Raw genomic sequence first — 1,153,433 nt, 5'->3', positions numbered from 1 at the left:
TGTTTAAGATCAGACTCAGATAACTTTATTCATATAAGAACATAAGAATAGCCATACTGGGTCAGACCGATGGTCCACCTAGCCCAGTATCCTGCTTCCAACAGTGGCCAATCCAGGTCACGAGTACCTGACAGAAACCCAGTTAGTAGCAACATTCCATGCTACCAATCCCAGGGCAAGCAGTGGCTTCCCCCATATCTATCTCAATAGCAGACTATGGACTTTTCCTCCAGGAACTTGTCCAAACCTTTTTTAGACCCAGATATGTTAGCTTCAGTTACCACATCCTCTGGCAGTGAGTTCCAGAGCTTAACTATTCTTTGAGTGAAAAAAACAGGAGGATGAAATTAACTCCTCATTTACCAGTTTCAACTTCGGGTTCTTCCTTGTCTCCATTTCTCCTTGAGAGCCTCAGCTAGGGCTGTGTCAAGGGTAAAGGGTGAATTAGATGAACTTTCAGCCTTATGCTTCCCCCCATCAATTAACTCTCAGACCAGTAAGCCTACCTGAGATTTTGATATTTATACTCAATGATTATGAACACCCCAACACTACCCTTCCCAGAACATTCGATTATGCCAATTTCGCCGGCCTTGAGAGATGGCCGGCCATCTCCCGATTTGTGTTGGAAGATGGCCGACCTTCTCTTTCGAAAATAAACTGGATAGTAACATAGTAGGTGACGGCAGAAAAAGACCTGTACGGTCCATCCAGTCTGCCCAACAAGATAAACTCATATGCGCTACTTTATATGTATACCTGACCTTGATTTGTATCTACCATTTTCAGGACATAGACCGTAGAAGTCTGCCCAGTACTAGCCCCGCCTCCCAACCACCGGCGCTGCCACCCAATCTCCGCTAAGCTTCTGAGGATCCATTCCTTCTGAACAGGATTCCTTTATGTTTATCCCACGCATTTTTGAATTCCGTTACCGTTTTCATCTTCACCACCTCCTGCAGGAGGGCATTCCAAGCAGTTACCACTCTCTCCGTGAAATATCCCTACTGTACCTGTTAACTTTCTCTTCCTCCCATCTAGCTCAGCTACTGCAATGACAGACCTTGGCAAGGGGCCATAGTTCAGGACTTGAAAATACCAAGCACCAGGTCACCGTCCTGCTTATAATCGAAAGAGAAAAACGGGAGATGGGCGTCTTTCTCCTGTGGGCGCCCAAATCGGTATAATCGAAAGCCGATTTTGGGCGTTTCCAACTGCAATCTGTCGCAGAAACGGGTAAAGTTGACGGGGGCGTGTCGGAGGCGTGGTGAAGGCAGAACTGGGGCGTGGTTATCAGCCGAGGAGAGATGGGCGTCTTTAGCTGATAATCGAAAAAAAAAGGCGTTTTTATCGTGATTTTTGGTCACTTTTTGTGGACCCTTTTTTTTTCACGAACAAGTCCCAAAAAAGTGCCCCAACTGACCAGATGACCACTGGAGGAATCTCCCCGGACTCCCCCAGTGGTCACTAACCCCCTCCCACCAAAAAAAAACAACTTTACAAACTTTTTTTCCAGCCTGTATGCCAGCCTCAAATGCCGTACCCACCTCCATGACAGCAGAATGTGTTCTATCCTCTGACAGCATTTCCCTGGTTCTGATGTGGCTCTCGGGTGAGTGTGACACCTTTTCTGTTAAGGGCACTGCAGAGTCACATCAGCAATGCATTGTGGTGGGTGTAGGGTATTGGGCTCCGTGATTCCACTAGCTTGTGGCAAATGCTCACGATGTTGGTAGTTGGTAGGCTCTACTCCCATGGTGCTTTTCCCTCTGCTTACTGGGTCAGAGTGTGCCCTGTTTTATTTCCGGTAGTCCATGAGGTAGTGGCCATTTTTGTAAGCCAGTTTTATATCCCTTTCACGTGTTAGCCACGTTATAGAACTTAGTTCTTACCTTGAATGTGGCTTAAAGAGAGCATTGTACACCATTCTGCGAGCTCTGACCTACTGCTAATCTCAGTACCAGGGAGACTCGTTGCCAGTGGGGCACAGCCTCTGATCTGCAATTAACTGTGAGTAAACGTGCTTATTCCAATAAAGGACGTTTTCGGAGAGATTAGTCTTCAGGTGTCAACTGGTGTGCCAATGTTATATAGCAGCAACAAGTCCTAGAGGCCTGCGTGTATGCAGGTCCCTGGAGCACTTATAGTGGGTACCGCAGTGCACTTCAGGCAGGTGGACCCAGGCCCATCCCCCCCTACCTGTAACACTTGTGCTGGTAAATGGGAGGTCTCCAAAACCCACTGTACCCACATGTAGGTGCCCCCTTCACCCCTAAGAGCTGTGGTAGTGTTGTACATTTGTGGGTAGTGGGTTTTGGGGGAGGGGGGTTGGGTGCTCAGCACCCGTGGTAAGGGAGCTATGCATGTGGGAGCGTTGTCTGAAGTCCACCGCACTGACCTCTAGGGTGCCCAGTTGGTGTCCTGGCATGTCAGGGGGGCGAGTGTACTACGAATCGTGGCCCCTCCCAAGACCAAATGGCTCGGATTAGGACGTTTTTGAGCTGGGCGTTTTTAGTTTCCATTATTGCTAAAAAAAAACAAACGCCCAGCTGAAAAACATCCATTTTTTCGAAAACACGGTCTGTCCCGCCTCTTCACGTACCCGTTTTCGGACATAGACGCCCATGGAGATAGGCATTCGCGTTCGATTATGCCCCTCCATGGCACCTAGAAATTTCATTCCGACACCCAGGATTTCATACCTCCGATATTTTTTTCCTACTGCAGTGTTGCCTGTAACTGCTTCCCTCCACCCCTCATGGCGATCAGGCTCTGCATACACATGAGCTGCACGGTACAGGGGGTCAATGATTGGACCACAGAAAGACCCAGGCTGTTTCTAAGTGGAATTAGAAAAGGTACAGAGAAGGGCGATGAAAATGATAAAGGAAATGGGACGACTTTCCTATGAGGAAAGGCTGAAGCGTCTAGGGATCTTTAGCTTACAGAAAAGACGGCTGAGGGGAGATATGATAGAGGTCTATAAAATAATGAGTGGAGTGGAAAGGGTAGACATGAAGCGTCTGTTTACTCTTTCCAAAAATACTAGAACTAGGGGGCATTCGATGAAGCTACAAAGTAGTAAATTTAAAACAAATCAGAGAAAATGTTTCTTCATTCAACGTGTAATTAAACTCTGGAATTCATTGCCAGAGAATGTAGTAAAGGCGGTTAACTTAGTGGGGTTTTAAAAAGGTTTGGACGGCTTCCTAATGGAAAAGTCTATAGACCATTATGCAATTTAACATGTCTGATGAAACAAAAACCCCTTTAAATAAACCTAGCTAAATGGTCACAGGATAAGACCCAAAAGGGAGTACAATGATCTAACATGCAATAAGAACTCTAATGAAAAAATATCAATTACAAAGCAAAGTGTCTCCTCCTGTGTTCAAAAAACATAAAAATGAACAAATTACAGTTCACAAAGTGTGAAACAAAGAGAATGCGTCAAATAATAAAAGAAAAACTTAGGGGGTCTTTTACTAAAGATTAGCTCAAGTTATCTGCCACAGAGCCCATAGGAATAAAATGGACCCTGCTGCAGATAACTCAAGCTATTCTTTAGTAAAAGACCCTCTTACTGACTATTCAGATTGTGGCACTTCTACTCAAAACTGCTCTCAATATAGAACAACGCCACTCATGCTCTACCACATCTTCACTAACTGCCAAATATCACCGCAAGTACAACACTTATCTGTCGACTACAAGAAAAGGCATATATTATCTTTTCTAATTAAACTGTATCACATCTGCTAATGTACTACAGAGTTGCTTAATACACCGAAACAAACTGATGCGCAGTATCCTATCAATTAGGAATTAGTACGCTGAGTGCACAATTATGCAGAATGCACATGGAGAAGCAATTTCTTCATCTATAAATAAAATAAATTGTTCAAAGCATTACCCAGACAATAGCCTATAGGTTCATAACCAAAGTTTGCTTACTATCTACAAGATAATGCTCAAAGCCATTATGAAAGTGGTGGAGTGGCCTAGTGGTTAGGGTGGTGGACTTTGGTCCTGAGGAACTGAGTTTGATTCCCACTTCAGGCACAGGCAGCTCCTTGTGACTCTGGGCAAGTCACTTAACTCTCCATTGCCCCATGTAAGCCGCATTGAGCCTGCCATGAGTGGGAAAGCACGGGGTACAAATGTAGCAAAAAAAAAAAAAAGTTAAAAAAACACCACTCATGCTCAATATGTTGGATGACACTAGATGGCATCACGGGAACATCATTATAATGTAATCAGCATATGTAGGAAACACTGCAATCCAGGAGTTTGTATATAAATTCGAAACAACTGATGAAATAAACAATCATAAATAGCAGCTGGATGACATCTGGGGAACATTGTTACAATCTGCATATATATGACCTGATCAGGGAAGCATTGCAAACCCTATGTTTGTATTAATTAAAAAATGTATATAAATCCCAAACAACTGAAACTAAAATCATGCTGACTACATTGAAATTGCACAAATATAGATTCACCAATATTGTTTAACCTTTACACATATAAACACTAGCGTTTGGGCATAAAATGATGAATCTCACCATGTAACTAGTGCCTGGTGTAATATCTACAGAGGTGCCTTTTCACAGATAAGGTTGTTGCTCTTTGAGTCCTGGGAATTAGTGCTGTTATGGTATGGTAAGGTTCTGAGTGTGTTTTTGCACACGTTTGTGCAGTATTTTTCAGTGGAGAGAAATTGTGTGTTGACCTTATTAAGGGACTTCAATTTATCACAATTTTAGTTTGTCATAACATCAGACAGGGTTTGTTAAATAATCATAGAACATACATATATGTGTCATTTTTTGATTCTGAGAGGGCAACCCTAGCGCAGATAGTTGGTTTTAGAGGGGCGGGGCAGAGCAGGGGAAGGGTACAACAGTAGGTGTGGCAAGGAATAGGGTGAAGTATGGGGGAGGACAAAGGAGTTGCAAGGGTGGGACAAGGGAGCAACATGGATCAGGGCCGGTGTTTTTCTCTGTCAAAGGCTTGGCAACTCATTTTTCCAGTGGCAGGTTTCCTCTCTACCATGAGTCAAAACACAAACGGGGAGAAACCTCTACAGCGGGAAGATCAAACAGGAAAGAGTAGAGGCTGATCAAAGGACAATTCCACCACTGGAGATGTTATGGAGAAACACTTTATTGACACAAATGCAAAGGGACCCGATACAGTCCGTGTTTCGGCGTATCGCCTACATCAGGGGTCAAATGAATCATTTGTTGTCTTTCAGCAGTTGTCAAACCGAAGGTCTATAATGCAATTAGGCAGTTTGGAAGTCACTTGCAAATAAACCGCCACTGACGACTCTGTGGGGTCTGCTCATGTACATTATAGACCACCATCTCCAATGGTGGAATCATCCTTTGATCAGCCTCTACTCTTTCCTGTTTGTTCCTCTCTACCATCACATTGGTTCTTGTTCCCACTTATAATATCCTTTCGATTTGTTGACACTTTGATTTTGTTTTCAATTTTTTTACAACTGGCCTCACCTAAGTGTGAACTTGGCTTCTTAATCTCTAAGCAAATAGACTTTACTGTACTACTTTACAACTTGCACAGCTCTGCTATGGAGTAGAGAGGGAATAGCCAACTCATTGGCAAACACAACTCAGCAGAACCAGCTGTCAGAAAACTTGCAAAATACACAGGTAGATTCCTCCAAGCAGGTACACTAATAAAACACACGATCCGGATATAAGCAATGGCCAGCTTTCTGACAGCTGCAGAACCTGGTTCAGATCTTTGAATATCACATATGGTTTGCATGACCATTGGAAAGCTGTTACTTTCAATTTTCAGTGCTAAATAATTCATTAGCACATGTTCGGTTCATTTGAATGCCTTGAAAAATTCAGTGTTTATTAAAATCAATATAACACACATTAACCCACAAATTAACATAATGATTAGTGTGCATCAAACAGTTTTAACATGCATTAAAACATCTTTATTAAAATGAATGTGTAAAATGAACCAAAAAAAATGACTGAAATTCTGTGAAAAGGCCAAACAAGCCGAACATTTTTGCTTTGTGTGCATTCCTAATACTAAATCAATCTTTGCCCTCATTTTGTGTTTTAGCAGGTCAGAAGGAAGCAGCAGTTTCCCTACAAGGCATCGGATTAACTCCTAGAGCTGCCAACATGCTTGAGTCAAAAGAGAGGTGGCTGGGTTTTCCCTTTTTTCCTAAGAAAGCTACAACTATAAGTCAAGACAGTGGGATAAAAACAAGACAAGGTTATTTCTTTCTTTCTCTCTGCATTTAGCTTACACCTTTTCAGTTGTATCTTAGGGCGAGTTGTATTTATTTATTTATTTGTTACATTTGTAGGCTCAATGTGGCTTATATGGTTCTGGTGAAGCAATTACAGACTCTGGTGTAAGCAAATACAAGGTGATGTTGTGGTTAAATAGATAAAGCTAGTGTGGTGCAACCACACTAGGGGATCATGCAACAAAAGGTTTGTGTTGTGTCCATATTGTGCTTTAGTTATGTTGTATTGCAGAGATCGGGCGTTTATGCTGGATTGATGGGGTATGCCTTTTTAAACAGGTGAGTTTTTAGGCTTTTTCTCTAGAAGTAGATATTTTCCCCTCTTATATGAATGGCTTAACCGCAAATCAAATTCACCTTGTCGCCCCTCCCCCACTCCAGGGTTCAAAAAGGATGTCGTCTTAACCGAGAAATTCACCCAGGAAAGAAGAAGGGCACACAAAAAAACTTTTAAATTAAAATTGATTTGAAAAGGTTTACTTTATTCTAACATGAACTTTAATAAACACAACAGATTTCAACTTGCAATAGCATTGACCCTACATTTCTTTATTCCCATAGGTCCCTCTATTCACTACAAGACTCAACTTCAGAGCAACTTTACGTCAGATAAGTAACAGTTCAATTTCCTAAATCTAAAGTTTAAACGTGCATGCAAAAGATTATATTCTATTGTGAGTCCCTTATATAGAATTGATTCTTTGCTTTCTTTTTTTCAGGTTCGTTCTCCCGAGCAGTCAAGGTAAGTATACTCTTTTTCTCTTTATTCCATAAAAGTTCAAAAGGATACTTTCATTTACGTCTATTCAGCTGTCATATCTTCTGATTCTGCCAATCGTTGGGTACCATAAACTTGCTGCAGAGTTGAACCCTGGCCAGGGTACAGGAACTAGGAACGGAGGCACCTACTACTCTAATCTTTAACAAAGCAATAACCCTAAAACCTAACTGAGCCACACAATTCAGGTACCTACTGCACACCTTTCCTATCTAGCTTTCCCCCCCCCAAAAAAACATATAATTATTAATCCCTACCCTATTTTCACCTCCCCATCAGAATGTAATAAAATCAGAGTGTGCTAAGTAATTCTTTAAAATTACAGAATTAAAATTTAGAAAACCCCTTTTTCTTTAGTATCAATTAAAAACTTAAACTTTCAGGTTAGCTTTTCACTTTTTAACTCTTTCTAAACCATTTATGTTCTATAGAGTTCTAAAGTGCTATTCAGCTACCACCAGCTCAGGACCCCTTTCTCAGAGAGCACAGAACACATTAATCTGGGATCAAGATTGATGAATTTAATTCACTTACAACACCAACTCACAGTCAGCCATCAATCTTTTCCCTAAAGCCCTTGGAAACGCGGCGGGCTTTCAAATTAAATGAACTACTTTTAACCTCTCACAGCACACTTATATTAAACACATCTTTAAACACTTTTACTTGGTTTTAACCATAGGCGCCCGGTATAAGAGGCTTGGGGAGGCTAAGCCTCCCCAGCCACAGCAGGAAAGAGTTAGGCGGCGCCGTGAGTCTCCCTGTTCCCTCTCCTTGTTTACTAACTGCCCCGCGCTGTCTTTAATTTACCTGCGTCCCAGCGTCAGCCCGCCGCGTCATTTCAAAGCCCGCCCTGCTGCCTGTCTCTATTCTTCCCTCCCTTCGCGACGTGTTTGTTCGGCAGAGTCCCGCCCTCGAGGAAATGATGTCAGAAGGCGGGACTCTGCCGAACGAATCACATCGCGAAGGGAGGGAAGAATAGAGACAGGCAGCAGGGTGGGCTTTGAAATGACGTGGCAGGCCGACGCTGGGACGCAGGTAAATTAAAGATGGTGCGGGGCAGATAGTAAATGAGGAGATTGGAAGGGGAGAGGAGAATCGCGCTGGTGCTGGGTATGCATGGAGGGCAGGGGAGAGGAAGGTTGCTGGAATGGGTGGATAGAGGGGATGGCAGGGGAGAGAGGAGGGTTGCTGGAATGGGTGGATGGCAGGGGAAAGAGGAGGATTGCTGGAATGGGTGGATAGAGAGGATGGCAGGGGAGAGAGGAGGGTTGCTGGAATGGGTGGATGGCAGGGGAAAGAGGAGGATTGCTGGAATGGGTGGATAGAGGGGATGGCAGGGGAGAGAGGAGGGTTGCTGGACATGGGTGGAGGGGAGGTCAGGGGAGAGGAGATTTGCTGGACATGGGTGGGTGGCTAGAGGGGAGAGGAGGGTTGCTGGACATGGGTGGATGGAGGGGAGGGCAGGGAACAGAGAGGAGGGTTGCTGGACATGGGTGGCTAGAGGGGAGAAGAGGGTTGCTGGACATGGATGGCAAGACGGGAAGACAGGAAGGAGATGCACATGAATGAAGGGGAGAAATTCTGGACATGCATGGAGGGGAGGGAAGACAGAGGAAGGAGATGAGGGAAAAGGGGGAAAACCTGCACATCAATGGAGAAAATAGGCAGAAGCTGGATCCACTGGACAGTCAAGTCTGCAGAGGACCCAGCTTTTACTTATGGATGTAAGGCAAGAAATGAAGAAGAAAGGCAGAAAGTAAAGAAATAAATGGAAAGGAAGCCCTGGAACCGGAGTTAAGAGGACAGATAGCAGCAGAATCGGATACTTGGCCAGCATGATCAGAAAAACAAAGTCACCAGACAACAAAGGTAGAAAAGATTATTTTATTTTCATTATAGTGTTTGGAATATGTCCACTTTCAGAATCAGGTGCTCAACATTAAAAGTTTATATTTATTTACTTATTTATGGCATTTTATCCCACATTAAATATGAATTAGGGTGTTTTGTGGCTCTACATGAGAATTGTGATATTATGATCCCTTGTTTCATATTGTTGACGGTCTGCATTTTCCGTACGGGTGGTATATTGGTGTATTAGGTTCTGCCCAGTGTAATATTTATGGTACAGTAAGGTTCTGAGTGTGTTTTTGCACAAAGTTGTGCATAGTGTTTTGCAGTTGAGCGATTGTGGTTAGTATATGCTTTGAGCAACCACTTTATTCTTTGACATATGATACATAGCTAATATCTAAATTTAATAAAAGGTATTAATTGTGACTTTTATTTTTATTTATTTATTTTTTCTGTGTGTTATCAGACAATTATGGATTTAAGCTCCACCCCTGGCCCCACCCCTAACCCCGCCCCCTTTAGCCTCCCCAAACAGTTGGGCCACCGACCGCCTATGGTTTTAACCCAAAATTCTCTCTCAGCTGAGCACAGCTCCTAAACACAGCTCTGTCCTACTCAGCACTCACCTCCCAACTGCCCAACCGCCAGGTTTAGAACCCCTCACTAGCTCGAGCTTCCAACACAAGCTTAACATTCCACACTCCCCTAGCACATGATCACAGCATGTTAAAATTAGTTTTCACAAGTCTTAAACTTTTACATATTAATAGCATCTTTAAACAATATAAATTTTAATACCTGAGTATTCCTGAAGCCTAGCAAAGCTCCTTTTTAATCCCAGCGCGAGCCTCTAGCCGCTCCATTCTCGAGGCAACAGCTGGCTCGTGTCGTCAGCTGTTCCTACTCCCCACGCGCTCCCTTCTTCTGTCCAGCGCGTGCAGTACTTTCTCCGCCGGGAACCGCTACAACAATAAAATAAAAACGTTGGGAGAGTGCACCGGAGCACTCCCCCTCGCCATCTCCAGTCCCACTCCCGACTTCTTTTATCTTCAGAACCGGCTCTCCCGCTCAATAGAGCCGGTTCCCTTTAAAATTAATGATCTCCTGGGCCCTGCATCGGATGTGTACGTCTGACGTCATAACGCGACGTCAGACGCCGACGCAGGGCCAATCAGCGCCCAGACCTCCCCTTCTTCGCCTTTGCTCCGCCCCTCCATGGCATCCAACGTCTCTTTCGCTGCTTCCCAGCGCCGCAGCTCACCCCGATGACCTGAAACCTCCTGCCCTGCCTCCCCTGCACAAAATCGCCGCTTCGATTCCACGCCGCCGCCTGAACCCACCAGAAGCCTCAAGCCCCAAAACCCGGGCTCCAGCGCGATTCCCGGTCAGCGCTCTTACACGCTGACGATCTCCTCCCAACAGCGGCCCAAGTAAGTTTATTTAACCCTTTGGGTTACAACCTGATACCAATCCCTTAACCTCAAATCCATTCTACCTCAAGATTAAGTCCACGCTTTATCTATACGTGGGATATGGTGGCTCCCCGTGGACTTAACCTTGAGGTAGAATGGATTTGAGGTTAAGGGATTGGTATCAGGTGAATTTGATTTGCGGTTAAGCCATTCATATAAGAGGGGATAGACAAGAAGGGTGGATCATTGTAAGACCGGTGGGAGACTCTGGAGGTCCCGCTTGGATATCTGGTTTCCAGTCCTGAAGGTAGGCAGCCATTACAATGGATGAATATTTATCATGGAATATAAGCTCATATAAGCAGAAGATAGTATTAGAACGAGAAAAGATTTGTATATATGATTTGGTTTTATAGGGGTTGGAAGTTGCTCCTCCTGATGAAGGGCAACACGAAATGTGGTCTCGGATAGAGAAGCTCAAGTGTGATCAGCTGGTTTGACATTTTCTGGAGCCGGATGGAAGCCCTCTTCAAGCCACGCTTTGCTACCTGAAAGAGCCTATGGACATATTGATTCTTTAAGAACTTTTTCTCCAGCACAAGCACTGGCGGTTTTGCCGTTGCATAGGAACGATCTAAGTGAATTGACTGCACAGGATATTTTATACTGTATGAAGATCAGTATCGGAATTGCAACATGATACCATGTGCATGTATTTCATGTCTTGTATGCAGAGTGTTGGAGGCTTCAATTATTTATGTAAATTTGAGGGTATATACAGAGCTGTGACAGAATGGCGGAGTGAAAGGTTGAATGAGTGAGTTCCGTAGACGCCAGTTAAATTATTACCTAAGAGGGTGTATGAAATATAGAGTGGTATCAATAAATTAGTATTGCTATTTAAACAAGGAGTACGTCTCTTTGATATAGTATTCTAAGTGAGTACTCTGGTTTAAACAATTTTTCCCTAGTTTGTGATAGATTAAATTTCAACTGCCAGACCCTCAACAGTAGAAACGTTCGGAGTAGAAATGTTCGGAGATCCCTTCTCATCATTTGTACTCCCTCCAGGGTATCCACTCTATTGGCTATTTTTGTGTCATCCGCAAAAAGGCACACCTTTCCTTCCAACCCTTCAGCAATATCTCCCACAAATATATTAAAAAGAATAGGCCCCAGCACCGACCCCCAAGGAGCTCCACTGCTCACCTTCCTTTCCTCCGAGCGGATTCCATTTACAACCACCCTCTGCCACCTGTTGGTCAACCAGTTTCTTATCCAGTTCACCACTTTTGGTCCTAAGTTCAACCCTTTCAGCTTATTCACGAGTCTTCTGTGGGGGACCGTATCAAAGGCTTTGCTGAAGTCCAAGAAGATTACATCTAGCGCACGTCCCTCATCCAGTTCTTTGGTCACCCAGTCAAAAAAGTCAATAGGATTAGTTTGGCAGGATTTTCCTTTGGTAAAGCCATGTTGCCTCGGGTCCTGTAACCCGTCGGTCTCTAAAAAGTTAACTATCATTTCTTTCAGCAGCGACTCCATTATTTTTCCTACCACTGACATGAGACTTACCAGTCTGTAGATTCCCACACTATCCGGATAAGTGCTACTGATTTGCCTGATCCTTCCTATCTGGTTGAATCCCATTTTAATATAAATCCCTTTATTTGTAAGAAACATCAATAGAGGTCTTTTCGTTTTAATACACTCACAGTGCCCCTATGTCCTTTTTGACTTTCTGTTTGCTTTCTTTTCAGCTAAGGGCCTGAGCTTTCAACTCCCCCTATCCATCAGGATCCTTTTAATTTATAGTATGTACCAGTCTGCTTTCTACTGTGTTCCCCCACCATTTGAAAACACCCTTTTCTTCTTTTGTGTATACCAGTAGTTCTTAACCAGTGTGTCAGGATCCACTAGCGTGTCACAAGAACTGGGAAATGTGTCACCAAACATTTGACAGCAAGTTGAGCAGAGGTGAGAACCAGGAAGTCAGGTATTTGAAATTTCTTCAACTGGTCCCTACTTCTGTCACCTGCCCTAACTGGAAATGTAGCAGGCTTCCAGCCTACCCCTCTCCCTTCTCTTCTCTCCCCCCACCCTAGCAGTCAACACTATTGCATCTGCATTTCCCTTGCATCATTGTAAGAAGCAATTAAATGAGGGAGTTTAACTGTAAATTGTGGTGTCTAGTGTGTTACAGATATGAACATTGTCAGCACAGGAGAGAACTGCTGGTGTAGACTCTTCTTGAGAGGTCTGTTACGTGTGGTAAGTGCATTGATATAGGGTCACAAAAGAGAGGGTAACAGCATACAAATATAAACAGAAGCGCAAAAAAAAAAGCAAACACTGGGCCTTCAAGATTGAGAAAAATGTTAACCTTTATTCCAAAAATTACCCGACAGCATTTCCAAGCTTGAATGGACTTTCAATACACTTTGGGAAATATATCCTGATTGTTATATTGTGTCTTATATGTTCATGAGCAGACCTATAGGATTTTCTTGACCCCTGATGCAGGCGTTTGCACGCCGAAACACGGCCCGTGTTGGGTCATTTTTGGAATAAAGGTTAACATTTTTCTCAATCCTGAAGGCCCAGTGTTTGCTTTTTTTGTGCAACTGCATTGATATGTCATGTGAGTACAGTGCTATTGTGAGATGGCATCCAGAACTTATAAATTCTGATAAGGGACCATGATTACAGCCCCAAAATGTTGATTTGGTGGACAGACTATAGTGTATTTTTGAACCTTGAACTGTTTGACAGTAAAGCCAGGGATATTCCCTGTGAACTAGATTACCCTTGTGCAACCATCGGTAGGAGCTTGTACCCTCCACACAAAAGAACTGTGAGTGAAGACAGCGTAGTAATTGAGCTCAGAATGTAACAGACTGATTTGTTGGTTTTTACTCTTATTGTGCAATGTTCAGCTATATACCTCATAAAAAAATGCAAGTCTTAGGGTACAACCACCTGGTTTCCTGAAGTGAACAGACACTGCTCCCTTCTGTCCAAGGATTCATTTCACCAACCACAAGACTTCCTAATTGGCACTCACACCCTTCACCTTCTGGGGCAGGGGTGGCTTACCCTGCATTCAGTTATTCATTTGTATGCCATTTCTCTTCCCCATGCTTCATAAATGGTATTCCAATAGCAGTGGAGAGAAAAATTAACCATGAAAAGACAAGAGAAGTACATACAACTGGCGTCCTGGTTAGCTATTAGTCTCCTAGCATCCAGCCAATCAGAGCTTTCCATGTGGCAGTCCATTCATTGGTACTTCCCTTTTCATGGAGTAAAAAAAAAAAAAAGAAAGAAAAATATGCAAAGTAAAAGCTGCTCCTGCTTTTTATCATCTATTTGTCCTAGAACGGGTTAGATTATGTACCACACCCTTATCAAAGAGAAGTCCACTCCTCCTTCCAGGCTCACCAGGCATTCTCTGTGCTCTGTGGGTCATTTAATGAGTCTGTATTTCCATTCCTCATTGTGCTGTTCCTGAACTGAGAGCAAGGATATTGTGTCTGCATATATTACATGGCAGGTATCCATGGCCATTACCTCATCAGCTACAAGGATGAAATCTGAGCACACCATCTGCAAATGCTGAGCCCAGAGCCAATCCTCTCCTCCCACCTCACAGGTAGTAGTCTTGGCGAGAGAAATGTGCTCTTTTTTAGTCAATTAATTTTGCTTTCCATCCAGTGTCTTTTTCCTGAGAGACTAGTTCTTATGTGCTGTGCATTTCCATAGGAGTTTCAGGATATTTAGAAGCCGATGACAGCTAAAGACTGTAAGATGCAGAGATGCATCTGATCAGTCCAGTTTACTTCCTGGTGCACTGCCAGAGACCCCAGTTGATAACTGGCTTTCTTTTCACTTCTTTGTAACTAAGGACAGAAACCAAGAACTGGGCTAACTTGGACAGAACAGCTGTTCAACCCAGCACAGTAATAAAATAGTCACACTGTGCTTCCAAAAAGGCATGGGGATAACCTGCACAGAGCTCCCATTACAACCCAAAATATAGAAACCTAGAAGCTAGAGGTAGATAAAGGCCATACAGCCTACCCAGACTCCCCATCAACATTCACTACTAAGCTCATCAATCTCTCCCTCTCCCTTAGGGATCTTCTATGTTCATCCTATGCTTTTTTTAAATTCAGATACAGACCTCATCTTCACCAGCCCCACTGAAAGACCACTCCATGCATTCAATACCATTTCCATATAGAAATATTTCCTTAGATTGCTCCTGAGTCTACCTTCTTTCCCCCTAATCGTATGACCCTCCCCCTTGTTTCTGAGCTTCCAATCAAATGAAAGAGACCCACCTCCTGTGCATTTTTATACAGAGGTATTTACAGTATATAACATAAGAATAGTCATACTGGGTCAGACCAATGGTCCATCTAGCCCAGTATCCTGCCAATCCAGGCCACAAGTACCTGGCAGAAACCCAATTAGTAACAACACGCTACCAATCCTGGGGCAAGCAATGGATTCCCCCATGTCCATATCAATAACAGACTATAGAATTTTCCTCCAGGGACTTGTCCAAACCTTTTTTAAACCCAGATACACCAACCGCCATTACCTCATCCTCCGGCAACGAGTTCCAGAGCTTAACTATTTTTTGAGTGAAAAAATATTTCCTCCTTTTTGTTTTAAAAGTATTTCCATGTAATTTTGAGTGTCCCCTGGTCTTTGTACTTTTTGAAAGCGTGAAAAATTGATTCACTTCTACCTGTTCTATACCACTCAGAATTTTACAGGCTTCAATCATATTTCCTTTCATTTGTGTCTTTTCCAAGCTGAAGAACCCTAACCTCTTAAGCCTTTCCTTCCTATGGGAGGAGTTCCATCCCCTTTATCATTTTGGTCGTTCTTCTTTGAACCTTTGCCAATTCTAATATATCTTTTTTGCAATATGGCGACCATACTTGAACACAATACTCAAGGTGAGATCGCTCCATGGAGAGATACAGAGGCAATATAATATTCTTGGTCTTATTTTGAATACCTTTTCTAATCATTCCTAGCATCCTGTTTGCTTTTTTGGCTGCAGTGGCATTCAGGACAGAAGATTTAAACGTATTGTCTACAATGACATCTAGATCCTTTACTTGAGTGCTAAGGTGGACCCTAGCATCAGTTAACTATGATTCAGATTATTCTTCCCAATGTGCGTCATTTTGCATTTGTCCTCATTTAATTTCATCTGCCATTTGGATGCCCAGTCCTCCAGTTTCCTAAGGTCTTCCTGCAATTTTTCATAATTCACATTTGTTTTGACAACTTTGAATAATTTTGGGTCATCTGCAAATTTAATCATCTCACTTGTTGTTTCAATTTCCAGATAATTTATAAATGTTAAATAGCACTGGTCCCAGTACAGATCCCTATGGCACTCCACTATTCATCCTCCTCCATTGAGAAAAATGGACATTTAACTCTCCTCTCTGCGTTCTGTCCAATAACCAGTTCCTAATCCACAGAAGTACATTGCCTCCTATCCCATGACTTTTTAATTTCTCAGGAGTCTTTTATGCGGAACTTTGTCAACTATGTTTCTATCACATCTCCCTTCTCTCACCTTTCCTCCAAAGTATACATATTTAAGTACATACCATATGTTCTATGAGGAAGACCACAGGTCATTTTAGTAGCCACCCTCTAGAATGACTCTATTTTATTTTCTTCTGAAGGTGTGGTCTCCAGAATTGCACTATTCCAAATGAGGTCTCATCTGAGAATTCTACCCTGTTCCTGTAAGCCATTCCTACCCCTGTGTACCTAAGCTTCCGTATAGCTTTTGCCATTGCCTTTTCTACCTATCTAGCCACCTTAAGACCATTAGATATGATAACCTCTGGATCTTACTCTTCTTCACCCCCATACTGTACCCACTTCCTAGGGATTTGCAGCCCAAATGCATGACCCTTCTGTTTCTAGTATTAAATCTTAGCTGCAAAATTCTAGACTATTTCTCACACTTCAGTATATTCTGTTTTCTACATCTGTGTCTACCCTGTTGCAGATCTTAGTATCATCTGCAAAGAGATAAATGTTTTCCGATTGCTGTTCTCCAATATTACTTACAAAAATGTTAAAAATAGCCAAATTAATGATGGATACCTTCCCTACATCACTGGTAATGCCCCTATCCTCAAAATGAACTCTGCTACTCTTTGTTGCTCCCTACTCAACCAGTTCCTAACCCAGTCTCTTTAGGGTCCATTCTAAAGGCTCTCAGTTTTTGGTTGGAGTCCACTTGGCACTACACATTTTTCTGCCTTGTGTCCTCCCATTGGAACACTTTTCCTCCCCAGATATGAGACAAACAATCCTACCCAAACTTTAGGGCTACCTTGAAGACCCATCTGTTCGGCCTGTCCTCGAGGCTTGTAATTGTGTTGGAGTAGCCATCAGAAGTTCTCTTGGAGTGGAGGAGTAGACTAGTGGTTAGTGTAGTGGCCTGAGAACCAGGAGAGCTAGGCTCAATTCCCACTGCAGCTCCTCATGACTCTGGGCAAGTCACTTAACTTTCTATTGCCCCATGTATATAATAAGTACCTGTATATAATATGTAAACCACTTTGTAACCACAGAAAGGGGTATTTGGAATTCCAGCCCCTTTCCCTTTCTCCTGGTTTCTTTTTCTTCTTCCCCTCCTTTCTGGCTCTCTGTCCTATTGTTAATTTTGGAGCTTCTTTCCTAATTCTGGCTAGTTGCCAACTGTAAACTGCTTTGATATTTTTAATAAAAAGTCAATATATCAAATCCAGATTAAATATTCAACATTAATTATTAGTTTCCTATACAGAACAGGGTAAAACACCTTGTTGAAATCTAGGTACACCACATCTAGTGCACTCCAAATATCTGGTCACCCATTCAAACAAATTGATCAGATTTGTTTGAAAAGACCAACCTAGTAAAATACCTAGTGAAACCTGCTGCCTCAGATCCTGTAATCTATTGAATTCCAGAAACTACACTATCCTCTGTTTAGCAGTGTTTCCATTAATTAATTTATTTTTATTGCATTTGTATCCCACATTTTCCCACCTATTTGCAGGCTCAATGTGGCTTACAGAGACCTGTTATAGCATAGCTATACCAGGTTAAAGAAAAAATTGGTATTACATAGAGGTAAAGGAATACAGGGAGGTCAGATTGATCTGCCTGTAGTTCCCACCCTCCTCCTTACTTCTGTTTTTGTGGAAAGAAACTACTGTACATCTGCCCATCTCCAATCCTCCAGAAACATTTCATTCTGACCCTAAAGAAGCATTGACAAGGTCAGGCAGTGAAGAAACCAGAACTTTTCTAAGTTCCGTCAATACCCTTGGATGTATCCCATCTGGCCCCATCACTTTGTCTACTTTTATTTTAGCTAATTTCTCATGAACACAGTGTACTGGAAATCATTCAAGGTCTATCTCACTCCATTCCTGTTTGCAACTTGCAAGTCTCCTTTTTTCCTCATAAGCCTCCACATATTCCTCCCCTTCACTCTTGAATCTCACAATGCCAGTTTTGCACTTCTGTGTTCCTGTCCGTGTTCCCATAAAACAACAAAGAGAGGATTCAAAGCACAGAGCAAAGTTCAAAAAGCAAAAAAGTACTAGGAGCCTTCACAAGCGGGGCAAATCCTTTAATTGAACAACATGTGTCTTGTACATCAATCTTGTACCATTGACCCGACACGGACCGTGTTTCAGCACAAAGCGCCTGTGTCAGGGATCATTCAATTTTTATATTTTAGAATGAAGAAACCAGCTAAAAGCTGAATGCACATCAAACATGACTTAAGCGCTTGGAGAAAGAGGGACGCTGTGCTCCTGTGTTGAAAAAGCAGGAACGTTTTGCATACATTGTGCGCACACAAGTCACGTTTGATGTGCATTCAGCTGTTTCTTCATTCTAAATAATAAAAATTGAATGACCCCTGACGCAGGCACTTTGCACCAAAACACAGACCGTGTGGGTCAATGGTACAAGATTGATGTACAAGACACATGTTGCGCAATTAAAGGATTTGTCCCGCTTGTGAAGGCTCCTAGTACTTTTTTGCTTTTTGGCCTGTCTCTTTTCCCTCCATGCCTAGCACTTCCCCCATGTTTCTGTCCCTATTCTCTCCATGTCTAATATCTCCTCTCTTTGTCCCTACTCTCTCCTTCTCCAATGTCCAGCATCTCCTGTGTCCATATTCTTTCCATGTCTAGTATCTCCATTCTGTGTTCTTATTCCCAGAGTTCAACATCTCCCCTTTGTGTCCAGCACATCCACTCTGTCTGCCTTTCTATTCTCCCCTTCTCCAACAATCTAGCATTTCCCATCCGTGTCCCTATTCCATCTCCCTTCACAGCCCCACCATATCCAGCATCTTCTTTTCCTGTTTGCAGGCTGGCCACTGCAGCACCCCTGGTCCAGTGTCTGCAGCAGCATATGAAACAGAGGACATGTAGGGCCTGGCTTGAGTCCATGAGTGCGCTGAAGAGGGTCTGCCATGTCCTACCCCCATTCAATTTGGCTACCCAATGGCCTGCAGTACCAGCAGTATCATGCTTCCTTATCCACTTTTGTTTTCTTTTTCAAGTTTCATGTTCATCTAGGTGTCGTCGTTGATGGTACGTTGAAACCTTCTGCTCAGTGTGCTGCTGCGGCTAAGAAAGCAAATAGAATGTTAGGTATTATTAGGAAAGGAATGGAAAACAAAAATGAGGATGTTATAATGCCTTTGTACTGCTCCATGGTGCGACCGCACCTCGAATATTGTGTTCAATTCTGGGTGCCGCATCTCAAAAAAGAGATAGTGGAATTAGAAAAGGTGCAGAGAAGGGCGACAAAAATGATAAAGGGGATGGGACGACTTCCCTATGAGGAAAGGCTAAAGCGGCTAGGGCTCTTCAGCTTGGAGAAAAGGCAGCTGAGGGGAGATATGATAGAGGTCTATAAAATAATGAGTGTAGCTGAACGGGTAGATGTGAAGTGTCTGTTCACGCTTTCCAAAAATACTAGGACTAGGGGGCATGCCATGAATCTACAATGTAGTAAATGTAAAACGAATCAGAGAAAATGTTTCTTCACTCAACGTGTAATTAAACTCTGGAATTCGTTGCCAGAGAATGTGGTAAAGGCAGTTATCTTAGCGGAGTTTAAAAAAGGTTTGGATGGCTTTCTAAAGGAAAAGTCCATAGACCGTTATTAAATGAACTTGGGGAAAATCCACTATTTCTGGGATAAGCAGTATAAAATGTTTTGTACATTTTTGGGATCTTGCCGGGTATTTGTGACCTGGATTGGCACTGTTGGAAACAGGATGCTGGGCTCGATGGACCTTTGGTCTTTCCCAGTATGGCAATACTTATGTACTAATGTACTTATTTCTTGATATACCACACATTGAAACCCATCTATGCAATTATCAATGAAATAAAAATATTAAAGTAAAATAACTTAGAATTATTAATACCACCATTTGAGCACTTTGATCCAGACACTGCATCTGTCCATAAGTATACAGTAGTTGAAGAACCTTTAGATTCCAAATGTTTTTTCAAAGAAGTAAGTTTTAATAAAGTTTTGCTATATGGCAGCCTCCTGATCCTGTTCCTCACTGCCCACTGTATATGTGCCAAGTATGCTTGAATTCTTTCACAGTACTGCCCTCAGTTTGCAAATCAGAGCCCTGGAAAGGTTTTCAAGAATTGCTAATTTATAAAATATGAAACCTCTCTTGTTACATTGAAATGTGATTGCTCTGGAAACCAGAGTTCTCCGTTTATTCAACCAGAAGATATACAGCACAGACAATGGCAGAACAAGATTCTCAACAGTGTGCTTCCAATCAGCCCATAACCTGCACTGAAGGGAAGCACACCCAGCTTTGAAAAATATCTATTCTTACTCCATTTTTACTCAGATCTTTGCCACACAGCTAAAACCACCAACTTTGCATCGGGAGGGTAGATGTAAAGTCACAATTTGTTGTTTTTTTTATCATGGTTGTGATAAAATTGGGTGCCTGCTTATAAGAGTAGTCTCATTCATTATATTTTATGGGATAGGAAAGGAGGAGAATGTCATTTGGCATTTATGTAGTCCACAACTAGTTAATGAAATAGTGCAGGCATAGAATAGGAAAATGTTTTAAAGGACATTACTGCCATCTCATGCCTGGTCCTTGCATTGCACTTCACTATTATAGACTCAACTTTGCAGCCAGAGCTCCACCAGCTTCCCATAATTCCCTTGCTTTTACACACATCTGCAATTCTGAAAATCCACATATTTTCACTGACGTAAAGTTGAGAGCTTGCATCACCTCCTGCACCAAGATCTCTACTCCCCTACAAAGGACGTGTAAGCTTTGTGAGTTTTCTTTCCTATCTGTATTCAAAGTGTGCACTAACTTTACCAGTACTGTTTCCAGGGATGATTGCTGTATCTAGACATGCTTAGATGTTTTATTTATTTATTTGTTTGTATTTATTTATTACATTTTTGGATAACAAAAAAGTCACCCCGTCCCACCCCACAATACAGAACCCAAGGAGCACAACTCCACAAATTGAGAGTCCTTAACTGAAGATTATTCAGTGAGCAAAAAACATCTAAAGTAGCCCAAACTGTCCAGAATTTGAGAACCCAGCTTTGTTTGACAGCAGCAACTTCTTCATACTTTTGCATTAGACAAATTCCAGATAGGATTCCCAGCTAGCTCCAGATTCGCCCAACAGGGTTGATTCTGTCTTGGGCTTACCCCAATGCATGCAGGGACTTAGCATTTCTTAGGGAATCCATTGGGGAAATCAGAACTACAAGTCCCTGTATGCAATGGGGTAAGGCCAGGATTGGATCAACCTTGTCAGGTAAATCTGGATCTAGTTGGCAACCCTAACTCCAGACCACCAAGCACTCAAAAGATAATTTAGAACAGTCTTTCCACTCAGACAAGACATGCTGTATGGCTAAACCCATAAGCAAATCAAAGCACCCTGGCTTTGTTCTTTTGTAACAAATGGAGCAAAGCTGTTGACCGTAAAATAACAAATTTATAACTAAGTTCAATCTGAATGCTGAAGACATCTTGAACCCTTTTCCAAACCAAACACTAGTAGTCTTGTAAATTACTGCATCCACATAACGTATAGTAAAGGTACCCAAATCCAGGGTGCCATACTACAGGACCCATATAAACTAGACACATTACTTGTCAACCTAGAAATCTTATAAGGGGTCCACATCGCCCTATGTGTTACATAGATAGAGACTGAGTTACCAAAGCAGATGAAGTACACCTACAAACTCTACCCCCAAAAGCTTTCCATATCTCATCAGTTTTGTCCCCCAAAATCATGCTCCCACACCCCTCTGTATTGCAATACATATATTATTACGCTTGAACTTAACCTTACGATAAACCGCCAAAGCCTTATTCAACTTCCCAATAAGCCCAACACAAAACTTATATAAACCTGAGTCACCAACCTTCACCTACTCAATACACCTGGAACCCCTCAAACAGTGCCTCAACTGCAGCCACTGGAAGTAATGCCGAGGTTCCAAACGAAACTCTATATACAAGTCCTCAGAGGTCCTGAGGTCCCCTCCCCCGAGACAGCTGACTAACATACCACACCTCCCTAGCCTGCCAATCCAAACAGCTTATGACCCTGTCTTGAACCTTTACCTCCAAATTTCTTCACAAGGAAATGCAATCAGCAACTGGCCAAAACAACCCTAGTCCCTGAGCAATAAACCTGAGCACCAGAGGCACCGAATGCAAAATCAAAGACTGAAGTACAACCCGTCTACCCTGCATTGTGAGAAAACTGCACAAAGGGTACAGAGCTGCAATTTTCCTCTTCAACAGCATCCGCCTAGGACCCTCCTCTTCCTCTCCAGACGCAAACCAAGCCACAGCTGCAGCAACCAAAAAGGCAAAATGATCTAATTTAAAATCTGGGAAATTTACTCCCCCGCCCCCCCCCCCCCCCCCCCCCGTATTCCCTGGGCATCTTAAGCTTCAAGGAAAAATGGAGGAGGGGTGGGGAAGGTAGGCTCTTTCCAAACAATAGAGAAGATGTATGATTGTAAGTAAAAAGTAACGTTTATTACAACAACTTGACTCAACACAGCTGTGTTTCGGCGCCATAGCACCTTCCTCAGGAGTCTTCCAAAGGTTTTGACCGGTGCTTGAATAGTTAACACACCAAAAGTTTAAACGGTGCTTGAACAGTTAAAACATCAAAAAATTATGCACTGAAGTGTACACAATTCCTTCTCTCCAAAGACTATAGAAGTACAACATATGAGCTAATGTACCTCCGCACCTCTAATGCGGTATCTTTTTGGACATCTTAAGCTTCAGCAATGCAATCCTGGGTGGCTTACCTCTTCAAAGGAAATGCAAACGTTTGCCCTCCAAAGTCTTATAAAAAGCATCTGAAAAGAGAATTAGTACCATACTCAATATATAATTAACCTTAGGTGACAACACCGTTTTAATCGCCTCCAATCTCCCCCACCAGGTCAAATAGAGTAGAGACCATTTAACAAGAAGAGCATCCATCAGCTCTAGCAACACTTTCCTGTTCAACTCTAACGAACTTTTCACCGTAGTACCAAACCAGACTCTCAAATACTTTAACTGCGCAGGAGCCCACATCAGTGGATAATCAGCCAAATGCTGCCTATGAACTTGCACAGTGGAAGGCATGACTACTGACTTCACCCAATCCACTTTATAACCTGAAATCTCTGAAAATCTCTCTGTCAAAGCAAACAAGCCTGGCAAAGACTGCACTGTACACACAAATAAAACAACAGATCGTTAGCATAAGCAGACAATTAACAAATAACCACACCACAGCACACACCCAAAATACCACTATCCTCCTTAACCGCAATGGCCAGAGGTTCCAGAGACAAATTAAACAATGGGGCTAGTGGACACCCTTGCTTTGTGCCCCTGAAAAGAGGGAAGGCACCTGACAGAACCCTATTCACTAATACCCGAGCATGCAGTGAGTTATACAACAAACCAACCATCTTAATGAACTGGATACCCAATCCAAACTACTCCAATATCTTAAACATAGGTAATCCCCCATTATAATGGGGATTACTAGACTGTGGAGCAACCCTGGTAAATAGTTCCAAACTGACTCTCAATAGAACCAGAACAGCAATTTCCAACCAGTGGTATTTTTCATCAATAGCTATTTGCTTAAAGAGCACCCTCAGATAATCCCACTGAAAATAGTACACAGTAAATTACTGTGACATAGTGGTGCAGCACCTCATTCATCAGGTTGCTCCTGTGTATTTTATATAAAACCACTAAATCCCAATACAAGTGCTACCAGACTGGTGCTATTATTTAAATGTATTTTTATGTGACTTTTTTTTATGTATATATACTCCACCAGTCCCGCTATCGCTACCCAGCCACACTTAATGACACAATACACTTATATACTCAATAATATAAGGCAGGTGCTATTTCAGCGAAATCAGTCACTTATCTGAATCTTGCATTTGAGGCGTGCCGTGACTGCATTGTTGTAATAAAAGTGAAACCCGCGGTGTCGGGCGTCTTCAGGGGAAGGCGAAGGATTGAATGTGATCTTTAGTAATGAGGAAGAAAGTGGATAAATTATTACAACAATGCAGTCACGGTATGCCTCAAATGCAAGATTCAGATAAGTGACTGATTTCGCTGAAATAGCACCTGCCTTATATTATTGAGTATATAAGTATATTGTGTCATCGGATTGTTGAGTGACAGTAGGGGTGGAGTTTGAAGTTATTAAATATGGCTGTTGGGGAGAGCACATGGCCTTTGGTTGCCTCTACCCCTGCTGGGACCCTAGAGAAGAGGGGGTGTCCTTGATGGATTCGAGAAACTAAGGGCCAGATGCACTAAATTTAATGAGCAATTAACAAGCAAGTAGTAAACCCTGGCATGCACTAAAGACTTTTTGTCCGATGACGGTAGCAGCTAACGAAAACGGAATGCAGATGAGCAAACAACAATGATCAACAAATATGAATTCCTGTACATATATCCAGAACTGCCTCCACAACATCTACTTGCCAAAAAATTAACTTGTTTTTGCATTGCCATGCTACCCAAGATCCTTTTGCTATCACTAAATGTATATTTTCTTATATAATTCTGATATATTTCCTATATATTTCTTATTATGTTTGGTTGTAAAAATACTATCATGCTCTATCATTATCATGTTACTCAAAACCCTTCTGTCATCACTAAATGTATACTTTATCATGTATTTCCACTAATCATGATGAAATGTAAGCCACATTGAGCCTACAAAGAGGTGGGAAAATGTGGGATACAAATGCAACAAATAAATAATAATAAATAAATAAATTGTGTAGAAACCCTATTGTAATGAGATGCACTAACCTTTTCCGATTGCCTTAACGCTGGAAAATCTAACGAGAGGTCTGTACCTCTCGTTGAGGCTGCGCGGGATTGAAAAACTGTTACAAAAGTAAAAAAAAAAATTGGGGAAAAAAGTCAAGAGCTCGTCAGTGCAATAATAAATACGTCCATTTTGGCCGCCTTCCCCCCCTGCAATAATAAAAACGTCTTTTTTGGCAGTGCTTCACTCAGCTGAGAGACCTGGAAGTCCATGAGCCAATCACAATGCGTTTAGCCAAGCTAAACGTGCTGTGATTGACTCAGAGACTTCCAGGTCTCTCAGCTGAGTGAAGCACTGCCAAAAAAGACGTTTTTATTATTGTAGGGGGGGAAGGCGGCCAAAATGGACTTTTTTTTTTTGAATGGGTGCCCATTTTGGCCGCCTTCCCCCCCTGCAATAATAAAAACGTCTTTTTTGGCAGTGCTTCACTCAGCTGAGAGACCTGTAAGTCCCTGAGCCAATCACAACGCATTTAGCAGAGCTAAACGCACTGTGATTGGCTCAGAGACTTTCAGGTCTTTCAGCTGAGTGAAGCACTGCCAAAAAAGACATTTTTATTATTGCGGGGGGGAATGACGGCCAAAATGGACGGTTTTTTTGATTGGGGGGCGGCGGGGAGGCAGGGGCTGCAGGAAGCTGTCATTTCAATGCAGGGGGGAGGGGGAAGCAGCGGCGGCGATCTCGGGGGGGTGCGGCGATCTCGGACATCCTTGGCATGCGCAGAGCAGCCAGCATAATGCTTGGCTGCTCTGCGCATGCTCCACCGGCCGACTGGCCGACTGTTTAACGACGGAATAGAGAATGTAAGTGAGCTACAACGAGCAGCTCATGTGCATTCCTATTCCTTGATGCATGCCCGTTCCTTACCGATTCGCTAAGGGAATCGGTAAGGAAAGGGCTTTAACGAGTCTTTAGTGCATCTTGCCCTAAGACTGAAAAAAGGAGAGGTTTCTGCCAGTCCAGGCAGTAACTGTGAAGTGGAGGAGCACTTCAGCCCGAGAACAGGAATAGGGAAGAAACCTGTTGGAGCCAAAGGTAGTAGCCTGACGAGGTACTCCTTTTGGAGAAGTGAACAGACAAGGAAGTCTGGTCCAGAAAGAAGATCGCTTGCCGCACCAGTCAGTGCTGCAGGCACAGCCTTCAGTTGTTTCACACAGAAAGGATGGGTTATGGACAGGAGAAACTGTAAATATGTACATATTGTAGGATTTACAAATGTGAACTAGAGGATTTACACCATATCCCTGATACTTGAGATCTGGATGAACTGCTTGTTGCAGAGGTTTTTTGTAGTAAAATTCGAGTTTGGATTTACAAAAACTCTGGAGTGTCTTTATTGCATGAAATGAAAAGTTCTTTGCTCTCAGACTAATAAAGAAAGAGTAAAGGGTAAAAGAACCTGGCTAATACCTTACGGCCTACTGGATTTTATCAGAGTGTTGTGAAAGAAAGCTTTGTTTGTGACCTATGTCAAGGGTGCCCACCTCTGAGAGTTAGTCTCAGAGTGCCTGAGGACGCTGGCGCGAGATTGAGACCTGGGTTATGCAAAATGGTGCCCAACATGGTGTTCAAAAGGGTTTAAGCCAGGAGAGACTATCAGGCTTATTTTCGAAAGAGAAGGGCGCCCATCTTTTGACACAAATCGGGAGATGGGTGTCCTTCTCTCAGGGTTACCCAAATTGGCATAATCAAAAGCCAATTTTGGGCGTCCCCAACTGCTTCCCGTCGTGGGGACGACCAAAGTTCCCAGGGGTGTGTCAGAGGTGTAGTGAAGGCGGGACTGGGGCATGCCTAACAAATGAACGTCCTCGAGTGATAATGGAAAAAAGAAGGGCGTCCCTGACGAGCACTTGGGCGACTTTACTTGGTCCATTTTTTCTTACGACCAAGCCTCAAAAAGGTGTGCGAACTGACCAGATGACCATCGGAGGGAATCGGGGATGACCTCCCCTGACTCCCCCAGTAGTGACTAACCACCTCCCACCCTGAAAAAAACAACTTTAAAAACTTTTTTTGCCAGCCTGAAATGTCATACTCAGGTCCATCGCAGGAGTATGCAGGTCCCTGGGAGGGTAGGTATGTGTGTGTGAGCGGAGGCATAGCGAAGGCATGGATGTCCTTCTTTCAAAAATTTTGGACATCCCGAACTGCCCCCCCCCCCCCCCCCACAGGGACGGCCAAATTTCAAGCAAGTGGAGTGGTGGAGGGGCCTAGTGGTTAGAGCACTGGTTTTGCAATCCAGAGGTGGCCAGTTCAAATCCCACTGCTGCTACTTGTAGTCCAAAATCCAAATAAATAAAGGGGATGTCGGAGGAATAGCAAGCATGGACATCCTTCTCATAGAAACATCCACATTTTGGACATCCTCAGCTGCCATCGCAGGGACGGAGGCACAGCGAAGGACGTCCTTCATCCATACTCTAAAAAAAAAAAAAAAAAAAGACGTCCCTGACAAGCACTTGGACATTTTCACCTGGACTTGTATTTTTCTAAGGTTGTAGATGGCAATTTATTTAAGGTTGTAGATGGCTATTATACACGCAGCTTGTCTGCATGTATGAAGCTGTCTTTGGCATGTGCAGAGCAGCCATGCATGATGCTTGGCTGCTCTGCACTGGCTTCCCCTCCTTAGGAAGGAAATCATGTGCAAATGAGCTAACAGTGAGCAGCTCATTTGCATGCGATTTCCTTCATGCATGCCCGTTCCTTTCCAAATCGCTAAGGGATCGGTAAGGGAAGGGCTTTTTCAGTTCAGTTAGTGCATCAGTTAGTCCACTGAAGTGCCCACTAGGGTGCCAGGTTGATGTCCTGGCATGTCAGGGGGACCAGTGCACTATGAATGCTGGCTCCTCCCATGACCAAATGAGTTGGATTTGGTTGTTTTTGAGATGGGTGTCCTCGGTTTCCATTATCGCCGAAAACCGGGGATGACCATCTCTAAGGTCAACCTAAATGTTGAGATTTGGGCATCCCCGACCGTATTATCGAAATGAAAGATGGACGCCCATCTTGTTTCAATAATAAAGGTTTCCCCGCCCCTTCACGGGGACGTCCTGCGAGTACGCCCTCAGGAAAACTTGGGCACCCCATTCGATTATGCCCCTCCATGTGAACTGGATCTGTTACACTGGACATTGTTTCAGTTACTAGAGAGAATTTACTTAATTGAGAACTGTGATTTGGGTATTTACTGCCACCAGAGAACTGTGAAACTGGCTACCACAGCTGCCAGGACATTGCCATAAAGATTAACATCAGAACTGTGAGTACATGAAAGTGGTGGGAAGAATCCAAGGAATAGATATGGCTGCTGTTCCTACACTTGGCAGGAAGAGGGGGAGGAAGACATGGCATGCACATGACCAGTGGTACAAATACTGGGAGCAGCCTGCCTATGGTGGATCGCAGCAAGTGATGTCAGGCGTATCATTGGAGGGCAGAGGTCAAGCATGAGGCCTCAGGGTGGAGCGACAGGCAGGGATAAGAAGGGACATGGAGCACATGACAAGCAGACAGGAGAAAGGATAAGGACCCCATGATCATGACTTTTGGAATGAAGGAATGGCTCACAATCTGCGAGCTTTGGTGGATTTGGTGGTGGAGGACAGAAAGATTATAGGCCGAGTCATTTGCCTAGTCTGTGGCTGTCTGGTTGATCTGGTCCCATTGCAGCTGTGCTACCAGTATTGCACCGGGAATTCTACCAGTGAGAGGACAGCCCAAGAGGAACCCTGACCCCTCCAGAGGTGGCGAAAGTGGGCCTGATTGATATGTGGACCTGGATCTGGGCCATTAAGATAGAACCATCTGACTACGAGTGATAGCACCTGGGGGCTTGTGGAAATGGAGTCAGTGGAGGTGAGTAGACCAGAGGGGGCAGAGAGACTGGTGGGGCATGGCCAAGTGTCCCAGAGTATATCATGTATCAGCACCCCTTTGACGCCATCGAACTCAGGCAATAGCTTGCACAGTTTATTGAGCTTGCCTCGGGGACGAGAGTGGGGACATTCAGAGTTCCATGGGACAGACTACAACGTCAACGTCGGAAGAGAGCCTTGGTGGGGGATGTCAGAAGCTCACACTTCTGCTAGCATTCTACGTGAGGAAGCTGTGCAGATCGGAGAGGGAGTTACCTGGACCCCATCTGGTGTGGACTGGATAGCAGTGGAGTGTCCCGATGGAATTGGAAATGGGGCTTTTGCGGCTTACCACGCTGTTGCACTACCTTTGCCTGGCTACAGGTGTGGTAGATATGATGGTTCTGCTGGAATTGATTGTAGAAAGGACTGTGCTGAGCGTGGAAGTGGATCGCATATTGCACGCTGCTCACCTAGGGGAAGGAGAACCAGGAGAGGAGAGATTAAACACCACCGCAATATTTGATTAGCCCCTGGATAGAACCTGGAATGGCCCAGAGTAAACTACCAAACCTGAGCCAGGAGGACCGGTATTTAAGGAAACTGATATGGGACATGTAGAACTCATAGTGCCCATATGTTCATCTGCCAGTTATATGCCAGGTAGAGGTGAGAAGGCAAGGGAGGAGATATTTAATCGTATGTACCCAGACTGTCAGGTTCTCAGGTTCAGAGCCCGCGGGACTGGGCTCTGGAGCAAACGTGAGCCCTTGGGCTGCTGACGAGGAGCGACAGCAGCAGGCAAAACCCACCAACCAACACTGGGTAAGCACACCGGCAGGGACTGCAGGCACTGCCCACTGGACCGGAACACACTGGACTGGAGCACACTGGATTGGTCCCCCGGACTGGAGGACACAGGACTGGAGCACACTGGACTGGTCCACACAGCTTCACCTGCACTTAGCTACTAAGCCCCCCAGAAGTTGAGCTCCTGGGTTCGAGTAGCCGACAGGACTTACTGGATACCGGATGACATAGGGACCAGGACTGGAAACAGAAGTGCTCCTAAACCTAAACTGATCTATGTGCTCCCAAGCCCTAAACCAGCAGGAGTGTTCCTAACAGTAAACTGACAAAAGGACTTCCTAAGCCCTATACTAAACAGGAGCCCCTAAGCCCTGCTCAAGAAAGGGACTTCCTAAGCCCTAAACTAACAGAGCAGGGAACTAAACACAAAGCTAACACAGGTGCTACTAAGCACCAAGCTACAAGCAGAGCTCTACACTAATAAGCTAAACACAAAACTAACAAGCTACCTAAGCACTGCTCTAGCAAGCTAGAATCTAGATACAACTAACAAGGTGCTTCCTAAGCACTACTCTGGCAAGCAACCTGAAGAGCTCCTAGCACTAAAAGGGAAGACAGGGGAGCCACAAGGAAAAAGCAGTGAAGCTAACACATAAGCCAAAAGTGCTTCTAAAGCACCAAACACCAACAGCAAAGACTGCAATGCTCCCAATAGCACAAACACCAGAAGTACTTCTAACAGCAAACTCTGCAGTGTTCCTAACAACACCAAACCCTGAAGTACTTCTATCAGCAACAGAGCTTCCAAAGCCCTACACACAGCAATGCTTCCAAAACCAAGAGGGAAAAGCAGGGGAACCAAACAAACACCAGTGCACACTGCACTAACACTAACCTGGACCTTAGCAAAAGCAAGCAGGGAAACTAGACACAAAGTCAGAAGTGCACACTGCACCACCCTACCTAAAGCAAACACTACTGTTGCAAAGGCCCTGAAGGAAACAACACCACTTCCTTATCAAGGCCCTCCCTGATGATGTCACACTCCCTAGACCTAGGCAAAAGCACACTGACCCAGAGAGGCCCAACCCACACCAATGCAAAACCGTGAAACACTTGAAGCCAGTACACCCAAAGAGAGTTAGAGCAACTCAGGCAACACACACACAGCTGTAGTGAAGTGAGACAATTAACCCCATGCTGCTGGAAGCTGCCAGCACAGAGAGACAGAGCCAGCTCAGAAAGGACAGAGAAAGAAACAGAAGCCAGCTAAGAAGCTGACCCCCAGGAAAGAGGTAAGTTTGAGAGGGGTTCAGACCCCAATCATAACAGCACCTCCCCCTCAAGGCTCCCGTGTCCCCACGGGAGCCCCAGGTCTCAAAAGACAATTTAGGTCTCCATGGGTAGCTGTGATGAAATCTCCCAATGGGTTTCACAACATAAATCTGGGCGGCTGGGCAGGACGTGACAAGTACATCTGGAACTAAGAAACCAGAATGGCTTTGGCCGCCACGAGGCTCTTTAGAACGGCTGCTAGGCAGGATCAGAGTCTTGGATGCAACAAGTGGAGTCCTATTCAACAGGAACCATCTCTTGAAGGAGTCCACAACTTCCTTGACTTCCTGGCACTCCACTAGCAGCCAGAACTGGGCTAGAGCCCACACCCATCCTGGAATCTAAAGCCGGACAGGAACTCGAACAGGACTTCAGACTGGACCTTGCCTCTTGGCTGGAGCTGGAACTCAGGAGGGGTTCAACATCTTGGTTGAAGTGGGAACTCAGAGTAGACTCAGCATCTTGCCTGAGACTGCAATCTGATCCGGCCTCAGCCTCTTGGCCGGAACTGCCACTCAATTCGGACTCAGCCTCTTGGCTGGACTCGGTACTCAACGTAGACTCAGCATCTCGGCTGGCACTGGGACTTGCTCCGGACTCAGCATCTTGACCGGGACTGCAACTTGACCCGGACTCAGCATCTTGCCTGGAACTGGAACTCCAACTTGACCCAGACTCAGCATCTTGGCCGGGACTGCAACTTGACTCGGACTCAGCATCTTGCCTGGAACTGGAACTCCAACTTGACCCGGACTCAGCATCTTGGCCGGAACTGCAACTTGACCCGGACTCAGCATCTTGCCTGGGACTGGAACTCCAACTTGACCCGGCCTCAGCATCTTGGCCGGGACTGCAACTTGACTCGGACTCAGCATCTTGGCCAGGACTGCAACTTGAGCCAGACTCAGCATCTTGCCTGGGACTGGAACGCCAACTCTCACCGGACTCAACATCTTGACCGGAGGTGCAACTTGACCCGGACTCAGCATCTTGCCTGGAACTGGAACTCCAACTTGGCCCGGACTCAGCATCTTGCCTGGGACTGGAACTCCAACTTGACCCGGACTCAGCATCTTGGCCGGGACGGCAACTCTCACCGGACTCAGCATCTTGGCCGGGACTGTAACTTGACCCGGACTCAGCCTCTTGCCTGGGACTGGAACTCCAACTTGACCTGGACTCAGCATCTTGACCGGGACGGCAACTCTCACCGGACTCAGCATCTTGGCCAGGACTGTAACTTGACCGGGGCTGTAACTCAATTCTGATTCGGCATCTCGGCTGAACTCTGCACTCGGTGCAGACTCAGCACTCATCGTGGACTCGTCATCTTGGCTGGGCTCTGCACTCGGTGTAGACTCGGCACTCATCGTGGACTCATTATCTCGGCTGGACTCTGTACTCAGTGCAGACTCAGCACTCATTGTGGACTCATTGTCTCGGCTGGACTCTGTACTCAGTGCAGACCCAGCATCTTGACTGGAACTGCAACTCGATCCAGACTCAGCATCTTGACTGGAACTACAACTCGATCCAGACTCAGCATCTTGACTGGAACTGCAACTCGATCCAGACTCAGCATCTTGACTGGAACTGCAACTCGATCCAGACTCAGCCTCTTGACTGGAACTGCAACTCGATCCAGACTCAGCCTCTTGACTGGAACTACAACTCGATCCAGACTCAGCCTCTTGACTGGAACTGCAACTCGATCCAGACTCAGCATCTTGACTGGAACTGCAACTCGATCCAGACTCAGCACCTTGACTGGAACTACCACTCGATCCAGACTCAGCATCTTGGCTGCCACTGCTGCAACTCGCTCCGGACTCAGCATCTTGGCTGCTACTGCTGCAACTCGCTCTGGACTCAGCATCTTGGCTGTCACTGCTGCAACTCGCTCCGGACTCAGCATCTGGGCTGGAACTCAAAACAGACTCAGGCACTGGGCTGGAACTCAGTGTGGACTCAGAAGCTTGGCAGACAAAGCCCTTCAGGCTGGACTCAGACGTTTGTCGGGAAAAATCAGGAAGCCACCTTCTTTCAGCTTGGGCTTCAGGAGTATCCCGTAGGGTTGGCTCCGAGAGGAGTTGGAAGCGGTAAAAGAACAGCTTGGTAGAGGGATCAATAGCAGAAACTGGGTTTTCTTCGAACCCAAGCCAGGAGACACGCCTTCTTTCCGCTGCAGCTTCAGGAGTATTCTTCAGGGCTGGATCAGACAAAAGTGCAACCCGGTAATCCTGGAGTGTCAGAAACGGATCCAGATCAAAAATGGGGTTGGAACTGGGATCCAAACTGGTACTAGGAGACTCAGTAGACAGCGCCACTTGAACTGGATGCAGAGACTTGACTAGAAGCGCTGCTTGGACTGGACTCGGAGGCTCGGTCAGAAGCATCCCTCGGACTGGACTCGGAGGCTTGAGTGGAAGCGCCACTTGAACTGGCATCGGAGGCTCGGTCAGCAGCGTCCCTCGGACTGGACTCTGAAACTTGGCTGAACGCGCTGCTCGGACTGGATTCAGAGGCTTGTCTGGGCGCACTGCTTGAACGGGACTGGACCCCTGCTGGGCCCAGAGCGTGGAATTCCCAAGACGTCTCCTCTCAGCGACAGCTTCCGGAGTATCCCACAAAGCTGGATTCAGGACAAGGCTGCGGCGATACTCTGAGAGCGTGATGAAAGGGTCCATATCTGAAACTGGGCTTTCAGTGATTCCAAGCCACCGGACACGTTTTCTCTCAGCTGCCGCTTCAGGGGTCTTCTTCAAAACAGGATGAGACAACAGTTTCCCACGATACTGACGAAGAGTCATAGAAGGATCAAGAACAACGATGGAGCTGGACCCCAGCTGGGTCAGCTGGGCGGGGGTTCTTGCCGGGCTCATGGCCTTTGCAATCTGTCAGGTTCTCAGGTTCAGAGCCCGCGGGACTGGGCTCTGGAGCAAACGTGAGCCCTTGGGCTGCTGACGAGGAGCGACAGCAGCAGGCAAAACCCACCAACCAACACTGGGTAAGCACACCGGCAGGGACTGCAGGCACTGCCCACTGGACCGGTGTTGCAGGAATTGAGATAGGAATTTGTGATACTTCAGGAGTCAGACAGCACACACCAGAATGAGAGAGTAATCTTCTTTATTTGCCAGCAAACAAAGCAGGACATCAGCATTAAGTCTCTTCTTCTCTTTCTCTCAGCTCTCTGTGTCTTTGTCTCAGCTCTCTGTCTCAGCTCTCTTCTTATGCTGTCTTCTCCTTCTTCTGTCTGTTCCTTCTGTCCTTCTCTTTCTTCTGAGCTCCTTCTGACGTAAACTGCTTCTTCTCCCACTTAAATACAGTTCTATCTAGCCTAGCCTAGCCCAGCCCCCTTACTCTCCAATTGGTTAAGGAATAGATTGATTACTTTGCCTCAACCAATCATTACCTTAAAAATATCAGTTACATAGGTTTGATATTTCTCAAACTGACCTGTGACCTGGGGCCCCTCATGCCAGACATTTGGTCTCCAGAACTCTTACATGTTATTATGATTGATTTCTCATATTCCTAGTACTAACTGCTAACTAAACTCTGGCATTCATTAAAGGGGTCAAGGGCCAATCTTACTTAATAGCATACATATCAGGTTATCACTTTCAAGACCATTTCTACATTTTACCTATAATTAATCAAGGAGAAGAGAGCTGACTAGTCCTGACCTCGTTCACCTATCAGCTTATACATTGAACCAGCCAGAACTATGGCTAAGTCAAACCACATGCTGATCTCCTCAACTGCAGTCTTAAACAGCAGACAAAGGATCATTTTAAAAGTAACACAGAGTTGAACAAACATCCTACATAGAAATTACAGAGAATAAAACATATTCTAAAATACACAGAATCAGTATTCCTTATAAGCAAGAACTTCTAAATTCTAATCTATTGCCTCTCTCTCTAAATAGTATTTTCTATCTAAGCATTTTTCTATTTAATCCTAAACAAACTGCCTGCAATATGCCGGCTCATACTAGAATACATATGTGTTTGCTTAGCAATCCATCACTCACAAGGGTGAAAGAAATTCCTGTCTCTGACCTTTTTAACCCTTTTGCTCGACAGCTAGAGTTCTAGTAATTAATTCCAGCCTGCATTCCTTCACTACTTGCAGAGTAAAGAGTTGAAATTTGAAATAAGAATTCAATTCAAATACCAAGCTTTTAACAGAATTAACCCTTCATATGATTTCTCAGAATTATTCTTTGCCCACTGCCTCATTCCCCCCTTTGAGACTAAAATCAGCTTATGCAGAGATAAGTCTCACATCTCAAACTCTGGAGATTATAGTGATCCTAACTAGGAATAGACTTGTGAATCACCATTACCCTACTTGTTAAGGTTCGACGGCATACTGCCGAAGCACATGAGGCCAGGAAACAAAACAAAAACCCTGCTAAAACTAAGACTATTAGGGAAATGAACAAAGGACGTATCCAGGAGGTCAATGACCACCACCAGGAGGTAAGGTCTAATCCTCCTCGGTAATCCTCCACATTAAGGCTGGCCAACTGTAGGACTTTATCCATGGCATGCCTAACTACATGCGTCCTATTTATGACAATAGTACAGCACTCTGAAGAATTTAACACTGTGCAGAGACCACCCTGGGCTGCAAAGAGATAGTCAAGACCCATACGGTTATACCTAGAAACTATACTTAATTCATTAATTTGATCCTGCAGTGCATTGACTACCACATTCAGCTCATGAACTAAAACATGAAGTAGGGACTGAAGTCTCCGGGTAGCCATACCTAGTTCAGTAATACCCGCTACCGGGCCTCCAATTGGAATCCAGGCTGTGGCAGAAAGGGCTACAAGTCTCTTTTTAGTCAGAAGATAAGTAGAATTAATATACTGGAGGGCTAATTCAATCGCCTCATCCTCTGTAGCAACGGAGGAGGGTAAGGACAAAGCCTCTCGCTTAGAGCGGTGCGGGGATGGTGGCTTGAGAAGAGGAATAACTTTAGGAAAATAATTCAAGGTTACCAATACACAAAAATCATATGTAGGAGGAAGAATCATGTGGAGGACATTATCACAGAGCCAGTAATGACCAAGGAGAGGGTGAGGAAAGTTCCCAATAAATGTTGGCTCAGGCTGGACAGGGTACTTAGGGTGCCCATAATGCGAGCCCCTATCCCAGGGGGAACGAAGACGAAATGGAGACTTTGCACACCATAGGCGCCAATCCCCAATTGTGACAGGCGGCTCATTTGTTAGTAACTCTTCATACCCCGGGGACTTATGAAAGTAGAAAATAAGCTTGGACACTATAGTCTTCTCAGTGGTACGCTTAGGAGCCAGATAATCACCTGGGTCATAATCTGCAGGTATGGTAGCAGGGCACATAGGAGTACCTGGAGAAACTACCCACACAGATTCTCCTTTTTCTGGGAGAACATTAGTATAGTTACAGGGAATGGGAAGAACAGTCGAGATGCTTCTTGTTAAACAAAACACTCCAGAGGCTGGATAGGGAGACGTAAAAACTGGCCTTAGAGAAGAGTCAGAGGGGGAAGTAGCATTATAAAAGGACCACCAAGTATAATCCTGGCTCCAAGGACCTGAACTCGAAAAATAGGGAGGTATAAGAGCTGGGAGCTGCACAGGGACAGGTACAGCTGGGACATCTGTGGTATAAGGAGAAAATCGGGAACACACAATACAAGGGGAAGTAATCTTTGCCTGGCTAATTAGTTCCTGGACTGAGTGTAACCAAAGGTTGGAGCGAGTTGGGGTATTAGGAACAAGGAGGCAAGGAGTAGAAAACAACAAAAGCATCCAAACTACTAACATTTTCTTTCTTCCTAATCTAAAACAAATACAGCAAACTAATTAAGCAATAATATTTCAACAGTCTGTGCTAATCACAGATTACTCTAATATAATGTTCTCAGTCTTTGAGTTCTTATACCAGTTGGGATAGACCCTCAACTGACAAGGATCAAGCTTTCAAATTCCAAGAAAGCCAGAATCAGGCAAGAAAGAGTCTCAGTGTGAAGCCGAAGTTCAGCCGCTCCTGCAGTATGCAGTTGACCCTTCTTTTCAGCTAGTAGATTCTTTGGTTCGGGTCAGACGCAACTTCAATGGCTCCGTTGGATCTCTTTCTGCTCTCCACTGTCTAGGCTCCGTCTGATCCGTGCTGGGCTCAGTCTGATCAGCAGACTTAATTCGAGACCAATGGACCCATGGAGTTATCCCTGCGACCTTCACAGCTGCAGGGGTAGAAAGCAAAACAGTAAAAGGTCCTTTCCATCGGGGCCCCAAAGGCTGGAGCCTCCAGTCTTTCACCCAAACTCTATCCCCTGGCAGGAAGGAATGTACCTGAGCCTGGAAGGGGACAGGGTTTATTTCTCTCACATAAGACTGAAGCTCAGAAATTACCTTACCCAGGAGGGCTACCTGCTCCTGCACCTGGGCAGACCCTAAAATCCCTATGTCTCCCTTAATTCCCTGTAAAATGGCTGGGGGCTTCCCATACACAATTTCAAAGGGAGAGAGGGCTGTTCCTTTAGTTGGGGTGCATCGGAGGCGGAAGAGGGCTAGTGGCAATGCCTGTGGCCATTTCAATTGGGTTTCCTGACAAATCTTTGCTAGGCTATTTTTCAAGGTTCTGTTTGCTCGCTCAACCTGCCCTGAACTCTGGGGACGATAGGCACAATGCAATTTCCAGGTAATGCGCAATGCGCGGGACAGGGCCTGAAGTGTAGCTTCAACAAAGGCGGGACCATTATCTGAACCTATGGCAAGGGGCAATCCATACCTGGGGATGACATCCCTAAGGAGGGCTCGAGCTACTTCTGTGGCTTTCTCAGTGACTGTAGGATATGCTTCCACCCACCCAGAAAAGGTACAGACCATAACTAAGAGGTATCGGAGCCTACCGCTCCTGGGCATTTCTGTGAAGTCTATAACTAGGGACTCAAAGGGTGTTAGTCCTCTAGACTGAACTCCTGGTGGAATACGGGGTCCCTGACGAGCATTATTCTGGGCACAGAGAGTACATCGGGCAGAGGCAGTGGCAACCAGACTATCCAATCCTTCCAGCACCACTACTCGATTGAGTAGGCGGGCTAGTGCTGTTTTCCATAAGTGTGATAGGTCATGAGCTTGAGACACTACAGGCCAAGCTAGGTGGCGTGGCACCAGAACTCTGGTATCAGGGAGATGTAACCAGCCATCAGGTCTCCTTACCGCACCTTCTTCTTGAGCCCATTTCTCTTCCATTTGGGTATACATAGGCGTCCATTCTTGCAATCGAATTTGGAACAGGGGGGTCACAGTACTTGCTGGGGGTCCTCGAGCAGCTTCCTTGGCCACCCGATCAGCATGGCGGTTCCCTCGGGCCACTGGAGTATCTATTCTTTGGTGTCCCCTGCAATGAATGACAGCTACCTTCTTAGGGGCCCACACAGCCTCTAGCAGCTGAAGTATTTCAGGTCCATACTTAACAGGTTGGCCTGCAGCATTTATGAGTCCCTTTTCCTTATACAAAGCTCCATGAGCATGTAGGGTTGTAAAAGCATACTTGGAATCAGTATAAATGTTGGTTACCAGTCCTGCTGCTAACTCCAGAGCTCGTATGAGGGCCACAAGTTCTGCTTTCTGGGCTGAAGTTCCTTGGGGCAGGGCCCTTGCTTCTATCACCTTGTCTTCTGTCACCACAGCATAGCCTGCCAGTCGCTTGGAGTTCTCCACATAACTGCTTCCATCTGTAAAATAAATTACATCTGGGTCCCTCCAAGGAACATCTTTAAGATCTGGTCGACTAGAGTACACTTCATCCATGGTTTGGATACAGTCATGATCCGGTGGTCCCTCAGATGCTGGCAAAAGAGTGGCAGGATTAAATGTAGCCACTGTTTCCAGGTGTATCCGTGGATTCTCACACAAGCTAGCTTGGTACTTAACCATACGGTTATTTGTAAACCAGTGGTTGCCCTTATACTCCATGAGGGTGAGAACTGCATGGGGGACTTTAACAACCAGTTCTTGCCCCAAGGTCAACTTATCAGCTTCCTGGACCAGTAAGGCTGTTGCTGCAATGGCCCTCATGCAGGCTGGCCATCCTTTAGCCACTCCATCCAGCTGTTTAGACAGGTATGCAACAGGCCTCTGCCAGGATCCCATCATCTGGGTCAGCACACCCAGAGCAACCCCCTGTCGCTCGTGGACATACAGTGAGAAAGGTTTCTCCACATCAGGAAGGCCTAACGCAGGGGCTTGGAGTAGGGCTTTCTTTATGGCAATGAAGGATTGTTGAGCAGTAGGTCCCCATTCAAATGGTTCCTTTTCACCCCCCTTTGTGGCCTGGTAAAGGGGTTTCGCCATCAATGCAAAATTTGGAATCCAAATTCTGCAGAATCCAGCTGCTCCCAGAAATTCCCTAACTTCCCTTCTGGACTTGGGTTGGGGAATTGCAGCTACCGCTTGCTTCCTACTAGCATCCAGTCTCCGACTTCCCTGGGAAATGCAAAAGCCCAGATACTTCACTTCTGACTGACAGAGTTGGGCCTTTGAGCGTGAGACCTTATAGCCTGCATCCAAGAGTAGCTCCAGCAATTCTCTAGTAGCCTCAAAACACTCTTCCTGGGTCACTGCTGCAATCAGGAGGTCATCTACATACTGGAGTAAAACTCGCCTGGAAGGCTCAGATTTAAAAGTCTTAAGGTCTTGTCCTAGGGCTGTCCCAAAAATAGTGGGGGAGTTCTTGAACCCCTGTGGCAGGCGAGTCCATGTATACTGAAGCTTCCTTCCTGTTACTGGGTTTTCCCATTGAAAGGCAAAAAGCAATTGACTGGCTGGGGCCACCCGAATACAAAAGAAGGCATCTTTTAGGTCTAGTGTCGTGAAATGGGTAGCTCCAGAAGGTATCAATCCTAGCAGGACATATGGATTAGGCACTACAGGGTGTAATGAAATAGTGGATTTGTTGACCACTCGTAAGTCTTGGACTGGCCGGTAGTCCTCAGTCCCTGGCTTCTGAACTGGCAACAATGGCGTATTCCATGGAGACTGGCAAGGACGAATAATTCCATGGGATAACAGACGATTCAAATGTGCTTGGATCCCTTCCAGAGCCTTTCTGGGAATTGGGTATTGGTGAAGATGGATTGGCCGGGCACTTGGAAGTAAATCTACATGGACAGGAGGAATATTTCGGGCCAACCCTGGGGGATTATCTTCTGCCCATACCCCACTGACCTGAAAGCTGTCTGCCAGGGGTAGGTCAACTTGGCCATGCGACTGATGCAGCCGCCATTCTTCTTCAAGAGGGCAGCAGAAACTCAATATACCCTTAGGGCTGGATGTCGGGGGCCGAAAGGAGACTGAAGTCTGGCCATCAGAGTCAAAGGAAATTTGGGCCCTAAGCTTGGACAGCAGGTCTCGACCTAACAAAGGGATTGGACAGTCTGGCATATACAGGAATTCATGAGTGACTATGTGTGAGCCTAATTGGCATCTACGGGTCGTCAGAAAGGGCCTCCGGTTCTGCACCCCCGTGGCTCCCACCACTCGGACAGTTTTTCCAGACACAGGCGCTAATCGCTCCGTCACAACAGAATGTTCAGCTCCTGTATCAATCATGAATGGAATTGAGCGGCTCCCTATAGTTAGCTTGACCATAGGTTCCTGGGAGCCCAGTTTGTAGGAACCCGGTCTGTCCTATTCGTCCCATTCTGCCATCTCGGCTATCCCGATGATGTCAGATTCAGCAGGCTCATATCTTCCCTCTCGAACTCGGCCTCGGCTTCCTCGATCTCCTGGTCCCCTTCTCAGTCCCTGGCGCCTCTGGGGGCATTCATCTTTCCAGTGCCCTCTTTCCTTACAATAGGCACACTGATCCCTCTCCAATCTTGGTCTGGGATTCTCCCCCCTTGGCCGGGATTGATTGAAGGAATCTCGGGGCCTGGCTGGTGGTCCGGGGTCCCACTTTGGCTTCCCATTAGCTAGAGGTCGACCTCGGTTAAGGGTGGAATTAGTAATGGCTGCCGCTAAAAGGTCGGCCTTCTTCTGCATCTTCCGGTCAGCCTCTCGGCGCACCTCCTGATCTCTATTAATGAAAACCTTGGTTGCGATCTCAATTAGCTGGGTGGTATTCATCCCTGCGAATCCCTCCTGACGCTGCAACTTCTTCCGGATATCTGGCATACTCTGGGCCACCAATGCACTATTCACCATTCTCTGGTTTTCTTGGGCTTCAGGGTCAAATGGGGTGTATGTTCTGTAGGCTTCAATTAGTCGCTCTAGAAAGGCCCCAGGGGATTCAGTTGCCCCTTGGAGAATTTCAGAGACCTTTGCCAGATTAATGGGCCTCTTTATGCCTTTCCTCATACCTTCCAGTAAGTCCCGGCAATAGCCAGACAACAGTTCATAGTGCTGCCCATCATTTGGATCCCAAGCTGGAGCTGCGCGAGGAAACCGAGCTCTAACCCATCCCTCTGGATCCTGTGTCCCCCCGGGGACACGCTCTCGCGTGATGGCCTCAGCATTTTGCAAAATCTTCCGCCTCTCCTCAGTTGTGAAGAGGGTCAGGAGAAGTTGTTGACAATCAGTCCAGGTTGGGTTATGGGTGGCCATAATGCTAGTCACTAGGTCCACCACTGCCTGAGGCTTTTCAGTATAAGAGGGGTAATGCGTCTTCCAATTCAGGAGATCAGTGGTTGTGAAGGGTACATACTGATAGGCCTGTGCCTGTATAACCTGACCCTCATTATTAGGATCCGGTCGAGTGATGGTTACCTGTCGGAGTGGCAGAACTCTCGAGGAGGTGGGAATGGAACCTGAGGTAGAGCTAGGAGCTACCCTCCTATCATGCTCAGAGGTGATTGCAGCAGGTCTAACCCATTCAGTGGAGGTGTGTTGAACCCCTGAGGGATGGGGAGGGGTACTCATAGACTGAGAGGTGGTCACAGGTGATTCAGTCCATTGAAAGGGATGCTGGGCCCCTAATGAGTGGGTAGGGGTATTAGAAGGAGAGGCTGGGCTGTCGGGAGTTGAGGAGTCAGGGAGTGGAACCCAAAACGGGTCTTCAGAGGTTAACAGGAGAGGATGTGGCACAGAAGGGTAGAGACTGGGTGAAAAGTCCAACCTAGGGTGTGGCAGGTTTGGCACAGGAGGGGAAGAACTATCCGGAGAAGCCTGTGCTGGAGAGGCTTGGGCTGGGCGGCGTGGATCTCTGGGGGTGGCACGGAACCCCAACAATGGGCCATAAGGTGGTGGCTCAAGGTCTGAGGGGTCATCAGAGAGTATGGGTTTCTCGGACAGGGTAGGGGCGGAAGCCACCGATTGGGTGGTAGGCTTCCTAGGGCTCTTTCCCTCTTCTAGTTTAGATTTTCTAATCTTTCTTTGAACTTGGCCTAACATGAATTTTACTGGGGATCCCATATAAGTTTTCAACCACGAGGGAGGGTCAGTCACAAGGCTGTCCCAGGAATCTATATAAGGGAGTTGTTCAGAATATTCTGGTTCTCCTACAACTATGCTGTAGACCTTCCGGATTACTTCAATATCTAAGCTGCCACTAGGGGGCCACCCCACTCCCATAGATGGCCACTCAACTTCACACAAGGTTCTTAGAGTACTTGAGCTTAAAGTCTGTCCATAGTCATTAATTAAAAAGCCTTTTTTAAAGTTCTTAAGCATACAATCTAGGGGGGTAGCAATTTGTCTAGATGATGTCCCACCCATAATGCTTACAGTTACAACACACAAAAAGGGAGGGAATTTTTGGATTTGCGGTAAGGGGTCCGCAGATCCGGAAACAAAAGGGTAGAACAAACAACAATCGCTTCCTTCCGTTGCTGGTCAATTGAACTCGCGTTAATTGAAAACGCAGCTATAAGAAGTCCGCACTCAATAATCATTCACGCATCACACATTCCATACAGAAAATCCCACCCAACAATTTCAGATTTCTCAGATACAGATAAGCTCAAGCGTTTTCGCTTCTAGTCCCCGCGACTAGAAGGTACTAGGGCCTTCGCTGAGAGTTGATCAGGCTCTCCTTCCTCAATTTTTGAGGGGCTGGTTTACAACTTTCTAGCTAGAATTACAATACAGAATACAAAATACATACCCGGCGAATGTTCTCCAGTCAGTTGGGTGCTGGGATTAATGCAGGATTCATGATCCCACCGCTGCCACCAAGAATTGTTGCAGGAATTGAGATAGGAATTTGTGATACTTCAGGAGTCAGACAGCACACACCAGAATGAGAGAGTAATCTTCTTTATTTGCCAGCAAACAAAGCAGGACATCAGCATTAAGTCTCTTCTTCTCTTTCTCTCAGCTCTCTGTGTCTTTGTCTCAGCTCTCTGTCTCAGCTCTCTTCTTATGCTGTCTTCTCCTTCTTCTGTCTGTTCCTTCTGTCCTTCTCTTTCTTCTGAGCTCCTTCTGACGTAAACTGCTTCTTCTCCCACTTAAATACAGTTCTATCTAGCCTAGCCTAGCCTAGCCTAGCCCAGCCCCCTTACTCTCCAATTGGTTAAGGAATAGATTGATTACTTTGCCTCAACCAATCATTACCTTAAAAATATCAGTTACATAGGTTTGATATTTCTCAAACTGACCTGTGACCTGGGGCCCCTCATGCCAGACATTTGGTCTCCAGAACTCTTACATGTTATTATGATTGATTTCTCATATTCCTAGTACTAACTGCTAACTAAACTCTGGCATTCATTAAAGGGGTCAAGGGCCAATCTTACTTAATAGCATACATATCAGGTTATCACTTTCAAGACCATTTCTACATTTTACCTATAATTAATCAAGGAGAAGAGAGCTGACTAGTCCTGACCTCGTTCACCTATCAGCTTATACATTGAACCAGCCAGAACTATGGCTAAGTCAAACCACATGCTGATCTCCTCAACTGCAGTCTTAAACAGCAGACAAAGGATCATTTTAAAAGTAACACAGAGTTGAACAAACATCCTACATAGAAATTACAGAGAATAAAACATATTCTAAAATACACAGAATCAGTATTCCTTATAAGCAAGAACTTCTAAATTCTAATCTATTGCCTCTCTCTCTAAATAGTATTTTCTATCTAAGCATTTTTCTATTTAATCCTAAACAAACTGCCTGCAATATGCCGGCTCATACTAGAATACATATGTGTTTGCTTAGCAATCCATCACTCACAAGGGTGAAAGAAATTCCTGTCTCTGACCTTTTTAACCCTTTTGCTCGACAGCTAGAGTTCTAGTAATTAATTCCAGCCTGCATTCCTTCACTACTTGCAGAGTAAAGAGTTGAAATTTGAAATAAGAATTCAATTCAAATACCAAGCTTTTAACAGAATTAACCCTTCATATGATTTCTCAGAATTATTCTTTGCCCACTGCCTCACCGGAACACACTGGACTGGAGCACACTGGATTGGTCCCCCGGACTGGAGGACACAGGACTGGAGCACACTGGACTGGTCCACACAGCTTCACCTGCACTTAGCTACTAAGCCCCCCAGAAGTTGAGCTCCTGGGTTCGAGTAGCCGACAGGACTTACTGGATACCGGATGACATAGGGACCAGGACTGGAAACAGAAGTGCTCCTAAACCTAAACTGATCTACGTGCTCCCAAGCCCTAAACCAGCAGGAGTGTTCCTAACAGTAAACTGACAAAAGGACTTCCTAAGCCCTATACTAAACAGGAGCCCCTAAGCCCTGCTCAAGAAAGGGACTTCCTAAGCCCTAAACTAACAGAGCAGGGAACTAAACACAAAGCTAACACAGGTGCTACTAAGCACCAAGCTACAAGCAGAGCTCTACACTAATAAGCTAAACACAAAACTAACAAGCTACCTAAGCACTGCTCTAGCAAGCTAGAATCTAGATACAACTAACAAGGTGCTTCCTAAGCACTACTCTGGCAAGCAACCTGAAGAGCTCCTAGCACTAAAAGGGAAGACAGGGGAGCCACAAGGAAAAAGCAGTGAAGCTAACACATAAGCCAAAAGTGCTTCTAAAGCACCAAACACCAACAGCAAAGACTGCAATGCTCCCAATAGCACAAACACCAGAAGTACTTCTAACAGCAAACTCTGCAGTGTTCCTAACAACACCAAACCCTGAAGTACTTCTATCAGCAACAGAGCTTCCAAAGCCCTACACACAGCAATGCTTCCAAAACCAAGAGGGAAAAGCAGGGGAACCAAACAAACAAACACCAGTGCACACTGCACTAACACTAACCTGGACCTTAGCAAAAGCAAGCAGGGAAACTAGACACAAAGTCAGAAGTGCACACTGCACCACCCTACCTAAAGCAAACACCACCGTTGCAAAGGCCCTGAAGGAAACAACACCACTTCCTTATCAAGGCCCTCCCTGATGATGTCACACTCCCTAGACCTAGGCAAAAGCACACTGACCCAGAGAGGCCCAACCCACACCAATGCAAAACCGTGAAACACTTGAAGCCAGTACACCCAAAGAGAGTTAGAGCAACTCAGGCAACACACACACAGCTGTAGTGAAGTGAGACAATTAACCCCATGCTGCTGGAAGCTGCCAGCACAGAGAGACAGAGCCAGCTCAGAAAGGACAGAGAAAGAAACAGAAGCCAGCTAAGAAGCTGACCCCCAGGAAAGAGGTAAGTTTGAGAGGGGTTCAGACCCCAATCATAACACAGACCCTATCTACCCTGTGCATATGACCCTGCGAACCCTACGGTGAAAGAACTAGTGACCACCCAATATCAGTACTGGCAAATGGCCCAGTCTATCCACATGTATTGGGTGGAAGTTGTGAACATGAACTACTCAAGGAACTACTACAGTGTGATTTGACCCTTGATTGGGGGAGCCATGAACAGAAAGCCTGACCCGAAATGGTATGGGTGAGAATTGGACAGCTGAGTAGACTCAGGTCTGGGACTAACTAATTAAAAAAATTTTACACCCGAAAGCAGTTTGTGTCGGGAAGGAAATAAAGAAAAAAAATATATAGAAGTTTGGGGAGATAGAAATGTGTTTTAAAGTTGCAAATATTAAGAATTAAGAATGATGGTATATAGTTATCACATGAAGTTAATGTGCTAGGGAAAAAGTGGTTTATGTTGAAAGCATGTTAAATAAAATTTGGTTATGTGTTAAATGATGTTTACTCTTTGATCACCAAGCGATGAAGGAGAGTGTGAGAATGATGCAGTGTGTTCCTGGGAAGAACAAATGAAGTGAAGCAGGTGCCCTGACTCATGTTAAAGAAAGATCAATGATGTGTTTACACAAAGGAAAATTAAGCAGGTTGCACTTACAGTTATTTGGGTGTCCTGACTTAAATGCTAGAAATGAAAATTGAATCTTAAGGAGATAAATGCACAGAAAGTGGTTGCCACCCTTGTAGTTATCCGGGTGTCCTGACTTAACTAAATAAAGAAAAGATGGAGGTTGGGTCTTAAAGGAAAATACCTGATAAATTACACCTTTTTGTTAGTAAAGAAAAGAGGAACACAGAGTGGATGGTGGAGTATGGTTGTGTTAATGTAAAATTATGGTGGTATGACACAGACATCTGGATAAATGTTTGAAAGTAACAAGAGAAGGTACTGAACAGAAATGATTACGTTTGAATAGAAGTGTTAATGTTATTAGAATGCACTTAGTGACCCTTGAGGGAACAGGAGGAGAGTAAAGTTGGCCCTTGAGGACGATGATTCTCTGTGATGGAACCAGGGAAATCATCTTTACTGGGGGGGGGGGGGGGAGTCTAATCCCTCATTATAATGGAGATTACTAGACTATGGAGCAACCCCTCCTTAGAGTTACTGGGGGGGGGGGGGGGGGTGGGGGGGAGGGAAGTGGATTGTAAGGGGACAGTGAGAAGCCCAGCCTTAAGGGGGGTGTTTATGAGAAAGTGCTGAGGGAAATGTTTCTGGTTGTTGAGTGACAGCAGGGGTGGAATTTGAAGTTATTAAATATGGATGTTAGGGAGGTCACATGGTCTTTGGTTGCCTCTACCCCTGCTGGGACCCTAGAGAAGAGGGGGAATCCTAGATGGGTTCAAGGATCTAAGGTTGAACCAAGGAGAGGTTTCTGCCAGTCCAAGCTGTAACTATGAAGTGGAGGAGTGCTTCAGATGGGAAGAAGGGGAACCCAGCCTGAGAGCAGGAACAGGGAAGAAACCTGTTGGAGCGAAAGGTAGTAGCCCAGAGAGGTACTCTTTTTGGAGAAGTGGACAGATAAGGAGGTCTGGTCCAGAAAGAAGATCATTTGCTGCACTAGTGCTGCAGGCACAGCCTTCGGCTGCTTCACCTACAAAGGATGGGTTATGGACAGGAGAAACTATAAATATGTACATATTGTAGGATTTACAAAAGTGAACTAGAGGATTTACACCATATCCCTGAGTTTGGCTCTGACTTACTTCTACAGGATATCTCATTGGATTAAATTGATTTGTTGTGCTTTGAAAGGATTGTTGCCTCCAGAATACTTGAGATCTGGATTAATTGCTTGTTGCAGAGTTTTTTCCCTAAAGTTCAAGTTTAGATTTATAAAAACCCTGGACTGGAGAGTCTTTATTGTGTGAGAGGAAAAATTCTTTGCTCTCAGACTAATAAAGAAAGAGTGAAAGGTAAAAGAACCTGGCTAATATCGTACATAAGTACGTAAGTACTGCCATACTGGGACAGACTGAAGGTCCATCAAGTCCAGCATCCTGTTTCCAACAGTGGCCAATCCAGGTCACAAATACCTGGCAAGATCCCTAAAAAGTACAATACATTTTATGCTGCTTATCCTAGAAATATACAAAACAAAAAATGTAGTAGAGGATTCTCATAGGGTAACTCTAAAACATTTCCATATTAATTTTAAGTAGGGTAGAGTCTCATATGATCACCACGACTGGTTTCACTTCACTCCCTCTGTGAATCTCTGCCCGTGTGTATTTTTAATCATACACTCATCCCCCAATAAGCAGTGGATTTTCCCCAAGTCCATTTTAATAACAATCTATGGACTTTTCCTTTAGGAAGCCAGCCAAACCTTTTTTAAACCCCGCTAAGCTAACTGCTTTTACTACGTTCTCTGGCAATGAATTCCAGAGTTTAATTACATGTTGAGTGAAGAAAAATTTTGTCCAATTCGTTTTAATTTTACTACTTTATAGTACACTAGTAAAAGAGGCCCGTTTCAGATCAAATGAAACGGGTGCTAGCAAGGTGTTCGTCACCAACACCCCCCCTCCCTCCCTCCCTGGCCAACCCCTTCATTATTCTTCCATTGCTCCGCCCCCAACGTCATGACTTTTGACGCGAGGGCGGGGCCCGGAGCGACTTCCCACCCCCCCCGCCTCCCTGCCTCCCTCCCTGCCAACCCCTTCGTTGTTCTGCCATTGCTCCGCCCTCAAGGGCGGGGCCCGGAGCGATTTCCCACCCCCCCCCACGCCTCCCTGCCTCCCTCTCTGCCAACCCCTTCGTTGTTCTGCCATTGCTCCGCCCTCGAAGGCGGAGCCGGAGCAATTTTGGTGGCTTCACCACCTCGCATAGGCGCCGACTCCGTGGGTGCTGTGGGTGCTCAAGCACCCCCAATAATTTGGCAGTGGCACGTGGGCATAAAGTCCCTCTCGGTCCTGCTCCCTGCACCGTCCCGAGCCGAGACTCCCGACTCCCTGCCCTGCACCGCTGTCTGACTGTCGCTGTGCTGTCCGATGTCCGTCCGCTCCTACTTGCGCTCCTTCAATCAAGTTCCGGACTGGGACCGCCGATGCCGTCAGTGACTCTCCATGTCAGTGCAGCAGCCAGTAAGCACAGCGCACTGCCTTCCTCGATGGTCGGAAGCTTTCCCTCTGACTGGCTCGCTCTGTTACAGACACTTTCCTGTCCCGCATAGGTGGGATGATGATCATGCTGCCTGCAACAGTCAGAGCCAGAGGAGCTTCCGGAGACGCTATTGCCTCTCTGGCCGGACGGTCCCGCGTCTTCCTCCAGCAGCCTCCAGCCCAGTCAAGCTGTCACCACCACCGCTACTGCTTCTCATCCAGCAGACTAGCAGCGGACAGCGGTAAGCAAGCGCTGGAAGACTGCACGGTCTCTAAACTACCCGTGGCTGCCGATCCCACCCCTTTGATGTCACTTCCAATTCTGGAGCAGAGTCAGCAGCCATGAGTAGGTAAGGCCCCGCGATTTGGTTATTGTTTTTTCTTCTGATATTTTGAAGCAGGAGTAGAAGCAGCAGCAGCATTTGGGGGGGGGGGGGGGCAATGGATCTGGAAAGGATAGAGAGGGCAGACAGTGGATTGAAGACAGGGCAGAGAGAGGGAGGGCAGATGGTGGATGGAAGGGGGCCCAGGAGCAGAGAAAGAGAGGTAGAGAGGGAAGACCCTGGATGGAAGGGAGAGAAAGGACAGATGGTCAACGAATGGAAGGGGAAGAGAGAGAGGACATATCCTGGATGGAAGGAAGAAGAGGGAGAGAAAACCCTGGATGGATGGGAGAGAAAGGGCACATGGTAGATGGAAGGGGCAGAGATAGAAAGGGCACATCCTGGATGGAAGGAAAAGGAAGGGCAGATGGTGGATGGAAGGAGCAGAGATAGGACAGATCCTGGATGGAAGGGAGAGGGCGGGATGGCAGACCATGGATGGATCAGAGAGAGAAAGGGCAGATAGTGGATGGAGGACAGATCCTGGATGGAAGGGAGAGGGCGGGATGGCAGACCATGGATGGATCAGAGAGAGAAAGGGCAAATAGTGGATGGATTGGGGCAGAGAGAGAAAGGGCAGATAGTGGATGGATTGGGGCAGAGAGAGAAAGGGCAGACCCTGGATGGAAGGGAGAGAAATGGCAGAGGATGGAAGGGCAGAGACAAAGAGGGCAGATCCAGGATGGAAGCGAGAGAGGGCATACAGTGGTTGGAAGGGGGAGAGAGAGGACAGACAGGGGCATACGGTGGATGGAATGGGCAGAGAGAGCAGACACTGGATGGAAGGGAAAGAGGCGGCAGATAGTGGTTGGAAGGGGCAGACACTGGATGGAAGGGAAAGAGGTACAGACGCTGGGTGGAGGGGGCAGGGAGAGAGAGAAGGCAGACACTGGATGGAAGGGGCAGATGGTGGATAGAAGGCAGAGAGTGAATAGAAGATGAGGAAAGCAGAAACCAGTGACAGCAAAGGTAGATAAAATATTTTTTTTATTTTTAGGTTAAAGTACTATTGTAGCTGTGTTAATACGTGCTTATAAATAGGAAATGGAAATAAGGTCATTTTTATTGAACTAATTTTAATACATTTTGACTAATGTTCAGAGACCAAAACCCCCTTCCTCAGGTCTGGACAGCATACTGTAATAGCAGTATACTGTATTGACCTGAGGAAGGAGGTTTTGGCCTCTGAAAGCTAAATGTATTAGTCCAATAAAATGGTATTGTCTTGTTTTCCTTATTTGTTTTGTTTATATTTGTTAATTTGTAAACTGGGGGTTGGTATTTGCTAGTTTTTTCACATTTACATCTGCTATCCTTATATTTTGCACATCAGTAGGGGACATACATCACTATCACTGTTTCTGTGGTGTTGCATTGTATTCAGACTGGCTTCTTGGGGGTTCAGTTTAATTTTGTCTAAATATTTCTATTGTTTATATTTTATTTAAAATTTGCTATACTGCTAATGCTCACTAGCAGGTCTCAGTGTTCACAATGATTAAAACCAGTTTGTGGTTACTTACTCTATAGTGGATTAGGGTGTATCTGTGTCTGTGAAAACGTGGTTTTCTGTTGGCATTGACTATGCAGGATCGACGATCTGTACTATTCTGGCTGGTTTAGTTTTACAATAGATGTTTGATGTTCTACTGCTCACTGCATTCAGGGAACACTTGGTGGAGCAGGGCCTCTTGGCCTCGCCGTGCCACTTCCTTAATAATGCTCTTTTGCTCATCAAGAAATTGATTCTGTTCTATTGGGTGGCAGAAGATTCACCACCACCACCACTATCTGCAGCTATGGTTAGTCAATATGAGGGAAATGACCTGTTTTGAACTTAGGACCTATCATCATAGCTGGCAGTCTCACTGTCTGCCACAGCTGATGATAAGAAATGCTGTGGCACAAATGTTTACACTTGTACCATGCAACTACTTAAGACAGTAGACTAATTTTGCACACCATTCATTTTCAATTTGGTATTGCTCCGATGTTAATTGTTTTATCTGAATGTTGCAATAAAATATATTTTAAAAAAACAAAACAAAAGGTGAATGTAGTCTAAGACTATTTTTGGTGGTGGCAAGTGGAGGGAGAAAGAGAATATTTGGTTGCGTTCATTCAGCACCCCCAATCATTTTGAAAAGTTGGCTCCTATGCCACCACAAACCTTCGAACCTTTTTGGAGGAAGCCAGGGCTTGGCTTCACTGACGTCAGTGTCCTCAGAACGTTGAGGGTGAGTTTTATTATAGTAGATAAGTATTGCCATACTGGGAAAGACCAAAGGTCCATCGAGCCCAGCATCGTGTTTCCAACAGTGTCCAATCCATGTCACAAATACCCGGCAAGATCCCAAAAATGTACAAAACATTTTATACTGCTTATCCCAGAAATAGTGGATTTCCCCCAAGTTCATTTAATTACGGTCTATGGACTTTTCCTTTAGGAAGCCGTCCAAACCTTTTTTAAACTCCGCTAAAATAACCGCCTTTACCACATTCTCTGGCAATGAATTCCAGAGTTTAATTACACGTTGAGTGAAGAAACATTTTCTCCAATTCGTTTTAAATTTACTACATTGTAGCTTCATGGCATGCTTCACATCTACCCGTTCAACTCCACTCATTATTTTATAGACCTCTATCATATCTCCCCTCAGCTGCCTATTCTCCAAGCTGAAGAGCCCTAGCCACTTTAGCCTTTCCTCATAGGGAAGTCATCCCATCCCGTTTATCATTTTCGCCGCCCTTCTCTGCACCTTTTCTAATTCCACTATCTCTTTTTTGAGATACGGCGACCAGAATTCAACACAATATTCGAGGTACGGTCGCACCATGGAGCGATACAAAGGCATTATAACATTCTCATTTTTGTTTTCCATTCCTTTCCTAATAATACCTAACATTCTATTTGCTTTCTTAACTGCAACAGCACACTGAGCAGAAGGTTTCAATGTATCATCAACGACGACACCTAGATCCCTTTCTTGGTCTGTGACTCCTAACGTGGAACCTTGCAAGACGTAGCTAGAATTCGGGTTCCTCTTTCCCACATGCATCACTTTGCACTTGCTCACATTAAACATCATCTGCCATTTAGACTCCCAGTCTCATAAGGTCCTCTTGTAATTTTTCACAATCCTCCCGCAATTTAACGACTTTGAATAACTTTGTGTCATCAGCAAATTTAATTACCTCACTAGTTACTCCCATCTCTAGGTCATTTATAAATATGTTAAACAGCAGTCCCAGCACAGAGCCCTGGGGAACCCCACTAACTACCCTTCTCCATTGAGAATATTGTCCATTTAACCCTACTCTCTGTTTTCTATCTTTTAACCAGTTTTTAATCCACAATAGAACACTACCTCCTATCCCATGACTCTCCAATTTCCTCTGGAGTCTTTCATGAGGTACTTTTTTTCAAAAGCCTTCTGAAAATCCAGATACACAATATCAACCGGCTCCCCTTTATCCACATGTTTGTTCACCCCTTCAAAGAAATGTAGTAGATTGGTGAGGCAAGATTTCCCTTCACTAAATCCATGTTGACTTTGAGGGACATAATCGAACGTCGCCGGCGAAGTAGATCGCCAGCTTTCTATTTTTGGCGGCAGCGCAACAGCTGGCCGGAACCGTATTATCGAAAAAGATGGCTGGCCATCTTTTTTTTCCAATAATACAGTTTAGCCCGGCCAAATGCCAGAGTTCGCCGGGTTTGAGATCGCCGGTTTTGTTTTTCAGCGATAATGGAAAAAAAATGCCGGCCATCTCAAACCCGGTCATGGGAGGAGCCAGCATTTGTAGTGCACTGGTCCCCCTGACATGCCAGGACACCAAACGGGCACCTTAGGGGGCACTTCTAAAAATGTTTTAAAAAATACAAAAAAAGCTCCCTTGTGCATAGCTCCCTTACCTTGGGTGCAGAGCCCCCCCAAATCCCCCCCAAATCCACTCCACACCATTACCATAGCCCTTATGGGTGAAGGGGGCACCTACATATGGGTACAGTGGGTTTTGGGGGGGTTTGGAGGGCTTAACATTTGCCACCACAAGTGTAACAGGTAGAAGGGGGGGATGGACATGGGTCTGCCTGCCTGAAGTGCACTGCACCCATTAAAAACTGCTCCAGGGACTTGCATACCGCTGTCAGGGAGCTGGGTATGACATTTGAGGCTGGCATACAGGCTGGTAAAAAAAGGTTTTTATTTTATTTTTTTTAGTGTGGGAGGGGGTTGGTGACCACTGGGGGACTACGGGGAGGTCATCCCCCATTCTCTCCGGTGGTCATCTGGTCAGTTGGGGCACCTTTTTGAGGCTTGGTCGTGAAAATAAAAGGACCAAGTAAACCTACTGATACTGATAGAACTGAAAAATGAGCTTGCGGAGCTTCTGTTAGTGAAATGCAATTTATCCTTAAAATTGAGCGTGGTACCAGAAGATTGGAGGGTGGCCAATGTAACGCCGATTTTTTAAAAAGGTTCCAAGGGAGATCCGGGAAATTATAGACCGGTAAGTCTGACGTCGGTGCCAGGGAAAATGGTAGAGTCCATTATCAAAAACAAAATTACAGAGCACATCCAAGGGCATGGATTACTGAGACCAAGTCAGCACCTGCTTTTGTGCTTTTGTTCTTTTGTGCTTTTAAAGTTTCTCTTTAGGTTTTTTTTTTTAAATTTAGGTCCCTGTTTACTAAGCCGCACTCGATGAGAGACGCTGACATTAGCTCTGCTCATTTCCCTCAATTTGAATCTACATTCATTGCTATATGCTTCTTGAGAGACAATAAAGAGGGCTTTCTTTGCATTCTTTCAACTATGTCACTATTTGCGGTCACTTCCCCCTGCTTCTGTGAGTACGGCTGTCTGGGACAGGCTGTTGTCCATTTTGGCATTAGATGCGCAGTTAGCGGTTCCTCTAAAATATTTCCATGCTGGTCTCCGGGAGCAGCTTGGGGAATACGATTATGATCAATTGGTAGTGCAATGGAATAGAGAGCTAAAGGTGGGCATTCAAGCAGAACAATTGAAGGCATGTATTTTGGCTATTTCCAAAGTCTCGGTGAGTGTGGCACTGAGAGAGACATCATATAAATTTTTTACACGAATGTTTATTTCCCCACACGGGGTGTGGCGAGCAACCATAAGGGGAGATGACCGGTGTTTGAAGTGTGGTTATTCACCGGCGGATTTGGGACACATGTTCTGGAATTGTCCAGGAGTCCTGGAATTTTGGAGACAGATATGTTGTCATGTGTCTAAGCTGTGGGGGATCACATGGCGCCCGAGACCATTGTTGTTATTTGATAAGTTCCAGCTCTCACAGTCTTCTCCAAAGGGGCTGAAGTTATTTCTTAAAAAGGCCGTCCTGGTGGGTAAGAAGGCCATACTCCATTTGTGGATAGCCTCTGACTGCCCAGTTCTTTCCCAGAGGCGTTCAAGGATGATTTTTCTTTGTTCGCTGGAACGTAGAGATGTGGGCGATTTAACATCATCTAAAGGGGATGAGTTTTGTTGTACTTGGTCCCCATTTTGGGACTCCCTGACACCGGTGGCACGAAGCAGAATTCTAAACTCTTAATGTATGACACGGCACAGGAGGGGAGGGCAGAAGATGGGGAGTGGGGGGATAATAGGCAGGAGTTTGTTCTTTGTGGTTTGGAGGAGGGGGATGGGGGTTGGGAAGGTATTGGGGAGAAAATACAAATTTGTGATTGATGGATGATGTAATTTACTGTTGTTAAAGGAAAAACAAAATTTCCACGGCAATGGTTGTTTGACGAAGCCAGTTGACAAATGTTACTGTTGTAAATTTTGCCATCAATAAAAAAGATTGAAACATAAAAATTGAGAAGCCGATCGCACAGACGCTCTAGTACAATCAAATGCACCATCTTTGAAAGACGAAAATAAAGATTTCTGGAATAGATGATATAAATATAGGAAGTGAGCCATTCCGACTCCTGATGCAGGCCAGATAGGCCGAAACACAGCTGTGTCGAGTCTCACCCACCTTTTATATACTATATTATTGTTCCATGTTCAATAAACTCATTTTTATGTTAGAAGCGTTCTCTACTTTTTTTTTTTTGTCATCTTCGCTGTTTTGTTTGACATCCCCTTTTTTCCGGACTGGTTTCTTCTGTTTTTTTGCATTGATAATGTCTTCTCCATACAAACCATCCCTTCCCACAGAATTTCAAAGTTTATAGTTCTAGGTCTCACCAAGTTGAAACTCCAAGTGGTAAAATATCGGCTCTTTTTTGTAGCTTCCTCTGAAGAAGAGACCATCATTCTCTCTCTATTTAAATCAGTAATTGGCATTCCAACACCTCTATGCTCCAGGTCTGATTTATCCTGCTGTCTATGGAGAACTGCTATTACAGGTGAGCACTGTCACTATTTCCACCAACAAGCAGGACAAATCAGCCACAAATCTGGGGACTCCCTGGCTTTATCTTTTCATATTATTTGGGAAATCTGATAGTTTTGTTAAATAAGAAGACTTGATCTTTAGTTACAAATCTTTGAAGTGCCAACAGATCAAACCAGCTGTCTCTTTGGACAAATTGTCCAGACAGTAATAAGTTATAAAATATGGACAGATGGCCATGTTGTAGCCTTGCATATCACTTTGATGGATTTGGAAACATGGCAATTGTATAAAAGATGCCTTTATAAAATAAGCATCTAGAGCAATTCCCAATAATGCACACCTCACCTGATCTGAAGCAGTACCATTGCCAGAGAGCAGATTTTGGGTGGGCCTACAGAAAAAGTGGGTGGGCACAAAATGTCCTCAATGCCCCCCCCCCCCCCACACACTCCCCGACCCTTCTCTGCCCTTGCTGCCCCCCACACACACACAAACACACAGAAAACTAAAAAATATATATATAATTGCCTGAGCTGGTGGGGATCCCCAAGCCCCGCCAGCTGAAGACCTCCCCTGATGGCACCCAGAATTCTTCAGCCCAGCCCGGCAGTTGGCAGCAGCTCCATGAGCTGCCAATGCGGGTACCCGTGCATGTTTCAGGTTTCATGGCATGTGCAATTTTCCACACACATGTGAAAACTGAGCCTGCACAGTTACTGGCATCAGCAACTCATGGACCTGCCGCAAATTGTCGAGCTGTGCTGCAGAGTTCTGCGTGCCATCAGGAGAGGTATTCAGCTGGTGGGGCTTGTGGATTTCTGACAGTTACCAAAAGGGTACTGCTCCTGGGTGGGCCTGAACCCAAAGTGGTTGGGCCCCTGTCCACCCTGGCTATGCCACTGAATTCTAAAGAAGGTTTAAATCTGTGCATGTTCTCTATGTTTGTACATGCATATTTTATAAAATATATATATATATATATATATATATATATATATATATATATATACTAGTAAAAGAGGCCCATTTCTGGAGCAAATGAAATGGGTGCTAGCAAGGTTTTCCTCCCCAACACCCCTCCCTTCTCCCTCCATCCGTACCTACCTACCGACCCCTTCGTCTGAAATGCTTTGATGTTCCCATGCATACCTCCTACCCATCCCCACCCTGTTAGACTGTCAATGAAATGCTTCGATGTTTTACTTATATATACTGTCATCTACCACATTTGTTTATTTCCGATCTGACGAAGAAGGGCAACCTTCGAAAGCTAATCAAGAAATGTATTAAGTTATGTCCAATAAAAAAGGTATCATCTTATTTTCTTTTCCATGTTTTATTTTGTTTGATTTCTATTGATTACCTATAAAAGTGGACTAACACGGCTACCTCACTTGTCTACTCATTTATATACGTGTATTCCACAAAATGATGCTATGGAACTTATTGAGAACATTATATCAGAGACCCTTTCCCGCTCAGATTTTGACTATATTTTTGCTGCAACTTGCGAAGTTGGTGATTAATTGGAATTATTTTTGGCATATGGATGCTTTTTATGAGCAAGTTAGCAGAGTAGTCATGGGAGCCACATTGGATCCATCAATGGTGTCTTTGTATATGGCGGAGTTTAAAGAACAGAAGTCATATCCAGCAGAGGAATTTCATCTGGTGGTTGTACGGAAAAGGCTCCTGGATGACATTTTTTTGTTTTTGGAAGGGTACAGAACATACACTGCAATCTTTTGGAATATGAATAAACTCTCTGAATCCTCATTTACATTTTGTGATGACTCTAGTGGTCTGCAGATTTTTTGGATATACACATCATAAAGACTGGTGATACACTAACTAGAGCATAATCTCATCTTTTAACAGCTTATAAAATTCACTCTAAAACCTGTCTGATCCAGGAGCTTTTCCCAAAGGACTCTGCTGAATAGCCCACTGCACTTCTTTTGGTTGAATCCTAGCATGCAGCATAGCCAAGTCCCTTTCTGATATTTTGAGTAGATTTAAACTAAATAAATAGGTTTCTGTATCCATTGAGTCCATTGAGTCAGTATCTGATGCTGAATATAAGTATGTAAAAAATGTTGTAAGAATGGTATTAATCCCAGCATCAATATGTGCCAACTTCCCTGTCGAATCACTTAAGTGGTAATCTTGTCAGGGCCTCAACTTTGACTAATTTAGCTAACAATCTACTGGTCTTGTTTGCTTATTTGTATAGTTGGTACATATAATAGCCAATAGATTTTTGTGCATTTTGATAAAGCTTGTTGAGATTCCAAGAGTTGTGTTTTATAAACTAAATCATGATGACACCAGTAATTGAGTGACTTGTCTCTCTAACCATAAAATTTTGTGGACTCTAGACTTTTTTTAATTACTAGAATATGCTAGTATTTCTCCCCTCAAAACTACCTTAGCAGCTTCCCAGTAAAGAATGGGATCAGTCAAGTGTTCCTGATTACATTCAGCATAATTCTTCCATTTAGACAGCATTTCCATTTAGAAATTTGTATCTCTATATAACTGTGGAGGGAATCTCCACTGAAAAATCTTTGATTGATGTGCATCAAAACATATATTCAACCTGATCTGATATCTCTATCTGACCAATGTTCATATCTACAACCAGAGTGAAAATATCTCTAGTCAGCAGTATGTAGTTAATTCTAGACATCATGGAGTGCTCTCTAGAGAGAATGAGCATAATCTCTTGTCAGTTGGATGTAAGGTTCTTCACATGTCCACCATGTGTACAACATAGATACCCCCTGTAGTCCTCATTAATTCTCTTCCTGAGGGGTAAGACCTGTCTATACAAAGACTCATCGGCTTCATTGACATCTCCCCCCATCAAAAGTGTGCAAGGCCTGTGAAAAACGGCTGTAGAACTGCATGTCAAAAGTATTAGGAGCATAGACATTACACAGTACTAGTTTTTCCTTATCCAGTGTTACACAGGCAATGACAAATCATCATCATCACGAATCACTTTGTGAATGGTTAAGTGGATACCCTTTCTAAGGACTAGGGGGCATGCAATGAAACTACAGTGTAGTAAATTTAAAACAAATCGGAGAAAAGTTTTCTTCACCCAACGTGTAATTAAACTCTGGAATTCGTTGCCGGAGAAAGTGGTGAAGGCGGTTAGCTTAGCAGAGTTTAAAAAGGGGTTGGACGGTTTCCTAAAGGACAAGTCCATAAACCGCTACTAAACGGACTTGGAAAACTCCAAAATTCAAGGAATAACATGTATAGAATGTTTGTACGTTTGGGAAGCTTGCCAGGTGCCCTTGGCCTGGATTGGCCGCTGTCGTGGACAGGATGCTGGGCTCGATGGACCCTTGGTCTTTTCCCAGTATGGCATTACTTATGTACTTATGTACTTATATGACCATTCCCACCTTCTTATCCCTCACAGGGGATTCAAAATAGGCTCCTACCCACCATTGGCGTAGTTTACTGTGTTCGACTGCATCCAAATGTCTCTTGCAAGAAGGCAATTGAAATTTGCTGTTTGTTTAAAACCTGCAGAATCTTTTGTCTTTTTACAGATGAATCGATACCCCCTACATTCCATGTGATAACCTTAAATGACATTGGTATATAGTTCTACATAAGCAATGGTAAGAGAATTGTTACCTAATATGTGCCAGGGTGGGTGTCAAAATATTTCACCATTTTCAGTTCAAAGGTGTTACATTCCTGAATAATCTTAAAATTTCCTTTTAGTATTCTCATCATAAAATCATTGATGTAGTGTTGGTTTTGTAAAGTGCTGTCCCACAGAGGTGACATCCTGGTTGGCATCCTCATGTTTCATATGATGTCTATGTAGATTAAATTTCGACTTTAGCATCTGGTTTGTCTCTCCAGCACCCTTCTTCACACTTTTTACATTGAATGATATATACCACATCTGAAGATGAGAATGTGTAGGATCCGCTTATGCTAAATATTTTCCTCATGTTTGGTAGAACTATTTAAATTATTGAAAAGGGGGATGTTACAAGACTGGGATGTCATCACTGGTAGTTCTGCTACCCACTGGTCATTCCTGACACAAGTGCCAGTTTGTCTTTGTTACTGCAGAACATGTTTATGTAAAACATTATCAAAAGGCATGGCTACAGAGGTAATAATGTTTTGAGATGACTGCTTCATGGGGCTGCTGATCCTGGAACTGGCCAAAGGAGGAACTAGTCTAGATCTATGATTGAGGTCTACAAAATCCTGAGTGGTGTAGAACAAATAAAGTAAATTGATTTTTCACTCGTTCCAAAAGTACAAAGACTGGGGGACACTCGAGGAAGTTACATGGAAATACTTTTAAAACAAATAGGAGGAAATACTTTTTTCGCACAACGAACAGTTAAGCTCTGGAACTCTTTGCTGGAGAATGTGGTAACAGCGATTAGTGTATCTGGGTTTAAAAAAAGGTTTGGACAAATCCCTGGAGGAAAAGTCCATAGTGTGCTATTGAGGCAGACATGGGAAGCAACTGCTTTCCCTGGGATTTGTAGCATGAAATGTTGCCATGATTTGGGTTTCTGCCAGGTACTTGTGACCTAACTTGGCCACTGTTTGGAAAACAGAATACTAGGCTAGATGGACCACTGGTCTGACACAGTATGGCTACTATTATGTTCTTATGTAGTCCTCATTGTAATACAGTTAGATATGTTCAGTAATAATGGTAGGGCCAAATGGCAATGGCAATCATAACAACACAATAAGACACAGTCACTGGCGTGCAGCAGCATTTAACTTTAAAAGGGGAGATAATAAAAAGAACTTAGAAAGAAATTAAAAAGTGTAGCTACAGAGGTGAAAAGTTTGAATGCAACATGGTCATGGTTTTTAAACCTATTTTCGAATCCCAGACCAAATGCATTCCATTCATTAGAAAAGGTTGAAAGAAGACCCAACTATCAGCATAGTTAAATGGTGACAATATAAGCTAGGGAAGTTGTGTATCTCTTGCTCTGGACACTGAGACTGTTTTTGGCAAAAAAGTGTTTTTTTATGTTAATAACCTAGAAACTGCAAGTGCATCCAATGTTGCAATCAATTCAAACAGCAGAAGCAGCAAAATTATGTGGCCACAAAAGTACAAGAAAAATTGAGTCCAGAAACAAAGATGACAGACTCTCCTGAGAACAGTGTGAACTCTTCTAACCATCCGTTAGTAGTAGCAGATATCTCTCTCACAATTATGCAAGTCTTGGGGAGAACTGTAATCCAGTCTATTCTCAAATGGACACATGATGAATGAGACAAGTTGAGTAGGAACAGCAAAAGCTTAGAGCAGCTACCTTCTGGTGCAGAAGATTAGGTAGGATCCACCAACAATGCTGAAGCAGCCCTGTAACAGAAAGTGGATTCCCTCATGGACAAGGTTGAAAATCTTAAACATTCATAAATAACCTTTATTGTGTGAGATTTCCTAACTTATTTCTGGAGTCAGAGTTTACATAGGCACTAGAAACCTGGCTGAATAGAGAGCTGTGCCTTGGACAGAACTGATAAAAGTTGAATGTACCTAAAATCTTCCAAACATGGAGAGGCAAAGAGTTATGATCACACTAATTTTGAACTTTGTGCATAACATTTTTTTTAAATTAGGATTTATTTACTGCCTTTTTGAAGGAATTCACTCAAGGGGTGTACAGCAAGAATAAGTCAAACATAACAATAGACAATTACAGCAGTAAAAATATCCAAATAACACTACTTACAATGTCATCACTGGCTGCAGGTTAGACATAAAGGCAGAATCAACATGTATACTTCTGTGGAATGAACAGCTTTTCTAGACTTGAACTCTAGCACATAAAATCTGCTATGAATACCTTGACACACCAGAGACTGGACTCTGGACATTATGGCTGTGGATAATGGCCGGATGCTGCTGGTGAGCCAGGAGTGTTGGTTATCATGTTTTTTTTTAGTGAGCACACACAATCAGCCCAGTTTTGTGACACTGATTGGGTGGTGTGTATGAAGGCTTCTTAAGCATGACTACTTTAGATGAAGAACTTTGGATATTCTCCTTGGAATATAGTTTTCTTAATAGCCCTGATGGAATATTGGTATGAAGTTGGGGGAAGGAAGGCCAGGTGGAAATGGGTTGAGGTTGGATTCAGGGGGAGTGGGTATTTGAGACTGGTATGTAAGAGCTAATGTGGTGTGAAGCCTTAGGGATATTTGGTTTTGTTTACAATTTGGTTGGATGTGAGTAGTTTTTCCTTGGTTCAAATTTTGTGTTGGCACAGATGAAGCCCGCTCATTACATCCAAAAAAAATCACATCCATCTCACAGCTATTTTCGAACAGGGAAAACGTTAGGATTTCCTGTTCAAAAATATGTGAGAAGGATGTTCTTGTGCTGAAAACATCCAAAATGAACAGCCATTTTCCAAACTGAAACTTCCACAATATGAACGCCAAAAGAGCAGGCACAAAAACATCTGTCTGTACATAACTTGTAGAAAAATGGCCACGCAGACGTCCCTGCAGAACAGAGGGGCAGCCTACTGGCACTCAGGTACAAATCCCAACTTAACTCCTTTATTTTGTATTATGAGCCCTACAGGCACAGAAAAAAAACCTACTGTACTATATGTAGGTACAATATATTTTTTGTTTTGTATTTAGAGGGCTCACAATTTACACAAAAAAAAGACCTACAGAGGGATTTGGACCTGTGTCCCCTTGTATACAGTCCACTGCACTGTCTCCTGGGAGCTGCTTGCAGCTCCCTTGGGAATGCACAAACTACTACTATTAATCATTTCTATAGTGCTACTAGACATACTCAGCATTGTACACATTATATGCAGGTACTCCCTAGAGGTTTGATTTTTCTTCTTTGTACATGGGGCAACAGAGGGTTAAGTGACTTACCTGAAGTCACAAGGAGCTACAGTGGAAATCAAGCCCAGGTCACCAGGATCAAAGCCCACTGCACTAACCATTAGTGCTATTCTTCCACTCTGGATGCTATAATAGCACCTGGTATCTCCTTTCAGTTTTTTTTTTAATTATATTTGTACCCCGCGCTTTCCCACTCATGGCAGGCTCAATGCGGCTTACATGGGGCAATGGAGGGTTAAGTGACTTGCCCAGAGTCACAAGGAGCTGCCTGTGCCTGAAGTGGGAATTGAACTCAATCCCCACTGAACAATCAAGTATTTATCATGTTTATTGCTGATTTAATCATGAAATAATGAGTGTGACTATTGGGCAGCCTAGATGGACCATACAGGTCTTTATCTGCCACCACTATGTTACTATTAATCCCTTTCTGCTCCCGGGCTGATGCGCAGACCTCAGCTCCAACATAGGCACAAGCATTAGAGATCACCTGACCTACTGGCGCATGCATGTGGTAACCTCTCAGCACACAATAACAGTAAATAAGAGAAGTCTTACATGTGCCCCCTGTTCCAACTTCTGCTCCTTCCTTGCCTGCAGTGCTGCAGTTCGAACCCAGAGAAGAAACCAAGAGAGATGACTGGAATTTTTGTTTTACTATTAAATTTTTGCAAGACTGGGTGGGAACGGGTTAAATACTTGCAGGGAAGGGTAAGATTCCAACAGGGACAGGCGGGGATGAGTAAGATTTCTGTCCCCATGCAACTATTATAAACATGTTAAGTAGCACCGGTCCCAGTACAGATCCCTGTGGCACTGCACTATTCACCCACTTCCATTGAGAGAAATGGCCATTTAACCCTACCCTCTGTTTTCTGTCCAGTAACCAATTACTAATCCACAACAGAACATTGCAATTTTCTCAGGAATCTCTAATGAGGGACTTTGTCAAAAGTTTCTGAAAATCTAGGTACACTACATCAACCAGCTCACCTTTATCCCCATGTTTAGTCACACCTTCAAAGAAATTAAGCAAATTGGTGTGACAAGACTTCCCTTGGATGAAACCATGTTTGTGTGTTCCATAATTTTATTTGTTATAATAGTTTCCACTATTTTATTTCTTAGATGACCCCTGAAACTCTTTAAAAATCAGCGCCACATTGGCCACCCTCCAATCTTCAGGTACTACAGATGACTAACGACAGGTTACAGATTACTAACAGAAGTCAGCAATTTCATGTTTGAGTTCTTTCAGTAACTTTGGATGAATGCATCCGGTCCAGGTGATTTACTAGTCTTTAATTTGTTAATTTTGATCAGTACATCTTCTAGTTATATCATGATTTCTTTCAGTCCCTCCACATAACACGACATTCATTTCTGGCACAAGTAGATCTCTTACATCTTCTTCCGTAAAGACCAAAGCAAAGATGTAAGGGATCATAGAAAAGGCCTTAGTTCTTAAAGGGGTGGGACAGCATCAACTGGGGAACTGTGGAGGAGTCATGTCTTAATCCCTCCAGTGGTTAGCTGGTCATAAGATCACCTTTTTGTTACTTGGACGTGATTGCATCAAACGTCCTTTTTTGACTTGGACAGTACTTCCTTTTCCGTTTTTTTCTGAAAGAGGTCCTAATTTTGGGCCCACCCTAGTCTCACCAAAAACAGGTCTCCAACACACCCCCTTGCTATTTGACCGAACTGCAGTGCAATACATCCTATTTTTTGCTTTTTGAAAAATGGCATTTAGATGTTTTGGGCAGATGAATTGGGGGGGGGGGGGGGGTTGGCCGTTTTCAGACATTCATGTGTTTCAAAAATGAGTGGAGCCAAAGGAATCTCTTTAATTAATAAAAAAAAATAGGTGGCACACAGGGACTCAACACAAGTTGTTGATAATCGAGCACCTGTAGTTTGCCACCTATTTTTATTAATTAAAGTTTGTCAAGAGACTCATTTGGCTCCACACTGGTCCTTGTTTATCTCTGCTGTGTTTTGCTTCTATCTATTTGTGGAGATAGATCTTTCTTCTGTTTCTCTTCAGAAATGAGCACCAAGGTATCACATTCTAATTGCAGTATGAAAGATAATGGCTAATAGCACATATTTTATCTCCTGAAATGTTTCCAGAATTTGGAGTCCTGTAAAAAAAAAAAAAGACATCTTTCATTTACTTAAAAAGCATAAAACCCAGAGAGCATGTCTGCAGACAACTCTTCTGGATGACTCAGAGCATGTGAAATTAAAAAGGGAGTGGATATTTCATGCCCATTATGCCTCATCTAGAACTCGAAAAGCAGGTGTAGTACATTCCTCTATAAATTGTTCACCTAGGTATTTACTGTATAATCCTTAAAGCAGGTACCTAAGGATTATGATCAGAAATATGTTCAGAAAATAGTGGCAATGTTGTTGGGTCATGATGATCCTGATATTCCTTTTATTCTTGCAGGTGAATAACTGTGAAAGATCCAGACCAGTGGCGTAGCCAAGGGTGGGCTTGGGTGGGCCCAGGCCCACCCACTTTGAGCTCAGGCCCACCAGTAGCAGCACACCTATGATGTGGCTGGCAGAGATTCCCAAGCTGAAAACTCCCAACAACTATCCCTCCTGCATACCTTATAAATAGCAGATCTTCGCCTGCAGGAAGCAGCAACTCATACATAATGCTCACACCGACCCCAAAGCCTTCCCCTCTGATGTATTCCCGCCTATGCAGAAATAGGAAGCTGCATCAGTGGGAAGGATGTGGGGCCAACATGAGTACTGTGTATTAGTTGCTGCTTACTGCCGGTGAAAATCTGCTATTTAAAAGGTGTGCAGGAGAGGAGGGATATTTGAGAGACCATATAGCATGCAGGCGAGAGAAGGAGAGACCAAATCACCTCTGGGATGGGGTGGGGTTCTTCTGCCCACCCATCTTGGGCCCAGGCCCATCCAAAATTGGGTGTCTGGCTACGCCCCTGATCCAGACCTTGATAAAACCACTGCTTCTAAGCAGCTAGGGTGGGGGATATTAGAGAGGTGGCTCTTTTGTGTACTACAATAAAGAGAGCTGCATTGGAATGGGGTTAGCATTGGAATGGGGTTAGCGGGAATCCCTCCTAGGTCCATGGGACTCCCAAAGGGATGGATGCAGATCCTGTGGGGTTCCCGTGAAAGTGCAGTGCCAGGCCAGCCTACCTATCTTTTCCTTATCTTTCTGAGAGGGGAAGTTATCAACATGGCTACAGTTAAATTGGGTTATTTTAGTACAGGAGATGGGCGGGGATGGAGGAGATTACTTGCGGAGATAGAGGAGATTACTTGCGGGGATGGGCGGGGACAGGTGAAATTTCTGTCCCCATGCAACTCTCTACTACAATGTCAGTCCAGCGGATACCGTGAGAGCATTCTACCCTACATCACTAGGGATTTTACTCATTTATCCAGAGCTCATCATTTCATTCTCATAGTCACTATATTTTAGTGTCCAATACTCATTTCAGCAGATGGCTTTGTCCAATCAGTCCATTGATAGATTAAGACCACATCATGATATGGGCAGAAGAGGAATGAAATATGACTTTTTCTACAGTTTGGATATTCTTTATTTATTAGGGGATCAGGATTTTCAACTATATCTTTATCTATCTCGGTGCAGCAGCATGAGCAAGAACGATTGTGCCTGCATCAGTGGCTGAAGCATGCCACCGACTTTGTTGCTGCTCATGCAGCCCAGGAAGGGGCTTGGGCATCCCCACCAGAAAAGGTAGGATTTAATGCCAATGAGGGGGGAGGGGGGAGAGATGACAGGAAATGCATGGTCCCTTCCAGTCCACTCCTGGGCACCCCCCCCCCCCAAACATACACAAAATGGACTTCTGCCTACGCATCTGGGTGGTAGTATGCAGCTGTTTGCTGCTTAGAGCAACAAAATGCAACCTTTCCTGTCAGTGTATGAGCAGTGACTGGCTCATGCACTGACAAGAAGGGAAACATTTAGAAAAAGCCCAGTACCTGGAGTTTTCTGTTTTGAGGTCTTTTGACATTGCCTTGGGTATTTATGGGTGCATTGGGTAAACTCTTCATCTATAGCAAATTATTTTATTTTATTATTTGATCATCATAATTTTCCAACACAGCATAGACTGTAGTGGTATCATTTGAGCAAGTGGGTGTCTCTGTGACATGGGCCATACCTTGCAAGAGTGTAATATAACTCATTTCTTCATAGGTTAATTATCTGTGGGAACAGGTTAAATTATCTGCATGCTGTATAGTGGAGAGGCTCTTTTATTTGCAGTTAATTCTTCTTTGAGTTGAGTCAATTCCTTTCTCATGAGAACAAAAGCGTTGCCATACTGGGACAGACCGATGGTCATCAAGCCTAGTATCTTGTTTCCAACAGTGGCCAATCCAGGTCATGGCAAGAACTCAAAAGAGTAAAACAGATTTTATGCCGCTTATCCTAGAAATAAGCAGTGGATTTTCTCAAGTCCATTTTAATAATGGCTTATGAACTTTTCTTTTAGGAAAAAAGGCCAAATGACAGCCGGCATAGTTAAAAAATGAGGTGAAGGAAGCTAAAAGAAAATCCTTCAGAACACGGAAGAAGGATCCGACTGAAAATAATAGGAAGCTACATAAAGAATGGCAAATCAAGTGCAAATCGCTGATAAGGAAGGCAAAGAGAGACTGAAAAGAAGATTGCGTTGGAAGCAAAAATGCGTGGAGGGGCATTTTCGAAAGGTTGTCCAAGTATGAATGAGGACACCATCACGAAGTCGGCCAAAATCAGGTAGGTATAATGGAAAAATAGTATGGACGTCCTTAGACATTCCATTATCACAGTTGAAAACGCCCAAATCAGGAACGCCCAAAGTATAGGAAAAAGGACGCCCTTAGACATTCCATTATCACAGTTGAAAACGCCCAAATTAGGGACGCCCAAAATATAGGAAAAATACTGCAAAGATGTCCTTAAAACATTCAATGTATAAAGTATAGTAAGGATAAAGTACAGTAACAAGGACGTGTTTCTCACAGAAATGCTGAAGGACGTCCATCTTACTAGGCCCACCTAAGATTGGCGGCCCTGTAACAGGGACATCCAGCGGCGGTTCTACGAGAAAGACGTCCTTATTACTATACTTTGGATTTCTTTGATGTACCTGGTTGTTCCGTAAGTACAGTGCATGTAGTTGCGGACATCCATATATGGGATGGTCGTCCATATATGGAACTGTGAACGTAAGGACGTCCATCATGCATGGGTGTCCATATAAGGCGATGCACGTTTTCCAACGGTTATTCACTGAGAAACATGGCTTTAAGGCACAAGCCAAATTTCAGTGAGGCTGAAACTTTGTGCCTAGTGCACCTGTGCATGAAGCACCGGCACATTCTTTTTTGCCACCACCACCACCTGCCCCCCAGGACTGTCTCCATCCAAGCCTGGTGTGAAATAAGGGACAGGTTGGAAAGTGTTTGCTTCCCCCTCCCTCCTGGGCTATCAGGGCCCCCTCCTGTAGCTACACATATAACAGCTCCCTCAGAAATGTAAGCACAAACTATAATCTGCATTCAAGGGTAATCAGTGATATGTGCACATGCATATTCATGAATAGAATCTATGTACTAGAAAGGAAAAACATTCCCACATCCCTACAATACTGCACACAAACGGTACTCGCTGTCCTCATGTCCACCTCAATGACATCATCTATACCAATGTAATGTCCCCCCCACCACCAATCAGTGTGTGAGTCTCTCCTATTTGATTTCCAAATGAATTTGTGTGCTGAAGGCAAGAAGGGCCATCCTTTGACTCCTGGTGTACAAACATATCTTGCAGAAGATTTGGCATTCGGAGGGACCTCAAGTCCCTCCGGCGGAGGTTCCGCCGAATCAAGAGGGAGAGCCCTGACATGATCAGGGCACTGAGATGGCGCCTCAGGGCTCGACGTAATTATAAACAGGGCACCTGTACTCATTTGTAAATGTATTCATTTAATAATGCAAATATCCTATACAATATCAGTTTCCATGTGGCTAATAGGCAACTAATAAGTCATAACACCTCTGTCCCAGATCAAGGCCTGAGGTTGCAGCTACCCTCCCATGAGTGTGGCTGTAATTTCCAACTAACCTCCTTTGAGATGATTGAGAAGACATGACTCACTTCTGTATCCCCCTTTCTGGGGTGGATATGATTTCATGGTATTCTTGCCTGATGTCCTGCTCTTAGTGGATGTCATAGCATGATTTGAAAGTAATGTAAAGAAATAGTGCTTCCACCCCCCCCCCCTCCTCCCCCCCCCCCCAAAAAAAAATGGTCATCCTACCATAGTCACAACTCAAAATGCTAACATGCTGCTGAGGAATGAGTGTTCCCTGCCAACACATCTTATAGTGTGTTCCTTTTTCAGACCAGCTTCCAGGGCTCCCTGTCATGTCATCTCATGCATCTCACACCCCATGTGTCTAGCCTAGGGCTCACCACTGACCCCACTTTTCTCCATTCCAGCCAGCTCCTACACTATGCAAGCCATGTTGAATGTGCTGATCTCAAGGACAATCCTTTTGCATACACGGGGCCCAGCAACAGCAGGAGGAGGAGGAGGAGGAAGCTGAGGCACTACCAGTGGTGGAAGAGGAGGAGGAGGCACCAGTGGTGGAAGAGGAAGATGAGGAGGAGGCAGAGGCAGTGGCAGCAGCAGCAACAACAACAACAGAAGGGCCAGACCCCTGGCATGACATGCCTCTCCTTGAGGGGGATGAGGGCCCAGCACCACCTGCCCTCTCCACCCCAGCCCCAGCACTGCACCTCCTGCAGCAACTGGTGAATAGCCAAAACCAGTTGCTGCAGGAGGTGTCAGCGATCAGGCTGGAGATGGCGGCAATGCGGCAGGCTAACAAGCAGCACTTCAGGACGCAGAGGCTGCTCCTGGTGCTGCTCGTTAGCCTGCTGCAGAGGGCCATGCAGGGAGGAAGACAACGCCTCCCTTGAGACACTGTTTAAAAATATATATATTGTACATAATTCTATTTTTTGTTTTGTTAAATATAAGTTTCATATTTTTGATTTAACAGGGTGTGTGTCTCTACTTTGTGCACTACATATTATCAAATGCTGGGGTTGATTTGAGAGAAGGCAGCAAACTTTGGTACATATGTGTGATAAGTGTGGCCATACAGAAGGCCACCTGTTCCTTCCAAACTGCATTGCTGTATGGTAAGGGGGAGGCTGGGTGGGCATTTCTGTTGAGGAACATAAATGCCCATCCAGCCTTTCCCCCCCTTACCATAGAGCCCCACAGCACAGTTGTGTAAATAATAGGTATGTTGTCTAGCACTAGTGATCTGCCAAGTAGAAACTTGGAGATAACCATAGGTAGCGCATAGACGATGTTTGCTCTCTGATCACCAGACACCCTTACCCACAACCAAACCACATTGGTGAGGGCCATGAAGGAGCTACATACAGCTGGGTCATCTTTTCACATTGAATGTATCAGCAATGGTATATAGTGCTGAGGAGAAAAGGGAAAACAATGGCAAAAGCATTAGATGGATGTTTACTTCATCCCAATTGCAATATAATACATCAGGTATAAAAGGGCACAGGCTAGGGGAATTATAGGCACCAGGCTGTAGCCACCTGCAGGTAATTTAGAATAGGAACTGTAACCAGAACCCCTCTCCCTCACCATGACTTAAGGGCTCAAGTCCGTGGTAAGCACGCACCTGTGGCCACCTTGAAAATAGTTTGCAGGATAGAATTTAGAATGTTGTTGTTCCATAACTATGGACTGTGTTGAATAATTTGGAAAAGACATTCAGTGCTTATATGCTCCCCCTTCCCCCCCCCCCCCCCCCCCCAGCAACCTTGAGAATGGGTGAGCATTTCATAAAAGGGGACTGCGGTTCACCACATAAAGAAGGATGGAACCTAGCGGGGAGACACATGAGGTAGAAAGCAGGAGAAAAACTACCAGCTGTGGATACCAGTGAACCTGTTGAAAATAGAGGTAAGATTTGAATGCAGAGAACATACAGAGAATGGGGAGCCCAGCGTATTACTTGACCAGCTGTCCTGCAAGATGCAAGAAGTGTTTGTTTAGCACCTACATAGCAGAAAGGGAAGAGGTGACTGAGAGGTATGAGCTTACCTTGAACTTGTGGTACAAGATTCTTTGCATCACATTGGTACAATGGCATCAAAGCAACCACCCACCCGCAAGGGTAATTTCAGCGACCCTGAAATTGAACTGCTGGTTCAGGAAATCCAGAGGGGGCACATGCATGTCTTTGCTCCCGTGGGCCAGAGGCTGGCTGCTACAATGAAGCAGAGAGAAAGGGAGGCAATAAGGGACCGGCTCAACTAGTCTTCCACTGTGGCAGGGATGTGGAAGACTGCAAACAGAAGTGGCGGTGATGTCAGGAGGAAGGCTGGAGCAAACCCCCCAGCAGATGAGACCAAAAAAAAACCAAACAAACAGGTGTACAAAAGCATACAGTGGCAAAAACAAGGTTTACTATACCTTAAGCTAAAATGCTTTGAAAAACCACCCCATAAAAAAAAACCTCTAAAGTGCAAGCACAGCGAAAGCCGTTTTAAAGAGGTGCCAATAAAGGGAATGCAAACTTCCAAATGGGAAGAGCAGCTGCGGACATTTATCATTATCACCTTTAATCGAAATGAGGACACCCAAAACACAGAGCAGCTGGAGACGCCCATAGTTCCCTACCTATAATCGAAATGAGGACACCCAAAACACAGAGCAGCTGGGGACGCCCATAGTTCTCTACCTATAAGGACGCCCAAATCGCCAAAGCAGATGGGGACGTTTAGGGATTTTGTCGATAATCAAAATTAAGACACCCATCTCAGGGACGCCCATCTCATTCTCACATGGGCGTCCCTGAGATAGTATTTAAGCGCCCTTCTCTGTATTTTTGATTCTTTGCATCGCATTTTTACAATGGCACCAAAGCAACCACCCACCTGCAAGGGTAATTTCACCGACGCAGAAATTGAACTGCTGGTTCAAGAAATCCAGAGGAGGCACATGCATCTCTTTGCTCCCACGGGCCAGAGGCTAGCTGCTACAATGAAGCAAAGAGAATAGGAGGCAGTAAGGGACCGGCTCAATGCAGTCTTCCACTGTGGCAGGGATGTGGAAGACTGCAAACGAAAGTGGCGCCGGCTGAGGCGTGATGTCAGAAGGAAGGCTGGTGCCAACCCCCCAGCAGATGACACCGCTAACTTGACCCCCATTGAGCGAATCATTCATGAGCTCTTGCTCCAGGAGGGGATCCATGGCATTGGGTCCCTTGACACATCAGCACAGCCTGAGGGCTCAGGTAGGTTGACCATTAGGAAGCTGGGGTATCTGTTGTGCTATACTACACTCTGTTTTACACAAGTGGGGGACAGTGTGGTGCTCCTCAGTAGGGAAAGGGGGGAGAACACCACATGTAATGCAAATCACTATTCATTACAGACCATGACACAGGGAGTAGCAGGGGGAGGGGGAGAGTGGAGGGGGAGGGTTTCCAGCAATGTGTGTGTAGGTTACCACTGTTTCACAGCTTTGGGGGCCTTCCCCATCACCAAACTCTGCATATCTCCTTCCCACACCTCTGTGCTGTAGCCACTGTGTCCTCTGCACTCCTTCCACAGTTCTATGACTACCCACCTGCCTGTGTGGCTCTCTTGCATATCAGTCTCTGTAGTACACTGCACCAGTGGCGTACCAAGGGGGGGGGGGGGGCGGTGGGGGCGGTCCGCCCCGTGTGCACGCCGCTGGGGGGGTGCTGCACGCCGGTCAGCGTTGTTGGTTTCGATGCTCCCTCTGCCCCGGAACAGGAAGTAACCTGTTCCTGGGCAGAGGGAGCATGGAAACCAATGACGCTGACCGGCGCGCGGCACCCCCCCAGCAGCGTGCACCCGGGGGGGGGTCTTTTGCCGGGGTGGGGGGGTGTCTCTTCGCCGGGGGGGGGCGCTGCACCCGGGGGAGGCGGGGCGCATCGGCGATCCGCCCCGGGTGTCAGCGCCCCTCGGAACGCCACTGCACTGCACTCCTTGTCTCTAGCTCTGTACCATGTACAATGACATCTGTGGCTTGCCTGACAATCCCATTCCTCACCATCTCTTTGCTGGGTCTTTAACTGTTGGGCTATGTGTATGAATGCTGAAAAACAAAAGTGAGTTATTTTGACCAACACACTTCCTCCCCTTTTGCTATGCAGCTGATGACAGCCAGTCGGAGGAAGAAGCTGGCCCTAGTGGCCACCAGCCCCAGCACACAGAGCAGCAAGCCAGTGGGCCTGCACAAGAAACCACACAGGACCATGGGGTGGAACCACAGGACCCAGCAGCAGCAGCGCCGGCTCTCCCTCCACCAGCAGCAGCAGAGGCTCTCCATCCACCACCCTCAGCCTTTGCTGATGGTGGCACTAAAGAAGAAGCAGAAGATGCAGAAGGGGGGGGGGGCAACTCCTCAGCAGAGGCCATCCAGCCAGAGGAGGCAGCTACTGCGCCTCGCCACACAATTGCTGTGCCAGAATGTGCAGATGGAAGACTACCAGCGCCAGAAATTGGAGCTGCAATGGGAAGCACTCCAGGCCCAATGGGAAGCGCTCCAGGTGCAACGGGAAGTGGCACAGGCCCAACGTGAAGTGGTACAGCAGCTCCAATGGCTGGAGCACAGCATCGAGGGCCTATGCCGTGACCTGAAAGCACCTAATACAGTCCTGATGCAGCAACAACTGGCGTCGACTTCCACCACTGCACAACAACCACCTGCTAAGAAGAGGAGCTTGACATAGGCGCCCCGTATAAGAGGCTTGGGGAGGCTAAGCCTCCCCAGCCCAAATGCAAGCTCTTTTGGAGCGCTTCCCAATCTGGCGACAGCATAAGGTATTAACTGGAGCTTCCCCTCCCCGCTGCCTTTCTGCCTGAGACTCTCTGCTCCCCGATTCAGTGGCCATCAATAAACAGACTGTGTATGGGGCCATAGAGCTCTGCACGCCGCTGACAGCTTGCCGGTTCCTGCCCAAAGAGAATGTTGCATCATAGAGGGTGGAACCAGAAGAGCTGTCAGCAATGCCATGCAGAGCTCTATGGCTCCGTGCACAGTGTTTGTTTACTGATGGCCACTGAATCAGAGAGGCAGCGGGTTTGGCAGCAAGGCAGCATGGAAGGGAAGTTCCAGCTTTTCTTTTTGTGGCTAGGGGGAAGAAAAAAGAGACAGAAGATAATGCTGGAGGCAGAAAATGGAAGGAAACAGAGAGGATGATGGGGGAGGGAAGAGGCAGAGGCACAATGTTGGATTGGATATTTGAGGGGGGGGCAGACAGAGAAGCAAGGCTAGTGTTTTGGGGGAGAAGAGGCAGATGGGCAAAGCTGGATATTAGGGGGAGAGAAGAAACAGAGGAGCAAAAAGCTAGATATTGGCAGTGGCGTAGCCAGACAGCCAGTTTTGGGTGGGCCTGAGCCCAAAGTGGATGGGCACAAACTTTTCTCTGCTCCACCCTACCTCCACCTCAAAATATAAATACTTTAGCTAATGAGGATCCTCAAGCTCAGTCAGCTGAAGACTTTCTCTGAAGGTGGCCAGAACTCTCTTTTACCAAGCTTGGCAGGCAGTAGAAATGACCCTAAGCCACTGATGCCAGCACCCCACACATGCTTAGCTGTCGATGGCTCAAGGATGCTGTTGCCAGAGCCTGGTAGAAGGGAGTTCTGGCCGCCTTTGGAGGAAGTCCTTAGCTGGGGATGCCTGGGAATCCTCACCAGCTATACAGCAAGGGTTAGGACTGTTGTAAGACCTACTTGGCCCAGGTCAGAAAATAAAGGAGGGCTCCCCTCCCCGATTCCCTCTCCTCTTTGCCTCCCTTCCAATTTTCCACCTGCCATTACTATCACACCAACAGAACCTCACCAAACACAGAACAAGGGATCACAAATTAGAAATAAAAATATTTAGACAAAAATTGAAAAGGAACCCCAAGAGGTTAAACATAGCATTACTGCAACACTGGAGACACAAAACATGCATTTCCTTTTCTACAGAACACAATACAAAGACATTTCCTATGCATATTTCCAAAAGCTAACATATTCCATTTAAAACATTTGAAATAAAATGCTTTGTTTCTACCTTTCTTGTCTGGACATTTTATTTTTCCATCTTGCTGGTTCCAATTTCTCTTTTCTGCTTTCCTCTCTGCCGTCTGCTAATTCTTCTTCAAGCGGCTGTAGTCCATTTGTCTTTTCTCCTCTCTCCTGTCTGTTCCCTCAATATTCCTGCCTCTGACATGTTGGTCATTCCTTTGTAGCTCTTTTCTGCCTCTCTCTCACCCTTCTTTGTCTCCTTTTTACTTTTCAACTACCTATCAAATTTCCATCTTCTTCTTTCACCCACTAGCTCTCCCATTCCCCATCTTACTCCTCCCCATCCCTACTTTCTCTTTTAACTTTAATCTACTCCCCATTACCATATTTCTACCCTCTGTAATCACTATCTCTCATTCATTTCCTTGCCACCCCCTCCTCCCCCTCTTGCCCTCTCCCACAGGGTTCCACCATTCCCATCATCTTCTCCCTCCACCCTTCTAACCAGCATCTGATCCCCTCCCCACCCCACCCCACCATGGTAGCCTTATATTTTCCTGCCCCTTCTCTCTTCATTCCTGTTAAATAGTAATAGTAGTAGCCCTCTCCCCCATGGCCCAGCATTTTCCCCCTCACCACCTACTGTGTACCTCTCATCCACCCCCATGTCTATCTCCCCCTCTCATTCCCACTGTCCAACGTCTCTCTCCCCTTCCCATACAGCATATCTACCTTCCTCCCCTCTACCAGCATGTCTAACATTTCTCCCTTCCCTCCACCCCTATGCCCACCATTTTGCCCTCCTCTCCACCCCTATGTTTAACATATTTCCCCCTCTCGCTACCTATCCCCTCTCTATGCAGCATGTTTCCCTCTCCTCCACCTCATATGCAGCCAAGGCTTCTCCCTTCCTGACCCCTCCACCCCTTTAGTGGATCTCTCCCTTCTTCCCCATGCAGCTTCTCCCCCACCCACCATGCCTCATCATTCCATCTTCCCTCCTCCCTGTGCAGCATCTTTCCTTCCATCTTCTTCCCTCCCCCCCCCCCCCGTGCAGCTGCTGTCCCTGTCTTCCCTCCCCCATTCCAACATCTTTTCCCCATCATCCCTTGCCCCGTTGCGTGCCACAACTTTCACCCCCATCTTCCCTCACCCTCGCAGGCCCGCTCAGCAGCGATTCCGATCGCAGGCAGCTCCTTTGGCTCGTACACGCTGCCTGCCGGCTGCCGCTCAAATCTCCTTGCAGCTACTAGCAGCGCTAACCCGGAAGCTCAGAGGAGAGGCTTCCGGGTTAGCGCTGCTAGTAGCTGCAAGGAGATTTGAGCGGCAGCCGGCAGGCAGCGTGTACGAGCCGAAGGAGCTGCCTGCGATCGAAATCGCTGCTGGGCGGGCCTGCGAGGGTGAGGGAAGATGGGGGTGAAAGTTGCGGCACGCCACGGGGGAATGGATGATGATGGGGACCGGAGCCTCCGGAATCGCTGTGCTGCTGGGCGGGCCTGACCCCAAATTGGGTGGGCCCAGGCCCACCCGGGCCACCCGTGGCTACGCCCCTGGATATTGGGGGGGGGGGGAAGAGACAGAGGAGCAAAGCTGGATAGTTAAAAGAAAAACAGGCAGTGGAAGAAGAAAGGCTGAGGTGTAGAGTGAAGAGAGAGAGGGAGGAGCAATGCTGGAAGGTGTGGGAGAGACAGAGGTGCATGAGAGAGAGAGAGAGAGAGACAGACAGAGAAGAGATCTGTATGGTATGTGAGGTAGGGTGAGGTGGGAGAGAGAGAGGAGATCCTGGGTGCCTGGGGCAGGGGAAGAGAGAGAGAAGAGATGCTGCATGTCAGGGAGGGGGAAGAAAGTTAGATGGAGGGAGAGAAACAGAGAAGAGATTATGGCAGGCAGGGAGAGAGAGACACACACAAGATCCTGGTTGGTGGGAGAGAGACAGATTTGATATGGCTGAGGGGGAGTTGAGACACACACACACCCTGGGTGAGGGAAAAAGATGGAAAACAGGGAAAATGAAGCATGGATAAGTCTGAGTGGTCAGAGAGGCAGAAAAATGGAAGAAAGCAGAAAAGAAAAATCAGTGTCGGAGATGGATGTAATAGAAGATGTGAAGAAGACATGCGAAGAGAGAAAAATGATAAATGAACAGGAGATATGGAAAGAGTTAAAAGATAGAAAGGCAGTAACCAGAGACTGCGACCTGCACAATTAGAAAAATTAGATGCCAGATAGCAAAGGTAAAATTATTTTTAATGTAGAATGAAGTAGCCATGTTAGTCCATTTTACAGGTTAATAAATAAAAATAAAACAAAAAAAAATGTAAAATAAGATGACAGCTTTTTATTGGACTAAATACATTTTTCTAAACCTCCTTCCTCAGGTTAGTAAACTCCAAAAAGCTAGTCAAAAAATTAAATTAGTCAAATAAAAAGGTATCACCTTATTATACATTTTCGTTTCAAATATTTATTCATTTTTTTATTTAGTTGTTTCTGAAATTTAAATCTGTTGGTATGACTCAATATGGATATTCTTATGTTACAATCAATTTGCTTTATAGGACCTGAGTGACTTTTTAAAGGTTTTGCATTACTTTTCAATATACTACTACTACTACTACTTAACATTTCTAAAGCGCTACTAGGGTTACGCAGCGCTGTACAACAATGCAGACGCCTGACGCAGGCACTGTGCACCAAAACACGGACCATGTTAGGTCCATTCAAAGATTTGTTCCTCAAAACGCATGATTAAAGGTTTTATTCCCCCTTTTTTTGAAGGCTCCTGGTACTTTTTATTTTGCTCTATGGAGCTGGGTATGACATTTGAGGCTGGTATAAAATTTTTTAAAAGTTTTTTTAGGGTGGGAGGGGGTTGGTGACCACTGGGGGAGTAAGAGGAGGTCATCCCCGATTCTCTCAGGTGGTCATATGGTCAGTTCGGGCCAGTAGCATAGCCAGAGTTTAATTTTTAGATGGGCCTGGAGGTGGACTGGGTGGGCACAGGCCTCGCATTTCTTCTCCACCCGCTTCCACCCCCCCCCCCCCCACCGCCGCCGCCACATTTCCTCTCCACCCGCTACCCCCCCCCCCCGACAGCCCCCTGCACATGGTCAGTTCTGGTCATTTTTACTGACCTGAAGCGCAGTTCTCCCTCCAGCACTGGTGATTCCCATAGCCAGCCTTCTGCCAGCATGCGTCGTCGGAGCCTCTTCTCAGGCGCATCCTGCCTACTCTGCAACTTCCTATTTTCCACAAAGGTGGGATGTAGGAAGTTGCAGAGTAGGCGGGACTTGCCTGAGAAGAGGCCCCGACGACGCGCGCTGGCAGAACGCTGGCTATGGGAATTGCCGGTGCTGCTGGAGGGAGAACGGCGCTTCAGGGCAGTAAAAGTGAGCAGACCACGTGAATGGGGAGAGCGGGCAGAAGAGGCTGGGCGGGCCTGGAGCAAAAGTGGCTGGGCCTGGGTCCGTCCAGGCCCACCCGTGGCTACGCCCCTGGTTCGGGCACCTTTTCATGGCTTGGTCGCAAGAAAAAACGGACCGAGTAAAGTCGGCCAAGTGCTCGTCAGGGATGCCAATGGTGTAGCTAGGTGGGGCGACAGATTTTTAGAAGGGATGGCGCCTAAGCGCCACATGGCTGTAGTGCCAATAGCTTTCTCTGCCTCCTCCCCCCTACCGCGCGAGTCTTACACCTACTCCGAGTCCTGTCTGTTCCGCCCACTCTCGCTCATCCGCGTGGTCAGTCGTTTTTAAAGCCCTGAGGCGTTCTCCCTCCGACACCGGCGATTCACATAACTAGCCTTCTGCCAGCGTCGGGGCCTCTCCTCAGGCGCGTCCCGCCTCCTCAATGCAACTTCCTGTCTTCCGCAGAGGTAGGATGCATCTGAGGGAGAGGCCCCGATGCTGGCAGAAGGCTAGTTATGTGAATCACCAGTGTCGGAGGGAGAATGCCTCAGGGCTTTAAAAACGAGCGACCACGTGGATGGGCGAGAGTGGGCAGAAAAGACAGGACTCGGAGTAGGTGCTAGACTCACGTAGGAGAGCAATGAAAATCAGCATGGATGTAAGATGTAGGAGGGGGCGGCTGGAGAAGGGAGCAAGCTGTCCAAGAAGGCTTAATAGACAGGAGTAAGCAGGCCAGAGAAGCCAGTTTGGTTAATCTGTTTCTACTTCCCCGCGCAGTTGTCATTGCCATTCACTCGAAACAAAGCAAGCAAACTTATGAGCTACTGCATCCAACTTGTAATTTTTTTTATTGTTGGTCCATCTGTAACAAGTCTAAAGCAGTTTCAGTTGGATAGGCAGTGCCATAAAAGCTGGAGGAGAAAAGAAATAACAATCGTATATCACTAAAACAGCTTCAAAAATTATTATAGCCGGTAGAAACAGCAGTTATAAACTATAGGTTGAGCTCATTTTTCTTCACTGTTCACTGATAGGGACACAGGGGCACTACTAGAAAGGGGGGGTAAGGAGATAGGGACACAGAGAGGGCACTACTGGAATGGGGAGGAGGAGATAGGGACACAAAGAGGAACTACTGGAATGGGGGAATGGGAATATGGGGAGAAGGGTGAGATGGGGAGGAAAAGGTAATGCTGGAAAAAGGGGAAAGATGGGGACACAGGGCAATGTTAGAAAAAGGGAGAGATGGAGACACCAGGAGGGCAGATATTAGAAAAGGGGGCGATAAGGAGACCAGGCAGGCTTGTGCTGAAAAAGGGGGGAGATGGGGACACAGAAAAGGCAGATGCTGAACTTGGGGGTAGGATAGGGACAAGGGACACAGAAGGGAGATACTAGACAGGACAAATAGTGGTGCAGAGGAAAGAAGGCTGGTGCACTTGGCAACAGAAGAAATGTCAGATGGGCAAGAGACCCTGTAAAGGCAGAAGAAACAGAGAAAAACAGAAAAGAGACAGTGGGACCAAAGCAAATGAGAAAATAAATTGTTCAAACAGTAGAAAAAAGGTATTTTATTTTGAATTTGATTTTAGGAATATGACAGTATTTAAAAATGCACATCTCCGATGTCTTCAAATTAGCAACCCTGCAGGGGTCCGAGTGCACAGATTTTGATGGGTAGAATCAGGGACTGCAAATCCCACATGAATTTGGGATGTCACTTCACACTAGGACTGGTTGAAAAATCTCACTTCTGGAGCTCGATCACTTGGCAGCTCTATGCACAGCTATTTCATAGTGGGGACATAAAACGATGTAGAGAAGGTGACACTGCCAACAGATGTAGAGAAGGAAAGGAAGAAGACAAGAGGCGAGAGAAGAAATGGAAAGGCCAACCTGGAAAAGAATTTGTATGGCTGACTCATGGAATATGGCAAAAAAGACTGGGACCAACCAAATTCCCAGACAAAAAAGGTAGAAGAAAATTATTTTTATTTAATACTTTGTAAGGACTGAGATGTACCTGCTTTGTAAAAGGTACATTTTTTTTCCTATTTTTATTTTGCAAAGTACAGGAGAAAATGCATTTCTGTTTCTTTTTTTTTTTTACCAGTATTGCACTGTTTATAGAGTCTGGCTTCCTTGGGCAGAGAGGAGGGGGGGTCTTTATTTAAGTTTTTTTTGTTGTTGTTGCTCTCTATTCTGTATTAGATTGGTATCATGGAATGTTGTCACAATTTGGGTTTCTTGCCAGGTGCTTGAGACCTGGGTTGGCCACTGTTGGAAACAGGATACTGGGCTAGATGGACCATTGGTCTGACCCAGTATGGCTACTCTTATGTCATATAGATGAGGGTCTGTCCATGTTCTGCATGTGTGACTGAGGTGAAGGATTCTGCTAGCATGTAGTGTCTGTGTAACACTGCAGCTTGTTCCAGTTTCCCAATAGTAGGTATATTGGTGCTCCAGAGCCCAGTGTAATATATATGGTACTGTCTTTTCATAGGTAGGTTAGGGCTGTTATGGTGTGGCGAGTTTTGTGTTCTAGGGCAGTGTTTCCCAAGTTGGTCCTGGAGTACCCCCTTGCCAGTCAGGTTTTCAGGCTATCCACAATAAATATGCATGACATTGATTTGCATATACTGCCTCCATTACATGCAAATCTTTTTCATGCAGATTCATTGTGGATAGCCTGAAAACCTGAATGGCAAGAGGGTGCTCCAGGACCACCTAGGGAAACACTTCTCTTGGTCCCACTGTAATATTTATAGCACCGTCTTTTCATATGTAGGTTAAGGCTGTTATGGTGTGGTAAGTTTTCAGTATAGGTTTTGGGTGTCTTTTTGCAGGGGTTTGTGCTATTTCACAAAGTGTCTTGCCCTATTTGAATGTAGGGTATGGGGCAAGGGCCACCTTTGGTGGCCTTTGTCACCCAAAATAAAAAATGCTCAAGACTAGTGTTCTTCACATCCTGTAGAGTCACCTCACAAACAAAAGCCCATGTGATTTAAACAAGGTGTCTAGCAGTGGAAGGAATGTGTGTGATATTCCTGAGGTGATGGTCACGATTTGAATATTTTTACTTTGTAGTTAAGAAGACAGGTTGCCTGCTCTGGCCAGTCCAGGGACTTCTTCTGCATCCTGCCTCCTGATGTAACTTACTGTTTTCTTGTAGGCAGGACGCAACGGAGACAGCCTGTATTAATCCATGCCTGCTACAGCCCCTGAGCCACAGACACTGTTGTCTAGCTGATACCAACTGGCATCTATTTTATAAAAGTCTGCTCCCCCTGAGATCAAAACCTGGCTACGCCTCTGAGGGTCGCCCTTTTTTTTCCATTATCGGCATAGGACGCCCATCTCTTAATTACGCCCCAGCCCCGCCTTCGCTATGGTGCCGACACATTCCCATGAACTTTCGTCATCCCCAAGACGGGAAGCAGTTGAGGATGCCCAAAATCGGCTTTCGATTATGCTGATTTGGGCGACCCTGAGAGAAGGATGCCCATCTCCCGAATTGTGTCGGAAGATGGGTGCCCTTCTCTTTCGCAAGAGGATTGAGAAAAATTGCAAAACGACCTTACAAGACGACTGGGCATCCAAATGGCAGATGATGTATAATGTAAGTGGAAAGTGATTCATGTTGGAAAGAGGAACCTGAACTATAGCTACGTGATGCAAGGTTCCACGTTAGGAGTCACTGACCAGGAAAAGGATCTAGGAGTCATTGTTGATGATACTTTGAAACTCTGTGCTTAGTGTGCTGCGGCAGCAAAGAAAGCAAATAGAATGTTACATATTATTAGGAAAGGAATGGAAAATAAAAATGAGGATGTTATAATGCCTTTTTATCGCTCCATGGTGCGACCGCACCTTGAATACTGTGTGCAATTCTGGTCGCCGCATCTCAAAAAAGATATTGTGGAATTAGGAAAGGTACAGAGAAGGGAGATAAAAATGATAAACGGGATGGGACAACTTCCCTATGAGGAAAGGCTGAAACGACTTTTGCTCTTCAGCTTGGAGAAAAGACGGCTGAGGGGAGCAGGGCCGGTCTTAGCAAGTGCGGGGCCCTGTGCAGACCAATTTGGTGGGGCCCCATCCTAGCCCCGCCCTAGCCCCACCCCCACCCTAGCTCCACCCCATTGATAAGATTATTCCATTTTTAGAAATTTTTTTTATTTATGAAATTTCAAATAAAGACAAATGAAGCTAAACTTGTACAAAAAAACTGATTGAAATAATAAGCACAATGCTATCATGAAACCTCCCCTCCCCAGAAGTGGAGTGGCCGAGCCACGGGATCATCATGAATGATGCGGACGGTTGTCCGAAGCGAGCGGAGGTCGGAGCGGAGGCAGAGCGGGGCCCCCTTAGGCGCGGGGCCCTATGCGGCCACCTTGGTCGCCTCTGCCTAAGACCGGCCCTGGAGGGGAGATATGATAGAGGTATATAAAATACTGACAGGGGGATGATCAGAAGCAAACACCAGCACTAGAGGCTGCTAGCGCCACACTAGCACCTGCGTTTGCTAATGCTAATGCGTAAAACAACGCGCTCGTGGGCTCTGAATGCAACTAGCATGCAAATGCATGCAAATCAGGGCTCTTAGTGCAAATAGCATGCAAATACATGCTAAACCTATTCATCCCCAATGATCAGCAAGCAGCACGCCAAGGATTAGCTGGCGTTAGGGTTTGCAGACCATTGGGGAGGAATGGTGAGCCCTGTCCAGCATGCATGAACAACTTGAAAAGCTAAAGGTGGACAAAGCCATGGGACTGGATGGGATCCACCCTAGGATATTGAGGGAGCTCAGAGAGGTTCTGGCGGGTCCTCTTAAAGATTTGTTTAATATATCCTTGCAGACGGGAGAGGTTCCGAGGGATTGGAGAATGGCGGATGTGGTCCCTCTTTACAAAAGTGGTGATAGGGAAGAAGCTGGAAATTACAGGCCGGTAAGCCTCACTTCGGTTATTGGAAAAGTAATGGAAGCGATGCTGAAGGAAAGGATAGTGAATTCCCTGGAAGCCAATAAGTTGCAAGATCCGAGACAACATGGTTTTAGCAAAGGGAAATTGTGCCAAACGAATCTCATTGAGTTCTTTGATTGGGTGACAGGAGAATTGAATCAGGGACGAGCTATGGACGTAATCTACTTAGATTTCAGCAAAGCTTTTGACACGGTTCTCCACAGGAGGCTCTTAAATAAACTGGATGGGCTGCCTATTTGCGGATGATACTAAGATCTGTGACAGAGTGGAAACCTGGGAGGGAGTGGAAAACATGAAAAAGGATCTGAGGAAGCTAGAAGAATGGTCTAAGGTTTGGCAATTAAAATTCAATGCGAAGAAATGCAAAGTGATGCACTTAGGGAATAGAAATCCATGGGAGACGTATGTGTTAGGCGGGGAGAGTCTGATAGGTACAGATGGGGAGAGGGATCTTGGGGTGATAGTATCTGAGGATTTGAAGGCGACAAAACAGTGTGACAAGGCGGTGGCCGTAGCTAGAAGGTTGTTAGGCTGTATAGAGAGAGGTGTGACCAGCAGAAGAAAGGGGGTGTTGATGCCTCTTTATAAGTCGATAGTGAGGCCCCACCTGGAGTATTGTGTTCAGTTTTGGAGGCCGTATCTTGCTAATGTAGGGGGCAAAACTTGCACTGTTTACTTTATTTGGACTTTTGTGGACTTTTGCACTAGCAGGATTTTCTATTTGGACTTTGCATTCACACTTGCACCTTTGCATTGTACCAAAACCTCAGCTTTTCTATGATGAGCCTAAACTAAAACCTAAAACTGTGCAGTTTGGACTTTTACTAATAACATCTATTTGTTAACTAGCAGCTAGATAACAAGTTGTAGTAGTCAGCAATTTAGGTTTGTAAGGGAGACAGCTGGCTCTGCCCGTGCAGTCTCGTGATCCATGTATAGAGGCTGTATTATGTGAATGTGCTGAAACACTGCAATAAGTTACATTTCTTGCAAAGTAACAATTTCTATGAAAGCTATGAAACTGACGCATCTTTTCTCTGTGAGAACTACAGAACTACTAATGTATTGCGCATGTCCTTGTGTGACGTATGGCATGTGTTAAGCGCATGATCACTAATGATGTATAAGAACGGGTGTCAGATGACGCTCAGGGCGCAGTATCCTGAGTCTGAACTTAGTACTGTGTCAGCTAGCTAATAAAAGTTGCCTTGCTTTGGAAGTCAGTGTCTCGGCCTCCTGATTTACTTGCTGAACAGTCCGGTTACATTGGCGAGCCAGCCAGGAGGCGGGGCCGAGGACGAGGATATTTCCTCCCCTCCCTGATAGTGGCACGGCTGAGCCGGGACTGGCGATTCCCTCCAGCTGACCAGAGAGTGCGCACCGCTGAGTTCAGCGTCTGGCCGCTGTGAGAGAATTGTTCAGGGCTGAGTGGCCTGCATAAAGGGTGCGCGATCCTGGGCAAGACAACTTTTCGGGTCTCCGGAGACTTCTGAATCCTGTAGCAGAATCAGGTGAGTATACTCTCTGGGAATCAGCAGCTGACCCAGTAAGGGTCGAAGAGGGGCTTGATCACCCCCTTCGCCAGTGCCGACTAGGGACTACGTCCCGAAACCCACTAGGCTCCGGGCAGAGACGGGAGGACGAGCTTCCTGTCTGTATGAAAGCTGAGTGATTGGCCCTGCAGTTTCAAGCCGGGCAACCGCGTCTTGGCCAGGGCGAGTGTTGAACCTTCTGTGTCTGGTAGAGCGGGACCCCTTACCCCTCTGCTATCCTTTTCCCTCCTTGTCTGTATACTATCCTTTGGCACCGTTGTACAGGATGGGCGGGGGTGGGTCTACACCTTTGGATTTAATGACCGAGCACTTTAGTGAAGCGTTCGTTAATGACCGAGCACTTTAGTGAAGCGTTCGATCAGAAACACTGTTCCAGGGCAGGGATGATACAGCGTTGTCAGTTTATGTGACCTGGGTTGGGTCGATCTGTTAATTGGCCGCCAGAGGGCACTTTCGCATATGAAAAGATCACCGCTGTTCAGAATATTGTAATAGTAGACGGTAATCCTGGCTGTCCTGAGGATATTCCGTATATAGAGGGGTGGGCAGATGTGGTGCGAAACCCGCCGATATGGGCCCAAAGGAAGGTGGAGAAGGCAGCCCTAATGGTGGTGGCCCAAAGAAAAAGTCAGAGACCTAAATTGAAACCAAGGTCCCAGTCCCTGCCTGCAGTAGTTGAGGGGGTGGCTGAGGGCCGCTGTGATGTTAGGCCTACTCGTTCAAAGAAAGTAGTCCCTGTTCTGGAGAAACTGGAGGAGGAGGATCCCATGCCTAGCCCGGCCCCGCCCCCTTATACCCCGATATGTCCGGATCTTACTGAATTAAGACGGGGAACAGGGGACGCCGGGCCTGGACCCCAGGAAGAGAATTCAGACAGTCAGCCTACCCCTGATCAGACAGAGTCCCCAGTAGACCAGAAGTCCTTTAAGAAAAGCCAGAGAGTCCCCAAGGAACCCACTCGCTACCTGGCCACAAGTCCAGTTATAGCTCCAGCTGACCGCCGAATTACAGCTGATTTGTATCCCATTAGAGAAGCCATGGTACAATTACCAAATCCTGAGGATCCAGACCATCCGATTGAGTCAGTAGTCTATAATCACGTCCCTTTCTCGAGTTCAGATCTTCTGAATTGGAAGAATCATGGGCCCACATATGAACAGAAACCTGAACAGCTTATCGAATTAGTGGAGGGAATAATATTTAGCCACAATCCGACCTGGTCCGATTTGAGGCAACTGAGTTCCCATATATTAACTACTGAAGAACGCCGTCAGCTGCAACAGAATATGGAAGAGGCAGTTCGGCAGGCGCATCCAAATGAACCAGATTTAGCCAATCGCGTTGCTGCCCTGGTGCCCACCACCCAACCCGAATGGAATCATCAAACCAGCAGGCCGAGAGTCCTTACGTCAATATCAACAGGCCTATCTGGCAGCCCTGAAGAAGGGAAAGCGGAAGATCACCAATATGGGAAAGATTCATGACATAGTACAAAAGAAGCATGAAAGTCCAGGAGACTTTCTGGAACGGCTTATGGATGCCTATCGCAAATATAGTCCAATCGATCCCGAGGATCCAGCTAACCGTCCAAAGATAGTAATGAGTTTTGTTACCCAAGCAGCACCAGACATTAGAAAGAAGCTGCAGAAGACTGAGGGGTTTGAAGGCATGAGTATTAGTCAATTGAAGGCGATGGCCGATCGTGTTTTTGGATATCGGGATCAGGAGGAGAAAAGTGAGGCCCGGAGAGAAGCGAGCAGACAGATGCATGAAAATGCCACCTTGTTGGCTGCTGCGCTGGAAGAACACAGGGGGCAAAGTAGAGGAGTGGCTGTGCCAGATGAACCCAGGGGACAGTACAGGGGGAGAGGTCGGAAGTTTCCCTTAGGGAAGCCCCAGTGTGCATACTGCAGGCAAGAAGGCCATTGGAAGGCGGAGTGTGGAGAGAGAGGAAAAGGCCGGGGACGGTCAGAGCAGCAGGAGTGGCAGATGGCTGTGGATGCTGTTCAGACCCACACAGCATGAAGGCACCGGGAGGGGAGAATCCCCACTGACCCTCTGGTGCAAATTCAGGTGGGGACGCAACGAATGAAAGCCCTGTTAAATACCAGGGCCCAAAGATCTGTCATCACTACAGCAATAGCCCCTGAGACCAAAGATACCATACCGATAGTGGGGGCCTCGGGAAAATCGATTACTGCACCTCTGTTGAAGGAACGACAGGTCCACATTGGAGGGAAAACAGTCTCTCACCAGTTCATACATATACCTAAATGTCCCATTCCTCTGATTGGGCGGGACTTGCTATGCAAGTTGCAAGCCACCCTGAAATTTAAAGCCACGGGGGAAGTTGAGGCCACTTTTGAAGAACAACCAGTATCCCTCATCTGTCCTGTCCAGGAGGAGTGGCGACTACATGCTCCTCTGGTTGTTACTACTGCTGCCAGCTGCTACACCGACAACACTGAATTTGCACAGCAGAGAAGGACTCTGATGGCGGGTGTCCCTGGAGTCTGGGCAGAATTGAATCCTGGAGGGTTGGCTGTAAACGCCACCCCTATCTGGGTTGAGCTAAAACCCAATGCTCAAATTGTCAACCAAGGCCAGTACAGTATACCGTATGCCGCTCGACATAGTATGCAAACGCATTTGCAGAAACTCCTACAACAGGGAGTCTTAAAGTCTACCAGATCAGCCTGGAATACCCCATTACTGCCAGTCAAGAAGCCAGGAACCCCCGAGTACCGACCAGTTCAGGACTTGAGGAAAGTCAATAACCAGGTTGTGGATATCGTTGCTCTTGTACCTAACCCTTACTCCATTTTAGCCCAAGTGCCAGCCCAAACCAAGTGGTACAGTGTAATAGACTTAAAGGATGCTTTCTTCTCCATACCACTTGCTGAGGAGAGTCAGCAGTTCTTTGCATTCAACTGGGAGGACCTACAGACCGGAACTAAACAACAATTTACCTGGACCCGGCTACCGCAAGGATTCAAGAATTCGCCCACTCTGTTCGGGGAACAACTCGCCCATGATTTGAAAACGTATCAGACTGAGTATGGGCCTGTTGTCCAATATGTGGACGATCTGTTGGTAGCCAGGGAAACATACACTGATTGTGCAGTGGCAACTGTTAATCTTCTGAAAACTCTGGAAGTGCAAGGATACCGAGCCAGCCGGAAAAAAGCGCAGCTGTGTGAAATCGAGGTTGAGTACTTGGGATTTCGCCTCCGGGAAGGTACCCGGAGGCTCGGTACACCCCGTACTCAAGCCATCTGTGACCATCCCTCACCAACAAACAAAAAGGAACTGCGGGCATTGTTGGGGGCAGCTGGTTATTGCCGAATATGGATCCTCAATTTTGCTGTTTTGACCCAAGACCTGTACGCCAAACTGAAAGGGCCTGAACCCGAGGCCCAACCCTTCCAGTGGGAAAAACACGAATTGAGGGCCCTAGCTAATTTGAAAACAGCCCTTGTATCCCCCCCAGCACTTGGCTAAATCCAGAGGTCAATATTCCATCCTCATTCTTCTTGATCTTTCCGCTGCTTTTGACACTGTCGATCACAGCATACTTCTCGATACCCTGTCCTCACTTGGATTCCAGGGCTCTGTCCTTTCCTGGTTCTCTTCCTACCTCTCCCTCCGCACCTTTAGTGTTCACTCTGGTGGATCCTCTTCTACTTCTATCCCTCTGCCTGTCGGCGTACCTCAGGGTTCTGTTCTTGGTCCCCTCCTCTTTTCTATCTACACTTCTTCCCTTGGTTCATTAATCTCATCCCATGGCTTTTCCTACCATCTCTATGCTGATGACTCCCAAATCTACCTTTCTACCCCTGATATCTCACCTTGCATCCAAACCAAAGTTTCAGCGTGCTTGTCTGACATTGCTGCCTGGATGTCTCAACGCCACCTGAAATTAAATATGACCAAAACCGAGCTTCTCATTTTCCCCCCCAAACCCACCTCCCCGCTCCCCCCGTTTTCTATTTCTGTTGATGGCTCTCTCATTCTCCCTGTCTCCTCAGCTCGAAACCTTGGGGTCATCTTTGACTCTTCTCTCTCCTTCTCTGCTCATATCCAGCAGACCGCCAAGACCTGTCATTTCTTTCTTTACAACATCCGTAAAATCCGCCCCTTTCTTTCCGAGCACTCTACCAAAACCCTCATCCACACCCTTGTCACCTCTCGTTTAGACTACTGCAATCTGCTTCTTGCTGGCCTCCCACTTAGTCACCTCTCCCCTCTCCAGTCGGTTCAAAACTCTGCTGCCCGTCTCATCTTCCGCCAGGGTCGCTTTACTCATACTACCCCTCTCCTCAAGACCCTTCACTGGCTACCTATCCGTTTTCGCATCCTGTTCAAACTTCTTCTACTAACCTATAAATGTATTCACTCTGCTGCTCCCCAGTATCTCTCCACACTCGTCCTTCCCTACACCCCTTCCCGTGCACTCCGCTCCATGGATAAATCCTTCTTATCTGTTCCCTTCTCCACTACTGCCAACTCCAGACTTCACGCCTTCTGTCTCGCTGCACCCTACGCCTGGAATAAACTTCCTGAGCCCCTACGTCTTGCCCCATCCTTGGCCACCTTTAAATCTAGACTGAAAGCCCACCTCTTTAACATTGCTTTTGACTCGTAACCACTTGTAACCACTCGCCTCCACCTACCCTCCTCTCTTCCTTCCCGTTCACATTAATTGATTTGATTACTTTATTTATTTTTTGTCTATTAGATTGTAAGCTCTTTGAGCAGGGACTGTCTTTCTTCTATGTTTGTGCAGCGCTGCGTATGCCTTGTAGCGCTATAGAAATGCTAAATAGTAGTAGTAGTAGTAATGTAACGAAGCCTTTCCACCTGTTTGTAGATGAGAAGAAAGGCCTTGCACTTGGAGTATTAACGCAAACAGTCGGTACTTGGCAACGTCCAGTAGCATACCTTTCTTTTTTTTTTATTTGCAAGAAGTCTTTATTATCAGTGAACTTGAACAAAGTTTACATAATACAAGCAACAGGCAAACACTTCTGCTTTACATATACAAGAAGTCTAATAGTACTGCCTATATTGTAACGAGTAACAGTATCAACTGGCCTACAAGTACATTACCAAACTTCAGTAATTTTTTAGAGTTTTTTTTTTCCAGAGTATAATAATTCCCCATCCAATCCCTGCCCCCTCCCACCCCCCACTCTCTCCCAAAAGTCACGGCTAGCTATAACCATGCAGAACACTCTCTGAGCTTATAGACCATAGTTACAGAGCGTCAGGAGGAATATATTGCCATACCGATTGCCAGGTACCCAACTGGTGCTTGCGCTCAGCAATCAATCTCTCCATCTCTCTCACATACCTCAATTTATAGAGCCATTTTGTTATTGGGGGCACCCCCTCTCTCCGCCAATGGGATGCTACTACCACCCTGGCAGTGCCCACCACCTGGTTTACCAATGTCTGTTGAGCAGATGAGAGATCAGCAATCCTGGCTGAAAACAGGAACACCAATGGACTCAGTGGCACCCTACACCCCAGCCATTTCTGCAGCCGAAAATGAATCGCCCTCCAGTAGGCATTAAGTTTTTTGCAGCTCCACCACACGTGACCCATTGTACCCTTTTGACCACAGCATCGCCAACACCCATCCAACGCATCTGGAAAGATCCTCTGCAACCGGGCCGGTGTGAGGTACCACCTATACAGTACCTTCACTGCATTCTCCTGCATGGGGACATGAGTCGATAGCCTCACTACTTTTCTCTCAATACTCTCCCACTCGGACTCCTCCAAATGTATACCTAGTTCTCTCTCCCAGCCTCTTCTGTGTACTCCATTACAAGATGAATGATGACTTATGTTTTGATACAGATAACCAATCAGGCCACGGGAGGACGCAAGTTTCCCACATATCTCCTCCAGACCAAGTTTCTTTCGCGACATCACCTCTCGCACCGCTTTAGTTTGCAAGAAGTGGGCCACTTGGCAATAGGCGAATTCATCTCCCTCTACCTCAGGGTATCTATCCTTCAGAGCCTTAAAAGACAGCACTGAATCATCTTCAAACATCTGTCCCCAGGTCCGCACCCCGGCTCTGTGCCATTTTGTGAATGTCCCCTTTATAGTACCGGGCAAGAATAATGGGTTATATGCTATTGGGGTACTCTGGGTCAGGATACATTGTTTCTTGGGAAACATTCTGTCCCAATAGTGAAGTGTTACCTCCACTGAGGAGCAAGTTCCCTCTCCCATACATCTGAATGGCCTAGGTAACCATATTAATGCGCTCAACGGTGTGTCTCCCAGTGAGTGTTGTTCTATTTGTACCCATTGTCTATCTGGGTATTCTTGGTGCCATTCGAGTGCTGCCTTCCCCTGTGCCGCTCTATAGTACCAGGCGAGATTGGGTACCCCCAGCCCACCTCTTTTCCTATCCCTGTATAGCAGTGATCTCGCTAGTCTTGGACGCTTTCCTGCCCAGACGAACCGCACAAGTGTGTCTTGTAAGGATGCTATAAATCGTCTGGGCATCATCACAGGCAGCACCTGGAAAAGGTATAGCAACCGAGGCAGAATATTCATTTTAAGAATAGCTATTCTCCCAAACCATGAAAATTGCATGTCTCCCCAGCGCTCTAAATCAGCCCTAATAGTTTTGCCTAGCCCCTTATAATTTGCGTTACACAACTCAGAGAATGTCCTAGTCAAATTCACCCCCAAGTATCTAAGTTGTTTATGAGCCCAGCGAAAAGGAGAAGAGATCTTTAAAGAACCCACCACCTCCTCTGGAAGGGTTACATTTAGGGCTTCAGATTTAGCCATGTTGACTTTAAAGCCAGACACAGCAGAGTATTCATCTATCAATCACTCTAAATGTAGGAATGTGGTCAGTGGGCGAGTAACAAACAGTAGGACATCATCTGCAAAAAGGGCCAGTTTATGGATTCTGTCTGCCACTCTAACTCCTGAGATATTGGGGTCCAGGCGCAACCGAGCCGCAAAGGGCTCCATCACCATAGTGAACAACAAAGGTGAAAGAGGGCATCCCTGCCTAGTTCCTCTATAGAGCGTAAATAAGTCTGAATTGCTTCCGTTGACCCGGACACATGCCCTTGGGGAATCATAAAAAGCCTGAATCCATCTCCTAAATTGTAATCCAAACCCCATCGTCTCAAGAACTCTATGCATGAAGGGCCAGTGAACCCGGTCAAAGGCTTTTTCTGCGTCCAGACTTAGAAGACATAACGGTTTCTGGGTTCTTTTTGCCAAATACATAAGGTCTACCGCCCTCCTGATATTGTCCATTGCTTTCCGGTATGAGACAAAGCCCACCTGATCTGGATGGATGAGCACTGGTAGAACTGGTGCCACTCGATTGGCTAATACCTTAGCCAAGATTTTTACGTCAGCATTTAACACTGATATAGGTCTATAAGATCCACAGTCCATATGATCTTTTCCAGGCTTGGGTAGTACTGCTATCCAAGCCTCCATCATAGACAGAGGCAAGGACCCGCCCTTTCCCACCTGATTAAACAAGTCAGCTAAGAGAGGGGCTAACTCAGGTGCAAACTGCTTATAGAACTCATTGGGCAATCCATCCAAACCAGGCGACTTGCTCGATGGTAAGCTTCTAATAGCCTCTTGAATTTCCTTAGGGGTAACCGGCTCATCTAACAGTCGCTGCTGTTGGTGACTCAGGGAGGACAACTCGCTGTCCCGTAAATATTGATCTACTGATTCCATAGATGGATTGAGTTCCCTAGCGTATAAGGCCTGGTAGAATTCCCCAAATCTCCTACGTATGTCCTCAGATTTATCAAGATCTTTCCCAACCCTGTCCCTGATCTTTAAGATAGTTTTGTCTACTTTTTGCCTACGCATCTTTATAGCTAAAAGACGCCCTGCTTTGTTGGCGAACTCGTAAGAGCCCAGCCTGCTTTTTGCATATAACATGCTAAGTTGCTCAGAATATATAGAGTCGAGCATTAATCTTTGATCACTTATTTCTTTCAGGGTCTGTGAAGACCCATTTGCCTTATGTTGCGCTTCCAGTGAACGAATATTCTCCAAACAGCTTGCTACCTGTGCCTTACGGGCTTTTGCTTTCTTACTGGCCAGTTGCAAGAAATAGCCACAAGATACTGCCTTCATGGTATCCCAGATTGTGCTGAGTGAAGGCCCAGAATTCAAATTAAACTCAAAATATTCTTTCAACATTTTTTTATATCCCACCACAGCTGCCTCATCTTGCAGAATATTAACTTTTAATGCCCATCTTTTGTCCTTGCTTTCAGTCCTAATATTGGGTAAAGTTACCCATATCGGGGCATGATCCGACAGGGTCATACTACCTATTCCTGCTTCCGGGCCTCTCTCCGCTAAGGCAACTTCCAGTAGGATATAATCTATGCGGGAATAGGAGTGGTGTACTGGGGAATAGAACGTATAATCTCGCACCCTCTGATTATGAACCCTCCACAGATCTACCATGCCTAAAGATTGAGTTAAAGATCTCAGTGCTTGCGTGTCCCTCTGTCCCTCCATTCTAGAGGCTCCAGAGCGATCCATACCCGGGTTCATCACTGTATTAAAGTCCCCTCCTATAATTAGGGAGCCCTGTGCAAAGGAGGCCAAGGAATTTTTAACTTTTCAATAAAATCTGCTTGCCCTAAGTTTGGGGCATAGATAGAGGCGATAGTGAGATCCACTTGGTCAATTTTAACATGCAGAAAAATATAGCGTCCTCCTGGGTCCCTCCTGATCTTAAGCACCTGCACTCCAGCTGTGGAATGTATCAAAATCGCTACGCCCCCCCCGTCTGGGCCCTGCTGCAGAGGCGAAATGCGCCACCGGGTAGTCCGAGCAGGAGAGAAGTCTTTCGTGCCTTTCCCTCAAGTGTGTTTCTTGAAGAAGAGCCACATGTGGCCTAAGCTGTCCCAATTCTTTATAAAACTTCTGCCTTTTCTGAGGCATGTTAAGGCCTTTTACATTATAAGATAAGATCTTTAAACCTGTACCCTTCATTACATGGGTTATCGTTCTTAAGTAGCTTCATCCCTCCAAGACCACTCTGTATAGTATCGTAGAGTGTATAATCTTAAATGCCAGCCATGTCCTTCCCTACCCCCTTCCTCCCTCCCACCCCTAGCCACTCCCCCCCACTGAAATCCCTCCCCTATCCCGTCCTTTTTCACCAATTGAAAGACCACGTCCTCCAAGTGGGAGTCGAGGAAGTTCCCCACCCTTCACACAGTACCCAACCACACATCCACCCCCCCCAACCCTGCCTTATCGAATCAAACAACTAACTCTCCCGTCAGCGTTCCATCCTTCTGCTAGTCCCATTTAACAGCCAGTTAACAATTAGCCCTCCACCATAACCAGTACATCCAACCATAAACTTTGAAATTCTTTTTTTTTTTTTTTACTATAAGCAGAACCCTCACCCGCATTCACAACATGCAGTTCAAAATAGGTACCTCTGCCAGGCCAGAGTAGTGTATTTTCCCTACACCATGTCCCTGGTGACCTGGTCTTATGGAGTCAGTCCAACCTACTCAGTCCATCGCAGCGCTTCTGAGTACCACGCTTTGTCGATTCTGGGATTCTTTGCCACCGTTGAAGCTTTGCTCGGGTGGTAGGCGCTACTGCCCCAGGTGGAGACTTAACAGAAACCAGTTCCGCAGCATATAGGGCCTCCCAAGCCTCCTGTAGAGTTTGCACCTTCTGTTTGTTACCCTTCAGGGTAAAAAGGAGAGCGAAGGGAAATCCTCATCTGTAAGGTATTTTATGTTTGTTCAAGGACTCCAGCACTGGTCTCATCTGTCTTCTTAATTGCAATGTATATTGTGATAAATCCTGGTAAACCTGAATGCGGGTCCCACCATATTCCAGACGCTCAGTCGTTCTGGCAGCCGCCAGAATTTTTTCCTTAATTTCGTATTTGTGGAAACGCACGATTATATCGCGGGTCTGCTGTTCTTTACGCGCCCCCAGCGCTCTGTGAGCTCTATCCAGCTCACATCGCATTTCACCCGCTTCAGGACCGAGCAGAGTTGAGCACAAAGTTTGCACTATTTCAGCCACGTTCTCTGTGTCACCGCCTTCAAGTACACCGCGGAAGCGGAGATTATTCCTCCGTCCCCTATTCTCGAGATCGTCCATCTTATATTCCAAGTGTGCATGCTTTTGTTCCAGTTCCTGGAGAAGTTCAGCATGTTTGTTCAGGGACTCAGCGTGTTTGTCAATTTTCAGCTCTGCCTCCTCCACTCTGCCGCCTAACTCTCGGAGGTCAGCGCTTAAGGTGTCCATCCGCTCTAAGATTTCATCCTTGGACTGCTTAATTTCAGTCTGGATATTGGATAAAAATTTGCGGAGCTCGTTTGAGATGCTTCCGACATAGACAAAGCGGAGTCCGAGTCCGAGAGGGAAGCACACCCTGGGGACTCGTGGCGTTTAGCGGCCTTGGGTGCCATACTTTTCTCCGCTCTATCCGCATCTTTTTTCCGGCTTGAAGCTGTTTTGCTCATGGCTGTAGCTGTTCAATAACAGGATCCGCTCATCCAAACCCTGATTTGCAGTTGTTGATTCGCGATTTTACCCCAAAAGTCGGTGTTGGGTATGGGAGCTGCGAAGCTAGACCACCATGCTATATGGTGACGTCACTTCCTCTCTCCAGTAGCATACCTTTCTAAGAGCATGGACAATGTAGCTAAAGGTTGGCCGGGATGCCTCCGGAGTATAGCTGCTGCCTGCCTGCTGATCAAGGAAGCCCATAAGCTTACCTTTGGCCAAACATTACTCGTAACTGCTCCACATACCATTCGGGGCCTATTAGAAAGCCATGGACCCCGTTGGATGACTAATTCCCGGTTAGTCAAGTATCAGGCCCTACTGTGTGAAAACCCAGAAGTACAGATTCAAGATACCACCAACTTGAACCCTGCCACTCTCTTGCCAGCTCCCGAACCTAGACTACATGATTGTGAGGAAGTGATGGGTACTGTCCATTCCAGCAGACCTGACCTTAAGGACCAGCCGTGGCAAGGGGGAATTACCCTATTTACAGATGGAAGTAGTCAGGTGATAGCTGGGGTTCGACGGGCAGGATATGCTGTTGTATCAGAGGACCACATAATAGAAGCAGTGGCCTTACCACCCGGCACCTCTGCTCAGAAGGCTGAATTGATTGCCCTCACTAGAGCTCTCCAGTGGGCAGAAGGGAAGGTGGTCAATATTTACACTGACTCCAAATATGCATTCTTAACCCTTCAGGTACATGGGGCATTGTATAAGGAACGAGGCTTCCTAACTGCAGAAGGAAAGGGACTTGTACATGCCACTGAAATCTGCCAACTGCTTGATGCAGTATGGAAACCCAAGAAAGTGGCGGTGATGCACTGTAAGGCTCATGCCAGTAGAACGGACCCCATTGCCCGGGGCAATCAGCGAGCGGATGATGCAGCAAAGAAGGCGAACCAACTTCCTTATTCTTCCAATTCTGAAATGTTACTCCTAATTCCTTTGCCAACTGAGACCCCAACTTACGCTCCGTCAGAGGACGAGTGGGCTCGACGAGAGACACTAGAACTGCGTCAAGGCTGGTGGGTGTTACCGGATGACCGAATATGGATACCTGAGACATTGGCCTGGACCGTGGTTAAGGGGGCCCATGACCAAACTCACTTCGGCCGAGACGCTCTGAGTCGGTTACTTGGGAAAACCTACTACATCAATAATCTGTCCCATTGGACTAAGCATGCTTCTCGTCAATGCCTCACTTGTGCTCGGAATAACCCACGGACGGGGACAGGCCCAGCCCCTGGAAACATCTTACGAGGCACCAGTCCTTTTCAAGTCTGCCAGATTGATTTCACGCACATGCCTCCAGCCAGGGGCTTTAAAGCTATCCTTGTAGCAGTATGTACATACACTGGGTGGATTGAGGCTATACCTACACGAACTGAAATGGCCAAAGAAGTCACCTCTTTTCTCCTCCATCAACTCCTTCCAAGGTATGGACTCCCCAAACAGATTAACTCTGATAACGGTCCTGCTTTTACCAGCAAAGTAACCCAACAGCTCAGCAAAAGACTTGGCCTCGATTGGAAGTTGCATTGCGCATGGAGACCGCAGAGTAGTGGGGCGGTAGAGCGGGCCAATAGATCCCTGAAGAATTAGTTAGCTAAGCTCTGCCAGGAGGCAAAAGCCAAGTGGCCTGATCTTTTACCCCTGGCCCTACTACATCTCAGGTGTCTGCCCAGGGCCACCAGTCTTACTCCCTATGAGATGATGTATGCTAGACCACCGCCTTTGCCCTCCTGTCCCACATCCGTACAAATTCAAGGGGAAGGTACCCTTGTCCAGCAGCTGAAAGGGTTAAGACAGGCAGTGCAGGACATTCAACAGTATACTGAGAGCGTCAGTCCATTAGTTTTGACTACCCCAGTACACCAGTTTCAGGTAGGAGATGAGGTTTGGGTAAAAGAATGGGATGATGCTGATTGTTTAAAACCTAAATGGCGGGGACCTTCTCTCGTCATTCTAACCACTCCCACTGCTGTTAAAATTGCAGGGACTCCTGTCTGGATACACTGGACCAGAGTAAAACCTGCTGCTGCTTCGTCACCACAGGGAAAGTGGACTGTCCGCCCAAACCCGAATCACCCTCTGCGGTTGACTCTCACCAGGAGTCAATAACTGTGCCCCACACATAAGTTCACACAGCGGCCATTCCTTGCCATCAAATGATAATTATCCGGTATCTGACCTGGGGGGTATTCCTTTGTAGCGGCCCCTACCCTTCAGCAGTCCACTCCAAGACATGTCAGAATTGTACTGCCCCGGTTCGGAGTGGACCCCATAAAGGGGGTCTTATGTTTATCGCCCATACTTCTGTTCACAAAGACTGTTGGTTGGCCCCACCCACTGTCTGCATAGAGAACAACGAGAAATATTAGATAGGTAACCTCAAGCCCCACGCGTACCGGTTTGGCTCAGTGTGCTCAGGCGCCTGTCATACCTGTCCTAAAGGCAGACCGATAGCTTGTGCCACCTATGCCAGACAGTGGGGCCTGTCTGACGGGGGAGGGAAACAGGACATGGTGCAGGAATTACTGGTGCAGAAAGCTGTCGCACGACTTACCCGACCTGTTCCTCCCCCAGCCCTCAATACAGGGGCTAACCGTAGTACTGCTTTATATGACTCTGTTGTACACCTTACTTCTGATTTTGATGATGTTTTTAAGCAAGGGAAAAATTTGTTTATTGATCTGACTTCCCGCATTGGACGGGCTCTTAATGTTACCAACTGTTGGATTTGTGGGGGAGCCTTGATGGGAGAATCCTGGCCCTGGCGAGGTTCCCCCATGACCCCGGAACAACTAGCAGCCTGGAATTGGACTAAGCGCCCCTCCTATACACAGCGTACCGGCCAATGGACTCTTAGCTCACTGGTGATAGGCCATGAATGTATTTCTCGGTATCCTGATAGCAATTTCACTAGTCCTATAGGAGACACTCCCTGTGTCTCCATCCTTACTGTTAATGGCACTCAGGTGGTGGAAGAAATTAATATTTTTCGGGGTCTGTCTGTTTGGGGGCCTTGTGTTCTTACCCTGTTTACTTCCATGTGTTTTGTCTTTTGCTCGCAGGGCTATGGAACGTATTGCTGACCAGCGCGCAGCTTTACAAATTATGTCTCTTCAGATGTATTCTTCCCTGCCGTCAGTAGATGTGGATCCTGATTCCTCTGATGATGACCCCTAACTTCAGCAACATTCCACCATACCTCCACTCTCCCATACTAACCTAACATCTTTTGTATTTTTCCAGATATTGTGCACCACTTGCCCTCTGGGCCATCTACACCTTTCCTGGCAAAGACCGGCTACAAAGGGGGGAGCGTCCAACAGGGACCTTTCGTCTCAACCCCGGTGAAGAACTCAACGGCCACGAAAGGAATCTTAGGGCCATCACTTCTTGAACTTCTCTACATTTACACCACCTCCGTTGTGATACTTTTCACTTGGACAATTGATAAAGTATCAAAGGGGGGATTGTAGGGGGCAAAACTTGCACTGAACTTGCAAAACTTGCACTGTTTACTTTATTTGGACTTTTGTGGACTTTTGCACTAGCAGGATTTTCTATTTGGACTTTGCATTCACACTTGCACCTTTGCATTGTACCAAAACCTCAGCTTTTCTATGATGAGCCTAAACTAAAACCTAAAACTGTGCAGTTTGGACTTTTACTAGTAACATCTATTTGTTAACCAGCAGCTAGATAACAAGTTGTAATAGTCAGCAATTTAGGTTTGTAAGGGAGACAGCTGGCTCTGCCCGTGCAGTCTCGTGATCCATGTATAGAGGCTGTATTATGTGAATGTGCTGAAACACTGCAATAAGTTACATTTCTTGCAAAGTAACAATTTCTATGAAAGCTATGAAACTGATGCATCTTTTCTCTGTGAGAACTACAGAACTACTAATGTATTGCGCATGTGCTTGTACTGCGCATGTCCTTGTGTGACGTATGGCATGTGTTATGCGCATGATCACTAATGATGTATAAGAACGGGTGTCAGATGACGCTCGGGGTGCAGTATCCTGAGTCTGCACTTAGTACTGTGACAGCTAGCTAATAAAAGTTGCCTTGCTTTGGAAGTCAGTGTCTCGGCCTCCTGATTTACTTGCTGAACAGTCTGGTTACACTAAGGATGCAAAAAGAATTGAAGCGGTGCAAAGAAAAGCTACGAGAATGGTATGGGATTTGCGTTACAAGACGTATGAGGAGAGACTTGCTGACCTGAACATGTATACTCTGGAGGAAAGGAGAAACAGGGGTGATATGATACAGACGTTCAAATATTTGAAAGGTATTAATCCGCAAACGAACCTTTTCCGGAGATGCGAAGGCAGTAGAATGAGAGGACATGAAATGAAATTGAAGGGGGGCAGACTCAAGAAAAATGTCAGGAAGTATTTTTTCACAGAGTAGTGGATGCTTGGAATGCCCTCCTGCGGGAGGTGGTGGAAATGAAAACGGTAACGGAATTCAAACATGCGTGGGATAAACATAAAGGAATCCTGTTCAGAAGGAATGGATCCTAAGGAGATTAGCCGAGATTGGGTGGCAGAGCCGGTGGCGGGAGGCGGGGATGGTGCTGGGCAGACTTATACGGTCTGTGCCCTGAAAAGGACAGGTACAAATCAAGGTAAGGTATACACAAAAAGTAGCACATATGAGTTTATCTTGTTGGGCAGACTGGATGGACCGTGCAAGCTGTTCCTAATTAATATCAATTCAGTCCATAAGCAGGGAAAATCTCTGCTAAAAAGTCTCTCCAATAATCCAAAATTCAAACCTCGCAGTCAACACATGTATAAATAGTATTTTCTTTCAATTCTTCATTCAAATTGCTTCTCACTATAATCATCCACATGTTCCATTGTGATAGCACTGCAAAAATTGTAATAAAGTCACGATTATGTTTTATCACCAAAAGGATCTCCTCTGCTCCGTGTGCTGAAGATCAAGGACTGTGATTCACAACCATTGCTTGCTCGACCTCTTCAATCAGTTGCGGCCCCATCCGGTGCCCAAACACAGGAAGATACACACTGACCCATGTTGGTGGAGTGTTTAGATTTCTACCAACTGGTATTGTATGCCCCTGACGCAGTCTGTATTCTAGGTGAAACATGGTCATGTCAGGTATTTGAGAGTGTATCCTGGGAGCATTAATAAAGACTGCCTTTTCTTTAGCAAGGTCCGCTCTTTGTCTTTTGTTCCATGGTGCTTTCGTACCCCTACACTGCTAACCTGACAAATGTTTCTTGCTGGTGGTACTGAAGCCTATACCACTGCCTATGAGGTATAGGCTGTGGTAGTAAGTACCTATGACACTTACTACCTTGGCTATGTAACAAAATACCTAGCCACCTGCCTGGGGTAACCCTGCAGCCACTTACCCTCTATCCCCAGCACAGCTCAGGTCAGCCTGCACCTGCCGCTTCTGCTCTACACTAGCACCCTCCTCTCACCGACTGGGTCACAACCGCTTCTGGGCGAGTCTCCCACTCTCAAATTATCCCCAGTGATTTCTAGGTTACTGGAGGTTCCACACTCCCCAGAAAGCACTCATAGGCCCAACATACAAACCACCAGGATTCTTTTATCAGTTCAGACAAACAGGGTGAACAATTATTTTTATTCTCTTTAAAAATATTGAACAGTGAAACAAAATAGTGCAAATGGCAAACAATAACAGGTAACTGAAATATGGATAAATTATAACACTAACTGGGGAGATCAGGAACTATATAACTGTTCACCAGTTATCAAATATAACAGTTTTTTTTACAGGGCTTCAGCAAAGAGCTCTCTCCCTCTCTTCTCCCAGGCTAAAACTTAACTAACAGCCAGCATCTGCTAGGTAATTTTCAAAACTCCAGGCCAATCAGAGCCCAGAACAGTCAAGTTTCAAATAAAAATTTGTTACATCACTGTAAGGCACTTCCTATTATCTGTGTGCTAAGAAAAATGGGTCAGTTCTCTCCCACTTAGCCATCTCTCTCCTCTTCAATCTGTTCAAAATTCTGCTGCATGACTAATATTCCGCCAGTGTCGTTATGCTCATATTAGCCCTCTCCTCAAGTCACTTCACTGGCTTCCTATCCGTTTCCGCATACAGTTCAAACTCCTCTTATTGACCTATAAGTGCATTCACTCTGCAGCTCCTCAGTATCTCTCCACTCTCATCTCTCCCTACATTCCTCTCCGGGAACTCCGTTCACTGGGTAAATCTCTCTTATCTGCACCCTTCTCCTCCACTGCTAACTCCAGACTCCGTTCCTTTTATCTTGCTGCACCATATGCCTGGAATAGACTTCCTAAGCCGGTACGTCAAGCTCCATCTCTGGCAGTCTAAGCTAAAAGCCCACCTTTTTGATGCAGCTTTTAACTCTTAACCCTTATTCACTTGTTCATAACCCTTATTTTATCATCCTCACTTTAATATTCCCTTATCTCTTGTTTGTCCTGTTTGTCTGTCCTAATTACATAGACATAGTAGATGACGGCAGAAAAATATCTGCACGGTCCATCCAGTCTGCCCAACAATATAACTCATATGTGCTACTTTTTGTGTATACCTTACCTTGATTTGTATCTGTCTTTTTCAGGGCACAGACCGTAGAAGTCTGCCCAGCACTAGCCCCGCCTCCCACCACCGGCTCCGCCATCCAATCTCGGCTAAGCTCCTGAGGATCCATTCCTTCTGAACAGGATTCCTTTATGTTTATCCCACGCATGTTTGAATTCCGAATTAGATTGTAAACTCTGTCGCGCAGGGACTGTCTCTTCATGTTCAAGTGGACAGCGCTGCGTACGTCTAGTAGCACTTTAGAAATGATAAGTAGTATAGTAGTGTAACAGCTTTAAGCATAAACATGCACCATCTGCTGGCCAAATAGGAGAAATACACTTCAGAACATAATGCAGGAAAATATCCAATACATTTTACAGGCTTAAAACACAGTTTCTTCACAGGCTGTAAGCTGTACAATTCTTCTCCCTTTGCCAGACAGTCAGTGAAACCTACTTCTTGAACTGTTTATAGCAGAGGTGGGCAACCTGCAGCCTGCAAGACCATGGGAAGTATACACAAAACAGTATTTAACCAGAGTTTTGGCAATTTTAAATACTATTTTAAGAATAGCTATTCTAGCAGTTTGTTTCTATCATGTTTAGTTATATTTTTGCCTTTTTTCTAAGCACAGGAGGTCAATGGAGCTCTGTTCATTTCCAGTTCTGATAATATATAATGCTGTGGCCCGAAAGACATAGTACCAACATTCATGAAGCCCTTTGTGTATAAAGGTTGCCCACCCTTGGCTTATAGTGATTGCTTTTAACCCAGTCCTCAAAGTACACCAGTTGAGTTTGAAGATGTCCACAACATACATGCATGATAGTTTACATACAATGGAGGCAGCATATGAAAATCTACCTCACACATATTCATTGTCCTAAAAACCTAACTAACTGGGTATGTATGTTCAAAGACCAGGGCAGCCCAACAATTCTGCAGAACAAGCAGTGAGCTAGGGCTGCAGCTTCTGGTGGGGGTGAAAGCAAAACAGTAGCTCCTTACAAATTAGAGAGTTGCACAGGGACAGAAATCTTACCCATCCCCGCCCGTCCCTGCTGGAATCTTACCCATCCCCACTCGTCCCCGCTGGAATCTTACCCATCCCCACCCATCCCCGCAAATATTTAATCCATCCCAACCCATCCCCGCAAGAATTTAACCCATCCCCACCCATCCCCGTAAGAATTTAATGGTACATAAAAGAAAATTCCAGTCAGCTCCCTCAGTCTCTCTCTGGATTTGAGCCACAGTACTGTAGGCAAGGAAGGAACGGAAGTTGGAACACTCTGGTGCGCACATGACTTGTTTCCGATTCACTTGCACTGTGTGCTGAGAGGTCGCCACATGCACGCGCCAGTAGGTCAGGTGACATCTGATTCTCGTGCCTGTGTCAGAGCTGAGGTCTGTGCACCAGCCTGGTAGCAAAGAGGATTAATAGTAACATAGTAAGTGACAGCAAATAGACCTGAACGGTCCATCCACTCTGCAAATAGTCACACTCATGATCAATTCATCATTAAATCAACGAGTGTGATATTATATACTTAATTATGGTCTTTCTTTCGTGTTTCTGGAACAAAGACCACAGAAGTCTATCTGGCCCTATACTTATGTTCTAACTACTGGAGTTGCCGTTGAAGCCCACTCCAGTCTATTCATCTTCTCATATGTGGGACACAGACCATAAAACTCTGTCCAGCACTGTCCTCATGTTCCAGCCACTGAAGTTGCTGTCTAAGCCCTTTCCAGCCCATCCTAAACCAGATTGCCATGTATGAGAGACACAGACCATACAAGTCTGCCAGGTATCAGCCCTAGTTCATCACAGCCAGAGTCGCCATCTAAGCGTCACTTGACACATCCACACACATGCAGCCATTTAAAGTTAGGTTTTATATAACTTCCATTTTCTAATTAGAGATCCTCTGTGTTCATCCCACGCCTTTTTGAATTCCATCATCATTTGTGACTCTACCACCTCTTTAATGGAAGACTTTCCAAATCTGTGCTGTTAAAGCAAAGAAGAAGAAGAGGAGGAGGAGAAGACAGCACTCAAAGAAATTGGTATTCGGTAGATGAGAGGCTGATGCAGGTGCAGCTTACACTTCTACGAGAAGACCGCAGAACTGCCTCCGTCCCCGAGGGAACCCCGCAGAGCTGCTTCCATCCCCGCGGGAACCCAGCAGGAATTGCCTCTGTCCCCACGGGAATCCCGCGGGTTCCAAGGCATTCCCGTGAACCCCGTTCCCGTGCAGCTCTTTATTACAAATACAGTAATTCAGAAACATTACAGGAGCTAATCTTACCAGCAAGGAAGGTGTGAAGTTTTCAAATAGTCTATTTACCCTGATGATTCTGGGTGTTGGGTTGATCACGATTATTTTTTAGGCGGGAAGGAGGAAGACTAAAGTGAGAACTACTGGATCAGAGATCTCAATTTGCTTTGCTTCAGCAAGATTAGAAAGTCTGCATTACCCTCCGCTCTCATTACTCAGAAATAATGAAGCTATATTATTATTATTTTTATTATTATTTGGTTCACTTGCATCCCACATTTTCCCAGCTTGTGCGGGCTCAATGTAGCTAACAAAGAAAATTACATAATACAGCAGGCTATAATAGTTATATAAAAATTAACAAATACAATATCGTAAGCAGCTGAATAAGAGAATATGGATGGGAAAACAGGAGCAACAAAAGGTACGCAGACATAAGGTAAAAAGCGGGTAATCAAACAAAACAAATACGTTTTTAGTAATTTTTTTAATGTTTGGTGATTCGTTGTCTCTTTCAGTAGTCTTGGCAAAGCATTCCAGGATTATCTTCTGGTTTATCAATAGAAGACAAATTGAGAGTTCTTGGAATTGTTCTAGATTTGTCACTCTCTTTAGAGCCTCGGATAAATCATGTCTGGCAAAAATACTTTTTAAAAGGTGAGACAATTGCATTGAATTTAATCCTCATTTGATGAAATATCTTTTGCTTTGTTGGTTCAGATGCTGATATTGTCTCAGCTTGATTACTGTAATGTTCTTTATTTTAGTCTGTCCACTAGATTATTAAACAAACTTATTCAGAATACTTCTGCTCAGTTGATTTACAGGATTAAGAAACGTGATAGTGTTTCACTTATTTTGGCAAAATTACATTGGTTCTCAGTAGGAGCTCGGATATTTTTTAAATCAGCTTGTTTGGCGTTTCAAAATTTTTATAGTGTTACTTCTGATTAGTAATGTTTATTGACGGTTCCGTTATTGAGCCAACTCTTCTCATTTGCAGGATCAACTGCTGCTGGTTCATCCACCATCACCTAAAGGGGTTCATTTTTTGAGAATCTTTAATATTCTTTTCTTTTTCTGTGACCTTCTTTCTGGAATTCTCGGCCTTTATTTATAACAACAGATCTAAATTATTTATCATTTCATAAAAAAGTTTAAAACTTTTTTATTTGGTAACTGTCGATTAGGGGTTTTGTTATAGTATTATTTTATTTTTGTAAACTGCATTGGACCCTGATGTGAAGCGGTTAATAAGTGCTGTGTTATATAATGTGAGTTTTATTAGTCTTATAGGAAACAAAATTACATTCTAGGGCTGAACAACGATTTTATAGTATTAGTGGATTATGTGTATAGGTGGTGGTGGTGATGCAAAAATTTTGCTCGTGCTTCTCCCTCCCTAATACTGTTTGGAGTTAAAAGATGGTCAGCTAGCCCAATTGTAACAGCTTTCTCCACATTAGAAGTTGTAATGGAGCAGCCACTCAAATTAAAATCAGCGTTCCTACCGCAGGAAAGGGGCTGACATGTGTTAAACTGGGAATACTAGCTTCTCGGATACGCTGTTTTTTTGCCGACTCTTAGAAAACAGTCCGTGTACTAGCTAGCACTAGCACACAGGAAAGGAAGTGACTGATGACAAAACTTCCTCCTTGGCACACCCGACCCCGCCCACCACAGCCGTCCACGACCGCGCGCTATAATCACGTGACCACACCATCCGGGACCCTGGCGCATTCTCTTACTCTCCAAACATGGCGGCTTCGGGTGAGTGGCCGAGAGCGCAGTGGTGGCCGAGACCAGGGCCTGCAGTCTGGCGGTCGTCCCCAGTTTCCTCGCCACCGTCTGCCGAGCGGGGGGGTGCAGCAGAGCTTCTGACGCTCCAGAGGTGTGGGGTAGGGAAAGAGGGGGAGTCCTGGAAACGGCTAAGGTTTATGCAGGTCGGCAGTGGTTACGGGAGGGGAGCCTGGAAACGGTCGGGGGCCCAAAATGTTATTTATTTGGATTTTGCTCACAGCTTTTTCAGTAGTAGCTCAAGGTGAGTTACATTCAGGTACACTGGATATTTCTCTGTTCCAGGAGGGCTCACAATCTAAGGGGGTGGGGGCGCTTGTGTTGTGAGCGCGGGAAGAAAAGAAATGATTCACAGTTAAGTCGCTCAGTTTTCTACTTCTTCAGTAGGCGTCTCTTCTCCCTAGTAGAGGCGCTGCTGGCGCGTGCTCTCGGATACTTCCAGTCTTCCACCTCCCCGCTCCCCCCCACCCCTCATCTTTTTATAGCGAAAGGAGTGCGAGTAGTACGCATGCTCGGACGGGAGGGGTGAGGGTGGGAACGTGTGAGAAAGCGATACGATCTATTCCACACGTGTGCTAAATGACACACACGGCGTGGGGCCCTTCTTGCTTGTATCTTGGCCCTTTCTGAGCAAGGGGGTCAGACTTCAACTAAGTCGTGATTTAAGTTATACGACAGTAGCTGGTAGTTATGCACCCATATCAGATTAGAAGAGAATCCGTGGCTCGGCAGCTCCGAATTAGTATGGCAGTGGTAATGGATGGGTCTGGGTTGAATCTGGAGTTAAGGCCTTCCGTATTGTGCCTTAAATCGGTTGGTTTGCATTTGCAGGGCGTTTCTGAGTCATGAATTGATGTGTCTTGTTTATTACAGTTGCTTCTTATAAGGCTAGTCATACAAAGAATGACAGCTAAGGGCCACAAAGCCAATATGATAAGCCCCTTTGAGGTCCATGTTACAGAGATTCCAGTAAATGTCTGTTTTTTCTTTCATTCATCCACTATCCTCACTTGATGGCCAGTCCCTGCATCCCATCTATTGCGTTTTCTGTAAAGGAATATTTTATTCTGAGCCTAATTTCTTGAATGCATCTTATTTTACAAAATTCCTTTCTGCTAAAAGTTTGCTTATTTGGTTTGAAGTCTCTGCTCCACTAGATAGAAACATATTGGTCTAATGTTTTGCATCATTTGGTAGTCTTTTTCTGTATTCTAGTCATTCCTTTTACAGGCATCTAGAAGATTTAGTTTAATTTTTTTGCGTGTGACCAATGATCTGTATATCAGTATTCTCTGTTTCTACTTACTGGCTTGTACCCCTGCTTTGCTATCTTAACATGATAGAATGATCATCCTACAGTCATTTTCCTGCTTGGTATACTGATATCTTGCTTCACACCCCCCATACAATATGTGTCCTTAGATTTAGCGCCCAAAGCATTTGTGTATTGAATCCTCTACATAGTGCTTAGCTGATCAACTTGAGCATACGTTGGCATGTACAGAAACATTGTTAGGTGGCATTTTAGTTTGGCTGCTGTATAACTTTAAACTGATACATTATCTTGTTAAACTTATGGGGATTTTTAGCTTGGCTATCCACCCCAGTAATGGCATTGAAAATCTATTATAATTTTAAATGGGCAACTTACCTATTTAGTTGTTTGTGTTTGTGTAACACCACATCGACACTTCCATTTAGCAGCTTAATATCACTATTTTAAAGGGTGTTTTACCCATTCCTGGAATGCACTAGCAATACCTTTTTTTTTTTTTTTTTTTTGAGAAGCATTCAAGTGGCCTTCTAATGACTTAAATAGGCAGAGTTATTTGTATAACTGATCTGGATTTTTTTTTAGATGTCTTATAATTTGTGAGACCTTGTGTGGGCTTTGGGAAAACAAGATAATGGTGTTCTGAGAACCCCTCCCCCCCAGCTTTTAAAATTGCATCTGATGATCAAACTGAATCGTGCTCTTTAATGAGTATTAGTATAGTTTTGATTGGATGTGGATGGCTTGTAATACATAGGGCTGGTGTTAGATATTCAGGGGGCCCAGGACAGAATCAAGGGAGGAGCCATGAAGCTGGTTTTCAGCTTGGGGCCCAGGGCAATTGCTGTATTACCAGGGTCGGCATTAGAGGATGGCAAACAGGGCATCACATTATAAAACCTTTGTCCTAGCATATTCATTTATTTATAAATGCCACATCTGAAGAAGGGCTTGGAAAGCACATACCCTCCAATGGCAGGTGTTGGTGGGGGGGGGGGGGGGGGGAGGTTTGTTCTTTTATTAAGTACTGAAACTACATTCTTTTGGGTTGTAAGACCTTCTAAGTTTTAGCATTGGCCAAAAATAATGCATATAGTGCTTATACATTTAATACTTTAGCTGGATGTCTTGAAATTGTGAACACTTGGCTATTTTTTTGAATATAGTTTCCATGTTTTATATGATAAATAACCTAAAGAAAGCTGGATAGGTGATATTTGTACTTGTTTTGCCTGAGAGCAGATGTTGATTGTACCCATAAGGGACCCTTTTACAAAGTCGCGGTAGGATTAACATGGCAAATCGGCCCTACTGCAGGAGCCCAGCGGTAGTTCCGCTGTGTGCTGCATGTCATTTCTAACACTCCAAAAAAAAATTTTTTTTGTGCCAGGGGCTTGCCTGGAAGTAATCAGAAGCACTGGGTTATTGTGGGAGCCCTTACTGCTGCTCAAATAGGAGGCGGTAAGGGTTTCCCCAGGAAATGGCTGCACAGCCATTTACAGCACAGCCATTTACTTAAAAAAAACAAAAACCCTCCGTTTACCCGCTGTGGTAAAAGGGAGCCTGGGTGCGCAGCAAATCCATGCACTGATGCCTCCGCAGGGCTTGGTAAAAGAACCCGTAAATTTACAGCTGGCAGCTGAACTCCTTCATAATTATTATAGTACATATGGACTTCATATTTTAAATTGAGAAAGCAGCACTACAATATCAGAACATTTTGCTATTTTGTTGTATTTGCTGACTGTAGAAAGTCACCGATGACTAGCATACATTTTCACAGTGCATTTAAACAATACCATCAATTACTACTACCCCAATTACAAAGGTCCGACTTGAAAGTATTGGACTGTCAGAGATGTACAGTAAACCCATTCACTTTCACGTTTTGTGACTTGCATACATTTAAATTCTACCTCTCCCCCCCCCCCCCCCTGCTCTCCAATTCATCAACACACCATACTCTAAGGAGAAAAAAATGTTTTATTAGGGAGGGGGGACAAATATATTGAAAAACAAAATTGAAATTCAACAATTAGATAAGGCTCCACTTCCTAGATCAGTACTTGGAGGCACCTTTGGCAGCAGTCACAGCTTTGAGCATGTGACTTCTGTCAGCTCATGTAGAGTCTTTTCAGTATTAGACGAGTCTTCTGTACAGAACCGTTGAAGGTCTGTTGAGCTCTGGACAACAGTCTTTATGCCACAGATTATGCCACTGGATTGAATAGGTGGCTTTGAGCCACGCAGGGGTATTTACATTTTTGTTCCTTAGTCATTCCATTGCACATTCATTGTCTCTTTTATCCTGGCAAATGGCTCAGTCCCTGTTGAGAAACTTCCCCGTATAAAATGTAGCCACTATCATGCTTCACAACAGGGGAGGTTTCTCTGGGTGATGTAGTGTTAGGTTTGCGTCAAATCCAGTGCTTTAATTAGGCCATGTTCTTTTGCAATTTCATTAGACCACAAAATTGTTCTTACACATGGCTACAATATTTCCTGAGGGTTCCTTAATCTACTTTGATTGCTTTTTGAAGTATGCCTTCTTGCCACCCTACCATACAGGCCAGATCTATGAAGTGCTTTTGATATTATTACAGTACGTACACATTTAAACCAGTCTTGGCCATTGAAGCCTGTAGCTCTTTCTAAGTTGCCATTGGCCTCTTGCTCGCCTTCCTGATGAGTTTCTTCTTACTCATAAGTACGTAAGTAATGCCATACTGGGAAAAGACCAAAGGTCCATCGAGCCCAGCATCATGTTCCCGAAATTGTGGATTTTTCCCAAGTCCATTTAGTAGCGGTCTATGGACTTGTCTTTTAGGAAACCCTCTAGCCCCTTTTTAAACTCTGCCAAGCCAACCGCCTTCACGTGTATTATCAACGATGACACCCAGATCCCTTTCTTGGTCCATAACTCCTAACGTGGAACCTTGCATGACGTAGCTATAATTCGGGTTCTTTTTTCCCACATGCATCACCTTGCACTTGTTCACATTAAGCGTCATCTGCCATTTAGCCGCCCAGTCTTCCAGTCTCGTAAGGTCCTTCTGTAATTTTTCACAATCCTCTCGCAAGTTAACGACTTTGAATAACTTTGTATCATCAGCAAATTTAATTACCTCGCTGGTTACTCCCATCTCTAAATCATTTATAAATATATTAAAAAGCAGCGGTCCTAGCACAAACCCTTGAGGAACCCCACTAACTACCCTTCTCCATTGTGAATACTGCCCATTTAACCCCACTCTCTGTTTCCTATCCTTCAACCAGTTTTTAATCCACAATAGGACATTTCCTCCTATCCCATGACCCTCCAATTTCCTCTGTAGCCTTTCATGAGGTACCTTGTCAAACGCCTTTTGAAAATCGAGATACACAATATCAACCGGCTCCCCTTTGTCCACGTGTTTGTTTACTCCTTCAAAGAATTGAAGTAAATTGGTCAGGCAAGATTTCCCCACACTAAAGCCGTGCTGACTTGGTCTCAGTAATCCAAGTCCTTGGATGTGCTCTGTAATTTTTTTTGTTAATAGCCTCTATCATTTTCCCTGGCACCGACATCAGACTCACCGGTCTATAATTTCCCGGATCTCCCTTGGAACCTTTTTTAAAAATGGGCGTTACATTGGCCACCCTCCAATCTTCCGGTACCACGCTCAATTTTAAGGATAAATTGCATATCACTAACAGTAGCTCCGCAAGCTCATTTTTCAGTTCTGTCAGTACTCTAGGATGTATACCATCCGGTCCAGGAGATTTGCTACTCTTAAGTTTGCTGAATTGCCCAAATACGTCCTCCAGGTTTACTGCGAATTCAGTAAGTTTCTTTGACTCGTCCGCTTGAAATACCATTTCCAACACCGGTATCCCACCCAAATCTTTCTCAGTGAAGACCGAAGCAAAGAATTCATTCAATCTCTCCGCTACGTCTTTGTCATCCTTGATCGCCCCTTTTACCCCTCGGTCGTCCAACGGCCCAACCGATTTTCTTGCTGGCTTCCTGCTTTTAGTATACCGAAAAGTTTTTTTACTATGTTTTTTTGCCTCTAATGCAATCTTTTTTTTTTTTTTTTTTTGTAATCCCTCTTGGCCTTCATCCAATTTGGAGATATGACCAGATCTTGATGGTGTTAGAACCTTTTACTTAAGTGTCCTGACCATGATCCAAAGGACTGTAATTATTTTACACCCATCCTTTGATCCATGTTTTTTTTGTAGTACTCAGCGCAGGGGACCATTGAGGACTGCTGAGTGTGTCCTGTCATCATATCAATCGGTACAGTTTAACAAAAGTGAGGCTAGCTCACTTTTGCTCTTGTGAAGGCAATTGGTTACACCAGTACTTAAAGGATATAGGACTGATATAGAAGTACAGGAGATGGTGCTTATACATCCAGGCTATCATTTTTTATTCTAATTTTCTAAAGATTTTGGGTATATATTTTTCACTTGGCTGTTGTGGAGTATGATTTGTATAGATACACAGAATAAGCCTTGTTTTAAATGCAATTTACTTGGGCTGTATTCAACACTTTGATTTAACAAGAAGTCTTTATTGAAAAAATGAAAAAACAAACCCCATACAACAGTTGACATCAACAACAATACCAAGAGAAAAATATCATTTTCTACTGTTCACATCAGGTAATTTTCAACTAACAGGGTTTACAGCTAAGAACAGCTTATATCTAGACTTCATTTTTTATTTCCATTTTTCCCCAAAGAAACCTCAAAGAAAAAAAAAAAAAAAAAAAACCCTCCCATGAAGCCCACCCTAATAATCCGGTACTTTACCCAGCATGTAAACTAAAGAGAAAACGGTGTCATTCACATTCAACAATCAAATTATTAACACCAACCCCATCTATGGTCCCAAACCCAAAGGGGCCCATACTCTTTCCCATTTTGCCATTTGTTTGCATTCCTTCGCTAATATTCTCTCTTTTTCTGCAATATTTCTAAGCAAAGTTTTCCATCTAATTATGGAGGGACAATTTCGCTGTTTCCAAGCTTGTGCAATTATCAATCTGCCTGCACACAAACAATGCTTAGTTAGAATCTTACCCTCCTCTTTGAGGCCTAGAATATTTTTATGAAATAAATACACAGCAGGGTCCGATGGTACAGCAATTCCTACCCACTGTTGCATCCTCACTTGAATAGCTCTCCAAAAGGCCCCTACCTTTCTGCAAGTCTACCATATATGGCCCATGGTGCCCAATTGACCACATTCTCTCCAACATTTCTGGGATACTGTTTTAAACATGTGATGTAATCTTACTGGGGTTAGATACCATCGATATATTATTTTTGTGGCATTCTCTTGAATATTGATGGCTGGGGAAATCTTAGTAGATCCTCTTTCAAATCCCTGCCATTCCGCCTCGGTGTAAGTTACTCCTAATTCCTTTTCCCACTGATTTCGATGTCTAGAGTTCTGTGGAAGTGCATCCCTCAAATATCCATACAGCAAGGAAATTAGACCCCTTGTTCCCTGTTCTCTTACACAAAGTTCCTCTAGGAACGTGACCTCTCCAAATAGACTAGCCCTGAACCCCGGGGAGTGCAAAAAGTGGATTAATTGTGTGTATGCATATTGATCCTTCTGAGGGAGATGGTAAGTTTCAGCCAACTCCGAGAACGTGACAAAGCTCTCTCCACTTAGTAACTGCCCCCAAAGCTCAAGACCACTCCGTGCCCATTTGGTGAACGTCGAGGATTCACATCCCAGAGGGAAAGTCAAATTGTATGCTATAGGAGACTGTATTCAACACTTTGGAAGGGAGTGTATACTTTTTATGGTGGCATGCTGGCCATAATGCTGTTGTTTTATATAGTGGTTGCACACTGGGAGGAGCGCTGGGAATGTAGCAGAGTTTGAAAGAGAGCCCTTAGGAACATGAGTTGAAGTGCATGGGAGTTCTGAAGTGAACTCCTGGAAGTATTCATTTTGGAAACTGTAGTAGGATCGGACATAGCTCATATATGATGGCAATTAAGTATTTACATCTAATTAAGCAGCTTGCTGGTGAAGACAGGAAAAGTCACATAGGCACAAACAAACAAGGAAGAACATGTACAGAGGAAAGCTTGCAGGAGAACTCCTGCAGCCAAGTCAGAAGGAACAGTTTTAGGAGGGGAGATACTTTGTAGAAGAGCCTTGTTTAATTGCCAGAAGCTGAGATAAGATACAACCGTATACTGTTCTAGGTTTGTTTAAGGAGTTCAAAAATGTTTTATTTATTTATTTTTAAGTAATTACAGAGGCTAATCAGTACAATTCTGTAACAGTGCCAGCAGTTATGTGCATCTTGGCACATAAGTACTGAGACAGTGGGCACTTATGTGCATAATTGCACTATTCCATAAGGTATGTGCATAATTGCACTATGTGTTTGCAGATCCTTTTAGCAGGTAACCAAATGGGGCATATGCATGGGAGGGCATGGGCTTGTCTCCAACTTATATGCATAACTTGTAGAATACCATGTTACATGCATTCCATGGTGCACTTGAATGCACCCATTATGTCTGCCATTAAATTGTTGTAAATGGTCATGTCTAAATATAGGTGCACCAATGTTGACTAATGCTAGCGTTCTGTAATGGCATCTTGGTGCACAGATGCTGTTATAGAATTGGTGTTTAGTGTGTGACATTGGGTTGATTGAATTGAAGTGCCAGGTTATAGAAATTCCTCAAATGTATTTGCTGTGTGAAGTGATTTGGCATTTCCTTGTCATCAGCAGCAGATGAATCCAATACGAATGGGTTGTGTCCATCTACCAGCAGGGGGAGATAGAGAACACTGAAAACCATAGTGCCTCTAGGAATGCTAGCTCCATCTGCCTCCCAGTATTTCTCTATCTCCCAGCAGGGTTGGACGCAGCTTGTTCAGCTCCTTGAAGATTCTGCCTGGGATGGCTCCTGTGCTTTTGCCAGTTGTAGCAGGGGTGTTCTAGGTTTGTTTAAGGAGTTCATGGTCTTAATTCCTCCCCCTCCTCCCCCAGCTGGGGCATTGGGACCCATGTTTTTGGTGGGAACATTTTGTCTCCTGTGGGTTTTCATCTACTGCTGCTGAAACCTGTCCCTTCCACATCAGTGTAAGGGTTGGTGGGGGGCCTACCTCCTCTACCCCCCTTGGGTGTGTTTTGGGAGGGGGGGGGTTCCAATGGGCCCTTGGAGCTTTTTGGCTCCAGAGCTTGGCACAGTTGGTTCGACAACAATTGTGGTCAGACAGGGGCCCTCCCTTTGGTGAGTGCCCTGGTTTGGGTTTTAAGCAGGTGTAGGACTGAGGGAAGGTTGCCTAAGGAGCCAACTCCCTCAGAGGAGGCAGTGAGGACGGGATAGGGTGTTCTCTGTCTCTTGGCCCACAAGGGACTCTGAGTCTGAGGCTCCCCCGTCTCAGGAAGCTGAGGAGGAGCTGTCCCATATGATCTGCCTCTTTCTGCGAGAGGCGCTGTCTTATCTTATTGATGAGGTTACTAAGGCCTTTTCTATGATCCCTTACATCTTTGCTTTGGTCTTTACGGAAGATGTAAGAGATCTACTTGTGCCAGAAATGAATGTCGTGTTATGTGGAGGGACTGAAAGAAATCATGATATAACTAGAAGATGTACTGATCAAAATCAACAAATTAAAGACTAGTAAATCACCTGGACCGGATGCATTCATCCAAAGTTACTGAAAGAACTCAAACATGAAATTGCTGACTTCTGTTAGTAATCTGTAACCTGTCGTTAGTCATCTGTAGTACCTGAAGATTGGAGGGTGGCCAATGTGGCGCTGATTTTTAAAGAGTTTCAGGGGTCATCTGAGAAATTAGATGTCTGTGCCCAGTAAAATAGTGGAAACTATTATAACAAATAAAATTATGGAACACACAAACATGGTTTCATTCAAGGGAAGTCTTGCCACACCAATTTGCTTAATTTCTTTGAAGGTGTGAATAAACATGGGGATAAAGGTGAGCTGGTTGATGTAGTGTACCTAGATTTTCAGAAACGTTTGACAAAGTCCCTCATTAGAGATTCCTGAGAAAATTGCAATGTTCTGTTGTGGATTAGTAATTGGTTACTGGACAGAAAACAGAGGGTAGGGTTAAATGGCCATTTCTCTCAATGGAAGTGGGTGAATAGTGCAGTGCCACAGGGATCTATCTGTACTGGGACCGGTGCTACTTAACATGTTTATAATAGTTGCATGGGGACAGAAATCTTACTCATCCCCGCCTGTCCCTGTTGGAATCTTACCCTTCCCTGCAAGTATTTAACCCGTTCCCACCCAGTCTTGCAAAAATTTAATAGTAAAACAAAAATTCCAGTCATCTCTCTTGGTTTCTTCTCTGGGTTCGAACTGCAGCACTGCAGGCAAGGAAGGAGCAGAAGTTGGAACAGGGGGCACATGTAAGACTTCTCTTATTTACTGTTATTGTGTGCTGAGAGGTTACCACATGCATGCGCCAGTAGGTCAGGTGATCTCTAATGCTTGTGCCTATGTTGGAGCTGAGGTCTGCGCATCAGCCCGGGAGCAGAAAGGGATTAATAGTAACATAGTGGTGGCAGATAAAGACCTGTATGGTCCATCTAGGCTGCCCAATAGTCACACTCATTATTTCATGATTAAATCAGCAATAAACGTGATAAATACTTGATTGTTCAGTGGGGATTGAGTTCAATTCCCACTTCAGGCACAGGCAGCTCCTTGTGACTCTGGGCAAGTCACTTAACCCTCCATTGCCCCATGTAAGCCGCATTGAGCCTGCCATGAGTGGGAAAGCGCGGGGTACAAATGTAATTAAAAAAAAAAAAATTTGTGGTCTTTTTTTGGCATTTCTGGGACATAGACCATAGAAGTCTGCCCAGCCCTATCCTTATGTTCCAACTGCTGGAGTTGCTGTCGAAGCCCACTCCAGCCTATTCGTCTTCTCATTTCCATGACACAGACTATAAAAGTCTGTCCAACACTGTCCCCATGTTCCAGCCACTGAAGTTGCTATCCAAGTCCATTCCAGACCATTTTAAATCAGGTTGCCACAAATCTGCCCAGTCTTGGCCCTAGTTCATCACAGCCGGAGTCACCATCTAAGTGTCACTCAACACATCCACACACATGCAGCCATTCTTAGTCTATGCTTTGTGCTTTTCCTTGCGTAGGATTTTAGCGTACCTCCATCTTTTTGGTGGTATATCCCTGTTGGTTTTTTATAACTTCCATTTTCTAATTAGAGATCCTCTGTGTTCATCCCATGCCTTCTTGAAGTCACCATTTGTGTCTTTACCACCTCCATAATAGATGACTTTCCGCATCTGTGCAGTTAAAACAAGGAGGATGAGAAAGCATTCAAAGAACTTGATACTCGGTAGGAGAGAGGCTGGCACAGGTGCAGCCTAAACTTCCGAACTGCTGTCCCCACAGGAACCTCACAGGAATAACTGCTTCCATCCTTGCTGGAACCCCGTGAACCCCTTTCCTGTGCAGTTCTCTAATTGAATTTATAAATGATGTGTAAATCAGAATGACAAGTGAGGTGATTAAAATGTTCAGATGACACAAAACTATTGAAAGCTGTCAAAACCATATGAACTGTGGAAAATTGCAGGAAGACCATAGGAAATTGTAAGACCGGGCATCCAAATGGCAGATGAAATTTAATGTGGACAGATGCAAAGTGATTCACATTAGGAAGAATAATCTGAATCATGGTTATCTGATCTTAGGGTCCACCTTGGGGGGGGGGGGGGGGGAGAAATAGATCTAGGTGTTGTAGACGCTGAAATTTTCTGCCAAGTGTGTGGCAGATCAGATAACCAAGACACAAATTGAAGAACTCGTTAGACTCCAGATTTCTAACATCGTCTGCAGAGGACTCCTGTGCCTCACATTACTCCAGTCCGTCTTTTCCAGCTTGTCCTGCTGCTCGGCTCTCCCCTGCTCCAGCTTGTTCCAGTCCATCTGCCCCAGCTTGTTCTAGCTCGCCTGAGAGTCATTCCGTGTCAAGTGGACCAGGGGTCCCCACCTCACCATCTCAGATTTTGATGAAATTTGGTACATAGTTTCTTTATGATAACAAACTAAGCTGTGCAAAAGTTTAGTTCAAAAGACTAAAAATTGGAGGTTCTAGGGGACCTCAAGTAAAGGGTTGCAAAATGTCGCCTGAGCAAAAATGACATTTTGGGCCAACTTCCAGAAGCTGTAAAACTGGAAGTTTTAGTAGTACAAGGGGGATATTTGGAGAACCTGCACTACATTTAGGGCTTAATGAACTGGCAAAACCCCATGTTCCTAGTCCTCTTACTTTTTGAATGGTTAAGGCTCAAACATTGCCCAAAAAAAAAACCCGGCAAAAATCAATTTACAGCGATGTTGAGGCTGCTGTAGTTTCTAAACTAGTTGGCCTTTCAGGTTGATTTTTGGTAGGTGTACTAAATGCACGGCTGTAATGAGGCATTCCAATTTGCAGCACTTTCCTTCAAGTGGTTGAAAAATTATAAGCGTTCAAAGTTGGTATAAAAAGCATTTTTGCCCATTTTGGGCTATCTTTGATGCCCTTGATCTCCAGTGGGACAGCTTCAATATTCTTTTAGCACCATTAGAAAGAGCAGATTTCCTTCTATCAGAATATGTAGTTTTCATTTTGGAGTCTCTTCATATAAGGATTGCAAAAATGCCCTCAAATGTTTGTGGGCAGCAGCCTGTGATTTCTTCACTACACCCTTGATACAAGTGTAGTAAAAGTGATTCTTTCAAAAAGCACCAATTTTTTTTAAAATAAAGAACACATTATGTTATAAAACTGTATTCAAGAAAACTAAAAAACAGGAATGTTTTTTAGGATGTGGAAGGATAAGGCCAGGTTTCATAACAGGTTTAAAGAAACTACAGTCAGTTAGGATGACCGACTTGGCCAATTATGATTGGTGGACCCTGTTGCAAGGCGTCTGAGTGTCTGTTGCTGGTGTTTCTTCACCCTTGCTACAGTTTGACCTCTTAGTGAACTGTAGGTATCAAAGTAAGCCTAGCAACAGACACTCAGGAGCCAGGAGGTACCAGAAGCATACAATTGGGCAATGAAACCAACAATTCTGCCTTGCAACAGGGTTCACCAATCATAATTGGCCAAGTCTAACTGGCTAAAGAAGTCTTCTTTAAACATCACTCTCTATAAAACGCACCTCCAACGTTCGAATGAAGCCTCTGTTAGCCAAAAGTGAAGGGGGTGAGATCGCATTGTGTCTGCCCCGCCCATGCGTCAAACGTGATGACGTCGAGGGCGGAGCAATGACACTCATCCAATCGCAACGCTCGGCAGCGAAGCGTCAGGGAAGGAGGCGGAGCTCTCAACGTCTAGCCTTCCCTTCGCTGTGTTCCGCCTTCTTCTGACGTCAAGGATGACGTCAAAAGAAGGCAGAACACAGCGAAGGGAAACCTAGACGTCGGGAGCACCGCCTCCTTCCCTGACGCTTCGTTGCCGAAACCGCCACGGAGGAGGTACATTTAAAAACAAGAAAAAAAAATAAAAACCATGTTGGGGGGAGCGAAGAGGGTGGCCACAAAAGAAAAACAATGGGAGCGGGAGGGCAGGGGAGAAACGACACCATGGATGCGAATGGGGGGGGGGGGGGGGAAAGAAGAGGGCGGCCCAGGCTGGGACATGGGAGAGAGAGGAGCATGGATGCAAGGGGGGGTCATGGAAGGGAGACAGGGGACTTGCTGGAAAAGGATGAATGGAGGCGGCAGGGGACAGAGGAGCATGGATGGGCATGGATTGGGAGGGCAGGGCTCAGGGAGAGAGGGCAATTGCTGGAAAGGGATGAATGGAGGGGGCAGGGGACAGAGGAGCATGGATGGCCATGGATTGGGAGGGTAGGGCTCAGGGAGAGAGGGAAATTGCTGGATAGGGATGAATAGAGGGGACAGATGGGCATGGATGGATATGGATTGCAGGGCAGGCCTCAGGGAGACAGGGCAATTGCTGGATAGGGAAAAATGGAGGGGCCAGGTGACAGATGAGCATGGATGGGCATGGATTGGAAGGGCAGGACTCAGGGAGACGGGAATTGCTGAATAAGGATGAATGGAGGGGACAGATGGCCATGGATGGATATGGATTGCAGGGCAGGCCTCAGGCAGAGAGGGGAAATGCTGGATAGGGAAAAATGGAGGGGCCAGGTGACAGATGAGCATGGATGGGCATGGATTGGAAGGGCAGGACTCAGGGAGAGGGGAATTGCTGGATAGGGATGAATGGAGGGCACAGATGGGCATGGATGCATATGGATTGCAGGGCAGGCCTCAGGCAGAGAGGGGAATTGCTGGATAGGGATGAATGGAGGGGCCAGGTGAAAGAGGAGCATGGATTGGAAGGGCAGGACTCAGGGAGAGGGGAATTGCTTGATAGGGATGAATGGAGGGGACAGATGGCCATGGATGGATATGGATTGCAGGGCAGGCCTCAGGCAGAGAGGGGAAATGCTGGATAGGGAAAAATGCAGGGGCCAGGTGACAAAGGAGCATGGATGGGCATGGATTGGAAGGGCAGGACTCATGGAGAGGGGAATTGCTGGATAGGGATGAATGGAGGGGGACAGATGGCCATGGATGCATATGGATTGCAGGGCAGGCCTCAGGGAGACAGCGGAATTGCTGGATAGGGATGAATGGAGGGGCCAGGTGACAGAGGAGCATGGATTGGACTCACACTTTCACTCTGACTCTCAAACACTCAATCTCACATACACTCTCCCAAACACACACACTCCGAGGAAAACCTTGCTAGCGCCCGTTTCATTTGTGTCAGAAACGGGCCTTTTTTACTAGTTATGTTATAAAACTGTGTTCAAGTAAACTAAAAAAACAGGGTGGAAACCATTGTATACATACTTCTTGTTGAAGAAACCCGCACCTGCACCGACAGGCTCATTTATATTGAATTAAAAGCCACAAATGAAGATATTAATCACTTTAGACTGAAGTAAAATTTTACCCATTGAAAACCTGATTGCAAGAATAAATGCGTTTGTTGAACTGATGCTAATGGTCATCAATGGATCCAGAAAGATCAGATGAATTTCCACTTTGCTCAGTTGGCTGTTCAAGTACATCAGAGTGTCATTTACTGACATACAATAAAAATAAAGGTTTGAAATTAATTGAAGAGCTTCTGCCTGATCAACAGAAGTTGTTACAAGAGCGTTCTGGTCAACTTTTCGATGCTGGATCAACTATTTGCCTTCATCATGAATCCTTACTGTTGAAAAAGTTTGAATTTTTGCAAAGAACCTGCTGTAACCCATTTTCCAAAGGTGGTCATAATGCAAAAAGGGGCTTAAGAGTGCTGGATGACACACTAGCAGCCCAGCTAAAGGCCTTAACAAGCAAAATATTTGTGCCGGGTCAGAAACTATGTCCATCTTGTCGAAAAGACGTCAGTAACAGAGCTGCTGATTCTTTATCATCATCAACAACAGCAGATGATGAACACAATGACATTTCTGGCAAGTTGAACACAAGTTTGACATCTCTTGGTATTTCTCCATTAAAGTTCAAAAAAGTCAGCAAGCGTGATGTACGAGGCTACACCAAGCGCAAAATCAGGCGAGTGCAAAATACTTTGAATCATCATCTTGCAGTTGCTGGTGGCTTAGACCTAAATGAGTTTGAAACTCAACCTTCTACCAGTCAGAAATGTGACAAATGTTCTGTTCCTTGTCATCAAGCAGATGAAGCCATTACGTATGGGTTATGTCCATCAACCAGCAGGGGAGATAGAGAGCACTCAAACTTTCACAGTGCCCTCTTGGCCAGCTAGCTCCACTGCCTCTTCAGTATTCTCTATCTCCCCTAGCAGGGTGGCTGCAGCTTGTTCGAGCTCCAGAAAAATCTGCTGGGATGTGGTTCCTGGCTTGCCAGTTGTTAACCGGGGTGTTGGAGGCTATAGCAGCCTCACTTTAAAGGCACATAGGTTAGCCCTTTCCCTGCCTTACCCATACCTCTGTGGATGTGGACATATTGCCTTGCTTTCCCTGTCCTTACCCACCAACAGTGGATGCAGGCATATAGGTTCGCCCTTTCCCTGCCTTTCCCACTCATCTGAGCCTCCGGAGTCTTCAATACCTCTGCTTTCCTCACAGCTTAAAAAAAAAAAAAAAAAGTCGCGTCGCGTTTTTTAAACGCAGAGACGCTGGAACAGGTTTTTTGACCTGATTTTCAGCAGGATCGTAGTTGTACACTAGATCCTTTGAGGTAAGAGTGTTTTCCAACTCCTCCGGGGTGGGCCCGCGATCGGGGCGATTTTGGCGCGAAACCGCCATCTTGGATTTTACCGCCGTTTTTCGGCGATGGCTGCGGACAATGTAAAGCGCTGTTCCACTTGTGGCAAGCGCAAATCAGCAGCAGGGCTCTGTAAATTGTGCTGTACTGGCGTAGGAGCCGGCCCGAGCATGGCGAGCGATGTTTCTTCCCGCTCTGAGCTGGCAGCGGGCGCCATTTTGCTTACACCACATGGCGCGGCCTCCGTGGACACGGAGAGACCTGAGCCGGGTGGGGCACCTCGAGATGAGGTTATTTCAGGAGTGGCTAGCACCGGACAGGATTTGGGTGCCCAGGGTGAGATTTTCTCCCCGGATTTTGTGCTTTTGCTACATAAAGCATACATGATGAAAAGAGCCCTTCCTCAAGGGTAGCCTGAGGCTCCTCTGATTGCCCCCCCGATGGATTCTGGCCTGGGACTGCCCAGTGAGGCTTTTTTCCCGGATGCTTGGCCTAAAGATAAGCGCAGAAGGGTTAATTCCCCTTCAGATTGTGGTGCACCTTTTCCCCCCCGTGGTCGGGGTGTGAGGATTCGGAGAATTCTGACAGACGTTCTTGGTCTGAGGAACCAGAGTCAGGTGCGGATTTACCACAGGATCTGGATGATCCCTCCGCGGTGAGGATTTTCCACCGTGATGAGCTGCCAGCGCTTATGTCAGATACCCTGCAGGCCCTCTCGATTGAAGATCCTGACAGTGGCATGGCCTCCTCGGGTAATCCCAGGATGGCTAGTACCAAGAAAGCTGCTCGGGCCTTCCCTTTGCATGACTCCATCCTAGAGCTTGTTTCGGCTCAGTGGGCTGACCCCGAGGGACCTTTGAGAGTTTCCAGGGCTATGGGGCAGTTATACCCTCTGCGTGAGGGACATATGGCTCGTTTTCAAATGCCTACAGTGGATGCCCTAGTCACTGCGGTGACAAAGAGAACTACCCTCCCTGTTGAAGGAGGTGTTGCCCTGAAGGATGCTCAAGACCGTAGGCTGGAAACAGCATTGAAACGGTCCTTTGAAATTGCAGGTCTCACTGTTCGGGCGTCTGCATGCAGCTGTTATGCTGTTAGAGCCTGCCTAGCTTGGCTGCAACAGGCAGTGGCTCAGCCCGGAGATGGAGCGGAGCCCTTCTTGGATGTGGCTCCGCGGATGGAGGTGGCCTTGTCCTTTCTGGCTGATGCCCTTTATGACCTTGTCAGAGCTTCGGCTAAACAAATGGCAGTAGCAGTGGCGGCTCGCCATCGTCTGTGGCTACGACACTGGGCAGCGGACATGGCCTCTAAGCAAAGGTTGGTGAAGTTGCCTTTTCAAGGACATCCTATTTGGTGAGGAGTTGGAGAAAATTGTGAAAGGCCTGGGTGATCCAAAACCCCAGCGCTTGCCCGAAGATAGGCAGAGGCCTTCCTCTAAGGGCCAGGCGGTCCACTCCTTGTACAGACCTCGCTTCCGTGAAGCTAGAAGGTACCGCCCGGGGCGTTCTGCTGGGTTCACTTCACGTGCCCGTGGTCAGCAGAGGAACTCCTTTCGCTCGGACAAGCGTTCCGCAGCAGGTGGCTCAAGACCAGGAGTTCAGGGGCGACCCTCTCAATGATGGTGCGCCGGCCCTCTCCTTGATGCCTGTCATCGGAGGACGGCTTTCCCTCTTTGTCGAGGAGTGGGCCAAGATTTCCTCAGATCAGTGGGTTCTGGACCTGATCAGAGATGGATACAGAATAGAATTCAACGCCCCAGTAAGAGACGTGTTTGTGGAGTCCCGATGCGGTTCTGCCGTCAAACGGGTGGCGGTGGAGGAGACTTTACAAGGTCTGATTCAGTTAGGGGCAGTGACCCCGGTGCCTCCCGCCGAGCAAGGCTGCGGCCGATACTCCATCTACTTTGTGGTGCCGTGAAAAGGTGGGTCTTTTCGGCCTATTCTGGACTTAAAAGAATTAAACAAGTCCCCGAGAGTGCGGCATTTCCACATGGAAACCCTGCGCTCCGTCATTGCTGCGGTACAGCCAGGAGAGTTTCTCACGTCTCTAGATCTGAAAGAAGCTTACTTGCACATACCAATTTGGCCCCCGCACCAGAAGTTTCTGAGGTTTGCGGTGTTGGGAAAACATTTCCAAGTTTCGGGCCTTGCCTTTTGGCCTCGCCACAGCTCCCCGACCCTTTTCGAAGGTAATGGTGGTAGTAGCTGCTTTGCTCAGTCGAGAAGGTATCAGGGTTCACCCGTACCTAGACGACTGGCTCATCAGAGCAGACCCTGTTACAGAGAGCTATCAAGCTACAGCCAGAGTGGTCTCAGTACTTCAATCTCTAGGCTGGGTCGTCAATATGGCCAAAAGTCACCTGACCCCCTCGCAATCTCTAGAATATTTGGGGGCCAGGTTCGACACAGACTCGGGCTATGTATACCTACCCGAGCTAAGGCGGTGCAAGCTTCAGAATCAGGTCCGTCTGCTCCTGAGGATGCCCCGCTCGCGAGCTTGGGACATTGTCCAGCTGCTGGGATCGATGACAGCCACATTGGAAGTGGTGCCCTGGGCGAGAGCGCACCTGAGACCTCTACAGTATTCCCTACTTCAAAGATGATCTCCAGTTTCTCAGGATTATCAGTGCAGACTTTCTTGGCTCCCTGCGGCCCGACTCAGCATGGAGTGGTGGCTCTGACAGCATGCTGCCGCGAGGAATGCCGCTGGCGCTCCCCGATTGGTGTCTAGTAGTGACAGATGCAAGCCTAAAGGGCTGGGGCGCACATTGCAAGGGGAAGCATGCCCAGGGTCTATGGACACCCGAGGAGTCGGAGTGGTCCATCAACCGCCTGGAGTTGAAAGCGGTGTTTCAGGCGCTTCTGGCCTTTCAAGTGACCCTGGAATGATTGTCTGTCAGAGTGATGTCGGACAACACGACAGCAGTGGCCTACATAAATCGACAAGGCGGCACTCAGTGCAGAGCACTGGCCGCGCAGGCCGAACAGATTTGCCACTGGGCCGAGCTGCATCTTCAGTTTCTGTTGGCAGCTCACATTGCAGGTCAGAGCAACGTGCAAGCTGATTATCTAAGCAGGCATCAGATCGATCCAGCAGAATGGGAACTAGCAGACGAAGTATTCCTGCAGATATGTGCCAAATGGAGCAAGCCCGTGATAGATCTTATGGCGACAAGTTCAAATGGCAAAGTCCCGTGCTTCTTCAGCAGACAGAGAGATCCTCGCTCGGCAGGGTTGGATGCCTTGACTCAGCCCTGGCCTCCGGGCCTACTATATGTGTTCCCTCCGTGGCCCTTGATAAGGGCGCGTGCTCCTGCGGATTCGGCGGCACCCAGGAGAAGTGGTCCTCATCACCCCCGATTGGCCCAGGAGGCCTTGGTATGCGGACCTCCGACAGATGCTAGTGGAGGCTCCCCTTCCTTTACCTCTGGTACCGAACCTGTTGTCACAGGGCCCGGCAGCCATGGAGGACGCCTGCTGCTTTGGTCTTATGGCATGGCGATTGAGAGGGCGCAATTGAGGGACAAAGGCTATTCAAACAGTCATTTTCACTCTCCTGCAGGCCTGCAAGCGTTCCACTTCCGTGGCTTATGCCAGGATTTGGTGCCAGTTTGAGTCTTGGTGTGCTTCAAAAGCGATCACACCCATGCGGGCTCCTGTCTCGCCGATTCTGGACTTTTTGCAGGATGGTGTACAAATAGGCTTGGCCTATAATTCCCTGCGGATGCAAGTGGCAGCGTTGGCCTCCCTTCGTGGTAAGGTTGAAGGCGTGTCTTTAGCTGCTCATCCAGATGTGGCACGGTTTCTTAGTGGGGTGCTTCGGCTCCGGCCTTCCGTGCGAGCACCCTGTCCAGCCTGGAACCTGGGGCTAGTTTTGAAGGCCCTGCAGGCTTCTCCTTTTGAGCCGCTTCGGCGAGCATCGCAGAAAGATTTGACAGTAAAGGCCGTTTTTCTTGTGGCCATTACTTCGGCGAGATGGGTGTCAGAGCTCCAGGCCCTGTCCTATAGAGTCCCATTTCTGCAATTCTCAGAGTCCGGGGTCACGGTTCGGAACGTGTCTTCCTTCATGCCTAAGGTGGTTTCAGCGTTTCACCTAAACCAGCCTATTTTCTTGCCCTCCTTTGATAAGGAGGAGTTTCCAGAATCTTTTGGGCAGTTGCACCTGTTGGATGTGCGCAGGACTCTGCTGCAGTATCTGCGAGTTACTATCTCTTTCAGGATCTATGATCATCTGTTTGTTTTGCTATCAGGTCCTCGCAGAGGGTCTCTAGCGTCTAAAGCCACTATTGCCCGTTGGCTCAAAGAAACTATCTTTTCAGCTTATCTGCTTGCCGGCCGGTCTCCGCCTTTAGCCTTTAAGGCGCATTCTACCAGAGCGATTTCTTCCTCTTGGGCTGAAACTGGAGCACTCTCTCGTCAAGAGATATGCAGTGCTGCAACATGGGCTTCTAAGCTCTCTTTTGCCCGACATTACAGGCTGGATGTGGCTGCTAGGAGGGATGCGTGTTTTGGAGCACAAGTGCTAGCGTGTGGTGTGATCTGTTCCCTCCCTATATAGGGATTGCTTTGTTACATCCCATATGTAATGGCTTCATCTGCTTGATGACAAGGAAGGGAAAATTAGGTTCTTATCTTGGTAATTTTCTTTCTTTTAGTCATAGCAGATGAAGCCATGAGCCCTCCCTGTATGATTGTCTGTATGCTGTGAATCTGTTTCAGGTTCTGTTCTTGTTTCCTGAAGTTCCTTCCTTGGGAGAAAGTTGGAAAACAGTCTTCAGGATTCATGTTCACTTATAGGAGAATGAGTCCATTCCCTCCAGTTTATGTTTTGGGAGGACGAGTTTATTCCCTCCAGGAGGATGTGTTCATTCCCTCCTTTTGAGTTCATGCCGCTGTGAGGAAAGTTCATGTTATTCCCATTGCGGTTTGCCATACTGCTTTTTAAAGCTTCAAATACTGAAGAGGCAGTGGAGCTGGCTGGCCATGAGGCACTGTGAAAAGTCTATCTCCCCCTGCTGGTTGATGGACACAACCCATACGTAATGGCTTCATCTCCTATGACTAAAGGAAAGAAAATTACCAAGGTAAGAACCTAATTTTCCCTTATTTAGCACTTACATTAGAACACTGTGCATTGAGGCTTAGCACAACATTCTGATGCATCACTTACTACATGAAGGCCCAGGTGTGGATTTAGAATATACATATCCAGGAAGTCTGTCATTACCGTCCTTTTAAGAGAAGATGACCCCCAGTCTTTCAGATGTGCATAGTGGCTGCAAGAACTCACTATTTGCCAAGAAGCGGGCATAAATTTTGTAGGAGCATAGATGCTATTCTGTAACTTATAACCCATTAAGACTCAACATTTAAAGACTTATTTATTGGAATTTATTAACCACCTTTATGAAGAGATTCATCTAAGGTAGTGTACAGCAGATAAGAGAGATTGATTTGTTTTCACCAGGAGACTTGTGGCTTGCCCTTCCATTTTTATTATGAATTTTTCTTTTATTTGTATACCCTTTGGCCAGAGCAACTTGAATGCCCTTGCTAGTTTAGGAGTAGAAGGGAAATAACTGAAACTAATTTTTTTTTTTCATTTGGGGTGGGTGGGTGGGAGAGGGGAGTTGATGGTGTCTTCAATCTTAGTTGCAACCTGGGCTGGCATCTAGTACCATGAGCCTTCTTTGCAACTGCCCAGGAATAATTTTTCTCTTTTCTATATCCCCTTAGTCTGTCATTGTAATGAGTCTTCAACCCCAGAGTCATGAACAGAGTACTCTGGCCAGAGCTTTGTAATCATAGACCCTAAATCTTGTCACTGTTGTACAGTAGCTAGGGACCTACTACCACCAGGGGCTATGAATGCTTTTTTGGCTGCCTTGGCTGATCGGAGAGCAGATCCTCGCTTTTTTCCTGATTTATTTATTTTAATTTTGTCTATCAGCTGCATCCCTCTTTTTCTAGAACTTGAGTAGATAAGCCCTGTGATATGTCTGAACCATGCTGCTTCTATCTGAAAGGACATTTGAGCCAAAATCTCCTGTGCTAGTCAACCCACAGCACATTAACCTATAAGTAACACTTTGACAAGAATTTGAAGTCTTCGCAGGGCATTCTCTCAACTTCTCTCTCAAGCAAGTTATCAAACTGAGTAATATGCTTTTGCCTCTTTTTTTTTTTTTTTCTAATTCTCTTTAACAGCTAAGAAGAAGAATAAGAAGGGGAAAACCGTGCCCCTCACAGACTTTCTGGCAGATGATGGCAGTGGTGGAGGTGGTGGTGGAGGTGGAGGTGGAGGTGGAGGCGGCTACGTTTCCAAGCCAGTCAGTTGGGCTGATGAGACTGATGACCTTGAAGGAGATGGTAAATGTCATACTATTCAAAACATTCAATTGTACTACATATATTTAATCTGTAAAGGTTAACCTGTAAGAGCCATTCTCTGAGATGGAATAGCACAGAGGTGGCTTGCATGATTTTTTCCTCTATTGACTTTGAGAATCTTACAGAGCGTTTTAGTAAAGGTGAAAGTGCATCGGGATTTCTGCAGGGTATGCTGCCAGATCTGCTGCTCTGCTGCTGCTCAGGTTTTCTGGTGAACAGGACACATCCACTACTAAGTACTACTACTGCTGCTTATTTCTACTAGACATACGCAGCTCTGTACACTCGAACATGGCGAGACAGTCCTTTCATGACAGAGCTTATAATCTAATCAGGAGAGACAAACAGGACAAATAAGGTTTTAATGAAGGTGGGAATGATAAAACAGACATGGGTACTGAACAAGAGAATAGGGGTTAGGAATTAAAAGCAGCCTCAAAAAGGTGGGCTTTAAGCCTAGATTTGAAGACAGCCAGAGATGGAGCTTGATGTACTGGTTCAGGAAGTCTATTCCAGGCGTATGGTGCAGCAAGATAAAAGCAGTGCTTTTTTTTGTAGAAAAAAGGTGCCGGTACTCATTATGGGCGGGGTCACCACATATGACTCCACCCCTTATACCAGCCATAGCGCAAATAAACAGACATCATTGAAAATATTATACTAGTATAGGAGAAAAAAATAACGTGATTTTTTTTTCATTATAAATAATTTCTATAAGCTGTTACACAGCTCCAGAACACCCAGTGCAAAATAAGACAGCAGATGTAAATTCTCAAATTGGACATATTCCAAACACTAAAATGAAAATAAAATGATTTTTTTCTACCTTTGTTGTCTGGTGACTTTCTATCCATATTGGTCCCAGTCTCTGATTCTGCTGCTATGTGTTCTCTTAACTCCGTTTCCAGGGCTTCCTTTCCATACATTTCTTTACTTTCCTCCTTTCTTCTTCATTTCTTGCCCTACATCCATCCTCCTCTGTGGAATTGAATGGAGGAGGTATAATGTGGATCCAGCTTTTGCCTATTTTCTCCATCCATGTGCGGGTTTTCTCCTCTCTTCCCTTTCCCTCATCTCCATCAACGTGCATCTTCTTCTTTTTTTTTTTTTTCCCCTCCCATCCATCCATGTCCAGCACTTCTCCTCTCTCCTCCCCTCCATCCATACGTCTCCATTCTTCTCCCCTCCTCTCTCCCCTCCATCCATGTCCAGCATGTCTCCTTTCTTCTCTCCTCCATCCACGTCCAGCACGTCTCCTCTCTTCTCCCCTCCTCTGCCCTCCATCCATGTCCAGGGCTTCTCCTCTCTCCTCCCCTCCATCTATGTCCAGCGCTTCTCCTCTCTCCTCCCCTCCATCCATGTCCAGCGCTTCTCCTCTCTCCTCCCCTCCATCCATGTCCAGCGCTTCTCCTCTCCTCCCCTCTCCTGTATCCATGTCCAGCGCTTCTCCTCGTTCTTCCCTCCCCTGTATCCATGTCCAGCGCTTCTCCTCTCTCCCCTGCCCTCAGCTCCCCGACTTTCCTTGAAATCTTTAATTTACCCGAAGTCACGGCGAACCGGCAGTAAAAACAGCTGGCAGGCAGCTTCCCTTCCCTCTAAGCGCGTCCCACCCTCGCAGAAAGGAAATTACATCAGAGGAAGGTGGGACACGCTGAGAGGGAAGGGAAGCGACAAGGAGGCAAGCCTGCCTGCCAGCTGTTTTTACTGCCAGTTCGCCACAACTTCGGGTAAATTAAAGATTTTGAGGGCGAGTGGGGCGGGGGGGAGCATGGGTGCACGAACGGAAGAGAGCGGGCAGGTGAGCAGGACCTCACAAAAAAAGGTGCCGGTACGCCGTACCGGTGTGTACCGGCACAAAAAAGCCCTGGATAAAAGGAACGGAGTCTGGAGTTGGCAGTGGAGGAGATTGGTACAGATATGAGATTTACCAAATGAACGGAGTTCCCGGGGATGAGTATATAGAGAGAGATAAGAGTGGAGAGGTACTGAGGAGTTGCAGATTGAATGCACTAGTAAGTCCAGCATTTCTCCTCTCTCCCCTGCTCCTTTCTATCCATGTCCAGCAATTTTCTGGGGACCCTCCATCCATGTCCAGCAATTCTCAACTGCACCCTGTCCTTCTCTCCATCCATCAATCCATGTCCAGCAATTTTCCTCTCCTGCCCTTCCCTCTATCCATCCATCCATGTCCAGCAGTTCTCCTCTCTCCTCTGCCCTTCCCTCTATCCATCCATCCATTTCCAGCAGTTCTCCTCTCTCTTCTGCCTTCTCCCTATCCATCCATCCATGTCCAGCAGTTCTCCCTCCCTCCTGCCCATCCTCCTCCTCCCACTGCCTGCCTGCTTGAGAGTCTGGGCCCCCAGCATCAGCCAGTACAAGGTCTGGCACCAGGCTGACGAGCCTTTGCGCCCAATGCCATGTGCTCGGGAAGGCCCTGTTAGTTCCGCCCTCTCTGACACATCACATGTGCGTCACAGGGACAGTACCAACAGGGCCTTCATAAGCGGATAGGCTCGAAGGCTGAGTGTGCTGGTGCCGGCCGGGTCTTGTACTGATTGATCGGGAACCTGGACTCTCAAGCAGGATCAGTGAGAGGGGAACTCGGGAGGTAAAAAAAAGGTGCCAGTTCCGTATCGGTGCATACTGGCCCAAAAAAGCACTGAGCAAACCTCTTATGAAGCAAACAGCTAGAGGCTGTCCAGAGATGGGTTTATTTTCCTGTAGGCACTACTGATATGATAGGTAATCACTCAGATAGCAGTTAGTACTGGACACATTTGGCTAGGGATATGACAGTGCTAAAGTTTTGGCCTTCTAGTTCTAGCTAGGCTGTCCACAATGAAGGAATAATGCGAAGATGGAAATATATATTCCTTGTCATCAAGCAGATGAATCCATTACGAGTGGGTTGTGTCCATCAACCAGCAGGGGGAGATAGAGAGCACTGAAAAACCATAGTGCCTCATGGCCAGCTAGCTCCATCTGCCTCTTCAGTATTCTCTATTTCCCCAGCAGGGTGGTTGCAGCTTGTTCAAGTTCCTTCAGAAAATCTGCCTGGGGTGGCTCCTGTGCTTTTGCCAGTTGTAACAGGGGTGTTGTGGCTGATGGTGCCCACTTTAACGACAAATAGGTTAGCCCTTTCCCTGCCTTACCCGGCCCCTGATGTGGAAGTAGACAAATAGGCATGCCCTGTCCCTGTCTTTGCCCACGCTGTGGATGCAGGGTACATAGGTTCGCCCTTTCCCTGCTTTTCCCACGCTACTGATCCTCCGGAGTTGGAAATTTGCCTCTTTCGCTGTTGCCTCAAACTTTCCTCACAGCGTAAAAAAAAAAAGTCGCGTCGCACTTTGGCGCTGCGATCCCAGAAAAGAAGTTTTCTTCTGATTGTGCAGCGTGACCGGAGCTCGGAGACTAGGTCTGGTGAGGTAAGAGCATTTTGTAGCTCCTCCGGGGAGGGCCCGCGTTCGGGGCGATTTTGGCGCAAATCAGCCATTTTGAATTTCAGCTGTTTTCGGCGATGGCTGCTGAGAAAGTAAAGCGCTGTTCCGTTTGTGGCAAGCGCAAATCTGCAGGGGGGCTCTGTAAGGCGTGCTTTTCAGACGGTAGAGCCGGCCCGAGCATGGCGAGCGATGTTCCTTCCCGCTCTGTGGAGCTGGCAGCAGGCGCCATTTTGGAACAACATGACGCGACCCCCGCTGAGGCGGAGGGGTTTGAGCCTGGAGGGGTGCCTCGTGTAGAGGCTAATAAAAGCTGTTTCCCCCAGACTGGAACCGGGAGGCCAGGGTGAGCCATTTTCTCCTGAATTTGTTTTATTGCTGCATAATGCATACATGTTAAAAAGAGCTCTTCCGCAGGGGTGCTCTGCGGCCCTGCTTTCTGTATCCCCTCCAGTGGAGTCTGGCCTTGGATTACCATCAGGCACGTTTTCCCCTGACAGATGGCCACAAGACAAGCGCAGAATAGTGGATTCCCCTTCAGAGAGTGGCGCACCTCCCCTCCCCCTGGTCGGGATGTGAGGACTCTGTGGGGTGAGGGGTCTGGCAGGCCTTCGTGGTCTGGAGAGCCAGAAGAAGATGCAGGATTGCTACCGGATCCAGATGATCCTTCCGCAGTGAGGATTTTCCACCGCGATGAGCTGCCAGCGCTTATTACTGATGCCTTGCAGGTCCTCTCTATAGAAGACCCTGGGAGTTGTATAATTATACTACAGCAAGAGGCCCTCACTGGATGCCCACCGGAAGGGTGGAAGGCCAGATTTTAGGACTCAGGCTGTAAAAATACCAGCTGGATTTAAAAATCAATGACTGGCTGAGCAAGGACTTGCTTTTCCTGCAAGTTAATATGCGTTCTAGTTTAAGATATATCCACTGGAATAGTGGTGGGCCAAGCTACATAGCTTTGTGCAGCTGAAAAGAACTGACTAGGCCTGATAACCTACTAATGGCCTTATAGATGAGTCTTAACAAAATCAGGTACAAATTGATAGAAGGCATGGTGCAAGACAGGAAACTTCATTCTTAGGTGGTATATTTTTGGGCATATGGAATTCCCTTTATATGAGTTCATCTACAAAATCCCATGAAATATAGGTATGCGGGTAATAGCAATTTCAGGTGGATCATACTAATAAATACTTTCAGGTCTTGCTATGACTTCTATTGTATCTGTTGCATAGTACATGGGGAGATAATCTAATGTGTCTATCTCAGTGGTCTTGGGAAGGAATAGTGGTTTTGATTAAGCATTGTTATGGTGGCTCAACAAATATATGGTTAGTACTCAGATTGCAGGCTGTTTTAGGTTGTAGGTATTCAGAATCTTTAAACAGGTCGGAATTCCTGGACCTTACCAGTACTCATCATTAGCATCCAATCATGAGCACTAAAAAAGTGGATAGCAAGTATGAGGTTGCCTCATACAGTAAAAAGGGTCAATCATAGAAAAATTTATATTAACAAAGGTCATGCATGGATCTTGACATATGCATAATAACCTGGAAGTATGGGAAGCATTTCATATATCCGTTACCCCACTTGGAGCTTAGTCAAACCTACAGAAATACATGCAGCTTAAGTAAGCCTACATCAAAGTTAAACAATTGCATAACAGGTTGATACTAACAGAGTTTACATCTACATTATGATATCTTAGCCAATATTAGGGTTTGATGTTACCCTTGTATCTGAGCAATATCAACTTCAATCCAAATTACATAAACAGAAATAACGGGGAAACTCTTAGAAAAACAATTAGAACAATAAAGGAAATAATAGGAAAATAAAAATAAATAATCCGAGGATGGCAAGTACTGAGAAGCCTGCTCGAGCCTTTCCTTTGCATGACTGCATCCAAGAGCTTATCACGGCTCAATGGGCCTTTGAAAGTCGCCAGGGCTATGGGGCAAGCATTTGGCGCGCTTAGCAGTGCCTAAAGTGGATGCCCTAGTCATGGCTGTGACAAAGAAAACTACCCTCCCAGTGGAAAGAGAGTTGCCCTGAAGGACATGCAGGACCGACGCCTGGAGGCAGCCATGAAATGGTCCTTTGAAATTTCAGACCTATCCTTACGGGCGTCTGCATGCAGCTGCTACGCTGCCCGAGCCTGCCTTGCTTGGTTACAACAGGCAGTGGAACAGCCCGGAGATGGAGCGGAGCCCCTTACGGAGGTGGCACCGTGTATGGAGTCGGCCTTGTCATTTTTGGCTGACGCCCTTTATGATCTGGTCAGAGCTTCAGCTAAACAGATGGGTGTAGCGGTGGCGGCTCGCCGTCTTCTGTGGCTACGGCATTGGGCAGCTGACATGGCCTCTAAGCAAAGGTTGGTGAAGGTGCCCTTTCAAGGCCTTCTCCTGTTTGGTGAGGAGATGGAGAAAATTGTGAAAGGCCTGGGGGATGCCAAACCCCAGCGCTTACCTGAGGATAGGCCGCGGCCTTCTTCCAAGGGTCAGGCGGTTCCTTCCTCTTACAGACCTTGCTTCCGTGAAGCTATAAGGTACCGCCTGGGGCGTTCTGCTGGGTTCACTTCGCATGCCCGTTTTCAGCAGAGGAACTCCTTTCGCTCGGAGAAACGTTCCCGCAGCAGGCGACCCTCTCAATGTTGGTGCGCCAGCCCCCTCCTCGATTCTTGTGATAGGAGGACGACTTTCCCTCTTTCTCAAGGAGTGGGCCAAGATTTCCTCAGATCAGTGGGTCTTGGACCTGATCAGAGAAGGCTACAGAATAGAATTCAATGCCCCAATAAGAGATGTGTTTGTGGAGTCCCGATGCGGTTCTGTCGCCAAACGGACGGCGTTAGAGGAGACCTTGCAAGGCTTGCTTCACATTGGGCCGTTACTCCATTTACTTTGTGGTGCCGCGAAAAGGAGGGTCTTTTCGGCCTATCCTGGACTTAAAACAAGTCAAGTCTCTGAACGTGCGGCATTTCCACATGGAAACCCTGCGCTCCGTCATAGCGGCGGTACAGCCAGGAGAGTTTCTCATTTCTCTGGACCTGAAAGAAGCTTTCTTGCACATACCAATTTGGCCCCCGCACCAGAGGTTTCTGCATTTTGCGGTGATGGGAAAACATTTCCAGTTTCGGGCCTTGCCTTTTGGCCTCGCCACAGCTCCCTGAACCTTTTCCAAGGTAATGGTGGTAGTAGCTGCTTTTCTCAGGCGAGAGGGTATCCGGGTTCACTCGTACCTAGACGACTGGCTCATCAGAGCGCACACTGCAGAAGAGAGTCATCAGGTTACAGCCAGAGTGGTCTCAGTACTGCAATCTCTGGGCTGGGTCATCAATATAGCCAAAAGTCACCTGACCCCATCTCTAGAATATTTGGGGGTCCGGGTCGACACAGCCTCGGGGATGGTCTTCCTACCCGAGCAAAGGTGGTGCAAGCTTCAGAACCAGGTCCATCTGCTCCTGAGGATGCCTCGCCCGCGAGCTTGGGACATAGTCCAGCTGTTGGGGTCGATGACGGCCACTTTGGAAGTGGTGCCTTGGGCAAGAGCGCACCTGAGACCTCTACAGTGTTCCCTGCTTCAACGGTGGTCTCCAATTTCTCAGGATTATCAATGCAGACTCACGTGGCTCCCTGCGGCCCGGCTCAGTATGTAGTGGTGGCTCTCAGACAGCATGCTGCAGCGAGGAATGCCGCTAGTGCTCCCCGATTGGTGCTTGGTGGTAACAGATGCCAGCCTGAAGGGCTGGGGTGCACATTGCCGGGGAAGGCATGCCCAGGGTCTTTGGACAACCGAGGAGTTGGAGTGGTCCATCAATCGCTTGGAGTTGAGAGCGATTTTCCAGGCTTCTGGCCTTTCAATTGACCCTGGAAAGACTGGCTGTCAGAGTTCTGTCGGACAACACGACAGCAGTGGCCTACATAAATCGCCAAGGAGGGACTCAGTTCATAGCACTAGCAGCGCAGGCCGTGCAGATTTGCCACTGGGCCGAGCTTCATCTGCAGTTTCTGTCAGCAGCTCATATTGCAGGTCAGAGCAACGTGCAAGCCGATTATCTGAGCAGGAATCAAATCGACCCAGCGGAATGGGAACTTGCAGACAAAGTATTCCTGCAGATATGTGCCAAATGGGGAAAGCCCGTAATGGATTTTATGACGTCAAGCACAAATGCCAAAGTCCCATTATTCTACAGCAGACGGAGAGATCCTCGCTCGGCAGGGTTGGATGCCTTGGCTCAACCCTGGCCTCCGGGCCTACTGTATGTGTTCCCTCCGTGGCCCTTGATAGGGCGAGTACTCCTGCGGATTCGGCTCCTCCAAGGAGAGGTGGTTCTCATTGCCCCGGATTGGCCCAGGAGGTCGTGGTATGCAGACCTCCTGCGGATGCTGGTAGAGGATCCCCTGCCGTTACCTCTGTGGTCTTACTCTCCTACAGGCCCGCAAGCGTTCCACTTCCATGGCTTATTTGAGTCTTGGTGTGCTTCTAAAGTGATTACACCCATGCGGGCTTCTGTCTCGCCGATACTTGACTTTTTGCAGGATGGTTTACAAAAAGGCTTGGCATATAATTCCCTGCGTGTTCAAGTGTCAGCCTTAGCATGTTTTCGAGGGAAGGTTGCTGGCCTCTCTGGCTGCTTGCCTGGATGTGACAAGGTTTCTTAGAGGGGTGCTTCGGCTCCGTCCTCCCGTGCGGGCTCCATGTCCGGCCTGGAACCTGGGGTTAGTTTTAAAGGCCCTTCAGTGTTCGCCCTTCGAGCCGCTTAGGCGAGCTTCGGAGAAGGATGTGACCTTAAAGACGGTCTTTTTGGTGGCCGTGACATCGGCGAGACAGGTAACTGAGCTCCAGGCACTGTCCTGTCGAGACCCATTTCTGCAATTCTCAGAGTCCGGAGTAATGGTACGTACAATGCCTTCCTTCATGCCTAAGGTGGTTTCAGCGTTTCACCTAAACCAGCCTATTTTCCTGCCCTCCTTTTCTAAAGAGGAGTTTCCAGAAGCCTATGGGCAGTTGCACCTTCTGGATGTGCGAAAGGCTCTGTTGCAATATCTGCGCATGTCAAATGCCTTCAGGACCTCTGACCATTTTTTTGTTCGTTTGTCAGGTCCACGCAGAGGGTCTCCAGCATCTAAGGCCACTATAGCCCGTTGGCTCAAAGAAGCTATCTTTTCAGCATATCTGCTATCTGGCCGGCCTCCGTCTGAAGCCTTTAAGGCACATTCCACAAGAGCGATTTCCTCTTCTTGGGCTGAAACTGGAGCACTCTCTTTTCAAGAGATATGTAGTGCAGCTACTTGGGCTTCTAAGCTCTCGTTTGCCCGACATTACAGGCTGGATGTGGCTGCCAGGAGAGACGCGCATTTTGGAGCACAAGTGCTGGCGTGTGGTGTCGCTTGTTCCCACCCTATCTAGGGATTGCTTTGATACATCCCACTCGTAATGGATTCATCTGCTTGATGACAAGGAAGGGAAAATTAGGTTCTTACCTTGGTAATTTTCTTTCCTTTAGTCATAGCAGATGAATGCATGATCCCTCCTTAGTGGTTCATTATGTGGTTTATGTTACTTTTATGTTCAGTTTTTCCTGTAGATATGTTCCCTCATTGGGAGAAGTTGGAAAACAGTCTTCAGGATTTCTGTTCAGTTACAGGAGGATGAGTTCATTCCCTCCTTTGAATTATAGCTCCAGTTTTGGGGCGTTCATCCGCTGTGAAGAAAGTTTATGTTATTTGCGGTGTAACACTGTTTTGGAAGCTTCAAATACTGAAGAGGCAGATGGAGCTAGCTGGCATGAGGCACTATGGTTTTTCAGTGCTCTCTATCTCCCCCTGCTGGTTGATGGACACAACCCACTCATAATGGATTCTTCTGCTATGACTAAAGGAAAGAAAATTACCAAGGTAAGAACCTAATTTTCCCTTATTTATTATATAAAAGCAATTATGGAAAATAAATACAAAAATATATTAAGCAACAAATACTAAAAATTACTAAAAGTTACACCTATCGATTGATCGATCTGTAGATATTAGATAAGTAAGAGAATAAGAACAGTTAGAAAGTAAGGTGACGGGCGCTCAAGCAGGACGTGTAGCAAAGACGCTCCCAAAAAGAAAATTTTTCTTCGACGATTTTCCTAGTTAAACATGCCAAAAAGGAAAGGGAAGCTAAGGGGACCACCCCTCCCGAAGCAAATCCCTACCTTGCCTGGGCAGCAGTCATTGACTACATTTCTGGTATCGACTCCGACCTCGGACGTATCCGCTAGCGGAGCAGGGAAGAGCTCCGCTCAGGAGAGCGAATTTTCGCTTAGTCCGTTAGGACCTGTGACCCCGACGCTTTCGCACGCACCTGGAGGAATTGTACCGAATCCCGAGACTAGTGGGGCTTCGAAGGAGTGGCCTTCCCCAGAAGCGATAGCGGAGGCCAGAGAGATCTTGTGGCTAGCTGAGGGAGTCCAGCGAACGCCAGAATTGCCAACAGGGGAGGCTACTGGGGTATTGCCTGAAACAACTACGCCAGAAGAAGTTTCTGCTTGCGTATTGGCGATACAACCCTTAGTCAAGCCCCAAGAGGTGTCGCTGGAATCGATTTGGACAGCATTGGAATCGCTTCACAAGGTCTGTACCTCTTTCATAACGTTATCCTTGAACAATTCTTCTCAGATAAAATCTCTTAAAAGACAAATGGAGGGAGTAATAATAAAGCAAACTGACCTAGAGACGCAAATTGGGAAAATATCTCAACAACAAGTTCATATTGTAGGAGATTGTGCCTCTATACAAAGAAAAATAGAGAATATGGAAAATTTATCAAGAAATCTAAACCTACGATTCCTAAACTTTCCAAAATCTCAATTTGTGGCCCCGAAGGATATGTTTGCTAAGTTTCTTAAAGAAATATACAATTATTCAGATCAAACACTCCCTCCTCTTCAAAAGATTTACTATTTGGAAAAGAAACCTCCTTTACCTCAAGTTACTTCTAAACAGGACATTCCTCCTGAAACGCTGGATTTGACAAACTTTTTGGAGCAGTCTGTGGATAATACAGAAACCAGAGCGACATTGATTGTATCTTTTGTCTTCTTACAAGATAAAGAATCTTTATTGAGACTTTATTTTAAAAAAATTTATCCTGAGTATAAAGGAAGCAAAGTCTCTGTGTTCCCAGACATTGCTCGTTGGACTCAGCAAAGGCGGAAAAAGTTCCTAGATATGAGGCAAGAGTCTTTAAATGTTGGAGCAGTTTTCCAATTACGATTTCCTTGCAAGTGTATTTTGATATTCAAGGATAAAAAATACATATTCTTTGAACCTGAACAATTAAGGTCATTCCTTGATATGAAGAAAAACCAATGCTAATTCCATCTCTGGTTTATGGTTCTGTAAATTAAGGAGTACCACTGCTTGTTTTTCCTTAAACTTTAAGTTAATAGTACCAAACTTCCTTTGGTTTAATCAATCTTGAATCCCACTCCTTCTCTTTATGGTGGACTGTTGTAACCAGATTGTAGAGATGTTTTCTATATATATTATATTCTTTAGTGTATTTGTGTTTATATCTGGTGTATCTTTTCAAAGATGTATTCTTTGTATTATCACTAAAACAATAAATAAACAAATTAAAAAAAAAAAAAAAAAAAAAAAAAAGAAAGTAAGGTGACTAATTTAAAGAGAGTTGCACATGAGGTTAAATATTAGCTCATCTAGTGGCTTGAGGTAGATAGTGAACCAAATAGGTGACGGCATCGATCCTTGTGGTACCCCGCAGGTTAGTGCCCATGGTGGTGATGAGTTGTTACCAAACTTTATGGATTGTTGCCTGTCTGACAGATAGGATCTGAGCCAGGCAAATATTGTTCCATTGATGCCTGTTTCTGCCATTCATTCTAGCAAGCGATCCACAGTGTCAAAAAGTGCTGAGAAATCTTGGCACACAGAAACACAGTTCACAAGTGTTCTAGCAATCCAGTCTCTCTCAGAGAGATGTGCACACCATCAAGTCCTCTTCTCTTCTCCCTTTGTTCTTCTCTTTCTTTTTCCAAGTCCAGCATTGGCACAGCCCTCTGGGTCCACAGGTGACAGACAAGGACCATTCACCAACTTTGTACCCCTGCCCTGCAGGTTACATACAGTCAACAATGAGGGACCTTGTGGGCTTCCAGCAAGAATATGAAATCAGTGGTAGTCTTGCAGTGCCAAATTCCCCTCCACGGTTCACAGCTGTTACCGGAGACACTGTCGCTGAAGCTTGCTCCTCCACACCTTCCCAGGAGATAAAGCAGAAGGCAAGACAGAGTAAACACCATGTCCTTGAATGAAGTCATTAGCATAGCTGTGCCAGGGAAAAAAAAATTCAGAGTCCATGTTTTACTTGCAGGAAAGATGGTTCATGCTGTATTCAGGCTTACCAAGGGTGAGATCCAGGGAAACACCCCTACATTCCATACGGCAGTGATAAGCACTAATCGCACTGAGATTAACTCTTAGAGTTGGTTTTAAGACAAGACCCAGAGAGACGTAGAAGGTACTCGAGCAGGATCTAGAGCCTTTTCTTCATACCAGTTGGCAAACCCCCTCCATTTCAAAGAATAACTTCTCTTAGTGGAATCTTTCCTGAAAGCCAGCAAGACCCAGGAGATACCCTCTGGAAGATGCAAGGAAGCAAATTCTAAGCTCTCAACATCCAAGCTGTGAGGGCCAGAGACTGGAGATTGGGATGTAGACGAGACCCCTTGTTCTGCATTACGAGGGTCAGAAAACACTCCAGTCTCCAAGGTTCTTCAGAGGATAACTCCAGAAGAAGTGGGAACCAGATTTGCCTGGGCCAATACAGGGCTATCAGGATCATGGCTCCCTAGTCTTGCTTGAGTTTCAGCAGAGTCTCCATAAGAACATAAGAATAGCCATACTGGGTCAGACCAATGATCATTCTAGTCTGATTTTCAACAGTCTCCAAGCCAGGTCACAAGTACCTGGAAGAAACCCAAATAGTGGCAACATTCCTGGCTACCAATCCCAGGGCAAGCAGTAGCTTCCCCATGTCTGTCTCAATAGCAGACTATGGACTTTTCCTCCAGGAACTTGTCCAAACCTTTTTTTTTTTTAAAACCCAGATATGCTAACTGCTGATACTGCATTCTTTGGCAGGGAGTTCCAAAGCTTAACTATTCTCAGAGTGAAAAAAAATATTTCCTCCTATTTGTTTTAAAAGTATTTCCATGTAACTCTTTGAGTGTCCCCTAATCTTTGTACTTTTGGAATGAGTAAAAAATTGACTCCCTTCTACACCACTCAGGATTTTGTAGACTTCAATCATATCTACCCTCATCCATCTCTTTTCCAAGCTGAAGAGCCCTAACCTTTTTAACCTTTCCTGATACGAGAGGAGTTCCATTCCTTTTATCATTTTGATCGCTCTTCTTTGAACCTTTTCTAATTCCACTATATCTTTTTTTTGAGATACGGCGACCAGAACGGAACGCAGTACTCAAGGTGAGGTCGCTCCATGGAGTGATACAGAAGCATTATGGTATTTTTGGTCTTATTCACCATCCCTTTCCTAATAACACCGAGCATCCTGTTGCTTTTTTGGCCGCAGCCACCACACACTGAGCAGAAAATTTCAGCGTATTATCTACAGTGACTCCTAGATCTTTTTCTCTGAGGACAAGCAGGCTGCTTGTTCTCAAGACTGGGTTGACGTCTACGGCAGCCCCCACCAACCGGAACAAAACTTTGCGGGCGGTCCCGCACGCTGGGCACACCCACCGCGCATGCACGGCCGTCTTCCCGCCCGTGCGCGACCGTTCCCGCTCAGTCTTTTCTTTTCCGCGCTGGAGAGAGCCGTGTTCGTCTCTCTCTCTGTCAGCCCCGGAAACCGGATCGCGCTTTTGCTGCGAGTTTTTCTTTTTCGTTGTTTTCTATGTTTTATTTTGTTTCAAAAAAAAAAAAGAGAGAGAACTTTGTTTCCCCCTCGTACTTTTAGCGGGGGCGTCTCGTTGCGGCCTTGTGGCCGCGCGGTCGATTTATTTTTCGAGGTGTGATTTTTACCGCCACCATCGACGACTTTGACTTCGCCGACGCGATTTTTCGGTCGATGTCCTCGAAGGTCCCGAGTGGATTTAAGAAGTGTGGTCGGTGCGGCCGGCATATCTCGCAGACCGACACTCACGCTTGGTGCCTCGGGCCGGAGCACGATACCAAGACGTGCACCTTGTATCTCGCTTTACGGAAACGGACACAGGTGGCGAGGCAAGTTCTGCGGGACCGTCTTTTTGGAACTTGTGCCGGCCCCTCGACGTCGACTTTGACGGCATCGGTATCGACGGCCGGATCTTCGGTACCGATGTCCACGAAATCGGCACTGACCCCAGGAGCACAGGTCCCGTTGGCCCGCCGGTCCTCCGGAGACGGCAGGGGTGAGAGTCTGCGTGGGCAATCGGACCCGGTCACTCCCTCTACCCAGGGCCCTCGGGACCGAACCCTGTCGGACTCGAGGCCGAGGGGGATCTTCTTCCTTCTCGTCTGTTCCACCGAGCGCCGATGACGGGCACCGTAAAAAGGCGAAGAAGCACCGTCATCGGTCGCCCACGACGCATCAGGCTCCCGGCGCCAGAGATGAGTCGACGCCAAGGAAGTGGCAGCGTCGAGAGGAGAGGTCCCCCTCTGTAGTAGAGGTCTCGTCACGTCAGGGTGCCAGCACTTCGGTGCAGTCTCCTGGACCCGAGCAGCTTCCGGCACCGACACCTCTACCGGCCCCCTCGCCTTTCCCGACAGCGGGCCTGGACGAGTGCCTCCGAGCCATCCTTCTGGGGATCCTGGAAGGGCTGATGCGCCAGACTATGCCGGCGCCGGGGGGTGCTTGCGCCCTCGGCGCCGTTGATGGAGGAGCCGGTGTGCTCTAGCCCGGTGCCAAGGCCTTCGACGCCGACGCCGCTTGCGGCACCAGTCTCGACCGCCACGCAGGTGGAGTCCCCGTTGACGTCGATGGAGGGAGCTTCATCTCCGCCGGCGCGGGAGTCCACCGCTCGACGCCGTCACCGAGAACTCGGTGCCTCGAAGTCGAGCCGGGCCCGGTTGAGGACTGAGCTGCAGGAGCTAATGTCCAACACCGAGGAAGAGGCCTCGTGGGGGGAGGAGGACGACCCCAGATATTTCTCCTCAGAGGAGTCTGTGGGCCTTCCCTCCGACCCCACTCCTTTACCAGAGAGGAAGCTCTCGCCACCTGAGAGCCTCTCCTTTGCCTCCTTCGTGAGGGATATGTCGATTTGCATTCCCTTTCCTGTGGTCTCTGTGGATGAGCCGAGGGCTGAGATACTCGAGGTCCTCGACTATCCATCACCACCTAGAGAGTCCTCCACAGTGCCGTTGCACAATGTCCTCAGAGACACTGCTTCGGAACTGGTTGAGACCATTATCTAATCCCACCATCCCCAAGAAAGCGGAGTCCCAATACAGGATCCACTCTGACCCAGAGTTAATGCGGCCTCAATTGCCTCATGACTCGGCGGTCGTGGACTCTGCTCTCAAGAGGGCACGGAGTTCGAGGGATACCGCCTCGGCGCCCCCGGGGTGGGAGTCTCGCACTCTGGACTCGTTTGGGAGGAAGGCCTACCAATCTTCCATGCTCATGACCCGCATCCAGTCCTACCAGCTCTACACGAGCATCCACATGCGGAATAATGTGAAGCAACTGGCGGACCTGGTTGATAAGCTCCCGCCGGAGCAGTCCAGGCCTTTTCAAGAGGTGATCAGGCAGCTGAAGGCGTGCAGAAAGTTCCTGTCCAGGGGTATATATGACACCTGTGACGTGGCATCTCGTGCTGCGGCCCAAGGTATAGTGATGCACAGTCTCTCATGGCTGCGTGCCTCTGACCTGGACAACCGCACCCAGCAGAGACTGGCCGAAGTCCCTTGCCGGGGGGACAATATTTTTGGCGAGAAAGTCGAGCAGCTGGTCGACCAACTGCATCAGCGGGAAACCGCCCTCGACAAACTCTCCCACCGGGCGCCTTCAGCATCCACCTCAGCAGGTGGACGTTTTTCCCGGGCCAGGCAGGCTGCGCCCTACGCCTATAACAAGCGTAGGTACACCCAGCTGGCCCGAAGGCCTCATCAGGCACAGGGACAGTCCCAGCGCGCTCGTTTCCGCCAACAGCGTGCGCCTAAGCAGCCCCCTGCGCCTCCACAGCAAAAGCCGGGGACGGGCTTTTGACTGGATCCATTGGAACATAGCCGCCATCAAAGTGTCCGTACCGGACGATCTGCCAGTCGGGGGGAGGTTAAAATTTTTTCACCAAAGGTGGCCTCTTATAACCTCCGACCAGTGGGTTCTCCAAATAGTGCGGTGCGGATACGCCCTAAATTTGGCCTCCCTTCCACCAAATTGTCCTCCGGGAGCTCAATCCTTCAGCTCCCATCACAAGCAGGTACTTGCAGAGGAACTCTCCGCCCTTCTCAGCGCCAATGCGGTCGAGCCCGTACCACCCGGGCAGGAAGGGCAGGGATTCTCTTCCAGGTACTTCCTTGTGGAAAAGAAAACAGGGGGGATGCGCCCCATCCTAGACCTGAGAGGCCTGAACAAATTCCTGGTCAAAGAAAAGTTCAGGATGCTTTCCTTGGGCACCCTTCTGCCAATGATACAGAAAAACGATTGGCTATGTTCCCTGGATTTAAAGGACGCATACACTCACATCCCGATACTGCCAGCTCACAGACAGTATCTCAGATTCCGCCTGGGCACACGGCACTTTCAGTATTGTGTGCTGCCCTTTGGGCTCTCCTATGCCCCACGGGTGTTCACGAAGTGCCTCGTGGTGGTCGCGGCGTATCTACGCAAGCTGGGAGTGCACGTGTTCCCATATCTCGACGATTGGCTGGTCAAGAACACCTCGGAGGCAGGAGCCCTCCGGTCCATGCAGTGCACTATTCACCTTCTGGAGCTGCTGGGGTTTGTGATAAATTACCCAAAGTCCCATCTCCAGCCAGCCCAATCTCTGGAATTCATAGGAGCTCTGCTGAATACCCAGACGGCTCAGGCCTTCCTTCCCGAAGCGAGGGCCAACAACCTCCTGTCCCTGGCTTCCCAGACCAGAGCGTCTCAGCAGATCACAGCTCGGCAGATGTTGAGACTCCTGGGTCATATGGCCTCTACAGTTCATGTGACTCCCATGGCTCGTCTTCACATGAGATCCGCTCAATGGACCCTAGCTTCCCAGTGGTTTCAAGCCACCGGGAATCTAGAAGATGTCATCCACCTCTCCACCAGTTGCCGCACTTCACTGCACTGGTGGACCATTCGGACCAATTTGACCTTGGGACGCCCATTCCAAATTCCACAGCCCACGAAAGTGCTAACGACGGATGCATCTCGCCTGGGATGGGGAGCTCATGTCGATGGGCTCCACACCCAGGGACTGTGGTCCCTCCAGGAAAAAGATCTTCAGATCAACCTCCTGGAGCTCCGAGCGGTCTGGAACGCACTGAAGGCTTTCAGAGAGCGGCTGTCCTGTCAAATTATCCAAATTCGGATAGACAATCAGGTTGCAATGTATTACATCAACAAGCAGGGGGGCATCGGATCTCGCCCCCTCTGTCAGGAAGCCATCAGGATGTGGCGTTGGGCTTGCCAGTTTGGCATGCTTCTCCAAGCCACATACCTGGCAGGCGTAAACAGTCTGGCCAACAGACTGAGCAGAGTCATGCAGCCGCACGAGTGGTCGCTCCATTCCAGAGTGGTACGCAAGATCTTCCGAGAGTGGGGCACCCCCTCGGTGGACCTTTTCGCCTCTCAGACCAACCACAAGCTGCCTCTGTTCTGTTCCAGGCTACAGGCACATGGCAGACTAGCGTCGGATGCCTTTCTCCTCCATTGGGGGACCGGCCTCCTGTATGCTTATCCTCCCATACCTTTGGTGGGGAAGACCTTACTGAAGCTCAAGCAAGACCATGGCACCATGATTCTGATAGTGCCCTTTTGGCCCCGTCAGATCTGGTTCCCTCTACTTCTGGAGTTGTCCTCCGAAGAACCGTGGAGATTGGAGTGTTTTCCGACCCTCATTTCGCAGAACGACGGAGCGCTTCTGCACCTCAACTTTCAGTCTCTGGCTCTCACGGCCTGGATGTTGAGGGCGTAGACTTCGCTTCGTTGGGTTTGTCTGAGGGTGTCTCCCGTGTCTTGCTTGCCTCTAGGAAGGATTCCAGTAAAAAGAGTTACTTTTTCAAGTGGAGGAGGTTTGTTGTGTGGTGTGAGAGCAAGGCCCTAGAACCTCGTTCTTGTCCTGCACAGAACCTGCTTGAATACCTTCTGCACATAGAGTCTGGCCTCAAGACCAACTCAGTAAGGAATCACCTTAGTGCGATTAGTGCTTACCATTATCGTGTGGAGGGTAAAGCCATCTCTGGAGAGCCTTTAGTCGTTCGATTCATGAGAGGCTTGCTTTTGTCAAAGCCCCCTGTCAAGCCTCCTGCAGTGTCATGGGATCTCAACGTCGTCCTCACCCAGCTGATGAAACCTCCTTTTGAGCCACTGAATTCCTGCCATCTGAAGTACTTGACCTGGAAGGTCATTTTCTTGGTGGCAGTTACTTCAGCTTCTAGAGTCAGTGAGCTTCAAGCCCTGGTAGCTCATGCTCCGTACACTAAATTTCATCATAACAGAGTAGTGCTCCGCACTCACCCTAAGTTCCTGCCGAAGGTGGTGTCGGAGTTCCATCTTAACCAGTCAGTTGTCTTGCCAACATTCTTTCCCAGACCGCATACCCGCCCTGCTGAACGTCAGTTGCACACATTGGACTGCAAGAGAGCATTGGCCTTCTATCTGGAGCGGACACAGCCCCATAGACAGTCCGCCCAATTGTTTATTTCTTTTGACCCCAATAGGAAAGGGGTCGCTGTCGGGAAACACACCATCTCCAATTGGCTAGCAGATTGCATTTCCTTCACTTATGCCCAGGCTGGGCTGACTCTTGAGGGTCATGTCACGGCTCATAGTGTTAGAGCCATGGCAGCGTCAGTGGCCCACTTGAAGTCAGCCACTATTGAAGAGATTTGCAAGGCTGCGACGTGGTCATCTGTCCACACATTCACATCACATTACTGCCTCCAGCAGGATACCCGACGTGACAGTCGGTTCGGGCAGTCGGTGCTGCAGAATCTGTTTGGGGTTTAAATCCAACTCCACCCTCCAGGACCCGAATTTATTCTGGTCAGGCTGCACTCTCAGTTAGTTGTTCTTCGTAGGTCAATTTCTGTTATGCCCTCGCCGTTGCGAGGTTCAATTGACCTGGGTTCTTGTTTTGAGTGAGCCTGGGAGCTAGGGATACCCCAATCGTGAGAACAAGCAGCCTGCTTGTCCTCGGAGAAAGCGAATGATACATACCTGTAGCAGGTGTTCTCCGAGGACAGCAGGCTGATTGTTCTCACCTACCCTCCCTCCTCCCCTTTGGAGTTGCGTTTTCATCATTTTTGCTTGTCATTCAACTGAGCGGGAACGGTCGCGCACGGGCGGGAAGACTGCGGTGCATGCGCGGTGGGCGTGCTCTGCGTGCGGGCCAGCCCGCAAAGTTTTGTTCCGGTTGGTGGGGGCTGCCGTGGACGTCAACCCAGTCGTGAGAACAATCAGTCTGCTGTCCTCGGAGAAACACCTGCTATAGGTATGTATCATTCGCTATCTGTATGGTGTTAAATACCATCTTGAGAGGATCTCGAAGGCATTTTCTTTCAATAACACAGAGTTCGACACTTTAACTTCCAAGATGATGGCCCTCCACTCATGGACTGTTAGCTCCTTCTGCAAATCACTTTCCCATCGTGTCATATACAAACATTTCTCAAAACTTCTACCCCTTATAAATTTATACAACATAGATATAACTCCCTTCATTTTCCACAAAGAGCCCCATAAATTCTCTAACTCTTCATAGTTCTCTGGGTCCTTTCGTAACCACCCTTGTGTGTAAATGTAACGTTGGGCCTGTAGGTAAAAGAATCTATCCTTATTCAAAACCCCATATTCTTCCTTAAGCTCTGTAAACAATCTCATTTTCCCATCTTCTAACAGGTCCCGAAACCTCGTCAAGCCCCTCTCAGCCCACCTCTTTGCCACCGGATTCCTCTGCCCCACCCTGAATGTGGGTTACCCCCGAATGTAAGCGTAAGTAGATGTAGTTCTAGCTTTCCAAAAGCATGCCCTGAAGGATACCCATAGTGTTAGTAGATGTCCTACAAACGGATTAGTAGAAAGCATGCTATAAGTGGGATATGTCGATGAGGCCCATATAACTGACTGCAAACTATATTGCTGCACCATCTCCTGATCCATGCGTGTTGCCACTGATAATTTCTCATGACCCCACATGGAGATAAGTTTCAGTTGTGCTGCCCAATAGTACCACTCAAGATTCTGGACCCCTCTCCCACCCAGTTCTGTCGACCGCCAAAGCAGCTTCCTACTTAGCCTCGGAGCTTTGCCCCCCCCCCCCCCCCCCACCCCCCAAATAAACTTCAAGATAGCTGCTTGTAACTTCCTCAACTCCACCCTAGGGACCGCTATAGGCAGTGTCTGGAACAAAAACAAAAGTCTGGGCAGAACATTCATCCTAATTGATGCTATCCGTTCCCACCAGGACAACCACTTTCCCTCCCAGCCACCCATGTCTTTACGTATTTGGTGAAACAACGGTATATAATTTAACTGATATAGCTGAGAGATCTGTATGAGTATTTTAACTCCTAAATATTTAATATTATCCCTGTGTAATCTAAAAGGAAAATTATGTGAAAGCTGTTCCATACTATGCTGTGCAATAGACACCCCAATCATTTCAGATTTATCATAGTTTATCTTAAAACCAGAAAGCCTACTGAACTCTTCCAACTCTGCCAACAATATAGGGAGATTTAATCCCGGGTTGTTTAGAAAAAATAACACATTATCGGCAAATAAAGCCAATTTGTGTTCAGTACCGCCAATCATAATTCCCTGAATGTCGACCGATTCCCGCACCCTCTTTGCCAATGGCTCAATCGAGAGTGCGAAAAGCAGTGGTGACAGCGGACACCCCTGTCTAGTACTCCGTTCAATCTGGAAGGCTGATGTGTACCCCCTATTTACTTTGATGGCAAACTAGACGAAACCCTTAAGTAATCCCACTATCCCCCAAAAAGATTGAGTCCCAGTATCGGATCCACGGGGACCCGGAGTTAATGAAGACCCAGTTGCCTCATGATCTGGCTCTCAAGAAAGTCAAGAGTACTAGGAATTACGCCTCGGCACCCCCGGGGCCAGAGTCTAGGACTCTGGACTCTTTGGGGAGGAAGGCCTACCATTCTGCTATGCTCGTGTCCAAGATTCAGTCGTACCAGCTCTACACGAGCATCCACTTGCAGAACAATGTGAGGCAGCTGATGGACTTGGTCGATAAGCTCCCGTCGGAGCAGGCCAAGCCTTTTCAGGAGGTGGTCAGGCAGCTGAAGGCGTGTGGAAAATTCCTGTCCAGGGGTGTTTACGAAACTTTTGATGTTGCGTTCAGGGCCGCTGCTCAAGGTATAGTGATGCGCAGACTCTCATGGCTGCATGCCTCTGACTTGGAGAATAGAGTACAGCAGCGGATTGTGGATGCTCCTCCCCGGGGGGGGGGGGGGGGGACATTTTTGGTGAGTGTGTCGAACAGGTGGTAGAACAGCTCCACCAGCGGGACACCGCATTCGACAAGCTCTCCCACCGGACGCCTTCAGCATCTACCTCTTCAGGTAGACGTTTTTATGGGGGAAGGAGGAATGTTCTCTATGCTTCTAATAGGCGTAGGTACAATCCACCTTCTTGCCAGCCTGCTCAGGCTAAGCCCCAGCCCACTCCTTCTCGTCAACAGCGTGCGCCTCCACAGGCCCCTGCAGCTCCCCAGCAAAAGCAAGGGACAGGCTTTTGACTGGCTCCAGGCGAGCATAGCCGATATAAAAGTGTCCGTGCCGGACGATCAGCAGATAGGAGGGAGGTTAAAGTTTTTTCACCAAAGGTGACCTCTTGTAACCTCTGACCGGTGGGTTCTCGAAATAGTCCGGCTAGGATACTCCCTCAATTTGATCTCCAAACCTCCAAATTGCCCACCGGGAGCTCAGTCCTTCATCTTCCAGCACAAGCAGGTACTTGCAGAGGAACTCTCCGCCCTTCTCAGCGCCAATGCGGTCGAGCCCGTGCCACCGGGGCAGGAAGGGCTGGTACTTCCAGGTACTTCCTTGTGGAAAAGAAAACAGGGGGGATGCGTCCCATCCTAGACCTAAGGGCCCTGAACAAATATCTGGTCCGAGAAAAGTTCATGATGCTTTCCCTGGGCACCCTTCTTCCCATGATTCAGAAAAACGATTGGCTATGCTCTCTGGACTTAAAGGATGCTTATACTCACATCCCGATACTACCAGCTCACAGACAGTATCTTCGATTCCGTCTGGGAACACAACATTTTCAGTACTGTGTGCTACCATTTGGTCTCGCCTCTGTGCCCAGGGTGTTGACAAAATGCGTGGCAGTAGTGGCTGCGTCTCTGCGCAGGCTGGGAGTGCATGAGTTCCCTTATCTCGATGATTCGCTGGTAAAGAATACCTCGGAGGCAGGAGCTCTACAGTCCATGCGGATGACTATTCAACTCCTGCAGCTACTAGGGTTTGTGATAAATTATCCAAAGTCCCATCTTCCAGTACAAAGACTCGAATTTATAGGAGCTCTGCTAGACTCTCAGACTGCTCATACCTACCTTCCCGAGACGAGAACAGGCAATCTTCTGTCCCTTGTTTCCTGGGTACGAGCATCTCAGCAGATCACAGCTCGACAGATGTTGAGATTGCTCGGCCACATGGCCTCCACAGTTCATGTGACTCCCATGGCCCGTCTTCACATGCGATCGGCTCAATGGACCCTAGCTTTCCAATGGTTTCAGGCTGCGGGAAATCTGGAGGATGTGATCCAACTGTCCACGAGTTTTCTCACCTCCCTGCATTGGTGGACAATTCGCTCCAATTTGACCCTGGGACGTCCCTTTCAAATTCCTCAGCCGCAAAAAGTGCTGGCGACGGATGCGTCTCTCCTGGGGTGGGGAGCTCATGTCGATGGGCTTCACACTCAAGGGAGTTGGTCCCTCCAGGAAACAGGTTTTCAGATCAATCTCCTGGAGTTGCGAGCGGTCTGGAACGCGCTAAAGTCTTTCAGAGATCGTCTGTCTCATCAAATTATTCAAATTCAGACAGACAATCAGGTTGCTGTGTACTACATCAACAAGCAGGGGAGCACCGGATCTCACCCCCTGTGTCAGGAAGCCGTCAGGATGTGGCTTTGGGCTCGCCAGCACAAGTTTCTCCAAGCCACGTATCTGGCAGGCGTAAACAACGGTTCGGCCGACAGGTTGAGCAGGGTAACGCAACCTCACGAGTGGTCTCTCAACACGAGAGTAGTAATCAAGATCTTCCAAGCGTGGGGAACCCCCTTGGTAGGTCTTTTTGCCACTCAGGTCAACCACAAGGTCCCTCAGTTCTGTTCCAGACTTCAGGCCCATGGTAGACTATCGTCGGATGCCTTTCTCCTTCATTGGGGGAAGGGTCTCCTGTGCGCGTATCCTCCCATACCCTTGGTAGGGAAGACTTTGCTGAAACTCAAGCAGGATCATGGAACCATGATTCTGATCGCTCCCTTCTGGCCGCGTCACATCTGGTTCCCTCTTCTTCTGGAGTTGTCCTCCGAAGAACCGTTGAGATTTGAGTGTTTTCCAACCCTCATCACTCAGAACGAGGGGGCGCTTCTGCATCCCAACCTCCAGTCCCTGGCTCTCACGGCCTGGATGTTGAGAGCGTAGACTTTGCCTACTTGGGTCTTTCTGAGGGTGTCTTCCAAGTCTTGCTTGCTTCCAAAAAAGATTCCTTGAAGAGGTGTTATTCTTTCAAGTGGAAGAGGTTTGCCGTCTGGTGTGACAGCAAGGCCCTAGATCCTCGTTCTTGTCTTATACAGACCCTGCTTGAATACCTTCTGCACTTGTGTGAGTCTGGTCTAAAGACCAACTCTGTAAGGGTTCACCTTAGCGCAATCAGTACTTTTCATTATCGTGTAGAGGGTAAGCCTATCTTGGGACAGCCTTTAGTTCGCTTCAGGAGAGGTTTGCTTTTGTCAAAGCCCCCTATCAAGCCTCCTACAGTGTCATAGGATCTCAACGTCGTTCTCACCCAGCTGATGAAACCTCCTTTTGAGCCATTTAACTCTTGCCATCTGAAGTACTTGACCTGGAAGGTCATTTTTTTGGTGGCAGTCACATCAGCTTGTAGAGTCAGTGAGCTTCAAGCCTTGGTAGCTCATGCTCCTTATACTAAATTTCATCATAACAGAGTAGTCCTCCGCACTCATCCTAAGTTCTTGCCGAGGGTGGTGTCGGAGTTCCATCTTAACCAGTCAGTTGTCTTGCCAACATTCTTTCCCCGTTCTCATACCCGCCTGCTGAACGTCAGTTGCATACATTGGACTGCAAGCGAGCATTGGCCTTCTATCTGGAGCAGACAAGCCCATTCAGACAGTCCGCCCAAATGTTGTGTTTTTTTTTATCCCAACAGAAGGGGAGTGTCTGTGGGGAAACACACCATCTCCAATTGGCTAGCAGATTGCATTTCCTTCACTTACACCCAGGCTGGGCTGACTCTTGAGGGTCATGTCACGGCTCATAGTGTTAGAGCCATGGCAGAGTCAGTGGCCCACTTGAAGTCAGCCACTATTGAAGAGATTTGCAAGGCTGCAACGTGGTCATCTGTCCACACATTCACATCTCATTACTGCCTACAGCAGGATACCCGACGCGACAGTAGGTTTGGGCAGTCGGTGCTGCAGAATCTGTTTGGGGTTTAGAATCCAACTCCACCCCCCTAGGCCCGGTTTTATTCTGTTCCAGGCTGCACTCTCAGTTAGTTGGTTTCATTTAGGTCAATCTCAGTTATGTCCTCGCCGTTGCGAGGCCCAGTTGACCAATGCTTGTTGTTTTGAGTGAGCCTGGGTGCTAGGGATACCCCAATCGTGAGAACAAGCAGCCTGCTTGTCCTCGGAGAAAGCGAAGTTACTTACCTGTAGCAGGTATTCTCCGAGGACAGCTAGGAGTGGCCTAGTGGTTAGGGTGGTGGACTTTGGTCCTGGGGAACTTAGGAACCGAGTTCGATTCCCACTTCAGGCTCAGGCAGCTCCTTGTGACTGAGAAGTCTCTTAAATGTGGGATACAAATGCAATAAATAAATAAAAAAACCCTCCATTGCCCCATGTAAGCCGCATTGAGCCTGCCATGAGTGGGGAAAGCATGGGGTACAAAATGTAACAAAAAAAAAAAAACCTGCCCTCCTCCCCTCTGGAGTTGTCTTCCCTTGTCTTTTGCTTTCTACTGGACTGAGGAGCACGCTCACGCTACTGGCAGGAAGACGGTCGTGCATGCGCGGTTCGCACATGTCCACGCGGGGGCTAGCAAACTTCGTTGCTAGGAAAATCTTCCGATCTGGGGCTGCCGTCGGACATGAGAACAATCAGCCAGCTGTCCTCGGATAATACCTGCTACAGGTAAGTTAACTTCGCAATTTCTCCTTTTATTCACAACCTTGAATTATTTTGTGCCATACAAATTAAATAGCACAGCAAAGTCCAGTCCTCGTTCATGTTGTGAAGAAACTGAACTCAAATGGGTTTTTAACACTTACACATCTTAATGCATTGGAGAACAGCCAACATACTAGTCCAGGGGTTCTCAGCACAGTCCTTTGGACACATCTAGCCAGTCAGGTTTTGGACATATTCACAATGAATATACATGACATAAATTGGCACGCATTGCCTCCATTCTATGCAAATCTGTCTTGCGCACACTCGTGAGTATCCTCAAAACCCGACTAGCTAGGTGTGTCCTGAGGACTGGGGTTGAGAACAACAACAAACATTCTGAAACAGAGGTTGGATTGCCACGGGTAACTGATGATCTTGATGATGGGACTGAATTAACAGGGCTAAGTATTAGGGTTGGAAGAGGAATTAAAGAAATACTGAGTGGTCTTTTTTTCAAATGTGCATGGTAAATAGGAATGTTCACCTGATGATGATCTACGTACTGTTCCTAGAAGTCAGAGCAAGCATGATGTCCAGCTGTACCCCCTGTGGTATGAAAAGCTCTTCTGCAGCAGCATCTTTGCATAGTTGTTGGTCCTTCGAAAGTAGGACTGCATGTTAATCACGGTTAATAAATTAATTTCACTGCAGTGTCTACTGTCTCTCTCCCCCTCTCATCCTTGATGCACATTCTGGCATCCCTACCTCCACTCCCATTCCCCCTACATTCCTTCTCTCTGAATCTTCTCCCCCCTTTGGTCCCCAGCAGTGGCAGTAATTCTCATATACTGCCTGTGGCCTGCTCTGGAGTTCGTCCTCTCACCTGCCACACTCTATCTGACTCCTGCTCTGCAGGAGTGGGGACAGATCAGGGAGAGAGAGAGAGAGAGAGAGTGCTGCAGAGTAGATTGAAAGCAGCATATGAGTATCAGAAGACTAGATTTAATGTAGAGTCGTAGAGAGAGGTGTTGTACTGCAGGTGGAGGAGGGGAATGGAGGGAGATATATGGGACTGTGCATGGGGAGGATGGGGAGGACAGATGATGGATTTGGGGGATGGAGGGAAATGAGAGAGATGCTGCATAATAGGAGGGAGGGAAGAGAGAGGGAAAGATGTTAGACAGAAGGAGAGAGATAATGAACCTGGAGGGGAGGGGGTAGACGAGATGTTGGACCTAGGAGGTAGTTAGAAGGAAGGTAGAAAAGAAAGGTGTTGGACCCTGGATGGGGTGAGGGAGAGATAATGGACCTGGAGGTGCATGGAAGAAAGGGAGAGATTCTGGACAGTGAGAAGGAGAGAGAGAATAGAAAGATGGTAGATTTGGAGGGGTAGAGGGGAGGGAAAGAGGTTATAAATGGAGAGAGAGATTGGAGGAGAGGAAGGGAAGAAAGAGAATGGACTTGGTAGGGAAGAGAGGTTAGATTCCCCCCCCCCCCCCCCCCCAGGGTGGGGTCAGGATGGAAGGAAAGGAAGAAAGAATTGGCAGGGAGGGGGAGATGCTTGACATTGTGTGAGAGGGAGGAAGGGAAGAGCTGTTGGGTGGGTGAGAGGAAGAAATTGACCCTTTAATCATGTCATTAAACACATGATTGGAATATTTAAGCAAAAAGCAGCTCTAATTGAAAGGTATCACATGCTACAAAGAGACCAATATATAGACTGAACATTTGGTTTACCTTTTCTCTTACAGTTTCCACCACATGGCATAGTAATGATGATATGTACCGGGCCCCTACGATAGATCGGTCGATTCTGCCCACTGCCCCACGAGCTGCTCGGGAACCCAACATTGACAGAAGTCGCCTTCCTAAATCACCACCCTTCACTGCCTTCCTGGGTAACTTACCTTATGATGTGACTGAAGAGTCCATTGAGAAGTTTTTCCGGGGGCTTAAAGTGAGTAAAACAAAGTGTTAACCAGGATGTAATCCTGTATGTGTTCTGAGATTTCCATATATAAGGAATTTATTTTCATCTATAAATTCCCAGACTTTTGGAGAGGTGAAAAGTTGTCTCTCAAATTGAGTTACTTCAATCATTCACTCAGTTAGGGGGTCTTTTACAAAGGCACAATATCATTTTTATCACATGCTAATCACTAGCATGCGTTAAATGCTAGAGATGGCCATAGACGTATATGGGCGTCTCTAGTGTTTTTAGCAAGAGCTAAAAACGCTATCGCGCCTTTATAAAAGGGGCCCTTAATGAGGGAAATTTGGCTGTTAAGGAAAGCGCCTGCAAATTTGGAATGACCTACAAGTGGATATTAGAGCATGTTCAAGCTATTTGTTGTTGCATAAGAAGCTAACTTGTTTTTTGGAGAAGCTAGTGGACAGGCTGTGAAAGCCAAATGACTTGTATGGATAAGACAAAAAAGCCAAAGTGTAACCCCTTTGCAAACACAAATAAAGAGTAAACAGAACAAAAATGGGACCAGCCAATGAAGTGCCAACCAAGGGATATTTATTAAAATTAACCAATGATATAGATACCTATGGATATAGTCCATAGGGACCAATAAAATCTATTAACAATTGATTTTAAGACTTGACGCAGTCCTGCGTTTCAGTACTCAGTGCGTCTGCCTCAGGAGTCTTAATTTTCAGAAGTGCTCCCTGTTCCACGCACAGGGCCCAAGAGAATTCCAGAGTCTCAATGCATGGATGAGGTAGTGGTGCAGAGAGGAGGAACCTATTCCAGAATGATGGGCTCCACCTTAACCAGGGTGGGACCAGGCTGCTGGCATCAGTATTTAAAAAGGAGACAGAGCAGCTTTTAAACTAGAAACCAGGGGAAGGCCTACAGTCATTCAAAAGCACATAGTTCTGAACAAGGTATCTTTCAAAGATATCACCAAAATAAGGAAGGTAGGGCATCCCGTTAGTGAGGTTGCAGTAGAGACCATATTTCAAATTACTTCTCAGACAAAGAAGAAAGACAGAGTCTTACAGTAGGAAAGATAGTATGGGCTATTTAATAAGTAAAGTTTGGTACATTGGGTGGGAGATGAAGATGGGATAGGGCTTTAGTTCTGTCACTAAGCTTGGGTTATAGATCATTCATGTTTTATATGTTTATAACTTTTGATTTGTATTTGATTCTCTACCAAAAAGCCTGAAATCTACGAATAATCATCTAGAATTCTGAAAAAAACTAAAAAGTCACCTGTTCAAGAAGGCATATCCCACAGTATCTGACATAAACACCGAATAATGAAATATGGCATTTTAATGAGGAAACGGACAGTTTCAACCCCGACGCATGATCACACCCTAATATTTTGTCTGAATCACCCCAACCTATTTACCACTACTTCTTTACTGTACTTGTCACTGTAATAGTACCCCTATACTGTATTTGTTCACACCGGAGTCTGTAACCACCTCTCCGGAACTATGTAAGCCACTTTGAGCCTACTAATAAGTGGGAAACGGTGGGCTATAAATGTAATAAATAAATTTAAACCAGGTGTCTTTAAATAAAAAGCAGACAGATTTTCAAGATTGCAAATTATCACTGTCACTTGCTGAGCAAGATATAAATAGGAACAGCAAACATAGTTTGAAATGTCTTATATGCAAACGCCAGAAGCCTAAAAAATAAAATGGAGAGTTAGAATATATCGCACTAAATGAAAAGTAGATTTAACAGGCATCTCTGAGACCTGGTGGAAGGAAGATAACCAGTGGGACACTGTCATACCAGGTTTCAAATTATATCGTAGTGATAGGGTGGATCGAATTGGAGGAAGGGTAACATTGTATGTTAAGGAGGGCCTTGAATCAAATAGACAAAAATTCTGCAGCACATTTTGGAATCCCTATGGATTGAAATACCATGTGTAAAGGGGAGAAGGATAGTGATAGCAGTGTACTGCTATCCATCTGGCCAGGATGAACAGACAGATATAGAAATGTTATCAGAAATTAGGGAGGCTAACAAACTGGGGAATATGTGATATTTTGATAACAATAGAACATATTACATGTGTGATATTCAGTTTTTAATTTTATGATGTGTCAAGCATGATCAGCAAAAATAGAATTGATTATGGTAATTACAATTGTCTAAGGGAAACACATGCACTCCCAGTCTGCCTAGAGACACTGCAACTACTGCAAGGCAGTTTATAAATATTCAGGGAGTGGACGTGTCCCAGTCTGCCTAGAGACACTGCAACTACTGCAAGGCAGTTTATAAATATTCAGGGAGTGGACGTGAGGCCAAAAGGCAGAATGTGATACTGGTAATGGTGTTTCTCTACTTGAAATCTTAGATACATTATTTGAAATGTATGAGGTCCCAAGGTGGCGGCAGAGGGCAGTCAGCCCCAGCCTCACTGGTGTATTAGGATAAAAATTCTGCAGTGCATTGTGATGTTTCATCCCTAACCGTATGGAGTACTGCGTCGGTGAACAAGGAGATGATTCTTTCCGCAATAAAAGAAGGTACAGCAGCATTGCAAGGTACTTTGGCTCAAATCGAGCAGATCTTAGGGGACTCAGAGGTACTATAGAATGAATAGAACAGCAGTTATTGGGGCAGATAGAACTTAATAACCTTAAGATGAGTTATCCGCTCAAGGGACAGTGATTCAGATGTTGCTAAACAAAATTGATGATCTGGAAAATAGATTTGAGAAGATCTAATACTAGAATTGTGGGCATCCCAGAAGGGATGGAGAAAACAACAACCCAAGACTTTTCTAGACCAGCTTTTCAAAGATCCGTTTATTGCTCCCTCTCCACCACCTAGAGTGCAGTTGTGCCCGATGTTGACAAAGATTTTGAATTATAAACATAAGGAACTTCTATTGCAACTGACAAGGGTGGGTCCCTAAAATATAAAAATTTAAATATATCCTTATTTCAAAACTACAGTGCTGAATTGGACTGAAAGGGGCAGCAGTTTGTGAGACCAAAATACGCTTGCATGACAATAGTATCAAAAGCACAACGCTGCAAGTAAATACATTTATTTTTCTCCGAGGACAAGCAGGCTGCTTGTTCTCACGACTGGGTGACGTCCGCGGCAGCCCCCACCAACCGGAAAAAGCTTCGCGGGCGGTCCGCACGCAGGACACGCCCACCGCGCATGCGCGGCCGTGTTCCTGCCCGTGAGCGACCGTTCCCGCCAGTCTTTTCTTTTCCGCGCCTGGAGTCGTGTGTCTGCCGCTCTCTCTTAGTCAGCCCCGGAAAACCGTCGCGTTGTTCGCGAATTCATTTATTTTTTGTTTCTGTTGCCGCGCGCTCCAGTTTTTCCTTTTTCATTAAAAAAAAAAAAAAAAAAAACGAGAGCACGCGCTCTATTTTCCCTCGTTTTCTAGCGGGGGCGTCGCGTTGCGGCCTTGTGGCCGCGCGGTCGATTATTTTTCGAGGTGTGATTTACCGCCACCATCGACGACTTTAACTTCGCCGACGCGATTTTTCCGTCGATGTCCTCGAAGGTCCCGAGTGGATTTAAGAAGTGTGGTCGGTGCGGCCGGCCTATCTCGCAGACCGACACCCACGCTTGGTGCCTCCAGTGCCTCGGGCCGGAGCACAATATCAAGTCGTGTTCTTTGTGTCTTGGTCTCCGGAAACGGACTCAAGTTGCGAGGCAAGTTCTTCGGGACCGTCTTTTTGGAACTTGCGCCGGCCCCTCGACGTCGACCTCGACGGCATCGGTATCGACGGCCGGTTCTTCGGCACCGGTATCGGTGTCCGCGAAATCGACACCGATGGCATCGACCCCAGGAGTACAGGTCCCGTTGGCCCGCCGGTCCTCCGGTGACGGTAGGGGTGAGAGGCCGCGTGGGCAATCGGCCCCGGTCACTCCCTCTGCTCATGGCCCTCGGGACCGAACCCTGTCTGACCCGGCCCCTCGAGACCGAGGGGGATCGACATCCTCCTCCTCTGTTCCACCGGGCGCCGATGACGGGCACCGCAAAAAACAGAAAAAGCACCGTCATCGGTCCCCATCGGTGCCCCCGGTGCCGGAGAGGAGTCGACGCCGAAGCGTCCACGTCGAGAGGAGAGGTCCCCCTCGGTAGTGGAGGTACCGACGCGTCAGGGTCCCAGCACTTCGGTGCAGTCTCCTGGACCCGAGCAGCTTCCGGCACCGACGCCTCTACCAGCCCCCCCGTCTTTCCCGACAGCGGGCCTGGACGAGTGCCTCCGAGCCATCCTTCCGGGGATCCTGGAAGGGCTGATGCGCCAGGCTGTGCCGGCGCTGGGGGTGCTTGCGCCCCCGGCGCCGTTGACTGTGGCGCCGGCGAGCTCTAGCCCGGTGCAGAGGCCTTCGACACCACCGCCGCTTGCAGCACTGGTGTCGACCGCCACGCAGGTGGAGTCGACGTCGATGGAGGGAGCTTCGTCCCCGCCGGCGCGGGAGTCCACCGCTCGACGACACCGAGGCCTCGGTGCCTCGACGTCGAGCCGGGCCCGGTTAAGGACTCAGCTACATGAGCTTATGTCCGATACCGAGGAAGAGGCCTCGTGGGGGGAAGAGGAGGACCCCAGATATTTCTCCTCAGAGGAGTCTGTGGGCCTTCCCTCTGACCCCACGCCTTCACCGGAGAGGAAGCTCTCACCTCCTGAGAGCCTCTCCTTTGTCTCCTTTGTTAGGGATATGTCTATATGCATTCCCTTCCCCGTGGTCTCTGTGGACGAGCCGAGGGCTGAGATGCTCGAGGTCCTCGACTATCCATCACCACCTAGAGAGTCCTCCACGGTGCCGTTGCACAATGTCCTCAAAGAGACACTGCTTTGGAACTGGATGAGACCATTATCTAATCCCACCATTCCCAAGAAAGCAGAGTCCCAGTACAGAATCCACTCGGACCCAGAGTTAATGCGGCCCCAATTGCCCCATGACTCGGCGGTCGTGGATTCTGCTCTCAAGAGGTCACGGAGTTCGAGGGCTACCGCCTCGGCGCCCCCGGGGCGGGAGTCTCGCACTCTGGACTCGTTTTGGAGGAAGGCCTACCAATCTTCCATGCTCGTGACCCGCATCCAATCTTACCAGCTCTACACGAACATACACATGCGGAACACTGTGAAGCAACTGGCGGACCTGGTTGATAAGCTCCCGCCGGAGCAGTCCAGGCCTTATCAGGAGGTGGTCAGGCAGCTGAAGGCGTGCAGAAAATTCCTGTCCAGGGGTATCTGACACCTGTGACGTGGCATCTCGTGCTGCGGCCCAAAGTATAGTGATGCGCAGGCTTTCATGGCTGCGTGCCTCTGACCTGGACAACCGCACCTAGCAGAGACTGGCTGACGTCCCTTGCCGGGGGGATAATATTTTTGGCGAGAAGGTCGAGCAGCTGGTGGACCAACTGCATCAGCGGGAAACCGCCCTCGACAAGCTCTCCCACCGGGCGCCTTCAGCATCCACTTCTGCAGGTGGACGTTTTTCCCGGGCCCGACAGGCTGCGCCCTATGCTTTTGCCAAGCGTAGGTACACCCAGCCGGCCCGAAGGCCTCGACAGGCACAGGGACAGCCCCAGCGCGCTCGTTCTCGTCAACAGCGTGCGCCTAAGCAGCCCCCTGCGCCTCCACAGCAAAAGCCGGGGACGGGCTTTTGACTGGATCCACGGGAACATAGCCGCCCTCAAAGTGTCCGTGCCGGACGATCTACCGGTCGGAGGGAGGTTAAAATTTTTTCACCAAAGGTGGCCTCTCATAATCTCCGACCAGTGGGTTCTCCAAATAGTGCGGTGCGGATACGCCCTAAATTTGGCCTCCCTTCCACCAAATTGTCCTCCGGGAGCTCAATCCTTCAGCTCCCATCACAAGCAGGTACTTGCAGAGGAACTCTCCGCCCTTCTCAGCGCCAATGCGGTCGAGCCCGTACCACCCGGGCAGGAAGGGCAGGGATTCTATTCCAGGTACTTCCTTGTGGAAAAGAAAACAGGAGGGATGCGTCCCATCCTAGACCTGAGAGGCCTGAACAAATTCCTGGTCAAAGAAAAGTTCAGGATGCTTTCCTTGGGCACCCTTCTGCCAATGATTCAGAAAAACGATTGGCTATGTTCCCTGGATTTAAAGGACGCATACACTCGCATCCCGATACTGCCAGCTCACAGGCAGTATCTCAGATTCCGCCTGGGCGCACGGCACTTTCAGTATTGTGTGCTGCCCTTTGGGCTCGCCTCTGCCCCACGGGTGTTTACAAAGTGCCTCGTGGTGGTCGCGGCGTATCTACTCAAGCTGGGAGTGCACGTGTTCCCATATCTCGACGATTGGCTGGTCAAGAACACCTCGGAGGCAGGAGCCCTCCGGTCCATGCAGTGCACTATTCAACTCCTGGAGCTGCTGGGGTTTGTGATAAATTACCCAAAGTCCCATCTCCAGCCAACCCAGTCTCTGGAATTCATAGGAGCTCTGCTGAATACCCAGACGGCTCAGGCCTTCTTTCCCGAAGCGAGGGCTACCAACCTCTTGTCCCTGGCTTCGCAGACCAGAGCGTCTCAGCAGGTCACAGCTCGGCAGATGTTGAGACTTCTGGGTCATATGGCCTCCACAGTCCATGTGACTCCCATGGCTCGTCTTCACATGAGATCTGCTCAATGGACCCTAGCTTCCCAGTGGTTTCAAGCCACCGGGAATCTAGAAGATGTCATCCGCCTCTCCACCAGTTGCCGCACTTCACTGCTCTGGTGGACCATTCGTGCCAATTTGACCCTGGGACGTCCATTCCAAATTCCACAGCCCACGAAAGTGCTGACGACGGATGCATCTCGCCTGGGGTGGGGAGCTCATGTCGATGGACTCCACACCCAGGGTCTGTGGTCCCTCCAGGAAAAGGATCTGCAGATCAACCTCCTGGAGCTCCGAGCGATCTGGAACGCACTGAAGGCTTTCAGAGATCGGCTGTCCTGCCAAATTATCCAAATTCGGACAGACAATCAGGTTGCAATGTATTACGTCAACAAGCAGGGGGGCACCGGATCTCGCCCCCTGTGCCAGGAAGCCGTCGGGATGTGGAGTTGGGCTTGCCAGTTCGGCATGCTCCTCCAAGCCACATACCTGGCAGGCGTAAACAACAGTCTGGCCGACAGACTAAGCAGAGTCATGCAACTGCACGAGTGGTCGCTCCATTCCAGAGTGGTACGCAAGATCTTCCGAGAGTGGGGCACCCCCTCGGTGGACCTTTTCACCTCTCAGACCAACCACAAGCTGCCTCTGTTCTGTTCCAGACTTCAGACACACGGCAGACTAGCGTCGGACGCCTTTCTCCTTTATTGGGGGACCGGCCTCCTGTATGCTTATCCTCCCATACCTTTGGTGGGGAAGACCTTACTGAAGCTCAAGCAAGACCGCGGCACCATGATTCTGATAGCGCCCTTTTGGCCCCGTCAGATCTGGTTCCCTCTTCTTCTGGAGTTGTCCTCAGAAGAACCGTGGAGATTGGAGTGTTTTCCGACTCTCATTTCGCAGAACGACGGAGCGTTGCTGCACCCCAACCTTCAGTCCCTGGCTCTCACGGCCTGGATGTTGATGGCTCTCACGGCTGGATGTTGAGGGCGTAGACTTCACTGCGTTGGGTCTGTCTGAGGGTGTCTCCCGTGTCTTGCTTGCCTCTAGGAAGGATTCCACTAAAAAGAGTTACTTTTTCAAGTGGAGGAGGTTTGTCGTTTGGTGTGAGAGCAAGGCCCTAGAACCTCGTTCTTGCCCTGCACAGAACCTGCTTGAATACCTTCTGCACTTATCAGAGTCTGGCCTCAAGACCAACTCCGTAAGGAATCACCTTAGTGCGATTAGTGCTTACCATTATCGTGTGGAAGGTAAAGCCATCTCTGGAGAGCCTTTAGTCGTTCGATTCATGAGAGGCTTGCTTTTGTCAAAGCCCCCTATCAAGCCTCCTGCAGTGTCATGGGATCTCAACGTCGTCCTCACCCAGCTGATGAAACCTCCTTTTGAGCCACTGAATACCTGCCATTTGAAGTACTTGACCTGGAAGGTCATTTTCTTGGTGGCAGTTACTTCAGCTCGTAGGGTCAGTGAGCTTCAAGCCCTGGTAGCTCATGCTCCGTATACCAAATTTCATCACAACAGAGTAGTGCTCTGCACCCACCCAAAGTTCCTGCCGAAGGTGGTGTCGGAGTTCCATCTTAACCAGTCAATTGTCTTGCCAACATTCTTCCCCAGGCCGCATACCCGCCCTGCTGAACGTCAGTTGCACACATTGGACTGCAAGAGAGCATTGGCCTTCTACTTGGAGCGGACACAGCCCCACAGACAGTCCGCCCAATTTTGTTTCTTTCGACCCTAACAGGCTAGGGGTCGCTGTCGGGAAACGCACCATCTCCAATTGGCTAGCAGATTGCATTTCCTTCACTTATGCCCAGGCTGGGCTGGCTCTTGAGGGTCATGTCACGGCTCATAGTGTTAGAGCCATGGCAGCGTCAGTGGCCCACTTGAAGTCAGCCACTATTGAAGAGATTTGCAAGGCTGCGACGTGGTCATCTGTCCACACATTCACATCACATTACTGCCTCCAGCAGGATACCCGACGCGACAGTCGGTTCGGGCAGTCGGTGCTGCAGAATCTGTTTAGGGTGTAAATCCAACTCCACCCTCCAGGACCCGAATTTATTCTGGTCAGGCTGCACTCTCAGTTAGTTGTTCTTCGTAGGTCAATTTTCTGTTGTATCCTCGCCGTTGCGAGGTTCCATTGACCTGGGTTCTTGTTTTGAGTGAGCCTGAGAGCTAGGGATACCCCAGTCGTGAGAACAAGCAGCCTGCTTGTCCTCGGAGAAAGTGAATGATACATACCTGTAGCAGGTGTTCTCCGAGGACAGCAGGCTGATTGTTCTCACCTACCCTCCCTCCTCCCCTTTGGAGTTGCGTTTTCATCTTTTCTTCCCCTTTGGAGTTGCGTTTTCATCTTTTTGCTTGTCATTCAACTGGCGGGAACGGTCGCGCACGGGCGGGAAGACGGCCGCGCATGCGCGGTGGGCGTGCCCTGCGTGCGGACCGCCCGCGAAGCTTTTTCCGGTTGGTGGGGCCTGCTGCGGACGTCACCCAGTCGTGAGAACAATCAGCCTGCTGTCCTCGGAGAACACCTGCTACAGGTATGTATCATTCACTAACTCCAATGAATATTTTCTAAAACAGGAGGAAGAGGCTTCAGACACTGTTACCAGTGTAATATGTGCGCAGAAGTGATTTATGGACATTGAAAGTCACTGAGTTCATTTTCTTTGTTGCAGGAAGTGGTAAAATGTGATTGTGAATGCAGTTTTTCTTCATGAAGAATATTTTGAGGAATACTCTGTTAAGCATATTTAAATACAATCTTTGTGTCAGAGTGGTCTCCAATATTGATAATTATTCTTCAAGTTATATAAAAGCATAATATTTAAAGTGGACTGCAAATATGACGAAAGGACTATACTAAAATAAAATTAAAGAGGTTTTTTTGTTTTAACTTTTGACGATGCTCCTCAGTTAAATTGTGCACATATTATACTGGTAATTGAGCATCTGATGTCTTCCTCCTCTAGAGTTAAATACATTTACTCGCAGCTTTGCGTTTTGATTATCATATTGGCAAGTATTACGCCTATTGGTTCATAGTATTTAACTTTTATGATGATAGTAGTATACAGTTTGTGATGTTGTACCCAGCAAAATTTAAAATTTGGTTGGGAGAACAGATAATATTTGCAGATGAGAAGGACACAGAAAACTTTTTAAGGGAGCACTTCCTGGATGACTACTGTTTTTCAAATTTCCCCATGGGAGAGGGGACAGAATAACGCTGGAAGACTGCACCAAGTCGCAGGCAAGGAAAGGTGCAGGAGTGGCGCATAGTATTACATCTGAGTAGAATACGTTGGACATTTGTATTTTGCAGAAAATGGAAGTACTATGAGTTGGGATACTTGGGTTTTCATGAGCTTGGTTTCGGACATGGAGCATTTGTACTTGAAAAGACTCTTTGGTCTATGGTCTTCAGATAGGAGCATCCTTTGTGCTTTACTGGATTACAGTGAAAGTAACTGGTCATCTTGGTGACCAGATGGACATAAGTGGACCACCTTTTTCTTTTAGCTGAGACAGCAGAAGTAGGGAAGGCTGAATTTGAGCCTATCATTTGCTGTACCTGGAAACAGTAGAGCACACCCTAAGCATCTGGTTTAGATACAAGTTATGCAAGGTTTGCAGTGTTGGATTTATTATATTTTGATTGCTTTGACTTGTTGCTGGATGTGTGAACATGGTGCTGTACAAAGAGAGGGGGAGGGGATGCAATGAGGTTTACCATTCAATATAGGGTCTTTGGAATCCAAGATTCTGCCATCAAAATAAAGTGATACTACAGTTGGGTCTCTGGTTAGACAGCAACTTATCACTTATAATGTACAGGGACTGCATACACATTAAGAGAAGAAAAATGTTGATTGAAATAGATTGGGTTTATATTTTTATTTAACAAGACTCATCTAAGGGGAAATGAAGCAAAATGCTTGTGGGCAAAGTGGGTTGGGGAGGTGTACATGTCTGGAGGCTTCTCAAATAATGTAGGTGTAGCCATAAAGTCAGTGATTGGCAAAGCCACAAGGATATGGAAAGATGTGGGAGAGGGGCAGCTGTTGAAATACAACCGGGGAACAGAGGTTTGCCTAGTGTGTGTTTATGCCCCTAATAAGGATCAACTTCTCTTTTTGTCAAAAACTGTAAAGTTTTTGTGGGGCTTGACTTCTCTTCCAATAGTGATGGGGGGGCAGATATGAATTGTGTAACCATGTCAAGTAGTCTGGTGGTCCCTGCGCGACCATCACGGATTTCAATGAAATTTTCTGTGAATATTCAAACATGTCCCCAATGAACATTGGTAAAGTTTTACGTTCGCCGATGCAATACTTGCTGAGGTATAGTAATCTGTTTGACCCCATACTGCAGCCTTCTATGGTATGACTCCGAGATTTTGGCAACTTTGAGACACACTATCTCCGGCAATATTTTGTTGAGAGAAACAAAACTTGGCCATCTTGTACAACGTTTTTACGCTCTATTAAACAAAATAATAAAAAAAATCTTCATGAGCGATTTCCATGAAGAAAACTTGGAGCAAACTTGGTCTGAAACATTTGCAGCACGAAAAAATTGTAAAGTTTGGCTTTTTATATCTCTGGAATTAAAGGTGTGATAAACGTGAAACTTTGCACACAACAACTTAACACAAGGTTTTCGAATATAAAATTTCATTCTCCTAATATTTTCCATTAGTTCACAAATTGAGTGTAAAATTGATGATTTTTGCAAAAACACCAAAAATAGGGCATTTTTAGCCCACTTAAAAAAAAAAAAAAAAAAGACCTTCTGGAAACTCTTTTTAATCATTTTCATTAGAAAGAGCATGTTTAAACCCCTTAAAAAAGTAGGGTTGGTTTTTCATCTCCAAATTGCCCACCAGGAGCTCATTCTTACAGCTCCCAGCGCAGGCAGGTACTTGCAGAGGAACTCTCCGCCCTTCTAAAGGCTAATGCAGTCAAACCCGTTCCACCAGGGGAAGAAGGGCTGGGATTCTTTTCCAGGTACTTTCTTGTGCAAAAGAAAACGGGGGGGGGGGGGGGGGGGGGATGCGTCTCATCCTAGACCTAAGGGCCCTGAACAAATTTCTAGTCCGAGAGAAGTTCAGGATGGTTTCCCTGTGCACCCTTCTTCCCATGATTCAGGAAAACGATTGGCTATGCTTTCTGGACTTAAAGGATGCTTACACCCATATCTCGATACTCCCAGCTCACAGGAAGTATCTTCGGTTTCGGCTAGGAACACAGCACTTTCAGTACTGTGTGCTGCCCTTTGGTCTGGCGTCTGCACCCAGGGTGTTCACAAAGTGCCTAGCTGTAGTTGCAGCGTCACTACACAGACTGGGAGTGCATGTTTTCCCTTATCTCGACGATTGGCTGGTGTAGAGCACATCGGAAGCGGGTGCTCTACAGTCCATGCGAATGACTGTTCAGGTGCTAGAACTACTGGGGTTCATCATAAATTATCCCAAGTCTCATCTCATCCAAGTCCAAAAATTGGAGTTCATTGGAGCACTGCTGAACACAGACAGCTCGAGCTTTTCTCCCCGAGACAAGGGCAGACAATCTTCTGTCCCTAGTGTATATGGTTCGAGCATCTCAACAGGTCACGGCTCGGCAGATGTTGAGACTTCTGGGGCTCATGACCTCCACGGTTCATGTGACTCCCATGGCACGTCTCCACTTGAGATCAGCTTAATGAAGTCTAGCTTCCCAGTGGTATCAAGCTGCGGGAAGTCTGAAAGATGTGATCCATCTGTCCACCGACTTTCGAAGTTGCTTGCAGTGGTGGACGATTCAATCAAATTTGACTTTGGGGTGTCCATTCCAAATCCCTCAGCCGCAAAAAGTGCTGACGATGGATGCATCCCTCCTGGGGTGGAGCGCTCATGTAGATGGACTTCACACAAAAAGAGTTTGGTCCTCTCAGGAAAAAGGTCTTCAGATCAACCTCCTGGAATTACGAGTGATCTGGAACGCTCTAAAGGCTTTCAGAGACCGGCTGTCAAACCAAATCATATTGATTCAGACAGACAATCAGGTTGCTATGCATTACACCAACAATCAGGGGGGGGCACCGGATCTCACCCTCTGTGTCAAGAAGCCGTCCAGATACGGCTTTGGGCTTGTCATCATGGCATGTTTCTCCAAGCCACTTATCTGGCAGGCATAAACAGTCTGGCCGACAGGTTGAGCAGGATAATGCAACCTCAGAGTGGTCACTGAAAATGGGTGTAGTCCGCAAGATCTTCCGATCGTGGGGCATCCCCTCGGTAGATCTTTTTGCTACTCAGATCAATCACAAGGTCCCTCAGTTCTGTTCCAGGCTTCAGGCCCACGACAGACTAGCGTCAGATGCCTTTCTCCTACATTGGGGAACAGTCCTTCTGTATGTGTATCCTGCCCATACCTCTAGTAGGGAAGATTTTGCTGAAACTCAGGCAAGACCGCGGAACCATGATCCTGATTGCACCCTTCTGGCCACGTCAGATTTGGTTCCCTCTTCTGGAGTTGTCCACCGAGGAACCGTGGAGATTGGAATGTTTTCCAACCCTCATCACTCAGAACAAGAGGTCGCTTCTACATCCCAACCTCAAGTCCCTGGCTGTCACGGCCTAGATGTTGAGGGCTTAGAATTCGCCTCCTTGGGTCTTTCAGAGGGTGTGTCTCGAGTCTTGCTTCCAGGAATGATTCCACCAAGAGGTGTTACTCTTTCAAATGGAGGAGGTTTGCTGTCTGATGTGACAGCAAGGCCCTAGATCCTCTTTCCTGTCCTACACAGATCCTGCTTGAATACATTCTACACTTGTCAGTCTGGTCTCAAGACCAACTCCGTAAGAGTTCACCTTAGTGCGATTAGTGCTTATCATCGCCGTGTAGAGGGCAAGCCTATCTCTGGACAGCCTTTAGTAATTTGTTTCATGAGAGGTTTGCTTTTGTCAAAGCCCCCAGTCAAATCTCCACCAGTGTCATGGGATCTCAACATCATTCTCACCCAGCTGATGGAAGCTACTTTTGAGCCACTGAATTCCTGACATCTGAAGTACTTGCCCTGGAAGGTCGTTTTCTTGGTGGCTGTTACTTCAGCTCGTAGAGTCAGTGAGCTTCAGGCCTTGGTAGTGCATGCATCTTATATGAAATTTCATCACAACAGAGTAGTCCTCCGCATGCACCCTAAGTTCTTGCCAAAGGTGGTGTCGGAGTTCCATTTGAACTCGTCAATTGTCTTGCCAACATTCTTTTCCCGTCCTCATACCTGCCCTGGCGAAGGCAGATTACATACCTTGGACTGCAAGAGAGCATTGGTCTTTTACATGGAGTGAACAAAACCCTTCAGACAGTCCGCCCAGTTGTTTTTCTTTCGACCCCAACAGGAGGGGAGTCGCCATCGGAAAACGGACAATTTCTAATTGGCTAGCAGAGTGCATTTCCTTCACTTATGCCCAAGCTGGGTTGACTGTACAGGGTCATGTCACGGCTCATAATGTCAGAGCCATGGCTGTGTCAGTGGCCCACTTAAATTTGGCCTCCATTGAAGAGATTTGTAAGGCTGCAACGTGGTCATCAGTCCACACACTCACATCTCATTATTGCGTTCAGCAAGATACCCGACACAACAGTCAGATTCAGCAGCACCGCCTGCTCAAACCGTTTGGGGTTTAGAATCCAACTCCACCCCCTAGGCCTATTTTGATTCTGTTTCAGGCTGCACTCTGTTAGTTGATTTTGGTTTCAGGTCAATCTATGTTATGTCCTCACCGTTGCGAGATCCAATTGACCAATGTTCATTGTTTTGGGTGAGCCTGGATGCTAGGGATACCCCAATTGTGAGAACAAGCAGCCTGCTTGTCCTCGGAGAAAGCGAAGATACTTACCTGTAGCAGGTATTCTCCGAGGACAGCAGGCTGATTGTTCTCACAAACCCACCCTCCTCCCCTTGATTAAACTAAGCGGACATGCTTGTGTGGTGGGCGGGAAGTCGTTCTTGCATGCGCTGGACGTGCGACGGAACTTTCCCGAAAGTCTTTATTTTTGCTAGCAAAATTTCTTTCCGGTTCCTGGGCCGCCGTGGACGACGACCCAATTGTGAGAACACTCAGCCTGCTGTCCTCAGAGAATACCTGCTACAGGTAAGTATCTTCACTTCCCCCAAACTTGAAGGATCTAGATTCCTTACATTATCTTCCCAGAATTTTTATAGCCTTTGGGGCTGATGCAGAAAATTTCACGGTGGAGCCATGGCTATACTTCAAAATTAGCGCTCCAGAACATCTGTGGAATACTGTAAGCGGTGAGCATGCAAACTATTGCATTAAATTTGAAACATTAGTTTGCAGCTCATTGCTAAATATCAGTGTCGGTGATTTTGTCTCAGGCACTGATAAGGGAGGGTGACATTTTAAAATAAGTGTCAGAGCATTAGCCCCAAGTAGTCTCCTCACAATCTTCCTCCTCCCCCCCCCCCCCCAAATATGTTAAAAGAAAAATCCCAATTAGTCTAGTACCCTCCCCCAACCTTAAAAAAACCCCTCTGGTATCTAGTATCATCTCATCACCCTGTGACCCCTTTCCCAGCCCCCCCCCCCCAAAAAAAAATACCCCATATGTTTAAATGAGGCAGGAGCAATACTACTACTACTACTTATTTCTATAGCGCTACTAGACATACGCAGCGCTATACCCTTGAACATGAAGAGACAGTCCCTGCTCGACAGAGCTTACAATCTAGTACTCATTCCTCCTGCCTCCAGTGCTGTCATCTTTAAAAATGGTGGCACCCAGCCCTGCGTGGTACATCATGGGATGCACCAGGTGGGGGGTCAGTCTTGGCAGACTAACCGTACACAATGCTTCCCATGATGCACCTTGTGGGACTTGTTGCCATCAGATTTTAAAATGGTACTAGTGGTGGGAGTGAGTGGGCATCACTTCTATTTCATTTAAGGTGTGGGGTATGGAGGGGGTAGGGCAAGGGCTGCAAGGTTGGGAGGGGTTCCCACTAGACACCAGGTAAGGTTTTTTTTTTCTTTAAGTTGGAGTGGTACTGCTAGACACAAGGTGAAGACTACTAGACTACGTTTTTTGGGGGGTTTTAAAATGTGTTAAGTATATATAGATATATACATGAAAAAAAACAATCAGGGGAAAGAGGGGGCACTAAAGTACCAGGGGCCATTTCAGAAAGCAATCCGGGATAGGCTAGTCTGCTTGGATGGAGACGTGGTGGTGCCGAAAGACACCTATTCCTCTGTCAACCCTTCAGTGCTGCCCTGGACCTGGAGAAAAGATTCCCGTGCATATGTGTTAATCTTTAATTTTTTAATTGCATGGCTGCGGAATTGATAATGATCATATTACCATACGATTTAATGCAGTGTGTAGTAGTTGTTTCCATATGAATTAACGCCTATACTGTACCCTTTCTGCATGGCTCAGCCAGTAAAGCCCATGCTGAAACCATGTTAAATATGTTGCATTGATTTCTGCATTGGCTCCTCCCCCCTTGTTAAATGATATGTAAATGCTTTGCCTGGAAATTTATTGATGGAAAACAAATATCTTGCCTTCTTTTCTCCCCCTGGAATGCAGATCAGTGCTGTACGTCTGCCACGGGAACCCAGCAATCCTGAGAGGTTGAAAGGATTTGGTTATGCTGAGTTTGATGACTTGGACTCTTTATTCAGTGCTTTGAGCCTCAATGAAGAGGTAAGCCTTGTGAAGTGGGAAAGTCTGAGTTCAGTGAGTGACATGATGATCAAAAGAAGTGACTGCTTTAGGAGTACTTAAGATGAGAACTCTAGCAAGAGCACTAATTTACTTAGTTCATGGACTGTTTTAACATTCATGCCCACAGGGTGCATCCTGTTGAATTTCCCTTTTTTGATAGATATTGCAGTCTGATAGCTTGTATAAGTTTCTGCTGTGGTGGATTTCTGTTCCTGCTTAGAGATCAATAGGACCCTGAGCAGGTTTTTCTTGATTTATTTAGGGAAGCCTTTATTCTTGACATGGGTGCTGTCTGTGCCTGTCGGGCAATGCTTATGTCATGTTACCAGCATTATCTTGGGTAACTGCTGTTCTTAACTTTCTGAGCTGAATTTATGTTCCATTCTAAAGCTGCATTTTATATAACCTTCTGTTAAACAAATCTTTGACTAGTAAGCAGTAATATCCCTACTGCAGTAACTTGAATTGTTGGAAAGGTAGTATAGAATAAAAGATGCTTATTTATTGCAAGCAGTATCCAAAAGCTTGTTACAAGCTCACAAAGCGCTGTGCTCTTTAGAGTTTGATTGCATGCCACTAGATAGCAGATATAGCAGGCTTTGGTCTTCAGTTGCTACAGACTGTCCTTCTCGATAATTAAAAATTTCCTTAGCAGCAGCAGATAAATCCAGAAACTTGTGGGTGGTGTCTATCTACCAGCAGGTGGAGATGTAGTGCACTAAGCTGAATCATGTGACATAGGACTGTATGCTCCCTGATCAGCCATTCTCTACCTCCAGCAGGCGGATGAACTGTTCTCCACATGGTCTTGGTCTGGCCTTCTGCCGAGCTTCTGATTTTGGGTCTCCTGGTTCAGTTGAGCCTGGGGGTGGAATCTCAGTAAAAGCCTGCCTTTAGGGTACACCTGGTAGTACCAGGTTCCTACTCCCCCCCCCCCCCCCCCCCAGATCTCTGGTTCCTTCCTCACAAGAGTAAAAATCCAAGGGGCGTCGTGAGCAGTTCTGCTGTTATGGCTTTACACTGATACACTGAGAGGGGATCTGATCAATCACCAGAGTGTCTTCAGTGAAAGAGCTGAGCAACGGCAGAGAAATGACCCACTATTTTTTTTTTTTTTGGGGGGGGGGGGGATTTTGCTGGTTTTACTTTCATTTTCTATGGCAGCTAAATTAGTTAAGCACTGCTCATGCTGTGGTAAGCAGAGAGCAGTGTCCGGTCTTTGCACTGCATGCAGTTTGGAGTCAGAGGTGGCTGCAGGGACTTTTGAGTTCCTGCATCGGGGATGTGGTACCGCATTCCTCAGCACTGTTTTCAGACACAGCTTATCCCACGGCTGTTTTGAATCAATGGGCCATTTTTCTGATGAAGATGGCATGTAGGAGTCTTCTCCATCTGATGGTGTGCTTGCAGCTTCTTCCTCAGGCATGACTTGTTGGGTTCTTTCTGGTTCCCCTTTCGGGATCTGCGAGTCAGGAGCCTTTCTACAGCCTTTTGAAGCGTGCTCAGCCTTTTGCTTCTCAGTGTTCTCTTCGAGGTCAGGAGGGCATTGGCCCCAAGAAGAGGTGAGTTGGGGGACTTTCTGAATGGAATGGGGACTCCCCACCTTCTCCTGGCCATTCAGAAGAGGGTGTGTCCCTGCCTTTTTCCTTGCTGGAGGGGGAAATGGTTTCTGAGGAGGTGGATGATCCCTCAGCGGTCCATATTATAGGGAAGAATTGCCATCCTTTATCACTAGGGCGTTACAGGCCCTTAGCATTTCCATTCCCGAGGACCAGGCTTATATGTCCTCTAATCCAAAAATGGCTAGTACCAAGCAGCCCCCTAAATCCTTCCCTATTCATGAGGCCATTCAGGAACTCGTAGTGCAGCTGTCTATGCCGGATGCCAGCTTGAAGTGTTGTGAGCTATGGCGTGACTTTATCCTATCTAGCTGGATGAACTGGAGAAGTGGTACTGCAGATGGATGCCTTGGTGGTGCAATACTCCTGTCCTTCCTTTGTAGACAGGAGTAGCCTTCCAGGGCTCTCCTGGAGGGTGGACCCTTGAGAAATGTTCCCTCCCCCAAGGCAAAACCCCAGGCAAGAAAAACTCTGTTTACTAAATAAGTATTAAACTTAATAAATATTTATTTAAAGAAGCCAATAAGCAATTATTCAGATGTTCAAGAAAATAAAAACCCCAATAGAGTATAATATGTAGCAAATAAAAACAGAGTTTTCCCAGGGAGCTATCAATATGTCCACCTGCTAGTGTAGACACACTGGGCTCCCCATCCTCGGTTCTGTTTCCTCTTAATGTACCTTATCTTCTTTTCTTTATTAATTACCCTTCCTACCTAATCATTATGTGTCTTTCCAGAACATTCTATTTCCTTTAATGGTGAATCCTGTTCCAGCACTTTCTACCATCTTTCTTCTCATTAGTTCCCTTATTGTATGGACAGTTTAAGGCCTGTCATGTACATAATAAGCATAAGTTTTGATTGGATAATGGTTGACCTATGTCCTTGTTATGCATAGTCACCATGATCGGACCCACACCCTCTTGCTGAAGCTACAATTTCACCCAAACCCACTTCTCCTGTTGATTGTTTATCTGGATACTGCAGGTGTCCTTAGTCATAAGAGTCTCTGGCTCTTTGTTGCTGAGAAGCAACTTATCACAGTTTAGCATAGTCCAAATGTCAAACCACAAATTTCTACACCCTTAGAAGGGTAGTTATCAGAAAAAAAAAAAACACATTTATAGCTGTCTTGCAATTTCAGGTCTGCTCCCAGCTCAATAAATGCAAAATGGCTACACTAAAACAAAAATAGTAGAAATATGGAAGGTTTGCACCTTGCCATGGCCTCTGATCTACAGTGGCAGCAGTGACTAAGACGACCACCATTCCTGTGCAGGGTGGCATAACCATGAAGGGCGCTCTGGATCGAAAACTGGAATCTTTAAAGCTTTCTTTTGAGATGGCAATGCTTTCATTGCAGGCGGCAGCTTGCAGTTCCTACACTGATCTTGTCTTAGCTGGGTGCAGCAGGCTGCGGATGTTTTGGCTGATTCAGATTCCGGGGTGTTTGTGGACCTTCCCAATTTACGGCCTCATCAGAGCTTTGGCTAAACAAATGGCGTTAGCAGTTACAGCCAGGTGCCTATTGTGACTTTGCCACTAGCCTGCAGATGTGGTGTCTAAACAACGCTTGATGAAGTTATCCTTTAAGGGCCAGCTCCTCTTTGGAAAGGACTTGGAAACATTGTTCAAGGATCTAGAGGAATCCAAGACTCAATGTTTAGCCCTGGAGGCGCCCCTGGGTCTGTCCTACAGCAGTCAGCCCTGCTTGTGTCTGAGGGACTCCAGGAGATATTGCCTGGGACGATATTCTACATTCCAGAGGTCGAGATATCAGTAAACACGATCCTTCATTCCGATACTCATTCCTCAGAAAAGTCTTTTCGAGCATCTCAGCTCACCCGTTCCTCACAATGATGGGTGACCGTTCCTCTCTCTCCGCGGCATCTGATAAGGGTCGGCTGACCCTGTTTTACAGAGAGTGGACCAAGATTACGTCAGATCAGTGGATCTTATACATTATTTGAGAAGGTTATAAGTTGGAATCTATGACCTGAGCTAAGAATTTTTTTTTCTGGCGTCCCCGTGCAAAGCCACAAGCGAAAAGGAGGCTGTGGTTTCCACGCTCCGCTCATTACAGGACCTGGGTGCTGTAGTACCCGTTCCCTTGCTGGAGCAAGGTCAAGGCAGGTACTTCATTTACTTTGTGGTCCCCAAGAAGGGTGGTTCCTATTGTCCGGTGCTAATCCTCAAACGTCAACAAGTTTCTGAAGGTCAGGTATTTCAGGATGAAGACTCTATGATCTGTGATTGCCAAGGTGCGGGCAGGGGAGTTTCTCACCTCCCCTGGACCTCAAGGAGGCTTTTCTACATATTCTCATCTATCTGCCGCATCAGTGGTTTCTCCACGTTGTAGTTCTAGGGAGACTTTTTCAGTTTAGGGTGCTGCCCTATGAGTTAGCGACGGCCCCCAGAACCTTTTCCAAGAGTGATGGTGGCGGCGGCCTACTTGTGACACGAGGGGATCATGGTGCATCCCTATCTGGACAACAGCTAATTAGGGCATCCTCAGTGGAAGAGAGTCAGTGAGTCATCTCCAGGGTGATTCAGCTTTTGCAGTTCATGGGATGGGTGATCAATTTTCCCAAGAGTCGTTTGGTTCCCACGCAGATCCTGGAGTGCTTTGGGGCTCGATTCAGTATAGCACGGGGGGGGCAAGATTCAGGATCAGAATTGACTTTTGCTACAGAGTTCACAACCGCACACTTGAGGTTATGCCATCAGCCAGAATGCATATGCAGTCTCTCCTGTCCTGCTGGTCCCTATTGTTCCAGGATTGAGATTCACTTCCATTGGATGTCAAGTGCACAGAACATCATGCCATGGTGACTCTGTGCAGCTAATCTTCACCGGGGGGTGCCTTTGACATCCCCGCCCTGGCTGGGGATCTCACTGCCTTCTAGCATGTCTTTCGGGACTTGGTCTAAAGTGGAAGCCATGTAGTCGATAATCGGCTCGAGCTTTGGGTAGTTCACAAGGCTCTCTGGGAGTTTCAGGCCCATTTAAAGGACAAGCTGGTGCGGGTTTTGTCGGATAATGTCTCTGCAGTGCCTTACATAAACAGGCAGGGTGGCACTCACAGTGCTCCTCTGGCAGAGGAGGATCGTCTTCTTCGCTGGGTGGAGTGGAATCTTTAGCTCATCTTGGCATCCTATAGTGTGGAAATGCTGAATGTTCAGGTGGTCTTCCTCAGCTGGTACAAATTGAATTCGGTGGGGTGGGAGCTGTTTGTGCAGGCCTTCCAGATGGTTGTGTGGAAATAGGGTGATCCGTTGGTGGATCTCATGGCATCTTATTGCAACACCAAAGTTCCTAGGTTCTTCAGCTGAAGAAGAGTATGGTTCGGAGGGGCTGGACGTGCTGCTCCAGCCTTGGCCTCTAATGGGTCTTCACATCTTCCCGCCATGACCTTTGATAGGCATAGTGCTTCAGAGTCATGTCTAGTGGTTCTCATCATGCCAGATTGGCCCAGAAGGCTATGGTATGCAGATCTGGTTCGCCTGTTGGCGGACAACCCGCTTCATTCTGGACCTATTTACGCAGGGTCCGATTCGCATGGACAGTGTATTCCGTTTTGGTCTTACGGTGTGGCTCTTGAGAGGTTGAAGCAAAGAAAGAAAGGTTATTCGGACTCTCATCGCTACACTGTTACAGGCCAGGAAGCGTTCTATTTCTGCTGCATATGCCAGAGTGTTGATAGCCCACTGCACACCCCAAGCCTCAAACACTGTTTCACCTCTGTCTTCTACTCTGCCTCATATTTTGACCTTTTTGCAAGATGGCCTCTTGAAAGGACTGGCTTTTAATTCGCTGAGAGTGCAAGTGGCCACCTCAGCATGTTTTCTCAGCAGGTTGCAAAACTCTTTGGCAGTGCATCTGGTTGTTGTTCATTTCTTAAAAGGAGCCAATCACCTGAAATCTCCACTATTCCATCCTTGTTCAGAATGGAGTCTATCTGGTTTTATGGGCTTTACAACAGACACCCCATGAGCCTCTTCCGAAGGTCATTTTAAAGGACCTTACCTTAAAGGTGGTGTTTCTCGTGGTCATTTCTTCAGGGCATTGCATTTCAGAACTTCAGGCTTTATCTTGCCGAGATCCTTTGTCTTTTTGGGAAGGCGGGGGTGACTCTCGGCACAATCCCTTCTTTCTACCCAAGGTGGTCACCTTTTTCACTTGAATCAGCTGTTGTTGCTTCTGTCTTTTCAGAAAGAGGATCATCATAAGAACTTAAGGCGGCTGCAATATCTTAATGTGCGCTGTGTGCTGTTGCAGTATCTTCAGTCCACAAATTTTCGTCAGTCAGATCTGTTCATTCTCCATGGTGTGCCGCGTCGAGGCACTGCAGTCTTTCCCACCGTACTTAAGGACTGCATTGCTACATCCCACACGTTTCTGTATTTGCCTGATGGTGATGACAAGGAAGGGAAAATTGGGTCTTACCTGATAATTTTCTTTCCTTTAGTCACAGCAGACAAATGCAGAGTCCCTCCCCTTTGCAGACTTTGTGCCATTTCTCTGTGCTGAACTCTGTTTAGTTCTCTTTTTAGGTTATCACAGTTGGTGGTGTAAGATTTATTTCACATTCTGTATTTTATGATTGTTCTTTGATGTTTCCTTCTGCTTTGATACGAGGTATACTGGCTGACAAGGAAGCATACTGTCCTATGTCACATGATTCAGCTCAGTGCTCTCTATCTCTACCTGCTGGTAGATAGACACCACCCACGTGTTTCTGGATTTGCCTACTGTGATTAAAGGAAAGAAAATTATTAGGTAAGACTTAATTTTCCCTTATCACCTGAAAACAAAAGTGTTGCATGCGCACTTGATGTGAAACAAAGAAAATGAAGAATTAGATTTGGGCTTATTGTAAATCACCAATAATATATCAAATTTTATTATTATTTTTTTAAGAACATACTAAAGTATCAAAACAGGTATTTCCATACGCTGCTGTAAGATCAACTTGAATACCAAGCTATCTTGTTTTGTGCAAAAATTGTATATATCTCACTTTTTTGCTTACAACACTATGCATTAACATTAAAATGTGTGCAAGTGAGTATTATGCATAAGGTTCAGTTGTGGCACTCAGGAGTTTCTATTGTCACTGTCGTAGGGCTTTGTGGAAAAAAATATATTTTATTTTTATTGAAATGTGAAAAAAAAAAAATTGAAATTGAGATAAACATCATCCAGAAATCTAGTAAAAATTCTCAAGAAATAAGTAAATCAAGAAGAAAAAGAAAAATATTTTAATATCAAGTCGACGAGAATGTGGAGGGAGCAAATCACAGAAAATCTTAGGAAAGACATATCGATTATTCATTAAGCGGGTCTTTGATTAAGCCGCAGTAAAAGCCAAGATTCCTATTATATTCCTATGGGTGTCTCCGGCATTTACCGCCAGCTAATTTGTACTGCTAAAAACTGTACTGTGGCTTAGTAAAAGAACCTCTAAACCAATTAGCATTCCGGAATAAACAATTACACAGACTTAACAGCTGATCTCACAGGGGAAATGGATATAACTTTCTTGCTATTAAAGCTGATAGCTGTGGAGGTTCAAAAAATACATGGTTGACTCACCTCATTTTACTATACGTTTTTACATGGGTACTTGAGAGAAAAAAAAAGAGCACCAATCTGTAAAACACCAGGTTTCAATCTTTCTTCCTTTTCTGGCTCTCTCTAGCCAAGTCAGAAAAATCTTGACTTGAGAGCCCAGAAAAGGGATATCTTTAAAAACAAAATGGAGGATCCAGTCTTCGTTACTAATGCAAAAGTGACTACTAATGTAGCCAAAACAAAGGATTGTGACCCAGAAGTTTCAAGTAGTTCAGATATATTTAATGTGTCAAATCCTTTTGCCATATCCTCTTGTTGGTTCCTATACAAGCTACTCCATAAAGCAGTCCTTGATTTTCATGTAGGAACTTTATCTCCCTAGTGTACACTGATAATACATTTATCCAGTCAATATTGGGGTGAGATCACAAATCTCAAAATGGAGAAAAGCTGTCTATAAACCAGAAACCCAAATATATCACACATCTTCAAAAAGTATATTGTACAGGTCCAGCAAAAAAGGAATAAGAACTGTGAAACCTAATAGAGAAAAAAGACCTTTAGAAATTCAGCACTCTTGTTTCCAATTACACGGGGGGGGGGGGGGTCTTAAGCTTAACTCAAGTTACTGCAGCAGGGCCCATAGGAATAAAATGGGCCCTGCTGCAGATAACTCGAGCTAAGCGTTAGTAAAAGACCTCCACTGTGTGTCATGGGTAAGAGATACCCCAGTCATAGGACATTAAAAAAAACCCAAAACCAACAACCTGTTATCAAATATCCTCCTTTCTTAATAGGAAGTTCATCTTTATCGTCTTTCAACAAAGACTGGAAAGCAAGATACTTTGAGAGGAAAAAAAGCCCTCCAATCTTCAAACATGCACTAAATCATTGCTGCTGTAATATACATTTCAAAAAGTTAATCCAAAATATACTTATTTCACATAGCATTCCACTGCAGTTCGATGTATTGTATTCCTGGGGGAATTTTGCACAGTGCTGAATTTGCACAGAGTTCCCCTCCCCTGCAGTGAAGTACCGGCATAATGTCTCTTCCCACCCCCCCCCCCCCCCCCCCCCGCAGAAATTGTGTGGCAGGAGAAGGAGGAATCAAACCCCTGCACATCGGGTACCTTCCTTCTCCTCCTGCCACAGTCTGTGCTGGCTGAATGTGCCATATGGAGGGTTGGGGGCATAGCAAGGTGAGTGTACCATGAGGAAGGGGGTAGACAAAGCGAACCGAGTATGCCATGTGTGGAAGGTGGGAGCGGGGCAGTGCTAACTTAGACTGTGGTACAGAGGTGGGGGAAATCAAGCTTGAGGGTGTGTCATGGGGAGGATGAGGGAAATAGAATGATAGCTGGGAAGAGGAGGAGAAAGAATAAGACTTGGAGGTAAGTCCCAGGGAGAATAGGAGTTTTGAGGTTACTGCATAAAGAATTGGCAGAATTAGGGGTCTTGCTGGAGTTGGAGAGATGGGAATAGGGAGGCTGGAGCTGAGGAGGGAAAGGACAGAAGGGAATTTCAGACCTTATGATGGGGAAATTCTGTTCAAAATACTATAAAGAATGCAGAATTTTGCAATATTGTGTCCAGAATTTTCAAAAAAAATCAGAATTTTCCCAGGAGTAAGCATAATCATAGGGTCATCCACTTCTCATCAGAAGTCCCTATGTTCACCATGAGCTGTGTCAGGAGAAAATTACTCTCTCACTTCAGCAACTCATGCTTCCAAAATGACTGTAGCTTTTTGTGGAATATATTCTAACTCTTCCATCTTATTTTTTAGGCTTCTAGCATTTGTATATGGACACTTAAAACATTTTTTTTTAATTATTCCTGTCACTCAGAAGTTGACAGTAATGATTTGCAATCTTTTAAGTCTGCTCTTTATTTAAAGGCACCTGCTCTAATATGGCCTTTATTGCAGCCTCATTATCAGGAATCCCTTTCTTCCCTGTTGTTTTATTTTTTATTTTATTTATTGCATTTGAATCCCACATTTTCCCACCTATTTGCAGGCTCAGTGTGGCTTACAAAAACCTGTTATGGCATCGCCATTCCAGGGTAGCAGATACATGGTGATAATACTTCAAAGATACCTTGTAATGAACCATGTTCTTTTGAGCAACTGTCTGTCTTCCCCCAGTTTCTAGTACTGCTCTATCTCCTTTTTAAATGTTGATGCCAGCAGCCCAGGAATCTGACGGCGTGGTCTATAAATGAGAACAGGGTGTGTCTGTGTCTCATGCAAAGCTGCATGTTTTATTTGGGCATTTTCATCCAAGTAGTAGTAGTTTTATTGGATTGCAATCTGTGAATAACTCGTTCTAAAAACACTACAAATATGCGCAGAATTTTGAAAAACTTTACACAGAGTTCCCCAGGAGTAAAAGTAACAATGGAAAAGTGATGAGGCTACTGCTCTCCCCATCGCCCACCCACCTACAGTGTATCTGGCAATAGAGAAAGGCTCTAGGCTGTAGTTGCTGGGGTCTATGTGGGAGAAAATCTAAAGCTGATAAGGGTGGGGGGATGGGTACACTGTACACCCACCCACCTATCTTCTCCCAGAAGCTGCAGGATTAGCCGTTTTACATTGCCCACCTGCCCCTAGTAGCTGCTATTTTAACCCCTGATCCAACCACAGCCTAAAGCCTTTCTCCATCACCTATCCAACCCCCCAGCAGCAGCCTCGCTGTGAATCCCTCTTCCCCTATTCCTCCCCCCAAAAAGGAAAATAGATTCTTTAAAATTTTAAATTGATCCTCCCCTCAAGACTGCTGGAAAATCTTGCTACCTCTTCAAATATTCTCCTGATAGAGAGGTATTCACATGGAGCCTTCTTTATCTCTCATGCTCATAGTATGAAAAATAGTTCCTTTTCTAGAGGGTCGCCTGGATTACTAGAGACCCGATAATGTGAGAACCATAACTGCTTGGAAAGAGTAGGAAGGAAGGAAGAGAGAGGATTGAGGGGCAGCATTCCAGAATTTCAGGGAAGCATAGCTGTTGGTCTTCTGGCAAGGGAAAGAGTTTAGATAGGCTTAAGTTTCCTTGAGTGACTAGGCGGTATGTGCTAGAACCAAAGCAAGACTGGAAGGAGGAGGGGTGCCCAGATGCACCTTGGGAAAAAGCTTTCATGCAGATAGCAGGAGAGCAGTCTGGAACCATTTTCCTTGAGCAGCCTGAAGACAATATGGAAGTTGTAGAAGAATGGATCCTATTCCCTGAGGAGCCTATGGAGATTACCTCCTAATGGATTTAAGTTTCTGTTACACAGGGGATTGCATCTTGCTACTCAGTAAGAACCAGCCCAGCAGGTGGTTGCCAGGTGAGGAAAAGTTTAAACTCCTGGTAAGAGGGTGGAGGGCCGCAGGCCTGACAGGAGTTAGGATATGAGCTCTATTGAAAAGCAGATGTATTTTGTTAAGACCAGAACAGGATGGTGAACCACAGGGAAGAGAAAAGAGAACTTAGAGTTTTCTCTGCTGTTCTGGAGAAAGCCCAGTAGGGCAGTCATTTTCAAGAACAGTTATACTGAAGGAAGGAGGTTTTTGGTCTTTTTGGTCCTTAAGAGACTGCGAGCTGAGTCAGAGAAAAACCCCGTTCCCTGTGTGCTTATTATGTACTTCCTTAATGCTTATAAGTTTTTGGATTTCATGCTCTGAATTAGAGAAGTGCTAGACTTATAATTACTTGGAGTTCTCCCTGGAGAAGAGGAAAACCCTGGACTGGATTGTTGCTAGAGATTGAGCTCTGAAGAGGAAGGTGCTTCTTGTGGATCTCCAAAGTTGGAGAGACTCCTAGACCTAAGAAGTGGAGGAATATGCAGAGTCTGATGAGGATAAAGCAATTCTTAATAAATGTGTGCTGTCAATGAAAAGTTGGGTGTACAATCGCAAAAAACACAAGTAGACCTTGAACAACTTTCAGAAGACTATTTGATCTGGCAGTGTTTTTAATGAGCTGTCAGGTAATATGGCGACTTCTCTGGATTTAAGCTCAATTTAGAGAAGTCTGAAGTTTTGCAGAGGGAGGGAGACCAACTAAGAGAGAGGCTGGGACGGTTACCGTTAAAGTGGGAGGAATCTTTTAGGTATCTGGGAATTCGTCTGACAATGGACACCACTAAACTTTATAAAATCAATATAGAAAAGCAATTACAGGACGCTCTCTTGAAAGATGGAACCATTTACCGATATCAATAGGTAGAATAAATCTATTTAAAATGATCATATTCCCAAGATGGCTCTACCTCTTGCAGGTATTGCCAATACATTTGATCAGTAAAGATTTACGACAGCTGAATAGGATCTGTAGGGATTCCTATGGGGGGGGGGGGGGAAGAAATCCAAAGTGCGCTTTGAATATTTGAATGATGGATGGGCAAGGGGTGGGCTAGGATTACCTTGTATTAAACGATATAATCAGGCATGCCTTCTGAGACATCTTAGGGATTGGCTATTTAACACAAATCAATATACCCCACTTAGTTGGGAGCAGGCACTATTAGGCCTGGCATTTGAATTTCTTATTACAAGCAAAAACAAAAAGCTTACCACTTAGCATTCGGAACAGCATATTGCTTCAACCTCTGAGAAGTGCTTGGAGATTTCTCATGCAGTCTTGGAAATATAACCCCAATATTAGTGACCAGCTCCCATTGCGAGGGAATGGGGACATTCCACCGGGGCAGGAGAAGGGTTTATTTGATAGATGGTCGGCACAGGGGATTACTTTGCTAGAACATTTAATGAATGAAGAGGGTGTTCTGTACAGTTTTCCGGACATGCAGCAGAGATTCTCTTTAGCCACTAAAGATTATTACACATATCGACAATTGCATCACTATTGGTTCAGTATGGACCAAGATGCACTAGGCACAAGGTTGGGCTCTAGGCTTCGAGATTTTTTGAAAGGGGATGCACACAGACAGGTGTCAATATCGAGTTTACATAAAGTATTGGAGTCCCTTAGCCCCCCCCCCCCCCCCCCATGCCTATGAGATACTTGAAAAGACACGGAGCAAAGACTTGGGCTATGAGCTGAAAGGAATACATTTTGCAAAATTGATAAAAGATATACCAAGACAAGTGGGAGGGGCGGAGCTGCAGGAGAGTCAATACAGGGTAATCCACAGAGGGTACATATCACAATCACAAGCAGTAAAAAGGGCAGGATGGATATCTGATGCTCAATGTCCTAAGTGTCATAGAGATAACACTTTTTTGCATGCATTTTGGCGATGTGATCGAATAAAACACTTTTGGAAAATGTTACAGAAATATCTTGAACAACTATTGGGACATAGACTGCTTCCCTCCTGGAGGGGAGTGCTTTTGAATAAAAGCAATGCTATGGGATCTCAGACAAAATCAGGAGTTATTCTTGTGTAAGTAAGGCCCATGCAGTGGGGAAAAATGTATACTCAGACATTGGCTGCAGGCTGAGCCACCCTCCTTTTGGTACTGGAGAAATAGGTTCCATGAGCTAATGCTCTGGGAGGCCAGGGAGGCTTACGGTAACCCAAAGAAAAGAAAGATCTTTGTTAATATATGGTCTAAATATTTACAAAATATCTCCCACAAGGCTAGAAGTGCAGTGCTTAACAATTGGATACGTCCTAGATAGTGAGACATCCAGCAGATATTTGCTCCGGATTTTGGACCGGTTAAGACCTATAATAGATATTGCTAGTATAATTACCATGAAATAAGTAGATAAGGTAAAGGAGTAAAATAAAGGGGGGGGAGGGGGAGGAAAGGATGTAAAATAATGATGATGATGTTAGTAGACTAGATGCACATGTACAATTACAATAGCGCCCTTTCTCTGAGGACAAGCAGGCTGCTTGTTCACATGTGGGTCGACGTCTGCGTCGGCCCAGGAATCGGCATTTTCCAAGCAAAATATATATAAAAAAGTTTTGCCAGTTTTCTCTTTTCCGCGATGAGGAGCGGTAGGTTTTTATCACTGTTCCTCTCAAGCCCAGGAAAGTCTTTGCGAATTTTTCGCTATTTGTTATTTATTTTGTTCTTTATTTTACATTTTGTGCAGTTTAAAAAAAAAAAAAAAATCCGTAGTGTCTTTTAGATTTTTTTGCTTTTTAAAGTTTCCTTTCTTTTTCGACGCCCGTTTTTCTTTTAACAGGCACAATCGTGTCTTTTGATTTCACCGAAGCTGTTTTTTCTTCCATGTCATCGAAGACACCCAGCGGCTTCAAACGTTGTATCCGGTGCAACTGGTCCATCTCAGGTACCGATACCCATGCCTGGTGTATCCAGTGCCTTGGGCCCAACCATAGCCCAGCCGCTTGTAGTCTGTCTCTTTGTATGAAGAAACAGACCCAAGTGTCTCGAGAAGCTCAACGAGAAAAGCTTTTTGGGGCTCGGTCCGCTCCTTCGATGACATCGACATCTTTACCTAGGTCGGCGGCATTGATGTCAGGAGCGGAGGTAATGGCTGCTGAAAGACCAATTCACGCTGGGAGCAGTGAGGCATCGAGTGGGTCTCCACCTGCCTCGAGGCCTCCTGTTATGCAGGCCCCCCGGGACCGACTTTCGTCGGACCCAGCCCTGAGGAGGTGTGAGGACGTAGAGGCACCGTCATCGTTCTCCTTCGACACACGGTGCCGGGAGCTCCAAGGCGTCAAGGGAATCAGCACCCGAGAAGTGTCAGCGCCAAGAGGATCGCTCCTCCTGTATTCAGGAGGTGCCGATGCGTCTGTGTTCTGGCAGCCTGGTACCTGCTCCTGAGCCTCGACAGATTCTGCCACTGGCTCCTTTACCGACCGTGCAGCCTTGTCCGACGGCGGCTCTCGACGAGCACATCAGGGCCCTGCTTCCAGAGCTTCTGGAAGGATTGCTGCTCTTCAGTGTCGGGGGTACTTGCGCCTTCCGTACCCTCTGCTGCAGCGGCATCTGGCCCTTCGCCTGTGGTGAGGTCCCCGACCTCGGTGCGGCCTGCGGCATCGGTCGGCTGCCACCCAGTTCGACTCTCCTTTGTCAGTGGAGGAAACTTCACCGGAGTCCAGGCGGGCGTTGACTTCTCGGCACACCATCAAGGACATCGTTCCTTGGCGTTGAGGCAGGCTCAGTTTTGGGACTGCTCTGAGGGATGTCTTGCCCGATACTGAAGATGAGCGTTCGTGGGAGGAAGAGGAGGATCCCAGGTACTTTTCTTCTGACGAGTCCTATAGGATTTCTTCTGAACCTTCTCCTCCACTAGAAAGGAGTCTTTCTCCCTGGAGTGTCTGTCTTTCACCTCCTTTGTCTGGGAAATGGTTGCGGCTATTCCTTTTCCCTATGGAGGTGAGGATGAGCCCAGGGCTGAGATGCTTGAGGTCCTGGATTATCTTTCTCTGCCTAGAGAGGCTGCAATGGTACCTTTGCATAATGTATGTCTTATGCGAAACTGGTCATGCCCTCTGTCTAATCCCGTGTTCCCGAAAAAAACTGAATCCCAATATCGGATCCATGGTGAGCCTGGATTGATGAGGTCTCACCTACCTCACAATTCCATGGTGGTGGACTCCGCCCTCAAAAGAGCCAAGAGCACTAGGGACTATGCCTCGGTGCCCCCAGGCAGAGAATCTAGAACCTTGGACTCTTTTAGGAGGAAGACATATAAGGCCGCAATGCTCGCTGCCAAGATCCCGACATACCAGCTCTTCACGAACGTCCACTTGCGGAACTCGGTGAGGCAAACTGTCCAGCTCGTTGAGGCACTCCCCCGAGCCTTTTTGCCAGCTGGTCAGGCAGCAGAAGGTGTGTCAAATTCCTGGCCAGGGGTACATTCGACAACGGACCGAAACGGCCCGCAGTCGAAACAGCAGACGTACCTGAACCAGAGCCGCAAGGCCCCCGTGGAACCGGCTGGCGAGAGCTCCGTCCGGGGCACACCGAAAGAACCGCCATCGGCGCATACCGTCTGAACGGAGGTCAGTCTGGAGCGGACCCGAACCGCCGACACGACTGCTGGACAATTGTGTGGCAGACGACCAACCCACCATAAGTGGCGCCATCGGCGTACACCACCCGGCGGAGATTAGGCCAGAAGGGTCCGAATCGCCGACACGGCCGCTGGATGATCCTCCTAGGCCACCAAACACGCAATAATTTGTCCACGTGGGTTGGGCACTCAACTTGCTGCAGACGCCTGAACTGAACTGTGGATAAAAAACAGCTGAGTACCGACTAACTCCAGCAACAGAGGATTTTCTCATCTACATTTATCAACCATTTATCAAAACTGTTGATGTTTTATACATAGTACATGACGATCCATGTAATATCAACAGCCGCAAACTTGAGAAACAATGGGAAGAGAAATACCGTGCCGGAAGGACAACGCGAACTCTGACCCTGGCAAAGACCCTGCAGCCGGTCCGATCCCGACAGAGAACCTACAGCCAGTTCGACCCGCACGACCGAAACAGCTGACTCGACCACTAGCACAGACCTCAATAGCACAAAGCCTCAATACCGGGAGTAGCACCTCTGAACGCATCTTAAAGGCGTAGTGTACAACAAACAAAAACAGCAGCCCAGTCTACCGACGAGAGTCCCAGGAGCCAACCGGAGACAGAGGGTAAAAATAACTGCAAAATTAACTCTTTGTTTGCTGCAGGCAGAGTGGCCTCCTGGAAAAACTTTCTGGTTCAGTACTCTTTCTATGCAATTTATGTAGGGTAAATCATTGTATTATTGTAGCATTGAACTTCACAGCATTATACTAATTCTAGAACTGTAATCTAAGTGCTTTTAATTGCTTATCATACATCTCATAGCACTATACTGAATCTGGATCTGTAATCTGCTAAATGCCTTTTAATTGCCTGTTATGCTTCTCATAATACTATATTACATCCAGAACTGTAATTTGCCAAATGCTTTTTAAATGCTTATTATGTAACTCATACCACTATGCTGATTCTAGAACTGTATTCTGCAAAATTCTTTTAAATGCTTATTATACATCATAGCATTACACTGTAGCTAGAACTGTAATCTGCTAAAGCTGACACTATCCACCTCCTATGCTCCATTGTATCACACACTGAACTACACGACTGAACTGCATACATTAACGCTAACATGAACACTAACAAACTACTCCTAATCATCTACTGTCTCTACCTAATTCACCACGCATTAACAACCCCTCTAGCAGACAATACCCTTCCCACAGTACACAAACCATGTACACAACCCAAATACAATACACCCAACCAAAAGACTAAGAAATGGAATGGACAACCTTCCACCCACGGAAACAACCAACTGAGAGGAAAAAAAGGACACAACAAACTCAAAGACCAAGAAGACAGACAACTAATACAAGTCATCACATTCCCAACCCTAATTGAACCCCACCAACTAATACAAATGGGTTATATAAAGGCCAGATCTGCAGTTAACAAAACTACGACAATAACCGATTGGATCAAACCAGACAATCTTGACTTCTCTTTATAAGCGAAACCTGGCTCCATGACCTCAAAGACCCCATAATCCTAGAAACTATGCCCCCCAGGATTCAAATCACCCATTGGACAAGGAACGGAAAAGAGGAGGTGGCTTAGCTATAATCTATCCCAATTCACCGTCGCAACAACAGCCGAATCCATACTTCCCCAACTTGAAATCGCTTCAGTCAGAATCAACCACCCAACACTACAGGACCACCTAAACCTTATCCTGTTCTACAGACCACCAGGCAACTGTGTGCCAAACACACTTCATGGATTTCATATTAAATGCATGTGTCACTACCCAAAACCGTATTATAGCAGGCGACATCAAACCTCCACCTCGAGGATACCAACCTAACAAATGTGAATGAATGCAAAGACTTCCTTCAACTATGGGAGCTCCATTAGCCAAACATGCAACCCACTCATATTAAAGGAATCACTGGACATAATTACATACAATTCTCACATGAACTAAATCTCACACTAAAAGACACAATGGACAGCCATACCATGGTCCGATCACTACAAAGCAAACCTATCCTCACTGGCGAACAAAACATTCACAACACAATAAGAACAATCAACCTATACCACACGAGGCAAAATAGACCCAATAAAATTTTGGCAACAATTCTATGACAACGAATGGACAACACCAATGGATTCATCCCAATTTCTCCATGACTGGGACAACAGATGCAGAACCATATTAGACAACATAGCACCACTCCAAACCAGAACCTCACATAGAAAAAACTCAATACCATGGTTTAATGAAGAACTGAAAGAGCTAAAAACACAAGTCAGAAGATTAGAACGAGTATGGAATAAGAAAAAGATGGACTCTGCGCTCAACTAATGGAAACAACTACAAGAAATACAAATACACTATTAGACACCAAAGATCTTATTTTAAAACTAAAATCGGACCAGGCTACAAGGATACACACAAACTCTTCCAACTCGTAAATAACCTACTAAATACCATGCCAGTCACTTCTCAACAACAGTGATACCTCATCAGCAAACAACCTTGCGAACTACTTCAAAGAAAAAATCATAAAGCTACGAACTATGATACTAACAACACAATTGATTATGTAAACCTCCTTGAATGTCTAGACCCAACACATGGGGAATATCAGCAGACGGATCATGGACCAACTTTGACTCACTATCGATCAAAAACATCTCTCAATCACTCAAAAGATACGCCAAATCGCTATGCAAACTAGAATCTGTCCTAGTAATCTGATCAGATCTGCCCCTCAACAATTCATAACAGGACCTCACAAGTCACCTAAATTACATGCTACAAAGTGGCTTCTTCCCAAAGGATAAGGGAAATATACTACTTACTCCTTTACCTAAGGACGCAAAGAAAGTACAAATGATTTAACCAAACTATTGCCCAGTAGCATCTATCCTGCTGATAACCAAACTTATGGAAGGCGTAGTGACGAAACAACTCAATAACCACCTAATAAACACTCAATTCTGCACGAATCGCAATCAGGATTTCGATCGAAACTACAGCACAGAAACAGTACTAGTAACTTTAATGAATAAATTCAAACAATTGCAACAGGCAATAACATACTTCTCTTACAATTTGACATGTCCAGTGCCTTCGACATGGTTAACCCATGACATATTATTACACATCTGGAATACTTTGGAGTGGGAGGCAATGTTCTTAATTGGTTTAGAGGATTCCTGACAACAAGATCCTACCAATTAACAAACTAACGCGGAGATACCAACCCATGGACACCAGAATGTGGGGTTCCCCAAGGATCCCCCTCTCACCACACCCTCTTTAACCTAATGATGAGACCACTAGCTAAGCTATTAGACAACAAAATCTCAACCCATACATATATGCAGACGATGTCACGATTTACATCCCATTCAAACATGACCTAAAGGAAATCACCAATGAAATCAGCCAAAGCTTCCAAATCATGCACTCATGGGCGGATGCATTTCAACTAAAACTCAACGCAGAAAAAACACAATGTCTTATAATCACCTCACAACACAACACAGATAAAATTCACCACCATAACCACCCCAAACTTTTCCCTCCCCGTCTCAAACAATCTGAAAATTTTGGGTGTTACATTGACAGAAATCTGACACTTGAAACCATGTGAAGAAACAACTAAGAAAATGTTCCATTCCATGTGGAAACTCAGAGTAAAACCCTTTCTTCCCAAGGGCCATTTTTCGGAACCTGGTACAGTCAACGGTATTAAGTCACTTGGATTATTGCAATGCACTCTGTTGGCTGTAAAGAACAGACCATCAAAAACTTCAAACAGCCCAGAATACAGCAACTAGACTCATATTTGGGGAAAACAAAATATGAAAGTGCAAAACCCCTGAGAAAGAAACTACACTGGCTCCCACTTAAAGAACGTACTGCGTTCAAGTATCATGCTTATTGTTCATATAATCATTTATGGAGATGCCCCCGACCACATGCTAGACCTAGTGGACCTACCACCAGAAAGGCTAAAAAATCTTCCTGCACCTTCTCAACCTACACTTCCCAGCTGTAAAGGATTAAAATACAAATTAACGCATGCGACCAGCTTTTCTCTATATGGGCACACAGCTATGGCAACTGAACTTCCAACTCACCTCGAGACAAACGATCAATTAACCACTTCCGCAAATCTCTTGAAGACTTACCTCTTGACAAAGCCTACCACGAGAACCATAGCTAACAATAACACACACCTTTCCAACTTTAGTCAGAATGGTATCTCTCTACAACTGCTTCTGATCAAATCCTCTTGTCTTCCTTGACTTCTTTGTAACACCAAATGTATACATTATCCTGTTATGGCGATGCCACAATAGGTCTTTGTAAGCCAATTGAGCCTGCAAATAGGTGGAAAAATGTGGGATACAAATGAAATAAATAATAATAAATAATCCCAACCTCCAGGCTCTGGCTCTCATGTCCTGGATGTTGAGAGCTTAGAATTTGCCTCCTTGGGTCTTTCGGAGGGTGTCTCTCGAGTCTTGCTTCCAGAAGAGATTCCACGAAGAGGTGTTATTCTTTCAAATGGAGGAGGTTTGCCGTCTGGTGTGACAGCAAAGCCCTAGATCCTCTTTCTTGTCCTACACAGACCCTTCTGAATAGCTTCTACACTTGTCAGAGTCTGGTCTCAAGACCAACCTCCGTAAGAGTTCACCTTAGTGTGATTAGTGCTTATCATTGCCGTGTAGAGGATAAGCCTATCTCTGGACAGCCTTTAGTTGTTCGCTTCATAAGAGGTTTGCTTTTGTCAAAGCCCCCTATCAAACCTCCACCAGTGTCATGGATCTCAACGTCGTTCTAACCCAGCTGACGAAAGCTCCTTTTGAGCCACTGAATTCCTGCCATCTGAAGTACTTGACCTGGAAGGTCATTTTCTTGGTGGCTGTTACTTCAGCTCATAGAGTCAGTGAGGTTCAGGCCATGATAGTTCATGCATCTTATATCAAATTTCATCACAAACAGAGTAGTCCTCCGCATGCACCCTAAGTTCCTGCCAAAGGTGGTGTTGGAGTTCCATTTGAACCAGTCAATTGTCTTGCCAGCATTCTTTCCCCGTCCACATACCCGCCCTGGGCGAAAGCAGTTTGCATACCTTGGACTGCAAGAGAGCATTGGCCTTTTACGTGGAGCGGACAAAGCCCTTCAGATAGTCGCCCAGTTTTTCTTTCGATCCCAACAGGAGGGGAGTCGCCATCGGAAAACGCACAATTCTCAAATTGGCTAGCAGATTGCATTTCCTTCACTTTTGCCAAGATGGTCTGACTCTATAGGGCATGCCACAGCTCATAATTTTAGAGCCTTGTCTGCATCAGTGGCTCACTTAAAGTCAGCCTCCATTGAAGAGATTTGCAAGGCTGCAACATGGTCATCAGTCTACGCATTCACCATCTCCTACTACTGCCTTCAGCAGGATACCTGACGTGACAGTCGGTTTGGGCAGTCAGTGCTGCAGAATCTGTTTGGGTTTAGAATTCAACTCCCCCCCTAGACCCATTTTGTTCTGTTCCAGGCTGCACTCTCACTTAGTTGTGTTTGTTTCAGGTCAATCTCAGTTATGTCCTCACCATTGCCAGGGCCAATTGACCAATGTTTCATTGTTTGAGTGAACCTGGGTGCTAGGAATACCCCGTCAGTGATACTACCTCAGCCTGCTTGTCTCGGAGAAAATGAAGATACCTACCTGTAGCAGGTATTCTCCGAGGACGCAGGCTGAAGAGTATCACAACCCACCCTCCTTCCCGTAGGCGTTTGGTTGTTTTCCTTGTTTGCTTTTATATAACCGAGGGGAAGCGGCCGGGAAGTCACTCGCGCATGCGCAGTGCATGTTCCCCGCACTCATCGCATTTCTAGAAGTTTTAAGCTTTTTTAGCTCCGGTCTCCTGGGCCATCGCGGACGACGACCCATCAGTGATACTACTTAGTATGCTGTCCTCGGCGAATACCTGCTACAGGCATGTATCTTCATTGTATACTCCAATCATTCCTTTAACCCTTTGTTTCTGCTGGGTTGCATTGGGACCGTACTAGATTTGGAGGCTTACAGGATTTTAGAAACATCTGGGCAGCTTTTTGAGGATGACTTAATTATACTTTATTCTGTACTTGCTGCCACTCTGACCATTGCTGTGCACATTTGGAGTTTACCGTTTTATACCTAAGCATATTAGTGGTGTTGTGGGATTGCAGCCTATTTGCAAGATCAGTGTGAAGATAATTGTTTACTAAGGGTCTGGTCTCTGCCATTTTTCTGTCAGTAGAGGCTGCCGTCCCCCTTTTTGTGGCCCATCATCATAAGTGGGAATTGGAGTTGTGGGTGGCATACTGAAGATTGGCTTTCTGGTGCTTCACCCTGTGTTAGCGGCTGTGTGGAGGATTGGGAGTAATGGCTCTAATTTATTGACACTGTCTGAAGGCCATGGTTTATTGGCGTGCAATTCAAACTCGAATCCAGCTCTTGTTGAGTTATGTCCTATGGGGACCCCTGGTGTCTTCTTGCTTAGCAGGCCTGTCCCGGGTTTTTACTATTGCTAAACATTTCTGGGTACCGCAATGCTTATTGTTGCTCAGCTAACCTTTGAATATATTTGTGCCATGGGTAGACTTCAAAACTATACACCTGAAGGTCCTGAGGAAGGTGGGAAAAGTTGTGGGGTCTCTGTTTATATGAAGTGAACAGTCTTAGCTAATTTATTGTATTTATTTATATTTTGCTTACAACCTTTTCAGTAGTAGCTCAAGGTGAGTTACATTCAGGTAGTCTGGATATTTCTCTGTACCAGGAGGGCTCACAATCTAAGTTTGTACCTGAGGCAATGGAGGGTTAAGTGACTTGCCCAGGATCACAAGGAGCAGCAGTGGGATTTCAGCCACCTCTGGCTTGCAAGACCAGTGCTCTAACCACTAGGCCTTCCTCCACTCCAGCTAAGTCGTCTTGTTCTCCCACACTTCAAGTTGGTGTGCTCTGAAGTTATTCATTCATTGGTTATGGCTGGGAGGCAAGGGGTGAGGAAGTTTGGGGTAGAAATGGAGGTTTTTACGTACTGAAGGAGGGGAAAGCATTTTTTAAAAACCTTTGAAAAAGTGAGGTTGTGCTATATGTATATATTTTTTGTGCTATTTAGCTTTTTTAGATGCTTTTTTTGCATAGTGATTTGTTTGTATTAGCATGGCTTATCTGATTTCTAGGACTCATCTTGGTAGCATGCTAAATGCTTCTTATTATATTGAACTGTTTATTTTTTCTTTAGTAAAAGACTTTATTACATTAAAAAAAAAACTGCAAGCTTTGCAGTTGTTGGGCAAGTTACTTTGTAAAATATACTAGTTACTGCAAGGAAAAATTAATGTATTGCAGTTACTAGTTTACTTGTTTAATTAAAGCAATATGTGAATTTACTGTGAAAGTAATATATTACTTTTAGTTTTTAATTCTTGGATATAAATAGTTGTTTCGACATTACTTAAATTTCTAGCAATTGGAAATCCATGCATTATCAAAGAAAACATCTAAACAGAAAATGGTCAGGTCCTCAATACAGGGATCCAATACAATGAGATTTTTTTCCTTTTTTGATTTAAAAGCCCATGAAAATAGCTAGCAGTATGAGCAGTGCAGAAATCAATCAACCGTTATCTATATTCAGCAGTTCTCAATATGGCAGCACCAGGCAGAGCCACTATCAATGCTATCAAAGAAACAGACTTATTCAATAAGAATGGTTTGTTCATAAGGTTTTGAAGTTTCATTTAGAAATAGGTCCACTGACAGTTTCCTCATATCAAGGTATTGTTCTCCGAGGACAAGTAGACCTTCATATTCTCACATCTGAGTGACTCATCCTGACAGCCGGTGCAGACGCTGACTAGCAGGTAATGTAGAAGCTTCTAGCAGTGTCCTACCAAGCATGCACTGGTGCTTTCCCACCTAGTGCACGAGTGTGGGTTCCTCGGTCTTTGTTTTTCCGCAGAGTTGAGAGGATGTGTCTTTGTGTGTTCTCTCAGGCTATGATGACTTTTTCTCTCCGTGCCTACCCATTCAGATTTGTGGCTATTTTACCTTATTTTTGTCAGATTTTTCTTTTTCCTTTAACCCTCTTTACTTTGTGTTTTTTGGCATTTGAGTTTCCTTTCTTTTTGCGGTGTGGTTACGTGGTTAGGCTGCAGCTCCAGTCTCAATATGAACGCTTCCCCTTTTTCCCCTGTTCAAAATTGAAGAGTTTAACTACCCGCAATTCTTTATTCGATTTCTCAGAAGGGCCCCCCGCCCCCCTCCCCCTTAGTAACTTCAAGAAGTGCACATAAGGTAATTGGGTAATTTCTGTCACAGACCTGCACTCTTGGTGCATCAGATGCCTTGGACCTGACCACGACACCACTTGTTCTCTCTGTGCACAAATACAGGTGAGAATTCAGGGTGCAAGAAGGTTCAACAGAAACTGCTTTTTGGCCCCTCAAAGGCTGATGCATCGGTACGGGCAGCATCAACCTGCATGGCTGCTTAAGACATCTGCATCCACTAGGCGTGCACCAGCATCAAGGAGGTCTCCATCTGTCTCAGCATCAGGCATTGATAGCAGGCCCTGGGATCGGTCAGCTTTGGATCCGACACAGGGGGCATGTACAGGTTCAACATCGTCCTTGTAGACACCGAAGGACTGGGACACTATGCATTGGGGGAAGCCCAAGAAGCACAAGCACTGGTCTTCTGGAGCACTGGGGCATCATGTCCACCGATACCCAAGAAGTGCTGGTACCAAGAGGAGCACACTCCCTGTTTAGAAAAGGTGCCAATGTCCAAGTTACCAAGCAGCCAGGTCCCAGTTACTGGTTTCATACTAATGCCTTCTCAGGCTGCCTCACTTCCAACTCCCACGCCTTTGCCGATGCCCACCTTTGGTGAGCTGTTCTGGTCCATGATCAGAGAGGAGATGGCACAGTTGCTGCAAGAGCACACCGCTCCAGCATTAAAGGAGCTTGTGCTGCCAGTGGAACTGCCCCAGCTCCCTACTGAGGCTCCATCTTTGCCGATACCTTGACAGGTGACGTCGACACATACAGTACCACTCTCAACATCGAGGGAGGGAGCTTCCCCAGAGTCAAATATTAGAGCTGTGTATCGGGGCCTTTTTGGGCATGGGCATCATTCCACTAGGCTGAGGCTGGGGCAGATTCACTCAGTAAGATCTGATTATGCTGAAGAGTCTGACTGGGGACCGCTTAGGGGAGTCGGAAGATGATGGACATTACTTCTCAGTGGAGGGGGTCATATGGAATACCCCTGATCTCTCTCCACCTCAAGAGAGACAAAAATCCTCAACTGAGGGAATTGTTCACTGGCTTTGTGAAGGAGATGACTTCTACCATTCCATTTAAGTTGGTGACAGAGGAGGCAAGCCAGGGCGGAGATGTTAACTTTACTGGGCTACAAGTCTCTATGGATGGGGTCACTGCCACTATTGCACCCTATCCTTAAGGACCACATTGTTGAAGAACTGGAATTTCCTCTACAGTGCAGGCACCCAAAGAGGTGGATATGCAGTACCTTATCCGGAAGGTTCCTGGATTGAGAGGACTCAATTGCCATACCACTCTATGGTGGTTGAATCTGCTCTCAAATGGGTCTTATGCCTCGGTACCCCCAGGTAGATAGTCAAGAACCTTAGACTTGTTTGGGAAGAAGACTTTTCAGATATTGATGCTGTTTGCACGCATCCAATCCTTCTCTACATGAGCCTATACTTGGAGTTGTTAGTTAGCAGTACACTTTCAGACTCTCCTTCAGAAGCAGGCTGCAGAGCTTCGCCAGTTGGCCAATATGTGGAGTGCAGAAGATATCTGGTCAGGGGCACTTACTGGACACTTTCTAGTGTTGCGTCTAGACTCGCTGCCATTGGTGTGAGGATGTGTTGACTCTTATTGCTATGTGTCTCTGATCTAGAACCAGTGGTTCAAGAGAGGCTAATGGACGTGTCGTGCCAAGGAGACAATCTATCTAGAGACGAAATGGGAAGAGGTTGCTGACTTCATTTAAAAAGCATACTGACATCTTTCTCAGCACCTTCCATCTGCACCGTCTTCATCAAGATTTTTGAGTGAAGCTTAGGTGGAGACCCTACTACTTGGAGGCGTAGGTTCCTGCCTCTTACTCTACCCAGACTTCCTAGGCCCAATGTTCCAGGACTTGCCAACCCTGCCCTCAGAAGTCCCAACGGGCTCCTCAGTCAAAGCAGGGTACGGGCTTTTGACTGGCTCCAGAAGAGTGTACCCAAAAGCAAGAAGGCAGATGATCCGCAAAATCCAACGTGGATACAAACAGAGCAGATCAGTCAATGGTGTGGTTCACAACTTTATTATAAGATAATCGCCCGACACAGACTGTGTTTCGCCCACAAGGGCTGCGTCAGGGGCTTGCAATCAAGACAAAGCTCAAGACAGGACAAAAAAAACCAGCGGAATGCCTTCCTCCAGAACAAGGTCAATACATTCGCTTAGTGGGCAGGCATCATATGATCGCATCAATCAGCTGATTGATTATAATAAAGTTGTGAACCACACCATTAATTGATCTGCTCTGTTTGTATCCAGAAGAGTGTAGCACACTCCAAGTAACAGTCCCAGATGGCTTACCAGTGTGAGGGATGCTGACTTTTTATGTCAGTTAATTGGCATCAAAGACCACCAAATTGCCCACCGAGAGCATCTTACATCAGCTCTCAGCACAAGCAGGTACTTGTAGAGGAAATTTTCGTCCTTCTACAGACCAAGGCGTTCGAATCTGTGCCACCAGGGGAAGAGGGGAAAGGATTCTATTCCAGGTACTTCCATGTGCCCAAGAAAATGGGAGGATTCTGGCCTATCCTAGAACTAAGGGCACCAAACAAATTCCTGGTCAAAAAGAAGTTAAGGGTTATTTCCAAGCGCACCCTTCTCCCTGTGATTAAGGAAAATGATTGGCTATTCTCTCTGGACTTAAAGGATGCCATACGTACATAAGTGTTGCAATACTGGGACAGACCAAAGGTCCATCAAGCCCAGTGTCCTGTTTCCAACAGTGGCCAATCCAGTTCACAAGTACCTGGCAAGATCCCAAACAGTACAATACATTTTATGCTGCTTATCATAGAAATACACATGAATACAAGTGTATTATTGCTTCTTCAGCTTGTTGAAAGTGGAGTAGTCTCATATATGACACACGATAAAAATTGTTTGATTTTTCACCCAATAACTGGGTGTATTATCAGTGTGTATTGTCTAATCATTGACTTAACCTCCACCAACCTTTACTTATCTTATATGTAAAGATACCTTCTATTTTTCTATATGCTATCATCTAATTTTAAGAGCACCAACCTGTTCAAGCTAAGTGCTGCATAAAATTAGATGATAGCATATAGAAAATAGAAGGTATCTTTACATATAAGATAAGTAAAGGTTGGTGGAGGTTAAGTCAAATGATTAGACAATACACACTGATAATACACCCAGTTATTGGTGTGAAAAATCAAACAATTTTTATCGTGTGTCATATATGAGACTACTCCACTTTCAACAAGCTGAAGAAGCAATAATACACTTGTATTCATGTGTGTTTAAACATTTTGTTATATCTTTGAAGCTCGACAGAGCGCAGGCACAATCGTTTGTTTTATCATAGAAATAAGCAGTGGATTTTTCCAAGTCCGTTTTAATAATGGCTTATGACCTTTTCTTTTAGGAAGCTATCCAAACCTTTTTTTTAAACCTCGCTAAGCTGTTTTTACCACATTCTGTGATAATGAATGCCAGAGTTTAATTACACGTTGAGTGAAGAAATATTTCTCCGATTTGTTTTAAGTTTACTACTTTGTAGCTTCATTTTGTGTCCCCCTAATCCTAGTATTTTTGCAAAGAGTAAACAAGCGATTCACGTCTACTCGTTCCACTCCACTCATTATTTATATACCTTTATCCTATCTCCCCTCAGCCATCTTTTCTTTAAGCTGAAGAGCCCTAGCCTTCGGCCTTTCCTCATAGGGAAGTCGTCCTATCCCGTTTATAATTTTCGTCGCCCTTCTCTGTACCCACATTTCAATACTTCTGGGATCTCAGATTCTGGGTAGGGAAGCACCCCTGTCCCGTTCTGCCATTCAGCCTAGTGTCTACTCCCAGAGTTTTCCACCAAATGTCTAGTTGTAGTTGCAGCATATCTACACAGACTGGGATGTATGTGTTCCCTACATAGACAATCTCAGGCGACAGAATCTAGCGGATGTTATCCAGATTTCACCAAAGTGGACTCATTCTCTTCTATGGTGGACAGTTTGATCAGGTTTGACTCTGGGACTGCCGTTCCAAATTTCACCTCCTCAGAAGGTGTTAACGATGGATGCATCCAACCGGGACAGGGAATTCATGTTAGATGGGTTTCACACTCAAGGGATGTGGTCTGTTCAGGAGATGCAGTTACATATCGACCTCCTCAATCTTGGGGACCATTGGAACACTCTAAAGGCTTCAGAGAAGACCACAGAAACCAAATTATTCTAATTCAAACAGACAACCAGGTGGGAAACAACCTCTGTGTCTGTAGGTGGTAAGTGTGTGGTAGTGGACCCCTGATTCATGGGATGGACTTTCAAGCCTCATCCCTGCCGTGGAAAAAACACCTGCTGGTGGACAGACTGAGCAGGGTGGCTGCAGCTGCACAAGTGATCTCTCAATATGGATGTAGCCAAAAGATCTTCCAAGAGTGAGGCCCCCCCCTCGGTGGATCTTTTGCCACTCATCTTAACAAAGTCCCTTAGCTCTGTTGAAGGCTCAGATCACACGGTAGGCTTAGCTTCGGATTACTTTCTCCAATATCCTCATAAGAGGACTTTGCTGAAACTCAAGCAAGATCAGGGAATTATGATCCTGATCGCCCCTTCTTGGCTGAGACATATTTGGTGCCTTCTGCTGGAATTGTCCTCCGAAGATCCATGGAGATGGCACTTTTTTCCTATTCTCAGCAATGTTTTGACATATAGTCACAGAGTGATTAGTTTTATTTGGAAACTCGTGGGAAAGTAATACCCTATGAAGAGATAAGATCACAGGCACAAAAAATCTTATATAGATGTTAGTGTCTTCGGTGGTCAGACCCTTGGCAGTGACCTTCGTTTCTGAGGGTATTTCCCATTTGTTAATTATTGCTGACATTTATCCTTTGCACGACCCTTTGAGAGTGTGTTGTGGCTGTTTTCCAGTTTTATAGTATTAGATTACCTAAGCAGGATTTACAGCTCATACTGTTTATTGAACTACAGGCAGAGGAAGACCCCAGATGTTTCTCTGATAGGAGTCTTGTGGTCTTCCTTCTGATCCTACTCCTTCGCCAGAGAGAAAGCTTTTCTCCCCCTGAGAGTCTGTCTTTTCTATCATTTGTCTGGGAAATGTCTACGGCCATTCCCTTCCCAGTGGTTTACTGAGGGTGAGCCCAGGGCTGAGATGTTCGAGGGTCCTGGACTATCCTTAGCCACCTAAGGAGTCGTCCACTGTTGCTCTTCATAATGTCCTGAAGCAGACATTGATGGTGAACTGGATGAAACCATTAAGTAATCCCACTATTCCCAAAAGATTGAGTCCCAGATCGGATCCACGGGACCCAGAGTTGATGAAGACCCAGTTGCCTCATGATTCTGGGGTTGGTGGATCTGGTTGTCAAGAGTACTAGGGATTACGCCTCGGCGCCCCCAGGGGGCGGGAGTCTGGTCTGGACTCTTTTGGAGGAAGGCCTACCATTCTGCTATGCTCATGTCCAATATCCAATTCCTACCAGCTATACACAAGCATCCACCTTGCGGGACAATGTGAAGCAGCTGACGGACTTGGTCGATAAGCTCCCGTCGGGGCAGGCCAAGCCTTTTCAGGAGGTGGTCAGGCAGCTGAAGGCGTGTCGCAAATTCCTGTCCAAGGGTGTTTACGACACTTTTGATGTTGCGTCCAGGGCAGCTGCTTAAGGTATAGTGATGCGCAGACTCTCATGGCTGCGTGCCTCTGACCTGGAGAATAGAGTTCAGCAGCGGATTGCGTATGCTTCTTCGCCAGGGGATAACATTTTTTGCTGGAGAAAGTCGAAACAGGTGGTAGAGCCAGCTCCACCCAGCGGGACACCGCCTTCGACAAACTCTCCCACCGGACGCCTTCAGCATCTACCTCAACAGGTAGACGTTTTTATGGGGGAAGAAGTGAATGCTCCCTACGCTTAAATACGCGTAACGTACAATCCACCTGCCCGCCAGCCTGCTCAGGCTAGCCCCAGCGCGCTCGTTCATGTCAACAGCGTGCGCCTCAAAAGGCCCCTGCAGCTCCCCAGCAAAAGCAAGGGACAGGCTTTTGACTGGCTCCAGGCGAGCATAGCCGAGATAAACGTGTCCGTGCCAGACGATCTGCCGGTAGGAGGGAGGTTAAAGTTTTTTTCACCAAAGGTGGCCTCTTGTAACCTCCGACAGGTGGGTTCTTCAAATAGTCGGCTAGGATACTCCCTCAATTGATCTCAAAACCTCCAAATTGCCCACCGGGAGCTCAGTCTTTCAGCTTCCAGAACAAGCAGGTACTTGCAGAAGGAACTCTCCGCCCTTGAGGTCGAGCCCGTGCCACCGGGGCAGGAAGGGCTGGTACTTCCAGGTGTACTTCCTTGTGGAAAAGAAAAGAGGGGGGATGTGTCCCATCCTAGACCTAAGGGCTCTGAATAAATATCGGGTCCGAGAAAAGTTCAGGATGCTTTCCCTGGGCACCCTTCTTCCCATGATTCAGAAAAACGATTGGCTATGCTCTCTGGACTTAAAGGATGCTTATAGTGACATCCCGATACTACCAGCTCACAGGCAGTATCTTCGATTCCGTCTGGGAACACAACATTTTCAGTATTGTGTACTACCCTTTGGTCTCGCCTCTGCGCTCAGAGTGTTCACAAAATGCCTGGCAGTCGTGGTGGCATCTCTACGCAGACTGGGAGTGCATGTGTTCCCTTATCTCGATGATTGGCTGTTGAAGAACACCTCAGAGGCAGGAGCTCTACAGTCCATGCGGATGACTATTCGACTCCTGGAGCTACTAGGGTTTGTGATAAATTATCCAAAGTCCCACCTTCTTCCAGTTCAACGACTAGAATTCATAGGAGCTCTGCTAGACTCCCAGACTGCTCATGCCTACCTTCCCGAGAGGAGAACAGACAATCTTAACATAGTAACATAGTAGATGACGGCAGAAAAAGACGTGCACGGTCCATCCAGTCTGCCCAGCAAGATAAACTCATATGTGCTACTTTTTGTGTATACCCTACCTTGATTTGTATCTGTCCTCTTTAGGGCACAGACCGTACAAGTCTGCCCAGCACTATCCCTGCCTCCCAACCACCAGCCCCGCCTCCCACCACCAGCGCTGGCACAGACCGTATAAGTTGGCCTAGCATTTCCCCACCTCCCAACCACCAGCCCCGGCACAGACCGTATAAGTCTGCCCAGCACTGTCCCCGCCTCCCATTCACCAGCCCTGCCTCCCACCACAGGCTCTGCCACCCAATCTCGACTAAGCTCCTGAGGATCCATTCCTTCTGAACAGAATTCCTTTGTTTCTCCGAGGACAAGCAGGCTGCTTGTTCTCACTGATGGGTGACGTCCACGGGCAAGCCCCTCCAATCGGAAACTTCTCTAGCAAAGTCCTTTGCTAGTCCTCGCGCGCCCGCGCGCACCGCGCATGCGCGGCCGTTCTTCCCGCCCGAAACCGGCTCGAGCCGGCCAGTCTTCTTTTGTCCGCACTCGGTACGGTCGTGTTTCGCCGTGTCGAGCCCGGAAAGTCGACCTTGCGCGTCCAAATTTATTTTTGACGTGTTTTTTTTCTTCGGAAAAGTCTTAAAAAGTGTCGGGGAAGTGCTCCGGACCCCCCCCCCCCCGGTTTCGTGTCAACCCCTTCCCGTACTTCCAGCTTTTGCCCCGATAAGTTTTCTTTCGTCGTCGGGGTAGGCCTCTTTTCGGCCTAGGTCGAGATTTTCTCCCTTAAAATTTTTGGTGCTCTTTTTCCGTCATTTCGGATTTGACTTCGCCGGCGTGATTTTTCCGCCCTTGACATCGAAGCCTTCCAGCGGCTTCAAGAAGTGCACCCAGTGCGCCCGGATAATCTCGCTCACTGATCGACACTCGTCGTGTCTTCAGTGTCTGGGGGCCGAGCACCGCCCTCAGAACTGTAGTCTGTGTTCCCTGCTTCAAAGGCGGAACTCAGGTAGCGAGATTAGCCCAGTGGAACGTGTTCTCGGGCTCTTCGTCGGCATCGGCACCGGGATCTTCGAGTGCATTGACGTCGTCAGCGTCCAGACCATCTTCCTCGGCCGCCACTGCATCGAGTGCATCGAGGCATCGGGCCTCTGCATCGGCGCCAAGGTATCGGGCGACTGCATCGACGTCGGTGGTACCGGGACCTCGTTGGCTGATTTCGTCGGACGGTGGTGCATCGTCAGCGGAGTGCAGGTGAGGGCTGTCCATTCCCCTGCTGGTGGCGGTGAGCCTTCGGGTGGGTCTCCTCCTACCCTGAGGGCTCCTGCGGTACAGCCCCCCGAGACGACCTCCTTCGGCCTCGGCCCCGAGGAAGCGACGGCTGGATTCTACGTCCTCTCGTCGGTGCCGGGGGAGCTCCGGTGACATGCTTCGGAAGAAGTCGAAGAAGCATCGACACCGGTCGCCTCCCCGCGTCGGCACCGAGAGCTCTGGGTCCGCCGAGGGAGTCTGCACCCAGCAGGCATCGGCACCGAGAGGATCCGCTCACCCTCTGTTCAGGAGGTGTCGATGCGCTCCACTCTGGACAGCCGGAACAGCCTCCTCGCCCGGAACAGGTCTGACGTCGACGCCTGCATCGACCTCTTTGCCTTTCCTCTGCAGCCGACTCTGAACGAGAGCCTCCGGGCCGTTCTCCCAGAGATTCTGGGGAGAGCTGTTGCGCCCTACCCCTCCGGTACCAGGCGGTGCTTGCGACTCTGGTACCGTTGAGCGTGGCGCCGGGCTGGCCATCGCCCGGGGTGAGGTCCCCGACTGTGGCCACCTCCCAGGAAGGCTCCCCGACTACGTCGGCGGAGGGAGCTTCGCCGATGCGGGGCGAGGGAGGTCTACCTCTCGACGCCCCCATCGTGGACGTGGCTCCACCGAGTCGAGCGGGCGAGGTTGCAGACACAGGTTCGTGAACTTGTGTCTGACACCGAGGGTGAGGACTAGTGGGAGGAGAGGAAGACCCAGATTTTCTCTGACGAGGAGTCTGAGGGTCTTCCTTCTGATCCCACTCCCTCCCTGAAAGAACAGCTTTCCCTCCTCCTGAGAGTCTGTCTTTCGCTTCCTTTGTCCGGGAGATGTCTACGGCCATCCCCCTTCCCGGTGGTTGTGGAGGACGAGCCCAGGGCTGAAATGTTTGAGCTCCTGGACTATCCTTCTCCACCTAAGGAAGCGTCCACTGTTCCCTTGCACCATGTCCTAAAAAAAGACATTGCTTGCGAACTGGACCAAGCCACTAAGTAATCCCCACATTCCCAAGAAGATCGAAGTCCCAGTACCGGATCCATGGGGACCCAGAGCTGATGCGCACCCAGTTGCCTCATGACTCTGGAGTTGTGGATTTGGCCCTAAAGAAGGCTAAGAGTTCTAGGGAGCATGCTTCGGCGCCCCCGGGCAAAGACTCTAGAACCTTAGACTCCTTTGGGAGGAAGGCCTACCATTCTCTATGCTCGTGGCCAAAATCCAGTCTTACCAGCTCTACACGAGCATACACATGCGGAACAATGTGCGGCAGTTGGCGGGGCTTGGTTGATGCTCTTCCCCCTGAGCAAGCCAAGCCTTTTCAGGAGGTGGTCAGGCAGCTGAAGGCGTGCAGAAAATTCCTGGCCAGAGGGGTGTATGACACCTTTGATGTTGCGTCCAGGGCCGCTGCCTCAAGGTGTTGTTGATGTGCAGGCTCTCATGGCTGCGTGCCTCCGACCTGGAGAATCGACTCCAGCAGCGGATTGCGGACTCGCCCTTGCCGTTCGGACAATATTTTTGGAGAGAAGGTCGAGCAGGTGGTAGAGCATCTCCACCAGCGGGACACCGCATTCGACAAGTTCTCCCGCCGGCCAGCCTTCAGCCTCTACCTCTACAGGTAGAAGATTTTTTGGGGGAAGGAGGAGTGTTCCCTACTATTCTGGCAAGCGTAGGTACAATCTCCCTTCTCGACAGCCTGCGGCCCAGGCTAAGCCCCAGCGCGCTCGCTCTCGTCAGCAGCGTGCGCCTCAGCAAGGCCCCGCGGCTCCACAGCAAAAGCAAGGGGCGAGCTTTTGACTGGCTCCAAGCAGAGCATAGCCGACATCCAAGTATCAGTGCCGGGCGGACCTGCCGGTCGGGGGGAGGTTGAAAGCTTTTCACCAAAGTTGGCCTCTCATAACCTACGATCAGTGGGTCTGCAAATAGTCCCGGCAAGGATACACCCTCAATTTGGCTTCAAAACCTCAAATTGTCCCACGGGGGAGCTCAATCTACAGCTTCCAGCACAAGCAGGTACTTGCAGAGGAACTCTCCGCCCTTCTCAGCGCCAATGGCGGTCGAGCCCGTGCCATCCGGGCAAGAAGGGCTGGGATTCTATTCCAGGTACTTCCTTGTGGAAAAGAAAACAGGGGGGATGCGTCCCATCCTAGACCTAAGGGCCCCTGAACAAATATCTGGTCAAAGAAAAGTTCAGGATGCTTTTCCTGGGCCACCCTACTTCCCATGATTCAGGAAAACGATTGGCTATGCTCTCTGGACTTGAAGGATGCCTACACACACATCCCGATACTGCCCAGCTCACAGGACAGTATCTGCGATTTCAGCTGGGCACACGTCACTTCCAGTACTGTGTGCTACCCTTTGGGCTCGCCTCTGCGCCCAGGGTGTTCACAAAGTGCCTGGCTGTAGTAGCAGCGGCACTTCGCAGGCTGGGGGTACACGTGTTCCCATATCTCGACGATTGGCTTGTGAAGAACACGTCGAGGCAGGAGCCCCTGCAGTCCATGCAGATGACTATTCGCCTCTTGGAGCTACTGGGGTTTGTGATAATTACCCAAAGTCCCATCTTCTCCCATCACAGAGACTCGAATTCATAGGAGCTCTGCTGGATTCTCGGACGGCTCGCGCCTATCTCCCAGAAGCGAGAGCCAACAATGTTGTCCCTCGTCTCGCGGGTGCGAGCGTCCCAGCAGATCACAGCTCGGCAGATGTTGAGATTGCTGGGCCACATGGCCTCCACAGTTCATGTGACTCCCATGGCCCGGCCTCACCATGAGATCTGCTCAATGGACCCTAGCTTCCCAGTGGCTTCAGGCTGCTGGGGATCTAGAAGACGTAATCCACCTGTCCACGAGTTTTCTCAAATCCCTGTATTGGTGGACGATTCTGGTCCAATCTGACTCTGGGACGTCCGCTTCCAAATTCCTCAGCCACAAAAAGTGCTGACTACGGATGCGTCTCTCCTGGGATGGGGAGCTCATGTCGATGGGCTTCACACCCAAGGAAGCTGGTCCCTCCAGGAACGCTGTCTACAGATCACATCTCCTGGAGTGTGCGAGCGATCTGGAACGCTCTGAGGCTTTCAGAGATCGGCTGTCCCACCAAATTTATCCAAATTCAGACAGACAACAGGTTGCCATGTACTATGTCAACAAGCAGGGGGGCACCGGATCTCGCCCCTGTGTTAGGAAGCCGTCAGCATGTGGCTCTGGGCTAGCCGTCTCGGCATGGTGCTCCAAAGCCACATATCTGGCAGTCGTAACCAACAGTCTGGCCGACAGACTGAGCAGGATTATGCAACCTCACGAGTGGTCGCTCAATTCCCGAGTGGTGCGCCAGATCTTCCAAGTGTGGGGCACCCCCTTGGTGGATCTCTTCGCATCTCGAGCGAACCACAAAGTCCCTCAGTTCTGTTCCAGGCTTCAGGCCCACGGCAGACTGGCATCGGATGCCTTCCTCCTAGACTGGGGGGAGGGCCTGCTGTATGCTTATCCTCCCATTCCTCTGATGGGGAAGACTTTGTTGAAACTCAAGCAAGACCGAGGCACCATGATTCTGATTGCTCCTTTTTGGCCGCGTCAGATCTGGTTCCCTCTTCTTCTGCAGTTATCCTCAGAAGAACCGTGGAGATTGGAGTGTTTTCCCGACCCTCATCACGCAGGACGAAGGGGCTCTTCTGCATCCCAGCCTCCGGTCCCTGGCTCTCACGGCCTGGATGTTGAGAGCGTAGACTTTGCCTCTTTGGGTCTGTCAGAGGGTGTCTCCCGCGTCTTGCTTGCTTCCAGGAAAGATTCCACTAAGAGGAGTTACTTCTTTCTATGGAGGAGGTTTGCCGTCTGGTGTGACAGCAAGGCCCTAGCTCCTCGCTCTTGTCCTACACAGACCCTGCTTGAATACCTTCTGCACTTGTCTGAGTCTGGTCTCAAGACCAACTCTGTAAGAGTTCACCTTAGCGCAATCAGTGCATACCATTACCATGTGGAAGGTAAGCCGATCTCGGGACAGCCTTTAGTTGTTCGCTTCATGAGAGGTTTGCTTTTGTCAAAGCCCCCTGTCAAGCCTCCTACAGTGTCATGGGATCTCAATGCGTCTCTCACCCAGCTGATGAAACCTCCTTTTGAGCCACTGAACTCCCTGCCATCTGAAGTACTTGACCTGGAAGGTCATTTCTTGGTGGCAGTTACTTCAGCTCGTGAGTCAGTGAGCTTCAGGCACTGGTAGCCCAGGCCCTTACACCAAATTTCATCATAACAGAGTAGTCCTCCGCCACTCACCCTAAGTTCTTGCCAAAGGTCGTGTCGGAGTCCATCTGAACCAGTCAATTGTCTTGCCAACATTCTTTCCCCGTCCTCATTCCTGCCCTGCTGAACGGTCAGCTGCACACATTGGACTGCAAGAGAGCATTGGCCTTCTATCTGGAGCGGACCACAGCCCCACAGACAGTCCGCCCAATTGTTTGTTTCTTTTTGATCCCAATAGGAGGGGAGTGGCTGTGGGGAAAGCACCATATCCAATTGGCTAGCAGATTGCATTTCCTTCACTTACGCCCAGGCGGGGCTGGCTCTTGAGGGTCATGTCACGGCTCATAAGTTACGAGCCATGGCTGCGTCGGAGCCCACTTGAAGTCAGCCTCCATTGAAGAAATTTGCAAAGCTGCGACGTGGTCATCTGTCCACACATTCACATCTCATTACTGCCTGCAGCAGGATACCCGACGCGACAGTCGGTTCGGGCAGTCAGTTCTTCAGAACCTGTTTGGGCTTTAGGATCCAACTCCACCCCCCGAGGGCCCTGTTTGTTCTGTTCCAGGCTGCACTCTCAGTTAGTTGGTAAATTTTTTAGGTCAATCTCAGTTATGTCCTCGCCGTTGCGAGGCCCAATTGACCATGGTTGTTGTTTTGAGTGAGCCTGGGGGCTAGGGATACCCCATCAGTGAGAACAAGCAGCCTGCTTGTCCTCGGAGAAAGCGAATGCTACATACCTGTAGAAGGTATTCTCCGAGGACAGCAGGCTGATTGTTCTCACAAACCCGCCCGCCTCCCCTTTGGAGTTGTGTCTTCCCTTGAAGTGTATTGTCTTGCTACATACTGGACTGGCCGGCTCGAGCCGGTTTCGGGCGGGAAGACGGCCGCGCATGCGCGGTGCGCGCGGGTGCGCGAAGACTAGCAAAGGACTTTGCTAGAGAAGTTTCCGATTGGAGGGGCTGCCGTGGACGTCACCCATCAGTGAGAACAATCAGCCTGCTGTCCTCGGAGAATACCTTCTACAGGTATGTAGCATTCGCTTTATCCCACGCATGTTTGAATTCCGTTACCGTTTTCATTTCCACCACCTCCCGCGGGAGGGCATTCCAAGCATCCACCACTCTCTCCTGTCCCTTGTTTCCTGGGTACAAGCATTTCAGCAGATCACAGCTCGGCAGATGTTGAGATTGCTCAGCCACATAGCCTCCACAGTTTATGTGACTCCCATGGCCCGTCTTCACATGAGATCAGCTCAATTGACCCTAGCTTCCCAGTGGTTTCACCCTGCGGAGGATCTAGAGGAAGTGATCCAACTGTCCACAAGTTTTCTCAAATCCCTACATTGGTGGACATTTCGCTCCAATTTGACCTTGGGACGTCCCTCCGCAAAAAGTGCTGACTACGGATGCGTCCCTCCTGGGGTGGTGAGCTCATGTCGATGGGCTCCACACCCAAGGATGTTGGTCCCTACAGGAGGCAAGTTTTCAGGTCAATCTCTTGGAGTTACGAGCGGTCTGGAACGCGCTGAAGGCTTTCAGAGATCGGCTGTCTTATCAAATTATTCAAGTTCAGACAGACAATCAGGTTGCTATGTACTACATCAACAAGCAGGGAGGCACTGGATCTTGCCCCTTGTGTCAGGAAGCCGTCAGGATGTAGCTAGGGGCTCGCCAGCACGACATGTTTCTCCAAGCCACGTAACTGGCAGGCATAAACAACAGTCTGGCCGACAGGTTGAGCAGGATAATGCAACCTCATGAGTAGTCTCTCAACTTGAGAGTAGTACGCAAGATCTTCCAAGCGTGGGGCACCCCCTTGGTAGATCTTTCTGCCACTCAGATCAATCGCAAGGTCCCTCAGTTCTGTTCCAGACTTCAGGCCCACGGCAGACTGGCGTCAGATGCCTTTCTCCTTTGTTGGGGGAAGGGCCTCCTTTATGCGTATCCTCCCATACCCTTGGTAGGGAAGACTTTGCTGAAACTCAAGCAGGATCGTGGAACCACGATTCTGATCGCTCCCTTCTGGCCGCGTCAGATCTGTTTCCCTCCTCTTCTGGAGTTGTCCTCCGAAGAACCGTGGAGATTTATTCCAGCCCTCATCACTCAGAACGAGGAGGCGCTTCTGTATACCAACCTCCAGTCCCTGGCTCTCACGGCCTGGATGTTGAGAGTGTAGACTTTGCCTCCTTGGGTCTTTCTGAGGGTTTCTCCCAAGTCTTGCTTGCTTCCAGAAAAGATTCCACGAAGAGGTGTTATTCTTTCAAATGGAAGAGGTTTGCCGTCTGGTGTGACAGCAAGGCCCTAGATCCTCGTTCTTGTCCTACACAGACCCTGTTTGAATACCTTCTACACTTGTCCGAGTCTGGTCTCAAGACCAACTCTGTAAGGGCTCACCTTAGTGCAATTAGTGCTTTCCATTATCGTGTAGAGGGTAAGCCTATCTCGGGACAGCCTTTAGTTGTTCGCTTCATGAGAGGTTTGCTTTTGTCAGAGCCCCCTATCAAGCCTCCTACAGTGTCATGGGATCTCAATGTCGTCCTCACCCAGCTGATGAAACCTCCTTTTGAGCCACTGGATTCTTGCCATCTGAAGCACTTGACCGGGAAGGTCATTTTCTTGGTGGCAGTCACTACAGCTCGTAGAGTCAGTGAGCTTCAAGCCTTGGTAGCTCATTCTCCCTATACCAAATTTCATCATAACAGAGTAGTCCTCTGCACTCACCCTAAGTTCTTGCCAAAGGTGGTGTCGGAGTTCCATCTGAACCAGTCAGTTGTCTTGCCAACATTCTTTCCCCGTCCTCATACCCGCCCTGCTGAATGTCAGTTGCACACGTTGGACTGCAAGCGAGCATTGGCCTTCTATCTGGAGCAGACAAGCCCATTCAGACAGTCTGCCCAAATGTTTGTTTGTTTTTTATCCCAACAGAAGGGGAGTCGCTGTTGGGAAATGCACCATTTCCAATTGGCTAGCAGATTGCATTTCCTTCACTTATGCCCAGGCTGGGCTGACTCTTGAAGGTCATGTTACGGCTCATAGTGTTAGAGCCATGGCAGTGTCAGTGGCCCACTTGAAGTCAGCCACTATTGAAGAGATTTGCAAGGCTGCGACGTGGTCATCTGTCCACACATTCACATCTCATTACTGCCTTCAGCAGGATACCCGACGCGACAGTCGGTTAGGGCAGTCGGTGCTGCAGAATCTGTTTGGGGTTTAGAATCCAACTCCACCCCCACTAGGCCCATTTTTATTCTGTTCCAGGCTGCACTCTGTTGTTTCTTTTTAGGTCAATCTCAGTTATGTCCTTGCCGTTGCAAGGCCCAATTGACCAGTGTTTGTTGTTTTGAGTGAGCCTGGGGGCTAGGGATACCCCATCAGTGAGAACAAGCAGCCTGCTTGTCCTCGGAGAAAGCGAAGTTACTTTTCTGTACCAGGTATTCTCTGAGGACAGCAGGCTGATTGTTCTCACAAACTGCCCACCTCCCCTTTGGAGTTGTCTTCCCTTGTCTTTTGCTTTCTACTGGACTGAGGAGCACGTTCGCGCTACAGGTGGGAAGACGGTCGCGCATGCGCGGTTTGCGCATGTGCACACGAGGGCTAGCAAACTTTGTTGCTAGGAAGATCTTCTGATCCTGGGGCTGCCATTGGACGTCACCCATCAGTGAGAACAATCAGCCTGCTGTCTTCTGAGAATACCTGCTACAGGTAAGTAACTTCGCTTTCTCTGAAGACAGCAGGCCAAGTATTCTCACATGCCCTCCCACCTCCCCTAGGAATTGAATTAGTTATATTCTTTTGCTTTTTCATCTGACTGAGGTACCTGTGCTCGTACATCAGGCAGGAAGGCACCAGCACATGCATGATGGGACACTGCTAGAAGCTTCTACATTCTACTCCTTAGCCAGCGTCCGCACTGGGCTCCGTTGGAATGACATCACTCAGATGTGAGAATACTTGGCCTGTTATCCACAGAGGACACCTGCTACATGTAAGAAACAGCTTTTTTGAAGTATAACACCTGCTAATGCATTAACTAAAGCAGTTCCTATTACAACAAAGGAGCAATTGCATTTCAAAATGTTTGTCATTCTGCTTCTGCTTGGAGTCATAATTTGTCCGCCCATGCTGAAAAACCTTTCAGTGGGAATACTTGAAGGCAAACCCATGTTATACTTCAAAAACAGTGCCTTGATACGAGGAAACTGTGATACACTGATTACTTCACGAGAATTGTCATTTAGAAATAGGTCCAACTGAGCAGCAAATTCTGTCACTGTCATCAACATTCTGAAAACAGAAGAAGTAATCTTTCATCACCACAATCACTGCTTGATGAAGCTGGTGTAGTTTGTTCTGATGACAACTTAACTGTCTTCATTGCTTCAAAAAGAAGTTCTTTGTATTTTATTTTCATTTTGTCACCTTTAGCCCAACGAAGACAAAACTGTGGCAGCATAACTGCAGCCAGAATCAAATCGTGATTAAGATAATGATCAAAATGCTCTTCGAGCCCATGTTGAAGTGCACGAACCAGAGGGAAGCATATTTAAGGTCTGTACCAACTTTAGTCAGTTTGTTTTCAACGTGACCAAAGTGGGCAGCAAAACGGCCAAGTAACATTGAACTTCACTTTGTAGGATGTCCATAGCAGCTGCTAGTGGACTTGTGACATGGTAGTACTTGCCTAGAAAAATGACTTAATGCTGCCTAAACCAGTCATTCGCAAAGCTGTGCACGATTCATTTGGCAAGCTATCTGAGTTCATGTTTTTGTCAACAATGAAATAATCTTTTTCAACACCATAGAAAAAAGAATTCTACTGCAATATCAGCTACATCAGCATTTTGACTTGTCTTGTTCCATAATACTCCACACTTTGCCATTGAACTTTGAAACATCTTCTTGTATGCTATATCATTAAAAAGCATCGTCCAAGTCGTAAACAGCTACCAAGTTAAGTGAATGCAGCACATTAATACGGTGGCAAAGCATACTCTTCCTCAGTATCGTGACCTCCTCTGAGGACAAGCAGGCCATATTAGTCTTACATGTGGGAGATGTCATCCACGGAGCCCGGTGCAAAAAATGCTGCCTGGTGTAGTTTTACTTGCATTTGAGGCGGTTTTCACACCACACATGCATGGGCACCTTCCTGCCCAAGTCGTGAGCTCGAGACCCACAGTCTTCTTCATCTGCAGTGAAGAGTGGTCACGTTTAATAGTGGATCTCTTCAGGTCATTCGTTTCTTTGCTTATAAGGTGCCTTCCTTTGCGGGATTTCTGCCCGTTGCCCTTCACAATTTTCTCTGTTTGACTCGATTGTCTTTCTATACCTTTTCTTAGAGTTTTTTCTCTCAAGATTTTTTTTTTTTCTTGCTCTGAAGGCACTGGCCGGGTCACATCAACATTTTTTCAGGTGAGCTTGCTCCTTGTTTCCTCCCTATTGAGGTCATTTTATTTTTTGCTTCTTCCATTTTTCCTTCCATTTCATCTTAAGATTCCCAGTGGCTTTTAAGCACTGTACTCAGTGCAGTAAGACCTTCTCTGGGTATGAGACTCATCCTGGTGTGTCCAGTGTTTGGGGCCAGACCCTAACCATCTAAAACTGGTTCTTTGTTTACGTATGCAGAAAAGAACCCAGAAACCCAGAGAGGCTCAAAAAGACAAGATTTTTTGGAGCCAGGTCTGAATTGTCGATGTTGACATTGGTATCAGCCTTGTGTCTGCATTGGATCAGTCCCAATAGCTACCAGACTTGTATCAGATCCTGGGAGTGGACGCGTATCGAGTGGTGGGCACTGGCCACTATACAGGACTTACGGGAAAGTCAGCATTAGATTCTCTATATCCTCAATCAGCTCAGAGGGACATTGATGCTTGGCATCAGGCGAAGGCCAAGAAGCATTGATCTCCCTTAATGATGGTACTGAAAGCTTGGAGCTTCAAAGAATTAGTTACCTGAGAAATGTGATGCTGAGAGGCGTGCTCTACCTCCATTGAAGAGGTGCCTTTGGACCAATCTCTGGGTAGCCGGGGCACAGTTTTCCACTATGGCACTGACAACTCGCAGGCTGTCTCTGAACTGCCGCCTCAGCCTTTACAATAGCCCTCGACGGATTAGGGTCGTGCTCAACAACACTTGGGGCTTCTGCAGGCATAGAGTCTATTGGCTAGGGGGCACTTGCGCCATCCTTGACTTACCTCTGCCGGCTTCGCAAGGCCCCCAGGCCATGGCCACAGTTAGTGTGCCACATTGGGCGTCATCGTGACACCTGTCCAATGTAGGTACCCTCTCAAGTCTGTGGATGAAGCTTTGCCATAGTCTAGGTTGAGAACTTGCATTTCGGTACCATTCCGGGTTGGTGGACATCGTTCTTCTCGTCCAAGGCAGGTGCAGACAGCCATTCCATGCAGAGTATTTTGCTGATTACGATTCAAGCCATTCATGGGAGTCTGATGATGATGAGTCCTGTGGAATTCCATCAGACCCCACCCCTCCAGAGGAGAGCGTAAGTCTCAACCGGAGAATCTCTTCTCTGCTTTTGTAAAGGAGATGGCAAACTGCCCTCATTAAGTTGGAGATGGAGGACGAGCCCAGGGCTGAGATGTTCAAGGTTCTGGACTTACGACTAACCACCTAGACGTGCTGTGCCCCTTTTCCTGGGAGTCCCTCTGTCCTTGTTATGCCTAACCTAACATAACCTATTCTTATAGCCTGCAATACTTGCAGTTCAATGCGGTTTACATACAAGAGACTGAACACCAAAGAAATACAATATCAAAGGACTAATCAAAAAGCCTAATACATTCACCTCCTTCCGGTAGATCCTAAATAAATAGGTCTTAAGCAATCGTCTAAAATGTACATAGCTCGTATCCTGAATTATCAAAGGGGAAAACGTCTTTACCTAATTTAGCTGCCTGATAAGAAAGCAGAGAGTCTATACATTTCTTTCTTACTTTAACCTTCATTGAAGAAAAAGGAGAACCAAATTTAAATCTGGGAGCACAAATAATATTTGACAAAACATTGAATCTAATAAACAGGAGCTAGACTATAAGAAACCATATACATCAAACAAGATAATTTGAACATAATCCTTTCAGCTACTGGCAACCAATGAACTTTAACATAATATTCTGACAAATGATCAGAACATTTTAAAGAAAATACCAACCTTAGTGCAGTATTCTGGATTGTCTGTAATTTACGCATTAAGATGAGAACAGCCTAGATAACATTACAGTAATCCAAAGAACTCAATAACAAAGCTTGAACCAGTAATTTTGGCTGATATGGTGGTTGAATTTGGCTGGATATGGTGGTGGAATCTGCTCTCAAAGCGAGCCCGGAGCTCCATAGACTGCCTTGGCTCCCCCCAGGCAGAGAAGCCCAGACAGTGGATTCGTTTGAATGTAAGATGTATCAGGCCTTAATTCTTATCTCAAGTAGTCAATCATAACGGCTCTGCCTTAGCCTTTATTTGTGGTCCTTGATGTGCAGTATGTCTGACTTGGCGGGCACTCTCCCTCCGGAGCAGGCTGAGTCACTTTGCCAGTTGGCTAAGAAGCAGAAGACTTGTCAAATTCTGGCCAGGAGCTCTTTTTACATCTGTGACATAGAGTCCAGGATCTCTGCTCAGAGTATAGCGATGCACAGGCTCCCGTGGCTGTGTTTCTCTGACTTGGACCCTGCGGTTCAGCAGAGGTTGGTGGTATGCTATTTGGAGATAACCTTTTTAGGGAAAAGGTGGAAGGGGTTGCTGACCTGATTAAAAAATAATAATAATAATAATACCGATACCATTGACACCCTCTCCTGGCAGAAGCTACCTGCACCACCCTCTTCTAGGAGGTTTCTGGCAAGTCGAAGGAAGGTCTCTACTACTGAGGCATAGGTGCAGTGCTCAGTTGTTCAGCCCCAGCTCACTCGTTCTCATCAACAGTGTGCACAGTCAAAACAGGCCATGAGTTTTTGACTGCTCCAGGAGAGCATAGCTGCTGTCAACTGGCCGGAATAGTTGGGGGAAGCTGAGATTTTTCCAAGAAAGGTAGCCCCTTATAACCTCCAACTAGTGGGTTCTTCAAATATCCATCTCAGTTATGCTCCGCATTGGCGAAAGAAACCTCCAATTGCCCATCAAGAGCATCTTACCTTAGCTCTCCACACAAGGCAGTACTTGTAGAGGAACTCTCCACCCTTCTCAAGCCCCTTTAGTTGAACCCATTCCACCAGGGGAAGAAGGGAAGGGATTCTATTCCAGGTACTTCTTGTGCCAATGAAAATGGGAGGGGGGATGCGTCCCATCCTAGACCTAAGGGCCATGAACAATATCTGGTCAAAGAAAAGTTCAGGATTGTTTTGCTAGGCACCCTTATCCCCATGATTCAGGAACAAGACTGGCTATGCTCTCGACCTTAAGGATGCCTATGCTCCATGTCCTTCAGATCCCAATTTAACTTCCATTTCATATTCCTCAGGTTGCAATTTATTACGTCAGCAAGCAGGGGACACTGGATCATGCCTTATGTGTCCAGAGGCCGTCCAGATGTGGCATTGGGCTCGCCAGCATGGCATGTTCCTTCGAGCCAGTTATCTGGCAGACAAAAACAATACCCTGGTTGACAGACAGCAGGAGTGGTCTCTCAGTATGGGCATTGCCCACTAGATCTTGCTGTACTGGCTGCGGCAGATTTGGTTCCCGCTTCTTCTGGAGTTTTCCTCCGAAGAACTGTTGAGATTGAAGTGTTTTCTGACCCTCATCACGCAGAAACAAGGGGTCACCTACATCCAGTTTCTGGCTCTCGCAGCTTGGATGTTGGGAGCCTAGAGTTTGTTTCCTTGGGTCTTTGGATGCTGTCTCACGGGTCTTGCTGGCTAAGGGTTCACCTTATTGTAATTAGTGCTTATCTCTGACAGCCTCTAGTTCGCTTCATAAGAGGTTTGCTTTTGTCAAAGCCCCCTGTCAACCTCCACCAGTGTCATGGGACCTCAATGTCATTCTCACCCAGCTGATGAAAGCTCCTTTTGAGCCACTGAGTTCCTTCCGTCTAAAGTACTTGATCTGGAAGGTCATTTCTTGGTGGCTGTTACTTTATCTCATAGAGTCAGTGAGCTTCAAGCCTTAGTAGTGGATGCATCTTATACTAAGTTTCATCACAATAAAATAGTCCTCTGCGCTCACTCTAAGTTCCTGCCGAAGGTGTTGTGTGAGTTCCATCTGAAACCATTCGATTGTCTTGCAACATTCTTTCCCCGACCTCATGCCCATGCTGCTGAAAGCAGTTTCACACCTCGGATTGCATGAGAACATTGGCCTACTACATGGAGCGGCCCCACAGACAGTCTGCCCAACATTTTGTTTCTTTTGATCCTAACAGGATAGGAGTCGCCATCGGGAAATGCACCTTTTCTAATTAGCTGGCAGATTGCATTTCCTTCACTTATGTCCAGGCTGGGCTGGCCCTTGAGGGTCATGTCATGGCTCATAATGTCAGAGCTATGGGTGCATCAGTAGCCCAACTTGCGGTCAGCAACCATTGAAGAAATTTGCAAGGCTGTGACGTGGTCTTCAGTTCACACATTCACATCTCATTACTGCTTTGAGCAGGATACCCGATGCACAATCAGTTCGGGCAGACAGTGTTGCAGAATCTGTTTGGAGTTTGGAAATCCAACTCCACCCTCCTAGGCCTTTTTAATTCTGTTCCAGATTGCACTCTCATTCAGGTTCTATATAGTTTCAGGTTAAGCTGTTAAGTTCTCAACATTACAAGGCCAAATTAACCAATGTTTGTTTTTTTGGTGAGCCTGGATGCTAGGGATTCCACACTTGTGAGAATTAATAAGCCTGCTTGTCCTCAGAGAAAGCTGAAGTAATCTGTAGCAGGTGTTCCGAGGACAGCAGGCTTTATATTCTCACAATCCCTCCCAACCTCTCCTTGTTGTCTCCGTCGTTATTTTTACTTTATTTTTGCTGTAGTATAAAACTGAGGAGACTGCCTTCTCTTGGCAGATGGGAAGGCACCCACGCATGCACAGTGGAGTGTGTCTTGCGCTCCACAAAGCTCTATTATTACTTTTGTAAAACTTCAGACTGGGTGACGTGGATCGCCATCATCCACTTGTGAACATGTAAAGCCTGCTGTCCTCGGAAGAACACCTGCTACATTCTTCAGATGAATCCTCAAGCAAGCAGAGGGGGGCCTGCACGGTCTGGACAGATGGAAAGTTGTCAGCCTGTTCCCTTGGTTTCCTGCCTTTATTTATGCAGATATCGCAGGCTTCAGTTGGTTTGGTGACAGGAATCTTGGCCTTGCTATCGACGCACAGGCCTGGAATGTTTATCACAACAGACTTGTTGGTTCAAATGCTGTGATTTGCAGAATCACAAGATTGTCACAGTGCCTCATGAAAGGGTCACCTCCATCACAAGTTCTTGTTCATATAAACAATATGCATCCCAGCTCTCCAGATACTATGTCAGTCTACTGTCAGGGGAAATTCCAGCAGTCCTTGACCTGATTTGGATCAATGCCTGTAGTCTGTGTAGAAGGCTTTATCCCAACATATATCAGGATGCTTCAATGAGCCAGATTTTGTAATATAGTGCTTTATGTAGGGCCTTTTGCTCCCACAGGGACACTTCTCTTCTAGTATCGCATTCTGCCATTTGGCTTTGCGTCAGCTCCCAGGGTATCTAGCAGTAGTCACAGCTCGCTACGCAGACTGGGAATCTGTTCCCCACTAGGCTTGATTGGTTGGCGAGGAGCATACTGAAGAGGGTGCTCAGGAGAACTATTTGGGTGCTGGAGCTACTAGGGTTTATCAGCTACCCCAAGTCCCATCTACCACCAGTTCAACGTTTGTAATTCATAGCCTTTCTAGACACGATACAAGCATAAGCTTTCCAACTTCCAGCATGAACAGATGCTCTTTTCGCCATTGTTAAGCAGGTTTCCCAGCAGCCAGCAGGTCACAGCTCAGCAGATGTTGATGTGGTTTAGGCCACATGGTCTCCACTGTGCATGTCACCCCACGACACATCTCCGTATGAGATTTGCCCCAGTTGACCTTTGCTTTCCAGTGGTCTCAGGACCACGGGGAACTTAGCGGATGTCATCTGCTTAATCCCAGAGCTAGTTCAATCCCTTCTCTGGTGGACAGTTTGGTCCAATTTGACCTTGGTAAGTGGCCATTCCAGATTATTCCACCCCAGAATATGCTGACATGGATGCATCCAGTTTAGGGTGGGGAATTCATTTAGATGATCTTCAAACTGAAGGTCCATGGTCAGCTCAGGAAAGGGGGGGGGGGGGGTATGGGATCCTACCCTCTGTGTAAGGAGGATGTAAAATATGGAACTGGGCTATTCAGCACAGGATAGTTGTCGGAGCTACATACCTGGCAGGAAAGTGCAACAGCCTGGCCAACAGACTGAGCAGAGTAATTCAACTTCACAAGTGGCCCATGAGATTTTCTGAGAGTGGGGCACTCCCTCAGTGGCTCTCTTTGCCACTCATTACAATCAGAGTCTCTCAGAACTGCTCCAGCTTCAGGTTGCATGGCAGACTAGTGTCGGATGCTATCTTGATTGGGGGGACAGATCTTCTATATCGGATGCCTTCTTGACTGGGGGACTGGTGTTCTGTATGCGTATCCTCCTATTCCTCTAGTGGAAAGACTTTGCTGAAACTCAAACACTGGGGAACCATGGTCTTAATTGCACTGTATTGGCCCAGGCAGATAGGTTCCATTATCCTCAAAGAAACCATAGAGATGGACTGTTTTCCAATCCTTATTACACAGAATGAGGCGTCTCTCTTGCATCCCAACCTCCAGTCTCTGGCTCTCACAGCCTGGATGTTGAGAGCGTAGAATTTGCTTCCTTGAATCTCCCGGAGGGTGTCCTCCAAGGTTTTGCTGGCTTCTAGGAAAATTCTACTGAGAGGTGTTATACTTTATGCCCTAGATCCTCTTGAATACCTTCTGCTCCTTTCAAAGTCTGATCTCAAGATCAACTCTGTAAAGGTTTACCTCAGTACAATTAGTGCTTACCATCCCGTGTAGAAGGTAAGGACATCTCTGGACAGTCTGTAGTTGTTGATTCATGTGAGATGTTCATACTTTCAAATGAATCAGAGCAGGTAGCATTACTCTTGTGATCTTACACTGGTTTCCAGTAGAAGCCTAGAATATTGTTTAAATTAGGTTGTCTGTCCTATGATTTGTATTTCCACTTCAAAGATGAAATGTTTGTGGGTCAAATAATTCATGTATTTCCTGATCTCTCCAAGGCCACACTGAGGAGGAAGACCTTTTTGGCCCTTAACCTCAAGTTTTCGCCTTGGGAACTACATGTTTCCCGCAGTTTCCTTGTCAATGTCTTGTAAAGTTGGGGTCTAAATATTCCTTTGACCCAGACCATTTAAGTAATTTTTTAGACGCTAAGAAACTACCAGCTCCAATTGTAGTATCCTCTCCCATATGAATGCAGTTGTCACGGATTAGATAGTCTTCTATAGAAATATGTAACTGTTTAGCTTTTGGAAGAAATTTCCTGTTATGTTACTTTTATATTGGCTTAAGTACTCCTCCTTCTCCATTTTTCCTTTGCCCCTTTCTCTTTCTTTTTCCCTTTTTATTGGGTTGTATATGGTTCCTATGCCATGTTTGAATTTCCTTGGTTTTTTTTGTCCTGGAACAGCTAATATTTTTTGTTTTCAAGTGTTATACTTGAGATGAACTGATTAATAATTTTTTTAAAAAATAGGTTGTCTGATTCTGCAAGGTCTAATGTCTCTTTGTAGACCAGTGGTTGGACGATTCTATAATGTATGGATTTCAATGGTGGTGTCTTCTCAAGCCCTAGAGGGTATTATTCTTAAAAAAAAAAAAAAAAAAAAAAAAAAAAGTTTTACATCTTTTGTTTACTTATCAAGCAGCTTATGGTTTACCCTCCTTTGAGATTTACTGTATATGTGTAGTTTTTTTAAGGGTTTAAAAACAATTCTATTACGAAAAAATGAGCTGTTAAATGTTACATCCTAGATCTTTTATCTAGTATTTTAATTATGTAATCTGCTTTGTCGGCTTCTGCGGGCTATAAATAAAATAACTGTAACTGGAAGATATTGTTTTTGGTAGCTGTTACTTTAGCTCGCTGGACAGTGAGTTTTCAGGCACTAGTAGCGAATTCACCTCCATAAAACTTCATCACAGCAGTCTTGCTCACCTACCCTACGTTCCTTCCATAGGTAGTGTCAGAATTCCTGTCGTTCTACAACATTCTTCCCAAACCACATGCCCATCCTGGTGAAAGCGCACTGCACAACCTTGGTCTGCAAGCAAGCCTTGGCCTTTTACCTAGAGTGGACTAGGACTTAGCCAGTTCCACTCAACTTTTTGTTGCTTTTGATCCCCAACAGGATGGGGATAAGTAATAAGTATTGCCATAACTGGGACAGACCAAAGGTCCATCAAGCCCCCTCATCCTGTTCCAACAGTGGCCAATCCAGGTAACAAATACCTGGCAAGATCCCCAAAAAAGTACAAAACATTATGCTGCTTATACCAGAAATATTTTTCCCCAAGTCCAATTAATAATTAATTTAATAATGGTCTATGGACTTTTCCTTTAGGAAGCCGTCCAAACCTTTTTAGAACTCTGCTAAGCTAACTGCCTTTACCACATTTTCTGGCAACAAATTCCAGAGTTGAATTACACGTTGAGTGAAGAAAAATTTTCTCCGATGTATTTTTGGAAGCGTAACGGACGTTTCACGTCTACCCGTTCCAATCCACTCATATATTTTATAGACCTCTATCATATCTCCCTTCAGCCGTCTTTTCTCCAAGTTGAAGGGCCCCAGCCGCTTTAGCCTTTCCTCATAGGGAAGTCGTCCCATCCCCTTTATCATTTTTGTCGCCCTTCTCGCACCTTTTTCTAATTCCACTATATCTTTTTTGAGATGCGGCGACCAGAATTGAACACAATATTGAGGTGTGGTCACACTATGTAGTGATACAAAGGCATTATAACGTCCTCATTTTTGTTTTCCATTCTTTTCCTAATAATACCTAACATTCTATTTGCTTTCTTAGCCGCCGCAGCACACTGAGGCAGAAGGTTTCAATGTATCATCAACGATGACACCTAGATCCCTCTTAGTCGGTGACTCCTAACGTGAAACCTTGCATGATGTAGCTATAATTCGGGTTCCTCTTTCCCACATGCATCACTTTGCACTTGCTTACATTAAACGTTATCTGCCATTTAGACGCCCAGTCTCGTAAGGTCGTCTTGTAATTTTTCACAATCCTCCCCGATTTTAACTACTTTGAATAACTTTGTGTCGTCAGCAAATTTAATTACCTCACTAGTTTCCCCCATCTCTAGGTCATTTATGAATATGTTAAAAAGCAGTGGTCCCAGCACAGACCCCTGGGGAAACCCCATTAACTACCCTTCTCCATTGAGAATAATGACCATTTATCCCTACTCTGTTTCCTATCTTTTAACCAGTTTTTAATCCACAATAGAACACTACCTCCTATCCCATGACTTCTCCAATTTCCTCTGGAGTCTTTCATGAGGTACTTTATCAAATGCCTTCTGAAAAACCAGACAACAATATCGACCGGCTCACCTTTACCACATGTTTTGTTCACCCCTTCAAAGAATGTAGTACATTGGTGAGGCAAGATTTCCCTTCACTAAATCCATGTTGGCTTTGTCTCATTAATCTGCTTGTTGGCCATCAGATGCATCTCTTTTCACTTATTCCAGGTTGGGCTGATTCTGGAGGGCCATGTCGAGGCTTGTAATGTAAGAGCTATGGCTGCCGCAGTAACCACTTGAGATCAGCCTCCATTGAAGAGATTTTGCAAGGCCTGCAACATGGTCATCAGTCCACACGTTCACATCTCACTACTGCTTTAAGCAGGATACCCACGCGACCAGCTGGTTTTGTCAGACACTTGCAAAAATTTGTTTGGGGTATGAATCTAACTCTACCCCTCCGAGGCCCATTTTATTCTGCTGCAGGCTGCATCCTCACAACCAGTGTGTGTATAGTTTTCAGTTTAATTGATTTTTTTTTTTTTTTAGGCCTCTCCATAGCAATTCACTATTTTCCCCACATATAAAACTAATATAGCCTTCTTGTCCTTGGAGAAAACCAAAGTTACTTACCTGTAACAGGTGTTCTCTGATGACAGGCCCATTAATCTTACATACCCTCCCACCTCCCCTAGGAGTTGGATTTATTAGCTGATTTATAGTACTGTTGGTCCCGCCCTCGCGACTCCAGCAAAAAGGCACCCAAGCATGTGCAGTGGGAGTGCTGTCTCAAACTCTTAAAATAAAACTACACTAAGCAGTTGTGGGTGATGTTGCCCCCCACATGTAAGATAATTGACCTGCTGTCTTCAGGACACCTACTCTACAGGTAAGCAGCTTCTCTGTAGGCAAAGACCTTATTGATATTAGTAAAGGACAATCTCTCTGATTCAGATTCTTGAGGATGAGAAACAAGCTATTATCAGTTGTCATCTGAAAAACAGAAGGGATTGACAAGTTAGAGCCATTGTCTGTGATGGTCTTTGTCACCTTAGCTTCCAGATTATATTTATTGTGGGACAATCTCAAGAGTTGATGCTATCAGATCACAAGTGTGTCACCCCTTATATGTTGACATGTAAGAAATGCAGAGTGACGCTGTAGAGAAGTTTTGTCTAACCAGTGAACAGTCACACCGAACAAACTACAGTCATGAGTTGTCTAGATATTGGTACTTGTTCAAATATATGCGTTTTGCTCAAATGAGCTGGCAGTGTTTCCTTCATTTTGCCAAACTTAAGACATCCAACCTGAGTTTCTGACTCATAATGATCTTGCTGGTGCAACCCAGTGACGAGCTTAATGAAAGATGACTGCTCGACAGTGGTGAATGCGTGCTTATCTTATATGATAAAGTTCATGATGAGGTCATCCACTTGAGTCTGCGACACTTTGATGTCATGGTGTAAATCAACAGTTGATTGAACAAGATTTTGTGTGTTTGCTAACATTGGTTGCCCTTTCGTCACTCTGATTTGTGGCTTACCAGACATAACTTACACCTATCATAAAATTTATTCTATAAATAAATTTTGACATAAAGTGCTTAAATGTCAAAGACCCAGCCATTTTCACTTCATGCTGCATGCTTGAATAATTTCACTGAAAAGGAAGTTTGTAGGAAACCGGAAGGAGCCCAATAATTGGGTTAGTGATGCAAAGAAAATCGATTGGTGTCACTAAAAAGTTACTATATAAAGTAACTAGACATAGTACTCATCTCCAAACACAAGCTGGCATAACATTGTCCACATATGGGTGAAGTCATCCATGAAGCCCAGTGCGTACACTGCCAAGTGTGCACTGTCACGTTAAATCTTTGAGGCAGTGCCCCCACCGTGCATGCATGGGTGCCTTCCCGCCTGATGTTAGAGTGCAGACCAGCAGTCTTGTTTTCTGTGGCGCAATAAGGTTCACTTTTTGATCTCTCCTCAGCACGTGAGACTTCTACCTTTTGGTGCCTTCCCCTTTTGAGACATTTTTCCTTCATATTCCTTCATGCACTTCCTAGAGACATCACCAGTCAGAGAGACTATCTTACCTTTTGCAAGGCACTAAAAATGCATCTGTTTACCCCGCATTTTCTCCAGGAACAATATAGGACTATCGCCTCTGCCAGCTGGCAAACGTGGATCCTGTTTAGTCCTATCCTTTTTGTACTGTTATATGTAAAGTATCTTTTCTTTCTTGCCCTTCTACTCTACTATTCTCATTTGTATCTGATATCACCCGGAGTTCCTCTCCTTCTCTCTGGTTTACGTAAGCCACGTTGAGCCTGCATGTCTGTGGGATAATGTGGGGTATAAATACATTAATAAATAAATATTTTTCTATTTTCAATATTCAATTCTGACATTTTGTCAGTTATTTTCATTTTTTATTTTTGACCCTTTGGGGCCTCTGAGCCCTTCTCTTACCCAGGAAGCATTGACTGTTTTCAGATATGCAACTACTCAAGCACCCTGGGCCATAGAGCCTTTTGACCAAAGTGTCAGCTGTTTTTATCCTCCATGTCAGCGAGGGAGCCAAGTGGCTTTAAGAGTGTACTCTGTGCAGTAGGACTATTTCAAGCACAGACCCCCATAACTAGTATGTTCAGTGCTTAGGTCCAGAGCATTGAGACATACAGTGTAACCTCTGCCTGCACATGCAATTGATGATCCTTAAAGCCCAACGAGTCCAGCAAGAAAACTCTTGGTTCTGCATTGACGTCTTCGTCCACATCGAACATGGCAGGGATTCAGTACTCAACATGGAGCCTGGTCGCATCGATACTGGGTGCATCGACGCAACATAGAGAAAGTCTGACATTGGACTTGATTACCGTGTAAATTAGATGTTTCAGTTTCTGAGAAAACACCTCTCTAATATCTGAATGATATTTCTCTTCTCTCAAAAGCTAGTATAAACATAAAGGGCATAGTTAAGGTGTATCAGAGTGGAGGAGTAGCCTATTGGTTAGGGCAGTGGACTTTGATCCTGGGGAACTGAGTTCGATTCCCACTGCAGCTCCTTGTGACTCTGGGCAAGTTCACTTAATCCTCCATTGCCCCTGGTACAAAATAAGTACCTGAATATATGTACAACCGCTTTGAATTGTAGTTGCAAAAACCTCAGAAGGCAGTATATCAAGTCCCATTTCCCTTCCCCATCAGGTAAGAGCTGTGGCCACAACAGTTGCTTCACTGCAAGGCTGCAATATAGTTACATATCTACAACACATTATAGTCTGGATCATTTATTATTATGACATTTGTATCCTGCATTATCCTAAACAGAGTTAGGTTCAATGTGGCTTACAATCCAATTATAAGCAGGTACTATCTCTGTCCCTAGAGGGCTCACAATCTTGGTTTTTTTGTACCTGAGGCAGTAGAGGGTTAGGTGACTTGCCTAAGGTCACAAGGAGCTGCAGTGGAATCGAACCCAGGATGGCTGGGATCAAAGTCCACTGCACTAACCATTAAGCCACTCCTAACAGATGTTATGTAATTTCTAATAAAGTTTGTAAAGATATATGGAATGGTTTAGTCATCCCATATTGAGAAGATTGTTTAATTGATGTCATTTGATGAGTATTTGGCTCATAGCGCTGCTTGTAGTATTATAAGATATGATAATGCATTTAGAAGAGGCAATAGTTTTGAACAATCAGTGCTACAAACTTAGATTCACCTCAGACCTGCATTTAGAGTATATTGGCTCAGTTGCTGATATCAGTACAGTACTTGTTTGCTGTGATGTCAGAATTTTAACAGTGGTGATAAATTAATCAGGCTTCTGTTTAATGTGACAAATGAGACAACCCTCAGCTGGGAAGGCCTCACTTAAATGGCTGATTTAATCCTACTTGTTGATGGAGAAAGTGAATTTGTTTATCTATAACAGGGTTAAACTATGCATGCCCTTCTACCTCCCTGGAAGAGGTGTAGAAGATTAACTTAACCATTGTATAATGCTAAGAAGACTCATGGAAGCCTCTACAGAAACAGCTGTTTATACTTAGGAAAAACAAGGACCTAATTAAAAGAAAAAAAATGGAGATACTAAATTTGTACTCTTATTTTCAACCAAACTTAGAAACATACTGGGCAATATTCAGCCAGCATTAGTCAGCATTTTTTTAAACACTTATCGTCATCAGCTAGATTAGCACCCAGTATTTAGTACTGGGCCATGTCTGGGCACCTGCACTGAATATTGGCTCTAAATTTGATGAAGACAGCTGCCAGAGCCTATGCGTGTCCCAGCCAACATTTAGCTAGGGCCCACATAATACAGTTAAGGGGACCCCAGATGAATATCGGCTGGGACCCACATAACTATATTTTAACTTTAAGGAAGCCCTGATCCTTCTCTCAGCTGCCAAGAAGACCACCCTTCCTAAACCTCTCTCCCCCCCCACCCCACCTTAAATTTGCCCGCTTAGCTGTGTGGGTATCAGCACTGCATATCACTTGCACCAGTATAAATACAAAACATTCTTATATTCTGCAATGACCATTCAAGTTCCATGCGGATTACAAATCATTAAAAAAGATTCCGTATCGGATCATCTACAACGATTGTACAGTGACTGACTAAATCGAGGAGCTTCGGGCTTTCTTGGACAAGCTATCGTAACAGCTACTACATTTTGTTGGATTACACCTGCGAGGTGATGTCTTGACCATTACCCTGCACTACAGTGTTCTCGAGAGGCTTGAGTTCCAAGGAGCCAATGTCTGAGTTGCATCCGTTTTTGAGACCTCGGCCCACGGCAATGTTTCCAGTTATCAGCATCTGCATAGTGGAGGCCTAGATACTTGATGTCTATATCATCGGACTCCCTGATTACGTATCTATGGATGTTTTTTCTTTCTACTTTCCTTTCCTCCCATTTTGAGGTCTTGGGCGGCTTCATATCCTGACATCCTACTGTCCTGCTTTCTGTACCTCCTTGAAGCGATGATAGTTTCTTCAAAGCGTCTTGTTAGTTCTGTACCTGTGGCTGTTTCATACAGTGGTTTGGAATGTAGCGGGGAGGGAGCTTCTAGTGAAGGGGGGTAATTAGAGCCAACATGGCTCTGGGGGGCTGTGAGTATGAATGGTGGGGAGGGGTGGATTGGGTAGGTTTGAGGTATGGCTGTTGTGGCGCTTTGGATGTATGTTGTGTTTCTGGTGTGGATGTGGGTGCAATGGGAGTGGGGGGATACTTTGGTGGGCAGGGGTTGACCTTGGGTAGAGGGACTCAATAAGTGTGCAGGGGCTGGGTGGGAGACTCGCTGATTCCTGTGTCCGGGATGCATTATTAGGCCTACAGCTCTGTATAGGGAGCCTTTATATAGCACTTATGGAGGTGGTTCTGCTGGGACGCCACCTCTAAGAGTACTCGTAGAATTCTTTCCTTTGGTATCCTGCTCTGGTGGTGGGAATGGGTAGTTTGCCTGTCGCCACCTTAAATGTTGATGGCATTCATTCACCAGTGAAGCATATGAAAATTCTCAGTTACAGTAAACGTTTGAAAGTGGATGTCCTGTTGATTCAGGAGACACATTTCTCCCACTCTGGGCATTCTAAGCTGAAAAAAACTTGGGTTGGAGAGTTAGATTTTGCCTCTTACAATAATAGGCAGCAGGGTGTAGCTATTCTCGTCTACAAATCACTGGACTGCACTAGGCATAAAGTCATACAAGACCAAGAGGGGCACTATGTGCTCTAGTTGGGGGTTATTCAGTCAGTTTATGCCCCAAATGTGTACTCCCATAGGTTTTTCACCACACTGCTGGCATCTTTGGAGCCATTGACTGACTATAGGCTTGTGGGGGGGGGGGGGGGGGGGGGGGGGGGGGGGGGGGGGGGGGTGGGGGGGGGAGACTTTTTAACATCACAGCGAACTCACTTATAGATTGTAAAACTCCCAAAAGCCAGGGTGAAGAGCTGGGACTGTTGCATATCTGGCGAGTACTTCACCCTGACAACCATGATTATAATTTTTACTCACATGTGCACAAGATGTATGCCTGGCTGGATTATATCTTACACTCCCCATTGTGTTACCCTTGGTACGGGCAGCGGGTGTAGTGTTGGACCGTAATTTGGTATGGATGGATTTGGGGTCTGCCTAGAGGGTTGAGCTCAACTGGCTGGCGTATGACCCTATGCTGTACCAGGACGCCAGTTTCTATAGTTTTCTGGGGGAAGAATAGAAGCACTTTTTACAAGACAATAACCCCTCAGAGGTGGACCCCATAATGTTTGGGTGGCAGGGGAAAGCGGTGATGAGGGGGGAAATTATTGAATATACTAGTTGTACACGCAGAGAGAGGAATGGGGAGGGAGCTCCTTAGGCTGCTCCAGCAACTTCAGGCAGCCCAAACTGCTGCATTGCAAGGGAATGTTACTGGCGCTAGGGATAACTATTGGAAGTTCAAGAGGCAAATCAGTGAGGTGCTAAATTAAGAGGGCCCTGCAGGATGTTCAGCTTTATAAAATATAACCTGCACCGAGTGGGGGAATAAGGTGGACAAATTATTGGCTGCAGTAGTTCCGGAACCGAACAGCTAAACAGCTCATTACTCGCATTAAATCCCGGTCCGGAGATATGCTTACCAAAGGGGAAGACATTCAGGAAGCTTTTGTGGATTTTTATAAATCATTGTATGATGCAGGCCATTGTGACGTGCAGGAGCGGGAGACTTTTTTTTTTAGTGACCTACAGTTGCCAGTCTTTATGTTGGAACAATTGGTGAGCCTAAATGCCCCTATTCAAGGCTCTGAAATTCAACAAGCAGTTAAGAAACTAAAATTAGCAAAGGCACCTGGGCCCGGATGGCCTATGGGTCTGAATTTACAAAATTCTGGGGACCCAACTGATTAGCCCATTTGGAGACTTATGTTGGGCCTTGTGCAACCCATCTCAGCGCACAGGGTCAATAACTCATGCTACCATTGTTGTGCTGCCTAACCCTGGACGGGACACAGAGTAACTGGGCTCTTACCACCCAATACTAATCAAGATATTAAGCTCTTTGCTAGTATTTTGGCCTCCAGATTGGGCAAAGTGCTGCCCTGTCTGCTTCACAGAGATCAGACAGGCTTCGTGCCTGGTAGATATGCATCTGCTAACATTTTATGAGCATTGAGGGCCTGCGGTTGGGGGGGGGGGGGGGGGGGGGGGGGGGGGTGCTTCCTGGGGATGCAATTATCATTAGTATTGATGCTAAAATGGTAGTTGACAAATCTTGTGGGATCATTTAATCTGGGTGCTTCCTCAATTCAGCATTATGGGGGAATTCTTGGGCGGGGTGTTGTTTGGGCCCTATACAAAAGTCTTTACAGTGCAGATATTGATCAATGGGGAGTTTAACCTCTGTATTTGCGTTGGAGAGGGGAACTCGCCAGGGTTGCTCCTTATCCCCTATGCTGTTTGTCCTTTCACTAGAACCCCTGGCTAGTAAATTCCTCCAGTCCACTGAGCTGGATGGGATTCAGGTTGGGCCACATGAGTATAAAATTAATCTTTTTGCAGATGACATGGTGATATTTTTGGAGAATGCATCTCAGGGGATCCCAATTTGGTAGCCTTCTTTCAGCAGTTCGGTAACTTTTCTGGGTTAAAGATTAACTTTGATAAATCAGAAGCTATGGCATTATCTACCAGTTGTAGCTGTAGGACACTTACCCGAATTTCCCTCTAGCTTGGTCTGAGGGGCCGCTGAAGTACTTAGGGGTTTACCTCCATCTAAACGTGGGTGTTATAAGAAAATGTGCGGGAGAAATTGGCGGCCATCCGGACTCTCTGTCATTTCTGTTGGGATCTCCCTATTCCTTTCCTAGGCCAAATCGCTTTGGTTAAGATGGTTTTCCTTCCTAAGATCTTATTTGGAAGCAACATCCTCCTTCTACAATTCGATTTATCCAGTGCATTCGACATGGTAAATCATAATATTCTAACCAAACTACTGGATAAAACTTGGATCGGCGGAAATGTCATTAATTGGATAAAGGGTTTCCTTACCTCAAGATCTTACCAAGTAAATCAACCTCAACTATCTCATCTCCCTGGTCACCAAACTGCGGTGTACCTCAAGCTCTCCTTTATCCCTGATTTTCTTTAACCTTATGATGATCCCCTTAGCCAAGCTCTATTCAGGCATGGTCTCAACCCTTTCATTTATGCCAATGATGTCACCATATTCATTCCCTTCAAATCTAATCTAACATAAATCTCTGACAAATATCCACGGGCATGAAACATCTTAACCTCTTGGGCCAACGACTTTATGATGAGATGAACAAAGAGAAAGCACAATGCTTAATCCTCTCATCTCAACACTAAACGCTTCTCCAACTAATCTTAACACGTACGACATTACAATTCACATATCCGACAACCTGAAAATCCCTTGGAGTACATTAGACAACCATCTCTCACTCGAAAGTCATGCAACATCCACTACTAAGAAAATGTTCAACATGATGTGGATGCTGAAACGTGTAAAACCTTATCTCCCCTTGAAAACATTCCGGAACTTGGTGCAATTCATGGTACTTACCCACGCCGACTACTGTAATAGTATTTTTTTTAGGCTGCAAGACCCATATCCTGAAAAAACTTCAGACTGCCCAAAATACGGCAGCAAGACTTATTTTTGGCAAATCACGTTTTGAGTGTGCAACAACCTCTCCGTGAAAAACTTCACTGGCTTCCTATCTGTGAGCGAATCAAATTCAAGGTCCACATATTAATCCATAAGATTATCCACGGTGAATCCCCGGACTATATGCCTCAATCTGATTGACCTTCCAACCAGAAACATGTCTGAAACTTGAACTTACCTCAACCTGCATTACCCCAATTGGAAAGGACTTAAATACAAAGCCTATTATTGGTCCACTTCTCCTTCTTAGGCAGACAACTCTGGAATGCTCTCCCCAGACCTATCCGATCAGTTAGTGACTACCCTTCCGGAAATCTCTAAAACCCACCTGTTCAAGCAAGCCTACCCAAATTGACCCAATCTAATCTTATGAACCCTTACCCAACACATATCCAGGAGACAATGACAACAATACAGACTACTTCTTCCACCAAATTTCCCTATGCCTATTCCGTGTCCCATTCTCCTCCCGCCTCCACTACCCCTCCTCCAGTACTCAACTACCCCTTGCTCATCCCCCTCCGCCCCCATTACCCCTCCTCCTGTGCCCCACCTACCCCTTGCTTATACCTCTCCTACTTCCTTCACCCTTACCTTTTCTATATACCTATCTCTCTTATTATTCTGCTAGACTTAACGTATATTTTACATAAGTACATAAGTACATAAGTAGTGCCATACTGGTAAAGACCAAAGGTCCATCTAGCCCAGCATCCTGTCACCGACAGTGGCCAATCCAGGTCAAGGGCACCTGGCACGCTCCCCAAACGTAAAAACATTCCAGACAAGTTATACCTAAAAATGCGGAATTTTTCCAAGTCCATTTAATAGCGGTCTATGGACTTGTCCTTTAGGAATCTATCTAACCCCTTTTTAAACTCCGTCAAGCTAACCGCCCGTACCACGTTCTCCCGGCAACGAATTCCAGAGTCTAATTACACGTTGGGTGAAGAAAAATTTTCTCCGATTCGTTTTAAATTTACCACACTGTAGCTTCAACTCATGCCCTCTAGTCCTATTATTTTTGGATAGCTGTGAACAGTCGCTTCACATCCACCCGATCCATTCCACTCATTATTTTATACACTTCTATCATATCTCCCCTCAGCCGTCTCTTCTCCAAGCTGAAAAGCCCTAGCCTTCTCAGCCTCTCTTCGTAGGAAAGTCGTCCCATCCCCACTATCATTTTCGTCGCCCTTCGCTGTACCTTTTCCAATTCTACTATATCTTTTTGAGATACGGAGACCAGTACTGAACACAATACTCCAGGTGCGGTCGCACCATGGAGCGATACAACGGCATTATAACATCCGCACACCTGGACTCCATACCCTTCCTAATAACACCCAACATTCTATTCGCTTTCCTAGCCGCAGCAGCACACTACTATGTAAGCCACATTGAACCTGCTTTAAGTGGGAAAGTGCGGGGTACAAATGTAATAAATAAAGATACTCTACCCTTTCCAAATGATTCCTATCTGGGTTGTTCATAGGGATGGAAGTGGTTTACCGTGGGATAGTTTTTTTTCTTTCATTTGGGGAGCACGCAGAGCATGGATTGACATAAAGGTTCAGGACCTCAGTAAGGGGTGGAGTAAACTTACCAGACCTTTGTCTTTACAATGTTGCAGCAGCTCTTCATTGGATACACGAGCTCCACACCGGCCATTTTAAATTTGCGCCCGAGAGCGTGTGAGAGAATAATGCTACCTCCATCTCGGAGTTTAACACACTTCACTGTAGGAGCAAACTGGTCCAGTTGTCCCCTCTCCTATGTCCCCTGAAGGCTGCTTTGGGGACTGATGGAGAACTAGGTTGGGTAGAGCAGGGGGTCTCTCTCCTTTTCTGGAGCTCCTGCAGAACCCTGATTTTGCTACTAGCCAGTGTGGGTCTCCTTATGAGTCAAGGGGGGTGCAGGCAAGTGGGACAGATGGCTGCCCTGGGGCGGGGTCATTGCCCTTCCTTCTCACAATGAAAGTCGGCTTGGAATATCACGCAGAAATATTTTTACTCATATTTGCAACTCCGGCACTACTATGCCTCTTTGAAAAGCCCCAATGGCACATATGCCTTCTTTACCACTTTGGACACTAGTTTCATGCAAATGTCCGCCAACCAGAACAAGCTCTCCATGTGGTACAGATTGGGAAAAGAGCATAGACCTTCCCCTTCTTTCACACAGCTGGCTGCGGAGTGGAGTGCACGCTTGGGAGCAGAAGATTCTATTCCAGAGCTGTCCCGATGCTTTAGTTTGGCCTTCTGGGTTAGGGTTACCCCTAATGTAGGCCTACATGAGATCCAGTTTAAAATTTTGTATAATGCTTATATTACCAGAAGCAAGGGTAAAGCCATGGGCCTTTGGGAGTCTGATGTGTGTGATAAATGTGTACTGGGCCAGGCTCTTTACTTCAGTCTCAAGGAGGCCAAAGGAAAGAAATACACATACACCCCACCAATAAAAGATATATAGATCAACGGCCTTTTGGAGAGAAAACGGAGGGTCTCTCATAATGGCAGTGAGGCCACCCAGAACTGTCCCAAAATCCCTCAGGTCCTCTGCTGTTTTATTAAGAATGCATTAAGTCATAAATCAACTGAGTACATCACAATCATGGGACACACACTTTGAAAAATCATTGGCTAGATTAAATTCTGCTTACTTCTGCAAGTTCAGGGGTTCATGGTACTTTCCAAAACTTCTAGTGTTTCCAGTAAATATCTAACATTTCTAGGAATGCGGAACTATCATACATTATTCCGTGCACCACCTGTTTGCTCAGACATCTGCATTCATCGCTTTTCACTTCCCAGTTCTCTTCCAAACTTGTTTATGTCTAATAAAAGTTTCCTGCATCTGGTAAAGACTGCATTTAGTAATTTCTATCTCGTTTACTATACTACCATTTAACCTCTAATATTCCTCTCTATGAATTGGGGGGGGGGGGGGGTATTATTTTCAATATAACCTTAATATCATCAGGTGCACCACTTTTTAGAATGTCCATTGCTCCAGAAATTCTGGCCTAGTGTCATTGCCATCCTGAAAGACGTTCTGGCTGACTCCTATCAATGGTACTGCTAATGGGATCAGACACTGATTTACTGAGTCAGGGTCTTTCCAACCATTTTTGTTCATCTTGCTAGCTCTGATACTGGCCAAGAAAGTAATCCTTCAGCATTGGGCTGCTAACTGGCCCCATCTTTAGAGCACTGGTATGCCAGTATGCGGCAGATGGCTGCTTGCGAGGGCCGGAGAGTCTCTGCTCTGGGCATTAGGGCTTCTCAGGAGCATGGTGGCTTGTGGAAGCGTTACCAGGAGCGGCTACCCGCTGTGTGTCATGTCTCTGTTTCATATCTCCTGGCCAGGGGAAATAGATGGGTGGGGGGGTGAGGGAGGGAGCCGGTTGCTGGGGGTCTTCTGTTTCTTTAGTAAGATAAAACACAGGTGGGTCACTAAACAGAGATTTACTGGAATAGTTTTATAACAGTTTTTGTGTTTTATTGCCTTGCTCATTAATGACTTTCTGATTAAGCTCTGTTTTGTACTACTTGCTAATAAAAAGATTAAAAAAAAAAAAAAGATTCAGGACAATTCCCAGAAGAATTGTAAGAAAATTTCATAGCAACATGATGGCAGATAAGTGCCAAATGGCCCATCCAGTCTTCCCATCTCCAGCAAATCACTATCTCCTTTCCCTGAGAGATACCATGTTCCTGTCCCATGCTTGATTAAATTCAGACAGTCCTTGTCTCCCACCTCCATAATCCAAGAAAATCAGTAATTACCTTAGCGCACCAAAAATTTCTCAAAACAGTATCGTTTTCAGACGTTTTGTATATAAACAATAGTTTGTTGTGATTCTAACCTGTATTGGATCAGCTCTGCGCAAAATTGGAAAACAAATTAGGTGTAACCTATAAGGGGACGCATTTCAATATAGCATATTAAGAATCATTACACAGCTTAAATTGAATACCTGCCTCCACTGGTAACCTCTCCCCTTTATGTACAGAAAATATCATTCAAGCAGCTGTGTTCTGTATAACCTGCAACTTGTGCAACAGAAATTTCGCTCAAGCCAGATAAATTACAGTAGTCCAACTGTCCTAACATTAAACTTTGAACCACTAATTTAAAAGCTGGTGTTTCCAAAAAACTTCTAATCTTTCTTAACTTCCTTAACAATAGGAAAGCCTTCTTTCTAACATCTGTATTTCTGGAGACAACATACTAGAGAAAATAACTCCAAAAATGTTTAAAGTAGTCTTGAAAGCAAAATTTTAAAATGTTGTCATTCCAAATGTCTGATTCTTGACCTATCAACAAAAATCTGTTTTTTTTTTCTGTATTTAACTTTAACTAATGTGACTTGATCCAAGCCTCAATCAGATTAACACAGTCCGCAATCTGCCTGGTTGCCACATCTTTTAGGTAAGACCCAGGACGGAGTGGAGGAGTAGTCTAATGGTTAGTGCAGGCAAAACTTAGATTGTGAGCCCACTAGGGACAGATAAAGTACCTGCATATAATGTGTACAGCGCTGCGTACATCTAGTAGCGCTATAGAAATGATTAGTAGTAGCAGTAGTATCTTAGTCTATATATACGATTCTCCAAAAAAATCCTAAACCAATTAAGAACATTACCTGATCCCCAAAGAAACTAAGAGTTGACAGCATGGTTTCATGATCCACTAAGTCGAAGTCACATGACAAGTGAAATTGCAGTATGACAGCCCTGTGTTCAGTAGTGATCTTCCAGCCTCCCATAAAGTATCAACAACCGTTTCAGTACTAAATTTTCTACTGAAACCTGACTGAGAAAAATGCAGTAAATAAGATTTATCCAGTATAATCGTAATTGCTTATTTACAGTTTTCTCCATTATTTTAATAACTAGAGCTATTGATATCACTGGCCTATAGTTAGTCACATCCTGCATTTGAAGTTTTGGATTTTTTGGCTCCTCCCAAACGCCACCCCCCTGTACCACCCTTAACCTCCCCATTTTTTATGGACAGTCAGAGGCAATATTCAGCAGCACTGTCCAGTTTAGTGCAGCTGAATGTCGGGGGGGGGGGGGGGGGTAGGTGTTGCACAGGCGATTTAAGCAGGCTGGAACCTCTCCTGCCCACTTACATCTCTGAATATCGGCCAGATTTTTTAAGCTGAAAATTCATCATAATTTAGGAGCTTAAAAGTTATGCATATAAATTTGTCTACCATTCATTTGTCTTTATTGAGCCTTGTGCTGAAATCAGTGCTAAGCTTCTAAATTTTTTTCTTCATCCAAATCGCCCAAATTTGCCACCCACTTTTTATGCTCCTGAATTTAAGAGTTTGAAATTTTTAGTGTAAATGTAAGCACTCAGGCCTAGTCAGATTTCAAAGATGCGAATTTAGGGCATAGATTTGAATGTTGGTTCCTGTTTCTTGCTGTCTTGCTGTTGTCAGATGACATCACAACTTTCTGGCTGAATGAGAATTCCCAGTTACAGGTAAAAAACAAAAAAGGCACACAACTGCTTACAAAACAGTAGATAAAAACAACAAGCAGTGGAATCAAATGCATTTATTGGAATAATACCCGATGTGGCCACGTTTCGCCCTCAGGCTGCGTCAGGGTTACAAACTATCAAAAGTGTATATAAATATATCATACACACTAGTAGTTCCAAAAATCTAGTTCCATTTATCTGCTACTTCCAACTGAGGGCGAAACGTGGCCACGTTTGGTATTGTTCCAGTTACAGGTAAGCAACTTTTGTTTTCAGTTCTATTGGCCAGAAAGCCTAAGAAACTTGTCTTGTGTGTTTAAGTCTTTAGGGAACAGAAGAATAAGAGTGGATGTTGCTGATCAAGCTCAGGATAAAGGTGAGTGCATAACCCATGGATGAGCTTTACTCAAATGTTGTGTGCGATTCACATGAAGAATAATCACTAGTGTTTTATGTTCATTCTTCTTTCCCACTGAATATTTGTATGTGCAATACTCTTTTTCTTAATTACCTCTGTTGAAGATAATTGATAAGTATCCTTGTCAGGAGACTTGAACCATTGCTTGTCTCTTAAATTGAAATATGTTGGTTGACAAGCACACACACCCTGGTGACAATTGCCAGTTTGTTGTCCCCCCCCCCCCCCCCCCCCCCCGTTTTTCCCCATAAATGATCTTGTAACACAACTACTGTGCATGGTATTTCCGGAGTGGCATGTGCTAGGTAACTTAATCAGTACTGTAGACTGAAACAAGCTCTATGGAAAGGGTATCAAACTCATTTTAATGTCAGGCCACAGTGGAGGGAAAAAAGACAGTAAATAAGCAGACTTGATATGACCATCTGAGACTGATGTGACCATCTGGGCAGGGGTTACATTTGCATATCTAGAGACGTGTATATATCTGCATATATATAAATTAGGGCTTCACATTAATTGCAAATAACGTGTCAATTGCAATTTAAAAAAATGTAATCATGATTACTAATTGTTGCCCAACTTCTGCCTCCTTCCTGCATTCCCCCCCCCCCCCCCCCCCCACACTGTGGATGGCCTGGCATCTCTCCCAACCCTCTTCTACTCGCTCATGGTTCTCTCATGTCCGTCCCCCCATAGGGCCTTTCCCTTTGATCTGTCCTTACCCCTTCTGATGCAACTTCTTGTTTTAAGAAGGGCGAGACGAGTTGGAGGGAAAGGCCTGCTGCATGCCGCAGGCAGCCTTTGAGTAGGGCTGCAACTGGCGCGCTGCAGGACCGAAGACTTTCTTGGATTTGGTACACTGGGGGGGGGGGGGGACCTGAGAGAGCCACAGGAGGGAGAGATGCCAGACCATGGTGGAAGGGGAGTTGAGAGAGAACCGCTGACGGGGCCAAAAGGGGAGGGAGACATGGTAGACTGTGCAGGGGGAAATAAGGAGAGAAGGAAGAAAGGCAGGCAATGGAGAGAGGAGAGAGATATGTTGGGCTCAGAGGGAAGAGAAAAAGATAATGGGTCTTGGGTGAAGAAGGTGGAGGGGAGGAAGAAAAGAGAGAGGTGTTGGCTGGGGGGAGGGGGAGGGAGATAGATAATAGACCGGGGGGTGGGGGGCGATTGGGAGAGAGAGAGAATGGATTAGGGGGTGGGAGGATTGGGACAGAGGGAAGAGAGTGATGTTGAGCTCAGAGGGAGGGAGGAAGGAGAGAGATAATGGATAGGGTAGTGGGGTAGCTGAAGCTCCACAAGCCACAGAAATCTGCCTGAGTCACCTTCTTCCACCTCATTCTGCCTCAAGAGAGAGGAAGTCAGTGGTATGCCTCAAGTTCATGCATGAACCTGAGCATACTTGAGGAGTGCCGTCATCGGCAGCTGGAGGCACCCCACTGACTTCACGAGGAAGAGAATTGCTTGGCAGTGGATTTCTTCAGCTGGTGGGCGTTCAGCATTCCCACCAGCAAAGGTATGATACCGAATGTAGGGGGAAGTAGAGGAAATGTGTGACCCCTCCAGTGGACTGCTAGATTCCCTGGGCCTGGCCTCCAATGGGGGGGCCCGGTGATAGGGTCTCTTTTGTCTCCTGTGTGTTGGGACCCGGGTGATTGTGATAACCTAGTCCTGGCACACAGGAGTGGGAGAGTGACAGACTGAGGGAGGAGCAGTCGCAGGAAGTAGAGAGCTGCACGGGAACAGGGATAATGAGATATCTGTGGGGTTCCCTCCAGGTCTGCAGCGATGGACCCAGGTCCTGTGGGGTTCCTGCTGAACTAAAACAGAGCTTTGCTTTCCCTCCATACCTCAGATTCTCCAAGGACAAGCAGGTTGCTTGTTCTCACGGTTGGGTCGACATCCACGTCGGCCCCAGGAACGGAAGTTTTGCCAGCAAAATATAAAAAAATCTTCCAGAGTCTTCTGGTGCGCGAGCGTCGCGCACTGCACATGCGCGGATCAGTTTCCCGCCCGCCGCGCAAGTAAGTCCCTCTGCTTTTTTCTCCGTAGCCAAGGAGACGCAGTTTCCTACTGGCTGTGTTTTCTCTCACCCCCAGCAAAAGAATCTGCGCGTTACCACTGTTTTTTTTCTCTTTTTATTTTACTACCAAAAAAAAAGTTTTTTTTCCCTTATTTTCCTAGTTTTTGTCATTAGGTTTAAGTTTCTTCTTTTCGCCGTGGCCGTCTTTGTTTCCCTTTTTGTGTTTTTAATTTCATAGCCGCCGTTTTTTTCATTCCATGTCATCAAAGACACCCAGCAGCTTCAAGTGTTTGCACTCTGTGTAACGAACCATCTCGGGTACCAACCCCCACGTGTGGTGTCTCCAGTGTCTTGGGCCCAACATCTGCCAGCTGCTTGTAAGCTGTGTCCGTTGATGAAAAAACGGACCTAAGTGTCTCAGGAGACTCAGCGAGAAAAACATTTTGCTGATTGGTCCGGTCTTTCGACGTTGGCATTGACAACCGTACTGAGGTCGGCGGCATCAATGTCAAGAGCACAGGTAATGGCTGCCGAACTACCACATCGCGCTGGGAGCAGCGAGGGCATTGAGTGGGTCGCCATCTGTCCCGAGGTCTACTGCTATGCAGGCCCCCCGGGACCGACCTGGGCCCGAGGAGACGTGAGGATTCCACGTCCTCCTCTTCGGTACTGAGGAGTCTCGATGATGGGCGTCGAGGTGAAGGCTAAGAATCACCGTCATCGATCTCCTTCCATGCCGCGGTACCGAGAGCTCCGGGGAGCCGAGGGATTTGGCACCTGAGAAGCGTCAGCGCCGAGAGGACCGCTCACCCTCTATACAAGAGGTGCCGATGCGTCGGTCTCGAGGCCGCACAGATTCGGCACCGGCCCCACAGCCTTTTCCGATGGAGGCTCTCGACGAGTGCATCAGGGCCCTTCTTCTGAGGATTGCTGCGCCAGTCTACTTTGGTGCCAGGGGTGCTTGCGCCTCCTCCACCCTCTGTTGAAGCGGCATCTGGTCCTTCGCCTGTGGTGAGGTCTCCGACCCCGGTGCCGCTTGCGGCATCGGCGTTGGTTGCCACCCGGGTCGACTCTCCTTCGACATCGGCGGAGGAAGCTTTGCCGCAGTCCAGGCAGGGTCGACTTCTCGACATCTCCCTCGAGGTCGTCGTTCCTCGACGTCAAGACAGGCTCGGGTTCGCGCTGCTCTTAGAGAGCTTTTGTCCGATTCCGAGGATGAGCGTTCGTGGGAGGAAGATCCCAGATACTTTTCTGAAGAAGAGTGCTATGGTGTCCCCTCTGATCTACTTCGCCTATTGAGAGAAGGATGTCTCCACCTGAGAATCTTTCTTTTTCCTCCTTTGTTCGTGGAAATGTCTAAGGACATTCTCTTCCCTATGGAGGTTGTGGATGAGCCCAGGGCCGAGATGCTCGAGGTCTTGGATTATCCTTCTCCATCTACAGAGGTTACAACGGCCCCTTTGCATAATACACTCAGAGAAGTTCTTATGCGGAAACTGGTCGTTCCCTCTCTCTAATTCAGTGGTCCCCAAAAAGCTGAGTCCCAGTACAGAGTCCATGCAGAGCCAGTAATGGTGAAGGCCCAACTAACTCACGATTCCATGGTGGTGGATTCTGCTCTCGGAAGAGCCAAGAGTACTAGAGACTATGCCTCGGCGCCACAGGCAGAGAGTCTAGGACCTTGGATTATTTTGGAAGAAAGGCGTATCAGGCTGCTATGCTCACAGCCAGATTCAGACATACCAGCTCTACATGAGCATCCACTTGCTGGAGCATAAGGGATAACTAAATTACTAATGGGCGATGATCAGACGCAAACGCAGGCGCTAGAGGCTGTTAGTGCCATACTAGCGCATGCGTTTGCTACTGCCCCATGATCAGATCTCCCAAGCTCATGAAAAAATGCTCACGCAGGCTCTGAATGCAACTAGCATGGAAAACAGGGCTCTTAGCGCAAGTAGCATGCAAATGCATGCTAACCTATTCCTCCCCAGTGATCATCAACCAGTGTGCCAAACTACGACTACTACTTATTTCTGTAGCGCTACTAGACATAACGCTGCGCTGTACACTTGAACATGAAGAGGCAGGTCCATGCTCAACAGAGCTTACAATCTAATTAGGACAGACAAGAGATAAGGGAATATTAAAGTGAGGATGATAAAATAAGGGTTCTGAACAAGTGAATAAGGGTTAGGAGTTAAAAGCAGCATCAAAAAGGTGGGCTTTTAGCTTAGATTTGAAGACGGCCAGAGATGGAGCTTGACATACCAGCTCAGGAAGTCTATTCCAGGCATATGGTGCAGCAAGATAAAAGGAACAGAGTCTGGAATTGGCAGTGGAGGAGAAGGGTGCAGATAAGCTATCCATTCCGGTTTTCAGCAAGATTATTCAATCTTATTAACTTGTAACTATGTATTACCTTTTGCTACCTTTGTGTTATATGATACCTAATTGTTCATTACCTTACTCGTACATTGTTGAATTGTACTTTTCTGTATTGTAGTCTTCCCTACGGTTTTATGTTAGCCACATTGATCCTACAACTAGTGGGAAAATGTGGAGTATAAATGTATTAAATAAATAAGAGAGATTTGCCCAGTGAACGGAGTTCCCGAGGAGGAATGTAGGGAGAGATGAGTGGAGAGGTACTGAGGAGCTGCAGAGTGAATGCACTTATAGGTCAATAAGAAGAGTTTGAACTGTATGCGGAAATGGATAGGAGGCCAGTGAAGTGACTTGAGGAGAGGGCTAATATGAGCAAAACAACACTGGCGGAATATTAGTCGTGCAGCAGAATTTTGAACAGATTGAAGAGGAGAGAGATGGCTAAGTGGGAGACCAGTGAGAAGCAAGTTGCAATAGTCTAAGCAAGAGGTGATAATAGTGTGGATGAGGTTCTGGTAGTGTGCTCAGAAAGGAAATAGCAAATTTTGATGATATAATAGAGAAAGAAATGACAGGTGCAGAGAAGGAGAGGAGGAATCGAAGGTGACCTCAAGGTTACAAGCTGATGAGACAGGAAGGATGAGAGTGTTATCCAGAGAAATAGAGAATGGGGGAGGAGGAGAGGTTGGTTTAGGGGGAAAGATGATAAGCTCAGTCTTGGTCATGTTTAGTTTCAAATGGTGCTGAGATATCCAGGCAGCAATGTCAGAGAGGCAGGCTGATACTTTGGCCTGGATTTCGGCTGAGATTTCTGGTGTGGAGAGGTAGATCTGGGAGCCATCAGCGTAAAGATGATACTGAAAACCATGGGATGAGATCAGAGTACCAAGGGAAGAAGTATAGATGGAGAAAAGAAGAGGTCCCAGGACAGATCCCTGAGGTACACCAACTGACAGTAGGATAGAAGTAGAGGAGGATCCACTATACACTAAAGGTGCGCTGGGAGAGATAAGAAGAAAACCAGGAAAGAAAAGAGCCCTGAAATCCAAGTGAGGACAGTGTATCAAGGAGTAGGCGGGCTGTGATCAACAGTGACAAAAGCAGCCGATAGATCGAGAAGGATGAGGATAGAATAGAGACCTTTGGATCTGGCCAGAAACAGATCATTGGAGACTTTAGCAAGCGCTGTTTCAGTTGAATGAAGGGGGTGAAAGCCAGATTGAAGTGGATCAAGAATAGCTCCTCTCTCTCCATCATCTACCAACGACCCATCTCACTCTTTCCTCTCGCCATCCAGCATCATTTCTCTGTCTCTCTCCCCCACCAGTATCTTGCAAACCCTACACCAGTTCAGAGCTGGTGTTAAGGTTTGCAGACCATTGGGGAGGAATGGTGAACCCTGTCCAGCATGCACTTGCATGCTAGCAGACCCCCTCCCCCCCACCCCCATTCCAATGCTGACCTGGCTTATAACGTAACTATCTGTTTTACTGGTTTTAGCCAGTTTTGCACATACATTATGATGTGCGTAGTGCTCAAAGGGTTTCAGCACTGCTTTTACCATTCTGGAAAGCAGTGGCTGGAAACTAGATGCAAATGTATTAAAATAAGCTCATTAGTTTTAAATAGGGCTGTACATTTAACACGTTAATACGGTCAACGTGCTAAATGTTTAGTGTTAAAATTTTTAACGCAGTTAATGCGGCTAACGTGCAAGATGCTTAACTGCATTAACTGTGTTAAAATTTTTAACGCTATTCTTCTGTCTCCCCATTCCCTGAATCCAATTTTGCCCCGTCTTGTCTCCCTGTCCTCTCCCCCTCCCACTGGCTTACTCATTTTATATGGTCTAGAGCTCGTGTGCTGATCTACTGCTTCTCTCTTCACTGTGGCTTTAGCGGCAGCAAGCAAAAGACAGGTGTAGGGACATTCCCCTCTTCATGCTGCCACTGGCTCTGCCAGACCCAGAAACAGGAAGTTAGTTATACATGGTCTGGAGCTCATGCACTGATCTCCTGCTTCTCTCTTCACCATGACTGTAGCGGCAGCAAGCAAAAGACAGGCAAAGACGTTCCCCTCTGTGCTGCCGCTGGCTGTGCTGGACCCAGAAACAGGATATGGGGATGAGGTGAGATGGGGCAGTGCACACTATGGGGCAATAAAGAGAAACGGAGCAGTGCACACTATGGGCAGGGGAAAAGATGGGGCAATGCAGGAAATAGTGGGGGAGAGAGACAGAAATGATGCTGGATGTTGAGAGGAAAGAAAGAGATGGGTCGTTGGTGGATAATGGAGAGAGAGGAGCAAGATGGAAAAGATGGAGAGAAAAGGGTGATGCTGGATGGCAGGGGAAGAGAATAATAGATGTGAAAATGGGGAATGAAAGAAAAAAAAAAGGAGATGGTGGACATGAACAGAAGGTAGGAGATGGGAAGAGAGGAGAAATGCACATAGATGGCAAGGAAAGGATAAGAAGAGAGAAGGAAGGATTTGCAGCCTATCGATGGAGGGAAAGGGAAGAGTTGGAAACTAGATAGACAAGAGAAGGATGCAGAAAAATGGAAGAAAGAAAGACGGATATAGGGCAGAGAGTGAAGAAGGACGGAGGAGAGAAAAGATATAGTGAATGGACAGGAGTTCTTGGAAACCGAGTTTAGAGCACAGAGACAAGGAATAAGATGATTAGAAAAATAAAATCACCAGACCACAACGGTGAGAGAAATGATTTTATTTTTCAGTTTAGTAATTGAAACGTGTCAGTTCTGAGAATTTACTTCTCTATATTTTGTACAGAACAGGAGGAAATGTGAGTGGGGATGTTTTACGCAATCAACTGCTTGATTAAAGCTTTTATTTGATGAACAGCCCTAGATTTAAAACAAGCATTCCATGTGACATACAGAAGCGAGCACCAACCTGTAACGTTCAGAATTTTCTGGCAAGTCCAAGGTAGCATGTGAAAAGACAGCTTCTTAGTAGTGTGCATTTTTTAATAGTATCTGCACTTTTCATGTGTGTGTAATAATTTCTTGTGTGTGCTGCCCAGAACAGTAGCATAATCTTAAAAAAAGAAAAGTATTCTGGTTGCCATACACAAAATACAACAATCCAAAAATAAATAAAATACAGCAAAAAAAGGTAAACAAGGATCATCAATGAATGTGTGCCCATGTTGTCCGTCTATGGCGCACACATAGTAATGGTTCAAGTCAGGTTCTGATTTGATTTTGTTTTGTATTTTTTCTTTTTTACTGTGTAATGGAGCATATGTACTGCACTTATTGCCCCTCATACCCCCCCCCCCCCCCCCCCCGCCCTCCCTCCTGTTTCTCTGGCCTGGGCATGTGCAGAACATCGATGCTTACCCCAAGACTGTTCTATGCATGTGCCGGGCAGTTTTCCAAAGAACTGCATGCAGATTTTCCGCACATTTCATTTGCATGAGATTTACTTTGATCATTGATCGCCATTTCTCATTCAGTAAGTTCAGCCAAGGCTATAAACGCACATGGCTATTAATGACTTTTGAGCATCGGCCCCAGAGTCACGGCTTCTTCAGTATCTCTCTTTTGTGATCAGCCTCTATAGAGGAAATTGCAGAGCTGCAGTGTGGTCTTCAGTCCACACATTCACATCTTGTTACTGTTTGGAACAGGATTCTCAATATGACAGTTGGTTTGGTCATACAGTCCTTCAGAATCTATTTAGGATCCAGAATCGAACTCCTCCCTCCCTAGGCCCATTTCTTTCTATTCCAGGCTGCCTAAAACAAACAACAAAAAAAAGAGGTGTAAATTGTAATGATATATGGTTATTTAGTTCCTGTTCTCCGAGGACAAGCAGGCTGCTTGTTCTCACTGATGGGTGACGTCCACGGCAGCCCCTCCAATCGGAAACTTCACTAGCAAAGGCCTTTGCTAGTCCTCGCGCGCCCATGCGCACCGCGCCTGCGGGGCCGTCTTCCCGCCCGAACCGGCTCATGTTCGTCAGTCTTCTTTTGTCCGCGCTCGGTACGGTCGTGTTTTCGCCGTGTAGGGCCCCGCAAAGTCGACCTCGCGCGTTCGTCGTGTTGTTTCACAAAAAAAAAAAAAAAAAATCCATTCTGTGTGGAAAAAGACTCTTGTCTTTTTTCCCCCCCGCTATTTTCAGCTTTTTCGCCCCGGTAAGTTTTCTTTCGTCGTCGGGGTAGGCCGCTTTTAGGCTTCGGGTCGAAGTTTTCTTCCCCTTGTTTTTTCGGTACCTTTTCCGCCATTTCGACTTTTGATCTCGCCGGCGTGATTTTTCCGCCCATGACATCGAAGTCTCCCAGCGGCTTCAAGAAGTGCACCCAGTGCGCCCGGGTCATCTCGCTCACTGACAGGCACGCGTCGTGTCTTCAGTGCTTGGGGTCTGGGCACCGCCCGCAGGCCTGTAGTCTGTGTTCCCTTTTGCAAAAGCGGACTCAGGTAGCGAGATTGGCCCAGTGGAACGTTTTGTTCTCAGGCTCTTCGTCGACATCGGCACCGGAGGTATCGAGTGCATCGACGTCTTCAGCGTCCAGAGCTTCATCCTTGGCCACCAGTGCATCGAGGCATCGGCCCTCTGCATCGGCGCTGAGACATCGGACAGCTGCATCGACGTCGGTGGTACCGGGACCTCGTCGGCTGATGTCGTCGGACGGTGGTGCTTCGTCTGGAGTGCAGGTGAGGGCTGTCCATTCCCCTGCTGGTGGCGGTGAGCCTTCGGTGGGTCTCCCCCTACCCTGAGGGCTCCTGCGGTACAGCCCCCCCCGAGACCGACCTCCTTCGGCCTCGGCCCCGAGGAAGCGACAGCTGGATTCTACGTCCTCCTCGTCGGTGCCGGGAAGCTCCGGTGACATGCTTCGTTCCAAGAAGTCGAAGAAGCATCGTCATCGGTCTCCTTCCCGTGTCGGCACCGAGAGCTCTGGGTCGCCGAGGAGTCGGCACCCAGCAGGCATCGGCACCGAGAGGACCGCTCACCCTCTGTTCAGGAGGTGTCGATGCGCTCCACTCTGGACAGCCCGGAGCAGCCTCCATGCCCGGAACAGGTTCTGACGTCTACGTCTGCATCGACCTCCATGCCTTTCTCTGCAGCCGCTCTGAACGAGAGCCTCCGGGCCGTTCTCCCAGAGATTCTGGGGGAGCTGTTGCGCCCTACCCCTCCGGTACCGGCGGTGCTTGCGCCACCGGTACCGTCGAGCGTTGCGCCGGCTGGCCCATCGCCCGAGGTGAGGTCTCCGGCGTCGGTGCCGCGTGCGGTACCGGCTGCCGTCGCCTCCCAGGAAGGCTCCCCGACTACGTCGGCGGAGGGAGCTTCACCGATGCAGGCGAGGGAGTCTACCTCTCGACGCCCCCATCGTGGACGTGGCTCCACAGAGTCGAGTCGGGCGAGGTTGCAGACACAGGTCCGTGAACTTGTGTCTGACACCGAGGGTGAGGCCTCGTGGGAAGAGGAAGAAGACCCCAGATATTTCTCTGACGAGGAGTCTGAGGGTCTTCCTTCCGATCCCACTCCCTCTCCTGAGAGACAGCTTTCTCCTCCCGAGAGTCTGTCTTTTGCTTCCTTTGTCCGGGAGATGTCTACGGCCATCCCCTTCCCGGTGGTTGTGGAGGACGAGCCCAGGGCTGAAATGTTTGAGCTCCTGGACTATCCTTCTCCACCTAAGGAAGCGTCCACTGTACCCATGCACCATGTCCTAAAAAAGACATTGCTGGCGAACTGGACCAAGCCTCTAACTAATCCCCACATTCCCAAGAAGATCGAGTCCCAGTACCGGATCCATGGGGACCCAGAGCTGATGCGCACTCAGTTGCCTCATGACTCTGGAGTTGTGGATCTGGCCCTAAAGAAGGCTAAGAGTTCTAGAGAGCATGCTTCGGCGCCCCCGGGCAAAGACTCTAGAACCTTAGACTCCTTTGGGAGGAAGGCCTACCATTCCTCTATGCTCGTGGCCAAAATTCAGTCCTACCAGCTCTACACGAGCCACATGTGGAACAATGTGCGGCAGTTGGCGGGCTTGGTTGATGCGCTCCCCCCTGAGCAAGCCAAGCCTTTTCAGGAGGTGGTCAGGCAGCTGAAGGCGTGCAGAAAATTCCTGGCCAGAGGGGTGTATGACACCTTTGATGTTGCGTCCAGGGCCGCTGCTCAAGGTGTGGTGATGCGCAGGCTCTCATGGCTGGGTGCCTCCGACCTGGAGAATAGAATCCAGCAGCGGATTGCGGACTCGCCTTGCCGTTCGGATAATATTTTTGGAGAGAAAGTCGAACAGGTGGTAGAGCAGCTCCACCAGCGGGACACCGCATTCGACAAGTTCTCCCGCCGGCAGCCTTCAGCCTCTACCTCTACAGGTAGAAGATTTTTTTGGGGAAGGAAGACTGTTCCCTATTCTTCTGGCAAGCGTAGGTACAATCCTCCTTCTCGACAGCCTGCGGCCCAGGCTAAGCCCCAGCGCGCTCGCTCTCGTCAGCAGCGTGCGCCTCAGCAAGGCCCCTCGGCTCCCCAGCAAAAGCAAGGGACGAGCTTTTGACTGGCTCCAGCAGAGCATAGCCGACATCCAAGTGTCAGTGCCGGGCGACCTGCCAGTCGGAGGGAGGTTGAAAGCTTTTCACCAAAGGTGGCCTCTCATAACCTCCGATCAGTGGGTTCTCCAAATAGTCCGGCAAGGATACACCCTCAATTTGGCCTCAAAACCTCCAAATTGTCCACCGGGAGCTCAGTCTTACAGCTTCCAGCACAAGCAGGTACTTGCAGAGGAACTCTCCGCCTTCTCAGCGCCAATGCGGTCGAGCCCGTGCCATCCGGGCAAGAAGGGCTGGGATTCTATTCCAGGTACTTCCTTGTGGAAAAGAAAACGGGGGATGCGTCCCATCCTAGACCTAAGGGCCCTGAACAAATATCTGGTCAAAGAAAAGTTCAGGATGCTTTCCCTGGGCACCCTTCTTCCCATGATTCAGGAAAACGATTGGCTATGCTCTCTGGACTTGAAGGATGCCTACACACACATCCCGATACTGCCAGCTCACAGACAGTATCTGCGATTTCAGCTGGGCACACGTCACTTCCAGTACTGTGTGCTACCCTTTGGGCTCGCCTCTGCGCCCAGGGTGTTCACAAAGTGCTTGGCTGTAGTAGCAGCGGCACTTCGCAGGTTGGGGGTGCACGTGTTCCCATATCTCGACGATTGGCTGGTGAAGAACACATCCGAGGCAGGAGCCCTGCAGTCCATGCAGATGACTATTCGCCTCCTGGAGCTACTGGGGTTTGTGATAAATTATCCAAAGTCCCATCTTCTCCCAGTGCAGAGACTCGAATTCATAGGAGCTCTGCTGGATTCTCCGACGGCTCGCGCCTATCTTCCAGAGACGAGAGCCAACAACTTGTTGTCCCTCGTCTCGCGGGTGCGAGCATCCCAGCAGATCACAGCTCGGCAGATGTTGAGATTGCTAGGCCACATGGCCTCCACAGTTCATGTGACTCCCATGGCCCGCCTTCACATGAGATCTGCTCAATGGACCCTAGCTTCCCAGTGGTTTCAGGCTGCTGGGGATCTAGAAGACGTAATCCACCTGTCCACGAGTTTTCTCGAATCCCTGTATTGGTGGACGATTTGGTCCAATCTGACTCTGGGACGTCCTTTCCAAATTCATCAGCCTCAAAAAGTGCTAACCATGGATGCGTCTCTCCTGGGGTGGGGAGCTCATGTCGAGGGGCTTCACACCCAAGGAAGCTGGTCCCTCCAGGAACGCGATCTGCAGATCAATCTTCTGGAGTTACGAGCGATCTGGAACGCCCTGAAGGCTTTCAGAGATCGGCTGTCCCACCAAATTATCCAAATTCAGACAGACAACCAGGTTGCCATGTACTACGTCAACAAGCAGGGGGGCACCGGATCTCGCCCCCTGTGTCAGGAAGCCGTCAGCATGTGGCTCTGGGCTCGCCGTCACGGCATGGTGCTCCAAGCCACATATCTGGCAGGCGTAAACAACAGTCTGGCCGACAGGTTGAGCAGGATTATGCAACCTCACGAGTGGTCGCTCAATTCCCGTGTAGTGCGACAGATCTTCCAGGTGTGGGGCACCCCCTTGGTAGATCTCTTCGCATCTCGAGCCAACCACAAAGTCCCTCAGTTCTGTTCCAGGCTTCAGGCCCACGGCAGACTGGCATCGGATGCCTTCCTCCTGGACTGGGGGGAGGGTCTGCTGTATGCTTATCCTCCCATACCTCTGGTGGGGAAGACTTTGTTGAAAGTCAAGCAAGACCGAGGCACCATGATTCTGATTGCTCCTTTTTGGCCGTGTCAGATCTGGTTCCCTCTTCTTCTGGAGTTGTCCTCCAAAGAACCGTGGAGATTGGAGTGTTTTCCGACCCTCATCACGCAGGACGAAGGGGCGCTTCTGCATCCCAACCTCCGGTCCCTGGCTCTCACGGCCTGGATGTTGAGAGCGTAGACTTTGCCTCTTTGGGTCTGTCAGAGGGTGTCTCCCGTATCTTGCTTGCTTCCAGGAAAGATTCCACCAAGAGGAGTTACTTCTTTCTGTGGAGGAGGTTTGCCGTCTGGTGTGACAGCAAGGCCCTAGATCCTCGCTCTTGTCCTACACAGACCCTGCTTGAATACCTTCTGCACTTGTCTGAGTCTGGTCTCAAGACCAACTCCGTAAGGGTTCACCTTAGTGCAATCAGTGCATACCATTACCGTGTGGAAGGTAAGCCGATCTCAGGACAGCCTTTAGTTGTTCGCTTCATGAGAGGTTTGCTTTTGTCAAAGCCCCCTGTCAAGCCTCCTACAGTGTCATGGGATCTCAATGTCGTTGTCACCCAGCTGATGAAACCTCCTTTTGAGCCACTGAATTCCTGCCATCTGAAGTACTTGACCTGGAAGGTAATTTTCTTGGTGGCAGTTACTTCAGCTCGTAGACTCAGTGAGCTTCCGGCCCTGGTAGCCCATGCCCCTTATACCAAATTTCATCATAACAGAGTAACCGCATTCACCCTAAGTTCTTGCCGAAGGTTGTGTCGGAGTTCCATCTGAACCAGTCAATTGTCTTGCCAACATTCTTTCCCCGTCCTCATTCCTGCCCTGCTGAACGTCAGCTGCACACATTGGACTGCAAGAGAGCATTGGCCTTCTATCTGGAGCGGACACAGCCCAACAGACAGTCCGCCCAATTGTTTGTTTCTTTTGATCCCAATAGGAGGGGAGTGGCTGTGGGGAAACGCACCATATCCAATTGGCTAGCAGATTGCATTTCCTTCACTTACGCCCAGGCTGGGCTGGTTCTTGAGGGTCATGTCACGGCTCATAATGTTAGAGCCATGGCTGCGTCGGTAGCCCACTTGAAGTCAGCCTCTATTGAAGAAATTTGCAAAGCTGCGACGTGGTCATCTGTCCACACATTCACATCTCATTACTCCCTGCAGCAGGATACCCGACGCGACAGTCGGTTCGGGCAGTCAGTTCTTCAGAACCTGTTTGGGCTTTAGGATCCAACTCCACCCCCCGAGGGCCCTGTTTGTTCTGTTCCAGGCTGCACTCTCAGTTAGTTGGTAAATTTTTTAGGTCAATCTCAGTTATGTCCTCGCCGTTGCGAGGCCCAATTGACCATGGTTGTTGTTTTGAGTGAGCCTGGGGGCTAGGGATACCCCATCAGTGAGAACAAGCAGCCTGCTTGTCCTCGGAGAAAGCAAATGCTACATACCTGTAGAAGGTATTCTCCGAGGACAGCAGGCTGATTGTTCTCACAAACCCGCCCGCCTCCCCTTTGGAGTTGTGTCTTCCCTTGTCTTTGTCTTGCTACATACGGGACTGACGAACACGAGCCGGTTCGGGCGGGAAGACGGCCGCGCATGCGCGGTGCGCATGGGCGCGCGAGGACTAGCAAAGGCCTTTGCTAGTGAAGTTTCCGATTGGAGGGGCTGCCGTGGACATCACCCATCAGTGAGAACAATCAGCCTGCTCTCCTCGGAGAATACCTTCTACAGGTATGTAGCATTCGCTTTAACTATAAGCCTTGCCTGTTTCAGGCCTTGTTGTTTTCCTATTTTTTGTTTAAGGCAGCCTGGTAGCTGGAGATTCTCACTTGTAAGAATGATCATCCTGCTTCACTGAGGACAGCAGCATGAATAGTTATACATACCCACCCACCTCCTCTGGGAATTAAATTGTATCAGCTATACATATTAGACTGACAAGGTCCTGCGTAACAGTGGCGAGTGGGAAGACATACGAATGTGTGATGCAACACTTCCAAAAGCTTTGAGAAAAGAGGATAGGCAGTGTTCCCACATGAGCTTCGTCAAAGATGACATCACCCATCCATAAGAACATTCTTCCTGCTGTCCTCAGAGAACTGCTGCAGGTGAATAACTTGATTTTCTGCTTATCTATAGGAAAAGCAGTGTTGCTTGCTTACAACTGGTGTACTCTGGACAGTAGGAAGAGTGAATCGTACATATCCTCCCAACTTTATCTTAAGTTGTTTTTAGGGCTTCTATTTTTAGGTTTTAATATATAGCATATTTAGTTTATTTTCCAGCTAATAATGGGTTCTTTGAGGATACAAGAAATGGTGGGTTTGTGACAAGTACTATTGCTGGATGACTTTCCCAGTTTGATGAAATACATACATTTGTGCAGCTGAGGAGTTGTCAGTATAGAAGAGGCACAAAACAATGGAGGCAAGCAAAAGGAGGGATGAGAAGGTACTAAGGAAAATGTGTTTCTGTTATTTGTCCAATAAATACACGGTATTCTTTTTTAACCTTAGTTATTTTAAACTAGTAAAAAAGGCCTGTTTCGGTGAGCAATGAAACGGGCGCTAGCAAGGTATTTGATTTCTGCAATGATTGTGTTGAAAGAGGTTTATTTTATAATTGTGTTGTGTTGGTAATGAATATTTGACATTTTTGTGTTATGTGCCATTTCATTTTTTATTTTTTGTTTTGTTGTACTGTTTGTTTTGTTATTGTGTTTGTAGGATGTAGCGTCTTGTGAGGGTTTGAGTGGGTTGTGTTCTTTTTTTTTTTTTTTCCTGTTGTGCTGGTAAAGTTGGAGGAAGTCTTTTCTAAGTGAGAGGGTTTTGCAGGTGGGTTTCGATTTGGGTCTGCATGTGGGCACGTGTGGGACCTGAGCTGTGTTAGAGAGGGAAGTTCAGAGTCTGGATGCTTTTGACTGCTGCTGCCATTCGCCATAACAGCGTCGATGGAGGGATGGTGCCTGCAAATGTTTTGTAAGGACGGCGCGACAACCCTTTTGGGGGGGGAGGAGAGGGTGGTGTCTTGTATGTCCGGAGGTGTGCCGTGATGGGAGGGCGGAGGGCACCTCGGGAGGGGTGAGTGACAGAGCACCGGGTGTGTGGGGGCTGTGTTCTAGTGTGTCAGCTTTACCGGCAGTGCTCTTGTTTTTTTTTTTTTTTTTTTTGCGTTGGCGGTTTCCTTTTTTTTTAATACTGGTCCGGCAGTGCTGTTCTCTTTTTGTGGTGTGTGTGTGTGGGGGGGGGGGGGGGGGGGGGGGCGTTGGTGACGTCTCGCGCTGCTGTGCTGTGATTGGGCACAGTCGTTTGTGACGCGTCCGGAGTTTCGATACGTCTTCATGTCAGCCGATGCATAGTTTGAGCACGAATGCTTCAAGTTTTTTGTCCATGCTGCCAGTGGCCTGTCAGCTTCAGAACGTTGGAGGTGGGTTTTATTATATAGGATGACTGAGAGGGACCTGACTGTGCACATCTACCCTGTGCCAGCAATGCATGTGCAGACTTTTGTAGCCATATCTAGGCATTTATTTTAGTTCACTGACTAATTTATCCTTTTGTACATGGAGAACCCTGATTAAGGTAAGCAACTTTGCTGTTTGACAAATTAATAACAACAAAGATATCTGGGTTTTAAAAAGTTTCGGACAAGTTCCTGGAGGAAAAGTCCATAGTCTACTATTGAGACAGACACAGGAAAGCGACAGCTTGCCTTGGGATTGGTAGCATGGAATGTTGCCATAATTCAGCCACTGTTTGGAAACAAGATTCTGGGCTTAGATGGACCCTTGGTCTGACCCAGTATGGCTACTATAATGTTCTTATGTTAAAGATTTAAGTACTGGTAAAGCATCAGCAGAACTTAAGGGAAAATGAAGAAAAGTTGTTGCAGTATCATTTATACAGTCTAGATCATGTTTTACTTGGTCTTCAACACCCTTCATTTCTCAGCACTAATTTTGGTATGTGGCATTTTGTGATTTGATGGGGATGGGGGTGTTGTCATTCTTGGTACGGCAGTTTGTCTCTCTTTGGGTTTCCGGCTCAATCAGATTCAGTGCTGGGATCCAGCACCACAAGCCTTTGTCACTGTTCATGATTCCCCCCCCCCCCCCTCCCTATTTTATACTCCTCCCAACACAAGACACAGAAGAAATAGACAAAGGACGATCTGCTTTATGTGGAAAAAAGTGGGGTATAAATGTTCAAAAATAAATGTTAAAATATCATTTTAGCACAAGTAAAAGTTACATAGCACAGGGGATGGGATAAAAAAAATCGCATAAAGTTAAGCTTCCTTGTCATCAACAGCAGATGAATCCATTAACTGATGGGTTGTATCCACCTACCAGCAAGTGGAGATAGAGAACACTGAAAACACTTTGGTGTTCCTGGACGCCCAGCCCCCTCTACCTTCAGTATATCTCTGTCTCCCAGAAGGTGTGAATGTTGCTTTCTCAGCTCCTGGATTTCTGCCTGGGGTGGCTCCTGTGCTTTGCCAGTAGAGCGGGGGGTGTTTGGCTGGTGGTGCCCACTTTAAAGGCATACTTGGTTTTCCCTGTCCCTGCCTTACCTCATTCCCCCTCCTCCCGGAGTTCCTCTGTGGCTGCCTGCCTCTTACTTTCTTCACAGTAAAAAAGAAAAGAGAGAGGCTCGCTTTCTCAGCGTGGCGATTTCTAAGGCTTTCTCCAGAGCTCCTGGTTCGGTGCAGCTTGACCGAAGCTCGTTTGACTTGGTCTCCTGAGGTGAGAGTGGTGCCCAGCTCCTCCGGGGAGGTTCCTGCTGACAGCGCTCTGTGCGGGGTAAGTTTTGGTGCGAAGGCGCCATTTTGTTTTCTGTATTTGATGGCTGCTGAAGGGGTTAAGCGCTGCTCCCTCTGTGGGAAAAGCAGATCAGCAGTGGGGCTTTGCAGCTCATGCTGCCTAGATCCTAATGCTGGCACGAGCATGGCGGGCGGTGAGTCTTTGCACCTGACGGAGTTGGCAGCGGGCGCCATCTTGCAGGCGCCGCATGACTCGACCCTCGCGGTTGCGGAGGGATCTGAGTGCAGGAGGACGCCTCATTTCGAGGTTTCTAGAGGAGCTATTGCCTCCGCATCCCCCAATGTGGGGGCGGAGGTACAGGGTGAATTTTTCTCCCCTGAATTTGTGCTGCTGATACATAAGGCTTTTATGTTAAAAAGAGCACTGCTTGAGGCTCCTGACAATTCCTTTCGGACTGGGTTGCATCCAGTTCTTGATAGCCCAGCGTCTGCTGGAGACTTTTCTTCCCCCGAGCATTTGGCTGACCCTAAGCGTAGACGAGTGAATACCCCGTCTGAGGGGGACTCTTCACCCTGTTCTCCCCTGTGGTCTAGTTTTGGGGGGTCAGGCAGGCCATCACGGACTGATGATCCAGATGAGGGTGGCTGCTTGCCACAGGAGTTGGATGACCCTAAAATGGTTCAGATTTTACACCGCGACAAGCTGCCAGCTCTCATTTCTGATGCCTAACAGGCCCTTTGTATTGAAAATCCTGACGAGGGCGCTGCCTCTTCTATTAATTCTAGGATGGCTAGTACTAAGAAGCCTTTTTGGGCTTTTCCCGTGCATGCTTCCATCCAAGAGCTTATTTCAGCTCAATGGTCTGACCCTGATGGTCCCTTGAAGGTGGCCAGGGCTATGTGTCACCTTTACCCTCTGAGTGAAAGTCAGTTGGCCCTCTTTGGGATGCCTCAAGTGGATGTGTTAGTCATGGCTGTGACTAAAAAGACTACTCTCCCGGTGGAGGGAGGGGTCGCTTTGAAAGATATGCAGGACCGGCAGCTGGAATCCGCGCTGAAGCGGGCCTTTGATATCTCGGGCCTTTCCTTACGGGCGGCTATTTGCAGTTCCTATGCAGCCTGGGCCTGCCTTTCCTGGTTGCAGCAGGCGGTTGAGCAGCCCGCCGATGGAGCGGTTTCCCTTGCTAAGATCGGCCCGCGTATGGAGTCTGCACTTTTTTTTTGGCTGTGATGCCCTTTATGATCTGGTCAGAGCTTCTGCTAAGCAGATGTCGATGGCGGTTGCTGCCTGCCGCCTTCTTTGGCTCCGGCATTGGGCGGCTGACATGGCCTCTAAACAAAGGCTGGTGAGGTTACCCTTTCGGGGCCTTCTTTTATTTGGGGAGGATTTGATTGTTAAGGACCTAGGGGACTAAGTCCCAAGGGTTGCCTGAGGATAGGCCAGGGCCTTCTTACAAAAGTCCTTTTCCCTCCTCTTCCAGGCCACGTTGTCGCGAAGCTCGCAGGTTTCACCCGGGGCGCTCTGTGGGGTTTGGTCAACGTACCCATTTCTAGCAGAGACTGCTGCGTCCGGGCAATGCCCAGGAGTTCAGGGGCGTCCTTCACAATGATGGGGTGCCGGTCCACTCGTCGGTTCCCGCAGTAGGAGGTTGTTTCTCCCTCTTTCTCGAGGAGTGGACCAAGATTACTTCGGATCAGTGGGTCCTGGACCTGATCAGAGAAGGTTACCGACTAGAATTCGCTACCCTGGTGGGAGACGCATTTTTGGAGTCCCAATGCGGCACTGCTGTCAAGTGGGCGGCGGTAAACGAGACCTTGCAGGTGTTGCTGAAGCTCGGAGCAGTGGTTCCGGTTCATCCCGTCTAACGCGGCTGTGGTCGCTATTCCATCTATTTTGTGTTCCCTCGAAAAGGCGGGTCATTCAGACCTATCCTAAGTAGTCAACGAGGCCTTAGGAGTGCGACACTTTCGCATGGAAACCCTGCGCTCGGTCATTGCAGCTTTACGGCCAGGAGAGTTTCTCACGTCGCTGGACCTCAAGGAAGCGTATTTGCATATTCCCATCTGGCCCGCCTCATCAGCGGTTTCTCCGGTTTGCGGTATTGGGCCAACATTTCCAGTTTCACGCCTTGCCTTTCGGCCTGGCAACTGCCCCTCGGACTTTTTCCAAGGTGATGGTAGTGGTGGCTGCCTTTCTCAAGCGAGAGGGTATCAGAGTTCACCCTTATCTTGACGACTGGATCATCAGAGTGGATTCGGCAGACGAAAGCCGACTTGCCACAGCCAGAGTTGTTACAGTTTTTCAGACTCTGGGCTGGGTAGTCAATATGCCCTAAAAGTCACCTAACCCCCTCTCAGTCTCTCGAGTATTTGAGGGTCCGGTTCGACACTGCTTTGGGGTTCATTTTTCTTCCCGACAACAGGCGTCTCAAGCTTCAAAATCAGGTCCGCCTGCGGATGTCTCGCCCTCGAGCTTGGGACTTTGTTCAGCTCCTGGGTTCGATGACGACCACCATAGAAGTGGTCCCCTGGGCAAGAGCTCACATGAGGCCGCTGCAGCTTGCTCTGCTTCAGCAATGGTCGCCGATTTCCCAGGAGTACCAACGCAGACTAAGGTGGCTTCCTGCAGCCCAGCGCAGTATGGATTGGTGGCTTTCCAACAGCATGCTGCGGCAGGGGATGCCACTGGGTCTTCTGTTTTGGTGTCATAACAGATGCCAGCCTTTCGGGCTGGGGAGCTCATTGCCGGCAACGCTATGCTCAGGGTATGTGATCCACCGCGGAAGCGGGATGGTCCATCAGTCACTTCGAACTGAGAGTGATATTCCAGGCTCTTCTGGCCTTCCACAGGACACTGAAGGGTCTTGTTCGAGTTTTGTCGGACGACACGACAGCAGTGGTCTACATCAATCGTCAAGGCGGCACTCAGTGCAGGGCACTGGCTGCGGAGGCATCTCAGATCTGTGACTGGGCCGAACGCCACCTAGAGCTGCTGTCCGCGGCTCACATAGCCGGTCAGAGCAACTTTCAAGCCGTTTTCCTCAGCAGACATCAGATTGACCCAGCGGAATGGGAACTGGCAGAAGAAGTTTTTCTTCAGATTTTTGCCAAATGGGGGACTCCAGACTTGGACCTCATGGCGTCCAGCGTAATCGCCAAAGTCCCTTGCTTTTTCAGCAGAAGGAGAGATCCTCGCTCGGCGGGGTTGGATGCCTTTGGATGCCCTGGCTCAACCTTGGCCCTTGGGCCTCCTGTATGTGTTCCCTCCTTGGCCCTTGATAGGGCGAGTGCCACTTCGGATTCGCCTGCATCGAGGATTGGTGATGCTCATCACCCTGGATTGGCTAAGGCGACTGTGGTCCACAGATCTCCGGCGGATGCTGGTGGACGTGCCTCTTTCTTTTCCTCAGGTTCCGAACTTGTTAGTTCAGGGTCCGGTGACTGTGGAATATCCTTGCCGCTTTGGTCTTTCGGCCTGGCTCTCGAGAGGGCGCAATTGAGGGACAAGGGCTTTTAAGGTTATTGCCACGCTTTTGCAGGCTCGCACGCGGTCTACCTCTGCGACTTATGCTCGGATCTGGCGCACTTTTGAGGTGTGGTGTACTCCAAAGGCTATCTCGCCGACACTGGCGACAGTCTCGCTTTTGCTAGACTTTTTGCAGGACGGGCTACAAAAGGGCCTGACCTACAATTCCCTTTGAGTTCAAGTGGCGGCATTGGTCTGCTTCCGGGGGAAAGTCTCCGGATTGCCCCTTGCTGCTCATCCGGATATTGTCTGATTTCTCAGAGGGGCGCTTCGTCTCCGCCGTCCTTTGCGGTCGCCCTGTCCGGCTTGGAACTTGGGGCTTGTGTTGAAGGCGCTCCAGCGATCTCCGTTTGAGCATCTTAAACGGGCTTCTGAGAAGGATGTGACTCTCAAGACAGTTTTTTTTTTTTTTTTTTAGATTTTTAGTGGCAATGATGTCAGCAAGAAGAGTGTATGAGCTTCAGTCTCTTCCCTGTCGGGATCCTTTTCTACAGTTCTCGGAATCCGGGGTAACTGTTCGTACGGTGCCTTCCTTTTTGTCACGGTCTCAGGCTCTCGGACACTGGAACAACGTGAGCCCTTGGGCTACTGTCGAGCAGCAGCAGACAAAATCCCCCAGCCAGGACTGGACAAATGAGCAAGGATGGAGCTGGAATCTGTAACGGACTTGGCTTGGCTGGACACAAATACTGGAACAGACTAGACTGGAATAACATTACTGGAGCAACCGAACTTCACCTGTGCTGACCACCGTTCCCCAGAGGTTGAGCCCTTAGGTGCAGGCGGCCTGCAGGACTTACAGGATGGAGCTGGTAGACAAGAAATGCTGGACCAGACTGACTGGAACGACAGGATTCTCACACCGGACACTGGATACTAAACAAGCTTGACTAAAACAGGATTCAGGACTCAGGATGCTCACACAGGGTATAGGATACTGAAACAAGCTTGACTGAACAGGGACTGATGGTAAGAGGGGAAAAGAACAAACAAGGCAGGCTAGGCAGGGCTGGGACAGGATTCAGGATTCTCAAGCAGGATTCAGGATTTACAACAAGCTTGGCAGAAACAGGATTCAGGATACTCAGGCAGGATACTCAAGCAAGAGTCAGGATCTACAAACAAGCTTGGCAGACACAGGATTTAGGATACACAGGAAGGGTGGGGACTGGAGCTAGAGACAAGCAGGGTCAGAACCAAAGCTGAAGGCTTGCAAGACAGAGACAAGTAGGAAGGGAACCGAAGCTAGGGATGAGCAAGTAGGATACAAAGCAACAAACACAGACAAACAAGAAAGTAATGGCAGAAGGCTGACAAGCAGCCACAACAGGGTAAAGCAGAAGAGCTTAACTGCATACAGATCAAACAAGAACAAGGCAAAGCAAGCAGGCAAGAAACAAAGCAAGGCAGAAATGCTACTAACAGCACACCAACTAACCTAAGGACCCTTGGCGTTGCAAAGGCAAACTAGAAAGTTCCCAGCTGGTTAATAAAGACAATCTCACAGCTGAGATCACCAGTAAGGGTGAGGCATAGTACCAAAAATCCCAAGCAAGGCTGGAAGGTCAAGACTGGACTGGAATGACTTCTAGAACATGCTTGAGAAACAGGAACAAGACAGTCCATAGCAACCACAGGGTCCGGCCACCAGAGGGCAAAGTGAGCACAGACATGGAAAATAGTCACAATCGTGACACGTTTTGCCTAAGGTGGTTTCAGCTTTTCACCTGAACCAGCCCATTTTTCTTTCTTCCTTTTGTAAGGAGGAGTTTCCAGACTCCTTTGGGCTATTGCGCCTTTTGGATGTCCGCAGGGCTCTGTGGCAGTATCTGCAGATGTCAAATGAGTTTAGGAATTCTGATCATTTATTTGTTCTGTTGGCAGGTCCCCGATGGGGGTTTCTGGCGTCTAAGGCCACTGTAGCCCGCTGGCTTAAGGAACTCATTTTTTCTGCTTATCTGCTTTCAGGGCGGTCGCCGCCTGAAGCATTTAAAGCGCACTCTACGAGGGCAGTGTCCTCTGTGGGCTGAAACGGGTGCCTTTTTTCTTCAAGAGATCTGTCGTGCGGCTACCTGGGCTTCTCAGCTCTCTTTTTTGTGTGGCATTACAGGCTGGATGTGGCAGCACGGCAGGATGCGCATTTTGGAGTGCAAGTGCTCGCTCGCGGAGTTGCCTGTTCCCACCCTACTTAGGGAGTGCTTTGGTACATCCCATCAGTTAATGGATTCATCTGCTGTTGATGACAAGGAAGGGAAAATTAGGTTCTTACCTTGATAATTTTCTTTCCTTTAGTCACAGCAGATGAATCCTTGATCCCTCCCTGTCTGACTTTAGTTTTTGTACAGGTGTTGCATACAGACATTGTGCCTCATCAGGAATACTTGAAGACAAGCTATCAGAGTTACTACATGCTGTTTTTATTGCAGGAGGTTGATAACGTCCCTCCTTTGTTTGATTATTGCTCCGGTTCAGGGGCATTTGTTCTCTGTGAGGAAAGTTTATTTTGCTTTTCCTATTCACTCTGCTTTGGAAATTTCATATACTGAAGGCAAAGGGGGTGGGGCGTCCAGGAACACCATGTGCTTTCAGTGTTCTCTATCTCCACCTGCTGGTAGGCGGATTCAACCAATCAGTTAATGGATTCATCTGCTGTGTGTAAAGGAAAGAAAATTATCAAGGTAAGAACCTAATTTTCCCTTATCATACAGCTGGCCAACACATTCCTCAATCTAACCCATCAAAAGCTACTTCCAGAACTCTCCAAGCATGAGTCCTAAATCCATTCATTGTGTGATGTCTGGGGTTCGCTCTTTCCAGTGTGTCTGTAAGTACGTACTGCTTCCACAATGTCTTCCACCAATACAGATAGAAGACCTGGACTGCAGCACACAGCACTGCCGTTGATCTACCGGGTCCACCCCTATGGTATATTTGAGGACAGTTTTTGAAAAACATTTGCACATCAACATGACCATTTACACAGATAAATAGGCTCTCTGAAAATTGCCTTGCTTGTAACAAGGGTGCTTTTTACCCACGTTTTTCTGGAGGCATTTCATGGACACGATTAGGTTAAGAGGCAGCAAGGCACTGATGGTCCCTTTTACTAAACTGTACTATAAGCACTTAATGCCTGGTTTAGTGTGCATTAACTGCTAAGGTGGAGCCACTGTAAGGGACTGTTGTATTTCTGCAATTAGTGCTTGACAAACCAGGTATTAAGGGCTTTTTGTGTCAGGGAGTGTGGCATGGGCAGAGTGGGTGTGGAAGGTATTTGGCAATTAACACACACACACTGCACTTACTACACACTAACTTCCTAATGTAGAATTAAGGTGGAACCACGTACTGCCTCCCAAATAGGAGGCACTAAGTGCTTCTGCATTAACTGGAAGGAGGTACCTCATGATAATTTGAATGTGAACGCAAGATCTGCAATTAAAATAAATAAGGTGAGAAAATCCCAGTAGGCACCATGTTAAAGTCTTGTGTTTAACTTCAGTAATTGCAGATTTTACCGCGATTTAGTAAAATGGCCCCATAGTATTGACCGAAAAATGTACCTGGAGGAAAAAATAATTTTGAAGTATGTATTTTCCATAAAAATTGAAGCAAAATCTATTGATAAAAGTACCTCTGGACTTAAAACCTGTCCACACAATTATGAAACTGCCCTCTCTGCCTAGGTTTAGCACTTTATCTTGAGTCCTGATATTACAGTACTAGAAATTCTTTGACCAAAAGCAAAAAAAAAAAAAGTTTGAAACTTTTTTTTTTTTCCAATTGGCATATTCTGAAAAGTTTTCTCTCAATTTCTCTTTTAATTAAAAAAAAAAAAACACTTAAAATGTCTGTGGTAATGCCCTCAGATTAGATGTTTCACTTTAAAGGTGTTTGTTTAAAATCTTTAAGCTAATGTTCTATACACCCTGTTTGGGGCGTATCCATGCCTGGAAAAGAACCGTCACTTGGTTTACCTTCACTTCTACCAGATCGTGTGGGCAAGGGGATAAAGCTAAACAGCATTTACCAATTAAATCCCATTTGTGGCATTTATCTTGTTAACCTGGATATTCCTGTGGGGAAAGAAATTCAAAGGAGAATTTAACTAGAAAAAAAATGCAGCAACTGGTGAGGTAGATTCACGATTAGGGGTTTTACAGGTCATACTGTAAGAATTGTAGAGAATTATTCCTTTTCTCTGTGAGGACAAAAGTGGTGACAGCATTTTAGTAATTAGTTGTTTTGGAGGTTTTCTAGTTAGAACATGGTCAATATTAAGAATTGATTTCTAGTGAATTGATAAGCATAAGCGTGAAACAAAACATTGCAAAAAAAATCCCTTGTACTAATAATCATGAAAGAAATTTTGGGAAATAAAACCAAAATTATTCTGATGAAGATGAAAATATGTCTTTGACCTTGCACGCACTGTTTCACTTCCTTCTTCACTGCAGACAGGGATGACCGCTCCTTTGGCAGGGATAGAGACCGTAACCGGGATTCTGACAAGGCAGATGTCTCAGACTGGAGAGCCCGCCCTGCCACAGACAGCTTTGATGATTACCCTCCTCGAAGAGGGGATGACAGCTATGGAGACAGTGAGTTCCTTTGGGTGGGTTATGGGGAATTTTTGTTTAAAATTTTTAGTGAAAGTTCAAAAGTTAAAATACAAATCTTACCTGCCTTGGTGAATCGGAAATAAGAGGCCTGTAGGGTAAACATGGCCACAAGGCTGGAGTGAGGATTTGATTAAACAAGCCTAGTGATAAGGTGTCGTGATATGAATTGAAAGGGGGAAGGCTCAGAGAATACTGCTTTCCTTTTTTTATGCCAGAAGAGTCGGTTATGTTTGCCTTCCAGCAGATGGATCCAGAAAAAAAAAACAGCTGCAGGAAATGACTGTATGGCAAGTAAAGCACTTGCTGTGCGGCCATTTCAAAGGGCTTGCCACAGTGGGTGCTCCTGCGCTAACCTGGCAGTGGCCGGGCAGCACACAGCACTGCCCGATTACCGCCAGGTACACTCAGTCACTGCAGGAATAAATATATTTTTGTGGCGCCGGATATGACTGAGTTCTAGTGGTGGGAAGTACTGCCAGGCTGCTGCGGTAGCCCGGCGGTACTTCCTATTTAGCGAGCAGTAAACCCACATTGGGCTTACTGCCACTTAGTAAAAGTGGCCCGTTATTAGCAAGTCTTCATACCCTTTTCCCCATAGTTTTAAAACTTGCATTTTCTGCCACAGCTTTAATAGTCCTCAGAAGGCACAGTAGGGCCTAGTTCAGTCTTAGGGAAAAAAAATGAGAGAGAAGCAAGCATTATTAACTAGTTTCCATAGTGCACAACCCATAGTTTTAAACTGAAACTTTCTGTAGAGGTAGAAACTTAACATCCAAGAGTATAAGAAGGTGTAATGGAAGATTTTAAAGATTCCTTTTCAACTCGTCTGTAACTGTCAGTATTCTCTGAAATTCCTGTTTTCTGACTAATCAATAATCTGGAAAAAGTCTTAACCTAATAAAAAAGGGGGCTTGGAACAGTGAGGCCAGAAGCTCATCTATGGGTAGACATATAGAAAGACCGTTCCTGGTCACGAGATTTCAGGTGTTCACTGACCGGGCTTCCCAGCTGATGACAAGAGCCTGAATGTTGTAATCCATGACCAGTGATGTATGTATATTATGATTGTTTATCATTGTTTCCCTCCAGTTATATAACCTGATCATTGTGTATATTTCTTAATCATTGTGTATCTAAGACAATAATGACTTATACACTCGCTGTTTGAAGTGAACCTCTAATAAAAGTCTGATTTACCCAATATGAATCCAAAAGAATCTGCAGTAATTTACTTTCTGAGCAGTCTCTATTGATTAAGTAAGCAGACTGTGCTTTTAGAGCAGAACAAAAGGATAGTAGCAAGGCTTAAACTGTCCTAAAAGAAAGTTATTTTCTGTTCTTGCCTGCTGGAGAGGTGGCACTGTGGGGTTTAAAAAAAGGTTTAGATGGCTTCCTAAAGAAAAAGTTCATAGACCATTATTAAAATAGACTTGGGGAAAATCCACTGCTCATTTCTAGGGTAAGCAGCATACAATGTACTGTGCTGTTTTGGGATCTTGCCAGGTACTTGTAACCTGGATTGGCCACTGTTGGAAACAGGATGCTGGGCATGATGGACCTTCGGTCTGTCCTAGTATGGCAATACTTATGTACTTATATCATCACTCCCCTTAAAGGGGGACTGGTGCTGTCTTCAGCTCCTCAGTATATCTCTGACTTCAGCAGATGGTGCTGTAGAAGCATGAAGATAACAGTTATCCGAATTAGAGTAATTGCTACAATGGCTATGTTCGGAGGTTTTCAACCCAGTGCTCGGGGCACACCCAGCCAGTTGAGGTTTCCAGGATATCCCTATTGAAATGGGGATATCCTGAAAACTTTGACTGACTGGGTATGCCTTGAGGACTGGGTTGAAAGCCCTTGACTTTGCGTATGAATTGCTCCCAATTTTGGCCCTGGAGGTTCCGATAATTGAAGTAAAGTGGCCAATTGGAAATATTGTGATTTATTTAAAATAGATAATTGGCACAGATAGCAAGCAAGTTTATCCAATAAGGGCCCCGTTTACTAAGCCGCGCTGTAGGCACGCTAGCGTTTTTTAGTGCATGCTAATGCTAGAGACACCCATATATTCCTATGGGGGTGTCTAGCATTAGCGCACACTGAAAACACAAGTGCACCATAGTAAACAGGGCCCTAAGTCCTTTTGGTAGCAAATTGTTAAAAAAAATATGTATATATTTTCTGTTATGCCACAACTAAGATAATTCCCGAGTAAGTTAGTTAGTTATATAGTATAAGTGAAACTTTGATAGAGCATGCACCAAGTTAGCCTAACATGATTATATTACTCAGGAAATGGTTCATGGTCTGTTAGACCTCAGGTCCACAAAGTTAAATCACTAACACCCCTAAAATTTAGATATGTGACCTGGTTCAGCAGCTGTGAGCAAGCTGCTCCTGGGAAGGTTGTAGGACCAGTGGAGCACAAACTTGAGTCTGGATGACACTGTAGGCAACAGTCCTTTGGGACTGATTTCCTTTCCCCTTTGGGAACAGAGTGCTAAGATTGGTAGAGGCCAGTCCAGAGAGCACAGGAATACTAAACATGGTGGTATAGGATCCCTACCCCTGCCCCCAACCCCCTTCCCACAGCCTTTGTGGAAGTTGTGTCTGCAGTGCCTACTGTCCTTCCTCACTCTTGGGAGGAGACCAGAGATATGTTCCCTCAGTGCTAGTTGATTGTTTTTAGAAGAGGAAAAAGTAAAAAAAACAAAATTAAGCCTTGTCTGCCTATGGCTCTGTGTCTGATTGGGACTTGATCAGGGAATCTAAGGGGAAGCACTCCCCTTGTTCCCTCCACTTGTTTTCAGTACGTGTGGGGAAGAAGGCAAGTGTCATGCTGCAGCTAGGTCATGGTAGTTCAGTGTGTCTGCTGACTGAATTGGCCTGGCAGGAAAGCAAGAAGGCACCCACTGGGTGAATGCAATCGGTTTTCTCTCCATTTGCTGGAAATAAAATGGAGTTGAACACTGCAGGTAAGCCATGGCAGTTAAGTGTTAGCTGGTACACTTGGCTTGGCCTGGGAGCAGGCAGGCAAGCAAGCAAGCAGGCATGAGTTAGGAAAGTGCAGTCTGCTCCGTCTCCACCTTTTTCAGTATATTTAGAATATGGGAAGTGGCATGGTAGCTCAGCGTGTATTCTGGTGTGTTTAACTTTGCTTTTGAGCAAGCAGGTATCAGATGAGTGGGGAATGTTAGGAAGTTTAGCACCTAGGCAAAAGTGAAGCTGCAGAGATTCCCTAGATTAAGCTGTGGCCTGTGTGATGTGTGTAGAGTTAAATGTGATTAGCACTCCTTTTTTTGATGGATTACCATAATTTTTTGTTGCCGCTTTATTCCAAAAATACATGTCTATCTACCCTCAGGCATAGCACAGCCTGTGCCGCTCCAGTTCTCTACTGAGTTAATGTTTCAGCAGGTGAAGCCACATACATATCAGAGCTCCGCTTTCCTCCCTAATCCCACCTATCTAGGAGAGCAATACTGGGAACAGTCTGCAAATCTGGATCTCTGCCCCTTTTTACAAGTAACATTTTCCAGAGTGCCTTTAAGACCACATTAGGCTTATCTCTATAATAAAACTCACCCTCAACGTTCTGAAGACAACATTCTGAAGTCACTCAGTCACTCCCTGAAGGGTTCATGGATTCATGGTGGTGAAGCCACAACACTGACCATGTCTCTCTGCCCCGCCCTCGCATGACGGACCAATCAGAAAAAACACCCTCAACATTCTGAAACACAAAGGACCATCACAACACCGTTCCCAGGCAACACTAGGCAACGTAAGACGGACCAATCAGAGGAAACTACGTGACAATAAGGGAGGAGCATTCCCCAGCAGAATGGCTCATCTGTGCAGCACGGAGAGCACAGAACCACCGCTGGAACGAGAGAAGAATATTCCTGCTGTGGGTATGTGCAAAAAAGACCGGGGGGGGGGGAGAAATTTTTAAATGCCTAATGCCAGTACTGAAGAGTGCCAGAGGGCCCATAGCAAAGACTATATTTGGGATCGCTTGACATGGAGTCAGAGGAGCCGGAAAACAACGTGCCCGTCACCATCTGGGACGTGGGCGAACAGGACAAGCTGCGGCCCAGCTGGAAGTATTACCCGCGACCCAGCCAGCAACAAACAGCGACCAAGGAAGGGGGAGGAGTCGCTGGAGACTGGCTGCCAAACTAACGAAACAACCGCACACCGATGCACCACCTCCATCATTCAAAAGGCAACCACTCTTTCTTCAACAGAAATGCAAACTAATAATACAAAACAAAGAATACCCATTTTCTCACGCAGCTACAGGTAACTCCCCACCCCCTTCCTCTTCCCCTTTTGCCAAAGCGGCCATGCCCAACCATCCCCAGCCTCAGGCAAGCCGTCTCCCACCTCGGGGATTCCCTGAACACCTGGAAAAAGACTGCGCAGCTTCCCGCAGCGCATGTTCCAGCATTCCCCTGCAGCCGGCCTGATATGGACCGAACATATCAGATCACCACCCGATGGCCCGAGACCGTGCTCCTCTCCCTTCCGCCAACTTAAAACAACCATCCCCGTCCTCAGGCAAGCCGTCTCCCACCTCCAGGATGCCCAGAACCCCAGCCCAACGGAAAAGACGGCGCTGCTTCCCACAGCACATTTCTCTTCCAGTGTTCCCCTACAGCAGCCCTGAAATGGCCAAAAAATACCGACAGACCAAGAACGTGCTCCTCTACCTTCCGCCCATCTAAAACAACACTGCTGCCTCAGCACAACACAAAAAAAAAACGGAAAAAACAATCCACCACTCAGCAAAGGCTGACCCCCCCCTACAACCACATTTACATTTCACCAACAGAAAGACCCCCCTCCACAAACCTCCTTGACAGACAAAACCACACACAATACAACAGACACACACCCTCAAAACCACACAACAATCCATCCCACTTTGCCAGCATAGCACAGCACATCCCCCAACCCCCAAAGCAAAAAAAACAAAAAAAAAAGACACACATCAACAACCTGCACACACACACACAAAATAACTCTGTGACACATACACACACAAAAAAAACCACATGCTAGCGCCCGTTTCATTGGTTTTGGAAACGGGCCTTTTTTACTAGTAATGCATGAAAAAAGTCTGCTTCCTGGGAATAATTTAAAATAAATCCTGGATGCTTTAGCAGCACCTTCAAATTTCACTTTGAGCCCTTCCTAGACATAATCTGTGTCCTGCATGGAATAAAACCACAGGTTGATTTTTCACAATGTTTGGGGTATGGAGGAGATAGCTGTTTAACAGACATAGGGAGATTGCCTGCTCAGAAAGGGGAGGTTTTTTGAGAGAGAGAGATAATGCCTCAGTGGGGAGGTTTTTTGAGAGAGAGAATCTGGTGACCCCTATTTTCTAAGTCTTACTCTCTGAGTAACTCTTGGATGGACCAAGCAAGACATTAATCTGTAGGGGGATCATGTATTCCTGTGTGGTCACCCCCCCCCCCCCCCCCCCCCACAATGCTTCCTGATGTTTCTGACAGCTTGAGATGGGATCTCAGGCTATGATACCTGATTCTAGAATTAAAATGGCCAAGGATTTTTATATTCTCTTCCTGGTGAAGAGAATTAAGTATTGGGTCACCTGGTTTTTTTTGGTGGGGGGGGAGGCTTATGTAAAACCATAATTCTTGATTTTTAATATAAGAGGCTCCAGAGCAAGGTTAAACAATGGTGACGAGAGACATCCTTGTACAGCTGGGAAGGTTCTGACGATTGCCCATTCACTAATATACATCCTGTGGAATATCTGGCAGCATGCTTCAGCACAAGGTAGGAGAAAAAGTCTCAATCAGCGATAGATATATACAAACATCCATATACAAGAAACCCACAGACAAATGCAGCTACCTCCACAACTCCAGCTTCCACCCTTCACATACAAAAAGATCCATTATTTACAGCCAAGCCACAAGATACCACCGTATCTGTTCTGACCCAGGGGACTACTGAGCACTACAGTTATACATTACCCTTTCGTTGATTTTATTACCTCACCATCTCTCTTGTCCTCTTCCTCCCTCCTTGCTTTCTGCCTTCAACATTTCATTCCTTCCATTGTACCTTCCCCATTCTATCTGAGTTCATCTCGCCTTCATCGCCACTCCTCTCCTACTCTCCTCTGCACTCTTACTCCTTCTTCTCTCTGCTGGAGACATCAATCCTGGTCCCCCTCACCAACTCTCATCCTATTTGTGCAGGTCGCACCGTGTCCTCTCCAATCTCATCTCTATTCCTCTCCTCCCACCCTCTTCTCTGCCCTTCTCATGCACCCTATGGAATGCCCGCTCCATCTGCAACAAACTTTCCTATATCCATGACCTTTTTATCTCTCGTAGCTTCCATCTGCTCGCCATAACAGAAACTTGGCTCTGCCCTGAAGACTGCTTCAGTCGTAGCCCTCTGCCATGGTGGTTATCTCTTCTCCCATACTCCTCGCCCTGCTGGCTGCGGTGGTGGTGTTGGACTATTACTCTCACCCTCTTCCAAATTTCAATCTCTTCTGCCACCTCAGTCTCTCTGCTTTTCTTCCTTTGAAGTCCACTCCATCCGCCTATTCACTGCTTTGCCTCTTCGAATAGCAGTCATTTATCATCCCCCTGATAAGTCCCTTTCATCCTTTCTCAGCGACTTTGATGATTGGCTTTCCTTCTTTCATGATCTTTCTGCCCTCTCCCTCATCTTTGGTGACTTTAACATTAATGTTAATGATCCTTCCAACTCTTACGTTTCCCAGTTCCTCGCCTTAACATCCTCCTTCAATCTCCAACTTTGCTCCACTTCCCCCACTCACCAAAATGGTCACTGTCTTGATCTTATCTTCTTCTATAACTGCTCTCCCTCCAATTCCTTTGCCCTCAGATCTTCCCCTCTCTGACCATCATCTAATAACCTTCACACTTTAACTTCCTCCTGCCCAATCCCGTCCAATCTTAACCAATTTATCTAGGAATCTTCAGGCTATTGACCCTACTACCCTATCCTCCAGTGTCTCGAACCTCTTCTCTACCACTGCACCATCCAAATCTGTCAATGAAGCCGTCTCTTCCTACAATACTATTCTAGCCTCTGCCTTAGACACTCTTGCACCTCTCACGCCTGTCCTATAAGGCATACCAAACCCCAGCCTTGGTTGACCTCTAAAATCCGCTCTCTACGTTCCTTTGCCCGCTCCGCCGAATGCCTCTGGCTGAAATCTCGTGCCCTTGCTGACTTCATACACTTCAAGTTCATGCTGACCTCCTTCCAATCTGCTCTTTTTTGCTTGCCGAACAGGACTATTACATCCAGCTGACTAATTCTCTCGGCTCAAACCCTCAACTTCTCTTCGCCACACTGAACTCTCTCCTCAAGGTACCTCCATCTCCAACTCCCCCCTAACTATCTCCTCAGACCCTAGCTGAGTTCTTCCATGACAAGGTTCAGAAGATAAACCTCAAATTCTCAACCAAGCCTCCTCAACCCCTCCGTCCTTTTCCTCCTTTCCCGAAACAACACATCTTCTCTCCTCCTCAAAACGAACTACCTGTTCTTCTGATCCCATTCCTACCCACCTTCTTAACATCATCTCTCCTACTCTCACCCCTATCTGTCATATCCTCAATCTTTAACTTTCCACTGCGACCGTTCCTGATGCCTTCAAACATGCCGTGGTCACACCACTCCTTAAGTCTTCACTTGACCCTACCTGTCTTTCCAACTATTGACCCATCTCCCTCCTCCCCTTCCTCTCCATGATACTTGAACGTGCCGTTCACCGCCGCTGTCTTGACTTTCTTTCATCTCAAGCTGTTCTTGACCCACTCCAATCTGGCTTTCACCCTCTTCATTCAACTGAAACTGCACTTACAAAAATTTCCAACGACCTGTTACTGGCCAAATCAAAAGGTCTCTATTCTATCCTCATCCTTCTCGATCTATCTGCCGCTTTTGACACTGTTGATCACAGCTTACTCCTTGATACGTTATCTTCACTTGGATTCCAGGGCTCTGTTCTTTCCTGGTTCTCCTCCTACCTCTTGCTTCGCACCTTTAGTGTACACTCTGGTGGATCCTCTTCCACTTCTATCCCACTACCAATCGGTGTACCTCAGGGTTCTGTTCTCGGTCCTCTCCTGTTCTCCATCTACACTTCTTCCCTTGGCTCTCTATCATCCAATGGCTTTCAATACCATCTCTACGCTGACGACTCCCAGATCTACCTCTCTACCCCTGAAATCTCAACCAGCATCCAGACCAATGTATCAGCCTGCCTATCTGATATCGCTGCCTGGATGTCTCAACATCAACTGAAACTTAACATGGCCAAAATCGAGCTTCTCATCTTTCCCCCTAAACCCACCTCTCCTCTCCCCCCTTTCTCTATTTCTGTGGATGGCACTCTCATTCTCCCTGTCTCATCAGCTCATAACCTTGGGGTCGTCTTTGACTCCTCTCTCTCCTTCTCTGCTTACATTCAGCAGATTGCCAAAACCTGTCGTTTCTTTCTCTATAACATCAGCAAAATCCGTCCCTTCCTCTCTCAGCACTCTACTAGAACCCTTATCCACACTCTTATCACCTCTCGCCTAGGTTATTGCAACCTGCTTCTCACCGGCCTCCCACTTTTTAATTCCCTTACCTCTTAGTTGTTCTGTCTGTTTGCCTGTCCTATTTAGATTGTGAGCTCTTTGAGCAAGGACTATCTTTTCATGTATGGAGTACAGCGCTGAGTATGCCTTGTAGCGCTATAGAAGTGATAAGTAGTAGTAGGGACAGAGAGAGACACCTTGAAACCCTGACTGCATCCTTTGAACAGAAAGGCTACAACCTCAAAATCTCCAAGCATATTGCCTCCTCCCTCAAAACACCCAGGGAAAATCTGTTACAATACAAAGAAAAAAAAAGCCACAGACAGAATCCCCCTTATAGTGACATACAACCCAGAGCTGGAAAAATTAAGAAAAATCATAAAAGATCTGCAGCCTCTACTCCAGGAGGATGAATTACTGAAAGAGATATTCCCATCCCCACCAGTGCTGGCCTTCAGACAGCCACCCAAATTAAAACACAAGCTAATTAGAAGTAAGCTCCCAACACAGACTCAGAAAAGAATGGCACACATCCTTGCAATATATCCAGCTGCAAACTATGCCAAAACATTTTGCAGGACCCCACGGCCCTTCACAAAGGGAAGGGTAATTGTTTCATCTATACAAAACTTAATCTAAGCAAGTATGTTAGAAGTCAAGTATAAGGACATAGGTCAATGGAAAATCTATTACAAAGCATTTCTCAACTACCTTTAATAATAGACTAACATTTAAAGAATATGCTTTACCTTTCTAAAAGAAGACATCTATCACAAATACTGGTCAGTTCAGACCTTCTTTTAACCTCTCTTATCAAATGGCCTTTCTTTTGTCAATGCAATAGTCAACATCTCTATTTGTATTCCGTGGCCTTCCCCTACCTCAGCTAAGCTAGCATTTTATCAATAGCTCACTTAAGACGATTTCTTGCATTCATTTTACAGACATAAGTTTTAACTCCTCCTTTCCCAGTTCCACGGCAGCAACTCCAGAACTAGTTCCATGGACACGAGTGCACATGAGACCCTTGCAGAGACCTCTGGTTTCCCACTGGTCACCTTAGACCCATGACCTAGAACAAATTTGCTCTTTCCTTCTGCAAATGAAATGCAGTCTCACCTGGTAGTTGTGCACCATTAGTTGAGACAGATTGGAACTGAAGTCTCCACAATGGATGGTGGTGATTACAGATGCCAGTCTCAGTGGTTGGAGGGGCTGTTGTCAAGGCGAGTTTGCCCAGGGACCGTGGTTGACGGTGGAAAAGTTAGTTCATTTATAGCCCGCTAATACCATTCACATAGTTCATACAACTAAGATACTAAATCACAATAAGTCTAGAATGTAACAGTATTTCTCCGAGGACAAGAAGGCTGCTTGTTCTTACTGATGGGTTGATGTCCAACGGCAACCCCAGGCCCGGAATTCTTCCTAGCAACAAAGTTTGCTAGATCCCTCGTGCGTGCACCGCGCATGCGCGGCCATCTTCCCGCCCGTCGCATGAACGTGCCCCTCGGTATCTTTCTCCCCCCCCCCCCCCCCCCCCCCGCGTTCAGGGCGGCTGTTTTACGATCGCCCTGCACCTCAAGAGAGAGCCCCTTGCAATTCTTCTCCGTTTTTTTCTCTTGTTTTTGCGAGTACGCCCACTTGTTCTTTAAAAAAAAAAAGTTAGCAGTCTTCCCTTCCTTTTCTAGTTTTTCGGAAGTTTTTTTGTTTTCGTTTCGTGTGCAGTCCTGTTAGCCGACCGTACGGGGTTTTGGGGTTTTTTTCCCCTTTTTTGGCGCCATCGCGTCTTTTGATTTCGCCACCGCGATTTTTCCGTTGATGTCATCAAAGATTGCCAGCGGCTTCAAGAAGTGCACTTGGTCACTGATCCACATGCTTCATGTATTCAGTGTCTTGGGGTGAGTCATCGCCCCAACGCTTGTACTTTGTGCCGCGGTCTTAAAAAGCAGATTCGAGCATCGAGATTAGCTCAGTGGGGAGCACCTGTTCCAAGCTTCGCCCGGTTCTTCGTCGTCAGCAGTATCGAGATCGGCGGCGGCGGTGTCAATGTCGGCACCAGAGAGTGCATCAACATCCGGAGTGCAGGTATTGGCTGTCTAGCGACCATCTCACGCTGGCAGCAGTGGGCCATCGAGTGAGTCTCCACCTGCCTCGAGGGCTCCTGCGGTGGAGGCCCATCGGGACCGACCCTCTTCGGACCCAACCCCGGGGAGACTTAAGGATTCCACGTCTTCCTCGTCTGTACCGGGGGGGGGGGGGGAGGGAACCGAGAGTTCCAGGACGCCGAAGGATTCGACACCCGTGAAGCGTTGACGCCGGGAGGACCACTCACCCTCCATTCAGGCAGTGTCGATGCGCACTTCTCCAGACAGCCCGGTACCACCTCCTCAGCAGATTCGGGCTTCAACTCCTGCACCGACTCCCCAGCCTTTCTCTACAGCCACTCTTGACGAGCACCTCGAAGCCATTCTTCTAGGGATCCTGGGAAGGCTGCTACGATAGTCTGTTCTGGTACTTGCGGTGCTTGCACCTACGGTACCATCGATAGATGCGGCGGCTGGTTTCCCCGTTGACGTCGGTAGAGGGAGCTTCATCGCCGTCAGCAAAGGAGTCTTCTTCTCGTCACCATCATCGAGGACATCGCTCCTTGGCGTTTGAGACAGGCCTGGCTTTAGACTGCGGTCAGAGAGATCGTGTCTGATACCGAGGGAGAGGCCTCGTGGGAGGCAGAGGAGGACCCAGGATATTTCTCGGATGAGGAGTCTTGTGGTCTTCCTTCCCCCCGAGAGTTTGTCTTTCTCGTCTTTTGTCCAGGAAATGTCTACGGCCATTCCCTTCCCAGTGGTCACGGAGGATGAGCCCAGGGCTGAGATGTTCGAGGTCCTGGATTATCCTTCACCACCTAAGGAGTCATCCACTGTTCCCCTACATAAAGTCCTTAAGCAGACATTGATGGCGAACTGGATGAAACCACTAACTAATCCCACCATTCCTAAATAAATTGAGTCCCAGTACCGGATTCACGGGGACCTGGACTTGATGAAGACCCAGTTGCCTCATGACTCTGGAGTTGTGGATTCCGCTCTCAAGAGAGCCAGGAGTTCTAGGGATTACGCCTCGGCGCTCCCGGGGTGGGAATCTAGAACTCTGGCCTCTTGGGAGGAAGGCCTATCATTCTTCTATGCTCGTGGCCAAGATCCAGGCCTATTTGCTCTATATGAGCATCCATATGCGGAATAATGTGAAGCAACTGGCGGACTTGGTCGATAAGCTCCCTTCGGAGCAGGCCAAGCCTTTTCAGGAGGTGGTCAGGCAGCTGAAGGCATGTCGTAAATTCCTGTCCAGGGGTGCTTATGACTCTTTTGATGTGTGTAGGACCGCTGCTCAAGGTATAGTGATGCACAGACTCTCAGGGCTGCATGCCTCTGACCTGGACAATTGAGTCCAGCAGCGGATTGCAGACGCTCCTTGCCGGGGGGATAATATTTTTGGTGAGAAGGTCGAACAGGTGGTAGAACAGCTCCATCAGCGGGAAACCGCATTCGACAAACTCTCCCACTGGATGCCTTCAGCATCTACCTCTTCAGATAGACATTTTTATGGGGGTCGGAGGAATGCTCCCTATGCTTACAATAAATGCAGGTACAATCCTCCCCGCCAGCCTGCGCAGGCTAAGCTCCATCGTGCTCGTTCACGTTAACAGAGTGCGCCTCATCAGGCCCCTGCAGCTCCCCAGCAAAAACAAGGGACGGGCTTTTGACTGGCTCCAGGCGAGCATAGGTGACTTAAAAGTGTCTGTGCCGGACGATCTACCAGTTGGGGGAAGGTTGAAATTTTTTCACCAAAGGTGGCCTTTTGTAACCTCCAACCAGTGGGTTCTCCAAATAGTGCGGTGTAGGTACTCCCTCAATTTGACCTCCACTCCGCCAAATTGTCCGGCAGGAGCTCAGTCCTTCAGCTCCCACCACAGGCAGTACTTGCAGAGGAACTCTCTGCCCTTCTCAGCACCAATGCGGTCGAGCCAGTACCACCAGGGCACGAAGGGCTGAGATTCTATTCCAGGTACTTTCTTGTGGAAAAGAAAACAGGGGGTATGCGTCCCATCCTAGACCTGAGAAGCCTGAACAAATATCTGGTCCGAGAAAAGTTCAGGATGCTTTCCTTGGGCACCCTTCTCCCCATGATTCAGAAAGACGATTGGCTATGCTCCCTGGAATTAAAGGATGCTTATACCCACATCCCGATACTGCCAGCTCACAGACAGTATCTGCGATTCTGTCTGGGGACACAGCATTTCCAGTATTGTGTGCTGCCCTTTGGGCTTGCCTCCACGCCACGGGTGTTCACAAAGTGCCTAGTAGTGGTTGCGATGGCGCTATGCAAGCTGGGGGTGCATGTGTTGCCTTATCTCGATGATTGGCTGGTGAAGAGCACCTCGGAGGCAGGAGCTCTACAGTCCATGCAGAGGACTATTCAACTGCTGGAGCTACTGGGGTTTGTGATAAACTACCCAAAGTCCCATCTACGCCCAGTCCAGTCACTCAAATTCATTGGAGCCCTGCTGAATTCACAGATGGCTCATGCCTATCTCCCCGAGGCCAGAGTGTCCCAGCAGATCACAGCTCGGCAGATGTTGAGACTCCTGGGCCATATGGCCTTTACAGTCCATGTGACTCCCATGGCACGTCTTCACATGAGACCAGCTCAATGGACTCTAGCTTCCCAGTGGTATCAGGCTACGGGGAATCTAGAGGATGCAATCCGACTACCCGCCAGCTTTCGCACTTCACTCCGCTGGTGGACGATTCGCTCCAATTTGATCTTGGGACACCCATTCCAAATTCCTCAGCCGCAAAAGGTGCTGACGACGGATGCATCTCTCCTAGGGTGGGGAGCCCATGTCGATGGGCTCCACACTCAAGGACTGTGGTCCCTCCAGGAATCCGGTCTGCAGATCAACCTCCTGGAGTTGAGAGCGGTCTGGAACGCGCTGAAGGCTTTTAGAGATCGGCTGTCTTTTCAAGTTATCCAAATTTGGACAGACAACCAGGTTGTGATGTACTACATCAACAAGCAGGGGGGCACCGGATCTCGCCCCCTGTGTCAGGAAGCCGTTGGGATGTGGCGTTGGGCTCGCTAGCATGGCATGCTTCTCCAAGCCACGTACCTGGCAGGCTTAAACAGTCTGGCCGACAGATTGAGCAGACTCATGCAACTGCATGAATGGTCACTCAATTCGAGTGTGGTACGCAAGATCTTCCGGAAGTGGAGCACCCCCTCGGTGGATCTTTTCGCCACACAGACCAATCACAAACTGCCTCAGTTCTGTTCCAGGCTTCAGGCCAAGACAGGCTAGCGTCGGACGCCTTCCTCCTGCATTGGGGGAATGGACTTCTGTACACGTATCCTCCCATACCTTTGGTGGGGAAGACCTTGCTGAAACTCAAGCAAGACCACGGCACCATGATTCTGATTGCGCCCTTTTGGCCATGCCAGATCTGGTTCCCTCTTTTTCTGGAGTTGTCGTCCGAAGAACCGTGGAGATTGGAGTGTTTTCCAACCCTCATCACTCAGAACGAGGGGGCGCGTCTGCATCCCAACCTTCAGTCTCTGGCTCTCACGGCCTGGATGTTGAGGGCGTAGATTTTGCTGCCTTGGGTCTGCCTGAGGGTGTCTCCCAAGTCTTGCATGCTTCCAGAAAAGATTCCACTAAGAAGAGTTACTTTTTCAAGTGGAGGAGGTTTGTCGTCTGGTGTGACAGCAAGGCCCTAGAACCTCGCTCTTGTCCTGCACAGACCCTGCTTGAATACCTTCTACATTTATCGGAGTCTGGTCTCAAAACCAACTCAGTAAGGAATCATCTTAGTGCGATTAGTGCTTACCATTACCGTGTAGAGGGTAAGCCTATCTCTGGACAGCCTTTAGTCGTTCGGTTCGTGAGAGGTTTGCTTTTGTCAAAGCCCCCTGTCAAGCCTCCTACAGTGTCATGGGATCTCAACGTCATCCTCACTCAGCTGGTGAAACCTCCTTTTGAGCCACTGGCTTCTTGCCATCTGAAGTACTTGACTTGGAAGGTCATTTTCTTGGTGGCAGTCACTTCAGCTCGGAGGGTCAGTGAGCTTCAAGCCTTGGTAGCCCATGCTCCCTATACCAAATTTCATCATAACAGAGTAGTCCTCCGCACTCACCCTAAGTTCCTGCCAAAGGTGGTGTCTGAGTTACATCTGAACCAGTCAATTGTCTTGCCAACATTTTTTCCCCGCCCTCATACCCGCCCTGCTGAACGTCAGTTGCACACATTGGACTACAAGAGAGCATTGGCCTTCTACCTGGAGCGGACAAGCCCACACAGACAGTCTGCCCAATTGTTTGTTTCTTTTGACCCCAACAGGAAGGGGGTTGCTGTCGGGAAACGCACCATCTCCAATTGGCTAGCAGATTGTAAGCTCTCCTTTAGATTGTAAGCTCTCTTGAGCAGGGACTGTCCTTCCCCATGTTTAAACTTGTACAGCGCTGCGTAACCCTGGCAGCGCTATAGAAATGCTAAGTAGTAGTAGTAGATTGCATTTCCTTCAATTACACCCAGGCTGGGCTGACTCTGGAGGGTCAAGTCACGGCTCACCGTGTTCGAGCCATGGCAGCGTCAGTGGCCCATTTGAAGTCAGCCACTATTGAAGAGATTTGCAAGGCTGCGACGTGGTCTTCAGTCCACACACTCACATCTCATTACTGCCTCCAGCAGGATGCCCGACACGACAGTCGGTTTGGGCATTCGGTGCTGCAGAATCTGTTCTGGGTTTAGAATCCAACTTCACCCCCACTAAGCACAGTTTTATTCTGTTCAGGCTGCACTCTGTTAATTGTTCTTCATAGGTCAATTTCTGTTATGTCCTCGCCGTTGCGAGACCCAATTGACCCTGTTTGTTGTTTTGAGTGAACCTGGGAGCTAGGGATACCCCAGTCGTGAGAACAAGCAGCCTGCCTGTCCTCGTAGAAAGCGAATGATACATACCTGTAGCAGGTGTTCTCCGAGGACAGCAGGCTGATTGTTCTCACCTACCCTCCCTTCTCCCCTTTGGAGTTATTTCTTATTCCTTTGCTTTTTACTTAACTGAGCGGGAGCGGTCGCGCACGGGCGGGAAGACGGCTGCGCTTGCGCGGTAGGCGTGCCCCGCGCGTGGGACCTCCTGCAAGACTTTTTCCGGTTGGAAGGGGCTGCCGTAGACGTCACCACAGTCGTGAGAACAGTCAGCCTGCTGTCCTCGGAGAACACCTGCTACAGGTATGTCTCATTCGCTTGTCGGGGTCACATAGGCAATATTTGCACAGAAAAAGCTCTGGTCTAATTCCAAAAGTCAGTAACCATCAAGTCTTGGAATTGGACCAGAGCTTTTTCTGTGCAGGTATTGCAGTACTTGCATTGAATCTATGCATGTATTGTGGAAACCTACTGGGCTCATTTTCAAAAGAGAAGGACACCCATCTTTCGACATAAATCGGAAGATGGGCATCCTTCTCACGGGGTCGTCCAAATCAGTATAATCGAAAGCCGATTTTGGACGTCCCCAACTGCACTCCGTCGCAGGGACGGCCAAAGTTCAAGGGGGCGTATCGGAGGCGCAGCGAAGGCGGGACTTGGGCGTGCCTAACACTAGGACGTCCTCTACCCATAATCGAAAGAAACAAGTACGTCCCTGACTAACACTGGGACGACTTTACCTGGTCATGTTTTTCTTACAACCAACAACCGCAGAAACAAAAGAGGTTCAAAATTTCCACAAAAGTCCAACACAAAAAAAGAAACAGGTGGAAAAACAACTTCAAGAGATCAATCCAAGACAAGGGGTGAGATGCTCCAGAAAAACTTTATTAGGGACCCAACACGGTCCATGTTTCGGTTTTAAAAAAAAACCTTCATCAGGGGTCTATAAAATAACAACAAAACATATATATAATTAAATAAAAAATTAGATAAAAACAAATTGGATTAAGTATATTACAACAAATATAAAAACTTAATATAAAAAACGTAATATTAAAAATATTGATCATTCTTTATATAAATCAAAATTTCTGACATAGAATCTGATATATTGACTAAATCAATACATAAACTATTGCTATACCATCAGACAAACAACGTAGAGAGCAAAAGGTAAATAAACTATATATAATTTAATTAGCATTATAAAAACCTATTTCCAAAAGTATTATATATAAAAAAAAAATACAGACATATAATAAAATCCAATGAATCAATACATAATTATGTATGATATGTAGCAGAACAGATTTCTTTAAATGGAAGAACTGATAATAGATATCATGTATTTAATAGAAAGCAATAACATGCTGAATGAAAAGCAAATAACAGAGAGTCAACAGCAGAAAATGTCTTAATACATACATATTAAATAGGAATAAGGATAAGATTAGAGATAAAATTGAAATAAAATAAAATTAAACATACCAATCAGTAGTTGCACAGAGGATATACTGACAGACAAAGGAGCTCATAAAATGTAGTCTCTATAAAAATTTTTATGTGAATGAAAAGAATAACAAAAATTATTAAATATTGAAAAAATAATAAATTATATCAAAACGTTTAACGACCAATATAAGAGTTCAAATAGTTGTTGCTTAAAAAATCTTGTTAAATATTAAGATCTATATCATGATAACAGCAAAATAATAAACATTACAAAAATAAGACAAATATTTTAAAAAAGAGTCATATTTAATAGGAGATGCATGATTGAAAATAAGGTATGAATCCAACATCTATACAAAATCATAAGATAGAAATTAAATTTAAAAATGATAGTGTTATTAAAAATTTTTGTGTGTATCCAAGTATCTATGTAGAAGTACATACAAATAATTTTTGGTAGTATTATCACAAAATCTATCAAGAGCCTAGCCGTCAAAAAAAGGCCCAGCCGTCAAAAAAAGGAAAGGAAAAGGGAGTTTACACTCACACACCCCACAAAGAGCGAAAGGAAAAAGGAAGAAAGACTGCATGTCAACATGAGTAGTATCTTATATTCCAAAATGTACTAGCGTGTAGAGTATAAATGAATATATATATATATATATATGCACATCCTTAACGATGGAAGCGCCAAGGGTACTAACAAAAAAAAGGTGGTAACGCGTATAGTTATCAAATTATCAAAATAGAAACAAACTAAAAAATATATTAAAAAATTTATTAAAAAATATATATTGCTGATGCTGTGTCAGGCAGTCATGATGGTTTAATAAAAAGAGAATATTATCTCGTATCAACAGATTCAATTTAAAAAGGTACTAAAAACAAGTATTAAAAACATTGGCGCCAAGATTCACCCAATACTAATGTGTAAAATATAAATGAATATAGATATATACGTCCCTAATGGTAAAAGCGCCAGAGGTACTAGCAAAAATAAGACATATTAATAATATAACTATCGAATTATCTGAATGAAAACTAACTAAAAATATATCAGTAATGCCGTATGGGGCAGTCATGATAAGCTAAATAAAATCAAAAAGGAAAAATACCTTACCTTAAATAAATTAGAAAGTGTTGCCTCGTACCAACAAATTCAATATGAAATAGTATTGAAATGACCAGATGACCACCGGAGAGAATCGGGGATGACCTCCCCTTACTAACCCCCTTCCCACCCTCAAAAAACATCTTTAAAAATATTGATTGCCAGCCTCAGATGTCATACTCTGGTCCATCACAGCAGTATGCAGGTCCCTGGAGCAGTTTTAGTGGGTGCAGTGCACTTCAGGCAGGCGGACCCAGGCCCATACTCCCCCTCCCCCCCCCCAACCTGTTACATTTATGGAGGAAACAGCGAGCCATCCAAAACCCACCAGAAACCCTCTGTACCCACATATAGGTGCCCCCTTCAGCCGTAAGAGCTATGGTAGTGGTGTACAGTTGGGTGGGGTTTTGGGGGGCTCAACACACAAGGTATGGGAGCTGTGTCCCTGTGAGCATTTTATGAAGTCCACTGCAGTGCTCCCTAGGGTGCCCGATTGCTGTTCTGGCATGTCAGGGGGACCAGTGCACTACAAATGCTGGCTCCTCCCATGACTAAATGGCTTGCATTTGGTCGTTTCTGAGATGGACGTCCTTGGTTTCCATTATCACCGAAAATCAGAAAGTACCAAGTCTAGGGACGACCATATCTAAGGACGACCAAATTTCAGGATTTGAGCGTCCCTGACCATATTATCGAAACGAATGATGGACATACATCTTGTTTCGAAAATATGATTTCCCCGTCCCTGGATGGGGACATTTTGCGAGGACATCCAAATCGAAACGAGTATGTTCCTTTCGATTATGCCCCTCCACGTAACCCCTGATGAAGGTTTTTTTGAAACTTGGCCAGGTTGGGTCATGCTCCATTAAAGTTGACATTTGGATAAACTCTTGCAGCGTTTGTCCTTCCTTGGATTGCTGCTGCTGTTTGGTTGTCTGTTCTTCTGCAGGAGGCTGTTTGTTTCTGATACAGTTTCATAAAAATATGTCAACAGCAATGGAACAATAGCTTCACAGTAAGGAAAAATTTGGACTTACCAGTTACTTCTTTCCTTGAGTCCTTCCAGACCAGACCATATGCCAGACCCTCTACAGGCAGATGGAGCCAGAGAAAAACAGCGCAGAACTGATTTCACTACCCATATGTTTGTCCTTCCTTGGATCGCTGCTGCTATTTGGTTGTCTGTTTTTGAAACTGTATACCAGTGGCTCTCAACCCGGTTCTCAGGTCACACCCAGCCAGTCAGGTTTTCAAGATACCCGCAATAATATGCACAAGGCAGTGCATGCGAATTTATCTTGTGCGTTTTCATCGTGGATATCTTGAAAACCAGACTGGCTTGGTTGTGTAACAAGGACTGCTTTGAAAACCACCGAGCTATACTGATTACTGGTGAGTGTTTTGTTAGGCCGGAAACGTTCTCTTCATTTCCTCATCACTCTCAATTGTGACTGTGTATTAGTTCCCAAGCCTGCAAATTCAAAGGTGACAATAAGGAGGGTGACACTTCATCTGCACTTTAACCTGACACCTGTCTTCCTTCACAGGATATCGAGGTGACCGTTATGACTCGGACCGGTATCGAGATGGTCCTCGCAGGGATGGAGATCGGTATGATAGAGATCGGTATGACCGAGGTCCTCGAGATCGTTACGATGACAGAGATCGCAGGGACTATGACCGAGGTATGCAGCTGCCACTTTGGATTTTAAAGGTCATTGTGTTAATGTTAGGACCTGTGGGGCAGGGAAACTATGAAAGATGCTCAACATTCATCTGACATAGGGTCTGTTTTAATTTGGTCTGTCTAGTTTCTTTTTAGTCTTACACCCCTTCCATTGTTGGGGTAAAATCATTTTGACAAAGATTGAAAATCAAAATCTATCAAAATCAGTAAGCCAACTGTGATTTCAAATCACAGTCAATCCACAAATAATTTGAAATTGAAAATTGTCTTTTGAAACATAATAAATTGATCTAAAGCTTGTTTTGTTTCAATAGTAGCAGTTTCTCAAACATGTGATCTGTTAGACTGTGCAATGTGATCTTCCACTAAACAGTCATTCCACTGGAGCTGATGAAGGGAGCATTGTATTGATTCTAATGAAGAGTTTCTTTATATCAGCGAATGAATGCAAACTATCAACTGAAGAACGTTGATTGACAAGGTAGCTCATAGCCTGGAGTTTAAAGTAACAGAAGAGTTTGGAGTTCCTCTGCTCCCCTCTGCTGCTGGCTTGATGTAACCATAGTCATTGTTCAGTCTTTCTGTGGATTGACTCGTGGGTTGGCTGACTGATGTTAGTCCTCACAAGTGTCATGAAATGACTGGGTGAACTCTTCTCTTTATTTCCTGAGGAGCCCACTTCAGTTTGTACTGACACCAATGGCTGCAAGAAAGGCACCTCTTATGGTTGCATCAGTCATGTCATTTGGATCAAAGGCCAGTAAATGCTTGATTAGAGTTTCAATTCTAGACAGTGCATTCACCAGTGGAGTACAGTACTGAAAATCGTCTTAAGCTAATTTCCTAAGTTTAAAACGAAGCTGAACTATCTTTGGCAGTTAATATGCCATAGAAACATTCATGGTCTCCCCCTGTCTTCTAAACAATGTGCTAGTGGTTCCATAGCTTTTGCTTATTCTTTCAAAAATTACAACTCCACACAACTCAATTTCGACAGTCCCAGCTTTTCACAGATTCCAGCTAGCTTATCACTCAACTTAAGCAGTTTAACTACTGCATCATATATTGAATTTTATATAGTTGGGTATGGTATTTATTTATTTAAACATTTTTATACCGCACAATCCAAAGGTTCTCAGTGATTAACAAAATATACATACATAAAATCAAAAACATTGATTCTTACAAACTTAAAACTAAAACAAAAATCCAAAAGAAAAAAAATTCAGGCTTCATTCTGATCACTCAAATTGAGTTATTTCTGCCAACTCAGTTGTAATCTTCTGCTACTACATACGCTTGTATAAAGAGATATTGTGTTTGATTTGGTGCTTCAAATTGCATCATTTCATAATGGCTGATATCACTTACATTTTCATTACAATCATCAGAATCAACCGTCACGTACTCTTTTCTCCAAGAACAAGCAGGCCATAATTCTCACAGTTGGGTAATGCAGTCCCGCGTTGCCCAGTCCGGAGCTTATGATAAGCTTTACAAGAGCCTTGTGGAGAGCAAGACACTGTCCTCCGTGCATGCGTTAGTGCCTTCCCGCCCACCATGAGAGCACGGTTACCACAGTTATTTTTCTACAACAGTGAAGAGTGGCTGCTTTTGTAAGCGGCTCTTTGTCCAGTCCGGAAAGAGCTTTTTGGTGCCTTTTGGCATGTTTTTTCCAGTGTTTTGTTGTATCCGGATCAGGTCCCCTTTTTTCTCTCCCTGTACAGTTTTAGTTTCTTTTTCCCAATGTTAAGTTTTCTTTGTTTTCCGTGTCATTAGGCTGCGTTTAGGCCTTGATTTTGGCCAGGTTTTTCCCTTTCTATCTCTGGCACCTTGCCTTGCCCTTTTTTCGGGCACCATTGCTTTGTTTGATTTGACTGTGGAGGTTTTTCCGTCAATGTCCACTCAAGTTTCCAGTGGCTTTGAGCGCTGCAATGGGACCATCTCTACTACTACTACTTACCATTTCTATAGCCCTACTAGACGTACGCAGCCCTGTACACTTGAATATGAAGACAGTCCATGCTCGACAGAGCTTACAATCTAATTAGGACAGACAAAACAGGATAAACAAGAGCTAAGGGAATATTAAAGTGAAGATGATAAAATAAGGGTTCTGAGCAAGTGAATAAAGATTAGGAGTTAAAAGCAGCATCAAGAAGGTGGGCTTTTAGCCTAGATTTGAAGACAGCCAGAGATGGAGCTTGACGTACCGGCTCAGGAAGTCTATTCCAGGCATATGGTGCAGCAAGATAAAAGGAACGGAGTCTGGAGTTAGCAGTGGAGGAGAAGGGTGCAGATAAGAGAGATTTATCCAGTGATCGGAGTTCCCGGGGGGGGGGGGGGGGGGGGGGGGAGAGAATGTAGGGAGAGGTGAGAGTGGAGAGGTACTGAGGAGCTGCAGAGTTTGAACTGTATGCAGAAACGGATAGGAAGCCAGTGAAGTGACTTGAGGAGAGGGCTAATATGAGCATAACGACACCGGCGGAATATTAGTCGTGTAGCAGAATTTTGAACAGATTGAAGAGGAGAGATATGGCTAAGTGGGAGACCTGTGAGAAGCAAGTTGCAATAGTCTAAGCGAGAGGTGATGAGTGTGGCTGAGGGTTCTGGTAGTGTGCTCTGGCAAGGACACCCATTCTTGGTGTCTCCAGTGTTTAGGGTCCACCTATAGCCCTGCTAACTGTATTCTGTCTTCAGATGAAGAAGCAGACCCAGGTTGCCAGAGAGGCTCAACATGAATGAGTTTTTGAAGCCAGGTCCAATTATTCGACATTGAGTGCTGCATTGGGAACGTCGGTTCGCATGTCTGCTGCTAGACCTATTGACACTGGGGGAGCGGTAGTGGTTCTCCACCTGTCTCAATGCCAACTGCTAGGCAGGGCCCCTGGGACCATCCACAGTAAGACCCAACCCCGAGGCGACGTGAGGAATCAACGTCGTCCTCAGTGGCACCAAAGAGCCTCGATGCTGAGCTTTGAGCGAAGGCCAAGAAGCATTGGCATCGATCGTCCTCGACAAATAGTCCTGGGAGATCCAGGACATCGAGGGATTTGGCACCTGAGAAACATCGGCATTGGGAGGACCACTCCCCCTCGATTTCAGAGGTGTCACTGTGTCAGTCTCCCAGCTTCCAGGACTCGGCTCCCGTTTCTGCCCTCTCAGTTCCGCAACCTGTCTCTGAGCCAGATGGCTTCTTGCAATGGTGTGCATCTACATCGGGGGTGCTTGCGTCTGCCCTGCTGCCCGTTGCCTCCCCGCTTGGCCCTCAGCCTTCGGTGCAGCATCCAATGCTGGTGTCACGTTTGGCTCCTGTGTCAACTGCCACCCAAGCCGGTACCCCTTTGATGTCGGTGGAGAAAGCTTCATCGGAGACGAGGTGGGGGCCGACTCCTTGATGCCCTTCTTTAGGACTTGGTTCCTCTAAGTTGAAGCAGGCTCAATCTCAGCCCTCCCATGTGGAGTTTGACTGACACCAATGAGGATCACTTATGGGTGTCTGAGGAGGATCCATGGTACCTATGGCATCCCCTCTGAACCCTCTCTGAACCCTCCCCTCCACCTGAAAAGAGAAAATCTCCTCCAGAGAGCATTATGTTACCTCTTTTGTGAATGAAATGTCTGAGGCCATTCCATTACCTTTGGAGGTGGAGGTCGAGCCCAGGGCCAAGATGCTCAAGGCTCTTGACTGTGAGTCTCTTCCTAGAGAGGCCGTGACTGTCCCTCTCCATGTTACTCCAGGAGGTTCTCGTTCGGAACTGGGAGTCCTCTCTGTTGGTCTCTATCCTGCCCAAGAAGATCGACACTGTGTGCTGGATCCACAGCATACATTGATTTGATAAGCCCCAGTTGCCTCCTCATTCCATGGTGGTGGAATCCGCCCTCAAAAGAGCCAGGAGTTCTTGAGACTATGCTATGGCGCCCCCAAGCAGAGAAGCTAGGACCTTGGACTTGGGAGGAAGATGTTCCAGGCCTCTATGCTCATGTCCCGCATACAATCTTACCAGCTGTGTACGAGCTTGTACTTGCAGAACTCAGTTCGCAAGTTGCTAGAGTTGGCTGACTCTCTCCCATCAGTGCAGGCTTCAGTCGCTCCACCAGTTGGCAAAGCAGCAGAAGCCGTGTCATAAGTTCTTGACCAGGGACACCTATGACACTTCTGATGTGACATCAGGATCTCTGCCCAAAGTATAGGAAGACTCTCCTGATTGCGTGTTCCTCACTTGGAACCAGCGATTCAGAAGAGATTGGCGGATGCCCCATGCCAGGGGAATAACCTTTTTGGAGAGAAGGTCGAGGAGGTTGTGGAACAAATCAAGAAACATACTGATATCATATCTTCTCTCTCCCGTCAGGTGCCCTCTTCATCCGCCTCCTCACCTAGGAGATCTTTGGGCAGGTCAAGCAGGGGTGCCTACTATTCTGAGACATAGGTACGCCATCTCCTCTCACCCACCTGCTCAGGCTCAGTCCCAGCGAGCTCATTCCCATCAACAGCATGGCCTAAGGGGCCCCCCTGCTGCTCTCCAGTCAAAGCAAGGGATGAGCTTTTGACTGGCTACAGCAGAGTATAGCAGCTGTCAGTGTCTGTCCCGGATGACTTGCCAGTCGGGGGAGACTGAAGTATTTCCATGAAAGGTGGCCCCTTTTAACCTCCGACCAGTGCCTAAACCTCGGACAAGACTGCGGAACCATGATTCTGATTGCGTCTTACTGGCCTCAGCAGATCTGGTTCCCTCTTCTTCTGGAGTTGTCCTCCAAAGAATCGTGGCGATTGGAGTGTTTTCCAACACTATCACACAGAATGAGGGATCTCTCCTGCATCCCAACCTCCAGTCTCTGGCCCTCACAGCCTGGATGTTGAGAGCCTAGAATTTGATTCCTTGGGTCTTTCAGAGGTTGTTTCCCAGGTCTTTCTGGCTTCCAAGAAAGATTCTACTAAGAGGTGGTACTCTTTTAAATGGAGGAGGTTTGCTGTCTGATGGGAGGACAGGGCCCTGGATCCCCTTTCTTGTCCTACACAGACCCTTCTTGAATACCTTCTACATCTATCCGTCTGGTCTCAAGACCATATGGGTTCACCTTAGTGCAGTTAGTGCTTATTAGCATGTAGAGGGTAAGCCTATCTCTGGACAGCCTCTAGTTGTTCACTTCTTACGAAGTTTGATTTTGTCAGAGCCCCCTATCAAACCTTCGACTCTGTCATGGGACCTCAACATTGTTCTCACCCAGCTGGTGAAGGCTCCTTTTGACCCACTGAATTCCTTCCAGCTGAAGTACTTGACCTGGAAGGTCATATTCTTGTTGGCTGAGGCACTAGTAATGGATGCACCTTGTTCTAAGTTTCATCACAGCAGAGTAGTCCTCCGCACGCACCCAAAGTTTCTGCCAAGGGTTGTCGGAGTTCCATCTGAACCAGTCGATTTTCATGCCAACAGACATTTTTTCCACATCCTCATACCCTCCCTGGCGAGAGTGCCTTTGCACACCTTGGATTGCAAGCGAGTATTGGCCTACTAGATGGAGCAGACAAAGCCACACAGACAGTCCACCCAACTTTTTGTTTCTTTTCATCCAAACAGGATGGGGGTTGCCACTGGGAAATGCACAATCTATAATTGGCTGGCAGATTGCATTTCTTTTACTTATGCCCAGGCTGGGCTGGCCCTGGAGGGTCATATCTAGGCTCACAGTGTTGGAACCATGGCTGAGTGAGTAGCCCATTTGTCTTCAGCCTTCATCGAAGAAGTTTGCAAGGCTATAACCTGGTCTTCAGTCCACACATTTTACATCTCATTACTGCCTTGAGCTGGATAGCAGAATCATCAGTCGGTTCAGGCAGACAGTACTGCACAATCTGTTTGGGGTCTAGAATCCAACTCTTTCCCTACCCCCCCCCCCCCCCCCACCCCGGTCCATTTTATTCTGTTCCAGTCTGCCCTCTCAATCTAGTTTCAGGTTAATCTGTTATGTCTTCGCCATTGCGAGGCACAATTGACCAACGTTTGTTGTTTTTGGTGAGCCTGGATGATAGGGATACCCCAATTGTGAGAATTATGGCATGCTTGTCTTCGGAGAAAGCAAAGATACTTACCTGTAGCAGGTATTCTCCGAAGACATCAGGTCTTATATTCTCATAGACCCACCCGCTTCCCCTTGGAGTTGTTTCCTTTTCTTTATTTTTATGCTGTAGAACATAAGAGTAGCCATACTGGGTCAGACCAGTGGTCCATCTAGTCCAGTATCCTGTTTTCCAAACAGTGGCCATGCCAGGTCACAAGTATTTAACTTTGGTAACCACATTCTTGCGGCGAGCGTGAAGGGTAAAAGAGCAATTCAAATAGAAATCAAAATCATACAAAATGTTAAATTTGTCATTTCAATTTACTTGATTTGAAATTATACCCAACACTGATCCACTCACAAGTTCATCATAAAATTATGAATATGAACATTATGAAAGCCTTTGAGTGTACATGCAGATTAGAATGAAACTATAGGGGATATTTCTATAAAAGTGTGCCTATATATAGGCATCCATAGGGTGTCTGATAGGCTTGTATTCAGTAAAGGAAACTAGGTGCATACTTTCCGTTATAGAATACTGTTATAGTGGGATGTATGCAATTAAGTTAGGCTATGATATGAACATAGCCTGTAGTATTCTATAACATGTGGCCCTGCCCAGAGGCCAGCCATGTGTATGCTTACCTGTAAAATACATGCTATTGCAGATATGCATATATTTACAGAATTGTGCATAGGCACATTCATGAAATGTATACGTATGCACACACAATGTATTTATATGTTAGTATTCTGAACATTTACACATGTAACTGGTTCATATAAATGTTAGTACCTGCTTTATAGAATTGCCCCCATAATCCCCTGAATTCTATATAGCGCGCCTAGAGATCCTCACCAATGATGCACAACTTGATTGACTTAATAAGCTAATGAGCTCTGATAACAAGCAATAATGAGCACTATTTGGCACTGATTAGAATTTAGGCGTATTCTGTAACAATGAGCGCTAAACTTATTAATGCGTGCAGGCAAAGGGGCATGGTTATGGGTGGAGAAATGGGTGTTTCATGGGCATTCGAAATTTACGCACCTACTTATAGAATATGGCCCAGTGCTCCTAAATCTATGCGCTGAGATTTATGCCACATTTTTGTTGCTGTAAATGGATGCACGTAGATTTAGGTACTGAAATATCAGCTAATCATATTCTAGATGTAGGCACTGATTTTAGAACATGCTTAGTCGGCACTGATTTCAGCACCGTTTATCTGTACCGTATATAGAATCTCCCCCAGTGTGTTTAAGTTCATAGGACTACTTTCTTTAATTGTTTTAATATAATGTTCATGGACAGGCATGCATTTGTGTTTTCCATTCCTTCTTGCATTTTATTCTGAGTTTGACAGTTTTTTTCCTTAATTGGCTTTGTTTCTACTGGGCTGTAGCTCTAGCGGCTTTTCCCACTTTTTCTGTTCCTCATGTCCCTTGTCTAGCCCCATCCATTATGTTAACAATCCTAGGTCATCCAGAATTCAGGTTCTCCAAGGGCAGGAAATATGATGCTTCTGTGTGCACTTTCTCCCCTCCAGGCTATGACTCCAGAAGCAGCCGGCGAACATTTGGCAGTGGATTTCGTCGAGACTACGATGACAAACGGGATGATTACCGAGGTGGTGGTGACCGCTATGGTGACCGCTATGATGACCGAGAGAGGCGCTATGATGACCGAGACAGGCGGGATGACCGATCGGATAGGTGGAATGAATATTCCAGGGATGATAGGCGTGATGAGAGAGGTAACCAAAGCATAATTTGTCTAGGCTGAGCTTAGAACATTAAGGGCACTTTTTCATGAAGTTGATAGGAAGTTTGGTTTCGGGTTTGTTTTGTTTTTTTTAATGTCATGTCACCTCCTGATTAAGGGTAACTGAACCCAATATTGGGGTGCTCAGACTAAATAAAATACATATATTTGATTGCTTCAGAACATGTCTTATTGATCTTTTTTTTTTAATTAGAGTGCATGTCATTCCCTTGCTTGTTTTAGGCAGCCTGTTTACACTAAACAGAAAACAAGATCAAAAAGTTAATATTTTTACCTGAAAATCAATATGATATAATGGAGAGGTAAAACATATAAAATGTAAGCTTGAGATGTTTGGAAACCAGCATTAAACGGTGTAGATGCCTAATGCAACATTTATGTATCTTCAGTACAGTTTACTTAGCTGTCAGAACAGATTTGCTTCAGATGCACTTACTTGAAATGAAAACCCAGAGATCAGATAGTGGTTGGTCAAAACTTAAGCCTTGTTTGGAAAAATGGTAATTCTGGCAATTACTGGGAGATTCGTCAGTCTTTATCAGTGGCTGTCAACTCGGTTGTTGGGGTACACCCAGTCAGCAAGTTTTCTGGTTGTCCATAATCCCCTAGATTCTGTATAGTGTGACTTGAGTTGCACGCGCAACTCAGGTCATATTCTCATTAGCACACGCAACTTATTTTAACATGCCAATAATTTCCATTTAACAAACAATTATTGACACTAATTGGCATTAATTAGAATTTACATGCACAACTTTCTAAGTGTATTCTGTAAAGTGATGCAAATAAATTCTAAGACTGAGATTGGAAAAGGGATGTGGAATGGGCAGATCATGGGCGTTTCTTAAAAACTATGAGCTCTAATACAGAATATACCTGCTCCGTGCCTAACTTAGGCATAGTCATTTACATATGGGAACTGTTCTATAAACACGCCTAACTTTAGGTGTAGTTTATAAAATAACCTAGGTGTGATTTTTAAGGTTGGCTGGGTGTGCCTACTTGTCTGGGGTCAGACAGGCTGGTCTGTATTATGTATATCTCTGCCAGACTAGAGTCTGTAACATAGTAAGAATGGGAAAGACTTAAAAACAGATATTGAGGGGAAACATTACTGGCTTATCCTGCCCTTCCTTGTCGCCTACCAGCAGGTGGAGATAGAGATAAACAAGCTAAAGGCAGTGATGCCAGACGGCCAGCCCCTTCCTCAGTTAGTATGTCCAGCAGGCGGTGGACGGCTTTTCTCCAGCTCCTGGGCCGGTGGCGGACTGGAGGTGTCCCCTTTGGCAGCATACTCAGCTGCTGGGGCCCTGCTGCACCTCAAATTCCCTCTGAACAGGGTTTTGCTGTTCTTTTCCTTCCCTGTTTGTTTCTGCCTCCTCACTACAAAAAAAAAAAAAAAAAGAGCCATAAGATTTATTGGGGGGAAAAAAAGAGAGAAACAGAGGGGGGGGGGGGGGGGAGTGTGTTTATTCTGAGAGCAGGATTCTGTTCCTGCCGTCTGAGTCCTGCTTTCTGTTGCCTGCTTGTCTGAGCCTGCCTGGGATTGCAGTTGGAAAATTTTTTTCTTGGACTCAGCTGACAGATCCCGCGCTTTCCTGGTCCGGGGTAAGTGCTGCAGGGTTCCGTTTCTTGGGCGGGAAATGGCAGCTGAGGCTGTAAAACGGTGTTCCCGATGCAGGAAATGACGTTCGGCAGCAGGCCTTTGTAGCGCGGGGTGCGCTGATTTGGAGGGACTTGACGGAATGGTCCCCACCCCCCCGAGAGCGTGCTTTCCCGCCTGGAGCCTGGTGATTCGAGCACCATTTAGTGATCGGCTGCGGAGCCAGCTCCGGTAGCAGTTGTAGGCAAAGTTTTTTTCTCCGCTGGTAGGGGAATCGGGGGGGAGGGGGGGGGCATCGGCCACTGTTGACCGTGGTGCAGGGGCTATGGCTGCGGGCTCCTCCGTTTCAGGGGTTTTGCCTGAATTTATTTTGCTCCTACATCGGGCGTTTTACATAGTAACATAGTAGATGACGGCAGATAAAGACCTGCATGGTCCATCCAGTCTGTCCCTGACAAACTCATATGTGTATACCTTACCTTGAATTTGTACCTGTCCTTTTCAGGGCACAGACCATATAAGTCTGCCCAGCAGTATTTCCCGCCTCCCAACCACCAGTCCCGCCTCCATCACCGGCTTTGGTACAGACCGTATAAGTCTGCCCTCCCCTATCCTCGCTTCCCAACCACCACCCCCTCTTCCCCCCAACTGCTCCGCCACCCAATTTCAGCTAAGCTTCTGAGAATCCATTCCTTCTGCACAGGATTCCTCTATGCATATCCCACGCATGTTTGAACTCCGTTACCGTTTTCATCTCCACCACCGCCCGCGGGAGGGCATTCAAAGCGTCCACCACCCTCTCCGTGAAAAAGTACTTCCTGACATCTTTCCTGAGTCTGCCCCCCTTCAATCTCATTTCATGTCCTCTCGTTCTACCGCCTTCCCATCTCCGGAAAAGATTAGTTTGCGGATTAATACCTTTCAAATATTTGAACGTCTGTATCATATCACCCCTGTTCCTCCTTTCCTCCAGGGTGTACATGTTCAGGTCAGCAAGCCTCTCTTCCTTAGCATCCCTCCGGACCGGCCCAGGATTGGACTGATGGGTTGTGCTCGCCTTCCAGCAGGTTGGAGACTGAGAAAAAAACTCTGACTCTAGCGAGCCAATAGGAGCCCTGGTCACGTGACCCTAGCCCCAGTATTTTCTCAGTCTCCCAGCAGGTAGGAAATGAGCCCATTAGTCTCTCTTTATTTTCTGACTTGTCTGAATTTTTTGTCTAGTTGGTACTTTATTCTGTACTTATTCTGTACTTTATTCTGTGCCACAGGAATACTTTGGAGGCTTGTTAGAATTTCAGTTTTGCCTCAGGGGTGTTATACTCGGGTGTCCCGGGTCCCTCCCCCTTTTCCTCCCCACCTCCCTGCTAACGAGTACAAATTTTCAGGGAAGGGCCCCCTTTTGACAAGCAAAAGGGTGTTGCCTTTGGGAGAGGCAGCCAGGTTTCAAATATTGAAAAAAAAAAAAAAGAGAGAAAGCTAAGCAGAAGCAGTGCTTCCCCATAGACCTAACGAGCAGACAGCTCCGTTTAGTGTTTATTATTCTGTCTGTGTGCATGTTAGCAGCTCCTTAAAAAAAAAACAAAAAAAAAAACGCTGAGAACTTTTCTGGTTCTCCTATGGTTGAGTTTCGCGGGTGTGTAGTTTGCTAAGCGCTATTTTTATATTCGGAGCGTCTTTTGCTTTAAAAGAATTTAGGTGCCAACCAGCTCGTTGTGTGCACGCGCGTTCCCGCGATGTCGGCAAAGCTTAAGCGGTGCGCTGTATGTCAGCGTCGGGGGGGTTGGTTCCTCCGGCGCTTGCAAATTTTGTACGGCGGCATTTGGAGCGTCGGGCTCTACGGTTCCTTCTGCTTCGGGGATTCAGTCTTCGGCTCCCGTTCCTTCGCCGTACGCGCGCCGCCGCCATGTCAGAGATGTTGAAACTATGTGCTGTCCGCCAGTGTCAGGGGGTTTTCTTCCGGCTCCTGTAAGTACTGTACCACTCTGGCGGGTGCGTCGAGCCCTTCTTTGCTTCTTTGCTTTCGTTGTCGGCAGTTTCGTTGTCGGTTCACAGTTTATCGCCGTCGATGCCGGTGTCAGTAAGTTCTGAGGGGTCAGGCGCTCCCGCGATTTTGGCGCGAATGGCAGCCATTTTGAATCTTGCTCCATCTTCGCCATCGCGTGCACAGACTTTGGACATCAATATCTCCAATCCGGATTCTGGTATTTTGGGAGCTCTGGTGCAATCTGGGCCTACTCAGGCAGGGGGTTTTCCTCCTGAGTTTGTGCTCCAGATGTACCAGGCCTTTTTGATGCAACAGCTGGGGCAGAGAATTCTGTCAAGCCTGCTCTTCCACCCCCAAAAAGATTTAGGGAAGGTGATTTGTCTGGAGATTTTTATGGCGATCAGGAGAGGTCCTATTTAGTACAGCAGGAAGAGCTTGCAGAAGATTGCTGGGATGGTCTCTCCTCTGCAGATTCAACTTAAGCGCCATAGTAGCTCCAAACATGTTTATTCACCTATTCTCAGGGCATAGGTTAAAGCATTTTTGTGCTTGCTTAAAGAATTGTTATACAAAATATTACTTTTCCATCAAGCCATATACTTTGCATGGCTTTACATGCAGCGGTTTTTATACAAGAAATGCTTTCTTTTGGCAGGAAAGCCCTGTGTAAATTGTCATGGCTCTTTAAGCCTATCATGCTGTATGTTTTCTTTGTACACTGGGACGCAGCTGTTACAAGCATGTTTTTTCTGTTGGAACTTCACAGGTCCATGTCCTCCGAAGTAGTAAAGAGAGTCATTTTAGAATAATGCAGTTTGTTTTTCTTCTCAATGCATCTTAACAAAAGCTCACATTTCCCTTCTCCTCCTCCTTCCCCAGTTTTATTATTTTACTGGACATTCCCACAGGAAAGTTTTAGGAACAGTAGGGAGAGTAGCACTGCTACTTTCAACAGCTATTTACAACGTCTTAACGGTAATACTAGTCTTCTATTTTTACATGTTCATAGCTCTTAAAATACAAAGAAAATACAGAAATGGTGCAAACCAATTGAACATAGTTTTTGGGCAATTCACTGGCTGTGCACAATGCTTCATTTGTTGGCACATTTCCAACTTTACTTCAAGTTGAAGCCATCTTTTGTTCCCCTCTCCTTCTCAGAGTGTCAAGATGCTCATAATTCTGTTTATTCAAACAGCAAAAGTATCCTTGGTTCTGGTATAGGCAGTTGAGGGAAGTTCTGTACTAGTTTTCAGATTGAAATACTCAGAGGGATTTTGTTGAGCAGTATAACGACAACTTATTGTAGTCTAGGCTACCACCTTCTAAATCTATGAAAATTAAAAGCAGTCTTCTGGTACAATTTTGCACATCTCTTCAACTCTGCATGCTGCCCGAGTAAAAAAAAAAAAATGTACTCTGGTTCAAGACTTTCTAGTCAGCTGCATTGTACTTTAGCCTACTTATTTCCAGGCAAGAATGATCCACAAGACTAGTAAACCTGTAGCACTTATAAGTGTTCTATTTAAAAAAAAAAAAAAAAAAAAAAAATGTTACTTCTACTATATTAAGTGTACGCATTGTGGATCATCATACTTTTGGTTTTCACTGACCTCCCTACTGCAAGTACAACTTTTCAGGGCAGTACGCACAGCGCAAGACGGTTAATGGAATGTAAGTGCTATGAGATCAGTAAGAGGAGTGTGCCCGTCCCTTATGGAACCCTCACATTTAACCAATTTTGAAGCCGGTTTTCCACACAGATGTGCAGGTTAAAGCTTAGCTTGTTAAATCTCAGCTCTAAAAAAAAAAAAAAAAAAAAAAAAAAATTTCATATTTGAAATCTTGTAAACAAATAGCAACTCATTATTTCTCTATTACGTGGGATAATTGTAAGAGGTACCCAGGGGGAAGGGGGTTCACTATATTGAGCTCCAGCATATCTCTGGTTGGACTGACGATTTATCAGTGAATGGCACCCAGTGGCTTGGTGGCCTGGGAAGAGCACTAGGGGAAGATTAGACTACTAATTTCACAATGGATAGGACCTTGTTACAAGACAATATCAATTTGGTTTTGGGAAGGGACAAGTATTCTTTCCCCCATTTTGCATGGTCTGCCAGGCAACTGCAGATTGACTATATCCATGTCCTCTTTCTTTCTTCAAGTGCATCTTCTTTATTGGCGTAGTATCCTGCTCTTTTGCCTTTCTGCCGGTTATAAGGCTGGTAGTGCTTGACAGCGCCTCAGCAGTAGCCTATATCAATCGGCAGAGGGTGACAGGGTGCCGGTAAGAGGCGGAGTGTTTCCTGGTATGGGCAGAAGCTCTTCTCACTGCCATATCAGCCTTGCATGTAGCAGGAGTTGACCAATATTCAAGCGGACTTTCCCAGTCGTCGCACGCTCGATTCAGGCGAATGCACTCTCAGCAATCGAGGTGTTTTTAGTTGCTAGTACGTCATTGGGGCACTCCAGTTTTCCATCTGTTTGCTTACAGACTCAACTCAAAGTTCCTCCGAATTTCTTTACGCGCTTCCTCCGTAGCCTCTATTAGGTCGTTTCCTTCAAACGATAGAGGAACATGGGAAGCCAGTAATTCTGGTGTTGCCAGATTGGCCTTCACGCTCTTGATACGTGAATCTGCAGCGGCTGAAGGGGATGTCTTCTCTTCGACTTCCGCTATGCAAGTCCTTGCTGATTCAAGGGCTGGCTTTCCCCGGCTCGATTTGGTCTTACGACTTGTTTATCGAACGAGCCCGTTTAGATCATAGGGGTTTTTCTTTTTTATTTCCACCGTGCTTCGGTCTCATCGTCGCTCCACCTCTCTCAACTATTTTCGCACCTGGAGAATTTTTGAGACTTGCTGTGCAGATGCTGGGATTGCTCCTTTTCGAGTTTCCATGGCTCAGATGTTTTTCTGCAGCGAGGATTTGAGGAACGACTGTCTCTTTCTTCCCTTAACATGCAGGCGGCAGCTCTGTCCGGTTTCATAGGTCGGATTTGGGGTAAGTCGGTGGTAGTCTTCCCGAAGTCGCCCATTTCCCATTTCTTAAAAGGAGTTAGCCTTCGGCCACCGGTCAGATTGATCTTTCCATGATGGGACCTTAATCTGGTGTTTTCGGCTCTCTCGGGGCCTCCGTTTGCATCATGGCAAACTTGTTTTTTGAAGGACTTAACCCTAAAGGCAGTGGGGTTTTTTGGTGTCTATTGCGTCCACGAGGAGAGTTTCGGAGTTGCAAGTTTTTTCTGCAGGTCTCCATTTCTACAGTTTGCTAAAGAGCGAGTGGTCCTTCTCTCTCTCTCTCTCTCTGTTTCATCTGTCACAGTCGGGTTTCTTCCTGTTCTGGGATTGGTCTCAGGAAATCGGGACTGACCCTACTCCACATTTCGCCCATTAGATTGGAAGCTCCTTGGAGCAGGGACTGTCCTTTTTTCTTAATCGGTACAGCACTGCGTAACCCTAGTAGCGCTCTAGAAATGTTAAGTAGTAGTAGTAGTACACACAAGCAGTACACATTGCTTGCTTTGCATGGTAAGAGAGTGCTTAAACGATATCTCGCAGTCACTGAGGTTGTTCGCCGCTCGGATTGTCTTTTGCTTGTGGCTGGTCACCATAAGAGTTTTTTTCGGTTTCTAAGCCTACGTTATCTAGGGAGGTTTAAAGAGATGGTACCTTCAGCCTACCTCTCGGCAGGCAAGGCAGTCCCGGAGGCTAGTAATGCTCATTCCACTACAGCACAGGCAGCGTCATCCACGGCGTATTCCTTGATGCCTCCTGCAGAGATTTATAAGGCGGCGACTTGGTCCTCTTTCCATTCTTTTCCTATACATTACAGAATTGATGTTCATTGTTGGCAGGAGACGGTCTTTGCATCACGGGTACTCACTGCGGCCTTGCTGGGGTCCCACCCGTAGGACTACTGCTTTGTTACGTCCCATCAGTCCAATCCTGGGCCGGTCCGGAGGGATGCTAAGGAAGGAGAAATTAGACCTTACCTGCTAATTTGCTTTCCTTTAATCCCTCCGGACCGGCCCAGGCCCCTCCCTGTTTCAGTTTTCTGTCTGGGTTTGCATGGTCTATTTATTTGTTTGCAGAGCTGTTTTTTGATAGTTACTTAGACAAATATAAAAAAAAAAAAAGAATCATTGATCTTCTGTTATGGCCATACCGCTGCTCTGGTAAGGGTTCGTGGTGAGCCATTACAGTGAGGCCATACCGCTGCTCTGGTAAGGGTACGTGGTGAGCCATTACAGTGAGGCCATACCGCTGCTCTGGTGAGGGTAGTCGGTGAGCCATTAAGATAAGGCCATACCGCTGCCCTGGTAAGGGTACGTGGTGAGCCATTACAATGAGGCCATACCGCTGCCCTGGTAAGGGTACGTGGTGAGCCATTACAATGAGGCCATACCGCTGCTCTGGTGAGAGTTGTCGGTGAGCCTTTATTAGAGCACGTTTTCAATAGTGCTCCCTGGTTGCTGGAATTCCTTGAGGCACAGAATGTATTGTTGTTCTTCTTTCTGCTTTGTTATTCAAATACTGAGGCTAGGGTCACGTGACCAGGGCTCCTATTGGCTCGCTAGAGTCAGAGTTTTTTTCTCAGTCTCCAACCTGCTGGAAGGCGAGCACAACCCATCAGTCCAATCCTGGGCCGGTCCGGAGGGATTAAAGGAAAGCAAATTAGCAGGTAAGGTCTAATTTCTCCTTCATACATCTTGGAACGCAAATCCCATACCATCCTCGTAGCTTTTCTTTGCACCACTTCCATTTTTTTAACATCCTTCGCAAGATACGGCCTCCAAAACTGAACACAATACTCCAGGTGGGGCCTCACCAACGTCTTATACAGGGGCATTAAAACCTCCTTTCTTCTGCTGGTCACTCCTCTCTCTATACAGCCTAGCAATCTTCTAGCTACTGCCACCGCCTTGTCGCACTGTTTCATCGCCTTCAGGTCCTCAGATACTATCACCCCAAGATCCCTCTCCCCGTCCGTGCCTATCAGACTCTCCCCGCCTAACACATACGTCTCCCTTGGATTTCTACTCCACTACTACTACTACTACTATTTAGCATTTCTATAGCGCTACAAGGCGTACGCAGCGCTGCACAAACATAGAAGAAAGACAGTCCCTGCTCAAAGAGCTTACAATCTAATAGACAAAAAATAAAGTAATCAAATCAATTAATGTGTACAGGAAGGAGGAGAGGAGGGTAGGTGGAGGCGAGTGGTTACGAGTCCCCAAGTGCATCACTTTGCATTTCTTCGCATTGAATTTTAATTGCCAAACGTTAGACCATTCTTCTAGCTTCTTCAGATCTTTTTTCATGTTTTCCACACTGCACCGGGAGTATCGAGTGCATCGACGTCGACAGCGTCAAGACCTCCGACCTCGGCCGCGACTGTATTGATTGCATCGAAGGCATCGACCCTCTGCATCGTCGGGGCCGAGACATCGGAAGGCTGCGTCGGCGGTACCGGGACCTCCACTAGTGCTGATGTCGTTGGACGGTGGTGCTTCGACTGGAGTGCAGGTGAGGGCTGTCCATTCCCCTGCTGGTGGCGGTGAGCCTTCGGGTGGGTCTCCCCCTACCCTGAGGGCTCCTGCGGTACAGCTCCCCCGAGACCGACCTTCTTCGGCCTCGGCCCCGAGGAAGCGACGGTTGGATTCTACGTCCTCCTCGTCGGTACTGGGAAGTTCTGGTGACATGCTTCGTTTGAAAAAGTCAAAGAAGCATCGACACCGGTCTCCTTCCCGCATCGGTACCGAGAGCTCTGGGTCGCCGAGGGAGTCGGCACCCAGTAGGCATCGGCACCGGGAGGACCGCTCACTCTCTGTTCAGAAGGTGTCGATTCGCTCCAACTTGGACAGCCCGGAACAGCCTCTGACTTCGACGCCTGCATCGGCTTCCATGTCTTTCTCCACAGCCGCCCTGCACGAGAGTCTCCGGGCCGTTCTCCCAGAGATCCTGGGAGAGCTGTTGCGCCCTTCCCCTCCGGTACCGGGGGTGCTTGCGCCACCAGTACCGTCGAGTGAGGTGCCGGCTGGCCCCTTGCCCGGGGTGAGGTCTCCGACATCGGTGCCGCTTGCTGTACCGACTGCGGTTGCCTCCCAGGAAGGCTCCCCGATGACGTCGGCGGAGGGAGCTTCGCCGGTGCGGGCGAGGAAGTCTACCTCTCGACGCTCACACCGTGGCCGTGTTTCCACGGAGTCAAGTCGGGCACGGCTTCAGACACAGGTTCATGAACTTGTGTCTGATACCGATGGTGAGGCCTCGTGGGAGGAGGAGGAGGACATCAGGTATTTCTCTGACGAGGAGTCTGATGGCCTTCCTTCTGATCCCACTCCCTCCCCTGAAAGGCAGCTTTCTCCTCCTGAGAGTCTGTCTTTTGCGGCCTTTGTCCGGGAGATGTCTACGGCCATCCCCTTCCCGGTGGTTGTGGAGGACGAGCCCAGGGCTGAAATGTTTGAGCTCCTGGACTATCCTTCTCTACCTAAGGAAGCGTCCACAGTACCCATGCATCATGTCCTAAAAAAGACATTGCTGGCGAACTGGACCAAGCCTCTAAGTAATCCCCACATTCCCAAGAAGATCGAGTCCCAGTACCGGATCCATGGGGACCCAGAGCTGATGCGCACTCAGTTGCCTCATGACTCTGGAGTTGTGGATCTGGCCCTAAAGAAGGCTAAGAGTTCTAGAGAGCATGCTTCGGCGCCCCCGGGCAAAGACTCTAGAACCTTAGACTCCTTTGGGAGGAAGGCCTACCATTCCTCTATGCTCGTGGCCAAAATTCAGTCCTACCAGCTCTACACGAGCCACATGTGGAACAATGTGCGGCAGTTGGCGGGCTTGGTTGATGCGCTCCCCCCTGAGCAAGCCAACCCTTTTCAGGAGGTGGTCAGGCAGCTGAAGGCGTGCAGAAAATTCCTGGCCAGAGGGTTATATGATACCTTTGATGTTGCGTCCAGGGCTGCTGCTCAAGGTGTGGTGTTGCGCAGACTCTCTTGGCTGCGTGCCTCCGACCTGGAGAATAGGATCCAGCAGCGGATTGCGGACTCGCCTTGTCGTGCGGACAATATTTTTGGAGAGGTCGAACAGGTGGTAGAGCAGCTCCACCAGCGGGATACCACTTTCGACAAGTTCTCCCGCCGGCAGCCTTCAGCTTCTACCTCCACAGGTAGACGTTTTTATGGGGGAAGGAAGACTGTTCCCTACTCTTCTGGTAAGCGTAGGTACAATCCTCCTCCTCGACAGCCTGCAGCCCAGGCTAAGCCCCAGCGCGCTCGCTCTCGTCAGCAGCGTGTGCCTCAGCAAGGCCCCTCGGCTCCCCAGCAAAAGCAAGGGGCGAGCTTTTGACTGGCTCCAGCAGAGCATAGCCGACATCAACGTGTCAGTGCCGGGTGATCTGCCGGTCGGGGGGAGGTTAAAAGTTTTTCACCAAAGGTGGCCTCTCATAACCTCCGATCAGTGGGTTCTTCAAATAGTCCGGCAAGGATACACCCTCAATTTGGCCTCAAACCTCCAAATTGCCCACCGGGAGCTCAGTCTTACAGCTTCCAGCACAAGCAGGTACTTGCAAAGGAACTCTCCGCCCTTCTCAGCGCCAATGCGGTCGAGCCCGTGCCATCCGGGCAAGAAGGGCTGGGATTCTATTCCAGGTACTTCCTTGTGGAAAAGAAAACAGGGGGGATGCGTCCCATCCTAGACCTAAGGGCCCTGAACAAATATCTGGTCAAGGGAAAGTTCAGGATGCTTTCCCTGGGCACCCTTCTTCCCATGATTCAGGAAAACGATTGGCTATGCTCTCTGGACTTGAAGGACGCCTACACGCACATCCCGATACTGCCAGCTCACAGACAGTATCTGCGATTTCAGCTGGGCACACGTCACTTCCAGTACTGTGTGCTACCCTTTGGGCTCGCCTCTGCGCCCAGAGCGTTCACGAAGTGCTTAGCTGTAGTAGCAGCGGCGCTTCGCAGACTGGGAGTACACGTGTTCCCCTATCTCGACGATTGGCTGGTGAAGAACACATCCGAGGCAGGAGCTCTGCAGTCCATGCAGATGACAATTCGCCTCCTGGAGCTACTGGGGTTTGTGATAAATTATCCAAAGTCCCATCTTCTCCCAGTACAGAGGCTCGAATTCATAGGAGCTCTGCTGGATTCTCGGACGGCTCGCGCCTATCTCCCAGAGACAAGAGCCAACAACTTGTTGTCCCTCGTCTCGCGGGTGCAAGCGTCCCAGCAGATCACAGCTCAGCAGATGTTGAGATTGCTGGGCCACATGGCCTCCACAGTTCATGTGACTCCCATGGCCCACCTTCACATGCGATCTGCTCAATGGACCCTAGCTTCCCAGTGGTTTCAGGCTGCTGGGGATCTAGAAGACGTAATCCACCTGTCCACGAGTTTTCTCAAATCCCTGTATTGGTGGACGATTTGGTCCAATTTGACACTGGGACGTCCTTTCCAAATCCCTCAGCCACAAAAAGTGCTGACTACGGATGCGTCTCCCCTCTTCCAGACCACGTTTTCGAGAGGCTCGAAGATACAGCCCTGGGCGTTCGGCGGGGTTTTCACAACATTCCCGCTTTCAGCAGAGGAACTCCTTTTATACAGACAGGCAGTCTGCGATGTCCGGTCAACGCCCAGGAGTTCAGGGGCGTCCTCCACAATGATGGGACGCCGGTCCACTCTTCGGTTCCCGCAGTAGGGGGTTGCCTCTCCCTCTTTCTCGATGAGTAGACCAAGATTACTTCTGATCAATGGGTCCTGGACCTGATCAGAGAAGGTTACTGGTTGGAATTTGCTACTCCGGTTGGAGACACCTTTTTAGAGTCCCGATGCGGCACTGTCATCGAACGGGCAGTGGTCGAGCAGACCTTGCAGTCACTACTGAAGCTCGGAGCGGTGGTTCCGGTTCCTCCCGCTGAATGCAGCTGGAGCCACTACTCCATTTTTTTTGTGGTGCCTTGAAAAGTTGGGGCTTTCAGACAATCTTCGACTTAAGCAGAGTCAACGAGGCCTTAAGAGTGCGACTGTTCCGCATGGAAACCCTGCGCTCCGTCATTGCGGCAGTACAGCCAGGGGAGGTTCTCACATCTCTGGACCTCAAGGAAGCGTATTTGCACATTCCTATCTGGCACCCGCATCAGCGGTTCCTGCGGTTTGCGGTGTTGAGCTGACATTTCCAGTTTCGCACCTTGCCTTTTGGCCTGGCAACAGCACCTCGCACCTTTTCCAAGGTGATGGTAGTGGTGGCCACCTTTCTCAGGCGAGAGGGTATCGAAGTTCACCTTTATCTCGACGACTGGCTAATCAGGGCGGATTCGGCGAACGAAAGGCACCTTGCCACAACCAGAGTTGTAACATTTCTTCAGACTCTGGGCTGTGTGGTCAATATGCCCAAAAGTCACCTGACCCCCTTTCAGTCTCTCAAGCATTTCGGGGTCCGGTTCGACACGGCCTCGGGGTTCATCTTTCTCCTCGATAACAGGCGCCTCAAGCTTCAGAATCAGGTCCAACTGCTCCTGGAGAGCACACATGAAATCCCTGCAACTTTCCCTGCTGAAGCAATGGTCTCCGATTTCCCAGGAATACCATCGCAGGCTTCCATGGCTTCCTGTGGCCTAGCGCAGCATGAATTGGTGGTTCTCCAACATCATGCTACAATGAGGGATGCCGCTGGCTCTCCCCTCATGGCGCTTGGTGATAACGGATGCCAGCCTATCAGGCTGGGGAGCACATTGCCTGGGACACTATGCTCAGGGTCAGTGGACAACCGTGGAAGCGGAGTGGTCCATCTATCGCTTGGAGCTGAAAGCAATATTTCAAGCTCTTCTGGCAGGACTCGGGAGGGTTTTCCAGTCCGAGTTCTTTCAGACAACACGACAGCGGTGGCCTACATCAATTGTCAGGGCAGCACTCTGTGCAGAGCCCTAGCCACGGAGGCGTCCGAGATTTTCGACTGAGCCAAGCGGCACCTGGAGCTGCTGTCCGCAGGCTCACATTGCTGGTCAAGCAACGTGCAAGTCGATTTCCTCAGCAGGCATCAATTCGACCCGGCGGAATGGGAACTTGCCGAGGAAGTTTTTCTTCAGTTTTGTGCCAAATGTGGGATTCCAGGATTGGATCTCATGGCATCAAGTGCAAACACCAAAGTCCCTCGCTTCTTCAGCAGAAGAAGCGACCCTCGCGCTGCAGGGTTGGATGCACTGGCTCAACCTTGGTCTTCGAGCCTCCTGTACGTGTTCCCTCCGTGGCCCTTGATAGGGCGGGTTCTGCTTCGGATTCACCTGCACCAAGGATTGGTGATTCTCATCGCCCCGGATTGGCCGAGGCAGACCTCAGGCGAATGCTGGTGGAGGCTCCGTTTCCTCTGCCTCTAGTCCCGAACTTGTTAGTTCAGGGTCCGGTGACTGGTCTTACGGCCTGGCTTTTGAGAGGGCGCAATTGAGGGACAAGGTTATTGCCACGCTCTTGCAGGCTTGCACGCGGTCTACCTCTGTGACTTATGGTCGGATCTGGCGCACTTTTGAGGCGTGGTGTACTCCAAGGCTGTCTCGCTGACTCTGGCGTCAGTCTCACTTTTGCTGGACTTTTTGCAGGGCGGGCTACAAAAGGGGCCTGGCTTACAATTCCCTTCAAGTTCAAGTGGCAGCGTTGGCCTGCTTCCGGGGGAAAGTCTCCGGCTTGTCCCTTGCTGCGCATCCGGATATTGTCCGATTTCTCAGAGGGGCACTTTGTCTCCGTCCTCCTTTGCGGTCGCTCTGTCCGGCTTGGAATCTGGGGCTCGTGTTGAAGGCGCTCCACTACTACTTCTACTACTATTGATCATTTCTAAAGTGCTACTAGACATACTCCTTTGGGCAATTGCGCCTTTTGGATGTCCGCAGGGCTATGTGGCAGTATCTGCAGATGTCAAATGTGTTTAGGAATTCTGATCATTTATTTGTTCTGTTGGAAGGTTCCCGACGGGGGTTTCCGCCGTCTAAGGCCACTATAGCCCGCTGGCTTAAGGAACTCATTTTTTTTCCTTACCTGCTTTCAGGGTGGTCGCCACCTGAAGCGTTTAAAGCTCACTCTACAAGAGCAATGTCCTCTTCGTGGGTTGAAACGGGTGTCTTTCTCTTCAAGAGATCTGTCGTGCGGCTGCCTGGGCTTCTCAGCTCTCTTTTGTGCGGTATTACAGGCTGGATGTGGCAGCGCGGCAGGATGCGTATTTTGGAGTGCAAGTGCTTGCTCATGGAGTTGCCTGTTCCCACCCTATTTAGGGAGTGCTTTGGTACATCCCATCAGTTAATGGATTCATCTGCGGTTGATGACAAGGCAGGGAAAATTAGGTTCTTACCTTGATAATTTTCTTCCCTTTAGTCACAGCAGATGAATCCATGATCCCTCCCTGTCTGACCTTAGTTTTTGTACAGGTGTTGCATACAGACGTGTCTCATCAGGAGTACTTTAAGACAAGCTGTCAGAGTTACTACATGCTGTTTTTATTGCGGGAGGTTGATAACATCCCTCGTTTGTTATTTTGCCTTATTCACTCTGCTTTGGAAATTTCATATACTGAAGGCAGAGGGGGGCTGGACGTCCAGGAACACCATGTGCTTTCAGTGTTCTCTATCTCCATCTGCTGGTAGGCGGATACAACCCATCAGTTAATGGATTCATCTGCTGTGACTAAAGGAAAGAAAATTATCAAGGTAAGAACCTAATTTTCCCTTCTGAATGGCTGTAGCAGGGAAGGGGGAGTGAGAGAGGAGATTGTGAATTGAACGGGTCAGACACTATGGAAGGGAGGAAAGGAGAGACACTGAATGGAAGAAGAGAGAGAGGAGGGATGGAAAGGGGGGGCAATGGAAGAGGTACTGATGGGAAACAGGGGAGACTGAAAGATGGGGAGATGCTGGATGGAAAGGAATGAGAGAGAGAGATGGGAGATTCTGGATGGAAGGGGGAGGTGAGAGAGATTGGAAGGGGAAGGGAGAAAGTGGAGATGGTAGATGAAATAGGGGGAGAGAGGGAGAAGGAATGAGACATGGGATGGAATAGGGAAAACGAGGATGGTAGGACGAGAGGACAGAGTTAGTGAAAGTCTGGGGAATATGAGGAAGGGGAATGGGAGAGCCGGGTTGAAAGAAAGAGATGGAAACCTGTAGGTAGATGCAGTAAAAAAAAAAAGGGAAATTGAAGACTGGCTAGTAATAATGAAACCTGGACAGAGAGGCAGAAAAATAAATGGAAGGAACTGAAAGGAAAAGATCAGTGCTGGATGTAATGATGGAAATGAAAATGACAGGAGGAGAGAGGAAAATGACAAATGGAAAAGGAAACCCTGGCAAGAGAGTTAAGAGGAGAGAGAGGAAAGCAGAAACCAGAGACTGAAATCAACACAATTAGAAAAATTAAATGACCAGACCACACAAGTAGGGAAAAAATAATAATTTTTAAAATTTGGGATAAAGTAGTGTCATAGCCATGTATCCTACTCTAAAGGTGTGGGGCCTAGTGGTTAGGGTGGTGGACTTGGGTCCTGGGGAACTGAGGAACTGAGTTTGATTCCCGGCACAGGCAGCTCCTTGTGACTCTGGGCAAGTCACTTAACCCTCCATTGCCTCCCGCATTGAGCCTGCCATGAGTGGGGAAAGCGCGGGGTACAAATGTAACAAAAATAAAATAAAACAAATATGTAGACAAAATTTAAACTGAACACTTAAGCTTGGCACACAATGCAACACCACAGAAACAGAAAGTGTTGCCTGTCCCTCTGTACTGTGGAAAGTATCAAAATGGTGTAAATTTGAAAAACTGGCATATTACAGACAGTATATTACAAATTAAATATAAATTAAAAAATGGAAAATAAGATGATTACTTTTTCATTTTTCAGTTGGCTTTGAGGTCATAACCGCCTTCTTCTGGTTAGGACAGTATACCATATTTAGGGGTCCTTTTACTAAGCTGTGCTAATGTTCTAGTGGGCGTAAATGCTGAGAAGTCCATAGGTGTAAAATGGGCTCCTTAGCATTTAGCATGCGCTAATCGTTAGCGTGCTAAATCCATTAACGCACCATAGTAAAATAATTCCTTAATTTCTAATGTATTTGAAGTTTATCATGTTTTTAAATTTATATCTGCTATCTTTATAGTTTGCATAGTATAAGGGGTCACACAGTACTGTTTGGTTTTGTGTGCTAAGTCTGGCTTTGGGAGTTCAGTTTAATTTTTGTCTACTTATTTCTATTTTTAGTTTGTAGTTATTCCATATTTTGTGAGGATCTATTTGCATTATGTGTGTGTGGAAGAGACCAGGTGTTCTGTTTGTATTGAATGTTTGCAGGATCAATCTGTACTGATCTGGCTTGTTTAGTATTCCAATAGGTATATTGATGATCTAGTACCCAACACGTATTTACAGTGTAGTCTTTCCTTAGGTGTAGGCCCTTCTTGTATGACTCTTGAAAATTAGTGCTATTATGGTATGGTAGAATTGTTCTATAGTTCCTGAATGACATTTATAGGAATTTTTTTTTAAAATTTAAAATATACCTGATACTGGATTTTGGATTTGAATTTAGATTGCACCTTTCTCAGTAGTAATTTAAGGCAAGTTATATTCAGATATTTCCTTTTCCTTGCGGACTTGCAGTCTGTGTGTGTACCTGAGGCAATGGAGTGTTAAGTGACTTGTCCAAGAACCCTGGTTTCAGTGGTTGGCAGCCTACTGCTCTAATCGTTAGGTATAGGTACAGCTGATACAGATAAGACAGTCAAAAATGTAGACACTTTCGGCTACTGAACTCTTACACTAGTGCCTAAAGTGTCTACATTTTTGACTGTAGTAAAATTCAGAGCCATTCAAAGAATGGGTATGCTGGTGAATATCTTAGTTGTCATACATATGTCCCCTGATGAAAACCATAAAGCAAAGGGCATGGCCACTATAGGGATAAGTGATGGAAGGATCCATAACCTTAGTCCTTAAAGTTCCTTGTGTACAGCATACATCACAAATGTGAATATGAACCATAATGAATATGTATGAGATGTATATGTGGAAATTTAATATGCTAATATGTCCGAGTACACTCCCCCCCACACCAAATGAAGCAGTCAGACTATGCCTAAAGTTCTAATGGAACCAGTACAACCAAGCACTATTCAAGACTGTTGCTATCATGCAACATATGCACCTCTCACTAAAATGGTGACAGAAGGTAGAGCACAATTTTTTTGTTACCACAGACACCTCTGCTTTTAGATGGATCGTGGACCTACAGGATTTGCATGTGAAAAGTGTATGGGCAAACTAAGAGTTGTCATCTTTCATCAGTTTACTGAAATTATGGGCCATTGTCTATGCCTTTGCACACCTTCAAGGTGGGTTACAAGGCACACAGTCCGTCAGGTGACAGTGTATTACATTGACAAACGAGGGAGGGAGAAGCCTAGGGCTACTTAACATTGTGCATGGAAGCGCTAAAAATGTTCTTCCAAGGTGACCTCAGCTAGGTAGCAGACAAACTAAGCTACAAGCTGAAACATCACAAATGGGGACTTGAACATGCACAGGCCAAGACACTTCAAATGATGAGCTCTAGTTTTCATCACCTATTTATACAATACAGCACAACATGAAGGGGAAAATTCAGTATAGGGTGCCAAAATGCTAGTGAAACGATGAACACTAAGCGCTATTCTGTAACTGCATCAGTGCAGTCAGATTCCATTATAGAATAGTAACATAAGTCAGCATTTGTGTGCCATTGAGGTGTGACCACTTAGTCTATAGTAGGCGTAAGTGTGCACACCTAATTGGCACTTATGTGAATATCTTACATTATTAAGCATTGTTCTTAAGTGTGGACCAACACATGTGCATGCACCCAGTTATGAGCTACAATATTTAAGCAGTACAAATTCTGCCAGTCTAGACTGAATGCTTAGTCCAAGGCAAGGATCTGGTTTCCTGTGATAAATGTATGCACAGAATCCGTCATTAAAAAAGAAGTACAGGAACTAAAAGAGAAGATGGGCAAAACTAAGAAGCATCTGTGACAACCAGAAATTCATCCCAGAAATTTGTGTTGAAACACTGGGGATCTCCAGTCAAAGGAGAGGAGATCTCATGGAGAAAGAGGACAGATGGACACAGGTTACCAGATCCTGCAAAATCAAACCCCCCCCCCCCCCCCCCCCAAATCTCCATCTCCTCTTGAACTGAAGAATCTGTTCGCAGCCATGAAGGTAAAAGAGCTGAAAACATCTCAGGAGGTAACAACTATCAAAAATCCCAAAGCTGCTGGATTTGTGGCCAGTAAGAAATGAAAGGTAGTGGTGGTTGGTTATTCTCTTCTGAGGGGTATAGAGACACTCATCTGTCAACCAGATATGTCCAGGGAGGTATGCTTTTTGCCTGGTGTCAAGATTCGAGATGTAGCAGAAAGTTTGCTGAGACTCGTCAAGCCTACTGACCATTATCCTATGCTGTTCATCCATGTTGGCACAAATGATAACTGCTAGGTATCCTACTGAACATATCAAACCTGATTTCATGACCTTGGGTCAGAGGGTGAAGCACCTAGGTACACAGGTAGTGTTCTCATCGATCCTTCCTATTGAAGGTAAAGGCCAAATGAGGGAAGCTAGCATCGTGGAGCTGATTTTGTGGCTGTGTGGACCGTGCCAGTGTAAGCACGTTGGTTCCTAGACTATGGGATTTTTCATTAGCTTCTGAGTAGTGATGGTGTCCATCTATCAAGGAAGGGATGAAGTGTCTTTTGTAACAGACTGGCTGAAAAGACTAAATTTGCTGGAGATGGGTGAGAAAAGCCCCAAAGTCATTAATAACTTTCAGAAAGGTAAGACATCAAATACCTTTCTAGAAAAAGGAATAAATAAAAATGTGGAGAGCCTTGTATATCAATGCCCATAGTATGGGAAACAAATTTTTAGATCTAGAGGTAATGATAGAAGCAGACTTGGGATTTAGTGGTGGTCACAGAGAACTGTGACTGGGATATAGTTATACCTGGCTATAATCTATTCTCCAAGGACAAGCAGGCTGTAGTAGTCTCACAGATGGGTCGACGATCCGCGTCGGCCCGGGAACCGGCATTTTTAACGGCAAAATCTTGCTAGATCTTTCTGAAGCACGCTGCGTGTCTGACCATGTGCCTTCCTGCCTGTTGCGTGACCGCGCTCGTCAGTTCTTCTTTCACTGCGTGAGGAGCAGCTGTTTTCTCTGCAGCTCCTCGGTAGCCCGGGAAGAGCCTTTTCATCAGTGCCTTCGTGTTGTTTCGGTTTATATTTCCTTTTTTCAGTTAAAAAAAAAAAAAAAAAAAAAGAGAGAAAAATTTTCCTTTATTTTTCTTAGATTTTTGCTGCATTTAAGTTTTCTCTTATTTTTAGTCGCAGCCGAACTTAGGCCTGCTCGGTCGGGTCTCCCTTCTTTTGTTCTCTTTTTTACCAGCACAATCGCGTTTTTTTTTAAATTTAGCTAGGGCAGTCTTCCCTTCCATGCCATCAAAGACTTCCAGTGGCATCAAATGCTGTACTCAGTTCAACTGGACCATCTCAGGCACCGATACCCATTCGTGGTGTAACCAGTGCCTTGGGCCCAACCATAGCCCAGCTGGTTGTGCCCTTTGTCTTCGTTTGGAAAAAACGACGCAACTGGCGCAAGAAGCCCAACGAGAGAAACACTTGGTCCGGTGAGCAGTGAGGCATCGAGTGGTTCTCCACCTGCCTCAAGGCCTCCTATGCAGTTCCCCTGGGAGCCGACCGTTCTCGGACCCGATCTCAAGGTGACATGGGGATTCGACGTCGTCCTCCATGGTGGTGGACTCCACCCTCAAAAGAGCCAAGAGTTCTAGGGACTATGCTTCGGCGCCCCCAGGCAGAGAAGCAAGGACCTTGGATTCTTTTGGGAGGAAAATGTATCAGGCTGCCATGCTCGTTGCCCCTATACAGTCATATCAGCTCTTCACGAGCATCCACTTGTTGAACTTGGTGCGGCAGCAATCTAGTTTGGTCGATGCCCCTCCTCCAGAGCAGGCTGAACCTTTTCACCAGCTGGTCAAGCAACAGAAGGCATGTCATAAATTCTTGGCCCAGGGCGCATATGACACTTTTGATGTAACATCCAGAATCCCTGCTCAAGGTATAGCTATGCGCAGAGTCTCATGGCTGTGTGTTTCTGACCTGGACCATTCGGTCCAGCAGAGGATTGCAGATGTTCCTTGCCAAGGTGATCATCTTTTCAGAGAGAAGGTGGAAGATCTGGTTGATCAGATCAAGAAGCACACGGATGATATGGCTTCTATCTCCTGCCAGATGCCTTCTGCTCCCACCTCCTCAACTAAGAGGTATTTTGGTGGGTCATGGAGTTCTCCCTATTTCTATTCTAAGTATAGCTACACTCTGATGTCTCGCCAGCCTGCTTAGCCCCAGCACGCTCGTTCCCGTCAATAACGTGCGCCTAAGGCCCCTGCTGCTCCCCAGCAAAAACAGGGGGACGTGCTTTTGACTGGCTCCACGAGAGCATAGCCGACATAAGTGTCCATGCCGGACGACTTTCCGGTTGGGGGGAGGTTAATGTTTTTTCACCAAAGCTGGCCTTTCATTACCTCCGACCGGTGGGTTCTTCAAATAGTCCGGTTAGGATAAACCCTAAATCTGGAATCCAAACTTCCAAATTGTCCACTGAGAGCTCATTCATTCAGCTCTCATCACAAGTAGGTACTTGCAGAGGAACTCTCCGCCCTTCTACAGACCCATGCGGTTGAACCCATTCCACCAGGGGAAGAAGGGCAGGGATTCTATTCCAGGTACGTCCTTGTGTAAAAGAGAACGGGGGAATGTGTCCCATCCTAGACCTAAAGGCCCTGAACAAATTCCTGGTGCGAGAAACGTTCAGGATGGTTTCCCTGGGCACCCTTTTCCCCATGATTCAGGAAAATGATTGGCTATGCTCTCTGGACTTGAAAGACGCTTACACTCACATCCCGATACTTCCAGCTCACATGAAATATCTTTGATTTCTGCTGGGAATGCAGCACTTCCAGTACCGTGTGTTGCCCTTTGGCCTAGCCTCAGCTCCCAGAGTGTTCACAAAATATCTAGGGGTAGTTGCAGCGTTGCTACATAGGCTGGGAGCGCATATATTCCCTTATCTTGACGATTGACTGGTGAAGAGCGCTTCAGAGACCGGTGCTCGGGAGTCCATGTGGAAGGCTATCCAGGTGCTGGAACTACTAGGGTTCGTAATAAATTACCCCAAGTCCCATCTCACTCCAGTTCAGAAATTGGAGTTCATTGGAGCATTGCTTGACATGAGAACAGTTCAAGCCTATCTTCCCAAGGTGCGGGCAGACAACCTTCTGTCCCTAGTGTCCAAGGTTTGAGCATCTCACAGCTCGGCAGATGTTGAGACTCTTGGGGCACATGGCCTCCACAGTTCATGTTACGCCCATGGCACGTCTGCATATGAGATCTGCTGAATGGACCCTAGCTTCTCAGTGGTATCAGGCCACAGGGAATCTAGAAGATGTCATCATTGTGTCCACCGACCTTGCACATTCTCATCAATGGTGGACGATTCGATCCAATTTGACCATGGGACGTCCATTCCAAATTCCTCAGCCGCAGAAAGTGCTGATGACTGATGCATCTCTCCTGGGGTAGGGGGCTCATGTAGATGGGCTTCACACTCAGGGAGCCTTTCAGATTTACCTTCTTGAGCTCCAAGCGGTCTGGAACACTCTAAAGGCTTTCAGAGATTGACTGTCCAACCAAATTATCTTAATTCAAATAGACAAGTCAGGTTGCAGTGTATTACACAAACAAGCAGGGGGGCACCAGATCACGCCCTCTGTGTCAGGAGGCCGTCCGGGTGTGGCATTGGGCTCGCTGACATGGCATGTTCCTTTGAGCCACTTATGTGGCAGGCGAAAACAGTACCCTGGTCAACACAAGTGGTCTCTAAATATGAGCATAGCCCGCAAGATCTTCCAAGCGTGGGGCACCTCCTCGGTGGATATTTTTGCCACTCAGATCAACCATAAGGTCCCTCAGTTCTGTTCCAGGCTTTAGGCCCACGGCAGACTAGCGTTGGATGCCTTTCTGCCTTTCTCCTACATTGGGGAACAGGACTTCTGTATGCATATCCTCCTATACCTCTGGTGGGGAAGACTTTGAAACTCAACCAAGACCGCAGAACCATAATCCTGATTGCGCCGTACTGGCTGCGTCAGATTTGGTTCCCTCTTCTTCTGGAGTTGTCCTCCGAAGAACTGAGCGTTTTTTGACCCTCATCACTCAGAACGAGGGGTCGCTTCTACATTCCAACCTCCAGTCTCTGGCTCTCACGGCCTGGATGTTGAGAGCCTAGAATTTGCTCCCTTTGGTGTTTTGGAGGGTGTCTTCCAGGTCTTGCTGTCTTCCAGGAAAGATTCCACTGAGAGGTGTTATTCTTTTAAATGGAGGAGGTTTGCCATCTGGTGTGACAGCAAGGCCATATATCCCCTTTCATGTCCCACACAGACCCTGCTTGAATACCTTCTGCACTTATCAGAGTTTGGTCTGGACCAACTCCATAAGGGTTCACCTCAGTGCAATTAATGCTTATCAACGTGTAGAAGGTAAGCCTATCTCTGAACAGCCTTTAGTTGTTCGCTTCCTGAGAGTGAGGTTTGCTCTTGTCAGTGCCCCCAGTCAAACCTCCGCCAGTGTCATGGGGATTTCAACATCCTTCTCACCCAGCTGATGTAAGTTCCTTTTGAGCCACTGAATTCCTGCCATCTGAAGTACTTGACCTGGAAGGTAATTTTCTTGGTGGCTGTTACTTCAGCTCATAGGGTCAGTGAGCTTCAGGCCTTAGTAGTGGATGCACCTTATACTAAGTAGTCCTCCGCATGCACCCCAAGTTCCTGCCAAAGGTGGTGTCCGAGTTCTATCTGAACCAGTCAATTGTCTTGCCAACTGCCCCCCCCCCCCCCATACTCATGCCCACCCTGGCGAAAGCAGCTTGCACACCTTGGACTTCAGGAGAGCATTGGCCTTTTACATGGAGTAGACGAAGCCCTTCTCAGTCTGCCCAGTTGTTTGTTGCTTTTGACCCCAACAGGAGGGGAGTAACCATCAGAAAACGCACCATTTCCAATTGGCTAGCGGATTGCTTTTTTTTTTTTTTTTTTTTAATTTCTACCCCGCGCTTTCCCACTCATGGCAGGCTCAATGCTACGTAGGTATTTATTTGTACCTGGGGCAATGGAGGGTTAAGTGCCTGCAGTGGGAATCGAACCCAGTTCCCCAGGACCAAAGTCCACCACTCTAACCACTAGGCTATTCCTCCACTTATTTCCTTCACTTACACCCAAGCTGGACTGACTCTGTAGTTCCTTGTCACGTCTCATAATGTCAGAGCCATGGCTGTGTCGGTGGCTCACTTAGCCTCCATTGAAGAGATTTGCAAGGCTGCAACATGGTCTTCAGTCCACACATTCACATCTCATTACTGCTTTGAGCAGGATACCAGACGCAACAGTCGGTTTGGACAGACAGTGTTGCAGAATCTGTTTGGTGTTTAGAATCCAACTCCACTCCCCCTAGGTCCATTTTGTTCTGTTCCAGGCTGCACTCTCAGCTAGTTTGTATATAGTTTCAGGTTGATATACGTTACGCCCTCACTGTTGCAAGGCCCAGTTGTCCAATGTTTGTTGTTTTGGGTGAGCCTGAATGCTAGGGATACCCCAACTGTGAGAATACTACAGCTCACTTGGCCTCAGAGAAAGCGAAGATACTTACCAGTAGCAGGTATTCTCCGAAGACAGCAGGCTGATTATTCTCACAAACCCGCCCACTTCCCCTTGGAGTTGTTTTCTTTCTTTTGATTTTGACTGAACTGACGAGCACTGTCATGCAACGGGCGTGAAGGCACTCTGCACATGTGAGATCGGATGCGCAGCGTGCTTCAGAAGGCTCTAGTAAGATTTTGCTTTTAAAAATGCCAGTTCCCGGGCCAACACAGATTGTCGACCCAACTGTGAGAATAATCAGCCTGCTGTCCTCAGAGAATACCTACTACAGGTAAGTGTCTTCGCTTTCAGGAAGGACAAGGTAGGAAAAAAAGGGTGGAATAGTGGCATATGTTAAGAATATTAAAGTGACGGAATTGCAGGACATATGGGGTAAGGAATAAGTACAGCGGATTAAACTGGTAAGAGGGAAAGGAAAATGTATTTACATTGGTTAATACACAGGTAACCTTCATAGTCAGAAGAAATAGAGACTTAATTGAAAACATTCATAAGATAGCCAGGAAAGGGAAGTACTACTGATAGGTGACTTTAATATGCCAGATAGCAATTGGAGTATCCCTGCTGCGGGAGGGGGGGGGCTGTCTAAAAGCAAAGGGATCTTTCTCTACAGGAAGAATAGTTCCAGCAGTGTGTAACAGAACCAATGCAGGATGGAGTAATTCTAGACCTGGTGCTTACAAACAGGGAAAATGTTTCTGTGTTACAGTGGGAGATGATTTGGCATCTAGTGATCACTGAATGGTGTGGTTCAATATTAAGACAAAGGAGGAGAGGTCTTCAAGATTGAAGGCCAAGATTTCAAAAGAACTAACTTTGCCAAGATGGGGGAATTTCTCAAGGAAGAGTTAGCTGGATGGGAACAGCTGATGGAAGTAGAACAGCAGTGGGGCAAAACTGAAAGGAGCTGTTTTAAAGGTGACAAACCTTTGTTAGAAAATTATATAAAAGTAAGAGAAAATGAAGGCCGCTCTAGTTCTCAAACGAAGTAGCTGAGAAGGTAAGGGACAGTAGGTTAGCCTTCATACATTACAAGATGACTCAGAAAGAAGAGGTCGGGCAAAAATACCTGCAAAAGCTTAGAGAAACTAGAAAAGCTGTCAGGAAAGCAAAGATGCAAATGGAAGAAAGGATAGCCAATACAGTAAAATTGGGAGACAAGACATTTTTTATATATGTAAGTGACTGGAGGAAATGCCATAATAGCATTATGAGGCTCAAGGCTGAGGGGGAGGAATATCGAAAAGCTGATAAGGATAAAGCTGAACTTTTTAACAATTATTTCTGTTCTGTGTTCACGGATGAAAGGTCATGGGCAGGACTGTAGAAAACAAATGCTAGTGGGGTTGGATGTATGATAGACCAAAACCGATTCTCAGAAGACTGTGTTCATGAAGAGCTAGCTAAACTAAAAGTAGACAAAGCAATGGATCCTGATGGGATACATCTGAGGGTACTCAAGGACCTCAGAGAATTTCTGATCGCTCTGTCTAACCTCTTCAGTGCTTCCTTAGAGTCTGGAGGACTGGAGTAGGGCAAATGTAGTCCCTCTAAACAAGAGCGGAAGTAAGGAGAAGGTTGCAAATTAGACCTGTCAGTCTGATCTCAGTGGTGAGTAAACTAATGGAAACGCTTCTAAAGTGGAGGACTATGAGGTTTCTAATATGAAATGGACTGCAGGATCTGAGGCAGCATGGTCTCACTAAAGGTAGGTCTTGTTGGACAGATCTGATTGAGTTCTTTGACTGGGTGACCAAACAGTTGGACAAGGGAGGGTCACTAGATGTGGTATACTTGGATTTTAACAAAGCCTTAGACATGGTTCTGCATAGGCAAATGATAGATAAACTGAGTGCCCTCGGTATGGGACCTAAAGTGACTGATTGGGTTAAAAACTGGTTAAATGAAAGGAGACAGAGGGTAGTGGTAAATGGAGCTTGCTCCAAGGAAAATAATGTTATCAGTGGTGTACTGCAGGGATAGATCCTTGGACTGTCTCTTTTTAACATCTCTGTGAGTGATTTTGTGGAAGGACTATCTGGTAAGGTTTGTCTCTTTGCGGATAATACCAAACTCTGTAATAGGGTGGACACCCCGGTGGGTGTGTAATAGCATGAGGAAGGATCTAGCAAAGCTTGAAGAATGGTCCAAAAATTGGCAACTAAGATTTAATGCTAAGAAATTCACTTGGGTTACAAAAATCCAAGGGCACAGTACAATGGAAGGGTGAAGTGCTTCTGTGTATGAAAGAAGATCAGGATTTAAGGGTGATTGTGTCTGATGACTTTAAGGTGGCCAAACAGGTAGAAAAATTTATGTTCAAAACCAGCAGGATGCTTGGGTGCATAAGGAGGGGGATGACCAGCAGGAAAAAAGAGGTGATAGCGCCCTTGTATAAGTCTTTGGTGAGGCCCCATTTAGAGTATGGTGTGCAATTCTGGAGACTGCACCTACAGAAAGATATAAACAGGATGGAGTCGTCCAGAGGGTGGCTACAAAACTGGTCAGCAGTCTTTGTAATAAAATATATAAGGACAGGCTTATGAACCTCAACATGTATACTCTGGGTGGGGGTGGGGGGGGGGGAGGTGGGAGTGAGGGGATATGATAGAGACGTTTAAATACCTCAGTGGCATTAATGTACAAGAGGTGAGCCTTTTTCAAATGAAGGAAAACTCTGGAATGAGAGGGCGTAGGATGAAGTTAAGAGGAAATAGGCTTAGGAGAAATCTAAGAAAATACTCTGAATATGTGGAATGGCCTCCCGGTAGAGGTCATGATGTCCAGGACTGTGTCAGAAGTTAAGAAAGCGTGGGACAGACACGTGGGATCTCTTAGGAAAAGGAAGAGTTAGTGGTTACTGAGAGTGCGCGGACTGGATGGGCCATTTGGCCCTTAATCTGCTGTCAAGTTTCTATGTTTCAAAGCGTTACCTTATACAATAGCACCCAAGTGCAGTTGTGTATAATTGTACATATTGGTGCCATATAGCACATAATTGCACCCAATTGTGCACCAGTAACTACCTTCATTACCAATAACTGCCTTCTCTCTGTCTAGAAAATTTCAATAAATTACCTCAAATTTCAAGACCCTTCTCTGCACCCTCGTTTGACCTCTTCCTACACCTCTTGAGTTTGCAGGCAACACTGGTTAAGAACCCCTGATGTAGACTGACATGCTGTAACTTTGTTGTGTTTATTTTGTGTAATTATGAAGTATACTAACTTTTGACGATTTGGGTTCTCTCATTGGGAAAGTATAGAATAAATGATATGCCAGCCTCCTCTTCTGGTTCTGTAGGTTGTAATAGATGAAGGAGGATGTAGTTCTAGCTGCCAGTGGTAGGAATGGGGAAGCAGATAGACATCTTTGAAGAAATCTAAATGATGAAGAGGTGGAGTTCATTTCATATATCTCTGACACCATAATCGGAGACAGAGAGGAGTATGTCTTCTAACATCCAGGTTCTGAGATGTGTATTAAAAAGAAGAGGGAAAGACTGCATTTTAAAACAGAGGAACACTTAACTGTCAGCCAACTGTGTGGCTTTTTTAGGTTTGTGGGGTTTTTTCTTTTGTTTTGTGCAGAGGAGTATCCATTTCCTCCTTGAGTTTCTTTGCCACTGTTTGTCACTAAGCACACTTTCTTTTATATTCTTATGCTGTCTGCAGATTCCACCTAGCATTTATTGCCACTTTGTATTGGAGATTTGATTTTGAGCTGAAAGTGATTCACCTATGGCAATTTTTGGTGTTGGGTGGGGGAACCTGCATGATGATTTTTGTTTATTTCAGGTTCCAGTCAGAGGCCAAAACTGAACCTGAAGCCTCGCAGTGCACCAAAAGAGGAGGATTCATCATCAGGGTCATCACAGTCAAGCCGGGCTGCCTCCATCTTTGGAGGGGCCAAACCTGTAGACACAGCTGCCAGAGAGCGGGAGGTTGAGGAGCGGCTACAAAAGGAGCAGGAGAAGCTTCAGCGCCAACTAGAAGATGAAAAACCCAAACTAGAAAGGAAACCTAGAGAGAGGTGAGGTGGCAGTCTTTGAGGAACTAGAAAGATGGGGAGTTGTATTGGCTCTGACTAGGCACTAAACAAGAGAGTGTGTCACAGCATTGGCATATGTTGCTTTTAAGTAGGGATCAGAAGCAGGTTAACTGGTTCTGTAATTTTTTTTTTTAATTGTTTTCCTCTGCAGTACTTGTCCTATGGAGGATCTCTTACTGTGAATGGAGGGTGCAGTTCCATCTGTTGGGGGTTTTATGGGTGGGATTTTTAAAATTTGATTTTTGGCCTAGTAATTCTACCTTTCTTCCCCCCCCCCCCTCCCCCCATGCATCTGAATCAGAATTAGCTTTCATTCACAACTAGTTGAGGATTGTTTTCCTTATTTAATAAGCCCATCCTCCCATTGATCATAGTCTGATCTTTGCAACAATGGTTCTAAGGCTCCAGGCCAAGCACCAAAGGTCTTTTAAAACTCTGTGTGGTGAATTCTGAGCCCAGCTACCAGGGTCACTGTTAACATTAACCATGAACCTCACCCCCAGAGCACTGGACACTATCTCTGTATCATCCCCAGCTGAACTAGGGATCTTCCACAAGGTAGTACAAAACTGCCACTAGGCCAGCCCCTATCTGTCTTGTCTTTGTCATGGCACAATCTTAATAGTCCATAGATAATCCAAACTAACTTAAGACTAGTTGGCAGTGTGCTTGTTGCCATTCCCTTCTCAGTCTTACCATCAGGGGACCAGCACAGAATGGAGATCGTTCCTTGTAGCTTCAATAACTCCTGCTGACATTATGATTGTTACAGACATCCAAGCTGGCGCAGTGAAGAAAACCAGGAGCGGTCAAGGACAGGAAGCGAGTCCTCTCAGAGTGGGGGCACAGGTGCATCCAGCAGAAGTAAGAAAGTTTTTCAGTGGTCACTACATAGGAACTTTAACTTTCAGGGATGTCACTTGGCACCACAGATGATGGGCTTCTAAGTAGTTGGTGGCTTGACAATCATTACTGGAAGTATTGCATTTTCTTCCAAGGAGGCCAGAATAGTGATGCTTGGAGTGCTTGTTTTGTTGTCTCAGCTACAGGACACATGTTGTGTACAGGTTTGTGTTGGGAGGAAGATATGGGTGTTAAATTGATGGTTTATGCAGTTCTATTTTGAAACACCCGGTTTATAGGCCTGTAATGGAGGTGTTCAATGAAATGACTATGAAAGAGAGATGATGGTTGGAATAACAGTACAATGGCAAGGCCTAAGGGAGGGAAATAATAGAGATGATTGTGCAGTAGTGTAGGGCAGATTAGACTTAATTGAAATTTTTGTTATTAAGGAAATCCTGACTGAAATATTTGCTTACAAAATTTTCTATTAAGATTGTGACCAGAAATGAGAATTTTTTTTCTCATTGTAATATATATTTTTCTTTTATATGCCTTTGCAATAGCTCTTATTTTATTTGAAATAGTAGGTTTAGCCTGTTCTAGGCTTCCAGCACAGTACTTTGATTCACAACTACCCTACAAAGTTTTCCCCTATTTTATATCACCTTTCATCACCTTCCAATTTAGTGACGATGTAATAAATTTTATTAGATTTTAAGGGTAACAAACATCCAAATTCAATACAAAATAACAATGTTTTATAACTTCCATTCCATAAGAGAAACTGTGTGATAACAGTTTTGTAACAGTCCTTGGCACAGGGTCATTAACCTTTTGGAACCCACATTGGTCCTGAATTCTGGCTAGGGATCCCACTGTACAATGGACTCTGTCCCTTAAGGGATGTGAACACTGCCTTTATAGCATCCCTAACTCCACAACTTAGGAAGTGGAAGTCCTGAATGGGAATCAAACCCAGGCCCTCCAGCACATACCAGTTCAGAGCACTGTTACAGAGTGACAAAAGCTGGACCAGTTTGCCCTTCTCAGTACTTTTGATTTCTCTGTATTTTGGCTACATTGTTCTTTGTTCATATAATGTATAAACTTGCAGTACTTATTCTAGCCATCTATTGGAGCAACGATAGGTTTCCTCTTATCTTCTTCAGACTGTGTGTCTGAAGCAGCCAACTGGTGGTGGTATTAACCAAAACAATGACAACTCAAAGCATGATTGGGATAGATAGGTGGTGATTAGAATGAGGGAGGAAAGTGACCAGAGCTTGAAGTAGGTTCTGTACTGACACATAGGTAGAGGGCAGCAAGACAAGCAAAAAGCTTTATAGCTGTTACTGTACAAAAAATATCTGCTCACAGAATACCTTGTATGCCATAGGCTCTAGAAGGAGAGAGAGTGAAAAGTCTGTGGAGAATGAAGTCTTTGGCAAAGATGAAGAGCTCCCATCTCCGAGCACTAAGGCTCCCAAAGCGGAATCGCAGCTCCCCCTGAAGGTGATGCCAGCTCCTCCTCCAAAGGAAAATGCCTGGGTTAAGCGCAGCACGACAGCCCCCACTTCGCGATCGCTGAGCTCAGACTCTGAGCAGCGGTAAGTGGCAATGAAACTGCTCAGTCAGAAAATGTTTGTCTTCCTCTGACTTAAAACAAAAGTACTTAAATAGCCAATAGACTGTTTCTGGATTCTGTTTCCTTTTTCTTCCTAGTTCTAAATGCAGTTTTTCTGATAATTCTTGAATAAATAGATTGCCGCTTTTTTATAATGGTAATCCCGTTATATATTTATGCTGTTCTAGTAAAAAAAAAAGGCCCGTTTCTGACACACATGAAACGGGCGCTAGCAAGGTTTTCCTCGGAGTGTATATGTTTGAGAGAGTGTATGTGAGAGTGACTGTGTGAGAGAGAGAGAGTGAATGTGCGAGAGTGTGTGAGAGAGAGAGAGTGAGTCTGGGTGCAAGTGTGTCTGTGAGAGAGCATGTGTGTGAGAATGAGAGTGTGTGCAAGTGCGTATGTGAGACAGTGTGAGAGAGAGAGAGTGTGTTTCACGCAGATACAGTGTGTGCGCGAGAGAGAGTGTGTGTGAGACTGAGTGTATGAGACCAAGAGAGTGTGTGAGTGACTGTGTGACACATAGAGAGTGAATGTGATACAGTGCGAGACATAGTGTGTGTGAGAGTGAGAGAAAGACATTGACTGTGAGAGAGAGAGTGTGTGTGAGAGTGAGATACCTCCTCCCTCTCTCTGGTGTCCCCCCCCCCCCCCCCCCCCCCCCCCCCCCCCCCCCTCTCTCTCTGGTGTCTGAGCGTTACTGTGCAGGACGCTGAGCTCTGGCTGTGCTTCAAGGAATTGACCAATCCTATTTAATAGAATGCACCTCCAACATTCTGAAGCCGAGAAGCCTCATGTGGTTGGTCACTTCTGCTTTTGACGAACCCGGAAGTACGTGATGTCAATTCAGGAGATGGATACAGAGAGCAGGAATGCCTCAGCCATGCAGTCAGCTTCAGAATGTTGGAGGTGCGTTTTATTATATAGGATTCGTACTGTACTGTATATATGTATGTGATGCTTCTTTAGAATGCAGATGAAAGAATCACCCTACTTTAGATTCATTAGTGTGAATGTGTACCTGAGCAGTGTCTTCAAATGAAATGTCAAAATAATTAGTGTGAATCTTGATTTTTTTTGTGTGTGTGTGACCCCAGTTTTTTCTTTGTGATATTGCTGTGTTAAATACCTGAAAATACAACTTTATTTTTCAGTGGCACTGAAAGTAGAGGAGGGACAGGACAGACTGAAGAATCACGTAATACTTCAAGAAGAAGTAAGACCATGAATTCCTGTGTGTCAGAACTATATTAGATAAGAAAGGGGAGGGTCAATGAGAGGAGGCATTCCAAAGCATGTAGAGTATAGCATCTGGTTTGGGAGGTGCACATAGTCTAGCAGTTCTCTAGAGAGGAGATAGGAAGAAATACACGATGATAACCTGAGTATGACACTATATAGTATGAAGAACCTGTTCTCTGAGGACAAGCAGGCCATTATATTCTCACAGCTGGGTGATGTCATGGAGCCCGGTGCAAACACAGACTAGCAAGATTAACTTAAAACTTTCTAACAGCATCCCGCCGCAAATGTGCTGGTGCCTTCCCACTTGACATGCGGATTCCTCAGTCTTCATTTTTCCATGGAGTAGGGAGAACGCGTTATTGTGTTCTCCTTTCAGTGCGTATTTTGCAGTGCTTTCCCTTGCACATATTTTTGTTCTTTTTTGATTTTTGATTTTTTCTTTATTTTATTTTGTTTCCCTTTAATTTTATTCTCCGAGGACAAGCAGGCTGCTTGTTCTCACTGATAGGGTGACGTCGTCGGCAGCCCCAGAACCGGAATTCTCCATAGCAGCAAAGAGTTTGCTAGTCTCGCGCTCCCGTGGGCACCGCGCTTGCGCGACCATCTTCCTGCCCGAACGCGAGCGTGCTCCTCAGTCTTGTTTTTTCCGCGGCTCGGGACACTGCTTCGCTGCTGTTCTGTGCCCCAGAGACCCCTTGCTGCGGTTCTTCAGACTCCCGTGAGGTTTTTTCGCCGATTTTCGTCCCCTTTTCGCGAACTTTTTTTTTTTTTTTTTTTTTTTTTTTTTTAAACAAAAAAAGAGAGTTTAGTTTCTCCTTTATTTTTCTAGAGTTCCTGTAGGTTTTCTTTCTTTTTCTTCAGCGGCCATTTTAGGCCGCCCCTGCGGGACCCTCTTTTTTTCTTCGTCTTTGGTGTCATTTTTTTCCGACACCATCGCATTCGACCCCGCCGGCGTGATTTTTCCGCCCGTGTCCGCGAAGCCTACCAGCGGCTTTAAAACGTGCACGTTGTTCAACCGGATAATCTCGCTCACTGATAGTCATGTTTCGTGTCTTCAGTGTTTGGGAGCTGGTCATCGTCCCAACGCCTGTACTTTGTGCCTCCAATTGAAAAAGAGGACTCAGGCGGTGAGATTGGCTCAGTGGAACATTTTGTTCGGAGCCAGGTCTGGTCCTTCGGTATCGACGGAGTCAGCGGTATCGAGGTCATCGCCGGTATCGATGTCCGGAGTGCAGGTAAGGGCTGTCCACAGGTCCCATGCTGGTGGCAGTGAGCCATCGAGCGGGTCTCCACCTGTCTCGAGGAATCCTGTTCTACAGGGCCCCCCGGGATCGACCTTCTTCGGACCCGGCCCTGAGGAGGCGTGTGGATTCCACGTCTTTCTCTTTGGTACCGGAGGGGTACCGTTGGCGTGCTTCGGGCGAAGGCTAAGAAGCATCGCCATCGGTCACCTTCCCGCCACGGTACCGAGAGCTCCGGGACGCCAAGGACTTCGGCACCCGAAAAGCGCCAACGCCGGGAGGATCGCTCGCCCTCCATTTAGGAGGTGTCGGTGTGCTCTACCCAGGACAGCCCGGTACCGCCTCCGAGCCCCAGACAGGTTCTGTCATCGTCACCTGTACCGGCTCCTTTGCCTTTCTCTACAACTACTCTGAACGAGAGCCTCCAGGCCATACTGCCAGAGATTCTGGGAGAGCTGTTGCGACCATCTCCGATACCTTCGGTGCTTGCGCTGTCGGTACCGTATGGTCCGGTACCGCAGGTGCTTGCGCTGTCGGTACCGTTGAGGGAGGCAGCGGTTGGCTCATTGCCCGTGGTGAGGTCTCCGTCTTGGTACCAGTATCGGCCATCACCCATGTTGACTCCCCGCCGACGTCGCTGGAGGAAGCTTCGTCGCCTGCAGCTCGGGGGGTCTTCCTCTCGACACCGCCACGAAGGACATCATTCCTCGGCATCGAGACGGGCCCGGCTTCGGACCGAGGTTCAGCAACTCATGTCCTATACCGGTGGAGAGGACTCGTGGGAAGCGGAGGCGGAAACCAGGTATTTCTCGGATGAGGGGTCCTGTGGGTCTGCCTTCCGATCCTACTCCCTCACCTGAGAGGAAGCTTTCTCCTCCGGAGAGTCTTTCCTTCTCTTCATTTGTCCAGGAAATGTCTACGGCCATTCCCTTCCCTGTGGAGACGGTGGATGAGCCCAGGGCTGAGATGTTCGAGGTCCTGGACTATCCATCTCCACCTAAGGAATCCACCACAGTTCCTCTTCATAATGTCCTTAGACAGACATTGTTGACGAACTGGGTGAAGCCATTAACTACTCCCCACATTCCCAAGAAAATTGAGTCCCAGTACCGAATCCACGGGGACCCAGAGTTATTTATTTATTTATTTATTGCATTTGTATCCCACATTTTCCCACCTATTTGCAGGCTCAATGTGGCTTACAGAGTTTTGTTATGACATAGTCATTCCAGGATATCAGATACAATTAGTAATATACAGAGATTAAGAAAGGGAAGAAAGAAGAAAGGTGTTGGGCAGGATAGTATAGATGGTGGATTTTAATAACTGAGTGGGTTGGTGAGGTAGTTTTGTAAGGCTATGGGTTCTCTTTGTAGGCCTTATTGAAGAGATGTGTCTTCAAAGATTTGCGAAAGTTAGTTATTTCGTCAGTGGTTCTCAGGGCTGTAGGTAATGCATTCCACAACTGCGTGCTCGTGTAAGAGAAGGTGGTGGCGTTAATGAAGACCCAATTGCCTCATGACTGGAGTGGTGGATTTGGCCCTTAAGAAGGCCAAGAGTTCTAGGGATTATGCCTCGGCGCCCCCTGGGCATGAGTCTAGAACTATGGATTCATTTGGGCGGAAGGCCTACCATTCTGCTATGCTCGTGTCCAGAATTCAGTCTTACCAGCTCTACACGAGCATTCACATGCGGAATAATGTGCGGCAGTTGGCGGACTTGGTGGACAAGCTCCCTTCTGAGCAAGCCAAGCCATTTCAGGAGGTGGTCAGGCAGCTGAAGGCGTGTCGTAAATTCCTGTCCAGGGGTGCTTACGATACTTTTGATGTTGCATCCAGGGCCTCTGCTCAGGGTATAGTGATGCATAGGCTCTCATGGCTGCGTGCCACTGACCTAGACAGTAGAGTCCAGAAGCGAGTGGTGGGTGCGCCTTGCCAGAGGGATAATATTTTTGGTGAGAAGGTCGAACAGGTGGTAGAAACACCTCCACCAGCGGGATACCGCTTTCGACAAGCTCTCCCACCGGGCGCCTTCAGCATCTACCTCAATTGGTAGACGATTTTTGGGGGGAAGGAGGAATGCTTCCTACACTTTTAATAAGCGCAGGTACAATCCACCTTCTCGACAGCCGGCTTAGGCTAAACCCCAGTGCGCTCGTTCTCATCAACAGCGTGCGCCTCAGCAGGCCCCTGCAGCTCCCCAGCAAAAGCAAGGGGCGGGCTTTTGACTGGCTCCAGTTGAGCATAGCCGACATCGAAGTGTCCATGCCGGACGATCTGCCGGTCGGAGGGAGGTTAAAATTTTTTCACCAAAGGTGGCCTCTCATAACCTCCAACCAGTGGGTTCTGCAAATAGTCCGGTTAGAATACGCCCTCAATTTGATCTCAAAACCTCCGAATTGCTCACCGGGAGCGCAGTCCTTCAGCTTCCAACACAAGCAGGTACTTGCAGAGGAACTCGCCCTTCTCAGCGCCAATGCGGTCAAGCCCGTGCCACCGGGGCAAGAAGGGCTGGGATTCTATTCCAGGTACTTCCTTGGGGAGGGATCAGAAGGTACCCCATAAGACAACTCCTCTGAGAAATAATGAGGGTCATTGAGTGTCACGTATACACAGCTTGAACAGGGTTTGTGAGCCCTTGGGCCACTGCCGAGGAGCGGCAGTGGCAGGCAAAACCACCCCACACCGGAGACTAGGCAGAACAAGACTGGACCCCAGACTGGAGTTGCAGCAGAGGCAAACAAGCAGGACTAAAGCAGAGCAGGTACCCTTAAACTTCACCTACACCTGGCTTCAGGTGGCCGGCAGGACTTACTGGGCAAAGCAGGACTGGATACCCATTAGGCTAAACCAGGACTGAGGGTCAGAGGGGAAAGGAACAAACAGGGGCAGCAGGGCAAGGAAGGGAAAGCTAAAGGGCAGGACTGAAAGCTGCGAGCAGCCACTGAAACAGGGAACAAACACAGCTAGACAGGAGACTGAACTGAAGGCTGCAGGCAGCCACTAAAGCAGAGAACAAACACAGATAAACCCAGAACTAGGCAAAGACATACAAACAAGACACAAGACTGGGAAACAAGCAATACAGTAAGCAAGCAATACCCTAAACTAAACATAGACTAACTAGAACAGGCAAGCCTTCAGGCAAGAACTAGAGCAAGGAAACAAACTCAGGCTGAAGTGCAAAAGCACCAACATACCAGGGCCTTAGACGCATGCAAAGGCAGAGAGTATCAAAATGGCTAATAAGCCCAGCAGCACCTGGAGCTCAGCTGCAACAATCACCAGGCAGGTATGGGTGCTGTGCAGGGCCAAACAAGACAGACAAGTCTGGCAGCCTGGAAAATCCGGACCAGACTGGGCTGAAATCTGGAACGGGTGACAGCACACAGACAATCTAATGCAGCCAGCACACAGAGACAGAACTAACTCACAAAGGGCAGACAAAAGCCAGCTCAGAAGCAGACCACAGGAAATAAGGTGAGTCTGAGAGGGGTCACGGCCACAGACGTGCCATCGAGTCCCATGAACAGTCCCTTTCAGACTCCTCACTGTATTCAGGCTGAGTGAGTCTGTGCCTGCCTCAGCTCATTGGAACCATGTCCATGCCCCGAAGAGCGCTGAGGTACAGCTCTACCCTCAAACTCTGGGGGAAGCTTCGTCCTCCAATGTTGAGAGAGGTACTGTATGTCTCACTGTCGACACCCTTCGAGGTGCTGACATCAAGGATCTCTGCACAGGCATGGATAGAGCCTCAGGAAGAATCTGTGGCTGATCTGCATCTGGCACAAGCACACTTGATGCCTGAACAGTTTGCAGCTGCAGCATCTGTGCTAGCTCCTCCATGAGCATGACTCGGAACCGCTCATCAAAGGTAGAAATCAGCAAAGGCAGGGGAGCTGGGAGAGAGCAGCCTGAGAAGGCATTGGTGCCAAGCTGGTAGCAGGGACCTAGCTTCCCAGAGACTTGCATACGGGCACCTCTTCCAAAGAGAGGGAGCGCTCCTCTGGTACTGGTGATGCCGATGCCCCAGTGCTCCCAGCACTGTGTGTCAATAAGGACTGATGCTTACACTTCTTAGGCTTCCCTCGATGCTCAGCATCGTGGTCCTTTGGTACTGATCAGGACAATGTCGAACTCGTACATGATCAAAGTGTTGGGTCCGACGCTGACTCGTCCTGGGGCCTACTCTCAGAGCCCGATGTCAAGAGAGGTGGAGACCATCTTGAGGCCGGTGCACTCCCAGTTGATGTTAAAGTCTTCCAGTGAAGATGTCAATGCATCGGTCTGAGGAGCCAAAAAGTCTCTCCTATTGGACATGCAGAATCCTCAACTGCATTTTCAAAGAGAGAAAACAAGAGGTAGGCTCACGGTTATGCCCAAAGCACCCGATGCATACAAGTGCGGGTCCGTCACAGAAATCACCCAATTACACTGGGCGCAAATTTTGAAGCCACTGGGGGTCTTCTGGGACACAGAGAAAAGAATCACAGCCAAATTAAACCTTGAGAGCCAAAAAAAAAAAGTAAAGTGAAAGCTACATACCTGTAGAAGGCATTCTCAGAGGACAGCAGGCTGATTGTTCTCACTGATAGGGTGACGTCGTCGGCAGCCCCAGAACTGGAATTCTCCCTAGCAACAAAGAGTTTGCTAGCCTCGAGCTCCCATGTGCACCGCGCATGCGCGACCATTTTCCCGCCCGAACGCGAGCGTGCTCCTCAGTCCAGTAAAAAGCAAAGAAAGGGAAGACACAACTCCTAAGGGGAGGTGGGCGGGATTGTGAGAACAATCAGCCTGCTGTCCTCAGAGAATACCTTCTACAGGTATGTAGCTTTTGCTTTCTGCGAGGACAAGCAGCCTGCTTGTTCTCACTGATGGGGTATCCCTAGCCCCCAGGCTCACTCAAAACAATGAACACTGGTCAATTGGACCTCGCAACGGCGAGGACATAACTGAGATTGACCTAACTTATTCAACTAACTGAGAGTGCAGCCTGGAACAGAATAAAAATGGGCCTAGGGGATAAGGAGTTGGATTCTAAACCCCAAACAGATTCTGCAGCACCGACTGCTCACAAACCCTGTTCAAGCTGTGTATACGTGACACTCAATGACCCTCATTATTTCTCAGAGGAGTTGTCTTATGGGGTACCTTCTGATCCCTCCCCATCTCGAGAGAGACGTAATTCTCCACCTGATGAGTTTTTCACTGGTTTTGTCAGGGAGATGGCTTTTACAATCCCATTTATGTTAGAAATGGAGGAAGAGCCCAGGGCAGAAATGTTAACTGTCCTGAACCATGAGATCCCTCCTAAGGGAAGGGGTCATGGTGCCATTGTGTCGTGTCTGGTATCCTGCTGTAGGCAGTAATGAGATGTGAATGTGTGGACAGATGACCATGTCGCAGCTTTGCAAATTTTCTCAATAGTGGCTGACTTCAAGTGGGCCACTGACGCAGCCATGGCTCGAACATTATGAGCCGTGACATGACCCTCAAGAGTCAGCCCAGCCTGGGCATAAGTGAAGGAAATGCAATCTGCTATCCAATTGGATATGGTGCGTTTCCCTACAGCCACTCCCCTCTTGTTGGGATCAAAAGAAACAAACATTTGGGCGGACGGTCTGTGGGGCTGTGTCCGCTCCAGATAGAAGGCCAATGCTCTCTTGCAGTCCAATGTGTGCAGTTGGATGTTCAGCAGGTATGAGGACGGGGAAAGAGTGTTGGCAAGACAATTGACTGGTTCAGATGGCCCCTAAGGGAAGGGGTCATGGTGCCATTGTACCTTATCCTTAAAGATGCTCTCATGAACTGGGAATTCCTCCTGTTGGTGCAGAGCACACCTAAGAAGGAAGATGCACAGTATTGTATCCAGAAGACTACTGAAACCTTCTGCTCAGTGTGCTGCTGCGGCTAGGAAAGCGAATAGAATGTTGGATATTATTAGGAAAGGTATGGAAAACAGGTGTAAGGATGTTATAATGCCGTTGTATCGCTCCATGGTGCGACCGCACCTTGAGTATTGTGTTCAATTCTGGTCGCCGCATCTCAAGAAAGATATAGTAGAATTGGAAAAGGTGCAGCGAAGGGCGACTAAAATGATAGCGGGGATGGGACGACTTCCCTATGAAGAAAGACTAAGGAGGCTAGGGCTTTTCAGCTTGGAGAAGAGACGGCTGAGGGGAGACATGATAGAGGTATATAAAATAATGAGTGAAGTGGAACTGGTGGATGTGAAGCGTCTGTTCACGCTTTCCAAAAATACTAGGACTAGGGGGCATGCGATGAAACTACAGTGTAGTAAATTTAAAACAAATCGGAGAAATTGTTTCTTCACCCAACACATAATTAAACTCTGGAATTCGTTGCCAGAGAACGTGGTGAAGGCGGTTAGCTCAGCAGAGTTTAAAAGGGGGTTAGACGGTTTCCTAAAGAACAAGTCCATAAACCACTACTAAATGGACTTGGGAAAAATCCACAATTCCATGAATAACATGTATAGAATGTTTGTATGTTTGGGAAGCTAACCGGTTGCCCTTGGCCTGGATTGGCCGCTGTCGTGGACAGGATGCTGGGCTTGATGGACCCTTGGTCTTTTCCCAGTGTGGCATTACTTATGTACTTATTGGAGAGGTTTCAACTGCCACACCACTCTCTGGTGGTGGAATCTGTCCTCAAACAAGCTAGGAGCTCCAGGACTCGTGCCTTGTTGCTCCTAGGAAAAGAGGCTCAGATACTGGACTCGTTTGGGAGGAAAATTTTAAAAGGCTTTGATGCTCATTGCCTGCATCCAGTCCTACCAGCTCTACATGAGCCTTTACTTGCAGTCTTTGGTCCGCAGTACACTAAGTTTATGGATACTCTCCTACAGGAGCAGGCCGCAGAGCTTCAATAGTTGGCCAGTAAGCAGCTGGAGTGTAAAAAGTAACAGGCCAGGGGCACATATGACTCTTTTTACATAGCGACCAGGCTCTCTGCCATGGGTGCGAGGATGCGCAGACTCTCATGGCTGTGTTTCTATGACCTAGAACCAGCACTTCAGGAGAGATTGGCGAATGTTTCTTGCCAAAGTGACAGTCTGTTTGGAGATAAGGTAGAAAAGGTTGCAGACCTCATAAAGAAACTTGCAGATACTATCCAAAACCTGTCTCGGCACCCTCCAGCTGCAACCCTCATGGAGATTTTCGAGTGGGCCTAGGCTGCAACCCTACTACTCTCAAAAGCATAGGTTTCCGCCGCTACTTTGTTCTGCCCAAAAGGCCCAGTGTTCTCACCCTCAGGAGTCCCATCCTCAGAAGCCCCAGCCAGTTCCCCAGTCAAAGCAAGGGGCAAGCTTTTTGACTGGTTCCAGGAGAGCATAGCTGCATTCAAAGTAACCATTTCGGACAGCTTACTGGTAGGGGGGAGGCTGAGTTTTTACCAACACAGGTGGCCCCATGTAACTTCCAACAGGTGGGTTCTTCCAATAGTCCATCTCAGTTACACCCTGAATTGGTGTCAAAGACCACCAAATTGCCCACCAAGAGCATCGTACATTGGCTCAGCACAAGTAGGTGCTTGTAGAGGAAATCTCTGCCCTTCTACAGGTCAATTCAGTTGATCCCATACCACCAAGAGAAGAAGGGAAGAGATTCTGTTAGGTGTTTTCCTTGTGCCCAAAAAGACGGGATTTTGTCCAATCGTAGACCTAGGAGCCCTGAACAAATTCCTGGTCAAAGAAAAGCTCAGGATGACTTCCTTGTGCGCCTTTTTTTTCATGATTCAGGAAAATGATTGACTATGCTCTCTGGATTTACAAGATATCTATACCCACATTTCAATACTTCTCAGTCACAGGAAGTATCCCAGATTCTGAATAGGGAAACACTACTACCAGTACTGCGTTCTGCCATTTGGTTGCACGTCAGCTTCCAGGGTATTCACCAAGTATCTAGTGATAGGTGCAGCATATTTGCGTAGACTGAGAGTATGTGTTTCCCTATCTAGACAATTGGCTGGTCAAGAGCACATCGCAGGAGGGGACGTCTGAGTCAGTGTTCCCAGCTATTCAGGGATTGGAGTTCCAAGGGTTCATCAAAAGCTGCCCCAAGTCCCACTTCCTCCCGGTCCAGCGATTGGAGTACATAGGAGCCCTGCTTGATACATTGCAAGCTCAGGCTTTTCTTCCACAAATGAGAAGAGTGCTGGTAAGGTCTCTGTTCTTGCAAGTCCAAAGCAGCAAGGAGGTCACATCTCGGCAAATGTTGAGATTGATGGGCCACATGGCCTTAACAGTGCATGACACTCCCTTGGCACATCGCCATTTGAGAGAGGCCCAGTGGACCTTAGCTTCCCAGTGGTCTCAGCCTGCAGGGAATCTAGCAGATGTAATCCACATTCCTCCAGCCTGTTCCCTGAGATGGAACAAGAAATGGAGGAACTAACTTTGAATTTGATGCCATGAAGTCCAGAAAGCTGTATTGATTATGCTATACCTAATACAGAATCACCAAAAAGAAACACACTCATTTGGCAGAAGAGGAGCACAGGAATCTAAACATCTGGATAACTTGACAAAAAAAAAAGAAAACTAAAGTTCTCCGAGGACAAGCAGGCTGCTTGTTCTCACATATGGGTCGGCGTCCACGGCTCCCCAGAAACGGCAAATTCTTGCAGAGCAAAAGTTAAAAAGTTTTGCCAGAGCCTTCTGGCACGCGAACCGCACGCACGACTTCCCACCCGTCACGTGAATGTTCTCGATCAGTTTTTTTTCTTGTCCGCAGTGAGGTGAAGAGGTTTTTCCCTGTTCGCTTCGCTGGCCCAAGAAAGAGAGTCTTTTGACGATTCGTTTATATTCGTTTTTTATCGCTATTCTTTTTTTTTTAACCCGGTATTTTGTCTTAGTTTTGGCCACTTTCTAAGTTTTCTTTCTTTTCGACCAGGCCGCGCGGTCAGGTTTTTCCCCTTTTGTGCCTTTACTTTTTTGGCACAATCGCGTCGTTTGATTTCACCGGAGCAGTTTTTCCTTCCATTTCATCGAAGACACCCAGCGGCTTCAAACGTTGTACTCGGTGCAACTGGACCATCTCCTGTACAGATACCCACGCTTGGTGTATCCAGTGCCTTGGGCCCGACCATAGCCCAGCCGCTTTCAGTCTGTGTCCGCATGAAGAAACGGACCCAAGCATCTCGAGAAGCCCAACAAGAGAAGCTTTGTGGAGCTCGGTCTGGTCCTTCAACATCGGTACCGAAGTCTGCGGCATCGACGTCTGGAGCGAAGGTAATGTCTGCGGAACCGACCAACTCATGCTGGGAGCAGTGAGGCACCGAGTGGGTCTACGCCTGTCTCGAGGCCTCCTGTAATGCAGGCCCCCCCAGGACAGACCCTCGTCTGACCCACGAGTGCCGGGAGCTCCGGGGCGTCGAGGGATTTGGCACTCAAGAAGCGTCGGCGCCAAGAGGATCACTCTTCCTCTATTCAGGAGGTGCCGATGCGTCGGTCTAGCAGCCCGGTACCTGCTCCCGAGCCTCGACAGATTCTGCCACCGGCTCCTTTACCGATCCCGCAGCCTTGTCTGACAGCGGCTCTCGACGAGCACATCAGCGCCCTGCTTCCAGAGCTTCTGGAAGGGTTGCTGCGCCAGTCTGCTTCGGTGTTAGGGGTGCTTGCGCCTTCCGTACCGTCTGCTGCAGTGGCATCTTGCCCTTCGCCTGTGTTGAGGTCCCCGACCTTTGTGCCGCCTGCCACCCAGGTTGACTCTCCTTCGACGTCTGTGGAGGAATGTTCACCGGAGTCCAGGCGGGTGTCGACTTCTCAGCACCACCATAGAGGACATCGTTCCTCGGCGTCGAGGCAGGCTCAGTTTCAGACTGCTCTGAGGGATGTCTTGTCCGATACTGAAGATGAGCGTTCATGGGAGGAAGAGGAGGATCCCAGGTACTTTTCTTCTGACGAGTCCTATGGGATTCCTTCTGAACCTTCTCCTCCACTAGAAAGGAGACTTTCTCCACCGGAGTGCCTATCTTTCATCTCCTTTGTTCAGGAAATGGCTGCGGCTATTCCCTTCCCTATGGCGGTTGAGGATGAACCCAGGGCTGAGATGCTCAAGGTCCTGGATTATCCTTTTCCGGCTAGAGAGGCTGCAACGGCTCCTTTGCATAATGTACTGAAGGAAGTCCTTATGCGAAACTGGTTGTTCCCTCTGTCTAATCCCGTGATCCCGAAAAAGGCTGAATCCCAATATCGGATCCACGGGGAGCCTGGATTGATGAGGTCTCAGCCACCTCACAATTCCATGGTGGTGGACTCTGCTCTCAAAAGAGCCAAGAGTACTAGGGATTATGCCTCGGCGCCCCCAAGCAGAGAATCTAGAACTGTGGACTCTTTTGGGAGGAAGGTGTATCAGGCCGCTATGATCGCTGCCAAAATCCAAACATGCCAGCTCTTCACGAACATCCACTTGTGAAACTCAGTGAGGCAACTGCCTAGCTTGGTTGATGCACTCCCTCCGGAGCAGACCGAGCCTTTTCGCCAGGTGGTCAGGCAGCAGAAGGCGTGTCGAAAATTCCTGGCCAGGGGTATGTCCAACACTTTTGATGTAGCATCCAGGATCGCTGCCCAAGGTATAGTGATGCGCAGACTCTCATGGCTGCATGTCTCTGACCTGGATTATTCGTTCCAGCAGCGGATGGTGGATGTTCCTTGCCGGGTGGGATAACCTTTTTGGTGAGAAAGTAGAGGATCTAGTTGACCAGCTCAAGAAACACAATGATGCTATAGATTATCTCTCCCGCCGGTCGTCTTCTGCTACCACCTCTACTACTACTACTTAACATTTCTAGAGCGCTACTAGGGTTACGCAGCGCTGTACAAATCTAGGAGGTTTTTTTGGAGGGAAGAGGGATGCTCCCTATTCTTATGCTAGGCGTAGGTACACTCCTGCTTCTCAGCAGCCTGCCCAGGCTGTCCCAGCACGCTGTTTCTCATCAATAGCGTGTGCCTAAGGCCATTGCGGCTCCCCAGCAAAAGCAAGGGACGGGCTTTTGACTGGCTCCAGTTCAGCATAGCCTCAGTAAACGTGTCCGTACTGGACGACTTGCCGGTTGGGGGGAGGTTGATGTTTTTCACCAAAGGTGGCCTCTTGTAACCTCTGACTGATGGGTCCTTCAAATTGTCCGGTTAGGATACACCCTCAATCTGAAATCCAAGCCTCCAAATTGCCCACTGGAGCTCATTCTTACAGCTCCCAGCACAGGCAGGTACTTGCAGAGGAACTCTCTGCCCTTCTACAGGCCCAAGCGGTCGAACCCGTTCCACCAGGGGAAGAAGGGCTTGGATTCTATTCCAGGTACTTCCTTGTGCAAAAGAAAACGGGGGATGCGTCCCATCCTAGAACTAAGGGCCCTGAGCAAATTTCTAGTCCAAGAAAAGTTCAGGATGGTTTCCCTGGGCACCCTTCTTCCCATGATTCAGGAAAACGATTGGCTGTGCTCTCTGGACTTAAAGGATGCTTACACACACATCTCGATACTTCCAGGAACACAGCACTTTCAGTACCGTGTACTGCCTTTTGGCCTGGCATCTGCGCCCAGAGTGTTTACCAAATGCCTAGTTGTAGTTGCAGCGTCGCTACGCAGACTGGGAGTGCATGTGTTTCCTTATCTTGACGATTGGCTGGTGAAGAGCACCTCGAAGGAGGGTGCTCTGGAGTCCATGCGAATGACTATTTGTTTTCTAGAGCTACTGGGGTTCGTCATAAATTATCCCAAGTCCCATCTCACCCCAGTCCAAAAATTGGAATTCATTGGAGTCTTGTTGTACACTCAGACAGCTCAAGCTTATCTTCCCAAGGCAAGGGCAGACAACCTTCTGTCCCTGGTGTCCATGGTTTGAGCATCTCAGCAGGTCATGGCTTGGCAGATGTTGAGACTTCTGGGGCACATGGCCTCCACAGTTCATGGCACGCCCATGGCACGTCTACATATGAGATCAGCTCAATGGACCCTAGCTTCCCAGTGGTTTCAAGCTATGGGGGATCTAGAGGATCCATCTGTCCACCGACTTTCGGAATTCTCTTCAGTGGTGGACAGTTTGATCCAATTTGACCATGGGACGACCATTCCAAATTCCTCAGCCGTGAAAAGTGCTGATGACGGATGAATCTCTCCTGGGGTGGGGAGCTCATGTAGATGGGCTCCACACTCAGGGAGCCTGGTCTTTTCAGGAAAAAGCTCTGCAGATCAACCTCCTGGAATTAAGAGCGATCTGGAGTGCTCTAAAGGCTTTCAGAGATTGGCTGTCCAACAGAGTTATCTTAATTCAGACAGACAATCAAGTTGCAATGTTTTACACCAACAAGCAGGGGGGCACCGGATCTCGCCCTCTGTGTCAGGAAGCCGTCCAGATGTGGCTTTGGGCTTGTCATCATGGCATGTTTCTAAAAGCCACTTATCTGGCAGGCGTAAACAACAGTCTGGCCAACAGGTTGAGCATGATAATGCAACCTCACGAGTGGTCACTGAACATGATGTAGTCCGCAAGATCTTCCAAACGTGGGGCACCCCCTCCATGGATCTTTTTGCCACTCAGATCAATCACAAGGTCCCTCAGTTCTGTTCCAGACTTCAGGGCCACGACAGGCTAGCATCAGATGCCTTTCTCCTACATTTGGGGACAGGCCTTCTGTATGCGTATCCTCCCATACCTCTAGTAGGGAAGACTTTGCTGAAACTCAAGCAAGACTGTGGAACCATGATTCTGATTGCACCCTTCGGGCTGCGTCAGATCTGGTTCCGTCTTCTTCTGGAGTTGTCCTCCGAAGAACCGTGGCAATTGGACTGTTTCCAACCCTCAGAATGAGGGGTCGCTTCTACATCCCAACCTCCAGGCTCTGGCTCTCTCAGCCTGGATGTTGAGAGCTTAGAATTCGCCTCTTTGGGTCTTTTGGAGGGTGTCTCCCAAGTCTTGCTTGCTTCCAGAAAAGATTCCACGAAGAAGTGTTACTTTTTCAAATGGAGGAGGTTTGCAGTCTGTTGTGACAGCAAGGCCCTAGATCCTCTTTCTTGTCCTACACGGACCCTGCTTGAATACCTTCTACATTTGTCAGAGTCTGGTCTCAGGACCAACTCCGTAAGAGTTCACCTTAGTGCGATTAGTGCTTATCGCCGTGTAGAGGGTAAGCCTATCTCTGGACAGCCTTTAGTTGTTCACTTCATGAGAGGTTTGCTTTTGTCAAAGCCCCCTGTCAAACCTCCACCAGTGTCATGGGATCTCAACGTTGTTCTCACCCAGCTGATGAAAGCTCCTTTTGGGCCACTGAATTCCTGCCATCTGAAGTACTTGGCCTGGAAGGTCGTTTTCTTGGTGGCTTTTACTGCAGCTCGTAGAGTCAGTGAGCTTCAGGCTTTGGTAGTGCATGCACCTTATATCAACTTCCATCACATCAGAGTAGTCCTCTGCACCCACCCTAAGTTCTTGCCAAAGGTGGTGTCGGAGTTCCATCTGAACCAGTCAATTGTCTTGCCAATATTCTTTTCCCGTTCCTCATACCCTCCCTGGCGAAAGTAGTTTGCACACCTTGGACTGCAAGAGAGCATTGGCCTTTTACGTGGAGTGGACAAAGCCCTTTAGACAGTCCGCCCAGTTGTTTGTTTCTTTTGTTCCCAACTGGAGGGGAGTCGCCGTCGGAAAACACACAATCTCCAATTGGCTAACAGGTTGCATTTCCTTCACTTACGCCCAAGCTGGGCTCACTCTGGAGGGCCATGTCACGGCTCACAATGTTAGAGCCATGGCTGCATCAGTGGCTCACTTAGCCTCCATTGAGGAGATTTGCAAGGCTGCAATGTGGTCTTCAGTCCACACATTCACATCACACTACTGCCTTCAGCAGGATACTCGACGCGACAGTCGGTTTGGGCAGTCTGTGCTGCAGAATCTGTTCGGGGTTTAGAATCCAACTCCACCCCCCTAGACCCATTTCTCTTCTGTTCCAGGCTGCACTGTTAGTTGTTTATGGTTTCAGGTCAATCTACGTTATGTCCTCACCATTGCGAGGCCCAATTGACCAGTGTTCATTGTTTTGAGTGAGCATGGTTGCTAGGGATACCCCACATGTGAGAACAAGCAGCCTGCTTGTCCTCGGAGAAAGCGAAGATACATACCTGTAGCAGGTTTTCTCTGAGGACAGCAGGCTGATTGTTCTCACAAACCCGCCCACCTCCCCTTTGGAGTTGTTGTTTATTTGCTTTTTTATTAAACTGAGCGGGAACGCTCCCGCGATGGGTGGGAAGTCATTCGCGTGTGCGCAGGTCGCACACCAGAAGGCTCTGACAAAACTTTTTTTATTTTTGCTCTACAAGAATTTGCTGTTCCTGGGCCGCCGTGGACGCCGACCCACATGTAACATAGTAACATAGTAGATGACGGCAGAAAAAGACCTGCACGGTCCATCCAGTCTGCCCAAGAAGATAAATTCATATGTGCTACTTTTTATTTGTACTGTCCTCTTCAGTGCACAGACCGTATAAGTCTGGCCAGCCCTATCCCCGCCTCCCAACCACCAACCCCGCCTCCCAACCACCATGAGAACAATCAGCCTTCTGTCCTCGGAGAATACCTGCTACAGGTATATATCTTCGCTTTTCTCAGGGACAAGGTGTAGCCAGTCAGTCTTGAGGCAGAAAATTGCTTCTTTTCCTGGTCACCACAAGAGTGTAGCTATAGCTGCTGCCTCTCCCTTCTGTGCAGAATACATTTCGTATGTTAGCGCAGCTAGTTTATAGGTTCCCAGTCCAAGTGCTTCACCTACAACTTTATGCAAAACAAGGCTAAACAGCCTACAAGGAGTGCCAAATGCTCCTTACCATAAAGAAAGAAACATGAGGCATAAGAAGTAGTTTCAGGTTCTGATCTGCAGTCATAAAAACCTAGGTACTGATAAACACACTTGTGATTTCCAGAATGCCTTACAGTGCAGGGGCACTGGTTTAACATTTTTTTTTTTAAATAATTTGGCACTTAATTACTTGGTAAGCCCCTGACCAACCTATGTCCCTCTCATCATGTTCACGTCCCGCTTGGATTTTTGTGCCATTGAAATTCTATATAGTACGAGTTAAATTGCACGCGCAAATCTGGTCGTATTGTGGATTTGTGTGCACAACCTAATTAGCTTACAAGCCAGTTGGTACCAATAATTGCCAATTTTTTTTTGTTTTTTTGTTACATTTGTACCCCGCGCTTTCCCACTCATGGCAGGCTCATTGCGGCTTACATATTGTATACAGGTACTTATTTGTACCTGTGGCAATGGAGGGTTAAGTGACTTGCTCAGAGTCACAAGGAGCTGCCTGTGCCTGAAGTGGGAATTGAACTCAGTTCCCCAGGACCAAAGTCCACCATCCTAACCACTAGGCCACTCCCTTTCCAATCTTCCTCGTGTAAATTTTCTTTCGCAATATTGGAAGAGTTTCTGTACTTATGCACTTGTCTCCTATCCAAGGAAAGCTTGAATTTTTTCATAGGATATTTGTGCTCTCTCTTAGGTACTTGGCAAAGGTCATGGCAAACTTCTCGTCCTCTAGAGGTTCTTCCTTATACCTATGTTACATCTAAGGAACCTTGTTTGAATGCAGGAACCCTCTGTTTTTAGTTACATTTTTCCTTTCTGCCCTATATCTTTTTCTGTGGGTTTCTTTTAGGAAGAGTAAAATCTATCTCATATACTGTTTGTTTTTACATAGTATTGATTCTTCTGAAGTTTGCTAACTCCATCCTAAGCATATTTCTCTGTCAGATGCTGTTAGCAAAAGAGCTTCTGATATATTTGTACAATTTGAGCATATTGATGCTTGTTCTTGCATTCACACGTTTTTTTATGGGTCAAGGTTGTAGTGCGTGCATATTCTGCTCTTGAGATGGCAGTGATTTGAGCAGAATTTTTGAAGTCCCACCCATTTAGGGCACCGCATTGCTACATCTCACAGGTTCTGGACTGGTGCAGTGAGGACACTAAGTAAGGTGACTTTAGGTCTTGCTGCTTATTTTCTTTCCTTTATTCCACCAGACCCGGCTGGATTTCCTCCATAATATTTGAGAAGCTACACCTTTTCAGGTTGTGAGCTGAACAGGCCAGAGGGGGCACAAGTTATCATAGATGTAACATTCCACTCAGAATAAATGAAGATCTTTGCAAGTGAGAAAAATTTAAGAAATACTTAGAGAAGTCCAAATCCTTTCCTTTTCTTTTCCGCTTGCAGAGATTTTATTTGGCTAAAGTTGTATGCTATTGGTATGACAATTTACTTGAAAGAAGAAATCATTTGTTGCATTGCTTTGTCAATCGAAATACTGATGACATGATGCTGCATGATATCCTTATAGGGGGAAGCACATTTGCTTCTCTGTCTTAATCCGCTAGTCAGCTGACATAACCCACAGATTCTGGGCTGGGCTGGTGGGACTAAAGGAAAGAAAATTTGCTTCTGTCTTCATCTGCTAGTCAGCTGACATAATCCATAGATTCTGGACTGGTCTGGTGGGACGTTTTCCTTTATCTGATTCATTCTGCATTTCAGAGAAAGCAAAGTTGCTTAGCTGTGATGAGGATAAATCAGATATATCCACTCACCTCCTCTAAACTATTAGACCGAGGGGACTTGATCTAAGAGCTAGACTGTGCCTGCACCATCAGATGATAATGCTTACTTTAAGAGCAGTTCTATAACTGGGTACCTCTGTTTAGGTGCTCCAAGGGTGCATGGTTGGAACTTATTCTATAACGGAACTTGAGCACCTGGGTTCCATTATACTGTAGGATATTGGTGTAACCCAGTATCAGTGTGCTCAATGTTTAGGCAAATGTATGCCAGTTATAGAACTGGTGTAAATATGAGTACCTAAATGCAGCAGCAACGTGCATATCTTGGCAGTTTTCTTTAAGTAATTACATAGTTTTCTTTAAGTGACATATGTACAGGGCCAGTCTTAGCAACTGCGGGCCCTGTGCAGACAGTTCGGTGGGACCCCCACCTCACCTCTTGTTGACAAGGTGTGTTTTAAAATAAAGACAAATCAAGCAAAACTTGTACAAAGAAACTAATTGAAATAAGCACAATGCTATTATAGGAAACCTAGTATTAAGCAGTGAAAATAACCAGAAATTATTCAGTTCAAGTCTGCTATAATTAGGAGTTCCAATTCTCATAACATAGAATATAAAGAAAAATATTAACTAAGACAAGATCCAGGCAGTACATTAAAATTCCCCTATTACTGTAAAAATTGACACGTATGTACATTTGATGATTAATTTAATTTGTTTATCATAACATCAGACAGGGTTTGTGAAATAAAGTTTTAAAGTCACCTCAGTCCAACACACAATCCCTCCACTGCAAAACACTAAGCACAAATTGTGGAGAAACACACCCAGAACCTTACTGTACCATAACAGCACTAACTTCCAGGATGCAAAGAGAATCAATCTTATCTGTGAAAAGGCAGCACTCTAAATCCTATATAATAATTCTCACCTCCAATGTTCTATGCGTCTTGCTGCCTGTGTCCGTGGCTTCTTCGGAGTTGGTCTGCTAGGCTCCGTAGCCCAGGCTGACGTCACCATACGCAGTATGACAGCAACAGAACCCTCGCAAAAGGGGGGGGGGGGAAACACGCCTCTCAGCTGACCCCCCCCCCCCCCCCCCCCGGCAGGGAACGCTGGAGGCTAGCACAGGAGGTCCCGCCGCTGCCACACACCCCCCATGTCACACGACGGCAGACGCACAAGGCCGGGAGGAGGGGGGTCCGACCAGAGGCCTCTCCCCAACGTTCTCCGTCCCTCCCTCCGAGTTCCAGGGTCGTCGTCCCTCCCTCCCAGTTCCAGGGTCCCCCCTCCCTCCCTCCCAGTTCCAGGATCGTCATCCCTCCCTCCCTTCCAGTTCCAGGCCCCTCCCTCCAATTTTGAAAAGTCATCTTCGCTTACCCCATCGGGATTACGGCGGCCGGCAGCAGCGGTACAACGCATGCAGGCTCGGCCCTTCTGTCTCTCTCAGCTCTGGTCCCACCCTTGCGGAAACAGGAAATGAGGGTGGGACCAGAGCTGAGAGAGATAGAAGGGCTGAGCTGCGGGGGTAAGTGAAGATGACTTTTCAAAAACAGAGGGAGGGGGCCTGCAACAGGAAGAGAGGGACGACGATACTGGGAGGGGGAGAGGACCCTGGAACTGGGAGGGAGGGTGGACCCTGGAACTGGGAGGAACGAAGGGTGGGAGGGAGGACCCTGGAACTCAGAGGGAGGGGGGCCTGGAACTAGGAGGGAGGTGGTGGTGGAGGAGGGAGGGCAAAGGAAAGAGAAGGATTGCTGCACCACAATGGATGGAGGGGGCAGGGGAGAGATGCTGTACATGGATAGATGGATGGAGGGGGCAGGGCACAGAGGACGTTTGCTGCATATGGGTGAATGCAGGGGACAAAGCATAATTGGTGCACACTGGACACACACTACACTCTCTCACTCACTCACACAGACAGACACACACATTCTGCCTCTCACACACTTGTCTCAATCACACACTCACTCTCTCTGACACACTCTTTCTCACACATACTCACCCTCTGACACATACTCTCTCACATACTCTCTCCTAACAGGTCCCTTAAAAACATAATTGCCATTAGAGGACAACCTTGCTTAGCGCCCGTTTCATTTCTTTCAGAAACGGGCCTTTTTTTACTAGTATTACATAATATCCTATAACCCAATACACTAGTGAGAAAAAAAGAACAAATGGGACAGCTACAGATCTCTACACAAAAGCTACATCTAGCCTATCAGAATAACGCACCTTACTCACACAGAGTATCAACAAATATGAAACAAGGAATCACAGACCGGTAATAGAGATACAAAGGTGAAAATTCTCAATTTGCATAATTGTATTTCTTGCACTGTAGCTTTACTACAGTTTTATATAAGCCACTTTGAGCCTGCAATCAGTGGGAAAATGTGGGATACAAGTGTAATAAATAAAATAATAAAATAAAAATCTGAACTGGAAAACAGAAGGAGTCCAACTCTGCATATACTGCAATACTAGAGAAACAGAAATGGAAATACATATCAGAGATGCATATTTTCCAAAGCTGGTATGTTCCAACCAATAAATTAAAAAATAAATAATTTTTTTCAACCTTTGTAATCTGAGCATTTTATTTTTACATTTGATTTGGTCCGTGTCTCTTCTGCTTTTCCTGGATCTCCTGTCATTTCACATTTCTTCTCTCCATGTCTGCCATCCATATTCTCTCTGCACCCCATCTGTCCTGTCCAGAATCTCTCCTTTGTGTTCCTGTTCAGCAGCTGCCTTCTTAGCATCCCTATCCTCCCTTTTCCAGTAATGTGCTCTGTATTCCTTATTCTTATTCCATGCCCAATCCGTCCCCTTCCTCCCATACCCCACAGGTCCAGCATTTCTCTCTCTCTCTATCCCCTGCCCCCCCTCATGGTCTGGCATAATTTCTTCTCTCTGTCTGTGGGTCCAGCACCTCTCCTCTTCTGTTCCACCCCCTGATCCAGTCTTTCTCCTCCCTCCCCCAGTCCTGGTCTCTCGCTCTGCTCCTCTTTCCAGCAGGTCCAACCATCTCCACCCGTCCAGCACATCTCCATCTTCCCTCCGGTGCCCCCCCCCGGTCTGCACATCTCCATCTCCCTGCAATATCCCCCTTCCTCTTGGTCCAGCACATCTTCATCTCCGCAATGCCCCCTAGCACACATCCAGCCCCCTCCCCAGCCCAGCACGCGTCCATCTCTCTCCAGACCCCTCCCTGGCCTAGCACACGTCTGCCTCCTTCTAGCAGTCCTCTCCCCCCCCCCCCCCCCAAACGGGTCCAACATATTTCTCCCTTCTCCTCCCCCTACAAACGGGTCCTTGCTTCTCCTCACCTAAAATCCAGTGTCTCCCTCCCTTCCAGATCTGCTAAAATTGCTTCATCCCCTTCTCCGATGCCAGCTGCGATTAAGACACGTTGCTGTGGCTGACATTGGAGCCTTCCCTCCGCCAGTCCCACCTTGGTGCCTTCCGGTCGCAGTAACTTCCTGTTTGTGCACTGGCAGGACCGGCAGAGGGAAGGCCCCGACACAAGCCACAGCAACATGTCTTAATCGCAGGCGTCAGGGAAGAGAATGAAGCAACTTTAGCGGATCCAGAGGGAGATATGCTGGATTTCAGGTGGGGCAAAAGAAAGGGGGATATGTCTAGGCCGGCACAGGGCCCCCTGGGAGCCAAGACCCTGCCGACCGCCCTTGCCTAAGACCGGCCCTTCATATATAAGTGGGAGACCTGACCATATGTATGTCTCCTTGCAAATACACGCTATTCAAGATAGGTGTTTATTTACAGGTGGAATATTGGTATGTATGCACATATATGCTAGTATTCTAATCTTAGCCTGCTAGAGTAGTTCAGACATGTCCCCTTACTAGCAGATAGACGCAGAGAACATTGACAGTTCAGTGATGTCAACGCTAGTACAAGATGCAGTGCGGCCCTGGAACGTGCCGGTATTTGTGTCCAGCTGATGGATGAACTGGTACAGCAAAATTAAGTTTGTGCTTTTAATAGCTATTAGTTTCTTCTTAGTGTATGTACCCATAAACCAGGAGTCCTCTCCATGGATTTGCTTGTGGCTTCTTTACAAAGGGCAGTATTGCTCTCAGGAGTGGCTTTTTGTGGGCTTTGCCGTCTAGGTTACTCTGATTGGCCCAAAAGGTCTGTGCTCACAATACAAAAAATAAATAAAATGTTGAGTATGGAAGTTCTGGGAGTTGAGCACTTGCATATTGGACAGACTTTTTTCTGGGCAGTTGGACAGGAACCTGTGTCCTGGATGTTCCTCCCACAGTTCCAGGTTACTACTACTACTACTTATTTCTGTAGTGCTACTAGACATAGCAATGTTGTACACTTTATATGCAAGTACTTTCTCTGTCCCCAATGGACTCACTGTCAGGTTCTCAGGTTCAGAGCCCGCGGGGCCGAGCTCTGGAGCAAACGTGAGCCCTTGGGCTGCTGCCGAGGAGCGACAGCAGCAGGCAAAACCCACCAACCAACACTGGGTAAGCACACCGGCAGGGACTGCAGGCACTGCCCAGCGAACCGGAACACATGGACTGGAATCCCCCGGACTGGAGGACACAGGACTGGAACACACACCAGACTGGAACACACACCGGACCGGAACACACTGGACTGGAGCACACTGGACTGGTCGGCACAGCTTCACCTGCGCTTAGCTGCTAAGCCCCCCAGGAGTTGAGCTCCTGGGTTCGAGTAGCCGACAGGACTTACTGGATACCGGATGACATAGGGACCAGGACTGGAAACAGAAGTGCTCCTAACCCTAAACTGATCTACGTGCTCCCAAGCCCTAAACCAGCAGGAGTGTTCCTAACAGTAAACTGACAAAAGGGCTTCCTAAGCCCTATACTAAACAGGAGCTCCTAAGCCCTAAGCCCTAAACTTACAGAGCAGGGAACTAAACACAAAGCTAACACAGGTGCTACTAAGCAGCAAGCTACAAGCAGAGCTCTACACTAATAAGCTAAACACAAAACTAACAAGCTACCTAAGCACTGCTCTAGCAAGCTAGATACAACTAACAAGGTGCTTCCCAAGCACTACTCTGGCAAGCAACCAGAAGAGCTCCTAGCACTAAAAGGGAAGACAGGGGAGCCCCAAGGAAAAAAGAAGGGAAGCTAACACATAAGCCAAAAGTGCTTCTAAAGCACCAAACACCAACAGCAAAGACTGCAATGCTCCCAATAGCACAAACACCAGAAGTACTTCTAACAGCAAACTCTGCAGTGTTCCTAACAACACCAAACCCTGAAGTACTTCTATCAACAACAGAGCTTCCAAAGCCCTACACACAGCAATGCTTCCAAAACCAAGAGGGAACAGCAGGGGAACCAAAAGGGAAAAGCAGGAAAGCTGAACACACAGTCACCAGTGCACACTGCACTAACACTAACCTGGACCTTAGCAAAAGCAAGCAGGGAAACTAGACACAAAGTCAGAAGTGCACACTGCACCACCCTACCTAAAGCAAACACCACCGTTGCAAAGGCCCTGAAGGAAACAACACCACTTCCTTATCAAGGCCCTCCCTGATGATGTCACACTCCCTAGACCTAGGCAAAAGCACACTGACCCAGAGAGGCCCAACCCACACCAATGCAAAACCGTGAAGCACTTGAAGCCAGTACCCCCAAAGAGAGGTAGAGGTAACTCAGTCCACCCACACAGGTGCAGTATAGTGAAACAATTAGAGCCATGCTGCTGGAAGCTGCCAGCACAGAGAGACAGAGCCAGCTCAGAAAGGACAGAGAAAAGAAACAAGCCAGCTAAGAAGCTGACCCCCAGGAAAGAGGTAAGTTTGAGAGGGGTTCAGACCCCAATCATAACACTCACGTTTTTGAAGTTTTTGTACCTGGGGCAATGGAGGGTTAAGTGACTTGCCCATGGTCAAAAGGAGCTGTAGTAGGAATCAAACCCAGGAGCTCAGTGCACTAATCATTAGGCTACTCCTCCGATACCATACACCCTTCAGGTCAGCTTTGTTTTTTTTCCTTGGTCTGCCACAGGCTCCTGGAGGTTTAGGGCATGTAAGTTTGGAGCAGGCCTTTTTATTTGGATTTAGCTTACACCCTTTTTAATAGTAGCTCAAGATAAGTTACATTCAGGTACACTGGGTATTTCTCTGTTCCCAGAGGGCTTACAATAAGTTTCTACCTGAGGCAATGGAGGGTTAAGTGATTTGCCTAATACCATAAGGAGCAGCAACAGGATTTGAACCAGGCTTCCTCTGGTTGTCAACCCAATACTCTAGCCACTAGGGAACTTCTCTACTGTCTTCAGGCTAAGTGGCTGTACTTACAGATTGGTGAGAGGGGGAGATGGCTGTAAATATAAAGACTTCATTACTCCTATGTGCAGGGCCTAAGGGATGCTTTATATTCCTTCAGAAGTTCTTCTTGGGAGAGATGGCACAAATGTATGGCAACTCTTCTCCCTGGTGCCAGAATACTTTGGTGCTAAGTCTGCCAAAGAAGCCTCTTTTACAGGGTCAGAGCCATGCCTTGGGAGTGTGGGTTATACTTGGAGTGGTAACCCATAAATGTCTAGGGTGTCCCGATGCAGCCTCCTTTAGAAGTGTTGCAGCTTCAAACTTGCCTGGTCATCAATCTTACAGGGCTCTTATATAGGGGTCTTGCTGAGTTGGTCAGTGATTCTTAGGTTCTGATGCCCTTTCAGACTGAATATTGGCTAGCACTCTAATTTCAGAGTTATGCCAATAGGGGAATTTGCCCCCCCCCAGCACCACACATCATAAGTCGAAAGTAAAAATTTTGCTAATATTTATAATTTAATATATTGTAACAATTATAGAGAATACTTAAGCTGTGATTGTATTCTAGTGGAGGAATGCTTTGCAACCTTTTTTTGTTGGTAAATGTTTCTATGACACTGTCGGAGTTCCTAATTCAGCCTCAGTGGCAGGCAGTCCTAAACTACTGAGTCTTTGCTGCCCTATTGTTGATCGAAGCACACTTCTTACTCTTTTCACGGTGCTGAATGATTGTTCAGCTTGAGCCACAGATACTGGTAGAGTACAAAATATGCGTAAAGCAATACAGACATTTGGAAATGGTGAGGACAGATTCAAACACTTTAACTTGTTCAATAGTTCAAGCAGCTCCATTGGGTTGTTCCTAATAATGGCTGTGTGAATTGCTTTTAAGTATTTTATTTCTTCAAACAATGCTGGCGAAGAAACATCAATGCTGTGTTTATTTGTTACATTTGTATCCCACATTTTCCCACCTATTTGCAGGCTCAATGTGGCTTACATAGTACCGTAAAGGCGTTCGCCAACGCCGGTATAAACAGTTACACAGTGATGTGGTAGAATGAGGTTCAGGTGGAACAAACACATTAGGGAATCGTATAGATGAAGTTACATTATGTCCATTCTCCAAGGACAAGCAGGCTGCTTGTTCTCACTGATGGGTGACGTCCACGGCAGCCCCAGGTCCAGAAAATCTTCCTAGCAACAGAGTTTGCTAGAGTCTTCATGCGTGTGGGCGCGCACCTTTAGTCTCTTTTATTCCGCGGTTAAGGGCGGCTGTTTTTTCGGTCGCTCTGCTGCCTCAGGAAAGAGTCTTCGTGTGTTTGCGTCTTTTCCCGAGTGTTTTTGAGCGGCTTTCAGCTGTTTGTTTTTTTTTCCCAAACAGAAAAGAAACAAAAGTTCTCTTATTTCTTACCTTTTTCCCCGTCTAAGTTTCAATTCGTGGTCGAACGCGACCTTTTTGGCCGCCCGTGCTGTTTTTTCTCCTTTTTTCTGCTTATAATTAGGCACAATCGAGAATTTTGATTTCGCCGCCGCTATTTTTCCATCCATGACATCGAGGATCGCCAGCGGCTTCAAGAAGGGCACTCAATGCAACCGGGCAATTTCAGGTACCGATCCCCACGCATGGTGTATCCAGTGCCTTGGGCCCGACCATCGCCCAGACGCATGTAAGTTGTGTCTTAGCCTTAAAAAGTGGGCACAGGCATCGAGACAAGCTCAGCGGGAATGTTTGTTTGGAGCTTTGCCCGGTACTTCGGCGTCCACGTCAACAGCGGTACCGAGGTCGGCGGTGTCTGTCGGCACCGGAGAAAGCATCGACGTCAGGAGCGCAGGTAATGGCTGTCCAGGGACCATCTCAAGCTGGCAGCAGTGAGCCATCGAGTGGGTCTCCACCTGCCTCGAGGGCCCCTGCGGTGCAGGCCCATCAGGACCGACCTCTTTCGGACTCAACCCCGAGGAGGCATGTGGATTCCACGTCATCCTCGTTGGTACCGAAGGGTGCTGATGACATGCCTCGAGCGAAAGCTAAGAAGCACTGTCATCGGTCTCCTTCTCTTCACTCTACCGAGAGCTCCGGGGCGTCGAAGGATTCGGCACCCATGAAGCGTCGACGCCAGGAGGACCGCTCACTCTCCATCCAAGAGGTGTCGATGCGCCGGTCCCCGGACAGCCCGGTACCGCCTCCTCACCCTAGACAGATTCTGGCTTCGACTCCTACACCAATCTCGCAGCCTTTCTCGACAGACACTCTTGACGAGTGCCTCTGAGCTATTTTTCCAGGGATTCTGGAAGGGCTGCTGCGACTGTTCCGGTACCGGTGGTGCTTGCGCCGTCGGTACCGATGATGCGGCTGCTGGCTCCCCGCCCGTGGTGAGGTCTGCGACGCCGGCGCCGCTTGCGGCCTGGGCTGCCACCCAAGTTGACTCCCTGTCGACCTCGATGGAGGGATCTTCATCGCCACAAGTGCGGGAGTCCACTTCTCGACATCGCCATCGAGGACATGGTTCCTCGGCATCGAGACGGGCCCAGCTTCGGACTGCAGTCAGAGAACTAGTGTCCGATACTGAGGGGGAGGCCTTGTGGGAAGCAGAGGAGGATCCAAGATATTTCTCTGACGAGGAGTCTTGTGGACTCCCTTCTGATCCTAATCCTTCGCCAGAGAGAAAGCTTTCTCCCCAGGAGAGTTTGTCTTTCTCTTCCTTTGTCTGGGAAATGTCTACGGCCATTCCCTTCCCTGTGGTAACTGAGGATGATCCCAGGGCCGAGATGTTCGAGGTCCTGGACTATCCTTCACCACCTAAGGAGTCGTCCACTGTTCCTCGGCATAATGTCCTCAAGCAGACATTGCTGACGAACTGGACCAAACCCGTATCTAATCCCACCATTCCCAAGAAGATTGAGTCCCAGTATTGGATTCACGGGGACCCGGAGTTGATGAAGACCCAGTTACCTCATGACTCTGGGATTGTGGATTCCGCTCTCAAGAGAGCCAAGAGTTCTAGGAATTACGCTTCGGCGCCCCCGGGGCGGGAGTCTAGAACTCTGGACTCTTTTGGGAGGAAGGCCTATCATTCCTCTATGCTCGTGTCCAAAATTCAGTCATACCAGCTCTACACGAGCATCCACTTGCAGAATAATGTGAGGCAACTGGTGGACTTGGTCGATAAGCTCCCTCCGGAGCAGGCCAAGCCTTTTCAGGAGGGGGTCAGGCAGCTGAAGGCGTGTTGTAAATTCCTGTCCAGGGGTGCTTACGACTCTTTTGCTATTGCATCCAGGGCCGCTGCTCAGGGTATAGTGATGCACAGACTTTCATGGCTGTGTGCCTCTGACCTGGAGAATCAAGTCCAGCAGCGGATTGCAGATGCTCCTTGCCGGGGGGATAATATTTTTGGTGAGAAGGTCGAGCAGGTGGTAGAGCAGCTCCACCAGCGGGAAACCGCCCTCGACAAACTCTCCCACCGGGCGCCTTCAGCATCTACCTCATCAGGTAGACGTTTTTACAGGGGAAGGAGGAATGCTCCCTATACTTATAATAAGCGTAGGTACAATCCACCTTCCCGACAGCCTGCTCAGGCTAAGGCCAATTGCACTTGTTCGCCTCAACAGCGTGCGCCTCAACAGGCCCCTGCAGCTCCCCAGCAAAAGCAAGGGACAGGCGAGCATAGCCAACATCAAAGTGTCCATGCCGGGCGATCTACCAGTTGGAGGGAGGTTAACATTTTTTTCACCAAAGGTGGCCTCTTGTAACCTCCGATAGGTGAGTTCTTCAAATAGTCCGGCTAGGATACTCCCTTAATTTGATATCCAAACCTCCAAATTGCCCACCGGGAGCTCAGTCTTTCAGCTTCCAGCACAAGCAGGTACTTGCAGAGGAACTCTCCGCCCTTCTCAGCACCAGTGCAGTTGAGCCCGTGCCACCGGGGCAGGAAGGGCTGGGATTCTATTCCAGGTACTTTGTGCAAAACAAAACAGGGGGGATGTTTCCCATCCTAGACCTAAGGGCCCTGAACAAATATCTGGTGCGAGAAAAGTTCAGGATGCTTTCCCTGGGCACCCTTCTTCCCATGATTCAGGAAAACGATTGACTATGCTTTCTGGACTTAAAGGATGCTTACACACACATCCCAATACTTCCAGCTCATCGGAAGTATCTTCGATTCTGTCTGGGAACGCAGCACTTCCCTGGCTGCTGCGCCCAGGGTATTTACCAAATGCTTCGCAGTTGTTGCAGCGTCGCTACGCAGACTGGGAGTGCATGTCTTCCCTTATCTCGATGATTGGCTGGTGAAGAACACCTCGGAGGCAGGGGCTCTTCAGTTCATGCAGGTGACTACTCAACTACTGGAGCTGCTAGGGTTTGTGATAAATTACCCCAAGTCCCATCTTCTTCCAGTTCAGAGACTAGAATTCATAGGGGCTCTGCTGGATTCACAGACGGCTCATGCCTATCTCCCTGAGACGAGGGCAACAATCTTCTGTCCCTAGTTTCCTTGGCCAGAGCGTCTCAGCAAATCACAGCTCGGCAGATGTTGAGACTTCTAGGCTATATGGCCTCCACAGTTCATGTGACTCCCGTGGCCAGACTTCACATGAGATCAGCTCAATGGACCCTAGCTTTCCAGTGGTATCAAGCTGCAGGGAATCTGGAGGATGTGATCCAGCTGTCTACCAATTTTCACAATTCCCTGCATTGGTGGACGATTCGATCCAATTTGACTTTGGGACGTCCCTTTCAAATTCCTCAGCCTCAAAAAGTGCTGACAACGGGTGCATCCCTCCTGGGGTGGGGAGCCCATGTCCATGGTCTTCACACTCAAGGAGCTTGGTCCCTCCAGGAATCAGGTCTTCAGATCAATCTCCTGGAGTTGCAAGCGGTCTGGAACGCTCTAAAGGCTTTCAGAGATCGGCTGTCCTATCAAATTATTCAAATTCAGACAGACAGGTTGCAATGTACTACATCAACAAGCAGGGGGGCACCGGATCTCGCCCCTTGTGTCAGGAAGCCGTCCAGATGTGGCTTTGGGCTCGCCGGTACGGTATGTTTCTCCAAACCACGTATCTGGCAGGCGTAAACAACAGTCTGACCAACAGGTTGAGCAGGATAATGCAACCTCACGAGTGGTCTCTCCTCGAGAGTGGTACGTCAAATCTTCCAAGCGTGGGGTACCCCCTTGGTGGATCTCTTTGCCACTCAGATCAATCACAGGGTCCCTCAGTTCTGTTGCAGACTTCAGGCCCATGGCAGACTAACGTCAGATGCCTTTCTCCTTCATTGGGGGAAGGGCCTCCTGTATGTGTATCCTCCCCTACCTTTGGTGGGGAAGACTTTGTTGAAACTCAAGCAAGACTGCGGAACCATGATGCTCATCGCTCCCTTCTGGCCGCGTCAGATTTGGTTCCCTCTTCTTCTGGAGTTGTCCTCCGAAGAACCGTGGAGATTGGAGTGTTTTCAAACCCTCATCACTCAGAACGAGGGGGCGCTTCTGCATCCCAACCTGCAGTCTCTGGTCTTACGGCCTGGATGTTGAGAGTGTAGACTTCGCTTCCTTGGGTCTTTCTGAGGGTATATCCTGAGCCTTGCTTGCTTCCAAGAAAGATTCCACGAAGAGGTGTTACTCTTTTAAATGGAGGAGGTTTGTCGTGTGGTGTGACAGCAAGGCCCTAGATCCTCGCTCTTGTCCTACACAGACCCTGCTTGAATACCTTCTGCACTTGTCAGAGTCTGGTCTTAAGACCAACTCAGTAAGAGTTCATCTTAGTGCTATTGGTGCTTATCATTATCGTGTGGAAGGTAAGCCTATCTCTGGACAGCCTTTAGTTGTTCGCTTCATGAGAGGTTTGCTTTTGTCAAAGCCCCCTTTCAAGCCTCCTACAGTGTCATGGGATCGCAACGTCGTTCTCACCCAGCTGATGAAACCTCCTTTTGAGCCACTGAATTCCTGCCATCTGAAGTTTTTGACCTGGAAGGTCATTTTCTTGGTGGCTGTTACTTCAGCTCGTAGAGTCAGTGAGCTCCAAGCCTTGGTAGCTCATGCTCCATATACTAAATTTCATCATAACAGAGTAGTCCGCCACACCCACCCTAAGTTCTTGCCGAAGGTGGGTCGGAGTTCCATCTGAATCAGTCAGTTGTCTTGCCAACATTTTTTCCCCATCCTCATACCCGCCCTACTGAACGTCAGTTGCACACATTGGACTGCAAGAGAGCATTGGCCTTCTATGTGGAGCAGACAAGCCCCTTCAGACAGTCCGCCCAAATGTTTGTTTCTTTTGATCCCAACAGGAAGGGAGTCGCTGTCGGGAAACGCACCATTTCAAATTGTTTTTTCCAGGTTTGACATCTGCTTGCGTTGTGTTAAGAGTCACATCATTTTAGGCTTCTGCTGTATGCGCTGGTTTTTTCCAATCTATTGTACATCACAAGTTTTCCGTTTTTAGAGTTGCTCCTTTCAGAAGGTTTCAAATTTAGCCCCTGACGCAGCCCTTGGTGGGCAAAACACGGCCTTTGTCGGGCAATTTGTTTACATGCGGTATCTTCAATAAAATCTTTCTGATGTTATATTGATCTGCTGGCTTCTTTTTCCATATTGGATTTTGCCGATCGTTTGCCTTGTTGTTTTTTGGGATTAGCAGATTGCATCTCCTTCACTTATGCCCAAGCTGGGCATGTCACAGCTCATGGTGTTAGAGCCTTGGCAGCGTCAGTGGCCCACTTGAAGTCAGCCACTATTGAAGAGATTTGCAAGGCTGCGACGTGGTCTTCAGTCCACACATTCACATCTCTTTACTGCCTTCAGCAGGATACCCAACGCGACAATCGGTTTGGGCAGTCGGTGCTGCAGAATCTGTTTGGGGTTTAGAATCCAACTCCACCCCCCAGGCCCATTTTTAATCTGTTCCAGGCTACATTCTCAGTTAGTGTTTCTTCGTAGGTCAATTTTTGTTATGTCCTATTGACCTTGTTTGTTGTTTTGAGTGAGTCTGGGGGCTAGGGATACCCCATCAGTGAGAACAAGCAGCCTGCTTGTCCTCGGAGAAAGCGGTTACCTGTAGCAGGTATTCTCCGAGGACAGCAGGCTGATTGTTCTCACCAACCCGCCCACCTCCCCTTTGGAGTTGTTCCTTTCTTTGGTTTTGCTTTATAACTTGACTAAAGTGGGGGTTCTCGTGCGACGGGCGGGAAGATGGCCACGCATGCACGGTGCGCGCCTGCACGCTCGAAGACTCTAGCAAACTCTGTTGCTAGGAAGATGTCCATGGCAGCCCCAGGTCCGGAAAGTCACCCATCAGTGAGAACAATCAGCCAGCTGTCCTCGGAGAATACCTGCTACAGTTAAGTAACTTCGCTTTACGTGCTTTGGTTTCGTAGTGTTGCAGGGTTCAGGCATTTAAGTTGGGTTGGTAAGTTTTTAGTGATTTCCGGAAGTTTAGGTGGTTATACGTTGTTTTCACGGCTTTTGGTAATGCGTTCCATAGTTGTGTTCTTATGTAGGAAAAGCTGGATGCATAAGTTGATTTGTATTTGAGTCCTTTGCAGCTTGGGTAGTGGAGGATATGTTCGTGTTGATCTGGTTGTATTTCTGATTGGTAGGTCGATGAGGTGTATCATGTATCCCGGGACCTCGCCGTAGATAATTTTATGAATCGGGGTGCAGATTTTGAGTTCTTTGATTGGGAGCCAGTGCAATTTTTCTCAGAGGGGTTTGGCGCTTTCGAATCACGTTTTTCCAAATATAAGCCTGGCTGCCGTGTTTTGAGCAGTCTGACATTTCTTTATGAGTTGTTCTTTGCATCCCGCATAAATTCCATTGCAGTAGTCTACATGGCTTAGTACCGTGGATTGTATCAGGTTGCGAAATGTTTCCCTCGGGGAAAAATGGTTTCACACATTGGCGTTGATGTAACCCACTTGAAAGTTTTGGTATGGGTCTTCTATGTTTGGTGTTGTGTGGATTTTTGTTAGTTGTCGTTTCTTTATTAATGTGAGTTTGTTTCTTTCCCTTCTGTTGGGGTTGTCCGCATGTTGGAATTCTTCCTTTGTTTTGGTTGTTGTCAGTTTGATGAGGTGGGGTGTATCTGGTCAGTCTTTGATGATTATGTAGTATGGGGATGATGTTACTTTCTGCAAGTGGGGTGATTAGTGATCAGGAGTAGATCGCTAGGAGTAATTTGATGGTATTCATTTTGGTATTAGTTCACTTTGGGCTGCTGGTAGGCCGTGTTCGATAGGGTGCGTGATAGGACTTTGTTCTTTGGTATGGAATCTAGTGTTGTGGTCTTGTGTGTTTTATGTATTTTCGGCTTGCCTTTGAGCTATTCAGATCAGTAGTGGCTCCGGGTCCAGTATTATGTTAGTGAGTATAGGAGGTGGGAGGGGAGAATAGTTCTGGGATAGAGTTCTTCTTTAATTTGTCTCCTATCAGCTAGTTGCTTCACTGTAAAGTCTCAGTATCTTGAAGTACACACCTGAAGTCTTTCTTTTCTGAAGTTTCTTTTATTTAATAAATACAGTTAATTTACTCACAGTCAGGTGATTCAGAAGTGTTGCCCCAGGGCGCAGAGTCTCCATAATTCTGAGAGCTGTATCGGTGGTTGGAGGTAGGAATCTGTTTAAACATTTTCCGGTAAATGGTTTTTTTTTTTTCATCATTTGAACGTCTTTTCAGAAATGCCCTTCCATATAGTTTGGGCTTGGGTACGCTGTCCGGGTTGCTGAGGGCCTGCAATTCTGGCACTGTGTCTGTGGATGGAGACCAGGGCTGGGAAAAAAGGCAACAGCCTCAGGCTGCACTGCCATGCACCGGGTCTCGGGCAGATGGCCTTGGTTTTCACCACCGTTCTGCTTCCGCTCCCTGCGCTGCCTCCATTGCTCTAATCACTTGGGTCGCGGGTGCCGTCGGCGGTGACCTCCTCTGGAGCAACCTTCACATCTCCGCAGACTCTTTCCCGAGGTGGCCACGCTGGATGCGGCTCCTCGATCCTCTGCTGCTAGCCAAGGAATCGGCGGACGGGCAGTGAGGTGGCAGAACTGGGCACACGGCCGGGGTCACGCAGCCGTGTGGTCCCCGGTATGGAGAGGCCCGGTCGCTTCTTGCTGCTCCGGGTGGGAGGGAAGGTGGGCTGGTCGCGCGAACACCGTTGCGTGAGCCTCACGCGGTTCCCCATGGGGAGAGGTTCGGCTGCCTCTCCCTGCACTGGGGGCAGCGATGGTGTCACTTGCTACCTCCTCCGCCTGGGTTTCATCAGCCGGCTCGTTTCCGATTGCCGCCCGCCACTCTCTATCCGGCACCGCTCCCACCGAAGCCCAGAGCTTATGTGGATACGACTTGCTCGGTCGCCATCTTGAACCAATTTAGTTTTCTTTTATTTCTTCATCCGATAAAAGGAGATATGAACATTTCATGAAGTTTCACACTTGCTTCATACTGCACTGTTATATTTGCGATATCACAGTCAAAACAGAAGACATATTTTTGAACCATTCTTCATAATCACTTTCATTTACCTCTGATATATTTGATTGATGTAGTTCATCGGCCATTCTTTTTCTAATTCTAATTTGTGGAAATTCCATGTTGAAACCTACATTTTCAGCAACCAGTTTGCTTTCTTTCAAAATGGCACTCCAATTTTCTCTAATAACTTTCAAGTTTGATACTAAGTTCTAAATGTTTATTTCAATTTCTAATGAATATTTCTTTGCTTGCAACACTTTGTTGTGGTAATGTAGTTCTGTCAAAATTTTATTAGGGGGTTTTATTTTTTTACTAGTAAAAAAGGCCCGTTTCTGACACAAATGAAACGGGCGCTAGCAAGGTTTTCCTCGGGGTGTGTATGTTTGAGAGAGTGTATGTGAGAGTGACTGTGTGAGAGAGAGAGTGAATGTGCGAGTGTGTGTGTGTGAGAGAGAGTGAGTCTGGGTGCGAGTGTGTCTGTGAGAGAGAGAGAGTGTGTGTGTGAGAATGAGAGTGTGTGCAAGTGCGTATGTGAGACAGTGTGAGAGAGAGAGAGTGTGTGTGTGAGAATGAGAGTGTGTGCAAGTGCGTATGTGAGACAGTGTGAGAGAGTGTGTTTCACACAGATACAGTGTGTGCGAGAGAGAGTGTGTATGAGACACAGACTCTCTGTGAGACTGAGTGTATGAGACCAAGTGACTGTGTGACATATAGAGAGTGAATGTGATACAGTGTGAGACATAAAGTGTGTGAGAGTGAGAGAGATACCTTCCCCCCCCTCTCTGGTGTCAGGCCCCCCCTCCCTCCCTCTCTCTGGTGTCAGGCCCCTCTCTCTCTCTGGTGTCTGAGCGTTACTGTGCAGGACGCTGAGCTCTGACTGTGCTTCAAGGAACTGACCAATCCTATTTAATAGAATGCACCTCCAACATTCTGAAGCCGAGAAACCTCGTGTGGTTGGTCACTTCTGCTTGTGACGAACCCGGAAGTATGTGATGTCAATTCAGGAGATGGATACAGAGAGCAGGAATGCCTCAGCCATGCAGTCAGCTTCAGAATGTTGGAGGTGTGTTTTATTATATAAGATTAGTTTTAAATAAAACATCCATCCAAATTCATTACAAAATATAATGTAACTTCCATTCCACAGGATGAACTATATGATAACAAACATAGAACTAATAAAAATTAACTGACCCCGACACTCGGAAATTGGAATCTTGTGTTTTCCGAGAACCTCAATGTCGCAAAATGCCTAGCCACCCACCTGGGGTTACCCCTGGCCACTTAGAAGGTCTGTCCCCAGCACAGCTCAGGTCCGCCTTAACCTGCCACGTGTGCTCTACATTAGCACCCTCCTCCCACCAACTGGGTCACAACCACCTCTGGGTGAGTCTCCTACTCCCAAATTATCCCCAGTGATTTCTAGGTTACTGGGGCCACATTCCCAGTGGTCCCACAGTTCCCAGAAAGCACTCAGACCCAACACACAAACCACCAGGATTCTTTATCAGTCCAGTCGAGTAGAACGAACGAACAATTGTGTTTTTTCTCAGAACTTGGAACAATGGACAAAAATGTGCAATTAGTAAACAATAACAGATAACTGAAATACGGATCAATTAGAAAACTAACTAAAACATTTGCATACTATCTAAACAGTACCGAGAAGATCAAGACATATAATTGTTCACAGAGCCTTAGCAAAAAGATCTGTCTCTTTCTTCTTCCAGGCTAAGACTTGAAGCAACAGTCAACACTGCTGGGTAATTTCAAACTCCAGGCCAATCAAAGCCCAGTCAAGTTTTAAACATATACTATTAGCGTCCTGCTTGTGTTAAAGAAAAAGAACACTCAGGCCTAGATGCATCAACCAAACGTAAAAGTATCTAAACCGTAAAAGAACTTACAGAATTTGAAAAAACGAAGAATGCACGAAGGATAGGGAATGCAAATGAGCTGTTCGTTGCAGCTCAGTTGCATTCACTAACCGTTCGTTAAAAACGTCGATAATCGGCCCGTATAGCATGCGCAGAGCAGCCAAGCGTTATGCTGGCTGCTCTGCGCATGCCACAAACGTAAAAACAAAAACACTACCTGCCACTTTCTATTTCAGCCATACCTTGCTTTTTGCAGGAGTGCTGACCACTCGTTGACAGCTGTCAAGGTGGAGGGAAAAGTCTGTTCTGAGGCGGTCTCGGAGCTCTTAGCTGAGTGGGATCATAAACGCCCCCATTAAAGGCTGTATTCAATAGCGATCTTTATCAAAACTGTAAGCTGCCCCAGCCCCCCTCCCTCTCTCTTCCTCTCTTTCTCCCACAGCTCCGCCTCCCGCCATCCTCCGCCCGCTGCCCCCCCCTGAGGTCATCGCCACCGCTCCCCCCTTCACCGGGCCCCCCTCCATCTTACCGGGCCCGCGCAGCGCCTCTCACCTCTGTGTGAAGGCGCTGCACGGGCAAGAAGAACAGCTGATCGCCTCTTCGCTGTCTTCAGACGTCTCTCCTTTCCTCCTGGGCCCGCCCCCATCTGACATAAGTAAGGTTGCTTATGTCAGACGGGGGTGGGCCCAGGAGGAAAGGAGAGAAGTCTGAAGACAGCGAAGAGGTGATCAGCTGTTCTTGCTCGTGCAGCACCTTGACACAGAGGTGAGAGGCACTGCGCGGGCCCGGTAAGACGGAAGGGGGCCCGGTGGAGGGGGGGAGCGGCGGCGACGACATCAGGGGGAGTGGCGGGGACAGGGCACGAGGGCTTCTGACGAGCGCCTTCCATGAGACAGGTTCCTCGCGCTTTTAATTTTTAAGACTTTTTTTTAATGTGCAGTCTGTTTTTTTTTTTTTAATGATAAACCTCTGACGTCAAAAGTGATTGTGGAGGGGAGAAACGATGATGTAATAGAGTTCAAGAGAAGCCCGGAAACATTTCGGGGGAGGGGGGAGGACATTTTTGGGTCTTACTTTTCCTGCGAAGTATTTTGGCGACATTCCCTTTTGGAGCATTGTGAATCGAAAGGGGGCCACCGGTTCTGGGGGTCTCCTTTCTATTACTTGGCACATTTTACTCTGATTGTGGCCGGAAAAGGACAAGGCAAGAGTTTAAAACTGGGACAGCCCAGTTCCTAGCACTGAGCTTATATTCCAAAATTCCCTTAATGTGTTCTATACCGGAATGTAAATATTTTTGTATTAATTTGTTAGGAATTCTAACACACTATATGCTTCCGAGAAGTGTCATTGTCAATATTTTGTCAATAAAGATTTATCAATATGCTCGCAGAGAAGAGTGAAGTCCTTTTAAGCAAGCAGTAATTTCAAAGTTCTGGAAATTACAGGCAAGTTGCTTTATATAGAGTAATATTTTGCAGTAATTTAGTTCAGAGTAGACGATATTTTGGGAGCCCCTTATTTTTTTCTGATGATTTTTTCCCCCGTTTTCGGCCTGTTGGCAAAATCGCTGTAAAAACAGGACGAGGTCGTGCTCTGTATTGGGGTGGGGTCCTGTGCTGCAGTTGTTCGCACAAAATGATATTATGCTACAATGTAATATATAATCCAGGTGAGATGTAAAAAGATACTTTGACTACTCACCATAACATTTACATTTCAGTTTTAGCCGGGCAGCCCCAATGAGAGGTACAACCTCTTGTTAAATTTTCCGGCAATTACCACCGTTAAGGCAATCGGGAAAGTTTAGTGCATCTCATTTCAATAGGGTTTCTACACAATTTGCTCATCTGCATTCTGTTTTCATTTGCTGCTACTGTTGTCGGAAATTGGACTTTAATGCATGCCAGGCTAGGAAAACTGTTCATTAAAGGCTCGTTAAAGCCTCGTTTAGTTTAGTGCATCTGGCCCTCAGTTCCCTATAGCAGCTTTAAGTATAAACATGCACCATCTGCTGTACAAATAGGAGAAATACACTTCAGACATAATTAAAACAGGGAAATATCCAATACATTTTACAGGCTTAAAATACACTGTTTCTTCACACTCAATAATTAGATTGGCAATGTCTTCATCAGTCTTTTTTATTGCAGTTTACAAACTCAAGAAATCTCTCTTCAATCTTATATAATCCAGTTTGTTCTATGTGAGCAGAATTGGGAGTGCATCAACAGTGATCTCTATATATAAAAGGCACTACCAAGGTTCTAAATGAAGCCTCCAGCCGGAAGTGTGAAGCGGTGTAGATATCCGGTTTCCCCATGAGTGTCTGCCCCGCCCTCGCTCTCTCTGTAACACAGCTCCTGAGTCCTGACAAATATAAACAGTGAAGGAAAACACAGCAGGAATCCTGTATAATTACCAAACACTGCTCTCAAGCCTAAGCCTTGCTCTCTGTAACACAGCAGGAATCCTGACAAATACAAACAGTGAAAAACATAGCAGGAATCCTGTATAATTAGCAAACACTGCTCTCCGAAACTGGGAGGGGGGAGACTCTCACTCTCTGTCACACACACACTCGCACATTCACTGTCTCTCAAACGTGCACACTCTGATAAAAACCTTGCTAGTGCCCGTTTCATTTGCATTAGAAACGGGCATTTTTTACTAGTAGAATAATATTTTGCTCAATATCTTTCCATTAAAAATATTTTTCTAACATGTTCAGCACAGCACTCAGTAAACTCATTCTGTATATCAGCTGATAGGGAGCTTGCATCCGAGAATGAGCTTCTTGTTGTGATTCTCACTTTCTTGAGGTGAAGTTCTAAAAGAGAATCATTTTGACTTAACTTCTGAATGCCAAGAAAATTTCCATTATTTGGATGTCCAGTTACATTACTGACTCCTCTAAATGCTGGTTCTCCGAGGACAAGCAGGCTGCTTGTTCTCACGACTGGGTGACGTCCGCGGCAGCCCCCACCAACCGGAAGAAGCTTCGCGGGCGGTCCGCACGCAGGGCACGCCCACCGCGCATGCGCGGCCGCCTTCTCGCCCGTGCGCGACCGTTCCCGCCAGTTCCTTTTTTTCCGCGACTGGAGAGAGTCGTGCCTTCGCCGCTCTCTCTGTTCTCAGCCCAGGAAAAACCGTTGCGTTTACGCGAACTTCTTTGTTTTATTTTATTTAGGTGCCGCGCGCTCCCCTTTTCTTTCTGTAAAAAAAAAAAAAGGAGCACACGCTCCCATTTTCCCTCGTTTCTAGCGGGGGCGTCGCGTTGAGGCCTAGTGGCCGCACGGTCGTTTTATTTTTCGAGGTGTGATTACCGCCACCATCGACGACCTTAACTTCGCCGACGCGATTTTTCCGTTGATGTCCTCGAAGGTCCCGAGTGGATTTAAAAAGTGTGGTCGGTGCGGCCGACTGATCTCGCAGACCGACACCCACGCTTGGTGCCTCCAGTGCCTCGGGCCGGAGCACAATATCAAGTCATGTTCCTTGTGTCTCGGTCTCCGGAAACGGACTCAGGTTGCGAGGCAAGTTCTTCGGGACCGTCTTTTTGGAACTTGCGCCGGCCCCTCGACGTCGACCTCGACGGCATCGGTATCGACGGGCGGTTCTTCGGTACCGGTATCGATGCCCGAGAAATCGGCACCGATGGCATCGACCCCAGGAGCACAGGTCCCGTCGGACCGCCGGTCCTCCGGTGAAGGTAGGGGTGAGAGGCCGTGTGGGCAATCGACCCCGGTCACTCCCTCGGCCCATGGCCCTCGGGACCGAACCCTGTCTGACCCGGTTCCTCGGGACCGAGGGGGATCGACCTCCTCCTCCTCTGCTCCACCTGGCGCCGATGACGGGCACCGCAAAAAGTAAAAAAAGCACCGTCATCGATCGCCCTCGATGCACCAGGATACCGGTGCCGGCGAGGAGTCGACGCCGAAGCGTCCTCGTCGAGAGGAGAGATCCCCTTCGGTTTGTGGAGGTACCGACGCGTCAGGGTCCCAGCACTTCGGTGCAGTCTCCTGGACCCGAGCAGCTTCCGGCACCGACACCTCTACCGGCCCCACCGTCTTTCCCGGCAGCGGGCCTGGACGAGTGCCTCCGAGCCATCCTTCCGGGGATCCTGGAAGGGCTGATGCGCCAGGCTGTGCCGGCGCTGGGGGTGCTTGCGCCCTCGGCGCCGTTGACTGTGGCGCCGGCGAGCTCTAGCCCGGTGCCGAGGCCGTCGACACCGCCGCCGCTTGCGGCGCCGGTCTCGACCGCCACGCAGGTGGAGTCCCCGTCGATGGAGGGAGCTTCGTCCCCGCCGGCGCGGGAGTCCACCGCTCGACGGGACGTCGAGCCGGGCCCGGTTCAGGACTCAGCTACATGAGCTTATGTCCGATACCGAGGAAGAGGCCTCGTGGGGGGAAGAGGAGGACCCCAGATATTTCTCCTCAGAGGAGTCTGCGGGCCTCCCCTCTGACCCCACGCCTTCACCGGAGAGGAAGCTCTCACCCCCGGAGAGCCTCTCCTTTGCCTCCTTTGTAAGGGATATGTCTATCTGCATTCCCTTCCCCGTGGTCTCTGTGGATGAGCCGAGGGCTGAGATGCTCGAGGTCCTCGACTATCCATCACCACCTAGAGAGTCCTCCACGGTGCCGTTGCACAATGTCCTCAAAGAGACACTGCTTCGGAACTGGATGAGACCGCTATCTAATCCCACCATCCCCAAGAAAGCGGAATCCCAGTACAGAATCCACTCTGACCCAGAGTTAATGCGGCCCCAATTGCCCCATGACTCGGCGGTCGTGGATTCTGCTCTCAAGAGGGCACGGAGTTCGAGGGATACCGCCTCGGCGCCCCCGGGGCGGGAGTCTCGCACTCTGGACTCGTTTGGGAGGAAGGCCTACCAATCCTCCATGCTCGTGACCCGCATCCAGTCATACCAGCTCTATACGAGCATCCACATGCGGAACAATGTGAAGCAACTGGCGGACCTGGTCGATAAGCTCCCGCCAGAGCAGTCCAGGCCTTATCAGGAGGTGGTGAGGCAGCTGAAGACGTGCAGAAAGTTCCTGTCCAGGGGTATCTATGACACCTGTGACGTGGCATCTCGAGCTGCGGCCCAAGGTATAGTGATGCGCAGGCTCTCATGGCTGCGTGCCTCTGACCTGGACAACCGCACCCAGCAGAGACTGGCTGACGTCCCTTGCCGGGGGGATAATATTTTCGGTGAGAAAGTCGAGCAGCTGGTGGACCAACTGCATCAGCGGGAAACCGCCCTCGACAAGCTCTCCCACCGGGCGCCTTCAGCATCCACCTCAACAGGTGGACGTTTTTCCCGGGCCCGGCAGGCTGCACCCTATTCTTTTGCGAAGCGTAGGTACACCCAGCCGGCCCGAAGGCCTCGTCAGGCACAGGGACAGCCCCAGCATGCTCGTTCTCGTCAACAGCATGCGCCTAAGCAGCCCCCTGCGCCTCCACAGCAAAAGCCGGGGACGGGCTTTTGACTGGATCCACAGGAACATAGCCGCCCTCAAAGTGTCCGTGCCGGACGATCTACCGGTCGGAGGGAGGTTAAAAGTTTTTCACCAAAGGTGGCCTCTCATAACCTCCGACCAGTGGGTTCTCCAAATAGTGCGGTGCGGATACGCCCTGAATTTGGCCTCCCTGCCACCAAATTGTCCTCCGGGAGCTCAATCCTTCAGCTCCCATCACAAGCAGGTACTTGCAGAGGAACTCTCCGCCCTTCTCAGCGCCAATGCGGTCGAGCCCGTACCACCCGGGCAAGAAGGGCAGGGATTCTATTCCAGGTACTTCCTTGTGGAAAAGAAAACAGGGGGGATGCGTCCCATCCTAGACCTGAGAGGCCTGAACAAATTCCTGGTCAAAGAAAAGTTCAGGATGCTTTCCTTGGGCACCCTTCTGCCAATGATTCAGAAAAACGATTGGCTATGTTCCCTGGATTTAAAGGACGCATACACTCACATCCCGATACTGCCAGCTCACAGACAGTATCTCAGATTCTGCCTGGGCGCACGGCACTTTCAGTATTGTGTGCTGCCCTTTGGGCTCGCCTCTGCCCCACGAGTGTTTACAAAGTGCCTCGTGGTGGTAGCGGCCTACCTACGCAAGCTGGGAGTGCACGTGTTCCCATATCTCGACGATTGGCTGGTCAAGAGCACCTCGGAGGCAGGAGCCCTCCGGTCTATGCAGTGCACTATTCATCTTCTGGAGCTGCTGGGGTTTGTGATAAATTACCCAAAGTCCCATCTCCAGCCAACACAGTCTCTGGAATTCATAGGAGCTCTGCTGAATACCCAGACAGCTCAGGCCTTCCTTCCCGAAGCGAGGGCCAACAACCTCCTGTCCCTGGCTTCGCAGACCAGAGCATCTCAGCAGATCACAGCTCGGCAGATGTTGAGACTTCTGGGTCATATGGCCTCCACAGTTCATGTGACTCCCATGGCTCGACTTCGCATGAGATCTGCTCAGTGGACCCTAGCTTCCCAGTGGTTTCAAGCCACCGGGAATCTAGAAGATGTCATCCGTCTCTCCACCAGCTGCCGCACTTCACTGCTCTGGTGGACCATCCGGACCAATTTGACCCTGGGACGTCCATTCCAAATTCCGCAGCCCACGAAAGTGCTGACGACGGATGCATCTCGCCTGGGATGGGGAGCTCATGTCGATGGGCTTCACACCCAGGGTCTGTGGTCCCTCCAGGAAAAGGATCTGCAGATCAACCTCCTGGAGCTCCGAGCGATCTGGAACGCACTGAAGGCTTTCAGAGACCGGCTGTCCTACCAAATTATTCAAATTCGGACAGACAATCAGGTTGCAATGTATTACACCAACAAGCAGGGGGGCACCGGATCTCGCCCCTTGTGTCAGGAAGCTGTCGGCATGTGGCGGTGGGCTTGCCAGTTCGGCATGCTCCTCCAAGCCACATACCTGGCAGGTGTAAACAACAGTCTGGCCGACAGACTGAGCAGAGTCATGCAACCGCACGAGTGGTCGCTTCATTCCAGAGTGGTACGCAAGATCTTCCGAGAGTGGGGCACCCCCTCGGTGGACCTTTTCGCCTCTCAGACGAACCACAAGCTGCCTCTGTTCTGTTCCAGACTACAGGCCCACAGCAGACTGGCGTCGGATGCCTTTCTCCTCCATTGGGGGACCGGCCTCCTGTATGCTTATCCTCCCATACCTTTGGTGGGGAAGACCTTACTGAAGCTCAAGCAAGACCACGGCACCATGATTCTGATAGCGCCCTTTTGGCCCCGTCAGATCTGGTTCCCTCTTCTTCTGGAGTTGTCCTCAGAAGAACCGTGGAGATTGGAGTGTTTTCCGACTCTCATCTCGCAGAAAGACGGGGCGTTGCTGCACCCCAACCTTCAGGCCCTGGCTCTCACGGCCTGGATGTTGAGGGCGTAGACTTCACTGCGTTGGGTCTGTCTGAGGGTGTCTCCCGTGTCTTGCTTGCCTCTAGGAAGGATTCCACTAAAAAGAGTTACTTTTTCAAGTGGAGGAGGTTTGTCGTTTGGTGTGAGAGCAAGGCCCTAGAACCTCGTTCTTGCCCTGCACAGAACCTGCTTGAATACCTTCTGCACTTATCGGAGTCTGGCCTCAAGACCAACTCAGTAAGGAATCACCTTAGTGCGATTAGTGCTTACCATTATCGTGTGGAAGGTAAAGCCATCTCTGGAGAGCCTTTAGTCGTTCGATTCATGAGAGGCTTGCTTTTGTCAAAGCCCCCTATCAAGCCTCCTACAGTGTCATGGGATCTCAACGTCGTCCTCACCCAGCTGATGAAACCTCCTTTTGAGCCACTGAATACCTGCCATCTGAAGTACTTGACCTGGAAGGTCATTTTCTTGGTGGCAGTTACTTCAGCTCGTAGGGTCAGTGAGCTTCAAGCCCTAGTAGCTCATGCTCCATATACCAAATTTCATCACAACAGAGTAGTACTCCACACCCACCCAAAGTTCCTGCCGAAGGTGGTGTCGGAGTTCCATCTTAACCAGTCAATTGTCTTGCCAACATTCTTCCCCAGGCCGCATACCCGCCCTGCTGAACGTCAGTTGCACACATTGGACTCATTGGCCTTCTACTTGGAGCGGACACAGCCCCACAGACAGTCCGCCCAATTGTTTGTTTCTTTCGACCCTAACAGGCTAGGGGTCGCTGTCGGGAAACGCACCATCTCCAATTGGCTAGCAGATTGCATTTCCTTCACTTACGCCCAGGCTGGGCTGGCTCTTGAGGGTCATGTCACGGCTCATAGTGTTAGAGCCATGGCAGCGTCAGTGGCCCACTTGAAGTCAGCCACTATTGAAGAGATTTGCAAGGCTGCGACGTGGTCATCTGTCCACACATTCACATCACATTACTGCCTCCAGCAGGATACCCGACGCGACAGTCGGTTCGGGCAGTCGGTGCTGCAGAATCTGTTTGGGGTGTAAATCCAACTCCACCCTCCAGGACCCGAATTTATTCTGGTCAGGCTGCACTCTGTTAGTTGTTCTTCGTAGGTCAATTTTCTGTTGTACCCTCGCCGTTGCGAGGTTCAATTGACCTGGGTTCTTGTTTTGAGTGAGCCAGAGAGCTAGGGATACCCCAGTCGTGAGAACAAGCAGTCTGCTTGTCCTCGGAGAAAGTGAAGGATACATACCTGTAGCAGGTGTTCTCCGAGGACAGCAGGCTGATTGTTCTCACCTACCCTCCCTCCTCCCCTTTGGAGTTGCGTTTTCATCTTTTTGCTTGTCATTCATCTGGCGGGAACGGTCGCGCACGGGCGGGAAGGCGGCCGCGCATGCGCGGTGGGCTGCCGCGGACGTCACCCAGTCGTGAGAACAATCAGCCTGCTGTCCTCGGAGAACACCTGCTACAGGTATGTATCATTCACTACCTCTCTCTGCTAAGAAAAATGTAATATCAAGAAGTCTCCAGAGTTTTTCCACAAATAAACTTTACTGTCTGTACCTTTCTGCAAATGATGCTCAATGTTTCGACTGGTTTTCAGACCAGATTCAAGTGTACGCCACATGACATAGTATTTTTTGTGTGTCCTGATGTTCTGGAACTTTCTCATATAGCTTTTTCCATTTGAGGTTTTTTTTTTTTTTTTTGGAAGCCAGAAATTGACAGCGTGGGACTAACATTTTTGACAGAGTTCAGAAAAAGCGACAAGGAAAACAGTACAATGCCTGTTTTGCTGTACTCCACACTAACCAGTCCCTCAGTACAATTTCCCCATTTTGTAGCTTGATTTTGAGGATTGATGTTGGGAATTGCCAATTTTCCAAATCTCTAGGGAATTCACAAATATGGAGGTGAGGCACCTCTCTCTACTGCTTCTATTTCCTGGTTTATGAGAATTTCTTTTGTAAGAGTTCCTGCATCAAACGTATTAGTATCTGCTTATATTCAGCGAAGTAGCAGATTGAGCTTGTCCTTCATCAGGCGAACTTTGTAACTCACTTTCAAATGCCACTTGAGCCTCTGTTTCTTCTCATACTGGTGCTGTTGTTGATGTACTTGGCATGTGAGTATCATCTTGAACCTTCTTTATTGCAAATGAAAATCCTATGCTCTGAAGCGACTGTTGGCCCTTTTTATCTTCTTCACATTTTTTTCTTAATGTTTTTTTCAGATCCTGATTGATGATAACTCATGTTGATATTACCTGTTTGGCAAAACTGGGAGAGAAATAGAAGGCTGTAGATTGAAAGCTGTGCATAGTTTAACTTTTTTTTTTCATTAAAATTCCCTAGTGTAGTGTGTCCTGTGAACTAGATCCAGGAAGCTTTCCTATTTTTATTCATATCACCACCAAACACATTTCATAATCTAGTCATCTTGTTCTTGGCCACTAGTTACCCATTGGCAGCAGAGCAGTAATAGTATTCACTGACTATTAAAATAGGAAGGGAGTGAGGTACTAAATCAAAATATAAATAATGTGCTACTATCCTCACTTAATCAGAATTTCTAGTAAACACTAAAAAATCACTTGGAGAAAAAAGCCTCAGCATAATGCCAATCTTCACAACAGCATAATACATATAAGTTCCAGTGAGGCACAGATGGAAGTTGTGGATCTGAACTCTGAGATTTCTGTTGTCTTTGCAAATGAGACCAGTAAGGACCAGCTGGAGTCGTGGAAAACCTGAGAAAATGAATTTAGTCTCTTGGTTCTCTGATTGTTACACCCTTCTCAAATTAGCTATGGTTGAAGCCCTTACAACTTGAGCCTTTTGGCCCTACACTTCAAACCCCCACCCAAACTCCTCCTCTGGACTATCACCTTCCCCTCAGAGTTCAATCTGAAGTGGACTGGATATAAGGTTGATGTGGGGGGGGGGGGGGGGGGACTGGGAGCCAAGCTTTACAGTCAACTCAGTATGAGCAGGATCAGGAAATGGAAAATCGTTACCTTACAAAAAAATTATGGTTTGTCTGTCTCCTGTGTCATGTCCTGGCCAGTGGCGTAGCCAGACCTGACATTTTGGGTGGGTCCAGAGCTAATATGGGTGGGCACTATGTATACAGGTATGAATAGTGTTTCTTGGGATAATGCCTTTGAATGCACTTGATGATTGAATTACTACTACTACTGCTTATCATTTCTATAGTGCTACTAGACGTACACAGCGCTGTACACTTGAACATGAAGAGACAGTTCTTGCTCGACAGAGCTTACAATCTAATTAGGACAGACAAATAGGACAAACAAGAGATAAGAGTATATTAAAGTGAGGATGATAAAATAAGGATTCTAAACGAGTGAGTAAGGGTTAGGAGTTAAAAGCAGCATCAAAATGGTGGGCTTTTAGCTTAGATTTGAAGACGGCCAGAGATGGAGCTTGACGTACTGGCTCAGGAAATCTATTCCAGGCATATGTTGCAGCAAGATAAAAGGAATGGAGTCTGGAGTTATCGGTGGAGGAAAAGGGTGCAGATAAGAGAGATTAACCCAGTGAACGGAGTTTCCGGGGAGGAGTGTAGGGAGAGATGAGAGCAAAGAGGTACTGAGGAGCTGCAGAGTGAATGCACTTATAAGTCAATATACACACATATATTCAATCCTACTCTATTTCAGAGAACTCAGTTATGAATTTCACATAGAAAAGGAACAGCATAGTTACTCCCATCATCAAGGAATTCAACTTCTGAAGTCTAGGGACATGTAGAAAATCCTTTAATTTTTTATTTTGAAGAAATGTCTTTCCTTCCGTGTACGTTTTGTTTGATAGCATCATAGTCCCTGAATACATACGGTTTTGCTGACGTGATCTACAGGTATATCCAGACATGGCATAATTTTAAATTTTGACATCAGTTACCTCGTCCAGCTTTGCACAAACCGGTTTTTTGGTTTAAAAGAACACGTGGAGAACATCTGAATTTAGTACCCACACCGAGAAACATCTACAATGTCCAACAGGGATTTTCTTTCATTTCAAACCACCAAAATAACCAAATAAAATCGTTTTCCGCTGTATCCGTTTTTATCTTTTGCCCGTTTTCATGGTACAGAATCTTCTTTTGTATTTGAAACAAACTATTGGAAAACACTAGAGGTGATGTGCAATGAACAAGTGATGTCCAGAGCGAAGTAAACAGGCTGCTGCTGCAGGAAACGGACCTCTTTCCAGACCTGTTTTTCCCGGTACTCTCACCTCCACAACACCACATCGGTCCATCAAGCACCAAATAAAACAGTAACCGGGCCTGGAGATCCAGGTGGAAACGCCTGCCTTACGGCCTCACATCACAAGTACGTCCATCACCCATTCTGCCCACCCCAACCACTCCAGGAAAGGTACTTACAGGAAAGGTCCGTATGCGCATCTTGGTGTCCTTCCTGCTGGCTGCTGCCCGTGCTTTTGCTGAGGCTCGACATGTTCGGCAGCTTTGGAGGGGGGACAGGGAGGGAGAGGAGGTGGCCGTGTACAAATCTGCGCGTCCTTTGAAAGGGAAAAGGAGCTAACTGAAGCCCAGGGAAGAAGAGGCGGCGTGCTGAGAAACCGTCCTGAGGGCTGAGACCGCCTATGACTGTGAGTGCCGGTGCTGCGGGAGCGGAGTGGGCAGAGTTGAGGCGTGCTGCGCGGGGCCCCCTTAGGCGCGAGGCCCTAGGCAGCCGCCTCGGCCTAAGACCGGCCCTGTCCACCACGGCCCGCGACAGCAGCGATAGTGGTCTGGCAGAAGCCAGAAGACTTTCCTGTGCGCCACTGTGGCACCTTTCTGTGCATGGGGAGGGGGAGAGGGGTTCAGGCAAGACAAGGCATTGAGAGTGAAACTGGACGGTCGGACTTGCAGGAAGGGCAGTAGGCGTGTGGCGCCGCGCTACGACAAACTTCTGGATCCAGGACCTATACTTCGGTGCACTTAAAAAAAAAAAAAAAAAGGTTGGTACTGTGGAGGAGGACCAGAGGAGCGCTTCTGGCTGCAGTGCAGGCTGCATGTGGATGAGCGAGCGAGCCACAGCAGAAAGGCTGTGTACTCCCACTGTTAACCTGCACCTATCAGGATAAATTGGGCGTGCCTGAGCTCAGTTTGGGGGCCCACCCGTAGCTACGCCCCTAGTCCTGGCTGGGACTTGGGAGACCACCAGATTATCACCTGTAGCACAGCCCTGCACCACTTGTACAGTTAGCTGGACTGGATATGGTGGATTGGAGCAGCCGCAGTGCAGGAGCTAGGAGGAAGTACGTCATGGACAGTCACAGGGGCCTGGCTGCGCGGCGCACACCAGAGAGGCAGGAAGAAAGATTCAAGGAGGACCTGCAATAGCAGCATCGTGATAATGTGGCACTGGCGGAATGTTTCAGGAAGCCAGTGAATTGCAGGTAGCCTTCTGCCTGCTTAGCTGCCTTGCGCCAGCACAGCACCACTGCCGAACTTTAATTGGAAACCGCTGATATTTTATTTCTGATGCAGCAGCATAGCACCGGGCCCCCACTTTGAGGCCAGGCCCAGGGAATTTTGCCCCCCCCCCCCCCCCCCCCCCCCTCACAGTGGCCCTGACTTAAAATGAAAAAACAAAACGAGTATGATAAGCTTGCTTGTTTCTCCTCCCTTCTTTTTAATTGCCGACTTGATTTTGTGGAACCTGTCCACAGTGGGAATTTTCAGGGTCAGTAGGTCGCCTTTGGAGAGCATGGAGTATGTTAGTACCTAGTTGTCTTCCCTCCTAATCTAAGATTGCACTCTAGTGTAGCAAGTTAAGTCTGCTTTAAGCCTATACTATAATGCTACCTGCTAGGGTTGTATTGTAGGGCAACACAGAGGCTATGCCCATGAAGCTGAGCTGAGGTGGCTACCCTGTGAAGCTTCATGGTAGGCCACAGTGTACAATGGCATTGTAGGGCTGTGCTATGCTGTACAGTTGTAATGGTACTCTTTCCTGACACCATTTCATCATACTGTGATGTCCCCTGGTTCCTGTAATGTTCCTTGGTTCCATAAGTTTGAATAATGTTCAAGTTTTACAAATCTGCTTTGTTAGTAGTATACTAGCTAATTCCAGGGCTGTACCACAGCTTGTACTGGTGATGACATCTCTGAACTGTTTGCTGGTAGGGGGACATAGCCAACTGGTCGAGCAGGACTCAAGGAAAGGAAATTAGCAAGTAAGAACACATTTCACCATTTATACTCACAAAACACATGTAAATGTTGTTCTCCGAGGACAAGCAGGCTGCTTGTTCTCACGACTGGGTTGACGTCCACGGCAGCCCCCACCAACCGGAACAAAAACTTCACGGGCGGTCCCGCACGCAGCGCATGCGCGGCCGTCTTCCCGCCCGTGCGCGACCGTTCCCGCTCAGTTTTTTTCTATTCTGCGCTGGAGAGAGACGTGTTATCGTCTCTCTCTCTGTCAGCCCCGGAAACCGGATCGCAGCCTAGCCGCGAGCTTTTTTTTCTCCTTCGTACGCGTTCACGTATTTCTTTTTTTCAATTGTGTAAAAAAAAAGAGAGTCCCCCTCGTCGTTTTTAGTCGTGAGGGCGCTTCGTTGCGGCCTTGTGGCCGTGCGGTCGTTTCTTTTTCGGGTGTGCTTTTCACCGCCACCATCGACGACTTTCACTTCGCCGACGTGATTTTTCCGTCGATGTCCTCGAAGGTCCCAAGCGGATTCAAGAAGTGTGGTCGGTGCGGCCGGCAGATCTCGCACACCGATACCCACGCTTGGTGTCTCCGGTGCCTCGGGCCGGAGCATAATACCAAGACGTGCACCTTGTGTCTTGGCTTACGGAAGCGGACACAGGTGGCGAGGCAAGTTCTTCTGGACCGTCTTTTCGGAACTTGCGCCGGCCCCTCGACTTCGCCGGCATCGGTGTCGACGGCCGGATCTTCGTTACCGATGTCAACGAAATCGGCACTGACGATGGCACCGACCCCAGGAGTACAGGTACCGTTGGCGGGCAATCGGCCCCGGCCACTCTCTCTACCCAGGGCCATCGGGACCGAACCCTGTCAGACCCAATTCCTCGAGGCCCGGGGGGGTTCTACCTCCTCTTCGTCTCTACCGCCAAGCGCCGATGACAGGAACCGAAAGAAAACCAAAAAGTACCGTCATCGGTCGCCCACGGCACACGGGACTGCCAGCTCCGGCACTTCGAGAGATGACTCGACACCGACGAAGCGGCAGTGCCGAGAGGAGCGTGTCCCCTCGGTTGAAGAGGTGTCGCTGCGTCAGTTTGTGGGTGCTTCGATGCCGAGGCCTTCGACGCCGCTTGCGGCGCTGGTCTCGACCGCCACGCAGGCGGAGTCAACGTCGATGGAGGGAGCTTCGTCCCCGCCGGCGTGGGAGTCCACCGCTCGACGCCATCACCGAGGACGTGGATCCTCGCAGTCGAGACGGGCCCAGTTGAGGTCTGAGCTACAAGAGCTCATGTCCGACACCGAGGAAGAGGCCTCGTGGGGGGAGGAGGAGGACCCCAGATATTTCTCCTCAGAGGAGTCTGTGGGCCTTCCCTCCGACCCCACTCCGTCACCGGAGAGCCTCTCCTTTGCCTCCTTCGTCAGGGATATGTCTATTTGCGTTCCCTTTCCCGTGGTCTCTGTGGATGAGCCGAGGGCTGAGATACTCGAGGTCCTCGACTATCCATCACCACCTAGAGAGTCTTCCACGGTGCCGTTGCACAATGTCCTCAAAGAGACACTGCTTCGGAACTGGCTGAAGCCATTATCTAACCCCACCATCCCCAAGAAAGCGGAGTCCCAATACAGGATCCACTCTGACCCAGAGTTCATGCGGCCTCAATTGCCTCATGACTCGGCAGTCGTGGACACTGCTCTCAAGAGGGCACGGAGTTTGAGGGATACCGCCTCGGCGCCCCCTGGGCGGGAGTCTCGCACTCTGGACTTGTTTGGGAGGAAGGCCTACCAATCTTCCATGCTCGTGATCCGCATCCAATCATACCAGCTCTACACGAGCATTCACATGCGGAACAATGTGAGGCAACTGGCGGACCTGGTCGACAAGCTCCCTCCGGAGCAGTCCAGGCCTTTTCAGGAGGTGGTCAGGCAGCTGAAGGCGTGCAGAAAGTTCCTGTCCAGGGGTATCTATGACACATGTGATGTGGCATCCCGAGCTGTGGCCCAAGGAATAGTGATGTGCAGACTCTCCTGGCTGCGTGCCTCTGACCTGGACAACCGCACCCAGCAACGATTGGCGGATGTCCCTTGCCGGGGGGATAACATTTTTGGCGAGAAGGTCGAGCAGTTTGGTGGACCAACTACACCAGCGGGGAACCGCTCTCGACAAGCTCTCCCACCGGGCGCCTTCAGCATCCACCTCTGCAGGTGGACGTTTTTCCCAGGCCCGGCAGGCTGCGCCCTACGCATACAACAAGCGTAGGTACACCCAGCCGGCCCGAAGGCCGCCTCAGGCACAGGGACATTCCCAGCGCGCTCGTTCCCGTCAACAGCGTGCACCTAAGCAGCCCCCTGCGCCTCCACAGCAAAAGCCGGGGACGGGCTTTTGACTGGATCCATGGGAACATAGCCGCCATCAAAGTGCCCGTGCCGGACTGCCTGCCGGTCGAAGGAAGGTTGAAAGTTTTTCACCAAAGGTGGCCTCTGATAACCTCCGACCAGTGGGTTCTCCAAATAGTGCGGTGCAGGTACACCCTGAATTTGGCCTCTACCCCACCAAATTGCCCACCCGGAGCCCAATCTTTCAGCTCCCATCACAGGCAGGTACTTGCAGAGGAACTCTCCGCCCTTCTCAGCGCCAATGGTAGGTCGAGCCCGTGCCACCCGGGCAGGAAGGGCAGGGATTCTATTCCAGGTACTTCCTTGTGGAAAAGAAAACAGGGGGGATGCGCCCCATCCTAGACCTGAGAGGCCTGAACAAATACCTGGTCAAAGAGAAGTTCAGGATGCTTTCCTTGGGCACCCTTCTACCCATGATTCAGAAAAACGATTGGCTATGTTCCCTGGATTTAAAGGACGCTTACACTCACATCCCGATACTGCCAGGTCACAGACAGTATCTCCGATTCCGTTTGGGGACACGGCACTTTCAGTATTGTGTGCTGCCCTTTGGGCTCGCCTCTGCACCACGGGTGTTCACGAAGTGTCTCGTGGTGTTTGCGGCGTATCTACGCAGGCTGGGAGTGCATGTGTTCCCGTATCTCAACGATTGGCTGGTCAAGAGTACCTCAGAGGCAGGAGCTCTTCGGTCCATGCAGTGCACTATCCACCTTCTGGAGCTGCTGGGGTTTGTGATAAATTACCCGAAGTCCCATTTCCAGCCAGTCCAATCTCTGGAATTCATAGGAGTGCTGCTGAATTCTCAGATGGCTCAGGCCTTTCTTCCCGAAGCAAGGGCGCAGAATCTTCTATCCCTTGCCTCTCAGACCAGAGCGTCTCAGAATGTCACAGCTCGGCAGATGTTGAGACTCCTGGGTCATATGGCCTCCACGGTTCATGTGACTCCCATGGCTCGCCTTCACATGCTCAATGGACCCTAGCTTCCCAGTGGTGTCAAGCTGCCGGGAATCTAGAAGATGTCATCCGTCTGTCCCTCAGTTGCCGCAATTCGCTGCACTGGTGGACCATTTGGACCAATTTGACCCTGGGACGTCCATTCCAAATTCCGCATCCCACGAAAGTGCTGACGACGGATGCATCTCGCCTGGGGTGGGGAGCTCATGTCGATGGACTCCACACCCAAGGTCTGTGGTCCCTCCAGGAACAAGATCTTCAGATCAACCTCCTGGAGCTCCGAGCGGTCTGGAACGCGCTGAAGGCCTTCAGAGATCGGCTGTCCTACCAAATCATCCAAATTCGGACAGACAACCAGGTTGCAATGTATTACATCAACAAGCAGGGGGGCACCGGATCCCGCCCCCTGTGTCAGGAAGCCGTCGAGATGTGGCGCTGGGCTTGCCAGTTCGGCATGCTTCTCCAAGCCACATACCTGGCAGGCGTAAACAACAGTCTGGCCGACAGACTGAGCAGAGTCATGCAACCGCACAAGTGGTCGCTCCATTCCAGAGTGGTACGCAAGATCTTCCGAGAGTGGGGCACTCCCTCGGTGGACCTTTTCGCCTCTCAGACCAACCACAAGCTGCCTCTGTTCTGTTCCAGACTACAGGCACACGGCAGGCTGGCGTCGGATGCCTTTCTCCTCCATTGGGGGACCGGCCTCCTGTATGCTTATCCTCCCATACCTTTGGTGGGGAAGACCTTACTGAAGCTCAAGCAAGACCACGGCACCATGATTCTGATAGCGCCTTTTTAGCCCCGTCAGATCTGGTTCCCTCTACTTCTGCAGTTGTCCTCCGAAGAACCGTGGAGATTGGAGTGTTTTCCTACTCTCATTTCGCAAAACGATGGAGCGCTTCTGCACCCCAACCTTCAGTCTCTGGCTCTCACAGCCTGGATGTTGAGGGCGTAGACTTTGCTTCGTTGGGTTTGTCTGAGGGTGTCTCCCGCGTCTTGCTTGCCTCTAGAAAGGATTCCACTAAGAAGAGTTACTTTTTTAAGTGGAGGAGGTTTGTCATTTGGTGTGAGAGCAAGGCCCTAGAACCTCGCTCTTGTCCTGCACAGAACCTGCTTGAATACCTTCTGCACTTATCAGAGTCTTGCCTCAAGACCAACTCAGTAAGGAATCACCTTAGTGCGATTAGTGCTTACCATCATCGTGTAGAGGGTAAAGCCATCTCTGGAGAGCCTTTAGTCGTTCGATTCATGAGAGGCTTGCTTTTGTCAAAGCCCCCGGTCAAGCCTCCTGCAGTGTCATGGGATCTCAACGTCATCCTCACCCAGCTGATGAAACCTCCTTTTGAGCCACTGAATTCATGCCATCTGAAGTACTTGACCTGGAAGGTCATTTTCTTGGTGGCAGTTACTTCAGCTTGTAGAGTCAGTGAGCTTCAAGCCCTGGTAGCTCATGCTCCTTATACTAAATTTCATCATAACAGGGTAGTACTCCGCACTCACCCTAAGTTCCTGCCAAAGGTGGTGTCGGAGTTCCATCTTAACCAGTCAATTGTCTTGCCAACATTCTTTCCCAGACCGCATACCCGCACTGCTGAACGTCAGTTGCACACATTGGACTGCAAGCGAGCGTTGGCCTTCTATCTGGAGCGGACATAGCCCCACAGACAGTCCGCCCAATTGTTTATTTCTTTCGACTCCAATAGGAAAGGGGTCGCTGTCGGGAAACGCACCATCTCCAATTGGCTAGCAGATTGCATTTCCTTCACTTACGCCCAGGCTGGGCTGACTCTTGAGGGTCATGTCACGGCTCATAGTGTTAGAGCCATGGCAGCGTCAGTGGCCCACTTGAAGTCAGCCACTATTGAAGAGATTTGCAAAGCTGCAACGTGGTCATCGGTCCACACATTCACATCACATTACTGTCTCCAGCAGGATACCCGACGCGACAGTCGGTTCGGGCAGTCGGTGCTGCAGAATCTGTTTGGGGTTTGAATCCAACTCCACCCTCCAGGACCCGATTTGTTCTGTTCAGGCTGCACACTCAGTTGTTCTTCGTAGGTCAATTTCTGTTATGCCCTCGCCGTTGCGAGGTTCAATTGACCTGGGTTCTGTGGGTTCTTGTTTTGAGTGAGCCTGAGAGCTAGGGATACCCCAGTCGTGAGAACAAGCAGCCTGCTTGTCCTCGGGGAAAGCGAATGATACATACCTGTAGCAGGTTTTCTCCGAGGACAGCAGGCTGATTGTTCTCACCTACCCTTACCTACCCTCCCTCCTCCCCTTTGGAGTTGTGTTTTGCTCATTCCTTTGCTTGTCATTCAACTGAGCGGGAACGGTCGCGCACGGGTGGGAAGACGGCCGCGCATGCGCGGTGGGCGTGCCCTGCGTGCGGGACTGCCCGCAAAGTTTTTGTTCCGGTTGGTGGGGGCTGCCGTGGACGTCAACCCAGTCGTGAGAACAATCAGCCTGCTGTCCTCGGAGAATACCTGCTACAGGTATGTATCATTCGCTTTGCCTATGTATGTTTATTCAGACTTACTATACCACCTTACCTAACTGGCCAATCCAAGCGATTTACAGACTAAAAATAACACCAAGTGAAAATAAAGAAACTACAAAGTCATGAAAGGAAAGGGACTACATACATACATGTAAGGTGCACACATAAGCTATGAAGTGGGGTCATTGGGCTGGAAAGAAAGGAAGAGGGAGAATAAACTAGAAAAGAGCAGTTAAAAAAAAACTGTGGCTGCTCAGCAGTAAACAACCTAATTTAATCAAAAGCAAGTTTGAAATTTCTGAAGAACAGTTCTGAGTAAATCGACAAAGGAAGAGAATTACAATAAAATGGGGCTGCGAAAAAGAAAGCATGATGTCTTGCAGACTCACGCGCAGAGCATGGCCTAAGTGTCACCAAGTATGGAGGTAAATCTAAGTGAAAAACTTAGTGCTTGTGAACAGCCTAAATATACAATATTACAGTGATCTAGCCTAGTAATTAACAAAGACAGAATAAGTGACTAAAACGTCAATCAAAATATCTCCTGACAGAACGTAGTTGTCTCAGCATGTAGAACCCTGTCTTATATAAATTGAATACCTGGGAAAAGAAGATGTAATACCTAAATATCAAAAGAAAGAAACGGGTTGGACCGGATTGTCGAACAAGACTAAGGGGAAATATAGAATTGTCCTGTTTGTGTCTGATTTATCCAGCTGTTTTTGAAGAATCCTATTACAGGTAAGCAACGTTGCTGTCTCTGCATTCATCATTTCATATCCTCATAACCCTGTTATTCTCCTAAATAACATATTTTCAGTAATCTGAAGTAGGGCTGCATTTCTGAAGTAGGCTGTGAAAACAGTAAGGATGTTTATAGCTATTCTGTATGTTTAGATTCTTTAATTTGTCGATTTGTATTTTGTATTTATCATTTCATTACTTTGTATTCTTTATTTAGGGCTGCATTTGTAATCACGATTCATTGCACGATTTAAAGGCATGTTTTGTTTCCCCCCACACACACACCCACCTCCCCCCCCCCCCCCCCCCCCAACTGTAGCGCCTTGTGACTCTGGGCAGTGGAGGGTTAAGTGACTTGCCCAGAGTCACAAAGAGCTGCATTGTGGGGTTGGGGGGGGGGGATATATAAATTATCAAAGTAGGCAGATAAAGCAAGGAACAATTGGCAGGAGAGAATTGGTGTCTTACTCCTCTTAATGTCAAACAATTTGTTCTTTAAAATAGATCAAAAAGTCTAGCTTGTGAGGTCCTCCAGTTATTTATCATCCTCCCTTCATGTTATTTCACTATAGCGGATGAGAACAGAGTGGACGGCATGAAGGAGAAAAGTGCCTCAAAAGGCCAGAGTTCTAGCAGTGGCCACAGCTGGGGTGAAGAAGGGGATAAAGACTCTGAGAGGTGAGGACTTGGTGGATTAACAGGAACCTGTGTTCAGATCACACCATGGTTATCTCATTGATTGAGTTTGTGATTCTCAATGGAGTCCATAATATAAGGAAGAAAAAAAATCCTATGACATCTGTATTTTGATTTTGGAAGGCTGGTTTTATGTGCAGATTGTATTGTACTTATATTTAGTAAAAATTATATTTGGTTTTCTAGTTCACAAGGGTAGATGCGGACTACTTAATTGGCCCCCTCTCTCCTTTGTATGGAAGAGGTTGGATCCTCAGTAGCTTCCTCCTGCTTTTGGGCCTAGTCTTTAATTAGACCCAGTTTTACAGAAGCTATGGCCCCATCAACCTAAATTTCCAACTAACTGGAGTTTTTTTCCTTTTGTTTAATCCCATTCCTCTTATTTTGCCCTTTCGCAACTGCAGTATTGTTCTTTCTGCAAAGCATTAAGCATGGTTCCTTCTGGAATGTGGGTAAAGGTTAGGGCTGTACCGAATATTCGGATTTGATTTGATTCAGCCCGAAATACGTTATTTGTATTTGGCCAAATAGTGATTTAAATTCGCATACAAACACTCCGGGGATCTACTGTGCTAAATCTACTGAAATAAACACTTCACCTATGATTTCACGTTGCTTCTTTTATTATTTATGTTAAAGCTCAATGCCCATTATTTGTATTTGGTATTCATATTCAGTACAATTTGGTTCAACTCTAGTACAGTTGTTTTCCTGAATGTCAGTAAATGTCACTGTCGAACAGTGGCCCATATTTGCTTCCTAGTGGCTGTAAGTGCAGCAGTTCTTATCTGCTTGAGGAGCAAGAATCCGTCCTAGGAATTGAATATGGGTCTCGTACCACCTTTGCTATCATTGTTTCCCATTTAAAAATGGTTACCTTGGGCATTTGACTTTTTCAGGAAAGACAGTGGGAAGTATCAGGATTTGAGATTTGTAGCTGAGCCAAAGAAGCTGGAAGAGATGCCTGCAACTGTAAGCATTTCATTCTCTGTTGCCATCTTTGATTCTTAGTGTGATCTGGGAGGAACTTGGCTCAGTGATGAGGGGAAATATAGACGTGGAAAGGGACATGTACTGTATGTTTTGGGTTATAAGTTGCAAGAAGAAAAGTTAGGACTGACACGAAACGCCTAACCATCTGCCTGGGGTTACCCCATGGCCACTTAAAAGGTCTATCCGCAGCACAGCTGAGGTCCGCCTGCAATTGCCGCTTGTGCTGTACACTAGCACTCCCCCCCCCCCCCCCCCCCCCCCCCCCACGACTAAGTCACAACCGCCTCTGGGCAAGTCTCCTGCTCTTAAACTATCCCCAGTGATTTCTAGGTTACTGGGGCCACACTCCCAGTGGTCCCACAGTTCCCAGAAAGCACTCACCCAACACACAAACACAACACAGGATTCTTTATCAGTCCAGACAGCAGAACGAACAGACAAATGTGTTTATTCTCACACTGGAACAATGAACAAAGAATGTGCAATTAGCAAACTATAACAGGTAACTGAAATATGGATCAATTATCATAACTAACTAAGCATCTATATACTGTCTAAACAGAGCCTGGGAAGGTCAGGATGTAGAACTGTTCACTGAGCCTCAGCAAAGAGATCTATCTCTGTTTCCTCCCAGGCTGAAACTGAAGTAACAGCCAGCATCTGCTGGGTAATTTCAAACTCCAGGCCAATCAGAGCCCAGAACAGTGAAGTTTCTAATAAAAACTAGTTGCATCACTACAGGCACTTCCTATTATCTATGCACCATCTAAATCAGTCTTGTGTAACAGCTTGAAGCATAAACATGCACCATCTGCTGACCAAACAAGAGAAATACACTTCAGACATATTTAAGGCAGGAAAATATCCAATACATTTTATAGACTTAAAACACACTGTTTCTTCACACCTCCCCCCTTAAGAGAGAGACCCCCAGACTATGGCCTCCGCAGACCACTGATTGGGTCTCGATAATCCAGTGTCAGGGTAGTTCTGGAGAGTCCATTAGCTTTACAGTGTTTATTGCCCTTCCGGAGTTTATAACAGGAGCTTTTACCACACTCAGTATATGCTAACAGTTTTAATCCTGCATGCTTCATTTTGTGAATAGTAAGGAGTATCTTCTGATAGAGGCTTTTACCACATTCAGCACATGTGAATGGTTTTACTCCTGTGTGGATTTTCTAGTGCTTTGTTAGCTGTGATTTATGAATAAAGCTTTTTCTACATTCAGTGCATGTAAATAGTTTTCGTTCCTGAATGGATTCTATGCTGCTTTGACAATAATTTCTGGCAACTGAAAGTTTTCCTAAACTCCGTACTTGAAACTGGTCTCCTGGGTGAAATTTTGCATTTCTTGTGAAGCTTTCTTTCTCCGAGGACAAGCAGGCTGCTTGTTCTCACATGTGAGTCGGCGTCCACGGCGGCCCAGGAAAGGCAAATTCGTGCAGAGCAAAAGTTAAAAAGTTTTGCCAGAGCCTTCTGGTGCGCGAACCGTGTACACTGCACATGTGCGGATGACTTCCTGCCGTCACGTGAGCATTCCCACTCAGTTTTTTCTTGTCCGCAGTGAGGTGAAGAGGTTTTTCCCTGTTCGCTTCACTGGCCCAGGAAAGAGATAGTCTTTGACGATTCGTTTATATTCTTGTCTTTTATCGTTCGGGGGTTTTTTTTTCTTTTTTTTTTAACCTGGTATTTTGTCTTAGTTTTGGCCACTTTGTTTTCTTTCTTTTCGACGTGGCCGGCCTTAGACCGCGCGGTCGGGTTTTTCCCCTTTTGTGCCTTTACTTTTTTAGCACGATCGCGTCATTTAATTTCGCCAAAGCCGTTTTTCCTTCCATGTCATCAGACACCCAGCGGCTTCAAACGTTGTCGGACCATAGCCCAGCCACTTTCAGTCTGTGTCTTCGCATGAAGAAACAGACCCAAGTGTCTCGAGAAGCCCAACGAGAGAAGCTTTTTGGGGCTCGGTCTGGTCCTTCGACATCGGCACCAAGGTCGGCGGCATCGACGTTGGGAACGAAGGTAATGGCTGCGGAACGACCAACTCGTGCTGGGAGCAGTGAGGCATCGAGTGGGTGGCCTCCTGTTATGCAGGCCCCCCGGGACCGACCCTCGTCGGACCGGGCCCCGAGGAGATGTGAGTATTCCACGTCTTCCTCATCAGTGCCGAGGAGTTTCGATGACAGGCATCAAGCGAAGGTGAAGAAGCACCTTCATCATTCTCCTTAGACACACGGTGCCGGGAGCTCCGGGGCATTGAGGGATTCGGCACCCGAGAAGCGTTGGCGCCGAGAGGATCGCTCTCCCTCTTCAGGAGGTGCTGATGCGTTGGTCTAGCAGCCCGGTACCTGCCCCCGAGCCTCGACAGATTCTGGCACCGGCTCCTTTATCAACCCTGCAGCCTTGTCCGTCGGCAGCTCTCGATGAGCACATCAGGGCCCTGCTTCCAGAGCTTCTGGAAGGGTTGCTGTGCCAGTCTGCTTCGGTGTCGGGGGTGTTTGCGCCTTCCGTATCGTCTGCTACAGCGGCATCTGGCCCGCCTGAGGTGAGGTCCCTGAACTTGGTGCTGCCTGCGGCATCGGTCGGCTGCCACCCAGGTTGACTCTCCTTCGACATCGATGAAGGAAGCTTCACCGGAGTCCAGGCAGGTGTCGACTTCTCGGCACCGCAATCGAGGACATCGTTCCTCAGCGTCAAGGCAGGCTCAGTTTCGGACTGCTCTGAGGGATGTCTTGTCCGATACTGAAGATGAGCGTTCGTGGGAGGAAGAGGAGGATCCCAGGTACTTTTCTTCTGACGAGTCCTATGGGATTCCTTTTGAACCTTCTCCTCCACTAGAAAGGAGACTTTCTCCACCGGAGTGTCTATCTTTCACCTCCTTAGTCCGGGAAATGGCTGCGGCTATTCCCTTCCCTATGGAGGTTGAGGATGAACCCAGGGCTGAGATGCTCGAGGTCCTGGATTATCCTTCTCCGCCTAGAGAAGCTGCAGCGGCTCCTTTGCATAATGTACTGAAGGAAATCCTTATGCAAAGCTGGTTGTTCCCTCTGTCTAATCTCGTGATCCCGAAAAAGGCTGAATCCCAATATCGGATCCACGGGGAGCCTGGATTGATGAGGTCTCAGCCACCTCACAATTCTATGGTGGTGGACTCCGCTCTCAAAAGAGCCAAGAGTACTAGGGACTATGCCTCGGCGCCCCCAGGCAGAGAATCTAGAACCTTGGACTCTTTTGGGAGGGAGGCGTATCAGGCCGCTATACTCTCTGCCAAAATCCAAACATGCCAGCTCTTCACGAGCATCTACTTGCGGAACTCGGTAAGGCAACTGTCTAGCTTGGTTGATGCACTCCCTCCGGAGCAGGCCGAGCCTTTTTGCCAGGTGGTCATGCAGCAGAAGGCGTGTCGAGAATTCTTGGCTAGGGGTATGTTCGACACTTTTGATGTAGCATCCAGTGATGTGCAGACTCTCATTTCTGCGTGTCTCTGACCTAGATCATTTGGTCCAGCAGCAGATGGTGGATGTTCCTTGCCGGGGGGATAACCTTTTTGATAAGAAAGCAGAGGATCTAGTTGACCAGCTGAAGAATGTTGCTATGGATTCTGTCTCCCGCCGGGCATCTTCTGCTACTACCTCCTCATCTAAGAGGTTTTTTGGATGGAAGAGGGGTGTTCCCTATTCCTATTCTAGGCGTGGGTACACTCCTGCTTCTCTGCACCCTGCCCAGGTTCAGTCTCAGCGTGCTTGTTCTCATCAACAGTGAGTGCCTAAGGCCACTGCGGCTCCCCAGCAAAAGCAAGGGACGGGCTTTTGACTGGCTCCAGTTCAGCATAGCCTCAGTAAACGTGTCCGTACCGGACAACTTGCCGGTTGGGGGGAGGTAAATATTTTTTCACCAAAGGTGGCCTTTTGTAACCTCCGACCGATGGGTTCTTCAAATTGTCCGGTTAGGATACACCCTCAATCTGGAATCCAAGCCTCCAAATTGCCCATCGGGAGCTCAGTCCTTCAGCTCCCAGCACAGGCATGTACTTGCAGAGGAACTCTCCACCCTTCTACAGGCCCAAGCGGTCGAACCCGTTCCACCAGGGGAAGAAGGGCTGGGATTCTATTCCAGGTACTTTCTTGTGCAAAAGAAAACAGGGGGGATGTGTCCCATCCTAGACCTAAGGGTCCTGAACAAATTCCTAGTCCGAGAAAAGTTCAGATGGTTTCCATGGGCACCCTTATTCCCATGATTCAGGAAAATGATTGGCTATGCTCTCTGGACTTAAAGGATGCTTACACACACATCTCGATACTTCCAGCTCAAAGGAAGTATCTTCGGTTTTGGCTAGGAACACAGTATTTTCAGTACTGTGTACTGCCTTTTGGCCTGGCGTCTGCGCCCAGAGTGTTTACCAAATGCCTAGCTGTAGTCGCAGCATCGCTACGCAGACTGGGAGTGCATGTGTTTCCTTATCTCAACGATTGGTTGGTGAAGAGCACCTCGAAGGAGGGTGCTCTGGAGTCCATGCGAATGACTATTCGGGTGCTAGAGCTACTGGGGCTGGTCATAAATTATCCCATCTCACCCCAGTGCAAAAATTGGAATTCATTGGAGCCCTGTTGAATACTCAGACCGCTCAAATTTTCTGTTCCTGGTTTCCATGGTTCGAGCGTCTCAGCAGGTCATAGCTCGGCAGATGTTGAGACTTCTGGGGCACATGGCCTCCACAGTTCATGTCACGCCCATGGCACGTCTACATATGAGATCAGCTGGATGGACCCTAGCTTCCCAGAGGTTTCAAGCTGCAGTGGATCAAGAGGATGTAATCCAACTGTCCACCGACTTTTGGAATTCTCTTCAGTGGTGGACGATTCCATCCAATTTGACCATGGGACGACCGTTCCAAATTCCTCAGCCGCGAAAAGTGCTGACGACTGATGCATCTCTCCTGGGGTGGGGAGCTCATGTAGATGGACTCCACACTCAGGGAGCCTGGTCTTTTCAGGAAAAAGGTCTGCAGATCAACCTTCTGGAATTAAGAGCGATCTGGAACACTTTAAAGGCTTTCAGAGATCGGCTGTCCAACCAAGTAATCTTAATTCAGACAGAAAATCAGGATGCCATGTATTACGCCAACCAGCAGGGGGGCACCGGATCTCGCCCTCTGTGTCAGGAAGCCGTCCAGATGCGGCTTTGGGCTCGCCGTCATAGCATGTTTCTCCAAGCCACTTATCTGGCAGGCATAAACAACAGTCTGGCCCCAACAGGTTGAGCAGGATAATACAACCTCACAAGTGGTCACTGAACATGGGTGTAGTCCGCAAGATCTTCCGAGCGTGGGGCACCCCCTCAGTGGATCTTTTTGCCACTCAGATCAATCATAAGGTCTCTCAGTTCTGTTCCAGACTTCAGGCCCACGACAGGCTAGCATCAGATACCTTTCTCCTACATTGGGGGCAGGCCTTCTGTATGCGTATCCCTCCCATATCTCTAGTAGGGAAGACTTTGCTGAAACTCAAGCAAGACTGTGGAACCATGATCCTGATTGCACCCTTCTGGCCACGTCAGATCTGGTTCCGTCTTCTTCTGGAGTTGTCCTCCGAAGTACTGTGGAGATTGGACTGTTTTCCAACCCTCATCACTCGGAACGAGGGGTCGCTTCTACATCCCAACCTCCAGTCTCTGGATATTGCTTAGAATTCGCCTCTTTGGGTGTTTCAGATGGTGTCTCCCGAGTCTTGCTTCCAGAAAAGATTCCATGAAGAAGTGTTACTTTTTCAAATGGAGGAGGTTTGCCGTCTGGTGTGACAGCAAGGCCCTAGATCCTCTTTCTTGTCCTACACAGACCCTGCTTGAATACCTTCTACATTTGTCAGAGTCTGGTGTCAAGACCAACTCCATAAGAGTTCACCTTAGTGGAATTAGTGCTTATCGCCATGTAGAGGGTAAGCCTATCTCTGGACAGCCTTTAGTTGTTCACTTCATGAGAGGTTTGCTTTTGTCAAAGTCCCCTGTCAAACTTCCACCAGTGTCATGGGATCTCAACGTCGCTCTCACCCACCTGATGAAAGCGCCTTTTGAGCCACTGAATTCCTGCCATCTGAAGTACTTGACCTGGAAGGTCGTTTTCTTGGTGGCTGTTAATTCAGCTCGTAGAGACAGTGAGCTTCAGGCCTTGGTAGTGCATGCACCTTTATATCAAGTTCCATCACAACAGAGTAGTCCTCCGCACACACCCTAAGTTCTTGCCAAAGGTGGTGTTGGAGTTCCATCTGAACCAGTCAATTGTCTTGCCAACAATCTTTCCCCATCCTCATACCCGCCCTGGCGAAAGTAATATGCACACCTTGGACTGCAAGAGAGCATTGGCCTTTTACATGGCGCGGACAAAGCCCTTTAGACAGTCTGCGCAGTTGTTTCTTTTGATCCCAACAGGAGGGGAGTCGCCATCGGAAAACGCACAATCTCCAGTTGGCTAGCAGATTGCATTTCCTTCACTTACGCCCAAGCTGGTCTGACTCTGGAGGGCCATGTCACAGCTCACAATGTTAGAGCCATGGCTGCATCAGTGGCTCACTTAGTCAGCCTCCATTGGGGAGATTTGCAAAGTTGCAACATGGTCTTTAGTCCACACATTCACATCTCACTACTGCCTTCAGCAGGATACCCGACGTGACAGTCGGTTTGGGCAGTCTGTGCTGCAGAATCTGTTTGGGGGTTTAGAATCCAACTCCACCCCCCTAGACCCATTTCTCTTCTGTTCCAGGCGGCACTCTCAGTTAGTTGTTTATGGTTTCAGGTCAATCTATGTTATGTCCTCATCGTTGCGAGGCCCAGTTGACCAGTGTTCATTGTTTTGAGTGAGCCTGGTTGCTAGGGATAACCCAGTTGTGAGAACAAGCAGCCTGCTTGTCCTCGGAGAAAGCGAAGATACATACTTGTAGCAGGTATTCTCCGAGGACAGCAGGCTGATTATTCTCACAAAACCGCCCACCTCCCCTTTGGAGTTGTTGTTTGTTTATTATTTGCTTTTTGATTAAACTGAGCGGGAACGCTCACGCAACAGGCGGGAAGTTGTCCACGCATGTGCGGTGCGCGCGGTTCGCGCACCAGAAGGCTCTGGCAAAACTTTTTTATTTTTGCTCTACAAGAATTTGCCATTACTGGGCCGCCGTGGACTCCGACCCACATGTGAGAACAATCAACCTGCTGTCCTCTGAGAATACCTGCTTACAGGTATGTAACTTCGCTTTCTGGTTGAAGCTACTGTCATAACCAGGACATGAAGATATTCTATTATCAGTGGTTTTCTGATATTCTTTCTGTAATGTTTACTATATTACAGCTTTTCCCATAGTCTATTCTTTACGTATTCCAGTTTCTTTACTGTTGTTCAGGTGTTGCATTAGCTCCTTTTTCATACTGAAATCTTTCTCATACTTAGAGCATGTAAAATGTGTGCCTTTTATACGTGGTTCCTGTTCTAGTTCTGTCTTTCACTGAAGGTTTTCCCACAGTTTGTACATTTAGATGGTCTATCTTCAGTGTCGGATCCCTCTGGTAATGTCCCCTCTGGTAATGTCTCTGCTAGGAGGTCAGGTATGGGCTCACTATTGTGACATTCTTCTGGTAGGCTGCACACAGCTAGCACCATAGCTATACAATTTGCATAGTCCTTTAACATATATTACATGAAAGGTACGTTGCTTTTTGTCTTGAGTCTATAGATATAACATAGTTTGTATCATTCAGGCACCTTATGACCTTGTAAGGTCCAACCCAATTAGCTTGAAGTTTGTTCTGGCAAACTGGAACTAAAACAAGTGCCTGTTGACCCTCATAAAACTCTCTATTTTGGGCCTTACAATCATACCAGGTCTTTTGCTTAGTCTGGGTTGCCTGCAAGTTATCTCTGACAAAGCCCACAAGTTCTTCTAATATCTGCCATATGTTAACTACATATTCAATTACAGGGGTGTCAGAGGTATGAACTTTCTCCTCCCATCTCATCCTCCAGCCATAAAGCAACTCAAATGGGGAGAAACCTGTAGACTCCTGAGGTACATCTCTGTATGTAAACAGTAGGTAGGAGTATTTCTCCCAATCATGATCTCCTGTTTCTACGAAAGTCTTTAACATGTGCTTTAATGTACTGTTAAATATCTTCACCAACCCATTAGTTTCAGGGTGATATGGTGTGGTACGTACAGATTTCAGTCCACAGTGTGTCCACAGATTCTGGATCAACTCAGACATAAACTGTTGTACCTTGGTCTGAGAGTATTTCTCTTGGATATCCTACCTGGGAAAATATTTCTAGCAGGGCAGTGGATTCTATTCAGCATAAGGCTACTGCTTCAGGATATCTGGTAGCAAAGTCCACTACTGTTGATGTATATCTTTTTTCAGTCCGGCTAGGGACAGCTAGAGGCCCCACTATATCCACAGCTATTCTCTCAAAGGGCTCACTGATAATGGGTAAAGGTTTCAGGGGAGCTCGGGAGTGATCTGGGGTCTTCTGCGAGGACAAGCAGGCTTACCATTCTCACAAGTGGGTAGACGCATCCTACGTTGCCCAGGCCAGCAAAATGCCAAGAAAAAAGGACGAGAGCTTTTTGGAATGCTCCAACGCACATGCATGAGTGCCTTCCCACCTGCGCCTTTCAGTTTCATTTTCTTTGCGCGAGGAGCAGCGGAATTTTTTGCTTGTTCCTCACACGTCCGGGAGAGAGCTATATTTGTACCCTTAATGCTCTTTAGCTTTTGGGTCACATTTAAGTTTCTGTTCTTTTTTGACATGGGCCGGGTTTAGGCCTGCTCGGTCAGTTCTCCTTTTTGTGCCTTCTTCTCCTTTTTTTTAAGGCGCCATCATGACTTTTGATTTTCCCAAAGACATTTTTCCTTCCATTTCATCAAAGACTCCCAGTGGCTTCAAATGTTGTACCCGGTGCAACCGGACCATCTCAGGAAAAGACACCCATTCTTGGTGTCTACAGTGCCTCGGGCCCGACCATAGCCCTGCCAATTGTCCTTTGTCTTTTTATGAAGAAAAGGACCCAAATTTCCCAAGAGGCTCAACGCGAGAAGAATTTTGGGGCCAGGTCCGGTTCTTCGGCATCAAGGTCGGAGGAGTCGGCGTTGACATCGAGTGCTGCATCGGGAGTCATGGTAGAGATGGCTGCTAAGAGACCCCAAGACACTGGGAGTAGTGAGACATCGTGTGGGTCTCCACCTGTCTCGAGACCTCCTGCTATGCAGGCCCCCCAGGCCTGTCCATCGTCGGACCCGAACCCGAGGCGACGTGAGGATTCGACATCATCCTCGTTGGCACCGAGAAGCATGGGTGACATGCATTGAGTGAAGGCCAAGAAGCACCATCACTGATCTCCATTAACACTCTGTGCCGGGAGCTCCAGGGCACTGAGGGATTCGGCACCCAAAAAGCATTGACGCCAGGAGGATCGCTCCCCATCCATCCAGGAGGTGCCGATGTGTGCGTCTCCTAGCAGCTAAGGTCCTGCTCCCACGGCAGTTCTGCAACCTGAGCTCCAACCAGCTCCAGATCCTTTACCGACAGCGACCCTCGATGAGCGTATCCGGGCCTTGCTTCCTGAGCTTTTGGAAGGCCTCATGCAGCGATGTGCGTCGGTATCAGGGGTGCTTGCGCCTGCCATGCTTTCTGCTGTGGCCTGGTCTGGTCCTCAGCCCACTTTGTGGCCTCCAGTGCCGGCACTGCTTGCGGTCCCGGTATCGACAGCCACCCAGGCCGGTACCCCTTTGACATCGGTAGGGGAAGCTTTGCCAGAGTCAATATGGGAGCCGGCTCCTCGACACCGTTCTCGAGGGCATGGGTCCTCGACGTTGATGCAGGCTCTGTCTCAGACATCCCTGAGGGAGTGTTGTCCAGTACCGAAGAGGAGCGCTCATGGGAATCAGAAGAGTATCCCAGGTACTTTTCCTCAGATGAGTCCTATGGGATCCTTGGGAGCCCTCCCTTCCACCTGAGAGGAGACTCCATGCAAGAGTCTCTCATTCATCTCTTTTGTAAGGGACATGGCTGAGACCATTCCATTCCCCATAGAAGTGGAGGATGAACCCAGGGCAAAGATGCTTGAGGTCCTGGACTACAACTTCCCTCCTAAGGAGGCAGTGACTGCTCCTATCCAAAAGGTACTCGAGGCAGTCCTCAGGAACTGGGCATCCCCTCTGTCTGTCCCTGTGGTCCCAAAGAAAATTGATACCCAGTATCGGATCCATGGGGAATCTGGGTTGGTGAGGTCTCAGTTACCTCACAACTCCATGGTGGTGGATGCCGCTCTTAAAAACGCCAGGAGTACTAGGGACTATGCCTCGGCTCCCCCAGGCAGAGAAGTAGAACCCTGGACTCTTTTGGGAGGAAAATGTATCAGGCCACTATGCTCATCCATCTGTATTCAGTCTTACATGCTCTTCACAAGCATCTACTTTCAGAACGAGGTACTCAAGGAAGTCTTCGTCAGAAACTGGGAGTCCCCTCTGTCAGTCCCTGTTATGCCCAAGAAGATTGACACCCAGTATGGGATCCACGGAACATCTGGTCTTGATAGGCCTCAGTTGCCTCACAATTCCATGGTGGTAGAATCCACTCTCAAAAGAGCCAGGAGTACTAGGGACTATGCCTCGGCGCCCCCAGGTATAGAAGCTAGAATCCTGGATTCTTTTGGGAGGAAGATGTACCAGACTTCAATGCTCCTCTCCCGTATGCAAACCTACCAGCTCTTCACAAGCGTCTACTTGTGAACTCAGTGCGACAGCTGTCAGACTTGGTGGATGCCCTCCCTCCAGAGCAGGCTGAGCCATTTTGCCAGTTGGTCAAGCAGCAGAAGGCGTGTCGCAAGTTCTTTGCCAGGGGCACTTACGACACTTTTGACATGGCATCCAGAATCTCTGCCCAAGGTATAGCAATGCGCAGACTCATGGCTTCGTGTTTCTGACCTGGACCATTCTGTCCAGCAGAGGATGCCGGATGCTTCTTGCTGGGGGGATAATCTTTTTGAAGAGAAGTTTGAAGAGGTCGCTGACTAAATCAAGAAGCATACCGATGCTATGTCTTTTCTCTCCTGCCGGGCATCTTCTGCAACTGCTTCCTCATCCAGGAAGTTGTTTGGTAGGTCGCGGAGTGCCCCTTATTCCTATTCTAGGCATAGGTACACGCCTGCAGCTCGCCAGCCTGCACAGGCTCAGCCCCATTGTGCTTGTTCTCGTCAACAGTGTGTGCCCAAGGCCCCTGCTACTTCCCAACAAAAGCAAGGGACGAGCTTTTGACTGGCTCCAGCAGAACATAGCCTCAGTAAAAGTGTCTGCCCCGGAGGACTTGCCGGTTAGGGGGAGGTTAATGTTTTTTCACCAAAGGTGGCCTTTTATAACCTCCAACTGGTTGTTCTTCAAATAGTCTGGCTCGGATACACCCTCTATTTGCTTTCCAAACTTCCAAATTGTCCACCGAGAGCCCATTCCTTCAGCTCTCAGCACAGGCAGGTACTTTCAGAGGAACTCTGCCCTTCTCAATGCTCATGCGGTCAAACCCATTCCACCAGGGGAAGAAGGGCTGGGATTCTATTCCAGGTACTTCCTTGTGCAGAAAAAGACAAGAAAAAGAAAAAACAAGTTATTCAAAGTCATTAAATCGCGGGAGGATTGTGAAAAATTACAAGAGGACCATACGAGACTGGGAGACTGGGCGTCTAAATGGCAGATGACGTTTAATGTGAGCAAGTGGAAAGTGATGCATGTGGGAAAGAGGAACCCGAATTATAGCTACGTCATGCAAGGTTCCACGTTAGGAGTCACGGACCAAGAAAGGGATCTAGGTGTCGTCATTGATGATACGTTGAAACCTTATGCTCAGTGTGCTGCTATGGCTAAGAAAGCAAATAGAATGTTAGGTATTATTAGAAAAGGAATAGAAAACAAAAATGAGGATGTTATATAATGTCTTTGTATCGCTCCATGGTGCGACCGCACCTCGAATATTGTGTTCAATTCTAGTCACCGCATCTCAAAAAAGATATAGTGGAATTAGAAAAGGTGCAGAGAAGGGCGACGAAAATGATAAAGAGGATGGGACGACTTCCCTATGAGGAAAGGCTAAAGCGGCTAGGGCTCTTCAACTTGGAGAAAAGGCGGCTGAGGGGAGATATGATAGAGGTCTATAAAATAATGAGTGGAGTTGAACGGGTAGATGTGAAGTGTCTGTTTACGCTTTCCAAAAATACTAGGACTAGGGGGCATGCGATGAAGCTACAATGTAGTAAATTCAAACAATCAGGTTGTCATGTATTACACCAACAAGTAAGGGGGGGGCACTGGATCTCACCCTCTTTGTCAGGAATCCGTTCAGATATGGCATTGGGCTCGCCAACAAAGCATGCTGCTCCAAGCCACTTATCTGGCCGACAGGCTGAGCAGGATAATACAACCTCACAAGTGGTCTCTAAATATAGGCGTAGTCCGCAAGATCTTCCGAGCATGAGGCACTCCCTCGGTGGATATTTTTGCTACTCAGAACAACCACAAGGTCCTTCAGTTCTGTTCCAGGCTTCAGGCCCACGACAGACTAGAATCAGATGCCTTCTTTCTTCATTGGGGGACAGGCCTTCTGTATGCATATCCTCCGATAACTCTAGTGGGAAAGACTTTCCTGAAACTCAAGCAAGACTGTGGAACCATGATTCTGATCGTGCCCTACTGGCTGCGACAGATATGGTTCCCTCCTCTTTTGGAATTATCCTTCGAAGAACCATGGAGATTGGCGTGTTTTCCAATCCTTCTCACGCAGAATGAGGGTTTGCTTCTTCATCCCAACCTCCAGTCTCTGGTTCTCACGGCCTGGATGTTAAGAGCCTACAATTCACTTCCTTGGGTCTTTCGGAGGATGTCTCCCGGGTCGTGCTGGCTTCCAGGAAAGATTTGACTGAGAGGTGTTATTCTTTTAAATGGACGAAGTTTGCTGTCTGGTGTGACAGCAAGGCCATAGATCCCCTTTCTTGTCCTACACAGACCCTGCTTGAATTCCTTCTATACTTGTCGGAGTCTGGTCTCAAGACCAACTCTGTAAGGGTTCACCCTAGTGCAATTAGTGCTTATCAACGTGTAGAAGGTAAGCCCATCTCTGGACAGCCTTTAATTGTTTGCTTCGAGGTTTGTTTTTGTCAAAGCCCCCTGTCAAACTTCCACCAGTGTCATGGGATCTGAACGTCGTTCTCACCCAGATGATGAAAGTTCCTTTTGAGCCACTGAATTCCTGCCGTCTGAAGTACTTGACCTGGAAGGTCATTTTCTTGGTGACTGTTACTTCAGCTCGTAGGGTCCGTGAGCTTCAAGCCTTAGTAGTGGATGCACCTTATATTAAGTTTCGTCATAACAGAGTAGTCCTCCACACACGCACCCTAAGTTCCTGCCAAAGGTGGTGTCGGAGTTCCATCTGAACCAGTCAGTTGTCTTGCCAGCATTCTTTCCCCGACCTTATGCCCATCCTGGTGAAAGCAGCTTGCACACCTTGGACTGCAAGAGAGCGGACAAAGCCCCACAGACAGTGCACCTAGTTGTTTTTCTTTTGATCCCAACAGGATGGGGGGTCGCAATCAGGAAACACTATCCAGTTGGCTAGCAGATGTCATTTTCTTCACTTATGCCCAGGCTGGGCTGACTTTTGAGGGTCATGTCACTGCTCACAATGTTAGAGCCATGGCTGTATCGGTAGCTGAAGTAAGCCTCCATTGAAGAGATTTGCAAGGCTGTGACATGTTCTTACATTCACATCAAACTACTGCCCTGAGCAAGATACACAACGTGACATTCGGTTTGGGCAGTCAGTATTGCAGAATCTGTTTGGGGTCTAGAATCCAGCTGCACCCTTCTCTAGTTGTATTTAGTTTCAGGCTAATCTGCAATAAGTCCTCGCCGTTGCGAGGCCCAATTGACCACTGTTTGTTGTTTTGGGTGAGCCTTGATGCTAGGGACTCCCCACTTGTGAGAATGGTAAGCCTGCTTGTCCTCGGAGAAAGCGAAGATACTTACCTTTAGCAGGTATTCTCAGAGGACAGCAGGCTTCACATTCTCACAATCCCACCCACCTCCCCTTGGAGTTCTCTTTTCTTCATATTTTGTTTCATATCTTGCTTTTGTGTTAAACTGAAAGATGTGGCCGCACTGCAGGTGGGAAGGCACTCGAGCACGTGTGTTGGAGCGCTGCTCACACTCCAGAAAGCTCTCTTCCTTTTTTTTTCTTGGCATTTTGCCGGCCCGGGTGACGCGGGATGCGTCTACCCACTTGTGAGATTGTGAAGCCTGCTATCCTCGGAGAATACCTGCTACAGATAAGTATCTTCACTTTACCTACTCTTTGGCTCACATCACAGGTTCAACAATAGTGAGCTACGTCTCGAGATACTCCCAACCAATAGAAATTCTGGGTCAATCTAGTGCATCACCCCCTGATGTCCTGCTAGTGGAATGTCGTGTGCAATCTGTAAAAGTTGTTTTCTGTATGCCCTGGGCACTACAAGCTGCTTTCCTGCTGTCCAGGGCCTATTAGGATCAGCAGGATCAGTCTCACAGTACAACAAGCCCCCTTTCCATAGGGTACGACCTTTACCAGTCTCATTGATTGGCTGATCAGCCCTCTGCCTCGGGCTTCTAGGTCAGGGTCAGAGTGCTGTACTTCCTGAAAAAAACATGTCTCTGTCCTATATCAGTATCCATATCTGGAAGGGTCTCCGCTGGTGACTCTGACAAATTGGTGTCATCAGTCTGATCAGTAGGTGTGTCTGTTAAGTCAGGCTGTTCTATACTTACGGCCCCGGTCACATCTGAAACTGTGGCTGTTGGAAGCACTGTAGCGCCTGTTCCTGTCACTTGGTTAGCTGGTTCCACCTGGACTGGAACCAGCTGGATCTGGAAAAGTGGTCTCTGCTGCTTCTGCTTGGGCTGCCTTGGCCTGACTATGGGTCACCGTAGCAGAAATACTGACTTTGCTATCAAGGGTAATGTTCATTGGACCCTTGTCGGTTCCACACAGCATTGGTATCGGGCATGTTTTTCACTATGCCTACTTCTCTGTATCCAGGCTTGGTACCCCAATCCAGGAATACTCAAGCAGTGGGTACAGTCTCTTGGTTCCATTGGCTATCTGCAGTGCGCCCTGGTAGAATAGCATCTTCCGGCTCTAGCTCTGGTCGTAACAAAGTCATGCTAGAGCCAGTGTCCACAAGCCCAGCCACCTGGGTCTAATTCACAGTTACTGGGGTGCTATAGTGTTGTAGAAACCCATCTGTTTCCTTGCTTGATGAATGACCAGTAACTTTTTGTGCTGCGGCAACTGTGTGGGTCTCCTTTGTGGTACTGGAGTCACCCACAAAAGATGCCAGCTTTGGTGCGGGAATTGGAATGCTCTTTAGTGCAGGCTTGGGATTATCTGGGCAATACGCTTTGAAATGTCCTGTGCGCCGACACTTGTAACAAAGCCATTCATGCCTAACGTCTTTAGACTTTTGGGGAGCACTGGAGAATTTGCTTGACAGTCTCTGAGGTTGCAGGGATGTTTGGCTTAGGGCCGTGGCTGCCCTTAGGTACTACTACTAAACCTTTCTATAGCGCTACTAGATTTATGCAGCGCTGTACAAATGAGCATGAAGAGACAGTCCCTGCTCAACAGAGTTTACAATCTAAATTAGATATGGACAGCAGCTAGTATCTAAGGGACCAGGGACAGTTAGCCATAAAGGTGTCAGCCAACTCAGCCGCTTTCTCTGGAGTATGGGGCTGGTGATCTTGGACATGTTCCCTCACCACTGGATGACAATGCTGTAGAACCTGCTTCAGGACCATCAGGTTTTGGCAGTCTCCAGGGTTTTAACTTCAGCTGAGCCACCGCTGATGCTGGTATGTTAACTGAATCACAAACTCGCTGTGAGTATCATCCGCCCCCTTTTGCAAAGTCCAGAACTTTAGTGTATAGGTCTCGGGGGTAATGGCAAGTCTTTGCGCACCTCCTCAAACTGGGAGCATGTCTATGGACAGTCCTTGGAATGCCTCATGCCTCAAGTGCTCTACCAGTGAGCTTTCCTCCCAGATAGTACACACAATCTTTCTGAGGAATCTTATTGAGGCGTCAAATTATTTCAAAGGCAGTTTAGATATCCATCTGTCACTTCGGGTATCATCAAACTGCGCATACAAGTTGAGCCCGATCCGGGCTGTGGATCCTGCCTCTGGCCTCGGCACAGGGATTGGGTTGGAACTTTGGATATAAGCCATTTCCATCTCCATCTTTAATTTCTGCAGCTGGAGCTCCCGTTCCTCTCACCACAGGTGCTCTTCCCATTCCACTTGCCACTGTCGCTCTTCCCGTTCCTCTCGCCCCAGCTGGTCTAGCCACTGTCGCTCTAGCAGGTAGATCTGCCAGATCTCAGCTGGTGTGGCATTTGGTCCTGCCAACTCGTAGGCCTCTGCCCACAAGGGGTCTGCTGTCCCCACAGGAGGACTCAATGCAGGCCGTTCCTGCAGCTTCTCTCCGCTGAGGGCATCCAGTTGCTCTTGTATTAGGACAGGCATCTCCAGTGCCTGCTGGCCACTGCCAGTCACCATCAGCACACTGCTAATCTCCTGACACTACAAAAAAAAAACTCTGAACAGGAAAGGGACCCTTTTACTGCTGCACTTGTTCACTGTGCTCTATGTCTGGAGGTTACAGGTAAAGATTCTGAACCACTCAGTGGATGGTGACCCTCACTCCACACACTGAGTCTGACAATCCCACTGCGCTGCCACCAAAAAAAGGAGGACAAGGTCTATCACAAAATGCCTAGCCACCCGCCTGGTGTTAACCCATGGCTACTTAGAGGGTCTATCCCCAGCACAGCTCCGCCTGCACCTGCCACTTGTGCTCTACACTAGCACCCTCCTCCCACCAAATGGGTCACAACCGCCACTGGGCTAGTCTCCTCTCAAATTATCCCCAGTGATTTGTGGTTTACTGGAGGTCAAGCTCACAATGGTCCCACAGTTCCCAGAAAGCACTCATAAACCAACACACAAACCACCTCTTTATCAGTCCACACAGGCAGAACGAACGAACAAATATGTTTTGTTTATTCTCACTCTGGAACAATGAACAGAAAATGTGCAATTAGCAAACAGGTAACTGAAATATGGATCAACTGTAACACTAACTAAACATCTATATACTGTCTAAACAGTACCTGAGGTCAGGATATAGAACTGTTCACAGAGCCTCGGCAAAAAGATCTGTTGCTCTTTCCTTCTGGGCCGAAACTGAAGCAGTAGCCAGCATCTGCTGGGTAATTTCAAACTCCAGGCCAATCAGAGCTCAGAACAGTCAAGTTTGTAATAAAAACTGGTTACATCACTACAGGCACTTCCTATTATCTGTGTGCCAACTAAAAGAAAAAGAAATCAGTCCTCTGTAACAGCTTTAAGCATAAACCATCTGCTGGCCAAACAGGAGGCATAGACTTCAGATATATTTAAGGCCCAGATGCATCAACCAAACGTAAAAAAAGCAAAAACGTAAAAGCTGTTACCGAATTTTAAAAAACGAACAATGCAGCAAAAAAACAAGTCGGACATGTTCGTTTCGGTATTGTAAAGTACAATGCATCAATCTGGTGGAATCCCCGTTGGTAATTGGCCCCTAAAGCATGCGCAGAGCAGCCAAGCGTTATGCCAGCTGCTCTGCGCATGCCACAAACGTCAAAAAACCAAAAAAAAACCAAAACACAAACACGTGGATCGGGAGGGGGCAAAGGCGCTTGTCAGGAGCGTCCTGTATGGACAGCCTTGCCCCCGCCCTTGGTCGCCGCTGCTGCTCCCCGCTTCCTCCCCCAGCATTAAATAAAAACACAAAACTCAAAGCTTTAGGAGCCCTGGCCCCCCTCCCTTCCTGTCTCTAAACTCTTTCTCCACACAGCTCCTCCTCCCTCTGCCCCCGTGCCCCGCTCCCCCCCCCCCCCCTGAGGTTGTCGCCGCCGCTCCCCCCCCCCCCCCCCCCCACCCCCCCCCGCATTACCGGCCCGTGCAGCGCCTCTCACCTCTTGAAGGCGCTTCACGGGCAAGAAGACCATCAGATCGCTGCAGTCTTCAGGATGTCTCTCTCCTTTGTCTTCCCTGACCTGGGCCTGCCCCCGTCTGACGTAGGTTTCTTATGTCAGACGGGGGCGGGGCCAGGTCAGAGAAGGAGAGAGACGTCCTGAAGACTGCAGCGATCTGATGGTCTTCTTGCCCGTGCAGCGCCTTCATACAGAGGTGAGAGGCGCTGCACGGGCCGGTAATGCGGGGGGGGGGGGGGCAGGAGGAGGGGGGAGCGACGGCGACGATCTCAGGGGGGCGGGGGTGGGGCACAGGGGCGGAGGGAGGCGGAGCTGTGTGGAGAAAGAGTTTAGAGACAGGAAGGGAGGGGGGCCATGGCTCCTAAAGTTTTGAGTTTTGTTTTGTGTTTTTATTTAATGCTGGGGGAGGAAGCAGGGAGCAGCAGCGGTGACCACGGGGGGGGGGGGGGGGGCAAGGCCATCCATATAGGACGCTCCTGACGAGCGCCTTTGCCCCTCCTGAACCTTTTTTTTTTTTTTCACTTTTATAGTGATGCAGGGGGAGCAGCAGCGACCTTGGGCGTCAATAAAAGACGCCCCTGACGCGCCTTTTCGCCCCCCCCCCCCCCCCCCCCCTCGCTTTTTTTTGTTTGTTTTTTACATTAAAGTTTTTAGTCGGATAGCCCTAACAGGTTAGCTTTCCGGCAGTTTTCCTACGTTAGGGTAGTCGGAAAACTTTGATGCATCTCGTTTCAATGGGGTTTCTACACAATTTGCTCATCTGCATTCCGTTTTCGTTTTCTGCTACCGTGGTCGGAAAAATGGCCTTTAATATATGCCACGGTTCAAAAATTCTTTGTTAAAGGGTCATTAAAGTTTAGGAAAATATCGAATACATTTTACAGGCTTAAAACACACTGTTTCTTCACAAGGACAAATCACATTTGTCTAAAACCAAAATTGAATGCACCTACCCCCCTCTTTCTGCCCCACACCATCTAGTATTAGCTCATCTCTCTCTGCTCCACACTTTCACTATCATTCAGCATTGGCCCAGCTCTCCCCAAGCCTCAGATCCTGCATCACCCCATCTGTCTCCCTTTCTGCTCCTTCTCCTCCTCCTGCTCATTCACTGACTTAATTCTGCTCCTGCAGGTCTGCATAGTGGCTGCAACAGCAAGCAGAAAGGAAGTATGGGGACATTCCTTTGTGCATTCCGTTGCAGTGTTCAGACCCAGAAACAGAAAGTTACAAACTCTGATGTAACTACTTGTTTCTGGAACCGGCCAAGTATGTGGCAGTGCGCATAAAGGAATGTCCCCATACCTGCCACCTTGCTATTGCCTCTGCAGTCACCTGGAGACCCAGAGAAGTAGCAGACTTGGTGCAGTAGCAGAAGTCAGTGAACAAGCAAGAGGGGAAGCAGACCCAACCCAGAGATCTGTATGTCAAGTAAGGTCATTAGAAAAATAACTAATTTTTAGATGAGTTGATATATGTCACACCCGTTCTAGCACATGTGAATAAAAACCTTATAAGCCAAAAAATTCAGTATGTAGTCTTACATCTATTACCTGGTTGAGGGTAGGTGAGAGGAGCAAGCATATTAGGCAACAGTCTCAAGATAGACACTAGCTTACATGGCCATGATGGGAGTATCACCTCATGATTTCTGTGAATTCTTATTGCAGCTGATAAATAGCATCTCCATGAATAAACATTTTCAGGGTGAGAAGAATCTTGACAGTATAAGCTTCCAGCCCTTAGCCTTATTTGAGAATGCTATCACAGCTACTGTAAGCCTTATGTTGTTACTTAGCATTCAGGGACCAAAACAAATTGCAGCCTTGGAGCCTCACTTCATTGAATGAGGTGCCTGGTGGGTGGGTGCGGAAAGCAGAAGTTTTCTGATTTGAATTTTTGTTTCCTGCAGACATTCAGCTCCGCAAGTAAATATGCTGCTTTGTCCTTGGATGGTGAAGATGATGAAGCAGAAGAATACACTGAATAAAACCCTCCCAGAACCAGAGCGACCTCCCAACCCCTACCCCATACCCATTGAGAACCAACTCAAACATTTCCCTTCAGTCAAGACAAGGATTTGAATACGAATTAACATCTCCAGGAGACAATTTCCTTGATTTTAAAATTAAGTACAAAAAAAGTCCTCCAGTCTTTGCATGCTGCTGCAGCCATTGAAGTATTGAAGTGACTGGAGAAGACCCCTATGTAATTTAATGAGGAGGACACAGGTTTTTAAAGATTGGAAAAAAAGGCCCAATGTTCTGGAGAGTGACTGTATGAGACTTACTGTGTTGTGGTTAACACACAAGATGGGTCAGGATTGGAAGAGCTTTGTCTTTTGGGTTTTTCTTTAAAATGGCGCCATTCTTGGTATGTGGAGCGTAGACAAGGGCAGGTGCAAAAGGAGAGCATGCTGGGACTCTCCTCTTATTCTTAACTTTCCTGTTTAAATTTATATAAAGTCTGGAACATTATCTGAATAAACTCTAATCTTGAAGGTAGGGAGCGTCCAGTCCTTGACATTCTCACACTGCATCTTCTTGATTGGCTTGGTAACACCCTCTTCTACATGTCGACTAAAAAGCATATTGTACTTAATGCCTTATTGTTTGGAGAGACAGAATGTAAACTGTGTTAGTAAATCCATCAGCATAATAATCTGAGTGCTGGTTATTCTTGTTCCTACTTTTAAATGCACCAGATACCAGTCATGTCAGCTGTGCTGAAAATGCATTTGTGACCCTGTTCATATAAAGTGGTCACTTCAGGGCTGTGGCATTTGGGACTTATAGTCTTCAATAAATATTTTGGGATCCTCATATGAAGAGAAGCTTCCCCTCTACCTCCCCTGTCACAAAAAGATAGTGAATTTTAGATATTCTGTGGTGCTATTTCTGTATAATTTTATAGGAGCAGCAGTAGTTGTCACTTGCTGGCGTAGAAGAACCTAGTTCCCCAGTTGCTAGGCCTTCCTAACTTTAAAAGAAAGCTTTACCCCTTATCTACTGTGCAATATTTAAAAAGTGCAATATTCTCAAGTCAATTAAGGGATGTTACTAATAAATGATTTCTGAAATGTTTTAGGTCCCCTGAATTTGCACTGAACCCCTGGGAGTGGCCATGTTTAGAACAATGTTGTACATTATCTCACATAGAATGGCATTTGATTGGTTCATGCATTGTATGTGTGTTGTAGTGTCACTGATATCCTATCTCAATATGGATCTAGTTATTGTGAAGTAATCTGTGATATGGCTGTTCCCAGGGCTTCAGGGGGAGTAAGTGTGTGAGTTTCAAAAAATAAAAAATAAAAAAACCTTTAAAATTGTAAACACTTCATTATTGGTAGAGGGTAAACAGTATTATCTTGCTGTTTATACTTTTAAAATGCTGCCCAGAGCAAAAAGGGTACTGCTTTCTGTTTCACACTGGAAAGAGCAGAAGGTGTCTCAAAATTCTTCCTAGGGATATGTCAGCTGCATGCCTTCATAGCACCTTGCCAACACCTCCACAAGAAGAGCCCTTCCCAGATGAAAACTGTGATGAAATACCAGTGTGAAAAGAATATACATATTTAACAGAAATGGTGACATTCCTCTCCCCTCACCCCCACCATCCACACACAGGCCTCCCCACATTACCACATACACCAAGTGGAAGTAATCTGAGAGCCATGCAAAATCTCAAGAACACTGTGCGCATGAATGGGTGGCATGTCTCTTCTAGGTTTTCTGTTTAATCTTTGTCACAATTTTGTCATTTTTTTTTTTGAGCTGGAAGACATTAATCACTTCATTTTGCTCTTGGAGGATTCAGTAGCCACTTTGTGGGCACAGAGATCAGACTGATAAGAAACTGGCAAACATTAGCAATATTTCTTCAAATGCAAGCTTTTTTTTCCCCCACCATTTAGCAACAGCACAAATACTGTTCTCAGCACCCCAGCACAAGGGTTTTTTTAGTGGTGTGTTTTTTGGGGGCTTTTTTCCCAGCCCTCTTGGATGTGGTGTGTTAAAACACGATTTCCCCCCCCCCCCCCCCCCCCCCCCCTCAGGCAGTACTGCCTTGTATCTCCTTTGTTAGTTATGGGATTTTCAGACATTAGAGCCAACACATCATCTGAAGAGACATTTCACAGGGTTAATTCAGCTGAGAGAAAGGAACATTGAATTTCTGGTTTGTTTGGTTTGGTGACATACAGAGCTTTGGATCTGCTCACCTACTTGTGAGTTTCCTGCAGCCCTGATTTTCACTTTCTGCTTGGTCTTTTCCCTCCCAACATTTGTATTCTAGCCCTTGATGTACACTCAGCACTTGCTGCACATAAGTGCTGTCCCTTTGCCGCTTTACCAACTACAGTCCAGCACAGGTCTGCTCTGCCTTCTGGCACCCAGTATTAGGTTTAATTTCAGTAGTTTTATTAACTGGAAGAACAGCTAAAGAGTTCAGAATCTTAAACCCTCTCAAATGCTAGAATGTACCATAAGAAAACAATATAGGATTGCACTTTCAAAAATTAAAAAAATTTAGATTTGCTAGATCTTCAACTACATATTTCAGGCACTGCTCTCCTCCCATCCTCTCGTAGTTATGGCTGAATTCCAGCTGGGGAGCTTTTCTTTCTCTCTTCCCCTATCAGCCATGAAGTGCTTGGGTTCAAATGGATTAATTTGCATTTTACACATTCTGATCTCTTTAAAAAAATGTAAAATTTGTATAAAATGTCTTCTATGAAAATTATTTGTAATCTGTAGCCTACTTCCTGGGAGATGTCGTTTATCATGTAAAAAAAAACAAAACAAAACTTTTTTAATTTTATTGTTCATTGGTTTTGTTTGTTCCTCCCCCACACAAATAAACTAATCTTTCAAATATTTTTTTAAATGCTTAAATCATTTGTGTGTTCCCTGCTGCTGCTTTTTTGGCTCTAATCCCCTGCTTTGACAATGTGTGTGTGCACCTCTCTTGCTCTCTGTCTTGCAGCAGACAAGTTCCATTATGTTCTCCTGTGCTTCAGTAAATTCAGTAGCATTGTGGGTAGTAAGTTTTTGTCTCGTCTTCCTTCTGGAAGTGGTCATACAGGCTAGGTGGCAAGAAAATGTGAGATTGTTCACCCGATCGGTGGTGGTATATATGTGTGTTTTGGGGATTCTACTTAGCAATTTCCTGCCTTTTGGCTTTAATTTAAAACCTGCACCTGCTTGGAGGTATGACTCCGGCACCTTCATCCATTTGTATTTTTTTTTTGTTGTTATTCCTTTCTTTCTCCCAGCCCTTCCATTCATCTAGTCCATCCACTACAATGACTCCTCTGGTAATTCAGTCCACAACCTAGCTCAGGGGAGAGCTGCATATGGGCTGTGGACAGTCCATCATCCCAAGCTCCTGCTAACCTATGAAGCAGGGGTTGAACTTGTCTTCTGCTTGCTAGTGTGCACTGTACAGCTAAACCATTGACCTACTCTGGGTATGTATGTCACTGAAGAAAGCTTCATAAAACTTTTTTTAATGGTACAGTAATAATTGGAGGAAATCTAATTTTTTATGCAGCTTAAATTCATATCACCTAAATTTATTTTAAATAGTTTTTGTTTACTTTATTAAGCTAGGGTGAACTAACTAGAAACTTGGACATGAGGCCTTTCAGGATACCCCTTCATAACTACTCCTCTTTATCTTGCTGCTTCCCAATAGAATCTTTAAGTCACCTCGGAGAGGAAAGGACATGAAGCTTGGAATGTGTTCTTCCTGTAGAAGACATCAAACAGGACAGTTTGTGCATGGGTTTTTTGGGGTTAGTTTGTTTTTGTGTTTTTTTAACATATCAATACTTAGACCAGTGGTTCTCAACCCAGTCCTCAGGACATACCTAGCCAGTCAGGTTTTCAGGACACCCACAATGAATATGCTTGAGATTGGTTTGCTTGCACTACTTCCATTGTATGCAGATTTATGTCATGTATATTCATTGTGGGTATCCTGGAAATCTGACTGGCTGGGTTGAGAACCCCTGACATATTGATCATACATGCATTGCTGAAGTCTGTGTACAGGCTTGTGTTTTGTGCAATGCATACCTCGTTCAAAAATTTAAGAACATTTTTTAATGCAGTAGCATTAGTTGACTTTATCGAATGTATTAACTTATTTTTTTAAATTTCCAAGTCTGTTGCTTTCAAAAAATAAAGTTTTTTGGCTTCTATATCTTCTGGCTGATTTTGTTTCGTTTAAAGAGGATTTTCCCTTTTTATCTTCATATGCTATTTCTTTCTTTCTTTATTTTTCTGTCAGAAATCCTCCAAATTGTCTTCATTTTCCTAGGTGTACTAATCTTAGTATCTTAAGCACTCTTCTCCCATCCTCTTACTAATGCCCCTACTTCTTTCTCCCCAGTATGTTTGGATATACAGCACTATCCCACCATAGTAAATTTCTGTATGAATTGTTTTGGCATGGTACTGGGATTTAGCCTATACAGCTCAAGGACATTTTCCAACTTCATTGAGTGCCTCATTTAACCCCCAACATCTAGAATTTGCAACTAAAGGACAGAGATTTTTTTATAGATGTTCCTTGTTAAGATCTGTAACCTGAATTGCATACTAAGCTGTGCTAACAAATTAGGGCGCATTAAGTTCCATGGAGCCCATCAAACATATAAACAGCAAGTGACCGTACTCACTTGCAAATGCACAGTACAGACTTCCCTCTCTGTCCCGCCCTTGCGTCAAGACGTCATGACGTCAGAGGGCGGAACAGAGAGGGAAACGGAGTCGAATTGTCAGACGACGCTGCCGCCTGGAAAGGAACATCACGCGAAACCACCTCCGTGCCGGGCCTCCTGCACTGACCTGACAGCGCCTTCACCTCCGTGTGGAAGCGCTGCAGGCAGCAGCACAGCAATCTGCTGCTGCCTGTAGCGCTTTCACACGGAGGTGAGAGACGCTGTCAGGTCAGTGCAGGGGGCCCGGCACGGAGAGGGGAGAGAGCGGCGGCGATGAGGGTAGCTGGACATGGGGGGAGGGCAGGGGGGAGAGGCCATGGTTGCTGGACTTGGGTGAGAGCAGGGCACACAGGAGGGTTGCTGGACATGGGGGGAGGGGGAGGCCAAGGGAAAGAGGAGGGTCGCTGGATATGGGGGGGGAATCGGTGGACGGGGTGAGGACAGGGGAGAGAGGAGGGCTGCAATACTCGCCCGTTTTTATGGGCTTAACGGCTAGTTGTATATAATGGGCTGCACGACATTTAGTATACGCTAATCATTAATGCATGTTAAATCCATTGGTGCACCTTAGTAAAAGGACCCCTTAATTTTAAAGTTTATGTAGTACAAAAACTTTGCTCCGACAATCTGCTTAACCTTACTGGATGTCCCATTTCTATTTATGCCATGATATACCATCATTCTCAGCAATATCAGCCCAATTTATAGTAAAAATAATAGATTTACTAGTATAATATTTCAAATTCTAAATAGAATAATATAACAAAAATAAATAAACATGCATTAAAAGTAGAACAGTAACATGTCAAATTAAACAGTATAAAGATACCCAGTGCAGACGACAGCTATAACAAACTCTCAGAACTTAGATTATAAAAAGGCCTTACTAAGGGCTGCTTTAACTAAGCAGCACTAAAAAGCAACCTTAGCACATTCCTACATGGTCTTTCCCACATGCTAAGGGGCCATATTTTCCATGGCCAGAAAATTACCAATTTTCCAAATTAATAGTCACTTGTGTTTACTGACACCTAATTTGTAGGTGGTGAGGGCTCATGCGTTAATTCCATGCTAATTAGTGTGTGGCAATGTAGCTGAGCTAACTGATTCGCACAGTCACGCCCACTCTGCGCTCCCAGACACATCGCCTCTGCAAAAAAAATTATATTTTTTTGTGTGCAGTTTGCACACGTTGCAAAATTACCATGGAATGCCTTAGTGTGTCCCATGATAACCACTTTTAAGCTGCAGCAAGCACGTACTAGAGCTTACCACATCTTAGTAAAAGGAGCCCTAAAAACTAACAGCTCGATGATCAATTCTCCGCTCTGTTCCGAAATAGTGCACTAAACATAGCACTGGGACAACACTAATAACATGCAAATTTAAGCACGTTATTAGCACTGATCATCCGGAGAAAATGCGGGAGGATTGTACCTGAGTGCAATCCTCCCACATTTGTTTGACACGGCTGGGCTGTCAAAAGTCCAGACCTGTCAAACAGGAGCTGCCCCCACCCCTCACCCCACCCAGGACAGCGGTGGAAGGGGGGTTGGAGGTTTGATGGATCTCCAGGCCCCCCCCCTTACCCCCCACACTGAAAACAATATCCCTGGTGGCCCAAGTAGGTTGCCAAATCCACCCACCCTGGTGGTCTAGCGGTCCCAACCCACCCTCCGTGTACCTCGTTGGAGGAGGTAGCAACACTCCCAGCATCACCTTCCAAATGGCAGCTCCATGTCCAGTACATCCTGGAATGCGCTGGGTGGGGCTTCCCTACTACCTTATATGGTTTGGAAGTCTGCTCATCTCGTCACGGGATGCACTGGGCAGGGCACTGCCATTTTGTAGGCAGCACTGGAAGAAGAGGAAGTGCTGCTTCAGAGAAGTATGGAGGGGGGACTGCTAGACCAGAGCAGGTGGGGGATGGGTTTGGCTGCCCACTTGGGCCACCAGGGATTTTGTTTTGGGCATGGAGGGGTGGGGGGCTGAAGATCCATCGGACCTCCAGCCCCTCCCTGCCCTCAGGGGGGGGGGGGGGCTGGAGATCCACTGGACCTCTACCCCCTGTGTTGCTGTCTGACAGGGGTCCAATGGCTGCCTGACTCTTGACAAGGAGGGGATGTGGGTATGGGAACAGAGCCTTAACCCTAATTCCAGCTGTGAGCTGGCATAGGTCTAAGGCGCTATTCTGTCTCTTCGATCAGAGTGCTGTGCTGTGATCATAGGGGTGGAATACAGCAAAGCTCATTTAAATATATTTTAATGAGCTCTGCAGTGTTCCTGCGCTTTCACACTGGATGCCCTTTGATCATGGACGCTGTGTAAATTCAGGCGCTAATGGCCTCTAGCCCCCACATTTACTTTTGATCCTCTGTGCCCAAGTTTTAGGTATTTAAACGTGACATAAGAAGGTTATAATCTCAAGTCTAGTAGCAAACTCCAAAGAGCAGAGCTTGAATTGAGGAACAGCAAGTGCCTCAATTCATATTTTGAAGCAGAAGGAATGGTTAACTTGTCAGGAATGGTGAGCTCTGGCTAAGGTGACATTTTTAAATTTAATTTTAGCCACACAGCAGGTTTTGCTCCCAGCAGCCGAGCCACAATAAGCCAGCAATTAAGCCAAAGCAGGCAAGCTGCCAGGAGGACTGAACTTGGCTGTCTGCCATGGTCTTCCATTATAAGTGAGAAGGGGAGAGATTTTCATTTTCTTTGCTGGCAAATTTGAGGAGTCCCCCATATTTGAAAAGTATCTTGTAGGATTTGTTGGTCCAGAGATTACCTATGAGGCTGCTGAGCCTGTCAGCTTATCTGGTTCGCATTGTTTGGGATATGTAAGTGGCTTGAATTTGTGTATAAAATGAATCTTAATTCTCAGTGTAAGTGAATAGAATATGTTATTGTGTCATAAAACATGGCAACTTGATATCTGAATTAACAATGAGTGATCTTGAAAAAGAGGCAAACACTGAAGGAGTAGAACATCACTTGGAGAAGCATATGAATGTATAAATCATTCAGCTTGTGACAGGTTTCCTGAATAAGCTGAGAGCCAACATGAGACCATGCAGGTCTTTTTCTGCCGTCATCTACTATGTTACTATGAGCTCAACAAACTTTGTTGGAAGCATCAGTTGTGAGGAGAGAGTCATGTTCTATTGATGAAAAATGGACATTCTTCGATTATGTTGAAGTCTGACAATACACCATTATATCATAGTCTAAGGTGAAACTCACAAATTAATTTTGGTAGAAATAGGCTTCAGCTGTGTTGGTCGTGGAGCTTTGAATGTTCTGGACATGAACCATTAGTTTTTGTAAGCGTTCAATTGAACTGTCTAGAAAATTTCCTATGAATGAGATGTTTATTGTTTGAATCATTAACTTAAAGTTGGTGACAAACCCTATAGTCTGAAGAAGACGTATCATTTCATCTCTGAGAGTCAGGGCTAGATATTTGGAGGCAGCTGCCAAATGCCAGTTGAGGTATGGAAAACTAGATGTCCTTCATGTGCAGGTAAGTGGCCATCATCAGAAAGCATTAAGAGACAACTGAGCACTGATGAGAGGCTTAAAGGAAGGAGTCTGTATTAGTAATGGTCAGCATGAAGAAGGAACCAGAAGTATTTTCTGTAACTGGAATGATTTGGGATGTGCCTGTAAGCATCTGTGAGCACATCTTGTCTCTCTTCATTAAGTAGGGAAGGATGGGGAAAGAATATTTATCTTGAACTTTTCTTTGCACAAAAATAGATTTGGTTCCCTGAGATCTAATATAGAATGCAGTCCTGGTAAATTGGAAAGTGTGTGGAGTAGCAGCCCAGATTGCTTTCCTGAAACAGGCTGTATTCCATTTGACTGTAAGAGGAGTTGACAACTACTTGAAGTAGATGAGCATGAGCTTTGTGGCAAATGAGAAATTAGAGATTTGTCAAGTGGTAGAGATTGAAGCTGATTTGCCAACCTAGTTTTAAGAACTGTACCCAACCATTTATTTATTTGGTCCACTTGTATCCCACATTTTCCCAGCTTATGCGGGCTCAATGTGGCTAACAAAGTTACTAGAAAATTACATAATACAACAGGTTAAATTTGTTCCAGTCAATAATCTGTAGCTAAAAGGAGAGAATACGGATGGGAATACAGGAGCAACAAAAGAGAAGCTGACAGAGGGTAAAGAGCGGGTAAACTAACCAAACGGGGAAAAAAGGGGGTTAAACAGCATTGTTGACTTCAGGGTAGGCCTTATTAAACAAATAAGTTTTTAAAAGTTTGATGATCCAATGTCTCTTTCAGGAGCCTCGGCAAAGCATTCCAGGTTCGCGGGCTGATGAACGAAAAGGAAGAAGCGTAGATTGTCTTGTATTTTAGATTTCTGCATGAAGGATAGTGCAGATTAAGATAAGTTCGAGATGACACCAAGGAATTTCTAGCAGGTAAATCAATCAAATCACACATGTAACCTGGTGCTTCGCCATAAATGATCTTATGAGTTAAGGCACAGATCTTGAAATCAATACGGTCTTTATTGGGAAGCCAGTGAAGTCTCACACGAACCGGCTGCGCACTGTCGTAATGAGATTTACCAAAGAACAGTCTGGCTGCGGTGTTTTGAACCATCTGGAGCTTCTTCAGAATATAGTGGGAACAACCAGTGAAAATTCCACTGCAGTAATCGATGTGGCTTAAGACCAAAGAATGAATCAGGGTTTGAAATACATCTTTTGACAGGAGCTGTTTGATGCGTTTAAGCTTCCACAAAGATAAGAACATTTTCTTCGTAATCTGCTTAATGTGACTATCAAGCGACAGATGGCTGTCCAGCGTGACCCCAAGAATTTTCAAGCTGTTCGAGATTGTGAGGGTATTATCAGGAGTAACCAGAGCTTTGGGAATAGACTTATGTTGTGAAGAAACAACAATACATTGAGTTTTATCCTTATTGAGTAAATTTAAACGCATTAGCCCAGGATTCCATAATGGAAAAGCTGGCTTGTATTGTGCCAGTAATTTCAGACAGGGTGGACTTAAAAGGGATGGAGATGGTTACGTCATTCGCATAAATAAAAGGATTAAGGCCATGCTTGGATAATGCAGTAGCAAGAGGAATCATCATAATGTTGAAGAGCATCGGAGATAAATAAGATCCTTGCGGTACTCCACAGACAGGTCTCCAAGGTGGTGAAATTGTGGAGTTCACTTTGACTTGATAAGACCTAGATGATAGGAAACCTTTGAACCAATTTAGCACATTACCACCAATACCAAATTTATCTAATATGCTGAGAAGGATGGTATGGTCAACCATGTTGAATGTACTAGACAAATCAAATTGCAGTAAAAGTATACTTTTGCCCACAGAGATTGTGTTTTTAAAATTGGACAACAGAGTAATCAGAACTGTTTCCAGTGCTATGTTGGGTGCAGAAACCTGATTGTGATTCATGAAGAATATTGAATTTGTTCAAGTAACATATTAGCTGATTCGTGACCATAATTTCCATAAGTTTCATTAGTAGCGGGATAGAAGCAACACGATGATAGCCTTTTTCTTCGGGTCCTTTGGAATTGGGGTAAGCAGAATACTACCATGTTCCTTTGGGAAACGACCTTCCTGTAGCATAAAAATAAGGTGAGTCATGAGATCAGTAATAAAACATGAAGGAGGAGAAGACAAGAGGTAATTAGGGCAAATATCAAGTTTACAAAAAGTTTTTGAAAACCTGGTAAGCGCTTGCGCTACAATTTCTGAAGTCAAGGGTGTGAAGTTGTTCCAAAAGCAATCTGCAGGGCAATGAACAGAAGAGTAATCAAGGTCATGAAGAAAGTTGCCAATGTCGGTGGGAAAGTGGCCCAGTGATGTGCGCAGGTCTAAAATTTAAGGAAGGACAATTTAACTATTGTAGAGGGGCAATGGCTAAAACAGTGGAGAACAGTCAAAAAGTAGGTGATTGCTGTAGTTGCATATTTGTGGCCTGGTTTGGTAGACCTTTTTCTTCTGATGAGGTTTAGCTTGTAGTAGCCTGATAAAGGGAGCAAAAGTTCTACAGTAGTAGAAACTTCTATGATGCTGGGTTGTGCTTGTTCATCAAGAGGATGATGTAGACAGTGGGGCACAGCCAAGCACAGTTATATGATAGAGCAGTGATCCTTGATGTTGTGCCTAGTCTTTTACTTTCTCACTAAAAACTGAGTCTCCAGAACATGGGACATCTGCTAGCTTTATATGAACGTTCTCATGGAGGCCAGATTTGCACAGTTTGCAAAACATTTGGCAAAAATTGCAAAAGCTGAGATTCTGGAAGAAGTATCAAATACATTGTACATGAAACATATAAGATGGTTTCCATGCTCATCTGCTTTAGCTAGGATTGTAGCCAATTCACATTGCAATTGGAGAGAGAGGCTTGATGAGGAAATGCACTCTTTAGAAAATGGTATGCTGAACCATGAAGCATAGCATTGGAGTATTTTCTTGCCTCAGTGGACTAGTCTGGAATGTTTATCAGGTAGTGTATTAGAAAATTACTTGCATTTTGACTACTACTGACACATAGGAAAGTTTGGACTTGACTGAATCATTTTTAGATGCAGGCTGAATGGTTTGTGACCTCTGCTTTATATGAAGCTGTTGCTGTACTGAAAGGCCATTAATTCGGATGGCTAAAGAAGCCACAGGGGCTTCAATGAACTTTAAGAGCCTGAATACATCTGAAGAAAGTTCTGCTCCCTGCTCTAAAGGACATGAGTTAAATCATGTAAGGAGATTCATTTCACACAGGAGAACGCATAGTTAAGTGGAAAGTCCCATGGAAGAGGATTACTCTTCTTAGTATTTCAGGAGGAATGAAGTCCAGGTGGGGATAATTTTCTAGGTTACTTTTGATAAAGCGCTATCCATGGTGAAGGCAGGGGAGGGAGTTTGAGAATGGCCCCTTGTGGCTCAAAATCCAAAGTAGATAGCAGAAAAAATGAGTTCTCAAGTGTCGGGCAGGCTGTCCACTCGTGCATGTGTGGTGGGGGCACTGCCTCAAAGTTTTAAAGTGACTGCACTATCATAGTGTCTCCACTGTGCTCTGTGAATGTTGAGAATATATACCTGTTGTCCTCTGTGGACACCTACTACAGGTAAGTAACTTTTGGTTCGTCTGGTCTCTTTTGAGCTTGCAGAAACATTCTTCCTTAATGCTTGTAGTCAGCCTGATTATATCAAGTATCTGAAATGGATGTCAATTCTAAAATATTCTCCTGAACTGAGAGCAAGGCCAGAACCCTGACTTTGGGGATTTTTCTGCAGAAAAAGTTTTTTTAAAAACTAACAAAAAGCTATGATTTTATCAGGTTTCCGCTAAAATAAAATGTCAAACTGAAAACAACTCTTCAGTCTGGGAGATCTTTGTTCTTCCATCCATTTGGCAGAGCATAAAAAATCAAAACTGAGGGATTGAGGAGGCCTGCTGATGCTCAGAACCTTACACTAGTTCTGAGTTCTGGGAGAGCTCTTCCATTCCAGCACCCATTATTGATGTCACCGACTTGCCCTACCTGAGTCCTGCTTCTCAATAGAAAATAGAAAAACTGTTTAACTGGCAACAGGAAATATTTGGGATGCTGTTTTTCAAAGGAGGTCTTAAAACATACTAACTGAAAACTTGCACCTGCCATAGTCACTGTTAACAGATCCAAATTAAAAAAAAAAAACCTGCTAGTAATTATGAGCCCAATATTCAGCCTGTGGTAGTAAGTAGCTGACAAGCCACTTCAGCCATGGTCTGAACAAACTCCAGGTATCCAATGATGGCATGCACAGCTCCCGGCATTTCTGTCCTAACTTAGTGTGGTTACTTAGTCAATTAGAGAACTGAAAATTGTTCCTAACCAGCTAAGTTTCCAAGCAAACTAGCCTGTTTTGGCATAGGCACTGAATATTCTTGGACAGCCCCGTGTCTGCTTTAAATTACTTTGAATATTGACCCTTATGTATTATTTACATCTTGCTGCTAGTTTAACTTTGTATAAAAAGCACAGAGCAGCAAATGTTGAGCCAGTAGCTATTTTTTCTAATTAATTAATTGAAAACAACCCAATTCAAAGTGGAATTATTATATCCAAAACATTTTACATAATAGTCCATATGCCCAACATGTTTCAGCACTTAGTGCCTGCTGCAGGAGCAAATTTGAAGCTGCAAGTGGACAATCTACTATTTTTGTAGTGCTGGAAATGGTGAGCACTGGGGGTGGGAACTACCACCGGGAACCTGCAATAGTCTGGCGGTACTTTTGGAGTGGAGCGCGGCAAGCCCATTGCTGTGCGCCAATCCTTTAGTAAGAGGGCCCCTCAGACTTACAAAGTTACATCGTAATCTATGGAACTTTAATCTAAATGCTTTGAAAATGAGCCATAATAATTTATGTGACTTTGTAAATCTATGTGCTTTGAAAATGAGCCTCAAAATTAATGTTCCAAGTTAAACATATCAAACAGGCTGCTATATCTTGTTGAAGGTCAAAAATTACCAATCTTTAAGTAAACTCTCTAAAATGTGGTAAATCATGGTCTATTTTCAGAACAAGCAAGATTTGGAAGCACCAGTATAATTTGCATGAGAAATTTGCATATAAGAACAAAGTAAAAATCACAATGATTAGAAACCAAGTAAAATACTGTAAACACCTGATAAATCCTGTAAGGTAAATTTTCAAAAAGGTACCCAGAGATGTTTATAGACATCAAACTAACATATATGAAAAAAGATCTACAAAAATGACCCTACTGAAGTTGCTAAAATTTGAAGGCATACAAACACTAAAAAAAAAAAATTCTTACCTTAAAACACATCAGCAGAGGGTTAAAAAAAAAAAAAGCTATGAATATGTGTCCCTCAAATTGATATATTTAAATTGTGATTTTGCAGCCAAAAAATCACGACATCATTAGGCGATCAAAAGAATAATGAAAGCATTTTAAAAATGCCTTTAAAATACCTCCTGTTTACTAAGCTGTGTGACAATGCCAACACAGCCCAGCATTACCACACTGACAGCCGCTAGCAAGGCTTAGTAAACGGGGGGGGCTTGTTTTTCAAAAAGAGGACCTTCTTTAAAAAAAATAAAAAAAAAAGGGGGGGGGGGGGTACTTTCATTTATTCATTCATCACAAAGTTGCTGTGTGAAATTTAACCCAGAAGGTATCTGTGAATCACATAAAATCCTGTACAGATTTTTAAAAAATTAATCTACAATATATCAAATCTTAAAAGTAAAAATAAGTCAAGTAAAATTTAGATAAGGGTACAAACATCTTAATACAATATGAAACATTGAGTATCCCCCCCTCCTATAAAGCAAAAGGTGCCCACTCAGAAAGAATCACAGAAAAACTGTATAATCAATTGTTTTGTTCCTACTATTAGGAGCAATGCTATTAAATTTGAAAATCAATTTTACCTCACTAGTTACTCCCATCTGTAGATCATTTATAAATATGTTTTAAAAAAGCAGAGGTCCCAGCACAGATCCCTGGCGAACCCAACTATCTACCCTTCTCCATTGAGAATACTGACCATTTTAACCCTACCTGTCTGCTGGCCCTGAGGGACATGGCCTCTCGGTTGCGCCCCTGGCCTGGGATGCTGTGGGTCCCATCCTTGGATGTTCTGTGGATGGTTGTGGTTCGGCACCTGAGGTGGGTGCAGCAAAGCTTGGCTGGGCTATGTGGTCACTGGTGGAGGCGGGGCAGACTTATACGGTCTGTGCCCTGAAGAGCACAGGTACAAATCAAAGTAGGGTAAACACAAAAGTAGCACATATGAGTTATCTTGTTGGGCAGACTGGATGGACTGTGCAGGTCTTTTTCTGCCGTCATCTACTATGTTACTATGTATGTTACTTGCAGCTGGTGTGGAGGGTGTTGGTGTAGGACTGGTGGCCTCACTGTTTGTAGGATGAGGCTTAGGTGCTTGCTGTGTCAGCAGTGTTCTTGACAAGGCTCCCATGTAGTTCTGGAGATCCTGCCGGATCAGAAGCATAGCCAGGTTGTAGCCAGGGGGCGTGAGCGTGGACTATGTAGGCACACCTGACCACCTCAAAATTAGGTGCCAGCGCAGTCAGAAGTCTGTGGGAGCACTTGCACTCCTAGCACCCCACCTAGCTACGCCTCTGCACCGGATCTCCAGAAGTTGCTGCCAGATATTCTCTGAGGACAAGCAGGCGTAAAATTCTCACATGTGGGTGACATCATCCACAGAGCCCAGTGCGGACACTGCCATAGTACACTGTCACTTTAAAACTTTACGGTAGTGGCCCCACAACACATGCACGGGTGCCCTCCTGCCTGACGCTTGAGCGCGGGACCAGCAGTAGCATTTTCTGAGGGGCAGAGAGGTTGGTTTTCTAATCTCTCCTCAGCATGTCACATTTTTGCCATTTGGTGCCTTCCCTCTTTTTGGATATTTTTTTTCTTCATTTTCTTCTTTTTCCTTATTAAATTTATTCAATGTATTCGTTTTTAAAATTATTTTTCATTTTTCAGTCTTTGAGCCTTTCTTTTGCCTGGGAAGCATAGACCATTTTCAGGTATGTGACTATTCAAGCTCTCCGAGCCATTGTGCCTTTCCCTCCTTGTCATTGAGGGTGTTGAGTGGTTTTAGAAAGTGTACTCGATGTAATAGGCCCATGTCAGGCACACAGCCCCATAACTGGTGTGTTCAGTGCTTAGGTCCAGGGCACCAGGACGTATAGTGTGGCCTGTGCATGCAAGCAAGGACACTTCAAATCTGCAGAATCCAGCATGAAAAACTTGTTGGTTCTGCATTCGCATTGAGCATGGCAAGAAATTTGGTATTCAATGTGGAGTCTGCATCAACATTGGGTACACTGATGCAACATCAAGAACGTCTGACATCGGACTCAGTACCGTGACTGTGTAAGGACTCGATGTCGTCTTTGTTGTGTGCATCAAGGGGTCTGCAGCGTAAAAAACAGGGCTAAGTGCCCAAGCTATCTGCTACTACAGGTAACACAGTGCTGGCCCACTAAAAAAAAAAAAAAAAAAAATCACAGCACTGCCAGGCAGTGTACCCCAACCCTCCAACACATCTCCCAGATCTTGTATTCTTTCTCCTGACACTGAGACCTATCTCTCTCCTCCCTTCAGCTCAGTCCCTGATGCTGAAGGTCAAAATCTTGACCCCAACAAAGGTCCAAAGCCTGCCCCCCAGAGTCAAAACCCCACCTCCCTGAGTTGAAACTCCACTCCCAGCTCAAGTGACACCCTCCCTCCACCACCCAATCCCACTAGGACCTCATCTGACATAACTTGCGCGAGGGCAGGACACAGGGAGGGAAGGCCTGAAGTGAGGCGAGCTGCAGACTGCCACTGCTGCGCTTCTTTCACACGGAGTGAGGTCGAGGTGAGGCACTATGCTTTGAATTCAGGGGAGACCCGGAGGGGGTGGCGACGACGGCAATTACCTCGGGGGGAAGGGGGCCCAGGCCCAGTCTCTTGGTGGCCCTGGGTGAAAGAGCAAGAGCCAGTCACTTCTGCCCTCTCCAGCACTGGGTTCAAAATAGCAGCTATGACCTCTACAGTCTTGCAGTATTAGGGCAATCACTCCTAATTTGACAGACTGACCCCCTAGCTGTACTACCACAAAATTACCCTTAATGGTCAAACGGCATCAGGACATACTTTTGAAGAGGAGAGTCTTCCCTACCCCACCCCCACCACATAATTGCTGCCTGTGCATTGGTTCTGTAGCTGTTGCATTTTCTGCTATTCTCAAGCTCATTGTGTCAGCCTTCTACTCTCCTCTTCCATGTCTCTTACTTCTCTGGGTCAGAACCTGGCAGGTAGCAATGAGCCTAGGAACTGTTGCTTCAGACTGCCGTTTGTATAAAAGAGGCAGGTGGGCTACTTTACACAGCAATAATCCCTTGTCCTTGGTGGTTTGTTATTTGCTCTAGAACTTCCATGGATCCCTTCCTGATTGAGTTAAACTATAGTGGTTTATTATGATTTTTCTGCTGAAATAAATATCTTTCACCACTAGAGGGGGGTCATTACTTAAAAGAAAGCCAACCCTGTGTGAGATGTATATTGATAATGCTAAGGAAACATTTAAAGGTGCAAGCTTTTGTGATTACTGCTGTGCCTCCATAGGTATAATTTGGGGTGGGGTATGGGGAAGTGTCCCTCCGCCAAGTGCTCAAGATGCTGTTGTTGAATTAGACTGCCTTCTCTCACCACTAAGATGATCTCCCTCCCCTACCAAGCTATGTAGGGAAACTATGCCTATGGGTGCCACTACTAATAAATATTCATTATCTTCTAAAAAGTGTTGCCTGTATGCATCTACTGATATGGATCACCTTAAAAAGAAATGATAGAACCTCTGTCCACATGGGTGTTGTCTATAGACCTCCGACACAATTGGAAGAATTAGATAAAGACCTGATCGCAGATATTCAAAAGTTGGGAAAGAAGAGAGAGGTGCTGTTGCTGGGAGATTTCAATCTGCCAGATGTAGATTGGAAGGTTCCGTCTGCGGAATCGGAAAGAAGTAGAGAGATTGTGGATGCTTTCCAAAGTGCTCTGCTCAGACAAATGGTCATGGAACCCACGAGGGAGGGAGCGACGCTGGATCTGGTGCTCACAAATGGGGATAGGGATCTTGGGGTGATAGTATCTGAGGATCTGAAGGCGATGAAACAGTGCGACAAGGCGGTGGCCGTAGCTAGAAGGTTGCTAGGCTGTATAGAGAGAGGTGTGACCAGCAGAAGAAAAGAGGTGTTGATGCCCCTGTACAAGTCGTTGGTGAGACCCCACCTGGAGTATTGTGTTCAGTTTTGGAGGCCGTATCTTGCTACGGATGTAAAAAGAATTGAAGCGGTGCAAAGAAAAGCTATGAGGATGGTATGGGATTTGCGTTACAAGACGTATGAGGAGAGACTTGCTGACCTGAACATGTATACCCTGGAGGAAAGGAGAAACAGGGGTGATATGATACAGACATTCAAATATTTGAAAGGTATTAATCCGCAAATGAACCTTTTGGAGATGGGAAGGCGGTAGAACGAGAGGGCATGAAATGAGATTGAAGGGGGGCAGACTCAAGAAAAATGTCAGGAAGTATTTTTTCACGGAGAGGGTGATGGATGCTTGGAATGCCAACAACAACAACAACAAACATTTCTAAAGCGCTACTAGGGTTACGCAGCGCTGTACAATTCAAACATTGAAAGGACAGTCCCTGCTCAAAGAGCTTACAATCTAAAAGACAAGAGAACAATCTAAAGACAAGTGAACAAGCTAGAGGACGAGTGAACAGTTAATCTGATAGGGTGGATGGATTGGGGCATTTTATATTTCTCGAGCGGTTAGGCGCCGAAGGCAGCATTGAAGAGGTGAGTTTTGAGCAGAGATTTGAAGATGGGTAGGGAGGGGGCTTGGCGTATGGGTAGAGGAAGATTGTTCCAGGCATAGGGTGAGGCAAGGCAGAATGCGCGGAGCCTGGAGTTGGCAGTGGTGGAGAAGGGTACTGAGAGAAGGGCTTTGTCCTGTGAGCGGAGGTTGCGGGCGGGAACATAGGGGGAGATGAGGGTGGAGAGGTAGTGAGGAGCCGCAGACTGAGTGCATTTGTAGGTAAGGAGGAGGAGCTTGAATTGTATGCGATATCTGATCGGAAGCCAATGAAGTGATTTAAGGAGAGGGGTGATATGAGTATATCGGTTTTGGCAGAATATAAGAAGTGCAGCAGCGTTCTGAACGGATAGAAGGGGGGATAGATGGCCGAGTGGGAGGCTGGTGAGGAGTAAGTTGCAGTAATCAAGGCAAGAGGTAATGAGAGCATGGACGAGAGTTCTGGTGGTTTGCTCAGAGAGGAAAGGGCGAATTTTGCTGATGTTGAAGAGGAAGTGGTGGAGATGAAAACGGTAACGGAATTCAAACATGCATAGTAACATGCTAGATGACGGCAGAAAAAGACCTGCACGGTCCATCCAGTCTGCCCAAGAAGATAAATTCATATGTGCTTCTTTTTTATTTGTACTGTTCTCTTCAGTGCACAGACTGTATAAGTCTGGCCAGCCTCCCAACCACCAACCCCGCCTCCCAACCACTAGCTCTGGCACAGACCCTATAAGTCTGCCAAGCACTATCCCTGCCTCCCAACCACCAGCCCTAGCACAGACCATATATGTCTGCCCAGCACTAGCCCCGCCTCCCAACCACCAGCTCTGGTTGGGATAAACATAAAGGAATCCTGTTCAGAAGGAAGGGATCCTCAGGAGCTTAGCCTAGAATGGCTGGCAGAGCCGGTGGTGGGAGGCAGGGCTGGTGGTTGGGAGGCAGGGATAGTACTGGGCGGACTTATACGGTCTGTGCCCTGAAAAAGACAGGTACAAATCAAGGTAAGGTATACTACTACTACTACTACTTAGCATTTCTAGAGCGCTACTAGGGTTACGCAGTGCTGTACAGTTTAACAAAGAAGGACAGTCCCTGCTCAAGGAGCTTACAATCTAAAGGACGAAATGTCAAGTTGTATACACAAAAACTAGCACATATGAGTTTATCTTGTTGGGCAGACTGGATGGACCGTGCAGGTCTTTTTCTGCCGTTATCTACTATGTTACTATGAGCTGACATCTAGCACAAAGAAGATTTATGGACAGTTCTGGGCTCTGAGTGCACATTGCAGTGTGTTGTGGTACATGCAGTCCACAGTTCATCTGCCAGACAGGATTGTCACACATTCAGAGCTGGCCTAAAATATTCCTCCCAAATTGGATTATTTGCAATCTCTGCTTTTAATCCAAAAAGTTAGGAGTGGCCTAGTGGTTAGGGTGGTGAACTTGGGTCCTGAGGAACTGAGTTCAATTCCCACTTCAGGCACAGGCAGCTCCTTGTGACTCTGGGCAAGTCACTTAACCCTCCATTGCCCCATGTAAGCCGCATTGAGCCTGCCATGAGTGGGAAAGCGCGGGGTACAAATGTAATTTAAAAAAATATATAGTACAAAAACAATCTGCTGGGGGAGGGGTTCAGGTACTATGCATATAATAAATGTAAACCACTTTGTAACACAGAAAAGGTGGTATATCAAAATCCCAATACCTATATTTTGAATTCTATTGTGCCTTTCTCCAATACAAGTATTTGTTAAATAAGATGCATGCCCTTACCTTCAACTATGCTGCCTTTCCTGCACAGGGAATGTCTTTGCTAACTTCCCTGTGTCTGGTTGCCAGGACCACAGTTTACAGGAGAATATGTCTTCCTAACCACAAAGAAAGACCCAAGGAGGTTGGATTACCAGGAGACGACATGAACCTATCTAGTCCATTATATAGGCTGAAGCCACTGGGCAGAACCTGCCGACATCTTTGTTTCCCCAGCACAATATCAAATGCCACTGAAAACAATAGAAAACTAGATTTTGTATTCTCTCTCTTAGGAGGGGATCGAGGGGAGTTGGGGGGTCTGGGGAGCTTTTAAGGGGTCTGTGAAGGGGGGGAGCAAACGAGGGGAGTTTCTCCCTTATATGGTGTGAAGCCCTGCCCAGCGCATCCCAGAATGCACTAAGCAGGGCTGGGTGTCGCCATTTTCGAGGCAGCGCTACTGGAGTAGAGGGACTCTTTTTCTCCCTCCTCCAACTAAGGTATGGGAGGCGGGGAAAAAGGGCCGCTAGACCACCAGGTCATGAGGGTTTGATTTGCGGCCCCACTGGGCCACCAGAGCTTTACTTGGGGGGGGGGTACTGAGGGGGGATAGGGGGGCTGGAGACCCACCAGATCTCCAGCCCCCTTGAACTTGTGTTGGGGGTCAGGGGCAGTGGTGTTCCTAGGGGGGCTGACACCCGGGGCGGATCGCCGATGCACCCCGCCTCCCGGGTGCAGCGCCCCCCCGGAACAGCGCGACGCCCCCCCCCCCCCGGCGAAAGAACCCTCGATACCCCGGCAAAAGAACCCTCCCCCGAGTGCACGCTGCTGGGTGGGTGGGGGGGTGCTGCGCGCCTGCCGGCTCTTTGTTTTCATGCTCCCTCTGCCCCGGAACAGGAAGTAACCTGTTCCGGGGCAAATGGAGCATGAAAACGAAGAGCCAACAGGCGCGCGGCACCCCCCCCCCCCCCCCAGCGGCGTGCACCCGGGGCAGACCGCCCCCACCGCCCCCCCCCCCCTTGGTACACCACTGGTCAAGGGGACTGTCGGTCCACCGACCCTACAACCCCCATGTCGCTGGCTTGGGGTAGGGGTACTAGGCCACTAGGGACATGCTGTTTAGGGTCTGGTGGTCCCATGGACCCCTGTGTTAAGTGCGGGAGGATTGCTCAGGCACAATCCTTCCACACTTTACCCTATGATCAGAGATAGCATGCAAATTTATGTGTGCTATTATTATCTCTGATCATAGGGGCGGTAAAGCCCCATGCTGTTCTAGCATTATTTTTAGAGCACTGTTTGGAACAGAACGGGGTTTTCGATCATCTAGGCAAGAGAGAATGCAAAATCTAGTTAGCTATTATTTTCAATGGCATTTGCTATTGTTTTGGACAAACTAAGATGGCTACCGCCTGCTGCTGGGGGAACCAGCTTCAACTTTTTGACATCATGCCATCTCCTGTTAATCCAACCTTCTTGGAAAGTCCTGAGTAGGAAGAGGACTTATGGTATTGGAGGAGGGCTGGGGCAAGGAGAAGAATCTTTCCCAGTCAAAATATAGCAGCTAGGCTGATTCTGTCTAAAACTAAATATGAGAGAATGACCCCACTTTATATTGCGTTGCACTGGATTCCTCTGGAAGCTAGAGGAATTGTCAAGTTGTGTATTTTGATTTTCTTGATATTATATGGTGTGACACCACAATATTTGAATAGATGGATTTTTTTATCTCTAATTTAAGAAGAAAAGATTGGGTGGAAATTATTTGAATTTGACCTATTCCTCTCCTAGAGGGGATAGATATAAGGTGATTCATGCAACCACCCTTCCTTATTTGACAGCAAAATGATGGAACATTATTCCAGTTCAAATACAGTCTATTCCATGCTTTGAAAACATATTTATTTGAAGATATGCATTGGGTAATTTTTGATGGGAAAGTGTATTTTTAAGTAAGTCTATAGTAATTTTAATATTGTTATTCCCGGTACGTTTGGTTTCTTTTTCTTATTATGCAAATTGCACTGAACTCTCTTGGGTATGTTGTGATCCATAAGAAATAAAATAAAATAATACATACTATAACTGGTTTAGAGAAGGTGCAAATACCTAAGAGTAAAGGACCATATTCAGTAAATGGCACCTAAAGTTAAGTGCTGGGAAGAATCTGTGCTAAGCACTAGTCTATAAAAGACATAAAAGTTGGGTGCATAACACCTGTATTCTATAACACTGCACCTAAATTTTGGAAACCTCCTAACCGGCGCATGCCCCTCCCATGGCCATGCCCACTTTTGAGTTGATCCAAGAAAACAGGTAGGCAGGTAACTCACAAAATCCAGCACAGGATAAAAAAAGAAGCAAATAGCCAAAATGTATTTCATAAAAAGATGGTTGTTCACCACAAAAGCTTAAAACACAGCAGCATTTTGCCCTCCTAAAGGGCTGCATCAGGGGTTTGATTTACCACCCAGTGGTGCAGTGCAAGCAATTCAACCTCCTGGACTAAAAACAACTCCTCTCTTGAGAAACAGCAGCAGCCCTTTAAGAGGGCAAAACACAGTCGTGTCGGGCATTTGACTGTTTTAAACTTTTGTGGTGAGTAAATTCATCTTTTTATGAAAGATTTTTTGGTGATTTGCTTCTTTTTTATCCCACACTTTTCAGTTGTGCATAAGACAATTTAGGCACACAGTGTTATAGAATGACAGATCCGAACGCAAATCTTAATTATTGCCAATTAGCATCAATAATTAACAGCTCATTAACTAATTAGTTTGCATGGGGATCTGAGAACCACACTCAAATTTGGTTGGCTTTTATAAAATCCAGGGGGAAGTGCCCAGCATTTTTCGTTCCCTGCTGCAGTTCTATTTCAGTCTTGAGAGGTCTCTCCCATCTCCCATAATGGACGGACTTTAATAAATTTAAAACTGGAAGTCAAATTTGTAGAAAAGGGGCAACAACTTATTTGACCATATAACACCATGTCATCAGAGACAGGTGAAGACTGTGTAACCCTGAGCTGAACAGTGCGGTGGGGCTGCCTGCTCTCAAAGTTTCAAAGTCCTTGATTATGTCAAGTTTTGCCCTTGTTTGTTCAGAGGAGAGAGGAAGGGAATGACATCGGCCCATTTTCTGCCCATAAGTTGCCCTGCTAGTCACACAATAAAACTTTTGTTTGGTCTTCAGCGTTGGATAACATTCAGAGGCCTGCAGCCAAGTTCAACATTTTCAAATCTCCCTCTCTAAGTACAAGAATTAGAACATGCTCACTCAGAATTCACAGGGGAAAAACTGTGGTCTTGCTCTATCCAAGCATCACATGTTGAAATGTTTTTGAGAAATGTCTTGGATTATACTTTGCATGCAGTTGGCAAGCTGAGTCATTCTTCCCCATCTACGGTAGTTATTCCTAGTATTAAAATGTCCTCAAGAACAGACTGAGCCAGGCTTCATTTTACTACCACTGAACCAATGGTCTTCTACCACAGTTTCTGCTTTTCTTGTCCTTTATGGTCTTAGAGCCATGGTGCTCTAAACCTCTTCTGGTAATCAAAGTCACAGTCTGTATGTAATGGCTCCCCTATTTCCAACTGGGCTGTGCTCAGTTACAAATCATTATGTTTAAGCTTACTTTGAAAGGAAAATGTTACATTCAAAGTTTTAAGACAGAGGTTTCCAAACCTGTTTTTGGCTAATGGTCTCCCTATATTAAACAATAGAAAATTTCATAGGAGCCCAATATTTTCCCATTCTTTCCCAGCTCAACAGGGAAACATTCCTGGGGTTTTTTTTCAAATCATTTACCCCATAAACTGCTCAATCCCTTTTTGCTTCACTCCTGGTCCTCCATCAATCGCTTTCCTTTTTTTTTTCTAGATTGTTCTTCCTTCCCCATCTCTAGTCCTACAACTTGTCTAAATTGCCCCTCCCCTCTGTAACTTCTCCCACACCCTTCCACCTTCCCTCTGTTTTATCCCCACCTATAATCCTTTATTTACAGTGCTTTTATATCCTTTTTATAGTTTAATCTTTATATACCGCTAAAAATTCACAAAAATCACAGCAGTTTACAATCAAAAATCCTCCTCCTGCTCTTCCCTTAATCTTTGTACTCAATTTAATTTAATCCAACATTTCTATTCTATCTAATGGAAGGTAATAAAATACAAATAAAGGCACCATAAAATAAAGTTAAAAATGTATCAAACACATAAAGTAAAGCATAACATACAGAACACATAGGGGCCCTTTTACTACACTGCGGTAAGCACTAACTCGTGCTTACAGCAGGTTATTATTAGTAAATTATTTTTATTGAAAATGTCAATAAACACTCAACTGAGCAAACCAAATTCTCAATTTTGATTTTAAACTCAACCAATACCACATCCCCCTCACTCTCCCCCTTAAATCCCTTCCCCCTCTCTTTACCTTAATGATCACATTATGGGAAACAGTGACAAGGCAATATGGAATAATTAACGAATCCAACATCGAACAAGACCCTCAAAGAGCCGAACAACAATACCCCAATCCTCAATCTCTCCCCTTTTATCTCCAACCTCCCACTAGCCATATAACCCCAACTTAGAATCAAACTATTAAAAAAACAAACAAACCTTTATCAACTATCCTTTCCAGAAATCCAGGCTGATTCAATTGCCCTGGTCCCGGGAAACGAGGAAGGGTCTGTACTCTTATATCGTGCTTACTGTAGGTTAAAAACCACTACTGCGGGGTGCGCTCAGAAGTCCCGCGGTAGTTTTGGAATCAGCATGTGCTGGGGGCCTGTTTAGGGGTGGACAGTAGGTATGTACTGCTCTAATCAGTCAGCGCAGCTACATAATTACATAAGTAATGCCATATCTTTCTTGAGATACGGCGACCAGAATTGGACACAATACTCAAGGTGCAGTCGCACCATGGAGCGATACAATGGCATTATAACAGCCTCACACCTGTTTTCTATACCTTTCCTAATAATACCCAACATTCTATTCGCTTTCCTAGCCGCAGCAGCACACTGAGCAGAAGGTTTCAGTGTATTATCGATGATGACACCCAGATCCCTTTCTTGGTCCGTAACTCCTAACGTGGAACCTTGCATGACGTAGCTATAATTCGGGTTCTTTTTTCCCACATGCATCACCTTGCACTTGCTCACATTAAACGTCATCTGCCATCTAGCCGCCCAGTCTCCCAGTCTCGTAAAGTCCTTCTGTAATTTTTCACAATCCTGTCGCGAGTTAACAACTTTGAATAACTTTGTGTCATCAGCAAATTTAATTACCTCGCTAGTTACTCCCATCTCTAAATCATTTATAAATATATGAAAAAACAGCGGTCCTAGCACAGACCCCTGAGGATCCCCACTAACTACCCTTCTCCATTGTGAATACTGCCCATTTAACCCCACTCTCTGTTTCCTATCCTTCAACTAGTTTTTAATCCACAATAGGACATTACCTCCTATCCCATGACCCTCCAATTTCCTCTGTAGCCTTTTGTGAGGCACCTTGTCAAACGCCTTTTGAAAATCCAGATACACAATATCAACCGGCTCCCCTTTGTCCACATGTTTGTTTACTCCTTCAAAGAATTGAAGTAAATTGGTCAGGCAAGATTTCCCCACACTAAAGCCATGCTGACTTGGTCTCAGTAATCCATGTCCTCGGATGTGCTCTGTAATTTTGTTTTTAATAATAGCCTCTACCATTTTCCCCGGCACTGACGTCAGACTCACCGGTCTATAATTTCCCGGATCTCCCCTGGAACCTTTTTTAAAAATCGGTGTTACATTGGCCACCCTCCAATCTTCCAGTACCACGTTCGATTTTAAGGATAAATTGCATATCACTAACAGTAGGCTCCGCAAGCTTATTTTTCAGTTCTATCAGTACTCTAGGATGAATACCATCCGGTCCAGGTGATTTGCTACTCTTCAGTTTGCCGAACTGCCCCAAGTTTCTCCAACTTGTCCGCTTGAAATACCATTTCCGACACCGGTATCCCACCCAAATCTGCCTCGGTGAAAACCGAAGCAAAGAATTCATTTAATCTCTCCGCTACGTCTTTGTCTTCCTTGATCGCCCCTTTTACCCCTCGGTCATCCAGCGGCCCAACCGATTCTTTTGCCAGCTTCCTGCTTTTAATATATCGAAAAAAATTTTTACTATGTTTTTTTGCCTCTACTGCTATCTTTTTTTCGTAATCCCTCTTGGCCTTCTTTATCTGCGCCTTGCATTTGCTTTGACACTCTTTATGCTGCTTCTTGTTATTTTCAGACGGTTCCTTCTTCCATTTTCTGATGGTGTTTCTTTTAGCCCTAATAGCTTCCTTCACCTCACTTTTTAACCACGTCGGCTGTCTTTTGGACTTCCGTCTTTCTTTTCTAATTCACGGAATATATTTGGCCTGGGCCTCCAGGATGGTATTTTTGAATAGTATCCACGCATGTTGTACAGTTTTTACCCTCTCAGTTGCCCCTCTAAGTTTTTTCTTAACCGTTCTTCTCATTTTATCATAGTCTCCTTTTTTAAAGTTAAACGCTAACGTATTTGACTTCCTATGTATAGTTACTTAAAGGTTGATATCAAAACTGATCATCGCCATATACTAACTGCTTAGTGCGTGGTTAGTGTGTGAGCCCTTACCACCTGGAAAATAGGTGTTAGTAAGTGCTCACATGCTATTGGAGAATTTTGTGTTTGGCCATTAATGGGAATAATGGAAAATGGGGCCATTTTACTGTCACACTAAAAGTGGCCTCACATGCAGGAAAGACTGCGCTGGGGATAGCGATGGCCACTTTGTAGCACAGCTTAGTAAAAGAGCCCCTAAATTTGTTCCAATAGACAGATGCTTTGTCCCCATCCCATTATATCTGTTTTCAATGCTAGTACCTTATGTTTGCTTCGTTCTTCAACAGCTAACCAGTGGCATATCCACTTAAGGCTAGATTCTATACAACAGACCTAAAAAATCAGCACTGAAAAAGAATGCGCCTAAATTTATGCATACTTTATAGAATGCGTCTAAATTTCCACACGGTTTATAGAATATGCTGAGTGCCCATCTCAGCAACTAAAGTTAGTTGCAGGCAGTTACCCCAAGTAAAACTTAGTATAAATGCTAACGTCTAAATTAGATGCAGATCGGGTGTATTCTACAACACACACACATTTTAGATACTCCCAAGAACTGCCCATTCCACGCCCATGGCTATGCCCCCTTTTTAACTATGCAACTTAGAATTTATGTGCATCATGTTATAGAATACGCTCAGACAATTGTATGCGTAAATTCTAATTAATGCCAATTAGTGTCAATCGATTATTTGGAAATGGTTGTTGCTGATAGGCTCATTAACTAATTAAGTTGCATGCATAAATTCCGAATATGACTTAAGTCACGCTATATAGAGTCCAGGGGTTAAAGGTGTGTGTTGAGTACACATTCCCTTTCAGTCCCTCCCTTCTCCCTCCTGCCATACCCTCCAATCTTCTGGTACCACGCTCGATTTTAAGGATAAATTACATATTACTAACAATAGCTCCGCAAGCTAATTTTCCAGTTCTGTCAGTACTCTGGGATAAATACCATCCAGTCCAGGAGTGTCACAACTGTGGTCGTGACCCCTCTTTGACTCACCTTATTTCCCAATGGTCAGCTTCTGAGCTGGCTTCTGTCTGCATTGTTGTTTCTTTTCTATGTGTTTCAAGCCTCACTTTGGTGTTCAGTGTGTTTCCTGCCTCTGTCCTGTTGGAAGTGGTGGACTTTCATTCAGGGTCTCTGCAATGCCAAAGGTCTCCAGGTTAGTCCGTGTGCAGTGTAGCACTTCTGCCTTGTTCTTGTCCATGTGCCCGTGGGCACTTCTGTCTTGATTTCTTGTTGCCTTGTTCATAGTCTGTGTGCCTGCGTGCACTTCTGCTTCTGTTCTTCTCTGTTTGTCTTTGTGGGTCAGCTTTGTGCAGACCTGCTAAGTCTCCCGCATTCAGCGGGAGACTCCCGCTTTGGCGGGTCATCTCCTGCACTCCCGCCAAAGCGGGAAAATCTCCCGCTGAGACCATAGGCGCCTCCAAGTTCCAGGGTTGTCGTCCCTCCCTCCCTTCGAGTTCCAGGCCCCTCCCTCTGAATTTTAAGTCATCTTGACTTACCTCTTCGGGGTTACGGCGGCTGGCAGCAGCGGTAAAAAGCGTGCAGGCTCAGCCCTTAGTTCGGCTTTCCCTTATCTCTCTCTCTCAGCTCTGGTCCCTTCCTTGCGGAAACAGGAAATGAGGGCGAGGCCAGAGCTGAGAGAGAGAGAAGGGAAAACCTAACTAAGGGCTGAGCCTGCATGCTTTTTACCGCTGTTGCTGGCCGCCGTAACCCCGACGAGGTAAGTCAAGATGGCTTTTAAAACTCGGAGGGAGGGGGCCTGGAACTCGAAGGGAGGGAGGGACAATGACGCTGGAACTCGGAGGGAGGACCCTGGAACTCGGGGGGGAGGGGACCCTGGAACCAGAGAGAAGGACGGAGGGGGGCACTGTGAAACTTTGAGGGAGGGAGGGAATCCTGGAACTCGGAGGGAGGGAGGGGGGACCCTGTAACTCGGAGGGAGGGGGAGGGAAAAGAGAGAGAGAGGGGAGGGAGGGGGGCCTGGAACTCGAAGGGAAAGGGAGGGGGGATGAGGGAGGAGGAGGGAGGGGGACAGGGAGGGGTGTGAGCACCCCCAATCATTTTGAAAAGTTGGCTCCTATGGCTGAGATGCAAATAAAACACAAAATAGAAAATAAGGTGATACCTTCATTGATTTTAAAACATTTTTGATTAGCCTTCAGAGACCGGCTCTTCCTTCCTCAGGTCAGGAGAGGATTCCATAACAGCATTCTACTGTCCTGACCTGAGACAGGAGGTTCTAACCTCTGAAAGCTAATTGGAAAGGGTATTAGACTATTAAATAAAATATTTTCTGAAATGACTGTGGGATTGAGGTGTGTCAGGGGGCGGAGCCATGTATAGTGGGGGAAAAATGAGAAGTTCAGTTTTAGTCATGTTTAGCTTCAGATGGCATAGAGACATCCAAGCAGCAATGTCAGACAAGCAGGATGAAATTTTGTCCTGGATTAAGGTTGAGATTTCAGGGGTGGAGATGTAGATCTGAGAGTCGTCTGCGTAAAGATGGTATTGAAAGCCGTGGGATGCTACCCCTCCACCAATTCGATCCACCCTATCACTACGATATAATTTGTACCCCGGTATGACAGTGTCCCACTGGTTATCCTCCTTCCACCAGGTCTCAGAGATGCCTAATATATCTAATTTTTCATTTAGTGTAATATATTCTAACTCTCCCATCTTATTTCTTAGGCTCCTGGCATTCGCATATAGACATTTCAAACTATGTTTGTTGTTCCTATTTACATCATGCTTACTTCCCTCTAAGCTGAGCAGGAGTCCTTCAACTGCATTGTTGCCAGTGTGTGGTGCTGGTGGTGGGGGCTTCAATATTGTGTTTTGAATTGCTAAGGACAGACAGGTTGCCTGGAGTCCTGCAGAGCTTGCCTGTCTCCTACTATTGAATAGAATATGAGATAGTAAAACAGCACCCCCCTCTGGCAGGACTGTACGTGGAGGACTCCTGTTTAGTTTAGAATGAACAGTGCTTTCAACCACCCTCTAGTCTGTAGCTTAGTTAACTACTACTACTACTATTTAGCATTTACCAATGCTGTCATCACAGTCTTTGCACCATAGAAACTCTTAAATTTTGACTGTGCCACGTCCAAGATATAAAAGAGTTTAAAAAATCCTTTAGTTGCATGACCACAATGCCTTCACCAACCATAATTATTATTACTCTTCACATCCAAACTAGGATATTTCTAGACTGGAGTAAGAACAATGTTAGAAGCAAAACAAGCTTCCTTCAAGGTTACATTAACAAAATCTGTCAGCCAGGTACTATCCTTCATTGACAGCTTGCACTGCACAGTAGGTCAGCAAGACGTGGATTTAAATTTCCCTTGCTGAAGAACTTCAGAACCATCCATGTAACTTCCTGTATTGAGACAGGCAGCAATGTGGCCTAGCCATAACCTCCTAGACATCAAAAGATATTTTATTAGATCATCCCCAGAAAAGGCAGAAGTCATAACTTGACCCCACCACTGCATTTCAAGAATTAATTAATGAGTTGCACAAAGACTCCACTTGTAAAGAAAAGCGCACAGGAATAGAAAACCTTTGAAATTAGAACACTAAGACAGATACAAAAGGACTCAGTAAAGACACCAACTTTCTTTACTGACCTGATGAATAGAAGATAACTCTCAAAAGCATGTCAAAGATGCATTGTTAGTCCATGAAAGGAGAAACAGAGAAGAGAGAAATGAAAAAAAGGTAAAAAGGAGGATCAGGGTCACACAGATGTAGATTAGGAAGGGAAGGAAACTTGAGGGATAAGAAGAAATGGAAAGGAGACCTTGAATAAAATAACATGGGACATAAGGAACGTGAAAAAGAAACTGGAACCACCATGATTAGAAAAATAAAGGGACCCTTATACTAAATGGTGTTAAGCACAGAGTCCGGGAGAATCCAAGATGGCATTTGAGGCAGACGCACCTGCAGTCGCTCCTCCGACAGTTCCAGCTCATTCCCCTCAGAGTGCCTCCCAGCCCTTGGTATTCGATAGCCAAGCGGAGAGGGGAGGTTAGGGAGCTTCCCTCGACTCCCAGTACAGTTCCAGCGATGAGGCAGATGACGCTGGACTCTTTAGGAGCCTCTGTGGTCCCACCGAAGACTTTGTCTCCTTCTGCCCGAACTGATGCTTTGGCGTCAGTTAGCAGCGTGAACGGGGGCGTCTTTGAGCCCCGTCAAGCATACGGCTCCACCACAGCCGGGGAGTGAGAACGCTGCCGATGCTTTTACAGCCTGGGATGCAAAAGCTATTGAACCAGGTTTACAAGGAGGGAAGGCATCGCCAGCAAAAGAGATCATAGAACCTGGGCGAGAGGCTATTACTGAATCAGCATTAAAGATATTGCCTTCTGGAATTGTGAGTACTCTCTCTCAGGTGGAAAGTCAATCTCCCTCCCCTCTACTATCTCAGGGGACAACTAAACCAGCCATGGGGACTTTAGAGTCACTTTGGGATGCTATTTATAACATATTCTTCTTTACTGACTGTGCTAAGAGGAAACTCTAGATATTATGGCTATTTCTGATGTGGTCTTGATTCAAGTGCAGGTAACTGCTCAGCAGTCCTCGAAGGTTGAATGTTTGGAATCTAGAATACAGACCTTGGAAAATGTAGAGGTTGTCTCAATTAAGAATAAAATTTTTCTACATCGACGTATAGAATACCTGGAAACCAGGTTAGAAGATTTAGAGATTCCTCAACTTTTCCAGGTCACCTTTGATTTCTTCCTTGGATATGGTTAAGAAATATCTAGGAGGAAGTGACGTCACGCAGCCGAATGGACGCTTGATCCTCTAGCTCCGCGATCCCTCGCCGTTTACACAGCAAAAACTGCGCTAAACCTCAACAAATTGGGCGAAAACGGTATCGGTGTGCCGGTAGATACCTCGCCATAAATATGAGTAAAATAATCGCTGCCCTCCCGCGAGACAATGAGCGCCTTTCGACGAGGCAGTTGGCACTGGGCCTAACGCAGCCAGCCTTTCCTAAACCACGAGGCCCACAGATGGCTGACTCTGATGCTGCCAGTTCCCGCGACGGCGCCGGTGAATCTGCCCTGATACCAGCTCTCCCGGCTGACCTGACAAAATGCCTGGAGGTAATTCGCGCCGAAATCCGCGCATCCAAGGATGAAATCCTGGAGCATGTAGATGCGCTGAACGCGGACTTGAGGGAGCTGGGGAGCAGGGTGGAGCTGCTGGAGGAGAAAGCAGATGAACAGGAGGGGAAAAATGTAGAGGTGGACAGGAGACTAAAGATGCTGGATGAGAGGGCGGAGGAGCTACAGTACCAGATGGATGACCTTGAGAATCGAGGGCGCAGGCAGAATTTACGATTCAGGGGAGTCCCGGAAAGTGAGGACATGGAAGATGTCCAGAAAGTGGTGAGAACCATATGCGAGCAGCTGATGGGAGAGAGCTTTGACGCTGCAGCCATGGGCATGGAGAGAGCCCATAGAGCGCTGGGTAAAAGCAGAGACAACAGGCCACGAGACATAGTGGTCCGATTCACTTCATATGTCAGCAAAGACCAAATATGGCAGAGGGCGCGCCAGAACCCTTCCCTGGAGTTTAATGGAGCATAAGTGGCGATTTACCAGGATTTATCTATATTTACCCTCACCCAGAGGAGAGCCATGAAACCGGTTATAGAGATCCTGGTGAAGGAAAAAATAGCCTACAGATGGGGCTTCCCATTCGCTCTTTGCTTTGCGTTAAAAGGAGAAAATGTCCGCTGCAGAAAGGTTGATGCAGCATGGAAGGTTCTACGCGAAGCGGGATTGACCCCGACAGATACTGTGCCTGTGGGAATGGCTTCATCTACCAAGAATCGGATGCAGAAGTGGAAACGCGTGGAGAAAACAAGCAAAAGGACTGTGGACAAGACATGAGAGACTGGGCTCTGGTCTGGGTGAAATATCTAATTTACTGCTTACCGGGAAGTACGGGGGAGGCATTTAGAATTTGGAGGGATGATAATAAGGGTTGCATAAAAGTATGGGAAGAGGCTTGCAGTTGGATTAAGAAAGGGATTTAGGAGGGGGGTTGGGGTGCGGGGGATTGAGTGTCATACTCTGGGGGTTCATAGAATCCATCTTATTTTCAATTCGGCTGGGGGGGGTTTTCTTTCTCCTGGTTCCCAAGTAGTGCTCTTAAGCGCTAGTTGGTGGGTAATGATAGAGGGGGGGATTAGGGATGGGGAGGGGTAGAGAGAGGGTGGGACATGGTTAAGGGGATAGATTGGGAGGGGAATAGGAGGGAGGGAGAGGATCATAAGACTGTGGACTATGAAGTTCACTTAAACTTTTCATCAAAAAAAGGCAATGTAAAAGCAGAGGTTCATGGCTAATTTTAAAGTACTAACTAATAATGTAAAGGGCTTGAACTCTCCATATAAACGACATGCCTTGGGGAGGGAATTACGTATGATGCATCCACATGTGGTGTTCCTACAAGAAACCCATTTCTTAAAAACACACGAGAGGTGCTTGGCCTTTAAGCAATACCCGACAGTGTACTTTGCCTCTGATGCTAAGGGAGCCAAAAAGAGAGGGGTGGCTATTATGTTCCATAGGGATGTACAAGTTCAGATACTACATGTGAGAAGGGAAACGGAGGGACGATATCTCTTCCTACACGTCCTTTTGGAGCAGGAGGAGTACACTCTAGTTAACGTGTATGCTCCGAACGAGAGACAAGAGCGCTTTTTTGGGCGACTCCGTAGAGACCTGCAGAATTTTACCAGAGGGAAGTTGCTGGTGGCTGGAGATTTTAATGCCACCATGCAACCTGGACTAGACAGGTCAAAGTCTCCAGCTCCAACCGATTGGAAGATATCTCGATCCCTGAAGATCTTTGTGGAGGAGATGGGTTTATATGATGTGTGGAGAGTGGGAAACCCTAGAAGGAGAGATTATACTTATTATTCCCAGGTGCACCAGTCTTATTCTAGATTGGATTATACATTTGTTGATAAGACTCTCTCGGAGGGGATTCCCACATAGGCCATATTACTATTTCAGACCACGCGCCGACGTGGGTTGGCCTCCCCTCTTTGAGAGAAGAGACGAGGGATAAACGATGGACACTTAATAACTCTCTTCTGCAAGACCCAGCAGTTGTGGCTAAATTTATAGCGGTATTGCAAGAGTACTTTATGCATAATATGGACTCAGGGCCGGCCTTGGACATAGTGTGGGACGCCTTTAAGGCGGTGGCCAGGGGATTTTTTGTTAAGTGTGCTAGCCAGAAGAATAGAATACGTAAGGAACGGCTGGCCCAGTGCATGGAGAGATTGGGGGCCTTGGAGGCCAGATACAGGGCCTCTGACTCGGTGTCTGATTACCGAAGGCTCCAAGCCCTGAGAATGGAGATAGCAGATATCCATGAGGAAAGCTTGAAATTTGTACATGCACGGTTGAAACAGGTGTACTACGAGTCCACAAATAAACCTGGGAGGTTATTGTCTAATAAATTAAGAAAGCTGAGAGCAGATAGACACATATTGAGAGTGAAAGACGATAAGGGAACTATGCTACATACCTCAACACAGATTAGGGAAATATTTGCACAATACTACGAATCTCTGTACTCGGAGGATGCCACTGTACAGACAGATGAAATTGAGGACTACCTGAAGGATAGAGGACTAAGGGGACTGACAGAACAACAAAAGAGTGATTTAGATGCTCCTGTGCAGGTGGCTGAAGTCCTTCAGGTTATCAAAGATCTGCCAACTGGGAAGGTACCAGGTCTTGACGGATTCACCAATGATTTTTTTAAAACATTTGGGGGAACGTTGGCCCCATACCTTGCATTGGTCATTAACTCGGTGAGAGAGGGCTTTCCCCTCCCTAAGACCATGATGGAGGCATGGGTGGCAGTCATACCGAAGCCAGGCAAAGATAAAACTGACTGTGCAGCGTATAGACCAATTTCAATACTTAACGCAGATGTCAAAATATTAGCAAAGGTACTAGCGAATCGACTGGGAAGGGTGTTACCATGCTTGATCCACCCGGACCAAGTTGGCTTTGTAGCAGGGGACAATATCCGTAGAACGCTGGACCTGGTGTTTCAAGCACAAAAGAAAGCTAGCCCGATGGTGCTGTTAGGACTAGATGCCGAAAAGGCATTCGATAGGGTCCACTGGGGCTATCTGGACAGGGTTCTGCAGAGAGTAGGGATTGGACAGTTTTACAGAACTTGGATTCGGGCGTTTTATACTTCCCCAAGGGCGTGTGTACGAGTTAACGGGGGGAACTCAGGGGCCTTCAAGCTGGAACGTGGTACACGGCAGGGATGCCCTTTGTCCCCTCTCCTATTTGCACTGGCGATGGAACCTCTGGCGGAGGCCATAAGGGAGAATGTAGACATAGCGGGTGTTAGCGTGGGAGGACGGGAATACAAAATTGCATTATTCGCAGACGACGTACTATTGTCACTAACCAAACCCCTGATATCCCTTCCCAACGTTATACGAGAGATAGAGAGATATACTCGAGTGTCAGGCTACAAACTTAATGCGAGTAAGTCGATTGGGCTAGCTGTGGGAGTGCCAGAGGCCATGCTAACATCACTGAAAACATCCTTTACTTTTAAATGGGAGGAACGGGAACTAAGATACCTGGGGGTGCAGATTCCGAATAACTTGTCGGCGTTGTTCGACGCTAATTATCCGGGCCTTCAGAAAGAAATACAGCGGGATCTGGAGAGATGGATGCCAATGAGCTTATCTTGGATGGGGAGAATAGCGGCCCTTAAAATGAATATTTTACCTCGGCTGTTGTACTTGTTCCAGGTGATACCACTTAGACTCCCAAGAACCTTTCTCTCAAGGTTACAGGATAGTCTGGTCAGATTTATCTGGAACAACAAAAGACCACGTTTGCCACAAGCTTTCTTATATAAAAATAAAAGGGATGGAGGCCTGGGGGTGCCCAACCTTTATGGGTACTACTGCGCTGCACAGTCGAGAGCAGCGGTGGAGTGGCCTAGTGGTTAGGGTGGTGGACTTTGGTCCTGGGGAACTGAGGAACTGAGTTCAATTCCCACTTCAGGCAGCTCCTTGTGACTCTGGGCAAGTCACTTAACCCTCCATTGCCCCATGTAAGCCGCATGAGTGGGAAAGCGCGGGGTACAAATGTAACAAAAAAAAAAAAAGATCACAAAATATGGGTGAACATTGAACAAGCATTGGTTGGGACGCGAACATTAGGACATTTAATGTGGCTTCCTAGTAAACACAGAGGACAGGTTGACAAGTTCAAGCCACATTCCACTATTGGGATCGTATGTTTGAGGGCCACCAGCCCGTGGTGTCTGGGTTGGCACCCATAGTAGATAATCCAAGCTTTAGCCCGGGAGTGGGTAATACCACGTTTTGCAGGTGGGCTGAATTGGGATTAGATATGTGTGGGCAGTTACATGTGGGTGCAGACATGATACCATTTGACAGACTAGTAGAAGACTACGGACTGAGGACAGATATGCATACATACAATTACAGCATTTTTTGCAGGGACCAAGCTATTAAGAATGCATGAAAAGAGAGGTACATCCTCTGGAGGAGGTGTGTGTAAATTCTAGGCCCATGAGGGGTATGATTACTCACTTGTATGAATTAGTGGGTACACAGATTAAGCCATATACATTACATAGGCGGCGGTGGGAACAGGAGTTAAATTTCACATTATCAGAGGTGGACTGGCTTAGGCTTGAGAGGACGATTTTGCGCTCCTCCCGGGCCGCAGCAGTAAAGGAGAATGCCATTAAAATATTTTATAGATGTCATCTTACCCCGCTAAGGCTGCACCGTATGTATAAACATGTTTCAAAGGACTGTTGGAGACAGTGTGGAGGAGTAGGAACTATGGGCCACATCTGGTGGACCTGTCCTAAAGCGCAGGCATATTGGAAAAGTGTGTGGGCGCGCATTCAGGTCTGGACGGGAAGGGCTGTGCAGTGGCATCCTTTGACTTTCATCCTGGGCCGGAGGCCAGCTGGGCTTACGGCTGACCAGTGGGTTCTGGTGAGGGGGTCTTTGCACGCTGCACGTATGAATTTGGCTTAGCAGTGGAAAGTGGTGCGGGTCCCCTCATTGGTGTCCTGGATTACGAAAGTGAAATACATTTGTGAAATGGAGAGATTGACAGCGATTAAACATAAAATCTTGCCAAAGTGGGAAAAAGCCTGGAAACCTTTTGTGAATGCAAGTGTTTGATGAAGGGAACAAGGCTCGGGAGGGGGTAGGTCAAGGGGAGGGGGGATAGGGTTAATAATAAAATCCAAAATGTTTTGAAGTGTAATTTGACCTAAATTTAAGTGGACACAGAATTTCATTATCTTTTCAAGACTGTCATTGGTGAAACATTTATTGTAGATTGTATTGATATGAGCTGAGTTGAATTGAAGTGTTTCTTTTTGTTCTGTATTCTATACTTCAATAAAGACTTCTAAAAATTAAAAAAAAAAATATATATATATCTACTTGAGGTCCTGGGGATGGCTGGAGAGTCATTACCTCCTATTACACGAGCTCATTATATTTGGAGTTCAGGAAGATCTATGGGAGATCCCTCTTATAAGCGAGAAGTGGACAATATGAATCTTATCTCCTTTTTGGAAACCTCTTTGGACGTGATTACACAGAGAACTACTATGTTGGTTACTTTTGCCTTGGAACCTGATCGAAATGCAGTTTCGAAACTTTCCTGTAGACATTTGGAGACGCTCTTTTTGGGTTCAAAAATGCGCATATTTCCTGATCTTTCAAGAGAAACACAGATGAGGCATAAGGCTTTCTTGGCCCTACTGACTAGAATGTTAGCCTTAGGAGCCAATTTTGTTTTACGTTTTCCTTGTTTATGTTTTGTATTGTATGAAGGTAAACAATTTCAATTTTTTGACTCACAACAGCTAATTGATTTTCTAGAAGCTAAGGAGGAATTGAATGTCATAACTAATTCTTCAACGTGTATGGCAGGCTAGAGACAGTAATTAGGAATTATATTTTTCTAGAATAATTATTTCTTATATCTTGGGTTCTTGATTTCCTGATTAGTGGACGAAAGATTGATGTATATTTTCCTAAAATGTCTGTGTGATTCCTTATTTTTTAATGTTTTCCTATTATCTCTGATATTGTTTCTATATGTATTTGAAAATTTAATTTTAAAAATGGTATTAAGCACTTAAATCAAGGTTAATATGCAGAAAGAGGCTGACACATAACCACATTTATTTGCTACATTTGTACCCCACATTTTCCCACCTATTTGCAGGCTCAATGTGGCTTACATTATATTACAAAAAATATAGATATGAACAGAATAAGAGGTTTGTTCTAAATTAACATATTACTATGTAACAAATAAGGAAGATATGCCTATAGAATAAATTACATAACACAAAATTAAAAGCAATAATATATGATGACCAACACGGCTCTCATATCGTTAATACCTAAGCCGGGTAAACCCCATGACAGGGCTGAGTCTTATAGGCCAATCTCTCTCCTCAATGTAGACATTAAAATAATAGCTAAAATGTTGGCGGAGAGATTGGCCCAGTTCTTACCGCAGTTGATCAACGCAGAACAGGTAGGGTTTGTGAGAGGCAGGCATTCGGTACACAATGTCAGGAAACTCTTGCTGGCAATTGCAGCATGTAAACAAGATGGAGGGCCCTCCTTAGTAGTAAGTTTAGACGCGGAGAAGGCCTTTGACCGGGTCGGGTGGGACTTCTTGTTTCAGACCTTAGAAAGCATGGGTATAGCGGGGTGGTTCCTGCGGGCTGTTCGTACTCTATATTGCCAGCCCACGGTGAGGGTTCTTGTAAATGGCACAAGAGAGTCAAAGTTCCAAATATGTCTTGGAACGAGACAGGGGTGTCCACTCTCCCCGCTACTTTTTGTTTTGTCCTTGGAGCCACTGCTGAGGATCACTGCATCTACCCAGGACCTTGAGGGGGTCACCTTGGCAGGTCATGACATCAGGGCGTTGGCCTACGCAGATGATCTGCTGGTACTATTGAAAAACCCTACCCAGAGCTTAAGCAGGCTGCTGCAGATAATTGAACAATTTGGGAAATTTTCTGGCTTTAAATTAAATTTACACAAGTCCATTGCACTTCCCATTCTACCAGACGTCAAAACATCATGGCCTGGACAGTTTCCCTTACAGTGGGCGCAGGGCATGATTAAGTATTTAGGAGTATGTATTCCAGCTGATTTGTCTCAGTTATATGAGCTAAATATACAATGCTTATTAAAAGACACTGAAAAACAATTGCAGGCATGGGGATCCCTTCCACTCTCTCTCCTGGGGCGTATTGCATTGTACAACATGATTGTAGTTACAAAGTGGCTCTACGTTTTTCAAACTCTCCCGCTTTACTTAAAGAGGGGGGAGGAAAAGAAATTGAGGTTAATGCAAAAATTTTTGTGGGGTGGGAAGAAACCCCGCCTTTCCATTCCAACACTGAGTAAACCGGTAAAATATGGGGGTTTGGGACTACTGAACGTGAAATATCTAACAATAGCTAGTGGCATGCGCCACATCACTGACTGGTTTCGCAGAACACAGGACCATACAAATACAGAACTGGAATTACAATTATACCCAGAAACGCACTTCAGCAGCTATTTGCACACGATGGGATTACCATTGCCGCCTCTACTGAAGCATACAGGAATAATGACATCAGCAAAAGCAACTTGGAAATGGATCTGTAAATTACACGGATTTTCTTCGAAGGTTACACCATACTTGCCAATATGCGGGAACCCTGCCTTTGCACCTGGAAGGCTGTATTCGGTGTTCCGCAGATGGAAAAGGAAAGGGATAGTATACTTGTTACAAGTACTTACCTGTGAAGGACAGATAAAGCCGTTTCAGGAGCTCTGTGCTGAATACGCCCTGCCACCCTCCGATGAGTTCTATTATGCACAGCTAAAGCATTATATATGTTCCTTTTCCTGGGAGGCGCTGGCGGAGGATGTCCAGGAAGAGTTGGCAACAGCATTCTCTTTAGGCACAGCAAAAAGTGCCCCTCACGTTCCATCACAGGCACATCAGGGACACAGTTACTGAACTAGACTATGCCAAGTTACTGGCTGCCTGGAAACGAGATATCCCCATGGCCCTTACGTTGCCTCAGTTCAAGTCCCTTGTGCTTACAATGCGCAAAACAATGAACATGACGCAGCACTGGGAGCTACAATACAAATTTGCTCTTCGACTCTACATTTCTCCCAGAAGAGCCTTTCACATGGGACTCTCGCCTTGGGGAGAGTGCCTCAAATGCAGGGATCCGGGGGCCACCCTCGGGCACATGTTTTGGTCCTGCAAGGGCATAGTCCGATTTTGGAAGGAGCTAGTACAATATGTTTCTGAGATGTGGAAGGCGGGCTGGAAGTATGACTCGGCGCTGCTCCTGGGCCATCCTGTTCTCATACACCCTGTCCCATCAGGATTTACCGCTTTTGTACGCAAAGCTATTGTAGTGGCTAAACAAGCAATACTCTCAGAATGGCTTACATACAACTACCCTACAGTATCGCAGTGGCGTGTGCATATGATAACGTTACTGCGGGTAGAGAGGGTGGGAATTACAGACTTTAAAACGAAGACTGGAGTGCGTTTCCAACTCACTTGAACTCCCTTTTGGAATACTCTGACTCCAACTGCCAGGAGTAGACTGTTAAACTTCTAGATATTGCCCTGTACCCTGCGTTATTATGTTCATTTGATGCCATAGCAAGGGAAGGGGGGTGGGAGGGGAAGGGTGTTGGAATGTATTGTATTTTACATGCATTGCCTGTCACCTATTATTTCTCTGTGATTACTCTGTGACCTCTGATGTGAATTACTTAGAGAGGTCACACAGCTATGCAACTTCCTGTGGGGGTCAGATGCAGCACATGGAGCACATGGAGCTCATGATCTCTCCTAACCTGAGAGGATCAATGGTGGTGTGAGCATCCATTACCATCTAAGCACATGGAAGGAGCTGATAATACAAATGTATAGTAATATGTATATATAAGCCTGTCTGATTATAATCTAACTACAAACTGTGAGTAAACAGATGTTTTGTTACTTCAACTTTAAAGTGACTCAGCAGTGAATTATTCAGGGGTGAATGAGAGAGAGATGAAGAAAGAAATTAACATTTCTAAAGCTGAAGCTGTGTGTACTAAAATCTGCTAATTATTTACTACAAATAATCCAACAAAAGGGTTATGGGCCCAGGGCTCAGGAATTGAAAAAGAAGAGAAATATTACCAGGCAGAAAAAAAGGCCACATTTTTCTCTTAAGTTTTAAAGGAAAGATTCAGTCTGTCTCTCTCTCCCCCCACACAGCAGACAGAAGGCTAAGAAAATGGCTGAGGGAAGAAATTCACCATTGTTCTATTCTCTCAAGGTGCCAAGATTAACTGAGTTTAATTATCAGCAGTGGGAATTAAGATTCATATGTTTCCTTCGAGCAAAAAGATTAGATATATGCTTAGACCAAGACAGAACAGCTGAAAATATGGCTGAATGGGACAATGCAAACTATTATGTGAAGTGCATGCTTTTGGAAGCTCTCTCAGAGAAACAAGCCATATTAGTGGAGGGAAAAGATACACCAAAGGACATTTTATATAAACTGAGAACTATGTATGCAACTACATATGCAAAGCAGCAACCAATTTGGTTGGCAGAGTTGAATGAAACCAAATTAAGGGATAAAAGTAAATGTAATGATCACATTATGCATCTTATGTCTTCATTTCAAAAGCTAGAACTTTCTGGAATTCCCATGTGTGATGCATTGAAAAGAGCATTTCTTTTTACCTCACTATCAAAGAAGTTTGATGTTTTTAGGTCTGTAAATGAGGCCATTGAAGGGCAATCTTTTGAACAGGCAACATCAAAACTAAGGCAGGAATGCATAATAAATGATTCTGAGGAGATGTGTTCTCAAAGCAAGTCAGAGAGAAATGAAACAAATTTCTTGGCAAAGAACAGAGGAAGGCGGAGCTATGGGAAAACTCCACCCAAGGGCAAGCTGATTTGCTACTCATGTGGAAAGGAGGGACATGTATCTAAATGGTGTAAGGAAACACAAAACACTCCCTCTAGCTCACCTAAGCCAATGGAACTAAAGAATTTTCAAACCAGGAAATGTATGAAGGACAAAGATAAACACAAGGGCTTTCTAATGGCAGAAAAATCTTTGACTATGGTAAATAATAATTCAAATGAAAGTACTTGGATTTTGGATTCGGGGAGCACATGCCATTTAACCAATTGTAAAGATTTCTTTCAGGAAATGTGTCCAGAGGAAGGTATTCTTAAAACTGCAAACGCAGGGACTGCTAAGATCCAAGCCAAAGGTATTGGATTCTTAAAATGCAAAGTGTCTAATGAAGTTAAAGAAATTCCTGTAAGTGATGTCTTGTATATTCCCCAAGCAGTTTGCAATATGCTTAGTGTATCTACATTAGATAAGAAGGGATTTGTGATTCATTTTGAAAATAGTAAGTGCACAATCTCTAAAAATGATGAAGTGTATGCTGAAGCTTTTATGCATAATGATGTTTATAAGCTGAACATTTCAGGTGAAGCCTCACATATGGCGCAAGTAAGGAAGAATGATGGTAAATGTAGTCTGGAAATCTGGCATCGCCGCCTGGGACATCGTGATTCTAAGGTGATCCAGGATCTTTACAGTAAGCAACTGGCCACCGGCATTCAGATAAGTGCAGATGCTGGTAAAATGGAGAAATGCATAGACTGTGTTACTCAAAAAGGTGTGAGACCCTCATTTCCTGCATACACAGGAAATAGGAGTAATAAAGTGCTGGACTTAATACACAGTGACTTATGTGGACCGTTTAATATCCCATCATTGGGAAATAACAGATTTGTGCTAATATTCTTGGATGATTTCTCTAGATATTGTGTGGCCTATTTGCTGAAAGAAAAAAGTCAAGTCACAGACATGCTGAAGAAATACGTAGCCATGGTGAGCAATAAATTTGAAAGAAAACCAAAGGTTCTTCAGACCGACAATGGTGGTGAGTTCACTTCACAAAGCATGCGCACATTTCTAGAACAAGAAGGCATTCAGCATATCACAACAGTAGCTTATACACCAGAGCAAAATTCTGTTGCAGAGAGAAAATTTAGGTCACTTGTGGAAATGACCAGATGTATGCTGTCAGATAGCAATCTCCCTAAAAGACTATGGGGGGAAGCCATTCTCACAGCAGTGTACCTACAAAACAGAATGCCAACTAAAGGCGCTGAGCGCACACCACATGAGACATGGCATGGTAGGAAGCCAAACCTGTCACACATAAGAACATTTGGAAGTACAGCATATGCTCATGTACCAAAGCAAAGAAGGCATAAGCTGGATTCCACAACAGAAAGGGGCATTTTAGTTGGCTATGCTCCAGGACACAAAGGATATAGAATTTTGAATCTGAAAACTGGCATTGTTGGCATAAGACATGTTACATATTTTGATGAAAACAAAAGGGTTGATAAAGGCTGGATTATCCCAGATGAGCCTTATCATCCAGAATATGAAACTAGAACCATAATAGACATGCCAGTGTATATAAATGCCATACCAAGGCAGATGTCTGAAAGCAACTCACCTGTATCTAACGAGGAACAGGCAGAGGAAGCAGACACAGAAAGGATCATTGAAGAAGACAGTACAGTTGGAGAAGGGGAATCAATTGGAGAAGAACTCTCAGATTTAGAGGATGCGGAAAGGTCAGACCAACCTGTTGTCAGACGCTCATCCAGGGAAAACAAAGGTGTTCCACCCCCAAGACTGTCTTACCTAACAAAGTCAGCAGAAGCTCAAGAGCCCTTAACATGGGATGAGATTGAGAAAATGCCAGCAGAAGAAGCTGCTGAATGGCATAAAGCTGCACAAGAAGAAATTGATGCATTGGATAAAAATAATACTTGGATTCTTACAAAATTACCTCCTGGCAAGAAAGCTATAGGATGCAAATGGGTATTCAAGTTAAAAAGGAATGCACAAGGAAAAGTGGAAAGGTATAAAGCCAGATTAGTGGCAAAGGGATATCTTCAAAATATGGAGAAGATTTTGATGAAGTGTTTGCACCTGTAGTGAAACACACGACAATCAGAACACTTCTGAGCATTGCAGTCTCAAAAGGCATGCAAGTCAACCACATTGATGTGAAAACAGCGTTTCTTCACGGAGATATAACTGAAGACTTGTACATGGAACAGCCAACAGGTTTCATAAATACAAAACAAAGACAGCTAGTGTGTAAATTAAACAAAGGTCTTTATGGATTAAAGCAAAGTGCAAAATGTTGGAATGAAAAATTGCATGAAATATTGACAAATTTAGGATTTAAGCAAGGTGAAGCAGATAAATGTTTGTACACTAGGTGCACAAATGGACAATATGCATACATTTTAGCTTTTGTTGATGATCTGCTCATTGCAAGCAAAAGTGAGCAAGAGTACAAGGACATTGTAAAATGTTTAAACCACAATGTTGAGATAAAAGAACTGGGTAATGTGTCATACTATCTTGGTATAGAAATTGAGAAACAAAATGATGGTTCTTATCTTCTAAGCCAGAAGCAGAAAATAAATGAGCTTATTGAAAGTTTAGGTATGCAAGATGCCCAAGTTGTAAGCACTCCCATGATCACTGATTTTCTGAAGGATGAAACAGTAAGAGAACCTTTACCAGATAACATCCAATATAGATCAGCCATAGGTAAGCTTTTATATCTAGCTACCACATACAGGGCTGATATAGCAAATGCAGTAGGAATTTTGAGCAGAAGGGTCAGCTCACCTACCAAATCAGATTGGACTGCAGTTAAAAGGATGGTAAGGTATTTAAAGGGTACCATTGATTGTAAATTAAAGATTTCAGCCAATAGTAATCCAAAACTAATATGTTACTGTGATTCAGATTGGGCAGGGGATCATTCTGATTATAAATCCACAAGTGGATATGTGTTTATGTATGGAAATGTACAAATTTCATGGGCCAGTCATAAACAAAGTATTGTGAGTTTGTCTTCTACAGAAGCTGAATACGTGGCCGTATCGGAAGCGTGCAGAGAACTGATGTGGATTGAAAAACTTTTGCTGGATTTTGGAATAGCTGAAAAGAGACCAATCCAGATAATGGAAGATAATCAGAGCTGCATCCGAATGTCACAGAATGACAAGGTTCAGTCACGCACCAAGCACATCGCAACGAAATACCACAACGTGCGAGAGTTGGCAAAAGAAGGGGTCATCAGTCTACACTATTGTCACACCAGTGAGATGACAGCTGACATCATGACCAAACCGTTACCCAGAGAACATTTTGTGAATCTGCGTATAAAGCTTGGACTTTGTATGAATAAATAATTGCATGACAGTTATGCATGAGAAGGGGTTTGTTGGAATGTATTGTATTTTACATGCATTGCCTGTCACCTATTATTTCTCTGTGATTACTCTGTGACCTCTGATGTGAATTACTTAGAGAGGTCACACAGCTATGCAACTTCCTGTGGGGGTCAGATGCAGCACATGGAGCACATGGAGCTCATGATCTCTCCTAACCTGAGAGGATCAATGGTGGTGTGAGCATCCATTACCATCTAAGCACATGGAAGGAGCTGATAATACAAATGTATAGTAATATGTATATATAAGCCTGTCTGATTATAATCTAACTACAAACTGTGAGTAAACAGATGTTTTGTTACTTCAACTTTAAAGTGACTCAGCAGTGAATTATTCAGGGGTGAATGAGAGAGAGATGAAGAAAGAAATTAACATTTCTAAAGCTGAAGCTGTGTGTACTAAAATCTGCTAATTATTTACTACAAATAATCCAACAAAGGGGAGGGAAGGTTAAGTTCTATTTGTTGGGGTAGAAGTACTATGTGTTAGTTTAGCCACATGGGGGAAAATATCAGATGTTCATAAATGATGATGTTAACTTTCTTCTTAAGTTTTGAAAAAAAATTTATTGAAACATAATATATGATGACCAATAATGATAATATGGCTAATATAATCAATTCAGAGGGATCAGTAGGTGGTTGGTTTAGATATAAAATAATCAAGTTCTTAAGGAGGATTCTTATTGTAAGTTTCTTCGAACAAGTGCATTTTCAATAATTTCCTGAAGTCTGTCCAGTTACGTGTTATTTTTATAGTTAAAGGGCTTTGTGGTAATTTGCCCTGGTTCCAAGCGTTAAACTGCTCATTTATACATTTTTCTGTCAGGAGGGGGAAGGGGTTGTGGCATGGCTAGAAAGTGGGTGTGGAAGCATTAGCCAACTAGTGTGTTACACAAGCTTTGCACTAACTGGCTAACGCAGAGCAAACAGGAGACCATTTACCGTCTCCTACACAGAAGGTGCTAAGTGCTTTTGCATTATCCAGGAGCAGGTACCACGCATTAATCTGAATGTTAATGCATGACCTGCAATTTAAAAAAATTAGTGGGAATGCCCCTTCTTCATGCAGCGTTAGTTTCGGGCTTGCCACATCTTAAAATTCTGTATTACATAAGACTAGCCATACTGGTCAGACCAATGGTCCATCTAGCCCAGTATCCTGCTTCCAACAGTGTCCAATCCAGGTCACAAGTACCTGGCAGAAACCCAAATAGCAGCAACATTCCATGCTACCAATCCCAGAGCAAGCAGTGGCTTCCCCCATGTCTATCTCAATAACAGACTATGGACTTTTCCTCCAGGAATTTGTTCAAACTTTTTTTTAAACCCAGATATGCTAACCGCTGTAGCCACATCCTCTGGGAAATATTTCCTCTTATTTGTTCTAAAAGTATTTCCATGTAATTTCATTGAGTGTCTCCTGGTCTTTGTACTTTTTGAAAGAGTGGAAAATCAATTCATTTTTACTTGTTCTATTCCACTGAGGATTTTGTAGATCTCAATCATATGCCCCCTCAGCCGTCTCTTTTCCAAGCTGAAGAGGCCTATCCTTCTTAGCCTTTCCTCATATGGGAGAAGTTCCATCCCTTTTATCATTTTACTCCCTCTTCTTTGAACCTTTTCTAATTCTGCTATATCTTTTTGAGATACGGCAACCAGAATTGAACGCAATACTCAAAGTGAGGCCGCACCATGGAGTGATACAGAAGCATTATAATGTTCTTGGTCTTATTTTGCATCCCTTTCCTAATAATTCCTAGCATCCGGTTTGTTTTCTTGTCCACCTCCACACACTGGGCAGAAGATTTGAGCATATTGTCTACAATGATACCTTTCCTTGAGCCTAACTCCTGAGGTAGACCCCAGCATCAGGTAACTATGATTTGGATTGTTCTTCCCAATGTGCATCACTTTGCATTTGTCCACATTACTACTACTACTACTATTTATCATTTCTATAGCGCTACAAGGCGTACGCAGTGCTGCACAAACATAGAAGAAAGACAGTCCCTGCTCAAAGAGCTTACAATCTAATAGACAAAGAATAAATCAATTAATGTGTACAGGAAGGAGGAGAGGAGGGTAGGTGGAGGCGAGTGGTTACAAGTGGTTACGAGTCAAAAGCAATGTTAAAGAGTTGGGCTTTCAGTCTAGATTTAAAGGTGGCCAAGGATGGGGCAAATTTCATCTGTCATTTGGATGCCCAGTCTTCCAGTTTCCTAAGGTCTTCCTGCAATTTTTCACAATCTGCATGTGTTTTGACAACTTTGAATAGTTTTGAGTCATCTGCAAATTTAATCACTTCACTCGTATTGATTTCCAGATCATTTAGAAATGTGTTATGTAGCACCAGTCCAAGTACAGATCCCTGCGGCACTCCATTATTCACTCTCCTACATTGAGAGAAATGACCATTTAACCTTACCTGTTTTCTATCAGTAACCAATTCCTAATCAACAGAAGAACATTGCTTTCTATCCCATGACTTTTTAATTTTCTCAAGAATCTCTCATGAGGAACTTTGTCATAAGCTTTCTGAAAATCTAGATACACTACATCAACCAGCTCACCTTTATCCACACGTTTATTCACGCCTTCAAAAGAAATTAAGCAAATTGTTGAGGCAAGACTTCCTTTGGCTAAACCCATACTGATTCTGTCCCATTAAACCAAGTTTGTCTATGTGTTCCATAATTTTATTTTTATAATTGTTTCCACAATTCTGCTCAGCACTGAAGTTAGGCTTACCAGTCTCTAATTTTCCGGATGACCTCTGGAACCCTTTTTAAAAATTGGCATTACATTGGCCATCCTCCAATCTTCAGGCATTACGGATGATTTTAACAACAGGTTACAGATCACTAAGCAGATCAGCAATTTAATATTTGAGTTTTTCACTACCTAGGGTGTATGCCATCCGGTCCAGGTGATTTATCACTCTTCAGCTTGTCAATTTGGCTCAGTAAGTCTTCCAGGTTCACTGAGATTTTCAGTTGCTCTGCATCCTTCACCCTTTAAAACCAGACCTCTTACTTACATAACATAAGAACACAAGAGTAGCCATACTGGGTCAGACTAATGGTCCATCTAGCCCAGTATCCTGTTTTCCAAACCGTGGCCAAGCCAGGTCAAAAGTACCTGAAGAAATTTTTGTCGCCCCTCCTTACATTTCTAGCCATTTGTTCTTCCGCTTGCGCCTTCGCCAGACGTACCTCTCTCTTGGCTTCTTTCAGTTTCATCCGGTATTCCTCCCCATGTTCCTCTTCTTAAGATTTTCTATATTTCTGGAACGCCAACTCTTTAGCCTTTATTTTCTCAGCCACTTGCTTGGAGAACCATATCGGTTTCCTTTTCCTCTTGCTTTTATTTACTCTCCTTACATAAAGGTCTGTGGCCCTATTTATTACTTCTTTCAGCCTGGACCACTGCCCTTCCACTTCATGTTTGTCCTCCCAGCCCATCATCTCCTTCCTCAGGTATTCCCCCATTTTACTAAAGTCAGCACGCTTGAAATCCAGGACTTTGAGTTTAGAGTGGCCGCCCTCCACTTCAACCGTTATATCAAACCAAACCGTTTGATGGTCACTGCTTCCCGGGTGTGCACACACTCGCACATTTGACACACTATCCCCATTTGTGAGCACCAGATCCAGCATCGCTCCCTCCCTCGTGGGTTCCGTCACCATCTGTCTGAGCAGAGCACTTTGGAAAGCATCCACGATCTCTCTACTTCTTTCCGATTTGGCAGACGGAACCTTCCAATCTACATCCGGCAGATTGAAATCTCCCATCAACAGAACCTCTTTTTTTTTTTCCTAATTTTTGAATATCTGCGATCAGATCTTTATCTAGTTCCTCTAATTGTGTGGGGGGTCTGTAGACAACACCCACGTGGACAGAGGTTCTATCCTCTCTTTTTAAGGTGATCCATATCGCTTCTTCTTTTCCCCAGGTCCCTGTCATTTCAGTTACCATGATATCATTCCTCACATACAGAGCTACTCCTCCACCTTTACGACCCTCTCTATCCTTCCTAAATAGATTATAGCCTGGTATGCTTGCATCCCATTCGTGGGAACCGTTGAGCCATGTCTCTGTGATTGCAACAACATCTAAGTCTGCCTCCAACATCAGGGCTTGAAGGTCATGAACTTTATTTCTTAGACTACGAGCATTTGTGGCCATCGCTTTCCATCTATATTTCTTGGTATGTGTTTCAACATTAGTGATTTGGGGGTGTCTTTTCACTTTGGGTACCTTCATATCTTTTTGTTCCAACTTTATTGCTTTTTCCTCTGCTTCAGTTCTATTTTCAGGAGCATTACAGTGCTGTAATGGAGCAAAAGAATTCTTTAGTGGCAACACTTGTGCGGGTGGATGCTTCTGTGTCACATGACGAAGTCTGCCTGAGCCTACTGTGAACCATCTGTTCTTATGTGGTTTTATTCTTTGAGGGAGTGGTGAGAAGCTATTTCTCTGTGCAGTCCTAGAAGCTGCTTTAATTGTATCCAATTCTTGCATTACTTTACTGAGCTCTTGTTTAAAACTAGATAGCTGAAGACAGGGCAAGCTTTAAGTCTCCAGATGATTGGCCTTGAAACTAAAGTACCACAATTATTGCAGAGAATAAAAGTCATCCTGATTGGTTGAATTGGGTATGAACAGGTGTACTTAGTTGGGGTTAACATACCCTACATTCCACTAAGGACTAGATCTAAAATAGCTCCCCCTCTTGTCAGTTCTTGGACCACTTGCTCCAAGAAGCAGTCAATTATTACATCTAGGAATTTTACCTCCCTAGCGCCCCCTAATGTAACATTTATCCAGTCAATATTGGAGTAATTGAAATCACCCGTTATTATACTGTTACCTAATTTGCCAGCTTTCCTAATTTCTGTAAATGTTTCTTCATCTATTTGTTCATTCTGTCCTGGTGGATGGTAGTACAGCCCTACCAGTACACTCCTTCCCTTCACACATGGAATTTCTATTCACAAGGATTGCACGCTGCTATCTGTTTCATGTAGAATGTTTGTTATGGTTAGTAAAAGGGCCTGAAAATGTTCATTTAACAAAGGCAGAACAGAAAAAATTTTAAACTCAGGCAAAGAAACACAGATAACAGACCACTCAGCAACCCTCCACTCATTTCATAAACCAAGAATTCCACCTCTTCAACTCAGCGGGGGGGGGGGGGGGGGGGGGACTCTGCCCCAGGCTCAGCTCCGTCTCTCAGCAGCCCTGATCCAGGATGCAGGAATAAGTTTCTTTTTCCGTGCTATGATGTTTTACTTGTCTCTTACACAGGTTCTAGATCCCCTAATTTCTCTTCAAAGTTGGCTTGATCTGTGGTTGCTTGGCTAGAAATTCACCATTTAGTTCTTAAACCTTGTACAGAGGTTCTCAACTCGGTTCTCAGGAAACACCCAGCCCAGCCAGTCAGGTTTTCAGGATTCTCACAATGACTAAGCATGAAATAAATATGCATACACTGCCTCCATTGTATGCAGATCTACTTCATGCATATTCATTGTGGATATCCTAAAAACCTGATGGGCTGGGTGTGTCCCAAGGACTGGGTTGGGAACCTCCGATTTATAAATCAGTTGCAACATAGATTACTGGCCGCCCCTTACGACCTCTCCTTAATTGAGTTCCCGTTACTTTAGTAGACCCTTTTTGATATGTTGACATTATAGATTATCAATTCTCGTTTTCAGCTCAAATTTCATCTGTTAGGTTGTGTTTTTGTAGCCTTTGGTGATTTAATGGGAAATGCTATGTCACATCTCGTTTAGACTACTGCAGGGCTGGCTTTGTCAGAAATTAAACACTTACAAACTGTTGAAAACACTGAGGTTCACCTTTTTTGTTTTGCCAAGAAATATGATAGTCTTACTCAACTTTTTTTTAAGCTTCTCTGGTTACCTGTGCAGTTTTGTATCCAGTATAAGATCTTAACTCTCGCAGTAAATGTAAAACGAATCTGAGAAAATATTTCTTCACTCAACTTATAATTAAACTCTGGAATTCGTTGCCAGAGAATGTAGTAAAATCAGTTAGCTTAGTGGGGTTTAAAAAAGGTTTGGATGGCCCCCTAAAGGAAAAGTCCATAAACCATTATTAAAATGGACTTGGGGAAAATCCACTGCTTATTTCTAGGATAAGCAGTATAAAATGTATTGTACTGTTTTGGGATCTTGCCAGGTACTTGTAACCTGGATTGGCCACAGTTTGAAATAGGATGCTGGGTTTGATAGACCAATTCTTATGTTCTTACATAAAGTGCAACATACGTATCCCACCAGACCTGTTCTCTGCTATTTTGCATACTCCTGCACAGAGCACTACATTCTGTACATGATTTTCATCTAGTTCTTCCTTCAATTGTGCGCCCCAATCTGGAGTTTACCAGGCAGCATGCATTTTTCTCTGTTGACCCTATTTAGGGAACTCTCTTCCTTTTACATCTAAAGCAGAGCCTTCTTATGTAAAATTTAAGATAGCATTAAAAACTCACTTGTTACTGTTGCCTACCTGGGCTCATGACTGCGAGGGAAGGATAGTCTCTCACTCGTCTGCTCAGCCTATCAATTAATGTTTTTTTAATGTTAAGAACAGTCCGTTTTATTCCCTCTATCCTATCTAGTAGCAAAACAGGGGATCCCGCTGTTGGGGATTTGGTTGAGGTTTTTGGCTCCAGGATATAGTTGAAGTCAATGGGTCCCCGGTGTTGTAGGTTATCAATTTCCTTGTCAATGAAAGAAGCTAAGTGACTATTTTGCTTATACTTGGATTCCATTAATCTAATGACATTTGAAAGTAAATTTTCAGTCCGTTATCAGGCACATGTAAGGTGATGACATGTGACTTCATTCTTGTGGTACTTTGTGTAAACTTTGGGAATCTCTATGCTCTCCGGTTTTTTTTTTTTTTGCCACAGTGTTTTTTCTCCGGAAGAGAGTTTTTTACGCTGTGGTTGGTTTCGGTTGGGGTAGAGGAGCCTATGATGAGGAATTTGTTAAAGGGTTTAGCCATCCATGTAAGCACCCTAAACTCGTGAGGCTCCATTTGTTTACATTTATAATTTCAAGTTCTTTATGAATTTGACCGCAACTCTGAAGTCCAGTGTTTATACAGATTGAAAGAGAGCTTTTCTTAAGTGAAGTTTCTATAGTATGCTACTTACAATATCAACACGATACGTAATAAAACATTTTAATAGACAGCATAGGGATAAGCAAAGATGGAACATATAGATAGATAAGATAGAGTAACATGAGTAAGAAAAAAAAAAGGACTAGTTTACAGAAAGTTGCAAATGAGGTCAGAAAAGTACCAGGGATGTGTGTGTGTGTGTGTTCCCATGCATATATGTCCTACAGCAGGCTTGGAGTTGATAGGGGACACTGTTGGTGGAACAGATCCTTCTGCCCAGGGTAATGCAGTTTCTTGACATAAAAGTAAGAGAGGTAGGTTTGGGGTGGTCATGCTGGCTGTTTTCAGGGGCTGACTGACGGTGGGGGCTGCACACCTGCCTATAACCCAGGGACATACTTTGGAGATGGCTAGGGGAAGGTGAAGTGTTCCCCTAGGTGGCAGTTTCTGGGGGGTGCACCCCCCAACCTGGCCCTCGACAGATGTCTCACAGGACAGCATATGGCCCTTTGGAGCTGACAGTGGTCTATCCAAGGAGTGTGAGTTGGGGCCATGACAGGACAGCCATTTGGGGGGGGGGGGCAGGGATGCTATGAGGGCTCTGTGTGGTCAGTGTACTCTCCCCCTTGATCAGTTCCTTGTGAGATGGGTGTTTGGTGTTTGGCTAGGGCTGTGGTAGCTGAATGCAAGGTTCATGGGTTTGATTCCCACTGATGATGTTTGTGGTGACTTATTTCCCATGCCATGGGGGCTGCAATGTGCTAGGTCGGTGTGTGTGACATGGTCAATGTGTGTGGTGGTGGCTGGGGTATGGGTACCCATATGTTCCCCCCCCCCCCCCCCCAGTCATTCCCATGTCAACTCAACTAGGGAGCTGGTTGCAACACATTCACAGAAATATGGTGATTTGGGGTACACTGTAGGGAGGGTAGCTGCATCCTGAGGCCTGATGGAGGGAGAGAGACATTATAGGAGGAGAAATGTGTGTGGTACTTATGTTGTGTTCGGAGCTGCTCCCACATACGCTAGATCAGGCCTGGGTCCTCTCTCCTGTGCCAGTATCAGCACTGGAACGATTCAAGGTAGCAGTGAAGTCCAAAGCACCTGCAAAACACAAGTTGGTGGAGAAAGAGTTGAGAGGCTGGGTCTCTTTTGCATCACATACATTATTTGAACTACTATGTTGTGCACTGCTTCTCACATAGGCTGGGACACATAGTACCAGACAGATTAGGGAGAGGGAGGCTGAGCAGATGGGTATGCATTATATGGGCACAGGTGCTGTATGAGCTGAGGTAGCCATGGAGACAAGAGGGTAGCATGGTGGCATTTCTGTGCAGGGGGTGTGCTAGTAATTTTAGGTGTGGATGAGCAGTGGGGTGAGGCTTGTGTGCTTTTTAGTTTCTCTATGTAGTGTAGTCACTGTCTGCCAATGTTCCCATCACTATGTGAGCATGGCCCAGGATTGGGGGGGGGGGGGGGGGAAGGAAGAGGAGCAGATGTGTGCAGTCCCTCATTATTGTGTAACATGCATAGTTAAAGGGGGCCCCCATGCTAACTTGTCAGGACATATACTGTACATTGTGACTTCCAAATCTAATAGACAATGACAGCAGTTCACTGCTAGAACAAATTGAGAGAGAAAAACTCAAAAACGTAAATGGTTTGGCAACCCGTGAAATTGTGAACTAGATTTTGACTTGATACTTCAAAGAGACCTTCCTGTGGGGGAACAAATTCAGTATTTTTACAAAGCCTGGTCAAAATTAACTTTGGATACGTGGGTATTGCAAATTGGTTACAGCATTCATTTCTTCAGTTTGCTGCTGTGGCAGATGTCAAAAGTCGACATCATGCCTCTTCTACAATTTCAATTTGTAGACAACTGGAGGTCGACAGGCTACTAGAGAAGAATGCTACAGAAGAAGTTCCTGTCAAACAACTAAACAAGGGGTTTTACTCCAGGTATTTCCTTATTATAAAGAAGAGAGAAGGTTTTCGTGCCAATCTCAACCTCAAAAAAACTCAACAAATTTATCATCAAGAAGAAATTTTGCATGGCTACTTTAGCGACAATTCTACCATTACTGCAGAAGGATGCCTGCTTCACATCTTTGGATCTACAGGATGCCTACATACATATTCCAATTAACCCTTCCTCCAGGAAGTACCTCAGATTCAGACTAGACAGCAAGCATTATCAGTACAAGGTATTACCATTTGGACTAACGTTAGCACCCAGATTATTCACGAAGTGTGTAGTGGTAGCATATCTTTATCAACAGGATTACGAAATTTATCCATACCTCGATGACTGGTTAAAAGTAGGTACATCCAATCTGCAAGCTCTACAGGCCACAGTCCATCTTCTCATAAACCCTGGCTTCCTGATAAACAAAAGAAAGTCACATTTAGTTCCGACACAACAATTGGAGTACATTGGAGCAAAATTAATCACTCCAAGAGCTCTTGCTCAACTTCCAGTTCAGAGATTTTAAGCACTAGTTACTTTAATACATCATCTGCAAACAGTCAAGACTGCCACAGCCAGAAAAGGCCTCAGGTACTGGGCCACATGGCTTACACAGTTCATATCCACCCATTAGCAAAATTACACGTGTCCACTCTTTTGAGATCATTGATGCCAATTCAATGTTGTTGGAGGAGTGGCCTAGTGGTTAGGGTGGTGGACTTTGGTCCTGGGGAACTGAGTTTGATTCCCACTTCAGGCACAGGCAGCTCCTTGTGACTCTGGGCAAGTCACTTAACCCTCCATTGCCCCATGTAAGCCGCATTGAGCCTGCCATGAGTGGGAAAGCGCGGGGTACAAATGTAACAAAAAAAAAACAACCTAACTGCTGTCAACAAAGACTGCGATAACACCAAGTCTCAAAACAATCTCTGAAGTGGTGGACACTAGCCTATCTTCTTGCAGGAGCTCCATTTCAGATGCCCACTCCCATGATTACTCTTACAACAGATGCATTGAAATAAGGATGGGGAGCACACATCAATCATACAACTCAAGGTCTTTGGTCACCTACCGACAAGAGGTTCAGCATCAACCTTTGGAGCTTCGGGCAATTCGTTTAGCGCTTCAGGTGTTCCACCCTTATTCAACGAAGCAAACACCCACAGAAGGTGATCACTCCACAGGAGAAACAAAGACAAACATACAAACAGTGGATCCAAAAAAGTCCTCTCACAGTTGGTGTCTTTCTAAACAAGGTCTTTATTCAAGTCAATGTTTGTACTTTGTTCCACCCTTATTTACACTACTAGATTATCAGAGTGCATACAGACAATCAAGTGGCAATGCAGGGAAGCAGTAAAAATTTGGAATTTTGTCCTCAATCTCAACTCTCATTTAGACACTTTATCTTCCAGGCAGCCTAAATACTCTCACAGATTCTCTCAGCAGGAAATTGAAGCCACTCGAGTGGTCACTAAAGACCACAGTTATGCACAATCTGTTCAAGGAATGGGGTTACCCAGTCAAATTTGATCACGTCTTCATGCAACAAGTGTCACAGAGACTGTTCAAGGTGGCTGAATCTGAGCAGAGTCGCAGAAGATGTATTTAAAATCCCTTGGAAGACAAGTCTTCTATATGCATTTCCTGCAATACCTCTAATAGCAAAGCCTCTGCAAAAGGCAGGGACAGAATGAGCTCACATGATCCTCATTACTCCCCATTAGTCCAGACAGCCCTGGTTTCCCATCCTATCCAACATGGCAATTTTTCCTCCGAATTTCCTGCCATGAGAACCAGACTTGCTAACTCAGATCCAGGGCCAACTACTTCATCTGGATTTACATTCCCTGAGACTAGTGGCATGGTTAATTCATCTCATCCCTTTCACTAGTGGAAGGTGTCTTCTCTTTGCAAGGATTACGGGCCCTTCTTGAGGCTAAAAATATTCAACAAATATTCAACGCACCCAAATGGCACAGATTCTCCATGGTGTAAGTCTCAAGTCTCATCTACTGAATCCAGTTACTATTTACTTTTTTGTCAAACTCTTGAATATCCTGTTCTTCAGTTAGAGTGCATCTAGCAGCCTTTTCTATTTTCCATGACTCTCTAGATAATGTCAGCTTGATATGGAACTCAATTACAAAATGTTTTTTTTCAGGGGTTTGATTCATCTGCGTCTGCTGATCCAATCATCTCCGGTAGCCTGGGATCTTAATTTGGTGCTTACCATGTTAAGAGAACCACCTTTTCAACTGTTGCATTCTGCAACATTAAAATATGTCAGCTGGAAGAATGTATTCCTTATCACTCTTATTTCAGCAAGGAGAATTGGTGAGATTCAATCTTTTGTATACTGTCCACCATATACCCAGATCTTACATGATAAAGTACTACTTAGACCTCATCCGAAGTTCCTTCCTGAAGGGGAAAAGGAATGGGATGTGATATACTGCCTTTTTGTGTTGTTTTTTTTTGCAACTACATTCAAAGCGGTTTACATAGTATATCCAGGTACTTATATATACCTGGAGCAATGGAGGGTTAAGTGACTTGCCCAGAGTCACAAGGAGCTACAGTGGGAATTGAACCCAGTTCCCCAGGATCAAAGTCCACTGCACTAACCACTAGGCTACTCCTCCACTCCACTGTTTCATATCAATCAGTCTATTGTGTTGCCAGTATTTTTACCACCCCCTCATGAAAATGCTGGTCAATGTAAATTACGTGCTTTGGGCTGTGCTCATGCATTGCTGACCTATTTACAGTGTTCAGCTTCTGCAGAATAGCCTTTGCAGCTTTTTCTTTCTATACAAAATTTGCATCTCCAGAAACCAGTTTCAAAATGGACGTTATTGAACTGAATAGCTGCCTACATACATTATTGTTACGAGCAGTCGGGTCAATGTACTTCTGCTATTCCTCACATCATAGTTTGTCTGTGGGCTATGGCTAGCACAAAGGCCCATTTACAGTGTGCTTCGCCATTAGATATATGTAGAGCAGTGATTTGGACATTGATTCATACCTTCACTAAACATTATTGTCTGGACACTGCTTCATTGGGGGATGCCTGCTTCAGCCAAACTATTTTATCCTCCATCATATGAGGCGCCAACTTCCTCCTCCTCTACCATATGAAGGTAACACTCTTAATGTTCTTTATTTATATTTCTCAGAAATATAATTTGTTCTATTACTGTTACCTGTTGTCAGCTGGGAAGTCTTCCAATTGAGCAGCTACAAGATCTTGTTGTGCATGGAACAAACAAAAAAAAGAGTTGCTTACCTGTAAGAGTAGTTCTCTATGGACAGATCTTCTAGCCACACAAACCCACGCTTCCTCCCATTGCTGCCATCAGCTTTGGGAAACAACTGATGTGGTGGGCAGGATTCACAGTTGGTATATACTAGCAGGAATCTATGGACATGCGCAGAAAGCTCATTTTAGAGCTTTCTGAGCTTTGATAATGCTGTGTCAGTAACGTCATCGTGGCACCACTTCAATTGTGTGGCTAGATCGTCTGTCCATGGTGAACTACTATTACAAGTAAGCAACTCTTTTTTTCCTCAGAGGTGGGGATTCCCTCAGTGGACTTTGGTACAGATCAGGTGGGTTCGGGTGTCCCAGTGCCTCTTTGAACTGAATCATAGGAGCTGTGAATAGGGTGGAGGACTCAGACAGCCAGCAGCCTTTAGAGAGCAATAGGGAAGGCAACTCATTTGTCCCTGTCAGAGCTCTTGTGGGGTCAGCAGGCCTCACCGGGAGGGCATTCGTTGGAGGCAGGGTTGTGCGGATAACATGGCAAAACACCCGGGTTGGAGGTACCGCCAACAGCTACTGTGTCTCTGGCACAGCTGTGGGGAGAAGCAGGCACTGCTCCTACTATGGGGCCCCCTCTGGACCCATTATTGCAGCTGCAGGAGCGGCCCCATGGCAGGGTTTCCCAGCCCCAAGGCAGCCTAATATACATGCTGGGCCCTGGGGTTGGTTTCAAGCAGCCCCCTTGGACTTTGGAGTGGAAGCCTGGTTACTGGTGGCCAGGGCTGGTGGGGTTTGTGTGGATAGCAAGGGCAAGGTCTCCAGGTTTGTGATGGGGTGAAGGTGCGCATGGCAGAGGGGGCATGCAGCTGGCATGGGGTCTCCTCTGATGAACTGCTGAGTTACGTGCCAGGGCTGGGTTCCTCACCATGGGTAGGTTTCCAGGCTGAGCAAGGTGCTCCTTGGATTCTGAGCCAGGGATGCCAGTTTCCCTCTCTAGGCAGGTGGTGGGTGATTGGAGGGGCCCATAGCAATGGAGATGGCCTTGGTCTGTTTGCTGGTTCTTCTTATCTATAGCTGCAGGGTGCCCTGCCAGAGGAGAGACCACCTGCCAGCGAGGTGAGGAATATGCTGGCTTCCTCTGCATCTGCTGGAATCCCATCTGGCCCGTACAAGCAGCCCTGTGATTACAGGCATTTTTGCAGGTCAGTTGATGACTTGACAGCACCAGGAGCAGATGGTGGAGAGGCAATAGCTGTTGGAGGTGCTGCTGTTTTGTTGTACTCTGGAGCTGCGAGGATCCATGGCTATTGGTAAAGATGTCACTGCTAGCTCAGGGTTTAAGGGAGTGGCATGGGAGAGGAGGAGAGAATGGAGCAGTAGATGTGGAGTTTCTTCTTCCTCTTCCAAATCTTCATCTTCTTCTTTCCCTTCTGTTTCTGGGATGGGTCTTCTGCCCCTAATGGATTTCCTGGAGGTGGATGGGAGCAGAGAGGCGATGGCTTTCATGGCGCTCTCAGAACTCAGGGAACAGGTACCACTTGCTTTGTGCAGGAGGGTCCAGGGGTGCAAGTGTATCGATGTCTTTAATCTTATGGAAGGCAGGGCCAGGTGGAAAGACAATTGACATCCAGGCAGGAAGAGCAGTGGATAAGCTTAAACAGGTGCCTAAAGCCATTATACATTGGGTGCAGTCTTTTGCAACTGGTCGGTGTCAGGGGTATTACTGCCTCCCAGCTAATATCCATCAATTACCTTATGCTGACATGGTCTTGTACTCATAGCAGCATTTTGCGGGATGGGTGTGGTTCACTCTTTGCTGAGACAATTAGGGTTCATCTGTAGAAGAACCTTCACTTGTCCTGGGTATTCTCTTATGTCTGGCGCATATGGCTACTTGGCCAGCGTCTGGTGTGACAGTTGAGACTGGCAGAGGGTTTGCCCAACACTACAGCAATACAGTAACTGTGAATCAGACCCAGGCTTAAAAACACAGTGTTCTGTCACAGAGCTGCAGTGGGAATCGAACCCAGTTCCACAGGTTCTCAGAGATTGCGGACAGAGACTCATGCCTTGTGTGCCTCCTCACGGAGTTATGCGGGTTGGGCTTGAGGCCAGCTCCGCCCTGCTGGTTTCTCCTGGATAGTTCGATAATGAGTTGGTACCAGTTCTTGATGGCTGTGGACAGCCTTGTCGGAGGTGGGAAGGGGTCCTGCTTGATTCGGAACGTATTCTTCTGGATTGGTGTGGTGCGATGGGCCTGGAGGTTGATGCCCTTAATAGGTTAGGCAGATGGTGCTGTGAGGCTCTAGGGTTGTGTCCACCCAGGGGATCCTTAGACATGGTAAATGGGTTTCTGCCAGGTGACCTGGCTTGGCCAGTGTTGGAAACAGGTTACTAGGCTGGATGGACCACTGGTCTGACTCAGTTTGGCTATCTTTATGTTGGTCGCAGGACAAGGTTCCTGTCCCAGTTGGCAAATGTGACCCTGGTGGTTCTGAGAGGTGGTGGTGTAGTCTTGGGAGTGCTAATTGGAGATGTCTGGTGGTGAGGGAGTGGGTGTGATGGTGCTCTGGAACGATGTGGGTAGCACGGGGTATTATGCCATTGTTGGGCTAGATGGCAGTGACTTTTCTTGATTCTCTCTTCTCTTTGCACTTTACTCTTCTTTATGGGTGCGCTACGGCTGGTGACTTTCCCCCCTTTGCTTTTGCTTGGGTCTGGGTGGGCTTCCTGCTGGACTGTCCCTCTTTTCTGGAGGCAGATGGCTGTGTACGCCCTAGCTTGATTGTGGAGCTTTTGTTTGTGCACGGGGTGAGCCATGGTGCTTGGGAGGGCTTCCCCTGGGCATGGCATATCTCGGAGTTAGGATCTATTGGCTGGGGGAGTATGATATGCGATGATCACACCTTCTGCTGCCACTATGCTGTGTGGTTGAGACCATGACACCTGCAGAGGTCCATTATACTCTTGGCGGGAGACTGAGGTGGATTCTTGGACTTGCAAGACAATTGGCAGTTGTGGTTGCCATGGTTTCTGAACCCACAGATGTGTGTTCGGGATAGCATGCCTGGACCCTGCTGTCTTCCCATTCATAAAGGGTTAATGGCCTGGGGGGGGGGGGGATGAGTTGTTCTGGCTTGTTGGGGAGATGGGGTTCATCCCTTTGGTACAGAATACGACCCGTCTCTTAATTACTTGTAGGAAGTGATCGGAGGTTTTGTTCTTCACCTATCCTTGGCTGCAGCTTTGTTTCTCAGGTGTGCGAGGGGTCAATGAAGGGGATTTGTTGGCCCCCCTTCCCTGTGGGGGGATATCTGAGCTATGGGTTTCAGCGCTTCAGCTGATGAGCACCTAATTTAAAGCTCTAAGAGTAGGAGGGTCGGGTGACCAGAAATAGGTACGACCTGGAGAGCCATGCCATACCTTTTTTCCTGTCACGGCAGGGTGGAAAAGGCAAATTTAATAGAGATTAAATAACTCTGTTGTAGTTGGGTTGAAAATGGTGTTTACCAATTGTTATGTTTAATAATGTCATTATTAATCAACAGAGCTGCAGCCTATTTATCAGTATACATTTCTTGTGTGTTGTGCTGTTTATTGATGTGGGATATGAGGGGGAAAAGGAAAAGGGAGAATAGGGGGTGGGGTGGCTGAGCAGAAGGGTGATGAGTCCCAGCTCCAAGCGTTAAGGATAAAGAAAAAGTAGGAAAAGAGGTGACAAAGCTATTGCTGAAGCATTTGTTAAGAGGTATGGGAAGAAATAGGGAAATGGTGGGGAAGTCATAAAGGGTTCTCTACTACATCTGTAAACCAACATTTGTGACCGAGAGGGATAAAAACATATCATAGGTGGGCAGCTAATGGCTTGGTAAATGTTGGGCATTTGAGACTTTAAAGGAGACCTAGGGGCTATTGGACAGGGATTTTTGGCCAGTGATGAAGCATCATTATATGGGAGCACAAGGGTTACATGGTGAAGCCTTGGAAGAGAGAGAATGGTTGGAGATTTATAGAAACAGATAAAGACTACATGGCCTATCTAGTCTGTCCATCCATACCATCTACTATCCCTTCCTCTTCCTTAGAGATCCTATGTACTTGTTCCAAGCTTTCTTGAATCTCCACTACCTCCACCTGGAGGCTGTTCCATGAAGTCACCACTCTTTCCAGGAAGAAGTATTTCCTTAGATTACTCCTGAGTCTATCCCCTTTCACCTTCATCCTATGCCCCCTCATTCCAGGGCTGCTGAGAGGGGAGGAATTCCCCAGGCCTGACCTCCAAGGGGGGGCCCAGCGCCAGGTTCTGTCTCTCACCTACTCCTGTCGGGACCCAGATGATTGCGTTAACATGATAACCCAGTCCCGGCACACAGGAGCAGGAGAGAGACAGACCCTGGTGCCGGGCCCCCCCTTGGAGGCCAGAGAGGAGCAGACACACTGACACAGGACGCTAGGGGGTGGGAGCGGTGGTGGCCTGAGCGAACGAGTGAGAGGGGAGGAGGCAGCAACTACAGCTGCATCCTGACAGGGGGGGGGGGGGGGGGAGTGGCTGTCGTGGCCCTGCCTCATTCCAGAGTTCCTTTCAATTGAAAGAGACTCACCTCCTGTGCATTTATACCATGGAGGTATTTAAACATCTGTATCATATCTCCCCTCTCCCACTTTACTTCCAAAGTATCAGTGGTGTAGCCAAGGGTGGGCCCAGGCCCATCCAGTAGCAGCACACCTATGATGTGGCTAGCAGGCATTCTTCCCAAGCCCTACCAGCTGAAAACTCCCAACAACTGCCCCTCCTGCATACCTTGTAAATAGATCTTCACCTGCAGCAAGCAGTGACTGATACATGCTGTAGGGCCAACATGAGCAGTGTGTATGAGTTGCTGCTTGCTACCGGTGAAAATCTATTTAAAAGGTATGTGGGGGGGATGTGCAAGGAGAGACCAAGTCACTTGTGGGACAAGGTGGAGTTCTTCTGCCCACCCATCTTGGGCCCAGGCCCACCCAAAATTGGGTGTCTGGCGATGCCCCTGCAAAGTATACATATTGAGATCTTCAAATCTGTCCCCCATACACATATGGAGTTCAATGAACAACATGAAGGAACTATTACAGTTTTGTTTCCAACTTTTTAACTGGCAACTTGGCAGTTCTGCTGATGTAACTGCAGATGAGTGATTAAACAGCTCATTTAATTACGAAAAAAAAAAATCTATCTTGAGTAGAGAAAGGAAAAGAAAAACCACATTCTGGGCTTCCTAAGCTATTTTCTCTACACAATGCCAGCTTTGTCCTTAAAAAAAAAAAAAAAAAAAAAAAAAAACCAGTAAACTTTTACCCTACTTAAATACCAAAAGGGTCAGTTAGGCGCTCCAAGCAGGGAAGAAGATGGAGGTAAAACTATGAATTACTGGGTTAAATGTTAGGCTCTGTCAGTCTCGTTTCAAATTAAGCTGTGCACCTCTGCAGTCCCACTACTGCAAGAAAGTTAATCCATTCAGAGCCCAGTTTGCCATTTGGACTTCATTAGATTTTTCTGGGAAGAGTGGCGACTGGTCCAACAACTTCTTTAAAACAACACAGAAACCTCCTACCTAGTTTTTTTCTTATCTGCTTCCATGGAAAGTAATTTGAAAAGTTGTAGATAGAATGTATTTGGATACAGGCAGCAGATGATGTTTTGTATATTCCTGAGAATCTAGCATGTGATGTTTTTGTTCTTTCCTGAGAAAGTAGCAGAATAGCAGGTGATGTTTGTACATTCCTGAGCAGGTTCACGAGCTGTTCATGTAGAGTTGTTCTTGTAAGCAATGCATGATCATGGTTGTGTAAGCAAAATGTAACCAATAGTAATGATAATACATGTAATATCCATGAATATTCATAGAGTATATAAGAAGGGGATTGACTCCCAAATAAAGAGTTTTTTGCCCAGACACACGAGAGGAGAGTTATTTTGCAACATCTGGTGATCCCCGACGTGATCGGTGAAAACGTGACGTACTTACTACGACTGGAACAGTCAGCGCGCCATTCCTTCTACGGAACACTGTAAGTATGGGGGGAAATTTAACATCATCACATAAACAACATGCACAGGAGCTATATACTATAACGCAAAGATATGGTTCCTCCCGAAATCCAATAACTCTTAAAGATATAGAGCGTTTAATTGAGGAAATAGTTTGTCAATGTCCCTGGTATCCAGAGAAGGGATCATTCGATCCTCAAACATGGGAAAAGATAGGGCAGCAGTTTCGTTTAGAGCCTAGAGTTTCGACTCCTATATTATTGACTTGGAGAGAGATATATTCTACTATAGTAATTCTCTCTTCTGGATTGACAGGCATTACTAACGAAAATATATCCAACAAATTGCCAGGCAAGACCTGGTCTCTTTTACCTCCCGCGACTCTTGGACCTACACCTTCTCCTCCTTCTTGTCGGCTGGCCACCGATATGGGAAGGGAAGAGCAAAACAAAACTCCTGACTTTACTACTACTACCCCTAATAAACCAATTGAAAATATCCAAAACAACAACGCTAATGATAGCGTTATTATTACCAAAACACCAAAGAGCGTAGAACGACCTAGTTTAATTCAATTAGGTATACAGCAAGCACGAAAAAATGGTGAATTCATTTGGAACGATGATCTATGGGATAATTCGGAACCTAATCCTAATTTATACCCAGTTACTAGAACTACAACAATAGAGGCAGGGAACGAAACACATCATGCAGAATGGACTGCTCTACCTTATCAAGTTTTGAGAGAATTACGTAGAGCTATCGTAGAATCAGGTTTAAAAAGTTCATTTGTTCAAGGCATGATAGAAGGGATTAGTAACGGTTACTTAATGACTCCAAAAGATTGGAAAGACCTTTTCCGTATGCTGTTAACTCCTGCGCAATATGTAGTGTGGGATAATGAATATAAGCAAGCAGCACAACTTATCACTGGGACTAATTTGGTGCCTGATCAAATTTATGGATCGGGACCATTTTCAACCCTTGATATGCAAATTCAACAAAACGATACCTGTTTTCAAGCCATAGGCACTTGTATCTTGCGAGCATTTAAAAGAACACCAGAAGGGAATAAACCAACAAAATCTTTTGCATCAATTAAACAGGGTGCAACCGAATCTTACCTTCAATTTGTTAATCGATTGCAGGAAGCTGTAACTAGGCAAATTGATAATCTTGATGCGCAAACAGAGTTATTGATTAAATTAGCCCAAGAAAATGCAAATTCAGATTGCAAAAAGGCATTGCAGATTGTAGCTCATCGCCCAGGAGTTACTTTAGCAGATTTATTGAGCGCATGTGCAGATGTGGGGACTCATGGTTATTCTATGAATTTGTTAGCAGGAGCTATACAAAAAGGTAATAAGCCACAGGGGACGTGTTTTAATTGTAAGAAACCAGGACATTTTCGAGCTCAGTGTAGAGCCCCAGGAGGGGGTGCCAACTTTGCAAAAGGACCTTCTCGACCTTCTCGAAAATGTCCTCGATGTCAAAAAGGATATCATTGGGCCAATCAATGTCGCTCTAATCCAATTAATTCCACACCGCCACCCCCAAAAAACTTTGCTCCGGGTTAACTCCTAACCTCGGTCCAAAGGGAGTGCAAGGGTCTTTTGCTCATAGTACTACTGCTACACAAGGTAGTGCAGGAATTGACCTTATTGCAGCGGAATGTAAAACTGCCATCTTACCTCATGAAGTTTTGGTATATAATACTACCTTTAAAGGACCCATTCCAGCGGCTACTGTAGGTTTAGTATTACCTCGCTCCTCTGCATCGAAGGCAGGTATTCATGTTATCCCTGGAGTTATTGATGCTGATTACACAGGCATTGTTAAAATTCAAGTATGGTCCTCATCACCTTTAACAATTTCTCCCGGGGACTCGTGGGCACAATTAATTATTTTACCATATTTTACAGCACCTATTCCTTCTACTGTCTCTCGTACAGGGGGCTTTGGATCTACGCGACAGGTAAGTGCAGTTTTAAAACCGGTTTCTAATGCACGACCCACTGCTCAATTTTTATTGCAACAAAAGCCCTTTGTTGGTATATTAGATACCGGGGCGGATGTTTCTGTCATAGCTTATAAACAATGGCCTGTGGAATGGCCCATTGAAGATACTTCACATGTGACAGGAATAGGGGGAACTCAGTCAGCCTCCCAAAGTTCTCAATGGTTATCTATTACATATCCTAACGATACCAAGGTTCTAGGACATATTAAGCCCTGTATTTTACAAGTACCCTTTAATTTATGGGGTCGTGACCTTTTGGAACAATTAGATGCATCATTGATCCTACCTGATTAACAGTTCATAAATATGTCTTTTTCTCTTCCTTTGGAATGGAAAACTGACAAACCTGTTTGGGTAGAGCAGTGGCCGATTACCAGAGAAAAACTGTTGATTTTACATCAATTGGTGGAAGAACAATTACAATTAAATCACATTGAGCCTACCAATTCTCCATATAATACTCCGGTATTTGTGATCAAGAAAAAATCCGGAAAATGGAGATTTTTACATGACCTACGAGCTATTAATGCGATTTTAGAACCAATGGGCCCGTTACAATGTGGTATTCCAAATCCTAATTTGATTCCTTATGATTATCAATTAGCTATTATAGATCTGAAGGATTGTTTTTTTTCAATTCCTCTCCAGGAAAAAGATTATAAATACTTTGCTTTTACTGTACCTGTTTACAATAATGCACACCCTACTACTAGGTATTGTTGGAAAGTTTTGCCCCAGGGAATGTTAAATTCACCCACTATTTGTCAATACTATGTTCATCAAGCCTTGCAACCATTTCGTGCCTATTTCCCTCAACTTTTGGTATATCATTATATGGATGATATACTAATTGCAGGGATAACTCTTCCCCCTTCTTGGAAATCTACTTTAATTTCTATCTTGGCCTCCTCAGGATTAACAATTGCCTCAGAGAAGGTTCAAGAAAAGGAACCCTATTTATATCTAGGTTTCCGTATGACTAAAGCTGCAGCCCAACCTGTCGCTCCTCATCTCAATTTACAGTCTCCCACGACATTACATCAATTACAAGAGATTTTAGGAAATCTCAATTGGTTACGTCCCTACTTGAAACTTCCTACAGAATTTTTACAACCCCTGTTTCTCGCATTAAAAGGTCATAAAACACCTGCTGAATTAATTACACTCACTGCATCGCAACAAACAATTCTGTCACAATTGGATCAAATCTTACAAACAAAATGGACAGATAGACGAGATGCATTTGCCCTTTTTTGTTTTTGCGTTCTCAAAGACCCCACCCACCGACAACCGTTTGGTGTCTTATATCAAGATACAACTCCTCCGAAATTGATAGAATGGGTCTATTTACAGAATACTCTCCACAAACCTCTGCTCAACGTTCAGAGCTTGCTGCCATCATCCTGGCTCTTTCTTTATTTTCAGATCAACCACTGAATCTTATTGTTGACAGTCAATATTGTGCTAATCTTGTCCGTCGCATGCCCGACAGTTATGTATCATTCAAAATGGATGCCTCTTTTTATGCTTTACTGTTAACCCTCCAAGGTTACTTGGAGAATCGCCTTTCTTCTCTCTTTATAGGTCATATCCGCAGTCATCAACCTTTTCCTGGTGGTCTGTCTGAAGGGAATGCTCGAGCGGATCGCCATCTTCATTTTTTCTCCACAGCACACTGCAGTCATGAACTTCATCATCAAAATGCACCTAGCCTAGCTCGCCAGTTTCAAATTTCTTTAGAAGAAGCTAGAGCTATTATCAAAAATTGTCCACAATGTTCCTTTTCAGCTCCTACTACCTTTTTTCCTGGAGTTAATCCTCGTGGTCTGGAAGTTAATAGCCTCTGGCAAATGGACGTTACTCACTTTCCCCCTTTTGGTCAATGGTCTAAGCTTCATGTGGTTGTTGATACTCATTCTGGATTTTTGTGGGTCACTGCACAAAAAGGGGAAACTACATCTCATGTCCGCTCTCATCTTCTCCAAGCTTTTGCGGTCATGGGTGTTCCTAAAACTCTCAAGACAGACAATGCCCCTGCTTATACTTCCACCTCCTTACAGGAGTTCCTGACCCTCTGGCATATTGAGCACCTTTTTGGTATCCCCTATAACTCCACTGGTCAAGCTATTGTTGAACGTGCTAATCGCACACTGAAAACTGCTTTAAGTAATCTGACTACAAAAAAAGACGGTATTCTCCGTCATAGAGTAAGCATTGATGAATGCTTAGCACAAATCCTTTACACACTGAATCATCTCAATCTCATCAATAATCCTGCTACAAAAACTTTTTCTTCCAGATTTGAACAACATTTTCGTACTCCTGCCCCACCTTTATCTCGTCCTTTGGTCATATACCGACAACTACCTTCTGATCAGTGGAGTTCCCCTGTGCCTCTCCTTACCTGGGGTCGTGGTTACGCTGCTGTTCAAACAGATTCTGGCCCGGTGTGGATTCCAGCAAAGTGGGTGAAACCTCATGTCGTGGCATCAAGGTCTTCACAACCCAATTCCCAATTTCACACTCACCCTTCAAGGACCGCAGATGCAAACACGCAAACGGTCAGTGACTCGTCAACCTAATGCTCCTGTTACTTGGGGACAAATTAAAGCCTTGAGTCAACAAGCTACAGAGACTTTAGAAAAAGCTCATATTGAAAAGACTGATGATAACTTCGTAGTGGCTATTATTGCAGCGCTTAATGCTAATTCCATTACATTGCTTCTACTGTGTTGTTGTTTGTACATACCTTGTGGACAGTCACAATTACTTCCCACAAAAAATATTTGGGAAGCGTTTGCAATTTCACTGAACCAAACTGATTTCTGTCTTTCTCATCAAAAGGCAGTTGGAGAAGTTTTGGCAACTTGCCTGATTCCAGTATGTCATGATCCTAAAGATATGCAAAATGATACTTGGTTTTATTCACAGCTTCCTGTTAATTCATCCTATCGAAATGCTTCTTATGAATACCATAATTGGGGAACACAAACCCTGTTGCCGCCTACTTTGGCAATGCATGTGAGAACCAATCAAATAGCTAGTATCAATATGACATGTGCTCGTATGGTTAATTGTACCCGATCAAATTGTGTTAATTTTGGACCAACTTTGTTAAATTGTAGCTCCTACGAAAATGTTTCATATATTTATAAATTTACTCATTTACCCCCTGGCTGGTTTTGGTCATGTGGAATGTATACCTTTAATTATATTCCAGCTAATATATCTGATGGTACTACATGCTGTCTAAGTCGACTCACTATGGTACTTCCCAGTAAACATATTTTATTTTCTAACTCCTCACATATGCGATCCAAGCGTATGACCCTTGCTGCCAATTGCAATGATAATGTTAAATTTCTGAGTCAAACTGAATATCTGGCACTTGCATTTTCATTAATAGGTGTCCCTGCATTGGCAGCGGCAAATGCAAAAAATATTCGTGAATTAGCCTGTTGGGCAATTAAATCAATCAATGCAACCTCCACTGCTATTAGTTTACTTAATGCTGAGCAACAGCAATTACGTCATGGAGTTTTACAAAATCGAGCAGCCATTGATTATCTTTTATTACTTAACCATCATGGTTGCGAAGAGTTTCAGGACATGTGCTGTTTTAATTTATCTGACAATTCAAAGGCCATTGACAAATAATTAGCTTTCCTACGGAATTTAACTACTCATATTACTATTCATAATAACCTACTCTCTGATGTATGGGATCAATTGTGGCAATGGATCCCTTGGACCTGGCTCCGCCCTATTATCCAGTATTTAGTCATTGGTATTTTTGTTTTCACTATTTTTTGCTGTTGTATACAATGCATTCCTAACCTTTTTTCTTTATGTTTTCCTCGTCCATTCGCTCCAACACGTCACTCTGCTCAATATGTTTATAAGCTATTACAAACATCTCCACCTCCATCTCCAGCTGGCACACCACGGAGATTTCATTAAAAAAAAAAAAAAAAAAAAAAAAAGGTGGAGATGTAGATAGAATGTATTTGGATACAGGCAGCAGATGATGTTTTGTATATTCCTGAGAATCTAGCATGTGATGTTTTTGTTCTTTCCTGAGAAAGTAGCAGAATAGCAGGTGATGTTTGTACATTCCTGAGCAGGTTCACGAGCTGTTCATGTAGAGTTGTTCTTGTAAGCAATGCATGATCATGGTTGTGTAAGCAAAATGTAACCAATAGTAATGATAATACATGTAATATCCATGAATATTCATAGAGTATATAAGAAGGGGATTGACTCCCAAATAAAGAGTTTTTTGCCCAGACACACGAGAGGAGAGTTATTTTGCAACAAAAAGTTGAACGGTTTTACTATTTAAACCTAAGTAACCAAACTTTCTTCCTTTTATTAGGCAAATAAAACGTTCAGTTACCTGTAGCGGTGCCACCAGACTGTAGTCCTGGTTTTCTGAAATGCCCTCTTTCTTCCTCCCCATCCCCATGCTTTGAAGACTACACAGTGTACACACAGAGACTATTACGGATGGTTTTCTCCCAAAATGTCATCAGCCAGGTCCTTTGGTTGAGTAACTGGCATCAAATTGCAGCAGAGCACATCCTCAGGTTTGTTTTCTATTGCTAAGGTACAAGAGCTTAATTACTACTACTAATCATTAATTAGCTCAGGAAAGACATAGGACTTCAAGTTCAACCTGTAAAAAGAGACTGTATTATTAGCTGGAGGTCACGCAAGGGCCACAGACAGCCAATCGAGGAGGCAAGAAGAGAACCTTATGGTTATTATTTTCCATTTATCACCAGAAAACCGCCTCAGTTATCTGCCACAGCGTCCCCTATGACAGCCTGGCACCTAGCCCAATTTTAACTGTTGGTGGTTTGATTTTGTATGTGGATAACGTTGCAAAATGATTGAAGAAAAAAAAAACCCAACAACAACAATCCTCTCGCTGTTTTAGGAGGTGCAGGTCAGATTCGAGGTTTGGGAGCAGGGCAGTCCCTCCCTCCAGGCTCCGGGACTCACCCAAACCCTGCTCCGTGCAGCCCACATTGTTCAGTAATCAACAATAATCAGGACCAGATTTCCCTCGTTTCAAATCTCCTCCTCCCTGCTGAGAAACCCGGAAAAGGAAAGGTAAACAAGAGGCAGCATTGGATTTCAGAGCCCCTGGCTAAGGGCAGCTGGCTTCTGCTTAGCTCTTGTAATGGCTGGGCTAGAAGTGGTTTAAGGTACGGTGCCATGGAGCGACCAACAACACAGGAAACCTGGAAAAAGCAGGGCCAGATTACGTGGGGAAATAGGTGCCGGCCCCATTCCCAAAATTCAGAAAACATCTTCACTGTTTCCAGTTTAGCGCTCCAAATTAGTTTGAAAAGTTGGCTCCTGCAGCTGGCACTGGAATGGGGAGTGCTTGGGGCTTTGCATGGAAATATTTTCATTTTGGAAGCTGTTCTGTGGTGGGGAAAGTTTGGGACCTGGAGATCGGGAAACTAGCAGGCAACTTGCCCATCATGGAGCCTTACTGCTTTTACAGCAGGAGTTTGTCAGTGCCACAGACACGGGCAGGGGAACAGAACAGCTTCAGGGTAGAACTGTGCTCCTCTGATCATCTACCTGTGGTCAGCCCAGCCATCATTAGGCATGAGTAAGTGATCACCTAAAGCAGAAAAAAAGCAGCTGCAGTCAGACTAAAACAGTCATCCTGATAGCCATACAAACTGAAAGAAGTATCAAAACATACTAGTTTTAACCTGCATTTTTATAAATGATGGGAGTAACTAGTGAGGTAATTAAATTTGCTGATGACACAAAGTTATTCAAAGTTGTTAAATCGTGAGAGGATTGTGAAAATTACGAGGACCTTACGAGACTGGACGTCTAAATGGCAGATGACGTTTAATATAAGCAAGAGCAAATTGATGCATGTGGGAAAGAGGAACCCGAACTGTAGCTATGTAATGCAAGGTTCCACGTTAGGAGTCACGGACCAAGAAAGGGATCTCGGTGGTGTTGTTGATGATACGTTGAAACCCTGTGCTCAGTGTGCTGCGGCAGCTAAGAAAGCAAATAGAATGTTAAGTATTAATAGGAAAGGAATGGAAAACAAAAGTAAGGATGTTATAATGCCTTTGTATCAGTCCATGGTGCAACCGCACCTTGAATATCGTGTTCAATTCTGGTCCCGCATCTCAAAAAAGATATAGTGGAATTAGAAAAGGTACAGAGAAGGGCGAAGAAAATGATAAAGAGGATGGGACGACTTCCCTATAGGAAAGGCTGAAGCATCTAGGGCTCTTCAGCTTGAAGAAAAGACAGCTGAGGGGAGGTATGATAGAGGTCTATAAAATAATGAGTGGAGTGGAATGAGTAGATATGAATCGTTTGTTTACTCTTTCCAAAAATACTAGGACTAGGGGGCATGCAATGAAGCTACAAAGTAGTAAATTTAATACAAATCAAAGAAAAGTTTTCTTCGCTCAACGTGTAATTAAACATCATTGCCAGAAAATGTGGTAAATGCAGTTAGCTTAGCGGGGTTCAAAAAGGGTCTTGACTTGGGGAAAATCCACTGCTATTTCTGGGATAAGCAGCTTAAAATGTATTGAACTTTTTGGGGATCTTGCCAGGTATTTGTGACCTGGATTGGCCACTGCTGGAAACAGGATGCTGGGCTTGATGGACCTTTGGTCTGTTCCAGTCCAGAGTGGCAATATTTATGTACTTAAGATCATGATTGTTGAGGTTAATTATCAAAATTCTTGAGGGGCTGCAGGTGAGGGGCCTAAAAGTTAATTGAGGAAGGAGACATAAAGCTGAAGGTTTGCCTAGGGTGTCCACCTTGCAACGGCTCTGTGTCTGTCTAAAGTCCAGCGTTGTCCCAGCTGTGATCAAGATAGCTGCTGTGACTACCTTTTCTCTGCCATGAAGAATCATGAAATGCTTCCCAGTGCAAGAAAAATTATACTTTGTAGTGTACAATACATTGCTATATTATCCCAATGGTCAGGACTTCCCTCTGCTATGCTGGAATCCTAAGTGGCTTTGGTGGTCCACTGGGGATGCTGTTGGAATGTAGCACATAGACAGCAGTGGAGGAAAAAAAGCGGAAGACCTGATCCTGAGAAATGCCAACTTATCCAGTCCTTGCTTTCTGGCAACTCCATCCTGATGCATAATGGGACCTGTATTGCTGATTTCAATAGGTAGAATAGCTACAAATCCCACCGCTTGGGGGTGTAAGTTCAAAAAGTCTCCCTTCTGGAACTGGACAATTTTGCAGGTCTAGATCCTTGGGCAGAATGAGCAGTGCAAAGATTTTGGATACTCTTATCTTTCAGCCTTGTGCCCCCTCCCCCTTTGACTGAGGAAGAAAAATGGTATACCATCAAGACATTTTAAACTATTATTAAAGTACTAGTAAAAGAGGCCCATTTCTGGAGCAAATGAAACAGGCGCTAGCAAGGTTTTCCTCCCCAACACCCCCCACCTTCTCCCTCCCTCCCTCCCTACCTACCGACCCCTTCGTCGTTCTGATGCCATTGCTCCGCACCTCCTGAACGCACCGTACGCCATTGCTCCACCCTCGGTGTGTGACGCCATTGCTCCGCCCTCGACGTCATCACGTTTGACGCAAGGGCGGGGCCCCGAGACTTGGCGATTTCGGTGGCTTCACCACCACGAACCCTTCGAACCCGTCTTGAAGGAAGTGACGTCAGTGTCTTCAGAACGTTGAGGGTGAGTTTTATTATATAAGATTCTCTTTCCCCACTACCTCCCCCAATGTATTCCTCTGTCATGCCCAGTTCCTTCCCAGCATACCTTTCTTTCACACACACTCACACCCTCTGTCTTCCCTCATTCTTCTGCAGTAGCAGCAGCAGTTGTGAAATGAGCAGCACACCTCCTACCTGCTTGAAAGCAGGGTGCAGTAGGCCGTGGTTACATCAGCCCCTCTGTGTCCAAAAACAGGCACATTGGGCTGTCATTGGCTAAGGCAATAGGTGTTAGTGGGTAACAGATCTCTGCTGTGTTGCTGCAGTGCATTTTACAGGGATGTTACTGCTGGGAGTGGATCTACCATCAGGTATGAGGCTGAGGGTGGTCAACCTGAATTTACCCCCAACTCAAGGATGGGCCCCAGGTGCCAGCTAAATGTCCAAGAGTCTGTTGGTGGAGGTACGTATGAAGGCCTAGACCAAGCAGTTTTAGCACTGCTAAATATCCAATATCTAAGAATTAATATACAGATGAGGAGAAGTGGAAATTTCTCTTTTTTCTGAAAATAAGAATGGTATTGAGGGAGGCCAGGTGGCAAGCAAGTGCCTCTCACCCCTCCCTACCTTCCTCTGGCAGGCAATTGAAAGACAATGAGCTGTTTACATGAGTGTGTTTATTAGCCTTTTGGAGAATTTTAGGATGCAGATCAAAGCAGAGTTCCAGGTGACCAGGGCAGGGCTGACAGGAGAAGGGACAGAAATTCTGCAGTCAGGAGGGGATAAGAAAATGCTATTGCAGAGGGGTCCTGGGAACTGAGTCCTGAATCCTTTGAAGTGAGATACAGATTGCTTTTATGGAGGATGGAGATGTAACTTTTAAGGAAATGCAATATATATTTTTAGGTGAGCAATTGTAAGAAACAAATGGCATATCCTGCATGATGTGTGCCTGAGAACCAGTTCTTTGTAGTTTGGGCTGAGAAACCCTATATAACTGCCTGGTCTGGAAGACAAAGGGAGTCAAAGAAAATCTTCCTCAGTCTACCTCAATAGATTAAGGAATATGCGACCATCTCCATGGCTCCCTTTTTTATGTTTCCTCAATACCCTGTTTCTTATGTACTGCCCCTAATTTTATTATTTCTTATTTTTCATGTTCCTGGGTAAGAATTCAATGTTGGTAATGTGAGAAGCTTCTCTTGTATAGTTGTTTTTGGTACTTCACCCCAGCCGGTGGTCTAAGAAATCAGTTGGGGAATTTGTGGGGTTGAGGCGCTGAGTTTTGGTTCAGAAACACAGCACCAATAGGCCCAAACAAGTCCTGGACTTGTGACATAGCATGTGGCAGAGACAGGGAGGGGTGGCAGTGAGAAAGATACTTTAAATATCTGAGCACTCTGCCAAAAACACACTCTTATCACCTCTCGTCTTGATTATTGTAACCTACTACTCACCGGCCTCCCTCTTAGCCATCTCTCTCCTCTTCAATCAATCCAAAACTCTGCTGTGCGACTCATTTTCCACCAAAGTCGCTATGCCCATATTAGCCCTCTCCTTAAGTCACTTCACTGGCTCCCTATCCGTTTCCGTATTCAATTTAAGCTTCTCCTATTGACCTATAAGTGCATTCACTCTGCCGCTCCCCAGTACCTCTCCACTCTTGTCTCCCCCTACATTGCCCCCCCCCCAAGTACTCCGTTCTGTAGATAAATCTCTCTTCTCTGTCCCTTTCTCCTCTACTGCTAATTCAAGACTCCGTTCCTTTTATCTCGCTGCACCTCATGCCTGGAATAGTCTTCCTGAGCCTATACGTCTAGCCCCGTCTTTAGCTGTTTTCAAGTCCAAACTCAAAACCTACCTCTTTTTACCACTGCTTTTGACTCCTATCTCACTTACCCTGTCCTTTATCCTCACCTCTTTATTCCCTCACCCTTAATTGTTCTGTCTGTTTACCTGTCTTATCTAGATTGTAAGCTTATCTAGATTGTATGGTGTACAGCGCTGCGTATGCCTTGTGGTGCTATAGAAATGATAAGTAGATAGAAATTTCTCTGTGCAGTGAGGAAAAGCAGCTGTTCATGATACGCTATTATCACACTCACCCTCGGCCTGTGTCTCTCGGATTCACTCTGGACTATCCTAGGAGCACTGGCATGCCAGTGGTGGCAGATGGGCAAATTCATACACTTGTAGCATGCTTTTAAACCTAGAAACAAAGTTAGAGGTTGTGTACTTGTACAAGACATACACTTCTGGATTTATGAAGCCTTTCTCAAAGCATTCTGATATTAGTAATTCTATACAGTGTGGATAAGGAAGCAGGATTTGGCTTCATAGTGTATTTAGATAGAAGCTGAAAATCCAGGACTGACCCAAAAGAAAGAAAAAACCCACACGTAGGGGGAAGTGTCACGTATCTGCCGCATACCGCCGGTCAGTGGGGTGTGCAGCACCGCAGGCTTCCAGGGCACGCTGCATCTTCACCGCATCTTCAGGTCTGTCGCGGCGCTCCCCGGGCCTGGGTGGGTAGTGCTTCTGCTACGTACCCCTTCCTGCCTTTGCAGCATCTTCAGGGCGGGCCTAGCACAGGCTACAGGACGTCCTCTGTGACGTCAGGGAAGAAGCCCTCCTGCTGACGTCAGACACCGTCCTTTTAAAAACAGCCCTCGCCTGTCACTTGGGGCTGCAGCAACAGCCTCGGACACACTGGTCCTGTGAGTTCCTTTTGGTTTGCTTCTCTCGCTGCCTGCCTTGACCTTTGCCTGGACCAGGACCTCTTCTCTCGCCACCTGCCTTGACCTTCACCTGGACCTGGACCCTTCTGTTGTTACCTGTCTTGACCTGCACCTAGATCTGAACCTCTTCTCTTGTCACCTGTCTTGACGTGGACCTCCTCTGCTAGACGCTTGCCCTGACCCACACAGAGACCTGACCCTTATCTGCCTGCTGGCCTTATCTGCAAGACCAGCTGATCGCCTGAATCTGGGGGCTCAACCCTTGGGGAATGGTGGTTGGTTTGGTGAAGATCTTGAGGCCTTCCAAGTTCTCAGCTGCGTGTCTCCATTATTGGGGAACCGCCCAAAGGCTCACCATCCCAGAGCGTGACAGGAACGGGTTGTTTGTTGAAGGAAAATGCTGTTTATTTGCCTCCCTGGACAGGTCCCTCTTGACTTTATCCAAATTCCACCCCTTGTCACTTCTGCTTACATAGGCCGCACATTCCTTTTCTGTGCTGTCACTAAGCAGTCTGCTCCCTGCCAAATCTTAGAGAACTGGGATGTGATAAAATATAATTTATGTGTCCATCCTAAAAAAGAAAATACTTATTATGGAATCCAGCCAGCACAGTGGAATTTCACAATTACATTGTAAACAAATAAGATTCGGTGACAAGTGGTACAGAAGTACTAGCTGTGGGGGATCTCACCGCTCTTGCAGTCCTACCATCGTCCAGCAGGACAGACTGTAGAGAACAGTGCGGGACCTAACTGCTCCTGCACTTAGAGAGTGGCGCGGGGATGGGGACAAACTTTGTCCCCATGTCATTTTCTACTGTGAAGCCTGTTAATGAAGTAGACTGTTATTTATGTTTCAGTGATGCAGACGATATTTTATTTTTTTTGGAAAAACAAGCAAACATGCTGGCCATAACTAGCAAACTTTGCTTGGGGATACTGTACATTCTTGCTAACAGTACATCTTCTAAGAAGACATCTTCTATTACAGGGAAGGACTGTGGAAGACAGGAGAGCTAGACTGGATCCTGAGATTGTTGATGACTTATTATTAATCCACAGATTAAAATATCATAACAGTGCTTCACAGGGTGTATTTCTCCCCTGCTAGGGCATACAGAACAGGTTGTGTTTTGTACCCCTGGACATTTTAACAGGGTGGCTTAGGATTCCTTGGGGTAGTAGAAGTCAGCTATTATTGGGGTTGGAAAGGTAGAGGGTGGTAGGGGGGAGGATTATTATAGTTGCTTGTTGTTACTGTTTTCTATTTGTGATTTGGAAACAGTTGCACAGGATATTGTTTTTATACTTTAATAAAAACATTTAAAAATAAAATCATAAGTGTTCGAGGCTTCTGCAGATGAGGACAGAGCTCACGGGGACGGGATGGGGATGAGGCGGGGACTGAGACAGGGTCCACGGGGATGATATGGGAATAGAGACAGAATCTGTGGGAATGGGGTGGGGACAGAAACAGAACTGACGGGGACAATTTTGTCCCCGTGTCTTTCTGTACTTTAGCTTCCATCCTTGCCCACCAGGAGGTGCTGTAGGAAATGGTGCAGGAACACTGGCTGTATAGGAGCTCATAATTCCTGCAGTCCCAGCCTCATCCAACTGGAAACATTGTAGGGAATGGTGCAGGAGTGTTCATTGGTGGTGGTGGTGCTCACAGCTCCTACAGTTTCAGGTTCCTCCAGCAGAAGGTGCTGGTGCAGGAGCATTGACTAAGGGGAGTGCACAGATCCAATAGTGCCAGCCTACAGAAGGCACCATAGTAATGACCTAAGAAAATGACCTGTTAGTTTCCAGTCCCTGAGTGGACCATTCAATTGAAATCCCTTATAATCATGGCTATTTCTTATATGTACAGGGTTGGTACTGAATGCTGTGTGGCTGTCCCTGCATTGTGGAATACCCTTCCCCAATATTTATGTCTTGAGCAGTCCCTTAACACTATTAATTCACAACTAAAAGCCAATTCTCCTTGGCTTTTCCTTCTCTTTGAAGTCCTTTTCATTTTATTCCTTCCCCTCACATATATGCAGAAAGACTCCTCCCTCCTTATGTTTTTTTTTCCTTTTGTTGACATGTAATCTTTCCTTTGTTCTTTGCCCTTTTGTGTTTTGTGGTGTTGTTTGATTTTTTTTTTATTTTTTTCCCTTTCCCCATTTTATTTGCTCATTCTTGTCACTCTTCCATGGCGCTGTGGATGGTAAGCCCCTGTGCTGGCACTGGAAGCCGGTGTCTGGTGGCCAACAAAACCCCTAGGTTCTTCACCTGAACCAACTGCCGTTCCCTGCAGGTTGAGCCCTTGGGTTTAGACGGCCGGCAGGACTTAGAGGGTTCTCAGAGGTGGGCAGTCAGGCCAGGTCACAGAAGGCTATCTGGGCTCTGGACAATGTCAGGTCAGGGGGCAGGTAAATATGATTCGGGTTCCAGGTAAGGTCAGTTCAGGCGGCAGGCAAGCATGGGCAAATTTCAGGTAAGGATCAGGCAACTCACAGGAAACAAGGCTACAGTGACCTGTTGCTGAGACACCTGCAAAGGGGGAGGTAGGAGGTCAGATGAACCCCTGTTACAGATTCTCCTGGATATATTCTGTCATGGCCTGGGTTTTGGGTCAAGGAAGGGTGTAAACATGTCCTCAAGAGGGCGTCTTCCCTAGCATCAAGTCAATGGCACAGTCATAGTCTCTGTGAGGCTGAAGTGTATCAGCCTTTTTATTACTAAAAACGTCAGCAAAGTCCTGTCTTGCAGGGGCATCTGGAGCAAAGCTGTGACTAGCAAGGGTCTGACTGGGGTTAGGCAGGACTGGAAGAAGGAGAGTCCCCAGGCCACAATGTCATTAGCTCTCCAATCAATCCAGGGAGTGAAGTTGTAGCCAAAGTAGTCCTAAGACTATTGGGTGAATGGGAGAGAACGAAGAACTGGATAGTCTCATGATGAAGAGCTGTGACCTGAAGGGTGAGAGAATCAGAGGTAGAGATGACTAATCCTGGTAGGGGATCTCCATGAATAGAAGTGATGCACAGGGCAGTGGTTAATGGTGAAACCGGAATACGGTACTGTTGGACTAGCCTTCCATCAATAAAGTCTCCTGCAGTTCCATAATCGATAAAGGCCAAGGCTTCTATCCAACAGGAGGCTTATTGCAAGACGACTGGAAAAAGGCACAGAGGAACCGGGGAAGAAGGAAGGAGGCCCAGGAGACCCTACGCCTGCCCATTTCCCGACTTATGTGGACATCTGGTAGTGAAATGCCCTGATTCCCTACAATACAGGCAAAGGTTGTTCAGCCTTCTGTCTTTTCTGTTCCTTGGAGAGTCAATGGCAACCCATCACCATGGGCTCCTCGGGAGTCTCCATTACGGAGGCCTGAGGAGGTACTGGGAACAAGAGGTGTTGAAAAAGCAGTGCCAGGTGTGCTCATTGATGTGGTGAGCCCTTCTCCAAAGCCCTGTCCTGGAGTCGCAAGCCAATTTTGATGCACAGGGCGATGAGTTCATCCAACAAAGGGGGAATGACTCGGCCGGCAAGTTCATCTTTAATCCTCCCTGCTAGGCCCTGCCAGAATATGGCAACCAGAGCCTCTTGGTTCCACCAGAATTCCGAAGCCAAGGTTCGGAATCAGATGGCTTAGGCCCCCACCAAAAATGTCCCTTGCTGGAGGTGGAGGAGGTCACTAGCCGCAGAGGATGGCCGCCCAGCTTCATTGAAGACCAAGCTAAAACCTCTCAAGAAGGCTTGCAGGTTAAAGAGGATAGGATCCTGTTGTTCGCAAAGGGCGAAACCTAGGCCAGTGCTTGTCCCAAAAGGAGAGACATGATATAAGTTATCAGGTGTCCTTAAATAAAATTAAAAATCAGACAAAAGATTGCAAATTAATACTGTCAAGCACTGAGCATGATGTAAATAGGAACATCATAGTTTGAAATGTCTATATGTGAATGCCAGGAGCCTAAGAAATAAGGTGGGAGAGTTAGAATATATTGCATTAAATGAAAATTTAGATGTATTAGGCATCTCTGAGACCTCGTGGAAGGATAACCAGTGGGACACTGCATACCAGGGTACAATTATATCGTAGTGATAGGGTGGATCAAATTGGTGGAGGGGTAGCATTATATATTAAGGAGAGCCTTGAATCAAATAGATTGAAAATTCTGCAGGAAACAAAACACATCTTGGAGTCACTATGGATTGAAATTCCATGTGTAAAGGGGAAAAGGACAGTGATAGGAGTGTACTACCGTCCACCTGGCCAGGATGAACAGACAGATGCAGAAATGTTAAAGGAAATTAGGGACGCAAACAAACTGGGCAACACAATAATAATGGGTGATTTCAATTACCCTGATATTGACTGGGTAAATGTAACATCAGGGCATGCTAGGGAGGTACAATTCCTTGATGAAATCAAGGACTGCTTTATGGAGCAGCTGGTAAAGGAGCTGACGAGAGAAGGAAAAATTCTAGACCTAGTCCTTAGTGGAGCGCATGAACTGCTGCGGGAGGTAATGGTGCTGTGGCCACTTGATAACAGTGATCATAATATGATCGGATTTGATATTAGCTTTGAAGTAAGTATACATAGGAAATCAAATACCTTAACATTTAACTTTAAAAAAGGAGACTATGACAAAATGAGAAGAACGGTGAAAAAAAAACTTAGAGTGGCTGTGAGGGTCAAAAATTTACATCAGGCGTGGATGCTGTTCAAAGACACCATCCTGGAAGCCCAGGCCAAATATATTCCGCGTATTAAAAAAGGAGGACGGAAGACCAAACAACAGCCAGCGTGGTTAAAAATTGAGGTGAAGGAAGCTATTAGAGCTAAAAGAAGATCCTTCAGAAAATGGAAGAAGGGACCGACTGAAAATAATAAGAAACAGCATAAGGAATATCAAGTCAAATTCAAAGCTCTGGAAGAAGTTGGAGGCAAAAAACATAAAGTAACATTTTTTTTAGGTATTTTAAAAGCAGGAACCCGGCAAAAGAATCGGTTGGATCGCTAGATGACCGAGGGGTAAAAGGGGCGATCAGGGAAGACAAAGCCATAGCGGAGAGATTAAATGAATTCTTTGCTTCGGTCTTCACCAAGGAAGATTTGGGAGAGATACTGATGCCAGAAATGGTATTCGAAGCTGATGAGTCAGAGAAACTGAATCAATTCTCTATAAACCTGGAGGATGTAATGGGGTAGTTCTACAAATTGAAGAGTAGCAAATCTCCTGGACCGGATGGTATTCATCCCAGAGTACTGATAGAACTGAAAAATGAACTTACAGAGCTATTGTTAGTAATATGTAATTTATCCTTAAAATCGAGCATGGTACCAGAAGATTGGAGGGTGGCCAATGTAAAGCCGATTTTTAAAAAAGGTTCCAGAGGAGATCCGGGAAATTATAGATCAGTGAGTCTGACGTCAATGCCAGGCAAAATGGTAGAGACTATTATAAAGAACAAAATTATAGAGCATATTCAAAAGCATGGATTAATGAGATAAAGTCAACATGGATTTAGTGAAGGGAATTCTTGCCTCACCAATCTATTGCATTTCTTTGAAGGGATGAACAAACATGTGGTAAAGGTGAGCCTATTGATATTGTGTATCTGGATTTCAGAAGGCATTTGACAAAGTACCTCATGAAAGACTCCAGAGGAAATTGGAGAGCCATGGGATAGGAAGTACTGTCCTATTGTGGATTAAAAACTGGTTAAAAGATAGAAAACAGAGAGTAGGGTTAAATGGTCAGTATTCTCAATGGAGAAGGGTAGTTAGTAGAGTTCCTCAGGGGTCTGTGCTGAGACCGCTGCTTTTTAACATATTTATAAATGACCTAGAGATGGGAGTAACTAGTGAGGTAATTAAATTTGCTGATGACACAAAGTTATTCAAAGTCGTTAAATCGTTGGAGGATTGTGAAAAAATTACAAAAGGACCTTACGAGACTGGGATACTGGGCATCTAAATAGCAGATGATGTTTAATGTGAGCAAGTGCAAAGTGATGCATGTGGGAAAGAGGAACCCGAATTATAGCTACGTCATGCAAGGTTCCACATTAGGAGTCACCGACCAAGAAAGGGATCTAGGTTTCGTCATTGATGATACGTTGAAACCGTCTGCTCAGTGTGCTGCTGTGGCTAAGAAAGCAAATAGAATGTTAGGTATTATTAGGAAAGGAATGGAAAACAAAAATGAGGATGTTTTAATGCCTTTCTATTGCTGCATGGTGCGACCGCACCTCAAATATTGTGTTCAATTCTAGTTGCTGCATATCAAAAAAGATATAGTGGAATTAGAAAAGGTGCAGAGAAGGGTGTTGAAAATGATAAAGAGGATGGGACGACTTCCCTATGAGAAAAGACGAAAGCAGCTAGGGCTCTTCAGCTTGGAGAAAAGGCGGTTGAGGGGAGGGAGATATGATAGAGGTCTATAAAATAATGAGTGGAGTTGAACAGGTAGAAGTAAAGCGTCTGTTTACGCTTTCCAAAAATAACTAGGACTAGGGGGCATGCGATGAAGCTACAAAGTAATAAATTTAAAACAAATCGGAGAAAATGTTTCTTCACTCAATGTGTAATTAAACTCTAGAATTCGTTGCCAGAGAATGTGGTAATGGCAGTTAGTTTAGCAGAGTTTTAAAAAGGTTTGGACGGCTTCCTAAAGTAAAAGTCCATAGGCCATTGCTAAATTGGACTTGGGGGGAATCCACTATTTCTGGGATAAGCAGTATAAAATGTTTTGTACTTTTTGGGGATCTTGCCAGGTATTTGTGACCTGGATTGGCCACTGTTGGAAACAGGATGCTGGGCTTGATGAACCTTTGGTCTGTCCCGGTATGGCAATACGTATGTACTTATGTACTTGATACAGTCAGAAGAAAAGGTGGCTGGCTGAAGGTGAAAGTGCATCTGACACTGGTTCAGAAAAATTTGGCAGGCTTGAGGGTCTCCATTGAAGCGGGGAGGGTCAGGAGTTCAGATCATAGGAGCAGCCTTTGTCGACTCCACAAGACCTGAAGAAGTTGAACTAGGGCACGGGGGAGAACACAGAGCCACCAATTGCAAGCCCCCCCCCCCCCCCCCATCTGGCTGGTCGGGGTTTTAGAGGGTGTTGGATGTGAAAAGTGCAGAGAAGATTCGGAGCATGAACATGAGCTGGTAGTTCCTAGGACACCTGAAAGATACTGTAACTGCTGCTGCTGAAGAGCTTGGGCTAAATCCGAAACTGTGGACATGTCGGACGAGCTCATGGCCTCAGCAATTTGTAGCACTTCCATGGTGCAGTGGATAGTGAGCCCCTATGCTGGCACCGGAAGCCAGTGTCTGGTGGCTGACAAAGCCCCTAGGGTCTTCCCCTAAATCAACCACTGTTCCCCACAGGTTGAGCCTTGAGTTCAGGCAGCCAGCAGAACTTGGAGGGTTATTGTAACCCTATGGGTTACATTTGAAAAGATTACCTGGCTCCTTCTAGATCTGGTGTAGAGACAGTGAGCAGTGCAGTGAAACTGAGTAGTCTGTGTGCATGCGCTGAGTGTTCCGCATGCTGATAGAACTCTCAGGAGAGTGACAAACAGCTCAGGCTGGCATTTGGAGAGAGCTCTATTGGTGAGAACATGTTACTAGGGAAAGACTGGAAGAAAGTTGATGCTGGAGATCATCACCTGAAAGAAAAGGCGCCCACCGTTCAAGAGAGCCAGAGAGAAAACAAAGAGAGCAGCTAAGTGCCTGAAACTATTTTAAAAAGTGCACATAAGAGAAAATTGTAAGGGAAACCTGAACAATAAATGAGAGATAAACTAAAAGAAGAAAAAAAGAGTAGAGGAAAACTTACATGTTGGGATCCTTGGGGGTCTCCGGGGGTCTGAGGGACAGGAGAGGGAAGACTTTGAAGAGTCTGGTGTTTTGCGGAATTGAATGTACCTAAATGATTTATGTAACTAATATTTATACTTGTCTGAGGATGCTCTCAATGTTTCTAGAGACTAAACTGATTTGTGTTGCAAACCTGTAATTGAAATACATATGTTAAATTTGCAAGTTGGTAAAATTCCATTAGCATTAAAATATAATTCAACTAATAAAAAAATATTGTATTTTTATATTTAAACTCCCTGGTTGGTGTTGAGTCATTTTGGGGAAACACTGTGACATATTTGGTACCATCATTGTAATACCTTGCTCTGCCACCAGGGGGTTTACATTATCAGAGGGGGGCAGTCAGGCCGGGTCACAGAAGGCTATCCGGGTTATGGGCAAGGTCAGGCAGCAGGCAAACGTGATCCAGGGTCCAGGCAAGGTCTGGCCAGGCTACAGGTAAGAATGAGTGAATTCCAGGCAATGATCGGGCAACTCACAAGAAACAAGGCTACAGCGACCTGTTGCTGAGGTACCTGCAAATACTGTAGCAGGGCTCAGCCTAAAATTCCTCGTGAGGGTACAGTAGACCCGGCCAATGACCCGGAAGTTCCTGGTACTGGCCCTTTAAGGCCTGATCATGACACGTGTGCATGCTTAGCGACGAGCCCCTCTGAAGTCGGGCCTCTGAAGGAGGTGTCAGAGGTAAGCCGCACCAGTCACGGCCATGCCGTGACAATTGTAAACCGTTTAAATTTCTTTTTTGAAAAGTTGCAGTATATCAAATAAATTGAACTTGAATTTCTGAGCTCATCCTGCAACATAAAAGCAATGTTATGTTGCAATTTTATTTCTGGAACCACAGCTAGCATTTTTTGGGGGGTGGGGGGAGCTGGTCAGTTTGGGCTATCCATTGCCTGCTTGTGTTTTCAGCCTGTCTTCCAGAAGTGTGAAATGAAAGAACAGGTAAGCTCTTGGATGAAGTCCTGCCTTCACCATAAACTGCAAGCTCTTCAGAAAGCAAAGTTCTGGTACAGAGACTGGTATTCTCTACATGCCACGAAATGTTTGTATTGGACCAACATTCTAGTGATTAAGAGGTCATGTTGTGTAGGAGCCTCTACACCATGCAGGTCCTTTCTTCAAACATTATCAATCAAAGGTCAGATGTGACAATTTGGAGTGAATTCTATATAGGGTACAGAAAAAAATCAGCACTGAAAAAAAGCACTATTCTATAAGCCACGCTCAAAGTTAGGTGTGGTTTATAGAACAGCACGTATGCCTAACTTGAGAGACAGACATTTGCAGCTACTGAAACTGGTGCAAATGTATGAGCATACATTAGAGACTAGATTCATATTTCACGCTTAAAACTTCAGCGCCGAAATTAAGTTCACTTAGGCATTTTCTATAAAGTACACATTAATTTAGGCGTGCTTTATAGAATAAGCCTAAATTTCCACACAATTTATAATAGAATAAGCTGAGCGATGGTCCACGTGACTAAATTTAGTTGCGAACAATTAAGCCAAGTAAAACCTGGTGTAAATCCTGACACCTAAATTAGGCACAGAGTGGGAATATTCTATAAGAACGTGCATATATTTTAGAAATGCCCACAACCCGCTCATTCCACGCCCATAACCATGCCCACTTTTCAATATGCGACTCAGAATTTACGTGCACCACATTACAGAATACCCTTAGCAGGTAGTGGGTGTAAATTCTAATTAATGCCAATTAGTGCTGATAATTGCTTGTTAACATCCAATTATCAGTACTGATTAGTTTAACTAAGTTATTTGCATTGTTATAGAATATTCTTTGATTTCCACGCAGAAATCTAAATGTGATATATAGAATCCTGGAATAGGTACGTATTCCGCCCTCATTCTATAACAACATGCGTAAATGTTAGGAATGCCCCTGTTCCACCCATGACCCTCACATTTCCTCGACCCTTTTTTAAACTTGTGTGTATATCCAAATTAAATATAATTTGTGCCAGTAATTACTTGTTAAAAAACTAATTCTTGGCACTACCTCGTTATTCAGTTAAATTGCATGCACAATTTTTAGTGAATTTTATAAAATTAGAGGGTTAATGTAGGGATCCTTGCAATCTTGAAAGTCTGTGTACAGCATCCACACTGGTTGACTCTTACATTCATGCAATAATGGGGTCTCGGAGCCTGTGGAGAATGTAGACCAATTAGGAGCAAGATCTAAGAGGAGAAAACCAGTTTGCTTGGATTAAGAAATCTTGAGAGACAACAGAGTGGGGAAACAGCCAACATTTTGTCCAGATAAGAGGACATGTCCCCTTTTAAGTGGGAGATCTGGCAGGCCTGAAGAGATTAGGTACAGCACTATAATGTATGCTCCTAATAATAAGTGAGATGATTCTCTGGGTGATGTGCAGTGCTGTATTGCCTCTTGCCAGGGTGTCACTGATTCTTAGTGTAGCCTGCTCCACTTTAGGATTTGGCTGACATCCCATGTGAATCGTATCCTTCTGGGCCCCAAGATGGTTGGCGGTGTGGTGGGCAGGATGTGGTTGTGGTTGCTCAGGGGGGAGGCGTGCACCTGGAATCCTGATCCCAGACATTCCCGATGCCTTTATCATCAGCGTCACAGCATCTCCCAGTCACTCATAAACCAGACTCTTGCGACACTGACAATGTGATTGAGCTGCCAAGTGAGTGAGGAGCTTCTGGAAGGAGATGTTTGGGTATTTTCTGGCAGTCTTTTTTTTTTTTTTTTTCTTCTCATTCTCTACCCTGATGTATTGTGATGCTGACATTAAACTTATAATTTAATTATAGGCCAGCTCCACAGCATGTAAACACATTTAGGTGCTCATTTTCAAAGCACTTAGACTTACAAAGTTCTGTATGTGCTTTGAAAATGAGCCTCTTTAATGCATTTGAACACCCCCTACATGAATATCATTCACAAAGTGCCCCAAACTGGGACTCTGAAAGGCAAAACAGAAAATATTCCTTTACAGAAATAAAGAGCTATGAATAGATGCTTTTAGAAACATGACAGCAGATAAAGGCCAAAAGGCCCATCCAGTCTGCCCTTCCTCAGCAACCACTAACTCCTCCTTTTCCTAAGGGGTCCCCGGCGTGCCTGTCCCACGCTTTCTTAAATTCTGAAACAGTCCTCATCTCAGTTGTCAGAATTTGCATAAAGAGGTTCCCTAGCTGTGGAAAAGTGAGGCATAAAGCTGAATGGAGATGAGGAAGGGTCTGCAGTATAAGCAGGAAGGGAGAACAAACAGACTGGATAGATGTGCCGGTCTTTTTCTATTGCTCTCTTCTGTATTTCTGTACTGTTATAACCGTATGGTTCCTGAGCTGTCCTGGTGATGCAAATTAATTATCAAAAGACTGAAAAGTATTTGTTACATTTGTGACCGTCATCTGTGCCTCCTAATATTGCAGGGAACAACAAGCCTTAACAGTTAAATTGGAGGTGACCAATTTAGCTGTGTTAATGGATAAACGCTTCAGCTTACAGCCTTTTGTTAGGAATAACTCTGGCATCTTCGGCCTTATCAGATTCTCATTTCCAAACAGTTTTTCCAGAATTACTGTTTCCCTGCTTTAATTATTGCAATACCATTCTGCATGAGCCAGAGGATCAGGAGACAGCAGACCCATGAGATCTTCACCAGCATTATTAACGCCTGCATGAGACAACTGCAGAAACCACCAAGAGGAGGACCCCTACCAAGTACAAACCACGAGCTCACTTACCTACCCTACAGGTGCACATAAGCAAACGGTTACACATTCATAAAGTGTAAACTACTGTAATTTACATGCATATGTCCCCAATCTAGGTGTGAGCTGTAGTGTTCACACTTAAAACCACACGTGGGTATATATCCGGTTACATCCGTATTCTATAAAGAAAAGTAGAGCAGGATCCAAATAGATGCCTTCTTGGTGCCTTAAAAATAAGTGCCTTTTTATAGTTATCCTCATACAGTATTTACTTGACCCACTATCCGTTGATTGGAAAACAAAATAATAGCCCTAGAGAGATGCTTAACTGATAGTAAAGCCTGTTGTCGAAAAGCTGTCTAAGAAAGAAAAGCAACAGTTAGATTCATGATAGTGATAATGTACAAGATGCGTGGCTTGCCTGTCCCTCTGGTGTGGATCTTTTGTTAAATTTGTTCAATACTTTCTTCTCTATGTTTCATTACTCTTTCAGCGAGGTTGCATATTTGCTCCTTTATACAGCTGTAGGTGGCTAATTTTGGGGAGAAGTGGAGGTTGTTGGTTGGGGATAGCAGCTCCCTCTTGTTCCTTTTGTGCGTCTTTTTTGAGTGCCTATCTTTTTTATTGTTTTGTTTTTTGAACAGATGTATATTGAAAACCTTATTTAATGTTGGAGCAAGTTCTACACAGAGCTGTTTATAAAACTCAGCTGTGTACCCATCAGGGCCTGGTGTCTGGTTAGTTGAAAGAGATTTCAGAATGCATAAGAGATGCTCCCAATTTCTGGTTATTCTATCAGATACTACATGCTGTGAAGAAATTCTCACAAACATTATTTTCTTTTGTTATTTCCAATTGAAATCATTGGGAGTAATACTGCCGGAAAAGTTCTATTATATCTTTACCATTAGTTAAAATGTTGAATGTGCACCTCTCACAGAAGTCCTTTTACCAAACTGGGGGAAAAAGGGCCCTGCTATAGTGGCAGGGGCCGTTTTTCTGTGCTCCAGGGCCTTTTTTGCCGTAGCAGGTAAAAAGCCCCCAGACACACATAGCCATGTGATAAGAGAACTCTTACTGTGTGACCATGCAATGACGCACCCTTACCACCATCCATTGAGTTGGCGATAAGGGCTCTCACGCTAACCCAGAGGTAATCGGGCAGTGCATGCCAATGCCCGGTTACCGCCATGCAAGCCATTTCTGAGGGTTTTCTTTTTCCCCCAGAAATGGTGCACACTCAGGATGGGACTACAGCTGGCGGCCACATTAGGCCAGTAGTAGTTCCTGAAGAGCGAGTGGTATGCCCGCGTTTGGCTTACTGCCACTTTGTAAAATGGCCCCATAATTGTTATCCATTGTTTTTGTCTACGTTCCTTTAAGCCAACAATTCCCGCCTTGTTACTACCTACATATGCTCCAGATTTCTGGAGAAATGTTTTTAGCCCTATATTAGTACTCTCTAATTGTTGCAAGCATATTTTAATTATGTTAATTTAATCAACACTTCAGTGTTATGAGTGGTCATAAGTTGCTGCTTTGGTGGCTTTTGATCTTTTAAATCTTGTTTCCTTTTCCTCTTCCATGAGGTATGGTTAATAATTTCACCTTGCACTGTGGCCTTAAAAGCCTCTCAGACTGTAAGGGATTAATTTCCTTGGTTTTCATTTCTAGCAAAAAAAAATAAATAAAAACTCTGAGAAATTTCTAAATTTCACTACAAATGCCTGCTCATATAGAATTTGCTGTTAAATCACATGGACATTCCCTGTGAAGACTTAGCTATGGCATGATCTGATATTAAATTAATGACAGTCCTCAGAATGCTTTGAGATGTTAGAAAGTAATCTATCCTGGAGCAGGTTTGGGGTGGTCTGGAATTGAAAGAACATTCCCCCCCATCTGCATGTAACAGTCTCCAAGGATCTGCTAATCCCAATGAAGTATTTAAATGCTAGATCTCGCCCCATGCGCCCCATGTTTCACTGTACATGTGGACTGTCTGTCCAGGAACACATCTTGGGATTGGTAAAAGTCTTCCCCTACTATGATTTCAGAGTCTGCCCATTCTAGCAATATTTCTGCTAGCTTGTGTGTTTATCTGGCACATCCTGATTGGAAGCATATATAAGAAATCCAACACTAAATAGGAGAAACCAATAATAAAGCTGTGGAAACTGTAACTACATAGAACATGAATATATTGAGATGAAATAATCCTACATATAAATCACAATGAATTATTTAAGTGTGCTCATACAATCAAAGAGACCACCACAGATCAACAGATCTTTTCTGTGACACCTTCTTGAACTGCTAATCACTGCACACTTTATAACACCAATTTTTGTGAACTAAGGTGGATGTGAATAAATTCTTAGGTATTTGTGTACTGAACAGTCTTTCATCTCAATATGTTCACAAAAATTGACTATAACAGTCTTATAGTCATCCAACTGAATGAGAAAAATTTTGAATTTCTCATTTCTTTTCTTGGGTCCCGACATGGACTGTGTTTTGCAGGGTGCCGCCTTAGGGAACCTAAAATGAATTATTGCCAGACTGCTTATAAAGTGCCAGTCCCTCACTTGTAAACTCTGAGGGGCCCTTTTACTAAGCAGTGTTAGGGCTACTGCGCAGGTAGCATGTGCCAAATTGACACTACCGCCAGGGTAGTGTGGGCGCCCAGCGGAATTTTCAAAGTTGGCACGTGCTGTTTCCTGTGGTAGAAAATGTTTTTTTTTCTATTTTCTACTGCGGGGGGTGTTCCCAGCAGTAATTGGTAGCGTGGTCACATTGGTGCATGCTGCATGATTCACACATGAGTAGCGAGGGAACTTCTAGGTCAATAGCTGAATGCTATTTTTAATTTTAGCGGACGGCCATTTACTGCCCCAATAAAAAAAGCCCTTTTTCCCAGCAGTGGTAAAAAATGGCCCAGCGCACGCCCATTTAACACATCCAAACTACCACAGGCCATTTTTTTTACCACAGCTTAGTAAAAGGGCCCCTGAGAGACGCACACAAATATGTAAGAACTTATTTAGATCCACTTTAGTTCACAAAAATTGTTGTGTTAGAGTGTGTGGTGATTAGTAGTTCAACAAAGTGTCACAGAAAAGATCATTTGGAGGGGCATAATCAAACGTTGCTGGCGAAATAGATCGCCGGCGCAACAGCTGGCTGGAACCGTATTTTTGAAAAAGATTTTCCGATAATACGGTTTAGCCCGGCCAAATGCCAGAGTTCGCCGGGGTTGAGATCGCCGGTTTTGCTTTTCAGAGATAATGGAAAAAACTGCCGGCCATCTCGAACCCGGCGAAATGCAAGGCATTTGGTCATGGGAGGAGCCAGCATTCGTAGTGCACTGGCCCCCCTGACATGCCAGGACACCAACTGGGCACCCTAGGGGTCAGTGTGGTGGACTTCAGAAAAAGCTCCCACATGCATAGCTCCCACACTTTGGGTGCTGAGCCCCCCAACCCCCTCCCAAAACCCACTACCCACAAATGTACAACACTACCGTAGCTCTTAGGGGTGAAGGGGGCAACTACATGTGGGTACAGTGGGTTTTGGAGGGCTCCCATTTACCAGCACAAGTGTTACAGGTGTGGGGGGTGGGCCTGGGTCCGCCTGCCTTAAGTGCACTACGGTACCCACTAAACGTGCTCCAGGGACCTGCATACACACAGGCCTCTAGCACTTGTTGCTGCTGTATAACCTTGGCACACCAGTTCAGACCTGAAGACTAATCTCTTTGAAAAAGTCCTTTATTTGAATAAGCACGTTTACTCACAGTTAACTGCAGATCAGAGGTTGTGCCCCACTGGCAAAGAGTCTCCCTGGCAGGGCCGTGCCGACACGGTAAGCGAGGTAAGCATGGCAGGAGGGCGCCATCCTCTGGGGGGTGCCCCGCCGCACCATGCTTACCTTGCCCTCTTCTCCCCAGATCCTTGTCCTTTTTTTTTTGTTTAAATTTACCTCTCCGGCGCGTGGCAGTGTAGCGTTAGTGAGGAGGCGGCGCTCCCCCGCCCCGACGTGTCAGTCTTTTCCCTTCGCTCGGTTCCGCCTTCTTCTGACGTCAGAAATGATGTTAGAAGAAGGCGGGACACTGAGCGAAGGGAAGAAGACATGTCGGGGCGGGGGAGCGCCGCCTCCTTCTCACTAACGCTACGCTGCCGCGCGCCGGAGAGGTAAATTTAAACAAAAAGGAAAAGGATCTGGGGAGAAGAGGGCGGGTAGTGTAGCGATCATTTTCGGGGGGGGGCGCGCCGGCGGGGCCAACTGCAGGGGGGTGCCGGAGACCCTAGGCACGGCCCTGCTCCCTGGTACTGAGATTAGCAGTAGGTCAGAGCTGGCAGAATGGTGTACAATGCCCTCTTTCAACAACATTCAAGGTAATAACTAAGTTCTCTAACATGGGTAACACATGAAAGGGATCTAAAACTGGCTTACAAAAATGGCCACTACCTCATGGACTAACGGAAACAAAACAGGGCACACTCTGACCCAGTTAACAGGGGGGAAAGCACCATGGGAGTAGAGCCCACTACCCTATACCCACCACAATGCATTGCTGATGTGACTCTGCAGTGCACCTAACAGAAAAGGTGTCACACTCACCCGACAGCCACATCACAACTAGGGAAACGCTGTCAGAGGATAGAACACATTCTGCTGTCAAGGAGGTGGGTACAGCATTTGAGGCTGGCATACAAGCTGGCAAAAATGGTTTTTAGTTTTATTGTTTTAGTGTGGGAGGGGGTTGGTGACCACTGGGGGAGTATGGAGAGGTCATCCCCGATTCCTTCCGGTGGTCATCTGGTGAGTTGGGGCACCTTTTTGAGGCTTGGTCGTGAAAATAAAAGGACCAAGTAAACCCGGCGAAATACTGCTTAATGCCGCTTTTTTTTTCCATTATCCGCGAAAGCCGGCCATCTAGTAGCCACGCCCATGCCCGCCCATGTCCCGCCTTTGCTATGCTGCCGACATGCCCCCTTGAACTTTCGCCGGCGAGGCGACGGGAAAGCAGCAATGCTGTCAAAAAGCCGCTTTCGATTATACTGATTTTGCTGCTTTTGAGAGATCGCCGGCCATCTCCTGATTTATTTCGGGAAATGGCCGGCGATCACTTTCGAAAATAAGTCTGTTGATCTGTGGTGGTCTCTTTGATTGTATGGGCACCCGTTATTCTGATTTATTTGTAGGGTTATAGGATTATTTTTATCTCAGTATGTTGTGGACTTATATTCTTGTTTCTGGAAGCATATATATTCATAAATACATATTTCTAATGACTAATCTGAACCTGTGCTAAAAGCCCATCAGAACATTGATGTAGTATTTGCACCTGTAAAGATTTCCTAAAGATACTGATACCTCCGCTTCTTCTCTTGTTGCATCACTACATCTGCTGCCTGTTTTAATCTGCATGAAAATATTTTTCTCCTTGTTATGAATTTGAGCCGGCCACCTCTGGATGTCAAGACCAGTGCTCTAACCACTAGGCCATGCCTATAGGAAAGCCTACATGCATTTACATGCCAAAAAAACTTTATAAAATTACCATCATAATGTCATTTGTACCGTTCTGTGACTTGCAGAAGGAGAGAAATAAGATTCTTCCTTTCGGTCTGTTTCTTGACACATCTTGACACAGATACATATACAGTACATTAATACCATCCAACCCTTTGGCTTATCCAAGGAGGTTTGATAACAGAAGATGGCATGATGTCAAAGGCTGAAGCCAGTCTTCACCCACTCCACCCAAGGAGGTTTTAATTCTCCCCAATGCAGCTGCTGCCATTTTGGTACACCCAAAACAATGAGATTGATAGGTGACAAGCTCCACCTACTGGCTTCAGCCCACATAATGGGCCAGATAGGTTCATGCTATCTCCTGTTATCAAACCTCCTTGGACTTACCTAGAAGTGTATTACATTTATTATTTTTGTTTTAGCCCCTCCTCCCAATGTGACAGGGTGAGATTACCCATAGCATAACTCGGTGCTTCTCAACCGTCTCCTTCAGGCCTATCTAGCCAGTTGAGATTTTGAGGTTATCTCAATGAATATTCATGAGACAAACTAGCATAAATCAGAGACCCATAGGCAAAGTTATGTCATGATATTCATTGTATTAACACCAAAAACCTGACTGGTTAGGTGTGCCACCAGGAAAGAGCTGAAAAGCACTGACCTAAGTGACTCTTAGTCTCCCCAATGCGACTGGGCTGGGGGAAGAGTCATAAGGTCTTCTCCCTTAATTTGTGTGACATGGGGACAGTTGAGACACCTGATCCCTGAAAGAGCCCCTGTGGAAATCCTCTGTATCTCTGGGATGTTACAATAATATTCAGTTTTGCAGTGTACAATTTTTTCTGGAGCGAAGGAGTAGCCTAGTGGTCAGTGCAGTGGACTTTGATCCTGGGGAACTGAGTTCGATTCCCACTGCAGCTCCTTGTGACTCTGGGCAAGTCACTTAACACTCCATTGCCCCTGGTACAAATAAAGTACCTGAATATACCACATAAACCGCTTTGAATGTAGTTGCAAAAAACACAGAAAGGTGGTATATCAAGTCCCATTTCCCTTTCTCCTTCGGAAGCAGGATGATATAGTGGGGAGCTTATTGCAGGGCAGAAGGAAGCAAAGTGTGGGGGTTGGGGAGATATACTTCTGTCTTTGGAGTTATTTATATCTTGAACTAGATCTTTATTAGCTGAAGTCTGTTTTTGCTGGTTCCAAGACCCTTCCCAGTATTTACCCACAGAAGACATTATGGGGCTCATTTTCAAAGCACTTAGGTCCTTATTTTTATAAAGGTTATGCTCCTAAATTATGAGCATAATCTATTTTGGAGCATAGAGTGTGCTTGTAATTTAGGAGCATAAATTTTAGGAGTGTAAATTTATGAGCATAACCTTTAATTCCTATTTCCCTATCCCTTATTGTACCTATTTACCACTACCTTACCTGACCCTTTATCTAACTGTATTTGTTTAATGCCTACCGTATATGGAATTCACCATTATGGTATCTTGTAAGCCACATTGAGACTGCTAATATGTGGGAAAATGCGGGGTACAAATGTTACAAAATAAATAAATAGAATAATGCCCTTAGTCACACAAAGTGTTATGGAGGCATATTTTGAAAGCAGTTATACTTACAAAGTTCCACAGGTTACTCACGTAAAATGAGCCTTATTATATCATGTATATCTGTTTGTAACAAACCTACCTTAAGGCCGTAAAATATGACTATTGGGCTCATTTTTGAAAGAGAAGAACGTCCATCTTTCGACATAAATCGGAAGATGGACGTTCTTCTCCCAGAGACGTCCAAATTGGAATAATCGAAACCCGATTTTGGACGTCTCCAACTGCAGTCCGTCGCAAGGACGTCCGAAGTTCAAGGGGGCGTGTTGGAGGCATAGCGAAAGCAGGACTTGGGCGTGCCTAACACTTGGATGTCTTTGACCCATAATTGAAAAAAACAATGATTTCCCTGACGAACACTTGGACGTTTTCACCCAGACCTGTTTTTCTTACGATTAAGGCACATGACCACTGGAGAGAATCGGGGATGACCTCCCGTTACTCCCCCAGTGGCCACTAACCCCCTCCCACACTCAAAAAACATCTTTAAAAATATTTCGTGCCAGCCTCAGATGTCATACTCAGGTCCATGACAGCGCATGCAGGTCCCTGGAGCAGTTTTAGTGGGTACTGCAGTGCACTTCAGACAGGCAGACCCAGGCCCATACCCCCCCCCTACACCTGTTACATTTGTGGAGGAAACAGCGAGCCCTCCAAAACCCACCACAAACCCACTGTACCCGTATATAGGTGCCCCCCATTCACCTGTAAGGGCTATGGTAGTGGTGTACAGTTGTGGGTAGTGGGTTGGGGGGCTCAGCACAAAAGGTAAGGGAGCTATGTTCCTGGGAGCATTTTATGAAGTCCACTGCAGTGCCCCTTAGGGTGCCCGGTTGGTGTCCTGGCATGTCAGGGGGACCAGTGCACTACAAATGCTGGCTCCTCCCATGCCCAAATGGCTTGCATTTGGACGTTTTTCACATGGACGTCTTTGGTTTCGAAAATCGCCGGAAGTCAGAAGTCCCTGTCTAGGGACATCCAAATTTAAGGATTTGGACATCTCTGACGGTATTTTCAAAATGAATGCTGGATGTCCATCTTGTTTCGAAAATACTGGTTTCCCCGCCCCTGTATTTCGCTGTTTTGCAAGGACGTCCAAATTGCAACTTGGACGTTTCTTTCGAAAATGCCTCCTCTATGTCTCCACTTAGTTCCTTCTTTCTCTAATTTTACAAACTTTTATTCTTTTTATCCACTCTTATTCTTGTTCTCTGTGGTTTGCTTTCTCTCCCCTCCAGCCCCTTTGAGCCTGCTCACAGGGAAAGATGTATCAGACAAAGCACCATTAATCAGTATCTAGGGGGTACCGGGTGTTAAAAAGGAGCTGTGAAGGTAACACGGGGAGAGGTGTGTCACAGAGTAACATTGTATCAGTACCCAGAAGAGCTCTGCAAGTCACACAGGGGAAGGTGTATCAGACATAGTAACACTATATCAGTACCCAGGGGTATCGGATGTTAGAATGGAGCTGTGCAAGTAACACAGGGAGAGGTGTGTCAGACAGAGTAACATTATATTAGTACCCAGCAGAGCTGTGCAAGTCACACAGGGGAAGGTTACCAGATAGAGTAACATTACAGTATATTAGTACCCAGAGGTATTGGATGATAGAAAGGAGCTGTATAGGTAACACAGGGAGAGTTGTGTCAGACAGAGTAACATTATATTAGTACCCAGCAGAGCTGTGCAAGTCACACAGGGGAAGGTTACCAGATAGAGTAACATTACAGTATATTAGTACCCAGAGGTATTGGATGATAGAAAGGAGCTGTATAGGTAACACAGAGGAGAGGTATGTCACACAGAGTAACATAATCAGTACCCAGCGGAGTTATGCAAATCACAGAGGGGCAGGTCACTGTATCAGACAGAGTAGCCATGAAATTAAACAGTATGGGGGGGGGGGAGGGGTGTCAGGTACTAGAAAGGAGCTGTGCTGGTCACACAGGGGCAGGTGTATCGAAGTAGTAATCAGTACCTAGGGTTTAGGGTGTTAGAAAGGAGCTGTGCAGATAACACAGGAAGAGATGTAACAGACAGTAATATTAATCAGTACCCAAGGATGTAAAGTGTTAGGAAGGATCTGTGGCGATAACATAAGGGAGAGGTGTATCAGACAGAGTAACACTAATAAGTATCCAGGGGTATTGGCTGTTAGGAAGGAGCTGTGGAGATAATACAGGGGAGAGGTATATTCAATGCCGTGTTGGAGCAAGCTCGAACTGGCTTATGAGAGCCATTTTAAGAATTTTGGGAGCTGGTTGTTAAACTAGTCCCCCCCCCCCCCCCCCCCCAGTAGCCACTTTAACAACCAGCTTCCAAACTTTGGGTTGGACCCCCCCCCCCCCCCCCCCGCCCCTTCTGAACTCCTTTTTACTTTGCTGGTGGAGATGCCAAGCCCCACTAGCCAAATAAATAGGCTGCTGCGGCTTCCCACTGCTTGTTTTTGGCTCTGAACAGCATGCCGAGACTTCTCAAGAATATTGGGTATTATAAGGGAGCTGTGTAGATAACACAGGTGTATCCTTTGGTGTCAGCCCTTAACTGGATCCAGACACATTAGCTCTTAGAGGGTGATGCCTGTGGGTATAGTTTTGTGTCCTCTGTATCTCTTGTGGGCGAAGAGGAAATAGTTATGCAGTGCTCTGCACAAACACTGAGTAAGAGTTACTCTAAAAAGGACAACAAAAAAATTCTATATTTAAGCTTTGACCGTGCACTGCCCCAGGACTTGGAATTGAACCTGTAAAAATATTTATGAAGAAAGACAAAAGTTAGAAGGCAAATTCTGCACCCCCTACTGCCCAGAGTAGAGCCCAGGGCTTCTGTCTGAATTGCTTCAGGCCCAGCAGTATTTTTACATGACTAAGTGGATGAGGTCCTTTGTGCTTAGGGCATTTCTACAGCAGTGGGGAGGAGGAAGGAAGGAGAATCTCCTCCTTCCAGATGCAAATCAAATAAACCAGAGGGACCTGGAGTTCCAGATGTATTTATCCAGCAGGATGTTTATGTACAAATTACAGACAGCACAGAGAGTCTCTGGAGACATTTCTACATCCTCTTCTTCCTTCACATCCCCAGCAGATGACCCGTTGCCTGGGTGTAACAGAAAAGGTTCTGAACCCATATCCCATTCCTGCTTCACTTTCATTCCCTCTGTCCAGCACTAACAATGGATCCTTATACCAGACTTAATGGGTGGGAATGGGACAAATCCTGGAATTAGTGCAGAGTGAGGGAGTATAACCCTGATGTTTTCATATGGAAACTCTTCGTTTGGTCATAGTGGCTGTTTGGTCAGGGAAGTTTTTGATATCTCTAGATTTAAGAGGCCTTTCTGCACATCCTGATTCGGCCGTTGCACCAGCGATTTCCTTGCTTTGTGGTTTTGGGCAAGCATTTTCAGTTTTGTTCTCTGCTTTTCATTTTCACTACAGCTCCTTGTACCTTTACAAAGGTCATGGTGGCGGTGGCCTTCAGAAAAGAGGGCATTCTAGTTCATCCTAGTACTGGACAATATACAATCTACATTCCCTTTGACCCTCGTGGTGCCTGATACACACCTACTTCATTAGACCACAATATAACCTTCTATATTCACTTCGATCCTCATGGTGCCTGATACACACTTACCTCATTAGACCACAATATAACCTGTATTTGTTATCAACCGAATTGGCGAACGCCATTACGGTACTATGTAAGCCACATTGAGCCTGCAAAAAGGTGGGAAAATGTGGGGTACAAATGTAACAAATAAATAAATGTTAGTGTACTCAGAGAGAGATGCATCCAATCAGTGAGTATGAATCCTAGTATTAGTGTATTCAGTGTGAGGAAGTATAACCCTGGTATTAGTGTATCCAGTCAGGGAGAATAACTCTGGGGTTAATGTGTCCAGTTCAGTGGCATAGCTATGGGAGGGCCACGGGGGCCTGGGCCCCCTAAATTGGCTCTAAGGCCCCTGGTTTGGTTGGTGGGGGTCCCCAACCCCTGCCAGTTAAAATGTTTGTCCAGCGCTGGTCTCACTGTTCTGTTTTAAAGCGAGCGTGTATAGTGACTGAAAACAGAACAGGGTGCCAAGCAATGTGTGACCAGTGCAGGACAAACGCTTTAGCTGGCAGGGGTTGGGGACCCCCGCCAGCCAAGGTACCTTCGCAGTGGCATTGGGAGAGGGAAGTGGCGGCAGGAGGGCAGTGGCAGGGAGGCGTAGCGTCAACGGGAGGGGCAGAAGTGGTGGTGGGGTGGCGGCGGCGAGGTGGGCCAAAATGTGCCTCCCTACACTGGGCTCTGGCCCCCCCTTCCCATTGAGGTCTGGCTATGCCCCTGGGACTCCACTAACCTTGGGGTTAGTGTACAGAGAGTGAGTACAACCCTAGTATTAGTATACTCAGAATGAGGGAGTATAACCCTGGTGTTAGTGTAATCAGGGGCATAGCTAGGTGGGGGCATGGGCCCCCACAGATTAAGCCCTGGCCCCCTCTACTTTTGACCCCCCACCTGGTGGCCCCTTGCTATTTTCGATTCCCCCTCCCGCCACCGTCAGGTACCTTTGCTGGTGGGGGTCCCCAACCCCCACCAGCCGAAGTCTTCTTCAGCAAAGGCGCCAGAGTCGACCGACGCTGAAGAAGACTTTGGCTGGCGGGGGTTGGGGACCCCTGTCAGCAAAGGTACCTGACGGCGGCGGGAGGGGGGTCCAAAGTGGCGGGGGGGTCGGCGGGTGGGGGAGGCGGGCTAAACTGTGCCCCCCCCACCTCAGGCTCTGGACTCCCCTCCTGCCGAGGTCTGGCTACGCCCCTGGTGTACTGAGAGGCAGGGTGTTTGAAATCTAGCATCTGTGCACTCAGAGTCAGGGAGTATAACCCTGGTATTAGTGTATACAGAGTGATTCTGGGATCAGTGTACTCAGAGTGAGAGTATAATTCTGACACTAGTGTATCCAGTCAGGGAGTATAACCCTAGAATTAGTGTACTCAGAAGGCATTTAAATACATAGGCAGCATAAGTGCACAGGAGGCCAGTCTCAATTGAAAGGAAGCTCTGGAACAAGGGGGCATAGGATGAAAGTGAAAGGGGATAGACTCAGAAGTAACCTGAGAGGAAATGCTTCTTCAAGGACAGGGTGGTGAATTTGTGGAAGTGGTGGAGATAAAGACAGTATTTGAATTTGACAGTTTGGGACAAGTATATAGGATTGCTAATGGAGTGATAGGGAGAGTAGATGGCGTGGATTGAGAAACTGAATAGGCCATATATGGTCTTTTATCTGCCTACATTTGTATATGTTTCTATGAACTGAGATACAGTGGAAGGTGGTCTGCTGAATTTCTCTTTTACAAGCAAGAGAATATTAGGATGGGGAGCCCAAGAAAAGAGAAGGGGTCTGGATCCAATTATACTGTACTTCCTGATTTTTCTTCCAGAAAGCTCTAAAAATAAAAGGCTGAATATCAATGACTTCCCAAAACTGCTCTGCGTTATTTTCAGGTGATTATGATTTTGAATCCCTTGCAAGGTTTGGTTCCTGGGTTGTTGTTTTTTTACTTCCAGAAATAAAAATAGTTAACAGTCCCTGATCCACCCTCTCTTTTTTTTTTTAATGTCCACAGGGACAGAGTCACAGAGTCTGACGATTTCCCAGCAGGCAGCCAGTAAGATTACCTTAGATGGAGCCTTTCTGTCACAATTCACCAGATCTGTACTTGATTTTGTCAATAAAGTCGTCCGCAGTAAGAGGTCTGAGTTCTGTCTCCTTGGGTGATTTTTACTCAGTTTTTAAACATGCTTTTTATATCCTCTTTTTTTTCCCTAAAGAAGTGGTGGAGGAATTATTTAGACCTAAGAAAACTCCCTTCTACTCATGGAGGAAAAATGTTCTCTCTCTCCTCTATTCTCTAAATCCTTTCTTCATCGTCTCCTGGTGGTCTCCTTGTTTCTCCTTCCCTCTGTTTCAGAGTTGCCCAACTCTCCCTTAGCTATGAACAGTTCAGCGATGTAACTAGAGAATTTTTGCTGTATACCATAGCTAGCTGTAACTGTACGTTTAAATACAGTAGCAAAATGTTTTCCAAGCAGGGCTGAGATATGGTTTGAATTCTTTCGTTCCACTTTAGGCTGCCACAGTCCCAGTCCCCTCTGCGGACAGGGGCTTATTTCACACCTGTGTTTGGCCAGGAGCGAGAGCTGTGTATGAAATGTCCACGTTTGTTCTGGCCAAACATCTAGCGATTATTAAATGTGCGCTGCTGAGGAAGGGGGTGAGGAGACAGGAGGAGAGTAGAGAGTTAGTGGTGAAGGAAGGGGGTAAGAAGGGAGCAGCAGAGGGAAGGGAAGGGGCGGAGGCAGGGAAGGAGGGCGGAGGTAGTGGATGCAGTATGAGAGGGGCTAGAGATAAACAGCTGGCAGGCATCGGGGCTGGAGCTGACTCCGGTGCCCTGGGAGCTCTATGGGTTGTGCCGGGACCTGGGACTGCAGCGGGGGCAGTCGGAGGGAAAGGAAAATGCGGCTCACCAAGGTGAGGAGAGAGGAGGGGAGGGAGCGATGATCTCTGGCTGCCTCCTTCACTGCTACCTAGAGGGGCTGAGAGGGGTACAGGGTGCAGCCTAGAGGGAAGGGGGAGGGGCGTGGGTGCTGTCATTCAACTGATTACAGAGCCAGCGGCGGGCCCTGAACAACTGCCCTGTCCGTTCCTGGTAGTACTTTTCCATGCTGTTGTTGCGAAGTTGTTTGTGCGCACACACTAACATGTCCCTTTCGCACCGGCTTTTCAGGAGCCTGTCACGAGGATCCCAGCGCTCCACCCTCTTTCCCGGCTCTTTCCAATTTTGGGGGCATGGTGGAGTGAGGGTCCCGGAGACTACACGGAGCCTTTCATTTAGGATTGCCAACTGGCTCCAGCTTTTCGTGACAGGGCCCAGTTCATTTTTTTTTTGTTACCAACTTGTAGTTGGTTCTGATATTCCAGTGCGGATTGACCCTGCCATGAGAAGCTGCAGTTACTTGACAACAACCCCATTTCCATCCCACCAGTGACAGAAAACTGGCTGAGCTTGCTGATGGCGATGGGGGTGGGGTGGGGGTCGGTAGAGACGTAGCATGGCACGTTTTTATATTTTAGGGGCAGGGTGAGGGGAAACTCCCAGAAGCTCAGCCAGTTCTCTAGTCTTTTTGCCCCGCGCTCTGCAGGCTACGTTCTTCCTTTCCCTACCACATCTTTCTCACCAGCATTGCTTGTTTTGATCCATGTGCAGAATGTCAAATTTTGAATCCTGGAGGGAACAGCGATGTTTTATGTGCAACATATGAAAGAGTAGGGGGATGCTGCTGCAAGGCAGGCAGGACTGAGGTACATGGCCAGGGTTGACTAGGTGCGTTGGTAGAGCTGTGTGGGACTCAGAACGCCAAAATAACCATATTTATTTATTTGAGATCAGTGGTGGCATTGCCGATTTTGGTTTCCAGCAATTTAGTATCCCTCAGCAAGTAACAACCGGCCCTGTCATGGTAAAAACTTCGCGAGAGCGGGTTTAAAAGATGTCTAATAACACTGTTTCCACAACATCTGCCAAAGTATACTCTGCTGGCAGGCTAATGTTGAGGGCAAGACGGATTCGCATGGGAGGCGCCAGAGGAGGGAGCTGAGCTGTGTTTGGGTTTGTTTTTTTTTGTGCAGCTCCAAAAGTGGGACCCTGGATGTATGGACGTGACTGCGTCTGCTATGTACTCACTGTCCCATTCTGCCTCCCAGACAATCATGCTCCCACACTCCTCACTCTGTAGCACATTTTCTTTTCCGTCCCATAGTCTCTCGACCTGCAGAAGGAAGCTCTCTTTCGCAATGCTTAGTGTTGACAAGAACACTATCAGTAAATCTGAGAGATTTAGATCATTTTCAACATACCCTGGCATAGGAGTGAGGTTTATCCCGGCACTGGAATGTGCAGACCGGGCCTGTTACAAGACATTGCCCAATGGTCAATCTGGCACACATTCCCTGTCATATGCACACTACTACTCTCTCATGCATTGGCTGTCACACAGATCGAGTTCTGGCCCTCTGTATCACAGGTTGTTTCACAGTTGCCTCACACAGATCTTCAGTGCTTTAAGGCCCCGATGGTCAAAATTCCGTCGCCATTCCAAATAGTGCTGTAAAAATACCGCCGGAACAGCGCAGAAGAACAACACCCCAACGCTCAACGCTAATGAGATGCAAATATAGATGCATTCATACCATTGTGCGTTTGGGAGTTCAGCAGGAGGGTTGTGCTTGGAGTATGTGCAAAAGACTTCTGCAGTAAGCTCAGCTCCTGTGCACATGTGCCTGGTAAAACCCTAACATGAAGCGCACATTAGCGTCTGTTTTCTGCAGCCTAAATATAAGCATTTTTTATATATGTATATATTTTGTAGCTTGGAAGCTTATATTTAGATGTGTAGGAAACAGACGGCAACGTGTGCTTTCACTTTGGGTGCTTTAAATTTTTTTTAGCATAGACGCTTTAACAGACGCTAATATGTGCTTTCGTTTGGGTCTGCTGTTTCTCATGACCAGTGCTTAAGGGCTTGCATGGGCTTTCTTCTGCTACCAAAAGCAATCGAAAACCGGCAGATTTTGCAGAAGGAAGCTTGAGAATCATAGGAAATCCCTTAATTCCTGCTCTGATCTGGCATTATATTTTGCAGTGGTAAGACAGTTTTGTTCACTTTTTTCTGAACATTGGAGAGGAATACAAAATGACCTCATTAACATGAGCTGGACCACATTTGCATGCTAACTGCACTAGTGCTTGGCGTGCTCATTGTTTCCTGCGCTAGACCCCTCTGAACCTTCTGCGCAGGTAAATGTGGGCGCAAGTACAAAGTTATTGGCCTTTACTTTTGAGTGTCGGAGCCTTGGTACACTTCATTTTTCTTTGGTGGTTATAAGCATCTCGTGTACATTTTTTAACTTCAAAGTGCGCTATTTGAATATAGTGGTACATAAGAACAGCCATACTGGGTCAGACCAATGGTCCATCTAGCCCAGTATCCTGCTTCCAGCAGTGGCCAATCCAGGTCACAAGTACCTGACAGAAACACAATTTGTAGCACCATTTCATGGTATGAAACTCAGGGCAAGCAGTGGCTTCCCCCATGTTCATCTCAATAGCAAGAGCGTAGCCAGACACCCAATTTTGGGTGGGCCTGGACACAAGATGGGTGGGCAGAAGAACCTCTCCCTGTCCCACAGGTGATTTGGTCTCTTCTTCTCTCACCTGCATGCCATATGATCTCTCAAAAACATCTCCCCTCTGCATACCTTTTAAATAGCAGATTTTCACCAGCAACGAGCAGCAACTAATACACCCTGCTCATGTTGGTCCCACGCGAACAGTATGTATCAGTCGCTGCTTGCTGCAGGCAAAGATCTGCTATTTACAAAGTATGCAGGAGAGACAGTTGTTGGGAGTTTTCAGCAGCTGGGGCTTGGGAATCTCTGCCAGCCACATCATAGGTGTGCTGCTATTGGGTGGGCCTGAGCCCAAAGTGTGTGGGCCTAGGCCCACCCAGGCCCACCCTTGGCTACGCCACTGCTCAATAGCAGGCTATGGACATTTCCTCCAGGAACTTGTCCAAACCTTTTTTTTAAACCCAGATACACTAATTGCCATTACCACATCCTCCGGCAACGGGTTCCAGAGCTTAACTGTTCTTTGAGTGAAAAAAATATCCTATTTGTTTTAAAAGTATTTCCTTGCAATTTCAATGAGTGTCACCTGGTCTTTGTACTTTTTGAATGAGAGAAAAACCGATTCACCTCCACCCGTTTCACTCCATTCAGGATTTTGTAGAGCTCAATCATATCCCTCCTCAGCCATCTCTTTTTCAAGCTGAAGAGCCCTAACCTCTTTAGGCTGCACCATAAATAATTTAATAAGATGTGCATAAATAAAATGTAATGTAAACAATAGTAATCATATAAAAAATCTCAATAATTAATCATAAATAATTGACAATGGAAGCTGCATTTAATGCATACCTAATGATGGTATCTAGTTCCAAAGTGACAGAGGTACAAAACCATCCCATGGAAGAAAATAGCTTCCTCTTGAAAAAGACAAATCTGCTAAAAACTAGATGCAAAAGCAATAATACCCATGGTAACATTTTGGAAAGAAAACTGTGAAGCTAGATGAAAGATCCTAAATCATCAACAGATGTCTTGAAAGTCAGAGCAAATAGGTGATTTTCAGCATGACAAACACACAAAAGGTTAGCCCCAATGCTAGGCAATGATAAATATAAAGGTATAGTTAGCAACACACACGCATATGCATATAAGAACATAAGCATTGTCATACTGGGTTGGACCGAAGGTCCATCAAGGCCAGCATCCTATTTCCAACAGTGGCCAATCCAGGTTACGAGTACCTGGCAAGATGCCAAAACAGTACAATACATTTTATGCTGCTTATCCTAGAAATAAGCAATGGATTTTCCCTCAAGTCCATCTTAATAATGGCTTATGGACTTTTCTTTTAGGAAATTAACCAAGCCTTTTTTAAACCCTGCTAAGCTAACTGCTTTTACCACATTCTCTGGCAATGAATTCTAGAGTTTAATTACACATTGAGTGAAGAAATATTTTCTGTGATTCGTTTTAAATCTACTACTTTGTAGCTTCTTTGCATGCCCCCCTAGTCCTAGTATTTTGGAAAGAATAAACAATGATTCACGTCTACCCGTTCCACTGATTACTGCTGAGCTTTGCCTGGAGTTGTTCTGACATACAGTGGGGGAAATAAGTATTTGATCCCTTGCTGATTTTGTAAGTTTGCCCACTGACAAAGACATGAGCAGCCCATAATTGAAGGGTAGGTTATTGGTAACAGTGAGAGATAGCACATCACAAATTAAATCCGGAAAATCACATTGTGGAAAGTATATGAATTTATTTGCATTCTGCAGAGGGAAATAAGTATTTAATCCCTCTGGCAAACAAGACCTAATACTTGGTGGCAAAACCCTTGTTGGCAAGCACAGCGGTCAGACGTCTTCTGTAGTTGATGATGAGGTTTGCACACATGTCAGGAGGAATTTTGGTCCACTCCTCTTTGCAGATCATCTCTAAATCATTAAGAGTTCTGGGCTGTCGCTTGGCAACTCGCAGCTTCAGCTCCCTCCATAAGTTTTCAATGGGATTAAGGTCTGGTGACTGGCTAGGCCACTCCATGACCCTAATGTGCTTCTTCCTGAGCCACTCCTTTGTTGCCTTGGCTGTATGTTTTGGGTCATTGTCGTGCTGGAAGACCCAGCCACGACCCATTTTTAAGGCCCTGGCGGAGGGAAGGAGGTTGTCACTCAGAATTGTACGGTACATGGCCCCATCCATTCTCCCATTGATGCGGTGAAGTAGTCCTGTGCCCTTAGCAGAGAAACACCCCCAAAACATAACATTTCCACCTCCATGCTTGACAGTGGGGACGGTGTTCTTTGGGTCATAGGCAGCATTTCTCTTCCTCCAAACACGGCGAGTTGAGTTCATGCCAAAGAGCTCAATTTTTGTCTCATCTGACCACAGCACCTTCTCCCAATCACTCTCGGCATCATCCAGGTGTTCACTGGCAAACTTCAGACGGGCCGTCACATGTGCCTTCCGGAGCAGGGGGACCTTGCGGGCACTGCAGGATTGCAATCCGTTATGTCGTAATGTGTTACCAATGGTTTTCGTGGTGACAGTGGTCCCAGCTGCCTTGAGATCATTGACAAGTTCCCCCCTTGTAGTTGTAGGCTGATTTCTAACCTTCCTCATGATCAAGGATACCCCACGAGGTGAGATTTTGCGTGGAGCCCCAGATCTTTGTCGATTGACAGTCATTTTGTACTTCTTCCATTTTCTTACTATGGCACCAACAGTTGTCTCCTTCTCGCCCAGCGTCTTACTGATGGTTTTGTAGCCCATTCCAGCCTTGTGCAGGTGTATGATCTTGTCCCTGACATCCTTAGACAGCTCCTTGCTCTTGGCCATTTTGTAGAGGTTAGAGTCTGACTGATTCACTGAGTCTGTGGACAGGTGTCTTTCATACAGGTGACCATTGCCGACAGCTGTCTGTCATGCAGGTAACGAGTTGATTTGGAGCATCTACCTGGTCTGTAGGGGCCAGATCTCTTACTGGTTGGTGGGGGATCAAATACTTATTTCCCTCTGCAGAATGCAAATAAATTCATATACTTTCCACAATGTGATTTTCCGGATTTAATTTGTGATGTGCTATCTCTCACTGTTACCAATAACCTACCCTTCAATTATGGGCTGCTCATGTCTTTGTCAGTGGGCAAACTTACAAAATCAGCAAGGGATCAAATACTTATTTCCCCCACTGTATATCTAGATGACTAATTAAGGGGTCCTTTTACTAAGCAGCGGTAAGCACTAACGTGTGTTTCCTGCACGCCAAAATGCACTACCACAAGCGTTCTCAGGTGTCATGTGGTAGTTCTGGCATCTGTGTACACTTCCTAGATGGGTCTGGGGGCAGAGAGTAGTCGTGCCCAGTGCTAATTGGTTAGTGCAGCTACATTGCTGTGTGCCTACCGATTAGTGCATGGTACGTGATCCCTTTCCACCTGCTAAATAGGTGTCAGTAAGGGCTCATCTGCTAACGGGGGAAAATGAGCACATGTGGGTACAACAAGCAGGAAAAGAACCTCTACAGGAAAGCAGGCACAACCAGGAACAAGTAGAGGCTGATCAAAAGACAAACAGACGTTATGGTTACAAATATCCCTGCACCAGCAATCATTTGCCTTTCTCTTTTTGTTCCAGTTTTGTGATCCTTTATCCCTGTTAAGTTGATACGTTCTCCTCGACCATGTAGTTGACTTTTAATTGGTTCCTATGAATGAATACTTTTTTTGAATGTATATGTGTATTTTAATCTATTTATATAGTCCACTGGTTTATATTTTCTTTTACTTTTTATCTTTTTGTTTTTTATTGATCTTGTTTTTTTATTTCTGTGGCTTTACATGTATAATTACATATTTTAAGTATACCTTTGTAATACTGTTTTTATAACTTTTTGTTATTAGTGATTTGTTGTGACCCCTGAGGCAGGCGGTTGTCCTGCCGAAACACGGCCAGTGTCGGGTCCTCCCACTGGTGCTGTGAATAAAGTGTTTAAAGCAACATCTCCTGTGGTGGTTCGTCTTTTGATCAGCCTCTGCTTGTTCGTGGTTGTGCATGAAATTAGCGCATGGCCATTAACTGAGGACATATAAACTCAGCCATTTTACAGCTTCACTAAAAGAGGCCTCAGCATGCAGAGAAACCCCCCACACTAGTGATAGCGCAGGCCACTTTTTAGTGCAACTTGGGCCTCTAAATGTGTGCTGGCAAGTGTGGGGAGAAAGAGGAACAAGACATATCAAACTTGTAGGTTTTCCCTCCATGGGCACACAAAATACACAAATTCATTTCTGCAATTCAGTACACCCACTGCCACATTTCATCCACTTTTCTGCATCCATAATCCAACACCTACCAGCTACCCTCTGTACCGGGGGGGGGGGGGGGGGGGGGTGTGCAGGAGTGTTTGGGACAGGACTGTGTGTTAGAAGAGAGGGACAGAGCATATATTACAGGCATGCGTTTGTGATTTTAAGCAGATAGGGCTCAGAATAACTGAATGTATTATTAAAAAATGATTTTTAGAGCCTGTTCAAAATCCTAGCTAGTCTGTGGTACTCACTTCTTCCTGTGTTCTCAGATGCAGCTCTAGGGCGGTGCTTCTTGACCTTCTCCTGGAGGTACACTAGCCAGTTGGGTTTTCAGGATTACAACGTGTAATAAACCATAAACCATATATGTAAATCTATGCACTATGTACTCATTGTGGTAAGGGGTGCTTTCAGGACAGGGTTGAAAAGCACTGCTGTAGGGTCCTCACCTCATCCGGAATGGAGCACATGGGCTGTGAAGACCCTCTGTCCGTACAAGCTCCGTAAGTAGTTTTATTAATGTAGATCTGAGCAGCCCCAGCATGCATAGCCCCCATGAGTAGTGGAGGGCATTGGGATGAAGAGGAGTCAACATTTCAGATTTTCTGAAGTAGAAACCGTGTTAATGAGCATATCCTGGCTATTGGAAATTATGGTACATGCAGCTTTTTTGAGGTTCCAGGTTTGCCTGCACAAGAGGAATTTCCTGTGTATTGTGTATTCAGCCTGCACCTTACTCTGTGTGTCTACATGTGTTCTTAATAACTTTTGTGTGCTATGCTATTTAGAACCTAGACCGCTTTTCAGGCCACATCAGGGTGGATACAAGGAGTCTGACAGGATTGTGATTTCTGGATTCTTGCATATGGAATGTAGGCTTCTTTACTTCTGGGTAGAATTTTTCTCTATTTAAAGTTTTTTTTATACTTGTCCTACATCTCAATCGGTCTGCAATACACATAATAGCCATAAAGCCATACTTATTACATAAAAACACATAAAGTTCACATGTACTGCCTGGAAGCAGCCGTTAATCTGCAGGATAGTTTATTAAATCAAGAAACATTATCAAATTCAGCATGTTGGTAGAGGCAGCATGACGAGCTCTTCCAGCTACAGAATCTTACAGTCGATTCAATTTGGTATCTCATTAAGAGTCTACATCTCCTTGCATCCAGCCCTCCTGGCCAGTACCTGGTTATTGATGCTGTTTACTATGCAAGCAGAGCTCTCCTTCGTTAATAGTTAAGCTCATTTAATAACTTGCTTTACCTACAGGGAGGTCAGAATCTTCTATGATGTCACCAATGATGGGATATTTACTGAGGTTTTAAATCTTGAAATGTCTTCTGTCTTCATAGGTACCTTAAGTGTAACTGTCTCTTGATTAGGGAGAGGGTGTGTGGAAACAAATTGCTCCACCCTCCCCTCACAAAACTATTAAGGTTTGGTACAATTGTATGTTAAATTGCTTTTATTTTTAAATAAATAACATTTATTTTAAGGTGGGATAGGCTGGAACCTGTTAGATGTCACATCATACTCATGTACTCGGTAAAGTCTCCCCCTTCCATAGCTACAAAGCTCAGGGTTCAATCTTTGGCTGCAGGGGCCCAGTGAGTGTCTTTTCTTTTTGGCTAGGAAGCTCGGAGGTGGCTGAGAGAACCTTTGGTTGTTGGTATGGGACTCTCTGGATCTTTCTCAGCCTTGCACTCATTCCTCTTGGCCAGTTCCAGTTGACATCCTTCAGTCACTGAGGTTTGGCAGTGGAAGAGCTGACGTCAGCCCCAGCCTGCGAGTGGAATCTGGCTTTGATTTCCTCTGTCCCCGGTCTGAACACACAACTTCTCTCTCCTTCCCCCACCTCTCAGATCAAGCAGCTTAATGGATGTGACAGTGTAGGTGTTGCCAAAGTAAGATATTTGGAGGTGTATTTTCAAAGCGTTTAGACTTACAAAGTTCCATAGGTTACTATTGAACTTTTTAAGTCTAGGTGCTTTGAAAATGAGCCCCAAAATGATTAAAATGAAAGAAGAGACTATTAATAATACAATTAAAAACTACAGAGAGCATCAAGGACAATGACAATACTTTCTTCTCCCTACTTGCTTTCTGCACCATTCACCTACTGCACATTTGTAAACTCATCTTTATTACATGATAAAATATCCCAAGGAGCAAACAGGATGTGTGTAGTGGTTGAAATCGGAGAATAAGTGTGAGAATACTTGGCCACCACCTTCCTTTTCTTCTTCATCTTCCCTAATTCAGCCTCTCCCCTCCTTGCATGCTTTTTCTATTTTGGCAGCCACAGCAGGGGGGAGGTTAGGTAGAACAGAATGAGTTGAGGGATCTTCACTCTGAAGTCTGGAACTGTCTCTTTCTGGTTTCCTTTTGCCTACTCATACCCCTACCGAGCTTCACAGCAACACAATGGGGCCGATATTCAGACCGCAGGAGGCAGCCCGGTCAGTTTATTTTTGGCTGGTTCCAACTTAACCGGACAAGCTGATATTCAGCACTGGATGGTTGAGTTAGAACTGGCCAAAGATATTCCACGTATTGACATGGCCATATTTGGCCGCTAAACGTGATGGGCGACACACTGAAAATCGGCGGATAACCGGTTACATCATGCAATATAACCAGCTAGGCGCTAACTGGCAATATTCAGCGGGCAACAGCTGGCTATCTGTTGCTAAATATCGCTGGATAGTTGGCTAAGTACCACTTAACTGGCCAGATGCTGTTCCTGACCAGTTAAATGGGTTTGAATATCAGCTGGCTTGTCCCTTGCTATGTTCCCAGACCATTGGGGTCTTTTCCCCCAGGGTTGTTGGTAAACAGCAGGAACACCCAGACAGCCAACAACTTGTCTGAAGATGCTAATTGCATGGGGCCCTCTACTAGTCAGGGACCCAGTATCCCAAGCACCCTTGCGCATCCCCCTCGTGCTTCCATGGGTGCATGGGCAATACCTGGAGCAATGGCTGCCGAGACATGCAGACAGTGTAATGCAGCAGAAGTGCAGATGCAAATAAGTACAACTGCTACCCCCATGGGTGAGTGGATGGTACAGGTAGCAGCAGATGGCAGTAATGCACAAGCATCTGATAAGGCAGTGGCAGCAAAGGGGGGAGGGAAGAAGCGTAGTTCACGAAAAAGAAAGCACAGGGGCTCATCTAGCTCTAGCAGTAGTAGTCCTAGTTCGTCTAGTGCTTCCACCTCAGACTCATCCTATGACAGGAAAGGGGACATTGGGCGGAGACATGGACAGAGGCCCATTGGCACTCGCCTTCTTATCGGGACTATGGGAAATGGGACCAAAGAAACTGAGAGAGAAAATGCATAGATATTTTCCAGCTCTTAGATGAGAAACAGTGAAAAAAGGAGGAGGCTGAGGATAGGGGTAAGAAAGCCCCGTGAACCATACCTACTTGGATGATGGCCTTCCTGTGAATTACTGATGTGATTAGGCAGTATGATGCTAATCAGGTCGACCCCCATGTTAACCTACATGCACAATATCTTGGTAGTTTACAGGGATTCTGAAGGCAGTGTGCGGCTCAAATATGAGATGGCTTTTCGTGAGGCCATGGAGGAGAGCAAATTAATTACCTGGGGCACCACATGTCATTTTATGGCTGCAGCATATGACCAACAAGATACACACGGTTGCAGAGCAGGGCAGACCCTTTCAACAGGCTGGCACATTCGTCGGATTGGCCCAGTACACAGGAACTAGGTAGGATGTCTGCTGGAGATACAATAGGTCCACATGTAGCCATGAATGTAAATACAGACTGCTTGTCAGACCTGTGAGTTCTTGTACCAAGTAGAGCGCTGCTGAGCCCGGTACTCGGACCAGGTTCTGCTTGACCGCCAGACAACCCCGGGTTTCACCTGCACTGGCTGCCATTCCCCAGAGGTTGAGCCCCTAGGTGCGGGCGGCCTGCAGGGCTTAAGAAATGGAGCAGGAAGCGGGGTGATGAATGTGACAGCCAGACAGGCAGCAGGCAAGAGATTGATCCAGGTACAGGCAGAGTCAGTAGGCAGGCAGCAGACAAGAGAGTAATCCAGGTACAGGCAGAGTCAGTAGGCAGGCAGCAGACACAAGAGTAATCCAGTTGCAGGCAAGGTCAGGAGGCAGGCATCAGACACATGAGTAATCCAGGTACAGGCAGAGTCAGTAGGCAGGCAGCAGACACAAGAGTAATCCAGTTGCAGGCAAGGTCAGTAGGCAGGCAGCAGACACGAGAGTAATCCAGGTACAGGCAGAGTCAGTAGGCAGGCAGCAGACATGAGAGTAATCCAGGTACAGGCTAAGTCAGCAATGAAGAACAAAGTAGAGGAGAAGTAACACCTACCAAAGTAGAAGCCGAAGCAAGGAGTCTAGGGAGAGCTCAGCTGATAAAGTGCTGGCATCTGACATCAGCAGGGAGAAGGGGCAAAGCCATAGGACAAGAGCAGGGGAAGGAGGAACCGGAAGACCAATAGGAGAGAAGCAAGAGAAGCCAGGCAGAGGAAGAGCAGACCCAGGTGGGTGGAAACAAAGCAATCAAGGAGCCTGGAAGCCAGGCAGAGAGAGAGAGAGAGAGCAGAGCCAGGTGCATGGAGGCAAAGCAATCAAGGAGCCTGCAGCCAGAGAAGAACTACACACACATGGCTCAGGGCTGTGCCAGTCAAGTGTACGTGTCGACGGGACACTGCACAGCCTGAGGACACCGCTTGCGTTGAGGTAGGGGACATGACACTGCTCAACCTGTGGAACCACCCACCCTGCTCGCAAATGCCCCAAGCGGGCATCTGACAAAACACTCGCCCAGCCCTCATATAGGGTTCCACATCCGTAAGGCCCCATCCCCAATATCTTTGGAGCACATGAACCTCTGACCCCCTGGCTACTTTAATATCCCAAAAGACAAGCGGCCAATGCCATTCTGGAGGGATTCACCCAAGGTTTTTGGATCCCTTATTTGGGCCCATTAAGGTTTCAAGGGGTTAGGAATTCCCCCTCGGTCATGTCAATGACAGAGGTGGTCTGCAAAATGTTGAGGAAATTCAATTAAGTATGATTGAGGGCCCCTTCCCTGCCCCCTTTCAACCTCATGATTCTAACTCCCTCCTGAAAGTGCCCTCCGCTCCCACCCCCCCCACCCCCACTCTCTCCTCAATCACTGGCTAACTATTTCTGCGACAAGGTGCAGAAGATCAACCTTGAATTTACTACCAAGCCACCTCCTCCTCTTCACCCCCTAACCCACTCCCTCAACCAACCACCCCAGGCCTCCTTCTCCTCTTTTCCTGATATTACCAAGGAGGAAACCGCCCACCTTCTCTCCTCCTCAAAATGCACCACCTATCCCTCTGATCCCATCCCCACCAACTTACTAAACACCATCTCTCCTACTGTCACCCCCCCCCATCTGTCATATCCTCAATCTCTCTCTCTCCACTGCAACCGTCCCCGACACCTTCAAACATGCTGTAGTCACACCACTCCTCAAAAAACCATCACTAGACCCTACCTGTCCTTCCAACTACTGCCCCATCTCCCTCCTTCCCTTCCTCTCCAAGATACTTGAACGCGCCATCCACAGCCGTTGCCTTGATTTTCTCTCCGCTCATGCCATCCTCGATCCTCTTCAATCCGTTTTTCGCCCTCTACACGCGACAGAAACGGCACTCACTAAAGTCTGTAATGACCTGTTCCTTGCCAAATCCAAAGGTCACTACTCCATCCTCATCCTCCTCGACCTGTCCGCCGCTTTTGACACTGCCAATCACAATTTACTCTTTACCACACTATCCTCATTTGGATTCCAGGGCTCTGTCCTCTCCTGGTTCTCCTCTTATCTCTCCCACCGTATCTTCAGAGTTCACTCTCATGGATCTTCCTCTACCCCCATCCCGCTCTCTGTTGGAGTTCCTCAAGGGTCTGTCCTTGGACTCCTTCTCTTCTCAATCTACACCTTTTCCCTGGGTTCACTGATCTCATCTCATGGTTTCCAATATCATCTCTATGCTGACGACACCTAGCTTTATCTCTCCACGCCTGACATCACTGCGGAAACCCAGGCCAAAGTATTGGCCTGCTTATCTGACATTGCTGCCTGGATGTCCAACCGCCCCTGAAACTGAACATGGCCAAGACCGAGCTCATTGTCTTTCCACCCAAACCCACTTCTCCTCTCCCTCCACTCTCTATCTCAGTCGATAACACCCTAATCCTCCCCGTCTCATTTGCCTGCAACCTCGGAGTCATCTTCGACTCCTCCCTCTCCTTCTCTGCGCATATCCAACAGACAGCCAAGACCTGCCGCTTCTTTCTTTATAACATCAGCAAAATTTGCCCCTTCCTCTCTGAGCACACCACCCGAACTCTTATCCACTGCCTCATTACCTCTCGCCTTGACTACTGTAACCTACTCCTTACTGGCCTCCCACTTAGCCATCTATCCCCCCTTCAATCCATTCAGGACTCTGCTGCGCGTCTTATCTTCTGTCTGGACCATTATATCACCCCTCTCCTCAAATCACTTCACTGGCTTCCGATCAGGTACCGCATACAGTTCAAGCTTCTCCTACTAAACTACAAATGCACTCGATCTGCAGCCCCTCATTACCTCTCTACCCTCATCTCCCCTTACGTTCCTACCCGAAACCTCAGCTCATAGGACAAATCCCTCCTCTCGGTACCCTTCTCCACCACCGCCAACTCCAGGCTCCGCCCTTTCTGCCTCGCCTCTCCCTAAGCTTGGAATAAACTCCCCAAGCCCATACGCCAAGCCCCCTCCCTACCCATCTTCAAATCCCAACTCAAAACCCACCTCTTCAATGTCGCTTTCGGCATCTAACCATTATACCTCTATTCAAGAAATCTAGACTGCCCCAACTTGACATTTCGTCCTTTAGATTGTAAGCTCCTTTGAGCAGGGACTATCCTTATTTGTAAAACTGTACAATGCTGCGTAACCCTAGTAGTGCTTTAGAAATGTTAAATAGTAGTAGTAGTAGTTATTCCCAAAAACGTGACAGGAGATAGTATAAACTCATTCATAATCTGTCCTACTGGAAAGGAAGATCTGTCAACGATTTCCTCCCAACAGAGGCATGCACGGCAGGCAGCCACCTGGGTCTCGCTGGGAGAAATGTGCAAGTTTATTGGATGGGCTGAGGGGGAATATGGTGGCCTCAACTTCTTCCTGCCCTCAAAGCATGTCATGAGGAGAAAGAACACTCAAGGGCCATCATCGTACAACTTGGGGACAATAATCTGGGGGCTTGGTCCTGTGTCCAGCTCGTGTGTGTTGCCAGATGGGATCTCTCTGAAATCGCTTCATTATTTGAGGGTATATGCTTGATGTGGTCCAACATCATCCCTTGTCGGCGATGCATGCACCTGAAGATGTGGGGGCGGAGGGAAGAAGGTAAACGGACAGCTGGGAGTGTGAACCTGTGGATTGGGAGGCTCTCACATATAATGCTTGATTGGGTAGACCCCAAGTGTACTGGGCTGTACTGGAAAGATGGAGTACACTTGTTAGAGATATGCAATGAACTTTTTAACAACAATGTGCAGGAAGAGTTGGAGAGGGTATTCTAATATATTCCAGTATGTTAGTCACAGACTACAGCTAGTTGTGGAGGAGTCCAGGGCAAGTCTGCAGAACTACCCCAGGCTGTTGGTGGGTATACCTGAGCCAGAAGGGAATGAAATGGACTAGAGACAGAGACTGACTGCGAGAAGGGTGCCCTGCTTGCAGGACCAGTGTATCTCTGAAACAGTACACGGCTCATGCTGGAGCTTCTTTGGGTGGTGGTCAGAACCACCTTGCTTCATGGCGGGTGCCACTCCCCCATCACGCCCACTGTAGGAGATAATGATGGCCTTGCTGGATTGCACAGTGGGCCTGCATATTGGTTAATGAAAATGTACTAGATGACTCTAGGTTGTTTTCTTTGCATGTTTGTCTCAATAAAGCTCCAACCTACTGTTTTACCTATAAGAACTGTGTGGTCGGTAAATCCTGTTGAGGAAGATGGGACAGGCATGAGTCAAAAATGTCAGGGTAAGGGGAGGGTCATGGCTGCTTATGTTATGGCAGCCATAGCAGGGAGACGTTAGGTAGAACAGAGCACAGGGCACTGATAAGAATGAGTTGAGGGATCTTCATTCTGAAGTCTGGAACTCTCTTTCTACTTTGATTTTTACCTTCCTAATATGGCAGGTGCTTGTGTTCACCACCAGGTGGTGCTCCACGACAGCTTCACAGAATGGAAAGGAAAGAGGATTTTGGATTTAGCTCACACCTTTGTCAGTTGTAGCTGCAAGGAAAATTAGGTTCAGGTATTTTCCTGCCCCCTGAGGGCTTACAGTCTGTTTTTAGATGAGGCAATGGGGAGTTAAGTTACTTACCCAATATCACAAGGAGCCACAATGGGATTTGAACCAGGTTTCCCTAGTTTTCAGCTTGCTACTCTTACCATTAGGCTCCTCTAAGGAGTGTAGAGCTGCTGTCATGCATTGAATGGATTTTTGGCAATTTTCAGGCATCTGACTTTGTGTGATCCAGTCTTAGAGTCCCTGCCTCTCAGAACTGGCTTGGACTGAAAGCTGACATGGATGGAGGCATGGGAGCCAACTTTTCAAAACAAATGGGGCTGCTAAATTCAAATTACCTCTCCTTAGATCCATCAGTTTTCTTTTCTCAATATTAGAGGCATTGAAACACCCACAGCACTCAAAGAGCTGGTATCTATGGGGGAAGAGTTTGCATAGGCAGCAAAATGGGGTAGGCAACAGGGAACATGACCCTACCAATATTTTGCTATTCAGCCTATGCAGCACTGTACAAAAACATAAAATAGAGTCAGTCCCTGGTCAGTAGAGTTGACAGTCAATAGGACAAATGATTTTTAGTAATCATTGGCAGACCTGGTTAAGAGCAATAAACTGTTGAAATGAACTGAGCTAGAGGAAGGCTTAGGAAGGTCAGCGAGCAGAAAAATAGGCAATTTTATTTAAACGAGAAAAGTAGGGCTATAGCTCTCTGAATGTTTGCGGTGGTCTGGCCTGAGCTGTGGCAATGGTTGGTTATGGGGGCAGCCAGGGGCACAGAAGTGGCATGGTGACCCCAAGGAACGTTGAGGAAAGCTGTAATTCAAGGTTTTAAACATTGTGGTTGGTCTGTGGCCATGGAGTGGGCGGGGAGATGGAACGGAAGGAGGTTAGAACATTAGAACACCCCGATTCGGCTCAGATGGGTCATGTGCAAATAAATTTGAGGCCACTGTTGATAACTGAATTGCATAATTACTACTGATCGTCCCCTATTTAATAATGATTTTAATATTCAACACCAGTGTTGCTAATAAAGTCTCTGTGCTATATCTACTTCAAAAATCCTGACTGAGTAAAATGTGAACTATTTGGGTGGCTCTAGAAAGGTGGTCAATTGACCAGAGACCAGCTCACTGTATGAGTCCTGCTGCATCACACATTTCTCATCTGTCAGAAGCTGTGGGCACTCACATTGTGCTGGCTTTGCAAATTCCTCTCTGATGTAATAGATTGCTGAAGATTAACAATACTATTAATTGACATCTCTGTCAAAAGCTGCAGCATGGCAGGTTGGGTAGGTCATCAGGAATTAAAAAAAAAAAAAAAGTAATTCTGTTTGTGGGCCAGCAACAACATTATGGCCTCTCCGCCAAGATGTTTTTCCAGTGGCTGTAGCTTTCTCACTGCCTATCTGAGGGATTTGAGGTGGATTGGGATATAGCAGACATATCAAAGTTACAAGCTACCAAATCCGCTTTTTTATATGGTTCTTCAGCCACATGGGGGGGCCTTAAGATTTTGGGACACATAACCAGTTTGGGAGCAAAAATTAGAACATGACTTTTCCCCTAAACAACGGGAAGAACAATATTGGAGTAAACTTATTAGGTGTTCAAGATCAGCTTTGCTTAGCCATTTGCTAGCCATTTGCTTTTTCTTGCTTGTGGAGCTGTATGAACTCTAGTGAAGGTTGGCAAGGTGATAAAGTCTACAGAGACTATAGGGCTCATTTTCAAGAGATTGACGTCCAAAAAGTGACATAAGTCAGCATTTGGACATTTATCTCACAGAAACGGCCAAATTAGGATTATCAAAACCTCTTTTTGGATGTCTTTCTCTGAAGTCCGTCAGCAGGACGTCCAAATCTCAAGGGGGTGTGCCAGGGGCATGTTCAAGGCAGGACTTGGGCATTCCTAAGACATGGACGTCTTTCAGCAATAATGGAACAAAACAAAGACGTCCAAGACTAAAACTTAAATGTTTTGAGCTAGATCTGCTTTTATAGCAAATAGCTGCAGTGGAAATTGAACCCACTTCCCCAGGATCAAAGTCTGCTGCACTAACCAATAGGCTACTCCTCTACTCCACATAAGAGATGCCCCAAATTACCAGAAGACCACTGGAGGGACTCGGTGATCACCTCCCTTACTCCCCCCCAGTGATCACTATTCACATGCTACCCCAAAAAATGTGATTAAAAATATTACTTGCCAGCCTCTATGCCATCCTCAGATGTTATACTCAGGTCAGTTAGAATAGCATGCAGGTCCCTGGAGTAGTCTAGTAGTGGTGCAGTACACTGCAGATAGGTGGATCCAGGCTTCTACCTCCCCCTACTTGTTACATTTGTGGAGGAAACTGTGAGCTCTCTAAAACCCACCAGAAACCCACTGTACCCACATATTGGTGCTACCTTCACCTGTAAGGGCTATGGTAGTGTTGTACAGTTGGGGGTAGTGGGTTTTTGGCGGCTCAGCAGACAAGGTAGGGGAGCAATGGTCAGTTGTGTACCTGGGAGCATTTTATAAAGTAAGGAGCAGTGAACTTCACTTTAGAGTCCGTGCTTCTTCTGTTAAATGCTCCGACAATCAAGGAGGAAAAAAGCCTTAAAGTGCCTCGGTCCTTTCAACTTCTTACTGGCAATAAATGAATCCCGTTGGCCAATTACTTGGTCTTAAGGGGATTTAGTATTTATCATGGGCAAAAAACCTCCTCAATGTCAAAAGGGCATATATAGAACTGGTGCTGTGGGCATCTTTTTATCTTAAACTTTGCCTCTCTAGACGTTCTGCATGCACTTTCTAACAAATATTAATCAAGCAAAATAAACTTAGCTTGTGTTGGACTTTCAATTGGAATCCACAGTTGCCACATCAAAATTTCCCTTGACCAACGGTGGCCAGCGTTTCGCTGTGCTATTTTAACAGACTGTAGCTGCTTCAGGGTCCATACGGGAAATAACTGTGGAGATATAAACAGACTACTGTTAAAATAGCACAGTGAAATGCTGGCCACCGTTGGTCAAGGGAAATTTTGATGTGGCAACCGTGGATTCCAATCGAAAGTCCAACACAAGCTAAGTTTATTTTGCTTGATTAATATTTGTTAGAAAGTGCATGCAGAATGTCTAGAGAGGCAAAGTTTAAGATAAAAAGATGCCCACAGCACCAGTTCTATATATGCCCTTTTGACATTGAGGAGGTTTTTTGCCCATGATAAATACTAAATCCCCTTAAGACCAAGTAATTGGCCAATGGGATTGATTTAGTGCCGGTAAGAAGTTGAATGGACCGAGGCACTTTAAGGCTTTTTTCCTCCTTGATTGTTGGAGCATTTAACAGAAGAAGCACGGACTCTATAGTGAAGTTCACTGCTCCTTACTAGACAGTGGAAGTTTAGCATAGTATAGTATTTACTCAGTCACTCCCACTACCACCTATTGCAGATATAGAGCATTTTATAAAGTCCACTGCAGTGCCCCCAAGGAGGCCCTATTGCTTTCCTGGGATGTCACTTTTCCACTATTCTACCTGATGCCAAGCTTTCTATTTTTTTTATAACATCTGAGCCTTGTGTCTACTGTTTCTCATTAGATTTGGGATTTGAATTCAGATCTATAGATGAAAAGGAGGTCTCATTACATATATCTAAATACCAGAGTGCTATTTTTCCATACTTCATAGCAAGAGTGTACATTCCCTAATTACCTGTCCCAATGCAACTGAAGCTTTTACCTCCTCAGTGCATGTAAATGATTTCATCCCTGTGTGGATTCTTTGATGCTGTGTGAGGGTTTCTTTCCAACCAAAGCTTTTACCACACTCAGGACATGTTAATGGTTTCACTCCTGTGTGTATTCTGTGGTGTATTGTGAGGTTTACCTTCTGACCAAAGCTTTTACCAGACTCTATACATGCAAATGGTTTCTCTCCCGTGTGGACTTTCTGTTGCACTTTGAGATTTACATTACAACCAAAGCTTTTACCACACTTTGAACATGTGAATGGTTTCACTTTATTGTGGATTTTCTTGTGGATTTTGTACGTTTTGCATTTGGATGTATATTTGAAAATGAACCAAAATAAAACATCCAAATAACAAAACATTTTCCCAAACAGCATTTTCAAAAGGAAAAGTTAGACTTTTTTTTGTAGAAAATGACCTTTCCTGTTTTGATTTTGGTTGTGTTATAAAAAACGTCCAAATTCAGACTTAGATGTCATATCCAAAAATGCCCCTTGTGCATTTGACTTGCCCAAAGTCACAAGGAGTAGCAGTGGGAATTGAACCTATGTTGCCAGGATCAAAGCCCGCTGCACTAATCATTAAGTCACTCCTCTGTTTTGGATGTCTTGCATTTGGACGTCTTCTGTTCGAAAGTGGACCCAAAAAAAAAGGGCGTCCAAATCACAAGACGTCCATAGTATTTTCGAACACAAAAAATAGACGTCCATCTTTTTCGAAATGACTTTCTTTCCTGTTTGGAATTTAGACATCTTTGTAAAAAGTCCAAATTCTGATTTAGATGTTTCTTTCGAAAATATCCCTCAATGTGTTGGTCCTGTGAAAGGGAAACAGGTACCCTTTCTCACATGCTGCTGACCTACCCCAATCTGACTCCCTATTGGAGACTGCTTTGGCAAAGGATCTCCACTATTTTTAATTCCTATAATCAGGGCTTTTTTTGTGACGATACGCACCGGTACGGTGTACCGGCACCTTTTTCCACCTGTCCTGACTTTGAGCTGCGCTCTCGCTCTCTCTCTCTCGCCGCTGCCTCTGCCACCAACGGTACGGTAGCTGTCCTAAGCATCTCTCTCAACCCCCCTCCCCACACCCCCATACCAGTTCCAATTCAACTTTCGAGCACTAACAGAAGCAGCGTTTCACATTTAGCTGCCTGTCCTGCATCAGCCCAGGAATCTTTCTCTCTGCCGCGCCGGCGTGCCCCTGCAGAAACAGGAAGTTACAGAAAAGGGGGCGGAGCGCAGCACGGCAGAGAGAAAGGACTCCCGAGACGACGCAGGGCAGACAGCTGAATGTGGAACGCTGCTACTGTTAGTGCCAGAGAGGGAAAATCATTTTAAAATGTACTTGGTAGGTGGGATGCATGGGGAAGTGTTTACCGATGCTGGCAAGGGAGGGAGCGCAGAAGAGAGATATGGGGAGGGAGGAAATGTTCATTTGACCTGTGCACAGGGGGTGGGGGCGCAGGAGACAGACATCCTGGACTCGAGGTTAGAAAAAGCGGGAGACTGCTGATGGGGTGAGTCTATCACACTGCTTCACCCAAAACAATTCCAAACGCTATTGAAAACAATAGCAAAAAGATAATAAGAAATAAGGGACTGCCTATGCCTGTCCATCTGTAAAAGGTTTAAAGCTGTCCTAGTTGGATAGACAGTGTCTTCAAAGGTGGAGGAGAAAAGATTATTTTTTAACTTATTGGGCACCTTTTTAATTTATTTGAAAGCTTCCCATACTGTATGTAGATATAAAGAAACTGTATTTTGTGCTCATTTTTCTACACTGTCCTATACAATACAGTTGGCAAAATTTCAGTGAGGATAACCTGTTTCTTGATGGGTTCATCTTAACTGTTGTTGTAATCTGCCTTGGGAAGCCTGGTATAATAAATATTGGAAGTACAATTAAAATCTCCATTCATTGGGACACATGGAATCGCATCTTCACCTAGACATAGATGGAGAGGAAAGCAGGAGAAAGAGAATTGCTGGACATGGATGGCTGGAGGGGTGGACAGGTAAGAGAGGAAAATCGCTGGACATGGAAAAGAGGAGAATTGCTGGACATGGATGGGAGGGGAGGGGCAGGGGAGAGAGGAGAATCGCTGGACATGGATGGCAGGGGAAGACAGGGGAAGGAGGAGACATACTGGATATGGAAGGGAGGGGAGGTCAAGGAAGAGAGATTCGCTGGACATGGATGGAAGGGGAGGGCAGGGGAGAGAGGAGAATCGTTGGACATGGATGGCAGGGGAGGACATGGGACATATGGTTACAGGGGAGGGAAGGGAGAGGAGAAATGCTGGACATGGATGGAGGGGAGGAGAGAGGAGAAGTGCTGGACTTGGATGGAGGGGAGGAAAGAAAAAAGAAGAAGATGCACATGGATGGAGATGAGGGAAAGGGAAGAGAGGAGAAAAACTGCACATGGATGGAGAAAATAGGCAAAAGCTGGATCCACGTTATACCTCCTCCAGTCAATTCCACGGAGGAGGGCCCAGCTTTTACTTATGGATGTAGGGCAAGAAATGAAGAAGAAAGGAAGAAAGTAAAGAAATAATTGGAAAGGAAGCTCTGGAAACGGAGTTAAGGGAACAGATAGAGAGCAGTAGAATCAGAGACTGGGACCAATATGGATAGAAAAACAAAGTCACCAGACAACAAAGGTAGAAAAAAATCATTTTATTTTCATTTTAATGTTTGAAATATGTGCAATTTGAGAATTTACATCTGCTGTCTTATTTTGCACTGGGTTTACTGGAGCTGTAACAGCTTACAGAAATTATTTCTAATGAAAAAAAATCACGTTATTTTTTTCTCCTATACTAGTATAATATTTTCAATGATGTCTGTTTATATGCGCCTTAGCAGGTATAAGGGGTGTTGCTAATGTGAGTGTGGCTAGCATATGGGTGGAGCCATATGCGGTGACCCCACCCATAGTGAGTACCGGCACCTTTTTTCCTACAAAAAAAGCACTGGTTTGCGCACTCTAAATTATAGGATTCTGGGGATTGCCTGTAAATCACGCTCCTTAGGGCAGTCTATCCTTGACATCTCTTGTTTGTACCAGAGGTATTGAAGGATGAAAATGATGTGCCCAAATTCTCAGGTTCTCAGCCTACTGCTCAAGAGGTGCCAACCAGCCCTAGCAGGGAGACTTTGTGGCTAGTTCTGTTTTTGAACATGTATGCCGATTCAGTGTGCTATTTGTAAACTCTGATGCTATCCGAAATCAGTGCTTCAGCAGAGCTTCCAAGTTACTCAGTGTCAGGAGGGAGACTTTAGGCCAGTCCCGGATTTTTACCAACCTCATCCTGATGCATTATGCGACCTTCAGCTCTGATTTTAATGGGTAGAATCTGGGACTGCTTTGGGATGTAAGTTTGAAACAAGAACTAGCCAGAAAGTCTCCTTCCTGGAACCGAGTAACTTGGCAGCTCTGGCTACATGTTCAATAATGCACTAGGAGAGGGTTGTCTGAAATCCAGGACTGGCCTAAAATCTAATCTGCTTCCTGGAACTGGGCAGCTCTCCGGCTCTAACCATAAAACTACTCTATTTGAAGCATATGCATTTCTGGTCCCTATGCTCACTCACAAACTATTTTTGCCATTACGCCTACAGCTAAACTCTGCACTTTCCATGCTGCTACTGGAGAGATGAAATGTAAGAGGGAACACCATGAATGAAGATTGGGGGCTGGGGGAGGAGTGAGAAAAGTAAATGGGGCTCCATGGTAGAGGGGCCAACAAATGTGTGTTTGCTTAGGGCCCAATATTGTGTTAATCCAGCCATGACCGGCTCAGGGGTACAGCTCTGCCCCTGCCTTCCCTATCCCCATGTGTACCAAAAGCATTTGCAAGCTGGCAGGAACTTGTTGGTTCTGATTTAACCCCTTGTCAACCAGCGATAACCAGTCATGCCTTTCTCATTTATTTTGAAGGTGTATGGGAAGAAAGAGAAATGTTTTGCAGAGTTTTGTTATCTAAACAGTCCTGAAACCTGAATCTTGAAACAATGGTTGGCTTGAGTAGGAGCCAAAGCAAGCAGTGGTGACTGCAGTGGAGCTCAGGAAACTCCTTCTGTTTGAGGAAAAATAAGCTGACATCAGTGTTTCTGGATGGGAGATTTCCACAGGGAAGTCCAGGTCACAGCCCCCATGAACAGCAAGGGTTACCTCTTAGCATCCCCTGCCCTCTTCCCTTTGTCCCCTCCCTGCAACTCTCCGTTATCTAGGGGTGTGGAGTTTAGCTGATTCCTCAAAGGAAGCAGCTGTGGCTTGTGCACAGCCCTGTTCCCCTGTGCAGGAAGAGGTGTGCCGTGGCCTGCACTTCCTCGGAGTCTCAGAGCAGGGTCAGCACAGCAGCTTAGTATGGTGGAAGGGGGGTGCTGGGAAGCCTCTGACATTTTGCATCCTGGAAAAGGCGGTCCAGACAGGGGAGAGGTTGAGGGGAGGGGGCAGTTTTAGCCAACTGCGCCATTTTGGAGATATCTTTGAGATCTGAAGCAATAGGCGGGCACGCTAGGCTATTCTTGCTGGTTGTTGCTTTCATGTGTTTGGCATTTCTGCATGTTCCATATTCTTTGCTGTTTCTCCTTCCTTACATAGCTTCTGCTTATGTCTAGAACTCATCAGGGAGCCATCATACATGGTCTCCATTTATCACCGCCCTGGGTGAATCTCTTCATAAAGGCAGTTAATAAATCCCAATAAATATTCATTCCCATCCAGCTCTCATTAAGAAACACACTCTGTTAAGTGGAAAGAGCATGATCAGAAGGGGATTAGTAAACTTTAAAGGAAAATTGGCTGTAGTGGAGAGGAGAGTCAGTGAAAGCAGACATCTTTTGCTGGGTACAATAGAATTGGAGGGTGATTGACCAAGGGCAAAGGCCGTAAACCTATGAGGCTATGGGGTAAAAGCATGACCGTTTACTGAGGCAGCAGTATTCAGTGTCCAGGTGCAACAGAAAGTAGACAAGACTGTGGAAGTTGATGTGCTGCAGCCTACTCTGTGTTGTTTCTGTAGTCTGTTTACTAGGTGTACACAGCTCTCTACAAATACAGTACATATAAGAGGCACGGCCTTCTCCACAGAGCAGTAGCATAGCCAGACAGCCAGTTTTGGGTGGGCCTCAGCCCAAAGTGTGTGGGCACAAAATTTTCTCTGCCCCGCCCTATCCCCACCTCAAAATATAAATTACACTTTCGCTGAAGGTGGCCAGAATTCCCTTTTACCAAGCTTGGTAGGCAGCAGCAACGTCCCTAAGCCACTGATGCCAGCACCCCATGCACATTTATTTGTCAGTGGCTCAAGGATGCTGTCATCGACTGCAGAGTTTGGGAGAAGGGAGTTCTGACCATCTTTGGATGAATTCTACACCTGGGGATGCTTGGGGATCCCCACCAGCCATATACAGCAAGGGTCAGGACCAATGTTAGCAGTGCTAGAGCCCAGGTCAGAAAATAAAGGAAAGCCCCGTTCCCTGAACTTCTCTCATCTCTGCCTCCCCTCTGATTTCCCCACTTGCCATTACTATCGTACCACAAAGGGTACAGGAGTGCACACTATGTGGCAACAATATCAAAATGCTTACTAACCAAACACACTATGAATTAATTTATTGCATCAACATATGTAATATTTTATTTAATTTTTATAGACAACAAAGCATCATATATGGCTCTAAAATAAAATACTGGGTCTCCTATAGCACACAGCTATTCTAGATCTGAAGCTCTCCAAGTTGTCTTAATCATTTGCTTCCAATGTTTTATTTTATCTTTTATATAAAAAATGCACTTCTGCAATAAACCTTTTTTTAAAAGACAACAAAACAGCGACCAATTCACTTGTTTAAGAATGCAGATTACAGCACCGTAGAAACTTGACAGACCCTCACCAAATACAGAACAAGGGATCACAAATTAGAAATAAAAATATTTAAACAAAAATTGAGCTGGGACCCAAGAAATTAAACTTAGCATGTGCTACAACACTGGAGAAAGAAAAACAGAAATGCATTTCTTTTTCTACTGAATTCAATACAAAGACATTTACTATGCACATTTCTCAAAGCTAATATATTTCATTTAAAGCATTCAGAATAAAATTCTCTTTTCTATCTTTGTGGTCTGGACATTTTATTTTTCCATCACGCTGGTTCTGGTTTTTCTTTTCTGCCTTCCTGTTGTCTGCTACTTGTTCAAGCAGCTCCTGTCCATTTGCCTTTTTTCCTTTCTCCTTACTATTCCCTCACTACACCGTCCTCTGACATATTGATAGTTTCTTTTTAGCTCTTTCCTCTTTTTTTTTTTTTCTTTTCTGCTCTCTGTCAACTCAAATTTCACTCTCTTTCACCCTTCTCTTCCTACTAGCTATCCCATTACTATCTCAAACGTTCCCCAGCCCTCCATTCTCTTTCATCTTTAATCTAATCCCCATTACCATATTTCTACACCTTGTAATCACTATCCTTTCATTCATTTCTTTGCCACCCCCTCCTGGCCTCTCCCACATGGTTCCGCCATCCCCTCCACCCTTCTAGCCCAGCAGCTGCTCTCTCTCCACTCTCATAGTCTGACATCTCCCTCTCCCTTCTCTCTTCCCTCCTGCTCGCTCCTCCATTTCTCCAGCATTTCTCCCTCTTCCTTCATTCCTGCTGTCTAGCATCTCTCCATCACTCTCTTCTGCTCCTAGATCCAACATCTCCCTCTTTCTCTCCTCTTCACCTCCTGTGTATCTCTCCCTCCCTCTCATCTACTCCCATATCCAAAATCTCTCTCTCTCTCTCTCTTTCTCTCCCATGTACCCAAAATCTCTCTTTTTCCCTGCCCCATTACAGCATTTTCTCCCTTCCTCCTGTCCACATTTCTGCCTCTCTCCCCCTCTTTCTTGCTGTCCACATTTCTGCCTCTCTCCCCCTCTTTCTTGCTGTCCACATTTCTGCCTCTCTCCCCCTCTTTCTTGCTGAATCTTATAAAGGACGATCAGGTGGAGTTTATACCTGGTCACTGTGCCTCTATGAATCTTCTTAAGATACTCATGGCTATTCAGCTCAACAAGGGAAGAATTAATAAAGCAGCAGTAGATAGCTGAGATATAGAGAAGGCTTTTGATGGCCTATCTTGGATACATCTGTTTTGGACCCTGACTTGGTCTAATAGAACAATTTATAGATTGGGTGATCCGCTGGATACATGAGGATCATACTGATCATACTGGGAAAGCACAATTCTCACTGCTAAAGCTTTTGGATGAATGGACTCATCCTTACATCATTATTAAATCTAATAATGCTCCAGAGACAAAGATTGAGCATCTCAGAACTATTTTTGAACTTATGCAGCCCTTCAGACTTGCTTGGAAATGGTGGAGACAAAAACAATAGAGAAAGTTATATAAAGCTTCCCCCTTTTTACGCTTGGGGGTGAATTCTATATATGGTACCGAAAAAGTGCTATTCTATAAGCCACACTTAAAAAGTTAGGCATGGTATATAGAATAGCACTTATGCCCAAGAATCGCACCTAACTTTAGGCATGTTCAGAGAGTTGGGGGAGGCCCAACTTTGGAAAAAGAGACTCTCGTACTATAATATCCACTGACCCTTCACTGTATAAATTTGTATAAAATGTAAGAAATTTGTCAGCTGTTGTTTCCATGGTGGTGTGTCTATTACTCTGATTATCCTTAATACAAGTGACTATGCTTTTTTCGTGATGAACGCAAAAGATTGGCTAACAACTTCCCCTGTTTTCCCTCCAGCGATGTAAACGGTACTTCTGTAAATAAATATTTGTCTCTGCTCTCAGGGACAGTAATTCATTAAGTTTTCGTCTGATGTCCAATATCTGCTGCTTAGATTGTACATCTAATTTAGCAATATGACAACGGCATTTAACTTGAAGTTCTTTGGATAGTCTTAATATTTCACCCTCCCTCCTCTGTTGCTTATGGGTCATGAAGCTCTCAAGACTGCTTTTGCAGCTTCTCAGTAGGTTTGGGGGGCCAGCATCTGATACATAGTTAATGGCTTCATACTCTTGCTATTTTGTATGTAAATAGGTATGAAAATGTTTATCAGCATAGAGATGTGGCAGCATGTTCCAAACAAGATCACCATTGTTAGATGACAAATTTACTATGGCTAACAAAAGTGCATGGTCAGACAGAGGGGTGGGTTTTGGAGTCACTTCTTCAGTGGTAGTAAATAATCTTTCTGAGAACAAGAAATAATCTAAGCGCACATATATGTTATGGGGGTTAAAGTAGAAAGTGAAATCATTATCTGCTGGGTGCACTACGCATTACCCCCCCCCCCCAAAAAAAAAAATATAGATCTGTTTCACTAGCAAGTTGACATCTTGATTACCATGATCCTTCCCAGCCTGCTTAGGTGGCTTGCATTCTAATGATTGGTCTGCCATAATGTTTATTTATTTATTACATTTGTATTCCACATTTTCCCGCATAGCAGTAGGCTCAATGTGGCTTACAGGTTCCGGAGAGGAGAGTACCAACTCCGGGAATATATACAGAGTGGAAAATAGAGTAACAGTAGGCGCAAGGAGGCTGATAAGGTTCAGGAAAAGAGAATACAACTCTGGGATGAATATGTAGTAGCATATAGAGAGAAGTAATCCCAATGAGGCTGATAAGTCTCCGGGGATGGGACTACAGCTTCTAGTGAGCAATACAGAGTAGGAGAAGGGTAGAAGTACACTTAATTATAACTGGAGTAGTAAAATTTGTACAGTTTGAAGTAATAGGATTATGTGGAAGGGGTATTGTTCATTTTCTTAGATCGAAAGATGTGATGCATTGTTCATGAATTAGTTCAGGTCTGCTGGGTAGGCTTACCGGAAGAGGTGAGTCTTGAGGTCTTTTTGAAATTTTAGATGGGTGTTCACAGTTCTAATGTTTCTAGGTAAAGCATTCCAGAGCTGGGTGCAAATGTAGGAAAAGCTGGATGCATATGCATATTTGTATTTTAGTCCTTTACAGTTTGGGTAATGCAGGTGTAGAAACGTTCTTGATGATTCGATGATGTTTCTAGTTGGTAAGTCGATAAGTTCGGTCATGTAGGTTGGGGCCAGAGTGCAAATTTTGAAGGCTATTCGTTCCTTGATTGGTAGCCAGTGCAGTATTTCGCGAAGGGGTTTAGCACTTTCGAATCTTGTCTTTCCGAAAATGAGTCTAGCTGCCGTGTTCTGTGCGGTCTGGAGTTTCCTTAAGATCTGTTCTTTGCATCCCACATATACGGCGTTACAGTAGTCAACATGTGATAGTACCATTGTTTGAATTATGTTACGGAAAGTTTCCCTTGGGAAGAATTGTTTAATCCGTTTGAGTTTCCACATTGCATGGAACATTTTCTTCGTGGTGGCAGAGGCTTGGCTCTCCAGGGTTAGGTTGGTGTCAATAGTAATTCCAAGGATCTTCAGTTTGTAAGATATTGGGAGAGTATGTTCCGGGGTTTTTATGGATGAAGGGAGGTTTGTTTTGTGGTGAGAAGAGAGAATAAGGCAGTGAGTTTTTTCCTTGTTGAGTTTGAGTTTGAATGCCGATGCCCAGGCATCCGTTAAGCTTAAACTAGTCTTTATTGCAACAGTGATTTCTGTTGGATTAGAGTTGAACGGTAAGTAAATGGTGACATCATCCACATACAGAAAAAGATTAAGATTATGCTTGTATAGGGCATGAGCAAGGGGGATCATAATCAGATTAAATAATATGGGTGAGAGAGGTGAACCCTGGGGTACTCCGCAATTGGTACTCCATGATGGTGATATGTTTGAGTTTGCTTGTGCTTGATAAGATCTCGTGGTTAGGAAACCCTTGATCCATTTGAGTATATTCCCTCCTATGCCTATCTTGTTGCGAATTTCTTAATAGTATATATTGGTCAATCATATCGAATGCGCTTGACAAGTCGAATTGCAAGAGGAGTATGTTTTTACCTAATGCGATTTCCTTTCTGAACTTGGCTAGGAGAGTTACCAGGACGGTTTCTGTACTGTGGAGAGATCTGATGCCCGACTGTGATTCATGAAGGATTGAGAAATTGTCGATGTATTCAGTAAGTTGTTTAGCTACAATGCTTTCCATCAGTTTGGTTGTAAGTGGGATGGATGCCACAGGTTGGTAGTTGGTGATATCGTTAGTTTTCTTTTTGGTGTCTTTTGATAATGGTGTGAGTAGTATATTACCTTTGTCTTTGGGGAATATGCCATGCTAGAACAAGAAGGTGAGGTGGGAGGTAAGTTCAGTGATGAATCGAGCTGGGGGGGATGTCAGTAGATAATTGGGGCAGGTGTCCAATTGACAGTAGGCTGTAGAGATCTTATTGGTTGCTAGTGCTATTGTTTCTTGTGTGAACTGGGTGAAATTTGTCCAAGTTCGGTCGGCTGGGTATTCTGAGCGTGGGTGTAGCTCATTAAGGAAGCTTGGTGTTGTCCTATGACATATTTTTGCGTAGATTGACAATTTTGCCTTTGAAGTAGTTAGCAAGATCGTCTGCTGTTGGGATTCATGATTTTGTTGAGGAGACTGGTTTTGTGTCTAGTCATTTATCCAGTAGCTTGTATAAATTTGTCATGTCTTTGTAGTCAGAACCTAGTTGTTCATTATAGTAGTTCCGTTTGGATTTTTTGATTCCATATTTGTTTTTTCTATGTGATTCTTTCCAAGTATTTAGATTTTGATTGTTTTTTCTCCAGGCTCATTCGAGTTGTCTGATTCTAGATTTTAATTGTTTCACATTTTCGTTGAACCATGGGGTCCTGTTTAGTTTGTGAATGGTTGTGTTTGTAAAGGAGCTAATTAATTTAGAACGGTGATACATCTCGATTCCCAATCTGCAAGATAGTTGATGGAATCAGATGGAATAGACCAATTGTTGTCGTAAATTGATTGCCTAAATGCAGTTGTGTCCACTTTACCTCTGGTTTGGTAAGATTTTTTGTCATCAGCTTTGAGATGCCCATTCTTCAGCCAATGTAGGGTCAGATTTAATTTGAAGTGATCTGACCATGGAATTTCCATCCATTTGTGGTCAATGACTTAATGATTTGGTCTGATACAAATTTATGGTTAGCAGGTCAAGTGTGTGGCCTTTTCTGTGGGTGGCGTTCGGATGTGGCCATTCAAAATCCCATAGTTGGAAGAATTCCTTACAATCTTGGACACCAGTTGAGTTTGGGTCTTCTAAATGAAGGTTTATGTCCCCAATGACCAGTATGTTTGAGTTAGATGTACAAGTGTCCGATATGAAATCCATTAGGGTTATATATGCTTCACTCCAAGTGCCTGGTGGTCTGTAGAATAGGACACAATTTAGATTGCTGGCTACACTTTTATGTTGCAATCTGATTGAGGCAATTTCTAGTTGAGGTGTGATTGTTTCAGCAGTGGTTTCTAAAGTGAGATGAGATCTGTAGATTATGGCAATGCCTCCGCCTCTTTTACCTATTCTGGTCCAGTGTGTAATGTTGTATCCTGGAGGGCAAAGGTCCAGTATTATGGGATCTTTTTGGTCATGGATCCAGGCTTTGCTAATGAAGAGTAAATCTAAGGTTTCCGATGTGATCCAATCTTTTATAATTTCTGTTTTGTTTACTGTTGATCTGGCATTGATGTAACCTATTTGAATTGTAAGGTATGGCTCTTCCGTAATGGTGAAAGTGGGACCCTTTATTAGTTGTCGTTTGTATGTCGATTTGAATTTATTAGAGCTTTTTTGTGTTGGTTGTGCAGTTTGTTTGTGGGATAATGTTTTGCTATTGTACACATTCTGTTGCCGGTTTGGTTGAGGTTGGTGTGTCCGGTAATCCTGAATCGACTGTGTAGTATTGGTATGGTGTTATAATCATCGAGAGGTGTGGCTAACAATATTTGGACCAATGTTAAGGAGTAGATTCATAGGAGTCATTTCATTACGTTCATTCTGGCTCCTTTGTGTAATAGCGAGTGCTTTTGATTTTGCACTTTCTTAGGGGATCCTATGTGACCTGTTGCATGTTAAATGACTTCAAGAATGAACTCGTGGGGGAGAGTGGAGTGTTGTTAGGGGTAATGTTTTTTATGAAGTGAGGTTTATCTGGACTACATTCGTGAAGTAAAGAAGGAGTGTGCGTGTAAAAGTATGAGAATGATGAAGGAAGAGGGTATATGAATTTGTGGGTGTTTATGATATGGTACCCAGTTATGCTCTGCTTCTTTTTCTCAAGGGTGGGTAATTGTGCCATTTAGTGTGAGTGAATGTATGAAGGTGAGAGTATGTTGGAGTGTTGATGTGGTTCGAGGACAGTCAGTTTTGGACTTTGCTCGTGGGTCCAAGGTTGTAGGCCCCAATTGCAACTTGGACAATCCTGCAAGTGTCAGACCTTCTATTTTCAGGTCTTCCCTTCCGTTTCCTCTATGACCTTAGTAGAGACCTGTCCCATAAGGAGTAAGGATCCTATCCTCTGATTTGGCACTTTTTCCACCCTTTGCAGTATAGTGGTTTCTTTGGCTGGCCTGCTTTACGATTTGGTTGGGGAGCAGCGGTATAGCCAGAAAATAGATTTTGAGTAGGCCTAGGCAGAAAGTGGGTGGGCACCAAGTGTTCTCCCCCCTCCCCACCACCAAAAAATATCTCAGCTGGTGAAAAAATGCTTCTTTCTACCTTGACAGTCTGCAGCAGGCATGCGCTGAAAACTTAGCATGTGCAGGTGCTGGTATGATGGAGAATAGTGTTTTTGTTACCATCAGGGGGAAGTGTTCAGCTGGCGGAGCTTGGGCTCCCCACCAGCTACTGCTAAAGTGTGCTACAGTTGGGTGGGCCTGAGCCTAGGCCCACCTGTGGCTACGCCACTGTTGGGGAGATGTGCTACATTTGATTAGCGGTTAGGGTTCTTGTATCTTTTTCTGCACCACTTGAGGCCTGTCCCACTGTGATTTCACTTTGCTACCTTCGTTAGGATGATGGGGGCTCCTCTCTTCTTTCTATATGAAATGCAGACTCACCTTTACTGGAACACTGTAATATTGCAGGAGTCTTCAAATACATTCAAGATATTTCCACATCTGTTGGCTTCATATATACATTGCTTTCTTAACTGGGAGCAGTCAGTTGTCCGTAAACCAGATATATGCCCCAGCACTGTTAGATATATAGTATCTGCTTTACAGAGGCCGCTTCCTCCTTGTTCTGAGTGCTGGAACCTGCTCTCCCAGTGTACAAAGGAGCAGAGGACTTGAAGCAGGTGAGGAGCTCAGAAGGCAGCACACATTCAAACCACAACACAGTTAGTAATGTCACCCACCTGTATCTGCTTTACAGAGGCCGCTTTCTCCCTGTTCTGAGTGCTGGAAACTGCTCTCCCAATGTACAAAGGAGCAGAGGACTTGAAACAGGTGAAGAGCTCAGAAGGCAGCACACATTCAAATAAAAAAATGTTGTAGTCCCCTCTTATGATGACTTTACCCAGAGTAAATAGTTATCTTCGCAACCAAGTCAGAGAAGAATTTATGACTGTAGTCAAGGGGGCATTTAGTGCTACTTTTTTTTTAAATTTCCCTTTAAATGTTTAATTACTTTATCAGATGTTAGATATGTATTTTTTGAGCCGGAACAGTTGGAAAGATTGTTATTAGATAGGAAAGATAAATAGTCATTCTGGGTGGTGTGAAGAAACAGTGTGTTTTAAGCCTATAAAATGTATTGGATATTTCCTATCTTAAATATGTCTGAAATGTATTTCTACTGTTTGGCTGGCTACTTTCGGCAGGAAATAGCTCTAGGCAAAAATATATTGCTATTACAGTTCGACATGTCGAGTGCTTTCGATGTGGTCAACCACAACATTCTACTGACCCTTCTCGATAACATAGGGATCTGTGGAAATGTTCATAGCTGGATTAAGGGCTTTCTCTCTTCTAGAACTTACCAAGTAATCACCAACTCAGATTTATCACCACCATGGAAAGCTGTTTGTGGAGTCCCTCAAGGCTCACCTCTATCTCCCACACTCTTCAATATTATGATGATTCAACTGGCCAAGACCTTAAGTAAGTTAGGACTTAACCCGCATATTTATGCTGATGATGTTACAATTTACATTCCCTTCAGATATGATTTGACCGAGATCTCTAATGAAATCAATCACTGTCTAAATACGATGTACTTTTGGGCAACTTCTTTTCAACTAAAACTGAATGCTGACAAAACACACTGCCTTATTCTATCATCTCAGCACAACAAGTACAGACCTTCAACCTTAATCACCCCCACCCTTAACCTTCCCATCTTAGAAAGCCTAAAAATATTGGGAGTCACCCTTGACCACAACCTTTCACTCGAAAGCCAAATTAACACCACCACAAAGAAGATGCTCTTCTCGCTGTGGAAACTAAAACAATTAAAAACTTTTTTCCCGAGAGAGGTATTTCGTTACCTGATACAGTCCATCGTCTTATGTCACTTGGATTATTGTAACAGAGTTTATGCAGGATGTAAAGAGCAACTAATTAAGAAACTGCAGACAGCACAAAACACAGCGGCCAGATTAATTTATGGAAAATCTAAATTTGAAAGTGCCAAACCCCTCCAAGAGAAATTACTGTCAAGGATCGAATCACCTTTAAAATCTGCTCCCTACTTCACAAAATTTTATATGGTGAAGTTCCTAGCTATATGATTAATCTAATCATCCTACCACCCAGGAATGCATTAAGACTATCCCGTTCATATCTAAACCTTCATTACCCAAGCTGCAACGGATTTAAGTACAAAACCACGTATGCTTCATCCTTCTCCTTCATCAGCTCACAACTATGGAATTTTCTGCCAAAAACTATTAAAACCATCCACAACCATCTCAATTTCAGGAAATCACTGAAGACCATGTTATTTGGAAAAGCTTATCCAAAGGACTCAGCAAGTGTCTCCTCTGCTTGATACACATCAATCGACAATTTTGTCCACCCTTCCCTCCTCTCCTCCGTTTTCCATGCTCCTTCCGTCCCTTCCCCATCTTTTTTTTTTTGTTACATTTGTACCCCGCGCTTTCCCACTCATGGCAGGCCCATTATTTCTTATGTAGGTTTTCTGTTGTATTAGCTTGATTTTACTGCATTGGCGTCTGCCTCTGCGGTGCGCTGTAAGCCACATTGAGCCTGACACTGTTGGGAAAATGTGGGGTATAAATGAGATAATAAAATAAATGGTGCATGATTATGCTTAAAGCTGTTACAGAGGACTGACTTCTCATTTTTTAGTTGGTACACAGGTAATAGGAAGTGCCTTCCAGTGAAGTAAACAGTTTTTATTTGAAACTTGACTGTTACAGGCTCTGATTAGCCTGGAGTTGTGAAATTACCCAGCAGATGCTGGCTGTTACTTCAGTTTCAGCCCGGGAGGAAAGAGAGACAGATCTCTTTGCTGAGGCTTGGTGAATTATATGCCCTGACCTTCCCAGGTACTGTTTAGACAGTATATAGGTGTTTAGTTAGTTTTCTAATTGATCCATTTTCAGTTACTTGTTATTGTTTGCTATTTTTCACATTTTTTGTCCACTGTTCCAAGTTCTTAGAATAAATACATTTGTTTGTTCGTTCTGTCTGTCCGGACTGATAAAGAATTCTGGTGGTTTGTGTGTTGGGTCTGTGAGTGCTTTCTGGGAACTTTGGGACTACTGGGAGTGTAGCCCCGGTAACCTAGAAATCACTGGGGATAATTTGAGAGTGGGAGACTCACCCAGAGGCGGTTGTGACCCAGTCAGTGGGAGGAGGGTGCTAGTGTAGAGCACAAGCGGCAGGTGCAGGCAGACCTGAGCTGTGCTGGGGATGGACCCTCTAAGTAGCTGTGGGGTAACCCTAGGCGTTTCATCACAGGTGGAAAATTTAATAATAGTTTATTCGTACTCTAGGTGGAAGATTTCTTAGTTTTGATTTTTGTAAGTGTTGTCCTTTTTTTTTGCTCTCTCTTTATGCAATGATGTGGACTAGCATGTTTTCTTTGGAAGTGCTAGATTCTGAGTGAATTTATAAATAAATAAAAAAGAGAAGAATTTATGGTTGTAAATATTGGGAGCATATATGTTGCAAAACAGGCGCTGTCCCCATAATTCCTCCAATACCAAGATGTATCTTCCATCCACATCAGTAATTTTTTTATGTGTATGGATGGTTGACTGTTTATGAAATAAGATGGCCACACCCCTTCTGTCTGACACAAAAAGAATAACGCACCTCCCCACCCAACCATGGCTAAGCTTCTCATTTACACGTGCTGTGAGGTGTGTTTCCTGTAGTAGAGCAATGTCTGCTTTTTTGTTTTTTTAATTTTTGTACGTTTTACAGGAAAGTTTACCCCATCTACATTCAAAGTTATAATATGCAAATTAACCATAGGTATTGTACATACTGCTATGAACAGATTGTTGTAGACTTACATTGGGTAAAGAGACCCACCCCCTCCCAAATGTTGCTATGTACAATCAAGTATACTCTATTTTGAGGCACCCCTCTTGAAATTTTCCATCTAACCCATATACAGCCAAGTTCCAGGATTTCCACTTGTATCCCCCCCCCCCCCCCCCGTGCATTCACACTCAGTTTCACTCATACACCCTTCCCTTAAAATCTGCATAGTTTCTAAGAATGCTCCAAGGGTAAGAGACCCTTAGTAATTTGAACAAGATATGAGCTAAGTTCACTAGCCTAATAAAAAGTTAACTCGATGATATATGAGGGATATTGAATATGCAAATGAAAAAAAAAGGGATATCAACGATGATCATCTGATATTCAAGGATCATAGTCAGCTTATAAAGAGCACCCGCCATATTTTCATCAGGTAGATATCTTTCTACTCTCACTGTTTGGGAGACAAGTTGAGTGGTAAAGCTCAAGGTTTTAGACTTCAGCCTGCAGAAGGCTCTCCTTTCCAGGGATTGAGTCCCCCAGATAATAACATCGGGCATCATAAATTATATCCTGCGGTTCCTGCCAGTGAGTCTTCTCTTCTCTGCCATTAGCTGAGGTCTAGTTGTGTACTATTTTAAAAAATTCAGAGCACTAAATAAAAAATCAACCAAAATAGAAGTAGACACTCTGAGTGAGAAGGGAGCCATGTATACCACATTCTAACAGATGGACAAGCACGTAGTAGGCCTGAGCAAATTATATCAATCATCTCAGGCTCTGTCATGTAAGGTCACTCACCCAGCAAATTCCAGGTCAGTCCACTGTGTCTCAAGGTACTGTTCTGGGTGTGGTTTCTTGGCCATCTTCCGAAGGAAGATTTCCAGCTCCTTGGGGTTTTCGAAGGTAAGATCCATATTTTGATATCTAAAATGTACCTAGGCTGGATACTGCAAGGCTGCCCAAATTCCTTTATTGTTCAGTTCTGTACAATAAGGCGCCATGGCTTTTCTCCTAGCCACTACTTGGGATGAAAAGTCCTGAATTAAAAGAATAGCTCGGCATTCGTATTCAATCTTATGAGTCTCCTGAAACCTCCTAACAGGAGCTCCTTAGCCACATAATTCAGAAAGTGGCATAAGACTGGCTCCTACTTGGTGCACTTCTTCCATTTTATATCCAGACAGACCTGTAGGTGCCCCCCAAGCCCTGCGGTAGCCATTTCTTCAACTTGGAGCGCAGTTCATGATCTTGTACTGACTCAAATCCAGTAATCCTCAGATTATTTATTCTGCTGTGATTTTTCTAATCTAGTTTATCAACCAGTTGTTGATTGTGTTACTCTAGCTCCTTCACCCATATTTCCAGGCCCAAATGCTCCTCTGCTTGCTGCAGGCAGTTGTTATGCGAATTATATCTTCCTTTTATTGCCTGAATGTCAGTATGGATTTGCGAAAGCTTGTCTTCCATCACAGCTGTAAACAATTTTGTTAGCTCCTGGACTGCTGCTTTATGCACAGTGAACATTGGGACCTCGCCCTCCATCACCATCTTAGTTTGCCTGGCAAGGGGAGTTTCTCTAAGAGTTTTGGATTCCTTTGGCAGCATACTCAAACAGTCACAGGGTGCACTGTGATATAGCCTTGTTCTGGTGGTCCTTAACCAAAATAAGTTTCAGTTTCTCTTCCATTTAGGCTGTTGAACAGAGTTTAAAGCGGAGCTTTACCCGGGGCTGTTCTTTGGGACATCAGTTCAGCTTCCCATCATCACGTGACCCCCCCCCCCCCCCCCCATCCAATGGCCAGCTTCTGCTTGGATATTCAGCACTTGTAGGGGGAAAGAGGATGAGATTTGATATACCGCCTTTCTAGGGTTACAGTCAAAGTGGTTTACATGTTATATACAGGTATTACCTGGGGTAATGGAAGGTGATCTCAACTTGAGAGCACAAGAAATAGTGCCTTTTAATTCATAGCTCCAGCATTATAGAATTCTCTTCCGTTACAAGTTCGAGGAGAATTATCTTTAAAACGTTTTAAAACTGCAATAAAAACATGGCATTTCCAGTAGCAGTGTTGTGCTAGTTACTCTTCAAAAGTAATGAATCACAGTTACTAGTTCTCAGCTTAAAGTAATTAGTTACAGTAATCAAATTACTCATTTAGGAAAATAATTGATTATTGATTACAGTTAGCTGCTTAGAGTAACTGTTTTTCCCCAGTAGTTTTTTTGTAGAAAAAAAGGTACCGGTACTCATTATGGGTGGGGTCATAACATATGGCTCCACCCCTATGATAGCCACACCCACATTAGCCACACCCCTTATACCAGCCATGGCGCATATAAACAGACATCATTGAAAATATTATACTAGTATAGGAGAAAAAAATAACGTGATTATTTTCATTATAAATAATTTCTGTAAGCTGTTACAGCTCCAATATACCCAGTGCAAAATAAGACAGCAGATGTAAATTCTCAAATTGGACATATTCTAAACACTAAAATGAAAATAAAATGATTTTTTCTACCTTTGTTGTCTGGTGACTTTGTTTTTCTATCCATATTGGTCCCAGTCTCTGATTCTGCTGCTCTCTATCTGTTCCCTTAACTCCATTTCCAGGGCTTCCTTTTCATTTATTTCTTTACTTTCCTCCTTTCTTCTTCATTTCTTGCCCTACATCCATAAATAAAAACTGGGTCCTCCTTCGTGGAATTGACTGAAGGAGGTATAACGTGGATCCAGCTTTTGCCTATTTTCTCCATCCATGTGCAGTTTTTCTTCTCTCTTCCCTTTCCCTCATCTCCATCCATGTGCATCTTCTTCTTTTTTTCTTTCCTCCCCTCCATCCATGTCCAGCACTTCTCCTTTCTTCCCTCCCCTGTAGCCATATAAAGCAATAATTCTCTCTCCCCTCTCCTCCATCCAAGTCCAGCATTTCTCCTCTCTCCTCGCCAACCCCTCCATCCATCCATGCCCAGCAATTCTTCTCTATCTCCTGCTCTCCTCTCCTCTCCATCCATTTCCAGCATTTCTCCTCACTTCCCTGCCCTCCCATCTCCTTCCTCTCTTCCCTTCCCTCCATCCATGTCCAGCATTTCTCCCCTCTCCCCTGCCATCCCCTCCCATGTCCAGCGATTCTCCTCTGTCCCCTGTGCTCCCCTGCCATCCATGTCCAGCGATTCTCCTCTCTCCCCTTCTCTCTCTTCTCATCCATGTCCAATGATTCTCCTCTCTCCCCTGCCCTCCCCTTCCATCCATGTCCAGCGAATCTCTCTTCTCTGACCTCCCCTCCCATGCATGTCCAGTATGTCTCCACCTAACCCTGCCCTCCCCTCCCATCCATGTCCAGCAATTCTCTCTTCCCTGCCCTCCCCTCCCATCCCATCGATGTCCAGCAATTCTCTCTTCCATGCCCTCCCCTCCCATGATGTCCAGCGATTCTCCTCTCTCCCCAGCCTTCCCCTCTTCCATGTCCAGCGATTCTTCTTCCCCCAGCCCGTCCTTCTTCTCCACTGCCTGCCAGCGAAGCGATAGAAAAGCTGCCAGTGTCGGACTCAGCAGCGCGAACGGTGCAGCGATTGAGAGAGGCTGGCAGCATCGGAGCTGCCCTCTGCGAGTCCCGCCTATGCGGAAACAGGAAGTTGAAACAACATAGGCAGGACTCGCAGAGGGAAGCTCCGATGCTGCCAGCCTCTCTCAATCGCTGCCTGCACCGTTCGCGCTGCCGAGTCCAACGTAGTAGTAAGTAGAGGGATGAGAGGAAGGGTGCAGGACTCACCGGGGAGAAAAAAGGTGCTGGTACGCTGTACCGGTGCGTACCGGCACAAAAAAAGCCCTGCCTTTACCACATCTAAGAATACTTATGGTAAAAGCCTTATGGTATGTGAAGAGATAAAATACCCATCTTATATACACTCCAGTGTGAATATTGCATAACTGCCACTTGATGCATATTTCAAGGAGGTTTGACCAACTCATGCTAACCACATCCTCTGTCATGTCATGTCCATGCTTTGCTAGTTACTCTTCAAAAGTAAGTAATTTTAGCATCATATCTTTGTTAGTTGAAAGTTCTAATGCATGCTTATTAGGTGTATCATTAGTATTATGCTAACATTGAATTGTATCTGGTATTTGAATTCCAGTGCTGTTAAATGTGTATATTTTTTTTATACTGTTTAACAGTAATTCTATTATTAGGTTTCAATTTACTGTTTTCAAGTTTACCTCATTTATTGTATTTAGTTTATTCTTGGTTATTTTACTATTTTTATGCTGTTAACAAAATTGTAAGTTTTATGTTAAATTGTACCTGCTGTACACCGCCTTGGGTGAATCCCTTCATAAAGGCAGTTAATAAATCCCAATCAATCAATCAATCAATCAATACATAATGGTTACTGGGATAGTAACTAAGTAGTTAACTACTTCATTGATTACTGCAAGAAAGTAATTAACATAGTAACATAGAGGGGCATAATCGAACGGCGCCGGCCAAATAGATGGCCGGCCATCTTCGGGGCCGGCTCCGCAAGGGGGCGGAGCCAACCGTATTTTCGAAATACGGTTGAAGCCGGCTAAATCGGTCGCCGGGTTTAGAGGAGATGGCCGGCTTCATTTTTCAGCCATAATGGAAACCGGGCCCGGCCATCTCAAACCCGGCGAAATGCAAGGCATTTGGTCGTGGGAGGAGCCAACATTTGTAGTGCACTGGCCCCCCTTACATGCCAGGACACCAACCGGGCACCCTAGGGGGCACTTCTAAAAATTAAAAAAAAAATAGCTCCCAGGTGCATAGCTCCCTTAACTTGAGTACTGAGCCCCCCAAATCCATGCCAAACCCCACTCCCCACAACTCTACACCATTACCATAGCTCTAAGGGGTGAAGGGGGGCACCTACATGTGGGTACAGTGGGTTTTGGGGGGGTTTGGAGGGCTCAACATTAACCATCACAAGTGGAACAGGTAGGGGGGGATGGGCCTGAGTCCACCTGCCTGAAGTGCACTGTACCCACTAAATACTGCTCCAGGGACCTGCATACAGCTGTCAGGGAGCTGGGTATGACATTTCAGGCTGGCATACAGGCTGGCAAAAAACTTTTTTTTAATTTTTTTTGGGTGGGAGGGGGTTGGTGACCACTGGGGGAGTAAGGGGAGGACATACCCATTTCCCTCTAGTGGTCATCTGGTCAACTGGAGCACTTTTTTGTGACTTGGGGACCTAAAAATAAATGGACCAAGTGCAGCCGGCAAAATGCTTGTCTGAGCCTGCCATCTTTTTTCCATTATGAGGTGAAGCCGGCTATCTCGTAACCACGCTCCCACCCCGCCCCCACCCCGCCTTCTGTACCCTCCCTTGAAGGTTGGCCGACTCCGCGATGAAAAGCAGTTGGGGCCGGCTAAAATCGGCTTTCGATTATACCGATTTGACCGGGATCAGGAGATCACCGGCCATCTCCCGATTTGTGTCGGAAATTGGCTGGCGATCTCTTTTCGAAAATAAGCAGAGAAAGACCCACACCACCCTCTGGCGTCTGTCCCTCAACCAGTTCCTAATCCAGTTCACCAGGTTGGGTCTGCAACGAATTGCTAGTAACTCAGAACACTGATTACACCTGGTCTGGTCTGAGCTGAGCACCTTCCCTGATACTTTCCTATTATCTTAACTTGGTGTGAATATTTACTTTCCTGTTCAATTACTGTATTTCCTTTTCATAATGTGTTTTTAGTCTATAAACCACTTCACTCTGCAATGTTAGTTTAAGCACTATAGTAAATACAAAATAAAGATAATGATAAAGTGACATCCCCAGAGTTGCAAGGAGCTGCAGTGGGAATGGCCCTGTGCTGAATATCTGGGTACAACTTGAAGCGCTGGGCTTAATGTTTGAAAGCAACATTAATGGGGGGGGGGGGGGGGGGTGGATAGAACCTCTTTATGTCCTATGCACATGTTCTGGGGGTGGAGAATGGCTGGAGTGGAGCTGTGATCTTTTAAGTGTGTGTCAATTCTTCCCAGCATATGTGCACAGAGTTACTCCTGCCTCAGAACAGATACAACTTTGGGCAGTCATTTTTGGGCACCCTGTTATAAAATGGGCCTTAAGGAGTGTTGATACAGTGATGTGCAATTTAAAATCATGACAATAGCAAGCAGGCTGATTTTTTTTCGAGGAGAAGGAGGGCTCTAGGACTGTAGTGGAATTAGAAAAGGTACAGAGAAGGGTGACGAAAATGATAAAGGGGATGGGACGACTTCCCTTTGAAGAAAAACTAAAGCAGCTAGGGTTCTTCACCTTGGAGAAAAGACGGCTGAGGGGAGATATGATAGAGGTCTATAAAATAATGAGTTGAGTGGAACGGCTAGATGTGAATTGCTTGTTTACTGTTTCCAAAAATACTAGGACTAGGGGGCATGCAATGAATCTACAAAATAGTAAATTTAAAAGAAATTGGAGAAAATATTTCTTCACTCAACGTGTAATTAAACTCTGGAATTTGTTGCCAGAGAATGTAGTAAAAACAGTTAGCTTAGTGGGGTTTAAAAAATATATAGTAAAAGCAGTTAGGTTAGTGGGGTTTAAAAAAGTTTTGGATAGCTTCCTAAAAGAAAAGTCCACAAGCCATTATTAAAAAGGATGATAAATTGTGCAAGGAAATATAGTAACACTTAAGGTGCTATTGCTGTTTTATTTAGAGATACTGACCCCTGAAAACACTCTATGAGCAAAACACGTACGTGTTGAATTACAGTGCGTGAAAACTTAGCGTGTGTTACAATAATGCCAAAATGCCAGGAATGCCAAAAGATCATCCCACACATTCCTTAATCTGCACTTCCCTAACTGCAAAGGTCTAAAATACAAATTAATGCACACATCAACCTTTACCTACTTAAGCACACAATTATGGAATGCACTGCTGCGCAACTTAAAAACGATCTACGAACTAATGAACTTCCGCAAACTACTGAAGGCCCATCTCTTTAACAAGGCTTACCACAAAGATCAACCAATGTGAATATACAAAACTCCTCCACACATAGACAGAACTGTCGTACAATTTCTGCTTGTTATACTAATATCATGTTTTTATCATTTTCATGTTGCACAAAATCCTTCTGTACACTAATTGTATATCTTCTAATATACTTCCACCACTCATGATGTATTGTAAGCCACATTGAGCCTGCAAAGAGGTGGGAAAATGTGGGATACAAATGCAATAAATAAATAAATATAAGAAGAAATTAACATGATTTAACAAGATGTTATGTTGTATGAATCAATGAGAGGAATATTCTGGAGAACAGCCACATGTTTACCCTTTTGGAATACAGAGAAGATCTCAAGTATACTGTCATATAGGATTTACGCTTTTGGAACAACTGTGAGTAATTATGTGATAGCTCCGATCGGACTGGAGCATTGAAGATTGAATTAAGTGAAATCCCTATTGAATTAAGTGAAATCCCTATTGCATGGAATCTAATGACTTTTGACCAAAGCGAGAAATATTTGGATGTTGACAGCATTTTAACCAACAGCTGGGAGGGACGTGGACTGTTCTCCTAATTACATGAATTTAAGTACTCTATGAAATTTGATGTGTAGGTGCACTTTATGTGTGATAGTGTTTGGTGTGTGTGTGAGAAAAGATTTTAGATATCTCATCAGCATAGTGAGTGAAATTTTAATAAATGTAATAAAAGTAGGAAATAATTTAATAAAGATTGATGATGGGAAATGTACAATAGTTGAGAATTAGTGTATTATATTGAATACAACTATTATATGAAATTGTACCCTAGTAATAGTGTTGTTAAGGAATTTACGTGACAGAGAAATTTGCATACAGTGGCGTAGTATACATGAAAACCTATTTATATTTGCATGGGATATCCTGACAACCTGCTCTACCTGTGACCCTCATAGGCGCCCCGTATAAGAGGCTTGGGGAGGCAGCCAGGCAGTTCTCTGGCGGTCCCTCCCATCCTTCTCGCCCTCAGCTCCCCGACCGGCAGCCCTCCCCCCCCCCCACGCATGCATGTGTTTTGACCCTTTTACTTTCCGTGGCAGCGATGTCAGTGACGAAGAAGGCACTGCGGGCTCGCCTCCGGCTCCAGCTTCTCCCTTCCCTCTTCACACAGTGTCCCACCTTCTGCGATGATGCATTTCCTGTTTCCGCGAGGGCGGAACACTGTGTGAAGAGGGAAGGGAGAAGCTGGAGGCGAGCCTGCAGTGCCACCTTCTTCACTGACGTCGCTGCCATGGAGAGGGTTAAACGTGTGGGGGGGCAGGAAGGAATGGAGAGGAGGGCTGTCGGGGAGCTGAGAGAGGGCAGGGAGAATCGCTGGACATGGATGGGAGGGAGGGCAGGGCAGGGGGAGAGAACAGATCGCTGGACATGGAGGGGAGGGCAGGGCAGGGGAGAGAAGAGATCACTGGGAGGAGGGGATGGCAGGGGGAGAGAAGAGATCACTGGAGAGGAGGGGAGGGCAGGGGAGAGAGGAGAATTGCTGGACATGGATGGATGGAGGGGAGGGCAGGGGAGAGAAGGGGAGGACAGGGGCCAGGGGGAGAGAAGAGATCACTGGACAGGAGAGGAAGGGAGGGCAGGGGAGAGAGGAGAATTGCTGGACATGCATGGAGGGGGCAGGGGAGAGAGAGGAAATTTGCTGGAGATGGATGGAGGAGAGGGTAGGGAAGAATGGAGAGTTGCTGGACATGGATGGATAGAGGGGAGAGCAGGGGAGAGAGGAGAATTGCTGAACATGGATGGATGAATGGGGGCAGGGGAGAGAGGAAATTTGCTGGATATGGGTAGATGGAGGAGAGGGCAGGGGAGAATGGAGAGTTCCTGGCCATGGATGGCGGGGAGGGCAGGGGAGAGAGAAGAATTGCTGGACATGGATGGATGGAGGGAGCAGGGGAGAGAGGAAATTTGCTGGATATGGATGGATGGAGGAGAGGGCAGGGGAGAATGGAGAATTGCTGGACATGGATGGATGAATGGGGGCAGGGAAGAGAGGAAATTTGCAGGATATGGGTGTATGGAGGAGATGGCAGGGGAGAATGGAGAGTTCCTGGACTTGGATGGAGGGAAGGGCAGGGGAGAGAGGAGAATTGCTGCACATGGATGGATGGAGGGGGCAGGGGAGAGAGGAAATTTGCTGGATATGGATGGATGGACGAGAGGGCAGGGGAGAATGGAGAGTTGTTGGACATGGATGGATGGAGGGGAGGGAAGTGAGGAAGGAGATGCACATGGATGGAGGGCAGGGAAGAGAGAAGAAATGTTGGAGGGAAGGAAAGACAAAGGAAGGAGATGCACACGGATGGAGGGGAAGGGAGAGAGGAGAAATGCTTGACATGGATGGAGGGGAGGGATGACAGGAAGTAGATGCACATGGATGGAGGGGAGGGGAGTGAGAAGTAATGCTGGATTTGGATGGAGGAAAAATTGCCGAATTTATTCATGTGGTTTTCATGTGTGATCAAGATGCAGCATTATGCTAGCGTGTAGTATTTGCAGCCCTTTTTGTTTTTTTTCACTAGGTTGTGTACTGGTGTTTTAGAGCCCGGTGTAATTACAGTGCTGCCTTTCCACGCGTAAGGTTGTAGCTCGTCCTGTCCTTGGAATTAGTGCTGTTATGGTTTGGTAAGGTTATGAGTGTGTTTTTGCACAAGTTTGTGTATAGTGTTTTGCAGTGGAGAGATTGTGTGTTGGCCTTACTGAGGTGGCACCAAAACATCAGAAAGGGTGTAGAGCCTAAATCCTGACACACTACCTCTTGAAGGATCTACATATGGTCGTTAATAAAAGAGGGTTGTGAACACTATCCACCCTAAAAGGGTGTTTTGTGGCTCTACATGAGAATTGTGATATTATGACCCTTGTTTCATATTGTTGACGGTCTGCATTTTCCGTATGGGTAGTATATTGGTGTATTAGGGTCTGCCCAGTGTAATATTTATGGTACAGTAAGGTTCTGAGTGTGTTTTTGCACAAAGTTGTGCATAGTGTTTTGCTGTTGAGCGATTGTGGTTAGTATATGCTTTGAGCAACCACTTTATTCTTTGACATATGATACATATCTAATATCTAAATTTAATAAAAGGTTTTGTGACTATTTTATTTTTACTTATTTTTTTTTTTGTGTTGTCACACAATTATGGGTGACTTTTCAGGATTAGCATAATGAATGCAGGCAGGACCAGATTTAAGATTTCAGCACCCATAGGTAAGACTGGAGGATGAGGGCAGGGATCCTCGCTTGGAGCTCTGAGGGCCCCCTGGAGACTGGAGTGGGGATGGGGTGCAGGGCCAAAGTGCCGTGGTGGTACCTCTTTGAAGTGGCAACAATGGAAGGGCTTCTTTTGGCCTGGGCTTGTGGCATTTTCAACTTTTGGTGCCCTAGGCAGGTGGCTATGTTCCTATGCCTAAATCCTGGCCTTTTTGTAGGAAAGAGATTTGCATACAATAGGTCTCCAATCACAGAGCTGCCAAGTTACCCATTCCAGGAGGGAGACGTTTTGGCCAGTCCTGGATTTCTGCCAACCTCATCCTTGTGCATTATGGGACTTGAAGCACTGATTTCAATGATAGAATCATGGACTACAAATACTACACTGCTTTGGGATGTAAGTTTAAAACCAGGACTGGCCAAAATGTCTCCCTCCTGGAATGGGTAACTTGGCAGCAGTGGCGTAGGAAGGGGGGGGGCGGGGGGCGGTCTGCCCCAGGTGCACGCCGCTGGGGGGTGTTGGCTCCGCGCTGGTGCACTGCCCTCTCTGCCCCGGAACAGGTTACTTCCTGTTCCGGGACAGAGAGAGCAGTGAATCAGCGCGGAGCCGACACACCCCAGCAACGTGCAGTCAGGGCGGATCGGCCCTCCTGCCCGTCCCTCGCCACAGGTATGCGCTCCGGGGGTGGGGGGGTGCGCTCCAGTGGGAGGAGGGTGCGCCGTGCTGCACCCGGGGGGGGGGGGCTGTGCAGCGGCGACCCGCCCCGGGTGTCAGCTCCCCTCGCTATGGCTCTGCTTGGCAGCTTTTCCAATATATGTATGCATATCTATTTCATGCAGAGCTGCCAAATTACCCACTACCAGGAGGGAGATTTTAGGCTAGGCCAGGATTTTCTGTCAATCATATCATGATACATTATAAGACCTACATCTCTGATTTCAATGGGTAGAATCGGGGAATATAAATAATGCACTGCTTTGGGATGTAAGTTTAAAACCAGGACAGTCCAAAACGTCTCCCTCCAGGAATGGGTAACTTGGCAGCTCTGTCTTATGTGTATTTATTGTGGTAATGCTGAATCCCCATCTGGCTGGATGTGCCTCCAGGAGAGGAGTGAGAAGCAATGCACTAAAGGCTTCCTGCAGAGGTTATAAGAGCAGTGGCAGAATTTAAGTACACATTGGATAGACATAAAGGGACCCTAGAGGCAAAGAGAGGAAGACCACAGATAGGATAAGGGCTGTAACAGTACAGTAAGCCTGCAGAAATGGGCAGACTGGGAGGGCTAAGTGGTTTTTGCCTCTTTTTCCTTTTCTGTATTCTCTGACTGCAGTGTCCCAGCCTCAGTCTCTCTGGAACTGATGTTTCATCTCCAGAAAGCTCTTGCATTCTGCTCCCTGAATGCTGTCCTTTTTCTTGACTGTGAGTGTGTTTGGCCTGTCCCATGGATACAGAGGGAAGGATCAATGGAGGGAGGGGTTATCCGGCTGTGGTAAAAGCGGTGACAGCAGCAGGGCTGTGTCAGTTTTACAGCTGGAGACCTCTGCAGCAGGAATGAGGGGGGTTAGGAGCCGGGCTTCTGCTCAACGTCAGCGCCTGTCCTAGCAGGAGACATGAGCAAGGTAAACACAGTGAAAGTTCAATTGCGTTTGTTTGCAGCTGCTCGGCCCCTGCCTGTTCTGAGAAAGGCATAGGCTGGTCACCCCTTCCCAGCAGAAGGAAGAGCAGGGTGTTTATCAGCAGACACAGGGTTTGCATAATCAACAGTCGGAAAGGTGGGGGGTAAGGGTAAACTAAACAATATCTATAGTCTTACCCACAATGTGCCCAATTAAGATAAGCAGCCTTTAATCTATACTTAATAAAACAAAGACTTTCATACAGTACTGGGGGAGCTAATGAGGTGCAGTCTCATCGTTTCAGAAATTCAATACTTAACAATCATTGGTCCATAAAATGTGATTTTCGGATTACAAATAAAATCTCTTAACTCAATAACTTCTATGTTTTTAAGTTGTCATGATTTACATTTTCTTGAACCACAATTTCTGGTATTTTGTGAATTGCAAATGAATGTACGTTGGAGTTGTATCCATAGCACACAGACTGCGTCAGAAAGGGGTTAGTTACTTTCACTGCATTTCTTTAGTTTATTGTAGGTTAAGGGTTGTTCATCTGAATTCATTGTATTGTGGGGTTAAGATCAAGGAGCTGTCTGATTAGAAGTTTGTACAGCAGAGATTTGGCAGCACGTCAGCAGCATGAGAGGTTAAGTGACTTTCCCAAGGTCACATGGTGATAGGTTGGTGGGGGTGAAGGGGCGCACAATGAATTGCATTGAATGGCGCCATATAAATGGAAAATGATTGTGTTGAGATCATTGTTTCAGTACTGGTAAGCTATTGCTTAAGGAACACTAAGCCAGTTTTCTTTTTATAGCCAGAATGTTTGGGATGAAGCACATAGGGTGTGTGAACTGGACTTTTTTGCTCATGAGCTGGTGCAGGCCTCTGAGCTTTCCTAGGTTCTCTTTAGTGCTGATGTTTTAAGATTGCTCTATATTTTCCTCCTGATGAAGCTGTTGGCGAAACATGATTTCATGTTGGGGAAATGAACCAAGTTATTTTTGGACTTTGCTGGAGTGCTTTGTTTATCTGGTACTGAAATACTGTCCCTGCTTTTATGGACACTGGGTAATCTTGTGAATAATTTGTGGACTTGAGTCATCAGCAGCAGATAAGTTTTATTTTCTTTTTATGAACATATGACTATATCATTTACTGCTTCTAGATTTTTTCACCTGAGTGGTACAGTGGTGCGATGATTGAATCTTGTGAACGCAAGTTCACTTGATTATTTCACACTTTATTCTGAGCACCATACAGGCTTATTAATAATGTACACTGTATGTTAGTTTTGATAGTTACATTTTTGATTTTTCAGACTTCTTTATATAATAGAAAGTTTTTTGTGTTTATCGGTCTTCAAATTTATTTTGTGTTGGATGTCATATGAAATAAATCTTGCTGGATGTTTTGCTTTCTAGAGGACACATCAGCTGTGATTTAATGTAATATAATACATTTACATCTGGCTTTTATCCAAGGCGGTTAACAGTATTCACATACATCATTTTACATAGATGTCACATACATTCAACAGTCGTCACATACGTGGTTTTAGCTGGGTGGTAGTTACAATTATATGGGGAGGACACCAGTCGCCTGTGTCATTCATATACGTAGTCATCACTTATATGGACCTGTAGTCACATTATAGTCTTCGATGGGTTGCAGTTGTAATTATGTGGCGAGGAAACATGATCAGTAGAACGGGTGTGGTGACATGATCGGTGGAATGGGTACCGGGTGTGGTTGAAAAGAAACACAAAACTAGAGGAACGGAGTTAACTAGACAGGCAGCTTCTGACAGTTACAAAGGGAAAGTCAGGTTCGGACATAATTGTTCAGTATTGAGCACTTTTGATGACCACGACAGCTCTGCCAATGCACCTCAGTGCTGATATTCCAGTACTGAAAAACCATACTGTATCATGAAACAAACACGAGCCAAACCATTTTGTTTAAGCTAATAAAAGGAGAAAGAGGCAGGGAGAGGATGGTAATGTGCAGGGGGTGTGAGTGTTTTAGCCTGTTTCACCAGTGCTGAGAGAGAACAGAATCTGGTAGGTGAGAAGTCTGTAGTGGGTTACAGGGCTCCAGCACAAATCCTGGCACTTCCTTAACTTGCCATTTATTTTGCCAGGATTCGCTGGTAAGTGCAAGGACACAGTGAGCTCTGCGATCGAGCCCTGGACAGGTTAGTGAGAAAGGCTGAGAACGCCCAATAGTAAGAATCTGCTCGCGGCTCTGCACGGCTTGGACCGGGGTCTGAACCCTTGAAGCTGCTGTGAGAGACACAGATTATTTAATCACCTCTCCAGGCTGGACCCCTGGCAAAATGCTTGCTGGTGTACACAGACTTCTTGGGGGCGATGCAATGCTCCGCGATTTTCTTTTTGACCTGGCAGTTTCTTCCTGGTCGTCTTTTGAGTTTTCAGCTCAGTCAGAATCTGGGCAGGGACCTGATAACTTCATTTGCATCTACCCAGAGATCATTTCCCCTGTTTTATATTGGCTCCCCCCCCCCTCCCTTACTTTAGTTCTGTCACAGCAGTGAAAGTCTCGGCTGGAGCCACGGGCCATGCACCAGGACTCATTCCATAATCCTGCAGTCATGGGCCCTAAATCCAGCAACTCTGCTGCTGTTATGCAATAGCTGTGACCCTGTGATTTTCCAGTACAGTATGCTGACCTCCTGCTGCTGGGGGCAGGCTCTTCCCACACTCCCTTTAATTTCTTCATTTTAATGTGTTTGTCCATTGGCATGTGCAGATTGCAGCAGGTCAGTGGGGCAGAAGGAACTGAGAGGGAGGAGATTGAGCAAGGATTAGATATCCTCTGACCCCATTCTACCAGATGCATGAGGCCAGTGAAGGAAACTCCTTTACAGAGTATGGAGGCCAGGGATATGCGCAATGATTTGCTCTCACTTGCTATTTGTCCTCTCCCCTGGCTGTTGCCTTTAATTATCTTCAGTGGCCATTCCCTACTGTTCTGTGCTTGAATTGCTCAGGGCTCCTTGGCTGCCTCTCTCTTTGGATGTCTGTCCAGTGAATAAGTGGGGCTGAGTTCCATTCCAGGCAATTGCCTCATTAAAGGAAAGTTAGGTGGTTGCAGCTCGTCTCATCTGGAAAGGTAGAACCCAGCCCTGCAGAATCCAAGGGCTCAGAGCCAGTTCTCTCATTTCTGAGTGGCAAGTTCTTTTTCTAGGCCGATGCATAGGAAATGCCTATCTCACCCCATGGTGTCATATAGTCCTAGCACACAGCTGGAGTACAGGCATTGATTGGCCAGAGATAGATGTAGTCCTGGAGTTTAGGGATCCTTATAGTGAGCTTTATCCTAAACCTTTAGCCCTCTTTGAATAGTTTGGCTGACATCTGACTCCGGGTCATGAGGAACAAGTCAGTTCTGGTGTTGCACACCCTACTTCAAAAGTTTTCATGTCCAGGAACTTCTAGAGTGCTTTCAAATGGGAGGTGAGGAAGACCATGGCAAGTTCACTTGTCTCTGAAGACCCGGCGCTGGAACTGAAGAGGGTTGTAGAGCTGGAGGGGTGTTTTGGATTTGATTTTAGATTTAATGTTCCAAGTGTGTGTTAAATTGTACCTGAGTGTAACTCACCTTTATTTCTCTGGCCAAGTGGACTCACAATTTAATTCACACCCAAGGCAATGGAAAGTGAAGTAACTTGTTCAAGGGTTTGTTTGTTTTTTTGGGGGGGGGGGGGGGGGGGGGGTTGGTTCTCAGCCTGCTGCTCTTCCCTCTTGTATACTCCTAGTCTGAAGAGTTTTGGCTTTTATGGTTCTGGTACTAACAGTACTTTGGCCCTGAACCACAGCTGCAGTGTCAATAGACCCCTGGGCCCTGGCTTGTACAGCACTGGGACAGGCAATCCCCACAGCCCTGAGGCCTGAACTGTGCTGGGGCTGGGGCCCCGAGCATGTGTCTGTGCAGTCCTGGGCTAGGCACAGGCTGTGGCCATTGCCTGGTCTGTGTAGTGCAGGGGCTGTTGTCTCCTGAGACCTAGTCGGTAGCGCTGTAATGGGCAAGGGCTGTGACGCGTAGAAGGGAAGCAAGATTTGTATTACAGGAAGCACAAGCCTTTGTCTCCTTATTCCAAATTCGGGATTTTGTTCTGAGTTGCTCATTGTTTCCAGACTCACATCCTATCTCAGACCACCCTGTTCTCAAGCTGTGGACTCACTTGGCTCACACGGATGGGTGGTGATCTGATGCTGAAGGCTGCTTCTTGGAAGGCACACTTCTGCACCCCAGTGTAGCCGGACACAGGCACCAGTTCTGGGACCATAAGGCTACTCTAGAGTACAACTGCTGGTGCTGGAAACGGCAGAATATTGTTTCTCTCTCTTTCTCTCTGGATATGGGGATTTGCACGTAGCCTTTCCGTTGCTGTGAGGGACAGATGAGTGGAGCTTGCTACTGGTCTGTGACTCTGGAGACCAGTGAAGCTTATGCCTGGGCTGTGCACGTCCTCAGGGTCATTCTCACATTTATAAAGACGCCATGAAACCCAAGAAACAAATCGAGGAACTGCTGAAGGCTTTGAGGAGGAAGAGCAGCCTGAGGGCCTCCAACTGTGTCAGGGTATGTACAAATGCCAGCAGCCCAGTAAAACTAACCCTGGAGGTCAGGGGAGAGTGGGGAGAGATGGAGATGGGAGGAGCACAAGAGGAATATGGTTAAAGCAGAGAGAAGGGAAGGGGAGAGGTAAAGAATACTGAGATGATCTGGTGTGCCAGGTTTCAGAGCCTGCTGCCTTCTCCTCATCTTGAGGCCTCACAGATTGCTGTCAGCCAATGCTCTGACCAAGGTGAGACTTGCATGTCCTGGTCTCTGTGGTGGCTTTAACTTTAGTACCGCTGTCTCGCCTTCTGTATCCAGAGCCATTTGCTCTTCTGGGGCTCATCTGCATACACAAGGTATGGATAATTTCCCAGGAGCTGGTATCAGAGTAATACGCAAACCATAGGGCTTAAACCAGCTCATTCACACATGGTCCTTGGGAACAGAGCATCACTCCTTTAATATCGCAGGGAGAGGCAGCAGTGAGCTTGTGATGTGACACCCGAGAGAGGGAAAGCGGCTGTATAAACAGTGCTTCTGAGCAGACTGTAGTGATTTCACATAACTGTTCCAGTCACAACAGCAGCCAGGCGGCACAGAACACTTTGACCCCCATGGAAGCATAAATATGCTTTTCTGAAACATACAAGTGTCTGTGTATAAGTGTGTGTGTTTTGCCACTAATGGACTGGAGTTTGATTGTAATATTCAGGAAATGAGAGGTGTCTCTTGGGGTGAGATTTCTCCTGAACCTGCAGCCAGCGGTGGTGGCAGCTTCCAGTGGTTGCAGTTGTGTCCCCAGCTGAGTGTTAGCGGGGAGTGTGTGTATGGCTGACAGTCTAGTGTGGTTGTATGTTTGTGTGGTCATGCCAGAGTCTATGTGACTGTGTGTGCATATGTGTCTGTAACTTCCTGCTCATATAGCAGTGCTGCCTGAGGATCCAGCATCAAAGGGACACTTGTTTTCCAAACCCTTAAACAAAGAATTTGATTCAGGTCTATTTTTAGTGAGAATCTGAATCCAGGAGCTGGCTTGAAAGGGCATTTGAGAAGTTTGCTGAATGTTTTGATCTTTACTTCAATCCAGGCCTGTCTCAGGACTCCACACTGGGAAGTAATATGCCCAAAGAACACAAGAAAATAAGATTTGGAATTACACCTCACTTTTGATTTGCAGCCCCTTCTGCTGTTCCAGTACTATAGCATTAGATTTTCTCAGCTGCTGGCCCGGGGCTCCACTGCCACCAGCCAGGCCATCGCTGCTTGTTGTGTAGAGTAGCAACTCTTAAGAAAATTCATTGTGATGCCTGCGAGCTGCTGCACAGATACAGGTCCTGAAACAGGCCTGCCCTTTCTTCCCTCACGGACTTTGTCACCATGGAAATCTGTTTGATGGTTTGGGACACCACTAGGCCTGTGGGCACACGATGGATTGCAGAGCCTACACTGAATTTTCTTACCAACTTTGTTTCTGCTGCAGGGCTAGGAGATCCCCCCCCCCCTGATCTAACAGTGCCCCTCAGGCCTGCCCTTTGGTACCCCCTACAATTTTGGTACTAATCCAGCCACATTCCCCGTGGCTTTGCCAATGCACCTTATTCCTGTTCTGCACATGGAGTCTGTGGAAATGATGTTACCTGCATTATTCTTCTAAGGGCCTTTGGATAGCTCCTAATGAATCCAGGTTCTCAATTAGAGATGGGATTCAGATATCTTCACAAATGTCTGTATTAGGGGTTGCTTTTGGTAGGATGGATGGGGTGGGGGGAGGAGCAGTGGCTCTAGGGTTAAGCATAAAGTATTTAAGCTTAGCCGGTGGCCTCTTCTATGAAATGTTCTAGGGATGTAACATTTGAAAAATGCGGAAGAATGTTGCCTGAATATGCCATAGAAAAAGTGGTATAAGTATGCTAACCTCCCTAGTTTTCTATGCTGCTCTATACATCCTTTTTAACCTAAATCAATGCTTTAGTTTTAGGCTGTGTCAGTGGCAATGTATTTATCACTCATGGTGACAAGGTTACTGTGCTCTTATCCCAATGCTGTTGGTAGTTAATTCTGCTTTAGAAGTTATTTATACTCCTTGAGTGCTGTTAGCTTGCCTTGTGAACAGGTTAAGGATAAGCACCTGTGTGGGCGAGAACCACAGGATAGTAGACACAGGGTTATGTGGCCATGGCCCCTCCTGTCAGGGGCGTAGCTATGGGGGGCCTGGGCCCCCCGCAAATTTCATCTGTGCCCCTTCAGCACGGTCTCCTGCGCAGCTGTGTTCACTGACTGCCCCCTGCTGACGCACAGGAGGAGCAAGAAGAAAGAAGAGCAGGGAGCAGGCAGCGAACACGGCTGCGCCGGAGACCTTGCTAAAGAAGGCTTTGGCTGGCGGGGGTTGGGCACCCCTGCCAGCAAAGGTATTTGTTTATGTATATATATGGCCGCCCTTGCTCTCAGTAAAATACAGGTCAATGGCTCAGGCTAAAGAGCTAGGCCTCTGCAAGCAAATGGCTCATAATAAGAGCTAGGCTTCTTAAAATCAGAATCATCTCTGATACAAAAGAGAGCTAGCTTGTAAAAATCAGAGGTCACCTTTGACACAGTTACATTTCACTGTGGCAAGTGCTGAACTGGCAAGGGTGGGGGAATCTACTCTATAAACAATCCTGAGATTGGCACCTGCAAGACGTCATAAGCAAGAGTTGCTATGGTTACATAGAGATAGTGCTGGGTCAGCTGCACCCCGGGTGAGAACATCCAAAGGGGGGGCTACAGGAAGGTTTGGGAATATGTGAAGTCATTCTGATCAACTGATAAGGACTAGGAGCCCTGTTGAGACAGCTGGGGTCCATTGAACTGAATAGGGCCAAAATTGTATATAAGCAGCAGTTTGAGGAGTATTAGTTCAGACGAGATGAGACGAGAAGAAGGAGATGAGAGGAGAAGACGAACAGAGAAGGGAGACTCCAGAAGGCTAGAGAGAGAGGACGTGCCATGATATGCAGTTCCATTATGTGAATGCTTAACCTACCTGTATTACCATTGGTAAGATTGTAATAAACTATCTTATCTACTACATACTGGGTTCCTTTCTAATTACAAGAGTCCATACTGCCTGACGGTGTAAGCCTGTCATGAGCAGATTCAAGGTTGGGAAAGCTAGATATTTGGAGGGCATATGTAACTTTGCCCAGAGAGAGATGAGACGGGCCACTGCTTCCGCTGCTTGATTAGCAAAGGCAGATTCGGAGAAAATAAACATTTATGAGGGGGCGAGGTGGTGGTGGGGGGGGCGAGGAGGCGAGGAGTGACGGTGGGGGGGGGGGGGGCGGCACTCAAAATGTGCTCCCAACCTCGGGCTCTGGCCCCCACCCACCGTGAGGTCTGGCTATGCCCCTGCCTCCTGTGTCCAGTCTTTGGCAAATCCTGGTGGGTGGATGAAGTGATATCAGTCTCCATCTGGGAACTGTATAAGCTCATCTTTAGAAAGTCACTTTTTTTAAAGACATCACTTTGCCTCAGTGACCTCCACAGAGACCTTCACAGGCTGGGAATCTACAGGATCTCATTATCTGTGCAGGACTTCAGCGGCCGATAGTACTAGACAGACACAGGTGTGGATACAGAAAGCTACTGTGATCCTAACTGTGCGATTACCACGAGGGGAAGAGGCATGTTACTGGTTGCACAGTGCAGAAAGTGGTTGAGCATGTTAACTCATGCTCTGTTAACAGACATTCTTCTTTCATTCTGCACCTACATTCTGTGATTTTCATCACAAGTGTATGACCCCTGAAGCAGACGGTAGATCCGTCGAAACACGGCCCCGTGTCAGGTCTTGTACACACTTGGTACTGAATAAAGTTACTCCAACAAACCGTCGGCTGGAGAGATTTCTTGGTCCACCTCTACTCTTTTGCACCTCATACCATAGCTATTTTTTCTATTAATGGCCATGTGCTAATGTTGCCATTTAGCATGTGGCCATTAAAAAGAATTACCGCACTTATCTCCAAGAGTTTGGTTGGGGATGACGGGGGGGGGGGGGGGGGGGGGGGAACAGGAGCGGGGTATGGGTTAATATGTATTGTATTTGAGGTGCTGCTCTTTGGATGTTTATACATTTGCTGTTCAATAAAAATGATTTGAAACATAAAAAGAATTACCACAGGATCATTTGTAGGCAGTAAGAACTTATGTGGTAATCCCACACTAACCAGTTAGCACGTGATAATGTGGATGCGCTGACTGAACAGCACAGGAATGCCTACTCTCCATCCCCAGACACACCCGTTCCAACAAAAAAATTGTAAAATATTTTTTAGCACGCAGGTAGCTCAAGCCAGGGGCGTAGCTAGGTGGGGCCGCGGGAGCATGGGTCCCCACAGATTTAATCCTGGCCCTCTCCACTTTTGACCCCTCCCCATGCCGACGACAACCCCCGCACTGCAAGGTACCTTTGCTGGCAGGGGTCCCCAAGCCCAGCCAGCCTTAGTCTTCTTCAGTGCCGGTCTCCGGCATGTTCACTGATCTGTGCTTGAGTCTTGATGTGGAATGTGCAGGATGTCAGGACTCAAGCACAGATCAGCGAACGTGCCGGAGACCGGCGCTGAAGAAGACTAAGGTTGGCGGGCGTTGGGGACCTGCCAGCAAAGGTACCTTGCGGTGGGGGGGGGGGGGGTCTGCGGCTGGGGGAGGCAGGCTAAAATGTGCCCCCCCCACCTTGGACTCTGGGCCCCCTTCCCGCCAAGGTCTGGCTACTCCCTGGCTCAAGCAGATCTGGAATTTACCACTGGATACCTGAGCACATCCTGCTGTAAACCCCTAAGTGTTTCGCTGTAATGCATAGTAGGACACTGTGGCTTTTTACATGCACTCAATGCGAGAAATTTTTCACTAGGTCTGGACAGCATGGCAGGGTTGGTTGAGAGGATTTCATAACCCTTTTTGTGATTTAAATGCTTTGTTTATATTTTTTCTGCAGCTAGAGCAAGTATGTGCAACTTTAAAAGACAGGAAGTAACAGTGTGAGTGTCCAAACAAAAATTAAAGTGCCAACACACATCTATTCTGTGCATGAATATGAGTTTCATATTCATGCACAGAACAGATGATGAGCGCTGGCGCTTTCGTTTTCTTCGGACATGCACACAGGAAGCCGCGCTTACCGCTGAACATATGTATGCATGTGTCCAGCAGGCTGCTCCCTGATTAGCCCCCAAATTCTGTTTAGCTTGCCACATGGCACGGTTTTAAGTTGACAGTAGAAGCCACACGTTCAGCCTTCTGCATGTGGCTTTACGGCGTGGCTTTTTGCATTGACCATTCAGGGCCTGAGCAAGAGCACTGGGCTGGTAACGGCCTTAGGTTTCTTTCCCTTTCTAGAGATTTTGGACCAGTTCTAATGAATAAGCTGGGTATGATGGTTGCAGGTTTCTCCTTTCATTATGTGCACTTTGCAAATGATGTAAATACTTTGCATATATCCATACCCTAGAGATCCCCTGCTCTTCCAGTGTTAAGATGGAGGATAGATAGGCAGGCGTTCAGGCCAACTTGCGGATTAGTTTCTTATGGACACAAGTGTTTGGTTGTAATGGTCAGAATTCTTTTCTCTAGTTGTCACTACAACTAGATTTATTTTATTTATTTATTTAAAAATGTGTAATCCGCCCTGCTGAGAAGTGACTGGTTCTGAAATAGTACTCTTTAAAGCAGGATCCTGTAATTACTGAGTTTAAGGTAACATTACACTTCTTGCTTCTATACCGCAATATCCCCACCAAGTTCTCTGCGGGTTACAGCCTAAAGATGCAGGGCATATCCTTGGAAGTACATTGATCAAGATACTAGATAAGTCCTTTCTAGTAAGAAAATAGCCAGTGGCAATACATTTATTGTCCAGTTGGTTGTCTTTATGATTTCATATATTTGCTTGTATCAATCAGATCCAGTGCTGGTCATTTCAACTGTGTTGCTTGCAGGGCCAGCTCAAGGAATTAAGGCACCCTAAGCCAACTTGCTTCAGCATTTCCACCCCCTGTGCCTGCCATGGGTCTGGCATAACTCCCTCCACTCGATCCAGTGTTTCTCCCCCACCCCTCTGATCATCTCTCTCTCTCTCTCTACTACTACAAATCATTTCTATAGCGCTACCAGTCACAACTGCTCAAGAGAGTTTACACTCTAATCTCTCTCTCCCTCCCTCTCCCTCTCTCTCCCTCCACAGTCCTGTACACTTTACCATGGTTGCTGGCAGCTTTCGTCCTACCCTTGCATCTTTCCTCTGCTGCATCCCGCCTAGAGGAAATTACATCAGAGCAGGTGGGATGCAGCAGAGGAAAGATGCAGGAGTGGGCTGAAAGCTGCCTGTTGTTCATGCTGCTTCTGCTGAGGCTGCTGGCAACCAAAATAAAATATATGGAACTGTGAAGGAAAGGGAGGAGAGATTCTGAACTCAAAGGGAGGGGGCAAGAGAAGTCATAACCTTTAGACCAGGTGAAGCACTGGAAATGACATTTTCAGAGTTGGTACAAGAGAAAAGAAGAATATTTTGTGAATAAGGATGTTGGCTTTTAAATGTCATTTTTACTTCATTGTTTTGGCTTTTTAAAAATGTTTTCTATTGTTCTTGGTGCAGTTGTGAAACTTTTTGGAGCCATCCTGTGCCATACCACAGGAGCTGATATTTATCTATTTTGGGGCTCAGCAGAATATGCAAATATATGAAGATTGAAGTAAAAGGATTGGTCCATCCTGTTGAGATGGTTCCTGATTTGGAACAGGCAGAGTTAATTTGCTTCAATATACATTTCTCTGCTGCTGGACTGTGGTTGCAAACAAATATCATCCATTCTCTTTACACTGGCAGTGATGGAGCCCCTTAAAGCAATTTTATATCCAGTCATTACAGGGTTCATATTTATTGGGATATATTAACCACCTTTATGAAGAGATTCACCCAAGGTAGTGACTTTGTACCTAGAGTTATTAATTCTGTACAGCTTTTTTTTTTTAAATAAGGACAATAATGCAATCCCAAATTTACCTTCTAAGGATTTATAGTCCTGATGAGGGTTAAACCAGGGCTGGATTATATTGATGTGATCTGCTATCACAGGTAAAGCCAGTGGTCTTCTACTTGTTTTCAAAAGGCTGCACAGCATATTATGGGGCTCAAACAGCAGATGAACTTTTTCTTTTGCTAAAACATCCAAATCGCTATTTTCAAAACCCATTTTAAGACATTTTTATATGCTGTTCATATTCAGTGCATCCAAATCACAAAAATGGACATGCGGCAAAATAAAAATCAGCGCACATCCATTTTGGGCCTGAGACCGTACTGCCACCCATTGACTTTAGAAATTATTTTCTGCCACACGTTTTGGACACGTGTCAAAATTAGAATTGCCACCTGGGGCATGTGGTAGCCGGTTGGTAGTTCTAATTTGACATGAATTGTATGCACGTAGGCGCCTATGCGCCTTAGTAAAAGGGCCCCTAAGGTAATTAAAAATCTCACGTGTCCAGGTAAAGCTCAGAGTCCCTGAAATAGATTGCAGGGCTGTGGCCGACTTTTTCACAGATAAGGTTGACTCCGTCTGGAATGTGTTTAAGGATGCCAGTAGGGCTCCTCAGATTTCCATTACTCTTTTGTGGGTCTTTTTAAATTTTTGTATTCATTTTAAACAATTGACAATATAGACAACGTAAACACAAGATCTTTGTGAAACATCAAACACAAAGAAGAAAATCATGGGTTTATTCTTGGAGTAGAAGCGTCTTGGGTATGCTCTTACCAATTAGACTGACACGCTATGCATTGAATCTCTGCCCAAGTTGGGTAATTAAAGCAGTAAGGTCTCTGTGATCAGCCTTTTGATCCTTATTATCAGCTCCTCTTTAATGGCTGTTTCCCAGGCCCTCTGAAGAGGACAATTGTCTATCTGATTTCAAAAAGGCCATCTTTAGATGCAGCTCTGCCAGAACACCACAGGCTTATTTCCCACTTCCCTTTTTGGGTGAAGTGGATCATGCAAGCTGTGATCTATGTGTCAGGCATTCTTAGATGATGCTAATGTCTTAGATTCCTTCCAGCCTACCTATTGAAGGGGTCCCAGCACAAAGATTGTGTTTGTCTTGCTGGAGAGGTACATATTGGATGGAGGAGGTGCTGTGCTCTTGGTTTTATTACAAATTTCTGTCGCTTTTGATGTTGTAGACTATCCAACTCTGTTAACCCATCTTAAAGTACTAAGGTTAGGACCTAATATAATACTGGCTAGAGTAGAGCAAGTTCAGTTTAGGAGAGAGAATTCTAGTTGGAGAAGTCTCAGTTTTAGTCCCACAAATTTCTCCCATTCTGTTTGTTTTATCTATACCCTAGTAGACAAGTGATAAAGAGGTTTGATGTCTTTGTCAAGGACTGTAGAGAGCTGGACTTGCACCTTTATGCAATGTGCCCCCTTGCACCCCCAGTCTGCCATGAAAGGGGAGTGATTTTGGCACCCCCTCCTCCCTTGTGCCCTTTGCAGCCTCACCAGGGCCATAACGCTGGGCAAGTGGTCTTCAATAAAATATATGCTGATGACCTCTAGCTTTTTTCCCAGTTGCAGTCCAGTCCAATTGATCCCATGAATACTAAGTTTAATTAGCCATTCACTAAAAGCTGATGATTTGATATAGGTGGCATCATTATCCTCTTGTCCCTTCTGGGTGAAAGAATTTTTCAGCCAACAAAATCCAGACATCTATGAAATCTCAAGTGAGAGCATTGGCTAGGGTGTCTTAAGGCTAATTTGGAGATTCAAGCCTCTTTTAAAGTGCCAAACCTTAAATTTATCAGATTGATTATTGCACTTTTGTTTATTTGGACCACACTAACTCTCTCTGCTACTGGTAACTGCTGATTGTTTAAAATATCACATTGTAGTTATTAGCCGGGCTGGCTTAACCATTAAGCAAGAGTAGGCGGTCACCTATGGCAGCAGCTTCTAGGGAGGGCAGCAAAGAGCAGCTGCAGTCCAAGTAAAACAATAAATCCTAACAGCATCACACACACTCAAGAACCCATCAGCCTCCTGGCGGAGAGGGGAAAAACGTTAAATAGCTCATTTACCCAGGGTAATGAATTTTGGACATTGCCTTTTGTTATATACACGTTATCCCCCGGATTCTGAACATTGCGTGCAGAAATCTGCGCATATTGTCAGTTACACTCTTCAAATTAGTTAATGAGTCAATCAACGGCAATTATTGAATGCTAACAATCAGTAATTTATATTAATTGGCATCAGTTGGGACTTACATGCAGATATAAGAAAATGAGGAAAACAAGGACAACAACAAACTCAACCACCGAAGAAACAGACAACTAATAAAAATAAACACGTCAAACCCTCCCTTGGAACCATATCGCTCAATCCATCTAGGATACATCAATGCAAGATCAGCAGTAAGGAACTCAGTAGACATACTAGACTGGATCATCGCAGACAAACTAGACCTCCTATTTATCACAGAAAACTGGCTCCATAGTCCTACAGATCCAGCCATCTTAGAAATATGCCCACCAGAATACAAAATCACCCACTGGACAAGAAATGGAATAAAAAGAGGAGGCGGAATAGCTATAATTTATAAACCCGAATTCACTATCACAATCACGGGCGAATCTACCTCCCCACAACTCGAAATTGCATCAACAAGAATCAACCATCCAAATCTAACAGACCACCTCAACACAATCCTATTCTACAGACCTCCAGGGAAATGGCAAGACTCCCAAACACAACTCATGGATTTCATCTCGAACTCCTGCGTATCTTCCTCAAACATCCTCATACTAGGAGACATCAACTTACACCTAGAAGATGACACCTCACCAAGCACACGAGAGTTCAAAGAATTCCTAAAACTTTGGGATCTGCAAGCACCCTACATGCAACCAACTCACGAAAAAGGACACACACTAGATATCATAACGAACAAATTCGAACCGGACTCAACTATCATACTCACTGACACAAGTTGGATACCTACATTATGGTCAGACCACCACAAAGCAAATGTCACTCTCTGCTGGCGAAAAACACACTTAATGACGACCAATAAATCCGAGTGAACAACATACACAATGAGAGGAAAAATAGACTCCACAACATTCTGGCAACAGATCTACCAGTACGAATGGACAACAAACGCTGACACCATCCAATTCCTCCAAGAATGGGATGAGCTATGTACAACAACACTAGACAAAATCGCCCCAATCCAAACCAGAACATCACACAGGAAAAAAGCAAACCCATGGTTCACCGAATAGCTGAAAAATCTTAAAACACAAGTCAGGAAACTAGAACGAGCTTGGAACAAAAAGAAAGACGAACAAACACTAAACGACTGGAAATTACTTCGGAGAAAATACAAATACACCATAAAACAGACAAAAGACAACATTACAAAACAATAATAGGACCAAATTACAAAGACACACATAAACTCTTCAACCTCGTGAACAAATTGCTAGATACCACACCTGTTACAAACAACGGTAAAAACATACCAGACGTCGACAGCCTGGCGAAGTACTTCAAGGAGAAAATTATACTATTACGACACAAAATACCCGCCAGTCCCATAGAATACGCCACTCTTCTAGACTGTCTAGACCCAGAAGAAGGAACACACCCAGCAGACAGAACCTGGACCGAGTTCGAACCACTATCAGAAGACCTCATCTCTAAAACTCTCAAAAGATATGCCAAATCCAACTGCAAACTAGACGCATGCCCAAACAGCCTCATAAAATCAGCCCCTCAACAATTCATAATTGACTTAACGAACCATGTAAATTACATGCTACAAAATGGACTCTTCCCAAAAGAAAAAGGAAAAATCTTACTCACCCCAATTCCTAAAGATACAAAGAAAAACTTGAGCGAAATTACCAACTACAGGCCAGTAGCATCCATACCACTAATAACCAAGATAACCGAAGGAATGGTAACCAAACAACTCACAAACTATCTAAACAAACACTCAATACTGCATGATGCCCAATCCGGATTCCGGTCGAACCATAGCACAGAAACAGTACTAGTCACCCTTATGACCAAATTTAAACAAATAATAGGAACCGGGAACAATATACTCCTCCTACAATTTGACATGTCAAGCGCCTTCGACATGGTCGACCACGAAATCCTACTACACATACTTGAATACTTCGGCATTGGAGGAAATGTCCTGAACTGGTTCAAGGGGTTCCTAACCTTGCGCTCATATCAAGTCACATCACACTCAACCACGTCCAAGGCATGGACACCTGAATGTGGAGTTCCACAAGGATCAACTTACACCACACTGAGCCCGCAAATAGGTGGGAAAATGTGGGATACAAATGCAACAAATAAATAAATAAATAAATAAATAAATAAATCACCTCTCTCACCAACTATTTTCAACCTAATGATGATCCCTTTAGCAAAACTCCTATCAAACCATAACCTCAATCCATATATATATGCCGATGATGTGACAATATACATCCCTTTCAAACAAGACATCAAAGAAATCTACAAAGAAATCAATCAAAGTCTACATATCATGAACACATGGGCAGACACATTCCGTCTGAAATTAAATGCAGAAAAAACTCAATGCCTGGTACTCACCTCCCAATACAACACTAACGAATTCAACGTGATAAATACACCAATCCTAAACCTTCCAATCTCAAAAACGCTAAAAATCCTTGGAGTCACTATCGACCGCCACATAACACTTGAAACCCACGCAAACAACACAACCAAGAAGATGTTCTACTGCATGTGGAAACTGAAAAGGATAAGACCATTCTTCCCAAGATTCGTCTTTCGTAACCTAGTGCAATCCCTCGTCCTCAGCCATCTGGATTACTGCAACTCATTATACGCAGGCTGCAAAGAGCAAACACTGAGGAAACTTCAAACAGCCCAGAACACAGCAGCCAGACTCATCTTCGGAAAACCAAAGTATGAAAGGGCAACACCACTACGAGAAAAACTACACTGGCTTCCACTTAAGGAACGCATCACTTTTAAGGTATGCACACTAGTCCACAAGATCATTCACAGCGAAGCCCCAGCCTACATGTCCGAGTTGATTGACCTGCCACCCAGAAATGCTAGGAGATCTTCCCGAACATACCTCAACCTCCATTTCCCTACTTGCAAGGGCGTGAAATACAAGACGCTACATGCGTCAACCTTTTCTCACATGAGCACGCAGCTTTGGAACACACTGCCGCGCAACTTAAGAGCGATCCACGAACAAGCATCCTTCCGCAGATTACTGAAGACCCATCTATTTGAAACAATTTACGGAAAGAACCAAAACACATAGAGTCCACACTCACTGTTCATCAAAGCATCATACATCCAATTATGATCCCCCATCCCCCATAATTCCACATTACTCATACATTCACTCATAGAAATATGTACACCATGTGCCTTTGTGTCTTAACACTGCCCTTAAGCTTCCCTTTGTCTCCTCCCAATGTCTCAATGTTGATGTCCCATTGTAATATTCCTAATGATAATTTGATTATCTCACATACCTTGTACAATATAACCCATAACCAAGTTGTAACAAATGTATTTTCATTATTCTTATCTTATTGTAAGCCACACTGAGCCCGCAAAGAGGTGGGAAAATGTGGGATACAAATGCAAACAATAAATAAATAAATAAAATTGCATTCTATAATGATCTGCTTGTAAATTCCAAGTCGCATAATTCTTTGGTGTGTTTTAGGGGCATGTTGGAGGGAGTGGGGGGTCCCTATGATTTACTTGCATTGCCCGATCCATGCCAAATTAATGTGCAGGGATTTACGCCTACTTTTAGCAGGCATAAATACTAGTAACTAAGTTTAAGTGTGGATTAGTCAAATTCTATAATAACGTGCATTTCTGGATGATGTCACATTTCAGTGCCGAGTTTTGACTGTGATAATGTCAAATATCGGCACTGATGTTTGCACCTTTCCCCAGAAATTAGGTGTTTATATTCATGCAGAGCAAACAGTAGTTGGTTGGGGTAACCAGGATTTATTTGCAGCCAATACCATGTGGCCTAGTATAGCTCTACTAGAGAAGGTGTTTTAGGTTCATGACATATTTCCTCTTTCACAAGTCTGGATTGATCTTTATTCCAGCATCAAGTTTCTAGAGTTGGGGGAATCTCCTTTTCACAGCTCTATGTTGATAAGCAGAGGAACCACTCCTAGAGATAGCATACCTGACTATGCAGTTCTCTTGTTTTCCCTCAATGAACAGCTTGGAGGTTAGCCTGCCACTGTAGCCTAATGGTTAGCACAGCAGCCTAGGAAACCATAGTCCTGGGTTCAAGGCCCATTGCAGCATCTGTATCAAGCCATATCAGTTGATGTTTTACTTTGAACCACAGATCAGGCACAACGAACAGGGAAAACCTGTACGTGGACAGTACAAACACAGAGAAGTAGAGGCTGGCCAAAGGATGATCCAACACAGGAGGTAATGCTTGAAAGGCTCTTTATTTGCTGCTTGGACAAAGGGACCCGACACAGTCTGTGTTTCAGCTTACTAAAAACGCCTACCTCAGGTGTCACATTGGTTCAACAAAGAGTGCTGAACAAACAAAGCAGCCCATAGGTATCTGCAGAAAAAATACTGAACATATAGCATAACCCGAAGGAATCTGTTCAATATATTGAACCATAGCCACAGACCAGTCCCATAGAGAAATGTGTGTTTGAGGAAACCAAGCCTGGGTAATATCTACTAGGTGTGGCAGGTGGGGGACAAGTGTATACTGATGATATGTTGAAACCTTCTGCTCAGTGTGCTGCTGTGGTTAAGAAAGCAAATAGAATGTTAGGTATTATTAGGAAAGGAATAGAAAACAAAAATGAGGATGTTATAATGCCTTTGTATCGCTCCATGGTGCGACCGCACCTCGAACGTTGTGTTCAATTCTTGTCGCCACATCTCAGAAAAGATATAGTAGAATTGGAAAAGGTATAGAGAAGGGTGACGAAAATGATAAAGGGGATGGGATGACTTCCCTATGAGGAAAGGCTGAAGCGGCTAGGGCTCTTCAGCTTGGAGAAAAGGCGGCTGTGGGGAGAATGATAGAGGTCTATAAAATAATGAGTGGAGTTGAACGGGTAGATGTGAAGCGTCTGTTTACGCTTTCCAAAAATGCTAGGACTAGGGGGCATGCTATGAAGCTACAATGTAGTAAATTTAAAGAATTGGAGAATTTTTTTTCTTCACTCAATGTACAATTCAACTCTGGAATTTGTTGCCAGAGAATGTGGTAAAGGTGGTTAGCTTAGCAGAGTTTTAAAAAGGTTTGCACGACTTCCTAAAGAAAAAGTCCATAGACCATTATTAAATGGACGGGGAAAATCCACTATTTCTGGGATAAGCAGTATAAAATGTTTTGTACTTTTTTGGGATCTTGTCAGGTATTTGTGACCTGGATTGGACACTGTTGGAAACAGGATGCTGGGCTTCATGGACCTTTGGAAGTGGAGGAGTAGCCTAGTGGTTAGTGCAGCGGAATTTGATTCTGGGGAACTGGGTTCGATTCCCACTGCAGCTCCTTGTGACTGTGGGTTACCTCCATTGCCCCAGGTACAAAATAAGTACCTGTATATATGTAAACTGCTTTGAATGTAGTTGCAAAAACCTCAGAAAGGCGGTATAACAATTTCCCTTTCCCAGTTGGCAATACTTATGTACTTTGTGGAAGGTGTTCTGTGAGAGGCCTCTGTGAGCACCTTCAGCAACAAAGTTTGCCCTACTGAAGTCCTCTGTCTGAAGACTAGGGGTGGGAAAGGAGAATGGGAGGGAGGGTGAATGGCAGTTAGATGATGGATGTTTAACAATGGTACCTCACTATTCATAGTGGGGCATGGTATTACTGTGGTGCCTCCGCTTCCACCTGCCACAGTGTAGATTACCATGCTGATATCTTGATATTTGCCTCATGTATCAAGATAGCGGAGGAGTAGCCTAGTGGTTAGTGCAGTGGACTTTGATCCTGGCGAACTGAGTTCAATTCTTACTGCAGCTCCTTGTGATTCTGGGCAAGTCACCTAACCCTCCATTGCCCCTGGTACAAAATAAGTACCTGAATATATGTAAATCGCTTTGAATGTAGTTGCAAAAACCTCAGAAAGGCAGTATATGAAGTCCCATTTCCCATAATGTGGGGAACAAGACTGCTGTAGTATTTTCAGTGATCTTATTTCTAGGTCAGGACATATATAGAAATGGCTTGTGCATTATATTGTTCTGTCAGCTGCTTCCAAGCCCTCCTGTATCTCAGTTAGGATTTGCTTCCTGTGGCCTGGGAGGATGAAGTACCCCTTTTCCTTCTTTTGGAAGAGCCTGGCCAACAGCAGGGTGTCAGCATAGCTAAGGTTTGGCTGCAGACATATGGATGCCATTTTTCCAATGACCTCGTGTACATGACATCATTACACGCCAACGTCAGATCAGCACAGATATCTAAGTGGATTCTATAAATGATGCAGAAACTGGTTAGGCATATTATTATTATTATTTGTTACATTTGTATCCCACATTTTCCCACCTTTTGCAGGCTCAATGTGGCTTACATATAACCGTTAACGGCGTTAGCCAATTACGGTCTGAACAAATACATGGTATGAATGAACAAAGTGATATTGTGGTAGAATGAGGTACATGTATGGTAGGTACAGTTGGGGGAACTGAGAGGAAAAGGGGGAAGAAGAGTCAGGTAATTTTGTTACGGTCTTTGGTTGCATTGTGTCGCAAGTGAACAGGCATTTTTATGTTGGGTCTTCTGAACAGGACTGTCTTTAGTGCTTTCCGAAAATTTAGGTGGTCGAGCGTAGTTTTTACTGCTTTTGGCAATGCGTTCCATAGTTGTGCGCTTAGGTAGGAAAAGCTGGTTGGATAGGTGGATTTGTATTTGAGTCCTTTGCTGCTTGGGTAGTGGAGGTTTAGGTATGATCGTGCAGATTTTGTGGTGTTTCTGGTTACATATTAACATATTAGATGACGGCAGAAAAAGACCTGCATGGTCCATCCAGTCTGGTTGGCAGGTCGATGAGGTCTGTCATGTATCCAGGTGCCTCGCCGTAAATAATTTTATGAACAATCATGCAGATTTTGAAAGTGATACATTCTTTGCTTGGTAGCCAGTGCAGTTTTTCTCTGAGTGGTTTGGTGCTGTCAAAATGTGTTTTTCCAAATATAAGCCTGGCTGCTGTGTTTTGGGCGGTCTGAAGTTTCTTTATGATTTGATCCTTGCATCCCGCATAGATTCCATTATAGTAATCTGTCACTGTGTGGCTTAGTACCATGGAGTGTACCAGGTTACGAAAGATTTCCCTTTATATTCTATAAACGGCACAAAAATTGCAGCTAAGCGTAACTCTACAAACAGCACGCAGCCTTTAAAGAATTCTACTTAGTGGCTATTTTTTTCCATGCCAATTTTTTTTTGGCAACTTTTTTTTAAATAGAATTCAGTCCTATATATAAAATTAATTGAGGAGGGGGTGTGGTAAGGCTGAAGGTTCACCTAGGATACCCAGTAACCTTGCACTGCCCCTGGTTATTAATTGTGGTTACCAGCACCAGATTTCCTCAGCCACTGAGGCACTACTGACTCCCAAACGTATGGAGAATTAGGTTCAAAATGATGCACCTGATTCAGCTTCAGAAATTGGAGAACAAGGCCAGTGTTGGGCAGACTTCTGTGGTCTGTGCGCTGATCGTGGTTGAATAAACTTGGATGGGCTGGCATGGAGCTATTTAGGGGCTTCGACGAGGAGTGGCCTAGTGGTTAGGGTGGTGGACTTTGGTCCTGGGGAACTGAGGAACTGAGTTCGATTCCCACTTCAGGCCCAGGCAGCTCCTTGTGACTCTGGGCAAGTCACTTAACCCTCCATTGCCCCATGTAAGCCAGGGGCGTAGCCAGACACCCAACTTTGGGTGGGCCTGGACTCAAGATGGGTGGGCAGAAGAACCCCTCCCTGTCCCACAGGTGATTTGGTCTCTCCTTGTCTCACCTGCATGCCATCTGCTATTTACAAGGTATGCAGGAGGGACAGTTGTTGGTTTTCAGCTGGTGGGGCTAGGGAATCAGCATAGGTGTGCTGCTACTGGGTGAGCCTGAGCCCAAAGTGGGTGGGCCTGGCCCACCCTTGGCTACACCACTGATGTAAGCCGCATTGAGCTTGCCATGAGTTGGAAAGCGCAGGGTACAAATGTAACAAAAAAAAAAAAACTTCAGAAATTTTAGAAAAAGGACAGTGCCAGGCAGACTTCTACGGTTTATGCCCTGAAAATGGCAAGGACAAATCAAGATCGGGTTTGATATGTGATACTTCATATGTTTACATAATGAGTTTATGTTGTTGGGCAGATTGGATGGACTTTTACAGTCTTTATCTGCCCTCATCTACTAAGTTACCTGGTCTTCAAGGTTGTTTGGGACAAGGAAGCTGGCTATTTGAAATCAATTCTTTTTAGCATATGAACCTGTTAATACACTAGTGTCCTCCACAGTGAGATTTGGCACTCCCTTGCTGATGGCATTGCGTCTGAATTGGAAACTCTCACATTTTATATTTCCACAAAATAGGTGAAAGTTTAATATTTCATTCAGGCTCCAAGCGTCTTAGGGCTTATTGGGGCTGAATTTTATTTGTATTCTACTCTGTGCTATCTGTTTTATTATTATTGTTATTATTTTGGATTTACAAGGGGATGATCAGAAGCAAACGCCGGCAGTAGAGGCTGTTAGCGCCATACTAGTGCTGGCGCTTGCTACGCCCCATGATCAGAGTCCCCGAGCGCGTGAAACAACGTGCTCGAAGGCTTTGAACGTAACTAGCATGCAAATGCATGCAAAACAGGGCTAAACATATTCATCCCCAATGATCAGCGACCAGCGTGCCAAAGATTGGGTCGCTGGCTGCGGCAAACTCTAAAAAGAAGTGCAATAATGGTTTCAAAAAAATATATATATATCTGGAACATTAGATTCTGTTAACAGTGAAGATGGGCATCTTGGATATTTATGACTGACATCATCATTGAGTGCTCATGATTTATCACTGATATTATGATGGTCTGTTGGAAGAAAGAACATTATTACTCCACAAAGCTGATGATTTTGATTCATTGAAAGTGATTTGAAGTAAGGTTGCTTTGGTGGGAGACTTCAGAGCACTGGATTGACAAGTGACTAAAAGAACTATGATCACATATTGATGCAAAATATCACCAGATATATGTTATTTAATGTTGTACTGTAATAGTATTTTGGAGAATTGTGTGCAATTTTAAATGTGTTGGTGAATGTGAGTGTGTATGGATTGGTTTGGTGTAACTATGGGTTAAGGGAATGGATTTAATTTTAGGAAGATTATATTGATTTATTAATAAAGAATTTTTTTTAATGTTAAACGGTTACTAGAGAGGAATTTGTAGTATAATATGTGCAACCAATTATATAGTTTGGACCTAGATTGAGTTTGTAATTAGAAAATGGAAGTTATAAAAAACCTAAACTTAAATGGCTGCATGTGTGTGGATGTGTCAAGTGACGCTTAGATGGCGACTCAGGCTGTGATGAACTAGGGCCGATACCAGGTAGACTTGTATGGTCTGTGTCTCATATATGGCAATCTGGTTTAGGATGGGCTGGAAAGGGCTTAGACAGCAACTTTAGTGACTGGAACATGAGGACAGTGCTGGACAGACTTTTACGATCTGTGTCCCGCAAATGAGAAGATGAATAGGTTGAAGTGGGCTTCGAGGGCAACACCAGCAGTTGGAACATAAGGGTAGGGCCAGGCGGACGTCTATGGTCTATGTCCCAGAAACAAAACAAAAGGAGGAAAAGTCCCTCACGCAAACGTGAGCACAGGAGGAAAAGAGTGAGGAGAACTCAGGATATTGAAAAAGATCTTAATTCTGACAAACATAAAAACAACCCGACACGGCCGTGTTTCGGTGCTAAGGCCTGCCTCAGGGGTCAATATATTTGAATGAAATAAAACATAAAAAATTATATACATAAATAAGTAATGAAATGCTATGGCTCGAACCCAAGCTGACCGAGAGAGCCGACCAGAATTTTTTTTATGTACCATTAAATTCTTACGTTATTGGGTGGGGACAGGTTCAATTCTTGTGGGGATGGGTAAGATTTCTGTCCCGGTGCAACTCTCTATTCTGTTGTTGCTGAACATATGAAAGATGCTGGAGTTAGGAAGTGAGTGAAATTACACCAAGAAGACCTTTCAATATTTCTGCAATGAAATGTTATGATCAGTATTGCAACTAACATACTCTGATTTTATGGATAATTTGCCTTTTACTTTTTCATTATCCTTATATTGGAGTGCTTGTTAAAGGTACTTTTATCTTAAAGCGTGCACAGTTTACAGTGACCTCTTTTTGCACTTCTGTGTCTAATTCTTTTTGCTATCCACTATAGTGAGCTCACAACAAAGAGGGGAAACCTTAAATTGTCTGTGTCGTGAGTTAAAGTTTAGAAGGAAAAGGAATACATTTGGCTATAGACACTACAGATTGATTATGTATCCATCTCTGGGGCAAACCTCAGCCCCAACCAACAAGAGACCTGCTACATACAGATGGAGATCCACACCATGCAAATATTTCAAGGAAGCAGGCATGGAAGTATGATTTGGGTAGGCCAAAAATGTATACATGCACTCCCCCTTTTACAAAGGGAATATTATGGGAAAACACGTCTCTGTTGGGTTTCATGTCAGCTCAAAGGCATGCATAGAATTTTAAAAAGGGCTCATTTTGGCCAGGGCTTTTCACAAGGGATTAAGGGATTAAATTCTTCTTAATCTCTTGTTTATTTTCCACATCCAAAAAAGAAGAAAAAATAAAAATTGCTACCTCACTACTTAATTGCACTTGCACATCTAAATTTGTAAAATTGGACATCCACATGTGAAAGAATCGCTATGGACATATGGAAGTGTCAACACAACCATGCGAAAGAGAGAAGGAAGGGGATGGGATTTGCTATACCGCCTTTCTGTGGCCACAGTCAATGCGGTTTATATATTATATAGAGGTTCTTATTTTGTACCTGAGGGAATGGAGGGTTAAGGGGCCCTTTTACTCAGCAGAACATTTGGAGGCATCCTGCGGTAGTGTGTCCATCGGTGTGCGTTAATCCCGTTCTGAAAAGTATTTTGTATTTGTACATGCTTATCAAAAAAGAAAGGAAGCATGTATTATTACTATATATATATATTATATTTGTATTTACATGACATGATTTTCATATTTTATATTTCTTATTTTGTATTTTTTATCTTTTGTTTATATGTGTAATTTTTTATTGTTTATTATTTTGTAGCCTCTGACGCAGCTGTGATGGGCATTTTATTTGCTTCAGGTTCTGCAATAAAGACTTGTTTGGACTTATCACTGATCTTCTTTGTTTATCTCCACATTGGAATTTGCGGATCGTCTGCCTTGTTGCTTCTTGGGACCATGCGCTAATTGGGAAATTAGTGTGTGGCCATTAAAGAAATATATGGAAATGTGGCCATTTACTGCTGCACTAAAGTGACCACAGTGCACAGAAAACCCACGTGCTGGCAACAGTGCCGGCCACTTTTTAGCGCAGCTTTGTAAAAGGGCCCCCAAGTGACTAAGCTGCCAGGTTCCCATCATTTATTTTTTGCATGAGTATGTTTGGTTTATTTTTGTTTTGCTTTTCTAAGTTCAGTTTTTATTGAATTTTCAGATGTAAATAACAACAGCTGAAAATAGCCAATACCTCCAGAATAATAGCAGGAGAAAGTAACAGACCAATAAAATATTAAGAAGAAAGAGGAGAAAAAGAAAACAATAAAAGAGAATAAAAGACTAGCTAAAGCCCAATGACGGAATAATTACTTCCTAAGATCTAAATAGCATTCTAAGGGTATCCATATAGCCAGTGTCTTACGACCCCTGTTGGTTTTTTCTGATGCTTTAATTTCATATTTCTAAACAAGGCATACAGTGTGTCACCAAAATGTTTCATTTAAAGCAGTTGCATTTTTCAATGATCTCTTAGATCTTAGAATGATTTGAAGGTCAAGTGAGAGAAGTATGTTCAGTAAAACATTATGGTTATCTTCTAAGTTAAGATTCAGATGTAGTGGATAAAGAATAAATACTGAGAACAAAATATTCTAAGACATTTCCATTGTGGTCAGTATAATCTAGGATTATACCATAATGCCATGTGAGAAGTATGCCATCTGTTGGTATCCATACATTTATAAATGAATAATAACCCCTTCCCCCCATCAGTATCCATACATTTATCAATAAACAACAGCACCTACCTTTTACAAAATCGTGTAGCAATTCCGACACAGCCCATTCACGGGGCACCTATGGATAAATTGGTAACTTTAAGGACAAAGAACCTAGAATTGTTATTAAAACTCTCAAAGCTTCCAGAGAAAAAGGTGGTGTTAATTTTCCTGACTTTTATACAATCCAGATTGGTCGGTTCAAATCCCGCTTCTGCTTTTTGTGATCTTGGGCAAGTCACTTAACCCTCCATTGCCTCAGGTACAAACTTAGATTGTGAGCCCTCCTGGGACAGAGAAATATCCAGTGTACCTGAATGTAACTCACCTTGAGCTACTACTGAAAAAGGTGCGAGCAAAATCTAAATAAATAAATACCATCAAGTCTCACTGGCATGTTATGGACTCTTGTTGGTTATCAGTATTACAGATCATGATGCAATATGGTTACAGCTTGAATTAAATTTATCTCCTATTACTCTGCAAATTATTTCCTCATGTGTTATTACATCTCATATTGAGGACTTTAATTATATCTGGATACTCACTTTACCTTACCTCCCCTTTTACAAAGCCGCTGTAGCGGCTGCTGGTGAGGTAATGCCAGCTAAGCCTCCCCAGCCCAACCGTGACCTTTCCCTGGCTGCTTCCTGGCTGGATGGAACAAAGAACAAAATTGTATCTTCCTGTCCTCTCCCCGCTGGCGTCCACCCCCCCCCCCCACCCCACTCATGGCGCCGGCTCCTCACTTCGTCAAACTATAATCATGGCTCTCCATTCCTTCCTGCCCCCCCCCCGCGCGTTTAACCCTTTTATTTTCAGTGGCTTTGACGGCAGTGAAGAAGACACCTCAGCGGGCTTACCTCCAGCTTCTCCCTTCCCTCACACAGTGTCCCGCCCTTGCAGAAACAGGAAATACATCATCGCAGAAGGCGGGACACTGTGTGAGGGAAGGGAGAAGCTGGAGGTAAGCCCGCTGAGGTGTCTTCTTCACTGCCGTCAAAGCCACTGAAAATAAAAGGGTTAAACACGTAGGGGGGCAGGAAGGAATAGAGAGGAGGGCTGTTGGGGAGCTGAGGGAGGGCAGGGAGAATCGCTGGACATGGAGAGGAGGGGAGGGTAGGGGAGAGAGGAGAATCGCTGGACATGGAGAGGAGGGGAGGGGCAGGGGAGAGAGGAGAATTGCTGGACATGGATGGATGAATGGGAGTAGGGGAGAGGAAATTTTCTGGATATGGGTGGATGGAGGAAAGGGCAGGAGAGAATGGAGAGGTGCTGGACATGGATGGATGGAGGGAAGGGCAGGGAAGGGGAGAGAGGAGAATTGCTGGACATGGATGGATGGAGAGGGCAGGGGAGAGAGGAAATTTGCTGGATATGGACGGATGGAGGAGAGGGCAGGGGAGAATGGAGAGTTGCTGGACATGGATGGATAGAGGGGAGGGCAGAGGAGAGGAGAATTGCTGGACATGGATGGATGAATGGGGGCAGGGGAGAGAGGAAATTTTCTGGATATGGGTGGATGGAGGAGAGAGGGCAGGGGAGAATGGAGAGTTACTGGACATGGATGGATGGAGGGGGGGCAGGGAAGAGAGGAGAATTGCTGGACATGGATGGATGGAGAGGGCAGGGGAGAGAAGAAATTTGCTGGATATGGATGGATGGTGGAGAGGGCAGGGGAGAATGGAGAGTTGGACATGGATAGATGGAGGGGAGAGAAGAGAGGAGAAATGGTGGACATGGATGGAGTGGGGGGGGGCAGGGAAGAGGAGAAATGTACAACAAGGATGAAGGGAAGGAAAGACAAAGGAAGGAGATGCACACGGATGGAGTGGAAGGGAGCGAGGAGAAATGCTGGACATGGTTAGAGGGGAGGGAAGACAGAGGAAGTAGATGCACATGGATAGAGGGGAGGGGAGTGAGAAGAAATGCTGGATGATGGAGAGAAAAATTGCTGAATTTAAGGGCTGGATTGGAACACTTTGAGGGCAGATGCTGAAACTGGAGAAAGGATAGGGACAGGGCTACAGATGTTAGACAGGACGCATAAGGACACAGGAGGATGGTGGACATGGTAAGAGAAAAAATATCAAATGGAAAGAAGACACTGCATAAAACAGAAAACACTGGGACCAAAGCGAATAGAAAAACTAGATGATCAGACAGCAAAGGTAGAAAAAAGTGTTTTATTCAGAATTTATTAATTGGAATATGTCAGCTTTTGGAAATGATATATACACACAAACCAGGACTTGTAGCCACCAACTCAAAGAGAGTGCTTGAAACAGTTCACACCAGTATAATATAATAGAAATTTTTTATGTATGTAGAGTACCCTCAGATATTTACCACTATTACTGCAGTCAATAATGCTGCTACAAGGTGGCATAGCACTTCTTTCATCGGGTAACTCTAACAAATTTTTTGGGAGGAGCAACATATGCTCATTTTTTCATGCTTCCCAATCACCTCAGTGCTATAAAATCGCTTATCACTTTTAAAAATGTATATACTAGGTGAAAACTGTGCACTTATCTTAACAAATTCTTGCCTCCCTGGCAGAACTATCTTGCCTTGCTGAAACATTCATCAATTGCCTTCCCCTGAAACCGCCCGACTCCGCGGGGTTTCAATCACTTTCCCCGATGAAAGAAGTGCTATGCCACCTTGTAGCAGCATTATTGACTGCAGTAATAGTGGTAAATATCTGAGGGTACTCTACATACATAAAAAATTTCTATTATATTATACTGGTGTGAACTGTTTCAAGCACTCTCTTTGAGTTGGTGGCTACAAGTCCTGGTTTGTGTGTATATGTCATTGAATGTTGCCAGAGATACTGATATTGCGGATTAGCTTTTGGAAATGTGCATCTGTGATATTTTGCATGTAAGTTTCAATTTTTCTAGTATTGCTGCATGCTGGGTCTGACTTCTTGAGGTAACTTTCCAGTTCAGTATTTTGCCTTCATATCTGTTGTGTCATGTGTTTTTCATGTGTGATCAAGGTGCAGTATTCTCTAGCGTGTAGTATTTGCAGCCCTTTTTGTTTTGTTTTTCACTAGGTAGTGTACTGGTGTTTTAGAGCCCGGTGTAATTACAGTGCTCCTTTCCACGCATAAGGTTGTAGCTCGTCCTGTTCTTGGAATTAGTGCTGTTATGGTTTGGTAAGGTTCTGAGTGTGTTTTTGCACAAGTTTGTGTACAGTGTTTTGCAGTGGAGAGATTGTGTGTTAGCCTTACTAAGGTGGCACCAAAACATCAGAAAGGGTTTAGAGCCTAAATCATGACACACTACCTCTTGAAGGATCTACATATGGTCATTAATAAAAGAGGATTGTGAACACTATCCACCCTAAAAGGGTGTTTTGTGGCTCTACATGAGAATTGTGATATTATGATCCTTGTTTCATATTGTTGACGGTCTGCATTTTCCATATGGGGGGGTATATTGGTGTATTAGGGTCTGCCCAGTGTAATATTTACAGTAAGATTCTGAGTGTGTTTTTGCATAAATTTGTGCATAGTGTTTTGCAGTTGAGCGATTGTGGTTAGTATATGCTTTGAGCAACCACTTTATTCTTTGACATATGATACATATCTAATATCTAAATTTAATAAAAGGTATTAATTGTGACTATTTTATTTTTACTTATTTTTTTTCTGTGTGTTATCAGACAATTATGGATGTAAGCTCCATCCCTGGCCCCACCCCTAACCCCACCCCCTTTAGCCTCCCCAAACAGTGGGGCCACCGACCGCTTATGAATTTATCCCCCTGTTTACTAAGGTGCACTAGCGGCTGCGGTGCGCTAATACTGACACAGCCCATTCACTTTGAATGTCGCATTGTCCCGTGGCTTAGTAAACAAGGGGTTAGTATCTAAAGAGGCATATTTTCAAAGAACTTACACTTACGAAGTTACATAGAAAATGAGCCCTTATGTAAATTCATTAGCCTAAGGGGTCCTTTTACTAAGGTGTGCTGAAAAATGGCCTGCGCTGGTATTGATGCATATATTGGATGTGCACAGGTTCATTTTTCAGTGTGCCTGCAAAAATGGCCTTTTCTGGGGGGCCAAAAATGGACGTGCGGCAAAATAAGAATTGGCGTGTGTCCATTTTGGGTCTGAGACCTTATTGCCATCCATTGACCTAGCGGTAAAGTCTCACGTATTAACCAGGCTGTAATGGTGTATGCACGTACAATGCCATTTACCGCCCGGTTAGCACCCGGCGTGCTTAGTGTACGTACGTAAAAAATTAAATTACTGCCCAGGGCACACGGTAGCCGGGGGGTAGTTAAAAATTGACGCTCGTAGGATGCACATACACGCCTACACGGCTTAGTAAAAGGGCCCCTAAGTGTTTGAAAATCAGCCCCATAGTCTTATAAAATTCTTTAGAACAAAGAATGGGCATTATCATCAAAATGTAGTCAGAACCATTTTAATGGTGTCTATGTTGCCCCGCCAAGAAAGAAACAAAGGAGACCATTTATCTGTGGCTTCATCGATTATAATTTTTTTTTGCATTAAGTAGAATGGTCTATTCTGAATCTTTATTAAGCCATATACCTAAATGTTTTAATTGTAATGGGGACCATTGAAAATTATGATGTCCAATATTGGATTGAATTGTGGATAAATTATGGGGCATTATTTCTGATTTTTCCCAGTTGATTTTACATCTGGAATTGGAAGAAAATCTATCAACTGTATTCATTAATTGTAGAATTCAGACCTGCAGTTGTGCTAAAAATAGAGCTAAATCATCAGCATAGGCCACAACTTTAATTTGATTGTTAGGTGTGCCGATTCCAAAGGTATGTGGATTATTACATATTGCTATTAATAAAGGTTCCAGGGCAATATTGAAAAGAAAAGTGGATTTTTTTTTTATTTTAGTTACATTTGTACCCCTTGCTTTCCCACTCATGGCAGGCTTAATGCGGCTTACATATACAGGTATTTTTATTTGTACCTGGGGCAATGGAGGGTTAAGTGACTTGCCCAGAGTCACAAGAAACTGTGCCTGAAGTGGGAATCAAACTCAGTTCCTCAGGAACAGAGTCCACCACCCTAACCACTAGGCCACTCCTCCAATTTGCCTTGTACCTCTATGCAACTGAATGGATGTGCTATTTTATTATTAACTAGTATCTGGAGGAAGGGTTATTATATAGTATTTTAAGACAAATGGAAAAACTGGTTTAATTTAGGATCTAATCTATAATTTTGAAAAGATAAGACCTTTCAATGTGATCAAAAGTTGTTTTGTTTTTTTTGCATCCAATGAGAAAGCTACATAAGGATATTGACTCTTGGAGACCATGTGGTTAATCTTAGACTGTTTCATTCTCTTATGACCTGTTTTTCATAAATCCTATTTGATTAGATGTATAATTCTATTCAGTACTTTATTTAGGGGGTTGTTTACTAAAGCTTAGTTTAAGTTATCTGCAACAGGGCCCATAGGAATAAAATGGGCCCTGTTGCAGATAACTCAGGCTAAGCTTTAGTAAACAGGGGGGTTAATCTGAGTGCCAACATTTAGTTAGAATTTAATTATTTAAATTTAGAAGAGAAATAGGTCTAACTTTAAGGTAGTGTATGATCTCTTCCAGGCTTTAGAATAAGAGTTATAATTGTGTTGATTGTTTGGATCAAGATGCATATCATTATAGTAATCCAGTAAAAGGAGCAGAAATAAAGAATGAAAACTTAAAAAAAAATTCTGCTGTATATCCATCTAATCCTGGTGTTTTATTTGTAGCTAATATTTTAATAGTATTTTTGAGTTCTGTACCAGAAATAGGAACTTCTTGTTTATTTGTCAAGGTAGTATGATCTAAATCTTGAAGGAAAGAATCGATGGTATTGGAATTAGCAGTTGAATCAGATTGGAAAGAATTCTCCAAAAAGCAACAAAAGAATGTTCTATATTTGCTTGTGCTGTAGAAATGTGGGGATTAGCATTTTTAATAGCGGAGATTCAAGTTTTAGTATGTTTACCTTTTAAATATTGAGGGGTCCTTTTATTAAGGTATGCTGAAAAATGGCCTGCGGTAGTGTAGGCACGTGTTTTGGGCGCGTGCAGATCCATTTTTCAGCTCACCTTAGTAAAATGACCCCAAAATATTTAAAAGGTAAACATACTAAAACTCGAATCTTCTCTATTAAAAATGCTAATCCCCACATTTCTACAGCACAAGCAAATATAGAACATTCTTTTGTTGCTTTTTGGAGAATTTTTTCCAATCTGATTCAAATGCCTTTTTAAAATTTTTGCCGAAAATGGACATGCGACAAAATCAAAATTGCCACGCGTCCATTTTGGGGCTGAGACCTTACTGCCAGCCATTGACCTAGTGGTAAAGTCTCACACGGTAACCTTGCGGTAATGACCTACATGCATCAAATGCCACTTGGTGCACGTCCGATATGCATGCCCGAAAATAAAAATGATTTTTCGGATGTGCGTATCGGACACATACCAAAAATGAAATTACCGTAAGAGCCACATGGTAGCCAGGCGGTAACTCCATTTTGGGGTGCGTTGAGCATGCATAGATGCTTACACAGCTTAGTAAAAGGGCCCTCTAGATAATAAGTGACCAGGGGCTCTGTTTACTTAGGTGCGCTAGCGTTTTTATCAAATGCAAAAAATTTGCATGCGCTGTGTAGACACCCATAGGAATATTATGGGTATCTACACAGTTGGCACCTGCTAATGTTTAGCATGCACTACAAATGCTAGTGCGCCTCTAGCGCACCTTAATAAACGAGGTCCCAGCTTTTTTATCGCCAGTATATTTTCCAGATTTCTGTATACAAATCTCTTGGCCAGCCAAGTTTTGTTGTATTGATATTTTGCTGTGACTAATACTCTTAAGGGCTCCTTTTATAATGGGGCCCTTTTACTACCGATTAGCATGCGTTGAATGGGAAGGAGCCCAATCGATAGCGCGGCTTTGTAAAAGCAGCCCCTAATATTATAGGAGAATAACTGATGTTTAGATTCTAAGATCTGAATTTTATTTTCAAAATTTTTAATTTCAAGATTATCAGGGTTTAATTTTTTTTTAGAATTATAACTAATTATTTCTCCTCCTAAGGGTAGTTTTATATGATTCCCCAAAGTAATAAAGCATTATAATCTTTAGGGGAGTTGTGTTTTAAAAATTCCTTGGTGAAATTTTCAGCATGTTAAAGAAAATCAGAATCAAGGAGAAGGCCATTATTATATCTCCATTGAGATTTGTGTGATATATCGATGCCTAATTTTAGATTCAAAGAAACAGCAGCATGGTTAGAAATCAAAATTGGAAAAAATTCACAGTCTGCTACATCTGATATTAATGGTTTAGCTAGTAAAGAAAAAAATCTATTCTGATATATGTATTATGAGTTGCTGAAGAGAAAGTATTATCTCTATTAGTAGGATTAAGTATTCTCCAGGAGTCAATAAGATTATGTAGCTCTCACCAGGAACGTGATTTAGTACATTTTGAAGATGATTGTCTATCTAGAATTAGATCCAAAGAGAGATTAAAGTCACCAGCTATGACAAATAAACAAATCATTATTCTTAGGTTGAAGTGGATGCTTTGTGAGAATCAATAATAAAAGGAATGGTTTACTAATCAGTATAGACCAGGGGTTAGTCAGACCTCACGGTGGGAGGGGGCCAGAGCCCAAGGTGGGGGGCACATTTTAGTCTGCTGCCCCGTTGCCACCCTGCCGCACCTCACAGCAGCAAATACCTTGGCTGGCAGGGGTCCCAACCCCCGCCAGCTGAAGTCTTTTCCAGCGCTGGTCTCCGGCGCCGCCGCATTTCCTGCCCTGCTCTCTTTTCCTCCTCATGTCCTGCACGCTCCTTTAAGGGAAGCTGAGCATGCAGGGAACACAGCAGCGCTGGAGACCGGTGCTGGACAAGGCTTCAGCTGGCGTGGGTTGGGGACCCCTGCCAGCAAAACCAGGGACCCAGATGAAATTTGGGGGGCCCCCGTGGCCCCACCTAGCTACGCCACTGGTATAGACACCCCAGCTTTCTTATGAATTGCAGGATAGTAAACATGAGCAGAAATCCATGACAATTTTAAACTTAAGACATTCTGATGCCAGTAAATGTGTTTCCTGGAACATAATATATCCAGTGTACCTTACCTGAATGTAACTCACCTTGAGCTACTACTGAAAAAGGTGTGAGCAAAATCTAAATAAATAAATAATGTCAGGGCTTTGTTTCTTAATATATAGTTGAAGACCTTCTTCCTTTTCACTGAGTGGTTTAATCTATTAACATTTAAGGAAAAAATATTAATATTAACCATAATCAAAGTAGTTCAGAGATAATGAAATAGAGGAAACTCAGTCACTAGGCAAGATAGAATATTGAATAAATATCCAAGGAGGTAATAGTAAGGTACAGAGTAAGAGCAATAAAAGAAACTAAACCTACACCATCAGATGAAGAACACACACCGGGTGTGGGAGACGCGACACTGTGGTATTGAGGAGAAACCTAAGTTATGTAGCAACTACAAGTACCAACAACAAACTAAGTAATAATAGCATCTGAAACATAAATGTTATATTGACATCTAAGCTGGAGATTTCTAAGTACATCTCACTCCACACATCTGTTCACATTTAGTCTCCAAACTCCACCCCCTTGAGTATACAGCATTTGTAAAATGGCTTCTGCTGCTCCATGCAGGGAAATACACACACACTCTGCGTGTCCTTATCAGCGCTTTACAAAAGGCTTCACATTCGGCAGAGCCTTTTGTAAAATACTGCCAGAGTTGAGTATATCCCGACCTGGACATTAGAATTCCCATCTCCATTCTTAAGTAAAATGGGCCTTTTTAGGTTTCTGTGATGGACCCTGCTTATGGCCATTTCTATGGACTAGAGGGAAATATGTAAAAGCACAAATAATGGCTGCTTCTTCTTCTCTTGCTTTGTATAGGCTGAGAAAGTGGAGCCTCACAGCTTCAAGGAGAAAGTGATCAAGAAGAAAAAGCCATGTGCGGGTTGTAAAGAACAGGTGGAAGTTCAAGGAATGGTCTGCAAAGGTGAGTGTACAACTCTTTCTTCCAATTCCACCTGTAAGGTCCTGGTGAGACCTGTCCCAGCAATCCTGACCGAGGCTTCTTTATGCTTCCTACTAGTGCAGTTCACTTTAATGTTGCATCCCAGATATGGGGGATAGCAGCAGAAAGTTAGTTGCCAGGAGTTAGAGAATGTGTTCAGTTCAGTCTGGCACCCGGGTCCTGATTGCTGAAACACACTGGGACACTATAGCGCAGTGGTTCCCAAACCTGGTCCTGTAGGCACCCCAGCCAGTCAGGTTTTCAGGATATCCACAATGAATATTCATGAGAGAGATATGCATGCAGTGGAGGCAGTGCGTGCAGGTATCTTTCATGAATATTCATTGTGGATATCCTGAAAACCTTACTAGCTAGGGTGTCTCCAGGACCAGGTTTGGGAATCACTGTTGTAGTGTACCACAACATCATGGGATACATGTGGGCAGCCCGGCCAAGATCCTCAGGAGGTACAATAACCTATGGCAGCTAAATGACTAATTAGCAGGAGGTTTAATCAGCTAACTGATGAATTAATTAGCAGGAAGTGTAATCCTGTTGCTTTGCTAATGGTTGTTATATAATCATGTTTGCAGCGGGGTTGGGTCACAAAAGCTCACAGCAGAGACTCTGTGCTGGGAACTGAGCCAGAAAGCTAAGAAGCAATGTTATTGCAGGGAAATTCCACCCTGTGAAATCAGTGTTGTATGTACAGGTTTTATGGTTAACATTTTATGCTGAATTCCTGTAATGTGCTCAGTTTTTATTGAAAAGTGGTTGACACATACATTGAAATAAACGAAATAAATACTTTGGTAGCAGACACATTGTCTGCAACATTCCAATTATTTCATGAGGCAGTATGCATATTATAGGAGAGCAGGATAACTGATGTTTAGATTCTAAGATCTGAATTTTATTTGCAACACTTTTAAATTCAAGATGATCAAGGTTTAATTTTTTTTAGAATTATAACTAATTATTTCTCCTCTGAAGGGTAGTTTTATATGCTTCCCCAGAGTAATACAGCATCAGAATCTTTAGGGGAGTTGTGTTTTTAAAAATTCTATGTCATGAGGCAGTTAATTGAACAGCAAGTGTTACTTGAACCTGTGTTCCTTGCCCAGAAGACTGGAGTCGGGAAGCTCTAGTCACAAGTCTATATAGACAAGAGACTATAATGATGCACTGGCAAAAAAACTCCCTGATTTAGAGGCTTCTGTGAGTTTTCCGCCCTGGCTTCCTTTGTTTGTGGGCGGAAGACGGGTGGAAGGAGACAGAGCCTATATTTAGAAGACTGACAGAGACAGGGCCCTTCTGAACTTCCTGTCCAGAGAGGTGCTTCCTATTTGGTATCGCTACTTCCTCTGCTTTGGTGTATTTACTACTCTTTGCTGGTTCCAGGAGTGTGAGGCTACTATTAGCCATCCATTCTACCAGGCGTGCTGCATACCTGGTCTCCATATTCAAGAGTTGCTATCTGGCTCCAACATTATATGGAACAAGTTAATCCAGTTCTGGCCATGGCATGTGTGGATTTATGGTTCTGAGAGCCACAAGCAAAACAGGAAAAAGCCTCCATGTCAGTGCTTTTTTTTGTAGAAAAAAAGGCACTAGTACTCATTATGGGCGGGGTCACCACATATGACTCTACCCCTATTGTAGCCACACCCACATTAGCCACACCCCTTATACCAGCCATGGCGCATATAAACAGACATCATTGAAAATATTATACTAGTATAGGAGAAAAAAATAATGTGATTCTTTTTCATTATAAATAATTTCTGTAAGCTGTTACAGCTCCAGTATACCCAGTGCAAAATAAGACAGCAGATGTAAATTCTCAAATTGGACATATTCTAAACACTAAAATGAAAATAAAATGATTTTTTCTACCTTTGTTGTCTGGTGACTTTGTTTTTCTATCCATATTGGTCCCAGTCTCTGATTCTGCTGCTCTCTATCTGTTCCCTTAACTCCATTTCCAGGGCTTCCTTTCCATATATTGCTTTAGTTTCCTCCTTTCTTCTTCATTTATTGCCCTACATTCATAAGTAAAAGCTGGGTCCTCCTCCGTGGAATTGACTGGAGGAGGTATAACGTGGATCCAGCTTTTGCCTATTTTCTCCATCCATGTGCAGTTTTTCTCCTCTTTCCCTCATCTCCATCCATGTATATCTTCTTCTTTTTTCTTTCCTCCCCTCCATCTATGTCCAGCACTTCTCCTCTCCCCTCCCCTCAATCCATGTCCAGCATTTCTCCTCTCTCTTCCCTCCCCTGTATCCATAAAAAGCAATAATTTTCTCTCCCCTCTCCTCCATCCAAGTCCAGCATTTCTCCTCTCTCTCCTGCTCTCCTCTCCATCCATTTCCAGCATTTCTCCTCTCTCCCCTGCCCTCCCCTCCCATCTATGTGCATCTCCTTCCTGTCTTCCCTCCCCTCCATCCATGTCCAGCATGTCTCCTCTCTCCCCTGCCCTCCCCTCCCATGTCCAGCGATTCTCCTCTGTCCCCTGTCCTCTCCTGCCATCCATGTCCAGTGATTCTCCTCTCTCCCCTTCCCTCCCATCCATGTCCAACGATTCTCCTCTCTCCCCTGCCCTCCCCTTCCATCCATGTCCAGCGAATCTCTCTTCGCTGACTTCCCCTCCTATCCATGTCCAGTATGTCTCCTCTCTCCCATGCCCTCCCCTCTCATCCATGTCCAGTGATTCTCCTCTGCCTCCTGAGCTCCCCTCCCATCCATGTCCAGCGATTCTCCTCTCCCCTGCCCTCCCCTCTCCTCCCATCCATCCATGTCCAGCTATTCTCTCTTCCCTACTCTCCCCTCCCATCCATGTCCAGCATGTCTCCTCTCTCCCCTGCCCTCCCCTCTCCTTCATGCCCAGTGATTCTCCTCTGCCTCCTTTCCTCCCCTGCCATCCATGTCTAGTGAATCTCTCCCCCCCAACCTCCCCTCTCATCCATGTCCAGCGATTCTCCTCTGCCTCCTTTCCTCTCCCCTGCCCTCTCCTCCCATGCATGTCCAGCAATTCTCTCTTCCCTGCCCTCTCCTCCCATCCATGTCCAGCATGTCTCCTCTGCCTCCTTTCCTCTCCCCTGCCCTCTCCTCCCATGCATGTCCAGCAATTCTCTCTTCCCTGCCCTCTCCTCCCATCCATGTCCAGCATGTCTCCTCTGCCCTCCCCTCCCCATCCAGCAATTCATTCAAACCCCAGCCCTACCTCAGCTCCCCGACTTTCCTTGAAATCTTTAATTTACCCGAAGTCAAACAGCTGGCAGGCAGGCAGGCAGGCAGGCTTGCCTCCTCGTCGCTTCCCTTCCCTCTCAGCGTGTCCCGCCCTCGCAGAAAGGAAATTACATCAGAGGAAGGCGGTACGCGCTGAGAGGGAAGGGAAGCAATGAGGAGGCAAGACTGCCTGCCTGCCAGCTGTTTTTACTGCTGGTTCGCTGCGACTTCGGGTAAATTAAAGATTTCAAGGAAAGTTGGGGAGCTGAGAGCGGGGGGGGGGGGGGGGGGGGGGAAGAGCACGGGTGCACGAACAGAAGGGAGCGGGCAGGTGAGCCGGACCTCACAAAAAAGGTGCCGGTATGCTGTACCGGCGCGTACCTGCACAAAAAAAGCACTGCTCCACGTAGAAAATCCAATCAAAAGGGAGTAGAGGATGGGTAATGGACACTCCAACACAGGAAGTGGTGCTTAACAAATGCGCTTTTTCTCCATACAGTTTGTGAACAGAAGTCTTTCGATAGTTCTGTGTATTGACATCTGTTCGAAAACCATTGTGACCCCTGAGGTAGGCGTTTCATCACGCTGAAACACGGACCATGTCGGGTCCTACAATACAAGTACTGAATAAAGCATCCTCTACTCCTTTTTGATTGGATTTGTGGTTTTGCATGTCCCATTAATTTCCTTTAAAAAAATAGAGGATTAATGTGTTCCTCGTGACTTCGAACCATTTGACAACCTTGTGGCTTATCCCTTACTACCATGGTTTGGAGGTGACAATTTGGTACAAATCCCTAGTGGTCTCTGTCTTTGGGTGCTCATGTCATAAACGTCTTTCCATAGTAAAGCAGAAGCACTCGTTACAGCAGCAATCCAATTACCACAAGTTGCGGGATTTACACTTGCAGCTTCTGAGAACAGGAGGGATCCACACACATAGGCACCAACATTTCAAATTGATTGGGGTGCCAAACACGATGCAGACTTCCCGTCTGTGGACACAGTGAAAGAGTTACTCAATATTGAAGGTGCTTGGCACTGAGTGCCATCCACAGCAAAGTTTTTAAATAAAGTATATTGCATGAGTTGAAAATAATCATTGTTTTAATTTTTTTTTTTTTAATAGTTTGCAAGATCACAAGCCACAAGAAATGTGAAGCCAAGGTAATACAGGGGTGGGGTGGAGAATGGGATTGCAATCTCAATGTCTCTTTGCAGGGAATTACTACATTACTGAGAACACTGACCACATTCTTTCTCTCTCCAGTGGGTTTTATCTAGAATAGTAGGGTACTTTTTGCAAACATTTGTGCACATCATTGTACCCTTTGGTAGCCCTGGAATTTTTTTTTAAATTCTATTTTTTAATGTTTATGTTTATTAGTTTAATTTGATATCCCGCCAGTTCTAAAACAGGTTTTGATGGCTTACAAAATAATTAAAATTTAAAACAAACAAAAAAGAACACCATAATTAGATAGGAAAGGTGTCGTGTTCTTTTGATGGTGAGCCCTTAGGTCCCCTAAGGCCCCGAAAGACCTCAGAGGACAGCCGTGCAACCCCGAATCTTCACCCGCGGCGGCCGCCGTTCACCAAGGGTTGAGCCCTCAGCTGCAGGCGGCCAGCAGGACTGCTGGAACCGCGGGGTTGACGGTTGGCCCGGCCGGCAGTCAGCAAACACAGTCTATGAGAACGGCTAGCAAGGCAGCTAGCAATCCGTGGGTAGAATCGCTATAGTCTCTGGAAATGGCTAGCAAGGCGGCTAGCAATCCGTGGCTAACAGTAGCACAGTCTCTGGATAGAGGCTAGCAAGGGCGGCTAGCAATCCGTGGGTAACAGTAGCACAGTCTCTGGATAGCGGCTAGCAAGGGCGGCTAGCCCTCCGGGACTCCCGGTAGCACAGTCTCCGGGTAGTGGCTAGCAAGGGCGGCTAGTCATCCGTGGGTAACAGTAGCGCAGTCTCTGGATAGTGGCTAGCAAGGGCGGCTAGTCATCCGTGGGTAACAGTAGCACAGTCTCTGAATAGTGGCTAGCAAGGGCGGCTAGTCATCCGTGGGTAACAGTAGCGCAGTCTCTGGATAGTGGCTAGCAAGGGCGGCTAGTCATCCGTGGGTAACAGTAGCGCAGTCTCTGGATAGTGGCTAGCAAGGGCGGCTAGTCATCCGTGGGTAACAGTAGCGCAGTCTCTGGATAGTGGCTAGCAAGGGCGGCTAGTCATCCGTGGGTAACAGTAGCACAGTCTCTGGATAGTGGCTAGCAAGGGTGGCTAGCCATCCGTAACACGAAACCACTGGACCTGCTTTGGGAACAGAACCGGAAGCAACCAGGTCCTCCGGTCCTTGAGTTTAAATATCGCGCCGTCCCGCCCTCCGGGAAGGAAACCCAGAGTCGGCAGAGCTCCCAGATTGGCCTGCCCGAACTCCAGGCGGAGTCATCGCCCGGGTTCGCCAATCTGGGGCGAGGTGGGAGGAGTTCCCGAATCCTTCAGCCTCAGGATTCCAATAGGCGTCGGCTCCGGTGCCGCCATCTTGGCCGGCGCGAACCTCCTTTCCCGAGGCCGGCGTTCGCCCCAGCAGGTCGCCGGTATCGGCCCGACCCGTGGCAGCGCCGGCTCCTCCGGAGGCCCTCTCCCGCCGTCTCCGATGCCGCGGATGCCGCTGGCTCCCGCTCCCCACAGCGGGAGCGCAGGTATGGACGCGGGACGTGACAAAAGGAAAGCAAACATACTACACTCATCAGAGGTAACATCAGCAAACTTGTGCCCAACACTTAATCAGAGAGATATCGCAGGCTGACTGGAATAAATCGTACTAGAAGGGAGCGGAATGGAGAAGGCTTGCTAAAAAAACAATAGGCTTTTAAGAGGGCCTTAAATTTATGAAAAAAAAGACTTCGCCACGAAGGTATGGGACAGATTGTTCCATAAAAAAATATGACAGAAAGAAGTAAACTAACTTCCGAGTGGACTCATAGTGAGCGAATCTGGGAGAAGGAAACGGTGAGAATCTAGGAAACGAAATGTTTCATGCATTGTTGAGCTAAAGCTTTGGTATGATGATTGCTGAGCTTCTGTCAGTGTGAATGCAGCCCTTGAAAGAGCCAGTCTCTCTATAGAATGACCCATTTCTTATAGACACTAGATCTTTAGTAATGGAAGAGATCTGAGACACAGATTCCTGGATTCTATATATGGTGCCCTGATCCATGATGTGCGCCCAACTAAATTGGCTAATGAGCCAATTAGTGCACATAATTGGGTGCTAATTGGCACCATTTTGAATTTACACGCACACCTTGCTACACGTAGTTCTATATCAATGTGTGCCCAAATCCCATAATGTGCAATCCATAGGGGGGGCGTGGCTGAGGGAGATGCATAGGTGGGTCATGGGTGTTCCTAAAATATGCGCAATGTTATAGAATACCAAGGATGTGCACCCAAATTGGGTGCCAGGAATCACAGCTAGTTTCAGTAGGCTTAAGTCTTGGTGACCAAATTTGGGCATCAAAATCAGCACTCAATGCTATTCTTCAATGGGGGGCTCATCTGTGAGTGTCCATTACAAAATAGCAGTGAGTGCTGATCTTTTTCGGCACCAATATTTGAGCACCATTTATTGAATCTAGCCTAGATTGTATAGGTGATTGAAGCAGGGGCGTAGTCAGACCTCAACATTTGGGGGGAGGGGTCTGGAGCCCAAAGTGGGGAAGCATAGTTTGGCCCACCTCCCCTCCACAACCCCACATACTTTGGCTGGTGGGGGTCCCTAACCCCCGCCAGCTGAAGCCTTTCTCAGCTTCCTCTCTCATCACATGCATGCTTGGTTTTAGTGAAACTAAGCATGCTTGACAGAGAGGTACATAGAGGAGGTCTTCAAGGACATTATAGAGAAGTCCCACCTCCAATCTGGCAGCCTAAGTGGAGAGCATCACCCTGGTGAAGTTAGTGAAGTAGGAAATAATCCTGTAGCCAGGACCAGCCCACCAGGGGATGCTATATCCTCTTGTATTGAGGATATATCTCCAGGAGCTTCTGCCCAGGAGGGAAGAGTTAGGTTGGCTGTTGTAGCTGATAATTCGATTATTAGGCATGTAGATAGCTGGGTGGCTGGTGGACATGAGGATTGGTGCAAAGGTGGCGGACCTCACGCGTCACCTAGATAGGATTTTAGACAGTGTTGAGGAGGAGCCGGCTGCCTTGGTACATGTAGGAACCAATGACATAGGAAAATGTGGGAGGGAGGTTCTGGAAGCCAAATTTAAGCTCCTATCCAGATCGTCTAGGATAGCATTTTCAGAAATGCTCCCCATTCCACATGCAGGGCCCAAAAGATAGGTAGAGCTCCGGAGTCTTAATGTGTGGATATGATGATGGTACAAGGAGGAGGGTTTTAGATTTGTTAGGAACTGGCCAACATTATGGGGATGGGCTTATCCTATTCCGAAAGGATGGGCTCCGCCTTAACCAGGGTGAGACCAGGCTGCTGGCATTGGCGTTTAAAAAGGAGTAGCTTTTAAACTAGAAACTGGGGGAAGGCTGTCACTCAAAACGCATGGTTCGGAATAAGGTATCTTTCAAAGATATCACCAAAACAGGGAAGATAGAGCATTCCAATAGCGAGGTTGAAATAGAGAGCATAGTAGACCTGCCAGCTTATTTTCGAAAGAGATCGCCGGCCATTTTCCGACACAAATCGGGAGATGGCCGGCCATCTCCTGAACCCGGCCAAATTGGTATAATTGAAAGCCGATTTTGGCTGACGTCAATTGCTTTCCGTCGCAGAGCCGGTCAAACTTGAAGGGGGCATTTAGGCAGGGTACAGAAGGCGGGACAGGGGCATGGTTACGAGATGGCTGGCTTCGGCCGATAATGGAAAAAAGATGGCCGGTTCTGATGAGCATTTCGCCGGCTTCACTTGGTCCATTTATTTTTACGACCAAGCCTCAAAAAAGTGCCCCAATTGACCAGATGGCCACCAGAGGGAATCGGGGATCACCTCCCCTTACTCCCCCAGGTGTCACCAACCCCCTCCCACCCCCAAAAAACATTTTTTAAACATTTTTTTACCAGCCTGTATGCCAGCCTGAAATGTCATACCCAGCTCCCTGACAGCAGTATGCAGGTACCTGGAGCAGTTTTTTGTCGGTGCAGTGCACTTCAGGCAGGTGGACCCAGACCCATTCCCCCCTACCTGTTACACTTCTGGTGGTAAATGGGAGCCCTCCAAACCCCCCCAAAACCCACTGTACCCACATGTAGGTGCCCCCCTTCACCTCTTAGGGCTATGGTAGTGGTCTAGAGTTGTGGGGAGTGGGTTTTGGGGGGGATTTGCGGGGCTCAGCACCCAAGGTAAGGGAGCTATGCACCTGGGAGCAATTTTTATTTTTAATTTTTAGAAGTGCCCCCTAGGGTGCCCGGTTGGTGTCCTGGCATGAGAGGGGGACCAGTGCACTACAAATGCTGGCTCCTTCCATGACCAAATACCTTGCATTTCGCCGGGTTTGAGATGGCCAGGCCCGGTTTCCATTATGGCCAAAAACCGAAGCTGGCCATCTCTAAACCCAACGATCTCATCATTTGACCTAAATGTTGAGATTTAGCCGGCCCCAACCGTATTATCGAAAGAAAAGATGGTCAGCCATCTTTTTTGATAATACGGTTGGCTCCGCCCCTTTGCGAAGCCGGCCTCGAAGATGGCCGGCCATCTATTTGGCCGGCGCCGTTCGATTATGCCCCTCCTGGTGTCTTTAAATAAAAAGCAGACAGATTTTCAAGATTGCACATTATCACTGTCAACTGCTGAGCAAGATGTAAATAGGAATAACAAACATAGTCTGAAATGTCTATATGCAAATGCCAGAAGCTTAAGAAATAAAATGGGAGAGTTAGAATATATTGTACTTAATGAAAAAATAGATATAATAGGCATGTCTGAGACCTGGTGGAAGGAGGATCACCAGTGGGACACTGTCATACCAGGATACAAATTATATCGCAGTGATAGGGTAGCATTGTATGTTAAGGAGGGCCTTGAATCGAATAGACTAAAAATTCTACAGGACACAAAGCACATCTTGGAATCCCTATGGATTGAAATTCCATGTGTAAAGGGGAAAAGGATAGTGATAGGAGTGTACTACCGTCCACCTGGCCAGGATGAACAGACAGATGTAGGAATGTTATCAGAAATTAGGGAGGCTAACAAACTGGGGATCACGATAATAATGGGTAATTTCAATTACCCCGATATTGACTGGATAAATGTAACATCAGTGCATGCTAGAGAGGTGAAATTCCATGATGGAATCAAGTACTGCTTTATGTAGCAGCTGGTTCAGGAGCCAACAAGAGGAGGAACAATTCTAGACCTAATCCTTAGTGGAGCAAATGATCTGGTGTACAAGGTAATTGTGTTGGGGCCTCTTGATAACGATGATTATAACATGATCAGATTTGATGTAAGCTCTGGAGTAAGTACACACAGGAAATCCAATATGTTAGCATTTAACTTTCAAAAAGGAGACTATGATAAAATGAGAAGAACGGTGAAAAAAAATCTTAGAGGAGCAGCTGCGAAGGTCAAAAATTTATATCAGGTGTGGATACTGTTCAAAAATACCATCCTGGAAGCCCAGGCCAAATATATTTTGTGTATTACAAAAGGAGGAAGGAAGACCAAACGACAGCCGGCATGGTTAAAAAGTGAGGTGAAGGAACCTATTAGTGCTAAAAGACAAATCTTCAGAACATGGAAGAAGGATCTGACTGAAAATAATTGAAAACTGCATAAAGAATGGCAAGTCAAATGCAACGTTGATAAGGAAGGCAAAGAAAGACTTTGAAAAGAAGCTTACGTTGGAGGCAAAAATGCATAGTAAAAACTTTCTTAGATATATTAAATGCAAGAAGCTGGCAAAAGAATTGGTTGGACCACTAGATGACTGAGGGGTAAAAGGGGCACTCAGGGAAGACAAGGCCATAGCGGAGAGATTAAATTAATTCTTTGCTTCGGTCTTCACTGAGGAAGATGTGGGAGAGATACTGGTGCCAGAAATGGTATTCAATGCTGATGAGTTGGAGAAACTGAATCAAATCTCTGTAAACCTGGAAGATGTAATGGGGCAGTTTGACAAATTAAAGAGTAGCAAATCGCTAGGACCAGATGGAATACATCCCAGAGTATTGATAGAATTGAAAATGAACTTGAAGAACTATTGTTAGTAATATGTAATTTATCTTTAAAATCAAGCAGTGGTACCAGAAGATTGGAGGTGGCCAATGTAATGCCGATTTTTAAAAAGGGTTCTGTAGGAGATCCAGGAAATTACAGACCAGTGAGCCTGACGTCAGTGCTGGACAAAATGGTAGAGACTGTTATAAAGAACAAAATTACAGAGCACATTCAAAAGCATGGATTAATGATACAAAGCCAACATGGATTTAGTGAAGTGAAATCTTGCCTCACCAATCTACTACATTTCTTTGAAGGGGTGAACAAACATGTGGATAAAGGTGTATCTGGATTTTCAAAAGGCATTTGACAGAGTACCTCATGAAAGACTTCAGAGGAAATTGGAAAGTCGTGGGATAGGATGTAGTGTTCTATTGTGGATTAAAAACTGGTTAAAGGATAGAAAACAGAGAGTAGGGTTAAATTGTTAGTATTCTCAATGGAGAAGTAGATAGTGGGGTTCCTCAGGGGGTCTCTGCTGAGACCGCTGCTTTTTAACATATGTATAAATGATCTAGGTATGGGAATAACTAGTGAGTTAGTTAAATTTGCGGACAACACAAATGTTATTCAAAGTTGTTTAATTGCAAGAGGATTGTGAAAAATTACAAGACGACCTTACAAAACTGGGAGACTGGGCATGCAAATGGCAGATGATGTTTAATGTGAGCAAGTGCAAAGTGATGCATGTGGGAAAGAGGAACCCGAAGTATAGCTACGTGATGGAAGGTTCCGCGTTAGGAGTCACCAACCAGGAAAAGGATCTAGGGGTCATCGTTGACGATACTTTGAAACCCTCTGCTCAGTGTGCTGAGGCAGCAAAGAGAGCAAGTAGAATGTTAGGTATTATTAGGAAAGGAATGGAAAATATATACGAGGATGTTATAGTGGCTTTGTATTGCTCCATGGCATGACTACAATTGTGTGCAATTCTGGTCACCGTATCTCAAAAAAATATATAGTGTAATTAGAAAAGCTACAGAGAAGGGCAACAAAAATGATAAAGGGGATGGGATGACTTTCCTATGAGGAAAGGCTGAAATGGCCTGGGCTCTTCAGCTTGGAGAAAAGACTGCTGAGTGGAGATATGATAGAGGTATATAAAATAATGAGTGGAGTGGAACAAATAGACATGAATCGCTTGTTTACTCTTTCCAAAAATACTAGGACAAGGGGGCATGCAATAAAGCTACAAAGTAGTAAATTTAAAACCAGAGAAAATATTTCTTCACTCAACGTGTAATTAAACTCTGGAATTCGTTGCCAGAGAATGTGGTAAAAGCAGTTAGTTTAGCGGGGTTTAAAAAAAGGTTTGAATAGCTTCCTAAAAGAAAAGTCCATAAGCCTTTATTAAAATGGGAAAATCGACTGCTTATTTCTAGCATAAGCAGCATAAAATCTGTTTTGCTGTTCTAGATCTTGCCAGGTACTTGTGACTTGGAATTGGATTGGCCACTTTTGGAAATAGGATACTGGGCTTGATAGACCTTTGGTCTGTCCCAGTATGACAACACGTATGTACCTATGTACCTCCTTGGCACTTTCTGGAGAATGTCAGAAAAAATAGCAACTAAAAGAACCAACTAGTGGCAACCAAATAAAGAATTTATTGTAAATTATTGTAAAAAGCAATTTCAGGAGATGAGTTGTGATAAGTACTGTCCTACCATAAAGGTATTTCGATCATTGCCCAACATTTTTCGGCAGCTGGACTGCCTGCTTCAGGGGCACATTCAGCCTTAATAATAGGAGCAACAGACACACCTATAAACAATAAAACAATAAGAACATGTACATACCAAGAACAACCAAACATCTAATAAGAACATAATAAGTAAAATGAAATAAACATTTTGTACAGAAGAGTGGACACATGCACATTAAAAGTGACCCATCAAATATGTGGAAACTAACATGTAAAAAAATGTGAAGGGGAATTGGAAATAAAGGTAACCTTGAAAACAAGAAAATGAGTGCTAGAGATTGCCTACATAGAACTCCTGGAGGCCAGTGTGAATTGCAAACAAAGAATAACACCATAGGCGGTCGGTGGCCCAACTGTTTGGGGAGGCTAAAGGGGGCGGGGTTAGGGGGTGGGGCTTAAATCCATAATTGTCTGATAACACACAGAAAAAAAAATAAAAATAAAAGTCACAATTAATTAGCCTATACTAATCACAATCGCTCAACTGCAAAACACTATGCACAACTTTGTGCAAAAACACACTCAGAACCTTACTGTACCATAAATAATACAGTGGGCAGACCCTAATACACCAATATACCACCCATACGGAAAATGCAGACCATCAACAATATGAAACAAAGGATCATAATATCACAATTCTCATGTAGAGCCACAAAACACCCTAATTCATGTTTAATGTGGTTTTATTTCTTTGCAATTGTGTGTGTGTATGTAGTCTTGGTATACTTAATGGATTGAACTGGGAAATGAGAACCAGAAGTTCATCGATGCAATGGGGTAAAAAACATGATGAGGACAAGCTGTCCTGGAAAAAAAAGGAAATAACTCTCATTGTTTGATAGGATACAAAATCTATTGTTTTCACATCACAGAGTTTGCACTTTTTTTTTTTTTAAGAGTTCAGCAGTAGAATTTCAAAGGCTAATGCTGATGGATAAGTTGCTGAGAGAGAAATCTATTTTAACACTTCATGGAAACAAATTATTGTGCATACCACTGAAAAACAACTGATATTTTTTAAATCAAAATGAGTGTTCCTCGGTTATATGCTATCAGTTAAGGGGCTTTCCCTAAAACCAAGTTCTTACATGATGCTCTCACCAGCTCTGCGCCCCTCAATAAAACATGCATTGCTAATGCTTAAGGCAGGAGGACACAATCACACCAAGGCACCCCTCCCACCCAGCATCAGGCAGGCACCCCTACCTACCTCCCACCCACCCAGCATCAAGCACCCCAGCCAGACAGCCAGAGCATCAGGCCTTCCTTCCTCCCTCCCTCCCTCCCACCCAGCAGCATCAGGCCTTCCTCCTTCCTGTTCCCTCCCTTCCACCGAGCACCAGGTCACATGCGCGCTGTCCAGTTCCCTCCCCCCCTCCGAAATTTAAAACTTCATACCTGCTCGGTGTTAAGGGAAGGCGGCGTCGGTAGCGACACAGTACGTCAGGTGCACCAGTGAAAAGCATGCTGGATCGGCGCGCCTTCAGCTTCCCTTCGTTCTGTTTCTCAAGCTCTGGTCCCGGCGGGACCAGAGCTTGAGAGACAGAACGAAGGGAAGCTGAAGGCGCGCCAAGCCAGCACGCTTTTCACTGGTGCTGCTGACGTGCTGTGTCGCTGCCGACGCCGCCTTCCCTTTACTCCGAGCAGGTATGAAGTTTTAAATTTCGGAGGGAGGGGCGGGAGGCAGGTGGGGAAGATCAAACTGGGCTGGGGAGGCTTAGCCTCCCCAAGCCTCTTATACGTGGCACCTATGAATAACACATCACTATTATTTCAAAATATATGGCCATAAAACACAGGGAAAATTAAGGCGTCCTTTTACCAAGCTATGGTAAAAAGGGCCCTGCGGTAGTGGTGGGGGCTGTTTTACCACAGCGGGTAAAAAGCCTCTAAAAAAGACACAGTACATAAGTACATAAGTACATAAGTAGTGCCATACTGGGAAAGACCAAAGGTCCATCTAGCCCAGCATCCTGTCACCGACAGTGGCCAATCCAGGTCAAGGGCACCTGGCACGCTCCCCAAACGTAAAAACATTCCAGACAAGTTATACCTAAAAATGCGGAATTTTTCCAAGTCCATTTAATAGCGGTCTATGGACTTGTCCTTTAGGAATCTATCTAACCCCTTTTTAAACTCCGTCAAGCTAACCGCCCGTACCACGTTCTCCGGCAACGAATTCCAGAGTCTAATTACACGTTGGGTGAAGAAAAATTTTCTCCGATTCGTTTTAAATTTACCACACTGTAGCTTCAACTCATGCCCTCTAGTCCTAGTATTTTTGGATAGCGTGAACAGTCGCTTCACATCCACCCGATCCATTCCACTCATTATTTTATACACTTCTATCATATCTCCCCTCAGCCGTCTCTTCTCCAAGCTGAAAAGCCCTAGCCTTCTCAGCCTCTCTTCATAGGAAAGTCGTCCCATCCCCACTATCATTTTCGTCGCCCTTCGCTGTACCTTTTCCAATTCTACTATATCTTTTTTGAGATACGGAGACCAGTACTGAACACAATACTCCAGGTGCGGTCGCACCATGGAGCGATACAACGGCATTATAACATCCGCACACCTGGACTCCATACCCTTCCTAATAACACCCAACATTCTATTCGCTTTCCTAGCCGCAGCAGCACACTGAGCAGAAGGTTTCAGCGTATCATCGACGACGACACCCAGATCCCTTTCTTGATCCGTAACTCCTAACGCGGAACCTTGCAAGACGTAGCTATAATTCGGGTTCCTCTTACCCACATGCATCACTTTGCACTTGTCAACATTGAACTTCATCTGCCACTTGCACGCCCATTCTCCCAGTCTCGCAAGGTCCTCCTGTAATCGTTCACATTCCTCCTGCGACTTGACGACCCTGAATAATTTTGTGTCATCGGCGAATTTAATTACCTCACTAGTTATTCCCATCTCTAGGTCATTTATAAATACATTAAAAAGCAACGGACCCAGCACAGACCCCTGCGGGACCCCACTAACTACCCTCCTCCACTGAGAATACTGGCCACGCAATCCTACTCTCTGCTTCCTATCTTTCAACCAGTTCTTAATCCATAATAATACCCTACCTCCGATTCCATGACTCTGCAATTTCTTCAGGAGTCTTTCGTGCGGCACTTTGTCAAACGCCTTCTGAAAATCCAGATATACAATATCAACCGGCTCCCCATTGTCCACATGTTTGCTTACCCCCTCAAAAAAATGCATTAGATTGGTGAGGCAAGACTTCCCTTCACTAAATCCGTGCTGACTTTGTCTCATCAGTCCATGTTTTTGTATATGCTCTGCAATTTTATTCTTAATAATAGCCTCCACCATCTTGCCCGGCACCGACGTCAGACTCACCGGTCTATAATTTCCCGGATCTCCTCTGGAACCCTTCTTAAAAATCGGAGTAACATTGGCTACCCTCCAGTCTTCCGGTACTACACTCGATTTTAGGGACAGATTGCATATTTCTAACAGTAGCTCCGCAAGTTCATTTTTTAGTTCTATTAATACTCTGGGATGAATACCATCAGGTCCCGGTGATTTACTACTCTTCAGCTTGCTGAACTGACCCATTACATCCTCCAAGGTTACAGAGAATTTGTTTAGTTTCTCCGACTCCCCCGCTTCAAATATTCTTTCCGGCACCGGTGTCCCCCCCAAATCCTCCTCGGTGAAGACCGAAGCAAAGAATTCATTTAATTTCTCCGCTACGGCTTTGTCCTCCTTGATCGCCCCTTTAACACCATTTTCGTCCAGCGGCCCAACCGACTCTTTGGCCGGTTTCCTGCTTTTAATGTATCTAAAAAAAGATTATTCTTACCGCATGGCCATGAGGGGGGGGAGAGCGATTACCGCCACCCACTGAAGTGACGGTAAGGGCTCCCGTGGTAATTGGGCAGCACACATCGTTGCTCATATACCGCCGGGTTAGCGCTACGCTAGAAATTACAGAATTATTTTCCTTAGTGCTGGAAATGGCGTGCTCTCAAGGCAGAACTACCACTAGCAGCCGTGTTGGGATGGTGGTAGTTCCGGGTTGCTGCGTGGCAACCCCTTAGTAAAAGGGCTGCTAAGAGACATGCTAATAAATTTTGACCAGTCAATATTCAAAGTGATTTAGCCGGTCACTGACCGGTTAAACCACTTGGTCTGGCCTAGCCACTAATTTTCAGCGGCACTTAACCGACTAAGTGCTGCTGAGATTCGCAGTTAGCGCTTAAGTCAAAGCCGGCTATGTTGGGGGTGGAGTCAGCACTCGGTTGCTTACGTGCGGATATTCAGTGTGCTGACAATAACAGTTCTAAGGATTAGATAGTACAATCCATGCGGGAGTAAACATCACACATGCTGCTACTGATTGGATAGGAACCAGGAAATTAAAGGGTGAATTGATCCATAAACCAAGTAAAACTGACAAGCTTCAGCTTCACAATAGCCTTAAAATCAACTAAATAAAAGACATTTTATCACATACAAATATCTAAGCAGAGGTAGGCAAGCCTAAAAGACACTATTGTGGCAAATAAAAATACTAAAAAAAAAAAACCACTTCAAAAAAATCTCAAAATTTCAGATATAGATAAAATGAAGAAAGTGCATGGAAATTTATCTCATGCCTATTCATTGGGATATCTGAAAACCTGACTGGGTTGAGAACTCATGGCCTAGATGTAGGGCACCTGCCTCCCTTATCCCCACCTCTGCAAGAGTAGATGTTACCACTTTTCAGTCATCTGAAGAAGAAACCCATGTGGTCGCTGAAGCTTTTGCACACCTATCTCACTGGTGAATTTTCACATTGGACAAATAGGAGGCATCCAAGACCTGGAGACACTCCTGATTAAGACCATTGCTGTTTCTCAACCTCTGCACCACTGTTTGTAAGAGCAGATTCTTTACTCAAAATTGGCAAACAGTTGGTCCCACTGGCAAAATGTTCCATCATGTCTACATTAGTTAGACCACATCAAAAGCAAACTGAGTATGGGGTTTTAGTATAAGCAAGCATGATGATGTAGGTAGAATATGGAGGAAAGCCTTGGCTGGGGATTAAGCTAGTTGCTATATTTGAGGTCAGGAAGGAATTCTCTTTTTCACGGTGCTTCAGAACTGGCTATAATTGCAGAGGATTTTCTTTTCATCTTCTCCTGCATTACCAAATAGAGAGCGAGAGAGCTGCATGCTTACACAATTAATTGAAAGAAGACCAGAAGTCTTTGAGTTCATTCTCCTTGCAAATGCGTAACAGCTTTCTTTCCATGATCTGTGAGGCAACTGGAAGAGGGAGGGAGTGGCCTAGTGGTTAGGGTGGTGAACTCTGGTCCTGGGGAACTGAGTTCGATTCCCACTTCAGGCACAGCTCCTTGTGACTCTGGGCAAGTCACTTAACCCTCCATTGCCCCAGGTACAAATAAGTACCTGTATATGTAAGCCACATTGAGTCTGCCATGAGTGGGAAAATGCAGGGTACAAATGTAAATAAAATAAAATTGGGCTTGTTGGGCCTCCAGTTTTCTATCAGCAGGAGTGGCTGCAGGATACAAACCTGATGTAGGGCCAAGACAGGCAGCTAGAAGGATGCCTGCAATTCTAGGAACACATAGTGATGAACCTACACAATAGTAATAATGCAACAAGAGGAGAGAGGAGAAGGGAGCCCCAGGGTTCCTCCAGCCATATCCATACAGGCCTTAGGCTGGCTGAGCTAGTATAGAGCCTGAACCCTTTTCTGCTGCCTTACAGTCCCTGTGGACTGGATCTGTTAGCTTTTTCTGTTATAGGCAGAGCAGGGAGTGTGGACACACAAAGAACTCTGGTGGTCAATCAAAGAGCTAGAGAGGTGCGGAAATGCAAACAAACCCTCTATCTTCCTCCATTCATTCCCATCCTATTTCTTCCTGAAAGCCTATTCAGAGCACAGTCACTGTGCGCCCCCAACTGGTAAGGCAGTATTTACTGATTTTATTAAATCTTGGATTTGAAAGGTTACAATATGTTGTTGGATTGGCTAAAAGAATTTGTATTTCAGGAAGGGTAGGGTTTTGATTTGCCACAACCTAACCCAGGTTGGAGACACTGTTTTTATCAGTTTGGTGAGGCTTGAAATTTCACACCAGCTGGTATTCATCCACCCCTGAGGCAGCTGTTTGGCGAAATATGCCCATGTTGAGCGAGCTTATTTAGACCTGGGAGTTAAAAATGTCAAAGACTGTGTTTTTTATATGATCTACTTATCTTCTGTTCTCCACCAGTGATTAAGGGACATTTAATAAAGTTGAGAGAGAAGGTAAAAGTCTTAGGGGCTCTTTTACAAAGACGCACTGAAAAATGGCCTGCGGTAGTGCAGACGTGTTTTTGGTGGTCAGAATCATTTTTCAGCGCACCTGTAAAAAATGTCTTTTTAAAATTTTTGCCAAAAATGGATGTGCGGCAAAATGAAAATTGCCGCACATCCATTTTGGGTCTGAGACCTTACATCCAGCCATTGACCTAGTAGTAAGGTCTCATGTGGTAACTGGGTGGTAATGGTCTATGTGTGTAAAATGCCGATTACTGCCCCCGCGCCAGAAAATAAAAATATTTTCCAGCACGCGTAGCAGACTCACATCAAAAATGAAATTACCGCAAGGGCCACACGGTAGCTGGGTGGTAACTCAAAATTGATGCGCATTGGGCTCGCGTAGGCACCTATGCATCTTAGTAAAAGGGCCCCTTAGTTTGTGTTGACTCAAAGATTTCAATCTTAGATTGCTGCTTTGGTGCAGTCGTCATTTTGGGCACCATGAAAATCCAGTTAGTACGGTTGTGGCTGGAGAAGTTAGATCCAAAGACATTGATTTGTAGTTTAGTACTACTATTCAGAATAGATTACTGCAACTCCCTTTCTAACAGTTTACTGCAATATGTTTTGCAACAATTGCAGATGGTACAGAGTGCTGTGGTTAGGTTATTAATGGGCATCAAAATGTTTGATCATTTATCCCCCTTGTTAGCTTTCCAGCAATGGCTGCCAGGATCATATCAAGTGATACTGGCATATCAGCCTTTTCATCAAGATCAGCCACCTTATTTGGCAAATAGGTTCTGCTTGGGTGGTATGAAATTAACCATACACTCCTCACAAGCTGCTTTATGGGTGGTTTGGTCAGTGCTTTGGATTAGATCAAATAATATGCAGCAGGCAGCTTTTGCAGATCTAGCACTTGTATTATGGAATGCCCTACCATTGCATTTAAGACTGGAAGTATCTTTTAAGAATTGTTAAAATAAGTTGTTTTTTCCGATGGATATTTGAGCAGTGAGGGGATTCAGCATTTTTATAATATGTTGATGTACTATTTGGACTGAAAACAATTTTGTTTACTTGGATTCCTGCAACCCCTCCCTCTATACAAATGTGGAGAATGTACATGATTGAACAGATGCGAATGGACCGTCTGCAGGTATTGGACATCACACATCCTGGAGGGTGTAGGTTCCAGGAAATCTGGGAACCATTTTGGCTAACATTGCCTCAGGTATGCAGTCAATTGTTAAATTATTAGTGGACTACAGTGGTATGAATAATATCGCTTTGTTATTGTTACTATGGACATGGGAGAAGGGTGGTTGGGTGGGGCTGAGAAGTTTATTTCAATATTGTTGTTGGAATAATGTCAGCTATGGTTGTTGTATCTTATTTTTTGACTAAAAGAAAAAAGATTTAAACATAATATGATGATGTATCTTAGTGAGTAATATAAGTGTGTTGGTTGTGCAGTGTATTCCAATTTGTTTTGTTTTTATGTAATGCATTTTAGGTCATGAACTTTGTGTGCATGCTTGAGGGGTGGAAAAGTTAAGCTGTATTATTATTATTGTGGTTTCACACAGCCTGCCAGATACTCTTGGCTGGGTTTGGCACTAAATATCAAGTCCTTCCCAAGAACCTACAGTAGGATATTCAGAGGTATGAACACAGGATGTGGTTAGCTCAAGCAGCGTAGCCTTCTGTGGTTGACAGATTGTATTTTTTGTCAGTGTCTAGTGTGCTGAGATGATGTTCCAGGTCTATCTATTGGTCCAAGTGTGCCTGTTATTATTATTATCAACAATTCACAAATAGTGTGTCACAGCCAATGTTGGCCAATTCCCTTCATTATGATTTGAGCCCTACCCAAAGGCTTGGGAATCATGAAGGTAATGCTTAATAATGTGTCAGGAGCCCAACAGTACTGCTGTCTATAGTTGGGTCATTTTAATTTGTTTTAATTTTTTAGACAATTCTTGTAGTATTGCATTTAGTGCTCCACTAACAATCAGTACGACTGTTTTCTTTTTCCAAATCTTTGAAATTTCTATTTTAAATCTCCTTATCTTCCACATTACTATCTTTCAGAATTTTCTATATTAATAAATCAAACATGGATCTTTTCTTTAACAAGTACTATCTGGGGTCAGTCTGGATTTTGATGGCGCATAAAAGTTTTGCTTGGTTATTGTCAATAACTTTATCCATAATTTCATGCTTCCAAAAGTTTTTAGTGACTAGGAATCCATATTTTTTGCAGAAAAACCAATGTGGTATTTTGCCTACTTGATGGCTCATTTTCAAAAGAGAAAAACATCTAAAAAGTGACATAAGTCTGTAGAAAACGTCCAAATCAGTATTTTCGAAATCTATTTTTAGACGTTTTTCTATGAAGTCCATCAGAAGTCCATCCAAATCTCAAGGGGGCGTTTCAGGGGCGTGTTCAGGGCGGAACTTGGCCATTTTTCAGCCATAATGGAACAAAACAAAAATGTCCAGGACTAAAACTTACACCTGAGCTAGACCTGTTTTTATTATGAATAAGGCACAAAACGTTTCCCTAAATGACCAGATGACCACTGGAGGGAATCAGGAATGACCTGCCCTTATTCCCCCAGTGGTCATTAACACCCTCCCAACCCCCAGAAATGGGATGAAAAACATTACTTGCCAGCCTCTGTGGCACTCTCAGATGTTATACTCAGGTCCATCAGAATAGCATGCAGGTACTTGGAGTAGTCTAGTAGTGGGTGCATTGCACTGCAGACAAGTGGACCCAGCCTCCTACCTCTCCGTACCTGTTAAAATTGTGGAGGAAACTGCAAGCCCTCCAAAACTCACCAGAAACCCACTGTACCGACATATATGTGCCCCCTTCACCCGTAAGGGCTATGGTAATGGTGTACAGTTGGGGGTAGTGGGTTTTGGGGGGGCTCAGCAGACAAAGTAAGGGAGCAATGGTCAGATGTGTACCTAGGAGCGTTTTATGATGTCCACTGCAGTGCCCCCTAGGGTGACCTATTGCTGTCCTGGGATGTCTGGGGGACCAGTCTACTAAAAATGCTGGCTCCTCCTACATCCCAATGGCTTGATTTTGTAAGTTTTGCACTTGGACGTTTTGGGGGTGGGGGGCGGTTCGAAGATGGACCAAAAAAAAGTGCAAATCACAAAATGTCCAAAATATAAAACGTCCATAGTATTTTCGAAAAAAAAAAAAAAAGATAGACGTTTTTCTATTTTCAAAAATGACCCTCTTTCCTGTTCAGAATATGGATGTTTTGTGTAAAACATCCAAATTCAGATTTAGATGTCATATCGAAAGTGCCACTCCACGTTTGGTTTTGTAGTCAGTCTGTGCAATTTTGCTGCATTCAGTTTGTGTACAACTAACCATTTCATCTTTCTCCTTGCATAGTTGGTATTTACTATCGTTGCTGGTCTTAAAAATCTATTTTTGCCTTGATGAAATGTGTGCATTATGCTTCTTCATGGACATAAAAAATGAATCATTCTCTTTCCTTCTTTAATGTACTGTCTTTAAACCACTGCCATGTTTTGTTGTTGTCCAGTTTTCCTTCTGTAGCTTTCAAAAAATGCCCATGGAATGGTTTTCCATTTTTTTCTAAGTTCATTTCAGGTTGTTGCTGTTTGAGTTCCATTTCTGCAAATAGTCCTTCTTTTTGAATTTCGCTCAGCATTTTTCAGAATTGCTTTTCACATAATTGTTTAGCCCTCGTTTTTTCTGTCTTCCACTGTTTGTTTTACCTGTAGGAGTCCTTGTCCACCTAGTTTTCTCAGAAGGTAAAGTCTACCAATTATTATTATTATTAATAATAATAATATTAATAATAAAACTTCTGTCCACTTTTCTCCAATCCTCCCCCTGTGTGAGTGAACCTGCCCTTTCTGTTTCCAGAGTAACTAGCAGCAGAGACTGGGGGTAGGATTCAGCCAGTGGGGGCAGAGCACTGGAAGGCAGCTGTAGTCAAAGGAAGGGAAGATGTGAGCTGGGGAAAATTCTTGTGCTGTAGAAGTGAAGCTTCTTCAGGTGATGGGGGTGGCTGAGAGCTGAAAAATTATGTCGGCCCTCCCCCCGCTCCTCTCCTCTCCCATACGTACCTTATCGTGCCTGGTGGTCTATTGGCCTCTTCAGGGCAGGAAAGAGCCCTCTTTCCTGCCTGGGCTGCCGCAGACCACTCTCGCTGCCGGCGCCGCTTCAAAATGGCTGCCGAGAGTTCCAGCGGCAGCCTCATGAGATTTCTGCAGAAGTCTTGTAAGGTCACTGCTGGAACTCTCAGCAGTCATTTTGAAGCGGCGCCTGCAGCGAGCAGTCAGTGACAGCGCCGGGTAAGAAAGAGGGGGCTCTTTCCTGCCCTGAAGAGGCCACTAGACCACCAGACACGATAAGGGACGGGATGGGATGTGGATGGAGTCGTGTGGATGGACGGGTGGAAGGAGGGAGCTGCAAAAAAAAGTGGGTGGAAGGAGGCTGGAAAAAAGATTGGGGAGGGGACATACATGGTGGGAGGGAAGAGAGGGAAATACATAGAAGAGGGATGGAGAGAAGAGGAGAGGGGGATATGCTGCTCATGGATGGGTGGGAAAAAAAAAGGGGATATGCTCATGAAATGTACGTGTCTAAGCATTTCATGAACATGTCATGTTTATTTTGTATTTAGCATGGAAGAAAATGCATTTCTGTTACTTTACCAGTATTTTCGTTGCTTACAAAATCTGGCTTTCTTGGGTGGGGGGGGGGGGGGTCGGGGTCAAGGTGACACTGCAGCGTGAGAGCATGGCAGGGATGGGACTGGGGTGTGACATGGGCGTGGCAGGTGGAGCAGGGCGGGCTGAATTTTATTTTGTGTCTTCTTTTTTTTGTCACGGCAAATATGGTAGCCCTACACACACATGCCCCATATATACCAGCATGTACATACAGCACACACAGACGCATATTGTATGTTTATGTATATGTGTATGCACACACACAAGGGTTAAATGAAAAGTACTGCTTCCACAACTTTTGTTTAAGATACTGTAATGAATAAAAAAAAAAAAGCTTGAAACATGCTCTTTTATTAAATGTATTTACTTTTTTATATAGTCACCACTATTCACCACACATTTCTACCAAAAATGGACAAGTTTTTGAAAGCTGTCACGAAAGAACTGCACATCTCGTCTCCAAACAATTGTTCACAGTCCTTTCCACCACCTCTTCATTTGAGTCGAACAGATGCCCTTGAAGGTATTCCTTCAGTTTTAGAAAAAGGTGGAAATCATATGGTGCTAAGTGTGGGCTGTATGGAATAAGAATTTGAGACTCATCTTCGCAGTTGCTTCTGAAGTGTTTTGTGCTATGTAAGGCTTGGTGTTGGTCATTTTGCAACAACATTTCCTTCTAGTACTTCCAAACTCTTCTCAGTCGTTCTTTACATTTTTTTTTTAGGATTACAGTTGAACACTTTTGAGTGATCCTCTGGTTGTCCTTTATGAGTTTGTCAACCTTTCTCATGTGAGGCTCGTATATTGCTATCTTGGGTCATCCATTTTGTTTATGATCACACAAACCAGCCATTCCAGGTCCACAATCTTTAAATATATTTTTGGACCAGCGATGTAGAGCTGGAAGCATTACTTTTCATTTAACTTTATCATAAAAGAGGGGTTGGAAAGAAACCCATGAGCCATATTCTGCATGCTTTCCCCACGTGCTTTAAAAAGTTTCCCCCCTTCATTCTACCTCAGTTTGAGCCTCTTCTGGGACTCACTGAGCCAAGCCTGGTTTTGCAGGCTGTTGTATCCATGGGCTCCTTCTCCTTCTTTTTGAATTTCACTTAGCATTTTTCAGAATTGCTTTTCACATAATTGTTTAGCCCTCGTTTTTTCCGTCTTCCACTGTTTGTTTTATCTGCAGGAGTCCTTGTCCACCTAGTTTTCTCAGAAGATAAAGTCTACCAATTATTATTATTATTATTATTATTATTAATATTAATAATAAAACTTCTGTCCACATTTCTCCAATCCTCCCCCTGTGTGAGTGAACCTGCCCTTTCTGTTTCCAGAGTAACTAGCAGCAGAGACTGGGGGCAGTGTTGCCAGGTACCCGGTCCCCAAACCCGCCCAAAAAGTTCATGACCCCGCCTCCTCTGTCATCAACCCCGCCTCCTCTGTCATCGGCCCCGCCTCCCCCATCATCGGCCCCGCCTCCTCTGTCATCGCCCGCCCAAAACATCATCAGCCCCGCCCAAAACGTCATCTAACCCCGCCCAAAACATCACTAGCCCCACCCAAAACATCACTAGCCCCGCCCCCGCGGCCCAAAAAACCGCACAAAAACGCAAAAAAAACCCAAAAAGAAGCCCAAAAAACCGCAACCCACAGCGGGCAAAAATTTCCCGCAGCGGGTCGCGGAAAACCGCCCAATTGGGCGGGAAAACCGCCCACCTGGCAACCGTGACTGGGGGTTGGATTCAGCCAATAGGAATCTTGTGGGGGCAGAGCACTGGAAGGCAGCTGTAGTCATCACAGGAAGGGAAGATGTGAGCTGGGGAAAATTCTTGTGCCTTCTTCAGGTGGTGGGGGTGGCTGAGAACTTCAAAATTATGTCGGCTCTCCCCCCGCTCCTCTCCTAGTTATATAGAAATATTGAAAAATGAAGGCCGACCATATGGGGAAGGGAAATGGGACTTGATATACCACCTTTCTGAGGTTTTTGCAACTACATTCAAAGCGGTTTACATATATTCAGGTACTTATTTTGTACCAGGGACAATGGAGGGTTAAGTGAAGTGACTTGCCCAGAGTAACAAGGAGCTGCGCCCTATCCAGTCTGCCCATCCATGCCATCTGCTCTCCCTATCAGTCCCTTAGAGATCCTATGTGCTAGTTCCAAGCTTTCTTGACTTCACATACAGTTTTCGTCTCCACCACTTCTACCGGGAGGCCATTCCACAAATTCACTACCCTATCCATGAAGAAGTATTTTTTGCTCAGGTTATTTTTGAGTCTGTCTGCTTTCAATTTCAACCTATGCCCCCTCATACCAGCGCTTCCTTTCAATTGAAACTCGCATCTGTGTATTTATGCCACATAGGTATTTAAACATCTCTTGTATTTCCCCTCTCCTGCCTTTCTTCCAAAGTATGCATCTTTAAGTCTGTTCCCATACGCTTTATGACAAAGACCACTGACCATTTTAGTACCCACCCTCTGGACCGACTCCATCCTATTTATATCTTTTTGAAAGTTCCACGTTAGGCGTCAACGACCAAGAAATAGATCTAGGTGTCATCATTGATGATTCATTGAAACCCTCTGCTCGGTGTGCTGCGGCGGCTAAAAAAGCAAATAGAATGTTAGATGTTATTAGGAAAGGAATGGAAAACAAAAATGAGGACATGTATTGGTCCATGGTGCGACCGCTCCTCTAATATTCTATTCAATTCTGGTCACCGCATCTCAAAAAAGATATAGTGGAATTAGAAAAGGTACAGAGAAGGGTGACAAAAATGATAAAGGGGATGGGACGACTTCCCTATGAGGAAAGGCTGAAGCGGCTAGGGCTCTTCAGCTTGGAGAAAAGACAGCTGAGGGGAGATATGATAGAGGTCTATAAAATAATGAGTGGAATGGAACAGGTAGATGTGAATCATTTGTTTACTCTTTCCAAAAATACTAGGACTAGGGGGCATGCGATCAAGCTACAAAATAGTAAATTTAAAACAAATTGGAGAAAAGTTTTCTTCACTCAACATATAATTAAACTCTGGAATCCATTGCCAGAGAATATGGTAAAGGCAGTTAGCTTTGTGGGGTTTAAAAAAGGTTTGGACGACTTCCTAAAGGAAAGGTCTATAGACCATTATTAAAATGAGTTGGGGAAAATCCACTGCTTATTTCTGGGCTAAGCAGCATAAAATATATTGAACTTTTTTAATGATCTTGCCAGGTATTTGTGACCTGGATTGGCCACTGTCGGAAACAGGACGCTGGGCTTGATGAACCTTTGGTCTGTACTTATATAATTATACACAGTACTCTAAATGGATTCTAACCATAGACTTATACAAAGGCACTGTCACCTCCCTTTTTCCTGCTGGCCATTCCTCTCCCTCTGCATCCAAGCATCCTTCTAGCATTCACCATTGTCTTCCCTACCTATTTGGCCACATTAAGATCATCACATACGATCACACCAAAGTCCCGCTCCTCTTTCTTGCACAAAAGTTCTTCATGCCTTAAACTGTACCATTTCCTTGGGTTTCTGCAGCCCAAATGCATGACCCTTAATGTTTTAGCATTTAAATCATAGCTGCCAAATTCTGGACCATTCTTCAAGCTTCACTAGGTCCTTCCTCGTGATAGCCACATCATCTTACAGCACACTACTAGTTCTTCTGAGGAAGATAGGACAAAATGTCCACAGAAGCAAGAGGGTAAATCCCGGACCACTTCAGTCTGTCTGTGATGACTTAGAGTTAGCCAGTATCCTGATACTACCTTGCACATCCTCAAATCAAGCAACCACTTTTCCCATCTCAGCTTAAGATACTAACAAAGCATTAATCTGGTCCTCCCTCTCAAACTAGAATGTCAATTTAAATTGTGACTTTGGGAAGTGTCACCAACTTCCTCTGTATCATCTGGCACATCCAGTTCAGGTTTTGTTCCATTCCTTCTGTAGGCAGAGAAATGTGTGGGCCACCAGGGCCATGGCCTTACCAATATTTTGTTTCGCACAGCACCAGCAGCTAAGGATCTTGGGCCCCTGTAGGCTCCTGTCTCCATCCCCGCCTCATCCCCATGGGCTCTGTCCTCATCTGCAGAAGACTCGAACAATTATGATTTTATATTTAAATATTTTTTATTAAAGTATAAAAAGGAACAATATGCTGTGTAGCTGTTGTGTATAAATTACAGACAGAAAATAATAATAATAGCAAGCAGCTATAATAACCTTCCTTACCACCACCCTCTACCCTTCCAACCCTAACAATAGCTAATTTCTACTACCCCAAAAAATCCTAATCCACCCTGTTAAAATGTCCAGGGGTACAAGATACAACCCATTCTCTATGCCCTAGAGGGGAGAAATATGCCCTATGAAGCACTGTTATGATTTTTTAAATCTGTGGATGAATAATAAGTCATCAACAATCTCAGGATTCAGTCTAGCTCTCCTGTCTTCCACAGTCCTTCCTGCAATAGAAGATGTTTTCTTAGAAGATGTGCTGATAGCAGGATGTACAGGATCCCCCTTGCAAATTTTGCTAGTTGTGGCCAGCACTTTACTTGTTTTTCCAAAAAATCAAAATATCGTTGTCTGCATCACTCAAACCTAAATAACTGTCCAGTTCATTAATAGGCTTCAAAGTAGAAAATGACACGGGGACAAAGTTTGTCCCCATCCCCACCCCGTCCCCATGGGATCTGTCCCCACCCATCCCTGCAAGCTCTGTCCCCGTCCTCATCCTCGCGGTTACTGTGTGTCCCTGTCCCTGTGTCATTCTCTATCATGCAGTCCTACTTTTCTTAAGACAATCAGAGCTAAAACCTAAATAACATGAAGTGAAACTCCATGCATGCTCTTGGAGTGAAGCCAGAACTGAATCAGCTTCTTCAGGATGATCAGTGTGAGTTAGCAGTCCTATTTGGGACACAGGTGAGGGGAGAAAAAAGAATTGCAATGAAATGAGCCAAGTTTCCCTATCTTTTTATCTAACACTTCATGTCTTAAATATGAAACTCCCCACCCATCAGGGAAGCTTGATTCTCACACATAATGAGTTCTCCCTTCTCCCTCCCCCCACCCAATGCTAGATCCAGACCAGCAAGGGAGGGAATTGGTGTCTGTGTGATCCAGGCTGTCTGAACAGAAAGCAGGATGAACTCCAGTAGACATGTTCAGACCATAGGCTGCGTGAGGTAAAAAAACATTGTGTATTTGCATTTTCTGTCTCTGCCACAGCATGCTCAGTGCTGAGCCAGGGGCTCCAGTCCTGGGGCCAGGATGGGAAGTGGAGGAGGGAGCACGTGGCAGTCGAGGAGGAGGGGAGGCAGCGAGGAACTTGGGTCCAGAGAGGTCAGAGCTCTGGAGAATGTCTGAGACACAACAGGCAGTGCAGAGGTTGGGAAGATACAGAGCATGAGGAGAAGGGAACAGCTAGAGCTAGCCCCCTTCCTCTGTGCAGGATCTGCGATTTGTTACAAGTTAGTTGGTTTTGTAGATCCTACAGAGGGGCATAATCGAACGGCGCCGGCCATCTATATGGGCAGCGCCGCAAAGAGCGGTCCCGAACCGTATTATCGAAAAAGATGGCCGGCCATCTTTTGTTTCGATAATACGGTTGGGGCCGGCCAAATGTCAGAGATGGCCGGCATCGATTTTCGCCAATAATGGAAACCGATGCCGGCCATCTCAAACCCAGCCAAATCCAAGGCATTTGGTCGTAGGAGGGGCCAGCATTTGTAGTGCACTGGTCCCCCTAACATGCCAGGACACCAATCGGGCACCCTAGGGGGCACTGCAATGGACTTCAAAAATTGCTCCCAGGTGCATAGCTCCCTTACCTTGGGTGCTGAGCCCCCCCAAAACCCACTCCCCACAACTGTACACCACTACCATAACCCTAAGGGGTGAAGGGGGGCACCTACATGTGGGTGCAGTGGGTTTTGGGGGGGTTTGAAGGGCTCACATTTATCACAAATGTAACAGGTAGGGGGGGGGGGGGTTATGGGCCTGGGTCTGCCTGCCTGAAGTGCACTGCACCCACTAAAAACTGCTCCAGGGACCTGCATACAGCTGTGATGGAGCTGGGTATGACATTTGAGGCAGGCATAGAGGCTGTCAAAAAATGTTTTTTAATTTTTTTTTTGGGTGGGAGGGGGTTGGTGACCACTGGGGGAGTCAGGGGAGGTGATCCCCTATTCCCTCCGGTGGTCATATGGTCAGTTGGGGCACTTTTTTGAGGCTTGGTCCTAAAAATAAATGGACCAAGTGAAGCCGGCCAAGTGCTTGTCAGAGCCGGCATTCTTTTTTCCATTACTGGGCTAAGCCGGCGATCTCTTAAGCACGCCCCCGTCCTGCCTTCTGTACCCTGCCGACACGCCCCCTTGAAGTTTGGCTGGCATTCAATTATGCCGATTTCGCTGGACTTGAGAGATGGCCGGCCATCTCCCGATTTGTGTCGGAAGATGGCTGACCTTCTCTTTCGAAAATAAGCTGGACAGTAATCCAGCCAAGATCAGATCTGAAATGAGCTACAGAACTTGACTTCTTATGCCTGTTGTTCATGAGGGCATTGCTTTGAGGAAGCTCATGATATTGTTACTCCAGTGAGCACTGAGAGGGTGCTATTGGAAGGAAACTAACACAGCTTTGTGCATTTATCCTGAACTGTACTGAGCTATAGCTGTGCCCTGTGTGACTCACCCACTGGCACTCACTTTGCCATTGCCATTGAGAGGTGGTGAGCTGGGAGCAAATTTTGCACCTCCTCATATCCACATCACTCGTGCAGCGAACGATTCCGGGATGTCTCCAATTTTGTCTCTATTCCCCTCCTCCCCCCTCTTCCCTCCCCTTCTCATGCACCTTGTGGAATGCCCACTCAGTCTGCAATAAACTGCCCTTCACCCACGATCTCTTCATCTCTCGCTCCCTTCAACTGCTCGCCCTAACCGAAACCTGGATCTCCCCGGAAGACTTGGCCTCAGTCTCAGCCCTCTGCCATGGAGGTTATCTCTTCTCCCACACTCCCCGCCCAGTTGGCCGCGGTGGAGGCGTTGGGCTACTACTCTCGCCCTCCTGTAGTTTCCAATCCCTCCCCCTACCGCAGTCTCACTGCTTCTCATCCTTTGAAGCCCACTCCATCCAGCTATTCTACCCGCTGCCACTCAGAGTCGCAGTCATCTACCGCCCCCCCTAATAAATCCTTCTCTTCCTTCCTCACCGACTGATGCTTGGCTTTCCGTCTTTCTTGAACCCTCATCTCCGTCCCTCATTCTCGGAGACTTTAACATACACGCTGATGACCCATCCGACCCTAACGCCTCTAAGTTCCTCACCCTTACATCCTCCTTCAACCTCCAGCTATGCTCCACCACCCCTACTCACCGTGACGGCCATTGTCTTGACCTCGTCCTCTCCTCCTCTGGCTCACCCTCCAATTTCCACGCTTCTGCTCTACCTCTCTCCGATCATCACCTGATCACTTTTACACTTCTTCACCCCCCCCCCTGCCCCGTCCAACTTTAACCACCACCTCCAGGAATCTCCAGGCTATTGACCCCCCCCCCCACACTTTATCCTCTAGTATCTCTAATCTCCTCCCCTCCATCATGTCCTCCAAGACTGTAGACAAAGTGGTCTCCGCTTACAATGCCGCTCTCTCCTCCGCTTTGGACACCCTCGCCCCACCCACCTCCCGCCCCACTAAGCGTACTAATCCCCAGCCTTGCTGACCCCTTGCATCCGTTACCTTCGCTCCTGCACCCGATCCGCTGAACGCCTCTGGAGGAAATCTCGTACCCATTCAGACTTCCTTCACTACAAATTCATGCTATCCTCTTTCCATTCCTCCCTATTCCTTGCAAAACAGGACTACTACACCCAATTGACCAATTCTCTCAGCTCCAACCCTCGTCGTCTCTTCACCACCCTTAACTCCCTCCTCAAAGTGCCCCCCGCTCCCACTCCTCCTTCACTCTCTCCTCAATCACTGGCTGACTACTTCCGCGACAAGGTGCAAAAGATCAACCTTGAGTTCACTACCAGGCCACCACCTCCTCTTCACCCTGTAGCCCCATCCAACAACCAACCAACCATGGCCTCTTTCTCCTCCTTTCCGGAGATCACCGAGGATGAAACCTCTCGCCTTCTTTCCTCCTCGAAATGCACCACCTGTTCCTCCGATCCCATCCCCACCAACCTACTTACCATCTCCCATACTGTCACCCCCCTCCATCTGTCGCATCCTTAACCTTTCTCTCTCCACTGCAACTGTCCCTGACACCTTCAAGCACGCCGTAGTCACACCTCTCCTAAAAAACCCATCACTTGACCCTACCTGCCCCTCCAACTACCGCCCATCTCTCTCCTACCCTTCCTCTCCAAAATACTCGAGCGCGCCGTTCACAGTCGCTGCCTAGATTTTCTCTCCTCTCATCCACTTCAATCCGGTTTTCGCCCTCTTCACTCGACAGAAACAGCACTCTCTAAAGTCTGCAACGACCTGCTCCTCGCCAAATCCAGAGGCCACTATTCCATCCTCATCCTCCTCGATCTATCCGCTGCGTTCGACACTGTCAATCATGATTTACTTCTCGCCACACTGTCCTCTTTTGGGTTCCAAGGCTCTGTCCTCTCCTGGTTCTCCTCTTATCTCTCCCACCGCACCTTCAGGGTACACTCTCATGGATCTTCCTCCACTCCCATCCCACTATCTGTTGGTGTTCCCCAGGGATCTGTCCTTGGACCCCTTCTCTTCTCAATCTACACCTCTTCCCTAGGCTCACTGATCTCATCTCATGGTTTTCAGTATCATCTTTATGCTCATGACACCCAGCTATATCTCTCCACACCAGACATCACCGCCGAGACCCAGGCCAAGGTATCGGCCTGCTTATCTGACATTGCTGCCTGGATGTCCAACCGCCACCTGAAGCTGAACATGTCCAAAACCGAGCTCCTCGTCTTTCCACCTAAACCCACTTCTCCTCTTCCTCCACACTCTATCTCAGTTGATAACACCCTCATCTGCCCCGTCCCATCTGCCCGCAACCTCGGAGTCATCTTCGACTCCTCCCTCTCCTTCTCTGTGCATATCCAACAGACTGCCAAGACCTGTTGCTTCTTCCTCTTCAACATCAGCAAAATTCGCCCTTTCCTCTCTGAGCACACCACACGAACTCTCGTCCACGCTCTCATTACCTCTCGCCTTGACTACTGCAACTTACTCCTCACCGGCCTCCCACTCAGCCATCTATCCAGGGGCGTAGCTACGGGTGGGCCTGGGTGGGCCCAGGCCCGCCCAATCTCAGCTCAGGCCCACCCAGGTAGCCGGCAGCTGTCCGGTTCTCCTCTGCCTAATTTTGTTTTTAGTGCAGCGGCTGCAGCCATTGTACTCTTAGATGCTGGCGCCGCTACTCTGTCGCTCACCTCACTCCCTGAGCTCTGCTAATCCCCTCCCTCATGCGCAACGGCAGTGGCACCGCAGTGCTGCATGGGAGGGGAGTCTGTGCCGGCTATCGTCGCGTAGCGGTTGCGGTCGCGGTTCCTGTTCCTCCACTCTGCCGGTCTGCCCTGCCTCAGCAGCACTCCCCCGTGGCCCCACAACAAAACACATGGAGCAAGAGCACAATTATTGCGCTCTGAGTCTGCTCCACTATCTGCTACCACCACCAATGCCCAGCTGCCCAGGCCAGGTAAAACAAATATATTTTTTTTAATTTTAACATCCTGTACAGTGTAATGGTGGGTGGGGGTGTGCTCTTCACTGCCTAGGTAAAAAAAAAAGGCATATTTAATAATTTTCATATACCTTTTTTCACTAGGCAGAGAAGAGCCCACCCCCACCCAGAAGCCCACCAACAATAAATTTGTTATAATGCTCAGATTGCAATCTAAAAAAGGTTGTATATTTTTCATGTTGATGAGTTCGGGGGGGGGGGGGGGGGGGGGTTGTTCTCTGCAGGGCCCAGGTTACAAATTTAAAAAAAAAATGTTTTAAATTTAATATAGGCAGGTTTCTGGGTGGAGGTGGGCTCTGCAGTGCCCAGGACATGAAAAAAAGTCTTATATTTAATGCAGCTGTCCTTCATGGTTGGGGGAAGAGATCCCAGACCGTGGGAGGATGGGTAGGGGGTAGGACAAGGCTGATGCTAGGCTAAAGGGCGGGGTTGGGGGTTATGGTAGGGCTTATCTATGGGATGAATGAATGGGAAGGGCTGATACAGTGCTACAGGGGAAAATGGGGAAGAGGGTAAGGTAGGAAGGGCTGATGCTGGGCTATGGAGATGGATGGTGGGGTGGGGTAGGGAAGGGAAAAGCCGATGCCAGGCTGAAGGGCAGGGATGGACTGATGCCAGTCTACAGGACAATTGCTAATGTTTGGTCCTCTATTCTGTAATTGATGAAAGTTGGTATGTGCTCTGCATGTGACCAAGGTGAGAGATTCTGCTGGCATGTAGGTTGTGTCGGGTTGTATGAGTCTGACTTTTCCAATGGGAAGTGTATTGCTGTTATGTATATGCACTGCTGCATTTATAAAAGTACTGTTATTGGTATTCATGTTCAGAATTGGTGTTGAGATTTGCAACATAGGCTCTAAGAAGTTTCTTTGCAGGATTTAGTGTTACTTCACAAAGTACCTGACAGTTAAGGGATTTTGTATTGCTATTATTGAGGTGCTACCAGAATTTGAATACATCTTTTCTGTGTATTTATATTCCAAGATCCTGTTGTGTGTTGAGAGGTTTGCCACTGTAGTAGACTTATGTCGGGTCAATTTTAAGATATGGGAAAATGTAATTATATTTAAAAAAATTGTTTTTTCTGTTATGTATGTGGTTTACGCTGATGCAGCTGTTAGGGGGAGACTACTTAGAAATCCATCATCAAGTGCATTCTAAGGCCTTATTTTGTAGTATCCCAAGAAACACTACTCATACCTATATACATAGTGCCCACCCATATTAACTCTGGGCCCACCCAAAATGTCAAGTCTGGCTACGCCACTGCATCTATCCCCCCTTCAATCCGTTCAGAACGCTGCCGCACGTCTTATATTCCGCCAGAACCGATATACTCATATCATCCCTCTCCTCAAGTCACTTCACTGGCTTCTGATCAGATACCGCATACAATTCAAGCTTCTACTCCTTACCTACAAATGCACCCGGTCTGCCGCTCCTCATTACCTCTCTACACTCATCTCCCCCTATGTTCCTGCCCGTAACCTCCGCTCTCAGAACAAATCCCTCCTTTCAACACCCTTCTCCACCACTGCGAACTCCAGGCTCCGCTCATTCTGCCTTGCCTCACCCTATGCCTGGAACAATCTTCCTCAACCCCTACGCCAAGCCCCCTCCCTACCCATCTTCAAATCTCTGCTTAAAACTCACCTCTTCAATGCTGCCTTCGGCACCTAACCTTTCGAGAAATATAGTTTGCCCTATCAGATTGTCTCTACACTTGTCTTTTAGATTGTGCACTTGTCTCTAGATTGTTCACCTGTCTTTTAGATTGTACACTTGTCTTTAGATTGTGCACCTGTCTTTTAGATTGTAAGCTCCTTGAGTAGGGACTGTCCTTCCATGTTAAATTGTACAGCGCTGCGGAACCCTAGTAGTGCTTTAGAAATGTTAAGTAGTAGTAGTAGTAGCCTTTGGAATGGCACTGCATCTAGATTCTCTCCCTTTCCCGTTCTCTTACCATAGTGTTACTACCTTGAGTATTGCCTCATACCACAGTCCCAATGCTCCCTCAGATCAGACCCTCGCCACTTGAGTTGAGCGGGCAGCTCTGATGTGTGCGTGGTCCTGCCCTTTAAGCCCGTCAACCTTGCTGCGCCTGGTAATGATAGCTGTGTGGAGCTCATCCTGGAGCTGTGCCAGAGCAGCAGCTGGAGCAAGCTGGGGCCCTGTTGCTTTTACTCTGAATTTTGTTGGGGGCTGTTCTTCTATAAACTGGAGTCTCAGGGGAGAGGGTGTGTGTGCATGACTGGAGATTCTCCATTTTCTCCACCTCGGTCTCTAGATCTGTGCCCTCCACCCCCCTACACACATCAGAGGAGAGCTGGACCGATGTCGTCTTCAGCAGGTACCACTGCACGTCTCTCTTGTATTTCTTTCCTCCAGTGATCCAAGATATACACAGCTGGATTACCAGCTTGTTTAGATTTTCCCCGTGTGACGGTATGCATGAATGAGTTTGCCTTATGTGACTTCTTTATCTAATGGATCTGCTGCACTTTGCAAGTTTTATTGTTAAATCTTTTTCATGCCTTTCATTGCTGCACAATGAAACTAGAATACAGTACTCATTATGTACCTGTATTTAAACTGTCTTCAGAGGATGGCATTAAATAATGACTGTCTTCATTCACCAATAGCATATGCTGAAGAAAGAACACATCCTAAGCTTTAGAGGCCATGTGTGCCCTGCAGTAAATTAGTGTTAACATAAGAGGTCGAAGCTGCTTCACATTCCACAAGGAGACTCTGTCACAATGCCAGTATTAAGTCACAGCACTTGACTAGCAGTAAATCCGAGAGATTGAGACTGCATTCAGTGTAGCCTGGCATACAAGTGAGGTTCATTCCTGTGATGGTATGTACAAAACAAACCTGTTTGGACATACTATCCCAAGAGTCAAATATAAAGGTCTGATTTTTATGCAGTCTACTATTCCAGCAGATAAAGAAATGTAATGTGAGGATGAGGAGCCTTTTATTGGGCAACGGGAAGAGAGAGGTGGGACCTGCCTGGACACAAAACCTCAGTGTTTCAGGTGTGGGACAAGTTTCAGCTTATCAGTGCTTCCTTTCACTCTCTCTTGGTGACCAGCCAGAGAAACAACATTAACCCTCCATTGCCCCATGTAAGCCGCATTGGGCCTGCCATGAGTGGGAAAGTGCGGGGTACAAATGTAACAAAAAAAAACAACATAAAATTGACTAGGGTGTAAGAGGAAAAAAAAAACCCTGCATGAGAGAGAGGGATCGAGGACTGTCTTTCATATGCTTTTTTACAGTGTTGCCTATCTCGTGTCTTCACACATTTTGAGTGGCTTTTTTTTGTGAGATAAACATTCAAAGAGGATAAATGAAGGGCTGTACAGATAGCATTACTGGGTACTACCATGCAGAAGAATCAGGGTTCAATCCCTGGCTTGCATGGGCATAGTGCTCATAGTGCACAGTACTCATGTACATCGCCTGCTTAAAGAGCATCTCCAAAATTGATTTTCAGCTGCCTGACAGCAGCATATTTTTTGGTGTATCACCAGCTTCAGCAGTCACCCTATGCCCCTTCTGACAGGGGTCTTCTCACCAAGCTAGCTGGGGTTGCAGATGCAACAGAAAGAGCAACACCTACTGTCTGCATTTAAGAACTATGGCCCAGATGCATCAACCAAACGTTAAAAAATAAGAATCGTAAAAGTGCTTAACGATTTTTTAAAAACGAGGCATGCACTACAAAAACACTCCAGAAATGTTCGGATCGGTATTGCAAAGTAGGATGTATCACAGAATCGTTAAACCCGTCGTTAATCAGCGCCTAAAGCATGCGCAGAGCAGCCCAAGCGTTATGCTGGCTGCTCTGCGCATGCCACAAAGGCCCAGCTGTCAAAACAAACCCCCCCCCCCCCCCACAAACACGTGTGTTTCGGGAGGGGGCAGTCATGAGCGTCCTGTATGGACGCCTTGCCCCCCCCCCCTGCTCCCCGCTTCCCCCCCCCCCCCCCCCCCCCGCATGAAAAATCTCCAATTTTAGCAGCCCCGGGCCAGCCCTCCTCCCTTCCTGTATTCTCCCACACTAGCTCCGCCTCCTGCCATGCTCCGGTCCCGTGCCCCGCCCCCGCCACCCCCCTTTGGTCGTGGCTGCTGCTCCCCCCCTCCAACGACCCCCCCCCTTTGCCTTACCGGCCCGTGCAGTGCCTCTCACCTCTGCTGCACGGGCAAGAACAGCTGATCGGCGAGTCAGAAGGTCTCCTCAGACGTCCCTTCTTTCTTCCTGGGCCTGCCCTCCTCTGCGGGGCACGGGACCGGAGCATGGCAGGAGGCGGAGCTAGTGTGGGAGAATACAGGAAGTGAGGAGGGCCAGCCGGGGCTGCTAAAATTGGAGATTTTTCGTGCGGGGGGGGGGGGGGAAGCGGGGAGCAGGGGGGGGGGCAAGGCGTCCATATGGGACGCTCATGACGAGTGCCTTTGCCCCCACCCGATCCTTTTTTTTTTTTTTTTCTTTTTTGGTGCTGAGGGAGAGGGGAGCAGCGGCGACCTGGGGCGTCAATAAAGGACGCCCCTGACGCGTTTTCGCCCCCCCCCCCAGTTATTTTTTTTATTGGATTTTGTTAACTTCTAGCAGACAGACAGCCCTAACGAGAGGTACAGACTCTCATTAGATTTCACGGTGTTCTGCGTTAAACGAATCGGAAAAGGTTAGCGCATGTCATTTCAATGGGATTTGTAGAAGAATTGCTCATCTGCATTCAGTTTTCGTTAGCTGCTACTGTCATCGGAAAATAGGCTTTAGTGCATGGAAAGGATAGGAAATTCTTCCTTGAGGGCTCATTTAACGATGAAAAACGTTTAGTGCATCTGGGCCTATGAGTTGCAGAGCTTTGGATGGTCTCTGCAGTGACCGACCTAGGTGATATAAAAATGGGATACAAAATAGGGTATGAGCCATAAGCCTTCATTTGTAGCTACCTGGGGATTGGTTTCCTTTCTTATATTCCCTTCCAGGTTACTTTAGTCCTTGACAGGGGACCATTCAGCAGGGTGATTTCCAGACCTAAATTCAGCCACTAGCAGGTTTATTTTCGAAAGAGAAGGGCGCCCATCTTTTGACACAATTCGGGAGATGGGCGTCCTTCTCCCAGGGTCGCCCAAATTTGGCATAATCAAAAGCCGATTTTGGGTATCCTCAACTGCTTACCGTCGCGGGGATGACCAAAGTTCACGGGGGCGTGTCGGAAGCATAGCGAAGGCGGGACTGAGGCGTGCTCAACACATGGGTATCCTCGGCCGATAATGGAAAAAAGAAGGGCGTCCCTGACGAACACTTGGCCGACTTTACTTGGTCCTTTTTTTTTTTTACTACCAAGCCATAAAAATGTGCCCTAAATGACCAGATGACCACTGGAGGGAATCAGGGATGACCTCCCCTTACTCCCCCAGTGGTCACTAACCCCCTCCCACATTAAAAATATTTTTTAAACTATTTTTTCCATCCTCTATGCCAGCCTCAAATATCATACCCAGCCGCATGACAGCAGTATGTAGGTCCCTGGAGCAGTTTTAGTGGGTACTGCAGTGCACTTCAGGTAGGCGGACCCAGGCCCACACCCCTACCTGTTATACTTGTGGTGGTAAATGTGAGCCCTCCAAAACCCACCAGAAACCCACTGTACCCACATGTAGGTGCCCCGCTTCATCCCTAAGCGCTATGGTAGTGGTGTACAGTTGTGGGGAGTGGGTTTTGTGGGGCTCAGCACACAAAGTAAAGGAGCTATGCACCTGGGAGCTTTTTTGAAGTCCATTGCAGTGCCCCCTAGGGTGCCCGGTTGGTGTCCTGCCATGTCAGGGGGACCGTGCACTACTGGGGTTAATGCTGGGTTCTCCCACAACCAAAGGGCTTGGATTTGGTCGTTTCTGAGATGGGTGTCCTCGGTTTCCATTATCGCCGAAAATCGGGGACAACCATCTCTAGGGACGACCATCTCTAAGGTCGACCTAAATGTTGAGATTTGGGCGTCCCCGACCATATTATCGAAATGAAAGATGGCCACCCATCTTGTTTCAATAATACGGATTTCCCTGCCCCTTCGCGGAGACGTTCTGCGAGGACGTCCTCAGGAAAACTTGGGCACCCTGTTCGATTATGCCCCTCCACATATCGCTGTAGTGTAGTGACAGGCTCTTTGGGGGGTGGGGAGGGGGGGAGAAGGGTTAACTGTGAATGCTGTTTTTCCACAATTACTCACCTTGACTGGCTAAGAAGCAGAAGGCTTCATTTGGGAATCAAGCTCGGGATCCTCCAGGTTGGCCCAGTTTGCCTCTTTTTCTATGGCTGCCGAGGCCAGTATGCACAAAGTTCTCCTGCAGAAAACACTGGACGTAGCAAAGGCACGCAGAACCTGAGGCAGTATGGTTTTAGTAGAGGCAGGTCTTGGCAGACAATCTGATTAATTTCTTTGACTGGGTGACCAGAGAGTTGGATCAAAGGAGAGCCTAGATATGGTGTATTTAGATTTTAGCAAAGCCTTTGACATGGCTCTGCATAGACGACTAATAAACCGAGTGCCCTCAATATGAGCGCTAAAGTGACTAACTGAGTGGAAGGCGACCGAGGGTAGTAGTAGTTGGAGTTCACTCTAAGAAAAAATACATTAATCAGTGGTGGCCACAAGGATCAGTTCTTTTTAATATTTTGTAAGTGATGTTGCTGAAGGGCTATCTGATAAGGTTTGTGGATGATATCAAAATCTGCAATAGGGTAGACGCCCCTGATGGTGTGGATAATATGAGGAGGAATCTAGTGAAGCTTGAAGAATGGTCTAGAATTTGGCATCTAAGACTTGATGCTTAAAAGAATTGCAGGGTCATGCTTTTGGGCTGCAAGAATCTGAGGGAGCAGTACAGTATAGGACCCTGATGGCGAACCTATGACACACATGTCAGCACTGGCACGCGTAGCCATTTTCGATGACACGCAGCGCCGCCGTAGTGTGGTCCGTCCTCGCTCCCGGAAACTAACCTTAAAGCCTCCTTTCACGTCGCAGCAAGCAGCAGCAGGGCAGGCCACTCCTTCCTTCCGTGTCCCGCCCTCGCCTGACGTAACGTCTGTGAGGGCAGAGCACAGAAGGAAGGAGGAGAGGTCTGCCCTGCTGCTGCTTGCTGTGACGTGAAAGGAGGCTTTAAGGTTAGTTCTGGGCCCGGTAGCAGGTGGAGGGGGGGGCCCAGCGACCTCGGGTGGGCAGCGATCTTGGGTGGGGGGGGGGGGGGGGGGGGGGGCCCGGGGGCGGTCCTAGTAGATTTTTCTCGAAGTGACACACCACCCGAGTTATGCTCATTTTTTTGGCGAATTTTGACACACCAAGCTCAAAAGGTTGCCCATCACTGGTATAGGAGGTGAAGTATTTCTGTGTGAAAGAAGAGCGGGAAAGGGGTAATTATTTGTATGAAGTTCTGAACCTCATAAATTGCCAGTTACATGTGCAGGACCCCCAAGGCAGGCTAAATTCTGGAGTCTCAGTGCATGGGTAAGACAGTGGTGGGAGAAGAAGGGCTTTAGATTCATTGGGAGCAAGAGTCTATTTCGATGGGATGAACTGTACCTTTAACCAGAATGAAATACATCTGCTGGCACCAATGATTGAAAAAGGGAAAGAGCAGCTTTCCATCTAGATCATGGAAGAAGGCAGTTGCTCAAGAGTGCTTCAGAGTGGAGTATCTTGAAGTGATACTGCTACAACAGGGCATTTAGAATATGGTGATGGGAAATGATAAATAGTGAAGTGGCTGGCAATGATTAAAATGAAGTGCAGACAAAATGCATGATACCCAATTACTTGAATCAGTTGCTAGTAATAAGCAAATTGTGAATAGGGAACATAAAGTAATCATGGGAATATCTATATAGAAATGACAGCCGTTGAGAACTCTAGCTTCTAAAATGTTAGATTTTATTATTTTGGGGTTTATTTATAAATTCAGACACAGGCAAGAAAATTATAGTGAACCAGAGAAATGAGTTCTATAGGCTATAATATAGGGCAGTGGCTCTCAAACCTGTCCTAGGGGAATCACCATTCAGTTGGGTTTTCAGGATATCCTTAATAAATATGCATAAGAGAGATTTGCATGTCTGTCACTTCCATTATATGAAAATCTTTCTCATGTATATTTATTAGGGATATCCTGAAAACCTAACTGGCTGGTGGTCCCTCAGAACAGGTTTGAGAACCACTGGTTTAGGAGACCCCTAGGGAAGAGTATATTAGTGGGGGTACACTACCATCTAATTGACCAGGATGGTGAAGCAGACTCTAAAATGCTAAGAGATTAGACAGACTATTAAAAATTGAAATACAATAATAATGGAAAATTTCAGTTATTTCCAGTATCAACTGGGTGTCTCTTGAAGACATGCTAGGGAGCTAAACTTTCTTTAATGCTATAAATGACTGTTTTGTGGAATATCTGGTCCCGAAACCAACAAGAGGGGGGACCTTCTAGATTTAGTTTTTAGTGGAACAATGATGGATAGGGTGAAGTGTTGAGGCTACTTGGCACTGGTGATCATAATACAGTCAAATTTGACTAATCATTAGAAGAAAAATAATAACTAAATCTATTATAGTAGCATTTAACTTTAGAAAGAGAGACATGATGAAATGAGAAAATTAGAACGACTCTAAAGGAGCAGTTGTGAGAGTTAAGTCTGCATGTACTTTGAAAGAACCTTGGAAGCCCAGATTTTTTAAATGCCCCTTTTTGCATAGGTTTGCTTATTTCCGATCTGAGGAAGAAGGGCAACCTTCGAAAGCTAATCAAGAAATGTATTAAGTTATGTCCAATAAAAAAGGTATCATCTTATTTTCTTTTCCATGTTTTATTTTGTTTGATTTCTATTGATATGCATAGGTTATTGAATTAGGAATTGAGGCCTCAAAGGCTGGGATGTTCTTAATTCCTGCATTATTTTACACAAGGCTCTGCTAAAATGGAAGTCTTTTGTAAAATATATATGAGGATGTGTAGGACTTCATGTGTATTTGCCACCACATATAGCCAATACATCCATTTTCCAAATATACATGTGCAGAAAGAGTGGCACCACTTGAAGGGCTTTACACAAATGTCAACCCCAGCATCTACACACAAACACACCTATTTCACAATATGCATAACACCAGGGCCGTGCCTAGGGTCTCTGGTGCCCCCCTGCAGACTATCGGTTGGCGCCCCCCCCCCCCCCCCCCCCCCCCGTCCAGCAGAGCAGGAACAGAAGAGAGCAGGCAAGTAAGCCGGACCTCAGGAAAAAATAGCACTGTATGTATCCCTCATTGATAAGTCTCTGACTCTAAAGTTTAGCAATTTCATTAAAGCAAAATGTATTTTCACATATCACATCCTATCCAAGGAGAATGTTTTATATATGTCACCCGTCTGTGGTAAAACTTCACACAGTATCAAAATACCTCTAATATGTAGTCGTTTCAGCCGAGGAAACTAACTGTGCTCAGCTCACAAGAGACAGAGTGAACATAAAATAAAACTTCATCCTTAAAAGATAATATCGGATGAATGCATGAAGGTGAAGGTGAATATGAATTCCTGTGAATGGAATCAATTTGATTTACAATAAATCCAGATACTACCCCCTCATATATATAACAAAAAATTATTTAAGTGGAATGGAATTATTTGACTGTACTGGTAAACAGAAAGAAATACTCTATTGCATTCTAATCTCCTTTGCACCAAAGGATATAATTCAGATCAAACATTTATCTCTGATCAACTATTTATTTCAGATCAAATATTAAGGTTTCCTTGCTTACAGTCACTTAAATCTACCTAGCCTTTATATAGCTTACAGCATTTAAACACTCTTAAACTGAAATTCACCCTTTTCTATTCTTCATAAACTTCAAGTAATCCTGAAATATTCAGATCCTTTTCTCACTAGAGAAACTTCAATCGCCACCAATCTCTTTTCACTTATATTTTCTCATTTACCACAATCAGGCACTCTTTTATAACTTCAGTCAACAAACACAGGAAGTCACAGCTGGATGTCTCTCTTGGCAAAGGACAGCTCTCACTCTGTTCACTTCCCGGGCAGATTTCTTAACAGAAACTGATCATCCAATCAGAGAGCTCTATTTGAATGCAGATTAACATACAGACACTCATGGGAATGTTTAGTGAAAAACACCGGACTAATTTGCATATAATTTAAACAAATCTGAGCATATGACAACCAAGTTCAGACTCCCAGCACCTGAATTCTGCAATTAGATTTAAGGCAAATACTTTTAAAACTTATTTTTAGCACTTTTAAAATTTCAGGTTCTCTTTAATTTGAATGCTGGTTCAAGCTCTGAAACTCACCCTGACTGAGGAGCTAGCCCCAAACCGAAGCATAAATAGCAATCTGGTTGTATTCTCACGTAACTTGAAGAGCGTACCTGCCTCAATTAATATTGCGCCTGTGCATGAAAAGGGGAGGGCAGTGGAGATAGGAGAATCACAAGTTCAGCTGAAGGATTTTGCAAGTGAGCAGACGGACGGCAGGGCAGTAGGCGCTTACCGCATCAGCACAGCCCTGCATAACACACTTGATGGCACTTACACATGTTTGTGCTGCATTTTAAAACAGCTACATGTACAAAAGGAACCCATTAAGGAGAGGAGCGAGATAGGACTGTCTTTTGCATTTTTAAGATGGTGATAAACACTACAAAGATTAGTGTAATTGTCCGTGAATCACTGGTGACCTCGGGTTCTAAAGATAAGAGAGCTGGCACTTGTGTGTATCTTCGAGCAGGTGGAAAAGTATACACCATTCCCATTGTAAAATGGGAAATACATGCATACATTTGTGGCCCAGCCAAACTGCAATCTTTTGAAATTTTTGTGTCCAAGTCATCTACATGTCAGTGGCATTCCTTGGTTGGTTGCCAACTGGGGTGGATCGCCACTGCGCATCCCCTCCCTGCCTGGTGCAGCGCCCCCCCCCCCCCCCCCCCCCGGCGCATCAGCTCCAAGCCCCCCCCCCCCCCCCGGTGCATTCTTCCTACCTGCTGGGGTTGCTGGGAGCAACCGCATGGCTGTCGGTTCCGCTGGTTCTCTTCTCCCTCTGTCCCAGAACAGGAAGTAACAGCAGAGGGAGCAGGGAACCAGCGGAGCCGACAGTCATGCGGCTGCTCCCTGCACCCCTCCTGTAGTGTGCACCTGGGGTGGACCGCCCCCACTGCCCCGTCTTTGGTACACCACTGCTACATGTGGAAATGGTGGCTTTCTGAAATGGCATATACCTGTCTATTTCCGAGAGTGTGACTTCTTTGTGCCACCATATTTGTGCCAGACTTTTTGATGCCCAAACGTGTGGCATCTAGAAGTCCTCTTTCCTCCCTTACCTGCACTGACTGGGATCTGAGCTGTGGTCACCTGTGCTGGCAGTGTTGCAGGGGTGGCGGTCCTCGGAGCAGAAGGGTGAGCATAACTGCCCAAGGTTGGTGCCTGTGAGGGAAGATGGTGTCTGTTTCATCCTCTCACAAGCACCACCTGGGGCAGCTATGATTTCCCTTCAGCTCCAACAATCACCTATCCACAGCTCTGTGCCTCTGCTGGCCCTGACGGCCCTGGTTCAGATTCTGGTCGGGAGGGGGGAGAGAGGGGGGAGAGAAGAGACAGCCTCTGGCTCAGATCCCAGTCAGTACAGGGGAGCGGCAGAGAGAGGACTTTGACACCCCCTGTTTGGCTGTCCAAAGTTCCAGCACCAGTGTGTATGGGTGCCCACAGTGCAGCGCCTGTACTATGATGCCCAAAATTCCTGCTTCATCTATTTCCACGTGGATGCTTCTAAACTGACCTCCAAATGTATTCTATAAGGAAAAAAAATTGAAAAAAGATCAAGTAACTGCCAGCATGGTTGAATGATATTGCAAAAGAGGTTATTAAAGGCAAAAGAAGGTCCTTTCAGTAATGGAAAGGAGATCCTAATGAGGAAAATATGAAGGAGTGTATACACTGACAGATTAGATGTAAAACATTAATAAGGCAGGCCAAGAGAGAATTTAAGGAGAAACTTGCCAAATAGGCAAAATCTAACATTTTCAAGTGCTTCAAAAGCCAGAAGTCAGTGAATGAGTCATTTGGACCACTGGATGATATGGCGACAGGGAAGATTAAGTGCATATAAGAAATACAGCAGAAACACTGAGGTGTCAGTTCTTATTTTAATGCACCACAGAGGCATGGCGTAGCGCCTATTCTATAAAGGTGTAAGGGCATACCTAAGTTGTTCTCAAATATTTGCACAAAGCCAAATTGGCGCCCCAAAAGGTAGACATGCCTACTTAATAATGATGATAATAATAATAATAATATTTATTGGGATTTATTAACCGCCTTTATGAAGAGATTCACCCAAGGCAGTGTACAGTAGGTACAGTTTAACATACAATTTTGTTAACCGCATAACAATAGTCAAATGAACAAATATAACCATGAATACAATGAAAGAGGAAAACTTGAACACAGCAAATGACAACTGATTAGTAATCTATAAGGTGCGTGCATTGCTTTGCAATACACCCATAATACGCCCATGTTGCATCCATCTGTATGCTCCCAGACTGCTGTGTGCTAAGTGATTTAGACACACTGTTTATAGAATAACACCTTCCACTTATGCACGTAACTGCAAGTTATTTTTGCCAATCATGCTTGTAAATGGTTCTACTCCGTAAACTATGAGCCAGCTTAGAGAGCTGCATTTCACATGACTTCTGTACTTCGGTGTGGAGGATATTGGAGGGACACCCAAACCAGAATTATGTTTTTGTAGATAATTCATCAAATCTGTGTGAAACTGGAAGGGCTGCTGAGAACCTAAATCGTAATATCACGGATGTCTCAGATTGTCGGTGTTGAGGGATACCCCAGAGGCTGGCGTATAAGTAAGTTAGTAGTGTCTGTGGTCAAAATGCATTCCAAATCTCCCCTCTCAAGGCACACATACTAATAAGAGCCCCCCATTGTGAAGCTTAATATTCTAATTATTATTATTAATTAGGCACAGAAAATTCAAAAGGCAAAAAAGTGACTGGAAGACTGATCTCGGTTATGTTAAAACACCTTTCAATGAACTCTCCAGTAGTGCACAAAAATATACAGAAGAAGGGATAAGAAAACAAGAAGGCAAAAACAAGAAGTAATTGAGAAATCAAATATTTTCAATGGATTAGTAACTTGGTCTCCTCAGAAACATTATTCTCCACCTCAGACTTGAGCATCTTTCACATGTACTGACAGGCTGGATGGTTGTAACAATCCTTAAATGATGCCTTTATCCTCTTCAGTGTTATTCAGTAACCCTCACCTGTATCATGTATTTTGTTTTTTGGGGGGCTTTCAGCTGTGAGGTGTACTAACCATGGATATTCAGTGCCAGGGCATGGAATATCTGGGTATGATCACCTACCTAGAAGTTAACCAGGCACCAACCGATATTCAGACCGCTGCCCAGTTAACTTTTTTGCTGTCCTAAATTTGGGCCAGATGCATCAACAAAACGTAAAAAAAATCTAAAACGTAAAAGTCCCTAACGAATTTGGAAAAACGAAGAATGCACCAAAAAAACAAGTCACACATGTTCGGTGCGTTATTGTAAAGTTCAGTGCATTAAACTGGTGTAATCCCCGTCGGTAATCGGCCCCTAAAGCATGCGCAGAGCAGACATGCGTTATGCTGGCTGCTCTGCGCATACCACAAACGTCAAAACAACAACAAAAAAAAACCCAAACACAAACGTGTGTTTTGGGAGGGGGCAAAGGCGCTTGTCAGGAGCATCCTGTATGGACTGCCTTGCCCCCCCCCCTGCCCGAGGTCACAGCTGCTCCCCGCTTCCCCCTGCAGCATAGAAATCCAAACTTTAGCAGCCCCGGCCCCCCTCCCTTCCTCTCTTCCTTTCTTTTGCCCACAGCTCCGCCTCCCACCATCCTCCGCCCCCCCCTCTGCCTTACTGGGCCCGCGCAGCGCCTCTCACCTCTGTGTGAAGGCGCTGCACGGGCAAGAAGAACATCTGATCACCGCGAGTCTTCAGGACGTCTCTCCTTCTTCCCTGAGCTGGGCCCGCCCCCGTCTGACGTAAGTAACTATGTAGGTTAGGGGGAGGAAGGGAGGTTAGGGAGTGTTTTACATCATGGCTGCATTAAAAACCCCTTGGCTGGCTTATTTCGTCTCTCTCGCTCGTCTTCCACTCAGACCGAGGGCTCTGTTGGCTTGGTAGGTAGATTATGTACCTGGCAGAAACCCAAATCATGGCAACACTCCATACTACAAATCCCAGGGCAAGTAGTTGCTTCCCATGTCTGTCTCAATAGAAGACTATGGAGTGTCTCTAGTCTTTGTACTTTTGGAACGAGTAAAAAATCGATTTACTTTTACTCGTTCTACACCACTCAGGATTTTGTAAACCTCAATCATATCTCCCATCATCCATCTCTTTTCCAAGCTGAGGAGCCCTAACCTCTTTAGTCTTTCCTCATACAAGAGTTCCATCCCCTTTATCATTTTGGCCACATTTCTTTGAACCTTCTCTAATTCCGCTATGTCTTTTTTGAGATACGGTGACCAGAACTGAAAGCAGTACTCAAGGTGCAGACACACCATGGAGTGATACAAAGGCATTATAGTATTTTCGGTCTTATTCACCATCCCTTTCCTAATAATTCCTAGCATCCTGTTTGCTTTATTGGCCGCCACCGCCACACACTGAGCAGAAGATTTCAGCGTATTATCTACAACGACTCCCAGATGTTTTTCTTGAGCGCTGATCCCCAAGGTGGACCCTAACATCAGGTAACTATGATTTGGATTATTCTTTCCAATGTACATCACCTTGCATTTGTCCACGTTAAATTTCATCTGCTATTTGGATGCCCAGTCTTCCAATTTTGTAAAGTCGTCCTGCAGTATTTCACCTATCGGACTGACCATTCACTTGTCTATTAGATTGTAAGCTCTTTGAGCAGGGACTGTCTCTCTTTGTTAAATTGTACAGCGCTGCGTAACCCTAATAGCGCTCTAGAAATGTTAAGTAGTAGTAGTAGTAGTCTACATGTGTTTTAACAACGTTGAATAGTTTTGTATCATCTGCAAATTTGATCACCTCACTCATTGTCCCAATTTACATATAATCTATAAATATGTTAAATAGCACCAGTCCCAGTACAGATCCCTACAGCACTCCACTGTTCGCCCTCCTCCATTGAGAGAAATTACTATTTAACCCTACCCTCTGTTTTCTGTCCACTAACCTTATGTACCCCATCCCAGTGAGAATGGGATATGGTCAGTATGGGGACTAGGAGTGAATGATGCCTACTCAAAGTACCAATATCCAAGTTGAGAAATGATCTAGGCCCTGAGAGCTATAGATTTGTTCTTTTCAATGCATGCTCAGTAAGAAATAAAGTGACTATCCTATTTGATTTATTAAGTGAAGGGGTATATGACATTGTGTGTATCACCGAGGCTTGGTTATTAACTGAAGATACGGTTTTAAATCGGATCAGATCTCCCTGGTTTCCACATCATTTCTCAGCCCGTCTTTAATAAAAAGGAAGGTGGGTTTCTCGTTATCTTTAAAGATTTTATCAATTTGGTAAAAAATGAGACCTTAAACACTCATAGAACGGAATTACTGGCACTGACTTCTAAAAATGTATGCACTCTGTTGTGTTACTGTGCTCCAGAGATTTTGAGTTCTAATTATTCTCTCTTAATTGAAATTGTGCATAGCATTGGTAGAAAATAGATACATAAAATCACTGAGAAGACGATTGAGAAACAAGACACATTTGAAATGACCAGCCTCAGATCTATAGTCAGCTCAAACATTGTAGGACTTCAGGAAAAATGCTTAGATGAAGCTGTTGAATCTTGGAATAATGTCTTGTCTGATTCTCTAGATGAAATACCCAGTGTACCTGAATGTAACTCATGTTGAGCTACTTCTGAAAAAGGTGTGAGCAAAATCCCCCCCCCCCCCAAAAAAAAATAATTGCACCAATGAAGTAAACAGTAATACACAATCCCATTTTGTTCCCTGGTTTAATGATGAGACCTAAAAAGAGAAGTTCGTAAATCTAAGGAAATATCCATCTAGTATTTCCCTAGAAGCATATCACTCAAAATTAGACCAACATAATGCTGTCACCTTGAAAAGTAAAAAAAGAGCATTGAATCTTCCCCTTCTCAATCCAGGGAGCTTTTCTTGACAGTAAAGAATCTTCTTACTTTAAAAGCTGACAATAGAAAATCTGAAGTACCTATTACTAGCCAACAATTTGCTGAAGCCTTCTCAAATAAGATTTCTAATATTATTACATCCTTTGACCCAGTCCCCACTTTGAATCCGAATGTATTGACAATCCAGGCTGACGAGATATGGATAGATTTTGCTCTGATTAATAGGGAACAAATATCATCTATCTTAGGGAAAATTCAGTCAGGTTTTATATTTGATCCTTGTCATACTTCTATAATTAAGACGCTAGGCGACATGGAGGGACATTTTCGATATGACGTCTAAGTCTGACTTTAGACGTTTTGCAAAAAACATCCAAACTCTGAATAAGAAAGAAGTTCATTTTCCAAAAAGAAAAACGTCTATCTTTTATTTTAGAAAATACTGTTTCTAGCAAGGTTTTCTGCTTTGAATGTTTTGTTTTTTTGGTTCATTTTCAAAACAAAAACGTCCAAGTGAAAACCATAGAAGATCGTGCCATTAGGATGTAGGAGGGGCCAGCATTTTTAGTAGACTGGTTTTCCAGTCATCCCAGAAGATAAATGGGGCACTGCAGTGGACTTCAAAAACAAGCTCCCAGGTACACATCTTACCATTGCTCCCTTATCTTGTCTGCTGAGGCCCCCAAAACCCACTACCCACAGCTGTACACAATAGCCCTTATGGGTGAAGGGGGCACCTATATGTGGGTACAGTGGGTTTGTGGTGAGTTTTGGAGGGCTCACAGTTTCCACCTCAAATGTGACAGTTAGAGGGAGATAGGGACCAGAGTCCCCCACACCATGGTGCACTGCACTGTACTGACCACAACACTACTCCAGGGACCTGCATGCTGCTCTAATAGACCTGGCTCTAACATCTGAAGCTGTCATAGAGGTTGCTAAATCATATTTGTATTCACATTTGTTGGTGGTGGTAGGGGGTCAGTGACCACTGGGGGGGTATTGAGGGGTCACCCCTGATTCCCTTCAGTGGTCATCTGGTCATTTAGGTCGCCCTTTTTGTGTCTTATTCGTTATAAAAACAGGTCTAGCTCAAAACGTCTTAGTTTTAGTCCTGGACAGTTTTGTTTTGTTCCATTATGGCTGAAAAATGTCCAAGTGTTAGGAACACTCAGATCCCGCCTTTTGCACGCCCTTGACACACCCCCTTGTGATTTGGACACACTTCTGACGGACTTCATAGAAAAACGTCTAAAATTTGTATTGAAAATACCAATTTGGACGTTTTTGGGAGAAAAACGTCCAAATGCAGATTTATGCCACTTTTTGGATGTTTTTCTCTTTTGAAAATTAGCTCCTTAGCGATTAATGCTGTGTTATGTATAGTAAACAAATCCGTGACCGAGGGACAACTGGTTGACTTATTAAAATTAGCATCAATGAGGCCACTACTTAAAAATAAGCTAGATGCCTTGAAAGTAGAGAACTTTACAACTTTTTCTTCTCTCCCATTTCTGGCAAAAGTCATTGAAAGCCGTACTATCTCAGTAAGTTGATTATATGAATGAACATCAGGTGCTGGACCAATATCAATTTGGTTTCAGGAGTGAACATGATACTGAAACATTAATGCTATGTATGTGTGACCTCATCAGGATGGGATTCGATAAAGGAGAATCCTTCCTCTTAGTTTCATTAGACATCTCTGGTGCATTTGACTCTATCAACCATGCGATTCTGCTGGAAGTATTGCAAGAGATTGGGATTGCAGGAACAGTTGGAAAATGGTTTTCCTTATGCTTAGAAGGATGACACTATTGTGTGGTGCAGGGGAAAGACGGATCTGATATGAGTGGTTTGACCACTGAGGTCCCCCAGTGGTTGGCTCTATCTTGCAATCTTGTTCAGCATTTTCCTCTTTCCACTGTTGTTATAACTGCGATTGTGAGCCCTTGTGCCCCGACAGAGCACAGTGAACAGAAGGGTGTCGCTGCACTTGGTTGGGCAGCTGAACAACTGCAGCTTCACCTGGGAGTGACCACCGTTCCCCAGGAGTTGAGCCCCCAGGTGCAGGTGGCCACCAGGACTTCCAGTCACAAACGGGGTCAAACGGCCGCCGGCCGTGGCAGGCAGCAAAGCAAAGAAGAGTCAGATCCAATCCACAGTCAGGGCAGGCAGCAAAGCAAGAAGTCAGGTCCAATCCACGGTCAGGGCAGGCAGCAAAGCAAAAGAAGAGTCAGGTCCAATCCATGGTCAGGGCAGGCAGCAAAGCAAAGAAGCAGACGGAGTAAAGCACAATCCAGAGACCTCTAACAAGATAGAAGCCGAAGCAAGGTATGAAGGGGACTGTGGTTCTTAAATAGTCCCCTCGTTGACTGTAACCTTAGTCAGCTGGGAAGAGCGATCCTGGGTTGGTTGGCTGCTGGAGAGGGGTGGAGCAGAGCAAGAGGCGGCCAATCCTGCACCATCGGCGAGACAAAAGACCATGCCAGAAGGAAGCCCCGCCTCACAGACGCCGACAGTCCGCGTAGCCGGCCTTCCAGCCGAATGGGTATGGCCAACCACATGACTGAAACGAGCATGGCCGACACTGACCACCAACATGGCCGACCATCGCTACCGAGAAGCAACCGGAGGCGAACCGCCCGTGCGGAGTGCATCGCAGGCTGGCCTTCCAGGCCGAATAGATATGGCCGGCCACGCGACTGAAGCAAGCATGGCCGATGCTGACTGCCAACATGGCCGGCCATCGCTACCGAGATAGTGTTCGGAGGTGAACCAACCGTGCGGACTGCACCGCAGGTGAGGAACGTAACAACTGTGTACACTTCTCAAGGACTTGGGCATCCACTACCATATTTATACAGACGATATCCAATTCTTCTTTAAGATAAAGAATTCAATGAATGAAAATATCCAGCTACTATGTTTATACCTCAAAACGATTAAGCAATGGATGAAAGCAAACCAGCTTAATCTGAATATGGCAAAAACACAGGTCATTGTCTTAGGTGACTCGATCCCTATTGATGTTCCAGATTCTTTCCTAATAGATGATATCAAGATTGTGCTCAGCAAGAAAATTCGATCCTTGGGTGTTCTGATAGGTTCACTGCTGAATATGAAATTGCAGGTAGCCATGATGATTCGTATTATCTTTTCCAAACTAAGATTTGTAAGAAGGCTGAAGGATTATTTAACTTCTGAGAATTTTCATCTAGTGATTTGATTCAAAGTATAGTAATGCCTCATTTTGTTTACTGCAATGATTTACTGTTAGGTTCACCAAAATACGTTCTTCAATCGCTACAAATTGCACAAATGCTGTAGCACATATTCTTCTGGGAATGAATCATTCTGATCATATTACCCCCGTTCTTGTCTCTCTGCAGTGGTTGCCTATTGCCTATAGAGTGCAATATAAGATTCTGCTGTTAGTGTTTAAGGTGATAACTAACAACATTTCTCCGGTGATCTCCGCAAGTTGGCATATACATCAGCCCTCTAGGTCCTTGAGGTCTGCTTCCTCTAATGCACTCGATGTTCCCTCTTTTAAAACTGTTTTTCTAGACTGGACCTGAACTGTGAAACTCCTTGCCTGACCAGCTCCGAGCCTTACACAATTTAGACGAATTCAAAAACAGCTCTAAAAACTGTTTTTTTTCCTCCAGCAAGCCTTTTGAGATCCCCTGTAAAGAGTAAACCTCAAACCTTTTGTACAATGATACGACAGTCTTGATTACAATGTATGTCTTTAGTACTGTGAATGTGTATTGTTCTCCTTCTCAGGATTGTAGATGTGCGGGTTATAAATTGTATTTTTTTAAATAAATAAATAAATGAACCCCACTTGTTCCTGCCCCATGCCACTGCTTCAACAAAATGTTTAATCACAAAATGGCTGCTGCAGTCTCCCACGGCACTCTCACATGGCTGCCGCAGGAATTCTCAGTGGCCATTTCGATGGAGCAGCAACATGGGTTAGGGACAAGTGAGGTTCGTTCCTATCCCTGAAGAGGCCACTAGACTACCAGAGCCCAGGGAGGGCCTATGGGTGGTCACATGAGATGGGAGAACAGAGGGTGATTGCAGAGGGGGGGGGGGGCGGGGAGTTCAGCTAAAAATGCAGTGGCATTTTCGGCTGACACCTGAACTCAGATTTTGGGCCAGTTTCAGTACCAGAACTGAAACCAAAATTCAGTCAGCTTCTATTTCCCTCCAAAAGCTTAAGCGTCAGTTGTGCTGGGCTTTTCTCAGAGAAGTCCTCTCACTATTCAGATATGATTGACAGCTTTCTGGAGTAGAGGCCCAGAATGTTCTTCCTGTGACTCCAAAGGAAACCACATTTTGGTAGCCTGCTACTGTAGTAAGTTTATGGCTGGGTTCAGTGTTGGGGATTCATAGTCTCTAGATATGTATCTGTACAAAAGTGGCAGGCTCTTGATTTCTGTTTTGAGGTTTCTTTTAATAGGCCTGGATGTTTGTGATTTGCTTTGTCTCTTAAGTGTAAGTACAGGTGTGAGAATGAGAAGTGTGGGGTATAATTTTATATAAATTTATAATTTATATAAATTAAATTATATAAATTAAGATAGGTTTAGGTTTCCTCCTGAAATGTACATGATGACTCCTGTTGTTTATGTGAATGATTGTGAGCAGGGGTGGTATTAAATGTACTGATTTGAGAGAGAGAGACAAAGCCAACCAACAGGCTGATTCTCCAGGGCCTGCCCTTCCATTGAACAACTGTGTTTTTCACCCATGGCCCTGTTAGCTCCTGCTAACCTATGCAACTGAGGCCCCATGATGAGTCTCTGCACATAGCCGTGCATCTCTTTCACTCCTGAACTTTAATTAAACTTGACCCCTTATGACATAGGGGCTCAGGGCAATAACCTATTTGCACCCCTGTAATGCCAGCTCTGGTTATGAGTGATAGAATAACTTATAGTTCTGTGCCACTGTTCGTGCCTTCACTCCACAGAGGTGAATAATTTATTTATTTGTTACATTTGTATCCCACATTTTCCCACCTATTTTCAGGCTCAATGTGGGTTACATAGTACCATAAGGCGTTCGCCAGCCAGTAAAGAACAAATACAAAGTGGTATTATGGTAGAATAAGGTTCATGTGTTACAGACACATTTGGGAATCGTAGAGAGGAAGAGTTGTGTTATGTCCATTACTAGCTTTAGTTTCCTTGTGTAGCAGGGTTCAGGCATTTAGGTTGGGTCAGTAGGGTATGCCTTTTTGAATAGGTTGATTTTTAGTGATTTCCTGAAGTTCAGATGGTCGTAAGTTGTTTTCACGGCTTTTGGTAGTGCATTCCACAGTTGTGTGCTTATGTAGGAAAAGCTGGTTGCATAAAATGATTTGTATTTGTCCTTTTTCCAGCTTGGGTAGTGGAAGTTTAAGTATGTTCTTGTTGATCCGATTGTGTTTCTGGTTGGTAGGTCTATGAGATCTGTCATATATCCCGGGGCTTCGTCGTAGATAATTTAGTGGACCATGGTGCAGATTTTGAATGCAATACGTTCTTTGATTGGGAGCCAGTGCAGTTTTTCTCAGAGGGGTTTGGCGCTTTCGAATCGCGTTTTTCCAAATATAAGCCTGGTTGCCGAGTTTTGGGCAGTCTGTAGTTTCTTTATGAGTTGTTCTTTGCATCCTGCATAAATGCCATTGCAGGCTTAATACCACTGATTGTATCAGGTTGCGAAATGTTTCTCGCGGGAAGAATGGTTTCACACGTTTGAGCAGGGCCGGTCCTAGGGTTTCTGGTGCCCTCCTGCAGCCTATTAGTCAGTGCCCCTACCCATCCAGGGGCGGGATCACTATGAGGCATATTTTCAAAGCACTTTGGGAGGCTAAGTTCCATAGGTTTCTATGGAACTTTGGGAGGCTAAGTGCTTTGAAAATGAGCCTCTATGGCTCCACCACTACAGTAGTCACACCCCTTTTACTAGCCATGGCATCATTGAAAATATTACACCAGTATAGAAGAAAAATAACGTGTTTTTTTTGTTTTCATTATAAATAATTTCTGTAAGCTATTACAGCTCCATTATACTCAAAATGACACAAACCAAATTAGCATACAGACCATGAATTATGAGAACAGACAGTCTTGCTAACTCTGAAAAACAATGTGTTAGCAAAATCTCTGAATCTAACAAACAGATCCCTATTCAGACACTTGGCCTTGCAGTCACACATGCAGAACAGAGATAGCCCCTCTTCAAATTCTTCAAAAATTAACCTGAAATCCTAAGAAGTTAGACTCTGCATGCAGCACAATAACAGAAAAACAGAAAGAAGCACATTGCTATACATTGCAAAATAAGATAGCAGATGTAGCAGATGTAAATTCTCAAAGTGGACATATTCCAAACACTAAAATGAAAATAAAATTATTTTTTTCTACCTTTGTTGTCTGGTGACTTTGTTTTTCTGATCATGCTGGCCCAGTATCTGATTCTGCTGCTATCTGTCCTCTTAACTCCGTTTCCAGGGCTTCCTTTCCATTTATTTCTTTACTTTCTTCCTTACTACTCATTTCTTGCTCTATATCTGTAAGTAAAAGCTGGGCCCTCCGCAGACTTGACTGTCCAGTGGATCTAGCTTCTGCCTATTTTCTCCATCCATGTGCAGTTTTTCTCCTCTCTTCCTTTTCCCTCATCTCACCTCCTTCCTCTCTCTTCCCTCCCCTCCATCCTCTCTCTTCCCTCCCCTCCATCCATGTCCAGCATTTCTTCTCTCTCCCTTCCCCTCCATCCATGTGCATCTCCTTCCTCTGTCTTCCCTCCCCTCCATCCATGTCCAGAATTTCTTCTGTCTCCCCTCCATCCATGTGCATCACCTTCCTGTCTTCCCTTCCCTTCCCTCCATCCATGTCCAACAATTCTCTCCCTGCCCTCCCCTCCATCCACCCATGTCCAGCAACTCCCCTGCCCTCCATCCATCTCTCCATCCATATCCAGCAATTCTCCTCTCCCTGGCTGCTCCCCTCCATCCATCCATATCCAACAATTCTCCTCTCTGTCCCCTGCCCTCCCCTCCATGTCCAGCAATTTCTCCTCTCTCCCTGGGCCCTGCCCTCCCATCCATGTCCATCCTTGTCCATCGATGCTCCTCTCTCCCCTTCCCTCCTCCATCCATCCATATCCAGCAATTCTTCTTCCTCCCCTCCCCTCCATGTCCAGCAATTTCTCCTCTCTCCCCTGCCCCCTTCCATCCATTCATATCCAGCAATTCTCCTCCCTCCCCTCCCCACCCCTCCATGTCCAGCAATTGCTCCTCTCTCCCCAGCCCTCCTGCTTCCATGTCCACCTGCCCGCCCTCTTCTTTGGTTTAAATCTTGTGCTTAAATTTACCTCCAACATCACAGCAGCTGCGAAGCGTCAGTGAAAGCGCTACTGCCGACGTCTCCCTGCCTTCCCTTCGCTCGTTCGTTCCCTCAGTGTCCCGCCTTCTTCTGACGTCATTTCCTTTCGAGGGCGGGACACTGAGAGGGAACGAATGAGCGAAGGGAAAGCTAGAGACATCGGGCAGCAGCGCTTTCACTGACGCTGCGCAGCTGCTGCAACGTCGGAGGTAAATTTAAATATAAGATTTAAATCCCCAGGGCAGCGTGGGTACCGGAGCAGGAAACCAAAGGCAGGGTTGCTGTCGGGCTCTGGGAGCTGAGGTAAGCGGCGAGGGTAAACATGGCACGGCGATGCCCTCCAGAGGTCGGCACCCTCCTGCCATGCTTACCTCGCTTACCGGGTTGGACTGGCCCTGCGTTTGAGTTTCCACATTGAGTGGAACATTTTCTTTGTTGTAGATTTCACTTGGCTCTCTAGTGTGAGATTTCAGTCGATTGTAACGCCGAGGATTTTCAGGCTATCTGAGATAGGGAGGGTGTAGTCTAGGGTGTTTATATTTGTGGGTTTGTTCACATTGTATTGGGATGAGAGGATGAGACAGTGTGTTTTTTCCGTGTTAATTGAAATGCATTTGCCCATGAGTTCATGATGTTCAAACTTAGATTTCGTTGGTGATTTCTGTCAGATCGTGTTTGTAAGGAATGTATATTGTGACATCGTTGGCATAGATGAAAGGGTTAAGGCCTTGGTTGGCTAAGGACTTGGCTAGTGGGGTCATCATTAAGTTGAAGAGGATCGGTGAGAGTGGTGATCCTTGAGGTACTCCGACAATAATATTGTCGCTACTCTTTTTGTGGACTTTGACATTTTACATTAGGAAGAACAGAGGTGACCCGAGAGAGTGGTTATGGACCCTGATAGAGTGAAATGCTGGCAGAGGAACTGCCCTGTGTGTCCATTGCCAGTTCTTCCCTAATTCAATCTTATATAAAATGGAAGCGAAGCAAGCATGCCCTAGGTCATCTTGCGATTTTTGCAGAATGCTGATAAGGCTCCTGGGAAATCATCAGATTCCAACAGAATACCAGCAGAGTTCATCTGAAAGAGAGTGAACTCTAAATACCAGAGAAGCTAATCGGGCTCTGCTGCTGATTCTGAAGCGTTGCCATGCAAACATTCCATCTAAGCCCCAGCACACTCCGATTGGGAATGCTTTGAATTTAGAGCAGATGTCAGCTTGGTGTGACTTGGGACATTCTCCACACAAAAAAGATGTAGCAAAATCCACTTCATGTAGAATAGAGATGACAAGGAGCAATATCCAAAGTATCATGCCCTTTGTAATGAGAAGAGAAAGCCCCAAGTTCTGCTCGGAGATGCATCTTCCTGTTGGTGTGATCACTGTGTAGTGAAGGATCTAGTCCTATTGTGCTATGCTACTTTTCCAGCTGACACTTGAATGAGTTTAATACCACCTTTTGTCTCCTAGCCCGAGCCTGGTGGTCAGTGCACCTTTGTTCTTTTTTAGTAACATGCACACTGTTTCATGCATGTGTTCAGGGTGTATCGATCTCCAGTATTGGAAAAGCAGGATTGGTGAGGCAGGACAGAATGAGGTGCACTAAAATAGCTCAGCTGCAAAAACCTGGAATGGAAGGCAACAGATGAAGTATATGCACAGTGAATAGGCAAAGAGAGAGGAAGGGTAAACAGAGCTGCTTATGTTTAGCAGTTCTTTGGAGCAGGGTGTGGGCTGTGGGGTGGGGGGGGGGGGTGATACTTCCTCCCCTCTCACAGTTTTCAGCTGCATTGTTGAAATAGGGGCAGTGGACCTGTTTTGCAAGTGGCAGCCTCAGTTCGGACAGTGCCCACTTTGTTCTGTGAGTAGCTATGTAGGGCACTGATCATTCAGGCAGGCATTTTTATCTGCATTTCATACACCCATGTTGTCGTGGTGCATAACGTTTAACTGATAATTTGCACATGTGCCTGTGGTGGTTTACAGCCAAACATGGTAGCACAGTTCATCATCTGATTGCGTCTACCTTGCATCCTCCAATATTTGCATAATTGTATAGACAGCACTCAGGGGGCAATAAAATCCTTTTCCTATGAACGGAGAGAGTGACCAAGTCTGAGGGCCCCATGCTCAAAGCAAACCAGGTTTGCAACGTTTCATTTAGACTGGCTTTAGCCAGTCTAAATGAAACGTTTTTCTGCGTGCAATGCACAGAGGCTTTTGGCCACTGCTTTTACTGTGCATGAAAGCAGTGATTGAAAGTCCCATGTTAATGAGCTCTTAAGTATTAAAATTAACTCATTAGCAATTCCAATGCACAGAGAAATGGCTCACGCAAAACCCCAACGACCAAAAGCTGTCGACATTTCTTGAGCTGTTGATAGTGTCCGGTTAACCCAAATAAGACGAAGGTTCTCTGGTTTAAAAATCCGGGTGTTGTAGAACCTTCTTCAATAGTTTTGTTTAGTGACAAAGTTTTACCAGTTGAGTCTGAGTCCAGAATATTAGGAATTATTCTTGTTCATCTCTGACTTATGGTCCCCAAATTAGTCAATTGTGGTGGAAAACAATCTTTAAATTAAGATGAGTGTGGCTAGTAAGATTGTTTTTCAATCAAGGTGCATTTTGCACGTTTGGTCCAAATAATGATACTGCCACATTTGGACTATTGTAATACTCTTTATTTATGTTTGCTTTCTAAATATTTAAGAAAGCTTCAACTTATTAAAAATGCCGCAGTTAGATTAATTTTCAAACTTAACAAGTTCACCAGTATTTCTGGTTACACAGCAAAATTGCATTGACTTCCTGTAAGTGATCGTATTTTATTTAAAACAGCTTGTCTGTTATTTCAGATTATTTCTGAGTTTCTGGTAAATACAGTTTCTGTGACATTATTTGGATTTTCATCGCGTTTGCATGACCAATTGACTCTCTGTCCTCCCACTTTTCTAAAAGTTTGCTTTTTGAAAATGGTTCATATATTTTCAATTAACAGAGTGCCTTTTTTTCATATAAGGATTGGACAAAACTACCTGAAATTCAGGAAATAATTAAAGATCTGTTTTTTTTTTTTTTAATGATCATAACCACTATGTTGCTGACCTTGATTGATGAGGTTGATTGTTTTATTTGTTTTATTTTCCTTTGTGTTTTATACTTTTACTGATCTATTTTCATTGTAACTTTTAGATGGATTTCTCCTTTTGTGTACACCACGTTGAATTCTTTTCAGGTGAAACAGTGGTCACACTACTACTACTTATCATTTCTATAATGCTACAAGGCATACGCAGCGCTGTACACCATACACAAAAAAGACAGTCCCTGCTCAAAGAGCTTACAATCTAGATAAGACAGGCAGACAGACAGACAGAACAATTAAGGGTAAGGGAATAAAGAGGTGAGAATAAAAGGATAGGGCAAGCGAGCAGTGGTTAGGAGTCAAAAGCAGTGGTAAAGAGGTGGGCTTTAAATTTGAACTTGGAAACAGCCAAAGAGGGGGCTAGACGTACAGGCTCGGGAAGTCTATTCCAGGCGTGAGGTGCAGCAAGATAAAAGGAGCGGAGTCTGGAATTAGCAGTAGAGGAGAAGAGGACAGATAAGAGAGATTTATCAACAGAACCGAGTACCCGAGGGGGGGTGTAGGGAGAGACAAGAGTGGAGAGGTACTGGGGAGTGGCAGAGTGAATGCACTTACAGGTCAATAAGAGAAGTTTGAATTGAATGCAGAAATGGATAGGGAGCCAGTGAAGTGACTTAAGGAGGGGGCTAATGTGAGCATAGCGACTTTGGTGGAAAATGAATCACGCAGCAGAGTTTTGGACTGATTGAAGAGGAGAGAGATGGCTAAGAGGGAGGCCGGTGAGAAGCAGGTTATAACAATCAAGACAAGAGGTGATAAGAGTGTGGCTAAGGGTTCTGGTAGAGTGCTCAGAGATGAAGGGACGGATTTTGCTGATGATATTAACATTGATTTTGCTGGAATCTGCAGATGACGCTTTCACTAGGGCCTCCTTCATTCATTATTTATATACCGCTTAGACCCAAGCAGATTACAGTTTTAATTTTACAGGTATTGGGTCTGTCCCTAGTGGGCTCACAGTCTAATTAGTACATTGTCCTACTGTTGTACCTGGGGCAACGGAGGGTTCAGTGACTTTCCCAGGGTCACACGGAGCTGCAGAGTGAATTGAACCCGGTTCCCCAGGATCTTAACCCACTACTGACTATCAGGCAGCAGCAGGAATCAAACCAAGTTCCCCAGGTTCAAAACCCACTACACTGACCATTAGGCCACTCCTCCACTCCTCTCCCAAGGGGCAGGAGACACGATATTGTTATGTCCTTTGCATGTGCAGGTTAATGTTTTGAAAACTCTCAAGATGGAGATCCAAGAGAGAAAAGAGTGCTCAGCCATAAAATTACTTTTAGGAAGGACAAAGTGGAAAGATTCATTTTTCCTTAGAATAGAAATAGTTTCCCTTTGCACAAGTGACAACTGGCAGCTTTGGGTGCATGACAAACAGTAGTGTGGAAGAAACAAAACGAATGACAATGAAAAAGAACCTTATATATAAAATATCCTTTAATAGTTCCAACAAGGGATGATACACAATATAATAACTCAGCTACAAATGGTAGTGGCTTAAAGGATAAGGCTTGACACGTTTCGGCAAAGATGCCTGTGTCAGGAGTCATATAATCCAATGAATATGTCACATAAGTGTAGTTGTGAGCTTCTAAAGATGGTAATTAAAAACAGTACTAACATTAAGGAGCACTTCAATGTAAGCTATCGGCTGTAAATACAATGAGCTCTGTGGGCATAATATAACTAGGCTATCATCCTTGCATTCAGAAAGGAAATACAGATCCCACATTCCATGAGAGTGGGAAGTGAAATTGATCACTAGAGCACTACTTTGCTGGAAGGGCTTGGGTGCATCATGGGTCAGCGGTGCATGACTGTTATATGACTATTATATGACTATTAGATTGTAAGCTCTTTGAGCAGGGACTGTCTCTCTTTGTGAAATTGTACAGCGCTGCGTAACCCTAGTAGCGCTTTAGAAATGTTAAGAAGTAGTAGTATATGTGTGGTGTCAGCGGGGAGGTTGCTGTGACAGATGTGTAGCGCTGTCACCAGGTAGAAATTCACCTGTCTTGTCAGAATGAAGAGGTGCTGATAGCTCTGGCAGTCAAAACGAGTATGGCTGTGGATCAACTACTACAGACATGTAGTTGTTTCCTGGCACTGCACTTTTTCCCAAACTTTTTCTTGCATGGGTCCTTGTTTTTCTGTGAAACATTTTCTTTTCCAAAAGTAGCAAGAAATGAAGGGTTTGGTTACTAGTCACTATTTTGTCCTATCTGCCTTCCCCCCTCCCCCTGCCACCCATTTGTTCCCAATACTTTGGATAATGACAGTTGACTGTGAGCATATAAGTAGTGGCATCTGGGTCATGTCTACTCAAACGCCAAAACGCAGAACAGCATGGGATGGAGAAGGAACTGGGAGTCTTCAAAACCTGAAACTCAGGGAACTGAGAGCAGTCCTAGGAGGGACAGAGAAAGTTGGGGGGGGGGGGGGGTAGGGTGGCTCAATCCGTCCTCCTTTTTCTGGAGCCATATGGTAACCCTAGGGGGGGGGGGAACTATGAAAAGACTTTCTGTCTCATGCTGGGCCCTGCCTGAGAGAGAAGGGTGGACAAGTCATCTGTTTCTATTTTTATATATAGAGAGAGAGAGCCTAGCCCTTCTTCCAGGCCTGACTGTAGTGTGTTGCTGTACCATGAATTAGGGCTCTGTGTAACATGAAGGCCCACCAAAGCAAAAAAAAACACACGCCCCTGCCTTTTCTCCTTTTTTTAAGGTAAGAGCTCTACTGTAACAGGGAGCTCACTGTGCCTGGGTTTGGAGAACCCCCCTCCTGCTAGCAGGGAGCAGGGGGGGCAGTCTGGGTGTAGCCTTCCTCCTGGACTCTGTTGTGTAATTGCACCAGTCATGGTGCTAGGAGCAGTGGCCCTTTTCTCCCTTGGCACGGAGAGAGCTTCAGGAGGTCATGTGCCAGTGTCTTATATCTACTCTGCTTGAGGAGTTCTTTACTTCAGTGCCCTGGTTTCTCACAGTTGCCTGCAGACAGTCCTCATGGTTTTTCTGATCCTTTGACCTTTTTTTCCCCAGGTATCATCTGCCTGTCATCCACCACCCCCAGCTGAACTGGTAAGTGCCAAACTGAATCTTTTGAAAACCTGTTTGAAAGCAGTTGAAGAATTATTGCATGTTGTGATTGGTCAGCACTTGATGCAGTCCTTTTGGGCACAAATGAATGCATCACAAGCTGATAACCAATGACAACTTTAGCAATGCTTGTGGACGTCATAACGGCATGCTTGGAGTTTGTTTCAGTTCGAATTGCTTCAGCTGAGCACAGGGAAAGAAAGGAGAAAAGAGGTTTTTAAAAGGGTCTGGCACAACAAAAGATTCCTCCAACTTTATCAAGGCAGATGTTTTGCAGATACAGATGTGATTTGCATTTGGTTTTCATGGAGGTCAGATCTCAGATTGCAGATCCCGTGACTGAAATACCAGATGTGAATCCTCAAAGAAGGCTCCTGGGAAGTGGCCCGATTCATTTGGAGTTCTTGATCTTTTATTATATTTTTATCAAATTTTTCACAATCAATCATGTGTGACTGACTATAGGAATTTATTGAAAAAAAAAAGAAGAAGAAACTGATCTGTTTATTATGCCTTTTGTGGAAGTTTTGAAAATTCCAGCAGGAGCAGCTATTTGTCACTTTGTTTTCCCAAGATCTTTCATATGTGGGATGCTGGTGTACGCTGCAGGAGCCGTGTGCCCTCCTGTACCACCATGTTTTGTGTGGCTTGTCTGTGTAACAGTAATCAGGGAAGGAGTGCTGTGTAGTGGAACTGCCCTGTATCACTCACACCAGTGTAAATGACACACTGGTATTGACTGAATTATCACTGCATGCCAACTATCTTTGCAGTACTCCATCCAGCTGTGCCAGGATGTGGGTATAAGGATGCCTAGGATGAAGCATTCTCTGTAATCTGCCTTCGTTTATAGGGGGACTGGGCTTCTACTCTTCTCCCAAAAGAGTGGAAAAAAAAAAAAAAAAAAAGCAAAACTCAGCACCTCAGTAAAGAGGTGTGGAGCTTATGTATTAGAAAGATTTAGGGACGCATGCACTGCAAAAAACTGGATACTTACAAAATAAAATATAAGGAAGCCTAACTCACAGCACTTCAACTGCTTGCGTATGGAATAAAAATATTCCAAACATGAATCCTCTATCTTTATGAGCCTCCAGCTAGCCTGACCCCTTAGCTTTCATCAGGGTCTCACAGGGACTGAAGGCAAACCCAACTGCCTGGCGACCTATGAAAAGTGTCCATGTGCAGTTTATTTGTATCATGGATGTCCTTGATGGCTAAAACTGTATACACTAGGGTAAATTCAGTAAATGGTGCTCCAAGTTAGGCGCTGGGATAATGCTTGCTAAGCGTAAATTCTATAAAGAAGACAGTTCTGTGCCTAACTTTTAAGTGAGAGCATTTATGCCTGCCAAAGGCAGGTGTAAACTCACGACTAACTACTGTCAGGCGTGAAAATTGAAGTATTTTATAACTCTGTGACTAGATCCTGGGAATGCCAAGACCCACCCATGTCCCTCCCTTGGCCATGCCCCTTGGGAGTTACACGTGAGATGAATTAGGCTCGCAGGTTATAGAATACAAGTGCAGAGCAGCTATGTGTGTAACCGGTAATTAGTGCTAATTAATGCTTTAGGCCAATTATCACTAATTTAGCCAATTAGTTTATGCATGTATCTGAGATCCACACCCAAAATTGTATGTATAAGTTTGGGCGACCTGTACAGAATTTGGGGGACTGTGTGCTGTGCCCCTCGCTATTAGTTTCTGTTAAAAAGGAACTTGCTCATGCTGACCGTCAGTGAGGGCTAACTTCATGTAGAATTCCAGTTTTCTGCACCCAGGAAAGGGGAGCAGACATGGGGACAGGTTTTAAAAAAATGGTTATACTAAAGGGTAAGAATTTGGTCCAGTGGTAGTCCTTCATTCTGTAATATAGAGGATTAGGCTTTAATTCCCATGTCATGTGGCTTCTGCTCCCTGAATGGGGGGGGGGGGGGGGGGGGGGGTTGCTGCAGGGACATAGTTCACAGCCCCTGGGGTGAAGGGAGGCCCAGTCATTGCACAGCAGTGACATCTAGTGGCCAGAATTAGGCTCTGGAGTGAACTATGTTTTGTGGCCCCTGAGGATGAGTATTAAAAAAAAAAAAAGACCCAAAAAACCCCTCCCTCCAGGCAGTTGCGAATGAAAGTTCTTGACATCACGGCCTAGTAGAGGCCGATTCTCATTAAGCTGGAAGCCAGAAGGATTGGCAGGCTGAAAAAAAAATAGAACTGTTTGGTCCAAATGATTGTACTACTGCCACATTCATTTAACTAGTTACCATGGCCTGCCCTGCTCAGGAGAAGGTAGTACATTGTAGTAACGGAATTCTGTCAACAGCCTAGAACCTGTTATACTTAACAAGCTCTTTTGGGAAATCGGTCCCTTTTCAGTGTTATCTGTGCAGTGTGTGCTTCTTCCTTTGTCAAGCTGTTTCTTTGTAGTAGTGTTGTCAATTTCACGGAGGGCAACTCAAAACAAGCTGATCCAGTCCTGGTTTTGTCCCATTGCATGTATAGATTTGTAGTTCTGATTTACCTTAGAAAAGTAGGACTACATTTCCATGCATGCAGTGGGACAAACTCACGTTTTGCTCAGCCCATCTATGATAATCTGGAATTGTCTAATCACCTTCTGTAAAATTAACTGAAAATTGTACTCAAAAGACACACTAACCTGTTAACAAAAAAAAAGAGAGAAACTGAATTTTATTTATGTATTTTCCAAATATAAAGAATTTGTTTAGTGAAGTTTAATTAATTAAATAGTTATTGGTTAATTGTTCAATTGCTTCATAAGTTAAAAAATATAGAATTAATGCCTGAAATAGTACATTATGGATGGAGCGGTAAACTCAGGGAGATCCAGTCCAATTTTTGCCCCATTGCCTAATGGGATTATAGCCAATAACATAAGAAAAGCCATGCTGAATCCAGATCAAGCCCAGCATCCTGTCTCCAACAGTGGCCTGTGTGGGGTGGAAGTACCCAACAGATCCCAAAAAGCTCATAGCTCATTTCCTGGGATAAGCGATGGCTCTCCAAAGGCTGCGTGGCTATGATTATTATTATTATTGTTGTTGTTAAATTCAGATGTTCTCATTGGATTCCCTAAGAAAACCTGTAGGGGCAACATTTTGCCAAACTAGAGCACTGCATTAATGACTTTATAATAAGAATACTAAAAGGAAACTTCAAAACCACCCAGGAACGTAAAACCTTTGAAGTTAAAATTGATTACATATTTTGAAATCCACCAGGTGGGATCTGGGTTTCCTATCACATTATAAACCACAAAATTATACTGCTTATCACCCATCCATCTCGCCCCATTTCTCTTCCCCCCACCCCCTCCACCCACTCTTACCTTTTCACAGGAGACTATCATTGGAATGCTTTTATTTTTCACATATATATTCTGATATATTACTACTACTACTACTACAAATAATTTCTATAGAACTACCAGTCGTACGCAGCGCTTCACAGTTGAACATGAAGAAAAGACAGTCCCTGCTCAAAAGAGCTTACAATCTAAATCAGGACAGACAGACAGGACAAATAAGGGATAAGGGTAGGACAGACAGATAGGACACATAGGGAAAAGGGACTATTGAAGAGAGGAAGACAAGATAAAGGTTACGAGCAGGTGTCAGGTTAGGAATTAAAAGCAGCATCAAACAGGTAGGCCTTTAGCCCGGATTTGAAGGCGGCCAGGGATGGAGCTTGACGTAATGGTTCAGGAAGCAGATATATGTCCTCATCTGCTTATTTCTGATCTGAAGAAGGTATTGCTTTCAAAAGCTAATTTAAAAGAATATATTAAGTTAGTCCAATAACAAAGGTATCATCTTATTTTCTTTGATTTGTTTTATTTCTAATTAATACCTAAGAAAAATCAAAACTATCAATGCAGGCATGTAATGGGGCAAAACCAAGAATGGTGTGTTGATCTGTGGTGAGGTGGTAAATTATTCATCACAGAATCTCAACACATCTTGTTTGAGGAGAACTGTCCTGCCTCTGATGTTGGAAAGCTGAAGGTGGACAAAGACATGGGGCCGGACGGGATCCACCCCAGAATACTGAGGGAGCTCAGAGAGGTTCTGGCGGGTCCTCTTAAAGACTTGTTTAATAAATCCTTGGAGACGGGAGAGGTTCCGAGGGATTGGAGAACGGCGGAGGTGGTCCCTCTTCACAAAAGTGGGGATAGGGAAGAAGCTGGAAACTACAGGCCGGTAAGCCTCACTTCGGTTATTGGAAAAGTAATGGAAGCCATGCTGAAGGAAAGGATAGTGAATTTCCTGGAAGCCAATAAGTTGCAAGATCCGAGACAACATGGTTTCACCAAAGGGAAATCGTGCCAAACGAATCTCATTGAATTCTTTGACTGGGTGACAGGAGAATTAAATCAAGGACGTGCTATGGACGTCATCTACTTAGATTTCAGCAAGGCTTTCGACACGGTTCCCCAAAGGAGGCTCTTAAATAAACTAGACAGCCTGAAGATAGGACCCGAAGTGGTGAACTGGATTAGGAACTGGTTGACAGACAGACGCCAGAGGGTGGTGGTGAATGGAGTTTGCTCGGAGGAGGGAAAGGTGAGTGGTGGAGTGCCTCAGGGATCGGTGCTGGGGCCAATTCTGTTCAATATATTTGTGAGAGACATTGCTGAGGGGTTACAAGGTAAGGTTTGCCTTTTTGCGGATGACACCAAGATTTCCAACAGAGTGGACACCCCGGAGGGTGTGGAAAACATGAAAAAAGATCTGAAGAAACTAGAAGAATGGTCTAACGTTTGGCAATTAAAATTCAATTCGAAGAAATGCAAAGTGATGCACTTGGGGAGTAGAAATCCAAGGGAGACGTATGTGTTAGGCGGGGAGAGTCTGATAGGCACGGACGGGGAGAGGGATCTTGGGGTGATAGTATCTGAGGACCTGAAGGCGATGAAACAGTGCGACAAGGCGGTGGCAGTAGCTAGAAGATTGCTAGGCTGTATAGAGAGAGGAGTGACCAGCAGAAGAAAGGAGGTTTTAATGCCCCTGTATAAGATGTTGGTGAGGCCCCACCTGGAGTATTGTGTTCAGTTTTGGAGGCCGTATCTTGCAAAGGATGTTAAAAAAATGGAAGCACTGCAAAGAAAAGCTACGAGGATGGTATGGGATTTACGTTCTAAGACGTATGAAGAGAGGCTTGCTGACCTGAACATGTACACCCTGGAGGAAAGGAGGAACAGGGGTGATATGATACAGACGTTCAAATATTTGAAAGGTATTAATCTGCAAACGAATCTTTTCCGGAGATGGGAAGGCGGTAGAACGAGAGGACATGAAATGAGATTGAAGGGGGGCAGACTCAGGAAAGATGTCAGGAAGTATTTTTTCACGGAGAGGGTGGTGGACGCTTGGAATGCCCTCCCGCGGGAGGTGGTGGAGATGAAAACGGTAACGGAGTTCAAACATGCGTGGGATATGCATAGAGGAATCCTGTGCAGAAGGAATGGATCTTCAGAAGCTTAGCTGAAATTGGGTGGCGGAGCAGTTGGGGGGAAGAGGGGGTGGTGGTTGGGAGGCGAGGATAGGGGAGGGCAGACTTATACGGTCTGTACCAGAGCCGCTGATGGGAGAGGGGGTGGTGGTTGGGAGGCGAGGATAGGGGAGGGCAGACTTATACGGTCTGTACCAGAGCCGCTGATGGGAGGTGGGACTGGTGGTTGGGAGGCGGGAAATACTGCTGGGCAGACTTATATGGTCTGTGCCCTGAAAAGGACAGGTACAAATTCAAGTTAAGGTATACACATATGAGTTTGTCTTGGGCAGACTGGATGGACCATGCAGGTCTTTTTCTGCCGTCATCTACTATGTTACTATGTTACTATGTATCATCCCTCTTATCTGGGTCACTTGATATGGCAGCCTGTTGGATGAGTCTGTGTGTCTGGAACTCTAGACTGAATGCCTTGCAGTTGCCTGCTTGAGGGAGCCTCCCTCTCTCCAGCACACAAGAACTGCATGTGACTTGGCCAGGTCTCTGTCCTGTGATCTGGTTCTGTTGTGGGCTCTGCGTTGTCCTTGTAACCCTGTGATCCTTAGTCAGGAAGCGGTAGAGCAGGTGCTTCCTGTGGAGGAGATGGCTTGACAGTACTTCATGTTTCCTCCCTCTCTCCCCAACCACGCAGGGCTTCCTGCTGCTAGCTGAGTCCTATGGCAGGTGGAGCCAAGGTTTTCTCATTATCTTTTGAGATAATGTAGATATTGATGCATAATTTTGCTTTTTGATTTAGAAGCAGTTATAAGTAATTTACTCCTCCCCCTTCCACCCTTTTAACTACATAGGATGATGTAAAGAGTTTGTGTTATTTTATGTTATTGTGATATGTGAACCACTTTGTGCCTTAGGGCGTAAAGCAGTATATCAAGTTAATAAATCAAATTGAATGTTGAAAACCAGTTTGGGTCACCTATTTCCTTCTTACTCCCATTTTCCCTACTTTCTGTACCTGCTGTCTCTTACCAGTCCCGCCCTTACCCTTCCTACCCATGTCTCCTCCCTTGGTCCTTTCCTCATACTGCGCTATCAAGTTGCAGATAGCATTGGCTGGGGAGGCGCATCTCCGGGAGGTCGGAGATGATGTCACTGGGCCCCTCTAACACAATCATGTGGGAATTTCTGCTGCAGCTTCTCTTCTAGTACTGGGCAGTAAACTTGGTTTTCAAGCACCCAGAGGGACCTTAGCATGCATCTGCAGGTATTTGAGTGGGGAGGGTTGAGAGAGAATTGAAGCCATTTACCCCCTAATTCTCTTGTCTTACATTCATATTAAAATTGTGCATGTAAACGATTAGGATACTGGCAGTTATGTGGGCAACTTAATTGGTAAATTAGGAGCTAAGTAGCACTAGCAACTAGAAATCGCTGATAATTGGAATTAATTGATACTGATTTTCACTTACGCTTAAAATTGCACTTAGTCATTATTCTTAGTAACTTAGTACTTCAGATCTATAGTGTCTAACTGAAATGGGGACATGCATGTGGGAGGGGCATAAGCAGGTCAGGGGCATGCCAAACCTTCACGCACTAAGCTTATGGAATCTTGTCGGTTACATTTAGTCACGAACATTTACACAATCTGTTGACATGGCTTATTAAGTGGTTGCACCTAAATGCCCACCTAGCTAGTATTCTATAATGGCAATTTATGCAAGTAATTGTCAATAAGGAATTCATGCTTAGTGAGCAGCATCTTAGCATCTAACTTTGGGTGACCTGCAATTTTCCCCTTAATGCCATACTCATCCTTTGCATGACTGTGAAGCAATATATTTTAAGACTGGAAGTACTGATCCTGCAGTACTGCCACACACCCCTGCACAGGATCCATAGCCAGCCATGGCAGTGAGGACGGGAGGGAAATCAGCAGCTCCACGTGGTCAGGTCTGGGAATGGCATTCTGAACAATAATCCTAGTTTTGGTCTGCTGCCTGCAAATGTTTGTACTGAGGAAGCCCAGAAGGCTTAGAGAAGAGCCCAGGACAGGGCTATGATGAGCCTTTCATGGCTTAGAGTTAACTGCTGCCACTTATCTCTTTAAACTTCCTTTCTTCTCCTCCTCCTCCTTTTTGTCATTCTCAGTTCTGCTCTGTTTTCTCTCTTTCTAATTCTTCTTCCCTCCCCTTCATCCGCCTCCTCCGATCCGATCCGCATGTCATGTCACCCCGCTCCCTCTCATGCTCTGAGATAGAGGTGGGTGGTGAGAGCAGGAATCCAGGCTTCAGCTGGCGACCCCTGGGCTGTCTGGCCCCTTGCCCAAGCCTGGCTGTTCAGGAAGAGGTTTGGCTCTGCAGTTTGTGCTGCCCTCAGTCCCTCTCTTAAGTCTGTTTTCTCTCTTTCCCACATGCCAGAGGCGGAGGACAGCCCCAGCACGCCACATTGAGCACTTGGTAAGTCTATGTCAAACGCTATTATTACTACTTATCATTCTTATAGTGCTACCACTAGGGATCGGCACCTAGAAAAATTTCAATTTATGTTTGTGTGTGGGGGAGGAGGGGGTATTCTTGTAGAAACAAATGTTGTTAAGAGTGTACTCACAGTGCATGCTCTTTTCTTGATAGATACACAGGTGAGTTAACATGCATGTGCATTCTGTCAGGGAAGAATGCACAATCTTAAAGTGTGTGCTCTTGTCAGAAAATGACATTTGTTTCAAGCGACAGCCCGCCCCTAGATTATGCAGCACTGTGCAGACACATAAGATACAGTCCCTACCCCACAGAGCTTACAGTCTAATCAAGGTAAATGTACTGAATCATCACCCTCTTTCTCTGTGTGGTGACAGCAGGTATAGGCCCGGCAAGAGGTTCCTGTGGAGATGGACAGCAGAGTGTCTTCACTAATTGAGTTTATACTGGGGCTGTGGAACTGAGGGGAGGTGGGGAGAAAGGGGTTTTCCCCCATCCTAGGCTGCTGTTTACCCAGCCGCCTTATCCTCCTTTGTCCTCTTTGCATATATTAGAGTTAGTGTTCTGCAGAGGAAATTCTTTCCCAGTCTGCTGTGGAGATGTCGTGCAAGTCACTTCAAAATAGTTTACATATTTTGTGTCATCTTTAATCCCTTCGGGGTCATGGCAGGAATCGGAGCACTTCAGAAATGAGCACACAAGCACCTCTGGGCTTGATAGGAATCCAGCTGTTGCTGGTGTCAGAGGGGGAAGCAGTAACATTGCTGGCACAGAATCGGGGCCCTCTGGTATGCCTAAAACACACAGATTTAAGGAAAATACAACTGTGATAAAAGCAGTAGCTAATCAGGTTTAATTAGATTGAGGCAGAGGATGTTTTAAGGGGCATGAGCAGAGCAACATGAAGAGTTGATGACTTGAATCAAGATAGGTGGACTCCGAAGTCAGACACAGAATCTGTGGCAGAACCTGGAGTCAGAAGGAAATTTTTGCCCCCAATATCCAGTCTGCAGTGGTCAGGTGTTGTTTTTTTTTTGTTGTTGTTGTTTTGTTAAACACTGTTAGGGTCTTTTTTATATCTACATATTCAACTCCTGTATCTGGATACTGATTGATGCTGCTTATCCAGGTACTGCCGATGTTCAGACTGGTAGCCAGATAGGTAACCGGATAAAATTAGGGCAGCCTTTTTTTTTTTCTTTCCTAACTTTATCCAGGCAGTTACCTGGTTACTGGACTAAATATCACCACTAACCAAGTAATTTCCAACTCTGCCCAAGCTCCGCCCCTGGACCGTCCTGGTAGTACCTGGATAGCACTGAGGTGGCCTAACCAGATATTCAGTGGCATTATTCATATAATGCCTCTTAAAATCACGTATGGACCCGATCAGCGGAATTTATCTGGGTAGGAGCCACTGAATATCAAGCCCTTGATGTTTTCTTGACCCATAAGCATATGCTTTAACCAGTATTCGGCGTCATCGGTGGTTCAGAGTAGAATTCAGTAGTCTTAGCTGTGACCATCCTCACTGTACAGGAGACCAAAAGTCTAGTCTTTTGCTGGAAGAGAGGTCGAGGTATTCAATGGAGCTTGGGCTGAAATCTTAGGTCCCATAATTGTAAACTGGGGCCTGCTGAAGAATAAGGAGAAGCCAACCAGACTCCCAAAGGGGGAGGGACTGTGTACATCATCAGAAGTTGTTGTGCACGTACAGTAATTTACAGTGACCACATATGGATTATAATTTTGTAACACACTTTGATGCTTTCTGGTGATCCAATTGCAGATGCTTGCCAGTCCGTGAGCTGCTACCAGAGCAGACCAAACTGAGAAGAGCCACGCATAGTTCTATAGCCCTCGAAATGTAAACACCAACCACATTTATTCTAAGGCAAAGAAGGAATCAGTGTGTCTTGAAGAACTGGCAATAAGTGGTAACCCAGAGTCCATGACATGCCCTGCATGGGCAGGGTGACCCTAGATCCAGGTCATATGTAGCTTTTGGATCTGTAACCTATCAGGGTGCTGATGGGCCGATGATCAGGAGAAAATGAAGGTGCTAGAGGCTATTAGCGTCATACTAGCGCCTGCGTTTTCTAACGCCCCATGATCAGAGTCTCCGAGCACATGAAACAACGTCCTCGCAGAATGAAAATGCATGCAAAACAGGGCTCTTAACGCAAGTAGCATTCAAATGCATGCTAAATGTATTCCTCCCCAATGATTAGCGAGCAGCAAGCCAAACATTGGTGTGCTGTCCATGGCAAACCCTTCACCAACTCAGAACTGGCGTTAGGGTTTGCAGATCATTGGGGAAGAATAGTGAACCTTGTCCAGCATGCATTTGCATGCTAGCAGGCCCCCCCCCCCCCCCCCCCCAGCAGGAGCAGGAACCCTGACTCCCCCCCACCCAGCGACACAGTGCCTGGAGGTCCAGCCCCCCCAACCCCCTGATACATAAGAAACTCCCTTTTATGGCGTGAAGCCTGCCCAGCGCATCCCAGGATGCACTGGGCAGGGCTGGGTGCCATAATTTTCGAGATGGCACTGCTGGAAGAGGAAGGAGTCTACCTCCCTCCTCCAACAAAGGTAGAGGCAGGGAAGAGGACCACTAGAGCACCAGTTCAGGGAGGGGGCTTAATTTGCGCCCCACTGGGCCACCAGGGCTTTTCTTGGGGGGATGCTGGGGGGGTTAGGGGGGGCTGGAGATCCACCTGATCTCCAGTTCCCCCTCGAACTTGGGTCACGGGGACTGGAGGTCTGCCAGAACTCCAGCCCCCATGTCGCTGGTTCAGCGTGAGTTTTGGTGGGGGCACTAGGCCACCAGGGCTATGCTGTTTGGGGTCTGGTGGTCCCATGGACCTCCAGCCCATGTGTTTGACAGGTCTGGGCTTTTGATACTTTACCCTATGATCAGACATGATAGTGTACATTAATTTGCATGGTATTATCTCTGATCATAGGGGCAGTAAAGCCCTGTGCTGTTCCAGCATTATTTTTAGAGCGCTGTTTGGAACAGTGCGGGGCTTTCGATCATCTGGGCATGAGTTAGGAAGGAGCAAGATTACTCCTCATCCTGGGACTGACTGACCTGTTCTTTGCTATTTGGAGCCTGCAGGCATGCACATGTGAATTCCGGAATATTCCACAGAAAAGCTGACCTATCTGACATCGTCTCACATAACTTGTACAATGTAACCCATAACCAAGTTGTTAACAAATGTATTTCCATTATTCATATCTTATTGTAAGCCACACTGAGCCCGCAAAGAGGTGGGAAAAATGTGGGATACAAATGCAATAAATAAATAAATAAATAAAAATCGTGTGATTATCCTCTGTTACAATAGAAAGGCACCGCTGGTGTTCAGGGACTGCCATTTTTCATTTTAAAAACAAAAAAATATAAAACTAATCTGATTTGATATAAAGCTGGAGTGTGTTGCATGCAGTCCAAGCAGCTGTGAAATACTTAGAGCAGATGGAGATCTTCATTCATGGCCCTTAGCTCTTGTGAGACAGCCAGGCACTGGACCATATGATAAGCAGCAGCCTACGCTGTAACAGTTTCTTCAGCGGGTAGGAAGTACTAGCCTAGCTGACAGGTGGGCCCTTGAGTATAGGAGCACAAATGGGTCACTTGTAAGGATGAGATGAGTACAAGCCAGGAGCAATGGCTGGTATGGAGCCAGGGGTTTTCAGGAGGGAGAGAGAACACAGATAATTAAAAAAAAAAAAGTGGCAAAAGTCAGCAAGTCATAATTCTGGTTGCCAGGAAGAGCCAGTTTTATGAGGTCTACAAGAGGTCAGATGATTTGTTGTGTTTATTTGTCCTAAAAGTGGATAAAAATAGTTTTTTTGGATATTGGAGCTGCATGCCCCTGACAGACATTGATATGTGTGTATACGTAAAGAAAAAATGGGGCAATTGTTTGAGCCAATGATCAAAAAAATGGGGGAGCATAAACAATTTTGTAACTGGTCTTCTGAGGTTTTTTCCTACCCACAAGGATAGAAGTAATTGAGATCAGAGGTTTTATTACTGTGAAGTGTAAATATTTTTTTAAAAATATAAATATTTATTTATTACAGTTGTACCTCACACTTTTCCACTCATAGCAGGCTCAATGCGGCTTACATAGTAATAGGATTACAAAGTAAAGTGTAGAGAAAACAGGCTAATCTTAGCAGAGTAGTGGAGATGTGTAGATAGGCAATAATATGAGGAGAAGGGGTAAAGGAGGTAGGAGGAGGTGCTAGTTTTAGGTTAAATAGAGATAATCAGAGGAAAGGTCAGGGTGAGTATAGAGGGGGGAAAATGAAAGGAGGTGTGTAAGTATTTCACAGCTGCTTGGACTGCATGCAACACACTCCAGCTTTATATCTAGTTTGTCAGGATGTCTTATACAGGGGCATGAAAACCTCCTTTCTTCTGCTGGTTACTCCTCTCTCTATACAGCCTAGCAATCTTCTCGCTACGGCCACCGCCTTAAGGCGACAAAACAGTGCGACAAGGCGGTGGCCGTAGCAAGAAGATTGCTAGGCTGTATAGAGAGAGGAGTAACCAGCAGAAGAAAGGAGGTTTTAATGCCCCTGTATAAGACGTTGGTGAGGCCCCACCTGGAGTATTGTGTTCAGTTTTGGAGGCCGTATCTTGCGAAGGATGTTAAAAAAAATGGAAGCGGTGCAAAGAAAAGCTACGAGGATGGTATGGGATTTGCGTTCCAAGACGTATGAAGAGAGACTTGCTGACCTAAACATGTATACCCTGGAGGAAAGGAGGAACAGACGTTCAAATATTTGAAAGGTATTAATCCGCAAACAAATCTTTTCCAGAGATGGGAAGGCGGTAGAACGAAAGGACATGAAATGAGATTGAAGGGGGGGCAGACTCAGGAAAGATGTCAGGAAGTATTTTTTCACGGAGAGGGTGGCGGACGCTTGGAATGCCCTCCCGCGGGAGGTGGTTGAGATGAAAACGGTAACGGAGTTCAAACATGCGTGGGATATGCATAAAGGAATCCTGTGCATAAGGAATGGATCCTCAGAAGTTTAGCTGAAATTGGGTGGCGAAGCAGGTGAGGGGAAGAGGGGTTGGTGGTTTGGAGGCTAGGATAGGGGAGGGCAGACTTATACGGTCTGTACCAGAGCCGATGATGGGAGGCGGGACTGGTGGTTGGGAGGCGGGAAATACTGCTGGGCAGACTTATACGGTCTGTGCCCTGAAAAGGACAGGTACAAATTCAAGGTAAGGTATACACATATGAGTTTGTCTTGGGCAGACTGGATGGACCATGCAGGTCTTTTTCTGCCGTCATCTACTATGTTACTATTTAAATTTTGAAGTTCACAGTGGGATTGTTTTTTTTTTTAGAGTGTTAAAAGCATTTTAAGGAATGGCATACAGGTGCAATGAGCCACTTCCCAACTGAGGCAGTGGGTGATGAAAAGGACAGTTTCTCAAAAGTATCTAGTGGAAACATGAAGGAGTTTGATTTTCAGAAATACACTTGCATTTTCCAGTGTACAGCTAAGCCACAGAGAAAGCAGGCAGAAGCTCTCCTGTTACTTTCTACTTGAAAATTAGGTACACAGTCCATGGGTAGTTTGTACCATGCTTTGAACAGCAGGTAATTAAAAGAAATGATTACTACCTAAGTGGGCTACAGAAATTTGCCTCCAGAGTGACATGCCCCAGGTCAGAATCAGGATTGAGCTCTGATCTATTGAGTTCTGGCCCATTAGTCTAAGCACTGGCCTGGCCACACTCCCTCTCCCTACCAGGGAGAGCTTGGAGGAGGAAGGAAGGGGAAGAAAACAGGCATCACAAAAAAAAGGAGAGTTTTATTTTATTCTTGATTCCTTCATTTTCTTGCCTAATTAATTAATTAATTGTTCAGGGAGATTACAAGCACACATTCACAATCTAGAAAGGCTCTTCGCTCCATTACAGTTTGATGTGTTCTTCAGTTTTTTCTCTTTCTCATTTCTGCAGGGTTCTACAAAGTCCTTGAACAGCCCAAAGCAGCAGAACACCCTGCCTCGGTGAGAATACAACCTTTAAGCCAATCGTAGACCAGATCAACAATAGTTCTCAGCTCATTGGGCACAGATTACACACTTCTCCTCCCTCTGTGCTTTATCATGGACCATACAAGTCCTGCTGTAGCATCCTTCTGCCTCCCTCCCCGTCCCCCTCCTCCCCAAGAACTTCTCTTCTATAAACCTGCCCAAAGGTCTTGTTTTAATTACCCCACTCTAGACCTCCGGGGGACCCGTGCCCACGGAGATGAAGAGTGGGTTTCAGAAGGCTCATTTTAAGTCTGTTAACCAGGACCTCAGCTTTCTGACTCCTGGTGTCTAGGTGTATCTTAGGGCATCTATTCTCCCACATAATGTACTAAGGAGTAGGAGCTTGCTTGCTTATGTGAACACTATTTGTGTAGGGGTGTTCAGAGAGATAGATATGCAGTCAAGAAATTTAGGCACAGACTAGGAAAGTAAGTGTTAGAAATAATCTTTATTCTCACCAATTGGAACTTCAATCTGGCACACTCATCAGTCAGAATCTCAGGTGGACCGACCGTAGTTCTGCCCTCTGGGTAGAGTTGGGGAAAATTCCAAACTCCGCCTAGATTTGCAGATCTTAAATACAATCTGCTGGCCATTCAATTCAATGGGCACTCAATTTTTTCATATGTGAATCATACTTTCTGACAGTTTGCTTAACCGCAGATCGGATGCCCACCTTCTCCCTCCTTTCACCGATTTCTTCATAACTGTCATTTCCTGAAGTGTAAACAAGTTTCTTAACATACAGAGATTAGTACTCATATCTCATGACCAGGACGCCATCTTTACAAAAGCAGACTCCATTTTATGAACCTAACTTCATACCATTTTTGCCATTAATTCCTCCATCTTGGCCCATACACTGTATTTGAATGTCACACTAGATCCTAATAAGGCTTGCCAAGCGGTCCTGCTTCTACAGGCACTCAGCTACAAGGCCATCATCAAATTTTCAGGCATAGTCAGTGCTTTTCAGCAGTCTAGGCTATAGAGCTCGGCCCACCACTATTCCAGTGGAGGGGTTTCAAGTTGTAACACATATTAACAGTCTCATTTCAACTGCACCAGCAAGGTGCCATATATCAGGAAGATGCATGTTCAGTGTAAACTCAGCTTGTGCCTGAGCTCAGCTTGTTTTCAGGCCCCGACAATCAGAAGCAAACGCAGGTGCTAGAGGCCAATACTAGCGCCCGCATTTGCTCCCAATCAATGATCAGAGGCGGCGAGCATGTATAACAGTGAGCTCAACAGCTCTGAATGCAACGAGCATGCAAATGCATACTAAACAATGCTCAGCAGGCAGTGTGCCAAATATTGGCACTGCTCCTGTAGCAAATCCTACACCAGCTCAGAGCTGGTGTTAGGGTTTGCGGAGCATTGGGGAGGAACGGGGAACCCTGCTCAGCATGCATTTGCTTGCAAGCAGGCCCCCCAACCCTCCCCTCCACAAGCAGTCCAGGCTCTGGTGGCTAGTGCCCCACCCCAAGCACACGGTGGGCAGGAGGTCCGGTGGGCCTCCAGCCCCCCTAACCTCCCCCCCCCCCCACCAGACAACCAAAAAGTTAAACTCTGGTGGCCCAAGTGGGCTGCCATCCAAACCCTGAGCTTCCCTGGTGGCCTAGTGGAGCCCTCCCCCCATACCTTGTACACTCCCTCCTTGCCTGCACTGCTTTCAAAATGGAGGTGCCCTGCCCAGTGCATCCTGGGATGCACTGGGCGGGGCTACTCTCTCCAACGACAAGATAGGCGGGAGTGGAAGGTCTCCGCTAGGCCACCAGAGAAGCTTGGGGTTCGGTTGGCAGCCCACTTAGGCCACCAGGGTTTACCTTTTGGGTTGTTGGGGGGGGGTTAGGGGGGCTGGAGATCCACTAGATCTCAAGCCCCCCCCAATCCCTTATGTCGGGGGAGGGGTGGCATATGGACCTCCATTTCCTTGTTTGACAGGTCCAGGCTTTTGACAGCCCGGACCTGTCAAACTAGTGCGGGAGGATTGTGCCTGAGTGCATGCTCAGGCACAATCCTCCTGCACTTTCCCCCTTTGATCAGTGCTAATTGTGTGCCTATATTTGCATACAATTAGCTCTGATCATAGGGGCAGTATAGCCCTGTGCTGTTTTTAGAGCACTGTTTGGAACAGCGTGGAGCTTCTGATCATGTGCCTATCAGCCACTTATGGGTGAGAGTGAAAGCCTGGCTTTCTTGCTTCAGACCCCTTTACAAAGGAAAAAAGTGTCCCAGAATAAGATGGCCTAGGTCAGTACCTCTCCCTGACCTTCATTTTATACTCTTTCGGCATGTATATTGTTGATGAAGATGGACTAGTACAGAGTCTCGCAGATTCTGCTGGTGAAGGTACATTGGGTGCCAGGTCTGACAGACTCTTGAGGGTGGGTTTGTTATCGCTCAGAAACAGAATGAACTTGGCTCACTCTTGCTTGCTGTCACAGGAGTTTCAGCCTGGATCACGTGATGGAGCGGAAATATGACTTTGACTTAACATACATTACCGAACGTATCATCTCAGTCTTTTTTCCATCGGAACTGGAGGAACAGCGTTACCGTGGCAACCTGAAGGAGGTGGCCCAGATGCTTAAATCCAAACATGAAGACAAGTATCTGGTAAGGTAGAAGAAGAATATGGAATGAGCTTATACATGTGCAGAGATTGAGTGGCAGGACAAGAGGTGGATTATAAATGACTTAAAATAAATAATATGATAGGCTTTGGTACATGAGAGAGTTCAGGTAGCACTGGGTAGGCCACAGGTGTCAGAATTTCTAGCTGTTAATGCAATACTTGAGCCATTAGACCAGGAATTGACAAACTCTGTCCTTGAGGGCTACAACCCGGTCAAGGTTTTCAGGATTTCCACAATGGGTATGCATGAGATCTAGTTAACACAGTGGAGGCGGTGCATTCAAATATATCTCATGCATATTCGTTGTTATAATCTGAAAACCTGATTGGATTGTGGCCCTTGAAGGCAGAGGTTTCACACCCCTGCATTAATAACCTGCAGTTAAGAGCTACAAGGCTTCAGTGCTTAAAAGAACTCTCCACCCTTTTGTAATACTTCTGAGTGACTGCTCCTTAGCAGATGCTCCAGCCTCAGGCCAGAGAGAGAGTAGCAAAAGCTGTGGGGCTTGAACTGATGTATTCTTGGTCAAGCACCGTGATGCTAATGAGCCATGATAATGAGCCACCGGCCAATTCCCGAGGTTAATTTTTTAAAATTATTTTTGTCTTGATCTGACAATTTCTTTTCCTTTCCTATTTATAACCTCTTCTCCTAGCTCAGCTCTTGCAGCATCATCGGTGACTTGGCCAGGGACCAGAGGCTGTGGCTGCCTCCAGGACCTAGCTAGCATGGCCACTGGTCTGGCCAACACCTGGTATTGTTGACTGATAGCTGAGACTGTTTTTCTTTTCTTGGAGGTTGTGAATGCTGCCTTTGTAGCATCACTAGCCAGGAATCGAACCTGGGTCTTCTGCAGAGCAGCAAATAGCACTGTCTAGAAACTGAGCCAGCCCAATTTTGTTTTCTAAGCAATTTATATTCCCCCCACCCCACACTGTAGTAACTTTAGTTTCATTGTTCCTGCCTCTGGTGAGACTGTCTTTTTTTTTTCTTCTCTTCCAGCTCTTCAATCTCTCTGAGAAGCGTTATGATATCACCAGATTAAATCCTAAAGTGAGTGTCTGTCTGTGTGCCTTATCTCTCTGTACCCTAGGACCTCACCTCTGTATTGGGGAGCCTCCTGGCAGTGCCCATTCAGCACGAAGAGAGAATATTTTCATGAGTTCTGGGCAGTAGCCATCCACTGCACTTCACAAGTACATATCCAGCACTTAGCATTCCACATAGCTGCATACCCCATAACTTCATTGAAACATTTTCCCAATCTTATCTGTATATCCCCGTATACCTGAGGCCATCCGGCTGTACATTAACACTCTGTAATAGTATTTGTATGCCCCATAATTGCAATACTCAAAATAATTCTTATTTCGTACTGATTTTTGGTCTGTGTTGCAAGTATTCGTGCTTATTGGCATGGACTTTTATCATTTCATCTATTTGGGTCTCCCCAAATTTCTGGTAAGGATAAGTCAGAATTCTGCCACTGAGTAACTCACAAGTTTAATAGGAGGCAAGAGTTTGTCATCAGCACTTGCAAAACTTCATTAGTTATTCATTGCCCACTGAGTTTAATTTAAGGTCTGCATTCCTAAAGTTCTTCAAAATGGGGTCCATCTTATTTGAAGGAGATGTTGAAATGCACAGAGACAGCAGAGCTGCCATGACACACACACACACGCATATACACACAGATTGAAAGGAATTCCATGAGCCATACTCAGCATGCTTTCCCCACTTTTTAACATTTAGATCATTGATGGGCAGATGATCAAAAGCCCTGCGCTGTTCCAAACAGCGCTCTAAAAATAGTGCTGGAAAAGCGCGGGGCTTTACTGCACCTATAATCAGAGACAATTGCATGCAAATTTAAGCACGCAATTCTCTCTGATCATGGGGTAGAAATGTGGGAGGATTGTCCTCCCGCATTGGTTTGACAGGTCTGGTGTGAAGCCTCTCCCAGCACATCCCACGATGTGCTGGGCAGGGCTGGGCGCCACCATTTTGCAGGCCACCTCCCTCCTCCAGCTTAAGGTAGGGGGGTGGGGAAGGGCCGCTAGACCATCAGGTGGGGGGGGGGGATTGACCCGCAGCCCACTGAGCCACCAGGAACATCTGAGGGATGTTGGGGGGGATTAGGGGCGATGGAGACCCACTGGATCTCCATTCCCCCCCCCCCCCCCCGAACCTATGTTGGAGGGACTGGAGGTCCACTGGACCTCCAGCCCCCTGTTACTAGGGAGGAGGAGTCACGTCGGAGTTCTTGCGGGGGTCTGCTGCATTTGAGAGGGGGGAATGGGGGCCTGCTAGCATGCAAATGTATGCTGGACAGGGCTTACTATTCCTCCCAATGGTCTACAATCCCTAATGTCAGTTCTGAGCTGGCGTATGGTTTGCCGCGGCCAGCGCACCAGTCTTTGGCACGCTGGTCGCTGATCATTGGGGATGAATAGGTTTAGCCCTGTTTTGCATGCATTTGCATGCTAGTTGCGTTCAGAGCCCACAAGCTCGGGGGCTCTGATCATGGGGCGGTAGCAAACGCAGGCGCTAGTATGGCGCTAACAGCCTCTAGTGCTTGTGTTTGCTTCTGATCATCGGCCCATGAGTTATAGCAGGTGTTTCCCTGTCCCTAGAGGGCTTACTATCTAATTTTTTTACCTCAGGCAGTCAATTACCCAAGGTGACAAGAAGCGTCAAGCAGGATCAGATGTACTGTTTTATTACACAACTACTGTTGAGGGTTCATATGTTTTTTATTTTATTGAGGATTGAGCATGTTTTCATTTGTTTAATGTTTGTCTAGTATTTTGTTTTGATTGTGTGTGTCAGTTAGCAGTAAAGCAGATTGGCAAGTGGGCTATAAATTTGGTAGAGGAATCACTCAGACTGTCTATTTCATAATCACTTCTAGAGATTTACTTGTGTACCTGCCTAACTTTTCTTGTACATTTGTCCTTCAGTCTCCTTTGGGAGTACATTCTTCTGACCTCTGCTTCATTAGTTTAGCTATTTGTACCCAGCCCTGGAGACACCCACATCTCAGCACTGAATCTGCATCAGTTCCTCTAGTCAGGCATAGCAGGGTTTGCTGGATGTTGACGCTGCTGGTAACAGCTGAGAATTTCTGTAGAGGGTGGAGTTGGGTTGGACCTCCTGCTCATTATGTAGCGTAACTTCTCTATCTCTGTGGCCCAGGTGCATGACTTTGGCTGGCCAGACCTTCACGCTCCCCCTTTGGACAAAATCTGCTCCATTTGCAAAGCTATAGAGATGTGGCTGAACTCAGACCCACAACATGTGGTGGTGCTGCACTGCAAGGTAAGAGATGTGCAAGGGATTGAAGAAAACTGCCTGATGGGGGAAAGATGGAGCAGAGGCCTGTACCTGGGTGCTGTTATAGTGTTCTCCAAGGCCCTTCACTAGGAAGGTCTCTAAATCGGAGGGGCCAAGATGTCATAACAGAATGGAGAGATTCTCAACAAGCAAGCTTAACAATCATCACTGCCTGGAGGGGCCACTCTCACCTAGGACCAGATGAAATTCCATTTTTCATACTTATTTGGTCTAGGGCATTAGCTTGGCATTGAGCCATTAAGGGATCCCACCCTAGCTCTAGAGTAGAGAGCTACGTTGGAATAGGGATCACAGGAATCCTGCGGGTATGACTTCCAGGTTTGTGGGATTCCATTCCTGCGTGAATGTTGCCAAAATCTCAGGTGATGCCAGAATGAGGCTTGGAACACACTTAGAGAGGCAACTGGCGTGCCAGATTGAGGCTTGGAACACGCATTAGTTGAATAATGAATACCACCAAAAAAAATGTAGGAGGCTGTTGGGGTCAGGAGGAAATAGAGGGTTGCGAGTAATATTGTCTACTCTTGTGGGTTCAGGTGGGGATGGGTGGAGATGGAGTGGATTTTAGCAGATACAGATAGTTATGGGTTGGATTTCAATGAGGACAGGCTTCAATGAGTGAAAATTCTGGCCCCGTGCAACTTTCTACTCTAGAGGAACCACCCAACGCTGAAGGAAGGCAGGAGATTATTCACTCTCCCTATTGCTGAGCCTGTGAACACTAACTCTTTTCCTCATAGAGTGAGAGGGGAGTGAGTTTTTACTGTTCTGCCAGTGACTTAAATCCTTGCTGTGGCCTCACCCGTGTTTCCTGGGATTTTCTTTCCTTTTTAGACTCGTTCTTCTAAATGTAGCAGTGATAAGGCTGAGAATAGGAACACTTCCTTTGGCTTTGATTGGGAAGGAATGAGTGTTAGATCTTTAGGGAAGGTGATGGGGAGCAGGAGGCAGGCTGAGCTGCTCTGATCTCCTCCATTCTCTGTCACAGGGGAACAAGGGGAAGACGGCTGTGATTGTGGCTGCCTATATGCACTACAGCAAAATTTCGGCCAGGTAAGCAAGGAGCCGTGAACTGCAAATATAGAATACCTCCATGAGATTCAGGGATTCATACCAACTGCAGTAATAATGCTTTAATGACCATTAAGTGATGTTTTAGGCATGGCAAAATTAGATTTGCCTATTTCCCCACCATGATACTCTGCTGCAGGCTATAGACTTTGCTCTTAAGATCTTGCACAGGTAGATGTGTTTCTGCAGTAAGACATTTAGGTCTCTGAAATGCGCAGGTATGGTATTGTGAATATTCAGAAGGAGATGGCTTGGGTGGCTTTCTTAACATGTTTTTTTTGTTTGGTTTGATTTGTTTTTCTGACACCCTTGTGGCACCTTAGCTCAGAAAAGGCCAGTTCTGAGTGAGCTGGAAGCCCAAAGGTACTGAAGGAAACTGCTGGGTCATTCAGGTCTTTATCTGCCATCATTTACTATAATACTATGATCATATCATCTGCTATGAGTTTTAATTTGAACAGTAGAATACTGGGGGTCTCTGGGGTCAGTGTTTACATTTGCACCCCCACCCGCCAACATGCACCACTTCACAAAGGCCCTGTACTCTTGTGTTTTTTTTACCTTCCAACTTCTCCTTCAGTGCCAGCCTCAGGCTGGCACCCAGGGCATAGGAGCCAACTTTTCAAAATTATTGGGGGTGCTAAACTCAATGGAAATTATCTCTCCCTGGGCACAGTCAAAAAGTTTGTTAAATATTGGGGAGGCTCAAGCATCTACAGAGCTGGCTCTGGGGCCATGATCCTCTCTCACTACCTCACCTCCCCTTGGCTTGCTACTGATTTTGGATACTTCTAGGAGCATTTTGTAAGGGTTACAATCAAAGTGGTTTACATATTATATACAGGTGCTTATTTTGTACCTGGGGCAATGGAGGGTTAAGTGTCTTGCCCAGAGTCATGAGCTGTATTAGGTTACTCCACTTGCACATTTCTTAGAATTGTATGATAACTTTTCTCCCTGTTGTTCAGCCTTAATCTTTTCATGTGTCTGTCTTCTACTCTTCTGTTGCCTGATTTGTGGATTTGCTAATTCTGGTAAACAGTATTCCTCATGAAGGCTAGGTAGGCCACACCTGTTTCCAGTTCTAAAACTGGAAATGCAGACGGGTATTGTGGGGGAACTGTTACCCTTTTTCCACCTCTCTCATGTTCACTGATTACGGACAAGGTGCTTCAGGTTACTAATACTCGGCATCATTGTCACCTTCTGGCATTACCTGTAATAGTGCTTGATTATTTTGCCTCATATCTGTGACTCCTGATTTTATTTTCTTTTTGTAAAACTTGCCCTCTCTTGCTTTACCTCTAAGGTACCGTAGGCCTGAAAATTAAAGAAAGGATCATGACCCATTTAGTGATCCAGTGAACCATTCCATGCAGATCATGAAATGATGTCAGGGTATTGTATGTAGTGTAACGGATTCCATGGTGTTACTAGTAGGATTGTACGTTATGGTGTCAAGTGAAGGAGTCAGCACCTCATTTATAGCTGTTTCCCTCCTGTTTGTACAGTGCAGACCAGGCTCTCAGCACTCTTGCCATGAGGAAGTTCTGCGAGGACAAGGTGGGACCTTACCTTCAACCATCCCAAAGCAGGTAAGCAGAGGACATGGATTAGGGAAGGAGAGATGGAGACTGGGACTGGAAGGGCAAGTGAGGGAACTTGGAAAAGATGAGAGGTAGATCTCTGAGCATCCTAAAGAGAACAGCTTATATGTCTCCAGATGTCTGTGTCTGTATGTGTGGACATTCTGAAGGTCTCTTACTTTTTTCTAATCATGGATAGCTGATTCACAGATTTTCCTGTGCTAAGCATTGTCTTTAAAAACCTTCGCTGTTAGCTCAGGCCACTGATTCCCTTGAGCTCTGGGTTTAGTTGACTTTGGCTGTGTCATGCTAAAAAGCAAGTGATAGGATAAAAACCACTAGAAGATTGGACCTCTTAACTACTAAAATGTTACAATTTAAGCAATGGCATTCTCAAACTCATTGGAACCTGGTTTCTCAAATCCAGTAGTTTAGCTGGGATTTTCTCTACACCAGTGGTTTCCAAACTTATCCTTAGGAAATCTCCAGCTATTTAGATTTTCAGGAGATCCACAATGAATAGTTATGAGATAGATTTGAATGCACTGCCTTCTCTAATGCATATTCATTGTGGATCTCCTGAATGGCTGGTGAGCCCTCTGGACAGACTTGGGAAGCACTGCTGTAAACCCATTCATGTATTCTGCACACCCTCCTCATTTCCATTCTCATACTGCAAACTGTCCCCCCTTCCCCCATCCAGAATGTCCATCCCAGGCTTTGACAACGCCATCTCCATCACAGGCATTTGCTCCCTCTCTCTGGCAGGTACATCTCCTACTTCAGCGGGCTTCTCTCTGGTGCAATCAAAATGAGCAGCGATACCTTGTTCCTGCACCATGTCCTCATCCCAATCATCCCAGATTTTGAGGCCTTTGGAGGTAAGCCTAGTCGGGAGGTCAGCAGTGAGTGCTTGAATCAGTGGGGGTGGGAGGAGTGGTGCTTTGGGCAGTCTTCCCACATTGAGTACAGATACCAAGCTGCTGGAGGGGAGTACACCCAAAGCACTGGAGGAATGTTGAAGGCTGAGAAGCTACTGGGGGGGGGGGGGGGGGGGGGGGACAGCTGTATGTATTATATAACAGGTTCTGCTTTATTGTATCCAGTTTTTCTTCCTTTGTTTCTTTTTTTTTTTTTACCAAGAGGAATTACAAAATGTATTGCAGTGGTTTAAAAGATTTTTGGTTTCTAGGTTGTATAAAATAAAACATAATGGAAAGTTATTGGATAGTTGGAGAAATCCTTGTGGAGTCCCAAATGGATCTCCTTTGTCACCTACACTGTTTAATATCTTCTCACATTCTTTGGGTTTGGAACTTACTAGAGAGGGTTACATCACTTACAGCTATGCTGCTGATATTACAGTGTTAATTCCGATTTACTCATCTATAAATTCAATATCATCAGTTGTTCAAAAATGTTTAACACTGATTAGGTCCTGGATGTTACACTATTGACTCACGTTAAATACCGATAAGACCAATTTTTACTTTCTGATAACAGTCCTGACCCTTTAGTGGATCATATAATGGTGGATCAAACTAGGTACGCACATTCTTCTGTTGTAAAGATACTGGGGATTTATGTTGATCAGAATTTATCCTTTAACTCTCAACTCAATGCTCTGAGAGCTCTTTCTTTCTTTCTTTTAAGGAATTTAAGATGCATAAGAAAGTATTTTGAATTTGAGCAGTTCAGATTATTGGTACAGGCATTGCTTTTGTCCTAGTTGGACTATTGTAGTCTTATCTATTTGGATGTACCTAGACAATTTATCCAGCGATTGCAAACAATCCAGAATACTGCAATCTGATTAATTTTTTCACTAGAGAAGCAGGATAAAATGTCTTCATATTTTGTTGAATTACATTGGTTGCCTATAGAGGCGAGGATTATATTCGAATTCTTTTGCTTTCTATATAAGATCTTAAATGGTGAATGCCCAATTTATATAATGGATCGTATGGAATTTATTTCCAATAATAGGGATATAAGATCATTTCACAATTCATGTTTGGCCCTTCCATCTATTAAGGGAGTAAAGAGATTTAAAATGTTTGATAGACTTCTTGCAGTTCAAGCATCGAGGTCCTGGAGTGATTTAAATATTTGTTTTGCTGCTCAGTTATTTTTTTTCTTATTCAAGAAACATGTAAAAATCTATATTTTTAAGAAGTTTATTAAAATTAGTTCTTGAATAAGATCCTCTGGAGTGGAAGAGCAGCTTAGTGGTTAGTGCAATGAACTTTGATCCTAGGGAACCGCGTTCGAATCCCACTGCATCTCCTTGTGACTCTGGGCAAGTCACTGTACTTGTATATACCATTTAAACCAATTTGAGTGTAGTGGCAAAAAGCAGAGAAAGGTGGTATATCATGTCCCATTCCCTTTCCCCTTGCTCTGTTTTTTGCTTCTCAAGAGACTGTCTTGGTTTTTTAATTATTGCAAATAACCGCTAAGTACCTAAAGGTATCAGTGGTACAGAAGTATAATATAATGTAACATAGAGTACAGGTAACAAGCATTATAACAAGCATCATAAATAAAAGGATACAGGTAAACTGTAAATAAGATACATAAGAAATCAAACTCTATGGATACTCCACTTGTATTAATTTTTATAATATGAATGGAGGAAGAAAAAGTAAAGGGGGAAAACAGAAAGAAGTGTTAATGCAGAGGGACAGGAAAACATAAAAGGATTTAGATTTTAAACAACAAACCAAAGGCTTTGAGGAAGAGTCCAGCTCATCTAAAGGAACTCATATTCGGTAATGAACCCCAGACTTTCTCCCAAGTTCTAGTATTATTGCATTTTATAGCATTTAATTTCTCCATCCTATAAATGTAATGCAACTTAACACGCCACTTAATCAAGAATGGGACTCCTGGGTCTTTCCACACAGCCACTAAGGTCAACTTTGCAGCATTTAGCAAATATCTAATCAAGGCAACCTGTGACTTATGAAATCCTGGGATATCTCTATTAAACATGAAGGCTATTCATAGTAAGATTAAGCGCTTCCGTTTTCTCTGTGTTCACCTTAAAACCCCAAACTTGAGAGCAGGTCTTCAGCTCAGACAGCAAATTAGGAATAGTAGTAATAGGGGAAGTCAAGGACAACAACAAATCATTGTCGACAAAGAGACTAATTTTATACTCACGTTCCCCCACCAGCACCCCTCTGACAGATGGATCAGACCATATGGCTCCATCACTACGGCAAATAATAATGGGACTAATGGGCAGCCCTATCTCTGGTACCCCTGGAGAGAAGGAACTTAGAGGAGTTACTCCCATTAACTCTGACACAAGCTCGGGGAGATGAATACAATCTCTGTATCCAGTGTGTTTTTTCTAGTGAAAAAGGTGCCGGTGCTCAAATGCCAGGCCACCTTTCAGGGATGGGGTGATCACTGAGGGACCCACCCCACAATAGCCAGACCCCCTGCAACCAGTCACAGAATCTATGACAAAGCAGAATTGGTGTGTAGAACCTGAACTCTATCATTAAAACTTGGGTTCCATGGGTCAATTTTAGCAGACAATGGAAAAGGTGCTGGTACTCAGTACCCCCAAGTACCCCCTCAAAAAAGCCCTGCTTATATCCAGCTATGGAAGGCTTTCCCAATCCCCCTAATGGTTAGTGCAGTGGTGTGAGAACCAGAGGAACTGGGATTGATTCTCACTGCAGGTCCTTGTGACCCTGGGCAAGTCACTTAACACTCCATTGCCCCAGGTACAAAATAACTACCTGTAAATATTATGTAAACTGCTTTGATTGTAACCACAGAAAGGCGGTATATGAAATCCCATCCCCCTTTAAGCAATACACTGTCTAAAACTTCCCAATAAACCCTGTCAAAGGCCTTCTCAGCATCAATACCTAACAGAAAGGCCTGGTGGTCCCTGTGACAAGCTAAATAAATCAAATTAATCATTCTGCAGCCTATCTCTTAGGTACAAACCCACCTGGTCTGGGTGGACCAGATTAGGCAACACTGTCCCAAGCTGTACTGCCAAAACATTAGCAATAAGTTTTCACATCTGCATTAAGGACAGATATTGGGGGGTATGACTGACAATCAGCTTTATCTTTCCCTTCTTTTAGTATGACAGGATCCAGCTTTTCTTACTGTATCATAACTATTTTATTTGTGCTGTTCTCTCCAGACTGTAATTGTATAACACAGTGCTGATGTAATTTATATTCACATTAAACCTTAAGCACATTGTGTCCTGCTATCCATGGAAAATGATGTGCTCTGATGGCAGATTTACAAATATGCTGTATTCGTATCATGTTATATAAGATAGCTGGTGAGGGTGAAAGCGTACCAGAGGTCCACTGAAGCTAGCTTTCTGTAAAAAAAAAAAAAAAATCTCATGATCATAAATGTGGTCACCAGCTGAAGTTCTGGGTCAGTGTGTTACCTGTGCCCTGTAATTAACATATCCATGCATTTCTTTGCCTACAAAATAGTACTCTGTTTCCTTGTGAAGTTATTTAGCACTCTAACCTTGGCTGCTTCCATTGGCGAAATGTACCCTAATTCCACATCTTCTTCTGTTTATAAAAGACAGCTGTGTGTACATCTGGTTTGTCATTTCGCTGCCATGAATGGTGCATGTGCAGCCTGTACATAGAGAGCTTGGTGCTATGCGTGGTCCAGCTGTGAAACAGGGAGTGGTGCAGAAGGTGGAGGTGATGTGGCTCGTATGGAGCCTGAGCCTTGGCAGACAGTGGTGTAAGAGAGTGCATCATTGAGGCGGGTCGCCCAGGTCTGGGTGGGCACTGGGATGGGACAGTATAGTGGGGAGGTGGCAGCCCGGTCTTGGTATGCAAGCAGTCAGCCCAATGCAGCTCAGCAGTGGGAAGTGACACCGGGGAAACACTCCTCAGAATAGGCATGTGTAGGGACAGGAGGAGAATTAGAGCCACTGTGTACACTTTCAGAGACATTTTGAGGCATATTTTCAAAGCACTTAGCCTCCCAAAGTTCCATAGAAACCTATGTAACTTAGCCTCCCAAAGTGCTTTGAAAATAAGCCTGCATGTGCCCATCTTTTCATGACAGGCCCTTTCAGCTAGTTCAGTACAGAATCCCTTTCCCTGAAAGTGGTGAAATCGTTCTCCCCAACAACACCCTTTTTCTGCAGGAGTACAAAGATCCCCTGTGTGATCCCCCTGAAATCCAATGATTTGTGTAGAACATCTAAATCTCTCCTCATTTGTTTCTTTTATGTTTTTTTTGTGTAAAACCCTGCAGTTTCCTCCTTTGGGCTTCCAACTGAGTCAGAATTGGAGCTGGGAATGGGCACCATGAGTCTTTATTTGCAGCACTTTGGTAGCTTTCGGGCTTGTAGGTGGTATATAAGAAACAAACAAAATAAACATACCTGGAGCATTCTCTGCTGTTATATCTCCCTCTCAGTTTACTTTAGTGTGGTCGTGGATGTAACAGTCCTCGTTCTCCAGCCGAAGACTGTCACAGCCATGGGCCTTCTGTCTGGCCAGTCGCTGCATTGATAACTTGGACTCCTTCCCTCCAAGGGTTCTGAACACCACCTGTGCCAAATCCACATTCCCAACCAACCAAGGCAGTGGAGGAGCTGAGCCAAGTATTTAACTCAGGTGCCTCCATCTGGCAGTGCACAGCTAGGTCTACATTGATTTCTGTCTAATGAGTGTCCCTAGTTTGGACATTCCAATCCAACTTCAGACCCTGCCCCCTTGTGGTTTTCTTGGCATGATAATAGGAGTAGTTTGCTATTGTCTTCTCTCAAGGGATGGAGGGTTAAGTGACTTGCTCAAGGCCACAAGGAGGCACCATGGAATTTGAACCTGGGCCTTTTGGTTCCCAGCCCAGTGCTGTAACCATTAGGCTACTCCTCCACTCCACATTCCAATCATGTACTTAAAACATCTATATGTCCTGTTCCAGGACCGGTATCTAAAACTGAATACCAGCATTCAAAAAGTGAACTGATAGAGGGCATCTAGAGTGAAAGAATTACATCTTTGTACTAGCCCCTCCCCCCAACAATAAGTTCTCCAGGGTATGCCAATTGAAGACTTTTCCATATTAAACCTTTGTTACTTCTCTACCCATTTGGCCTGCATGGTCTCTGTATCCCTCTGGAAGTCAGTGCTCCCACAGTTGTGCAAAAAACACCAGCATCACTGTGTATCCTGTCTGCAAATCTCTGATGAGGGTTCAACAATTGAAGCACATATCCTCACTGCCCCAGCTTAGCTTAATCTAAGTAGATCTCCTACCATTCACCCTGACCCATCAATCACCTCCTCATAAACAGAGTCCTGAAACACCATCATGCATAATTTGAAAATAGTTCAGCCTTGCAGCAAACATTTCAGCAAATCCAAATAAACTGTCTTATTTCCTTTGTTCTACTTCATTGATTCCTGAAATTATTGGTTACAGTGGTCCTGCAGCCCCTTTACTCCTTTGCCATGGCACTTGTGGATGAGTTTCAGCTGATCCCAGTGTGTTATTAACTTCTGCATAGCCGGGTCTTTCATTGTGTCATTTCCCGAAAAAAGGCCACTGGATTCATTCATCTTAAGACATATATGGCATACATGTATATGGCATTATCTGTCATACTGCCTGGAAAGCACTGAACTTACTTGGTATATTATGTGTTATCTGTGGAGTAATACCTCCTCCATTGCTGATTAGCTGGTGCTTGGTGGTATCTACTCCTGGGCTTACTTGGTGCAAAGGGCTGCTCTCCACAGATTGATGGCTCTTCTTTTCTTCCTAGGCTACTGCCCCTTCCTGAAGATTTACCAGTCCTTGCAGCTTGTCTACACCTCTGGAATCTAGTGAGTGATGGCCTTGTCTCATTGGCTGGACTTCAGTCACTTGTTTGCTGCTTTGGTGGTTCTGGAATATTCTCCCAGGATCCTTTATTCTTCTGTGCATGAAACTTTCCTTTACCAAAGCTCACATGCCAGATGTATGCATGGACCTCCTGCATGTATGTGTATGAACATTGCATGTACGACTGGGCATCATGTACAAACACTTTTCTCTGGAGGCTTGGTGGCTAAGGCAGGAGAGCGACTGGCAGCTTCTGCAAAATTCTCTGTTCAAATCTGGAAGTGGGCCAAACTACAGGAATGGATAGATTCCAGAGGCTTCTATTTCAGAATTTTTGAAAATGAGATAATACCCCAGATTGGGAATAATGGAAGCCCTGGTGGACAGTAGTGGAAGGAAGAAGTGTGGAGTCTTGGATTAGAACCTTTGCTGTCTGGTCAGAGAACAGTTGTATCTGGGGGAAGGCACAGAATGTGGTACCCACTTCATTACACCTCTGTTCCCTTTCATTTACCCTTTATTCCCCATATGGATCGTCCCTTCCCATTTGTGCCCCAAAATAGGCCATATTTTCTTCTCGGCGAGAAGGTAAATGGCAAAGATTTACTTTGACTCTTTTAGTTCAATGAGAGTTTTCTGCTCATTCCTTTCTGCTGTAAATTCCATCTCATCCTCTTTGTCTCACTCCAGTACATGGAAACTGTGCCAGCTTTACCCCTCTCTGCAGCTACACATGCTCTTCACCAATGGCTTTCTGAAGAATTTCATCCTGTTTTTGCTGTTTTCCCTCCTCCTCCAGTGTTTCTTTTGGCCGAAGTGCTCCTGGCTCAGGGAGACCACAGCTCTGCATCACCCTGGAGCCCGCATTGCTGCTGAAAGGGGACATCCTGGTGAGTGAGCATAGGGGTGGCTGGAAGCAAAAAGCCTAAAGAATTGAGCTATAGGGACTGGGGAAGGGGGAAGTGAGGAGGCAGTAAGGGAATGTCTCGGGAGTGGTACTAATGAGGTGCTAGAATCCAGTGAACAGGAAAAGAAGAAATATCTCTGCAAATCATGGAAGAAATATAGAAGTGTCGAACCCAAAGATGGACATCAACCACAGAGGTTCCACCAAATTAAATATATTAAAAAATGAGTTATTTTGACTGTGTCAATTGATTGATGACCTGATGTGGCCACGTTTCGGCTAAATGCCTGGCTCAGGGGTCCAACACCAAACAAACACATTTGCAAATCAAACATGAGACATGATGTATGTTAAAAAAACATAAATATAAATCAGCAATACAAGGGACTAACAACCATATACAGCCAATTAAAATTAATAACGTATTTTTAAAAAATACCAAATTGGTGAGAATAAAAGATGTAATAAGCCAAAATAGAAGAACAGATTTCAGCAATGGTACATCACATGTAAAGTTAAAAATAAAATAATCATAATAAAATTTTGCAGTTGAAATATGAGCCAGTTCATTGTAAGCAGAGCAAATCCAATCCATATAAAGAATTTATAAATATTCTTTAAATAATATTTTACAATTGTCAATAAATGAAGGGAATATACTATAAAAATATTCCCATTTTGTGTGCTGAAATCTGTTCTTCTATTTGTTGGACCCCAAGGCAGGTGTGTAGCCAAAATGCGGCTGCATCAGATCATTAATCAGTTGATACAGTCAAGATAAGTCATATGTGACCATCTGTGGGAAAAGATGATTAAAGTCTCGGATCCAAAATGTTGAGTGGCGAATTTTTCATGTCACGGGTCCATAAGCAGTCTGACAAAGTTATATGTTTGAACTTCTGTAACTTTTGAAAAACATTTTTTTCAAATAAAACACTGGGGTTTGGACTGTTGTATTACAAATTGTTTGCTGTAACAGAATTCATTAAAACCTAATTTTTTGTTTCTGGTGGCTTTAGTCACCTTTTCCTAGAGATGGTCACATATTTTAATACATTTAACTTGGTGGAACTTCTATGCTGAAGTCGAGTTTCAGGGCTTCCTGCAGAGTGACCCCTTGGATCTAGGTCACCAGGAACTGCAAATCAGATTTGGTTTTTCAACTTTTGAGTTTGTCATATTAACAAAGATCAGGAATGCCTTAAAACAGAAGCTGAAAAGCTATATGTGGTCAGGTATTCCCCAGATGGTTTCAGAGGTTAGATTGAGCCATTTTATAACACAGGTCACTAAGAAATACAGTAAGTAATATATGAGGATGCTTGTTCCAGTAACCTTATTCCCTTTCCTGTGTAGGTGAAATGTTATCACAAGCAGAGCCAGGGCCAGGACCGGGACGTGGTGTTCAGGGTGCAGTTCCACACTTGCACGATTCATTCCTCCCAGCTGTGGTTTGCAAAACAAGAGCTGGATGATGCTTGGATGGGTGAGTATGTGGGTCAGCTGAGTGTCTGCAAGTACGTGTGAATAGACACATAGAGATATAGGATAATCCTTATACGTTTGAGTAATGATGAGTGCATATTCCACATTTGCATAGATAAGGCAGTGTTGCTTACCTGTAACAGATGTTTTCTGTAGACAGCAGGATTGATCAGGTACACAAGTGGGTGCTGTCATCTGATGATGCTGATACAGCTGTGGTCTTCCGGAGCTCAGAACTTAGTGAAAACTTCTGAGCATGCATGGCCTTTCCCATGTACCAGCAGTCTCCTCATCTCCTCCATTTGTTTCAAAGCTCTGTGCAAACGGCTGTTGGGGAGGTGGGAAGGATCCTGTGCCTTATCATTCCTGCTGTCTATGGAAAACATCTGTTACAGATAAACAACATTGCTTTTTCGATCAACGAGCAGGAATGAGTTAGGCACACAAGTGGGTGACTCCCAAGTTTGGAGCTGCTCAGCAATAAATTCAGTCTTTTGAGCAGCCCACATAGTCAAATGCGAGGATTATAAGGGCAGATTAGCCAGCACTGCTTGATACTGTCCTGTGCTGAATCCTAGTCCAAAAAGTGTGCAGCAAAAGTATGAAGAGAGGACCAGGTAGTTGCCTTGCAGATGTAGTGAACGAGGCTACTGTGACTGATGTAGCACTAATGTGGAGACTTGACCTTAGGGTTGAGAGGAATAGATGCCTTCTGATAGCAAAAGTGTATACAAGATGCCAAACAGTTTGCTAAGGTTCGTTTTGCAACTGGCTTACCAATCCTATTTGGGTCTCGGCTGGACAGATTTGGATGACAACAACAGAAGGAGAACAAAGCCAGTGCCCGGCAGGCTTCTACAGTCTGTGTGCCCTGAAAATGACAAGGACAAATCAAGATCAAGTATATATATGTAGTATCACATCATACCTTATGCTATGATTTTATCTTGTTGAGCAGACTGGATGGACCGTACAGGTCTTATCTGCTATCATCTTTCTCAATGATGATGCAGTTCTTTTCAAATAGCAGGCAAGAGCCCATTTATATTCTAAGGCATGAAGAACTTTCTCTCAGTGGTTTGAATGAGGCTTTATTTATTTATTTATTTTGCTGCATTTATATCCCACATTTTCCCACCTATTTGCAGGCTCAATGTGGCTTACAATATAATACAACTACAATCACATTGATGGAATAGAGAATCAGAGTATATATAACAGATAAGGTGCATAGGAATATTATGGTAATTGTATTAACGGAGAAGAATTTCAGAATTATTGCTGTTAAGGTTCATACAAAAATGATGTTGAGGAGGAAGTGACATCATCGCTAAGGGATGGCAGCCTGATTTCAGAGCTCTGCTGAGAACAGAGTAAATAAGTGCTGTAACCCCGAAAAATGCGGCGATTTTGCGAGTGCAGAGGCTCCTGTAGTGTATACAAGCATGGCAGCGAGAAAAAGACTCTCCAAGTTTAAATACCTGCCGGATGGATCCTGATCCTCGAAGTGTGCTGGGCCACGAGCTAGCTTGAGAGGATCCAAGATGGCTGCTGGAGATTCTGAGTCAGACCCTGATATCGAGGAACCAACAGAGGAAGAGGCTGACTGTGGTAAGACAGCATTTATTCGCTGGTTTAAAGACTTAAAAGCTGAAATGGTGGCCACAAGAACCAGTATCCAAAATGCAGTTGCAGTGCTGCATGAGGAGCTGAAGGAGATTGGGAACCATGTGGCAGAGACAGAGGAGAGGGTGGAAAATATGGCAGAGGAGGTGTGGGACCTGCAGAAAGATCTTAAAGCAGAACAGCAGCTGAGACTTAGAATTGCAGTTGGAGGATTTAGAAAACAGATCTCGAAGATGCAGTTTGCGATTTAAAGGGATCCCAGAGGAGGCACAGTTTAAGGATGTGGTGAAAGTAATTCAGGACCTGTGTAATTTTATTATGGACCCGGGAAATACAGGAGGAGAAGAGCAAAACTCCAAACACATTAAAATTGATCGGGCCCATAGGAGTCTAGGTCCCCAAAGGGGAGGACAGCCTAGAGACATTGTGGTTTGTTTTCATGAATTTGGAGTAAAAGAGGCAATCTGGAGAAAAGCCCGGGGACTGGGTGAGATTGCCTGGAAGAATTGTAAACCCTAGATATTTCAAGATCTGGCCAGGAAGACACTGCAGAGGAGGAGAAAATATAAGGAGATCACCAGATACCTGCAAAAAGAGGGACTGAGATATAAGTGACTTTATCCCCTGGGCATGCAAGTCACAGTGGGTAATAAGACCCGGAGATTCCTGTCTACTGAAGGAGCTTGGAAGTCTTTGAAGGAGATGGGGTGCACAGATTTGCCAAACACAGCGAAACAGACAGACAAGCAGCGGACACCAAGTCCTAATAACAGTAAAGAAGGATGGAACAATGTGCGTGGAGCGAAGGGGCAAGGGTCCCCGAGTTTGGATAGCCGCTGATCTAAAGCCAGCGGAGTGGACTGATCATGGTGGCTGGAACTACATTGGATCTCACAGGATAATAGTATTATCTACTGACTGAATGTCAGTCCCTATAGGAGGGAAGTGACAGGATGTTTGGTTACTATAGGAGGTATATAAGCAGGGGGGCAGCGCATGAGGAGGGATATCAGAGGGGCAGCTCTCTGGCGATGGCTCAATTCCTCAGGGACTGATCTGGCAGAGAGGGAACAGAGCCAGATGCATGGGGGGGGGGAGGAGGGGGGAGGGGGGAGTGGGGAGGAAGGTTACAGGTGGGAACATGGAATGTCAATGGTCTGAATAACCCTGAGGAAAGGAGCATTGTATTTAAAGAATTGAACCGTTCTTGGGAATCTGGGAGCCGTATATACAATCATTGGCACCAAAAGCTCGTAGCTTTATCTTAAATTGTCTGTAACCTTCACCACAGGGATTTTTTCTATTTTTTGTGGATTACGTTGAAGTTGAGAGGGGAGGGAGGGGTTGGGGAGGGTGGGGACTACACTTGTACTAGGTGGTTGGGGATGAGGGAGGGAGGGGGAATAATTGAGGCTTAATATAATAGCAAGGAGGGCTAAGTCCATGTGGTACACACCTATGTTTACCTGTTACAGCTACTATTAGGTCATGGTATAGTTGGGGGAGGTTGTTGAATTCTGGTTGAGTACACAAGTGATAACACCTAGAGCTGAACCCCTTGGAGTTGGGAGAGAGGGTCATCAGAGCACAGGCCCTAAGGCTCCTCTAGGGGGGGAAGGCGGTTTTAGCATTGGTACTCAACGCAGGGCTTTGGAAGATGCATCGGTTACTTTAAGGGGATGGGTGCTATGACTATAACAGCTGACGAATTGTTGACAAGCAAACTTTCTTGTAATGTATGTTTCCCCTGTGGAATGGCCTTTAGCAGTGTTAACTATGTTTCGTACCAACAATCTTTTGCAATTTAAGTACATTGGGGACGGTGGGAGGGAGGGGTAGGGGAATGGGGCAAAACTGTAAAAATGTTTGATGACTGATTATATCCTTTAACTTGCCTATAGAAGTTGTGATGTTGGTATTTCTATTTTGACCAGAACGTGAATATTCTAAATTGTGTTTGTCATCAATAAAAAAGTTGAAACCTTAAAGAATTGAACCGGTTGAAATGGGACGTGATTATGTTACAGGAAACCCACATAAGGAAACAAGATGAACACTTGCTTAGAAGTAAACAATTGGGTGACTGTTTTCTGTTGGCGGAAAAGGGGGGGAAAACTTGGGGAGTTGCCATCTTTGCACATCTTAGATTTGTTCAGGAAGATATTTTCAAAGGGAAATAGGGAAGATGTTTAGCGGTGAAAGGGAAGATAGGAGAGTAACACATTACTCTGGTTAATATATATGCCCCTAATAGTGGACAGGGTGCCTTTTTTGAGTCCATCAGGCCAGAACTCAGTGCATTTGGGAAAGGTCAGATAATACTGGGGGGGGGGGGGGGATTTCAACTTCACAGCCTCAAATTTAGACCACTCTCTGGGACGAGCTGAGGGAACTAAGCAATATAGGGGGAAGTTTCTTAAGCTAATGGCAGAATTAGACCTGGTAGACGTTTGGAGATTACAACATCCCAGACAGAGGACTTACACATTTTATTCCCATCAGAGAAAATGGGAAACACTGTTCATTAAGGTGAAAAGACATGAAAATCTTAAATAAAAACTTGGGATGGGCCTGAAGGATGACTTTTGATGGAAGTATGTATATGGTTCATAAGTAAATTTCACATCGTGATCCTTGACTTATGTTCATTTAAATGCATACTGTTCCTACCTGTATACACTTGATTACAAGGGCAAATAATATAAAATACCATAAACGACGAACAGGTAGTTTTCTTCCAAGAGCAAATTCGGCATCCTGTTTGAGGGTTCTGGAACATGTGGTCTTGCAGTCGTTTGTGATAGATAGCAAATAATCTTGCATACATACTGGGCTCGATACTTAGCTGGCAGTGCTCAGCATTTTGTTAACTGCTGCCAGTGCTAAACCTGGAAATTCAGTGCTGGGCCATGTCTGTTCTCCGGCATTGAATTTCCAGGTTTGCGGAGCCAGCTAATGCATAGCACTTAACCGGCTATGGGTTACCACATAAAGATATGACTGATTTTTATGCAGTCCTATTTATGCAGTTAACCTGGCCGGTTAAGTGCCGATATTCAGCACTTAGCCAGCCAAAAGCTGACTCCATCCCCCACCCCCCACCCCAAAAAAAAAAAAAAACCATCCCCAAAATGGCTAGTTTTGAGTTTAGCTCTAACCAGTTAAGTGCCACTAAAAATGACTGGTTAGCCCTGAACAAGCGATTTAACTGGCCAGAGCCTTTCGGGCAGCAGAAGAAGGATGAGGCAAGTAAAGATGAGAGAGGACATGAATAAGTGGGAGTTGGCATGACTTGAAAGGAGTGAGGGGCATTCTGTGCCTTCCTTGTTTATAATCCCACCTTCCTTGTTCTGCAGATGACAGGTTTCCATCCAGTGCCACTGTGGAGTTTGTCTTCTCATCTGGCCCAGAAAAAATTAAAGGTGAGTAGAAAGGAGATCTCATCTTAACAAGAAGGAAAAGGAACCAGAGACAATCCTGGGAGGGAGAGAGAGAAAGATTTTTGTCCTGCTGGGTTGGTTGAAGGAAAGCATTGGCTCCTGGTATCCAGAGATCTTCAAACTGCTGTATGTTGGGATAATCATTGCATGACACAAATAGCCTTGTAGAGCTTCCTTCAGAGATTGTAAAAATCTGTTCCTGACCTTCAGAAGTTAACTAGCCTAATTCCTCTATGATTTAGAATTTTGATAAATCTAATCACTCTCTGCTGCACATATTATCCCGGTGCCTAGAAAATAAGGGGGAGAACCTTCCAGCAAGGCCATATTTCTTTGGCTCTGTAAAGCCTCTTGGCTGTACCCAGCCTCTTTTTTTGGCTTCAGAGGGGCCAGCATTTGTCCTTTCTTAAAATCTTTATCCAGTCACATTCTTTATCGTAGGAAGGAATATTGTTTCCTTTCCACCCTCTCACCCTCTGAAATATACCTCCTATTCTTTCAAATTCTGGGAGCCCCAGGTCTGCTGTCTCCTTCTTTTTTGCTTCAGAGATTTCCCTGACCAAGATTCCATCTTTCTTTTGCCCTGGAAAGGTCGCGAGACCCTGCGCAATGCCCCAGATGTGACAGTAGATTACAACATCACAGACCCTCTTGTGCGCTATGATTCCTATGAAAACTTCAACCTGCGTCATGAGGACAGCCTGGAAGGTATGTGGGAGTCAGAGTTATCAGAGCATGGGGAGGAGAAGGATGGTCCAGTGCTGTGAGGCTCATTCTAATTTTTTTCCACGTGCTAAAGCCTTGAGTTAAATCACATTATATCCTCTACACCTCTTCAACAAACCATTACAATGTCTGCTGCAGTTACTTACCATTGTTACTTCATGCCTTCATGTGCACTACTGATTACTCGCCAGTATATTAGCTTTGTGTATATATTTGGGGTCTGGATATGTGTGTGTTTGCTGATCTTGGCATCGGTGTTTTGATTAGCCAGGTTTGAATACAAGATTGGCTATGCGCAGCTTCATATGTGAGTTTTTATGTGCATGTGTGTAGTCTGTATGTATTTGCATGTATCTGCCAATACTACTGCAGGTAGGTCTGTATGGGTAGCTGGCAAGTGATGAATGCACAGGTATTTACTCACCAGTCTCTGAATAAGGTTACCAGCTGGCTGGGTTTTTCTTTTCCGGAAAATTGGTTTTAGCCTGCTACATGCACTGACATGTACTTTTCAATTCCCTAATTTAAAGAAAAGCTTGACTAAAAGGGACATTTTCAGAAGTATTTCTGTGGGTTGAGCAATGCGTTGTGTGGCAATACATGCTTATAAAGTGCTGTACCCAATATGTGACTACATTTTGTGCCCACACCCTGTCATTCTAAAACTTGGCACCTAAATTTAAGTAATGCAGTCTTTAATGATATAGTAGAAAGAAATTATCACATACACAACCCACAATCCTGCTGATAAATTAATCAAGTTGGGTGAGGGGGGTCTATGGACTTAAATCACTGGAAATCTAGAAGCAACCTCAATGCTAAATGCACTCCTACAGAAGTGTATAGGAGAATTCAATGTAGTTGCACTTGCAGCCAAGCGTACGTTTAAAATGAACCAAGCCATTAAACGGTCCACTTAATTGCTCTACATATCACCAGTCTCCTTTAATTAGCTATGATTTTATATGTGAATGTTTTCCTCTAACGTGGTGAAGGCGGTTAGCTTGGCAGAGTTTAAAAAGGGGTTAGACGGTTTCCTAAAGGACAAGTCCATAAACCGCTACTAAATGGGAAAAATCCACAATTCCAGGAATAACATGTATAGAATGTTTGTACATTTGGGAAGCTTGCCAGGTGCCCTTGGCCTGGATTGGCCGCTGTCGTGGATAGGATGCTGGGCTCGATGGACCCTTGGTCTTTTCCCAGTGTGGCATTACTTATGTACTTAAATTGAATATACCCGTAGTTAAATATACCAGTGGTGATTTAAAAAATGTAATACCAAAGTCACTTTCAAATTCAAAGTCATATAGGAAGACACTTTTACAAAAATGTTTTCCCAGAAAATTTGAGCAGTCTATCCCAACACCTCCATATGAAAAGGCAGACAGCTACTTATCTTAATAGTGCTGCATAATGTCCTACAGAGATCCCCGTTTCAGAAACTCCTTCATCGGGGACAAAAGGTGCAAGAAGGTGAAAAACTGCAACTGGATGTCTGAAGTCTTCTTGTGACTATAAATTCACATATGAAGCTGCATACACAGTCGCAAGAAGATTTCAGACATCCAGTTAAATTTAAAGGAAAACATTCACATATAAAATTGGAGTTAATTAAAGGAGACTGGTGGTGTGTAGAGCAATTAAGTAGGCTGTTTATCGGCTTGGTTCTCTTTAAATGTACGCTGTCACTGAATTCTCTATACTCCTCTCAAAAATGTATATATTGACTAAATTAGTACCTGAGTTTTGCTTATTAGATATATAGGGATTGGATATATAGGGATAGCTGATTGTATCTCCACAGTGTACAGTGGAGAAAAAAAAGCCAATGGCTGAAAAAATAAAACTCCACGTCAACAGTCCCAAAGTTCAAGAGCTCCCGACTAGTAACATGAAATAATTTTCAGTTCCCAACCAGGAAAGTTCATACGTATGGCTGCAACTCCAGATTCACAATAGCTTCCAAGTATAAGGGATTTATCTCGGCTGGAGCTGGACCATCCAGTGATACCTGACAAGGGCCTCTTGTTTTGTTAATTACTGCATCAGGAGTTGAAGACTTGGAATTTATTGTGAATCTGGGGTCAGAATACCCTTGTGCGTGTAAGTGCTAGGTGAGCTCTGAGCACTCTTCTATAAGTGATGTGTGCAACTCACTTAGCGTACAAATGTAAGGGGGGGGCATTCGCAGGGGATGTGCAGGGGTGTGACCAGCATTTATGTGCATAACTTCCACAATACTGTAGATATGTGCTTAAGTGCCACATTTATAGCTGTTATGGACATGGTAAGTGGGCATGCCTAAATGTAGGCTCGTTGATCCAATTCATGCCAGTATTGTAAAGCAAAATCTTGGCGCCCAGATGTCGTTATTGAATTGGCACTCAACATGCTACATCTAGGCACCTAAATTGTGGCAGCCAGTTATAGAGTTGCCCCTATAGAGCTGGTAAATATTTCACTTTACCATGACAGAGTAGATGTGTTTCTAGTAATGAAGTTTGCATTTATGCACACACTTTGCAATATCTGATCATATACGTGGAAGCTGAGATGGAAACTTTGCACTCTTTAAAGAACAGTGCAAATAGGAGCACATAAACTTCCTGGGATAATTTTTCAAAATAGAAATATTGCCATATTTTTGCTTTGAAAATTCATTAAAGGGCACACAGGGAAAAGTCTGCATATGCTTTCTTATGCATGTCTGCAGTTATCAAAATCTCTCAGCATCCAGTGGGTGTAAAACCAGGACACAGCCTGTCCTGAAAATATGGAGCTAGTTGGTAACACTACTTGACTTAACTCTTAGGGTTATGAAAATGACACTGCTGCCTCTGTACTTCACAGACCTGTCCCACACCCGAGGACCACTTGATGGAAGTCTGTACGCCAAGGTGAAGAAGAAGCGAAACCTCAGCAGTCTGTCCAGTAATGGAAGCCCCACCAGCCCCATGTCAGAGCAGAACAGTCGCTTCCTGTCTATTAGTAGTGATTCAGGACACTCCTCTACAGTGACCGACAAACTGGAAGACCCCATGCCCTCAGCCAAGACCCTGCCCACCCCAGCTGAGAAGGAGGAGTTGGACCGACTGCTTGGAGGCTTTGGAGTCAAAACCAAGCAGGAGGCTATAAAGCAAGAAGGATTAGCCATGCATGGAGAAGGAACCCATGCACATGTGCTGCAGAGACTGTCTATGCCCACAGAGATCTCTACCGCACACATGCAGCAGAGACTGCTTATGCCTGGAGAGAGAAGTCCCCCACACATGCACCTGGGGTTTCATCTTGGGCATAGCAATGGCGAGAAAGGTCAAGAAACAACCATTCAAGATGAGGAACTGATGGAAATGAAGCAGTTTGGGATGCTTGGAGGGTGTCCTGGGAAGAGAGGTGGTCTGGCTCGCCATTGCTCCTGCAGGGTTGGCTACAGATCCCAGAGCTGCTTGGACCCCAGGTGCAACCACAGCCTTGACAGAATCCAAAATAGTGCCTATTACAGAATGGAGGGAACTTTGGAACACAGGAGGCCAATGTACAACAGCAACGGGACCCATGTCAGCAATGCACATCTTCATTCGCATCTTCTTCATCACGAAGACTATGAACAAGCCAGTATTCCTGAGCATCAGGATGTGGCCATGCTGGACAAGAGAAGGGTGTACCGGTCACATTCTGAGGGACCCAAACCTCACCAGTACAACTTATGCCATGAGCTACAGCCTTTCAATCCGTCAAAATGCATGGGTCTCGCAGACCACCAAGAGTTTGTCTACAAGCCATCAAACTACCGTGAGGTGATGATCATGGAAGGCCACCCTATGAGAGGTTTGGAGCCACCACCCATACTTTCTCCTGTGTGTCCATGCCAAGATTGCCAGGAAAAAGCTGCTCATGATGACACTGGCCTCTCTGCCTATGGTCTCCAGCTGAATCGGGAGTCTGCTCCACAGGAGATGTGGCCCCATGATGGTCTGAAGCCCTCAGTGCTTCACCAGCTAACAAGGGCTGGTCATCCAGTACCTGGTGTCCCCCTGCTTGAACCAACATCTATCTGCAGCCAACACTCAAGAGGAAATCCTGATATGCCTGCTTTTGATTTTGAACCTTCCCATGGCAAGATGCCAACACACCTAGGCCTTGGCTACTCAGCTCATCCTAGACCCCACAAAGGGGTGGAGGAAAACCCAGAATCTTTCTACTATGGTAGGTTTTCTGATGGCCATTACTTCTCTGGTTATCCAGCACTGGGACCCCATCATGGCTCCTGTAGTTGTATTACTGCCCAGTGCTCACAGCAAGCTTTCTGCAGCAGCCATGGATACAGCAGAACTCTGGCCCGACCCTGTGTGTCACCATCAGATCTGAGATCCTACACTGTTGGATATCATTCCCCCCAGTCTAGTTCTGAATCACCTGGAGGGCTGTCTTACTCCACACCACGCCAATTCAGCTATGAGATGCAGCCTAGGGAGAGCTGCGGGTCATGCACTCTTCCCAGTGAGTTGGCACAGTCTGCATCCCTCACATCCCAGGGTAAGTGACATTTTTATTTCATTCCATGGTTGAGTAGGCTGGCAGAAGAACAGAGGCCCATTTGCCTTGCTACTCAATAGGTATCTCTAAGGTGGCAATCCAGAGAAGATAGCAAGTTGGATGGCCCAAACCATTTTTTTTTGTTTCAGCTAAAACCGAACCAGTGACCAAATTATGTCACTTGGCTTTGGCTGAAGCCATAGCTGAAACTATGCTGCCCCCCCCCACCCCACCCCCAGGGCCTACCTTATAATCATTGGTGGTGTGTAGTCGGGGCAGGAGCAATCCCTACTTGCTGCTGCCCCTGCTGGCTGCTTTGTCAAAATGGCTACTGCGACTTCAAGTGTCAGTCTTGCAGCAGCCATTTTGAGATTGGAGGAGGCATTCTATGCTGCCTCCAATTTCAAAATGACTTCCGTGACCACTGGCAGCAGTCTTGCGAGACTGCCACTTGAAGTCGCAGCAACCATATTGAGAACGGAGCTGGCAGGGGCAGGAGCGACTGGAAATTGCTCCTGTGGAGGGCCAGTGCTATACATGATGGGGCCCAGGGCAAATGCTAGGGAGGGGGCCCCAATGCTTGCTTGCAGATTGTCCCTCTTTCAACTTCAGGCAGGTTTGGGACCCCAGTGACTTGGGGCTCAGGGCAATTGTTGCCCACCCCTAACACCGGCCCTTGTGGGGGGCTATGGGTGGTGGTGGGGGGGGGGGGTCTAGGACAGGGGCCTCAGAGGGGAGCTGCTCTTGTTCAGGGTGGGAGGAGGTAGGGAGTGGAGGTTGCACCGCCATTTTGGTTTCAGCCAAAAACACACTTGCATTTTTGGCTGAAACTGAAAAAAAAGACCAAATTAGGGTTACAGGTTTCTGCATTCTGCACTGAAATCGAAATTTGGTTGGATTCTAAGTACTGAATGTGAAGTGAGGCATAAGAGAATTTGTCACTGGAGGATGTGGTCAAGGCTAGTAGTGTAACATGCTTTAAAAAAGGTTTGGGCAACTTAGAGGGGCATAATCGAACGTCGCCGGCCAAATAGATCGCCGGCGATCTATGTTGGCGGCAGCGCTACAGCTGGCCGGAACCGTATTATCGAAAAAGATGGCCGGCCATCTCTTTTTTCGATAATACGGTTTAGCCTGGCCAAATGCCGTGGAGTTTGCCGGGTTTGAGATGGCCGGGTTTGTTTTTCAGCGATAATGGAAAGTTATGTCGGCCATCTCAAACCCCGGCCAAATTCAAAGCATTTGGCCGTGGGAGGAGCCAGCATTTTTAGTGCACTGGCCCCCCTGACATGCCAGGACACCAACCAGCCACCCTAGGGGTCACTGCGGTGGACTTCAGAAAAGCTCCCACCACGTGCATATCTCCCTTACTTTGGGAGCTGAGCCCCCCAAACCCACTACCCAGAAATGTAGTGCACCCACTAAAATTGCTCCAGGGACCTGCATACAGCCTCTAGGACTTATTGCTGCTGTATAACTTTGGCACACCAGTTCACACCTGAAGACTAATCTCTCTGAAAAGTCCTTTCTTGAAATAACCACATTTACTCACAGTTAACTGCAGATCAGAGGTTGTGCCCCACTGGCAAAGAGTCCCCTGGTACTAAGATTAGCAGTAGGTCAGAGCTGGCACAATGGTGTACAATGCCCTCTTTCAGCACCATTCAAGGTAAGAACTACGTTCTCTAACGTGGGTAACACAGGAAAGGGAACTAAAACTGGCTTACAAAAATGGCCACTACCGCATGGACTACAACAGGAAACAAAACAGGGCACACTCTGACCCAGTTAGCAGGGGGGAAAAGCACCATGGGAGTAGAGCCCAGTACCCTACACCCACCACAATGCATTGCTAATGTGACTCTCTGCAGGGCACCTAACAGAAAAGTTGTCACACTTACCCCAGAGCCACATCGAAACCAAGGAAAGGCTGTCGGAGGATACAACACATTCTGCTGTCATGGAGGTGGGTACGGCATTTGAGGCTGGAAAAAAGGCTTTTAGTTTTATTTTTTTTGTTTGGAAGGGGATTGGTGACCACTGGGGGAGTATGGGGAGGTCATCCCCCATTCCCTCCAGTGGTCATCTGGTCAGTTGGGGCACCTTTTTGAGGCTTGGTTGTGAAAATAAAAGGACCAAGTAAAGCCGGCGAAATACTGCTTAATGCCGCTTTTTTTTCCATTATCGGCGAAAGCCGGCCATCTGGTAGCCACGCCCATGCCCCGCCTTCGCTAATCTACCGACACACCCCCTTGAACTTTCGCCAGTGAAGTGACGGGAAAGCGGCGATGCTGACAAAAATGCCGCTTTCGATTATACCGATTTCGCCGCTTTTAAGAAATTGCTGGCCATCTCCTGATTTATGTCGGAAGATGGCCGGCGATCACTTTCAATTATAAGCTGGTTAGCCTGATAGGCTGGGAAAGTGCAACCTCTTACTGCCAGGAGCTAGGAGAGCACAGGTTATGATTCTCCACATTAGGATTACTTGGGTGCATCTTACAAGTGACTCACTAATCACTGTTAGAGATAGGATGGTCTAGATTACCAAATGGTTTGACCCAGCACGACACTTTTTTTTTTTGTTACATTTGTACCCCACACTTTCCCACTCATGGCAGGCTCAATGCAGCTGCTTACATATTGTATACAGGTACTTATTTGTACCTGGGGCAATGGAGGGTTAAGTGACTTGCCCAGAGTCACAAGGAGCTGCCTGTGCCTGAAGTGGGAATTGAAATCAGTTCCTCAGGACCAAAGTCCACCACCCTAACCACTAGGCCACTCCTCCACGTCTTGTACTCATATGAGCTAAAGTTATTGCAGTCACACAGAGGCCATGGTGTGGTAAGCTGTGCCATCATATACCACAGTGATTTACTCTCAATGCAGTAAGAAAGTTTAGTGTGGAAAAATTAGGGTAAAACCACTTCGCTAAGGGAAAGGGACTTGATATACCACCTTTCTGTGGTTTTTGCAACTACATTCAAAGTGGTTTACATAGAGGGGCATAATCGAACGGCGCTGTCCAAATAGATGGCCGGCCATAGACGGTCGGTAGCCCAACTGTTTGGGGAGGCTAAAGGGGGCGGAGCTTACCTCCATACGCTCCGTGGCAGCGACGTCAATGAAGAAAAAGACTACAGGCTCGCCGCCAGCTTCTCCCTTCTCTCTGCACACAGTGTCCCATGATGCATTTCCTGTTTCCGCGAGAGCAGAGAGAAATGAGAAGCTGGCGGCGAGCCTGTAGTCTTTTTCTTCATTGACGTCGCTGCCACGGAAATAAAAGATGAAAATGCGCGGGGCGGGAGGGTGGGCTGCACCACAAGCGGAAGTCGACGATTGGGCTGGGGAGGCTTAGCCTCCCCAAGCCTCTTATATGGGGCGCCTATGTGGCCGGCCATCTATTTTGGCGGCGCCGCAAAGAGCTGTCCAGAACTGTATTATCGAAAAAGATGGCCGGCCATCTTTTGTTTCAATAATACAGTTGGGGCTGGCCAAATGCCATAGATCGCCAGGTTTGAGATGGCTGACTGTTTTTCAGCGATAATGGAAACTGGAACCAGCCATCTCAAACCCGGCCAAATCCAAGGCATTTGGCCATGGGAGGGGCCAGCATTCGTAGTGCACTGGTACTTCTGAATATTTAGATCTTGCTGATCAGTTATGCTATGACTTACTTGTTCTGGAGTGCTGTATTTTGTGATACTGTTTTGAGAAATGTTCAATAAAGACCATACAAATTAAAAAAGTCCCTGCCGTGCATTTTCCCTTGATGGCCATCCCTGACCTGCACTTCCCTTAATGGCCGTCGTTCTCTTGATGGCCGTCCCTGACGTGCACTTCCCTTAATGGCCGTCGTTCTCCCCGAACGGAGAAACTGCACTTCCCTTAATGGCCATCCCTGACGTGCACTTCCCTTAATGGCCGTCGTTCTCCCTGAATGGGAAAATCAAAACTGTTTTTGCTCACAGCATTTTTAGTAGTAACAGTGGGATTTGAAGCAGCCACTTCTGTATTACAAGACAGTGGCGTAGCCAGAAGTCAATTTTTGGGTGGGCCAACAGGTTGGATGGGTGGGCACTAGACAGTGGTGTGCTGGTAAATGTTTAACAACAGGCTCTCTCCCCGGTCCACCTCTGCACCCCCTCATCCACCTGTGCACCTCCCCTCAAAATTGCAGAGCTGGCTATAGCCGGGGAGAGAGCCTGGGGGGGGGGCAATGCATTACTGTCTCCAGGAAAAAAAAATTAAATGATTCCCAGGTTCCAATTTAATTCATGTTTAATGTGGGATAAAATGCCATAAATAAGTAAATAAATATAAACTTTTAATGTTGAGCACCTGATTCTCAAAGTGGACATATTCCAAACACTATAATGAAAATAAAATTATTTTTTTTTTCTACCTTTGTTGTCTGGTGACTGTTTTTCTGATCATGCTGGCCCAGTATCCGATTCTGCTGCTATCTGTCCTCTTAACTCCGTTTCCAGGGCTTCCTTTCCATTTATTTCTTTACTTTCCGCCTTTCTTCTTCATTTTTTGCTCTATATCCATAAGTAAAAGCTGGGTCCTCTGCAGACTTGACTATCTAGTGGATCCAGCTTCTGCCTATTTTCTTCATCCATGTGCAGTTTTTCTCCTCTCTTCCTTTTCCCTCATCTCATCTCCTTCCTCATTCTTCCATCCCCTCCATCCATGTCCAGCATTTCTTCTCTCTCCCTTCCCTCTCTTCCATCCATGTCCAGCAACCCTCCTCTCCCCTTCCCTCCATCCAGCAACCCTCCTCTCCCCTTCTTCCACCATGTCCAGCAACCCTCCTCTCCCCTTCCCTTCATCCAGCAACCCTCCTCTCCCTTGCCCTCTCCTCTCCCCTTCTTCCACCATGTCCAGCAACCCTCCTCTCCCCTTCCCTCCATCCAGCAACCCTCCTCTCCCCTTCTTCCACCATGTCCAGCAACCCTCCTCTCCCCTTCCCTCCAGCCAGCAACCCTCCTCTCCTCTTATTCCACCATATCCAGCAACCCTCCTCTCCCCTTCCCTCCATCCAGCAACCCTCCTCTCCCCTTCTTCCACCATGTCCAGCAACCCTCCTCTCCCCTTCCCTCCATCCAGCAACCCTCCTCTCCTCTTATTCCACCATATCCAGCAACCCTCCTCTCCCCTTCCCTCCATCCAGCAACCCTCCTCTCCCCTTCCCTCCATCCAGCAACCCTCCTCTCCCCTTCCCTCCATCCAGCAACCCTCCTCTCCCCTTCTTCCACCATATCCAGCAACCCTCCTCTCCCCTTCCCTTCATCCAGCAACCCTCCTCTCCCCTGCCCTCTCCTCTCCCTTCTTCCACCATGTCCAGCAACCCTCCTCTCCCCTTCCCTCCATCCAGCAACCATCCTCTCCCCTTCTTCCACCATATCCAGCAACCCTCCTCTCCCCTTCCCTTCATCCAGCAACCCTCCTCTCCCCTGTCCTCTCCTCTCCCCTTCTTCCACCATGTCCAGCAACCCTCCTCTCCCCTTCCCTCCATCCAGCAACCATCCTCTCCCCTTCCCTTCATCCAGCAACCCTCCTCTCCCCTGCCCTCTCCTCTCCCCTTCTTCCACCATGACCAGCAACCCTCCTCTCCCCTTCCCTACATCCAGCAACCCTCCTCTCCCCTTCTTCCACCATGTGCAGCAACCCTCCTCTCCTGTCTGCCCTGTTTCCTTCCGGCCCCCCCCCCTTTAAATATTATAGTTTTGCTGGAGTCGCGGGCAGCCGGCATTGAAGACATCGGCAGGCTTACGCCGGTTCCAGCAGCCTTCCCTTCCCTCGTTGCAAGTCGGATGATGGCTCCGCCCTCGTAGAAACAGGAAATACGTCAGAAGAGGGCGGAGCCATCATCCGACTTGCAACGAGGGAAGGGAAGGCTGCTGGAACCGGCGTAAGCCTGCCGATGTCTTCAATGCCGGCTGCCCGCGACTCCAGCAAAACTGTAATATTTAAAGGTACGGCGGGCGGCAGCGGCGGGGGGGCGGGGCAGTGGCGGACTGGGGAGGCAGATGCGGGATCGGCGCTCAGCCTGCTCCCTCCGCTCCGCTGCCTCCACTGCTGGGTGGGCCTGAACCAAAACTGGGTGGGCCTGGGCCCACCCAGGCCCACCCGTGGCTACGCCCCTGTTACAAGACCAGTGATGTAACCACTTGGCCACAGCTCCACTTACTTGGATGTCCCTCCCTTTTGATTATGCCCCTCCAGGTCTCTCTCAGCCACTCACAGACAGCTAAATGCGCTGTGATTGGCTGAGAGAGACCTGAAGGGGTATAATCAAAAGGGAGGGACATCCACATAAGTGGACCTGTGGCCAAGTGGTTACATCACTGGTCTTGTAATGCAGAGGTGGCTGGTTCAAATCCCACTGTTACTACTAAAAAAGCTATGAGCAAAAACAGTTTTGATTTCCCCGTAAAGATGGCCATCAAGAGAAAGACGGCCATTAAGGGAAGTGCATGGCAGGGACTTTTTAAATTTGTATGAAGTCTTTATTGAACATTTCTCAAAACAGTATCACAAAATACATCACTCCAGAACAAGTAAGTCATAACATAACTGATCAGCAAGATCCTTTTTTTTTTTTTACGAGCTGGCCGACTGGCTTCCCCTCCTAGGGAAAGAAATTTGCGTGCAAATGAGCAGCTCATTTGCATGCGATTTCCTTCATGCATGCCCTTCCCTTACCGATTCGCTAAGGGATCGGTAAGGGAAGGACTCTTCTGTGCAGTTTAGTGCACCTGGCTTTAAATCTGCTCCAGGGACCTGCCTACTGCTGTCATGGAGCTGGCTGGCATAGAGGCTGGCAAAAAATGTTTTAAAGTTTTTTTTTTTTGGGTGGGAGGGGGTTGGTGACCACTGGGGGAGTATGGGGAGGTCATCCCCCATTCCTTCCGGTGGTCATCTGGTCAGTTTGGGCACCTTTTTGAGACTTGGTCGTGAAAATAAATAGACCAAGTAAAACCGGCCAAATGCTCGTCATTGCCAGTTTTCTTTTTTCCATTATCAGCTGAAGCCGGCCATCTCTTAAGCACGCCCACGTCCCGCCTTCGCTACCCTGCCGACACACCCCCTTGAAGTTTGGCCGCCTCTGCGATGGAATGCCGGCGAGTGTGTCCAAAAATCGGCTTTTGATTATACCGATTTGGCCGGTTTTAGGAGATGGCCGGCCATCTCCTGATTTGTGTCGGAAGATCGCTGGCGATCTCTTTCAAAAAGAAGCCTGATAGTATATATAGGTACTTATTTGTACCTGGGGCAATGGAAGGTTAAATGACTTACAGGAGCTGCAGTGAGAATCAAACCCAGTTCCCCAGGATCAAAGTCCACTGAATTAATCACTAGGCAACTCAAAGGGTAACACAGTGAGCATGCAAAATATATGCAAAGCACTGAATAAAAAATTGCTTCCAATTATAAAAATATTGTACTAAAAACTAGGGCATTTTTAAAACTCTGCTCATAACACTGAATCTTTCTTTCTTTCTTTCTTTCTTACATTTATGTACTGTACATTCATATGGTCTGACAGGTTCAGAATTTTTGCACCGCGCTTTCCTACACACGGCAGGCTCAATGCGGCTTACATAGTAAAAAAAAAAAAACATTACAAAGGACATGTAAGAAGAATATTATAAGCTGTGATAAAACATAGTGGCAACAGTGCCCAATAATATATGAATTGGAATATGGGGAGGTAGACAAGGATAGGATAGGTAAAAGGGGAAGGAAATTGGGAGGAGACAAGGATAGGATAGGTAAGAGGGGAGGGAAATTGGGAGGGATATGGTATAAAAGATGGAGAAGAAAAGTTTAGAGGTTATATTACATAGTGGCAACAGTGCCTAAGAATATATGATTTGGAATATGGGGAGGTAGACGAGGATAGGATAGGTTAAGGGGAAGGAGATTGGGAGGGATATGGTATAAAAGGATGGAGAGAAAAGATTGGAGGTAGAGTATGAGGAGAATGGAAAATAAGGTCAAAGGTATAATTGGTGTCAGAGTCAGTGTCATCGTCAGAGCAGGAGTGGTGTAGGTGGGCTGGTGGAATTAAGTTGGTTCATTAGGGTAAGCTTGTTTGAAAAAAATGGGACTTTAACATTTTCCTGAATGGTAAATAGTTGTTAATTGCTCGGATGGATCTTGGTAGAGCATTCCAAAGTTGACTGCCCAAAAAGGAGAAACTGAATGCATAGTAGGTTTTGTATTTGATACCTTTGCAGTTGGGAAGGTGTAAATTGAGATACGTTCGTGATGACCTTGATCTGTTTCTAATTGGAAGGTCTATCAAGTTGTTCATATAGCTAGGGGATTCTCCGGATATGATCGTATGGATCATTGTATGGACCTTGAAGTATATTCTCTCTTTGATGGGGAGCCAGTGAAGCTTCTCTCGAAGGGGTGATGCGCTCTCAAATCTTGACTTGCCGAAGATAAGTATGGCTGCTGTGTTCTGGACAGTCTGAAGACTTTTCAGGACTTGGGTCTTACAACCTAGGAAAACGCTGTTGCAATAATCGGCATAGGTAATGACTGTAGATTGAACCAGGTTCCGGAAAGTGTTCAAGGGAAGATATGATTTCACTTGTTTCAGAATCCACATCCTATTGAACATTTTCTTAGTGGTGAGCTTAGCGTGGTTAATGAAGGATAAGTGGCTATCTATCGTAACTCCAAGGATCTTTAGGCTGTTGGAAATGGAGAGAGTAACATCTGGGGTATTGAGAGTAGCCAATACTCTCCTTGACCTCACAAAAACAGTCCCATCTTGGGCCATGTGAGGCACCCTGACCCCATAAAACTGTACACTGGGGTGTGCAAGTGAACCACTCCTGGAGTCTTTGACTCCCCTCCCACTCATCACTAAAAGTTCTACTGTTTCCCCATCTCTGGAAAAGATATGTTTCTATAATACCTTTCAATGTATCTCTCCACACTCGTCCTTCCCTACACCCCTTCCCGTGCACTCTGCTCCATGGATAAATCCTTCTTATCTGTTCCCTTCTCCACTACTGCCAACTCCAGACTTCGCGCCTTCTGTCTCACTGCACCCTACGCCTGGAATAAATTTCCTGAGCCCCTACGTCTTGCCCCATCCTTGGCCACCTTTAAATCTAGACTGAAAGCCCACCTCTTTAACATTGCTTTTGTCTCGTAACCACTTGTAACCACTCGCCTCCACCTACCCTCCTCTCCTCCTTCCTGTACACATTAATTGATTTGATTTGCTTACTTTATTTTTGTCTATTAGATTGTAAGCTCTTTGAGCAGGGACTGTCTTTCTTCTATGTTTGTGCAGCGCTGCGTACGCCTTGTAGCGCTATAGAAATGCTAAATAGTAGTAGTAGTAGTAATGTGGAAACTCAAACGACTGAAACCATTCTTCCCAAGGGAAGCATTTCGCTATCTAATACAATCAATGGTACTAAGTCACGTCGCCTACTGTAATGGAATTTATGCAGGATGCAAAGAACAAATCCTAAAGAAACTTCAAACCGCTCAAAACACGGCAGCTAGGCTTATATTTGGAAAACGTGATTTGAAAGCGCAAAACCCTTCCGTGAAAAACTACACTGGCTCCCAATCAAATAACGTATCGCTTTCAAAATCTGCACCCTAGTTCATAAAATAATCTTCGGCGAAGCCCCGAGATACATGACAGACCTCATAGACCTACCAACCAGAAACACATCCAAATCATCACGAACATATCTAAATCTCCACTACCCAAGTTATAAAGGACTTAAATACAAATCAACTTACACATCCAGTTTCTCCTTTATAAGCACACAATTGTGGAACGCATTACCGAAAGCCGTGAAAACAACATACATCCATTTAAACTTCCAGAAATCACTAAAAACTAACTTGTTCAAAAAGGCATACCCTACCAATCCAGCTTAAATGCTCAAACTCTGCAACACTTCAAAACCAAAGTACGTAAAGGTCACAACACAACCCTTCCACTTTATGACACCCTAACGAGACTATTCCTTGTCCTTTAGATTGTAAGCTCCTTGAGTAGGGACTGTCCTTCTCTGTTAAACTGTACAGCGCTGCGTAACCCTAGTAGCGCTTTAGAAATGTTAAGTAGTAGTAAGTAGTAGTAGTATTCCACGAGAACCTATCTTACCACAACATCATTTTGTATTAGTTCACACCGGAGTCTGCGAACGCCTCTCCGGTACTATATAAGCCACATTGAGCCTGCAAATAGGTGGGAAAATGTGGGATACAAATGCAACAAATAAATAAATAAACATTTGTGTCATAAGTACATAAGTATTGCCATACTAGGAAAGACCAAAGGTCCATCAAGCCCAGCATCCTGTTTCCAACAGTGGCCAATCGAAGTCACAAATGCCTGGCAAGATCCCCAAAAAGTACAAAACATTCTATACTGCTTATCCCAGAAATAGTGGATTTTCCCAAAGTTCATTTAATAATGTAACATAGTAACATAGTAGATGACGGCAGAAAAAGACCTGCACGGTCCATCCAGTCTGCCCAACAAGATAACTCATATGTGCTAATTTTGTGTATACCCTACTTTGATTTGTACCTGTGTTCTTCAGGGCACAAACCGTATAAGTCTGCCCAGCACTATCCCCGCCTCCCAACCACCAGCCCCGCCTCCCACCACCGGCTCTGGCACAGACCGTATAAGTCTGCCCAGCACTATCCCTGCCTCCCACCACCGGCTCTGGCACAGACCGTATAAGTCTGCCCAGCACTATCCCCGCCTCCCAACCACCAGCCCCGCCTCCCGATCTCGACAAAGCTCCTGAGGATCCATTCCTTCTGCACAGGATTCCTTTATGCTTATCCCACGCATGTTTGAATTCCATTACCGTTTTCATTTCCACCACCTCTCGCGGACTTTTTCTTTAGGATGCCATCCAAACCTTTTTTAAACTCCGCTAAGCTAACCGCCTTTACCACATTCTCTGGTAACAAATTCCAGAGTTTAATTACACGTTGAGTGAAGAAACATTTTCTCCAATTCGTTTTAAATTTACTACACTGTAGCTTCATCGCATGCCCCCTAGTCGTAGTATTTTTGGAAAGCGTAAATAGATGCTTCACATCTACCCGTTCCACTCCACTCATTGTTTTATAGACCTCTATCTTATCTCTCCTCAGCCGCCTTTTCTGCAAGCTGAAGAGCCCTAGCCGCTTTAGCCTTTCCTCATAGGGAAGTCGTCCCATCCCCGTTATCATTTTCGTCGCCCTTCTCTACACCTTTTCTAATTCCACTATATCTTTTTTGAGATACGGCGACCAGAATTGAACACAATATTCGAGGTGCGATCGCACCATGGTGCGATAGAAAGGCATTATAACATCCTCATTTTTTTCCATTCCTTTCCTTATAATACCTAACATTCTATTTGCTTTCTTAGTCGCAGCAGCACACTGAGCAGAAGGTTTCAACGTATCATCGACGACACCTAGATCCCTTTCTTGGTCTGTGACTCCTAACGTGGAACCTTGCATGACGTAGCTATAATTCGGGTTCCTCTTTCCCACATGCATCACTTTGCACTTGCTCACATTAAACGTCATCTGCCATTTAGAAGCCCAGTCTCCCAGTCCTCTTGTAATTTTTCACAATCCTCCAACGATTTAACGACTTTGAATAACTTTGTGTCATCAGCAAATTTAATTACCTCACTAGTTACTCCCATCTCTAGGTCATTTATAAATACAGTGGTGGAAATAAGTATTTGATCCCTTGCTGATTTTGTAAGTTTGCCCACTGACAAAGACATGAGCAGCCCATAATTGAAGGGTAGGTTATTGGTAACAGTGAGAGATAGCACATCACAAATTAAATCCGGAAAATCACATTGTGGAAAGTATATGAATTTATTTGCATTCTGCAGAGGGAAATAAGTATTTAATCCCTCTGGCAAACAAGACCTAATACTTGGTGGCAAAACCCTTGTTGGCAAGCACAGCGGTCAGACGTCTTCTGTAGTTGATGATGAGGTTTGCACACATGTCAGGAGGAATTTTGGTCCACTCCTCTTTGCAGATCATCTCTAAATCATTAAGAGTTCTGGGCTGTCGCTTGGCAACTCGCAGCTTCAGCTCCCTCCATAAGTTTTCAATGGGATTAAGGTCTGGTGACTGGCTAGGCCACTCCATGACCCTAATGTGCTTCTTCCTGAGCCACTCCTTTGTTGCCTTGGGTGTATGTTTTGGGTCATTGTCGTGCTGGAAGACCCAGCCACGACCCATTTTTAAGGCCCTGGCGGAGGGAAGGAGGTTGTCACTCAGAATTGTACGGTACATGGCCCCATCCATTCTCCCATTGATGCGGTGAAGTAGTCCTGTGCCCTTAGCAGAGAAACACCCCCAAAACATAACATTTCCACCTCCATGCTTGACAGTGGGGACGGTGTTCTTTGGGTCATAGGCAGCATTTCTCTTCCTCCAAACACGGCGAGTTGAGTTCATGCCAAAGAGCTCAATTTTTGTCTCATCTGACCACAGCACCTTCTCCCAATCACTCTCGGCATCATCCAGGTGTTCACTGGCAAACTTCAGACGGGCCGTCACATGTGCCTTCCGGAGCAGGGGGACCTTGCGGGCACTGCAGGATTGCAATCCGTTATGTCGTAATGTGTTACCAATGGTTTTCGTGGTGACAGTGGTCCCAGCTGCCTTGAGATCATTGACAAGTTCCCCCCTTGTAGTTGTAGGCTGATTTCTAACCTTCCTCATGATCAAGGATACCCCACGAGGTGAGATTTTGCGTGGAGCCCCAGATCTTTGTCGATTGACAGTCATTTTGTACTTCTTCCATTTTCTTACTATGGCACCAACAGTTGTCTCCTTCTCGCCCAGCGTCTTACTGATGGTTTTGTAGCCCATTCCAGCCTTGTGCAGGTGTATGATCTTGTCCCTGACATCCTTAGACAGCTCCTTGCTCTTGGCCATTTTGTAGAGGTTAGAGTCTGACTGATTCACTGAGTCTGTGGACAGGTGTCTTTCATACAGGTGACCATTGCCGACAGCTGTCTGTCATGCAGGTAACGAGTTGATTTGGAGCATCTACCTGGTCTGTAGGGGCCAGATCTCTTACTGGTTGGTGGGGGATCAAATACTTATTTCCCTCTGCAGAATGCAAATAAATTCATATACTTTCCACAATGTGATTTTCCGGATTTAATTTGTGATGTGCTATCTCTCACTGTTACCAATAACCTACCCTTCAATTATGGGCTGCTCATGTCTTTGTCAGTGGGCAAACTTACAAAATCAGCAAGGGATCAAATACTTATTTCCACCACTGTATGTTAAAAAGCAGCAGTCCCAGCACAGACCCCTGGGGAACCCCACTAACTACCCTTCTCCATTGAGAATACTGACCATTTAACCCTACTCTCTGTTTTCTATCTTTTTACCAGTTTTTAATCCACAATAGAACACTACCTCCTATCCCATGACTCTCCAATTTTCTCTGGAGTCTTTCATGAGGTACTTTCTCAAACGGATTCTGAAAATCCAGATTCACAATATCAACCGGCTCACCTTTATCCACATGTTTGTTCACCCCTTCAAAGAAATGTAGTAGATTGGTGAGGCAAGATTTCCCGTCACTAAATCCATGTTGACTTTGTCTCATTAATCCATGCTTTTGAATATGCTCTGTAATTTTGTTCTTAATAATAGTCTCTACCATTTTGCCCGGCACCGACGTCAGACTCACCGGTCTATAATTTCTCGGATCTCCTCTGGAATCCATTTTAAAAATCGGTGTTACATTGGCCACCCTCCAATCTTCCGGTACCACGCTCGATTTTAAGGATAAATTACATATTACTAACAATAGTCCCGCAAGCTCATTTTTCAGTTCTATCAGTACTCTGGGATGAATACCATCTGGCCCAGTAGGTTTGCTACTCTTCAGTTTATAGAACTGCCCCATTACATCCTCCAGGTTTACAGAGAATTCATTTCTTTGACTCGTCAGCTTCGAATACCATTTCTGGCACCGGTATCCCACCCAAATCTTCCTCGGTGAAGACCGAAGCAAAGAATTCATTTAATCTCTCCGCTACAGCTTTGTATCCCCTGATTGCCCCTTTTACTCCTCAATCATCTAGCGGTCCAACCAATTCTTTTGCCGGCTTCCTGCTTTTAGTATACCTAAAAACATTTTTACTATGTGTTTTTGCCTTCAATGCAATCTTTTTTTTTAAGTCCCTCTTAGCCTTCCTTATCAGTGCTTTGCATTTGATTTTTTTTTTTATTTGTACCCCGCACTTTTTCCCACTCATGGCAGGCTCAATGCGGCAGGCAATGGAGGGTTAAGTGACTTGCCCAAAGTCACAAGGAGCTGCCTGGGCTGGGAATCGAGCTCAGTTCCTCAGGACCAAACTCCACCACCCTAACCACTAGGCCACTCCTCCACATTCCTTATGCTGTTTCTTATTATTTTCAGTCGGTTTCTTCTTCCATTTTCTAAAGGATTTTCTTTTAGCCGGCTGTCGTTTGGTCTTCTGTCCTTTTTTAATACGCGGAATATATTTGGCCTGGGCTTCCAGGATGGTGTTTTTGAACAGCATCCATGCCTGATGTAAATTTTTGACCCTCGCAGCCACTCCTCTAAGTTTTTTTTTCAACGTTCTTCTCATTTTATCATAGTCTCCTTTTTAAAGTTAAACGTTAACGTATTTGATTTCCTATGTTTACTTACTTCAAAGCTAATATCAAATCCGATCATATTATGATCACTGTTATCAAGCAGCCCCAGCACCATTACCTCCCGCACCAGATCATGCACTCCACTAAGGACTAGGTCTAGAATTTTTCCTTCTCTCGTTAGCTCCTGTACCAGCTGCTCCACAAAGCAGTCCTTGATTTCATCAAGGAATTTTACCTCCCTAGCATGTCACGATGTTACATTTACCCAGTCAATATCGGGGTAATTGAAATCGCCCATTATTATTGTGTTGCCCAATTTGTTTGAGTCCCTGATTTCCTTTAACATTTCTGCATCCATCTGTTCATCCTGGCCAGGCGGACGGTAGTACACTCCTATTTTTTATTTTTATTTTTTGTTACATTTGTACCCCGCGCTTTTCCACTCATGGCAGGCTCACTATCCTTTTCCCCTTTACACATGGAATTTCAATCCATAGTTATTCCAAGAAGTGATTATTTGATTCAAGGCTCTCATTAATATACGATGCCACCCCTCCACCAATTCGATTCACCCTTTCACTACGATATAATTTGTACCCCGGTATGACAGTGTCCCACTGGTTATCCTCCTTCCACCAGGTCTCAGACATGCCTATTATATCTAACTCTCCCATCTTATTTCTTAGGCTCCTGGCATTCGCATATAGACATTTCAAACTATGTTTGTTATTCCTATTTACATCATGCTCAGTACTTGACAGTATTAATTTGCAATCTTTTGTCTGTTTTTTATTTTTATTTAAGGACACCTGATCTACTATGGTCTCTTTTGCAACCTCACTATCAGGATTCCCTATCTTCCGTGTTTTGGTGATATCTTTGAAAGTTACCTTATCCCGAAACATGCGCTTTTGAGCGACGGCCTTCCCCCTGTTTCTAGTTTAAAAGCTGCTCTATCTCCTTTTTAAATGCCGATGCCAGCAGCCTGGTCCCACCCTGGTTAAGGTGGAGCCCATCCTTTTGGAATAAGGTCCCACTTTTCCCAGAATGTTGCCCAGTTCCTAACAAATCTAAAACCCTCCTCCCTGCACCATCGTCTCATCCACGCATTGAGACTCCAGAGCTCTGCCTGTCTCTTGGGCCCTGCTCATGGAACGGGTAGCATTTCAGAAAATGCTACCCTAGAGGTTCTGGATTTGAGCTTTCTACCTAAGAGTCTAAATTTGGCTTCCAGAACCTCTCTCCCACATTTTCCTGTCATTGGTACCCACATGTACCAAGACAGCCGACTCCTCCCCAGCACTATCTAAAATCCTATCTAGGTGATGCGTGAGGTCCGCCACCTTCGCACCAGGCAGGCAAGTCACCAGGCGATCCTCACGTCCACCAGCCACCCAGCTATCTATATACCTAATGATTGAATCACCAACTACAACAGCTGTCCTAACCCTTCCCTCCCGGGCAGAACTTGGAGACATATCCTCGATGCGAGAGGATAGTGTCATGCCTCCCCATCCCTCTTCTTCTCTAGGGTAAACACGTTGGGCAGCAGGAGCAATAGTGAGGTGTGCGGTTCAAAAATTCTCATTTCATGTCATTTATAAGTACATAAGTAATGCAATACTGGGAAAAGACCAAGGGTCCATCGAGCCCAGCATCTTGTCCACGACAGCGGCCAATCCAGGCCAAGGGCACCTGGCAAGCTTCCCAAATGTACAAACATTCTATACATGTTATTCCTGGGATTTTGGAGTTTTCCAAGTCCGTTTAGTAGCGGTTTATGGACTTGTCCTTTAGGAAACCGTCCAACCCCTTTTTAAACTTTGCTTATGGGAGCTTTCATTTTGTTCAGGTTTTTTTTCTCCAAATTTTCATTACAGGAGCAATATTATTGGTACTGCATACTCTTATAGAAAGAGTGCACTAACAATACAACAAATCGCCACCACCCCACCCCCAAATTTGGAGGGGGGGGAGGTTCTGTCCTTGTGGGCTAAAATAACACAAAACAACATGAGAAGTATTTCAAACAAATGCACCTCCCTCAGCAATATGCACTTGTTCCTGCCTCCGAAAATGACATCTACCCACCTATTCTGCTTGCAACACTGCCATCTACTAAAATGGTGATGTCTGACCCCCAGTGCCATACAGGGATGCATCGCTAGTGGTCAGTCTTCCAAATAAGGCGATGTTTTCAAAATAAAGAAAGCACCCTCTTATTTGGCAGACTGACCTTTAGCAGTGCATCCCAGTGTACCGAATAGGAGTTGGTCACTGCTATTTTAGAAGACAACAGTGTTGCAGGCAGGAGCGAGTGGGTATCACTCCTGCCTCCCAACTTTAAAAGTGGGTATGGGGGGGGGGAGTGGAGGTCAGGAACCAAGCCACACTGGAGGCTTTCTGGTCCTTCCCTAGCCAAAGTGACCTGGCTTAGGCATCCTGGGTCAAGGAGACCCTTGATCAGAGAACCTGCAGTGGTTGGTGGGTCCCCTCTGACTCTACCCACCAGAGTTGGAGGCTAGGAAGGCCAAGCAGGTTAGGGGAGTCTGGGGGTGGGGGAATTATTTGTGTTGAAGGGGAGTCTAGGGCCCACTGGACCACTAGGGAAATTTTATGGGGACAGGGAATAGGGGTCAAGGAGTCCGACTGGTACTTTTTTCCCCTAAGTGTCGCTCTCCCTGACAGTGAATGAATCCAGCCCTACTCATGCGTTGGTAGGATGAAAGGCATTTTATTTAACATACAGGCTCATTTTCGAAAGAGATGGACGTCCAAAAAGTGACATCAATCAGCACTTGGACGTCCATCTCTCAGAGATGTCAATCAGTATAATCGAAACCCGATTTTGGACGTCTTTATCGGAAGTCTGTTGCAAGGATGTCCAAATCTGAAGGGGCATATCGGAGGCATGGTCGAGGCGGGACTTGGGCGTTCCTAACACTTGGACGTCTTTGAGCCATAATGGAAAAAAGCAAAGATGTCCACGACTAAAACTTGGACGTTTTCACCCAGACCTCTTTTTATTACGAGTAAGGCACAAAAAGGTGTCCGAAATGACCAGATGACCACTGGAGGGAATCGGGGATAACCTCCCGTTACTCCCCCGTGGTCACTAACCCCCTCCCACCCTCAAAAAACATGATAAAAATATTACTTGCCAGCCTCAGATGTCATACTTAGGTCCATGACAGTGCATGCAGGTCCCTGGATTAGTTTAGTAGTAGGTACAGTGCACTTCAGACAGGTGGACCCAGGCCCTTACCCCCTACCTGTTACATTTGTGGAGGAAACAGCAAGCCCTCCAAAACCCACCAGAAACCTTCTGTACTCACATATAGATGTCCCTCTTCACCGTAAAAGCTATGGTAGTGGTGTACAGTTGATGGTAGTGGGTTTTGGGGGGGCTCAACACACAAGGTAAGGGAGCTGTGTACCTGGGAGCATTTTATGAAGTCCACCGCAGTGCCCCCTAGGGTGCCCGATTGCTGTCCTGGCATGTCAGGGGGACCAGTGTACTACAAATGCTGGCTCCTTCCACGTCCAAATGGCTCGAATTTGGATGTCTTAGACTTGGACGTCTTTGGTTTCAAAAATTGCTGAAAATCAAAGACGTCCAACTCCAAGGACACCCATCTTTTTTCAAAAATGACCTTCTCCCCGCCTCCGAATGTGGATGTTTTACAAAGACGTCCAAATTCCAACTTAGACGTTTCTTTAGAAAATTCCCCTCATAGTAACATAGTATATAACGGCAGATAAAGAGCTGCATGGTCCATCTAGTTCTCCCAATAAGGCGACCGGAACCACACCTGCAATTCCATGCAAGTTACACTCCGTTATGATCAAATACTGGCATCACAAGTAGGGCAGTTTCACAATCATGGAAAAGTGGTTTTATAATTTTGGTTACAGTATAGTCACATTCATTGCCAATACATGATTAAACCAGTAATCCAGTAATGTTACAAACTGACATTTTTACTCGCCATCAACTGGTAGCTCCCCTTCCCCTGTAAAATACACTCAAAGCATGTGATACGTGACACAAAATGAGGGCGGGACCAGAGCTGAACGAGGGAAGGGAAAGGAAGGCTCCTGAAGCGCCGCCCAGCCGCTCGCATGATTTTCATGGCTGCTGCTACTACCTGCCAGCCGCTCCGACGTCAACGACAAGGTAACTTAAAATTCAGAGGGTGGGGGGATTGGAGCTTGGGTGGGTGGTCGGGGCGGGGCCCCCTTGAGCGCGAGGCCCTATGTGGTCGCCTCGCCCTAAGACCGGCCCTGCAGGAGAGCATTCCAGGCATCCACCAACTTCTCTGTGGAAAAAGTACTTCCTGACGATACTTCTAAGTCTACTACCCTATAATCTCAGTTCATGTCCTCTAGTTCTACTGTTTCCCCGTCTCCGGAAAAGATTTGTTTCTATAATACCTTTCAAGTATTTAAACATTTGTGTCATGTCTCCCCCATCCCTCCTCTTCTCTAGGGTATACATGTTCAGATCATCAAATCTCTTTTCATACATTTTTTGTCGCCAACCCCATCCCATTTTTGTTGTTTTCTCTGGACCACTTTGAGTCTTTTTATGTCATTAGCAACATATGCCTCCAAAACTAAAAACAGTACTCCAAGTGGGGCTTCAGCAGTGACTTTGTACAGGGGCATCAACACTTCCTTTCTTCTGCTGGTTATGCCTCTCTCTCTTCAGCCCAGCCAGAAGACTGGAAACAACAGCAGATCACAAAAGCATAACTGCTGTTTCCAGTCCTCTGGCTTTCTGCAGATCCTGCTTCTAATCTTTGTCAGACATTTTGGACTAGGTCCTATATATCATACCTAAAAAATTGGCGCCAAAATTAAATACACCTAAGCATGTTCTATAAAGTACACCTTAATTTATGTGTGCTTTATAGAATAAGCCTAAATTTCTGTGCGGTTTATAGAATACGCCAGGCACCCATCCACGTGATTAAATTTAGATGTGGGCAGTTACACCAAGTAAAGCTTGGTGTAAATCCCAACCTAAATTAGGTGCGGACCGGGTGTATTCTATAACAATGCATGTAGATTTTACAAACACCCATTACCTGCCCATTCCACGCCTCCTTTTCAACTATGTGATTTAGAATTTTACACACATCACATTGCAGAATATATTTAGACAGTTGTACATGTAAATTCTAATTAATTGTCAATTATCAGCACTGATTGGCTTGTTAAGTTGCACACTCAAATACAGAATACGACTGTAAGTTGCACTGTATAGAATCTGGGGGTTATTCATGATGTAACAAAGGGCTGCATAATACTACAGTGGTGTGTACTGAGGTTTTTATTTGTTTGGGTTTTTTTTTGCTAGCACCCTTTTTTTAACACTTTGGTAATCTACATGCCATTAATTTACTGCATCGGGAGTATATTTTGTTGCGTGTGCGTTAGAACCCTGTGTGTTGCAGGTTAGCGCAGTGTTCTAACATTTGCTGCTTCGAGGCCTGAGTCGCTGGCAGAGCTCCAATTTAAATCCACATGGTTTTCGCTCCCAGTACTGTGTTCAGTACAGAGATGCAGTAGGAGAGCAGCTGACTGGAAGGTAGGATTTCAGTGTAGACTACTCTCGATTTGATGGTGCTAGTGGAAAATGAGTGTATGGACAGCTATAGATATACAGAGAGAAAGACCTAGAAATAAGGAGATGGAATTGGAATTCCAAGTTCAGACGGACTTAAGATGCCAATAGAAACAATAAAATAGTACAGACAACGTGGGCAGACAATAAAAAGCTTATTGAAAAAGAATCTGGAGTGTTTAGATTTGTGTGAAAGGAAAGCAGTCGAGAGAATGTATTCCTAGGGGGTTTCCAGAGACTTTGTGTAGAATTCCGTTTTCACACAGAATTTTCAGATTTGGTGCAGCATTTACTGGGGTCACGTAGGAGGGGAAGGAGGCTGCGGCCATGATCAGGAAGGAGCAGGACAACTGAGACCATGCAGGACCAACAGGAGGCTGCAGCCACACTCAGCACAGGAGCAGTTAAGGGCAGGGCAACCATGACCATGTATGACCAGCAGGAAGAGGCTGCAGGTTCTGGGCCTAGATGGAAGAGGGAGGGTGATGGGCTCAAGTCTAGGGGCTGAGAGAGCAAGAGAGACGTGGAACCTGGACGAAAAGGACAGAGCATGAGCCAGCAATGAAGTCCAGGGGAGGAAATTGGGGGGGGGGGGGGGGGGGTGTGAAGCAAAGGGAGAGGGGGAGAACCAACTTAAGCACTGGGTTCAAAATGTGGAGTCTAGGGAGGGTGAAAGTTGTGGAAAGAACTGGGTTGGATCAAATCTGATTGAGAGCTGAAGAATGGAGTCTGGGTGGGATGAGAGGGATGAGAGGGAGGAGGGGAAAGCCAAGATGTCAAAGATCTAGTGGGTGAGATGTGTGTGTGTGAGGGGGGGGAGGATTCCTGGCCAGAGAGAATAATATACAAAATATTTTAAGACTTTTTGCATTTTTGAATAATGCTTTCTGTATGGAATTTTAAATTACTTATCGCCCAAATAAGTGATTAGTTATTTTTTTTGAGAACGAGTGCAGAAACTTTCAGAATGTATAAATATTGTGCACAGGATTTCTAAGGTTTTGTTTGTTGTATCGTTCTCCAGTTATTTTGGGGTTCCTGTACACTGTCCTGAAATATAGTGTTTAGCACAGTACCCTTCTTTTGACTGGGCATTCATCTTCAGCCGAACCAGGGCTGGAATTTGGCACACTGAACCCTTTTTTTTTTTTTGCAGCTGCCTGATGTTTGTAGCATATCTTATATCCTTCCCCAAGCATACTTTAGTCATTGCAGTGGCAGTCCTTGGCTGGGGGTCACACACTAAAGCTCCTTCCAGAACCCATTCATGGGCCCAAACTGTTTAGTGTTGCTATTGGTGATGACTGGAATTCCCTCCCAGGCTCAGTCCTCCACAGCATACTGAGAACCCTGGAAGACTGAGCCCCAGGGCCAGCCCTACTCAGTGCAGGGATTTTTTTTTAGATGTTTGTGGTACTTTAGTAGGGGGTAGAGGCAAATCCCTCTTGTGAGAAATCAAGTTCCAAAGGGATTGGAAGATAAAGCAAGGTGGAGAATTTGTGACTGAGTTGGGTCCAAACAGCATTAACCACTCACGGGGCCCTGGCAAACATTTTTGGTTACACACTCCCCCAGCCCTACTGTATCCTCCCCACCCCCCTTATCCAGCAGCACAGTTTACTTTGCTTCCCAAGAATAAAAGTGGCATAAAGGCACAGAGCTGCCGTAAGTCCACAACACTTTTTGCTTTGCTGGTCCCACCCCTCTGAAACAGGAAATGATGTCAGAAGGGGTGGGACTGGTAAAGCCATCAGTGGCGACTCCATACCATTATGTTGTTTTTTTTATCTCTGGGAAGCAACTGCACCAGACAAGGGAAAGTGAATAGAAGGATGATGCTGGACTGGTGTGACCTGTCAGGGTCGCTCCCTATTAATCTGGGCCTGGGGGCAACTCACTTTTGCTTAGTGGTAGAAGCAGCCAAGGCTGAGACCAGGGCTGCTGCAAGGGTATTACGCTAGAAACCTTTCAGCCTTGCCTCCACCCAAGTAACTTTCAGAGCCCAAGTTCCCTTTCCATCCTGAGATTTTGATAACTACACTGAACCCTAATGCCACCTATCCTGTTAAAAAACACAGACTTGGACATCATGCTTTTCATTGTTACACTTTCAGGCTTATTTTCGAAAGAGAAGGACGCCCATCTTTCGACACAAATCGCAAGATGGGCGTCCTTCTCACAGGGTCGCCCAAATCAGCATAATCAAAAGCTGATTTTGGGCGTCCTCAACTGCTTTCCATCACTGGGATGACCAAAGCTCACGGGGGCGTGTTGGCGGCGTAGCGAAGGCAGGACTGGGGCATGCCTAACACATGGGCGTCCTCGACCGATAATGGAAAAAAGAAGGGTGTCCCTGACGAACACTTGGAAGACTTTACCTGGTCCTTTTTTTCTTAAGACCAAGCCATAAAAATGTGCCCTAAATGACCAGATGACCTCCCCTTACTCCCCCAGTGGTCACTAACCCCCTCCCACCCTCAAAAAATTTATTTAAAATATTTTTCCAGCCTCTCTGCCAGCCTCAAATATCATACCCAGCTCCATGACAGCAGTATGCAGGTCCCTGGAGCAGTTTTAGTGGGTGCAGTGCACTTCAGGCAGGCGGACCCAGGCCCATCCCCCCCTACCTGTTACACTTGTGGTGGTAAATGTGAGCCCTTCAGAACCCACCAGAAACCCACTGTACCCACATGTAGGTGCCCCCTACACCCCTTAGGGCTATGGTAGTGGTGTACAGTTGTGGGGAATGGGTTTGGGGGGGCTCAGCACACAAGGTAAGGGAGCTATGCACCTGAGAGCAATTTCTGAAGTCCACTAGGGTGCCCGGTTGGTGTCTTGGCATGTCAGGGGGACCAGTGCACTACGAATGCTGGCTCCTCCCACAACCACATGGCTTGGATTTGGTTGTTTCTGAGATGGGCGTCCTCGGTTTCTATTATTGCCAAAAATCGGGGATGCCCATCTCTAAGGTCGACCTAAATTTTGCGATTTGGGCGTCCCCGACCGTATTATCAAAACGAAAGATGGACACCCATCTTGTTTTGATAATACGGGTTTCCCCGCCCCTTCGCCGGGACGCCCTGCGAGGATGTCCTCAGGAAAACTTTGGCACCCCTTTCGATTATGCTCCTCTTTGTTTCATGTTTATTTATGTACCTATACACACAAACATACATAATGAGGGCAAATTCCAAAAGTTATTTACCTGGTTAAGAGGGTTAGGAGTGGAGGAGTAGCCTAGTGGTTAGTGCAGCGGCCTGCGAACCTGGGGAGCTAGATTCAATTTCCACTGCAGCTACCTGTATACTTGTAGTATATCAAGTCCTTTTCCCTTATTTGAAAATTATTTCCCAAAAAGTGGTATTCTTTGTATACGTTTTCAAAAGTAATTACAAAATGTTTAGAAAAATATGAACACCAAAAGAAAACCTCTCTTTATATAGAATGCAAGATACTTAATATAATACTATGTTCCTGTGAAGTGCAAATAGAGGAAATAACATGGGTCACTTTTCTTCATCGGCATAAAAATCCCTTTTCTCTTTTAGTCCATGTTTACTAAAACCTTCACAGGAATAACAAGCTCCTGGATCAAAAAAAAAAGTTTTAGAAGTGAAAAAATACTTCAAAATCATAGTAGACACAAACGTGCAGACTGTGGCCAGAGTTTCGCTACTGTGGGCTGTCTCAAGGCGTGCATGACATCGGTAACTTTTAAACACAAGCAGGCTTATTTTCGAAAGAGAAGGACGCCCATATTTCGACCCAAATCAGGAGATGGGTGCCCTTCTCTCATGGGCGCCCAAATCGGTATAATCGAATGCCGATTTTGGGCGCCTCCAACTGCAGTCTGTCGCGGGAACGAACAAAGTTGACGGGGGTGTGTCGGAGGCGTGGTGAAGGTGGGACTGGGGCGTGTTTATAGGCCGAGGAGAGATAGGCGCCCTCGGCCGATAATGGAAAAAAAAAGTGCGGCAGTAGCGAGAATTTGGGTCGCTTTTTTTGGACCCTATTTTTTCACAAACAAGTCCCCAAAAAGTGCCCCAACTGCACAGATGACCACTGGAGGGAATCGGCGATGACCTCCCCTGACTCCCCCAGTGGTCACTAACCCCCTCCCACCAAAAAAAAAGAACTTTAAAAACTTTTTTTTGCCAGCCTCAAATGTCATACCCCAGCTCCATCACAGCAGTTTTCAGGTCCCTGGAGCAGTTGTTAGTGGGTGCAGTGGACTTCAGACAGGTGGACCCAGGCCCATCCTCCCCCCCCCCCCACCCACCTGTTACACTTGTGCTGGTAAATGGGAGCCCTCCAAACCGCCCCCAAAACCCACTGTACCCACATCTAAGTGCCCCCCTTCAGCCATAAGTGCTATGGTAATGATGTAGAGTTGTGGGGAGTGGATTTTGGGGGGGATTTGGGGGGCTCAGCACCCAAGGTGGTATGGACTTGGGTGGTATTTGAAAATTTTTTAAAACTTTTTACAAGTGCCCCCTAGGATGCCCGGTTGGTGTCCTGGCATGTGAGGGGGACCAGTGCAGTACGAATCCTGGCCCCTCCCACGTCCAAATGCCTCGGAGTTGTTCATTTTTGAGCTGGGCAGCTTCGGTTTTCATTATTGCTGAAAACTGATACCGCCCATCTCAGATCCGCCCAAATCCGATGCATTTGCCCGGCACCAATCGTATTATCGAAAAACAAAAGATGGACGCCCATCTTTTTCGAAAATACGGTCTGTCCCGCCCCTTCGCAGACCCGTCCTCGGAGATAGTCACCCATGGAAATGGGCGTCCGTGTTCGATTATGCCCCTCAATGTGTCTTATCCCTTTCAAGACACGTTGTGTTTAAAGGTTACCGATGAAGAAATGTGACCCATGTTATTTCCTCTATTTGCACTTCACAGGAACATAGTATTATATTAAGTGTCTTGCATTTTATATAAAGAGAGATTATCTTTTAGTGTTGATATATTATGACTCTCTTTCTTTTGTTGATTATAAAAATACTAGTAAAAAAGGCCCGTTTCTGAAAGAAATGTAACAGGCGCTAGCAAGGTTGTCCTCTAATGGCAATTATGTTTTTAAGGGAACTGTTAGGAGAGAGTATGTGTGAGAGAGTGAATGAGTATGTGTGAGAGAGTGAATGAGTATGTGTCAGAAAGTATGTGTGAGAGAGAAAGAGTGTGTGTCACAGAGAGAGAGAGAGTGTGTGATTGAGAGAGAGACAGAATGTGTGTGTGTGTGTGTGTGTCTGTCTGTGTGAGTGAGTGTAGTGTGTGTCCCGTGTGCACCAATTATGCTCTCTCCCCTGCATTCATCCATATGCAGCAAACGTCCTCTGTGCCCTGCCCCCTTCATCCATCCATGTGCAGCATCTCTCCCCTGCCCCCTCCATCCATCGTGGTGTAGCAATTCTCCTCTGTCCCTTGCCCTCACTACTACTACTTAACATTTCTAGAGCGCTACTAGGGTTATGCAGCGCTCCCCTGGCCTCTCCTCCATCCACCCATATCCAGGGCCCCCCTCCCTCCCTCTCCCCTCTGAGTTCCAGGCCCCCTCACTACCTCTCTCTCTATGTGCCCTCCGAGTTCCAGGCCCACCTCCCCCCTCCCCTTTGAGTTACAGGACCCCCTCCCCTTCGAGTTCCAGGACCCCCATTCTCATTTGAGTTCCACACCCCCGCGCCTCCCTCCCTCCACTTCGAGTTCCAGGATACCCTCCCTTCCTCCGAGGTCCATGCCCCCCTCTCCTCCGACTTCCATGCCCCTGCGCCTCCCTCCCTCTCTCTCTCTGCCCTCCAAGCACGACCTGTCCTCCGGCAGCCCCTCGCCTTCCTAAGTGCTGGCTATATTTTAAAAATTCTTACCTTGGGGTGCGGCGTCCACAGTGAAGGCGAGCGGCGCTTCAGACTGCCTTCGCATGTGTCTCAGCTCTGCCTCTCGTCCTGCCCTCATTTCCTGTTTCCGGAAGGGCGGGACCAGAAGCAGAGCTGAGACACATTCGAAGGCAGTTTGAAGTGCTGCTCGCCTTCACTGTGGACGCCGCACCCCAAGGTAAGAATTTTTAAAATACAGCCAGCAGTTAGGAAGGCGAGGGGCTGCCGGAGGACAGGTCTTGCTTGGAGGGCAGAGAGAGAGAGAGAGAGGGAGGCTTGGGGGCTAGCAACTATACAGAGTTCCCCGCCGTTGGTTGGTTGCCTTGTGCTGCTGTCGTACCGTTTCTTTGCCTCTGATACTTCCCTCATGCTGGTGACGTAGCGTTCCTTTGCCTAGCAACTGCAGCGTTCCCTTCCCTCTCACTGTTCCACCCTCGACGTCATCATGTTTTGACGCGAGAGCGGGACAGAGAGAGAGATGGTTACAGAGTTATGAACCCTTACGAACCCTTCACTGCAGTCTGCCATGGAGTCAGCTTCAGAACGTTGGAGGTGCAAATTATTATAGTAGATGAACAGCTCTTTATTAATCCACCACTATCATTATCTCGAAGTCTTTTGAAAATAGTCAGAAGTCTCTACAATAAGAAAAGGATCCTCACAAAATTAAGCTCCGTGCCTGCAGGTTAAAGTAGGCTCTGGTATTACTTTGTGGTGTTGTCAGGAGGACCTACTGTTCTGCTTTGAGTGCAGCAGCTCTTGGCTCCTCCACCCCACACACTCCCAGAAGCTACTGCCCTAAGTGACCTCCTGATTCACCTAATGGTTAAGGTGGCCCTGCCTGGAACTAAGATGAAGTGAACAATAAATGACTGGCCCTTACGCTCATAGCCAGTCAGTGGCAAAGCCAGGATTAGAAATTGCAGATTGGTGTTCTAAAATCCAAAAATGACTCTCATGGGCAAGAAAGGGATTACTTCATGGGCAAGGAGGTGTTTGGACAATGAAACAGGCTACAGAGATATGGAGGGATTGATGTTCAAAGCGATTTAACCAGGCTCCTGCCTGGTTAAATAGCCTGTGGAGGACTACCTGGGGATATTCATCCGCACTTTAACCAGATAATGGCACTGAATAACCCCTCTAACTGCCTAAGCCAGAACTGGCTATGTTGTGAGCGGTCCAGGGGCAGAGTCAGCACTTCCTGGATAAGTGTCGATATTCAGCACTTAACTGGATAAGTTAGCTGGACAAATTGGACCACATAAAACACAGTCCTATTTTTTGTCCGGTTCAGCTTATCTGGTTAAGAGCTGACTATTGACCCATACTCCGATAAGTACTCTCTGTCCGCACATATCCAGGTATTCAGTGCCAGTGCTTGGACATGGCTGACATTGAATATCCAGACATAAAGCTGTCAGCAGCAGAAAAAAATCGCTGACTGCCGGCAGCTGGATATTTATGCCAGATATTCTTTAGAGTGGCTTCAGTAACGCAAGTTGTATCAGATGTGAAATCTGTCCTGCTTTTTACTCCGCAGAGGTCCCAGGCTGCAATGATACAGTGACCTGGAGAGACTCCCCTGGCTCTCACAGCTCTCTTCTCCGTCACCATCGAGAGGCACGGATCATCTGTTCCACCCCATCTGATCTCTCAGGGTCACCCACCCCAGTGCATACCAGCAGCCCTGTCCACAGTAAAGAAAGGTACTCCCAGCTGTGTGTGTGTGCATGTGTGTGGTGTCTTTAAGCAGGGGCGTAGCCAGACCTCAACAGGAGGGGGGGGGCCAGAGCCCAAGGTGGGGGGGGCATATTTTGGCCCACCTCCGCTGCTGCCCTCCCGCCATTGCCACCCCCCCCGCCTGCCTGCCACCGCTCCCTCCCACCGCCTCTGGAAGGTATCGGCTGGCGGGATTCCCCAACCCCCGCTAGCTAAAGCATTTGTCCTGCGCTAGTCATATATTGCCTGGCGTCTTGTCCTGTTTCATGCTCAGTTTCATTAAAACATGCGTGCACGGCACTGAAAATGACAGGGCGCCAGGCAATGTAAGACCAGCGTGGGACAAATGCCTTAGTTGGTGGGGGTTGGGGACCCCTGCCAGCTAAACTGGGGGCCCCAGAGCCAATTTGGAAGGGGGGCCGGCCCACGCCCCAGTGGTCCCCTGTAGCTAAGCCACTGTCTTTAAGACTGGAGTTCAGCACCCCCTGTTACTTTACAGTCTGTGGCAGTAGCTGTTTACATGACCTAATTTGAGTTAATAGAACTTGATATACTGCCCTTCCTGCAAAGCATAACAGGGAGGTGTAAAGTTTAAAATTAAAATTCAAGTTCAAGGAAATAGAAAGAGAAAAGCAAAAAAGAAGTTGTGCAATCCAGAGCTTCGCTACCAATCAGTAAGGGCCCCTCTTACTAAAGCTTAGCATGTGCTAAGTTCCACATGACCATAGGTATAACTAGAACACGCAGTATTTAATGTGCACTAAGTTTTATTAAAAGGGCCCCTAAAGGTCACGTGTTGCCATTCTACAGGACAGACACTGAAAAGCAGAGCTCCGTGCGCGCCTCCTAATAACCGGCGAAATATCAGCTAAATAGGGAAGGAATCATGAGAGATTTGCTGTGATAGCTGTGGAGTCGGTTACCTCACCAGAGAGCCAGGAAGATATAGCATAAGTGGTGAAATGACGACGAAAACAGTGCGCAAAGACCGGGAGAAATCGAGGCTGTCTGAAAACAAAATAGCCGACCTACACATCCCGGGGGAGACAACAGTTGGATTGGCGTGGATGGCTGAAATTATAGCTGAAGTGATGGCGGCAGTTGAAGCAGCATTAGATAAAAAGCTGCAACAAGGCAAGATGGCGTCCGAGTAGGAAGTTGGCGAAACAGCTCCGTTAACTCACCTTGTTCTTATGAGTTTCTGAGTTTTTGAAAAATAATTTTCATGCCTAAAAGACGGGGTAGACAGAGGGTAACCCCAGCTCCCCCTGTACGACCTCAGTTGGGTCCGATGGACCGTTTCGCTACCCGAGGAGGAATAGCAGGGCAAAATACTTCGCTGCCGGGAAAAGCGGTGAGAGGTGAACAGCTCTCCCCGCTAGAAGGGGACATCACTCTGAGCCCTGAAACGCGGAGTCCTCCTGTGATGCCGGCAATGCTGCAAGATGGATGTTGTGGACTGCCTAGAAGGAACGGGGGAAGCCAGCCCGAGAGCAGGGGCAGACATGAGCAGTGGAGTGCCGATTCCAGCGATGCAGGAAAGCGTCGCTGTGAGTTCCACAGGAGGAGCAGGAGAGGTAACGGAAGAGGTGACGGCCAAGCCTAATGGAGAATTTCAGAAAATGAGCCAGTTACAGTTTAAAGTACTATCCACGGAGAAACCAGAAACTATTACCCTGGGGACAATATGGGACGCCTTGGTGAGTCTAGAAAATTCCTTTATTCAGAAAATTTCCTCGACCTTGGTAATTACTCAAACACTCCCAGGCAAAATGTTAGAGCTGGAAGAACAATTGCAACAAACTAGAGTGTTTGAACAAACTATTAAGGCAGAGAATGACAAGATTAAAGGCTGCCAAGCAGCATTAATAAAAGAAAATTTATTACTACAAAGAAAAGTAGAAAATCTTGAGAATCAGCAGCGAATGAAAACTTTGAGACTCATAAATTTTTCTAAAGTGCCATCTGTAGCACCTTTGTTAACTTTTAAGAGATATCTCTCAGAAGTATTAAAAATCTCAGAACAATTGTACCCGCCGGTCTCAAGAATTTACTACTTGTTACCTTATAGTAAGAAACCCACTGGTCAAGCATTAACGACAAACTTGGAAACATCATTTGAGGAGTTAAATGTAAATCTTTCTCAGACAATAGAAAATGAGCTGTTGGATGTACAACCAGCTACTCTGATAGTGGACTTTGTGTTGCAACCAGATCGGGATTGGATCTTAAAAACTTTTTTCTCTCATAGAGAGGAAATTTTTCTGAATTGTAAAGTAAAAATATTTCCTGATATTTCTAGGCAAACACAGAAAAGGCGCCAGGCATTTTTGAAACTCCGTCCTCGAGTCCTCCAATTAGGAGGAATCTTTTGGCTCAATTTTCCTTGTAAATGTGTGATAAAACTTTATTCAGTTAAATATGTTTTTTATGAAAGTGAGCATTTGCAGAATTTCCTGGACTCTAAACAGGTTTTGGCCACTACCCCATCGTTAGTAATCCCTGTAACATCTACTCCGTAAGAGAAACAAGCTCGGTTTATACTCCTACTAATTATCCTGAAATTATTGAATTATTGTTTGATGATACATTTTCAAAGTGTTTTTTTTCTCTCCTTTATATAAATGCTTAATGATAAATCTTTGAATTGTGCCTTGCCCGAATTGTGGACTTGAGATGTACAGTGGTGGAAATAAGTATTTGATCCCTTGCTGATTTTGTAAGTTTGCCCACTGACAAAGACATGAGCAGCCCATAATTGAAGGGTAGGTTATTGGTAACAGTGAGAGATAGCACATCACAAATTAAATCCGGAAAATCACATTGTGGAAAGTATATGAATTTATTTGCATTCTGCAGAGGGAAATAAGTATTTGATCCCCCACCAACCAGTAAGAGATCTGGCCCCTACAGACCAGGTAGATGCTCCAAATCAACTCGTTACCTGCATGACAGACAGCTGTCGGCAATGGTCACCTGTATGAAAGACACCTGTCCACAGACTCAGTGAATCAGTCAGACTCTAACCTCTACAAAATGGCCAAGAGCAAGGAGCTGTCTAAGGATGTCAGGGACAAGATCATACACCTGCACAAGGCTGGAATGGGCTACAAAACCATCAGTAAGACGCTGGGCGAGAAGGAGACAACTGTTGGTGCCATAGTAAGAAAATGGAAGAAGTACAAAATGACTGTCAATCGACAAAGATCTGGGGCTCCACGCAAAATCTCACCTCGTGGGGTATCCTTGATCATGAGGAAGGTTAGAAATCAGCCTACAACTACAAGGGGGGAACTTGTCAATGATCTCAAGGCAGCTGGGACCACTGTCACCACGAAAACCATTGGTAACACATTACGACATAACGGATTGCAATCCTGCAGTGCCCGCAAGGTCCCCCTGCTCCGGAAGGCACATGTGACGGCCCGTCTGAAGTTTGCCAGTGAACACCTGGATGATGCCGAGAGTGATTGGGAGAAGGTGCTGTGGTCAGATGAGACAAAAATTGAGCTCTTTGGCATGAACTCAACTCGCCGTGTTTGGAGGAAGAGAAATGCTGCCTATGACCCAAAGAACACCGTCCCCACTGTCAAGCATGGAGGTGGAAATGTTATGTTTTGGGGGTGTTTCTCTGCTAAGGGCACAGGACTACTTCACCGCATCAATGGGAGAATGGATGGGGCCATGTACCGTACAATTCTGAGTGACAACCTCCTTCCCTCCGCCAGGGCCTTAAAAATGGGTCGTGGCTGGGTCTTCCAGCACGACAATGACCCAAAACATACAGCCAAGGCAACAAAGGAGTGGCTCAGGAAGAAGCACATTAGGGTCATGGAGTGGCCTAGCCAGTCACCAGACCTTAATCCCATTGAAACTTATGGAGGGAGCTGAAGCTGCGAGTTGCCAAGCGACAGCCCAGAACTCTTAATGATTTAGAGATGATCTGCAAAGAGGAGTGGACCAAAATTCCTCCTGACATGTGTGCAAACCTCATCATCAACTACAGAAGACGTCTGACCGCTGTGCTTGCCAACAAGGGTTTTGCCACCAAGTATTAGGTCTTGTTTGCCAGAGGGATTAAATACTTATTTCCCTCTGCAGAATGCAAATAAATTCATATACTTTCCACAATGTGATTTTCCGGATTTAATTTGTGATGTGCTATCTCTCACTGTTACCAATAACCTACCCTTCAATTATGGGCTGCTCATGTCTTTGTCAGTGGGCAAACTTACAAAATCAGCAAGGGATCAAATACTTATTTCCACCACTGTAATTGTCGTGGATAGATATATTTACTTAATAACTATTTCTTTAAGATGGTGACATTACTCTTTCTGTACAAGAAATTTCTTGTTGTTTATTTTGAAATTAATAAATAAAATATATATAAAAAAAAGCTGCAACAAATATATGATCGGGCAAAGGAGGCACATGAGCGTATAGATAATCTATGTTTGGAGCTGGGTTTGGGACTGCAGCGCACCTCTGATTTAGAGGAAAGTACAACGGCGCTGAAGGACTCACAATCAACATTGCAACAGAAGGTGATGGATTTAGAGGCTAAATTGGATGATCAGGAGAATCGCAGTAGAAGGAACAATTTGCGCTTAGTGGGACTCCCGGAGACACTATTGGATAAAGACTTACCATCTTTTTTGGAGGAGTGGATTCCGCGGGCGCTGCAGCTTGGAGATCAGCTTCAGCATTTTTGTGTGGAAAGAGCACATCGGATTGCACCGATCAGATCGACCAAGATTGGTAATTTTTAAAAGCCTGAACTTTAGACATAAACATCAGATTCTGAATGAGATGTGGAAAGGGCGCCAACTTGCATATCAGGGACACAATATATTGTTCTTCCAGGACTATTTGCAGCATGTGCAGCAGCTACGGAAAGCTTTTACACCCGTGTGCACTGAATTATACAAGGAAAAGATCTGCTTTACATTCCTGTATCCAGCTAAACTGAAGATTACGGACAATGGCACGACCAGACATTTCTGCAGCAAATGAATACAGAGGCGAGCTAGGAAGAGATTGGGCCGCAATTGCTGCATAGGCAGTAGGACTGTGTGAAACTACATATGCCTGTTAGGCCTTCAGAAGAGGTGGGGTGGTTGCTGATTAAGGTGGAGATAGTAAGGCGAGAAAGAGATGTTTGTGGGGAACGTCTGATTTCAGGGTTACCTATTGAGTTCTGTATTAGAAGAAAGACGTATTGGGTTTAGGCTTTAAGGAGATTGGAACAATGGGATATGTATGGCATATCACAGTGAGACAGATGAACATACACGATTCTAAAAAAGGCATAGAAGGGGAGGAGATGTGGGTGACGGAGGGTGACTTGTCCTGATGGAGGAAGGGGAAAGACAAGGGGAGGGGGGAGGGGGAGGGTGGGCGTCTGATACAGAACAAAGAGACGGGCATGGAGGATGGATGATGATATGTAGATTTGGGTTATGTGTGGGAGTGTGAGAGGGAGTCTGGGAAGAAGCAGGTGTTCGTTGGATGTATATGCGAGGATGTTGGAGCTGGGGCAACATGCTCGCTTGATGATGATACTGTTGAGATACTGTTGAGAATTTATTTATTTATTTATTTATTGTATTTGTACCTCACATTTTCCCACCTTTTTGCAGGCTCAATGTGGCTTAAATCAAAATCAGAGTGTGTGTGGCGATAACGTAATGGGACTGAAAATATACTCTTGGAATGTGGGTGGTATATCATCGCCCATTAAAATAAAGAAAATACTTCAGAATTTGAAGAAGAAAGGGGTGTCAATAGCTATGTTACAGGAGACGCATTTATCATCTCTGGAACATAAGAATTTACAAACTTGGTGGGTAGGCAATATGATAGAGGTCCCTGCGGTGGGGAAAAAAGCAGGGGTAGTGATCTTATTCCATAAGTCTCTTCAGGTGGAAAAACAGCATATATATGTGGATCCCGAAGGGAGATATATTGTGGCTCGAGTAATGATAAATGAAGCATCTTTTCTTCTGGGTAATGTGTATGTCCCCAATGTTTACAATAAGCAATTTTATAGGAACATCATTAGCAACCTGCAGTCGGCTAACCACACGGAGCTGATCATAGGAGGAGATTTCAATATAATGGCGGACCCAGTCATGGATAGAACGTCTATTGATGTCACAAAGGGCATACCGCTGTTATGTGATGTGTTGGGGGTAGTAGATGTGTGGAGGATGCTGCACCCGGCAGTTAAAGATTATAGTCATTACTCCCGGGCACATCACACGCAAGCTCGTATAGATTATATGTTGGTAGATGAGGGGAGTATTGCTAGGGTTCAGGCAGCGGATATAGACCCAACAATTATATCAGATCATGCGACTATATTTATAGAATTGAAAGAGCGGGGGTCACAGATCGCACAGAGAAGGTGGAGATTCCCCCCAGAATTATATTATGATCAAGAATTCTTAGCATTTATAAGGGATAAATGGATGGATTATAAGGTTCATAATGGGGTACATAGCCATAATACAATTTTTTACTGGGAAGCAGCGAAGGCTGTTTTAAGAGGGGAGATAATTGCATACTGTAGTCAAAAAAAGAAACAAAGAGACAAAGATATAATTAGGCTGGGGCGACAATTGACTACCTTACGGACAGCATATGTTATAACTTCAACAAACCAAATTTGAGAGACGCTTTTGGCCATTCAAGCAGCTCTCAATGAACTGTTGCACCAAAGGGCGATTAAATCGGCTGCCTATTATAGGTATCAACTCTATAGATATGGGGATAAACAGGGTAGACTGTTGGCCCGAATGGTGAGACAAAAGACAGGCATGGAAAGAGTGCTGGCCTTATGTCAACCTTCGGGAAGATTGGTATACACTCATGAAGAGATTCAGCAGATATTTTATGAATATTATAAGACACCACATGAATTAGATTCATCACATGAGTTAGATTCATCAGATGAGTTGGATCCAGGGATGTATCTTAGTAACTTAGAGTTACCAAAATTGTCAGAGCAACAGAACATGATGTTGAACAAAGCTATAGACCCTGAAGAAATTCGAAGGGAGATAAAGAGAAGTGCATTGAATAAAGCACCGGGCCCGGATGGGTTTCAGGCTGAGTTCTATAAGCTTCTGGAGGTAGATATAGCAAAGCCACTGGCGGATTTTTTAAATACATCTGTAGAAGCTGGTGAGCTGACGTCATCATTAAGGCTAGCAGATATAATGGTATTTCTTAAGCCACAAAAAGATCCGACTAGACTAGAATCATATAGACCTATATCGTTAATTAACTATGAGGCTAAGTTATTTGCAGGGATTATGGCCCAGCATCTAGCAGGAGTGCTGTCAAAGCTTATAGCGCTGCCCCAGGTGGGTTTCATCAAGGGTAGACAAATAGTTAAAAATGTTCGGATGATCTTGGCATCATTAGAGTGGGTATGTAACAAGCAACAGGACTCTTTACTAATAAGCTTTGATGCCGAAAAGGCATCTGATAGGGTTAAGTGGAATTTCTATTCCAAACCTTACGCACATATGCATTTGGGTTTTTTTTGTTTTTTTTTTTAAAAGGCAGTCTCCACACTATATAACGGGCCCATGGCTAGGGTATGGGTCAATGGTGTCTATACACAGGCATTTTCAATAAACAGGGGAATGCGCCAGGGCTGCCCACTGTCCCCGTTACTATTTGCTCTAACATTAGAGCCATTGATTCGGGAGATTTTGAGTAACCCTGAGATTCCTGGGATCAAAATGGGAAAATGGGAATTTAAGATTTCAGCTTTTGCTGATGATTTATTGGTCGACATATCTAACCCAATCTCTGCCGGTGTTATTGGACAGCTTTGCCGAATATGGGGCATTTTCGGGGTTTAAATTAAATACCCAAAGTCGGAGGGCTTGCCCACTAACTCTTCGTTGCCAAATCGATGGGGGGGGGTTCCATTGAGATGGGCAGCAGAGGAATTTACTTACTTGGGAGTCCGGTTGACTGCAGATACTCGTCTACTGTATAGGAGGAATATAGATAGACTTATGCAGGATACGAGACAGCAGCTACTACAATGGCAGCATTTACCACTATCTCTGAGTGGGAGAATTAGTCTATATAGTGTGATAATTTTTCCTAGATGGCTATACAGTGGTGGAAATAAGTATTTGATCCCTTGCTGATTTTGTAAGTTTGCCCACTGACAAAGACATGAGCAGCCCATAATTGAAGGGTAGGTTATTGGTAACAGTGAGAGATAGCACATCACAAATTAAATCCGGAAAATCACATTGTGGAAAGTATATGAATTTATTTGCATTCTGCAGAGGGAAATAAGTATTTGATCCCCCACCAACCAGTAAGAGATCTGGCCCCTACAGACCAGGTAGATGCTCCAAATCAACTCGTTACCTGCATGACAGACAGCTGTCGGCAATGGTCACCTGTATGAAAGACACCTGTCCACAGACTCAGTGAATCAGTCAGACTCTAACCTCTACAAATGGCCAAGAGCAAGGAGCTGTCTAAGGATGTCAGGGACAAGATCATACACCTGCACAAGGCTGGAATGGGCTACAAAACCATCAGTAAGACGCTGGGCGAGAAGGAGACAACTGTTGGTGCCATAGTAAGAAAATGGAAGAAGTACAAAATGACTGTCAATCGACAAAGATCTGGGGCTCCACGCAAAATCTCACCTCGTGGGGTATCCTTGATCATGAGGAAGGTTAGAAATCAGCCTACAACTACAAGGGGGGAACTTGTCAATGATCTCAAGGCAGCTGGGACCACTGTCACCACGAAAACCATTGGTAACACATTACGACATAACGGATTGCAATCCTGCAGTGCCCGCAAGGTCCCCCTGCTCCGGAAGGCACATGTGACGGCCCGTCTGAAGTTTGCCAGTGAACACCTGGATGATGCCGAGAGTGATTGGGAGAAGGTGCTGTGGTCAGATGAGACAAAAATTGAGCTCTTTGGCATGAACTCAACTCGCCGTGTTTGGAGGAAGAGAAATGCTGCCTATGACCCAAAGAACACCGTCCCCACTGTCAAGCATGGAGGTGGAAATGTTATGTTTTGGGGGTGTTTCTCTGCTAAGGGCACAGGACTACTTCACCGCATCAATGGGAGAATGGATGGGGCCATGTACCGTACAATTCTGAGTGACAACCTCCTTCCCTCCGCCAGGGCCTTAAAAATGGGTCGTGGCTGGGTCTTCCAGCACGACAATGACCCAAAACATACAGCCAAGGCAACAAAGGAGTGGCTCAGGAAGAAGCACATTAGGGTCATGGAGTGGCCTAGCCAGTCACCAGACCTTAATCCCATTGAAAACTTATGGAGGGAGCTGAAGCTGCGAGTTGCCAAGCGACAGCCCAGAACTCTTAATGATTTAGAGATGATCTGCAAAGAGGAGTGGACCAAAATTCCTCCTGACATGTGTGCAAACCTCATCATCAACTACAGAAGACGTCTGACCGCTGTGCTTGCCAACAAGGGTTTTGCCACCAAGTATTAGGTCTTGTTTGCCAGAGGGATTAAATACTTATTTCCCTCTGCAGAATGCAAATAAATTCATATACTTTCCACAATGTGATTTTCCGGATTTAATTTGTGATGTGCTATCTCTCACTGTTACCAATAACCTACCCTTCAATTATGGGCTGCTCATGTCTTTGTCAGTGGGCAAACTTACAAAATCAGCAAGGGATCAAATACTTATTTCCCCCACTGTATCTTTTCCTCCATTTGCCACTTCGCTTTCCTGATAGCTTTTCTGGCTTCTCTTCGCTTATTTAGGTATGCTCTCCTGTCTTCATCTTTCTGAGTCGTCTTATAACATGCAAAGGCTAGCCTCCTTTCCCTTATCTTTTCAGCTACTACATTTGAATACCAGAGAGGCCTTCTTTTCCTCTTACTTTTATGTAATTTTCTAACATAAAGGTTAGTCACCTTTAATATAGCTCCTTTCAGTCTTGTCCATTGCTGTTCTACATCCTTCAGCTGTTCCCATCCCGCTAACTGTTCCTTAAGAAATTCCCCCATCTTGGCAAAGTTAGTTCCTTTGAAATCCAGGACCTTCAATCTCGAGTGAGCCCTCTCTTGTTTTAATATTGAACCATACCATACGATGATCACTAGATGCCAAATGGTCCGCCACCTTGACGTCAGAAACGTACCCTCCATTTGTAAGCACCAGTCCAGAACAGCTCCATCCCGTGTTGGTTCTGATACCCACTGCCGGAACAATTCTTCCTGTAGGGAATCTAAGATCTCTTTGCTTCTAGACGACCCCGCAGCCGGGACACCCCAATCAACATCTGGCATATTGAATTCACCTATCAGTAGTACTTCCCCTTTCCTAGCTATCTTGCGGATGTCTTCAATTAAGTCTCTGTCCATTTCATCCGATCGTGAGGGAGGTCTGTATATCACTCTGATATAGATACATTTTCCTTTCCCTCTTTCCAGTTTAACCCACAGCGCTTCTTCCCTACCCCACATGTCCTGTCACTTGGATATCATTCTTAGCATATAATGCCACACCTCCACCCTTTTTTCCCAATCTGTCCTTCCTGAATAGATTATAGCCAGGTATAGCAACATCCCAGTCATGGTTCTCTGTGAACCATGTCTCCATGACCACCACTAAATCCAAGTCTGCTTCCATCATTGTAGCCTCAAGTTCTAGAAGTTTGTTTCCCATACTACGGGCATTGGTACACAAGGCTCTCCAGATTTTACTCTTTTTATTCCCTTCTAGGTTATCAATAGAAAGCAAACAAAATAAAACATGGAAAAGAAAATAAGATGATACCTTTTTTATTGGACATAACTTAATACATTGCTTGATTAGCTTTCGAAGGTTGCCCTTCTTCATCAGATCGGAAATAAGCAAATGTGGTAGCAGATAGTATATATAAGTGAAACATCCAAGCATTACTTTGACAGTCTGACAGGGTGGGAGGGTGTGGGTGGGTAGGAGGTATGCATGGGGACATCAAAGCATTTCATTGATATTCTAACAGGATGGGTGTGGGTAGGTGAGAGGAGGGTGATAAATAGAGAAATACAACTTTATGGTTTATAATGGACTAGAAAACCCAGGTCCTTGTTAAGTCCTGTCTGTTGGGTGTCAAAATATTCAATCATTCTGACTTCAAAAGTCTTACGTTCCTGTATTGTTTTAAAGTTACCTTTCAGGATTCTTACTATGAAATCACCGGTACAGTGTTCCGGTCTTGTAAAGTGCGGGCCCACAGGGGTGGGAACCTGACTGGCACCGGCTTTCTTCATGTGATGTCTATGTAGATTAAATCTTGTCTTAAGCATCTGGCCTGTTTCTCCAATATAGCATCCTTTGTTACATTTTTTACACTGAATGATATATACCACATTGGAAGATGAGCATGTGAAAGATTCCTTTATGTTGAATATTTTTCCTTTGTGAATGACTGTGGGGTCCTGTGAAATGTTTTGGCATACAAATCTGTCTGTACAGTCTTCCTCTCCTTTAGGCAAGTCCTGGGCTCCCCAGGCTCATCTTCACTGGAGTTTTGGAGCTATTGCTCTCACTCCCACATCCTATTACTCTCTTTACCACTTACAGTTCTGAGGCAAGTTTGATCCCTTCAGTCTTCTTTACAGTTAACAAACAGTTCCCAAAAACAAACCCCTCAAAACACACAGCCCTAGCTTTTACTTCAGCCATAAGGGCTGGGGCAGCCTCCTCCCTTGCTGAGTCCTTGCACTCCGGCCCTCCCTCCAGGCTGTTTTATTAACAAAACACAGTCCTTAGCTAACAGAAGCATCCAAAGGCTTGGAATAGACTTCCTGAGCCGGTACTTGCCGTTACTTGCCTCTTCAGATCAGATTTTTTTCCATATCCTCACACTTGCTCTCCACTGCGTCCATTACATAAGTGCATACACATGTTGAGGAAATGGCACCAGGTCTGGAAAATAGCCAAGTCAGTTTTCTTTGCTAGTGTTTTAAGAACTGTTATGGAATCTGGACTGCATGCACAGCTTCTTGGGAAACTGGAGAGTACCTTGAACAGGAATGTCTTGTTTTGATTTTTGAGTAACAAACGACCGGAACTAATTACATTTTATTAAGTAACATTCACAACATGGGCAGAGTTTTGAAGTGAATTCCCCTTGCGCTGTCAGCTGATTATCAGAAATCCCTATGTAGCTGGAGGGGTGGGTAAAGGCTGCCCCCTTGTGGAGTTCTCTGGAATTGCATTAGATAAAACAGCTGTACTAGCAGAAAGGCCTCCATAGACTGCTGATTTAGACTCATACAGCCATCCCAAATTTTTTTGTTCAGCTTTTTCTTTCATTTTTCAGTGGTGAAGGATGTAAAAAAAAAAAAGAAGCTTGTGCTTAAAGCTAAAGAGAAGTTTTAAGATTTCCCAAGTGCATTCATTTTCTTTTAGGACAATCAGGTCATCAAGCCATCACAATGGGGTGACTTCATATGATGGTGTCCAGTGTAGGAAAAAGCTTCTCTACTTTCCATCTGTTTTCTAGAAGCTTTTAGTGCCTCGGCTTCACATGTGCCATATTTCCTAGGCTGCGTTGTTGTGCATTAGTGCTGGCCAATTCACGATTCAAATCGATTCTTCGATTTGTTTTGGAAAAAAATTGGGAGTCCCGATTTGAGATTTCCCCACCTCCCTCCCTCCCTCTCACCCACTTTCACCCAAGTCGCTGCTTCCCTCCCTCTCGCTGTCGCTGCTTCCCGGGTAGCTTACCTGCAGGCAGCTCTCGGATCCCACCTGACTGCCCTCAGCTCCCCGACAATCCTCCTTTCGCTCCTGCCTTCCTGGGGGGTTTATATCCTTTTTTTAACCTCAAATCGCAGCAGCAGCAGCAGCAGCAGCAGCAGCAGTGAAACCAACCAGCAGGCTTGTCTCTAGCCTTCCCTTCCCTCTCAGTCAGTGGCGTACCAAGGGGGGGGGGGCGGTGGGGGCGGTCTGCCCCGGGTGCACGCCGCTGGGGGGTGCCGCGGCTCGCGCCTGCTCAGAGTTCGCTAAACTTCGTCACTCGTTCGCTGCAGCTCCCTCTGCCCCGGAACAGGTTGTTCCGGGGCAGAGGGAGCTGCAGCGAAGTGAAGTTTAGCGAACTCGGAGCAGGCGCGCGCCGCTGCACTCCCCCCCCCCCCAGCGGCGTGCACCCGGGAGGGAGGGCACAGGGTGCCATCCAGGCCAGGAACGCCACTGCTCTCAGTGTCCCGCCTTCCTCTGATGTAATTTCCTCTTTCCACGAGGGCGGAACACTGAGAGGGAAGGAAAGGCTAGAGACGAGCCTGCTGGTTGGTTTCACTGCTGCTGCTGCTGCTGCTGCTGCGATTCCTCGCAGAGCGGCAGGAATGAAAAGGGGGATGTTGGGGGAGAAGAGGGCGGGTGGGGCTGGGGTTGGAACCAGAACTCAAGGGCTGAAAAGGGGGGCAGGTGGGGGCTGGGGTGAGTCACTGAACATGGATAGGAGGGGAGGATAGGGGGCAAAGGAGAATCGCTGGACATGGATGGGATGGGAGGGGAGGGCAGGGGAGAGAGGAGAATTGCTGGGCATGGATGGATGGCGGGGGGCAGGGGAGAGAGGAGAATTGCTTGATATGGATGGATGGAGGAGAGTGCAGGGGAGAGAGGAGAGTTGCTGGATATGGATGGAGGGGAGGGCAGGGGAGAGGAGAGTTGCTGGACATGGATGGATGGAAGGGAGGGCAGGGGAGAGAGGAGAGTTGCTGGACATGGATGGAGGGGAGGGAAGACAGGAAGGAGATGCACATGGAGAGGAGGGGAGAGAGGAGAAATGCTGCACATGGATGGGAGGGGAGGATAGGGGGCAAAGGAGAATCGCTAGACATGGATGGGAGGGGAGGGCAATCGCTGGACATGGATGGGAGGGGATGATAGGGGCAAAAGAGAATTGCTGGACATGGATGGGAGGGGAGGGCAGGGGAGAGAGGAGAAATGCTGGACTTGGATGGAGTGGAGGACAGAGAAGAGAGGAGAAATGTTGGGCTTGGATGGAGGTGAAGGAAGACAGAGGAAGGAGATGCACATGGGATGGAGGGTAGGGGTTACAGGAGAAATGCTGGACATGGGTGGAGGGGAGGGAAGAGAGAGGAAGTGAGATGAACATGAATGTAACAAGTCTAAAGCTGTTTCAGTTGGATAGGCAATGCGTTAAAAGGTGGAGGAGAAAAGAAATAACAATTGAATATCACTAAAACAGCTTCACAAATTATTGTAGCTGGTAGAAACAGCAATTATAAACTCTGTGGTTTGTGCTTATTTTTCTTCACTGTTCTTCAATTGCTGCTGCCTGTTTTTTTTTTACCCTGTGTGATATAATATTTGCATGTGCGCCTCACTATTTCAATCTAGTTAAATCGAATCAAAAAAACAATTTTTTTGAAAGAATAGAATTGTACCGAATCGAAAATGTTTTAGCTGAATCGGACAGCACTGTTGTGCAGGGTCTCCTTCCATTCTGGTTTTTCTGTGAAGCTGGTGAGACATATTTCCTGTCACAGTTTCTCAGGTGAAAATGTTTGAGATCTATTTATTTATTTGATACATATCCTGGACTATCTTACAATCTAGGTGGGTCACAAATAAAACATGTATAATTAAAACATATATTTAAATACATAGTGTGTTGGTCAGACTATTGTCCCAGGGCTTAGAGCCCTCTGTCCTCTATTTGGAATGTCATAAGGGAGCTTCATGAGGGAATATGGTCTCAGAAGGGAAAAACGAAAACATGGCCTGGGATCCCAGGAATGGAGGGAATTGTAGTGTCTCTTAGCCACAGGAAAAGCACATCAGTAGGTGGAAGATTTCAGTTACTCCAAACCTTCTAACTGCCACTCAGAGGTGGGAGGGGCCGAGGGGAGAGGTTGGAGAACACCCACAGCTAAGAACCCAGAGAGAGAGAGAGAGGAGGCCAGACAGAGGAGGAGAGGGAGATAAGGAAGCTCCCTCCCAGCTTTTGATAGAAGACCCAAAGTAAGCTCTTGTTCAGGAAATGGGTTACCTAGCATGGGGCAAGGAGGACCCCGAAGTAGACGCTTAACCAGGAGGCAGTGGACACAAAGGCTTGCAGGGGGAGTAAGCGGGTTATGTAGCCCAGGGTGAGTAGGACCCCAAAATAGATGTTCAGTCAAGGAGTGGTGGAACCGGATGATGTAAGCTTCTGGAGGGAAGGGCAGCCTGAGACTAGTGGTCAGGGTTGTCAGATTTCAAAAAGTTTCCCAGCCCAATCCAACAAGCTATGCTGCATAGTACTGTGTGTCATGCTTGCTCTCTCCTCCTCCGATGATTCCACGTACTCACTGCTTGCTGGCAATGCTGCCTCTCACAGGGCTGATGACCTCATCACCCACCTCACCCTCGTATTGATCAAATTTGGAGCCAAAATGAGACTTGAGATGCAGCAAGCCTCATTCCGGCTCCAGATTTGACTAATAGGGTGAGCACTATAGACAGAGCCAGAACCAACCAGCAGGGCCCACATGGACACCCAAAACCAGCTCAAAATATCACACCCTGCGAATGTGGAAAAGTGCCCACAGAAACTTAAAAAAAGCCACCCTGCAGGAAAACCGCAGAGTTGTCAACCCTGCCAAAGGTGGGCGAGGAATAGCCCTGGCACTGAAAGAGACTCAGCAAAGAAGATAAGTGTTGAAGATAAGTTTTATTTGAGCCTTTGGATGCTTCTGTTAGCTAAGGACTGTGTTTTGTTAATAAAACAGCCTGGAGGGAGGGCCGGAGTGCAAGGACTCAGCAAGGGAGGAGGCTGCCCCAGCCCTTATGGCTGAAGTAAAAGCTAGGGCTGTGTGTTTTGAGGGGTTTGTTTTTGGGAACTGTTTGTTAACTGTAAAGAAGACTGAAGGGATCAAACTTGCCTCAGAACTGTAAGTGGTAAAGAGAGTAATAGGATGTGGGAGTGAGAGCAATAGCTCCAAAACTCCAGTGAAGATGAGCCTGGGGAGCCCAGGACTTGCCTAAAGGAGAGGAAGACTGTACAGACAGATTTGTATGCCAAAACATTTCACAGGACCCCACAGTCATTCACAAAGGAAAAATATTCAACATAAAGGAATCTTTCACATGCTCATCTTCCAATGTGGTATATATCATTCAGTGTAAAAAATGTAACAAAGGATGTTATATTGGAGAAACAGGCCAGATGCTTAAGACAAGATTTAATCTACATAGACATCACATGAAGAAAGCCGGTGCCAGTCAGGTTCCCACCCCTGTGGGCCCGCACTTTACAAGACCGGAACACTGTACCGGTGATTTCATAGTAAGAATCCTGAAAGGTAACTTTAAAACAATACAGGAACGTAAGACTTTTGAAGTCAGAATGATTGAATATTTTGACACCCAACAGACAGGACTTAACAAGGACCTGGGTTTTCTAGTCCATTATAAACCATAAAGTTGTATTTCTCTGTTTATCACCCTCCTCTCACCTACCCACACCCATCCTGTTAGAATATCAATGAAATGCTTTGATGTCCCCATGCATACCTCCTACCCACCCACACCCTCCCACCCTGTCAGACTGTCAAAGTAATGCTTGGATGTTTCACTTATATATACTATCTGCTACCACATTTGCTTATTTCCGATCTGATGAAGAAGGGCAACCTTCGAAAGCTAATCAAGCAATGTATTAAGTTATGTCCAATAAAAAAGGTATCATCTTATTTTCTTTTCCATGTTTATTTTGTTTGCTTTCTATTGATAACCTAGAAGGGAATAAAAAGAGTAAAATCTGGAGAGCCTTGTGTACCAATGCCCGTAGTATGGGAAACAAACTTCTAGAACTTGAGGCTACAATGATGGAAGCAGACTTGGATTTAGTGGTGGTCATGGAGACATGGTTCACAGAGAACCATGACTGGGATGTTGCTATACCTGGCTATAATCTATTCAGGAAGGACAGATTGGGAAAAAAGGGTGGAGGTGTGGCATTATATGCTAAGAATGATATCCAAGTGACAGGACATGTGGGGTAGGGAAGAAGCGCTGTGGGTTAAACTGGAAAGAGGGAAAGGAAAATGTATCTATATCAGAGTGATATACAGACCTCCCTCACGATCGGATGAAATGGACAGAGACTTAATTGAAGACATCCGCAAGATAGCTAGGAAAGGGGAAGTACTACTGATAGGTGAATTCAATATGCCAGATGTTGATTGGGGTGTCCCGGCTGCGGGGTCGTCTAGAAGCAAAGAGATCTTAGATTCCCTACAGGAAGAATTGTTCCGGCAGTGGGTATCAGAACCAACACGGGATGGAGCTGTTCTGGACTGGTGCTTACAAATGGAGGGTACGTTTCTGACGTCAAGGTGGCGGACCATTTGGCATCTAGTGATCATCGTATGGTATGGTTCAATATTAAAACAAGAGAGGGCTCACTCGAGATTGAAGGTCCTGGATTTCAAAGGAACTAACTTTGCCAAGATGGGGGAATTTCTTAAGGAACAGTTAGCGGGATGGGAACAGCTGAAGGATGTAGAACAGCAATGGACAAGACTGAAAGGAGCTATATTAAAGGTGACTAACCTTTATGTTAGAAAATTACATAAAAGTAAGAGGAAAAGAAGGCCTCTCTGGTATTCAAATGTAGTAGCTGAAAAGATAAGGGAAAGGAGGCTAGCCTTTGCATGTTATAAGACGACTCAGAAAGATGAAGACAGGAGAGCATACCTAAATAAGCGAAGAGAAGCCAGAAAAGCTATCAGGAAAGCGAAGTGGCAAATGGAGGAAAAGATAGCTAATACAGTAAAATTGGGGGACAAGACCTTTTTCAGATATGTAAGTGACAAGAGGAAGTGCCATAATAGCATTGTGAGGCCCAAAGCTGAGGGAGAAAAATATGTGGAAGATGATAAGGAAAAAGCTGAACTGCTTAACGATTATTTTAGCTCTGTGTTCATGAATGAAAGACCGGGGGTAGGGCTGCAGAAAACTACTACTACTTATCATTTCTAAAGCGCTACTAGACGTACGCAGCGCTGTACACTTGAACATGAAGAGACAGTCCCTGCTCGACAGAGCTTACAATCTAATTACGACAGACAAACAGGACAAACAAGAGATAAGGGAATATTAAAGAGAGGATGATAAAATAAGGGTTCTGAACAAGTAAATAAGGGTTAGGAGTTAAAAGCAGCATCAAAAAGGTGGGCTTTTAGCTTAGATTTGAAGACGGCCAGAGATGGAGCTTGACGTACCGGCTCAGGAAGTCTATTCCAGGCATATGGTGCAGCAAGATAAAAGGAATGGAATCTGGAGTTAGCAGTGGAGGAGAAGGTTGCAGATAAGAGAGATTTATCCAGTGAACGGAGTTCCCAGGGAGGAATGTAGGGAGAGATGAGAGTGGAGAGGTACTGAGGAGCTGCAAAGTGAATGCACTTATAGGTCAATAAGAGTAGTTTGAACTGTATGTGGAAATGGATAGGAAGCCAGTGAAGTGACTTGAGGAGAAGGCTAATATGAGCATAATGACACTGGCGGAATATTAGTTGTGCAGCAGAATTTTGAACAGATTGAAGAGGAGAGAGATGGCTAAGTGGGAGACCTGTGAGAAGCAATAGTCTAAGCAAGAGGTGATAACAGTGTGGATGAGGGTTCTGGTAGTGTGCTCAGAAACGAAAGGGCGAATTTTGGTGATATTATAGAGAAAGAAACGAAAACAAAGGCTAAAGGGGATGGATGTATGGTAGACCAAGACCCGTTTACAGAGGACTGTGTTTGTGGGGAGCTTGCCAAAATAAAAATAGACAGAGCGATAGGGCCTGATGGGATACACCTGAGGGTGCTTAAGGAACTTGGAGAAGTTCTGTCGGCTCCGCTGACGGACCTCTTCAATGCTTCCTTAGAAACTGGAGTGGTCCCGGTGGACTGGAGAAGGGCGGATTTGGTTCCTTTGCACAAGAGTGGAAGTAAGGAAGAGGTTGGGAATTACAGGCCTGTCAGTCTGACCTCGGTGGTGAGTAAGCTAATGAAAACGCTTCTGAAAAGGAGGATTGTGACATTTCTTGAACTACATGGAATGCGAGACCCGAGGCAGCATGGCTTCACTAGTGGCAGGTCGTGTCAGACGAATCCGACTGTCTTCTTCGACTGGGTGACCAAACAGTTGGATGTGGGAGGGGCGCTTGATGTGATATACTTGGATTTCAGCAAAGCCTTTGACACGGTTCCGCACAGGCGACTGATAAATAAATTGAGTTCCCTCAGTGCGGGACCTAGAGTAACTGATTGGGTAAAAACTTGGTTGAATGGTAGGAGACAGGGTGGTGGTAAATGGAGCTTGCTCTGAAGAAAAGGAGGTCATCAGTGGAGTACTGCAAAGATCGGTCCTAGGGCCGGCTCTTTTTAATGTCTTTGTGAGCAATATTGCGGAAGGGCTGTCTGGTAAGGTTTGTCTCTTTGCGGATGATACTAAACTCTGGAACAGGGCGGACACCCTGGAGGGTGTGAATGACATGAGGAAGGACCTAGCGAAGCTAGAGGAATGGACCGATATTTGGCAACTAAGGTTTAATCCCAAAAAATGCAGGGTCATGCACTTGGGTCGCAAAAATCCGAGGGAATGGTACAGTATAGGGGGTGTAGTGCTTCAGTGTGCGAAGGAAGAGCGGGACTTGGGGGTGATTGTGTCGATGACATTAAAGCTTTCAAACAGGTAGAAAAAGCGACGGTCAAAGCCAGAAGGATGCTTGGATGCGTAAAGAGAGGCATGACCAGCAGGAAAAAGGAGGTGATAGTGCCGTTGTATAAGTCTCTGTTGGGGCCTCATTTGGAGTACTGCATGCAGTTCTGGAGACCGCACCTACAGAGGGCGGCTACGAAATTAGTAAGCCGTCTTGAATGCAAAAATTATAGGGACAGGCGTATGAACCTCAACATGTATACACTGGAAGAAAGGAGGGAGAGAGGAGACATGATAGAAACGTTTAAATATCTCAAGGGCATTTATGTACAGGAAGAGAGCCTTTTTCAAATGAAGGAGAGCTCTGGAATGAGGGGGCATACGACAAAGTTGAGAGGGAATAGGCTTAGGAGTAACCTAAGGAAGTATTATTTCACAGAAAGGGTGGTGGAGGCGTGGAATAGACTCCCAGTGGAGGTTGTGGAGTCGAGGACTGTTCCAGAATTTAAAAAGGCATGGGATAAGCATGTGGGATCGCGTAGGAACAGGAAGGAATTGGGGGTTACAGAGGATGGGCGGACTGGATGGGTCATATGGCCTTTATCTGCCTTCATGTTTCTATGTTTCTTTTTTTTTCACATATTTTTATTAAGGTTTTTCAAAACAGAAAAGTAAACACAAAAGCAAACAAAAACAACAATCCATGCCAAATAAACGGAAAGAAAAATCAGAACAACACTATCACCATTTAGACAGATAACCTGGACACATGAAGTCAAGTAGTGCTATGGGGTTCCTGACAAAAGAGGTCTAATCGAGCCCAAGTCCTCAAAACAGACTTAACTCTACGATGCCTATGGGCTAGAATTGTTTCATATTTTCGTATCACACAAACGTAGCTCCACCATTCATTATAATTTAGATGCGCATTATTTTTCCAGTTTGAAACAATTAAGTGCAAAGCAACTGTGAGCAGTATATTGAACAACTTCTTATCCGATTCTAGAAGAGAGATAGTAGGACAAGAGGCTCGCAGAATCACAACCTCATAAGAGATCGCTGTAGACACAGGCAAATGAAAAATAAGACACATTTTTGCCCAAATAAGTCGCCAGTAGGCTCTGACATTTGTACAGAAGAAAACCATATGCGCTAATGATCCATCACGTTCCTGACAAGACCAGCTTTTGAAGTGGAGAGTCTTAGTGATTCTCGCTACTCGAGCAGGGGTCCAGTATGCTCTGTGGAATATAAAGTATGAGGATTGGGAAATCGCTGCTGACTTAGTGGGACGCATGGAGTTAACCCAAAAGGTGTACCACTCAAAGTCCGACACATCGAAACTTAAATCCTTTTCCCAAGACAGCTTCAATGGAGCAACAGCGTCAACATATAAATGCTGAAGCTTTTTATAAAGGAGAGACGCCTTCTTACCCCCTGAGGTAATGGTGTGGCAAAAGGAGATAAAGTCTGAAGGAGCTGTCATAAGAGAATTGGAGACTTGGAAGGCTGAAATAAATTTGGAAACGTCATTCCATGTGGGAGAATCTATTAAAGAGACATGATATAATACAGACAGAGCATCAGGTGATAACAGAGTACCAGCAATGTACAGTTGTTTCTATGTTTCTAATGAATCTGCACATTGATAAGTTGGCAAAAAACATCCAATGAAGTCCAAACTTTCTTAATCTGATAAAATTACTTACAAGGCACACAGTATTTCACCAGGCATTCATTGACAATGCGGCATTATCTTTCCATTTAGACAGAATAAATTAAATTGCTATCCGTATAAGCACATCAAACAGCTTAGCCCTGTCCTTGTGTAGAAGATGAGATAAAATAGCTGACCTTAACATAACAATTTTGTAAGTAAGTTCAACCCGGATATTTAACACATTCATAAGCCTCTTCCAAACCGGACCCCAGAGCTGCTTTAAATATGAGCGTGTAAACAGCATGTTTGAAAATTATGTCCTGAGGGTTGGGGGGGTACCTGAAGAGTGGAAAGTGACCAACATAGCACCCATTTTTAAAAAGGGTTCTAAGTGTGATCTGGGAATTTACAAATTGTTGAGCCTGGTGTCAGTGCCAGGCAAAACTGTAGAGATTTATAAAGAACAAAATTACTAAACACATAGACAAACATGGTTTAATGGAACAGAGTCAGCATGAATTTAGCTAAGGGAAGTTTTTATTATTATTTATTAAAAAAGGCCCGTTTCTGAGAGCAATGAAACGGGCGCTAACAAGGTATTTGTTTTCTGCAATGAATGTTGTGAAAGGGATTTTTAGGATAATTGTGTTGTGTTGGTAATGAATAATTTACATAGTTGTATTATGTGCAATATCTAGGGGCGGGGGTGGTGAACTGTGAGGGTGTGGCGGGGGAGAGAGTGAGTGTCCATCTCTTCATGTTGTGCATCAGTGTGTGTCTGAGTGTTTTTTTTTTGGGGGGGGTTGGGGGGCAGTGGTTGTATGTGTGAGTGTGAGAGACAAAGATCATGTGTCACAAAGATAGATTGTGTGTGTGTGTGTGTAAGTGAAAGAGGGTGGGGCAAAGTTGGAGTGCGGGGGCGAGTATCAGTGTGTGTTTATGTGTGGTGTTTATTGTGTGTGTGTGTAACAATATTGGGGGGGGGATGTCTGGTGAACTGGGAGGGGTTGGCTGTTGGGTTTTACTGTTTTTGTCTTAGAGGTACAGGTGTCTTGTTAGTTTGGTGGGGGTGGGGGGCATATGTTGGGGAGGGGGCGTGTTTTGCGATCTGTAAGTCTGCTTCACAGTTTGTGTGACACAGAGAGTGTGTCTGTGTGTGTCACAGAGAGAGTTTGTGTGGGTGTGAAAGTAAGAGAGGGTGGGGCGGACTGGGAGGTTGGGTGCTAGTGTCTGTGTTTTTGTGGTATTGTGTGTCTCACAGTGGCTGGTGGGGGAGGGGGAAGGTGATCTGAGGGGGTGTGGTAGGGGGCTTGTAGGGGGTTGAGTGTTTGTTGGGGTTGGGGGGGGGGGGTTGGCCGTGTTGTTGCTGGTTCGTATTAGTGTGGTGTTGTAGTCTGTTTTTTTTTGTTTGTTTTAAATGTTGGGTTTTTTTTTTGGGGGGGGGGGGGGGTTGGGGGATGTCCCGTGCTGGCAAAGTGGGATGAAGTGGTGTGTGGCTTTGAGGGTGGTTATTGTTGCAGGGATGATATAGAGTGAGAGAGAGAGAGAGATTGAGTGTGCATCTATCCTTGTTCCGTATCAGTGTATGTGTGTGTGAGTATTTTCTTGTGGGGGTTTTGGGGGGGGGAGGGGGCGTTTGTTGTCTGTGTGTGTGTGAAAGATCATGTGTGTCATGGAGCTACATTTTGTGTCTGTGTGTGTGTCACAGAGACTGTGTGCGTGTGTGTGTGTGTGTGTCTGTGTGTGTGTGTGTGTGTGCGTGAGAGAGGGTGGGGTGGATTCGGAGGTTGGGGTGAGTGTTTGTGTTTTTCTGATATTGTGTGTGTGTCTCACAGAGAGTTTGTGTGTGTTTGTGTGTGTTAGTGTGTGAGGGTGGGGTGGATTTGGAGGTTAGAGGTGAGTGTCTGTGTTTTTGTGATATTGTGTGTGTGTTTCACAATGAAAGGGGGCGGGGAGAGGGTTTTGGTTTTAGGGGAGGGGGGTTTTGGGGGATTCTCTGTGCTGGCAAAGTGTCTTGAAGTGATGGGTGGCTTTGAGTGTGGTTATTGTTGAAGGGGTGATATATATATATATATATAGAGAGAGAGAGAGAGAGAGAGAGAGTGCATGTTGCGCATCAGTGTATGTGTGTGTTAGTGTTTTTTAGTGGGGTTTTGGGGTGGAGGGGGCGGTGGTTGTGTGTCTGTGTGTGAGAGTGAAAGATCATGTGTGTCATACAGGTAGTTTATGTGTGTGAGAGAGTGTGTCTGTGTGTGTGTCACAGTGTGTTTGTGTGTGTGTGAGAGAGGGTGGGGTGGTCTGGGTGTTTGTGGGTGAATGTGTGTGTTTTTGTGATATTGTGTGTGTGTGTATGTGTGTGTGTGTCTGACAATGACAGGGGGGGGCGGGGGTGGTGAACTGTGAGGATGTGGCTGGGTGCTTGGAGGGGGGTCAGCGTTTGTTGAGGGGTGGAGTGGGTTTTGACTGTGTTGTTGCTGGCTCGTATTAGTGTGAGTTTTTTTTGGGGGGGTGGAGATGTGTCGTGCTGGCAAAGTTGGAGGAACTGTTGGTTGCCTTTGAGGGTGGTGGTGAACTGAGAGGGTTTTGCAAGGGGTTTGGAGGGGGGTCAGCGTGTGTTTGGGGAGGGGGGAATTCATCTTCACTGTCATCATCGGTGTTACGGTGGCCGGTAGCAGCGGTCCAAAGTGTGTAGACTCAGCCCTTTTTTCTCTCATGTCCTGTTTCCACAAGGGCGGGACCAGAGCTGTGAGAGAGAGAGAAGAGCCGAGCCTGCACGCTTTGTTTAGTTGCTGCCATTCGCCGTAACACCGACGATGTAAGTGCAGATGTCTTTTCAAATTCGGAGGGAGATAAAGTCTGAAGGAGCTGTCATAAGAGAATTGGAGACTTGGAAGGCTGAAATAAATTTGGAAACGTCATTCCATGTGGGAGAATCTATTAAAGAGACATGATAGGGGGAACTGGAAGAGAGGGAGGGTGTAACGGAGGGACGACGACCCTTGAACACGGGGTGAGAGGGTGGGGTCCCCTACGTCCAGTGGTGAGTCATGACGGGAGAGGGGAGAGTATGGGGGGATTGAACAGCGATTTGGGAGGGAGTTGGTCGGGGAGGAGGTCCGAAGTCGGAGAGGGCGAGGGTCCGAAGTCGGACAGGAGAGGGAGGTCTGTGGCAGTGTGCATTGGGGAGGAGAGTGAATGAGGGGGCTGTGGCCAGGGGACGGGGTCCAGTGGCATCTCGGGAAGGGCGAGGGACAGAGCACCGGGGGGGGGGGGGGTGTTGTCGAGTGTGTCTGTGAGGTAGGTTTACCGGCTTTACCGGCAGTGTTCAGGGCGGCTATGTGTTGTTGACGTTCGGGCACGCTGTTTGGGCTGTTTTTTCAGTCCGTTGGTGTGCCTCGTGCTGCTTTCATGTGGTTGGTCAGTGTCGCTGGTGACGTACCAGGAAGTACTGACGTCAATTCATGAGATGGAGTTACAAACAGCACGAATGCTTCAAGGTTTTAGTGCCACGGAGTCAGCTTCAGAACATTGGAGGTGCTTTTTATTATATAGGATTCACTGCATTTGTACCCAACATTTTCCCACCTAATGGTAGGTTCAATGAGGCTTATAGGTTACATGGTGAAAGGCAGTATAGAGCAACAAGGTCATGGGAAACAGTTGGTGTAGGGCTTTGTGGGGTGATGGATCAAGTTCTGATCAGTCTGAGAACATGGTTATAAAGTGTTGATCGATAGTCTGTTTGAGCTACGTGAGTTCATCAGGGAAGAATGTTCTAAAAAAGTGGGCTTTCAGATGTTTTCTGAATTGTAGATAGTTGTTCGTGGATTTTAGGTCTCAAGGTAAGGTGTTCCAGATTTTGGTGCAGAAGTAAGTGAAACAGGTTGTATATGAGGCTTTGTATTTTAGTCTTTGACATCTAGGGAAGTGGAGTGAAGGTAGGATCTTGCGTTTTTGGTTGCATTGCGCAGTGGTAGGTTAATTAGGTCAATCATATATTCTGTAGGTCAGTGTGCAGATCTTGAAGGATATTTTTGCTTTGATGGGTAGCCAGCATAGTCTTCGAAGCAATGGTTTTGCGCTTTCAAAATGGTTTTTGCCATAGATGAGTCTTGCCGCTGTGTTTTGTGCTGTTTGTAATTTTTAAGGGTTTGTTCCTTGCATCCTGTGCAAATTGCATTGCAGTAGTCTGCATGGGTGAGGACCATGGTGTGAACTAGGTTGCGAAAACTGTCCTGCGAGAAATAGTTTTTTTATATGTTTGAGTTTCCACATGGTGTGGAACATCTTCTTTGTGGTAATTGCTACCTGTTTGTTGAAAGATAATTCTTGATCTATAGTTATTCCTAGTATCTTCAGGTCTTCTGCTATAGGGAGGTTAGTTCCCATGGCATTTATAGTAGTGAAACATTCAGTCTATATGGAGATGTTAGTATCAGGCAGTGTGTTTTTTCCCTGTTCAGTTTCAGTTTGAAGGCTGATGCCTAGGATTCCATGGTATATAAGCTATCTGTGACTTTTGTTAGTAATTTCAGAAGGATCGTTTTTAAAGTGGATAAAGATTGTTATGTTGTCGGCGTAAATGAAGGGGTTGAGACCCTTCTTGGATAGGGCCCGTGCTAGTGGGGCCATCATTAGGTTGAAGAGTATTGGTCAAAGAGGGGAGCCTTGGGGAACTCCGCATTCCGTTTTCCATGGGGGGGGGGGGGGGGTGGAGATCGTGGAGTTTGTTTTTACTTGGTATGACCTGGAGGTCAGAAATTCCCTGAACCATTCAAGCTCCGATTCCTGTTTTGTCTAGTATTTTTTGTAGGATAATATGATCGACCATGTCAAATGTGCTAAACGTGTCAAACTGTAGTAAAAGGGTGTTTTTACCGGTTGAGATTTGCTGTTTGAATTTTGCTAAGAGTGTAGTCAATACTGTTTCCGTGCTGTAATAGGACCTGAACCCTGATTGGGATTCATGTAGTATAGAAAATTTTTTATGAAGTTGCTTAGCTGATTCGTTACTATGCCTTCCATTATTTTGGTTGTAAGAGGCATGGATGATCTGTAATTCGAGGGATCATTAATGCTTTTCTTGCTATCCTTTGGGATTGGCATGAGTATTATGTTGCCTTTTTCTGTTGGGAATCGGCCTTCTCAGAACATGAAGTTTAGGTGTGAGGTGAGTTGGTCGATGAACCGGGTAGGGGATGTCTTCATAATGTAGTTGGGACATGTGTCTAGCATGCAATATGTGGTGAAAAATTTTCTTATTGTTTTTGTCACTATTTCGTTGTTGGGTTGATTGAAAGTAGTCCACGTTGTGTCTACTGGAGATTCTTCTGGGGGATTGTCAAAGTTGGTGTCGTCCTGAGGTATATGGCTTGGTGTTTAGTAGATTGTCTAAAAGCTTGTAGAGTTTCTTCGTGTCTTTGTAATCTGATCTTACTTGTTCTTTTTAGAATTTCTTTTTTTTTCCAGTCTTATTTTGTTCTTGTATTTATTCTGCGCATCCTTCCACACAGTTTTGGTGTATTTATTCCTACTTTTCTTTCATGTTTTTTCTTGTCATCTACATTGGGCTTTGAGTTATTTCAATTCCTCATTGTACCATGGGATTGCTTTTCTTTTTTGTGTGAGTTTGGTTGATATGGGTGCTAATTCATCCAGTATGGTAGTGCATCTGTTGTCCCATTCTTTTAGGAAATCTGTGGAGTCCATTTGTGGAGACCATAGATTTTCGTATATTGAGGACCAGAATTTAATTGCATTGACTTTTCCTTGCGATTTATATGGAGCTCATGTCTGTATTGGACATGTCCTTTGTTCTGTCCAATAGAGGGTCATGTGTAGTTTGAAGTTTCAGACTAAGGGGTTCTGTCTATCTCTGATTTTGTATTGTGAATTTCTAGTTTGGTGAGAATCTATATGCTAGGAGGTCTAGCACGTGACTTTTGACCTGTGTCAAAGTCACTGATAATCTCTGGAAGTCCCAAAGGTGGATGAATTCAATACAGGCTTTAGTGTTGTCCTTATTCTGGTCTTCTATTATCATTGTGTTAGGGTTTGCTAAGCAGGTGTTGGAGATAAAATCCATGAAGTTGGATTAAGCCGCTTTCCAGTTTCCTGGTGGCCTGCAGCATAGGTGGTTGTATAAGGTTTTGTTACTCACTCTGATCGAGGCGATTTCCAGCTGCAGTGTTACAGATTCTTTAATGGGTTTCACTGTGAGAAAGGATATGTAGATTAGTGCAGTGCCCCCACCTTTTTTCCCCAGTTCTGGTCCAGTATAGAACTTTGTAACCTGGGGGGGCATAGGTCTAGGATTATAGGGTCTTCTTTGTTATAGATCCAAGGTTCGTTGAGGAAGACTAGTCCGAGGTCTTCATTCGATATCCAGTCTTTGATTGTTTCGATCTTGTTTACTGCTGATCTAGCGTTGATGTAACCCACCGGTATTGGTAGGTAAGAGTCTTCTGTTGTAGCAGTTTTGATAATTTTCACTAGTTGACGCTTGTTTGGGTGTTTGACTTGGTTGGTTCCATTTTTTGTTGTCTGTTGTGTTTGGGTTGATGTTGGATATGTCTCTTCATCTAAGTTTATGGTTGAGCTACTCCGTCTGTTTGTATGAATTCTGTTTTGGTGTGTGTGAGGGGGGGGGGGTGATGTTTTTTGTTGAGTGAGTTGGGATGAAGAGTATTGGTATTTTGTTATCTCTTGGTGTTAGGGCTCCTGTGGTGGATAGTAGCTTTAGGATAGTTATGCCTGCTAAGAGTCTTGTGATGTGCATTTTGCCTGTATTGGTGTTGTAGGGTAACTAATAGTTGCTTTGATATTTGCTTTACTCCTTTGGTTGTTAGTGTGTTGTGACCATGTATTTAATTCCTTTAGTTTGTGGTTACTAGATTCTTCAGATGTATAGGTTTTGGGATTTTGTTTTGAGGGGGGGTGTGCATGTGAGGGGATATCGAAGGTGTAGTTTTCCAATCAGGTGAATTCTGTAGAGATCTTATCTATGCTTGTTTATCTTGGGTGTTGGGTGTGTGTGTTTGGATGTATGAGGAGGGAAACTCATTTTAGCAGCTGCACAGTAGTTGATTGGAGCTAGTTCTTGGTCCTCTTTTCCGCGGGGCATTCTTCAGCGGGCTTCACTGCTCTCAGAGGTCTTGTGCTACTGGGGGAGATGCAGTGGTTGTGGTTCTTTCCTGTTAAAGGGGTGCAGCTAAGGATCAGAGGGGGACGTGTGGTGCCAGCCAATTCTTTGCTGGGATAAGAGCTGTGGTGTAGAGGTGAAAAAGTTAGCGTGGTGTTGTTTCCAAACCATTGAGTCTCGGGTTTCTATGCCGGTCCCTCTCTCCTCTCCGCAGACTTGTCTTCACAAGCCGTGCTGTTCTGCCATCCTGATCCTCGTTGTGATCTGCAGGTCATAGTTGCCTGCCCAAGCCACACATCGGCAGCTGATTCAGGTCGAGGTGTCCGGGTGAACAGAGGAGCAAGTGCGAGCAAGAGCGTTTCCTTTGGTCTGGGTATGCCGTCATAAAGGATAAGCCTACGGAAATCCTGCAAAACTGAAGGCTGGCTGGTTTCCTGGTACCCTCCTTCTCTCCGAGAACCCTGTACTTATCAGTCTCTGTGCGACCGAGTGTTCCCGCAGACTCTGCTTTCGCCACCCAGCGTATCCCCTCTCTCCATCTCTGGCCGATATGGTTTATGGCTGGAAACCTCTATCATGAAGTTCCCTTCTGTGGTGAGTAGGATTGTTCCCTTCAGCGGTGGGTAGGATTGCTTCACCAATCTGTTATATTTTTTGAAGGCATGAATAAACATGTGGATAAAGGGTGAGCCAATTGATATAGTATATCTAGATTTTCAGAAAGGTTTAGATAAAGTCCCTCATGAGAGAATCCTAAGAAAATTAAGAAGCCATGGAATAGGAGGTACTGTTATGTTGTATACTGGGAACTGGTTAAAAGATAGAAAACAGAGAGTAGGATTAAATGGCCAATTCTCTCAGTGGAAGAGGGTGAATACCGGAGTGTCACAGGGATCTGTACTGAGACTACTACTACTACTACTTAACATTTCTAAAGCGCTACTAGGGTTACGCAGCGCTGTACAATTTAACTTAAAAGGATAGTCCCTGCTCAAAGAGCTTACAATCTAAAGGACAAGTGAATAGTCAGTTCGATTGGGGCAGTCTGGATATCCTGAAGGTAAGAGTTAGGTGCCGAAAGCAGCATTGAAGAGGTGGGCTTTAAGCAAAGACTTGAAGATAGGCAGGGAGGGGGCTTGGCGTAAGGGCTCAGGAAGGTTGTTCCAGGCATAGGGTGAGGCGAGGCAGAATGAGCGGAGCCTGGAGTTGGCGGTGGTGGTGAAGGGTACTGAGAGGAGGGATTTGTCCTGTGAACGGAGGTTTCGGGCGGGAACGTAAGGGAAGATGAGGGTAGAGAGGTAGTGAGGGGCAGCAGACTGAGTGCATTTGTAGGTAAGAAGGAGAAGCTTGAACTGAATGTGGTATCAGATTGGAAGCCAGTGAAGTGACCTGAGGAGAGGGGTGATATGAGTATATCGGTTCTGGCGGAATATAAGATGTGCAGCAGAGTTCTGAACGGATTGAAGGGGGGATAGATGGCTAAGTGGGAGGCCGGTGAGGAGTAAGTTGCAGTAGTCAAGGCGAGAGGTAATGAGAGCGTGGACGAGAGTTCGGGTGGTGTGTTCAGAGAGGAACTTAACTGGCTATGGGTTACTGAATAAAGATAGGACTGACAATTATGCGGTCCTATTTATGTGGTTAACCTGGCTGGTTAAGTGCTGAATATCGGCACTTAACCAGCCAAGTGTCAGCTCTGTCCCCAGAATGCCACCAAAATAGTCGGTTTTCAGTTTGGTGCTAACCAGTTATTTTCAGTGGTGCTATGCAGTTAAGTGCAGCTGAAAAGTAGCGGTTAGCCCCGAACAACCAAGTTAACCGACCAGGAGCCGTTTCTTGCCAGTTAAAGCGCTTTGAATATCAACTCCTGTGTGCTTGGTCTTGCTTATCCTGTTTTTATATTTATCCCTTACTTTGGGTACACCAGGCTGTACTTGAAAATGATTTATTTTCCCTGGTTCTCTTTCCATTATCATTTAGTACATGCACTTGTCCTCAGGTGCAGGCTCTTTGCTGAGAGACAGGTATTTCTCTTCAAGACCCAAGTCTCATGCTTTGTCAAAAAACACTCAGGGGAGTATTTTTTTTTTTTTTTTGCTAAGATAATACATGCTATCTGCCACTGGACCCATTTTATTCCTATGGACCCTTCTACAGATAAGATGCCCTAATCTTTAGTAAAAGACAACCTCAGTCTCTCATGGGGTACTCTAAGCTTTTACTAAAGACTTATGTAAAACAGAAAATTCATTTACAGTAGTCTTTCTTTCATGGATGTATAATAATAATAAGTAAACAGTCTTTCAGTATATTAATGCAATATAACACTCCTTCATCTGTGCCTGTGATTCTTTTTATTTTTCCATATTCTTTAAGGTTTATGAGGGGGGTCTTTTACTAAAGCTTAGCTTGAGTTATCTGCAGCAGGGCCCATTTTATTCCTGTGAGCCTTGCTGCAGATAATCGAGCTAAGCTTTAGTAAAAGACCTCCATGTTTTCCTGGATGCTGGGTGTCTTGAATTGAGCAGGGGGCAGCAGAAGAAAGACCCAGGAGGTGGCCAAAGGTAGCCTGTCTTGCTGTTGCCACTGGCGACTGACAAACATTACAGGACCACAGGGGAATGAGAGAGGTGAGGGAGCAGTGCCGGACCTAGAGGAAAAGTAAGACTGGACCGGGGGGTGGGGCAATGGAAGTGATGCAATGAGGGGGGGGGGGCACACTGCCAAATCAAGTTGACTCAGGTCACCACTATTCCTTGAGCTGGCCCTGCAGATAGCTACCCACTATTCAAAGTTAACCATGTAGTTATCTAGATCTTGCACTGAATATCAGCGGTACCTGAGTAACTACTAGTACTGGCAGCTACCACAGACCTGGATATTTACTCTTTTACCTGGATAGGGGCTGGCACTGAATAGCTGAGTCTAAATTAGCCAGTGGTGGCTAGCGTTAAAAAAAAAAAAGGCTGATCATCATGGCCTGATATTACCCCCTAAGTTTCCTGATTCTGAGAAACAAGAATAGGTTGTATGTGTTAGCCCTGGATGTAGAAGAATATATGTCCCTCCAATCTGGCCAGAGTTTACTGAGCACCAGATAGCCCAATAATTAAAAGGATCATCTAAGCCATTCCTAATTTTACTACCAACCACACAGGCATGTCATTCTCTTAGGAAATCAGGCGTGGCTCAGCCTTGCCATTATGATTTGGGGTCCTCTGGTAACTTGAGGCTGGAGGCATTGCTGCTTTAATCTCAGAGGTGCCAAATTACCCAGTTCAGGCTAGAGAGTTTGGGACAGACCTGGTTTTGAATTTACATCCCAAAGCAGTGTGGGATTTGTACTGCCTGATCCTGCCCATTGAAATCATGGCTGCAAGTCTCTTATTACACCAGGGTAGGGTGGTCAGAAATTCAGGATTATCCCAAAATCTCCAGGCTGAAACTGGGTAATTTAGCATCTCTGTTTTCTTGAGAAGTGGAACAGTGTCCTAGGCTTTCTGTTTTCCACAAATAAGCCATTGCAGTTGCACAGAAAGGACATGTGTTGCATGCTGTAAAATGTAGCATAACCTGGTTTCTGTGACTTCTTTCCTTCTCATAACTGCATGTCTAATTTCACAGCCGTGGATCACCCAAGCAAGATGCTGGTACCACAGAGCCTCCTGAGGGATTGATGAAGCCCATTTCACAGAAGGAGACAGCTGCATTGCTCCTGACAGGAAACTTGGAGAAGCTACCAGCTGCTTCAGAAAGCATCCAACAGCCCACTACCTGCAGCCCACCAGAGACACAGCAGCAGCAGGGCTCTTTACCTATCTCCAGAGAGGACCACTCATCTCCTTCAGGACATGCCCTACCTGGGCACTCCAGTACACAGGGGACTGTGCAAGGAGCCCATTCAGTGAACCCCCTGGTAGTGAAACCTGCCCCCCCTTCACCACAGAGTCCATCCCCATGTGCCATGCCTGTTCAACCAGTAGCCTGCTGCAGAATGAGCCTGCCCTATGCAGCACCCGGAACAGAGAGTTTTCTGTCCCAGAACCTGAGTCCAAAACTCCTTAGCATCGAAGACCTTCATATCAGTGGCTCCCATGTGAACAGGCAGCATGGTGAAGGGACTACCCTGCAACACCACACTAACTTGGACAGGCAAATTCAGGAGAGCCCAATGTCCCCAAACTGTGTACCAGTGAGTCCTAGCATCTCCCTTCCACTAAGCCAAATCCCCTCTAAAGCAAGCTGGCATGTAAAGCCAACATCTGTTACTGTGCCGAGGGATCTGCCAGCCTACAACGGAGAGTCACATGGCAATGTGTTTTTTAACAGTGGGGGGTTTATCACACTGCCCAGACATTCCACAGGTAGCCCTGAGGACTCTATTCTCACCCCGTCTTCTTTTGGGGGACAGATGGCATTTGGTTCAAGTAGCCCCTCAGATGCACAGTACTCACCCACCCCTTCCTTCCCTATTACAACTGCGTTTTACACAGGCAGGGAGACCAGTCCTCAGCAGCCTTTGCCATCACTAGCAGATGGAGTCTGCCGACAGAAAGCGTGGGGTGAGGCCTTGCAACAGCCCCCACTGCCTCAGAAGCGTCACCCACCCACCTCCAGCGAGCGCTCTGCATTCTGCAGTGGGAATACAACACTGAACCGGAGTCCAGGAATGTTCCACCACCATGTGTCGTTCTCACCGTCGGTAGCAGACATTACCACTCCAACCTCAGGTCTCTGCTTAAAATCCATTGTCAGGTTGTGGAAGGGTGGGAGGTGGTAGAGGTGATTTACTAGGCAGAGAGCTGTGGCAAGTAGAGAGCTGAGTTATAAAGTAGAAGGGTGTATCCTTATTTCATTTATTATGTGGGTGCACTGTGATTTTTGCTGCTTGGTTAAAAATTGAGGGTCCCTTTTACTAAGTCGCGCGCCAAATTGGAGTTACCGCGTGGCCCTTGCGGTAATTTCAGTTTTGGCGCTCATCCGCTACATGTGTATGAAAAATATTTTTTATTTTCTGACGCGCGGCAGCTACGTGCGTCAAGTGGCATTTGATGCACGTAGACCATTACTGTCTGGTTACCACGTGAAACCTTACCGCTAGGTCAATGGCTTACGGTAAGGTCTCAGACCCAAAATCAACGCGTGGCAACTTTCATTTTGCCGCATGTCCATTTTTGGCAAAAATTTTAAAAAGGCATTTTTTCGTAGGTGTACTGAAAAATAATTCTGCACGCTCCCAAAACACGTGTCTACACTACTGCAGGCCATTTTTCAGCGCAACTTAGTAAAAAAGCCCCTAATTATTTTGTCTCCATCAGATTGTATTGATGTCTGTTTGTGTATATCTCTGCTTTAATTTTTGAATGTGGTATCTAACTCAGTGTGACATGGAGCTAGATCTAGGGGGGTGGGAGGGAGAGAGCAATATATTCTTGCTGCACAGTGAGGGGGTAATTGTTATAAAGCATTTTCCACATGTACAGCCTGTGGACGGCAAAAACCAGAAGGATGCTTGGGTACATAGGGAGAGGAATGGCTAGCAATAAAAAAAGGAGGTGTTAATGTCTCTGTAGAAGATGCGACAAAAGGGAGCCAGTGCTGGCATTAGTGCATTTATTTACATGCACTCCGAGGCCTCCTTTTACTGCAGCAGGTAAAAGGGAAGTCTTGCCTTCCTGCAAGAAATGGCCGTGTGGCAAGTAGAGCACTTGCCGTGCGGCCATTTCGGGGAAGGGAGCCCTTACTGCCACCCATTGAGGTGGCAGTAAGGGCTCCCACATTAACCCAGCGATAACCAGGCAGCGTGTAGCACTTCCCAATTACTGCCGGGTACATGCCGGCGCTACAAAAATAAATTTTTGTAGCGCCAGAAATGACGGCACGCTAGGGATGGAAAGTATCACCGGGCTGCTGCGGTAGCTCGGCGGTACTTCCCGCAGTGGGCTTACCACCACTTAGTAAAAGGTTTCCTTAAAGTACTGTGTATAACAGGATGGAGTCAGTCCAGAGGGTGGCTACTAAAATGGTCAATGGTGAGTGGTCTTCATCATAAAGTATATAAAGACTTAATATATATACTGTAAACAATGCTCCTACTGGCTACGTCCGAGCAGCCTCCTCACCACCAGCCCGGAGCTCTCTGTTTTCCTCCTTTATGTGTTTCTTCTTTTTTTCTTGGGCCTGTTTTTGGGATTTGCAACCCGACCCCCTTTCCTCAACAGCTCCTCTGCGGTTTTAAACCCAGTCCAAGTACAGCCAGGCTTCTCTCAGCACCGTTCAATTAAGTCAGGCTGTTTTAAACCCAGTCCAAGTACAGCCAGGCTTCTCTCAGCACCGTTCAATAAAGTCAGGCTGTTTTAAACCCAGTCCAAGTACAGCCAGGTTTCTCTCAGCACCGTTCAATAAAGTCAGGCTGTTTTAAACCCAGTCCAAGTACAGCCAGGCTTCTCTCAGCACCGTTCAATTAAGTCAGGCTGTTTTAAACCCAGTCCAAGTACAGCCAGGCTTCTCTCAGCACCGTTCAATTAAGTCAGGCTGTTTTAAACCCAGTCCAAGTACAGCCAGGCTTCTCTCAGCACCGTTCAATTAAGTCAGGCTGTTTTAAACCCAGTCCAAGTACAGCCAGGCTTCTCTCAGCACCGTTCAATTAAGTCAGGCTGTTTTAAACCCAGTCCAAGTACAGCCAGGTTTCTCTCAGCACCGTTCAATAAAGTCAGGCTGTTTTAAACCCAGTCCAAGTACAGCCAGGCTTCTCTCAGCACCGTTCAATTAAGTCAGGCTGTTTTAAACCCAGTCCAAGTACAGCCAGGCTTCTCTCAGCACAGTTCAATAAAGTCAGGCTTTGCGTGGGCTCAAAGCCTTGGGTCCCACCCTCTAGGTCAGTCTCTATTCTCCTGACCTCCTCCCGCTTGACCCAGGACTTCCACCCTATACCTTGAGTGCTGGCTGAGCCATAGCCAAGAGCTCCATGGGTTCGTCTAAGACCCGCTCTGCCTCCTCTTGCTCCATTGCCTCTGGTTCATTCTCCTCCTCTCCTTCAGGAGCCCAGTCCATTTTCTCCTCTCCCCACCCCTTTTCCAGCTGATTACACTTTTCTTCCTTAACTCTGATTGGCTGCTTTTCCTTCTCCTGCCACCGGTTCAGCCACCTCCTCCACCAGGGTGGTGACTCAGCTTTTCCCCTTATTTGGTAGCCCCCTTCTGGAGCTTCTTGGTTCTGCACCCTATTTCTCCTTACCCTGGGTTCTCCTGGGGCTTTCTGGGAGTTGTAGTTTCTTATTGGTATATCCCTCTTGGGCAAAAGCTGAGCAACCCTAGGGTCTTCCCTCCTACCTTCCGGCTCTCTTTTCTCCGGTGGGTAGCTGGGGTCCACCTTCCTTTCGGCATATTCCTTACAATACTTTTTGAAGAAAGGCAGGAAAGGGGAGATACGAGAGATGTTTAAATACCTATGTGGCATAAATGCACAGGAGGCGAGTCTTTTTCAGTTGAAAGGAAGCTCTGGAATGAGGGGGCATAGGATGAAGGTGACAGACTCAAGAAAAATCTAAGGAAAGGGTGGGTGATGTGTGAAGAGCTTCCAGATGGAGGAAATCAGTACTATGTTTGAATTCAAGAAAGCATGGGACAAACACATAAGTACATAAGTAGTGCCATACTGGGAAAAGACCAAAGGTCCATCGAGCCCAGCATCCTGTCCCCGACAGCGGCCAATCCAGGTCAAGGGCACCTGGCAAGCTACCCAAATGTACAAACATTTTATACAAGTTATTCCCAAAATTGTGGATTTTTCCTAAGTCCATTGAGTAGCGGTCTATGGACTTGTCCTTTAGGAAACTGTCCAACCCCTTTTTAAACTCTGCCAAGCTAACCGCCTTCACTACATTCTCCGGCAACGAATTCCAGAGTTTAATTACACGTTTGTTGAAGAAAAACTTTCTCCTATTTGTTTTAAATTTACTAAACTGTAGTTTCATCGCATGCCCCCTAGTCCTAGTATTTTTGGAAAGTGTGAACAGACGCTTCACATCCAAATGTTCCACTCCACTCATTATTTTATATATGTCTATCATGTCTCCCCTCAGCCGTCTCTTCTCCAAGCTGAAAAGCCCTAGCCTCCTTAGTCTTTCTTCATAGGGAAGTCGTCCCATCCCCGCTATCATTTTTGTCGCCCTTCGCTGCACCTTTTCCAGTTCTACTATATCTTTCTTGAGATGCGGCGACCAGAATTGAACACAATACTCAAGGTGTGGTCGCACCATGGAGCGTTACAACAGCATTATAACATCCTCACATATGTTCTCCATACCTTTCCTAATAATACCCAACATTCTATTCGCTTTCCTAGCCGCAGCAGCACACTGAGCAGAAGGTTTCAGTGTATTATCAACGACGACACCCAGATCCCTTTCTTGGTCCGTAACTCCTAACGTGGAACCTTGCATGACATAGCTATAATTCGGGTTCTTTTTTCCCCACATGTATCACCTTGCACTTGTTCACATTAAACGTCATCTGCCATTTAGCCACCCAGTCTCCCAGTCTCGTAAGGTCCTTTTGTAATTTTTCACAATCCTCTCGCAAGTTAACAACTTTGAATAACTTTGTGTCATCAGCAAATTTAATTACCTAGCTGGTTACTCCCATCTCTAAATCATTTATAAAAAGAGAGAGGAAGGGGCGGTAGATGGTATAGATGGTCATACTGAATAGGCCTTTATCTGTCTTCATTGTCTGTCTATAAACAGAAAAGGTTCTTTTAAAATTGTGCAGGCTCTACAGACATAAAAAGCAGGCATAAGAAAAAGTGTGCCTGCTTTCTGTGTTCTGTGTGTTGGTGTTCCTGGGAGCATATATTGTTTGTACTGGAGCAGGTCCCTGGGTGCTAATTTATAAATCCAAGTAGGTGCTTTTTGTTACCTTTATAACACAGATGTCTTTTTGGAGCTTGGATATAGGCACTATTTTATAAAAACAACCCCTAAAAAATGTGTTCTGAAGGTCAGGATGTGTTAGTCCCTCACAGAAAGTTAGGTAATTGGATAGATACATGTTAGCCAGTCAGCAGGGAGAAACACTTCCTCCAAGATTTATTCTGTTTTTACTGCACAGACATTAAGTGTGAAGAGTGCTAAATTTAACAGAACATGGCCAGTGGCAGGGCACCCAATACTCTTGTACTGGCACTGTGCAGATCTTCAGACTTGCACCTCCCTCAATCAACTTTCAGGCTCCCTCAAGATTAAACCAAGATCACCCCACCACCAGTGCCCCTGAGCATCATGCTTTTAAGTATTAAACTTTCTTTTGTAGATAGATACCTATATGTAATGAGGGTGATTTCTGAAAGCCATTTACCTGGGTAACTGAGCTACTGCTATACTACGATTTGAGATTTATGGACTTAATGGTGCATAAAATGTCTAAGTATTAATCATTTCTATAGCGCTACTAGACATACGCAGCACCGTACACAAACACGTAAGAGACGTCTCTACTCAACAGAGCTTACAATCTATTCAAGAGAGACAAACAGGACAAATAAGGGATTAGAAACGATCTACGAAATAATGGACTTCCGCAAACTACTGAAGACCCATCTAACATGGCATATCACAAAAATCAAGCAATGTGAATATACAAAACTCCCCCACATAAATTCTGAACTATTTGTCAATATCTGTTTGTTATACTACTACCATGTCTTATCACTATCATGTTACCAAAAATCGTGCTGTAACACTATCTATTTTCCTAATATACTTCCCTTACTCACGATGTATTGTAAGCCTCATTGAGCTTGCAAAGAGGTGGGAAAATGTGGGATACAAATGCAATAAATAAATAAAATAAATAAATTAGGGAGTTATGGGAATAATTGAACGGGTGAATGGGGGTTTTGAGTTATCTGAAAACTGCCCACCTGCTGTTTGGATAAAAGGCTGCACTAGTCTTACTCTGGGGATCTGTTGTTGGTCTGTGCTGAAGCTGCTGCCCTAGCCCTAATGGCTAAGCCGGCCCTGGACAGTGACCCCAGACCGGAACCCAGTGACTTTCACGTAGTTAAAACTGACATTCATCACAGACACTTTACAACCCTTTAGTAAAGTTCCACACAATAACTTTAGATCTGTGTTGGGACTCTGTGGGCTTCAGTGCCTACAGCATCTCCTGCTAGGATAGGCCGGGACTGCAGGAGCTGTGAGCTTCTTCACAGCCAGTGCTCCTGCACCATTCCCACTTACTGTGGGAAGAGGGTAGACAGGCATTTCATCATTAAGATTGCATTCATACAGGGCCTATCAAACATATAAACGGCGAGTGACCGTACTCACTCGCAAATGCGCAGTAGACTTCCCTCTCTGTCCTGCCCCCACGTCAATACGTGATGACGGGGGGGGGGGGCGGGACAGAGAGGGAAACTGCGCGAAGGGGAGGGAACCGCCGAGGTCGCCACCGCTCCCCCTTCCCCCCCGAGGTCACCGCCACTGGTACACCCCCCCCCCAGAGTCGCCGCCGCCGCCACCCCTCCACCTGGCCCGTCTCTTCGCTATTCAACTTACATCTCCAGAGCAGGCAGATCAGCTGAGCTGCCGTTGGCCTTCCTTCCCTGCCTGTGTCCCGCCCTCGCCGAAGTTACGTCACACGAGGGCGGGACACAGGCAGAGAAGGAAGGCCGACGGGAGCTCAGCTGATCTGCCTGCTCCGGAGATGTAAGTTGAATAGCGAAGAGACGGGCCGACGGCGGCGACTCGGGGGGGGGGGGGGGTACCGGCAGCTGCGAACTCGGGGGGGAGGGGCCAGTGGTGACCTCGGGGGGAGGGGGCAGCAGCGACCCAATAGCCCGTTTTAACGGGCTCAACGGCTAGTACCTTGATATTCAGTCCCAGTCATGGAGGGCTGCAATGGATCAGGTTTACAGGATATCCCTAATGAATATACATCTTTCCTTCTTAATGAGTACATTAATTTCAATCTAGTTACATAGATTAATATCTCCCCAAAAAGTAACTACATGTACTGTTTTCTTATACAACTTTATTTGCTTACAAAATATTTTAAGAAAATCTGAGTGATAGATCCAACTATACCTCCCCTTGCTAATTTTACCATACAAACTCATACATGCTTACACTGACCACTCACACACCATAAGAACATTAAAATAATTTCTCACTCGTTCTCCTGAAGTAATGATGTTTACATAAATGTAAGCTACACTCAATATACCAATAAGTGATTTTCTTCTGCAGCCTTACTCCTTATCTTCTACCTTTCATATATTAACACCATTTATAAACCATCCTCGGCTGACATTAGCATAGGTTGTTAGTTTTAACAGCAAACTAATTGAGTGTCAGTAGTAACTTGCTTGTCCAAATATCTGCTTGTTATATTACTATCATGTTTTATCATTATGATGTTACCCAAGATCCTTCTGTAATACTAAATGCCTATTTTCTTATATATTTCCACCATTCATGATATATTATAAGCCACATTGAGCCTGCAAAGAGGTGGGAAAATGTGGGATACAAATGCAATAAATAAAATAAAATAAATAATAACTTGCTTGTCCATATAAAAATTCAGTAATCATCAGTTCCTTCAGTGGTCGAGTGATGAAATTATGTCCATAAACCTATATCCATTGCTGTCGTGATACATAATTACAGCTCTCTTTTCAGCTTCTGTTTTGAGTCTACTATTTCTGAAATCTGGCATCAAAAGCAACGCATTCGCTGCGTTTCACCAAGTGCATTGTCTGGGGTTTAACTTATTGAAGATTCAAACATTATTTCGGCTCCATAAACAAAGCGGGACTCAAACCGGTACCGAGAACAATGGTGCTCTGTTCGGGTGGGGATAGTTTATAAATGTGTTAATATATGAAAAGTAGAAGATAAGGAGTAAGGCTGCAGAAGAAAACTCATTTATTGATATACTAGTAAAAAAGGCCCATTTCTGAAAGAAATGAAACGGGCGCTAGCAAGGTTGTCCTCTAATGGCAATTATGTTTTTAAGGGAACTGTTAGGAGAGAGTATGTGTGAGAGTGAATGAGTATATGTCAGAGAATGAGTATGTGTGAGAGAGAAAGTGTGTGTCAGAGAGAGAGAGAGTGTGTGTCTGTGTGAGTGAGAGAGTGTAGTGTGTGTTCCATGTGCACCAATTATGCTCTCTCCCCTGCATTCATCCATATGCAGCAAACGTTCTCTGTGCCCTGCCCCCTTCATCCATCCATCTGCAGCATATCTCCCCTGCCCCCTCCATCCATCGTGGTGCAGCAATTCTCTGTCCCTTGCCCCCACTACATGTGCATCAACTGTGCATTCTCCCCTGGCCTCTCCTCCATCCACCCATATCCAGGGCCCCCTCCCTCCCCCCTCCCCTTTGAGTTCCAGGACCCCCTCCCCTCTCCCCTTTGAGTTCCTGGACCCTCCTCCCTCCCCCTTGACCCCCCTCCCTCCCCTCCCTCCCCTTCAAGTTCCAGGATCCCCTCCCCTTCGAGTTCCAGGACCCCCTCCCTCCCCTCCGATTTCCATGCCCCCCATTCTCGTTCGAGTTCTACACCCCCGTGCCTCCCTCCCTCCCCTTCGAGTTCCAGACCCCCCTCCCCTTCAACTTGCAGGACCTCCCCTCCCCTTTGACTTGCAGGACGTCCCCTCCCTCCCTCCGAGGTCCATGCCCCCCCTCTCCTCCGACTTCCACGCCCCCGCGCCTCCCTACCTCTCTCTCTCTCTGCCCTCGAAGCATGACCTGTCCTCCGGCAGCCCCTCTCCTTCCTAAGTGCTGTCTGTATTTTAAAAAATTCTTACCTTGGGGTGCGGCGTCCACAGTGAAGGCGAGCAGCGCTTCAGACTGCCTTCGCATGTGTCTCAGAGGGCAGGACCAGAGGCAGAGCTGAGACACATGCGAAGGTAGTCTGAAGCGCTGCTTGCCTTCATTGTGGACACAGCACCCCAAGGTAAGAATTTTTAAAATATAGCTAGCACTTAAGAAGGTTAGGGGCTGCCGGAGGACAGGTCATGCTTGAAGGGCAGAGAGAGAGGGAGGGAGGCGCGGGGGCTGGCAACTATACAGAGTTCCCTCGAGGGCGGGGCGATTACGAACCCTACAAACACTACACGGCTTCACTGCCACGGAGTCAGCTTCAGAATGTTGGAGGTGTGAATTATTATAGTAGATTGAATGTAGCTTGCATTTATGTAAACATCATTACTTCAGGAGAACGAGTAAGAAATTATTTTAACGTTAGTAACATAGTAAATGACAGCAGATAAAGACCTGTACGGTCCATCCAGTCTCCCAACAAGATAAACCCATTTTACATGGTATGCGATACTTTATATGTATACCCGAGTTTGATTTATCCTTACCTTTCTCAGGGCACAGACCATAGGTATCTGCCCAGAACTGTTCTTGTACTAAAATTTCTGAAGCTAACATCAAAGCCCCTTAAAATTTACACTCCAGCCCATCCATATCTATTCAGTCACAATCAGGGCGTAGACCGTAGAAGTCTGCCCAGCACTGGGTTTGCTTCCCAGTTACCGATGTTGCCACCCAATCTCCGCTAATTCCATGGATCCATTCCTTCTAAATAGGATTCCTTTGTGTTTATCCCATGCATGTTTGAATTCCATTACCGTTTTCATCTCCACCACCTTCCGTGGGAGGGCATTCCATGTACCCACCACCCTTTCTGTGAAAAAATACTTCCTGACATTAGTCCTGAGTCTGCCCCCCTTCAACCTCAATTCATGAGTATAGTGGTTGAGTGGTCAGTGTGAGTATGTATCAGGGGCGTAGCCAGACACCCAGTTTTGGGTGGGCCTGGGCCCAAGATGGGTGGGCAGAACTCCGCCTTGTCCCACAAGTGATATGGTCTCACCCTCTCTCACCTGCATTCCATATGGTCTCTCAAACATCCCCCTCCCCCACATACCTTTGAAATAGCAGATTTTCACTGGCAGCGAGCAGCAACTAATACACACTGTTCATGTTGGCCCCATAGCCTTCCCTCTGATACAACTTCCTGTTTCTGCATAGGCAGGAATACATCAGAGGGAAGGCTGTGGGGCCGGTGCGAGCAGTATGTATCAGTTGCTACTCGCTGCAGGCAAAGATCTGCTATTTACAAGGTATGCAGGAGGGACAGTTGTTGGGCGTTTTTGGCTGCTGGGGCTTGGGGATCCCTGCCAGTCACATCATAGGTGTGCTGCTACTGGTGGGCCTGAGCCCAAAGTGGGTGGGCCTGGGCCCATCCGGGCCCACCCTTGGCTACGCCACTGGTATGTATGAGTTTATATGTTAAAATTAGCAAGGGGAGGTATAATTAGATCTATCATTCAGAAGAATTTTAAAAAAATATTTTGTAAACAAATAAAGTCGTATAAGAAAACAGTATAAGTAGTTACTTTTCTGGGGAGGTAATGAATATGCATGAGAGAGTTGTTTGCAGTGTAGGCAGTAGGTATGGATATCCTGAAAACCTGACCTATTGGCAGCCCTCCAGGAATGGGAGCAAATACCAAGGGTCTGTATACTACTCCAGATTAGTGGTTCTCAACCCAGTCCTCAGGACACCCCCAACTGGTCAGATTTTCAGGATACCCACAATAAATATGCATGAGATAAATGTGTGTATGATGGTGGTAGTGCATGCAGTTTTATCTCATGCATATTCATTGTGAATATCCCCAAAAATGGTTGGCTAAATGTGTCCCAAGGACTGGGTTGAGAACCTCTGCTCCAGCTGCTTCTTAGGAAGGGTAGCCAGCCTGACTTTATAAATTAACTACAGTGGCCTGGTTCCTGTCTATTTTAGCAGCACTCCGGGGATAAGGGCTAGGTAGACAGGGCCGCTGAGAGGGGGGACAAAAGTCCCTGGGCCCGGGTCTCCGGAGGGGGCCCGGCGCCACCACAGTCAGGCCCGCCCGCCGTCGCTCCCGAACTAACTAACCTTAAACGCCTCCTTCCTTTCCTTTTACCACCTTCGCGGCAAGCAGCAGTAGGGCAGGCCACTCCTTCCTTCCGTGTCCCGCCTTCACCTGACGTAATGTCTGTGAGGGCGGAGCACGGAAGGAAGGAGAGGTCTGCCCTGCTGATGCTTGCCGCGAAGGTGGTGAAAGGAAAGGAAAGGAAGGAGGCGTTTGAGGTTAGTTCAGGGCCCGGTAGCGGGTGGAGGGGGGCCCCGGCAACCTCGGGGGAGGGGGGGGGGACGGCGACGATGACCTCGGGTGGGGTGGGTGGGGGGGCCCAGGGGCGGCCTTGTCCCGGGCCCGGCTCTGGCTCTCGGCGGCCCTGTAGGTAGGAATAGAATCCAAACCTGCAACAGTGAGGATGGCCCCAGACCCAGCTTCATCTTGCACTGTCATTTGTAGCTGCAGCTTCTGATACCAACCATTGTTGCCTGTGTTTTGTGTGTTTTGCAGACCTACAGCAAGAGAATCAAATAAATGTTAAGTCTGTGCAGGACACGTCCAAGTTCTGGTACAAGCCAAGCATCTCCCGGGACCAGGGTAGGTGGATGGTGTGGCTGTGTTGAAGCAGCAGGGGCGTAGCTAGGTGGGGGCATGGGCCCCCACAGATTTAGCCCTGGCCCCCTCTACTTTTGACACCACCCCGCCACGGACCCTGCCCCGCCACTTTCGACCTCCTGCCGCTGCTGACTCTTTCCTGCAGCCCCCGCCAGGTATCTTTGCTGGTGGGGGTCCCCAACCCCCGCCAGCTGGTCCTCTTCAGCACCAGTCTCCAGCGAGTTCGGTGATCTGTTTCTGTGAGTCCTGACTCGCAGAAACAGATCAGCGAACACGCTGGAGATCAGCGCTGAAGAACACTTCGGCTGGCGGGGGTTGGGGACTCCCGCCAGCAAAGGTACCTGGCGACAGCGGTGGCGACCGGGGAGGGTCAGCGGCGGGAGGGGGGTTGAAAGTGGCAGGGGAGGGGCGGTGGCGGGGGGGAGGCGAAAGTAGCGGTGAAGGGTCGGCGGTGGGAGGGGGGGTTGAAAGTGGTGGGGGAGGGGCGGCGGCAGCGGGATGGGGGGTCGAAAGTGGCTGGGGGTTGGCGTCAGTGGCGGCGGGGGGGGGGGGGTCGAAAGTGACAGGGGGGCAGCGGCGGGCTAAACTATGTCCCCCCCCCCACCTCGGGCTCTGGACCCCCCTCCCGCTGAGGTCTGGCTACGGCCCCTGTGAAGCAGTACTGCTGACTGGTTTTGAAAATCATATGACCCAGACTCTGATCTACTGCCAGTTTTAACACGTATGGCACTCAGTGTGCGCATTCGTAGCTAGCAGGATCTCCAATGGAGAAACAGATTCCACTGTTTCTTTCACACCCCTATGCAGCTTCAGAGAGCTAAAGCCAGTCAGACATGTTTTCAGTGATCCCTTTGGCAAAACCTCACCCCACCACAATATTCAAACATCAACTAATTTTCACAGACTGCGGTACAATGGAGTAAATACTGTTTGTTGATACCCCAGCTGTCTGGGGTTATGGCCCAAGACTATAAGGAAGCCAGCATTGTAGCTTAAAAGCCATTGCTTACCCAATTTTTGCATGTAAAGCATTCCCAACATTTAGATCCCAGAGCTCCTCTCCCTTCATTATTGAACCCCCTTCTCAGTTTCTAGTGGTGCTGCGAAGTTCTGCCTAGAGAGTTGCACGGGGACAGAAATTTCACCCATCCCTACCTGTCCCTAATGGAATCTAACACATACCTATCCGTAACAGCTAAGATCCATTCCTTTTTTTATTTTATTTTATTTTTATTCACACAATATAGAGTGTAAGCACATTTGCTCTTCATAATATGTACAATACAAGCATAACCCAACAGAATCAATTATAACTCCAAAGTCTTAACACGAACTCCTTATGTGAAATGCACTCTGCACTGAATTTTATTTTTCCACCCTTGTCCCCCTTCCTCTCCCATCCACACTCCACACGCCCCTCATCCAGTACTCAACATTCATTCCCCATTCACCCCCCATAGATCCCAGCATTCAACTACCCCCCTCACCCCCCCCCCTTCCCTCTGATGTGAGCATGTTCAAGCAAGCTTCCCACAGTGTGGCATAGTGTCGGTTTTCCGTTCTGGTGGACTTGGAGTACTTCTGCCTCTCGTGTTTGCCTACTTCCCGCATCCTTATGCTGCATGCCTCCCCTGGGATGTTCTCATCAGAAGTCCAAAAGTGCAAAATAGTTTTCTTAACCAATAACAACGTGACATACACTATTCTCCTAAGCTGTTTCGTCAGGCCCTGGGCCTCTAAAAGAGACTGGTCTCCTAGTAGCAAGGTTGCATAATTCTATTCCAGTGTTCTTTGCGTAAGGTTATTAAGTATCCGGAATGCTTCATTCCACACTGTCAGAGCCGGGCATTCCAGAAAGGAGTGGCGAATTGTTCCCCTGCCTCTCTTACATTTACTGCACTGATCATCCCTCCATAGGCCCATAGTTACCCCTTTTGCTTTGGAAATATATGCCCTATGTAATATCTTATATTGCATCTGCTGCAGATCAGCTGCCTTAACCATGTCATATAGTGTGGAGAATAGTTTCCCTAATGTTTGACTTTTATATTGGGTACCGAGTTCCCCATTCCATTGGGCTGCTAACTTATCCATATCCGCCATGGGCATATTCGTGTTTAAGATCTTATACCATGTGGATAAGCCATTCAGCTTACTAGGTATGCATAGAAGAATCCAATCCATTTTGCCCAGTTCCACGAATCTCCATATCCTGCCCTTATCATTGCCCAGTAGTGACTAACCTGAAGGTATTGCATCAAGTTATTATTTGCCAGATCCCATTTCCTCTTTAATTGTTCAAAAGTGCTAAAGGATTCTGTCTCCTCTACCAATAGTTGGCCCATATTCCAGCACCCTTTCTCTTTCCACTTTTTAAACACCGGTAACCCCATACCTGACTGGAACGCCTCATTTCCCACCATCCCCAGAAAAAGAGATGCATCTGGAGACCGCGGCTGGTGCCCCTGCCACCACATCCACGCCCTCCTCAAAAGGTCTCAGAAGCTCCAATTTACAATTGATTCTAGGATTGCTACTAGACCCCATATGCAATAGGTTTATAGAAGACCATGGGTAACTCCACTCGTCTAATCCCCCTCTAAGTAAAAAACGGTACTGCCCTTCCATCCCCTCAAATATGAAGTGCATCAGCGCTGCCACATTGTACAGACGAAGGTCAGGGAGCCCGAAACCTCCCCATTCCTTTTTAAGTATGAGCTTAAAATACCCTATCCTTGCGCCTTTCCTGAACCAGATAAAGGCTCGGATAATAGAGCAAAACAACCGCTCCTCCATCCTTAGGACCCATATGGGAGCTGCTTGAAGCGGATACAGGATCTTAGGCAATAAAGATCATTTTTACTAGAGCTACTCATCCCATCAGGGAGAGCGGTAGTTCCTTCCATTTATCGCATAATTGCCTAATTCTCTCCAACTGATCAGTCACGTTTCTCTTATAAAAGATTAGATTATTTGTACTAAGAAAGATTCCCAGGTAGCTCATTGCTCCCTTAACTGGCTTAATAGGCAGCCCACTCATCCCAGGGTCTCCTATTAGTCCCGATAGTGGCAATAGTTCCAATTTAGAACAGTTAACTCTCAATCCCGAAAGATCCCCGAAGTCCCCTATCAGAGCCAGAGCATTTGTCACATATAATAATATGTCATCTGCAAATAAATTTAGGCGAAGCTCCCTGTTTCCCACCCTTATCCCCTTAAGATCCCTGCTACTACGTATCTTTATGGCCAATGGCTCAATTGCCATCAAGAAAAGGAAAGGAAAGAGTGGGTACCCCTGCCTCATACCTCTCTGCAATGGGAAGCCCTCTGTAAGTTTTCCATACACCAACAACCTTGCCGTGGGGAGATTATACAACGCTTTGATCCAAGACACTACCACTCCTGAAATGCTGAACCACCCCAAGGTCCCAAATAAGTATTGCCACGAAATAGTATCAAAAGCTTTTTCCATATCTAACCCTATAATGGCCTCCAACCCCCCCCCTTACCCTTACACTCTTGTATAGCCATCATAGCCCGCACAATATTCATGGATCCGTACCTGCCTGGGACAAAGCCCACTTGATCTTCATTAATCAAATCAGGTAGTTCCTTATTTATTCGTCTGGCCAGTATGGCTGCCAGGAATTTTACATCTTGGTTTAATAAAGAGATAGGGTGATAGGAGCCCACCTGTGCCGGATCCTTGCCTGGTTTTGGCAAAAGTACTATGTGAGCCATATTACTCTGTATGGTCAGTCCCTTTTCCACTAACCCATTAAACCAGGCTCCCAGGGGTGGTGCCACTAATTCAGTTAAAATGCGGTAGTATTCAGGCCCAAAACCATCCAGCCCTGGTGCCTTGGTTAGCTTCAAGAATTTAATACCCAACCTAATTTCTCCCTCCGTTATTGGCTCATTTAGTTTATCTAATTGCCCCTCCGTGATGCTTGGCAGTTGTATGTCGTGGAAGAACGCCTCACACTGCTTCAGATCCAAGTCCCTGGCTGTGTATAGGGAACTGTAATACTTGACAAATTGCTGCATGATATTGGTTTCCTTGGTATACACGGTCCCCTTATCATCCCTAATATGAGAGGTGACTTTGCTGCTTGCGCACCGGCCTCACCAAATTTGCCATTAATTTTCCCGCCTTATTACCCCACTTGAACAATCTAAAGCGCTGGAAGTATACGTCCTTCTCCGCTCTCTGGGTCAATATGTCATCTATCCGTTTCCTAACCTGTGTCATTTGTAGCTTATATGGATCACTCTCATATGCAGCATATGCGCTCTTCGTAATTGATGGTACTCCTGTGACAGTTTCAGTAAATCTGCCTCCCTCTTTTTCTTCTTCCCCGCCATGTACGCTATAATGTGTCCTCTCATGACCACCTTAGATGCCTCCCAATACGTCCCCGCATTTACCTCCTGTGTTTGGTTATGGCTCTGATATTCCAGCCATTTGGCTCATAGGAATTCATGAAACTCCCTGTCATTAATCAGCGAGGGTGAGAATTTCCATATATTTTTTTGTTACATTTGTACACCGCGCTTTCCCACTCATGGCAGGCTCAATGCGGCTTACATATTATATACAGGTACTTATTTGTACTTGGGGCAATGGAGGGTTAAGTGACTTGCCCAGAGTCGCAAGGAGCTGCCTGTGCCTGAAGTGGGAATCGAACTCAGTTCCTCAGTTCCCCAGGACCAGAGTCCACCACCCTAACCACTAGGCCACTCCTCCACTTCATATCCTTTTGCCCGGCTCTGCCGCGAAGGAATCAGTTACTTCCACTGCCAGATGGTCACTTAGCACATTATCAACTATCTCTGCTCTTGTGACCCTAGAGACCATCGGAGACCCTACTAACAGGTGATCTAATCGTGAGTATACCCCATGTGGGTGGGAGTAAAATGTGAATTCCTCATCTTGTGGATGGAGGAGTCTCCATATATCTACTAACCCTAGTTGTGAAGAAACAAAGTTGACCCCTTTATTTTCCAAATTCCCGTCTGCCACAATATGAAAATCCCCTCCCATTATAAGTTGATAGTCAGAGTAAGGTACCACCCTTGCCACCAATTCTGAGAAAAATTTATGAGAGTATACATTAGGTCTGTAGACATTACATAGCGTGATCTTTTGTCCCCAAATCTCACCTATGATCAGCACATATCTGCCCTCCTTGTCCTGTATCACCTTATGGGTGTTAAAAGGTAATTGTTTGTGAATTAGGATAGCTACCCCCCTCTGTCTAGAATTATAAGCTGCATAACCCACCTCCCCCACCCAATCCCTCCTCAATTTTTGGTGTTCTAGTGCTGATAGGTGAGTCTCCTGGAGATATGCAATGCCTGCCTTCTCCTAGTTCAGCCACGTAAGGATTTTAATTCTTTTGATCGGGGAGTGTATCCCATCAACATTAAGGGTGATTATTTCAAACTACCCGTGCTGTGAACCTATATGGTCTTCATCACATGCAAACTCCGTGCTCACCTCGCTGGTCTCCCAGCATAACCCGCGAGGCCCAGGTCTCCTCCCGCTCACGGTCCTGTCAGTTGTAGTACAACATCCTCTTGTTCTCACTCCTCCCCCATTCCTTTCGAAGACATTATACCCCTTAATGGCCAGATATGCCATGAGTTTACCCCCTCCCCTACCCCTGTCATCCTTCTCACTCCCCCACATACATTCTTCATTCACCCATCCATACATCCACCCACACCCTTTGCCCCACTTCCACCCCTGTCCCCCTCCATTCAGCCCCCTTCCCCTCCCTTCCCTTCCATATCTCCTTCCCGCATCCTTCACCTACCCACAACAGTCAAAAGAAGAAGCAACCCACTCCCCTCCCCCCTGCCCTAACATGATAATTCTGTAATATTACAAGGCTTTCCACTTTAACATTTAATGTCCAATAACTTGTCTTCAACCCCCTAAAGATACCAAAAACATAGGTATAAAGAGAACTTTCCAAAGCGGCTACTCTCTTGTGCTGCATATGGTCATGCTACTTGCCAGCCTGACTCAATATGTTGACCGCCTCTCCGATTTCCATAAAGTTTCATAGTAATGGTTATCACTGTAGTTCCTCGCTCAGCTAGGCTTTAATCCTCTGTCCTCGATAGAAATAGCAAGGTCATAACTGTTAAATCAACTTCTCTCCTGCTCCGTGGACCCCCTGTTATTCCGGTGCCTCTGGACCTGGCCCCTTCTCCTTGTTATATTTGTCCAAGAAAGCTCTCGCTGCCACAACATCATTAATGAGAATTACTTTGCCATCAGCCCAGATCTGCAACTTGGCCAGATATAATAAAGCAAATCGCACCCCCTTTTTGTAAAGGGCAGAACACGTAGGCACCATTGCTTTCCTTAGAAGTGCCACTCTCGACAAATAGTCATTAAATAACAGTAGGCGATGCCCCTCATAAACTAGCTTCTCTTGTGCTCTTGAGGCTTTTAAAATCTGTTCTTTTGCCTGCTAGTTCACGAAATGGGCAATCGCCGTTCGGGGCCTGCTGTTGTTCTCGCCACATGGTCCAATTCGGTGCGCTCTGTCGCAGCAGAAAAAGCCTCCCTGCTCTTCCAGGCCCAGCTGCTCCGGTAGCCACTTAACAAAAAACTCGTATAGTCTCTTGTCCACCACGGTTTCAGGCAAGCCTATTACCCGCAAATTATTTCTGCGGGAGCGATTCTCCTGCTCCTCCACACGCTCTCGCATCTCCTCGACCTCTTTTTGAAGCGCGGCGATCTCCATGGCGGTACGCTGCACCTCCTCCTCTCTGGCTGAGATCCGCTGTTCCACTTCTGTCATGCGAGCTGAATGTGAGTCAGATTTCTCAATAATTTCATCTACTGCCGATTGCAGTTTGTTTAGCTTATCTTCCAGGGCTGCAGAGATGGAACGTGAAATCTCCTGCGCCCACTCTGTAGTCTGAGAGTGCGACCTGTGCAGGCTGTGTCCCTGCCATTTTGTGCAGGCTGCTCCTCGGAGGGTTTGAAGACTTTCTCTGAGCTCGTGAGGGCATACCTTGGGAGGGTCTCCCTTTTAGTATTTGCCAGGCAGAGCCCACTTCTCAGACAGTGAGTCCCCCGCATACCTGAGCCCTATAAGCTTGTAATAATAGCAGAAATTGGCAGTTTGGGCGCGGAGCCTCCTTCTTGCTGCCTTCCAGGTAGCAGACATCACGTGACCCCCCGCTAAGATCCATTACATCCCTGCAATTAATCTCCTCCATTCTCACCCGTACCTGCACTATTAGTTATGTGCTCGCAGCCCTCAGTTTCTCGACAGCCTCCTATGTTTTTTTTGTACTCTATTCACTATTCAATCAGTGAGTGTTCAAAGCCTCAGTCTGGTGTTTCAGTTGCTGCTGTCAGTACAATCCAAAAAGTAGTGTGATGGAGCCGGCTCGCGAGAGCCATTTGTTAAGGTTTTAAGAATTTTGGAAGCTAGTTGTTAAAGTAGGCTTTCGTGGCTGCTTTAACAATCGCCTCCCAAAGTCTGGGCTCGGGGCCCCCTCCTGAACTCCCTTTCACTTTGCTGGTGAGATGCCGAGCCCCGTCAGCCAAATAAATGGAGTGCTGCTGCTCCCCAGCTGCTTGTTTCCAGCACTGAGCAGCATGCCATGCTGGGATTTCTCGCGCATGACGCGCTGATCCGGAAACAAGCAGGGAGTAGCAGCAGTCCATTTATTTGTCTGGTGGGGCTCGGCATCCCTGCCAGCAAAGGTGTGCCTAGTGCAAATGCATGGGGGGAGGGAGAGGAATGTGTTGTTCCTCCCCCCCTCCCACAAATTGCAGGGCTGGCTATATCCGGAGAGAGAGTCTGCTGTTAAAAATTTGCCAGCACACCACTGATTCCAAGCCTCATTCTGGTGTCACCAGAGATTTTGTCTACACTTTGGCCTGATATTCAGTCAGCGACGGTTAACATTTAGCACCGGCATTGAATATCCAGGCATACACAGCTGGATAAAACTTATCTCTTCCCCCCCCTCCCCCGATATTCAGCCGGCAGTGGACAGTGTTTGGCATTGAATTTTTTTTTAAGCCGGCTAGCGCATGACTGGTTAAGTTTAATATTCAGACTTAACCGACCGGGTTAGCAGATAAAGATAGGACTGCTATTTACGCAGTCATTTATCTGCTCAGCATGACCCGTTATATCTTAATATTGGGACATAACCAGACTCCACCTCCAGAATGCCCCCGACATAGCTGGATTGAAGTTTGCTGCTAACCGTTGGTCAATTTCAGCACTGCGAAGCAGTTAAGTGCTGCTGAAAATGGCCGGATAGCCTTTCACAAGCAAGTTAACCAGTCAATGGCTGTTCTCAGCTAGTTAACTCGCTTTGAATATCAGCCAATATCTGTTTAACTGCGATATTCAGCACTCAACTGGTTCAGGTGAACTGCATAAAGAGAGGACTGTGTTTTATGTGATCCTTTTTATGCAGTTACTTTATCCTTTTAAGGGTTCTAGGTCAGTTCCCAACTGGACAGTTCCCACCCACCAATTCCCATCTGGACAATTCCCACCTAGGACAATTCCCACCACACCAGGGAGGACAATTCCCTCCCATTACCTAAAAAATGCAAAACACACAAGGCTAGTAATCTCCCTCCCTTTTCTCTTCCAGATCGTTTGGGGGGGGGGGGGCAGTACCCCCTCACCTCCCCCCCCCCCACAGCATTATCTTTTACACATCCCTTTCCCCTTCAGGACATGCAGTTCATTTGTGGGGGGCACAATGCCCCCCCCCCCACACCCCCAAACTAGGTTTCAACCTAATTCATTCTTAATCCAGGATCTAAATTTAATAAATAAGTAAATAGATAAATACAATCTACAGTTTATGTTGGGGCTCACACCCCCAAATTAGGTTTGAATTTTATTCAGTCCTTCAAAATGACAAACTAATTACGATTTATAACAAATTACTACTCTACCTATGCCCCCCCAACACCCCCCAAACAAAGTTTCAGCCCAATTCATGTTTAATCCGGAATCTAAATGTTATAAAGAAGTAAATACATAAATAGATAAATACAAACTACAGCTCATGTGGGGGGGGGGGGGGCAGTGTCCCCACATACATCCTCAAACTAGGTTTCAATCTAATTCAGCCCCTCAAAATGACACACTGATTACAATTTATAACAAATTACTACTCTACCTATAGAAAGTTATTCTGTTCATATACGGCCTCTGTGTACATCCGTATGCTGCTCTAACCTCCTTGTTCTAGATGCCATTAAAAAAAAAAAAAAAGCACTACCAGGATGGGACCCAATACAAGAAAGATACTATGGTTGGTATAAAATAAAATAAGCTAGGGAGGGTGGGAAATGACCGGGGGGGGGGGGGGGGGGGGGGGGAGAGTCCTTAGTGGGAATTGGTGGGTGGGAACCGTCCGGGTGGGAACTCACCTGATATCCCTTTTAAGTGCTGACTCCATTGAGTCTGCCATGAGTTGGAAAGCAGGGGGTACAAATGTAACAACAACAACAACTCCACCCCCAGACTGCCCACAGAATATAGAATTATGGCTAAAGAGTTAACTATTCAGCAGCTGTATCTGGTTAAGCACTGCTGAATATCCACAGTTATCCCCAGGCCAGTGGCGTTCCAAGGGGGGGCGGTGGGTGCGGTCCGCCCCGGGTGCACGCCGCCGGGGGGGGGGTGCCGCGCGCGCCTGTTCTCCGTTGTTCCATGCTTTTTCTCTGCCCCGGAACAGGTTACTTCCTGTTCCGGGGCAGAGAAGAAGCATGGAACAACGGAGGACAGGCGCGTGCGGCACCCCCCCCCCCCCCGGCGGCATGCACCCGGCCGGGGCGGGGGTTCCTTCGCGGGGGTGTTCTTCCACCGGGGGAGTGGGCGCTGCATCGGGGGGGGGGGGGGCGCTGCACCCGGGAGGCGGGGCGCATCGGCGATCCTCCCCGGGTGCCAGCCCCCCTAGGAACGCCACTGCCCCAAGCAAATGATTTAAACAGCCAGGAGCCATTTCTGGTCATTTAAATTACTTTCAATATTGACCTCTGTTATATCTTCCCTTCTCACTTCACATTTGGGCCTGTTGCTGGCTCTGGAGCAGCAACAGCAACCATAACAACTTAAAGCTCAATGCGGGGCCTCGGATCCAGAATGCAGTCTCAGGCTCTGCAGAAGCCTTCTCCCTTCTTCCACACAGGTTTTCTGTTATCATGGAAACCCTTGCAAGGGCAGGACTGCTGCAGTCCCCTGAGACCACCCTGAACTCAGGTGTTATGAATTACTGCAATGCTTTGTACATCAGATTTTCAGTCAAATTTTTTTTTAGAAGTTACAGGCAATTCAGAATATGGCAGCACAGTTTCAGATGAAAGTGGTGAGGAGGAGAATGCTCAGCTGTCACTGGCCAAATGACACTGGTTTCCATTGAAAGAGAAATGTACATTTAAAATCTTAAAGATGTCTTCTAAGATCATATATACTCATAGACCAGGTTATTTGAGGGGGGAAGCTGCAAATGCAAAAGTGTGCCCGGTGGGTGTCTTTGGTCTTCCTGGAGTAGCTTAGGAAATATTCTACAGAAGGGAAGGAAGGAGAGACACTGATAGGCAGGGAGGATAGCATAGAAGGGTGAGAGAAGCAAAAAATAGTGAATGTATGATAAAGGAGAGAAGCAAGATTTATAAAAGGGAGAATAAAGACTGAAAAGGGAAAGTGGTAAAAACTGAAAAAGACAAAAAAAAAAAAAAAAGAAAAGAATGAAAACGGATAAACTGAATTATCCAACCCCACAATAGTTGGACAACTACTTTTTTTTAAACTCATGTTTATTAATCTAATAGCAAACATACAAAGAACATGGTAATTGCAAAACAGTTTTCAATTTAGAACTTCAAATAGATCCCCCCCCATTGCTCCTCCATTTTCCAAGTGTAAAATTTACATTATTAATATGCACAGTGTGGTACAGAATTGCTGCAGAACTTTGTAACCCTTTCTGCAGAATCTTCCCCTGATCTGATGCAGGACTCTATGGGGCCTTACATAAGCATTGTAATGGTTGATTTCACTGCCTTCTTCTCTTGCTGCCAGCCATTGCTCTTCTGAAGGATAAGGATCCAGGCTCCTTTCTGATCCGGGACAGTAATTCCTTCCAAGGAGCCTATGGGCTGGCCCTGAAGGTGGCCACACCTCCACTCAGCGCACTCAATCAGCCCTGTAAAGGTGAGAATCCATCTCCCTGCAATAACAGACCCACTCTCCACCCAATGCACTGTCAATCATGTATTAGGAAGAATCCTCTTCCATTCCCCTCTATGCATGCTGCCCCTCTTCCTACCCTCCACCCAATGCCCTCAGCTGTTCCTAAGGATCCTTGTTTTCAGTTTTTAATGGTAGTTTATTTTTCGCATAAACTTATCAGTGTTTATTTCAAGAATGTGAAATCCAAGAGAAAATCAATGGGGGGGAAAAAGCACTATTTTTCCTGGTAAATATCAGTTTATTTTGGTGGAGAGATGTTCACATTTTCCTTTGAATTAACTGTTTACTTTGGTATACTATATACCAAAACCATGAAAAACATAAAATTTGAACTGAATGGGTAAGTCTTTTTTAATAGCCTAACTCTGGGTCCTATTTAGAGAGTTGCACGGGGACAGAAATTTTACCCATCCCCACTGGAATCTCTTTCATCCCCCCGCCTGTCCCCACAAGTAATCTTCTCCATCCCCGCCTGAACCTGTACTAAAATAACCCGGCATCGTAAAATAACCCAACTTAACAGTAGCCCATGTTGATAACTTCCCCTCTCAGTGCTTATGGGGATTTCAACGCTATCAACCATATCCATGAATTTTTTTAGTACTGTTATAATTGCTAAGCTAGCTTAGAAACACAAGGAAAGGATAGGTAGGCTGGCCTGGCGCTACACTTCAGCGGGAATCCCGCAGGACCTGCATCCATCCCCGTGGACCTGGAGGGGATCCCCGCAGAATTCCCACTCATCCCGTTCCAGTGCAGCTCTCTAGTCCTATTTACTCATTTTTCCAACCTGATGCACTCTTTGAAATAGGGGGTGACAGGTCCTCAACAGTACACATAAAGCGGTTCTTTCTGGTGCTTAAACAGGGTGCCACTGGCACTCTCCTCCACACAGGGCCCTAAAGAGACCAAGCCGGGCCCCAGGCAATCTTGAGGGCACCCCACCGTCCCCCCCCCCTGGCAGTAGCTTACTGCTCGCTCAGTCTATCATGTTAACTCTGCCCTGCGGGCCACAGGTCCTTCTTCCTGCTGTGTTCCCTCCTGTCCTGCCTATGTGGACATAGGAAGTACTTCACATTGAAGGTGGCCAGCAGAACAGAGTTAACAAGATGACCTGGTGCACAGGAGCAGGAGACAAATCCAGCCTTCTGCCCTGTGCCTCATATTGGAAGCCTGAAGAAAGTGGCTTTTTTGCGCCGAGACCCCCTTGGAGGCCAGGCCCGGGGGAATCTTGCCCTCCCCTCTCGGCGGCCCTGCCCCCACGCATAGCTCCCATTGCTCACTCTCATTCCTGGCTAGCCTGGCTGTTATATACTTTCGGGCTGATGCTCAGAACTCCCACGGTAAATCTAATACCACAGAAAACTAGCTTGCCAGTGCTCAAAGGAAATAGTATACAAATTATATGCATGCTGTAGAAGCGAAAGCATGGAGAGGAACATGCTTGAAGCACACATTAGCGCCTGTTTTCTGCGCTTTTAAATATAAGCTTTTTGGAGCGTCTTCCGGTTGGGGAATGGAGTAGAGAGGCGGAAGGTGAAGCTACTCCGGGACACGAAGTGATCCGCACTCGTAATCAGCGTCCTAAACGAAATTAAAGCGCTAATCTGGAAGCGGGAGGGTGTCCTGCACAGGCGAGAATCAAACAGCCGAGAACCGGGAGCCATGGCGGCAAAAATAGGGCGGAAAGAGCCTAAAGACCGAGCACGCCCCGGAGAAAACAAAATGGCGGATAAAGGAGCGCCAGACTCGCCCTCGCCTAGCTCACTTTGGGCCGCGGAGATCACTGAAGAAGTGAAGGCGGCAGTGGAGCAGACGATCGATCATAAAATGCAGTTGATCATAGATAAGCTGGATGGCATGGACGAGAGGCAAACCACACTGATGACTGAATTGCACGAGGTACAGCAGAGAGTGGGGCAGGCGGAGGAGGAGATCCGGAAAGTAGCAGAAGAGCACCTGAAAATGACCCGTAGGTTGGGAGAACTAGAATCGAGGTTGGAGGATCTTGAGAACCGCTCAAGGAGGAACAACTTGAGACTGGTGGGACTCCCAGAGAGTGCCGGGGAAAAAAATCTGGGTGCTTTTCTTGAAAAATGGCTGCCGGGAGCGTTGGAACAGCCAGGTCTTGAAGGAAAGCTGAGAATTGAACGGGCACACCGGCTGGGACCCCGACGTGACAACGCGGAGAGACCACGGGTGACCATACTAAAGATCCTGAACTATGCTCACAAGATGGAGATTCTGCAGAGCCTGAGAGCAGGAAAGAAGTTGGAATACCAGGGAAAGAAAATTTTATGTTTCCAAGACTATTCACAGAAGGTATCTACAGCCAGAAGGGACTTTGCCCCCATCTGCTCAGCTTTGTTTGATCTTAAATATAAGTTTAGTCTCCTGTACCCAGCAAGACTGAAGGTGATAAATAATGGTCAAGCAGTCTTCTTTGAAACAGTGAGGGAGGCTAAAGAATTCGTGGGTAAACTGAAAGGAGCAGACGGTGGAGCGCCTGGAGAGAATAATGGATGAAGTGAACACTGAACTGCAGATCAAGACGAAAGGGCGACAGAGCGGTGGGGGTTAAAGCCTGCAGAAATATGGAGGAGACTTTGCGTTGATTGACACACATGTTGATGATGGCTCGTCGTTGCGAGCCAAAAGGTTTTCTGGTTGTAGTTGAGCGCAGACTGTTCACTGGACAAGGACATCAGAGGGTCATAGCCCTCGGAGCAATAAGAAAGTGTCCTAATCCTGGGGACACGGAAGCTCACTTGCCCTTGGGCATGTTGGGGGTAAAGTATATTGGGGGGGGAGTGGGGGGGGGGAAGGGACTAAGGGGAAGAGGGGAGGGAGGAATAGGATTCGAGGGGTAGGTCATAGAAGGGTTAAGAAGAAGGGGCAAATGTGGATGCGTGAGAAGTGTGAAAGAGAGATGTGGATGTCTGATAATAGTGGTGGGCGACATGCGGATAAAGAACTGTACCCGGGAGGTGGAGGCTGGGACATCTCCGGGGTGTATATAAATTGGAAGGCAGAAATGGAGTCACACATCAGTAAGCAAGGATGACAAACTTAAAGATAGTGACTTGGAATGTGGGGGGCATTCATTCCCCAATAAAGAGGCAAAAAATCTTGAAGGTCCTTAATGACCAGAAAACGACAATAGCTCTCCTGCAAGAAACGCACCTGACACACATAGAGCACGAGAAGCTAAAGAGATGGTGGGTGGGTGAGGTCATAGATTCCCCGGCAGTAGGAGGGAAAGGAGGAGTGATAATATTGATTCGTAAGGGGCTGCATGTGAAAATACGGAAAACTGTAAGGGATACTAGAGGGCGGTATGTACTGGTGGCTCTTGAGATAGAGAGGCAATCAATGCTGTTATGTAATATATATGCACCCAATACTTTTGAGAAGGTGTTCTACAAGACGCTTTTGCGCAGAATGCAAGACATGGGGGAAAGCCTTGTGGTGATGGGTGGCGATTTTAATGAGGTCAGAGACCCGCTACTAGACAGGTCTAGGCCGACGTGGAGGGAGCTGTCCAGGGGCCAGAGGGGGTTGGGGTTGCTGGAGGAGGCGTTGGATGTGATAGATGTCTGGAGAACTTTGCACCCGTTGGAAAAAGATTACACGCACCTGTCCAGAGCCCACTCCACACTGTCCCGTATTGATTATATATGGATTGCAAGGGAATTGTTAACACAAGTGCAAGGGGCTGCGATTGGACCAATAGTTGTCTCTGATCATGCCTGGGTATCGATGGAGATGCGACTGGATAATAAGGCGCAGAGAATCTTTTCTTGGCGTTTCCCGACATACCTCTATCGAGATAGGCAATTTCAGTTACAATTAAAGGCTAGATGGGAACAGTATCAAGGGGAAAATGAGGCCCATAGGAATGATCCGGTGCTTTTTTGGGAAGCCGCGAAAGCGGTTCTCCGAGGTGAGACAATAGCCTATAATAGTTTCCAAAGGAAGGTACGGAAGCGAGAGGTATTGAGATGGGAGAAGAGGGTAACAACCTTAAGGAGAGAATATGGCCATACACACACACCAGAAGCGCGAGCCCGGTTACTAGAGGCGCAGCAAACCTTAAATGAACTGCTGCAACAGACAGCGCAAAAATCCGCAATGTATTACAAATATGTATTATAAATTTGCTAATAAAGGAGGGAGATTTCTGGCTAGACTATTGAAAAGGCAGGTGGGGTCCAGAAAAGTGCTCTCACTAGCTAATAGCCAAAAAGAGCTGAAACACACGGATAGTGCGATAGCTGAGATCTTTAGGCACTTTTATGAACAACTGTATAAACTGCAATCAGAGGTGGTAACTCCGAGCGCAACATATCTTGGCAGTGTGGAACTACCAAAGTTGGAAACTGCAGATTTAAAGATCTTAAATGCAGAAATAACAGAGGATGAAGTAGATTGGGTAGTGCAGCAGAGCTCCCTGGGGAAGGCACCTGGGCCGGATGGCCTCAGTAACGAATTTTATAAATTACTTAGGCCAGGAATTGGACGACAATTAGCGGAGGTATTCAATGAGGTGGTCAGAAGGGGGCAGATGCCTGAACATATGAATAAGGCTAATATTACGGTAATACTGAAGCCACATAAGCAGGCACACTTACCGGAATCTTACAGACCTATTTCTTTGCTGAATTCGGAGACGAAATTTTTAGCTAAGATTCTGGCGAATAGACTGGCCCGGTTCTTGCCGACATTGCTGGAAGAATCACAGGTGGGTTTCGTGAAAGGTCGAAAAGTGGTTAGGAATCTGAAACGAATACTTGGGGCACTGGAGCGAGTGAGGGACGAAGGTTTGCAAGCCATGTTAATAAGCTTTGACGCCGAATAGGCCTTTGACAGAGTGGACTGGGGCTTTATGTTTGAGATCTTAAAGGCCTATGGCATAAAAGGCTTTTTCGGAAAAGCTGTAAAGACGTTATATACAGATCCTAAGGCGCGAATTAGTGTCAATGGGTTATTCTCCGACTGGTTTGATATAGGGAGGGGCACCCGGCAGGGATGCCCGCTCTCGCCGCTACTATTTGTATTGACCCTGGATCCGCTATTGCGGGAAATTAGCAACAACGTAGAAATTAAAGGCGTTCGGATCCTGGATCAGGAATTTAAAACTGCAGCATTTGCAGATGATTTACTGGTGCTGATAACGGAACCGCAGAAATCGTTGACCCGGTTGTTGGAAAGTATGAGGGAATACGGGGACTTTGCGGGCTTCAAACTGAATCTAGAGAAATCAGAAGCCCTAGTCAGTGCTGGGGTAGATCCAGAGATTTGGAGTCGGTCACAGATCCGCCAAGCACTCACGGAATTTAAGTATTTGGGAGTGCAACTGTCGGTGGACCCGGCACAACTATACAGAATTAATGTCCCTCGTTTAATTGGGGAAACTAAAGTACAACTGACAGCTTGGGTTTCCTTGCCGCTGTCATTTCTAGGTAGAATTCATTTATATCGCATGGTCATATTCCCGAAATGGCTGTACATGTTGCAGATCTTGCCTATCAGGCTGTTGGTCAGAGATCTGAAAACTCTGCAGAGGCACATAGCATGGTTTTGCTGGGCGGGGAAAAAATCGAAAATGAAGTGGAAATATGTGTATGGGACTCAGCGTGAGGGTGGGTTGGGCATGCCTGATTTAAAAGATTATAACTGTTACTAAAGAAATTTCGGATTTAAAACAATCTCAGCAGAACTTATTGGAGAAAATTCAAGTTCAAGATAATCAAGTTAACAATTTAAAGGCTGAAATCTCTACTTTGCAATCGTTCTCAGGAGAGGTTTCTAAAGACAGAGATATATTGAAGAGAAAAATAGAATACTTGGATAACCAGGGGAGAAAGAATAACTTACGACTTATAAATTTTCCTAAAGCTCCTTTGACTTCACCTATAGACATGTTGCGTAGATATTTTCAGGAAATACTTAAAATTCCTGCAGAGGCTTTTCCACCTATCAATAAGGCCTACTATTTAACTGGGATTAAGAAACCGGACCCCTTGGTTGCCCATAATCAGCTTGAAAATGTAACAGCTCTTTTGGAGAATTCACTGGACACCGTGACGGAGAGGACAACCCTTTTGATATCATTTGCGTTAGAACTTGATAGAAACAATATTTTCAAATTATATTTCAAACATTTAAATGAGAAATTTCTCGGAGAACAAGTTCGTATATATCCAGATTTAAACAAGGAAACTCAATTGCGGAGACGAGAATTTATGAGATTGAGACCTAGAGTTATTGCCTTAGGTGCTTTATTTGTTTTAAAATTTCCATGTCGTTGCATTATATCTATTGACTCAGTTACATATATGTTTCTTGAACCCCAAAAAATGAAGGTCTTTGTTAATTCTAGAGAAAGTAGAGAAATTCAACCTTGAATGTTCAATAGGTTTGATACGCTGATATTCGGCTGTGGGTAATTGCATGATACCGCTCTTTAGATTATTGTTGAATATTTTCTTTTTTCTTTTTCCTTGTTTCTTGCCTGGTAAATTGTGGTCTAAATGTATTTTGGGTTATTTCATGATTTGCAACATTTTGATATTTTTTATTTCCTTTTTTCCGACATTTATGTTATATGACTAAATGTATTATAAAATTCAATAAAATAAAATTAAAAAAAAAAAAAAAGATTATAACTGGGCTTGCATGGCCAGACACTTGCGAGATTGGGTCTTGCATTTGACAACATACACTGACATAGGCTGGGAACAAGCTTTGTTTCGACCATGGTCTTTAAATTGCTTATTACACACTAGAAAAGTGAAGATACCAACTCCTTTCCAAGATAGTGTACTTTTACAACCTCTACGTTACGCCTGGAGGTTGCTGTTGGGTATCTGGGGGCAAGATCCGGAGGCCAGTGTGCTGCTAACGTTAGTGGGGAATGTAGATTTCCAGGCGGGCAGGGAGAACCGAATTTTTAAAGATATGGAGCGACAGGGAGTGACACTATTGGAGAGTTTTCTTCAGATGGATGGGTCGCTGCTGCCCTATGGGGAATTTGAAAGGAGGTGTGCGGGAGGTCCACTGGCGAGATTGGCCTATTTACAACTGGAACACTATTTCAGAAGCTTGCCCCGGTCTGCACTCACATTGGATTTTGGGAAGAAGGTTCGGGATTTTCTGAAAGGGGATGAAGTAGAGCAGACATCAATCTCCTGGTTTCATAAGGCGCTGAGGGATTTAAAACCCCCCAAAGATGTCAAGGAGGTAGTGGGGAGATGGGAGCAAGAGCTGGGAAGTTCATTTGCTATGGAGAAGGTGATGACAGCACTAAAAGGGATGACAGGGGTAGTGCATAGTGCAGAACTGCAAGAATGTCATTTTAGAACAATACATAGAGCATACTTCTTGGGCAAGCAAGCATGGCATGCAGGGATAGTGGAGGCCGATAGATGCCGGAAGTGTGGAGTGGGCATGCCTTCTTTGGCACATGGGTTATGGCAGTGTCGGCGAATTCGGGGTTTCTGGACAGCTCTCGCCCGTTTTGTATCGAGGATCTTGGGGTGTAGAATACAGTTCACTTTTGAACGAGTCATGTTTAGTTCGCCAAGAGTGTGGGCACGGGGAACAAAAGAAGAGAAGCTATTCCTGAGTAAGTCTTGCATTCTGGGGAAGAAATGCATATTGAATCATTGGTTAATGGACATACCGCCCTCCTACTGGTATTGGAGGAACAAATTGCACGCGCTTATGATGTGGGAGGCCAGAGGTGCTCGATTCACCCCCAAAAGAAGGAAACATTTCATAAAAATTTGGACAGCATATTTGAATGTAGTAGCGCCCAGAGTTAGAAGTCAGGTGTTGAATGAGTTGGAGTGAATGGGGATGATTGTGGAGATAGAGCGAATGGTGAGGTAGGGGGAAGTACTGGGGGGGGGGAAGGGTTGGGAGGGAGGGAAGAGGATGGGGGATAATTCTGAGACAAATACCACTGACAACTGATTATATGGGAACTGTGTTAGCCTTTAAAGGTGTTGATGTTGGCAATAAAGCTGTATGATTCATGTAAGAGACGGAGAAGCTAGATGAAGGGCTATAAGAAACAAGGCCCTGTGCGGCAGGCCGTGCCTTTATTCTACTGTCTCATGATGAAGAGTTTTCTTATTATCAATACCCTGAACAGTATATCCTATGTATGGTAGCACTGTATGAAGTTGGTGTCGTGCATAACTTGAGGGGGGAGGGGGGGTGGGGAGAGGGGATGGGAAGGGGGATAAAGCAAAAACGTTAACAAGCTGACTTGAATTATCACGTTGATATTTGGATTGATCTTCTTTCAGTGTAAAGAATGTACAAGTTTCGTTGTTCTCAATAAAAAAGATTTAAACATAAATATAAGCTTTTTGATTTTTTTTTTTTTAAATTTGGAAGGCCTATATTTAAGCTCAGGAAATAGGCACCAATGTGTGTTTTCACTTTCAGGTTTGCTCAGATTCGCGCACATTTATTTCTTAGTACCGGTGCTTACAGGATTGCATCGTTTTTCTTCCATTTCCAAAAGAAATCAAAGCCTGCAGATTTTAAAGAGAATCATGAGAAATCCTCTTTTTAAACACTCTAAGGCCTGCTCCGAGCTGGCATTAGGTTTTCAGCTGTAAGGGTGGCTTTGTTTTGTGCGCTGTTTTCTGAGTACTGGGAAAGAATAGGAAATTACCTCATTAATATCGGTTTGTCTAAATTTATATGCCATTTGTGCCAATCTTTGGCATGCACACTGTCTCCTGCCCTAGAGATCTGTGAGCATTCTGCCTTCACCTTGTTCCATTTTGAGCATTGGCCCATTGAAGCTCATGTGCTGCACACATATTCTTGGTTCTGCTTCTGCCCAGTCACAAGAAGAGCAGGGGATTATTACTTCTTATTTGATCCTTTCTGTGGTACAACCAAATCAGTTTACATATTGCATACAGGTTCTTTCTCTGTCCCTAGAGGTCTCACCTTCTAAGTGTAATCCTGGTCCCCACCAGAAAGTCGTGGATGCCAGCTAAGCTCTTTGGGTCAGGCACCCAGACCAGGATGTATAAAAGATAAAAGTCTCTCTTTGAGTTGGGTGCAGGCCGGGGCCAGGCTAAATCCCGGTAGGCCAGGGGGAGGGAGTTTAAGCTACCACCTTTATCACTTTAACACAGTCCCTGAAAAAAATTCATGCTTGGTCCGGGAGTTACTTTTATACTCTTTTGAACTTTTACTGACAGAACAGTGAACAGGAACTCACAGCAACAAGGTATTTTAACAGTTGTCGATTTTCATTTCTTCAGTAGGTAGCCCCAAATCATTAAGCAGATGGAATGAAAAATAAGTCTCTCAGAATCAATCTCTCATAGTTTACTTGGCTCTCAACTCCAACAACCCATTTCACCCGGAAGGACGTCAGCTTCCTTGTGAGACAAGTGACCTGCTGGGCTTTTCCTCAGCTGCCAGACCAGATCCAGGACCGGACCTCCACTGTCCATCCCTCTTCACTGGAAGTGCGGTTCCTCTCACCCACCTCAGGCCCAGATAGGCCTCTCCCTGTTTCACTCAAGGGGGGGGGTGGGGGTTAGTCTCTCCCAGCCCCGGAGCCATCTTGCTTCAGCCTCTGCTGTTTCAGCAGAGGTTACCCTGTTACAGCAACCCCTGTTTATTATGCTGGGTAGGAAACCCCCTCAATCCACAGGTCCCAGCAGGGGTTTGGGCAACCAAAGACCCCCGGGGACAAAATGGCAGAAACATGTATTTTACCACTCTCCTCCCCCAGTGACATCCCCCTGTCAATCAATACAGTATCGCATTTCCCTCTCACGTTAATATACCCAGTTGTATTATTACACTGGCACCCCATATCAGTCGGCAGGGTATGCCCCTTCTCTAGCCACTAAGCATTCCCATTAGTCCTCCCAGCCCCTAGCCAGGAGTCAGATATGATTCAGTAATGCAATGGAAGAACTCACCTAGACTTAACCCCCCGTTCTGGGTTTCCTAGGGGATTACATAAGTTTATGGTTTTAAGTGTCAAAAACAAATCAAACAAAGCAAACAGTCAGCAGTTTTTGGCCACCTTAAAATACTGCACTTTCTCTGCTGGAGCGATACCGATAAACTGATTTTTACTTACAAAACAAAAGGTCTTTACCCATAAAGGTGAGAAACGTAGTGCTTTGTTTATCCTCTTCCCCAGCCCTCAGAGGTACAGGTTACCTTAGTTACCCCCTTAGCTACGCCGATGCTTTCCAGTATTCCATGACAGTTATTCACAGGAGATATCACTTGGATGAACATAGTGGATCCTTTTGCTTTTCGTAAGAACATAAGTGATGCCACAAGTACCTGGCAAGATCCTAGAACAGTAAAACAGATTTTATGCTGCTTATCTTAGAATATGCAGTGGATTTTCCCAAGTCCATCTTAATAATGGCGTATAGACTTTTAGGAAATTATCCAAACCTTTTTAAAACCCTGCTAAGCTAATGGCTTTTATCACATTCTCTGGCAATGAATTCCAGAGTTTAATTACTTGTTGAGTGAAGAAATATTTTCTCCAATTCGTTTTAAATTTACTACATAGTAGCTTCATGATAGCTGTTCTTGGGATGTGGCATTATTGATGGAAAAACTGACCCTTGCAGCACCTTCCACTGTGTGCATATTCCAAGACTCTTTCAGGATAATTATACAAACAAAGCACTATCATTTATACACTAATTAGATGCATAAATGACTGACTGAAATACTGACATGTATATGTGTATATAATCATGTAAATGCCAAATATCCACCTAAGCGCTAGTCTGTAAATACATTCATATCTTACTTAGTGTGTATCTGACAGGCAGAACCTGGGTGGGGCACAAACTTACATATATAACTTATAGTATTCTATAAGGGTTACACACGTATCTCACATTGTGGTGTGAGCCTTTACACTAGCATATATGCACATATATACCTGTTTATGCTGGTATTCTATGAAACTAATGTAGATGCCTACTTTCCTTTACAGAATAGCCATCTAAATAAAGGGGATGGGATTTGATATGCCGCCTTTCTATGGTTACAATTAAAGCAGTTTACATATTATATACAGGTACTTATTTGTACATGGGGTAATGGAGGGTTAAGTGACTTTCCAGAGTCACAAGGAGCTGCAGTGGGAACTAAATCCAGTTTCCCAGGTTCTCCGGCCACTGCAGTAATCATTAGGCTACAGGTGCACTGTTATAGAATTGATCCTTGTGTGTCTTCTGTCATCAAATGACTTGTTTCATTCTCTACCTCAGGTGACCCCAAGGAGCAACTCGTTCGACACTTCTTGATAGAGACAGGGCCTAAAGGCGTCAAGATCAAAGGTTGCCAGGATGAGCTCCACTTTGGTGAGTGTTCTGTGGACAGGAGGGGGCTCATGGCTGCCATGAGCTCTGCATTCCTCTCACCACCTCCAGGGGGCCTCTGTCTTTCTTGTGATTTGCTGCACATAAATTTACACTTTCCACCACAAGTCTAGACACTATCCCACAACAGCCAGACTCCAGTATGAAGAAGTCACCCACACATAAAGATGAGGTCTTAGACAGCCTCTTAAAGGCAGACAGATGATAATATGAGATGACCAGGACTTGTGATATATGAAGGCTAGCTTAAGAATTCAGTGGCAGTGCTGAATTTAATCACTGCAATGAGAGACTGCTAACAGCAGAAACTGCCTCTACTAAATATATGAGCAGAACTTGTATGTTGGTTTGCTTGGAAACCGTCTCAAAGTTTATAGGAAAGAAAGAAAGTGAGTTTTGGAGGGGGGAAGTGACATCACCTGTGGAGATAGCAGCCTAAATTTTTGGCTCCTCTCACTCTGTAGAAAACATGCTTATCAGTGATCATTTGATCATTTTTCCCTCCATAGCGGCTTGGGATCAGCACTAGAAGGTTGCAGAGAAGTTCGATATTGATGAAGCACTGAATGGTAGATTTAAAGGGCTTCTTTCACACCCATGGCAGCATGGCCCACATAAAGGAGAAGGCATAAAGGAGTTTCTCCCTTATAAGGTGTGAAGCCCCACCCAGAGCATCCCAGGATACACTGGGCAGGGCTGGGTGCCGCCATTTTGCAGGTGGCGCCGAAGGAAGAGGAGGGAGGCCACCTCCCTCCTCCAACCCAAGGTAGGGGGAGTGGGGGGGATTGACCGTGGCCCACTGCATCACCAGGGACTTCTTGCCAATGCTGGGGGGGTTGGGGGGGCTGGAGACCCCCCAGATTTCTAGCCACCCTTGAACCTGTGTTGGGGGGGTTGGGGTCAGGGGGACTGGAGGTCTACCAGACCTCTAGCCCCATGTCACGGGGGGGGGGGGGTCGTAGTGAGGTCCTTGGTTCCTGCAGGGGGGGGGGGTTGCTTCATTGGGGGGAATGGGGGCCTGCTAACATGCAAATGCATGGTGGACAGGGCTCACCATTCATCCCCAATGGTCTGCAAACCCTAACGCCAGCTCCGAACTGGCGTAGGGTTTGCCGCAGCCAGCATGCCAATCTTTGGCACGCTGGTCGCTGATCATTGGGGATGAATAGGTTTAGCATGCATTTGCATGCTACTTGCGCTAAGAGCCCTGTTTTGCATGCATTTGCATGCTAGTTGTGTTCAGAGCCCACGAGCGCGTTGTTTCACACGATCGGGGGCTCTGATCATGGGGCAGTAGCAAACGCAGGTGCTAGTATGACGCTAACAGCCTCTAGCACCCGCGTTTGCTTCTGATCATCGGCCCATTAGTGCACATTAAAAATAAGCCCATATATTCCTATATATGTTCCTGCTCAAGGCTGCCAGTCTTGCCTTCCTCTGACATAATTTCCTGTTCTGGGCCAGAGCTGGTCCGCCGTGATAATGCTAATGCTAATCCTTAGCATGCGTTAAAAACTGTAGCATGCCTTTGTAAAAGACCCCCTTAGAGTGCTGTTCTGGAGACTGCACCTTCAAAAAGATATAAACAGGATGGAGTTATCCAGAGGGCAGCTACTAAATTGGTCAGAGCTCTCCCATATAAAGCGATGGGAACAGACTTAAAAATCTCAATATGTAGAAGAAAGGTGGGAGAGGACAGATATGATAGGGATGTTTAAATATCTCCATGGCATAAATGCACAGGGGATGACTCTCGTTCAGTTGAAAGGAAGCTCAGGAATGAGGGGGCATATGATGAAAGTAATAAACTGAGGAAATACTTCTTTAAGGAAAGGGTGGTAAATTCGTAGAATGGCCTCTTGATGGAGACAAAGACTGAATTCAAGCAAGCATGGGACAAGTACTTAGAATCTCTAATGGAGAGGAAGAGAGAAAGAGTAGATGGGCAGACTGGATAGGCCACATAGTCTGTACCTGCCTTCATGTTTCTGTCTTTATAAAATCATGAATGGGGTAGAACATTTGAATATCTATAGGCATAGTTGGGTGAGCATGGGGGCAGCGAACCCCCAAATGTTGACTTGGTCACTCTTCTCCCACTACAAATTACACTGGTATAGGGGAATAGTTGTAACTTCAGCCCTCCATAAAACTAACAACCAGCAGATTGAAAATAAAATCATAAAATGTATTTTTTTTCACAAATCACATAATTAAGCTGTGGAATCTTTTGAGAGATGTGGTCAAGCTGAATAGTAGGCCCAAAAGAGAATTGGAGAAGTTCCTGGAAGAAAGGTCCATACAAAATAATTTGGCATATTGACTTGAGAAAGCCACTGCTTGTCCCTGCAGAGGAGCTGTATGAATTTAGGGTGTCCTGGGTACTGACCCAGACTGACCACTGTCAGGTACAGGCAGGGCCGTGCCTAGGGTCTCTGGTGCCCCCCTGCAGACTATCAGTTGGTGCCCCCCCCCCATCCCCGTGTGGCATCTCCTTTCTCTCTTCTCCCTCTTCTCCCACCCTGCCCCATTTTTCAGCCCATTACAGAGGAGATCTGATGTGTGCCTGCTTAAGAGCATAAGAAATTCCATACTGGGATAGAACAAAAGTCCACCGAGCCCAGTATCCTGTTTCCAACAGTTGCCAGTCCAGATCACAAGTACCTACAACTACTACTAGATGGAATGGGGAAAGGATAGCAACTAAAAATATGAGAATTCTGGGTATGTTAAAAAGGCAGCACCTGGTACCACAGTTTTACACCATTAACAGCAGTGAAAAGGGCCGAGATATGTTTCAGTTGGACTTGTATTTAAAATATTTTTTTACCTGCTCTATCCAGAATTCTAGGCAGGGTACAAAGAAACATACTTATAACTTACAGGTTATTTTACTTGGGGTCCCTTTTACTAAAGCTGGAGACACCCCAGGTTTTCAGGCACTGAGTATAACCCAGCACCCACATAGCTTCTAAGTACTGGCCTCTGTGGCAATGAATGTTCTCCCCTCCTTTGCAGACCCTGTCTCCCTTGTAACAATACAAGCCCCTCTCCAACATGTCCTGCCCCCACCCCCCCATCTTCTGGTCTCCCTCCTGGAATTCCCCCAACCATATAAATCCATCTAACAGCATGACCCTACCCCTTCCTGACATCCCCCCCCCCACCACCACCACCACCATCCACACACACACACAATGGGAAACCCCTCACATCCTAGTAGGTCCCCCCTTTACTTTAATGGTGGATAACTGGTGCAAAATTCAGCACTATAAATTGCTAGATGCTTTAAGTGTGGACTATAGCCATAGAAAAGTGTGACCCAAACCACAATTAGATTAGATCTGAGTGCCAGAGCATTGCATCTGTCTCTGTGCCATATTCATATGCACTGCTAGACTTCTTCCTACTCAGGCAGCAACTGGAAGCCCAAGCAGAAAGCAAACCTCTAGTTCCTCTTCAAACTTCCATCTTACCTCCAGGTAAGCTGTGGAATAAGCGGCTCTCCTCTACTCCACCATGGCAACACTCACCCGATCTTCCTGTGGTCCAATACTCGACGGCGTGCAACAAGAGCTGGCAGTGGGCGGTGCCAAAGTCAGAGACGAGCGCTGCGCGCGGGAAGGCAGCTGCACATGCGCATAGGCGCCGACGCACCAACGCGGTAGTAAGGGTTTTTTAAAAAAAATAAACACTCGACTGGCAGTGTGCGGCCGGCGCGTCGTCCTTGAAGGCTGGCGCCCTCCTGCCATGCTTACCCCGCTTACCGGGTTTGCACGGCCCAGGGTACAGGACACTGGGCTCAGTGGATCTTGGTCTGATCCAAAATGGCTTCATCATATATATTACTTTGGCAACGCATGTAAAATTGGCATGCCAATAAAGTTTTATGTTAATCTCTTCAGGGGTTTAATGCCAGAGCTGAGCTTCTACACTTCAGGCCAAGGATGTTGTAGAAGGCAGAAGGCAGAATTCAGACGAGACTGAGAGGGTAGATAAAGGGACGAGGAGAGTCTCAGACATCTTTCTATAGTGTCCCCTGTTCAGCAGGCTCAGAAAGCATATAGATTGGCTAAGGGGAGGGGAAGGGGGCTTTCCCAGTTTTCAAGCAATGATGACTCTGGTCAGGCTCAATTTGCACACATACTAAACTCCAGAGGGAACTGGAGGTTTTGGAATAAAATCCGCTAAATAAAAAATGTATAAAAGTGATTTCTGCCTTTGATTTCAGGGAGCCTGCCAGCACTGGTATTCCAGCATGCCATCACACCCATCTCTTTGCCTTGCCGGTTAAAGATCCCCAGCAGAGGTGAGTATCCCTGCTGCCTGTCCTTGAGTCACAGACTAACTCCTTTCTCAAGGGCAGCTGGTTTCAGTAGTTGATGCTGTTTCTCCTTTCTTCCTCAGATCCCATGGAGGAGAATGCTGAAGTTCAGGTGCCCACTAACATGAGTACTGCAGGTGATTTACTCCGACAGGGGGCAGGTATGTTGCCAAAGGGCCATGGTTCCTGGGAGCATAGGATTTGGAATGGGGGGAGCCACGGGTGCCATGGTGCCCCCCCAAAATCTCAAGGGAGCAGGAGGTAGGCTCCCCCCCACACCCAATACCGCCCTGCTGCGGCCATTACTGCTGCTGTCGTTTCAGCAGTGTTGGCAAAAACAGAGAAAGATTGCAGGGGTGCACTGTTCCTGCTCACAGCTGCTGGTCCCGCCTTCCTCTGACATAATTTATTGTTCCAGGGCAGAGCCAAACAGCCACGAGAGGGAACAGTGCGGCCCCACGATCTTTTTACTTTACCACCACTGCTGAAACAGCAGAAGCAGCAGCAGCAGTGGTGGCTGCAGCATGGGGGTAATGGGTGAGAGTGGAGAGAGCCTGGTGCGCCAGTGGCAGTGGGGGTGTCCGGTGCAGGGGGGGAGAGGTGTTAGATGCTGGATATTGGGGGGGGCTGAAAAAAGACACACTGGATGGAGGGGGAGAGGGGCAGACACTGAATGTAGTAGGAAGAGGAGGGACAGACACTAGATGAGGGGGAGAGTGGGTACAGATATCGAAAGGAATAGGGAGAGAGGAGGCAGATGCTGGATATAGGGGGGAGAGGCACTAGATGAGGGGGAGAGAGGGACAGATGTCAGATGGAAAGAGGGAGAGGAGGGACAGACACTGGATGAGGGGGAGAGAAGAGACATATGCCAGATGGAAAGGGAGAGAGAGGGTATAGATGCGGGATGGAAGGGGGAGAGAGGATACAGATGCTGGATGGAACTGGGAAGAGAGAGGGGCCTGAGTGGATGGAAGTGAGGAGAGAGAAGGGCAAGATGCTGGATGGAGGAGGGAGAAAAAGAGGATAGATTCTGGATGGAAGTGAGAGAGAAGGGTCAGATGCTGGATGGAAAGGGGGAGAGAGAGAGGGCGCAGACGCTGGATGAAAAGGGGTAGACACTGGATGGAAAGGGGGGATAGATGGGGAAGATAGAGAGAGAGGGGGCAGATGCTAGATGAAAGGAGGAGAGGGGAAGACACTGGATGGAAGAGAGAGAGAGGGAGAGGGGGCAGATGCTGGATGGAAACAGGGGGGGGGGGGGGGAGAAAGGGGGCAGATGCTGGCAAGAGTTAAGAAGGGATTGAGAAAAGAAGAAACAAGAGACTGGGACCAACACAATTAGAACAAATAAACGGCCAGACAACAAAGGTAGGAAAAAATGAATTTTATTTTTAGTTTAGGATAAAGTAGTGTGGTAGCTGTAATAAATACAGAAAATGTAAATAAGGTGATATCTTTATTGGACTAATTTTAATACATTTTTGACTAATGTTTGGAGACCAAACCCTTCTTTCTCATGTCAGAACAGAATACCATAACAGCAGTATACTTTCCTGACCTGAGGAGAGAGGTTTTGGCCTCTTAAAGCTAATTGAAAAATGTATTTAGTCCAATAAAATGGTATTTTCATCATATTTTCCATTTTTTGTTTTATTTGTATTTGTTAACCTATAGTGTAGTGATTGAAATATGTCAGTTTTTGAAATTAGCATCTGCTGTCTTTATATTTGCACAGTACAGGGGGACATGCATCACTTTTTCTCTTTCTCTGGAGTTGCACTGTGGCTTTTTAGTTCAGTTTACATATTTTTATACTATGGTGGGGGGTGGGGTCAAAGGTAGGGAAGGATGCTAGATGCTGTGGGAGGGGGTGACTATGGGATATTAGGTAAGGGGAGATTCTGGAGCTGAGGGCAGAGCATGGGTGGAGCTGAGGGAGGAGCATATGCAGGGTTGGGGTGGAGCTTCCCCCCCCTCCCCCCCAACAAAAAGGCGTTCCACTGCCTCTGCCTGGGAGGTCTGCTTTGCACCTGCAAGGAGACTGTTCTCCCCAGAACTAAAGACCATAAAACTAAACCCCTAATATTTAAACTGCTGTCGGCACTGGATTTAAATGCGAGAAATCTATGGCTGAATATTTGGCACTGGCCGCTTACCTGGCTATTTTCACTGAATATCCATGTATCGACTGACTGGTGAAAGTCCTAACTCACTGAGATAGCTATCCAGGTAGTGGTCCTGAACATCAATAGTACCTAGATAACTTTCACTTTCGCCTCCTGACCACCTTGCTAAGTGGTCAGTGAAGTTTTTTTTAGTGGCAGCATCTGGACAATGATGCTAAAAATCTGGGTATGGCCCCAGTGAGTGCACTTATCTAGGTAAAAGTGGCTCCTACCAGGATAAGTGCCACTAAATATTGAGCCCTTGGTTTATCCAACTAGCTGGTTGCAGGAGAGGTGGAACAGATTTTTTTGTTGAGGGTACAGAAAACAGTGTTTGACCTGTTGATAATGGAAGCCCACATCCTCAAGGCATGCTGTTTCTGTTTATTACAGCAATTGCTATACCACCTTGTATAGTTAAACACAAGGCAGAAGGGCTTGTATTTCTCATCAGTAGCAAGGCTTCTTTTACCAAAAGGGGCAGCTGCCCCAGGCCTCTACATAAAGAGGGCTCAGCAGTGGCGTTCCTAGCGTCGATGACACCTGGGGAGGATCACCAGTGCGCCACCTCCCCAGCAAAATGACACCCCCCCTGGGTGCACCCCCCCCCCCGCCCCCCCCCTTGGTACGCCACTGGGGCTCAGCCACACAATTGCCCATTGCTACATTTAGCCTTCTGTATATATGTCTCTCTCTTTCTTCCCCCACTCCCTGGCAAGTCCTGTATCTGTCCCTCTCTCTTCCTCCCATTCCCCCATTATCTGCGATCCTCTGTACCTTTTTTATGTTTCAACATTTTTATTGATGAGGAAATAAACATGGTATAACAGATACCATAAAATATAAAACTTCAACAGACCATCATCAAATTTTTATACTCCCCCCCCCTCCTCCATACCCTCTCTTCCACCCTCCCTCCTTCCCTCCCTCCCCCCTTCCCTCTGTGTGTGCCAACCAATATTGGGGATAGTGGGTTTAAACATTCAGACCATGTGTACTTCCAAGGCAACTCACAATAGATTAAGGAGCAAACTTCGCCCCCTTGGACTAAGTCCTTGTATATATCGGCCCCATATTGACATGAACTGTTTTTTTCTTTTCGGGGCTCCCTTCGCCTCTCTGGCTTCCCAGGTAGCCAACTCATGTATCTGGTTCCTCCAGTGCCAATACACCGGTGGATTCAGGTCTATCCACTTCTGTAGAATAGTCTTGCGTGCCACTAAACATACCTTGCGGCACCAAACTCTATTTCCTTTCGCCTGGGTCGCAAAAGCTGCTTGTGTGTCTAAGACATAATGATCCCAGGTTCCATTTACTGAGACCTGTGTTATTTTAGTTAGATAACTCTGGATTTGTCTCCAAAAGGCAGGTACCCTTGGGCAGCCCCAAAAAGCATGGTATAGGTTGTGAGGTGCATGATTGCATTTTACACATCTAGTATCATTTGTGGCCCTCATATGTCCCCATTGTTGCCCTGACATATATGCCCGCATAACCACCCTATATCCGCGCTCTCTTAATCTCTCATCTATGGTGAGTGAAGGAATGCGTCCAAGCGTTGCCCCGATGTCCCATCCACTTAATGACCTCCCCGAGTCTCTTTCCCAGTTTTGTATGATATATCCTAGATTATTTTGGGGATAGCGTGACACCAGAGCTCTATATAGGGTTGAAACTGTCATTCCCGTTATCTCTAGGTTTTGAAAAAATGTGCTAGATGTCCAAGTTTCAGTCTTAAGGCGGGCTGGTTTAGATGTAGAATGTAATGCTTAACCTGAGCATAGGCAAAGCGGTCTCCCCAAGTATTCCCTATCTTATCTCGTAATTCCTCAAATGTTAGTAGGTTCCCTTCTGGTCCCATAAGGTCCTCCACCCTTGTGATTCCTTTATTTCTCCATCTTACAAATGTAGTATTACTCTGCCCTGGCTCAAAATTCAGGTTTCCTCTGAGTGCTAACAGTTCCGATGTTGCTGGCATGCCCCCCATGTTGATAGCCAGCCTTCTCCAAGCCATGCGCATGGGTTGTAACAGTCAACAACATTTAAACTGGGTCGGAATCTGCCTGTGATCGAGATGTAGGAGGGTAAGAACATCATAGGGGGCAAAATATTCTCGCTCCACCTCTATTGGCGTAAATACATTTGATTGGCCTATCCAATCTCCTACATGTCTCAGCAGGCAAGCCTGGTTATATAAAGCTTTATCAGGCAGTCCCATCCCCCCCTCCCCCCCCCCCCCCCCCCCCCCCCCCCCGGTGCCAGCCTCCCAGTAACGCTTTAAACTGCATCTTGGGCTTCTTTTTTCCCCAGCAGAATCTACTGAAAAGTTTTGTGATTTTCGCTAAGTCTTTTCGACGTAGTCGAATGGGAAGCATTTGCATGAGGTATAACCACTTGGGAAATATCACCATTTGGATTAGATTTATCCTGCCCCTCAAGGACAACGGGGGGGCCATCCCACCCCTCTAGTTTGGTTCTTGTCCCTTCTAACAAGGTGGTGACGTTTAAGTCATGCAATTTCTCCAATTTCATAGTCAGTTTTATCCCTAGGTATTTAAAAGATCCTTCCACCCAGCTTCTGACTTAGTCAAATTCAAGCTAAATCCTGCATAGTCACCATATTCTTTCATCAATTCCATGAGTACCACAAAAGATGTCCGGGGTTCTGTCAATAATACTAATAGGTCATCTGCAAAAGCCGCTATTTTAAATACGGTCTGACCCACTCGAACACCTTGCACTGTTGGGCTAGCCATTATATCCCGAATCAGCGGGTCCAGTGACAATACAAAAAGTAACGGGGATAATGGGCACCCTTGTCGGGTTCCTCGGCATATCAGGAACTTCTCTGATTCCATCCCATTGACCTTCACCCGTGCTTTTGGATTACAATAGAGAGCCCAGACCGCTGACAGGAATCTACCATCAAACCCATATTTTTCCAGCATGGAGAACATAAATAGCCAATACACCTTATCGAATGCTTTTTCTGCATCGAAGCTTATAAGCAAAGAGGGGATGTCCTTCCTCTGTCTCGTCTCCAATGCCCCAATTATTTTCCTTAAGTTTTTGGCTATAACTCTGCCCTCCACGAATCCAACTTGCGCTTCGTGCACTAGCTTTGGTAATACTTTTTTCATTCGATTGGCCATAATTTTAGCTAATAATTTAATTTCCACATTGAGAAGTGATATGGGGCGATATGACTCTGGTTGTTGTGGGTCTCTACCTGGTTTTGGGAGCACCACTATTTGCGCTACAGACAAGACCTCCGGCATTCATTCTGCATCCACCATTGTATTAAAATATTTGGTGAGGGTCGGTGCAATGAATTCTCCCATCATTTTGTAAAATTCTATGCACATGCCATCGGGACCAGGCGCCTTAAGAAGGGTGCCTTGTCTAATAGCCAGTAATATCTCTTCATCTGTAATTGGTTGGTCCAACTTATCCTTATCTCGTTGACTAAGAATTGGAAGTTCTAAATTATCTAAGTACAGGGATCCTGGCATGACCTGTTCCCTTGGCTACGCATACAATTCACTATAGAATTTTGCAAAGGTCTCACAAATTTTATCAGCTGCACGTTCTACTGTCCCTTGGGTCCCTCTGATTTGCAGTACTTGTCTTTTATTACCTCTCGGTTTGGCTAGACGTGTCAGAAGGCGCCCTGCTTTGTTTCCAAAGCGATGTAGCTGGAATTTGTAGTATAAGTGGGACTTAGAGGCCCTTTGGTGTAAAAGCATATTCAGTGAGGCTTGGGCTTCTAAGAGGTTGCTGCGGAGAATTTCTAGATGTGTCCTTCCATATGTCTGGTGTGCCATACACACTAATTTACTTAAACGCAATATTTCTCTATTTCGCGTCGCTCTAACGTGGTGGTAATAACTGATTATTTCCCCTCTTCTCACTGCTTTTGCCGCATCCCAAAACAGAATCGGGTCTCCCATATGTTGTTGATTCAAAGTTTCATATTCCTCCCAGCGTTCTTTTAGTTTTGCCCTGAAGATGTCATCTCCTGCTAGGTCTAAGGGAAACTGCCAAGAGCTCCCCTTTTATTGGTTTATTCCCAGCTCCCAGTCTAAGCATACCCAGGCATGGTCAGAGATCGTGTAAGGGCCAATAGACACATCCTTTACCCTCCCAAGCATTTCTTCTGATAGGAGTATGTAATCTATTCTAGCCTGGGACTCATGTGCCGGTGCGTGATGTGTATAGTCCTGCTCAGTGGGGTGTAACACTCTCCATACATCTATTAGATCTAATGTCTGCCCCATCCTTTTCAGGCCTTTGTTGGAAGCCACTGTATCTCTCCTCTGTCCCTGTGAGCTATCTATTGAAGCATCCCACACCGTGTTGAAATCCCCGCCCACCAAGACATGTTCACCCGGGTAGGAACTCAAGTGGTGCATCACCTGGTTATAGAATTGTCTGTCATATTGATTGGGAGCATATACATTACAAATTAGTAGCTTCTGACCAGAAACTTCTATCTCCATCAAAACATATCTACCTCCAGGGTCCGCTACCAAAGGCCGTACCGAGGCCGCCATTCCTTTACGGAGTAACACTGCCAGTCCTCCTTTTTTCCCTTGTGCCCCGGCAGAGACGCATTCCCCCACCCACCATGTTTTTAATTTTGCATGTTCCTCTGGGCTGAGGTGCGTCTCTTGCAGTAGAGCAATGTCTATATGGTGTCTCTGCAAATGTTGTAAGATTTTTGTTCTTTTTATGGGTGAGTTGATGCCCCCCACATTCCATGTGACTAGCCTAACCATGGTCTATATGTAGTCTAGTCCTCTGTTGTTGCTCTCTCAGATCAAGTATCTTCCTTGGGTGGACGCCCCAGCCTACGCCCCCCCCCCCCCCAAATGCGTCCTCTATGAGTAATTTGGTTCCTATTCATTACCCTAGTCCTTCCCCAATATAAAAGTGTTACCCCCCCTTCCCTTCCAACCCCCACCCACTTCTTGCTGGCACCATTGATGCTCTACTTCCGTGTATCCGATCAAGGACCCCCTCAAGTTTGCTGTAGTGTGTTTTTCCTCCCTTTGCACATATTAAACAGCATTAACATCAACATTTAACTTAATTATCCAAAGCATTTAAACACCGTTTAAAGCATTCCTGAGCAATGCACGTTCTCCCTTTGCACATACTAAACAACATTATCATTAACATTTAACTTAATTATCTAAAGCATTCAGGTCTAGTTATGGAGATCGGAAGCACATTATCTCCTCTGTGCTTCCGATCTCCATAACTAGACCTGAAGTATTTTTAGTGCTTTGACTCATGTCTTGGATGTGCTCGGTCTTTCACGTTCTAGCTGATCCACAAATGCTTGAGCTGCATCCACATTTTCGTAGAATTGTACAGTTCCATTGTGCTGTATTCGTAGCTTTGCCGGGTATAATAGGCTAAACCGTACTTGTAGGCTATGGAGTCTTCTGCAGACCCGGGAAAATTGTTTGCGTTGAAGGGATACTTTAGTGGAGTAATCCTGAAAACACATAATCCGTTGCCCTTCTACTTCTAGCTTCCCTCCATTCCTGAGAGCAGCTAGTATTTCTATCTTATGGTGATAGTGGAGCAGTCTGAGTATTACCACCCTTGGTCTATCGTTGAGAGCTCTCCTAGGACCCAGCCTATGAGCTCATTCTATCTTTACTGGGCCCGCGGTACTTTGAGTCAACAATGTCTTAGAAAGCCAAGGCTCTAAAAAACCCCGCAGTTCAGCATCCTTTATCGATTCAGGTACTCCGACCAGTCTGAGGTGGTTCCTTCGAGAACGGTTCTCTAAATCGTCCACTTTATCTTCCAGTGATGTCACTGCTTTCTTAAGGTGTTCAATATCTGTTGTTGATTCCTGCGCCTTGGTTTCCACGTCGCCTAGTCTTTGCTGTATATCCTGCAAGTCTGCAGTAAAGTTTGTAAACTTCTGGTCCATTCAATCTAGCTTATCAATTATTTGTTGCAGTTGATGACTCATAGCCTCCTCTACTGCCGTTTTCACTTCTGCTACTATTTCCGAGGCCCATGCAGAACTCATCGACGGGGATGGGGGAGAGCTCTTTTCAGCCATCTTGGGTCCCCCTCCTCTGGTTTTCTCCGCCTCCTTTTTGGATCCTCGGGCCGCCATACAAAGGTATTAAAGATGGCACTATTGTATTGAAGACCTGTTATTACTCCTGGCAGGTTAGAGTGCTGTTGCAGGTTGTAAGCCCCTTCTACCAGCTGTTATATCCAGTACTCTCAATGCTGTGCTGTAGAACTTGCCCAGGTACATCAGAAGAGAGGGAGATATTTGTTTTAAGCCTTTCTGAGGTATAGCTTTCACTCTGAAGTTTATGCTGGCAGCTTATTATTCTTTTTTTTTTTTTTTCCTGAGTCTTTCAATTGCCTCTCGATTGCAGCTCAAATCCCCTCACTTCCTTTAGTGGTTGCCTGCCTCTCCTCGCCTCGCTTTGCGCCCCTTCTCCTCTCGGAGTCTTTAAGCTTGCCTGGGTTTGTGCCACAACCGGGTCTCCAGAATCAACCCCCCGACTGCAGACAATGCTGAACGTCGTTCATCGCCCTCAGCACGGGCTCTTATTTTGCCTCTCTCCAGTTCTTCTCCTTCGGTGTTGGGCTCATGCAGTTTCCTGTGGGGGAAGGGCGGGCCATCTCAGCATTCTTTTTTCGTGGCTCTTGCTCGCTGGATTGTCGGGCTTTTTTTTTTTTATGTGTGCATGCCTCCTGTTTCCAGCGGACTCCCGGGCTGATCTCGATCGCGCTGCACGATGTTAGGAACGCGCTATGCGGGGGTCTACGATCGGGGACTCGTGGAGCTCACAGAGTTGTGGCCACCTTGGCCGGCAGCTCCACCGGAAGTCTCTCCTCTGTACCTTTTTACCATTGTCTGCGACTTGGCAGTGATTAAGACAGGCTACCAATGTCAGGGCCTTCCTTCTGCATGTCCCATCTACTCAAAAACAGGAAGTTGAATCAGAGTAGGTGGGATGTGCAGAGGAAGGCCCCAATGCTGGTAGCCTTTCTTAATCAGTGCCACCGCCGAGTTGCCAGTGACAGTAAATAAAAGTATGGAAGACCGCGGGCAAAGGGGGAGCAGGGGGAAGGGACAGATGCATGACTCGCGATGGGGTGGGGGAAAGAAAGAGAGGAAGTGTGAGAGCCCAGAATGGAGGAGAAAAAGAGGGGGAGAGATAAGTACATTATTATTATTATTTATTGCATTTGTATCCCACATTTTCCCACCTATTTGCAGGCTCAATGTAGCTTACATAGTTTTGTTAACATTGTCATTTCAGGATATCAGGTACAATTAGTAATGTGTAGCGATTAAGTAAGGGAAGAAAGAAGAAGGCAGGGAGTGATTAGGGTAGTTATAGAAGGTGAGCGTTCATAATTGAGTGGGTTGGTGACGTGGCTCAGTGAGGCTATAGGTTCTCATTGTAGGCCCTATTGAAGAAAAATGTCTTCAGAGATTTTCGAAAGATAGTTGTTTCGTTGATTGCTTTTAAGTCTGTAGGTAATGCATTCCATAATGCGTGCTCATGTAAGAGAAGGTAGTGGCATGCATCAGCATGTATTTAAGTCCTTTGCAGCTGGGGTAGTGCAGGTTGAGAAATTTGCGGGATGATCTTGTGGCGTTTCTGGGAGGTAGGTCCACAAGGTTTAGCATGTAGATTGGGGTGTCTGCGTGAATGATTTTGTGAACAATTGTGCAGATCTTGAATGCAATGCATTCCTTAAGTGGGAGCCAGTGAAGTTTCTCTCTTAGGGGTTTTGCACTTTCATATTTAGTTTTTCCAAATATGAGTCTGGCGGCCGTATTCTGGGCAGTTTGGAGTTTTTTTATTGTCTGTTCTTTGCAACCGGCGTACAGTGTATTGCAGTAGTCCAGATGACTTATTACCATTGACTGTACCAGAGTATGGAAGATGTGTCTCGGGAAGAAAGGTTTTACTCTTTTGAGTTTCCACATGGCGTAGAACATCTTTTTCGTCATGTTTTTCACATGGGTATCAAGAGTGAGGTTTTGACCAATGGTGACTCCAAGAATTTTCAAGTTTTGTGAGACAGGAAGGGAACAGTATGGTGTGATTATGGTGGAGAAGATTTTTGTGTTATGTTGTGAGGTGAGTACAAGACATTGTGTTTTTTCTGCGTTAAGTTTTAGTTGGAATGCATCTGCCCAAGGGTGCATTATTTGGAGGCCTTGGTTGATCTCGTTGGTGATTTCATTTAGATCATGTTTGAACGGGATGTAAATTGTGACATCATCTGCATATATGTAGAGGTTTTAATTGGCTAGTAGTTTGGCTAGAGGTATCATCATTAGTTCGAATAAGGTTGGTGAGAGGGGGGATCCCTGGGGGACTCCACATTCAGGTATCCATGGGGGTGATCTGTCCGTGTTCGTTGTGACTTGGTATGATCTTGTGGTCAGGAATCCTTTGAACCATTTGCGAACTGTGCCTCCTACTCCGAAGTATTCTAGTATATGTATTAGTATATCGTGATTAACCATGTCAAAGGCACTGGACATATCGAATTGCAGGAGGAGAATGTTGTTGCCAGTCGCAATTGCCTGTTTGAATGAGTTCATTGCGGACACTAGAACAGTTTTGGTGCTATGATTCGACCGAAATCTTGATTGAGACTCGTGCAGAATTGAGTGTTTATTTAGGTATTCAGTAAGTTGTTTCATCACTATGCCTTCCATGAGTTTGGTCATGAGTGGAATAGATGCTACTGGGCGATAGTTGGTTAGGTCCATTGTGCTTTTCTTAGCATCTTTCGGCAGCGGAGTAGGATGTTTCCTTTATCCGTGGGAAAGCGTCCATTTTGAAGCCTGTGATTTACGTGGTTCGTGAGGTCTGTTTTGAATTGTTTGGGTGCGGATCTTATTAGACTATTATGGCAGATGTCTAATTTGCATTGCAATTTGGCGTATTTTCTGAGCCAATGTGAGATTTCGTTTGATGAGAGTGTGTCAAAGTCGGTCCATGATCGATCTGCTGAGTATTCTCCGGGTTTTGGGTCTAGACATTCAAGGATATTTGTGTAGTCTGTTGTATTGGTGGGTATCATGAGTCTGAGCTTTATGATTTTTTCATTGAAGTAGTTTGCAAGGTTGGTTGCTGATGGGGTATCTGAGTTGTTGGAGGTGACCGTGGTAGTATTTAGAAGATTGTTTACGAGTGAGAAGAGTTTGTGTGTATCCTTGTAGTTTGGTCCTATTTTGGTTTTTTTGTAATAGGTCCTTTTAGTTTGTCTGATAGTGTATTTGTATTTTCTTTGTAGTTGTTTCCAGTCTTTGTGTGTGTTTTTGTCTTGTTCCATGCTCTTTCTAATCTTCTGACCTGTGTTTTTAGTTCTTTCAATTCTTCGTTAAACCATGGTATTGAGTTTTTTCTATGTGAGGTTCTGGTTTGAAGTGGTGCTATATTGTCTAGTATTGTTCTGCATCCGTTATCCCATTCTTGGAGAAATTGGGGTGAGTCTATAGGTATTGTCCATTCATCAGTGTAGAACTGTTGCCAGAATGTTAGTGGGTCTATTTTGCCTCTCGTAGTATATGTTTGTTTTTGTTTATGTTGTGTCTTTTTTGTACTCCAGTGGAGGGAAAGGTTTGCACTGTAGTGGTCGGACCATGGCCTGGCTGTCCATTTTGTGTCTATTAGTGTGAGATTTGGTTCTGATGAGAATTTGTGGGTGATGATGTCTAGTGTATGTCCTTTGTTATGGGTGGGTTGTATGTTTGGCCATACTGGGAAAGACTAAAGGTCCATCAAGCCCAGCATCCTGTTTCCAACAGTGGCCAATCCAGGTCACAAATACCTGGCAAGATCCCCAAAAAGTACAAAACATGAACCTTTTCCGGAGGTGCGAAGGCGGTAAAACGAGAGGACATGAAATGAGATTGAAGGGGGGCAGACTCAAGAAAAATGTCAGGAAGTATTTTTTCACGGAGAGAGTAGTGGATGCTTGGAATGCCCTCCCGCGGGAGGTGGTGGAAATGAAAACGGTAACAGAATTCAAACACATGTGGGATAAACATAAAGGAATCCTGTTCAGAAGGAATGGATCCTAAGGAGCTTAGCCGAGATTGGGTGGCAGAGCCGGTGGCAGGAGGTGGGGATAGTGCTGGGCAGACTTATACGGTCTGTGCCAGAGCCGGTGGTGGGAGGCGAGGCTGGTGGTTGGAAGGCGGGGATAGTGCTGGGCAGACTTATACGGTCTGTGCCCTGAAGAGGACAGGTACAAATCAAAGTAGGATATACACAAAAAGTAGCACATGTGAGTTTATCTTGTTGGGCAGACTGGATGGACCATGCAGGTCTTTTTCTGCTGTCATTTACTATGTTACTATACTTCTTATCCCAGAAATAGTTGATTTTCCCCAAGTCCATTTAATAATGGTCTGTGGACTTTTCCTTTAGGAAGCCGTCCAAACCTTTTTTAAACTCCGCTAAACTAACCGCCTTTACCACATTTTCTGGCAACGAATTCCAGAGTTTAATTACATGTTGAGTGTAGAAAAATTTTCTCTGATTTGTTTTAAATTTACTGCATTGTAGCTTCATCGCATGCCCCCTAGTCCTAGTATTTTTGGAAAGCGTAAACAGACGCGTCACATCTACCCGTTCCACTCCACTCATTATTTTATAGACCTCTATCATATCTCCCCTCAGCCGCCTTTTCTCCAAGCTGAAGAGCCCTAGCCACTTTAGCCTTTCCTCATAGGGAGGTCGTCCCATCCCCTTTATCATTTTCGTCTTCCTTCTCTGCACCTTTTCTAATTCCACTATATCTTTTTTGAGATGCGGCAACCAGAATTGAACACAATATTGAGGTGCAGTCACACCATGGCGGGATAGAAAGGCATTATAACATCCTCATTTTTGTTTTCCATTCCTTTCCTAATAATACCTAACATTCTATTTGCTTTCTTAGCCGCAGCAGCACACTGAGCAGAAAGTTTCAACGTATCATCAACAATGACACCTAGATCCCTTTCTTGGTCCGTGACTCCTAACGTGGAACCTTGCATGATGTAGCTATAATTCAGGTTCCTCTTTCCCACATGCATCACTTTGCACTTGCTCACATTAAACGTCATCTGCCATTTAGACGCCCAGTCTCGTAAGGTCCTCTTGTAATTTTTCACAATACTCCCGCGATTTAACGACTTTGAATAACTTTGTGTCATCAGCAAATTTAATTGCCTCACTAGTTACTCCCATCTCTAGGTCATTTATAAATATGTTAAAAAGCAGCAGTCCCAGCACAGACCCCTGGGGAACCCCACTAACTACCCTTCTCCATTGAGAATACTGACCATTTAACCCTACTCTCTGTTTTCTATCTTTTTACCAGTTTTTAATCCATAATAGAACACTACCTCCTATCCCATGACTCTCCAATTTCCTCTGGAGTCTTTCATGAGGTACTTTCTCAAACGCCTTCTGAAAATCCAGATACACAATATCAACCGGCTCACCTTTATCCACATGTTTGTTCACCCCTTCAAAGAACTATAGTAGATTGGTGAGGCAAGATTTCCCTTCACTAAATCCATGTTGACTTTGTCTCATTAATCCATGCTTTTGAATATGCTCTGTAATTTTGTTCTTAATAATAGTCTCTACCATTTTGCCCGGCACCGACATCAGACTCACCGGTCTATAATTTCCCGGATCTCCTCTGGAACCTTTTTAAAAAATCGGCGTTACATTGGCCACTCTCCAGTCTTCCGGTACCTTGCTCGATTTTAAGGATAAATTACATATTTATAACAATAGCTCCGTAAGCTCATTTTTCAGTTCTATCAGTACTCTGGGATGAATACCATCCGGTCCAGGAGATTTGCTACTCTTCAGTTTGCAGAAGTGCCCCATTACATCCTCCAGGTTTACAGAGAATTCATTAAGTTTCTCCAACTCGTCAGCTTCGAACACCATTTCCGGCACCGGTATCCCATCCAAATCTTCCTTGGTGAAGACCGAAGCAAAGAATTCATTTAATCTCTCCACTATGGCTTTGTCTTCCCTGATCGCCCCTTTTACTCCTCGATCATCTAGCAGTCCAACCAATTCTTTTGTGGCTTCTTGCTTTTAATATACCTAAAAAAAATTTTACTTTGTGTTTTTGTCTCCAACGCAAACTTTTTTTCGAAGTCTTAGCCTCTTAGCCTTCCTTATCAGCGCTTTGCGTTTGACTTGACATTCCTTATGCTGTTTCTTATTATTTTCAGTCAATTCCTTCTTCCATTTTCTGAAGGATTTTCTTTTAGCTCTAATAGCTTCCTTCACTTCACTTTTTAACCTCGCCGGCTTTCGTTTGGTCTTCCGTCCTCCTTTTTTAATACGTGGAATATATTTGGCATGGGCTTCCAGGATTTATTTATTTTATGGCATTTGTATCCCACATTATCCCACCTCTTTGCAGGCTCAATGTGGCTTACATTTCGTCATGGATACTGGAAATAGCAGTGAATATACATTTGGTTTACAGAGGGTTTTGTGTTACATGGTGGTGAAATACATGAGGGCGTTAGAGCAGAAAGACATTATAAAACATTAAAAGACAGTCTGGAAGTTTTAAGACTATACAGTTATACATGTTAAATTATACAGTTATACATGTTGATCTTTGTGATATATCTTGTCGAAGAGATAGGTTTTCAGTAGTTTGCGAAAATTGGTCAATTCATAGACCGTTTTCAGGTTACGTGGCAGCGCATTCCAGAGTTGCGTGCTCGTGTAGGAAAAGGTAGATGCATGCATTGATTTGTATTTCAGACCCTTGCATTTGGGAGGATGTAGATTAAGGAATGTGCGAGAGGATATTTTTGCATTCCTGGGTGGTAGATCTATCAGGTCTGACATATAGGCTGGGGCATCACCATGGATGATTTTGTGGACCAGGGTGCAAAGTTTGAACGTGATGCGTTCCTTTAGTGGGAGCCAGTGTAGTTTTTCCCGCAGGGGTTTCGCGCTTTCGTATTTTGATGTGCCGAATATTAGTCTGGCTGCTGTATTCTGGGCTGTCTGGAGTTTTTTAAGTATTTGCTCTTTACAGCCAGCGTAGAGTGAGTTGCAATAGTCCAGATGACTGAGTACCAATGATTGTACCAGATTGCGGAAGACAGTTCTTGGAAAAAATGGTCTGACTCTTTTTAGTTTCCACATTGCATGAAACATCTTTTTAATTGTGTTATTTGCATGGTTCTCAAGTGTTAGGTGTCGATCAATGGTGACACCAAGGATTTTTAGGGAGTCCGAGACTGGTAGATTTAGTTTAGGTGTGTTGATGGTGGTAAATTTATTCTTGTTGTATTGCGAGGTAAGTACCAAACATTGGGTTTTCTCTGCATTGAGTTTCAACTGGAAAGCATCTGCCCAGGAATTCATGGTATGTAGGCTTTGTTTGATTTCATTGGAGATTTCCCTTAAATCTTGTTTGAATGGGATGAAGATCGTTACATCATCAGCGTAAATGTATGGGTTTAGGTTCTGATTCGATAGTAGTTTGGCCAAGGGTGTCATCATTAGGTTGAATATGGTCAGTGAGAGGGGGGATCCCTGTGGAACTCCGCATTCAGGTATCCATGTAGCTGATGTAGTTGACTTTGATGTCACTTGGTATGAGGGTGTAGTGAGGAACCCTTTGAACCAGTTGAGAACGTTGCCTCCGATTCCGAAGTATTCGAGGATGTGTAGTAAAATTCCATGGTCAACCATGTCAAATGAACTTGTCATGTCAAATTGTAACAATAGAATGTTGTTGCCGTTTGCTATTAGTTGTTTGAGTTTGGTCATGAGTGTGACTAGTACAGTTTCAGTGCTGTGATTAAAGCGAAATCCTGACTGAGAATCGTGTAATATTGAGAACTTGTTTAGATAGTCTGTGAGTTGTTTGGTCACTATACCTTCTGTTATTTTGGTAATTAGTGGGATGGATGCTACTGGTCTGTAGTTCGTTAGTTCATTAGTATTTTTCTTTGCATCCTTGGGTATAGGGGTGAGTAAAATGTTACCTTTTTCCCTTGGGAAGAGTCCATTTTGTAGCATAAAGTTCACATAGTTTGTTAGGTCCGTTATAAATTGTTGAGGGGCCGATTTCATGAGGTTGTTTGGGCATATATCTAGTTTGCAGTGGGATTTGGCGTATCTTTTGAGCGTACGTGAGATAAAATCTTCCGGTAGTGTTGTGAATTCAGTCCAGATCCTGTCTGCTGGGTAGATTCCAGGGTCTGGGTCCAGGCAGTCTAGGAGTGTGGTGTATTCAATGTGGCTAACAGGTATTTTAAGTCGCAGTTGAATGATTTTCTCCTTGAAGTATTTCGCCAAGTCGTCAGCTCCTGGTGTGTCTTTGCAGTTGTTGGTGACTGGAGTGGTGTCTAGTAATTTATTCACAAGTTGGAAGAGTTTGTGTGTGTCTTTGTAATTTGGTCCAATTTTAGTTTTGTAGTATTGTCTTTTGGTTTGTCTTATGGTGTATTTATATTTCCTTCGGAGTTGCTTCCAGTCGTTAAGTGTGGGATCGTCTTTCTTTTTGTTCCACGCACGTTCCAGTTTCCTAACTTGTGTTTTGAGTTTTTGAACAGCATCCACGTCTGATTTAAATTTTGGACCCTCGCAGTCGCTCCTCTTAAGTTTTTTTTTTCACCGTTCTTCTCATTTTATCATAGTCTCCTTTTTTTAAAGTTAAACACTAATGTATTTGATTTCCTATGTATACTTCAAAGCTAATATCAAATCCGATCATATTATGATCACTGTTATCAAGCGGTCCCAGCACCATTACCTCCCGCACCAGATCATGTGCTCCACTAAGGACTAGGTCTAGAATTTTTCCTTCTCTCGTCGGCTCCTGTACCAGCTGCTCCATAAAGCTGTCCTTGATTTCATCAAGGAATTTTACCTCCCTAGCGTGCCCCGATGTTACATTTAACTAGTCAATATCGGGGTAATTGAAATCGTGTTGCCCAATTTCTTGCCACATTACGGGGGGGGGGGGGGGGTTGTAGTGAGGACAGTGATGCAGTGCTGAAGGGGGTAGAGATAGGTACACAGAGGGGGCAATGCTGAACAAGGGGAAGGAGATATGGACGGGGGGCAATGCTGAAAGGGGGGTAGGTAGAGACACAAGGGGACGATACTTAAAATGAGGAGGGAGAGATAAGAACACAGAGAGCAGTTGGTGAACATGGGTGGGGGGAGGACAGGGACACGGACACAAATGGAAATGCTGGCAAAGGGGTCAGATGGGACACAGGGATGATCCTAGAAAACAGGTGGAATGGAGACACAGAGGGCAGATGCTGAACAAGGGGGGAGGATATGCAGAAGGACACAGAAGGGAAATGCTGGACAGGATGAATAGGGATGCAGAGGAAAGATAGATGGTGCACATGGAAAGAGAAGAAATGTCAAATGGACAGAAACCCTGCAAAAACAGGAAATCAGAAAAGAGACACTGGGCCCAAAGTGAATGGGAAAAATAAAATGCTCACACAACAAAGGTAGAAAAAATTATTTTATTTTGAATGTATTAACTGAAATATGTCAGATTTTGGAAACACATGTCTTTGATATCTTGTATGTCAGTTTCTATTTCTTTGTGTTTATTGTATGCAGAGTCTGACTTCTAGAAGTTCCAGTTCAGTCTTTTGCCTTCAACTCTCTATTACTGATCTGTGCTCCCTTGTTTCATATCTGTTGAGGGCCCATCTGTATTTTGTGCGTGTTACTAATGTGTGGTATTCTGCTAGTATTTAGTTTCTGAATAGAGATCCATAGCAGTCCCATTTGTTTTACTTTCTCACTAGGTGGCATATTAGTGTTTTAGGGCTGAGTGTAATATTTATAGTGCTGCCTTTTCATCATAAAGTTGTTTTTTGTCTTCAGAATTAGTGTTAAGGTACAGTAAGGTTCTGAGTGTGTTTCTGCACAAGTTTGTGCATAGTGTTTTGCAGTGGAGGGATGGTGTGTTGCAGGGGCGTATCTGGAATCCGGCGGTAGGGGGGACCAGAGCCAGAGAGGGGGGGCACATTTTTGCTGCGACGTCAGACGCCGAACTGGATTCAACGAATCAGCACTGCAGCGTTACTTCCTTGAAGCACATGGCCACGGAGGAAGACGAAATATGGAGATTGCGGGTCGGACCTCGGCTGGCGGGGGTTGGGGCCCCCCGCCAGCAAAAGTAAGCAGCGGGGGAGGGTTGACGGCGGGGAGGGGGGCCAGGGCGAAATCTGCAGGGGCCCAGGCCCCTGTGGCCCCACGCAGATACGCCCCTGGTGTGTTGGTCTTAGGAAGGAGACATCAAAACTTTAGTATAGTTTTAGATTGTTAAGATTGTTTAGATTGTAAGCCGCATTGAGCCTGCCATGAGTGGGAAAGCGCGGGGTACAAATGTAACAAAATAAAAATAAAATATTATCAGATGGGGTTTTAGAAGATTTTGCAGGATCTGATGTGTTGAGGTGGTTGTCATTATAGCAGAATTGTGTCTGATCTAAATTATGAGATAGTGCCTTCTGAGGGGTCTTTAAATACAGTTGAATTGTTTCTATGGTTTTGATTGAGTTTCAAATATGTAACATGTCATTCATGACACAGAAATCCATTTTTAGTGTCACATGAAGGCATTACTTGTCAATAAAAGTAGCCAACAGCTCTTCCCCAGGTCTCAGTCCCTTCACTACCGTACTAGATTTATACACCAACTGCACTATGAGAAAAACCTCACTCACACTCCATTTGGGATGGGTCATCCTAGGCATCTCTTCAGTTTGGTCCAGCGGCTTGCTTACCCCCAACCCCCACTGCTTTCAACAAAAAAGTGATATAAAGGTGTGACGCTTCTGTTTAGGACACACAACTGATGGCTTCTGGTCCCATCCACTTTTGACATGGACTTCCTGTTCCTGAGGGGCAGAATCAGCAGAGCCATCAGTGGCATGGCCTATACCAGTGATGGCGAACCTATGGCACGCGTGCCAGAGAGGGCACGCAGAGCCCTCTCTGTTGGCACGCACACTGGCCGTCGCCTCAGCTAGTTCCAGCCCTCCGTTGTCCCTCCCACCTACCCGGCACCAGCCCGCCCGGCCTCCATCCCTCCCTCCGCGCAAGAAATTTAAAAGTCTTCCCTTGTCCGAGTTAAGGTGACGTCAGCAGCAGCAGCAAAAAGCGTGCTGCTGGCTCGGCGCGCCTCCTTCAGCCTTCCGTCTCTCAAGCTCTGGTCCCGCCCTCATTTCCTGTTAGAGCGGGACCAGAGCTTGAGAGATGGAAGGCTGAAGGAGGCGCGCCGAGCCAGCAGCACGCTTTTCGCTACTACTGCTGACGCCGCCTTAACTCCGACAAGGGAAGACTTTTAAATTTCGTGCTCGGAGGGATGGAGGCCGGGCGGGCTGGTGCCGGGTGGGAGGGAGGAAGGCCTGGTGCCTGCTGCTGAGTGGGAGGGAGAGAGGGATGCAGGCAGGCCTGGTGCTGGGTGGGAGTGCTGGGTGGGTGGGAGGCCTGGTGCTCGGTGGGTGGCCTGGTGCTGGGTGGGTGGCCTGGTGCTTGGTGCTGGGTGGGAGTGCTGGTTGGGTGGGAGGCCTGGTGCTGGGTGGCCACCTGGTGCTCGGTGGCCTGGTACCGGGTGGGTGGGTGGCCTGGTGCTGGGTGGGAGGGAGGCTTGGTGCTGGATGGGTGGGAGGCTGGCCTGGTGCCTGGTGCTGGGTGGGAGTGCTGGGTGGTTGGGAGGCCTGGTGCTGGGTGGGAGGCCTGCCGCTGGGAGGGAGGGTGGGCAGGGGGGAGAGGAGGGTGGCTGGACATGGTTGGATGGAGGGGAGGGCAGGGAGGAGAAAAACTGCACATGGATGGAGGGCAAGAAATGAAGAAGAAAGGAGGAAAGTAAAGAAATAAATGGAAAGGAAGCCTGGAAACGGAGTTAAGAGAACAGGACCAATATGGATAGAAAAACAAAATCACCAGACAACAAAGGTAGAAAAAATCATTTTATTTTTATTTTAGTGTTTGGAATATGTCCAATTTACATCTGCTGTCTTATTTTGCACTGGGTATACTGGAACTGTAACAGCTTAAAGAAATGATTTATAATGAAAAAAATCATGTTATTTTTTTCTCCTATACTAGTATAATATTTTCAATGATGTCTGTTTATATGCACCATGGCTGGTGTAAGGGGTGTGGCCATCATAGGGGTGGAGTCATGTGGTGACCCCGCCCATAATGAGTTAAATTGCCCTGTTGGCACTTTGCGATAAATAATTAGATTTTGGATTGCTGTTTGGGCACTCGGTCTCTGAAAGGTTCGCCATCACTGGCCTATACAATGGCTCTGCATATTTATGCCATATATAGATATAGCTCTTTGTAAGCTCTTAGATTGTAAGCTCTTTGAGCAGGGACTGTCTTTCTTCTATGTTTGTACAGCGCTGCGTATGCCTTGTAGCGCTATAGAAATGCTAAATAGTAGTAGTAGTAGTAGTAGTAATATAGACATAGATAGATATTTTTTTGCAGGGGGCTTAGGAAGCTGTGCCGCTGGACGTGGGGGGGGGGGGGGGAAGACTATGGATAAAAGTTTGCTCTGAACTCCATAGGTGGTTAAAACGGCCCTAATCAGAAGCATAGCTAGAGGGCAATTTTAGGGTGGGCTAATGAGGCTGGGTGAGCATGTGTTTCCTCTCCACTCCCCAAACAAATTTTAAAAAGTACCTATCTTGGCTGCTTCACAGCCCACTGACCTCAGTCACATAACAGCAGCAGTCAGCACCAATGAACCGAGCATGTGTGAGACTTGAGCATGCCCAAGCTTTGCTGCTGACTGCCATGGTTTTCTAATAGAGGTTGGCAGACTGTGGATGTCTTCAACTGATGGAGCTTGAGGATCCTGTCAGCTACATGAATAGTGCATCTGCTGCTTGGCTGCGCTGGCCTGAAGCAAAAGTGGATGAACTGAAGCCCTCCCAGGCCCACCCATAGCTATGCCCTTGGCTCTCATCACTATGGTTGCCAAATTTTGAAAGAAAACCCATCACCTGTCCTTCTCATTCTCTATTCCTTCTTTGTTCCCACCAAAAACTGTACCGAGAGCAGCAGTGCAGGCTTCAGCTCTTATGGGTCACATTGAGGTCTAGGGACAGTGAGGGAAGTATAAGAGATTGCACTCTTCAGCCCCCATTGAGCCACAGACCCCCAACACACATATGCTTCCCCTATACAGTATTAAAACCAAATACATTCTGCATCCATAGAAACCCCTGCCCCAACAATGGGTGCAGAGCAGAGCTAGGATGTTTCCCCATTAAAAAAAAATTTAAATAAATCACTATACAAAGACATTTCTGGTTCTAGTGTAATCTCACTAACAGCAACATAAAGGCATTATTGTGAAGTAATGCAAAACTCTACAAAAAAAACCCAAAAATGTCACTCAGGACATAGGGCAAATCTACCATACCAGCACTAACTTCCAAAACAAGGACCCTACCTGTGAAAAGGCAGTGCCCTAAATATTCAATAGGCCTTAGAACATCAATACATCTTTTGGGAAAACTGAACAAGCCAAATTACTACAGATTGCTACATTGAAAATTCATGTTAAATCCAGCTAAAGAAATGTTAAAAAAATATTTTGTTGAAGTTCTGGGGCTTCCCTCAGAAGCTTTTCCCCCTTTGACCAGAGTGATATACATTTCTGGTGCTGGAGATCCTAATTTACAACCTCCTCAGACCGATTTAAATTTAACACAGTTTTTGGAGAGTTCAATGGAAGTTATCACGGAAAGGACAACATTGCTAGTTTCTTTTGCATTAGAATTGGACCGAAATAATATATTTAGACTTTTTTTTCGCCATATCTCCACACCTTTTCTTGGCTCAAAAATTCAAGTTTTTCCTGATCTCTCCCGAGAGACACAAAAAAGAAGAAAAGAATTTCTATTACTGAAAGCAAGGGTCCTCCAATTGGGTGGGACCTTTATACTTAAATTTCCTTGTAAATGTTATATTTCTTTAGAATCCACTAATTATATTTTTTTTGAACCAGGAAAACTTATGGAATTTATAGTTAGTAAAGAGTAATGTGTTGTTAGCTTTGATTGTACGTTATATTGGCTGCCCCGATTTGAATTCTTACCCTTCCTGGTGTAAATAGGCTGAGATAGAATACTGTTTCAGCCCTGTTAATTTTTAAAGTACCTAGTTCTTAGATCATTCAATGTGGACTAACATAATTGATATTTTGCCTGATTGTTTATTTCAAATATAATGTATATTTCTTTAATTCCAATTTATGCTTTCTACATAAATGTAAGGAAAATTCAATAAAAAAATAAAATAAAAAAAAAGAAAATTCATGTTAAGACTACCTGGCCTTGGCCACATACATAGAACACAGACACCAAATGCAGAAAAAGTGACCAGAAACTAGAAATAGAGATAATATAAGAAATTAAACTGAAACCTCAAGAAAGCCAGACCTTGCATGTAGTAGTACTAGTAGTAGAACACCAGAGAAATAGAAAGAGATGCAACATATAATGATGGCAGATGTCATGAATGGTGTTGGGGGTACAACTAGAGCAACTGCCCTTGTCCCCCATGCCAGAGAGGGCTCAAGCTTGTCTGAAGCTGAAGAAGGCACTGCATGGTAGTGGGCTTTGGGGTCACCTCCCAGATTTCTGTCCTGGACTCCAGCCATGTCTAACACCAGGTCTGGCAGATGTATATTCCAAAATCTGACATATTCTAAGCATGAACTAGAAAATAAAATTAAAATTTCTCTCTTCTGTTTTCTGGTCCCTCTGGTTTTCTAATCATGTTTGTACCAGTCTCTGGTTTCTGCTTTCCTTTCTCTTCTCTTGCCAAGGTCTCCTGTCCATTTGAGATTTCTTCTCCCTCTGTTTATTTATTTTATTTTTGTTACATTTGTACCCCACGCTTTCCCACTCATGGCAGGCTCAATGCGGCAGGCAATGGAGGATTAAGTGACTTGCCTAGAGTCACGAGCCCTTTCCTCCTCCCCCCTCCCCCCCCCCGCCGACTCCATGTTAAGCATCTCTCCTCTCTGCTATTTTCTCCTGTTCAGCATCACTTCTCTCTCTGTTCTTATCCCTCCCGTTGTCTAGCATCACCACCCTTATTATCCTATGCCCCTCTCATGTGCCTTCTGTGTTCCTATTAACCCCAATTCCAGCATCTCCCCCTCTGTGTCCATATGCCCCTATGTCCAGTATTGTTCCTCTGTCTCCCCCTATGTTCAGCTTCGTCCCCTCTTTTTACTTCCTCCTGCAACCCCCACCTGAAGCCAGCATCTTTCCCATTCTCTTCCCTCCCACCTCTCAAGTGCATCTCTCTTTCTCTCTTCCTACCCACTCCCCTTGAGACCAGCATCTCTCCCTCCATTCCTCCTCTTCCTGATCCCCCAGGGTCAGCATTTCTCCCTCCTTGCTGTCCACTCCCCAAGGCCAACCTCTCTCTTCTTTTCTTCCCTTCCTCATTCCTGTTTCATCCCTTCCCTGGGGCCAGGTTCTCTCCTCTCTTCCTTTACTCCTGTTCCAGCTCTCTTCCTTTCTTCCCTCCATATCTTGTAGTCAGCTATCACTCTTTTCCCTCCCCCTCATTCTAGTATATCTCCCTCCTTTTTCTATAGCATCATCCCCCATCTTGTTCCTTCCTCCCTGGGACAAGCATCTCTCATCCTTTCCTTCTCTCCACCCATCCCTAGTGATATGCCATCTCTATCCCCCCCCATCCACCCCCCAGGGCCAGCATCTTGTCCTCTCTCTTCCCTCCCTACTAGTCCCCCCTTCCCTGGGGCCAGCATCTCTCCTATCTTCTTTCACTCCTGTTCCAACTGTCTTCCTTTCTTCCCTCCATCTCTTGTAGTCTATCACTTTCTCCCCTCTCCCTCATGCCAGCATATCTCCCTCCTTTTCCTATAGCATCTCCCCCATACACACACTCCTGTTCCTCTCTCCCTAGGACCAGCCTCTCTCTTCCTTTCTTCCCTTCTTTCCTAGTGATCTTCTTCCCCCCCCCCCTTGTCCACCCCCCCCCCCAAGGCCAGCATCTCTGTCTCTCTTCCATCCCTTCTGGTCCACTCCTAGGGCCAGTCTCTCTCCTCCATTCCCTGTGGTCCACCATCTCTTACTCTGCCCCCCTCATTTCATTCTCTCCTCCCCTCTGCCCTTGCAGCTGTTTCCCCCCTCCCCCAGGTAGGCATCTCTCCCCCTCTGTTCCCTCTATTCCCTTCAGTCTGTCCTCTGTCTTTCCTTACCTCCCCCCTTCAAGGGATAGAATCCCTCCTTCCCTCTATCCACTGCAAGACAGTATCTCTCTCTCTCTCCCTCCCCCCCTTCATGGCCAGCATCGCTCTTCCCTCTAGCCCCTGTGGTTTGCCATCTCTCACTCTCTCCCCCCCCCCCCCCCCAGCCATCATCTCTTCCCCTCTGTTCCATCCATCTGTCCCCTGTGGTCTGCCATCTCTCTTCCTCTACTTCATGCCCCCTCCCCGAGACAGCATCCCCAGGGGCCAGCATCTTTTCCCCTCTCATCCATCCATCCCCTGTGGTCTGTGATCTGTCTCTCTTTTCTTTTCCCTCCCTCTTCTCCCCCCCTTATTGATCTAACATATCTCCCCTCTTCTTTCCATTCCCCATTTTTGCATTCTTCCCTCCCCCTTCCTCTTTCCCTCCCTCCATGGGTCCATCAAATTTGCCTTTACTGTCAGGGGGGTGCCTGCAGTGGCAACAATTAATAGGCTGCCTCTGGCCAGCCCCATGGCCTTTCCTATGCTGTGTCCTGCCCTCTCTGCCTCAACTTCCTGTTTCTGTTTGGATGGGATGGAACAGAGGAAAGGTCCTGGGGCTGGCCAGAGGCAGCCCATGTTAGTCACTCTCGGGGCCAGTGATCCCTTGGAAATAAAGGGACGTTTGAATGACTGACAGATGCTGAACCAGTGGTGGAGGGGAGGTGGGAGAACAGCTGCTGGGCCTATGTGTAGGGAGTGGGGGGAGGTAGTCTAGGGTGTGATCAGCGGCTGGCAGAAAAATGGCTCATACATTGGCCTATGTTCTCTCCTGCTGGCCGCCAGCCTCCCATATTTGAAAAATCAGTCAAGCTGACCAAAAACCAGCTAGTTGGTAACACTGTCATCACATTGTTTGTATTGGATTGAAATTTTGCAAACCTTCCTATTTTTCTGTCCACATGGTTCCATGAAAATAAACTGTTTTTCACCACCAGATCTCTCAAAAACAAAAATTACTCAGAATGATCTAGCAATATATTGTGCCATTTTCACCCTTGTACAGTTACATTCTTCTGTCTAAAAAATATAATTCAAAATATATTAAAGAATGAGTTTGTTTCACCAATCTACGCAACATAGTTTACAATTTCACATGAAATAATTATAGAAATATTTAAAAAGTAAATACCCCCCTTAAAAAAGTCTTGATTGCATAAGTTCTGCCATATTCCTCCCCTCGTGCTGCTCACAATCATCTTACAACATATCAATATACTCAACTGGACCCTCCTACTAAAGTGCCTCTTCAGCACTCACCGCTGTTATTTATTGAGGCAGATGGTTGTGGATTATAAACTTCATTTTACAGCTTTATGGAGAGCTCTAGCTTCACATTGCCATCCAACTGGGTGAATGTTACTTGCCCTCAGTTTTATTCTTTTTTTTTTTGTATCTATATTGCAATATAAGAGAATACAACATCTGCACAAAATCAATTATGGACCAAACTGGGACACTCCAACTAAGACAACATCAATAAATGCAGAATCCGCCCCCCCCCCCCTTTCCCAAATGCTCTAATTATAAAAAGGGAATAAAGAAATGGAACAGCCTGTACAACCACTCCCCAACCACCCCCCCTTCCCCCTTTGCTTTCAACAGCTGATCCAGGCGAGTCCATTCATCTGCTGAATGTTGACATGAATGTCTCTGTGCATCTGTAAGGTCCTCCATTTCAGCCAAAATCCGTGGCCGTAGAATCCAATCACTAAAAGCAGGTACAGCGGCTTGTTTCCAAAAGGCTGAAATCACACCCTTAGCATTCAAGAGGCACATCCAGAGCAATCTACGCTGCCATTTCTGACCACCTAGGAGTCTTGTGAATAGCAAGTCCAAAATCTGTAGTGATGCACTGAATACATCATTCCAGAAATGTTGCACCTGAACACAAGTCCACCATATATGGAAAAAGGTTCCCCACTCCCTCCCACAGCACCAACATAAATCTGTTCTGCTGGATGGCTACATCACCTTCAGCCTAGCAGGAGGGGGTCAAATACCAGCGAGTGGCACTGGCAACCTTATATGCAGTTTCTTTAATTAAACCCAGAGGCTTTTTGAACTTTTCTAAATACCCTTTTTCACTCAGTTATCGATAATGTCTCCCCCAAATCCCATTCCCAAAGAGACAAACTTGTAGAACAAACTCTTTCTCTCTCAAAAATTTATAAAGAATGGACAATTGCTGTTGAACTTCCCCAAAGCAAACCATACAAGAACAGCCAGATGCCACAGCCACCCCCCCCCCCCCCAATTTACCTTCTTTCTTAATTTTCCAAATGCTGGTGGCGGCAGCTATTTCAATACGCTGCCCTGCCGCCAGCACCGGCCTCTTCTCTACTGTGGCTGCCTCTGACAAAACAGGAAGTTACATCAGAGAGGTGGCCGGAGTAAAGAGAAGAGGCAGGTGCCGGTGGTAGGGCAGTGTATTGGAATTGATGCTGCCATCAGCTTTTGAAACATGGAAGAAAGAGGGAGGTGCTGCTCCCTGAAGAGTGCCACCCAAATATTACCATGTAATATTGGTGGGAACTGCTCTGCCCTCCAGCTCTAGGAAAGGCACTCCAGACAAAAAAACAAAATATTCCTCTGAAGACTTAGAAGTTGCTGGCGAGGAACCAGGATGGAGAGTCTGAAATAAAAAGAGAAGATGGGGGAGAACATTCATTTCGATAGTTGATATGCGACCCCACCAGGATAGTCAGCCCCCTTTCCATCTAGACATGACTGGAGCTGATGCCACATAAATCCATAGTGATTTCTGAAAAGAAATTTTCAGAAACTTACCCAAACCCTAGTACTATCCCAATTTGATTATTATAATACAGTGTATGCAGGATTCAAGGACAGGGTCATAAAGAAACTACAAACTGCCCAAAACACTGCCGCAAGACTTGTATGTAATGTCTCAAGCTTTAACAAGGCATCACCACTTCTTTACTCATTATATTGGCTTCCGATCAAAGCCAGGGCAGCCTTCAAAGTAAGTGTCTTTGCATTCCAAATTATCTATGGTATGGCCCTGTCCCCTGACTATATGCTCCCTTTGATTGACCTCCCTACGCGTAATTCTATCCCTGGATCCAGAGAATTCCTAATGCTCCATCATCCTAACTTTAAAAAGATTGCTGAAAGACATAATAAGGAATTCTCATAATAAATTCCACATGAGAATTAAACCCCGCAAAAAAGTCAACCATTAGAAGTAGGTGGGTGCCAGGGACAATGCCTCTCATGCTTAACCTTTTGCCAAGAACTGTCCTGGCTGCTTGTGCGCTGTTGCTGCAGGGAGGTCGATCCTGAAGGCAAATTAGCACACCCAAGATCTGCACAGTCTCGTATGCTAAACATTTCTATAAATGTTCTCACACATTGAGTATGTTTTGTAGATCAGTGAAGCAAACTCCAGTTTTAATGTGTTGTACAGTACTGTATGTTACTTCCTTCAATACGTCATGTAGGTTTTTTTTTTCTTTTTTAAATTATTTAGTATAGTGTTATCGGGGAAGGCAATGGCAAAACCATTCTGTTAATAGGTCTGCCAAGAACCTGTCACACAAGTGCCAGGCCCCATACGTTGTTTGTGACTCAGTATGTGTGTATAGGGTGCTGCCTTTACCTGTTGTGTACTTTTATAACTATGACTTTCTCAGAAGTGTCTGAAGCAGTGTGTAAGTGTGTGTTGGGAGGGGGGGTTATGGGGCAGGAAAGGAGAGGGATCTTTTAGATACTACGCTTATGTGCTGTCTCTTCTCCCCTTCAGCCTGCAGTGTGCTTTACCTGAACTCCGTGGAGACAGAATCACTGACTGGCCCTCAGGCCATCTCCAAAGCTACAAACACCACACTGCAGTGCACCCCCCGGCCCAATGCTGGAGTTGTGCACTTCAAGGTATCCACGCAGGGCATCACCCTGACAGACAACCAGAGGAAGTAAGCAAGCTTGATCCACTACCATAGCCACTACAGGAGTGCTTTATTAACAGCGTAATGTAGCATGATGCAAGAATCTTTGCTATTGCTTCTCATTTAGGTTCTCTCAGGAAAGCACCATGCACATGCTATATTATGGCACTCAACAGGCTGTAGCAGTGCTTCTCAACTTTTAGCTGATGACCCTATTTGAGCACTTGAAAATTAATTTGACCTCAGCTGATTACCAAAGTAAATGAGTGTTCTGGAGGGGATTCACACTCCCTCCAAAATGCTGGAGGAAAAAAAATCAAACAGCTTACATCATTGTTTCTTATACTATTAGGATTTGTAATATGCTGCTCTAGTCAATCACTTCTGGACCTCTCCCACCACCAGCTCCAGTCTGTCTCAGCACCTTCAGCTATTTTCTGTCTCACAAGCCTGAGCTTCCCTGTCCAGATGTTTAAGAAACACCTACATTACTCACCAGCTGGAAGCAGCAGAATCTAATGAGTGCCTGTGCTGTAACACTTACCCATGGTATTCTTCAGGGTCATTGTGTTTCACCATTAAGTCTGTGTTAACACCCTGCTCCAACCCTTCTCTGTGCTCTTACCCACTTGATGCAGAAAGTGTTACACTGCAATGCTATAATAAGCATCAGCGCAAGCGCACAGTATGATGGCATGAAAATTACTACAACAAAGAAATGCAGTTGCGATCAGAAAAAAACAGTGCACACCATTGCTGTAAAATGGAGCCATTTGCTGCATTGAGAATAAATATCTCCATTCCTGGTGCTTTAAACCCTTCCCCTTCCCAGAATCCCCCTGACACTTCAGATTTCTCCACTCAACCCCATAGAATCTGTCCGTGGTAGCCCAAGTGGGCCCCACTGGACTGTTCCCCCTCTAACCCCATAATGGTCAGTGGTGCCCAAGTGACTCTTTCCCTGAACCCACAAAAAAATATGCTGGAGGCACAAGTGGACCTCCCCCCCACAATACCCCGTCTCCCACCACAAGCCCACCTCCAGAGTTGGGAGGCAGGAGTGATGCTCATTTACTCCTCCTTCTGTGCCACCATCTTGGAAAATGGTGGCACATGACCCCAATGCACTACTAAGGATTGGGTGCCACAATTTTCAAAGGTAGCCCAGAGGCAAGAATAAGTGAGCATACCTCCTGGTGGACTTGGGGAGTTCTGGAGATAGTGCGCTTGGGCCCCCAGGACACTTTTTGTGGGGATGGGAGGTACAAGGGAGCTACTTTGATCACCAGGAAACTCATTGGGGAAGGGGGTGGCAAAGACCAGGGACTGTTTGGGCTACCAGCCAGGGTTGAAGCAACCCGATAAGTGATGTACACATAACAGGGGGTGCTGACATTTTAGGGTGCCAACAGCTGCTATGATTACTCATAGCTTTTGTGCTGGCCTGAAGAATGGTAGGTTAGGCATTGTATCACAGGGTCCAGGCTGATCCTCCTCCACTTCTTGCTGCTGCCACTGTGCTTCCAGGCCCACGGTAGTGAATGAAGCACCAGGAAGCCTTTTAACCTATGTGCACATACAGGCCTTGATGTTCTCACCCCTCTGAGGTGCTGCAAACACATCAGAGGGGGTGGGCCTTCATGTGAACATAGGTTTAAAGGCTCACTGGTGTCCCTTTCATTGCTACCATGGAACTGGAGGTATAGCAGCAGGAGGGAGGGAGGGAGGGAGGTTTAAGGTGAAATACTGCAATGGTGGGGGGGGGGGGGGGGGGGGAGAGAGAAGGGGTAATGCTGGACAGATGGATAGGAGGGAAAAGAATAGGGGCAATGCTGAACCAGGAGGAGGGGAAAGAGAGGGTGATGCTGGACAGGTGGGTGGGAAGACAGAGAAGAGACAATGCAAATTTGGTGGAAGGGGAGGAAAAAGAATAGCAGATCTGCCAAAGGGGCCAACCCACTGAGAGATTTAAGGCCCATCCCCAGTCCACCCCACTCTGCTGTCAGCTCTGCCCCAGCACAGCTGATTCGTGGCCAGTGGCAGCAGGAAATACCGTCATAAAGCAGCATGAGATGGTGCTTTATGAAGGCACTTCATGCTGCTGATGGATGATGCGGCCACTCAGCAGGAGATCCCAGCTTCTTGGCAGGAGATAACTTGCAAAAGTGGGGGTCTCCTGCTGAAAGTGGGAGACTTGGCAGGTCTGGAAGAGGGAGAAGCTGGAATGGTGGGGGGGGGGGGGGGAATTCACCTCAGATGATTCCTTTGCTTCTGTACTACATCTGTCCTCCAACCCTAAGCTGTTGTAAAGGTTGTTTTTTTTTTATACTGGTAAAAATTCCCTATTTGTCCATTTGCATGCTTTCTGCACTATCCTTTAGTGCAGTGGTTTTACTGGAGATTTTCCCATGCTAGAAAACTTTCCACATTGGGAATAAGACTAGTGTGGGAAAATCTCAAGTACACACACCTATCTAGCAACAGTCCCTGAGCTGTAGTACTGCACTCATTATGAAGGAGTACGAGCAAACTGATTCTACTCTTCTATACAGCTTTGCACCTCCTGTGCATGAAGGGGCCCACCCTGCATGCATTCTAACTCCTGCATGGGAAAGGACCTGACCTGCAATCCCTGCATAGCACCCATGCCAGAGGGGGTTGGAGGGGGGGGGGGGGTGGAAGTATGAGGTTCTGAACCACATGATCTACACAACTGCAGCATAAATTGTAAACATGACACTGCAAGCACAAATTACAACCCTAATATCCTGCCAAAAATAGTCCAAATGCAAGCCCATACCCTTTTTCAGGTCATCTCCTTTACTCTCTCTGAAGGACCAAAAACTCCATCTTAAAATGTCTAATATAGTTTGGCAGCCTCCTCCTCTGTTGGAAACGGGTCATCTCTTGCTGCTGCAGGACCAGCTTCACGGTAAGAGCTATAAGATTCAGCAATTCTTATTGCATAACTGGTCCCACAGCAGTAGATAACACTTTATTAATGCATCTCTGTCCATGTTCTGCATGTGTGACTGAGGTGAAGGATTTTCTCAGTGTTTAGTTCAGTGGTCTTCATTCATTTTTAAGCTGGGGCCATTTTGGATTCTAATGAGCTGAAGGAGAGGCACCAAATATCTTCCCATGCAGGGCCACGACACTGTGCACCAGTGTGTGTCAATGACATCCATCCCCACCAGCCCACCTTCAGACTTCATTTGGGGTGGGGGGGTATCCTCAAGGGTGTGAGCATTTCCAAATGCAGTGGTGTTCCTAGGGGGCGGACACCCGGGGCGGTGCCCCGCCCCCCTGGGTGCAGCGCCCCGCCCCCCTGGGTGCAGCGCCCCCCCCCCCCCCGATGCAACGCGGCACCCCCCCCCCGGCAAAAGACACCCCCCCGCGAAAGAGTCCCCCCTGGGTGCATGCCGCTGGGGGGGGGGGGTGCCGCAGCGCGCGCCTGCTGCGAGTTTACTAACTTTGCTTGTTCGCTGCAGCTCCCTCTGCCCCGGAACAGGAAGTAACCTGTTCCGGGGCAGAGGGAGCTGCAGTGAACGAGAGAAGTTAGCGAACTCTCGCAGCAGGCGCGCGCCGCGGCACCCCCCAGCGGCGTGCACCCGGAGCGGACCGCCCCCACCTTGGTACGCCACTGTCCAAATGCATTCTCTTTTGTCTATTGATAAATGCCTTGTCCTTCAAGTATGTGGCTCTTTTTCCCAACCACTTTCCTCTTTCTGTCCTGCACCAAATAGAGTAACAGAAAAAACGACAACAACAAAAAACCTAGAAAGAAAATTGACCCCTGGGCCTTGCATTGAAGACCACTGGTTTAGTTCCTGTGTGATGATCTGTAGCAGTCCATCTTGTTCTAGTTTCTCAACAGTAGCTGTATAGGGTATAATATTTTGTCTTGCCCTACATTCTAAGACAAGGAAAGTAACTGATATAAGAAAGTTGAAGAACTAGAGGACATTAATTGAGGTTGCAGTGGGGCCGATTCAAGAATAACATCAGGAAGTACTTTTTTACTGAGAGGATGGTAGATACTGGGAATGCCCTCCTGCGGGAGGTGTTGGAGATGAAAGCAGTAATAGAATTCAAAAATGTATGGGTTAAACACAAAGGAATCCTGTATGGAAAGAGAATGGAACCGAACGTAGCAGTGTTTAGATGGCAACTCCAGTAACAGAGAAGCAAAGCCACTGCCAGGCAGACTTCTACGTTGTGCCCTGATCATGGCTGGACAGATTTGGATGGGCTGTACTGGGGCTTCAGTAGATGGAGAATAAGGCCACTGCTGGGCAGACTTCTACAGTCTGTGCCATGAAAATGTCAGGGACAAATCAAGATCAAGTATGCATATGTAGTATCGTATCATACCTTATGGTGAGGAGTTTCTTGTTGGGGCAGACTGGATGGATTGTACAGGTCTGTATCTGCCGTGATCTACTATGAACTGTGACTCTGAATGGGTTGTGAGAGGAGATGGCAGAAGAATAGGGGAAATGGTTATTTGTAGTTCTCATTCATGTTCTTATTATAAATAAGGTATTTTCTTGAATGGCAGTGGGATTGATGTGTGTCAGAGGGTGGAGGCAGAGTGGGTAATGCTGAGGGTGCAGGATACAGGACCAGGGCTGGAGCTGTATACCAAACTCTCCCTCTGAAAAATTGGGCCCCATTGGCAATTCTATAAGACACCTCCCCATCTCCACCAGTTGTACACTGAAACTGCTTCCAGTTGGTGAGATAAATGCAAATCAAGTGCACAGCTATTTTTGCAGTGCCAGCAAGCTTCCTCAGGCCCCACTTGTGACTCCAATTGGAAATAGCTGTTCTGCAAATTCTAGAAAGCCACTCTCTGCTTTTGTGTTATTGTAAAAGTTGAGCACTGAATCTGCTAGCTTAACTGCACCTTGCTGTGGATGGGACTGATGAGATCTGTGCTTACCCCTAACAGGCTATTCTTCAGACGCCATTATCCTGTTAACACTGTGACCTTCTGCAGCATAGAGCCCCAGGACCAAAGGTAAAAACAATAAGGGTTTGTACTGCAGGGGGCTGTAAATAAAATGTTGTCTCTCTTCTACACAGGGCTTTTTTTGTGCTGGTACACACTAGTACAGTGTACCGGCGCCTTTTTCTTTTTCCTTGCCTAATCATCCCCCCATCTCCTGCCTCTGCCCTGCAGCCACTGCTGCTTTTCCCAGTGAGAGGAAGCAACAGGCAAAGCAAGGAGTAGCGGACATAGGGCTGCAGTGCGAGGACACATGCTGTCAACTCTGCTGTTCCCCTGCCCCAGAACAGGAAGTTGATGTCAGAGGGGCAGGGGCTTAGCAGAGCTGACAGTGCACGTCTGAGCACTGCAACCCTTGCGCCTTTTACTCCTTGATTTGTCCACCACTGCTGCTGCTTGTTGGGAAAAGCAGCAGCGACTGCAGGAGAGATGCTGGATGGGAAAGAGGGAGCAAGGGGAGAAAAATGCTGGATGGGGAAAGAGGGGGCAAGGAGAGATGCTGGATGGGGAAAGAGGGGCAAAGGGATTGATGCTGAATGGGGAGAGAAGGGGAAAGGGAGAGATGCTGAATGGGGAGAGAGGAGGTAAGGGGATATATATGCTGAATGGGAGAGAAAGGGCAAGGGGAGAAACGCTGGATAGGGGGAGAGGAGGCAAGGGGGAATGCTACATGGGAAGAGAGGGGCAAAGAGAGAAATGCTGAATGGGGGGGGGGGCAGAGATGAGACAAGGGGAGAAATGCCATATGGAGAGAGGAGGGATGGGGAGAAATGCTGGATGGATGTGTGGAGGAGAGAGGGCAAATGCTGGATGGACATGGGGAGGAGAGGAGGGGTAATGCTGGATGGACAAGGTGAGGAGAGAGGGGGGCATGCTGGATGGACATGGTGAGGAGAGAGGGGGACATGCTGGATGGAAGTGGGGAGGAGAGAGGGGCAAGCTGTAGGCAGACACAGTCAAAAGAAGGAAACTGCAGATTGGATAGTAAGAAAGAACTAAATGTGGCCAGAAGGAGAAATAAAATTAAAGAAAGCTGAAAGGAAAAGGAGAGAAAATTACTTACAGGAAAATCTGGCAATAAAGAGAAGACGAGTAGAAACCAGAAACTGGAACTAATACAATTGAAAAAAGTATGTAGCTTGACAACAAATATAGAAAAAAATAATGTTGTTTTTAGTTTAAGATAGTGTGGTAGCTGTGTCAAATTTTTTTTATTTGTAGTTGTTAATTTGTAATGTAGTGAATGAAATAGATCAGATTTTGAAATTTATATAATTTATATCTATCTTTAGAGCAGTATAAGGGGAAAATATTTTTGTTTTTCTGGTGTTATCCTGCATGTTAGAGTCTGGGGTTTTTTTTTTTTTTGGGGGGGGGGGTATTCAGCTAAATTTTTATCTACATATTTTATTAGATTATGGTTACTCTTAGGGGTTTGTTTGTTGGACATAGGGACTGTGCCTTTTTATATGCTCCATGGCTGGTAAAATGGGTGTGACTACACTGGAGGTGTGGCTAGTATAGGGGTGGAGCCATAGTGACCCTGCCCTTAAGGTTGGCCCTGTATAGTACCTACCAAAAAAAGCACAGTTTCCACATGATGATCTGCAGAGAAAATGTAAAGCACAGAAGTCCCGATGCTCAGGTTTGCCAGCACACAATATTGGGAGGCCCCTACCACGGGGAATAATGAGCTCACCCCGGATCAGCGCAAGTAACATGATAATGTATGCAAAAGCATGCAAATGGGGTCATTTCCTATTCCCCCTTGCTGCTCAGAGAAGGGTGAACTTCAGAAGGGTGCCCTTACTGTGATAAACTCTACGCCAGCTTGGAGCTGGCGTTAGGGTGTCTGGAGAGGCATTCCTCTATTCTGTTCATGTCCTGACTAAATCGTCCTTCCACCTTAGCTTCCAAAAGCATGATTTGGGGGTGATTTCATTTGATGGTAGTTGGAAGATAAACTTAGACTTAATCATCCATCCAGCTTCCAAAAACTTTGGGAGTGATTTCATTTGATGGCAGTTTTATCTCACATTGGCTCCAACTGGGAAAGGATTATCTTCGTTTCCCTTTGGTGTTTTCATAGGAGAGAAGACGAAGTTACTTACCTGTAACAGGAGTTCTCTATGGACAGCAGGATAAGTCAGCCACATATAGGTGACATCCTCCGACGCACCCATTGGATGGAAATGCTCTCCAATAGCTCAGAGAGATTTTTTTTTAATCCCTCTGAGCATGTACTGTACTACTCCTGCTGGGCACGCCCGAGCAATCCCACTTGCTGCTTCAGTCAATTCCAAGCTAGGGGCAGATCATCCGAAGAGGGGAGGGAGGTGGGTGGGTTGTGTGGCTGACTTATTCTGCTGTCCACGGAGAACTCCCGTTACAGGTAAGTAACTTTGTTTTCTCCTAGGCCAAGCTCCTAGGATCCATAGTAGTGGTAGAATGGTGGAACCTGTGTGAGAATCCCCATGGATGACAATGTGAGCATCCACTAGGTATACGTGCTACTTTGGTGTAGCATTTGAACTTGACAGTCTGGGTGGGGGCATCACATAGCAACAGGACTGACTTGAAAGTACAGGTATCTTATTTGTGATGACTACCCTACCAGGCACGACCATGCATGAGGTATCCACAGGGCAGGGAGTAGGGGAGTACAATGGGAGGCGTAACAGCAAACCCTTGTTGGGGTAATAAGGCTTTACAGTAGCCCTGCCTTAATATGGTGAGGACTATGGGGAAGTAAGGCACACTTGCCGCTAGAGATAACCAGTCTGTGTGAAGACTATTGGAAGATGGTGTCGATAGAGAAGGGCATCATGGTGAGAGGCCCCACTGGAGAGCCTTGTTAGGGTGATGAGGGTTTAGGGTGAAGAGGGCAGTGGAAAGGTTGGGCACTAGGAGATTGGGCATGAGGAAATTGTGACCATATGGGACAGCTGCCTGTAGGGTATGGTCAGAACTGCAATGTCTGGCAAATGTGCATATGGGTGGGTGAACAACTGGCTGAGTTGCATATATCCTCCCCCAGTGTGGAGTGCAGGTAGGCCAAGGTGGGTGATTCCTGCACCAAGTAGGTGTGTGCTGCAATCCCCCTCTCTGATGCGAAAAAGCTATGGCGTGAGCTGTCCCGTGGGCCTACTGCCTGTTTAGATGGCAGGTGTTCTGGTCTGTTTGGATACCATCAGTTAGGAGGATGACTGTGTATGCTTTGTCCAGTCACTGTCACATCAACCAAGCAGAGCAAAAGCTTGGTTAATGTGGAAAAGCAGATGATACTTGGGCAAGATGGCCTGATCCTCCGTCAGGATGGTGTATGGTGGGGAGTCCAGCAGTATTTGCAGCTCACAGATGCAGTGGCGCCCTGACAACGGGGTAGACTTGTTCTTTACTATCAAAGGTCATTCTCTAGATATTTATTTATTACATTTGTATCCCACATTTTCCCACCTAATTGCAGGCTCAATGTGGCTTACATAGTACCGGAGTGTCATGTATCCCGGGGCTTCACCGTAGATGATTTTGTGGACCAGGGTGCAGATTTGGAAAGCAATGCGTTCTTTGATTGGGAGCCAGTGTAGTTTTTCCAGGAGCGGTTTTGAGCTTTCAAATCGTGTTTTTCCAAATATAAGCCTAGCTGCTGTGTTTTGCGCGGTCTGAAGTTTCTTTAAGGTTTGCTCTTTACATCCTACATAAATTCCATTGCAGTAGTCTACGTGGCTTAGTACCATTGATTGTATCAGGTTGCAGAAGGTTTCCCTCGGGAAGAATTGTTTCACGTGTTTGAGTTTCCACATTGAGTGGAACATTTTCTTTGTTGTGGATGCCACTTGGCTCTCTAGCGTTAAATTACGGTCCATTGTAGTTCCAAGGATTTTCAAGCTGTCTGAGATAGGAAGGATGACGTCTGGGGTGTTGATACTTGTGGGGATGTCTGTGTTGTGTTGGGATGAGAGGGTGAGACAGTGTGTTTTTTTCTTTATTGAGTTTTAGTTGAAATGCCTTTGCCCATGAGTCCATGATGTTGAAGCTCAGTTTGATTTTGTCGGTGATTTCTGTCAGTTTGGTTTTGTAAGGAATGTATACCTATACCACCATAACTTCTTTTGTACTTGTCCCCTACCGAACTTGGTGAATGCCTTTATGGTATTATGTAAGCCACATTGAGCCTGCAAATAGGTGGGAAAATGTGGGATACAAATGTAACAAATAAGTAAATATATTATGATATCGTCTGCATATATAGAAGGGTTAAGGCCTTGGTTGGATAAGGACTGGGCTAGTGGGGTCATTATTAGGTTGAAGAGGATCGGTGATAGCGGTGATCCTTGTGGTACTCCAAAGTCTGCTATTGGGGTACAGGGGTCAGCGCGGGAGGCAAGCTGTGTTGTGGAGGTCCTGGTCTGAAGGTAATTTTCCTTTAGAGATGTAGGTTCCTCTTGTGGGAGGGCCTGTGGGACACTTGTAATACCTTCCTGACAGAGGGTATAAGGTCCTGACCTTCCCACATCTGGGCTGTTAGTATCAAGGTGAGAAGTTGTGGTGTAATATGATGCCCTTGTACTGGGAGACATGGGCATGATGGTATTAGCACCGGTGAGAAAAGCTGTTATATAGATTGATGCCCCCACACCTGGAGAGTCGTTGTTGATAGGAGAACCAGATTTGCCAGGGCCTGTGAGGAGTGGACAGGATCACTGAAGTCCTGCTGTGTAGTTTGTCCTGAGAGGTTTAGTGATCAGAAGTTTGTCAAGTTGGGGGTGTACAGAGTCGACCCACTGGGTCCAAGGGAGGACAGCGGTAGTCAAGGGCCATCAGATTCGAGGTTGCTTGTGGTCGGAGATGGGCCATTTTATGTTTAGATTTCTGGTAAATGTGCAGGCTGGGTTTTTTCCATTTGTGGGACAAGACAGTCATGATGTGCTTGTTGATAGATCCTTCGCCTGGCGGTTGACGGGTATATGGCTTTGAGGTGGAAAATGATGAGGGTGGAGAAAATTCCTTGAAGGTGGTAAGAGAGGCTGTGCTACCCCGGTTGTTGGGATTCCAGTTGTCCTTGGAGGGAACTGTTTATGTGTCCACTCGAGAATTAGCTGTGAAGTTAAGTTTCCTGAAGAGGGGATGTTCTCCAGTGTCAGAGCAAGGTGGGCCCTGGTAGGCGTTGCAGCAAGTTGAAGGTATTTGTTTTGTAGGTAATATATGGATATGGGTGGTACTCCAAGATGTAGCTCTGGGAATGGCAATGCTTTGTCAGGGATGTTCCCAGTAACTGTATGTGCCAGGTAAGATTTGCAATACTCGTGAACTGGGATACTGTCTTGGTTAGGGAGAGTGATAGAGCTGGAAGGGAATTGTGCTCAGTCAAAGCTCAGGAGTTAAGGGTGTGTTTGCCCTTAGGAGGAGTGGGCCGGCTGAGCCATAGAAGGGATCGTGGGTTGTAGAGGGGTTCAATAGCAGAAAAATAAAATGGGGAAGAGGGGCTTCCCTTCTTGCATATACGACCTTCTAAGCTGATAGAAGTTTTGCAATGTTGTGGGCATAGCCCATCTCTGTAGTGCTGCCATTCCTTGCCCACATCTAGCAGAAGATGCAAGGATGAAGTGGAGAACCAGTGGTTATTCTCCGTCTGAGATGGCTGGCCATCTTATTTTGGTTATATATATATATATATATATATATATATATATATATATATATATATATATATTCTTTTTTTTTGGTGGGGGGGGGGGGGGTTGAATACATGACAACATTAGCCTAGGAGGGCTGTACGCTAAGTACTGAGATGGAGGAGAGAGGCAGCTCAATGGGATAAGCTGGCACAAAAGGCCTAAGAAATTTGCCGTGTATGAACTGAGTTAAGGGCCCTACAGTATTCTGGACTCAACCGCTGGACCATGAGTATCTGGCAGAATTAGACCTATTTCCTCGAGTAATGTGTATCCATACCAAAGCCAGCTGACTTCTTTTTGCCCTGTCACTCAGTATTTCCCTGCTCCTGAAGGCCCATGGTCTCAACATTTGTATGTGAGGCCATGTTGATTAAAAAGGTATGCATAAGATCAAGAGGAGTAGTGGTGGGATTCCCAACCTGAGTGACACCCCTTTTAGGTAGGAGCTTTTCCCCTTTTTTGGGCCCTGGAAGAGAAATGAGCTTGTGAGTCCTGGCACCCCTGGCGCAGTTACAGCTCCACTCACTGGACTGTTTTCCATATCTTGGTATAGTGGAGCTCCCAAGAGATATGGGTTATACATGAGGAGAGTTTGGGGAATAGACAAGGTTAAGAAAGAGAATTAGCCTTCGTCACCGAACAGGGGTTGGAATGTTTGTGAGGACTGCCAGAGCACGTTGTAGAGCCTTGGGCTCAATTTATCAGGAGCTGGTTAAATCGGTTGAGTGCTACTCAATGTCTTGGGTGTTTCAGAGTGGGTTCAACATTAGATCAGTGGCACTGGCTGTGCCTGATGTCAGGATCCCTGATGTTGATGGGTGAGCTGGTTAAAACACTGCTACCGTATAAAACAGATGTATCAGTAGGTAGGTATGAGAGTCTATAACCTGCATTCCATTTTCTGCCAGATAGGGGCCTGTCACCGGCTTGGTGCATGTGAGGTAAGGTCTTCTCCTCTCCTCCTTGGGGGGGGGGGGGGGTATGGTGCACAGTGGTCTATGAACAGATCCTGTGAGGAATGTATTGCACTAGGTCTGCAGTGTGAGGGGTGTACAGATCGGCATTTCTGTGCTGGACAGTGAGTAGTGGGGGGCAGGTGGACGCCCCTATGATCATTGAAATATATTGTATATGTCTTAATATAGTCCGCTTAGAACTATATTTGGAAATTAGCGGAATAAAAGAACTGGGATCTTGCCGGGTACTTGTGACCTGGATTGGCTACTGTTGGAAACAGGGTACTAGGCTTGATGGACCTTTCATCTGTCCCAGCATGGCAATGTTTATGTCCTTATGTTCTTAATTGTAGCAGCAAAAGAAGCGTTGGGTGTGCAGAATATAGCGCATGGTGGGGGTTCCAGCCCCTAGTGAGCTCCAGGGCTCGGGGCCAGTGGCGTACCAAGGGGGGGGGGGGCGGTCCGCCCCGAGTGCACGCCGCTGGGGGGTGCCGCGTGCCTGTCTGCGCCGCTCGTTCCATGCTCCCTCTGCCCCGGAACATCCTGTTCCGGGGCAGAGGGAGCATGGAACGAACGAAGCAGACAGGCACACGGCACCCCCCCCCCCCCAGCAGCAGGTAAAAATGCACCCGGGGGGTGGCCTTTCGCCGGGGGGGGGGGGGGTCACGCTGAACCGGGGGGGGGGGGCTTTCACCGGGGTGGGGGCGCATCGGCGATCCGCCCCGGGTGTCAGCCTTCCTAGGAACGCCACTGCTCGGGGCTATCATTCTGGCTATTGACAGGAGATTTTGATGCTTGCCAACCTCAGTAGCACAGTGATGACACGAGCCCTCAGTTACATTGCTGCACGTTGTGTTTTTTTTTTCTCTCCCAGAGACCCCCAATGACCTTCAGCTGTAGGAGTTATTTTCCCTGTTGTTGGGGGGGGGGGGGGGGGGGGAGGTCTAGAATCCACGTTTGTGATCAGGTAATGGAGGTTGAGATATGTCACCCAATACCACAGGGGCACCAGCAGTTTAGGTTGCACCTTGTTCCAAGGAAGAGAGCAGAAAGGGGGGGCAGTGGGTATGAGTCACCTGTCAATCTTCGGTGTCCTGCAGATGAGATGGGCGGTGCAGAGATAGATGTGGCACAACAGCCCACCCACTATCGGCTGTAGTGGGGAGCAGAGGCATGAATCAATGCCATTTGGCCTTGTGGTATTTCTTCCTGCCATAGCCCTTTACCCGTGTGACACTTTGGGGTTTTGGTACTCACTAGCCTGTGCTGCTTCCATGCATTCAACGTATGTTGGGTGGGGCAAAGGCATGGTGCGCTGCTGTTCAAGTGCATGCATCTTGTTGGGCAGGGCCAGGAGGCATGGCGCTGATGTCCTGTAGCGCTGTGATGGAGCCAGCGGCAGTAGGGAAGGCCTTTCTGTTGCTGCAACGAGAGGCTGTACTGGTGCCTGAATGTGGGCAGATTCCTCTGCTGTGTTCTCTGCTTGGAAGTGTGTTGCAGCAGTACCTGTCCAGTGGCAGCTGCACTACAGGCTTCATGTTGGCTGTCGGGGTCCTTGACCTGGAGATCTTGCGCTCCAGGAGATAATCCCTTTTTCCATTGGGGCCAAGATGAGAGCAAAGCCTGTATTATATCTGTACAAGCAGAGCGCTGCACCGAGTCGGGTTTGCTCCTGCCCCGTGCCTCAAATCTGGAGGTCGTACCGGGGGGCACTTCCTGTATGATCGGGCCCAGGTCTTTGCTCCTGCCCCGTGCCTCAAATCTGGAGGTCTTACTGGGGGGGGGGGGGGGGGGGCACTTCCTGTAGAATTAGGCCCAGATCTTTGCTTCTGCCCCGTGCTTCGTCTGGAGGTCTTACCGGGGGAGCAATTTCCTGTCAGCATCTGATCACACCATCATGTTCAGAGAGTAGTTGGCAGTTCTCTGTCAGGCCCATGATAAAGAATGATGTGGGCATTTCTGAGCTCCATGTGGCTGGAGTGTTGAGTCTCTGCCGACCATCGGAGGACAGAAAGCCCCCCAGAGAGACTGCTGCTTGTTGGAATAGAGAGAGACTAAGATATACAAAGGAAAAACATAAAATAATAGAAGAAAGCATACTATAGAATGAAAGGTTTTAGGAGAGCTTGAAAATCCATCCACCTTGGGAAGGTGGAAAGAACAGACGGAAGCAGGAAATGGGATTGCCCGGGCATGCCCGGCAGGGGTAGCTACTGCACATGCTCAGAGGGATTAAAAAAAAAAATCTCTGAGCTATTGGCGAGCATTTCCATCCAATGGGAGCGTCGGAGGGCGCCACCTATATGTGGCTGACGCATCCTGCTTGTCCTAGAACTCTGTTTTCATGTAAAAGTGGCCCTAGTGGGTAATTTGTCTCTATGAGAAAAACAGTGAAATACTTATTCCTCCTCCTTCTCTCCTCCCCCCTCTGGCGTTCGGGACATGCACTCGAGCTGTGCTTAATGCACAACTCTTGAGCGCATGTGCCAGACACTATCCTCCTGCCAAACTCCCTAATTCTCAATGCTATGAGTGCACCTAAATTTGCATCTCATTAGGGGGTGAGCATTAGGGATTTTCTTCACCACACTGATCTAGTGGTATTTTTCTAGCACTGAGTTTTTTCAGCATCTGCCTAAGGGTTTGCTTTTAAGCTTATTCCATAGGCTGCCTTGCCTTCAGTAAATACCTCCTGGTGAGAGGCTGGGACTGCAGGATTTGTAAGCTTCCTGTACAGCCAGTGCTCCTGCACCATTCCCTAGATAAACTGAGATTAGTGAAGTAGGTTTGGGGGGGGGGGGGGTAGCAGCATGGAATCTAATTTGCTTTTGGAAACAGGACACTTAGAACAGATTTACCCTCGTCTGCTGCGGAATAGCTGCTCTTATATACCCTGTCTCTAGGTGGGCTGTCAGCAGGGACCTGTTTTCTTCTGTATAGCCAGTTCTCTGCCTCTTGCACCATTCCCTATCACACCCCCCTGTAGGGAGAGGATGAAATATTCCACCCTCACTCCTGAAATGAGTATTTCTGAACATTTTTCCACAACTTTTTCCATGGTAAAAAGGAATGTTGCTTTATCAAATGTTCAGTTTCTGGTGCAGCTGAGAGTTTCTTCCAATTTTTTTTTCTCTTGCAGATGGACAAATGCTGATGGGACTACATCCAAGTATGTATAGTAACTATGAATATTTTGTTAGCCCTGAATTCAATCTGACTTTCCATATTCATTTTTAGGACCCTGCTCAGAGGGCAGGAGCTGAGTAGCTGTTTAAGGAGGAAAGTCTGAATAAATAGGGTGTAGTCCCTGTAACACCTCTGTGGCCATTGTTCCTGCACTATTTCCTACAGCAGTGGTTCCCAAACCTTTCCAGGGGGAACCCCAGTCAGAGAGGTTTTCAGGATATCAGCAATGAATTTTAATGAGTTAAATTTGCCTGCAACTCTAATTCATGAATGTTCATCCTGGGTTCTTGTACAACAGATTTAAGAACCACTGCCCTACAGTCTTTCCTGCTGGGAGAGGTTGGAATTGCAGGAACTGGGCTTCCCCCACATCTAGTGCTCCTGCATTGTTCCAGTTATTTTGGGATGGAAAAAAAAAGTGAGGCTAGGGTGCCAAAATTGCATTCCATCCATTACCGTCCCTCTTTCGCCAGCAACCCCCCTCCCAGAATACCCACCCACCTTCCCATAAGGCCCTCTGCATCTACCTGATGGATACTCTGGTGATCTAGGGTAGGGTTGGCCAGTGGCGTAGCTAGGGTAGTTGACACCCGGGGCCGGTCATTTTTTAACCCCCCCCCCCAAATCCAGTACTAGGCATACCGAGAATACAAAACACTCAGGACCTATAGAGCAATTCTACCATACCATAAGCAGTAATTTGTACGAGTCACACAAGGAAAAGGAAAGCATCTTGAACACTACAGTGAGCACTAGAACATCAATTCACCTATTGTAAAACGAAAACAGACAGATTAGTACAGATCGTCAATCCTGCACAGGCAATGCCAACCAAAAGCCATGTCTTTTTCACAAACACAGATACACCCTAATTCACTATAGAATAAGTAATCATAAACTTTCTATTTAGACAAAAATTAAACTGAAACCCCGATGCCAGACTCTGCATACAATGCAACACCACAGAAACAGAAAATGTCCTCTAGTACTGTGCAAAATATAAAGACAGCAGATGTAAATTTGAAAAAACTAACAAATACCAATCACCACTTTACAAATTAACAAATAGAAATAAAACAAATATAGAAAATAAAATGATACCATTTTATTGGACTAATACATTTATCTTCCAGAGGCCAAAATCTCCTTCCTCAGGTCAATACAGTATAGTACTGTTACAGTATCCTATCCTGACCTGAGGAAGGGGGTTTTGTTCTCTGAAAGTTAAGTCAAAATGTATTAAAATTAGTCCAATAAAAAGATTACCTTATTAACATGTTCTATTTATAAACATTTATTAACACAGCTACAATACTATATCCTAAAGCAAAAAAATAAAAATATATATTTTATTTACAGTGTCTCTGGTTTCTGCTTTCCTCATCTTCTTTTCACTGTCTTCCTTCCATCCAGCATCTGTCTTAGCTCTCTCTGCCATCCAGTCTGCTCTCTCTAATGTCCCTTCCATCCACTGTCTGCCCCTTCCATCCACTGTCTGCCCTCTCTCTCCCTTCCATCCACATCTGCCCTAGTCTGCCATCTCTCCCTTCTCCATCTACCCTCTCTCTCTTCCTTCCATCCACATCTGCCCTCTATCTCTGCCCCTTCCATCCACCATTTGTCCCAGTCTGCCCTCTTTCTCTCTCCCCCTTCCACCCACCATCTGCCCTTTCTCTCTGCCCCTTCAATCCGTCTGCCCTCCCTCTCCCATCCATCCAGGGTCTGCCTTCCCTCACACTCCCCCCTTCCATCCAGGGTCTGTCCCCTCTCTGCCCCCTCTTTTCAGCTCCCAGTTCCAGCCCCCTTCATCCACCACATGCCTTGCATCCCCCCTTTTCAGCCCCAGACCCATTCTCCCACCTGCCCCATGCATGGACCCATTTTCCCTCCTGCCCCCTTGTCAGACCCCAGTTCCAGCTTCAGACCCCTTCTCCCATCTGAGCACTCCCCTCCCCAGTCCCCTTCTCCCCTCTGAACTCCCCCACCCCTCCCCAATCCCCTTCTCCCCTCTGAGCTCCCCCACCCCTCCCCAATCCCCTTCTCCCCTCTGAGCACCCTTCTAAGCTCCCCCACCTTCCCCAATCCCCTTCTCCCCTCTGAGCTCACCCTCTCCCATCTGAGCCCCCCCCCGAGCCAGTCCCGTCCCCCCCCTCCGTCGAGAGCTGACAGAGCCCTCTTCTCCTGCCACCACCCTACCTTTTTTTTTAAATCCATGCAGCGACGCAGGCAGCGCCTTGCGTCTGCCCTGCGTGTGCTGTGAAAAGAGAACATCGCGTCGCTGGCATCAGGCCTTCCCTCGCTGTGTCCCACCCTCGAGGAAATAGGAAGTTACCTCAGAAGAGGGCGGGACACAGCGAGGGAAGGCCCGACGCCAGCGACGCAATTTTCTCTTTTCACAGCACACGCAGGGCAGACGCGAGGCGCTGCCGGCATCGCTGCATGGATTAAAAAGGCAGGGTGGTGGCAGGAGACGAGAGCTGTCGGCTCTCGACAGAGCACCCCCCCCCAACTGCTGACACCTGGGGCGGACCACCCCCACCGCCCCGCCCTTGCTACACCACTGGGGTGGACAGAAATGATAACCAGTCACTGATGCCTGTGCAAGTTCTAGGTTCAAAATGGCAGCCATGACCTTTAGCTACAGGTTGCAGCTGCCACTTTGAACACAAAGCCAACACTGACAGCAGTGATTGGGGATCCCTACTGCCCACCCTTCCCTAGACCACCAGGGTATCCATCAGCTAGGCCTGGAGGGTGGAGGGGGTGGCTGCAATAGATGAATCAGAGGGTGCACTGGGTTTGGGAAGAGATTATAAATGTTGCACATCAGAAGCATTATTTTTGAAAGCTAAATGCTTGTTTTCTGCACATTAGTTTTAACTGGGGACGGTTATTTTATTTTTCAAACTGACTCAAACACAGCCTTAAAGGAATAGTTTTGGGGGCCCAGTGGGAAACATTTACTCCCAGCCCTTGGATATCCAAATTGACATTGCACTGCTTTCCTTGGTACTCATGCATATTCCTGGTAGATATCCTGAAAACCCAACTGACTGGATATATCCCAAGGACGGAATCGAGGACTGCTGTATACTATGCTAAATGAAGACTGAAAGTCTATTAAGGCAGTAGTTCTCAGCCCAGTCCCTGGAGCACACCCAGCTAGTCGTATTTTCAGGATATCCAAATTGACTATACCTGAGATGAATTTGCATGCACTGTCCTTGTGGATATCCTGAAAATCCAACTGGCTGGGTGTACCCCAAGGATGGGTTTGAGAAGCAGTGGAGTTTTAAATATATTACTACCAGACTTGTCCAATGGGATATAAAATTGGTATTAGAGGGTATTCCGTAACCCATTCATAGTCATCGCTAGAGAAGCTAGATCATGCAGTGATATGAATCTCACTGCCTTCCTGACACACAGTATTAGACAACACAAACTACATCTCCAGAATCTTTGTGACTACTTGAGTATGGTGTAGTTCAAACACCATCTCCCTTCTCTTTCCCCCCTCCCCGACATCTATTTTTACAGATATACTTATCTGAGTGAATGTCTACTATACAATTTTTTTGGGGAGACTGCTCAGTTCCTTCTCTGCAGCAATTTTTCATTCAATTAAATAATTAAAATTGAAAAACAAATTTAAAAAACAGCAGAAAAATATGTTTTGGAAGGAATTTTATGACTAATGAAGCTAGCTGGAGGCAACACATGATTTTGTTTTTTCAAGGAAGCCCATAACTGAAGTCTCTTCCTTTAATTTATAATAGATATTTGGTTTTCAAGAGAAAATGCTGTCCAATAAATTGTTCCTTGCTTGTATTAGCACTGGAAAATTAAACATTTTTTGTAACTACCAACTCAGGTAACTTGTTCTACTGCTTGTGCAGTTTATTAGACGTTTCTTCCTTGTGTGTCTCCTAACTCACTCCTGCTGTTATTTTATGCTGTTACTACTTGTGCTAGGGCAGTAGGGTAAACAGCACTCTATTACTGTCCTAACACAAATAATTATACAAAATGGTACATGTTTAAATGGGACTTGGATTTGTCTTTCTTATGGGCAGGATCTTTGGCTTCGTAGCAAAGAAACCTGGCAATTCCTTTGAAAACGTTTGCCATCTCTTTGCTGAGCTGGACCCAGAACAGCCAGCTTCGGCCATCGTGAACTTCATCACCAAAGTTATGCTGGGTCCGCAACGGAAGTAGAGTGTGGAGCTTTCCGCTGGATGAAACTGCACCAAGAAAAGGGGAAGCAGTGGATGTGGGCACAGAATCAAGACCATGCCACATGGGGAAAAAATGCAGTCTACTACTGTAGTAAACACAAGACATTTTGAATGACAGCTCTAGGTATACTCTAAGCTAGGCTTGCATTGAGTATGGGAATGCTGAACAGCTCTATGATGGATTTAAAGAATAGCTGTTTTGAGACGGGGCATCCTTGGCAACCCCAGGGTCATAGTACTTAGCTAAGCAGGGTAGTCTTCACTCATCAAGGCTACTTACTGCTGTTTCTGCATTCATACCTGCCTCTTGTTTAGAAATGATTCTGAACTTTCACACCTGCTACGTGAAAGTAGCCATACCGATGTGGTTTGTTAAGCCAGGAGGGACAGAAGCATCCAGCACAGGAAATTCTAAAAATGTGCTTCCCTATTAATGTTTCTGACTTTGTAGTGAAAGGGACAGGTTTGTGGAAGCTTACTGTTAAAAGGAATTGATGGTAGCATCTTATATTTGTAGAAAGAGCTCGGTTCATATATACTTCTGAACTGAGGAAAGACACAGGACATCAAGTCAGAAGCAAAACTCAGGGAAACCATAAGGATACCACAATCAGCAAGGTGAAATTTATTAGTGCCAGTGAATTCTCTTCAAGCTAGTTGAAAAGCTTAAACCACAACTCTGATACTGTAATGCTGTGGCTATAGGGCACAAAACACAAGAAACAGATACAGTGGTAGCTCTACTAGCATGACACTGTGGATTATACTATCTATTAACAATTATACAGAAACAAAGCTAGGTGGCTTGTTCAGTAATAATAGGTGGATAGCCTGAAACACAAGGTAAATTGCTTCTTAACAAATGGACATGCCAAAGCTATTTAGACAGGCTGTACCATGCTTTGGCCTGTACTAAAATTTAAGAACTACTACTATGTTACAAAAAGTGGGTACGGCTTATATATCACACCATTTAACATCTCTTATACAGTGCATAGGAAATCCTTCAAACATGTTAAGACATTGGGCAAGTACCAGTAGTAGTAGTACCAGCTCAGAAAGAAGAGTACCTGTAGCACCATATTTGTACATTCACTCGGTACTCATTTAGAGGGAAGAGAGAGCATTCCTTGGTCCTCCCCATCACTATCTCACTAGGGCAGTGGGTTGCCAAGTTGCTCTACTGGCTTAGTGGCAGTCTTAAATTAGTGAAGAAGCTTAATTTGCTTCTACAGACAGTAACAGCATTGTACTACACTATCTGCACCATAATCAATTCTTTATAAAACATTTTTTGCAACTGCACGCTTGTCAGAAAAATCAGCTTGGAAGCAAGATGGTGGCTGGTTAGTAACAGGTGCTTTACAATTAATATTTCTTCCTTTCCTTCTCTCCCTCTTCCTTACAGAAACAGACTATGCTTTTAGCTAGCCAAAGAGTTTATATATATTTTTTTACTGCCAAGAATGTCTAGTTTTATTGTGGCTAACACACTCCTAGGGAAGTGCCCTATATAAGGAAGAGACAAGGAAAGGAATTTATGTGATTTAGCAAGTGAGAAAGGAAAGAGTTGGGTTAAAACACTGAGATTGAAACTTGTTAAGATGTCCCATAGGACCATGAAGTGCAGAACCACTAAGTATGCTTCAGTTATTCAACCATAGCATTCACCACCATAAAACATTGCAACTCTGAGCAAGATAAGCTGAGGCCAAGCTACAAGTTATGGACAGACATAGAAGGAAAAGGATTAAGTATTGCTTAGGTTAAAAAAAAAAAGGGGGGGGGGTTGTAAATGGTAAAAATGGGCAGTGCTTCTGGCACAATATACTGCAGAGGAACTTTTCAGATAGTTGAAAGCCTACTGCAAAGCCTGAGCTTTGTATTCATTAGTTGGAGGAAGTAATTTTTAAAAGGCATTTCCACAAGTGTAAAAGTGTTTTATATGACGAGACAGACTTGTAAACTTAGTTACAGGTGCTGTCCACTCATTCATAAATTGCATACTATAAGTACCACTTTGGTGCATAACTTAATTGGCTCTATGAAAGAGCCTTAACTATCACTAATTGGCACTACACTTCTATTCTTAAAGTGCATGTGCAAATTGTCTAGCGTGTAACTGTAAAGGAAGGGGCATAGTGTCTAGAATCTTGCCATATATGGTCACACCTAAATTTAGGCACAGCATTGCCAATTTATGCTAACATTCTGTAAACATCTTTCGCATATAAATTTGCTGTTCTAGAATAGCGAAGTTACTTACCTGTAGCAGGTATTCTCCGCTAGCCTGTCGTAGGCCTGAAGTTTGGAACAGAACTGAGGGACCTTGTGATTGATCTGAGTGGCAAAAAGATCCACCAAGGGGGTGCCCCATGCTCGGAAGATCTTTCGGACAACTGCCCTGTTGAGAGACCACTCGTGAGGTTGCATTATCCTGTTCAACCTGTCGACCAGACTGTTGTTTACGCCTGCCAGATACGTGGCCTGGAGAAACATGCCGCGACGGCGGGCCCAAAGCCACATCTGGATGGCTTCCCGACACAGTGAGTGAGATCCGGTGCCCCCCTGCTTGTTGATATAGTACATGGCAACCTGGTTGTCTGTCTGAATTTGGATAATTTGATTGGACAGCCAATCTCTGAAAGCCTTTAGAGCGTTCCAAATCGCTCGTAATTCCAGGAGATTGATCTGAAGACCTGATTCCTGAGGGGACCAAGCTCCCCACCCTAGGAGAGATGGTCAGCACTTTTTGAGGCTGAGGAATTTGAAAAGGACGTCCCAAGGTCAAATTAGATCGAATTGTCCACCAGATCAGGGAGTTGTGAAAAGCGGTGGACAACAGGATTGCATCTTCTAGATCCCCTGCAGCTTGATACCACTGGGAAGCTAGGGTCCACTGAGCAGATCTCATGTGAAGGTGTGCCATGAGAATCACATGAACTGTGGAAGCCAAATGGCCCAGAAGTCTCAACATCTGCTGAGCTGTGAACTGCTGAGATGCTCTGGCCAAAGAAACCAGGGACAGAAGGTTGTCCGCCCTCGCCTCGGGAAGATAGGCCTGAGCTGTCTGAGAGTCCAGGAGAGCTCCTATGAATTCTAGTTGTTGAACAGGAATGAGATGGGACTTTGGGTAATTTATAACAAACCCCAGTAGCTCCAGGAGTTGAATAGTCATCTGCATGGACTGTAGAGCTCCTGCCTCCGAGGTGTTCTTCACCAGCCATTCGTCGAGATAAGGGAACACATGTACTCCCAGCCTGCGTAGCGACGCTACAACGACCGCCAGGCATTTTGTGAACACCCGGGGCGTAGAGGCAAGCCCAAAGGGCAGCACACAGTACTAGAAGTGCTGTGTTCCCAGACGGAATCGAAGATACTGCCTGTGAGCTGGCAGTATCGGGATGTGTGTATAAGCATCCTTCAAGTCCAGGGAGCATAGCCAGTCGTTTTTCTGAATCATGGGAAGAAGGGTGCCCAGGGAAAGCATCCTGAACTTTTCTCGAATCAGATATCTGTTCAGGGCCCTTAGGTCTAGGATGGGACGCATCCCCCGTTTTCTTTTGCACAAGAAAGTACCTGGAATTGAATTCCAGCCCTTCTTGCCCCGGTGGCACGGGCTTGACCGCATTGGCGCTGAGAAGAGCGGAGAGTTCCTCTGCAAGTACCTGCCTGTGCTGGAAGCTGAAGGACTGAGCTCCCAGTGGGCAATTTGGAGGCCTGGAGATCAAATTGAGGGAGTATCCTCACCGGACTATTTGAAGAACCCACCGATCGGAGATTACAAGAGGCCACCTTTGGTGAAAAAATTTCAACCTCCCTCCCCCCCCCCCCCCCCCCCCCCCCACCGACCGGCAGATCGTCTGGTGCGGACACTTTTATTGTGGCTATGCTCGCCTGGAGCCAGTCAAAAGCCCGTCCCTTGCTTTTGCTGGGGAGCTGCAGGGGCCTGTCGAGGTGCACGCTGTTGACGTGAACAAGTGTGCTGGGGTTGAGCCTGAGCAGGCTGGCGGGAAGCTGGATTGTACCTATGCTTATTGTAAGCATAGGGAGCATTCCTCCTTCCCCCATAAAAACGTCTACCTGATGAGGTAGATGCTGAAGGCGCCCGGTGGGAGAGTTTGTCGAATCCGGTTTCCCGCTGATGGAGCTGCTCTAGCACCTGTTCGACATTCTCACCAAAAATATTATCCCCCCCGCAAGGAACAACCGCAAGCCGCTGTTGGACTCGATTGTCTAGGTCAGAGGCAGGCAGCCAAGAGAGTCTGTGCATCACTATACCCTGAGCAGCGGCTCTGGATGCGACATCAAAAGTACCCCTGGACAGGAATTTACGACATGCCTTCAGCTGCCTGACCACCTCCTGAAAAGGCCTGGCCTGCTCTGAAGGGAGCTGATCGACCAGGTCCGCCAGTTGCGTCACATTATTCCGCAAGTGAATGCTCATGTAGAGCTGGTAGGACTGGATTTTGGAGATGAGCATAGCTGACTGGTAGGCCTTCCTCTCAAAAGAGTCCAAAGTCCAAGCCTCCTGTCCTGGGGGTGCCGAGCCGAAATCTCTCATACTTTTGGCTTTCTTGAGAGCAGAATCCACAACCCCCGAGTCATGAGGCAACTGGGTCTTCATTAACTCCGGGTCCCCGTGGATCCTATACTGGGAAAACTTCTTGGGAATGGTGGGATTACTTAGTGGTTTCATCCAGTTCCTCAACAGTGTCTGTTTCAGGACACTATGTAGAGGAACAGTGGATGACTCCTTAGGTGGTGAAGGATAGTCCAGGACCTCGAACATCTCAGCCCTGGGCTCATCCTCAGTTACCACCGGGAAGGGAATGGCCATAGACATTTCCTGGACAAAGGACGAGAAAGACAAACTCTTCGGGGGAGAAAGCTTTCTCTCTGGCGAGGGAGTAGGATCAGAGGGAAGGCCACAAGACTCCTCAGAAGAGAAATATCTTGGGTCTTCCTCTGCCTCCCACGAGGCCTCTCCTTCGGTATGGGACAGGAGTTCTCTGACTGCAGTCCGAAGCCGAGCCTGTCTCGACGCCGAGGAGCTATGTCCTCAATGGCGATGCCGAGAAGTTGACTCCCGTGCTGGAGGCAATGAAGCTCCCTCCATCGACGTCGACGGAGAGTCAACTCAGGGGGCAGCCAAGGCTGATACCGCAGGTGGCACCGATGTCGAGGGCCTCACCACAGGCAGGGAGCCAGCCACCGCATCTATTGACGGTACCGTTGGAGCAAGCACCTCCGGTACAAGAACAGACGGTCGCAGCAGCCTTTCCAGGATCCCTGGAAGAATGGTACGGAGGCGCTCGTCAAGAGTGTCTGTCGAGAAAAGCTGTGGCCTTGGTATGGGAGTCGAGGCTAGAATCTGCCGAGGAGGAGGAGGCGGGTACAGGGCTGTCTGGAGACCGGCGCATCGACACCTCTTGTATGGAGGGTGAGCGGTCCTCCCGGCGTTGACGCTTCACAGGTGCCGAATCCCTTGACACCCCGGAGCTCTCGGTACCGTGACGAGAAGGGGACTGATGACGGTGCTTGAGGCACGTCACCGGTACCCCTCGGTACCGACTAGGAGGACGTGGAATCCACACGCCTCCTTGGGGTCGGGTCCGAAAGGGGTCGGTCCCGATGGGCCTGTACCGCAGGAGCCCTCGAGGCAGGTGGAGACCCACTCGATGGTTCACTGCTGCCAGCATGTGATGATCTCTTGGCAGCCATTACACCTGCGCTCCCAAAGTCGATGCACTCTCCGATGCCAACATCGACACCGCCGACCTCGGTACCGCTGTCAACGTCGACGCTGAAGTACCGGGCAAAGCTCCAAACAGGCGTTCCCGTTGAGCTTGTCTCGATGCTTGTGTCTGCTTTTTAAGGCTAAGACACAGCTTGCATGTATCTGGGCAATGGTTGGGCCCAAGGCACTGGATACACCACGCGTGAGGGTCGATGCCTGAGATTGCCCGGTTGCACTGAGTGCACTTCTTGAAGCCGCTGGCGAGCCTCGATGTCATCGATGGAAAAATAGCGGTGGCGAAATCAAAATTTGCGATGGTGCCAAAGGAAAGGCACAAAAAAGGGAGAAAACCCGTACGGGCGGCCAAAATGGCCGCACACAACGACAAAAGGAAACTTGAGGGCAAAACTAAAGAAACTTAAGGAAAAAACTTTCGTTTTTTCTTTAAAAAAAAAAAAAAAGCTCGTTCCCGAGCAGAAACGGAGAGAAAAAAAAACCAGCGAAAGCCGGGTAAAAACGAAGGCTCTTCTTTTCTGGGGCACAGAACCGCCGTAAACAGCTGCTCTTGAAAGCGGAAAAAAGAAGACTGAAGCGGGACTCTCACACGACGGGCGGCAAGATGGCCACGCATGCGCGGTGCACGCTCGAAGGCTTTAGCAACTTTTGTTGCTAGGAAGATTTTCCGGATCTGGGGCTGCCGTGGACATCACCCATATGTGAGAACAAGCAGCCTGCTTGTCCTCAGAGAAACTAACTTAGCACTCAGATTTTGCTTTATGGAATTCGCCCCTGTATGCATACCTGAACTGAGAGAAGGTGGTCCCTGGAGAGGGATTAATGTTAAATAAGCTAAGAAAGTCTGGCACATAACAGATGTAAATGTGAGCACATATTTTGGACTGGGTAGCCTTCAAAAGAAATTATATACATACTTACCTTTGCAAATTAGTGTAACTTATGTGCGTATTTGCTACAAAACTTAGGCAGGCCTGTTATAAAATTAGTTCCTAAAAGGGATCCTGAGGAGTAGGCTAGTGGTTAGTGCAGTGGCCTGAGAACCAGATTCAATTCGCTTTGTAACTCTGGGCAAATCACTTAACGCTCCATGGCCCCAGGTACAAAATAAGCACCTGTATATAATATGTAAACCTCTGACTGTAACCACAGAAAGGCAGTATATCAAGTTCCATACCCTTTCCCCATACAGGCCAAATCACCACTGAACCTGAGAAAGAGAGAGAGGCTAAAAATAACCGAGGTTACAAGTTTAGGGGGCCGATATTGTAAGGTTTGCTCAAGTTCAAAGTACAGCCTCCAACCACACACTCATTATTTTTATTCCCATGGCAGTAAACTAATTGCAAATTACTACAGCAAGAAAAAAAAAATGTGTGCAGACAGAAAACAAACACTACCCATCACCAGAATGATCTGCCACGTTTTCTGCATCAGGCATATGTCTTCCTTTCTATCAGTGCTTGAGCCAATTACCTCTCCCACAGTGACAAGAAGGTAGGGGGGGAAAAACCTCCACTAAAAAAAATCCCTGGTGGCCCAATGATCTGTTGACACCTGCCCCCCAAATGGCTCTAGTGTGGGGCTACCAGATCTAGAGAAGCCCTGTCCCAGGCACCCCTCAAGTGGCAAACTGATCCCTAGCAATGTGCCCTACTGTACTACTAGGGCTCACTATTGCACTATTTGCAAGATAGCAGGATAGAGCTGGATGCCTCCTGAGACCCAGAAAGTATTTCTGGTCCATACTGGAGGTGGGGGGGGGGGGGGGGGGGGGAGTAGTACCTGAGGCTGTCTGGTTGAGGACCTCACATGCTTAGTGCCTAGGATGCTCTAGTCTAGATCATCCCAGGGGCAAAGAGTCTTTCTGCATTTTGGGCCATTGGGAGGGGTATCAGGAATCCAAGTAGTACAGGGTCGTCCATAGTGATACACCACTCTTCTCATCAAATGGACTCTACTCCCACACTGCGTCTTTAATCCAGCCCTGAGCACTAGAAAAACGCCACACCAAAATTTGGCACTGTTCTGTACATCAGGATCAATTACCAATTCAGCCTTCTGCGTGCCTGCCATGTTTCTTTCAGCACAATGGTTTTAATTTGAATTTCCTGTGCTTTAGAGGAGTGTATTACTTCAGCCCCTAAATGACAGAGGGAGCTGGATGCAGCCCAGGATAATCTCGTAATCAGAGTTTAGTACTCTGCATGTCTCATCAGTCCACTCCTTGTATTTTAAACAGAAGGAAAGGGGTTAGGTTTTCCATTGCTGGATTATAAAGGAAGTCAATAAACAAACAGAAATAGCAATACAATTCGCAAATCACACAATGCATCCCCTACTCCCAATTTCTCTTTCACCTCACACTGCATGCCTAGGAGACACAGTCTTTCTCAAAACTACAGGAAGTCTTCTCTAAGGATGGCAGCCTGCATTGCTGTTATAGCAGAAAGCACCCGCTCCTGCTGCTCAGGTGGATTGGTAGTATAAAATGGGAAACATACACATGCATGCACACATAGAATTTGCACCAGATCACATCAGAGAGATTTCCATATCTTCAGGCTTATGTACATTACAGAATGACATGGGGACCTGCTGTAACCACGGGGATGAGGACAGGGACAGAGCCCGGGGGACAGATCCAATGGGATGGGGATAGAGCCCATGAGGATGAGGAAAACTTTGTCCCTGTGTCACTTTCTACTTTGAAGCCCGTTAATGAACTGGAATGTTCATGTTTGATTCATGCAAGACAGGAAAGCTAGACTGAATCATGAGATTGTTGATGACTTCTTATTCATCCACAGATTCAAAAAATTATAACAGTGCTTCATAGGGAATATTTCTCCCCTCTAGGGCATACAGAATGGGTTGTATTTTGTATCCCTGGACAATGTAACAGGGTGGACTAGGATTCCTTGGGGTAGTAGAAGTCAGCTATTGTTGGGGTTGGAAGGGTAGAGGTTGTTGGTGGTGGGAGGGTTATTATATCTACTAGTTATTATTGTTTTCTATTTGCAATTTATACACAACAGTTGCACAGCATATTGTTCCTTTTTATACTTTAATAAAAAGATTTAAATATAAAATCATAAGTGTTTGAGGCTTCTGCAGGTGAGAACAGAGCCCACGGGGACGGAGACAGGGCCCGCGGGGATAGGGCGGAGATGGGGTCTGCGGGGTGGGGTGGAGACAGAGCAGGGACAAATTTTGTCCCCATGTCATTCTCTAGTGTACGTGTCCCAGAGAGAGATCAGCACCATGAGTAAAACATTATCTGTGATAACCACACATCCTTTACTCAGATTTATGTTAAAAATGAATACCTACTGCACTAAAGAGCCCAAGTAATTATATTGCTAAATTTATCGAAATGAGCTTTCAATATGTGTGAACTTATTCCCCTCATGCCTTAGGGATCCCACCTGGGGAAGGGGACATCACTGCCACCCTGAAGCTATTAACATAAAAATCATCCCTAAGCACCTCAACCATACAAGCACTATGATAATCATACATACCCAACACTGCTACCCACCCAAACACAAATCCTATAATACTTCTACTCACTCCATACAAACCATCCCACTGCCAATCAACCCCCTCCCTCCCACTAACACACCTATGCAAGCTGAGCAAACAACACCCTCCCCCCCAGCTTATTAAGTTGAAAAAAATTATTTAAATTTATTTTTAAGTCACATTTTATAGCTCCCATCATCACCTTTGAAAATCAACCCACATCAGCATAGTGAAGGTGAGGCACGAGGGCAATTTAGAATCAGTTTTTGGGGTACTTTCCAGTCCTTTCCATTGGGTATAGGAAGACTACAGGCACAAGAAGGATGCCATGAACAATCAGCACTAATGATCAGAAACTGTATCCAGCAACCGCTGGAATCGGCACTGTCCAGATCTGTAGCTATACCAGTGTGGGATATGATAAAGAAAAGAAAAAAAAAGAGATCTATTTTTGTCTAATGAAGAATTTATATAAGCTTTAGTCAGAGATCTATAATATATAATCTATACTCATGTCTGTGTTTGTTACATGTGCTTGTATACATGGGTTTTATAATATTATATTTTTTTCTGTTTAAAACAAACTTCCCACCTGCATTCCGCCAACCCAAAAGAAAACAATATTAAAACTGCTTTTCAGAAAGGACTTTCTCTTAACTGTAACTTACCAAGGTGCAGAACTCTTTGCTTCTTCTGCCTCAGGGCATCCTCTACCTACTAGCTGTGTCAAGGTACTCCTTGCACCTTCTATCAATGCTCTGAAAAAGGACCAAAAATATGTACTTCCTCATTCTGCAGAAATGCTGACAAGCCGCAGATGTATTCCACACCATACTGTACAAGTAAATATAAGCATCATTTTTATTGTGTATAAATGTCTGCATTATGTACATACATTTCTACATATGACAGTATGGAGAGAATAAATTACAGAACGGGGCAGTGGAAAGCCTCTCCTGGCAGGGTGGTGGGAAGTGGTGGGTGCACTCATGGCTACATTCATAAAACCTTACCCCACTTTACAGCAAGAAGGGTTTGAGAAAAAAAAAAGCCAACCTTCCTGCTCTCCACCCCTCCATAGACCATGTACCAACGTAGAACTGCAATCGAGAAAGGAGTAGAGATAGACAAAAACAGCACAATGTGAGGAAACCTGGTGCCAAAAGGGAGGTTTCACAGAATTCCAGGCAAAAGTTTATTTTGTGTCCAAAAATATCCATCAGATGAATTAAAAAGTCTCTGTTTAATAAGCTACAATTGCACATAGTACTATAGCTATGTGTAATTGTAGCATTTCGGTGAAAATGCCTGCATCAGGAGTCACTAGATAATAACTCTGAGCACCAAGTTACATAAATGAAAGAAGGTCAATCCAACATAAAGTTTACATTGAGCATGTGTGGCCTTCAATACTAGCAGCATCCTGCATTCTCAGTGGCAACAAGGCTGCCACCGGACATATTTTTGTTCTACTGACCTCCTTTCGTTTATGTAAATTGGTGGTCAAAGTTATTAGATCTAGTGACTTTTGAAGGACTATTTTAAACTGTTGGATATTATTTTGTGTACAACAAACTTTTGCACTGGAAATCTCTGCAACATTGTTTTATGTGAAACCTCCCTTTTGGCACCAGGTTTCCTCACATTGTGCCATCCTCATCTATCCGTACTCCTTTTTCTATTGTGTTTTCTCTGTAAGAATACCTTTCTCCTTTTTGGCTTTTATTTTTTTTCCAACTTAGCCCCACACCATGGAGATGGCAAACATGCCTTTGTTGTTATCTAAGATCCCCACCCCTTCCTTAAAGCTAAAGGGCAATCACAAATGCCTCCTATGTGAGGAATGTCAGTAGAGGTAAGCACCCCCTATTACCATCATGTTTAGCCATTGTTAAATTATATTGCTAGATTGTCTGGTTGATTCCCTCTACCCACTCTATTACAATGTCACCTTAAAGCAGTTATTCCACCATAGGAGGCATGGCAAAATTCTAATCTACCTTTAAATAAAAGTATTTATATCTGTGTAAGCTTAACAATAAATTACATTGGTACATTTGAAGATGCCTGTTATGGTATAAGAACACCTGTCATGCCAGTCAAGGCACACGGAAGTGTCCAGCTTTTCACATCCCACAACACATCTCTCTTGCAGGATCTGGTATTACTATTCAAAGAGCTTGCCATTATTTCATGTTTAAATCCTTTTTCCCTTTGGTACAGCCTGCTGCTCACTGTATGCACAAGTATATGTCAGTTTCAGTCACATCAAAACAGCTCCTTAAACCAAGGCTCTACACAGATCCTGCATGACTGCTGACAGGTTAGGGAACTGTGGCCATGGAATGTCCCATCTCTACACAAGTAGCAGCATCGTATTAGGTTCCCTGATGAGGTTTATCTGCAAAATATCACACTAAAGACTACTGTTAATAGACTGAGACCAGTTTGTGGAGCTTGTAGTGAGTGATACACAAACCGGCCATGGTACTCGAAAACATGGACTTTGCTGCCACTTCAGCAGTATGGGTTGTATAAAAAATCCCAAGCTACACTGCATGCCTTACACTGATTTAAAGAAATGACCTGGAGAACTACCTCATTACACATGCACTGAAGCAAAGGGTGCACAGCAGTGGCATAGCTACAGTTTGGCTGGCAGGGGTCCCCAACCCCCGCCAGCTAAAGCGTTTGTCCTGCACTGGTCTCACATTGCCTGGCGCCCTGTTCTGTTTTCAGTCACTGTGCACGCTCGTTTTAATGAAAGTGAGCATGCGCCAGCCAAGGTACCTTTGCAGTGGCGGTTGAGGGGGGATTGCGGAAGCGGCGGACCAAAATGTGGGCCCCCCCGTAGAGGTCTGGCTATGCCCCTGGAGCACAGGCTCAGTTTTTCCTATATCTAATGAAGCCAGCTTCAGAGAAAAGGAATGAGCACAGTGGCAGCAGAGTTAGCAGATAAAATGGACCCAGAAAAATGGGGTGAAAAAGGAAGTTGCTTTGCTACTGTGTTAGCTGAAGAACAGCATGGATAAACCCAAATAGTCACTAGTACCCAGGATAAAATCTTTGGACCTCAAGAGACAGAAGTAGAACATTACTAGGAAAAGCTGATCCATGCAAATCCACTTTCCCATCTGTTGTGAAGCCCCTGTGGACAAGCAAGATGCTCCCCAAAGGACACATGCTGTATCATTAATATGTTCTAACATTTAAAAAAATAGAAAGGTGCAAAAATTCAGAAGAAAGTAATTTTTTCCGCAACCTTAAGCAAACAGCAGTCTATTCCATTTCCATTACATTTCATGAAAGAATGGGGAAAGCCTTCTGTAGCTCATATAAGAGAAAACAGAGTGAGGGAAGACGGACACCCTGCCAGGGAAAAGTGTTTCACTGCTGCTGTTTAATTCAAGTAAAACAAAACCCTTCATTTGTGAAAGGGGGTAGGATTGATGATGCAAAAAAATATGAGTCCATAGGATACTGCAAGCTTCCTCTCAGCCTGATTTTGGAGAAGCCATTTCTAAGGTCTCCTGGCTGAACCATGCACTTTCTCCATGATGTGAAAACTGTATAGCTGAAGAATGGTGTCACTGTGTGACACAACCCTAAGTACCTCCCCTCCAGTTATTTTTATAGGAATTAAACTTAGGGGGTGGAGGGAATATGAGAAGGTTTGAGACTCATTTTTCACTTAGGGATTTCACTTTTTCTTTTTTAGGTGATAAATTAAAAATGAAAAACAAAATCTAAAGCTGGTTTAAGATCTTGAAGGATGAAAAAGGAAGTATTTCAGCAGTCAATGATTTCTTCCTTCCTGGGAGCGGTTTAAAAACTGTTTCTGTTAAATACCAATCCCTCTTTCACCAATGTGTGTTTTTTTTTCGACATCAGCAGCTTCCCCTTTCTCCTTTTAGCTTCCAGTTTAATCAGAAACTGCTCTGGAGGGGTGTTTTTGTAGTGTCTCTACAGAGCAGAAGTGGGCAATTCCAATCCTTATGTGCATCAAAAGCCGTCAGATTTCAGCCTATCCCTCGTGACTATGTATGAAATATCTATCTGCCTACTGCTGAAGAAGTGTGAATGCAGTGAAAGACATATTCATGCACAGTCCTTTGAGATAGCCTCAAAGGTTGACTGGTTTGAGGACTGGAACAGCACACCAGTGTTCCAGAGATAACAGTCATACTGTAGGGAAGAAAAATGCAACAGACTGCTCTGTAACTTTGTGCTGGGATCACTCAGGTTTTCAAATCCTCATGGGTAAACACTTGAGAAAGGAACATAGTGAAGACAGCTCCTGTGCTTCCTAATGTCCTCTGTAGAATAACTGAATCCACTCAGCAGCCCAGAAGGCCAAACGGCAGACAACATTGCTTCTAACAGTGGAGAGAGAGAGACAAGCAATCTTGTCCTCAGCATGAAAGCTCCAGATCAAATCAAGCTGCTTTCTAGATGTACGGTTACTTCTTCCTCTATCACTTTCCCCTTCAATATTTTGGAATTTCCTGCAGGCATATGTACAGAGTCTAACCTATAACCTTTTCCATGTGGTCATGCTCAACCTTATCCTCCAATTCTTCTCAATGGAATGATTTAACAATATAGAAAGCAGCCAAGTGTATGCACACCTCACACCCTGCTGGGCTCCTGGATAGATCTGCAGGCTCCCTGGCTACCAAATGTAAACTCTAGGTATCCTTGGCATAGGTTTACTAGCAGGTGTTCTTCACAGCACCAAATAATATCCTCAAGGGGCTGATCCCATCCAGAAAGGACAGAAAGGGAAAGGGAACAGAGCCATGATGTCAAATAGGCAAGAGACAGAGCACTGTCAGCTGGGGTCCAGAAACAGAGGTCCACTTCCAGCCTAAAAGTACTAGCTTGTACAACTAGAGAATTCAGAAGAGCTCTTTCCATCTCCGGCACCCAAGTAATTCTATTAAACAAAAATCTGCCATAGGCTAAGTACTAAATGCTTTGGTACTGGTATCAAGCACACCTTTCCCCCTTCAATGGGCTACCCAGCTCAGCTGCAAGAGGCTCTCTTTCTCTATGTACATGTGGCACCATTTTGTAGCATGCAACGTTCCAGTGCCTCAACAGTCCAGCATCTGTTGCCCTCCATCTCAACTGCTTTACCACACTGAGTCTTTCAGAGCCTGCTCAACTTCCAAAAGGATAGTTCTTCCTCTTCTGCCACAGGGAGAAACACTTGGAGACACTTCTTATACAGCTCCTTAGGTGACACACTCCAATCAGCTGCAGATCTCTCTTCCAAAGTGCACAAGAAAACACAGCAGAACTGAAGACAGCAACAAATTCCCAGCACCATGAGCCGACATACAAATGTTCTTGATGAGGGTGCAAGAGCAATGCTGCAGAATGATTGTATGTTGGGGGGAGATCAGCCTTCATACACACAGCTGCTCCTGGGGTAGGGGGACAAAGGGAGAGCCAGGTGACCTGACAAACACCTGCCTTGCAGTGTCTGCATGCAAGTACAAAGTTTCTAGCCGCTGAGGGGATGCAGGTCCACTTTCACCTTCTCACCACTGCTCAGCATCCCGATAGTGGGGTAGAAGCCTCCAGCTGGCACCACTGTGTCCTTCTTGCCAATAATCTTCCCATTCCGTGTGAAGAAAACCTGAGGCAGAAGGGAGTGAGAAAAAAAGCACATGAGAACAAAACTACCTTCTGATAGTGGCTACATGGAAAATGCCCAAGAAAAGTTCATGTTATTTTCAAATGTAAAAATAAGTACTCTTGCAATCTAAACTGCGGCCAGCAGATGTCACTACTGCTGCACACATTATGCTTTTATTTAATTATACGTTATTAATTGCCATTATGAAGAAATTCACCCAAGATGGTATACAAAACAGCGAAGATACTTACCTGTAGCAGGTATTCTCAGAGGACAGCAGGCTTTATATTCTCAGAAGTGGGTGATGCCGATCCGCGTTGCTTGGTCCTGCATTTTGTCAAAGCTAAAAAGAGCATTGTGGAGCAAAAGATGCATTCTACCGCCCCTCCCTGTCGTGTGAATGTGGTCTCCTCAGTGTAATACTGAAGCAAAAAAAATAAAGTAAAAATAACCAAGGAGACAAATCCAAGGAGAGGCGGGAGGGATTATGAGAATATGAAGTCTGCTGTCCTCGGAAGCGGGCTTCCTAGCATCCAGGCTCACCAAAAACAACAAGCATTGGCCAAGTGCAACTTTCTATAAATTAGTCACCTTACTTTCCAATTCTTCTTACTCTCTTACCTATCTATATGTTCCATCTTTGCTTATCCCAGTTGTGCATGCTATGATAACATCAAGGCTGGAGTACTGCAATGCACTATACAATGGTCTGACTACAAAGGGCCTTTACCAGCTCCAGTTGATTCAGAATGCAGCACCAAGACTCATAGATGGTTACAAGTGACATGACCACATCACACCATTTTTGCAAAAACTTCATTGGCTACCAGTATAATATAGGACTAAATTTAAAACTTTGCTTTACCCTTCACTATCTATTAAAATGTTCTATTACGTTTTGTGTTGACATTGTAAGTAGTATACTTTTGGCTATTGCTCATGTTTGATCTATTCTTACTGTACACTGCCTTGAATTCCTTCAAAAAGGCGGTAAATAAATCCTAACAAATAAATAGGGCCTCGCAACAGTGAGGACATAACACAGATTAACCTGAAACTATACACAATCTGAATGAGAGTGCAGCCTGGAATAAAACAAAATGGGCCTAGGAGGGTGGAGTTGGATTCTAGACCCCAAACAGATTCTGCAACACTGTCTGCCTGAGCCGACTGTCGCACTGGATATCCTGCTCAAGATAGTAGTGTGATGTGAATGTGTGAACTGAAGACCATGTTGCAGCCTTGCAAATTTCTTCAATGAAGGCTGATCTCAAATGGGCTACTGACGGGGCCATGGCTCTGACATTATGAGCCGTGACATGACCCTCCAAGGCCAGCCCAGCCTGGGCATAAGTGAAGGAAATGCAATCTGCCAGCCAAATTGAAACGGTGCATTTCCTGATTGCGACCCAAATCCTCTTGGGATCAAAAGAAACAAAAAACTGGGCGGACTGTCTGTAGGGCCTTGTCCGCTCCATATAGTAGGCCAATGCTCTCTTGCAATCCAAGGTGTACAAGCTGCTTTTGCCTGGATGGGCATGAGGTTGGGGAAAGAAAGTTGACAAGACAATCGACTGGTTCAGATGGAACACTAACACCACCTTCGGCAGGAACCTAGGGTACGTGCAGAGGACTAATCTGTTGTGATGAAAGTATAAGGTGCATCCATCACTAAGGCCTGAAGCTTAATGACCTTAGAAATGAAGTAACAGCCACCAAGAAAAACGACCTTCCAGGTCAAATACTTCAGATGGCAGGAATTCAGTGGCTCAAAAGGAGATTTTATCAACTGGGTAAGAACAACGTTGAGATAATCTAATACTATCAATTATATACACTAGCCTGTAACGTTCTAAAACAGCTGTGGCGTGACTATATCAAATTGGAGAAAAGCCCTCAGAAACCAAAGGAAGATAATCCTTTGTTTTGAACGCTGTTGCATTGTTTAATCAGCGTTTAGTTTCTATCATCGGGCTAAAAACTCCAAAATGTTTAATATATTTTTTAATGCTTTTAAATTAGTGTCCAAATGAAAAGTGCAACTCTGTGTAATCTTTTCCAAATTCAAGGTATAGCTTGTTTAAAGCTTGAGACCAGACTCTGACAAGTGTAGAAGGCATTCAAGCAGGGTCTGTGTAGGGCAAGTATGGGGATCTAGGGCCTTGTTCTCAAACTAGACGGCAAACCTCCTTCATTTAAAAGAGTAACACTTCTTAGTGGAATCTTTCCTGGAAGCCAGCAAGACTCGTGAGACACCCTCCGAAAGACACAAACAAGGAAGCAAATTCTAAGCTCTCAACATCCAAGCTGTGAGAGCCAGAGACTGGAGGTTGGGATGTAGAAGCGATCCCTTGTTCTGTGTGATAAGGGTCGGAAAACACTCCAATCTCCACGGATCTTCGGAGGATAATTTCAGAAGACAGAACCATAACTGCAGCAGCCAGTACGGCACGATCAGAATCATGGTTCCGGTCTTGCTCAAATTTCAACAAAGTTTTTCCCACTACAGGTATCGGAAGATACGCATACAGAAAACCTGTCCCCCAATTGAGGAGGAAGGCATCTGATGCTAGTCTATCATGGGCCTGAAGCTTGGAACAGAACTGAGGGATCTTGTGGTTGATCTGAATGGCAAAAAGATCCACCGAGGATGTGCATCATGCTCAGAAGATCTTGTGGACTATGCCCATATTGAGAGACCACATGTGCGGTTGCATTATCCTGCTCAGCCTGTTGGCCAGGGTATTGTTTGCGCCCACCAGATAAGTGGCTTGAAGACACTGTCATGTTGGCCAAACCCAATGCCACATCCGGGGATGGCCTCCTGACACAGAGGGCAATGATCCAGTGCCCTCTGCTTGTTGGTGTAAAATACTGCAATCTGATTCTGTCGTGTTGAATTGAAAACAATTTGATGAGATAGCCGATCTCTGAAAGCCTTTAGAGCGTTCCAGATCGCCTGAAAGCTCCAGGAGATTGATCTGATCGTTTCCTAGGAGGACCAAACTCCTTGAGTGTGAAGCCATCTATATGAGCTCCTCATCCCAGGATGCACTCCATTGTCAGCACTTTTTGTGGCTGAGGAATTTGGAATGGAAGCTCAGGGTCAAATTGGATTGAATTGTTCACCACTGAAGAGAATGTACAAGCTTTGGGGACATCTGAATAATATCCTCTAGACCCCCCGTGGCTTGATACCACTGGGAAGCCTGGGTCCATTGAGCTGATCTCATGTGAAAATGTGTCATGGGTGTTAATGTACACTGTGGAAGTCATGTGGCCCACCAATCTAAACATCTGCTGCGCTGTAATCCACTGAGAGGCACAAACCTTGGACGCCAGCGACACAGATTATCCGCTCTTATCTCCAGGAGGTAGGCTCGAACCCTCTCTGTGTGTCGAGCAGGGCTCCTATGAACTCCGAAAGGCAACATGTGGTACTGTGATGTATAAGTCCAGAGAGCATAGCCAATTGTTTTTCTGAATCATTGGAAGGGTGCCCAAGAAAACCATCCTTAACTTTTCTTAGACTAGGAATTTGTTCAGGGCCATTAGGTCTAGGATGGGACACATCCTCCATTTTCTTTTGCACAAGTAAGTACCTGGAATAGAATCCCCGCCCTTCTTCCCCTGGTGGTGCTGGTTCAACCTCATGGGCCTTCAGAAGGGTGGAAAGTTCCTCTACAAGTACCTGCCTGTGCTGAGAGTTGAATGAATGGGCTCTCGGTGGGCAATTTAGAGGTTTGAGAAGCCAACCTGAGGGCGTATCTGAGTCAGGACTATTTGAAGAACCCACCTGTTAAAGGTTATAAGAAGCCACCTTTGGTGAAAAAAAATTTATCCTCCCCTGACTGGCAAGTCTTTTACTGCGGCTATGCTCTGCTGGAGACAGTCAAAAGGCCCATCCCTTGCTTTGACTGGGAGCAGCAGAGGTCTTTGGCGCACAATGTTGACATGAACGAGTGCACTGGGTTTGAGCCTGAGTAGGCTGGCAAGCCGAAGGAGTGTACCTATATCTAGAATAGTAGTAGGAACCGTTCCTTGGCTTGCCAAAGTTCTCCTAGTTGAGAAGGTGGATGCAGAAGGTGCCCTGGCAGGAGAGAGAAGAGGACTGTATCAGTATGCTTTCTTGATTTGGTCAGCGACCTCCTCAGCCTTCGCTCCAAAAAGGTTATCATCCCGGCAAGGGGCATCCGCCAACTGCTGCTGAACAGAGTGTTCCAAGTCAGAAACACGCAGCCATGAGAGTCTGCGCATTGCTATACTTTGAGCAAAGAATCCTGGCTTCCACATCAAAAGTGTCGTAAGTGCTCCTGGCCAAGAACTTTCGACACACCTTCTGCTACTTGACCAACTGGCAAAAAGGCTTGGCCTGCTCTGGAGGGAGCACATCCACCAAGTCTGACAGCTGTCGCACTGAGTTCACAAGTAGACGCTTGTGAAGAGCTGGTAGGATTGTATACGGGGAGAGGTGCATTGAAGCCTGGTACATCTTCCTCCCAAAAGAATCCAGGGTTCTAGCTTCTATACCTGGGGGCGCTGAGGCATAGTCCCTAGTACTCCTGGCTCTTTTGAGGAGCGGATTCCACCACCATGGAATTGTGAGGCAACTGAGGTCTATCAAGACCGATGTTCCGTAGATCCCATACTGGGTGTCAATCTTCTTGGGCATAACAGGGACTGACAGAGGGGACTCCCAGTTTCTGACGAAGACTTCCTTGAGTACCTTGTGGAGATGTGCAGTCACAGTCTCCCTTAGGAAGAGGTGAATAGTCCAGGACCTCAGGCACCTTGGCCCTGGGCTCATTCTCCACTTCCAAAGGAGAAGGAATGGCCTTAGCCATTTCCTTAATAAAAGATAGAAATGAAAGGTTCTATGTCGGAGGACAGTCTCCTTTCAGGTGGAGGAGAGGGTTCAGAAGCAATCCCATCAGACTCATCTGAGGAAAAGTATCTGGGATCCTCCTCTGAATCCCATGACTGCTCCCTCCCTCAGTGTTGGACAGTATCTCCCTAGGGCCTGTTGAGACTGAACCTGCCTTGGTGCCGGGAACCATGTCCTTGAGCGCAGCGTCCGAGAAGCTGATCCCATCTCAACTTGGTGAAGCTTCCTTCACCGACATCAAAGGGGTGCGCTTGGGTGGCAGTCGACACCGGGTCAGTGTTGGAGGCCACACTGCAGGCTGAGGGTCAGGCAGGGACGCAACAGGAGATAGGGTAGGCACAAGCACCTCCAGTACCGATGCACACTGCTGCATAAGACCATCCAGCAGCTCAGGGAGCAAGGCCTGGATGCGCTTGAGGGCAGACACCAAGAAAAGCTGGGGTGCTGGCTGAGGTGCAGGTTGCAGAACTGCTGGGGTCGACATGAGAGCAGGACCGTGGCTGGTTACAGGCAGGGACATCGGCAAATCCTGTATATAGAGGGGAAGTGATCCTCTCGGTGCCGACGCTTCTCGGGTGCAGAATCCTTCAATGCCTCAGAGCTCCCAGCACCATGTGACGAGTGTGACTGATGACAATGCTTCTTGGCCTTCGCCCTAAGCTTGTCACCAAGGCTCTTCGGTGCCGAGGACAACATCCCCAGGGGGCCTGCACAGCAGGAGGACTCGAGACAGGTGGAGACCCACTAGACGCATCACTGCTTCCAGTGTCTAAAGGTCTAGAAGCAGCCATGCTTACCGATGCTCCCGATACCGGTGCGATGCTCAATATTGATGCCAATTTTCAGGAACTGGACTTGGCTCCAAAAATACTCTCTTGTTGAGTCTCTCAGAAAACCCGGGTCCTCTTCTTCATAAGAAGACAGAGAACACAGTTAGCAGGGCTATGGTCAAACCCAAGACACTGCAGACATCAGGAACCGGTGTCCTTTCCTGAGATAGTCCGATTGCACTGGCTACACCGCTTGAAGCCACTGGGAATTTTCGTGGACATGGACGGACAAACTTCATTGGTTAAATTAAATGACTCAATGGTGTCTGAAAAAGGGGCAAGGCACGGAAAAAAATAAAAGGAAAGGACCCGGGCCAAAGTCAGGGCCTAAAAACGGCCGATGACGAGGGAAAAATCTTAAACCCGGGCAAGATAAACTAAGAAAATATAAAAAGAACTGGCTTGAAAGAGGCCCAAATAAAGGAAACCACACATGAGAAGACAGAAATAATAGCTGGAAGGCACTAAACAGCTCTCAAAAAATGGGCGAGAGGAAAAGAAAAAGCACCTCTTCCCTCCGTGGAAAAAAACAACTGAGACTGCATTCGCACAACTGGCAGGAAGGCACTCACGCATGTGCGGTGGAACATAGCTCATGCTCCACAAGGAGCTCTCCTTTTTTGGCAAATGCCAGACCGGGCAATGTGGATCGGCGTCACCCACTTGTGAGAAGATAGCAGTCTGCTTGTGCTCGGAGTAAATGACCTTTAGTGAAAATCAATGAGTGCAGTAGACAACTGAGCAGCAGATAAAGTTCTCAATGGGAATATGACCTCAATGGATGCCGTTACAGGGCTGATGCAAGGATATTAAGGACCTTACATAATCCTTTAGCCTAGCAACTCCCCACCCCCCTTAAGTAACTTTCAAGTCCATAGGTCTGCACTGAGATTTTGATCACTCCAATACCACAAAACACACCTTTATTACTCCTGCCAGAATTCTGCACGACTGCAGAGCTCTAACTACGCATAGATCACACAAAATGGGTGCATCTTTCCAAGCACGTACCGTTTACATACATATGCAACATTATAAAAGCCAATAGTTATAGTTGTCCACATCTTTCCACATCTGAGACAGTGGAATTATAGATAGATAGATAGATAGATAGATAGATAGATAGATAGATAGATAGATAGATAGATAGATAGATAGATAGATAGATAGATAGATAGACAGATAAACAGACAGTTTTTAAACCTGATTGCTGGGGTTTGAGGTGGGCTGTTTCTCAGAAAGAAAGGGGATTTAGCAGGAATTGAGGTAGGAAAGTCCGTTGATCACAAATTTGAATTTTGGTCTGAAAAAAGCATTATAAAAACCCTTCTGTATGTAGAACAGGTTTTATAAGTGGAAAGCTTTATAAAATTACCTCCTTCAATATTAAACTTTTTTCAAAAGACACATACACATAATGAAGGCAATATCTGAAAGCCATTTATCTGAGTACACGGACTACATGAAAACTGCCCACCTTTTCAAAAGTAAAAAAAAAGTATGCGTGCATGGCTCGGAGTGTGCCATTATGACCTATAGCGAAGTTACTTACCTGTAGCAGGTATTCTCTGAGGACAGCAGGCTGATTGTTCTCACATGTGGGTGACGTCCGACGGCGGGCCCCAGGATCAGAAATCTTCCTAGCAACAAAGCTTGCTAGAGCCCTTGCGCGCACATTGGTGCACGTGCATGCGCGACCGTCTTCCTGGCCCTAGCGCGAACGTGCCTCAGTCAAATTACAAAGCAAAGACAAGGGAAGATACAACTCCAAAGGGGGAGGTGGGCGGATTGGTGAGAACAATCAGTCTGCTGTCTTCGGAGAATACCGTGCTACAGGTAAGTAACTTCGCTTTCTCCGAGGACAAGCAGGTTGCTTGTTCTCAACATGTGGGGTATCCCTAGCCCCCAGGTTCACTCAAACAACAAACAGGGTCAACTGGGCCTCGCAATGCGAGGACATAACATAGATTGACCTGAAAAATAACAACTAACTGAGAGTGCAGCCTGGAACAGAACCTAGGGGGGTGGAGTTGGATTCTAGACCCCAAACAGATTCTGCAGCACCGGACTGTCCAACCGACTGTCGCGTTGGGTATCCTGCTGAAGGCAGTAATGAGATGTGAATGTGTGGACAGATGACCACGTCGCAGCCTTGCAAATCTCTTCTATAGTGGCTGACTTCAAGTGGGCCACTGACGCTGCCATGGCTCTAACACTATGAGCCGTGACATGACCCTCAAGAGTCAGCCCAGCTTGGGCGTAAGTGAAAGAAATGCAATCTGCTAGCCAAATTGAAATGGTGCGTTTCCCGATAGCCACTCCCCTTCTGTTGAGATCAAAAGAAACAAACATTTGGGCGGACTGTCTGAATGGGCTTGTCCGCTCCAGATAGAAGGCCAATGCTCGCTTGCAGTCCAATGTGTGCAACTGACGTTCAGCAGGGTGGGTATGAGGACGGGGAAAGAATGTTGGCAAGACAATTGACTGGTTCAGATGGAACTCTGACACCACCTTCGGCAAGAACTTAGGGTGAGTGCGGAGGACTACTCTGTTATGATGAAATTAGTATATGGAGCATGGGCTACCAAGGCTTGGAGCTCACTGACTCTACGAGCTGAAGAAACAGCCACCAAGAAAATGACCTTCCAGGTCAAGTACTTCAGATGGAAGGAATTCAGTGGCTCAAAAGGAGGTTTCATCAACTGGGTGAGAATGACATTGAGATCCCATGACACAGGCGGAGGTTTGACAGGGGGCTTGACAAAAGCAAACCTCTCATGAAGCGAACTAAAGGCTGTCCAGAGATAGGCTTACCTTCTACACGGTAATGATAAGCACTAATTGCACTAAGATGAAATCTTACAGAGTTGGTCTTAAGACCAGGACTCAGACAAGTGCAGAAGGTATTCAAGCAGGGTCTGTGTAGGACAAGAGCGAGGGTCTAGGGCCTTGCTGTCACACCAGACGACAAACCTCTCCATTTAAAAGAGTAACTCTTTTTAGTGGAATCTTTCCTGTAAGCAAGCAGGACTCGGGAGACACCCTCCGACAAACCCAAGGAGGCAAAGACTACGCTCTCAACATCCAGGCCGTGAGAGCCAGGGACTGGAGGTTGGGATGCAGAAAGCGCCCCCTCATTCTGAGTAATGAGGGTTGGAAAACACTCCAATCTCCACGGTTCTTCGGAGGACAACTCCAGAAGAAGAGGGAACCAGATCTGACGAGGCCAGAAGGGAGCGATCAGAAACATGGTCCCGCGATCCTGCTTGAGTTTCAGCAAAGTCTTCCCTACCAAGGGTATGGGAGGATATGCATACAGGAGGCCCTTCCCCCAATAAAGGAGAAAGGCATCTGACGCTAGTCTGCCGTGGGCCTAAAGTCTGGAACAGAACTGAGGGACCTTGTGATTGGTCTGAGTAGCAAAGAGATCGACCAAGAGGGTGCCCCACGCTTGGAAGAACTGACGTACCACTCTCGAGTTGAGAGACCACTTGTGAGGTTGCATTATCCTGCTCAACCTGTCGGCCAGAATGTTGTTTACACCTGCCAGATACGTGGCTTGAAGAAACATGCCATGACGGCGAGCCCAAAGCCACATCTGGACGGCTTCCTGACACAGGAGGCGAGATCAGGTGCCCCCCTGCTGGTTGATGTAAAACATGGCAACCTGATTGTCTGTCTGAATTTGAATTATTTGATTGGACAGCCGATCTCTGAAAGCTTTTAGAGAGTTCCAGACCGCTCGCAACTCCAGGAGATTGATCTGAAAACCTGTTTCCTGGAGGGACCAATGTCCTTGAGTGTGAAGCCCATCGACATGGGCTCCCCACCCGAGGAGAGACGCATCCGTTGTCAGCACTTTTTGTGGCTGACAAATTTGAAAGGGACGTCCCAAGGTCAAATTGGATCGAATTGTCCACCAATGTAGGGATTTGAGAAAACCCGTGGACAGCTGGATCGCGTCCTCTAGATCCCTGGCAGCTTGAAACCACTGGGAAGCTAGGGTCCATTGAGCCAATCTCATGTGAAGTCGGGCCATGGAGTCACATGAACTGTGGAGGCCATGTGGCCGAGCAATCTCAACATCTGCCGAGCTGTGATCTGCTGAGAAGCTCGGACCCAGGACAGAAGATTGTCTGCCCTCGCCTCAGTGAGGTAGGCATGAGCAGTCTGGGAGTCCAGCAGAGCTCCTATGAATTCTAGTCTTTGAAATGGAAGAAGGTGGGACTTTGGATAATTATCACAAACCCTAGTAGCTCCACGAGTTGAACAGTCATCTGCATGGACTGTAGAGCTCCTGCCTGCGAGGTGTTCTTTACCAGCCAATCGTCGAGATAGGGGAACACATGCACTCCCAATCTGCGCAGTGAGGCCGCTACAACCACCAGGCATTTTGTAAACACTCTGGGCGCAGAGGCGAGACCAAAGGGTAGTACACAATACTGAAATGCCGTGTCCCCAGACGGAATCGAAGATACTGCCTGTGAGCTGGTAGTATCGGGATGCGAGTATAAGCATCTTTCAAGTCCAGAGAGCATAGCCAATCGTTTTCCTGAATCATGGAAGAAGGGTGCCCAGGGAAAGCATCCTGAACTTTTCTCAGACCAGATATTTGTTCAGGGCCCTTAGGTCTAGGATGGGACGCATCCCCCCTGTTTTCTTTTGCACAAGAAAGTACCTGGAATAGAATTCCAGCCCTTCCTGCCCTGGTGGCACGGGCTCAACCGCATTGGCGCTGAGAAGGGCGGAGAGCTCCTCTGCAAGTACCAGCTTGTGCTGGAAGCTGAAGGACTGAGCTCCCGGTGGGCAATTTGGAGGTGTTGAGATCAAATTGATGGAGTATCCTAACCGGACTATTTGAAGAACCCACCGATCGAAGGTTCCAAGAGGCCACCTTTGGTGAAAAAAACTTTAACCTCCCCCCCCCCCCCCCCGACTGGTAGATCATCCGGCATGGACACTTTTATAGCGGCTATTTTCGCCTGGAGCCAGTCAAAGCCCGTCCCTTGCTTTTGCTGGGGAGCCGCAGGGGCCTGTTGAGGCGCATGCTGTTGACGTGAACGAGCGCGCTGGGGCTTAGCCTGAGCAGGCTGTCGGGAAGGTGGATTGTACATACGCCTATTAGAAGCATAGGGAACATTCCTCCTTCCCCCATAAAAACGTCTACCTGATGAGGTAGATGCTGAAGGCGTCTGGTGGGAGAGTTTGTCGAAGGCGGTGTCCCGCTGGTGGAGCTGCTCTACCACCTGTTCGATCTTCTCACCAAAATATTATCCCCCCCGGCAAGGAGCATCCGCAACCCGCTGCTGGACTCTATTTTCCAGGTCAGAGGCAAGCAGTCATGAGAGTCTGCGCATCACTATACCTTGAGCAGTGGCCCTGGACGCAACATCAAAAGTGTTGTAAGCACCCCTGGACAGCAATTTTCGACACGTCTTCAGCTGCCTGACCACCTCCTGAAAAGGCTTGGCCTGCTCCAACGGGAGCTTATCGACCAAGTCCGCCAGCTGCCACACATTGTTCCGCAAGTGGATGCTTGTGTAGAGCTGGTACGACTGAATCTTGGACACGAGCATAGCAGAATGATAGGCCTTCCCCCCCAAAAGAGTCCAAAGTTCTAGACTCCTGCCCCGGGGGCGCCGAGGCGTAATCCCAGGAAATCTGGGCTCTCTTGAGAGCAGAATTCACAACGCCAGAGTCATGAGGCAACTGGGTCTTCATCAACTCTGGGTCCCCGTGGATCCAATACTGGGACTCACTCTTTTTGGGGATGGAGGGATTAGTTAATGGCTTCGCCCAGTTCATCAGCAATGTCTGTTTCAGGACATTATGCAGAGGAACAGTGGATGATTCCTTAAGTGGCAAAGGATAGTCCAGGACCTTGAACATCTCGGCCGTGGGCTCATCCTCAGTAACCACAGGGAAGGGAATGGGCGTAGACATTTCCTGGACAAAGGAAGAGAAAGACAGACTCTCAGGGGGAGAAAGCTTTCTCTCTGGCGAAGGAGTAGGATCAGAAGGAAGACCACAAGACTCCTCATCAGAGAAATATCTTGGCTCTTCCTCTGCTTCCCTCGAGGCCTCCCCTTTGGTATCGGACACGAGTTCTCTGACCTCAGTCCGAAGCCGGGCCCGTCTTGACGCCGAGGAACCATGTCCCGATGGCGATGCCGAGAAGAAGACTCCTGCGCCGCTGGCGACAAAGCTCCCTCCAGTGACGTCGACGGGGAGTCAACCTGGGTGGCAGCTGAGGCCGATGCCACAAGCGGTACCGGCGTCGCAGTCCACACCACAGGCGGGGAACCAACCGTCGCATCTCTGGACGGTACCGACGGCGCAAGCACCACCGGTACCGGAACAGATGGTCGCAGCAGCCCTTCCAGAATCCCTGGAAGGATGGCTCGGAGGCGCTCATCTAAAGTGTCTGTTGAGCAAGGCTGTGGGGCAGAATCTGCCTGGGGCGTGGAGGTGGTACCAGGCTGTCTGATGAAGAGCACATCGACACCTCCTGAATGGAGGATGAGCGGTCCTCCCGGCGTTGACGCTTCACGGGTGCCGAATCCTTCGGCACCCCGGAGCTCTCGGTACCGTGACGGGAAGGTGACCGATGACGATGCTTCTTTGCCTTCGCACGAAGCACGGTCACCGGTACCTCCCGGTACAGACGAGGAGGACGTGGAACCCACACGCCTCCTCGGGGCCGGGGCCAAAAGAGGTCGGTCCCCGGGGGCCTGTACCGCAGGAGTCCTCGAGGCAGGTGGAGACCCACTCGATGGCTCACTGCTGCCAGAATGAGAAGGTCTCTGGACAGCCATTACCTGCGCTCCTGACGTCGATGCACTCTCCGGTGCCAACATCGATACCGTCTCCGACGATCCTGGTACTGCTACTGACGTTGATCTTGACGCTTGTGTCCGCTTTTTTAGGCGAAGACACAGAGTACAAGCGTCGGGGCGATGACCAGCCCCAAGACACTGAATACACAAAGCATGTGGATCAGTGGTTGAGATTGCCTGGCTGCACCGCGTGCACTTCTTGAAGCCGCTGGCGATCTTCGAGGTCATGGACAGAAAAATCGCGGCGGCGAAGTCAAAATTCGCGATGGTGCCACAAGAAGGGCACAAAAAAAGGAAAAGGCCCGTACGGGCAGTCAAAATGGCCACTCGCGACAACGAAAAGAAACTTACGGAGATAAACTAAGAATTAAAGGAAAAAGTTAACTTTTTTTTTTTTAAAGAACGAAAAAACACGAGTGACTCGCTCAGAAAACAAACCAAAGAGCGGCGAAAACTGCGAAAATGCTGTGAGGGCTCTCGGGCGCAGAATAGCCAAAAACAGCCTCACTGAGCCGCGGAAAAAAAAGAGACTGAGGCACGTTCACGCTACGGGCGGGAAGACGGTTGCGCATGCGCGCAAGGGCTCTAGCAAGCTTTGTTGCTAGGAAGATTTCCGATCCTGGGCTGCCGTCGGACGTCACCCACATGTGAGAACAAGCAGCCTGCTTGTCCTCGGAGAATGTTTGATTACAGCAGCTCTATGCCATCCCGTAGAAACTGCTGCCCTAGGTGACAACTTAGTTGCCTAAATGGTTAAGTCGGCTCTGCCACCACCTATATTAAAATTTACTGTGATGCAAGAGTTTAATATTCTGGCCATATGCAACTCACAAGTTTCAGCTGAAGAATTACTGACTGGAATATGAAATAAATTCTAGTCCATCGGGTCTATCCCAAATTCAACTTTTCCCCCTTAATTCAATGCAACTTTGATTGCCCTACCCCAGCCAAAGCAACAATCTTTTGTGGAATGTATACAGCACTACAATGTAATTTACTGTTCCACACACTGCTACATGCAGTTTAAACTGGAACTGAAGTCCCAGACAGTGCCAGTAGCTGCAGTATTAGAGCATTTGGGCATGTTAACTATATCCCAATATTCTGCTCCTTCTACCCTGAAATGGAGGGCCACAGCAGAGAATCTGTTTTAAGGTAAGTTAACTCTCAATATACTTGTATCTAATATTACCCAACCAGGACTCACTTCATCTTGGCTGAACAACAGATAGAGGCTTTTGAATCTGGCACTGCAAATGAGTGCATGGTTGCAGATCTCAGAGGCTCTTCCTACAGGAGGCATTTTAGCCAATAGATGCACAGGTTGTGATAGAGTTGACACCTTCTGTAGTCCCATCCTCTTCCAAGAGGTGGTATTACGGTGAATGGTATAGAAGCTCAAATTCTGCTGGGAAGAGATGTCAAACAGGATGAACGTCCTTCAGTCAATTCTGAGAATCAAGTATGACGAAGGAAACGCCTATCAGCCACCTGGTGGCACCCTCAGCCAGGCTGATGAAGAGCCGATGAGAGCTACACCCCTGATGAACGGCAGACTGAGCACAGAACAGAGCAATACATTATTTTTCCTGGATATGCAGCTCTGAACCTAGGAACTGTAGAACATACTCGACATAACACCAGCCTCTTCTGTCTCCAGTACATTTACCCAGGGCCCAGCCTTGCTCACCACTACTTTCTTTCCTTCATGCTCCTGCTCCATCTCCTCCCCATCCTCCTCTTCCTCCTCTTCCTGGTGCAGGTACAGGACATTGCGTACAGCTCGAATCTTGGGCTTCATTTCCATTGTGTCACAGCTGTCATCGCTGTCACCTGTGAGGGACAGAAAAATCTCTACTTATGAGTTCTAGCAACTAAGTAACAAGTATACTACTTGACAATAAATACAGTGAAATTTAAGGAATCACTGCATAAGCGCCAGTGTTGTATGTAACTAAGTAAAAGTTTTGTCACTTTTATTTGTAAAGATGAACAGGAAACATTTGTTACGTTTTCCGAGGTAATAATTTCACAAATATTTACTACTTTTACTCAGTTACGTCTGATGCTTGTAGTTAAAAGTAAAAGCAAGACACAATTGACTATTCCTTGGTAAACCAAATGAAACAGCAAAACTTGGAACAGGATTTTGATATTGCAAGCCTTTTCACGCATAGTGGATTTTGCTGTCAGTGAATATAGCCTATGAGAACACCGGAGATGCCTGTGTTTACTCAATTGGTTACTAGTTTCCAGCCAACTATCTGGCTTGATAGAGTCTTTAAGTCTGCTTGTCTGGCCTTAAGACCAAAAGTTTCACACATTTAGGGTCTCATTCTCAAAAAAAAAAAAAAAAAAGTCCAAAAACTCATAAGGGGGTAGGAGGACGTTTTTCTCTCAAAACACAATTGCAATTTTCGACACCCAATTTTGGATGTTTTGGTCCACAGTTTAGAAAAATTTCAAGGGGGCGGGGTTTTAGGTGGGACATAGGCAACACCAAAACACAGACATTTTTCTGCAGTAATAGAACACAATTAAAATGTCTAGGGCCAAAATTAAGATGTTTTTGGCTGTACCTGTTTCAATCAAGTCTAAGTGACCAAAAGGTGCCCTAAATGACCACTGACAGGATTAAGGCATAACCCCCCTTACTCTCCCAATGGTCAATGACCCCCCTCCCAGCCCCTGATATGTGATAGGACAGTACATACCAGGCTCTATAACAGCTTCAGAAATGTATGACCATTCCTATTAGTGCAAACAAGCAGATCCTAGGAGTAGGCGCCTTTTTTTATTTATTTATTTATTTATTTACGAATATGGTCCTATAAGACCCACAGAATACAAAAACTTCTAGCAAATGGCTATTTTCAAAACAAAAAGTTGGATGTTTCCTGGTTTGAAAATAGCCATGTTCATTACTGGATTTTTTAACTTTTTCACAAAACATCCAAAATCAATTTAGGACATCATGTCAAAAATATCCCTCTAATGTTCTTGCCTCAATTCCCCAAAGCTATTTAGTTTGACATCAGATGAAAAATTGTTAGAACAGAAAATGATTCCAACTTTATGAGTCTTCTTTGTAATTGGTCAGCATGACAATGATAACAAAGATAAACATGAAGATGCGAAGTGATGAATTAGACAACACTACTTCTAATCAGATGATAATGACAATGATGTTAAAACAGACTTGCTATGTGGAAGTCAAGTAGTTCAAAACAGAGGTTCCCTTGATCATCACCTGTAGACCCTGTCAGAAGAGCATCTGTAGTTTTCAGCCTGGTCTGATTTAAAGGTACTTTTTATCAGACTGAACACTCTACTTCCTCCTAGTGCAGTTGTTGAACCCTTTTTAGCTGTGCTCAAGATTAACTAAACTCTGGAACTCATTGGCAGGAAGAGTGATAATGGAGGTTAGCATATCTGGGTTTAAAACAGGTTGGACAAAAGGGGGGAGAGGAGGGCAGGGATTTTGAAGGGGAGGAGGGTTAGCTCAGGGGATAAAAATCTTATATATAGTATTGAAGTTTCTATAAAAAGTTACATTTGACTGTAATGTTGTCGTGGCAAACTGCACTGGTTAGACCTACTACCTTTGTTAGGACCTTGTGTTATAAGGCATAGACAGTTTGATCCATATTGTTTGCTGTTTACTGTGAAAGTTAAATAAAGACTTCTTTCAAATAAAAAAAACAGGTTTGGACAGTTTCCTGGAAGAAAAGTGCATAGTCTGTTATTGAGATGGACATGGGCACTGCTTGCCCCGGGATTGGTAGCATGGAATGGTGCTACTAACTGAGTTTATGTCAGGTACTTGCGACCTGGATTGGTCACTGCTGGAAGCAGGGTACTGGGCTAGATGGACAATTGGCCTGACTCAGTATGGCTATTCTTATGTTCTGAAAATGATACACAGGCACACTTGCATGAATGACAGGTCATTTTCAAAACTTAGTTTTACTAAAAACAAAGTGGATTGAATTGAAGAGCAGTAAAGTTGCTGGGATGAAAATGTTAATAGCTGCATTCATTGCAATTGCGGTACTTTTACGTTTTACTCAAAAGTATTAGATAACAACTTTTTACTTTTACTTAAGCAAAAATTTTAATGTGTTCTTCACTATACTTTTTATTTTTACTTAAGTAATAAAATATACATTTTTTTTAGATAAGTACAGTAAAGTCTTGATTATCTGACGTAAATACTAAGTCCAACTTAAATAAACAATGGGACGATACCACTATCTTTGAAACAAATAAAATTTTACCATCCGAAGTGGTTCAATCAATAAACAGTTGCTCATTCAACTTATTGCTTGTTCAACTTTTTCAATTTTTACATGTACACCCCATTGCTTTGAAGTGTTCAAATATTTAACTTTTTTTAAATTTTTTATGAAGACATATATAAAAAGAAGGAAAAAGCCTCTGTATTCCCGTTTTCAGTACATGTTAGTGTCTGTTAACCGGGACAGAATCTTCATAGGCTCAAAAACCTACAGGAGCCGGAGGGAAAGATTTTCATAAATAATGAGTGGCATGATGCTGTCAGCAAGAAAACCTACCCCACAATCAACCCGTCCACTGGAGAAGTCATCTGCCATGTTGCCGAAGGAGACAAGGCAGACGTGGACAAGGCAGTGAAGGCAGCGGCATATTAGAGTGAAGCTAAATTGCAACGGCAAGGACGGCACTAAAAGATAAGTGTTCGTCATAATAACTTGGTTTTGTTAATTAAAAATAAGAGGAGGTTTTTGAGCCTATGAAGATTCTGTCCCGGTTAACAGACACTAACATGTACTGAAAACGGGAATACAGAGGCTTTTTCCTTCTTTTTATATATGTCTTCATAAAAAATTTAAAAAAAGTTAAATATTTGAACACTTCAAAGCAATGGGGTGTACATGTAAAAATTGAAAAAGTTGAACAAGCAATAAGTTGAATGAGCAACTGTTTATTGATTGAACCACTTCGGATGGTAAATACTAAGTCCACCATGATTGTAACCTTTGCTTTAGAGCTTGACACTACATCTTTATTTTCACCTTAAATTGTTACCTCTGTGAATTACACATAATGTTGTTTTTCCAGCTTTATCCAGAGCAACACAGCCGTTTCGGCCAAATGTCACCAGGTTCTTCCTCTGGGGGCAACTTGTTTCTTTAGTTTCCCTGTAAATGTTTTGTGCGGTATCAGCTTCATAATTGTTTATGAATCCATTACAGCTGCAGAGTTTTCTAAATGCTAAAGCTGTCTCAGTATCTGTAACTGCCTGAAAGGCGAGTAGTGGAGTGCCTCAAGGATCAGTGCTGGGGCCGATTCTGTTCAATTTGTGGGCGACATTGCCGAAGGGTTAGAAGGTAAGGTTTGCCTTTTTGCAGATGATACCAAGATTTGTAACAGAGTGGACACCCCAGAGGGAGTGGAAAACATGAAAAAGGATCTGCAAAAGTTAGAAGAATGGTCTGATATGAACCGACAGGGAGAGGGGCCTTGGGGTAATAGTATCTGAGGATCTGAAGGTGACAAATCAGTGTGACAAGACAGCTGCTGTAGCTAGAAGGATGCTAGGCTGTATAGAGAGAGGTGTAACCAGCAGAAGAAAGGAGGTGTTGATGCCTCTGTACAAGTCTTGCTAAAGATGTAAGAAGACTTGAAGCAGTCCAGAGGAAGGCGACAAAAATGATATGGAGATTGCATCAAAAGACGTATGAGAAGAGACTGGAAGACCTGAATATGTGTACCATAGAGGAGAGGAGGCACAGGGAAGATATGAAACAGACGTTTAAATACTTGAACAGTATTACCATAGAAATAAAAACTTTCCAGAGAAGGGAAAATGTTATAACTAGAGGATGTGATTTGAGGTTGTGAGGTGGTAGACTTTGGAGCAATGTCAGAAAATTCTTTTTCACGGAGAGGGTGATTGATGCCTGAAATGCCCTCCTGAGGGAAGTGATGGAGAAAGAGAACTGTGGCGGAATTAAAGGTGGCATGGGATGAACACAGGGGATCTCTAATTAGAAAATGAATATATAAAAACCAAAGCTTAAAGGTTTGCAAATGTTTTTGCATGTCAAGTGGTGCTTAGACAGCAACTCTGGCTATATCAACTAAGGCCAGTACTGGGCTGGGTTGTACTGTCTGAGTCCCACCTATGGCAATCCGGCTTAGGATGGGCTGTAGAGAGCTTCTACAGAAACTCCAGTAATTTGGAACTTGAGGACAGTGCCGGGGCAGACTTTTACAGTCTGTGTCCTGCAAATAACAAGATGGATTTAAATAGGCTTTGATGGCAACTCTTGTAGTTGGAACATAAGGATAGAGCCGGGCAGACTTCTATGGTCTATGCCCCTGAAACAACAAAGAAAGACCATGATCAAGTACATAATATCATGTTCATTGATGATTCAATCTAGAATTGAGAATGAATGAGACTGTTGGGCAGGTCTTTATCTGCTGTCACTTACTATGTTAGACCCACTGTCAAATAAGTGAAAAGTCAGATAATATGGAAAACTGGTAATCCCTCAAACAATGCATAAACAAAGGTTATAAAAGCAGGGTCCCGGATCTGAAACTTCCCACCATGTAATGCCAGAAAATGGAAAGACACAATGTCGTCACCGGGGGGTGGGGGGGAATCTGTCAGATATGACAAATGCAACAAACAAAGTAGACTGTATAAATATCTGTTTCCTACTGGCTAATGTATGCAAGATATCCTGGTAGGAGGAAAAGGTCTCATAAATCACAGGGATGTATCACTGAATAGCGATCTTAAAGTATATCAATACCTTTCTTGTGATTGTAAATAATCATGGACCTAAAAACCCACTCCTTCCTTAATGTGTACTATAGTGCATAGCAAACTATAGTGCCTTTTCCTCCTACCAGGACATCTGCATATATTAACCAGTAGGAGACAGATATTTATACAGTCTACTTTGTCTGTTGCATATTCTGGACCCAAAGGAGACATTTGTAAGCCACTACAATTTATTTATGGATATACCAAACGGTCAGATTAGTGAAGGTCGGATAATCGAGATTGTACTGTATCTTGAACAACACTGATAACAGCAGGAAAGAAAAAAACAAACTCTTCAATTACTCTCAGTGGTTCTCAACCTTTCTTCTGTTGCGACACACCACACTGAACAGTACAATTACTACTACTACTATTTAACATTTCTAAAGCGCTAACCAGGGTTACGCAGCGCTGTACAATTTTAACACAGAAGGACAATCCCTGCTCAAAGAGCTTACAATCTAATGGACAAATGTACAGTCAGTCAAGTAGGGGTAGTCAATTTGGGGCATTCTCGATTACATGAAAGGTATAAAGGTTAGGTGCCGAAAGCAATATTGAAGAGGTGGGCTTTGAGCAATGATTTGAAGATGGGTAGGGAGGAATTCACAGCTGTTCAAAAATTTTAACCCCCCTATATATCATTTCATTGTTGCTAACAATAATACAATACAGAAGCAATGGTGGTAGCTGAGGAAGAGAGGGAGTGGAGTGATGGACTCGAGGCCTGCAACAATTCCATTTAGGGCTGGTGGCAGGACTAATTATGGCGATTTCAAGCACCGTACATCTAGGTTATCAACCCCAGCCTGCTACGCACATGGCTGTTTGGTGAGTGGTTGAGAACCACTGCTCTAATTAAACTCCACAATGCAAGGGAGCAGATCAGCAAATAAAGGTAGCAAACAGAGTACAATTCTAACTATGTAAGTGAAGGAAAATATGGTATTTGGTGTTTACTTCATACATCATTGAGACGAAGCAGAGAAACTTTGCATGAGAGCGGGTATCTATCAGATAAGTACTTTTTACCTTTAGTATGCCAGTGACCAACACAATGTCTAGTTCTGTGCATAACTCTGCTGTTCAGGCCTTACAGACATGTCCTTATATCACTATACAGCATCTGGAGGGCATGATGACATGCCCTTTTGCAACACCATTTCAATGAAAAGTTTTCTAGCAGAGAAATAAGCCAGGGAAGGGGAGCCTGGCTCTGTGGCTCAGGCTTCAGCTTGCTATACAGTAACAGAGGGGATCCGGGTTTGGTCAGGCCTGGGTATGCCATGGAGGTGGTATCCAGAGGCCCAGGGAGGGTGAGAAAGCAGTTGCTGCTATTAGCATCGTCAGTAACAGCAGCTCAGCAACACAAAGGCTGCAACTTTGAGGCACCATTCCTTCAACCTGGGACCATTAAGAATCACTAACACCACCCGGTCAGTCTGCCTGAAAGTGCAGGTGGCAAAGACTGCTGTATGATCAATGTGAAAGGACAGTACAAACATAAAATTTCAGGTGTCTTATAAGTAAGATTGAAACACCAGCTGCAGCTCTTAATCACACCAATTCTACATACTAATGTTATGGTCCAAGTTTAGGAATAGCTTGGGCCCCCAGTTATTTGGGTTGTCCATCTCACACTCTGTGGTCCACTCAGGGAATCTAGTGAATGTACCATCATTTGAAAACATTTGTATGCAATCTGCAAGGACAAAACTCTTCAGTGATTGCCCTCTGGAATAAATTCTCTGAGATAATACAAATGGGTCTGGAAAGGGGGAAGAGAGAGAATATTTAGTGGAAGGAGTGCTTGATGTATTAGATTAGGTGAGGATTGCACTTGGGATTTAATAGTCAATAGTTGATGGATCTGGCTGTGGTAAAATCACTTTGAGCTGCTCTGTAGAGGCGTTTTAAGAAAATCAAGAATAAATAAAATAAATACGTGTCAAGAATGGCTCATCTCATGGCCCTCAAGGGAGTGGAGGGAGTGACTCTTTTAAGCAGCTAGGCATAGCAGCAAACACCCATTTGTATGGTTTGTATATGTAAGACATACTTCACCTCGCATCTGCTGAGATCTGCTGTAGGGTCTTACACACGACTAACAAGGAATGGGAAAGATGCTAGATGAGCCATGCCATATTTCTCTCACACTAACGTGGCAAAAGAATTACTCCCTATCTTATAGCTCTCAAATGCTCTTACGATCAGTCTTCTCTATAACCTGGGCAGCCAATGGAGGAATAATAATGGTCTGGCTTTATGACAATCAGTACAAAGCATGCTTGTTAGATTTATGCATTGGCTAAAAACATAATTATTTTCCTATCTCAGGCAGCTTAGAATCAGAGCATACGCACATTGGGGACAGGATTGGAACTTGGATCTGTGTCAGTATAAAAAGCAGGCAGGCAAAGGTCATTAAGTACTCTGGAGTTTTGGCTTTTCTCAAATGCTGAATACTTGTCTCACAAGGAAGTCCGTCTCCACTCAATGCTCTCTCAACATATTTAGCTTTTAAGCACAGCTGAAGAGCTGCTCCTACCTTCACTGTCCAGGATGTAGTCTCGTGGAAACATGATACCACAGCCCATAATGTCTCCTTTATAGCAGCGAGGCCCAAAGGGGTCACCCACTCCACTGCCATGGAAAATCTTACCATCATCTGCCATTAGGACACAGAAGACAGTCAGAAAAGTAACAGAATGAGTTATGCAAGCTAGTTTCTTTTAGGGTGGGGGATAAGGAGAGGAAAGGAAATCAAGAGAAACTGGGGGGGGGGGCAGGGAGGGGAAGAATGACTCACACAAGTGAGGAGAGGGGAATGGGAGAGACAGGAGAACTCTGGAAGGTGGCTCGAGTAAGGTACAGGTAGGAGGTAGGAAATAGAAGGGAGCAGGAAACAGCTGAGGGTAATAAACTTAAAGCATGGATCCCATACACAGTACTATGCTATACCATAAAACTATTTACATTACCATAGGAAGGGACAGACATTGCTCCTTCCTCTAATTATTCCTAGTGCTGAAAAAGTGTCCTGACAAAAACACTGTTTCCCCTGTGACCCACCAGCAGAATTCCCTGCCCCTCTCACATTAGCACTCTGTCACATGGTACACAGTGCAATGACAGACACCTGGGGATACCAGCAAGCTTCCATCCCCCAACCCCCTGTGTGATATAAGACAAATACCATAGCCCTCTGGGCCAGGCTGGCGATTACAGCTGCAAGCTTGGGGTCCCACAGCTGTCCAGTTTCAGCAAATGCCTACATTAGCAGCTGAAGCCAACAAATACTCAGGAAGAACACAGTTTCCCAAGATGGGGAGGGGGTGAGGTATGTGCAGATAGAAAATCTGCAGGAACCTTAGATAGAAATACTTTTTCATGAAGAGGGTGGTGAATGCATGGAATGCTCTTCTGTGTGAAGTGGTGGTGTTGAAAACAGTAAGATAATTCAAAAAGGTGTGGGATAAACAGAGGTTCCCTATACAGCATGAAGATGGAATAAAAGTATTGAGCATTCTCACTCAGAGTAAATATAAACAACACTCACATTTTAAAGAATAAGGAGGCAAAGAGGGGGGCAGTTATAACCCTGGCTGCCTTTCCTGTGTTTTATGCTAAGTATGCTCTCATTGCTTGATTACAATCAGTGGTGTGCTGGAGCCGGCTCGCAAGAGCCGGTTGTTAAATTTTGTACCGACTTGCGAGCCGGTTGTTCCTGAGTGCGAGCCGGCTCTCCTTCCTTCCTCCCTCCCTCCGGATCCGGTCCCTCACCTGAGTCACATCGTCCAGCGAATTCTTCGGGGCAGGCAATCTTGCCTGCCCGCTGCCAGCGCTGACTCTCCCCCGCTGCTGGATCGCTCTTTAAAAATGGCCGCCGAGACTTACAAAGGCAGCCTCGCGAGACTTCTGCTGAAGTCTTGGAGGCCGCCCTTGTAAGTCTCGGCGACCATTTTGAAGAGCGATCCGGCAGCGGGGGAGAGAGTCAGCGCCGGCAGCGGGCAGGCAAGACTGCCTGTCCCAAAGAATTCGCTGAACAACTCGGTGGCTGGAGGGGGTGGCAGGGGAGAGAAGGGAGTCGCTGGGCATGGGTGGCTGGAGGGGGAAGAGAAGGGAGTTGCTGGGCATGGGTGGCTGGAGGGGGGAGAGAAAGGAGTTGCTGGGCATGGGTGGCTGGAGGGGGGGCAGGGGAGAGAGGGCAATCGCTGGGTATGGGTGGCTGGAGGGGGGCAGGGGAGAGAAGGGAGTTGCAGGGCATGGGTGGCTGGAGGAGGGGGGCAGGGGAGAGAGGACAGTCGTTGGATATGGGTGGCTGGAGGGGGGCAGGGGAGCAAAGAGAATCACTGGGCATGGGTGGCTGGAGGAGGGCAGGGGAGAGAGGGCACTCGCTGGGTATGGGTGGCTGGAGGGGGGCAGGGGAGAGAAGGGAGTCGCTGGACATGGGTGGCTGGAGGAGGGGGGCAGGGGAGAGAAGGGAGTCGCTGGGCATGGGTGGCTGGAGGAGGGGGGCAGGGGAGAGAGGACAGTCGTTGGGTATGGGTGGCTGGAGGGGGGCAGGGGAGCAAAGAGAATCGCTGGGCATGGGTGGCTGGAGGGGGGCAGGGGAGAGAGGGCAATCGCTGGGTATGGGTGGATGGAGGGGGGGCAGGGGAGAGAAGGGAGTCGCTGGACATGGGTGGCTGGAGGAGGGGCAGGGGAAAGAAGGGAGTCGCTGGGCATGGGTGGCTGGAGGGGAGGGTTGCTGGACAAGGGTAGATGGAGGGGAGGGTTGCTGGACACAGGTGGATGGAGGAGAGGGAAGGGAGGAAGAAAATGCAAGACTGGATGGAGGGAGGAAGAGTGAGAAAGGAGATGAGATGAGGGAAATGGAAGAGAGGAGAAAAACTGCACATGGATGAAGAAAATAGGCAGAAGCTGGATCCACTGGACAGTCAAGTCTGCGGAGGACCCAGCTTTTACTTACGGATGTAAGCAAGAAATGAAGAAGAAAAATTAGTGGTCTAAGAAAAGAGGAATATTTACTTTAGAATTATTTTTTTTGATTGTCAGATAATAGCTCTGTGTTTCTTGTACAAGATATATCTTGTGAATAGGTTTGAAATATTAAATATATAAATAAAATAAATAAAAAGAAATGAAGAAGAAAGGCGGAAAGTAAAGAAATAAATGGAAAGGAAGTCCTGGAAACGGAGTTAAGAGCAGCAGAATGGGATACTGGGCCAGCATGATCAGAAAAACAAAGTCACCAGACAACAAAGGTAGAAAAAAATCATTTTATTTTCATTATAGTGTTTGGAATATGTCCACTTTGAGAATCAGGTGCTCAACATTAAAAGTTTATATTATTTACTTATTTATGGCATTTTATCCCACATTAAACATGAATTAGATTGGAACCTGGGATCATTTAATTTTTTTTTCCTGGAGTAATGCATTGCCCCCTCCCCGGCTATAGCCAGCTCTGCAATTTGGGGGGGGGGGGGGGGGTGCAGAGGTGGACTGGGGAGAGAGCCTGTTGTTAAACATTTACCAGCACACCACTGATTACAATCTACAGCATTGTGCTATGTCCTCTTTAATAGCTATTGGAAAGGGAACTTCTGCTGGACAAGGTACATGCATGAGGAAAGAGGAGGAGAGAGAAGAGAAAGAGCAAGGCAGAAAACAAAGTGGGATCCTAATAAAACGTGTATGACCTGCCCACCACAAACATAATAACATACCTGCGTGATAAGCCACTGAGCCCCTGCTCCAGCCTGGATGCCTGTTTTTTGGGTAGTCCTGATACAAGGAGAGAGACAGTGTGCATTATTTACTGTATACCACTCCAGATCACAGCTGCCACCGCAAGACCTACCCATGAGTATGATAGCAAGACCCATCTACCCTCCACAATACAAAATGCAGATCCATCTGGTCTGCCCAGTTCCCTTTCCTGCTGTATTACCATACAACTGACTAGATAATCTAGTTTTTCAGTCACATTTTTACAAATAATAAGCTCTAGACTTATCCCAGACTGTTTTCAATGTTACCGCTTTGGCCTCCACTGGGAGGCCATTCCATGGAACCCACAAACTTCTCTGTGAAGAACTATTTCCTTATGTTCCTCCAGAGTCTGCCTCCTTTGAATTTTGTATTATGAGCTCTTGGTTCTAGAACTTTCTTCCCACTAGAAAAGGTTTGTTTCTTGGTTTGCAGTGTTAACATTTTTGAGGTACAGCGAAGATACTTTACATTCTCACAAGTGGGTGATGCCGATATGCATCATCCTGTCCGGCATTTGCCATAGCTAAAAAGAGAGTTTTGTGGAGCGTGAGCACACTCCACCGCAAATGCGCGAGTGTCTCCCGCTCGTCACACGAACGCAGTCTCCTCAGTTTAATACTATACCAAAAATAAAGTAAAAAGAACAAAGAAGACAACTCCAAGAGGAGGTGGGAGGAATTGTGAGAACATAAAGCCTGCTGTCCTCAGAGAATACCTGCTACAAGTATGTTCACTGTACCTCAAAAATGTTAACACTGCAAACCGAGAAACAAACCCTTTCTAGTGGAGTGGGCGTGGAGGAGTGGCCTAGTGGTTAGAGGTGGCCAGTTTCAAATCCCACTGCTGCTCCTTGTGATCTTGGGCAAGTCACTTAACCCTCTATTGCCTCAGGTACAAACCTAGATTGTGAGCCCTCCTGGGACAGAGAAATATCCAGTGTACCTGAATGTAACTCACCTTGAGCTACTACTGAAAAAAGGTGTGAGCAAAATCTAAATAAATGGTGGAAAGAAAGTTCTAGAACTAAGAGCTCATAATACAAAATTCAAAGGAGGCAGACTCTGGAGTAACATAAGGAAATAGTTCTTCGCTTTCCTCTGAGGAAAAGCAGGCTTCTATATTTCACAAGTGGGGAATCCCTAGCATCCAGGCTCACCAAAAAAACAAAACAAACATTGGTCAATTGGGCCTAGCAACAGCAAGAACAAAACACAGATTATGAGACTGAATGAGAGTGCAGCCTGGAACAGAATAAAACGGGCCTAGTAGGCTGGAGTTGGATTCTAGACCCCAAACAGATTCTGCAACACAGTCTGCCGCGTCGGGTATCCTGCTCAAGGCAGCAGTGTGATGTGAATGTGTGGACTGAAGACCACATTGCAGCCTTGCAAATTTCTTCAATGGAGGCTGACCTCAAATGGGCTACCGATGGGCCATGGCTCTAACATTATTAACTGTGACATGACCCTCCAAGGCCAAACCCAGCCTGCGCATAAATGAAGGAAATGAAATCTGCCAGCTAAACTGAAATGGTGCGTTTTCTGATCACAACCCCCGTCCTCTTGGAATCAAAAGAACCAAAAAGCTGGGGCGACCTGTCTGTAGGGCCTTGTCCCGCTCCATGTGATAGGTCAATGCTCTCTTGCAATCCAAGGTGTGCAAGCTGCTTTGCCAGGATGGGCATGATGTTGGGGAAAAAAATGTTGGCAAGACAACTACTAGTTCAGATGGAACTCAAGACACCACTTTCAGCAGGAAATTAAGGTGAGTGCAGAGGACTACTGTGTTGTGCATGCACTACTAAGGCCTGAAGCTCACTAACTCTATGAACTGAAATAACAGCCACCAAGAAAATGACCTTCCAGGTCAAATACTTCAGAAGGCAGGAATTCAGTGGCTCAAAAGGAACTTTCATCAGCTGGGTGAGAACAATGTTGAAATGCCATGACACTGCTGGAGGTTGACAGGGGGCTTTGACAAAAGCAAACCTCTTATGAAGCGAACTAGAGCTATCTAGTGATGGGCTTACCTTCTACATGCTGATAAGAAGCACTAAGGTGAACCCTTACGGAGTTGGTCTTGAGACCAGACTCTGACAAGTGTAGAAGATATTCAAGCAGGGTCTGTGTAGGGCAAGTAATGGGATCTAGGGCCTTGCTCTCACACTAGACGGCCAAACCTCCTCCATTTAAAAGAGTAACACTTCTTAGTGGAATCTTTCCTGGAAGCCAGCAAGACTTGGGAGACACCCTCCGAAAGACCCAAGGAAGCGAATTCTAGGCTCTCAACAACCAAGCTGTGAGAGTCTGAGACTGGAAGTTGGGATGTAAAAGTGACCCCTCATTCTGTGTGATGAGGGTCGGAAAACATTCCAATCTCCACGGTTCTTCAGAGGATAATTCCAGAAGAGGGAACTATAGCTGCTGCGGACAGTACGGCACGATCAGAATCATGGTTTTGTGGTCTTGCTTGAGTTTCAACAAAGTTTTTCCCACTAGGGGTATGAAGGATACGCATATAGAAGACCTGTCCCCCAACTGAGGAGGAAGGCATCTGATGCTAGTCTGTTGTGGCCTGAAGCCTGGAACAGAAACTGAGGGATCTTGTGATTGATCTGAGTGGCAAAAAAGATCCACCAAGGGGGTGCCCCATGCTCAGAATACCCTGCGGGCTATGCCCATATTGATAGACCACTCATGAGGTTGCATTATCCTGCTCAGTCTGTCGGCCAGGGTACTGTTTTAGCCCGCCACATAAGTGGCTCGAAGGAGCATGCCATATCAAGGCGGCCTCCTGACACAGAGGGCATGATCCGGTGCCCCCCTGCTTGTTTGTGTAATACATTGCAACCTGACTGTCTGTCTGGATGAGAACAAATTGGTGAAACAGCCAATCTCCTGAAAGCCTTTAGAGCATTCCAGATCGCTCAAAGCTCAGGAGGTTAATCTGAAGATTTGTTTCCTGGGAGGACCAAGCACCTTCAGTGTGAACCCATCTACATGAGCTCCCATCCCAGGAGCAATGCATCCATCGGTAGCACTTTCCTGTGGCTGAGAAATTGGAATGGAGTACCAGAGTCAAACTGGATCGAACTGTCTACCACTGAAGAGAGCGTACAAGCTCTGGAGGACAATTGGTTGACATATTCAAGACCTCCCTGTGCGTTTGGTACCACTGAGAAGTCGGGTCCATTTAGCTAATCTCATGTGAAGATGAGTCAGGGTATAACATACACTATGAAGCCATGCGGCCCAACAATCTCAACATCTGCCATGCTATGACCCGCTGAGAGGCATGACCCTTGGGCGTGAGAGAGACAAGATTGTCCCTCTCTCATCTCCGTGAGGTATGCTCGAACCCTCTGCGTGTCAAGCAGGGGGCTCCTATGACTCCAATCGCTAGACAGGGCAGAGATGGGACTTGGGGTAATTTACATAGAACCCTATTAGCTCGAGCACACGAATAGTCATCTAATGGACTCCAAAGCATCCTCCTCCGTGGTGCTCTTCACCAGCCAATTGTCAAGATACAGAAACAAATGGACTCCCAGTCTGCGTAGTGATGCTGCAACTACTACTAAACACTTGGTGAAGACCCTGGGAGCTAACATGAGGCCAAAAGGCAACACGCGTTACTGTGATGTGTTCCCAACAGAAATCGAAGACACTTCCGGTGCGCTGGAAGTATCTGCATTCTTTAAGTCCAGAGAGCATAGCCAATCATTTTTCTGAATCATTGGAGAAGGGTGCCCAGGGAAACCATCCTTTAACTTTTCCTCGGACTGGGAATTTGTTCAGGGGCCATTAGGTCTAGGATGGGACGCATTCCCCCCTGTTTTCTTTTGCACAAGGAAGTAACCTGGAATAGAATTCCCCGCCCTTCTTCTCTGGTGGTACTGGTTCACTGCACGGGCCTTCAAAGGCAAACAGTTCCTCTACAAGTACCTGCTTGTGCTGAGAGTTTGAATGAATGGGCTCTCGGTGGGCAATTTGGATGTTTGAGAGCCAGGGAGGGCGTATCTGAGATGGACTATTTGAAGAACCCACCTGTCGGAGGTTATAAGAGGCCACCTTTGGTGAAAACCCCACTGACTCAGTAAGTTGTCCGGGACGGACACTTTTACTGTGGATTTGCTCTGTTGAGCCAGTCAAAAGCTCATCTCTTGCTTTGCTTGGGGAGCAAAAGGGCCTTAGGTGCACACTATTGATATGAATGAGCACGCTGGGGTTGATTCCGAGTAGGCTGGGAAGCCAAAGAGTTGTAACCCATGCCTAGGATAGTAATAGGAAATCCTTCTTGGCTTGCCAAAAGTCCTCCTAAGCTGAGGAGGATGATGCAGAAGGCATCTGGCAGGAGACAGAAGAAATAGTATCAATGTGTTTTTTTTATTTGATTAGCGACCTCTTCGACGTTCTCACTAAAAAAGGTTATCCCCCCCAACACGGGGCATCTGCCACCTCTACTGAACAGAATGTTCCAAATCAGAAACACGCAGTCATGAGAGTATGCGCATTGCTATACTTTGAGCAGAGATCCTGGATACCACATCATAGTAAATGACGGCAGATAAAGACCTGTACGGTCCATCCAGTCTGCCCAACAAGATAAACTCATTTTACATGGTATGTGATACTTTATATGTATACCCGAGTTTGATTTGTCCTTAGGCCTTTCTCAGGGCACAGAACCGTAGAAGTCTGCCCAGTACTGTTCTTGTACTAAGTTCTGAAGCTAACATCGAAGCCCCTTAAAATTTACACTCCAGCCCATCCCTATCTATTGAAGACACGATAAGGGTTAGACTGTAGAAATCTGCCCAGCTCCCATTTTGTTCCAATTACCGGCATCGCCACCCAATCTCAGCCAAGATTCCCGGAATCATGCCTTCTAAACCGGATTCCTTTGTGGTTATATTCACACATGTTTGAGTTCCATTACCGTTTTCATCTCCACCACCATCCCGCACGGAGGCATATCCACATATCCACACCCTCTCCGTGAAAAAATATTTTCTGACATTAGTCCTTGAGTCTGCCCCCCTTCAACCTCAATTCATGTCCTCTAGTTCTACCACCTTCCCGTCTCCGGAAAAGGTTCGTTTGCGGATTAATACCTTTCAATATTTGAATGTCTGTATCATATCACCCCTGTTTCTCCTTTCCTCCAAGGTATACATGTTCAGGGTCAGCAAGTCTCTCCTCGTACGGTTTGCAACACAAATCCCATATCATTTTCCTAGCTTTTCTTTGCACCGCTTCCATTCTTTTTACATCTTTAGCAAATACGGGCCTCCAAAACTGAACACAATACTCCAAGTGGGGCCTCACAAACACTTTTAGAGGGGCATCAACATCTCCTTTCTTCTGATGGTTATGCCCCTCTCTACGCAGCCTAGCATCCTTCTGGCCACGGGCCGTCGCCTTGTTTCTTCACCTTCAGATCCTCCGACACCAACACCCCAAGGTCTCTCTCCTGAGTTGAGCTTACTAATCTCTCCCCTCCTATCCGGTATCTCTCTTTTGGGTTTCCGCACCCCAATGCATCACTCTACACTTCTTGCATTACAGTTTAACTAGCATACAATTATAAAGTACTCACTTTACACCTGTGTTATAATATTTCACATAAGACATTTTAATCAAATTACAGTGCCTTACATCAATTAAATATCCCCTCCTCATTAATCTCCCAACAGTCACTCCAGAACTCCTTTCTTCTAGCCTATCACTACATCCACATCAATTCATTGCTTCAACACACCAAACTCAATGCTTTGGCCTCCAGCTTGTTATAACATCAATCAGTAATGCAAATTCAACACAATTGCAGGTTTCCCCTCTTATCATTCAAACAAGCCCTAAAAAGGCTTTTTTTCTGGGTGCCTCCAAAGCACATATTCATAAGAGTCCTTGTTGTATCAATGTCCAACACTTGTAGTGGAACTTGACAGTCAAAGCTTGAGCGTGGGCCAATTACGCGCACATTAGTTTCTTATTCCGTTATATGGATGTGTAAACCACACATGAGTGTTTAGGCATAGTCAAGGCTACTGGAGGTGCCGTGCAAATCCGTCAGCAACTGTTTCATTAAATCATCCTTGGTTCCCAATGTGTGACCGCATTTCGTCAAGACCTTCATCAGGAGAACCAAATCACCCTTTCTGTGAATTAATGTGAGGTAATGTCCGGGAAGACGGCTTGAAAAAGTAGACCTGATGGTAAGCAGCTATTGTTATATTTAAATCCTATATTTAAAAGTATGAAAAAAGTATTATAGTGCCGAGGTTAGAATATGTTGTTTAATTCACAGAAAGGGTGATTTGGTTCTCCTGATGAAGGTCTTGACAAAGTGCTGAATCCTTTGATGCCCTGGAGCCCCAGCACCATGCGTTGTGGGTGACCGCTGACGATGAGTGTCACCAAGGCTCCTTGGTGCAGACGAGGATGAGTCGAATCCTCACATTACCTATGGGTCGGTCAAACGATGGACTGTCCTTGGCCCCTTAACAGAGGATGTCTAAGGACGGTGGAGTCCCACTCTATGCTTCACTGATCCCAGTGTCCTATAGGTCTAATAGCAGCCATGCTTACCGACTTTCCTGATGTGATGCTTGACATGATGCCAACGCCTCTGACCTCGATGTCCATGGCTCAAAAAAATCCTCTCGACATTGAGCCTCTCTGGAAAGCTAGGGTTCCTCTTCTTCATGGCTCAAAAATCCTCTCACGTGATCCTCTCTGGAAAGCTAGTTCCTCTTCTTCATGGCGAAGACAGACAACACAATTAGCAGGCTATGGTCGAGCCCAGACCTGCAGACGCCAAAAATGGTGTCCTGTGCGGCGTCTGCGGCTCAGCCCTGAGGGAGTTTCAATCCGGCATGCAGCCATTTGATGTGTAGAAAAATCTGATGGTGGTTCCCTCCTGAGGAAGTTTGTGAATGCGGTCCTGCATTGGGGACCGGCACAATATAAACAGTATGGTGGACTGTTGCGAGCACACAGCACTTGTATTGTGATGCATACAGTCATCGAACACACAGCACTTGCATTGTGATGCATACAGATGATGGGAGGTGGCGTATTTCATCAGTCAACGGAGGGTCAATACACATACAGTTGTCTTTTTCCATGAAGAGCATGCATCCAGCGTTTACGTGGAAACACTTTTGCAGCGTCCAAGCGTAAGGCATGGCTTCTGTAGGAAAAGGAACTATCTAGCTGGCAGGACTGATGTTCTGATCATTTGTGCATGATATATGTATAAGTATGGTAAAACATATGTAAAATAAGAAACGCATAAGTATGCAGTTTAAATGTAAAACCAGTGTTTTGTATTCAAATACAGGTGGTGCAAGGTGAGTGGAGGAATGAATTGGTGAGGTTTTAACATTAGGTAGCAGTGCTGGTGAGTTAGTGGGCATTGCATATAATAAAACGTTTGTGTGATATGAAAAAAATACTGGAGGCTTTGTGTAATAGATATTAAAAGGGACTCTGGAATTAAAAGAGTTATCCCCTAATTAGTAATTTTGTCTCTAATTTGCCCACAACCTTGCGATAAGAGCTCCAAAACCTGGACACAATACACCAGTGAAGATGTCACCAATGACCATTACAAAGGCATTATAACCTCCCCAAATCAAATGGTTTTACCTCGGGTTGGTACAAAGATATTAGGCACCCTAGATGAACCTTCATTTTGCATCCCCCTCCCCATTACAAACCTACCTACCAGTAGCACTTCTGGCATATACAATTATACCATCACAGGTGAAGTTCCATGTACACAATACACATTCAGGAGTCACCTCAGTAACAACAACTCTCCACTAGCAGGCATTTTAGAGGTATAGCGAACACAAAAACAACCCATTCCAAACTTAAACAGCAAACCTACCATATCAAAACAGCACTAGCTACCAGGACTCAAACAGTAAAAATAGAGTTAAACTTAGAATACCTATAACTCTGAATAGGGATACAAGTTAGACTGCTAAAGATCCTCACAAAAACGTTAACATATTTTACTAGAACTATAGGTATTTCTGTCATATGCACAATACAAAGAAACCCTCACCAAATAGGGCTGTCAACTGATTCCACCGTTTTCACAACAGATTTATCCAGTCCTGGATTTACCTCACTGCCTGCAGTCAGGGATCTGTAGTTCTCATATTCCCTATCTATTCTCTAAGAAACAAAAGGCTACACAAGTCCATGCATACAATGGGCTAGATCAGCTTCATCTGAAAATCACCAAATAAAAAAGAAAACATAAATGTGGCAGAGAGAACCCAAGAAGCCAGCCTCCGCATGTAGTGCAACACTGGAGAAAGAAATGTACTTTCTCCCATTCTGAGCAAAATGCAAATACATCAAAGCTACATATTTCCAAAGCTGTTCTATTCAAAACTGGCAAACTATTTTTTCCTGAAAAATATTTTAATTCAGAATTTCCAAAGTATTAAATACAGAAAAAAATTAACAGCATTCAACGTTTGTTGTCTTTTGCATTTTATTTCCCAATCACGTTGGTTTTTGGTCTTTTTTTTTCCTGCTTTCGGTACTTTGCTCTTCTCTTTTTCAGGGCTCTTTACCTGTATAAGACATTTAAACCACTTTGGTTGTACCACAGAAAGACAGTATATCAAATATTTATTTATTGCATTTGTATCCCACATTTTCCCACCTCTTTGCAAGCTCAATGTGGCTTACATCATGAATAGTCGAAGCATATAGAAGATATACATTTAGCATTATAAAGGATCTTGGGTAACATGATAATGATAAAACATAATAGTAGTTTAACAAGCAAACATGGTAATGATAGAACATACTAGTAGTTTAACAAGCAAATATTGTAAGGCAGTTCTGGATATTTGTATTGGAGTTCATATTTGTTGGTCTTTGTGGTATGCCTTGTTAAAGAGATGGGTCTTCAGTAGTTTGCGGAAGTTGGTTTAGTTTATAGAGCGTTTTAAGTTGCGCGGCAGCGTGTTCCAGAATTGTGTGCTCAGCAGAAAAAAGGTTGACGCATGCGTTAGTTTGTATTTTAGACCTTTACAGTTGGGGAAGTGAAGATTAAGGAATATGCGGGGTGATTTTTTGGCATTCCTGCGTGGTAGGTCTATCAGGTCTGACATGTAGGCTGGGGCGTCTCTGTGGATGGTTTTGTGAACTAGGGTACATATTTTGAACGTGATGCGTTCTTTGAGTGGGAGCCAATGTAGCTTTACCGTTTTGTTTCTTCTCATCTCCTATTAGTTTAATTTCTTCTCTTACATCTGTGTCTCACTGAAGTTTCCCCTTCCCATCTCTCTCACCTCCTATCTAGTCCTTCCAGTCCCATCCACTCCTGCCCTTTGGACTCCCATTATTTCCCCTCTGTCTTTCAACCAACTCCCTAGCCTCCCATTTCAACCCTCTGTATTCTCTCCCTTCCCAGCCCTCACCTACTTTCCTTCTGCCTGTTCTTCCCCTCACCATCTCAAGCACCTCCCCTGGTTCCACTCCTTTCCTTTTGCCAATCTAGATTCTCTCTTCCACTTTATGCTCCCACATTCAGTTTCTCCTTCTTTTCTCTATCCCAATCCAACTCCATCTTATCCACACCATCTAGAGAATCCCTTAACTTGTATCCTACACCCAAGGTAGGTTTCATTCTTGCTATTCCTTCTCTTTCCCACCTCACCATATACAGGTTTCCCTTGTGTACTTCCATGCAGTTCTCTGTGTCTTTGACCCTCCCTGCCTCTTGTAGGTCTCCTCTCCATGCCCACCATATAAGTATCTGCCTCCCTGCTCTATACCACCCCACATAGTTCTCTCTTTCCCTGAAAGCCTATCCGATTCCCAACACAGAACAGTAACTTCCTTCACTGAATAGGGCCGGCCTTATAACATGAGCTGGAAAAAGCAGACATCCTATTATGTGCTGTGCCCAGAAAAGCACTAAGGATAGAGAAGCTGGGGATGGGACACCCCACTGCTGCCATTGCTGGCCCCACTCCCAAAACAGCCCCGTCTACACTGTTGTCCTGCGTCGACGCGCAGGCACTGGCAGATGGGTGGATGCCAATTCAGGACCAGACGGAGCTGCGAACCGATCGAGCGTCGTTTGATGGAGCTGGGGTGTTCCGCCCAGAACGGAGGGAGCCTCCGGACTTTACCTCTCCTCTTAACCCATAGGTAAGACGCTCTCAAAAACGGCAAACTAATCTCAGCTCAGCAGTGCGTCTGTCGAGCTACTCAGTCGCCATCTTGGATCCTTGTCCAGTACTAAAGCTTTATGTGCATTGCTTTCTTGGATTTTGTGCATCCTAATCTATACTTTCCTTGCATTAAACCTAGCCATCAAACTCTTGACAAGTCCACTTGTATTTCCTTAGATCACTCCCCATTTTTCTATTTCATCTGCACTGCTACCCTGTTGCCCATAGGAGCCAACTTTTCAAAATTATTGGGGGTGCTAAGCCCAATGAAAATAACCCCTCCCTGGACACACACAAGGAATTTTCTCAATATTGGGGGTGCTCAAGCACCCACAGCACCACAGAGTCGGCTCCAATGCTGTTGCCAATCTTTTAAGAATCCAATATAAACAAAAAAACCTTTCCTCCTAACTTTCTGGCCTAAATATTCTGTGGATATAATATAGGATTCTCTCCTGAGTAGGAAATAGTGAGCCTCTACCACAGGATTTCCCTGTGTGTATAAGGACTCAACCCTTATGACAGAAATTCTTCAATGGTGGCATGTAGGGTATGGAACAGAGTTTGGAGAACACCCTGACAGTATAATTGCTTAATACCGCTGGGATGATTTCCAGTGTGCATGGAACACAAATGGCCTAAGAACAGCATTTGAGAAAAATACATAACATGCTGCAATTTTTGCCCCTAAAATCAACCAAGACCAGGAGACGGGATGGAAGGGTAGCAAACTGCGCAGAATCACCATTCCCCAACTAAATTAATCAGAATCTCGTGTAATCCAGCTTGAAGACAAGAAACCAATCTGGTTGCTCATGGTATACCAAGCACCTCGTACAGCATATTATCTGTGCAAGAACTCCTGGACCTGATTACTCAAGTAACCCTGAATTATCCTAGATGGTGACCATGGGAGATTTCAATCTACACATTAAGTAGAGGAGTGTGGTAGCCGTGCTAGTACACTTATATACACTGTCAGCCAGCACATTTGCTTATTTCCGATCTGAGGAAGAAGGGCAACCTTCGAAAGCTAATCAAGAAATGTATTAAGTTATGTCCAATAAAAAAGGTATCATCTTATTTTCTTTTCCATGTTTTATTTGTTTGATTTCTATTGATAATCTACACATTGAAATCCCAGATACCACCACAGCTAACTTCCAGGACACGATGACAGTACTACGATTCACACACTACTACTACTTATTTCTATAGCGCTACTAGACGTACGCAGCGCTGTACACTTGAACATGAAAAGACAGTCCCTGCTCAACAGAGATTACAATCTAATTAGGACAGACAAACAGAACGGTATTGTTCACAATGATCTCTTTACCATAGCTAAAGTTTTAGCCACATTTCCAGTACAGAGTCAGAAACTGAAGGCTTGGACATCATCAGTCTGAATGGCAGCTTGAAGTTAGTGCTCCGGGGCTGTTGTAGGTGTAAGATGTGAATTACCTACTTTTTGATCCAAATACTGGCATTTTGGCGGATCTAGTATTACTCTATCCCTGTAGATCAGATGTCAGCCCGGCGGCAAACAATTGCTATTAAGTCCTCTGTGAATTCGTGCCAGTTTTTGGGAGCGAAAGTGGATTCCAAGATGGCGGCAGATGGTTTGGGGCCCCGGATCCTTCAGCCCCTCAAGCTTTGGAACTTGCGTCTTTTTGATTGGAGATGCACACTTGGTTCCAGGAGCTGAAAGCTGATTTAATTTCGGTTCGATCTGAATTGCAGGATTCATTAGAGGGGCTCAAAAAGGATGTAAATGATATTGGGCGCTGTGTTGAGGAAATGGAGGAACGTCTAGAAACACATGGTGAGGACTTTGAGCGTCTCCATCTCGGCTTGCACAATTGGAACAGCAACAAGAAGCAGCGGCCCTCAAAATAGAGGACCTTGAAAATAGATCTTGTCGCTGTAATGTCCGTCTCCGGGGTATCCCAGAGACGGAGGGAGATACCAGAATGCTGGAGGTAGTGGACCTCATCCTGGTGAAGGCTTTAAACCCAGAAGATAATATGGCACCGACACCTTCATTGTTGGGAAGAGCGCACAGGCTGAGTGGGTCTCGAATGGCAAATCAACCCGGGGATGTGATTGTGTGCTTTCATAAACATTTTGACAAAGAAATTTTATCCGTGCGATTTGCCGTAATGGCAGGTCTATTATGTGGAATGAGACTGAGATTGAAATCTATCCTAACATTGCACCTGCTACTCTGGCTCGCCGTCGGGAATATCATGATTGGACTCAATTGATGCATGATTAAGAGATTCGCTATCGATGGTTGTTTCCCATTGGGCTTTCTTTCACCACAGGGGGAAAACCTACTGAGCTACTTCTATTCCCGCTGTAAAGGATAATTTAGTGGCGGCAGGATTGCTGACATGGGAAGAACCTACAGCTTCACAACCTAATACCTCACCTCACAAGCGCTCTCAGGGATCTAAATGGCAATGTGTGCTCAATCTAGGTGCACAAAGTGACACTGAAGCCTTCTGCCAGACAGTATCTGTTTAACTGCTTAATTTTATATCTGATATGGAACTACTGGTTCTTTGTAATTATTGTTTGAGAGTATCTTGTCCCTTCAACAGGCTCTGGGAGTTCTTTAGCTTGTCCTTCCTCTAAGATGGGCCCGTCTATTGTGTACGAGGGCTCCTTTCCTATTGTTACTATGGTGGGTTTGATTGTGGGGATGCAAAATGTTGGTATTGGGGGTTTTATTTACGTTTTGTTTAGTTGTATGAATGTGATAATGCCAGTACTAGGGGCCTTTTGGTCTCTGATGCGTTCTTCTCTGCGTAGTCAGTGGGAAGAGATACAGGCCTGGTCCCTCTTATTATCTTTGTTACTATGCCCTCTTTAAAAATTTTAACTTATGTTTGTTTATTTATTTATTACATTTGTACCCCGCGCTTTCCCACACATGGCAGGCTCAATGCGGCTTACATAGTAAGAATATAATAATTACAAAGTCGTAAGAAGAATATACAGTTTGTGGTAAACGCAAAACTAATGGGGTTAACGGAAAGTAAGTTAAGCATAGGAGGAATTGGGTTCAGAAGGAGAAGAGTGTTGGGAGTAGGCGTAGAAAGATGGAAAGGAATGGATATGGGGGTAGTAGAAAGGATAATGGGGAACATGGTCAGAATATGTTAAAGGCCTAAACTCTCCTTGGAAGAGGAGCCTATTTTTTAGGGAGGCCTATAGGACAAAAGTGGATGTTGGGTTTGTCCAGGAAACACATTTATTGCCCAAGCACTCCTCCCTTTTTTCCCCACCCGAATTATCCTGTAGTGTTTCAAGCAACCAATAAGCTCACAAGAAAACGAACTGTGTGAAGATTTTGATACACAAAGCTGTTCGTTGTGTTCTTCTGGAAACATTGGTAGACCTGAAGGGTACATACCTTTTTGTGAAAGAGGAGCTCTATACACTCTAGTTAATGTTTCATTGGCATCTAAGCTCCTGGACTTTCAAGATGGCACACTAATAATGGGGGTGATTTTAATTTGACTTGTCAACCTCTGCTCGATAATTCTTCTGGTAAAATCAGATATGCTAAACGAGACCGTGTGCAGTTATGCCAGTTTTTGGCGCAGTTAGGCTTAGAGGATGTCTAGAGATTATACCATCAAGGAGAGCGCGATTATTCTTTCTACTCGGTGTTGCATGATTCCTATACACGAATAGATCTCTGGTTACTTGAGTGGAGTCAATGCCCACAGGTCTCTAAGGTGACTATTGAACCCAGGGTGTGGTCTGATCATGCTCCAGTTTTGCTAGTACTTCAACAATCTCTTCTCAAGTCCGGCATATGCTTTTGGAAGTTGGATGACCAGATTTTATTGGATGCTGATTTGATGGAGTAACTGAGTACAGACTTCCAGGAATACTTTGCACTAAAGGATAATGGTGCTGTGAGTCCTGTCACCCTTTGGGAGGGTTTTAAGGCCTTTGCCAGGCAGCAGTGCATCTCTCGTAGTGCTTTTTGAACCCAGACTTCAAATGCCCGTAGATTGCAATTCCAATCACAATTATGTAATTTAGAAAGGGCTCATCGCGCTCGTCCGTCTCACACTGCAATTACCTGACAGCTTGCCAATTGTCAGAGAGCACTGCAGGAATTGGATTTGGAAGAATTAGCCAATTTTCTACACCAGAAGCGACAAGAGTTTTTTTGAAGGAAATAAAGCAGGGTGTCTTTTGGCAGCTAAACTCTGTAAACGGCAAGCTCGTAATATGACAGTGCAGGCCAGGACCCCAGAGATTGAGGTAGTATCGGGAGTCTATTCCATTGGGTCAGCATTTGTACGTTATTATGCCCAGCTATATGCTGAGGGGCCCAGGATATCTGATCAGGAAATAGAAACATATCTAGATACAGTTACTCTCCCAAAGCTATCTGAGGCTGCCTCAGCTGATATCTCAGCCCCCATCACTGTTGAGGAGGTATATATGGTGACTGGCCAGCTCCCTTTGGGGAAAGCCCCTGGTCAATATGGCTTTTCAAATCCGTTTTATAGAAAGTTTGCCTCGTTGTTGGCGGTCTTGCTAGCTAGCTACTTCAATTCTCTGTTAGACGAAACTCACCTCCTTCTTTCTCTCCGCCAAGCTAGGATCTCTCTGCTCCTTAAGCCTGGTAAAGACCCCCTTAGTTGTAGCTCTTACCATCCAATTTCTCTCTTGGGGGTGGATTACAAGCTCTTTACTAGGATATTGGCAGTGTGACTGCAATTCTACCTACCTGAGTTAATTCACGGTGATCAGTCAGGATTTATTAAAGGCCGGCAGCCCGAAGATAATATTTGAAGGTTGCTGGATTTGGTTTGGATAGCCCATCGAGAATGTATACCAGCGGTGGTTTTAAGTATTGATGCAGAAAAGGCCTTTGATCAGGTCTCTTGGCCTTTATGATGGCTGTGCTACAGCGCTTTGGTCTCTCGGGTAAGTTTTTGCAATGACTTTCCTCATTATGATTCTCCTGTAGCAAGTCTTTGTGTTAATGGTACATACACAGATCCCTTACCGATCTCACGGGGCACTCGACAGGGGTGCCCTCTGTCTCCGTTGATTTTTGCTTTAACTATAGAATCTTTGGCTCAAGCAGTAAGGGACTGTGCTGAGATTAGGGGAACTCGAGTGGGTGGTCAAGAGCATAAAATTTTGCTTTATGCAGATGACATCCTTTTTATTTTAACTGAACCCATTCACTCGTTAGGAGCTATTCATAGATCATTGACACAGTATGGATATTTATTGGGCTTCATGGTCAATATTTTGAAATCAGAGCTGCTTAACCTTACTGTTGTGGACCCTCAATTGTTAAATACAAGACCGCTTCCCTTATCAGTGGGCACCTCGTAGTATATGTTATTTAGGGTTTCAGATTCTGGCTGATTTAGATCAGCTTTTCAGTTTAAATTATCCTCCCTTGCTCTCTAAGGTATTAGATGATCTTAATCGCTGGGACGGTCTTGGTATTTCCTGGTCGGGCCGCATTAGTGCTATTAAGATGAATGTGCTTCCGTGTTGCCTGTCTTCCTCTGCAGACTCCTAAAGGATTTCTACTTAAACTTCAATGGAAAGTGTTTCATTACATCTGGCAACATAAACCTCTGCGAGTGTGTCAGGCTCAAATGTATGTTGATGGAACAAGGGGGTATGGGAGTTCCTAATTTTGCTTTTTATTATCAAGCAGCTGGACAGAATGTGGTCTTGAGGGGACCATCGAGCACATATGGTGGACTTGCCCGAAAGTACAGAAATATTGGGAAATGGTGGTACAATTTATACAAGTCCTGGTGGGTCGATCGTGCCAGCCTTCTATCCTCTCTTTTTTGCTTAATGGCTCTTGTCCCTTAGAGGAAATAGAGATTTCCCAACTGGTACATATGGTGGCTATGGCTGCACGGCCATGTTTAGCTTCTGCTTGGAAAAAAAACAGAGTTGCCCAACAAGGACCACCTGATGGCGAAACTGGACTATCCCTACTTGATGTCAAAATTAACTGCCATTAAATATGATCGTATGGGCTCCTTTTATGCAGTGTGGACTCCGTATAGACGCCCGTTAGGCCTTCGATGAACTCAGGGTATATAAAACTTGGGGATGCTATTACCCACAATCTTTTCATGCGAGGCATGTTATATTGATTAGTCTTATCATTATTATAAAGGGGAAATTTTATTTTATTTTCTCAATTATGATGTGTGTTACTTGGAGGTTACAGTTGGCATTCTGCCTATGTATACACTGATACCAAAAAAAGTTTATTGCAAGTTTAAAAAAAAAAAAAGAAACTGAAGGCTTTTGGCTGGATTTCAGGTTTTAAGGTCAACCTCTCTAAATCTAAGTTCTCAACAAAACATTTAAAGGAATGAGTGGTTTTTTCAGCTCGAGGAAATTTTTCTTCTACATGGGCAAAACAAGGAGTGACATACGGTTGTGTTTTATCCTTTGTATATGCAGATCTTTTACGATTATACACCCATACTGTTTTCACCGATGATGGTGCGGGAAACAATTTTATGAGGCTGATAGTTCCCTGAAGCAGTATTATTGCGAAACAGGGCCTCTGTTAGGAGTTCTACCATAGCCCTATGGACCAGGTCTGTTTTCTTAAGCTGCAAAGCTAAGTAATTTCAAATAGCAACAGATGAAGACTGTTAACAGCATTGCACAACTGATTGCTCTCTATAGCCACTTTTATTTTGCACCTCACTCAGGATTCTACCTGGTTCTTTTTGAAGACTTATAAGCAAATGGACATTATAAAGTTTGAATATATAAAGATTTCAGTAAGATTTACAGTGGAGTTTTTGATCAGTGACTAAATATGCCTTTTGCCCTGTGCATGCTATGCTTTGGTGCACTTGTGAAATATATTCCGAGGTCTTTTTCTCCACTTATAATGGATTAAGTTAGTATATTTCTTCCTGTAGGAACTAAGGGCAGTTGTCCTGTTGAGCTGTGATTTGTTTTCGGATTTTCTGATTCCAACTACCCCCAACTACTGACTGGATAAAAGTCACATCAGGATATGCTAGGGAGGTAAAATTCCTGGACAAAATAAAATGAGTGCTTATGTACTTAAAAAACGGTATACAAGGTATGGAAAAGTAAATCACAAAAAAATATATCAAAATACTACACTTTCCTTGCACTAGAATGCAGGAGACTACCGCTACAGCGGTTTTCATAAGACTAGCGCTATCTAAGCCCTGAAGCAGTTTTTTACGAAACACTGGCCACGTTGGCTTGGAGCGCCTTAAGAAGAGTGTTTGAAGTCTTCTAGCGTTATAGATAAGTGTTTATTTTACACTTAGTTTCAATATTTTGTGGGGCAACAATTGAATGGAACCATTATATTTGTCACTATTGTGGTAGTACTAATATGGAGGTTTTTTCAGAGCCAATGATGAACAGAGGATCAATTTAAGATCCGTTTTAGCTCTAACAGACAGCTATATTGTCCAGGAGCTCTGTGAGGCTCTTTTTCCTCCATTCTATAATCTCAGTATAACACACTGATTTTTTTGTATCATTCTAGTGCAAGGAAAGTGTAGTATTTTGATATATTGCTTATGTACTTATACATTTTTGGGATCTTGCCGGGTATTTGTGACCTGGATTGGCCACTGTTGGAAACAGGATGCTGGGCTCGATGGACCTTTGGTCTTTCCCAGTATGGTAATACTTATGTGCTTCTTGGAGCACCTGATCCAGGAATTGTCAAGAGGGAGCGCTATTTTAGACCTATTCTTCAGTGGAATGCAAGACTTATGGCCCGATACACAAAACGTACAAGGCCAGCAATGTGTTTTTTTGACCTGTTGCAGCTGTTTACCGAGCACGTTATTCAATAGCAGATACACAAAGGAGTTCTGCGGGCTGTTTTCCATTCACGGCAGCAGACAGAAGAATGGAATGCTATTTTATTTATTTTTGTTACATTTGTACCCCGCGCTTTCCCACTCATGGCAGGCTCAATGCGGCTTACATGGCTATGCATTCAAATGAACTGATCAGTACTTTAATGTGCATTCCGAGGGATGCACAACCATTTACGAGCGATGCACAGCAAGGAACGCCTACCTTTAGGAACCGGAATTTAATGGGAGGTCTGGAGCAGCTGTAGCTAGCTTCTCAGGATCTTTCCTCAAGCTTCTTTTTAAAGGTAGTTCTTCATGTTCATCTGAAGTACAGCAAATAGAAAGCCCTCCAAATCAAGGAGTCCTCCCTCTGCTAGCAACTGACAATTTGCAATCGATGCAGAGCTTCTTGCACACCCGACCGGAGTAGTGGTCAACAGGGGCAGCCAATCATACAGCCACTGGTGGCATAGGTTGGTGAGTTGAAGCCGCAGGTTCGGACCCGCACAAGCACTTGGCCGAAGCCAGGGGCAGGCAAGCCCTTGTAGACCTGCAGCTTCACATAATCCCCATGGGCAGGAAGCACTAGGCACCTGTAGGTGCGCTCGGGCGGCTTCTTCATGGACCAACAAGTAAAAGGCACATAGCTCAGTTTTGACAGCTCAAAAAGTAAAAAAAAAAAAAAGAAAAGAAAACGCTGCAGAAGGCCTTCATATGCGCAACTTGTATGCGTGTATGAGCTGTGGGTAGCATATGCAGTTCTAAGCATGTGAAGAACAGCCACACTTAGCGATGACTGTTTTGCAAATTCACAGCTTAGTGACTGCCTGCCTCCCCCCCCCCCCCCCCCCCCCCCCCCCCGTTATTTCAACATACGTAATTTTTTACCAACGTGGAAATAGCATGTGGTGCTTTACATGGACTTCTGTGCATTGGCCCCTTAGTGTGAGAAGTAATGGTGTTGGGTCCTCTGGGAACAGTGATCATAACATGATCAAATCTGAATTAGGGAAATCTACTATAGCAGCATTTAACTTTTGAAAGGGCAGCTATGATAAAATAAGGAACATGGTTAAAAAAATACTAAAAGGAGCAACTGCAAAGGTTAGGTCTTTAACGGAAAGGGATTTGATAAACCACGTTTCTGTGTTTTTTTGCATCTACATTCAAAGCGGTTTACATAGTCTATACAGGTACTACTTATTTGTACCTGGGGCAATGGAGGGTTAAGTGACTTGCCCTGAGTCACAAGGAACTGCAGGGAGAATCAAACCCAGTTCCCCAGGATCAAAGTCCGCAGCACTAACCACTAGGTTACTCCTCCACTCCAGGCTACTCCTCCATTTAAATCAAGCATGGACATTATTTAAAAACTAGTAAAAAAGCCCCGTTTCTGATGCAAATGAAACGGGGGCTAGCAAGGTTTTCTTCTGTGTGCATGTCGGAGTGTGTGTGTCCCTGCCCTCTGCCCTCTCTCCCCTCCCCCCTCTGAGTCCTTCACTGCTTTGCTGTGTTTTCCTTCACTGACTGTTTGTGTTACAGAGAGGGCGGGGCAGACACTCATGGGGAAACCGGATATCTCTCCCCCTTCACACTTCCAGCTGGAAGCTTCATAGAACGTTGGTGTTGCCTTTTATATAGAGAGATACCATCTTGGGAGCCCAGACAAGATGTATTCCACATATTAAAAAAGAACGACAGTCAGCATGGTTAAAAAGTGAAATGAAAAGATTTTTCAGAGCCAAAAGAACATCTTCCAAAAAGTGGAAAAAGGATCTGATAAGAAACAGCACAAGCACAGACAAGTTAAATGTCAAGAGGGATAAAAGCAGCTAAAAGAGAGCTTGAAGAGAAAATTGTCATAGAGGAAAAAACTCATTGTAACTTTTTAGGTGTATCAGACAGACTGTGAGGGAATTAGTCAGAACATTAAATTAACAAGAAGGGACACTGAGTGAGGACAAGGACACAGAAGAGACTTAATGAATTCTTTGCTTTCGTCTTTACTGAAGAAATGGTTTTCAAAGGTGACGTTACGGAGGAACAGAAACAAATGTCCTGGAAGATGTACTAAGTCAAATCAACAAGTAAAAAAAGAGTAACAAATCACCTGGACCAAATGGTATACAGCCCAGGGTACTGAAAGAATGCATACAAGAAATTGCTGACCTACTATTAGTGACCTGTAACCTATCATTAAAACCGTCCGTGGTACCTGAAGGTTGGAGTATGGCCAATGTAATGCCAATTTTTTAAAAAGGGTCCCGGGGTGATCTGGGAAATTACAGACTGTTAAGCCTGATGCCAATGGTGGGCAAAATGATAGAAACTATCAAAGAATAAAATTACCAAACACAGCCAAACATGGTTTAATGGGACACAGTCAACATGGATTCAATCAAGGAAAATCTGGCCTCACCAATTTGTTTCATTTCTTTAAAGGAGTGAATAAATGTGGATAAAGGAAAGCCAGATGATGTAGTGTACTAGATTTTCAGAAAGTTTTAACAGGGTCCCTCATGAGAGACTCCTGAGAAAATTAAAGTGCTATGGAAATAGGAATAGGACATCTTGTAGTTTTAGATGTCCACATTCTGGCTTTATGTTAAACTAGTAAAAAAGGCCCGTTTCTGACACAAATGAAACGGGCGCTAGCAAGGTTTTCCTTGGAGTGTGTATGTTTGGGAGAGTGTATGTGAGAGTGACTGTTTGAGAGTCAGAGTGAAAGTGTGAGTGTGTGAGAGAGAGAGTGAGTCTGGGTGTGAGTGTGTTTGTGAGAGAGTGTGTGTGAGAATGAGAGTGTGTGCAAGTGTGTATGTGAGACACAGTGTGAGAGAGAGAGTGTGTGTGAGACACAGATTCTCTGTGAGAGTGAGTGTATGACACCAAGCGAGTGTGTGAGTGACTGTGTGGCACATAGAGAGTGAATGTGATACTGTGTGAGACAGAGTGTGTGAGAGTGAGAGTCAGAAAGACATTGTATATGAGAGAGAGAGTGTGAGCCGTGCCCTCCCAATCCATGGCCATCTGTCCCCTGCCCCCTCCATTCATCCTTTTCCAGCAATTCCCCTCTGTCCCTGAGCCCTGCCCTCCCAATCCATGGCCATCCATGTTTGTCTGTCACCTGCCCCCTCCATTCATCCCTATCCAGCATTTCCCCTCTCTGCCTGAGGCCTGCCCTGCAATCCATATCCATCCATGCCCATCTGTCCCCTCCATTCATCCCTATGCAGCAATTCCCCTCTCCCTGAGTCCTGCCCTTCCAATCCATGCCCATCCATGCTCCTCTGTCACCTGGCCCCTCCATTTTTCCCTATCCAGCATTTCCCCTCTTTGCCTGAGGCCTGCTCTGCAATCCATATCCATCCATGCCCATCTGTCCCCTCCATTCATCCCTATCCAGCAATTCCCCTCTCCCTGAGTCCTGCCCTTCCAATCCATGCCCATCCATGCTCATCTGTCACCTGGCCCCTCCATTTTTCCCTATCCAGCATTTCCCCTCTCTGCCTGAGGCCTGCTCTGCAATCCATATCCATCCATGCCCATCTGTCCCCTCCATTCATCCCTATCCAGCAATTCCCCTCTCCCTGAGTCCTGCCCTTCCAATCCATGCCCATCCATGCTCCTCTGTCACCTGGCCCCTCCATTTTTCCCTATCCAGCATTTCCCCTCTCTGCCTGAGGCCTGCTCTGCAATCCATATCCATCCATGCCCATCTGTCCCCTCCATTCATCCCTATCCAGCAATTCCCCTCTCCCTGAGTCCTGCCCTTCCAATCCATGCCCATCCATGCTCCTCTGTCACCTGGCCCCTCCATTTTTCCCTATCCAGCATTTCCCCTCTCTGCCTGAGGCCTGCTCTGCAATCCATATCCATCCATGCCCATCTGTCCCCTCCATTCATCCCTATCCAGCAATTCCCCTCTCCCTGAGTCCTGCCCTTCCAATCCATGCCCATCCATGCTCCTCTGTCACCTGGCCCCTCCATTTTTCCCTATCCAGCAATTTCCCTCTCTCCCTGAGTCCTGCCCTCCCAATCCATGCCCATCCATGCTCCTCTGTCCCCTGCCCCCTCCATTCATCCATTTCCAGTAATTCCCCTCTCTCCCTGTGCCCTGCCCTCCTAATCCATACCCATCCATGCTCCTCTGTCCCCTGCCGCCTCCATTCATCCTTTTCCAGCAAGTCCCCTCTCGCCCTTCCATGCCCCCCCCCTCGCATCCATGCTACTCTCTCTCCCATGTCCCAGCCTGGCCCGCCCTCTTCTCTCCCCCCCCCCCCCTTCGCATCCATGCATCGTTTTGTTTTTTTTTTTCTTCTTTTTCAATTTACCTCCGTGGCGTTTCCGGCAACGAAGCGTCAGGGAAGGAGGCGGCGCTCCCGACGTCTAGCTTTCCCTTCGCTGTGTTCCGCCTTCTTTTTAAGGCGGAACACAGCGAAGGGAAGGCTAGACGTCGGGAGCGCCGCCTCCTTCCCTGACGTTTCGCTTCCGGATTTGTTTGTTTTGTCGCGAGGGCGGGGCAGAGACGGCTGGCTGGCTTGAAGGCTTCACACCACGAATCCACGAACCCTTCAGCCTCAGCCTGGGAGTGACGTCAGATGGCTTCAAGGCTTCAAGGCTTCAAGGCTTCAGGCTTCAGGCTTCAAGGCTTCAAGGCTTCAGGCTTCAGGCTTCCGGCTTCAAGCTTCCGGCTTCACAGAACGTTGTCCTCAGAACTCAGGCTTCCGGCTTCAAGCTTCCGACTTCACAGAACGTTGTCTTCAGAACGTTCACGGTGCGTTTTATTATATTAGATTTCTTTATTAATTTCAATTTAAACAAAGATAACACTCTTTGAATAATATATCAATGTTTTAAATAACATCTTTAAAGGAAATTATTCTAAATATTACATTCCAAAAAATAAACCACCATTGATTTTCAACAGCCCACAAAACAGAGAGAATCCAATTGTCACCAAGGGAAGTTGGTTAAAGTAGAAATAATTAACATTTTAAAGTTAGAGCAGGCAGTTTTCTAAATTACAATCGAACCATAATTCCAATATTTATTTGGTCAGTCTTTTTTCCCTTGCATAGCCAAAAATCTAGACAGTTGTTCAGGTTCATAAAATATATATCTGTTGTTCTTGAAAAAAATTAAACATTTGCATGGGAACCTTAATTGAAAAGTAGCTTCTATTTCCAGGGATTTCTGCTTCAATTCCAGAAATTTCTTTCTCCTTTGCTGAGTCCATTTAGAAATATCTGGGAAAATCAAAATCTTATGTCCCATAAACCGAGGCTGTAAATTCTTAAAATACAATCTCAATAGTGCATCTTTATCTTGTATAAAGACAAAGGAAATTATCAAAGTTGCACGAGTCTTAATTTCTTCTTGAGATTGTTCCAAAAATCCAGATATATCCAAAGATTCAGAAGTTACTTGTAACTGAGTAGGAGCCAATTGAGAATTTTTCTCCATTTTAAGGTAATATAGTTTTTGCAATGGAGGAAGAGAGTCTTCTGCATACTTGAAAATCTCCTTCAAAAGTTTATTAAACAGTTCTCTAGCGGACATATATTGTGTTTGAGGAAAATTCAATAAACATAAATTTAAATTTCTTGAAGAGTTTTCTAAATTTTCAAGTTTTCTATGAATAATCAAACGATCTCCTGCTATTTGAGATTGCTGTTCTTGAATTTTTACTAAGTCCGATTCCATTGCAACTTGTTTAACAGAAATCACTTCAACTTTTTCTTTAAGATCTTGTACTTGTCTAGAATTATTTAATGACACTGAGATAAAAGAAGTACAGACCTTATGAAGGGCTTCTAGCACCGACCAAATAGATTCCAGGGATATTACCTGGGGCTTCACCAGGGGCTGGATCGCAATGGCGCACAACGAGGCTTCCTCCTTGAGACTAACGTTCCAGGTCACCCCCGTCGACACTTCTTCTAACGCCATTCCTGGCGAAGCCTGGATATCCCCAAACAAAGATAGATCTTCTGCCATCTTCTCAGATGGGGTCTGCCGCCCTTTCGAGTCTTTGTTTTCACTCGGTACTCCGGCCCCGTCCGATTGTGGTGGTGGGGGAGTTGTTGGTCCCACCAGGCTAAGCGAGGTTCCACTCTCCAAACCGGGGCTCTTCCCTGCCCTGGTTACGGATGCGCCCGTCGGTGTAGATACCAGAAAAGCAGAAATGGAGGTTTGCCCCAAAGAGGGGGTTTCCAGCCTGGGAAGGGGGGGTCCCTTCGGCTTGCCCTTTCTCTTTGGCATGCTCGTGTAATCCGAAAGAAGGTAAGGAAATAAATCTCAAGCAGAGCGTTCCACTCCTGCTTCCTGCTCGATCGCCATCTTGGATCCTTCCCCCCACATTCTGGCTTTATAAAATCTGGATTTTGACATGCATGCAATATGATGTCTAAACGTTGGTTTTCAGACATCCAAAAACAAACCCAGTTTATAAGGGCCTAAACATTCTTGGAAGCTCTGCCATGGTACTTTATTATGGACACAAGAGCCCAATGGAGGAAGGCAGATAGAGTGCCCAGGGATGTACCGGGACTGGTGCTATTTATAAATGATCTGGAACTGGGAACAAGAGGTGATTAAATTTGCAGATGACACAAAACTATTCCAAGTTATTAAATCACATGCAGACCATGAGAAATTGCAGGAGGACCTTAGGAGATTGGAAGGCTGGGCATTCAAATGGCAGATGAAATGTAAAGTGGACAAACATAAAGTGATGCACATTGGAAATAATCCAAACCATAGTTTCTTGATATTTGATTTCACATTAGAAGTCACTACCTAATGAAAAAGATCTAGGTGTCATCATGGTCAATACATTGAAATGTCTTCACTGTGCGGCAGTGGCCAAAAAAAAAAAACCAACCCCATAGTATGATCTGACTTTCATTCTGCTCTGCATATAGTGTGCTCTGTTTTAATCTGCAATATAGTGTGCTCTGTTTAATCTGCTCTGCCTGTTGTGATTTGATTGTTGTTGTTTCTAACTGGTTTATTGATATCTATAAATCTGAAAAGGAAATTTCAGATTTCAAAACTGCTAGCAAGTATTAGAACTTTTTTCCTTTCCTGGAGATAGGTTTTAAAACAAACACATTCCACAGATATTCAAAAGTTGGGAAACAAGAGAGAGGTGCTGTTGCTGGGAGATTTCAATCTGCCGGATGTAGATTGGAAGGTTCCGTCTGCGGAATCGGAAAGAAGTAGAGAGATTGTGGATGCTTTACAAAGCGGTTTGCTCAGACAAATGGTGACGGAACCCACGAGGGAGGGAGCGACACTGGATCTGGTGCTCACAAATGGGGATAGCGTGTCAAATATCCGAGTGGGTGCCCACCTGGGCAGCAGTGACCATCAAACGGTTTGGTTTGATATTACAGCTAAAGTGGAGAGCGGCCACTCAAAACTCAAAGTTCTGGATTTCAAGCGTGCTGACTTTAGTAAAATGGGGGAATACCTGAGGAAGGAGAAGATGGGCTGGGAAGAAATATGAGAAGTGGAAGGACAGTGGTCCAGGCTGAAAGAAGCTATAAATAGGGCCACGAACCTTTATGTAAGGAAAGTAAATAAAAGCAAGAGAAAAAGGAAACCGATATGGTTCTCCAAGCAAGTAGCTGAGAAAATAAAGGCTAAAGAGTTGGCGTTCCAGAAATACACAAAAACTCAAGAAAAGGAACACGAGGAATACAGGATGAAAGAAGCCAAGAGAGAGATACGTCTGGCGAAAGTGCAAGCGGAAGAACAAATGGCTAGAAATGTAAGGAGGGGTGACAAAAATTTCTTCAGGTATATAAGTGAAAGGAGAATGACTAAAAAGGGAATTGTGAGACTAAAAGATACTGCGAACCGCTATGTGGATAATGATGAAGAAAAAGCAAATTTGCTAAATAGATACTTTGTTCTGTTTTCACAGAAGAAAATCCTGGAGAAGGACCGCGATGGACTGCAAAAAGTACAAATGAGATTGAAGTGGATAGAGCACCGTTCACGGAAGAGAGTGTGTATGAACAGCTTGAAAAGCTAAAGGTGGATAAAGTCATGGGACCGGATGGGATCCACCCCAGGATATTGAGGGAGCTTAGCTAGTCGTTGAGTGAAAAAATATTTCCTCCTATTTGTTTTAAAAGTATTTCCATTGAGTGCCCCCTAGTCTTTGTACTTTTTGAAAGAGTAAAAAAATCGATTCACTTCTATTCGTTCTACACCACTCAGGACTTTGTGGACCTCAATCGTACCTCAGCCATCTCTTTTCCAAGCTGAAGAGGAGGTATATCAAGTCCCATTTTCCTTCCCCTTTCCTCATATGAGAGAAGTTCCATCCCCTTTATCATTTTGGTTGCTTCTTAAACTTTTTCTAATTCCGCTATATCTTTTTTGAGATATGGCAACCAGAACTGAAAGCAATACTCAAGGTGAGGTCACACCATAGAGCGATACAGAGGCATTATAGTATTCTTGGTCTTATTTACCATCCCTTTCCTATAATTCATAGCAACCTGTTTGCTTTTTTGACCGATGCACACTGGACAGATGATTTGAGCATACTGTCTACAATGACACCTAGATCTTTTTCATGGGTGCTGACTTCCCAAGGTGCATCACTTTGCATTTGTCCACGTTAAATTTCACCTGCCATTTGAATTCCCAGTCTTCCAATTTCCTAAGGTCTCCCTGCAATTTTTTCACAGTACACGTTTTAACAACTTTGAATAGTTTTATGTCATCTGCAAATTTAATCATCTCAGTTGTCATTCCAATTTCCAGATCATTTATAACTATGTTAAATAGCACCGGTACCAGTACAGATCCCTGCAGCACTCCACTATTCATCCTCCTCCACGGAGAAAAAAAGGCCATTTAACCCTACCCTCTGTTTTCTGTCCAATAACCAATTCCTAATCCACAATAGAACACTGCCTCTTATCCCCATGACTCTAATTTTCTCATGAGAAACTTTGTCAAAAGCTTTCTGAAAATCTAAATACACTACATCAATCAGCTTGGGTACAAGATGGCCGACTGGGAGGACGCACTGTAAGGGGCTCCGCTGTGAACCGGTCCGAGGATCGATTCCCCAGCGCTCCCGCTGCATTGCGATCCCCCCCAGGAGAACCCGAGTCACAGGTCGGCTTGACGCAGTGACCACTGCTGTCCTGGGGCCAAGTTTGCCGACTCCGTGAGCCGCGTTATGGACAGGTCCGCGAATCGACTCCATCGCTCCCAGAGCAGTGCGAGGGCCCAGGTTGCGAGACGGTCTCTCGCACTGTCAGCTGCCCAGGCGCCGAGTCTGAGAGCTCGCCCACAGCCATCGCGCTCCCCGGCAGGAACTGCCCGGGACCGTATCGGCTGAGAGCTCCGGGTGACCCAGGTGGAGTCAGAGGGAGCTCACCTGCGGCCTGTGGCGCGAGCCCGACCTTGTGGTGCAAACCCGATCCGAGCAACGCAGTGCATGGGCGGTGGACAGCCTCACCTCTTGGATAGGTGCTCATAGACCTGCGTGGTCCCGGCCCAGCGGTCCAAGAGACCCACCACACCACCACGGCAATCCCAGGCCCAGCAGCCCGATGCCCACACTGCCCTTCCTGCCGCGTGGAGCGGCCTACCTGCACCGCAGGACTAAGGCAATTAAGGTAAAGCACAATGGATCTGTAACGGGAAGTCTTCCACAAACGCCTTGGCTGCTCTGTTGCTTTGAAAGCAGCCCAGCTCTGTTGCTCTGAAAGCAGCCCAGCTGCTCCAGCTTGCCCCAGTCCACCCAATGGAAAATGCACAAAGCAGATCGTTAAGAACGTAATTTATTAACACAATTCAAATAAAAATTATATATATACATACATATAAATAGCCCGACACAGGCCGTGTTTCGCCCAACAGGGCTGCTTCAGGGGCTACAAGAAATAATAACTCAAATATAATTATACAGATACTCTTCTAAAATCATATTTAAATTATGTGTATACACAGTTAAAAAACTAAAAACCACTCATAAAATAAAATAAAATACATGCAGAAAAATATACTTAATTGCGTTGATTGGGAATAATAAATATATAACACCAATATCCCACACTGAGAAGGACATGCATATAAACGTGTGTACAACCACACGAATAAACTTTTTTGAAAAACATATAAAAATATTTGAGAAAATGTATGTATATTTAGATAAATAGTAGTAACCCAATGCACATACTTAACATAACCCATACCACACGAAAAAAGCATTAGCCATAAATATATTCTACCAATATTCACATAAATATCATTTTAAGAACTTATATATGTATATATTGAATCGATCCATAAAAGAATATAATAATAAAAAAACAATAATAAAACCATAGTATCATAAATATCAACAGGTACGAGTTGAAAGGTTAAAAAAGTTAATTCAATTTACATTTAATTTTGAGACACCCACCTACACAAAAATCCTCTATTATCACATATGGAAAATTGTATTGGATAATTTCAGAAATATGCTGTAGGGAAAAAGAGAAAAGGACAAAACGACATGAGAATCAAACAACAAAAAAAGGAGAGGAGAACGAGAAAAACCTAAACAAGAAAAACTCACATATGTAAGCGATCACCGTTGGAAAAAACAGCTCTCCAAGAGGGGCCAAGAGGACATGACCTAAATATAATCGTATCAGTAATTACAAATGACTCCTGACAATGATGTACGTACATATATAATGAAATGTATCTGCATAGTGTCTGATATAATACTATAATCTTCTTGTGGCTGTAATACATAAGATAAACAACTATGAATCTGACAACATCAATCATAAAGAGGCCTAATAGCTCTTAGCGTTAAACGATATATATGAAAAATAGCATACTTGCTAGGGTCTCCTACACCATCAATTCTAACCCATAATCTCAAAAAATACTAACAGCCTCATGACGTTAAATTACATGTCTGGTTGCTTGCGACTCCAATGGTCATGTAGACAGTGGATCTATATCCGTGAACAATACTAAACACACCCGGACTCACCAAACAATGTGTCATAAAAGTAGTTCTACGGCCAATAACGTCGCGCCCCTGCTACCGTGAATGAAGTATACCTCTACCATCACCCAAAAAGCCATTACTCACATTCCGTCTATCTGGCGTCTCTTGTCTCTGGAAAAGCTAAAAACGCGCGAAAGTGAGTGCAGGAAGTTAAATACTGGAACTCAAGGTTAAAGTTCGAAGTGCAATTACTAAAAAGCTTCTTAAATTGTACAAGTAGTGAGCTGACAAATAAGGGGGAAAAGGTTGGAAAAGAAAGAATATTAAGTCGTAAATAGAAAAATCCATAAAGTAAATCGACTATGTGTATGAATGACGTCACCACGGAACCGAGCGCACCCAAGGGAAAAATTGCTCACGGAGGATCACTAAGTCCCGTTCTTACTAACGGCAATGGATTGAAGCCATAAAAAACAAAAGAAACAGAAAAGAAGAAAAAGAAAAAAAGAAATGACCATTTAAAAAAAACAGATGTTTAAAAATCTCCTAATATTTAAATAAGTATGTGTTTGTACATAAATAATTAATATTGGACATATGTATCTTATATCCAAAAACGTTTTATTTAATTCAAAAAATAGAAAATAAAAATAATATCAAACTACTAAAAGTTTTAGGATTCCTTAAATGCCTAGACAACAGAAGGTGGTTTTTTTAAAAAAAAGTAAAAAACTAATGGTGGAAATGTTGATAAAGAATACGAATGAAAATAAAATGAAAATAAAAAATACTAAATATAGGATTTCTGTGTGGTGGATGTCAAATATATCTTAATAGAACCAACAGTACTAGATGTTTTGCGCCCAAATCCAAACATATTATAACGTATTGATCAGAGGTCATAGAAACACCGAAAGATGTGTCTCAGAATTCAAACCAGCCCTGCTTGCTTGCTCCAGTCCAACGGTTTCCAGCTTGTTCCAGTCCGCCGATCTACCTTCCCCCTGCTTGTTCCAGTCCATCTGCTTCATCATGTTCCAGTCCGCCTGATCCCAGCTTGTTCCAGTCCACCGATCCAGCTTCCCCCCTGCTTGTTCCAGTCCATCTGCTTCAGCGTGTTCCAGTACGCCTGATTCCAGCTTGTTCCAGTCCGCTGATCCAGCTTCCCCCCTGCTTGTTCCAGTTCATCTGCTCCAGCCTGCTTGTTCCAGTCCAATTGCTCTAGCGTGTTCCAGTCCGCCTGATCCGCCTGATCCGAGCTCGTTCCAGTCTGCCCGATCCCAGCTGTTCCAGTCCGCCTGATCCCAGCTTGTTCAGTCCACTGATCCAGCTTCTCCCTGCTTGTTCCAGTCCATCTGCTCCAGCCTGCTTGTTCCAGGCCAACTGCTCCAGCGTGTTCTAGTCCGCCTGATCCCAGCTTGTTCCAGTCCGCCTGATCCCAACTTGTTCCAGTCCGCCGATCCAGCTTCCCCCTTGCTTGTTCCAGTCCATCTGCTCCAGCCTGCTTGTTCCAGTCCAATTGCTCTAGTGTGTTCCAGTCCGCCTGATCCGAGCTCGTTCCAGTCTGCTTGATCCCAGCTTGTTCCAGTCCAATTGCTCTAGTGTGTTCCAGTCCGCCTGATCCGAGCTCGTTCCAGTCTGCTTGATCCCAGCTTGTTCAGTCCGCCCGATCCCAGCTTGTTCCAGTCCGCCGATCCAGCTTCCCCTTGCTTGTTCCAGTCCATCTGCTCCAGTGTTCCAGTCCGCCTGTTCCAGCTTCTCCCTGCTTGTTCCAGTCCATCTGCTCCAGCCTGTTTGTTCCAGTCCGCCTGATCCCAGCTTGTTCCAGTCCGCCTGATCCCAGCTTGTTCCAGTCCGCCGATCCAGCTTCCCCCTTGCTTGTTCCAGTCCATCTGCTCCAGCCTGCTTGTTCCAGTCCAATTGCTCTAGTGTGTTCCAGTCCACCTGATCCAGTGTTCCAGTCCGCCTGAACCAGCTTCTCCCTGCTTGTTCCAGTCCATCTGCTCCAGCCTGCTTGCTCCAGTACATCTGCTCCAGTGTGTTCCAGTCCGCCTGAACCAGCTTCTCCCTGCTTGTTCCAGTCCATCTGCTCCAGCCTGCCTGCTCCAGTACATCTCCTCCAGCCTGCTTGCTCAACCAACCTGCCTGCTTGTCTGCCTCTCAACCGCTTGCCAGCCCATCAACAACCGCCTGCCTCCCAGCCTGCATAACTACCTACCTCTGTCATTACATCTGCCCCCGTAATCACCCAGTGACTACATATGGCCCGCATACACATTTTCTTCCTTGCCCTATCCCTCCCCAACCTTTTCCCCTCCCACCGCCGCGTACCGCACAAACTCACTGCCATCTATGTCCCCTCCCGTCCTGCTCACTACTCCAATACCCTACCCACCCCCATCTCCCACCTCACTATCCCTACTGTCCTCCTCCTCCTCCTTCCTAGCTCTCAACCTTCAACACCTCCTTCCTGCCATGAACACCTCCCCATTCCTCCTAAGCGCACCCGGTCTTCGCCGCCTTCGTCGCCCTACCTCCCCCACCCTCCTCCACACTGTCTTGCTCCTTCTCCTGCTATCCGCGGGAGACATCAATCCCAACCCAGGTCCCCCACACCTGTCGTCGTCCTCGCTTCATCCATGCAAATGTTTCCGCGATATCTCCAATCTCATCTCTATTCCCCGCCTCCCCCCTCCTCCCTCCCCTTCTCGTGTGCCCTGTGGAATGCATGCTCAGTCCGCAACAAACTTTCCTTCACCCACAATCTCTTCATCTCCCAGTCCCTTCAACTGCTCGCCCTAACTGAAACCTGGCTCACCCCTGACGACTCTGCCTCAGTCGCGGCCCTATGCCATGGTGGTTATCTTTTTCTTCCCATTCTCCCGCCCAGCTGGCCATGGTGGCGGCGTCGGGTTACTTCTTCACCCTCCTGCAGTTTTCAACCTCTCCTCCTACCACAGTCTCACTGTTTCTCCTCCTTTGAAGTTCACTCCATCCGTCTATTCTACCCGCTGCCACTCAGAGTTGCAGTCATTTACTGCCCCCCTAATAAGTCCCTCCCTTCCTTCCTTACCGACTTTGATGCCTGGCTCTCCGTTTTTTCTTGAGCCCTCATCCCCATCCCTCATTCTTGGCGATTTTAACATACACACTGATAACCCTTCTGACTCATACGCTTCTCAATTCCTCACTCTAACCTCCTCCTTCAACCTTCAACTGAGCTCCACCACCCCTACTCACCAATCTGGCCACTGTCTTGACCTCGTCCTCTCTTCTACCTGCTCACCCTCCAATTTCTGCACCTCAGCTCTTCCTCTCTCTGACCATCACCTGATCACCTTCACACTTCATCACCCTTCCCCTCAGTCCCGTCCAATACTAACCACTACTTCTAGGAATCTCCAGGCGGTCGGACCCTCCCACCTTATCCTCTAGTATCTCTGATCTCCTCCCTTCCATCATGTCCTCCGAGACTGTCGATAAGGCTGTCTCCACATACAATGCCACCCTCTCCTCTGCTCTCAACACCCTTGCACCGTCCATCTCCCGTCCCATAAGGCGTACTAATCCCAGCCCTGGCTGACCCCTTGCACCCGATACCTTCGCTCCTGCACCCGTTCGGCTGAACGCCTCTGGAGGAAATCTCGCACCCACACCGATTTCATTCGTTATAAATTCATGTTATCCTCCTTCCAGTCCTCCCTATTCCTCGCCAAACAGGAATATTACACCCAATTGACTAACTCCCTCAGTTCTAACCCCCGTCGTCTCTTTGCCACCCTGAACTCCCTCCTCAAAGTCCCCTCCGCTCCCACACCCCCCTCACTCTCTCCTCAATCACTGGCAGACTAGTTTCGCGACAAGGTGCTGAAAATCAACCTCGAATTCACCACCAAACCATCTTCTCCTCCTCCTCACCCTATAACACACTCCCTCAACCAACCAACCCAGGCCTCCTTCTCCTCTTTTCCCGATATCACTGAAGAGGAAACCGCCCATCTTCTCTCCTCTTCGAAATGCACCACCTGTTTCCTCTGACCCATCCCCACCATCTTACTTAACACCATCACTCCTACTGTCACCCCCCCATCTGTCATATCCTCAACCTCTCTCTCTCCACTGCAACTGTCCCTGACACCTTCAAGTATGCTGTAGTCACACCACTCCTCAAAAAACCACCACTTGACCCTACCTGTCCCGCCAACTACCGCCCCAATTTCCCTCCCTACCCTTCCTCTCCAAGATACTTGAATTTCACAGCCGTTGCCTTGATTTTCTCTCCTCTCACACCATCCTCAATCCACTTCAATCCGGCTTTCGCCCCATACACTCGACGGGAAACGGCACTATCTAAAGTCTGCAATGACCTGTTCCCTGCCAATCCAAAGGTCACTACTCCATCCTTATCCTCCTCGACCTATCCGCTGCTTTGACACTGTCAATCATAACTTACTTCTCGTCACTCTGTCCTCACTTGGGTTCCAGGGCTCTGTTCTCTCCTGGTTCTCCTCTTATCTCTCCCACCATACCGTCAGAGTACATTCTCAGGGTTCTTCCTCCACCCCCATTCCGCTCTCTGTGGGAGTTCCCCAGGGATCTGTCCTTGGACCCCTTCTTTTCCTCAATCTACACCTCCTTCCTGGGTTCCCTAATCTCCTCCCATGGGTTCCAATATCATCTTTATGCTGATGACACCCAGCTTTATCTCTCCACACCAGACATCACCACAGAAACCCAGGCTAAAGTATCGGCCTGCTTAGCCGACATTGCGACCTGGATGTCCAACCGCCACTTGAAACTGAACATGGCCAAGACCGAGCTTATTGTCTTCCCTCCCAAACCCACTTCTCCTCTCCCTCCACTCTCTATCTCTGTTGATAACACCCCCATCGTCCCCGTCTCATCTGCCCGCAACCTCGGGGTCATCTTGACTCCTCCCTCTCCTTCTCCGCGCATATCCAGCAGATAGCCAAGACCTGTCGCTTCTTCCTCTACAACTTCAGCAAAATTCGCCCCTTCTTATCTGAGCACATCACCCGAACTCTCATCCATTCTCTCATTACCTCTCGCCTTGACTACTGCAACCTACTCCTCACTGGCCTCCCACTATGCCATCTATCCCCCCTTCAGTCCGTTCAAAACTCTGCTACACGTCTTATCTTCCGCCAGAACCGGTACACTCATAATCACCCCTCTCCTGAAGTCACTTCACTGGCTTCCGGTCAGCTACAACATACAGTTAAGCTTCTCCTTTTTACCTACAAATGTACTCGATCTACAGCCCCTCCCCTACCTCTCTACCCTCATCTCGCCTTACATTCCTACCCGTAACCTCCTTTCTCAGACAAATCCCTCCTGTTGGTACCCTTCTCCACCACCGCCAACTCCAGGCTCCGCCCTTTCTGCCCTCGCCTCACTCCCTGAGCCCATATGCCAGGCCCCCTTCCCTACCTATCTTCAAAGCCTTGCTAAAAGCCCACCCCTTCAATGTCGCCTTCGGCACCTAACCATCATACCTCTAGTCAGGAAATCTGGACTGCCCCTACTTGACATTTCGCCCATTAGATTGTAAGCTCCTTGGAGCAGGGACTCTCCTTTTTTGTTGATCTGTACAGCGCTGCGTAACCCCAGTAGTGCTCTAGAAATGTTAAGTAGTAGTAGTAGCTCACCTTCATTGACACGTTTATTCAAGCCTTCAAAAGTCTCTGTTTATACAGTTTGGATTTGTATTTTTAGATTTAAATTACTCACATCTGAAACCTAAGCTCAAATAGTTACAAATTCTTATTTCCCACCCCAAGGAGTTGAAGGGTCTTGCCCATGGTTACAGAGGCATCAGTGGGAGAGTAAGGTTTAAACCCCGACTTCCCTGGTTCTCAGCCACTGCTTTAACCACTAGGAAGTTGTCAAGACAAGGTGAACACAGAGCACTGGACGCAAGTTCCACTCAGAGATACCTAAAATGCAAGAGATTTTGGCAAGTAAAAGGGAAGCACTTGCGAAACACAGAAAGAGCCAGAGACATCCGTGCCAAGTCCCAGAACTCACTTTCACCAGAATATGTATCTCCCAACAACACGTACATCAGTATCTGCTAATCCAACAACATGAGCTTTTTAACATGCACCCTTTTAGTCAGTAAGGATTCATTAGTGGTCTCAGGAGCCTGAGTATTAATAGAGCAATATATGATAAACATGCCTTGAGGCTCTCAGTCACCTGCTCCCAGCCTGAGAACACAGGTCACTGAGAATGTGTTGGTTCTCATGCGCTTTAGACCAGACTCTGAAGACACAGTGCAGCTAGTTCTCAGAATTTGTACTTATATTGGAAAGATTCCCAACATACTGTCCACAGCACCCACTGTCATTATATAAACAGAACTGGGTCCTTAACTTAGCAGCCAGCAACACCACTGATACAGGAAAGAAGCTTCCACATAAGGGCAGCACCAACACCTAGTGTTGAAGTTTTTAAACAAGAACACAGTCATTCTCCTCAGCCATATCCCATCCAAACACACACTTAATCAGATCAGGAGTCTCAAAATCCACTCCCAGGGCTGGTTTTCATGACCACCACCAAAATGTAAACTCAGGCCGAGTTAGAACTGCGGAAATAATAAATCTCCTACCTACTCACTGCAGATATCCTGATCTATGTTCGGCCCTTGAAGATTCTTAGTTTGAGACACTAGTCGAGTTTCAGTATATCCACAATGAATACGCTCAAGAAAATCTCTATGCATCAGAAACTCAGTTAATGGAAATCTCTCTCATGCATATTCATTGAGAATATCTTGAAAGAATGACTGGCTGTAGGGTCTCCAGGACATTAGGAACTTGACACATGAAGGCTCCAGTGTGCTCCTTGCTCTCCAAGATAGCTTGTGATAGCATGACTGGGGGGGGGGGGGGGGGGGGGGGGAAACTGGGCACACAGCTTCTACCGACACAACCAAGCCACAATGTAAAAATATAGCAAACTATTAATGGCTTGTTTTTAAACAAATATACACAGCAGTCTGTTCTCTTCACAGGCTTGGAAACTCAGGATTAAGTAACAATCATCTCACAGTTTTCAATTCCAGTCATCAAAAGGGACTGGCTTCTGCCAGCATACAGAAAGCCACAGTGTGCACAGAAGTATCAGCTTGGAGTTGAGTATTAAATAAGCCGTCACAAATTGCATGGAGAATTTTTCTACCTTGGTCTCTGTTCCTTCAAACAAGTTAAAGAGGTGTATCTTGAGGGCTAAACCTTCGTGCTCTGGGTTTCACTGACTTGTCTCTGCTCTGGACTTTTCTCTCCCCTGAATGAATCATACCCTTCCTACTGGGCATGCTTGAGTTAGACCTCTTAATGTGGCCCTGTGAGGGAATGTGCTTAAGGGGAATTGGCAGTTTCCCATACACTACATCACACAGCTGCAATTTATACGCACTCTTCCACCCATAGCCCACCATGCTTTATATGCTCAAAGCAGAGTAACAACATACATGCAGCCACTTCTTCAGTAGACTGCTAGGCAGAACAATTCTGGCATTTGAGCTACAGAAATGGGAAGAACGAACAAATATGGCTAAATTAATTACAGCCTGCCCAAGGTCACAGTTAAAGGCAGTGCAGATTGGTACTCAGATGCCAAGAATTTTCTTGTATTTATGGTTCTATTCTCGCATCTCTAGATTCTATCAGAACAGCAGTGCATACACTAGATAGTCTCCAAATGCTGCAAGTACTACTTCTGTATCAGTTCCCAAGTGTTTCAAGGAGGGACTATTATGAGAGAGGCACACACAGCTTTGAATTACAATGGTTTCTCCATCACTAAAGATGAGAAGATAATAGGGAAGTTTGAAATCATAAGAAAAGATCAGCAAACCACCTCCTAGGTCCACACATCTCCCCCTTTCAGGACAGAACAGCTGCCATCCACTTACCTTTCTGGCGAGGCCAAGGGCAATGTAACACTTTCTCTCCTGGATCCACAATCTCCACCTCAAAGTAATGGCTTCTGGTACTGAGTGGGTGTCGGGCCTGAGCTAGTCCCACATCAATAATGCTCTTCCCTTTTCCTACGTACTCCAAGAGCTACAAAGGAAAAAGAGACATATCGCTACTAAAAGCATATTTTGGTTTAATACGTTTAATAAACACTTCCTTTAGAACTTACATCTTTGCTCTAGATAAAAGAAACCAACTAAAAAAAAAAAAAGGTACTCAGTCTAGGTCAGGTAGAAAGAGGAATCGGACATGTCTGGGGAAGGAGAAACAGGCCTCACTTTTAAAGGTAGGATTGTAAGAGGCAATAAATACATGGGTGAGATCAGAATAGGGGACTCATAGTGAAAGGCAGAGCTGAAATATGAATGATCTTACTTTATGGTTACCCTGGTTACTACATGGTAGATCTATGAGGAGTAGTAAGAAACTGCAGCTCCTTTAGTATATGACAGTTAGGGTACTGGTGATTGTTTTTTTTTTTTTTTGGGGGGGGGGGGGGGGGAAATAAGCCTATAATCATTACCCCTATTCTGAAGAAGCTGAATTAGATCTCTGCTGACAGAAGAGTGAACTTCAAAAGGTCCTTGTTCTGCTGTTTTTAATCCTTGTTTATTTTTGGAATTCACTTTGTAGCCTTTGGGGGACAGGCAGGCTATGTGATAAATATATAAAATAAATAAATGGAATGGAATATTTGAGTGACCCACTCCATCATTATGATCCTGCCAGAATACTTAGGTCACCTCAATATGCTTTGTTATATAATCCAGAGCTTGCAGAGGTTCCAAAGAGCCTTCAGTTTGTTGTTTTTTGCACCAACATAATGAAATACTATTAGGCATTAAAGTGTCCTCTCCTTCAGGAGAGAAACCAAAACTTGGGAAAGGCATTTCAGCAAATGCTCACAAATGTATCTGACCACTGAGCAATGTAGATTAGGACTGTGATAATTCACAGAATTTACACAATAGCATGTCTATGACTTTGCTTTTATAGTTATTTTGATTTTCTTATTGTATTTTCTTATGCTTGTATTGCATTCCACCTTATGCATTTTTTTAAATATAAAGCAGACAATAAAACTGAATAAATGTTACTAAAGGCGGTGGCTGTGGGTAAATAGTCAGCCCTAGGAGAGTTGCCCAATCAGATCTAGAGAGTGCCAGACCACACCTCATACATACCCGGATACTTCCTCCTTTTCTTCAATACCATCAGAAACTAGGCTGGGTCAGGTGCCATGGGCATTTATTCACAACTACCTGAGGAATTTTTCCCCTTGGTTTTATTCCTCTCTCCAAGTATGTGAGTATTGTTTAAAAAGAAATGTAACCATTTATGCTACTGAAATTTAAATAGTTATCTGCTTGCCTCCATGTTCCCTGAGCTAGCCAATAATGATCAGTCCGCCCCAATGTGTGAGCCAACATGAGAGTAGTGAAGCCAAATGGCACACAAAAATGCCTAAGTGAGACACAGAGACTTCCACAGTCATGGCTCGACTTTTTCTCCCCTACTTTGGCAATTCAACATTCAAGTCTACATGAAAAGAGATTGATCCCCTCATCCCAATTCCTAAGATACAGAAGAATATGTTCGAGGAAAGAGGACTTCAAAGTAAGGTCTAAAGAATTAATAAAGAGATTTTGTGATAGGGGATATCCAAAGACAGTCGTTTGCAATGCATATAGGAGGACCAAGTTCAACAACCGTGAATATCTGTTGATGTCGAGGAACAGAGAAGTGCATACAGAAGAGAAAATAGCGACATGTGTCTGGAGGTATAACACAATGGCAGCCAGGGCAGCTTCAGTAATTTATAAACATTGGCACATAGTACAAACGTTACCAGTGTTTAGAGATGTAAAATTGAGGGTGGCATATAGCAGAGGTAGGAATTTGAAAGAAATACTAGCCCCTGCCAGCCTTAGACCCTTGGGTTCTTCACCACGAGGAGATTTGGGGACACACCAAATGTGATTCATGTCAGATGTGTGACATAATGATGGAAACAACAAAGTTTTTGGACCCACAGTCTAATAATTGAATTAAGATCCAAGACTACACGTATCTCCAATTACACTGTATACGGTGTGCAATGCCCTTGTAAAAAGCTGTATGGTGGGGCAAACCACAGAAAACTATGCGTACGGTTGGGAGAACATAAAAGTAACATTCATATAAAAAACTGACGGCACCTTTGGGCTGCACATTGTGTGAGGTGTAGTTTTACAAAAGGTGGAGTTTATCACCGGCAGGCAGGAGACAGAAAACTGGTGCTAATACAGCAGAACAAAGGTGGATCTATCGATTAAGAACTGACACCCTTGCGGGTTAAATAACAGAATAGAATGGGTAACTTTTTTTGAAACAAGTAAGCTGTAATAGGAAGGGATTGTAGTGCGTCGTAATGATGACAGACGCCATTATAAATGTAAGAAATGGCTTATGGACTTCCGGAGAGTAAAACTCGGTAGCAGAGAAGTTAGGAATGCAGACCTAACAACATTGTGTGAGTAATTATTGAAGGGGATCCTCGTACTAATTTTACTATTGGTTTTTTCAGAGTTGCTAACACCACGGACCCTGAGGCAGGAAAGAAGTACCGAAACCTTGGCCAGTGTCAAAGTGCAAAGGTTAAGCGATGAACAGACAGGAACGCAGCTTTAAGATAAGTGCTGGTTCTCTATGTCAAAATATTGTTGTTCATGCCAAATAACTAACGCAGATTATTTGCCTATGATGACAGTGAGAACTCCAACTAATTAAAAGCCTTAGAGCTAGTCAAAGGAGTCTGTTGAGGATTTTTCCTCCGATGGAAAAAAAGGACTTTGGTATTCTAAGACACAAGTTGTTAAGTTCAAGTATATTATTTAACTGGTAGGAAAATGCCAACTTTTTCAAATGTTGTCCTTGTGACTTATTGTCATTGCAAAAGCCAATTTCACAGGAAATGTTTTCCTCCATCCACCATGTCCAGCAATCCTCCTCTCCCCTGCCCTCCCCTCCATCCACCATACCAGTGTTCTCTTCTCATCCCCTGCCCCCCCCTCAGGCCACCCAGCGATTCTCCCTCCCTCTGCCCCCCTCCAGCCACCCAGCGATTCTCCTCTCTCCCCTGCCCCCCCCTCCAGCCACCCAGCGATTCTCTTCTCTCCCCTGATTACCTCCGTCTAAGTGCCACGTCATTCAAAGGCCCTGCCGTCTCTAGCCTTCCTTCAATTTCATTCCCTCAGAGTCCCGCCCTCGCGGAAAGAGAAATGACTCAGAAGGCGGGGACTCTGAGGGAACGAACTTGAAGGGAAGGCTAGAGATGGGCAGGGCTTTCAATGACGCAGCCGCTTCGACAGAGGTAATCCCAGCCACCAGGAGATCGCTGGGTGGCTGGATGGGGGGGGGGGGCAGGGGAGAGAGGAGAATTGCTGGGTGGCTGGAGGGGAGCAGAGGAGAGAGACAATCGCTGGGCGGCGCAGGCAACGAAGGCAGTGTGGGAGGTAGACATCAGGCAAGCAGCTTCTACTGCGGGAGAGTTTACGTCCGGAGATGGTTACAAACCCAGTGAGACACATTGGAACGTTGCAGGAGCAATATTATATTAGAAAGTGTTTTGAAAAATACCATCATTGTTAGCTCATTGTTTGCTCTTCTTCCAAGCTTTTAAATGCCTCATGCCATCCATGGACTAGCTTGCTGTACTCCTTGTAAGACCAGTTCCACCCCACTTATTCAACTGTATATAAAATTTACTTCAATTAACCACCCATTTAATCCAATAGCCTTTGTCATACGCCTTCTTGTGTGTCTGTATGTCTCAACTGCACTTGCCCCTTTCTGCTTGCCTAGATATTCATCATATTATACTGCCATTGTGAGCATCCTGTTATTTGAATATTCTAATGTTGTGCTCATTATCATATTATATATATATATATATATATATATATATATATATATATATATATATATATATATATATATATATATATGCTATGATGTTAGCAGAACACAAATGATACACCATAACAGGTAGTATGGAAGAAAATATATAAGCATACATGCCACACATTTTTATATTTTTTTCTTCCAATATGAATGTTCTACTGTGCTGTTTTAACATCTACATTTTGAAACTATCATGTCATTCCTATTAGTACGATTCAATTGCCATCTCCATGTTACCTCACTGATGTATTTATGCTTACATTTGGTCATTTTACTCCTGTTAAGCTATTAAACAGTGCTTGTTTTGTAGAAAAAAGGTGCCGGTACTCATTATGGGCGGGGTCACCACATGTGGCTCCACCCCTATTATAGCCACACCAACATTAGTCTCACCCCTTATACTAGCCATGGCGCATATAAACAGACATCATTGAAAATATTATACTAGTATAGGAGAAAAAAAAAATGTGATTTTTTTTTCATTATAAATAATTTCTGTAAGCTGTTACAGCTCCAGTATACCCAGTGCAAAATAGGACAGCAGATGTAAATTCTCAAATTGGACATATTCCAACCACTAAAATGAAAATAAAATGATTTTTTTCTACCTTTGTTGTCTGGTGACTTTCTTTTTCTATCCATATTGGTCCTAGTCTCTGATTCTGCTGCTATCTGTTCTCTTCACCGTTTCCAGGGCTTCCTTTCCATTTATTTCTTTACTTTCCTCCTTTCTTCTTCATTTCTTGCCCTACATCCACAAGTAAAAGCTGGGTCCTCCTCTGTGGAATTGACTGGAGGAGGTACAACGTGGATCCAGCTTTTGCCTATTTTCTCCATCCATGTGCATCTTCTTCTTTTTTCTTTCCTCCCCTCAATTCACGTCCAGCACTTCTCCTCTCTCCTCCCCTCCATCCATGTCCAGCATGTCTCCTCTCTCCCCTGCCCTAGCCTCCCCTCCCATGTCCAGCGATTCTCCTCTGTCCCCTGTCCTCCCCTGCCATCCATTTCCATCAATTCTCCTCTCTCCCCTTCCCTCTCCTCTCATCCATATCCAATGATTCTCCTCTCTCCCCTGCCCTCCTCTTTCATCCATGTCCCAGCAAATCTCTTCCCTGACCCTCCCCTCCATCCATGTCCAGTATGTCTCCTCCTTGCCCTGCCCTCTCCTCCCATCCATGTCCAGTGATTCTTCTCTGCCCCCTGTCCTCCCTTGCCATCCACATCCAGCAATTCTTCTCTGCCCCCTGTCCTCCCCTGCCATCCATGTACAGTGATTATCCTCTCTCCCCTGCCCTCCCCTTCCATCCATGCCCAGTATGTCTCCTCCTTCCCCTGCCCTCCCCTCCATGTCCAGCGATTCTTCTCTGCCCCCTGTCCTCCCCTGCCATCCATGTCAAGTGATTATCCTCTCCCCTGCCCTCCCATCGATGTCCAGCAATTTTCTCTTCCCTGCCCTCCCCTCCCATCCATGTCCAGCGATTCTCCTCTCTCCCTTGCCCTCCCCTCCATGTCCAGCGATTCTCCTCTCTCCCCTGCCCTGCCATCCATGTCCAGTGATTATCCTCTCTCCCCTCCCCTCCCCTTCCATGTTCAGTATGTTTCCTCCTTCCCCTGCCCAACCCTCCCATCCATGTCCAGTGATTCTTCTCTGCCCCCTGTCCTCCCCTGGCATCCATGTCCAGCAATTCTTCTCTGCCCCCTGTCCTCCCCTGCCATCCATGTCTAGTGATAATCCTCTCTCCCCTGCCCTCCCCGCCCATCCATGTCCAGCAATTCTCTCATCCCTGTCCTCTCCTCCCATCGATGTCCAGCAATTCTCTCTTCCCTGCCCTCCCCTCCCCTCCCATCAATGTCCAGCAATTCTCTCTTCCCTGCCTTCCCCTCCCATGATGTCCAGCAATTCTCTCTTCCCTGCCCTCCCCCTCCCATGATGTCCAGCGATTCTCCTCTCCCCTGCCCTCCCGTCTCCCATGTCCAGCGATTCTTCTTCCCAAAGCCTATCCTCCTCCCAGCCAGTGTCAGACTCGGCAGCGCGAACGGTGCAGGCAGTGATTGAGAGAGGCTGGCAGCGTCAGAGCTTCCCTCTGCAAGTCCCGCCTATGTGGAAACAGGAAGTTGTAACAACTTAGGCGGGACTCACAGAGGGAAGCTCTGACGCTGACAGCCTCTCTCAATCACTGCCTGCACCGTTCGCGCTGCCGAGTTGACGTTAAAGTAAGTAGGGGAGTGAAAGAAGGGTCAGGACTCGCCGGGGGGGAGGGGGAGGATAAAGGTGCCGGTACGCCATACCGGCACAAAAAAAAAAGCACTGCTATTAAAACACAATGTAAGTTGTTTATATCAAGCTACATCCTTTTGTACCCCATCTTGGGTGAATCCCTTCACACAAAGGCAGTTAATAAATCCCAATAAATATTAAATAGTTTGGTGGACTAACCAGTAAGACTTTAGCTGTTTAATATTTTACATCCCTACTATCGTTTACTCCACTTTCATAGTAACCATCCTTGAGAGCAGACTTGCATCAGATCAGGATGCCTTCCAGAACCCTGCAATCTTGTATTCTGAATCCAGAGACTGGGTGTCACCACTGTACAATTATGACTTCCTCATTCCTTGGCCCCAGCTGCCAGTGGAAACTGAACTTGAGGTGGGAAAAAAACCCAGGTCCCTCTGTAGGTTAGCATGAAGTACCTAAGAGCCAGACCTGAAACCACATCTGTTTCAGGGACGGGTGAGAACAAGGCTCTCCAAGTCCCTAATCTCATACTACATGCCAAAGGCAGCATCTTTTTGCATACAATGCTTTACAGCACAAATACTTTGGACCCATTTTATCTTAAGCAATGTCACAAATATACAGAAAGGGAAACATACAAAACTTGCCCTTCAGAAGAGGCAGTGTTGCAGGCACAAGGAAGATGTATGACTTTCAGTCAATTAGAGCTCCACTATCATAATCATGTACATGCAAACACATCAAAAATGGAGAAGTACAAGAGCACATTTCTGGTGCCTAGACTACATGGAGGCACTGAAAGAGGAGAAAACATTGGTGTTCTTATCTAATTACAACTAGTGAACAGAGCATCCAGCTCTCTGTACTATACACCACATCTAGCTGTTCCTTCAAACAGTGAGAGTTTGAGAGCAGACACTACTATGCACATTAGAAGCAATGTGGGAAGATAAAGGAGGGAGAAGAGAAAAGAGTACATTAAGAAAAGTGAGTGGAGTGAAAATGAAAGGCTGAGAGTAAAGGAGGTTAGAAGAGTGAGAAGATGAAAGTAGGATGGAAAGCATGAGGGAAGAAAAAAAAATGAGACGCCTGAGGAAAGAGTGAATCAAACCATGAGGGAGAAGAAAAACAAAATGAAGGGGTGTTTAGAATCTAAAAGGATTTTTTTTTTTGGCTTCTAGAGAAACCATGACATGGTCAGCGAGTTACATTTTTCCACTTGTTCCTTCTGTGTTTCTACAGATTCTAGGAACCTCTACAGTTTGTGTCCAAAAAAACAAACAAAAAAAAATCCGAAAGTACTTTGGCGAGAAGGCTCTGTTTAGATGGAGTCAATACAGTGACCTTAAGTTTGCAGCACAAGATTCTGCTGGCTCCAGCTGCACTGAGATGTTTGGGTGCAAAAGAGATTCCACAGCGGAGTGCATATCCCCCATCTGTTAGAGGGGAGATCTCTGGGGGTGCCCAGGCCTGCAGCTAGATAGAAGGAATATGCTGAGAGAAAAAGCTCAGAGGTTGTGCACATGAATGCACTATGCCAAAGAGTGACTTGCACATACTTGTGCTGGAAAAGTTTCCCGAACACATTTCAGATTTTAGGATACAGCAAGAGAAAAAACAAGAAGCGGAAGGAAAAGGAGACAAAGAGCAGAGACAGAGGAAAGAAGAGGACAGACAGTGGCAAGGAGAAAAGAAAAGATGGAGGAAACAGACAAGGAGTAGAGAAGTCAGAAATAATAAAGGATGATATAATAAAACAAAAACTGAAAGGGGAACCAGAAAAGAAGATGAGACACCCAGGTAAAGGTTAAGATAGAGAGCACCCCCAGCTCTGGTCAGGCACCTCTACATTCAGGCATGTGCACAGCTCACATCTCTTCTAGAAACTTGCTGCAGCAGTTCCTCTGCATGATGCACAGTGCATGGACCCTTACGTCCTACATGGGTCACCAAACTCCATCTTGCTCTCCCCTCTCCAGAGCACAGTATTCTATCTCCCCTAGTATGGAAGAGTTTTAACACCAACCATGAAGAACTTTTCGCTGAAGACATTTCAAGACAGGTTCTATTTATCCACATCCGGAAGACACGGCACACGTGAGAAGCCCGATTCATAGATCCTAAAAATAACTTAATTTCTTTGACAAAGAGCGAAAAAGGAAAAACATCTTATTTTAACCTGTACCCTTCTCTGGCCATGCTGATAAACTCATTTCTATTACTTAGATTGTGTGGACAACATCAGGACCTCCCACAAACACACCACTAAGTTCCAGCACTGAAAAGGGATCACTACTAGCAAACGTTGGATTCTTAGTCCAGGCCCTGCATGTGCACTGTCTAAGGGAAGGGCCATATCCCTGGGTTGCAGCAATCAATCTCCTGCAGTAAATTAAATGACATGAACTAAGTTAGTCCACATAAGAAGGCAAAGAAAGTCTGAAAACAAGTCACAGGTGATGCGCATTCACTACACTAACCTCATATATTTTGTGACCAGCTTCTGAATCGAGCTCTCTGTTCCTGACCCAATAAAAGGAATTGGTTCCAAGATGCATGCAGCCCTGCTCTCCTCCATCAGAGGCCCTAGGCATCATCAGCAATTCTTGATGCGTTTACACAAAGACTTGGACTAGTTGCAGTAAGCCCCCCTCCCCCCAAGACACAAAATAGTAAACCTTTTACTACATCTGCTCCAATAAAAGGTAATTCTTTTCCTTTAACATATAAGGCTAACAGCACCATAAAACTTATTCTATGTATTTAGGAAGCCAGTGCTATGTCAATGGTGCTCTCCAACTTCTGTCCAGATGTGAGAGGTAAGCTTGGTTCTTGGGCCCATCCCACCCAATACTAGCATTACAGCTCTCACATCCTCTGAGGACATGTGGAGGAGTAGCCTAGTCGTTAGTGCAGTGGACTTTGATCCTGGGGAACTGGGTTCAATTCCCACTGCAGCTCCTTGTGACTGTGGGCAAGTCACTTAACCCTCCATTGCCCCAGGTACAAAATAAGTACCTGTATATATGTAAACCGCTTTGAATGTAGTTGCAAAATACCACAGAAAGGCGGTATATCAAGTCCCATTTCCCGTTATTTCTGTAGTGCTAGAGGAATTTGATTTGGTAACAAAAATCCCTCTTGGTCAGAAGATATTCATAAGGTGCCCCATATGGCAAGCGACCATGTTAGCAAGCAGTTCATCCTCACAGGAAGTCCCAAAGCTCCAAGAATGCCTGTGAACAGCAGCTCCTGGACTTAGTTAGAAGTTGGAAATAATTATATAAAAGGGATCGAGAATGTCTGTCCGTCTGGGGGCAAAATAACACTCTGAAAATTTAACAGAACGCTTTGAAAACTTAGTAGGAGGGAAAAACTGGTTCTTGAAATGAAATGTAGCAGTTAGTGAACAGAGATGCCAAGGGTGGCTCATCCCAAAGCTGGAGATTTATCACTGCCATGCTGGAGATTGAAGGCCAATGAGTGAGGTATTTTCTCACGACGCCCCAGCTATGTTTAAAACCAGCTCTGGCAGATGTATGTTCCAAAAACTTACATATTCTAATCAATAAATAGAAAATAGAATTCCTGTTTCTACCTTTGTCATCTGGTCATTTAATTTTCCTCATCATGTTGGTCCCAGTCTCTGGTTTCTGTCTTCTCTTAACTCTCTTGGCAGGGTCTATTAGACCATTTGGCATTTCTTCCCTCTCCATGCCTACTATCTATCTTCCCTCTGTGTTGCTATCACCCTGTCTAGTATTTCCCCATTTGTCCAAGTTCCTATCCTCCCACCATATTAAGCATCCCTCTTCTCCGTGTCTGCATTGTTACCCTATCCAGTATTATCCTTCTGTGTCCCCATCTTCCCTCATGTGTCATCATCCCTTTGTATCCCTATCCCAATCCCCCAACTGTCTTGGCAGGCTATCTGCAGGGCCTTCCCTCTGCTAGTAAAGCCTCTTCCGGAAACATGACATAGAATCAGAGGAGGTGGGACCAGCAGAGGCAAGGCCCCGAAGATCGCTCACAGCCACCAGGATGGAAGGCAGGCAAGCTTAAAGGACATCGGGGTGTGGGAGGGAGTACATGAGTCACAACTGTCAAACTAGGAGGGAAGTGGGAGAGCGATGTGAAGCCAGAGGTGAGGAGGAGAGGAGCCAATGCTGGAGAAAAAGGTGCTTTTGCATATGAACTGGAGAAGAGGGGCGAATGCGTGCGACTTGGCATGTGTGTCAAATCAAACCTATCCCAACTAACTACTCCCTACAACTGCTACACCACCCTGTATTCTGCCCCCACAACCAAAATATAGCCCTGAAACTGCCCCACCCCCTTAAATTACCCTGGAAAACTGCCCCCCTCAAAACAACAACAACAAAAAAGACCTACTTCCCCACTGCCTCATCCCTCAAACACTAACCTCCCATCCCACAATTGCCCCACTGCCAAATATTACCTTACTCAACTAACACGCCACAAACTGTCTCCAACCTCAAAAACTACAACAATGGATCTGCACCATCACCAAAACCAATGCCCCCAAACTACCAGTAAACACAGTGGACAGTGTCAAATTAAACCACTGGCAAACACTGCAAATATCTTTTGTCCACATGTTTAGGGGGGCCCTGTAATGTGTGTTCAACTTAGTAATGCCAACTTGAATGCTTTTGAACTCAGCAGAAGGTAGAACAGTAATATGTCTGGACATTTTTCTGAGTTTAAATTCTCTATACCTCCTTTCTCCCCCCACTCCCTGTGTGAATGAGCTTGCCCTGAATGTTTCCATTGTAACTAACCAAGGAGGTTAGAATGAGCCTACCTAGCCCATTATATAGGCTGAAGCCAGCAGCTGGAGCTTGCCATCAAAACAATAGCAAACGTTACTAAAAACAATAGCAAAAGATTATTACTACTACTTAACATTAGAACAGACTGCAAATGTGTGGTCCATCTGTAAAAGTCAAAAGCTGTTTCAGTTGGATAGGCAGTGCCTTAAAAGGTAGAACACTCTTTTCTTTTCTTAAAACTTATTTGACAGCTTTTTAATTTATTTAAAGCTTCCCTTATTTAGCTATAAATATCATGAAATAAATTTGAATATCACTAAGACAGCTTAAAAAAATTATAACAGCTGTTATAAACTCTGTATTTTGTGCTCATTTTTCTACATTGTTCTATACAATACAGATGGCCAAATCTCAGTGAGGATATCCTGTTTCCTGATCGGTTCACCTTGACTGTACCTTGGGAAGCCTGTTATAAAGATAGAATATATTGAAATTAAATGGAAGTAAAATTAAACTCCCCTTTCATTGGGGCACATGGCATCACATCTACACTTCTTGTTTTGTAGAAGTTTACATTTTAGCAACACAAATGGATTATTCTGTTTTGAGCATGTTTCAGGGACAAGGGTTTTTGCAAGTCAAAATAAAAATAAATATTTTGTTTCATGCAGATCTCTTGTTTAAACATAACTAAATGGGCGGTAAGCCCCTAATGCAGTCCATTGGTTTTCTTATATTTTGAGGTTCTGATGACATATACTGTACCAAAACTGAACACGCTTATCTCTTCTACCTGGTCAATAATAAAAGGAGGAACTTAGGGTGCGTACAGAGGACTACTCTGTTGTGATGGAAATTGATATAAGGTGCATGCAACTACCAGGGCCTGAAGCTCATTGACTCTACGAGATGAAGTAACAGCCACAAAAAAAACGACCTTCTAGGTCAAGTGGAGTGGAGTGGCCTAGTGGTTAGGGTGGTGGACTTTGGTCCTGGGGAACTGAGGAACTGAGTTCAATTCCCAGCACAGGCAGCTCCTTGTGACTCTGGGCAAGTCACTTAACCCTCCATTGCCCCATGTAAGCCGCATTGAGCCTGCCATGAGTGGGAAAGCGCGGGGTACAAATGTAACAACAACAAAAAAAAAAGTACTTCAGATGGCAGGAATTCAGTGGCTCAAAAGGAGCTTTCATCAGCTGGGTGAGAACAACATTGAGATTCCATGACACTGGTGGAGGTTTGACAGGGGGCTTTGACAAAAGCAAACCTCACATGAAGCGGACAACTAAAGGCTGGCCAGAGATAGGCTTACCCAGCGCTTTTTTTGTGCCGGTACGCAACGGTATGGCGTACCAGCACCTTTTTCCTCCCCCGGTGAGTCCTGACCCTTCTTTCACTCCCCTACTTACTCTAATGTCAACTCGGCAGTGCAAACGGTGCAGGCAGTGATTGAAAGAGGCTGTCAGCGTCGGAGCTTCCCTCTGTGAGTCCCACCTACGTTGTTACAACTTCCTGTTTCCGCATAGGTGGGACTCGCAGAGGGAAGCTCCGATGCTGCCAGCCTCTCTCAATCGCTGCCTGCACTGTTCGCGCTGCCGAGTCCGACACTGGCTGGGAGGAGGATAGGCTGTGGGAAGAAGAATCGCTGGACATGGGAGACGGGAGGGCAGGAGAGAGAGGAGAATCGCTGGACATCATGGGAGGGGAGGACAGGGAAGAGAGAATCGCTGGACATCATGGGAGGGGAGGGCAGGGAAGAGAGAACTGCTGGACATGGAGGGGAGGGGAGGGCAGGGACGAGAGAATTGCTGGACATCGATGGGAGGGGAGGACAGGGAAGAGACAATTGCTGGACATCGATGGGAGGGGAGGACAGGGAAGAGACAATTGCTGGACATCGATGGGAAGGCAGGGGAGAGAGAATTGCTGGACATCGATGGGAGGGGATGGCAGGGAAGAGAGAATTGCTGGACATCGATGGGAGGGGAGGGAAGAGAGAATCGCTGGACATCGATTGGAGGGGAGGACAGGGAAGAGAGAATTGCTGGACATGGATGAGAGGGGAGGGCAGGAGAGAGAGGATTATCACTGGACATGGATGCCAGGGGAGGACAGGGTCAGAGAAGAATCGCTGGACATGGATGGGAGTGGAGGGCAGGGAAGAGAGAATTGCTGGACATCGATGGGAGGGGAGGACAGGGAAGAGACAATTGCTGGACATCGATGGGAAGGCAGGGGAGAGAGAATTGCTGGACATCGATGGGAGGGGATGGCAGGGAAGAGAGAATTGCTGGACATCGATGGGAGGGGAGGGGAGGGCAGGGAAGAGAGAATCGCTGGACGATGGGAGGGAAGGGCAGGGGAGAGAGGATTATCACTGGACATGGATGGCAGGGGAGGACAGGGGGCAAAGAATCGCTGGACATGGATGCCAGGGGAGGACAGGGTCAGAGAAGAATCGCTGGACATGGATGGGAGTGGAGGCCGGGGAAGGAGGAAACATACTGAACATGGAAGGGAGGGCAGGGGAGAGAGGAGAATCACTGGACATGGAGGGGAGGGCAGGGAAGAGAAAATTGCTGGACAGGGATGGGAGGGCAGGGGAGAGGATAATCAATGGAAATGGATGGACAGGGGAGGACAGGGGGCAGAGAAGAATCGTGGACATGGAGGGGGAGGGCAGGGGAAGGAGGAGACATACTGGGCATGGATGGAAGGGAGGGCAGGGGAAAGAGGATAATCACTGGACATGGATGGCAGGGGAGGACAGGGGGCAGAGAAGAATTGCTGGACGTGGATGGCAGAGGAGGGACAGGGGGCAGAGACGAACCATGGACATGGATGGGAGAAGAGGGCAGGGAAAGGAGGAGACATACTAGACCTGGATGGGAGGGCTGTTAGGGAAGAGATTCGCTGGACATGGATGGAAGAGGAGGGCAGGGAAGAGAGGGGAATCATTGGATATGGATGAGAGGAGAGGGAAGGGGAGAGAGGAGAATTGATGGAAATGGATGGCAGGGGAGGACAGGGGACAGAGGAGAATCGTTGGACTTGGGAGGGCAGGGCAGGGGAGAGAGGAGACATGCTGGACATGGATGGAGGAGAGGATGAACGTGTCTGGACGTGGATGGAGGGGAGGAAAGAAAAAAGAAGAAGATGCACATGGATGGAGATGAGGGAAGGGAAGAGAGGAGAAAAATGCACACTGGATGGAGAAAATAGGCAAAAGCTGGATCCACCTTGTACCCTCCTCCAGTCAATTCCACGGAGGGAGGACCCAGCTTTTTACTTATGGATGTAGGGCCACGAATGAAGAAGAGAAAGGAGAAAAGTAAAGAAATACAATGGAAAGGAAGCCCTGGAAATGTGTGTTAAGAGAAAGATAGAGAGCAGCAGAATCAGAGACTGGGACCAATACGGATAGAAAAGAAAGTCACCAGACAATAAAGGTAGAAAAAAATCATTTTATTTCATTTTTAGTGGTTGGAATATGTCCAATTTGAGAATTTACATCTGCTGTCCTATTTTGCACTGGGTATACTGGAGCTTGTAACAAACTTTATAATTTTATAATTTAAAAGAAATCACATTATTTTTTTCTCCCATACTAGTATAATATTTTCAATGATGTCTGTTTATATGCGCCATGGCTAGAATTAAGGGGTGTGGCTATAATAGGGGTGGAGCCCATATGTGGTGACCCCGCCCACAATGAGTACCGGCACCTTTTTTTTTCTACAAAAAAGCACTATTTAATAGCTTAATGGCGGAGGGAAGGATCAGAGGGAATCCCAAAGGACTCATCAGAAGAAAAGTACCTGGGATCTTCCTCTGACCTCCCCACGAGCGCTCCTGCTCAGTATCGGATAAAATTAAGGTGCTTTGACACTAAACCTGCCTTGACGCCAAGAACTATGTCCTCTATGGCGATGTCAAGAGACCGACACCTGGTCCGACTGTGGCGAAGCTCCCTCCACCGACGTCGAAGGGGAGTTGACCTGGGTGGCAGCCGACGCCGATGCCGCAGGTGGCACCAAAGGTAAAGGGCCAGACACCGCTGTAGCAGACGGTACAGAAGGTGCAAGCTCCCCTGACACCGAAGCTGACTGGTGCAGCAATCCTTCCAGAAGTTCTGGAAAAAAGGCCTGGATGCGCTCGTCGAGAGGCGCCATCGGAGAAGGCTGCGGGGTCGATGGAACAGGCTGTGTCAGAATCCATGGAGGCTCAGGAGCAGGCACTGGGCTGCTAGGAGACCAACGCATCGGCACCTTCTGTATCGAGGGGGAGCAATCCTCTCGGTGCCGACACTTCTCGGGTGCGGTCTGTTTCTTCATACGAAGACACAGGCTACAAGCGGCTGGGCTATGGTCGGGCCCAAGGCACTGGATACACCAGGCGTGGGTATCGGTACCTGAGATGGTCCGATTGCACCGAGTACAACGTTTGAAGCCGCTGGGTGTCTTTGATGACGTGGAAGGGAAAACGGTTTCAGCGAAATCAAAAGACGCGATTGTGCCTGTTAAAGAAAAGGGGCGCAAAAAAATGGAATACACCCGGCCGCGTCAAAAAAAAAAAGGAAACTTTGAAAAGGGACCAAAACTTAAAAATACACTACAGAGCTTTTTTTGGGGGTGTCTCACAGCATGATGTTTTGTTTTGGTGGCCCTTTACTAGATGAAAACATCTTTGCATGATACAGGAGTCTCTATAACCAGCCCCCTCCAAATGACAAAATGATTTACAATTTAGAACTCAGTAGTACTTAACTGATGAAACCAATAATTCCCTCTGTGTACATCTGTAGCTGCACAAGCTGTCATGTTTGAAATGTAAGTAAAACCAATAAAAAGCTCCAACAATAAGAACGACAGAGCAGCTCATAGGTTTGCTTGCTTTGTTTGGGTGAATGGGGATGACGGCTGCGTGGAGGAGAGGGAAGGACCAAGACTAAACCAAACCGGCATCAGCTTTTTTATGTCATGCCGTCTCCTGTTTTCAATCTAACTTCTTGTAACTAACAGCAGACAGTTTGGGTAGGATTGAGCCAGTGTTGCCAGGTGGCGGTTTTACCGCCCAATTGGGCGGTTTTTCCGCGACCCGCCGCGGGAAATTTTTGCCCGCGGCGGGGTTGCGGTTTTTTGGGCTGTTTTTGGCCTTCAGGGCGGTTTTTTCGGCCGCGGGGGGGCGGGTAGTGACGTTTTTGGGTGGGGTAATGACGTTTTGGGCGGGGTTAGTGACGTGGGAGGCGGGGCCGATGACGTGGGAGGCGGGGCCGAGACGGGGGAGGAGGCGGGGCCGATGACGTGGAGGGCGGGCCGATGACGTGGGAGGCGGGGGCGAGACGGGGAGGCGGGGCCGGTGACGTGGGAGGCGGGGCCGGTGACGGCGGGGGCGGGGCGGAGGTGTGACGGCGGGGGCGGGGTTGATGACTCGGGGGTGGGGGGGTCAGGGGCGGGGTTTGTGTTTGGGCGGTTTTTGGGCTGTTTTTTGGGCTCCATCGGGCTGGAAAAAATTTTCCACCTGGCAACCCTGGATTCAGCCAATGGAAAGGCAGTGGATGTGGAGCACTGTCTGGAAGGCAGTTCTAGCTACAGGAATGGAGATAGAGACCTGGAAGAAGCAAGGAGGTTTAATGAAGACAGGAGACAACATGGCATCAATTGAAGCTGTCTTCCCCCGCAGCCGCCATATTAATGACACCAAAACAAACTATCTGCTGCCGCATGCTTGGTGAGTATTCATATTAAATCTCAGTTATAGAAACATGCCGGCTTGTGCAGCATACTGATGTACACAGAGGGACTGTCAAAACGAAAATAACCTTTCATCGGTTAGAGTAATAATTATTTCTTAACTGTAATCAGTGCGCCATTTCGAGGGGCTGTGATCAGAAGCAGCGAGTGCAGCCCGGGGAGATTATGGCTGCGGAGCCTCAGCATGGTGAGTTACCAGTTCCAGGCAGGGGCGTATCTGGAATCCGGCGGTAGGGGGGGCCAGAGCCAGAGAGGGGGGGCACATTTTTGCCTCCTCCCCCCCCCCGCCGCAGCCTCTCTCCACCCCCTCCCCGCGTCAACCCTCCCCCGCTGCTTACTTTTTGCTGGCGCCGAGGTCCCGACCCGCAGTCTTCCGTTTTTCGTCTTCCTCCGTGGCCATGCTTCCAGGAAGTAACGCTGCAGTGCTGATTCGTTGACCCCAGTTCGACGTCTGACGTCAGACGCCGAACTGGATTCAAACGAATATCAGCACTGCAGCGGTACTTCCTGGAAGCATGGCCACGGAGGAAGGACGGAAAAACGGAGATTGCGGGTCGGACCTCGGCGCCAGCAAAAGTAAGCAGCGGGGGAGGGTTGACGGCGGGGAGGGAGCCAGGGCGAAATCTGCGGGGGCCCAGGCCCCTGTGGCCCACGCAGATACGCCCCTGGTTCCAGGGCCTTTATCCACCGCCAGGTAGGGGAAGGGACCGCAGCTCGGCTTCTGAGGCTCTCGTTACTTTATTGTTATGTAACCCCAGGATAGTGTGTCGTCGAGCTGACAAATTTAGAGTTCCTCCCCCCCCTTACCACCACCTCCGGCTTCTTTTGTGGTCAAAGCTGCTATTGTTTTTATATATGGAAAGCATGGTAACCAAGCAACTTACTATCTAAACAAATTCTCAATATTACATGAATCACAATCAGGATTTCGCCCCCCTCCATAGCACTGAAACAGTACTAATCACTCTCTAGCAAACTTCAGCAAGAAATAGCAACAGGTAAAAAGATACTCCTCCTCCAATTCGACATTACCCAATGCATTCGACATGGTAAACCATAATATACTACCATGAGGCATATTTTCAAAGCGCTTAGCCTTCCAAAGTTCCATAGAAACCTATGGAACTTTGGAAGGCTAGGTGCTTTGAAAATATGCCTCCAAGACTACTTTGGGATCGGAGGAAATATACTTAGTTGGATCAAGGGTTTCCTAACCACTAGAACATATCAAGTGAAATCAAATTCAAACATATCACCATGGAAAGCAGACTACGGAGTACCTCAAGGACCACCACTATCACCGATCCTCTTCAACCTAATGATGACCCCACTAGTCAAGTCCTTATCCGACCAAGGTCTTAACCCTTTCATCTATGCGGGACGATGTCACAATATACATTTCCTTACAAACATAATCCGACAGAAATCACCAACAAAATTTAAGCTCGGCTTGAACATCACGGACTCAAGGGGAAATGCATTTCAACTAAAACTCATACAGATAAAACCCCACTGCCTCATCCTCTCACCCAATACACTGTGAACAACCCCATAAATATAAACACCCTCCCCATCTCAGACAGCCTGAAACTCCTCGGCGTTACAATCAACCAGAACCTAACACTAGAGAGCCACGTGAAATTCACAAATAAGAAAATGTTCCACTCAATGTGGAAACTCAAACACGTGAAACCATCCTTCCCAAGGGAAACATTTCGCAACCTGATACAATCAATGGTACTAAAGCCACATAGATTACTGCAATGGAATTATGCGGGATGCAAAGAACTCATAAGGAAACTTCAGACCCGTCAAAACACGGCAGCCAGGCTTATATTTGGAAAACATGATTCAAAAGCGCCAAGCCCCTCCATGAAAAAATTACACTGGCTCCCAATCAAAGAACGTACTGCTTTCAAATCTGCACCCTGGTTCATAAGATTATCTATGGCGAGGGCCCTGGATACATGACAGACCTCATCGACCTACCGATCATAAATACAAACCGGATCAACACGAACATATCTAAACCTCCACTACCCAAGCTGCAAAGGACTCCAAATACAAATCAACTATGCATCCACTTTTCCTACATTTATTTTTATTTATTTGTTGCATTTGTATCCCACATTTTCCCACCCTTTTTGCAGGCTCAATGTGGCTTACATATCACCGTTAACAAGCGTTAGCCGATTCGGTCTGCAGTGGTATGAATGGAAACAAGGTGATATTGTAAGTTGATAAGGTACATGTATGGTAGGTATAATTGGGGGAACTTAGAGAGGGGGGGAGGAAGAGTCAGGTATGTCCTGTACGTCCTTTGGTTGCATTGAGTCGCAGGTGTCCATGTATTTTTATGTTGGTCGGTGGGGTATGCTCTTTTGAATAGGTCTGTTTTTTAGTGCTTCCGGAAATTAAGGTGGTCTGGCATAGTTTTTACTATTTTTGGCATGTGCGTTCCATAGTGTGCCGCTTAACTAGGAAAAGCTGGATGCATAGGTGGATTTATATTTGAGTCCTTTATTGCTTGGGTAGTGGAGGTTTAGGTCATGATCGTGAGATTTTGTGGTGGTTCTGGTTGGCAGGTCAATAAGTCTGTCATGTATCCAGGTGCCTCACCATAAATAATTTATGAGCAGTTGTGCAGATTTTGAAAGCGATACGTTCTTTGATGGTAGCCATGCAGTTTTTTTCTCAGAGTGGTTTGGTGCTGTCAAAACGCGTTTTTCCAAAATAAGCTTGGCTGCTGTGTTTTGGGCAGTCTGAAGTTTTTTTTTATGATTTGATCTTTGCATCCCGCATAGATTCCATTACAGTAGTCTGCAGGCTTAGTACCATTGATTGTATCAGGTTTCGAAATATTTCCCTCGGGAAGAATGGTTTCATGCGTTTGAGTTTCCACATTGAGAAAAACATTTTCTTTATGGTGGATTTCGCTTGAGTCTCTAGTGAGAGATTACGGTCGATTGTTACTCCAAGATTTTTCAGGCTGTCTGAGATAGGGAGGTGTATCCTGGGGTGTTAATGTTTGTGAGTTTGTATGTATTGTATTGGGTTGATATGATGAGATAGTGTGTTTTTTCTGTATTGAGTTTTAGGTGGAATGCATTAGCCCATGAGTTCATGATGTTTAAGCTGAGCTTGATTTCGTTGGTGATTTCTGCCAAATCATATTTGTAGGGGATATATAATGTAACGTCATCAGCATAGATAAATGGGTTAAGGCCTTAGGTGGATCTTGGCTAGTGGTTTCATCATGAGGTTGAAAAGAATCGGTGATAGTGGTGATCCTTGCGGTACTCCGCAGTCTGGTTTCCACGGTGAATATGTTTGATTTTGATTTCACTTGATACTCTTGTGGTTAGAAAGCCCTTGATCCAATTGAGAGTGCTGCCACCGATTCCGAAGTATTCTAGAAGTTCTTAGCAGTATGTTATGGTTAACCATGTCGAACACACTTGACATGTCAAATTGGAGGAGGAGAAGCTCTTGCCTATTGCTATTTCCTGCATACCTCCTACCCACACCCATCCTCCCACCCTGTCAGACTGTCATAGTAATGCTTGAATGTTTTCACTTATATACACTGTCAGCTAGCACATTTGCTTATTTCCGATCTGACGAAGAAGGGCAACCTTCGAAAGCTAATCAAGAAATGTATTAAGTTATGTCCAATAAAAAAGGTATCATCTTATTTTCTTTTCCATGTTTTATTTTGTTGGATTTCTATTGATAAGCTATGGGAAAAAACAATTCTAACAGCTGCAGTAGCTTAGTGATTAAGGAATTTCACCTAGAGAATGATACAGGGATGGGGATCCACAGTAATTCGCGGTAACAAAAAAAAAATGATCGCATTTACTGCAGGAGCGGTAAAAAGCCTTGCTCCTGAGGTAAAAAACCCCAAACAGAATTACCTTTGGTCTGGCATTTCTACCCGTCTTCCTTCCTTCTTCCCTCCCTCCCTGCCACATCTCTGCTCCGGGATCTTCCCACTGCCAGCTCCTGCCTTCTGATGTAACTTCCTGTTTAACAGGAAGTTACATCAGAAGGTGGGAGCCAGCAGAGGGAAAGCCCTGGAACAGGCCTGTGGGGATCCTCCTAGCGGATGCATAGGGTAGAGACTTCGGCTGACGTCCCACTGGGGGGGTGGGGGCTGAAGGGAGGGAAGGGAGGAGAGGTGCTGGAGGGGAGGGAAGTGAAGGGGATACCAAACCAAGGGGATGCAAAAAGAGTGAGTGAAATACTGAACACACAGCAAATGGAGGGAAGGAGACACACTGGTGTGGGGGAGGAAGAGCAGGAATATGCTGGACACAGGCAGGTATACAGAAAGAGGGGAGATGATGGACATGGAGGGCAGATTACAAAGGGAAGATACTGCATGTGGATGGTATATGGACAGAGAGGGGCAATGCAGACATGGGAGATGCTAGACATGAGGAAGAATTGGAACACAGAAGGGCAATGCTGGACTTGGGGGGGGGGGGGGGGGGGGGAATCGTGACACAGAGGGGTGATGCTGGATAAAGGGATCGAGAACAGACACAGATTGGTCATGATGAATATGGGGAGTACACAGCAGGGAGATGCTGAACATGGGGAAAGACAGGTACACAAAGACAGAAGACGGATGGTGAGCATGGAGAAAGAAGAAATGTCAAATGAGACGGAGATCCTGGAGAATGATTTAAGAGAAGACAGAGGGAAACAGAAACCAGAGCCTGGGACCAACATGATTTGAAAAATAAAATGACTAGACAACAAAAGGTAGAAAAAATAATGTATTTTCTATTTTGTGATTCGAATATGTCAGATTTGAAATGTGTATCCTGCCAGAGCTGGTGTTACACATAGCTGGGGCCTAGGGCAGAAATTTAGAATGGGACACCAAAGCCCACTACCAGGCCACGCCTTCTTCAGCTTCCAACAAGCTTAGGGCTCTCTCTGGCCAGAGGCAGTTGTCCCAGTTGCACAACCCTAACACCAAGTGTGATCTTTATATTTTGTATGGTATCGGAAGAAATGCATCTCTTTCTATTTCTTTGGTGTGGTTTCTTGGAGTTTTTTAGTTTAATATATGTTTATCATTTTTGGTCAACTATTATGTATTTGGCATTTGTGTTCTGTGTGTGTGTGTGACCGAGGTATTCTGTTAGCTGTTAGCATAAATTTCTATGTAGCATTCTGAAGTAATTTGGCTTGTTCCATTTTCCCGATATGGAAGGATATTTTTTTTGGGGGGGGGGGGGGGGAGGAGGGAAGTTAGATAGGGGTTTTGTTGATCCATGTTCTGCATTGTTTCGATTTATAAAACAAAAGTAGTCCAGAATATTGTTTCATTTTATACTTTAACAAAATAATTTAAATATAAAATCATAACTATTCGAGGCGTGTACAGATGTGATCAGATGGAGCTCACGGGGATGGGGACAGTGGTCCTGGGGGACAGGGCAGGTATGGGGACAAACTTTGTCCCTGTGCCATTCTCTAAGTGCACCTTTCAGGACTGTCTTCAGTTCATCTCCTCTCTTGATCGCAGACACACCGAAAGGACACACAAACACAAACATGCAAACAAACACCCGTCAAATTTCCTCCCCCCCAACACACACATGCATTTTCATTACATGCAGAGTGTTAAGAAAGAATACCATGAGCCATGCTCTGTATGCTTTCCCCCACTTGTTTACACACAAGTTTAAGCATGCACAATAATTTCCATTTCTAAAAAGCATCGAGGGGAGAGAGATGGAAAATGTCTGGAAAGAATTTACTATGCTCTTTGGTTGGTTCTTTGGAGTGACTGAGCAAAAGTGAGCAAAAAGGGAAAAAAAAGTTCATGTTTGGACAATATGAGACAGCGTGACAAAGGCAGGGAGATGGACACATGGCTAAAGGAATAAACAGAACCAGGTTCTCATGAGAATTCACTAGAACCCTTCCAGCTAGTTTACCAGATAGGATGACCTCAGTTTACTTTCCATTCTGACATTTCTAACCAGGGTGTGGAAGAACAGCCTGTCTCTCCCAAAACGGTAAACTTCAGTAAATAGGCTTTTCTCTGTGAAGAGGAGCAAAGGCAAAAGGAATAGGGAGGAAGGATAGCAGTAAGAAAGCAACTGAACATACAAAAATATGGGCAATGGAGCACAACGAGAGATGTGCAAGAGTCCATCCAGAACCCATTTCACACAAATAAACTAGACCTTCTCCAACACCAAATGTTTCTCAGTAACTGCCGTCAATAAGAAACTACCACCAAGAAAGTATTTACAAAAGGCTGCCTTGGTCACAAGTTCAATATAGGAAAATTCTGGCCTTAGCAACACCAGGTTTTCATAATCACAGGTACCAAGAAGCCTAAAAGAAAAGCCACCTAAATAAGGAGAAGCTTATCTCCACAAATACAAGCATAGAACCAAACACACACTTTCCATCAAAGTTCAATGTTTCCACTTCCTTTCCTCCTTGTGGGCACCCCAAACTCAAATGGAATACTATATAAAGTTATACATTGCAGGACCCTATTTATTACTATAAGAGAAATGGTGGGTAACAAATAGTAAAACCATCCATAGTTTCAGAAATCTATTTTCCTCTTAAACCCCTGACTATCCAATAATAATGTGGTAACATCATCAGAATATAAGCTGAGAATGCTTGGCCAAGATGCCTGTATTCTGACTGGCCGATTTCAATAGCCTAGTTACTTATAATCCCTGCAGCAAGGACCTCTGCTCTAAAAGCCGTTTCTAAACAGGATCATGTTTTATTTCAGTTTAAGAATCCCAGCGGGAGGTTTGCAATGGCAAGGAAGGGGAATTAAGGTCAGTGGTTAAGGCTTTAAGCCATGAGAAAGAAGAGATTCTGATACATAAGTTCAAAGTGACCTCTGTCATTGGCTCTTTGGAACTTTCTGGGAAGAACAAATGGCGCAGCTCTTATTATTCAGACTCGTGGAAACTGACACACAGGGAGATGTGGCAGGGATTTGTCCAATGGCACATAACCAGTGGTAAAAAGGCCCTGAAATGCCAAGAGCCAGATTACAAATGGCAGCACTGCTATTAAGCCATGTAGTCACCTAATATTAGAATTTCTAATTGTCATTAAACTGGGTCAGACCACAGGTTCACTCAGCTCTGGCATTCTCTCTCCAACAGAAAAGCAGTGGGTGCACAGGGGAATTATATTAGCAGAATGTGTATCGAGTTGAATACCCCATATCGGGCCTTACCATTTACCAGCAGTCATAGTACAGTCTTACTGTACACCGCCTTGAGTGAATTCCTTCGAAAAGGCGGTAAATAAATCCTAATCCTAATAGTTCAGGGATGCCTATCCTCATGGTGGCTAGATATCCCTGGAGATTGTGTTTAAGAGCCTATGACTGATCCAAATGGCTAAGATTTTTAACTAATAAATTGAGCTTAACTGCACAGTGAAAACAGATAAAGCTCAGGATGTGATCTTCACTGTATGAACATATCTAAGAGCAGCAGCTGTTAAACAGGACACATGCTGATCACTGCACTCCATGCTCACTCTGCAGTAATGGAATGCAAAGAAAATTAATTTCAACTAATTAGTAGAGTAGGTGCACTGAAAGTCAGAGCAGCCAGAGATTCAGGTTAATTAGGAAGTTTTTCCCTGCCTAGGGACCTTCATTACTTTAAACTAAAAAAAAAAATCTGCTTGTTTCTATCCTGAGAATGGCGCACTTAAGAGATCAGACTAGGGTTCTTAACCCAAGCTGCCTGCTTACTGGTCTAGAGATACCTATCTGGTAGGTCTGAGGAGGTCTGTCATTTATTATCTGCATGATACTTTAAAACCAAATGAAACTATGAGTCAGCTCTCTCCCTACTGCAGTTAAGGGTGCATGTCACTACCCCAAAGACTCCAGGCTATGCTAAGTGGTGGGTTGGGGGGCAGGGAGACAAGAACTAAGCATAAGACTCAAGTGTTCAACCTTAACACTGGAGCAAAATCAGACCTAGGCAGTCTGCCAGGGTAAGTAAACAAGGGAACAGAAATTAAGCTCACATTCCTTGCTTCTGATCTTGCTAATTTTCGTTTACTCCTCAGTGCAACTGTAATTTTTCTTCTCAGCTCTGCATTCATCCTCACTATATTCCCTGTCTTCCAGGACCAGATCTTCTCTCAAGCCCTCATAAGCGTTCAAGGAAAGGTAGAAACAGTTTCTTTGCCAGACCAGTGGCGTACCAAAGGGGGGCGGTCCGCCCCGGGTGCACGCCGCTGGGGGGGGGGGGGGCCGCGCGCCTGTTGGCCGAGTCGCTTGTTCCCTCCCTGCTGCTCCCTCTGCGCGGAACAGGTTAATTTCTGTTCCAGGGCAGAAGGAGGCAGCAGGGAGGGAACGAGCTGACTAGGCCAACAGGCGCGCGGCACCCCCCAGCAGGTAAAAATGCACCCGGGGAGAGGGGGGTGTAATTTCGCCGGGGGGGGGGGGGGGGGGCATCGGCGGTCTGCCCCGGTGTCAGGCAGCCTAGGAACGCCACTGTGCCAGACAGAAGCACTAGTGACACCTGTATACATCACATGTGATTAAAAGCACCAATCTTGGGGATCTAGGTACATAAGTACATAAGTATTGCCATACTGGGAAAGACCAAAGGTCCATCAAGCCCAGCATCCTGTTTCCAACAGTGGCCAATTCAGGTCACAAATACCTGGCAAGATCCCAAAAAAGTACAAAACATTTGTACTGCTTATCCCAGAAATAGTGGATTTTCCTCAAGTCCATTTAATAACGGTCTAAGGACTTTTCCTTTAGGAAGCCATCTAAACCTTTTTTAAACTCCACTAAGCTAACCGCCTTTACCACATTCTCTGGCAACGAATTCCAGAGTTTAATTACACGTTGAGTGAAGAAAAAGTTTCTCAGATTCATTTTAAATTTACTACATTGTAGCTTCATTGCATTGCCCCCTAGTCCTAGTATTTTTGGAAAGCATAAACAGACTCATCACATCTACCCGTTCAACTCCACTCATTATTTTATAGACCTCTATCATATCTCCCTCAGCTGCCTTTTCTCCAAGCTGAAGAGCTCTAGCTGCTTTAGCCTTTCCTCATAGGGAAGTCGTCCCATCCCCTTTATCATTTTCGTCGCCCTTCTCTGCACCTTTTCTAATTCCACTATATCTTTTTTGAGATGCGGCGACCAGAATTGAACACAATATTCGAGGTGCGGTCGCACCATGGAGCAATACAAGGCATTTAACATCCTCATTTTGTTTTCCATTCCTTTCCTAATAATACCTAACATTCTATTTCCTTTCTTAGCCGCCGCAGCACACTAGACGACACCTAGATGCCTTTCTTGGTCCATGACTCCTAACGTGGTACCTTGCATGACGTAGCTATAATTCGGATTCCTCTTTCCCACATGCATCACTTTGCACTTGCTCACATTAAACGTCATCTGCCATTTACTCCCAGTTTCACAAGGTCCTCTTGTAATTTTTCAAAATCCTCCCGCGATTTAACGACTTTGAATAACTTTGTGTCATCAGCAATGTAATTACCTCACTAGTTACGCTAATCTCTAGGTCATTTATAAATATGTTAAAAAGCAGCGGTCCCAGCACAGACCCCTGGGGAACCCCACTAACTACCCTTCTCCATTGAGAATTATTAGCATTTGTATAGCGCTACCAGACGCATGCAGCACTGAACACCTGACACAGAGAGACAGTCCCTGCTCAATAGAGATTACAATCTAAAATTACAGACAGACAAGACAATAAGGGCGAGGGAAGTGCTGGATGAGAAGGAACAAGGGGGAGGCAAATGAGAAGTGGCTAGGAGCCAAAAGCAGCAGTGAAAAGGTGGGTTTTCAGATAGATTTGAAAACAGATAGAGATGGAGCTAGACGTATAGGCTCAGGAAGTTTATTCCAGGCATAAGGTGCCGCGGAGAGAAAAGGAACGAAGCCTGGAGTTAGCAGTGGAGGAGAGGGGGGATGACAAGAGAGATCTGTCCAGTGAGCGGAGGTCACGGGGACGAAGGTAGGGAGAGATGAGAGTGGAGAGGTAGTAGGGGGCTGCAGAATGGATGCATTTAAAGGTCAGTAAGAGAAGTTTGAACTCTATACGGAAGCGGACAGGGAGCCAGTGAAGTGACTTGAGGAGTGGGCTAGTGTGGGTATAACGATTTTGGCGGAAAATAAGCCGTACTGCAGAATTTGGACAGACTGGAGAGGAGAGAGATTGGCTGAGCGGAAGACCAGTAAGAAGTAAATTGCAATAATCCAAGCGAAAGGTGACAAGGGTGTGGATAAGGGTTTTGGCAGCGTATTCAGAAGGAAGGGGCAAATTTTGCTAATATTGTAGATAAAGAAACGACAGGTTTTGGCGATCTGTTGAATATGTGCAGAGAAGGAAAGAGTGGAATCAAAGATGACACCAAGATTACGAGCCGAGGAGACAGGGAGGATGTGAGAGCCATTAACAGAGATAGAGAATGGGGGAAGAGGGGAGGTGGGTTTAGGGAAAAAATGAGAAGTTCAGTTTTAGTCATGTTTAGCTTCAGATGGCGAAGAGACATCCAAGCAGCAATGTCAGACAAGCAGGATGAAATTTTGTCCTGTATTAAGGTTGAGATTTCAGGGGTGGAGATGTAGATCTGAGAATCGTCCGCGTAAAGATGGTACTGAAAGCCGTGGGACGAAATTAGGGGTACCAAGGGAAGAGGCATAGATGGAGAAGAGGAGGGGTCCAAGGACAGAACCCTGAGGCACACCAACTGTAAGCGGATGGAAGTTGAAGAGGAACCACCAGAGTGAACACTGAAATGAAGTGAGAGGTAGGAGGACAACCAGGGAAAGAACTGGACCCTGGAATCCAATTGAGGATAGTGTATCTAGCAGTATGGTATACTGACCATTTAACCCTACTCTCTGTTTTCTATCTTTTAACCCAGTTTTTAATCCACAATAGAACACTACCTCCTATCCCATGACTCTCCAATTTCCTCTGGAGTCTTTCATGAGGTACTTTCTCAAACGCCTTCTGAAAATCCAGATACAACCGGCTCACCTTTATCCACATGTTTGTTCACCCCTTCAAAGAAATGTAGTAGATTGGTGAGGCAAGATTTCCCTTCACTAAATCCATGCTGACTTAGTGTATTAATCCACGCTTTTGAATATGTTCTGTAATTTTGTTCTTAATAATAGTCCCTACCATTTTGCCTAGCACCGACGTCAGACTCACCGGTCTATAATTTCCCGGATCTCCTCTGGAACCTTTTTTAAAAAAATCGGTGTTACATTGGCCACCCTCCAATCTTCCGGTACCACGCTCGATTTTAAGGATAAATTACATATTTCTAACAATAGCTCCGCAAGCTCATTTTTCAGTTCTATCAGTACTCTGGGATGAATACCATCTGGTCCAGGAGATTTGCTACACTTCAGTTTGTAGAACTGCCCCATTACATCCTCCAGGTTTACAGAGAATTCATTACGTTTCTCCGACTCGTCAGCTTCCATTTCTGGCACCGGTATCCCACCCAAATCTTCCTCCGTGAAGACCGAAGCAAAGAATTCATTTAATCTCTACGCTACGGCTTTGTCTTCCCTGATCGCCCCTTTTACTCCTCAGTCATCTAGCAGTCCAACCAATTCTTTTGCCGGCTTCCTGCTTTAATATACCTAAAAAATGTTTTTACTATGTTTTTTTGCCTCCAACGCAATCTTTTTTTCGAAGTCTCCTCTTAGCCTTCCTTATCAGCGCTTTGCATTTGACTTGATATTCCTTATGCTGTTTCTTATTATTTTTCAGTCGGTTCCTTCTTCCATTTTCTGAAGGATTTTCTTTTAGCTCTAATAGCTTCCTTCACCTCACTTTTTAACCACGCCGGCTGTCGTTTGGTCTTCCATCCTCTTTTTAATACGAGGAATATATTTGGCCTGGGCTTCCAGGACGGTGTTTTGAACACATCCACGCCTGATGTAAATTTTTGACCCTCGCAGTCGCTCCTCTAAGTTTTTTTTTTCACTGTTCTTCTTATTTTATCATAGTCTCCTTTTTAAAGTTAAACGCTAACGTATTTGATGTCCTTTCTATACTTACTTCAAAGCTAATATCAAATCCGATCAATTATGATCACTGTTATCAAGTGGCCCCAGCATCATTACCTCCCGCACCAGATCATGCGCTCCACTAAGGACTAGGTCTAGTATTTTTCCTTCTCTTGTCGGCTTCTGTACCAGCTGCTCCATAAAGCTGTCTTTGATTTTATCAAGGAATTTTACCTCCCTAGCGTGCCCCGATGTTACATTTACCCAGTCAATATCGGGGTAATTGAAATCACCCATTATTATTGTGTTCCCCAGTTTGTTTGCGTCCCTAAGTTCCTTTAACATTTCTGCATCCGTCTGTTCATCCTGGCCAGGCGGATGGTAGTACACTCCTATCACTATCCTTTTCCCATTTACACATGGAATTTCAATCCATAGTTATTCCAAGAAGTGTTTTGCTTCCTGAAGAATTTTCAATCTATTTGATTCAAGGCTCTCATTAATATACAATGCTACCCCTCCACCAATTCGATCCACCCTATCATTACGATATAATTTGTACCTCGGTATGACAGTGTCCCACTGGTTATCCTCCTTCCACCAAGTCTCAGAGATGCCTATTATATCTAATTTTTCATTTAGTGCAATATATTCTAACTCTCCCATCTTATTTCTTAGGCTCCTGGCATTGCATATAGCCATTTCAAACTATGTTTGTTGTTCCTATTTACATCATGCTTAGTACTTGACAGTATTAATTTGCAATCTTTTGTCTGATTTTTATTTTTATTTAAGGACACTTGATCTACTACGGTCTCTTTTACAACCTCACTATCAGGATACTAGATCCTGCAGTGCCTACTAGATTCTATCTGTTAATGCTGTGGTACAAAGTTTTTAAAACTAAGTGGAAAAGACTATGGAGATTAGTTGATAAAATTTCTTTTTATATTTTTATTTTGCCTAACACTAACCTACAATTCCTCCTTTAAACCCCAATCTTTAAGTTCCCAAAGCACAAAGCAAAATAGTGTTCACTTTCCAGAGAAATGTCCTCTTCTCTCTGAACTCAGAAAGAAAGTTCAGTGGGACCTTTCCTCTTTATATAGTTTTGAATCTAAGGGGCCTTTTTTAAACAGGCTCTTTGAAGCTGACTCAGCAACCTATGCAAGTATTCTACTTCCCCACACCTTAATTAACACTTAATTAAGGTCGCTGGATGAGCTACCTCTCCAGCAGCCAAGGAACAAAAAATAACTGCTGTTCTATCCTTTGACAGCCTTGCATGGTTGGGATAGGTTCCTGAAATGTGTTAATGTTTTACTGTAGGTCACTGTAATGTTAGATAAACAAGGCATTATGTGAAATGTAGTTCACAGATAGTGCAACTTGGCTCTGTTCTCATTGGTCTTCTTGGCATCTTGTTCTGTAGGCTTGAGGGAGACCCCCCCCCCCCCCCCTCCTGTCCAGGTTTCTCTCTCTGGCTGACTGGGTAGCTGTCTCCAATGCCATCTTATTTCTGTCAGCACTTGTCCTCATAGACTCCCTGGAAAGAACTAGTTTTTTTAACCTCATAAATATCTTGCCAATGAGATAGTGCACTTTCAATCTCCCATCTGTAAGTTGCTCTGCCTGTGAAACTGCTTTTCTAACTCAGCAGTAGAACTGCCCTTTTTCTCAGGTCTCTGATTCCATCCATTGAGGCAGCTTTCAGAATACAAAGGCTCTGTGCTAAGAGGCACCTCTTCTGATTTGTGAGTAAACCGTTTGTTATTCAATAAAGGCCGTTTCAGAAATATAAAGGGACTTCAGGGTGTATTGATGTGCTGAGGTTATATATCAAGATACTAGGATCTTACAGTAACAGATCTTGGCAGGCTTGAACAGTAAAAAAAAAAACGACTAAAGACCCAGGCACTCAGGAAATTCAAAGTAAACTGAGTAGTTATTCAAGAAACTGAAGAAAGTTTCAGTAAAGACAAGTGCTGTCTTCAAAGAGCCTCCTACACTGCACTTAGTCAGAAGAAGAGGGCTTGTAAGGAAGCAGGTTTGAGTAAGTTAATGTTACCAGAGTGGAGTGTGATCATTTTGGATATTAACTGATCTGCATACAAGTAATCCTTTTGGCTGAGGGAAGCACTGTTTGGGACTGTGTAAATGCAGGTGTCAGAGGGCTAACTTCTTGAAAAAGCAGAAGATTTATGGTGGCTTGAAACCAGTGTATAAAAGACTGTGTTAGAAACTTCATGAAGCTGTGAAGCTTGGCATCAGAGGAGAGAAGCACCTTGAGAGTTTTTTTCTGCCCACTCCTTTCTGCTTACAACTGCCAGCAAGGTTGCCAGGTTGAAAAAATTTTCCCCGCCCAAAACCCGCACAAAGGTAAACCCCGCCCACGTCATCAACCCCGCCTCCGATGTCTTTAACCCTGCCCCCGTCTTTAACCCTGCCCCCGACGTACCCTCCGACACCGTTAACCCTACCCCCGTCACTAACCCCGCCCATGATGTAGCCGCTGACGTCACTAACCCCGCCCCCAACGTCGTTAACCCAGCCTCTGCAGGGCTTCTATTGGACCAAATTGGACCAATAGAAGCCCCAGAAAACCGCCGAATCCGCAATGCGGCTTTTTAAAGCCGCCCAATTTCCCGCAGCCCAGAGCCGTCAAAAATTGCCCGCAACGTGTCGTGGAAAGCCGCCCAATTAGGGGGGAAACCCGCAGACCTGGCAACGCTGACTGCCAGCCAAGCTAGACATTTCCAACATTGTTTGTTCAATGGGCGTGGTCAGGGCTAAGAGACAGAGTAAGGGAGGTGCCTTGCTGAGAGTGACTCTACCCCCTCCTTTCTGCTTACAACTGCCAGTCAAGCTAGACATTTACAACACTGTTTGTTTACTGGGTGTGGTCAGGGCTAAAAGACAGAGAAAGGGAGGTGCCTTGCTGAGAGTGACTCTACCCCCTCCTTTCTGCTTACAGCTGCCAGTCAAGCTAAACATTTGCAACACTGTTTGTTCACTGGGCGTGGTTAGGGCTAAGAGACAGAATTAGGGAGGTGTTTTACTGAGCTACTCTTTCCCCTCCCTTCTCCTCTGATCATCACTTGCCATTGAAACTTGATCCACTACTGATTTAGCAGCTGAGAGGCACTCTCTATCCTTAAGTCTGTGTAGAGAGATAGAAGCAGCTGCAAGCAAATAGGGCTCAGCACAGTTTCTTCAAAGTATCTCTGTCCCTCTACCCTCCTTTCATATAAGAGCTGATTCTTCACCTAATCCAGTCAAATTAGCAATCACAGGATGGCAGATTTCAAGGCCGAACAGACCACACCAGATAGAGTGTCCCCTGCTCCAGAGATGCAAGAGCAGCCAGAAAGCAGTGCAGATAATGGGAACACCCTTTCTCCTCAGGCCCAGCAAGGGGTCAGAGATAGAAGAATTTGCAAGTTAACTCAGAAAGCCCTGGAAATTTATCAAGTCAAGCAGGAAGGGTACAGGGAGAAATTAAACAAGCTAAGGGCAGAAATGGAGGAGAACATGTTTAATGCTTCAAAGGCAGGGGCAGACAAGGAAGCCTGTCTATCATTAATAAAGACCAGCTATGCACGCTATCAGAAAAAAGGCAACAGAGTATTGCCAGTTCTTAGATGAGACAAGTACTGAACAGAGTCTTATGGAAAACGAACTTCAAGAAGCCATAGATCAAAGGTGCAAAGCGGAAGTGGTCAAGGCTATAAAGAAATTAGAGTCTGTAATTGTAGATCTGCAAGACAGTGTCACCCAGTGCTCTAATTCGTCTAAGTATACAAGAGCTTAAGATCCTCCCAGTGGGGGGAGGAGTCAAGATGGCGCCCAGAGCTTGTTCGCGTCTCAAACGGAGTTCGCCTTTGAGCCTTGTTTTTCCCGAATTTAAAAAATTCTTACCAAATGCCGCACACTAAAAGGAAGGGGACGGTAAAGGGTTTACCACCGTCAACTCAAATGCCTATCCCAACTCAACAGACGATCCTTAGATAAGCAACAAGCACTCCATTACATACCGGTGTGAGCCCTGCTGTTAGCCCTGCTGGAGGAGCGGCAGATCTACTGGGGTCTGAAATATCTTTATCTCCACCGGGTATTGATCCGCCACCTTGTCCTGCTGAGGCCCGTGGCGAGGGTGGAACTATCCAGGAATCGGAAGGCGTTGACTGGGGAAATTCCGATGGTGGTCCCCCACGACAGGACGCGGAAGAAGATAAGACCAAAGAGACGGTAATGGCGTCTCCCAAGCTGGCTTCATTACAATCCATCTGGGAGCTAATACAAGAAATGTCTACAACGCTTACTAAAACTGCACAAGATACTTCTTCTCTAGTAAGTAAAGTGGAAACTATATCATTATCTTTGGAGACTCTTAGACAAGATACTGAATTAAAAGTAACGCAATTGCAGACCGAAGTTGTGAATTTAAAAACGACAACGGAAACGCTTATAAAAGATAAAATAATTGTTTCAAGGAGATTGGAGCAGATAGAAAATTATAATCGTCGTTTAAACCTGAGGATGTTAAATTTTCCTGTTGTAACGGGGATTACCCCATTGGATTTTCTTAAGAAATATCTTAAAGAAATACTCAGATATCCTCAGGAGGCAATTCCCCCTTTAAATAAAGTTTACTATCTATCTCCATCGAAAATAACAAAAGAAAAAGCGAAGATCTCACAGAATCCACTTTCTGAGGGGATACAAGATATAACTGCTTTATTAGAGGAATCATTATCAGAGGTTGAATCAAGAAGAACTTTAATTGTTTCCTTATGTTTGAACAGGACTTGAATGCTCTGCTGAGACTATACTTTAAAAATTCAGCGAAGCTTTTCTGTGGTCAAAGATATGGATCTATCCTGATGTTGTTAAATCAACACAGGATAAGAGGAAAAAATTCTTGGTACTTAGAGAAGTTAAAAGTATTGGTGCTAAATTTTTACTTGCATACCCTTGTAAGTGTTGTATTAAGTATCTAGGAAACAAATACGTTTTTTTAGAACCTGAACAATTACAAAGTTTTTTGAAAGCAAAACGAATAATTAACTAGATGGTTAATTGTTAATGATGGAACAACTGATTAAGATATAGTAAGGAATGGAATTTCTGGACAGGCCAAATTGCCTTTAAATGTATACTAATTTGTTTATCTCCTCAATTTTCCTCTCCTTCCCCCCTAACATATTGTGGTCTAAGAAGAATATAGGTCTCTTTTTTTTTTCCTCTTTGAAATTTATTCAATGATTTTCAATGATTCTTTTCATGTTTCTAATGCAAGTTGTCTTGTATAAAATTATAAATGCAATAAATAAATTAAAAAAAAAAAAAAAAAAGATCCTCACGGTGAAGTGCAACAAACCACTCCAGCCAATCGGCAGCGAGCTCGGCAGCCCTGCAGGCACGAGCTATGGTGGAAATGGCCAAGGCTCGCCGTCGCCATAGTTTATTTATTTATTTGTGGCATTTATACCCCGCTCTTTCCCGCTCAATAGCAGGTTCAGTGCGGCTTACAAAGTGTGGTACAACGTATCACAGAAATAATACAGGTTTGGGAACAATGTATCAATGAGATGACATAATTATAAAGAGTAGGTTCAGTGCAGCTTTCAAAGTATGGTACAAAGTATCGCAGGGATGATACAAAGTATGGAACAAAGTGTCGTAGAGATGAACATAGTTACATACAGTAAGGACAATAGTAAGAGATGTGGGGAAGGGGTTGAAGTGTGGGTAATACTAGTGTTGTGGAATTATGTGTGGAAATATGTTTGAGAGTTAGGATGGCCCTTTGTAACCGCCCTGAAGTTACAAAGGGCCGAGCTGGAAGCTCAGACAGCACGTGCAAAAGCTGAAATGGAAGCTGAGGCAGTGCATAGAGAAGCTGGGGCAGCACGTCGAAAGGCTGAGTTGGACATCATGACAGAAGTGCTCCAACAAGACAAAGAAATTGCTGGACTTGAGGCGAAGGCTAATGTCCTTGAAAACGCATTGGGGCAGAATGATGAAAACAAAAGACTTAGCTACTTTGTCTCCGAAGATCCTACCCTAAGAACTAATGATTATGTGTTGTCACCCTCTCCACCATTTACCAGGGCATTGGAACAATCTGATTCAGAGGAGTCCTTGGCCCCTGAAGAACCAAAACTAGTTTCATTGGTGAGAATGCCACCCAAGGAAAGGAAGCCTAGGGTACAACATGCCATGGGTGCCAACTTTCACCAAACCAACTTACATGTTTGTAAATGCTCTGAAGCATTACCAACAGTTCACATCCTGAGAGCAACTAATGAAGCAAACTCTTCACTTCAGCCACGGGCTTCAGGGTCACATGATAGCCAGCAGCAGGGAGAAGCTGAGCCATCATTACCCACAGGAACACTAGATATACAGTCTTCATGCAAGCAAGAACCTGCGAGGTGGTCACATTCTACTTCAAGTCCCACAAAAGATAAGGCTGGTCATTTTGCAGTAGCTTCAATTGCTCAACCTGAAACCTCAACAAGAGATGAGCTAGTAAGGTATCTAGCACGCAAGGACTTGGGGGGGCTCAGGTCTTGCCCAGTTCAACGGTCGGCCTGAGCATTATAGGGCGTGGAAATCAGACTTCAAGGACGCCATCATGGGCATGGGGCTTACTCCCAAACAAGAGATGAACATGATGCTTCACTGGCTGGGGAAAGAAACAGCTCTGCAACAGTAGAGGAGTTGAAACATTCATATTTGAATAACCTTTCGAAAGGGTTACAAGAGATGTGGGAAAGACTCGAATAATACTATGGCAGCCCAGAAGCTATAGAGAATTCATTGTTCAACAGGTTGGATAGATTTCCGACAATATCTGGCAAAGACAACCACAAGCTGCAAGAGTTGGGAAACCTCCTTCACGAGCTAGAAGCAGTCAAGGCCGAGAACAGCTTTCCTAACCTCAGCCAGCTAGACACACCTCGAGGCACCAAGAGCATCTTAGGAAAGCTACCATACGACCTAAGGGAGAAGTGGTCAGTAATTGGCACTCAATACAAGACAGAGAATCAAGGGAAATATCCTCCTTTTGGTGTCTTCAAGAAATTCATAAGAGACATAGCTAAAAGAAGAAATGACCCCTGGTTCATGGTGGAATCTCCCGAATCAAGCCAGTTCTTGGAAGGGAAACCAGTCAAACTGTTCAAGAAACCTATTTCCATTCATAAGATGGAAGTGTCATCTGCAATGTCTGCACCATCTGACCCTTCTTCCCTCACAGAGAATACAGAGGAACCCTATACACAGGACACCTCATCCTCTCAGGAAGTGTTGAGGTTTCATAGGGAAGCCTTTGAGGGAGCGTAAAGCATTGCTCAGGAGATACAGATTCTGTTACAGGTGCTGTTCTTCCTCAAACCATCTGGCCAAAGATTGCCGAGTGACTGTCCAATGTACAAAGTGTGGTAGCGACCAACACGTCGACGCCCTACATCCAGATGATGCGAATCCGTACCCCAACCCCGAGGTGAATCATGACGGGGAGACGGAAAAGGGAAGCACATCGACACTCCAAGTCGCTCCGAAATGCACAAGGGTGTGTGGGAAATTCCGCGAAGGAAGATCCTGCACTAAAATATGTCTGGCCAAAGTGTACCCCGAAGGGCGACCTGAGAAGGCAGTCAAGATGAACGCCATCATAGATGAGCAGAGTAACTGATCCCTTGCAAGATCAGAGTTTTACGACCTGTTTGAAATCCAGCAAGGCTACTCTTCATACAGTATCAAAACTTGTGCAGGAGTTGTACAAATGTCGGGAAGAGTAGCAAACGGCTATGTGATAGAGGCGATAGATGGAAGCACCAGATCACGATTACCTACGTTAATTGAATGTGACCAGATTCCAGATGATAAAGATGAGAGTCCTACACCACAGGTTGCTTGAAATCACTCCCATTTGAGGCCCATAGCTAACCAACTCTCGCCTTTAGATCCAGATGCTGAAATCTTACTCTTGCTGGGCCGAGATGCACCAGAACTCCTGGAGATCCATGAATCGTGCAAGGGTGCACGTGGTGCTCCTTATGCGCAGCATCTCGACCTAGGTTGGACAATCGTAGGCAGAATCTGCCTTAACCAAACAAAAAGGGTAAACGTCAGTGTGCCCTTCACCAATGTCTTAGCAAGCGGGCGCACTCACTATTGAACCGTGTAACAACCACCTAACCACGAAAGAAGTTCCCACTTACAAAGAACGAAGCGCTGTTTCAGCACTTTATAAAAACATCTCCACAGTAGGTTTAGGAGAGCACTTGGGAAGCTCAGTGTTTCAGACCACCGAAGATGATGACAAACCTGCTTTCTCCATAGAAGACAAAGAGTTCCTGAACATTATGAGCAAAGAATTCAAGAAAGATGAGTCAAACAGCTGGGTAGCACCCCTTCAGTTTTGTAAGCCCAGGCCTCGACTCCCGAACAACAGAAGTCAAGCCCTTTCTTGTCTTGCCTCATTGCAGAAATCCTTGAGAAGGAAACCAGAGATGAAGCAGCAGTTTATAACTTCCATGCAGAACATGCTTGGCAATGGTCACGCAAAGTCTGAGCCCTCACACAGGGTTGAGGTAAAAGGGACACAAGCAAGAACGTTCATCGCAAAGTCTGAGCCCTCACACAAGGTGGGAGCAAAACAGGCACGAGCAAGAACGCTCATCGCAGAGTCTGAGCCTTCACACAGGGCAGGGGCAAAAGAGACACTTGAAGAACTTCACATACCATGGACATATGTCTCCATGTCCCTCACGAACGCTTGCCACAAGGAAGTTTGCATCTTTCAGATGCTTCAGAGAAAGCCATAGCTGCAGTGGCATACCTAAGAACCATAGATGTTAGGGGCAAGGTTCATGTGGGTTTTATGTTTGGCAAAGCAAAGTTAGCCTCATGTCCTAGTCAGACAATACCACGCTTAGAACTATGTAGGGCAGTTCTGGCAGTACAAATAGCTGAACTGACTGTAAGCAAGATAGACACCCACTTAAACTCAATTAAGTTATTTTTTTAATTTGTAAAGTTTATTGAGAGCAAAATATCACAACTGCGTTATAACTTGACATAACATTACATTCCACGTAATAGTGTAACAATGCTCATCTACATTTTAAACAATTTTCCCCCCGTCCCTCCTCCACCCCCCCTCCCTCTCCCCTCAAACCCCCCCCCCCCCCTTCCTGTAATCCTCATGGATGTCATATACCGTTTTCTTCTATCCCTTTATCTCTCAGTAGTTCCTGCATTCGTACCCATTCTTTTGCCTCAGAGTTGTATCTCCCTATTCTTTTATCTGTTAATTTGTCCAGTTCTATGAGCTCTCTCAACTTAACCTTCCAATCAGTCTTTGTGGGCCCCAATTTGCTTTTCCAATGGCGTGCTATAACCGTTTTCGCTGCTGCGAGCCCCATCCGTTTAACTCTTTGTTGCCATTTTTGCCCTCTATGATTTCCCCATCCAAGTAAGCACCATTTAGATTCATGTGGGAAGGGAATTTCCAAAACTATTGATAGTTCTTTCACAATCTCTTTCCAATACTCTTGTATCTGGGTACACTCCCACCATATATGATAAAATGTACCCTTCCCTTTCCCGCATCGCCAACATTCCGCAGAGGCCCCAGGGTACATTTTATTAATTTTGTCTGGTGTATAGTACCATCTGCTCGATATTTTATAAGCGTTTTCTTTGATCAACACACATATTGATGTTTTCTTAACTTCTATACACACCCTCCTCCATTCAGCCTCGCTTAAGGTCTGACCCATGTCTTGTTCCCATGCTTCCATAAAAGCATGTTTTCTAAAATCTTGGCCCCGAAGGTGTCCATATATCCTAGAAATTCCCTTGCCTGACACGTCTATCTCTCCCCACAAATTTTCGAATTTCTCATGATCTGCTGGTGGGTGTTTTGTCCATTTTTCTGATACAATGAAGTGTTTGACTTGCAAATATGCATATTTATCTGTCTCTTGTAACTCATATTTCTCTTGGAGCTCCCCAAATGTCCTCATGTGACCTCCATCCAGAAAATCACGAAATCTGATTAAACCTTTCTGAAACCATGTGGAGAAGACCCCCGATTCTTTCCCCGCCGGGAATCCCTCCTCCTGCGTAACCCACGCATATGAGGATCTCTGTTGTCTCCCCCGTAATTTAGTTTTTAGGGTTCCCCAGAGAGTCAATAGGTGTGTTATAAACGGGTTTAGTGTCATTTTCCCATAATTCTGTTCTGGGATGGAGGCCCATAGGAGACCCTCCAGGTATCCCTCTTTGACAAACACTTGCTCTAATGTGGTTATGTGTGACAGATCTACCTTACACCATTCTGCTATTTGTGTGATTTGTCCTGCCCAGTAATACCATTGCATGTTTGGCATTTCTCTCCCTCCCTCCTGTATTCTTCCCCACATTATCCTCTTTGATAACCTAGCCGGTTTCCGACCCCAAGCAAATTTCCCTAGTTCTGATTGTAATCTTGTCAGTTCCCTGTTCGGTACTAGTATGGGTAATGTTTGAAACAAAAAGAGAAGTCTCGGTAGTATATTCATTTTTATTACTGCTATCCGCCCCCACCACGACAGCCACCCTGACCCCCATCTATTCAAGTCCCTCCTCACTGAACTAAGCAGGGGTTCATAATTCCAGGCATACAGATTCTTTAAATCTTTGGGAATTTTTATTCCTAGGTACCGGAAAGCGAATGCTACATACCTGTAGAAGGTATTCTCCGAGGACAGCAGGCTGATTGTTCTCACTGATGGGTTGACGTCCTCGGCAGACCCCTCCATCGGAAAGTTTACTAGCAAAGGCCTTTGCTAGTCCTCGCGCGCCCATGCGCACCGCGCATGCGCGGCCGTCTTCCCGCCCGAAACCGGCTCGAGCCGGCCAGTCCAGTATGTAGCAAGACAATACACTTCAAGGGAAGACTCAACTCCAAAGGGGAGGCGGGCGGGTTTGTGAGAACAATCAGCCTGCTGTCCTCGGAGAATACCTTCTACAGGTATGTAGCATTCGCTTTCTCCGAGGACAAGCAGGCTGCTTGTTCTCACTGATGGGGTATCCCTAGCCCCCAGGCTCACTCAAAACAACAACCATGGTCAATTGGGCCTCGCCACGGCGAGGACATTAAAGAGATTGACCTAAAAAATTTACCAACTAACTGAGAGTGCAGCCTGGAACAGAACAACAGGGCCCTCAGGGGGTGGAGTTGGATCCTAAAGCCCAAACAGGTTCTGAAGAACTGACTGCCCGAACCGACTGTCGCGTCGGGTGTCCTGCTGCAGGCAGTAATGAGATGTGAATGTGTGGACAGATGACCACGTCGCAGCTTTGCAAATTTCTTCAATGGAGGCTGACTTCAAGTGGGCTACCGACGCAGCCATGGCTCTAACATTATGAGCCGTGACATGACCCTCAAGAGCCAGCCCCGCCTGGGCGTAAGTGAAGGAAATGCAATCTGCTAGCCAATTGGATATGGTGCGTTTCCCTACAGCCACTCCCCTCCTATTGGGGTCAAAAGAAACAAACAATTGGGCGGACTGTCTGGTGGGCTGTGTCCGCTCCAGGTAGAAGGCCAATGCTCTCTTGCAGTCCAATGTGTGCAGCTGACGTTCAGCAGGGCAGGAATGAGGACGGGGAAAAAATGTTGGCAAGACAATTGACTGGTTCAGATGGAACTCCGACACAACCTTTGGCAAGAACTTAGGGTGAGTGCGGAGGACTACTCTGTTATGATGAAATTTGGTGTACGGGGCCTGGGCTACCAGGGCCTGAAGCTCACTGACTCTACGAGCTGAAGTAACTGCCACCAAGAAAATGACCTTCCAGGTCAAGTACTTCAGATGGCAGGAATTCAGTGGCTCAAAAGGAGGTTTCATCAGCTGGGTGAGAACGACATTGAGATCCCATGACACTGTAGGAGGCTTGACAGGGGGCTTTGACAAAAGCAAACCTCTCATGAAGCGAACAACTAAAGGCTGTCCTGAGATCGGCTTACCTTCCACACGGTAATGGTATGCACTGATTGCACTAAGGTGAACTCTTACAGAGTTGGTCTTGAGACCAGACTCAGACAAGTGCAGAAGGTATTCAAGCAGGGTCTGTGTAGGACAAGAGCGAGGATCTAGGGCCTTGCTGTCACACCAGACGGCAAACCTCCTCCAATGGAAGAAGTAACTTCTCTTAGTGGAGCCTTTCCTGGAAGCAAGCAAGATGCGGGAGACACCCTCTGACAGACCCAAAGAGGCAAAGTCTACGCCCTCAACATCCAGGCCGTGAGAGCCAGAGACTGGAGGTTGGGATGCAGAAGCGCCCCCTCGTCCTGAGTGATGAGGGTCGGGAAAACACTCCAATCTCCACGGTTCTTCGGAGGATAACTCCAGAAGAAGGGGGAACCAGATCTGACGCGGCCAAAAAGGAGCAATCAGAATCATGGTGCCTCGGTCTTGCTTGAGTTTCAACAAAGTCCTCCCCACCAGAGGGATGGGAGGATAAGCATACAGCAGGCCCTCCCCCCAATCCAGGAGGAAGGCATCCGATGCTAGTCTGCCGGGGGCCTGAAGCCTGAACAGAACTGAGGGACTTTGTGGTTCACTCGAGATGCGAAGAGATCCACCAAGGGGGTGCCCCACGCTTGGAAGATCTGGCGCACCACTCTGGAGTTGAGCGACCACTCGTGAGGTTGCATAATCCGGCTCAGTCTGTCGGCCAGACTGTTGTTTACGCCTGCCAGATATGTGGCTTGGAGCACCATGCCGAGACGGCGGGCCCAGAGCCACATGCTGACGGCTTCCTGACACAGGGGGCGAGATCCGGTGCCCCCCTGCTTGTTGACATAGTACATGGCAACCTGGTTGTCTGTCTGAATTTGGATAATTTGGTGGGACAGCCGATCTCTGAAAGCCTTCAGAGCGTTCCAGATCGCTCGCAACTCCAGAAGATTGATCTGTAGATCGCGTTCTTGGAGGGACCAACTTCCTTGGGTGTGAAGCCCATCGACATGAGCTCCCCATCCCAGGAGAGACGCATCTGTGGTCAGCACTTTTTGTGGCTGAGGAATTTGGAAGGGACGTCCCAGAGTCAAATTGGAGCAAATCGTCCACCAATACAGGGATTGAGAAACTCGTGGACAGGTGGATCACGTCCTCTAGACCCCAGCGGTCTGATACCACTGGGAGGCTAGGGTCCATTGAGCAGATCTCATGTGGAGGCGGGCCCATGGGAGTCACATGAACTGTGGAGGCCATGTGGCCCAGCAATCTCAACATCTGCCGAGCTGTGATCTGCTGGGACGCACGCACCCGCGAGACGAGGGACAACAAGTTGTTGGCTCTCGCCTCTGGAAGATAGGCGCGAGCTGTCCGAGAATCCAGCAGGGCTCCTATGAATTCGAGTTTCTGCACTGGGAGAAGATGGGACTTTGGGTAATTTATCACAACCCCAGTAGCACCAGGAGGCGAATAGTCATCTGCATGGACTGCAGGGCTCCTGCCTCGGATGTGTTCTTCACCAGCCAATCGTCGAGATATGGGAACACGTGCACCCCCAGCCTGCGAAGTGCCGCTGCTACCACAGCTAGGCACTTTGTGAACACCCTGGGCGCAGAGGCGAGCCCAAAGGGTAGCACACAGTACTGGAAGTGGCATGTGCCCAACTGAAATCGCAGATACTGTCTGTGAGCTGGCAGTATCGGGATGTGTGTGTAGGCATCCTTCAAGTCCAGAGAGCATAGCCAATCGTTTTGCTGAATCATGGGGAGAAGGGTGCCCAGGGAAAGCATCCTGAACTTTTCTTTTACGAGATATTTGTTCAGGGCCCTTAGGTCTAGGATGGGACGCATCCCCCCTGTTTTCTTTTCCACAAGGAAGTACCTGGAATAGAATCCCAGCCCTTCTTGCCCGGATGGCACGGGCTCGACCGCATTGGCGCTGAGAAGGGCGGAGAGTTCCTCTGCAAGTACCTGCTTGTGCTGGAAGCTGTAAGACTGAGCTCCCGGTGGACAATTTGGAGGTTTTGAGGCCAAATTGAGGGTGTAACCCTGCCGGACTATTTGGAGAACCCACTGATCGGAGGTTATGAGAGCCCACCTTTGGTGAAAAGCTTTCAACCTCCCCCTGACCGGCAGGTCGCCCGGCACTGACACTTGGATGTCGGCTATGCTCTGCTGGAGCCAGTCAAAAGCTCGCCCCTTGCTTTTGCTGGGGAGCCGCGGGGCCTTGCTGAGGCGCACGCTGCTGACGAGAGCGAGCGCGCTGGGGCTTAGCCTGGGCCGCAGGCTGTCGGGAAGGAGGATTGTACCTACGCTTACCAGAAGCATAGGGACCAGTCTTCCTTCCCCCGAAAAATCGTCTACCTGTAGAGGTAGAGGCTGAAGGCTGCCGGCGGGAGAACTTGTCGAATGCGGTGTCCCGCTGGTGGAGAGACTCTACCACCTGCTCGACTTTTTCTCCAAAAATGTTGTCCGCACGGCAAGGCGAGTCCGCAATCCGCTGCTGGAGTCTATTCTCCAGGTCGGCGGCACGCAGCCATGAGAGCCTGCGCATCACCACACCTTGAGCAGCGGCCCTGGACGCAACATCAAAAGTGTCATAAACTCCTCTGGCCAGGAATTTTCTGCACGCCTTCAGCTGCCTGACCACCTCCTGAAAAGGCTTGGCTTGCTCAGGGGGAAGAGCATCAACCAAGCCCGCCAACTGCCGCACATTGTTCCGCATGTGTATGCTCGTGTAGAGCTGGTAAGACTGGATCTTGGCCACGAGCATAGAAGAATGGTAGGCCTTCCTCCCAAAGGAGTCTAAGGTTCTAGGGTCTTTGCCCGGGGGCGCCGAAGCATGCTCCCTAGAAACTCTTAGCCTTCTTTAGGGCCAGATCCACAACTCCAGAGTCATGAGGCAACTGAGTGCGCATCAGCTCTGGGTCCCCATGGATCCGGTACTGGGACTCAATCTTCTTGGGAATGTGGGGATTACTTAGTGGCTTGGTCCAGTTCGCAAGCAATGTCTTTTTCAGGACATGGTGCAAGGGAACAGTGGACGCTTCCTTAGGTGGAGAAGGATAGTCCAGGAGCTCAAACATTTCAGCCCTGGGCTCGTCCTCCACAACCACCGGGAAGGGGATGGCCGTAGACATCTCCCGGACAAAGGAAGCAAAAGACAGGCTCTCGGGAGGAGAAAGCTGTCTCTCAGGAGAGGGAGTGGGATCAGAAGGAAGACCCTCAGACTCCTCGTCAGAGAATATCTGGGGTCCTCCTCTTCCTCCCACGAGGCCTCACCCTCGGTGTCAGACACAAGTTCACGAACCTGCGTCTGCAACCTCGCCCTGCTCGACTCGGTGGAACCCCGTCCACGGTGGGGGCGTCGAGAGGTAGACTCCCTCGCCCGCATCGGCGAAGCTCCCTCCGCCGACGTAGTCGGGGAGCCTTCCTGGGAGGTGGCCGCTGTCGGCACCCGCACGCGGTACCGACGTCGGGGACCTCAACCTGGGCGATGGGCCAGCCGGCGCCACGCTCGACGGTACCGGAGGCGCAAGCACCGCCGGTACCGGAGGGGTAGGGCGCAACAGCTCTCCCAGAATCTCTGGGAGAACGGCCCGGAGGCTCTCGTTTAGAGCGGCTGCAGAGAAAGGCTGAGAGGTCGATGCAGGCGTCGACGTCAGAAACCTGTTCCGGGCGAGGAGGCTGTTCCGGGCTGTCCAGAGTGGAGCGCATCGACACCTCCTGAACAGAGGGTGAGCGGTCCTCTCGGTGCCGATGCCTGCTGGGTGCCGAATCCCTCGGCGACCCAGAGCTCTCGGTGCCGACATGGGGAGGAGACCGGTGTCGATGCTTCTTCGACTTCTTCCGAAGCATGTCACCGGAGCTCCCCGGCACCGACGAGGAGGACGTAGAATCCATCCGTCGCTTCCTCGGGGCCGAGACCGAAGAGGGTCGATCCCGGGGGGGCTGTACCGCAGGAGCCCTCAGGGTAGGAGGAGACCCACCCGAAGGCTCACCGCCACCAGCAGGGGAATGGACAGCCCTCACCTGCACTCCTGACGATGCACCTCCGTCCGACGACATCAGCAGACGAAGTCTCGGTACCACCGACGTCGATGCAGTCGCCCGATGCCTCGGCGCCGATGCAGAGGTCCGATGCCTCGATGCAGTCGATGGAGCGGCAGCCAAGGAAGATGGTCCGGACGCTGACGACGTCGATGCACTCGATGCCTCCGGTGCCGATGCCGACGAAGAGCCCGAGAACAAAACGTTCCACTGGGCTAATCTCGCTACCTGAGTCCGCCTTTGTAACAGGGAACACAGACTGCAGTTCTGAGGGCGGTGCTGGGCCCCTAGACACTGAAGACACGCAGAGTGCCTATCAGTGAGCGAGATTACCCGGGCGCACTGGGTGCACTTCTTGAAGCCGCTGGAAGGCTTCGATGTCATGGGCGGAAAAATCACGCCGGCGAAATCAAAAGCCGAAATGGCGAAAATTGAAGCACCAAAATTTAGAGGGAGAAAAATCTCGACCGAGGCCAAAAGAGGCCTACCTCGACAACGAAAGAAAACTTACGGGGCAAAAACTGAGAAATACGGGAAGGGCAGAAAACCCGAAAGGGTCTTCCGGAACACTACCGGAGCGCTTCCCGAACTTTTTCAAGGAAAAAACAGCGAAAAAACACGTTGAAAAGGACGCGCGAGGTCGACTCTCTGGGGCACGAACGGCGTAACACGACCGTACCGAGCGCGGACGAAAGAAGACTGGCCGGCTCGAGCCGGTTTCGGGCGGGAAGACGGCCGCGCATGGGCGCGCGAGGACTAGCAAAGGCCTTTGCTAGTAAACTTTCCGATGGAGGGGGCTGCCGAGGACGTCAACCCATCAGTGAGAACAAGTAGCCTGCTTGTCCTCGGAGAAACCCAATTCCGTTATTTTAAAATTGCACCTTTCCTTCAAATAGGTGTATTCTGCCTCTGTTTTTGTAATGCCCATTATTTCGGATTTATCGTAATTTACTTTAAATCCTGCTTGCCTCCCGTAAGTTTCAAGTTCTTTAATTATGATAGGTAATGTGTGTATCGGTTGGCCCACATAGAATAGAATGTCATCTGCGAATAGTGCAATTTTATGTTCCTTACCACCTAGTCTTATTCCTCTCACCGCACTCAAGGTTCGAATTCTCTGTGCCAGGGGTTCAATGGATAACGCAAACAATAGGGGTGAAAGCGGGCACCCCTGGCGTGTCCCCCTCTGAATATGAAAAACTTCGGAGTATCCCCCATTTATCTTTAATCTTGCAATCGGTGATGAATATAACCCTTTTATCCATTCTATAAACGGTATTCCCATGCCCATTGCCCTCATTACCTCCCATAGATATTCCCACTCCACTCTATCAAACGCTTTCTCGGCGTCTATTGCCAGCAGCGTCAACGAATCTCCTCTTCTCTGAGCCCCCCATATAATATTCAATGTGCGTCTAATATTATCAGCAACCTTTCTATTTAGTATAAATCCGGATTGGTCTGTGTGTATAAGTTGTGGCATTATACAGGCTAAACGATCAGCCATAACCTTTGCAAGAATTTTAACATCTATATTTAGTAATGATATAGGTCTATATGATCCACAACTTGTTGGGTCCCTTCCCGGTTTTGGTAATACTGTAATACCCGCTATTTTCATACTGCTAGGGAGCCCATTTCCTCCAAAATTCGCATTTCCAACCCTCACCAATAATGGGGCTAAGTCCCTCCCAAATACTTTATAAAATTTCCCGGTATATCCATCTAAGCCCGGTGCTTTCCCTCCTTTTAGCCCTTTAATCACCTCTAATACTTCTTGCAACGTTATGGCCTTCTCAAGTTCCAATTTCTGGGCTTCCGTTACTTTGTGAAGCCCTAACTCTCTTAATTGTCTTTGTATGTCCTCTTTGGAAGCTTTATCCCCAGCCTCGTATAATTTAGAATAATATTGCACAAAGGCTTTCCTAATATCCTTATCTTGGTATACCAGCCTATCCCCCTGCGTTTTTAGTTTAGTTATTAAACTCCTTGTCTGTTTTTGTCTTAAACTGCGTGCCAACATGGTTCCAGCTTTATTACTGAATTCAAAAAATTTTTGTTGCATCAGGGTCCTATGAAATTCCATCTTACTCATCTGTATTTTCCGGAGTTCCCCTCTACATTGTACTAATTCCCTGAGGGTTTTTGCATCTCCATCTAGTTGATGCTGCGTTTCTAATTGGGTTAATTTTATCCTAATTGACAATTCTGTTTCTTCTCTTTTTCTTTTCTTGTATGTGCCTTTTGCTATCAGATGCCCTCTAAGCACCGCCTTCAGTGCATCCCACAATATACCTTCTAACACGTCTCCCTTATCGTTATTTTGGAGGTAGTCTATTATTATTGTACGTATATCTTGACAATCTTTTTCATCTGCTATCAGAGATTCGTTTAGCCTCCACACCGTTTCCTTTCTCTCTATCTCTATTTTTCCCGCCAAAACCCATACTGGTGCGTGGTCTGATATATGTATACTTTCTATGCCTGAGTCTTTCATGTCCCCCCATATTGATCTACTCCCCCAAATCGCATCTATCCGTGAGTATGATTTTTGGGCAGGAGAATAAAAAGAGAATGTTTTTTGACCTGGGTGTTGTATCCTCCATATATCGACCAAGTCTAAATCCTTCATTAATTTGAGAAATTTCCCCCTATGTGTTCGTGTTCCCCTTTCTCTTCCCTGTGAGTGATCCAATCTAGAGGCAGTCATGTTGTAGTCCCCTCCCATAATTATCTGTCCCCTGACAAATTTACTTAGGCCTAAGCCTAGTTTCGTGAAGAATGTTCCCTTCCCCTCATTTGGTGCATATACGTTGATGAAGGTAGTTAAGTGGTTTCCTATCCTCCCTTTAATTGCTAAGCTTCTCCCATCCTCTCCTTTATATATGTCTTCTTGTACAAATCTTAAATGTTCATTAATGTATATCGCCAACCCACCCGTCTTCCCTCCCTTGGGATTTGCCAACCTGGTTCCCTGCACCAGTGTCTTATAGCTGATCAAATGTTCATCTCGTCTTTGGATATGGGTTTCCTGTAGCATTATCACATCCCACTTCAATCTTTTTAGTTCTTTAAGAACTATGCTTCTTTTCCCGGGATTATTCAAACCATTAACGTTCCAAGATCCTACCTTTATCCCCCTCCCCCCACCCTCCCGCCCCCCTCCCCCTCTGTTCCCTTCCCCCCCAGTGGGCTCCTGATTTTGGCCCTGGACTCTTCTGGCCAGTGCTACCCTGGAGGTAGTGCATCTGCGCCAGAAAGCTGCCCCCATACATTTACATCCTCTTTACCCTCCCCCTCCCCCGTTTACATCTCCATATCCACCCTCACCAAGCAACATTTATCATTTAACCAACCATATGGCTCTTATATATCATACTACCACAGTTTCATTTAGCAGTCCTCTGATTAACTTTTCAGTCTTTTCCTCTCAGTTCCGCCTCTAGGCTGGCTTTTTTCGGGGATCTGCTTTTCTTCTCTCTTCCGATTTTCCTCCAGCTTTGTTTTTCCGGGGTCTGCTGTCTTTGTTGTTGCCTTTGTACTCCTTCCTTATCCTGTGGAATGTCCGTGCAACCCATGTCTCTCAAGCTTTTCCAGGCTCCTTCCACCGTCTGAATTCGCCTCGACTTGGCACCCACCGTTACCAGAATTCCTCTTGGATATAGCCACCTGTATCGCAATCCTGCTTTTTGCAAATATGTTGTAATGTCTTTAAATTCTCTCCGTGCTTGCAGGTTTTTTTTTGCCAAATCTTGGAATATTTGTATTTTATTGTTTTCCCAGGTAATCTCTCCCATGGCACGTGCTTTGCGCCACACAGCTTCCTTGGTATTATAATCGTGGAAGCAGGCTACTATGTCTCTAGGCCCCTCAGCTCTCTGTGGCCCTAAAGTCCGATGTGCTCTATCAATTCTGTGTTTGGCTGGGTTTGGTGGGTCATCATTTTCGCTGTCCAGATCTAGGATGAATGCACAGATTGCTTGTATTACTTTTGACGCATCTTTATATGACTCATCTTCTGGTACTCCTTTGAAACGAAGATTGCATCGTCTAGACCTGTTTTCCAGGTCTTCTAGTTGCATTTCCAATGCTTCTCTGCTTTGGTTCTCTTTTTGTAGAGCTTGCTGCAGCTCTTTTACCTCCTCCTCCATTCCGTCCACTCTCTCCTCAGTTTCTGCAACTCGTTTCCCCATGTCTCTCAGTTCCTCCCGCAGCTCTCCTATTGCCGCCTGTATTCCTTTTCTGGTGTTCACCATTTCCGCTTTAAGTTCCTGAAACCAGCGTGAAACATCCAGTTTATCCATCTCTGGATTTTCTTCCATCAATTCCTCGTGCTCAGGGTCCGATTCGGAAACTCCGTCCGCCATTTTGAAACTTCGCGACGCTACTCTCGCGTCCGCGCTTTTCCCCGTTCCTGGGTTCTCTGCGGAGTATTTAAATTTGGCGAGTTTTTTCCGAGCTGCCATTGCTTCTGGCGTTTAGATTTCTGCTTGGTGAGGTTTTTCGCCGCGTTTTCGGGGTGGTAGGAACTGCTTTTTATTCTGGCTCTTCAGAGCTCGTTCTTTAGGCAGCCATTCAGCAGCGCTGACGTCACTTCCTCCTCCAAACTCAATTAAGTTTTATACAGACAGCAGGGTCGTGCTAGACTACATATATAATCAGAGTAGAAGGTTCTATGTATATGTGAGTAATAGAGTAGAGCGTATCCGGAAGTCTACCAAACCTGAGCAATGGCACTGTGTGTCAACCGATCAAAACCCAGCAGATCATGCCACCAGGGTAGTCTCAGCAACGCACCTAATGCAAATGAATTGGTTTACAGGACGAAAGTTTCTCACACAACCAGTGAGCGATCCTTTACCTACTGCAGAATCCTTTGAACTGGTGAAACCAGAAAATGATTTAGAAGCTCGCTCAATAGTGACAACCCTCACCACAAAAACATAGTAACATAGTACATAGTAACATAGTAGATGACAGCAGAAAAAGACCTGCATGGTCCATCCAGTCTGCCCAACAAGACAAACTCATATGTGCTAGTTTTTGTGTATATCTTACCTTGATTTCTGTCATTTTACCAACAATAACTTAGGGATACACCGCTTTAACAGATTTTCGCGGTGGGTGAAACTGAGGTGGGTGAGCCATAGCCCACCTTATCCATGTCACACATTCTTTCTAACAAGGGTCTGATAGAAAATCGAGTGGGTGTAATCACTGGCACCTCTGCACTAAACCTTTGTCAGCAGAAGAGTTCGAACGGGCAGAAAAAGTGATCCTGTGTTGTGTGCAATGAGAAATATATGCTGCAGAGTTACAATGCCTCAGTAAAAGAAAGAACATTCCGAAAGGCAGCCCCCTCTGGAAATTAAACCCATTCAAGGATGAGGATGGGTTGCTGAGAGTAAGTGGCCGTCTCACCCATGCCAAGTTAGAGAGAAATGAAAAGAACCCTCTGATCATTCCAGGTCGACATCCTGTATCCACCCTGCTCATGCGCCACTACCATGAACAAGTCAAGCACCAAGGGCGACACTTTACCGAAGGAGCCATTAGGGTTGCAGGAGTGTGGATCGTCGGAGCAAAGCATTACATCTCAGCAGTTATTCACAGATGTGTTACGTGCCATAAGTTGAGGGGTAAATATCAAGATCAAAGAATGGCAGACTTGCCACCTGAAAGACTGAGCGTAGACCCACCATTCACCTATGTGGGATTGGACATTTTTGGGCCATGGTCAGTCATCTCGAGACGGACCAGAGGAGGGAATGTGAACAGCAAGTGATGGGCCGTTATGTTCATGTGCATGAGCATACGCGCTATCCACATTGAAGTTGTAGAATCAATGGACACTTCAAGCTTTATAAATGCGCTTAGAAGATTCTTTTCAATCCGTGGTCCAGCCAAGCAAATCCGTTCTGATTGTGGTTCCAATTTCATGAGTGCTTCCCAGGAATTGAAAATAAACTCAGAGAAGTTCAGCACTCCTGCCATCGAAAGATACTTAGATCAACACTGCACGTGGATATTCAATCCTCCCCATGCTTCACATATGGGGGGAAGTTGGGAATGAATGATTGGGATTGCTCACCGCATCCTGAATTCCATGTTATCAGAGACCGGGGTCAACCGCCTCACCCATGAAGTTTTGACCACACTTCTGGCAGAAGTGTCTGCCATCATCATCGCAAGACCTCTGATCCCAGTGTCTTCTGATCCAGAATCGCCTTTGGTACAGACTCCAGCCACACTTTTAACACGAAAGATAGGTGCACCTCCTAACCCGCCTGGGAACTTCGATAATAAAGATTTATGTAGACAGCAGTGGAGACAAGTCCAGAGCCTTGCCAACACCTTTTGGAATCATTGGAGAAGGGAGTATCTTCCGACCCTACAGCAAATGGCAGACCAGTAAGGCCAACATCCATGAAGGCAACATTGTACTACTCAGAGACAACCAGACTCAGTACAATGATTGGCCTCTGGCATTAGTCATTAAAACCATTCCCAATAAAGACGGAAACACCAGAAAGATTGAAGTCAGAACCGTGAAGCAAGGAGCAGTGAAGTACTTCTACAGACCGATCAATGAAGTTATACTCCTTGTACCGCATGAAGAATCACAAGCACAAAGAGCCAGCGTTCACTCATGAAGAACAGAGACTGAAAGACTCTCTCTCTTTCTCTTTGTGTTTAGTGTTGTTGTTGTTTGTCTCTCGTTGCAGGTCCTGAGAGAAGTAGAAGATGAACCTACAGTTGTCGGAGAAAATGAATACAGATCATGGACTTCACCTGTTATAAAGCTGATAAATTGTGACAATATAAATAGTGGTATCTTCCGATACCAGGAGGGCAGTGTTCTGTCCTTTGACAGCCTTGCCTGGTTGGGATAGGTTCCTGAAATGTGTTAATGATTTACTGTAGGTCACTGTAATGTTAGATAAACAAGGCATTATGTGAAATGTAGCTCACAGGTAGTGCAAACACACTTGCTTAAAAGCTGTTATTATTGGTGTGCTGTTGCCTAGACCTTTTTTGCTCAGCCTAACTTGGCTCTGTTCTCATTGGTCTTCTTGGCATCTTGTTCTGTGGGCTTGAGGGAGCCCCCCCTCTCCTGTCAAAGCCTGACAACTAAAACACTGTACTGCCATGTCTGAGAAAGGAGAAGAGTGGAAGAGTGAAAACCTAGAGTAGGATCCCTAATCCTGATTCCTTCCTCCCTTCCATTACAGATGTACACACCCCCTGAACCTCCTCAAGGAGGGTCCAGAAATAGTCTTACTGTAACTCACCTCGTGAAGCACAGGCATCTCTACCAGGAGACTTTCAGATAGGCAGTACTTTCCAAGCAGCAGCATAAGGCTCTCACTGTCACGGCACAGCTGCAGGGCACTAAAGGGTCACCTACCTCGCCCCTGGAAAGCTGAGGAACACTCAAAGCTGTGAAAAACAATACGCAGAAACTGGAGTGCTCCACACTAGGTTCCCAATCACATTCCTGAAAGATCTACATATAAAACTGCCTGAATTGCAAGCACATCAGAACCCTGGGGAGCACTGGGGCCTCAGCAGTGCCATGTGGAGTGGCAATAAAGATGGAGCTATACTAGATTGTAAGCTCTTGAGCAGGGACTGTCTCTTTATGTCAGGTGTTCAGCGCTGCAAGTGTTTGGTAGCGCATACAAATGCTAATAATCAAGCGCGCACATACACCCAAGAACAGAATAGCCTCATGAACCTAACAGGCTTCCGCCGGCATCCTAGTGCCCGACCAAATGGAAGAGTTAACCACGGAGGATATAAAATTAGCACTTACAATGCCTGTATAAAGAACGGAATCAGTTCTTCCCTTTAAAGAGCCTGGTCGCGGTGAGGTCAACTCCCTCACCCGCGAGCAACTCCCTCTGATCAAGGTGCCCTGAAAAGGATTCCCCTGACCCTGGGACACCCTCCGAATCCATATGTCGTCCCAGGGTTATTATGGAGGGCTAAGTGACTTACCCACGGACAGAAGGAGCAGCAGAGGGAAATGAACCCAGACAGCCATCAAAGCCTGCTGCACTAACCATTATGCTACTCCTCCACTCTACCGTCCCCTTAAACCCAACCGGGCCGTCTTAGGCGGCTTCTGTACGAACTCAGAGCCCGAGGCAGCAGAGCCTCGAAAATGGCCGCCTCCTGCCCCTCTCCCTCAGAGCACAATAAAAATGCTTTGAGCAAAAGAGTACAAACTCCGGGGGAAATGCCCCCATAATAGCCTTTTCCGGGAGAGAAATCAAGGCTTCTCTGTCGGAGGGAGCCCCAACAGATCCCGCCGCCGCATCCTGAGACCGCGGCGCTATCGAGAAAATGGCGCCGGCGGATCAACCGTTGCAGTCACAGACTTTCCCGCCAAGCAAGAAACGATCCCTTTTGGCGCCGTGGTGCCCAACACGCGATCCCCTGATCCGCACTATGACTCACTACCGTCGCGGAACAAAACTCGCAGGGAAGCGACGTGCCACCGTGCCCCACAGTGCGAGCCGCGCTTAACGGACTCCAATGGAACAGACATAGCCCCAAAAGCCTTACCTTCTCCACAGTCCCAACCCTGCTCACGTTCCAATTAAGCTGAACGGAAAATTGTTCCAAACGCCAAGCCAGCCAAAATGAGGCTGGACTGGAGAATCGTTCCGTCTGTTTTTTTTTTTTTTTTTTTTTAAAGACAGGAGAGGAATACAGCCAAAATCCTCAACAGAATTTAAGTAGGCTGACAAGGGGAGAAGGGTATGGACCTGGCACCACCAGGTGTATCCCAGAATGTGCTCCAGCACCTCAACCCCAGAGAAAGCTCAACACACCCGAGGAACGGGATAGGAACCTCAGGCCACAGAGCTGCACTTTATGCTCTCTTCTACCTGCTAGATAGAGAGAATACTGAAGTGAGGCTGGCTGCACATGCTCTAGTGTAGCAAACTTCTGAGTTCTCTCTATCTAACCTGCTAGAGGAGGGGCATAACCCACAAGTCTCTGGATTGATCTGGGGACGCTATGGAAGTTTTTGTTAGGGAAGGACAGCTAGAGGGTTTGCTGTGGGCCTCACCTCCAGAGCAGACATACAAGGGATTAACATTGAATCCGTTTGTATCGCATCTTTTAACTGTGTGAGGAATGTTAAAAAGGAAGGTGAGGGGGACGGGGAATAGATCCACATATGCATGGATCATACAGGAATCAGGGTTCCTGGGGGGAAGGGAGAGTAAAGTGTTCCAAACATGGTTTCAAAAAGGGTTAATACAATTTCACGAGTTCCTGGATGAGGGAAGAATTAGGACGTTCAGGAAATTACAGGAAATGTATGGGATACCAGAGTCTTGACTCATATGCTTACATGCAGGTTAAACATTTCATTATAACAGAGAAATGGGTAAGGGAGGACACCAAGGAACATGAGGCATTTGAAAAAGCGTGGGGGGACATAGATCAGTGGGGGAAAGGAATCTCAAAGATATATGGTCACCTAAGGGGTCTGAGATTTAAGAAACTGTCCTATATGGACGCATGGAAAAAGGACTTGAATCAGGGAATAACTGAGGCAGAATGGAGGAGGGTATGTCTGGAAGTCAAGAAGGCCTCGATGTGTGTGCTAATTAATATAAAGTACTGAGCAGATGGTACTATACACTCGACAGAATTTAAAAAATGTTCCCCAGGGCTTCTGATGAATGTTGGAGACGTGGAAGGGAGATGGGACCATTTTTTCATATCTGGTGGGAATGTATGTTGATTCAACCCTACTGGAAGGACATAATAGACAGGTTGTCAGATTAGAAGGTACATTTCCATAAGATCCTAAATGGTGTCTCCTGGGGTGGGGGAATCAGAGAGGACGGAGATGGCAACAGAGATTTAAAAGAATGGGATTAGCAGCAGCAAAAAACATCATAGCAATGCATTGGAAGAAGAATACAGGACCAACAATTTACAATTGGTTGGACAAATTTAGCACTATCATAGAGCTGGAAAAATTACATAAGTACATAAGTACATAAGTACATAAGTAGTGCCATACTGGGAAAGACCAAAGGTCCATCTAGCCCAGCATCCTGTCACCGACAGTGGCCAATCCAGGTCAAGGGCACCTGGCACGCTCCCCAAACGTAAAAACATTCCAGACAAGTTATACCTAAAAATGCGGAATTTTTCCAAGTCCATTTAATAGCGGTCTATGGACTTGTCCTTTAGGAATCTATCTAACCCCTTTTTAAACTCCGTCAAGCTAACCGCCCGTACCACGTTCTCCGGCAATGAATTCCAGAGTCTAATTACACGTTGGGTGAAGAAAAATTTTCTCCGATTCGTTTTAAATTTACCACACTGTAGCTTCAACTCATGCCCTCTAGTCCTAGTATTTTTGGATAGCGTGAACAGTCGCTTCACATCCACCCGATCCATTCCACTCATTATTTTATACACTTCTATCATATCTCCCCTCAGCCGTCTCTTCTCCAAGCTGAAAAGCCCTAGCCTTCTCAGCCTCTCTTCATAGGAAAGTCGTCCCATCCCCACTATCATTTTCGTCACCCTTCGCTGTACCTTTTCCAATTCTACTATATCTTTTTTGAGATACGGAGACCAGTACTGAACACAATACTCCAGGTGCGGTCGCACCATGGAGCGATACAACGGCATTATAACATCCGCACACCTGGACTCCATACCCTTCCTAATAACACCCAACATTCTATTCGCTTTCCTAGCCGCAGCAGCACACTGAGCAGAAGGTTTCAGCGTATCATCGACGACGACACCCAGATCCCTTTCTTGATCCGTAACTCCTAACGCGGAACCTTGCAAGACGTAGCTTTAATTCGGGTTCCTCTTACCCACATGCATCACTTTGCACTTGTCAACATTGAACTTCATCTGCCACTTGCACGCCCATTCTCCCAGTCTCGCAAGGTCCTCCTGTAATCGTTCACATTCCTCCTGCGACTTGACGACCCTGAATAATTTTGTGTCATCGGCGAATTTAATTACCTCACTAGTTATTCCCATCTCTAGGTCAAACGCAGGGGTAGATATAATCCTGCGGTGCCAGAATGGTCACACCTAGAGAATATAAAGGGGACAAAGGGTGGGGAAATCAAAGAGTAGGAGGTATTCGGACTGTTGGGGGGAGAGGTAAAGAGGGAATGGAGGGGGGTTGGAGGGCGGGGGGGGGGGGGGGGGGGGGGAGGAAAGGGGGGGGGGGGAAGTAGAGATAAAAGGGTTTGAAGGAAACTGTTAAGATAAAAGATAAGTTGTAATTTGTTCAGAGCCAGAGGCTCTATGTTGTACTTGAGATGATGTTTCAATAAATTTATAAGTTTAAAAAAATAACAGATTTGCTTGGTTTGTTTTCAGTGTACTGGATGACGGCTGCATGGGGGAGTGGAAACAGAGATTGAGCAAACTGGCTTCCTTGCTTACAGTGGACTACATAAGCTCACTTCCACTCCTGTCTATTAAACCTCCTCACAGCAGGTCATAGGTTTGCTTGCCTTGTTTTGAGTATACTGGATAACGGCTGCGCGGAGTAGAAACAGAGATTAACCTAACTGGCTTCCTTGTTGCTTACAGTGTGTGTGTGGACTAGATAGGCTCACTTCCATTCCTGTCTATTAAACATCCTTGCCCTGACGCCGGCATCCTGTCCTAATCACTGCCTTCGGTCTGGAAGACTGGGGGAGGGGGAGAGGTTTGAGGGAGGGCGCAGATGCAGGGCGAACAAGAAACGACAAAGTTGAACAGGGAAGGAGGAGGAGAGAGAGAGAGAGATCAGAATGATACTGGAACGCGCAGGGGAGAGAGAATCAGGCACTCCATGCAGCAGTGTTTGGGGAGGCAATGCCCCCCTTCGCCCTCCGTTCACTCGTCCTCCAACGCAGGCCCAGCCCCAAAGTCTTTCATTATCTGACAAACTGCTTCTTATACTCTTACCGGTAAGACGTAGTGCACGTCTTCTTCAGCAAGGTCTCTGGCTGTGCCAGCCCAGGGCTCTCCTCTCAACCTCTCAGATCGCGGGGAGGGTTGCAGGCGGCTGACATCTATCAGCAGTATCAGGACAGCAGCTAGGCAGCTAAGCTGAGGTTGTCGGGTTGGAGTGGACCACGGGCTGCGATCAGGAATGCTGCACAGATTGAGGTGAGCACACTGAAAAATCCTGCCTGCAGTGCACGTGCAGCGAGTCCTTTGATGACGTCTCTGAGCTGCACCAATGGGAATTGTAAACAAATTTGAAGTGACTCAAGAGAGGCCAATCAGGGATCCTCTTAGTGATGTCACACTAGTAAGTGCATGTCTTGCCTGCCCTTCAACTGAAGCAGCCTGGAGGAGGCGGACCAAGCAACCAACAAGCAGCAATGAACGAACACTGCAGAACGGACAGAAAAAGGGTAGGCATCCGTTTTACTGCGGTTGCAGGGGTTATTACCACTCCTGCGGGGTGGGGAAATAACCTCTTTTTGAACCTGCAGTAAAACTTAGAAACTTTCTTCCATTCCCATGGTTTAACCGCTTGTCTCCGCTCCCGTGGCATTCTCTACCTTTAACACTCTTGATGTCCAAACCCAGGTGGAAAGAAGCTCCCTTCTTTGGAACTACAAAGTAAATGTAACAACTTCCCGTTCTCCAATTGCAATGGGAGACAGTCTCAACTGTGCATAAATGAACAAGCATTTGAAAGGTGGCTTGAACTGCTTGATATTTGGGCTGGAGCTTGTATAGGGTTTCCAAGATAAAAATCTGCAGTGGAATGGGAGAACGCCAATTTGTAACTCTGTTTTAGTATTTCCAAGACACACTGGTCTGAGGTAATTCTGGCCCACTTCTCATGGAACTGGAGAGGAGTCCTGCTATTATGAACCCGAGGAGTGAATTCAGACCCCATCATTGGGAGATGCCAAAGGCAATGGCAGACCCAGAGTTTGAAGCCAAGTTCTCTCTGTCAGCATGAAAGGTAGCTTGTCTTTGTTGAAGTGGGAATCCTGAAAGTTAGATTTGCCTGGCCTGTAGCACTTGGCCTCATGAAACCTAAGACGAGGCTGAGAGAATTTAAAAGAATCTTTAGACTTGCCCTCTGGCAAGCTCTGAGACTTGGAGTACCCTAGGTCTTTACCCAACTTCTCTAGATCTTCTCCAAACAAATGTTCACCTCTAAAGGATAGCTTGCTAAATGTGACTTAGAAGCCACATCATCTATCCAATGCCTAAGCTAGAGCTATCATCTTGCCAAGAAGGTCAAGACTTGGCTGGTGTGGCTGTGCACTAGAACTGGCTGGCATAGCTGTGCATTGGAGCTAACTAGTATGGCAGAGAGACAGAACTAGATGGTGTAGCAGAATATGGCTGTTTGTACCATTGTGCACTATCAATGCAAGCTGCAGTGGGACTTGAGCCAGCAACTTCTGTGCTCTCTCAGCTGGCTGCTTTAACCATTAAGCTATTCCTCTACATTGAAGTAGCTCTGTAATATCGCTAGCTGTCCAATACAATGAAAAGGTGCAAAAGTGCAACAGAAGCATTTAGAGACACTACAGAATACAGCTAGTGGTGCTGCTGATAGTGGTGGCTGGAGCTGGTATGCAATAGTTTTGGCCAGTGTCAGTATGCAATATCAGAGAGCAGAGCTGCTGGGCAAACCAACACAGCTAACCTTTAGCACTGTAGCGTAGTGTTAGCTATCCCAGACATGCAATTAACTGCTTGTCAAGGCAAGCAATATGGGAGAGTGAAATAAAATATGCCCCAATTTAAATGGAGCTGAGTTCCACAGCTTCCAATATGATGCACAAACCAGCCTTGAACCCAGACACCTTCCAGAATAAAACTATTTTGCTGTAAACACTTAGGGCCAGATGCACTAAACCTAACGAGCCATTAACGAGCAAGTTGTAAACCCTGGCATGCACTAAAAGCCATTTTACGACGACGGTAGCAGCTAACGAAAATGGAATGCAGATGAGCAAATTGTGTAGAAACCCCATTGTAATGAGATGCACTAACCTTTTCCGATTGCCTTAACGCTGGAAAGTCTAATGAGGGGTCTGTACCTCTCGTTGGGGCTGCGCGGGATTGAAAACTGATGAAAAACAATTATAAAAAGTCATTCCGCCCCCCGCCGCAATAATAAAAACAAAAGTGCAGTTGAGGCCGAACATCAAAAAAAGCCGTCCGTTTTCGCCGTCATTCACCTCTGCAATAATAAAAAAACGTCTTTTTTGGCCGTGCTTCCACTCAGCTGAGAGACCTGGAAGTCTCTGAGCCAATCACAGCGCGTTTAGCTCAGCTAAACGCGCTATGATTGGCTCAGAGACTTCCAGGTCTCTCAGCTGAGTGGAAGCATGGCCAAAAAAGACATTTTTTATTATTGCGAAGGGGGCGGAATGACGGCGAAAATGGACAGCTTTTTTCGATGGCCGGCCTCAACTTAACTTTTGTTTTTATTGTTGCGGGGGGGTGAGTGGCGTGGCGTCTTCGCGTATTTGGCATGCACAGAGCAGCCAGCGTAACGCTTTGCTGCTCTGTTTTACGATGGAATAGAGAATGCAAGTGAGCTACAATGAGTAGCTCATTTGCATTCCCTTTCCTTGATGCATAGCCGTTCCCTACTGATTCGCTATGGAATTTGGTAGGGAACGGCTCTAACAACGACTTTAGTGCATCTGGCTCTTAACCTGGAAAAAATGCTACCATGGCAGCACTGAGGTTTATGATTTATTATCCCTGATATATTGCTCTTCCTTAAAACTACAAAGCAGTTCACAATAGAAAATCAAAACAGGTAAAATCATATCTAAGGAATACAATGACATCAACAGATAGCTAATACACTAGACAACAGAGACTCGTAAAGATCAGTGAATCCTGGGAGGGATAGACCCATAAAGTTGTAAGTTGTAGGCTCTCTCAAATAATATGTTAGTTTTGGGACATGTGTATACCAGATGTCTTTGTATTGTATAGTAGAAAAGGAAATGCATTTCTAGTTTATCATGCTGCCCAGTTCAATTTTTGTGATCCCTTGTTCTGTATTTGGTGAGGATCTGCCAGTATGATAGTTAAGGTAGATGGGAGATTAGAGGGGAGGCAGGGAGGAGAGGGGATTGGGAGGGACCCTAGCATGTCTAACACAAGCCCTGATCCTTGCTGTAGATGATGAGGATCTCCAAGCATCGTCAGCTGAGGACCTTCTCCAAAGGTGGCCAGAACTCCCTTCTACCAAGCTCTGCACTTGGTGGCAGCATGCTTGAGTCACCAACAACTAAGCATGCATGGGCTCAGGGACATTACTGATGCCTGCCAAACTTGGTAAAAGGGAGTTTTGGCCTCCGGAGGAAGTCTTCAGCTAATGGAGCTTGGAGATCCTAATTAGCTAAAGTATTTATACTGAGTTGCATGATGCCGGGGTGAAAAGAGAGGTGGAAACGTTGTACTCACCCAAAGTTGGCTGTCTGAGTACACCACTGGTGTTTAGCAATTAAAATTTAAAAATCAGAAGCCCACCTCAACATCCTAAGTAAACTGAATTCTATTAATACATCCCACACAGATGCAGATGTCCTGGGAGGATTCTAGTCTATACTAGAAATAGGAAGGAAAGGATGTTAAATATGTAAACCTAAATTTCACCTTCCTTAACATCTTGTTAGACCAGTCGAGACAAGTGTACCCAAGCAGTTTAACATCAATGGGAGAAGGTTAAGGCTGCCTGTAGTAATGCAGTCCCAAAGGCAGCACTGCCCTTGGATTGTATATCTATTTGAATGCCTGACAAAGGAATGCAAGGAAGATCAAGAGGCAGACTACAAACTGCAAACATCACCTGAGAAACTGTTGCAATTTATACCCAGGAAGAAGCTTGAATTCTAGTGGAATGTGTTCAAAGAACCTCTAGAACCTGTAAACCTTGCAAAAAGTACATTTAGCATAGAAATCACCTCTGAGCCACATGGACAAGGAAGCCTTGGATGCTGCCTCCCCTTTCCAGGGCTAATGAGCAACCTATTAGGACTTCTGAAAGGAATTATTGACCTTCAGATATCTGAGCACCTACCACACATTCCCTGCAAGATAAGGCTCACTGTTCAGAAATATGCTGAGCAGAACACACCTATGTTGACACTACCACTAGGAACCCAGTTTTAAGCAAATCTCTCTGAAAGATCTTTGCTTAAGAGGTTGAAAAGGGCAACAAGGGCACCAAGAATCAGTTACTACTACTACTACTACTATTTAGCATTTCTATAGCGCTACAAGGCATACGCAGCGCTGCATAAACATAGAAGAAAGACAGTCCCTGCTCAAAGAGCTTACAATCTAATAGACAAAAAATAAAAAATAAGCAAATCAAATCAATTAATGTGAACGGGAAGGAAGAGAGGAGGGTAGGTGGAGGCGAGTGGTTACAAGTGGTTACGAGTCAAAGGCAATGTTAAAGAGGTGGGCTTTCAGTCTAGTTTTAAAGGTGGCCAAGGATGGGGCAAGACGTAGGGGCTCAGGAAGTTTATTCCAGGCGTAGGGTGCAGCGAGACAGAAGGCGCGAAGTCTGGAGTTGGCAGTAGTGGAGAAGGGAACAGATAAGAAGGATTTATCCATGGAGCGGAGTGCACGGGAAGGGGTGTAGGGAAGGACAAGTGTGGAGAGATACTGGGGAGCAGCAGAGTGAATACATTTATAGGTTAGTAGAAGAAGTTTGAACAGGATGCGAAAACGGATAGGGAGCCAGTGAAGGGTCTTGAGGAGAGGGGTAGTATGAGTAAAGCGACCCTGGCGGAAGATGAGACGGGCAGCAGAGTTTTGAACCGACTGGAGAGGGGAGAGGTGACTAAGTGGGAGGCCAGCAAGAAGCAGATTGCAGTAGTCTAAACGAGAGGTGACAAGGGTATGGATGAGGGTTTTGGTAGAGTGCTCGGAAAGAAAGGGGCGGATTTTACGGATGTTGTAAAGAAAGAAACGACAGGTCTTGGCGGTCTGCTGGATATGAGCAGAGAAGGAGAGAGAAGAGTCAAAGATGACCCCAAGGTTTCGAGCTGAGGAGACAGGGAGAATGAGAGAGCCATCAACAGAAATAGAAAACGGGGGGAGCGGGGAGGTGGGTTTGGGGGGGAAAATGAGAAGCTCGGTTTTGGTCATATTAATTTCAGGTGGCGTTGAGACATCCAGGCAGCAATGTCAGACAAGCACACTGAAACTTTGGTTTGGATGCAAGGTGAGATATCAGGGGTAGAAAGGTAGATTTGGGAGTCATCAGCATAGAGATGGTAGGAAAAGCCATGGGATGAGATTAATGAACCAAGGGAAGAAGTGTAGATAGAAAAGAGGAGGGGACCAAGAACAGAACCCTGAGGTACGCCGACAGGCAGAGGGATAGAAGTAGAAGAGGATCCACCAGAGTGAACACTAAAGGTGCGGAGGGAGAGGTAGGAAGAGAACCAGGAAAGGACAGAGCCCTGGAATCCAAGTGAGGACAGGGTATCGAGAAGTATGCTGTGATCGACAGTGTCAAAAGCAGCGGAAAGATCAAGAAGAATGAGGATGGAACATTGACCTCTGGATTTAGCCAGTAATAGGTCATTGGAGACTTTAGTAAGCGCAGTTTCGGTTGAGTGGAGAGGGCGAAAACCAGATTGTAATGGGTCAAGAATAGCATGTGAGGAGAGAAAATCAAGGCAGCGGCGGTGAACAGCACGTTCAAGTAATTTGGAGAGAAAAGGAAGGAGGGAGATGGGTCGGTAATTAGAGGGACAAGTAGGGTCAAGTGAAGGCTTCTTAAGGAGAGGTGTGACCACAGCATGTTTAAAGGCAGCAGGGACAGTCGCAGTGGAAAGTGAGAGGTTGAGAATGTGACAGATAAAAGGAATAAGAGTAGAAGAGATGGCATTAAGAAGGTGGGTGGGAATGGGATCAGAGGAACAGGTGGTACATTTTGAGGAAGAAAGGAGAAGTGTAGTTTCCTCAATAGTAACTTCAGGAAAGGAGGAAAGGGAATGAGGGGAAGGAGAGAGAGGGGAACGGACTAGTGGAGGGAGAGCTGGTGAGGTAGAGAAAGCAAGGTTTATCTTTTGAACCTTGTTGTGAAAGAATTCAGCAAGGGTCTGAGGAGATAATGAAGGGGGAGTTGGGGGAGGGGGCACCTTGAGGAGAGAGTTCAATGTTAAGAGCCCACTGAGAAACAATGGCAAAGGAGGCTGGTGAAACTCTTCTTAAGCGGCACCCCAAAGTCCTTACCCTGCTGTGCTTTCATAGACAAATTTGAAGGGAGAGGGTGAATTTGGCTGGGTTGTCTGCTGCTTCCCTGAAAGCAGAGCAAAAGGAAGTGCCCCAATTTGCCCTATGTGAGGCTTACACAAAAAGCAGGGCAGCAGGATGTTCCCACCGAGGACTGGAGATTAGCCAGACACTTACTAATGCCTGCACAAACCCCCTGTCTAAGCCTTGTACTTCACTAGGTAAGGAGCAACTGCTTAAGACTGTTGACCTAGGAGTTTTAGTAGACAGACTAGCCCAGTTATGCACTAACACACCACAATATGCTGACAAAATGAACTTAAGTGTTTCCTGTTGCATCAAGCTCCTCCTATAAGAAGAAACATCACTTAAGATCTTGTTCTGTCTCCATTTACTGGCAGAGGGCAAATACCTACTTGCTGGCACTGAAGAATTAGGAAGCATGTGCATGCCCACTTTTCTACCATTAGATTGCAGAAACTTGACTGGAAGAGCCCTCAATATAGCACCTAGGTCTACCCATCTGTCTCCAGACAGGATTCCCTTTACCTAATCTGTCCTAGACAGATGTGTGGGTATAACCTACTCTTAGAACCACCATTGAGAGATTCCACCCCAACAATCCTAAGCAACTCCCAAGACTCTACTCCACAGTCAAAGCTCCTTCTACCCTGCTGCAATTTTAGCCCATTCTTCCAGTGACCACCATCCTCACTGTAATAAGCCCATCTTCATTAGGGTTTAAAACAGACGAATTCTATTCTGCAACCTCAGATTTGTTAACACCCATTATGGTTACACATTATCCATTTTCTTTAAAACTATTTGAAGACACAACCTTAATCGGGCAAAAATGTTTCACAATTTGATTATACTTCCATAAATTTAATTGAATTTCCCATATTGTAGCTCTAAATTATATTGTGTCTTTTCTCTATTATCCACTATAAACATCTTGTGTAAATGATCCACACAATGACCCCTGAAGTATTTATAAACAGTAATCACATCGCCTCGGTTTCCACTTCAATGTATGCATCGTTAGCATGTTAGCTTTTTCTCACAAGGCAAAATTTCTTTCCCCTAATTAACTTATAGTTTCTCTTTTTTCCATTTTTTTCCTTTTACTGTATTTTCTTCCAGGCAAAATTATAGAACCCCCCCACACACAATCCAGGAGGTGGTAAAACTCTCCCCTCCCAACACCAGTTACAATGGTGCTCCCATTCAGAGCCCCATCGCCCACCCAAGATAAAACCCTTCAAAGTGCAAAATTGGCAAGAGACTCATATGGCCAGGCATGCAACTATGCTAGGAGGAAAAACTCAGAGCTTCTTCTGATGAAAGAGACAATTTATCAGTACTAAATAAATGAGAATACAAAGAAAGTAGCAGTCAAACTGCAACATTACAGCCACTTTAATGGTAATGAAGTATGCCAGACCATCATGCTAAACTTAAATATCCCTGAGCACCTGTCTAAAGGTATCCTGATCCTGAAGTGTTTCTTTTCTAATAAGCACAGCCTAAGTGCCTTGGTCACCTTTCTGACAATGGTAACAGTAGTGAAGGTTCAGTAACCTCGAATCTAAACACTGTTGGCTGTTTACAATTTTCTGTAGAAGAGCAGGACTAAGATTCCTCACCGTTCCAGAGACTTTGACATCATGGAGCCGGTCCCACTCGTCCTCGTAACTGTCCACCATCATGATGCTGTCATCCTCCTCATTGCCCAGCTCTGCATTCAGGTGTATTCGGACCTCTTCTCCAAGTGAGTGCATCCCCACAGCAGGGAACAGACCATCCGGTGATATGGGCATGATTGTAGAACCAACCTGATCGGCACATTGTTAGTTAAAGACAGAGCAATAGAAACCTTCCTCCCAACTGAATAAAACTGGTAGACACAGAACTTCTGGAGCAGTGTAGTTTTATGGCCACTTACTGAACAGCTGGTAGCCAATTTTATCTTTCTGAATACCTATAATTACTGCCACTGTATGTTATAAGCAGTACAGATACTCCCATTGACCTTAATGCAAATATGTAAGCAAGCATCAACAGGCAAGAAGAAAATAACTGTGAACCTATGTATATTTATTTTTAAATGTTTATATATCACCAATCTAACAGTTCTAGGTGTTTTATAAAATATTACATACATGCACATATACATAAAACAAACTATGTGAGTGTGTATTTTACATACAAAATATATATACATATATATAGATATATATATATATAGATATAGATATAGATACAGATACACACACACATATATATATGGCTTAATTTGTAGACAAAAAGGAAGTAGAACTGGGGATTGGGCAGGGCCAAGACCAGATGTGAGCTTACTCCTACACACACAAATACTTCATATGTGGATAAAAAGTTTTTTTAAAAGTGCTATTAAAAAATATCATGAACAGTAGTACAAATTTGCAACATCATCGACAAAATCTTGAACTAATCAGTATTTTTCTCAACATTTACACATTTGATACCATAGTGCTCTCCTCAGAAATTTTTGACAGCTGGGTGGCATTAAGGAGTACTACCCTGCAATGGCAAAAGTGTGCAAAAGGATGCAAGTGTCTACTTTGCTTCCTTTTGCCATATGCGGTCGGTGACTCAACTGTTTGGGGAGGCTAAAATGGGTGGGGCTAAAGAGTAGGTGGGGTTAAGGCAGGGCCAAGGTGCAGCTGAATGGAGTGTGATTGGGCAAGTTAAAATCCTTAGAGTAGGGAGTAGCCCTTAGATTGTAAACCCTCCAGGGACAGGAAAATACCTATTGTATCTGAATGTAACTTGCCTTGAGCTACTGCTGAGAAAGGCGTGATCTAAAATCAAATCCCGAAAACTAGTACCACACATATAATAAAGTGATATAGAACATTACAAATGTCACTTAGGACCAAAGAACAATTCTACAATACCATAATAGCACTAACTTCCAGGAGTCACACAACAAGGGCAGCAGTGTAAACAATGCAGTGGGCACTAGAACATCAATATTGGAAAACTAAACAAGCCGGATTAGAACAGATCAGTCCTACATAGACATTCAATGTTAAAAGAATACCTAGTCTTCTACACACAGAAAACATGGACAGACCCTCACCAGGTATAGAATAAGTAACCATGAACTAAAAATAGAAATATGTAGACAAAAATACAAATACTTATGGATTACAGCAATATAACTAGGCATACTTCAGCTGTATGTAAAGTATTTAAATTTTCTTCAACCCATATTCTTAAAAATTCACTAATATGATTTTAAGAACTTCTGAAATTAAACTGAACCCTGAAGAAACCAGACTCTACAATGCCAAATGTAAAGATAGCAGATGTAAATTTTAAAATACGACATATTCCAATCACATTACAAATTAACAAATAAAAACAAAAAAAATGGAATAAGCAATATCTTTTTATTGGACTAACGTAATACATTTTTCAATTAGCTTTTAGAGGCCAAAACCACCTTGCTCAGTTCAGGACAATATATTGCTGTTATGGTACACTGTTCTGACTCAACGAAGGAGGCTTCGACCTCCGAAAACTAGTAAAAACAAAATATACAGTATATTAGGTTAGTCCAATAAAATGGTATTATCTTATTTTGCATTTTTTTTGTTTTATGTTTATAAGAGTGGAATAGCATTACTACCACACTACTTTATCCTAAATTAAAAATAAATTTTTTCTACCTTTGTTGTCTGGCCATTTAATTTTTCTAATTGTGTTGGTCGCAGTTTCTGCATTCTGCTTTCCTCTTAACTCTCATGGAAGGGTTTCTTGTCCATTTGTCCTTTTCTCTCTTCTCTTGTCTTCTTCTTCACATCCTCCACTACATCCACCAACATTGATACTTTCCTCTCAGCTTCCTTCCATTTATTTTTATCCATTTTCAGTCATTCTTCAGTTTTCCTTTTTTTTAACTGAATCTACCTAGAGCTTTCCATCTTTTCCTCCCTTTATTTCCCAGTCTCATTAACTCTATCCTCTCCCCCTTCTATCCAGCATTTCCTCTTTCCCCCTTCCATCTAGCGTATCCCCCACTCTCCCTATTCATCCAGTGCCCTCCACTCTCCATTCCAACCAGTGTGTCCCCTCTCTCTCCCTTCTGAGTGACTCCCTTTCTCTGTCTCCCCCTTCCACCTAGCATGTCCCCTATCCTCCCATTCCATCTGGCATGTCCTCTTTGCCTCCCCTTTTCAACCAGCATGTCCCCTCTCTCTCCTCCATTCAGTTTCTCCCCTTCTTTATCTCTACTTATATCCATCTTCTTCCATCCAGTATCTCCCCTCTTTCCTCCATCCATTATCTCTCTTCCATCCAGAATGCCCCCCCTTCTCCCCCTTCATCCAGCATGTCCTCTTTGTCTCCCCCTTTCAGCCAGCATGTCCCCCCTCTCCCCTCCTTTCAGCTTCTCCCCTCTCTCACATCTTTCATCCAGTGTTTTCCCTCTTTCTTCCCTCCATCTTACATCTCCCACTCCCTCCCCCTTCCATTCAGCATTCTCTCTCTTTTCTCTCCTTCCATCCAGTCTCGCTGCTTGTATCAACATCTTTCCTCTTTCCCTTCACTTTCACTCTACCCGGAACCTAAGTGGCTGCTGCATTTCGGGACCAGCCGCATTGCCGCATTCTGCATAGGCGTGCCTTCCGATTCTGCAGTTCTCAGTCGCCGGGAGAGGAAATGACGTCAGGGAGGGGGAGAGGCTGGCAAAGTTGGCTCTGCGAGTATACAGGTTGATGTGACCCCGCGGCTCTCTTGTGTTTTGCTGGTACTTCTAAACCAGCAGCAGTGGCAGAGTTAGCAATGGGACGGGAGGAAGGTAGAAGTCATGGTCGGGGCTGGGGAGGCTTAGCCTCCCCAAGCCTCTTATACCGGGCGCCTATGCCTTTTGCCATTGCAAGGCAGAGTAGCTGGACTGGGACAGAGGAATGATTAAATTTCCAAAGACCTTCGGTCTGACACAGTATAGCAATTCTTATGAGTTAAATGTAAACATACTCTGTATCCACAACAAATCCAACCTCCCCCCAACAACAGGTAGGACATTACTCCTTGGAGGTCACCATACAAAAAAAATATTCTGATTCTCATGTCATCTGAGCAATAACAAGGTACACTATGAAATACAAAACCTGAAAAAAATTCCAACTCACCATACATGTAGCAAACCTGGCATACAACAGCAGCACTAATTCCTAAGATTCAAACAGCAAGAATCCTACCTATGAATAGGCACTATACAATATTACACTGCGCTGTACAACACCAATACGCCTACTACTAGTCAAAGAGAACAAGTGGGATTTCTATAGATCTCTACACAAACATACACTGCACCTCATTCACCGGCAAAACAGACAGACCCTCATCAAACAGAGATAAAAATTTGAAACAGAAACATGAAAACAAAATTGAACTGGTAACCCCAAGAAGTAAAAACTCAGCACTTAACAGTCAAAAAATAAAAACAATTTGTTTACTCTTGAACACAATACAAAGAGATCCGTGATGCACATTTCCCAAAACTAAAATATTCCGTTTCATAAATTCCCATTTTTCCTACCTTTGTCTGGACATTTCATTTTTACAATCATGTTGGTCCCAGTGAGTTTCTCACTTCTGATTTCATGTCTTGTCAACTTTTTCTATTTGTTCTTTCTCCTCGTTCCTCCTTCAGTTCCCTCACATCTGTCTCTGCCATATTTATCTTTCTTTTTTAGCTCTTTCCTCCCTTTCTGTCCATTCAAATTTCACCCTCTCTCACCCTACAGTCTTCAACTCCTTTTTACTTTCACATATTATCAGCTCTCTATCTCCTCCTTGCAGTCCCTAGCTCTCCCATTCTGATCTCACTCTTTCCCCATTCCCCTATTCCCTTCCATTACTCCCATTACCACAGTTTTACCCTCTGTGATCACCACTCTCCTCTCACTCATCTCCTTGACAACCCCTTATGACTTCATCATGCTTAGCAGTTCCCCATCCTTCATCATTGTAGCTCAGCATCTCGTCTCTCTCTCCTTTTCACCCCTTTTTCCCTCTCCTCCCCCAGCCTTTTTAGTCCATCTAACTCTTTAACCCTACTCCTGTAGCCAAGCATCTTCCTTCCTCCTCCCCAACATTTGTAGCTTAATCCTCTCCCCTCTTCATTCCCTACCCCAACAGTGCAGCTTCTTTTCTTTCTGGCCAACAACGTAGCTTCTCCCTTTTTCTCTCTCCTTCTCCTCATAGTCAGCATCCCTCTTCTCTATCCCTTTCTTCTCCTTCCCCTCATAGTCGGCATCTCCCCCCCACCCCACTACATCTCCCTCCCCATTCTTCTTCTTTTCCCAATAGTCAGCATCTCCTCACTCTTTCCCACTTCATATCTAGAATCCCACTGTCACTTCCCTCCCCTTGTCCCCATTATCCCCTCTTCTCCGTGTCCAAGATTTCTCCTCTCCCCTCCCCCCCCACCAGTGGTCCAATAGTTTTCCTTCTACCCCTCCCCTCCATTGGTCCAGCTTTTCTCCTTCTGCCTCCCCCTGCCACTCAACCACCATTGGGTCCACCTTTTACTACTACTACTACTACTACTTAACATTTCTAGAGCGCTACTAGGTTATACTCCTTTGATACCCCCCACCCAGCATTGGTCCAGCTTTTCTCCTTCTCCACCCTACCCACCAACCATCATTGGTCCAGCTTTCTCCTTGACCCCTTCCCCACCATTCATCCAGCTTTTCTCCTTTCCCCCTCCCCACCAATCGTCCAGCTTTTCTCCTTCTCCCTCCCTCCCTCCCACCATTGGTGCAGCTTTTCTCCTTCTTACTTCCCATCCTACCCACCATTGCTCCAGCTTTTCTCCTTTCCCCGATCCCTCACCCACTAATTGGTCCTGCATTTCTTCTCCTCCCCACCCCCAGTCCGTCTTCGCTCCCTTTTGCTCATTCTCTAATTCACGATGGCATCCTTCATCCCACACTCAAAATTGTCTTCTTGTTTTAGAGGTTGACAGCAGCAGGCAGCAATTCACAACATGCTGCTTATGCTGATATCAGAGCCTTCTATCTGACCTTTCCGCCTATGCAAAAACAGGAAGTTGCATCAGACAGAAAGCTCCAATGTCGGCATGAGCTGCATGTTGTGAATTGCTGCTCGCTACCGGCAACCCCTAAAACAAGATGACAGCTTTGAAAAAATATGGGGGGGGGGGGGGGAGAGGGAGGGATGCTATCATGCATGAGAGAAGGTACAAAAGGGAGAGAAAGCCCGACCCGATTGGGGGGGGGGGGGGGGGGAGGGGGAGGAAGTCAAAGGTGGTGACATCGAATCCTGCACCCAAAGACATGCCGGAACACTGGTCCACTCCATTCCAGCAAAATTAAGCCCTGTATATATGGTGTACATAGACATAGAAACAGATCTATATCTATATATTAGGGCCGTCTATTGATTAATCACATGATCCAAATGTGAAACCGTTGAAATAAATTAGCATGTATACATGGAGGTGTATTACCAAAGCACTTAGACTTGCAAAGTTCCCTATGAAACTTTGTAAGTCTAAATGCTCTCAAAATGAGCTCCTGTAACCTATGGAGCTTTGTAAGTCTAAGTGCTTTGAAAATGAGCCCCATAGTTTACTTTTTTTTTTTTTTTTAACTGGTCCTAAACATTCAACCAATAACTGATTCCATCTCCTCCCTTGGCTTCTCTCCCCTGGCACTATCTCCTCCCTTCCTTCCTTCCCTCCATCCATGATTACCATTTTTTCCTTCTCTTTTTTCTCTCTCCTCTTTTCTGTGGGCACCATCTCCCTTCTTTGATTCTTCCATCCCCTATTTCTAGCATCTGTCTCTACCCCCCCCCCCCCCCCCCCCCCCCCCCCCCGCCAAGGTCCCCATCTTTCTCGTTCTTTCTTTCTTTCTCGCTCTTTTTTTTTCTCTCTAGCACCCCATTACCCTACATCTCTTGCTCTTCTCTTTCTCCTACCATGGTCCCCTCCTCCCCCACATCTCTGACTCTATTCCTATTTCTCCCGCTGCTGCTGCCCCTCCACCTCGCATCTCTGGCTCTTCTCCTTGCCCCCGCTGTCGCCCCTTCTTTCCCCAAATCTCTCCTCTTTCTGCTTCCGCCCCTCCCCCGCATCACTTGCCCTTCACCTCTTTTCTCCCGCATCTCTGGCTCTTCTCTTTCTGCTGCTGCCCACTCTCCCCCCACCCGATTTAGTCTGTATCTTCCTCCTTTTTTCCTGCTGGCAGTGCAAACTCTTCTTACCTCTCCAGCAGCCCCCACTCCTCTGCAACTCCATCTCCCTGCTCCCCACAGACGCTGCAGTGAAAGCACACTGCTGTCTTGCCGATGTCGAAGTCTCTCTGTAACAAGAAGTTCTGCCTTCTCCAACAGTGCTTTCAGTGTAGTGGCCGTGAGAAGGAGAGGAGTGTGCCAGAGAAGAAAGAAGAGCAGGGTTGCAAGGGGTGGGGGGAGAGAGGTGTTTTAACTCGCGTTAAACATTTAACACACATTGAACACATTAATCGTGTTAAATATACAATCTCTATCTATCTATCTATATATATATATATATATATATATATATATATATATATATATATATATATATACACACACACACACATTAGGACCTAAGGCACTCTGTGTATGAGGATGAATGGATAAATAATCTTACCTGCTAATTTTCTTTCCTTTAGATCCACCAGACCAGTCCAGAACCCATGGAGTACCATATGCAGACTGAGGAAAAAAGAAAATAAAAAAAGGCCCTTGTGCTTTGCCCAATAAGAACACCATGCAACTTTAGATGTTCAGTATTTCAAATGGCAAAGCAATGGACCATTTGGTTTCCATTTCACTTAAGCTGTTTGTACTAATAATCGTCATATCATATTGCTGGTTAAAAAAAAAAAAACATTTGAAAAGCTAAACTGTTAGAAAAAAAACGATGTAGAATCTGAAAAGTTTGTTGACTGGAGTGAATGAGCAATACTGAAGTAAACTAAATGGTTTAATAACTGCAAATATATAAAGAAGACCCCTGAACTAGTCTGGAAGAAATAAAAGGAAAGAAAATAAGTAAGACTCATTTCTTTTTCCTTAGCGTCCTCACCAGACCAGTCCAGAACCTATAGGATGTATCAAAGCAGTTCCCAAAATGGGCAGGACTCCAAATCTTTGCCTGAATAATTTCAGTTCCAAACATAGTATACAGTTGTGCTCCTACCTGGAGCCAACAATGTTTTGTGAATGCAAGAAGAAATAACTATAGTCATCAGTCTGCAGCTGTGAGTTTCACTTGCAATGCCATCCATGAGGTAGAACTATTTCCAGTATAAAAGTTTTTCAAACCTTAAGACTTCACTTCCTTTTGAAATTATACATTTGCTACACAATGCTGAACTGCACTAGAACTCAAAAGGTCAGAAGTAAACTGAAATACTCTCTGAACTTGATGGAAAACTTAGCAAATGACAAAATGTCTCACTTAAGAAGTGTAGATCTCAACAGGAAACTAGCCTACCCTAGGAGAGATTGACCACACAGCCAAGAGATAGGAAAAAGTGTAGTACTCATCAAGCTACCACCTCCGAGCACTGGCTCAAAACAACCACTCAGTGAAAAAGGTGCAACCAATAAAATTCTTGAGAATGCTTTGGGAGCGGCTCCCCAAGCCCAAAGAGAATATGCGAATCAAATGAAAAGAAACATGTCAGCAAAAAAACAAGTAGGAAAGTTTTCCAAGTTGCAGATTGTTTAAAAAAAAAAAGGCCCAGCTACACAGTCGCTATTACTGATCAAGGTTTTAATTTTGAAGTAAATGAAGAACATTCTGGTTCTCCAGACAATTCTGGAAGCAGTTTCCTCACTCCTTGATTGGGAAGGATGTGTAGCATAGCATGCACAGCTGCAGCCAGAATGAGAGCATGATGGGCTGTAGGCAGACAGGCGGCTAGATATCCATCCCTGAAGGGATTGAAGCACCAAGGCATCCTTGTAGCCTCAAACTCAAGTTCTTAGACAGCCTGCTCTACTACTATTCTGAAAGGACAGCTGGCACGACTGCAAACCAGAAATGGTAGTAATAGCAATTCATTTAAATTTATGAGAATTGTGCCAAAGAATTGGTCTTTTCTCAAGAACTAAAAGGCTTGAGCTCCTCCAAGATATTTACTAGGGTTCTCAGATCTTCCTTAAAGAGCATTTTGCTTTCAGTGGAAGTGTACCAAGAAGAACGCTGAGAGAGGAAACTGCAGTTCCCTTTTCTATGCCATAAAAGAATGGCCAAAGCTATTAGTGGCCCATCTAGAGGGCGACAAACTGCTTTTTTAAGTTTTGACGGAAACTGCAGCCAAAACTTATCGCCTGGTTTTGGCAGACGCTGAAACCAAAAATGTGAATGTGAACCAATGAGGCTCACTGGGGATTGTCAGAGCTTACAGTCGGCAGTGGGTTTTTAAGCCTGTAAAACTATATAAATTATTTCTTGAAGTGTATTTCTCTAGTTTGGCCAGCAGGTGGTGTATATTTATGTTTAAAGATGTTCCTGAAAAATGACTGTTCCCTCTTTAGTTAACACAGATACGAGGTAACCTGCAATGTGACCAGCTATTTTTAAAACTTGTTGTTCTGGGCTCTAATTGTCCCAGGAGCTCAATTCATCTAGGAAATACTGGATTTTTCTCCAGTCTCAGCTTGGAAGTAGAGAGAGAAAGACCTCTTTACTGAGACCCTGCGAGCAGCTATGTTTCTTGTACTTCCCAGGCACTATTCAAGTAGTGACTAAATGTTTAGATAGTTTTATAATTGATCTATATTCAGTTACCTGTTATTATGAGCTGTTTTGGTTCCATCTGTTTTTATGGTCACTGTTCAATATTTTTATGACAATCATTTTTTAGTTTATTGACTCTGCTTGTCTGGACTAAGAATCCTGGTGGTTTGTGTGTTGGGTCTGTGAGTGCTTTCCAGGAACTGTGGGACCACTGGGAGTGTGGTCCTAGTAACCTAGAAATCACTGAGGAATAACTTGAGAGCAGGAGACTTGACCAGAGGCAGTTGGGACCCAGTTGGTGGGAGGAGGGTGCAAGTGTAGAGCACAAGTGGCAGGTGCAGGCAGACCTGAGCTGTGCTAGGGATAGACCCTCTAAGTGGTCGCAGGGTTGCCCTAGGCTGGTGGCTAGGCGTTTCGTGACAGCAGCCCTCTGCTAAACCCACAGATTATTACCCTCCAGTCCCAGGAAATGCAAGCATAGGCTGACAACCAAAAGAGCCATTTTAACAAGGCCTTCAACAAGTCTGGCACATTTATATTCCTAAATTAATGCAGAAGTAGTTAAATATCCTCCAAGACAGGAACTTTGTGAGAATACGTTAAAGAAAAAAAAAAATAAAGAGATTGAATTAGCTGCTTTTTATGCTCACCCACACAAACTGTGCACCAGTTACAAATGTTTCCTGTTTAGTATTTAGTTATAAAACTGACTAAGAATAAGCATGATATAGATTCTTACTAAAATAAAGTAAAGGAGTCCAAACACTGATCTACACTGCTGACATTATACCCAGTCTGATGCACAATCCAGAATAAAAAAAAGCCCATTGATGTTTCTGAATGTGAGGACTCTATGCTCTGAAAAATTACAATCAAGAGCCATACATTTCTCAAATTTTCTAATATATAAACTTCATTTTCATTATAATATCACTAGTAAAACATGCCCATTTCTCACACAAATAAGACGGGTGCTGGTAAGGTTATCCTCCGAGTTACAGCTTGGCCCCCTCCTTCCCCCCCTCTCATCTGAGTTCCAAGCCCCCCTCCCTCTCCTCTGAGTTCCAGGCTCCCCTCTCCTTCGAGTTCCAGGCCTCCCTCTGTCTCCTCCGAATTCCAGGCCCCCTCCCTCCCTATCCTCCGAGTTCCAGGCCCCCCTCTCCTCCTCCTTTTACCTCTCCTCCCCCTCTCCGAGTTCCAGGCCCCCCCTCTCCTCAGAGTTCCAGGCCCCCTCCCTCCTAGTTCCTGGCCCTTCCGGAAACAGGAAATGAGGGCGGGACCAGAGGCAGAGCTGAGACAGAAGGGAAGGCAGGCTGAAGTGCCATGCCTGCTCGCCTTTCACTGCTGCCGCCGGACCCTGAGATAAGAACTTTTAAATTCTGGGCGGCACGCAGGAAGGCGAGGGGCAGGCGGAGGACTGGGAGAAGAGGGCGGGCAACGCAGGTCGGACTTGCACTCGGAGGGGAGAGAGAGAGAGGGAGGGAGGCGCGGGGTCTGGAACTCGGAGAGGGGGGCAAAAGACGCGAAAAACCGAAGGCTCTTTCACTGGGCTGTGGAGGGAGACCGACAAGCAGCCACCCTCTACCACGGAAGGAAGGAGAAAGAACTGATCGGGGCTCTCGCGCGACGGGTGGGAAGGCGGTGTCACCCCCCCCCCCCTCCCCCCCATGCTCGAAGGCTCTAGCAAACTTTCTGTTGCTATGGAAGATTTCGTTCCTGGGGCCACCGTGGACGCCAAACCCAGTCGTGAGAACAAGCAGCCTGCTTGTCCTCGGAGAAGACCCCAGAGCACAGGAATTAACCAAAGGAAGCTCTACACTCCATAAGGACTGGCCCTTCACTAGTCTCACTCTTATGGACACCAGGTGCATATTCTCCTGTGGTAGAGATCCAACTCTAGGCACTAGAGACTATGTGGACTGCATCTCTTGACCAAGAAAACATCCAGTGGAGCTCAGGACTAGAGTTGGAAGAGGAAAGGGAGCACCATTATTTTCTGAGCTCCCTCAGAGAATTAAATGAAAGGACTTGAGAAGGTCCTCCAAGAATAAAGCCCTGCTCCCAGGTATTTCAATCAGACTACTAACAATGAGAGACCCTTTCCACTGATAGGACCTTCCTTTAACAGTTAGCAATGAAGGCACACAGCTGGTCTGCTCTGGTAAAGATTCAGAGATCTGAAGTTATTTGGCTGCCCAAGATGGCCACTCTTCCCACAACCTGTCACTCCCCCTCCCCCCCCCCCACCCCCGGTAAGTTGGGCCTAGCTTGTTTTGCAGTCAGCACTCAAATAGATGTTACTAGGACCAAAAGACCTACTGACAACGCTAAGTGCGAGCCACAGAGGACTCTCTCCAAAATACACCCCAAAGATCTCCTCTGGCGGGCAGCAGTGTTACTACAAGAGCTCGTGAATGTGGTCTAAATGTTGTTCAGGATGCTGCATCTACCGGTAAAGGAAGGCAACTACAAACCCATGCTCGTTAGGGCCAGCTGTATGAAAAGAAGCCCCCTGCTGCTCATGGTGCTGGTGACAGAAGACCTTACCTATAACCACACACCAAAAAACACAGATTTCTTCAAGGCTCTCATCTTGCCTTTAGATTTAAATGTTAGAGACTCTGGCTGAAGGAAAAGAAACTAGCTTGGAGTAGGGGGAAATGACATCACACTCATCAGAGTTTTCCCCTTCCCCAAGGCCCGCCCCTTGTAACATGCTCCAAAAATCCTCTCAAAGACATAGCCAGAGCTGGTAGGAAACACCACTGCTTCAGTCTATCGCTCCCACTGCCAGTCTGAACACACGGCATCTAACTCAAGTGCCATCAGGACTAGCTGAAAAAAGAATGTACCTCGTCACAATACGGATGCGCACACTCACCTGTATCAATTAATCACTAGTGTAGCCTAGAATAAACATTGCAGAGTTCTTCTGATGACTTGAGGTGAGGAAGCTACTTCCCATCTAATTATTTAAACTCCTTTCAGGGGAAGGAAGAAAGCAGTAGTGAACAGAGAGAGGGAGGAAAGAAAAGAACTTGGACTCCTCAGAGTATCATCCCTGCTCCAGATCAAATTAATTTGCTAATGTCCATTGTTTTGGAACTTAAAATCTCGAGTGAGGTATCCCTTTGCTCAACTGATGCCCAGCTGCTTCAATAACCAGTCTAGAAACTGCAGTGTCTGTTACCATCCACTGAAGACAGAAATATACTGACCATCTAAGACTGCATGATGACTTTACTGGACAAAGCAAGCAGGACTATTTTTTTCCCTCTGTCTCTGTCCACTAGTTGAAGGTCACATCCAACAGGTTCTGGACTGGTCTGTAGAGGATGCTAAGAACGAATGACTCAGCATTATGCCAGGGCTTCCCAAACCTATCCTGGTAACTCTAGTGTCAGCTGATTTTCAGGATATTCACAATGAATATGAATGAGAAACACTTGCTCATCTTGGGGTTTCCAATGTAGTCAATTTTATTTCATGTTTAATATTCATTGCAGAATCATCAGGACAGGTTTGGGAAGCCTTGTAATATACATCTTCAGAGGATGCTGCATGCCATTCTGAACAGCAGAGATCAGTATCCAATGCAGGAGCTGAGCTAGGAGAATGCCAATAAACACCAGGCTATGAAGCACTAAGATTTGAGGAGTGAGGGTCAAAATTCAAAAAATAAATATAAAATCACCCCATCACCCCACTATAAATCAGTAATACAGATATATTTAGCAGAACTAACCAAGTCAACGGAGGAAAAAGCCTCGGAAGTATAATGGAGCACTCTCATATGCTTCCCAAATTCAGTCAATATCCACGCTGCCTGCTTTTATCGAATCCAATCTAAGGGCTACTTACCGTAGAGGCCACAACTTGAAAGAACAACTTTGCCCTTCTCAGGTGAAATCTTCAAGAGTAAAGGATTTTGTGACTGGCAGTCATTCTCCTTGTAATCACTGCTCTATATGCAATATTACTCTAGTTATATCCAGTTTTACCAATCTCGTGAATAGCAAGGTCTATCGATTAAGATACCGCACTGATTGTGAATTTAGTTGTGTAGTATACTGTGTTATTTGAACAGGTGTTAAAAAAAAATCTATATGGGCCAGACTTCCCATCAACTAAAAATATGCATTATGGAACATTGCAGCGCTCTGTGAGGTTATCAAAACCAAGGCGCTCATTGCTTAGAATGTGAGCACAAGTTTGATAACTTGCACTGCTTTGCATTTGATTCCATTGATGTGGCCATGAGAGGTGATCATCGTCATTTGCTTCAGTCAATCAGTCTCAATAGAGAGACTGGTTTTATTTTTATTATTTATTCCAATTTTTTTTCTATTAATTGTTAAGCGTTTAGAACAATTGAGTCTGACATCAGTTCTGTGATTTATTTATTTATATAACACCAAGCAGCCTTTTTTTTGCAGGCTTAGCAGGATGCTAAATGTGTAGAGCAGCACTCCGCGTGAGTATTTTTTGTAACTATACTGTTTCAATTTTTGAAAATTTTATATTTATCATGTTGCTACTTTGATCTTAGATGGGTCCAAGATTTGCTATGGAGCATAGGGGCTGCCCGTGAAACAAGGCCCTTGTCAGCAGAGGGGACCACTGGAGTTTGACATGATTGAATGAAACCTATTTGAAGTTCTGCATAAAATCGCTGCTACTTTGTGCAGATAAGTTCTGAAAGTTTTTTTGAGCCCATTTTGAACATTTGATGCTTTTGATATTTTGCACATGTTTGGATTTGATATAATGCTCAAGGTAATACAAAACAGTCACAGAGGTTTTAATGCCAGTGACTGAATTTGGGAAGCACATGAGAGTGCTCCATTATACTTCTGAGGCTTTTTCCTCTGTTGACTTAGTTCTGCCAAATATATCTGTATTATTACTGATTTTATAGTGGGGTGATTTCTATTTACATTTATCTTATGAAGCACTAAGACCATATTCCAAATCCTGAAACCTTCCCTCCCCAGCCACTACTTAAGTTTAGTGATGCTTACTTCTTTCATCAGCTCTCAACCTACGAAAACCATCATGTAGAAGGGGCTAAGGGAAGATGAAAAGGGAACAATCTGGCAGCTGTGCAGGATGAGGAAGGTGCTGGAGGGAACAACTGAAAGGTGGAAAAATCCCTGTATAAAAACTAGATTGTTAAGCAGTATCTTACAGCATAAACCAAACAACCCATGCTTGCAGTTCCATTTCCTCACCCTCTTTCCGTTTTTCGTGAAGAATATCTGAGCTGTCTGGACTTCAAAGGACACTGGCTCAATACCACATCCTATCCGGTCACCCGAGCTGCATTTTGATCCAAATTGTCGTCCCTTGGCTCGCCCGTTGTACAGCCTGTTACCACCGGAAACAGAAGGAGTATAATCTTTAAGGGCCTACTAGTATTGAAGCCAGAGTAAAAGCAGCCTCATTGGCAACAGTGCCAGAGGCCTGCTAATGATGTGAGCAAAGAACTCAAGGCAAGGGCAAAACATAGACTTAAGACTTCTAGGTAAATAAAGTATGGACTGACCCACCCTTTACAACCATCTTGGCCCCACCTTCCTCCACTCCTTTCAGTGTATGTCAGTACCACAGAAAACGGGAGAAACCAGCATCCAACTTACTTCCCATCATCTGCATGGTATGCAACAGAATCTGGTAGCCACCCTGGCTGATGGTCCAGGCTGTAGTACTGGGGCACCAGGCCGACTGCAATAGTTCCCCTCACACCACTATCTACTATGGATACCTAAGTTGTTCAGAAAAAAAGGCAAAGTTAGGAGAAAGCAACCTATAACTACAAGCTAGAAAAGCACAGGCGAGCTCAAATCTGAGGAAGACCTGCTCTGTGAAAGAAGGCTGGCTACTCTCCCAAATGCAATGAGTAGTTTGTACATATACCCTTATATCGATTAACTCAAAAGAGGAGACAGGAAAAGGGTGGTAACAGGGAAAGCTATTGAGAAGTGTCAGATGCTTTTGTTCAAACAAAACAAAAAAAAAAAAACAAACAAGGGGGCAGAAGGGAATGTTTCTACAGAATCTCTTTACACACATATCCCACTACATGCAACATACATATGAACTTCTCACCAATCATTAAAGGAAAGTACTTGACAGGGAAAACCAACATCTACACACATACTACAAAACGAGAGACTAAACAAAAGACAAATGAAACTCATATATAAACAATACAGTTCTGAACAGCATAGCTTCATATACACTCAGCCTTTTGCAAACAGTAACTCATCAGCAAAAAAGCTAAAAATGAGTTACCTCAAAGTAACTGTTGTCCTTGCTTAAAGGTCGAGGGGCAACATAACAGCCAACTTCCCCAGAGTTACCATGATAGCTACAGAAAGAGAAAGCAAGTTACAAACATGGGTGCACGCTTCACAGATAATAATGATATGGGGAAGGACACCGACACCATCCCAAAATATATATATGAATATAAAGAGCAGTGCTGCTGAAACTGCACAGCAAAACTAGAAGACATGCCACCACATTACTGGAGGCAATGTTCCCCAATGCTAATACTAGAAGGGTGTATCAAGGGAGGGGCTGCTGGAGGCACTGTCCTCCAGTGTTGTGGGAGGCATTGTACAGCTGGAGGTACTGTCCTCTCCAATGCTGATGCTGCAGGGGAGGCAGTGTATTATTGAATGGGCCTTCTTTCCAGTGCTGACACTGCAACAGAGGACAGCAGGCAGCCGGAGGTGTCCCTTAGTGTGAATGTTGTAGGGCAGTAGTACTAGATGATGAAGTTATTGTATTTTCCTTTAACACAATGTTATGCTCCCTCCCTTGTTGACTTGTTTCCAACACCTAATTCGAATTACCTTAGAGTATCGCCATCCACCATAATGTGTTTGGATCTTTCTTGGTAACGCACTGCTCGCACCTCCCGGATTTCTCGGATCCTCCTTCTCCAGTTCAGGAACCTGTAGTGCAAATTTAAGTCGTCCATAGTGTTTGCGCTAGTCAGTCTATGCAGAATGAAAAGATAAAGAGCCATGAGAACAACCACAAAGGTAAGAGCAGTATACTATCACCACAGGCAGGAATTAAGACTACCTTTCTTCAGCTTATGAGCCATCTTAAAGACCGTAGGGACTACTATCTAATCCCCCAGGTCATAGCCTATACCTAAAGCCAGCTGAATTATTTTAATCATGATCTATAATTGCACAGATTGAGTAAAATTGGGACTTTGGGTTCTCTTTTGGGAAGGTTTAAGGATTTTTTACATAACCACTGTTATTGTGTCTGGAAAGATGGTACATTTTCTCAAAGCTGGTGTGTGTCCTGCTGCATTCCTCAAGGCTCTTATCTATCGCCTATACTATTCAATTTGTTTACGAGTTCTCTAGGAACGATTCCACTGGTTGACAGTGAAAGACTATTTCTTTTATGTGGATGATATATTAATGCTGGTTAGAGGATACTTTTCATAAAATCTCTTGTTGTATGGATGGATGGATGTAGTAACAGCAGTTAGCGTATCTGGGTTTAAAAAAAATTAGCATGGATTTAGGGGAGACGAGAAATTCTGGACACGGATGGAGGGGAGAGAGTTGAAATGCTGGGCATGGATGGAGGGGTGGGAAGAGAGAGGAAGTGAGATGAATATGGATGGAGGAGAAGGAAGAGAGAGGAACATGGATGAAAGAGAGGGAAGTGAGATGAACATGGATGGAGGAGAGAGAAGAGAGAGGAAGTGAGATGAACATGGATGGAGGGGAGGAGAGAGAAGAAACGCTGGACATGGATGGATGAGAGGAAGGACAGGAGATGCATATGGATGGAGGGGAGGGAAGAATAGGAAGGAGATGCATACTGACGGAGATGAGGGAAAGGGAAAAGAGTAGAAAAACTGCACATAGATGGAGAAAACAGGCAAAACTGGATCCACTCTATACCTCCTCCAGTCAAGTCTGCGGAGGACCCAGCTTTTACCTAAGGATTTAGAGCAAAAAATGAAGAAGAAAGGAGGAAAGTAAAGAAATAAATGGAAAGGAAGCCCTGGAAACTGAGTTAAGGGAACAGATAGCAGCAGAATCACCGACATGATCAGAAAAACAAAGTCACCAGACAACAAAAGTAGAAAAAATAATTTTATTTTAATTTTAGTGTTTGGAATATGTGCAATTTGAGAATTTACATCTGCTATCTTATTTTGCACTGGGTATACTGGAGCTGTAACATCTTACAGAATTTATAATGAAAAAATTAAAGTTATTTTTTTCTCCTATACTGGTATAATATTTTCAATGATGCCTGTTTATATGCGCCATGGTTGGTATAAGGGGTGTGGTTAACATGGGTGTGGCTATCATAGGGGCAGAGCCTTAGGTGGTAGCCCCACCCATAGTGAGTACCAGTACCTTCTTTCCTACAAAAAAAGCACTGGGTACATGTGACCTGGCTTGGCCACTGTTGGAAACAAGATACTGGGCTACATGGACCATTTGTCTGACCCAGTATGGCTACTTTTATGTTCTTAAGAATATATGGGTATTCTATTGTTCAGCACATGTTAATCATTAATGCACGATAAAAACGCAACTGCAGCTTAGTAAAAGACCCCTTCAGTTAATTGAAGATTCACCACAAATTCCATCAACTTGGTTAAAAAAGATATACTAGAAACAGGTCTATAATTAGCTACCCGAGATGAATCAGCACCAGTAGATTTAGGAATTGGAGTTAATGCAATATTTTCCACGGATAAGGACAACCAGCCCTGATGCAGATAAGTTCACCTAAGTCACTAACCAGTTTAAAAAGCTTAGTGGGGGGGGGGGGGTTGTTAGGGGGGGTTTTGTAACAGAAACAAGGGACAGAGGGGCAGATGCACTAAAGCTAAGTGAGCCTTTAATGACTCTCCAACGAGGAAAATTTGATCCGTTGCATGCATCAAAGGGCTTTTACCGAGGAAGCCAGCAGCTAACGAAAACGGAATGGAGATGAGCAATTAGTGTGAAAACCCCATTGAAACGACATGCACTAACCTTTTCCGATTGCCTTTACGCAGGAAAAAGGCAGGAAATCTAACGAGAGGTCTGGACCTCTCGTTAGGACAGCTCTGTGCCAGGAAAAAGTGTAAAGTTAAAAAACAAACAAACTTTGAGCCAATCCCAGCGCATTAGCAGAGCTAAAAGCGCTGTGATTGGTCCAAAGGACGTCAGAAAAACATAAATAAATAAAAATTAAAAAAAAGGGTCGGGAGGGGGCAAGGGCGCTCATCAGGAGCGTCCTGTACGGATGGCCTTGCCCCCCCCCCCTCGCTGCTCCCCACTTTCCGCCGCTCCCCCCACCCCGAAAAAGCAAAATTCGAGCAGCCCCTGCCCCCGCCCTTCCTCACTACTCTCTCACCTCAGCTCCGCCTCCCAACATCCTCCGTCCTGTGCCCCGCCCCCTTTTGGGGTCGTCGCCGCCATTCCCCTCCTCCATCGGGCCCCCTCCCTCTTACCGGGCCCGTGCAGCACCTCTCTCCTCTGTCCGAAGGCGCTGCACGGGCAAGAAGAAAGCCTGATGCCTGCCTTCGCCCAGCTTCGATGGCGCGTCTTTCTCCTGCTGGGCCCGCCCCTGTCTGACGTCGGTTACCTACGTAGGTTACTGACGTCAGACAGGGGCGGGCCCAGCAGGAGAAAGACGCGCCATCGAAGCTGGGCGAAGGCAGGCATCAGCTGTCTTCTTGCCCGTGCAGCGCCTTCGGACAGAGGAGCGAGGCACTGCACGGGCCCGGTAAGAGGGAGGGGGGCCCGATGGAGGAGGGGAATGGCGGCGACGACCCCAAAAGGGGGCGGGGCACAGGACGGAGGATGTCGGGGAGGCGGAGCTGAGGTGAGAGAGTAGTGAGGAAGGGAGGGGGGCAGGGGCTGCTCGAATTTTGCTTTTTCGGGGTGGGGGGAGCGGCGGAAAGTGGGGAGCAGGGCTGCTTGAATTTTGCTTTTTCAGGGTGGGGGGAGCGGCGGAAAGTGGGGAGCAGCGGGGGGGGGGGGGGGGCAAGGCCGTCCATACAGGACGCTCCTGATGAGCGCCCTTGCCCCCTCCCGACCCTTTTTTTTTTATTATTTTTTTTATTTGGGAGCCATGTGCTTGTGATTTGACTGTGTTTTGACTGTTTGTGGCATGCACAGAGCAGCTAACCTAACGCTTGGCTGCTCTGCGCATGATTTGGGGGCCGATTAACGATGTGTATTGTGATTCTTTGATACATTGTACGTTTCTATACCGATCTGAGCATGTGTGACTTTTTTTTTTTGTGCATTCTTCGTTTTTTAAAAATCGTTAGGGCCTTTAACGATTTTGATTTTTTTACGTTTGCTTGATGCATCTACCCCAGAGTTCCAAAGAACATAGAGATTGTGAGAGACTTTTAACAATAGGTGTAATCTCCTGAACACATGTAGGTTTAAATGAGGACCATTCTTTATCTGCTGGTATCCCATATGAACTATCATCCAGTGCCTGCATCTCACTAATAGAACAAACATTAGGATCAAAGGACTGATGAGTCTTGTTTACCTTTGATAAAAAAAATATATAGCCAGTTCCTCTACAGAAGGCTGACAAGACATTTTCAAAAGTTTGAGAATTTGGAATATATTATTAATAATTAGGATACCTGATCCCCACAAGTTCAGAATAATATGTTTGTTTGGTTGAATTTACCCGATATTTATAGTTTATAAAAAGTTATTCTCCATCTCTCTGTATCATCAATATTCTAAGATTTACCCCAACTGCATTCAAGTTGAAGACATTTACGTTTCAAAGCTAAAAGATTATCTGTAAACCAAGGTACATTAATCTTTCTAAAAGAGCACCTAAGTTTCATTGGAGCTAAGTCATCAAGGGTTGTCAAAATTACTCTATTCCACGTCTCTAAAGATTTTTCAGAGTCAGTCTCAGTATTTAAATGTGGGGTCACTGACTCCCAAAACATGACCTCATCAATTTTCCCTCTGGTATATCTAGTTTGTTCCTCTTTAATAGATGGCAAAAAATTATAATTTAAAGTAAAATTGCAACAATATTAATCCTGCACAACAGTGGCGTAGCCAAACAGCCAATTTTGGGTGGGCCTGAACCCAAAGTGGGTGGGCACAAAATTCTCTCTCAAACCCCTCCCCCAGCATTTCCCAACTCAAAAGATAAATACTTTAGCTGATGAAGATCCCCAAGCTCTGTCACCTGAAAACTTCCACCAAAGATGGCCAGAATTTACTTTTACCAAGCTTGGTCGGAAGCAGCAACTCCTTGAGCCACCAATAGCGGCACCCAGGGGCGTATCTGCTATGGGGCCACAGGGGCCTGGTCCCCGCAGATTTGCCCCTGGACCCCCTTACCAATGACGCTCTCAACCCCCTTCCTCCTGCCGTCACTCCGCTGTTGCACCTCACCTCCCTTTGCTGGCGGGGGACCCCAACCCCCGCCAGCCGAAATCTCCGTCCTTCCTTCCTTCCTTTGTTTGAGATTGGTGGTTTCTGACGTCCTGCACGCACGCACGTACAACGTGCAGCGTGCAGGACGTCAGAAACCACCAAACCCAAACGAAGGAAGGAAGGAAGGACGGAGACTTCGGCTGGCGGGGGTTGGGGTCCTCCGCCAGCAAAGGGAAGTGAGGCATGATGGCAGAGTGACGGAAGGAAGGACGGAGACTTCGGCTGGCGGGCCAGCCCCCGCCAGCAAAGGGAGGTGAAGCGCGACGGCGGGAGGAGGGGGGGTTTAAAGTAGTCGGGCGGGGGGGGAGTGGTGGCGTCGTCGTCTTCGTCTTCAGCGGGGGGGGGGGGGGTCAGTGCCGCCGGGGGGGGGGGGGGGCTAAAATGTGCCCCCTCTCCTCGGCTCTGGCCCCCCCTACCATTGAAGTTCAGATACGCCCCTGGCGGCACCCCATGCTTGCTTAGTTGTCAGTGGCTCAAGGATGCTGCCCCCATCTGCCAAGCTCAGCAGAAGGGATTTCTGGCCACCTTCAGTGGAGGTCCTCAGCTAGCAGGGCTTGGGGATCTCCATCAGCTACAGCAAGGGTCAGGGCTGCTGTTAGCCATGCTGTGGCCCAGGGCAGAAAATAAAGAAACCCTCTCCTCTTTAATCTCCCCATCTGCCATTACAGTCTCACACTGACAGACCATCACCAAATACAGAACAAGAGATTACAAATTAGAAATAAAAATATGTAGACAAAAATTGAACTGAGAACCTCAACATTTAGTGCAACATTTAGTGCGACGATCGAAGAAAAGAATGCAGGGACCGAAGCAGGGTAGCATGCAGGGACCGAGGAAGCGCCGGCGGGGAGGACAAGCATTTCCGTTGCAGGCAAAGCTCTTGACGGCCGGAGAAGTGAGCGACATGCGAGGGATGTTGGGTGGGCCTGGAGGGAAAGTGGGTGGGCCTAGGCCCGTCCAGGCCCACCCGTAGCTACGCCCCTGCTGCACAATTGCTGATTACCAAATCTAAAGTTTGACATTTTTCATAAGTAGGAAGACAACTTAAAAAATGCCCTCGGTATGGGCCCTAGAGTAACGGATTGGGTTAAAAATTGGTTGAATGGTAGAAGACAGGGTAGTGGTAAATGGAGCTTGCTCTGAAGAAAAGGATGTCGTCAGTGGAGTTCCGCAGGGATCGGTCCTAAGAACGGCTCTTTTTAACATCTTTGTGAGTGAGATTGCGGAAGGGCTGTCTGGTAAGGTCTGTCTCTTTGCGGATGATACTAAACTCTGGAACAGGATGGATACCCTGGAGGGTGTGAATGACATGAGGAAGGACCTAGCGACCTGCTGGTAGGCGGATACAACCCATCAGTTAATGGATTCGTCTGCTGTGACTAAAGGAAAGAAAATTACCAGGGTAAGAACCTAATTTTCCCTTTGTGCCCGCATTCTAGTGTCTAACTTCTTTAGCCACTGCTTCCAAATTTCCCCAGCCATCCATGAATTTGCGTTAGCCTCGTATGACACAGGAAGTCGCTTAACATTCTTGAAGCAACGGGGCTGTTTGCTCTTTCCACTGATGAGGTGTTCCAACTTCTCACTCCCATCTATATTGCAGCAAAGGAGGATCGTCAGTCGGTCCTTTAACGTTTTACTTCCTGTAGTTTCGACTTGTTTGAATGCAAGTGTTCCATCAGGAATCGCTCGCCAGTTGTCACGTCTGTGGTCGTGACCACTCTCAGACTTACCCTATTTCTGGGAATCAGTGTCTGTGCTGGTTTCTGTCTACTTCTGAGTTGGCTCTGTTTCTGTCTCTGGGTGCTAGCCACTTCCAGCATGGCGCTGATTGCCTCAGTATACTGCACCTATGTGGGTTTAACCTCTCTGTGCTTCAGTATACTGTTCCTGAGTTAGCTCTATCTCTGTCTCTGTGGGCTGGCTGCTCTAATGGCTTCACTACTCTACACTTGTGTGTATTGGGCCTCTCTGTACTTCAGTGGGCTGTTCCTGAGGTAGCTCTGTCTCAGGCTGGGTGGGCTGGCTGCTTCCAGCCTGACACTAATTACCTCATTAGGCTACACCTGTGTGGGTTAGGTCTCTCTGGGCTTCTGTATGCTCCTTGCCTGTGGCCTGAAGGGGTGACCTCATCTGTCAGGGCCTTCTTAAGGAACTGGTGTTCTGGTCTTCAGTGCCTTTGCATTGCCAATGCCTACACAGTGCCTTAGGTCCCAAGGTTAGTGTGCTGTTTGCACAGTTAGCTTTCCTTGTCTTTTCTTGTGGGCTTCCATCCCTTCTGCTTTGCTAGTTACTATCACCTGTGGGCCTTGCCTTCTGGCTCAGGGTATTATTGCTCGTAGGCTTTCTGCCTAGTCTATTACTTACCTGTGGGCTTCTTGCTTTCCTGCTCTGGGTATTATTGCTCTTTGGGCTTTCAGTCCTTCTGTGTCTATTGTTCTGTGGGCTTCCAGCCCTTCTGTGCCCATTGCTCTGAGGGCCTCCAGTCTATCTGTGTATATCCCTTTTATCTGTGGGCTTCCAGGCCTTCTGGCTGTATTACTGCGGCCTGGGGGGTTTCCAGCCTTTCTGTGGGCTTCTAGCCTTTCTGGGTGTATCTCTCTGACCTGTAGGCTTTCAGCCTTTCTGTGTATATTATTCTCTGTGGGCTTTCTAGCCTTTCTGTTATCCCTGTGCAGTGGCTCTGCTCCCTGTCTGAGGTTGGGTAGCGGCTGATGCTGCAGCCTTTTCTCTCCTTTCTATCTGTTAGCTACTGTAGCTTCAGTCTAACCCTTCCTCTGGCAAGTGTATCTGTCATTCCCATTCCCTTGAGCTTAGCTTGTTTGTAGCTCCTGTATCCTGCTTCTCAAGCCTGAACCCTGCTGTAGGACGTTGTTCCTGGATTCCCTGTTGCTTGCCTCTTCAGCTCCAGCCCAGCCACTCCAGTCCTGTCTACTTCAGCCCGTCTTAGGGTTGCCTGTCTCCTGTTGGGTGGTTTTGCCTGCTGCTGCCACCTCCGTGACAGCGGCCCAAGGGCTCACATTTCCCCGAGAGACCTGACACCAGTAGAGACAGTTTTCGTCAGAATTGAAAATGTCACGAGTTGCAAACTCGTTTAAGATGGTAGGAAGAACTGAAACAACCCGATTTTCAGCACCAAAGTCATCAGCGTCTTGCTTTTCACCATGCTGTTTCTTGAATTTTACGTTGTTCCTCTCCTTCCATCTTTCCAACCATCCAACAGTGGCTTTGAATTCAGTTAGTCCAAGTCTTTCAGCTATCTGATTAGCTTTCTTCATAAGCAGTGGACCACTGACAGGAAACTGTCTGTTCCTGACTTGAGAGAACCACCGAAGAAGAGCATCTTCTACATCCTCAGCTTTTACCGCCCATTTACGTTTCCTGTGTGGATTTGTATTGTTTTGCCAGTCTTCCAGAAGCTGATCTTTCTGCTTCAAGATACGTGAAATTTGACTGGGATTGACACCATATTCCTTAGCAATAGATGCTTGACTTTGTTTTCTAATTTTTTAAGAACTTCTATTCGTTCAGCCAGTGTTAAAGTCTTACAGTTGCGCGACGACGACTCCAGTGTACACTCTAACAACATTTTCACTTATTCTGCCTGTGGCAGTTAACCAGCGAGATTTCAAATTTATCGCCCCTTTGTTACACGCCAATCGGCTTCCATATTCCGTGCGTGCGCTTATGCGGAGTCTTTCCTGCAGAGGAGCGGTCTTAAACCATGCATATAAGCGAATCTTGCACTTATCACTGGTGCGCTAAACTGAAGTTTGTCCCCATAGAAACTGATGGCGCCAAAAACAGGACCGAAGTACGGCATGCAGTTAAACAGAGCATGCGCTTATCCGACGTGCACTTAAATGGAGTGCACTGTATTAATATTCCTGAGTTTCTCAGCTAAGCTGTGGTTTGGGCAGTAAGATAAAAGGTTGGGCTTTTCCCACTCCCAGCTAGGCCCAGCCCCCGTACTCCTGCCACAGTCCCAAGCTGGGGGTTTCTTAGTTGTCTGTATGTATCAGTTATTTGTCAGGGCTGCTAGTTGGGGTAGCCGTGCATTAAACGCACCAAGCATGTTGTACCCGGGGACAAAATTGAATGTAACTCACCTTAAGCTACTACTGAAAAAGGTGTGAACTAAGCCCCAAATTCTTCCCCCTTGTCGGTTGGAAGTGCTCACTCTTCAATGCACATCATGCTTCATGTTTCAGGTACCCGCAGAGGGGCTGAAATTACCAACTCCCTCCGTTATTGCCTTGTTGAAGAGACCCAGTGTGAAGTTCACACAGAGGGTGGAGAAATGGCCTAGCGGTTAGTGCATTGGGCTGAGAAACGAGTTAGATTCTCATTTGTGGCTCTTCGTGACCCTGGAGAAGTCACTTACCCCTCCACTTACCACTTACCCTGGTACAAAAAACTTAGATTGTGAGCCCACTAGGGCCAGAGAAAGTACTTGCATATAATAAATGCAAACCACTCCTGTTTCTGTATCTGTCTGCCTCTCCTCCCCTTACCATGCCCCTTCTCTCTCCCTTGTTTCTTTCCTTTTTCTTCATCTCCTTTCTGCCTTTCCTTATGAAGTATGAATACATTGTCGTTCCTATCCAGACTTTTGTAGATCCTTTTCTTCCTATGCAATTAGTCTGTAAACCATGCAGTTACTGCCTGTTAGTTTGAAGCAGTATAGTAAGCTCAAATAAAGAAGAATTAAAAAAAAACCACACGGGCAATATGTCAAATCCATGACCCTTTACCTTTAATATGTGCAGGACCTATGTGTTAATCTATGAATTTGTACCTAATGTAATGGAGGGTGATGTTATTTGCCCAAGATTACAAGGCAAATCCGCAGAATTTGAACTTGCTACTCTAACCACTGTTACTCTCTCCTTGTGCCAGATCATTGGTTGGGCCTGCTCTGTTTCGTGCTAGATGGTATAGCTCCCATATCACTGGCAAGATCCTCACTAGGTCCAGTCCTCAGATCCCTGTTGCAGGCCCAAGTAAGGGACCATAGAGTTGACTATTTATATTTTTTCTAAAAGCCTATGTTTAGAACAGGTCTGTTCTATTCAGTCTGAGTGTAGTGTAGTGTACAACCAAAGATCACCATTCTAGGAGGTGTCTCCTTCACTTCCCTTTCTTTGTCCTTTGATCAATGCTAATTTCCTTGTCATCAGCAGCAGATGAATCCATTACGAATGGGTTGTGCCCACCTACCAGCAGGGGGAGATAGAGAACACTGAAAACCATAGTGCCTCCTGGACGGCTAGCTCCATCTGCCTCTCAGTATTCTCTATCTCCCAGCAGGGTTGGACGCAGCTTATTCAGCTCCTTCAAGAATCTGCCTGGGGTGGCTCCTGTGCTTTTGCCAGTTGTAGCAGGGGTGTTGTAGCTATTGCAGCTCCACTTTAAAGGACCTTTCCCTGCCTTACCCTTCCTGTGGTTGCAGGCATATAGGTTTGCCCTGTCTCTGCCTTTCCCACTCTTTTCTATGTGGATGCAGGCACATTGGTTCGTCCTTTCCCTGCCTTTCCCACTCTTCTGGACCTCCGGAGTGCCTCTATAGCTGTTGCCTCTAACTTTCCTCACAGAGTTAAAAGAAAAAAACTCGCGACGCGCTTGTTTGCGCTGCAATTCTGAGGCTATCTTCTGTCTGTGCAGCGTGACCGGAGCTCTGGGACTCGGTCAGGTGAGGTAAGAGCGTCTTGTAGCTCCTCCGGGGAGGGCCCGCAATCGGGGCGTTTTTGGTGTGAATCCGCCATTTTGAAATTTTCCGCCGTTTTCGGCGATGCTGTGGAGGTTTTTAAGCGCAGGTGGAGATAGAGAGCACTGAAAAACCACAGTGACCTTGGACGGCTAGCCCCTTCTGCCTTCAGTAAATGAAACTTCCAAAGTAGAGTGAGAAAGAAAGGTAAAATAACGTGAACTTTCCTCACAGTGAACAAACGCCCCAGAACCGGAGCAATAACCAACAAAGGAGGGACATTCTCAACCTCCTGCAATAGAACAACATGTAGAAACTCTGAGAACTGATCTTCAACTCTTAAGTTTCCACATTGAGTGGAACATCTTCTTAGTTGTATTCTTCACGTGGCTTTCAAGTGTAAGATTTCAATCGATAGTAACTCCGAGAATTTTCAGGGTGTCTGACACGGGAAGGGAAAAGTTTGGTGTATTTATAGTGGTGAATTTACTTGTGTTATGTTGTGAAGTAAGTATGAGAGACATTGTGTTTTTTCTGCATTAAGTTTCAATTGAAATGCATCCTCCCATGAATACATTATTTGGAAGCTATTGTTGATGTCGTTGGTGATTTCCTTTAGATCATGTTTGAATAGGATGTAGATCGTGACGTCATCTGCGTATATGTATGGATTTAGGTTCTGATTGGATAGTAAATTGGCCAAAGGTGTCATCATTAGATTGAAAAGGTTCGGCGATAGGGGAGATCCTTGAGGGACTCCACATTCAGGTATCCATGGGGGTGATGTGATCGCGTTGGATATCACTTGGTATGACCTCATGGTCAGGAAGCCTCTAAACCAGTTAAGGACATTACCTCCAACTCCGAAATATTCTAGGATGTGTAGTAATATTTCATGATTGACCATGTCGAAGGCACTGGACATGTCAAATTGTAAAAGAAGTATGTTGTTGCCAGTTGTGATTGTTTGTTTACATTTAGTCAGGAGAGTGACTAGTACTGTTTCAGTGCTGTGGTTAGCCCGAAATCCTGACTGAGAATCGTGCAGAATTGAGAATTTATTTACGTAGTTGTTGAGTTGTGTGGTAACCATGCCTTCCGTTAGTTTTGTTATCAGCGGGATGGAAGCTACTGGGCGGTAGTTGGTTAAGTCATTTGTACTTTTCTTTGCATCTTTAGGTATAGGTGTAAGTAGAATATTTCCTTTGTCCTCAGGGAAGATTCCATTCTTTAACATGTTGTTCATGTGCATAGTGAGATCTGATATGAATTGTTGAGGGGCGAATTTTATAAGGTTATTAGGGCATATGTCTAGTTTGCAGGGGACTTGGCGAATCTTCTGAGCGTTTGGGAGGTGGTGTCCTCCGAGAGTGTATTGAAGTTGGTCCATGTTCTGTCTGCTGGGAATTCACCAGGGATTGGGTCTAGACAGTCGAGGAGTTTTACGTAGTCGTTTGAGTTGGTAGGTATCGTGAGTCGTAGTTTTGTAATTTTCTCTTTGAAGTATTTCGCAAGGTTATCTGCTGATGGGGTGTCTGTACCGTTAGAGGTAACCGATGTAGTACTTAATAATTTGTTGACAAGTTGGAAAAGTTTATGTGTATCCTTGTAGTCTAGTCCGATTTTAGTTTTATAATATGATCTTTTAGTTTGTCTGATGGTATATTTGTATTTTCCTTGTAGTTGCTTCCAAGCGTTGAGTGCGGTGTCGTCTTTCCTTTTATTCCATGCTCATTCTAATCTTCTAACTTGTGTTTTTAGTTTTTTCAGCTCTTCACTGAACCAAGGTATTGTGTTCTTTCTGTGTGAGGTTCTGGTTTGAGGTGGTGCTATGTTGTCTAATATGCTTCTGCATCTGTTGTCCCACTCTTGAATATATTGGTATGATTCCGTTAGTACTGTCCATTCGTTATTATAGAATTGTTGCCAGAATATTAGTGGATCTATTTTTCCTCTCGTGGTATACGTTAATTGTTCTTGTTTGTGGTGTAGATTTTTATTCGCCATTGAAGGGACAGGTTTGCTTTGTAGTGGTCGGACCATGGTGTAGCTGTCCACTTTGTATCTATTGGTACAAGGTTTATGTCAGAGGAGAGTTTGTATGTAATGATGTCTAGTGTGTGTCCTTTAATGTGGGTTGATTGCATGTTTGGCCAGTGAAGGTTCAACAATTGGAAGAAATCCTTGCATTCATTTACGTTTCGGGAGTTGGGATCTTCAAGATGATGGTTGATATCCCCTAATATAAGAAGGTTGGAGGTAAAAACACATGTGTTTGAAATAAAGTCCATAAAGTGTGTTTGACTATCCTGCCAGTTGCTTGGTGGTCTGTAAAATAAGACAACGTTTAGGTGGTCATGCAGGTTTAGGTGGTTGATTCTAACTGAGGCAATTTCAAGTTGGGGAAGTATGGATTCGGCTGTGGTTGTGACGATGAAGTGGGATCTGTAGATTATTGCTATCCCTCCTCCTCTTTTCCCGTTTCTTGTCCAGTGGGTGATTTTGTAGCCTGGAGGGCATAGATCTAAAATTATGGGGTCTTTAAGGTCATGAATCCAGGTTTCGCTTATGAGTAAAAGATCTAGATTGTTTGTTGTGATCCAGTCTGTTATTATCGTTGTTTTGTTAACTACTGATCTGGCATTTATATAGCCCAGTTGGATCACCTGGTAGGGTTCGGTTGTGAACGTAGATGTATTAATTTTTATTAGTTGTCTATCCTCTTGATATCTGGGTTTGTTGTGTCCTTTCTTATCTTTCTGTTTATTGCGTCCGTGTGTGGTAGGTTTTCCATTTAATTGGTTGTTTTTCTTTGGACAGGTGAATTGTCTTTAGGTTGTATGTATGGTTCATGTATTGTGAGTACGTTGTTGTCTGTGAGAGGGGTTGTCAATGCGTGGTAGATTAGGGTGAGGAAATAGATTGTTAAGAGTAGTTTGTTAGTGTTCATGTTAGTGTTGATTGTATGCTGGAGTAGGAGGAGTCAGTGGTTGATTTAACCTCTGTAGTGCAGACCGATGTGGTGCAGTGTGGTGCAGTGGTGGATAGGAGTTTGTAGTCGTTAGTGGGGTTTTGTGTAGTGTATCATGGTGTAGTGGAAGGGTTACAGGTCAGAAGTCAGCAATACAGGTAAGTTTTACAGATCAGTAAATTGCATTAGGATGCAGAAATAGCGTTTTGAAGTTTAAGTCAACAAATCAAAAGACACTGCAAGTTTCTTCACATGAAACCAATGACTATCAGATTGAAAAAATCATCTAAAGGTTTTTTCACTCGCATGTAGTAAGCAGTGGAGTCTGTTACCAGAGAATGTAGTCAAGATGAACAACGTGTAAGGATTTAAAGGAGAAAACAACAACAACAACAGGATTTAAAGGAGGACAGGAAAGTTCCTGGAGGAAAATACCATAGGCAATTATTAGCCAAGTGGGTTGTAGGGTGAGTTGCAAACTCGTTTAAGATGGTAGGAAGAACTGAAACAACCCGATTTTCAGCACCAAAGTCATCAGCGTCTTGCTTTTCACCATGCTGTTTCTTGAATTTTACGTTGTTCCTCTCCTTCCATCTTTCCAACCATCCAACAGTGGCTTTGAATTCAGTTAGTCCAAGTCTTTCAGCTATCTGATTAGCTTTCTTCATAAGCAGTGGACCACTGACAGGAAACTGTCTGTTCCTGACTTGAGAGAACCACCGAAGAAGAGCATCTTCTACATCCTCAGCTTTTACCGCCCATTTACGTTTCCTGTGTGGATTTGTATTGTTTTGCCAGTCTTCCAGAAGCTGATCTTTCTGCTTCAAGATACGTGAAATTTGACTGGGATTGACACCATATTCCTTAGCAATAGATGCTTGACTTTGTTTTCTAATTTTTTAAGAACTTCTATTCGTTCAGCCAGTGTTAAAGTCTTACAGTTGCGCGACGACGACTCCAGTGTACACTCTAACAACATTTTCACTTATTCTGCCTGTGGCAGTTAACCAGCGAGATTTCAAATTTATCGCCCCTTTGTTACACGCCAATCGGCTTCCATATTCCGTGCGTGCGCTTATGCGGAGTCTTTCCTGCAGAGGAGCGGTCTTAAACCATGCATATAAGCGAATCTTGCACTTATCACTGGTGCGCTAAACTGAAGTTTGTCCCCATAGAAACTGATGGCGCCAAAAACAGGACCGAAGTACGGCATGCAGTTAAACAGAGCATGCGCTTATCCGACGTGCACTTAAATGGAGTGCACTGTATTAATATTCCTGAGTTTCTCAGCTAAGCTGTGGTTTGGGCAGTAAGATAAAAGGTTGGGCTTTTCCCACTCCCAGCTAGGCCCAGCCCCCGTACTCCTGCCACAGTCCCAAGCTGGGGGTTTCTTAGTTGTCTGTATGTATCAGTTATTTGTCAGGGCTGCTAGTTGGGGTAGCCGTGCATTAAACGCACCAAGCATGTTGTACCCGGGGACAAAATTGAATGTAACTCACCTTAAGCTACTACTGAAAAAGGTGTGAACTAAGCCCCAAATTCTTCCCCCTTGTCGGTTGGAAGTGCTCACTCTTCAATGCACATCATGCTTCATGTTTCAGGTACCCGCAGAGGGGCTGAAATTACCAACTCCCTCCGTTATTGCCTTGTTGAAGAGACCCAGTGTGAAGTTCACACAGAGGGTGGAGAAATGGCCTAGCGGTTAGTGCATTGGGCTGAGAAACGAGTTAGATTCTCATTTGTGGCTCTTCGTGACCCTGGAGAAGTCACTTACCCCTCCACTTACCACTTACCCTGGTACAAAAAACTTAGATTGTGAGCCCACTAGGGCCAGAGAAAGTACTTGCATATAATAAATGCAAACCACTCCTGTTTCTGTATCTGTCTGCCTCTCCTCCCCTTACCATGCCCCTTCTCTCTCCCTTGTTTCTTTCCTTTTTCTTCATCTCCTTTCTGCCTTTCCTTATGAAGTATGAATACATTGTCGTTCCTATCCAGACTTTTGTAGATCCTTTTCTTCCTATGCAATTAGTCTGTAAACCATGCAGTTACTGCCTGTTAGTTTGAAGCAGTATAGTAAGCTCAAATAAAGAAGAATTAAAAAAAAACCACACGGGCAATATGTCAAATCCATGACCCTTTACCTTTAATATGTGCAGGACCTATGTGTTAATCTATGAATTTGTACCTAATGTAATGGAGGGTGATGTTATTTGCCCAAGATTACAAGGCAAATCCGCAGAATTTGAACTTGCTACTCTAACCACTGTTACTCTCTCCTTGTGCCAGATCATTGGTTGGGCCTGCTCTGTTTCGTGCTAGATGGTATAGCTCCCATATCACTGGCAAGATCCTCACTAGGTCCAGTCCTCAGATCCCTGTTGCAGGCCCAAGTAAGGGACCATAGAGTTGACTATTTATATTTTTTCTAAAAGCCTATGTTTAGAACAGGTCTGTTCTATTCAGTCTGAGTGTAGTGTAGTGTACAACCAAAGATCACCATTCTAGGAGGTGTCTCCTTCACTTCCCTTTCTTTGTCCTTTGATCAATGCTAATTTCCTTGTCATCAGCAGCAGATGAATCCATTACGAATGGGTTGTGCCCACCTACCAGCAGGGGGAGATAGAGAACACTGAAAACCATAGTGCCTCCTGGACGGCTAGCTCCATCTGCCTCTCAGTATTCTCTATCTCCCAGCAGGGTTGGACGCAGCTTATTCAGCTCCTTCAAGAATCTGCCTGGGGTGGCTCCTGTGCTTTTGCCAGTTGTAGCAGGGGTGTTGTAGCTATTGCAGCTCCACTTTAAAGGACCTTTCCCTGCCTTACCCTTCCTGTGGTTGCAGGCATATAGGTTTGCCCTGTCTCTGCCTTTCCCACTCTTTTCTATGTGGATGCAGGCACATTGGTTCGTCCTTTCCCTGCCTTTCCCACTCTTCTGGACCTCCGGAGTGCCTCTATAGCTGTTGCCTCTAACTTTCCTCACAGAGTTAAAAAAAAAAAAACGCGACGCGCTTGTTTGCGCTGCAATTCTGAGGCTATCTTCTGTCTGTGCAGCGTGACCGGAGCTCTGGGACTCGGTCAGGTGAGGTAAGAGCGTCTTGTAGCTCCTCCGGGGAGGGCCCGCAATCGGGGCGTTTTTGGTGTGAATCCGCCATTTTGAAATTTTCCGCCGTTTTCGGCGATGCTGTGGAGGTTTTTAAGCGCAGGTGGAGATAGAGAGCACTGAAAAACCACAGTGACCTTGGACGGCTAGCCCCTTCTGCCTTCAGTAAATGAAACTTCCAAAGTAGAGTGAGAAAGAAAGGTAAAATAACGTGAACTTTCCTCACAGTGAACAAACGCCCCAGAACCGGAGCAATAACCAACAAAGGAGGGACATTCTCAACCTCCTGCAATAGAACAACATGTAGAAACTCTGAGAACTGATCTTCAACTCTTAAGTTTCCACATTGAGTGGAACATCTTCTTAGTTGTATTCTTCACGTGGCTTTCAAGTGTAAGATTTCAATCGATAGTAACTCCGAGAATTTTCAGGGTGTCTGACACGGGAAGGGAAAAGTTTGGTGTATTTATAGTGGTGAATTTACTTGTGTTATGTTGTGAAGTAAGTATGAGAGACATTGTGTTTTTTCTGCATTAAGTTTCAATTGAAATGCATCCTCCCATGAATACATTATTTGGAAGCTATTGTTGATGTCGTTGGTGATTTCCTTTAGATCATGTTTGAATAGGATGTAGATCGTGACGTCATCTGCGTATATGTATGGATTTAGGTTCTGATTGGATAGTAAATTGGCCAAAGGTGTCATCATTAGATTGAAAAGGTTCGGCGATAGGGGAGATCCTTGAGGGACTCCACATTCAGGTATCCATGGGGGTGATGTGATCGCGTTGGATATCACTTGGTATGACCTCATGGTCAGGAAGCCTCTAAACCAGTTAAGGACATTACCTCCAACTCCGAAATATTCTAGGATGTGTAGTAATATTTCATGATTGACCATGTCGAAGGCACTGGACATGTCAAATTGTAAAAGAAGTATGTTGTTGCCAGTTGTGATTGTTTGTTTACATTTAGTCAGGAGAGTGACTAGTACTGTTTCAGTGCTGTGGTTAGCCCGAAATCCTGACTGAGAATCGTGCAGAATTGAGAATTTATTTACGTAGTTGTTGAGTTGTGTGGTAACCATGCCTTCCGTTAGTTTTGTTATCAGCGGGATGGAAGCTACTGGGCGGTAGTTGGTTAAGTCATTTGTACTTTTCTTTGCATCTTTAGGTATAGGTGTAAGTAGAATATTTCCTTTGTCCTCAGGGAAGATTCCATTCTTTAACATGTTGTTCATGTGCATAGTGAGATCTGATATGAATTGTTGAGGGGCGAATTTTATAAGGTTATTAGGGCATATGTCTAGTTTGCAGGGGACTTGGCGAATCTTCTGAGCGTTTGGGAGGTGGTGTCCTCCGAGAGTGTATTGAAGTTGGTCCATGTTCTGTCTGCTGGGAATTCACCAGGGATTGGGTCTAGACAGTCGAGGAGTTTTACGTAGTCGTTTGAGTTGGTAGGTATCGTGAGTCGTAGTTTTGTAATTTTCTCTTTGAAGTATTTCGCAAGGTTATCTGCTGATGGGGTGTCTGTACCGTTAGAGGTAACCGATGTAGTACTTAATAATTTGTTGACAAGTTGGAAAAGTTTATGTGTATCCTTGTAGTCTAGTCCGATTTTAGTTTTATAATATGATCTTTTAGTTTGTCTGATGGTATATTTGTATTTTCCTTGTAGTTGCTTCCAAGCGTTGAGTGCGGTGTCGTCTTTCCTTTTATTCCATGCTCATTCTAATCTTCTAACTTGTGTTTTTAGTTTTTTCAGCTCTTCACTGAACCAAGGTATTGTGTTCTTTCTGTGTGAGGTTCTGGTTTGAGGTGGTGCTATGTTGTCTAATATGCTTCTGCATCTGTTGTCCCACTCTTGAATATATTGGTATGATTCCGTTAGTACTGTCCATTCGTTATTATAGAATTGTTGCCAGAATATTAGTGGATCTATTTTTCCTCTCGTGGTATACGTTAATTGTTCTTGTTTGTGGTGTAGATTTTTTATTCGCCATTGAAGGGACAGGTTTGCTTTGTAGTGGTCGGACCATGGTGTAGCTGTCCACTTTGTATCTATTGGTACAAGGTTTATGTCAGAGGAGAGTTTGTATGTAATGATGTCTAGTGTGTGTCCTTTAATGTGGGTTGATTGCATGTTTGGCCAGTGAAGGTTCAACAATTGGAAGAAATCCTTGCATTCATTTACGTTTCGGGAGTTGGGATCTTCAAGATGATGGTTGATATCCCCTAATATAAGAAGGTTGGAGGTAAAAACACATGTGTTTGAAATAAAGTCCATAAAGTGTGTTTGACTATCCTGCCAGTTGCTTGGTGGTCTGTAAAATAAGACAACGTTTAGGTGGTCATGCAGGTTTAGGTGGTTGATTCTAACTGAGGCAATTTCAAGTTGGGGAAGTATGGATTCGGCTGTGGTTGTGACGATGAAGTGGGATCTGTAGATTATTGCTATCCCTCCTCCTCTTTTCCCGTTTCTTGTCCAGTGGGTGATTTTGTAGCCTGGAGGGCATAGATCTAAAATTATGGGGTCTTTAAGGTCATGAATCCAGGTTTCGCTTATGAGTAAAAGATCTAGATTGTTTGTTGTGATCCAGTCTGTTATTATCGTTGTTTTGTTAACTACTGATCTGGCATTTATATAGCCCAGTTGGATCACCTGGTAGGGTTCGGTTGTGAACGTAGATGTATTAATTTTTATTAGTTGTCTATCCTCTTGATATCTGGGTTTGTTGTGTCCTTTCTTATCTTTCTGTTTATTGCGTCCGTGTGTGGTAGGTTTTCCATTTAATTGGTTGTTTTTCTTTGGACAGGTGAATTGTCTTTAGGTTGTATGTATGGTTCATGTATTGTGAGTACGTTGTTGTCTGTGAGAGGGGTTGTCAATGCGTGGTAGATTAGGGTGAGGAAATAGATTGTTAAGAGTAGTTTGTTAGTGTTCATGTTAGTGTTGATTGTATGCTGGAGTAGGAGGAGTCAGTGGTTGATTTAACCTCTGTAGTGCAGACCGATGTGGTGCAGTGTGGTGCAGTGGTGGATAGGAGTTTGTAGTCGTTAGTGGGGTTTTGTGTAGTGTATCATGGTGTAGTGGAAGGGTTACAGGTCAGAAGTCAGCAATACAGGTAAGTTTTACAGATCAGTAAATTGCATTAGGATGCAGAAATAGCGTTTTGAAGTTTAAGTCAACAAATCAAAAGACACTGCAAGTTTCTTCACATGAAACCAATGACTATCAGATTGAAAAAATCATCTAAAGGTTTTTTCACTCGCATGTAGTAAGCAGTGGAGTCTGTTACCAGAGAATGTAGTCAAGATGAACAACGTGTAAGGATTTAAAGGAGAAAACAACAACAACAACAGGATTTAAAGGAGGACAGGAAAGTTCCTGGAGGAAAATACCATAGGCAATTATTAGCCAAGTGGGTTGTAGGGTGAGGAGGCGATCCGATGCTTCCTCTTGTGGTTCCAGTCTGTTTTTTATGGTAAGTTAATCTGTGCATCCCCAAGTCTGCCCCATCATGATTCTCAAGATGTCCCTCACTGGAAGTTTGGAGCGAACTTAATGCAGAACTCTTCCCTTGGTGGGCGTCCGATCGGTTGGGATCGCTGGGTTGTGGGTAGGTGTTTGATATTGACGAGGACAGCGCTATCTCTGTGGTAGTGGAGCTGTGGTAAGCTCGCGGTGGTCGGCTGTTTCAGGGAGGGTATCGACGGAGAGGTCAGCTGATCGCGCCTCCTTCTTCCGCCACTAATCCGCTGGGTGTATCTCCGTTTGGCACTCTCCGGCGCTCTCCACCGTCTGCCCAGGGGTTCCCTCGTTTTCAGTGCTGGGTTGCAGGCGGGTGTCGCGTCAAGGAGGATATCGTCGTGGTGATCAGCTGGTCACGTTTTGTTTGGCCAATGCTGACCCGCTGGTTTTTTATTCCTCCCGCCGCTCTCCGACACCCTCCGCAGTCCGTTTGGCCCTTTCATTGTCGGTGCTGGGTTGCGGGAGTGTGTCGGCGCTCAGTACGTGAAGTCCAGGGCTCCAGTCCAGAAGGGGTTGCCTGTGGGCCGTCATGGGACAGTTCCGACTCACTGGCTATGGTCGCCCCCGCTCCTGAGCTTCCCAGCCTCTATGTCCAGATGAGGCCGTCTGCCCGGGTTCGTCGAGGTTAGTGCTGACCAGGCCACGCAGCAGGGGGGGACCGCCGGCACCAACCCGCCAGTGCTCCTGACTGGGAGGGAGCCGCTCTCGGACCGCCTTGGGACCGGTCCAATTCACCAACCTGATCGCTCTCTCGAGTTTCCCGTCCTCCTCGGCCAGGTGAGGCCGACCGTCCATTCGGTTTTTCCAGGTGAGAGCTGCCCACGCGGCAGGATAGGATCATCGGCTTTGGCTCGTCTGGGGATCTTCTGGCGCGGTGGAGAAGCGGCGATCCAGCAATAATTAGCGCCTGGGTTAGGTGGTTTTTGATGGTCAGTTGTCAGATAATCCAGTGGCCAGCGGTTTCGGTTCTCACCGCGTTCCGATCAGGGTTTCTGGAGGAGGCCGGAGGGCCAGGGCTGATCCAGAGCATCCAACCCCACTGAGCAAGGATCTCTCCTTCTGATGAAAAAGCGAGGGACTTTGGCGCCATTAGATCCAAACCGGAATTCCCCTATTTGGCACAGATCTGAAGAAAAACTTCTTCTGCCAGTTCCCATTCTGCCGGGTTGATTTGATGTTTGCTGAGGAAATCGGCTTGCACATTGCTCTGATCTGCTATGTGAGCTGCGGACAGCAGATCGAAGAAGAGCTCAGCCCAGTGGAAAATATGAGCAGCCTCCGTGGCCAAGGCCCTGCACTGAGTGCCGCCCTGACGATTGATGTATGCCACTGCTGTCATGCTGTCCGACAGCACCCGGACAGGAAGCCCCTTCAGAGTCTTGTGGAAGGCCAGCAGAGCCTGAAATATCGCTCTCAATTCCAAGCGATTGATGGACCATCCCGCTTCCTCGGGTGTCCACTGACCCTGAGCATAGCTTCCCTGGCAATGAGCTCCCCAGCCCAAAAGGCTGGCATCCGTTATCACCAGGCATCAAGAAGGAAGCGCGAGCGGCATTCCCTGTCGCAGCATCCTGTCGGAGAGCCACCAATCCATACTGTGCCGGGCCGCAGAGAGCCACTAAAGTCTGGGTTGGTATTCCTGGGAGATCGGACACCATTGCTAAAGCAGAGCAATCTGCAGCGGCCTCATGTGAGCTCTCGCCCAGGGAACCACCTCCATGGTGGCCGTCATCGACCCTAGGAGCTGAACAAAGACCCAAGCTCGAGGGCGAGGCATCCGCAGGAGCAGACGGACCTGATTCTGAAGCTTGGACCGCCTGTGGTCAGGGAGAAAGACGAACCCCGAAGCCGTGTCGAACCGGACTCCCAAAGACTGAGAGGGGGTCAGTTATAACTCTAGTCGTAGCGAGTCGGCTCTCGTCTGCTGAATCCGCCCTGATGAGCCAGTCGTCTAAATACGGGTGAACTCTGGTAGCTGCCTTTCTCAGGCGAGAGGGTATCAACCACCATCACCTTCGAAAATGTACGGGGAGCTGTGGCCAGGCCAAAAGGCAAAGCCCGAAACGGGAAATGTTGGCCCAAAACCGCAAACCGGAGAAACCGCTGATGCGGAGGCCAAATAGGAATGTGCAGATACGCTTCCTTTAGGTCCAGAGACGTGAGAAACTCTCCTGGCTGTACTGCCACAATGACGGAGTGCAAGGTTTCCATGCGAAAGTGTCGCACTCTTAGGGCCTCGTTGACTCCTCGTAAGTCGAGGATCAGTCTGAAAGACCCGTCTTTCTGAGGGACCACAAAATAAATGGAGTAGCGACCACAGCCGCGTTCGGCAGAAGGCATCGGAATCACCGCTCCGAGGTGCAGCAAGACTTGCAAGGTCTCCTCTACCGCCGCCCGTTTGACGGCAGTGCCGCATCGGGACTCCAAAAAAGTATCTCTCACCGGGGCACCGAATTCCAATCGGTAATTTCTCTGATCAGGTCCAGGACACACTGATCTGAAGTAATCTTGGTCCACTCCTCGATGAAGAGGGAAAGACGACCCCCCCCCCCCCACTGCAGGAATCGATGAGTGGACCGGCGTCCCATCATTGTGGAGGACGCCCCTGAACTCCTGGCTGTTGGCTGGCCGCTGCGGAACGTTTGTCCGAGCAAAAGGAGTTCCTCTGCTGAAAACGGGCCCATTGAGAAAATCCAGCAGAGCACCCCGGGCGATACCTGCGAGCTTCGTGGAAATGTGGCCTGGAAGAGGAGAGAAAAACAGGACTTTCGGAAGAAGGCCGCGGCCTATCCTCAGGTAACCGTTGGGATTTAGAGTCCCCTAGATCTTTAACAATCTTCTCCAGTTCCTCTCCAAATAACAGAAGGCCCCAAAAGGGTAACCTCACCAGCCTCTGCTTAGAGGCCATGTCAGCCGCCCAATGCCGCAGCCAAAGAAGGTGGCGGGCAGAAACCGCCACCGACATCTGCTTAGCCGAAGCTCTGACCAGATCATAAAGAGCATCAGCCAAAAACGACACGGCAGACTCCATACGCGGACCAACCTCAGAGAGGGAACCCGCACCATCCTCGGGCTGATCAACCGCCTGCTGTAACCAGGAAAGACAAGCATGGGCTGCATAGGAACTGCAAATCGCCGCCCTTAAGGAAAGGCCCGAGATTTCACAGGACCGCTTCAGTGCAGATTCTAGCCACTGGTCCTGCATATCTTTCAAAGCGACCCCTCCCTCCGCCGGGAGAGTGGTCTTCTTAGTCACAGCCATGACCAACGCATTCACTTTAGGCATCCCAAAAGGGGCCAAGTGATCCTCACTCAGAAGGTAAAGCTGACTCATAGCCCTGGCTACCTTTAAAGGCCCATCAGGGTCAGACCATTGAGCTGAAATAAGCTCATGCACAGGAAAAGCCCGAGAAGGCTTCTTGGTACTAGCCACCCTATGATTAACCAAGGAGGCATCACCCTCGGCCGGATCTTCAATAGAAAGGGCCTACAAGGCGTCAGAAATGAGTGCTGGCAGCTCATTGCGGTGGAAAATCTGCACCGCTTTAGGATCATCCAAATCCTGTGGCAAACAGGGATCCTCATCTGGATCATCCATCCATGAGGGCCTACCAGACTCCTCACAGCCTGACCAGAGGGGGGGAAAGGGAGAGGCGCCACCCTCAGACGGGGGATTTACCCGTCTACGTTTAGCGTCAGTCCGACGCTCCAGGGAAGAAGGAAACTCAGGAGCCAACACTGGACTATCAAAACCTGGAGGGAATCCAGTCTGCAAAGTGGTGTCAGACACCTCCTGCAGAGTCCTTTTTAACATAAAGGCCTTATGCATCAGCAGCATAAATTCAGGGGAGAAAAACTCACCCTGGCCCTCCGCCCCCCAATTAGGAGAAGCGGAGGAAGGAGCTCCTCTAGCAGCCTCAGAACGAGGCGTCCCCCTGCACTCAGACTCCTCCGCAACCGCGAGGGTCGAGACACGCGGCGCTTCCAAAATGGCGCCCGCTGCCAGCTCCATCGTGCGGGAAGAATCACCGCTCTCCATGCCCGTACTAGCACATAAGTACATAAGTAATGCCATACTGGGAAAAGACCAAGGGTCCATCGAGCCCAGCATCCTGTCCACGACAGCGGCCAATCCAGGCCAAGGGCACCTGGCAAGCTTCCCAAACGTACAAACATTCTATACATGTTATTCCTGGAATTTTGGAGTTTTCCAAGTCCGTTTAGTAGCGGTTTATGGACTTGTCCTTTAGGAAACCGTCCAACCCCTTTTTAAACTCTGCTAAGCTAACCGCCTTCACCACTTTCTCCGGCAACGAATTCCAGAGTTTAATTACACGTTGGGTGAAGAAAAATTTTCTCCGATTTGTTTTAAATTTACTACACTGTAGTTTCATCGCATGCCCCCTAGTCCTAGTATTTTTGGAAAGCGTGAACAGACGCTTCACATCCACCTGTTCCACTCCACTCATTATTTTATATACCTCTATCATGTCTCCCCTCAGCCGTCTCTTCTCCAAGCTGTATAGCCCTAGCCTCCTTAGTCTTTCTTCATAGGGAAGTCATCCCATCCCCGCTATCATTTTAGTCGCCCTTCGCTGCACCTTTTCCAATTCTACTATATCTTTCTTGAGATGCGGCGACCAGAATTGAACACAATACTCAAGGTGCGGTCGCACCATGGAGCGATACAACGGCATTATAACATCCTCACACCTGTTTTCCATACCTTTCCTGATAATACCCAACATTCTATTCGCTTTCTTAGCCGCAGCAACACACTGAGCAGAAGGATTCAGTGTGTTATCGACGACGACAACCAGATCCCTTTCTTGGTCCGTAACTCCTAATGTGGAACCTTGCATGATGTAGCTATAATTCGGGTTCTTTTTCCCCACATGCATCACCTTGCACTTGCTCACATTAAACATCATCTGCCATTTAGATGCCCAGTCTCCCAGTCTCGTAAGGTCCTCTTGTAATTTTTCACAATCCTGTCGCGATTTAACGACTTTGAATAACTTTGTGTCATCAGCAAATTTAATTACCTCGCTAGTTACTCCCATCTCTAAATCATTTATAAATATATTAAAAAGCAGCGGTCCTAGCACAGACCCCTGAGGAACCCCACTAACTACCCTTCTCCATTGTGAATACTGCCCATTTAACCCCACTCTCTGTTTCCTCTCCTTCAACCAGTTTTTAATCCACAATAGGACATTTCCTCCTATCCCATGACCCTCCAATTTCCTCTGTAGCCTTTCATGAGGTACCTTGTCAAACGCCTTTTGAAAATCCAGATACACAATATCAACCGACTCCCCTTTGTCCACATGTTTGTTCACTCCTTCAAAGAATTGAAGTAAATTGGTCAGGCAAGATTTCCCCACACAAAAGCCATGCTGACTTGGTCTCAGTAATCCATGTCCTCGGATGTGCTCTGTAATTTTGTTTTTGATAATAGCCTCTACCATTTTCCCCGGCACCGACGTCAGACTCACCGGTCTATAATTTCCCGGATCTCCCCTGGAGCCTTTTTTAAAAATGGGCGTTACATTGGCCACCCTCCAATCTTCCGGTACCACGCTCGATTTTAAGGATAAGTTGCATATCACTAGCAGTACTACTACTACTACTACTACTATTTAGCATTTCTATAGCGCTACAAGGCATACGCAGCGCTGCACAAACATAGAAGAAAGACAGTCCCTGCTCAAAGAGCTTACAATCTAATAGACAAAAAATAAATAAAGTAAGCAAATCAAATCAATTAATGTGGACGGGAAGGAAGAGAGGAGGGTAGGTGGAGGCGAGTGGTTACAAGTGGTTACGAGTCAAAAGCAATGTTAAAGAGGTGGGCTTTCAGTCTAGATTTAAAGGTGGCCAAGGATGGGGCAAGACGTAGGGGCTCAGGAAGTTTATTCCAGGCGTAGGGTGCAGCGAGACAGAAGGCGCGAAGTCTGGAGTTGGCAGTAGTGGAGAAGGGAACAGATAAGAAGGATTTATCCATGGAGCGGAGTGCACGGGAAGGGGTGTAGGGAAGGACGAGTGTGGAGAGATACTGGGGAGCAGCAGAGTGAATAAATTTATAGGTTAGTAGAAGAAGTTTGAACAGGATGCGAAAACGGATAGGGAGCCAGTGAAGGGTCTTGAGGAGAGGGGTAGTATGAGTAAAGCGACCCTGGCAGAAGATGAGACGGGCAGCAGAGTTTTGAACCGACTGGAGAGGGGAGAGGTGACTAAGTGGGAGGCCAGCAAGAAGCAGATTGCAGTAGTCTAAACGAGAGGTGACAAGGGTGTGGATGAGGGTTTTGGTAGAGTGCTCGGAAAGAAAGGGGCGGATTTTACGGATGTTGTAAAGAAAGAAACGACAGGTCTTGGCAATCTGCTGGATATGAGCAGAGAAGGAGAGAGAAGAGTCAAAGATGACCCCAAGGTTTCGAGCTGAGGAGACAGGGAGAATGAGAGAGCCATCAACAGAAATAGAAAACGGGGGGAGCGGGGAGGTGGGTTTGGGGGGGAAAATGAGAAGCTCGGTTTTGGTCATATTTAATTTCAGGTGGCGTTGAGACATCCAGACAGCAATGTCAGAGAAGCACACTGAAACTTTAGTTTGGATGCAAGGTGAGATATCAGGGGTAGAAAGGTAGATTTGGGAGTCATCAGCATAGAGATGGTAGGAAAAGCCATGGGATGAGATTAATGAGCCAAGGGAAGAAGTGTAGATAGAAAAGAGGAGGGGACCAAGAACAGAACCCTGAGGTACACCGACAGGCAGAGGGATAGAAGTAGAAGAGGATCCACCAGAGTGAACACTAAAGGTGCGGAGGGAGAGGTAGGAACAGAACCAGGAAAGGACAGAGCCCTGGAATCCAAGTGAGGACAGGGTATCGAGAAGTATGCTGTGATCGACAGTGTCAAACGCAGCGGAAAGATCAAGAAGAATGAGGATGGAATATTGACCTCTGGATTTAGCCAGTAATAGGTCATTGGAGACTTTAGTAAGCGCAGTTTCGGTTGAGTGGAGAGGGCAAAAACCAGATTGTAGTGGGTCAAGAATAGCATGTGAGGAGAGAAAATCAAGGCAGCGGCGGTGAACAGCACGCTCAAGTAATTTGGAGAGAAAAGGAAGGAGGGAGATGGGTCGGTAATTAGAGGGACAAGTAGGGTCGAGTGAAGGCTTCTTAAGGAGAGGTGTGACCACAGCATGTTTAAAGGCAGCGGGGACAGTCGCAGTGGAAAGTGAGAGGTTGAGAATGTGACAGATAAAAGGAATAAGAGTAGGAGAGATGGCATTAAGAAGGTGGGTGGGAATGGGATCAGAGGAACAGGTGGTACATTTTGAGGAAGAAAGGAGAAGTGTAGTTTCCTCAATAGTAACTTCAGGAAAGGAGGAAAGGGAATGAGGGGAAGGAGAGAGAGGGGAACGGACTAGTGGAGGGAGAGCTGGTGAGGTAGAGAAAGCAAGGTTTATCTTTTGAACCTTGTTGTGAAAGAATTCAGCAAGGGTCTGAGGAGATAATGAAGGGGGAGTTGGGGGAGGGGCACCTTGAGGAGAGAGTTCAATGTGGTGAAGAGAAGTCGAGGATTAGAGCAGTAGCTCCGCAAGCTCGTTTTTCAGTTCTATCAGTACTCTAGGATGAATACCATCCGGTCCAGAAGATTTGCTACTCTTCAGTTTGCCGAACTGCCCCATTACGTCCTCCAGGTTTACCGTGAAGTCAGTAAGTTTCTCCGACTCGTCCGCTTGAAATACCATTTCCGACACCGGTATCCCACCCAAATCTTCCTCGGTGAAGACCGAAGCAAAGAATTCATTCAGTCTCTCCGCTACGTCTTTGTCTTCCTTGATCGCCCCTTTTACCCCTCGGTCATCCAGCGGCCCAACCGATTCTTTTGCTGGCTTCCTGCTTTTAATATACCGAAAAAATTTTTTACTATGTTTTTTTGCCTCTAATGCTATCTTTTTTTCATACTCCCTCTTGGCCTTCTTAATCTGCGCCTTGCATTTGCTTTGACACTCCTTATGCTGTTTCTTGTTATTTTCAGACGGTTCCTTCTTCCATTTTCTGAAGCACGTGCAAAGCCCCGCTGCTGATCTGCGTTTACAACATCGGGAGCAGCGCTTAACGCCTTCAGCAGCCATCGCCCACCCGGACAGAAATATAGAAATAAAATGTGCGGCTTTGCCCCAAAACTTACCCCGCACAGAACGCCGTCCGCGGGAACCTCCCCGGAGGAGCTGGGCACCACTCTCACCTCAGAAGACCGAGTCAACGAGCTCGGAGAAAGCCTCAGAACAGCCACGCTGTAAAAGCGCGCCCTTTTTTTTTTTTTTACACTGTGAGGAAAGTTGGAGGCAGGCAGCAACAGAGGGACTCCGGGAGGCGGGGGGGGGGGGGGGGGGGGTGGAGGGGGTAAGGCAGGGACAGGGAAGAAAACCAAGTATGCCTTCAAAGTGGGCACCACCAGCCACAACACCCCCGCTCTACTGGCAAAGCACAGGAGCCACCCCAGACAGAATTCCAGGAGCTGATCAAGCGACGTCCACACCTGCTGGGAGATAGAGATATACTGAAGGCAGAAGGGGCTAGCCGTCCAAGGTCACTGTGGTTTTTCAGTGCTATCTCCACCTGCTGGTAGGCGGATACAACCCATCAGTTAATGGATTCATCTGATGTTGATGACAAGGAAAGCATCAGATTTTGTTGCTTTGTGATAATTGTGCTGCACACAGTGATGATGTCAGGCTGTCTAACATCAAGGTGGTCTTCCTGTCACCAAACACTACCTCTCTGATCCAATCTATGGATCACAGCATAATAGCCAATTTCAAACAACATTATTGGGCTCTTGTGCTACGTCGTCTGATGAGCGTTATGGATGACCACACTGGCAAGGATAAACGTGCTATTGAACTGGCTCGTAATCTATCACTGTTGGATTCCCTACTTATGCAGAAAGAAGCCTGGAATCATGTTACACAGACAACCATTGTGAACTGCTACAAGCGGGCAAGCTTTGTTAGGGATGTGGAGATGGACGAAATAGATGCAGCTGTTGCAAACACGTCAGATGAACAAGCTATCGACATCCCAGCCAATGTTACTGAAGAGGAGTTTCATCACTACGTAGCAGGGGTGTAACCAGACTTCGGCGGGAGGGGGGGGTCCAGAGCCCGAGGTGAGGGGGCACAATTTAGCCCCCCCCCCCGGAACCGCCGCCCCCCGCCGCCAATCCGCCGTCTGCTACCTTTGCTGGGGGGGGACCCAACCCCCGCCAGCCGAGGTCCTCTTCTTCCTTCGTTCTGTTTCCGAGTCTGACGTCCTACACGTACAACGTGCAGGACGTCAGACTCACATAAACAGAACGAAGCCTTGCGATGGGCTTCGTTCTGTTTCTGTGAGTCTGACGTTCTGCACGTTGTACGTGCAGGACGTCATATTCAGAAACAGAACGAAGGAACAAGAGGACCTCGGCTGAGGGGTGTTGGGTTCCCCCGCCAGCAAAGGTAGCAGACGGCGACTGCAGGGGGGGGGGGGGAGTCGAGAGGGTTGTCGGCTGGGGGGTTCCAGGGCCAAATCTACGGGGGCCCAGGCCCCCGTGGCCCCACATAGCTACGTCCCTGCTACGTAGCTGTTGATTACGATCTACAAACTGCTGACAACAGCACTGATGTCGAGATATGTGCCTACATGCAGGCAACGGCTGATGATGAAACAGATAATGAAATGAGCAGCGAGGCACATGCTGACAAAATTCAACAACCTCCTGTCACTTTTGCAAGAGCGCTGGAGAGCCTCAACACCGTGTGGGCCTATCTGGAGGCCACTGGATGTCAGTGTTATGACAATTTTTACCGTCTGGCAGACGTAGTCTATGGAACTCACAGACACAAGAGTGTACAGAGGACTATGACTGATTACTTCAAGTAAGCCTAACATCAGTTAACAGAAACTGTACACAACAGTTAAGTGCACACTCTGGTTAACTGCATATATTTCTTTGGTCCCAGACCCTTGCACTTAAGCGGATTGCACTGTACATAGCTTTAATGAAAGCAGCTACCTGCCTCAATCCAAAACGTAATTTTCCACAGCTTCAGTGTCTCTGCCACCACTAGTGATGGCTGATTTTAGTGATGCCGGCACCTGTTCACACAGACCACCAGCTAAGCTCATGGAAAGAGAGGAAGAACAAAACGGTTTTCGAAAGGTAAAAAGAGTCAGACTTTCGGTCGCCAGCGATCTACAGGTGAGAGAACTCAGCTGCCCTGTGACACCCTAAACAGAACTACTAAAATACTAAGAAACGTGTCACGCACACCCCTAGCCTGCTGAGGGTGCCGCCTCTTCCCTCCTCGCTACGGACGAGTCATGACGCAGCACGTTAACTCTCCCCACCCCACAGAAATAAAAAAACAAAAGCCCAGTCCGCATCTGTTTCTCTTACCTCCACCACCGACACCTCCAGTGCCACCACACCAGGACTCCGCCATGGGACCCTACCGGTCCCGTAGACTGTACAAGTGACACACACCCGTCCCTACCTAGTTCAGCTCCGGCCAACCGGTGAGCTGTTTCCTCTGACTGTCACGGCCTTTAACCAATGCAAAGCGAACAGCAGGAAACAGATTGATGCGGGCATGCGGCGGGGTTTTTTTTTTTTTTTCAGGATAACCTAGCGTGCCCAATGACACATTTCACCAGAAAACCTGACTCACCACTTTGGCGCAGATGCCTGACGTCATTGAGGTACAGAGACAGCTCGTCCTGTTGGTTCGGGCATGCGCCTTGTGTCTTTTCTTCTGACGTCGCGCAAGTTAAAAGGTGTTTTTAAAAATTCTATTCCATATTATATGTTGCTGTATGTTTTCATAAATACTATGTTGTTTTAAAATTAATAAATAAAGTTTTTAAAAAAAGGTGTTTGTTACTGTGGAATAGTGTGTGATCCTGAGTTCAGATTCTCCAAGCGAACCTATTTGTCAGCTGTCAAACACACTAGTAATTTCGAAAGCAGAGGTTTGATTCTGTGGTACTTATTTTTTTTGCGGGAGACGTTTTGTGACTGTTGAAAGCTATAACATATCCTTCCTCAAGTCAGGGTTCAATGAGCAAAAGATGGGCATAGTGAATCATAAAAACGGTGAATCGCTTTTTTTTTTTTAACAGAGTGATGTGGTGTGGTAGCCGTGTTAGTCCACTTTTAAAGGTAATAAATAGAAATAAAACAAAACATAGAAAAGAAAATAAGATCATACTTTTTTTATTGGATTAACTTAATACATTTTTTATTAGCTTTCGAAGGTAACCCTTCTTCAGATCAGAAATCACTTTTTTAAAACCAAACGGTGGCAAGATTAGGAGGAGGTGCTGAAATGCAGAGAAAAGGCCCTGATCAGATATCGCTATCACTTTTTCAGCATCTACAGAGTGAAAGGTTGAACGTGAGGTTTATTTCAGAAAGCGTATTCTTGGAATTGTTAAATAACCACCCTAGTTGTGCCGTGTGGTACGTTGTCTAACACAAGAGTCACCAACTAGCATTCTTGCCATTCTCCCCGGGGGGGGGGGGGGGGGGGGTGCGGAGCATATGGGCTTCTTTAAACAGAAAGTATCACAGATTGTCTCTAGTTTCTCTAGAGAGGTGTCTCTAGACAATAACATGCAGTATGATAGGGAGATTAAGTGGGAGGGATTTATTGAAATTAGTGCATTGGAGATTAGTAAATATTTAGCTTGTCATCCTACAGGATCAGTGATGGACATTTGCTCTTCTGGCATTCTTTAAAAAATATGTCAGATTTTGTGATACCTAAATTGGTAAAGATAATAAACGTTTTGTTGTTGAAGGAAGGCCGCTGCCCTTCTGAACTAAAATTAGCACGGTGTGTTCTGTTATTAAGAATGTTAAAGTGGGAGTGGAGGATTTTTCTAACTACAGACTGATTTCTGTGTTACCTGTTCTGGCTAGGAGTTAGCCAACAATCAATTTGATAGTTTTATGCGGGAACAGGATCTTTTGGATGACTTTCAATTTGGTTTCCGCAAGGGACATAGCATGGAGGCTTTGCTTCTAAAGTAGATGAGATTAGGTTTAGATTAATATCAACGTTACTTTTTTGCCTCTTTGGATATATCAGCAGCCTAAGATCATGGCTTTGTATTGCAGCGTCTTGGTGCCTGTGGCCTTGCGGGAACAGTCTTCAAATGCTTTTGTTCATTTTTTGCATAACAGAAAAGCTGTAGTTTGTATGGGCACGGAGTTGTCATCTGAACATCAGTTGACAACTCGGGTGCAGCAAGGATCTGTGTTATCAGCTGCTTTATTTAATGTATGTCTCCAGCTATTGTGTATTTTATTTATTTATTGCATTTGTATCCCACATTTTCCCACCTATTTGCAGGCTCAATGTGGCTTACAATGTTCCGTCATGGCATTCGCCATTCCAGAGTAAAAAGGTACAATTGATATTACATAAAGAACATGGATGACATAATAGATTATAAGGATAACATAATTGATCGCCATTCCAGAGTAGAAGGTATAATTGGTAATTACATAAATAATATGGATGATAAAAAAGAAATAACCAGTAAGGTACAGGGAGAAAACATTCAGGATACCAAGTAAGTGGTGATGTGTTACAGATCCTATTATGGATCATTGTGGTATGCTTTGTTGAAGAGATAAGTCTTCAGTGATTTACGAAAGTTGATTAGATTGTAAATTATTTTCAGGTCAAGTGGCAATGCATTCCACATTCGCTTGCTCATGTAGAAGAAACTAGACGCATGTGTTAGTTTGTATTTTGAGGGCAATGGCAGGTAGAGGGGGGATATCTAGGCCTTATAAAGCACTCCTGTTACAGTCCAAGCCCATCTTACACTATCTACACAAATGGGAAAAAATATTGGGGGTTTCCTATGAGTACTCAGAGTGGGAAAAGGTGTTTAACTCCTTGCTCAAGGTGTCAGTGTCCAATGCTCTGGTTGAGATTGGATATAAAATACTATATTGCTGGTATTACACACCTCAGAAATTGGCCAAAATGTTTAAAGGGGGGTCTGCTCTATGTGGGCGTCGATGTGGTATGGAAGGAGACATGTTTCATATATGGTGGGCCTGCCCTCAAGCTCAACAGTATTGGACAAGGGTTTTGAAATTGATTGCTAGCATAACTAAGATTGCCTTTCCCATGAAAATAGAACACTGTCTTCTACATGTGCGGCCCCAGGGAAGCAAAAGATATGCTCATCAACTGGCCACTCAGATATTGGTGGCTAGTAAACTTGTGTTGGCAGTGGCATGGAAACAACAGGCTCTGCCGGGCCTGTGGGTGATCCTGCGGAAACTGGACTATATTCATTTGATGTCTAAGCTTACTGCAATGCGACTAGGCTGCCTGATATCTTATCATCATGTTTGGGATCCATACATTGAGTGATTGACGCAGCCCGACCCTTCCTTGCCAGTTAATTAGGGGGGGGAGAGGGGAGAGGGAGTTGGGGGGGGGAATATGAAGTGTGCTGTGGATCAAATGAAGTTTTCTGTACTTATTGTTGGATATGAATATATATGGATGCCCTTGTCACTTACCACCAAGGAATTCACATCGATCTTCTCGTTCATACTTAAACCTCCATTACCCTGCGTGTTCTGGTCTCAAGTATAAAACCACATAAAACCTTTTCCTATATCAGCACTCATTTGTGGAATACATTACCTAAATCTGTAAAAACGGTTCAAGATCATCTGACTTTCAGGAAGTCTCTCAAGACCTACTTTTTTGGGCAAGCTTACCCTAAAGATCCCGTCCTGCCTCTGCGATTCCTGGACTCCAACTTCTCTAAAGATCTTGTGGACTTAACTACTTTCTCTTAACCCTGAACCTTTCCGCCCTACATATCACTTTCCATATATTGTACTTTCCTGTTTGTTAACTAAATTTTGTAAGCCACATTGAGCCTGTCAGTGGTGGGAAATTGTGGGGTATAAATGATATGAATAAATAACTATGCTGTACGATTGCAATTATATTTGTAAGTTTTGTTAATACTCAAATATAAATAAACATAGTTTGTATTTTGTTACTATCCCTAGGCGTTTCCTATAGGATTTATGCTAATGACGTTCATTTTTTTTCTAGCAGTATCTGTGATTAATCACGATGTGCTATTTATTTATTACATTTGTACCCCGCGCTTTCCCACATATAGCAGGCTCAATGCGGCTTATATAGTAAGATGTAAATAGAATTACAAAGTCTTAAAGGAGATACGAATTATTGTAAATGTAATAACAATGGGGTAAAGGATAAGTAAATTGAGCATTTGAGCATAGAGAGGAAAGAAAATGGTGAGGGAAGGCGTAGGAAGGATGGGAAGTAAAAGATAGGGGGTGATCGTGGGGAGAAAGGGAGATATGGTGATCAGGAGAATGGGAGATGGTCTAATGTATAACAATCGTCAGGACAGGGATCATATGGGATCATATTAGTTAAGTTGGATCATTGGGGTAGGCTATCTTGAAGAGATGGGTCTTCAACGCTTTTCTGAAGGGCAGATGGCCATCTCAGTTCAACTTGATTTTTGAGGCAGTGATGGGTTGGCTAAACAAAAATTGGATGCAAATGACTACTACTACTACTATTAAACATTTCTATAGCGCTACTAGACTTACGCATAACATGAAATTACTGTAGCTAGAACAGAAATAATGTGGATTGTTTCGGATCCTTCTATTGAGTTACCAGCTGAAATGGTATTAATGAGTGTGCCAATTAAGACTGTTAAGCAAATTAAAAATTTGGAGAGTGTGTTAGATTTGACCTTTACATTTAGAGCACAAGTCTAGACTGATTCATTCCCTATACTTCAAACAGAGCCCTGTTTACTAAGGCGCATTAGCGGTTTTTAATGCACCTACAATTAGCGTGCATGCTAACCGTGTAGGTGCCTATAGGGATATTGTAGGCGCGTACGCGGTTAACATGCTTACATGGTTAATGCACATTAAAGATGCTAACGCATCTATAACACAGCTTAGTAAATAGGGCCCTGAGAACGTTGTCTCGTTTGAAGTCTATGTTGTCCTGGTATGATCTTAAAATGGTAATACTAATACAGTCTATGATATTTAGTAGTCTTGATTATTGCAACATTGTATATCTTGGGCTGCCAAAATACTCTGTTCAAGCACTTCAAATAGTAATGAACTCGGCAGTGTGATTGTTAATGGGACTTTCCCATTCCAAGCATATATTTCTCCTTGCTTGAAGCGCCTGAAGTGGCTGCTAGTGGAGGATATTGTATAAATTACTGCTCTTGGTTCATTAGGCTATGTATCAGGATACAGCTGTTTATTCGAGAACTGCATTACAGTGGTATACACCGCCACAATCATTGCGATCTGAACATCAGCAGTTGCTCGTGGTTCCTGCATTACAACATATATGTTTAGCGCTTAAAAAGCTGGGAACTTTCTCCATCTGTGATCCAATTGAATGGAACAATTTGCCATTATGACTCAAGTGTGAAGCCAGTGGTCCTACATTCCAGAAACAGCTCAGAGACTTCCTCTTGTTTAAGGCTTTTTTTCTGATTGATTATTGTACTTGTAATCTGTTTGATTTTTCTTTTTTTTGTTTTTGCTGAATGTTTTTATGGATATTTTATTGTAATCCACTTTGGATAAGGGCGGACTACAAGAAAATAATTAATCTAAATTAAAGCAGATGCACAATAAATGGTGGTACTTTTTTATTGAATTAATTTAATACATTCCTTGATTAGCTGTTGATAAGTACATAAGTAATGCCATACTGGGAAAAGACCAAGGGTCCATCGAGCCCAGCATCCTGTCCACGACAGCGGCCAATCCAGGTCAAGGGCACCTGGCAAGCTTCCCAAACGTACAAACATTCTATACATGTTATTCCTGGAATTGTGGATTTTTCCCAAGTCCATTTAGTAGCGGTTTATGGACTTGTCCTTTAGGAAACCGTCCAACCCCTTTTTAAATTCTACTAAGCTAACCGCCTTTACCTCTTTCTCTGACAACAAATTCCAGAGTTTAATTACACGTTGGGTGAAGAAAAATTTTCTCTGATTTGTTTTAAATTTACTACACTGTAGTTTCATCGCATGCCCCCTAGTCCTAGTATTTTTGGAAAGCGTGAACAGACGCTTCACATCCACCTGTTCCACTCCACTCATTATTTTATATACCTCTATCATGTCTCCCCTCAGCCGTCTCTTCTCCAAGCTGAATAGCCCTAGCCTCCTTAGTCTTTCTTCATAGGGAAGTCGTCCCATCCCCGCTATCATTTTAGTCGCCCTTCTCTGCACCTTTTCCAATTCTACTATATTTTTCTTGAGATGCGGCGACCAGAATTGAACACAATACTCAAGGTGCGGTCGCACCATGGAGCGATACAACGGCATTATAACATCCTCACACCTGTTTTCCATACCTTTCCTAATAATACCCAACATTCTATTCGCTTTCCTAGCCGCAGCAGCACACTGAGCAGAAGGTTTCAGTGTATTATCGACGACGACACCCAGATCCCTTTCTTGGTCCGTAACTCCTAACGTGGAACCTTGCATGACGTAGCTATAATTCGGGTTCTTTTTTTCCACATGCATCACCTTGCACTTGCTCACATTAAACGTCATCTGCCATTTAGCCGCCCAGTCTCGTAAGGTCCTCTTGTAATTTTTCACAATCCTGTCGCGATTTAACAATTTTGAATAACTTTGTGTCATCAGCAAATTTAATTACCTCGCTAGTTACTCCCATCTCTAAATCATTTATAAATATATTAAAAATCAGCGGTCCTAGCACAGACCCCTGAGGAACCCCACTAACTACCCTTCTCCATTGTGAATACTGCCCATTTAACCCCACTCTCTGTTTCCTATCCTTCAACCAGTTTTTAATCCACAATAGGACATTTCCTCCTATCCCATGACCCTCCAATTTCCTCTGTAGCCTTTCATGAGGTACCTTGTCAAACGCCTTTTGGAAATCCAGATACACAATATCAACCGGTTCCCCTTTGTCCACATGTTTGTTTACTCCTTCAAAGAATTGAAGTAAATTGGTCAGGCAAAATTTCCCCACACAAAAGCCGTGCTGACTCGGTCTCAGTAATCCATGTCCTCGGATGTGCTCTGTAATTTTTGATAGCATAACCCTTTCATATGTTAGCTCTGAGCCTAATAATGCTCTTTTTGTCCTTAAAAGGGTAATTCTATAAAGCAGAATGGCCAGTGGGAACAGGAAGTGGGGGGGGGGGGGGGGGGAGAGGGGAAGAGGCTGTTCGAGGGAGGAAGCAAAGTGAGAGAGGGGGCATAAGATGGATAATGGCACTAGCCTCCATGAAGGTGTAAAGACATTGTTAACAAAACATAGGGTGGGGGCAGAGGAAGTAGAGAGATGCTTTAGACAATGATGAGAAGGTAGAAAACACATTCTGGAGATGAAGGGGGGGAGCAGGACAGGAAGGAAAGATCCATCATCTAATCCAAGCAGAAGAGCTGGATCCACATGGATTAAGCACCTAGCACTCATTCTCCTCCTGTAACATGGTGTCAGAATTATTGAGCAGTATGTCAATTGATTGTGCTGAATCAGATACAAATATATAACAATATAAAAATACAATTTTAAAAGACTTATTGAAACTGCAACAGGGAAACTGATAACTCCAAATCCCTCTTCCCCCTCCCTTTGGGAACACTTAACAGAGACAAAAGGGCACTGCTTCACAGAGATATAAAACTTCCTTCTCTGCCCACTTAAAGGACTGGTAACAAAAGCATGAATAAGGTGGGTACCTGAAGGCTCGTCAAGACATCTCCACCAGCAGACAGAGAGTCTGGAAAAGTGTAAATCCCAATACTGAAAACAAAGGAAAACCATAAACAAGGCATTTGCTTGTTAAACCATTTGCTGGTTGCCTCAGATATGTATATCTGCCCCCTCCCATCAGCTATCAGACATGAAGACGCCAAGACATGTGTAGAAAGGAAAGACTTATGTGATCATGTGAACAGACTACAATAACCATAATGCCTTGCAAAATATCCAGTGCAAACCAGGAAGCAAATGATCCCGGACACGCACCCACCATGCTTCTCTACTAACTATAAAAAGCCTGGAAATAGCCCAGCTTACGCTCTTGGGAATCTGCTCTTGCCAGTGTTGCCAGGTGGGCGGTTTTCCGCAACCCGCCGCAGGAAATTTTTGCCTGCTGCGGGTTGCGGTTTTTTGGGCTTGTTTTGGGTCTTTTGGGCGGTTTTTAAAGCGTTTTTTTCGGCCGCGGGGGGGCGGGGTTAGACATTTTGGGCGGGGTTAGTGACGTTCTGGGCGGGGCTGATGACGGGGGAGGCGGGGGTGATGGCGGGGGCGGGGGTGTCAGGGGCGGGGTTTGACTTTGGGCGGGTTTTGGGCTGGATTTGGGCTCGTTTGGGTGGGAAAAAAAATTTCCACCTGGCAACCCTGGCTCTTGGAAATCTGCTGCTCTGAGGACCTGCAGCCCACCTGCCTGCTGTAAGGACCTGCCTCTGCCTCATGGCTCTTCACTGGACCACAGCATGCTCTACAACAAAGACTGTTCTGTAAGTTATAACTTTTGATCTAGATCTGTTACCCTGCTTGCACAGATTCTCTGTAAGATCTCTTAAAAGAACTATATCTCACTTGTAACCTTATTTATATGATTGCATTAACATTACATTTTAATTCTTACAGTACCTGTAGTAGAAATAAATTCTTTTTTTTAAGGTTAGACGTGCACAGCCTTTGTGTGAGACCACATGGTCGGAGCACATGCTCTTAAAGGCTTAGAAATACAGCACATGCTTTGAGCAATTTCCCCCTGCTCTTAAATACCATATTAGAACTGTAATATTTTTGTAACGTTTTAATGGATATTAAGAACTGAGATTAATTCTTGTTATACTCCGAAGGGCTGTATCCATCTAGATCCAGCACTAATTCACACTATAAGGGCTGGATCCACCCAGATCCAGAACCCAATCCCACCAAAAGGGCTGGATCCACCCAGCTCCAGCACCCACTCCAATAAGGAGGGCAGCGTGTGCCCTGATCCTGTGGGGGTGGGACCTGGTAGAGACAGATAAAGCACACGGCGTGGGGACTGGCCGCATACCAAAAGTAGCATTTGCAGTCAAAATAGAACAGCGCTCCATTTTTTAAGGTAGTACTGAGAGGATCCATGGGAACTTTTACCTTTTTTCCTTAATAGTTTATGGACTTTACCTTCAGGAATTTGTACAAACCTTCTTTAAACTCAGCTACGCTACTTTTACCACATTTTCTGACAGTGAGCTCCAGAACTTAACTATGCATTGAGTAGGAAATTTTTTTCCTATTTTAAAATTATTACTGTGTAACTTCATGGCATGTGCCCTAGTCTTTGTACTTTTTGACAAACAATAGATTCACTTTACTTATTCCAGTCCACTCAGGATTTTATAGATCTTTATCATATCCGCCCTCGGCCATCTCGTCAAACACTTTTTAAGTTGGATGGGCCAAACAAGCCAACTTCTCTGTCCTCAAGGCTTCATTTTTACAGATAGTATGTGGGGCAAGGGGTAGGACCATGGCTTCTGTGGTCTGCCCCATTCTACTGCTCATGTCTCTTTCAAACTGAAGAGCCCTAATCTCTAGCCTTTCCTCATATGAGAGTCGTTCCATCCCCTTGATCATTTTGGTGGCCCTTCTCTGTACCTTTTCTAATTCTGCTATATAATATATATATATATATATATATATATATATATATATATTTTTTTTTTTTTTTTTTTTTTTTAAGATGTGGTGACCAGAATTGCATCCAGTACTTAAGCTGCGGTCTCACCATGGAGCAATATAGAGGCATTATGATATCCTTTCTTTTATTCTCTTTGCCTTTCCTAAGATTTTATTTACTCTTTTGGCTTCTGCCGCACACTGAGCAGAAAATTTCAATGCATTGTCCAAATTGACACCTAGATCTTTTTCCTAGATGACGTCTTCTAATGTGGAACCTAGCATCTTGGTTATTCTTCCCAATGTGCATCACTTTGCACTTGTCTATATTATGAAGCTCATTCTAATCTCGTAAGATCCTCCTGAAATTTCTTACAGGCCACATGTGGCTTAACAACTTGGAATAATTTTGTGTCTTCTACAACTTTGATCACTTCACTTGTTCCCATTTCTAGATCACTTATTAATATGTTAAAAGCACCAGTCCCAGTACAGATTCTTGTGGCACATGGAGTTCACTGTTCTCCATTGAAACAATTGTCCATAGTACCCTACTCTCTTTTAACCAGTTCCTAGGCCACACCAGGACATTGTTTTCTATCCCATTGCTTTTTAGTTTCCTCAGGAGTCTATCAGGAGGGACCTTGTGGAATGATTTCTGAAAATCTAGATACAACACAGCTGGTTCCCCTTTATCCACATGTTTATTCACAACTGAAAATAAAGTTACAGATTAGTGAGGCAAGATTCCCCTTGGCTAAATCCATTTTTATTCTAATACCTTATTGTTAGGGCTGCAACAATTAAATCTACTATGGCAAAGGAATTTCCACCTGATAAACTATCCAGTACCTTATTTTGACTGCTCTATGGCTCTAAAAATTCAAACTAGGGCAAATGAATTTTAAACAAGCTAATAACTATTGTTTGCTTTTTTAATTAAATTAAAAGAGATTTTTTTCAATAAACCTACAAATTCTCTTCTATCCCAAGATTCTTTATGCTGGTTAATATTCTCTTATCAGAAAATCAAATAGTGTTACAACTTTGTTGTCTCTGGCTTGGTATTTTATCCTTTATTTCCAGGGCCGTGCTAACACGGTAAGCGAGGTAAGCACGGCAGGGGGGCGCCGACCTCTGGAGGGCGCACCGTTTCCTGAGGTCAGCTCACTTGCAAAATGTTTTACCTGAAGCTGTGATTCTCCTCTCTCCCCTGCCCTCCCCTCCCCTCTTCAACCACAGTGCTCACCGAGGCAGGCAGGCTCTGCTGAAGCTGTTTGAAAGAATACAACCAGTGCTATTTATGTCTTTGGTGTGGGACGAACTTCTCAGTCAGGGTGAGCTTGAACAACATTCAAATTAAAGAGAACAGCCAGGTTTGGAGGGAGGTGTGCAAGTGAGACTGGGGAGAAATAAAAACTAAATAGTGTAATTGTTAAAATCTGTAAGTGGTTCAAAGTTTTTGGGGTTTTTTTCTCTGAGCTTGTACACCGAGAGGAGGGCATGACTGCAATGATGTTTGCATAATTGTCAGGTAACCCAATAGCTATAGCTAAAAGCCATTTCATTGGCTGATGGTTCCAACAGTAGTTTCAGAGGAAGTTTAGCTGACATAGTTTAGTAGAGCTGGTAAGTGAAAATGTGATTGGGTTTTTTTTTTGGTGCTTGTTTTTATATAAAAGATTCTCCTTGGATAGGGAAGAGTCTGTGATATGTGAAAATATAAGTACATAAGTAATGCCATACTGGGAAAAGACCAAGGGTCCATCGAGCCCAGCATCCTGTCCACGACAGCGGCCAATCCAGGCCAAGGGCACCTGGCAAGCCTCCCAAACGTACAAACATTCCATACATGTCATTCCTGGAATTTTGGATATTTCCAAGTCCGTCTAGTAGCGGTTTATGGACTTGTCCTTTAGGAAACCGTCCAACCCCTTTTTAAACTCTGCTAAGCTAACCGCCTTCACCACTTTCTCCGGCAACGAATTCCAGAGTTTAATTACACGTTGGGTGAAGAAACATTTTCTCCAATTTGTTTTAAATTTACTACACTGTAGTTTCATCGCATGCCCCCTAGTCCTAGTATTTTTGGAAAGTGTGAACAGATGCTTCACATCCACCTGTTCCACTCCACTCATTATTTTATATACCTCTATCATGTCTCCCCTCAGCCGTCTCTTCTCCAAGCTGTATAGCCCTAGCCTCCTTAGTCTTTCATCATAGGGAAGTCGTCCCATCCCCGCTATCATTTTAGTCGCCCTTCGCTGCACCTTTTCCAATTCTACTATATCTTTCTTGAGATGCGGCGACCAGAATTGAACACAATACTCAAGGTGCAGTCGCACCATGGAGCGATACAACGGCATTATAACATCCTCACACCTGTTTTCCATACCTTTCCTAATAATACCCAACATTCTATTCGCTTTCTTAGCCGCAGCAGCACACTGAGCAGAAGGTTTCAGTGTGTTATCGACGACGACACCCAGATCCCTTTCTTGGTCCGTAACTCCTAACGTGGAACCTTGCATGACGTAGCTATAATTCGGGTTCTTTTTTCCCACATGCATCACCTTGCACTTGCTCACATTAAACGTCATCTGCCATTTAGCTGCCCAGTCTCCCAGTCTCGTAAGGTCCTCTTGTAATTTTTCACAATCCTGTCGCGATTTAACGACTTTGAATAACTTTGTGTCATCAGCAAATTTAATTACCTCGCTAGTTACTCCCATCTCTAAATCATTTATAAATATATTAAAAAGCAGCGGTCCTAGCACGGACCCCTGAGGAACCCCACTAACTACCCTTCTCCATTGTGAATACTGCCCATTTAACCCCACTCTCTGTTTCCTATCCTTCAACCAGTTTTTAATCCACAATAGGACATTTCCTCCTATCCCATGACCCTCCAATTTCCTCTGTAGCCTTTCATGAGGTACCTTGTCAAACGCCTTTTGAAAATCCAGATACACAATATCAACCGACTCCCCTTTGTCCACATGTTTGTTCACTCCTTCAAAGAATTGAAGTAAATATATATATTTGCTTTAATGAAATTGCTAAACTTTAGAGTCAGAGACTTATCAATGATCAGAAAAAGAAAGTCACCAGACAACAAAGGTAGAGAAAAATCATTTTATTTTCATTTTAGTGTTTGGAATATGTTCACTTTGAGAATTTACATCTGCTATCTTATTTTGCAATGTATAGCAATTTTTCTCCGAGGACAAGCAGGCTGCTTGTTCTCACTGATGGGTGACGTCCACGGCAGCCCCTCCAATCGGAAACTTCACTAGCAAAGGCGCGGTGCGCATGGGCGCGTGAGGACTAGCAAAGGCCTTTGCTAGTGAAGTTTCCGATTGGAGGGGCTGCTGTGGACGTCACCCATCAGTGAGAACAATCAGCCTGCTGTCCTCGGAGAGTACCTTCTACAGGTATGTAGCATTCGCTGTTTCTAAGAATATTGCTGACAATTCCTGTCAGTGTGGCAAGTGGTGAGCGATCATTTTCACGGTTAAAAATCATAAAAAACTAGTAAAAAATGCCCGTTTCAAAAGGGAAGGAAACGGGTGCTAGCAAAGCCATCCCCCACCCTCCCTCCCTCCCTCCCTCGCTGTTCGAGACTCTGCCGTCCCTCCGTTTTCACCCCCCTTTCCGCAACCCAGTCGACCCCCCCCCTTCTCAGCGAAAACCGTCCCCCGCCGCTGTCCAATACCTGTGCTGACGGGGGAACCCCAACCCCTGTCAGCCGAAGACCTGTGCTGGCCTTCGAGGCGTTGCTTCTTCAATAATTTTGTGTCCAAGTTGCTCTGCATGCATCTGACATCAGACGCATGCAGAGGAACTTGAACCGAAGATCATTGAAGAAGCAATGGCGCGAAGGCCAGCACAGGACTTCGGCTGACAGGGGTTGGGGTCCCCCATCAGCACAGGTGCTGGACGGCGGCGGGGGACGGTTTTCGCCGAGAAGGGGGGTCGACTGGGTCGCGGAAGGGGGGGTGCAGTGGGCTGTAACACAGGGGGAGGGTGTTTCCCTACTCCTCCCCTTGCTTTGGTATCAGCTGTCACTGACTCACTGAAGTCAGTTCGTGCCTGCCTAGCAGACCACCTCCGAGGGAGGCACGGTCCCAGGCACATCCTGTTGGAGGTGAGAATTATTATATAGGATTATTTGCGATCAAGTATTTCACAAGAAAGGCTTGGTTTCCCTACTCCTCCCCTTGCTTTGGTATCAGCTGTCACTGACTCACTGACGTCAGTGCGTGCCTGCCTAGCAGACCACCTCCGAGGGAGGCACGGTCCCAGGCACATCCTGTTGGAGGTGAGAATTATTATATAGGATTATTTGCGATCAAGTATTTCGCAAGAAAGGCTTGTAAGCCTTGCCATGATTGTTATTGAGAATGATATATGTGCCCAGTTAGATATCAAAGATTTAATTACTAATTTTGTGAACATGAACCCTCTATTTGTTCAGCAATCCCACAAAGATGCACTCCATCTTTCAGCTCCTATTTCCTTTGCATCTTGTGCCACACGGGGGGGGGGGGGGGGGGGCGCCAACTGATAGTCTGCAGGGGGGCACCAGAGACCCTAGGCATGGCCCTGTTTATTTCTCTGTTATTTGTGTTTTCCTCCTCTCTCTCTCTCTCTCTCTCTGGTGTCTTTTTTTTTGTGCTCTCTCTCAAATGGTTAAACCTGGTGAGTTTGTTCTTAGAGACAGCTTGTTTGATTGAGAGAGAGTTTGGGGGTGGGGGCAGAGAATCGAAGAGGGAATAAAAGTATAGCCTTCAACCATTCTGCCCTCCCTACTACTTGCACTACCCCCCCCCCCCCTCACCAAAAAAAAAGGTATCAAGCAAACTATGCCTGTATCCTGATTCCAGGTTCTATCTCTTCCTCGATTCCTGGTTCACCTTCCCAAGAAAGTTATCTCTACATCCCTCTATCACCCCTGGAAGTATCTCACTTCATTCTCATCAAAACATACCTGTAATACCATTCCCCATCACCATCCCTAGAAGGCTTTCCTGAACCCGCCCCCACTGTTCCCTCCTCTAAAGACTGACATACCGCCATTGTCACTATCAACCCTGGAAGGCTGTACCAACACCAGCAACACCTTCTTGATTATGGCTGAAAGGATCTCCCTGAATCCCTGAGTCTTTAAAGCCAGTCACCCACCCATACCTGATCCTAGTGCTCTCTGTCCTCCTATCCTGTAATCCCAGGTACAGCTTGATGCTGGGCTGGCCTCCCCTCTCTCATTCTTCCCCCAGCTAGTATCAACTTCTTGTGCCACACAGTGCCACTCTCATGTTATGAGCTGAGTAGATCCTATAAGTCTTGTAGCTCATACCATGAGACAGGTTTCATGCAGTAGTATAGGAAGCTGGTACACCATAAGTGCTGCTCGTGCTAATCAGCCTGGAGGACAGGGATACAGGAGATACCACTAAAGCACAGGAAGACATGGGGGCAGGATGGGTGGGTGGGATTGAGAGAGGCGAAGGTAAACAGGCTGGCTGAGTCAGGGAGCATCTTGCATTTTGCTTCTGTACCTACTAAGGGGCTCTTTTACTAAAAACATAGCTCAGTAACGAACACTAACATGCAATAAGTGCCACGTGGCCCATAGAAATAAAATAGGTTGTGCGGCATTTAGCATGTGCTAATGTCTATTAGCATATGCTAAGCTTTAGTAGAAAGGGCCCATAAATCAGGATGAAGGTGTTGCAGTGATGTTAATGCCAGGGACTTTCTTCTCAAATTGGGGACACCTGAAAATAGGGGAGTGTCTGTTAACTGTCGTTTCTATTTTCTTTTCCTGTTCTGACCTGAGGGAATGCTAGCTGCTGAAAATTAACCAAGACATATCTTAAGCTGGTCCAGTCACAAGATAGTACCTTGTATTTTGGAGGGGGTGGGTTTGTATTGTTAACCTTTATTTCCATGAAAAATAAAGGACAGTTTCCATGCTGAGTAGAACAGTAAACTAGAACTGAAATAAATTGCAGACCGGTTCCCAACACACTGTGCTGTTAGCTAGCCTAGTGTAAAATGAGACACTATCACTTGCAACTCATTTTCCACTGGCCTGTTGGCAGCAGTACTACTACTCTGAAGTAATAGCATTGAAATACAAAGCTGAGCCAATGTATCTTTTTACATTTATTTCTACATACTAGATGGAACTTGATAGCCTTTTTTTAAAAAATTGGAATTGTGGACATCATAGGTGCTAGCTCTGGATGCTGTGGGTGCTTGCACCCCCAATATTGAGCAGATGCCTTCATTTTGTCCAAGGAAGGGTAATTTGTGATGGGCTTAGCACCCCCAATCATTCTGAAAATTTTGCTCCTATGCTGGACGTAACATAAGAACAGCCATAGTGGATCAGACCAATGGTCCATCTGGCCCAGTATCCTGTTTCCAACAGTGGCCAATCCAGGTCACAAGTAACTGGCAGAAACCCAAATAGTAGCAACATTCCATGCTACAAATCCCAGGGTAAGCAGTGGCTTCCCTGTGTCTATCTGAATAGCAGACTATGGACCTTTCCTCCAGAAATTTGTACAAATCTTTTTTAAAACCCAGATACACTAACCAGCAATGAGTTCCAGAGCTTAACTATTTGCTGAGTGAAAAAAATATTTCCTCCTATTTGTTTTACAAGTATTTCCGTATAACTTAATTGCATGTCCTCTTGTCTTTCTACTTTTTGAAAGAGTAAAAAATCGATTCACTTCTACCCATTCTACACCACTCAGGATTTTGTAGACCTCAATCATATCTCCCTTCATCCGTCTCTTTTCAGCAACCCTAACCTCTTTAGCCTTTCCTCATGTGAGAGGAGTTTCATCCCCTTTATCATTTTGGTTGCTCTTCTTTGAACCTTTTTTTGGGAATACTTGGGAGGCAGTCAGAAAGTTAGGTCCAACCTTACAATCTTCTTTCAGAGGCTTGAGTTTGGTGGTGTTTCTAGAATACTCTTTAAGGTTTTGCTTAAAGTGGTATGGTAGCTACTACTACTACTATTTAGCATTTCTATAGCGCTACAAGGCGTACGCAGCCATGTTAGTCCATTTTTAAAGGTTAATAGAAATAAAACAGAGAAAAGAAAATAAGATGATACTTTTTTTATTGGAGTAACTTAATACATTTTTTGGTTATTTTGGGAAGGTAGCCCTTCAGATCAGAATTATTATATTAATATTATTATATTGTTAGTCTGGTGAAATAGGTATTATCTTATTTTCTTTCCTACGTTTTGTTTTATTTCTATTTATTACTGATTTTACTTAGTAACTTAAAAGTTTTTGTTTGGGGCCAGTGTCTCCAAATGGGTTAGTTTTGCACATAGGACAGTAATGAACCTCACTCCTAAGCCATGATATGTAGAGTTTGATCTTAGTCCCTTAAATTTACCGCTAACACTCACTGTAGTATTTGCATCGTGCCAAAAAGAGCTGCTCTCTGGAGTTCATAAGATGTAACATGTTTAGGCAACCTGCCAAGGTGTGCTTGAAAATGATTTTTAATGAAACCTGTGGCTCCCAATATAATTGGAAATATTTCTGCTTCATACCTATGTGGTACCAGCAGTATTTCCTTTCTTGTTGGGTGCCACATGGGTTAAAATTACTAAAAAAAAAAAAAACAACCCATGCCTTTGGGAAGAGGAAGGAGGCTAGGAGGGTCACCCCTCTGCCTGTATTTCTTCACTTCTCTCCCAAGTGTGAGACAGGAGAGACAGCCTTAGGAGAAAGCAGCAGGGGAATGCATGATAAAGAGGGAGAGAAAGAGGCAAGCAAGAGTTTAAATAGAGTGAAACTTTTCTTCGGCTGTATTTCTGTTGGGCCTTTGGGATGGAATAATCCTCTACAAAAGTGGAAAAATGCTTGCTAATCAACTGATGCATATAGCAAGACACCTGGGGCACAATATTTACAATGATATAACCAGACGGGAGAGGCTTTGGCTGTTTAAATCACACTGAATGGGGCAGATGTGGATATTCAGGGGCACTTAACCAGACAGTGCTGCTGAATATCTGGGCAGACAGACCCAGCACTATTTAAGTGGAGTCTTGGCGGAGCTGGAAGTTATCCACTTAGCAGCAACTTTCTGCTAACCAACCAGGTAACTAGCCAGATAACATTAGGACAGCAACAGACTGTTTTTCTGAATACTGGGCCAAATATCTCTAATACTCAGATAAATGCTGACACCCACATTATACTTGGATATTCAGTGCCTGTGTCCAGGTACAGCCTGGTTCCCTATTTCTACGTTCAGCACTTCATATAGTCCCTTAAATATAACATCTGGAATCCTTTTGGTCTTAGCTAGTACCCGGATATTTCTTACATGGAATTTCCATGCATACATATGTTACTGTGACCATATCACAGCTACATGTGCGACAAGTTTATATGTCATTGTAACATGCTATATTGCATCTTCAATATTCCTAAAATGAAATGTTCTAAGAAAGGGCATAATTGGGAAAACCAGAGAGAAAGAGGAGGAAGTGAGTCTGAATCTTCCCTCCTCTACTACTTTACCACAACTCCTTGCTGCTGGTCCCCTCTTTGCACAAACCACATCCCCTCCCACTCATAACCGGTATACCAACAATTCCCTCCTACTGCTGTGCTGTCACTAATTACTTTGGCTGGAGTATACAAGAAACATTAACACACCCTGGTTTTCTTTTGATTTTTCATTTCCATCCCTGAGGAGAAAAAGTCTCTGCTGCGTCCATGATTACAGTGAATCTGGATACCTCTGTGCTGATAATTATGGTCTGCATCTACATTACAAATACAGAAAAAGAAATCCCCAGAAAAGTACTGTGGATTTTAAATGGGAGAATGGTTTCAAAATGTGGGCAGTGGATATACTAGCGATAATAATTCATATCCCTTTCTTCTTGGCATCATCGTCCTGGGATTGGTGGTTTGGGCTGGCTTACTCGCAGCCTCTTCTATCAGTCCCCTTTCAGTTCCACATATAGCTTTGGCCATTGGGTTGGAATGCATGCAGCCAGCTGTCTTACTGCATTTTGCTCTATCCATGTATTCCAGCTCGCCTTCCATCCAGACATCATCCTATGTCAGTGCTGAGCTTGTGTGATTGTAACATTGGGAGATGGACACTGTTTTTTTTAACATTTATTCTTCCAGCAAGTTACAAATTTTGGTCAGTGGAGAATTTTAGAATTTTTAAATTCTGAATATCCCAATTAAACAATCATTGTAATTTTTTATAATTAACATGACGAGAGAAACCGATCCAATCAAAGTCTCAAAGCATAGCCTTTTATCACCTCTTCAGTGGTCTCTAATCTGGAGAAGCTGATTATCGGTCAACCAGCTGGAGATTTTTCAATATTTACTCCCTGCCCTAATCCCCCCCCTCTCCTTTTCTTCCCTCCTTATCTACCCTAGTCTTCTTCACATCCTTGATTCCTTTGAAGGAACTGGTAGGACAAACTTTTAATTTTATATAGAGCAGATAGGCAGGTAGATGTTATCTTGAGAAACAAGAGTCCACCAACTGTCTGGTTTCCACCCGAGTTCCCAAGGCAGGGGGAGATAAAGGGCCTGAATTACTAAGAATTTGCCCAATAGACCCAGAATACCAGAAAATCCTTAAGGGCAGATTTTAGAAAAAAAAACATACAAACTGGAATTGAGATGTTCAAGTCAGGATATGTCAATTTCTGCTAGTATTTTAGAAAAGGATCTGCCGACATAGATGGTGTACATGCTGGCTACTTGCAGTGGGAGCATCCATTTTACAAGTGACAATGTCTGAAATATCAAGGGAGCCAACATACATGTCCCAGCACAAAGACACATAAGTTGGTGTTTCAGAGCATACACATGAATGTACCAGCATATACATGTTTGTCTCATTTTAGAAACCTACATATCTGTGTTTCCCCTAGCTGTCATAGGGCCCAATATTTGCCAGTATCCGTATCAGAGGAGACCAAAAAACACTGGTGGAATAAGGGGGTGATTTATCCTATTCTCTCCAGTAGAGTACTGCACAAAACTAGAATCTTCCCATAAAATGAGGGGCTGTAAATCCTGATGATCAGGGTGGACATAAAATTGCATTCCTTTTTGAAATGGGGAGTTCAAGGATATATATAGTCCCACCCAAAATATACATAAACCATGCTCCCTTTCCATATGCATGTATTCATGATTTGGATGTATATATCCTGTCTTTTAAAATCAGGATTCAGATGTGTATGTGATATACACGTCTAAATGCTGGTTTATACACATTCACATACCACTTGATTTATTTAACAAATGTATAGGCTGCAGAATCTACCATTCTTGGTGGCATACAAAACACCAAACAAAAATTAATACATAACCAAGTTAAAACAACTTAAAACATATAAAAATAATAACATAACATTACTAATTATACAAAACCATATATAATGAACAAAAACTGAGCATCATTTTGTAGTTGTATCTATACTTGCGACATCGTCCCCGTCATAGTTTGTTGTTTGATCTCCATAGGCCTTCCTAAACACTTAAGTTTTTAAGAACTTTTTAAGTGTCTCTGCATTCTTGACTGAACACACATTAGTGAATCATGTCCTTACTGACTTGGCCAAAGTCACATATAGAGCAGGAGGCATTAGGAAATCTTGTGTTCATGTCCCTGGATATTGCTTGAATAACAGGCCAAGAATCCTCTACCTTAAGAATGGTGAACTCCAGTCTAAGACTTATGTTTACTAAGTGGCGCTATGGGCGCATTAGCGTTTTTAACGCGCGTAAATGGTTTATGTGCGTTAAATGCTAACGCGCTCATAGAAGGCACGTTAGCGTTAAACGCACCTTAAATTTACAGGCGCGTTAAAAACGCTAACGCACCCTAGTAAACATTCCCCTAAGTGCTGAAAGCAGGTCTGGTTTTCATGGGGAAAGATGAATTATGCAAATTAACCTGGTTCCTTGATCTGGTATGTCAGTATAATCTCATGAAGATTCATTGTGGGATTCCTGAAAATCAGGCCTGTTTGTGGCACCCAGTGACCAAAGTTTAACATCCCAGCACAGAAGAAATATTCAAAAAAGACTTTCTTCCCATTCTGGGGTTGGTGCAGAAAGCCACGTGTAGAGCCACTTACCGATGGCTAAGTATGTGGCTTTGGTGATGCAGTATTCAGTAAGCATGTGCTAAAAAGTGTGCACTGTCAGAAAACAACAGTGTACACAGTTGCAGTAATCTACAGTTCATTGTTAAAATGTCCCCTTTCCTGTCAGTGTGTGAGCAGTGTTTGCCTCATGCACTGACAGGAAACGAGATATTTAAAAAAAAAACCTGCTGCCACACAAGGGATCACTTCCAACCCCTCCCCAAAAAAACTCCTCGATCCCACCTCCTAAGATAATCCTGATTTCCCCCCCACCAACTCCACAAACAAATAGCCTCAGTGTCTAGTTGCATGGAGGGTCAGTGTACCAAATAAAGGAATTTTTCCCTTACTTGGACTGTCTGGGCAGTCTCATCTAGTCTTACCCCGTCTCTCTGTATTCTTCACCTCCTTTCCAGCATCACCCACTTTCTCTCTCTTCCCCTTCTCTCAACTCACCTTCTTGCCGTCTTTCAAGGTCAACAGCAAGACTAAAAATAATGTAAAAAAGCGCCGGACTGTTTTCCTATGTGCAGTGCCACTAGCTTAGCCAGTTACACCCCTCCAACCCAGGAAGTGCATCTCAGAGAGGGTGTGACCAGCATAGTTAGTGACTGCATGTGCAAGAAAATGGTCCTGCACATCTTCACATTGTTGTTTGCTCTGCTTCTAAACTGGCCCTGCAGTGGTGGTAGTGAGAGAGAGGAATGTGGTAGTGGGAGGCATCTATGACTAGTAGCCTCCTTAGCATTAATTTTAATATGCTGTGCACCAGTCTACTACACCGATCACTTACACTTTTCTGTATCATAAAAATGCTTCTGCCCGTGGTAGCTTTCTGTGTTGGCCCCTCTGTGCATATGGAAAATTTTTTGAATAAAACTTATAATATGCACAAAGAAAGAAAGGAGCTGCAAAAGAGGTGAGTAGCCCAAAATTTTGTGCATTTTCATTAATGTTTTTAAAACATTTTTTCAGGTCTGGAGGATGGTCATTGTTAGTATGCTCTCTTTCAGAATGCACACTGTTTACAACAGGATTAAGGGCTTCTTTTACCAGCATAAGAGTAGCCATACTGGGTCAGACCAATGGCCCATCTAGCCCAGTATCATGTTTTCCCAACAGTGGCCAAGCCAGGTTACAAGTACCTGGCAGAAACCCAAATCGTGGCAACACTCCATACTACAAATCCCAGGGCAAGCAGTTGCTTCCCATGTCGGTCTCAATAGCAGACTATGGACTTTTACTCCAGGAAGTTGTCCAAAACTTTTTTAAACCCAGATATGCTAACTGTTGTTACCACCTCCTCCAGCAAAGAGTTCCAGAGCTTAACTATTTGTTGAGGAAGTATTTCCATGTAACTTCCTCAAGTGTCCCCTAGTCTTTGAACTTTTGGAATGAGTAAAAAATCAATTTACTTCTACTCGTTCTACACCACTCAGAATTTTGTAGACCTCAATCATATCTCCCCTCATCCGTCTCTTTTCCAAGCTGAAGAGCCCAAACCTCTTTAGCCTTTCCTCATATGAGAGGAGTTCTATCCCCTTTATCATTTTAGTTGCTCTTCTTTGAACCTTTTCTAATTCTACTATGTCTTTTTTGAGATATGGTGACCAGAACTGAATTCAGTACTCAAGGTACAAAGGCATTATAGTATTTTCGGTCTTATTTACCATCCCTTTCCTAATAATTCCTAGCATCCTGTTTGCTTTTTTGGCCGCCACTGCACACTGAGCAGAAGATTTCAGTGTATTATCTACAACTACACTCCAATCTTCTTCTTCAGCTCTGACCCCCAAAGTGAACCCTAGCATCAGGTAACTATGATTTGGATTATTCTTTCCAATATGAATCACCTTGCATTTGTCCACATTAAATTTAATCTGCCATTTGGACGCTCAGTCTTCCAATGTCCTAAGGTCTTCCTGCATATTTCACAGTCTGCATGTGTTTTAACAACCTTGAATATTTTTGTATCATCTGCAAATTTGATCACCTCACTCATTGTTCCGATTTCCATATCATTTATAAATATGTTAAATAGTACCAGTCCCAGTACAGATCCCTGCAGCACTCCACTGTTCACTCTCTTCCATTGAGAGAAATGACAATTTAACCCTACCCACTGTTTTCTGTCCAATAACCAATTCCTAATCCACACCAGAACCTTGCCTCCTATCCCATTAGTCTTTAATTTTCTCAGGAGTCTTTCATGAGGAAAGTTATCAAAAGCTTTCTGAAAATCTAGATACACTATATCAACCGGATCACCTTTATCCACGCGTTTATTCACGCCTTCAAGGAAATTAAGCAAATTAGTGAGGCAAGAGACCCTCGGCTGAACCCATACTGACTCTGTGCCATTAAACCATGTTTGTTTACGTTGTAAGAGTTCTCTCCCATGAGTGTGTCTGAACCTCTGACCTCCGCTGCTGGGTTGCTGCCAGATTCCTTCTCCCACGTATGTGGCCGAATCTCCGACCTCCACTGCTGGGCTGCTGTAGGATTCCTCTCCCACTTGTCTGCCCAAGCCTCTGGGTTCTGATGCTGAGTTGCGTCTGCCTCTCCTTTTTTCAAAAATGGCTGACACCCCCCACTCAGTCTGTTCCCCTCCCCCCTGGTGAAATGCATTACCAGTCTCACATGACTGTAGCTTTGCAGTTCAAACAGCCAGTCCTAATAACTTTTTCTTCCTCTTCTCACCCCTTTCTCCCGAGGGAGCAGGGTTTTAATGCATAAGTACATAAGTAATGCCACACTGGGAAAAAACCAAGGGTCCATCGAGCCCAGCATCCTATCCACGACAGCGGCCAATCCAGGCCAAGGGCACCTGGCAAGCTTCCCAAACGTACAAACATTCTATACATGTTATTCCTGGAATTGTGGATTTTTCCCAAGTCCATTTAGTAGCGGTTTATGGACTTGTCCTTTAGGAAACCGTCTAACCCCTTTTTAAACTCTGCCAAGCTTAACCGCCTTCACCACATTCTCCGGTAACGAATTCCAGAGTTTAATTACACGTTTGGTGAAGAAAAATTTTTTTCTCCGATTTGTTTTAAATTTACTACACTGTAGTTTCATCGCATGCCCCCTAGTCTTAGTATTTTTGGAAAGCGTGAACAGACGCTTCACATCCACCTGTTCCACTCCACTCATTATTTTATATACCTCTATCACGTCTCCCCTCAGCCGTCTCTTCTCCAAGCTGAAAAGCCCTAGCCTCCTTAGTCTTTCTTCATAGGGAAGTCGTCCCATCCCTGCTATCATTTTAGTCACCCTTCGCTGCACCTTTTCCAGTTCCACTATATCTTTCTTGAGATGCAGCGACCAGAATTGAACACAATACTCAAGGTGCGGTCGCACCAGGGAGCGATATAACGGCATTATAACATCTTCACACCTGTTTTCCATACCTTTCCTAATAATACCCAACATTCTATTCGCTTTCCGAGCTGCAGCAGCACACTGAGCAGAAGGTTTCAGTGTATTATCGACGACGACACCCAGATCCCTTTCTTGGTCCGTAACTCCTAACGTGGAACCTTGCATGACATAGCTATAATTCGGGTTCTTTTTTCCCACAGGCATCACCTTGCACTTGCTCACATTAAACGTCATCTGCCATTTAGCCGCCCAGGTTCCCAGTCTCGTAAGGTCCTCTTGTAATTTTTCACAATCCTGTCGCGATTTAACAACTTTGAATAACTTTGTGTCATCAGCAAATTTAATTACCTCGCTAGTTACTCCCATCTCTAAATCATTTATAAATATATTAAAAAGCAGTGGTCCTAGCACAGACCCCTGAGGAACCCCACTAGCTACCCTTCTCCATTGTGAATACTGCCCATTTAACCCCACTCTCTGTTTCCTATCCTTCAACCAGTTTTTAATCCACAATAGGACATTTCCTCCTATCCCATGACCCTCCAATTTCCTCTGTACCCTTTTATGAGGTACCTTGTCAAATGCCTTTTGAAAATCCAGATACACAATATCAACTGGCTCCCCTTTGACCACATGTTTGTTTACTCCTTCAAAGAATTGAAGTAAATTGGTCAAGCAAGATTTCCCCACACAAAAGCCGTGCTGACTCGGTCTCAGTAATCCATGTCCTTGGATGTTGTCTGTAATTTTGTTTTTAATAATAGCCTCTACCATTTCCCCCGGTACCAACGTCAGACTCACCGGTCTATAATTTCCCGTATCTCCCCTGGAACCTTTTTTAAATATGGGTGTTACATTGGCCATCCTCCAATCTTCTGGTACCACGCTCAATTTTAAGGATAAATTGCATATCATTAGCAGTAGCTCCGCAAGCTCATTTTTCAGTTCTATCAGTACTCTAGGATGAATACCATCCGGTCCAGGAGATTTGCTACTCTTCAGTTTGCTGAACTGCCCCATTACGTCCTCCAGGTTTACCGTGAAGTCAGTAAGTTTCTCCAACTTGTCCGCTTGAAATATCATTTCCGACACCAGTATCTCACCCAAATCTTCCTCGGTGAAGACCGAAGCAAAGAATTCATTCAATCTCTCCGCTACGTCTTTGTCTTCCTTGATCGCCCCTTTTACCCCTCAGTCATCCAGCGGCACAAACGATTCTTTTGGCGGCTTCCTGCTTTTAATATACCAAAAAAAATTTTTACTATGTTTTTTTGCCTCTAATGCTATCTTTTTTTCGTAATCCCTCTTGGCCTTCTTTATCTGCGCCTTGCATTTGCCTTGACACTCCTTATGCTGCTTCTTGTTATTTTCAGGCGGTTCCTTCTTCCATTTTCTGAAGACATTTCTTTTAGCCCTAATAGCTTCCTTCACCTCACTGTTCAACCAGGCCCGGCTGTCTTTTGGAGTTCCGTCTTTCTTTTCTAATTAGTGGAATATGTTTGGCCTGGGCCTCCAAGATGGTATTTTTGAACAGCGTCCATGCCTGTTGTACAGTTTTTACCCTCTCAGTTGTCCCCCTAAGTTTTTTTTCCACCGTTCTTCTCATTTTATCATAGTCTCCTTTTTTAAAGTTAAACACTAACGTACTTGACTTCCTGTGTATAGTTACTTCAAGATCGATATTAAAACTGATCATATTATGATCACTGTTATCAAGCGGCCCCAGTACCATAACGTCCCTCACCAGATCCACTAAGGACCAAGTCTAGAATTTTTCCTTCTCTCGTCGGCTCCTGCACCAGCTGCTCCATAAAGCTGTCCTTGATTTCATCAATGAATTGTACCTCTCTAGCGTGTCCCGATGTCACATTTACCCAGTCTATATTTGGATAATTGAAGTCACCCATTATTATCACATTGCCCATTTTGTTTGCGTCTCCGATTTCTTTTATCATTTCTGCGTCTACCTGCTCATCCTGGCGAGGCGGACGGTAGTACACTCCTATCACCGTCATTTTCCCTTTTATACATGGAATTTCAACCCACAATGATTCAAAGGTGTGATTTGTGACCTTCTGAATTTGTAATCTATCTGAGTCAAGGCTCTCGTTAATATACAATGCTACCCCTCCACCAGTCCGGTCCATCCTATCACTACGATATATTTTGTACCCCAGTATGACAGTGTCCCACTGGTTATCCTCCTTCCACCAGGTCTCAGTAATGCCTATTATATCCAATTTTTCATTTAGTGCAATATATTCCAACTCTCCCATCTTATTTCTTAGACTCCAACAACAATTAGTACAGTGGATGAGAGAGGAGTTTGTAAATAAATGTATTACAGGTTTGTGCTTTTCACAGGCCAGACCTGTCAAACAAGTGCGGGGGGATTGTGCAGAGCGCATGCTCAGACACAATTCTCCCGCACTTGTATCCCATGATCAGAGATAATTGCTGTGCTTTCATTTGCATGCATTATCTCTGATCATCAGTCTAATAACATGTTAAAAACGTGTTGAATACGTATGAAACAAATGTGAAAAATGTGATAAATATGTGTTTAATACCTGTTGAACACATTTAAATAAATGTAACATGTATGTTAGATATGTTGACAGTTATGTAACAGGCATTTGACATGTAATAAACATTTATTGCACATTTAATCGTGACATGGCTCACCGAGGTGGATGCGATCAGCGATTGTTCGTAACATTTCGCTGATCACATCCACCCTGTGACACAGGTCACGCCACTCTTCCTGCACGTGGGTCACCATATCCTGTATTTTTTGCATATCACAATTCGATTGTGATGTTGGGGAAAAGGGGGGTGTGATGCCAGACGCAGGAGATGGGGGAGGGGGTGAGAAGGGAGGAGTGGTATCCGGCATTGGTGTATGTAGATGCTCATGGCATCGGGGGGGTTGGCCACTCTGCAGTGTCTCTAATCCTCTGTGCTTGTATTGTAAAACCTGTAAAGGTAAAGTAGAACACGTATAAAACACACTAGTTTACTGTTCATGTTTGCTGTTATTTTTTGGTTGTAATATTCAAATCTTTCCCCTCCCTCCCAAAAGTATATCATTTCACTTGCGCGAAAGGTGTTCAGTGAGGTGCAGGAAAACAGACCATGCCTTCTCCAGCCAGGGTAGCATTTCAAAAAGGGGTTCAAGGCTCCTCCTCTTCCACTGTAAAAACAGTACTAATTTAGAAGGGACACGTGGAGGGGCATAATCGAACGGAAACGCCTATGTCCATGGGCGTTTATCTCCGAGAACGGGTCCGTGAAGGGGCGTACCGAACCGTATTTTTGAAAAACATGGACATTTATCTTTTTTTGAGCTGGGCGTTTTTGTTTTTCAGCGATAATGGAAAATGAAAGCGCCCACTTCAAAAACGAATAAATCCAAGGCATTTGTTTGTGGGAGGGGCCAGGATTCGTAGTGCACTGGTCCCCCTCACATGCCAGGACACCAACCGGGCACCCTAGGGGGCACTTTAAAAAAAAAAAAAGGTAAAACAGCTCCCAGGTGCATAGCAACCCTTCCCTTGTGTGTTGAGCCCCCCAAATCCCCCTCAAAACCCACTGCCCACAAGTCTACACCATTACTATAGCCCTAAGGGGTGAAGGGGGGCACCTACATGTGGGTACAGTGGGTTTGGAGGGCGGTTTGGAGGGCTCCCATTTACCAGCACAAGTGTAACAGGTAGGGGGGGATGGGCCTGGGTCCACCTGCCTGAAGTCCACTGCACCCCCTAATAACTGCTCCAGTGACCTGCATACTGCTGCTAGGGAGGTGGGTATGACATTTGAGGGTGAAAATAAAAAGTTGTGAAACGGCATATTTTGTGGTGGGAGGGGGTTTGTGACCACTGGGGGAGTCAGGGGAGGTCATCCCCGATTCCCTCCAGTGGTCATCTGGTCATTTAGGGCACTTTTTGGGCCCTTATTCGTGGAAAATGGGTCCAGGAAAAGTGCCCTAACTTCTCGCTAAAAACGCATAATTTTTTTTCCATTATCGGCAAAAGGTGCCCATCTCTGATCGGCCGATAACCACGCCCCAGTTCCGCCTTCACCACGCCTCCGACACGCCCCCGCCAACTTAGTCCGCATCCGCGACGGAGTGCAGTTGAAAACGTCCAAATTCGGCTTACGATTATACCGCTTTATTCATTTTTGTGACATAAACGTCTATCTCCCGATTTGGGTCGCAATATAGGCATTTTTCTCTTTCGATTATAAGTACTACTACTACTACTTAACATTTCTAGAGCGCTACTAGGGTTACGCAGCGCTGTACAAAATACACAAAGAAGGAGGTCCCTGCTCAAAGGAGCTTACAATCTAAAGAACGAAATGTCAAGTTGGGGCAGTCAAGATTTCCTGGGTAGAGGTGTAGAGGTTAGGTGCCGAAGGCGACATTGAAGAGGTGGGCTTTAAGCAGGGATTTGAAGATGGGCAGGGAGGGGGCCTGGCGTATGGGCTCGAGGAGTTTGTTCCACGCGTGGGGTGAGGCGAGGCAGAAAGGGCAGAGCCTGGAGTTGGCGGTGGTGGAGAAGGGTACTGAAAGGAGGGATTTGTCTTGAGAGCGGAGGTTACGGGTAGGAACGTAAGGGGAGATGAGAGTTGAGAGGTAAGGAGGGGCTGCAGATCGAGTACATTTGTAGGTTAGTAGCAGAAGCTTGAATTGAATGCGGTACCTGATCGGAAGCCAATGAAGTGACTTGAGGAGAGGGGTGATATGAGTGTATCGGTTCAGGCGGAAGATAAGACGTGCAGCAGAGTTCTGAACGGACTGAAGGGGGGATAGGTGGCTAAGTGGGAGACCAGTGAGGAGTAGGTTGCAGTAGTCAAGGTGAGAGGTAACGAGAGAGTGGATGAGAGTTCGGGTGGTGTGCTCAGAGAGGAAAGGGCGAATTTTGCTAATGTTATAGAGGAAGAAGCGACAGGTCTTGGCTATTTGCTGGATCTGCGCAGAGAAGGAGAGAGAGGAGTCGAAGATGACTCCGAGGTTGCGGGCAGATGAGACGGGGACGATGAGGGTTTTATCAACCAAAATAGAGAGAGGAGGTAGAGGAGAAGTGGGTTTGGGTGGGAAGACAAGAAGTTCGGTCTTGGCCATGTTCAGTTTCAGGTGGCGGTTGGACATCCAGACAGCAATGTCGGATAAGCAGGCCGTTACTTTGGCCTGGGTTTCCGCAGTGATGTCAGGTGTGGAGAGATAAAGCTGGGTGTCGTCAGCATAAAGATGATACTGGAAGCCATGAGACGAGTTCAGGGAACCCAGGGAAGAGGTGTAGATAGAGAAAAGAAGGGGTCCAAGGACAGAACCCTGAGGGACTCCAACAGAGAGCGGGATAGGGGTGGAGGAAGAACCATGAGAGTGTACTCTGAAGGTACGATGGGAGAGATAAGAGGAGAACCAGGAGAGGACAGAGCCCTAGAACCCAAAAGAGGACAGAGTGTCAAGAAATAAGTCGTGATTGACAGTGTCAAAAGCGGCGGATAGGTCGAGGAGAATGAGGATGGAGTAATGACCTTTGGATTTGGCGAGGAACAGGTCATTACAGACGTTGGATAGTGCTGTTTCTGTCGAGTGAAGTGGGCGAAAGCCAGATTGAAGCGGATCGAGGATGGTATGAGAGGCGAGAAAATCAATGCAACGGCTGAGAACGGCGTCAAGTATTTTGGAGAGGAAGGGTAGGAGGGAGATGGGGCGGTAGTTGGAAGGACAGGTAGGGTGAAGCAAAGGTTTTTTGAGGAGAGGTGTGACTACAGCATGCTTGAAGGTGTCAGGGACAGTTGCGGTGGAGAGAGAGAGGTTGAGGATATGACAGATTGGGGGGGGGGTGATAGTAGGAGAGATGGTGATAAGTAAGTGGTGGGGATGGGGGTCTGAGGAACAGGTGGTGCATTTCGAGGAGGAGAGAAGATGGACGGTTTCCTCTTCGGTGATATCAGGAAAAGAGGAGAAGGAGGCCTGGGTTGATTGGTTGAGGGAGTGAGTGATAGGATGAAGAGGAGGAGAAGGTTTAGTGGTGAATTCGAGGTTGATCTTCTGGACCTTGTCGCGGAAGTAGTCGGCCAGTGATTGAGGAGAGAGTGAGGGGGGGGGTGCGGAGGGCACTTTGAGGAGGGAGTTGAGGGTGGCGAAGAGACGACGAGGGTTAGAGCTGAGTGAATTAGTCAAATGAGTGTAGTAGTCCTGTTTGGCGAGGAATAGGGAGGACTGGAAGGAGGATAGCATGACTTTGTAGTGAATGAAGTCAGTATGGGTGCGGGATTTCCTCCATAGGCGTTCAGCCGATCGGGAGCAGGAGCGAAGGTAACGGGTGCAAGGGTTAAGCCAGGGCTGGGGATTAGTGCGCCTTGTGGGACGGGAAACAGATGGTGCAAGGGTGTCAAGGGCGGAGGAGAGAGTGGCATTGTAATTGGAAACAGCTGGATAGTAAACAGATGTGTACATTGTTTGCTGTTTTTATTGTGTTCCAGTGTTTCATAATGTAAATAGAGGATATTTCTTTGTACTACTCACCTCCTTCTCCCCCCCCCCCCCCCTCCAATCTGGTCTGGATGGCTACGCTTTCTCTTGGCTGCTGAGGGGACACAAGCACAGAAGGAAGAGAGAATGAGACTGCATATTGGGTTACTAGATTCATCATGAGTCAAACTGTACTGAGCTCTTGTGCATTGCCCCACCCTTCTCTTCCCCTCCCCCTCCCCTGCTGGAAAACACAACTCAACATTGGTCACTTCACTGTCTTGGCTGCGCGGTGCTGAGGGGACACAAGCACAGAAGGAAGAGAGAATGAGACTGCATATTGGGTTACTAGATTCATCATGGGTCAAACTGTACTCAGCTTTTGTGCATTGCCCTCCATTCCCTCCCTTGCCACATGCCTTACGTGCGCGGGGCCCAGTGGATGATCGTGTTGAGAACAGAAAGTTCTGTGCGCTTGAGGGGGTAAGCAAACATGTGGACAATGGGGAGCCGGTTGATATTGTATATCTGGATTTTCAGAAGGCGTTTGACAAAGTGCCGCACGAAAGACTCCTGAAGAAATTGCAGAGTCATGGAATCGGAGGTAGGGTATTATTATGGATTAAGAACTGGTTGAAAGATAGGAAGCAGAGAGTAGGATTGCGTGGCCAGTATTCTCAGTGGAGGAGGGTAGTTAGTGGGGTCCCGCAGGGGTCTGTGCTGGGTCCGTTGCTTTTTAATGTATTTATAAATGACCTAGAGATGGGAATAACTAGTGAGGTAATTAAATTCGCCGATGACACAAAATTATTCAGGGTCGTCAAGTCGCAGGAGGAATGTGAACGATTACAGGAGGACCTTGCGAGACTGGGAGAATGGGCGTGCAAGTGGCAGATGAAGTTCAATGTTGACAAGTGCAAAGTGATGCATGTGGGTAAGAGGAACCCGAATTATAGCTACGTCTTGCAAGGTTCCGCGTTAGGAGTTACGGATCAAGAAAGGGATCTGGGTGTCGTCGTCGATGATACGCTGAAACCTTCTGCTCAGTGTGCTGCTGCGGCTAGGAAAGCGAATAGAATGTTGGGTGTTATTAGGAAGGGTATGGAGTCCAGGTGTGCGGATGTTATAATGCCGTTGTATCGCTCCATGGTGCGACCGCACCTGGAGTATTGTGTTCAGTACTGGTCTCCGTATCTCAAAAAAGATATAGTAGAATTGGAAAAGGTACAGCGAAGGGCGACGAAAATGATAGTGGGGATGGGACGACTTTCCTATGAAGACAGGCTGAGAAGGCTAGGGCTTTTCAGCTTGGAGAAGAGACGGCTGAGGGGAGATATGATAGAAGTGTATAAAATAATGAGTGGAATGGATCGGGTGGATGTGAAGCGACTGTTCACGCTATCCAAAAATACTAGGACTAGAGGGCATGAGTTGAAGCTACAGTGTGGTAAATTTAAAACGAATCGGAGAAAATTTTTCTTCACCCAACGTGTAATTAGACTCTGGAATTCGTTGCCGGAGAACGTGGTACGGGCGGTTAGCTTGACGGAGTTTAAAAAGGGGTTAGATAGATTCCTAAAGGACAAGTCCATAGACCGCTATTAAATGGTCTTGGAAAAATTCCGCATTTTTAGGTATAACTTGTCTGGAATGTTTTTACGTTTGGGGAGCGTGCCAGGTGCCCTTGACCTGGATTGGCCACTGTCGGTGACAGGATGCTGGGCTAGATGGACCTTTGGTCTTTCCCAGTATGGCACTACTTATGTACTTATGTACTTATGCATGTTCAACAAACAGTGTTCCCCTTTTACCAAAGCAAGCAAACCTATTGAATAGCAGTGGAACACCTTAATACATTCTTATAGCTGCTAGGTCTCCTGCTGCATACCTCCCTTTTCTGCGGCCGACCTTTCTCCTGCATGTCCCCCCCTTTTCGTTGGACAGTACATGGTGTGACTACCCCTCCACCACCGGTCTCCATCTGTCTCCTTGCCTTTTCTCCCCCTACACCCCGTGAAAGTGCATCACCATTCTTACCAGCACTCATCAACATTATGTTCTCCTCTGGCAGCAGGGGTCATGCACGTGCGATGGTTTTATGTGTGGGCGGGCTGACAGGCAGTAGGCATGTCCTCCATTAATTCTCCGCCAATGTAAAGTTTTACTGTTGTAGTGGCACGTGCATCACCACCCCCCCCCCCATACACACACAGCAGGTTGCCACGTGCCTAAGGTGCGCGGGAAACAGTGGATTATCCATTTGTGTATGTTAAAGGTTAAATTCTACAGAACAAATGAAGATGTGCCCCAATGAAAGGATAATTTTATTCCACTTCCATTTCATTTCAATATATTCAATTTCAAACAGTATGCAAATCCCATCAAGGGGATCCGTGCCATGGTTTTAATGCGTGGGCGGGCTTTCAGGCAGTAGGCATGTCCTCCATTCCTTCCCCACCAATGTAAAGCTGGTACTGTTGTTGTGGCACGTGCATCCCCCCCCAGCCCACAGTAGGTTGGCACGTGCGCGGGGCACAGTGGACAATCGGGTAAACAGAAAGTTCTCGGCGCTGGCCTGTTCAACAAATAGCCTCCCCCTTTTAACAAAGCAAACCTATGAGCTGCTGCATCCACTTTTTTTTTTTTTTGGTTGGTCCATCTGTAACAAGCAGCCAGACCATTAATAGATCAAGTTTTTTTTTAACGTATAGCACTGGTTTTGTGAAAACATCCTAAAATAGCAAATTATTCATTCTACAGATTATACACACCAGAAGCGGAGCCAGGTTGACGGCGCAGGGGGAGCGAGAGTGGTGCTAGAGCGGTCTTCCACCGGTGCTGGCGCACATTTTCAATGCAACACATTGAGAAAAAAATAGGCGCCGGAGCTAGCAGAACTCTTTGGGGGAGCGGCTGCTCCCCTGGCACCCCCCCCCCCCCCCGGCTAAGCCACTGATACACACCAGTTCTCATTGCACATTTCACATTTTTTTCACAGGCAGTATGCGTGTCCTCCATTCTCCGCAAATGTAAAGCTTGTACTGTTGTAGTAGCACGTGAATCTCCCCCCCCCCCCCCAACACACACACAGCAGGTTGCCACGTGCCTAAGGTGTGCGGGGACCAGTGGATTATCCATTTGTGTATGTTAAAGGTTAAGTTCTACAAAACAAATGAAGATGTGCCCCAATGAAAGGATAGTTTTATTCCACTTCCATTTCATTTCAATATATTCAATTTCAAACATTATGCAGATCCCATCAAGGGGATCCGTGTTGAGAACAGAAATTTCTCGGTGCTGGCATGTTCAACAAACAGTCTCCCCCTTTTTCCAAAGCAAGCAAACCTAGGAGCTGCTGCATCCATATTGTCCATTTTCATTGTTTGTCTATCTGTAACAAGTAGCCAGCGTAGTAATAGGTAAAGGTATTTTGTTTCGTTTTTTTAACTTATAGCACTGGTTTTTGGAAAGCTTCCCATAAATAGATCAACAGTTATCTTGTGTCAGTGGTGTGCGGGACACAGGATAGGGAGAATAACGTACAAAGCCCCATATTTCACAAGCACCTGCAAATATATAACCATAGTGTTGGTTGCATCCACACTTCTATGTTTTCTGCTCTGCGATGGAAACTATGGGACTCTACCTACCGGGACTGCTGGGGGTCCAGTGCGACTGTTGGGCCAGGCCTGTGAGTGGTTGACAGGGAAAGAGCATTTTTAATACAGCACAACCATTAGAAATGATTAAGTAAGCAAAACATAGAAAGACACAAACCTTGTCCCAAAGAACTTTGAGGTGAGCAAAATGGTACAGGAACACTGCTATAGGGCCCATAGGTCCCCCCTGCTGGGTTCCCTGTGCAAAGTAGAAGCACAATGTCAACGTTGCAGGTACATACAAAAGGTTGATGGAAAAGATTATAAGTGAAAAGGGGCTTACCTTCAAAAGTATGTACAGTTCGGGGAGCATTCGAGCACATGATGTCAGCCATCGTACGAATCTCGTTAACGATGTCCCGCAGTCCAGCACGCATCTCACTTCACATCTCCCGCATCTCGTTTCGCATCTCCCTTTGCATGTCCAGCATGTTGTTTCGCATCACACTTCCGACATGATCGACAGAAGTACACACGAAGCGCATCTGTCGTGACATGGTCCTGAAGTGCCTATGTGTAACACGGTTCCAGTCTCTCTGGTTTTCCAACATACTGTCAATAGGCAAGACACACTGTCCCCCTGCATCTTGGGATAGCGATACAGGGGGATCAACAGTGTCGGTTCCCAGTGTTTCCCTCGCAACACATGGCCCACATGTGAATGACTCTCTACTGCTACTGCCCTCTGTCTGCTGTACGTCCTCAGACAACACAGAGCTCAACCCCATGGAACATGCAGAGGAGGGTCCTGTGCTAGTACTGCCCTGTGCCTGCTGTACGTCCTCAGACACACATTGTGACATCACAGAGCTGAACCCCATGGAACATGCAGAGGAGGGTTCTGTGCCAGTACTGCCTTGTGTTGGCTGTACGTCATCAGACACACATTGCGACAACGGAAAACTGCCTTGGCAAGATGTGGGAGAGGGTGAATACGCAAATTCTTCCTCTGCTCTCTCCTGTTCTCGACCTTCACCTGCTACAGGGACATCGGGCACCACCTCTGGACATGGAAGAAAATAGGGGAAGGAAACTGCATAGTCAAAAATGCATACTTAACTATGTCAAAAACCCACATCAATACAGAAACACATCCACTTACCGATATCAGGCTCAGCACTTGTATCATACCACCCTGGCACCCTGAACACAGCCTCAGGGAGCAGAGTGGTGTTCACCAGCTCTTCAGCAGGTGTCAGCTGGATATCGATTGGTGGACCACCACCTGTCTGTCGCTGCGAAACCCTGATCTTTGCCACTTTGTTTTTCACCCTACTGCGTTTTCACCCTACTGCGCATATTGTGCCAACGGTGTTTCACCTGTTCCGCAGTGCGTTGTGCCCTTCCCACCGCGCTTACTTCCATTGCTATTTGTGTCCACACTTTATTTTTGGTGCTAACAGTGCTCCGTGCCCGGGAATTGGACTGGGGGTTCAAACGCGCAAACTCCTCTGCCACGCGACTCATAATCAGGTCATTTTCTTCTACCGTGAAGTAACAGGAACGTGTTCTTTTGGCATGCTCACAGTCTCCATATCTACCCAGACACAAGCAAAGAGATGGAATTATGAAAGTCACGCAAACCTCCATGACTGCTCCATGACTAGTTAGATGTAAGCAAACATACAAACACGCCTACTGAGCGCACATGCACACACACGCAGACACACACACACTCAAAAAGGAACGTCATAAATAAAAATGACAACCGTTGGAACCGTAGCAGAAGATGAAATGGTAAATGCTGTGGCTGTGGTAGAGAGAAAGAGAAAAATCACTTGTCACAATGTGTAACAGTGTTACAACACGAACCCCTAGCACTTCATTGAAAACATCCTTGTGGTGTAACAGTTAAATCTAAATTCTTCTCAATATTTCCTTTGGATGCAATAGAAGCATTGATATGCCTCCATACAGGGTTATTTAACATATTTAAATACGTTATCTTTAGCCATCAAAGTCAAGACTTTTCTTTACACTGACAAAGTTTGATTGCCTGTAAAAGAAGTACACCACGAGGTTAGATGTAGCTTAAGGTCTCTATTCTTTTGATTTTCTTTTATTTTCTGTTATCAATTTAAATTAGTATTATGCTCATTGCAGGATATTCTGTTATGGTTATGTTTTTTGACAGCTTTTCCCCCTGTATTGTTATTAAATGAATTCAAGAAATTATCATGAACTGCAACATGGACCCCTTTTCTACCGTGCGGCCTTTTGTTAAAAGAGAAAAAGCTAGAGGAAGTGACGTCACCACTGGCAATGGCTGCCTAGCTTCTTAGCTCCCGCTCCTCGCAGCAATAAAAAGCTAAAAATAGGACCCATCTACTATTTTTGCCACCTCAAAGCGCTCTCGGTAGGCAACTATCGACGATCAGCATGAGCAAATCGCATTCAGCGCGGAATAAAGACCTGGAGAAGTCGACGAGCGGTGGGCTGAGCAAAACTCCAAAGCGCCACGAGACAATGGCGCAGGCCTTGCCCTCTGACTCGGCTTTATCGCTGGTGGAATCATGGAGGCCCTCTACTAAAAAGGGTGTTTCGGGCGAACTCAGACAGATTCTGTCTGGCATCCAGGAGGACATTCAAAAATCGAAAGAAGAAATACTAGATAAAATGGAGGTGCTCAGCGCGGACCTCCGCGAACTAGGGGGCCGAGTCGAGGAAGCAGAACTTCGACTGGATGAACACGCGGAGTCTCTAACCGCCCATGAGGCGCAACTGCAGGAACTGGATCAAAAGGCAAAGATCTGACCTACAAACTGGACGACCTGGAAAACCGAGGTCGAAGAAATAATCTCTGGTTTCGCGGAGTTCCAGAGGGTGGAGAAACAGAGGATGTCCCACAAATTGTGCAAACCATATGCACAACCCTGAGGGGAACTGAGACAGCAGTAGAGACTATTGAACTGGACAGAGCTCATAGAGCCTTGGGCCCGCGTCAAGAAAACAGAGCGCGAGACATTTTTGTCCGATTTCATAAATATGAAATAAAAGAACAAATTCTTGCCTGGGCTCGGAAGAAACAGGATTTGGAGTTTGACGGAGCCAGGATTATGGTATATCAAGATCTTTCCCAGTTCACGCTGCAGCAGAGACGCCTCCTGAAACCGGCTCTGGACATTTTAATCAAGGAGCGGATTGTCTATAGATGGGGCTTCCCTTTTTCATTGAATTTTACCATCAAAGGATCTAGACATAGGGTTAGCTCCTTAACTGAAGCCTGGGTGATCTTGCACGCAGAGGGCCTGGTGAGCACGAAGGCGCCTTCAGGGGAGCTGGCACCCGTAACGAAAGCAAAACTACAAAAATGGCAGAGGGTCCCTGCATCCAACAAACGCAGTAATCCGAAGAGGAAAGTGGCAGCGGAGGGGACCTGAATGTTGGTGTGACGGCTTCATGGGGGCTCGTCACTTGTGTTCCTGGCTTCTGTGGATATCGGAAGGCAGATGGATACAGTCGTGGTAACCAAAAGACTATGATTATTGAGTTTCTCGGACTACTCTGCTTTAAGCTTACTTGTTGTATTATGGTTAATACGGGAAGGGTCTGTATATGCACCACTAATGGAAGGGGGAGAGGGGGATTCTCTTCTAAAGGGGAGAAGTGTATAATGTGTTGGGAAATGTTTTAGTACTACTAGAGGGGTAATGAGAAGAGTAATATGAAGAGAAATGATCTATATAAAGTAAGCAATGTCTGAACTTGAACTGATCAGACGAGGGACAGGAGGGCTCTTAGTCTTGATGGTAGTATGGTAATTGCTGGGGGGGGGGGGGCGGGGGGGAGCTGGGTTTGCCTGATATTCAGTGGGTTACTTTCTCACATCCCACTCGGAGAGAAGGTATCTCCGGGATGGTGTTTATAGGGGGGGGGGGGGAAGAGAGAGTTGATTAAAGGGTTTAAGGGGAGGGTAAGGGAGGGTGGGATCGGACTGGTATGTTGTAAGAGGATGGGGGAGGGAGGGAGTCCTGTGGGTGTTATACTACGCTTGTACTGTTCTCTCTTGTGTTTTAACTATGAGCACACACATTAAGATTCTATCCTATAATGTGAAGGGGCTGAACATGCCACAAAAACGGCAGAAATTATTCAAAGACACTTAGAGGCTCATATAGTCCTGTTACAGGAGACACACCTCCGCCGAAAACATGAAAGACTCCTCTCCCACCCTAGCTATCCCAAGTCCTTCTTTGCCTCTTCAAATGAGGGACCTAAAAAAAGGGGGGTGGCAGTGTTGTTTCATGAGTCAGTCGCAGCCCAAATAGTAAAGATCAAAAGGGACCCTGGAGGGCGTTATCTGTTCATACATACAATATTAGACCAAACAGAAATAACCCTAGCCTGTATATACGCTCCGAATGATCACCAGAGGGATTTCTACACAAAAATAAAAAATTTATTAGCAACATTTGCCCAGGGATCTATAATAATGGGGGGTGATTTCAACGGAGTTATGGACCCGAGTCTGGACCGGTCTGGGCCTGTGCAGCCTGTAAGCACCCGGGATGCATGGGCGCTGGGATCCTTGGCCACTTCCTTAGGGACCCTAGATGTGTGGCGTTTGAACAATGCGCAAGTGAGAGACTATACATACTACTCCACAGTGCATGCATCGTACTCACGCATTGACTATATCTTTTGGGATGTAGCTTTAGCTGAGCAGGGGCCAGGAGCGGGAATTGGTAATGCAACTTTATCAGATCATGCCCTAGTTTGGGTTAATTTACCTACAATTAAGACGGAGACCAAAGATATGAGATGGGCACTTAATGCCACAGTGTTACAAGAGGGTGAGGTGGTGGAGGGTTGTAAGAAAATGTTGAGAGAGTACCTGGAGATCAATAGGGAGTCTGGGCCCCCCCTGAGCATTGTATGGGATGCTATGAAGGCAGTGTCGAGAGGCTATTTTTTATAGCTGGCCAGTAGGAGAGTGCGGATTCGTAGAAAGCAAGTGGCCCAATGCATGGATAGGATCAAGAAGTTAGAAGCACAGCACAAAGTAGAGGGCTCTTTGGCTGTGCTGGAGGAGTTGCGAGCCCAGCGCCTTCAGTTGGACTCTATTTACTCTGAACAGTTAAGCCAACTGCAATCTAGATCGAAAGTCTATTCTTATGAATTTTCCAATAAGGCGGGGGGCGCCTCCTGGCCTTGCGGTTGCGTAGGCAAAAGGTGGAAAGGGCTATAACCCATGTCCGGGAGAGGGGGGAAAACATGTTGCATACATCGGAGGCTATTAGGAGGCAATTTAGTGAATTTTACCGGGAGTTATACACTCGTGAAATAAATCCCCCAGCAGACTCCATTGTAAACTATATAGCTGAGACTGATCTAGCTTCTCTAACAGTCCAGCAGCGAGACATGCTGGATGAGCCGGTCACGCCGCTTGAGATAAACAAAGCTATTCAACATTTACCATCTTGTAAATCCTCTGGCCTGGATGGGCTCCCTAGTGAGTTCTATAAAAAGTTTGCCCCAGAACTGTCTCCACTCCTTGCTGATCTGTTTAACCAAATTGGGCGGGGGGAGTCTTTACCGGTTTCCATGCTAGAGGCCTGGATAGCAGTGATACCGAAACCAGACAAAGATCACACGGAATGTGGGTCTTATCGTCCCATATCTGTTCTGAACGCAGATGTCAAAATCTTAGCCAAAGTTCTAGCCAATAGACTAGCCCCCTTGCTTCCAGCGATTATCCACCCTGATCAGGTGGGTTTTGTTTCCTATAGAAAAGCAATGGACAATACGAGGCGAGTGGTAGATTTAATGTATTTGGCAAAAAGACTGCGAAGGCCTATGTGCCTTCTTAGCTTAGATGCTGAAAAGGCCTTTGACAGGGTGCACTGGCCATTCATGTACAAGGTGATGGAGACCTTTGGGATAGGACCCCAATTTTGTAGATGGATTCAAGCATTTTATGCTTCGCCTAAAGCATGTATCAGACTAAACGGAGGCTACTCCGACTTTTTTACCTTGCACAGAGGTACTAGGCAGGGCTGCCCACTCTCCCCGTTGTTGTTTGCCATGGTTATGGAACCCTTTGCTTCCAGGGTTAGACCTAATCCGGGGATCACTGGAATTACAATAGCAGGGAGGGCACATAAACTGGCCCTCTTTGCAGATGATGTGCTATTGTTTATTACTCGCCCTTTAACATCCTTTCCTGAGCTCCTGAAAAATATTGAACAGTATTCGACAGTCTCCGGCTTTAAAGAAAATATGTCAAAATCTGAGGCTCTAAACGTAACCCTACCCGAAGACCAGGTGGAAACCTTAAAGGATACGTATGCCTTTCGGTGGGCTAGTGGGAGTATACGATACTTGGGGGTGAACATAACGATTAGGCTTCCTGACCTCTTTACGGCAAATTACAAGGGACTGGGCCGGGTTCTTGCCGCTGACATGGAGAGATGGGGAGATATTGCGCTTTCCTGGCTTGGCCGTATCGCTGCAGTTAAACTGAACATATTACCGCGCTTATTGTATTTATTTCAGGCTCTTCCGATCACGTTGCCCCGCAAATTTCTTGCTGCACTGCAAGACCGTATTGTGCGATTCATTTGGGCTGGTAAACGTCCGAGGTTAGCGAGGGCCTTTTTGTACCAGGATAGAAAAAGAGGAGGGCTTGGGGTCCCTAACATAGCTTGGTACTATAGAGCAGCTCAGGCGCATGCTGCTGTGGAATGGTTTCAGGCCTATCCTGAACGGCAATGGGTGGATTTGGAGCAGTTTACCTTGGGCGATAGACCGCTGGGAGCATTAATGTGGCTACCGAGGTCCCTTAGGTTCTTAGAAGATGGGCTATGTCCTTCTATATATGTAACCATGGCTAATTGGGACAGTCTATTTCCACAGCGCAGCTGCTTATTGACGCGCCTCTCCCCTATAGCGTATAACCCATTGTTTGTCCCGGGGACAGAGAGGGGCATATTTACTAGATGGTATGAGGGAGGTTTGCGAACATGGGGGCAACTGATTGCTGGGGAGGCCCTACTGTCCTTTGCAGAAGCCCAAAAACAGTTCCCGACAGTGGTGTCTGACAAATATGCATATTTTCAACTTACCCATTTTCTTTTTGTCTTAAGAAAATGGGTAAGTTGAAAATATGCATATTTGTCAGACACCACTGTCGGGAACTGTTGTTGGGCTTCTGCAAAGGACAGTAGGGCCTCCCCAGCAATCAGTTGCCCCCATGTTCGCAAACCTCCCTCATACCATCTAGTAAACATGCCCCTCTCTGTCCCCGGGACAAACAAGACAAAAGCTATACAGGAAGTATTGTGCAGGAAGCAATCAGCTCTCGAGCAAATTTGTGAGGGGCCGGGCACGACTACAGGGCTGATATCCCGCCTACATCATATTATCACTCAACAAACACCCCGTTACATACTTCACAGGAAAAGCTGGCAGAGGGACTTGGGTATTGAACTAGAGGAGGGGGCATGGGAGAGGATGGAACAGGCTGCGGCGGGGGTGTCATCTCATGTGCCATTTAAAGAAAATGCCATTAAAGTCCTATTTAGGTGGTATATGACACCAGAGCGTTTACAGCGTATTTACCCTACCTTATCTGGGCTGTGTTGGAGAGGATGTGGAGTGAAGGGAACCATAGGACACATTTGGTGGCATTGTAAGAAAATAAAGGTTTTCTGGAAAGCGGTCCATAGTAGGCTGCAGCTATGGCTGGGGGTACAGATTTCATGGCAACCCACTATCTACTTATTCTCTGCCAAAGCAGCAGGCCTCTTATCTAATCAACAAATACTGTTGCGCTATGCCACATGTGCAGCTCTAATTGTTATAGCAGCCTGTTGGAAACAGACTACGACCCCACCTTTAACTCGGTGGATTCGAAAGCTGAGATATGTGTGTGAGATGGAGTGGCTTGTTGCAGAGCGGAGTAATCGTACCAATAAATGGCATCTGATTTGGGACTCCTTTCTCTTTCATACATAATTTAACTGTTGATTCATAAAACTAGTCCGGGTTGGGCGAGGGAGGGGGGTAAGAGGAGGTGGGGAGTGGAGTTTGTTTGTCTTTTATTATAAAAATTCTATAAAAATTTGAAGTCCCGAAGGATATCAATATTACTTCATTCTTGCTCTGGTGCGGAGGCAACACGTATCATCTGCTAAAGTGTTGTGGTTTTAGTATTGTTTGGAGAAACCTGATTTGTAACTTAATACCTCTGTCATTATATAATGTTTTAAACGGTATTGATATTACTGATTGTACTGTTGGAAGAATGTACCATTTATTAATAAAGACTTCATATAAATTTAAAAAAAAAGAGAAAAAGCTGATGCTTACCAGCACAAGTGTGAAAAAACACGGGTTACAGGAGGAACCAACAACTACCTGTGCTATCCTGAAAAATCAGAAAAGGGAAATGATAAATAAAAATACACGATTGTAAATTAAATTGTAAATAAAATACAGCCCCTAGAAAAGAACAAAAAAATGCATAGCCACCTCGATCAACGGCCAACTGATGTTTTACGGCACCATACATAAACCTGCGGTTAGACCCACTTTACGACAAAACGACAAGCACCCCCTACGCATGCATCCCGGCTACTTAGCTTCATTTTACTACGCTGTCTACAGGGATTAGCGCCACTCCACCGCTGCATATTTTTGCATATATTAACTTCTGATCATGCCATACCGCTACACTGTGCTACTACGGCATTGGAAGAGTGGTATTTCCAGAGCGCTATCTAAAATAGTGCCAGGGTTTGATCATGAGCACTTAAATACTTCTTTCCGATGACAGTAGCAGCTAACGCAAACGGAATGCAGATGAGCAAATTGTGTAGAAACCCTATTGAAATGAGATGCACTAAGCTTTTCCGCTTGCCCTAACGCTGGAAAACGCTGGGAAATCTAACGAGAGGTCTGTACCTCTCGTTGGGGCTGCGCGGGCTTGGAAAACTTATAAAATGTAAAAAAAAAATCGGGAGGGGGCAAAAATGACCAAGTGCTTGTCAGGAGTGTCCTTTATGGAAGGCCTTGCCCCCCCACCCCCCCTGAGGTCGTCGCCGCCGCCGCTGCTCCCCCCCACCGGGCCCTCACAGGGCCTCTCACCTCCGTGTGAAGACGCTGCACTGGCAACAACAGCTGATCGCCTCTCCGGACTTCCCTCCTTTCCTCCCTGGCCTGCCCTCGTCGGGCGGAGGATGGCGGGGAAGCTGTCATTTCAAGGAAGGAAGGAAAGAAGGGAGGGGGCGGGGCCTGCGTAAAGTTCTGATTTCAATGCAGGGGGGAGCGGTGGCGACCTCGGGGGGGGGGGGGGGGGGGGGGCAAGGCCATCCATAAATGACGTCCATAAAGGACGTGGTTTTTTTTTACGTCCTTGGCATGCGCAGAGCAGCCAGCATAATGATTGGCTGCTCTGCGCATGCTCTACCGGCCAATTATCCGCCGGTTTTACAAAGGATTAGAGAATGCAAGCGAGCTGCAATGAGCAGCTCATTTGCATTCCCTTTCCTTCATGCATAGCCATTCCCTACCGATTCGCTATGGAATTCGGTACGGAACGGCTCTTACGACGACTTTAGTGCATTCCCCCCTAAGTGTCAATTAAGTGTTGGAAATGCTGCTGAATGCCAGCAGCTGTAGATAAATCTGTTGCATTAACAATAGGATGCTTGAGCAGCTGGGCACGTGGAAAGATGTTACAGATTGTATCAGTCTGATCAGCAGACAATACTCTTGTTGCCATATCAAAGGTAGACAAGACACAAATGATATAATTTAACAGTACTTAATTTAAATCCAAAAGCAGTTTCTTTATCATTGAATTCAGTTGTGTTAAGATGTGTTAAGCTTTTACATATCCATATTAGCATTTTATAGATGCTGATCCATCTAGTTGAAACAGCCTGTTTAAGGCTAGTCTCAAGCTTTTAGAGAATGGCACGGGGATCAAGTCTGTCCCTGTCCCCGCTGTTGACCGAGTGTCCCCATCCCGTGTCATTCTGTATTCTAAGCCCCTGATGTATTCATTGTCAGCTAACTCTCCAATGTTTCATTGGAGGGTCAGCCAAAACTCATGTTCTGGGAAGGCTTTTCATGCACACTATTTATTTCTGTTACTTTTTATTATCCATGCACAATCTTAGGCTTTGCCCTCACTTCCCCACAGCTAGGAAGCTTAGGTTTTCTTGAACTCCAGTGTTTTGTTTTTACTCCATCCTTCATTATGTCTGTTTTTCTATCACTTTAGTTCTTTCTTTCTTGACAGCAGCTTGTGCAGAAAAGCTGGATTTAATTCATGGATCCTGTTTCTGCTCCCTAGACCCTCCACAACTCCTTGGCAAAACAGGAGCAAGGAGGAAGTGTCTCAGTCATTGAACAGCAGTGATACCTACTGCCCAACTCTTAGTGCACACAGATCAGGTTCCTTCCCTGAGGATGGTTGCTGCTAGGGTTCTGCTTCAAGACACAAGGATGGTTTATATAAAATCAAGGGAAACCCCCAGGTTCATAGTGCTATATAGCTCAATGAAGACTGGTTTTGAAACAGTTGAAGCCTTTAAGGTCCAGAAGGAAACTAATGAACCAAAAAATAAAAACAAGGCAACAGCAAGAGAAGCCTGCAAGAAGAGAAGGAAAGCAAATAGATTTGTTTGATATGGATAATCCATGTTCTCGAGACAGCCCAATGTCTAACTCAAGAGCAGGATCAGACAGTAATAAGTAATAACCACAACTCAGGAATCAGCAAACAACAACAAACTTTGCCTGAACACAAATAAAACAGAGATTCTTTGGGTATCAAACACAAGTGGACAAATACCCAACTTCAAAATACCTTTTGGGAAGTATGAACTTCCCCTAAAATCACAGGTCAGGAATCTTGGGATACTGCTAGACTCATCACTCACTCTGATCCCACAAATTCAAACAACCTTCAAAAATTGTCTCTACCACCTATGGCAGCCACAAAATCTCTCTCTATATATTGAAAAGATCAGGCTGACCACAGTGGTCCATCCCTTGATAACCTCATGAATAGACTACTGTAATCAGTGGTGTGCTGGAGCCGGCTCTGTCCGGCTCGCAAGAGCCACTTGTTAAATTTTGACAGCTCTTGCGAGCCGGTTGTTGTTGGGGGCGAGCCGGCTCCATTAGGGGAGGTAAGCATGGCAGGAGGGCGCCATCACAGGCCATGCTTACCTCCCCTGCCGCTCCGAAACATGGTAAACGATGTCCTTCGCCCCCACCCTCCCGCTCCCATCCGTCTTTTTATAATTACCTCCGTCGAAGCGCACGCGATTTAAAGCCCTGCTGCATGCTGGCCGTCTCTCCAGGCTTCCCCTGCTTGCTTCGGTGATGTTCGCGCCCTTAGTCCCGCCTTCTGACGTCACAGCAGGAGGTAAGGGTTGAGCTCTGAATAGGGGTCAAACCATTTCTAACTTTGCTCAGGTGCTGACCTCTCTGTCTGTACCTGAAGCAAACTCCTCCAAAGTAAAACAAATTTGGACCTTTTAAATTCCAAACTTCTCAACTTTCTGGCTATAGGTGAGACCTGATATTCTCTTTAATTTAATGCTTAGTGCTTAATTAATTTTGCCCTGTGAAACCTCTTATTATCTTTCTTTCTTTCTCTTCCTGCCAAGCTCTGAGGGAGGCTGCATTGTATTGGGGCTCTAAAGTGCATTTTACATTGTTGAAACTGATATAATTATTGGGAATATCTGGATTTATATTGCAACAAGGAAAGTTTATTTTTTATATTCTAGGGCAATTTTGGAAGTTAAATCATTTGAAAATTCTGGTCCCATCCAGAGAATTGCTTTAACAACAGTAGTTAGCTGGCACTTGGGTGTTGTCTACAGACCCCCCACACAATTAGAGGAACTAGATAAAGATCTGATTGTAGATATTCAAAAATTAGGAAAGAAAAAAGAGGTTCTGTTGATGGGAGATTTCAATCTGCCGGATGTAGATTGGAAGGTGCCGTCTGCCAAATCGGAAAGAAGTAGAGAGATCGTGGATGCTTTCCAAAGTGCTCTGCTCAGACAGATGGTGACAGAACCCATGAGGGAGGGAGCGATGCTGGATCTGGTGCTCACAAATGGGGATAGTGTGTCAAATGTGCGAGTGTGTGCACACCTGGGAAGCAGTGACCATCAAACGGTTTGGTTTGATATGACGGCTGAAGTGGAGGGCGGCCACTCTAAACTCAAAGTCCTGGATTTCAAGCGTGCTGACTTTAGTAAAATGGGGGAATACCTGAGGAAGGAGATGATGGGCTGGGAGGATGAACATGAAGTGGAAGGTCTGTGGTCCAGGCTGAAAGAAACAATAAATAGGGCCACAGACCTTTATGTAAGGAGAGTAAATAAAAGCAAGAGGAAAAGGAAACCGATATGGTTCTCCAAGCAAGTAGCTGAGAAAATAAAGGCTAAAGAGTTGGCGTTCCAGAAATATAGAAAATCTCAAGAAGAGGAACACGGGGAGGAATACCGGATGAAACTGAAAGAAGCCAAGAGAGAGGTACGTCTGGCGAAGGCGCAAGCGGAAGAACAAATGGCTAGAAATATAAGGAGGGGCGACAAAAATTTCTTCAGGTATATTAGTGAAAGAAGAATGACTAAAAAGGGAATTGTGAGACTAAAAGATACAGTGAACCGCTATTTAGATAATGATGAAGAAAAAGCCAATTTGCTAAATAGATACTTTCGTTCGGTTTTCACTGAAGAAAATCCTGGAGAAGGACCGCGAGGGACTGTCAAAAGTACACCTGAGAATGGAATGGATATAGCACCGTTCACGGAAGAGAGCGTGTATCAACAACTTGGAAAGCTAAAGGTGGACAAATCCATGGGACCGGACGGGATCCACCCCAGAATATTGAGGGAGCTCAGAGAGGTCCTGGCGGATCCTCTTAAAGATTTATTTAATAAATCCTTGGAGACGGGAGAGGTTCCGAGGGACTGGAGAACGGCGGAGGTGGTACCTCTTCACAAAAGTGGTGATAGGGAAGAAGCTGGAAACTACAGGCCGGTAAGCCTCACTTCGGTTATTGGAAAAGTAATGGAAGCCATGCTGAAGGAAAGGATAGTGAATTTCCTAGAAGCCAACAAGCTGCAAGATCCGAGACAACATAGTTTTACCAGAGGGAAATCGTGCCAAACGAATCTCATTGAATTCTTTGATTGGGTAACTGGAGAATTGAATCATCGACGTGCTATAGACGTAATCTACTTAGATTTTAGCAAAGCTTTTGACACGGTTCCTCACAGGAGGCTCTTAAATAAACTAGATGGGCTGAAGATAGGTCCCGAAGTGGTGAACTGGATTAGGAACTGGTTGACGGACAGACGACAGAGGGTGGTGGTAAATGGAGTTCGCTCGGAGGAGGGAAAGGTGAGTAGCGGAGTGCCTCAGGGATCGGTGCTGGGGCCGATTCTGTTCAATATATTTGTGAGTGACATTGCCGAAGGGTTAGAAGGTAAAGTTTGCCTATTTGCGGATGATACTAAGATTTGCAACAGAGTGGACACCCGGGAGGGAGTGGAAAGCATGAAAAGGGATCTGAGGAAGCTAGAAGAATGGTCTAAGGTTTGGCAATTAAAATTCAATGCGAAGAAATGCAAAGTGATGCATTTACGGAGTAGAAACCCACGAGAGACGTATGTGTTAGGCGGTGAGAGTCTGATAGGTACTGAGGGGGAGAGGGATCTTGGGGTGATAGTATCCGAGGATCTGAAAGCGACGAAACAGTGTGACAAGGTGGTGGCTGTAGCGAGAAGGTTGCTAGGCTGTATAGAGAGAGGTGTGGTCAGCAGAAGAAAGGAAGTGTTGATGCCCCTGTACAAGTCCTTGGTGAGGCCCCACCTGGAGTATTGTGTTCAGTTTTGGAGGCCGTACCTTGCGAAGGATGTTAAAAAAATGGAAGCGGTGCAAAGAAAAGCTACGAGAATGGTATGGGATTTGCATTCCAAGATGTATGAGCAGAGACTTGCTGACCTGAACATGTATACCCTGGAGGATAGGAGGAACAGGGGTGATATGATACAAGCATTCAAATACTTGAAAGGTATTAATCCACAAAAAAATCTTTTCCAGAGATGGGAAGGCGGTAGAACGAGAGGACATGAAATGAGATTGAAGGGGGGCAGACTCAAAAAAGATGTCAGGAAGTATTTCTTCACGGAGAGGGTGGTGGATGCTTGGAATGCCCTCCCGCGGGAGGTGGTGGAGATGAAAACGGTAACGGAATTCAAACATGCGTGGGATGTGCATAAAGGAATCCTGTGCAGCAGGAATGGATCCTCAGAAGCTTAGCCGAAATTGGGTGGCGGAGCAGGTGGGGGAAGTGAGGTTGGTGGTTGGGAGGCGAGGATAGTGGAGGGCAGACTTATAAGGTCCGTGCCAGAGCCGGTGATGGGAGGCGGGACTGGTGGTTTGGAGGTGGGAAATACTGCTGGGCAGACTTGTACGGTCTGTGCCCTGAAAAAGGCAAGTACAAATCAAGGTAAGGTATATACATACACGAGTTTATCTTGTTGGGCAGACTGGATGGACCATGCAGGTCTTTTTCTGCCGTCATCTACTATGTTACTATGTTACTATTCTGACGTCATTCCCTTTTTCCGCGAAGGCAGGACTAAGGGCACGAACATCACCGAAGCAAGCAGGGGAAGCCTGGAGAGACGGCCTGCACGCAGCAGGGCTTTAAATAGCGCGGGCTTTGATGGAGGTAATTAAAAAAGACAGATGGGAGGGGAGGGTGGGGGCGAAGGACATCGTTCGCTGGACATGTTTGGGAGCGGGAGGGAAGGGGAGGGAGGAGAATCACTGGGTATGGATGGGGAGAGGGGGGCAGGGGAGAGACTTGCTGGGCATGGATCGGGAGAGGGGCAGGGGAGAGATTTGCTGGGCATGGATGGGGAGAGGGGGCAGGGGAGAGACTTGCTGGGCATGGATGGGGAGAGGGGGGCAGGGGAGAGGTTTGCTGGGCTTGGATGGGGAGAGGGGGGCAGGGGAGAGACTTGCTGGGAATGGATGGGGAGAGGGGGGCAGAGGAGAGATTTGCTGGGCATGGATGGGGAGAGGGGGGCATGGGAGAGATTTGCTGGGCATGGATGGGGAGAGGCGGGCAGGGGAGAGACTTGCTGGGCATGGATGGGGAGAGGCGGGCAGGGGAGAGATTTGCTGGGCATGGATGGGGAGAGGGGGGGCAGGGGAGAGACTTGCTGGGCATGGATGGGGAGAGGCGGGCAGGGGAGAGAGGAGAGTTTCAGGACATGGATGGAGGGGAGAGCAAGAGAAATTCTGGACATGGATGGAGGGGAGGGAAGGGAGAGAGAAGAAATGCTGGACATGGAGGGGAGATAGAGGAAGGAGATTAGATGAGGGAAAAGGAATTGAGGAGAGAAACTGCACATGGATGGAGAAAATAGGAAGAAGCTAGATCCACTGGACAGTCAAGTCTGCGGAGGACCAGAAATGAAGAAGAAAGGAGGAAAGAAAAGAAATAAATGGAAAGGAAGCCCTGGAAATGGAGTCAAGGGAACAGATAGAGAGCAGCAGAATCAGATACTGGACCAGCATGATCAGAGAAACAAAGTCACCAGACAACAAAGGTAGAAAAAAATAATTTTATTTTCATTATAGTGTTTGGAATATGTCCACTTTGAGAATCAGGTGCTGAACGTTAAAAGTTTATATTTATTTACTTATATATGGCATTTTATCCCATATTAAACATGAATTAGATTGGAACCTGGGATCATTTAATTTTTTTTCCTGGAGAGAGTAATGCATTGCCCCCTCCCCCCGGCTATGGCCAGCTCTGCAAATTTTTTTTTTTTGGGGGGGGGCGCAGCGGTGGATGGGGGGGTGCCGAGGTGGACGGGGGGGGGGGGGGGCGCCGAGGTGGACTGGGGAGAGAGCCTGTTGTTAAAAATTTTACCAGCACACCACTGACTGTAATGCCCTGTACACTGACCAAACCAAGACTACTGTAATGCCCTATACACTGGCCAAACCAAAAATAGTTCGTATCACCTCCAACTAATTCAGAATGCTACAGTATAACTGATTAGAATGCTGCAAGTAGTGTGACCACATCACGGCCTTCCTGCAAAAGTTACACTGGCTGGGCTAAATTTAAAACTCTATGTTTGATTTTCAAGGTCCTCAGACAAAATGACCCAAGTACTTAAAGAATAGGTTAGCCCTTTACACACTTTTAAGACCTCTAAGGTCCTCTCAAGGATCATCACTATCTGTATCTTATTCAGAAGAAATTGTATGATATGATACCCGCCAGTGAGCATTCTGGAATTTGCTCCCAGAGGAGCTACATATAACTCTGCTCTTGATCTTTCAGCTATATGGTAAGCCGTATTGTAGAAAATCTTTAGCATCATATCTATGTTAGTCGAGTGTTCTAATGCATACTTATTAGGTGTATCATTAGTATTATGCTAACATTGTTTTATATCTCTGGTATTTGAATACCAGTGCTGTTAAATATGTACATTTTTTATACTGTTTCACTGTAGTTCTATTAGGTTTCAATTTATTGATTTAAATTTACTGTTTTCAAGTGGACCTAATTTATTGTATGTATGTTTATTCTTGGTTATTTTACTATTATGCTGTTAAAATTATTAATTTTATGTTAAACTGTACCTACTGTACTCCATCTTGGGTGAGTCTCTTCATAAAGGCGGTTAATAAATGCCAATAAATAAATAAGAAGAAAATGGGATTCTGGAGTACAATGTTTCTGCTAATATAGGAGCCGATGCATAGTTAGTGTCTGATTTACCCACATGTTATTGTGCACAGAATGCTCAAAAGGCTTGAGCGTGGGTATTAATGTGTGTGCTAAACATTGCCACAGATTGTATTGAAATACATTCAAATGTATGCTAATGAGGTCAGTTAGCACAAATGAAAGCATTTCAATGCACAGAAGGAAATGATGGCCCATAGAAGATTTCTTGTCAGTTTTTCACATTGCACTGTGGGGTTTGACTTCTTTTGCAAGCAGAAGGAAGCACATGCAAATTTGAGCGCTGCCAATGAAAACCAAGCGTGTGCGCAAGTCTGAGGAAAACCAAAAGTTAAAGCCAACTAACACCTGTTTCTTCTGTGCTTAAATCTGAGCCTTTCAAAAAAACTAAACTGCAAACAATTTTTGAAAGGCTCATATTTAAAAGCGCAGAACAGCGCCGATGTGTGCTTGCACTTCCAGGTTTGGGCATGCACACAAGAACTGCGCTTACCGCAAACCTGTTGTGCACATGTGCACTGTCTTTCCCTTGCTTTTGGTTTGTTAGCACCAATTAACTGTGCATATCATTTGCATAAGAGTTTTATTTGTTTTTAGTATTGCTTCACTATTTTTTGCGTTCCTTTCTGCATTATATATGTGGGAAAGCGCGGGGTACAAATGTAATAAATAAATAATGAGCTTTGCGTTATGTTCTTCTGCACCCAGCTTTGAGCATTGGCCCTTTAACTAAGGCAGGGCCCGCATGAGGGACTGTGGTGCCCTAAGCCAACATTTACATTGCCCCCCGGGCCCCACCCTACCCCTTGCGATCAGGATTCAAGTTCATTATTTGTTATACCGCCTATCAGAATATGTCTGAGTGGTTCACATATACATGTATGATTAATAATAGAAATATCAAAAGGAATTCCATTAGGTCAGGAAAGTTGGAGAAAAAAAGAACAGCAAGAGTGGTGTCAGTGTTTCAGAACACAGATCAACCATCATTAATTGCAGAATAAAGGACCAAAAATTTGAATTTGTCCTGTAGCCCAGCATCAGCCATACCCTTCCCTTCCCCATCACTTCATCCTTGTAGCCCACCATTGGCCCTACCCCCCCCCCCCCCATATCCATCCTTATAGCCCAGTATCAGCCATACTCTTCCCTTCCTACCCTCCCATCTCTCCCTGTAGCCCAGCATCAGTCCTACCTTCCTTTTATACCCCCCGCCCAATCAGGAATCTGTCCTACCCTTCTCTATCCCCCCCCCCCACTTCTCCCAGTAGCCTTACTCCCACCTGCCCCAAGCATGGCCCCATTCTCCCTCCTGCCCCCTTCTCAGACCCCAGACCCCTTCTCCCATCTGAGTCCCTCCCCTCCCAGATCTCATCCCCTTCTCCCATCTGACCCCGTCCCCTCCCAGACCCCATTCCCATCCCTTTCAACCATCTGAGCCCCTCCTCTCTCCACCCCACCCCGACCCCTTCTCCCATCTGAGCCCCCCTCCTCAGTCCTCACCTGCCTACCAGCTCCGTTGACAGGGAGAGATGACCCTCTTCTGCCACCAACACCCAGCCTTAAAAAAGAAAACGGAAGAAGCACCTTGCGTCTGATCTGCTCATCGCTGCTAAGGCAAACAAATCGCCTCGTCGCGTCGGCCCTTCAATCACTGTGTCCCGCCCTCGCAGAAATAGGAAGTTACATCAAAGGGCGGGACACAGTGATTGAAGGGCCGACGCGACGAGGCGATTTGTTTGCCTTAGCAGCGCAGAGCAGATCAGACGCGAGGCGCTTCTTCCATTTTCTTTTTTAAGGCTGGGTGTCGGGTGGCAGAAGAGGGTCATCGCTCCCTGTCGACGGACCTGGTAGGCAGGTGGGGACTGCGGCGCCGGCGGGGCGGATGTTGGGTGGGTGGGCCTGGAGGGAAAGTGGCTGGGCCTGGGCCCATCCAGACCCGCCCGTGGCTACGCCCCTGTCTAGACACACTGGCAGCAGCAGTGATTCACAGAAGTTGCCTGCTCCTGGCCCAGAGCCTCTTTGCCATGTGCTTCCCTTCCGGAAATAGGAAGTTGTACTAGAGAGGGGTGGGACTCAGCAGAGGGAAGGTTCAGGGTCCAGCGCAAGCATCATGCATGAATTGCTGATACTGCTAGTGCCCTTTAGGAATTTTAAAATAGACTGGGGGGAGGTTTTGAGAGAGGGGGTGCCAGACCAAGATTTTGGCACCCTTTATCACTGGTACCCTAAGCCAATGCCTCACCTGGTCCATAGGTTGAGCTGGCCCTACACTAAGCAATCAGTGGAAACAAAAGGCAGGAATGGCCATGTTCAAAATTCAGGGGAGAATTACCTCAGAAGGAAAATGGAACTGGAGTACAAAACAGCAACCAACTGGAGAAAGTGTGTTTTGAGTACTCGAGTCAGAGGCAGTGTTTATATCCAAACTTTAAAAATGGCCCAAACAGAACTGACAATGTTATTTTCCATGGAGGAGGAGGAGGTTCCATTCTGATGCTCCAGGGCAACTTGAGGAGTATTAGTGACCCTATATCTGTTTCCCTGTTGTTTCTCCTGAAATGACTGGCAGATGCGACCTGTATTTATGCACAGCCTTTCTCTTCCTGAATTCGGGAGAGTTCTGGGTGGTAGAAGCGGGCGGGCGGGCGGGCGGGCGGGGGGGGGGGGGGGGACTGGATCCTGAGTCCACAGGGAAAGGGGAACTCACAGCTCTCACTGTCATGCTGATAGGGAGATCTCGCACTGGAAGCTGAAAGCGTGCCGGGTGGCAATCCAATCCAGACTGACAGTAGAGACAGAGCAAGGAGGAGCAAGTCAAACTGAAAGAAAGAAGGAAAACAAACAGAAAAAGAAAGGACTAGACAAAAGAGAGCATAAAGAAGGGAAAAGCTAACAGGCATTCATTGTTTTCTTGTTTGCCTCTGGTTCCTCTTGGTTTTAAGGGAGTTTGTGCTGGAGGAGGCAGATTCTTGGGCTGGGCTGGGCTGGGCTGGGCTAAGGCTCTATTAAAGCCACCAAGGCTGCAGGACGCAGGCAGAAGGAGTGCAGGCTGCACACCAAGCATTTCCTTCCTTGCACATCCACAGATAGACCATGCAACGAGTGGCTTTCAGTTGCCTGCTGCCCACATTGCTCCTAATGAGCACCAGGGTATGGGGTGCCAGTGTGATCCTGGAGTGCCTGAAATGCGAAGAGAGTGACCCAGCAACTTGTTTACCTCATGTGGGATGCAAGCTTGAAGAGGAGTCAGCAAGTGATGGGGACCCGAGTCCAAAAGAACCCTGCAGGGGGAAAGAGTGTGCCAAGGCAGCAGGGGAATCTTGTGGGGTCTACACTCCAAGATGTGCCAGGGGCCTACAATGCATCCCTCGTGCTGGAGAGAAGACACCTCTTCACGCCCTACTGCATGGCAAAGGGGTTTGCAGAAAGTTGGTACCGGGAGATCCAGCAGAAATCACACTGGACAGGATCCTCAGCCAGGTGAATGCAGCATGGTTGGCTGGGGAGGGACACTGGTGAGACCTGCAGAAGGGATGTCACAGCTGAGCATCCTTGACTCTACAGAGGGGTTGAAACATGATTCAGATAGGGAGGGGCTTTAGTAAGATTTGCAAAGCAGTTTGAGCTGTTTGGGAGCTGAGGGATAGTCTTGAGCAGATATAACATAGTAGATCTCATGAGAGAGATGGCCAGGTCTTTTTCCAGTGTGCTGAGGAGTAACCTAATGGTTAGTGCAGCGGGCTTTGATCCTGGCAACCTGGGTTCAATTCACACTGCAGCTCCTTGTGACCTCGGGCAAGTCACTTAACTCTCCATTGCCCCAGGTACAAAAAAAAAAAAAAACTTAGATTGTGAGCCCCCTAGGGACAGAGAAAGCACCTGCATATAATGTGTACAGTGCTGTGTACGTCTAGTAGCGCTATAGAAATGAGTAGGAGTAGTAGTAGAATATATCTGTCTCATGCATTATTCTGAAAGTGCTGGAAACACATGAATATGCACAAGTGGTAACACTCTGTTGTCTTGTCACTGAAAATGCTGCAATAGCAAGAATTGCAGGTATAGATATTTTCATGGCTGATTACTTGTTAGAATAAAAAAGGTATGCCAGTTAACCTGTCTCAGAATTGTCACTGATCACACTGCAGGAGGCGGAGCAGTCCAAAGAGCAGTTTCCCTATTCTATGGCATATATGCAGCATTTCTGTATGATGCTACCTGTTCACAATCCCTGCAGCAGCACTATTGTACTAGGCACAGTAAATGTTTAAAATGAACACCGATTTCTACAAGGCCAATCACATCCCGGGCTCTCAGGAAAACTTGCTTAAGTGTAAAATACCCTATCTATTGCCCAGAATGTAGAAAAACTGGTCACTGAAAATTCCAGTCATGCTCGTAGGGGACCAGAAAGGGCATCACAACACCCTTCTAGCCACAAAGGGAAAAAGTAAAATTACCCATTTGGAGACATTGTCCTGAAAAAGTGTGGTGAAAAATCTAAAGAAATATTCACCATTCAAAAATATCTGTAAAATACTACCTGAAATATAGTATTTTGGTGTTAAGTAATTATCTGCCCCTTCAAAAATATGAGCTTTTTATTTTTAAACACACAATCATTTTCTTTTTCATCAAAAAAGATTTTCTAAAGTACACTAAACAAACAGGTAAATTCAAAAGTATATCGATATACCGTTTTAAAAGCAAAAATACTTTGTCTGAGGACTTGACATGAACCAATGATGCTTGCAGTATTGGTATTTTAAGAAGAATTGGCATTTTTCTGGGTTTCCTGATGGGAGACTAGCAGTTCTGACATAGACTTTTCAATCCAAGATAATACACTGACTTTCTAGGATAATGTAGAGTGAGGTTCAGACCCCCAGAGGCAGGCATATTGGGTTTCAAAACAACAGACCCTTCTGGCAACATTTATTATGTAATAACTGGAGGGACTTTGAGCATCTTGAAATAGAACTGGGATTTTATTCTCATATCTTACTGTACACCGCCTTGAGTGAATTCCTTAAAAAAGTGGTAAAAAAATCCTAATAAATAAATATAGCCATATTATTTTCTGTGGTATGTCAAATACTAAAGACAATGACTTATTTAGAAGAAGCTAGAAAGTGCACATTTGGTGTAGCACCATGGTGTGTTCTCCCTTTCTCTTTGATATGCTCAGGCATGTCTATGTGGGGTCTTAAGAAAGGGAAATGGGACTTGATATACTGCCTTTCTGTGGTATTTTGCAACTACATTCAAAGCGGTTTACATATATACAGGTACTTATTTTGTACCTGGAGCAATGGAGGGTTAAATGACTTGCTCAGAGTCACAAGAAGCTGCAGTAGGAATTAAACTCAGTTCCCCGGGATCAAAGGCCACTGCACTAACCACTAGGCTACTTCTCCACACCAGTGAAGAAGAAGAAGAGTCATGCTGGAGTATCATAGTTGGGTGTCATGGGGTATGAGTTTGTGGGTGAATGGTGGTGTATATGAGCTACATGTGTGTGTGGAGAGGGGGAGTGGTAGTGTGTCTGTGTGAGAAGGGGGCATATTTATGGGGTAGGAGGATATATGAGATGTGCAAGGGGAGCTGTGGAGGGTATGGGATGGATTCACAGGAAATATAGGTACTGTTTGTGGGTGCTAAATTGGTGCAAGGGAGAGTGTATGTATTGAGGTGTGCAAGGCTGGGAAGCAAACACTTCTACTCCACCCCGCTTGCTTTCCTCTTCCCACCCTGCCCTCATGTTCTCTGCCCCTCCTCTTTCCCCCCTTAAACTTTCCCAGAGCTTTTTTTCAACATCTTTTTTTTCTGCCTTCCAAAAATGTCCTGTCTACCCTATTACATTTGTTGCTCAAAATTCCCCCCCCCCCCCCATGCTGGTGTACCAGCCAGCCTCGAAACTATGACCTTCAGATTCAGAGGCAACCACTTTCCAGATAGAGCTACTCTTGGCCATATGGTTGCATACACTGTACCAGCTAGAAAAAAAGTCCTGGTAACATAGTAGATGACGGCAGAAAAAGACCTGCACGGTCCATCCAGTCTGCCCAACCTCCCAACCTCCTCCAGGTTAGCTCTGCATGGGTACCTGCACCATTTTTTCCATAGAATAAATACACTGCACTCTGCACTCTTCCCTTGCTTCCACTTCGTTAAATCATGATGAGCAGGTTGGGAGAGGACATTCAGCCTCAGTTAACCAGCAATGCCACTGAATGTCCCCTTTGACTGTTGTGGCACTCGCCAGTTAGTGCAGGGCAGTCAGGGGGAGGAATCTGGATGGAGTCAGGAGTTATGCAGGAATTGGCAATATTCAGTATCATAAGTATTTCCATACTGGGAAAGGCCAAAGGCCCATCGAGCCCAGCATCCTGTTTCCAACAGTGGCCAATCCAGGTCACAAATACCTGGCAAGATCCCAAAAATGTACAAAACATTTTATACTGCTTATCCCAGAAATAGTGAATTTCCCCCAATGGTCTATGGACTTTTCCTTTAGGAAGCCGTCCAAACCTTTTTAAAACTCCGCTATGCTAACCGCCTTTACCACATTCTCTGGCAACGAATTCCAGAATTTAATTACAGGTTGAGTGAAGAAACATTTTCTCCAATTCGTTTTAAATTTACTATATTGTAGCTTCACCGCATGCCCCCTAGTCCTAGTATTTTTGCAAAGCGTGAACAGATGCTTCATATCTACCCGTTCAACTCCACTCATTATTTTATAGACCTCTATCATATCTCCCCTATGCCGCCTTTTCTCCAAGCTGAAGAGCCCTAGCCGCTTTAGCCTTTCCTCATAGGGAAGTCGACCCATCCCCTTTATCATTTTCGTTGCCCTTCTCTGCACTTTTTCTAATTCCACTATATCTTTTTTGAGATGCGGCAACCAGAATTGAACACAATATTCGAGGTGCGGTTGCACCATGGAGCAATACAAAGGCATTTTTGTTTTCAATTCATTTCCTAATAATACCTAACATTCTATTTGCTTTCTTAGCCGCAGCAGCACACTGAGCAGAAGGTTTCAACGTTATCATCAACGTTGAAACCTACATAGTGCCCGTGTAGGTATCTGGGCAAGTAGAACCATATAAAGGCGCAGTTATAACATTGCCCAGGTTGTTATGTGAGTGCGGCACTGAATATCGGCCATACCCGCATAATCTCTGGGTTTTGCCAGCCAATGCTTGATCAGCACTGAATATCTGGGTGGCAGTCAGCATTTAAAAAATGCTCACCTCTGTCAGCTGAATATTGACCCCCATGAGTTTAAAAATGTACAGTCGCCAAGAGGAAGTGGTCTGGGCCACTGGTGATGTGCACCCTGCCAGTGGCCAAAAATCAGGAAGTTTGGAACTGCCACCATTAGAATGATCAAGGGAATAGGACTTGATATATTACCTTTCTGTGGTTACAGTCAAATTGGTTTACATATATGCAGGAATTTATTTTGTACCTGGATCAACAGAGGGTTAAGTGACTTTCCCAGAGTCACAAGGAACTGCAGTGGGAATTGAACCCAATCCACCATGATGAAAGCCCACAGCACTAACCACTAGACTAGACTACTCCTGAATAGACATTGTGGGTGGAGAAGAGCATACTGGGCAGGTAGAGAAATGGAGAGATGGTGGGGTGGAAAAAGGAGGGTGCTGGGAGAGGAAAGGGTAGAGAGAGAGAGAGGGTGCTGTGCAGGTGAAGGTGGAATGCAGTGAGAGGATGCTGAGGAATTGTAGGGTAAAGGGAGTAGCCATACTGGGTCAGACCAATGGTCCATCTAGCCCAGTATCCTGTTTTCCAAACAGTGGCCAAGCCAGGTCACAAGTACCTGGCAGAAAGCCAAATCATGGTAACACTCCATACTACAAATCCCAGGGCAAGCAGTTGCTTCCCATGTCTGTCTCAATAGCAGACTATGGATTTTTCCTCCAGGAATTTGTCCAAACTTTTTAAAACCCCAGATACGCTAATCGCTGAGCACTGCAGACAGAGGACAAAGAAACGGGGCTGATGTTCTGACTAGGAGGTGAAAGTGGGAAGGAGGAAGATGCTGGGAGCAGAAGAAAAGAGGAGATGTGCTGTGCATTTTGGAAAAGGAAAGAGCATGCTGGGCTGCTAGAGGGTGAAGGAAGAAAGGGGTTTGTGCCAAAGCCTCCATCAATAGCTAAATGTCTAAGGGGGAGGGTGTGTGTGCGCAAGACTGAAGGTTTGCCTAGGATGCATAATACCTTTGCACCAACCTGGATTTAATGCAAAAACAAAAAAAACTGCATATGGAGCAAATCTGAGAGAGTTGTACACACCTGAGGAAGGGGTGCAAGGGAATGAGCTATGGATGTAGTTTGAAAAAAAGAGAAGTTGGGGGGTGCTCACATCTGATAACGTTAAGCTAGTCTCCCTGTGCAAACTGTCATTCTTCTGGTTCTGTTGCCTGACCAGTGTTTTAGAACATTCAGGTCACTGGATATGATCACCCCTAAAATTTCTCTCCTATTTGCTGCAAATCAAAATGCTGCTCCCTCGGATTTTTGCTTCCCAGCTGCTGATTCTCATCCTTTTTTTTTTTTGCAAGAAATCTTGGTTGCCAAAGACTTGACCATGCCTCAGTATTCTCTGAATCACCCTTTCTTTTGTCTACTCCAATCAGTGTGCTTAATCTGCTGCAGAACTCTGAATCATCTACAAAAAGGTGAACCTATCAACTCGGCTATAAAATCACTTCTGAAAATACTGTAGCGCTGCACAAAAACTTTATAAAGTGGGAATAATAATAGCTGTAGTTATCAAACTGAGGGGCCCTTTTACTAAGCGGTGGTAAGCAGTATCGCGTGTTTACCGAGAGCTCAAAGGCACTACTAGTGGACATGCTCAGGCATCCTGTGGTAGTTCTGGGATTGGCGCATGCTACCCACGCACTAAAAAATAGGTTTTATTCTTTAGCTTGGGGGCCTGTTTGGAAGCAGAGAGTAGGCATGCCCTGAGCTAATTGGGTAGCGCAGAGTTAGCACACAAGCCCTTACCATCTAGTAAATAGTTGGTGGTAAGGGCTCACGTGCTAATTGGGAAATTAGCACATGGCTGTTAATAGAAAAAAAGGAATTTCAGCCATTCAGCATATTAAGTGGTCTTAATATGCAGGAAACCCACGTACTAAAAAGAGCACAGGCCACGTTTTAGTGCAGTTTAGTAAAAGTGTCCCTGAGACATTTTAAACAGTAGACATAAACTAAAGATATCAAAAGGGAACTGGTTCCATCCAATAGCCACACATATAATTACAGAACACAGTTATCAATGTGTAAACAAGAATCATTCAAAAAGAGGAGGAAAAACGCCTCAAGAAAAAAACCCTCCCACATATGTAAATGGGATAAGGGCTACTGTTTCATCATCATAGGTGATGCAAAAAAACCTCCTAATTATTTTATTATTTTTTGAAAAATGTTTTTTCTATTACTGAACAAAAAATTGAGGAGGTTTTTTGCATCGCCTATGATGATGAAACAGCAGCCCTTATCCCATTTATATTTGTGGGAGGGGTTTTTTCTTGAGGCGTTTTTCCTCCTTTTTTTGAATGATTCTTGCTTACACATTGATAACTGTGTTCTGTAATTATATGTGTGACATTTTAAACAGTACACATAATGTTCAAGTATGTTTCTGTCTAGACAGTACGCAATAATACAGCTGAAAGTGATTTCACTATATTGATCTGAAATGTATTAAATCTCAGATTTTACTCTTGTCTGTCTCTTGATCTTTTCCAGAGGAAGGTCGAAGGAACAGCCGTCGATTAAAAGAGAGCAGGCCAACGCTGGAACCTAGCCGTCCCCAGCAACACTTCCTGCACCAAACAGCAGCAAAGAGGATGTGTTTCAAAGCACTCAGGATGGGGATATTAAACAGGAGCCTGAGGTAGTGGGTAAAGAGCAAATGCTATGGTGAGGGTCACACTCAGCACTTTCTGCTGGGAAAGATTGGGACTGCAGGAGTATGAGCTCCCCCACTGTCGTTACTCCTGCAACATTCACTTCAGCATTTCCTGATGGGAAAGGTTGGGACTGCAAGATCTGAAAGCATCTCCCCTCCCTACTGCAAGTAACCTCCCACCATTCCCTACAGTGCCTCCTACTGGGAGAGCCTGGGACTGTAGTTGGTGTGATCTGCACCATTTCCTATAGCACTTCCTGCTGGGAGAGTCTGGAACTGTAGGGTCTGGGAACCTCTCCCCTTCGTACAGGAGGTACCCACACTATGCCCTGCATGACTTCTGCTGGGAGAGGCTAGAACTGCAGGGCTGTGGGCTCCCCCCAAAGCCAGTGCTCCTGCGTCATTCCCCATAGCAGGGGTGTTGCCACAAGGGGCCTCAGTGGCCTGGTTCCCCCCCCCCCCCCCCCCCCCCCACACACATACACACTTTGGGCTCAAGCCCCCTCCAAAATTGTGGCACTGATTTAAGAGCTGTGGTGATGCCCAAGCCCTGCCAGCCAAAGAGGTACGTTGCCTGAATCCCTGCCCATTCTGTCCAAACAGTGCTTAAGTTAGCAATGTGCTTCAGCTACCAATGCTAATATTTTTGCGCATGCTCAGTTTAGCGACTGAACTAAGCATATATGGAAATGCCGACATCTGTGGCTGCAGTATGGTCAGGGATTCAGACAATGGACCTCTTTGGCTGGTGGAGCTTGGGCATCCAACCAACAAAGGTAAAATTTAAATGTGGTGGAGGAGAAGGGCAGAGAGGAATAAATGGTCCCCTCAGTCCACCCCTGCACCCCCTCTCCCCCCAAAATGGAGTTCAGGCTACACTCCTGCCCTACAGTACCTTCTGCTGGTAGAGGCTGAAACTGCAAGAGCTATGAGCTCTCCCAAAGCCGTTGCTCCTGCATCATTTCCTTCAGCACCTCCTGCTGGAGGAGGCTTAGACTTCAGGGGTTATGAGCTCCCTGAGCCAGTGCTAGGAGAGGCTGGAACTACAGGAGCTGGTGGCAATTCAGGATCTCCTTCCACCAATTTATGTATCATTCTCCATCCTATGGGGGGAGGTGTATGAGTAAAGTTGCCTGAACAGCTCATATTCCAGAAGTCTGTAGGAGTGGCAGTTGCAGCTGGCTTGCCCTCTTTATCTTCTTCTTCTTGTTTGTAGGCTCCCTGTCGGGTACATTTGGTGGTGGTTCTGCAGGAGCTAAAATCTTCCATGTTTCACAACCTGAGGGACATGTATATTCCTAATTGTGACACCAAAGGCTTTTACCGACGGAAGCAGGTACTGGCACTTCTCTTTATGCATGCACAGACTACCCCACCCCATCCTTTCTCTATTGTTGCACCAAAGTTCACAACTAGAATTTTGTTGTAAATCTAACTGCAGCCCTTTTTCCATAAGATGCATACTCCTGAGGGAATTTTGTGCAAAAAAATATCAAAATTCTGCATAAATTCTAACGTCTGCACATCAAAAGGTTACAAAATTCTGCGTGCTCTGTTTGTAAAATAACAAAACATAATCACTGTTTTGAGTGATACCTAATTTTAAAAACAGTAGTTAAACCAAAAAATGAAAATCTTTATTTAAGTATTTGGGGTTAAGAGTATACCATAAAAATTGGTTCTCCCAGTTCTGTCTCTCTCTTTCCTACTTTCCTTCTCACAGGCTCATTGCCCTCCTCCCAATTCTCCTCTCTCACTCCCAGCATCCTTTTCCAAGAAACAGGTACATAACCTAATGATAGTCTTTTAGAGACCATATGAAGTAGCAAAGGAGTCCATTCCTTGAAAACTCCAACCAGCTGGAGGGCAGAGGATCAAGCTCTCAGCGCTGACTTCATAGCTCTCTCCTCCACCGAGACTTGATCCCTCAGCTCACTCTTCCTCCCTAGCCCCCATATTCAGAATGATTAGGCTGTTAAAAACAATACAAATTGCCCTTCCCTGGATACAATGAAGGAGCTTTGCTCAATTGTTGGAGTGCTCAGCACTCACTGGCATCCACAGATCCTGCTCCTGACTTCAACTTCTGACTCCCTGTCTTAGGTCCCCAAATTAGAAAGTTGCACAGAGACAGAAATTTCATCCATCCTTCCCTGACTCCACTGAAATCTAACCCATACCCACTAAAATCCATTCCATCCCCACCTGTACCCGCAGGAGTTGACACTATTACTTACTCGCTCGCAGCCCTGCATCTATGTTTGTTTATTTAAAAGATTTGATAGAGGTTTACATTACAATAAAATACAAGCCATAAAATCACAAAAAAGAACTCAATCATTCTACAAAACAACATAACCAGCAATAAGTACCATACTCATGTATCTACAAACAGACAAGCCCAGGATCATTCAAAGGAGAGTTGAAAAAAGAGTTTTCAATGAAAATTTAAATTTAGATGGTGAAAGTTCTAATGAAATCAAGGTTGGAAGATCATTCCAAAACTTTGGGGCTAAAAAGAAATAAGCTGAATTTCTAGTTGATTGATAGTGAGCGGTCTTTAATGACAGAAATACCAGGCAGTGAGCATCCATATATCAGAGAGCACGAGAGGGTGTACATGGTATAGTTAACGATGAAAGATAGGAAGGGGAGCCTGAATGAAGTGCTTTGTGTGTAATACGTAGGGAGGAGCATTTTTGATATGACGTCTCAGTCCGACTTTGGACATTTTGCAAAAAAGTTCCAAAATCTGAATAGAAAATAAGGTCATTTTCAAAAAAAGAGTCTCTTTTTTTTTTTCTTCCGAAAATACTGTTTTTCAACAAGGTTTTGTGATTTGGACATTTTGTATTTTGGTCCATTAAAAAAATGTCCAAGTAAAAAACTGCACAAAATCAAGCCATTGGGACGTAGGAGGAGCCAGCATTTTTAATAGACTGGTCCCCCAGACATCCCAGGAAAGCAACAGGGCACCCTAGGGGGCACTGCAGTGGACATCATAAAATGCTCAGAGGTACACATCTCACCATTTCTCCCTTATCTTGTCTGCTGAGCCCGCCAAAAGCCACCCAAAAGCCACTACTCCCAACTGTACACCACTACCATAGTCCTTACGAGTGAAGAGGCCAACCTTTTGGAGGGCTCACAGTTTCCTCCACAAGTGTACTAGGTAGGGGGAGGTATGGGCCTGGTTCCACTTGTCTGCAGTGCACCCACCACTAGACTATTTTAGGGACCTACATGCTGTTCTAATGGACCTGAGTATAATATCTGCGGCTGGCAAGTAATGTTTTAAATCACATTTTTGGGGGGTGGGAGGAGGTTTAGTAATCACTGGGGGAGTAAGGAGAGGTCATCCCTGATGCCCTCCAGTGGTCATCTGGTCATTTAGGGCACCTTTTTATGCCTTATTCATTATAAAAGCAGGTCTAGCTCAAAACATCTTAGTTTTAGTCTTGGATGGTTTTGTTTTGTTCCATTATGACTGAAAAACATCCAAGTGTTAGGAATGCCCAGAACCCGCCCTTAACACGCCACTGAACGTCCCCTTGTGATTTGAACGCACTTCTGATGGACTTCATTGAAAAACATCTAAAAATTGGTTTTCAAAATAACAATTTGGATGTTTGTGAGAAAAACATCCAAATGAAGATTTATGCCACTTTTTAGACATTTTTCTCTTTTGAAAATGAGCTGCAAGACCTTGAACCAAGGGCAGAATTTAAAAGTAACCAATGAAACTCAGTAATATAGAAACATGGTCATGTCTTCCAGCCTTATGTAAAAAAACAGGCGGCAGAATTTTGAAGAGTTTTGCAAGTGCTGGGTTTGGTGAGAAGAGATACCACAAGAAACAGTGTTATACTAATAAAGATGAGAGATTATTATTTATTTATTTATTTATTTATTTATGACAGTTTTACCCCACATTAGCCTGAGAGTGACTCAGGTTCAATGTGGCTTACATAACAGACAATTAAATGAATGATACATATTAAAAATTACATAAACAGATTATGAAGTACAATAAACAATGCTATAATATTGGCTTTGTAAAACAAATATAACATATGTGGTGAATTAACCTGGATGCAACTGTTCCTAAGGGTAGATGAATAGAGAAGAAGATTAAATTATAATCAAGTTTGTAAACAAAGAAGTGAAGATGATTAAATATGGGTACAATTAGGGCTAGATAGGATTAGGGAGGAAAGAAGAAGTGAAATTAATTGTATGAATGGATAATGTTCAAATCGAATTCTTTGAAAGGCTAAATTGAAAAAAAAAATGAGTTTTCAGTAGGTTTCTAAGGACAGGTAATCATCGTGCATTTAATTGTTTCTGGTAGAGAATTCCAAATTTTAGTACCTTGATATGAGAAACTGGCATTGTTAATTGTTTTATAGATTGCATTCCTACAAATAGGGAAATGCAGAATGAGATATTCTCTGGATGATGATACGGCATTACATGGGGGTAATGCAATGAGATTGTTCATATATGTTGGAGCAGAACCATATAGAATTTAGTGTATAAAAACATAGAACTTGAAAGATATTCTATCTTGTATTGGTAACCAGTGTAGGTTATATAGAAGAGGAGTTGCTTTGGTGAAGTGGGGTGATCTACGTATGAGGCGTGTAGCGGTATTTTGAGCAGTTTGTAATTTTTTGATAAGGCCGCCTTTAATTCCTGCATAAATGGAGTTGCAGTAGTTGAATTTTATTAGTACTAGGGATTGAACCAAAGTATGAAGTACTACTTTAGTGAAAAAAGGTCATAGAAACTTGAGTTTCAATGGTAAGGAATTGATTAATCATGATTCCTAATATTTTCATTGATGAGTCAAGGGGATAAGTGATGTTCTCTAATGTAAAATTTTTAAGATTTATAGGGTGGTGAGGATTAGTTACTATTAGTAACTTAGTTTTTTCAGTATTGAGTTTTAATTTAAAATTAGATGTCCAAGATTCCATTAATTTAATGCCTAATTTGATCAAGTTTGTTATTTCATATAATTGTTTAGAGAATGGGATATAAATGGTGACATCATCGGCGTAAATGAATGATGAAAGACCATTTATTTCTAGTAAATTACCTAGGGGGATCATCATGACATTGAACAGGATGGGGGACAGAGGAGAACCTTGAGGTACTCCACAATCAGGAGACCATGTTGAAGAAATTGCATCTGTTTGTTTGACTTGATATGATCTGGACTTTAGAAAGCCAAAGAACCATTTCAGGACAGCTCCACAGATTCCATAATGGTCGAGGATATTTAGAAGAATATTATGGTTGAGGATATTTAGAAGAATATTATGGTCAACCATGTCAAAGGCACTAGACATCTCAAATTGAAGTATTAATATTTTGTTGTCAATACTCAGTTCTCTTCTGAAGTTGGCTAAGAACAGTTTCAGTACTATAAGTAAGAGAGTCTAAATCTGGATTGTGAGCTGTGCAAGATGGAATGGAGTTGGAGATATTCCATTAGTTGTTGCATGACAAGTCCTTCCATAACTTTAACATAGAGAAATTGATGCCACTGGTCTATAATTGGAGACTATACTTATTCTTTGGTATGGGAGTCAAGATAATATTGCCATTTTGAGAGGGGAACAGACTCTGAGATAGCATCAGAGTAAGATTTGAGTGTAAATAACGGATGAATAGATTAGAAGCTGATCTGAGTAGGTAACTAGGGCATGTGTCAAGTAGGCATTGTGATTTTGCATATTTGAGTAGGGTGTGTATGACCTGATCAATAGTAATTGGGTGAAAAGCAGACCAAAATCTGACTGCATGAGAACAAGATGGTAATTGATCCTGAAGATTCAGGAAGTAATCAATTGATGTAAAAGAGTTGTTTAGCTCTAGTCTGATTTTTGTTATTTTCTGTTTGAAATATGTTGCCAATTGGTCTGCAGTTGGAATGAGTTCTTTTGCAGTTGATACAGGCTGAGTGTTCAATAGACGATTTACTAAGGAGTAGAGTTTCCTTGGATTGACTTTTGTATCACCTATGAGCTTGGAGTAGTAGGAAGTTTTCGCTTTGGTAATCATGTTTTTGTATGTTTTTAGGAGCTTTTTCCAATTAATCCATTGTTCTGTGGATTTATTTTTGGCACAAATTCTTTCTTGTTTCCAGCAATTGTGTTTTATTTGTAGAAGATCTTCGTTAAACCATGGGGATATTTTTTTAAGCGAAGGCAAAAAAGGAGGTAAAAAATCCTCACGACACCGTGAAGATGAAACAAAAAAGTGAGGAGAATGGATGAGGATACCAACTGTTTTATATTTATTCACTTAAAAAATTATATGTACATAACAGCGACCCGACACGGCTGTGTTTCGGCACAATGGCCTGCTTCAGGGGTCTTTATAACCTCCTCTCTTCAAAATAATATATATAAGATATATATATTTTTTAAAAACGAGCATCTAAATACTCCTCTCCTAAGAGTTATCGGCAAATTTGCCGATAACTCTTAGGAGAGGAGTATTTAGATGCTCGTTTTTAAAAATATATATCTTATATATTATTTTGAAGAGAGGAGGTTATAAAGACCCCTGAAGCAGGCCATTGTGCCGAAACACAGCCGTGTCGGGTCGCTGTTATGTACATATAATTTTTTAAGTGAATAAATATAAAACAGTTGGTATCCTCATCCATTCTCCTCACTTTTTTGTTTCATCTGATATTTTTTTAAGACAAGATTTGTTTGTTACAGGAACAAGTTCATCAAGGATTGTTTTACTAATATTGTTCCACTGTTAGATGAAATTAGTAGATGGATTTGAGGTGAATGATTTACTGAATTGTTCATTAGACTAGAATTTGAAAGGGTCAATTTTGCCTCTAGTTTTGAAGAAATGTAATGTATTAATAGATTTTGAATGGTTAATTTCTTTCCAGTTTAGTTTAAAAGAGAGGCTATAGTGGTCTGACCAGGGTACTGGAGTCCACTGTGATTCTGATATGAAAAAGTTGGTTGGATCAATAAATTTTGTAACTAATGTCTAATTGATGACCTTTAATATGGGAGGACATTTCGTTGAAAAGTGAGAATTGCCATATATTGAGGAAATAAAAAAAAAATGCTTAGTGTATTGATTTGTACTGTTTTCAAGGTGTAAATTAATGTCACCAACCGTAATAATATTGTCATTATTGATACAAGCATTAGATATGAATTCAGTAAGTTCTACCTCTTTATGGTTCCAGTTTTTAGGTGTCGATATAGTAATAATAGGCAAATAGATTTAGATAAGGAGTTGTCATTTACTGAACAAGCAACAATTTCCAAATTTGGGGATTGTGATTCAGAAATTGTTTTCACCTCAAAAAATGATTTATAAATGATGGCTAAGCCACCACCTCTTTTATTGGTTCCGGGAAAATGAAGAACTATAGGATCGTCTTTTGCATGTAACCAAGTTTCAGAGATTATAGCAAGATCGAATTGAACTTCATTTATCCAATCTTTAATGATTTCAGTTTTATTAACAAACGAACGAGCATTGAGATACTCTATTGGAAGAGGTAGGAGTATTTGTTGTGATTTGATTTAGGGACTTTAGTATGTGTTTATTATAAGAGACTTTTGGGAAGCTTGCCAGGTGCCCTTGGCCTGGATTGGCCGCTGTCGTGGACAGGATGCTGGGCTCGATGGACCCTTGGTCTTTTCCCAGAGTGGCATTACTTATGTACTTATGAGCCTTTTTTATAATGTTGCTTAGCAGGAGGTATTATATTTGGACCATTGTGATCCAGATATCTGGATGCAAAAGTGGAGGGAATATTTTGGTATTTAGTTGTTGACCTATAGGAATAATATCTCAGAGTGTGTATCACTGGGATATTATAAAAAGATTAAAAAAGCATTAGTGGAACGAGTTAGGTGTCTTGATAGAATGAGTAAGTTTATTAAACAGAATAACAAGGCTCTTAACCTAATGGTGAACTTTGAAACAGGTATTCAGGGCCGTGCCAACACGGTAAGCGAGGTAAGCATGGCAGGAGGGTGCCGTCCTCTGGGGGGCGCCCCGCCATGCTTACCTCGTCCTATCCCATGTCCCAACTGCCCGCCCTCTTCTCCCCCCCCCAACAAGATCCCTTTTAAATTTACCTCCGGCAGCGAACGAAGACACAGCGTCAATGAAGGAGGCGGCGCTCCTGACGTCTCTACTAGTCTTCCCTTCACTCAGTGTTCCGCCTTCTTCTGACGTCAAGGAAATGACGTCAGAAGAAGGCGGGACATTGAGCGAAGGGAAGACTAGAGACGTCGGGAGCGCCGCCTTCGTTCGCTGCCGGAGGTAAATTTAAAAGGGATCTTGTGGGGGGGGAGAAGAGGGCGGGCAGTTGGGACATGGCCCAGGGAGCGGGAGGGCAGCGATCACCTTCACGGGGGGGGGGGGGGGGGGCGCCAACTGATCATCTGCAGGGGGGCGCCACAGACCCTTGGCACGGCCCTGCAGGTATTCAATGTTTGTTTGAGAGATGATATGCATGATGTATGATGGAATAATAAATGAAAGACAACTATAGTCTAGTGTTATTCTGGGATAACAACAATAATCTTATAAGCAATATGTGGGCTAGTAAATAGAGCATTTAACCTGATGGCTGAATTATATAAAAGAACAATTACGAGGTGTGATTACATTGAAATATTATTGAAAAACAAAAATTGAAGAACAAAAAGTAATCGTGAAGTGACTGTAGAGTAAATTGAATTTGCAGTGATTCTGAAGTGGCTGAACTGATGGTAGAGAGCAGCGATGTTATTCTGCTCAGTTCACTTCCAGGACGCTGGTAGAATCACAACGCTTCAGTATTGGGCAGGTTATTATGGCCGCCTTTTACTGACGGTAACTGCTCTGGCTGTGGAAGCAGGAGCAGTAGGAAAAACAGCTGATTGTAAATTGAAGTTGCAGCAATTCTGAAGTGGCTGAACTGATGATAGAGAGCTGTAGTACTGATGACCACAAGTCCTTCTGCAGCCAGCAGGGAGACACAAACACTGGCTGCAGGCAGCAAACACTCTCTGTAGATGGGCAGACAGATCAGATGCCTCAGACTGGGCTCACTGTTATACCTCACCAACGGAAGGTGTCAGAATGATGAAATAATTATGATGCATGTACCAAAGTATGCAGTGAAGAGAAATCCAGAAAATAACTAACAGCATGAAGATGGCAAAGCCAATAAAACCTAATTTTACTACCTGTGAGATTTGGTGCTCAAATGTAAGACAAGAGTCAATCAAGACACCAAGATAACAACACTAATCTACAGTCTGTAATGGAATATTGAAGAGTACTGGTGTCAGGGTAGGTTTGGCTCCGTCTCTTTGGAACTTCTTCCTAAAGAACTTAGACTGGAGGACTCTTATACTCATTTTCGTAAAGCTTTAAAAACACATCTCTTTCGAGAGTCATTAGAAATAATCACCTAAAACCAAAATATAGGAAAAGTAAAATAAACTGAAAGGAAAAAAAAGCCCACAGTTTGTGAATTCTATATGTGTGTTGACTTTTTGTAGTGCTTTCCTATCACAAATGGATTTCAGAGTATGTTTATCTACTGTTTTTGGTGTTATTTTATATTGTAAACCATTCTGATTTACTTTTGTAATAAGTGACGGTCTAGTAAATGAATAAACGATAAACCAGTGATCCACCATGCAGTGTTTTTTGATGGATTCAAAACCAATTGATGGGCACAAAGCCAGTCAGATAAAGCAACAAGACAATATTGTAGAAGAGTTACATCTGGTGAAAATGGTGATGTTGGGTAAATCAGAATAATATCATCTGCATGGAAGAAGAATCTAATATTAGTCTTGAATCAATGTGGCTAAGGGACTCATGAAAATGTTGAAAAGTAGAGGCGAGAGTATAGAGCCTTGTGGGACTCCACATGAAAGATTAATTTCTGCTGAACTAGATGAAGAAGTTGAAACAGTGTAAGAATGGTTTGAGAGAAGACAAAAAACAATTATAAACAGTTCCCGAAAGACCAATACTATGTAAACAACCCAGAAAGATGTGTGTGATTACTAGCTCAAACTCTGTTGAGAGGTTGAGAGATACCAGAAGGACAATATCACCTGTATCTAGCAATGAGTGAAGTTCCAAGAGAGCTGTAATAGTGGTTTCTGTGCTGTGGTTAGAGCAAAAACCTTTTTGATGAGAGTGAAGTAAGGAGAGTTCATTCTAATTATTAATTGCTCAAAAAACAATTTTTTCTGTGACCTTGGAATCAAATGGTAAGGTTGGAAATAGAGCAATATTGTTCTGGAAGGAGAGGATCCAAAGTGGGGTTTAAAAAAGGGGCTTAATAATAGCCTTTTTTTCAAGAACATGATATATAACCTAATGATAGACTTTAGAGACCATAAGTAGCAAAGGAAGGAGTCCATTCTTTGAAAACTGCACCAGCTCTGAGGTTGTAAGGTGTATAGCTTTAAGTGAATTTGATAGATGAGCAAGCATAGAAAGGTTAAAAGAGGGACAAGTGGAAAGAAGCGAGTGCTGTGTAGATGTAACGATAGGTGGAGGCGATTGTGAAGTAATAATTGGATGATATGGAACTGTGGAGATTAGATACCATGTTTGGGAAAAAAAGGGCAAGTGAATCAGCAGAGTGCATAGGAAATGGATAAATTGTGAAATCAGGGCTAGAGAGCTGCCTAACAGTATTGAAAGTTTACTGTTTGGATTCTTAGAATTGAAATAGGTTTAGAATAATAAGTATTCTTAGCCAATCTCAACTCATAATAGTAGTGCTTATTAGCATCACCAGAGATTGTGACGGCACTCCCATAGGAATCCCGCAGCAACTTCTTCCATCCCCGCAGAATTCCTGCAGTCCCCATTCCTGTTCAGTTCTCTACCCCATACTCCAATCCTGCCTCCAGTTCTCTCCTCCCTTTTCCCAAGTTCATTCTCCAGCAGCTCTCTGCCTCTATAAGCTTTCATTCTGCTCCCACCCATCATGCATGCTGGTTTTCTACCTGGCATCTTCACTCCCACTGAACTCTCTTCCTCCCCCCCGTCCCCGAGGTCATCTTTCCTGGGTTCCATCCTCATCACTATCTTGATTAATCCAGGTTCACATCTGTCAGTTCCTTCTACTCTCCCTTCATCCCTAGGCTTGACTCTCCCTAGCTCACTCTTCCCCTCTTTTTCTTCTACCCAGCTTGATTCTTCTTCGAAGCTTTATCCCCCCTTTCATTTCTCTATGTCCTTCCCCTGGCGTGATCCCTTACTAAATCTTGCTTTATCCCTCTATTCCGTGCTCCTCAGCTAATGTTGCTTGCTGGGCACTTCTGGTGTGTTGAGAATGAGCCACTGTCCTCCCTGAATGCAGGCACAATGCTATGCATTTGCTTTGTGTCCAAAGCAGCCTGTATTCTGAGCTCCCCCCCCCCCCCCCACCTACCCCAACCACTGCAGCTGTCAACTTCAGAAGTGTCTGAAAGGAGGGGTGATGAGAAGAGTGTCTGAAGGGAGGGGCTGAAAAGGGAGAAGAGTGTCTGAAGAGAGGGGGCTGAGAAGGGGAGTGTCTTAATGGAGGGGGAGAGAAGAGTGTCTGAAGGGAGGGGCTGAGAAGGAAGAAGAGTATAAAGGGAGCAGCGGAGAAGGGAGAAGAGTGTCTGAAGTAAGGGTGTGATAAGGGAGGAGTATCAGGCAATCAGACAGGAAGGGGAAAGAGCCTTTAAGTATGGAGAGAGGGGATGAGAAGGGGGAAGAGAGGCTGGAGAAGATATGGTTTGAAGGATCTAGAGAGGCTAGTAAGGGACTATCAGAGAGTGTAAAGGGACAGAGGACTATAGAAGCCAGAGTGAAAGACTGTGGAAATGATATTGGAGAGAAGGTGAAATGGGAGCAACAGGAAGTTGGACTGAGGAAAGAGAAGAAAAGGGTAAGATGGCAGGAGTGGTTGAATGATTGTGAAGTAGTAGGGGCTGATGAGAGAATGAGAGTCAGAGGAAGGGAGATGATGATTTGCAGGGTGAGTACAGGGAGGGGGGGATAGATCATTATGATGGGGGGTGGAATAGGAAGCTGAGAAAGGAGGAGGAGGAGGAAGCAAGGGAAAACAGGAGAATGAAGATTTGAAGTAAATGATGAAGGATAAAACCTTGCAGTCTCATGATTGAGAGTTGTCGTTTCCCAATAGCGGATGTACCAGTGCTCTGGGCCTGGTGTCATATTTATGTTTGTTTATTGAGGACTTGCTGTACTGCCTTTCCTGTCAGGCAAGTCAAATCAGTTTAAAATTATAAAGCAAATATAACAAAGATAGGAAAGGAACTCTATAAAATAAATAGGACAGAAACCTCACACCAAAACCATGACAATGTAAAAATTGCAGAGCAGGAATCTCAAAGCAAATTAGCCCCAAAAGCCAGTTTAAAAGTGACCTTTCAAAGCCAATTTAAGGGCCCTGTTTATTAAGGCGCACTAGCATTTTTAGAACACACTAATACTAGAGACATCCATATATTCCTATGGGTGTCTCTAGCATTAGCGCACATTAATTTTTATCACATGCTAAAACCGCTAGCATGCCTACAATGCGGCTTAGTAAACAGGGCCCTAAATCTTTTAAAGGAAACCTCCATTCAAAGAGAAACAAGAAGAGAAAAGCGCCGAGCTTCTCATAGAGACTAAATGAGCATGAGAGGGAGATGGAAGGACCAACCGGTGATCAAAATCCAATAGAGCACCCTTGTGTCAGGAGGTAGTGGGGATGTGGCAGTGGGACCTTCTTCAGGGAATGGTCCTGCAAGCCACATACCTAGCAGGAAAGGGATAACTGCCTGGTGGACAGACTGAGCAGGGTTTTTAACTCCACAAGTGATCTCTCAAAATGGGCATAGCCCGCAAGAACTAGAGCAGGGCACCTTCTCAGTGGATCTTTATGGCACTCATTGCAACAGCAAAGTTCCCCAGTTCTGTTCCAGGCTGAGATCACATGGAAGAATAGCATGGATGCCTTTCTCCTCTATTGGGGAGACAGTCTTCTGTATACGTATCCTCCAACTCCTCTCATTGAGAAGACTTTGCTGAAACTGAAGCAAGAGAAAGGAACTATGATCCTACTTGCCTTTTTTTTGGCCTAGGCAGATCTGGTTTCCTCCAAAGATCCATGGAGATTGGAATGTTTTCTGACCCTCATCACGCAGAACGAAGGATCCCTTCTGCATCCCAACCACCAATCCCTGTCCCTAATGGCTTGGATGTTGAAAGTGTAGAATTTGAATCCTTAGATTTGCTAGATAGTGTCTCTCACATCTTGCTGGCTTCCAGGAAAGACTCCACTAAGAGGTGTTAAGTTGAGGAGGTTTGCTGTCTGGTGTGATTGCAAGACCTTAGATCCTCTTAGTTGTCCCACACAAAAACTACTTGAATACCTCCTATACCTCTTTGTCTGGTTTGAAAACCAGCTTTATGAGGGTATATATTTATTTATTTATTTAAGAACATTTATACCCCACTTTTTTCCACATTAAGCAGACTCAAAGTAGCTTACAATGTACAGGAATCAAATACAATTACATTAGATAGGGTAAAAGGAACAGGGTAGGAAGTAAAAGGGAAAGGGTAAGAGAGTCTAAAATGGACTGTGGAAGACCAGATGCTGAGACGGATCAGGGTGGCTTGAACAGCTCTCGGCAAGATAATCCATAATTGGGAACTGTAGTAATACCAGGAAGGAACAAGCCGTAGGAATCTTGGCTTTGATGGAATGCTGGAGCTTGCAATTAACAACATTGACGGCATTTGTATTTCCCACAAATGCCTGAGGTAGATTCCTGATGCTGAGGTGTTGTGGAATGATGTGAGCAGCTTTCAGCAGGGTTGTAATGATACCCATCCAGACAAGTTGATAAAATCGTGCTGCGATAAGAATCATCATTGTTGGCAGGAAGAGAAGTGAGTTGTTCGAGCAGACCACGACGGCCCTGCTCCGCCGGAAAAGGTGCCAAGATCCGCACCACCCATCCGTCTACTCCAGCCCACGATGCAGCAATCCACTAAGTACATAAGTATTGCCATACTGGGGACGGACCAAAGGTCCATCAAGCCCAGCATCCTGTTTCCAACAGTGGCCAATCCTAATCAGTTCAGATGTGCTAGATGAGAGTTTTTGCTTTGCAAACTGGGAGTCTGTTCTCCACTAGCTCTTTCTTCATGCAAGAAAGAAGCTGGGAGGAATTCAACAACACACTGAGAGTAATGCTGTTTATTCTTTTACATTGTTAAGATCTTGATAGCGTCACAGTAACTTGGAGGGAGTCATACAGCAAAATATAGCATATATCAGTGCAATTAGTACTTATCATATCTGTGGAGGAGTAATCCCATCTCTGTACAGCCTCTAGTTGTTTGCTTCATGAAAGGTTTGATGTTGACAAGACCTCCTGTCAAGCCTTCAATTGGGTCATGGGATATCAACGTTGTGCTCAACCAGCTGATGAAAGCTCCTTTTGAAACATTTTCCTGTCATCTGAAGTATTTTACCTGAAAAGTTGTGTTTTTGGTGGTGGTCACTTCAGCTCACAGAGTTGGTGAGCTTCATGCCCAAGTAGCAGATGCTCCTTACCAGGGGCGTAGGCACGGGTGGGCCTGGGTGGGCCCAGGCCCACCCACTTAAGCCCAAGGCCCACCCAGGAATGGTGCACCCCGAGTTGCACTAAGAGCCCCCGCGTGGCATTCCTCCTTCCCTCCCTCGCCCGACCGTCAGCCCTCCTCCATTCCCCCTCCGTTCCCCCCCTCAGTTCCGTCCGCCCCCCCCCCGCAAATGTTTAACCTGTCCTTTTTGTTTCAGTAGCAGCGAGCGTCATGAAGACACTGCTTCAAGTTCTCCCTTTCCTCTTCAGTGTCCTTTACGATGACGTATTTCCTGTTTCCGCGAAGGCGGGACGAACACTGTGTGAACAGGAAAGGGAGAACTTGAAGCTGGCGAGTGTTGCAGTGCCTTCACGTCGCTCGCTGCTACTGAAAGAAAAAGGACAGGTTCGTGTGCGCGGGAGGTGGGGGGACGGAGAGGACTCGGAGGGCTTTTGGGGAACTGAGGGAGGGCAGGGAGACTCGCTGGCCATGGGTGGGAGGGGGGGGGGGGAACGGAGAGGACTCGGAGGGCTTTTGAGGAGCTGAGGGAGGGCAGGGAGACTCGCTGGCCATGGGTGGGAGGGGAGGGGGAACGGAGAGGACTCGGAGGGCTTTTGGGGAGCTGAGGGAGGGCACGGAGACTCGCTGGACATGGGTGGGAGGGGAGGGGGGAATGGGGAGGGCTTTTGGGGAACTGAGGGAGGGCAGGGAGACTCGCTGGCCATGGGTGGGAGGGAGGGGGGACCGGAGAGGACTCGGAGGGCTTTTGGGGAGCTGAGGGAGGGCAGGGAGACTCGCTGGACATGGAGAGGAGGGCGTGGGGGGGAGGGGAGAGAACAGATTGCTGGAGGGAAGGGGACAGAGGAAATTGCTGGACATCAGGACATGGGTGGATGGAGGGGAGAGAGGAAATTGCTGGACATGGATGAGGAGAGGAGAGGGGAGGGCAGGGGGAGAAAACATAAGGACACAGGAGGATGGTGGACATGGTGAGTGAAAAAATATCAAATAGAAAGAAGGCACTGCATAAAACAGAGGACACTGGGACCAACGCGAATAGAAAAACTAAATGATCAGACAACAAAGGTAGAAAACATTTTTTAATTCAGAATTTATTAATTGGAATATGCCAGCTTTTGGAAATGTGCATCTGTGATATTTTGCATGTAAGTTTCAGTTTTTCTAGTATTGCTGCATGCTGAGTCTGACTTCTTGAGGTAACTTTCCAGTTCAGAAGGGGAAGGTGAGAGAAATGGAGGAAGAAACAGATCTTACCTTCTTTGTAATCCTCTTCTGGCTCGTTAAGAGATTACTTCAGACAAATTATTTGTGGCACATTGTACATAACGGGTTTTAGTTTCATTCTTCCTTCTTCTTGTACCTCTGCCACTGGTCCCGCGCTAATAAGCCATTGCTTATTAGAAGAGCGCAGGACCCGACTCTACAGCATCGCTAGTGCTTCCTGTGACGGTTCTGCCTCTTCCGATGTAAACATCCTGGACCAGTATAAGAAGCGCTAGCAGCGCTGCAGAGAGCCGGGTCCTGCGTTATTCTATCGTTGTTTACGAGCACGGGTCCGGTAGTAGCAGTGCAACGGGAGGAAGCCAAACTGCTGAAGGACTGAACGGGTGCATGGGTGGTGAGAGGACGTGGGTCCGACAGGCTAGCGGCGCTGCAGAGAGCCGGGTCCTGCGCTATTCTATCCTTGTTTACGAGCGCGGGTCCGGTAGTAGCAGTGCAATGGAAGGAAGCCAAACTGCTGAAGAACTGAACAGGGGTGCATGGGAGGCGACAGGACGTAGGTCCAACAGGCAAGGAAGGTCGTGGTTCAGGTTGGGGAGGCTTAGCCTCCCCAAGCCTCTTATACGGGGCGCCTATGGGGAGGGGGTCTGCCCCAGGTGCAGAAAAGGCTGGTCCTGGCTCTGGCTGCACTGCTCAGCTCAGCTCGCTCTTCTATGAGTACATGGAGTTGATTCTTTCAAGTGCTGTACCCATACAGATCATGCACATGCTTCTTCTTCTCCTGGCAGCCTGCAGTGTCGGCTTTTTGCTTTTCTGTGAGCAAAATGGGACATTTCATGCAAATTTGGCATTGCACAATTGTGCAGAATTCCACCAGGAGTAGGCAAAGTCAGTATCCTCTTTCTCCTATTATACATTCAGATCCACTTATGTGGCATTCCTGGTCTTGGATGCCCTCTGCCTTGTTACCCTATCAAGTTTGGGACTCACTATCCCAGTGAAGAGTATGGGGATGCAGTCACTATGTTGAGGTAAATAAAGTGGGAATGGCAAAAAGGCCTTAAAAATAGATTTTGATCCTTGATCAGCTTTGATGATTGACTATACTAGGACTGACATGGGAAAAGCTAAAGGTATCAATATGTTCTTTGGGCTGTCGGAAGCCATCATTAGGTAGCTGTAAGTAGCACAGAAGACAATCATGGAACTTTATAAGGGTATTAGAGCCTCCAAGGCTGGACTGAAAGCATTCTGAAAATGCAGTCAGCATGCAAAGCACATATGCTTTACAGCTGCATGGCAGCAAGTGCAAAGGGTGCATGTGAAAGAATGTATGGAGATTAAAAAAAAAAATCAAATTTCCATACAAACGTTCATTCCCTCAACCTAACTCTGATTCTTTATTTCTGCAGGGGAAACCTACGTGCACTAATTCACAGACAGCGTACTTTTACTTGCAATGGGATGGGGGGGGGGGGGGGGGGGGGGGGGGGGGGGGGGGAGGGGGAGCCAGTTTAAAACTACATTTTTGCATGGTTAAAATCTTTACCTATGTGAAATAATCTGCAACATCTATGAATTCATCTATTGGTACAAATCGATGCAGATCCCAGATGAGGTGACTGATGCATACAGAGGGAGATGCAGATATTTCGGGGCCTCACATCAGAATTCATAACTGGATGTCCCCATCTTTACGTTCATATAAGGGGCAATTCTATAATTGGAAGCTACAATTTAGATACCCAGATTTCTCGAGCTGTGAACCTATTCTATAAGAGCATTACGAATATAAGTCAGCAGTGCCGTGCATAAATTTAGGTGCATGCATTGATGCCAGGTCTATGGCTGGCATAAATGTGTGTGCCTAAATGCAACAGTTACATGTTTCAGAAGTATACGAGCCTCCCTTGTGAACACCCTCCTTTCATTTATACCGATATGCAGTGCTTTTTTTGTAGGAAAAAAGGTACTGGTACTCATTATGGGTGGGGTCACCATCTATGGCTCTGCCCCCTATGGTAGCCACACCCACAGTAGTCACACCCCTTATATCAGCCATGGCGCATATAAGCAGTATCATTAAAAATACTATACCAGTATAGGAGCAAAAATAACTTGTGATTTTTGTTCATTATAATAATTTCTATAAGCTGTTACAGCTCTAGTATACCCAGTGCAAATAAGACAGCAGATGTAAATTCTTAAATTGGACATCTTCCAAATACTAAAATGAAAATAAAATTATTTTTTCTACCTTTGTTGTCTGGTGACTGTTTTTCTGAACATGTTGGGCCCAGTCTCTGATTCTGAGGCTCTTTATCTGATACCTTAACTCCCTTTCCAGGGCTTCCTTTCCATTTATTTCTTTACTTTCCTTCTTCATTTCTTGCCCTACATCCATAGGTAAAAGCTGGGTCCTCTGCGGACTTGACTGGCGGAGGTATAGAGTGGATCCAGCTTTTGCCTATCATCCATGTGCAGATTTTCTCCTCTTTTCCCTTTCCCTTACCTTGTCAGTATGCATCTCCTTCCTCTCTCCATCACGTCCAGCATTTTTCCTCTCCCCCTCCACCCATGTCCAGCATCTCTCCTCTCTCCTCCCCTCCATCCATGTTTATCTCACTTCTTCTCTCTTCCCTCCCCTCCATCCATGTCCAGCATTTCAACTCTCTCTTCTTCCCTCCATCCATGTCCAAAATTTCTCCTCTTTCCCCTACATCCATGTGCATCTCCTCCTCTGTCTTCCCTCCCCTCCATCCATGTCCAGCATTTCTCCTCTCCCCCTCCACTCCATCCATGTGCATCTACATCCTCTGTCTTCCTTCTCCTCCATCCATGTCCAGTATTTCTCCTCTCTCCCTTCCTCTCTAACTGTGTGCATCTCTTTCCTTCCCTCCAACATTTCTCCTCTCTTCCCTGCCCTCCACTCCATCCATGTCCAGCATTTCTCCCGCCCTTCCCTCCATCCATCCATGTCCAGAAACTCTGCTCTCTCCCCTGCCCTCTCTTCCCATCCATGTCCAGATTCTCCTCTGCCCTCCCATCTGTGTCCAGCAATTCTCCTTTCTCCCCTGCCCTCCATGTCCAGCAATTCTCCTGTGCCCTCCCCTCCCCTCCCTGTCCAGCGATTCTCCTCTGCCCTTCCCTCCCATCTATGTCCAGCGATTTCTCCTCTCCTGCCCTCCCCTCCATGTCCAGCGATTCTCCTTTGCCCCCTATCCTCCTCTCCATGTCCAGTAACTCGCCCCAGGCCCCCCCTCCCCCCCCCCCCCCCCGCGACGCGTTTAAATCTTTTTTTTTTTTAATGTGAAGTCGCAGCACCGGCGTTAGTGAGAGGACCAGGCTCGCCTCCTCCTGCCTTCCCTTCATTCCCTCTCAGTGCCCCACCTTCCTGTGACATAGTTTCCTGTTTCCACGAGGGTGGGACACTGAGAGGGAATGAAGGGAAGGCAGGAGGAGGCGAGCCTGGTCCTCTCACTAATGCCGGCGCTGCGACTTCACATAAAAAAAAAATAAAAGATTTAAACGTGTCGCGGGGGGGGGGGCTGTCGGGAAGCTAAGGGTGGGCAGGTAGGGCTGGGGCGCTGGAACTCGACGGGGGTTTAAAAGGGTGTTGCGGGTGGCAGGAACAGAAAGCAGGGCTGGGGAGCTAAGGGTGGGTAGGTGAGCCTAGGAAAAAAAGGTGCTGGTACACTGTACCGGTGCGCACCTGCACAAAACCAGCACTGCCGATATGTTATAGAATACTGCTGAGCGCATGGCTAGCACTTAATGGCGCTCATTTTCGAAGCAGATGGACGATTTTGTGGCCATTTTAAAATATCCATCTGCTTAAAACGTCCAAATCTCAATTTTTGAAAGGCAGAATTTGGACATTTTACAGTGCAGTTCATCCAAATAGCAAGGAGGTGTGTTGGAGGCGTGTTAGGGATGGGACTAGGATGGACCTAAAATTAGGACGTCTTTCAGCAATAATGGAATGGGAAGAAACGTCCAAGGCAAAAAGAGGACATTTTTATCTAGACCTGTTTCAGTCACGTCCAGGGTACAAGAAGGTGCCCTGATTGAGCAGCTGATCTCTGGAGAGATTAAGACATGACCTCTTCTTCATCTCTCAGTGGTTACTGATCCTCTCCCAGGCTCTCACTTTCCTAAGAAGTGAAAGTGACAGTGGATACCAGGTTCTATGACAGCTTCAGATGCTATGGCCATAAGTGTAAGGAGTAACCTAATGGTCAGTGCAGTGGACTTTGAACAACTGGTGTAACTCCAACTTTAATTCTTATTTCTGTACAAATATGTGAGCCCTCCTGGAACATAGAAATACTTACTGTACCTGCAGGCGTGATGGCTATTGCAGTGGTGTACCTTTAGGTATTGTAGGTTTTTATCTGTTTCTGGAGGGCTGACAATAACATACAACGGAATTAAAGTGGGATTTGTACCAGACATTTTTGTGCCTGCTGTTTTGGTGTTCGTATTTTGGACATTTTAAATGCAAGAACATCCTTCTCATGTATTTTTGAACTGGAAATCCCAACGTTTTTTGTGTTCAAAAATGGCTGTGAGATGGACATTTTTTTGGATGTTATGAGCAGGACCCCCCCCCCCAATTCTGACTTGGACATTCTTTCAAAAATGCCCCTCCACATGTGTTACTATTACGGTCACATGCATATGTGCTAGTGTTGTATAACATATGTCGACAATTGGTGCCTAACCATAGATGACCTGTTATAGAATGAGGGGGAAATTATTTGATTTTGATTAAGGCTCCTAGCTTCTCAATCATTAAATAATTAACAAATTAATACCCACCTGTGTATATGCACATTGTAATAGTTTACTCTTTTAAGTCACTTACCAGCTTATTTTTGAAAGAGATCGCCGGCCATCTTCCGACACAAATTGGGAGATGGCCGGCTATCTCCTGAACCCGGCCAAATCGGTATAATCGAAAGCCGATTTTGGCCGGCGCCAACTGCTTTCCGCCGCAGAGCCGCCCAATCTTCAAGGCAGGGTACAGAAGGCGGGACAAGGACACTTTCCAGCTCATTTTCGAAAGTGATCACCAGCCATCTTCCGACACAAATCGGAAGATGGCCAGCGATCTCCTGAATCCGGCCAAATCGGTATAATCAGAAGCCGATTTTGGCCGGTGCCAACTGCTTTCCGTCGCGGACCTGGCCAAACTTCAAGGCAGGGTACAGAATGCGGGACAAGGACACTTTCCAGCTCAATTTCAAAAGTGATCGCCAGCCATCTTCCGACACAAATTGGGAGATGGCCGGCGATCTCCTTAACCCAGCCAAATCGGTATAATCGAAAGCCGATTTTGGCCGGGTTCAACTGCTTTCTGTCGCGGAGCCGGCGAAACATCAATGGGGCATGTCGGTAGGGAAGTGAATGCAGGACGGGGGCGGGATGGGGGCGTGGTCACGAGATGGCCGGCTTCGCCTGATAATGGAAAAAAAAAGCCAGGCTTGACAAGCATTTCACTGGCTTTACTTGGTCCCTTTTTTTTTCACGACCAAACTTCAAATAGGAGCCCCAACTGACCAAATGGCCACCGAAGGGAATCGGGGATGACCTCCCCTTACTCCCCCAGTGGTCACCAACTCCATCCCATTCCCCCAAAAAACCTTTTTTGCCAGCCTCTATGCCAGCCTCAAATGTCATACCCAGCTCCCTGATAGTAGTATGCAAGTCCCTGGAGCAGTTTTTAGTGGGTGCAGTGCATTTCAGACAGGTGGACCCAGACACATCCTCCCTACCTGTTCCACTTGTGGTGATAAATGGGAGCCCTCCAAAACTACTACTTCTACTATTTAACATTTCTAAAGCGCTACTAGGGTTACGCAGCGCTGTACAATTTAACATAGAAGGACAGTCCCTGCTCAGAGAGCTTACAATCTAAACCCACCCAAAACCCACTGTACCCACATGTAGGTGCCCCCCTTCACCCCTTAGGGCTATGGTAATGGTGTAGAGTTGTGGAGAGTGGGTTGTAGGGGGGATTTGGGGGGCTAAACAACCAAGGGATGGGAGCTATTATTTTTTAATTTTTAGAAGTGCTCTCTAGGGTGCCCGGTTGGTGTCCTGGCATGTGAGGGGGGCCAGTGCACTGCAAATGCTGGCTCCTCCCACGACCAAATGGCTTGCATTTCGCCAGGTTTGAGATCGCCGGCATTATTTTCCATTATGGCCGAAAACCGAAGCCGGCCATGTCAAACCCAGCGCACTCTGACATTTGGCCGCGCCCAACCGTATTAGCGAAGAAAAAGATGTCTGGCCATCTTTTTCGAAAATACAGTTGGCTCTGCCCACTTACGGTACCAGCCCCAGAGATGGCCGCCCATAGAGATGGCTGACACCCTTCGATTATGCCCATCTTTATTGCATAAATAACTTGGGCTGAATTACAGTTGATTCGGGAACGTAACTCATACTGTTTCCCAGTCTTGGGATTAGCTACTGTCCGAGTTGATATAGCATGCTTGCAATACACACATTTCTGGCAGCAGGTGTGACCCCTCCCCCCCCCCCCCCCCCCCCCCCGTTTGACTAACTAGTTAATTGCTGCTGAATAACAATGGCTAGACCCGAATATGTGACAGAACCAGGTTAAATTGATTTTCATATTAACCCCATGATTTTATGAAGTCAGACAGGGTTGCACAGCACTTCTTAAACCTCTCTGAGGTGGAAGGAGTGTGATTCACCTGAAATGTATGAAAACTAGAAACAAGAAAAGGAAGATTTTTTAATATGAAGTTTTGGATGAAAAAAGGCATAAAGACCTGAATGGCCCCACTGCTAAACCGGAGTGTGTCCCGTGGCGGGCTCGCATGGTGAACAACAGAAGAAAGAGACACCAGGGCCCAGCGCCGACGCCACGTGGCTTGCACCCCAAGTAGATGTTGCAACCCAGCAGTGAGGGACCAGAGCAGCGGAGGCGCCCAAAGCTGGACCTTGTATTCCAGAGCGCTAGACGCGCCCCAATCGTCGGACGAAGGAGCCCAGATCCAGCGCACAACAGCAGCAAGGACCCTGGGCAACAGCCGATTCTTACCTCCAACCAATGAGGAATCACCATATCCTGGAGCAACACACCTAAAAACCCAACAATCTCTCCTAAATTCAGCCACCAATCACACCCCCCAAAATTGAGGAGTCTCTGAGCCCTAGTACATCTAAGAATCTGAGCATCTAACCGTGAGTAAACCACTTATACCTAATACATCCATACCTAATCAACAAACAAAACATCATAACCACCATAGACACACAAAACACACAAGACCAGAACACAAGACTCCACCACAAAGAACAACACCCTACTAAGCACTCTTATCAAACACGATAGCCAAAGTGAACTGATACCACAATGAATAACCACCCCACTCGCAGAAATCAACAATACACCCATATTATACAATCACCGAATACTGACCAGACTCATCACACCACATCAAACCGACAATAAGCAACACAAAGGAAGAACACGAACATGTGCACATCCTCAACAAAAGGAAAAAAAGGATACAAAAACTCCACACAAACCAAGACACGGCAACTAACAAAAGTCCATATAACACCGAACGCAGAAGACTCATATCAAAAAATTCAAGTCTGCTATGTCAACGCCAGATCCGTGACAAACAAAACAACAATAATAACAGACTGGCTCACGTCAGAGAAACTTGATCTACTTTTCATCACTGAAACCTGGATCCATAACCAAGAGGACCCAATCATCTTAAGCCTTTGTCCTCCAGGATATAAAATCACTCACTGGTCCAGAAAAGAAAAGAGAGGAGGGGGTATAGCGCTCGTATACTGATCTCACCTCATTCTTGAAACCACTGCCGAATCCATAACAACCCACCTCGAAATAGCCTCAATCAGAATCCACCACAATACCCTGCTTTACAGACCACCATGCAGCTGGAATGAAAGTCAAGCAGACTTCATGGACTTTGTTTCAAACACATGTGTATCCAACTCTAATATACTACTACTAGGAGACATTAACCTTCACCTAGAAGACCCAAACTCTACAAATGCACGAGACTGTAAGGACTTCCTTCATTTATGCGATCTAACATGGCCGCACATGCAAACAACCCACACGAAGGGCCATACACTTGACCTCATCTCATACAAACTATCCACTGACCAGAACCTAACCATAACACAAACCAGATGGACAGAAACACCATGGACTGACCACTATAAATGAAACCTATCCCTAAAATGGCGGAAAAAAGGTTCTCTCCACACACGAGAACACCCAACCCACACCACGAGAGGCTAAATAGACCCGGATACTTTCTGTCAACAGATATACAATAATGACTGGACTACACAAACGGACTCCATTCATTACCTCTCAGTTTGGGACAAAAGATGCAGACACATACTAGACACAATAGCACCCCTACAAACAAGAACTTCATGCAGACACAACTCGATACCGTGGTTCAAAGAAGAATTGAAAAAATTAAAAACACAATCAAGGAGACTAGAACACGCATGGAAAAAAAAAAGACGAACACACACTCAACGCATGGAAACAGATACAAAGGAAATACAAATATGCAATAAGATAGACCAAAAAGTCATATTACAAAACCAAAATTGGGCCGGACTACAACAACATGAAGAAACTATACCATCTTGTGAACAAATTACTAGACACAACACCAGTCATCACAACCAAACATACCATCGGTAGAAAACCTTGATAAATATTTCAACGAAAAAATTATAAATCTATGCAAAACCCTACCTCTGGACAACACGGACATAGAAAACTTCATTAATGGGCTGGACCCAACCCCTGGTGAATACCCTGTGGACCAATTATGGTCAAACTTCGCTCTCCTCAGCGCCGACATAGTTACTCAGGCGATTAAAAAATACTCCAAAAGCCACTGTCAATTGGGCATCTGCCCCAGTTACCTAATACAATCTGCCCCCCACAGCTTCATAACAGATCTCACATCCCATCTAACTTTCATGCTTCAGTGGGGTATTTTCCCTAAAGAAAAAGGCAACATCCTGCTCACCCCAATACCAAAAGACACCAAGAAAAAAGCCAAATGATATCACCAAATACCACACAGTAGCATCTATCCCATTAGTAGTCAAACTCATGGAAAGACTGGTGACCAAACAACTCAACAACTACATAAACGAATTCAATATACTACATGAGTCAAGATCAGGATTCCGACCCCAACATAGCACCGAAACAGTACTACTCACTCTCTTATCCAAATTCACCAGGAGATAGCAATAGGCAAAAGCATTCTCCTCATTCAATTTGACATGTCCAGTGCATTCGACATGGTTAACCATAACATATTGTTAAGACTCCTAGATTATTTCGGAATTGGTGGTAACACTCTCAATTGGATTAAGGGCTTTCTAACCACCAGAACATACTAAGTGAAATCAAGCACCAACATATTGTCACCCTGGAAACCAGACTGCGGAGTACCGCAAGGATCACCACTATTACCGATCCTTTTCAACTTCATGATGGCCCCACTAGCCAATGCCTTATCTACACAAGGCCTTAATCCATTCATTTACGCTGATGACATCACGCTATGCATCCCCTACAAACATGATTTAGAAGAAATCACCAATAAAATCAAGCTCAACTTAAACATCATGAACTCATGGGCAAACGCATTCCAATTAAAAGTCACTACAGAAAAAACACACTGTCTCATCATCTCATCCCATCCCAATACAACACAACATTAAGACCCCAGGATACACCCTCCCTTTCTCAGACAGCCTAAAAATTCTCAGAGTAACAATCGACTGAAACCTCCAACTAGAGTCCCAAGCTGAAATCACCATAAAGAAAATGTTTCTCTCAATGTGGAAACTAAAACGTGTGAAACCATTCTTCCCGAGGGAAGTATTTTGCAACCTGGTACAGTCAATGGTACTAAGCCACACAGACTATTGTAATGGAATCTATGCCGGATGCAAAGAACAAATCATAAAGAAACTTCAAACCGCCCAAAACACAGCAGCAAGGCTCTGCCGCTCCCCAGTACCTCTCCACTCTTGTCTCAACCTACGCCCCCTCTCGGGTACTCCGTTCTGTAGATAAATCTCTCTTATCTGTCCCCTTCTCCTCTACTGCTAATTCCAGGTTCCGTTCCTTTTATCTTGTTGCACCTCACGCCTGGAATAGACTACCCGAGCCTGTACGTCTAGCCCCGTCTTTGGCCATTTTCAAGTCCAAACTTAAATCCTACCTCTTTACCACTGCTGTTGACTCCTAACCACCACTCACTTGCCCTGTCTTTTTATCCTCACCTCTTTATTCCCTTACCCTTATTGTTCTGTCTGTTACCCTTATTGTTGTCTGTTTACCTGTCTTATCTAGATTGTAAGCTGTTTGAGCAGGGACTGTCTTTCTGTGTATGGTGTACAGCACTGCGTATGCCTTGTAGCGCTATAGAAATGACTTCGGCTGCGCTGTGGAAATCCGGCCACCTTGTTGGCTGTAGCCTGGCCACAGGACCCAGAAGGGGAGCTGGTTTGGTGGGTGCTGCACTAGTGGCTGTGGAGGCGGACGATCTCAACGCCCACCTCTTAGCTGGTGGTTGCTGCCCACTGGAGGAGGTGGATGGCAGGTCTTGCTGCAGCAGCACCGCTGGAGTAGGTGCTGTGACCAGAGGGCACAGGCCTTCAATGCTGTGCTGCAGCTGTTGGAGTTGCTGGAGCACCTCCTGGTGGGCTTGGCGCTGCACCTGGAACAGTTCCTGGTGGGCTTGGCGCTGCGCCTGCAGTGCTTCCCGCTGCAGCTCTAATTTTTGCTGCCGGTACTCCTCCAAGCGCACATTGTGCTGCAGCAAATCAGTGGCCAGCCGCAGTAGTTGCCTCCTTTGGCTGGGTGGCCTCTGGCGAGGAGCTGGCCCCCTATATGCATCCTCCTCATCAGCAAAGTCAACTGGTGGTGGAGGTCCAGCCTCTGCTGGTGGTGCTGGTGGAGGTTGAGCCTCTACTGCTGGTTCTGCTGCTGCAGGTGGTGGAAGCAGAGGCTGTACTGCTGGTGCTGCAGGCGGTGGAGGTAGAGGCTGTACTGCTGCTGCAGGTGGTGGAGGTAGAGGCTGTACTGCTGCTGCAGGCAGTGGAGGTTGAGGCTGTCCTGCTGGTGTAGGCCTTTGTTGGGATTGGAGGCCACTAGGGCCAGCCTCATCAGAGTCATCACCTGTATAGCACAAAGGTGAGGAAGTGTGTTGGTGAAAATAACCCACTTTTGTCTTTCAGCATTCATATACATTGCCCCACACTTGATGACCCAGCAAAGAGAGATGGTGAGGAGGAATGGAATTGAAAGAGAGCACCACAGGCAGCTGGGTACAGGTGGTGGACGGACAGCCAAGAGAAGGACACCGCTCACAACTTTGTGGACAAGCTGTTTGTTGTATATTTGTTAAAGTGAAGGACATTTGAGCATGTCTTGTGTTACTACTGACTTGGTAGACTGCCTAGAACTGCTTTATGACCCCGATTACAGGCTCCTTAAGTTGCATGCATGTGGCCCACACTGACTAGAGCACAGAGGTGACAGAAGGAAATAGGCACAGTTTGGTGATGGGAAAATAGGAGGGAGAAGGGAAGGAAGGGCCCCAAAGTTGTGCCACAGTAGTAACCTACACACACCCATAGGAGCCAAATGTAAAGTATTATTGGGGGTGCTAAGCCCAGTGCAAATAACCCCTCCCTGGACACCTACATGATATTTCCTCAATATTGGGGGTGCTCAAACACCCACAGCACCCACAGAGTCTGCTCCTATGACACACATTAATACTACCACTACTCAAATAGAGCTTACAATTTAATTAAGATGCACACACAGGACAAGTAAGAGGGAAGCCAATGACTACGGTAGGGATAGGGAGTAAGGGTACAGAGCAACTGAGTAGGGATTAGGAGGTCAGGACACCATCATAAAGGTGGGCGTTTATTCCACATATGAAGACAGCCTGAGACACACCCTGGTGAAACTCCTCCCCCCATCTCCCTCCTCCTGCCCCCAACTCACCACCTTCCTCCCCCTGGCCCTAACTTGTATAACACAGTGTAGTGCAGCACAACAGATACCCCAACTTCATTATGGACAACCTACCTGAGCCCTCAGGCTGGGCCGAGGTGTCAAGTGTCACGTACCGCCTCCCATTCCTGCTGCTTTGTGGTCGCAGCCAGCCTCTGCCCTGTGGGAGCAAACAGATTGGTGTGCCGTTGCTCTATCTCCTGCACCAGGAGCTCCACCTCTGCATCTGAGAAATTACCCTTCCGGGTTGGGGGCTGACGTGGTGGCATTGTACCAATGAGTTTCGAAAATACGGAGAGGGGCGTCTAAATAGTCGCCAGGAACGCCCATGTTGGAATGGGATAGGCGTGTCTGATATGGGCGTTTTAATTTCGATTATACACAAATTTCCTAAACGTGTCCAGCTGAGGTAGCGATTTGGGCCATGTGATTTTGATTATGGGTAGATAAGTATGGGCGTCCCCACCTGTCTTCCCTTTCTTGATTGCCATTTAAACCGGCATTTCCTGTGCTGGGACGTTTGCGGTTCTTATTAACATTCGTTTACAGTGTTTTACCGTCACTTATAATAATGTTTGTGTTTGGCAATGTATGCTTGGGTACACCTGTGTATTTTTTTTTTTGGGGGGGGGGGGTTGTGATTTGTGGTGGCCCTCAGCCAACATGGCTTCCTTTTCCAGTCTTCCACATCCCATGAGCCTCCCTTACTGTCTCCCATTCTCTCTGCCTGGTAGTAGCAGGCAGTCTGTGGGAGCGAAGAGATTGGTAGAATGGCACCAAAGGAAGCACCCATCGGTAAGGGTCATTTCACTGAGGCAGAAATTGAGCTAATGGTCCAGGAGATAGAAGCTGCACTACACAATCTTGCAACACACGATCAAGGTAAGCTCATACTTCTCAGCCACCTCTTCTCTTTCTGCTCATAATGAAGGAGTGTCCATTCACTGTATGTAGTCTGCAGTCAACTCTTAGCTCTCTTTTCACCAGGCTCCTGTGCACAGGTTGGAGGCCAGCGCTGTTCTGTGTGGTTTTGGCAGGTCCTTAATGCTGTGGGCCAGCTGTTGGAGCTGCTGTATTGGTAGGTTCCATTTTCCTTTTTTATGTGGTGAACCCCAGTCCTCATTTATGAAGTGGCCCCCCATTCTCAAGTTCGATAGGAGGGGGAGGGGGAATAATATATGCAATGAATGTCTTGACCATATTATTGAACACCGTCCTACAATCCTCCATAGTTATGGAACAACAACATTTCTAACGTGGTAGGCTGCAAACTAGGTTCAAGGTGGCCACAGGTACTGCCTACTGAGCCCTTAAGACATGGTGAGGGAGAGGATTTGTGGTTACAGGTGCAAACCCAAATTACCTGCAGGTGGCTACAGCCTGGTGGCTGCAGTGGCCTAGTGGTTAGAGCACCAGCCTTGTAATCACAAGGTTGCAGGTTCAATTCCCACTGCTGCACCTTGTGATCTAAGCTGAGTCACTGAACCCTCCATTGGCTCAGGTCCAAACTTAGAGTCATCCTGGGACAGAGAACGACCCAGAATACTTGAATGTAACTCTTTGAGCTACTACTGGAAAAAGTGTGAGCAAACATCCAAATAATGAACACCATATTTATTTGTGCCCTTCTGTAACTCTTGTATTATATTGCAACTGTGATGAAGTAACCATCCATCTAATTGGTTTTCCCATTGTTTTCCCTTTTCTCCTCAGCACTATATACCATTGCTGATGCATTGAATGTGAAAAGATGAGCCAGCTGTTTGTAGCTGCTTTGTGGCCCCCCCCCCCCCCCCCCCCACCAATGTGGTTTGGTTGTGGGTAAGGGTGTGTGGCGATCAGAGAGCAAACATCGTCTATGTGCTACCTAGGGTTATGTGCAAGTTTGTACTTGGCAGATCACAAGTGCTAGACAACAAATCTATTATTTATGCCACTCTGTGCTGTGGGGCTGTATGGTAAGGGGGAGGGAAAGAGGCTGGATGGTCATTTGTGTTCCTCAACAGTAATAGCCATCCAGCCTCCGCGGCCCACCCCCCTGCACATACGGCCATGCAGGTTGGAATGAACAGGTGGGCTTCTGTATGGCCAACATTGTCACAGACATGCATCAACTTTCTCATTCACACTTCACATTTCATGCAATGCATATTGCTGCCTCCTCTCACATCAACACCACCATTTGGTTATATGTAATGCACAAGGTACAGACACACACACACCCTGTTAGATTAAATGTAAAAAAATATATTTATGTAAAAACCCCAACATAGTCCCCCCCCCACCCCTACAAATCCCCCCCACACACACACAACAAATCCCCAACACCCCTACAAATCCCCCAACCCCCCCTATCAAACAATACCTCCCCCCCACAACAAATCCCCACAACCTGTACATATCTCCCCAACACCCCCCCACACAATATTCAACAATTCACCCAACCCCCCACAACTCCCCACAACCGCTACATATCCCCCCCCCCCCAAAGTAGGTCAAGGCCGGCCATGGCCTCTTACCAGCGCCCTCTGTAGCAGGGTAATGAGCAGCAGCAGCATCACCCTCAGTGGGCCGTGGAGCTGCTCATTGCCCTGCCGTATGGCTCTGACCTCCTGCAGCAGCTGGTTCTGGCCATCTACCACCTGCTGCAGGAGGCGCAGGACTGCAGCTGGCCCAAGGGCTGGAGGTGGCCCAGGGGATGGAGGTGGCCTAGGGGATGGAGTAGGGCCAGGGGATGGAGGTGGCCCAGGCGATGGAGGTGGCCCAGGCGATGGAGCTGCCTCAGGCGATGGAGATGGCTCAGATGGAGCTGCAGGTGGGGAGGGGTCCTCCAGAATGTCCTCATCAATAATGAGGACCCCCTCCTCCGTGTCCGACTCCTCCTCCTCGTGGCCCTCCTCGGCCGGCTCCTCCTCCTCCTGCTGGTGGCCCTCCTGGGCTGGCTCCTCCTCCTCCAGGTGGCCCTCCTGGCCTGGCTCCTCCTCCTCCAGGTGCCCCTCCTCGTCCGCCTGCTCCTCCTGCTGGTGCTGGAGCCCTGTGTATGTAAAAGGAGTGTGGTTGAGATCAGCACATGCAACATGGCTTGCATACTGCAGTAGCTGGGTGGCCTGAGGCGGGGGAAAGGTGTGGTGAGGCGTGGCCTATATCCATGGGGACCGAGATGCATCAGATGACATGACAGGGAACTCTGGAAACTGCTCTGACACACAGTACACACAGGACATGTTGGCAGACCACACTCATTGCTGACCAGCATGTTTGCATTGTGAGATGCGACGAGGGTTTGCTGACCTGTTTTTGTTGTTTTTAATGGGGGTGGGGGGGTGGGAAGGGTGTTTAGCACATAACTTTTATGTGAGGGAGGCGATGACATCCAGTAAAAGTAGCGCCTCAGGCAGGTCTACCAGGACACACTATCCACCCACCCCAGAAAGGGGGAGAGTAAAGTGAGGCATGTCATTTCATTCATCTCGGGGGTGGGGGGGGGGGGATGGTCATTGGAAGTTGCAGCCACAGTCATGGGAGGGCACCTGCAACCTGCGTCCTTGATCTGGGACAGATATGTTATTACTTACTAGTTGGCTATTAGCCACAAGGAAATTGATATTGTACAGGACATTTGCATGATTCAATAAATATATTTACAATTCAGTACAGGTGTCCTGTTTTGAATATTTACGGCGAGCCCTGAGGTGCCGTCGCACTGCCCTGATGAGATCTGGGCTCTCCTGCCTCACACGGCGGAACCTCCTCCTCAGGGACTCGAGGTCCCGGTGAACCCCGAACCGTCTGTAAGATATAAGTTTGTAGAGCAGGAGTCAGGGGATGGTCCTTCTTGCCCTCTGCACACACATTCATTTGTCAATCAAATAGCAGAGAGGGTCAACACTGTTGGGGGGGGGGGGGGGACCACTTCCATTGGTACAGATTCATAGTAGCCACCTTTTTTAAATTATTGGGGGTGCTAACCCCAGTGGAGATCACCCCTCCCTGGACACATACAAGGAATTTATTCAGTATTGGGAGTGCTCAAGCACCAACAGCAGCCACCGAGTTGGCTCCTATGCAGATGATGCCATAGAGGTGGCCATGAGGCCAGAAAGTACCGTTTGTATGCATTATAATTTTTGCTTGTTAAACTACTAATATGTCTTATCATTACCATGTTATCAAGATCCTTCTGTATGCTATACATTTATTTTGTAAAATGTTTCCACTATTCATGATGTGGTGTAAGCCACATAGAGCCTGCAAAGAGGGATGGGAAAATGTGGGGTACAAATGCAAGAAATAATTAAATAACGAAATACATTATTGTAGGGATGTGGGAATGGTCATCCTGTCAAGTACATACATTTTATTAGTGATTGTGCATGTACCCATATTACTCATTATCCTTGCATGCACACTCCAGTCACTGGTTACATTGATGACGGAGCTGTTATATGTGTAGGTACAGGAGGGGGGTGTGTGGTCCAAACACTTACCTTTCAAGCCTATCCCTGATGCGGGACCAGGCTTTCATGGCCTGGATCTTGGGGGACAGGTGGTGGTGCTGTATAAACAGCCTGTGCCGGTGCCTAAGGCACAGCCGCACCAGCAGCAGGCTCTCAGCCTCACTGAAATTTGGCTCACGTCGCAGGTGCGCCATTTTTTCAGTGAGAATAGGTGTTGGAAAACAAGTGCCTTATATGGACGCCCTTGCGTGATGGACATCGTTTCATGCACAACTCCATATATATATTACCATCCCATATATGGCCCTATCAGCACGTGGACACCGTTGTAATCATAGACATCCCTGACGTGCATGACTGGTTGTTATGCGTGCGGGCCCTTCATGCGTGCGGAACTTGCCTTATATAGATGAGTATGAAGCACCCGACCCTTTTCACATATACACAATATGCATTTAGCTGCATGTTCAGTAGGTACAGTGCATGCAGTTCCGGACATCCAGATAGGGCACATATGAGGAATATTCGGTGGAGCAGCATGATCTTTCTGTATTTGACGCGTATGAACGTCCCTCATATTTCCCGTACCTGGATGTCCAGAACAGCATGCACTGTACTTGCGGTACAACTATGTACATTATTTTACACACTTTCTGATTTGGTCGTTTTCAGCTGCAATAATCGAACATGATAGGGCGCCCTATTTAGTAACGTTTATGCGCTCCTTATTTGGTCGTTTTGCAACAGGGATAATCGATTATCGAAAAACGCCCATACTATTTTTCGATTATACATGCCTGATTTTGGACGTTTTCGTAAGGACGTCCTAATTCGTGCTTGGACGACCTTTCGATTATGCCCCTCCATGTAAGCAACATTGAGCCTGTAAAAAGGTGGGAAAATGTGGGATACAAATGTAACAAATAAATAAATAAAGGTGACATCTGCAGCCATATGGGCTATTGTAGTGATGTATAGTTAGCTACAGTAGGTTTTTGGAGGGCTTACTTTACAATATAAGAGAGCAACGCTGCTGGGATGTTTGTGTGGCCAGTCTACGAATGCTGGCTCCCCCTTTATCTCAAGGGCTTGATTTTGTGCGTTTTTCACTTGTCCTTTTTTTTTTTTTTTTTCAAAAATGGACCAAGAAGATAAACTAACAGAGCACAGAAACATCTAGCAAGTGGCCATTTTTGAAAAAAAAAAAAAAAAAAAAGAAAGATAGGCATTTTGCTGTTTTGAAAATCACTATATTTGCTATTCAGATTTTGGATGTTTTGAGCAACACATTCAAAGTCAGACTTCCGTCATATTGAAAATGCCCCTCCATGTTTATAGGCGTCTTGAACTTTGCCTAATCTTTAAATTTTGTCCATACTTTGTTTGTTTTTACTTCTTTCTTTCCTCTGTTGACATGTTTTGTCCCTTGTACTTCACAGTGCAAGTCCTCAAAAGGACAGCGGAGGGGACAGTGCTGGTTTGTGGACAAGAAGGGTCATCGTCTGCCAGGTTCTTCAGGAGCCTCTCACTGCCCGTCCAGCGGAGCTGACTGAGAACAACACTGTCACTGCAAGCTTTATCTTACCGCCCTCAGACCCCTGCCCCAAATAAATATAATTAAATCAAAAGAGAGGAATAAAAATAGGCACAATCAGAAAAGCACTTAATGGAGCTATCAGAGAAGCTACTTTTTAATTTATAAAATGGAAGACAGCACTGATGAGGAATTCATAGAAGCTGAACAAAGAAAAAGATGAGTGTAATAGTGTATGTCTGCTTATTGTTATTTACTTTATTCCCAAGGTGCTAAAAGTGATTGAAATCCTGGGCAATGTCACCTGCTTAGCTAGTCCTGCCACTTCAGATCCTGAGAAGAAAGCAAGATGCAGCGGTGCTGTTCATTATCATCACTATTGCTAACAGCAGATCTGTTGGAATACTTTTGCTTTCAAGGAGCTTTATAGAACACATTTCAGTCTAATATACCAGTCATACCTTATTCCCAGTAAGAATCTGTACCTTCCTGATATGGGAGTAATCAGATTGGAATAATAAGGTTAAATAAATGGTAACTTCTCTATTTTCATGAAGATGGGGGATAAGGAAATAAGGAATATGTGGAGGTAGATTATTCCATGCAGGCACTGCTTCATGATGAAACATGTTAATGCAGGTCTAGCCCTTTCTTTTCCTCCTCTTGCCAAGCTATATTCCACTATACTTCACCACCTCCTTTCTCTGACCATGCTCCGTTTTTATTATCCTTTGTCTCAACAATTGTTCATTTTAAATCTCTCTTCACCACATCTGGCTGGTCCTACATACATAAAATCATTGATCTCCTGCTGATTCACAATGGTATCCCTTTCTACAGAGGGCTTTACTGCTATCTCCAAGCTGGTGGCAACAAACCTGAGTGGTCACTTGTGGCATTAGTGGCCTGGTAAATTGTCCTCATTGCCCCTTCACCCTTAAAGCTAACTTTGGCAACATAAGGAAATATGATATTTATTTCAAAGGGGCACAGAACAACCTCCCAAGTTAACAAGAATGGGAACAGGATTCAGAAGAGCCTGGGATTTTTTTTATTTATTTTTGTTACATTTGTACCCTGTGCTTTCCCACTCATGGCAGGCTCTATGCGGCAGGCAATGGAGGGTTAAGTGACTTGCCCAGAGTTCACAAGGAGCTGCCTGTGCTAGGAATTGAACTCAGTTCCCCAGGACCAAAGTCCACCACCCTAACCACTAGGCCACTCCACTCCATAAGCACAGAACATCTTGTTCCTTAGACATGAGGAAGTGAAGGGAGTATCATCTATAGCGTTGCTGCAGGAAGGAAGAAGGGACAGGACAGAAGGGCCTTGAAGTCATTATCTGTTATTTCATTAGCTGTTTCTAGAATAAGGTAATTTAATGAGAATATCCCCATGCTGGGTAAAAATTAAATGTGTCGTGTCACCTGTCTGCAATACTGTAGTTTGTTACTTGTAATTACTTGTCAGAATACATTTTCTCTTTGAAATCATCCTCCATAGTTACTGAAAAAGAGAAAATGTATTGTCTATAGATAAAGAAGTATTAATCCACAGAGAAGACCCCCTTAGAAATTCCCCTACCCCCTTGCCCTGCAGAGAAAGGTGTAGGCTACATCAGCAAAGTGTGAATGAGGAGTTTTTCCTGGCAGAGGTTGCACCTGCCAGTACACAAGCACCTGGAAGTAGGGTTGCCAGCTACATTCAGATATCGTCCGACAGAGTTGATCAGTCCTGGGCCTACTCCATTGCATGCAGGGAGTTGTGGTTCTGATTTCCCCATTCAATTCCTTAGAAAAAGCAAGGCCACAAGTGCCTGCATGCAGTGGGATAACCCTGTCAGGTGAATCTGGATCTAGTTGGCAACCTTACCTGTAAGCCCTGCCAGGGAAGGATGTTTCCCTTTCAAAATAGACTTGTAGGACAGCTAAATACCAGTCTCTCTGTACATAGGTCCTTTAATCTTCCAGTAGAGTGGGGCAAAGCTGCTCATCTACAGCTAATTGAAGAGGAAAAGAAACGGGTGGAGGACAGCATTAAAAAAATATGCTATCAATATTTATTTGAGTGACAGGATATCGTTGCATCGTCACATAAAAGACAATCGCATGCACGAGGTATTACTACAGTTCCCAATTATGGATTATCTTGCTGAGAGTTGTTCAAGCCATCCTGATCCGTCTCAGCATCTGGTCTTCCACAGTCCATTTTAGACTCTCTTACCCTTTCCCTTTTACTTCCTACCCTGTTCCTTTTACCCTATCTAATGTAATGTATTTGATTCCTGTACATTGTAAGCTACTTTGAGTCTGCTTAATGTGGAAAAAAGTGGGGTATAAATGTTCGTAAATAAATAAATAATATGTTACATGACAATGGAGGCCCTTGTGCTAAAGGTTTTCTCCCTTTTTTGTGTCTACGGAAAGATGCTTTAATATAGTCAAAGAGCCTTATATTTTTCATAAAATGTAACTTTTATTCATAAGAATACAAAATTTCACCTGATGTATTTCCCAAAAACCTATTCAATAAACAAACTTATTTTTGTTACCTATTAAGGGGTTATTTTTGCTTTTCAAAAATTTGTTATATATAAAAAAGCCATATAAACCTCTGTTTTCTTTATTAGTTTCTAGATCTCATGTGTAGTCTGAAGACTAATTATTTGTAAATTCATATGCTTAAAACTATGGAAAGGTGATAGAGCTTGTTTCAATATAGGTATAAAGCAATTTTACAAGACTAACTATAACTAGTTTCTATTCAGTCAATATTAAGCCCACTGTGGTCAGCGTTAAAACACTGACTGCCATGAGCAGAATTAACCTTCAAAATTCATTGCTGGGCCACGTCTGGGCACCGGCATTGAATATACACGTGCTGGCCACCAGAGCTTATATGGGTCCCGGATGATATTCAGCTGGGACCTGCATAAGACACTTATGTGAGCACCAGCTAAATATCAGCTAGGATCCACAAAAAGGATAGAAATGCCCTCACCACTTCCGATTCTCTCCTCCTTCCCCTTGATCCTGATTCCTATTCTATCCCATCCCAGTTGTCATGAAGGCCCAACTAAGCCCCACCCCATCTCTCTCCTTCCCACCCCCATAGTGCACTCAAGTCTACCTTGTAGATTCTTGGTGGTCGAGTGGGGTCCTATGAGCAGGAGCAATGCCCACTTGCTCCTGCTTGCCACAGATCCTTTCACAAAATGGCTGCTGTGATCTCTAGCTCCAGCCTTGCAATACTAGATCAGTCAGGCCTTCCTGACATTGGAGATGGGAGGGAAGGGTCACTAATAAGGCGACTACTGCTCCCTGGAAGTTAACCAGGCACCAACCAATATTTAGACTGGTGCCTGCTTAGCTCGGCAGCTAATGTTAGAATAACCTTTTTTTTGCTGTAACCACTTAGTTAACTGGTTAATGGTCTGAATATTGCTGCTATCCAGTTAAGTATTGGCTCCACCCAGTCTCTGCCCATACTCCTCCCACAGACCAACCCAGCATTAACTGGACAATGCAGGGGCAGGTAGTTCTGATATGCAACAGCACTATCTGCTTACATGCCACGAATATCAGTAGTTAGACAGGAACAAGCGATCTTGTAAAGGAGTAGCCTAATGGTTAGTGCAGCGGGCTTTGATCCTGGCAACCTGGATTCAATTCCCCCTGAAGCTCCTTGTCACTTAACCCTAGGGTGGCCTCCCAGTGGAGGTGGTGGAGTCAAGGACTGTTCCAGAATTTAAAAAGGCATGGAATAAGCATGTGGGATCTCTTAGGAACAGGTAGAATTGGGGGTTACAGAGGATGGGCAGACTGGATGGGTCATTTGGCCTCTATCTGCCATCATGTTTCTTGGAGTGAATAGCGACCAGGACTCAGATCTTTAAGTCGTTTTCAGCTTTTGGATAAAGTTCGATACCCTTCCTGAAGCAGCCTTTGAATAGGGAAAACAAGGCACACTTGTTGAAGGGTTTCATAGGAAGCTGTAGCCAATTATATCGTGGAGCTGCCATTATTCCTTGCTGATCAGATCGATGCTACACCCTAGACATCTATCAAATCCCTAAAAGCTAAGTACTGTCAGCTGCTTGGATTCCATTTCTATGGTCTTCAAGGGGTTTTGCATTGATCAATTCATGTAGGAGCTGTTGGGGTGTACTCATGTGGTTATTTGTGCAGTCTGCTATATTTATTTGAGCCGGATACAGTTTATTTTATTTTTAGTTGGTGTTTGGTGAGCCCCATTTAGTATGTAGTACAGAAAGAAAGAGAGGGTGGGTTTTAAAAAAATCATTCGTTTCTCTTACTCAGAGTGAGTTTTTGCGATTGATAGGTTTTCCTCCCTTTCATTCTTTACTGGAACCGATGATATTTAAGGACTCCTATGTAGATAGTGATTTGTTCATACATTTGTATTCAGTGGTGTGCTGGTAAATGTTTAACAGGCGGCTCTCTCCCCGGTCCCCCTCTGCGCCCCCCCATCCCCCTCTGCGCCCCCCCCCCCAAATTGCAGAGATGGCTATAGCCGGGGAGAGAGCCTGGGGGGGGGGGCAATGCATTACTCCAGGAACAAAAAAATTAAATGATCCCATGTTCCAATCTAATTCATGTTTAATGTGTGATAAAATGCCATAAATAAGTAAATAATGATTGGATGACACAAACAGATTCCAAACATTATCTATCAAATTGGGATGACAGATGTAAGACCACATTAGACATAATTGCACCACTACAACAAAGAACTACATGTAGACAAAACTCAATACCTTGGTTCAACGAAGAACTGAAATCACTAAAAACACAAGTTAGGAGACTTGAACGAGCATGGAAAAAAATGAAAGACGAATATACACTTAACGCATGGAAACAACAGCAAAGAAAATACAAATACTCAATAAGACAAACCAAAAGAGCATACTACAAAACCAAAATAGGGCCAGACTACAAAGACGTACATAAACTACCAACTCGTGAATAAATTAACAGACACCACACCGGTGACCACAACCAGCACAGACATCCCATCAACAGACAACCTTGCCAAATACTTCAATGAGAAAATTATAAAACTACGATCCACTTTACCACTAAATACCAATGATCATGAAAAATTTATGGACTGCTTGGACCCAACTCCCGGTGAATACCCAGATCGAACCTGGAATAACTTCGATCTATTGACCGAAGAAACCATCAGTCAAGCAATCAATAAATTCTCCAAAACTCACTCCAAACTGGATATTTGTCCTAGCAACCTAATAATGCTCGCCCCCCAACGCTTCATAACAGACCTTACATCACACATGAATTACATGTTGCAACACGGACTATTCCCCAAGGACAAAGGAAATATACTTCTTACCCCAATACCCAAAGACCTAAAGAAAAATTTAAACGACACAACCAACTATCGACCAGTAGCATCAATCCCCCTGGTAGTCAAACTAATGGAAAGTATGGTAACCAAACAACTTACCAATTACCTAAACAAATTCACCATACTGCACGAATCACAATCAGGATTTCGATCCAATCATAGCACTGAAACAGTGCTCTCATAACCAAATTCAAACAATTAATTGCAACAGGAAACAATGTGCTCCTCCTACAATTTGACATGTCCACGCGTTCGACATGGTCAGCCACCAAATACTCTCAAACATCCTGGATTATTTCGGGATTGGAGGAAACGTACTTAGATGGTTTGAAGGCTTCTTAACAGCAAGAACCTATCAAGTGATATCAAACTCAAAAACGTCAACACCATGGAAACCTGAATGCGGAGTACCACAAGGATCACCGCTCTCGCCGACCCTTTTCAACTTAATGATGATACCATTAGCCAAATCGCTAGTCAACCAAGGACTCAACCCATACATCTATGCAGATGATGTTACGATATACATTCCGTTCAAACAAGATATAGCCGAAATCACAAATGAAATCACACACAGTCTCCAAATAATGCATTCCAACTAAAGCTGAACGCAGAAAAAGCACAATGTCTCATCTTGTCTTCACAATATAATACAAACAAACCCAATACCATAAACACACCGGACTACACCCTCCCGGTCTCAAACAGCTTAAAAATTCTGGGAGTCACAATCGACTGAAATCTCACACTTGAAGATCATGCGAAAAATACAGCAAAAAAATGTTCTACTCAATGTGGAAACTTAAAAGAATCAAACCTTTCTTCCCAAGGGAAGTATTCCACAGCCTAGTACAATCAATGGTGCTAAGCCATCTAGACTACTGCAATGCCATTTATGCTGGATGTAAAGAACAAATCATTAAGAAGCTTCAAACTGCTCAAAATACAGCAGCCAGACTCATATTTGGGAAAGCGAAATACGAAAGCGCCAAACCCCTAAGAGAGAAACTACATTGGTTCCCACTAAAAGAACGAATTGCGTTTAAAGTTTGCACCCTGGTCCACAAAATCGTTCATGGGGAAGCCCCAACCTATATGTCAGATCTTATAGACTTGCCTACCAGGAATGCAAAGAGATCAGCAGGCACATTCCTCAATCTCCATTACCCTAACTGCAAAGGACTAAAATATAAATCCACATACGCGACCAGTTTCTCATACATCTGCACGCAGCTATGGAACGCACCACCGAAGGCCATAAAAATAACGCAAGACCTAACTATCTTCAGAAGGCTACTGAAAACAGATCTGTTCAAGAAGGCATACCATAAACACCCATCTTAAACACCAAAAAATAAGACTTTACACGACATAGACATAATTGAAATCTTATCATTTGACTGATCAACCTCCTTACCACTAATGAATAAGCATAACCACTTCAATCTCTATGTCGAATATGGTCTGTCCATAGTCGATGACCTAAAGAATGATACAACCCAATTTCGTACTCAGGAACATTCATGTATTACCATAATTTATTCTTCCTTAACATATATATGCACATGATATATATCTATACCATGATCTGTTCACGTATGTTATGTTACATGTATGTTACCATGTATGTATGCAACTTAACACATTACCATTTGTAATTCTGTTGCCCGGAAATGGCAACCGCCATTATGGCAAATGTAAGCCACATTGAGCCTGCAAATTGTTGGGAAAATGTGGGATACAAATGCTACAAATAAATAAATAAATATAAACTTTTAATGTTGAGCACCTGATTCTCAAAGTGAACATATTCCAAACACTATAATGAAAATAAAATGATTTTTTTCTACCTTTGTTGTCTGGTGACTTTGTTTTTCTGATCATGCTGGCCCAGTATCCGATTCTGCTGCTATCTGTCCTCTTAACTCCGTTTCCAGGGCTTCCTTTCCATTTATTTCTTTCCTTTCCTCCTTTCTTCTTCATTTCTGGTCCTCCGCAGACTTGACTGTCCAGTGGATCCAGCTTCTGCCTATTTTCTTCATCCATGTGCAGTTTTTCTCCTCTCTTCCTTTTCCCTCATCTTATCTCCTTCCTCACTCTTCCCTCCCCTCCATCCATGTCCAGCATTTCTTCTCTCTCCCCTGCCCTCCCCTCCATCCACCCATGTCCAGCGACCCTCCTCTTTCCTGCTCTCCTCTCCATCCACCCATGTCCAGCGACCCTCCTCTCCCCCTGCCCTCCATCCACCCATACCCAGCGACCCTTCTCTCCCCCTGCCCTCCATCCACCCATGTCCAGTGACCCTCCTCTCTCCCCTGCCCCCTCCCTCCAGCCACCCATGCCCAGCGACTCTCCTCTCTCCCCTGCCCCCTCCTCCAGCCACCCATGCCCAGCGACTCCCTTCTATTCCCTGCCCCCTCCTCCAGCCACCCATGCCCAGCAACTCCCTTCTCTCCCCTGCCCCCCTCCATCCACACATGTCCAGTGACTCTCTTCTCCCCTGCCCCCTCCAGCAACCCATGTCCAGCGACTCCCTTCTCTCTCCTGCCACCCCCTCCAGCCACCGAGGTTGTACAGTGGATGCTTCGGGGCAGGCAGGAAAGATCCCCAGTCTTTCCTGCCTGCTGCAGGTGCTGACTCTCCCCCGCTGCTGGATCGCTCTTCAAAATGGCCGCCTAGACTTACAAGGGCGGCCTCCAAGACTTCAGCAGAAGTCTCGGTGGCCATTTTTAAAGAGCGATTTGGCAGCGGGGGAGGATTAGCGCCGGCAGCGGGCAGGCAAGACTGCCTGCCCCAAAGAATTCGCTGGACAACAGAGGTGAGGGACCGGACCTTGTAGGAGGGAGGGAGGGAGGAAGGAGAGCCGGCTCATCCTCAAGAACAACTGGCATGCAAGTCGGTAAAAAATTTAACAACTGGCTCTTGCAAGCCGGTGCGAGCCGGCTCCAGCACACCACTGTTTGTATTGTTCACTGTCTGGAGATTTGAGGTTTCAATTTGCGTAATTAAACAGTTTTGGGGCTATACCCACAGACTAAATTTGCAAACACTTGATAGAATTCTATGTTTCTATGTTACCATATGTCTCCAGAAAAAGGAGGACACATTGAACCAGTCCAGGTTTTGCTTCCATTGAAAGCAATGGAAGTAAAACCCAGACTGGCTCAATCTGTCCTCCTTTTTCTGGAGCCATATTGTAACCCTCCATTGCCCTAGATACAAACAAATTAGATTGTGAGCCCCCTAGGGACAGAGACAGTACCTGTGTGTAATGCACTCTCTAAAGTCTGTAATGACCTGTTCCTTGCCAAATCCAGAGGCCACTACTCCATCCTCATCCTCCTTGGTCTATCCGCCGCATTTGACACTGTCAATCATGACTTACTTCTTGCCACACTGTCCGCATTTGGGTTCCAGGGCTCTGTCCTCTCCTGGTTCTCCTCCTATCTCTCCCACCGCACCTTCAGAGTTCACTCTAATGGATCTTCCTCCACCCCTATCCCCCTATCTGTTGGTGTTCCCCAGGGATCTGTCCTTGGATCCCTTCTCTTCTCAATCTACACCTCTTCCCTGGGCTCCCTGATCTCATCTCATGGTTTCCAGTATCATCTCTATGCTGATGACACCCAGCTATATCTCTCCATACCAGACATCACTGCTGAGACCCAGGCTAAGGTATCAGCCTGCTTATCCGACATTGCTGCCTGAATGTCCAACCGCCACCTGAAACTAAACATGTCCAAGACCGAGCTCATCGTCTTCCCACCAAAACCCATGTCTCCTCTTCCTCCACTTTCTATCTCAGTTGATAACACCCTCATCCTCCCCGTCTCATCTGCCCGCAACCTCGGAGTCATCTTTGACTCCTCCCTCTCCTTCTCTGCGCATATCCAGCAGATAGCCAAGACCTGCCGCTTCTTCCTCTTTAACATCAGCAAAATTCGCCCTTTCCTCTCTGAACACACCACCCAAACTCTCGCCACGCTCTCATTACCTCTCGCCTTGACTACTGCAACTTACTCCTCACCGGCCTCCCACTTAGCCATCTATCCCCCCTTCAATCTGTTCAGAACTCTGCTGCATGTCTCATATTCCACCAGAACCGATATACTCATATCACCCCTCTCCTCAGGTCACTTCACTGGCTTCCAATCAGATATCGCATTCAATTCAAGCTTCTCCTTCTTACCTACAAATGCACTCAGTCTGCTGCCCCTCACTACCTTTCTACCCTCATCTCCCCTTACGTTCCCGCCCGTAACCTCCATTCACAGGACAAATCCCTCCTCTCTGTACCCTTCTCCACCACCGCCAACTCCAGGCTCCGCTCATTCTGCCTCGCCTCACCCTATGCTTGGAACAACCTTCCTGAGCCCTTACACCAAGCCCCCTCCCTGCCCATCTTCAAGTCTTTGCTTAAAACCCACCTCTTCAATGCTGCATTCGGCACCTAACTCTTACCGTTCAGTAAATCCAGACTGCCCCAATTTGACCGCCCCTATCGGACTGACCGTTCACTTGTCTCTTAGATTGTAAGCTCTTTGAGCAGGGACCGTCCCTCTATGTTTAAATTGTACAGCGCTGCGTAACCCTTGTAGCGCTTTAGAAATGTTAAGTAGTAGTAGTAGTAGTAGTAATGTGTACAGCGCTGCATATGTCTAGTATTTATTTATTTATGAATTACATTTGTACCCCACGCTTTCCCACTCAAAGCAGGTTCAATGTGGCTTACATAGTAGCACTATAGAAATGATTAGTAGTAGTAGGAACTAAGGGGGGGGTCTTTTACTAAGGCGCGCTAGCATTTTTAGCACACACTATTTAGAGTACGCTAAACATTAGAGACATCCATATATTCCTATGGACGTCTCTAACATTTAGCGCACCCTAAATATTAGTACATGCTAAAAACACTAGCATGCTATAGTAAAAGAGGTCCTAAATAACATTCAGCACTGAGTACTAACATTGTTAAAGATTGAGCTAAAAAAGTAAGTTTTCAATAAATTATGAAATAACCCTTAATCACTAGTATATCTAATTTGTTTAGGAAGAGAATTCCAGACTTTGGTGCAATGATAAGAAAAGTTAACATTGTGGATTGTTTTTTTTTTTAATTACATTTGTACCCTGTGCTTTCCCACTCATAGCAGGCTCAATGCAGCTTACATATTATATACAAGTACTTATTTGTACCTGGGGCAATGGAGGGTTAAGTGACTTGCCCAGAATCACAAGGGGCTGCCTGTGCCTGCAGTGGGAATTGAACCCAGTTCCCCAGGACCAAAGTCCACCACTCTAACCACTAAGCCACTCCTCCACTCAGTTCTACAACTGGGGAAATGTAAAATAAGATATTCTTTTGACCACACAGTTGGATGTGGGAGGGGCGCTTGATGTGGTATACTTGGATTTCAGCAAAGCCTTTGACACGGTTCCACAGAGGCGACTGATAAATAAATTGAGTGCCCTCAGTACGGGAACTAGAGTAACTGATTGGGTAAAAAATTGGTTGAATGGTAGGAGACAGAGGGTGGTGGTAAATGGAGCTTGCTCTGAAGAAAAGGATGTCGTCAGTGGAGTACCGCAGGGATTGGTCCTGGGGCCGGCTCTTTTTAACATGTTTCTGAGCGATATTGTGGAAGTGCTGTCTGGTAAGGTTTTTCTCTTTGCGGATGATACTAAACTGTGCAACAAGGTGGACACCCTGGAGGGTGTGAATGACATGAGGAAGGACCTAGCAAAGCTAGAGGAATGGACCGATATTTGGCAACTAAGGTTTAATCCCAAAAAATGCAGGGTCATGCACTTGGGTCGGAAAAATCCGAGGGAACGGTACAGTATAGGGGGTGTAGTGCTTCAGTGTGTGAAGGAAGAGCGGGACTTAGGGGTGATTGTGTTTGGCGACCTTAAAGCTTTCAAACAGGTAGAAAAAGCGACGGCCAAAACCAGAAGGATGCTTGGGTGCATAAACCAACCTTTCCCCTTCCCCCATTCTGTATTTCTGTCAACAACACGCTCATTCTTCCTGTCTCGTCTGCTCGTAACCTTGGGGTCATCTTCGACTCCTCCCTCTCCTTCTCTGCCCATATTCAACAGATTGCTAAAACCTGTCTTTTCTTCCTTTATAACATTGCCAGAATTCACCCTTTCCTTTCTGAACACGCTATGAGAACCCTCATCCACACTCTCATCACCTCTCGCATAGACTACTGCAACTTGCTTCTCACAGGTCTTCCGCTCAGCTATCTCTCTCCTCTTCAATCTGTTCAAAACTCTGCCGCACGACTAATATTTCGCCAAAGTCGTTATGGCCATATCAGCCCTTTCCTGAAATCACTTCACTGGCTCCCTATCCGTTTCCGTATACAATTCAAGCTCCTCTTGTTGACCTATAAGTGCATTCACTGCAGCCCCTCACTACCTCTCCACCCTCATCTCTCCCTACACTCCTTCCCTAGAACTCCGTTCACTAGGCAAATCTCTCCTAATTGCACCCTTCTCCTCCATCGCTAACTCTAGACTCTGCTCCTTCTATCTCGCCGCACCTTATGCCTGGAATAGGCTTCCTGAGCCGTTACATCTAGCTCCATCCCTGGCTGCCTTCAAATCCGGGCTAAAGGCCTACCTGTTTGATGCTGCTTTCAACTCCTGACTTGTAACTTTTATCTTATCCTTATGTGTCCTTCTGTCTGTACTTCCCTTATCCTTATTGGTCCTGTCTGTTTGTCCTGATTTAGATTGTAAGCTCTTTTGAGCAGGGACTGTCTTTTTTCATGTTCACTTGTAAAGCGCTGCGTACGACTGGTAGCGCTATATAAGTGATTTATAGTAGTAGTAGTATAGTGCCATTGTATAAGTCTCTGGTGAGGCCTCATTTGGAGTACTGCGTGCAGTTCTGGAGACCGCACCTACGGAAAGAGGGTGGCTACGAAATTAGTAAGCGGTCTTGAATACAAAAATTATAGATACAGGCTTATGAACCTCAACATGTATACGCTGGAAGAGAGGAGACATGATAGAGACATTTAAATATCTCAAGGGCATTTATGAATTATTATTATTATTTATTACTAGTAAAAAAGGCCCGTTTCTGCCTATCATGAAACGGGCGCTAGCGGGCACGGGACTCCCTTCCCCTCCCCTTACGCTAGTATCCCTGGTGGTGTAGAGGTACCTGTTCGCTCGGGGCAGGAAAGAAAGAGCCCCCTCTTTCTTGCCCATAGCGCTGCTGGTAGCTGCCCTGCTGCATCCTGTGCGAGTCCGGCTCTTGGCGTTTCAAAATGGCCGCCGAGAGTTGAAGTCTCGCGAGGCTGCTTCAACTCTCGGCGGCCATTTTGAAACGCAGAGAGCCCGACTCACAGAGTATGCAGCAGGGCAGCTAGCAGCAGCGCTCCGGGCAGGAAAGCGGGGGTTCTTTCTTTCCTGCCCCGAGCGAACAGGTACCTCTAGACCACCAGAGATAGTAGCATAAGGGGAGGGGAGGTGATGGGGGGGAAGAGGGGGCGACCGGGGGCGGGGTGGTAGCGTTAAAGGGGCAGGGCAATGGTGCAAAAGGGGCGGGGTGATGGACATGTCCTCGGCTGCTGCGATTCATTGGAAGGGGAGGAGTTGTGTACATGTTCTGCCCTCGACATCATCACGTGTGACGCGAGGGCGGGGAATGGAGACATGGTGAGTGTTCTGGCTTCATCACCATGAACTTACGAACCGGTGTCTGAGTGCCTGCAGTGACGTCAGTGTCCTCAGAACTTTGAGGGTGCGTTTTATTATAGTAGATTATTTATTGCATTTGTATCCCACATTTTCCCACCTCTTTGCAAGCTCAATGTGGCTTACAATACATCATGAGTAGTGGAAAGATGAAAGAAAATATACATTTAGAATTACAGAAGGATCTAGAGTAACATGATAGCTAAGAACATGATGGTAGTTTAACAAGCAAGTGTAAGGCAATTCTGGATATACAAGAAGAGAGCCTTTTTCAAATGAAGGAGAGCTCTGGAATGAGGGGGCATATGACAAAGATAAGAGGGAATAGGCTTAGGAGAAACCTAAAGAAGTATTATTTCACAGAAAGGGTGGTGGAGGCGTGGAATGGCCTCCCGGTGGAGGTGGTGGAGTCGAGGACTGTTCCAGAATTTAAAAAGGAATAGGATAAGCATGTGGGATCGCTTAGGAACAGGAAGAATTAGGGGTTACATAGGATGGGCAGACTGGATGGGTCATATGGCCTTTATCTGCCGTCATGTTTCTATATTTGGGCCCAGAGGTGGGAAAGAAGGACAGACAGGGAGGTCTGTTCCTGAATACAGACCAGCAGCTGGGGAAAAGCCCAGCAGGACGCTTGTCTGGCAAGGGCCCGGATTGTCCTGCCAGGTGGGATGGAGGTTTAAGAGCTGAATGGACACTGAAAGAGACTGATTCTAAGAGAATGAACATCTGATTAGTGTCCTGGGATTTCCCCTGCGGGAATAACTATAACTGTTAAATTGACTTGTTGCTAAAAGTTCTGTTTAAAGTTGTTAGTAAAAGTTCAAGAGTTTACAAAGCAACTCCTAAAGTGAGAGTTATTATACTCTGACTTTGTTAAAGTGATAAAGGTGGTGGGCTAAACTTCTCCCCCATAGCCTTTCCAGGATTTAGGCCGGCACTGGCCTGCATCCAGCTCATTCAGAGAATTTATTTGTTGTACACCTTGATCCTGTGTCATGAACTATCACAGAGTTCGGAGTAGTGAGCCCTTGGGCCACTGCCAGTGACCAGCAACAGCAGCAGCAGCAGCAGCAGGTGAACCACCCAAACAGGAAGCAAGGCTGAACACAGACAGGCTGGTACAATCAGGACCAGAACTAGCAGGATGGGAACGGAATCTGTAGATGAGCAGGACTGGAATAACCGGCCTGGAGCTGAATCTGTAGATAGGATTCTCAAACAGAATTCAGGATTCTCAAACAGGCTTGGCTGGAACTGGATTCTGGAATGGACTTGGCTTGTGTATATGCCTTCCTATGCTTGGCCTGTTACTAAGGGCTAGGCCTAAGGCCTGTACTGTCAGTTTGGTTCTCACATGTTAGCCTACTAACTCAGCATCTTGTGTAACAATCATTGCTTTCTCAGGAGCTGAGAACTGACACTTCATAACATTTGTTTGCAGCTGAGTATATTTTTCATATATGGTGGATGTAACTTTGTAAGTTGCTGGGAGACAGGCTAAGAACACAGTGTGAGCCTAACATGTCCAGAATGTTTCATTTGGGGATATAGACACAGAGAGAGGACACAAGGGTATTGTTCTGGCTGTACACGAAGAACAGATAACCGATTAGCCAATGGCCACTAAGGGTGCATGTGCCCACAACGTCAGGAGAGACTGATATACCCATACATGGTATAGGCTATTTTCTGATTTCAGTTTAGGAGAAATCACATGATTTATGAGCAATGTAATTTGCAACAGTATATATGTGATGTCCGGGAGGTGTTAGCTGAGCAGCTCTTGTCTTTCAGGATGTGCGCTGCTAACAACCTGCTCCAGGGAGAGAACTATTATTTATATTTGGCTCTGTGAGATACTAATAAAGGTAATTTACTGGCTGCGCCTAACTGAGTCTAAGTTCTCTTTCTTATCTGTGTTTTCCCTCCCTGGGGGGCTAAGGGACAGAATTACGCATTTGGCTTAACTGGAACTGGATTCTGGAATGGGCTTGGCTGGAACTGGATTCTGGAATGGCAGCTGAAAGCAGACAGGGTTGGAACAAACAGTGGAGGAACTGAAGCTGAAGACAAACAGGGCAAACACAAGCAGGATTAGAACTGAAGCTGAAGGCTTGCAGGGCTGGAACAAGCAGGGTTGGAGTAGAAATTGAAGACTGGCAAGACAAGAATGAGCAGGGCTGGAACTGCAACAAACACACACAGACGAAAACTCATTTGAAGACCTCTGTTGCAAAGGCAAGCCTGAAAGTCCCCAGGTGCTTAATAAAGGCAATTACAGATGAGGTCACAAGTAAGTCTGGAATGCTGAAACATCAAAATAGGACTGGAACAGGCTTGGCTTGGCTGGAACCGGATTCTGGAACGTGGTTGGGAAACAGGAAGAAGACAGTCCACAGCAGCCATAGGGCTTGGTCACCAGGAGGCGAGGTGAGTGTAGGCATGGGATACAGTCACAACCGTGACATCCGGGTGCTGATCCAGTTTAGCTGGCATCCAGGACTGTCTGGAGGGGACCAGGGTTACAAAAATTCAGCTGCCACTAGAACATTTCTCTGTGTTCTTCACAACGCAAATAAAAATATAACATGCTCAAACAACAACGGTAGAAACAAGAATTTTATTCTGAATTTATTAATTGGAGTATGTCAGTTTTTGAAATGTACATCTTTGATATTTTGCATTTCAGTTTCTATTTCTCTGTTAGTGTTGTGTGCAGAGTCTGACTTCCTGAGGTTTCCAGTTCACTTTCTTGCCCTCATGCCTCTATCATTGATGTGTGGTCCCTTCATATTTGTTGAGAGTCTTTCTTGGTTTTGTGTGTATGACTTAAGGCAGTGATTCTCAAACATTTTACTACAGTAGAACCCCTAAGGAACCCTCAATTTATGTAAACATATATATGCTCATACAAACAGACTCTTCAATCTAATTTCTTAAGAACCCCTGAAAAGAGTTTGCAGAACCCAGTTTGGGAATCACTGGAATTGTCAAGCCTCTCAAGACTTGTTAACTGTAAAGTCTCAATATCTTGAAGTATAACCTTGGCACACCAGCATACACCTGAAGTCTCTTTATTTTCTGAAGTTTTCCTTTATTGAATAAATACAGATAATTTACTCACAGTCAGATGTTCAGAAGTGTCACCCCAGGGCACAGAGACTCCATAATTCTGAGAGCTATATCAGTGGTTGGAGGTAGAAATCTGAAGAAAGGCAGCTTTATTGCAGAGGTGGGAAAATAGTTGAACAGGTAGAAGTAGCTCAGAGCTGGGTGACTGGAAAGCGCAATATCTCATTAGGAAGATATATTCAAGGTAAAAAACCAAGTTCGTTCCAGGGAGTTTAGCAGGACAAGTGCTGTCTGAAGCAAGATTGAGAATGCCTCATGGAGAGAAAGAGAGGCCAAGAACGGCTCACACAGGCCCAGGGAGGAGGGGGGGGGGGGGTAAAGAGACCAATGGGGACAGAGCCTGCCATCAGGTGGCAAGGGTGGTCCTAGAGGACAGCCCTCGATTGGAGGTAAAGGTCATACCTTGCTGACCTTTCAGGACAGAGATAGTAAGGATGACCAGGAAATGATAGCAGATAGACAAAGGAGCCAAGCTTAGCTGAGAAAGAAGAGGTCCAGGCAGCAGTACAAACCAATAATAACAGTTCTTATACAGACAGGCAGGTACGGCTGCATTACCTGTGAACTACATTACACATAATGCATCGCTCACGTATCTTTGCAGTGAGAACTACAACAGTAAAAATCCTTAGAAGTGAGAATAACAGCAAAAGCATTAAACACATTTTAGGGTCACACTATAAACTAGTGCAAGGCTGTCGGAGGACAGAACAGGAATAAGGTGTCATGTACCTTATGGAGGTTTATTTTTTTTCTCACTAGAATAAAGCCAGTGGCACATCGGGCCTCCAGAACACCCCCAGGCTCTATAGCCGGCCTATACCAACATAAGAAAGACAGGCAAGACAGGGACCCGGCACTGCAGGACTGACCCCAGCACTAACCAAACACTGCCAAAGGGGAGCCATGACATTGGAAGGAATGGCCGCTCAACAGCTAACCAGGGACCCCCAGGTCCTTAGCCACCTGCAGAAATCCCCCACAAGCACCATCAGCACTTGTGCCGCTGTTCTACTTTTTCCTTTTTTCTCAATACAAGAAAACCATCATGCAACGAAGGGGAGCCTAAAAGGGGGGACATTGCTGCGCCACCAACCACCACACTGGCAGGAAAACGCTGACCTCTGCAGCGCCTGCTAAGCGAGTAATCACTGCGCCTTTTTTTTTGTTTTACAAACCACTGAAGTGGAAGGCTAGCCACAGGAACTCCTCAACCACAGTTTCAAGGCAGAATTTCACCCCCCACCCCACTCTCACCTCTGAGGCACCTCTCAGTCCCCACAACTGGGGGCTGTCTGTAGCTGCACTCAAGCACCATCCTGTACCACTTGCTCCGTGTCCCAGAAGCTGCTGCAGTGAAGAGGGCTCATAAACAGGATCTCTCTTAGCTCTAGCCACCTTTTTTTTTTTTAATGTATTTGTTGTCAGGCACCACCAGATATGACCTGCACTAGACCATCACCCAATAGGCTCAACTGGGAGATCAGGATTAGCTTATATCAGATGGTAGTGATTCCCCAGTGCCTACCTCAAGAGAGAATTCTTACAGGTAGCTAAATTACTGGCTAAATTCTGTTGAGGTGGGAAAAAGGTGAAACTTTATCTATCATATCTATATGTAACTGGAGATATGGGGAGTTTGAGCCTACCAAATTTACAACTGTATAATTATGCATATCTTTTGCGCCATTTGGGCGATTGGATGTTGGGTAGAACAGACTATACACCTACTGACTATGAACAGCTGCTATACACATATTATCGCGTTAGATCTCTCTTGCAAGTTCCCCACCACCTCCTGCCTTCATCGTTTGGGAAAAGTGTACTACACTTGGATTAAATTGACACACTAGCTAGGTAGTGCCCCTAAGGATACAGATTGCCAATCAGAGGTAATATGTGCAGTTCCTGCCAGGTATGGATAATACAATTGTTCACTGGGAAAACTGAGGGTATGGCGGTGGAAGTATGCCGAGGAAGAGACAATGATCTCATTTGAATCCTTTCAACAACAGGTAGGTGGGGGGGGGGGGGGGGGGGGGGGGGGGGGGGGGGGCGGCGATTTGCCTTTTGCCAACTCAAGCATTACATCTTATCCCTAGATCCTGAGAGTTCAAAATCTGTTAGGAGCTAGATTTGCAGTGCTGCCTTTTCAAAGATAGGGTTGACATTTCTATCCCACATTATCCTAAGGAGTCTTGAGTTCAATGTGGCTTACAGTAATTAGTCGATAAAATGTTAGAAAGATGAACAAGAAGTATAAAAAAATATTGAATATAAAGCACATCAATTATTATAGCAGTAAAAGATAAGATAATAACAATGAAGCAATACATTACAGGATTATTATCCTGGATAACATACAGTTTGAGTTGAAATATGAAATTATTGTAAGATTACATGGAATTAGTTATTAAGATGTTCAAGTAAGTAAACAAAGGCAAACTTTAGGGTATGCATCTCATATAAACTGATAATAAAGGAAGTTAAAAAGTAGAGAATTAGTGTTCTAGTGATAGGAATTTATTAAAGAAATGTGATTTCAACATTTTTTGGAACTGTAGATAGTTAAATTGATTTTTTTTTAGGTGATAAATTCCACCATTTTATGGCCAGGTAAGAAAAATTAGTTGATAGAGCAGATTTATAAACAATCTTTCTACATCTAGGAAAGTGTAATGTAAGATAGTCTCTTGAATCGGTGACTGCGTTACATAGAGGAAGTTCTATGAGTTACTGCATGTAAGTGTACAGCGCTGCGTACGTCTAGTAGCGCTATACAAATGATAAGTAGTAGTAGTAGTTAGGGGCCATCCTGTAGATTGTGCCCTTTGCAGGGTTTCAGATTACTTCTTGATGCATCTAGTAATTGACATTGAAGGGAAGTTTTCTATAGCAGTTACTGAGATGACACTGGACATTTTAAAGTCATTGCCTTGACCTCCCTGGAAAAAGCAGAACATAAATGACAGATAATTTTTTCTCTGCATACAGTGTGCTTTGTGTAGTTTAATTTTGTGGTCACCATTATGTATCATTAATAAGGTTATATACCATATATATGAAGAATGAATAGAAAAAATGATATTACAATTAGTAGTATTATGGGGACGGGGTCTGTTAGGGAAATTAATGGGTTAATCATTTTTACATATACAGTTTCTAGACAAGAAGCACTGTAGTTTGTCTTAGACATGCTTTTGGCTAGCTATAAAACATGTTATTCTTAGATACAGCTGAATGTAAATAAAGTACAAGAATGTGTTAATTGTATGGGTCATGAAGTTCATCCAAAAGTAGTTAAAGAATAATGACCAAGGTGCAGAATGAGGTAAGGCATGGAGAAAAGTAATTGGGAAACTGAGCAGATAGACCATATAAGGGAATAGATAATTGGACAAGCAGGATAATGAATTAGTTTCTAGGAACTGATCTAATGGTGTAAGAAAGATATATAAGAACAGAAGGATTTTGTGAAGTTCAGACAACCTTCTGACTGCAGTTGGATCTGTCTCCTTTCAAGTAAATAAAAATGCTTAAGTCTGACTTGGTCTGATGGTATTCATGAGTATGTTATTTAAAATTCTTGTAACAGGGTCTAGGGCACAACTTGGGCACCCGCAAACAAAAAACACATTCTGCGGCCCCTGCTCTTTGTAATCCCCATATAATGGAGGAATATATCGCACAAGACTGTTGTTTCCCCAAGGCAACTCAGGGAGCTGCCTTCTTAATGTTTCGAAAATTTCTCAAAACCTGTTTTTTTTTAACTAAAATACTATGCATTTATTAATGACATTTAATCTTATTTTTAAATTCACTCCTATTGTCAAGACTGTTTTGTAATCCGCATAGAATCCTGTGAAATATGCGGAAGATAAGACTCAATGGTATGGTATGGTAAAATGCTCGTCCTGAGTGACGCACAGAAAAGAGCACTTACCTTTACCATGTGAAATTGTTCAGGAGGTCTGGAGCTGTTGTAACATGATGGTGACTTCTCAGTGGAGCAGTCTGTTGACATATTTTAATAGTATTTGCATGTGTGTGTCCTGCATGTAGTACCACTGTGAAAACGTTGTCATGGAACAAAAAAAAAGGACTGACGCACGTGATGGAGGCACGTCCATGGCACCCACAGCTGGGAAAAAAAAGCTGCAAACGGCTTTCATACATGTACATATAAACAATAACCCCCCCCCCCCCAGGGCATGAAAGTTGTTGTGGAACCCTAGAAAAAGAATTGTAAAAAAGTTGTCATAGAGGTTTGAAATACATTGTGGAAGCACGTCCATGGCACACAAAGTTGTAGCTTTTTTTCTTGGGCATGCATGTAGCGTTGATGCTTAGTGGGTGACTGTTCTATGCATGTTCTTCTTTCCTCTCCTCAAACACTCCCCCCCCCCCCCCCCCCCCCCCCGGCTTTTGCTTTCTCTTCCCCCTCCCCCTCGGTTCCTCAAACCTGCTTTCTCTGGCAGCCCCCTCCCTGCTGCTGTTTCCCTGCAGCGATCACAGGCTGCCTGAGTGAGCCAGAGTCTAATGTTTTCTTCTGCTCCACCCCTGCCCCTCTGACACAACTGTGTACATGAGGGTGGAACATGGCAGAGGGAAGCATTCAGCACCGGCTCAGTCAGGCAGCCTGTTATTGCTGCAGGGAAACAGCAGCAGGTAGGGGCTGCTAGAGAAAGCAGGTTTGAGGGATGGAAGAGAAGAAGGTTAGATTGAGAACAGAAGGTGGTATCAGCCAAGGAAGTTGGATAAAAACAGAAGACAGCCAGGGTGAGTGAGCCTATCTAGCCCATTATATGAAATTAAAATTGAGTATCACTACAACAGCTTTAAAAAATTAGTGTAGCTGGGAGAAACAGCAGTTAAAAACTCTATTTTTTTGCTCATTTTTCTATACTGTTCTATACAATACAGATGATATTTCAGTGAGGATATCCTGTTTCTTAATGGGTTCATCTTAACTGTTGTAATCTGCCTTGGGAAGCCAGGTGTTATAAAGTTGATGGAATATATTGAAATTAAATGGAAGTAAAATTAAACTCTCCTTTCATTGGGGCTCATGGAATCACATCTTCACTTCATGTTTTGTAGAAGGTTACATTTTAGATACATAGTAACAAAGAGGGGCATAATCGAACGTCACCGGCCAAATAGATCGCCGGCGATCTATGTTGGCGGCGGCGCTACAGCTGGCCGGAATCGTATTATCGAAAAAGAGTTCGCCGGGTTTGAGATGGCCGGGTTTGTTTTTCAGCGATAATGGAAAGTTATGTCGGCCATCTCAAACCCCGGCCAAATTCAAGGCATTTGGCCGTGGGAGGAGCCAGCATTTTTAGTGCACTGGCCCCCCTGACATGCCAGGACACCAACCAGCCACTCTAGGGGTCACTGCGGTGGACTTCAGAAAAGCTCCCACGTGCATAGCTCCCTTACTTTGGGAGCTGAGCCCCCCAACCCCCCTACCCACAAATGTACTGCACCCACTAAAATTGCTCCAGGGACATGCATACAGCCTCTAGGACTTATTGCTGCTGTATAACTTTGGCACACCAGTTCACACCTGAAGACTAATCTCTCTGAAAAAGTCCTTTCTTGAAATAGCCATGTTTACTCACAGTTAACTGCAGATCAGAGGTTGTGCCCCACTGGCAAAGAGTCCCCTGGTACTAAGATTAGCAGTAGGTCAGAGCTGGCACAATGGTGTACAATGCCCTCTTTCAGCACCATTCAAGGTAAGAACTACGTTCTCTAACGTGGGTAACACAGGAAAGAGAACTAAAACTGGCTTACAAAAATGGCCACTACCGCATGGCCTACAACAGGAAACAAAACAGGGCACACTCTGACCCAGTTAGCAGGGGGGAAAAGCACCATGGGAGTAGAGCCCAGTACCCTACATCCACCACAATGCATTGCTAATGTGACTCTGCAGGGCACCTAACAGAAAAGGTGTCACACTCACCCGAGAGCCACATCGCAACCAGGGAAAGGCTGTCGGAGGATACAACACATTCTGCTGTCATGGAGGTGGGTACGGCATTTGAGGCTGGCATACAGGCTGGCAACAAAGTTTTTAAAGTGGGTTTTTTTTTTGGTGGGAGGGGGTTAGTGACTACTGGGGGAGTCAGGGGAGGTGATCCCCCATTCCCTCCAATGGTCATCTGGTCAGTTGGGGCACCTTTTTGAGGCTTGGTCGTGAAAATAAAAGGACCAAGTAAACCCAGCGAAATACTGCTTAACGCTGCTTTTTTTTCCCCATTATCGGCGAAAGCCAGCCATCTGGTAGCCACACCCATGCACGCCCATGTCCCGCCTTCGCTAATTTACTGACACGGCCCCTTTCCCGGCGAAGCAACGGGAAAGCGGCGATGCTGTCACAAAAGCCGCTTTCGATTATACCGATTTCGCCGCTTTTAAGAAATCACCAGCCATCTCCCGATTTGTGTCAGAAGATGGCCGGCGATCACTTTCGATTATAAGCTGGATAGTAACATAGTAGATGAAGGCAGAAAAAGACCTGCACGGTCCATCCAGTCTGCCCAACAAGATAAACTTTTTGTGTATACCCTACTTTGATTTGTTCCTGTCCTCTTCAGGGCACAGACCGTATAAGTCTGCCCAGCACTATCGCCGCCTCCCAACCACCAGCTCCGCCTCCCACCACCGACTCTGGCACAGACCGTATAAGTCTGCCCAGCACTGTCCCCGCTTCCCAACCACCGGCTCTGGCACAGACCGTATAAGTCTGCCCAGCACTATCCCCGCTTCCCAACCACCAGCCCCGCCTCCCACCACCGGCTCTGCCACCCAATCTCGGCTAAGCTCCTGAGGATCCATTCCTTCCTTAAAAAGGATTCCTTTATGTTTATCCCACGCATGTTTGAATTCCGTTACCGTTTTCATTTCCACCACCTCCCGCGGGAGGGCATTCCAAGCATCCACCACTCTCTCCGTGAAAAAATACTTCCTGACATTTTTCTTGAGTCTGCCCCCCTTCAATCTCATGTCCTCTCGTTGTACCGCCTTCGCATCTCCTGAAAAGGTTCGTTTGCGGATTAATACCTTTCAAATATTTGAACGTCTGTATCATATCACCCCTGTTTCTCCTTTTCTCCAGAGTATACATGTTTAGGTCCACAAGTCTCTCCTCATACGTCTTGTAATGCAAATCCCATACCATTCTCGTAGCTTTTCTTTGCACCGCTTCAATTCTTTTTACATCCTTAGCAAGATACAGCCTCCAAAACTGAGCACAATACTCCAGGTGGGGTCTCAGCAACGACTTATACAGGGGCATCAACACCCCCTTTCTTCTGCTGGTCACACCTCTCTTTATACAGCCTAACAACCTTATCACTACGGCCACCGCCTTGTCACACTGTTTTGTCGCCTTCCAATCCTCAGATACTATCACCCCAAGATCCCTCTCCCAGTCCGTACCTATCAGACTCTCACCGCCTAACACATTCATCTCCCATGGATTCCTATTCCCTAAGTGCATCACTTTGCATTTCTTCACATTGAATTTTAATTGCCAAACTTTAGACCATTCTTCTAGCTTCCTCAGATCCTTTTTCATGTTTTCCACTCCCTCCCGGGTGTCCACTCTGTTACAGATCTTAGTATCATCCGCAAATAGGCAAACTTTACCTGCTAACCCTTCGGCAATGTCACTCACAAATATATTGAACAGAATCGGCCCCAGCACCGATCCTTGAGGCACTCCACTACTCACCTTTCCCTCCGAGCGAATTCCATTCACCACCACCCTCTGGCGTTTGTCCGCCAACCAGTTCCTAATCCAGTTCACCACTTCGGGTCCTATCTTCAGCCCGTCTAGTTTATTTAAGAGCCTCCTGTGGGGAACCGTGTCAAAAGCTTTGCTGAAATCTAAGTAGATTATCCTGCTTATAATCGAACGAGAAAAATGCCCAAGTTCTGACCTAAATTGGGAGATGGACGTTTATCTCACAAAAACAAATAACGCGGTATAATCGAAAGCCGAACTTGGACGTTTTCAACTGCACTCCATCGCGGAAGCGTACAAAGTTGACGGGGGCGTGTCGGAGGCGTGGTGAAGGCGGGACTGGGGCATGGTTAGCACCCGAACAGAGATGGGCGCCTTTCGCCGATAATGGAAAAAAAGTATGCGTTTGTAGCTAGAATTTAGGGCACTTTTCCTGGACCCTGTTTTTTCACGAATAAGGCCCCAAAAAGTGCCCTAAATGACCAGATTACCACCAGATGGAATCGGGGATGACCTCCCCTGACTCCCCCAGTGGTCACTAACCCCCTCCCACCACAAAAAATGATGTTTCACAACTTTTTATTTTCACCCTCAAATGTCATACCCACCTCCCTGGCAGCAGTATGCAGGTCCCTGGATCAGTTGTTAGGGGGTGCAGTGGACTTCAGGCAGGTGGACCCAGGCCCATCCCCCCCTACCTGTTACAATTGTGCTGCTTAATGCTTATTAGTCGTCCAACCCCCCAAACCCACTATACCCACATGTAGGTGCCCCCCTTCACCCCTTAGGGCTATAGTAATGGTGTAGACTTATGGGCAGTGGGTTTTGAGGGGGATTTGGGGGGCTCAACACACAAGGGAAGGGTGCTATGCACCTGGGAGCTCTTTTACCTTTTTTTTGTTTTTGTAAAAGTGCCCCCTAGGGTGCCCGGTTGGTGTCCTGGCATGTGAGGGGGACCAGTGCACTACGAATCCTGGCTCCTCCCACGAACAAATGCCTTGGATTTATTCGTTTTTGAGCTGGGCACTTTCATTTTCCATTATCACTGAAAAACAAAAACGCCCAGCTCACAAATTGTCGAATAAAACATGGACGTCTATTTTTTTCGTAAATACGGTTCGGTCCGCCCCTTCACGGACCCGTTCTCGGAGATAAACGCCCATGGAGTTAGACGTTTTCGTTCAATTATGCCCCTCTATGTCTATAGCTCGTCCCTGATTCAATTCTCCGGTCACCCAATCAAAGAATTCAAAGAGATTCGTTTGGCACGATTTCCCTTTGGTAAAACCATGCTGTCTCGGACCTTGCAACTTATTGGCTTCCAGGAAATTCACTATCCTTTCCTTCAGCATCGCTTCCATTACTTTTCCAATAACCGAAGTGAGGCTTACCAGCCTGTAGTTTCCAGCTTCTTCATTATCACCACTTTTGTGAAGAGGGACCACCTCTGCTGTTCTCCAATCCCACGGAACCTCTCCCGTCTGCAAGGATATATTAAACAAATCTTTAAGAGGACCCGCCAGAACCTCTCTGAGCTCCCTCAATATCCTGGGGTGGATCCTGTCCGGTCCCATGGCTTTGTCCAACTTTAGCGTTTCAAGTTGTTCATACACACTCTCTTCCGTGAATGGTGCTCTATCCACTTCATTCTCATTTGTACTTTTTTCAGTCCATCGCGGTTCTTCTGCAGGATTTTCTTCTGTGAAAACAGAACAAAAGTATCTATTTAGCAAATTTGCTTTTTCTTCTTCATTATCCACATAGCGGTTCACAGTATCTTTTAGTCTCACAATTCCCTTTTTAGTCATTCTCCTATCACTAATATACCTGAAGAAATTTTTGTCACCCCTTCTTACATTTCTAGCCATTTGTTCTTCCGCTTGCGCTTTCGCCAGACGTATCTCTCTCTTGGCTTCTTTCATTTTCATCCGGTATTCCACCCCGTGTTCCTTTTCTTGAGTTTTTGTGTATTTCTGGAACGCCAACTCTTTAGCCTTTATTTTCTCAGCCACTTGCTTGGAGAACCATATCTGTTTCCTTTTTCTCTTGCTTTTATTTACTTTCCTTACATAAAGGTTCGTGGCCCTATTTATAGCTTCTTTCAGCCTAGACCACTGTCCTTCCACTTCTTGTACTTCCTCCCAGCCCATCATCTCCTTCCTCAGGTATTCCCCCATTTTACTAAAGTCAGCACGCTTGAAATCCAGGTCTTTGAGTGGCCTCTCTCCACTTTAGCTGTTATATCAAACCAAACTGTTTGATGGTCACTGCTGCCCAGGTGGGCACCCACTCGGATATTTGACGTGCTATCCCCATTTGTGAGCACCAGATCCAGCGTCGCTCCCTCCCTCGTGGGTTCTGTTACCTTTTGTCTGAGCAAAACACTTTGGAAAGCATCCACGATCTCTCTACTTCTTTCCGATTCCGCAGACAGAACCTTCCAATCTACATCCGGCAGATTGAAATCTTCAAGCAACTCACCTCTCTCTTGTTTCCCAACTTTTGAATATCTGCGATCAGGTCTTTATCTAATTCCTCCAATTGTGTCGGAGGTCTGTAGACAACACCCACGTGGACAGAGGTTCTATCATCTCTTTTTAAGGTGATCCATATCGCTTCTTCTTTTCCCCAGGTCCCTGTCATTTCAGTCGCCGTGATATCATTTCTCACATATAGAGCTACTCCTCCACCTTTACAACCCTCGCTATCCTTCCTAAATAGATTATAGCCTGGTATGTTTGCATCCCATTCATGGGAACCATTAAGCCACGTCTCCGTGATTGCAAGAACGTCTAAGTCTGCCTCCAACATCAGGGCTTGAAGGTCATGAACTTTATTGCTTAGACTGCGAGCATTTGTGGCCATCGCTTTCCATGTACATTTCCTGGTATGTGCTTTAACATTTGTGATTTGGGGTTGTCTTTTCTCTTTGGGTACCTTCTTATCCTTTTGCTCCATCTTCATTGCTTTCTCTTCTGCCTCAGTTCTATTTTCAGGATCATCACCATGCTTTAACGGAGCAAAAGAATCCTGTAAGGGCAACACTTGTGAGGGCGGATGCTTTTTTGTCACATAACGAAGTCTGCCTGAGCCTACCGTGAACCATCTATTCTTAGGTAGTTTTATTCTTTGAGGCAGTGGTGAAAAGATGGTATGATTCTGTGCAGTCTTAAAAGTTGCTTTAAGTGCATTCAATTCCTGCTTTACTTTACTGAGCTCCTCTTTTAAACTAGATAGCTGAAGACAGATAGGACAAGACTTAAGTCTCCAGGCAATTGGCTTTGAAACTAAAGCACCACAATTATTACAGAGAATAAAAGTCATCCTGATTGGTTGAAATGGGTAAGAATAGGTGTACTATGTTGGGGTGAACAGTCTGTAAGATTGCCTGTGTATGACTGATGAGTAAAGTTAATGAGTTTTGGCATGTCTATAAATGAGTGGAAAACCCTGGGGTGGGTGGGATGTGGGGAAGGTGGGTGGGACTATAAGTCCCAGTGAGTCAGCTAAGTGCTGTAACAATGAAAGTTCTCTAGTATGACCACAATGGTAAAGTCTGGTCAAGGAATTTTCAGTTCAAGATTAAACTTTCAAATTCCCCTGGAATATAACTTTCCTTTTGTAAATAAATCTAAATATTCCCAATAAATTATAGCAGTTTCATCAATGTAAAAAACAACTTTATAACCACAATGTAGTTTGAAAAGCCTCTCCTCTATCAGAGCTAGGCAGGAAAGGAAAGAGGGTTCACAAAACAAATTAATTAAGCAATAAGCAATAAATTAAATAAGCATTAAATTAAAGAAAATATCAGGTATCTAAACCTCTAGCCAAAAAGTTGAGAAATTGGAATAAAATAATCAGAATTTACTTAGCAGTAATTTGGTTCAGGTCCAGCTCATGCAATGCAAGCAAGCAAGTGGTCTCAGTCTCTGTATCAGAGCCCAACCCACCTCCCACAAAGAGGTGCTGGACTTGGGAAGGTGGGAAGGGGTGGGGGTTGAGGGAAGAAGAAGGTGCTGGACTCAGGATAGGGGTTGAAGGAAAAAAGGAGCAGTGCTGGTCTCAAGGGAGGGCTAGAAAAAAAAGTGAGAGTGGTGCTAGATTCAGGAGACACCTGAGAGATAAAGAGAAAATGGTGCTGGACTCACGGGGGGGGGGGGGGGGGGGGGGGGGAAGGACTGAGGGATAAAGAGAAAGTTGCTGGACTCAGAAGAGGCTTAGGAAATGAGAGGAAGAGTTGCTGGACTCATGGGGGGTGGGGGTTGAGGGCAGGAGAGGTTCTGGACTCCAGGGGGACTTAGGGAAGAAGAGGGAAAGGTCCTGGACTCAATGAGGAGAAGGGAGATGTGCTGTGGGGGGGGGGGGGGGGAGAGAAGGGGTCAGGTGCTAGATCTGCAGGGCTAGGGGGATAGGAGAAATGCCAGACTATGGGTGAAGGGACCAGGGAGAGAGGAAGAAGATGGAAGGCCATAGGCGGATGGAGAGAGTAAGTAAGAGAAGGGGAGATATGCTGGACTCATAGGAGATGCAGGTACACAAACCTTGATGCGGTGCTCCTTCCTTGGTTGTGTAGGGGCTAAACCATGCTTAGCAGGCTTTTATTTTTACTGTGCAGTTTGCCACTTACACAACCTGGAAAGGTGCATGGCACTGGGATATGTGTAGCCACTTCTCTTGGCACCAGGCTGGATTTCCTGAGTAGGCTCTCCTCTCTGAGCTGCTGCCCTGCTGAACACTGAAGCTTCACTTTGAGGTGTGGGAAAGGGAGAGAGAGAAAGGGGACAGGGAGCTGCTGCAGCATAGGGGTGGAGGGGCAGAGAGAGGACAGAAAGTTGCTTGACCATAGGTGTAGAGGGGATAGGGAGTTACTGGACCATAGGGAAAGGAAGAAGGGATAGGGAGTTGCTGGACTATAAGGAGGAAGGGGGGGGGAGAAAGGGAATTGCTGGACCATAGGGGTGGAAGAGAAGGGAGAGGGGACAGGGAAATGCTGGACTATATTTGTGGAGGAAAGGGGAGGGACAGAGAGATGCTGGGCTACAAGGGTGTAAGAAGGGAGAGGGAGGGGAAGATACTTGGCATGGTGGAACCATGTGGGAGAGACCATGGGGGATCTCAAGAAGAGGAGTGAGAGGAGGATAGTAAGTACAGAGGGAAGACTTGTACTAATGAGGAGTAGGTGAAAGAGAAGGGAATGAGGCTAGGGATGGAGTGACACAGGAGATGTAGGGGGGAGAGGAGGACATGGAACGTTGATAGGTACTGGCAAGTGAAATATAGGTGGAGGACTGAAGAGCGAGAAGGTGAAATTTGAGGGGAGAGACAGAAAACAGAGAGAGAGAGAGAGAGAGAGTGTCACGTCTGTGGTCGTGACCACCCTCAGACTTACCCTATTTCTGGGAATCAGTGTCTGTGCTGGTTTCTGTCTACTTCTGAGTTGGCTCTGTTTCTGTCTCTGGGGGCTGGCCACTTCCAGCATGGCACTGATTGCCTCAGTATACTGCACCTGTGTGGGTTTAACCTCTCTGTGCTTCAGTATACTGTTCCTGAGTTAGCTCTATCTCTGTCTCTGTGGGCTGGCTGCTCTAATGGCTTCACTACTCTACACTTGTGTGTATTGGGCCTCTCTGTACTTCAGTGGGCTGTTCCTGAGGTAGCTCTGTCTCAGGCTGGGTGGGCTGGCTGCTTCCAGCCTGACACTAATTACCTCACTAGACTGCACCTGTGTGGGTTAGGTCTCTCTGGGCTTCTGTATGCTCTATGCCTATGGCCTGAAGCGGTGACCTCATCTGTCAGGGCCTTCTTAAGGAACTGGTGTTCTAGTCTTCAGTGCCTTTGCATTGCCAATGCCTCCGCAGTGCCTTAGGTCCCGAGGTTAGTGTGCTGTTTGTACAGTTAGCTTTCCTTGTTTTTTCTTGTGGGCTTCCTGCCCTTCTGCTTTGCTAGTTACTATCTCCTGTGGGCCTTGCCTTCTGGCTCAGGGTATTGTTGCTCGTAGGCTTTCTGCCTGGTCTACTACTTACCTGTGGGCTTCTTGCTTTCCTGCTCAGTGTATTATTGCTCTGTGGGCTTTCAGCCCTTCTGTGTCTATTGTTCTGTGGGCTTCCATCCCTTCTGTGCCCCTTGCTCTGAGGGCCTCCAGTCTATCTGTGTATATCACTCTTTTCTGTGGGCTTCTAGGCCTTCTGGGTGTATTACTGCGGCCTGGGGGTTTCCATCCCTTCTGTGGGCTTCTAGCCTTTCTGGGTGTATCTCTCTGACCTGTAGGCTTTCAGCTTTTCTGTGTATATTATTCTCTGTGGGCTTCTAGCCTTTCTGTTATCCCTGTGCAGTGGCTCTGCTCCCTGTCTGAGGTTGGTTAGTGGCTGTTGCTGCAGCCATTTCTCGCCTTTCTATCTGTTAGCTACTGTAGCTCCAGTCTAACCCTTCCTCTGGCAAGCATATCTGTCGTTCCCATTCCCTTGAGCTTAGCTTGTATGTAGCTCCTGTGTCCTCTTTCCTGCCAAGCTAAGCTTCCATGGGCACCCTGCCTGCCTAGTGTTTGGGTGTATTCGGATCCAGTCAAGCTGTACCAGTTTCCTGAATCCTGTGGGAGAAGCTTGTATTGAGTATCCTGTATCCTGCTTCTCAAGCCTGAACCCTGCTGTAGGACGTTGTTCCTGGATTCCTTGTTGCTTTCCTCTTCAGCTCCAGCCCAGCTACTCTAGTCCTGTCTACTTCAGCCCGTCTTAGGGTTGCCTGTCTCCTGTTGGGTGGTTTTGCCTGCTGCTGCCACCTCCATGACAGCGGCCCAAGGGCTCACATTTCCCTGAGAGACCTGACAGAGAGAGAGAGAGAGAGAGAGAGGAAATATATCAGAGAGATATAGTGAGGGAACAGGAAACGATGAGTAAAGTGGAGAAAGGACAAATGGACTGCACTTACTGGAAATAGAGCAGAAGACATACAGGAAAACAGAAAAGAAACTGGAAACAATATGCTTGGAAAAATAAAGTACCCAGGCAACAAAGGTAGAAAAAAAGTGTTTTATCTGAATTTATTTGGTGGAATACGTTAGCTTTGGGAAATGTGCATCATGGATGTCTTTGTATTTTTTTTTCAGTACAAGAGGAAACGCATTTCTGTTTTTATTTTTCCTATGTTGTGGTACATACCTAGTTTGACTTTTTCAATTTTCCAGTTCAGTTTTTGTCTTTATATTTCTAATTTGTGATCCCTTGTTCTGTATTTGGTATGTGACCGAGGTGTAGTATTCTGTTGGCAAATAGTTTGTACCAGTGGTAGGTGTATTGGTATTCTAGCGTCCTGTGTATTGTTTGTTGTGCTGCCTGTTCTTACATAGGGTTCTTGTTGTTTAAATCATAGGAATCAGTGCTACTGTTCTATGGTACATTTTCTATATGTATGTTGAGTTAGAATTTTTTTCAAGTTTTGTGTTATTTCACAATGTGCCTGGTAGTGGAAAAATGTATTTTGCTATTACTGAGATGTGACAATCAGAATTTTTTTTTGTATGATTAACTTCCATGGAGAAAATGTGCTAATTACGATCTGCACCTGTTGTTGGGGGGGGGGGGGGGGGAGATAGGGATTTTATGGATGCAGAAAATGTTTACATTTAATATACTGTATAAGAACTGACATGATATAAGAAATGATATCACGGCGACTGAAATGACAGGGACCTGGGGAAAAGAAGAAGCGATATGGATCACCTTAAAAAGAGATGATAGAACCTCAGTCCATGTGGGTGTTGTCTACAGACCCCCGAAACAACTGGAAGAACTAGATAGGGATCTGATCGCGGATATTCAAAAGTTAGGAAAGAAGAGGGAGGTGCTGTTGCTGAGAGATTTCAATCTGCCGGATGTAGATTGGAAGGTTCCGTCGGCGAAATCGGAGAGAAGTAGACAGATCGTGGATGCTTTCCAAAGTGTTTTGCTCAGACAAATGGTGACGGAACCCACGAGGGAGGGAGCGACGCTGGATCTGGTGCTCACAAATGGGGATAGCGTGTCAAATGTCCGAGTGGGTGCCCACCTGGGCGGCAGTGACCATCAAACGGTTTGGTTTGATATGACTGCTGTAGTGGAGGGCAGCCACTCAAACTCAAAGTCCTGGATTTCAAGCGTGCTGACTTTACTAAAATGGGGGAATATCTGAGGAAGGAGCTGATGGGCTGGGAGGAAGTACAAGAAGTGGAAGGACAGTGGTCCAGGCTGAAAGAAGCTATAAATAGGGCTACAAACCTTTATGTAAGGAAAGTAAATAAAAGCAAGAGAAAAAGGAAACCGATATGGTTCTCCAAGCAAGTGGCTGAGAAAATAAAGGCTAAAGAGTTGGCGTTCCAGAAATACACAAAAACTCAAGAACAGGAACACGGGAAGGAATACCGGAGGAAACTGAAAGAAGCCAAGAGAGAGATACGTCTGGCAAAAGCGCAAGCGGAAGAACAAATGGCTAGAAATGTAAGGAGGGGTGACAAAAGTTTCTTCAGGTATATTAGTGAAAGGAGAATGCCTAAAAAGGGAATTGTGAGACTAAAAGATACTGCGAACTGCTATGTAGATAGTGATGAAGGAAAAGCAAATTTGCTAAATAGATACTTTTGTTCTGTTTTCACAGAAGAAAATCCTGGAGCAGGACCGCGATGGACTGGAAAAAGTACAAATGATAGTGGAGTGGATACAGCATCATTTACAGAAGAGAGTGTGTATGAACAACTTGTAAAGCTAAAGGTGGACAAAGCCATGGGACCGGACGGGATCCACCCCAGGATATTAAGGGAGCTCAGAGAGGTCCTGGCGGGTCCTCTTAAAGATTTGTTTAATAAATCCTTGGAGACGGGAGATATTCCGAGGGATTGGAGAACGGCGGAGGTGGTCCCTCTTCACAAAAGTGGTGATAGGGAAGTAGCTGGAAACTACAGGCCAGTAAGCCTCACTTCGGTTATTGGAAAAGTAATGGAAGCGATGCTGAAGGAAAGGATAGTGAATTTCCTGGAAACCAATAAGTTGCAAGATCCGAGACAACATGGTTTTACCAAAGGGAAATCGTGCCAAACAAATCTCATTGAGTTTTTTGATTGGGTGTCAGGAGAATTGAATCAGGGACGAGCTATGGACGTAATCTACTTAGATTTCAGCAAAGCTTTTGACACGGTTCCCCACAGAAGGCTTTTAAATAAACTGGATGGGCTGAAGATAGGACCTAAAGTGGTGAACTGGATTAGGAACTGGTTGACGGACAGACGCCAGAGGGTGGTGGTGAATGGAGTTAGCTCGGAGGAGGGAAAGGTGAGTAGTGGAGTGCCTCAAGGATCGGTGCTGGGGCCGATTCTGTTCAATATATTTGTGAGTGACCTTGCCGAAGGGTTAGAAGGTAAAGTTTGCCTATTTGCGGATGATACTAAGATCTGTAACAGAGTGGACACCCCGGAGGGAGTGGAAAACATGAAAAAGGATTTGAAGAAGCTAGAACAATGGTCTAAGGTCTGGCAATTAAAATTCAATGCGAAGAAATGCAAAGTGATGCACTTAGGGAATAGAAATCCACGGGAGACGTATGTGTTAGGTGGCGAGAGTCTGATAGGTTCAGACGGGGAGAGGGACCTTGGGGTGATAGTATCTGAGGATTTGAAGGTGACGAAACAGTGTGACAAGGCGGTGGCTGTATCTAGAAGGTTGTTGGGCTGTATAGAGAGAGGTGTGACCAGCAGAAGAAAGGGGGTGTTGATGCCTCTGTATAAGTCGTTGGTGAGGCCCCATCTAGAGTATTGTGTTCAGTTTTGGAGGCCGTATCTTGCTAAGGATGTAAAAAGAATCGAAGCGGTGCAAAGAAAAGCTACGAGAATGGTATGGGATTTGCGTAACAAGACGTATGAGGAGAGACTTGCTGACCTGAACATGTATACCCTGGAGGAAAGGAGAAACAGGGGTGATATGATACAGACGTTCAAATATTTGAAAGGTATTAATCCGCAAACAAACCTTTTCCGGAGATACGAAGGCAGTAGAACGAGAGGACATGAAATGAGATTGAAGGGGGGCAGACTCAAGAAAAATGTCAGGAAGTATTTCTTCACGGAGAGAGTGGTGGATGCTTGGAATGCCCTCCCGCGGGAGGTGGTGGAGAGGAAAACGGTAACGGAATTCAAACATGCGTGGGATAAACATAAAGGAATCCTGTTCAGAAGGAAAGGATCCTCAGGAGCTTAACCGAGATTGGATAGCAGAGCCGGTAGTGGGAGGCGGGGCTGGAGGTTGGGAGGCGGGGATAATGCGGGGCAGACTTATACGGTCTGTGCCAGAGCCGGTGGTGGGAGGCGGGGATAGTGCTGGGCAGACTTATACGGTCTATGCCAGAGCCGGTGGTTGGGAGGCGGGGCTAGTGCTGGGCAGACTTATACGGTCTGTGCCCTGAAGAGCACAGGTACAAATCAAAGTAGGGTATACACAAAAGTAGCACACATGAGTTGTCTTGTTGGGCAGACTGGATGGACCGTGCAGGTCTTTTTCTGCCGTCATCTACTATGTTACTATGTTACTATGACATACTGTATCAGATCAAAGGTCCACGAGGGTCATGTATGTAGTGTGTCATGGATATGAGCATCATCCATAAAGTATATACTACTACTATTTAACATTTCTAAAGCGCTACTAGGGTTACGCAGCGCTGTACAATTTAACATAGAAAGACAGTCCCTGCTCAAAGAACTTACAATCTAAAGGACAAATGTACAGTCAGACAAGTAGGGGTCGTCAAACTGGGGCAGTCTAGATTTCCTGAAAGGTAAAAGGTTAGGTGCCGAAAGCAACATTGAAGAGGTGGACTTTGAGTAAGGATTTGAAGATGGGTACGAAGGGGGCTTGGCGTATGGGCTCAGGAAGTTTATTCCAAGCATAGGGTGAGGCGAGGCAGCAGGGCCGCCGAGAGCTAGAGCCGGGCCCGGGATAAGGCCGCCCCCAGGCTCCCACCACCAACCGAGGTCATCGTCGTCGTCACCGCCGGGCCCCCAACCTGAGGTCGCCGGCCCCCCCCTCCACCCGCTACCGGGCCGGGCCCTGCACTAACCTTAAACGCCTCCTTTCAGCACGTTTGCAGCAAGCAGCAGCAGGGCAGACCTTTCCTTCCTTCCGTGCCCTGCCCTTGCGGACGTTACATCAGGTGAAGGCAGGACACGGAAGGAAGGAGTGGCCTGCCCTGCTGCTGCTTGCTGCAAACGTGGTGAAATGAGGCATTTAAGGTTAGTGCTGGGAGCGATGGAGGGAGGGCGGGTCGGACTGCGGTGTCGCCGGGCCCCCTCCGGAGGCCCGGGCCCGGGGACCTTTGTCCCCCCCTGTCCCCCCTCTCGGTGGCCCTGCGAGGCAGAATGGGCGGAGCCTGGAATTGGAGGTGGTGGAGAAGGGTACTGAGAGGAGGGATTTGTCCTGTAAGCGGAGGTTTCAGGCGGGAATGTAAGGGGAGATGAGGGTAGAGAGGTAATGAGGGGCTGCAGACTGAGTGCATTTGTAGGTAAGAAGGAGAAGCTTGAACTGTATGCGGTATCTGATCGGAAGCCAGTGAAGTGACCTGAGGACAGGGGTGATATGAGTATATCGGTTCAGGCGGAATATAAGACGTGCAGCAGAGTTCTGAACGGATTGAAGGGGAGATAGATGGTTAAGTGGGAGGCCAGTGAGGAGTAGGTTGCAGTAGTCATGGCGAGAGGTAATGAGAGCGTGGATGAGAGTTCGGGTGGTGTGCTCAGAGAGGAAAGGGCGAATTTTGCTGATGTTAAAGAGGAAGAAGCGACAGGTCTTGGCTGTCTGCTGGATATGCACAGAGAAGGAGAGGGAGGAGTCGAAGATGACTCCGAGGTTGCGGGCGGATGAGACGGGGAGGATGAGGGTGTTATCTACTGAGATCGAACTAAAAAAAGGTTGAGAACCACTGGTGATGCTGGATTGGGGGGGGGGGGGGGTAGAGAGAATGAAGATACATACCTGTAGCAGGTATTCTCCGAGGACAGCAGGCTGATGTCCATGGCAGCCTCGATGATCGGAAAATCTTCCTAGCAACAAAAGTTTGCTAGAGCCTTCGAGTGCGCACAACACGCACACCGCGCATGTGCAGCCATCCGCTTTCCGCCCGTCGCGCGAGAGTCCCGTCAGTTTGATAACAAAGCAAAGAAGGAAAAAACAACTCCAAAGGGGAGGCGGGCGAGTATGTGAGAACAATCAGCCTGCTGTCCTTGGAGAATACCTGCTACAGGTATGTATCTTCATTTTCTCCGAGGACAAGCAGGCTGCTTGTTCTCACTGATGGGGTATCCCTAGCCCCCAGGCTCACTCAAAACAACAAAGAAAGGTTAATTGGGCCCCGAACTATTTGAAGAACCCACCGGTCGGAGGTTATAAGAGGCCACCTTTGGTGAAAAACTTTCAACCTCCCCCCGACCGGCAGATCGCCTGGCACGGACACGTTGATGTCGGCTATGCTCTGCTGGAGCCAGTCAAAAGCTCATCCCCTGGTTTTGCTGGGGAGCCGTGGGGCCTTGCTGTGGCACACG

At 45.8% G+C, this 1,153,433-nt stretch overlaps 4 protein-coding genes and 1 long non-coding RNA gene across 8 annotated transcripts in view; 4 read left to right on the top strand and 1 right to left on the bottom strand.

The window, feature by feature from the left end:
• The window catches only part of LOC115465052, a 14,461-nt gene extending 7,879 nt beyond the window's left edge, over positions 1-6,582 (top strand). Inside the window, exons 2-3 of the long non-coding RNA XR_003941310.1 lie at positions 6,115-6,270; positions 6,365-6,582. This is a non-coding gene — a long non-coding RNA (uncharacterized LOC115465052). The remainder of the gene's footprint in view (positions 1-6,114; positions 6,271-6,364) is intronic.
• A 98,922-nt stretch (positions 6,583-105,504) lies between these two features.
• On the top strand, positions 105,505-401,708 carry EIF4B (eukaryotic translation initiation factor 4B). Of its 2 annotated transcripts, none has more exons than XM_030198197.1 (15): positions 105,505-105,532; positions 127,317-127,478; positions 154,243-154,448; positions 170,662-170,778; positions 235,864-235,918; positions 261,366-261,509; positions 281,241-281,378; positions 289,000-289,206; positions 317,439-317,673; positions 318,464-318,555; positions 319,934-320,144; positions 321,316-321,377; positions 377,618-377,723; positions 378,641-378,713; positions 398,742-401,708. In XM_030198197.1, the coding sequence occupies exons 1-15, from the start codon at positions 105,520-105,522 to the stop codon at positions 398,817-398,819; spliced, it is 1,899 nt and encodes a 632-aa protein (XP_030054057.1). In that variant the 5' UTR covers positions 105,505-105,519; the 3' UTR covers positions 398,820-401,708. The 2 variants fall into 2 exon arrangements, with proteins under 2 accessions (XP_030054057.1, XP_030054058.1); XM_030198198.1 differs by lacking the exons at positions 105,505-105,532; positions 127,317-127,478 and adding exons at positions 145,503-145,507; positions 148,399-148,404.
• Positions 401,709-499,793: 98,085 nt separating this feature from the next.
• TNS2 (tensin 2) lies at positions 499,794-836,213 on the top strand. 3 transcript variants are annotated; one of them, XM_030198195.1, is made up of 29 exons: positions 499,794-500,023; positions 582,317-582,422; positions 586,798-586,835; positions 645,194-645,232; positions 653,140-653,178; positions 659,198-659,247; positions 661,722-661,893; positions 662,916-662,966; positions 665,109-665,231; positions 666,256-666,320; positions 667,850-667,933; positions 668,693-668,805; positions 674,715-674,775; positions 675,573-675,663; positions 677,037-677,166; positions 682,148-682,213; positions 682,823-682,939; positions 685,811-687,496; positions 715,229-715,394; positions 747,515-748,620; positions 759,325-759,411; positions 770,520-770,651; positions 781,982-782,074; positions 786,324-786,401; positions 786,500-786,577; positions 814,683-814,851; positions 819,779-819,847; positions 829,609-829,638; positions 833,732-836,213. In XM_030198195.1, the coding sequence occupies exons 1-29, from the start codon at positions 499,955-499,957 to the stop codon at positions 833,871-833,873; spliced, it is 5,250 nt and encodes a 1,749-aa protein (XP_030054055.1). In that variant the 5' UTR covers positions 499,794-499,954; the 3' UTR covers positions 833,874-836,213. The 3 variants fall into 3 exon arrangements, with proteins under 3 accessions (XP_030054055.1, XP_030054056.1, XP_030054054.1); XM_030198196.1 differs by lacking the exon at positions 499,794-500,023 and adding an exon at positions 547,288-547,367; XM_030198194.1 differs by lacking the exon at positions 499,794-500,023 and adding an exon at positions 551,853-551,975.
• A 10,844-nt stretch (positions 836,214-847,057) lies between these two features.
• On the bottom strand, positions 847,058-1,022,241 carry SPRYD3 (SPRY domain containing 3). Its single transcript, XM_030198191.1, is given in 12 exon segments — positions 847,058-848,817; positions 863,059-863,201; positions 870,737-870,856; positions 873,921-873,978; positions 910,986-911,018; positions 911,020-911,136; positions 975,787-975,975; positions 990,170-990,305; positions 990,578-990,702; positions 991,233-991,308; positions 991,799-991,945; positions 1,022,173-1,022,241. Coding segments are annotated over 11 exon segments (1,260 nt in total). The 5' UTR covers positions 991,927-991,945; positions 1,022,173-1,022,241; the 3' UTR covers positions 847,058-848,682.
• Positions 1,022,242-1,075,711: 53,470 nt separating this feature from the next.
• Positions 1,075,712-1,118,002, top strand: IGFBP6 (insulin like growth factor binding protein 6). Its single transcript, XM_030198192.1, is given in 6 exon segments — positions 1,075,712-1,076,403; positions 1,076,406-1,076,462; positions 1,082,771-1,082,842; positions 1,082,845-1,082,915; positions 1,084,144-1,084,263; positions 1,116,791-1,118,002. Coding segments are annotated over 6 exon segments (768 nt in total). The 5' UTR covers positions 1,075,712-1,076,069; the 3' UTR covers positions 1,116,905-1,118,002.
• Positions 1,118,003-1,153,433: the final 35,431 nt, after the last annotated feature.

This window comes from Microcaecilia unicolor, chromosome 3 (assembly GCF_901765095.1).
Source record: "Microcaecilia unicolor chromosome 3, aMicUni1.1, whole genome shotgun sequence".
NCBI classification, from domain to species: domain Eukaryota; kingdom Metazoa; phylum Chordata; class Amphibia; order Gymnophiona; family Siphonopidae; genus Microcaecilia; species Microcaecilia unicolor.
This window is presented reverse-complemented; position numbering and strand designations above follow the sequence as displayed.

Excerpts from the sequence above, each read along its gene's own strand:
- EIF4B (XM_030198197.1), top strand. Across the intron at positions 154,449-170,661 it reads AGTTTTTCCGGGGGCTTAAA|ATCAGTGCTGTACGTCTGCC; the intron begins GTGAGTAAAACA and ends CCTGGAATGCAG. Across the intron at positions 377,724-378,640 it reads GGGGATAAAGACTCTGAGAG|GAAAGACAGTGGGAAGTATC; the intron begins GTGAGGACTTGG and ends TGACTTTTTCAG.
- TNS2 (XM_030198194.1), top strand. The coding sequence starts at position 551,895 with ATGAAACCCAAGAAACAAATCGAGGAACTGCTGAAGGCTTTGAGGAGG. Across the intron at positions 551,976-582,316 it reads GGGCCTCCAACTGTGTCAGG|GCTGAGAAAGTGGAGCCTCA; the intron begins GTATGTACAAAT and ends TGCTTTGTATAG. Across the intron at positions 667,934-668,692 it reads CTTCAACCATCCCAAAGCAG|GTACATCTCCTACTTCAGCG; the intron begins GTAAGCAGAGGA and ends TCTCTCTGGCAG.